Source organism: Lepidochelys kempii, chromosome 7, assembly GCF_965140265.1.
Source record: "Lepidochelys kempii isolate rLepKem1 chromosome 7, rLepKem1.hap2, whole genome shotgun sequence".
Lineage (NCBI taxonomy): Eukaryota > Metazoa > Chordata > Testudines > Cheloniidae > Lepidochelys > Lepidochelys kempii.
Window position 1 is genome coordinate 70,367,363 of NC_133262.1, and position 1,153,433 is coordinate 71,520,795.

Sequence of the window (1,153,433 nt, forward strand, 5' to 3'; positions counted from 1 at the left end):
TCGATTTAAAGTGAATAACCTAATTTATCTGCAAGAGTCTTTAAATAATTCAATACCTAGAGTGAATGATGCTAATTGTTTCAACTGTGCCTGGGCTAAAAGTACAGCTTTACATCCAAAGTTCCATTGTTGTTAAACATGTCAGGAATGAAACCCTTATGTTTCACAATCAAAAGGGGACGGGGGATGAGAAAGCAATCTTTTCCTGTGTGAAGTATTGGGCTGCAATGTTTCAAACTGGAAAATGATCTTCACCAAAGTAGGAAAAAAGTCTTGGCTTGAAACCCTGTTCTCTCTAAAGTCACTGGGAGTCCTGTTGTTATGTCCAGTAGGGCTAAGATTTTACACTGGGGCCTGAGCCTTCACCTAGAGCTGGGTGGAGAAAGGTAATTCCACTTTGTGGAGAAATTAAATATTTCAAAATTTGGTTTTATTTTGATTTGTAACAAAATCTAAACATTTTGACATTCTCTGCAAAAGGGAATGGAATCCTGGCTCCAGGGCAGTTCACCTGTTGGGCTGCCCCAGAGCTGTGGATTCTTAAAGCCCTGGTTCCCTGACTCCAATGCAGTCTGTGTGGCAACCATGCAGGTTTCTGATGGAACCCTGGCTGGTTTCAGTCTGAATGTGGTTGAAATTGAACCATTTCTGCAAAATATTTGGATTTTTTTTTTAAATCTTGATTGACTAGAAACCATTTGATCAAGATTTTGTTCAGCTGGATGTTTTCTCTTATTCAGAAAACAAATATTCTCTGAAGAGTCTCATTTACTCTGATGTGCACAAGCCTTTCTGACCGATCCAATCACATGCAAACAGACACCTACATGCACATGCCTGTCAAGATCAAGAGTAACAGTAGCTTCCTTAAAGGTTGTTTTCTGTGAGATGGATGAGCATTTTTAAGAAGCTATCTGGCTACTCAGAGGGCTGCGTAGAGATGTGCTAGTCCATCCCTCCAATAGATTTAAGGGTTTATCTCTCTTCTTTCTATTTTGTATTGACTCACACCCCCCCCCACAAGAATCACAAGTGCTCCCCATTCTCTCCTTGCATTGCTCACTGTAGATCAGATTCATTTCTGAGAGCTTTTATATAGTTATATTATGATGCTATACAAGGTTTTCTCTTCCCCCAAATTGCCAATACTTAATTACCCGCCACTGCCTCTGATGTGCTTCAAGTGGCTTTTAACATAAAGCAGTTGAAAATCTTAGTGTGCCTGTCCTTTTCAACAGTAATAATGTCATCAAGCAAAAGCTATTGATTAAAAGTATCATTAGGGCCTAATCCTGCTCCCAATGAAATTATTTTAAAATTACGTTCACTACACTGTATATGGTTGGTCTGAAAAATAAAACTGTGTCTGTTTTTAGACTGTCACAGTTCTCGCTGAGAAAGCAAGTCCGGTATTTATGAGGCTCCCAGTTCCCTAGTCAAGATTTATGAAAGTATGATACTGGGGGGAAAAAAACACGTAGCAAGAGTAAAAATTATGACTTTAACTTCAGTTTTCCAAAAGACTGAGCAAAAGAAACTATTGGATCTGATTCTCCTCTCTCATCAATCTTATACTAGTGTGATTCCTTTGGCTTCAGTAGAATTACTCTTGATTTACACCAGTGTTACTGAGAGGCGAACTCTACTCCCTGTCTGACAACAGTGATGTAGTGCATAATGTTGTCATAATTATTGTTTATTTTATAGTTGTGCCTAGAAGCCCCACAAAGATGGGTATCACATTCTGCTAGGCATTATATATAATACAGTCCTGACTCTGATGAGTTTATAATCCAGGTAGACAAGTTTGTTTGTTTTTTAATAAAAGGGGAGAGGGACTTATTACTCCCCCTTTTTACACCTGTGGCTCTGAGGCACAAAGATTAAAGAGTTGTGCTCAAACTCAAATAGCAATGCTGTGCCAGAGCTCAGAATGGAACTCAAATTTCTTAATTCCTTGTCCAATGCCTCAACAATAAGACATCTTCCTCCCATTTTGTGCTTAAGTGCTCTCCTCCTTCAGGAAAATCTGTGGAGTGGGGGTGGGGAAAACCAGGGAGAGCTCTGGGAGAGCCCATAAGGTACCCTTGTGGTTGGAGGTGTGTTTACCTGATTGTGAGGGGAGCAGTAAGTCCATTTCTGAAGACACTAGGGAACTGGCAGAAAGGGACACCATCCCCCAGTGCCAATTTCAAGATGATGGTTTCCCTGAGAAGGCCATTGACTGGCACTCTGCGTTGTCTTTCCAAGCAGGCAGCAGTTGCAGGGGGAAATTGATACAGCTTCTAGTAGCATTAACTGAAGTACCTGGATTTCCACTGCAAATCTGCCACTGTTTGTTGTATTTGAAGGGAGTATATTCATCTAAAGCAGTTATTTCCTGGCATCATCACCAGAAGGTCAGCTCATCCTTCCCAAAACTCACAAAGGCCCATCCAACCATTGTTGAGAGCATGACACTCCTATGGATTTGGGAGGAGAAAGCATGTCTGTGAGCTGCAATTCTCACCTCTCCTGTGGATTTCCAGGTATTCCTGTCTGTTCCTTACTCTTGGCCTTACATTCATGTCCTGGTTTTTGTTTGTTTTGGTTTTCTTTTTGCCCCATAACATTTCCCATACAATATCTTATGGGGATGAGATGTCAGATGAATATAAAGATGAAACTGCGTCAACTGATTTAAACTGAAGAGCCATCTCTAAAATAAAATCTAAAATCAGAGCTTCACCTCAGATGGCTTATCTTGCCCCTTGAGCTCCTTGTGTATATCTCTAATTTTTTATCAAAAAATATAATTGGGTCCAAGTAAATAAATAAAGCCCAGGTCCAAATACAATATTAGGTGGTTTAAATCAACTTTCTTCAAAGCCCTAACTTGGCCTGAACACTATCAGTGGGATTTTCTAAAACACTAAGTATTGGCCCACCTCTGCTCAATGGTCACTGACTTCAGTGCTTCTGTGGAGGCAAAGTTAGGCTAATGCCCAGTGTTCTAAAAAAAATATATATATACCAACCTACTACACCATCCTAAAGGTAAAACAGAGCCTTAGCTGGCGTCTTGTACCATAAGAACTGTACTGATTTACACGTGCTAAGGAACTAGCCCTAAATCTTCCTAAATCCATCTGTGAGATACATGATAGAAATGGAGATTTCTCTCCATTTCCATGTAAAAATGGTTCTTCCATGTTCATGAAAGGGGTATGAAATAGTTACACTTTCCATGCACACGAAGTGCAAAGTTTCTGGAGAAGAAAACATTATTTGGTCAAAACGAGGGGTATGTTTCATAATTACACCTCTTCTCTAGATTTTTTTGATTGTAAAGCTAAGCAAAATATAGGTGATGTAAAGGTGCTAAAGTGATGAATGGAACATATGAATATATAGCCACAGACATCTATCGGAACAAAGGTTACAAAACTAATAGTGATGGAGAACTTTAAGTGGGTGCTATCTAGTTCAAAGGAGTCAATCTTATTCTGTAAAAAGGGCCACCTTGTGAGCTAAATCCTCACCTAGGTTAAATCCGCTTATCTCCATTGAAGTCAGCGGACTGGTTTACATCAGCTGAGCATCTGGCTCAGTATTTTAAAGTATTGTATGCAGTGTTTGTGTTTGGTTCCAGGATATTAGACAAGGTGGATAATGTAATGTTTTTTATTGGACCAGCTTCTGCTACTGAAAGAGACAAGGTTTCATGCTTACATAGGTCTGAAGAGCTCAGTGTAATCTTGAAAGTTTGTCTCTCTCACCAACAAAAGCTGGTCCAATAAAAGATATTACTTCACCCACCTTGTCTCTCTATGTTAAATTAGGGTATGTGGGCTAAATCTACAAGGTTAGGGCCACAGATGTCCTTCTAAACAATGGTATTTACACTAATAATAATGGGAGGCTTGCACAAAGGTGGATAGAGAGTAGAATATGACCATTATATAGTTTCTAAACTGAATGGGGGGGGGACGGGAGAAGGGTGGAAATATCCTGACACTTCCAGTACAAAGGCTATTTATGACCACTTGTGCGTCGTTACTCAGTTTTTCACACAGATGCAGTAATCTTATGCACAAATGAGGCATACAGTTGCACTTCAAAAGCTATGTAAAATCTGTGATCAATTATGACCATTTAAACATCAGTTGAGATGGAATGGAAGGCAAGTCACACCTCACAGAACAATTGTTTGTCTGCATGCTTCAGAAAGATGGTTCACATTTGGAAACCCAAAGGAATTAAAAAAAAAAAAAAAAACACAAAAACCTGTGCATGCTGCAAAGTCTGAGGGGTGGTCTACACAGTGCCATAGTCCACACTGGTTGCAAACTAACTGGTATGTGTGGACCCTGCTTCCACACCCTAAAAGTTTCCTAATTCATGTTAATGTAGTCCCATTTGAAACAGTACAACATTAACGTGCACCAGGAAACTTTTAGCCTGTGCCCTCAGAGTCCACACAAGTCCATTAGAATTACACCCCAGCCAGAGTGAGCTAAGGCATCAAGTAGACAATCCCTCAATCTACAACAAATTAGTACCTTAAACCTGCCGGGTAAGTGTTAATACCACTTTTAATACCACTGGAGGTTATGTCTCCCTACATCTCACAAACTTGTGTTGGTAACCTGTAAGGGATAACCGTTCAGATTCCATAAGTGTGCTACAAAAACTGCAGAAAAATGTATCCATTGGCTCCATATCAATATGATGGAATATTTAAAAAATGCCTCTCTCAGGATAGAGGGGGGAAAATCCTGGACAAATACAGCAGAAGTGTACTTGGCATCATCCCTTGAAAAAGCACACCTCACTGAAGACCCACATGGGGAAATAGTCTGTTAGTCACTGTCAACTGTGTGATGGAGCTTTCCCCGTTCCAAATATTACAAGTTTCTTCTGCATTCTGGTACGTGTGAGTGCATGGTTAGCATGGTGACAGCTGGAGGGATTCTGAATAGGCCTAACTGATTGCAACATCATTGTGCTCTCAGCTCATTATTCTGGCTTGTTTTGTTAGAATTATAGTGTTGGACGAAAGAATCACAAGCCTATGTGCTGATGAAATAAATGTTTGTCATAAATCTCTTGCAAGATAGAAGGCACTGTCTAGACGTAAAATTGTTAGCCATAGTTCCACACAGCTATATATCTGGATTATTACAAGGACATTTATCTTTATTGTTGAGCAGCTTGATTACAATTACAGGTCTAAATCCTGTGCTGCTGGTCCACGGGGAGAAAAAAAAGGGTGGTTGTGCAAGTGTACAACAGAATGTGTGGGCTACTGGCCTGCAGACGGAATCACGCCATGGCTCTCAAGATGGTGTTGGCAGACATGTCTGTTTAATGTGCTAGATTGTGTTAGATGACCACAAGTGGTTTGAAAGTAAATGGGTATAGCTGGTCGAAAAATTGGCAAGCCTGTATTCTGCTGTCCTTCAAATGTAAGCCAGCATAACAACAGCAAACACATGGATCCCGTGGAAAAGAGGAGCAAATTCTGCAGTATTTCATTATGTAGCACCCCTTCCAATGATGGCAGGATTTAGATCTTCTATACTATCTACACACTGTAGCATATCTGGGCACTGAATTGCTATTGCATTGATGTCCAGTGTGCTAACATTTAGATGTACAGGGCCCAGCTCAGCAAACAATGAGGCATTTGCAGAACTTTAGGCACATATGTCTGTACCTATTCAGGAAAGCACTCAAGCGTGAGCTTACCTTTTCATAGAGGACTACAGGACTAGTGCCATTGAAGTCCAGTGGAACTAGTCACATGTTTACATTGAGGTCACTTCCAGCATTTGACCCATTGAACGCAAATAAATTGTTCAGTAATACAGCTGGGGACACTATGGTGGATTTGACTTAGTGCATTGACCATTCAAGACTATATCTATTGATTTGCTTGGTTAGCATTTACAGCTCTCATTTTGTAAGTACCTTGACAGAAAGGAATTATATTTTATAATGTCAGATTGGGGAAATAATGTCACAATATTTAGACAAAGTCATCAGCTAAGGGTCAAGGCTCTGGGTCCATTCTCTGTTTCTAACCATGTTGCAAGCATCACGTAATACCATGTGTTAAAAAGATCAGAATTAAAATTGAAGGAGTCTGATTTAAATATTCATAGTTTGATTTATGTTCTTCTCCTCTGGAAAAAGTGTGGAACAATGTAACTTATTATTTTGGTAAAGTGACACTTGGAGCCAAGGAATGGCTTGGAATTAATTTAACTTCTGCTTTGAAACCACATATCTGCAAAATAGGAAACCTCAAAAAATCTCTGATCAATTTTTCTGTAACTAGGGTATAGTTAGTCAAAAAATTATTTTTTTTCTAACACATGGATCTGCAATTTTTCATCATGCTGACAATAAACCTAATTACTTTAGGTGTTGTAAATCATGTGACAATTTCTTTTTAACATGATTATGTGTATATATGTACTCTATTTTGAACATATCACCTTAGGGTGTTCTCCTGATAGATACACTTAACTGTTTTTAAATTCAGTGAGAGATATAGATGCATCCCCTATGCATTCAATTAATTTATGCACAGGTATGTTTTACAATATATGCTTTTTTTCAGTCATTCAGCATTCCTTTAAGAGGTTCTGTAAAAATAAATAAATAAAAGTGGAGTTTTAATAGATCAGAGCTAACCATTTGTGGTCCTTTACATATTTATTCTTTGGGAATTAATTTAAATGGATTTTGCTACGGGTTTTTTTTTCCCAGCTCAGTCATTGCTTTATAAAACATTTCTTCATAGTTTTTAGATTCTGCAGCCTTCTGCAGTAAAAATCATGATATGACTGGTTAATAGGCTAAACATTTAGAAATTTTGATTGAGTATACATAAGTTTAGCAAGAGAGCTCAACTGGATTTATATATACATGCTGCGAGTAACGGTATGATGCAGGAGTCCAGTCAACTCGACTTAACAGGCTGTAAGCAATGGTGCTATGCGGGTGTCCTCTGAATCCTATACCCTATAATCGCCACTCTGATTGCAATATTTGTCATACCATTAATGTGCTTTGTGGTTTGTGCTGAGTTTGAATGGAAAAACAAGCAAATAAATAGCTAGATAAAAGTGTAAACTCAGAAGATTGCCTACTCTTTATGCTTCCATCATGCCCTCTTACACCCCATCTCCCTTCCTTCCACCAACTCCCATATTTTTCCTAATATTCCACATTTAAATCCATTTCAAAATCAAAATTCATTGTTTCCCTCATAGATTTTAAGGCAAGAAGGGATCACACTAATCATCTAGTCTGACTTTCTACATAACACAGGTCACAATATTTCACCCACTAATTCATCCTTTTAATTTGAGTCTACTCACTTTATTCTATAATGTTTAATGAATGTTTATGCAAGTTGATTAAATGTGATTGGTTTTGAATTGCTGGTCTAGCATTCCAGGTAACTTGGTAGAAGGCAGATGGGCAACTTTATAAATACAAATCCTGGATGAGTGATTAGCACTTTCTGAAAATCAAGCCTTTCCAAGGCATCTGAAATTCGGCAGTTAAAAACTGAGGCTCCCAAAATCACTAGTCATTTGCTGAAAATGTAGGCTGGGGTGGCCAACCTGTGGCTCTTCAGAAGTGAATATGCGGTTCCTTGTCTAGCACCGTCTCCGGAGCGGGAGCTACAGGCACCAACTTTCCAATGCGTTGGGAGGGTGCTCACAGCTCAACCCCTGGCTCTGCCACAGGCCCTGCCCCCACTCCACCCCTTTCTGCCCCCTCTCCTGAGCCTGCCGTGCCCTCGCTCCTTCCCCCCGCCCCGAGCCTCCTGCACGCCATGGAAACAGCTGATCAGGAGGAGTGGGGAGGGAAGGGGCGGTGCTGATCGGTGGGGCTGCTGGTGGGTGGGAGGCACTGGGAGTGGGGGGGGAGCTGATGTGGGGGCTGCTAACGCATTACTGTGGCTCATTGGCAATGTACATTGGTACATTCTGGCTCCTTCTCAGGCTCAGGTTGGCCACTCCTGATGTAAGCCAATGAGACTATTTCTGATCTAGGGTGCCACTCAAGATAAGTAAGGCTGTCCATAAAATAAGTCTGCCTTTTATCCTTTTGAATGTATTTAAAAAAAACTTGTAAACTTTATAGAATCTATCAAAAATGTGTTGTTTTCAATCAGAAGCTTCCAAAAACAAATGACTGTTTTCTCATACATTCCATGTGTTCTATATTTGAGCATCAGCTTCTCATAAAATTACTAAGGATTGTTTTTGTTTATTCTAAACTTGGAATATTCATGGGGTTGGGGTTTGTTTGTTTATTTGTTTGTTTGTTTTTTTAATCGCAAAGAAGACCCAGTGGCAAAGACATCTGTTGCAGAGCTCACTCTCATAGGTGGCTTCCAGGCCAAAAATCCTCTCATAATGAGTAAATATGACAGCACAAGAAGGATATGTTTTATTTAGTGATGATTCCCTTCATTTTAATGACTATTTTATGAAGAAAATGACTTCCAATTAAAAACCACTTTGATTTGATAAATATTGGTACGGCATATTGTGGAGACAGAAATGTGCTACCACTCAGAGAAACATGCACTGCATTAGGGGACACTTTCTGCAGTGTGTATTGGGCTAGATTGAGATTTGGACTGTGTGTATCCTCATGAAAGTAAGAGGGAGAAACCTTCTACCCCTTTTACCTCAGCACATTTACCTGGATCTTGGGTACAGCGGTGAAATGGTAAGTAATGCTATTCTCCAACTTATGCCTTCCTTGGATCAAGAGGGCGGATGATGGGTGGAGAAAAAATTCACCTCTCCATAATAACTGGCCAGAGTACCTGAGTCAGTGTGTGGTGAGCCGTAGTTCACTGCTGGTGTAGTCCAGCAGTAGATTACTTTCCTTCAAGAGCAAGGAAGATGCAAAGGAAGGCACTGTGACTCCAATAGTGTCTCTGAGGGCTTGACTGCTTGGCAGGGTTTAGTTTGCGCTAATTCAAGTTGGTGCACATTGAAAATGCTTCTGTACACACACCACAAACCATTAAGGTGGGCTGACTTCCTATTTGCCGAAAATTCTGTACTCTGTTCTCAAAGAGGAGTAAATTCACTTTGAATTGAGTTAGTATGGATTATTGTTCATGCACATGCAATGCTTCTGCATATTACTTTGGCAGTCCTCCCACTGCTATCCCATGCTGCTTTGTGTCTGTGACCAAACTGTTTGCCTGTGTGCCTGCCGTTGCTCTGGAGTCAAACTGACTGAATGTCCCCTCTCTCTCTTAAAACCAGGCATGGGGCCTGGATTGTTCTGTTTGTTCCTGAATTTGACACATCAACATTGCAGTGATATTATTGTAACAGTGTTATACCATGCCTCAAGCAGCCACTTGGAGCTGTGCAGAGATCCTTGATCTCCTGACCACCTGAGGAGAGGCAACAGTATAGCAATCTCTTGCAATGAGCCACTGTGATAAGAAACTTTTTGAGAACATTGCTAAGCAGATGGCTGAGAAGGGTCACAGCCAGGACACAGACCGGTTTCATATAAAGAGCTCAAGAACTTACAAGAAAACCAGGAAAGCAGAAACTAGTCTGGTGGTGCCCATTTGTCCTGTCCAGTCGATGAGATGCTGAACAGGATTTTTGGTGGCATGGCACTACAGAACCCAACACCCCCATGGACAGTGCTTCTCCTGTTACCACCAAGCAGATGTGGTATCCAAGGATGATGATGATTCACTGGAGGAGTAGGACAGAAAAGAGATCTCTTCGGAATGCAAAACCCTGAAGGCAGTCATGTAAGAAGCCAACTTGATTTCAGCCCCAAACCCAGACTGTGACACTAGAAGAATATCTGCTCAAAGGACCCTCGGCATGAGAGTACCTTTATAATTTTATTATGCTTTACAACTATGTTAATTTCTGTCTCAGGTGCCCAATGTGTACTGCTATTTTGGGAAGATGTGAGCCATTCCAAGTCTCCAGACCCTGCCTGCCTCTCTCACTCACCAAGTGTTATCAGTCTTTTTACCAACCTTCTGGACATGTTTTTAAAATGGCAGCCAGGCTGAGTAATCAGCTTCTATCTTGAGCTGATACTCAGACCACTGACTGTTTTCAAACCCATGCCACTTAGGGCACATACCCATCTTCTTATTTCCTTTTCCCTTTCTGTATCTCTCTTGCCCACTGAACACTGTCCACCTCTGTCCCATTTTCATGCTTAAAATGGCACCCACATGGGGCAGCCTCAGCCTCATTCTTCCGCCCCCTGATGCAGCAGATTCAAATAACGAAACTATGTATTTATGCAAAATTAATAAGTTTACTGAAAAAAGAAAAGGAGTACTTGTGGCACGTTAGAGACTAACAAATTTATCTGAGCATAAGCTTTCGTGAGCTACAGCTCACTTCATTGATGAAATGAGCTGTAGCTCACGAAAGCTTATGCTCTAATAAATTGGTTAGTCTTCGAGGTGCCACAAGTACTCCTTTTCTTTTTACGGATACAGCCTATCATGGCTGCTACTCTGAAACCTAAGTTTACTGAGAGAGCTGTTACTGGAAAAGAAAAGTTGTGGCTTGTTTTCATGTTTTACCTGAGCTAATATGGCGGCATAGGAATGGCATGTTCATGCAGACAATAAGGCTAATGCTCCCAGATGAGGTGTATATATACCCTGTAATAGTGTTGTAAACAGAGTTTCATACAGGAAAAGAAGATTAGGTTCAGGATTGCATAACTGCACAGCTCTAAATTACTCAGCTTATGCATATCAACTACCATTCCATCATTATTGCAGTCAAGTAGACAAAGGTGGCATAATGCCTTTTCATAGGCTTACATATTTCACAGAAAAAGACTGGGAGCCATTAAGGCTTCAAACAATCAGTGCATTCTATTTTTCTCTTCACTTTCTGCATATCTACAGGAGAGTTAAAGCAGAATCTAAGGCTCAGAGATTGCTCAGTTTTAGTATGGACACTGAGTTGCACAGGTGTACTCCTACAGCACTTCTGAAGGGGAGGGAGAGAGCACCTTGATGAATAACATCAGAGCATATTTTGCTGGTCTGGCTTTTGCCCTTTTAAATAAGCCCCTTCTCTACCTTGCAGTCACCCACCTCGGCGTAATGTAGTCAAGCATTTGTACAGCCTAAAGGGATGCCGAGGGGATTACTATTCAGGTAACCATCTAACTCCTATCTCAGCCCACCGCCACTTTCCAATTGAGAACAGCCTGCACCCCTACAAGCACCAGGAAGGCACAGCATAAACTGCAACCTCACGCTAAGAACACAAGACCCCAGCATCCCAACCTAACCCCATGCGCACACTATTTACTGTCTCCCAAGACTGGAATGATTCTCAAGCGATGAAATTCAGAAATAAAGGCTTAAAAATGCTACCATTGTTTCTATGGACACTGTGCTAATATGAACAATAACTGCTTATTTTTTTCTCTACTACCCCAGTCTCTGCACCTGTACTGGTGAGACCCTCAAGGAGAGGGCTTTTATCTAAGTCAGAGTGGCTGGCTAACCTGAGGGGGAGAAACAGAGATCCAAAGAAGGGATGTTTCAAGCCCTGCTTACAGACTCTCAGAAAAAATGGCAAACTACTAAGCAGAGAAGGAGTACTTGTGGCACCTTAGAGACTAACCAATTTATTTGAGCATGAGTTAGTCTCTAAGGTGCCACAAGTACTCCTTTTCTTTTTGCGAATACAGACTAACACGGCTGTTACTCTGAAACCTAAGCAGAGAAGGGTGGTTTTGAAGTCGGGGGAAGACAGACAGTAATGCAGAGACAACATGGAACTGCTCCAGGATAGCACTAGCATGACCAAAGACACTGTGAAGAAAGACAGGAACCTGCAGAAGCAGCTTCTGGAGGCAATGAACAGGCAGAAAGCATGCACTCCAGCAGCAGCTGTTGGACCAGTAAACAATACAGCACTCTCAACCAGGATCCAGCCATATTCATTAGCCCCTGGATAATACAGCAAACTGAGAATATCAACAGATATTCCCCACTGTAACCCCACAATTTTGCTCCCAGATGCTTTCCCCTCCTCAGCCCTGGCACAAGGCACTGAGAAGCGGGAGCCGAGCATATTTGAACCCTCCAATGCACCTGGCAACTTTGACCCTGACACTCAACCGCAGAAGAACAAGAAGCAGAGGCAAGATCTACACTCCCTGTGAACAGGAGCCCCTCCCGCTCCTTGTTGTGTGCTGCCTCCTCCATGTGGAGATCTCACTTCTTCACTTTAAAGCTGTTTCATGTTTTAATCACTTTGAGCAAAGTGTGTAATATTTTCTAAGGGTTTTTTGTTGTATAATTTGTGCAATAAAATTAGTCAAAAAGCATTTGCAATGTATGGTACCCAAAACCCACCAATTTTCAACTTAACAGCAGTGTCGTAGGTTTTTACGGAGTTATAAAAGCATACACAACATAACATACAGACTACCACAACATGCTGTTCTAACACCCATGACATCAACTCCCATGTTCAAAAACCAATCTGCTCCATGGGATAGCAGCTGTGTGTGCAGCTGTACATTTTCAGACACCAGCCTCAAAGTAAAAACAAAACCATGCCTGACAGTATTGCCCCAGTAGTTTACACGTTGCAGTGGACACCTTGTTGACTGGTCTCAGAGTAGCAGCCGTGTTAGTCTGTATTCGCAAAAAGAAAAGGAGGACTTGTGGCACCTTAGAGACTAATTTATTTGAGCATAAGCTTTCGTGAGCTACAGTATCCGATGAAGTGAGCTGTAGCCCATGAAAGCTTATGCTCAAATAAATTTGTTAGTCTCTAAGGTGCCACAAGTCCTCCTGTTCTTTTTGCGGATACAGATTAACACGGCTGCTACTCTGAAACCAGAAAATATCATGTAGGTTACTGACATACTGACATTGTTAACGTCACAAGCAAGTCAGGAAATGTGAAAGTTAAGGTCAATGCTTATAGACTTAGGTGACTAAAGTGAGACAGTTAGATCCATGCTCAGTCTGTACAATTGACCATTAACTTCAATGGGAGCTGAAGGTGTTCAGGACCTCTGAAACCAGGTGATTTATTTAAGTGCCACACTTCAGGCACACAAATTTTGAAAAAAATCCGGTTCCAACAGCAAATTGGCTGCATTGTGCATCCTAGCTTTTATTAATATATTTTACAACATAATGTAGGTGCCAGAAAGCTAGGAACTGAAGAGATGACAGCAGAATCTCAATTATCCAAAGGTCTTGTGGGACACTCAGGCTCTTTAAATGATTGGAGCTTTGGATGCTCAGGGAAGCCAGCTCAGCAACTTTGAAGTCTGCACTTCAGCTCTTCTGGTCCTGAATACAGATTTCACTACTTTGCTGAGCCAGATTCCCAGATTATAGACAGCTTGACGGGAGAGGTTTCCCTTTAAAAATAGGTTCTGTTCCCCAGTGGAGATGGAGGGATATATGGGTAGTGAACCAGCTTTACAAAAGTTATCCAATTCAACAGGATTTCAGGGATGGCTGCATGTGAAAGAATTAAACCTGCTTTTAAAAAGAAATCTCTATTTTGTTCAAGCGAGGGATGCAAAACCCCAGATCGCACCCCACGTTAGGGAAGTTTGCTTTACTTTGCTAACACAGCTTTGCCTTAGAGCTATTTTGTCTGGGGATTCTTCTAACACGGGGGACCCTTCAGTGACTCCTGCACCCTCACTTCCATTACAGTTGATTTAGCCAGTGGATTAGCCAGGCTCCCTTATAGCCCCGTGATAGCCAGAATAGCCCTTTCAGCCATAGGCAACTAATGTAAATTGGCACAACTCTTAAGAATACAATTATATTCAGTGGTTTTTGGTTTTTCATTATTAGCTTTGCTATTTTGGGAGGGGAAAATTGAGGATTTTTTATATACTTTTTTGTATATACTTAAGATTTATTTCATCATAGATTTAGCATAACAGATTGTGTATCAAATAAAAACACGGTGTCCAAATGAATCAGAATACAATTTAGTTTGGTTTTCATCAGAACCATAAATCTGATCTGATTATACCAGAAAACAGGGCATCTACTGGGCCAAATTTTGCACTTAGTTCTACTACCATAAATTCAAAGTAGCTCCACTGACAGGAATTATTCTCTGTGTATTCCTGAGAACAAATTTTGGCTCATTTAATGCCTGCTCTTTAGTTTGCTTTGGGATTTCTATCATATCAATGCTCTATTTTTTTCTATAACTCTATTATATAGATATGTAGAGAGAGCCTGTAGTGGTTATTTATAGTGGAGACATGTTCAGTGAAAAAAAATGACCCATGCTAAAAGCCGGGGGCATGTGAATCTCTGCTATCAGTGCAGTTTGAAATATAGTATTGAAATTACATCTTTATCCACAGTGTCTAACATTCACAGCCATATACATTATCTTCCCTCATGTCTTTGTGGTGAAGATTAATATGAAAGATTGCATAGACTTTAAGAAATTAGAAATAGTTATATTTTTGAAATAAAGTGTTTAAAAAATTATGCCCTTCTTTTATTTGCTAGATCCTGAGCTGTGGGTTATATATTTTCCCTGAAAGAGTTGGTGCAAATAGATCAGAAAAATACAAATATATATATACATTCTTTCCTTTTTCTAAAGGAAAAATTTAAATAATTTGCTTACAAGCTATGGATCATTAAGAGGCAAAAAGGGAGGATGGTATTGTGATAAAGGAACTGGAATGGGAAGCATGAGGCTTGAATCCAGTTCTCAGCAGTGTGTCAGACTTCCTGGATGAGTAATTTTAAACTTTCTGTGCTCAGTTCCCATTCTGAAAAATGAAGATGGGGCTACCCCTTTCTTAGAATCATAGGAATGGAAGGGACTTTGAGACATCTTCTAGTCCAGTATCCTGCACTCAAAGCAGGACTAAATACTATATAGACCATCCCTGACAGGTGTTTATCCAACCTGATTTGAAAAATTTCCAGTGACGGAGACTCCACAGCCTCCCTAGGCAATTTATTCCAGTGCTTAACCACCCTGACAGTTAGGAAGTTTTTCCTAATGTCCAATCTAATCTGCCTTTGCTGCAATTTAATCCCGTAGCTGCTTCTCCTGTCCTCAAGGAGAAAATTTTTCTCCCTACTCCTTTTAACAACCTTCCATGTACATAAGAACAGCCATACTGGGTCAAACCCAAGGTCTATGTAGCCTGGTATCCTGTCTTCCAACAGTGGCCAATGCCAGGTGCCCCAGAGGGAATGAACAGAACAGGTAATCATCGAGTGAGCCATTCCCTGTCGCTCATTCCCAGCTTCTGGAAAACAGAGACTAGGGACACCATCCCTTCCCACCCTGGCTAATAGCCATTGATGCACATATCCTCCATGAATTTATCTAGTTCTTTTTTGAACCTTGTTATAGTCTTGTTGTTCACAACATCCTCTGGCAAAAAGTTCCACAGGTTGACTGTGCATTATTTGAAGAAATACTTCCTTTTGTTTGTTTTAAACCTGCTGCCTATTAATTTCATTTGGTGACCCCTAGTTCTTGTGTTATGAGAAGGAGTAAATAATACTTTACTTTCCTCACAGCAGTCATGACTTTATAGACCTCAGTCATATTCCCTCTTAGACATCTCTTTTCCAAGCTGAAAAGTCCCAGTCTTATTAATCTCTCCTCATATGGAAGCCGTTCCATATCCTAATAATTTTTGTTGCCCTTTTCTGAACCTTTTCCAATTCCAGTATATATTTTATGAGATGGGACAACCACATCTGCCCTTAGTATTCAAGATATGGGCATACCATGGATTTATATAGAGGCAATATATTTTCTGTCCTATTATCTATCCCTTTCTTAATGATTCTCAACATTCTGTTTGCCTTTTTGACTGCCACTGCACATTGAGTGGATGTTTTCAGAGAACTATCCACAATAACTCCAAGATCTCTTTCTTGAGTGATAACAGCTAATTTAGACCCCATCATTTTATATGTATAGTTGGGATTATGTTTTCAGTGTGCATTAGTTTGCATTTATCAACACTGAATTTCATCTGCCATTTTGTTGCCCAGTCTGCTAGTTTTGAGAGATCCTTCTGTAGCTCTTCGCAGTCTGCCTGAGACTTAACTATCTTGAGTAGTTTTGTGTCCTCTGCAATTTTTGCCACCTCATTGTTTACCCCATTTTTCAGATCATTTATGAATATGTTGAATAGGACTGATCCCAGTACAGACCCCTGGGGAACACCACTATTTACCTCTCTCCATTCTGAAAACTGACCATTTATTCCTACCCTTTGTTTCCTATCTTTTAACCAGTTACCAATCCATGAGAGGACCTTTCCTCTCATCCCATGACAGCTTACTTTGCATAAGAGCCTTTGGTGAGTGACCTTGTCAAAGGCTTTCTGAAAATCTAAGAACACTCTATCCACTGGATCCCCCTTGTCCATATGCTTGTTGACCCCCTCAAAGAATTCTAGTAGATTGGTGAGGCATGATTTCCCTTTACAAAAACAATGTTGACTCTTCCCCATCTATACGTCTGACCATTTTCTTCTTGAAAACTGTTATCATGTCCCCCCTCAGTCTTCTCTCCAGAATAAAAAAACCCCAATTTTTTCAATCTTCTCTCATAGATCATGTTTTCTAGACCTTTAATCATTTTTTTTGCTCTCCCCTGGACTTTATCTAATTTGTCCACATTTTTGTTGAAACATGTTGCCCAGAACTGGACACAATACTCCAGTTGAGGACTAATCAGTATGGAGTAGAGGAGAAGAATTACTTCTTGTGTCTTACTTACAATACCTCAGCTAATACATCCCAGAATTATGGTTGCTTTTTTTGCAACAATGTTACACTGTTGACTCATATTTAGCTTGTGATCCACTATGACCCCTAGATCCCTTTTCGCAGTGCTCCTTCCGAGGCAGTGATTTCTGATTTTGTATCTGTGCAACTGATTTTTCCTTCCTAAGTGCAGTATTTGTATTTATCCTTATTGTCTACCTTGTCTGAACAAGGTAATCAGACTGTCACAGCTAAATATGAGATGGAACAGATTGTTAAGCATAAGGAGTTTATGCATGTTGCAAGAAACTAATCAAAATGAAGTGGACAATTAACAACTCTGTAGTCAAAGGATAAAGGAGAGTAAGTGGATTTCAGATTGTTGTAATGAGACATGATAATCAGTCTCTACTGAGTCCATAATTTTTGTTGTCTAGCAGAGTTATAAATTTAAGTTCCCAGGCTCATCTTTTGGAAGTATTGTGCAAATTTCCTGTGAGGATGAGGACTGAAAGGCTGGATGTGGAGCGATGGTTTTGTGAAAAGCATTTGCCCAGAGGTGAAAGGGTGTTTTTGTCTTTTATCATTGTTCTGTGTGAGTTTGGGAGCCTAGTGATTATCCAGTTTCACCCACATAGATGGTGTTGGGGCATTTGATGCACTCTGAGGTACACCACATGGGATAGACATCTATTAGACCCATGGACCTTGAAAGGTGTGTTGAGGGGTATTGATAATCGTTGCTGTGGAGATAGGGCTGTAAGTTTTGCATCTGTTGTTCTGGCAGTGTCTGGTGCTGCTTTGAGTTGGTGCATCCTGATCTGTGGAGAGCTGCCTCCTGGTGGTGAGGTTGGTGAGGTTTGGTGTTGTGTGAAGGCAGAAGAGGGGGTTCAGGAAAGATATTTTTTCAGTATATAGTCCCCATCGAGTATGAGTTTAAAGATAACTTGTATGGCTTCCAGTGTGGGGTGATAGGCAACAACCAGGGGTGCACAGTCAATTTTTTTCTTTTTTTCTACTGAAGCAGATTCTCTTGGGGGAACTAGGATGGCCTATTTCATGATGTGATCTACTTCTTCCATGGAGCGCCCTTGTTTGGTGAAGGTTATTTTAAGTCTGTTTAAGGTGTGTATCCTGGACTTTCCCCTCAGAGCATATTCTCTGGTATCTCTGAGCCTGGCTGTAGAGAACAGATTTCTTGGTGTGCCTATGGTAGATGCTGGATCAGTGGAGATACGTGTGGTGATCCGTGAATTTCTTGTATATAGTCATCTGTAGGGTTCCATCGTTGAAGATTATCATGGTGTCCAGGAAGCTGATGCTGGTGTGAGAGTATTCTAGACAGAGTTTGGATGGGTGAAAGTTGCTGAAGTTCATCTGTCTAGAGGCTGAAAATACCTTCTCTGGTATATCATCGTTTTCATCTTGCATTTTTTCCAGAAACTTTTCCTTGCAATGGCTTATGAAAAAGTTGGCATATTGGGGAACCCGTCTAGCTGATAAATTTTGATCAAAGCAAAGTAATGCACACTGGAAAACATAATTCCACCTACCGGTACAAAATTATTGGATCTAAATTAACTGTTACCATTCAAGAAACAGAACTTGGGGTCATCATGAATAATGCTCCAAAAAACATCAGCTCAGTATGCAGCAGCATTCATAAAAGCTAACAATGTTAGGGAACATTAGGAAAGAGATAGATAATAAGACTCAAAATATCATAACACCTCTATATAAATCCACGGTACGCCAACACCTTGAATACTACATGCAGTTCTGGTCACTGCATTCCAAAAAAGATATATTAGAATTGGAAAAGTACGGAGAAGGGAAACAAAAGTGATTTAGGGGTATGGAACAGTTTCTGTATGAGGAGAGAATAAAAGACTGGGACTGTTCAGTTTGGAAAAGAGATGACTGAGAGGGGATATGACAGAGGTCTATAAAATCATGAATGGTATGGAGAAAGTGAATAAGGAAATGTTGTTTACTCCTTCACATAATACAAGAACCAGGCATCACCCAATGCAATTAAAAGGTGGCATGTTTAAAACTAACATGAGGAAGTACTACTTCATGTAGTGCACAGTCAACCTGTGGAACTCATTGCCGGGGATGCTGTAAAGGCCAAAAGTATAACTGGGTTCAAAAGTAATTAAATAAGTTCATGGAAGATGTGTCCATCAATGACTATTAGCCAAGATACTCAGGAATGCAACCCCATGCTCTGGGTTTCCCTAAGCTTCTAACTGCTAGAAGCTGGGACAGGACCACAGGGGATGAATCATTTGATAAATAGCCCCATTCTGTTCATTTGCTCTGGTACCAGTCACTATCAAAAGACAGGATACTGGGCTAGATGGACCATTGATCTGACCCAGTATGGTCATTTTAATGTTCTTACCCCTGGCTGTTCCCATAGTTTGAGCAAAATGTTCATTGTTGAATTTAAAGTTGTTATGGGGTCAGGATGAAATGGATGAGTTTGGTGATGTGTTTGAGGTGGATATCTGAGTGTTGTCCATTTTCTTGTAGGTATTTGAGGCAGGCAGTGCTGCAATCACTGAGGAATATTGGTGTATAAGTGACATCCATGGTATAAAGTATGGTGTTTTAAGGGAGGGTGTTACAGAGTTTCTGGAGAAAGTTGTTTGTGAGCTGGAGAAACTTGCCCTTTGTATGGAGAGTGATTTGAGGATGGTTTCTATGAGTCCTAATATTTCTTCAGTAAGAGTGCTTTGATCAGCTATGATGAGCCTGCTGCATGCCCTTGTTTGTGTCTTAGGAGGCATGTAGAAGGTTTCTGGGGTGGGTTCATGGGGAATGAGGTTGCAGAGGAAACAAACAATAGGGCTGATAGTTGCTTGCTGTAATATTGAATCTTAATGAAAACATCCCAGTTTTCTGGGGCACTACTCCATCTTTAAATCTCGGGGTTGGGAAGCAGATCTGCAGATTGACTTCAATGAAGCAAATCGATTTACACTGGCTGAAGATCTGCCCCTGAAGCTTTTATAAATGTTGTCTTCCTCTTCCTCCTTCTCAACGCAGCTATAATATGTATTATTTATATTGCATATACTAGGAAGGCAATCCCTGCCCCCAAAGACTTTGCAGCTACAGCTCAGTTTTATGAAACAATGCAATAAATGGCTGAGCTAGACATTTTTGGGTGAAGATAAGGTGACAGTAAAACATAAGCACTTTTTCACAGTAGGTTCTATAGACATAAGAGAAGGTTTACACAGGCCACTTAGTTGACCAACTCTCTTGAAAACTCAAAGTTGGTCACTTTTGGTAGCCATCTAACTACAATCTTGCAAGAACTGCCCCTCAGCATTCTTTCAGAGTAACAGCCGTGTTAGTCTGTATTCGCAAAAAGAAAAGGAGTACTTGTGGCACCTTAGAGACTAACCAATTTATTTGAGCATAAGCTTTCGTGAGCTACAGCTCACTTCATCGGATGCATACTGTGGAAACTGCAGAAGACATTATATACACGGAGACCATGAAACAATACCTCCTCCCATCCCACTCTCCTGCTGGTAATAGCTTATCTAAAGTGATCACTCTCCTTACAATGTGTATGATAATCAAGGTGGGCCATTTCCAACACAAATCCAGGTTTTCTCAACCCCCCCCAAAAAAAACACACATACACACAACCTCACTCTCCTGCTGGTAATAGCTTATCCAAAGTGACCACTCTCCCTACAATGTGCATGATAATCAAGGTGGGCCATTTCCAGCACAAATCCAGGTCTTCTCACCTCCCCCCCCCACACAAACACACAAACTCACTCTCCTGCTGGCAATCGCTCATACAAACTGACAACTCTCCTTACAATGTGTATGATAATCAAGGTGGGCCATTTCCAGCATAAATCCAAGTTTAACCAGAATGTCTGGGGCGGGGGTAGGAAAAAACAAGGGGAAATAGGCTACCTTGCATAATAACTTAGCCACTCCCAGTCTCTATTTAAGCCTAAATTAATAGTATCCAATTTGCAAATGAATTCCAATTCAGCAGTTTCTCGCTGGAGTCTGGATTTGAAGTTTTTTTGTTGTAGGATAGCGACCTTCATGTCTGTAATTGTGTGACCAGAGAGATTGAAGTGTTCTCCGACTGGTTTATGAATGTTATAATTCTTGACATCTGATTTGTGTCCATTTATTCTTTTACGTAGAGACTGTCCAGTTTGACCAATGTACATGGCAGAGGGACATTCCTGGCACATGATGGCATATATCACATTGGTGGATGTGCAGGTGAACAAGCCTCTGATAGTGTGGCTGATGTTATTAGGCCCTGTGATGGTGTCCCCTGAATAGATATGTGGGCACAGTTGGCAAAGGGCTTTGTTGCAAGGATAGGTTCCTGGGTTAGTGGTTCTGTTGTGTGGTATGTGGTTGTTGGTGAGTATTTGCTTCAGGTTATGGGGCTGTCTGTAGGCAAGGACTGGCCTGTCTCCCAAGATTTGTGAGAGTGTTGGGTCATCCTTCAGGATAGGTTGTAGATCCTTAATAATGCATTGGAGGGGGTTTTAGTTGGGGGCTGAAGGTGACGGCTAGTGGCGTTCTGTTATTTTCTTTGTTAGGCCTGTCCTGTAGTAGGTGACTTCTGGGAACTCTTCTGGCTCTATCAATCTGTTTCTTCACTTCCGCAGGTGGGTATTGTAGTTGTAAGAATGCTTGATAGAGATCTTGTAGGTGTTTGTCTCTGTCTGAGGGGTTGGAGCAAATGCGGTTGTATCGCAGAGCTTGGCTGTAGACGATGGATCGTGTGGTGTGGTCAGGGTGAAAGCTGGAGGCATGTAGGTAGGAATAGCGGTCATTAGGTTTCCGGTATAGGGTGGTGTTTATGTGACCATTGTTTATGAGCACTGTAGTGTCCAGGAAGTGGATCTCTTGTGTGGACTGGACCAGGCTGAGGTTGATGGTGGGATGGAAATTGTTGAAATCATGGTGGAATTCCTCAAGGGCTTCTTTTCCATGGGTCCAGATGATGAAGATGTCATCAATATAGCACAAGTAGAGTAGGGGCGTTAGGGGACGAGAGCTGAGGAAGCGTTGTTCTAAATCAGCCATAAAAATGTCAGCATACTGTGGGGTCATGCGGGTACCCATAGCAGTGCCGCTGATCTGAAGGTATACATTGTCCCCAAATGTAAAATAGTTATGGGTAAGGACAAAGTCACAAAGTTCAGCCACCAGGTTAGCCGTGACATTATCAGGGATACTGTTCCTGATGGCTTGTAGTCCATCTTTGTGTGGAATGTTGGTGTAGAGGCCTTCTACATCCATAGTGGCCAGGATGGTGTTATCAGGAAGATCAGAACACTATCAGAACACTGATAACACTATCAGAACACTATCAGAGGCTCATTCACCTGCACATCCACCAATGTGATATATGCCATCATGTGCCAGGAATGCCCCTCTGCCATGAAAAATTGGTCAAACTGGACAGTCTCTACCTAAAAGAATAAATGGACACAAATCAGATGTCAAGAATTATAACATTCATAAACCAGTCGGAGAACACTTCAATCTCTCTGGTCACACAATTACAGACATGAAGGTCGCTATCCTACAACAAAAATACTTCAAATCCAGACTCCAGCGAGAACCTGATGAATTGGAATTCATTTGCAAATTGGATACTATTAATTTAGGCTTAAATAGAGACTGGGAGTGGCTAAGTTATTATGCAAGGTAGCCTATTTCCCCTTGTTTTTTCCTACCCCCACCCCCAGACGTTCTGGTTAAACTTGGATTTATGCTGGAAATGGCCCACCTTGATTATCATACACATTGTAAGGAGAGTGGTCAGTTTGGATGAGCGTTTGCCAACAGGAGAGTGAGTTTGTGTGTGGGGGGGGGAGGTGAGAAGACCTGGATTTGTGCTGGAAATGGCCCACCTTGATTATCGTGCACATTGTGGGAAGAGTGGTCGCTTTGGATGGGCTGTTACCAGCAGGAGAGTGAGTTTGGGGGGGGGGGGAGGGGCGGCAGAGAGTGAGAGAACCTGGATTTGTGCTGGAAATGGCCCAAATTGATTATCATACATATTGTAAGGAGAGTGATCACTTTAGATAAGCTATTACCAGCAGGAGAGTGGGGTGGGAGGAGGTATTGTTTCATGATCTCTGTGTATATAATGTCTTCTGCAGTTTCCACAGTATGCATCCGATGAAGTGAGCTGTAGCTCACGAAAGCTCAGGCTCAAATAAATTGATTAGTCTCTAAGGTGCCACAAGTACTCCTTTTCTTTCAGCATTCTTTATGAACTAACGAGTACTTTAAGAGGCCTCTCTTGGTGTGTGTAAATTGAGGTTTTATCTGTACATTTATTGTCCCATGTCACTGTAGGAAGCTTAAGAACCCATTGGATTTGTAGGACTCTAGAAATCTAATATTTGTCACATGAATTGGTAAGTGTATTGCTCTCTTGCATGCAGGCCCCACTAACCTTCTGTTGCTTCATATGAACATAAATATGAGAAGATACAGTTGTACATGCCATAGACAGAGATAATCTAAAATGCCTGTCAGCTGTGTCAAACATTCATTTGTGAATGATAGTGATTTTTGTGGCAAAAAAAGCTATTAGGAATATGTTCCTGTGATGGCTATGGGGCAACCAACACTGTGATCTCTCCCCTAGTATCTCCCATGGCATTCTTTCCGTGCAATAGGCCTCTATCTGCACTTATCCCAGAGTGGACCCCACTTTAGACTGGATCACCAGGCTACAACACTACCTATTCCTGCCATGGTTACATGGTGATGAATATTTTATACCCCTTTGCAGGGCCTCACATGCACCTCTCAGGTGCCAGGTTCTGTATCTCCACCTCTCTCAGGGTAAAACCCCATGATTCTGCCACTCTTAGACTGAATCACACAGTGGCAGCTCTTCTGTTTCCACCTGTGTTTACTCAACAGGACCAAATGTAATTGGAATCTGTAAGATGCTCCTCTATGGAAGAGGCTGTTCTGAGTCACTTTAATCAGCCGTTGGTTACATGCTCCCAAACAGATATATTGTCCATTCACACAAAGGTACATAGCAAGCAGATAAAACAGATAAGGCCACAAAAGTTTTGCCTGCCTTCCTCTTGCCAAAAGCTGATCATCTCTCTCAAAGGTTACACAAGCCCAGCTGCCTCAGATACATCCTGCCAAGCCCCTACTTCAGCTCCACAGCCCTGCTACATTTTCTGACAGCATCTCTCTCTTGAGCAGTTGCTGACCACCCACTTCCCCTTCCTGTCTTAGGCAGGGATTTTTCAACAGTTCACTATCCTTTTGATCTCCAGCCGACCCAGGAAAGTATGCCTGTTACCCTGGCTGGAACCAGGTAGACAGGCACTTTCCAATTAATAGCCCGACCATTGTTCCCCTAGGGATCCTTTGAAGTCTCTCCCCAAGAAGCTATCTTCTCTCTAGTAATTGTTTCATGTCCTGCTTTCTGTCCCTAACAGTCTCGTCTAACGTCATTCCATTTAGACAGACAGAATAGTATCAAGCAGGTAAACTGAGAAACACAAGTCATTAAAAAACTAGTAGCCATCTCTCTTCTTTTCTCTGCAGTCCCTTTGTGCTGTTCCTCCACAGCCAGATCAGCTGGGTGTTCTAAATTGCCAAACCCATAAAAGGCATGCAGGCAGCAAGCCAACCAAAGGAATAGACAGATTCCCCATATCCACCTGTAGTTGAACTTTCCACAAACATCCCAAACTCTTTTGTTTAACAAGTGCTGTTTTTTTGTACACTTGAGAGGCACCAAGAGGTGAACAGCTTGGGGAATTTGAATGACAATAAAGATGTCTCTAAGCTTTAAAGATGAAAGGTCTAACTTCCCCCCCCAATTAGACTGTAAGAATGATGGGATCATGTGGACTATTACTTCAAAAGGGTCATTCAAACATAACTTTCAGAAGAGATGGCATAAAACTATTTTTATGCAGTATGGTACGGTACGCTTCTTTCATGTTCTAAGAAAGGCTAAATACATCCTCAGATCAGTCCATCTTTGCTATTCTCCTGGTCTTTTAGGACCACTTCTAAAAGCTTATCTCTAAGGACATATAGCAGCAAAACCTCACACAGAACTGTATTCTGACACTTTACTCACTTTGAGTGACACCTTCTTCTCAAAGTACTGCCATTGAAATCAATAGGCTACTTGGAGAGTAAGGTATTGCTCAACATGAGTAAAGGAATGAAAATCTGGCCCATTATGCACCAAGTTTTGCCTTCAGCTGTACGGGATCAGCTCCAGGTGTCTGCAGTAAGAATTACCCCTTCACATCAGAGAAAAAACTTGGGTAAGTGTATTCAAGATTGCTACCTTGGAGCAATTCTAGGTTGCAAATATGACATCTCCAAACTCAGTGTGTATACATGGATTTCGATTTTGATCAATGATTCTGTCACTTTGTTTAAAGTGTTCTTTAAAACTCGCATCATCAAATAAAAAAAGTGCTGTTTTAGGTTTGAATCCAGCCCAGTTTTGAAATGACAAAACAAAATGATAGTGATACTTATAATGCATTTAGTGCTTTGCATTTTAGAAACATTAACGAATTCTCACAACACCCTGAATAGGCAAGTAAGTATCATTTTACATATAGGGAAATGAAGGCAAATCAGGTAGACCAGGACCACACAGTAAGTCAGTGGCTGAGCTGGCTTGATTGCTCAGGAATTCTTGGCTTCTAGTCTGTAGTTCGCTGGAATAGGCTGGTAAAATTAAATTATTGGGTTAATGGTAAGAAAAAGTCATTACCATTTAACATTTCTGCAGGGGCCTATGTGATGGTATCAGTCCTGTTCTCATTGGATTGTTATCTACATGACAAAATCAGCAGCATAGTTTGGTATGAACTGACACTTCTATTAGGTTTCAGAGTAGCAGCCATGTTAGTCTGTATCCGCAAAAAGAAAAGGAGTACTTGTGGCACCTTAGAGACGAACAAATTTATTTGAGCATAAGCTTTCGTGAGCTACAGCTCACGAAAGCTTATGCTCAAATAAATTTGTTCGTCTCTAAGGTGCCACAAGTACTCCTTTTCTTTTTGACACTTTTGTTATCATTCTCAGCAGAGGAGCCAGTTCCTTCCTAAAGAAAGATTTAATTAGAGGAGCTGGTGAGGATGTTTGCACTCTGCCTCTCCTGTTGTCAACCTGGAACTTTTCAAGAGCATTAAATACATTCTTAAACACTATTTCAGATTACACCATTGCTACTCTCGTCCTCTCTATAACATCTTTTTTTTATTTTCAACATATACATTTAGCTCTGTTGGCTTCCTCTGTCACCTGGCCTCTCTGATGACTTGTAAGAGAGAATACAGCCCTTATACTACTTATTTTGTGCCTATCTCCCCTTTTCAACACAATTGCTAAAATCACTGTGCTGTGAGACTATGACCAAGGCCAAAGGAAGTTGCCACCCAAAATTGGTGAAAACTATAGAGAAATATTTCTATTTAAGCAAATATTTGTGAGAAATGTTCCAGTGTGGGGGAAATATACCTAATTTACGGTCAAATCCTAGGTTCTGTCGACTGGATAGTGCAAAGCTTTCTGAAGCTGCACAGCTTGCCCTGTATTTATATTGTGTTCATCACTATACTATCTAAACATTTGTGTACCATGAAGGCTCTTTCCTTCTAGGCATATTTAGAACCTGATCCAACTCCCACTGACATTTAGGACCTGATCCAACTCCACCTGAAGTTCATGCAGAGACTTCCATAAACTTCAGTGGAAGTTGGGTTTGGGATCCTCGTGCCTGCCAGACTGTCCAACCTTCTTTCTCCTTAGTAACTCTGACACACCCATATGTTTTGAGTGATTTCCTGGAGAAACTGAGCATGGAAAGTTTCCCTCACAGTGGATGCTGAATTCACCAACCTAATGACAACAGGGATCTCCGGCCTGACATCTCTGAAATGGAGCTGTTGTCACAGAGCAAAACTCTAGGGCCCACTGGCATAAAAAGGCTGGTGCCATGGCAGTCTGGGTAGGGAAGGTCACAGACCCACGGCAAACCTACCCATCTGTCTTCCAGCATGGCACACTTTGAGATTTCGTTTAATTGTGAGGGACCCTATTTCTGATCTCTCTCCCCCATGATAGCAATATGTGAATTACTGCAACATCAGTAACTTCTTCAGCTCCACCAGAGAGACCAAGATCCCCCAGCGCTTCACAGAAATGATCTTTCATTCCCTCTCACATCTGTGCAACTTGTTCCCATGTAGCCGGTGCAGATCCCCTCTGCCCTCTTTTTGCACAAGACCCAGCCACCCCCAGAACCTTATGACCTCATGCTAAACCTGTTTTGTCAGCAGCATAGCTCTCATGTATCCCTTACAAACAGGATCCTGGATTTTGCCCATAATGTGTAACTGGTTTTCTTTTAAACAATTTTATGCTTTAAAATTCAAAATTAGTCTGGAACTGCATGACCAACAGAAATCTGCTGAACATTTTGGCAAATTCTTGTGAGATTTTTCCTCATACGCAGTGGTGTTCCTTAGATCATTAACTTCACATCACCCTCAGCTTTAAGACTCCTACCCTTTTCAAGCCTATGTTGCAGAGGGATAGAACATGCAAATGACAGTATGTGTAAAACACTGCAGATTTATTGATCCAGCAATACTTAAACTAAATATTTATGCAATAATTCAAAGAATGCAACAGTATGCAGCCAGCAGAACTGGAGATATTTAAATCTAGACTCAGATTTCCCTTCTCCAGACCTGGAAGAGGTCTAGGCATTCTCAAGGTGTATTTGTTGTGTATTCAGGTCTTGCCACTGCACAATATCATATGCCAGGTCATTTGTGTAGTAGTAAAGGACAGGAGGCACTTATTCATTTTCAGTACTAGACATAAAGCATCATACAGTAGTTACTGCCAGGTAGATTAGGAAATAAAAAGAAATTATGCCAAGGACTAAAGGAATGGGACAACCACAATTTCCGTTGAGTCTTGAAAGTCTAGGAAGAAAGCCTTGTTCTGGAAAACAGTCTTCCTGGAAAAACTGGCCGTAAAGTGATTCATGATGCTAAATAATTTAAAATGTCTTGGCTGCAGATGAGTGGTTATTTCATAGACTTCCTCACTTAGCACTATCATCAAAAGGTCTCAATGCTTGGAAATATTTGAATTTTGGCTTAGGGCCCAATCCAAAGCAGATTGCAGTCAATAGAAAGACTTACTTCCATTGATTGCACTGTACTTTGGATCAGCCCTTTTTGGGTAAGATTTTCAACAGTTATTTTATCCCTCCCTCTTCCCCATCTCTCACACACTCTCTAAGCAGGGCATTCACAATTCTCCCAGAGAGCTCGGGACTCATAAAGTTTTGGGTAGTGTATGCATTTTAGTATGGGCTGTTGCCAAGGCTGTAGTACACACCAAGGGAATAGTTAAAAGTATTCACTATGGACCCCCATCCTGAAATCCTTATTGAGCTTTTCTGTAGGGGCCAGTCCTGCACCACCCAAATCAATATCAAACATCTCTTTAACTTCGATATTAAAGGAAAAGGGCGTTAGTCCTTATCAAGGCACAACTGCCATTGATATAACTGAGAATTGTTATTGAGTTAAATGTAGAATTTGGCTCAGACACGTCACTGAGTGCTAGTCTACATTACCTCAATCTAACTTATGCAACTTCAGTTACATGAATAATGTATCTGAAGTTGACGTAGTTAGATCCACTTACTGCAGTGGTTACACTGTGCTGTGACGATGGAAGAGCATCTCCCATGGACTTCCCTTATGCTTCTCTGGGAGATGGAGTACGCAAATCGATGGGAGAGTACTCTCCCATCGATTTAGCATGTCTTCACCAGACCCACTACATCAACACTTGCTGCATCGACTGCAGCAGTGCCGATCTACCGGTAAGTGTAGCCATGCCCAGAGAATTCTGTTTGGATAAAAACTGAGCAAGGTTACAAGATTTGTCACATATAGTACTACATCCCTCCAAGTGATGTATTTTGCTTTATTTTTTCATGAGAGCAGCTTCTTTTGTAACTGTTAATATAGTTCTTGTTTGTTTGGGGTTTTTTGTGAACATTATGATGTATTCCAATTAGCCATTATGAAGTATTCCAAGATAGACATTTGAACAGTATATGTGCATTGGCAAGGCTTCAGTTGTAATTATAAATATTTAGAGGCAGCTCTGGCATTTACAAACAGACCTTGAATGAATTGAAATAAATGATGGCATGCTGGCTATCTAGGGACAAAAAGCATATTTACATGTTGTAAAAGGATGGGTATATTTTACCCCCATCATTTTAGCCCTAAGATTCAGTGTTTATTTCGTAGTGTGAGATTGCAGATCTCTCTCCAATCTCTGAAATGAACTGTCACTCATTTCACACCTGTACTAAACGGACATAATGCTAACTGGCAGCGTGCTAACATCCCAAATTGCCACCAAACTAGTTAGCTCAGCAGTGGAATTCTCACTCAGATTCTACTCGCAATGCTCACCACCTGCTGCCAGGGAACGTGTCAATACAGTGCAAGGTTATAATACTGAACAAGCTAGGATTTACAGTATGTTGGGGTACACAGTGCAAGTCACGTAGAACAAACTAACAGGGCAAAGCGTAGTTTGTCTGCCATAGCCAATGTCCAGTCTAAGCAGCCAAGGTGGAGAGAGAAGTAGCAGTTGGGAGCACTGAGAAATGAGATCAGTAGGGAACTAAGAGTAAATGTCACATTGGAAAGGAATAGAATTATTCATAGAAATTTGAATGTGGGGGTAAGTGGCAGCTAAGAACGGAGAGATCAATTCAGGTTATGAGGGATGCATTAACTGTAGCTAGGAATGGGCCATTAGGGAGCCACGTATATTAGCTGAGATGGAGAGGAAAGTAGTGGCTAAGTGCAGAAAAGGAACAGGAATATTGAGGAACCCACTAGGCAGAGGGAAACTGCCCATAAAATGTAATGTTCACATTATTGATAGCACCAGCCATAATTTCAGTGCTTTTTGTTTGTGAAACTAACTTTTGTTTACAGTAGCAGGTTGTCCACACTGTCAGAATCCAGTATGACAGAAATTTATTCTAGGAACTCATGCACTACATGTTTTCAAGAGACTTTTTCATGCTACCATAGAGAGATCCATAAAGCTGAAAAACTCAAACTCATGCTGCTCACATCATCTTGTACCATTGATGGTATTCATGAACTAAAAATAATTTCAATTGTATTTGAAGATGTCATAAATATAAAGGGAAGGGTAACCACCTTTCTGTATACAGTGCTATAAAATCTCTCCTGGCCAGAGGCAAAGTCCTTTTACCTGTAAAGGGTTAAGAAGCTCAGGTAACCTGGCTGGCACCTGACCCAAAATGACCAATGAGGGGACAAGATACTTTCAAATCTGGAGGGGGGGGGAAGGCTTTTGTCTGTCTGTGTGATACCTTTGGCGGGAACAGATCAAGGATGCAAGCCCTCCAACTCCTGTAAAGTTAGTAAGCAATCTAGCTAGAAAATGCATTAGGTTTTCTTTGTTTTGGCTTGTGAAATTCGCTGTGCTGGAGGAAATGTGTATTCCTGTTTTTGTGTCTTTTTGTAACTTAAGGTTTTGCCTATGTTTTGAATCTGACTGCCTGTAAGATTATCTTCCATTCTGATCTTACAGAGTTGTTCTCTTATCTTTTTTTTTTTTTGTCCTTCTAATAAAGTTCTGTTTTTTAAGAATCTGAGTGGATTTTTTGGGTCTTAAAAATCCAAGGCTGGTTTGTGTTCATCTTGTTTATTCTCAAGCATCCCCAGGAAAGGGGGTGTAAGTGCTTGGGGGCACATTTTGGGGAAATAGGAATTCCAAGTGGTCCTTTTCCTGTTCTTTGTCTAAATCACTTGGTGGTGGCAGCATCCTGTTCAAGGACAAGGCAAAATTTGTGCTTTCGGAAAGTTTTTAACCTAAACTGGTAAAAATAAGCTTAGGCGTCTTTCATGCGGGTCCCCACATCTGTATCCTAGACTTCAGAGTGGGGAGGGAACCCTGACAGAAGAGTTGGGCCAAAAGTGGAAATACAAATCTGAATCTCTTCTACATGTGTGTTTGTTGGATCTGAATCCTTGGATATGAAATTACCACTGTTTGCTTCTGCGTTGGCTCTGCTACTAGAAGGGGATTATTTGGGAATCTACTAATCTGTTTTCTAATTTTGGGTCAGACATGGCTCAATTTCATTTGTTTTATTATTAACTACGTGTATCATTGTAGCAACCAATATGGAGGCGCATTTACAATCAAAAGAAAGAAGACAAACAGCAACAGACAACCAAAATGGCTGAGATAGGTTTCCTTTTCTTAAACATCAACCTATTTAAAATAAATAAATGAAGACTCACTCCTTTTTATTTATCCCCTCTCCCAGCAGATGTTAATCTCTCCCTCTTACTCTGAACCAAAATTTTGCCTATCCAGAATTCCCCCCGCCCCCCAGGGCACATCCTCCACATTCCAAAGAGTCCATACAACACTTTCTCAGTAAGAGCATTTTATGTGATAAAGTCACAGGAGTCTGAGCAATCAAAGCTTGTAAAGATGTGCTGACCTTGATGTTGCCATGGTTTTTTGTTCCCTTCCCAGAGGGACTTCAGGGCTTTTTAAAGCTATTCCCCAGGAAGGTGGTGGTTTGGGGACAGATCTCCTACCCACATAGTTGGGAGGCATAGGGAAATCCTACTGAGAGCTACCTCAGAACAACTGGAGTTAAGTTCAAGGTCTCAGCCTTTATCTGATTACCTAAAAGATTCCCTAAATCTCCACGATGAAGACTGTGGTTGGCAGCTCCACTCTCAGGCAGAATGGAACTTTTCACCGTAAGGATCAAGCTCAGCTGTGCAGGTGTCATAAATATAAAGGGAAGGGTAAACCCCTTTGAAATCCCTCCTGGCCAGGGGAAAGCTCCTCTCACCTGTAAAGGGTTAAGAAGCTAAAGGTAACCTCGCTGGCACCTGACCAAAATGACCAATGAGGAGACAAGATACTTTCAAAAGCTGGGAGGAGGGAGAGAAACAAAGGGTCTGTGTCTGTCTATAATCTTCTTTGTCGGGGATAGACCAGGAATGGAGTCTTAGAACTTTTAGTAAGTAATCTAGCAAGGTATGTGTTAGATTATGATTTCTTTAAATGGCTGAGAAAAGAATTGTGCTGAATAGAATAACTATTTCTGTCTGTGTCACGGTTCCTCCCCCACTCTGAACTCTAGGGTACAGATGTGGGGACCTGCATGAAAAACCTCCTAAGCTTATCTTTACCAGCTTAGGTCAAAACTTCCCCAAGGTACAAAATATTACCCCCGTTATCCTTGGACTGGCCGCTACCACCACCAAACTAATACTGGTTACTGGGGAAGAGCTGTTTGGACGCGTCCTTCCCCCCAAAATACTTCCCAAAACCTTGCACCCCACTTCCTGGACAAGGTTTGGTAAAAAGCCTCACCAATTTGCATAGGTGACTACAGACCCAAACCCTTGGATCTGAAAACAATGAAAAAGCATTCAGTGTTTTACAAGAAGACTTTTAATAAAAAATAGAAGTAAATAGAAATAAAGAAATCCCCCCTGTAAAATCAGGATGGTAGATATATTACAGGGTAATTAGATTCAAAAAACATAGAGAACCCCTCTAGGCAAAACCTTAAGTTACAAAAAAGATACACAGACAGAAATAGTTATTCTATTCAGCACAATTCTTTTCTCAGCCATTTAAAGAAATCATAATCTAACACATACCTAGCTAGATTACTTACTAAAAGTTCTAAGCCCTGGTCTACACTAGGACTTTAGGTCGAATTTAGTAGCGTTAAATCGATTTAAACCTGCACCCGTCCACACAGTGAAGCCCTTTATTTCGACTTAAAGGGCTCTTAAAATCGATTTCCTTACTCCACCCCTGACAAGTGGATTAGCGCTTAAATCGACGTTCCCAGCTCGAATTTGGGGTACTGTGGACACAATTCGATGGTATTGGCCTCCGGGAGCTATCCCAGAGTGCTCCATTCTGACCGCTCTGGACAGCACTCTCAACTCAGATGCACTGGCCAGGTAGACAGGAAAAGAACCGCGAACTTTTGAATCTCATTTCCTGTTTGGCCAGCGTGGCAAGCTGCAGGTGACCATGCAGAGCTCATCAGCACAGGTGACCTTGATGGAGTCCCAGAATCGCAAAAGAGCTCCAGCATGGACCGAACGGGAGGTACGGGATCTGATCGCTGTTTGGGGAGAGGAATCCGTGCTATCAGAACTCCGTTCCAGTTTTCGAAATGCCAAAACCTTTGTCAAAATCTCCCAGGGCATGAAGGACAGAGGCCATAACAGGGACCCGAAGCAGTGCCGCGTGAAACTGAAGGAGCTGAGGCAAGCCTACCAGAAAACCAGAGAGGCGAACAGCCGCTCTGGGTCAGAGCCCCAAACATGCCGCTTCTATGATGAGCTGCATGCCATTTTAGGGGATTCAGCCACCACTACCCCAGCCGTGTTGTTTGACTCCTTCAATGGAGATGGAGGCAATACGGAAGCAGGTTTTGGGGACGAAGAAGATGAGAAGGAGGAGGAGGTTGTAGATAGCTCACAGCAAGCAAGCGGAGAAACCGGTTTTCCTGACAGCCAGGAACTGTTTCTCACCCTAGACCTGGAGCCAGTACCCCCCGAACCCACCCAAGGCTGCCTCCTGGACCCAGCAGGCGGAGAAGGGACCTCTGGTGAGTGTACCTTTTAAAATGCTATACATGGTTTAAAAGCAAGCATGTGAAAGGATTACTTTGCCCTGGCATTTGCGGTTCTCCTAGATGTAGTCCTAAAGCCTTTGCAAAAGGTTTCTGGGGAGGGCAGCCTTATTTCGTCCTTCATGGTAGGACACTTTTATCACTCCAGGCCAGTAACACATACTCGGGAATCACTGTAGAACAAAGCATTGCAGTGTATGTTTGCTGGCATTCAACCAAAATCCGTTCTTTCTCTCTCTGTGTTATCCTCAGGAGAGTGAGGTATAATTCATGGTCACCTGGTTGAAATAGGGTGCTTTTCTTCAGGGACACTCAGTATAGCCCATTCCTGCTGTGCTGTTTGCCTGTGGCTGAACAGAAATGTTCCCCGCTGTTAGCCACGGGGAGGGGGGAGGGTTGAGGGGGTAGTCACGCGGTGGGAGGAGGCAAAATGCGACCTTGTAACGAAAGCACATGTGCTATGTATGTAATGTTAACAGCAAGTTTTACCCTGAAAGAGTGTAGCGACTGTTTTATAAAATGTGTCTTTTTAAATACCGCTGTCCCTTTTTTTTTCTCCACCAGCTGGATGTGTTTCAATGATCACAGGATCTTCTCCTTCCCAGAGGCTAGTGAAGCTTAGAAAGAAAAAAAAACGCACTCGAGATGAAATGTTCTCCGAGCTAATGCTGTCCTCCCACACTGACAGAGCACAGACGAATGCGTGGAGGCAAATAATGTCAGAGTGCAGGAAAGCACAAAATGACCGGGAGGAGAGGTGGAGGGCTGAAGAGAGTAAGTGGCGGGCTGAAGATAGGGCTGAAGCTCAAATGTGGCGGCAGCGTGATGAGAGGAGGCAGGATTCAATGCTGAGGCTGCTGCAGGACCAAACCAGAATGCTCCAGTGTATGGTTGAGCTGCAGCAAAGGCAGCTGGAGCACAGACTGCCACTGCTGCCCCTCTGTAACCAACCGCCCTCCTCCCCAAGTTCCATAGCCTCCACACCCAGACGCCCAAGAACGCGGTGGGGGGGCCTCCGGCCAACCAGCCACTCCACAACAGAGGATTGCCCAAAAAAAAGAAGGCTGTCATTCAATAAATTTTAAAGTTGTAAACTTTTAAAGTGCTGTGCTTAAAGTGCTGTGTGGCATTTTCCTTCCCTCCTCCACCACCCCGCCTGGGATACATTGGTAGTCATCCCCCTATTTGTGTGATGAATGAATAACGAATGCATGACTGTGAAGCAGCAATGACTTTATTGCCTCTGCAAGCGGTGATTAAAGGGAGGAGGGGAGGGTGGTTAGCTTACAGGGAAGTAGAGAGAACCAAGGGGCGGGGGGTTTCATCAAGGAGAAACAAACAGAACTTTCACACCGTAGCCTGGCCAGTCATGAAACTGGTTTTCAAAGCTTCTCTGATGCGTACCGCGCCCTCCTGAGCTCTTCTAACCGCCCTGGTGTCTGGCTGCGCGTAACCAGCAGCCAGGCGATTTGCCTCAATCTCCCACCCCGCCATAAACGTCTCCCCCTTACTCTCACAGATATTGTGGAGCACACAGCAAGCAGTAATAACAGTGGGAATATTGGTTTCGCTGAGGTCTAAGCGAGTCAGTAAACTGCGCCAGCGCGCCTTTAAACGTCCAAATGCACATTCTACCACCATTCTGCACTTGCTCAGCCTGTAGTTGAACAGCTCCTGACCACTGTCCAGGCTGCCTGTGTACGGCTTCATGAGCCATGGCATTAAGGGGTAGGCTGGGTCCCCAAGGATACATATAGGCATTTCAACATCCCCAACAGTTATTTTCTGGTCTGGGAAGAAAGTCCCTTCCTGCAGCTTTTGAAACAGACCAGAGTTCCTGAAGATGCGAGCGTCATGCACCTTTCCCGGCCATCCCACGTTGATGTTGGTGAAACGTCCCTTGTGATCCACCAGAGCTTGCAGCACTATCGAAAAGTACCCCTTGCGGTTTATGTACTCGCCGGCTTGGTGCTCTGGTGCCAAGATAGGGATATGGGTTCCGTCTATAGCCCCACCACAGTTAGGGAATCCCATTGCAGCAAAGCCATCCACTATGACCTGCACATTTCCCAGGGTCACTACCCTTGATATCAGCAGATCTTTGATTGCGTGAGCTACTTGCATAACAGCAGCCCCCACAGTAGATTTGCCCACTCCAAATTGATTCCCAACTGACCGGTAGCTGTCTGGCGTTGCAAGCTTCCACAGGGCTATCGCCACTCGCTTCTCAACTGTGAGGGCTGCTCTCATCCTGGTATTCATGCGCTTCAGGGCAGGGGAAAGCAAGTCACAAAGTTCCATGAAAGTGCCCTTACGCATGCGAAAGTTTCGCAGCCACTGGGAATCGTCCCAGACCTGCGACACTATGCGGTCCCATCAGTCTGTGCTTGTTTCCCGAGCCCAGAATCGGCGTTCCACAGCATGAACCTGCCCCATTAGCACCATGATGCATGCATTGGCAGGGCCCATGCTTTCAGAGAAATCTGTGTCCATGTCCTGATCACTCACGGGACCGCGCTGACGTCGCCTCCTCGCCCGGTATCGCGTTGCCATGTTCTGGTGCTGCATATACTGCTGGATAATGCGTGTGGTGGTTGATGTGCTCCTAATTGCCAAAATGAGCTCAGCGGCCTCCATGCTTGCCTTGGTATGGCGTCCGCACAGAAAGAAGGCGCGGAACGATTGTCTGCCGTTGCTCTGACGGAGGGAGGGGCGACTGACGACACGGCTTACAGGGTTGGCTTCAGGGAGCTAAAATCAACAAAGGGTGTGCCTGTACATCAAGGAGTATTTCAGGCAGGACTGCACGGAGGGTTCCAATAAGAAATGGTGCACCAAAGTTATCGTTGTTATTGGAACAAGGAGGTTAGCCTGGCCTCTGATTGATACATGGCTAGATTAACCTCGCTGCGCCTTCTCTGTGACTGACTGCAGTGTGATCTAGACAGGGGAGGAGGAAAATGAGTCCAAAACAAATCTGGTCTATTTCTTGTTCTGACCCACTCCATCGATCCTTTACATCTTTGGCTGGCAGCAGACAAAAAAGGCGCGAAATGATTGTCTGCCCTTGCTTTCACGGGGAGAGGGAGGGTGGGAACGGGGTCCTGACGATATGTACCCAGAACCACCCGCGACAATGTTTTAGCCCCATCAGGCATTGGGATATCAACCCAGAATTCCAATGGGCAGCGGAGACTGCGGGAACTGTGGGATAGCTACCCACAGTGCAACGCTCCAGAAGTCGACGCTTGCCTCGGTACTGTGGAAGCGCTCCGCCGAGTTAATGCACTTAATGCACTTAGAGCATTTTCTGTGGGGACACACACACTCGAATATATAAAACCGATTTCAAAAAAACCGACTTCTATAAATTCGACCTAATTTCGTAGTGTAGACATACCCTAAGACTCCATTCCTGTTCTGTCCCTGGCCAAGACGACTACAGACAGACACAGACCCTTTGTTTCTCTCCCTCCTCCCAGCTTTTGAAAGTATCTGGTCTCCTCATTGGTCATTTTGGTCAGGTGCCAGCGAGGTTACCTTTAGCTTCTTAACCCTTTACAGGTGAGAGGAGCTTTCCCCTGGCCAGGAGGGATTTCAAAGGGGTTTACCCTTCCCTTTATATTTATGACAGTCTGTGTATCTTTTTTGTAACGTAAGGTTTTGCCTAGAGGGGTTCTCTATGTTTTTGAATCTAATTACCCTGTAAGATATCTACCATCCTGATTTTACAGGGGGGATTTCTTTATTTCTATTTACTTCTATTTTTATTAAAAGTCTTCTTGTAAGACCACTGAATGCTTTTTCATTGTTCTTAAGATCCAAGGGTCTGGGTCTGTAGTCACCTAGGCAAATTGGTGAGGCTTTTACCAAACCTTGTCCAGGAAGTGGGGTGCAAGGTTTTGGGAAGTATTTTGGGGGGAAGAACGCGTCCAAACAGCTCTTCCCCAGTAACCAGTATTAGTTTGGTGGTGGTAGCGGCCAGTCCAAGGACAATGGGTGGAATATTTTGTACCTTGGGGAAGTTTTGACCTAAGCTGGTAAAGATAAGCTTAGGAGGTTTTTCATGCAGGTCCCCACATCTGTACCCTAGAGTTCAGAGTGGGGGAGGAACCTTGACATGGTGGCATAGTGGTGGGATTAACCTGAAATCATTTTGAGATCCAGTTGAGATTTTTTAAACTAGAAATACAGATTTTAAAAGGGAATTTTTTTTTCCTTTGGAAAGGAAGTCCAGAAAGCAGCTGAAACTGAAAGCAGCTTGTTTTTTCTCTGCTTTGTGGCCAAGCAGAGACAAAAGGGGATTATCTTTGTGAATTGCAGGTTTTCTTTGCCTGGAGGCAGGGTACTTAACTCCTGCAGGGAAATTCACAGTCTTCCAACCCAGAGGTTTTTTTTTTCTTTTCTTCCTAAAAGTAAATAGGGGGTGTGTGTTCTACCCATTTGCTTTTTCTTTGGGCTGGGTAAGCAGGTTTCCAAGTAGTTTGAGGTTTTTTGCTTTAATTTGGGCCCAGAGCAGAGACAAGGGAATTGTCTTTTTCTGTAGGCTGACAATCACTATCAGAGAATAGGTATTCTATTCCAGCACAGCAAACTTTTACAGCCAAGTTTTGTTTGTTTATTTCTAAACCTCGGGTGTAAAGTTAGTTAAAAACAGAGAGGTTAGAATGACCAAATCCGCAGCTCGACTACAGCTGGAATTAGCCAAATTTCAGGCTGAGGAAAGACAAAGGGAACATGAAAGACAGATAGAACTCATGCGGCTGAAGAAGGAGGAGAAGGAAGAAGAGAGGAAGCATGTGAAGGAGGAGAAGGAAAAAGAGAGGAAATATGTGGAGGAGGTGGAGAGGATAACGGCCCGGCAGAATATACCAACAAACCCTAGCAATCCTTCTCCAGGTACCACTTCCCATCCCAGAAAGTTCCCCACCTACAAGGCAGGTGACGATACTGAGGCCTTCTTAGAAAACTTCGAAAGGGCCTGCCTTGGGTACAACATCTCTACTGACCAATACATGGTAGAGCTGAGGCCGCAGCTCAGTGGACCCTTAGCTGAGGTGGCAGCTGAAATGCCTAAAGAACACATGAACAAGTATCAACTGTTTAAATCCAAGGCGAGAGTCAGAATGGGGATAACACCCGAGCAGTCTCGTCGGAGGTTCAGAGCCCTAAGGTGGAAACCAGACATGTCATTTACCCGACATGCCTACCACATTGTGAAACATTGGGATGCCTGGATATCAGGAGCAAGTGTTGAATCTCCAGAAAATTTGCCCTTCCTAATGCAAATGGAAGAATTCTTAGAGGGTGTTCCTGAGGAAATAGAAAGATACATCCTAGATGGGAAACCCAAAACTGTAATTGAGGCAGGAGAGATTGGAGCCAGATGGGTGGAGGTGGCAGAGAAGAAGAAAACTGGTCGCAGTTGGAGTGGAGACCAGAAGGGACCACCCCAGACCACACCCTATTACCAGGGGCCGCCCAAGGCCCCACCTACCTCCCAAAGAACCCTCCAGACCCCTTATCGTCCCGCCACCCCGTTCTCCAGCAACCCTCCTCGCCCCAGTGACCCGTCAGCTGGACGATGTTTTAAATGTAACGAGCTGGGGCATGTAAAGGCCAACTGCCCCAAGAACCCCAACAGATTACAGTTCATTGCACCGGAATCACACCAGAGGTCCACAGGCCCAGATACCTCCCAGATACCCTTGGAGCGGAGGGAAACTGTGAGTGTGGGCGGGAAGAAGGTCACCGCGTGGAGGGACACCGGAGCACAAGTGTCAGCTATCCATGCTTCCTTAGTGGACCCCAATTTAATCAACCCAGAGATCCAAGTGACGATTCAACCCTTCAAGTCCAACTCTTTCAATTTGCCTACAGCCAAGTTGCCTGTCCAGTACAAGGGCTGGTCAGGAATGTGGACTTTTGCAGTCTATGATGATTTTCCCATCCCCATGCTGTTGGGGGAAGACTTGGCCAATCATGTGAAGCAGGCCAAGAGGGTGGGAACGGTCACCCGCAGCCAGGCTAAACAAGCCGTGAGGCCTAGCTCTGTTCCAGAAACTTCTATCAGGACCCGGTCAGAGGTGATGGACCCGGACCCCAGGCCACTGTCTGCAACAGCAGTAGTGGATCCAATCCCAGAGACCCAGACGGAACCAGTCCCAGAACCGGAACCAGCCGAACAACCAACACCAGACCCCGTGTCAGCACTGAATCCAGTACTTGCAACCTCAACACCAGAGGGCCCCACCAAACCTGAACTGGCAACAGCCAATAACCCTACACAAGAGGCTCAGCCGGAGCCTGAATCCCAACATGGTGCACCAGCGGAGAGCGGTTCACAGTCAACAGAAACAGCTCCATCCCCTATATCGCTTCCAGAGGGACCAAGCCTAGGTCCCCAATCCAATGAGGAACTGATATCTCCAGCATCAAGGGAACAGTTCCAGACCGAACAGGAAGCAGATGAAAGCCTCCAGAGAGCTTGGACGGCGGCACGGAGCAACCCACCGCCTCTCAGCTCTTCTAATCGATCCAAGTTTGTTGTAGAAAGAGGACTTTTATACAAGGAAACTCTTTCTGGGGGACACCAGGAAGACTGGCATCCTCAGAGACAGTTGGTAGTTCCAACTAAATACCGGGCCAAGCTCTTGAGCTTAGCCCACAATCACCCTAGTGGCCATGCTGGGGTGAACAGGACCAAAGACCGTTTGGGGGGGTCATTCCACTGGGAGGGAATGGGCAAGGATGTTTCTACCTATGTCCAGTCTTGTGAGGTGTGCCAAAGAGTGGGAAAACCCCAAGACCAGGTCAATGCCCCTCTCCAGCCACTCCCCATCATTGAAGTTCCATTTCAGCGAGTAGCTGTGGATATTCTGGGTCCTTTTCTGAAAAAGACACCCAGAGGAAAGCAGTACATACTGACTTTCATGGATTTTGCCACCCGATGGCCGGAAGCAGTAGCTCTAAGCAACACCAGGGCTAAAAGTGTGTGCCAGGCACTAGCAGACATTTTTGCCAGGGTAGGTTGGCCCTCTGACATCCTCACAGATGCAGGGACTAATTTCCTGGCAGGAACTATGAAAAAACCTTTGGGAAGCTCATGGGGTAAATCACTTGGTTGCCACTCCTTACCACCATCAAACAAATGGCATGGTGGAGAAGTTTAATGGAACTTTGGGGGCCATGATACGTAAATTCGTAAATGAGCACTCCGATGATTGGGACCTAGTGTTGCAGCAGTTGCTCTTTGCCTACAGAGCTGTACCACATCCCAGTTTAGGGTTTTCCCCATTTGAACTTGTATATGGCCGTGAGGTTAAGGGGCCATTGCAGTTGGTGAAGCAGCAATGGGAGGGATTTACACCTTCTCCAGGAACTAACATTCTGGACTTTGTAACCAACCTACAAAACACCCTCCGAACCTCTTTAGCCCTTGCTAGAGAAAACTTACAGGATGCTCAAAAAGAGCAAAAAGCCTGGTATGATAAACATGCCAGAGAGCGTTCCTTCAAAGTAGGAGACCAGGTCATGGTCTTAAGGGCGCTCCGGGCCCATAAAATGGAAGCATCGTGGGAAGGGCCATTCACGGTCCAGGAGCGCCTGGGAGCTGTTAATTATCTCATAGCATTCCCCACCTCCAACCGAAAGCCTAAGGTGTACCATATTAATTCTCTAAAGCCCTTTTATTCCAGAGAATTAAAGGTTTGTCAGTTTACAGCCCAGGGAGGAAACGACGCTGAGTGGCCTGAAGGTGTCTACTACGAAGGGAAATGTGCTGGTGGTGTGGAAGAGGTGAACCTCTCCATGACCCTTGGGCGTATGCAGCGACAGCAGATCCAGGAGCTGTGCACTAGCTACGTGCCAACGTTCTCAGCCACCCCAGGACTGACTGAACGGGCATACCACTCCATTGACACAGGTAATGCTCACCCAATTAGGGTCCAACCTTACCGGGTGTCTCCTCAAGCTAAAACTGCTATAGAACGGGAGATCCAGGATATGTTACAGATGGGTGTAATCTGCCCCTCTGAAAGTGCATGGGCATCTCCAGTGGTTCTAGTTACCAACCCAGATGGGGAAATACGTTTTTGCGTGGACTACCGTAAGCTAAATGCTGTAACTCGCCCAGACAACTATCCAATGCCACGCACAGATGAACTATTAGAGAAACTGGGACGGGCCCAGTTCATCTCTACCTTGGACTTAACCAAGGGGTACTGGCAGGTACTGCTAGATGAATCTGCCAGGAAAGGTCAGCCTTCATCACACATCTCAGGCTGTATGAATTTAATGTACTCCCTTTCGGGCTGCGAAATGCACCCGCCACTTTCCAAAGACTTGTAGATGGTCTCCTAGCGGGATTAGGAGAATATGCAGTCGCCTACCTTGACGATGTGGCCATATTTTCGGATTCCTGGGCAGACCACCTGGAACAGCTACAAAAAGTCCTTGAGGGCATAAGGGAGGCAGGACTAACTGTTAAGGCTAAGAAGTGTCAAATAGGCCTAAACAGAGTGACTTACCTTGGACACCAGGTGGGTCAAGGAACTATCAGCCCCCTACAGGCCAAAGTGGATGCTATCCAAAAGTGGCCTGTCCCAAAGTCAAAGAAACAGGTTCAATCCTTCTTCGGCTTGGCCGGTTATTACAGACGATTTGTACCGCACTACAGCCAAATCGCTGCCCCAATGACAGACCTAACCAAAAAGAAACAGCCAAATGCTGTTCAGTGGACCGACAAGTGTCAGAAGGCCTTTAACAAGCTTAAAGCGACACTCATGTCTGACCCTGTACTAAGGGCCCCAGACTTTGACAATCCGTTCCTAGTAACCACAGATGCGTCCGAGCGTGGTGTGGGAGCAGTTTTAATGCAGAAAAGGACCTGATCAAGAATTCTACGCTGTAGTGTTTCTCAACAAAAAACTGTCTGAGAGGGAAAGCAACTGGTCAGTCACTGAAAAAGAATGTTATGCCATTGTCTATGCTCTGGAAAAGCTACGCCCATATGTTTGGGGACGGCGTTTCCACCTGCAAACCGACCATGCTGCACTGAAGTGGCTTCACACCGTCAAGGAAACTAACAAAAAACTTCTTCGGTGGAGTTTAGCTCTCCAAGATTTTGATTTCGACATCCAACACACCTCAGAAGCTTCTAACAAAGTGGCTGATGCACTCTCCCGTGAAAGTTTCCCAGAATCAACTGGTTAAAATCGTCCAAACAGCTCTTCCCCAGTAACCAGTATTAGTTTGGTGGTGGTAGTGGCCAGTCCAAGGACAATGGGTGGAATATTTTGTACCTTGGGGAAGTTTTGACCTAAGCTGGTAAAGATAAGCTTAGGAGGTTTTTCATGCAGGTCCCCACATCTGTACCCTAGAGTTCAGAGTGGGGGAGGAACCTTGACAGCAGGAGACAGCTTTCTCAGCAGATGCTATGACATGCTGGAATGTACTCCAATGAAAACTAATGGTCATCACAAACCTCCACAGTACAAACACAACCCCAAGGTCATAACACAAGGAAGAGGCCCTGTTATAATTGTCTTTAATGTGTGCACTGTCACGCACAAACAGCTAATGCCCTTGACTGCTAAAGAAACAAATCCATTGCAGAGCTATGCAGCACCACAAGTGTGCACCAATGTTTCCTTTTGCATTTTCAGCAGCTTTACAGGATGTGAAGGTGTCCCTTGGCTCAGGCAGATATCATCCTCTGTCTGCCTGTTGTGCCAAGATGTGTGCACATATGTGATCACTGCTTTCCTTTGCCTGCTGGGAACTAGGACCAGCATGAATGTGCGTGGGATCTGGCTGCCTATATAGAATTTGTAAACCAGACATGTCCTAAGTCTACGCAGTATGGAAACAACCTCTCACGGATGGTTTGCAGTGTGCAGCAGCCAATGTTTACATGAACTGCATTTGCCACACTGGTATCCAGGTGGGTGAAGAAGCAACACCAACAAGCTTTCACCTACCAAATGCTCACTCCATGACATTCTGCACCTACTCACCTTGTAACTGGCTTCCCTTTTCCCAGGGTCAGTAATGTTGGGGTATGTTTTCCTGATTCACAGCAGGAACAGGTATGTGAAATTTCCCAAAATAACAGTAGGCACAGACACTATACAGAATCATATAATTTCTGGAAAATTAAGTCCTTTCTTCCCTCTTCAAGTACAATCCTGATCTTCTCACTGCCCTTGAATCATGAATCTTTCCAGTATTTCCCTATTTTAGTGGACCACAGAGGCAGATTCATGAATACTAAGCTTTGCGAAATGAGCGAATAGTAAGCTTTTCAGTTCTGTTACTCATTTTCCCCTGGGGAGGGCGGGGGGGCAAAGTGATAGGGTATAAGTGCCAGCAATGGCCCACACACCATTTGGAAACCCTATGCCTCACAAGCCTGCACAACTACAAGCGTGACAATAGACTTTCCAACCCCACAGTGGTTTGCAATGGACCTATAGTTGCCTGGCGTAGCCACTGGCAATAACAACCCGCTTCTAAACCAGTATAGCTTCATGAATCAATGGTTATGGCACCAGAGGATTGTGCAAGCTCATCAGACAGCTCCATGAAGGTCTGTTTTCTCAATTCTGAAGCTACTGCTGGTCTTCCCAGGTTTCCAAAATAATGTGATCTCACCACACTGACCTGGTTCTCACACACCAGAAGTCACAATCCATTAATGGGCATACCATGGCAATATTGGCATTCACCATCTCTCTCTCATGCAAGTTGAATGAATTGTCATTGACCCTCAAGGTCATCCACGTTTGACGTGTTAGAAAGTTGTACCCAAATTCCATCCAGTAACTTGTCATTCACCTACTCCACTGCATAAGCGTGTATACTGCGATCAGGAGTAAAACCAGATCATCATCCAGTTGCTCCATGTCTTCCACCCAGTTTTTCAGGGAATAGTAGTGGGGGCAACGTTATCAGGAACTCCCAGAGGGTGGACGATTCCAACACAACACAAGAAAATGGTTCCAAGTGTGGCTCCCTGTGATGCACAGAACCCTAGTATGGTAGCGTTAATGTCACATACCTATAACGGCAGTGTGAACATAAGTATATGTGTGTACACAGCGTTTACATGTGTCCACCACAGCATATGTGGACTCTCAGACATGAGTAGGGGAAGCAACCAGGAGCATTTACATGATCCAGTACTTGGGGATGTGCACAGGTGGAGACATAGGCTAAACGAAATATGTAGCATTTGGATATGAATTTAATACAAAGTTTAAAAAAAAAGTACACAGTACATAGCACAATGGTCACAACTCCAGGAGAAGGGAGAACAGATAGCCTAGAATACAGAACGAGTAGGAAGAAAGTAAATAAACCTATTAAAAGTATAATTTGTGAATTTACCGAGGATGCTAATATTAATTCTTTCAGTAGATAGGTAATTAAGAAGAATTTAGAGTTTGTGTTTTGTCTAAGGATGTGAAACAACTAAGATGTATGTAAAAAATACAAACTTTCTACTCATAGGGACCTAGTCTTCCCCTTACTTAAAGTCAATAGCAAAACCTTCATTGACTTTAGGGGAGTAGGATCAAGCTTATATTGCTTGAAAAGCATATATTGTAAAAATTATAGGTGAAATCTTGGCCCTATTGGAGTCTGACAAAATTCCCATTGACGTCTAAGCTTTCACCCTATACTATTTCTTTTATTAGAGATCCATTGCTGAAATGCCTAATCGACAAGTCTACACTCTTATTCATGGACTAATGATTTCTTCCCATTTTCTTTCTAAATGCTTTCTCATCATCATTATTTCCTACTTAATAATTGGCTAAGAATGTGAACATTCAGATTTCTCCAAGGCCACCGTTAGCTTTACTTCACAGTGCTTTCTTATTCGAAAGATTTGAAAAGCACATCTTCCTCATATGTCACTTCTGCTGCTTTCTCAACTGTTGTCAACCCAGGAACGTCTATCCCGAGACCTCTGTTGCCCTACATGAGTGTAACAAACTACCAGACCTGTTAAATCTAGTCTTAATATTTTATTTTAAATACCACTAAAATATACCATGGGGGGGGGGGAATCAAGCAAGACACTGCACAGTTTTAAGGTTTTTTTCCTATTTCCTATATTTATTTACTGCATATATATGAATAATAAATGTTTCCCTATTTTATTGCTATTATATCTGCCAAATTAACTTCCTGTATAAATTTTATAAACATAGTCTAATAAATGGCTAAGGAAATGTCAGTGATGCATCAATACTAACAAAAATTAATGAGAGAAATACAATAAAGTAAAAGATGGTAGTAAAAGCAATATTTTCAAGAGAATTTTCTTTAAAATCTGGTATTATTGATCTAGTGAAATAAAATTACCCCTTTGTCATTAACTCTTTAACTAGCTTCATGGTTACTTTAAGGTTTTCCTACTGAGAGGATGTAAAGGACACCTTGGTCTCAGCATTGGGTTTAAACTCTCTTCTGAAGGAGTAGATCAAAGAACTGCAGTAGTTTCAATCGAGAAACTTGACAGGCAGCATCTTGATAGACCATCACTTTGTTGTCTGTTTCATCAGCGGCTACTCTGTCTTCTGAAAGGAGCATCCATTTGTTGCAATTCTCTATTACTTTCATTTTCCTTTAGGGAAACCCTCTTAAACAACAACAACCCCTTACTCCTTACTACTTTTCAGAAATTAACAGTTTCAGGAAAGTATCTCTTGCAAACTCCGTTTATGGTCTTTCTCTAGCAATCCCCTATGAAGGTGTCTCCATCTCCCTCATACACAAACCGACCCCTGATCTCCACCACACACGTCTCTTCTACCATGCGGCAACACACCATGATCCTATTGGATTAATACACACGCAAGATAGTTTCAGGATCTGATTGGGAAAACAAACCAAAAAAAAAAAAAAACACACAACCCAAAAAAAACCTAGCTTGCCATACACCTCCCGGAGGGGGAGGGGGGGAGGTTGCCTGGATCATTTATTTATCTTGTGCGCATTAAGAAACCACCATTAGGCTGTGGTGGGAGGTGCTTTACTTTCTGAGTGCCAGCCTGCCTCTTTTGCACTGCAACAGGAATACACAATCGAACTGAAGCTGCAAGCTTGGCAGGAGCCGCCTGGTGTGTGCGTGCGTGTGTGGTTGTTGGTTCTGTCTATCGATCCAGCGCTCTCTCTTTCTCTCTCTGTGTGTTTTCTGATATATTTTTTGCTGGCGTTTTAGATTATTTTAATGACTATTTTGTTTTTTAAATCCTTGCCCGACTTTGATTGCAGCTTGGACTTAAGTGCAGCTGATCTGCTGCTTGGAGGAGAAAGAGCGAGCGAGGAAGCTCGGTCTCCTTTCCCTCCGCTCTGCCTTCGGATTGGTCTCTCTCCTAAAGTGCTGTCCAAGGGTTGGCTGCAGGGCTGCTGAATAACAGGTGCATTTTGCTGCTCCGTCGCCTCTCAGAGAAGCAGCCGAGGAATGCTGGTGCATCTGATCTGTGGATAAGAAGGAGCAAAAGGGGAGGGCGGGGGGGATCCTAACCCGACCCAGAAAGAGGCGAGCTGCCAGTGTGTAGGAATGTGGCCCGTCGTTGCTGGATCCGGATGCTTGGCATAAAAAAATTCAGGACGCTGATTCTTGTGACTTCTTAAAAACAAAGGGGGATCTGAAGAAGAAAGGAAGTGGGGAATACAAGCGAGCAGGATGCTCCGACTGCTGCTGCTCAAGGCTGGAGCGAGCCTGGCGGTTTAGCTGATTCAGCAGCTGCTGGAGGAGGTTGCGTGAGGAGCCGCGGGAGGTTTCTGGGGCTGGAGACATGTCCCCTGACTGACTGACTGACAGACTGGGGGACCGATCGCTTTCCCCTCCCTTTCTCTCTCACCTGTCCGTCCGCATGCCGCTTTCCCCAGCGGCCGCTTCTCCCTGATGCCTTGTCTTTCCCTCTGGGGGTGTGAAAGGCGCCTAGGATGAGTGAAGGGGCAGCCTGCGCCTCCCCACCTGGTGCTGCTGCTGCTGAGGACGGGGCGGCGGCGGCGCCCGGGGGCCCGGACGGGGATGGGGCTCCCGACCCCCCCAGGGAGCTGCGATGTAGTGACTGCATCGTCTGGAACCGGCAGCAGACGTGGCTGTGTGTGGTGCCTCTTTTCATCGGCTTCATCGGTTTGGGGCTAAGCCTCATGCTGCTCAAGTGGATCGTGGTGGGCTCCGTCAAGGATTATGTCCCCACGGAGCTGATGGATTCCAAAGGGATTGGGCAGGACCCCTTCTTCCTCTCCAAGCCCACCACCCCGCCGAAGAGCATGGAGACCACCACCACCACCACCACGTCAAGGACACCCAACCGGATAAGCACCCGCTTAACCACCATGACCCGGGCACCCACCCGCTTCCCGGGGACCCGGGTCCCCATCCGGGCGAGCCCCAGATCCACCACTGTGCGCCATACAGCTGCCCCCCCTACCAGCCTCTCCACCACGGTCCCCTTCAGCACCACCATCCTGACCTCCCGTCCGCTGCCCGGGACCCCCAGTACTCAGCCAGTGCCCATCTGGCCCACTGCGGCATACGCTACCTCCTCCTATAAAATCTATGTCCACGACTCTGCTCCATCCTGGACCTTATCTCCCTTCCAGGAGTCCACCACCACCACACCAGAAACTAGCCCTAGCCCCAAATTCCGTAAGTAAAGCGAAAGCTGCCTTGCCTTTGGGCACCCCCTTTTCACCGCTCCCCTACACCTGGTTTAGCCTTTGCATGGCTTCAAGAGCCAAGCTGGTGGTATTCCTAGTTTGGATGCTAATGTCTAGTATCGTCGGCAGACAAGGGTTAGCGTGCAATTACCGGCACTGCAGAAATGCTGGAAAGCTCTTAGATTAAGTTTCTGCCTCTCTTCCCCGCACCCAGGCAAGTTCCCTGTTTGTGTGTTGGATGTTCACACGGTAGCAGTCATTTGAGGTGGAGATATCTCGCTATATTGTATAGAAAAGCAGCAGAGCCTCTTTCCACACAGCTTGGTCCAGGAAGGGCCGTTGAGAAATCAGTGGTCAGGAGGGATAAATGATGATCCAAAATTTGGTAGTGGATCTGGAGAAAGGCGGTGGCACTGATTCTGTGGCTGCTGAGATGAAGTGAAACTGGTAGACCGATGTTTGGCGCTCCTCGCATAGGGTGTGCTAAGGTGTGGGCGACAATGAGTGAGTTTCCTTTAGCCTTTCAGGTGGTCGTTAAAAAAAAAGTCTTTAAATATAAAATGGGCTCCAAAGCAATCTCCCTTTCCTTGGTGCCTGGCTGTTGAAAAGACCCTTAGCCAGCGCTCTCCGAAAAGGACATGAGCCCGCCCCATGAATATGCATAAACGCTCAAATATGATCCAGTTTCATCTCTTTGCCATCCGCCACCTCGGCAGATTACTGCCATCAATGACTAGCTGTTAGAAAGGGGGGGGGGGGGTGTTTAATTTCCCTGAATGATGTTTGGTGGCTGACTCTTCCCACCAGCCAGATCGCAAAACGAAGGATTCTGGTTTAATTTGAAAATTAATTTGGATCAGGGACCTCTCCCCGCTGCCTGTGAAGGTTATCTAGGACGAACTGCAATCTCTGCCAGCGGAACTTCTGGGCAGGGCCGTTTAGTAAAACGATTAATTATACTGTATTAGAGTCTTGTGTGTTTTCTTGGCTACAGTCTAGGAAACGAGGCGCTGTGTGTCCCCCATTAGTGGCTTCTGCTAGGCAAGTCAATTCAATTGAATGTTATCAGCTGAATCGCTTTTATAGCCCGTGGCTCCCCTTTTTGCATGCTAATCTGAGGTTGTTCCGCTGGAGGATTTGGTTAGTTAGTCATTTAAACTTTTTTCCCCCATTACATCTATTTGCTGATAAGCCCCGGGATAAAGAGTCCATATGCACAGCAAACTGATGCCGTGCATTGGCGAACCAGGCAGAAGAACGGGAAATCTGAACCCGGGGGTGCGAACACAGCTGCCACTAAATCAGAATGGCAAACAAGGCAATAACTCGCTTCTCCAGCCTTTGATCAAGGTAGGCGAGAGAGAACCTTCCCTTAAAGGTGCACCTGGCAAAAGGAAGTTGGAGGTTACAACCAGGAAAACCTTTTGTGGAAGAGCTCTAGGTCTGTCACTCTGTTTCTCATTTCTGCGTATAGAGCTGTATCTGAAATATACAGGTTTTTTTTTCTTTTCCGTTTCTCCCAAGGGTGTCAGATTTTCTTCCCATGCGCCTGTGTTCAAACCTTGTATAAGGCAACAAAGCTATATATGGCTTTTCAAACTGCATTGACTTCTGTGGGGTTGAAATGCTGCACGTTGGCTCAGGGCTTGTTGGAAGGGATTCTGCCAATATTTAAGTGTTACCATGCCATCTTGTAATCCATTTCCAGCTCTCAGTCCCATCTTTTTGGGTCTTTAAAGAGAAATCCACTGTAATTTCCGTCCCTCCATACTGCCTCCCTACTATGCACTAAAGCGGACACAAGCCTTATTAATAAATCATGATCAGCTGGCAGGACCAGTCCAAACCAAGACAAAAAATCAACAACAAAATCTTGAGCTCTCTGAACACTCACACAGATTGATAAGCAATATTTGTTCCCTTAGATTGCTAATACTAGATAGACCAGGGTGTTTCCCCTTATTAAATACCACTCCCTTGCAGGATGAAATGGAAGAAGTGCAAATCCATCAGAAATTGACCCTGTTTACTTGCATTGATAGCAGATATTATAATTAACAGAAGATTAAATAGATTACATAAAAAAGGATTTGAATTTATAGGGCATGTGGATATTTTTTAAGCCCTCAGCTTCATATAAGCTTTCTCTGAGGTTGCAATATGAACTGGGGAGAAGGAAATGTAATCTCTCTTTCATGAACTACTGACAGCATGTGACCCTATGACCCAATATCTGCATCTTCCACTTGCTTTGATTGTGATTAACAGGTCTTGTGAGAAAAGGAACTCTGACTCTTTTTTTAAAAAAAATTCAGCTTCAGTTTCCAGGTTGAGCTGCCTGTTCTTTCTCTGCCCATTGCCTCAGCTGCTATTAAAATGAAAGTCATGGGTCTTGTTGTATCATGTGAATACAAATCTGATATGACAAGGCTGGTGCCCTGGCTTTCAAGACAAGTGCAGACCCTTGTTTGATCCTCTGCCTTGGAAAGGCACATGTGTAGTCAGGGGTCATAGATCATTTAGCATTTCACAGTTTACAAAAAGAGCTTTATCCAGATTGTTTTGTGTTGCATTTTATTAAATCATTTCAAGATGTGATAACACTGGGCTTAGAATATGACTTTGGAAAACAGAAGGCAAGTCTGGATGTATTTGTTCAGAAAGCTGGATTTATGTCCATTTAGTGTAAGTGTTGTAAAAAAGATCTTTGGGGTGGGGGCTGGGGGATGTTCATCTGCAAAGATATCAGGAAGTCTCTCTGTTTTTGTGGATGTGCAGCATGAAAATCATTCTTGGTTCGGTTTTGCTCGCAGACAAGTTATCTATTTGCTGTTTTGAAAGTTCGTGATGAAATTCCTCCAGGTTATGACCAAGCAAAAGCTAGTTGCTTATCAGTTCACAAAAACCACACTCAATTCGGTGTTCAAAATAAAAATCAGTCATTAATCTAGAATGAGCATCTAGCTTGTGGATAAGAGGAACTGACCTCCTAACTGAAACATCCATAAGGCTTCATTTTTATTAAACATTGGTTTCATGTTTAAAGTATCATGCCCTGATTTTTTTTTCAATATGCCTTTTGCTTGGTGTTCTGGGTCCTTCAGAAATCTTATTATTTATATGTTGAGATGTTGTACTTGAAATTCTTCATGCATGGATTCAGCTATGCAATGACATGGTGCTTCCTCCTGTATCTATACACCAAGAAGCTCAGGTCAGGCAGCCCTGGCTCCTATAATGCATTATAGCCAAGAAGAGAGATGATACAGAACTCCTAATCAATACCTTTTGTGAAATCCAATTGAGAGCTTTTTTTAAAAAAAAAATTGGTGCAGACTGAAACCCAAGTATATTTTGATTTTCATTGGTCTTAATTAGGATTATAAAACTTTTTCTGCTTTACTCAGTTATGTAAAGCATGTCCTTTATCTGCTTATTTTGCACAACATGGGTTGAAGAAACAAGCCTGGCACCTGAACTAGTGCCATCACCATTGGTTTCATTTCACAATGTATCAAGTATTTTTTTCCACATTAAGGGTGGTATTTAATATATGGCATGGGAGGGCTTTTACCAAAGAAATTCCATGTGAAAATGCTCTCCCTGCTATGTGTAGGAGATGCCAGACCCTCATGAAATGTGATCAGCTCTTTCCATGGCTCAGAAATCTTCTACCAACACTTGACCTGATCCTTGAAACACTTACCTGTGCTCTCAACTTTATTACCATGGGTAATCCCTGAAATCAATGGGACTACCCATGGTAGTAAAGTTAAGCAGGCCCACAAGGGTTTGCAGGATCAGGATCTTACTTTATTAACCAGTTTGCAATATATTTAAAGCTGATGAACCAAAGAAAACTACAGCCTGAAAGGCAGTTGCTTCCTCTACCCCTTTTACACACACACACTTTTGTTTTCCCCCAGATGAAACAATCAGTCGATAAAAGGAGACTGTGGTGTAAAAATCATGAATTTAAAAATTACTTAGCCACCAACTAATAATTTGGAGTAATTAAAATTTAAGTTGATTTTCACCAATTTCTCAGCCCTTCTTGTTTTTTTGTTTTTCCATCAACTTGGAGAGTGGTATAAGACTTGTTAATTTCATTTTCTATTTATACATAATTTTCATTTCTGGTAGTTATGAACTAGCACATTGTCATTGTGTCTGAGGTTGATTACTCTGCAGTGGAAGGTTTAAATAAAAATATACAAATACCAACATATTAATGTTTTTAAAATATCTTTAAATTTTGATTTTAATGATACTCAAATTATAGTTTTACACTTAAATAGACACTTAAAATTAGAAGCTATATAGAGCATTTGGTGTTACAAATCCATATAAAACAGTAATCAATTATAAAGCTTTTTGGTTTTGCCATTGAATACCATAAGAATATGTTTATAATAGTTTTCTTATAATAATTTAAACATATATTATATTAATGGATAGTGAGCATGCAATTGTGTCCAAGTGGAGTAGTTTTAAATGGTTGCGAATTATATATATTTCCTACTATACTATACAATTCTTCTTTTTACTCAAATCTTTAACAAAGGTCGTTGGAAATATCGAGATAGAGGAAGAATGCAATAACAATTGTGCAGTACATGCAAATGGAAAACAGATGACTTATGTCCTGTAGAAATTGTTTAGATTCATAAGTCAAACTAAATATTGATTCATTTGTTTGGTTCAGGATTAGTACACTGTATTTCAACCAGTTACCCTAATTATCGAAGGAAAGGGACCGTAACGTTTCAAATTATTATGCTGCCTTTTAAGATTGAAGGACATTTTGAGGGGGGGCTGCAAAGCTATTCATTGGGGTGATATAATCTGTGATGTTTGGTAGAAGTAAATATTTCCTTTTTTCCCCCCATAGCATAAGTCTTCTTATTAGCAACTATGCAAGGATTATATATGATATATGTTGACAACAATATACTGTTATAAAAGTATTGACATATCACAAAATATTACCCTAAAGTAATGATAATGGTCTGTCCTAAACCACAGAAAATAGAAATTCAAAATTAAGGCAAACAAAAAATAAATCCGTCTCTACAGACCTTATTGTGTCTAGCTGTTGCAGCACATATGTGACTTTACAGCATGTAACCCATGGTTCAAAGATCTGCTGAAATACCCAATAAACATAGGGATGGTTATGATTTGGATTCAGCTTTACTTCTGAATTCGTTAGTATTTGTTGCTTTCAGGAGATATTTAACATTACATTTACATAGTTTTGTGTTGTTTAATTTTGTTTGTTTCTCTTACCATTTATTTGAAAATAAAAAAAAACATGTCAATGAAATTACATGAAGTTGTTAACAATTTGGAGACTCTTATGGATCGCTCACATGAAAGACTTCACTGATTACACAATATTAGACTGTTGAGTGAGCACAGTGGCTGTATATGTGGACAACTACCTGCACTCTGTATACCTCCTGGCATTTTTTTCTTAACCCTTCTTTTGCCACAGTTTGAACATAGACTCTTAAGACATGATCTGTCTCACACCACCCTACCCCCAACCACATACACCCATATACACACACACCCATTACATATCAGCAAAGGGCCTTCAGGGTTGTTCTGAACTCAGGGTCAGTCTATGTGAAGCAAGAAAACTGTTGCAAAAACATTGATTGTATGAAATTGTTTGTGCTGCTTGTCCTTGCAATAGAGCTGATAAAAATCATCTGTGCTTTCCTGCTTACTAAGCTAATCTGTGGGAGGCCTTGCTGCAGCTGCAATTGGGGGCCCAAATCATTTTACATCAAGCCCCGCCTTCACAGTTTGACAGTAAATGTTTAGATGTGTTGGTAAGTGTAAAAATCAGTATTTCATTACAAAGGAAATGGCATATAGTGAGTAGGTGGGAAGTAGAAAACCAAGCAAAACAGTTCATGTAATGCAATCTATGTAATTCTTATTATGCTGGTACCTGATCCTTTGAACAGTCATGTGAGAGTAACAGATGTCATACCCTGTCCCTTGATAGGGAGGCTATTCTTTAGAATTCTTCCTTACAAAACCCTGGTGACTCTCCTTGTTTAGAACTACATTTCCCAGAATTCTATTCACTCAAGCCTCTCACACTCTTTCTCCATCCCCACCCACCCACTCACTCCTTCCTTCCTTCCTAACATCCAGCCATAGAGTGGAGTGTTTGCTCAGAAGAACAGGTCTCTTCCAGGGTGTTCTCAGATAAGTCTGCCAAAGCAGTGAGTATGTTCACACCCAGAAATGAGAAAGAATGAACACACAGACAGAATTCAAGGTAACAAATGCAGCAGTTCAAGCACAAGTGGCAGGACAATTGTTTTTGTACTTGTTGTTTAGCAACAAGCTCCTTCCCTTGGTGAAAATAAATTCTCAGGAAAAAGAGATGGGTAGCCCTCAAAGAAAAGGGATGGGAAGATGGAAAGGAGAAGTCTTTATTCATCATTCCCACTAGAAGGTGCTTGACAAATGTTGAGTTGTATTGTGCTTTTCTAGCCTAAGCTGAGCCTGGCTGGGAAGAATGCTTTTATTCATGTCATGTTTAGATATGTTCTCAGCTTTTCTGCAAAGGCACAGAGAGATTCAACTACACCCTGTGCCTACCTGTTTCCTGGGATTCCATCAGTTGCTAACTTATGTCTGTCCCCCATAACAGATGGAGTCAAATTGTGTTTAAAAATACAAATTGTTAAACTTTATATAATTCTAACATGGAAACGTTTGACCAAAGCTTAGGATTTTTAAAAGAAAGTCTTCTGCCTTCAGAAATCTAGTATTATGTGTACTTTCCGTAAGATATTTGGCAGCCACAGTGCTAATAAAATAATTCAAAGACTATTTGAAATTCTATTTTTATAATTTTTATTGATTCTTTGCTCCTGATTCTCTTTGTGCAAGCTCTACCTCACCTATGAATTAGCAATCAAAAATAAAAAAATAATAAATAAATAATAAAAATAAAATTTGGTCGAAACCCAAATTGAGCACTATTTATCTGGCTTCAGATTTCATTATAATTGAAACTCAGACCAACTAAAGCACAATTCACAAAACTTAAAATACCTGAGTTGATATTTTGATTTTTGCTTCAGAGTAACTGAAAGTTTTGCATGAAAATAAAATTTGAAACTTTAAAGCAGAGATTAGACAGGGTTCGGGAGCCTAGACACTGCAATGACAGCCTAAATAAATGGGTGAATAGGTGGATATATGGAGGTGAAGTCACACCTCTCTACCTCTGAGTTTACTGAGTTTTAAGGATTCTTTGCTCTACTGAATTTAAACTGCCTGTCTGCCTGATGTAACCCCACCCCCACTTTGTATTTTGCACTCCATGATTGGTCCACAAAACACACGAGACTGGCACTTGATCCTTGATGATATGTGTGGAAAAAGATGTTCCTAGTCTATAGAAAAATGAATTAACATTTTAAAAGCTTGTCTGAACAGATCTCTCCTAGAAGCATTTTGTAACTTAGCAGCACAATCTGGAAAAAATATATGCAGCCAATGATCTATGGAAATTTTGTGCTTATCTGGCAAAAATATGCTGAAGGACCTCAATTTGCAGTCTTTAACACTGAGATTGATATAGCCCCCAATCCTGCAAACGTGTTTTAACTTGACGTCTGTGAGCAGCGCAATATATTTCAAAGTTACACACACACAGTAAAATGTTTGCATAAACACACTTGTCTTTAAATGTAGTTTTCTTACTTTTGGTTGTTTTTAGGCAGTTGTGAGCAATACTTAAATGTGGTTATTAGTATTCAGTTTCCATTGGTGAGGTCGTCTTTATTTTGTTTAGTACTATATTGAAAAAAAGACTTTCTCTTCAAACTCCCCCCCCCCAATAGTTTATAGTAAACTTTCATCTTTGTGTGATGTAATTGATTAGTTCTAGACCAGTGGCTCTCAACCTTTCCAGACTACTGTGCCACTTTCAGGAGTCTGACACAAAAGTGTCACAGGATACTATTACTGAAAAATTGCTTACTTTCTCATTTTTACCATATAATTACAAAATAAATCAATTGGAATATAAATATTGTGCTTAAATTTCAGTGTATAGTATATAGAGCAGTATAAATCAGTCATTGTATGAAATTTTAGTTTGTACAGACTTTGCTAGTGTGTTTTATGTAGTCTGTTTTAAAACTAGGCAAATATCTAGATGAGTTGATGTGCCCCTTTGAAGACCTCTACATACCCACAGGAGTACTTATATACTTGGTTGAGAACCACCTGTTCTAGACCACCAAGTGTCATCTTAGTTGTGGATTTTGTTGCATGTTGATTTTAACCGATACCCTCAAATCCAAGCTTGGTTCTGTATTACAATGGTAAAATACCAGGTGTATGGATGCTACTGCATGCATTTATTATTATTTTATTTTTTTTAGTGTATATCTTTCTTTGCTGAGTTTTCAGGCAGAAATATGTTAATACTGACTCTTTCCAAAAGCTTTATAACCATGAAATGTCTTTTGAAACTTTGAAGATGACCCGTTCCCTTGATGCATTTTCAGATTTAAGTATTTGTTAAAACTATATCATTAAACTATATTCATATTATTTCACAACATCATTGTTGTTATAAACCTCAGGATTTTAGTTCATTGTGAACTGAGACTTGATTGCTGGTTGTTACCAGATAGAGGGGCTGTAGCACTGTGTAACAGCAAACCCATTAAATTAATATTAATAACAAAGAGCTTCTTTTCCAGATCTGATCATTCTCACTGATGTCAGAACTTGTAACGCAAGCCATTGACATAAGATAGAGTTATTCTGTTGGAGTGTCTTCGTCGGTTTGTTTTAGTGGAATGACAAAGGTTATTTCTTATTTGGTTTGCAACTGATTTATGAAACATGCAAGGAAGCCTGGAACTGCTGTTTCTAAATATAATCAGAATCTTAATGAAATCAATTGTCATATAGTTTGTATCCAACACTGTTACTAATCTTCAAAATTACCTGGCATTGTGCAACACTAAAATTTTACTCTTTCCCATATATGCATGCAATAAAAAAAATCCATGTGCAATTTATGATAAATGATGAAATGCTGTTTCCTATAATGTACTTAAAACGGCTGACTCTTGTAAAGCGCAAGTATCTCTATTAGGTCTAAGTGACTAGATAACACTCAAAACGTTAACCATAAATAAATAAAATGAAACATCAAATGTGTTAGTATATAAATGGGCTTAGAATTATAGCTAAAATAGCAGTAAATTATTCACTTGGTTGGCTTTTGAACTGTTCAGGTAATAAATAGCTTCCAATGGCATTCTCAAACATTGTATTCTTGGTACAGATTTTAGGGGTGTGGGGGTGTCTGTGGGAGAGTTAATGCCCTCTTTAAATCTGTGAATGACTCTGCGGTAGAGAAACAGGATTTTTATTTGAACCTTGTGGAGATAAGCTGCACCAAAATGTTATGGTAATTTTTTCTTCATTTAATAGTATCGGAGATAAAGGTTTTGCAAGGGCAGAGTTCAATAGGTAGGAAACTTAACTGAGTGGATTATCCTGATGAAATTTCAGTGCTACTAACTCAAGCTGGAGGTGGTTTTATAATTATTCCACTGAGTGGCTGTTTCCCCAGGTTTCTGTTGTGAATGGCTTATTGCTATTACAGCATACGTTTTATAAAGGGTTTAGCAAATTTTAAAAGACCAGCTGTTTGTTCATAACACTATAGTGTAACCTTTATAAGGTACCCAACTTTTTTTTTTCTACAAAATAATTATAATCAGAGGGATGCTGAACTGACACAATGTTTTCTGATGTTAAACACAAATGGTGTGGTGGCATAATTTTTGCACAGGAAATGTTGTCTGCCTCTACTGGCCACACATATTAGCCTACTACTGCTACCTGGTAAGGAGGTTACGCTTTGTAGCTCAAACAGTAGTGTTCTGAGCTATGGAGGCAAAGACCCTGGATTCAAACCTTCCCAATGACTCATATTGAGGGTCATTACTTACAACATGTGACATACATACAAAATACAGAGGATGTTCCATATGTTTACAATCTGAGGGCTCACTTTGTCTCTTCTGTATTGATGAAATGGAGGCACGCTGCCTGAATCAGCGTCGTGCCTTGTATCAATATGCTGTAGAAAAGGAATGATGCATCCCAGGTAACGGAGGTGAGCGGATAGCTGTGAAGCACCTCTTACTCTTACAATAATAATAATAATAAATACCTAGAGCTTCTTCTCTGTAGATCTGAAAGCGCTTTACCTTGCAGTAAGTGTTATTACACTCTTTTTTGTAGATAGGGAAACTGTATGCTGAAGTGAGTATTGACAGAATATCCTTAGCACAGCTCAGGGACGACGTTGCAGAGATGTAGCTTCTGCCTGGCTCTCCTGTGTTCAATTTTACCCCTTGTTTGTGTAGGTACTGAGGAGGAGAAGGGTTACTGGTACCCTCATCTCTAAAGCACCTCATAAGGGATGGCATAATTTAGCTCTAAATGAATAGAAAGAACCACAATTTAAAAAAAAAATTATTTATTTTAATGAATATGAGGCAATTGTAACATCTTGCAGAATTCTAAAGGGTTTAAGTCCTTTGCATAGCTAGATTTAGGCCAAGTATACGAGTGAGATTTAAGATCAATTTACAGTATGTTTAAGAAAGAAAATATTATGCTGGCATAATGATTGTTACTTTCACGATTTTTATTTCAAATTAGGATCATCATGTCCTCTCCATTTTAATAGACTGTTTGCTGGTTAAACTACCTGTCATGGAATGTAAGCACTCTTTGGTCAATTGCTGAAATATTGCCTGTGTCTACTGAAATTTTAGTAATTGGATATACCACATAGCATGAAAAACTCAGTGGTTACATACGTTTTGTGAGCTTGACAGATTTAGGGTTTTGTAGCCAACTGCACCTCAGTTCCTGAGAAGTGCATATATAAATGTGAAAGTAACCCAGTTCCAGGAATTGTAGAGTAATGGCTTCTGTACTCGCTTCTGGCTTGCTCACAATGTATAATTTGGAAGGATGAACAGAGATATATTCATTTCTGATGATAATTTAAAATACATTTGCCCTGACTTTAGCAGCGTTCTTGGATTCTGAGCGTTGTTTCTTTTTTAAAATGTACTTGTAGAAAATGAAGATGGTAAGTAGGGGTCAATATCCAACAGCCTGATAATAAAGAAATTATTATAGGAGAGAGCCTTTACGATGAGGATAAAGTGTACTGGATTACAAAAAAAAACCCCAAAAACATTCCAATGAAGTATTTAATTTGCATACTGTGAGGTTTTTGTCAATGTAAAAGCAGTTGTGGATTTATTAGGGGGCTTATTTGTTGTTGTTTTTAATGACAATCCCGCAAAGAAGATACCGAAAGATTATATCCAGGTAATTAAAAAATACATTACATTTGAACTGTTTAAGAAGAAATTATTTAAAAACAAGCTCTTAATATTCTAGTGGATCCTTAATTTTTTTTCTGTTTTTTATTTCTGCTTATTATTGCTGTCTATATGGTGGCATACAGTCTTGGCCATTTTTTCTTGTTTTAAAAAAAACCCAAATTTATTATAATTTAGGTATAGTATATTCTGAGATCTGTAGAATTAATATTATTTAGAAATTTCTTGATATCGCAACTTTAATTTACCCAGTACTTTACACATATAGAGAATTGTTTCCTGCCCCAAAGAATTCACATTCTAAAACAGATCAGATACACAACAGAGCAATGCACCAAAGGATGAGCTAGGAAAATATATTGGCAAAGAGAATGAGGGTCAGGATCCTTGGCAGAAGTTGGCTTTGAGAGGGGACAGGAAAGAGGGAAGACAGGAACTGGGGAATTGTCCCAAATACAGCATGCTCCTGGAAAGACGTAAGCACATGTTTAACTTTACACAGCCTTGAAGTTAAGCATGTGAATAAGTCTCTGCAGGATTGTGGCTGTGGAGGAGTGGGGAGATGTACGAAGTGGGGCATATCAGAGAGACCCTGAGAGTGTGATCTTGTGAGCCTCAGAGTAGGTCCTGTGAAGTGGGCAGCAACACCTTGCTTTCAATGGGAGTTGCAGGATGTGTTAAAGGATTCCCTTAAGGAATCAGGAGATTATAGTGTGTATAGTCTCTACGTAAAAGAATAAATGGACACAAATCAGATGTCAAGAATTATAATATTCATAAACCAGTCGGAGAACACTTCAGTCTCTCTGGTCACTCGATTACAGACCTAAAGGTCGCAATATTACAACAAAAAAACTTGAAAAACAGACTCCAACGAGAGACTGCTGAATTGGAATTAATTTGCAAACTGGATACAATTAACTTAGGCTTGAATAGAGACTGGGAGTGGATGTGTCATTACACAAAGTAAAACTATTTCCCCAGGTTTATTCCCCCCACCCCCCACTGTTGCTCAGACGTTCCTGTTAACTGCTGGCAATGGCCCACCTTGATTATCACTACAAAAGGATTTCTCCCCCTCCCCCCCCCCGCCCCACTCTCCTGCTGGTAATAGCTCATCTTAAGTGATCACTCTCCTTACAATGTGTATAATAACACCCATTTTTTCATGTTCTGTGTGTATATAAAGCTCCTCACTGTATTTTCCACTGAATGCATCCGATGAAGTAAGCTGTAGCTCACAAAAGCTTATGCTCAAATAAATTGGTTAGTCTCTAAGGTGCCACTAGTACTCCTTTTCTTTTTGCGAATACAGACTAGCACGGCTGCTACTCTGAAAAGTGCGTACTGAGAGTCTGTATGGTGAGCAGAGAGACGCCAGAGCCTGAGTGCTTTAACAGAGAATGAGAGGATATACTCCTACTCAGACGTCCTCACAGAGGCCAGGACTTGATTCAGTTCCTCCTACAATGTATCTTGGTCCAGTCTGGTAAATGGAGGACCAAGAACTCCACAAGTTCAACTCAGCTCTACATAGAGTAAGATTGTGATGTGCATAAGCAGAGAGTGGGGTAAGTAGAAAGAAACAAGGTCAGAGGTGTAGGTGGGGTGAAGATGAAGCAGTTTCAGCAACTATGAGGACAGGGTGATGTGGTCGTGTAGTGAGAATAGAAAATGAGTTTGTATAGAAGGAAGAGTTGAGAAGAAGGGGGAGTGATGTGATGACAAAACACAGCTTGCTTCTGTTTCACTGCCGTTTCTCTTATATTCGCAGTTTTCTGTAACATGAGCCAAAAAAAATTAGCATTCTCTAACCTATTGAAGATGTTGGGTCATGCATAGAATTGATAGAACTCCGTTTGGTCCGAATAATCCTCAAATTTAAAAATGCTTTTAATTATGTTTTGACCTTTGGCCCCAATCCTCTGTTGGTGTAAATGGGTGCAGCTCCACTATCTTCAGCGTGATTTCTCCATGCAGAGGACGGATTGTCCCCGAGGCTGCAATGCTGTCGTGAAAGACTGCTAATTACCATAAAAAAATGAAGCACTTGTAGAAGAGTCTGTAATGGCTCCTAATAAGCCACTGCCATATGTTTTTCAACTCTTTTAAAGTAAAATAATTGATTTGTCTTTCCTGATATTCATCTCAAGAAAACAAAAATGAAGGAAATAGAGTTTATGAATCCAATTTTTAAACCATAAAGTATTTGAGGCTAAACATCTAATGTACTGTATAGTTAAATTTATATAATTGATTGTACCTTCTCTTGAACAATATCCTAATGGCCAGAACTATTAGACTGGGAAATAGCATCCCAAAAGAAGTGATGGAAGTCCCATTGTTTGGGCCATTTAACACTGGACTAGAAAAATCACTTGAAAACTAGGATCGATCCTGCCTTAGTGCAGGCGTATGAATGAGACAGTCTCTAATTCCTGTGATACTTTTGTTTCTCCTGCAGTTAGATCAGGTTACAAGTGAAGGGCCTGATTATGCCAGCAGCAGCACGCACTTAAGTCCCGTTGAAATCTCTCTTATCTTTATTCAGTATTCCATTGCCACGGGCGACGTACTAATTATTGCCATTAATATTGCCACCTTATATTTTGGAGTTACAATGTTAATATAGTTACACTTATTTTAACTAAGGGCTTGTCTACATTACCGCTTAAGTTGGTGTAAGTTACATTGCTAGGGGTGTGAAAAAACACTCCCCTGAGTGACATAACTTACATCAACTTAAAGTGGTGTCAACACTGCACTATGTCAGTGGGAAATGCTCTCCCACCGACATAGCTTCCACCTCTCATTGAGGTGGACTAATTACGTTGAGGGGAGGGCGCTTTCCTGTTGACGTAATGTATCTTTGTGGTAGTGAAGACAAGTCCCAAGGAAAAATCTGTTTGAGTAGTCATCTTGTTTGTTAAGGAAGCAGTAATGTGGGCAGCCATAGTACAACTTATGGGCCTTTGCATCAGGCCCTACATGCATTCACTAATATGCTTAGTGGTGTTTCCAATAACCAAACAATTTGCTTGTATATACCAATAAAGGTGTTAACCCTGCTTGTGTGACCTTTGGGTGGGCTAGAGTTGACCTTCTCCGGTGCCTAAATCAACCCAACTCACATAGAAAAGCACCCAGAGACCCAGAATTCAGTCATCGAGGATTTTCAGGAAGGATTGCACAGATTCAATTCCCCAAAATCATTCTCAAAAGGAAAAAAGGAATGAACTTAATTCTTGAGTACCAACTATTATATGTTTCATTAAGATGTTATAAATAACTTAATTTTACAACATAACATGGCTACTTTATAATGCACATACATTGTCTTCACAGTTTATACCTAAACATAAATAAAACAAATCTAAAAAGCTCACTCCCCACAGAAACACCGCGAGAAGAAACTCAGAGTTCCCAAAAGCTGCGAGGTTGATTTCACCTGAGTCTCAGAGTCTTTGGTCACCAAATCTATATAGTCTGCTGAGTCAAAAGCAACATCTTCCCTCCCCTCGTCCCCCTCCCACTTGCTTGTGGGCATCTTCAGTTGGAATCCATGCAGATTCTTTCTCTTCTGAAATCACTGTTAGCCAGTCAGCTAACTGATTAACCAACCACACATTTAAGTATATAGATTCTGAGGGGAAGAAACCCTGCTGCAGAATGCTTCAGGGTTAAGGTAAACAGACAGCTTTCTGCTCCTGGGTTCAGCTTTTCCCAGCCCACACAGGGCACATGGCCTTTTGCATAGCAGCTGCCCTCACTGCTTGCTCGCCTGGAGTCTGAGTCCAGCAACACGGAACCTATTGAGCATATCCAAAACTACCACACCCAATTCCAGAAACTTCTGAGTGTGGAGAGTTAATTGTGCATCTGCCTAGCAGCAATGACCCAGACACAACTCATTCCACCCCCAGATAGATCTCTTAAAGAGATCTCTCCCTAGTAGGCATGTTGATTACACTTGCCTTACTCTGGTATGCTGGATTTGCCAGAAAGTTGTTATTTTTAAAATCTCAAAGATGTGCATTCCATGCCCCTGCACGTCTCTAAGAAAATATTATGAATTCTAATAATAATGGAAAGCAATCCCATATAGCAGGAAGATGGAATAGGTGATAACGCTGATCCCCTCTGCACTTCCCCATACACGTATGTGTTCTTTATGATTCCATGGTTTAAAAGGCATTAAAAAGATACCAAACTCTCTTTTGAAACTGCTGGTATAAATGATTCAATGTAGGCCTTAAAGTTAATCATGGGTGAACTTCCAAAGATGGGAAAACTTTGTATTTCATTCCAGAAATTGTACATTGGAGTAGGCAAACTGATTTAGAGTAAAAAGCAGTATGGAACCTATCCTTCACTCCGAACTTCAAGTGACCCCGAGCTACACTTTAAGGTTTTAAAAGAGTTTGATAACTATCATCACTTTTTTTGTTTGTCTGTATTTTATTTATTTCATGTCTCCACTTCCTAGTTTCAGCTGAAATCAGAAATGTCAATTGTGCCAAAGAAGACTGTGTTTTGTTGCCTGATTTTTAGGTTTTTTTAATATTGTTTATATAATAAAAGTTATAGGCTTGCCAGTGGATCTGATCGGAAGATAATACGGCTCTTGTCCCAGAATCAGGCTACACAGTGTCTTGCCAGGACCCTCAGGATGTTGACAAGTACACTTATGCTGAGAACAAAATACAGCCTTTAAGACTTTGATTGACATAAATGGAATAGTAGTCAAATGAAAAAGTAATCAACCAGAATTAAAAAGGAAATAATACTGTTGTGTTTTAGAGATACATGTAGTATCATTTACTATAAAACTTCCTAGATTAACATACTCACAATCTTCCTTAATGAACTGGTGGTAAGAGAAAAAGGACCAGCCTCGTCTCTTCTGGCTGCCAAAAGAGCCTGATTGATCCAGGTTCCTCAATTCTCGAGTGGAAGATGGAAAATTTGGGAGAAGCTAGAGAGCTAGAAAGCTATAGAAAGACCCAAGAAAACCTAACCTAAAACTAGTTTAAAAATATGGTGGTTTGCCCCTCTTGTAGAGTTTGAGAATTATGTGTCCACCTTCCTTGTCCTCACTTAATTTCCTCACCCACATAAAATCGGGCCTCTCTAGCATGGCATATTCATACATATTAGTGACAATTAGCTCATTCTCACATCTGTTATTTCTGGCGTGAACTGGTTTGGTGGTGGTGATTTCCATGTTCTTTGTGGTGTTCCTGTTAAGAGGGCAAGTGGTAGGCCATGTATCTATGCCAGAGAACACAAACATATATATGCTAACTTGCTTTAGCTTATACAGGATGAGGCCTGTAGTTCCTTGTGTTACTGCCAAAAATACAGTAACCCAAAGCTATAAATCTATTAGAATAAAACAAACAACAAACCCATAAGAAAGCATATAATAAAACAAGCAAGCAGGCCACCCTATGGGCTACAGTTCCCAACCCAGCCAGAAACTAGCATTATTGTCAGTCTCACTAGACTCTTCTCCTGAACTAGCCAAACCAGTTTTGCATTCACAGGGTTTTAAAAGATTTAGTTGTTAGCAATTCACATTGTGGTAGCATCTAGAGACCTGAGCCCCAAACTAAATTTTCCTACCTTGGAGGTTCACCCATCATTAATTTTAAGGCATAAACTGAATCATTTCAGTTTCAAAAAATATTTCAGTAATCCTCTTTTTAACACCTTTATGCCAGTATTTAATGACCATTAAATGACATAATCTACCATTTGGAATGGAGAGCCAATATTATTCTTGTTGCAGATACAATAATGAAATGAGTGACAAACAAGAAGAAATAATAAATGAATGGAACCGTAGTATTAACATTTTATTTTATTACTGTTCAAGCATCGTTATGTTGAGCACTCTACAAAAGACAGAGGAAGACATGGGCATTCTGTGTTGTGCTTGACATCTTTTACCAGTGAAGCTCAAGATTAAAATTTGTCATTAACTACAAGTAGTAGGCCATCTAGGGTCTGATCTAGCTCCCATTAAAGTAAAGGGCAAAACTCCTATTGACTTTAATTGCACATGATCAAGCCCATACTTTTCCCCAAGGCCCTCATCAGCTCCTAATGAATTCAGTGGAAATTTGGCACTTAATCTGTGTTACACCCTGATCATGTTCCCAGTGAGGTCATTTCATATTCCAGAACATAATCCAGCATAATGTGACGCAAGACTGGAATAGTAGTTGAATATTAGGTGCATCTGCATTAATACAGCTATATGGAAAGTTTTTTCCAGTGCTTTTATGTTATGCCTGACTCCAGGCAATGCTATAAATCCTTTATTTTTAAAAGTTGTATCATTATCTTGTCACCTCAAAATAAAACTGCTCAAAATCAATGCAAAATTGCAGAGGTAGGGAATTTTTGCTACAAGTACAGTACAACATTTAAATTCTCCTCTGCTATTATTTTCCCCTTTGAAAGTGTATTAGTTATATAATGGTGTAATACATTGGCATTACATGCCTTTTGGGTCAATGAATACACGAGTTATTTAGTGTGTTATTATTTACAAGATGACCAACCTATGCATCTTTCATGCATTCAGTAAAGAAATAAAATCACTGATTTAATCACATGGAAAAAATAATGGATTGAATATTTTAAATCAGTAATTCATATGTACTAACTAGTGTCTGATCTACTAGTCAAATTTTAGACCAAAATTATCATCAAGAATGATGGGCATATAGAACTAAAGTTTATTTTGTGTTCCTGTCAGTCTACTGTCAAATAATCTAAAGATCTATAGTAGAAAAACTACATAATTTTTAGGCTGAAGAGTCTACACCTTCCTAATGGCTAAACCTCTATGGAAACAGGATTCATAAGCAGAACCAAGTCGTTCCAGTGAACTTGCAAAGTTAATAAACTTTGCAAATGTAAGACTGAAAATAGTGATAAATTCCATAGAATGAACTGTGGCTATATGAAACTCTCCTAATAATCTTACTGTAGATATTTTCAGCATTTCATTAATAGAGTATATAATCTGAGTAGCTGTGAGAGTGTATTCTATATAATATGTCTACTTGATTTATATGCCTTGGTGTTAGATTTAGAGTATGTTCTTCTCCTATATGTATTCATTGCTCTGACTGATATTATTAGTAGTTTAATGGATCCAGTGAAGGAGAAATTTAGCTTTTAGCAAGCTATCAAAATTATGAGCTGTGTTAGGCTAAAGAGCTTAAATATCCAATACACTACTGTATGGGTCATATTCTGCCACGTGCTCAACGATGATCGTGGTATCAGAAACTAGTCAGATGGTTGTGCATGCAGAATGCTGAAGTTCTAGCCTGAGGTTAGCATTTTTAACTTGTGCATCTTTGTTAATGAAAGCGAATATCCACAATACTGCTGCAACTTACTCTGCCTTTTCCCTATTATTACAGTTTAAGAGTAAAAGTTATCCGTTAAAAGTTGGAGTTTACCCTTGGGATATGGTAAGTCTTGTGCAGATAATATAAATTCAAAACACCAATTCCATTGGTTCAAGCCTCAGGAAGACAGAATCAAGAAAGTACACAAGGATACAGAACAACCCATTTTCTGCCTTTTTTTTTTGTTTTTTTAGTTTTCTCTTATTTCTTATTTTGATTACAGTAGCACCAGCAATTCTGCTAGGGTTTTCTAAATATATAGAAAGGTGCAGCTCTCTCATTTTATGTAAAGTCTTGGTCTCTAAGTCTTGAATCTTCCAGTTTTTCCATTTTCTGAACTTCGCAGTTCCAGAGGCCTCTTAGGCCTCCAGCTGCACCGGAGGAGCTGCTCGCATGGGGCATTGGCTCCTGGGAGCAGTGGCCCTATTTTCCGCTCCTTTTGCTGCTGTGATATCTGGGAGAACCCTGGGGTTCCATGGATACCAATTTCTATCTTCTGTTATTCGCATCCACAGATAGAAATTTGTATCCGCACAAGACTCTAATGCTTTGGTGTTGTTTCAGCTGTTGATTTTAGTGTGCAGATGCTACATGGTATTGGTGGTCTATGATAAACAGAAGGTCAGAGTAGATCATCTGGTGGTTCCTTCTGGCCTTAAACTGACTCTAGGAATTTATAGTTTTGTAAGTAGGAAATCCATAGAGTATCTGTAATATTAACATATGGATGTAGTGTATGATTGTGTGGGAAAACCCTTTAAACTAAGATCTGGTATTCTATAAATAGGTTAAAATATCTATTTTAAACAAGTTTTGGCTTAATTTTGTGCAGTAGTAAAAGTAAAAAATTAAGTTCCATCTTTATTAGCTATGAACTATGATCCTCAAAATACACACTATTTATAATTAAATATAATCTAAATATAATCCTAATTATAACTAAATATCCTAATTATAACCGCAAAACTGCCAGAAGTCCATTTTTTTGGCTGGAGCTAACTCAGGTTTTACAATCCCAATCAAGCCTCAGTCCCAAGAACTGTGAAGTAGCAGTTTTTAAAGGCTGAAGTTCTGGCTTTCCATTACTATAGGCTGGAGACTGCTGCTCCCTCTTTCTGCTTCACTGCGCCTTGTTGCTGCTTGGGGGAATGAGGTTTCAGTGAGCTGGGAGACAAATGAAACAGATCATCCCAATCCTCCATTACTTTGGGAGGAGAGAGAAGCATGGGAGCGACTTTGTGGCACTGGTAGAGAGAAAGATGGATTACACACCACAACTTCCCATTGCTTGAGGGGAGAAGCTCCTGAAGATCTCAGAATGACAGCAGAGCAGAACATTGCTCCCAGACAGCTGTGTGTAAGTGGATCCTGTTGAGGAACTGTTTGGAGATATGGGAGTTGCAGGGTCTTTTGTGGTTCCTCTTCTAGATCCAGATAAACATCCAACTTTTTTGGGATGCTTATCTGAACCCTAAACCCCGTGAGCCCTTATGATAAAGAAAATAGTTCTTTGGAGTGATTGTCCAAGTGATGTGTATATATATTTTTTAAATGCTATCAGCTATGTAACTGGTATTACAAGTGCTGGAAATGTAATTCTAAACGGAAATATTCCCCTTCCCAAACCTATACAAACAACATAATCAGATGTGTTTCTCATAAAACATTAGGCACACGTCACGAATGAAATATTTATAGCACTGGAAATGGGGACAAACTGACAAACACAAAATCCCATGGTGTACACATTGCACAGTTGACATATGTGAGCAAAACTAAATCTTTTTGTGATTCTAAAAAGTTCAATTAACTATTTGACAATTATTTTTCACTTTTCTGAGCCTGGTTGCCTGGTTATAACCAAGATGCACAGTCCTCAAACCACACAACTAGAGTTGCAGTCCAATTTTGTAGACCCAAGGGATTTGAATGATGCATGTAGGCTAATTATCTGAGCTCTGGGGTGCTTGTTTGATTTCACAGAATCTTAGACATTTTTGATATTTGCATGTCACTAATTTTGTTATGACTTGGAGCCCAGACCTTTGAGGTGCTGAGCACTTCCTGTAAAGTACAGTGCACCGTAAATGTCCAGGCAGTACATTAGTGGGTTGTAGTCCACGGGAATGAAGGCTAATCATCACCACAAGGAAGCACTCATATCTGTCAGTATGGGGTCTTTAACTTTAATTCCTAGTTCTTGACACCTTAAGACTGCAGTTGCATAGAAACAAACATTATATGGTCATCCAGTATTCAACATATTTCCTCTCATAATTAAAAAACCTTCATACAGACAAAAGAGACTGAATTTCTTTGCTCACATCATATGGAAGACATTTACTTATTCTGTATTCTATTTCATTGGAGAAATCTATGGCGTCTGCTAGGTAAGTATGCAAGACATTTCATTTTATTCATGACAAGGGCATCTCGGGTTTATTGCCAGGTGACATACGACTTAGATTATGTGTAAATGATACCATCTAACAAAATCTTCATTTTCTCATTCCGTTTATATCTGCAATATAATTTTTGTTCTTATTATAATTTATTTGGAAAGCTGTTCAACTGGAATAACAATGAGCATTGTATTCATGCCATTCAATAGTGAACATTGTTTTCAGTGCTCCATTCTGCTGCTTCCATTGTTACAGCTCTGTTTTAAATGTCAATGGAAACAAGTACATAGAGTCCTGGGTTCTTCTGTGTCTGTGACAACGCCTACTGAAAGGGAAATATTATCCTCAAACCCCCAGGTAATCCTCTTTGTGGCAGACAAAGATGGTCTGTTCCCTTTTAAGTAGTGCTGGGGACTGGAGCCAGCCAAACTAGTTTGATGGCATGGTCCCTTTAAGTACAAGTAGTTGAGGGAGTGATCACCAGACAAAACTGGGAATGGGGCCAAGTGCCTGAGTCGTGTTGTCACCCACTGAGAAGTAAAAAGGAAGGAGAGGGATCTTAGAGCGTATCAGCGTTAGAAATTGACCAGAATAGCTATTGCAGAATAAAATGTTCAGCAATAGCTATTCCTGAATAAAAGTCCATTTATTCTGTAATAATTAGTGCAGAAGAAATTGTTCTGGAATAAAGTTGCTTATTCCAAAATAGTGTCCACAATAGATGTGCGATAAACTATTGAGCAGGAGCCACCCCACCTCCCCCACAATACCTATTCTGACTAATTTCCTCATGTACACAAGCCCTTAGAGTCAAGAGATACCTGGAGGGAGGCTCTCGTATGGTGAATCAGGATGATGAGGAAAGCTTGCCTAGATTCAAACACAGCCGCAAAAGGAGGGCTCTGGAGACCATGCCTCAAGGGAAGAAAAAGATTGATTCCAAGGACTGGGGTTTAAGAAGAGACCTGGGGGAAGGTCTCTCCAGAAGGGCCCAGGGGCTGGATGGGACTAGCGGACCTTCCTTGCTTAGAGGGAACTAGGGAACCCTGAACTAAGGGAAATGCGAAGCCCTGAGGAAGGAAAGTTTGAATCTGGAATCGGTAGAAGATATTATGTTGTGAGGACTTAACTTTCCCCCTTTTGGGGCCTAATTTATTATGTTAACTTGAGGCTGTGACTGAATTTATTGTAGAACCCAGGAGGGAAATGAATTGGGTACTGTAGTGCTGCACCAGGTGTGAACTCCAGCATCGCAGCCTGAAATACTCTCCCAGCAATCTGATGCATAATGGTGGCACCTCAGAAGGGGCAGGAGGCACATGCTTTAAAGCAGCGTTTCTCGACGGCTAATCCCTGAGAGCTCCCTGACGCAGTTCAGGAAGGCAGCGAGTGGGTCCTTGGTATCAAAAAGGTTGAGAAACGCTGCAAAAAAGCATGCAATAGCCATGGTCTTTTGAAGGGCGGAGAAGACTCTGTTCTTGGGCCAACATTGTGGATCCACTCAGCCTTTTCAGCCTCCCAAAACATGGCAGAACGTCTGACTGCCTCACTTACTTGCAGTTTTCACAAAAAAGATGTTTTGTTTTGAACCGGCTCTGATAAAAAAAAAGATGCTATTTCCAAAATTCAAAAAATTCCCACAAGTTCCACTTGCTATTGTGCCATTTGTCTCTGAGATAATTACCCTTCTCTGAGGGTCTCATGCGATCACAACTGAAGCTAGTGGAAAGATTTCATAGGACAGCTCTGCCCTTAGAGATTCACCTAATGTGAAGAGCACCTCTACGTTCATGGAGGTCTAGTCTAGTGGAATTGGCATAGCAAGCTTAATGATGGCTTTCCTTGATGGCTGTTTTTCCCCTCTGCCACTTGCTATTTTTCCAGTTTCCATATCTCTGCTTCTCTCTTACTACATGTTGGAATTAAATGTATGGGTGATGAAAATTACAAAATAGTTTCATTGTGTCTGCGTGGGGGGGGTCACCACACACAATGGTGTGCACACACACAAAGGGAGAAGGGGCTGATGAGTGCTGATGTTTGTGAGGGAGGAGGTTATTGTTTGGGGGCTTAGCCTTCTGGTTTGTTAGTGAGGATCTGCGACTGGCTTTATTTTTTTTATTGGATTAAATACTTTTTTGACAAAGATCCTATAGTTCAGAGTAGTTTTTTCGACATCTATTTATGGTAAATCCGATACCCCTAACTTCTATTGTTCTAGCTCCTCCTCTTTTGACACCTCTGTTTCTGAGAGTGCTTCATCTTCATTACCTGGAAGGAAGAGGCAGGTCTGGGGTATATACTGTGATGCTACACTCCATATTCTTCATAGAAATATGGTTATGATATGCATGTGGCATAACTAAGATATATTTTATGCAAGGTGGCTTATGTAAGGGTATCATTGGAAAGCTTGGTTTCAGAGTAGCAGCCGTGTTAGTCTGTGTTCGCAAAATGAAAAGGAGGACTTGTGGCACCTTAGAGACGAACCCATTTATTTGAGCATGAGCTTTCGTGAGCTACAGCTCACTTCATCAGATTTTGTTTCCACGGCATGCATCCGATGAAGTGAGCTGTAGTTCTCGAAAGCTCATGCTCAAATAAATTGCTTAGTCTCTAAGGTGCCACAAGTCCTCCTTTTCTTATTGGAAAGGTTGTGATTTCCGGAATGTGATTATCCAGTTTGTATGCATGTATCATTTCTGTGTCTAAAGTTAGGAATATTGACTATGTAACAATTACATCTGTGTATATAATTGGGAAACACCCACCAGCCAGTAAGCAATCGGCCTTAATGGGCCAATAGAAAAAGACAATGAGTCTTCAAAGATGTGGATCTCCCATCTGTCTGGAGTTCCTTTCTGTGGACATTGCAACTAAATCTGGTTTCATAGTTGCTTTGACGTGCAAGCTCAGGTGATAAGATCACCTGATACAAAATACCACCTTGGACACTGCTGGTACTTTTCCTCTGTTGGAGGATGGGGATCAAACAAAGGTCTCCCGCCTTAGGTAAATCCTTTTAAAGGCTGAGGAGGAGGGTAATCTGGTCACTCTCTCATCCATTGCCAGACTGCTGAAAGTACCTGACAGGACAAAGGAACTAACCTGAGGGGAAAGGCAGGGGTGAGTCCAGACTGAGACAGGGGTCCAGTCTGTAAGAAGAAAAATAACTGGAACTCTAAGCTACAGAAAGTCTGCAATTTTACGGTGAGAAAACCAGTAGGAGAACACTTCAACCTCTCTGGCCACTCAGTAAAAGACTTAACAGTGGCAATTTTGCAACAGAAAAGCTTCAAAAACAGACTCCATCGAGAAACTGCTGAGCTTGAATTAATATGTAAACTAGATACCATTAACTTGGGTTTGAATAGAGACTGGGAGTGACTGGGTCATTACACATATTGAATCTATTTCCCTGAGTTAAGTATCCTCACACTGTCTTGTCAACTGTCTAAATGGGCCATCTTGATTATCACTACAAAAGTTTTTTTTCTCCTGCTGATAATAGCTCATCTTAATTAGCCTCTTACAATTTGTATGGAATTTTCTAACTTCTCTGTATGTATACATACAGAGATCTTCTTACTATATGTTCCATTCTGTGCATCCGATGAAGTGGTCTGTAGCCCACGGAAGCTTATACTCTAATAAATTTGTTAGTCTCTAAGGTGCTACAAGTTCTTCTGTTTTTTCTTGAAACCAGTCGCTTTAAAATCCTAAGCTTAGTATGCCTGTTTTGTTTTATTTGGTCAGTAATCTGCTTTGTTCTGTTTGCTATCCCTTATAGTCACTTAACATCTGGCTTTTGTGGTTAATAGATTTGTTTTGTTTATTATTAAACCCAGTTTGTGCAATTTCTAATGGGGGGGGGCCAAGAAGTTGTGCATCTCTCTCTTCACATTGAGGGAGAGGGTGAATTTTTCTGCAGATCTTTTTACACAGCACAAGGCAGTATTATTTTGGGTTTATTCCCCAAAAGGGGTGTACATGTGATTACTGGGTGAATCCTCTCACACAGCGCTGACTTCAGTCTGTGTCTGCAATTGTGTGTGGCCCTACCTCTGTGTGTGATGCAAGAGGCTGAGAGCCTAATTCAGCAAAACAGGGAGAGGGAATCCAGGCTGGTGGAGCAGGAAGGGCTCAGTGAAATCTCAGTACATCAGGTGGCATCTCAGAAGGGAGGTCCAACCCATCACATATATCTCTCCAAATTACTCTGGGTGAAGAGCAGTGCACAGAAATCACTTAGTTTCTTTGCAATATCCTTAATTGATTCTTTATTCCCTGAAAGTCCAGCAGACCCTCTGATTCTCTGTGTCTTCCTCCTTCTGGTGCACTTAAATGTGTTTTATATATAGTCTTTGACTAATTGCCCTTTAAATTCCCTCTTAGAACTGATCATTTTTCCTTGCCATATTGCATGTTGCTTCCTATTTGAGTTGCTTGGATATGAAAGAATCAAATTTGGCTCAAATAACTTCTTGTACCTTGTCATTTAACCATATTCCTGTCTCCCCTTTCTTGTCCTAAGTCCCTTTTTTTTCCCCTTAAAGGATGCACATAACTTCTAAGATTCAATTTCAATATCCTTAAATTGTTTATATGATTTTTTTTTATTTCTTAAATTTTGACTTGTCTTTTTGACTAGCTTCTCTCTTCCCCTCCTCCTTTGTATCTCCCTTTCTAAATGTCAGTGTGTTAATGATAGTTTCAGAAACAGTTCATCCTCTGAGGGTGTTAACCTTCACTGTGTTGTGGTCACTATACTTCTTGAACCCACTGCCTTGTGTTAATTCAGACTAAGTCAAAAATGATCTCCCTTCTCGTGTGCTCTAGAACTAGGTATTCCAAGAATCAATTGTTTAAGAGCTGAAAACTTGTTACTCCAAATTTTGGCCCAACATGACAAGATAGTTTAATTTTCTCATTATTGTTACTGCTTTATTATGTTTTGTTGCTTCTTTGATTTCCTTTAGAATTGTGTACTCAATGGGCCCGGTTCTCTGCTTTGTCTGTATGCAGGCAATAGGGCAGGCTCTCGGAGAGATGGTCACTGCCCCCTGATGTTTCTGTCTGGCCCCAGCATGTTAGAGAAGCCTGAAGGGTACTCTAAACTGCACTAGTGCTCTGATCATGCCTCCTGTCTTGAGATAGTCTATGTGCTGCAGGGAGTGAGGAAGGAACCAAAACCAGTGGGGCTGAGACTCTTGCCCACTATCTTTATCTTGATCTGGAAATTGGTAGTCTGGATTGTTTATGTTGTGGGATTTGTATCGACCTGTCTGTCCAATGTCTAGAATTGGCAGAATACAATTTTAATATTATTTTGATGGGTAATATCGATGTTTTATTAAGCATTTTTTAAATTTTTGATTTAAATTTTTACAATTACTGGAAATTTATGGGGAGGGTCAGACAATTTAATGACACGTTAAGAATCAAAAAGGTAAAGCATTAGACCGTTAAAACATACATTGTCTACATTACCTATAAAAATATACATGGTAAATAGCTTTAAATCAAACGCTAAGCAGCATTTTTCTTACTTTGCCTGTCTGTAAAATTCAGTTATTCTAGATGGAAATAGTTTTTGGCCAGTTTGTGTGTGTATGGTGAAATGGCCATTTACGGATAAAAATCTAACCCTTCAATCCTATCCATGGGTGACCATTCAGAATGTTTATCTCATTAGATTGCACGGAAGCTTTTAGTAACAGTGTTTCCCCTAGTCCCTCTCTCCTTTCAGCCAATCTGTCCCTCCTGTTGTATATTTTTGGCATTGCCCCGCATTCCAGAAATACTTATATCAAGGTGTTTTTCCTTTGACAGGCATCATAGGTGACCTGTTCTTGATTTTATGCTGCTTCCATTGCTGTGTAAACATTTATAATTTTCCTATGTTTACTTAACTCTTTTATCTGTGTCACATGCTGGCTCATCCTTTAAGGGGAGTTGGGTTCAGCCTTGGCTGTAGTCGATCAGCTATTGCCCTCTCCCCGCCAAGCCGATTCCAAACATCACTTGGCCACATGGCAAGTATTCATACATTCTACGTTGCCTAGTTTACTGCACAGCTTCCATCTTGAACAGTGTGTTGCTCATCTTCTGCTTTCTTTTGTTTATACTGAATTTTTTTACTTTGGAAATGAATACTAGTTGGACCTAAGTTTTCTCCTTAAATTGGAAAGTAAAGGTTTTATACGTTACCTAATTAATTTATTGACTGGATTTTCTTTTCTTTAGACCAGCAGTTCTCCAACTGTGGGTTGGGATCCCAAATTTTAATGGGGTCACCAGGGCTGGCGTTAGATATGCTCAGGCCCAGGGCTGAAGCAGGAGCCTAAGCCCGAAGGCTTCAGCCCTGGGTGGTGTGGCTCAGGTTTCAGCTTCAGCCCTGGGGACCAGGGCTTAGGTTATAGCCTCCACATCCAGGGCTGAAGCCCTCAGGCTTTGGCTTCAAACCCCCATCCTCGCCTGGGGCAGCAAAGCTTGGGCTTGGGCTCAGGCTTCTGTCAAGGTTCCTCCCCCACTCTGAACTCTACGGTACAGATGTGGGGACCCGCATGAAAAACCTCCTAAGCTTATCTTTACCAGCTTAGGTCAAAACTTCCCCAAGGTACAAAATATTCCACCCGTCGTCCTTGGATTGGCCACTACCACCACCAAACTAATACTGGTTACTGGGGAAGAGCTGTTTGGACGCGTCCTTCCCCCCAAAATACTTCCCAAAACCTTGCACCCCACTTCCTGGACAAGGTTTGGTAAAAGCCTCACCAATTTGCCTAGGTGACTACAGACCCAGACCCTTGGATCTTAAGAACAATGAACAATCCTCCCAACACTTGCACCCCCCCTTTCCTGGGAAATGTTGGATAAAAAGCCTCACCAATTTGCATAGGTAACCACAGACCCAAACCCTTGGATCTGAGAACAATGAAAAAGCATTCAGTTTTCTTACAAGAAGACTTTTAATAAAAATAGAAGTAAATAGAAATAAAGAAATCCCCCCTGTAAAATCAGGATGGTAGATATCTTACAGGGTAATTAGATTCAAAAACATAGAGAACCCCTCTAGGCAAAACCTTAAGATACAAACAAGATACACAGATAGAAATAGTTATTCTATTCAGCACAATTCTTTTCTCAGCCATTTAAAGAAATCATAATCTAACACATACCTAGCTAGATTACTTACTAAAAGTTCTAAGACTCCATTCCTGGTCCATCCCCGACAAAGACAGACTATAGACAGACACACAGACCCTTTGTTTCTCTCCCTCCTCCCAGCTTTTGAAAGTATCTGGTCTCCTCATTGGTCATTTTGGTCAGGTGCCAGCGAGGTTACCTTTAGCTTCTTAACCCTTTACAGGTGAGAGGAGCTTTCCCCTGGCCAGGAGGGACTTCAAAGGGGTTTACCCTTCCCTTTATATTTATGACAGCTTCAGACCCCCTTCTTGGGATCATGTAATTTTTGTTGTCACAAGGGGGTCGCAGTGTAATGAAATTTGAGAACCGCTGCTTTAGACCATTAGCAATTAATTAATTGAACCAAATCAGTGTGAATTTCAAGGGGAGATGCAGTGAGTTACAAATTGTAGCCTCATTAAAAACATTGTTTCCTTTCCTCCATGAGTTATATGTACACATTTACCACTTAGAGAAAATGGATTTTCCTAATTTTCTTTTCTTCTTCCCTTTTAGAGACTTAATGCTCTGTTTTCAAAACATCTCCTTTTCTGTTTGCTATCTTTCTACAGCTTGTTTTTTGCTCTCCACTTCTGCTCTTATTTCCTCCCTGTTTTCCAGAACAGGATTTAAGCAAATGCTGCAATGATCCATGAACTACTAATTCTGAACTTTAGGATAATGATTGTCTGATACTTATTTGTAAGCATTTGGACTAATCAGAAACTTTGCTCTGCAAGTCTGCAGTGTCTGCAGTTTCTTTCTAAGCAGACAACGTACTTTAACAACAGAAAATAGATAGCATAATTTTTTAAAAGTGAAGACTATTTCTGTGCTATCTTATTACCTGCAAAATTCAGGAAATGTTAAAGTAATATTAACTTATTTAAAGGAGCATTAAGGAATTTTAAAGAATAAAGGAATTTTTTAATTGATATTGACCTTGTCTTATTCTCCTTAATGTGACATGCAAGCCTTTATTGTTTTGCATAAGAACTTAAAAATTATATAGTTAAACATGTACAAGATGTTCAGTAAAACCTGTCAAGAGCAACTACTCATGCGAGTTAGCAAAAGTTGTCGTTTGTAAGAGGTAGTTTGCTGCCTTCAGAGCTGGACGGCCAGAGAGCAGGGGATACTGGCTAGGCGCCCAGCTCTGAAGGGAGTAAGAAAATGTGGTTGCTGGTCGTAGATGATAGGTGGTTGCTCTTCACAGTTTCTTCACACTCAGAGTAGAGGGGAAAATATTCCATGGCCTCTGCAAGTAGTCGCTTGTAACAGGTGGCCTCTCTTCAGAGGTGGTCGCTAAGGCAGGTTTTACTGTATTTATCCTTTTGGATTTAGACTTGCAGTAAGGTTTGCACTGTAAAACTTATAAAAGACAATTAACCTATGTGTAAGCGGGGGAAATGGTCCTGCTATTGTGGGGAACTTTCCTGGCTTCTGCACTACCCCGGTGAAGTGGGCTAGCGAAAGGATCTGAGTCCTCGCTCCCACTTCATTTACCCAGAGGCCTCCCTGCCCTTGAGGACTCCCCTTCCACTCTCCTGTCTGGCAGAGTCCTTGTAACCCTGACAAGGCTGGGCCCAGGATTCCTGGGGGCCCGACCCCCAACCTTGCTGTGGTCACCTAGGATAGGGGCTAGGGTGTCCCCACTCCAGGGTACGCTCTCTGCACTGGGCACTTCCCTAACCCACTGATCATTTCATACAATTTAAAGCAAATACAAGTTGTGTAATTAACAATTTAAAAAAAGAACAAGGAAAAATGGGAAAGGTTCAAGGAAAACACATCACCCTGCTCTGTGGCAGGGAACATTACAAACTGTGTCTCTGGAAAGTCAGAGTAATTGACAATCTGTTCCTTGTAGGTTCCAGGTCACCTTCTCAGGCCCTGGCTGTGCTGCAGGGATGCTGCGGGTTGGACACTTGCAATGGTGGTGGCCACACACCTCCAGGCTTTGGGTGGTGGGACCCTTCTCCCCAGCGTCAGCCCCTCGTTGGGTTAAGATCCCCCTCCCAGCTTGGCCTGCAAGGACCGTTGGCTGGGGGTGTCTTTCTGTGCTGGGCCCTTTGCCTAAGGTCCCCCCCTTGGCTGGCCCCAGTTGCTCACCACACCTGGCTCTGTGGTTGAAGCTCTGCTCCCAGCACAGGATTTGCTCTCTCCCTGGGCTGCTTCTGTGACTCTGCTCCCAACTCTGACCTGCTTCCTGGGCTGCTTTTCTGGCCCCTTTGGATCTGGCATGGCTCTGCTTCCCAACTCCGCTTGGGACCCTGTTTTCTCCTTATCTCCACCGCACTCTGTCTGACCCAGGCAATTCCAGGTCACATGGAGGACGGGACCTCCCTGGCCTCTTGACTCCCTGATTAGCCTGCCCTGTCATTCAGGCTGACCTGGAGCATTGGCCTCTCCCCATTGTTCCTGGGGACTATCAGTCTCAGGGTCCTGATTTTCCATTGACCCTTCTCCTTTTAGTACTGGAGCTAGCCAACCAAAACACCCCCACTGAATGTTAGTAAGGGGGCAACAGTCTCCTTACATATGTAAACATCTATTTTATTCTGCACTTTTCCTGTTAGTGCAACTAAAAGTTACTATCACAGAAAAGCATAAAGATTCAACAGTAGTCTTTCAAAATAAATTGCAGGAAAGTTAGACTTGAACTTCTTAAAGTGTCTCTTCCTATTTGATTTAAGTGTTAAGGCCATGTAGGATTAAAAACAATAGGCTTATAAATCCATATTTATGCACCTAAATAAGTAGCCTGATTTTCAGAAGTTCTGAGCACCCAGTAATTCCCACTGACATCAGTGGGATCTGTAGTGCACTCAAGCCAGTTTTTAACAAATGCTAATTTTAGGTTGCAATTTTAAAAAATTTGATCCAGGTAATTTATTTAGGCCACAATTTTCACAATAGAAATTAGGGGCCTGTGTACATTTCTCCAAAGCTGCTCCCAGATTGTAGTTTCAAGTTTGTAATAGATTCATTGGTAGCTGTTAATGTCTCTGAGCCACAGTTTATCTATTTGGCTTTTACATGTCAGAAACTTGGATAAAAAGTGCTATGAAAATGCACACTATTAATACTGTAATCTGTTTATCTCTTTGAGTAACTATGGGTCAGTTACTGTCTGTATTTGACAGAAAAGCTAGTATTTTCAGAATGCTTCATTCCCAGTTATATCATCTTTTTATATAACTTGTTGATAAACTGAAAATCTTATTTTTTTGAACTGCTTTGCCATTAATCAGTTACTTCAGCAGCATCTACCTCACTGAGCAGAATGCTTTCCGAGACTTTTTATTCCTCCCTCTCTTATCTCACTGGGTCCCATGCATTGCATCATTGCAACAGTTTTAATGACATCAAAGTGAATCATTTTTCTTCACCTCTTGCCATCTCTTTTTCATGTGGACCATAAGTTGCGTGTGTATGCACACATGCAAATCTCCTTACTGTCAGCCAACATGCACCTCAGATGCAAAACTCATAAGTTTTCAAATGAGCACTAACCATTCCTACCTACTGCATTTGAAAACACCAAAGGGGTCTACTAGTCTAATGATACATGGGAGAGATGTGTATGTTTTTCCATTACTCTACAGCCATACTTCAAGACTGGTCCTATTCTGTATAGGTTCTGACACTGTGCTTGTCACCGTAGTATCTGAGCGCCTTGCCATAGTGTGTTAAGCAACATGCCTACATATCTATCATGTGGTGTTTGTTTTCTCATCCTCTCCCCAGAGGGAGAAACATATGGAGTGGAATGTCTTTTTGTGTGTGTGTTTCAAATATAAAGGTATCTGTTGCTATGTGTTAAGATTAATGGCCCTACTTCATCTTAAGCCTTTATATATTACTCCTTTTCCTTCCCTACCGTTGTTACTTGGAGTATGTCTATGCTGCAGTTGGAGGCGTGATTTCAGCACGTGTGTGTAGGCGTACAGAAGTTAGCTTTAATCTAGCTAGTTCAGATACCAATAGCAGAGAAGCCCTAGGTACATGGTTACGCACCCAGGCTGCTGGGCACGTTTCTACAGCCTGTACTGAAGCCCATGCTGTCACAGCTTCAATGCTATTAGTATCTGGTAAGCTATCTTGGGTATGCCTATGTGTGCAGCGATCACCTGATTGTGGTGTAGACATACCCTTTGGCTTAGGGCCTGATTCTGATTAATTTTCATTAGTTTTACAGCAGTGTAACAATTATTTTAGTGACATTACATCTCATTTACACCAATGGAAATGAGAGAATCAAGCCCTTAGGTCATAGCAAGATAATGAAAATACTTTACCCAACTAATACCTTTCATCTGAGTTCAAAGGATTTTCTGAATAATAATCAAACAACCTTCTCCTGTCATTCAATTCTGAACCCATTTGCGGAGATTGCACACTGAGGCAGTGTTGGAGAATGAGCTGGAACCCTGGTGTTCGGGCTCCCCTTTCTTTACCACAAAGCACTCCCTTTTCCCCATCATAACAGTCTCTCCCTCTGCTCCTCACATTATACCTTGGTTTGCTTATTTGTTTTGTTCAGGGAAGGGTTGGAGGAGAGGAATATGAAATTAGAAAATTAAGTTTGAATTTAAACTTCCTGGGGAAAATATAGATATTATTTTCTGGTTTCTGTACTACCAACATTACAATAGTCTTGGGAGAAACTCAGACAATGTACATGAAAATCCTGAAAATATAATACATTTCATACCACACAGGAAGAAAGGTCAGGCTTCATAATATTAGATAATGAAAGCATGGAAGTGAATTTTTTCATCCGTATAAAAAATTTTTGTTCATATCCTTTGGTTAGGTGTGTGTTTGGCTGGGGAAAGCTGCAAAGGTCAGAAAGATTGAAATGGCTTGAGATACGCATTGCCTCAGCTTCCCAGAAATACAAACCAGGCTTTTTTCTTTTTTTAAATGTGCATGTAGGTCATTGCTAATTTTACAGTGGGTCATTTTTGGACAGTTTTTTTTTTCTGATGGCATCTGAAGCAGATGCGAGTAGTGGATCTGCAAGTGAAATTTTGTTGACTTTCCTGTACTAATAGGATTTTAAAGTTTTAGTTCCTTGTACGATCTGCAATGGATTATAGCTTGAATGTCTTTGAGATTATTGAAGACCTCATTTGATGACTAGTTTAATGCTGCTTCCAACAGCAGTTTGCAGAGATTAGGATTTAAACTGAGATATCATTGGAGGATTAGCGATTGCTTTTTAAGACACTCAGTTGACAGCTAATGGATGGTCTAAATTGATAGCTCTTTTGTAGTTGTGTGTAGCTGGATAAAAACATCAATGAGAAAGTGAACTTAACTTTTTTTATCTATTAATTTTGACTTTAACAGATGTCTGGATACCATAGTAACCTGCTTAATTTGTTGTCTTGGTATATCATGATCTAGGTAACCTCAATTAACACACCAATTAGTACTTTAATTCTTTTCCAGTGGTTTTCCTCATGACTACACAATGTGAATGATTCTCTTCTTGGCATGCTTGAGAAGATGGAATGCATCTTCATACATCATCAGATAAACAGAATTTAATTGTAGAATACTTTACTCTTCCCTCTGTAACAGAGCACGGATTCACCACCACAGCACCTCCTGCTGGTTGCTCCAGGAATTTAGCTCTGTCCAGCTGTGGAGCACCCTCTGCAGGTGGTGTCTCACCCGTTATCTGCTCTGCTGTGGTGTCTTGGACCCACATTGCTCCCTGCCTTCTGGCGTCCTCTTCTGGACACAGCCCTCCAGCTGTGCCCCTGCTCTATTTCCTACCCCCCATTCCGGGAGTATCAGCGGTCCTCAGTGTGCACCTGCCTTTGTGGCCAGCTGCAGCCCCAGAGTCTAACCCCTTGCCTAAGGGGCAAGCCACAGTCTGTATCAGGCCATGCTCCTCCACAGCCAGGTGCACTGTAAGGGGGGCAGGGACCCAGGCCCGCTCACTACGCTGGGTCCCGGCCCAGGGACTCTCTGGCAGCAGCCATGTCCTGCTCTCCTCCTCTCCCCAGGGCCGTCCCTAGACATATGCAGCTGCGTACGGCACCAAGAAATTTGGGGCACCAAATTGCCTCAAATTTCATGGGGCCCTAGGTAGCTGCGTGGTGCATACATGGCAGCACCAGCTCCAGCTACCAGCCCTATCCCTCAGCTGCCCCCCCCCCCACAGGCTGCACCCACTATAAGGGGAAGGGTTGTCCCCAGGGGGGCGTGGGGCCCCGGACAACTCTTTCTGCCCCACCTCTTACCCTTCCCCCCTGCTCCGCCTCTGGCCTGCCACCGTTCCACCTCTTCCCCCAGCGACTCCATACTCACCGGCAGTGGTGGGAAGCAGAGCAACCCAGCCCCAGCCTGCTCTACTCCACCAGCTCCCCGCTGCGGTGCTCTGCTTCCTGCCGCTGTCAGTGCGGGGAGGTTGGGGAAAGGATGACCCCCGCACTCACCGCCAGCAGGAAGCGGAATGATGAGGCCCCACCCCCTCCATTTCCCTTGTCATTTGGGTTAGGGAAAGGATCGCCCCCCGCTCTCACCGGCGGCGGGAAGCACAGCGCCACAGCTGGGAGCTGGCGGAGTAAAGCTGGCTGGGGCCGGGCTGCTCCGCTTCCCAGTGCTGCCGGTGAGTGGGGGATCCCTTCCTCCAAACCCCCTCCCCTGAGTGACATGGCTGGGGCAAGGGAAGCAGAGCGGCCTCCTCCCAGCCCCCCGTTAATCTCCCAGGCCACTCTGGGTTTGTGGGGCCCCCCAAAGTGCCCCTCCACAGCTCCTGCCTCTCAAACACTGGAGGGGAGAGACCTGGGGCCCCACACAGCCCCCTCGCGGGGGGGGGCTGTCTAGGGCGTCCAAATGGCTAGAGATGGCCCTGCCTCTCCCCTCTACTGCTTGTACTCCCTGGGCCAGTTCCCTTTGGCCCTGGCACCTTCTCAGCCCTTTCTTTCAGGGGTTTCAGCCTGGCAGGTATCAAGCTGGAGCTTTTCCTCTACTCCCCTGAACCTGCCCAGCACTGTTCTAGCTAAGGTAATATCCCTGGGAGCCAGTCCTCCTCCCTTGCTTGTCAGGGAGATACTCCTCTCTCTTCCATTTTGCAGCCTTTTATATAGGGCCCAGCCTGGCCCTGATTGGCTGGGTTTGGCACAGCTGCTCCAAGGGCTGCTATTAACCCTTTGTCTGCAAAAGTGGGGCAACTGCCTCACTACACACTCCCAGTTCAGACTAGCCCAAACATTGTCTTTGAAATATCTACTTTTTAATAATGAGTAGAACAACAACAATGATACTTTACACTTTAATTGAACCTTCAGATCACAAAGCACTTTGCAAATATCCATACATTAATCCTCTCAATATACATGTCCGGTAAGTATTATTATTCCCATTTGTACAAGTTGGTAAATTGAGGCACAGAGAGGTTATATGACCTGCTCAGAGTCACACAGCCACTACTGTGGCAGATTCTGTAATGAATCCTGAGATTCCAAACTCCATATCATCAGTTCTAACAGTGTTCTGGAATCTTGCAGAAGAATGTTGGCTTCCAATGGCAGGTGACAGCTCAGTTAGAATCATTCACTTTTCAAGACCATCTTTTCCTTCTTCTGTTGTTCCCTGGCAGAAATCACTTTTACCCACCTTATTCCTTCCCTGACTAGCAGCCAAGATTAAGCTGACTATGAATTGAGTGAGGAGAGGAGTTGGAAAGAAAGATAGGTGAAGCTTCTAAACACAAAACCTTGAGAATAGCAGTAATCAAAAGTAGCATCCCAGAAAGTAGTAATTGGCACATAGGATAAATAGCATTTTAAGAGAGAGAATTCTGGAGAAGATGATATAGACACGAATTTTATAAAATAGGCAAATACATACACAGGAAAGATGTTATAGAAAACTATGAAATAAACCATTTTACACTACATAATAATCCATTTTACACTTTAAGTAATAATGATGAACAGTCTTATTTTCTAACCCACCAAAAGCCTCCAGGCTGCCTGTTTGTCACAAGAAACATTTTCCCTTCTATTGTGCATGAGAATGAGCTGCAGCATTTTGTTAGTAGTAATGCTACACGCTGTGTGTGTGGGGAGGGGGTGGGGGGGCGATACTTTGATAGGTTTTCATTGAATAGTTTCACTTGTACTTTTAAAGTTCCTTTACTCATACCACAGTGTGCATAATATTTCTGTACAGAATGCATGATGGTCAACTTGAACCAGTATTCATAAGATCTGAATAATACAGTGAAATTAATTTAAATCTACCCATTCTGTTAGAATGTGTTGTCTTCCTTCTTGCTAAGCAATTATTTTCCCTGCTGGTGCTAGACTTTCATATGATGGTACACATATTTTAAACATCCAATAAAATGTTAAGTGAATAAGATAAAATCTTTAGTCATCTTAAACTGGTTATAGCTAATTGTCATTTAGCTTCAACTTTTACTTATTTCTCAAAGCAAACCCAAATCCTTCATGAGATTTGGTAATCTTTCCCTTTCACTACCTCACTGATATTACTAAAGATGGCAGGCACTCTTGAAGAGCTTGTTGACAATAGGAGACTTTGTAGCCATTTTCTGGAAATGATGCTGGTAAACTACTGCTACCAGTGATGCAAGCAACTCTAGTATAGGGTGGTCTCCAGTATACGCTGCTTTGTTGGTAGAGACAGCTTAGGAGGCAGAGTGGCTCTCTACAATTTTACTGGCAGCAGAAGAATTTAGTCTGGGGTCCTCTCGCAGAAGTTTTCTTTAGATTTAAAAAATCATATGTTGGGGGGAGAAAGATAACCCTTCCCGACCCCTGCAGATGTCCAGTTGAAATCTTGAAGCATGAGAACATAAGACATAAACCAGAAGTGAGCATTAGGACTGCTGAGCCATGACAGACTCTCTCCCGCCCATGAGCACAAGCAATTCCACCATATAGTTACCTATAATAATAAAGTTCACAGGCAAGATGATTTATTAATACTAATGGGAAATGATATAAACACATAGAAAATTCCATCAAAAAGAGACCCGTTTTCTGTTTCATCAAATTTGTGCCTTTTAACTTCCAGCAATAGAATGCCAGCAAATTGTCTGAGTCTGATTTTTAGATCTTTACCCAAAATCCTTTGTCAACTGCTGAAACCTGCTAGAAGGCATATTTAAACAAACAGTCCAAAATCTTATATGATACAAAGTATAAAGGAATGAACAATGCAGATAAGGTGAACATACACTTGTTTGCTGCAGGGGATTTATATAAGAACATAAGAATGGCCATACTGAGTTGGACCAGTGGTCCATCTATCCCTGTGTCCTGTCTTCCAGAAGTGGCTGGTGCCAGATACTTCAAAAGGGAATGAACAGAATAAGGTAATTTATCAACTGATCCACCCCCTGTTGCCCAGTCCCAGCTTCTGGCAGTCAGAAGTTTAGGGACACCCAGGGCATGAGGTTGCATCTCTGACCCTCTTGGCTAATAGCCATTGATAGACCTATCCTCCATGAACTTGGGTAGTTCTTTTTTGTACCCAGTTATACTTTTGGCCTTTGTAGCTTCTCCTAGCAACAAGTTCCACAGGTTGACACTTTATTGTGTGAAGTACTTCCTAATGTTAGTTTTAAACCTTCTGCCTATTAATTTCATTGGGTGACCACTGATTCTTGTATTATGTGAAGAAGTAAATAACACTTATTCACTTTCTCTGCACCATTCATGATTTTATAGACCTTGATCATATCCCTCCCTTCCTCCCTCAGTTGTTTTCTTTTCTAAACTGAACAGTCCCAGTGTTTTAATCTCTCCTCATATGGAAGCTGTTCATACCCCTAATCATTTTTGCCCTTCTCTGTACTTTTTCCAATGCTAATATCTTTTTTCCCCCTTGAGATGGGGAGAATAGAACTGCATGCAGTATTCAAGGTGTGTGCATACCATGGATTTATATAGTGGCAATGATGGGGTGTCCACTTTGCACAAGGCAGAGAAGGTTAAACCTGATAGGCTGCACCTGGGAGAGATCCAGGGGTTGAAAGGCTGATTGATGATAGAGCTCAGTTGAGAAGGAACAGGCAGGGCTGGTATAAAGCAAGGAAGCAGGCTGTAGTCATTTCCTGGCTGAAGAGAGGTGAGTTTAGGACTATGGAATGAAGTAGTCCCTAGTTATTCCCTGGGAGGAGAGAGTTTGGGCTGGTAAACCCAGAGATGGGGAGCCACAAGCTGTAGGAAGGAATCTAGGGAAATAGCAACAGGGTTTGGGAGCAAGCCACAGTTGCCAGTCATAGGTTTCCTGAACTGGAACCCAGAGTACAGGGTTGGGCCCAGGTCACCTTACCAGGCTCTGAGGAAGTGGCACAGTCTGGGCAGTGAAGGAAAGATTGCTGTTTTGTACAGAGACCTTGTCCTCCCATTTGAGGGTATTTATAGTGACCTAGTTGGAGGGCCAAACCATGGAGAGAGAGGTTTGTGAACAAGCACCTGAAGAGAGCATTGGACCTGGGAGGAACTAATCCCCAGAGCAGCCATTGGGAGGAGCCCTAGCAGTGAGCATACCCATTACAGTGGTATTATCATATTTTCTGTCTCGTTATCGATTGCTTTCCTAATATAGCTTTTTTGGACTGCTGTCCTGCAGGGTGTATTATGTTGCATAACACCTGTTAGTTTTTTTTCCTACTTTCAATATTATAATGGATGACTTTAAGACCTACTCTACAGGTTAGAGTCTGCATACATTTTTTATTTGCTTTGGTGTAATTCCATTGATTTAGCATCTGTTTCTTAATTATTTAATTTTGTAAATAAGTGCTAACTGGTAATCTGTTTTCTATAAATCAATTAAATATAAATGCCAGATTCAGGTGATCTTGAGTTTGGCATTTTTACCTTAAATGTATTTCATGAGCTCAATCTCTTTTGCTCTATGAGTTCCAGGGATGTCTGGATGTGCTGTCTGAGTTTGGCCCAGTATAGTGATATGCTTCATGGTGAAATTCAAGAGTTCAGTGGTGTATTAGCTTCTGGTTTGAACTGTCTCTCTAACAAAAACACTTAACCAGATTTGAAGTAGTAGTTAGAGTGAGGTGGTATTGTATTGTGTACATCAAGAATGTATACACTTACTCCGAGGTCCAGAAAGAGGTGAGAGGCAGACAAGTTGAAAGTCTCTGGGTGAGGATAAAAGGGATGGGGGAAACAAAGCGATGTCCTGGTTGGGGGTCTACAAAATCAGGAGGAGGAGGTGGATGAGGCATTTCTAGAACAAACAGAAATATCTAAAACACAAGACCTGATAGTAATGAGGAACTTTAATTGCCCATCTGTTGGGAAAGTAAAACAGCAAAACAAATGTTTAATAAGTTCTTAGAATATAGTGGAAACAACTTCTTGTTTCAGAAGGTAGAGGAGGTAATTGGGAGGGCAGTCATTTTAGACTTCATTATGACTAACTGGGAGGAATTGGTTGTGCATCTGAAGGTAGAAGGCAATTCGGGTGAAAGTGATTGTGAAATGATACTTCATGATTCCTAAGGAAAGGAAGGAGTGAGCAGCAGAATAAGGTCAATGAACTTTAAAAAAAAAAAAAAGCAGACTATAACAAATTCAGAGAACGAGGAGGTAAGGTCCCACAGGAAGAAAATCTAAGGGAAAAGAGTTCATGAGAGTTGGCAGTTTCTCAGAGATGATATTTAAGAGTGAACTAGCTAAATGAAAAGGACATAGAAGAGGCCAGTATGGGTGCATCAGGAGATCTTTAATGGAATCTTTAAGGAATCCTACAAAAATGGAAATACGAACAAAATCGCTAAGGAGGAGTGCAAAAGCGTTAGGGACAAAATGAGTTACACCTAGAAAAACTTGTGTCAATGCATTGGGAGCAAGAGAAAGGTGAAGGAAACTGTAGGTCCTCATTTAGCAGGGAAGGAGAGCTAAAATGGCTGAAGTGTTTGTCTAGATGGCTTCAGTCTTCTCTAAAAAAGTTAATTGTTACTGGATGCTTAGCAATTAATAGTAACAAGAGGGAAGAAACAAAAGCACAATGGGTCAAGAACATATTAAAGAATAGTTAGAAGTATTCAGTAAGGTGTAATGAAATGAATCCTAGGGTACTTAAAGAAGTAGTTGAATCACTCTCTGAACCACTAGTGATTATTTCTGAACTCCTGGAGGATGAGTGAGACCTCAGATTGGAGAAGGGAAAATATAGTACCTATTTTTTAAAAAGGGGAACAAAAGCAATCTGTGGCATTAGCCCAGTCAGCCTAACTTTCACACCTGGAAAGATATTGGAACAAATTGTTGAACAATCAGTTTGTAAGTACCTAGAGGATAATAGGATAAGTAATAGCCAACATAGATTTGTCAAACAAATTACACCAAACTAATTGAATTTCCTTCTTTGACAGGGTTATGGGGGAAGGGAACCAGATAAGTCTTCAAATATCTGAAGGAATGCTATAAAGAGGATTGTGATCAGTTGTTCTATATGTATGCTGATTGGTAGGACAATTAGTAATCAGATTAATCTGCAATCAGGGAGATTTAGATTTGAAATTAGGGGAAAAAATCCAGCTATAACAATAGTTATGTGTTGGTGTAGTCTACCAAGGGAGGCTGTGGAATCCCTGTCTTTGAAAATTAAGAACAGGTTGGGCAAATAGCTGTCAGGGATGGTTTAGGTATACTTGGTCCTGCCTCAGATCAGGGGGATGGACTAGATCAGGGGTGGGCAAACTTTTTGGCCCGAGGGCCACATCGGGGTGGAAAACTGTATGGAAGGCCTGGTAGGTAAAACTGTGCCCCCCAAACAGCCTGGTCCCTTCCCTCTATTCAGGCCCTCCCACTTCCCGTCCCCTGACTACCCCCTCCTGGAACTCCCCGTCCCAAATTGCCCCCCCCCTGGATCTCACCCGCTATCCAACCCCTCCTGACTGCCCTGACCTAGCCACACCCCTGCCCCCTGACAGGCCCCCTGGGACTCCCAGGCCCTATCCAAACCCCCCTGTTCCCCAGAACCTCTGCCCCATCCAACTGCACCCCGTCCCTAATCGCTCCCTGTCCCCTGACTGCCTGCTGGGACCTGCTACCCAAACCCCGCCACCATGCGCGCCGCCGCCTCCTTACCATGCCGCTCAGAGCGGCAATTGCTTGCAGCCCTTCTGCCTGCGGGGAAGGGGCTGGGGCTAGCTTCCCCAGCCAGGAGCTCAGGGGACTGGCAGGATGGTCCCGTGGGCCGTAGTTTGCCCACCTCCGGACTAGATGATCTCTCAGGGTCTCTTACAGCCCTACCTTTCTGTGATTCTGTGCAAAATATAATCCAGTGTGATGCTGAATATTAGTAATCTGTTTCTAATTTACCTTTTTATATATCTGCATTATTATTCACAGTACAGATCTATGCAACAGTAAGACTACATTAGTTGAAATAATCAGCAGGTTATTTCTACACTTAAGGGCACATCTTCTAGAGCTGTAAATGAATTGCTTACTTGTGTTTACATTAGGTAAGATTGTTTCTGTCCTTGAAGGTGAAGTTTGAGATGTGCTCCCTGTAAACATCTGCAAAGCTACTGTATTATCTTCCTTCAAAGTCCTGCTTAAAACTCTCACCTGCCATGATGCCTACAAAAACTTGACAATAGTTAGGCTGCTGGAGTGCTGAGACCATGGCCTATCAAGTTTACCAGTATTGTCTCACTGTTTCCTTGTACACACCTGGTTGTTTATATCCATCTATTGCCTTGTCTTATTCTTGGACTGTACATTCTTTTGGGCCATGGATTTTTTTTGGTTCTGTTTGTACAGTGTCTAGCAGAGTGGCATCTTGATCCTTGACTGGGACTCCGAGGTGCTATCACAGTACAAATTATTACACATATATTTTCATTGAATGTAGAAGAAAGAAAATGGACTTGTGGAAATTTAGGGCTTATTCTTTGCTGCCTTGTCCACTGCATAGTATTTTACACCAGTGCAGTGTGTGTAAATCACTATCAAGTCAAAATGGAAGTGGTTTACTCACTTTCCAGATGTACATGACTACACCTGGGGGGGGGGGGGGCAAGTGGAGAATTAGACCCAGAATATTACTTTAAAAGAGCCAGTTTGCAGGTCACTGATATTCTTTGTATTTAATGGAAGGGATTGTGTACAGCTATGCCAAATGGTGGCAATTTCCCCCTTCCTATGGTGCATGATCTTCTCCATTTCCAGGATACCCATAATTTGGTGAGCCACTTACCATTATTAGAAACTGGATTTTCTCTATCCCTGTGCCTTTTGTAACAGCCAGCCAGGGTCAATAAAGGAAAGGCTTACATCCTCCCCTCCCCCTTTTTTGAAAAATCCTTGTTTCTAATATTATGCCACTTGTAGACATAATTATTTAATATTTACATATTAATGTGAGTGCATGTTGTTGTCCATTAAAGTATTTATTTTTAACAGGTGCATTTTAAAAAAAACCCCAGAGTGGGAAGATTACATTTTGTAATAGGAAATTGGTATCGAAGGTGATGGTGGTTAAGCCATTTAAAAAGTAGTAGTAATGCTAGAATAAGTATTACCTATTATCTATCAGTGATGGAACTTTTAGAATGGTTCTCTTTTAGAAGCATTTATTTTGGCTTTAGACCATAATTCTCAGGTGTTCCTCAGTTCAAGGGATGTAACCCAATTTTAATGTCAAATTATCAACATTCCACACACAGGTTTTTTTGTTGGTTGGTTTGTTTTTGGGTTTGGGGGTTGTTTTTCCTGAAAACTGTTCACATCCAAAGTAAATTCTAAGCCTGAGATTAGAGGTAGAAGTTATTTCTCCTATAGGACTGCCTATAACACTGATTGCCTTTTATGAATTATATATACTGTGATAAAGCTCTGTCCTTGCCTCCGTGGGTCCTGCGTTTCCTGGTGGATTTCACTAGCCTCAGATGCTCACCGTGACCCTCCACGTAACCTTTCTTTCTCTAGAGACAAGGGTCACAGTCTAATGAGCCATTTTCATCATAAGCAAACAACGAACGTGAGGAGAAGTTATCCTTCCTTGCACAGTCTCTGTTGTCTCCTAGTCTCAGTGATTAATCAGGGGGCAAAGGTGCAGGGGGAGCCCAGGCCCACCCTCTACTCCAGGCTCCAGCCCAGGGACCCTAATAGTATCAGCTATGGTAGCTGACCTTTTAGAAACACGACATGTACAATTCCCTGGGCTACTTCCTCAAGTTCTACTTCACCCTTACCTCAGGGCCTCCTTCCTTGTGCCTGATATGGTGTGTACTACTCAGCCTCTCCAACAGTACAACTTCCTCCCACAGCTCCTTACATGCACCCCCACCTGACTGACTGGGAGGCTTTTAACTAGTTTCAGCCAGCCCCTGATTGGCTTCAGGTGTCCCAATCAACCTAGCATTCTCCCTGCCTTCTGGAAAGTTCTGAATTGGCCCCAGGTGTCTTAATTGACCTGGAGCAGCTTCCATTTCACTTAACCTGGTACCAGGGATTTGTTTAGCCTGGAGCTAATATATCTATCTCCCACTACTTTTCTATAGCCAGCTAGCCTTGCCCCGTCACAATACATATAATTATACATACATATAATTTGGTTTCCCTTATTTTGGGTGGTGTCAATATGTTGTGTGTACCACTTTTGGGCCTTGGTGTGTATACTCTAGCCACTTCTACAAACACTAAAAATATACAGAAGGATCAGTATCCATAAATGAAAGTCTGATCTACATTCTTTCAAATTGGTACCATATCTACAAATTTAAGTCATCCAATTAGTTACAACAGCACATAATAAAACCACCACATCTCCCTCAGTCCTCTCCATCAGGAAAACCTAGGAAAAAGGATGACTCTTTAGGGCCAAGTTTGTAGGTTTGATTCTATCTATCTAAACTGGTGGTGGTGAGGGGGAAATGCTTTAAAACCATTGTCCCAACAGATACATGTATGTCAGTCAGTGACAAATGATCCCAGTTCTTAACTTTTGTTTCTCTTGACTCCTTTAGGCTGCTCAGTATTAGTGTTGATGATATAAATTCCAGTGAGTAGAATTTTTTGTTTACATACTGAAGTCCCTCAGTGTTGGTTTTTTACCCTGAGATTAGATCCAGATCATTACCACAAAGATAGTCAAACACCCACTATCTCCTTGGCAAGCTGAAGGACAAGTTTTGTCTTCTGCAGAACGCTATGTCTTGGGATTTATGATTTCCTCCTTTCCTTCACCTCTCCCCGTATGGCTTCTGATTTGCCAACATTCCTCGTGATTTATCTAGTTTGCTATCTATTTTGTCAGTCCTACATTATGGATTTTCAAGACAGATACAATTGTTCATCATAAAAATCATAAAAATATTTCACTTAATAAGGTGAAATATTTATAATAGTATCCATGTGTAAGTCAGACATGACCATCAAATGATTTAATTTGAATTTTTAATAGTGAGTGTCCTCTTAGAGGCATGATGCTGCAATTAATTAAATGTGTCACTATGCCCCTGGTATTTTCCATTCTGGAGTGTTCAAGAGGCATCTACCTCATGTGTCATCTCTCCTTTGAAGGGGATGAGAAAGGGTGCAAGCATCTCTCTCCTGGGGGCGAGGGAGGGGTCTCAGGCTATCACTAGCAATATCAGTGGAGTTCCTTTGAAAAATAAAAAGAGAGAGAAATAACTTTCTAATACAAACAAGTATTGTAGTCCAAGATAATTCTGTATTCACCCTCATTCTGGCAGATAGTTGAATTTATCACTGAACAAAAAATTGATGACTGTCTACACACAATCATGGCCTAATCTCAATTGTTATGTGAAAACAGAATATAATTCCAACCAGTAATATATATTTTACACACACACGCACACAGTTGGTGCTTTAAAAGGCCAATTTCCCAAAGCTGAAAACAATCTTGAGCAAAATTAAGTGGGAGAAAAAATGGAAACACAACAATGTGAATAATAATTAATAGTTGAGGAATGCTTTATTAGATGGGGGAAGGAGAAGAAACATCATGCTGATTAAGAAGGGAAGTGAAAGCAGTAATACAAATAATTTTAAAAAGCAAATGGAGAAGCTGAAAAGTACAAATATGCAGTTAGGAATCACAGACAATTGATGATATGGGAAGTTAAAGCTATCCATGAAAAATTGTGGTCTGTAGGGTTATGGACAAAAAGAAAAAAAAAATTAAATATATGGGGAACAAACAAAATTCTAGCAAAAGTATAGGTCCAGTGCTACATATGCATCTGCCAGATGCTTGAGGTGGGAGTGGAAATGTTTGGATGAACATGAATGGTATCTGGTGGCTGAGTCTTGCCCACGTGCTCAGGATTTAGCTGATCGCCATATTTGGGGTTGGGAAGGAATTTTCCTTCAGGGCAGATTGGCAGAGGCGCTGGGGGTTTTTCGCCTTCCTCTGCAGTGTGGGGCATGGGTCACTTGCTGGAGGGTTCTCTGCACCTTGAAGTCTTTAAACTACTATTTTCTGTGGCCTGCATTGTGCAGGAGGTCAGACTAGACTATATAATGGTCCCTTCTGACCTTGAAGTCTATAATTCTATTAATATTATATTTGTAGTCTAAATGTTTCCCAAATACCTGCAGATATGAGCACCATCATGTTTGAATTCTGTACATCTCTGGTTCTGTACATTCTGGACACCTCTGGTTCTGATGCAGCTCAACCTGCTTAGCTAATAGAATATAAGATTATAGCCTGAGGTAGTATGGTGATAGCTTTCACTTGAGTGGAAATAGGCATATTTTGGGAATAATGCAAACCTTTCTTCATAACTGATGTTCTAGATGTTACAATTATATGTATCTTGCTCACTGTACTCAATTGTCTTGTCACTGTGATGTACCAGAAACATATGAGTAAAGTGTAAAGAGACACTTTTTGTATAATTCAGCTAATACTTTATCATGCAGCTCCGTAATTTCCTACTGGATAATAATAATTTGTAATGGAATTATGAATTAAGACTACAATGATTATTAGTATTAAGATGGACAATTTAATGACAATCCATTAATCTGAGACTTTAAATGTAATTCTTTTATTTGTGTGTGAGAGAGAGTTAAGTGATGTCGAAAGAATCTGAGTTAAACTTTTTTGAAAGGTGTGCAAGGTGCATTGAAAGTCAATAGGATTTATGCACCTAAATAACACTGATACCTTTTAAAATCCTACTCTCTGGTAATAAGTAAAATAAAGATCCATGTATGAAGGATTGGGGTTTTTGTTTGTTTTTTAACTAACTTAATTCACTATGCATCTCTTTGCTTATTTCTTCCATCATAACCTACATCCTCCATTACCATTTATATCACTGACTTTAAATGTGGATTTTCTGCTTAGTCAAACTGCGGACCATATGGATTGAATTCAGTCAATATCCTTACAAGTGAAAAGAGTTCAGCAATCTCTAACACTTAAAATTTCTTCTATTTTGCTTCATGTTGTACCTCTAAGCCTGTTGCACTGGAACTGAATAAATGTTATCCTTGTTGAACAGTAGTAAGAAAAACCTTTTTCCCTGTGTAGATTGTCTTAACAGTGATACACTGATAATGGGAGAAGGGAGTGGTTGCTGTGTTTGACAGCTGGAAGTGCGGTCTGCGTATGTTAGATATGTCAGTCCCTTTCAGTTGTTACCATAGGAATACAAGATAAGACAGTACTGCTACTTTATTGAACAAGGCCCCATGCAAATTGCTTCTGTAACTAAGTGATTATTTCGCCTTAAGGAAATAGAAGATGTTATCCCATGCTGATGTTTCCCAGTTGCATGCACCTGCAGCTTAATCAAGCCTTATTTATTTGTTTTCTTTTTAGTTTTGCTTGACTGAAACTTGAGAGCTTGCAGATCATTCCCTTGGAAATATATAAAACTGCATATGTAAAACAGGAAATTCTGTAAACCAGTAATATTTTAAAATTGGCCCATTTGATCATAGATGCAGTGGGACCTTCCAGAAGGGACCAGACTACAAGAATACCTGAAACTCTTTATTATAGAAACATTATGCAGCTATGTTAACTGGCTAGTTTGAGCATGCCCCTCAATATAATGTATTTCTGACATTCCACTGAAATTTCACAAAAACAACAAGGAGTACTTGTGGCACCTTAGAGACTAACAAATTTATTTGAGCATAAGCTAACACCCACTTCATCAGATGCATGGAGTGGAAAATACAGTAGGACTATATATAAACAGTACATGAAAAGATGGGAGTTGCCTTACCAAGCACGAGGTCGAGACAATTCAGTTAAAGTGGGCTATTATCAACAGGATGAAGAATCACTTGTGCAGTGGTAACCATGGTGGCTCATTTCAAACAGTTGACAAGAAGATGAGAGTAACAGCAGGGGGAAATTAGTTTTTAGTTCTTGTACTGACTTTCTTGTCTTGTAGTGACTTTCTTGAATTGTACTGACAACTTTGAGTTTGTCCAGTCTGAATGAAATAGCAGGAATTGTCAGTTTCTAAGAAAATAGTTTCCATTTATTAGATAGCTGCTGAAAACCTATGATACTCTATCAACATGCTAAGAAATGGTTACTAGATTTGGTTTTCAAGTATTTAAAGAATAGGAGATGCTGCAAAAAGTTGTCCTCTCATCCTTGATGTAATGAAAGGCAAAGCATAGACTATTGCTCTAGTTAAATATAGCTGTTGTGGATGATTATTGGGTTAATAATTGCACAATTTTAAAATAAAACATTGCAGTTAACTTTCTATAAGTAGTTTATTGAACTATGTCCACTTAATGGAAATTGTATTCCAAATTATAATATCTCTGCTCATGAGGGTGAATCTGGCCTAATATGTCAAACACCAGCACATTTTTAAACTGGGGGCCCAATTCACAATTGTGTTGCATCAATTTTACACCATGTATCTTCTCTGATATCAGTGGAGTTACAAACTTGTATAAAACCGGAGTAATGAGTAATCTGATGATGAATCTGCCTCTATTTGTATTTTGGTTTAATCCAGAAGTGTAATTTAGTCCCTTTGTGTTGGGTATTACACAAATAAGATGTAGTCTGTGTAGGAGTAGATATTTTGAGCATCTTTTGTATCTCTCTGCCATTACAATGTGTGATACAGTGTATTTCATTAGATTAGTATTTTCATTGAGGCATCATCCTAGGAAGAGTTTAAAAATTGTGAAATTCAAACTGTCATGGATGAAACTCAGACCTAAAATGTATGATGAATAATGAGCTCAGTTGGCACTGGATTGTTGGCTGGCTGGATTCTGTTCCCCATCCTGATCTGGCACTCCCTATGGTCAGTAAGGGCTAGAAGCTCTGTGAAGCCAACACAGGCAGAGGGGTGGGGTGGGGGATTCAAAGATCATGTCGTTTCCCAGGAATTGCTCCAGCTGATTAAAGAATGAGCTCTAAAGGGAATCCCTTTCATTCCTCTGCCGTAATAATGATGCCTAACATTTGCGTTATTGGAGTTATGGGTTTAGTTAAAGATGGGGACACTTGACTGATGCCTCAGAACCAGTAAATGTGTGGGGGAACCATTGGAGTTTATTTTTAATTTTGTGTTCTAAGCATATAGTGGCTACCTGGCTTGTGACTTCTAAAGCCATCTGATAGGCATCATATTTACGCCTTTTTCTTATACTCCCCTTCTTACAGTCTGCTATACCTCTGGAGGCTCAGAGAAATGATATAGTACTGATTTATCCACAAGAGATTTCTTCTCGTTATATCTCCCTTCTGAGCCCCAAATGTTAAATTTTTATCATTCCTACTAACAACTGCAGTATTCCAACTGAGTTGTGAGAGTTAACTAAACTGAGCCACAGCTGAGTGACTTGTCAAAGGTGTCACAGCTCAGTTGCATAGGTGAATTTGGAACTCTGAATGTCAGACACCAAGTTGTCCCCTTTAAATTGTAGCCTCAGTATCTCCTGTGCATTCACTAAGCACCTAGACACACTAACCAAACTGCATATAGGGCAACAGTAATTGCCAGTTTATAGGTGCTAAGTTCCAACTATTTGTGTTTATAAACTTTGCTACAACAAAAAACTGAACGATGAGACAGACTTCTTCTTGATTGCAGGTTGCATTGTACTGTATTTGAAAGATTTAGGCCTTCATATCTGGCCAGCTGGCTTCAGAAATATGACCTCACAGTTGACCAGTATTAAAGATCAGTTGTCTATCACTGCTCCTTTGAGCAACTGCCTCTACGAAGGAGTGGAGAATAAACTGCAGTAACAATTACATTGGGGTGTTCTGAAGGTTCAGTATATTTCAGTAATTGAAATCAATTTTAGAAGCAATCTGAGAATAAATTAACTAAACTAGTGTGCTCATTTTCAAAATATCCAGTGTAATTAACAAAAGTCCTTGTGAGCAGTGAGCCCTAAACTTAGTTGAGTTTCAGAAGTACCATTAAGGAGGAGGAAGCCAGCTGAATTAAAACAGAAATGGAGTCAAACTCGGAGCGCCTCCCTTTTCTGGCCAATGTCTTGCCTGCCTTAGGGCCCTGTGTCCCTCCTGGACCCTGGTGTCCCTTTACCTCAAGGTTCTGCCCCAGCAGTACCCCCACGCTCTGGGTCTCCCCTCCCAGGAGGAACCTCCAACCCTCTATCCCCACCTTGCCTCATTGGCTACTGCCAGTCATCATCCAGCCCCCTTTCACCGGGGCAGACTGCAGTCTGCCATGGCTATTCATCATTGGCAAGGAGGTGGACCAGCTGCTTTTGCCTATCCCCAGGCTGCCCCTCTGCAGCCCCAGTACCTTTCGTAGGCCTTCAAGGCCTGCAGCCTTGGGGTTTATCAGGCTGGAGCTCCCCAGCTCCCTTTGCCAGCACTGCTCCACTTCAGGTATCTTGCTCCCAGGCACCTAGGCCCTTCTCCCTCCCAGCTAGAGACAGAGTCCTCTCAGTTCCTGGCTCACAGCTCCTTTATGGGGCCAGCTGTGGCCTGATTGGGCTGGCCACACCTGTGGTCAGCTACTTCCTCAGCTGCTTTCACTCCTTTTCCCTGCTGCAGCCCTCTTCAGGGCTGCTTTTAACCCCTGTTCTGTGAGAGTGTGGCAGCCGCCCAACTACAGTTGGATTTCCATGTACATATGCACTTTTTGATTCCAGCTGCCAATGAGGCTAGAGTGGAAGCATGTACTGTCAGCATCCCATAATATATCTTTTTCAGCCAAATTTTGTAGACTGAAGACTTCAAATAAACATCTAGGATGAAATTCTGGTTCCATTGAAGTCAATTGCAAAAATCCCATTGACTTCAATGGAACTAAGATTTCACTCCTGAACTCTTAGATGCTCAAGGTTACATTTGAACTTTCAGTTTCACTCATTGCTAATTACCACCCTGATTGTGTATGCTAACTACACAAAATCAGTGGCTACAGCTAGAAGTGTTCTAAAGCAGCATGTTCACTTTTCAGGTATTGCAATTATGGCTCTTTCAATATTTAACAAAACGATTACCTTAACATCAGACCAATAAACCCTTTGATACAGAATGAAAACTGAAATACATCTTGAACAATTTTTTTGCAGAAAAAAAATAGTTAACAAACTCATTTAATTCAAAAGGTGACAGACAGATAATCTGGGATCCCATCCATTCAGATTCAGTTTACGAGAGAGAGAGAGAGAAGGGGCAGCCACACTCTTATGTGGTTAATACAGGAGCAGCTTGAACTGTGAGGGCCTATTCTTGTGCCAGAGATGGAAGTCAGGACTAAGTGTTCCTCTGTGGCTGGCCTCAGAAAATACACACTTCCATTTCCAGAGTATGGATGCCAGTGGAGGGACAAAAGGTTTTTGAAGGCCTTTTGATTCCCTGCAGCCAGATTAGAATGTCCCATCTCTAGAGACAAGAGATTGGGTTCAGGTTTTTCAAAATTGCTTGATTGTAGTCACTGGCAGAACCTGAACCAGAACATCTGTGTGTCTTTTACTACACTGTTGCCAAATCTAGTGATGTCTGCTCTTTTTTTCTTAAAAGCCCTAACTGCTACAATTGAGAAATTTGGCTTTCATTAAACAAAAAAAATAGTAAGCTTCAGGAATGTGAAATGGGTGAACCCTATGGGTTCAGGAACCAGAAGGCAAGTAAAAAGGATCTTCTATTTATTATTTTTAAATAGTTGGGGTTGGTGGTGCTCCTCCTGGTAAGTCACATTGTGTGTATTCACATTCTCTTGATGTGTCATTAGCGAAGGTCAATACCGTTGAGATATTAAACTCAAAGTGAGGAACTTTGTGAGTAAACTTAAAGTGAGGGACACTCACATTTCAAATTGAAAAAATTTAACTAAAGTACACCTCTAACCCGATATAACATGATCCAATATAACGCAAATTTGGGATATAACATGGTAAAGCATTTCCTCTCCTCCCCCCTTCCTCCTAGGTTTGCACAAGCCTGGGAGGGAGGAGAAGAGGAGTGGCGGCATGCTCAGGGGAGGAGGCGGAGCGGTGGTGAGCTGGGGAGGGCCGCAGCAAATAACGGGTGGGGGGGAGGCTGGTACAGAGGAACCGCTTCCCGCTCCAGCTCACCTGTGGTCCACGTCCCCCGAGCACTCCACTGCTCCGCTTCTCCCCCCTCCCTCCCAGGCTTGCCGCACCAAACAGGTGATTTGTGTCAAGCCTTGGAGGGGGGAGAAGCTGGAGCAGGGGGCCGGAGCAGGGAGCTGCCAGTGGATGCTCTGCCCCGGAGCACCCACGGAGTCGGCGCCTATGATGGCAGCGTGTCTGGCTCCGATACGCCGCTCTGAGCAGCGTGTTAAGGGGGCTGGGCTGGGACCGGGGGGGTTGGAGAAGGAGCAGAGGGTCTCGGGGGGGCAGTCAGGGGACAGGGAGAAGGGGGAGTTGGATGGGTTGGGGGTTCTGAGGGGTCAGTCAGGGAGCAGGTTGGATAGGGGGCGGGGCCAGACTGTTTGGGGAGGCACCTCCTTCCCTACCCAGCCCTCCATAGCAAGTTCGATATAACGTGGTTCCACATATAACGCAGTAAGATTTTTTGGCTTCAGAGGACCACGTTATATCGGGGTAGAGGTGTATATAATTTCAGTCAATTTCAGTTACCAACACATTAAAAGATCAGGAGGAAAGCACATGGTATAAGAGCCTGTCTATCAGAGGATGCTGAGTGGGGGGAGGTTTCAGACTAGATTTAGTGAAAAGGAAAATGGTTCTTAAATGCACTATTTGGGGTTGATTCCCTGAAACCGTTGCTTTATTCAGGCAACAATCTCTTTAATACTTCCAAAAGATACTTTTTCACTTAATGGATTTTTTTTCATTTACATGATCAAAATACATTTCAGTGGATGTGATAGCTGAAAGATTTCTTCACCAACTAGTCACTGAATCAACAAGATATGATGCCATTTTAGATTTAGTATTGGTAAGTACTGAGAACTGGTTGTAGAGGAAGCACCGGTTCAAGTGATCATTAACTTATTCAATTTAAACTAAATGGAAGTATAAACAAAAATAGGTTTGCAACTAGGGTCCTTTATGCCAAAATGGCAAGTTTTAAAAAAAAATGGAATTCGTTAGGGAAGTGGACTGGACTGAAGAACTCAAGGACTGGTATGTGGAGGAGTTAGAACTAAGTCAAAGTTGCAGAAGCTTTCTGAAGCCTGCATTCCATGTAAGGGGAAAAATTGTAGGGAAGGGTTGCAAACCAAACTGGATGAGCAAGCATCTCAAACACATTATTAAGAGAGAGCCTACAAGGAATAGAAGATGGGATAGATCTTTTTCCCTACTTGGTCAGAAAGTGTAGGAAAAAAGTGAGAATTGCCAAAAGCCAAGCAGAGTTGAACCTTGCAAAGAAAATTTAAAACAAATAGTAAAAGGTTCTGTAGCTGTATACATAAAAAGAAAACAAGGAAAAAGTGGGACAGCTAAACATTGAGGCTGGAGTAGAGAATAAAGATAATCTAGACATGGCCCAATAACTAAACAAATATTTTGTCTGTTTTTAATAAGGGTAATGAGAAGCTAAGGGGTGGTGGCAGAATAACTAATGGAAATGAGGAGATGGAAGTAGAAATTACCAAACTGGAGGTGGAAGTCAAACTCAAACAACTTAATGGGACCAAATTGGGGGCCTAGATAATCTCTATCCAAGAATACTAAAGGAACTGGCACATGAAATTGTAAGCCCAAATGCGAGGATTTTTAGTGAATCTGTAAACTCGGGGGTTGTAGTATCTGCAAATACAATACCTTCTAAGAAAAGGGTGTGGGGGGAATCTAGCAAACCACAGTCCCTTTAGTTTAACTTCAATTATTTGTAAGGTCTTGGAATAAATTTTGAAAGAGAAAGTAGTTAAGGCCTTGGAGGTAAATAGTAATTGGGATAAAATACAGCATGGCCTTACAAAAAGTAGATCATGCCAGACCAACCTGATCACCGCCTTTGAGAAGATAACTGATCTTTTTTTTAGATAAAATATAGTAGATCTAATCTACCTGGATTTCAGTAAAGCACTTGATCCATTTCCACATGGAAAATTATTAGTTATATTGGAGATGATGGGGATTAATATGAGAATTGAAAAGTGGATAAGGAACTGGTTAAAGAGACTGGAGACTGTGATGGGTCATACTGAAAGGTGAACTGTCAGGATGGAGTGGACTTCATCTTGGTCTTGGAACCAATCTTATTTAACATTTCTTTCATGACCTTGGCACACAAAGTGGGAGTGTGCTAATAAAATGTGTGGAGGGCAGTTATGAGTGTTGCCAATATTTTAAAGGGCCAGAATATCATACAAGAACATCTGGTGGCTGCCATTTTGTGAGAATCACAAGGGGTGTGAAATCTGTATGCAACTAAAAGGAAGTGTTGACTAAACACTACCTAAGGATTAATGATAAGAAGGCTAGACAGAGGCGTAATGAACAGTTCACATTGTTCTGCATTGTTCACTTAAATACTGTCGCTGTGCTTTGCCATAATTTAATCTACTCCTACATTTTGCCGTCCCTCTCCTAGTCTGCTTGTTTCTCTTTGCCTTATTTGGACACTCCCACACACTGGAACAAACCTTATATCATTAAACACTAGCAAGAATATATTTTATTATACAAGCATATTGAACTTCAGTGTCAGAAAGAACTGAACTACTGAATTATGTTTAGGATTCTACATCATATGTCAGATAGAAGGAGGTGAGAACTTTAAGGAAAACACTGAGAATGATGATAAAAAACTTTGAATAATGTAGACGAACTCTATTGTAACAATATTATTCTGGAAGACAAATGTATGGCTGTTGTATCTGTAAACAAAAATTTGCCCTAGCTATGTAGTATTTCTTATGTAGGGAAAAACTGAAGGTAAAGTAGTGGGAATGCAATTAAATTTGTTTAGCTGATTTCAAGTTTTAATTAGGTACTGCGTAACACTGATACTCGTTACAGTTGATACTGGATCACAGTACTTGCATTAAATTGAAAAATGCATCATACAGTTGGCTTTAGGCATTATTTTACACAAATATAAATGAAAGTAACAACATAACTGGTTTACTGACTTCCTGGCCAAAAGGTTATTTGGACGTTACTTTAGTCTACTCTAAGAAGGCCTTCAATAGACATTAAAATGATTGGAGATGATGTTGTAAAGCTTCTCATACCTAGGCTGCAAACTGTTTGAGGAAGAATGACTTCATTATGTATTTGTACAGTACCTGGTGCAATGGGCCCCTGAGCCTTGATTTGGGTTCCTAGGTGCTACAGCTATCAAATTACAGTCTCAAAAGAGAACAGGTATAGCATGACCATGAAGACTGAAAGTACCCTTTTTCCCTTACAGTTGGCCCATCTAGACACACTGACGGGACATTGCTGTGACGCTTGGGCTATCGTTGCCAGCAAAATAGTTGTTCAATAGATAAATAAGCACTTCAGTTCACAGATTTGCTAACCTGGCACCTTTCATAAACACTAATATTTTTCCCTACGAAGCGAGAGCTTCTCTCCATTCTCTATCCATAGCACTATAACTGTTATGAAAAGCCTCACATTTTTAAAAAAGTTTTACCAAACAAATAATGTGCATATACTATTAACTGTGATATTCTAAACATGTTTAATTAAAATGCCTAAACCTGCTAATTTAATTTCACTCCTGTAGAAAAATACATTAGAATTAAAAATTAAATACACAAATAAATGACAGGGGAGAGTGCAAAGCAAAAGCTATGATCAGCTGTTGCACAGTCATTACATGACTCTGTACCCTCTGCCTTTCATGGGTTATACCTTTATCTCTTTAACACTCAAAAATAGAAAGTGTATGTTACTTAAAGATGACAGTGGAAAGTGTTTCAGAGTAACAGCCGTGTTAGTCTGTATTCGCAAAAAGAAAAGGAGGACTTGTGGCACCTTAGAGACTAACCATGTGTCTTTCACACATCAGACTTCTAAATAATTCCCTTCTTTTTCCCTTTTGGTCAAATCGAAAATACATTTAGTTATTTTTCATTTATCTACACAAAGCAGTTGGAGAGAGATTTGTCCGGGGGCATTATTTGATAGCCATGGTGTCTTTCTGGAAGACCAAAGATAATGAGAAATCCAGTGCTAAGATTTTAACTGCAGGTATCAACAGAACATGACAGTTTGGGTACTGCTTTCAGATGTGTAATATGTGTATTGACTTTTATAGAGCTGTCCTTCTTCTTTTGGATGAGGTTACACATTTCATTCTGTCTTTTCTGAAACTGGGCCCCCAAGCATATGATTTCAATGTGACAGTTATTCTCTAGCCCTGAATAAAGAACCATTCTTTCACAGGAACAACATTTAAATGCTTTATCTGGTAGAGTGCTGATCAACCCACACTGATTATTTTCAGCATCTTTTTTCTTTTTAAGGCATAAATGATCCAGGGATTTTGAAGATCACTCCAAAGCATGTGGGGGTGTGCATGGAAATAAACAATTCTTAATAAGAAGAATATTAACAATACAAGTAATTGCTGGTGTTTTTCTGCATTCTCAGCGTAGTTGTTGGTGGACAAATATGTATGACACATTTAATATATAATTCTGTGTATGACACAAGAAATCAGGGGCATGTACGCCGTACTTTTGTCATCAGAACAATGTGTCTGGCCACAATTAAAAATGACCCTCCATAAATTTGTATCGGTGAGCTACAAGTATAATACTTAAGGCTACAAAGCAACATAGTAAACATGCATTGCCACAGAATATTAGGGGTATTGCTCTGTAAGCAAATCTCCCCTTTCTAAAGAGTAGCAATGAAGTAGATTTAGCACAAAATCCAGCTTTCTCTTTTGTTTGTGTGCCTCTGAATTTCCTGTATGTTTTTTATTTTTAAACTCAAAACAAAAGCTGTAAAGGGATGAAATTACTGTGCTCAATGTTGAGAACTCATGATTTTTTTATCTTGATTCTTGTGATATTTGATCCTTTCTTCAAATTATCAGCTCCCGAAGTCACTTAAGTGAGACTCTCAATTCTCATATTTTTAAAGTAAGTTTCTAGCCCTCATGTGTGGAGAAAAGTTTGAAAATGTGTCCCGTAAAAGCTCAAAAACTAGAAGGCAAATTAAAAGAACCCAAAATATTCTGTCATTAAATATCATCATGAATTTTAAGTCAATCTAATTATTTCTTTTTGGGGGGGGGTATCCAATTGGTTTATCCAGTTACCTAGAATTACACACACACACACACACACACACACACACACACAATCCCTTTCTATTTCCTAAAAGAAATACGAGGAACAGCTGTGCTCTTTCTACTTCTCAGCAAGAGGAAATGTTAATAATTTCCCTACTAACCCCCAGATGAGAGAGATGCACCATAGCAGATAATACTATTACTAATGTGACTATTACACTTGAGTAACAAGTAATGGTGCTGATCTCTACAACCTCCTGCTTGAAGTAGGGGTGGACTAAATACTATTCCTAACAATGTCATGTACAAAATGGTAGGTGAGAGGGGTATAGACCCTTCCTGGCATTGGCAGGGAGAATGCTCTCACCTAACTAAGTATTAGAAAGACAAGAGTCGCAGGGAGCCTCAGAATAACAAGGGAGCAACTTTGGTGAAATAATTAATCTGAGGAGTTCTTCCTGGCATAGGTGCTGGAACTAGGGGTTCTGGGGGTGTAGCTGCACCTTCAGGCTCGAAGTAGTGATAACCCAAATACATGGTTTCCACCTTTAGCACCCACACTACAAACATTGATCCAGCACCACAGCTTCCTGGCTGAGGCTAGAAACCTGCTTGTAAGTATTAGCTAGAGAGTCATAGATTTCCGTTCACAAGGACTCAGGATGTTCTAGCCTGACCTTCAGTTTAACACAGGCCTGAGAAATTCACTCAGTCATTCCTCCATCAATCCTAAAACTTCTTGTTGAACCACAATATATCTTTTTAGAAGGACATACAGGATGGGATTTGTAAAAGCTCTTAAATCATTAGGTGCATGACCTTGTTAACTTTCAGAAGAACTTGTGTTCCTAAATTAGAAGTGCTTTTGAAAATACCACCCATAGTCTTTAAAGCAAGACTTTTATATGATGGAGATTTCAACACATCCCTTGGCCAGGTTGTGCCAGTGGTTAAATTACTTCACTGCTAAACATTTGCAGCTTGTGGCCTATAAAAGCCCTCTTTTTGACCATTTTAAACTGGCTGCCCAAAGTCATTTTTTGTTATTTGTGTTTAACTAAAGTCAGAAGGAAGCCTTTTTGAACTCTTAATGACCCTTACTGTGTTTTAATTTCTATTTTGTTTTACCCAGGCTTTGAAAAAGGCCAGTTATCAAAAAAATTGTTATAGGTGACGTTTCATTTGCACATCACTCCATATTTTTTTTTATGTGAGAAACTGGGTGGTCCCTGTTTTGTGTGCTAGCATATAAGGAATATTGCCAGATGTTGCACTCTTGAGACTTGTGTTGTATTTTCAGATGGTAATTCTCAGACACTTCGAAAACAATTTAAAATATTGAATCATCATTTGAAACTAACGATTTCCAATGCTGCAGTTAAGATTTTAATGTTTCTCTCTCTGCATTTTAACTTACTGTCAGGCTGTCCTATTCCCACAGTATCTTCCACGTGTCACGGAAATATAAAACATTTGGTTTCATAATATGAATATGGGAAAATCTCTTGAGTTATTATCCTAAAGTAGGTTTATAGATTGGTACCTTACACTATGTGGATAGCTGCTTTAGATCATCATTACAAAGCCAGCAGGGGGGTAGGGGTTTCACAGCAGGCATGGACACCAATCAGCATGTTTAAGTGGTTTGAGAGAAGCGGACATTTATTTTGTCTGCTCCAGCAATATCCCTGTATATATGGCTATGTTTACAAATGTAAAAATACATGCAGCTTGTTGAACTAATTAAGAGCTTCTGTACCGTATCACTTATTTCTGCTGCATTGTGATGCATTTCAGGGAGCAATTCTGCATTTGTACAGAGATGGACTGTATGGACTAAAATGTTTTCCATCACTAACATCTGTGGCCTTGTGATAGCAATTTAATGTCAAGTATGTAGACTTTGAACTAATCATTTTTAAATAGTGACTAGAAAACAAACATTTTACAAGTCGTATCTTAACAGAGAAAATTAATATCTGCTCCCAAACAAGTCTATTTTTAAGGATCACTCCCCCCTCTAGTCTTTGGGAGTAGCAGGGAAGATATCAATAAACCAAATCTGTTGCATGAAGCCTCATTGTGCTTTTGTTGTCACAGGTGCTTTTTAAATCCTCAATTTAGATATTGAAGTGAACTGATGAAAACAGTGGGCCACATTGTTCCCTCATACATCCATGTATGACGCCCTCTGAAGCCAGTAGGAGCTGCATACATGTATGTTTTTTGTTTCCTTTAATGAGCGTTTACACCTTAAACTCTGCTCCCTCGGCAATTTGAGAGGTCTTTATTCAGCCAACCATCAAAATGATCATATCCGTCTAGCCACATCATTTTTCTCTTTTCTTGAGCTGAGTCATTGCTACTCAATCTTGTGTTTTATAATGATCTGTGATGATAAAACCATTTAAACACAAGCTGCAGAGATGCAGCCTTTTAGAAAAACAAGGCTGTTGCCTCTTCCCTTTCAGATTTCAAGCACAGCTTTAATCTAGAGAGGTTTCCCCCAGATTGTAGTTGGAATGACTCTTCTTCACCCTATTACCTCACACTGTACTGATTAAATCTCTCAGGGGTGAATGCAGTCTCTTTCTACCCTTGTTTTGTTCTGTGGTGTTTAACCAAAGCTGCTTGTCTCCTTTTTTTGTCACTGCTGAAAGACTCAGTCCAGTTTTGATTTTATCATTGGTTCTGTGATTCAGTTTGGCATTCTCCATCAGTATTGTTCCTTTTACTCAAATGGTAACTGACTGCTTTCTCCCTTTTGCATCTCCCATCCAAGGAGTGCCCAAAGCTTGCTGCTGCTTCCTCCAAAACATTTCCAAAACTATCCCCTGGTTCTGTTCCATTTTGATTACTGTAACTTCTCACTGCCACCCATACAAACTGTTGCCAGTAATGTCATCTTTCTTGCCCATTGATCTAACCATGACACATGCACTTTCCTTTCTTGTTTGCATTCTACTTGTTTTAGCAGTGACCTCAGGTGTGAAGAGGGTTGATGTTAGTGGTTTTGTCCTCCTGTTTTGGATCATTTTATCTCCATATGTTTTAGTGGGCATCTTGTAGCAACTGCCACAGTTATAATTAAAGTGTGTTGGGACTTTTATGACAATATTCATTTTCACTGGCTTATAACTTTGTCAAGAGTTTTTGTATAGAATATTATCAATAAGCAGGTATCCTTATTTGTGTGTGCATATGTATTATATTATTTGTAATGGGGTGCCTTGGAGCCCAAGTCATGGATCAAGAAGACCCCAGTGTGCTAGGCATTGTACAAACCCAGAACAAAGAGATGGTCCCTGCTCCAAAGAAGTTGCAGTTTGTGTGTGTACACTCACAAATAATAGCTCTTTACAAAAATTGACATTTTAGTCAATCTCAGAAGTGAAGGCTTTAAAGTGCACATCACTAACATTTAAGCACCATTAAATATCCTAGTCACTTTTTTAAATAACTCCAGCAATAGTTTGACCATCCTCCTTTGTAAGAAATCTGTCATCTATCACACTTTTGTTGATGGCTTTATAATTAATATGCCACAAAGAGTTAGCAAGCTTCTATTCAAGATCACCCAGGGGAGCCACCCTAGAAGTGTGTTTAAAAAAATCATATTTTGAATATGATTTCATTGTTTAGCAATACATTAAAAACCATATACATTCCAGTCATGATTGTTCAACAGCTACATTCTCATTTGGTATCTGAAAAACTGTTCTAAAAATCTGTTAGAGATTAAGGGAATTATATGGGTACTCGGTGAAAGGCCTGAATACTCTTGAAATACTGTGCCTCATCACATCAATTAAGGATGCACTGCACCTTTTTCCAGTTACAAGCTTGAACAATTCCCCTATGAGCTTACAGCCATTTGCCTAGCTCACTTTTGGTATCGTAGCTGAATGCAGCTTTTTTTATCCTCAATGAACAGCAGACCAAAAAGTATGAAGGTAGAGGTAGTGCTGAGCTGGAATCATGAGTCAGTGGAGTTTCTGAAAAGAAAGGGAAACATTCCTAATAAGTTGGCATTGTGATTGGCATAATATATTGGCATTTTGAATTGTAGATGTCATATCCTCAAATGGGTAACATTCTGATGATCAGTGCAAACCTTTCACTGCTCCTCCTTTCCTAAAAGCCACAGAAAAGATTTTGAGAGAGAGAATATAAATTGAGTGATAAATGTCTTTGCTAATGATAACCATAATTTTGGATGTTTCTTATTTCCTTGCATTATTTTAACATTGACCTTAATCTCTCACTAGGCTCACAAGTACAACTGATTTAGAAAACCAAGAATATTTGGGTGAAAATGTTCACGAAAAACTCATCTGTTTTTGTCAAATATCATATTTTGAGTTTTTTTCAGTCAGCTCTACTCACAAGTCAAGTGTACTTGAAGAATATGTTAGCTTACTTCCTGAGTGAAGCTTTTTCCATTAGTGACTCTGATGGGTACAATAGTCAACCATTCTACAACAAGAACTCCACAGTCTTTAGCTGAGATTGACCTTGTTTTGAGGTTGTTCATTCTTAGTATTCTGAATAGAGGGTAATTTTCCCCCTTTCTAGCACCTCCTCTTCTCAATACAGATCTCTCACAGACTAACTCACTCTTCCAACAGCCGATTCTTTCCCATTCTACCAAGTCACCTCCCTGACCAATCTCCTTGCCAAGTGTTGGAACATTCACTCCCATGGTAGGCTGGTAAACTTTGTGCTCCCTTCCTCCTGTATGTGTATGTTACCAGCTCCTTCTTCCACTTGGTTCCATATGCTTTCATGCCACTTCTGGCCTGGTGTGAACCTCCAAAATAATTCTTCTCTTCTAGATAGAGGATCTGAGAGGGAGCCATAGATGGGGAGATCCGCCCTTTTGGGAGTTCAGGCCTGGAAAATAGGAAGGGATTTCTGCAGCTGGCTTCCAGGTTTGGTCTGGATTCTTAAGTTTGTTGGGACAAAACACTCATCAGATGTTGCCAATCCTCTTCTTCTCTGAGCCTCTAAAGGCCCATTTCTTGATGTAATCCACTTGAAAATTATCTAGCTCTTTAATCTTTAAAAAAAAAAGAGAGAGCAAGCCACGCTATATAATGACCCATTTAATTGGCTAACTAGGGTAGAATATGTCTGTAAAGTAGACATTTTGGCACCAAAAACAAAAATGTTATGACTGAAGCTCCTATCAATCAAGGAAGCTCCAATAAATCAATTATTATTTTTTATTTAAATTGGATTTTTTATAGGTTTTTTCCTCAAAAAGCATTATTTAAAGATACATTATAGCTCAAAGATCTCATCATGGAATAGGGATTATAAATTCTAATTCTACAGTATGAGACAATATATTCATGTAATGTTTAAGAAAAGTTTTTTGTAAATGAGTTCCAATAGTTGATGGATTAGGGATGCAATCTTATGGGTTCCACAGGCTTCTGTATAGATTGTTTAGGTTAATCTTTCTATCTACCCAATGTGACTCGGTGCTCAGTTTAGAAGACACCATCAGAGATGCTTAGTTTTGCAGTTCTCAAACTGTGAATTTGTGTCTCCAGAGGTAACATGCTTGTTAACAACAAAAATGCTTTTAAATAAATAATATATAGAGGTGAGAAATAACAGACCTCAACTCTATTGTCCCTGTGCAAGTTTGTGTACACAGTCAATCCCTTACCTCTCTCTCTAAAAGTGAAAAGTTTCAAAAAGTTCAGTGAATATTAGATTGTTGGGGGCAGAATAGATCTGGACAAGGAGAAGAAGTCTGGAGATAAATGTGAGAAGCAAGGAACATATGCTTGTTTTGTTAAAATATTATATGTTTGCTGTTGAAGAAAAACCAGAATACTTAAAGAAGTTGTTGTTGTTTTAGTTAAATAAAACAATTTAAATGCCTGTCTGGTGATATTCTCCTCCTAATACAGCATGGCAAGAAAATCCTCCAAATATTAATGATAGTTCACCTCCCAGTGACTTCATAAATATCTGCTTCAGTTACCTTTGGTAAATGAAATAACCAAACACACATTCATTGTCTGATTAGAGCTGTAAAACTAATCTGAAAAGTTTTCAAAATAAATCACTTTTTTAAAATGTATAGTGTGTACCTTCTAAAAATGAAACCTACATCTATCTAAGAATATGTATTAAGGTTATAACAACCAGCCATGCACTTTTATGTAGAAAACCATGATTAAATTGATTCTTCCTGACGAGTGATTTAAATCATGATTTAAATCAAATCCGCCCTTGGGGCATTACCACAGAATTTGTTCAAGTCTTAACGGTCTTCCTATCATTTCTTCAAGTTGAGTAGTGCTGCCAAAGCTAAGCAGGAATATTGACTCAATCACAAGGCTGTTAAACTGGAAACATTATTAAGGGTGTATAAAGGAAGTGGAAATTTATTTTAGTTTTCCTATTTAATTTTGAATCGCAAACTAACATTGCGCACATTTGCTTGTTTTTGTTGTTTGGAGGGAGGTGCTTCCCCCCTCCTCCCCCCGCCCCCCCGAACTTGCAGACACATTTCTAGTTGTGATTCATTTCCTAGGGGTCCCATCCCCACCAATAATATCTCCGATGATGTGAAATTTGTTGCAAGGTCAGATTTTGAATGACCATGCTAGTTAGCATGTGTAGATGGGCTAAATTCTGTTTAAAAAGGCTTTTGAAACACATTTCTGATGCTTGTTTTAACAACTGCATTAGAATGTGGATCGGATCTATGTACATGTACCCTTTCAGGTAGTTGAAAGCATCTATCAAATCCCCCCTCATTCTTCTCTTCTGCAGACTAAACAATCCCAGCTCCCTCAGCCTCTCCTCATAAGTCATGTGTTCAAGACCCCTAATCATTTTTGTTGCCCTTCGCTGGACTCTCTCCAATTTATCCACATCCTTCTTGTAGTGTGGGGCCCAAAACTGGACACAGTACTCCAGATGAGGCCTCACCAATGTCGAATAGAGGGGAACGATCACATCCCTCGATCTCTCGCAATGCCCCTACTTATACATCCCAAAATGCCATTGGCCTTCTTGGCAACAAGGGCACACTGCTGACTCATATACAGCTTCTCGTCCACTGTCACCCCTAGGTCCTTTTCCGCAGAACTGCTGCCTAGCCATTCGGTCCCTAGTCTGTAGCGGTGCATTGGATTCTTCCATCCTAAGTGCAGAACCCTGCACTTATCCTTATTGAACCTCATCAGATTTCTTTTGGCTCAATCCTCCAATTTGTCTAGGTCCTTCTGTATCCTATCCCTCCCCTCCAGCGTATCTACCACTCCTCCCAGTTTAGTATCATCCGCAAATTTGCTGAGAGTGCAATCCACACCATCCTCCAGATCATTTATGAAGATATTGAACAAAACCGGCCCCAGGACCGACCCTTGGGGCACTCCACTTGATACCAGCTGCCAACTAGACATGGAGCCATTGATCACTACCCGTTGAGCCTGACAATCTAGCCAGCTTTCTACCCACCTTATAGTGCATTCATCCAGCCCATACTTTAACTTGCTGACAAGAATACTGTGGGAGACTGTGTCAAAAGCTTTGCTAAAGTCAAGAAACAATACATCCACTGCTTTCCCTTCATCCACAGAACCAGTAATCTCATCATAAAAGGTGATTAGATTAGTCAGGCATGACCTTCCCTTGGTGAATCCATGCTGGCTGTTCCTGATCACTTTCCTCTCATGCAAGTGCTTCAGGATTGATTCTTTGAGGACCTGCTCCATGATTTTTCCAGGGACTGAGGTGAGGCTGACTGGCCTGTAGTTCCCAGGATCCTCCTTCCCTTTTTTTAAAGATTGGCACTACATTAGCCTTTTTCCAGTCATCCGGGACTTCCCCGGTTCGCCACGAGTTTTCAAAGATAATGGCCAATGGCTCTGCAATCACAGCCGCCAATTCCTTCAGCACTCTCGGATGCAACTCGTCCGGCCCCATGGACTTGTGCACGTCCAGCTTTTCTAAATAGTCCCTAACCACCTCTATCTCCACAGAGGGCTGGCCATCTCTTCCCCATTTTGTGATGCCCAGCGCAGCAGTCTGGGAGCTGACCTTGTTAGTGAAGACAGAGGCAAAAAAAGCATTGAGTACATTAGCTTTTTCCACATCCTCTGTCACTAGGTTGCCTCCCTCATTCAGTAAGGGGCCCACACATTCCTTGGCTTTCTTCTTGTTGCCAACATACCTGAAAAAACCCTTCTTGTTACTCTTAACATCTCTTGCTAGCTGCAGCTCCAGGTGCGATTTGGCCCTCCTGATATCATTCCTACATGCCCAAGCAATATTTTTATACTCTTCCCTGGTCATATGTCCAACCTTCCACTTCTTGTAAGCTTCTTTTTTATGTTTAAGATCTGCTAGGATTTCACCATTAAGCCAAGCTGGTCGCCTGCCATATTTACTATTCTTTCGACTCATTGGGATGGTTTGTCCCTGTAACCTCAACAGGGATTCCTTGAAATACAGCCAGCTCTCCTGGACTCCTTTCTCCATTTTGTTCACATCAAGCTGCCATAAAGAGTCAAAGGATGCTCAAGATATTCATATTCCTTGCAGATAACAGAAATATGAGGAGATTTTGCTGTATTAATACAGGGAAAGAAATTAAACATTTCAAGATTGTCCACAGCTCTTTAAACAGTTGATGAAGAAGAGTGCTGCTTTCCACATTGGGCTAGAATACATTGATGACCCTGATAGTGATGAACAATCTATAGTAGTAGGAATTGCTTCATTGCGTAGTCTCATTCCTGACTCTCCAGGTATTAGAAGCGTGAGACAGAGGCGACTGCCTGAAAGATGGAAATTATCAGACTCAAGTGACAATTTGGAAGTGACTATTTAAAGTTTTACAGTGCTTATTGTAAAGGGGGAAAGAGTGTTGTATCTTAGTTAGGCGCAGATAGCGATCAGTTTGATTTACATTTGTTCATAGACATTTCCTGTACATTTGAGTCCGTGCACTACAATTTCCCACGATGCACTGGGGGAGGCTGAGATGGGAGAGAAGGAAATAGGAGAAGGAAAAGAAGAATGTGAACTCCATGGAAGAGTGATGGAGATACACCTCACCTTTGCTGTTATCAAGCTCCTGAGTCTTCCTCAGAGACTCCAGAAAACAATCTTGAGGGATACATAAATGTAAAGGTCCAAGATTCCTATCCCTTGAGCAGAGGTTGAAGATCAACTCTCAAACTCCCCAATAGAAATTTTATTTTACTTTGTATTGTGGTAGCTCATAGAAGACCAAATCACAGACCAACACCCCACTGTTTAAGGTTCAAAAAGAATCACCTTATTATCATATACACCTTTTCAGAAATGTGGTTATACAACATACATCCATGCAGGGAAAAATAAGATGCAGCATGTGGAATGTTTTGCATGAAGTTTATCACTTTAATTTGCTGCTGGGATTATCTAGATTCACTCAGACACTTTGTATGTGCATTCTTTTGCCAGTTTTCAGTTCTTAATTCAAAAAAACAGCACAAGCTCTTCTTTCTTTTAATACAAGGTATGAAGTTTGAAACTATCTGTCTAACCAGTGGAAGGAGGATGCGGGGGGAAGGATTTGAATTTGTAGCAGCAACAAGGAAGCTTTAGTTCCTTTCCAAACTGTATTTTGTAATCCAAATAGGTGGTAAGCCCTGTCACTGATTATACCAATCAGCCATCAGTCAGTGCTCCCTATTTCCTATTGCTAATTAACATGTCAGGGTTTGAAGAGTTTTTGAATGCCTGTTTTCACATTTTTTTTTCTCCGCTTTACGTGGCATTGATTTGATATTTTTGTTTGTGTTTAATACAATCTGTCCCATCATATTGAGAAATGTATTAATTAAACAAGGTAATTGAAAATCAATCAATTAGCTTAATTATGGATTGCGCCACTAAGAAATTTATCTGGCTAATTTTGGAGCACAGAGTATATTGGACCAAATCATCCTCTGCATAACATCACTGAAGTCGGTATTATTATATCAGGGTAAAATTGGCACTCTCTGTCTGAAGGAGATGAATCTATTCAATCATAAATATTAGCAGAAAATAGATTAGAAGGAAAAAATGAAGGGATGAATGGGATTCAGTTGGAAGGTAAAACCCTTTTTTCTAGAAATTGAATCTGTCTATAGCATCTCAATCACAAATTGTTAAGAGCGTGTTAATCCTGCCACATTCTACTGAGTTGTATTATCAACCTGATAAGAATAGCTTTTTTTTTTTTCCAACTTGCAATTGAGGTTAGGCTTGAATTATGATAGCAAGAGTGAAATGTCAGTGATCTATCTGCTCTCCTTAAAGAAACATTTCCTAGAAGACTTAACATACTTTTGCTATTGTCCTTTTAGTCTCTAAATTATGTTCTGTTAGTTGATGATTAAAGTTAAGCAGCCTTCTGTTACTGCTTTACGAGAAACAATACCATATTGTAAGAACATTGACATTCAAGTCATCCTAAATTCCCAAAATATCTCCAAGCCTTTTGGGTCAATCTACATTATGTCCTTAAACAGAATCTTTCCAAGCTAAGTTCTTCCATTTCACATGTGACTTTGAGGGGGCAACACTCAGAATCCCCTATATATTTTTTCATCATTGATTACACGGGTTAATATACCTGTTGTCCTCTCTGACCATGTTTGTTAAAGTGCCTGACTTTGGTTCCATCTTCTAAAGTGAGTCTTGTGGTGCCTTTTTTAAAGCTTTCATTATTCGCTACAAACACAAAAGGAAATGCTTTACATTAATAAAAGCTGGGCTCTTTTTGGAAGCTTTGGAGGATATTTGTGGCTTATGAATTTCTGAAACTCCCCAAAGGATCTTAAATGCAATCTTTACTTGTACTGATAAAGTTAGCAGCCTCCAGTGCTTTTGAAAAGTTGAGTTCAAGCTGAAATAAAAGAAAAGCAATAACTGCAGCTCTCTATTTTTTTTCCTTATGTTTATATATAAACGGGCCATCAACTTGTTTTAGGCTTGAAATTAGACAAAGGTTTCTAACCATCATTGGAGTGACGTTCTGTAACTGCCTCCCAAGGGAGGAGCAGTAGGGGCAAAAAACCAACCTAGCTTGAAAACGGAGCTTGATAAGTTTATGGGAGGGGATGGTATGAGACTGCCTACAATGGCATTCAGCCAATCTGTGACTGCAAATATCCCCAGTGGCTGGAGATGGGATACTGGATGGAGAGGGCTCTGAGTTACTAGAGAGAATCCTTTCCCAGGTGTCTGGCTGCTGCGTCTTGCCGAAATGCTCAGGGTCCAACTGACTGCCATATTTGGGATTGGGAAGGAATATTCCCCTTGGTCAGATGGGCAGAGACCTGGTTTTTTGGTTTTTTTTTTTATTCACCTTCCTCTGCAGCTTAGGGCACGGGTCATTTGCAAGTTTAAACTCGTGTAAATAGTGGATTGTATGCAACTTGAAGTCTTACATCGTGGTTTGAGGACTTCAGTAACTCAGCCAGAGGCTGTAGCTCTACTGCAGGAATGGGTGGGCGACATTCTGTGCAGGAGGTTAGACTTGATAATCATGATGGTCCCTTCTGCCCTTGAAGTCTGAGTCTATATAAACCCATATGTGTTGTATGTAAACGTACTCCTAGTTTCCTTTTATTTACATTCCTGTGGGAAAATTTGATATTCCTAGTTCTGGAATTTTGAATTTCCATTGTTTTATTCCTAATCTCCTAGTTGCCATTAGGTTTATACAAAATAACTATATTGCAGATATGCTAGATTTTGCAGAAAAGAGATAGCTTTGTGATATTTGAGGATGTACATTTGGAGGCATTATTGATCTTTAAGTAAAAATTGTACCTGTAATCCTGTCAGGGTCAACATGAGCTTGAGTTATCAGTCTCATAAGTACAAGTTGTTCAAGATGCTCAGGACACCTGTGTTTTTTTTAATCTCCTTTTTCTCATCTTTTTCATAGGTGTTTTTTATTTGAGCAGCCCCTCTCTGTAGAGAAACATTCATGTGGAATAGTAATATTTTCACAGGCAAATTTTTCTCTCAAATCTGCAACTGTAGAATTCCAACATTTTTGTGAATAGGTTTGTAATAGTATGTTTTAGATCGGGGCGGGCAAACTTTTTGGCCTGGGGGCCGCATCGGGTTTCTGAAATTATGTGGGCCAGTTAGGGGAGGCTGTGCCTCACGAAACAGCCAGACATGGCCCAGCCCCCGACACTTTATCCAACCCCTCTGAGGTGTCTCCCCTCACCCCCCCCGCTCTCAGTCCCCTGACCGCCCCCGGACCCTCCACCCCTGACTGCCCCCCTGACTCCTGCTCCCTGTCCCCTGACCGCCCCCCACTGCCCCATCCAACCCCTCCTCTCCTTCCTAACTGCCCCTCCTCCCCCCGGGACCCCTGCCCCCATTCAACCCCCCTGTTCTCTGCCCTCTGACCACCCCAACCCCATCCACGCTCCTGACCACCCCCTAAACTCCCTTACCCTCTATCCAACCGCTCCTGCTTCTTGCCCCCTTACTGCACTGCCTGGAGCACTGGCGGCGCGGCTGTACCAGGAGAGGCAGCACAGAGCACAGAGAGGCAGCACAGGCTAGGCTCTGCAGCCGCACTGCCCCAGGAGCGCACTGCCCCAGGAGCACGCTGCCCCGCCGCCCAGAGCATTGCACTAGCGACGCAGCAAGGTGAGGCTGCAGGGGAGGGGGGCAGCAGGGGAGAGTCCAGGGGCTCGCCTCCCAGGCCAGGAGCTCAGGGGCAGTGCAGGATGGTCCCTCAGGCCGGATGTGGCCCACGGGTCGTAGTTTGCCCACCTCTGTTTTAGAGGGTCCATATCTGGATTACTAAACTTCTCAGATTCCAGTATTCTACTGTGTTCTGAAAATTGCAGAGCTCCATGCTCCTGGTGTTTGTGCTCGTGAGTCTCCAAAAATACAGTGCAAAGTGACCAAAAACCACATTACCTATATTCTGAATCTTGAAGTCCATAGAGACATTTGTTTCCTCTTCAAAACGAATCACTTCTGCTCGTGGTCATAATTAAAAGTATGCCAGTAGGAAGCTACCTTGTTGCACAACTGTTTAGTCACCTTTCAGTTAAAGTAAAGATCTCAATAGTGCTCATGAGGATTTTTGATACACCCTAACGTTTTTGTTCACATATCAGTGAAATAATTGCATTCGCACACGCACATTTACGATAGGCTTTTGTTTTTGTTTTTGTGTTTTTGTTTTCTCTCCATTTATGACAAAAGGAAAACTGATGCCCATGTCTGAGGCTTAACTAAATAAATCTTGGTACAATGCAACGAAGATCAACTGAATTGCTAACACCCAGATGACTTCCAAATCAAATGGTACTGGTACTGGTTTGTGGAGAGGGAAGCCTTTGCCAGAGTTAAAAATGAAATTTACTTTCTATGGCAAGCCAGATTCTACCCTCTCAGGAATAGGTAACTGCTCTTCTATTTAGGTCCTCAGCAGCTCCTATGGACTTTAGAAAGTTTGCATCTGGGAGACATGGAGCAGAAGTCACTTTTTAGAATATAGCTTAACAACTCTGCAAGGTATCTTGTTCCCTGCCTCTCAATGAATATGCAGTGGGGACAAATAAAATGAAATTCTATAGAGATTCAAAGACAAAATATATAATAGATTTTAAGGCTAGAAGGGATTATTATGATATCTAGTTTGACCTCCTAGAAGTGTAGAAAAGCATAATAAAAGTCCTCCAGACATTCTTATTCTGCCCCCAGAGTAATAGTTCAGGAGAAAATAAAACCCTGGAAACTTCAGGCAAACAAATGCACCTGTAAATTATTTAACCAGCAAACACAAATCCTGCTAGGGATTCCTCTTAGCTATACAGTGGAGATACTGGCTGTAGACTACCTTATGGCCACAGGCAATGCACAGATTATGATGTGGTTTTATAAAATCCCGATTAGGCAAATAGCATACTGATAGCACTCATTTCCCTACTATTAATGGACCTGGTAACGGCCCTCGCTCATGATACCTTACTTCACACAATGAAATCAGTGGGTCTACCTACCACAGAGCAAAGTCTACTCATTGTAAGTAAGGGTGGCAGAATCATAGCCTAAGTGTGCCATCAATCATACAAGAGTTCATAGCTAACATATCTACTTATGCCAGACCTAGCTTCCAATGGTGTTTTTTGTTAAGTACAGCATTCTTTTAAGGTTTTTACCTTGATGTGTATTGTCAACATGAATCATAGAAATGTATGGCTGGAAGTCATCAACTCCACACAGAACAAGTATACCTAGACCATCTCAGACAGAAATGTCTCATCTGCTTTTAAACTTCAATAACTGTGATTCTGCAACCTCCCTTAACTGTCTTATAGTTATAAAGTTTTTTCCTAATACCTAATCTAAATCTCCCTTGCTCCAGATTATTTTTTTATCCAACCTTCAGTGGACATGGAGTACAATAGGTCACTGTCTTGTTTGTTACAGCCCTTAACATATTTGAAGATTTATGTAGTTACCGTTCATTTTACTTTCCTCAAGATTAAACATACCTAGTTTTTTTTTATACTTTCCTCATAGTTCAGGCTTTCTAAACCTTTTATCAGTTTTGCTGCTCTCCTCTGGACTCTCACCATTTTATACATATATTTTCTACAGTGTGATGCCCACAAGTGGGCACCACACTCCATCTGAGATCTCACCAACGTGAAGTAGAGTGGGATAATTACCACCCATGTCTGACATATGACACCTCTATTAATACACCTCAGAATATTAGCCTTTTTGCAACTGCATCACATTGTTGATTCATATTCAATTTGTGATCATTCTAACCCCCATATCTTTTTCAGCAGTACTACCATCTAACCAGTTATTCCTCATTTTGTAGTTGTGCATTTGATTCTCTTCTCCCCCCGCTTCTTCAGTGTACTATTTTATGTTTGTCTTTATTGAATTTCATGTTGTTGAATTCAGACCAGTTATCCAATTTATTAATTTATTCCTGTTGAATTCTAATGCCATCCTCCGGAGTGCTTGCAACCCCTTCTAGCTGGGTGTCCTCCACAAATGTCATGGTACTCTCCACTCCTTTATCCAAATCCTTAATGAAAATATTGATTTCTATTGGGCCCAGGACAGACCCCTGCAGGACCTCACTAGATACATTCCCATAGCTGGATAATGAACCAGGGATGATCATTGTTTAGGTATGGTCTTTCAATCACTGTACACATTGTTCCAGCACCCCTGCATTTCCCTAGCTTTGAGAATGTCATGTGGGACTGTGTCAAAAGCTTTACTAAAATCAAGATGTATCACATTGCAGGGTTCTAAAGCCCGGGCTCCAGCCCAAGCCCAGAAGTCTACACTGCAATTAAACAGCCCTGCAGCTCGAGCCCCACAAGCCTGAATCAGCTGGCACAGGCCAGCCACAGGTTTTAATTGCAGTGTAGACATATCCACAATGGCTTAGAGGGGGATAGAGTACAGGAATGGGACTCAAGAGACTGTATCTATTCCAGGCCCTACTACTGAACTGCTGCATGGCCAATGGGCAAGTCACTTCACTGCTTTGTGCCTCAGTTTCCCTATCTGGTTACTTTCCTTGCTTTGAAAAGTCTTTTGAAGTCTACAGATAAGTGTTATAAGAGCTAGGTATTTTTATTACAGTACTGCCAGGTTCACAACAATATTTTAATGATCCAGCCACCTCCCTTACTTTCCATTTCCTGGCTGATAAGTGAGAATGGTCTCCAAACAACTTTTCTGTGTGGCTTGATATTAAAATGTTAGTGTTTTGTCACCTTTTATTTAAGACGAAAAGTTAAGCTGTTGGAGAGCCCACTGGAATTGCACTAAACAAAATACGATATGCATAAGCAGGGAACCTTACAAAATGTAGCTTTTGGGGTTAATTTAAACTGTATTGTTCCTCTTTAACATGATACGTATGCTCTCTGCATCAATGTGAAAGTATAGAGCTCAACCCTGCCCTATACACACATCTTATAGTTAGGGCAATGAAAAACTTTTCCATCCCAGTTGGTGCACCAGTAAATATTCTGGGTCAGGGAGGAAGAATGCTTCACAGAGTGCCTGGTCATCCAGAAGCTTCAGCTTCCTGGCTTGCCCCACTGACTGATGCATATGGTCATCTGTGTCATTGTCACTAAGCTCATGGGTAGTAAAGAGGGATCACTGCCAGTGTTTAGCCAAGGATAGGAGGCTTGAGTGATCATTGTGATGCACCTTATGCAGTCACAGGAATTGCTGTCAGACCAGTGGTCCAGCTATCCTGTCTAACAGTGACCAGCTACTTTAGAGGAAGAAAATGCTACAGTAGGCAGTTATGGGATAACCTGCTCTGATACTTCCTGAGGATACCCAGGTTATGTCTCACCTCTCTATCACCTGTGCTTAATGAGAGGAAGCCTTGTCTGTACTTGCTGTGAGTCAGTTCCCTGAAACCCCTAACCTCTAGCAACACATGTACTGCCTTCCAGGCCTCCGCAGGCCTCACTCTCTCTTCAAAAGTTATTGATAGGTGCACTACAACCCCTACATCCTCGGAGTATCCCCCTGGAGTGCCCAGACTCTGGTCCATTGCAAACACTCAGAATTCCCACATCCTCTGGTCCCAAAGGAACAGTACACCGCAGCATACCAGTTACATTGTTGAACACAGCTCTGCTTAATGGACAGCACTTATATTAGTTTAGAGAGAAAGCAAGTATACGTTTATTTAACAAAGAACAGAGATTTTAATGATAGCAAGCTGAAATATTGGAAAGAAAGGGTTACATATAAAATAAAATTGTAACATGTATACTAGAGCTTATGACATTGTCATAAGAGCAAAAGCTCCTCCAAAATCCCTCCAGCATATTACAACCAGGCTTGACTGTGATCTTCTGTTAGTGAAACAGGTCGTACTCTCTTCTTGCTTCCTCAGTGGAGAGAGCCAGAGTTTTTTCTGTGTCTCTTTAGTCCAGAAATCTACTGCCTGCTCTTGTAAATAGGATAACCCTGCTACTTGTGTTTTCCTATCTAGTGTCTTCCCTGGAGACTTGGCAATCACTTGATTAGCATTTTGTTTAAACTGTACATGAGCGCCCATTGTGAACCATACAATACTCAAGTTACATGTAAACTGACAGGTTGATAGGTTTCTTTCAGGCAAGAGAGATTTTTCTTCCCATTTCGGGTAACCCAGCCCCAAGTCAGACCTTAAGAACATAAATGTCAAGTTACGTATATGTACATATATCTGTTTATATTATCCATCTAGGCATTGCACAGTGGATATCAAGACCAGTATGACACAGAATTTCATTAGAAACCTTAGTAGTTCACCAAAGAGTGTCATATATGTAGATAACAGACCCAGAGGATCCCTGTAACCTTTATGTACCCCTGTGCGTTCTGCCAGTTGGCACCAAGAGGTCCCTGGGTCACACCTGCTCCAGGAAAAGTTTTTCTCCTAACACTCAATAGTTGCAGATTGAGGGCATATGCCTTGAAACATGAAAAACTACATCTCTTCCAAAATGCATTTTTAACAAATATTTGCTCTTATAACTCTGGATGTTGTTGCCATCTGTAAAAATGTCCACTCCTTTTCAGAATACAGCTAAACTCTTGGTCTCAGTGATATCTTGTGGCAAAATGTTCCAGAGGCTAATTGTGTGTGTGTGTAGAGGGGGTGTTTCAATATTTTTCCTTTTTTTATATGCCCCCTCTCATTATAATTCAATCAGCACAGTTGCATTTTATGCATGTTTTGCACTTGCTTTCTTCTGATTTATGACGACTGCACAAGATGTAAAATATCAGAATTGGGCCCCCGGGGACTGCAATTTTGCAAGGCCCTTCACTGGGCTATGAAATGAGGATAAAGGCTCCTTGAAGTCTGTCCTTGTGCTCCTGTATTAGCTAGGCAGAATTAGATAGATTAACATACCTATGCTGTTTGTTTGTTTGGATCCCTGTGTGCTTATGCAATGTAAGTGATTTTATGCATACTTCAGTTTGAGTTCCTGTTACACAACCCAAAAGCTATTGACTATATTTTGAGAAAAAGAAATGAGTAGGCAACAATCATAAGAAATACTTAGCTGTCACTGTGAAGCAGCCCTTAATGCAATATAAGCACTTTTGCTGGGCTTATTATAATTGAACATCTATCTTATTTACTGTTTAAAAGACTTGCACTCAAAGCTGTAAAGCTGGAGGTGAAAGAACTCAAATTATTCATATATGGAGCAAGGACCTGCATGACAGGTGACTTTTTAAAAGATCCCAGCTTTGGCAGACAAGAACTACATCCCTAGCAAAATCTAGTCCTGGGACTTTGCTTGTAAATATGTATGCATGTCTAGAAGCACATCATTAATGCTGCTATGTGGGTTGCATTCCCAAATTACTCCTATTTCGGTTGAAACAAAAACCACAAGATCCTGCCTCTGGGAATCTCTTGGAGGTGTATGCTAACCAGCAACTTGTTGTTCCACTTTTCAGAAAGGTGGATTTTGTGCTGCCATCAGTGCTGGCCTCTGAAGCTTTCCATGAGCATAGGACCACAGTCATATCCTCATCTTTGCTTATGCTCTCTGGCGTTCAACATTACTTGCAGTGTCTCCCTTTTGTCCTCAGGTGGTACTGGCCAAAGTGTTTGGGTTGCTTCCTGCCTGCAAATGTTGCTGCCCAGCCAAACTGGAAGAAAGAAAAGGGACAATGGTTTCATTAGGCTGCAACTTCATTCATTTAAAATATCTAGGAGCACCCACGCAGTGACAAGTTGTACAGTGCAGGTCGTCATGCTTTCCTTAATCATTTCCAAACAATCCCAAACAGGTCCCAACTATCCCATTACTGGGACCTTCCCTCATTTGAAGTGAAAAGGGCCTATAAAAGAGAGGGGGTCAGCTGCCTGCTGTTCCAGATGAAGGAGCCTCAAACACCCTTCCTCAGCTCCCTTAGAGGGGGCTATGAGAAGAAAGGGGATCAACTCCTTGCTGTATGAGACGTAGGAGCCCCAAACTTCCCTCGGCTCCCATAAGGAATGCTTTCTTTTAAATCCTCAGTCTATTTTTTCCAATAACCATATTCCTTCTATACCAAGTACCTGCACTGGACATCCACCACAAGGAGGCACTACCAACATGTTTGGCTGCCTGCTACTTACCCAGAGGAGAAATTAACTAGATTCAATAAATTATTTGATAGTGTTATATAATTTCATACAGGAAGTGAGACTTTAGGAAGCAGGTTAATAAAGGGTTCACTTGGTAGATTGCAGTGGGGAGGCTATTCAGTGTGCACTGGGTGGTGTGTGTGTGGGCGGGGGGGGAAGCATTGAGATGGTTGTGTGAGAAGAAATGATGGACTGAAGCACCAAGGCTGAGGACATAGTCAGAAAGGAGGAGGTCTGTGTAATAGGAAACAAGGTCTGTGATCTGTAGGCAAGGGCAATTGTTAGAACTGAATGGGAAGGGCGGGGGGAGCTAAGGCAAGGCATTTAAAGAGGGAGGTGATGTGGTCAGATCAGCAGTGAAGAAGATCAAATTATCAGCTAGTTTGGATGAACTTGAAGTGTTTTGGTAAGGCCAGAGTCCAGTGATAACATTTATATTTGTTTTAGGATTTTGCAAGTGCCTTTGTGTAGTATAGTTAGGAGTAAAAGTATCTTTACAACCAAATGGGAAGTGATAGTCCCTTGGAAAGGTGTGTTCTAGTTAATATTCACCACCGACTTCAGTCAAAGAACAAAGCTGAGTATTTGACAAGTTTATCTGTCTTGTTTCTGCTCTGTTTCAAAGCACAGAAAATTCTTGGTCTGTAGGGAGCGACAGATAATATTACAGTGCAGACGTTTCCTGTAAGCACTCTTTACACGGTAATTTTAATCATTTAATTACATGGCAAGTATTATGTAGAAAACAAATGTATAGTAAATACCATATAAATTGGTGCCAGAATATACAAGAGACTTGTGCAGCCTTGGAAGAGGTTATATCTCAGACAATGTGGTTGTTTTCTCTTTGACATGACTACTGCTATTTTGAACATTTCTGGGCATTTTGTAAAAAAAGAGGAGGAGAGAGGTTGTTCTTTTCCAGAGAATGTGCAGTTCTGAGGCTCTTTGTGAAGACTGCTTAATGGGATGAGATGTCTGTTCTCTGTACACAGTGAAATCTTAATTTGTTAAGAGTTTAAGGCCAGGAAGGGCTAACAGATCATCTGGTCTGACCACCTGTATTTCACAGACCTTTACATTTCACCTAGCTACTCCTATGTTGAGCCCAATAACTTGTTTCACTAAACTTGCAAACTTTATCTGAAGGCATCCAGAATTCATTTGAAGACCTCATGTGATGGAGAATCTACCGCTTCCCATAGTAGTTGGTTCCCGTGGTTTAATCATCCTTACTGTTAAAAATGTGTGCCTGATTTCTCATTTGAACTTCTGTGGCTTCAGTTGCCAGCCACTGGTTCTTGTTATATCTTTAGCCAATAGATTGAAGAGTGCTTAGGACATAGTATTTTCTCACCTTAAGGTATTTAGGGACTATAGTCAAGTTGCTTCTCCTCATCTTTTCGATAACTGAAACTCTTTAAAATTGAGCTCTTTAAATTTCTCACTGTAAGGCATTTTCTCTCACCCTCAAATTTTGTGGTGCTTTTCTGCACCCACCAATTTTTCAATATTGTTTTTAAAATGTGAAGTCTAGAACTGTCCTCAGTATTGTAGTATCTATCTCACAGAGGCCTTATATGGAGGGAAAATCACCTCCCTACTGCACACTCTTCCCTTATCTTATACATCCATGGATTGCATTTTGTCAGAGCATCACGAGGCGCACATTTGAGTTGCTTGCCCTCTGACCTTAAATCCTTTTCAGTCACTATATAGGAATGCTATTGGACAGGACTTCCATTTAACAAGGATTAAAATGGTTAGTTTATTTATTAGGAGTTTAAAAATCAAATTTCTAATGCAATGATCTCAAAATTCCAAAGACATTTATATAATATATACAAATAAGTGTTCCTCCCATTTGTTCTTTTAACTGGGCAGGGGAGTAGAGAAGGGGGAGGTTATCATGTGGGGAGGGGAGACACATATTTTGGATTAAAAATATAGAATATTCCGTGCATTGTGTAACATGCCAGAGGTTTAAAGGACTGCTAGGGTCAGTGTTTCCCAAAGCCAGTAGTTATCTGGCCAGCACACTTTCTGTACTGAAAACAAGAAGCAAAGAAAAATGCTTACAAGTAAATTTTTAAAAATATAAGTAACATTACAAGAGCCTGCTCAAAAGCCCACTCAAGTCAATGGGGGTCTTTTCATTGAGTTCAATAGGCTTTGGGTCAGGCCTTACGTAAACTGCAATGGGATGTAGAGGGTTTGGAGAAAGGAAATATGAACTGTATAGCAGGAACACATCCAGTGACGACCAGCTGTGTTCTGTCATCAGCTTTATACGGAGCTCCCCACTGATTTTATTGAAGATTCTGTATAAAAGTCAAAGGTGCAACATGGCCCACTGAGATCTACTAGGCTGGGTAATAGTTTCCCAAGGGAAACTGTGAAAACTCCAATGCTTTACCCATTTGAAACCTAGACTGGACAAAGCACTTGACAAATATACTGTTAGTAACTATGTTCCACTCACTCAGGTGGACAGGATGAATTAATAGATCTTTTTCCATTTCTAATTAATATATACAAGTGCATGTATTACACTACCTTTGGTTCATGATTTTTTTTACTATGTTGTTGTAAAGCAGATAAATATGTATTCTGTGCTATCAAAATGCAATTTACAAAAACTTAATACAGTTCTCCATCTTATTCAGTATAAGCCTGTAACAAAATAAGCAATGGTTTCTTATATTCTCTAATAGCCTTATGGGATGACTTTGAGGGGGAATCTCTTTCTAAGATCTATTGGCAATAATCTTAGCTACTATAGATACAAGAAGGTGAAATTTCCTTCTCATATGTTGGTTTTAAGGTGTGCATCTAATGGGCTGTGCACTGAATTACAAAGGTATGCCTGGTTTGTTTAGAAACCCATTTAGAAGTTTGTCTATCTGTCAGACCCTGTTACTTTATTCTCACGCTTCATGAGGAACATAACATTTCATAGCACTAGGTCATGCTTAGCCCCTGTGTGCATGGGCAAGGCACAAGACAAAACACGGCTTGGTCATAACTGTAGCCACTGCGCACCTCTGAGTGTACAGTGCTGTGGACATCCATGCCTGGATGGAAAGAGGTGATGCTGTGGCTAGTCTTCACCACTGGACTGGCTGGGAAACAGACCAGCCATGGTAGAAGTGCTTGCTGCAACCACCCAAGAAGTGACACAGTGGCCACCTGCATGCTTAGAAGATCTGAGAGGCATTGTCTGCCTTAGGTACAATGTGTCCAACACTAGGCTGTTACTCAATGACACACTTTAGTCCCATGATGATTATTGCTATATAAAGCCTGGTCTGGCTTTTAAGTGAATTCATCCCTTTGGAATCTGGACACTGGACATAGCTCTAATGAAATCAGTTACATTTATTATAATGTTTCCTAATATTATGGTTCAATCCTATTCTTGGTTACACTAATACGGCCCCCCACTGAAATCAGTGACTCTACTTTTATGTGCATTTGAAAGGTATATTTGACCTATAGTGTCCAAAAACAAAATGTGTTGGAATAATAATAAAAAAAATGTCTAGTTGCATTATGGGTTTTCCTTCAGTTTACTCTAAAGTGGCACATAATGGCCATTGGTAGAAGCAAGTTAATATTGTAATTTTAGCGTAGCATCATTTCTGAATAATGTGGCTCAAGTATAAAAACTTCAGACCCAATTCTGCTTCACTTATGATGAGCAGTATCTTACTCAATAAGTTGTCTCAACTGGAGGACTAAAGTTATTTGGAGATTTTGGGTGCTCAACAAGTCATAGAAATTTGGCTACTAACATAGGAGACTAAATTTAAGCTGCTTTTTTATATAATCTTGGCCTATGTGGTTGAGAACATTTTTCTCCTCTCCACTTTCTTCTCTATTTAATAGGATCCTGCTAGTAGTTATTTAAACTACAAGTTTCAGATTATACCCTAGTTGCTTTGGTTCTACTAAAGAGACATAAAGCTCTCTGGATGGCAGAGAATTAAAACAGCACAATAGAAGTGCCCTTGTTAGACTGAATAAATTGACTTTCATATTCTAAATCATTTTTAAGGGACTAAAAATGTTTTACTTGAATTTGGTGGCTTTGAAGAGTCGTCATTTTGTGTAGGCTTTATGATGGTACTGTATATTACTGCTGATGCCTTGCTATGACAATCTTAATATCGGTAAAATTATACTAAAGTGGTAAAGCCATTAATATTATCTGTGTGTTTCTCTACCCGGTTCTTGCAGGTTTCTGTTACGTTAGGGAATTTCATTCAGGTCTTCCTCAAATTTACCCTAGTATTACACTATTGTTGTGGGGGAGGAGCTGTGGGGAGACACGCTCTTGGAGCGTAGACCTTCCTTCTAAAAAAAGAAAAGGAGTACTTGTGGCACCTTAGAGACTAACAAGTTTATTTGAGCATAAGCTTTCATGAGCTACAGCTCACTTCATCGGATGCATGCAGTGGAAAATACAGTGGGGAGATTTTGTATACATAGAGAACATGAAACAATGGGTGTTATCATGCACACTGTAAGGAGAGTGATCAGGTAAGGTGAGCTATTACCAGCAGGAGAGGGGGGAAAAAAAACCCTTTCATAGTGATAATCAAGGTGGGCCATTTCCAGCAGTTGACAAGAACCTGGGAGGAACAGTGGGAGGTGGGTGGGGGAGGGAATAAACATGAGGAAATAGTTTTACTCTGTGTAATTCAAGCCGAATAAACACTGGGAGTGGACGTGTCATTACACAAAGCTTCAGCATGGAGCCTGATCCTTATGAAGGATTTTCCATTTGTCTGGAGCAATGGGAAAACGATGTCTCAGAATTAGCACATCCTCTTCTGTGCTCTCTTCCCGGTGTCTTCAAAATTTCTATGTAAAAAATTACAAGGCTAAAAAGAAATAATTTCCAAAACAGAATTTATATAGCATTGAGACCTACCCCTACTCATTGAGATGAGTTCTTTATAATGACTAAAAATCCCATAAACTTGTGATATTTAGATGCAAACCAACCTATGACTTAAGATCGCTTAGTTAAAATCTTGTATTGTAAAGCAGAAATTAATGTAAGCACATATACTTTGTTGTTCTGTCATAACTTGTCACATAGCTCAAATGACAGAACATTATAATGCATTATTCTTTAAATATGAGAGAGACCTGAGACACAAAGTTTAAATATAAACTTTGGGCATGGGAATGTTTAGACCCAAAGTTCCAGTTTGAGACCATCTGCGTTTTAGATTGTACAAAATGAGGCTACTCTCCTTCAGAGTATTGCATAGGTGCTGGAACTAAGGGTGCAGGGAGTGTTGCAGCACCCCCTGACTTAAAATGGTTTCCATTATATACAGGATTTACAGTTTGGTTCACTGGCTCTCAGCACCCCCACTATAAAAATTGTTCCAGTACTCCTGGCAGGTAGCTTGGCAAATGTTTCATTGATTTTTGTGACAGGTTTCAGAGTAGCAGCCATGTTAGTCTGTATCCGCAAAAAGAAAAGGAGGACTTGTGGCACCTTAGAGACTAACAAATGTATTTGAGCATAAGCTTTCGTGAGCTACAGCTCACTTCATCGGATGGTGAGCTATTACCAGCAGGAGAGGAAAAAAATCTATTGTAGTGATAATCAAGGTGGACCATTTCCAGCAGTTGACAAGAACTTTTGAGAAACAGTAGGCGGGGGGGAAATAAACATGGGGAAATAGTTTTACTTTGTGTAATGACATGTCCACTCCGTCTTTATTCAACCTAATTTAATGGTGTCCAGTTTGCAAATTAATTCCAATTCAGCAGTCTCTCGTTGGAGTCTGTTTTTGAAGTTTTTTGTTGTAATATTGTGACTTTTAGGCCTGTAATCGAGTGACCGGAGAGATTGAAGTGTTCTCTGACTGGTTTTTGAACGTTATAATTCTTGACGTCTGATTTGTGTCCATTTAGTCTTTTCCATAGACAAACTTCAGCTTAGAGGAGTGGAAATGTCCTGAATTAATACAATCTTGAATACTGTTTATCCAACCCCTATTAACTGAAACACCCATCTGAAAAAAACCTCAAAACCAATTTCATTGCACTGTTTAAAGCTGATGTTAGGTAGCTCATACTTCTCTAATCCTTTCCTTATAATATTTAAGAAACTGCTATTTTCCTTCTAATTCACCTCCATTCCACTAGACTAAAAGCAATATTCTGTGCCAGTCACATATTCAGCTCATGCAGTCATGCTCACTCACATGTTCTGTATGAATACAGTGACAATGTACAAAAGAGAATCAACAATAGAACATTCTGTTTTAACAATAGAATTGTGTTTACAAATCTGTGTTCGGTTCTTCCTTAAATCTAGGGGAAAAGGATGACTAAAGTAATGTAACAATAGCATTATAAAGTGCCTTATCCAATGTGCTGATGGAGAGAGAGCACCTTCTGGAACGAGCTACTTTTATATTTTTCCATTTAACGGGTATACTGAGGGAAAGAAAGCAATATTTACATTCAATAAAATATATATTCAGTGTGTTCTGGTTTTTCTATTTTTGTCATTCTATATTTCAGTGTTTTGTAATCAAATAGTCTGGTGCCCTGTATATGCATTATGTAGGCAATCTTGATTTAGTCGTCAGTGGAACTCAGGATCTGGTCCAAGAGGTGCATATAGCTGAACTGCTCAGTAATAGCAACCATCATGTAATTTTTTAAATTTAACATTCTTGTAAGGGAGCAAATGCCAATCCCCTACAGCTGCTTTTTGAAGTTCAATGATACCACACAAAAATTAAAAGGGACAGTCACAAGGGTGAAATACCAGCAAGTTGAATGGAGACTAATTAAAAACTCCATAATAGACTCTCAAACTATAAGTAAACTCCAAAGAGAAAAGAAAAACAGTCAGGGGACCAAAAAAATGCCACTATAGCTAAATCAGCAGAGTGAAAGAAGCAGTTCAAAAATTGGAAGTCTCATCCTACCGAGGAAAATAGGAGCATAAACTTGGCAAGTCAAGTGTAAAAATATAACAAGACAGGCCCAGAAACAAGCTGAAGAGCAACTAGCTAAAGAGACAAGACTAACAGCATTTTATTTTTTCAGTACAACCAAGGCAAGCAGCTTGTCAGACATTCAGTGGCCCAATGGACAATCAAGGTGCTAAAGGAACACTCCAAAAAGGCAAGTCTATTGCAAAGAAGCTAAACTATTTCTTCGCATTGGTCTTTGCTGTAGAAGATATGGGAGAGATCCCTGCACCCAAGCCATTCTTTTTTAGATGACAGATCTGTTCCAGACTGAGGTATCATTAGAGGAGGTTTTGGAGCAAATTCATAAAGTAAACTGTAATAAGTCACCAGGACCAGATGGTATTCACTCAAGAATTCTGAAGGAACTCAAACATGAAATTGCAGAACTACTAACTGTGGTAGGTGACCTATTACTTAAACCAGCCTTGGTACCAGGTGACTGAAGGGTAGCTAATCTAACATTTATTATCAGACTCCTAGATAAACACAATATGTTGGGGAAGAGTCAACATGGCTTTTGCAAATGGAAATCATGACTTATCAATCTATTAGAATTTTTTGAGGGTGTCAACAAACGTGGACAAAGGTGATCCAGTTGATACTGGGTACTTGGACTTTCAGAAAGCCTTTGACAAGGTCCTTCATCAAAGGCTCTTAAGCAAAGTGATTAGTCCTGGGATAAGAGGGAAGGTCCTCTCATGGATCAGTAATGATTAAAAGTCAGGAAAAAAAGGGTAGGAGTAAATTATCCATTTTCAGAATGGAGAGTGGTAAATCATGGGGTCCCGCAAGGATCTGCACTGGGTTTGGAAAAAGGGGCCAACAATGGGGTGCCAACATTTGAAGATGATACAAAATTACTCAAGATAGTTCAGTTCAAAGCTGTCTGTGAAGAATTACAAAGAGATCTCACTAAACTGGATGACAAAATGGCAGGTGACATTCAGTGCTGATAAATGAGAAGTAATACACATCGGAAAACATAATCCCAGCTATACATACAAAATGATGGGGTAAATTAGCTCTTGCCACTCAATAAAGAGATCTTGGAGTCATCATGGATAGTTCTCTGAAAGCATCTGCTCAGTGTCCAGCGGCAGTCAAAAAAGCTATCAAATGTTAGGGAACATTAGGAAAAAGTTAGATAATGACAGAAAATATCATAATTACATGATATAAATCCATGTTATGCCCACACTTTGAATAATGAGTGCAATTCTGGTCACCATCTTAAAAAAGATGTATTAGAATTGGAAAAGGTGTGGAGAAGAGCAATGAAAATGATTCCATGGTATGGAACAAGTTCTGTATGGGAGACATTAAAAAGACTGGGACTGTTCGCTTTGGAAAAGAGATGACTAAAGGGGGATATGATCGAGGTCTACAAAATTATGCATGTTTCTGAGAGTGTTATTTACCCCTTCACATAATACAACAATCAGGCATCACCCAATGAAATGAATAGGCAGCAGGTTTAAAACAAACAAAAGGAAGCACTTCTTCATACAATGCACAGTCAACCTGTGGAACTCATTGCCATGGGATACTGTGAAAGTTAAAAGTATTACTGGGTTAAAAAAAACTAGATAAGTTCATGGAAGATAGGTCCATCAATGGCTGTTAGCCAAGATGGTCTGGGGGTGCAACCACATTCTCTAGGTGTCTCTAAACTTCTCACTGTTTGAAGCTGGGCGTGGATGACAGGATGGATCACTCAGTTATTCTGTTCATTCTCTCTGAAGCATCTACCACTGGCCACTGTCAGAGACAGGATATTAGGCTAGATGGACTGTACGTCTGATCCAGTATGGCTGTTCTTATGTTCTAGGGTATCACAGTCACTTTGACAGGGGTAGCACCATTCAGCTTTGGCTTTCAGAAATCTCTGAGACAGATGCAAAAAACCCTTAAAAATATGAGAGAGGTGCTACCTGACCACATATTTAATTGCATTTAATCTTTTTTCACAATAATAACACATGCATACTAATCAACATGTATATAATTTTGCTATTGACTCTGAGGGTCCAAGTTCTTCATAGATTCATAGATATTTAGGTCAGAAGGGACCATTATGATCATCTAGTCTGACCTCCTGCACAATGCAGGCCACAGAATTTCACCCACCACTCCTAAAAAAGACCTCACACCTATATCTTCTTCTCATTCACATAAAATGCAATGTAAGAGCCAAATCCTACTAGCTTTTATAGGACTAGTCCTATTGCCTTCAGTGTGAATTATTTCCTGGGTAAGGCCAGCAGGATGTGGTCCCCAAAGTAACACCACAATTAGTATTAAGTATCATGTAATATTAAATATATACCATGCTATTTTGTTTTCAGGTGGTTCTAAAGCATGTCACCCTGGCTCCTAGGCAGAAAAGGTGGATTTAGAATGAGTAGGAGGATTACTTGATCAGTTTTGATCAGCAATGTTTGTGTGTTGGGCCACAGCCCTCTCTTTCTCTGCTTGAGGAATCCCCCTCATTTGCCAGGCTACAAGGACATGAATCCTAGGCTGGGTGGAATGTTGTCACAGTGTCTAATCTCCATTATGGGCCATATCCTGACCATTGTGCTGGCCACTTTGCATAGTTCCAGTGACATAAGGGAGTACTAAACCCAGCAGATCCATCCCTATAGATGGAGGCTTCATGCTCTGTAGAGGAATTTTCAGGTGGCTTAGAGCTGCTGGTAGCAGTTCCTATTCCACCTTTTCTCTTGGCAGTATAAGAGGTAGTAGAAGTCTTGCTGGGGAAAAGAAAATGTAGCCAGGAACTCCTAGCATCTCAGCAATCACTCGGTAACAGGGTAAGTGGCCCCTTAAAGGTAGTAAGGACTAATGGTCAGTCAACACCTGTTCCGTGGTGTTTTTCTTAAGTCCTGGGACTTTTGGCACAGATGGAGACCTAGAGAAGGCAAAGCTAGGTGTTCAGAGAGAGGAAAATGGTCTCTGAGAAATAGTTAAGGGCTTGGACCAGTGAACCTTGTAGAGTAGGTGGGACAAGGCTTCCTTCTCTCACAGTCAATTGGGACAAGCTCTGAGGAGAAGGCTGTATATATTTTTGTCTCCCTCTGTTCTGAGGGAAGAGACACATCAGGGTAAGTACAGCTACCTGTGGATCTTTCTCAGCCCAGGTAGGTAAGGTAAAGAATGCTAAAATGGTTCCAGAAGAAAGTGGCTGGGGAAGCTGAGGAGAACCCAGAAACAGGCCCAAAGAAGGAGGGCTGTACAACCTCCAAAAGCCAGAGAAAGAGAGTGCAAGCCAGAGAGACTTTATTTTAAGCCTTTTAGGGGTTTTACTTTCTTATGTCCAAACAGGGGAATTTTGTCCTTACCTTTGGACTGTGTGGTGTTATCAAGGGGCCCTGCAAGAAAGGAAACTGAGGTTGGTAGCTGAAGAGCCATGGGGGGGCTACAACCTGGCTTCCCCAAAGGTCCGTTGATGCTAGACATGAGTTAAAGCAACCTTGAAGCTGGGATTGGCTGGGCATCATGCACCCTAGAACTTCTCTCTCTCTAGAAATCCAATCCCACCTCCCTGGCATCTAGGTGAAGCTAAGAACTACTTACTTTCTGAGTCAGCAGAATCCAATTAACATTTCCAGCAAGGTCTGCTCCAATGATGAGGCGTTCAGACTAGCACTGGCTGCCTGTTGCCCAATAGTCTGTGCAATATAACAACCACAACATATTCATGTTTATTGGGAATGAAGTGCAGTAAACATTCATGATTTCTTTTGCATGTCACTGAACAGGGCATTGTCTAAATTGTCATTATATAATACATAATTTCAAATACGGTCATGGAGTACATTAAAAATATGTTCATTCATGGGATTGCTGAACTTCATTCCTTATTCGTATGTTCTGACATTTGTCTTAGTCCTCCACAGTTGTGGCATCTATCTTATTTCTAATATCTATAAGGTAAATATGCTCAACAAACTACACAGAAACTCCTCAGGCATAAGAGGGAAGGTGCACGAATGTCTTGCAAATATGAAAAATCTGAAGGCTCTTTCATTTCTTCCTCCTAAAAAAACCCTTAACTATGATGCCTTTTTTGATGGTAAAAACACTTTTTAATACACTTTTCAGCATCATGTGGACCATAATAAATATTCCTAAATTTAAGATACATCTGGAGTAAACCTGGAGAAATGCCCAAATGCATCTGAAATAAATTTATCTTGGTTTGGGAGGGGGGCAGCTCTTAGAAACCACACCTCAAGCCTTTTAATGTATTTTAATGCTGAAAACTTTCAAAAGAGATATGGGCTTCCCAGATAATGGATTAGTTCCATCCACAGTAATAATATAGAACAGGTTAAAAGGTCTACTTTTTTTGTTTTGTTTTTATCTTATTATTCAACTCCTTAAAGAAAGTGGTTGAGAAAATTGCATTAGAAATATTTTTGGGGGGGAGTGTGGGGGAGCTAACATGGCTCCTGGGGTGGGGGGGGATACTTTTTAATTTATTCCTAGTGTATACTGAGAGATTTTGGTGACTGAAATGAACATTAAGTATAATTGTATTAACTATGTAAGCATCCTATACAATATGATGGATTAGATGTTGTTGAGACGGCTAATGATGGCCATTTATCAAGCAGTATCTGAAAATAATGTCCAAGTACAATATGTCTTCAGAGTTGGTGACAGGACTTCAGGGGAGGTGGGCTCCCATTCTCCATTGGCCGTGTAAAACTCCCACTCTGAGGGTATCCCTGTGAAATTCCCCCAAATCATATTATTGGAACAAAGGGGTTCATGCCCCCAAAACCTGCCTATACCCCAAGGCCTGTAGGAAGCCAGGGTGGGGAAGCACTGTGTGTCTGCCCTAGTTGGTAATCCTCTCCTGTACCATACCCCCAGCTGCTAAGCACATGGGCAAAGTAATAACCAAGTCCAAAGTATATTCTCCTCCTACTTACACTGGCATAAATCAGGAGTAAATCTATTGAAGTCACTCTGGTTTTACACTGGTGTAACTCTACTATTTGAAAAGACTTGGACCCTCAGTTTCTATGTGGTTTCTTTTGGTATATATTGCCTTATCTATAAGAATAGTTTGGACTAGATCCTTGAACCAGGTTTTCATTGTGGCGTGTTTTTCCTCAACCATTTTATTCTTAACCAATTACAGCTAATGAGAAGATTTCCCTTCCTGTCAATGCCTTTATCCTCTGAGGTATTTAGCAAGCACAGTTTGGGGATGGCTGACACAGACATGTTTGTACTATCCACCAGAATTGCTGTTCATCTTTAACTATTAGTCACGCATGATGGGGGTTGGGAGCATTCCCATTTCAGCTGGAAAAATAAAAATTGTTTGTGCTGCATGGAAGACATCTGTCTGGTTTTGTTTTTAGTCTGCGCGGGTGACTTTTTATGTGTGTGCTGGTGGCATGCAGGATTTGTGTAAGAAGAGTATATCAAATTGGGTCTTGCACTAACAGGTATTTTTAGCCTCACTGAACAGTGTCGTCCAAGTTTTGTCTACTCTCTCCATTTCTAGGTCAATCTCCTACATGGCTTTCACTTTGAGTTTACTGTCTTTTTACAGCTGTGATAAATTCAGCATACATACTGGTGATCATGTCAACCACTCCTCTATTCCCTTGTAAGCCTTTTTCCTAGGAGAAGCTTGTTGAGCTGCAAGGTCAAAAACCACTTGAAACATTTTGGAGATCAGAAAACTAGTTTTGAGTTTGAAAAATTAATTTGAAGTAATTTATACCCCACACTGTTTTCCTTCCCATGAGTTTCATCTAAAAAAAGAAACAAAAAACCCCTATCTTTCTTACATGTTAGGGATAAGAAGATGGATTGGGCACCCCCTTCCCCCCAGTGCCAATGTGTACTGTAGTGTCTCCTTTTTAAATTATAATTTTTTTAATCTCCTCTGCTCTTTTGTTCAAACTAACTGTATTTTTGCACTATTCCATTTTTTCAACTGTATTTTTTATTCTATTGTTTCGTTTTTCTCTTCCACATTTTCCCCTAAGTGACTATGCAACCAGTTTAATTTTAAACTTATCATATTCAAGTGGGTCTGAAATACAGCTGGTCAAAAGTCAGAAATCCCATTCCATGGGAAATTCCCAAATTCTGGAAAATCATCAAAATACTTTATTTTGAAATTTTTGAAACAAACTCTGAGGCTACTGGCTCAACCATGACTCCCACTCATCTCTAGCCTGGGAGCACTGAGGTCCCTGGAGCTAAGGCAGTCCACACAGTGGGGCTTCTCTAAAGCCACAGATCCTAGAAGCCCCGGCTCCTTTGCATCCCACCAGGTGAGCTGGCAGGAAAGTAGTCAAGTTTCCAGAATCCTGCCTAAGTTTCGTAGGAAGAGCAGCAAATATGGAACATTTTTGCCAAACATCTGTCTTGATGAATCAGCATTTTCCAATGAAAACCTGTTTTGTTGTAAAATTCCTTATCAGTTTTAGTTTGGAATTAGCCAAAAGTAAGAACAACACATAACACCCACATCACATTTTATATACTTGCAACAAATCCAGTTTCTCCATCTTGGTTTCTAGTCCTAATGGAAGTAGCTAACAAAAGCTGGCTCTACCTCAGCCTGTAACTTGTATTGGATTTGCAGGGATAGCCTAACTCTACTGTTTTTGTTTATGTTCATATTCTGTTTAATTTCTTCAGCACTCCGATGCCCAAATGCTCTGTTTAACTTGAATTCTAGGAAGGCTCTTGTGACTTGTTACGTTCAGCAATTTGGATCCTGAGCCAAATATAGCCTTGGTGTAACTGCAGAAGTTAGTGGAGTTACGCCAGAGATGTATCTGGTCAATTGTTAGTATTTCAATAGAACTTGCTTTATAGTCTAGGTCAGGGGTTCTCACAACAAAAGTTTTGGTGGCCTGGAAGTGCAGCCACCAACTCTTGCTGGTGGCCACACTGAATTTTTCCTAAAATACTTAACTGTAGGAAACACAAATATATGTGCACATACACATGTCCAAATCATTGTAATTTGTTGAATCTTTTTGCAGACTCAATAATAAAAATAACATACAGTTGTCTCTCTTCTTTACAGGACCTAAACAGAATAGAAACAGAAATAAGGTGCTCTGCAGGTTCTTGTCTTTTTTGTTGTTGCTTCTTTTCCTTTTTTTGGTTGCTTTTTAAAAGACTTGCTAGCTAGTAAGTCTGCTGCTGTGAAAAGTGATATTAACAAACATACAAATATCACTTTTCACAGCAGCAGACTTACTCAGTCCTGGCAAGCCCAGGGACAAATTAAGCCTTGGATGGGGAGGTTGGTAGGGGGAAAGTGCAGGGGGAATGCATGACGAGCCAGTGGAGGCAGTGAGGTGGGGAGGATGAGCCCTGCAGCTGGGAGTTGGAGGCCTATGGTCATAGCCTGCTGCCTGTCACTCCAGGGCTGGAGCCCAACCCTACACCCCCAGGAAGGTGGGGAACTCACTAGCTGCCTCCTCCTCCAGCATTTGTCTCCAAAGCGGGGCAGAGACCACTGCTTTGCCCCCTCCCCCATCACTGCCCAGGAGACTGTGGCTGCATGCGGCCACAGTGGCTGCATTTGAGAAACACTGGACTAGGTGGCTTTTAGTTTGACGGTGGTTTCATCAATAACTGTCTGGTCACATACTGTACATTCATCCATTTTTGATCCATTTGCATTTGTCCAAAGGCAACAAGTGGGTGGGAGCTAGGACACTTAAGGTAAGTGTACACTGCAGCTAGGAGCATGTCCCATAGCCCAGCTAGACCAACTTACACAAGTTGGCTAAAAATAATAGTGTGGATGTTGCAGCTTGGGTGGCAGTTCTAGTTGGCCCCCTGTGCTTGGCTGTCCCAAACCACCGCCCAGGCTGCAATGTCTACGCTGCTATTTTTAGCATACTAGCTTGAGCAGAGTTAGTGTCAGTCTGTCTACCACGGTTGGGAGGCATGCTTCTGGCTGCAGTGTAGACATACCCTGGGGGTGAAACTGAGGCCCCACTGAAGTCAATAGTAATCCTTCCATTAATTTCAGTGAAGCCAGGATTAAACCCCGCCTCTGGGGCCTATTTCAAATCCATGGCAATATTTCATAATATGAAGTTTTAAAATTGGGATAATTTTAGCATGAACATTGATACATTTATCCAATTAGTGTTTCATCCCCAAAATGAAGTATTCATAATTGTATTCACCTTACTATAAGGGAAGCTAGTGCTAATGTCTAAAACAAAGATCCTTAGGGAAACTTTTGAGAATATCTTAACTGAACCAAATATTGTTAGTTCATACATAGCCTAGGGAAGTAGTGAATGGAAGTTATTATCGAATTGGATTGAGATGTTCAAAACTGACTTGGGGATTTAGACACATATAGCTCCCATAGAAATGTATGTGAACTGTGTGTCAAAATTAGAACTGGTTGGGAATTTTTCAAAGAAATGTCTGTCAGAAAATTCAGATTCATTGAAACTGAAACTTTTTCTGAGATCATATGTTTCTGTGAAAGCTTTGTCAAGAAATAATTCTTGGATCCGGAGGGCATTTCTCATCAAAACAAGAGAAAGAAAGGGAGACCTCTCATTCCAAAATAGCCAATAGCCCAGGGCCTAGGGTACTCACCTGAGACGGTAGACAGGTTCAAGTTACCTGTCTACCACATCCTAGGTGAGTGCCCTAACTACCGGGTTACTGGTGCATGCTCTTGCTAGCTTGCTCATATTTTGTCTCCCCTCCCCTTTACCCTCCAGAAAAAGAGAGGCTGAAGGTTTGAGTTCCATCCTGATGTAGAATGGGTACATTCAAAACAGCACACATGGTGAAGTTGAGTGTAACTTTTTATAGAAGTTTATCAAACACATCATTACGGTATAAACCAATCTTGGATCCTTAGAATTGAAAAAAGGTCTATGCAATTAAAGTTTTATTTGTCGTTGGTTCCTACTGTAGGCAGAATAAGTAGATTAGGATTTGATAATGAAGACATTCATGCATATGCTAGTCTTTATAGTACCATAATGTCTGCAGCAAGCAACACTATCAGACGCTTTGCCTAAGTTTTGTTTATTTCTTTACCATCACTGCAAGAAGTCTCTTCCTACTTTTATAATAAAAAAACTCTTAATAAAAATAAAAAAAATTAACTTTCATTGCTAACTTCTAGATGGTCATAAGAGATGAAAAATATTTTTTCTCTCTTAAGCTGTTATGGCTCAAAAAGCAGGTGCCATTCTTTTTTCCAATAGAAAAAGGTTTTCAGTGTTTTAAAAACTGGTATAGAGCCAAACTCTCTCTATACATCTTCCTACAAAGTAATATGCCAATATATCTTTGTCAAGCAATGAAATGCATGAAAGTTAAAGCAGATACTCTGACATGACTGTAGGTTACTATATCTGGTCACTGATACACGCACAAGCACAAACAGTGGACTTCAGCTGTCATTACTACTGGCAGCACAAATATAGTTGAAGACATGAAATATAATAATGGTAATAATTTCCAGAGTCCATTCTCCCATCAGAGTATAAGGATAACTTCCATGTTATATGCACGCATCAAAAGAACCCATTCCATAGGGCCGTATGGTTTTTTTAGTCTACTGTATGTATAGCATTCCTCTGGCATGAAAAGTTCCAGCAAAACATATTCTGATCAAAATAAAAGAAAGAGAAAAGACAAATATTTGCATATAAACACTGCACAGACTGAATTCATCAGTTGCTTCTGTCAAGGCAGTAATTTATAGATTAATTTTAAATCTGTTTGGAGATATTTTGTTTGTTGATTAGTTATTGGTGTAAAATCACAGTAAAGGTAAGCAAAACAATGTCAGGAAAGATCAGAGGTGAAAGTAAGCTGGTATGGGCTGGTACAGCATACTGGTGGTAAAGTGATGGCTGGTACACAGCCGACATTAATGTGCTGCCACTGCAGGGCCTCTGTTGGGGAGGAAGGGGGCAGAGCAGCCAGAGCCCTGGGCCCTTTAAATTGTGGCTGGAGCCCCAGGCCTTTTAAATTGCCCAGGGCTCCAGTAGCAATGTGGGCTGGGCAGTGCTGACAGGCTGGCTGAGGGAGTCTGGCCCCAGCCCTGCCCCTTCTGCCTGAGTCCCTGCCAGTTCCAGGGGCCCAGAGGCTCCCCCCCTTGCCCAGGAGCCCGGCCGACCTGCATACCGGTAAGTCTTCAAGTTACTTTCACCCCTAGGAAAGATGTAACCCAGTGTGCATTCAGAGGAGCATACATACTGCCTCCAGGGCCACTGAAGGGAGTGTGATCACTGTCAGCCTTTGCCACAGTTGAAGGGGGAGAGGTGTAGCATGAACTCCTCTGGTATAGTCCTCCAGGTGCTTGCTGGTGAGATGGCCGATGCACTGAAGTTTGAACCATGGAGCACCCAGATCTAAAAGCATGAGATGGTACTGCTTGAGCTAAAGCTCTATCACTGGAACAGTAACAGTTGAATTCTCTGCCTATTGGACATGGGGGAAACCTGTAACACACCCTCAAACTTTGGTTACACTACTGTATAGGGGATACTGGGAAAAACTGACACATCCCACTCTCATGTCCGTCATGTGGCATTATGCGCTGCTGTTCCCAGCCTTGAGTATGGGGAGTGTAGGCAGACACACTAATGACCAGGCTCCCTTCTGTGTATGTATACTGCTTGAGAGAAGAGCACAATAATTATGGACAGCCATACATTAATTTGTCCTAGGTCTCCACTTTGCAGTTTTATATTTAGCTTTACTTTTTTTCTCCTCAACTAATCTTCTGGATAATTTCCTACACCTCCTGATCCTGACTGGGAATGAATAGAGTTTGAAGTCTTTATTTATCGTAGCATGTGCTATCTTCTAATGTTGTCTTTAGGTGTCAACAATAGCTTACCTTTTCTTACTGGAGAGACATGTCAAGGATTTGGTCCCTGGACAGCTGTGTGTTGCAGATACCACAAAGCTGAACTATCCACTTAAAAATGTGTATAGCATACAGATGGGAGAGCTGTCAGTGTATACCTAAGAGTTGGCAACTTTATATATATGAAAAGTAATGTTAGCTTTATGTCATCCTTATAAAAGTGAAATGAAGCTGAAAGAGTGAAACACAATGACAAATGATTGTGTTACATTATTTAATAAATAAATTTTTTGTTAGTCTCTAAGGCGCCACAAGTACTCCTTTTCTTTTTGCAAATACAGACTAACACGGCTGCTACTCTGAAACCTGTCATTATTTAATATTTCCCCCTCTATTCACATTCATCGCAATACTATTTTTGTTTTGTTTTTATGTGGTCACTAATGTGTGATATGATTGGAAGAGTTCCTATAGGGTGCATGTTGCAACTGTGCACATCAGGGATCCTAACTATATAATACTTTGAATAATACTGGACTTGATCTTGGGACAAGAACTTGTCATCCTTCAAAATGGGAATTCTTAAGTAATCAATATAATTAATACATAATCTACAGATCAGGTACAGATTTCATGATCTCAGTGTAATATACATAATGTTAAATTATGTCTCACCTTAGGGCCAGATTCTGTCACCCTTACTCACCTTGAGTAGAACCTCACTCTGAGTAGTTCCACTCACTACAAAGCACTTTTCAGTATATATAAATATGGCAAAATCTGGTTTTAGATAAGTAGAACAGTTCTTTCATTTCTGCCATTGTAACTAAGAAAAAAAATTGGTCCATTTTGTTAACCGTTAGATGAATTTCGCATTTGCTGAGGTATCTGTAGCAGCTGTCCTGCTTAATATACTGGCTTCATAATATCATAGTGGTTCTCTTGGTCTCATAAATAAAAGGAATGATTCTGATTGTTGAATCTACTTTAAAATGGAGTATAGAAGCAATATTGGTGGTCAGCTGTACGCAGTGAATAAATTGAATGTCTGAGGTTGATATTGAGTGAAGTAAGTTTTTTTTGTTTGTTTGTTTGTTTTGGTTTTCATAAAGAAAACTCTTAGCTCCATAATAGATATGTACTGATTTGTTTGAAAATGTTGAATTCAGAAATACTGAAGTCTCTTTGAATAACAATGAGCCTTCAGTCAACCCACCTTTTCTAACTTTGCAAAAATACTGATTTGACCAAGAAATGTCACTGCAAATTACATTACATACTTAGATTAAACAAAAAATCTTCTACCTTCCATAGTTAATTGCTCCAAGGCCCCGCTCCCGCGAACAATTAATGCACTTATTAATCATGCTCATGTGAGTTAACACATTGACTTCTTTGGAGCCAGGTTTTTACCCAATGGGAATCTTCCACTGGCTTTGGTGTGGTTAATCGTTACTCAGTGATTTAAAAGGGGCTCTTCTTATGCTTAAAGTTAGACATGTACGTTGTTTAACAGATTCTAACCCTGAAGGTTTTTCCACATGAGTGATCCCCCGAGCCTGCTCTGAGCCTTGTTGAAATCGGGGGAGAGAGGGACGCACAGGCACTGGGGTCTAACCAGCATGGAACCACATAAGGAACAGGGCCATAGTGTAGATGCATTGGGGTACAAAGATTTGATCCTGCAAGGTGCAGAGCACCTTCAACTCTCATTAAAGTTTGTTGGAGTCAAGGGTATTCAATGGGTCAGATGAGTGCTCAGTACATTGTGTAACCCACACACCTCCTGGGTGTGGTGTTCTGTCCCATTGAGTGGCACTGAGACCACTTAGTCCTGGTCTACACTAGGACTTTAGGTCGAATTTAGCAGCGTTAAATCGATGTAAACCTGCACCCGTCCACACAATGAAGCCCTTTATTTCGACTTAAAGGGCTCTTAAAATCTATTTCCTTACTCCATCCCTGACAAGTGGATTAGCGCTTAAATCGATGTTGCCGGCTCGAATTTGGGGTACTGTGGACACAATTCGATGGTATTGGCCTCCGGGAGCTATCCCAGAGTGCTCCATTCTGACCGCTCTGGACAGCACTCTCAACTCAGATGCACTGGCCAGGTAGACAGGAAAAGAACCGCGAACTTTTGAATCTCATTTCCTGTTTGGCCAGCGTGGCAAGCTGCAGGTGACCATGCAGAGCTCATCAGCACAGGTGACCATGATGGAGTCCCAGAATCGCAAAAGAGCTCCAGCATGGACCGAACAGGAGGTACGGGATCTGATCGCTGTTTGGGGAGAGGAATCCGTGCTATCAGAACTCCGTTCCAGTTTTTGAAATGCCAAAACCTTTGTGAAAATCTCCCAGGGCATGAAGCACAGAGGCCATAACAGGGACCCGAAGCAGTGCCGCGTGAAACTGAAGGAGCTGAGGCAAGCCTACCAGAAAACCAGAGAGGCGAACAGCCGCTCTGGGTCAGAGCCCCAAACATGCCGCTTCTGTGATGAGCTGCATGCCATTTTAGGGGGTTCAGCCACCACTACCCCAGCCGTGTTGTTTGACTCCTTCAATGGAGATGGAGGCAATACGGAAGCAGGTTTTGGGGACGAAGAAGAAGATGAGGAGGAGGAGGTTGTAGATCGCTCACAGCAAGCAAGCGGAGAAACCGGTTTTCCCGACAGCCAGGAACTGTTTCTCACCCTGGACCTGGAGCCAGTACCCCCCGAACCCACCCAAGGCCACCTCCTGGACCCAGCAAGCAGAGAAGGGACCTCTGGTGAGTGTACCTTTTCAAAATACTATACATGGTTTAAAAGCAAGCATGTGAAAGGATTACTTTGCCCTGGCATTTGCGGTTCTCCTAGATGTAGTCCTAAAGCCTTTGCAAAAGGTTTCTGGGGAGGGCAGCCTTATTGCGTCCTTCATGGTAGGACACTTTACCACTCCAGGCCAGTAATACGTACTCTGGAATCATTGTAGAACAAAGCATTGCAGTGTATATTTGCTGGTGTTCAAACAACATCTGTTCTTTATCTCTCTGTGTTATCCTCAGGAGAGTGAGATCTAATTCACGGTCACCTGGTTGAAATAGAGTGGTTTTCTTCAGGGGACACTCAGAGGAGCCCATTCCTGCTGGGCTGTTTGCCTGTGGCTGAACAGAAATGTTCCCCGTTGTTAGCCACAGGGAGGGGGGACGGTTGAGGGGGTAGTCACGCGGTGGGAGGAGGCAAAATGCGACCTTGTAACGAAAGCACATGTGCTATGTATGTAATGTTAACAGCAAGGTTTACCCTGAAAGAGTGTAGCCACTGTTCTATAAAATGTGTCTTTTTAAATACCGCTGTCCCTTTTTTTTCTCCACCAGCTGCATGTGTTTCAATGATCACAGGATCTTCTCCTTCCCAGAGGCTAGTGAAGCTTAGAAAGAAAGAAAAAAAACGCACTCGTGATGAAATGTTCTCCGAGCTCATGCTGTCCTCCCACACTGACAGAGCACAGACGAATGCGTGGAGGCAAATAATGTCAGAGTGCAGGAAAGCACAAAATGACCGGGACGAGAGGTGGCGGGCTGAAGAGAGTAAGTGGCGGGCTGAAGACAGGGCTGAAGCTCAAATGTGGCGGCAGCGTGATGAGAGGAGGCAGGATTCAATGCTGAGGCTGCTGCAGGACCAAACCAGTATGCTCCAGTGTATGGTTGAGCTGCAGCAAAGGCAGCTGGAGCACAGACTGCCACTGCAGCCCCTCTGTAACCAACCGCCCTCCTCCCCAAGTTCCATAGCCTCCACACCCAGACGCCCAAGAACGCGGTGGGGGGGCCTCTAGCCAACCAGCCACTCCACCACAGAGGATTGCCCAAAAAAAAGAAGGCTGTCATTCAATAAATTTTAAAGTTGTCAACTTTTAAAGTGCTGTGCTTAAAGTGCTGTGTGGCATTTTCCTTCCCTCCTCCACCACCCCTCCTGGGCTACCTTGGTAGTCATCCCCCTATTTGTGTGATGAATGAATAAAGAATGCATGAATGTGAAGCAACAATGACTTTATTGCCTCTGCAAGCAGTGATTGAAGGGAGGAGGGGAGAGTGGTTAGCTTACAGGGAAGTAGAGTGAACCAAGGGGCGGGGGGTTTCATCAAGGAGAAACAAACAGAACTTTCACACCGTAGCCTGGCCACTCATGAAACTGGTTTTCAAAGCTTCTCTGATGCGTACCGCGCCCTCCTGTGCTCTTCTAACCGCCCTGGTGTCTGGCTGCGCGTAACCAGCAGCCAGGCGATTTGCCTCAACCTCCCACCCCGCCATAAACGTCTCCCCCTTACTCTCACAGATATTGTGGAGCACACAGCAAGCAGAAATAACAGTGGGAATATTGGTTTCGCTGAGGTCTAAGCGAGTCAGTAAACTGCGCCAGCGCGCCTTTAAACGTCCAAATGCACATTCTACCACCATTCTGCACTTGCTCAGCCTGTAGTTGAACAGCTCCTGAGTACTGTCCAGGCTGCCTGTGTACGGCTTCATGAGCCATGGCATTAAGGGGTAGGCTGGGTCCCCAAGGATACATATAGGCATTTCAACATCCCCAACAGTTATTTTCTGGTCTGGGAATAAAGTCCCTTCCTGCAGCTTTTGAAACAGACCAGAGTTCCTGAAGATGCGAGCATCATGCACCTTTCCCAGCCATCCCACGTTGATGTTGGTGAAACGTCCCTTGTGATCCACCAGAGCTTGCAGCACTATCGAAAAGTACCCCTTGTGGTTTATGTACTCGGCGGCTTGGTGCTCCGGTGCCAAGATAGGGATATGGGTTCCGTCTATGGCCCCACCACAGTTAGGGAATCCCATTGGAGCAAAGCTATCCACTATGACCTGCACATTTCCCAGGGTCACTACCCTTGATATCAGCAGATCTTTGATTGCGTTGGCTACTTGCATCACAGCAGCCCCCACAGTAGATTTGCCCACTCCAAATTGATTCCCAACTGACCGGTAGCTGTCTGGCGTTGCAAGCTTCCACAGGGCTCTCGCCACTCGCTTCTCAACTGTGAGGGCTGCTCTCATCTTGGTATTCATGCGCCTCAGGGCAGGGGAAAGCAAGTCACAAAGTTCCATGCAAGTGCCCTTATGCATGCGAAAGTTTCGCAGCCACTGGGAATCGTCCCAGACCCGCAACACTATGCGGTCCCATCAGTCTGTGCTTGTTTCTCGAGCCCAGAATCGGCATTCCACAGCATGAACCTGCCCCATTAGCACCATGATGCATGCATTGGTAGGGCCCATGCTTTCAGAGAAATCTGTGTCCATGTCCTGATCACTCACGTGACCGCGCTGACGTCGCCTCCTCGCCCGGTATCGCTTTGCCAGGTTCTGGTGCTGCATATAGTGCTGGATAATGCGTGTGGTGTTTAATGTGCTCCTAATTGCCAAAGTGAGCTGAGCGGTCTCCATGCTTGCCTTGGTATGGCGTCCGCACAGAAAAAAGGCGCGGAACGATTGTCTGCCGTTGCTCTGACGGAGGGAGGTGCGACTGACGACACGGCTTACAGGGTTGGCTTCAGGGAGCTAAAATCAACAAAGGGGGTGCCTGTACATCAAGGAGTATTTCAGGCAGGACTTCACGGAGGGTTCCAATAAGAAATGGTGCACCTAAGTTATTGTCCTTATTGGAACAAGAAGGTTAGCCTGGCTTCTGATTGATACATGGCTAGATTTACCTCGCTGCACCTTCTCTGTGAGTGACTGCACTGTGATCTAGAAGAATGAGTCCCCTAGACAGGGGAGGGGGGGAAGCAAATGAGTACAAAACAAATCTGGTCTATTTCTTGTTTTGACCCACTCCATCTATCTTTTACATCTTTGGCTGGCAGCAGACGGTGCAGAAGGCCTGCATGCCATCCACATCTCATGGCTGCTCGGCAGAAGATGGTACAGTATGACTGCTAGCAGTCCGTATCGCCTGCCCGCTCACTATAAGACGGTTCAATAGGACTGACTGCAGGACTAAAGAGAATTACCTGGTCAAGTCACTCCAAATTTAGTCCCTGCGCCCATGTCTGCCCAGGCGCTCCCAGCCGACGTGGCCAGGAGCACCTCGGACATGACGATGACGGCTACCAGTCGTACTGTACCGTCTGCTGCCACAAGGCAAGGGGTTGCTGCTACTGTGTAGCAATGCTGTTCCGCGTCTGCCAGCACCCAGGAGACATAGGGTGACGGTTACCTGAGCGGGCTCCCTGCTTGCAGTGGTATGGCGTCTGCACAGGTAACTCAGGAAAAAAGGCGCGAAATGATTGTCTGCCCTTGCTTTCACGGAGGGAGGGAGGGAACAGGGGCCTGACGATATGTACCCAGAACCACCTGCGACAATGTTTTAGCCCCATCAGGCATTGGGATCTCAACCCAGAATTCCAATGGGCAGCGGAGACTGCGGGAACTGTGGGATAGCTACCCACAGTGCAACGCTCCGGAAGTCGACTCTAGCCTCGGTACTGTGGAAGCGCTCCGCCGAGTTAATGCACTTAATGCACTTAGAGCATTTTCTGTGGGGACACACACACTCGAATATATAGAACCGATTTCTAAAAAACCGACTTCTATAAATTCGACCTTATTCCGTAGTGTAGACATACCCTTAGAGAGAGATTAATGAGACTGCTCTACAGTCTTAGCTAATAGGCATATGGTTTTTAGCTCCTGCAGTACAGGCTCATGCATTTAGCTCCAGAGGTCCCAGGTTCAATCCCAACCAGGGTCTGTTGGTGTTACAATTGAAGGATTGACTAAATGGGGTCAGTTTAAAATAGCCTCTTACTCCTTACAGGACAATTTTCAAGCCGATTGAATGAACTGTAAAATGTACAATTCTCATTAACCATTCCTTATTCTTAAAATAGAAATATATATTGCTAATATAAAGTTGACTAAAGCACAATAACAAAGTATTTTTGAATTATTAAAAAGGTCTTGAACTTGAGCAAAATACCTTACTGGTACGCTAAGTGGCTTACAGAGGTTTCACCTTCAAAGAGTTAAAAATGTGAAGCTGTGCAACGAAAAAGGTTATCATTGATTTATGCTTGTTTCCTTTTTCTAAATATTACCTTTAACATTTTAATACGTCTCTCTCTTATTTCTGTTCAACCCAGCTTCTTTCTGTTTACTGAATCCAATCGATTATCATTCAGAATCATCCTCAAATCAGTATAGAAAATCCACCTTTTTCACATTCGCTACTTTAATTGGAGCAAACCTATATTTTTACATATGTCAGTTGCTTTGGTTTGAATCATTCTCCACCTTTCCCAAACTAACCACTACAGGAGCTATAACTTGTTAATCAGCATTAAATCTGTCAAATAAAAGGCAAAGAAAAATAGGGCTGAATCCTGCCCTGAGTCTCTGTACAACACTTTTGAACTTATCCCTTCATCATGCTAGGAAGACTACCTACTAACACATACCAGGATGCATACATCCCAGAGAGGTCACAGTCAATTCATTAAATGGCAGATGCACACATCTTTATCTGGATGGGCAGCTAAGTTTACCCCAAAGCTCCACCTTGTGGGAACTTGTCAATAGGATTCCTTTGGAAGAAGATGCACTAGGAAAGCAATTATGTTGTTCGTTTTTTCTAGCTAGAGCTAGATTTGACCTATATTTAGGTTTGCATGCCAATGACAAAACTCCTGTTGACTTCAGTGGGGCCAGAATTTCACCCTAGGCATTTATACTCATCCCAAGGTTCAGGGAATTATTATTTATGCATATCTCACACAAGACTGTTTGATCTTTGAGTGTCAGACCTTGTATGTACTGGCCTAGTGAAATCCTAACCCTGTTGAAGTCAATAGCATTTTGCCACTGACTTTAATAGGGCCAGAATTTCATCCAAAATTTTATATATACTAGGTTTCAGAGTAACAGCCATGTTAGTCTGTATTCGCAAAAAGAAAAGGAGTACTTGTGGCACCTTAGAGACTAACCAATTTATTTGAGCATGAGCTTTCGTGAGCTACAGCTCACTTCATCGGATGCATACCGTGGAAACTGCAGCAGACTTTATATACACACAGAGAATATGAAACAATACCTCCTCCCACCCCACTGTCCTGCTGGTAATAGCTTATCTAAAGTGATCATCAGGTTGGGCCATTTCCAGCACAAATCCAGGTTTTCTCACCCTCCACCCCGCCACACAAATTCACTGGTGCTATCACCAGCAGGAGAGTGAATTTGTGTGGGGGGGTGGAGGGTGAGAAAACCTGGATTTGTGCTGGAAATGGCCCAACCTGATGATCACTTTAGATAAGCTATTACCAGCAGGACAGTGGGGTGGGAGGAGGTATTGTTTCATATTCTCTGTGTGTATATAAAGTCTGCTGCAGTTTCCACGGTATGCATCCGATGAAGTGAGCTGTAGCTCACGAAAGCTCATGCTCAAATAAATTGGTTAGTCTCTAAGGTGCCACAAGTACTCCTTTTCTTTTTTTATATATACTAGGAAAACCATAACAATCAAATTTAATTTTGATCAAGTGATTTCAGTAGAATTTGAGCAGATGCTCTTTCTATGTAGCCAAAGGGAACATATTTCTTCTACAGATTCTCCTTATTTGTCTGGAATATTCATTTAGTACTGTGTACTCTTTGAGCCTTTTTTTTTGCATTTTCATTGGTTTAGTTATAACATTGAATTCCCTTACCAAGCTGTGCAAAACAATATCAAAACTCCAACACTTTATCTCCCTCAAACTTGAGTGCTCATATTAGTCAGTCTATGTGTTTAGTTCTTCAAAAGACAAATAAATGGATTTTATTCCAAAAAGCATATTATATATATATATAATAAAGCTGGTCTAGTAAACGATACAGTTAGGACTCTGTAATGCCAAACCTAAATGTTCAAAAATCATGCGACTGGCTAAAATGCCATGAGATATAAAAACAAATAATATTGGGTTCCATTTATTTATCTTCTGATTTTTAAAACTTTCTTTGTAACTAAGATGGCTAGAAACAAAAACAAAGTCTCACATAGTTACATGATTCCATATACACTGGTTAGTTGTGCTGGCTGGTGCACTCAGGGAATAGAGTCCTGTCTATCACTGCCCACTTCCTGACTTATGGAAAAGGGAGTAAATGGAGGAACAGCATGTTTTACCTTTGCACACCTGGACCCAGGTTCCAAGTAGCCCATGCAGCTGTTTCACTGCACCACACAGGCATACAAATTGCATCTACCCCTTATTTTCTGTACCATCGCAAACACATTGCAACAATCAAGTAATATTTTGTATTTTACCATATAGGTCGTTTCCTTTTACTTTTGGCATTTCAACCAGCTGAGAAGATGACACTAGACTGGTCAGTTTCACTTCACTTCGGTTTCTAATTAATTTCAGCCTCTTCATATGACATGCTGACCCAATACTGTTTAAATAATTAAAGACAAGCTTATCATTAACTTTAACTGGGAAAGCTTTTCCATGCACAGTACCCCCATTATAATTATATGCAATAAGTGGAACTGATGATGGAGGTTAGGGTTGAGGGCTCTGATCAGCAGTTTAGGTGATACTGGGGTTTTTGGATGATTAAGAAGGAATCTGGCCAGCTTTTTTCAATGTGTTGCTTCTTTCTATTTAGTTACTATTAAATAATTACTACCTCTTGCATTAAACCTCTGATTGTTAATTGGAAATTTTAAAATACCTTTAATATGATTTGAGTAGCCAAGAACAGTTTTACTTCTTTGCCCTAAGAATATAATTATAACTTGTTCATGTTTTACTTAGACACATTCATTTGCCTAAAGAATTTATTTGAAAGGTCTCATGCTGTAACATTTTTGGTCCTGTGTGCACTGGATTTTAAACAGAGACTGGGAACTCTGTTTACACTTGGTTTTAGTAGTTAATACTATATATCCTTATTATTGTTAGCCTAATGCTGGAAGGCTACAGCTGAGATCAAGGCAATTGTGCTTGCACTGAACATACACATAGCAAATTGAACTGCTCAATGTTGTTCCAATAATTTTTATGAAAAAATGGAAAAGCCTGGAAATTCTGATGAGAAAAATCACAGAATATTTTTGTTTTTGTTTTTTCAACCAGCTATAGAGTTTCTCAAGATTTTGAGAGGTTTCTTTTTGGGGGATCATTGACATTTTGAAAATACAGACAAATTTAAAAATAATTGAAACATGTTTTACAATTTTTCGGTTTCTTTTTCTACCCGTTCTAAGGGCTTAGAGTTTAAACAGGCCAGACAGATGAATGGAGGGAGAAAGGAAGTATTATCATCTTCACTTTATAGATGGGGAAAATTGAGGCACAGAGGTAATCAATCACTTGCCAAAGGTTGCACAGGAAGTGTGTGGCAAAGCTTCCCCAGAGCCACAGGCAGCTGCCACTGGAGGCTTTCACAAATTGGATTCCACAGCACAGAATTGTTCCTGAGGAAAATTAATAAATCCCAGGCTGTATTAAATTACAGGCGGTGGGGAGCTGGCCCCAGGCCTCCAGAGGGGACGGGGGTGGCCACTTCCTGCCGCAAGTGGAGTGACCCGACCCTAACTTGCTCTGCTCCCCAGGCTCGCTGGCTGCGCGGCTGGGAGCCAAGGGAGCGGAGCAGGCTGGAGCTGGGTCACTCCACTTCTCACAGGAAGGGGCCAGCCCCCATTCCCCCATGGAGGCCTGGGGCCAGCCCCGTGGAGGCCGCAGGGGCTGCATAAGGCACCAAAATAGCTAGGGAGGGCCCTGCCTGAGCTCCTGCCCTGGGAGCTCGCCCCCTGCCCCCACCGCTGTCCTCCCTCCCCCGCAGCCTGACCCGGTGCTCTGGGCGGTGCGGCTGTAGCGCCTCCAGGCAGCGCGGTAAGGGGGCCGTGGGGAGGTTGGATAGGGGGTGTGGTCGGGGCGGTCAGAGGGTGGGGAACAGAGGGGTCGGGGGGGCGATCAGGAATGAGGGGGGGGTGGATGGGGCGGTGGGGGCAGTCAGGGGTGGGAGGTCCGGGCGTGGTCAGGGCACAGGGAATGGGGGGATTGGATGGGGCAGGATTCCCAGGGGAGCCGTTAGGGGGCGAGAAGGGGGGGGGGTCGGATAGGAGGCAAGGGCTGGGCCACGCCTGGCTGTTTGTGGAGACGCAGCCTCCCCTCACCGGGCCTCCATACAATTTTGGAAACCCGATGTGGCCCTCAGGTCGAAAAGTTTGCCTGGCCCGGATTTAGCATCATGATTCTTCTTCTTTTTAACATTACCCTCAACTTAACCACTGCTGCTCTATTTTCAGCTGGCATTGTTTGAAATCCTTTGCATTTCATAACCCAAAGGATGACTTTGTAATAATCCCATCACTTTCCAGAACCCCATCTTCAAATCAGTGATTGCAGCAAATCACTTTATTTGCTATCTGTCCTGTGAGTTATATCACAAGTGAGCAATTTTGGGTGAAGGAATAAATAATATCTCTTTTTTAAAAAATCTGAAAGTAAGCATAGTTTATCCTACAATTGTTTAGACTTTTTCAGAGAAAATGCATAATTAAGCATTCCCTCCTGCTCTCCCCACCCTAAGACCACACCTTCTCCTATGCAAATCTCAAAAAGCGTTCATGCATTCTTAACGCTATGCTAAAATGAAGGTACTGTGATATAGGTTTATCAAAATCTGGGAACTTCCACTATGTCTTTAGTATATTTACCAGTAGCAATACCAATACCAATAATCCTGAAGTCAGTTGGTTTCAGTGAGCTTTGGATCTGATTGCAGGTTGTTTGCTCAAATAAAAGTAGAAATTGTTTTAATTAAATAGGGTGCAAGGGCACCATGACATACACGTTCACAAATGACTTCTGTATAACAAGCTTTATTGCTTCAAATAGTCACCAAACCGCAAACACAATTCTTCATAGTGGAGAAAATTATCTTAAAACAGGCTTTCAAGTAACTTTTGTGTAAATATAACAACCTTTACCAAATGCTTGGAAAAGTACATATATTTCTATTTAATCCATAGGTGCTTTCATTTCCTTTACTAAAGAGAGCCAGGTGCCTTTGATGAACCTTTTACAGTTACAAACATCCTTTGTTTCAAGGGAACACATTTCACAGTTGTCTTTGGCTAGGGCAATGAGGTGTATATCAATGCACGGCCTTTGCACTGGTAAAGATTCTTTCAAGAATACAATTCAGTAAACGACTTCTTGATTTTTTTGAAGCTTTTTGAAGTTAGTCTTGGCACTGCACAATCTCGGTTACAGCTGAAAATTAGGTAAAACAACATAGCAATTCCTGCTACTTTTCCAGAGTCTAACATATTGATGATAGTAAACATGACTTGATAAAGTGGACAGCACATGAGTTTACGTGATCTTTGGCCTTTCTGTAATTTGGGACATTTCTGGAAACCATCTGGGATAATACATCATACAACAGTCTTTCAAATTTTCTGTTGTGATGCTGTTCTTCCAGCATACACACAACAATAAAACAATTCCCAATTGGGATGCTATCCACATCCATTCAAATTAAAAAGGAACAAGTACTGGAGTACTGTGTCCAGTTTTGGGCCCCACACTACAAGAAGGATGTGGAAAAATTGGAAAGAGTCCAGCAGAGGGCAACAAAAATGATTAGGGGATTGGAACACATGACTTATGAGGAGAGGCTGAGGGAACTGAGGATGTTTAGTCTACGGAAGAGGAAAATGAGGGGGGATTTGATAGCTGCTTTCAACTACCTGAAAGGGGGTTCCAAAGAGGATGGCTCTAGACTGTTCTCAGTGGTAGCAGATGACAGAACAAGGAGTAATGGTCTCAAGTTGCAGTGGGGGAGATTTAGGTTGGATATTAGGAAAAACTTTTTCACTATGAGGGTGGTGAAACACTGGAATGCGTTACCTAGGGAGGTGGTGGAATCTCCTTCCCTAGAAGTTTTTAAGGTCAGGCTTGACAAAGCCCTGGCTGGGATGATTTAGTCAGGGATCGGTCCTGCTTTAAGCAGGGGGTTGGACTAGATGACCTCCTGAGGTCCCTTCCAACTCTGATATTCTATGATTGTGAGGCTATCTATTCATTGAATGCTGACCATATGTTTGAACAGGCCGATCTGGACGCTTGATCTTTACAAGGAGATCAGGGAGGATTTAGATGGATGATTTCCACAGACTCATTTGGAGGCTAAAGAGACAGAGTCAACTGGGAGGTCTATCCATGTGTCTCACAGACAGTAGAATGTAGCTGTTAGTGTTGTAATGTGAATGGATGTTGTAGCATAAAGAAATAATTTTGGTTAGTCGGACACTGCAATTATGAGGGATATATCATAAAAAAAAAAGAGTGAGGTGATAAAATCACTTACCACAGTAATGTGAGACTGTACACATTGTATTGCATGCAAGATTACTTCTATGTCATCAAATAAGGGATCTCATCTAAGCAGCTTTAGTTAGTTTCGTGTTCTATAATGATTGACGGCAAATCCTCACACATGTCCAGTCATTATGTCAGAGATTGGGTAATCAAGATTTGCAAGCTCTGAAACAAATCCCTTTAAAAAAACAAAACTAACCGCTTTTTTCCTCTGACTAGTATAAATAAATCATTTGCATTTGTTTGGATACCCAGTTCCACTAGTTCTAATGGGAAATATCTAGACTGAAAATGGGGTTTCTCATAATGTGCAATGTTACTCAGGAAGGCGTGCCCTTATTCATATGAGCAGGAAGTGTTGGACTATTGGGCTAAAGCTGTATATAAAAATGAATTGTTTTAAAAAGTTGCAACACAAGGGTCTACTTATGCAGCCATTTTGCACATGGAATTCCTTTTGAAATCAGTTGTGACTTTCTACACAGTTAATTGCAAGATTAGTTTGATTTCTACAACATCTTTAATACTATGTGGTACTGAAACAGCTGAACTGAAGAAATATATTGCACATGGAAAAATATGTTAGAATAAAAACTATTTGATTATTTTTCTCTTAGAAGCTTACATTATAGATGTCCTTGTAAATACCATGATTATGAGGAGGTTTTAGATACAAATTTTTTTAAAATTATGACTGGGCTAAACCCCGAGCAACACTTTTTGAAAATGGACTGTAGGGGCTGTACTGTTCTACACTGGACCCAAGTCAGAATGGTTCACAGTAAAGAACCAGAAATGTTGTTGAGGACAGAGCTGGAGTTTTTCACACTGGCTCATTCCATAGAATTCTTGCCTTTCATGATATGTATCAAAATACTCTGAGTAGCTCCTGTGTAGTGAGAGATCAAGATTTGGGAGTTAAGGTTGGCCTTATTTCCCTAGATCAGTAGGGTGCTTGAGGTAAAACCTGTATCTTCTGTGAAGAGTGAGGCAACGTATAGCATTCTTCAGGAAGAATGAATGTTACTATGATGTCAAGTGCTGATTGTGGGGCAAGTCAAATGAGTAAATGGTGAAAGTCTTGGGGTTCCAATAGGGGCTAGGAAAACGCAAAATGAGAGAAATAGGGGCCTGATTTAAAGCCCTCCGTAGTTAGTGGAAAAGCTCCCATTGACTTCAACCGTCTTTGGATCAGACTCAACATCCCACTTAAGAGTGCACCCGACAAGCGATGGAGAAAAAAATGGTGTACCCTACCAAAAAGTGTGTCTCAGAAAGGGCCCTCTTAAGTAAATATACCTGACTCAGATTGGGCATTTTAGGAAATTTCTCCCTTCTAAATGCTCTGGGTGTTCTTGACAAATCTAGTGATAGTGGTGATGCTATAATTTGATATGAATCATGATTCATTCCTTCTACAGAAACTTTTGCCATCACTGAAATATTAATGATGTCCAATAAATACTTTCCTTCTCATTTTGATGTTGAACCCAGATAGAGGTGGTTGAAAAAAATAGAATATTTTTTCGGAAAACAAGGGACACATTTGTCATGCAAAATTTTCCTCTCCACTTTCTCCTCCCACAACCATCCTTAAGTGTAGCACATACCTACACCAACAAATACTACTAGATATCCTTTTAAATGTAAATGAAATGTGAATGCATGCTAGTGGATTGTATGCTATCAGATAATTATATACTTGTATCAGGTATATATTTGTCTCCCTTTTAAAATCAGGTACTGTTGCATAATCCAATTCAGCAGTAATTCTTCTGAAAATATTTTGGCAGATTTGTGCATGGTTTTCTACATTAGTCGTAATTTCATGGTGCTAAAATAGAAATTTCTGGGGTAAAAATGCTATGCATAGACCCTGTACCACTGTATTTCTGCTTCTGAAAAGACAGAGGGGAACAGAATCCATTGAAAACACAATATATGTGGGATAGTGTTACAAATCTACTTATTCTTACTGGATTTTATTGGCGAGGTCTTACTTCTGTCAAGTCAAATGTCGCTTTCCAGCTGTGCTAAGTAAACATCCCACTTAAATGATTTCAGAAACATACTTCTGTCTGAAATATTTATAACTTTTTAGCTGTTATAGTTGCAAGTAATGCCTGAAGATTATTATTACTAAAAGAGATTGGAGAGAAATAAAAAAAAATGTTTTTCTGTTTGTTTATCCATTTGACAGCACTTTATGTCCAGTAATTGTCAATGTTCCCTTAGTTAGTCAGTTTACCCTCTTTGTGTGAGTACATAGAGGGTAAACTGACTAGCTAAGATGAGAAGTGAGAGTAATGTGTAAAATGAGGCTTTTAAAATACAAAACTGGCCTGAGGACTCATGGGAAGATTCAGCAGATACAGTTCTGAACATATTTCCTTTTTTTTTTTTGCGACTAGTGGTCAAATTCCTGCACCCCCAAACAAAACAACTTATTGTAAGAATGACGTACACAGAAAAATAATATTGGGCTTGACATATTACGGTTCCTGTTTTACACGTTTATCTATGTCCTGTAAAATATCTGAATGTATGAATATAGAGTGAAATATGAAAAGCAGACTCTTAGTTGGTCATTCTATGCTGGATATATGAGGAAAAATGCTATTTTCATGCTTCATTATTATTGTGCTTTTGAACTATTGAAAGTTTAAGCTTAAAAACAAAATAAAAACATACCAACCCTGCTGGTTTATAGCAAATCAACCACATATCCCCTTTTTTTCATTATACTAATACCCATCTATAAAAAAAAATAATTTCCTTCGGAGTTCAGATGTGGTTAATTAATATCTCTTCTCTCCTTTAGAAATCTTGCATTACCTCTGTTATTTCATTCCAATGACTTTGTCAGCAAATAATGATAATGCATTACCATTGCAGGAATGTATGTGAGTGTAAATCAACAACTTTTATTGATAAATAGTTTTTTTCTATACTGCCATATATGATGAATGCCTTTCTACTAGTTTGACAGTGTGTATAAAATTCAAATTTTTTAAAAATTATTGGGGGGAGAAAAATATTGTAGCATAAACTTGAGATGCCCATTTTTGTCAGGCTTCAAGTCATACTCTCTGATATTCTTAGGTGAAAGAGAATAATTCTCATTTTTGGATGGCAAAGAAAGCACTGGAAACGTCATTCTAAAATTTTTCAAAACTAGGTTTCCCGCTGTTTGAACAGTAGTGCTTTATTAGTGTCCTGCCACATCTTGCATTTTGTGCAGGCACTTGTAAAGACCCTTGAAGGCAGTCAATGAAGAAGCCAGTAAGATCTTGAAAGCGAAAGGAGGGAATAAGGTGGCAGTAGGAGAATTCCATCTAAAAGTGGGGGTGGAGCACGGGAGGCTAATAGGGAAACTGTCAGCTAACTGTATTTTAGACTTTGGCTCATTAACAAAGTTTTGCTTAAAAAAGAATGTCCTTGGGTCATCTTAAGACCATTATTAGCAGAATGCAATTATGAAGTAAAGGCTTAAGAACATAAAGGACTTAGACATTAATATTAGATCAAAGCTTACTTTTCCTATATTTTAAATGGCTTTTCCAACTACAGAGCAAGAAAAGTGTTGCGGGCACAAAGAAGGTCCGGAAATTACTTTTGATCCATATTTTGGTCCATACTATATTTTACTCAAATATGAATTAAAAAGCTCTTTAATTTGCAAAGAAGATAACTTTTGTTTGATATGCCAGTGACTGTGGACTTCAGGATTGTCTAAGCCTTGGTAAGGAGCCACGCAGTAACAGTATTTAAAATTCATTCATGTTCCGCAAAGTTTTTAAGGTACATGGTTTAAAAAAACGTACTTATTACTGACTTATTGAAATAAGTAGCCAAAACGATGCTCTTATTTTGCAATATTGCAGCACAGCCACAAATGTGTTTCATTTGTATGTTCTTTACCCAGTTTGTTAGAGGATTAATAGTTGCATGATTTGGCAAGATTTTGATGTTCAGTAAGGTTTTTAAGCACTTTTATAACATGAAGCATCAGAATAATTCCATTCACATCTCAAAATCATTGGGGCTACTCATGTGCCTCAGGGTAAGCACATATTGAAGTACCTTGAGGCCATAATGATTAAACTGTGGCCTTGTATTTGTCTCTCACATGTACAGGCAATATAGGCTTATCCCAGCTTGCTCTTGGAAATCTCACCAGTGGTCTCTAGTATCTTGATTATGTGATCAGGAAGTTCCGTAGTGGAGGATAGTTTCCTTGTTGGAAGGTTGGAGCTGATTTCCTATATACTAAGGGAGGTGGGGGATCTTCTGTGTTTATTTCTTATGAACGGATGGTCACTGCTCCTGTTGTTTCGAGGTAGGAATGCTCTGGGGTCAGTCACTTGGATATGGTTGCTATTCTCATAATTTTATTTTTAATTCTAGTCCAGCTGAGCCTTTTTCTTGTGCGGGTTTGGCTGTGTTTTGTTTGCATTATGTTTTTCCTTTTTTTTTTTTTTTTGCATTTGGTTTTTACTGGTAAGGTATACACATCTTTTTTTTTTTTTTTTTTAAAGATAACTTGAAATAAAGTATTGCCAAAATCAGCACTATTCCCCCCATATTATTCTGGCACAAAGATATTAACTGTTTAATGCCTGTATGTAAAAGGCCATTGGTGTTACCGCATAGTGGTGGTGTGAATCTGAACTGATATTACATTAAGTAGGGTAGGAGTGGCATCATGGAATGTAACTCCCAAATATAAAACTAGTTACATTACAATTTGTGGGACAAATTGTGGTTCGCTTAGTACAGGCAGCAGCATCGTATAAGGGAATTGCATGGAGCCCTATTACACCTTTGTGCCAGCTACGCGCTTCATGGATAGCAGTGCATAAGAGGATGCAGGCTCCACAGACATGCTACTTCGCCCTGGTGCAGGTGGGTGTGAGGGGATGGGGTATGGCTTTGCTCCTCCTCTCCCCTCAATCACATAGCAACCATGCAGCAATATAGATCCAGTGCCATTTACTCCTCCTCTGGATGAGTGGGGGAGTTGGGAAGGAGACTGTGCCACACTCTGCCAGGCTGACATTTGTTTAGGTCAGATTTTTGTTTCACAATCTAGTTTTATGTAAATTCGTTGCATTTGTAAATTGTTTTTAAAATGACTGTTGCCATGGTAGCCAAGAATGCCAATAAACATTGATCTCTAGGCTAGATCTGTATAATGGATTTTTTGCTAAGAGTAGAAAATTAGGGGTTCTCTGTTCTGCAGAACACTTGGGAAGAGAATGATCATCTTGTTGCCCTGCCAATTTTTCTCCTTGTTTGTCATAAAGTTAATTCTCTGCGCCACAGCTGATTCATTCTACAGTGTGAGAACAATTGGGTTGAGGGATGTTTTGTCATTGGGAATATCATTTTTCAAATTAGATTTAAATCCAAGATTCTGACTGCATGGAATCATTAAAGGCCTGATTCTACAGGGTACTAAGCACCTTTGATTCCTCTGAGGGCCTGACTCTGATGCTATGCTTTCACTTCCAAAAATGTTGGTGTTTTTTAATGCAGGATAAACAATGTGTGTTAACTATCTGGCTGTAAATTCCTAGTTGAGACAAGATACAGGTTGTTTTTGCCATAATGCACTTCGGTAAGGTCCAGTGCAGGTGGGAGTATAATGTTCACCTCACCTAGATATATTATGATAAAAATTTACCTGTGCCTTGTCTTCACTAGGATTCTATAACAGACAGGTAACTCACGTTGTTATCTTGCTGTTTTTTCTTTAAAATAAATAAATAAATCTTTTTTGGCAGTGAAGACACAGCCTGAGAAATGCTGAACAACTGTCATTCCCATACTTCATTGGGTGGCAGCTTCCCAGTACCTCCTACAATAGTAAACTCTAAAGGTACTATGACACTTGGCTATGATTTTAGAAAGCGTTTTCTATTCTGTTTGGTTATATACTTCTATTCTTATAATCAATAACACTGTAAAACACAATGGATGTCATTTCATTAAAGTGAACAGCTGTAACTAGCTCAGTAACAAGTGTTTCAATTACTTAAATAATTTAGAAGAATATCTGAGAGTTGACTATTCTGTTTGCATGTTAAAAATTTGAAGGCTTATTCCTCTGCAATGTCACTTCAAATTAATTACATTAGAAAAGAACATTATTTGAAGGTGTCAGTTACTGGAATCAGCAGTGAAAAGGTTAATGGTAGCATTTAAATAGTAATGATGATGATTGTGTTTGTTTTAATAACCTATTGAGATTAATGGAGTAGAGCTGGGTGGGAAATGTTTCTCCCCATCCATGAGAATTTTTGAGATGTCAACAGATTTTTGTGTCCCCAATCAGGATGAAAAGTCAAAATCTCAAAAAATGCAAAGTTGGGGTGGGAAGAGAAATTGGGTCAATCCAAAACATTTGGTTTCAATAAATTGGAAATGTTTCATTTAGATTTTGACTTTTTTATATTTTACTTTTTTTATTCTCCATTAATTTTATTTCTGAATGAAAAGTTATTTTGAATAAAAAAAAAACCCTCAACTTTTCATTTTGAAAATGTCAAAATGGGATGTTTTGACAATGTCATTAAAAACATTGTCTCAATTTTTTCAAAACAGGAAATATATCTAAGCCAACCCTTTCCTACCAACAGTTTTGGTATCAGTGACAGGCTTTTTCTGACCCCCGCCTCACCCAAAAAACCCAAAAACCCTAAAAAATTGCCAACCAGCTCTAGAGTGGAGGAACTTCACACTTTTCTCAGAATTAGTGTATCACTCAGTGAATGACGTTTTATTCCCAACCAAAAGGCCAGTCAGGATCTCAAAGTGGTTTACAAATATCGGTGAATTAAGCTTTGCAACATTCCTGTGATACAGGGAGCTCTCACTATTCTCATTTTACAGATGAGGAAACTGAAGCTTAGATAGGGTAAGACATTCTCAATGCCAAACAATAAATGCGTGACAGAGTCAGGTCTGCTCTCGCCAAGTCATTCTGCAGTTTGGTCCAGTTCAGAGCAAACAGGTCTTCCACAGAGCCACACTGAGGTGCAGCTGTGTAATTCTCAATTACTGCGGGATAGGCATCTTCTTGTATGTTTCCAAGTTTTTGATTTTGGTGTAAACCACAAATTTGATCATGATTAAATCCCCAGAACTAAAGAAACATAGAAAGATATTAAGTAATTGTACAAAAAGCACAAGAAATTTTTTTCTTCAGTCTATGAAAAAAATGAGGAAGCTGTAAAGGATTCCTAGGCTGGGCTACAACTAGCAGGAAATTTTAATTGTGGGCATACAGACAGATGTTTCACAGTTGTGATAGATGCAGCTTTGTGGACCACCTGGTAGTACTCCACAGGGACCTCAATTTGAGAACCACTGCAGTGAGTTAAGAATATGTGGGGCTGTCAGCCAACTGTGTGCAACATTTCTTATGTTGTCTTTATTGAATTTTCTGATCTACTTTAACAAGCATAAAAAAGTGAAAGTGTCCTCACGAGACCATCTCCAGTATACATTGCTACCTGAATAGCATGCAGTTTCTTACACACTTGAATGTTATTAAGTTGGGAATTTCTTCTGTGCTAGAGATGACAGACCAGGTCCATTTCTGACTTAGGTCCATTTGGGTGAACCTTAACAAAACTAAGAATAACAAATGAATTCTAGGACTCGGTCAATGCTAGGGATTCATGATACATTTTTGCAGTAATGTTATCTATGTCAGGTTTCCTGCATCCCAAATCCTTTTGTCAGACTTTCTTGTGTTACTTATTTGATCTACTGCTTATTAGAATACCAACCACGGTAGTACTATTATTACCCTTAAAACAATGTATTTAGTTTTGCCTTTGATATTACCTCAGTATTTGCCTTCATTACCTCAGTATTTACAGTATTCTGTAGATATTCGAGTACTGCGGATACTAAGATTAATTATCTAAGGTAAATTGTAAAGCAACTACTTAGAGGCCTTAAAGTACCCAAATCATATATATCAAGTAGAAATAAGCCATCATGCAGTAAAATAAGAGCAAGTGTATGCCTGGACTCACTACTAGCCCTACTGTAGATATGCAATATCACTGTCACAGACGGTAGTGAATATATCCAACATTCATTTACTTTATTGATTACCCGACACAATCTACAGATCATTACTGGTGTATATGTAACCCACACTCTTTCTGGGTGTGGTGTTGTGTCCCATCTAGTGGCACCGAGACCACTTAGGGAGATAAAATGAGTCTGCTCTACAGCTTTAGCTAATAGCCAGTTGGCTTTCCATTCACGTGGTAGAGGCTCATGCACTAAGCTCCAGAGGTCGCAGGTTCAATCCCACCCGCTGACAACCGGGGTCTGTTGATGTTACATATAGTCACTATGGTTCTTCCTTCTACACAGGAGCAGTCTCCTGACATATGAGAAGGCAATCAATGCTCATTTTCCTTCTTCACTTGACACCCTTGAAAAGCAACAATTTTAATTAGTAACTGTATTAATTGTGGTAATCCAGCATTTTAAGACCATGTCTGTGAATATTCTTCAGTAGTTTCAGAGTTTCATGTCTTCTCCATTTTGGTAAATGGAGCCAAAAATAGTTGTATTTTTCCAAAAGTTTAAGTAGTTTCTTATTGTTTCTGTGGTGATCCCTAACTGTGCAGTGTATTGAGGAGAAGAGCATGAAAAATAGATATAGTGTACATAGGTGTCTGTATAGAACACTACCTTTCTGCATAGTTGCTTGCATTCCTCTCTGCAAATATTCTGAGCTGTCAGACATTAGGGTGGATCAAGCAATGAGGTGAAGGGTAAGGAAACCAGGAAGAGAAGCTTTGTTCCGTCTCCTTTGTGGAGGTGGCCACATGCCCACATACGCAAATTGGAGAGTAATCCATGCTATTCAAACTAGTATTAATTATCCCGGTGCATCCTTTGAGCCCCATCAGAGGCACTGTAAAGTGTAGCTGCAGATTGCCAGACAGTGTCCGCACAATGGTAAGCCGTTGCTGAGCGTAGATTTAAAACTCTTCTGCAAAGCCAAGTGTTGGAGCCAAGGATCCCCAGGCATGTCTGGCATTTATAAGCATTCCCCTGTGCATAATTTTGCCACCATTAGTTCTTCATAGAGAAGGAGCTGCTGGACTTCTCCAGTCCAGTGCACCGTTGGGGTATGTGCTCCCTTCCTGTGCTGATTTTATATTCATGGGAGATCTAATCCCAAGTCTATTGAAGTAAATGGGGAAATTCCCTTTGACTTCACTGGGTGCTGGATTGGACTTTAGGGGAATATATGCGCATATGCTACTTTTTTTTTTAAGGAAAAACCAAAAATTATTAATGTGAAACCAATGTATTTAGTGAGCCAAATAGCACACACATTTCTGTTGGCAATGTGAAAGCATTTGTGTTGGTGAAGGCAAATTTGCACCAGATAGTGTGTAGTAAGTTTGCTCCCTTTGTGGAAGGATATAATTCAGCCCTTGAGTCTCTCAAATGTGTCATCAACCTACCGTGTGTGCCAATAAGAGCTTTTACTCATTTCTTTGTTAAATCAGAAATCTAAATGCTAAATCTATCACTGTGTGGATTTGTAACACTGCACAGAGGACTTCAGGTTCAGAAATCCATGATGGGATTACACTTCTTCATAAATGCAGGGTTTTTTCATCTCTAACAAATATTATATTGATCTTCTTCTTACTTAACTTTGAGAGAATACAAATTACCATACTTCCACAACATGTGAGTGAGGATTGCAACATTCCATGGCACAATCAAAGTATCAGCTTACCATATACCTTGAATTTCATTAACAAACATAGCCCATAAGCATCATTGCAAAACATTGCAATAGTTGTAGTGGTGAGTTTTGGATCAGCATTGGGATTTGTCATAGTTGAGCTAAAACTATAAATGGAAGCTGTCTTTATCCATCATACACTGTCTCTTGGTCACACTTGGATTGCCTGAGTTAGTTTTTGTTCTGAGGAATGTTTAATTTTCTCACATTAAACCAATTCTAGATATTATCAAGTGTGATAATTAAAGGAAGAGGAAGATCATTTTAGATGGGAGAGTCAAAAAGGTACATAGATGACTAAAAGAAGAAAGTTTTGCTCTGTTACACCCATGAAGCTTTATTGGCTTCACTGTTGGTTTCACAGTTGTAAATTAGAACATTTTTTTCCCCACAAGCTGTATAGGGACATAGATGGGGTGATTTCTGATTGTATTTTTGCAGAAGCATAGAAATCCCCCACACAGCCAGACCCACAAACACAGATCCATGAAAATTAAAGACTAAGGCCCAATCTTGCAAAGACTTTTCATGTGTTTAACTTTAGTCATATGTTAATAGGATCATGTAAGTAAAGCTAAGCACATGTGTAAGTTTCTCTCGGACTGAGGCTACTATCTCTTATAAATGTTACTGCCATGGATATGTGCAGAGAGACATGGAAATCTGCTTTAAAAATTAAAATGTTGGTCCTCAGTAAGCATTCTATTTATTATTAATAATTATCAAATTCATTTGATTTAATTAATTTAACTGTTAATTATCAACATGTTTGCTACTGTATGATCAAATAATAAATTTAAATAAAATTGCTAATTGTTCCCATGTTTGTGCATTTGCAGTGTCAGATCTTGTTCACAATTATTTTCAATTTATGAATCTTCATTGAGCAAGCAATCAGATCCAGTTGATACAGCAGAGCCAGCATTTCATCTACTGGAATCTCTTTTGGTTGTTCGCATCTTGGAACCACACGTTTATTGGCCTTTAAAGTCTTGGGCCATGTTCACCATTTAATGGTGACCTTTTAAAGAGTTTTATAAGAGCATAGCCATGCTTGTTATCATTAATGGAAGCTCTATACCTTTAAACTGCGCAACGCTATGAAAAAGTGGACGTTAGCGTTAACAAATAAATCTGATAAATACTTTGCGTTCCTCTAGACAATTCAAGGGTATTTGCTTGGGTTGCTTCAGGAAGGTTACAGAAATCCAATACAACCGGCAGGAGCCATGTAGATTATTTGCAATCATCTATTGAAAGACACAAATTGGCATTTTCTAAATGACCGTATTACTTCCTTTAGTGAAGGATGTAAGGACATTAATGAAATCGTCTTTGTATTTGCACAATCTAATCTGAACTTTTGGTCGTATCGTTTTCTAATCAATTTTGGTGTGCAGTGTGTGGAACAAAAACTCTGATTACGTTTCACAGTATGATAAGCAAAAATTCCTTTTGGCTGAAGCTAAATGCAGTTGTTTTTTATCATTGTCATTATTTACAAACAGATTCAAAACTTTGGTGCTGGAGTTTTATGTGTTTGTTGCCAACAAACAAGCTGCTATATGAAAACAGCCCCAAGACATGAAGAAAAAATTGAATTGAATTGTCTATAGTAAATGTATTCATTTCTTCTCAGGAAAAGAAAATCGCTAATGGTAGTGCAGCATTCAATCTAGCTTTGTAATTCTGGAAACTAAAGAGATGCTACTATCTGAAAGATCCATGGCTCTGGACATGTTCTTATCATTTCAAAACAAAGGGGAAACATGAAACAAAAACCAAACAAACACACACCAGAGCACGAACTCATAAGTGTGGGACAGACCAATCAAGACCCTAAAGTGGGTCTTAGTCATAGTTTCTCCACTGCGCGGTTTCTTGATAGAAGGAAGGGACATCTTTGTGGGGAGGCAGAAGGTTAGGAACCAAATGAGTTCCCTCAGGAATTCAAGGGAAGAGAGCAGGATAGCCATGCCCAGTTCTCCAAAGCCTATATTAAAAGGAAAGAGGGCTGCTGCTCTATGGAGAAAATTGCTCTCCACCCTCTGGTGGAGACTTCTGGATGCTACAGTGATGAGAGCCAAGTAAGAACCTGAATATAACATAACAGATGTAGGTATCCTAGTCTGCTGATTTTATTCTGAGGACTTACTTTTGAATAAGCATGTTGAGGACCTTAGTGATACTTAAAATATTTTTAAAATTCAAAAAACAAACAAAAAATCTCTCACACATTATTGGGCCTGCCAAATCAGAAACTAATTTTAGGTATAGTTCAGATTTTTAAGCAAAGTCATTATTCGTTTACTTCCATTTTCTAATATTTATATACAATGTTTCATGGACAGTCATGGAAGTTTCACTGTGATTTAAGATTTCATAATTTTTGGTTGGGATTGAGGTGTATTCATACAATAGGTACAAATGCAATTTGTACATTGATTCTAGCTTTAACAGTTATTTCAAAAACAGCCAATGTCTTGTCTTCTATCCAGGTTGCCATTACATACTGGCTTTTCCCACGGTTGTTTCACAATGTGCAGCCTGTTTCATTTTTCTCCAGTATTAAATCTGAAAGCACTGCTGCTCATAGTAACAATTTCCTCTTTATATTGTTTGTTGTGTGATTCATGCTGATATAATTACAGAGGAGGGGAAGGCCCTCTAATGATTTAAAGTAGTACCTTCCTTCAGCTGTACTGCTGGAAATCACAGCATGAAGACAACAGGGACAAATGAATGTATTCCCATTATTTCTATGGGGAACTCTGAGGCATTGCATTACAAAATAATACTATTCTTGTGAAACCTGGACATCTTGTTATCTCCTAATAAATCAGAACTAATTTACCTACTAAACAGACTAAAATATCCTATCTGAATGCTGGTCAAAGAAAAACCAAATTATGCGAACTTCAGATTTGACCTCTGCAATAATTAAGAAACATAATTATTAGGTCTGTTTCCCTGGATACCTTTACAACAGGCTTGGCAATTCCCAATATGCAAGCAGCTCTAAATCTATGATGATTGAAAGTGCATTGATTAGCATACCTTGTTAAACCCTTTCCTAGGATATACAATGTCCAAAAGTTCCTATAAGATTTCCTTCCAGGTAGTGAAAGGTGATCTACAAAGAATTTCTGCTCCTAACAGTCTGTGTGTGTGTGGGCACGCACTCCAGTCTTAATTCCTTCAGAACCTTCCTTTACAGGGGGATAGTAATATCACTAAGAAATGCTCATAGTTTATTTACAATCTGAGCTTCTACTATCCTCATAATTCCCTCAAGTCCTCTCTTCATTGCTCTGAAGCTTGATGGGTTGGGGAACAAATAAAGTAGAAAAGAAAGAAACCCAGCCATTCTCCCCCATTTGAGTCTCCTGCCCTCTTCACCTGCTATGCTATGTGGAAAGAAAGCATGCGCACACTCCCTCCACTCTTGTTATCCCAGAACATCTGCTCCCCTAAATTGATACATATTCTAAGTTCAGTGCACCTATAGTGATTGATGCATTGTTCCCCTCTCCATGGAGTGTGCTCCTGTAATTGGAGATATGAATAGGTCTGTAATCCCTGATTTGCCACCTCCTGACAATTTCTAGTATTATCTTGTACCAGGGAGGTTGATTGTCCCTCTAGACTCTTGTAACTCTCTATATGCATGTATACACAATGCATGCAGTGTATCATCCAAGCCAACCACTTCAGCACTAGCCCAAATAACATAGACATAAGATACCATCTCCCCTACTTCAGATCAACAAGTAAAGCCCCACTGTAGACCTGCACCCCAACTGTGGCTTAATTTAAATTATACTGATTTCAGCTGAGGTAAAGATGTTAACTAGTGAGATTGGGAAGCGTCAGTGTTGATGATGAATTCCTGGGAAGTTGCTGTTCCCGTGATGATTTGTTTTGAAGCATTTTCTGCTCATGCTGCTTCTGTTCTCTCATATTTGTTTCTTTTTCAGCCAATTCAGTATTCTTCCACTTCCCCACCCACTGAGCACTACTGTATAAGAACATAAGAATGGCCCTACTGGCTCAGATCAGTAGTCTGTCTAGCCCAGTATCCTGTCTTCCAGCAGTGGCTGGTGCCAGATGCTTCAGAGAGAATGAACAGAACAGGGCAATTACTGAATGATCCACGCCCTGTTGTCCAGTCCTAACTCCTGGCAGTTGGAGGTTTAGGGACATGGGAGATGGGATTGCATAGGTCACCTTTACAGGACTTACCACTGTGCCTAGGGAACTACTGATTGCAAGGTTCCTTTCTTCAAAAAGTCTGAATCTTCTATGTCATTTGAAAGTTGGGAGTTTTACACTGTAAGTTGGTGTGAGTATGCTGTCATGAGGGGTTGAGGCTGTCTGATTCCTGAGGTAAGATTCAACATACATAACATACCTATTTGCCTGTGAAGCTTCTTGGCCTTACTCTTTGAACAGGGGTGCAGTGTTTTTGTGGTGGAGCATGTGGCATGACTTTGTGAAGTGGAGAACAGGATATTGGAGAACAGCTCACAACCACCTTCTTTCCTCTGTTTTTTTGTCACAATGTTATGAACAGTATATGAAGAGATGGCCCAGGAAGAATAGGTTAGTGGAAAGCTAAGAGTCCCAACCCCGACCCTCAACCTGAGACTCTATTTCCAGTATGGTCTTCACTCCTTAACTGCCGTCATTAAGCATGGATGGTGAGTTTTGCTACCATATTCACCCCTCAAGTTACCCTGTAGAAATTGTTGGGTGTAAAAGTTGGGCAATTGATTCACAAATCCACTCAATTTTGGCTTAATCAATTTTTTATCTTTATTTATATAATTTCAGACTGAATTGTTGTCACTTATGGCATCTGGACATATATTTATGCCAGACAAATAATAATAGGCAAGACAGAAATTGATCAGTGGGCCTGAGTTATCACATTCTGGGGCACTGGGAAATTCTTCCCCCGTCAATGATAGTTATGGCTTTCTCTGATCCCTTGGTCTGGTCCTTCAGTCCTGTTCTTCCGTTTCTGGTCTGGTGTATCTCCAGTTTTGGCACATGTTCACTTAGGTCTTGTATACGTTGCTACGTTATAGATTATTTAATCTTTATCCCATTGGCTTTTAGCATATCAACTTTTGGATTTTCAGTAACCTGTACATTATACATGCACAAGCTTCAGTTACCCAACTTCTATATTTTTCCTGCTGTTTTTGCAATTTATGGACCATGTTGTTTTTGTGTCACCCTGCCTTTGGTTTTCCCAGAAAAAGTGGTTTTTGTTTTTAATCATTACATGTTTGTGTTTCTTTCACTTACATCTTTCAACATGACATTACCATTGTTTTGTCAGGAATAATGTTTTAAGTAGATTAGCAAGTCTATGTAAAGGAATTGGCAAAACCACACTTCGGCCAGCAAAGGCTTAGGCTAAGTGTTACTTCATTTGCACTCATTCACTATACATAATTACAAATCATTAAAACTATAGCTTCAAAGCTCATATTTTTACTATTTAGTGGTTGTCAAGGTTCCTCCCCCACTCTGAACTCTAGGGTACAGATGTGGGGACCTGCATGAAAAACCTCCTAAGCTTATCTTTACCAGCTTAGGTCAAAACTTCCCCAAGGTACAAAATATTCCACCCGTTGTCCTTGGACTGGCCGCTACCACCACCAAACTAATACTGGTTACTGGGGAAGAGCTGTTTGGACGTGTCCTTCCCCCCAAAATACTTCCCAAAACCTTGCACCCCACTTCCTGGACAAGGTTTGGTAAAAAGCCTCACCAATTTGCCTCGGGGACTACAGACCCAGACCCTTGGATCTTAAGAACAATGAACAATCCTCCCAACACTTGCACCCCCCCTTTCCTGGGAAATGTTGGATAAAAAGCCTCACCAATTTGCATAGGTGACCACAGACCCCAAACCCTTGGATCTGAGAACAATGAAAAAGCATTCAGTTTTTTACAAGAAGACATTTAATAAAAAATAGAAGTAAATAGAAATAAAGAAATCCCCCCTGTAAAATTAGGATGGTAGAAATCTTACAGGGTAATTAGATTCAAAAACATAGAGAACCCCTCTAGGCAAAACCTTAAGTTACAAAAAAGATACACAGACAGAAATAGTTATTCTATTCAGCACAATTCTTTTCTCAGCCATTTAAAGAAATCATAATCTAACACATACCTAGCTAGATTACTTACTAAAAGTTCTAAGACTCCATTCCTGGTCTATCCCCGGCAAAGACCAGCATATAGACAGACACAGACCCTTTGTTTCTCTCCCTCCTCCCAGCTTTTGAAAGTATCTTGTCTCCTCATTGGTCATTTTGGTCAGGTGCCAGCGAGGTTACCTTTAGCTTCTTAACCCTTTACAGGTGAGAGGAGCTTTCCCCTGGCCAGGAGGGATTTCAAAGGGGTTTACCCTTCCCTTTATATTTATGACAGTGGTCCTTCATTGTATATTTCCATGTTATAAATCAGGATATGTTACTCTGTGCTATGCTCTATTAAAAACGGGAGGGGGAGATATGGAAAACATTCCGGTTCTTTAATATCAACATTACTTATCTTCTTTAAACATGGTTTTTGCATTCAAAGACTAATTTTATTTGTGAATCATTACAAAGAAACTTTATTATACATTTTTTTATGAATGCATTTTGAGAGGTGTCTCAATTTTAGGGCTTTGATATTTAGTTGCTTTGGATGGTACTTCAACAAGATGATTTTGTGTGAAATTGCTTATACATGATGCAATTTTAAAATTCAGTAACTATGCTTTCATGCTAAGTTAATAAACATTTAAAGTAACTGATTGTTCTAGAGCCAGTGTTTCAATATGGAAAAACAAGGGATTACAGAATCTTATATACATGGACCTTGGTATAGTCATGATATGCTCACAGCCACCTTCTCGCCTCTGTGTATTTTTGTCACAATGTTAGAGCCTGATCTGCTGAGCAATCTCAGCTCACCTTACTGGGAAAGGGGATGTTTGCTTGACAGTAATGAGGATGAGTAAATGTATCAAGTCTCAAAACACAGAATGGTGACCTAAAAGTTTAGCTGGCCCTGTCCCATTCATCATAAGCGTGCCGGGAGGTGGGAAAGGCTGCCCAATTATCAAGGGGTCTTCTTTTAAAAGAATCTACTATACCAGTCATGGGGTAGGTTGAAGTCAAATTTTATTATTTCTTTTGGTTCAAGAAATTAATCAGTCTCAGTAAAGATACAGGCAAAATACACATTTCCTTTTTTGTTTCATCTTTGTATCTTATTTCACTTTTGCAGTTTTTTTTCCCTGTAATTTTCATCATATTGTCAAAATGCCATAATCTTCTACAGGGATTGCAGAAAACAAAGAGATGCAGAAACAAGAGAATCATTTGATAAAGCTGTGCAATAACTTTAAAATGAAAATACATTCACTTTCATAAATGAATAACAAAATTTATGGCTACGAATGCACACTCCAAATATTGTAGCCTGCTACTGAAGATCACAGCTATGGATATATTATATTAACATATTTTTTTAATTTTTTCATTATGTTGAAGCTCATAGTAAATTATTGGATATTCAGGGAGTGTATAAATGAGTTTTACAGAAAATAAAACAACTTTTCCTTATAACCAATAAGTTGCAGTAGAGTCATTGTTGGGGACAGGACTTTGTGCTTTTCAGTAATAACCTAATGCATCCATTCTTAGTATTAATTACTTTGTAACAATGATCTTGTTTGTCTTTTCAGTATCCTCACTGATTATCAACCCAGCTGACTGGATTTCAGTTGGCATATAGAAATGGGGAGAGAGATTCCATTGTTTTGAACACCTCTTCAATGTGCTGCTTCACTTTGGTTGTTAAGGGCTCTTGTGGCCCTATTGGCACGGAGGTTTTGTTTCAGGTAATGAGATGGCTTACCCATTCATTTAGTAAAAGAAAAAAACCATCAATGCAAGAGGTGTTTTGTTGAGATTAGCTTTATGAGTCAGAGTTGATCATTGTTGAGAATTCGCCTTTCACTTTATGCCTTAAAATGTCAAAAGAGTCTCATAGTAGGATGGAAATCTGTATCTGAAAATAAGCACATTCAGTATCATTTGCATGAATGGGACAATACCAGTATTTCAACAGGCTCAAATCTATATGAGGACTGAATCAAACCATCTCACAAAGAGGCAAAATTCCTTTGGCAGTGCACCGAGGCAGTTTACGATGTAACTGAACGGAGACACTAATGTGGAGTGTAGTCTAAAAAGTAGTGGGACATAGCCCTTTAGATCAACATCTCAGCTAAACACCGTCTTCATTTGGAGTCATGTTACTTTTTTCCCCATCTACATTAATAGGTTTTTTTGTTTACTTGTTTGTTTTAAAGGTAATAGCACATTGGTCATGAAACTGGAAGATCTCTCTTGCCATCCCCCTCATCCCCAATACAGACAGGGAAGAATAGGATTGCCTGCATTGCAATGCTTTTGACACTTGGAGAGCTGCATTAAGACAAGGGCTATAATCAAATCTCATGCTTCAGGGCTTCAGCTGGTCATCTCAGAGGTCAAGAATTTTGTTCCTCAGTTCACAAGTGGCCAGATATATTTTGAGAGTTTTTTTGTCTTGTTTTGTTTTATGTTGGTGAGTTTTTCTTTGCTTCCTCTGAAGCATCAGAGATTGGCCACAGTTGGAGACAAGACACTGGACCTGGTTGATCAGTGGTCTGAGATGGTGCAGAGAATCCTGCTTTGGCTGCCTGGCATGCTCAGGAACAAACTGATCACTAGATTTGGGGTCAAGAAGGTATTTTCCTCCAGATCAGAATGGCAGGGACCTTAGTGGTTTTTCACCTTCGTTTGCAGTGTGGGGGAATTGTCACAGGCTGGCCAGCCTCAGCTTTGCCTGTGACCTGGCTAGCAGCTATCCCTCAGGCTTGCTGATGACCTAGCAACTTAGTGATAAATAGTGAGCTTAGCTGAATATGATAGTGGCTTAATTATAATAACATACCCCAGCTGTGGGGAATCAGAAAGAGAGGAATACTTAGAGGTATGAAATCAGCTTAAGGCACACAACAGTTGGGTTCCCTCTCTGGGAAAGTCAAGCTGGAAGAGACACCCAGGAAACAGTTAGGCTCCTGTGGGGGAAGTCCTGAGACTGGATTTGTAAAGGGCAGGGAGTTCCCTGAGGTAAACTGCCAGAGGTTTTTGGGGGTGGCAGACAGTGGAGAAATCCTTCTGGGGGAAGGAGCAGCATGGGAGGAACTCTGTAGGGCTCCTGCAAAACCAAGAGACCATAGAGTAGCCCAAGAGGGCCAGAAGAATCATTAGCTGGAGACATATTTGTACTTATACTTTGACTTCTGGTACCCTGGAAGGAGACTGATTGATTTAACATGACCAGAGGACTGGACCATAGAACAGCTAGACAGAGAATCAGGAGAATGCACTGGCTGGGAAAGGGCTCAGGAAGAGGCCACCAGAAATGAGGACCCCTTGCAATGCCACCTCCAGTCACAAGGGGGCACTATGGTGGTAGGACAAACCTTAGAAGCATGGTGACATATCTCACCTAATCAATTCCCTGCCATCGTGGGGGCCTCTGCCATTGGTGGCACCTCATACTCCCCTGATTTTTGCCTTTGATACACAACAATTTAGACTACTGAGGACTGAAATGCTTTAGTTTAACTAAAGTCATTGGGCTCAATATAGGGATATTTGCCTGAGATTTAATGGCCTGTAATATGAAAATCTGATGGTTTCTTCTGGCCTTAAACTCTATGAAACCATTGGCATTTTTAATCTAATGACTTAAAAGCATTTAAAAAAAGAAATGTGATTATAGTCTCAAATAAGTTTTGAGTATAAGACCTCTCTTCTTAGGTATCTCTGAGGCACCTATCGTTGTATATAAGCTCTGACTATAAAATACGTGGGGGTTACTTATGTGAACAAATGCTCACCAATTTAAGTGTGGACTCTGAAATGGCTCCATCAACTTTCGGGCAGGGATGGGGCCACGTATTCTGTTTAGTCAAACTCCAATACCACTCACATTGTGGCACTGCAAGGATATTAACTAACAGTAATGCTATTTTGACAATGTAGGTATTTGACTTTTCCAGAGCATGTTGAAAATCAGCTGAATGAAGAAAACAGATTCTACTGACTTATTTCTTTTGAGCATTGCAATTTAGGGGTTAGGAATGTAATTTTTTATTATCTCCTTCTAATGCTGCTAGTGGTTAATTGCGTCTCCTACACACTTGTTGTGCCATACTCCCTTCCTCTCCTACAGACCCTGTTTATCCTGTGCTCTCTACCCCCACTGCTTTTCTGTAGTTTCTATCTTTTTTTAATTCTTTGCTGCTTTCACCTTTTCCTGTGCTATCACAGTCATGTAATCTTTCTGTCATTCTTTCGTTGCCCCTAGCACATTTCCAGTATTAACTGTGTTTTTACTTCAGTCTTGTGTGTTTACCTGAGTCACTAAAGTAGCTAGAATCTGGCATTTTTTTAACCATTTACAAACAAAACTGATTGTTCAGCATTTTTCTAGAGAAAATGCTGTTTTACACATTTTTTTATATTTTAACATTTTAAGCTTAACATTTACTAATGACTTTGATTTTGGCAAATTGTTAGCCATGCACAATTTTCTGCACTGATTTATATGTGAGTTATTCAAAATCAAAATGCAGCATTGTTATCATATGGTGATAATACTCTCTCCATTCCACTAGTATATTTGGAAGATGCTAAACAGAAGCTATGAAAGTTAGACCCTTTAAAATCAGCAGGTCCATATAAGTTGCATCTGAGAGTTTTTGAAGAGCTGGCTGAGGAACTCACTGGAACATTAATATTGATTTTCAATAAATATTGGAGCACTGGAAGGAAGCTCCAGAAGACTGGAAGAAAACTAATATTATGCCAGTGTTTAAAAGGGCAAACAGGATTGTGATGGGTTGGAGCCCCCCTTCTGGGATGCCCTGATGTACTGGGGTTTCACTGAGCCCCTTCTGCTCCACCAGCCTGGATTCCCTCTCCCTGTTTTGCTGAATTAGGCTCTCCAGCCTCTTGGAGCAGCACACATACAGGTAGGGCCACACACAGGTGCAGACACAGACTGGTGTCAGCTGTGTGTGAGAGGATTCATCCAGTACTTGCATGTACACTCCCTTTGGAGAATAAACCCCCCAAAATACTGCCTTGCACTGTATAGAAAGATCTGCACAGTGCAAGCTCATAAAAATTCACCCTCTCCCTCAAAGTGAAGAGAGAGATGCACAACATCTTGTCCCCCCAGTTAGAAATTTCACAAACTGAGTTAATAATAAATAAACAAATGAATTAACTATAAAAGGCAGATTTTAAGTGATTATAAGGGATAGCAAACAGAACAAAGCAGATTACTGAGCAAATAAAACAAAACATTTAAGCTTAAGATCTTAGACACTGGTTTCAAGAAGTAATTTCTCACCCTAAATGATATTTTAGGCAAGTTGCAGAGTTTTTGTAGCTTAGAGTTCCAGTTATTTCTTCTTACAGACTAGACTCCTGTCTCAGAGTTTGGACACACTTACATTTGATAGCGCTTTAACGTGCTGGCTCAGGGGTGTGAAAAATCACCCCCCTGAGCACAGCAAGTCAGAACGCTTTAAAGCACTAGTGTAAACAGGCTCCGAGTGCTCAGAGATAGTCCCCTCGTGGAGGTGGATTACCAGGAGTGCTGGGAGAGCTCTCTTACAGCGCTCGCGCACGACCACACTCACACTTCAAAGCGCTGCTGCAGGAGCACTCACATGACAGTGCTTTGAAGTTTCCAGTGTAGCCATGCCCTCAGTCTGGACACGCCCCTGCCTTTCCCCTCAGGTTAGTTCCTTTGTCCCTTCAGGTACTTTCAGCAGTCTGGCAATGGAGGAGAGAGTGACCAGATTACCCTCCTCCCCATCCTTAAAAAGGATTGACCTAAGGCAGGAAACCTTTATTTGATCCCCATCCCCCTGCAGAGGAAAAGTACCAGCAGTGTCCAAGGTGGTATTTTGCATCGGGTGACATTATTACCTGATCTTGTAGTGTCACAGCTACTTCCCAGGACACCTCTCAGGAAGGAGAGAGATTAGTATCCTTACAGTCTTAAAAAGAAAAGGGGTACTTGTGGCAACTTAGAGACTAACAAATTTATTTAAGCATAAGCTTTTGTGAGCTACAGCATCCGATGAAGTGAGATGCATCCGATGAAGCTCACGAAAGCTTATGCTCAAATAAATTTGTTAGTCTCTAAGGTGCCACAAGTACTTCTTTTCTTTTCGCGTATACAGACTAACACGGCTGCTACTCTGAAACCTTACAGTCTTATTGTTTCTTCCTAATGGCCCATCAAGGCTGTGATGGTCAGTTGTCTGGTGTGTGTCTCCCAGATATACACCCACACACAGTTGTAATTGTTACATAGTCAATATTACTAACTTTAAGATACAGAAATGATACATGCATACAAATTCGATAATCACATTCATAACCAGGAAATCATAACCTTTCCAATATACATAAGCCATCTTGCATAAAATATGTCTTCGATATGCCATATGCATAACAACCATATTTCTATGAAGAATATGGGGTGTAATGTCACAAGGACGTCCCAGGTAATTATAGGCCTGTGTTCCTGATATCGATTCTGTTACAGGACTTGATTAATAATAAACTAAAAGACAGTACTGTAATTAATGAAAATCAACATGGGTTTATGGAAAGTAGATCCCGTCGAGCTAACTTGATCTCTTTTTTTATGAGATTACAAGTTTGGTTGATAAAGAGTAATAGTGTTGATATAATAGACCTATGTGAGGTGTCTGATTTGGTGCTGCATGACATTTTGATTTAAAAAAGTAGAACAATATAAAATTAACATGGCACACATTAAATGGAATATGAACTGGATAACTGAAAGGTCTCAATGTAACAGGAATCATTACTGAGAGGTTCTATTCTGATGGGGTTCTGCAGGTTTTGGTCCTTGGCTTCATGCTATAGAACATCTTTATCAATGACCTAGAACAAAACATAAAATCATCACTGATAAAGCTTGAAGTTGATACACACAGCTGGGAGCGCAGTTGGTGGGGGAAGGAATGGAATATGCAGCAATCATTAAAGGGCTGTCCCTTCCCACTTTCATCCAGACAACAGGAGATCTCTGGAGGGCACTGTGCTTCTTTGCTACCGAATGTGATCTGCTGTGGCAGTGAGACTGACACCAATGCCATGATTCAGCCTTCTCAACATGAGAAGGGATTGAGATATTTTCACTCTGTCCTAGAAAGTTTCAAACCCCAAGAAGCTGATCACAATAACTCCATCAGCCCATCTTGTTGGAGATGAGTTCTGTGGATTGAGAAAATGCTTGTAATGTCACCCAGTGAAAAGTATTTCTTCTTGTGTAAATGAATACTGTAATCATTCTGCATTGCTTAATAAGAAACAGATTAAAATAACCAGCATTTGACTGTATTGTTAATGAAATAACCAGATATGATGACAGACAAAATAATATTTCTACTTCCTTTTGCAGCGTTAGTGAATAGTCAGCACAAAAACCAACAATACTGTGGGGGTAATCAATTGAAGTATATTAATCTTAGCAGCAAACTTTGTAAAAGGGAAATTTATTACAGAAGTTTCTTGGTTAATTTATTTTTCCATAAATTAATATGTTAACAATCAATCTGTTATATCCCATAACAGCTGGGTAATGGGAACTGGTCTATTCATTGACAGAATGATTTTTGTTCCCTGAAAGACAATACTAATCAAAAGAGCTGTTACATGCTGACTAGGGTCCTTTCTTGGTTTGGTGAATGCACAATCAATAGCTTCAAATTTAATGTACCAAGCAGACAAATGCAGCGTCAATAACATATCAGTGAAAATACTAGTTATTTTTTAAAACTTGTGTCAGAACAAATGCTTTCTGCAGTCCCCATCATCTGCCAAAAATCTATATCCTAAAAGGTACGTTTTGAACATTTCTTAGTTCCTGACCTTTTAGAGAGGTAATATAAACTAAACATTGTCTAGCACACATTCAAAGGGTATTTCTCATGCGCTCTATAATGAATTACCTTATAGCAAGTCAGTCTATTCACTTGTTCTGTTCATTGCAATTTTCTATTCAATAAGCGCTACCATTAAATGACCAAATCTCTATTAAACCATATCATAGTTTGTATGAATAATCCATCCCAAATCAGTATCTTATTCTATTTATAGACCACTATAATTATGTAAGTGTTTGAATAAAGGCTGCAGAGGTGACCAAATTATGGAGCACAAGCACTCTGAACAAAGGGAGTCCACAGACATTGGGCCAGATGCTCTCCTCAATTAACACTAATGGTGGAGAGCACACATCACAGATTTTGCCCAGAAAGGCCCTGGGAGTGGGGAGACTACCAATACTGAGGCATGATCCTACTGTCACCACAGAGGTTCCCTTGTGTGGTCTCTGTGACTGGGGCGGATTGGGTGTGTTGTGCAGAGTTCTGCCATTTCTCAAGTCCAAGGATCCCATTAGTGCACTTAATGAGGACCCCATCAATGCAGTTAATGATGACTGCATGGGTAGAGCAGTCAACTGGTTAACTGTGTGAAATCCTGATTTCAAATTCAAGTTTAATCTCCTTTAAAATAAAAGTAGTGAACAAGGGTGTTGACTGTAAATTACTGTGTCCTTGTTTTGATTTCACATCAATGGGGAAAGAGCACAGGGGTGGGCAAACTTTTTGGCCTGAGGGCCGCATCTGGGTATGGAAATTGTATGGTGGGCCATGAACGCTCATGAAATTGGGGGTTGGAGTGCGGGAGAGGGTGAGGGCTCTGGGGGGTGGCCATAAATGAGGAGTTCAGGGTGCGCAAGTGGTGTCTAGGCTGGGGTTGGGGTGCGGGGTGGGGCTGAGGGTGAGAGGTTGGGGGTGCAGGACGGTGCTCTGGGCTGGGACTGAGGGATTCAGAGGGCAGGGGTGGAAGCTCTGGGGTGCGCTTACCTCAAGCAGCTCCCAGAAGCAGTGGCATGTCCCCCCTCTGGCTCCTATGCAGAGGCGCAGCCAGGCGGGTCTGTGTGCTGCCCCATCCACAGGCGCCACCCCTGCAGCTCCCTTTGGCCGTGGTTCTCGGCCAATGAGAGCTACAGGAGTGGCTCTTGGGGCGGGGGCAGTGTGCAGAGCCCCCTGTTGCTCCTATGCGTAGGAGCCAAAAGGTGGACAAGCTGCTGCTTTTGGGAGCTGCACAGAGCGAGTCAAGCCCCCAACCTCGCTCTGCTGCTGGAATAGGGCAAGCCCCGCAACCCGCTCCCCAGCGGGAGCTCGAGGGCTGGATTAAAACATCTGGAGGGCCAGATGCAGTCCCCAAGCTGTAGTTTGCCCACCCCTGACCTAGCAAGAATGTGTGATGTTTTGTCCTACACCTCCATGTGTCATAAGTCCTGTCACTCCGATACTAGCTCAGTCACGGTAAACATACTTTTAAGATGCTAGGGATATATCTCATTCAGCAGTCCTGGTTAGCAAATTGCCCAGACAAACGATAGTCCAAGTAACCATAGCAAGGGAAGACAAAAAACTGATTTTCTCTGGTGTTACTAGGACTGGCATTTCTGCACCCCTGTTCTGCAGCACACTGTTGTAAATATAGCTTTCTCACTCCCGTGCCCACCTTTATTAGTGTTAAATCATATAGGAGAAGAAAGCATAGTTGTTCTCCACTCAATGTTAGCTGGACAGGAGATTTTAATTGAATATCTGCATGGCTGTATTGTGGGTACTCTCCGGAAAGCACTTGTCAAGGTTAATATTGTACAAATTGGCCTTGCTTCCATCCACTCTTAATTATTCCCATATTACAAAGCATTGGAAACTTCTCAGTTGCTGCTGCTTGGCAATAGACTGTGCTAAAAAGAATTATCTTTTTTTGGCTAACTATATTAACCTATTATCTCTGCTTATCAGGCTCAAGCAAATTTTTCTACATAGTACTATTTTTCTTTGCCATTTCCATTTGATTACTGAATGAGAGTGCACATTCCAGTCAAGATAATTTCTTTATTCATTTATCTAGTTTGGATAGACTTTTATGTGATTAGTGTAACTGTACATGTTTTTGTTAAGTATGTGTTCTAATTTCATGTGTGTATTAATTTCAGACGTATTTGGGGAATCTGGCAACAGGTGTTGTATATATTGAGTAATAATGGCTTGCTATCAAACATTAGGTATTTGAGAAAGAAATGTTGTTACAGAATTGACAGTAGGGTTTTCAAATCTTTCCATGTTCCTCTGCACCACCAGCTTGTGCTGCGCTTGTATGGTCTTTTGTAGAGTGGTTATGTGCGTGCTGTTAAAGAGGGTACAAGTAGTGCAGTTCATTATATTTCACAGAGGCTTCAGTCTAAAAAAGCATCCAAGCATATGTTCAACTTTAAGCATGTGAACAGTGCCATTAATTTCAAGTTAAGCGTGTGCTTAAGTGTTTTGCTGGATTAGAGCCAAGTGCAAGAGCTACTTTACAGATATGTAAGAAAAATCTATAGCCAGTAGAGCTGCGTACTGAACGTACCAGTAATTTGTGGCTGAAACTTTCAGGACACCTAGGGTATTTGGACATTGAATTTCCATTAATTTCAGGGAACTAGGTGTCCAGATCTCTTAGGCAGCTTTGAAAATCTCAGATCAGATGTTTAACTATCTGATCTGCATGTTCAGCTAATATTGTTATTGCCTCGAGTTTAGGTGGCTAGATATCTATAAAAAGAAAAGGAGGACTTGTGGCACCTTAGAGACTAACCAATTTATTTGAGCATGAGCTTTCGTGAGCTACAGCTCACTTCATCGGATGCATACTGTGGAAACTGCAGCAGACTTTATATATACACAGGAATGCATCCGATGAAGTGAGCTGTAGCTCACGAAAGCTCATGCTCAAATAAATTGGTTAGTCTCTAAGGTGCCACAAGTACTCCTTTTTTTTTTTTTTTTTTGCGAATACAGACTAACACGGCTGTTACTCTGAAACCTATAGATATCTATAGTCTATGAACTGTGCTTTTACAAACAACGGGGAAAAATCTTTAGCCTTCTACCCTTAATCAAGTCAATCGCTTTGTGTCCCCATGCCCCTGGATAAATTTAATTCCCATTGAAGTTAATGGGAGTTTTGTTTGCATGTTCAATGATAGTATTTGATTTCTCCTCCCTACAACAGGCCTCTTAGTTATATTGTCTCTTGAATCCTTTAATTCTATGTGATCCAAATTTTTTTTAAAGGATAATTTATTTTCCAAAAAACTCAAGCCTACTGGATTTGAAAAGCAGAACCGAATCTTGCAGTTTAATACTTGTAGAAAAATTCTAATTATTTTTACATGCACAACAATATTCCGGTGAAAGTGCTGTCGATAGAGAGAGATAAATAGTGTGCCAAAACAATGGTGACAAGTGAGAGGGTGCAGTGAAACGTTCCAACTTCCATTACAAAATAATGACCTTCTTGGCTGAGTAAAATTTTTTTAATTAAATACCAACAATTTCTAGTAATCAGTGAACCTATTAGCCATGAAATTTGATTCCCTTATCATGGACTGTTCACTTATCAAATGCAGGCAGAAATGCATGTGCATGCCATTTGCAGTCTAATGTTTATAGTTTTAAAATACTATTGCAATATTTCTGTAGGTCAGGGAAAGTGTAGCATTTATTCTTCTGCAAGAGTTGCTAAATGACTAACAAGAAGAGGTAGCTAATACTTCTGTTCCTTTTTGTCAACAATCTGATGCTTTAATGAAAAATGGATTGACACTGATCTGTATTATGAGTCAGGTCAGCTGATCATCGCTAGCAATGTGCTTTCTTTCCCTCCAGTTGGATTTCTTTAATCTCCTACTGACTTTATTAACAGGAAAACTACACATTCGGAGAATACAGTCTGCAACAATATTTCCAAATGCAGACAACATTTGCATGAATTGCACTACAATCTTGTTAACAATATTTTGAAAGCCATTAATAATTGGTTGTTCTGCTTTATTAGCAAATGGAAATACAAGTAATGTGGCTTTTTATGGAGCCAGAATGGCAATAAGAAAATACATTGTTGGTTTATACAATTGCAGCTTATATACTAATATTTCTAGTTTATTTTTGCTTTCTGCAAACCCAACAGGACTATTAGTTAAGGAGGCACATCTCCTAGTCCGCCTCAGAATCACTGCAAGATCTAATTGATACACGTAACTCTCATGGCAGAGTTAAACTCATGAAAACCACAAGTATTCCATTTTAAATCTCTGCTGTGAGGTTTTTACATGATTCTTAAATTTTTCAGACATGAAACAGAGGAGTCCTGTGCATAAGTGGGTTCTTGTAAAGCCCTTCCATTGGTTAATAGAGAAGTATGGCCTGAGGCACATCTATGGTTGAGCAATTTTGGGCCTAATCCAATTCCCTTCCATTCAGTGGAAAATTTGACATTCACCTAGATGAGAGAAAGATTCAGTCCTTTGGACATGGAGCATATTAACTGTTTTGCTTGCCTTTACAATCATAAGGCAGGTGTTAGGAGAAGCTGCAAATACACCCTGTACCTCTGCAGCTTTCCATACTATATTGGTTGATGTCACTCCAGCTTCTGGTATTGGAACCATCAATGTTTTCTTACTGCTGCTTCTTCTGCACAAGAGATTTGTTTTACCACTTCCTAAATTTTCTTCATAATTAATTTTGCTAGCTCTTTGGTTCTCATTTGTTTTAGCCAGCTGGTAATTTACTCATTTAATTTGCTATTCTAAACTATTTATTAACCCTATGCTTTTCTGACTCCCTTCCCTAGCCACTATGCAAACCACACTTATTCACTGCTTTCTTTTCTCCTTATACCTCCACATATTTCCCTTTATTTTCTGTCCTCCTTCACTCATCAGCTCTTCCCCCTTTTATCTGCACTCTGCCTTCACATGCTTCTTTGCCATCTCCTTCTTGCCTGTGGTGACATTTCTCTCAGTCCTGGCAGTCCTTGCACTTTCTTTGTCAGTAACAACCACACCTTTCCCTCCCACCAAATCCCATCCCTTTAATTCCATACATTGGGACTGGGTAGAAATGTCACTCTTCTCTCAGTACAGTTCTGCTTTTCCTGCTTCTTCTGCTATGCTCATGTGTTCAGCTCCTTCTCCTGGCACTTACAGAACCCTGGATCTCCCTGTCTCACACAGCCTCTGCAGCTGTGCAATATTATGGTGGCTGTTCATTATTACACATGCCACACCTCAAATCATTCCCCAGGGACCATGGTGAAACATTGGATGACTCCTCTCCCATTTCTGCTGATTCCAGGTCTTTTACACTGACCTCTGGCTCCTTTACTTTTCAATGCAAACATTCTCCCGGCTCCCTGTTCTCAAAAAGCTTCCCTTCCACCTTAAGCTTTCCCTTGACCTCTTCAACTATTGCCACAACTCTGCTGTTCTCTTCAACTCTAAACTCAATGAACATGACAAATAACCGTTGCCTGGAGTTCCTCTCCTCCAAAATGGTTTCCACACTCTTAACATCAGTGAACCACTTTCACTAATGCTTCTAATGACCTTTTCTTGGCCATATCCTAATGTTGTACTCCTCTCTACTGTGTCTGTTTGACTTTAGATGGTGAACTTCTTAACACAGGCAGCTACCTCCTTTTCTCATCAGAAAGCACCTAGCACATTGTGGACACAACTGAAAATAAATAATAATGTTAACAATTTTCTCCTTTGTTTGGTTTCAGTGCATTCTGCAATACACAGAGCCACGTAATTTATATTATCAAGATTCTTTTGCAGAAAACTGCAGAATGCAACAAAAAACAAAGCAAACAAACAAAAAGTCTCAAGCCACTCCTTCCCAATCACTGCTCCTGGCATAAGGGATGGGTTGTATGCTGCACTCCCAATTTTTCACAGCCATTTTAGCCAGAACATGAGTTAGAGCCTCAAAACTGATGTAACTTCTCCCCAGGTCTGGGCAGGCTCCTAGACAATCTGAAAATATTAAAAATCTGAAGGTGATTAAATTGACTTTTGACACCTCCTTCCACCTCATAGCAATGGAAAATCAGGTCCATTGTTTGCAAATGTGGTCTATGTATCTTGTGTCTGTTAGGATTTGTTTTCTGTGTATTTTGCCTTTACATGGAGAGAAAAGTCCCCTTCCCAGGTAGAAAGGCAGCTACCAATTGAGAGTCAGAGTCAGCTTGCTAGAGAAGAGAGAGACACGTTCACTGTAAGCTTTGTGGAGGAATCCAACTATTCTCCTTGCTTCTTTTTGTGGTTGATTTTTTGGGGTGGGGAAATTTCTCTAGCCTCACCATTTTTACATCCTTCTTTGCATTGCTCCCTGCCTCAAAGACTCCTGCATGATTTATAACACCTACATCACATTTAGCACGTGCTTGCTTAGAGAAAGGGGGCTTGATCTAGAAATGCAGCACCATCAATTCAAAAATGGTAGTTTGCTGTTCTAATTGACAAAGAAAAAAATACTGCAACTTGGTATTTAAGTGCAAGACAGGAATGTCTTAACTAGAACACAGTTTGCAAGGGGAATGTTGCCTGCCTTCTTCTGGGTGAATGACTTTCATTTTGTTTTTCATAACTAGCTTATTAGAGTAATTAAGGAGGAGTCTCAAGAACTAGACATCTCTTCTTATTTTTCAGCTTTGCTTTGTTTTAAGTATCAAGGGAGAACGGATTCTAGGTCAAAAGAATATGTTGAATAAAATTACAGACAAGAAAAAAATAGTCTTGTATGGAAATTATATTCATGAATGCCCACTGATGCCTAATGACAACCTTTGAAAAACATTCTATTTGGAGACAGTTCTGCTGTATTTAAAGTATATGTTATGTAATCTTTCCCTACCTTCTGTATGTTTTATTATTCAATATTAAATTTCATTTACAGGATCTTTGTTGTTAAGAATGCAGCTATTCTCTCAGTCCTTAGCTTTGTTCATTATGATTAAATTAACCTGCTGTGAAGTCACAATATGAGATTGTACTCATGATATAAGCCCCATACAAGGGGTGTATGATGGTGATATCCAGAAGCTATGCAGCTATCTGAGGTGTTTGTACTATAGAAAAAGTCTCTGTTATCATCTTGTTGGCATTAGCTCTTGGTTGAGCTAGATGAGGGGTCTCAGGTCCATGTTGAAACGGTTCTAGTCACCCCATCAGTCTGTGCGACTGGTACACAAGGGCTCTAGCAGTGGCCATAGGGGGCTGTACAGCCTTGAGTTGGATTTCATCTCCCTACCAGCTTTGTGCTTCACTTCCATATGGCCTGATCCAAAACCCATTGAAGCCAAAGGTTGTGTTTTCCATTGACTTCAGTGAGCTCTGTATCACACTCAGAAAACCTAAGGACATAGCTTTCTGGAGATGTAGTGAATTTTACTCTGAGTTTAGGTCATGATTCTAAAGTTACTTAAACGTGTGCCTAATGTTAGCAACATGAATAGTGTCAAAGAAGTCATTGGTCTCAATGGGACTACAGATGCCAAAATACTTTGCTGAATCAGGGCTATAGCAAATAGCTAATTGAAAATCTCCTGTGCATTTTCAGTTTGCAATTCTCTGACTTTCACACATTCGTTAAATCAAAACCGATCTTCTCCAGAAAACTCAAACTCCTCCTGATATCGCTAATTCCATGTCATATTTCACTTTAGAATTCCCAGCTTTTTATCCATAAAAAGATGGTGGTGGTGGTTGTTTTTAATAATAGGGAAGATATACTTTTTTTTACACTTACTCAAAAGCAGTTAAACTGGTTTGTTCATGTTCCAATTCACCTTTAAGCAGATACTAATCCTGGAAAGTTTTGGTTGTTAAATTGAAGATTCAGGAAGTTATGAGTCACAGAAAAGAGTGGGTTAGAATGGAAACTCTTAAGGAACTTTAGCATTGGCATTGTTGCAGCTTACCCCACAATCATGTATTAACAATGTATTAACATTACATAATCCACTGAAGATTTGTGGTGACTTGAACTCACCATATTAGTATATTTTTCTTAGTAGAAACTCTGTGAAACTGTTAGTGGAATTACTGCAGGGTTCAAATGTGATTGAGGGTATATTATTCCTTATTATTTAGTATTCTATTTTCACCCTCTGAATAATCCTTCTGTTTTTATATTTAAATTATTTCCCCCCAAAGGATGGAGTTTTGATGACAGGGAAATGTAGTACTATTGGACCATATTAAGTCCTAACAGGAAAATTAGAGCTGCATCTAATGAAGTCCCCAATGTAGCTTATACGTTTCTGATTAATACCACCACTTTGAATTTACGGCACTGTTTAATATAATAAATCTACTCTCCTTATGAATACTAATCTTGAATGGCTAAGAATGGTCTGGAAATGCAGCACTGAAAACTGTAAGTATACCAGTAAATAAGGTTAGCTTGTCCTTTGTGCTTTGATTAGTGATATTGTACTGATCAAGACCTCTTCTATGTTGTGGGTTGCATAGACTTGCATTTACCACATCTAAGAGTTGAAATGGTTACTGTGATGCTTTCAATATACATAGAATCAGGAATTCACACAAATACCATAAACAATTTTTTTTTGCCATTTATTATTTTTAAAGGTTACCGGTCCATATTGAGTGTAATGGATACATGGTTTATAAATTAACAGTTCTCTTAAAGAAAAATACAAGAGACTGATGGAAATACCCTTAAACAGTGCTTAATTTGTGCCCTGGCATCTCTAGTTGGAATTTGTGCCCTTGGCAATTCATAGCCCCAGGACCTCTTTCATTATATTAAGGACTATGGAGCTTATGTATTGAGAAAACAGCAGGAATGTTTGAAAATTTTTAATTTACACTTCAGAAATACCACATGGATTTTACTACTTCTTTAAAAACAAACAAACAAAAAACGTGGGCCTTTTGTTGAAAAATTCGGTGATATTCATATTTAGCTCCCTGTCCATATCACAGAAATGGATTTGTTATTCATCATCCTTTCCTATTGTGAATCTTAGGTTTCTCATAGTTGGGCCAAAGTGAAAAACAAATCTAAATGTTGAAAAATACCTTGGTGACAAGGAACAGCATGGAAAGAAATTGAAAATAACTCTAGCTGAAAAGGTGTAAACATGCTGCTAACAAAATGTTTACTGCATTAGACGAAGCTATATTTGGAATGACTATCCTTTATTCCTCAAGACCACTAAATCCTAAGGACAAAATGGTGATTTGGCTTCTGACATGAAGTCATCAAACTTCAATATCAGTGATTGATTTCATCATCTTTTTTGGGAGGATTTAGAAAAAGCTAGACTCTAGATCCTGATTTAGGATTCTAAATGGATGGCCAGAGTTTCAAACATTCTGGACACCCAGCATTTCCCACTTATCCAGGTAGGAGTTGCTGAGTACTTAGCACTATGTAAATGTAGCACACTTATTTAGTTTTGTAAAGAAGGATGTTCAAAAGCATGACACACTATGGACAGGTGGGTATATACATCACCCCACCTGGGAAGAGCTCACAGTCTAAATACTAAATGAGTACTTAGATACAGGATTAAGAACCAGCACATTTTAGAAGATGGGTGTGGGATGGAGGGGGAGCAAACACAATTCAGAGGAGAAAAACATGTTTTAACATTGTTATTTTACCTTTTATCATCTTCCAATCTATGCAGCTAAATCAATGGAGACATTTTTTCCTATGATAAATAATACCAAGGATATTTGAGTACTGTAAGGACAGGCTGTATCTGAATTTAGGTCTGAGTCACTTTGGTTGGCCACATGTATAACAAGAGTTAGCATTTCGAAGAGATGCTTAAAGCAGCTTTTTGTGTGTGGGTAAAGGGTTCGTAGGATAAAGGCTATATGCTTGTTCTAGCAACTACCTCACTTCTTAGTGTCATAATAAACTCAGTGTCATGAAAATGTGTGGAAATGAGTGAATGTATGACTTTGAGTAAGTCCTGAATTATATTTAAACAAGCAAGACATTTGAATCTGGAGCCTAAAGGAGAAACTTGCCTTACCTTTCATATCACATGACAATTTACGTCCTGTTTTCAAGAGATGTACGTTTACAGTTCGTAACAAATCAGGTTACAATACCACCACCCTAGCCTGGAACCTTCAATGTAGCTCCTAGACCAAGGTGTCAATCAGACAGAGAAGGAGAAGTGAAGAAGAATGCTGAAACCAACTAAGCCAAGCATGAGGTGTAACTGAGAAAAAAGTATAGATCAAAGCCCCACTGCACATGGAACTGCAGACCACATCTTACCGAGAAAGATAGTAGTAAATATCAACTGTTAAGTCAGAGGTAGGACCATCCCTTGAGTTAGAGGCTTTAAAGAGAAGAAGGACTGAAGATCCTTCTGTGGAGCAATCTGAAAATGTGTGAATCATTCCAAAGCCCACTAGAGTTTGTGCTCACACAGGTGTCTCTCTGTCTCTCTCTCTTTGTGTATTACTAACTATTCCTCAAAGTCGATATGAAACTCTCAAGTCTGGTAATGAAACAATGAGGGATCCCTGGATTAAATCCATGTTCTAAAGCTGTTATAAATCTGGAATTTTAGAAATCATCTTGTTTGTTCCAGATTGTCAGAAAACTACAGACATTGTATAACCTAGAGAGGGAACTATATTAGACAAACCAAGCTTAGTATCATCTTCATGAACAGCAAATCTTAATGGGAGAAGCTACCAGGAAATCAAGCTTCCTGCCAAAAGGAAGCTACCAGAAAATCATTTTGTGAGTTGTAGTTCATTAAAATCAAGATGTAGTAAAAGCTTCTGCTTTCAGCAGACTTTGAGTTAAATTAATCAAGTTAAAGGGAAATTGATTCTCCCATCAACCTTTCTGTAAAACCTTAAGAAGGATTGTTTTTCTTAACTTACTCAGTATGATTTAATTACCAATTGTAGTAAGTGGCGAGCCAGAAAAATCAAACCATTGACTTACTCATTGTATTTCAACTGTAATATCAATTTGACCATGATAATGTATTTCCTGTAAATAAAGTCAGGAGAACTAAATTCACCTAGCTAGTGGCAGGTTTCAGAGCAACAGCCATGTTAGTCTGTATTCGCAAAAAGAAAAGGAGTACTTGTGGCACCTTAGAGACTAACCAATTTATTTGAGCATAAGCTTTCGTGAGCTACAGCTCACTTCATCGGATGCATACTGTGGAAACTGCAGAAGACATTATATACACAGAGACCATGAAACAATACCTCCTCCCACCCCATTCTCCTGCTGGTAATAGCTTATCTAAATTGATCACTCTCCTTACAATGAGTATGATAATCAAGTTGGGCCATTTCCAGCACAAATCCAGGTTTTCTCACCCTCCGCCCCCGCACACACAAACTCACTTTCCTGCTGGTAATAGCCCATCCAAAGTGACCACTCTCCTTACAATGTGTATGATAATCAAGGTGGGCCATTTACAGCATAAATCTAAATTTAACCAGAACGTCTGGGCGGGTAGGAAAAAAAAGGGGAAATAGGCTACCTTGCATAATGACTTAGCCACTCCCAGTCTCTAGTTAAACCTAAATTAATAGTATTCAATTTGCAAATGAATTCCAATTCAGCAGTTTCTCGCTGGAGTCTGGATTTGAAGTTTTTTTGTTGTAGGATAGCGACCTTCATGTCTGTAATTGCGTGACCAGAGAGATTGAAGTGTTCTCCGACTGGTTTATGAATGTTATAATTCTTGACATCTGATTTGTGTCCATTTATTCTTTTACATAGAGACTGTCCAGTTTGACCAATGTACATGGCAGAGGGGCATTGCTGGCACATGATGGCATATATCACATTGGTGGATGTGCAGGTGAACGAGCCTCTGATAGTGTGGCTGATGTTATTAGGCCCTGTGGTGGTGTCCCCTGAATAGATATGTGGGCACAGTTGGCAACGGGCTTTGTTGCAAGGATAGGTTCCTGGGTTAGTGGTTCTGTTGTGTAGTATGTGGTTGTTGGTGAGTATTTGCTTCAGGTTGCGGGGCTGTCTGTAGGCAAGGACTGGCCTGTCTCCCAAGATTTGTGAGAGTGTTGGGTCATCCTTCAGGATAGGTTGTAGATCCTTAATAATGCATTGGAGGGGTTTTAGTTGGGGGCTGAAGGTGACGGCTAGTGGCGTTCTGTTATTTTCTTTGTTAGGCCTGTCCTGTAGTAGGTGACTTCTGGGAACTCTTCTGGCTCTATCAATCTGTTTCTTCACTTCCGCAGGTGGCTATTGTAGTTGTAAGAATGCTTGATACAGATCTTGTAGGTGTTTGCCTCTGTCTGAGGGGTTGGAGCAAATGCGGTTGTATCGCAGAGCTTGGCTGTAGACGATGGATCGTGTGGTGTGGTCAGGGTGAAAGCTGGAGGCATGTAGGTAGGAATAGCGGTCATTAGGTTTCCGGTATAGGGTGGTGTTTATGTGACCATTGTTTATGAGCACTGTAGTGTCCAGGAAGTGGATCTCTTGTGTGGACTGGACCAGGCTGAGGTTGATGGTGGGATGGAAATTGTTGAAATCATGGTGGAATTCTTCAAGGGCTTCTTTTCCATGGGTCCAGATGATGAAGATGTCATCAATATAGCGCAAGTAGAGTAGGGGCATTAGGGGACGAGAGCTGAGGAAGCATTGTTCTAAATCAGCCATAAAAATGTTGGTATACTGTGGGGCCATGCGGGTACCCATAGCAGTGCCGCTGATCTGAAGGTATACATTGTCCCCAAATGTAAAATAGTTATGGGTAAGGACAAAGTCACAAAGTTCAGCCACCAGGTTAGCCGTGACATTATCGGGGATAGTGTTCTTGACGGCTTGTAGTCCATCTTTGTGTGGAATGTTGGTGTAGAGGGCTTCTACATCCATAGTGGCCAGGATGGTGTTATCAGGAAGATCACCGATGGATTGTAGTTTCCTCAGGAAGTCAGTGGTGTCTCGAAGGTAGCTGGGAGTGCTGGTAGCGTAGGGCCTGAGGAGGGAGACTACATAGCCAGACAATCCTGCTGTCAGGGTGCCAATGCCTGAGATGATGGGGCGCCCAGGATTTCCAGGTTTATGGATCTTGGGTAGCAGATAGAATATCCCAGGTCGGGGTTCCAGGGGTGTGTCTGTGCGGATTTGATCTTGTGCTTTTTCAGGAAGTTTCTTGAGCAAATGCTGTAGTTGCTTTTGGTAACTCTCAGTGGGATCAGAGGGTAATGGCTTGTAGAAAGTGGTTTTGGAGAGCTGCCGAGCAGCCTCTTGTTCATATTCCAACCTATTCATGATGACGACAGCACCTCCTTTGTCAGCCTTTTTGATTATGATGTCAGAGTTGTTTCTGAGGCTGTGGATGGCATTGTGTTCTTCACGGCTGAGGTTATGGGGCAAGTGATGCTGCTTTTCCACAATTTCAGCCCGTGCATGTCGGCGGAAGCATTCTATGTAGAAGTCCAGTCTGCTGTTTCGACCTTCAGGAGGAGTCCACCTAGAATCCTTCTTTTTGTAGTGTTGGTAGGGAGGTCTCTGTGGATTAGTATGTTGTTCAGAGGTATTTTGGAAATATTCCTTGAGTCGGAGACGTCGAAAATAGGATTCTAGGTCACCACAGAACTGTATCATGTTTGTGGGGGTGGAAGGGCAGAAGGAGAGGCCCCAAGATAGCACAGCTTCTTCTGCTGGGCTGAGAGTATAGTTGGATAGGTTAACAATATTGCTGGGTGGGTTGAGGGAACCATTGCTGTGGCCCCTTGTAGCATGTAGTAGTTTAGAAAGTTTAGTGTCCTTTTTCTTTTGTAGAGAAGCAAAGTGTGTGTTGTAAATGGCTTGTCTAGTTTTAGTAAATTCCAGCCACGAGGAAGTTTGTGTGGAAGGTTGGTTTTTTATGAGAGTATCCAGTTCTGAGAGCTCATTCTTAATCTTTCCCTGTTTGCTATAGAGGATGTTGATCAGGTGATTCCGCAGTTTCTTTGAGAGCGTGTGGCACAAGCTGTCAGCATAGTCTGTGTGGTATGTAGATTGTAATGGATTTTTTACCTTCAGTCCTTTTGGTACGATGTCCATCTGTTTGCATTTGGAAAGGAAGATGATGTCTGTCTGTATCTGTACAAGTTTTTTCATGCAGTTGATAGATAACATTCATAAACCAGTCGGAGAACACTTCAATCTCTCTGGTCACGCAATTACAGACATGAAGGTCACTATCTTAAAACAAAAAACCTTCAAATCCAGACTCCAGCGAGAAACTGCTGAATTGGAATTTATTTGCAAATTGGATACTATTAATTTAGGCTTAAATAGAGACTGGGAGTAGCTAAGTCATTATGCAAGGTAGCCTATTTCCCCTTTTTTTTCCTACCCCCCAGACGTTCTGGTTAAACTTGGATTTATGCTGGTAATGGCCCACCTTGATTATCATACACATTGTAAGGAGAGTGGTCGGTTTGGATGAGCTATTGCCAGCAGGAGAGTGAGTTTGTGTGTGCAGGGGCGGAGGGTGAGAAAACCTGGATTTGTGCTGGAAATGGCCCAACTTGATTATCATACTCATTGTAAGGAGAGTGATCACTTTAGATAAGCTATTATCAGCAGGAGAGTGGGGTGGGAGGAGGTATTGTTTCATGGTCTCTGTGTATATAATGTCTTCTGCAGTTTCCACAGTATGCATCCGATGAAGTGAGCTGTAGCTCACGAAAGCTTATGCTCAAATAAATTGGTTAGTCTCTAAGGTGCCACAAGTACTCCTTTTCTTCTAGCTAGTGGCATATTTCACTTAAACTTAAATTTGGTTTATAACTACAGTACGTGTTTAATCTTCTAATAAATGTATAAAATCCCCCACACTGAACTGGTTTATTTCCCAGATCTTTGATGCAAAGTAATCTACATAGAAGAAAAAGGTAAAATCCTTAACAGTCATTTCTGGTCCCATTCTATATTTCAGTAACTTAAAATATAGGTCTATTATTCCTACAACTTCATTCAGCACAAGAAAAGAATACAGCTTGCTAGGGAGATTAGAAACATTATCTAACCTAACAAAATGAGAGTCAACTTTAAAAACTGCAAGCTGATACATTTGGGGGAAAATAATCTGAAATACATACTCCCTGTCAGGGAGAAATATAGGAAGCTGTAAAGCTGAATGATACAATTGGACAGCATATTAGACATGAGACTGCAGTACAAAAAGGCAGCATAAAAAGGCCAATATAATTTGGGTCTACATCATTCCAGAGCAAGGAGATAATAGTCTGCTGCATACTGCTCTGAATCAACTACACCTGGAACATTGTATTAATTTCTGGGCACTGCACCAACAGACAGATATTGACAATTTGGAAGGTGTTAAGAGAAGAGCAACAAAAGGAACAGAAGTACGGAGGGACTGACTTATGATGAACAACTAAAAACTAATCTATATAATATGAGAGAAGTTTTAAAATGTTTGGGGCAAGTCCTATCTTTTTGTTATGTGTTTATACACCTAAAACAGTCGGCTCCTGGTCCATGACTGGGGCTGCTGGATTCTATCACAGTATAAATAATAACAATAAGAGCATAACAGCAAAGAAAGAGCAAAGGTAGTCAGATTGTTCGGGGAAGGATAGGGCACCATAGCTTTCCACAAACAGTGGAAAGGTGTAATGACAAGGGAGTATTTTATATGGAGGTATAACTACGAATAATGTGATGAAATTAAGAGAGGGGAAACACTAGGCTGAATATCAAGAAATGCTTCCAGAGAGGAAGGGATGTTAGGCTGTTGGATAGTCTCCCTAGGATAGTGATGTATTTCCCATGATCTCTTAAGACATTTAAGATTCAAAACATTTTCTGTACGGAATAATCATGCATAGATACGGAGACGGACCTGCATCAGCGCCCTTTCCAGCCCAAACATTTATGATAACGTGATAAGTAAAATCACTACCACTGTTTGTCCTCCTATACCACATGGCTGGTCTTCCTGTCCTTCATCATATACTTGGTAGTAGAAAAAAAATGTTATTTGTATTGATTCCATAGTGCTGAGAGGAACCTACTATATTGCTAACTCCAATATACGTTACACCTGGTTCATTAAGAAAAAATGTCTAATATAGGTGAATAGGATGTGAAAGGATTTTAGTTGAGTACAGTTAGAAAAACCGAAGATCAAAGAAGCAGTTACTGCACATTCAGCTCTCAGAAATGCTGTAGTGCTTACACATGTGTATGAAAGTGACAAAATGACAACACGACACAAAACAGAGTAGTAAAAAATAATGTTCTCCTTTTTAATTACTACAAATATATATATTTTTAAAAGGATAACCAAGAAAAACTGAAAAACTATAACACTTGGCTATAAAATAAGCCTTAGAAATTTGGGTAGCAGGGAGAAGGGAAATCATCTTAATGTCTGGATAGAACTACAATTATCTTTCAACATTCAGCCTTACTTTCAGGCTGTGAACATCATCCTCCGATGCAATGCGAGAATTGGTTTAAACTTTTTGGACTTTTTAAAAAGGATTTTCTAAGAACAGCCATATTGGGTTAGACCAGGGGTCAGCAACCTACAGCACGCATGCCAAAGATGACACAGGAGCCGATTTTTTAATGGAACGCTGCTGCCTGCCAGGTCCCAGCCGCCGGCCCCGCTCAGCCCACTGCCGAACCCCCGGCAGGCAGCAGCGTGCCATTAAAAATCCTTCCCGCCCCGGCCCACTCTTCTCCACCCCCTGTACCCTCTCCCCACAGGGGCAGGGTGAAGAAGCTTGGTCTGCGGCTGCTGCTGCAGGGCAGACAAGCTCCCCCTTCCCCCGCCTTTTCCCCTAGCGTGCTGGGTTCCTGCCCCTCCTCCTCTCTGTCCCTGCAGCTGATCCACTGATGGCCCTTGTGAGGAGGGGCAGAAGTGGAGCTGCAGTGAGCTCGCTGCTCCAGGGAGGAGGCGGAGAAGAGGTGTCGGCGGGGCCTTGGGGAAGGGGCGTGGAATCAGGGCATAACCCCTCCAGCCCCCTGCTGTGACAGGGGGCTGGGAGCACACCCACGACCCTAGCCCACACCCCTTCCCTCTGCTCTGACCCCTACACCCCCGCACACACAGACTCCCAGCCCTGTGCCCTGACCCCTGCACCCCCCACACACCCCAGCTCTGACTCCACCACCCTCACGCATGCCCCAGCCCTCTGTCCTGACTCCTGCACTCTCCTCACACACACCCAGCCCCCCCACTCCATGCCCTGACTCTTGCACCCCCCACATTCCCACCCCCCACCCTGAGCACCAAACGGGAGCTCCTGCACCCCCCTCCCCACCTGCACCTCTTGCACCAAATGGGAACTGCCCAGGTAAGCACTCCACACCCAAACCTCCTGCCCCAATCCTGAGCCCCCTCCCTCATTCTAGCTCCTGGCCAGACCCTGCCCCAACCTGCTCCTTCACCCCCAGCCCTGTGCTCAGTGCTCTCCCACCCTCAGCTCAGTGCAGAGAGAGGGGAAGAGAATGGGCTAGAACCAGGGAGAAGCTAGGTACCCACTCTGTGTGGGCAGGGCCGGGATTCCAGACCAGCATCGGGCTGAGTGGGGCTGGCAGCCAGGATCCTGGCTGGCAGGAGCCAGTGGACGGAACCCCAGACCAGCAGTGGGCTGAGTGGCAGCAGGCTGCCTGCTGCCGGCCTGGGGTTCTGGCTGCCAGCCCCTTGCCAGCCGGGGTCCCAGCTGCAGGCCCTGCTCAGCCTGCTGCTAGCCTAGGTGAACGGAACCCCAGGCTGGCAGCGAGCTGAGCGGGCCGGCAGCGTAAGATCAGCATTTTAATTTAATTTTAAATGAAGCTTCTTAAACATTTTGAAAACCTTGTTTACTTTACAATAGTTTAGTTATATAATATATAGACTTATAGCGAGAGAGAGACCTTCTAAAAAAGGTTTAAATGCATTACTGGCACACGAAACCTTACATTAAAGTGAATAAATGAAGACTCGGCACACCACTTCTGAAAGGTTGCTGACCCCTCGGTTAGACCAATGGTCCATCTAGTCCAGTATCCTGTCTTCCAACAGTGGCCAACGCCAGGTGCCCCAGAGGGAATGAACAGAACATGCAATCATTGAGTGATCCATTCCCTGTCGCCCATTCCCAGCTTCTGGCAAAAAAGAGGCCAAGGACCCTTCAGAGCATGGTTTTGCATCCCTGACCATCCTGGTTAAAGGCCATTTATGGACCGATCCTCCATGCATTTATCTAGTTCTCTTTTGAACCCTGTTATAGTCTTGGCCTTCACAACATCCTCTGGCAAAGAGTTCCACAGGTTGACTGTGCATTGTGTGAAGAAATACTTCCTTTTGTGTGATTTAAACCTGTTGCCTATTCATTTAATTTGGTGACCCCTAGTTTTTGCGTTATGAGAAGGAATAAATAACACTTCCTTGTGTGCTTTTTCCACAGCAGTCATGATTTATAGATTTCTATCATATCCCCCGCCCCTTAGTCGCCTCTATTCCAAGCTGAAAATCCCCAGTCTTGTTAATCTCTCCTCACGTGGAAGCTGTTCCATACCCCTAATCATTTTTGTTGCCCTCTTTTTTGCAACCACCTCTTCACTCAGTATTCAGATGTGTGTACACAATGGATTTATGGAGCGGCAGTATGATATTTTCTGTCTTATTATCTAACCCTTTCCTAATGATCTCAACATTTTGTTAGCTGTTTTTGACTGATGCTGCATATTGAATGGTTCAGAGAAATATACACAGTGACTCCAAGATCTTTCTTCAGTGGTAACAGCTAATTTAGACACATTATGTTGCATTTATCAACATTAAATTTCATCTACCATTTTGTTGCCCCGTCATCTAGTTTTGCGAGGTCCTTTTGTAACTCTTTGAAGTCTGCTTTGGACTTAACTATCTTGAGTATTTTTGTATCACCTGCAAATGTTGCCACCTGTTTCCCCCTTTTTCCAGATCATTTATGAATATGTTGAATAGGACTGATCCCAGTACAGACCCCTGGGGGACACAACTATTTACCTCTCTCCATTGTGAAAACTGATCATTTATTCCTACCCTTTATTTCCCCTCTTTTAACAAGTTACTGATCCAGGAGAGGAACTTCCCTCTTATCCCATGACAGCTTACTTGGCTTATGAGCCTTTGGTGAGGGACCTTGTCAAAGGCTTTCTGAAAAGCTAAGTACACTATATCCACTGGATCTCCCTTGTCCACATGCTTGTTGACCCCCTAATAGATTGCTGAGGCATGATTTCCCTTTACAAAAAGCAGGTTGACTCTTTCCCAACAAATGGCATTCCTCTATGTGTCTGATAATTCCATTCTTTACTATAGTTTCAACCAGTTTATTTGGTACTGAAGCTAGCCTTACTGGCCTGCAATTGCTGGGATCACCTTTTTTAAAAATTGGTGTCACATTAACTGTCCTCCAGTCACCTGGTACAGAAGCTGATATTTAAATGTTAGGTTATATACCACAGTTAGTACTACTTCAATTTCACATTTGAGTTCCTTCAGAACTCTTAGGTGAATACCATCCTGTCCTGCCTACTTATTGATGTTTAATTTATTTAATCAATTTGTTCACAAACCACCAATAATGACACTTCAATCTAGGACAGTTCCTCAGATTTGTCACCTAAAAGAATGGCTCAGGTGTGGAAATCTCCCTCACATTCTCAGCAGGATTCCTTCTAAGCTGCGCATCTGTGCAGCTGTGCAACAGTCCATCAAGGGCCACACACTTGATGATTACAGACGCGCACATCCTCAGCAATGGCGACTTGCAGTGGTACTGGAACATTTTGAATAGTGAGGATGCTGAAAGCCAGCTCCCTTATGTTACCTATTAGCTCTGTGTTCTTGGGAACCAGGGCGCAGTACCCAGCCTGTCTGACTCACAACCCCCATCCTCCCCCCACCCCCGTGCTCTGCTTGAACCAAAGCTGATCAGAAGGAAGACTTACAAAAAGCAATGAAAAGGCAGTGGAAGACACATCTAAACCCATCAGGACATGGGGGACAGGATTAAGGAAACTCCCCTAGCCTCATTTGCATCAAAGATGGGAGGGAGGCATCTCCATTAGCATACAGAATGCAGAACAGAGATTACAATACAAGAACCGCACTGAACGATGGGACCAGAAAAGCCGGGAAGCACTGCATGCTGGGGGTTCTCTGCTCCAGCTGTTAATGAACCCACACCTGCACACACCCTGCTCAGTAGTTATCAGACCAATTCTAGTAATAAATCCTTTATTGGTATCCAAAATACTGAAGCTGCCTAATTGCATTGTGACCTCCCTCAGAAGAACACTGCCCATAGCCAGGAATAATCAGTTCCTATTGTTGAGCCTGAACAAAACAACTTTGGTAAACTCCCTTGAGCCATCAGTTTACCCACAAACAAATCAAGGTTTCTCCCTTGAACCATTGTTCTTTCCCTATAAAAACCCCTACCCATGCTCAAGTAAGTGCTCTGATGCCTGCATCCAAAATCTGCATCAGTTCCATTGGGACTTCATCTTCTCCTAACTGATCATGCTGGGGGCTCTGCCTGTCTTCAGCACTCCGGACCCTCAGCTACCACCACCTCCTGGGAACCCCGATCAATTCAAGCTTCACGGAGTGGTGAGAACCCAACTCTTTTTTGATATAGCCTTCTGACCCTGACTTTCTAAACCTGACTTTTTAGTAATCAATTTTAAGTTAGATTTAATAATATAATGGTTTTGTTTGTTTGGCTCCCCTTGTATGGTTATTACTTGGCAATAAATAACTTTCATGGTTAAGCTGGTTGCGTCTCTCTCTCTGCAGCAACGCTCCTCATACTTAAGCTAAAGATCCCTGCAGCACCCAAAAATCCTGTGAGATTTGCTCATCAAGTGGGTCACTACCAGAACAATTGTAACATGAAAGTGGCAATAAGGATGTGCTGAACCTGGGGTCCATGAGCATGGCAGCTTGGAAGTGCTGCTCAATCCAGCCTGATGAATCCAGGGGCTTATAAAAGTGACGCTCGACCCAGCCTGTTCAGGCGTACTCTATTCCAGTGTGGCACCCATGGCATAGGAGGGTTACAGCTTTGAGGTGCTGTTCGACCCAGCCTACTTGGGCCAGGGACATATAAGGAGTCAGCTTAGGAGTGCTGATTAACCCAGTCCTCTCAGACTTGTGTGTGTGTGTGAGAGAGATTCTGGGGCTGGGAGAACCCAGCCCTGGGGAACCTAGGTCCTGCAGGATAGCTCCTTTGGGAGGGGACTTGCAGAAGGAAGAAGTAGAGCTCCGCATAAGAACATAAATGACACAAGCAGTACATTGATAGAATTACGGAACCCACCTCCCCAGAAGAGTAACCCTAATGAATGAGCATATTCCCACAGTAATGGGCAAATCTAGTAACACTTACCCCCGTCCATGCCCTCCCAGAGCTGAGGTTGGGAGCAGGGCCGAGTGTCCAGGAGTGGGGAACCCAGACAAGGCTGGGGCCATATCTGGGGGTGGGGGTGGGGCCAGGAATGGAAATCCGGGTGTGGAGCTGGGGCATGCGGGCCAGGAGCAGAGCACGGACACGAGGCCAGCAGCTGCTGCCCTCCAACCTTCCCCTTCGTATCCACTGCCCTCCACCTTCCCTTCAGTAGCTGTTCCCCCTACCTTCCCTGCTACCCCCTGCATCCACAGCCCCTACCTGTGTCCTCTGCTTCCCCCCACCTTCCCCTCTGTAATCATGGACAGTTGCCCTCACCTGGACCCTCTGCTCCCCTTGACCATCCTCTCTGTAATCACTGCCCCCACTTGTAGTTTCTCTGCGGCCACCCTTCCTCACTATAAGTGCTGCCCCAAACTGGACCCTCTGCTCCATCTTCTCAGTTTTCCCACTCGTCTCTTTATATCCACTGCCTTCCATACCTTCCCCGCTGCCCCCCACCTTCCTCTCTATCCCCACCTGTACCCTCTCCACCTTTCTATCTATACTCACTGCCCCAACCTGTACCTTTCTTGCTGTCATCTTCCTTCCTCTCTGACTGCCCATACTTTCCTCTTTGTACCCTCTTCCTCCTCCTTTCCCTAGGGCCTCCAATGTCTTCCTTTCTGCCTCCGCGTCATTCCCTTCTGTCCCGCCACCTGGTTCCTCCACTTGCCTCCAAATGCCTTCCATTCTGCTCTTACTTGTCCCCCCAAGATTTCACCCTCTCACCGTATCTTTCTCTTTCCCACCTGTCCGCAGAGCTTTTTTCTCAATGTAAACTACTGTCTTCTCTTCTCCTTAGATCATGTTCCCGCTAATATTTTCCATCCATGTGCAGAATGAATGTTTTAATATCTTTCTTTTCTTCTTCCATACCTATGGTAACTTTTAAAAATATATATTATACATAGGATTTTTGTTTCTACTGGTGGCGCACATCGGCACATTACCTCAATATTGGTGCACATAACAAAATCCATTCCACAGATGGATGGAAAAAATTAGAGGGAACATTGATCCTCAACCGTAACGACTGATGCAAAGAATTCATTTAGTTTCTCCGCAATAGCCTTACCTTCCTTGAGTGCTCCTTTAGCATCTTGATCATCCAGTGGGCCCACTAGTTGTTTAGCAGGCTTCCTGTTTCGGAGGTACTTAATATTTTTTTGTGCTGTCTCTCTTCTTTCATGTTAGTTGAAATCATCCCAAAGGGGGATCTGGTGTTCAGCCAGCAAATTACTTTATTGAGGTCTCTGCTTTAAACCAAGGACGTACTGTTGGTGGCAATAGATCAGAACTGTTGGAACTGAATTAAAATTTCATTTAATACAATGTGATGCAGAGGACTATTAGGACATTGGATTTCTTATTTTAAGCATGCCAACATTCAATGCTTGTGATTTTCTTTGACTATCACTTTGTGAATTTCACTTGACATATGGCAGGGGGTTTAGGGAGGCTGGTTTGCTACAAGCAAGCAGTACTGATATGCAAAATAAAAGGAAAATCAAATTTCCATTCTAGTTCATTGCAGTGAATTTGTTTAACATTAACTTATCACAGTAGCCAAGTAAGTAAATTCCCCTTTAATGTCTGTTTCACTTTTCTGAAAGATGACTTGAAACACACTGACACAGCTAAAAAGAGCATTAGTTTTATTTCGTGTGCTATGCCTTTTGGGGCTGGCACAAAGAGTCCAAACCATGTTGCATGTCTCTATTTGTCTAGTATAGTCTGCATTAACTGGATCAATACGGAAATCCATCCTTTGGGGGTTTATGCTTTTTTCCCCTAAATAATTGACAATACAAAACACTTGATTTTCTTTTCTAACCTGCAAGTCCTTTTACTGTGATTTTTTTTTTATGCCAGTCATTTTATAGGACACATGATTTCTATCTTTATAAAAACATAAAAGGCGAAATGCGGCTTTCATTTATGTACCAACACTGATGCAGGTCCACTGAAGTCTAAGGAGTAGTATAAAAAGCAGCAGTATAACTGGGAGCAGAATTAGTCCCTCTAACAACTGAGATACTATCATAATACACAGAGAATGCTGGATAAATTTATTTTTCCAAATGTGTAACTGTCTTATTAATATACACCACTGGACTGACGGATAAAGCAGACATGCTCTTGACTTGCTAGTTTCCTATTTTTGAAGTGTATGGTGATTCTGAGCCGTATATGAATAACAAAATCCAACATGAATAAATAAACTTTCTATTTTAAAAAAAAATTAAGCTTGAAACAAGATAGGAATAGACCTGGGATATGTGTGTCACAAGGTTTAGGCTGCAGTTTACTGCAAAGTACAAAACCTGTAAAAATAAGGGTGCATAATGGCAACTTTTCACAGCCTCAACTCAAGCAGCACAAACAGACCGCTGCCTAAAGGATATCATTGTACCTGCTCCTCTAATTATATTATTTATTACTGTAATTACCCTCATTAAAACACCCCAGGGCTGATCCTCTTCTTAGATCCCTGAGTTCCAGTGCAGTTACTCGAGACTTGTACTGCTATAAGTGAGAGGTGACTCAGGCATTGTCCCTTTCTAACATAGAAAATACTTGAGCCTGATTCTGGTTTCATTGTACTCTATAGAAGTTTAGCTTCCAACAAAAATAGATGCTGCAGTGATTTACAGGGTATAATTGATCTAGTTATTTAGAATTATTCAACATGTTTGCTTCCCTTCTGACCACCCAAGGGGAGAATGAAGAATCACCTCCACATGAGGAATCTGCCTTCATCTAGTTTGGTTTTGGAGGTGGAGGAGAAGATGGGGGAGAAGAATCTCCCCATTTTCCTTTTCATTCTGCAGCATGTTGAGTCAATCTGTTATTTCTTCTGAGGAAAGTCTAAGGCAGACTTCTCCAGGTTGTGAAAGCCCCATCTCTTCACTCTGACCACATAGCTCAATTCTGTTCTAAGCCCCAGACTGTTAATGCTGGAACCTAGACATGTGTGGCAGGTGAACCCCCGTTTGGGGAGGCTAGCCTACTGACCCCCACCCCTCCCACTTCCTATGGCTAGAGCCCCAAGCATGCACGCGCGCACACACACACCCCTTGGCCGGAGAAGCCCCAGCCACCCTGAGCTGCCTGCCGGCCTGAGTAGCAGCCTGTGACGCTGTCTGGAGCTCAGCCGTCGCCAGCTTCAGGGGAGAGGGTGGGAGGAGGGGTGGAGCATGTAACCCAGGCCATGGCCCTGCCCAGGAGGCTTACTCTCCCCTAGCCTACGATACCTGCCGCCCATGAACCTAGATTCCATTCCACCTCATGTGATCAACACAATGATTAGACCATCAGACTGGTTGAATTATACTTAAAACTATGTCACTTTATATAGATTTTGGCAAGTGTTCAGTATTCTATTTCAAAAGAGAAGAGGGTGAGTGACAGAGTAACAACTAATGGTCCCTTGTGTCTCTGATGCCCTCTAACTAGAAAGCCAGGATTCAAAAGTAAAAGACTGATTTGCTGTTCCTGACCATCTTATCAAAGCCCAGCCTTTCTGTCTGAGTAGAGAAGGTTCTCTGCCTAGCGTTGCCTCCATCTTGCAGCCTGATAAATTCTATGTTCAGACTATTACATCTGTAAGCGTCTGAACGTCAGCCATTTTGGACAGAGGCAACCCTGGTGTGATAGATCAGTTCAGTTTTGGATGAATCAGCCTGTCTGAACAGGTCCATCTGGAGTATTCCCATCAAAAGTTAAGTTCCAATCCTATACTTGGGGTTGCCATTACATGACATTTCTAGAAATAGAAAAATAGTCCGTCCAAGAAAGAAATGCTCATACACTATAAGCCATAAATTTTAAAGAGAAATAGCCAGGTGAACTCGGAAAACAAGAAAGAAGTTGCACAGCTTATTGTACACTATTTGACATTATGAAAATAAGCAGCTTTTATAGTCACAAATATGTCAATGTTATGAAAAAAGAACTGGTAGTTGGGAAACTTTTTTTATTAGTCAAGTGAATGTATTTGATTAAGTGACGATCTGGTTAGATCCTCATTACCAGCAAAACCACTGAATCTTGAATATTGCATAGTTTGTGTATGTGCCAAGTAAAATATTGATAAAAGTTGTTGCTGGGAAAACCCATTGAACAGTAATTGGACCTTAAACCTACCACACAGATCTTGAACATTTTCCCTCTCATAGAAGTGTAGCTCAAGAGTAATTCCATCGAGTTGCATGTGTACAATTGGCATAAAGGAAGGAAGACTGTGTATTTAGATCAGCAGATATATTGAAGAAGCATTGGTTTCTGCCAACACAGATCATCATGCTGATTTCTGCTGCATGCCCATACTGTGTAATTTCAATGGCCTCAAAGATATTTTAAGAGTATGGTAATGTTCTGCAAGCACAGTGAAAGCACATCAGTGCGAGAATGTCCTTTGTTACTACCTTAGGCCTTTAAAGTATTACAGTAAAAGCTGTGTTGTCCGACACTTTATCAATGTGATGTGGCCGTGAAAAAAGCTAATGCGGTCTTGGGATGCATCAGGCGAGGTATTTCCAGTAGAGATAAGGAGGTGTTAGTACCGTTATACAAGGCACTGGTGAGACCTCACCTGGAATACTGTGTGCAGTTCTGGTCTCCCATGTTTAAGAAGGATGAATTCAAACTGGAACAGGTACAGAGAAGGGCTACTAGGATGATCCGAGGAATGGAAAACTGGTCTTATGAAAGGAGACTCAAGGAGCTTGGCTTGTTTAGCCTAACTAAAAGAAGGTTGAGGGGAGATATGATTGCTCTCTATAAATATATCAGAGGGGTAAATACTGGAGAGGGAGAGGAATTATTTAAGCTCAGTACCAATGTGGACACAAGAACAAATGGATATAAACTGGTCATTGGGAAGTTTAGACTTGAAATTAGACGAAGCTTTCTAACCATCAGAGGAGTGAAGTTTTGGAATAGCCTTCCAAGGGAAGCAGTGGGGGCAAAAGATCTATCTGGCTTTAGGATTAAACTCTATAAGTTTATGGAGGAGATGGTATGATGGGATAACATGATTCTGGTAATTAATTGATCTTTAAATATTCATGGTAAATAGGCCCAATGGCCTGTGATGGGATGTTAGATGGGGTGGGATCTGAGTTACCCAGGAAAGAATTTTCTGTAGTATCTGGCTGGTGAATCTTGCCCATATGCTCAGGGTTTACCTGATCGCCATATTTGGGGTTGGGAAGGAATTTTCCTCCAGGGCAGATTGGAAGAGGCCCTGGAGATTTTTCGCCTTCCTCTGTAGCATGGGGCACGGGTCACTTGCTGGAGGATTCTCTGCTCCTTGAAGTCTTTAAACCACAGTTTGAGGACTTCAATAGCTCAGACATAGGTGAGAGGTTTGGGTGGGTGAGATTCTGTGGCCTGCGTTGTGCAGGAGGTCGGACTAGATGATCATAATGGTCCCTTCTGACCTTAGCATCTATGAATCTGGAAAGCTCTATTAACCGGCATTTCTGATATCTCCCAATACAAATCTTGAATATAGTAACTGGGACTAGTATACTGCCCAGAATGTTATGGAATTGCACATTCTGCACTCTCCTTTAATGCAAAAGACGCAGAAGACAAGTAAGCAAGCTGGTATCAGGGTTTCATTCAGAAAAGCAGCTTCCAGGGTGTGTCATAGGGTCATTACAGATTCAGCCCAATCTCCTACATCTAGAATGATAATTGATGTTGATAAATAGGACCCTTAGGAACTGCAAGATCCTGAAGTGCCTTCTGAATCATCAAAGAAAGATTAAATTATGTTCAGTATAGTTTTAGTGTTAAGTGTATTTTTAGTGATCTGGGTGTCTGCTGTGTGCTGCCTATAGTGATATATATTGTCATAAGATAACCTACTGTATAGAAAACTTTTTACCTGTATACACCTAAGTGCTTCAAGAAACCAATCACTCTGCAGTGCACTACTACTACTGGATTGATGAGTACCTGTTTACTATTTTATACTTTATTCATTTTATTGTATTCTAATTCTCTGAAATTGGTATTCCATTGGTAAGTATAACTCTTAGTTAACTAACTGGTGCCTCACCACCCCCCCCGCACCCCCAATTCCCCCAACATGCTGGATAACAAAGCTTTTACTGTATTAATAAATTATAGGAATTTCAAAATCCATGAGTGATGTGACTTTCTCCTGCGAGCTTTTATTTTACATATTAACAGTGAGCACATTGACATCCCTGTGTTTATCAGATTCTAAAAAAGATGTTTGGGGCAAATTTATTTTTTCCTCTCTCTCTCTCTACCTTTTTGGCATGAACACAAAATGTATTTGGCTCCTATGGGCAAGTATCTTACAATAACAAATGATCTCTTCTGTGGAGGCAAGGAGGAAGGCTGGGAACGGAGGATTAATTCTGGAGGCAGACTGGTGCTATGGGATGTCATGGGGGTGGGATGTAGAAGGAAGGCAGAATGAGTCTTTGAGGTATATCTGGTCGAGCACAATGTTGGAGTTGCTAGGGAAGCAAAAGGCTTCTGTGGAGGTGTGGGGCCTGGGTGTAGGTGGGAGGAGAATGTGTGGCTAGACAGGATGCTTGGAATAGGTGAGGAGCCCTGGCTTCTATCCCAAGGCATTAGCACTTGAAGGACTCCCATGGCATTGCTGCCTTGGTTTCCTGACACGTTGAAGCAGCAGCAACATGGGGAGACTGTGCTCCTCCAGCAATGCAATTTAGGCTTTTTAGCTCACTGGGCAGCATGGGAGCCTAGTATCACTGCATTCAGATGTCAGTGCCTCAAGAGCATTCCATAATGCAGCTGCCTCATTCATGTTTTGTTCAATATCTTCATTAATGATCTGGAGGATGGCGTAGATTGCACCCTCAGCAAGTTTGCAGATGACACTAAACTGGGAGGAGAGGTAGATGTGCTGGAGGGTAGGGATAGGATACAGAGGGACCTAGACAAATTAGAGGATTGGGCCAAAAGAAATCTGATGAGGTTCAACAAGGACAAGTGCAGAGTCCTGTACTTAGGATGGAAGCATCCCATGCACCGCTACAGACTAGGGACCAAATGGCTAGGCAGCAGTTCTGCAGAAAAGAACCTACGGGGTACAGTGGACGCGAAGCTGGATATGAGTCAACAGTGTACCCTTGTTGCCAAGAAGGCCAATGGTATTTTGGGATGTATAAGTAGGGGCATTGCTAGCAGATCGAGGGATGTGATCGTTCCCCTCTATTCGACATTGGTGTGACCTCATCTGGAGTACTGTGTCCAGTTTTGGGCCCCATGCAACAAGGAGGATGTGGAAAAATGGGAAAGCGTCCAGCAGAGGGCAACAAATGATTAGGGGACTGGAACACATGACTTATGAGGAGAGGCTGAGGGAACTGGGATTGTTTAGTCTGCAGAAGAGAAGAATGAGGGGGGATTTGATAGCTGCTTTCAACTACCTGAAAGGGGGTTCCAAAGAAGATGGATCTAGACTGTTCTCAGTGGTAGCAGATGACAGAACAAGGAGTAATGGTCTCAAGTTGCAGTGGGGGAGGTTTAGGTTGGCTATTAGGAAAAACTTTTTCACTAGGAGGGTGGTGAAACACTGGAATACGTTACCTAGGGAGGTGGTGGAATCTCCTTCCTTTGAGGTTTTTAAGGTCAGGCTTGACAAAGCCCTGGCTGGGATGATTTAGTTGGGGATTGGCCCTGCTTTGAGCAGGGGGTTGGACTAGATGACCTCCTGAGGTCCCTTCCAACGCTGATATTCTATGATTCTATGTTAAAACGTCCAGAGCTTCCGTACACTTCCAAGCATATATCAGGGCTTTTTGGCAGATATCAGTGTTAAGGCTTGAGAGTGTCCACCATCTAATGATTGCTGAAGTATTGTACTGCTGATGCTGCCTTGCTCCCAAGGAAATATTTCCTATGCCAGCAGAAAGGGAGTTGCCTATGCTAGCTGTATGCAATCCAGGGATTCTGTCCCACCCAGGAGATCCCCAGCTAGGGAGATCTGCCAATTTTCTGGATCACTGCAGGGCTCAAAATTGAGCTACTTGTATTTTGTATCCAGATTAGATTTCCTAAATTCAAGTAATGTACCTCTTTTGTGATGACAATTCCCGTGCATAGGGCAGGCAGCTGTAACATTCCCTCTAATGGAACTTTCTTCCTTTCATGTCCTGAACAGGGCCTGTACACATTGTACACAGGTACCGATATTTGTAATATAAGCAGAACCTTGTATGCGCTTTGATCTCTCATTTAAAAAGGTATATATAATTCTTAAGCAAGGGAACAGCTATGATTTAAATATAAACATTTAATGCAATGTGGATTTAACCTTTAAAGCTTTAAATACTCGGGGAGCCAGTTATCTAAGAAACCACCTCTCGCTGTATACCCCATAGCAACAGTCAAGACAGCCTTGTAAAACTGTTGTCATGAAAATTTACTAGCTGAGGCACAATGCCTGCTTGCAGCCCATTACCATGATTGATGCAGGGCATTCTCAGCAGAGAGACCCTTAATTTACTCCAGGGCTGGATTCCCATGGGCCTAAGAACAATCACTAGATTCTGACACAACGTGGGCAGGTATTGTGAAAGCGTCTCTTAATAACTATGCTAGTTCAACTCTGTTCTGACCTGAACTAGTCTTACATTGCCACAGCAGAGATAACCACCTAATATGCGGAGTTGTTGTGCACAAGTGTGTGTTCCGTTGAGGAAATGGACTGATGCCTATCAAGACTACGGTGCAGCAACAATACTAATTATTACTTGTGACTCTCAACCAGGGCTGAACTGTGAGTACCAAAGATGAAATGTAAGCTGCTAGTAGGACAGGTGCTCTTCTAAATCAGGTAATTGCAGTGCCATTTTTCCTATGCACCAGACATCACATCCTTCTCTGTGCCTTAATTTTGTATGTCCTAGGAGTGAGTAATGTTCTTTTCCATGATATTAAATATGGATGCGACAGTGACTCTTCTTTGAGGGTTATGGCAGAAGGGGCTCAGTAAGGAGAACTCTATTTTTGTTATTGTTTTAACACTCAAAACATTGCTCTACTAAATATGAACTAACCAGAAGAGAAAAATGCAAAATCCTGTTGATTTTTTTTTTTTAAATGACGACAAAGCTACAGTTTTATGGCATTTGTATTCCATAGTAAATACAGTCCTCTTGGGATTCAATTGTGATACTTGAGCTAATTCTAATGAAATATGCTAGAAAGAGTAGTTTGCAGTTATTGTATTACCTAGCCCCCATTTAAAATGAATAGTGCCCTGATCAAATATGGAACAAGCTGAAGAGAAGCTGCTGTCATGTGACTTCTCTTAACAAACATTTTTACCTCTCTGAGAAAGAGCATAGGAATAATTAATTCTTTATATTTACCAGTGCTGGAAATCCAATTGATGTTCTCATATAAGGAGCTTCAGCAGTTTATAAGCTCTGTCATCTTTCAAAGTAGACGTCAAAGATCAGTTCCTCTGTCTTTTTTAAATTTAATTTAATTTTACTTATTTTATTGTAGTTCTTCTATTATAATTTCAAGTTTATGGAGTCCTTAGTGGTTTAATTTTACATAGCTTCATGGAGCAATGCTTTTTACATTCTCTGGGGATCTTGCCTGGGGTATTTTGTCTTGAACTCTTACAAAAATTTTGCTGCATGCAAAATACCACAGAAGTGCATTGTTTGGTATAAACAGACAGACAAGAACAAAAGTATCTAACAGCATGTTTTATACGCTGCTAGTACACTGCTCACAGAATGAATATATAGTTAGAGGTTGGTTTGAGTACACTGTATTCACAATGAAGAACATATTACAACCATCAAATAATGCTCTATTCAGCTATGCATGCAAAGCCAGCATAGAAGTCAAGGTTGGCAGTTTTTCCCACATGATCTCCGAAAACAAAAGGTGTGTGTGTGTGTGGGGGGGGGTGCTGTGGCTGTGTGTATAAATGTACTAATTTAATACAAGGGGAAAAACCTGCTAAAGCCATCACCTGTCCTTTTCACTGCGATGAGGAGCCATAACAGGAGTGGTGGGGTTATGGTGTGTGTTAGGGAAACAGCACAAGGCAGCAATCAGCCTGCCAGTCTCAGGCCATGATTTTTCAATTGAGTCATTTCACCCCATTTGTCCCAAAGGATGACTTCAGTTGGTCATTTGGCTCATGGACGGCTACCTTTTTACTAGAGCTGTTGGGGAATCTTCTGTGAGAATAACTTTCTGCAAAATCAAAATTTTTCATGGGAAAATTTCAATTTTTCCATTTTAGTTTACATTTTTCCATTGAGAAAATCAAAATTAAATATTTTGTTTTGAGTTGGTTCAACCTGGATCACAATATTTTGTTTTATTAAATTGGCCTGAAAAATGTAGTTTCAAATCAGTTTAAAAAAACAACCTAAACTTGATTGTTTAGTGTATGGCTTTATGGGAGTTATAGTTCAGTCTTTCACTATATTGTATAAGCCAGGCTCTCCTGATACTCCAGGCAGCTTGAGTTTGCATTGCATTGTGGGAGATGTAAAGGAATAATGAGATCCAGTGGTTGGACTATTAAGCTAGACAAATTCAGTTGAGAAATAAGGTGCAATTTTTTCAGTGAAGGTATTGCCATCATTTTCAATTTCTAAAATTAAGACTAGATATTGTTCTAAAAGATATGCTGTTCCTCAAATGGAGGCAATGGGTCTGAAGCAGAGATTACTAGGTGAAATTCTTTGGCCTGTGCTATGCAGAAGGGGAGACTAGATGATCATAACGATCCCTTCTAGCCTTAAAATCTATGAACTCTTTGCCAGCTAAATAAATAAATAATGAGAGTGAGTGATACCTCCACCATTTAGCAACTAACACTATTATACTTAACGTTTCTTTTAAAAAATCAATTTTGAAAGCGTTATTGCTTATGAATAGCATATTTAGATTTGAAACGCTCATAAAGTGGCAAGGCAATCTGGCTGGTGAAGAGGCTTTTCAATTCAAATGCGTACAGTTTTTGAGATAATTGCATAGGTGGAAAATCACTTCATCTCCATTCATCCAGGCCGTTTTATAAACATACAACTGTTTTCCCCAAATAGTATGACATACAGAAAATACTCCTTTCGAGGTGGACACCACAGATATTTTCAGTTGAGATGGGGATGTTTTTCCCTTTTGCACTCAGTTGACAATAAGTTAGGAGTGGCACCACATAGTCAAGATGAGTCATGTTGTAAAGTTCAATTTATGTAATCATTACCCACATACACAATACAGTATGGGCGGGTGATTTTCACAGAATTCAATGTATCAAATGTATGAGAATGAAAACTACTGTGATAAAGTTTTTGAGGAGAAATAAATTTGCTTTAATAAGGTCCAAGGTATCTGTCATGGAAAGACGTTAATATGTCAATGGGATTTCAGTTAAAAATGGTGTAACAATTGAAGGTGCAGTCTCATTTTTCTTTGACCTGGCAATGCTCAGTACTGACAATAAAATCCAGATGATAATTAATATTATTTAAGAGCTTCTCTAATTTATGAAAATAGCACATCATACAATAATGTCTGATTGAGTAAGTATGCATAATAAACCAGTGTAAATGTAAAAAGACAAAAGGTATAAAGTAATCAAAATAAATATCAATTAAAATAATAGTTTATATGCACCAACATTCAATTGACACAAAAAATAGATCACCCTAAGTATTACATACTACTGTTACACATTTGTTTCTTATAAGAATACAGGACTTAAATATAAAGGAAATGGTAAACAAACAAACAAAAAAATCTCAACAACAAACCAAAATTCTGCCATTTTATTTAGAAAAGTTAGGTAACACACTGATGATTGTAAATGAAGTTTTACGACTAGTGGAATCTGTGATCTCTTGTCTGACCAAGAAGGAAGGCTTTTAACCTAACTAAACTGGAAGCTGGTCACTCAAAATCCCCCATTCAATATTTGAGCCATAGGCAGAGGTGAAAGTAAGCCGGTCCAGTCCGGTACGGCGTACTGGCAAGAGCCAGTATGCCGTGCTGGATCGGACCAGTTTCCCCAGACTGGCGATTTAAAGGGCCTGGGGCTCCGGCTACTGCAGGGAGCCCCAGGCCCTTTAAAGTGCCACCCGAGCCCTGCTGCCAAAGCCCTGGGGTAGTGGTGGCAGGGCTCCGACGGTGATTTAAAGGGCTGGGGCTCCAGCCGCTGTGAGGAGTCCTGGGCCTTTTAAATTGCCCCTGAGCCCTGGGGCTCCCAGCCGCCTTTGCAGCTGGTAGCTCCGGGGGTGATTTTAAGGCCCTGGGGCTCCCAGCCGCAGCCCCAGGGCCTTTAAATCTTGATTTAAAGGGCCCGGGTATTTAAAGGCCACGCCTCCTCCGGTTAAGGCCACGCCCCCAATGCTCAGGACTCCAGAGTACCGTTAAATCCTTGAAGTTACTTTCACCCCTGGCCCTAAGCCATCTAGCCCAGAGAATTCATTAGATACTGTGCTATCTCCATGAAGAGTTAGAACTACCCATTATGGAAAACTGCAGGCACACTCTACTAGCCTGTTTCAAAACATCTCATGGTTTGGAATAATAATTCCTCACTTCCCAATAAGGCTGGTTGGGAAACATAAAACACGTCTTCTAAGTCATCCACAAAATCAGTGCAATCATTTTGTCATCTGCTAAGTACCACTTTAACTCTTCAATGAAATAAACAAGTTGTGATAAAAGGTTCATGCACATGACAAGAACCAAACCCATAAAGAAATACTGTACCTCTGACTGTATGCTAATCAGGCATTCCTATAACTGAATAACAGAATGGTTAGTGTAACAACAACAACAACATGCAATATAGCTGTCAGTATTGCAAACACAGCAGCAAACTGGAACACATTGTCCTCATTAACACTAAACCACTGTGTGTTATGACGGAGGTGCTTAGAATGCTGCCTAACAAGGAGAATGACCCCAACTCATGCAGTTTCTTCTATATAAGGAGTAGAGCTGAGCTAAATTAGGAATTTCAGACCAAATTCTGATATTTCAAAATTGGTTTTCATTCCAAAACAGGACCGAAATTTCAAAAAAATTTGCAGAATTTTTAAATGTTTAACCATTTTTATTTCCACAATTTCCATCAAAACATTTTGACATTCCTGTAGTTTAATTGTTTAATTTTGTTTAGCTAAATTGATCTGAAATATTTCCTTAGAGTCACATCAACATTAAACTGCATGTCCTTTGCCTTATGGGAGCTTTAGATTATCATGACTGGTGGACCAAGCGCCCCAGAAGACTACGTCTTCTGCAGTGCAATGCAGATCTAGTGAATGAGCTGTGTGATGCATCAGAAATGTCATTATCACTGAAGATACGAATATTTTAACCTGCTTCTTTCCAGATATATAACAGAAATATTTCTTGACTTCTACTCCCTTTTCTATAGCATGATTGACAGTTTTACAGGTGGTGATGCTTTACTAATTTGAGAGCCTACATATCATGTTCTGCAGATGTCGACCTTTCTTCTTCAATTTCCTAGTAAATAAAACAAGTTTATGTGACTAGAAAACAACTGCAGCAAAGTAGATCTTTTTTTTTACTTTCCTGCAGCTCTTTAGGAACAGAAATGTGTGATGAAGCCCCTTTTTCCTAAGGAAAAAAACAAACACACATTCTCTTGATATGATATATGTTTAAATGTAACCATTTAAGAAGTATATCTATGTATGACCCGCGAAGATCCATAAAATGTAAGCATGTAAGTACTACTATTTACATACTTAAAGTTAGGCATATGAGTAAGTCTTTTATAAACTCTAAGTGCTGTAGGGCCTGATTCTTCATTGCACTGCATCTTGTGTAAAGTGGGCACAGAATACTACCAAATCAGAATAATGTTTGTAGCGCTTGTCTTGAAAAACTTTTTTCTCAAGAAATATTCACAATAATGAGTAACTTCCTCAAAATTGTTGTGGTTTCTGTCAAAAAACAACAAAAACTGGCATTTTTGGAGGGCTTCGATGTTTGTTTTAAATGAAAACATGAACATTTTTGAGGAAAATGTACATTTTCTGTTAATTTTCATTTTTATAAAAACAAATTGAAAGACAAAATTTCATACAGTTCTAGTGTTTTGCATCCACTTTGTACAGGTATACATGACTACACAAGATGCATGACAAGGAAGAATTGCACCCTCACTTTGTTGAGGAATTAAACCTTGTTTCCACCTGTAGTGGGGCAGTTGGCCCACACTGGGAAGAGGAAGGGTTAAAGCAGGCCAGAGGGAGCCTGCGCAGAATCCTCCAATTAGAAGAGGGCTCACTAAGCAAGCCAGCGGGGAGGTTGCTTGTTGCAGCAGCCAATCAGGGCCAGCAGGGGCCATATGTAAAGGGCTGCTCAAAAGAGCAGAGGGCAGTCTTTCCCTGGCCTGCTAGGGAGACGGACTAGCAGCTTAGGAGCACCATGGCAAGAGCAGTGCTGGGCAGGGTAGCAGAGCAGAAGGAATTTCTGGCTGACTACTGCCAAACTGAGGCCCTGGAGGAAGGTTTGATAAGGTGCTAGAGCTGCCCCCACTTGCCCTGAGGAAGTGGCCAACACAGACTGCAGTTTTCCCCTGGAGCAAGAGACGAGACTGGTGACTGCAGCAGGCCACCAAGGTGAGTGTCTGGACTATAGGCTGCTGGTTTCCCCAAAAGTGAGGGAGTTGTGTGTAGAAGAGGGAGACGCAGGTCCCAGAGAGGTAGAGACAGCAAAGCGGGAGTAATGGTGAGTGAGACACCACCAGAGGAGGGTGCCCTGTGGAAGGAATTGAACTAATCCCAAAATGAGCAGCAGGAGGTGCCACCTTGGTGAGTCTCAGTCTGCTACACCACCCCAGCAGGTGCCTTTGAAAATAGTGGAATCCTTTGAAATCCTGTCATGCTGGGTGGAGTGCCCAGAGTGGGTGCTCTCCAGGCATTTCATTTTTTTAATTTATTCATTTTTGAGGCTCTGCATGCACCCATCTAACACATTAAATTCTTTTTTTGAATTCTGAGAAGCACTCTAATAACACATTAACTCAAACTGAACCTTGTAACAACTTCCCCAGTAAGCTGCACACTGCACATTGCAAAGAGTACATTATTACAAGACTTTAGAATTATGTCTCCATTCCCCTCTTCAAAGGGAGAGGGGAGGAAAAGAGATATTATGTAGTCTTGCTGGTGCAAAATTTAGGCCAAACTCCATTGAAGACGTGATTGGATGATGTGCTTCCTGTACAGATCTGGAGAAGTCAGTGAGCTTGCATGGGTGTAAGAGAGGAGAGAATTTGGCTCATAGTGCTTTGGGATCACTGGAATGCTCTGTTTGTTGGCAATGAATACACTTTCCTTTCTTTAGCTTTCCTTCATGAAAAGGCATTTTCTTTGCCTACACATAGCGTATTCTGTTTGTGCCAGATAATATATATATAATATATATTTTGTACAGTACTTTAAACTTCAGTTTTATAACCAGGCTTCCTAACAGGGCTATGACATAACTCATCAATGGAACAGTTAGAGTGGGAAAATATCAACTGCAGTTGCCTTCAATAAACAATGCTCATATACAAGGACCTTTGTATTTAGCTTGTTATAACAATCAGTAAAATGTTAAAATAACACAGTGTAAATGAGTGGGATTTCCAAGGGAAAGGTCTCCAAATGTGAATATTTTCCAACAGGTATTTTCTCCAGCTTCCTGTAGGAGGTTTAAGCTGAGTACCTTTTCATGACCCTTCAAAGACTGACTCTGAAGTAGAGACAAGCTAACCCTTTTTTTATAAATATCAAATCTCTAGATAGTCGGTGTTTGAAATGACAAAAATAAGAGCCCAATTCAATAAAAAAGATGTCCAATCTGCCTCACTGTAAAGTCCATGCAAGAAAGGAAATTGATTTCTTGTGTGTGTGGCTGCTTTAGCTTGAGCTTCTTAAGCATGGAAGGAGGACATACTTCTTTATTGATTTGGCTCTGAACTTCTCTAATCCTTGATAAACACAAATTGAAAGAGCCACCAGAATAGTAGCTCTAAAGATAGAGAGGAAACTACTTGATACAGTTACATTTATGAGACTCCCTTTTATTCCCTCATACTATGACTTATCCATTCGATCACAAGCATAGTAATTACACCAGGGCCCAAATATTAATATATGGCATACAGTCAAAGGGTTGTTCTTGGGGTGACTGATGCCTGCAGTATAGTGATAGTAGAGGAAGAAGTTTATAATTTAAGTGCAGAGTAAGGTTGACAGGAGTGAAGCCTTTAACAGTTCTGGAAGCTTTTTGTGTATCCAGGGAATGTTGCACTAGTTGTTACTGTGAGAAGAGTAAATGGAAAAGAACTTGGGGGGAAAAACAAAGCTTTAAGAATCATCTTGTTTTCATTTTAAGTCACATTAGGCTAGATTTACAAAGGCACTCTGTACACAGCAACTCACATTGTTCTTCATGGGAGCAGTTTGGGTGTGGAGTGCTTTTGAAAATCTGGACGCCTCACTTAGGTGCTTAAATGGGAGCTGAGCACTTGTGGCACTGATGGGTTGATATTCAAAAGGTTTGGAACTTTAGCTCATGGAAGTGCCAAGCACCCTCAGTTCTCATTGACACCAGCAGGAACTGAGGGTGACCTACACCTTGCAGGAGTGGGAGCTAAACCTCTTGTAGAAAAGAATTATGGTTTCCCGGGGAGGGATAGCTCAGTGGTTTGAGCTTTGGCCTGCTAAACCCAGGGTTGTAAGTTCAACCCTTGAGAAGGCCATTTAGGGATATGGGGCAAATGGGGATTGGTCCTGCTTTGAGCAGGGGGTTGGACTAGATGACCTCCTGAGGTTCCTTCCAACCCTGATATTCTATGATTCTATGATTTGCACTTTCACAGTTAAATAAACAGAGTCCACTTCTCCTCTCAGTTTTATCAGCTTCACAATAGTATTGGTCCTTTATATTCAGTGAGTTGCTCCTGATTTACCTTAGTGTGTAAATGGTAGGAGAAATTGGGCCCATCTAATATATTTTTAAACTTGTTTTGCTCAGGAGAGGAGGATACTGTGTCATTCTCCAAACCACATTCTTCCAGGAACGCTATTGTTATCTCTGCATACGCTAGCAGATAAGTTGGACTTATTATTTCAACTTTATCATAAACTGGATTTTCTCGTTGGTTTGAAGCAATCTAAATCACATGTGTCAGCATGCTGCTTTGTACTATCGTCCTTAAAAAATCTTTATAGCTTTGCTTTACCCAGCCAAAGGCAGAGATAACATTGAGCCATTTCTAGTACGTACGTAATTTAAAAATCAGCAGAGAATATTTCTTGCGCAGGAATCAATAAAGTATGAATATAAACTTGCCAGGTGATGAGAACATGATGCAGGGGATCAGTGAGTTGTCCTTTTATTATCAGGGACCTGAGGTCAAACCTAGACACAACAGCTCGGAAATATTATCATGCCCCAGAGGCTTTAGTAGTCTCAAGGGAAATAAGGTAATATTGGTAAAGGACCCCAGTCTAGCTGGGTAATGTTAAACATTGTACTTATTTTTTATTTCTTCTTGGTAAAATAATCTTTGCGGAAGAGAAGCTCAGCATTCTAAGAGACAAGTCCTGCTTGTTGATCACCTTACACTCACTCCTTCCTGTCAAAGTGAAGCCCACTCCATAGTAAAGCTAATATCATTTTAGCATATTCAAGATTTTGTTTTGTTTGCGTGTGCTCACAAGACAGCGTTTTTGCTCTTAGATGCAGTGCCAGGCAGGATTTAGTCATATGCATTAGTAATGAAGGGAATAAGGTCTGAGCAACCTTTTGCTGGAAATGGGGGCGGGAGGGGGGAGAATAGTGTGACTGGTTCCCATTTATTAGGAAAAGAGATCAACCAACACCTTTTTCTTCAGTCTACGCCAGAGCTGGTTGCTATGGGAACCCTCCTAGCAGTGACCTCCTTTAGTGCTTAAATAAACAAGCTGAAAATCTGTGGTTTAAAAAAAAAAAATCTGCTTGTCTTTAAGACAAATCGGCTACAAGCCGATTCAACATTTTATCGATCCAACTCTCGGAAATGATATTAAATAAAGATTGCCTGCTGGGTGCATTTAAATACGCTGTTTTACCTCTAGGGCAAGGCCTGGGAATCCTAGCTCACATCGCAGCTATAGTTTGAATTGCACCTCTGAAAAAGTCATGGATTAGTTTGAGACATCAGTTAAGTTATATTTTGGAATTCACTTGTTAGAGCATAAATTGCTGCTTCTGCATTATCTTGGGTACTGCATGGTACTCGATAAGCAGTAACATCATACATCATAATTGCAATATGAAAAAAAGTAAGAAACTCAGTTTTTCATTAAAATTGGCTATTTTAGCTCAGTTGATTGCGGGAGAAATGATGCATTCTCAGTCACTTTGTACTAACCATTGATCCTTATGCTAATGTCAGCATTATTGCAGTTTTACTGAATTCCTTTTTCTTTTGTATGTAAATCTCAAGAATAACAAAATAGCAGCTATCATATTAGATGGGAAAACACACTCCAATGGACATGAAATGTGTCTCTCGTGGCCAGCCATGCTTTATCAAGACTTGGAATGTGGTGGATACTGCCTCAGTCTCCCCTTGTGTTATAATTTTCACCCAAAGATATAGGGTTTACTACTCCGGAACAAACTGGTGGCCCTAGCCAGTTATTCTACCTTCAGTAGAGGCCTATAACAGATACTGCAGAGGTTGTCAGAGTCAACCCCTCTGCCCAATAATGCACAATACTGTACCAGGAGAGAGAAGGATTTATTCTTGATCCCAAGTAATGATCAGCCTGATGCCTAAGGCTGATGGTATAGTCTCAAGCATTAAAATACTCAGTGAAGTTCTTAAATGTCTATTCCTACCCGTCAAGAGAGATGCTTGGGACTTTGACAGAGCTGGGCTTACACACGTTTCCCTCCCTCCAAGCAGGTTTTTTTTTCCCACTTAAGCAGGGTTTCCCAAGCTTTGAGAGCTGCTGACCCACTTCTAGAGTAAGAATATTTTCTGATCCTCCTTCCCAAAGACCACTTACTCATCGTTGGAGCTAGAGAAGTTTTGTCATAACATGAGGTTGAACTGAGAAAATATATAGTCGTAGGTCAGTTTTGATTGACAAGCAGTAGGGATACTTCATTTTTTACTGCCACCAAAGCGAAACCAGACTTTCAGAGATAAAGTTTTAAATCTGGTGTTGTTTTAATTTTCCTTTTAAATACTGTCATGGCAACATTGATACATTGTCCTCCCCAAAGACTATGGTAGCACCACATACTTCACTGTAGAAATATGATAGATTGGATACATTCCCAAACACATGTACAACTTATGCATGGGAATCACTTCACCTGCCACTGAAATGCAGAAATCTTTCCAGTGAAACACAGCAATGACTGAAGAGGTTCCAATTCATTTGTATTTATTAAAGCGAATTATTTAAGATGTTAACCAGGACTGTCAATTAATTGCAGTTCACTCATGCGATTAAATTTTAAAAATTAATCACAATAAAAAAAATAATCATGATTAATCACACAGTTAAACAATAGACTACCAATTGAAATTTATTAAATGTTTTGGATGTTTTTCTACATTTTCATATGTATTGTATTCTGTGTTGTAATTCAAATCAAAGTGTGTATTTTTTATTTCAAATATTTACCCTGTAAAATGATAAACAAAATAAATCATATGTTTCAGTTCACCTCATTCAAGTACTGTCATGCAATCTCTTTATCATGAAAGTTGAACTTACAAATGTATAATAAAACCTGCCTTCAAAACTAAAAGAACTTAAAATTTTAGAGCCTACAAGTCCACTCAGTCCTACTTCTCGTTCAGCCGATTGCTAAGACAAATAAGTTTACTTTTACAGGCCCTTGTCTTACAATGTTGCCCTCTTCTTATTTATGATGTCACCAGAAAGTGAGAACAGGCATTCACATGGCACTTTTATAGCCAGCTTTGCGAGGCATTAACGTGCCAGAGATGTTAACATTTGTGTGCCCCTTCATGCTTTGGCCACCGTTCCAGAGGACATGCTTCCATGCTGATGACACTCATTTAAAAAAAATGCATTAATTAAATTTATGACTGAACTCCTTGGGGGAGAATTGTATGTTCCCTGCTCTGTTTTACCCGCATCTACAATATATTTCATGTTATAGCAGTTTCAGATGATGACCCAGCACATGTTGTTTGTTTTAAGAACGCTTTCACTGCAGAGTTGACAAAACACAAAGAAGGAACCAATGTGAGATTTCTAAAGATAGCGACAGCACTCACCCAAGGTTTAAGAATCTGAAGTGCCTTCCAAAATCTGAGAGGGATGAGGTGGGGAGAAGCATGCTTTCAGAAGTCTTAAAAGAGGAACACTCCAATGTGGAAACTAAAGAACCTGAACCACCAAAAAAGAAAGTCAACCTTCTGCTGGTGGCATCTGATTCAGATAATGAAAATGAACATGCATCAGTTTGCAGTGCTTTGGATTGTTATCTAGCCGAACCCGTCATCAGCATGGAGGCATGTCCCCTGGAATGGTGGTTGAAGCATGGAGGGACATATGAATCTTTAGTGCATCTGGCACATAAATATCCTGCAACGCCGGCTACAACAGTGCCATGAGAATGCCTGTTCTCACTTTCAGATGACATTGTGAACAAGAAGTTTACATTTGCAGCATTATCTCCTGCAAATGTAAACAAATTTGTTTGTCTGAGCGATTGGCTGAACAAGAAGTAGGACTGAGTGGACTTGCAGGTTCTAAAATTTTACATTGTTTTATTTTTGAAGGCAGGTTTTTTGTACATAATTCTACATTTGTAAGTTCAACTTTCATGATAGAGGGATTGCACGACAGTACTTGTATTAGGTGAATTGAAAAATACTATTTTGTTTGGTTTTTTAGAGTGCAAATACTTGTAATCAAATATAATGTGAGCACTGTTCACTTTGTATTCTGTGTTGTAATTGAAATCAGTATATTTGAAAATGGAGAAAACATCCAAAAATATTTAAATAAATGTATTCTATTGTTTAACTGTGCGATTAATCGTGATTAATTTTTTTATTTGCTTGACAGCACCACTTTATGCCAATAATAGTCTGCTGAATGGAATGCTAAGGGAGAAAGTATTTCCAAACTGTAGGTGACATGATTGATGTACATAGCATTCTCTTCCCATAGTTCAGTAACTTGTCAGAACTCTGAAAACCTATTAAAGTCTGTGTCTGTAGTCAAAAGATCTACAAATTGGAATCCTGGGATTAGTAAGGGTGACAACCTTTTTATGGGATTTGTGATGTTTCTGTCAGACTTAATTATGCACCTTCTTTGTCCACCTGAGAGCAAATTGTGTACGGAATGCTTATAATTTTTACCTGCAAAAGCTGCCACAGCTATATGTATCAAATCAGGGGAAACAATTGTTCTATCGACATCTCAGTTGAAGGATTTGCTCTAGTTTTGTTCATTCGTACCTTTAAAAATGTAATGAAAAGCATGCACTATTAAATCAAGCCTCTACGTGTCTCTGAGGCTGTGGTTCTGCTATGAGAGGCTGTCATAAATATAAAGGGAAGGGTAAACCCCTTTGAAATCCCTCCTGGCCAGGGGAAAGCTCCTCTCACCTGTAAAGGGTTAAGAAGCTAAAGGTAACCTCGCTGGCACCTGACCAAAATCTCCAATGAGGAGACAAGATACTTTCAAAAGCTGGGAGGAGGGAGAGAAACAAAGGGTCTGTGTGTCTGTCTATATGCTGGTCTTTACCGGGGATAGACCAGGAATGGAGTCTTAGAACTTTTAGTAAGTAATCTAGCTAGGTATGTGTTAGATTATGATTTCTTTAAATGGCTGAGAAAAGAATTGTGCTGAATAGAATAACTATTTCTGTCTGTGTATCTTTTTTGTAACTTAAGGGTTTGCCTTGAGGGGTTCTCTATGTTTTTGAATCTAATTACCCTGTAAGATATCTACCATCCTGATTTTACAGGGGGGATTTCTTTATTTCTATTTACTTCTATTTTTATTAAAAGTCTTCTTGTAAGAAACTGAATGCTTTTTCATTGTTCTCAGATCCAAGGGTTTGGGTCTGTGGTCACCTATGCAAATTGGTGAGGCTTTTTATCCAACATTTCCCAGGAAAGGGGGGGTGCAAGTGTTGGGAGGATTGTTCATTGTTCTTAAGATCCAAGGGTCTGGGTCTGTAGTCACCTAGGCAAATTGGTGAGGCTTTTTACCAAACCTTGTCCAGGAAGTGGGGTGCAAGGTTTTGGGAAGTATTTTGTGGGGAAGGACGCGTCCAAACAGCTCTTCCTCAGTAACCAGTATTAGTTTGGTGGTGGTAGCGGCCAGTCCAAGGACAACGGGTGGAATATTTTGTACCTTGGGGAAGTTTTGACCTAAACTGGTAAAGATAAGCTTAGGAGGTTTTTCATGCAGGTCCCCACATCTGTACCCTAGAGTTCAGAGTGGGGGAGGAACCTTGACAGAGGCAGATACAGGATGTTGGATTCCTGCTCACAGAGTCCATGCTCAAAAATGCTGGGGAGCATAGGAAAATAGGAAATGTCGTACTGGATTGGACCCGAGGTCTGCCTAGTCCTGTATCTTTTCTCCAACAGTGGGTGGCAGCAGATGCTTCAGAGCAAGGTGAAATAAATTCCACAATAAAAACAGTGGTGGGATAATCTCCTCCCCACCCCCAATGGTCTCAACCTAATTCATAATAGTTAGAGATTGGTTTAAGGCCTGCTGTGTGAGATTTTATATCCCATGCAAAACTCTTTGTGTTTTGATAGCTGCTGATATGTAGCTGTGTACCCCAGGGACCAACTCCAACCTGGTACACCAGGGCCCATTACTGGATGGAATGTCACACCTACGCTGTATTCAGTTGTAACTTCCTTGCTATCTCGTGGTGAGACTGACATATTGGAAAGAAAACTGGACTTACCAAGTTTCATGTTTTGTTACAAAAGCCAAATTCAAAGGGGGTTAATCTCTACACATGTAGAGCTTCGCAGCAGACCAGGACTCTGTTGAGCGAACCAAGGCTGTTTTATGCATTGAAACCTGGAGAAATTGCATCCTTCCTCCACTAGTAGCAACAGCCTGAGCAGGAATTAGCGAACAATTTCAGTCACCCAGATGAAGTTTGTGGGATGAAGTCCTGATGCTGACGATCAATTGGGTGGAGCAGGTTGTGATAAGAGCAGAAGAAGCACTGATCAAAGCAGAAATTGGACTAAGATGTTTTAATTTTTGGAAACTGTCCCTTGCCCCATCATTGTCAAGAAAGAAAATGCCAACTACTTTCCTTTTTTAAGGCTATTTGGAATTTGAAAAATGAAAACAGATCAGAATATATTTTAATTGTTTTACATGAATATTGTTCAATAAGTGATGGTCTGAAGTGTTGTACTGATCTGCTTGGTGTAGGAGCTCTGTAGCTATCCTTGCATAAAGTAGTTAAATGGGTTGAAAGCCTTTTAGACAGTCAAATCACATCTTACATCAAAGCCCAATTCAAACTCTGTGTTGCGCTTTTTCATTTTATTTCATTACTGGGGTTTTCATCCTGATATCCTGACACCTTTCTGTGAATGTGGTGGCAGTTACTTTTGGGTTTGGGGATAATTCTGGATATTATATGCTCTAAATAAATTGTACATTCAATATAAATATTTATGTTCATATTCTTTTCCTCTTCCCCATCACTCCACACACACCTTTTATTCATATTGATGAGCATCTTAGTCTGCTATTAGTTACACTGACTTCAAATCATTATTGAACCTGTGTAAGGTTGAAAAGTCTGACCCATAGCTTGCACAGGTTGCTGGGACTTCTTGATTTTAGGTAAAGTAAGAAGTTATCCATCTAATTGTGTTCTTCTATTCTTTACTTTATCTGCACCAAGTAGAAACACTTTAACAGTGTTAAGGTTAAACAATTAAATAGGCCCCTTTATCTTTCTGGTTTGATAGGCTCTTTTATGTTCTGTTTTACTTTTTGAGTTTTAAGAGAAAATTTGTTAAGGGATAGCTAAGAAAGCAAAAACATGTTATATGAAATGTTTAATCTCTCTTCTTTCTTTGAAAAATCAGGAACTCCAAAAGAACCTATAATACAAGTGTCAATATTTGGGCTTCCAAATTTTATAGGCTTCATCTGTAGTTGATAATTTAGTTAAATTAGGAGCATGTTTAAACTGCACACGTAAAGAAATTTAGTGAAAATGGTTAGCAACTATTCACAGTGGATAATTTGCTCATTCCATTTCTGGAAGCTCCGCTTAATTTAGAAAAGTAACAGAACTTGCAGCCACCTGCTTGTGAGTAATTGCTACCTATGCAAACTTGGATAAGCTCGAGGGTCAGAATCTCTCTTTTTATTCTTAACATGTAAAAGAAGCCTCATCTTGTAAGGTCTATTTATGCGCTGTGGAACAAGATATATCTCATTAGATGTAGGCAAGAACTGGAGCAAGTACTTGATAGGTCAGTAGGTGATATTTAATTTAAAAATATTAAACCACACATCTGGCAAAAAAAAAAAAGTAAGGAATGTGAATTAGAGAGAGGGAAAGAAAAAAGATGTAAGTAACCTAAAAGACAGATCCATTAATCTGTTTTGAATTAAAAATGAGAAATTAAGATGTGCACAATTGTGCACATCTTTTTTGTGTGCACGTAAAATTTATGTGCACAAATGCTGCATGAATGCCAAATTAGGTACTGGTGTATATTTGTGCATGACTGTGGGTGTCTGAATGCATAAATTGTGTGTGTAATTGTTTGTGCTTAATGTTAGGAAAAAACATAGCTCATGATATATATTTCTTTTCTTTGCAGAGGAATATGTTAATAGTTATATTTGGGGCCTGATTTTCAAAACAGTTACTTGTTGTTTTCAAAGCAACCCATACCATCAGATAGGCCAGATTATGAAAATGACACAACACTTATAAAAGGGAGTAGTGCCCCAGCAGGAATATTGTGAGGAATTCTCCCTGGGGCAGGAAGAAAAGCTCTTGGAGCTTCTAGGTACCCAGCTCTGTTTGCCTGCTAATATACCCTCTAGCAGCATGCAGCTGTCTCCTTCCCTCATAGCTGGCTGGTTTCACTGGCCAGCATACAGGGTTGGAAGTCATGGTCCCACCCCTTCTGCCCCTTAACACACCATGATTCCTAAGGGAAGAGGGACAGGACAGTCCCTGGCTTCACAAGAAACAGGAGACTAAAATTCTGTCCAGTGGAATTTTTCTTGGGAGAGGCTCCTTAGGCGCGCTCCCCTTACCAAGCATTCATGATAAGGACTATGCACATTCTGGAACTTAGTTAAAAGTTGCTTTGCAGTTATAACTGTAATGCTTTGCGATTTTTGTGTGTGGCTTTATTGAATTTTGGTGGTGTTGAAAAAGTGGAAAATGATGCTGGGTATATGTGCCTTGGTCACAGGGATGAGGTCTTTAGAATGAGGATTGGAAGGTGAGAGAAATGTAGAAAATCTAGGAGAGAGAACATATGTATCAGACTCATTAATTCCTGGTTTACTGCCATTCCCCACTACACCCTCTGGTATTCTGGAAGAACTTAAATGATTATAATACTCTTCTTATCGGTGAACCAGTGGGTGATGACTATAGATTTGGAGACTGATTCGTTACCTTGAGGATTGAACATGCATTTCAGTTTCCAGCTGAAATACTGATGTTTTGGACGCAGCTGGAGATTTTAACAGGGGCATGTTTCTGTTGCAATAAGGACAATGTGCAAAGTTTTCAGTTCTCTTTCACATACAGCATCAACCTCTTGCAGAGCTTGAACATCATATGCTATCTTTTCTTCATTGCTTTGGCCCCAAAAGTAACCAATTATGTTAAATATGTTGCGTTTACAATGCAACAAGATCCTGTCTGGGGTCCTTAGGCACTTCTGCTGTAGAAATAATAATCCATAATAAAGTACGTGGTGAGTCCGTCCCAGGGATTCAGCCTGACTTATCAATTAATTTTACTTGTAATATCAATTATTCTGTTTTTGGAGCAGCTGAGAACCTGCCACTCCTGCCAGACAAATAATAATTTTTAAAAAAACAACAAAAAACAGAGTGAAACTAAAGAAAATGACCTCTGCCTTACCTAAAATACTAATTGCTGCTGATTTGTTATGTCAACCAGAGTTGAACTGTTAATTATTTTTTTTATTACTGTGTGTTTCATTCCTGCTGATCTTCCTGGTTACTTTCCTGGAAGCACTGAGACATTGCAAGAAGGCTTGTTCTTATTGTATTTCTAGGCTGACTGTGTAAGCAGAAAAACCAAAGCATGTGTCAGAAGAGCCTGTCCTCAGCCCAGTATTACAGACTTGGGTAACTAGGATAAGAACTGTGAACCGGGAGCTCTAGTCAGTTTGAGATTCAGTCATCACTAATAGTCACACTTTGCTGTTCATATATACCTCTTGGATTCAAAGGGGATGTCTGAAAGACAGAAGTGCTATATCTTCACTTGCTGCTTTAACTATTGGGAAGAAAAAATGCACTGAGCAACAGTGAGATAACAAGTATTGTAAAAATCAGCTGAAAAATTTCATCCAACTCTATTCACACCTCACTTCCCCATCCTGCATGTATTGGGTACCTAAAACTTCCAGTGAGCTCCCATTGCACAGATGATGCAACTGCAACAAAAATTTCCCCAAAGTCAGAGAAGAGTCAAAATTAGAGCTAAGATTAGAATTTAGGAGTTCATGGCTCTGAGTCCTGTGCTTCCAAGCCACTTCTCTTAGGGTCTGATCTGATGTCCATTGAATTCAATGGAAAGACTCCCATAAACTTCACTGGACGTTACCAATCAGTATTCTGAGGGTTTTTTTTGGTTGTTGTTTTTTAAAGCATCCAAGATTCTCAAAAAGTATTAGTGATTTTGGGTCTCAATGTGAGACATTTTTAGGTGCCTGATTATGAGAAATTTCTGACCCTTTCAAGGTGTCCCAAGTTGGGCAACCAAAATTGTTTAGAAAATCTTAGCTGATAGATTGAAAACATGTGGCTGAACTGGAATATGCATTTACCTTTGTGCTCTTCTGGTTTTTTAGGTAAGTAATCTGTACTCTATATCCTTCAATGACCGGTTTTTGTTTTGTTATGTTTTTTAAACAATGTTGCATCCAGGGAAATTTTATGCTAGATTTACTATTTTAAGGGAATTATGGTTGGTTACTTGCAGTAATCATCCACAGATGATAACACTGGTTGTCAATTTGAATGCCATGTAATTTTATAGAATAATTACCAACATTACCCAGGTATTAAAGGTGAGTTACCAGGAGTTATGAAATTTGAATAGTCACTAGCCTGTTGACCTAATATCAAATTTTAAGTCTGATTTATCACTAGCTAACCACCCTTCTAGACCACTGATTCCAAGCTAAAAGCTTTACAGGCTGTTTCCTTTTTAGGCTTTAAAAACTTTTTAGTCACACACAATTTCAACCTTTATAGCTGTCTCTTTTGCTTAGGAAACGATATATTTTTTGCTTTAAAAAATGTGACAGTTAACAATACTTGTTACCATGACCAGTGCTTTTTTTAACATGTATCTGAGTATTCATTTCTCCAAATAAACAAGCAATTATTACACAACAAAACAGCTATTTACAAATATCTGTATTCCATTAACTAAAATGGAAGTGTTTACCCCCTCTTTGTTTCTCACAGGATTGATACATTTCGTACCCAAGAATTATTTTGAAATAATCCCAAGACTTTCACAATTTACAATCAGCAAATTGCCTCTGTCACCAGATTTTATTATCCTAATCTGATTATTTCAGAAAAGATAATTGCAAATCATTTTACTATGAATTAACATCTGAACTCCCATATTATTCCCAAATAATTACTCGATGTTGTTCCAAAATGATATGCACTGGCTTTAAAACTGATTTCTGTGAGTTTGGAAAATTTGATGTGAGGCAAGACTCTTCCCCCCTCCCCGCCTCAAAAAAACAGAATGAACCATAAGGAATTTTAGTTATTTTATTTACCTTTGCTGCAATCTGTTGCAAAGGGTGGGTACAAAGGCTGTCCCAAAGCATCACAGGAGTGTTCATTTACAAGTCTTTCTGTAATTTTTACAAAGTGCTCTGAGTTCACTTGGCAATTATGACTAAAATGGCATGTAGTCTTGAGATTTTTGTGTTAGATGCACAAGCTTAATCGCTGGCAAAATACTCACTTGATCTCCCTGGTCTCCCAAACCCAATCCCCCTCTTTTGTCTGTCTCCGGGTGGTTGCCGACAGCATTCACAACCTCCACAGTGTGGGAACATACTGTGTCATGATTCCAATCTGCTTCGCAGCACATGCTGCTGTGTGCTGTGTTGCCTTCTATTCTCATTTCAGCCACATTCAGAGAACTCCCAATTGTGTTCAATATTCCTCTCAGACAATTAAATTCCTTTCCTAGTGGTTTAGCACCCTCTAGCAGGGTTTTGCAGTGGCTTTTTATTGTGTTCCATCCATTTTACCTCCTACCAACCATGTCTTAAAGGGGCAATGATAGTGTGTGATCTCCATTTCCTTAGTCAATGTCAATTCTTTCTTTAGCATCTAACCCAAATCATCGGCTCCTGAGGTCCTATCTCTATTCACAGAATTCCAACCTGCTGTGAAGCTAAAGACAACTCAGGCTTTCCCGGACTGTGTTTTGGACAGATGAATGCTAGGTTGAAAAGATAATTCAGTTTCCATGTTTATTCAGTGCTTGATTTCTTTGCTGAGATTGCCAACGATTCCACACACAATTGTGTTAGCTTTAAATAAACAAAATGGTAATGTTGTGACCCAAAGTGAAAGTAGCCTGCTCTTTTAAAAGTAAGACTGACAGATTGTTGTTTCCATACAACACAATTTACGGGCGAAGTGTCAGCCTTAACTTCAAATATGGCCCTTTTATTGATTTTTGTCACCACCTTCACACTATATTTTAGTTTTTTCTCCCTCATGAATTAGTTTGGTTTACTTGCTCAGAATGAAAGAACACATTTTCCTTCCACTTCCAAGCCATTTAATCCTCTCCGTTAAATTTCTTCTCTTGGGATTACGTTGTGGGTTGATAATTCTTCTTTAACTGAGACTGTTCCTAGAATGCAAAGTGACAGAGGGCACAATTAAGGAGTTGGTGTTTGCTTATTTAGAATTAAATTGTGTGTATTTTGCTTATTTTCTATTTAACAAACAATTCTGAAAATAACATGACATTTTGGATTGCACCCTTGTTTTGTGGTTTAGCACCACAACTGATGTCAGCCCAGCTCTTGAAGTAGTACATTATTAACAGGTACTGCACATGAGCAACATGTCATAGATGGAGCACATAAATAAAGATTTTTTCAAGCCATCGTTTTGTGTAGGTGCAGTTTAATAACAATTACTGTTTGAGGTATTTATTCAGCTTTTAAAGATAAATATTCAAAATGTTCCTTGGTTTATAACAGTTTTTTGAGACAGATGTGTTGGCTCTGTTGCTTGACCGACAAGCATGCTTTGAGATCATCAGATGAAAGGAGAAATATTATAAAGTAGTTAGTGTTGTCCAGTAAATAATAATGATGTACGTGTCAGAGGCAGTAGATACTAAATCAGTCTGTGTTGGGTGAAAGGCTCAGTACACAGTTATTGTTTTCAAGACCAGTGATATCTTTTCCTTTCATACCTGGTGGTAGCAAGGCTTTGTACTTGTCCAACTGCCAAAAATCATAACAGTCAACAAAGGATTGAATTACAGTGTTCAATAGGCGAGTCAATGATCCAATTTAAATGTGTACTTGGGTAAGTGTATGAACAGCTATGACAAGTGGGTTATACACTTAAGCAGAATGTACTGTAAGTGGCTAGAAACCAAAACATCTGCATTGTTATTTTGAACCCAGTTGGTTTTAGAGACACCATTTTACTCTGAATATTCACATTATGCTCTTGTTAATTCGTAGCTCTGCAGCTTAATGACCTTTTTATTTATTAAACAATTTGACATGATTGAACATAAAAAGACTGGGGGCTTAAAAGAAATGCTTTGTCCTTTTGTACTTTCATTTTTATCCTCAGAAATATGACTTATTTATACTTGTTATTTATTGTTCCCTGTGGCTGGCTTTTGTCATGCAGTGGTGAGCCCTGTGTATTCTTATTGCTTTAAAAAAAACCCAAAAAACTCTTAGAAGGAAATCAGATGCTACAATGATTGGAGGAGGTGGTGGTGGGGGGGGGGGGAGTTGGTTAGTCATGTAATTATCTAGTTAGATAAAGGAGAATTAATGTAAAAGCTGGATTTCCATTAATATTTCTGTGTCCTTCTGTAGCAGTAGTTTGGACTCTGTGAAAAATATGCTTGATGTTTAACAGGCTCTGATTCTGCCAATCCGTACAGTACCTTACTCAAGTGAGCAATCCCATGGACTGGGATCAGGGTTACTTATGCCAGGATGCTTCTCATCATTCCCATGGACTGGGATCATGGCTGTAAATTGGGGCCCCAGTTACTAGCTGTGCTTCTACAGAGCTAGATCATTACAAGGCTAAGTGGTCATATAAGGTGTATGACCACATAGCCAAATACCATATAAGGTATAAGGCACCCATTGACACTCTTGTGCGGGCAACCTATACCGCAGGTTAAAGATGTGATGGTAGACAGAATTGCCTCTCCCCCCGACACCGCCCTGAGCAGAGTAGGCTGAGCAGAGCCTTGGCTTCATTAGGTATAAACTGGGTTCAAATTGCTTTGTTTCCAGACCAGGCAGGAGACTAGAATGCAGATTGCAACTCTCCAATGAACAATCTTCTTTTTGGGCTGTTCCTGGGGCAGCACAACTTGCTGCCCCTTGCTCAGGGCTGATCATAAAATGAGTGATCTAGCCTGCATTGAGGTGCCCATTCAGCAAAGCACTGAAGCACATGTGTGACCTGAAGCATGTGAGTAATCCCATCTTGCTCAGCAAAGCATTAATGCTTAATGAAGTCTCACCCTTATTTTGACATCACCGTGCACCATTGTGTCGTGACATCACTCGTTGCCCAGTCTGACAGGCTGAGAATACTTCTACACTGCAAAGAAAACCCTGCAGAAGCAAATCTCAGAATCCAAGTCAACTGACTCCTGCTTGTGAAGCTCACGCAATGGGGCTAATTATAGCAGGGTAGATGTCCCGGCTCAGGCTTTAGCCTGGACTCTGAGACCTGGTGAGAGGGGAGGGTCTCAGAGCCTGGGTTCTAGCACAAGTGGGAATATCTACTCTTTTTAGCACTGTAGCGTGAGCCCCTCCCAGCCAGAGTCAGTTGACTCAGGATCTGAGGCCTATTCCCACAGGGTTGTGCAGCTTTTTATGCGTAAACATTCCCTAAGAGTCTACTACTTGGCAGTTGCTAATAGGATAAATTGCATGAAATGATTGTAAATGGTTAATTAAACCACATGTGGCACATTCTTCCAGAAATGGCTGCCCTAACGTCAGCAAAAGAAGAAAACTCTGCTTCTGAAAAACTGCAGGTCACACAGTTTTAGTGTTCAAACACATTATTTTGCTGTTATTGTAGCAATATTCCACATATTTTTGAACTTTTTTTGTGTCTTATAATCTTATGCATTGTTTGGAGTTTTTTTGTTGAATATTATTATTTATTATATCTTCTCTTCCTTTCTGGATGACATTAGAGAATCGGAGTAGAAGCTTTCTTAGCCGTTTTGTGAAAGAGCAGGGATGTCTGAGTCTTCATCAAATAACTTTTTTCCTCATTATTTTTCTCCAGACAAACAAAAGCAGAAGATAAGATGTGAACTTACTGTAGCCCCATGAACCATATTTACTTAAATACAAAACTTAATTAAGCAGAGTTATTGTTTTTCCTCTCATCCTTTTAAAAATACAAACAATTATCCAAAACATAATTATTTTAAATTATTTTAATTAAATAATTAAATTATGCCACCTTAATATTACATTAAGTCAAGGTTCCTTCATCAAACTCAACTCAGCCCTATTCCCCATCCTGTAGGTTTTATGGAATGCATTTGAAATATAAACAGAAATATATTAAATTAGATGTGAACAAGACAAATAGAATGTGACCAAGTTAAAATTTTTGTAAAAGCTTCTCTTTCATTTCCTTACTTATTAAGGAAGGTGAAAGGTTAACATTGGAATAATGAGTTCGGTTTTTTTAACAGTGCCTTTGGTTTTTTTGTTGTTGTTGCTTTTTCCATTACTCCAGATTATAACAGTGTGTTCCCCGGCTACCTAGGGGCTGCAGCACTGTCTGGGTCCTTCATAGCACCACCTTCAGAGGTGGTCCCGTTTCCGCATCCTTGGCATGCCACCCACAACAGAGCTTGAAAGGGGCATGGCTGATTTCCTGTCAGAATCATCTCCTGGCTGCTTTTACCTGGCATACAGGAGCCAAGCAGGGGTAATGATCTTACCTTTTGGTGTTTTATTTTTGAAGGACCATCTGGTGCACCTCAAATCTCAGCAAGTACTTTATGTAATAATAAATAGTAGTGAAATCCACCTTCCAATTACTAAAAAGATTCACTTTCTGGAATCTTCAAAATGTTCCTATCACACAATTAGAAAACTTTCTTTTAAAGTCAGGCTAGTTACTGGCTTGTTAAGTGCAATGTTTTCATTCCTTGAAGTTTTCTATTATATTCAGCTGACCTTTAAATTTTTTTTCTTCCTTTTAGTTAATATGTTGTCACCTCTCCAGCATTTGTAACTCCTAGCAGTTTAATTGGCCTAAACTGAAGACGAATTCTAAGTGTGTGGAAAATTCCAGAAATGAAATATTTCTGTTCCTGGGAGAGGTTCAAATTTTCCTACAGGGTGCTTGCTTACTAGTTGGTAGAGATGGGCCCAGTCTCATACACGGGATCTGGACAACCCAAACTCTGGGGCTCTTTGAAATCTGGATCTGAATTTTCTTTAAAAGTGGAATCTTAATTCCAGCTCTAAATTTTAGGATATGAATAATCTAAATTTTGCTGCTTGACCATCTCTGTTGATAATTTGGGGGAGGAACAAATCTTTCTTTGAAAAAAATCAAGAATGAAACTGAGCCTTGTGTGTGCTAAAGAGAACTCCAGAATTTTCCTAGATTATCCTTCTGGAAGTGTGAGGGATTGTTTATATGTAATGAACAAGCATTTGGACTCTCAGTACTAGCAGATCTTCCAGAATTTGCTAGAAGCCAAGACTATGTATACAGAGAGATTCTTTATCCCCACACTGGTTCCTGCTTTTTAACAGCATAGCTCCATTGGCACCATCTCCTGGTTGTGGCTTTCTGTGGTACCTTTCCCAAAGGGGGTTTGGGAAGCGGAGGGTGGGAATTAAAGACACACAATCAATTTGAATTCTTTTATATTAACTAGTATATGTAATTTTAAATAGAGGGTTTATTTATATATATATAAAATATGTGTGTGTATGTATGTGTATATATAGTATTTTACTTCTCCTGCCAGTTACCTATACTATAGGTAGCAGCATGCAGAGGAGAGAAGCCTCTCTGGGGCTGCTGCACACCTCTCTCCCATGCCCATGTAGATGGGGAATGAGTGGGAAAAGGCAGGGAATTAGTAAGACCTTGGCTCCACTCTGAAAACATGCCAGCCAACATTGCTGTGCTGGTGCACTGGGGAACACACACTGTACTAGGGGTGCTGCAGGGAATGTCTCCATCCTGGAGTAGGGGGAATCTAGGAGGCAGATTGTGGTTAAATGCCTCCTGTGCTTCTCCCCAAGCTATGAAGCAATACACAGAGCTTGTGGCAAAGTCACAATTGATCTGCACATCAATAATGCATTTTATGGTCCTATTGGATGTTTATACACTGTCACTTATACAGAGATCCTTTTCTGCTGTATCTAGAATTTTAGAGTATGGATACTTACATTGCTGCTGTTTCCTGGAGCTAATGATTTACCATGGAAACCAAGATTTTTATCTTCATCTTATCATGAGTTTTGAAACTTTAATGATGCTACAAATGACTCATCTTTAAGAAACAACTGTAAATACTAAAAATTAATTTATTGTAGGGAAATTAAAATGGAGAATGCATTGGTGGCTTAAATGGAGAGTGCCCAGTGCACACTGTTTTCTTTGAACATTTTGTCCTCTTTTTTCCTAAAGGGCAAACCCTTCCACAAATATGCAGCTCAGATAAACAAAGGGGCTAGGGAAATAGAGTAAGGAATCTTCCGCAAGGTCATGAAGTGACACTAAGTCTAATCCACAGCTTCTAAAGCCATCCTGAGGTTCCTGTAGATTCCCTGATTCCTGTGGGAGACTGTCCGGTGAGTTATCATGGATTAGGGCTCCAGGGCATACAAGAGGTGCAAATCTCACCCTCACCCCCCCCCCCGGCTTTAAATTGAGCTGCTAACCAAGTTGCTGTTTCTTCGCTGCTATTCTAACATGAATTAGCTAATGTGGGTTAGATTAAAAAGTGTGGTTCTTAATCAGGTTTGCAGTATAGATGTACCCTAAGAATCTCCATCCTATGTGCAGTATGAGGTGAGAAATTTCTTAGTGAATTTCTGAGATAGATTCTCCTTCAGATAGCATGATGACAAATTGACATATGGCTATATTGTAGTATCCTGACATTAAAAAAATGCCACTTTTCTAACTGAGCTATGCTGTTTCATTGCTGATTTTGAAACCTGTTATAAGCTTGTATTTTAGGGCTGTTTATATGTGATAGTTATTTGCAGACACACACGATAAAAACATTAGATACAAGTAAGTGATGTTAGCGAACTCTATTCTCCTTGTATTTACAAATCGAGACTGTCTAGAAAATTTTACAATTAAAATGCAGACATGAATTTCTTCAGCTTTCACCCTTTAAATGAAATTTCAAATTCTGATAATAAAAATTGTATTCCCGTGCTCTTAATCAAATCAGCATAATTTACAACACAGGTTTATTGGCAGCTGGGGAAGATAACTGAAGAGATGTTTAAAGCAAGTGGTGAAAGTCTCCAGACTTTCCTTGTGTTTTTGGGTAGGATATGGAAGGAAGAAAAGAACCCAACCCCATGGAAGACAGACATTTTATCGTACAATTGCCAAAGAAGGGCGATCGCACCAATTGCAGTAACTGGCAGGGAATCCCATAACTCTCAGTGCCTGGGAAAATCATGTGCAAACATCATCCTGGAAAATATCAAGAAACAAACAGACCTTCAACTTAAAGAGGAATAAGCAGGTTCTTTAGACCACTGAGATGATGTGTTGACCATCTTGCTTGTCCAGCTATGCTGGAAAAAGTACAGGAGACACTGGATGTGCTTTAATTAGGCTGCAACTTTGTTAAATGTCTGGGAGTACCCGGCAGATAACAGTCTATGGTGCAGGTAATTCCATAATCATTTCACTATATACCTGGGAGGCTTGCTCTGCTTGCTCTGTCCCAGCTGACTGTCAACACCTCCCTATGCAACAATGATTAATATGTCTAAATATTCTCTACTCAATATTTTATCTTTAGTAGTACTAAGAAGGTGAACTCCCATAGGTCAGTTACCCAGCATAACCATACTTGTGACTGACCATTGGGGCACCCTCAGTGCTCTGTTGCCCCCCAGATGCCCTCGGAGCAGCAATTCTATACCACAGATTTACATACCCTGTCAATGGATGAGTTGTAATGTCCCCAGAAATCACATACGCCTTCTTAAGGTCCCCCACCCTGTGGCGAGGGGTTTGCCCCACCTATTGCCTGTCTCCCAAACTTGAGCTCATGCTCAAACCATCCTATGTGGTTTATTTAAAACTCCCTAATCTGCACATGAAATCCTAGCATGCTGTGTGTATGCTGAATGACAACATTTAGTGTAATGAAGGCTTTCTGTGTCAGATAAACAGGATGGAACCAGAGAGAGGAGACGAGGGAACACATGAGGGAGGATGAGAGTTGGAAGGGAATAGACGTGTGGGATTGGTGAACAGGTCAGAGAAAAACAGAAGGAAGGAGACTTTAATATTAGATCTAGGAGACAAGAAGGAGAGGGAAATACAGGAGAAAAAGATTTTAATCTAATTTTGGTTTCCCATTTTCTCTTATCATCCTACTAATCAGGTCACAAATAACACACAAAGTAGGGAAAGGAGAATTGTATAGAACTCAACCTAATTTCAGTTCCTAGTAATGCAGGTTTTCCATTTTTTAACTATAATATATTAATTGTTGCATTATTGGATATGATTGCTTAAACTTTCGATTACTCCCACTAAATATTCTTAAAACACTCTCTTTATATGATAGCCTCTCCAACTGTTTTTCTTTCTATCTTGCATGACCTTTGTATACTAATTATGATTACAACACTGATGATAACAGCAAATGTTGTTACATTTGAAGCACAGAAAGCATTTCTGTATATTTCAACCAATTCATAACTTTATCAACAAGTTTCTCTTGAGATTGGAACGTCCCATAATTGGTCTTTAGAATAGTGGTTGGTTGGTTTTGTGGTTTTTTATTCCAGATTTTGAGTCAAATCATGGTAGTTGTTTTACAGTTAGCTTAGCATTAACAGATAAATATAGTCTTTTAAACAATGTTTTATAACCCCAAGAAAACTAAAAAATGGTTAATTGTGAGAACTCTGAAGTGTACATATTCATAGTCCACAGGGAGGAATAACCATAACTTTTAATCAGCTAAAGAATATCAATTGAAAGCATTTACTGTGCTTACACAAATGTCACCTGAGACTGTATGGCACACACAATTAATATGAAGTGAGAGGTGGATATTATTAACCTGTAAGTCATTTCCCTCCCTTTATTGTTGTCAAGAACATCCTTGCATACTTTATTCTGCATTTTGTCATGTGCCTTAATATTTGCTGATAAATGTGGTTAATTTCTCCTGAACAGCAGTGCATCCATACATAACTAAGCTTAACTCTACCTTACTTTGCTTTTTCAGTGTCAATTTTATGTATAAAATTTGGGTTTGGGTGTGTGTGTGTACGTTTGTGTTTTTCCCCCAAATTAGAGAGATTCTGACCTCAAATTAGGAGGTATATTTGTGATTTTCTTTTCAGATTTTTAATACAGTAGAAATCCATAATAAAGGACTTAGACCAGCAGGCATACGAGGTAATCATGATATTTTTCCTATATTTAAAATAGAAAATATGATGGCTCAACAATTCTTAAATATATGTTGAGTTTTAAATGTTGCTTACTCTATTTTACAAAAGGGGCTGCTTTTATTTTGGGGGACAGAAGTGTGGGTAAAAAAAAATAGCTCATACTGAAGTACAGCATAAGCTACTTGGTTGGTTTTCCCCTTCTGTTCTATGTTGAGGTTTTATGCGTGTCATTGCTGTAAGTGGAGAATACAGCCTTAGCCTCAGAGTCTAGGAAATATTTCCAAATATTTTTGAGATGCCTAGTTGTGTTTATTCCTTTGGAAGCAATGACTATATGTTGCCTGAACTCCCCCCTAATCAGCAGACTTAAAATTTGATTTCTCAGGAAACAAAACACCTGTTTAATGTATTATTACATTTTCAGCAGGACTTTTTTGTATCCAAATATTAATTTACGTATTAAATTTCTCAGAAGTCATTAATTTACTGAGCTAACATGAGAAAGTATAGTTGAAAAGAGCTTTTTGGTTTATAAGTGATACCATCAAATCTCAGTGTCGTGCTGTTTAATGGCATTATAATATATTAAAGACAAAGCATGCCAGGAAATTAGGAACTGATTGTATTAGAAATGTTAAGTCACTAGGAATATTTGCAGCATTAATTGTAGTATACTCGATAAATGTGAATTGGCAGTGTAAATAACAATGACAGTGAACCACATCAACCCAGTTCAAAGTTATTCACCCAGGTAAATCTGAACAATAGTAATGAACCCAATGTTAATACAGCTATGAAGTACAGACTCATTATGATCTATATTGGGGGTCGGCAACCTGAAGCACGGGTGCCAAAGGCGGCTCAAGAGCTGATTTTTAGTGGCACTCTGCTGCCAGCCAGCGTCCTGGCTGCCAGCCCCACTTAGCCCGCTTCCGGCCTGGATGGACAGAACCCCGGGCTGAGCTGGGCCGGCGGCCAGGACCCCGGCTGGCAGCGGGCTGAGTGGCGCAGCATGCTGCTGGTCTGGGGTTCCGTCTGCCACCTGCGCTACCAGTCTGGGGTTCTGTCCACCGGCCTCTGCCAACCAGGGTCCCAACCATCGATCCCACTCAGCCCGCTGCCAGCCCGGGGTTCTGTCCATCCAGGCCAGCAGCAGGATGAGCGTGTCTGGCAGCCGGGACCCCAGACCGGCAGCACGGGTGGCAGATGAAACCCCAGACTGGCAGGTTCCGTCTGCCGCCTACGCTGCTGGTCTGGGGTTCCATCTGCTGGCCCCTGCCAGCTGGGGTCCTGGCCGCTGGCACCGCTCAGCCCACTGCCAGTCTGGGGTTCCGTTGCGGGGCCCCTGTAAATGTGAAATTTATTACTGGCACGTGAAACCTTAAATTAATGAAGACTTGGCACGCCACTTCTCAAAGGTTGCCAACCCCTGGACTATATAGATATAAACTAATTGCAAATATCATATATATAAATAAACTGATTGAAAACGTGATAGTAATGAAGCCTGGATTTGCTTTGATTATTCCTAAAGTCAAGACATTCGGTGCATTTTTAAAATTTAGTTTTCTGCAACTCTGTTGGAACTTCAGTAAATTAGGATATCCAAATAAATTAACCCCACTAATAAACACAACCTGCCCATCTAGTTGTAACTCATTTGCTCCTGCTTGTTTTGCTCTCCTATCTGTGGGCTTCATGTGTATTACAAGAATTTATTTATTTACTTGTGCTTGGGCCTGTCGCAGAGCACAGCAGGGCCCCCTTGGCTCCCGCCTCTGCTAGGTTCACATAAGTCATTTTGAGACCCTGGGGTTAGTTACCACTGGTGCAGTTTATTCACTGTCTCGTTCACACCACCATTTCAGTTGACCCTTCACCGTATGCAGGCAGGAGGGAAGAGCTACCTCCCTACTTCTGCTCCCTGCCTTTCCCCTTTCTTTCTGCTCCCTCCCCTGGCTTCCTTCCTCTGAGGCTTTTATAGAGCCCCAGGCTAATTAGGCGGCAGCTGTCTCTGCTTCCCCAGTTAGGGCCAGGTTACCTCCAGTCAGCTCTAATTTATTCCCCTAAATGGGAGCAGCAACCCTGTCACAGGGCCAAATAATGAGTTTGATGGGTGAGCAGAGTATCAGTGGTAGTTCATTTTGAACTGTTGTCATGGTAAACAGAAGAAGAGTAGAGTGAAATCCTGGATCCATTGCAGCCTATGGCAGAATTTCTGTGGGGGAAAGGATTTCACCCTTTTTTTTTTTTTTGCCTGAGTTTATGTGGCTTTGAGAGTTTACCATGTTTATCAAGTCTACCAAGCACTTTGCCCATTGAAGTCACCAAGTTTCTCACATATTCACTTATCACTAATCTAGTTCTCAGACTATCTTTTAACCTTCTACAGGGAGGGAGTATGATCTGGTGATTAAAATGGAATCAGGAATTCTCGGTTCTGACTGTGCCACAAACATCCTCTGTGGCCTTTGGCAAATAACATAACCTCTCAGTTTCTTCACAGTCCTCCACATTGTTGGAGAGTTGTGAGGATTAGTTCATTAACATTTGTAATGCTTTAAGAACCTTAGATGAAAATTTCTATAGAAAGGCAAAGTGTTGTTTTACATTTCAAGTTACAATAACAGTTTGCATTCATTTATTAGAATAAACATTTCCTTCAATTTCTCAATATTGTAATTTGTTATTTATTTGTAGTGTCCTAGCACCTATGAGCCCCAGTCATGGACCAGGACTTTGGTAGGTGCTGTACAAATACAGAACAAAAAAGACAGTTCCTGTCCCAGAGAGCTTACAGTCCAAGTATTACACAAGAGACAACAGATGGATACAGACAGACAGAGAGGGGTACAAGGAAACAATGAGTTAATATTATTCAAGCAGATAATTCAGACAGGGTGAGGAAAGGGTGAATGCACACACACAAGCAGAGTGAACAATTCGATGGTGGTAAACATTGTGCTAGTTCCACAATTTTTTTGGGTGCAGAGGAGGAAGAGGTAGGTAGGTTTATTTAGTAAGTGATCAGCTAAAGGGAAAGAATGGAGAGGAAGGGGATAACAATATCATTCCCCTTTATTTCTAATGTGGTTACAAGTCTCTGTTGTGGCTGTTGATAAAGGGATAGAATGGCTAGAAATCTTCCAGTGACTGTTCCCTAAATTCTTTGTTTAGTTTCAGTTGTTGAGTAGAAGTGCTAATCTACATGCTCATTCAAGAGACGCACTCTTTTATGACACGTACAGGTTAATACAGAAATGTAAGGATCCTCATTACCCTAAAGTTATTGTTACTCTTACTAGTTTTGCAGGAATCAGTTGTGAAGGTAATTTCTTGGTTTGTTGAAGATTTAATTTGGTTTGTGTAATGGGAAGGATGTCTGTGCAAGTCTCAAAAGATGTCTGAATGGTGGTGGGGGAAAATCTCATAGTACCAGACAGCACACAGAATAAAGAGAAAGCATTCAGTATTGATAATACTTCCTGCAAGGCTAATTAAAAGCACTGAGATCACATATAGAGCTTACAAATGCTAAATGTTTCAGGAACATTGCATTTGATTCAGTTTCTTCTGAGGCTTCATAAATAGATTTATCCTCCCAAATCACATTATTAAGAAATCTGTTTCAAGCTCAAATTATCTGTCATTTCTATATTTTTGTGCCAAAGATGGAACATCAGATATCTGGTGTCCATTAAATCCATGAAGATATATATTTTAATGAGTTTATCCCTGACAATATGTACAGGATTGGCATATCTCATTTCTGCCACACAGATTCACCAAGAAGTCCCTAGATACGTATGAATGAATAGCTCTTCAGAAGTTAGAAATAGGGATTCTGATTTTGAAGACATGGAGTCATGTGATTATTTTGTTACAATACCAATGGGAGTGAGGAACATAATCTGTATTTTAAATGATACAGCTATCAATTTTAGATGTTGTTCTAGATTTATTTGAAGAAAATGTGACGACTTTGATCAGCCAAAGCACTAACACTCAGGCTCAAGGAATTGTTTCATCACTGTACCTTGTCAACTAAAATTAGAACCAAAAGTATGGCATTTTGTCTGCAGCTTCATTATCACTGCAACATAGAAAACGAAGGGAGAGACTATTTTATCCTGTAAATCCATACTCATCATGTGAGGAAGTGTTTGAAGGATAAAATGAGCAAGTGATTTTTGTTTGTGAATAATCCAAGGAGTGCCCCTACTGAGGCACCGTTCTGTCATTTTCTCACCTTAAGTTGCCAAATGTATGCCCAGGCATTAAGGAAATGTTTTCTGGAAGAGAAAGTGAGTCTTTTGTAAGATGCCCTGAAGGTGATATACCAGGGTATATGTGTGAAAGTCATATTGAGCTTCTCCTGCCACTTTTCCCTGACTGACGTTTGCACTGGATGGGGCCATGTGACTTTTGGAATACGATACTATTTACTATTACATTTTAGGACTCATTCACTTACACCACTACTTTTTAAGATTGTTACAGTGTGAGAGCCTTTTAGTTATTCTTCCTGCATGTTTCTGATGGGCACTCATCGGAACATCTCCAAATCTATCCATTATGGAAAGTTTATAACTGAATATGGGCATAAGGCTAATTCTTTAATCAGCTATCAAAGTGCAACATCCTCAATTGGTGTCTGTCTGCATGCTTTCCCTTCTGAACATACAATAGCCCCATTGACTTAAATGGCATTTGTCACATGATTAAAGTTAAGCATGTGCGTAAGTACTTGGCTGGATTGGGAATCCATGTATGCTTGAGGATCTGGCTTTCAAACTGGTTGTACAGACTTGTGTCTGAATGCATCATTAAGATGACCTCATTGTTGCGTCATTGTGGACTTTTTTTTAAAACAAATTAACCGTGTTTTTATTTGACTGCCTGAGTCTTTGCTATAAGAGAGCATCTATCTAGATTTTTTCAGGTTATTATCTCTGATTATTAGAGAACGAGATAAAGCATTGTAAAAAGTGCTTTATTCCCCTTGCAAGGGTTAACCATCCTCACCAGGATCAGTGTGTTCCTACTGGTTAGGAAGGACCTACCATGACATTTCCTTTTACAATGAAACCTCTATATTATTCATCTGCCGGTGTGAAAAACTAATAAGGTAATCTAGAGAATTTTTTTTTCTGGATCCATGCAGCACACCTTTGTTTTGAATAGCTACTTCTTTTTGAGGAGTTATTTCTATGGCTGCTAACTTTTTTCACAATATTCCTATAAACCACTGAAGGTAGCCACAATTAGTGATGAACAAAAAGTTCTCTTATGGCTACATACCCAATGAGAGAATACCAGATAATGATGTTTTCATATAAACAACTGTTTCTTTATTTTTCAATGAATGAGGATGAGCAGAACAGAACAATATACACCTACCGCCTACAGACTCTTTATCCTACCTTGTTAGCATGGGACTGTGAGGTCCAAGTATCTTCTAAATGGCTACAAATGGGGAGAGACCCCCAAATGTCTCATTTTCTTCAGTTAAAACTCTAATATGTAGATTTATTTGGTCATACAGTAACTGCAACTTGTAAACCCTGAAGGATCAGTTTTTACCTAGTCAGAATGAAGGTACTGTACTTAAGGTACTTCACAACGAAAGCATTTCTCCTACTAGAGAGAGATTATTTCCACTGTGGATAGATTACTCCTTTAAGCATCCAGTTGTTCTACCAGCCTGTTAAAAAGTTTGAACATATGTATATAGGGCTTACATCCAGAGTGTTTCACAGCTTTCATTTTACGTAAATGAAGTTTATATCTTTATTATTGTCACCTCATGTGCCTTATAGCACTAGTCTACTCCAATAAGCTAATGCCACATTGGGATCTTTTCAAAATTCTGGAGCTCTCAGCTGTGAAGTTCCAGGGACCAGTAACTGCTAAGGAGAAACACTTTACAATACAGTACTTGTGGTTGTTGCTGGGTGCAGTGCACACTACCACTGGCTTTGCCAATTGTGTTGTCAGTATAATGAAGGAAAACATTGCAGGTAACATACTGAATATAGACAGGGAGAAGAGCTATGGAGTTAAGATGGCGCCATTTTTACAAAGGCCATAACCATACTTTCCTTAGAACAATGTTTTGAAGGACTAATGTAAAAGATTTTAAGTGGGTAAGAGAATTGACTGTGAGTTTAATCCTAGAATTCAGTGAACCCATGGAGTGAATTAATTGTTGAGGTATGTTTTATGAAAAGAGACTTGTAAAGCCAAATCACTGTATATTATTATTCTTTTGTTTAGCTCTAGTCAGCATTCTTTACATGCAAAGGGTCTCCTCAAAGTCAATGAAACTGTTCATATTTGAAAAGGCTACAGAATCAGGACTACAATTTAAGGTCTCGCTTGTCTTAAAGTATGGCCTGGAGCAGGGCGCTGTGCAAACAGCACCAACCCAGGAGTAGCCCTCTGAAGAATTCTGACAAAGAAATACTCTTTCCCTGCTTTCTCCATGCCATGGTGGTGAATATGGTAATTTGCTAGTAGACTAGATTCACAACTAATTATTTCCTGCCAGCTCAGTGTTGCCGACCAGCAAGTAAGAGAGCCAAGGCTCTGCTCATTCCCCACCCACATATTATAAGTGTGAGGGAGTAGGCAGACAGGTAGATCCTAATTACTCCTTCCTACATACCTGGACTCAAGATCTGGGTATTCTTGTATTGTGGTGTAGGAAGAGTTCTTCCTACTTGAGAGTCACAGCTTAGTTTATTAAATGTAGTGTTCTCCAGCTCGAGACCCCTAAGGTTAGAACATGGAGTCTCAAGGATCAAACAAGGACACATTGCATGAACTGGAAAACGAGGATTTTCTATCTAAAGTTTGGAGTTCTTAAGCAATTTAAGCTTGCAAAATGCAATCACTGAATGAATTTAATCTTCCTGTCAGTTTCTATGAATTCTCAAAACCAGTTAATATTTTTGCATATTTTTAACCAATGTACAAAAATAAAATTGCTCCTGGAGAGTGAAGATAATATCCTAATAAATGTCTCTAATATCCTGCTTTGTTCACAATATATCACTGTAATTATTAAATAGACAGAAGTGAATGCCCTAAGAAACCATCTACCATGCCCCACACTTCACTACATCTCATAAGCCTGTCTTGTAAACTCTAATTAAAAATATATTGCAATAAAAAGAGACATGATTCAATGCTAATAAGTACCTGTTAATTTTGCTTCTTGTTTATGATGGAGCTGCTTGAATCAGAATCTAAAGTAATGTCTAAACTGTTAAACACATCCAGCAGGGGGCATCCATGTTTTTTATAGATTAGAGGTATGAGAAATGAGCAGTTAACTCATATGCAATGTTATTGAGAATGGATACCAGACAAGTTAACTTTATCCTTTCCTCACAATGAGAATTGGTATATGTAGATCCAAGCATGGAGGATTGAATATCAACACTGATATATTTTGATGCCTGTGGTGTTTTATTTTGAAATATTCAAGTACTGAGTCTATTCTAAAGTGGTGATTCAGATTAGAGAGTCAACTTGAGATTATTTACTCAGAGGAATGAAGACTGGGTGAACTGCTTAGGTAACATATTAGAGACTCGGCTGTGGAATCTGTTGGCTGTACAACCATTTAGTTTTTCTCATTTCAAATTTGCCTAAATTTGGTTAGTTATAAAGAAACTGCAACTTCTGGTGCTATAAAAATGAGGTTAGCATTTCTGGTACTGCAATTTAAGCACTGTTTTTGGCAATTGCAATCCACAGAACTTCTAAGTAGTGGTAGTTTACATGTGCACACACACAAAATTGCCCCTACCTTTTTTTTCATCAAAACCTTTTGAAACTTAAATTTTGTGCCCAGCTCTACTTCTAAATTCACATTTTTATGTTGTCTCACAGGTTCTTCACGTGCTATCACATCTTGTATTCCTTTCTGTTTCCTGTGAGGCTTCTGATTTGTTGCTGAGTGGGGCTGTGTATTTTTTCTTTCTTTTGAATGTTATCCGAGGCCCTCCTGTTTCCTTCATTTGGTCCATTATGATAGCTAATTTAAAAAAAAAAAAATGCTGCCCAGTTAATCTAACTCCATATGGGAGGCTTCCTTTTAGTTGTCACCAGCAAATGCTCTCGTTTTTCTGAAGGCCCTTTTAGAGTAGTCTCCAAAAATAGTATGTCAGGACTAGAGATGCATGAATTAGCTATTAAAACCAAACCAGTCCAAATCTCAGCATGTTACGTAAATCAAAGTGAACCTGAAACTTTTATAATGTTCAAATCAGTTCGACTTCATACTCCCCAAACTCCATTTTGTTGACCTTCAAAAAGCCCTCTCTCTAACCTTCAGTGTGTTTCTCTCCGCCCTTTCTCCTACTGACTGTCTCAAACTTTAGTCTCTTTGACCTTCCTGAATAACTGTTCCTGTCCCAGTTAAAACCTTGGCATAAAGTTGCTCGCCCATTGTGGTTGGTGCTGTACATATATGACAAAGACACTTTTCCTGTCTCAGAGAGCTTATGATCTAAGAAAAATAGTATTCTCTTTATCCACTTCTTCTATGTCTATAGAACCATAATTGTAATGTTTCTGCTTCTTCTATTTATTCCTTTATAAGGAAACTTCAAAACCCGGAATAATCATTGGCCAACTGGCTAAAAGAAACCAATTAAAATAATAATTGTCATAGTGTAGTCAACTTATTAAAATATTACAGTATTATTTCCTCCACAAATTGATAAATATTTAAAGTGAAATCACAATAGTTCCAGATACAGAGCCGTTAGAAAAAGGTAAATAAGTTTGATGTTAATCATGTCTTATTTATGCTCTTTTCTATCATTTTTAATGCACCATGTTCAGAAAAATATAATTGAACAGTGTACATTTGTGATGAAAAATCCTCCCAACAGCCTCCTTCAAAAACTCTAATACAATTAGTTTTTTGCAGCTTCCTGTGCTTACTCCCAGTTTGCTGCTGTATTGTTTTATTTTTATTTCATTGAGTCTCCATACTGGAGTCTGCACATTTGGATTGGTTTGCACCATCAGGGACGAACAGAGTTTGTAAGCTCATCCATGAATATTTTGTCCATGGTAACGTGCCATGCATGCAGCTGGTGGTTATATGAATAATTATGTTAAGAATTATCGTTGCATAGTTTAAAATGTTTATATCCAATATCGAGAGAAATGCTTATAACATAGACTAACAAAAATCATGCAACAAGAGAGGAAGGCTGATCTTGTCTTGAACCATAGGACTTGAAGTCAAATATAGACTCTGCTCTCCCTTTGAGCAAGTCACTTAAGCTCTTGTGCCTGTTTCTACCCTTTGTGTAAAACAGGGATAAAAATATCTATCAGATTGGGGTATTCTGCTGCTGAATTTATTAATGGCTCTATTAATCTCTTTTTGAGATTCACTGTTGAAGTTCAAAGTTAATATTTGTTCATGGATTTTAGTCCTATCTAATTATACACGTTTTAAAGTTATTGCATGGTAGAAATGGGACAGCACCAAAACCTTGGCTCTGCACACCACTGGGCAATTCAGTTTGCACTCTGATGCTGATTGGGACCATTACTATTAAACAGCAAAGGCTCCATTTAGGTCAACAGGAATGTTACCATTGTCTTCCGTAGACTGTAAGCTCTGTGGGGGAGGAACTGTCTTTTTTTCTGGGTTTGTACCAACCACAATGTGGTCCTGGTCTGTGACAGGCTCCTAGCTACTATTGTAATACAAACCAATAATAATCATTGAAATCCTATAGGGCCAGGATTTCACCTTAAATGTTTAAAATTGGAAATTTTTGGGCTATCCTATTGTTGCTAGGAATATTCTTTCAATAACTATTGCAGTCATAGTTAAAATGCCAACAGAATCAAGCTGTGTTGTTTTTCCATGACTTTCTTTGAGAGCTCCAGTGATGACAAAGATAGTAATAAGGACTGCTGTGGATTACTCAACAGTCTTTGTTACATTTATATTCTATTACATTTCAGGCTACGTCTACACTACAAGCCAGGGTTGTGATCTCCTTCTTTGTGTACACAAACCCTCATTGACTTGCATCTAGCTAGCACAAGCATACATAGCACTGTAGCCACAGTAGCACGGGTAGTGATAATGGCAGCGTGGCTCGGTCTTGCTGAGTATAAACCCACCTGAGTACAAACACCTATGCCCTACTGCCACTACCCATGGCTACACTTATATTCATGCTAGCTCAATGAGTATGTTTTACACAAGCAGGGGAATCGTACCCCTGGCTCATAGTGTAGGCATAGCCTTAAATGAAAAGGTGGCAAGGATCTAGCTTCAGAAGTTAATTAAATGCTATAAACAATGTACTTCTGTTTATGACCTTAATTCAAGTCATTAGCATTCCAAATGGGGAAAATATTTTGAACTTGTAAGGACAGCTGCCTAGCATGCCCAGGTAGCCATGGCAACAGTTGAAATCTGTCCTTCTAGAAAATTTTGTCTTTCATTTTGTTTAAAACTCTTTTTTTTGGGGGGGGGGGGGGGTCACTATATCTGTAGCAATTGCAGCCTGAGATCTATAATGCATTGATCTGCAGTTCATTTTGAGACAGTCTTTCTAGCATTTTGCTGGAAAATACATTAACTTATTATCTTTATTTAGTCTGTTCAGTTAATTCCCTATGAGCATGTTTAGAATTAGCAGATAAAAGTGCATGAGAAGGAAGAAGGAATTTTCTCATTCCTTGTTTCCACAACTTAATGCACTGGTGGGGAGTTGTCAAAAGCTGAAGTCAGATGTAACCCATGAGCCATCTGACTAATAGCAATATGGAGCTAGGACTAAGCAAATTGTTTTTGGATAGAAGATCCTAATTTAATAGAAGTTAGATTTTTCTAACTGAAAGTCAGAAATTGCTGACTTGTTAAGAAATATAAATGAATTGTATTTCATCCACAGTTCATTTGTCTTTCTACCAAGTTTACATCAAAAAAGGCAAAGTATTATGTTAAATATAGATACAGTCTGACTCTGTTTCATGAATGTTATTCAGGATTATATCAGAGGAACATCGAAGACCTTTTTTATGTCTACGTATATACAAGAAGAAAGCACATTTTACTTTTGACTGACATTTTTTTTCAGAAGACTAAATAAGGGAGAACTGTGCCAAACAAGTTCTTTGCCCATAAGAACTTGTTACTTTAGACCCTGATCCAGTGTTTAATTTAATGCAGTACTAACTGTGTGAAGTTAGTGGAATGAATCACCATGGGTAAAGTTAAAAATGTATTTTTTTAAAAAAGTCTTTGCACAATTGAGGCTTTAGTGCACAGCCTAGAATGGTAAAGTATAATACAAATTTGAGATGGAGAGGAGGGTGGAATGGGTCATAGAAAAGAGGTGCTTTAAATAGTTTTTGAAGACAAGAGGTTGGAGTCTGGGGGGAGGATGTTCCATGAATTGGGGGCAGTATGGGGAAGCAGAGAGACAGTCAATGTGGGGATTTAAGCAAAAGGTGAAATCTGGCCAGATTGATGGGAGTGCAGGATGATGGTGGCATACATTTGAATGGACCTGGACGAATGAGAGATGAAACAGAAGGAGGATGGTGAGTGTGAGGCTGCCATAGATAAAGCAGATAACTCTGGAATGTATTAGTGTTTTAGCAATAAGGATTGAGAGGAAGAAATGAATTTTGGAGATACTGTAAAATTGGAGATAGCAAGGTCTGGTGAATACTAGGATGTGTGCAGAAAGAAAACAGAAGCTGATATTTAGGTGATGAGAGGATGGAAGATTACAGGATGGGTAATGAAAGGATGAAACTTACAGTAAAGGAGCAGAATAGATGAAAGGATAAGAAGCTTACATTTAGAAATTGTCAATTTTAGATATGCGGGACCAACTTTTGTGCTAACTTGCACCCTCTGAAAAAAGAAAATCAAAAGGGTTGCAAGAGAGTAAGTGAGCACGGAATTTTCCCTGTTGAGTATGAAATGATGAGAAAACATCAAGAAGAAAATATCAGACAGAAATGTGGGACTGGACAGAGGGTGAGAGGTTGGGAGTGTAGAGAAAGATTTGGAAGTCCTTAGCAAAGAAGTGCAATAGTGGTGTCCCTTACAAACTTGCCAGTGTTAACTAAGGAGAATAGATAAAGCTACTTTGGGTATTTTCAGTATTCTTCATGAATGCTGAAAATACTGATGCTGTCCAACACTGAATACATATTTAGTTCTCTAAGGCAATTGGCAAGTGTTTAGGAGCCATGCTGCAGTAGAGGGCACAAGAATGAATGAGGACCCCTAAGGAGTGAGAAGGCTGACCCCTGCTAGACTGCTTGTCTGTTGGGATAGTGCTAGACTACAGTCAGTTTTAGAAAATCAACCACACCCTGTTAGTAGGAAGACAAAACGAGTGGGTTGGGGTGCGGGAAGAAGGTTTGGGTGTTGGGTGCGGGCTCTGGGAAGGGGTTTGGGCGCTAGGTGCGGGTTCTGGGCTAGGCCAAAGGGTTGGGGTGCAGAAGGGGGTGTGGGGCATGGGGCTAGGCCAGGGATGAGCAGTTTGGGGTGCAGCAGGCAGGCTGCCCCAGGGCTGGAGCAGGGGGGCAGAGAGGAGGATTCTCCCCACTAGCAGCAGCAAGCCCCGGGGTAGAGGGGGAGGCCCCGCCCAGCACGATGCTCACCCAAGCCTCCCCAGGCTGCTGCTCAGGAGGTCCAGCCAGGATAAGCCCTCCCCGCCCTCAGAGTTGACTCAGAATTGCCTGCTGGGGGATGGGGGGTCTACCATGCACCTCCTCCCCTCCTCCCTCCATGGGTGCAGCAGTCACCTCAGCCTGCCCCCAGTGCCGCTCTCTTGTAGCCGGTCTTGACAGTGGCCAGCGAGGGAGCCCAGCGTGGAGCTGCAGGGAGCAGCCGCCCACTGCCCAGGGCAGGCAGGGACGTTCAGGGGAGGCACGCAGGGGCGGTCAGCGGGGCTAGGGGATGCTCCAGGGGAGGTGTGCGGGGCTAGGGGAAGCTCCGGGGGAGGCGCACTGCGTGGCAGACAGAGCCAGGAGGGAGACCCTGGCCCGAACACTGGTGGAGCTGGGCCCCCTGGAGCCTGGGCACCATGAGCCCATATAACTTGCCGCTCCTGATTACAGATTAATAATAAATGAGAGAGCAAGAGAGATGATACACAGTACCTAAGATGAAACTTTGAGCAGCAGTCAGGAGAAGGGTTACAACAGGCAGAAGAAAGAGAGAAGAAAGATACGGTCATATATACTAGTTTTTGGCAAGGGAAACAATCCTATGAGATGTGAGACTTTTGTACATATAATTTCATCCACAAGTCTTATTCTATCTACTTCATTGTAACTTGGGGCATATTAGTAGAAATTAAGCAGGAAGTTGGTTTATGGCAGGCCAGAAACATCTCAAGTTTGTGCAGCTAGGGACTCAACAGTGAAATCAGGCTATAAAGTAGATAAGGTTTCCATGATCTCATGAGGGTGTAATAATCTTTGTTTTGATGTATGCATGGAGGGGAGGGGGAGCTGTATGACTTCACATCAGCTTTCTTTTTTCTTGCAAATTTAAGAGATCAAAATAATCCTTCCTGTTTTTTTTTTTTCATTTCTAAAACCATCTATCTATCTTAGGAACTTGTATTGCTCCCATTGCCATCGCAGCAGAACGCCTCACCATCTTTAATGTATTTGTCCTGTGAGGCTGGGAAGTGTTCTTAGCCTAATTTCAGAGATGCAAAACTGAGATGAAGGGAAATAGTGACGTGTCAGTGGTCAGACAGAAAGTCTGTGTCAGATCAAGCTACTGAACTTGGGTCTTGTGAATCCTAAACTAGCACTCTAACCTCTCGGCCGACTGGAGAGATGAGACAGTTTAATTTTCAGTTAAACTTAAAATGAGACCAGAAACTATGTTCAGGAAAGTCTTTACAAATATCCTTAGTTTTGTGGGATTCTGTTTGTTTTGATTTTATAGTAGCAATAACTATATTGTCTTTAGACATTTCCTGGGGAATAATGAAAAACTAGGGTCAATGACAATGTGCTTATATCTTGGGCCATCAGTTTCCTCATCCATTCATTAATCACCAACCAAGGCCCTGTGTCTCCATCATTATTGCTTAATGAATGTGTACCCAAGAGTTACGCAAGTTACCGAACAATAAAAGCAGTGGAAGCTATCCAACCTCAAGCACAGTGAATAAGGAAATACCAATAGTTTTTTTTTTTAATTGAAATACTAGCAAGATTAAAGAATAACTAAAAATCCATAACAGGAAATGAAAGGGAGGACTGCAGAATTTAAATTAGACACACAAGTTTGAATTTTGAATACCATTCTATTTAGTAACAGTTTTTTTTCTCCCTTGTATTCTATGCTGGAACGGGTTGAATAATGAACAAACAAATTTGTGAATAAATTACTTTAATTCAATGTGCCTTCGTTTGCAGTGGGATCTTAATATTTATTTTTGAATTATTACAATGCAGTTCTCTCTCTTCTACACAATTGATCTCTGACAGGTAGAAAACAAGGAACATAATTAAACATACCACAATTACAACTCGGTGTCAGGAAAATATAGAACAGGGATTGGCAACCTTTGGCATGCGGCCCGCCAGGGTAAGCCTCCGAGTGGGCCAGGCTGGTTTGTTTACCTGCCGCGTCCGCAGGTTCGGCTGATCGCAGCTCCCACTGGCTGCGGTTCGCCGCTCCAGGCCAATGGGGGCCGCAGGAAGCGGCGCAGGCTGAGGGATGTGCTGGCTGCCGCTTTCTGCAGCCCCCATTGGCCTGGAGCGGCGAACCGCGGCCAGTGGGAGCTGCAATTGGCTGAACCTGCAGATGCGGCAGGTAAACAAACCGGCCCAGCCTGCCAGGGGGCTTACCCTGGTGGGCAGTATGCCAAAGGTTGCCGATCCCTGATATAGAAGATCCAAACAGTAGCCAATCAAACAAAACAAATTGTAAATCTGTGGGAGTGTGATGGAGTATACAAACCCCACATTGGGCCAAATGGGTTAAAAGGCAATACTGGGACCAGGTAGCCCAGCCCCTCTGGGCCTTCTGAGCATGCTCCAGCTGAAGAAGGTTAAAAGAAGCTCAGCAGCCCAGGCAAGGGGTGATGGACAGGTTGTAGGAGAGAAGAATCTTTCTCTGGAAAGACAGACAGACAGGATGGAGATTGAGAGGGGACCACAGAGCGGGGAAGGCCCAGGCAGTGCCTTCTCTTTGAGAACCAGCAGGCCTTGCAGAGACCTGCTCATTTAGACTTTTTGTGAAGCTATTGATTGATTGAACTATAGGGACCGTGCCCCAAACTGAAGGCGCACACATGTAGGAAGTAGCCCTACATGGTAGACTTAGCCTTCTACAAGCAGGAATCTGCTGGTGTTATTACACAGGGCTATGGTCTGGGACCTGGTAAAGAGGGAGGGTCTGGGTGAGGGACCATGTGCCATGTAAGGACCAAGGCCCTGATGGAGGGGGAAGGCCCAAACATGCCCAGCCTGGGGTCAGGAATAAAACACTACTACCGTGACCTGACAGAGAAGCGAGGGGTTGGAGGTCAGGTGTAGTAACCACTAGAGCACCTGGCCCTCTGAGCACCTATCACAGGGTGTTTTGGCTTCTGCTTTCTTTCATCGGTAAAACTTACATCTTGCTGGCTACGTTACAGAAGGATCTGTAATTGGTTTTCAAAGAACAACACTTACCCATGTGGTGGTGATTTGAACAAGGGGAAATATTATTCTTAGTGTTCAGTACATCACAGAACAATGGGCCATATCCTGCCTTACTCATAAGAGTAGCACCAGTGATTAGCTGAGATGACCCATATGGGTAAGGCAAGTAGGATTTGGTTCAATCTATACAGCACTTCTCTTTTTAATAAATAGTTTAGGTCTTGACAGTGTTTCAATGGAGGAAATTTTAATTATCCAATGGACTGTGATTGCTGCTTATTTGCAGTGTTTGGCCATTGGTTGATTTGCTTTACCAATAATTATAGCTGACTTTAAATTTTTAACTTGTGTATGGAAAGTATCTGTTTGAGCTTTAGTATTTTGTGGGGAAGAATGTGTCAATCACTACTGATCTGTACAGCTAATACTGGATTACAAATTATTTAGGAATGAGTAGCACACCTAAACATCAGGAACACTTGAAAGAACACTTGCTTAAAATGCTAGATGTTATTTTTTTAGCTGAAAAATGATACTTCCTCTAACTGATATGGATTTTTGAAGATAAGAAGCATTGATTTGAGTTACATAAATCAATCCTCATTTCAGCTGACTTTTGAAATTATGTGTTAGCTTTAAGTTTGGCACAAATAAACATTGATTTTTCAAGACTGGTTCAGTAGCTAGAATATTATACATAATGCAACAGTACTTGTAAATTAACACTGACAGCGAAGGAAATCTGAAATTCTCCGTTTTCCCTATATGATTATTGTATATTTAACAAGGTTAAATTTTTAATTCTCAAGTGTTCTTAATAATTATAACTGATGAAAGCCTACCTCCTTCAATATACTTCTTTATTAAGAGGATGTAGAAAGGAGGAAGTTTAATCATTTTGATTCATAAATTCACATTGCAATTGCAAGGGAGCAACTTTCCATAAATTATAACAATATGGGACTGGGGCAGAAGGAAGTGAACTGATGGGAGTGTGAGCAACACTCTGTGTTCTTATTGCATTGTCTTATTACCAGTACCCCATATGGTGCCTTCTACACAAGGTTTTGGTAGCATGTAAAATAAGAGCATTACTTGCTGTGGGAGAGGGAGTCAGGAAGAGCTAGAAAAGAGTCATTTTATGAGTTCCTGCACCCTTTGCCTCCTATTCACTGTGCCTGGTCCATTGCTCTGTCTAGTTTTCTTCTTGCAACTACTAATGCTTAATTCACAACCATTTCTAAAGACTTGCAATATTTTGACTCCCCAACGGTATTTTACTATTTTTATTAATTCAGATTAAATGAAAGAATTCTGAGGTGATAACTTTTTAATTATTACAGTAGAACCTCAGAGTTACGAACTGACTGGTCAGCTACACACCTCATTTATAACTGGAAGTATGCAATCAGGCAGTAGCGCGTGCGCACACACAAAGCAAATACAGTACAGCATTGTGTTAAATGTGAACTACTAAAAAAATAAAGGGAAAGTTTAAAAAAGAAGTCAAGGTTTCTATGCTCATTTAATTTAAATTAAGATGGTTAAAAGCAACATTTTTCTTCCGCACAGTAAAGTTTCAAAATTGTATAAAGTCAATGTTCAGTTGTAAACCTTTGATAGAACCATAATGTTTTGAATATAATGTTTTGAACGGCCATACTGGGTCAGACCAAAGGTCCATCTAGCCCAGTATCCTGTCTTTTGATAGTGGCCAATGCCAGGTGCCCCAGAGTGAATGAATAGAATAGGTAATCATCAAGCGGTCCATCCCCTGTCTCCCATTTGTTCAGAGTTACAAACATTTTAGAATTACAAACAACCTCCATTCCTGAGGTGTTCGTGGCTCTAAGGTTCTACTGTATTTTATTTCAGAAAAGTGGAATAATTGTATCTGTACCTTGATAGGTTACCTGATCCTTCACTGTTTACTTAAGCAAAAGAGTACAGGATTGGGTTGATATGATACACTGTAATAGGCAATCCGTTTTCTCATAGAAAATAATCTAGAGCAGGGGTTGGCAACCTTTGAAAAGTGACATGCCAAGTCTTTGTTAATGTAAGGTTTTGTTTGCCAGTAATAATTTCACATTTACGGGGGCCCCTCAACGGAACCCCAGACTGGAAGCAGGCTGAGCGGTGCCGGCGGCCAGGACCCCGGCTGGCAGGGGCCAGTGGCCGGAACCCCTGGATAGGGATTGGGGCAGTCGTGGTCCTGGGAGGGGGCAGTCAGGGGACAAGGAGTGGGGGGGGTTTGGATGGGTTGGGCATTCGGAGGGGGACAATCAAGGGGTGGGAAATGGGAAGGGGCAGATTGGGGGCAGGGGCCAGGCTGTTCGGGGCAGTACAGCCTTCCCTACCCAGCCTGCCATATAGTTTTGCAGCCCCGATGTGGCCCTTGGGCCAAAAAGTTTGCCCAACCCTTGCTATAGAACTTCAGTGGTTTAAAGGGCCTTGTTGAATCCCTTTGCAGCACAGGAGAATTTCACCCATAATGATATAACAGGTTAAAAATATTTAGGTGAGTTTGATGTATTCTAGTTGGCAGTCCTGATGAAATTCACTCTAGGGTACTTAAGGAACAGGTTGAAACAATCTTGGAACACTGAAATCATTGAGAATTCATGGGGGATGGGAGAGCTCCCAGAGGACTGGAGAAGGGCAAACGTAGTACCTATCCTTAAAAGGGGAAACAAATCAGACTTAGGGAATTATAGACCAATCAGCCTAGCTTTGATATCCGGAAAGATTGGAACAAATTTTTAAACAGTCAGTTTGTAAGCACCCAGAGGTTAATAGGGCTATCAGGAATAGTTAGCATGGATTTGTCAAAGAACAAATCATGCCAAACCAACCTAAGTTCCTTCTTTGACAGGGATACTGGGCTAGTGGATGGGGGAAGCTATATATATATATATATATATGATATATCTTGATTTTAGTAATGCTTTTGGCATGGTCTTTTGTGACATTCTCATAAGCAAATGTGGGATATCTGGTCTAGATGAAATAACTATAAGGTGGGTGCACAACTGGTTGAAAGACCATACTCAAATAGTTATCTCTGGTTCACTGTCAAACTGTGGGGTTGTATCTAGTAGGGTTCCACAGTGGTCTGTCCTCAACCCAGTACTAGTCAATATTTTAATGAATGACTTGGATAATAGAATGGAAAGTGTGCTTAAATATTTGTGGCTGGCTCCAAATTGGAAGGGATTGCTAGCACTTCGGAGGACAGAGTTAGAATTCAATATGACCTTGACAAACTGGAGAACTGATCTCAATGCAACAAGATGAAAATCAACAGAGATGGATGCAAAGTACTACACTTAGGAAGGAAAAATCAAATGGATAACTGCAAAATGAGGAATAAGTGGCTAGGCGGTAATACTGCTGAAAAGATACGGGGATTATAGTGGATCACTCACTGAATATGAGCCTAAAATATGATGCAGTTGCAAAAAAGGCTAATATCATTCTGAGGAGTATTAACTGGAGTGTCAGACGTGGGAGGTAATTGTCCCACTCTGCTTGCAGTGGTTAGGCCTCAGCTGGAGTACTGTGTCCAGTCCTGGGCACCACACTCCAAGAAAGATGAAGGTAAATTGGAAAGCGTCCACAGCAGAGCAAGAAAAATGATAAACCTGGCCCATGAGTAAAGGTTTCATAAAACTAGGGATCCTCAGTCTTGAGGAAAGAAGACTGAGGAAGGACTTATAGTCTTCAAGTACATTAAAGGCTGTTATAACATATGGTGATGAATGATTCTCCATGTCCACCAAGGGTAGGACAAAAAGTAATCAGCTTAATCTTCAGCAAGGGAGATTTAGGTTAGATATTAGAAAAAGCTTTCTAACTGTAAGGATAGTTAAGCACTGGAACAGGCTTCCAAGGGTTGTGGAATCCCCATCATTAGAGGCTTTTTAAGAACCAGTGAGTCAAACCCCTGTCACGGATGGTCTCGGTATACTTGGTCCTGCTTCAGCACAGGGGGCTGGACTAAATGACCTCTCGAGGTCCCTTCCACCCTAACATTTCTATGAATCTGTGTAAGGATGAAAGGTGATATCTGTGTAAATCCACTGCAGCAAAAATGTCTTGGAATAAATATTATAATCCTTTCAAAATACCATTTTTGTTGAGATGAGGTAAAAACAAGAGCAAATAATAGCTACAGCCCATAAGGTTGGAACACAGTTGCCAATACATTTCAAACCTGCTCAGTGGCTTGTGCTGCTTTTCCAACACTCAGTCTTCCAAAGCAAAGATTAGTTGTGCCAAAAGACTAGTTACTGGTAGAACTCGTTAGTTTTCATGTGAATAAATGTTAGAGTACATATTGGAGTATCCCATCTGTTTTAGAGCTTGTTCCAAATCTTGTTTTCAAAGCTTTGAACCATGTTGAGTTTCTGCAGTCTGACTGAGCCTGATGGTTGATATGAGTCACAGGTAGAAACTGGAGAGATTGTGGAAGGTAGCAGGAAGTGTGTGTCTGTCTCTGTCTCTCTCTCAAACACACACAAACTCACTTTGCTCCCCCATTATCTTAACAAGAAATAGCCCATATGTCCTTTATGAGTTAGACTATGACAAGCATGCAGGTTATTCTGACTAAAATATGTCATGCAGCCTTCTGAAGTGCTATAGTGAATGTCTTGGGTAAGCTAGAATGAGGTGATGCCAGAGCAGTCCACATCTGGAACCCTTCCCAGAAATCCTAAACTCCACAAGCTTAGAAATACGGGTATTACGGTCAAAGCATGTCTCCCTGGTTCTACTGCTGCAGCACTAGGACACACTTTAATGCTTAGGCAAAATAATAATTTTTCTTTTTTAAAAGTATTATTTCAAATTATGTTCTTAAGAAGAGAGGAAGGTTGGTCTTGTGGTTCAGGTGCAGGACTGGGGCTCGGGCAGACTTCCCATGTGACCTTGGGCATGTCATTTAATTTCTGTGAACCTCAATTACCTAACTGTCAAATTGGGATAATGATATGTCCTTCCTCCCACCCTTTCTCCGTAGTATCAATTTAGACAGTACCTTCCCTGAAGAGATTACAAGCTATTATGTGTAAAGCCTGGCATAATGAGCCCCTGATCTTGGCTATAACCTACGGCTTTGGCCTACTGACATTGTGACTGATCAGCCAACCTTATTTGAAGAAGTTGGCTGGTTAAGGTCAGCTATGTTCGGGAGCCTGTTGAATGTCTGCTTCATGTGTGTAGAAAATTATTAGCCAAATGACTACTCTCTATTCTTTTTGTTTGTTGGTTTAACTTATTTGAGAGAAGATAAAATAAGTCATCGTGTACTATTGTGTTATGATCCCAATAACCCAGTCTGAACTGTCGCATTTTTCACTTTTCAACTCAAGTGATCATAAATTTGTGACCAGTGTGATCCATTGAAGAGTGTACAGTAAGCGGTACAACTACATTTTAATTCCTACTTGGTCCCTCCAATTCACCCTTGCTCTGTTAAACTTCAGTTTTCAGAATGGAGAGAAGTAAATAGTGGTGTCTCCCAGGGGTCTGTACTGGGACAAGTACTATTCAGCATATTCACAGATGATCTGGAAAAAGGGGTAAACAGTGAGATGGCAAAATTTGCAAAAGATACAAAACTACTCAAGATAGTTAAGTCCCTGGCAGACTGCGAAGAGCTAAAAGGGATCTCACAAAAGTGGGTGACTGAGCAACAAAATGGTACATGAAAGTAAATGTTGATAAATGCAAAGTAATGCATATTGGAAAACATAATCCCAACTATCTATATAAAATTATGGGCTCTATATTAGTCGTTACTACTCAAGAGGGAGATCTTGGCGTCACTGTGGATAGTTCTCTGAAAACATCCACTCAATGTGCAGCAGCAGTCAAAAAACTAACAATGTTGGGAATCATTAAGAAAGGGATAGATAATAGGACAGAAAATATCACGTTGCCTCTATATAAATCCATAGGACACCCACATCTTGAATACTGCGTGCAGATGTGATCACCCCATCTCAAAAAAGATATACTGGAATTGGAAAATGTTCAGAAAAGGACACCAAAAATTATGAGTTACGGAACAGCTTCCATCTGAGGAGAGATTAATAAGATTGGGACTTTTCAGCTTGGAAAGAGACGGCCCTAAGGAGGGATATGACTGAGGTCTATACAATCATGTCTGATGTGGAGAGAGTAAATAAGGAGGGGTTATTTGCTCCTTCTCAAAACACAAGAACCAGGGGTCACCCAATGACATGAACAGGCAGCAGGTGGGACTCTTTGCCGGAGGACGTTGCGAAGGCCAAGACCATAACAGGGTTCAAAAAGGAACGAGGTAAATACATGGAGGATAGGTTCATCAACGGCTATTAGCCAGGATGGGCAGGGATGGTGTCCCTACCCTGTTTGCCAGAAGCTGGGATTGGGCGTAAGGGAATGGATCACTTGATGACTACCTGCTCTGTTAATTTCCTCTGAGTCATCTGGCATTGGCCGCCGTCGGAAGACAGGCTACTGGGCTGGATGGACATTTGGTCTGACCCAGTCGGGCCATTCTTATGTTCACTAAACACTGGTCTTTTCCCTTATCTGACCACCACTAACAGGAATTAAACTGCAGGCTTTTGAATAACAGGATACATATATAGGAGTTCTGGCTTACTGAGGCATCTTACAGCCATGAACACTTCAGCGTTTAATGTTTCTGGTGTTAACTGTCTGATAGCATCAGTGTTCTATGGTTAGAACCTGTGAGTACTGTTGCTTGATTATTGGTTCTCATTACATGTTCTTACGGTGTAGACACAAAAGAAAGTGTAGAGTTTCTCAGAAGAGAAACTGTAGGAGGAATGTCAAACCTGAGACTGTCTCCAGACATCTGAGAATAAGTGGGACTACACAGCTCGACAAGCTGCTACTGGACAGAAAGTGTTTTGTGATTCTCAGATTAGTTACTCTTTGACAGTCAGTAGTATTTTCTGTACCCCTTGATATATAATTTCACCACCACAGATGGATGTATACACTGATAGAGAAGCCCAAGGATTGGACTGAGTCACAAAACAGCAAAACATGTTTCTGAAAGCAGATACATCTAACCACATCTTCTCCCTCTTACACCTGTTTGTTCTGTCCACATGAAGGACTAAGTTTGCCTCTGATAAATGTGCCCATTCCCAAGCGACTTCAAAGAGAACCCAAATGAGCATGAAGGACCAAATTTTGGCCTGACACTGGCAACAAATGAGTAATATTTGCTACCAACAAATATCAAGGAAGGGGAAGAAGGAGAAAATCTTTTTTGTTGATATTTTCAGTCCACTGCACTTTTCTGAATGTGGTTCATACATCAAGCATCTTCGATGGAGAGCAGATCGTTATACTTCCAAAAAAATGGAGGAAAACTGGTATAACTGCACAGTGTGAGAGCTGCAATATAGGCAGATGAATGCAGGGACCTAGTACTTTATTAGGACTATTAAATTAAAGTATTAAACAGACTTTAGCCTTACTGTCCTTTGGACTTCTCTCTCTCCCAGTCTCACAAACAATTTATATCACTGCCTTGTATGTCAAGCACCACTAAGCTTTTATTGCTTCCCAAAACCAATGATTAGTGGATATATAGCAGAAATAAGGCCCATGAAGATTCTACATACCACTTTTAATACCACAGTATATTACTGAGAGTTCACTTTGCTCTCAAGTTGTACAGATTGTGATTCTTTTTGCTTAAAGTGGAGCTTACTTTTGTATGATGCTGAATCCAAGAGCTTAAAAAACCCTAAGACACCTGAAACAATCAAAGATACTAAAGAAGCTAATGCACATAAAGCTTATTATCTAGACTCTCAGATAATTAATATAAAATATTAAACAGGAAAAAAGCATTGACTAGTGGTAAATCCACTTTCCATATTTTTCTCTCAAATCAAGGTGTTAGTGAAACTGGATCTTGTCTGTGCATCATAGTTAGGTCATACTGTCGTGCTTTTGTAAAGATGTGTGTGCATAGAACAGCACATTTTTGGTGTACAGTAATAAAATGTACACTCTTTTGGAAACTTGGATAAAAAGGATTTGATGGCACTTCATGCCTAGCTGTCTTGCAACACATCCTCATGCGACTGACAGAAATCAATGAGGGCCAATTTAATTATTATTTAGTGGCAGAAAATTATGCTTGCTGCAGATTACCCACTAAACTTAGGATTCAGAATAGCAATTCACATTTACTACTTTTGTCCTCTAGAAGTTCATTCCTAGCAAAATCCCACAACTTTCTACTGGTTCTCACTCAGCTTTACCACCTTCCTTGGTACCTTCTCTTTTACTTTGTGACAAAACAAAGAAACAACCAACCACCCCTATTTTGTTCAAATCAAATTGTAAATTCAAATGCACAAATAGTTATGGACATCACGTAGACACCATGGTTCTTGAAATCTGACAGTTACCTGGGGTGAAATCCTGGCTTCATTGCAGTCGATGGCAAAACTCCCATTTACTTCACTAGGGCCAAGATTTCACCCTAAGGGTATGTCTACACTACGAAATTAGGTCGAATTTATAGAAGTCAGTTTTTTAAAAATCGGTTTTATATATTAGAGCATTTTCTGTGGGGACACACACACTCGAAGTGCATTAACTCGGCAGAGTGCTTCCACAGTACCGAGGCTAGAGTCAACTTCCAGAGGATTGCACTGTGGGTAGCTATCTCACAGTTCCCACAGTCTCTGCTGCCCATTGGAATTCTGGGTTGAGATCCCAATGTCTGATGAGGCTAAAACATTGTCGCGGGTGGTTCTGGGTACATATCGTCAGGCCCCCTTTCCCTCCCTCCCTCCGTGAAAGCAAGGGCAGACAATCGTTTAGTGCCTTTTTTCCTGAGTTACCTGTGCAGACGCCATACCACGGCAAGCATGGAGCCTGCTCAGCTCACTGATGGGTGCTGGCAGACGCGGTACTGCATTGCTACACAGCAGCAGCAACCCATTGCCTTGTGGCAGCAGACGGTGCAATAGGACTGGTAGCCGTCATCGTCATGTCCGAGGTGCTCCTGGTCGCCTGTGTGAGGTCGATCAGGAGCGCCTGGGCAGACATGGGCGCAGGGACTAAATTTGGAGTGACTTGATCAAGTCACTCTCTTTAGTCCTGCAATCAGTCCTATTGAACCATCTTATGGTGAGCAGGCAGGTGATATGGATTGCTAGCAGTCCTATTGCATCATCTTCTGCCGGGCAGGCAAGAGATGAGGATGGCTAGCAGTCCTATTGTACCATCTTCTGCCGAGCAGCCATGAGATGTGGATGGCATGCAGCCCTTCTGCACCGTCTGCTGCCAGCCAAAGATGTAAAAGATAGATGGAGTGTATCAAAACAAGAAATAGACCAGATTTGTTTTGTACTCATTTGCAAACCACCACACACCCCCCCCCCCGCCTAGGGGACTCATTCCTCTAGGTCACACTGCAGTCACTCACAGAGAAGGTGCAGTGAGGTAAATCTAGCCATGTATCAATCAGAGGCCAGACTAACCTCCTTGTTCCAATAAGAATAATAACTTAGGTGCACCATTTCTTATTGGAATCCTCCGTGAAGTCCTGCCTGAAATACTCCTTGATGTAAAGCCACCCCCTTTGTTGATTTTACCTCCCTGTAAGCCGTGTCATCAGTGGCCCCTCCCTGCGTCAGAGCAACGGCAAACAATCGTGCATCTGAGTTGAGAATGCTGTCCAGAGCAGTCACAATGGAGCACTCTGGGATAGCTCCCAGAGGCCAATACCGTCGAATTGTGTCCACACTACCCGAAATTCGACCCGGCAAGGCCGATTTAAGCGCTAATCCACTTGTCAGGGGTGGAGTTAGGAAATCGAATTTAAGAGCCCTTTAAGTAGAAATAAAGGGCTTCATCGTGTGGACAGTTGCAGGTTTACATCAATTTAACGCTGCTAAATTCGACCCTAAGTCCTAGTGTAGACCAGGGCTAAGTTAGATAAAATATGATATACTGTTACAGAGGTTATGCTAGGAGTTATTTTGTTTTCTAAGTCAAAATAGTGCAATTCAATGTGTTAATCAGGTTATAATCAGAGGGTACAGTTATTTCTGACATTTGGTTGCTTAATCTGCAAGAAAAATACTTTTATATGGAAAAGTGTTGTTTGGCAGAAAGTCAGCATGAGCTAGCTAAGTTTATTTCTTTAGGTTTCTAGTATGCCTATCTCACGCTCCAGGTTCACATTCAAAAGCACAGGATTTAACTACATTAAATCCACCTTAGACAAGCCTACCGACCTTCCTGGACCCAACACCATGTCTCTGATTATAGCAACATACCTGATATGACACAAGGCGAGGAAGTCAGGGACCAAAACACTTTTAAGTAGTGATTTTTAATTCTACATCTTGAACTTTGCTGTGAAACACAACATGGTGCTGGTGGGAAATGTTACTTAATGGGTTGATATTTATATCTTGTAGTATCTGCAGTTTCCAAATGGTTTCAAGGTGTAGTCCAACATTGCAGAGCATGAGACAGGCTTGATGTCTATATTGCAATAGAAAGGATAAAACCTTTGTGCCAAAAGTCAATAAGGACAGCATTTGGCAATGTCTGGACTTCTGGGAGCACACAAGAATCTAACAGGACTAGCAGATCATAAACCTTAGACACTAACAAGCCAACCCCACCTATCAGGGATGTAGCTAGAGGTCTGACCTTTTCCTCTAGTTGTCTTGCCTCTGTATGCATTATCTTGTTCTCTTTTGGATTAAATCTTGTGCTGAGTCTCATGTAGCTAGCTCAGTGGATACAGTTGGAAAATGTTGGACCAAGGATGATTTCAGTTTAAAAAAAAATCTTAATGAACTGGCAAATGATCTTAAAGCAGGAAAGACAATGAAAGGACTACCGTCTCTATGTATATACATTATAAAGGATTTAATGAGAGGTAGTAAGGTCCAGTGGCTAGCATATTGGACTGGAGCTCTGGAGACCTGGTTTGTATTCCCAGCTCTTCCACTGACTTGCTGTGTAACCTTGAGTAAGTCACTTCACTTCTCTGTGGCTCTTTTTCACTTCTGACCCTTTTTCTGCTCTTGTCTATTTAGATTGTAAATTCTTTGGGGTAGAGCGTGTCTCATACTAGGTGCATTTATGGTATGTAGTACAAAACCCAGGAAAGAATTTTCTGTAGTATCTGGCTGATGAATCTTGCCTATATGCTCAGGGTTTGGCTGATCTCCATATTCCAGGACAGATTGGAAGAGGCCCTGGAGGTTTTTTGCCTTCCGCTGTAGCATGGGGCACGGGTCACCTGCTGGAGGATTCTCTGCTCCTTGAAGTCTTTAAACTACGATTTGAGGACTTCAATAGCACAGATATAGGTATGAGGTTTTTTTGCAGAGTGGAAGGTGAAATTCTGTGGCCTGTGTTGTGCAGGAGGTCAGACTAAATGATCATAATGGTCCCTTTTGACCTAAATATCGATGAATCTATGAAAAAACAGCATCAATGGTGGTTGGGGCCTCTCAGTGTTACCAGAATACAAATAAATACTAACAATAATAGCTGTATCCGAATAGTGGGATATATGAACCCTGGAGTCATCAGTGTGCAGAGTAACTTCAAGATGGTATATTTCAGACACAGTTTCAGAATATGGCTATGCTTGTAGAATGAAAGAGATTCCTTCTAGAATCTGGTTTAATTAAGAAAAAGGTAATTCTAAAATAACACTAGCCAAATTCAGCCAAAACCTTTCCCTCCCTACACGTAGTAGGGATGGGGATTCTTACCTTGGGAGACATTTGTTTGTCCCAGGGGGTGTTGGAGCAGAATAGTGGTAAACACTGCTTGGTATCTTTCAGAATAAGAGATGAGCATGCCATGGAGAGAGGTAGCTTCTGCTCCCTCACGACATGCTGACCCTCAAGCATATGACTTAAGATAGAGAAGCTTGGGTAAGCTCAGGGTTGAGTCAGGAATATGCAGCAGAGCCTCTTCTTCATCTTTCCATTCCCAACCTATTTCTCCAGGTTTCTGATCCTTTGCTCCAGCTACTGGGCAGGGTAAGATAGGCCTATATAAAGATGTGCATAAATAGTTCTCTACCAACACGGAGTTGTTGGTGGTTTTTGTTTTTTTTACTTCCTAAATACTAGTAGCATTATCTTCCTTTTAAAAATCCTTTAAATCCTCCCAGTGTAGTCATCCTCATCCTAACTGCTATGCTCTGTGCATTTTTTGAGAGAAGATACATTAAAGTCACTTTATTCCCCCTCCTTCATCCATGAATTATTTTTGGTGCATTGTTCAGAATTATGGAATATTCTCTCTAAGATCCAATTAAATCTTTCTGCAAGAACAGTTAATGAAACTAAACTCTTTGAACTAGTATCCTTAATCTAAATAAACCTAAATACTTTGAATTACTCTCTTTTGAAGTCTGTCAACAAGTACTTCGTATGAATTAATCACAAGTAAAACGATTTTGATATTGAGTCAGAGGGAGGGGCAAAATTCTTGTATTTTATGTTGAAATACAATAGCAGAAGTATGCAGCAAAAGGCATAGTCTCAAACTGAGAGAGATACTGTGGAGAGTGCTGGAGATGCAACGTCTGCATGGGAGTTTGGCATTGAGGGCAGTAAGCTGCTATATACTTAGTTTTTGGAATGAAGTATCATAAATGCAATGGGACAACCAAAATGGAATTTTTCAAAAATGTCCAGGCTGGTAAGCTGGCCAGCTAGACTGCTAGGGAGCATGGGAACCTTGGGGGAGGGGGAGCAGAGGGGGACTGTTATATTAATTAGATGGAATATATGGACTAAAGGTGTTAAGATAATGCAATCAGTGTCGGACATGAAACTGTTAAACAAAGTCTGGGGTTTGCCATACAGAGACCTCAACCTATTAAGTACCATGGCAAACACAGTTAAAGATATTATTTTATTTTTATTATTTATTTATTATATTTATTAAAGATACAGAAAAGAGGGAAACAGTTAAAAACATTTGAAATGTAAAGTATTAAATATGGTTTTCACTTTAACAACATTGCTTGTTCCCTTTCCCTTTAGCTGGAGAGAGTCTTTAGAAGGAAAGAAAACCCTGTTTGACAGTCTCTTCAATGGTAACTGTCCTTTTGGGGAAAAGAGAAGTTGGTTGAGATGGGACAGAGCCATTGCTGCTGCTGTTAAAGGCCAATCCCATTTCATCCGAGGTGGTAGTCAGGTTTCAGCTAGAGCCAGTAGAGGTGGTGATGTCATCTCGCCCCTCTCTCTGGCCCAGTCTGGTCAGGACATCTCTCCGGATCAGGACAGCAAAGGTCTCAGGAGATGATGTGAATGGCAGCTATGATGGGGAAGTTTGCTTCAGTGGCTATTTTTAGTTCCCAAAGACTTTCTTTAAGAACCCGCAAAGGAAATGGTGTGTGGAATAGCCCCATCTCTCATCATTTCATTCACCAATTAAGCCTAATTTCCAACACAACAATTCTGGTTCTCTGATTTCTGCTTCAATACTTTTATTGTTTACTAAGCATGATCTTAACACAGCCTTGAGTTATGCCAGTAGGCCTTTTTTGTTTGGACTAATTCAGTCTGTCTCCCTTTCATTTCTTTTATCAAAATTACTTTTTATAAGTTACTGTGGCATCTTATGAACTTTACTTAATTTTTACAGTTGATCTCACAATTAGGATATAATTGTACCCCCATTATTAAGGCTGGCTTGTCTGCCTAGTTTCCTTAATGAGTTTCAATGGAATCAACAAATCCCCATGGAATGTTTAGGTTCCACTGAATCAGCATTTTCAGAGTGAAAACTTCTCTTGGAAAATTTTCAGCCAGCTCTACTAGTAACACGTGACACAGTAAAGTCCTAGTAGAGTGTTAATTAGGGTGAAAGCAGTGGTAGATGAATCAAGGTGGGAGCAATCCAGTTTACTGCAGAATGTATGACTACTGGCCATGTAGTGTAAGTTTGCACCAAAGACAATAGTTCAGGGCCATAGGAGTCCATTTATTGCATCTTAAGACCAGTGTTGCTAGCTGCAGGAGCAGAGAGAGAGAAAGAGATAATTATTTACAGAGACAGCAAATAGGAACATTTTAGAGCCGATCCACTGGCTACTCAGATTTGCTGTCAAAGAAGCTGGTGTCAAGACATGCCAATTTTTGTGTTTCCATGTTCTTTACATTTTCCTTCAAAATGCTGCTTGCATTAATGTATTTTGTCGAAATAAACATGATTTTAGTGTCTGCAGCACCTGCTAAGACAAAATAAGTGTAAATAATTCTCAGCTGGAAGATAAAACTTTAATTTTCCTAAAAACATTCTGTGACTGAGAATTTGCAGAACTGGTTTAGTGAAGTTATTTAAAAAATAAAATGGACGATACCTAGGAGGCTGGCAAACCTGTTTGTAGGTGGAGTTGTTCCTGATTGACTTCTGATAACATTAAACAGAAGGAAACACATCTATTTTCCTTATTATCACAGCATACGCTAGACTGATGAAAGAAATGTAAGAGTAATTATTTTCTAACATTGTAACAAAATATGCACGCTCACACACGAAAGAAAGGCAGAGCGAGCGAGATTAGGGAAACAATAGACCCATAGGGCCTGGCACTGGTTCTTTCATTTTCCTTCTACATGCAGACATGGATTTTCTACTAATATACTTTAACTGCTGACAGTAAAATGCATGCTGCTGGATTTGCTTCTCCATGGAGCTTTCTATTTCTCCAAGCTTTGTGTCTGCATAACTCATGCTAAGAAAATGTGGGCCTTCGTCTCCCTGTATTTAATAAGTAAACAAGTCTGCTGCAGCTACAAAGTAGAAGCAGTAGGGACATGAGATTTTTTTTTCTGCTCTAAAACTGGCAGGTTCAAATCTTGCTGTTGGTCTTTGGCCTCTGTTTCAGTATCAAATTATATTTCAGTACAAGAATTGTCATCTTGGGTACCAACCCCAGCCAATAACAAGGCAATGACAGAGATCTTTCCTGACATCAATTCACAATGCTGGTGGTTCTGTTCTTACTGGACCCCATACCTTATGTTCTCCCTCAGTGGCCATTTTGGAATCCCTGAGGTGTCTTCCATTCCCCTGTTTCAATCACCACCCCAGTCTAGGGTAAGGTTGCCAGAGCATATGACAGATCAGCTTCTAGAGCCACCTACGTTGTAAGGAACAACCATTGCAAGGACAAAAACACCTCTTGGCCACAGTGACAGGACTCCTCTTTGCCCAAGAAAAGTTCTTATACTGCATTGGTCAGGCTTCAGTCATCTCTTCTCCAGTTTTTGCTGAACTACTTCTGTAATACCATATGTTATGTTATTACTTTGAGGAGATTCCTAGGCAAGTGAAACTTGTCTTACTAAGTTTTCTGTGATATTGCTTGCAACTTGGTAATTGCTTTTAATAAGTAAAACATTAAAAGGCCTTTGATGTACTAAAATCATGTATAAACTGATTTTTAAGATTGGATCACGCATTTTCATTTTGTTTAATTTGCTTTATTATCTTAAAGTACTCTCTACTGTAGATGCAATACAGAGACCAATATGTAAAATGATAGATAATGGCAAAGTTGTGCCTATTACCCAATATCTCTAGCGATGTTGGATTTTCAATTTTAGTAACTTTACTGAGATGCTGCATCTTCAGTGCATAACCTATCAAAACATAATATTTACCTTAAGTATTCACTCCTTTAAAGAAATACAGTGTGTGAAACCATCAACCATGTTGCATCCTGCAGGGTTCAAGCACATTTATAACAATTTTATCTCTATACAACAAATCTCGCTTTGATGCTGAGAAAAGTGAAAGACCCAGGGTCTTGTTCTGATCTCACACCAGTTTCCAGCTGGAGTAATCTCACTGATTTCTATGGAGTTACTTCTGATTTACATGCACTTGGGTGCAGCAACAAACCAATAATGTTCATAGACAGCTTAAGTTGAAAACGCTATTCTGATGCAGAATTAATATTTCCAAGTTGCCTGCACTATGCTTCATTCTGATAATGATTGTTTGCTACTGTATGTGCTGTATTCAGCTTAGACTAGCATGAAAAGTCTTCTTCTGAGTTCTCTTTTCGTTAAACTGTCTGCCAGAAAAGTCAATATGTGCTGGCTTTATTCACTCCTGTAAATTTGGCTGCAAGCAAAAAAACTGAAAACAGTCTGCGTAACCTGAAGAGGTGAGCTGTTCAGAACTTTCATGTAATATACCAAATAAAAGCAGCACTAAAATATTTTAAGTCTTAAAATTATAGACTAGAAGCTGATAAAGAGGGTTCCCTGTGTTCAGTTGCATCAAAAATTGGAGGAACGTTTAATGTTCTGCTGAGGGGTATGATTTACTCCCATTTCTTTTTTCTGTGCATGTGGTTTTTTTTTTTTTTTTGGGGGGGGGGGGTTGGTTCCTTTTGAGATGAATCCAGCTCACTCCTCTTGTAGGAAAAAAGAATCCTGGATAATTTTGGATTGAATTACAGAAAACCAGGTTGGTGGTGGTTTTAAGAAGCCAGATGGATTCTAAAACATAACTTCAATAAAAGACCATGGGCCAGATATTCTAGATCAGTGCCACTGCTTTGTGCTACTCTGCTGCCTTAAGCTGGTCCAGAGGAGATCGCTTTGGGATATCATTGGTGACATGGAGGTTGTGACTGTTTATTATGGATTTTGACTTTGTAGCCATCATCTATTGCCTTTATCACCTCCAAAATAGACTACAGCAGTGTGGTCTACAAGGAACTGCATCTTAAATCTATTCTAGAATTAAAGGTGGTGTGGAGTTCAGTGTGATAGGGTATATCCTGCTGTGAGCACATTACAACAGTGCTTTTGGATCTTTACTGGCAACCTATTAAGTGCAAGGTAGAATTTCAGGTGTTGGTTTTGATGTATAAATTTTAGGGCTGTAGATTAATCACAGTTAATTCACACGATTAACTCAAAAAAAATCACGATTAATCAAAAATAGCATTAATTAAATTTGTGACTGAACTTCTGGGGGAAGAATTGTATGTCTCCTGTTCTGTTTTACTCACATTCTGCCATAGATTTCATGTTATAGCAGTCTCGGATGATGACCCAGCATGTGTTCATTTTAAGAACACTTTCACAGCTGATTTGACAAAATGCAAAGAAGGTATCGATGTGAGATTTCTAAGGATAGATACAGCACTTGATCCAGAGTTTAAGAATCTGAAGTGCCTTCCAAAATCTGAGAGGGATGAGGTGTAGAGAATGCTTTTAGAGGTCTTAAAAGAGCAACACTCTGATGCAGAAGCTACAGAATCCGAATAACCAAAAAAGAAAATCAACCTTCTGCTGGTGGCATCTGACTCAGATGATGAAAGTGAACATGCATCAATCTGCTCTGCTTTGTTTCGTTATTGAGCAGAACCCGTCATCAGCATGGACGCATATATTCTGAAATGGTGGTTGCAGCATGAAGGGACATATGAATCTTTAGAGCATCTGGCATGTAAATATCTTGCGATGCCGGCTACAACAGTGCCATGTGAATGCCTGTTCTCACTTTCAGGTGACATTGTAAACAAGACATGGGCAGCATTATCTCCTGCAAATTGTCGTCAAACTTGGTTGTCTGTGCGATTGGATGAATTAGGACTGAGTGGATTAAGTTCTAAAGTTTCACATTGCTTTATTTTTTAATGCAGTTTTTTTGTACATAATTCTACATTTGTAAATTCAACTTTCATGATAGAGATTGAATTAAAGTACTTGTATTAGGTGAATTGAATACTATTTTTTTAACAGTGCAAATATTTGTAATAAAAAATATAAAGTGAACACTATACACTTTGTATTCTGTGTTGTAATTGAAATCAATATATTTGAAAATATAGAAAACATCCAAAAAGATTTAAATAAATGGAATTCTATTGTTTAATCGTACGATTAATTTGTTTAATCTCTTGACAGCCCTAATAAATTTCTAAGTGGGCTAGGATCTTTTTACCTTAGAGACCAAGGGTGAAACCCTGGCCCTGCTGAAGTCAATGGGAGTTTTGCCATTGACTTCAGGGGGTGAAGGATTTTTTCCCAACTCTCTCCTCATGTCATACCTGTAAAAGGGCATAGCTTGGCCCTTTCCAGGTGGGGGTTCCCTAGCCTTTCTCCCTGCCTCCAAGTCTCTATATGGCCGTCCCTCTTTCCTGGGGAACTCTGCCACTGTGAATTCCTCCATCAGCTTCACGGCCCCCTCCACCGTACTGGGTTGATGATGCCTCACCCATATTCGTATGGTTTCAGGCAGACCCTGTAAAAATTGTTCAAGGACCAGTGTGTTCATAATCTCCCCCAGAGTCTGGGTGCTGGGTCTCAGCCAGCAGGTGGCCCAGTCCATCAACTTCTGGGAAAATGCTTGGGGCCGCAAACCCCCCACCCCGCGATCCACCTTGCCAAATGGAACTTTTGCCATTATTTTTCTGACAGCGCCACCCGATCCAGGATGGTCTCCTTAACTGCATTGTAGTTCCTGGCCTGCTCTTCACTCAGGGCCATGTAGGTTGCTTGAGCTTCTCCTGTGAGGTAGGGAGCCAGCCTCAGGGCCCGTGTTGCCCTATCCTATCCAGCTCCCATGGCTACCCACTCAAAAGTACAGAGGAACGCATTGAGGTCACCTGCCTGGCCCATCTTACATAGTCCTTGGCCCAATGCCCAGGTGCCATCCCTTCCTGCAGGACTCACCGTCCTCTGCAGGGGCTGTTGTTGTATGCTGGCCTGCTCCCATATGAAGTCCTGCATGTTTTTCTGCTGCTCAGCCTGCCAGGTAAGCAAGGCCCGACTCTCCACCTGGTGGACTTGCTGAAAGCCTTGCATAGCCTTCTGCATCTCCTCCTGCTGTTTCACCAGCCGTTTCAGGGTCTCTTCCATCTCCAGGCCTCCAAACTCTAGCATTGGCTGAGGCTCCAGGACAAGCCCCCATATAGGAGTTTCACTGAATGCATCTTTCTCCATAACTGGCTTGGAACTCATATGGTAAAAATGGAGTTACCAGGCTGGTTTATTCTTATTCAGATAAAGAAACAGAAAGTACTTAGCACTAATTTTTTTTTTTTTTTGCTTCTACCAGCAGAAAGGCCAAGAACTGTAGAATCTTGTATATTTTTATTGTACGACTTCAAATTTTTAAAACACAGCTATAGATCTGGGTAGCTATCTCTGTGTAAAATCACCTTATCCTTGAAGGCAGCTTCTCAGTTAGCATTTTAGTATCTTAACAGGACCGTGTAATGAGAACAATTTTTTTTTTTCTACACGAGAGAACCTTCCACACGAGAGAACCTTCCAGTTTACAGGGTTGTCAACCCAGCACAAAACACAGGCACTAAAAATTACACTGAAATAAAAATAATAGTTGAGAACTCTGGGTTAAAGAAACAAAACACAAAATTTGTCTCCATATTTTCCACCCTTCGCAGCAGTTCTATTTCTATACAACCTGCCTGATTTGGTTAGCCACTTTCTTATACTCAAAAGAGAAATACAGTGCTGGAAAAAACAAAAAACAAAAAACCATGATTTAGTAATAACTGCTCTAATCTCCTCCATGTTGAATTATACAGCAACTCTATCACCACAGAATGAAAATGTAATTGATGTATTAGTCATTTTGTTGAATAATTAATACAATTAATTTGTTTAAATACCTTCTCTATGTGCAGAATAGAGCATATCGAGTCAGAAAATCAGCTGTGAAAATATAAATGGAATTTGACTTTAAAGTAAATAGTAAGATTCTCCTAATCATCATTTTTTATTGATTTTGTCTTCAAGACTGTAATTTATCATCTGAGCATAGAATCATAGAATCATATAATATCAGGGTTGGAAGGGACCCCAGAAGGTCATCTAGTCCAACCCCCTGCTCGAAGCAGGACCAATTCCCAGTTAAATCATCCCAGCCAGGGCTTTGTCAAGCCTGACCTTAAAAACCTCTAAGGAAGGAGATTCTACCACCTCCCTAGGTAACGCATTCCAGTATTTCACCACCCACATAGTGAAAAAGTTTTTCCTAATATCCAATCTAAACCTCCCCCACTGCAACTTGAGACCATTACTCCTCGTTCTGTCATCTGCTACCATTGAGAACAGTCTAGAGCCATCCTCTTTGGAACCCCCTTTCAGGTAGTTGAAAGCAGCTATCAAATCCCCCCTCATTCTTCTCTTCTGCAGACTAAACAATCCCAGCTCCCTCAGCCTCTCCTCATAAGTCATGTGTTCAAGACCCCTAATCATTTTTGTTGCCCTTCGCTGGACTCTCTCCAATTTATGCACATCCTTCTTGTAGTGTGGGGCCCAAAACTGGACACACTACTCCAGATGAGGCCTCACCAATGTCGAATAGAGGGGAACGATCACGTCCCTCGATCTGCTCGCTATGCCCCTACTTATACATCCCAAAATGCCATTGGCCTTCTTGGCAACAAGGGCACACTGCTGACTCATATCCAGCTTCTCGTCCACTGTCACCCCTAGGTCCTTTTCCGCAGAACTGCTGCCTAGCCATTCGGCCCCTAGTCTGTAGCGGTGCATTGGATTCTTCCATCCTAAGTGCAGGACCCTGCACTTATCCTTATTGAACCTCATCAGATTTCTTTTGGCCCAATCCTCCAATTTGTCTAGGTCCTTCTGTATCCTATCCCTCCCCTCCAGCGTATCTACCACTCCTCCCAGTTTAGTATCATCTGCAAATTTGCTGAGAGTGCAATCTACACCATCCTCCAGATCATTTATGAAGATATTGAACAAAACCGGCCCCAGGACCGACCCCTGGGGTACTCCACTTGACACCGGCTGCCAACTAGACATGGAGCCATTGATCACTACCCGTTGAGCCCGACAATCTAGCCAGCTTTCTACCCACCTTATAGTGCATTCATCCAGCCCATACTTCCTTAAATTGCTGACAAGAATACTGTGGGAGACCGTGTCAAAAACTTTGCTAAAGTCAAGAAACAATACATCCACTGCTTTCCCTTCATCCACAGAACCAGTAATCTCATCATAAAAGGCGATTAGATTAGTCAGGCATGACCTTCCCTTGGTGAATCCATGCTGGCTGTTCCTGATCACTTTCCTCTCATGCAAGTGCTTCAGGATTGATTCTTTGAGGACCTGCTCCATGATTTTTCCAGGGACTGAGGTGAGGCTGACTGGCCTGTAGTTCCCAGGATCCTCCTTCTTCCCTTTTTTAAAGATTGGCACTACATTAGCCTTTTTCCAGTCATCCGGGACTTCCCCGGTTCGCCACGAGTTTTCAAAGATAATGGCCAATGGCTCTGCAATCACAGCCGCCAATTCCTTCAGCACTCTCGGATGCAACTCGTCCGGCCCCATGGACTTGTGCACGTCCAGCTTTTCTAAATAGTCCCTAACCACCTCTATCTCCACAGAGGGCTGGCCATCTCTTCCCCATTTTGTGATGCCCAGCGCAGCAGTCTGGGAGCTGACCTTGTTAGTGAAGACAGAGGCAAAAAAAGCATTGAGTACATTAGCTTTTTCCACATCCTCTGTCACTAGGTTGCCTCCCTCATTCAGTAAGGGGCCCACACTTTTCTTGGCTTTCTTCTTGTTGCCAACATACCTGAAGAAACCCTTCTTGTTACTCTCGACATCTCTTGCTAGCTGCAGCTCCAGGTGCGATTTGGCCCTCCTGATATCATTCCTACATGCCCGAGCAATATATTTATACTCTTCCCTGGTCATATGTCCAACCTTCCACTTCTTGTAAGCTTCTTTTTTATGTTTAAGATCTGCTAGGATTTCACCATTAAGCCAAGCTGGTCGCCTGCCATATTTACTATTCTTTTGGGGCAGGAATCATAGCATAGTGTATAACTGAAGGCTGCAAACAATCTCAGTTAATCTCAATCTCAAACAGTCTGAGTTAATCATCAGAATAAATGAAAAAGTGGTAACATTGTTAACAATTAGTATTTATATTACAGTAGGGCCAGTGGTTTATTATTAGGGACTCGCCACTCTACAAGCATAGAAGTAGACATGATTCCTGCCACAAAAGAGATGACTGTCTAAGGCCTGATCCTGAGTTAAATGGGAGTGTTCATGATTTTAAAGGTATGCATCTAGAAAAATCTTTGTGGGATTAGGGCCTAAGAAAGTAGCTCATATTTTATAATGTCCCATGTAAAGTTTTGAATTCTATTTCTAACAGAAAAAATGATTGGAATTATTAAAAAATGATTGCTCCTACACTACCCCCTCTTTGGAAAGTGGAGGCAAAAACCAGGATCGCCCTGCAGCCCTCTGATTTGTATTGGTCCATCTGGTATGTTGTTAGAGCGCATTAGATATATCTGCATTGCAATCAGGGTATTTAGCTTTAATCTCGTGATGTTACCCAGTGATCGTGGTGAAGATGGGGCAGCAGATGCTTCAGTTCAGGTCCTGGTCAGGTTTGTATAGTTTGTGCTGGTGTGGCTTCACTGCTATCAGTATGTGAAGTAGCTCAAGCTAGCTCAGGTATGGTTACATGTTCTGCAGGTGCAGTCACACACACATGAAGTGAAGTGTTGACATACCCTTAGTGCAGCTATATTGCAGCTGTGCTTTCAGCCTTTTGTAGTCTTCCTGACCCAGGATGGAGGAGATACAAAGGGAAGCATTGTGCCACCAATCCTCAAGTATGCTATGTAATCCTTACTTGTGGCTGAGGATCGGCCATTCGCTATCCTTATCCATTCTCCTTCCTTAGAGGTTTTTAAGGTCAGTCTTGACAAAGCCCTGGCTGGGATGATTTAACTGGGAATTGGTCCTGCTTCGAGCAGGGGGTTGGACTAGATGACCTTCTGGGGTCCCTTCCAACCCTGATATTCTATGATTCTATCTAAATGTGAGGATCTGTGAACACTCCGGAGAGAAAAAAAGACTTAGTTCTTTCTTTAGGTTCATTTGTTTTTCTTTTTCAAATGCACATCTCAGATGTCCTCTTCCTCCAAGAAATGCATAATACCCATGAATAGAGCAGAACAGAATACATTTGCTTGAGCAGAACTGTCCATTCTGCTTGATGGTTCCAGACACTTTGCTTCAACAGTTTTTCAAACAGTGCAGGGTATCTCAAGATATTGCATTCAGTGTATTTTGAGATAATGGGTAGAATTTTAAAATACAAGCATACAAATCATGCAAGAGTTATATATCTCAGAATATTTGAGACATAATAGCAAATTATGGTGGGATTAATTATGGAGCGATAAAAATCCCTTTTAGTCTTTGTAATGCAAGCCCAGAGTGTGTGTGTGTCTTTTAAATAGTGACGGAATTAGTTACCTATTACTTCATAGTTGATGGCTAATCTCATAAAGAAAACAATGTAAAAATAACTTACTGCAATAAACAGAGAATTATGTTGTTTTGTTTGTTTTTAAAGATGCAATATGGAAAGAAAGTACATTTATAACCACGCGGTGTTGTCAAAATGAGGAATAGGAATACTATAACAGAATAAGGTTATCTTGACCAAAGTGATCAGAAAATACAGTGATTAGTTTCAAAAGAGCCTGTAAAATAATTAATTCAGTGTTCAGAGTTTATTAATACGAGAATCGAGAAACTTCCTACAAGAAAAATATTAAAATGGCTAAAACTTGGGTCCTTATGAAGCCAGTTTCTAGTTTGGAGTTCCGTACAATTAGTGATGAATCATGTTTCTGATAACTTAGTCTTTTTTAAAATGTTTTTTCTTCCATGTGGCCATTCTTCTACACAAACTAGAGTCTAAATCTCAATTGCACAAGGGTCAAGGTCCTGATAGATGCTGATTAGCTGTAGCTTTCATTATGAGCTATCAGAGCCTGACACCTCTCAGGATTGAGCCCTTAGCCACACAACTTGCACTCTCTTTAGTAGGCATTGTATGGCTAACTCCTGTTCAGCATTTTGTAACTATAAATATACTTTTATTTAGATTGTCTAACTCTTCTGTTCAGAAGTCAAATAGCTCATCATTCTCACAGTAATAAAGACCTAATATTTGGTTGTTACTACATGGTAATATTGGGTGAAATTCAACTCTGTGAAGAGGGCCAGCTTAATGACTGTGCCTCACTTGAATCTTGCTTAAACCTTATTGTAAAGACTTAAGGCACTTAATTAGCACATAGGTCTTGTGCTATGCTTCTGCTCAGTCCTGAATTTCACCAACTGTTAGGAGAAGGAGGAAGGTCAACATGTACCCTAATTTCATAAGGCTCCCTCTTTACAGTAATTTACATCAGAAGCACTGAGCCCAGGAATTAAAAAGTTCAGTAGAGCACAGAGGGCAAGTGACTTAGAGATAATTTGATCCAAAGTCTTGTAGCAGCAGCTCAGTGGACTGAAACGGACAAAATAACTTTTCATAACAAACACTTCAATTGGATTAGAAATGTTTTTTTAAAGTTATTTTCTAGTTCAGTTGATATTTGTAAATTGAGCCTGGATGTCAACAGGAATAAAACTTATTTACCTGCCTCACATGGGTGGTATAAGAATTAATTTATAAACAAGTTTGAAGATGAAAAGCACTAAGCAGTATTATTGTGGAAGTATTGTATCTGCTTCTTAAAAGATGGATTGTAAAATTATTTCCTTTTGATTTCTTAAAGTGGTATTTACACTTTAGCTACACTGAAATATTTATGTAATCCTCTATGTACAGTAATTACATTTCAGAGACACCGTTTCTAGTAGAATGGAAGTCATTAAGTATCCTTCTCACTGAGTTCAATATTTTTTTCTCAGTTAAGTTTTAATGCAGTAACTAGAAAGAGAATGATTTTGAAAAAAGATTCTCTGGAGCAGAGATGTGTGGGAAGTGAAATTTCTGCTTTGCGAACTATTCACAAATGATAAAATTACCCACAGTATGAGTTGCCCAAATGAGATCCAATTTAGTCCTTATACAGAAAGATAATCACGTCAGAAATGGTCAGAAAACCCTGCCAAAAGGAAAGATGAACTCCACAGTGTATTTGTAGTTTTAAATACCAGCAAACATATATATTAGAAAATTTAGGACCATCAAAGGGACAAGAATTGTCATACAGAAACTGACCAAAGGAACATCAAGAATGATGAGACTACTTAAGTGAATACGTTTTCAGGACTGGGCTTTTAAGGACTATAGCATCTAGACTTTTATGACAATAATCTGATCTGGATCAGGATCCAGTTCCAATTGCCTGCACAGTTCCAATATCCCATCTGCTTTTAATTTCAACTCAAACTTTCAGGGAAGAAAATAATTTAAACTAAAATCTAATGACCAGTATCTGACTCCTGAGACATCTCAGGACCCATGTGTAAATCTGTGGTAGAGATCATCTTTGAATTGAGGAATCACTGATGATGAGGAGAGATTACCATACATGGGCATGTTGATTAGCTCATTCCAATAATCTGTCAGAGGGAAGGGCTCCAAATTTAAAGAAGCAGATTAGCATGGAAAAATGAAGATTATTTGTCCACTTCATGCTTAGTTTAAAATTGACTTCATACAACGAGGACAATGTTCAGTCTACTTTTGAAGACAATTTGATAAAATTGTCTCCTACAGCATTTAAAAACCAGAATACTACAACTGAGTTAGTCTAGATTTATGAAGGTGTGACAGAGATCAGAATTTACCCCAATAACTCAGAATTTTCATCGCTTCTATGCGATGACTACTGTATAGTCAAATTAGACATTTTGTTAAGACATTTTTCTTAAGACATTTTTCTTAATGCCTCTCTCCCGACATGGAATTAGAATAGCCAGTTTGACAACTGTTATCAATTTTTGACTTTTAATGGCTTGAACTCTAGAATCTCTGGTCTGTGCTATGCAAGAGGTCAAACTAGATGATCATAATTGTTCCTCTGGACTTAAAATCAATTAATCTAGATTCAGAATTGATGCTGCTTAAAAAGTCACTGTAAGACTTTTTTGTGTTTTATGTTAAATACTGCTATAGAAGTAGAATTTCAGACATTTTGCACAAACAAAACAAATCATCTGTAACAAGATATTGGACAGCTAAACATCTAACCTTCCACTCCTTGTTTGAAAGAGAAAAAGACACCGTTTCATGCCTCATAACAATTTAATAAATATCGCTAGAATGTAGCAGTTGCCACAATGGCTCGTTAGCAATCTGCCAGTATAATTTAAAGAAATCTGAAATTGTTTTGGGGGAGTCAGCCGGTAGATATAAGACACAGTAATCTCTGAAGAAGGCAAGAAACATATGGTGTGCTCTCATCAGCTAACCCCAGGGGACTGCACCAAAATCTCTCATCTTACAACTTCATGACATTGAAAGGAGAGATGGGAGGAAAGATTTGAAGGCGGGGGATAGAAGGTTGTCCACAAAAACGAGCAAGTAATAGATGGAACAGTAAGGTGAAGACCACAAAGTTTAAATAGTTAGAGAAGGGGTATATCACAGACTGACATACTAAAAGACTACTAGTACAATTTCTTCCCCAGCCTGTCTAACCCATGAGCCTTGTAATGTTGTTTTAAATATTTGGAATTCTCCTTGCTGATTTCCTAAAACAAATGTCCTGCACTTGCAAAACTCAAGCATAACTGACACTTTTTAGTTCCTGTTTAATACAGCCATACACAATTTTCACTAGTTTTTTTCTGAAGATTACCACTGCATTTTGGTTTCTTCTTAAAACATAAACTAGTTACTCACATTACATAGTGCAGAATACTTAGGTGTTGCCTTCCCTATCCATAAGGTGACTTGTATCTCAGGTGTTTTAATTTGATGAGTACAAGCCTCATTTGGAATGTAAACTAGTTAGTTAATCAGCTGTTTATTCCAGGTTGAATCAAGGTTTGATTATGTGAATCAAATGCAGTTGTTTCTAAGGCTCATATTAGATATAGCACTGGCTGACTGAGGGGCACATTTCCTAAGAATGTTAGTGGGCATTGCATGATAAACAGTCCATGTATCTCAGACCTCAGATACATCAAACCTCAGGTGAACTTGGGTCCACTATGTGATAAATTAGTTATTCTTTAGATGAAATGGCCATGGTTCTCTTTTCATTTATGCATGTTTTACACTAGTATAATTTCCACTGATTTCAGTCATTTGCACAAGTGTAAGTGACAGGAGAATCAAACTCTGTAATTTTTGACCCCAAGGGGGCATAATGCTTACTTTTGCAGTTCCCCCATCCTGGACTGGCTCTGTGCTGAACCAGCACCCTGTCATAAGTTGGAGTAAAATAAAGGCTGCTCGGCTGCTCTATGTTATGTTGGCTTCCAACAGCTCCAAGGGGCTGATAAAGCCTCTGAGAACTGGCAGGATATATGTATGCACCATACATTGGCAGCAGGGAGAATGGTGATGTAGGAGCCAGTTTTGCACCACTTATAAATCTCCCTTGGCTATTTTGTATTTCATTTTATCTGGGCGGGGAGGGGAGAATTGGGTCCTGACCCTAGGGGGGATGGGAGACTCTGGGGTGTATATCAAGTCCTGCCTTTGTGGGTGGGGTAAGGCCCGATGGGGGAAGGGCAGGTTGCAGAGTGAGACCGCAGTGGTGGGTCCTGCTGTATGGCACTGGGCCCAGTTTCCTGCTCTGTTTTTTGTGACAGAAGGGTAGCTGGGCTAAATATGAGTGAGTGGTGCTGTGACCCTGTGTTCCAGTTTGCAACACCACACACTCCAACTTGCCCATTCTGCCTCCTCCCCGTCATGAAGGAGGAGTGGCCAGGCCAAACCTGAGTGGTGCTGTGACTCCAGTCAGCAGATCACAATGCCTGGAGCCTGTACTTTTGCTCCACCCTGCAGGCCAGGAGAGGCAGGAGCTGGTGCACGGGGGTAAGTTTTATTTTCTGTTAATTGTATTTGCAAAAAAGACAGGACTCTAAATATGTTCTGAGGTAAAGGTGTCTCTGATGAACGGGTACTCTGTGTAAGAGTAACCAGAGTGATCAATAATATTTAAAGAGGTGCTGATGCTACACAGAAGAGCTACACAGAAAAGCAGCCCATTTAGAAACAATTTGCTTTCTACATCAGATTTCCTTTGTTTTCTCTTCCCTTATTCATTTGCTTGAAACAGGATCCTTATTTTTTAAAAAGTTAATCTGCTCCTGTTTTTTGTTCCCTGGTAAAAATCCTAAACATGTGTATGTGACTTTAAAATCTTTTCTGACACTGAATTTTGTGCACCACAGTTGGTGATGGGGAAACTTCAGGTGATTTGGCTAAGCAGTCAAAAGTGAATCTCTGAGCTGGCCACCATGGCCCACACTTCTGGATCCTACCTCCTTTCATGCTGTTGCTGGTGCAGAGGGGGGATAGGATGAGGTAGAAGCTAGCAGTCTATAAACTTTTTAAGGTGGCTTGCAAGTCCTAATTACATTGCTAGCCACACCTGGGCTGAATCAAGTGATCCCAATATCAAAAATAGCAGAAAGCTGGGTGCCTGGTTGAGAGAGGAGCTGAGACTGACAGAGCTAGGAAGCCTGATAGTAAGCTGCAGAAGCCTAGGAAACTGCAGTTCTCTCTGTAGAGAGCAAGAAGGTTCTGGAAAAGGGTAAGAAGCAGGAGTGAATGAAGAGAGCTGTTCAGGCAGGGAGGCTCCGGAGAGACTCTGCCCGAGTAACAGAGGAGACACGGCAAAGGCTTACTTAGAAAGGCCTGTGGAGAAGGATAAATGCCATTATTCCAGGTACTGGGAAGTAGACACACCTGCAGGGGGGAAGGGCGGGGGTGTGAAACTTTATATAGAGAGTGTGAATATAATGTAACTAGAATATGCTTCATGCAAAAGGTCTCTTGTAAGGTATCATTACAAAGCTTATCTACTGAGTGTGGTCATCATTCTGTTTGTATACATGTATCGCTCTTCTATCTGAAACTAGAAATATGAAATATAACTCTGAGGGCCTATTGTAGTTATGCAAAGTGTGGGCTATTAATGGTGGTTTGGAATCTTGATGGCTCCCATCAACCTGGACAATTGACTGCGGATGGCTCTGTTTGCAGGCAGGCCTTCCTGTGAGTCAGGCTGGGAGGACTGAAGGCTTGGACATGTGATCATGTCATCTGAACTGGAATCTATCTTTAACCTGGTGCTTTTCCACTGAGAAGGAGGAGGGGTGGGAACCCAGAGGGACAAAGGATTCCTGCCTTATGCAAAAGATATATAAGTGGGTGGAACAGAACAAGGGAGGCAGCCATCATGAGGAATCCCCTAGCTACCACCTGTGCTGGAACAAGGGCTGTACCAGGGGAAAGGATTGTGCCCAGACTAGGAAGTTGTCCAGCTCCAGTCTGTGAAAGAAACGTATTGAAACATCTCTAAGGGTGAGATTTTATCTGTATTCAGTTTTTATTACTGTACTAGACTTAAACTGGTGTGTTTTATTTTATTTTGCTTGGTAATTCACTTTGTCTGTCTGTTACTACTTGGAACCACTTAAATCCTACTTTCTGTATTTAATAAAATCACTTTTTACTTATTAATTAATCCAGAGTATATATTAATGTTTGGGGGGGCAAACAGCAGTGCATATCTCTCAGTGTTATAGAGGGCAAACAATTTGAGTTTACCCTGTATAACCTTTATACAGAGTAAAACGGATTTATTTAGGGTTTGGACCCCATTGGGAGTTGGGCATCTGAGTGTCAAAGACAGGAACACTTCTGTAAGCTGCTTTCAGTTAAGACTACAGTTGTTAGGGGACGTAGTTCAGACCTGGGCCTGGGTTTGCAGCAGGCTAGCGGGTCTGGCTCAAACCAGGCAGGACACTGAAGTCCTAAGCTGACTGGGCAGGAAAGCAGGAGCAGATGTAGTCTTGGCACATCAGGTGGCAGCTCCCCAGGGGGTTTCTGTGATCCAACCCGTCACAGGCTGTGCCCATCTGAAACTGTTGTGAAGAACTGTCTATTCTAGGGAATAGAGACTGAACTGAAGTTGGGAGCCTACAGGACCAGTGTGCACCCAGTGGACTACATAAACGGGATGCCTTGTGGGGATTGTTTGAACTCCTGTTGAACTCTGAGTTCTTCGGGGTGGGGTGGGGGGTTAACACAGAGGCAGGGTGCTGCAGAGTGACCTCTGACAACAAGTGGGCACTCAGGAGGTGGCTGCATGGTATTGCAGTCCTGTTTTTATTGAATGCCCCGCTCACGCATTCAGGAATCCCATCATCTCTTCAGCACCTGCTCCCAATGGTATAGAGAGAGAGATTCCTGTTATGGAGGCAGTCAGGTAGCCCAATTCCCCACTCTGATACAAGGAACTCTTTATTCTCTCTAACTGTACTACTGAATTTCCACTTTAAAATTTAAGCCAATCTGGAATTTGTGGCCCATATGGCACTGCCAAATTGAGACAGTTTGTGAGACTAATAATTCTTGGGGAGCCTGAGGTCAGAGTGTCTGCATGTCAGGATATCCCAACACAGCCATCCACACCTGGAGGAAAATTCCAGAGTGCCTTTCACATTTTAATGTGGCAGATATGTAGACCCAGTTGATTTGCCTCCAAAAATGTTTTTTGATTGGACTGGCAGGAGAAGTTTGCTTGGCCATCCCTTGGAGACAGGGAATGTAAGTCAAAATGCTGAACAGAGAAGAATGTTTAGAGGTAAGATTGAGAGAGAGATACAGACTGATTGGGAGGGTGTGGATATAAGAACAGAGAGGATTTAGCAAGCCTGTGGAGGTTTCTGGAAATCAAGGGCTTGATCCTACTATGCTCATTAATGTCAATGGCAGAACTACCAATGAACTCAGTGGTGCAGGATTGAGCCCCAGGAAAGCAATTCTGAATTGATAAGAAGGAAATAAATCTCTTACCATAAAGAGCATTTCTAGTGTTAAAAATAGATCATGAGTTTAAGTTACAGAAGGGGGCATGGTTTTTGTTCTGATTAATTTGTTAAGAAACAGGCTCCCTGTCCGGTGCAAATTGCACTCCTACAATGTACACTTGCATGTTTACACCTGCAGTTCAGTTGTGGGTGAGCTAACATCTCAGTTAAGTTTTATATACACAAAATCATGGACCCATTTACATGTGCAGGCAGGGACACTGGGCCTAAAAAAAAAAAATCTAACACTCAGTTCTTAGGTTTGAAAACATCTGTTGCCTCCAGGAAATTACTAAAAAAAAAGACACTTAATTTAGAAGTAATTCTCCTTTCATAACTAATTTCTTCAGTTAAACAAGTGGGCATTGCTAGCCCTGTAAAAATACAGTTGCCAACTTTGGTTGGATGAATTCCTGGAGATTTCATCACATGACAATCTTTAATTAAAGACCCCACTCTCCTGCTGGTAATAGCTTATCTAAAGTGATCATCAAGTTGGGCCATTTCCAGCACAAATCCAGGTTTTCTCACCCTCCCCCCCCCCCCAACTCACTCTCCTGCTGTTGTTTTTTTTTTTTTTTAGTTTGGGGGGGAGGGGGAGGGTGAGAAAACCTGGATTTGTGCTGGAAATGGCCCAACTTGATGATCACTTTAGGGTGGGAGGAGGTATTGTTTCATGGTCTCTGTGTATATAATATCTTCTGCAGTTTCCACAATATGCATCCGATGAAGTGAGCTGTAGCTCACGAAAGCTCATGCTCAAATAAATTGGTTAGTCTCTAAGGTGCCACAAGTACTCCTTTTCTTTTTGTGAATACAGACTAACACGGCTGTTACTCTGAAACCTATCAGAGAATAAACTTAGAGAGCATGTTCGGGTGGGGGAGATGCAATTAAACTGCATAATATTTTCAATATGTTTGTCAACCAAATAAATTCTGAATTAGGAGTTGATTATTATGTAAGTTATCCTAACCATTTAGTTTGTTTAAAATATGGTCACTTACAGCCTTGCTGGGTTATGATATCTTTCATTCTAAAGTATGCAAATTAGGCTTGCTACAACTCTTAGAATTTTCAAAGGTTTTTTATGCAATGTCTGTCTACAATGTTAGACTACTGGCATTCTGAGTAAACTTGAGGGCAAAGCTAAAAAAAAAATAGGGCCAGATTTTTAAAGGTATGTGGTAGATGCTGTGGTCAGTGTTGCAACACCTAACTGATTTAGGTGCCTGTCTCTTTCAAAAGTGATTTAGGCACTTAGGAGCCAAAATCCCACCATCAATGAGATTTAGAGCACTAAGTGCCTTTGGCTCCTAAATCAGTTAGGTGTTGTAGCACTGACCACAGTTTCTACTTAAAATTCTGGACCACAGCGTTCCATTTTAATCATGTAATGCACAAGCAAATTACATGTGTTGTGGCCTGTTGATAGCACACATGGAATCAGCCACATACAATGTAATAGGTACAACAGAGTCTCATAAGGAGTTAAATGATTTCATTTTGTTAGCTCTGCTGCTCTGTTTGCATTTCATCCAAGTTAAGTTAATTTTCTTTGAAAACATATTAGGATACATATTAAAGGTAATCAAAATACAGGCACAAAGAAAGGGAGTTGTCTGTATTAAGTATCACCTTATTCCTTTTATGGTTGAGTTCAGACATGTAGTATGATGTTTCCTTTTTTTACATCTGCTTCCAAACATAGGCTAAATTCATCCCTGGAGTTAAACTAAGGAAGAGTCTTTCCTAACACATTGCCTTTGAGGATTGGACAGCTGGTAATTTAATTGTTGGGAAGTTTTCATCTCTTTAAAATATCCATCCATCCATTCATTCACGTACCTATAGTTCGGGGTCTATGCACTTTTACAGTCCCCACTAATGCCAATGGGAGTTGTGGTCATGTGCTCGTATCAAGAGAATTCCCTAGTAATTAGTGGGAAAGTAGGAATGGACAAAATATTATCTATTCACTATCACTATAGTGCATGGGGATTGGATTTGTTTTGCTATGTTGTGCTGAAGCCTGAACATAAGCTTCTGGGAGAGGAGGTGTGATGCTACTGAGTGCACAAGCTGTTTGGACTATATATACACAGGTTTCAGAGCAGCAGCCGTGTTAGTCTGTATTCTCAAAAAGAAAAGGCGGACTTGTGGCACCTTAGACTAACCAATTTATTTGAGCATGAGCTTTCGTGAGCTACAGCTCACTTCATATACACAGTCTGCCAGGGACTCTAACTGTATGTGTATTTCAGTGATCTGCTTACATCGCACGTATCTGTTGAATATTTATGAAAAATGAATTCCCTGAAACCTGGAATTCCCAATCACTTGTATCAAGGATCAAAAAATAGCGTAAATCAGTGACTGGGAAACCCACTAAGGCCACTTTGGGTATCAAAAGATATGTAACAAGAGCACTACCTGCAGGTAAATTGTGACAGTAGTGTAATAATAAACAATGGTGCTGAGGCACAAATTAAACCACAAAGCTGCAGCTCAAATAAATTCCCGGGAACAGATGGTGTATTAAGGGCTTGTCTACATGGGGGTTTTAGTTGACATGAGAGGAGTGTAAATTTGAGTTGACCCTGGGAGTTGGCATACTAACTAGCCTGTGTGGACACTGCTGGTGTGCATTAAAAGTTCCTTTGTGCATGTTAACACAGTCAGTGCTGCCAACCTCAAAGCTTGAATTTTTTGCCAATCACATGTGAAAAGTAGCATCAAGACTGGCAACATTGCAACTGCAGCAACCACCAGGCTCAGCCTGTCTGTGGGTCCTGAAGGCACAATGGATCCTAGGCACACTATGCCCCTCCCTCCCTTCCCCCCCCCCCCCGCCATATAGGCTGCTGTCAAGGATCCTTCCCCACTCTGAACTCTAGGGTAGAGATGTGGGGACCTGCATGAAAGACCCCCTAAGCTTATTCTTACCAGCTTAGGTTAAAACTTCCCCAAGGTACAAACTTTTTTTTTTACCTTTTGATCTTGAACCTTTATGCTGCTACCACCAAAGTATCTAATAAAAAAACATGAGAAGTGCCCACTTGGAAATGCCCCCCCCCCAAAAAAAAATCCCCTCAAGCACTACACCCCCTTTCCTAGGGAAGGCTTGATAAAAATCCTCACCAATTTCCATAGGTGAACACAGACCCAAATCCTTGGATCTTAAGAACAATGAAAAAGCAATCTTCTTAAAAGAATTTTAATTAAAGAAAAAGTAAAAGAATCACCTCTGTAAGATCAGGATGGTAAATACCTTACAGGATAATCAGATTCAGAACATAGAGAATCCCTCTAGGCTAAACCTCAAGTTACAAAAAGACACAAAAACAGGAATCTACATTCTATTCAGCACAACTTATTTTATCTTCCATTTAAACAAAACAGAATCTAATGCATATCTAACGCGAGTGCTTACTAACTCGTTACAGGAGTTCTGACCTGCATTCCTGCTCTGGTCCCGGCAGAAGCATCACCCAGACAGAGAGGACCCTTTTGTCCCCGCCCCCCCCGCTTTGAAAGTATCTTGTCTCCTCATTGGTCATTTTGGTCAGGTGCCAGTGAGGTTATCCTAGCTTCTTAACCCTTTACAGGTGAAAGGGTCCCTCCTCTGGCCAGGAGGGATTTAAAGGTGTTTACCCTGCCCTTTATATTTATGACAGCTGCTCAGCCTCTTTCTTCCCCCTCCCCCGCACAAAACTCACCATGGCTGCGCTTGTTCTCTACACAGGCCATGCCTATACTGGAGCTGGGGGTGTGACTCTCCACTTGAGGAGACACGCTTGTGGTAGCTGTCAAGCACACAAAACAGCATGTAGCTGTGGCAGTGCTAGCTGCCCTGAATATGTGCCTGTCAGAGACCCTAAGTACATGCTCGGGGGGGCGTCTAGATCATCCTGCAGCTTGTGCGGCGGTGGCTACATTCTGTTTTTAGTACATGAGCAAATATCCCTCAAGGTGGGATTCACATCTCAGCTCCAAATGTAGATATTCCTGTGTATCCCTATCTGGATCTTGCCCAGGTAAGCTGCTGCCATTGCAAGACACCTAGACAGAAGACTAAGGGGGAAAAAGGCAAGCCCCTCCCTCCACTGTGTGGGCTATGTGTCCTTCATTCAAAGCACAGAGAGCAGCGTCCCCAGGGCCATTGCAGGTTGGCGGGAGTTGGGGATGGTGAAGCCTTGACTCAGTCCCTTCATTATAATCCTCCATCCAGCACAGCATGGAGGGGGAAGTAGATATCTACTAGTTTAATCTCATTCAGTAAAACATTACCTTCTACAATAAAGAGAGAACCAATAAATGAATTGTGATGCTCACAATTAGTACCCTGGCAAGAGGTCCACAGCTTTCCTGAATAAACCCTGCTCTTGCAAGTTTTATAGGCTAGTTCTGCAGTGTGGAGAGACTTAACTAAAAAGCCAAATCCTTGTGTGGTTATGGGATCCAAAATCAACCTTCAAACCTCTTGAGCTTTGTCCATAACAATTATAAACTGCTTCACTTGTAAGTTATCTGTAAAGATGCTCAAGTGAAGAGAAAATTAGTTTTGGTTTTTATTATAAATCATCAGAAAGGACTATCTTTTGATTAATGAACAGAGCTGCATGAATGACCATCAAATTTAGAGTGATCTATTTTTTAAGATTTAGAGAACTGCTTTCCAAATGTTGGTGAGTAAATTTGTTCACGGTATGAGGTATTTATAATTACAGCAATATGTTCTAGAGCTGTTGCACTGGTAAGTGCCATTCCTAACTTTACAAATAGAACTGCTCTGAGCTGTAACTTAGTTTTCCAAGGTCAGACTGTTCGTAGCTATTATGAAAAAGGCCTTTTGAAATTATTGGGGTGTCGATGTATAATAGAAATGATTGTACCATGTATTTATTCTGCCATACCAAACAGTTCTGAGTTTTGGACTGAAAATTTGCAATATACATTGTCAGTCCCCTTTGCTCCAACAATGAATGTGAATAAGGGTTGCAGAATCTGTTCCAAGAGCAATTAATTTAAAGATGAATGACACAAAATAGAGTATAACATATGTATTTGGACACCTAGTGTAGAGAAGGGGGGGGGAAATGGGATTTTAATATATGAATATATTCAATATTCTTAAAATCCTTTAAATCTCCTGTGCATATTAGAATAGATGTGAAAAAAGAAATTGAATAATAGTCAAATGTACAAAGATGTTAATATTCCTATTTTGACTTGCAAAAAACAGTTTTGTAGTATGTTAATTAGCAGTTAGTTACAGTAGTAGATTCATGAACGTAATGTCAAAGATCTGAAACTTTCATATCTTTATTTATTGTTTTTTGTCCTGTTATTCTGAGGCCAGATCTTGGGCTCGGCAGATCTCCACATAACAGAGGTTGGGATGAGGGTTGAAGGAGGATGCATAAGTGCCATAAAGCTCATCTTTGTGTGTTCTGGGCCATTCCCTGCTGGGATGTTCCCATGGCGTAATTTGGAGCATCCTAAAAGTGCTATAACTAGACTTAGCACCCAACGACTGAAAAACAGTTGAGGATTGGCATACTCTCCCACCAGTCAGGATTCCTCTGTGGACCACAGGGTGTGGGCTGGTTGTGATGGTCACTGGAACCTTGACACCACCAGAGGAAGCCCTGTAGTTTAATCCTTTCCAGAACCAGTTATGCTGGCGCTATATACAGGTTCTGCTGTTGGTGTGGCACAAAGCATCTGCGCTCTACTGTAGGATCTAGGCCCTCATCTTCCTGGTGTGTTTTTTTTTAATTATTTATTATTTTGATTTATTTTTTTAAAGTATGCCCAACCTACATTCCTGTTCTGGGATATCGGAGCGTTCCCATCAGTGCCCAGACCGGGGAAGATAATGATCCAACCAGCGGACCAAATTAGGTGATGAATCCTGGTCACATGCCACCTGAGGCACATTGCACATATGCTAAGAAAATACTGTCGGACTAGCTGGCCTTTTAAGGGGAAATCTCGTTCAGTCTTGCCTGTGACCGACCAGTTAATGCACAGCTGATCCTGACTCAATTACAGTTAGTGATCCCAGCTGTGGAAGGATCAGTAAAAATTTCTTAAAGAAGGAAGAGAACTCAGTAAGAGGGGAGACCAAGGAAAGAGAGAGTAGGGAATTCCCTCTCTGGTAAGGGCAAGCTGGAGAGAACTAGAGGGAGTAGCTTCGCATCCTTGGGGATGCTCTGAGATTCAATCTGTTAAGCAAGGGTACAACTAGAATTTTCCTAATGAGGGAGCCCAGATTGCCTTTCAATTTGGTCTCTGCTATTGAGCTCTGCTGCCTCCTTTCTGACCCTTTATACTACAGATTCAAGAACCTTCTCCTCCCCAGATCCTTTGGGACAGGGCTCTTCTCTCCCTGCTTTGCTAACTCTCTATCTCAGTCCGGACTCACCTGAGCTGCCCCACTGAGGGCCACTCCTTCTCCCCTTCAAAGGTCTCTCAGTGAGGATTGCTCAGGGGACATATTCTGCAGGCACAGTGGGGCACAGCCCTACTGCACAGGCTACCCCACTCCCACCAGGGTCAGATTCCCAGGGGACCATGGCTGGCCCCCTCATGAGGGGGCCATTCTGGTTGGGTGAGGAGTCTGACCCCCCACTCCATCATGAAGCAATGATGGATGGTCTGAGTCCTGACAAGACAGGTTGGCACTCAGGAACTTTCTGTGGGGCTCCTTCCCCTAGCTCCATTCTGTACACCCCCATACAATCAAAAAGGGGAGGCCTAGGCCATTGTAGCCTCAGCTTACAGGATGCCCCCTGACTTCCAGCGTTCTGAGCCCCTGCCCTGCAGAGAGGGAGCAAGACACCCGCCTTCCCTGAGGACAGCGATCTTGACCCATGTGAATTTGAAGTAGTATTTATATCTACAAGGCAGTTGTTGGGCCTTCTGTTTCTTTCTCCCCCCGCCCCACTCCACTTTCATTGTACCTCTGCTGTGAGAAGCTGCCAGAATCTTTCGGGAGGGGAAACGTGCTAAGAAGGAAAGACCTCGGAGGAAGCTCTGGGATGCAGTGCTCAGCCAAAGGAACAAAGAAGGGACTCTGCAGTCCTCAGAAGTAATAGTGAGGAGTATGGAATTTTAGCGTAGTCCAAGGGGCTGTGGGGGCAGAAGGATTTTCTGTTTTTATGTTGGTATGGAAGGTGACAGAACTGGAAAGAGTTGGCCAGGCAATAGAAGATGTAGACAGGCCATCACAGTGTTAGGGGATGCTGGAGATGATGAACCCCTGCAATGAAACTTTCTGTCACCAGGGGATGCTTTGGTGGTGAATGGAACCACTTATACTTACTGAATTACCTCTCCCAATCTGAATAACCATATCAATAAGTTAGCTCTCATTCATCTCTCTCAACATGAGAGTTGGGCCACAGTGACTTACAGGATAACAAATGATAGAGACTTACTAGATCTCCTGGTCCAAACTTTTGCCAGTGCCAGAATATTCCTCCTAATGTACCTGATTCTGCCCCATTTGAAGTGAATGGTAGATTGAGCATCAACTTCAATTGGTGAAGGATCACACCCATTGTCCCCAGTGCTTTTTTCAATCCAGTTTTATATAACTCCACTGCTTTTTGCGTAATAAACCACACTTAGCCAATGTATCTTAATATCCAGTTTAAATTGCTTTGCTTAATTTTCATTTCACAATTTCTATTTACACCTCAATGTCTGCTCTTCCTAGATATTGCCACATGTTCTTGGAGATGGTTATCATATCCTCTTTGTCATTTGGACAAAATATGTACTTTTAATCCTCCCCCATCCCCGCTCCCTAAATATCCATCCCATTAAACCCGTGATCACTTTTTGTTTTTGTCTGAATTCCTTCCAGTTTGTTGACCTTTCTGTTCAGGTGTCTATAAATGGGTATAGTGGTCTAGCTCTAGTTCTAAATTTAGTATAAAGAGCTTCCCTGGTCTTTGGTATGTTGTGATTTGTTTGTGCAGCCTAAAATCATACTGAATTTTTTTGCTCCATAATTACATTCTATAGCTTATCTCATTTGCTATTTTGTAATATATAAAAAAATATTTTCCAATACTACCTCAATAACTTTACCTTCCTTTCTTTGGTAATCTGTGCTTCAGATATTTTTTTCTGGGTATATTTCATTTTCTTTTTCTTCCCCGAGGCTTAAACTTTGCTGTTTCCTGCCTCCATTTCTTATCTCTGTAAGTTATGTCTCTGTTCATCTCTGTTACAGGCATTTGCTTTTGTGCAAGTAAATATGTAATTGGAAAGATGTTGTCAATTCTATTTTTATTGTACCTCTAAAAGTCTGAGAATTTCTTTACCTGTTTACTGGGATCGGCTCCTAGCTACTGTCACACAAAATGCGGTGTTAGATAGTATCTTCAAGGGGACTACTCACACATCGTCAAGGAAGATGATGAATTCAGATTGGAACAGGTGCAGAAAAAGAGCTGCTAAGATCAGCAGAATAGAGGGCCTGCCTTTTGAGAAGAGACTAGAAGAGTATGGCTTGTGTCGCCTTGCAAAATGAAGGCTGAGCGGGTTATGACTGCTCTCCGTAAATACAACAGGGGGTAAGCACTGGGGGTGGTGGTGGTGAAGAACAATGTTGGAAGAAGAACAAATGGGTATAAATTGGCTATGAACAAATTCAGGCTGGAAATTAGTAGACTTCTAACCATACGGGGTGACGAATAGGAGTTGTGGGGGCAAACAATTTTATTAGTTTAAAAGAGCGAGCTAGACAAATTTATGAGTGGGATTGTATGACAGGGTTGCTTGTGATGCTGGGGTAGCCAGGGGAGAAGAGAGAGAGCTCAGCAGCCTTGGGGTCTTGTCTTTTTTATGTTCCTAAAATCTCATGCTTCAGAGCTTCAGCTTTACCTTTACCTGTCAGATTCGGGAAGGGATTTCACCCTCTCTCCCCCTGCTTCCCCCAGAATGGACGTTCCATCTGGAACCAGATCTTGGGCTCTCAGCCTAAGGGGTCATGTAGGCTTGAAAGTCTGAGCCAGAATGTCCATGCTTCTGTTTTTTGCATGCTAGCTTGAGCCCTGGTAACACCCATCTGTCCACCCAAGCTGGGAAGTTTACTCCCAGCTGCAGTGTAGACATGCCTCTAGGCTTGAAAATTTTGACCAATATTTTCAATACACTATCTGTTTTTAGGCTTCATTCTTAACTTCACATTTAGTATAATCCATGGATTGGTATGGGCCACTGAATCACCTTGAATGCTCTAAGCTTTGAGAAATCTGCTGCCTTTTAATCACATATCAGGAATGTCATGGCAGTTGCCAGTTTTCATTGCCCATATCTGGATAGTTACAATTTTGCAAGGCAGTACATCTGGGAATGATGCCAGCATCTTGGTTGGCATCATTCATCCATCATTTTGATAACTGGTTGTATAGGCGAAAGACACATCATGTCTGATCCTCTAATATTATCCTGGTCACGGAGATCCCATTCAAGCAGGAATGAATTTTTGCTCATGTCTCCTCCACATATTAGCCTCTCGTGAACTACTGGGTCTAAGTAATATTCAGATAAATATTAAGCCTCATTTAATATTTGTACACCGGACAAAATAATTGGTTAATCATTGCTTTCAGTGTATAAATCCTTTGGTTGGTTTTTTTTTAGTAGGCATCTAATTTGACTGAAATTACTCTCACCATTGCCAAAAAAATTCTTGGCCCAAAATGGGAGCTGGGGGGAAATAATTAGATCTTTAAATGTAATTTAAAAATTTAATTAATTTTAAAAATACTGCAGCTCCATCCATGAATTTTCCTTGGTATTTGCCTCCCTTTTTTTTTTTTTTTGTCATTCAACAAATTGCAGTGGCTGTATCATCAATGTTGTTTACACCTCAAAAATAATCAGTAAAATGCAGCTGTCTTGCTTCTCTTAATGCATCATTTGAATTCAAATGTCCTTTAATGATGTGTTCCCACCCCTCCAGAGCAACAGCCAGGCACACTAATAAGAAAAATTCACCATGTGAACAGAGCAGTAAGTGCTTGGAGTTGCCCACCTAGTGAGAAAGCACACTAGTTTGTTTAATAGAAAACCTCAAAAGCTCAGAATGTGCTTAATTAAAGTCTATGGAGAAATAAAAGTGAAATTAATAACTTAGAATGAAGAAAAGGGAAAGTTTAGGGGAAAAAAAAGAAAAACAGTGAAAAGTATGTGTTGTGGATTCTTTCTGAACACTTTTTTTTTTTAACAAAGTCTGCCATGTGACACAGTTTGCCCATGCAGTAACATACCTGCAGCTGAGCAAATTTCACCCTCCTGTGCCTGATTGTCTTGATCAGCAGGTCTACCTGTTTCAGAGTAGCAGCCGTGTTAGTCTGTATCCGCAAAAAGAAAAGGAGGACTTGTGGCACTTTAGAGACTAACAAATTTATTCGAGCATAAGCTTTTGTGAGCTACAGCTCACTTAATCGGATGCATGCACAAAAGCTTATGCTCGAATAAATTTGTTAGTCTCTAAGGTGCCACAAGTCCTCCTTTTCCCTTTGAGGTCTACCTGGGTATACGCTTTCTTTAATCACATCTGAGTAAAATATCATTCTGGGCCCTGTATTTTCAAACCTGGGTGCCTAAAGTTTGCCTCCTAAATTCTGAGGGGGAAGCACTTCAGAAAAATCAGGCTGCTTTTATTCCATTGCACCCACAAATCTGACTGAAGTCAATGGGAAGTCAGCAGGGTTTGGTTTGGTTTTGTTTTTTGAAAATCAGTCCACTTTGTATTTTAATGCCCCAGTGTGGGAGAACTGCTGGGACAACCTAGAACCCCTCTGAAGTCCACAAAGCTCTGTGTAATTGCTGCTCTCCTCCCATGAGCAATGAAATGCAGGATCGGGGCTTAATTTTGGAGGGGAGAAAATAAAACCACACCACGCAGAAAAAACAAGAGCCAATAAAATGGACCAAAACCAACAAATATAGAAGGCTTGTTTAAAGATAAAATATTTATATAGCCATCATTCCAAGAAATATAGTAGTGATACTGATCTTTTTCTAATAATCTGAGGATGCAAAGTGTTGATTTTTCAATTTTTTGGTATGTTAAATTTTTAAAGCTGGTTCAATATACTGGAATTGCTCCTTGACTCCCTTCTTAAATTGAAGTGGTTATGAAAAAAAAAAATGAAGCTTCTCAGTTATTTTAAATTATTCTACACTGCCCACAGCATTTGTAAAATGATTGGAGTGCTTCACATTTTTATAAGCTTTTGACTCTAAGTGATTGGGGTTATGGGTATCAGCAGTGTTAAAGTGACTTAAGTTACTGGAGCACTCCTAGTTTTTATAGGTGCTGCTTCGATTTGGTGCTTAGAGTTCTGAATTGAATGGAGAAGGGGAAGAGTAGCAATGGGAAGCTTTTAGAATCATAGAATCATAGAATATCAGGGTTGGAAGGGACCCCAGAAGGTCATCTAGTCCAACCCCCTGCTCAAAGCAGGACCAATTCCCAGTTAAATCATCCCAGCCAGGGCTTTGTCAAGCCTGACCTTAAAAACCTCTAAGGAAGGAGATTCTACCACCTCCCTAGGTAACGCATTCCAGTGTTTCACCACCCTCTTAGTGAAAAAGTTTTTCCTAATATCCAATCTAAACCTTCCCCACTGCAACTTAATATTTTATACGCTGTCGCCGTCCGAGAGAGAGAAAAAGAGGATTGCAGAACTGGTTTGAGGAGTTATCTGTGTAATTAAGAGGGATTAGTTAAATGAATCTGGAAGGCTTTGGACACCAGTTAGTCCTCAGTCATGATCAGAAACACTAAGGTGTTCTGTTAGAAATTTGGATGGTCTGTGCTCTCTGTGGCTAGAACAATCCCCTTTTTCGTTTGGTGTGTTTTCTTCTTTGAGGAATGTTTATGAGAAATGGGGGCGGAGCGTGGACTGTGAATAGATATTTGTCCTGTATTTTGCTGAAGTATTTGTTTTTAATGAGAATATTATAAATCAAAAATAAGACACTCCACCCAGAATATGTGTAGTTTATGGTAAAAGCACACAACATCAGATTTCATGGGGGAAGACCAGATTTCACAGTCTGAGACGCATTTTTCATGGTGGTGAATTTGGTAGTGCCTTATTTATTATAATAACATTACAAGTAAAAAACCCACATACAAAACACTATAAAAGTTCCTACTTGCTTACCTATAGCTTTTCAGAGATCACCTCAACTCCAAAATAGGACTCTGGTAGGTGTCGGTCTTTTCAACTCTTCAGCAAAGGTTGTGGGGAGGAAAAGGCCTGGACCCAAGGTCCTATCAGTTTGTTGAATCACAAGGAAGACAATAGGTCTTTTAAACTCATTCTTTTATATGAAAAGCCCCTTCTTTGTTTCCTAGTATCTTGGAAAAAACCAGCCTGAATGAGTATATGCAAACCACCAGAAGAGGTGGAAAGTCTTTGGTGTTTACAATCTCTACGGTAATTATCCCCTAGTGTTATAGCTGTAGGAGCTGTGATAACCCTCCCCATGGAGTAGAACACAATCAATATATATAAACTATTCCTAAATTTAATACAATAGTTCCCCCACTAACCCAAAGATACTGCTTGGGAGGGCAATATCTGCACAAGTTTTGGCTGAAAAATTTTGCTCAGCTGTAGTTTTAAATTCAAAGTCATGATCTACACATGTGGCTTGCAGTTGATAAATCCGTTAATGGTCAGATTCTGTTACAGTGAGTACTACCTCACTATTTGCAGGGTCTCTTGCAAATAAGGAGAGATTACATGATCTCGGGGATCACAAAGACAATAATATTGAAATAGTTTGGTTTTGCAGCCAGTTACTTACTGACTTAAAAAAAAAAAAATGAATGGCTGAGACTGTCTCTTAAACTGCTTGCTATGATGCTAGTGCTTATTTAAAGTGATCTTGTAATCTTTGCTCCGTCTGTAGTGCTAGCTAATTATATTAAATAGTATCAACTAATTATCTTAACTAATGATAGTTAATTTCCTCATGTCCCAAGTTTAAGAAGATGAGTTGTATAGTCCTGTTAGTACTAAAGAACTGTTGTGTACTGAAAGGTTTCCAGAAACATCTGTGGAAAATATCTGAATTACAAGTTTATTTTGGTCATGCAAAAGGTTGAAATAAATATAGAAAGTTAAAGGATCCTAGAGAAGATAAATTTCAGAGAGGTATCTGTGTTAGTCTGAATCAGTAAAAACGAGGAGATTTTTTTTTTTCCAAATATTTTGGCATTTCATCTCTTGGAATGGAGTTCTGATAGCACGGATTCATCTCCCCATATGGTGATCGGATCCTGTACCTCTCATTCGGCCCATGCCGGAGCTCTTCTGCGATTGTGGGACTCCATGGTCACCTGTGCTGAAGACAGGTTTCAGAGTAACAGCCGTGTTAGTCTGTATTTGCAAAAAGAAAAAGGAGTACTTGTGGCACCTTAGAGACTAACCAATTTATTTGAGCATAAGCTTTCGTGAGCTGTAAATTGGTTAGTCTCTAAGGTGCCACAAGTACTCCTTTGCTGAAGAGCTCACCACACTGGCCAAACCGGAAATGAAATTCAAAAGTTTGCAGGGCTTTTCCTGTCTATCTGGCCAGTGCATCTGAGTTGAGAGTGCTGTACAGAGCGGTCACAATGGAGGACTCTGGGATAGCTCCCAGAGGCCAGTACTGTCTAATTGTGTCCACACTACCCCAAATTCAACCCAGCGAGGTCGATTTCAGCGCTAATCCCCTCATCGGGGAGGAGTACAGAAACCGGTTTTAAGAGCCCTTAAAGTCAGGGGAAAATGGCTTTGTAGTGTGGACGGGTGCAGGGCTAAACCAATCTAACGCTGCTAAATCCGACCTAAACTCCTAGTGTAGACCAGGGCTAAGATACTGGAGAGCGGTAACTTGAGAACCTGAGGGGGGCGGAAGGTAAGGGGGCAGGGTAGGAGCTTTACTGCTGATATCTCTAGGGACTGAAGGCTGGACCAGAAGGGAAAAGTGAGAGGGCATGAGAGAGTGAGGGATCCTCCCCTAGCCAGAATGCTCCCAGCAGGAAGGCTGTTGGGGCTCATGCTGGGTAGAGTGGGGTTGTACTCCAGTTGGGGTGGCTGTCCTGGTACAAAGACAGGAGAGGACTGACAGAGTTGAGGAACAGTTGAAGGCACTCGTGTGTAGTATGGGGGGCATCAAAGGATGAGGAATCTTGAGTCTTAATGACTGCTTGCACTGGAGTGAAACATGGACTATGTTTGGGACATTTTTGTTATGGACTGACTTGCACTTTGGTTTTAATAACAAATTGCCTCCAAGGCCAGAGAGCTGTATCGAAGTTACTGGCTTACCTGAGAGGGAAAACTGAGGCAGGGTGCATGTGTCATATCATGGTTTGCTACAGAGAAGTTGCTGTGAGCGGGGCTACCCTATGATCCTGCACCCTGTAGGAAGTCATGAAGCAGCAGGCATGTGCCCCTGTACATCAGGTTGTTTGGAGCACTAAATTCCTTCTGCAGTGCAACTCTGCCTTGCCCCTTGGTCTTCCCCTACAGGCCTAGTATATTCCCTGGGAACCCTGCATAAAAGTCCTCACTGACTCTCTCATGATTTTATCACGAGTCTCACAACGTTTGGTTTCAGAGTAACAGCCGTGTTAGTCTGTATCCGCAAAAAGAAAAGGAGGACTTGTGGCACCTTGGTGTTTTATTTGAAGTCCTGAGAGAGATGTGAGACTGTTTACCTCTATAAAATCTAGTCCTCATAGTTTCAGAGAAGCTTGAAAGTGTGAGCTAGATGAATATAACATAAGAACGGTTATACAGGTTTAGACCAATGGTCTATCTAGCTCAGTATCCTGTCTTCCAAGAGTGGCCAATGCCAGATGCTTCAAAGGGAGTGAACAGTACGTGGCATTTATCAAGTGATCCATCCGCTGTCCTCCAGATCCAGGATTTGGCAGTCAGAGGCTTAGGGACACCTGGAATATAGGGTTGCATTTCTGACCATTTTGGCTAATGGCCATTGATGGAACTATGCTCCAGGAACTTACCCAATTCTTTTTTTGAACTCAGTTACACTTTTGGCAAAATCCCTTGGCAGTGAGTTTCACCGGTAGACTCTGCTTTGTAGGCAGAAGTACCTCCTTATGTATACTTAAACCTGCTGCCTATTTTTTAATGGGCAACTCTGGGCTCTTCTGATTATATGTAGAGGTAAATAATGCCACCTTATTCACTTTCTCTGCACCCATTGTTAAAGGATGCCTTCGCCTCCAACTGTGTCTTACTCTGTTTAGCCATGGTGGCATTTTTTGGGGAGGCCTCTGACGGTTTGTTTTTAATTTGGGGTATACGTTTAATTTGGGCATCTAGTATGGTGTTTTAAAAAAAGTTTTCCATACAGTTTACAGCAGAAGTGGGCAAACTACGGCCTGTGGGCCACATCCGGCCTGCGGGACCCTGAGCTTCTGAGCTTCTGGCCCGGGAGCTTCTGGCCCTGAGCTTCTGGCCCGGGAGGCTCGCCTCCAGCCCCTCCCCAGCTCTTCCCCCTCCCCCTCCGCTGGCACAATGCTCTGAGTGGCAGGGCCACAAGCTCCTGGGGCAGTGCAGCTGCAGAGCCGTGGCCTGACCTGGTGCTCTGTGCTGCGCGGTGCATGGCTGGCTCCAGTTGGGCGGTGCGGCTGCCTGTCCTGGTGCAGACAGGCCGCCAGGCAGCATGGTAAGGGGGCCGGGGGGGGGGTTGGATAGAGGGCAGGAGAGTTTGGGCGGTGGTCAGGGGCCAGGGTGTGGATAGGGGTTGGGGCGGTCGGAGGGTGGGGAACAGGGGCATTGAATGGGGGCGGGGTCCTGGGGGCAGTCAGGAAGGAGAGGAGGGGTTGGGTGGAACACAGGAGGCAGTTAGGGGCAGGGGGGTTGGGGATGGGGATGGTCAGGGAGAAGGGAGAAGGGATGATTGGATGGGGCACGAGTCCTGGGCGGGGGGCGTTAGGGGGGCGAGAAGCAGGTGGGGTCAGATGGGGGCGGGGGCCGGGCACAGCCTCCCCTAAATGGCCCTCCATACAGTTTCAGAAACCTGATGTGGCCTTCAGGCCAAAAAGCTTGCCCGCCCCTGGTTTACAGGCATTTCACTCTTGTGACTGTTCCTTTTCATTTCTGTCTGCCTAGCTTCCTCACTTTTGTGTAATTGCCCTTTTAAAGTCAAATGCTACTATTGTAGGCTTCTCTGGTAATTTCCACCCAACCCCCAAGGATGTTAGAATTACCATAACATAATTTTTACTGAGCAGTTCAGCTATATTCACCTCCTACACCAGATCCTGTATGCCACTTAAATCTATATCAAGAATTGCATCTCCTCTTGTAGGTTTCAGGAGTAGCTGTTCCAAGAAGCAGTCATTAATGGTGTCTAGAAACTTCATCTCTGCATCCTGCCCTGAGGAGACATGTACCTAGTCAATATGGGGATAGTTGATATCCCCCATTATTGAGTTTTATGTTTTTTATAGTCTCTCTAATCTCCCTGAGCATTTCATAAACACCCTCACCATCCTGGTCCGGTGGTGGTGGTTAGTATATTCTTACTGCTGTATTCTTCTATCCACAGAGATTCTATGGTACAGTTTGCTTCATTTAAAGATTTTTACTCTCTACTTTCTTTCACATATAGTGCTTCCTCCTCCTCCTCCACCAGCACGACCTACTCTGTCATTCCTATATATTGTGAGCCCTAATGTTGCTGTGTTCCATGGATTATAATCGTCCCACCAAATTTCTGTGATGCCTATTTTATCAACCTACTCATTCAATATCAGGCACTCAAGTTCACTTAGCTTAGTAGTTAGTCGTCTTGCATTTGTATACAAGCAATTATACAATTTGTCACGTTTTAGTTTTCTGTCATCATGTGATACAATTCAGTGGGACTTTTTTCATTTGACTGTGTTCTCTTCTACAGGATAAAGTATCCTGTACTTTATCAACTTTGATCATCTTCTTTTTACTAGAATATAAAGAATCCATATTAATAGCTCCTCCCCCAAAGGATGTCTCCGTTCTAACTGTATGCTCCTCCTGACCTGTGGGCTTTTCCCCCAGCACTTACTTTAAAAACTCCTCTACAATCTGAATATTACATGCCAGCAATCTGGTTCTGTTTTAATTTAGGTGGAGCCCATCATTCCTATATAGGCTCTTCCTTTCCCAAAAGGTTCCCTACTTCCTAATCAGCCTAAAACTCTCTTCCTTAAAATCATTGTCTGATCCATGCTTTGAGACCCTGCAGTTCTAGCTGTGTACCTGGCCCAATGTGGAACTGGAAGTATTTCAGAGAATACTGCCATGGAGGTCTTGGACTTCAATCGCTTACCGAGCAGCCTAAATTTGGTTCCAGAACCTCTCTCCTACGTTTCCCTGTGTCATTGATATCTACATGTACCACTCCCAGTGCTGTACATAAGTCTGACTACAGTCTCGAGATCCATAAACTTTGCACCCAGCAGGCGATTTACCATGTGGTTCTTCCAGTCATCACAAACCCAGTTTTCTATATTTCTAATAATCAAATCCCTCATTACTGTTACCTGTCTCTTCCAGATAACTGGAGTCTACTCCCCTGGATGGGTATCTTCAGTGTGAGAGAATACCATGACATCTGGAAGGAAGGTCCCAATTATGGGATCGTTCCCCTTTGCTCCAGCTCAGTGTTCTCCTTCCATGAGGTTTTCACCCTCCCCAGCACAGAGGCTGTAAGAGTGCGGATCAGATTGCTCTACTGTGTTCCAGACAGTCTTGTCTATTTTCCCTTCGCTCCTCCTGTTCAGCCACTCTGGCCTCAAAAGCCTGTTCGTGGTGAGCTTCTTGCATCAAATGCACATGCGTGCCCCCTGCCCACAAGGCTGGTAATCATACATGATGAATTCAGTGCAATAAACTGGATAGCCCCCACTATGCTGCTGGTCTTCTACCTGCATTCTTTTTACTCTTGCGGTGTTTTTGTTTTGTGGGATTTGGGGGGGCAGGGGAGAGGAAGGGGTAGATGGGTCTTTGGCCTAGGTTTAGACAATATTAGGTACATCTGTCTGTTGCTCACTCTGTAAACTCCCCTGTTTGGAGGTGCTCTTTCCTGCTCCTAAGAGGAGCTAGCAATTTTTAAACCTCTGTTCAACCCGAATAGCCCTGTCCCTTGGTTAAGGGATCCTAAAGGAATTGACCATCAAAGCCTCATTAACAAGTTCTCAACCTTGCCTAGCAAGCTGCTAGACTCACCACACTAACTCCCTCTCTCCAGCAAAAAGAAAAGGAGTACTTGTGGCACCTTAGAGACTAACCAATTTAAAAATTTGAGCATGAGCTTTCGTGAGCTACAGCTCACTTCATCAGATGTTTACCGTGGAAACTGCAGCAGACTTTATATACACACAGAAATCATGAAACAATACCTCCTCCCACCCCACTGTCCTGCTGGTAATAGCTTATCTAAAGTGATCAACAGGTGGGCCATCTCCAGCAAAGCAGACCATGCTATAAACTTCAGTCAAGCAGGCACACAGCAAGCACACCACAAACTCACCTCAACAGTTACGAAGTCGCTCCTCCTTCACCTGGAGAATGCCCTCGCAAAACTCCCCTGTTTGCATCTCTGTAAAGACTCAAAAACCTGAAGGCAAATAAAAAGAACCCAAATTATTATGATATTTAAATGATTTTGGGGGTCCTCGCTCATTACTTCTGAATGTTTTTGGGGTTGGCCAGTATTGTGTATGAAGGAATTGCAGTGAGAAGCTGGTTTTAGAAAATGAACCCCTCATAATACACAGGAGTATTTTTGTACACAAAAAGTTTACATATTTTCATTAAAAATTCTGATATACACATCATTCTGTGCCCTTGCTGCTTAACACCACAGGCAAATCTGCAACAGCCAAGGAAATACTTTTGCGGTTACATTTTACACTCAGCTATACTGCTATGTAGATTTCTAGATTGTTCAGGGATAGCGGTTTAATAATATCAGATTTCAATAATGTTTTATGTTAGCACATGCTTAAATACAAAAGTAATCACTTGAAGTATCAGCGTTCATTCTGTTCACACAGTTACTAAGATTTCTTTAATTAAACTTTCAAAGCTTTCACTGGCAATTAGGTCTGAATTCACATATGGTAGCTCTTCATGGAAAATAGTGTCTCCCTTGTTGGCAATGCCAACAACTATCCAAATGAAGAGAATTTTTTGGTTTTGTTTTACAGTTGTTTAGTGATCCTTCTAAAATTGCATATTTAAACTAAGATATTTTAAAAATAAAGATTTTTAGCTTGTTGTATTGCACAATGTTTACTGTGATTGAAAACAATTTTACTGTATTGTATCTCAATCCTACAGAAATAGCAATACAGTCATGGCAGTCACTTGAGATGGAAGATATGATTTGCTAAAAATCTTTTTATGAATGGCCTAGATGAATCAGTCTGCCTGTCTGAAATTATGCAATGTCATTTGATACTTCTAGCTGAATCATGATATGCAGTGGTCAGAAACTATAAAAAAGTCTCTACATTGCACTGCAAATATACCTCATTCCTGATCAGTCTTGAGCTTAACCAGAAGTAGCCTTTTGCACAGAATGCCAGTCCTGCCATATTTTTTGCCATGAACAGATGTCCACTGAGGATTACGTTGGCAGTGCTAAACTCATTTCATTTGTCACCTGCAGCATGCCACACTTTATTCCAGGTCACCAAAGGCAAACTCCTATTGTGATAAATCCCTGCCTCACCACATCTCTGTGCACAGGTCTGCCTCTGCTGTTGCTTTACCATCACTTCTTCAGACACACATTCTGTGCTGTTTTTAGATGTCAGACTCAATAAGCATCAGAGGGGTAGCCGTGTTAGTCTAGATCTGTAAAATCGGAAAAGAGTCCTGTGGCACCTTATAGACTAACAGACGTATTGGAGCATAAGCTTTCATGGGTGAATGCCCACTTTGAAGGATGCAACAAAGTGGGCATTCACCCACAAAAGCTTATGCTCCAATACGTCTGTTAGTCTATAAGGTGCCACAGGACTCTTTGCCCCTTTTACAGACTCAATAAGGTGACAACTGTGAATCCAAACAGAAGTAAATAAAAAAACTGAAGAGGTGGGGAGGGGACACCTTTGTTGCCTTTTTTTTAAATGAAAGGGTATCCCAGATAAACATGAGTGCGCAGTCTAAACACAGTACCTCAAAATACCTGACAGCATGGAATACACAACATGTTGCTTCATCACGAGACAGCATAGCTGTCCTGGCTTGAAGGTTTTAAAATACAAAATGAACAGCCAGAGCAAAAAACAAACTGCTCCCTCCACGCTACCAGAAATAAGCATGAGACAAAGTTAAGAGCACGATGAATGGGGAAATACATTAGCTTGTAAGGGAGACTTAGCCATGTCTGCTACAATTCAGGCTACTTCGGGGGCTTTTATTATAATCACCAGTTTTCATTTGCATCTTCTTCATTTTTTTTTAATCCCTTGGAGATGAGATTTTTTTTTGCAGGCTTCAGCAAAGAGAACATGTTGAAGCACAGTGGTGGTTATTCTCTTTTTTTTTTTTTTTTGAATGCGGGATGGGAGATGGAAGAATAGATGAGGTGGGGAAATGTGAACAATTTTTTAGCTAGCCATTGAGGGATGGTTTGTGCTCCCCAAACTGGAAAAGAAGTGTGAAAATGTGAAAAATGGCATTTAAGTATAGACATGTTGCTTACTTGCAAAAAATAAAATGAATACCTGAGGTCTAACTCGGTTTTCATGCATGCACCAGTAGCATGTAACCAGAGGTAAGTGAACGGTTTGTGACATATTGTGTATTTCGTATCTGGTTGGTTTTGTTTTTTCTGTACACAAACTTTGTGTTTTCTTGTATATGCTGTCATTTGCTATGGCTCTTTAAAGAGGCTATACAGATATATTTCTGCCTGTGGAGTGTACATGAACTGTTCATTTCCCTTTGCTGTCTAACTGTTCGATCATTTTAGCCACTTGGTATTCTTTCTGTTCCCTGATTGGATGAGCATAACTGTAATGAATAGTGGGGAGGGTATAATCCGTTAACTGCATCTTTGTTTCTCCAAGGAGAGTGTGAGCCATTTGTGGAGTTAGAGGATCAGGAACACAAGGATTTGAGAAGTTTTAGGACATTAAATCTTTTCTCTTTCACACAAAGCAAATTTTGTTTAATCACAACTCATGTGTCTTTAATCATGAAATGCGGAGCAAATTCGTCTGTTTGGAGCTTATCAGCATCAAAGGATGGAGCCATCCTGCTGTTTATCTCAGGTATGCAAGGCGAGTTTAGAGCAGCTTTGTGCTGGAACTGTCCCAGAACGGTTTTTTAGTTTGTGTTACATATCACCTGTATTCCTTGTATGGATAAGGAAACGGAGGCAGAGAAACGAAGTGATTTGTCTAGCACCTGGAGCAAATCAGGGTGGGATTTGTAGTTAGGACTTACTGACTCTAAGCCTTGAGTTCATTCCTTACAGACCACATTGTCTCTAAAGCATGTAAATATCTCCAATAAAGCTGCTGCTACTTAGAGTGCTCGCTCATGTCCATTCCAATGTAAGTGTGTGCTCGCCCTGAGCACCGCTCCTGGAAAGTTTTTCCCTCAGAGGTATCCGTTGGGTTTGCTCTGGTGCCCAGTGGAGTCATGCCCCATAGTACCGGTATATAGGGCCCAGTTGCCTCCTTCTTACAGGCCATGATGGTTATTGGATTTGTTTCTTGTCCTTGTGTTTTCCCGCAAGTACTTCTCTTTGGACTTTGCTTATCTGTAAATAGGTTTGTTTTTTCTAGAGAGTTTTTTCCCCCAGTGAGTTAGTAGCAGATCCCGCTCAGTGGGTTTGGACCTTCCCCAGCACTGGGGTATGCCTTGGTACCTGGCTTTCAAGCCATGTGCATTGTGCCATAAGCCAATGCTGGTAGGTGACCCACATTCAAGCTCCCTCAAGTGTCTGGGGGAGGCCCACGTGCAGGAGCATTGCAGGATTTGCAAGGGCTTTAGTATCCCTGTCCTCCTTTATTCTGGGCCTGGAGTCCTCTGGCAGGAGGGAGGCAGCGGAGAAAGGCTTCCTGCTGCTGGAGCCTTTCCCTATAGCAGGGAAAGACTTGGGCAGTGGGGACACTATACTGCTAAAAATAAGAATGCAGCTGTGGGAGGCACTGCTTGGGCATATGGAGAGCCAGGTAGGGTTCAGGCTTGTCTTTATTTGCCTAAGCAGTGCCTCCTTGTCTACACTGCTATTTATACTCACGTTAGTGGGGGCATGCAGTATCTGTACTCTACACACTGTTGTAAGGAGAGTGCAGTCTAGACATACCCCTAAGTCATTTTTATCTTCTCTAACCTTTTCGACATGCATGTAGGAATTGGTTCTCACTGAAGGTAATTTGACATAAGTGCAGGCAACACCAGACCCACTGTATGTACTTGAATTCTTATTTATGCTGCAGTTATTTTCCTTTTTCATGAAACAGTTATGAGGACAAGACAGGAGGTCTCTGGGGTGGCTTATTGGACTTGCCATATTGCATTCCACTTTGATATCCGGTTGTCTGTAGGAATTTAAGGAAGTAGGTTTTTGCTTTGGTTTGGGTATTTTTTGTGTTTCTTGCTTGACCATTTTTTTTTTTTTTTTTTGGACCGAGAAAATGGCACCGCTTAAATAGAAGCAATATAATGCCTTTTAAACAAACCAGATAAAATTCTGATTTAAATTCACTGTAAAAACAGTAATGAAGATGCTCTGGTTCTTTTTTTTCTTTTTTTTTTTTTTAAAACCTGTCTGCATTTAAAGAAAACACCAGTTAATTAGCTTGCACTTAAATATGACCTTCATCAGGAATCTGAGTGTTTTACACAACATTTAATTAACCTCCCCATGCTTCTTGTCTGACTAGAAGTACAATGTATATACAACACATGTAAGCTTCAATTCTGCAAGCTACTTAAGCATGTGCATAACTTTGAATCGGTTTGTCTGTACAAATATTCCATTTTTCAATCGTCCAAAAATGCTTTAGGTGATTTGTTCCTTTTGTGACCCTCTGTGGTTGTTTTCAGCTGTTTTTACAAGATGCCATTCATCTCAAACTGAAGACTGTAGTCTGATTTAACTGAAATTATAGTTGTTAGATAACCTGTAATTTCATTTCTAAAAGTAATGACCCAATCTAGGTGGGAGTGAGAGCTTTTTCTAACCAACAGCCTCTTGTTTGATTTCTTTTAGTGGGAAGTGTCTAAATAAGTTCATGCAAGCTATCTGACTTCACAGCTATCCTATACTGTACAATACATGAGCATCCTCTTTTCCTTTCACTTAATTTTGTTTCTAGCATGAAATCCACTGAGCATCGTAAATCTGTACCAATTCTAGCTTTAGTTGACTATTTTTCTTTGTGATCAAAATTGTTAAATTATTTATTTTGTATGTAGTGCCAGCAGTCTGCTAGATGCTGAACAGAGTGGTAAGAAGACACAGCAGGAAGAAAAATAAACCAGCAAAACAGAAACTTAGACATATTTAAAGAAATATAGACATAGGGCTCTCCATCCACAGAACTTCCTTTTGAATTGTTGGGAGTCTTACACATTCCCAGCTTTAGAAGGTGAAATCATGGCCTCACTGAAGTCAATGGCATTATACGCTGATAAGGCTTGAGTTTCACTCATAGAATTGGGCCAAGAAACAGGTAAACAAAACAGGGCCAAAAATGACCGAGCAGGTCCCCGTTTCACCCTGACTTCATTGGGACTCTGTAGGGAAAGTGTTTACATATAGCACTGTGCTTAAGTACATTCCTGACCTGGAACCATAAAGAACATCCCATGTACAAAGAAAAATGTGAATTTTCTAGGGAAATTCATGCATTTATTTCAAATGTGTGATCAACTTAAACAAGAAGAAAAGGCAACCAGTTGTTCATAATATAGACTCAGGGTAATTGTCCAGTGTGTTTTTGTTGCAGTGGTACTCATTTCAAACAATTCTATGTTGCAATGTTAGAAACACTCAAGATAAATTTTAACTCTTTACAATATGTACAGATTCATGAAGAAACAAGAAATACAGTGAAATTAAAATAGCATTCCACATTAAATTCTCCTCTGAATCTACTAAATCATTCACATCCTCTACCCTTAACTTTTCCAGTTCTCTCCTGCAGGCATTCAGAAATTGATTTGCATTGTCGTAACCATAAAATAAAAAAATAGGCTTCTTGGAGATAATATGACTTTTTCCAGAAACAATACAGAGACTCAGTTTAAAATTTACATAATCTATTTTTGAAGAAATAAATCTCTTCTTATGAGCCTGGATAGCTGTAGCAGTGTCTGGATTGCCAAATACAGGGCAACATTGTTGCTAAGGCCTTTTATTTTATTTTCTACAACTTAAGGTTTGATTTATTTATAATATCAGTAAAACAAATTATCGCCCATCAAAACATGAGCCTGTAGAATGATCGAATTCAAGTGAGATGGGCTTGAATCAAAACCGTAGGTTGTGTTTAGGATTTTGGTGTCAGTTTTCACCTTGCACTCAGTTCTGTGTTGGGCTGAACAAACGGTCTGATTTTGATCATGCTACATTACTATAAACCCCCACAGAGTTAGACCAGTTAAAAACTAAATATTAGAGTGAAGAGAATCAGGCCCCCTGAATCTTAGTGCAGAGTGTGATCTAGTTTTTGAATCACCAAGAGTGGATGGGATTATTGAGATCTGTGATTTTGGTTCTGCCTGTTTATAAATTTATGGGGGAAAATCCTCTTGCAAGTTACACAAGTGTAAATCACTTCCTTGTAGTTACCCTAGATTTACAAAGGTGAGCAGAACTAATCTCATGAAATTTTGGACCTGAAAGGAAATCTCAAATTTGGGTTTGGGGACCTTTCTAATTCAGATGGTTGAGCTGGAAGTGGCTCTTCTTTTCACCATCTTTCCAGATATACATTTTCCTCCAATTTAAATATATGAGGAAGGTTGGGATCCGTTTTGGCCTTTAGTGCCTGAGTGGCATGTAAAACACCGAGAAGCAGCTTCCATACCCTTAGAACATTGCATTAATGAATGCCTTGTCCGTGAAACATAGGCATTTGCACTTGCTGCCATAAACATAAAGCTGCTGGCATTGTGAGGTGAGATGCAGGTTCAGAGCCTCAATCTGAATACATTTAGGCTTCTGTTTAATGTAACTCACATGAATGATGCTGGTGCCTTGGGATTCTCCACATCAGTTAAATTAAGAATGTGCTTAAATGCTTGCAGGATCAGAGCCTTAGCCTAGTCTCCTCATATCCCAACCCTTACCGGCTGCAGTCACAGAGATATAAATAAGATTAAATACAGCCAAAATCAATTGTTGTCTTATCTCTAGGGTAGCTTTTTGGAAGTACATTTGGTAGCAGGGTGATTAGATACAGTTAAAATAAAAATATAGATAATCTTCAGTGGAGAGGAGAGGGGAGGAAAAGACTCTTATAATGACACTGACCTTGTTTTATTTTGAAATTCATCCTTCTACTTTTATTGTGATAAACCATTGTCATAACAGAGACAGCCCTACAACATGAAGCCAGTAGACAAACATTGTTCGAAATGCATGCTGCCAGAACCTCGCAAGTATATGCATCTGCTGATGGATGTGATTTTTACCCTTCTCCCATCCTCCTCCTTGAAGCTAAAGAACTGGTGGATGCAGGGGAAGAAGCAGCTCAGTCAGTGTGGACTTTAAGCTCCTGTAAGCAGCACTGTGTGCAGCTAGATCACAGGTTGCTTTGGCAAAAGCTGCAGCAGCAAACTAAGCTCACTTTTGATTTGTTTTGAAATCTCTGGGGACTGCTGATTAATTCACTTTTCTGTAAGCTCTGTGAATATTTTCTTTGTACCAACCAGTGTTCTTCAGTTCAGGTTTTCTTATTTTCCCTGAGAATCACTGAAATCTCTTAGGGATTTTTGCTTTTTGACAGCCCCACAGCAATTATCAGTGTCAGGGAAAATCTCTCAAACAGTCCCACGCCTCCACCATTTAATTGTTGCTCAGGCCAAGCTGCCAGGGAGATCAATGGGATTTGCTTCATGCATTTAAAAGTAGTCATGTGCTTAAATATCTCAATGAATTGGGGCCTAAGAGCTCCCCCATAGAAGTTGCTGAGCACCTAAATCTCTTGTCTACTTAGCATCTGGCAGAAATGAACCCTGAAGGACTGGGCACATGGTTACAGATTCAGATATTCATTTAAAAGAAATCAGATACTGTACTTGTCTACATATTATTCAAATCTCTTAGGGTAGGAAATAAGACTGAAGCTGCTGTAAAGAAGCATATGTTCCTGTCTGGATTTCTAGTAGTTTCTTGCTTCAGTTACATTGGAAATTGAGGTAGTAGATTAGTTCATGGTATTAATGGTACTGGTTGTGACCCAAACCAATATCAAAATTAAATATAGTCCAAAACTTGTTTGTAGGCCCTTCCCTCATCCCCCACCCTGTGGGAAAAAAAGACTGAATTCAGGTCAAGTTGTAGGTGAAAGCAGCTTGGGGTTGGTTTCTGTTTTATCTGTAATGTTTTCCCCCTATATTAGTTGTTCCTAAATCTCTAGTAAATCAGTATACCCTTTTGACATTAGAAAGCCTCTTTCTTTTTGTACATCCTCCCTCTTTGCACATAAGAGTGAATATCTGAATTATTGTTATCCAGTTAACCATTACCTAGCTGTGAAAATTAAAATGAGAACGTCTTTCTTCAAAATCTCTATTGGTATCCAACTCCTTAAACTTCAGTGTAAACTTTAATTCAGGCAGATGCAGTACTACGGTACATATAAATAATGAGCTTCATTCAAATTCCATACATACTCATCTCACATTTAGATATGATTCATTGTTAACTTGAGGTTTTTTAAAGTATTTTGGAATAAATTGTTGTGGACACTTGATGTTAGGTTATTGCATCTATTGTGCTTGAGCAGTAGTTAATTTTTCCATAGATTGGGATATACTAGAATCATCGTTGTATCAGTGGTTCATTATACACTCTATTAGTGTTATACCCAGAAAGAGAAGATACTGTGAAATCTCCCCTTCAGTGATTGTACATGTTAAATGTATGCCTTCTGCTTGACTCATTTAGTAACTTGTGGCAGTATACAACCCTGCATAATCTGTATTAAAAAATTCTGTGTAGTCAAAGTAATATCAAATTTTAGTCGTTGAGCTCCTGTTAAAGAATATAGGGAGTTGTGCACCAAATAACCTTAAGACAGGCATGAATATCAGGGGGTAAAGTTCCTTGCTGCTTACTATAAAGAAATTAAAGACTACTATCATTCATTACACAGCATTAAAAGGTAAGACTATATAGAGAAAGCACATAACTATTCCATTAGGAAAATTGTTTGGAATTGTAGCGGATATAATTTAGGATCAGAGAAGCAACTGGCTTCCAGAAAAGAAAACCTTACCTCAGAAACCTCTGCATTGTCTTTAGTTATGGATGTTCTTTGGGAAGGCTACAAGAAAACTTTTTATGACTAACACATGAATAGCCATTATTTTAATAGAAGAGTGAAAATGTTGAATCAGGGTTATCGTGACAAGGACTTCAAGGGTTTAACTTCCCTTCCCCCCACTTCAAAGAAATATACTCCTTCACTTGTACGCCCAGGGAAGTGGAATCTTGTCCAAAAATTGGTCTGTACAGCTCATTTAAAATAGGAGTAGAACTAATTTCTGGGAGACATGAGTCATGTGTCTAATGACAAAAGATGCAGTCTCTCCATCCTGGGTTGGCAATTTATGGATTGCTGGGCAATTTTTGCAGATCATGGCTCCAAGTCCAGTAAAGCACTTAAGCTTGTGCTTAACTTACGTTTGCTTCAGTTGGGTGAAGCACATGCTTAAAGTTTGCTGAACTATTCTCCTTACTTCTCCCTACATGTCGCTCTTCAGTGTCACTTCATTAAATCAAAGATGCAAGTATGCCTCCTCCAAAAATTAAATTATGGATCAACTCTTAACACAGAGGAGATAAGTTTGTTTTCTGGGGTTCATTGATCTGGGTAGCATACATAACTTTACATATTTTATTGTTTGAATACATTCTTTGTTCTATGAGCAGATGATTACACAAACTATGTCAAACATCTATTTTAAATCTGTCAAGCACAGAAATGTCTAATGTGCTGCTTTCAAAAGAGGGTTGTAAATAACATATTTGTGGGGAAAAAAAACAAAACTGCCACTATTTCTTTTTCTTAGACTAATTTTTTATCTCTTTAACTATTTACGTTACAGTTATACCAGCCAGGGTGGTTGATAGATTCATCTTGGATTACACATCTAAAGCACAATCATTACCAAACAAGAGGTGGCCAAATCGGGACACTCTGCTTACTCTCGAGTACATCTCAATATAGCACAATATCCAATGGGTAATGTTACCTTCGTTTAAAAAAAAAAATCTTGGTAAAAGTTTGAAAGATTATTTCAGTAGCCAACACAGATTGCTGAAACTAGATACTGCTGCCTGTCTAGGTGATATATGCAAAAGCTAGTGCCCAGTCCTCAACACTAAAATTCTGTATAGTTTGGCCTGTTTAAACCAGAGATGGAACCAAAGGCAGAGAAAGTGATTTCCCCAAGCTCCAGCAAAAATGATGAATTTCCGCTCAGGTACAGGAGAGAGCCACATTTTGTCCAGAATCAAACCAATATTTGTGGAAAATATCATGCCCACTGTATGAAGACAAAATAGTAGTAGTTGACTGTCCCTAGCCTTGTCTTGCCTCTGTGAAGCCCTAATTCAGCAAGGCACTTAAGCAAAAAACTAATTTTAAGCACATGAGTAGTCCAATGGGATTAGTTACCTGCTTAAAGGTTAAGCATATGCATGAAGTGATTTGCTGGATAAGGACCTATTAGCCTACATGCTCAGGTGCCTATCCAGTTAGAGAGAAAATCACTCAGAATGGACAATTAGGGGACTTGCACTCTGCAGCATTCTTTGGAAAAGGGAAGTACTGCAGCAAATTAAACAGCAATATAGTGTGAATTTTGCTGCATGAGCTATCAGATTGCCTTCAGTTTCAGACCCTGAGAATTTATAAACTTCAGTATCTATCTGAATACATAAAATGTATGTAATTTATGGGCCTGGCAATATTAGACATCTGTTTTTCATATTTAGTTTTTGTCAAAACTGTTAGGGTTATGGATTTAAAAAAAAAACAATTAAGCATTCTTTAAAGTTTTGTATAGAACATGCATTATGCTATGTTTCCCAGCTTTTTGTGTGTATATATTTTATATTGTATATGACATGGCATTCACCCTATTTTATTGGGCTACATTACTGGTTGGTTACTAAGAGAAGTGGATCCAGCTACCCTGATGACTAGACAGGTATGCCCACATTGGGTCTGATGAGGGGTGGGATGACACCTGAGTTAGAATGTAGAAAGACAGCTGTAGAGAGGTATTCCACAGTGGAGGAAGCTGCAGAAGGGCAGAAAGGGGCTGCTGGAGGGGCCTCAGAAAAGGCCTTGAAGAGAGTGCAGGAGGGGAGTGAGCTCTTGTAAGAACTGCCCTGGAATGGAGGCCAGAAAGAGTGGCTGGGAAATGGCTTGAAGCCCTTTGGAAAGAAGGTGAGTGGATGTGGAATATGAAAGGACTGTGATTAACCTGGGACAGACGGGTATCATTTTGATGGAATGTTTTATTTATGAAGGAAAGCTGAGGGCCTTTGCCTGGGAAAAAAGAGGTTGAGTACCTGAAGAACCGGGCACAGAGAAGAAAGGGTTGATTGACAACTTTAAATTGGGACATTGATGTCTGCTGTAAGACTGTGGGCATAGTTATTTTTTAAAAAAAATAGTAAATATACCTGCAACAAGGGTGCTTGCTAGCTTAAGAGGGGTTGCTGAAATAATTTCCGAGACCCTCACAGAGAGGGTATAATCGTGACCATCTCCTATTGGCCCACAGGGTTCTCAGAAACCATGTTCTTTGTAACAGGTTTGTATAGAAAGTGGAGATGTAGTCCTGTGGAATTACTTTATTACCTGTGAAGGGGTGGGGGAGTATATAATTGTGATATATAATGTGTACACACTTGTCATTTGTTTTTATGGTAAACAGCATGCAGGTACTAAATTTATAGCGGAGGAAATAGGAAAATGAGCATGCACCCTGAAACACTTTACAATAATACAATGCTATGTCTGTGTCAATGAGTGCTCAAGTTGTACAGCTTCAAGGATTCTGGTTTACTGCCAGAGGTAATTAGTTCCCAGGAAATGTACATGTTACATTCAACACTGTGAAGCCACTCTTGTGTAATTTGTAGGCAAAGAATAAATGAATGAAAAATATGATAATACAAGCTATGTAACAACACTTGAGGAATATAGGTTATCAGAAGGTTATGGCTGTGATTGATTATGCAACAAGAAGCTTTTAGTAAAGTAAAAGTATATTACGTTGGAACCTTTAAGATCTAAATAGATTAGGCAGCACATATCAGCTCTTCCTTTGAGTTAAGTTGTATTACATAGTGTTGACCCGACACCCTCCCTCTCCCCCCCCCCTCCCAAAAGGGTCAGTCCACTAACCCCTACTTGAAGATAAGACTACTAAGTGTGTATATACTTATGAGAGAATGCTGCATGATCAAACCATATCTTGCTAAGTAGCTGTAGTTGCGACTTATAGAACTTTGATATGTATTACACAAGCATACATTCTTGGCTGGTGTTTGTTTGTTTTTTAATCTCTATGTAAATGTAGGTGCCAAATCTTAAAAACACCCAGAAGTCAATGAACTTTACAACATGTGAGTGCTCCTACTGAAGTCAAGGAGGCCACTCACAATATGTGAAGTTCCACAAGATTCAAGTCATGTTTATCATTTTACTCTTGTGAGTAATTTTCATTGACTTTTGGTATGACTATGCACATGTTCTTAGGTGTGTTTGGGACCAAAACTTTTAGATTATAAACCCTTTTTGGGTGCACAGGCACTTATAATGCAGTTTTACTAGCACAGCAGGGTCCCTGTCCTGAGTGAAACCTCCAGACACTATAATGATTGAAATAATAATTGGAACACCTTGAATTTTTTGTTCTATCTTAAATTCTGTCATTTCAAAATAATACTGATCCCCTTTTTTCTAGTCTTTTTGAAACACTTATGACCAAATTGCTGTGTCACTGTTTCCCTTAATTAGACTTTTTAAAAAAAAATGGGCAAAGTTATGAGTCACATGCATTCCATAGGTTTAATCTCTGGTCATTTTTCACATGCATAACTCTACTTTTTATTGAAATAAGTTATACATAACACACAGATTTGATCCAGTACTTCCAATGTTCTTAAAAAATTCACTTGTATTTTCTTTTCTCTACACAATCAGATTTCCTCATGGAAGAAAAACGACTGTGGTGAAGCTGATCACTCAATTTTGCATTGTGGGGATTTTTTTAAAGAATGGGACCTTAACCATCTGATTTACTGCAGTTTATCAAATTCCTGTTTTTCTCTGTACACACTGTAAATCATCACCCTTCATTTTAACATTGTCCTTCACACCACGGGGGGTGCAATTCCAAAAGGGTGAACTCAGTTATACTATGATGGACCCATTTGTTTCAAATACAAAATGTACTCTGGGAGAGGGGGGCAAACTGGAAAAGGAGAATCAGTGTTTTACTATAGAATAGACTAACAGTTCCATATTGTACTTGCTGTTTACTTATACTAAATTTACCTACCCATTTTCTCAAGCTTTAACTGAAAGTCTATTGTAACATGTGCACCACAGTTGCTGCAATTAAGTCAATATTTACTAACAAACCCACATACATAATATAAATAACCTATTTCCTGTACCACTCTTTGGGAACTGATCTATTGCAATCCTTTTTATATACTTCAGTTCTTACTCGGGTGGTGGTTGTTGTTTAGGGTACTGCCTTACAGAGAAAGCGTGCAGACTTGTCGTATTATAGTAAATGCAAGAGGGACACAGGTAAACAGACTGCTTCACATATTTAAAGAGAAGCATTTTTGTGGTTGCCAGCAAAAATGCTGGGAGATGCCGTCTTGGTGAAATCCGTAAAGCTGTAAAGCACTGTTATTGGCCTAGAATTTCAAAGGGTGCAGAAAATGCCTGGGTGTGCTTTCACATTCTAAATGCCTTTTCATAAGGCAGAAACCCAAACATGTTCAAAGCCAGTAAATAAAAAAATCCATCTGAATATATAGGGATGGGGAAATTCATTATTTCAGAAGCATTATCAAGGCTGAGTTTGTTCCTGTATTTCTGGGCTACATTCACTATAAACAAATCAAGTTAACCATATAAAATAGATTGTTTTAATCGATTCACTGCTCTCTCATTTTCTCTAATTACTGTAATTTCAGTGATGATTGGAGGGGATTAATAATTAACTACTGCAGAAATTCATGTTTCATTTTATTCCTCAGATTAAAGATTTATATAGTTAGCAAAATGCAGTTAGTCGATTTACCATAAATTAATTAACCCTTTCATGATTAATAAAATACTTTTACACACAATATGCAATTCTCTTTGCTCCTTAGATTGAGAGAGACCATGGAAACAAATTACAAAGAGATGGTCAGGGAGTGAGCGAGTGCTGTTAATTGGTCCATAGGTTTATTCTTTGCCAATACTGAAGATGCCTGGCCAAGATTTTAAAATAAATAAATGACACCACACTTTATTAATCCATCATAAATTTTATACTGGGCCCAGAGCATGCTGAGAGAGAGAGCTTTGGAGACCATTTATTTATTTAAATAAATGTTATGGAACACGAATCCCTGGCTGTAGGCACCCTCACAATCAATAATAAAATTCAAAAATATTTTTCAAAACTCCATATAGTAACACCTTTTCCCCTTCTCCTACACTATGTTAGGAGGGCATCTCTTTATACCCACCTTTTCCTGTGGTACACCTTTTCTTATAAGAGTATATAATCTGTCTTATTGTATTTTTTTTTTTTTTCGTACAGAGTCTCTCAGACATGAATCAGGTTTGAACTAGTGCAGTGGTTCTCAAACTGTGGGTTGGGATCTGAAAGTGGATTGTGACCCCATTTTAATGTGGTTGCCAGGGCTGGCTTAGACTTGCTGGGGCCCGGGGCTGAAGCCCAAGCCCCACTGCCTGGGGCTTCAGCCCTGGGTGTCAGGGCTCAGGTTGCAGCTGCCCTGCCTGGGGCTGAAGCCCTTGGGCTTCAGCTTTGGACCCCTGCACCCGGAGTGGTGGGGCTCAGGCCTTGCCCCTCCTCCCCCCTGCCCCCCAGGGCAGCGGGGCTTGGGCAGGCTCAGGCTTCTGTCCCCCTTCCTGGGTTGTGCAGTAGTTTTTGTTGTCAAAGGGGGTTGCAGTGCAATGAAGTATGAGAACCCCTGAAGTAGTGGGTCAGCTTTAGTTTAGGATAATCTATTCAATTTTTGAAAGATTAGTTTTAAACTCAGTCTTACATAATACAATACCCTTTGTTATATAGCATCCTTCCTACACAGTCTCACAAATAACACTTTACTGAAAAAAATCACTCATAAGCTACAGAGAAAAAGAGTGTGAAACTGGCTTTTGAAGGATGGAGGGAAGAGTTCCAGTTAGTGAAGCCCTAGTAAGTGTGGCCATTCAGCTATGGAGAGCTTTAAGGCAAGGGCAGAGACAATGCCAGCTTTGATGGGGTAGAATTGAATGAAGGAGACAATAGGGGTCTAAAAGGGCAAAGAGCTCACATGGAGCTAGCTCATATATGGCAACACTAATAATATGAGACAAGATGTTTTCTGGAGTGGAAAGATGGTTGTTTAGTTCAGGTATCGGACTGTGTCTCAGCACCTTAATTCCTGGCTCCACCACAGACTTGGGGTTGTCTGCATAGTATGGCAAAATGTGCATCAGAGGGGTGTGATCTGTAAGACAAACTGATGTGTTATGCTCTAGCTGTCCTGCTGGCCTGCTTGAAAAGGTACCTTGGTTGCACTGATGTCCCATTTCTAACAGGGTTGTTTTAATGCATAGTAGGTATGTTAAAGAGCATGCCAGCAGCATCTACATGAGGCAGTTAGAGTGTAATGCATTAGAGCACTCTACAGATAACACCAATCTAGTGTGCTTTGCTGTGCCTGTAGACAAACTAGTCATGTGAGAGTCTGGAGGAGTCATTTGATCTCACTGTACTTTTACTTCTCCATCTCTAAAATGGAGATGGTGGTACTACTATTCTCCCTCCCTTTGTTTTGTCTGTTTAGCCTCTGTAAATTCTTTGGATCAGGGAATATGACTTTTTTATAATGGTTTTGCAGTGCCTAAATCTATGGTTTCCTAATCTCAGTTGGGGTCTTTGTGTGCTCCTGTAATTCAAATCAGTAATATGGAGGCCCAAATTGTTCACAAATGTCATAATGGGAAGAAACTGTTACAGTAATAAGAGAAGAAATGAGATGTGCAAATACTTTAATAGGGCAAATTTGAAGCTGCACCTATATTTCGATGTAGCAGGTTAGGCAACAAATATTTTCCACCATTTTGCTATCCCTTTCCATAATGGAGTGAATTTTGCAATATGACCATGTCCATTTCTTTATTTTCTTTGAGTCCAAACGGAGACAATGTGGGTCCTGGACCAAGGTATTGGGTTAGTTTGCAGTGTGAGTACAAACGAGTCGTATGGCATTCTGTCATGATGGCAGCGAGGACTGCTTCATAGAATGTGCCCTGTATGAGACAGGGTAAGTCACAGGGGACTGAAGTTTAATTGGAGTATAGGCTCGTTATAAAATAAAAACAAAATAAAGCTCATCCACTCACCCTTCAGCTGACTACCTGATTGTCTGCATGTTGTTAAGCCATTTAAAAATGGTACAGTTATTTCCAAAACACATTGACCGCCATGTGTGTTTTTGGTTTGGGGGTTTTGGATGTGTTTTTTTGTTTGTATTTCTTAAAGGCATTGTTGTGGACATTTTAGATACTGAGAAGCAGTTATTAATTTTGACACTGAACTATGCATATAATAGTTTATAAAACAACAATAATTGAAAGAGCAAGCATATGTGGGGAATAATATTAATTCTCTACTGCTATTTACCTTCCAAAATGTCAAATTATTACTAAAGGACACAATTATGGCATAGACTGAGTGCTGAAAGTCAAATTTAGAGAAAAAACTCAAATTGATAAATTTCAGATTTTCGAAATGCAACCAGTATTTAGAATCAGATCCTCCCCAGGTATAAACTGGTGTAACTCCCTTGAATTAATAATACAAATTTTATGCTATCTGAGGTTATGGCTCTCAAATGTAAGTTGAATGGTGTAAAATAGAGTATGATGTTCCAATTTAAAATTTAACCCATATGTACATTCTGTTACTACATACTTAACTGGTCAAGTGGAGCAGAATTTATCCAATGGTGTCACTTTCTAAGGAACAGATTGCAATTTGCTTTAATGCAAACCTGTTAGAAATGGGACAACATCAGTGCAAATTGCAGTCTATCCTATATAAGTGGAGGTGCGCTCCCCAGGAGCAGAATGGGTCAAAATTCATTCTGCAGAGTTACAATTGTTCTCTTTTGGTTTTGCAAATTACTTCACACCTTTTAAATGAGCAGTTTATTCTGTTCTGTGTGCCTAGTCAGCGAGTCTGCCCAATGAATGGGGGCAGTGGACCAGAGCTCTGTCCGTTCTTCCCATCCTTCCTGTGCCCTTCTCTGCCCATTTCCTTGCATCATGGTGTATTGGGTGAGAAGCTCCTGCTGTTGTCACCACAGCTGGAATCACACTCTGAACAAGGGAGATCAGGGAAGCCTTACTCCATCTTTCTTTACTATTGCTGTTGATGATTGTCATGCATTCATATTACAGTAGTGCCTGAAGGTGTCCCATTGTGCTAGGGGCTGTATAAACAAAAGTGAGTGATGGTTCTTACCCCCAAGGGCTGACAGTCTCATTAAAGGTTTCAGAGTAACAGCTGTGTTAGTCTGTATCCGCAAAAAGAAAAGGAGGACTTGTGGCACCTTAGAGACTAACCAATTTATTTGAGCATAAGCTTTCGTGAGCTACAGCTCACTTCATCGGATGCTGTAGCTCACAAAAGCTTATGCTCAAATAAATTGGTTAGTCTCTAAGGTACCAGAAGTACTCCTAGTCTCATTAAACTACATAGATAATGGAGAAGGGGGAGCAGAGGAGTCCACACCTCTTAGAAGGCTTTGCAAATACTAACCTTGATTTTTAAACAGACCTATTTTATGAACCCAATTTATTTCAATTCAGGCTAAGGTCTGAGTCCCCAGGCAGGAATTCTGTCTATTGGTTTCAAGTTTAAAAATGCACACCCAGCTATGTTCATAATCAGAGTAGTTAGTATTTTTTTCCTTTAGGAAATTGTATTTCTTTTACCTCCACAAATTGAGAAGTGACATAATAGATTCTGACTAACTTAAATAAATGTGAACACACAAATAACATTTTGGGCAGAGACAACACCAAGAAAATTCTGCACAAAAGGCAATCTTCAGAAACAATTCAACAATGAGGACATAGTTTTATAAATGAAGCCGCTTTGAAACCTTGAGATAATTGCTCAACTCTTACTATGTAATTATTTTTAAATGTTGTCAGTGGTCATCTACAATTGAGCACACGCATTTTGAACATGGAAACTCAGGAAAACAAAATATACATGAGGAAAAGTTGACGGTGTTATCCAAACCCCCTGGAAGTCCATTGAAAGGCTTTCATTGACTTGAATGGACTTTGGATGTTTATCTGAACCCTATTTAAATCTTTCACATGAGCATAATTATGTAAACCCCAACTACGGGGCACAGTGTTTACACTCCTCTCTTTTATAAGTGTGTGTAAAGTTGAGCCATTTGTCTGGAAAACTCATGCTTCTGGTGGAAGTGGAAAATACTGGATCATTTCAGAAGATCATGAATATGACTCTAAAAATGGCTGACATTTAGTATTAGTAACATGACATTAGTATGGCAGGAGGAGAGAGGTTCTTATTTTACCTGAATAGATTTGTACAACCCTAATGAAAACCAACATTTAATTTCAATACATAAATGTATAATGCCCATCAGAATCCCTAAACAACATGCTTCAACAGACTGAGAAACCACAAAAATCCATTTGTTCTTGAAAGGGAAAGTCTGATTCCAGTGAGGGATTTTCGTTGAATGCAAAATCAGACCAACCTTCGGCTCTCTAATTGGTCCATGATGAATGCATTTCACTGAGATTTTCAGATTGATGGAGAATAGATTTTGAAACATCATATTTGGCTTCCTCTCCAAGCAAGTTTGGAGAGACATGGATGGAAATCAGCCTTTTGTAAATTAAAAATAATGAGAGTCCCAGATGTAAACTTAACCAATACTATAGCTTTTCTGATGTCAGTCGAGGAAGGGGTGATATGGATTTGTTTCTCATATACTTTCACAATACAATAGCTGGAACAAGCAAATCATACAAATGCTTGTTTGGATTAATGAAGGTGAAGATAGAAACCTCCATGTTTTAAAGCCACAAGTGCCTTATGTTTTACCTCACCTCACTGGCATTGTCTTATGTTTTTATGCTTACTCTTTGTTTTTGATTGCTATAGACCTTAAAAGCCAGGCCAGTCTGCCAGTTTTACTGCCTTTTCCAGTAGTTTACTTTCCCCCACCATCTTTCTGGGGGAAACTAAACCAAACTACTAATCTTTATTTTTCAGGTGTCAGGCTGTAGCTCAATAAAGGGAGACTTCATAAGAAATAAATTAATTTCAAGCAATAACTGCAGCACCAAACTCTTCTTAAAAACTAAACAAAATAAAACTTGTGTTACTAACTTCTCATAATTCAGATTCCTTAGATGCTTTTTGAAGACATGATTCTAAGGCACATGCTTCTCATTCCTTGTCTGAATGTATGACAGTTTATCCATATTCATATTCTACTACCTTTTTGGGCAGAGGATGTTGTCAGGCATGTAAGTTACATCATGCTTGGAAAAGCAAAGATGTGTAACCAGAGCATGTAAAATATCTTTCTGTAATGTGATTGTATTTTCTTTATTCTCTACAGAACCCACTTAATTGTGTCTCTTACTGTTGTTCTTCCTCTTTGTCTGTGAAAGGCTTCCAGTGGTTTTAATCTAATGCTGACATCTCCTAATGTTTTGTCTCTTCCTTTGCTCCAGATGGAAGGTGGCAAGATATCCTCAATAAACAGAAATTTACAATTTCTAGTCCTACCACATAGAAAGTAATCAATTTCCCTTCTGGAAGAGGAAAACAAATCATACTTATTTTCTGCAGTGCCTTGGGCCTGATTCTTCTTTCGTACACTAGCTTTATACCTGTATATCTCCATTCATTGCCTTTAATGGATTTATGCTGTTTTTGTTAGCAATTAGTTTTTATTGGCTAGATAATTTAACAAAGATCTATGGTTTCATGACTGACAAAGAACTGAGTTCCAATCAGTGGAAAAACAGAATCAAATATTAGAGCAGCTACTGATTATTCAAAAATAAGTTCACATGTGTTTTTGACCTCAGTGTCCTTACAAAGCAACAAAACACAGCAGCAAGACTGGAGATTTCTAGGAAGGATCATAAATCCAGTTTTATTTATGTAGCAGAACACAGCAGTTATCACTCAACAGCAGAAGTGAAAGCTTGGGGCTAAGTAGAACTCATAATTATTTTTAGATTTCTAAAATCTTTAAAACTTTAAGCTTAGACACCTAGCACAGATTGTGTCCTTGGTTACACATGTATACAGCTCCTGTTGGGCCTCAATGAGAGCTAAACATACCTAATCAAGACCAGGATTTTACTCAATTTTCATAAAATATGTGGCCAAATGAATTTATGTTGACAGTATTGTATTTTATAGTTCTGAAAAGTATGCTAGGAGTTTGGGGTGCAGACTCCAGCTGAGCTGCGCTTACCTCAGGCAGCTTCTTGTCCATGGTGCAGTGGGGTAAGGCAGGCTCCCTGGCTCTGTGCAGCTCCCAGAAGTGTCCAGCTAGGACTAGAGGGTAGGGGTGGCCAGGAGCCTCTGTGCAGTGCGCTCTGCCTTCACCACAGGCACTGGCCCCGGAGCTCCCATTGACCGTGGTTCCCGTGGGCAGTACATGAAGCTTCCGTGATCACCATGCCAGCTGCTTCTGGGAGCCACAGGGAGCCTGCCTTGGCTCAACTGCGCTGCCGACCAGACTTTTAACGTCTCTTCAACTGGACACCTGGCAACCCTAGTCAGTTTCCTTGTTCAGAAATCCAAGTCTGCCTTTTCAACAAACACTCTGTCTGACCAAAAGGAAGCTTGGTCTCTTGGCTTCCTCCCAGGGTGATGTACACTGCTTCTCCCCCCTGTCTGCTGGCTTTCTCGTTCCCTTCTCTCATGCACACATACAGCCGCAGCTGCTTCCAGTCAATGCCTCAGCCCCTGCGTTTGCAATTGGTCTCCAGAGAAATCCTTTGGGGCACCAGACTTAGTATGAAGAGGCCTTTTCAGAAACTGGCCCATGCCTTGGGTGATAGCATCTGTTTAGTGACAGCTGACATAACAAAGGGGCATTTAATTGCTCCCTCACTTCACCTGAATTAAGAAGTGTTTAGTAAATCCATTCACTTTTACCAGGTCTGTGGCTGATGGCTTCTGTTAACATCTTCCAGTATAACAATGTTAAGTGAGGGTTTGTCTGGTCTAAAAATGATTTATGTAATGGAGACATTTAACTTTCATAGAGATATGCAAACCTTATGCTTGGTGGGCATAAACCAACCACTAATTGAAGGGGGTAAGGAAAAAAGCTTCCTGTGGAGGTTAGCTGATCCATAATTATCCGCTATAGGATTTATTTATTGTGCTTTCATCTGAAGTAACCTCTGTGATTGCTTACATATATAAATACTTGTTTTTTATGAGGGTACTTTCTTGTCTGTCTACTACAGTACCTGTGATGTACCTTTTTGTGGATAAATAGATTACTTCAATTTCAGTGTTCTCAAATCTGAAATCGGTCACTTTTCCACAGCACTAAACTTTTCTTTAGAAAAAGAGAGACAAGTAATGTTGTTTTCTGCAGTGTATTGCCGTAGTTTTCTCATCACAGCGATAACAGTAGATTTAAGCTTTCTGCCACATAGAAATGAAGGTCAAATATTGCTGGGAGTTTTGTTTTTTTAACTACATTCCATTAATGCAGTACGAGGAGTACTTCTATAGATCTGCATATAAGGTTGTTTATAAATTCCACTATTTCACACTATCGATTTGATTTTAAAAGTAATTTGCTTCCAGAGAAGCACAGTACATATTTTTTCCTATTACGGTGCAGACAACTGGGATTGATGACAACCAGATCTGATGCAACTCTAACTTTCAATTTATGGAGATTAAGTAGTCGTTGGAGGAAAAAACACTGGAGGCTAAAGGAATATTTTTCTGGAAGCAGTGTGAAGAGTTGACTAATACACAGTTCTCTCGGTAGTTCCTTTTAATGGTACACGCTACCGTATTAAATTAATATCAACCTCTCAACAGTCCAGATTGGTTTTTCTACCGTAGAAACTTCTACTGAACAACATCATTGTAAGTGTCGCTGGATAATGTTATGGAGATAACCTCAATTAGCAAACCGATTGGTATGTTTTATAATTGCATTCCTGTACTTTTCCACCATCTTTTGAAACTGATAAATTCTAATGCCGATACCATGGTGTCTCTAAATAAGAAATAGTAAATATCAAAGTAGTTACATTGTTCACGCCAGTATTCTGTGCTCTATGGGTGGTGGTAAAATCTTGAAGAAATAAAAGAATGGTTTAGTGCTTGGGTGACCTGTGTGTGGCTTGAAGACTTCCTGTGACCCCTTATGCAACTCACTTAGCCTCTCTGTGCTTCTCTTCCCCATCTGTAAAATGGGGATAATGCCACTTCCCTACTTGACTGGTATGTTATGAGGATAAATACATTAAAGATTGTGAGGCTCTCAGTTATTATGGAGAAGGGGGTGTGAGGATGGTAAAGCAGGTGCCAGCTCATGCCAAGGCTTAGGGTTTCACTGAATGCTGACAAATGCAGGGCTGGAAACCAGTCTGGCTTAGTGATTTTTGGTGTAAAATGACTGTTACTTGAGTGGCAAGACGGACTGGAATGCCCAAGAGGACTGATACTCCATGGTAAGGCTGTTGTAATGCTTTAGGAGTTCACACTTTTTATTGGGTTGGTGAAATCTAATTATAGAACGCGCAACTAGTTTGTGGGTTTCTACCCTGCTTTTTTGAAAGTATACCCTGAGGTAGGCAATCATGACTGTGAGCCATTCTAGACCGCATGAGGGGGCGGAAAAGTACTCTATATAAGTTGAAATATTATGTATTTTAATACTTACAGTGTTGTACCAATAAAATAAAAACCAGCAGGATCTTATTAAAGGGAAAAAGGCAAAATACCACATTTATTGTGAATACAGAAAGAATCATAGTAAGCAGTTAGTTATAGCTATAACATTCCATTCAATCTCATATTTATTCTCACATTCATTCATACAAACACACACCCACACACACAGGTTCTGCAAGGTTGTTATCATAGTTACCAGCCTTAGAGTTGCTCATGCCAAGCCACTGGCCAGGTGGCCTGGACATGAGAAGGGAGCAGGGCCTTGTCAGATGCTCATCTGATGCTCCTGGAAGTTGGTTTGCAGAATCAGACCCCAAAGTTCTCACTTTTTAGAGTCTATTTTTATAGGAATTTCTTCCTATGCCAGTCTATGGGAATTGCTTCATCATGCTGTTGCTGAATCAATCAGCAGATAGCACATTCCTGACGGCTCCAAGATGTTATCTTGTTCTTTGGTTCTCCCATCCTTGAGGCTGTTGGGTGGATTCCAGTCTGCCCTCCGGGGGCGGGGGTCCTCTGGTTATTTCCAATTGACGCCGTCTTCAGCCGATGGACACTGGATTCTTAGGCTGGCGCCTCCCTGATCATTCAGTTATTATCCACACCAAGCATCCATCCACATACATCCTCTATCTCTATTTTAATCACAATGGTTAATACAACAAAAGGGTGGGGAGTCTCTGGGTGCTGTTTCTGTTGTTAGAGTATTGCTTTGAGTCTCTCTCTCTGTGAACTGCTTTGAGAACAGACTCGGTCTTAGAATGTACTAACACAATTAGCAGCTTGCAAGTCTCACACATAGAGGGAGAGAAACAGTACCAAAAACCAAGAGACCTCTTAATTAGTAATACCCTGGAATTTAAACTCTGGGGAATCAAACTCATTTGTGATTTTAATACAGAACTTCTTTAATATGATCCAACAACAGGGGTTTGGTTAATATATAATTTCCAGTAAATTGGCATATAGATTATGTGCTTGATTTCCCTGTATTCTGTCTGTGAATGTTCCTTCCAGCTAAGACTTGACAGAGGGAAAGTGCTGTGTATTGTGAGTTTTTTCAGTACTTAAGATGTTGGCCATTTTGCTTTTGTTGTAGAGTAGGTGTGTGATAGGGTGTATAGAATGTGAAGTGCTTCTTCCTAGGTCAAGCCTTCAGAGGTCCCAAAACCAGGAATGTCAGCTGCCGTGCTGAGTTTGTTCTAGGCAGAGAAGGAGGGGTCCCACTTTTGCTTTCTGCTGATAGAATGGGGACAGTTACTCAGGGCTAGTCTACACTGGCAACGCTAAAGTGCTGCTGGGGCAGCGCTTTGACGTACCTTGTGTAGAGAGCTCTCCCAGCACTCTAAAAAAACCCCCACCTCCACAAGGGGCACAGCTCCCAGTGCTAGGGGTGCTGTCTACATTGGCGCTTTGCAGCACTGAAACTTGCTGCGTTCAGGGGTGTGTTTTTTTTTCACACCCTTGAGTGAGAAAGTTGCAGCACTGTAAATTGCCAGTGTAGACAAGCCCTCAGTCTGTCACTTGCTTCTCATTGGCGGAAGCAGATTCTGTGGCTTTTAAAGAGGTGTAGTAGTTTGTGAGGTCATCTGTTTGTGGAAGCTGCTCCTGTAGAGAGGAGTAGAGCAAGGACAGTGCAAAGCAGCCTCTTAGTGTCTCATTCGGGTGTGAATTGCTATTCTGTTCCTGCGAGAGAGGCAGGAGGAGAGAAATGGTCCTTGTTTATTGGTTAAAGTACAGGGTTGCAAGTTGGAAGATATGGGTATCATTTTCTTCTTTGATGCAGACTTTTATTATAGGCCACTGTGAAGGTAATATATTTTCTCCCTAACTCAGCTATCCCATCTATAGGATGAGGCTAATACTTCATTTGCTCAAAGAAATGGTTAGTTCATTGATGTTTGTAAAATATTTTGCACTTCTCTAACGCTTTCCTATTGAAGAATCTCAGACTATCATTATTAATAAATCAAGAGGGGAAATGTCCATTTCAGTGTGTCCAATTATTCTTTAGACTCTAAATAGCATGCTCAGCAGGCCTCTGGCATACAATTCACATGCAATTGCATTTACAATGGCATCTGCAAGAAATGCATGCTAATCAATATCCACTGAAATGCTCCCAGTTTCACTACACTGTAAATGAGAAACATATCTGTTACATTAAACAGACCCATAAATAATATTAAATCTGCCATTTTGAAGTTCTGTTGACATTATTTTGGTTTTGAGCAGGCAAGGGAGGTGGGGCAGTGGTTGGTGCAGGTATCTCCTCTAAAGCTTCTCCTTGAACAGATACCAAAGTTTTAGGATTCTGAAGAATTTGCTGACTACATGTAGAGGCAACATTCCCTTAATTCAAGAGAAATTCAGAATGTCCAACTCTCAGGAAATGTCAACATTTTAACACTTGTTTTTCACCCAAATTGGGATGAAAAGTTGAAATTTCAAAATATTTCATGGAATGGAAAGTCTAAACACTTCACTTCAATTTGGAAATTTCAGAATACTTTGTTTACACGATTGATCAAAGCGAAACAGCTCAACATTTCTGAAATGAGAATCTTTGGAGTTTTTTGGTTGATTGAACTAATCAAAAATGCTTCATTTTGAGTCACTTTAATATTCACCTTCATTTTCCTTCAGTGGCACGCTGCCCCCTCTGGGTTTTAATTCAGGACCTGATGTCCCGATTCTCCCGGCCAAATTATACTCCCATATCATAATGCACCTCACAGGCGCCAACTCTGTGGGTGTACCAGGCCTGGAGCACTCACGAAAAAAAAATTAGCAGGTGCTTAGCACCCACTGGCAGCCACACTCTCTCCCCTCCTCCCTTCCAGCGCCTACTGCGATCAGCTGTTCTGTGGCATGCAGGAGGCATTGGGGGAGGGGGGGACGGGGACAGAATAACAGGACATGCTCGGAGAAGGGGTCTGAAAGAGGCATGGCAGGGGCAGAGTGGGGATGGGAAGAGACAGGGCAGGGGTGGGGTTTGTGGAAGGGGGAAGAGTGGGGGTGCAGCCTAGGGCAGAGGGGGTGTCCCCTTCCCAAGAGGAAGTCAGAGCCCATGATGCACCTAGTCATGTGATTCCCATTATGCATCACACAGGAAGGTCAGAGGAAAACTTGCATTACATCATGGGAAAATGTAGTTTTCCCTAGAGCCTGACCAATAGGAGAAAATGTGAACTTGAATTACAACTCTCATAAGGCAATGATAGGAAAATGTGGTTTAATGTCTTGTTGAATTGATTCGAAACGAAATTGCGATTTAGGTGAAATATACTTGATTTTCAGTTTCCCAATGGAAAATCAAAATATTTTGGCAAAATCAAAATTTTCCACTTAAAATTTGGAAAATAATTACATAAGAACATAAGTATAGATAGCTTGGATCTGGTGGGGAAAAAAAGGGATGATCAGAAATGGCCTCCCTTGTTAGGGATTATGTAGTCAGTAATGTCTGGGAAGCGCCTCTTTCCACAGCTGCATAATCCAGAGGCCTGATCTTAGATTAATAGAACCCTGAAATTTTACAGCGTACAGTAAAAGCTGTGTTATCTTTACTAACTTTACTAATTGGAAAGCTCTATAAACCGGCATTTCTGATCTGCATTGAGTCCAGTTTATTGTCTGGTTGGCGTGGGGCCAGCAGGCTCCCTACCTGGCTCTGTGTGGATCCCTGGAAGCAGTGACATGTCCCTGCTACTCCTAAGCAGAGGAACGACCAGGAGGGGTTCGGAGTGCATTAGAGGGTGTGGGGTGCAGGCTCTGGGAGGGAGTTTGGGGTGGGAGGGAGATCAAGGCAGGGAATTGGGAGACAGGAAGGGGGCAGGATGCCAGACGTGTGTGGTGCTCACCTTGGGCAGCTCCCCGCAAGTGGCAACAGGTCTCTGCTGCTCCTAGGCAGACACGCAGCCAGGTGGCTCTGCTCACTGCCCCTGCCCTCCCCACCCCAAGTGCTGGCTGCGTGGCTCTCCTTGCCTGGAAACTGCAGCCATTGGGTGCTGCGAGGGTGGTACCTGTGGGCATAGGCGGCGCACAGAGCTGCCTAGTTGTGCCGCCGCCTAGGAGCAGCAGGGACATGTCGCTACTTGCGGGGAGCTGCCCGAGGTAAGTGCTGCCTGGATCTGGCACCTGCCCCCTCCCTCTTAACTGGAATTTTTGACTTACCGGCACCCCCCCTTCCCCAACCATGCCAGATAACAAAGCTTTTACTGTACCTTGAATAGAAGAAATCAATGCCAGCATCTTACAGCAAGTATTTACAGTAGAAATACAAATATTTCAATACATTTGTACAATACATTTTCTTTCCCCGATGAGCTCCGAATATTTGTCTGATGGCTTTTTCTTTTCTAATCACTTAAAAAAAACCAAACCACCAGAAATCCCCTCATGTTAAAAAAATAAATAAAATATAATAATCAAATGGAAAAATAATAAAAGGCCTACTTATTTAAATTAACACAGTTTGTAAATGATTGAGGAGAATTAGTACATTTAAAATGCATTTGTGTTTTATTTGAAGCTGGAAGAAGTTGATTTAAGTTCTAATTAACACTGACATTTTACTTCTCGTTTATAAAACTAACACTTGTTACACTGAAAAGCAAAAAAAAAAAGTTCATTTTGTAGAAGATCTAATTCATATACACTACCAATTTTCATCAAGCTGGGTTGACAAGTGGAAATGTACAACATTTCAAAATCTCACTTTTGAACATGGTGAAACTGATTCATTGGAATATCACATGTCTTGTCTTATACTTAGATGGTAAGCTCTTTGGGGCCAGGCACAGTCTTTTATCTGTGGTTGTACAGTGCCGAACACAAGTCCTAGTTAATGACTAGGTGCCTAAGTGCTGTTGTAATAAAAGAAGTAATTCACTCAGTGCAGGTAAGCGGGTCTTCTGTGTGTTTTTTTTTTTTTTTTTTTAAATTTACACTAATTTAACTTGTTTTAAGTTAGAATTTTTCAGAACTTTTGACTACTTAAACCTGGAGTGAAATTGTGATGTAACTATTGCAGTCAGTGGGTGTTTTTATTTAATCATGGCAGAAGGCTTGGGGTGAAATCCTGATTCCCTAAATACATATAAACAATGCTTTGATACTAATCAAGTGGAAAGTTGCATCTTTTACTGATTCTGATGTTGTTGACCAAACAGCAGCAACAAGGTCATAAAAGGTTTGGTCTGAAAGATAACAAACATTGAATGTGCACTACCATTGGGTCAGATTTTCCAAATTTTTACACATCACAAGTAATTTTAGGAGCCTAGGAATTGCATATTGGATCATGCCAGTGGTCGATCTAGTTTAGTGTCCTGTGTCTGGCAATGAGCAGTACCACGTACTTGATTGGAAAGTACAAAATACCATGAAGCGAAAAACCTATGGAATTAATCTCTCTATAGAGGAAATGCCTCCCTACCTCATTCTAGATAGTAGTTGACTTTTGGCGCAAAATGAGAGAGTATATATATGTATTTTTATTGTATTTTATATGATGTAACTTGCAGACATTTCATTATTCAGAAATGTCTGATTCGTATCTGAATCCTAGTAGGTTCTTGAATCAGTATTCTGCAATGGCAAGGAATTCTACATGATGATTATGCATTGCAGAATATAAATGTACTTTTTATCAGTTTTGAAAATAATGATTTCTAATTTAATTGAATCTGACCTATTTGTTTTTTGTATTATGAACCAGTGAAAATAGGAGCACTGGATCTGCTTTATAGTATTAATTATTTTGCATACATCTGTCTCTTTTAGTCCTCTCCTTCCTGCACTAAACAAACAAAAACAAAAAAACAAGGAATCCGGTGTCACCTTAAAGACTAACAGATTTATTAGGGCATAAGCTTTCATGGGTAAAAAACCCCCACTTAGATGCATGGAGTGAAAATTACAGATATAGGCATAAATATACTGACACATGAAGAGAAGGGAGTTACCTTACAAGTGGAGAACCAGTTTGACAAGGCCAATTCAATCAGGGTGGATGTGGTCCACTCCCAATACTTTGAGGAGGTGTCAATACCAAGAGAGGGAGAATGGCTTTTGTAGTGAGCCAGCCACTCCCAGTCCCTATTCAAGCCCAAATTAATGGTGTTAAGTCTGCAAAGGAATTGTAGCTCTGCAGTTTCTCTTTGAAGTCTGTTTTTTGAAGTTTTTTGTTGTTGTTGAAGGATGGCTACTTTTAAACCTGTTGTTGAATGTCCAGAGAGCTTGAAGTGTTCTCCTACTGTCTTTTGTATGTTACCATTCCTGATGTCTGATTTGTGTCTATTTATTCTTTTACGTAGGGAGTGTCCGGTTTGGCCAATATCCAGGCAGAGGGGCATTGCTGGCAAATGATGGCATATATCACATTAGTAGATGTGTAGGTGAATGAGCCCCTGATAATGTGACTGATGTGGTTGAGTCCTCTGATGTTGCTAGAATTGATCTGGGGACAGAATAGGCAACAGGGTTTGTTACAGGGATCGGTTTCTGGGTTAGTGTTTCTGTGGTGTGGTGTGTAGTTGCTGGTGAGTATTTGCTTCAGGTTGGGGGTGGGAGGCTGTCTGTAAGCGAGAACTGGCCTGCCTCCCAAGGTCTGTGAGAGAGGGATCATTTTCCAGGATAGGTTTTACATCGTTGATGTGCTAGAGAGGTTTTAGTTGGGGGCTGTACGTGATTGCCAGTGGTGGTCTGTTGTTTTCCTTGTTGGGACTGTCCTGTAGTAGGTGACTTCTGGGTACCCCGTCTTGCTCTGTCAATCTATTTCCTCACTTTTCCAGGTGGGTATTATAGTTTTAAGAATGCTTGATAAATATCTTGTAGGTGTTTGTCTCTGTCTGAGAGAATGGAGTAAATGCTCCAGTTTTTCGGTGTGGACCACATCTACCCTGACTGAATTGGCCTTGTCAACACTAGTTCTCCACTTGTAAGGTAACTCCCTTCTCTTCATGTGCCAGTATATTCATGCCTGTATCTGTAATTTTCATTCCAGGCATCTGAAGAATGTGTGTGTGTGTGTGTGTGTTTTTTTTTTTTTTAACCCACAAAAGCTTATTCCTTAATAAATTGTTTAGTCTTTAAGGTGACACCGGACTCCTCATTGTTTTTTGTGGATACAGACTAACACAGCTACCCTTCTGATACTGTGCACTAAACAGTTATCTCAGTTTTTTCAGTACACCTAATGCAGAAGTTTTCCATGACTATTATTGTTGCCTCTCTCTGAACGCCCTTCAGAGATTTTTATTTTCTATCCCAATTTGGGGGAACATGCAATTTCAAAATCTGTTTCCCCTAGTATAGGAATTCCATTTTTTCAACTAGCTCTAATAATTTAGTTTGAGGGCAACTGAACCTACACCACCCTATATCTGTTTCTACTGTGTGACTTGGTAAGAAAGTCAGCATGTACCATATAAAATGTTTGATACCTGAAAACATGGCTCTTAATTAAAAACAAACTCCCCCATGTCAAAGTTGTGTGAACCTTTTTGAATTTGGCAACCCTAAGTGTACTTCCAACCTGCTACTTGCATAAAACCAAACACCTTTCCCCCCCCCTCCCTCTGTTGCTCACTCTCCCCACCCTCGCTCACTCGCTTATTTTCTCCAGGCTGGATCAGGAGGTTGTGGTGCGGGAGGGGGTGTGGGCTCTGGGGTGGGCTGGGGATGAGGGATTTGGGGCTCTGGGCTAAGACTGAGGGATTCGGAGCGCAGTAGGGGGTCAGAGGTGCATGCTCCGGGTGGCATTTACCTTAAGCAGCTTCCAGAAGCAGCAGCACGTTTCCCCCTCTGACTCCTATGCAGAGGTGCAGTCAGGTGGCTTTGCATGCTGCCCCGTCCACAAGTGCCACCCCCACAGCTCCTATTGGCCGCAGTTCCTGGCCAGTGGGAGTTACAGAGCTGGCACTTGGGGGAGGGGAGGGTAGCACACAGAGCGACCTGACTGCCCCCACATATAGGAGCTGTAGCGGGGACATGTCGCTGCTTCCAGGAGCCACGCGGAGCCAGGGCAGGCAGGGAGTCTGCCTTAGCCTCACTGTGCCGATTGGACTTTTAACGGCCCAGTCAGCAGGGCTTACCGGACCTGCCAGGGTCCCTTTTCAACCGGGCGTTCCGGTCGAAAACCAGACACCTGGCAACCTCAAGAACACACAAATTTCCAGCTATTTATTAATTACAGAAAAAAACCTTTGTTTGTGAATCTTATACCAATAACAGAGCTATATTAACTGAAATATAGAGTGGGTTCAGACATGACTGTTAAGGATATTACCATCTTCGCCTACATAATGACAGGTTTCAGAGTAACAGCCGTGTTAGTCTGTATTCGCAAAAAGAAAAGGAGTACTTGTGGCACCTTAGAGACTAACCAATTTATTTGAGCATGAGCTTTCGTGAGCTACAGCTCACTTCATCGGATGCATGCCGTGGAAACTGCAGGAGACTTTATTTATACACAGAGAATATGAAAAAATACCTCCTCCCACCCCACTGTCCTGCTGGTAATAGCTTATCTAAAGTGATCATCAGGTGGGCCATTTCCAGCACAAATCCAGGTTTTCTCACCCTCCACCCCCCCACACAAATTCACTCTCCTGCTGGTGATAGCCCATCCAAAGTGACAACTCTTTACACAATGTGCATGATAATAAAGTTGGGCCATTTCCTGCACAAATCCAGGTTCTCTCACCCCCTCACCCCCCTCCCAAAAACCACACACACAAACTCACTATCCTGCTGGTAATAGCTCATCCAAAGTGACCATTCTCCCTACAATGTGCATAATTAAGGTGGGCCATTTCCAGCACAAATCCAGGTTCTCTCACATCCCCCCCACCCCCATACACACACACAAACTCACTCTCCTGCTGGTTATAGCTCATCCAAGCTGACCACTCTCCAAGTTTAAATCCAAGTTAAACCAGAACATCGGGGGGGGGGCGGGGTAGGAAAAAACAAGAGGAAATAGGCTACCTTGCATAATGACTTAGCCACTCCCAGTCTCTATTTAAGCCTAAATTAATAGTATCCAATTTGCAAATGAATTCCAATTCAGCAGTTTCTCGCTGGAGTCTGGATTTGAAGTTTTTTTGTTTTAAGATAGCGACCTTCATGTCTGTGATTGCGTGACCAGAGAGATTGAAGTGTTCTCCGACTGGTTTATGAATGTTATAATTCTTGACATCTGATTTGTGTCCATTTATTCTTTTACATAGAGACTGTCCAGTTTGACCAATGTACATGGCAGAGGGGCATTGCTGGCACATGATGGCATATATCACATTGGTGGATGTGCAGGTATACGAGCCTCTGATAGTGTGGCTGATGTTATTAGGCCCTGTGATGGTGTCCCCTGAATAGATGTGGGCACAATTGGCAACGGGCTTTGTTGCAAGGATAAGTTCCTGGGTTAGTGGTTCTGTTGTGTGGTATGTGGTTGTTGGTGAGTATTTGCTTCAGGTTGCGGGGCTGTCTGTAGGCAAGGACTGGCCTGTCTCCCAAGATTTGTGAGTGTTGGGTCATCCTTTAGGATAGGTTGTAGATCCTTAATAATGCATTGGAGGGGTTTTAGTTGGGGGCTGAAGGTGACGGCTAGTGGTGTTCTGTTATTTTCTTTGTTAGGCCTGTCCTGTAGTAGGTAACTTCTGGGAACTCTTCTGGCTCTATCAATCTGTTTCTTTACTTCAGCAGGTGGGTATTGTAGTTGTAAGAAAGCTTGACAGAGATCTTGTAGGTGTTTGTCTCTGTCTGAGGGGTTGGAGCAAATGCGGTTGTATCGCAGAGCTTGGCTGTAGACGATGGATCGTGTGGTGTGGTCAGGGTGAAAGCTGGAGGCATGCAGGTAGGAATAGCGGTCAGTAAGTTTCCGGTATAGGGTGGTGTCTATGTGACCATTGTTTATTAGCACTGTAGTGTCCAGGAAGTGGATCTCTTGTGTGGACTGGACCAGGCTGAGGTTGGTGGTGGGATGGAAATTGTTGAAATCATGGTGGAATTCCTCAAGGGCTTCTTTTCCATGGGTCCAGATGATGAAGATGTCATCAATATAGCGCGAGTAGGGGCTTTAGGGGACGAGAGCTGAGGAAGCGTTGTTCTAAATCAGCCATAAAAATGTTGGCATACTGTGGGGCTATGCGGGTACCCATAGCAGTGCCGCTGATCTGAAGGTATACATTGTCCCCAAATGTGAAATAGTTATGGGTAAGCACAAAGTCACAAAGTTCAGCCACCAGGTTAGCCGTGACATTATCAGGGATAGTGTTCCTGACGGCTTGTAGTCCATCTTTGTGTGGAATGTTGGTGTAGAGGGCTTCTACATCCATAGTGGCCAGGATGGTGTTATCAGGAAGATCACCGATGGATTGTAGTTTCCTCAGGAAGTCAGTGGTGTCTCGAAGGTAGCTGGGAGTGCTGGTAGCGTAGGGCCTGAGGAGGGAGTCTACATAGCCAGACAATCCTGCTGTCAGGGTGCCAATGCCTGAGATGATGGGGCGCCCAGGATTTCCAGGTTTATGGATCTTGGGTAGTAGATAGAATATCCCAGGTCGGGGTTCCAGGGGTGTGTCTGTGCGGATTTGATCTTGTGCTTTTTCAGGAAGTTTCTTGAGCAAATGCTGTAGTTGCTTTTGGTAACTCTGTGGGATCATAGGGTAATGGCTTGTAGAAACTCGTGTTGGAGAGCTGCCGAGCAGCCTCTTGTTCATATTCCGACCTATTCATGATGACAACAGCACCTCCTTTGTCAGCCTTTTTGATTATGATGTCAGAGTTGTTTCTGATGCTGTGGATGGCATTGTGTTCTGCACGGCTGAGGTTATGGGGCAAGTGATGCTGCTTTTCCACAATTTCAGCCCGTGCACGTCGGCGGAAGCACTCTATGTAGAAGTCCAGTCTGCTGTTTCGACCTTCAGGAGGAGTCCACCTAGAATCCCTCTTTCTGTAGTGTTGGTAGGGAGGTCTCTGTGGATTAGTATGTTGTTCAGAGGTATTTTGGAAATATTCCTTGAGTCGGAGACGTCGAAAATAGGATTCTAGGTCACCACAGAACTGTATCATGTTCGTGGGGGTGGAGGGGCAGAAGGAAAGGCCCCGAGATAGAACAGCTGCTTCTGCTGGGCTGAGATTATAGTTGGATAGGTTAACAATATTGCTAGGTGGGTTGAGGGAACCATTGCTGTGGCCCCTTGTAGCATGTAGTAGTTTAGAAAGTTTAGCGTCCTTTTTCTTTTGTAGAGAAGCAAAGTGTGCGTTGTAAATGGCTTGTCTAACAAAGAAAATAACAGAACACCACTAGCCGTCACCTTCAGCCCCCAACTAAAATCCCTCCAACGCATTATTAAGGATCTACAACCTATCCTAAAGGATGACCCAACACTCTCACAAATCTTGGGAGACAGGCCAGTCCTTGCCTACAGACAGCCCCGCAACCTGAAGCAAATACTCACCAACAACCACATACCACACAACAGAACCACTAACCCAGGAACTTATCCTTGCAACAAAGCCCGTTGCCAATTGTGCCCACATATCTATTCAGGGGACACCATCACAGGGCCTAATAACATCAGCCACACTATCAGAGGCTCGTATACCTGCACATCCACCAATGTGATATATGCCATCATGTGCCAGCAATGCCCCTCTGCCATGTACATTGGTCAAACTGGACAGTCTCTACGTAAAAGAATAAATGGACACAAATCAGATGTCAAGAATTATAACATTCATAAACCAGTTGGAGAACACTTCAATCTCTCTGGTCACGCAATCACAGACATGAAGGTCGCTATCTTAAAACAAAAAAACTTCAAATCCAGACTCCAGTGAGAAACTGCTGAATTGGAATTCATTTGCAAATTGGATACTATTAATTTAGGCTTAAATAGAGACTGGGAGTGGCTAAGTCATTATGCAAGGTAGCCTATTTCCTCTTGTTTTTTCCTCCCCCCCCCCCCGATGTTCTGGTTTAACTTGGATTTAAACTTGGAGAATGGTCAGTTTGGATGAGCTATTACCAGCAGGAGAGTGAGTTTGTGTGTGTATGGGGGTGGGGGGGATGTGAGAGAACCTGGATTTGTGCAGGAAATGGCCCAACTTTATTATCATGCACATTGTGTAAAGAGTTGTCACTTTGGATGGGCTATCACCAGCAGGAGAGTGAATTTGTGTGGGGGGGTGGAGGGTGAGAAAACCTGGATTTGTGCTGGAAATGGCCCACCTGATGATCACTTTAGATAAGCTATTACCAGCAGGACAGTGGGGTGGGAGGAGGTATTTTTTCATATTCTCTGTGTATAAATAAAGTCTGCTGCAGTTTCCACGGCATGCATCCGATGAAGTGAGCTGTAGCTCACGAAAGCTCATGCTCAAATAAATTGGTTAGTCTCTAAGGTGCCACAAGTACTCCTTTTCTTTTCGCCTACATAGGTTACTTGGTTCATATTAAAGATTTGGGAAATAAATAATTTCTTATATGTTTAAAAGATTAAGCAGGCAGGTATAAAATAAATATGTTTAAGCAAATTATGCTGCAAGGGAAGTGAACTTAATTCTCCTGATCTAATTACAAGAAATACATTACAATGGTCAAACTGATAATACAGTTTGAATACAATTGATAAATCAATGGTTTGATCTCACCACATACCACAATTAGTGATTAAATCATACTGAGTAAGTTAAGAAAAAGAATCCTTAAGGTTTTAGAAGAGGATGATGGTTCCTTACATCTAATTAAACTCAGTCTGCTGAAAGCAGCAGCTGTTACTTCATCTTGATTTTTAAGGAAGTACAACTCTCAAAACCCTGTACCTTCCTTTTGGCTACCTCTCTCAAGCTTTGCTGGTCACAAAGTTTATCTCAAGCTTGGTTTGCCAATTCTATTCCCCCCCACCCCATGTTACACGGTGCCTAGAGTTTTCTGACAGTCTGGCACAAACACAATGATTTCTAAAACTCCAGGCTTACAGCAACTTTAGAATGACACAGGTTTAACCCTGGGGTCCTTTACTGTTTTAGTAAGGCTATGGCTACAGCTACACTATGCAGCTTTTGTCGCTACAGCCGTGTCGCTAAAAGGCGTGTTTGTTGGCTCTCTTGCTGACAAAAAGCTTCCATACCCAACGAGTGGTGTTAGCACTGTCGGCAGGAGAGCACTCTTGTCGACGACCAGCTGTTCACACCAGCGCTGCTTGTGAGCAAAACTTTTGACTTTGGGGGGAAGGGGGTTAAACACCTTTGAAAGATACAAGTTTTGTCATTCAGTTGCCAGTGTAGACATAGCCTAAGATTTGAGGATTTAGTGTCTGCTTTGGGGGACAGTTAATAACATACCTACCCCAGCTTTGGAGAACTTTGAGTGTTCCTCAGATTGCTGTACAGAGGGATCTTCACACCCTCTTCTCTTCCAAGTCTCTAACTCGCAAGATTGGTCCTAGCTTGAATTTGAATTGAATATTTACTGGTATCTTTGTCAGTGATAAGAGATTATATGGAATTTTGCAAGCAGTGAAGCTTTGGTCTTTACTCCTCTTTGGTTACGCTTCAGGCATGACATAGTCAGTGTCCGCATTTTTCTGTTCTCCTTCATTACATCCAGGGAATGGAGCAGAATAGAGCTTCAGGTGTCTTGTTGGTATGAGAGACCCCTGCTCTTTATCACATGGTGCCATCTTTTGTAGGGATTAGTAATTCCTCTACTACTCTCCAAGGGATACTCTTGTCCAATTAGGGGTTGTTGATATGTCTTCAGGGACCAATGACTTGATGTCTTTGAGTTACACTGAAGGATCCAGGCTAGCATGGACATTTTGTAACCGAGTTCATTACTAACCAGAAACAGATGCCTCTTGAAAATAAGATGCGGGAAGTTGTTGTGTGATATGGAATTGTAAGGCAAGTTTCTGCTTTAGGCTCAAGGCTCCTGTCGGATTCCTTCCCCACTCTGAACTCTCCGGTACAAATGTGGGAACCCTCATGAAAGACCCCCTAAGCTTATTTCTACCAGCTTAGGTTAAAACTTTCCCAAGGCGCAAATCCTTTCCTTTTCCTTGGATGGTATTGCTGTCACCACCAAGTGAATGTAGACAAAGATTCAGGAAAAGGGCCACTGGAGTCCCTGTTGCCCCAAAATATTCCTCCAAGCCCCTTCACCCCCTTTCCTGGGGAGGCTTGAGAATAATATCCTCACCAATGGGTACAATGTGAGCACAGATGAAACCCCTGGGTTTTTAGGACACTGAAAATCAATTGGGTTCTTAAAAGAAGAATTTAATTAAAGAATCACACCTGCAAAATCAGGATGGAGGGTAACTTTTACAGGCTAAATAAAAAGATTTAAAACACAGAGGATTCCCCTCTCGGCTCAGCTTCAAAGTTACAAAAAACAGGAATAAAACTTCCTCTTATAGGGGAAAATTCACAAGCTAAAACAAAAGATAATCTAATGCTTTTCCATGCCTTTACGTACAATTTTTGTAATCTTAGATTCCCATTTCAGGTAGGTTTTTAGGAGATTTTTTTTTTCCTGCCTGGTCCCTCCCTCATCCCGAGAGAGAACAGTAGAGAGAGCACAAACAAAACCTCCCCCCAAGATTTGAAAATATCTTCTTTTCTTATTGGTCCTTTTGGGTCAGGTGCCAACCAGGTTATTTGAGCTTCTTAACCCCTTAGAGGTAAAGGAGGGATTTTATGCTACCCTTAGCTGTATGTTTATGACAACTCCAAAGTCTTGATTGTCTAAATTATAATTCATGACTTATTCCAGGTTATGCATTTGCTCTTTTCCACACATTCTCATGGCAATGAGTTAATCTGGACACTGGGAAAATAGCCTAAGGATTAGAGTAATGGCTAGGACGAGTATCTAGGTTTTCTCCTTGTAAGTGTGCCTACATACAAAAAGCTGCTTTAAGCATCTCTCTTAGCACTGTTAACTTTAGTTATACATTTGTCCAAAGTCGCTCAGGCCTGCATCAAGATATGGCCTATGTTCCTTACAATAATTTCTGCTTTAATTTAAATCTAGAAATATCACGTTTTCAAATTCACCTTATCTCACAACAGCAGGTCCTTGCCCAGTGTGTCAAGAAAATGGAATTTTCGTGGGTCATTGGTAGGGGGCATCTGCTGCCATTGCAGCAACTGTTTGCAGGTAGGATGAAGCACACGTTGTGAATGGGATGGATTGTTTCCCATCACTTTTTGCAGCTTAGCCCTATTTCTCCCTCCCCCCTTTCCTGTGGGTCTGCTATGGGCACTTCCAAAAAGCTGCTTAGGGTGGGAATGGCACTTTATCACCCTACTGATTTCTCCTGAGCAGAATTGGATTTCTACCTTCCTCATGACCCCTTGGCGGCCTCGTTGTGGTGTACGAGGAGAGCTTTGGGTTGAAAGAACCCCGGGTAACAGTGGGTTTTCTTACTCCATAATTTGTCATAACTTTGCTGAAATCCAGTGTGGACCCAAGACCGGGAGGCAGTTTCTCTGCAGGATTGTGCAGGGGTAGTAAGATGTCGCAGTGGGGATGGGTGACACAGATGCAAGGTATTGATCATGATTATTAGGCTACATGCTTAATCAAAGAAGACAGAAAGAAGGAATGGACTGATATGAAGGGCTGTCACTTCTGTTAGTACAGCTAAAGCTATTTTATAACTCTCCTAACTCTGCCATTCAGTACCACCCTCAATGTGTAATAACCTTCAAATTAACAAAGTGTTTAGATACTGAAATCACTGTACAGTCCAAAGCATCTGTAGAATGTTCACGCACCATGAAAATAATTTCATACCCAACTCATGATGTGATTTGTTTTTCTTTGACATTAGTGGATAAATGGAGATGCTGACTGAGAATTAAGTGAGGAGGGAGATTGTTCCCTTATTGTTTGTCTGTGTGTTTATTCTATGCACTTCTCATTTAGATTTAATACAGGATTCTTCATATGTAAACCATTAACCAGTGCATTTTTGTTGGGCAAGATAAGAAGTCAGTTTAAGTTTAGCTATTTTCAAAGTCTACGGAGAATCTTTTTAGTTTGTGTGGCTATGTCGACTTTTATAACACCTCACTGGATCTTCGTATGCATTCTGTGGTAATTTACTAAAAAGTTAACATTTACTGACCATTGCCAAACAGTTACCACATCTATCTATTAATGTAATTACAATTTTGGTACTTAAAAACCTGTTAATTGTCTTGGTTAACTATGATTTGCAGTTAGCTAGCCTCAATACATAATGTATTTTCTATACCAAAGTATAGTTAAACACAAGAGAAGATTACATACTTTGGGAAAATATTCGCTATTGTATAGAGAGGAATATCAGATCACTTGGTAGTCCTTGGGAGACACTGATTTTATAATGGCCATCCCTCTAAGTGACTAATGCTGATTTCTGTCTGTATGGGTTTGCAATTAGAGTTTTTTTTGGTTTTGCGTGAGAACTGGTAGTCACAACCAAGTACAGGTGAAATTGCTGTATTTTACATGATTTTTTTTTTAAATGTCAAAACAGATGAAACCTGGTGTTTCACACAAACTTCAGTATGATTCAAGATCACTCCAAACCAGGCCCATATGATCATGAAAGGTTCAATATCTTCTATGACCCTTTAAGCAAATGTAAAAATGATGAGTTTTTTGTGTTGTATAATGAAAAGTAAAACCTAGCTGAGCTTGATGTTCTTTGATTTCATAAGTTATTTTTTTTTCTTTTTTTCTTCACAGCTATAGCTAGTGACCATGGCCAAAATAGTAGCTGAGTTTTACACAAAGATATATCTAGTCAAATTTCTGTGACCTACATTCTTCTCTGTCAATGAACATGTTTTCCAAGAATTAATAGGTATTGCTACTGGGCGCCTTTTCCTGGCTTTTACAACATCCTGCTATAGTAATAGTTCTTGGCAAAATTGCTCCACAAAGGCTTTGGCAATTCTTGCCTATACAGGTGGGGGAGCTGAGTAGGAAAAAATGAAGTGGCTCATGCAAGACCACTCACTGAATCAGTGGCAGATCTCATATTACAACTCATCACCTCTTGACCCTCTAGTTCCTCCAGATTACACTGCTTTACAGTTCAGTCTGCTCATTCCTGGGTCTTTATGTTGAGACTGTAATTTGTGACTGTTTTATCTGATGTGATCATGTACCCACTAGAAGCCGGATTGAAAGCATCAACTCATGGAATTTCACCATTTTTGTGGCTATTCGGTCACTGATTTAGATGTGGGTCAGATGTGAAATGGGGACCTAGAGATTAAAGTCTGTCTTTATTACCAATCCGAGGAATTATCTAGCCCTGATGATATGGCCATTTTCTGGTAAACAGAAAATTTTCAGAAATTTTATTTTAATTAATCCGAAATCAGACCCAATGTTATCTGGCCTAATTGTAACTGAAGCTCAACTAATAGGATTTTTTTTCTTTTTAATTTTAGAAATGATATATTTTTTCCAATTATATAGGTTATTAACAGAGGGCTCTGTTTATGTGATAAGGTTGAGAAGCAAAGTCTCTTGGGGAAAATATACTGCAGTCAGAATACCAGTAAGAATCTCTGTTTTCAGAGTTTTTATAACATAAAAAGCTGACTATTATTAGATAATGAGGAATGGGACTTACACTTCTCTGCTATATGCCTCTTTTGATTCCCTAAATGTGTCCCCTGTTCTTGAAAATGAGAAGTTTTTACTGTGCCTAAGGTGATTTTTGTTGAAACATTTCATTCTATATCACTGATAACTATATCCAATATGTAATTAGAATATTTTATTTTAGCCACTGGCATTTGTGAATGCCTCTTGGAGCAGCTTTGCTATGTAAGGAGATCACAGTGGACCGGAACATGTTGCTATATCAACTGTGGCTAGCTGTGAGCCAGCCATTTGAGTTAATGGAAGGCCAGTGATTATAAGATTTAATGAAATGGTGTGATCTGTGTCAGATTTGGCTGATTATTTGTTTTTGGAAAAGCTGCCTAATGCTCCTAGTACATCAGACACATCCTTATGTTGATATGCAGTGTACATTACCTATATAATAAGGGACAAAACATCAGTACGAACAGGAGTCTGTCTGTTTTTGTGAATTCCATCAGTTAGATTAATTAGGATTGAACAGAATATAGACTAAAGTGCATTGTAAATGGAATTCATAAAGCCATACAAGCACAAGAAACAAATGATCCTGTGGACAACACATCTATTTTTTTGTACTATTCCTTTCATAATATCAGCTTAATCTTTCTCACCAAAAATAAAAATAATTCTAATTTATATATTAAATAATGAGGAATTAACACATAGATCCCAGATTCTTGTTCAGCTGGAGAAAAGTAGTATAGCTCCTTTAACCAATTTTTCAATGCCACTCAGAACAAGAGGACCATGCCCAATGTGTTGCAGCTTTTTGTACATGCAATCCACTGTAGCTTTGCACTTCCAAATGGAATAGTTGCACATGTAAAGAGTACTTGCACATGCAGTTACCTGATTTGTGTGCAGTAGATGTTTATGCATAATGCGTTTAGTAAAGCTCATCTTTTCCCAGAGCTTTAGAAGTATGTCCCACCATACATAAATTTAAAGAGCAAACCATAGGATATAACATGAATAGTGATTGCTTGTATTTTCTGTGGTGCAGTGTATTCATGGCTCTTATTCTCTAACTGCAGTGTGAGCCTTTTTTTTTTTCTGTTATCATGTTACCTTTGCGCAAATGTAATTGAGCTGCCTGAATTAGTGCCGAAGGATTTTTGACAATTTTTGTAAGATTATATATAGCATGAAACTTCTGCTGGGACACTAAATCATTCTTTCATCTGTAACCTGCTGTTTTTAGCCAGTCATTTAGGCTTTGCTATGTTATCCATTTTAGCTTAAATGAATGTTGCCTAAATATAGGGGAAGGGAGAAAAACAAAAAGCAAACTAAGGGTGGGAATGAAGATTGTCCTGTAGTAGTCAGAGAGACTGGAACAAGGGAGAATAAATAAATCAATCGCATCTAAATGGCTCTGCAGATCAAATGCTAAAGTTTATTAACCCAGTTGAGCTGACCTGAATCAAATTAAAACTTAAACACATTTGCCAGATGGACGGTGTCAGTGGGAATGGTGTGTTCAAACCGAAGTACTTCCATAATCTCTTCTCCTACTGACCAAGGAAAACTGGTGGAAGATCTGTGTTGGAGGTCTTGAACAGTAATCAACTTGAACTTTAGAAGGAAATCACTGAGGGCTTTTTTTTTTTCCCCTCCAAATGGCGTACTCCACACAACCTGTTTGCCTGCCATTCTCAGCAGCCAAACATGAGCATGCAATCAGTTGTATTTCTACTTTAATAGTAATGGTGCCTACTGCAGATGTGTTTTTTTTCTTTCTTTCTTTGACCAGAGTCCTTTGGAAGGTGAAGCAAGACAGTGCCTCTCTGATTCTTCGTATTCCCAGTTTTTATCCCCTTGAAAGCCTGAGTAACTAATCTTTCTCACATCACCTTCTCTAGGATTGGGGAATCGTCTGATGTAAATTATGAAGGAAAAACTTGCAGTGTTTCAGTAATAAAATACATTTTTACCCCTCCAACATGTGTTTTACAACTGAAAAGGAGCAATATAATAATTTCTAGACTGGAACATGAAACTTTAGTCTGCTCTCTGAGACTGCTAGGAAGGGCCAAGTTAGTGCTTTTGATAGTTCTCGGAAGGGGCTGTGCAGGTTTGTCATCCGTGCTGGAAGTAGAAGAGAGGAGATGGAATCACAAGCTGCACAAGACAGAGGCAAACCACCTCACCATTACATGGGCATGCCCAGGGCCAATGCCAAAGCAGCCTACAGGGTTTCAGGGTCCTCACTTGATCAATTCCATCGGAACCTGCCAAAGCTGCTACGATTGTAATTTAACCCTTTCTGAAATCAGATGTTCTAGATGCCAAGTGGAAGGTGAAAAAAATTCACTCAGCAGTTTGCCAATTTTGTCAAAATCCCTTTCAGACCCCAAGCTGATGATGAGTCTAGCTTTCAGGATGATGTGAGGAAAAAGCTACAGGATGATAAGGGTGGGGTTGGAAAGCCCCTCCCTCACCACCAGTGGAAATGAAGCAATCACCAAACCCCATGCTGCTCCCAAAAAACAATGCCAGTGCTTGTGGGCAGGAGAAGTCTCAGAGCCTGGACCCTAAATGCAGTGTGTGACACATCCATTCGTGTCCAGCACGAGGAAAGAGGGGAGGGAAAGCAAAGGATCAGCCCTCTGCCACCTTTGGTGAGGGATCGACAAGGGGAAAGAAAAGCCATATGGTACTCTGGCCTCAGCTGCTCTAATCTAAAATTTTCTCTCCTCCCCCCTCAAAAGTAGTGAAGACACCATGGGGGGGGGGGGGCGGGGGCAGGGGAAAATCTTCTGTTCAACAATAACTGGCTAATTTTGTGTGGCACATAGGTCACTATATACAGTAAGTGCTAAGAGGTATTGCTTATTCCTGAGCTCTAGTTTCCCCTTCCTTCGAGTTGCTTTGAGTAGGGATAATTTATGCGGAATTACATTGTTTTGGTTTTGCTTCTTTGATGTGGATAAATACCAGTCAGTGACTCATCAAGCCATAATAATCTATTATTGATGTGTCCCTAATGCAATCTTAGCAACTCTCTTAAAACTGCTTTTTTTTCTTCTTTTTTTCCCAATTATTTTGTCCATTTTTTGAGTCCTTTTGTGAGGAATACAAATTCATCTATTGGTCTAGGTGTGTCTATATTCCTTCTCAATGAAAGAAAAGGATATCAAAGCTTTCTTCTCTACCTGCAGCAGTAGCTTAAAAGATAGCTTCTCCACAATAGCTCTTTAAACACCCAGGCAGGGGGAAAATTCTGTTAAGTCAAAGGAATATGAGCCCCAGGAGGATACAGGATGGGTTGAAGAGGATTACACGGGAGAAGAGGAATGCAAAGAACTTGCAGCCAGAGGGAACGGGGGACAGACTGGAGAATAGCACCGTCACCAGGAAAAGGCAGGTCTATGTGATCGGGGACTCTTTACTGAGAAGAATAGACAGGCTGGTAACCAGAGCTGATCCAGAGAATAGAAGGGTGTGCTGTCTTCCAGGTGCTAAGATACAGGATGTAGACCTGAGGATGAAAAGGATCCTAAAGGGAGCAGGAAAGAATCCCCTAATTATCCTTCATGTGGGAACAAATGATACGGCTAGATTCTCGCTGGAACGTATTAAGGGAGACTATGCTAGGCTGGGGAAGACGCTTAAGGAAATCGAGGCTCAGGTGATCTTTAGTGGGATTCTGCGTGTTCCTAGAGAAGGGCAACAAAGGTGTGACAAGATTGACTATCAACAGATGGCTTAAGCAGTGGTGCTGTAAGGAGGGCTTTGGGATGTATGGCCACTGGGAGGCATTCACGGACAGAGGACAGTTCTCTCGGGATGACTTCATCTGAGTAGGGAAGGAAATGAACTTCTAGGATGGAGGCTGGCACAACTGATTAAGAGAGCTTTAAACTAGGAATTTGGGGGAGATGGTTGGTAGATGTCCAGGTAATCTTCACGTTGGATTTCAGCATTGTGAGGGAAGAAAACAAAGTAAGAAAGGATACAGCCGTGGGTAGGAGAATGTATATAAGGAGGAAGGGCAGTGTGGATTCCAGTCTAATAGGTTATACTGGCTGTAGAATGACCGTGTCTAATAGGGTACAGAATGTGAGCGGGGCCAAACAGTAAAAACTAAGATGTTTGTACACCAATGCGAGGAGCCTAGGTAACAAAATGGAGGAACTAGAGCTACTTATGCAGGAAGTGAAACCAGATATTATAGGGATAACAGAAACATGGTGGAATAGTAGTCATGACTGGACTACAGGTATTGAAGGGTATGTGCTGTTTAGGAAAGACCGAAATAAAGGTAAAGGTGGTGGAGTAGCATTGTATATCAATGATGAGGTTGAATGTCTTATCCATTCCATCGCTTCTTATTTCTTTACAGAGTCAGTCTGGGTTAGAATTACATTGGGAAAGAAAACTACTAGAGCCTCCCTTTGTATAGTGCTTGGGGTGTGCTATAGACCGCCGGGATCTAATTTGGATATGGATAGAGCCCTCTTTAATGTTTTTAATGAAGTAAATACTAATGGAAACTACGTGATCGTGGGAGACTTTAACTTCCCAGATACAGACTGGAGGACAAGTGCTACTAATAACAATAGGGCTAAGATTTTCCTAGATGCGATAGCTGATGGATTCCTTCATCAAGTAGTTGATGAACCGACTAGAGGGGATGCCATTTTAGATTTGGTTTTGGTGAGTAGTGAGGACCTCATAGAAGAAATGGTTGTAGGGGACAATCTTGGTTCAAGTGATCATGAGCTAATTCAGTGCAAACTGAACGGAAGGATTAACAAAAATAAATCTGTAACTAGGTTTTTTGATTTCAAAAGGGCTGACTTTCAAAAATTAAGGAAATTACTTGGGGAAGTGGATTGGACTGAAGAATTTATGGATCTAAAGGCCTGGGATTACTTTAAATCAAAGCTGCAGAAGCTATCGGAAGCCTGCATCCCAAGAAAGGGGAAAAAATTCATAGGCAGGAGTTGTAGACCAAGCTGGATGAGCAAGCATCTAATAGAGGTGATTAAGAAAAAGCAGAAAGCATACCAGGGAGTGGAAGATGGGAGGGATCAGCAAGGAAAGCTACCTTATTGAGGTCAGAACATGTAGGGATAAAGTGAGACAAGCTAAAAGTCAAGTAGAGTTGGACCTTGCAAAGGGAATTAACACCAATAGTAAAAGGTTCTATAGCCATATAAATAAGAAGAAAACAAAGAAAGAAGTGGGACCGCTAAACACTGAGGATGGAGTGGAGGTCAAGGATAATCTAGGCATGGCCCAATATCTAAACAAATACTTTGCCTCAGCCTTTAATAAGGCTAAAGAGGATCTTAGGGGTAATGGTAGCATGGCAAATGGGAATGAGGATATGGAGGTAGATATTACCATATCTGAGGTAGAAGCAAAACTCAAACAGCTTAATGGGACTAAATCGGGGGGCCCAGATAATCTTCATCCAAGAATATTCAAGGAATTGGCACATGGAATTGCAGGCCCATTAGCAAGAATTTTTAATGAATCTGTAAACTCAGGGGTTGTACTGTATGATTAGAGAATTGCTAACATAGTTCCTATTTTTAAGAAAGTGGGGGGGAAAAAAAGTGATCTGGGTAACTACAGGCCTGTTAGTTTGACATCTGTAGTATGCAAGATCTTGGAAAAAATTTTGAAGGAGAAAGTAGTTAAGAACATTGAGGTCAATGGTAAATGGGACAAAATACAACATAGCTTTACAAAAGGTATATCCTGCCAAACCAACCTGATCTCCTTTGAGAGTAACAGATTTTTTAGACAAAGGAAACACAGTGGATCTAATTTACCTAGATTTCAGTAAGGCGTTTGATACTGTGCCACATAGGGAATTATTTGTTAAATTGGAAAAGATGGGGATCAATATGAAAATTGAAAGGTGGATAAGGAATTGGTTAACAGGGAGACTACAGCGGGTTATACTGAAAAGTGAACTGTCGAGCTGGAGGGAGGTTACCAGTGGAGTTCCTCAGGTATCAGTTTTGGGACCAATCTTATTTAATCTTTTTATTACCGACCTCGGCACAAAAAGTGGGAGTGTTCTAATAAAGTTTGCAGAGGATACAAAGCTGGGAGGTAGTGCCAATTTAGAGAAGGACCGGGATATCATACAGGAAGATTTGGATGACCTTGTAAACTGGAGTAATAGTAATAGGATGAAATTTAATAGCGAGAAGTGTAAGGTTATGCATTTAGGGATTAATAACAAGAATTTTAGTTATAAGCTGGGGACGCATCAATTAGAAGTAACGGAGGAGGAGAAGGACCTTGGAGTATTGGTTGATCATAGGATGACTCTCTGAGCCGCCAATGTGATATGGCCGTGAAAAAAGCTAATGCTGTCTTGGGATGCATCAGGCGAGGTATTTCCAGTAGAGATAAGGAGGTGTTAGTACCGTTATACAAGGCAGTGGTGAGACCTCACCTGGAATACTGTGTGCAGTTCTGGTCTACCATGTTTAAGAAGAATGAATTCAAACTGGAACAGGTACAGAGAAGGGCTACTAGGATGATCCGAGGAATGGAAAACTTGCCTTATGAAAGGAGACTCAAGGAGCTTGGCTTGTTTAGCCTAACTAAAAGAAGGTTGAGGGGAGATATGATTGCTCTCTATAAATATATCAGAGGGGTAAATACTGGAGAGGGAGAGGAATTATTTAAGCTCAGTACCAATGTGGACACAAGAACAAATGGATATAAACTGGTCATTGGGAAGTTTAGACTTGAAATTAGATGAAGGTTTCTAACCATCAGAGGAGTGAAGTTTTGGAATAGCCTTCCAAGGGAAGCAGTGGGGGCAAAAGACCTATCTGGCTTTAAGATTAAACTCGATAAGTTTACAGAGGAGATGGTATGGTGGGATAGCATTATTTTGGTAATTAATTGATCTTTAAATATTTATGGTAAATAGGCCCAATAGTCTGTGATGGGATGTTAGATGGGGTGGGATCTGAGTTACTACAGAAAATTCTTTCCTGGGTACCTGGCTGGTGAATCTTGCCCATATGCTCAGGGTTTACCTGATCGCCATATTTGGGGTCAGGAAGGAATTTTCCTCCAGGGCAGATTGGAAGAGGCCCTGGAGGTTTTTCGCCTTCCTCTGTAGCATGGGGCACTGGTCACTTGCTGGAGGATTCTCTGCTCCTTGAAGTCTTTTTAAACCACGATTTGAGGACTTCAATAGCTCAGACATAGGTGAGAGGTTTTTCGCAGGAGTGGGTGGGTGAGATTCTGTAGCCTACGTTGTGCAGGAGGTTGGACTAGATGATCATAATGGTCCCTTCTGACCTTAGTATCTATGAATTAATTTTGCTATTAGTTCTGAAAGTCATGATGCCTGTGGTAATTCTGGTCTCTTTTGAGTATAAATTGTATAGTCTAGATCCAGAACTCCAGAAACGTTCGATCTACACATACGCAGGTCTCCTCCTATTGGATGCCTATCTCATAGTTATGGTGCAGTGCATCTGTTGCTGGAAATTTTATAGTTGTAGGTGGAGAGGTGATTTTACCTGGTAACACGGCAGTTCCCTTGAAGGCATAAAATATCAGGACAAGGACTTTGGCTCTTTTTCATTCAGTGGAGACCCAGCATCAACAGAGGAACTGAGGTAATGTTTTCAGGGCGACAAACAGGCTGCTTCATTTTGTATCAGCTGAATCTTTTTAAAAATTTGTTTGGGAGGGTGGAGGTTGTTTTTTGTTTTGTTTTGAAGCTGTTTGGCATCATTCCCAGATGGAGAGAGAGAGTTGCAGGTTTGGAGGTCATCTGTGCATGGATCACTGGCCAGATGTGTCGGAGAGCATTTTGTCTAGCTGTCGTCAGGAGTGTGTTGTTCTTTGCTGCTGTGGCACTTGGAGCATTCCAAAGTATTGAGGAGTTCAAAAAGAATTCAAGTCTGCACAGTGATTTTACAATTGGTGGGTGGATGTCCTTGATCTATGGGGATGTTTAGGAGGCGATGAGCTTCTCAGAGTGCCTCCTCTTTCCTTCTGGCATCGCTTCTGTCTTCCTGAGTTCAGTTTCTGCCAGATGTTTTCCAGCCATGTGCTAATCTTCTCTAGAAAAGCTGGGAGATGGGAATAAATTGTTACCACCATCTTATTGATGACTTATTCATGAGCTTGTCTCATCACAGCTTTGGCAAAAGATTCTCTTTGACATTTCAGAGTGTCTTCAAACCCTGCATCATAAACCTCTTGTACAGATTCCTTTTGTACTTCCCTGTAGGAGCCCCGGAAGCAAGCTGTAGTATTTTCAATATGGTCTACAATAATTCCTTTAAGGTCCAGCCCTTTTTTTTTTTTTTTTTTTTTTTTGGCCCATTCTTCTGTGGTGTTAAATGCTTCTGTGACCTTCTTTTCCTTGGGGGAGCACCCTGTAATCCCCATATTCGTCGTTTACATATAATTGTGATAATGCATATAAAACATGTCATATGAGGTATCATGGGAAAGGTTATGATCTGCTAAAACCCCATGTTCCATCTAAATATGTATATCAATGTATATGAAGTTCTGAGAATGTGCTGTATGGTTGTCACTAAAATATGCTGTAGGTTTGGGAAGCACCCAGATACTAGCTCTCCAGAGACAAGGAAAGTAACCAACACCTTGGTGGGTGTCAAACAACCCATCGACAGCCATTGTCCAGCAAGGGAGCTACAATTCAATGACTCACCTCCCGAAGGCCACACCAGGGGAATTGCTCAACCTTGCCTGGGGACTCAGCAATGCCCACCAGATATGCCTGGACTTGTGTTCTCCCAGTACATAGGACTTAGGTTATAAAACAGATCACAGGGGCCCAATGCTTGGCTTTTCCTGCCCCCATCTGTGCTGCAAGCAACAAAGACACTCGGAAGAAGACTGAAGACTCCAATAGAGGAGACTGGCCCAGGCTTAAGGGACAAACTTGTATATTAAGGACTGCAATATCCAGTGGGGTGAGAAGTTGCCTAGTCTAATCAAGTGTAATAGAGTTTAGACTGTGTGCTTATATTTTCTTTTGGTAACCATTTTGATTTTTTGCATATCACTTATAATCACTGAAAGTCAATAAACTTTTTACTGCTTATCTTTACCAGTGAGTTCTCCTGAAGTGTGTGGTAAATCTGCTCAGGTTTGCAAATCCTGGTGTATATCCACTTTCCATTGATGAAGTGGTGAAACAATTAATAAATTTGCACTGGTTATCTTGAGCAATGCAAGACTGTATATACCTGTGGTACAAGGCTGGGGCCTGGGGGGGATTTGGCTGGTGCCTTACTCTGTGTGATTCATGGGTGGCTCTGGGAGGATTCATGCAGTCTAGTTGGGTTGGGGCTCGATATGCCGTTGGGCTGAGTGATCACAGTGCTGGAGGGGTTTGCTCCTTGTCACTAGCAAAGCATTGTGAGAGACTCGCCAGGCTGGAGAGTTAAGGGGGCACAGCAGTCTAATGGGCCCAGACTGCATCCTGGGGAGCCCGTCACAGCCTTCTGTGCATCCTCAACTGTCATTTATCATAGGAGTTGAAAGTGCTTATTATAGGAGTGGACTGCTAGTTTTGAACCAGTTATGACACATTCCTAGTTATGACACATTCCAGGGTCTTAATATGCTGCATTTAATTCCCATTGCTGTAAACAGTGCAGTATCAAGCCTTCACGGAGTGATATGGTATTTATCCTTTGCAATGCCCATTAGAAATAGTTTGTATTTCACTTCTTAATCTCATGTAATATAAACCTTGGTTCCCTAACCCCTGCGCATAAGTACAGCATGAGTTGATTTTCAATTCTTATTCTAATCTTTCAAGTTTTTATTATCTCTACATAATATAGCCTATAAAATTATGCCAGTTGTCAGGTTGCAATCTTACGATCTATTTATGCATCTCTTCCAATTTGTCTTATTCACATTTATATATTTCACTGTTTTCCCACCTGCCCCACACCGTAATTCTGTATGCATATGACTATATGTGGCACTTGTCGTTGCTGCTTGTGTATCCTGTGAAACTGCAGCTTGTCAGGCTCCATAACAAATTTACTTTAGATGTATGGAATTTGGGAAAGATTGTCTTCCTCTTTTTTAATAGCACTGAGGGCAAGGACAGTGTGCTAGATCCATAGTGATCTAGATCAAGAAGATCCACTTTCCCATGGTATTAGAGATTAATGTCATCTGCAGATTTATGTGCTTTTATTATTTCCTCTTCCAGGCCATTGATTTACAGTGTAAAATTAACAAAGCTGATTAAAAACCAGAACTTTTCATTCTTTGGGAAATTCTGATTGTTAAATGTTTGCCATGATTTGAGTCAAAACCAATCTCAAAATATTGAACTTTCTCATGCACAGTAAGTTGTGCAAAAAAACCCCAAACAGTGTATTATATATCAGATGTATTCTAGCCAGGGAGCTTGGCCCATAGGGAAGAATGGGGGCATGAGACATCTGAACGACAACTCCCTTGAGACATAATTGCCGCTTAGGCAGACAGATTAATGTTGATCTAACCCGAAATCCAACCATTTTTGATTTGGTACAACAAACTGAAATATTTTGATGTTTTTAGGTCAAAGACTTGAAACAAAATATTTCATTTAGATTTTCCCAAAAAACTGCGGGGGGGAGACAAGTGATTTTGCAGACATGGCTCTTTCCATTTTAAATAAAACAAGCACAACCTTCAACAAATAATTCCTGACCAGTTTTACTAACTCAAGTTTCAGAGGTGTTTTTAATATCCTTTCTTACAAGCTCCTTAGCCTATAATAAGCTGTGCTTGCTCAAAAGAAACCTACTCTTTTTTTTATTTCAAAGCAAGAATGCCTGCTGCCTTTTCAGCCCTGATTATCATTTAAATAATTTAATCAGGTTTATTAAGATTGACTTCCCCTTTATTAATCTATGCTGACTGTATGGGACCAGTCTTTGTCGAAGTGAGTCTTATTTGGTCTCTCATCAATAACCAGCGTCTTTCACAAAGCTTAGGTTTAATTTTTAAGTTTGTAGTTTCCCTCGATCAAGTCTTAAATGTGTATTTTACGTAATTCTATTTCTAATCATAAGTATATCTTCAACCGTCAATGAGATGGTAAAAATCTCCATAACACTGTTTTATTTTTCTCTTAACTTAGTTGTAAATGAAAGCAAATATTGTTGAAGAGATGCTCTTGCACAAACTACTAGAGACTATTGTAGGTGCATGGAGATTCATAGGCTTGTTTATTTACCATTCTGTGCTTACGTTTTGTTATACAGTGGTTATAAAGAATAAGAGTAATAGACATGGATGTGCTCTCCTGGATAATTTCAATGGCACTACAATGGTTTACACCAACTGAAGATCTAGCCAATGAATTTTAAATTCCAGTGAAGCTATTTGGGTCATAGTAAGTATATAAGTCTTGCAGTTCTACTATATTCTGTATTGTTGAATGGAATCAGAAGGCTTATTTATGGCCTGATTTTTACACTTACTCTCACTGAGAAGTGATTATGTGAGTAATCCCATTCAAGTCAATGGGATTATGTGTGTGACTATGTAACTCTTAACATAAAGGTTGCAGAATTGTCATAGGGCCCTTGCAAAGCCCTTAAACACATGCTTAATTGTAAATGCACAAATAATATAATTGACTTCAACAGGACTACTCACATACTTAAGGCATTTGTGAACATGGTTGGATCAGCACCGTAAAATGTCTAGCCCTATGCTAGCATTATAAACATAATAATGAATGATGTTTTAATATTTATTTAAGTATATATGCAAGAATGAAAGAGTCTTGTATGGGTTAATTATTTGGGTCAATTCCTTCTTCTTTTTTTTTTTTTATTCTGCAGGGTCCTGGACCTTATTTCCTCCTACTACCTCCCTTAACTTTTTTTTCACAACAGAATGAGTGAAATTCAGTCAGTACATATGAAAGAAATCAAAGCTATACACTGAGGATAGAAAAATATAAAGATTTACATGGGATAAGCTGTTTATTGAAAGGCTAGGGCCATGTGCTCAAATACCTAAGCACAAGGAGATGAGCCTAGTAAGAATGAAGCTTTTTATCCAGAACACATTTGCTTCTGCATATTTTTGTGCAGACATTAAAAAGTATATTGTACTAATTACTTTCAAGACCTTTGGTTGAAGATAGATGTGTCAATCACTCCTCCCCACTTGGTACATAAATTCAGTTTGATATATATATCAATTATGTATATAATATAAAGAAAACCTGTTTTGGTTTAGTGCACTGTTTTACATAAAAAAGTAAATAACCATTACACAGCCCCCCAAAAAAACAGGTTCTAACCTGCAGCTGTAGCCCTAGAAATCATAAATTGCCACAAATGTTTTTTTGTCCATAAGGACATTCAACTAATGGTGAATCAAAGTCAATCTTTTTCCAATGCCAAAGATTTTTAGGTTCCCTGAGACCCCTTCCACACAGTTCCTCAAGAACTCAGACTCCAGCCTCTTCACTTAAGGCACGTCTACACTGGCAAAGTTACAGTGCCGGCAGTTACAGCAGCACTCTGAGAGTGCAGAACAAAAAACACTGTTGTGTGTTCACACTGACAGCTGCCTGCGCAATAGCGTGTTCACACTTGCAGCAGTATTCGGAGCGGTGCACTCTGGACAGCTGTCCCACAGAGCACCTCTTTCTCTTTTGCCACTAAGAGTTGTGGGAAGATAGAGTGGGTTGTGGGGCATCCTGGGTCCTGTCCCAGTGCTCAGTGATGCATTGCTTCACATCCCAGCAATCCCTGCGCTTCCATCCACATTTGGCGCCATCTTTCAACGGTTTGTGTACTGCGTCCCCTGCCTCTTTTGGGCTGCAGGAATGGATCCCGAACTGCTGAACAGTATGCTGCTCGCTCTGACCAACACGTCATGAGTGGCAGTGGAGTTATTCCTTAAACTACAAAGGCAAAAGGAGTGCGACATTGATCTCGCCACACGTAGCAGCTACGACATGAGATTGCTTGTGGCATTCCTGGAGGTGCTGACCGTAGTGGAACTCCGCTTTTGGGCTTGGGAAACAGCACTGAGTGGTGGAATCACATCATGATGCATGTCTGGAATGACAAGCAGTGGCTGCAGAACTTTCACATGAGGAAAGCCACATTCATGGGACTGTGTGATGAGCTCACTCCAGCCTTGCAGCACAAGGACACAAGAATGAGAGCTGACCTGTCGCTGGAGAAGCATGTGGTGATTGCACTGTGGAAGCTGGCTATTCCAGACTGCTTTTGATTGGTTGCCCCTCCGCAATTAGAGAAGCCCATTTGTGCAAAGCCATCCACAATGTCACATACGCTGCCCACTTACCAGGGGCCTCCTCTCCTGTTCGGGCTTCACCAAGATTTGACATCTGTGACTGGCTAGCCTCCTCTGGGGTAGAAAAGAGCTCCTCTGCATGTATCTCTGACTTCCGAGTCATCCTCTGCCTCTGGGTCCCCATCCCCCTCCAAATCCTCGTGCAAGATTTTCCTTCTTCTGGCTCGGTCCACTCTTGACTGGCATGCGAGCCACCGAAATAGCGACAGTGGAGGTGGGGTCACCACAGAGTATCGTGTTCAGCTCTTTGTAGAACCGGCAGCTCGTGGGCGTAGCTCTGGAGCAGCGGTTTGCCTCCCATGCCTTGTGGTAGGCGTTCCGCAGCTCCTTCACTTTGACCCTGCACTCCAGTGTGTCTTGGTCATGGCCCCTTTCTGTGGTGCATCGTGAAATCTGTGCGTAGGTATCATCATTCCTACGACTGGAGCGCAGCTGGTACTGGACAGCCTCCTCTTCCCAAATGCTGATGAGGTCCAGCAGCTCAGCATTGCTCCAAGTGCAGGATCGCCTGGTGGATGGAGCAGGCATGGACACCTGGAAAGATGCGCTGAGACCACTGCACGCATCACTGAGCAAACAGGAAGGGGACTTTCAAAATTCCAAAGGAATTTATGGGGTGGGGATGACTGTTGGTCACCTGAGAGCAGTGCAGTAGAGTTCAAACCGATGTCCAGAGAGGCAAGAACAGGCATTGTGGGATACTTCCTGGAGGCCAGTTGCAGGTCAGATGGGAGTTACCTTCCCTTCCCTTCCCTTCTCTTCATGTGTCAGTATAATAATGCCTGCATCTGTAATTTTCACTCCATGCATCTGAAGAAGTGGGTTTTTTACCAACGAAAGCTTATGCCCAAATAAATGTTAGTCTTCAAGGGGCCACCAGACTCCTTGTTGTTTCTTAGCTAGTACAGACATTGTGTTCAGCCTACTGATCTGTCTCCCAGTAATTAAAGCCTCACCTATGTTTAATTACTCATGTCAAGAGTCCTTCAAAAGGGTACTTTTTTCAAAAACTGGCCTCTGTTGAGCCTAATCTCGTGTATGAATTTTGTGACTGAAGAGGAGTTGGTTCTGCAATAGACCATTTGTTTTATAAGCATGTTAAATATGGTTTGAGAAAAGGCTTCTTTCTATTTCTTGGGAACTTGCCCACTAAATAAGACCATGTTTGTTGTGCCACAGGGAAGGACAGCCTGTGCAATATTTTAAATGTTCAGAGCAGCATGAAAAGAAAGACCTTGAAAAGGCCAGCGGTTTTATCACTGATCTTAGTGCTTTTGAGTCCACGTTTCCCAATTCAATCCATACTGCTTTGCTTCATTTAGCAAAGTATACTGAGGTTCTGCAGTGTCAAAACACCTAACAGTACCTTTGGAGCAGCACAAAGTTGATCTTAGAATGGTTTCAAAGGAGTGGTTATGGTGTGTAATGATCCATGGCTGCGTACATACACACAACACTGTCGGCCAACTGCGTTCTGCCAGTATGGGGAATAGAACTAATGACTTTCAGGTCTCTACCCAACTGCTCCACTAGCCCAGCCAGTAGGAATGATGAGCTGCAGGAACACATTACATCCAGGAAAGGGCAATTGTACAGGTATAAGCTGCACGTAAACCAGTTCATCACAATGGTGTTAGGGCTGTTCAGCATGTACATAGCATGTCTAACTCGTTTCCAAAATTGGGACTAGTGATGCCTACCTACTTTACAAATTGAAACTGAGTTACAGAGTTAAATGAAAAGCCCAGCACAGGCTGGGGGTTAGAAACCGGGTCTTCTGATTGCTAGCCCACTGGGAGAAGTCGCCTCCGCTACTATATAAGTATGATATATCATATTAAGATGCACTGGGACATTAACAGGTGATCTTTGTAGGTATGCCAAATTAAGATGTTATGTTTGTGCATAACTTTAAGCGCATGCTTAATTGCTTTGCCGGATAGGGATGGGCTGAAGCACTGGCTTGAAAGTTGAGCAGACACATAAGTGCTTTGCTGAAACAAGATGTGGGATACTAAAAGCTATTGACAAATAATTCCATAATCCTGCACGTTTTGTTTTTGAAGGGGGGGGAGCAATTTTCCTGTATTTTTTTTTTCCACAATAGTCTTCTAAAGATTTGAGCTGAGACTTACAAAAGCTCTGTGTGGACCTAACACCACTCACGTTGAAATCAATTCAGCTTATTTCTACTGGTGTCAATGGTAACATTTTGGCCAATGCTGAGTGCTTTTTAAAATCCTCCCCTGGTGTGTTGACTGACATGGAAACGCTAACTTTACATATGGTGGGACTATCTGCTTTAAAGAATACATCTGTTCTGATCTTACAGTTCATATCTGCTCTTCATGAACATGTCGTGTTTCCATATCAGAGATGCTGGTGCTCAGTTGCTGTAGCAAAAACAATACCATTTTTCATGCAATTATCCACACAATCAAAATATCAAACCACGTCTAAAATGCATGAGGGCAGCCTATGAATTCAAGCAGATTTGTATCAATTTACATGATGCTGTACAGTAATGAAACAATAGTATGATACTACTTTAATTTGTTTTCATTTCTACTCAAAACCCTAGATTAAAAAAATATAAGTGCCAGAAAAGTGATTTAGAAATCATATTAGCACATGTAATATGTGGCATTTTTGTTACAGTATTTCCATAAATCAGTAATATATACTGAGTATCGCTCATCTGTAGACTACTTTAGATTGTCTTGCATTCCATTAAAACTCAGCTGATACCAATTTAATTACATGTTGATAGGATAACTTAATTTCTAGAACTGTAGGTTCTTACAAAAAAGATGAGTAAACACTGTCATTTGCTATTCATTTAAGAAGCCAATAGTCCCAGCTGTGTTCTTCTAGTGCTAGTTGAAGATATGAGAGATCTATTTGTTTAATAAAAACTAAACGCAAGCCCCACTATTTAGACTGAGAATCATCTCTCTCTCACTCCAATTAAATTACCACGCAAGTGTTCCCAGCACTGAAATATGTTGCAGATTTTAAACTGCAGTTACGGGTGCTTCCATACTAAGCCTCATAGAAGTTCTGTGTTCCATTTGGAAACACAGTATTGTGACCTTGCACTCCATATGTTTTATGGAAATATGCTTGTAAGTGTGAATATGATGTAACTGCAATATGCTTTCTGCAAAAGATCTCTTGTAAGGTATCATTACAAACCTTATAATCTACTGAATATTTTCCTCCTATTTGTATGTATGTATCATTCTTGTATCTGAAGCTAGAAATATGAAGTATAACTCTGAGGTCCTATTGTAATTCTGCAAAGTGTGGGCCATTAATGGTGGTTTGGAAGCTTGATGGCTCCCATTGACTAGGACAATTGGTTGTAAATGGTCTGTTTACTTGCAAATCTTCTGGGGTATGTGCGGGCCAGCCCTGGAAGAAGGGAGGCTGGGGTCTCACAGGACATGTGAAAAAGTCACCTGATACTGGAATCCATCTTAAACCTGGTGCTTTTCCACTGAGAAGGAGCAGTGGGGACCCAGAGAGACAAAAGATTCCTGCCTTGTGCCAAAGATCTAAAAGGGGATGGAACAGAACAAAGGGGGTTACCTATCATGAGAACACCCCTCTTTTCCACCTAAGATGTCTGCTGGAACTAACAAGGACTGTACCAGGGGAAAGGATTGGGTCCAGACTATGAAGTAGTCTAGTCTGTGAAAAAAGCTTATTGGAACATCTGAGGGTGAGATTTTTACCTGCAAACAGATTCTTAATGTATTAGGCTTAGATTTGTGTGATTTTGCTTATTTTGCTTGGTAACTTACTTTGTTCTGTCTGTCATTATTTGAAACCACTTAAATCCTACTTTTTATTCTTAATAAAATCACTTCTGTTTATTATTGAACCCAGAATAAGTGATTGATACCTGGGGGAGTGAACAGCTGTGCATGTCTCTCTATCAGTGATATAGAGGGCGAACAATTTGAGTTTACCTTTTATAAGCTTTATACAGAGTAAAACAGATTTATTTGGGGTTTGGATCCCATTGGGAACTGGGTGTCTGGGTGCTGGAGATAAGTGACCTGCTGAGCAGTTTTCAGTTAGTCTGCAGCTTTGGGGGCGTGGACCAGACCTGGGTCTGTGTTGCAGCAGGCTAGCGTGTCAGGCTCAGCATGGTAGGGTTCTGGAGTCCCAATCTGGTAGGGAAAACTGAGGCTCAGAGGTAACTTCAGTACGTCAGGTAATAGTCCCAAGGGGGTCTCTGTGACCAAACCTGTCACAAGTATGTGTTATACCATACTGCTATGCACACTCTCATCGGTACCACTTTGAGAAGACAATTTAAACTGTAAACAGTATTAAAGCATATATACTCCAGTTTGCTATTTCAGTAGTTTGGGAGCAGTAAATACTATGTATCTGCTGAGTGCCTGGAAGCCAAGAGTATCTCATTTTCATTTGCTGAAATTAAACCTTTTATTATCCCCACTACCACCTGTCCCCCCAGAATAGTCATTAACTTTGATCTCAGTTTACGCAAGCATATGTCATTTTAATACTGCAAACAACAAAAATAAACCACAAGGCAACAGTCATTCCCCAAATGACCGCAATAGCCAGGCCTTGCTCCTTTGCTGCCTTGATACTCAACCATATTAGCACCCTAACTGTCTAACAATGCAGCCATGTAAAGAAATAAATGTAAAGAAATAAACCAAAGAACTGAGGATCACACTGCAACGCACGTTCTTAACTCTGACAACTGTGAATTGAGAAGTTGAGAGACAGCATGGTCTGGTAAAGAACATAAATAATATAATGGGCTAGGAGTCAGGATACCCGAGTTTGTTTCTGGCTTTGTTACTGATCTGCTGCGCAGCTTTGGGCAAGTCCCTTGCTGCTTCTCCTCCCACCTTTTTGTCTGGGTTGTCTAATTAGACTGGAAGCTCTTTGTGGGAGTGACTATTCTTTAACAATGTGTTTTTTCCCATTTATGTGAATCCATGCTAGCTCAGGGCCTCTCCCAAATACTGCTCGCTAGGGCTGCAGCCGTCTGACCATACAAAGTAGAAATAACTTGCATGTATTTTTGTTTGTTTGTGAGGAATCGCCAGTCACCTCAATGAAGCTGCGAGAAAACCATCCAGTAAACAGCACAACCTAAGAAGGCATGCCAGTCCCTGCAGTCCTTTAGCAAACCAAAATATATCTACAGATTAGATGAATAATTGTTCACTACACTAGCACAGTACAGAGGTGCAGGGTTAGGATGAAAAATAAACTTATTTTTAAACTATAAATCGTGTAGGCTAACATTTTCAGGCTTGGACAGCTAAAGCTAAACATCCTCATCTGTAATTAGGCACCTAAATTAAATTATTCCCATGGACTTCAATGGTATTGTGGATGCCAAGCACTCTTGAAAATCAGGCCAATGGGCATACATTCAAGTTTTTAAGCATTCAAGTTTGCAAATACTGACACTATTATACAAAAGAAGGAGATGGGTATATGACTGTTTACCTTGTATTTGTGGATATGGTTTTTATTAAGAGAAACATTTTCCTTTGGTTTACAGTGTAAAAGAAATGGACCATTTACTCTACTCTAGTTTAAACCAGTAAGTGACCCAGGCCCCCATGCTGCAGAAGAAAGTGATTTCCTCCCCCCACCTTCCCCGGCTCTCTGCTAATCTGATGTGGGGGAAAATTCCTTCCCAAACCCAAATATGGTGTTCAGTTGGACCCTAATGTATCAGCAAGGCCCACCACCCAGACATTTGGAAATAATTCTCTGTAGTAACTCAGACTCCTCCCTATCTAGTGCCTCATCTCCAGCTGTTGGGGATATTTGCTAATAGCAGTTGCATATTGTCTACGATGACATATGGTCCATCTCCTCATACCATCACCTCCATAAGTTTATCAAGATCAGTCTTTGAAGCCAGTTATGTTTTTTTTTGCCCCCACTACTCTTCTTGGAAGGCAGTTCCAGAACTTCACTCCTCTGATAGTTAGAAACCTTCATCTAATTTCAAGCCTAAAGTTATTCATGACCAGTTTATATCCATTTGTTCTTGTGTCACATTGGCACTTAACTTAAACTCCTAGACTTCAAGGGCAGAAGGGACCATTGTGATCATCTGTTCTAACCTCCTACACATTGCAGGCTATAGAATGTCATTCACCCACTCTTGTAATAGATGCATAATTTCTGGCTGAGTTATTGAAGTCCTCATATCAAGTTACAGAGAATCCACCATTTACATTAATTTAAACCTGCAAGTGACCCATGGTCCATGTTGCAGAAGAAGGCAAAAAAACCCCAGGGTCTCTGCCAATCTGACCTGGGGGAAAAGTCCTTCCCAACCCCAAGTACAGAACTCAGTTGGACCCTGAGAATGTTGGCAAGACCTGCCAGTCAGACATCTGGGGAAGAATTATCCGTAGTAACTCAGAGCCCTCCCAGTCTAGTGTCCCATCACCAGGTGTTGGGGATATTTGTTATTAGCTGTGGAGAAATCAGCTATATGCCAGTGTAGGCACTGATCGTACCATCTGCTCCATAAGCTTATCAAATTGAGTCTTGAATTTAGTTAGTGGTTTTTTTTGTTTTGTTTTGGTTTTTTTGGTTCTACTGTTCCCTCCTTGGTATTTATCCCTCTGATGTATTTATAAAGAGCAATTCTATCTCCCCTCAGCCTTTGTTTGGTTAGGCTCCACAAACCAAGCTCTTTGAATTGCCTCTCATAAGTTAGGTTTTCCATTCCTCTGATCATCTTAGTAGCCCTTCTCTGCACCTGTCCCAGTTTGAATTCATTCTTCTTAAACATGGAAGACCAGAACTGCACACATTTCACCTGAGCTCTCTTTCCTGTCTATATTGGCAATCTTACCTGATGCACTGTAGCCTTTGCATTAGCCTTTTTTCACAGCCACATCACGTTGGTGGCTCAGTCATAGAACCATAGGATTAGAAGTTTCCACAAGGGTAATCTGCTCTAACCCCCTGCAAAGATGCAGAATTTGTTGTCAGCCATCTGTCTTTTTGAAAACCTCCAGTGAAGATGCTTCCACAACTTCCCTAGGCAGTTTATTCCATTGTCATACTATTCTTATAGTTCGGATGTTTTTCTTGATTCTTAATCGTCCTGTGATCATCCAGTACACCCAGGTCTTTTTCCTTCTCTGTTGTTTCTTATTGATGTTGCCACACTGTCTGGACTGGGTAGTGATTGTGAGTGCCTACCTCAGGGCAGACTGTGGAAAAACAGGGCAGGCACCCCAAGGTGGTGGTATGTTCTATAATTAGGTTTCACCAAGCCAGTGACAAATGTGAACTCCTGGATCACTTAACAGTCTTATCATGGAGTCACAGACAGTCCCCTTAGACTGTCCAGTCTAGCTTGCCACCTAGGCAAGCTGGACTTAGTGATAAATGGTTCCTTACACCAAAAATCACACCACATTCAGGTTGTTTCCGGTCCCAAGAGACCAGTCACTTACCCCAGATCAATTAGTACCTTAGATCATACACCAAAAACAATGCCTATAGCCAATCCTGTAATAAACTACCATATTTAAAGGTTTATTAGCTAGGAAAAAGGAATGAGTTATTTACATGTTCAAGCAAACCTGTACACGCAAATTAATTGCAATCTCAATGCTAAGAGTGACAGTGTTTGTTGTAATGACCTATCAATTCAAAATGTCTTTCAGGGTGGACCCAGGGTTCGCCCTTGGGGATCTCTGGCTTCAAGTTAGCGTTTCTGGCCGAGTGGGAGTTCAAACAGCAAAGAAATGGAAAATTTTCCTGCCTGTTTTATTTCCATTATTTAGTCTCCAAATCCATAGGAGAAGCTTACTTGCACGCAATAGCCAATAATAATGTAATAGGCCCACTCACCAATCTTTTGAGTTGCAATGCTCCTTGCTGGCCCATCTGATGTTGATAGTTCTTCTGGAGAAGAGGACTTTTCCCCTCTGAGTTCACAAGTTTAGGGCAAATATTCCCAAAGTTATAATGCACAATTTACATATTTCCTCGTAGGATGACATACAGACATTACAAATAAGAGTAATTCTTGCAGCACCTTACAAATATTCTATAGAGTCTAAACACTAAATACATTCTTATAAGACTCATACATATTTTGAGCAACACTAACACATAAGTGAACAGATCTGGTTTCCAGGTATGAGTTTGTCAGATCTTAGCTAATGCCTACAGCCTTGACCAGAGCTGGCACTTAGTTTATCAGTGTCTCAGATATGTCCACACTCCATAGCAAAAATTCTTGCTGTTAGTCCCTAGGTGTATGATTTTGCACTATAAAATTTCATCCCATTTCTAGTACTGCAGTTTTCAAGGCCTTCCAGATCTTTTTTGTATGATATTCCAGTCTTCCTCTATACTGGAAATGCCTCCTATATTTAACTGATGGGAGATAACTGAAGAGAAAAAGGATGGCTACATTGCATTGCTTTTATGTCAAAATTTCAGAAAAGCAGCAGTGATTTGGAACTCAAAGGTGATTCTCTGTAACATTTTAGCTTTCAAAATTTCTTGGCAGTGGCTGTGGTGGGGGAGTGGAGGGGAAAAGCATTTTTGTAAGAGCCAATGATGTTATACATTTCTGATTAAACCAATGTGTGTGTGAGTATAAATATGAATTGATTACTGCAACTACTTGTATTGGTAGATGAAGGTCCCTTAAGTACACATTTTTAACTTTAAGCATGTGAGTAGACCCATTGAAGTCAATGGGACTAGAAGTCAAGGGCACTTTGCATGCAGATAAACTAATGTGTAGGCTTGGCACCTTAGTAAAGAATAAGAAGAATCTAGGATTTGACCTACATGATCAATAGTTAATTACTTTTTGCTTCTCCCTCACTTCTGAATACTTTGAGTTAAGGAGCTCCTAAATAACCTGTGACATACAACCCAAACCAACATTTTTAAAAAAGTCTCCTACTTACTTATTTTAATTCCGTACAGTCTGGATTAGGAAGGAAGGGGAAGAAATTTTGTTTATTAATTGGAAAGTAGGAAATGGTACGACTAGGATTTTTTTAACCAAGCTTATTTGCAGCAAAGAACCTCTAAATATTATAACCAACCTGAATCGTGCTAAACCATTTTGAAGGATAAAAAAAATTGTTTTAGAACTGACACTGTTGGTTATTTCAGAGACTTCAAATATTTCACTTAGAATGCTTTCTGACAAGCAGATTGGTCTAATCTATGTTATCTAGCAGTGCTATGTGGTAGGTGAGAGATTACTTGTACCAGTGAAAAGCATAAGTAAGCTTTAAAATAGTTGACAGTGTATCTTTTAAGCATTACTGGCTGCTTGTCCTGTACTCAGAAGTCTGACTTGGATTCATCCTGTAAACAAACATTCTCTGGTCCTTTCAATACCCTTCCTGATGTGGCAAGAATACGTGAGCAACAGACCGGCTCACAGATCTGAACCAGCTGACTATAAGCTGTTATGCTTGACAACATGTGGTAATTTATAGGTTCTGCCTGAGAGCCAACTCCACTAGAACTTAAACAGAATAACAGAAATATTGAATACACTAGTGAGGGTAGTGTATTACTTTTTTATATACTGCACAGAAATCTAAGATGCATAAACTACAAAGATTCCTAGGGAGAGTGTTCCACAATAGATGCATATTAAAAAGTTTACAGAAAACTACAATTATGCTTGTTTGTCTCCTGCATATATTCCTCAGAGATGAAGCTTCTTGCAAGATAGAAATATTTTTCTTCTTGTGAATAAAATGCAACAAGAACTTTTTCTCTCTCTGGGGAGGAAAAAAAAGAAACGGGGGAGAAATGCACACCACACAGTAAGAAAATTCTTCCAAATATTGTAACAGAAATAACCCTTTTTAATGTGAACCAACTATGTACACATGGAATAATGAATCTTAAATAAAAAATTAGGCCCCAATGGTTCTGCACTGTGCTGTATCCCTGGTAATCATTATTTCAACTAGTCAATTTGCTGCGTCCTTCCAGTCTGAGCATCTGAAAAGTTTTCCACAGATAGAACCATGTTGTTAGTTATGTGAATTTGATGATGTGGTTGGGAAGAACTTCTGTATTTTGTCTTCAGTTCTCTCTCTGAAAGCAACAGTGTGGTAAATTAATTTCTTGAATGCATAATTTAACATTAGAATATCTAACCTCCAACTACAAAACCAACTGATACTTGGAAGAATGTAATTGGATTTCATGCCACCTACTGCCTTTTGTCCCTAATGTTCTTAATGCTTTCTCTTTCCCTCATTCTACATATTAGACAAGTCAATTATTTTAACAAGATAATAGGTCCAGCACCACATAACTATTTAATATCAGGTAATGAAATACATATGTTGATCAGCTGACTTTTTGACTGGGTTCTTGGGGAAGTTGTATTGTTGTTTGCAATGGGTGACCAACCATGGAACTGTTTGAGGGTCAAATTTCTAATGGGATGTCCATTCAGAATGCCTTAAAGTTTACTTCCCACTTTTACTCATTTATTTGTGGTGGTGGTTTTTGCTCCTAATTGAAAGTTGAAGCTATAAATACCTCCTGAGTGCTATGCAGAAATACTTTGGTAGTTACAGGAATTTCTGTAGTTAAATGATTTTTCAAAGAAACAAATGGCACCTAGGTGCCCAATTCCAATTGGCTTTGTGTGCCTTTTTAAGATCTTCCTAATAGTCTAGTTACATCCTGAAAATTGAGATAGAATGGTGTTGTGACTTGCAATGGATGTGCCATGTTCTCTTTCCTGCCTGAAGCCAGAAGTCCTGTATGTGAAGTGTAAATTGTTGGCTGTGCTGGAGTAAAAGATTCTTGGTTTGGATGAGCACTGTGAGATGCTCCTAAGAATCAGAGAAGCTAAAGAGTTTCTAGAAAACCATGTTTGGGAAACATCAGTACCCCAGTGTAGTGGGTAGAGTGGCCTCCCACGGACCCAGAAGGGGCAGAACCCCTCACTGAGCCCTGGTGGGTAGAGCCAGGCCATTTCACCTCTCCTGCTGGAAGTCAGTGGGCTGGACAGGAAGTAGAAATGGCGGGTCTGGGAGCTCAGTTGGGCTGCAGCTGCCAGAGCCAGATGGCTCCTGCTTACTCCCAAGCTGGGAGACTGCTGCAGGCCCCTGGTGAGCTGAGGCCTGGCCTGGGCCGCCAGAGCCATATGCGGACCAGCCCACGGAAGGGTTGCCAGGACTGCTGCAGGCCTTCTACACTGATGATTTGGAGAGCCCTCGACAGACACAGGTACAACCTGAGGGGGATTTAGAAAGTGGCCCGGGGCAGCTGAATCTAGTCTGGCTACAGCACCGCCTGAGCATAGGTCAGTGTGTTGCGGTCAGGATCCTCGCTGACCCCATGGCTGACCTTCTTCTTTTCTTCTATACCCCGTTTGAGAAGCATTTCCAGCTGGGAGCAAGGTGACAGGAAGTCTGTGTGAAAGGAAACTCAATGCTGTTTCTTTGTATATTTTTGACCCTCCTCCCTTTCTTGACCAAGAATGGCCCCTTAGCAAGTAATGGCCCATCAGCCTTGTTTACACTTGGCTGAGACATCAGCTTAACCGTCGTTTTTGAGGAACTGGTCTGGCCGCTCCCCAGACTTATCTGGAAAAAGTATTTTTTGTCATGATTTCAGCTTATGTTTATAACCTCACATACAATGCTGCTATGTGCAATTTGCCATGCTATTATAGATGTGAACATGGGTGTATTCTGCTACATGGTTTGACAGGATCTAGGTTTTCCCTAACTTTATCTTTTTCTGTTGAGATTACAAATTTGGTTAATAAAGGTAATAGTGTTGACTTAATAGACTTTGACGTGGTACCACCTGAAACTAAGAAACTGGACAGATGTAAAATTAACATGACACACGTTAAATGGAATATAAACTGGCTAAGTGATAGGTCTAAAAATTTTACTGTAAATGGGGAATCATCATTGGGTGAGTCTGCTGCCTGTGGGGTCCTGCAGGGATAAGTTCTTGACCCTACTCTATTTCAGTTTGCAGATGACACAATAATTGGGGGACTGGTAAATAATGAAGAGGATTGGTCACTTAAGTTTCCACTAAGCTGCACGGCTGCGCAACATCCTCTTAAGCGCCGTGCAGGTGCTCAGGGCTGCGGTTGGGAGAGATTCCTCTTCCCCAGCTCTAGACCCAACCCAGCTTGACCCGGACCTGCCATGGCTGGGGGAGATGCACCTCTCCCCCAGCCCCAGCACGGACCTGCCATGGCCAGAAGAGAGGCGCCTGTCTCGCAGCCCCAGCCCCGGAGCTGCTGCAGTGGGCAGAGGCGCCCCCTCTCCCAACATGCTGCTGTGGGGAGAGAGAGAGGAGTTCTCTCTCCCTGTCACAGCCCTGGGGAAGCCTCCACCCCAGAGCCCTCACCCTAGCCAGAACCCGCACCCCAGCCCTGAGCCTCCTCCCACAATCAAAACCACTCGGTCCCCACCCCCGCCACATGAATTTTGTTATGTGCATCAATGTGGAAGTGATGTCTCACACACCGCCTCCACATTAGTGAACATAACAAAATTTATTCCACTCATGGGTAGGGAACACTGCTGGTCACTGATTCAGAACGATCTCGGTCACTTGGTAAACTGGGTACCAGAAAATAATGTGTTATTATATAGTTAAATGTATTCATCTGGGCACAAAGAAAGTAGGCTATATATTTATAGGATGGGGGGGAAGGCAGTGATTCTGAAAAAGTTTCGGAGGCATTGTGTATAATCAGCTGATCGTAACGTAACCCTGAGACCAAAAGAGCTGATGTGAAACTAGGACGTATATACAGGGAAATCTTCTGTAGAGAGGTTATTTTACCTCTTTATTTGGCACTGGAATACTGTGTCCAGATCTGGTGTCCACAATTTAAGAAGGATGTTGATAAATTGGAGAAGGTTCAGAGAAGAGTCACAAGTGATTAAAAGATTAGGAAACGTGCCTTATAACAATAGACTCAAGGAACTCAGTCTATTTAGCTTTAAAAAGCTAAGGTTAAAGGGTGATTAGTCTGTTACTGTCTACATGGGGAACAAATTTTAATAATGGGCCATTCAGCCTAACAAAGGAAGGTATGACATGATCCAATGGGTGGAAGTTGAAGGTTGACAAATTCAGATTGGAAATTACATGGAAGTTTAATGGTGCAAGTAAGCACTGGGGTGGTTGTGGATTCTCCATCTCTGACCATTCTAAAAATCAAGATTGAATGTTTTTCTAAAAGTTATTTTGGGGAAGTTCTATGGTCTGCTAGACAGGAAGACAGACTAGGTGATCATAGTACTTAGAACGGACAGTGTAGCAATTAAAAAGAGCAGATGTGAGTCAGAAATGGTGATGGGGAAAGATTTGTTTGTTTCTTCCCCATAGTTATTTGTGCAGTTACTTATGACACGTTTGTTTTATTTTGGCTATTAATACAGGGAGTCCTTGGACTTACGATGCCCGACTTATGTCGGACGTCACTTACAATGCTTTTCAGTTGACTGCCCATTTTGCCCCTACAACGCTTGTTTCTCCCTTACCACACTCGATTTGCATAAAGTTCTTTTGAAATCACTTCCCGGTTGCATTATACTGGTATGTAGCTGGAAGGGTTTGCTTCTGATTGGCTTTGAGGCAGCAGTGTAGCTTGTTGCCAGGTGGGGTTGCTGCAAGTTTTTGATTGGCTCCTGGCCCAGGGCGCAGCCAGTCAAAAGCTTGAACAGTGATTGGCTGAGGCTCAGCATGTGTGCGCCGTTCTCCCTGGCTTTCGAAGCCTGTGTTGCCGGCATTCTGAGCAGCATATGTGAGTTTATATGTTTGTTTTGAATGCTGTTTACAAAATATAGTAAAAAGAAAAGGAGTACTTGTGGCACCTTAGAGACTCACCAATTTATTTGAGCATGAGCTTTCGTGAGCTACAGCTGACTTCATCGGATGCATACCGTGGAAACTGCAGAAGACATTATATACACACAGAGACCATGAAACAATACCTCCTCCCACCCCACTGTCCTGCTGGGACATGCTCAATGCTCAAATAAATTGGTTCGTCTCTAAGGTGCCACAAGTACTCCTTTTCTTTTTGCGAATACAGACTAACACGGCTGTTACTCTGAAACCTACAAAATATAGTGTACAGTAAATACATTGATGTTGCAACATTAGTCATCTATAATTCATTTAGTACAAAAATCTGGGTTATTGTGGTGAAAATAGTATATCAAGCCTTGGTTCAGGAATCAATCCCCCTTCATACCATTGATTCCTATGGGAAAAGCAGTTTCCACTTGCAATTCTGAGGAACGAATTGTAAGTCAAAATGTTGTATTGTGTCATAAGTCTGAGGACACCCTCTGTTAGCACAGTGTCCAGCAGGTATCTCCTATGTGAGTAAGCAATAAGAATAGTTTGAAATACAAGGGTTTACAGTAAGGGATATATTCTGATGGGCCAGTTGTCTGAGCACTGGACTGGGAACAAGGCCCTCTTGTTCTAACTCTACCTTTCACCCTGACACACACTGTGTTTGGGCAATTCTTTTAACCTTTTGCTTTAGTTTCTCTCTCTGTGAACTGGTGCCAACAATCAGTGGAACTTTGATCTCCTCTAAGCAATGTTGCAAAAACAGATGAATGTCTTAATACACCCCTACCCCGATATAACGCTCTCCTCTGGAGCCAAAAAATCTTACCGCATTATAGGTGAAACCGTGTTATATCAAACTTGCTTTGATCCACTGGCGTGCCCAGCCCCGCCCCCCTGGAGTGCTGCTTTACCGCGTTATATCTGAATTTGTGTTATATTGCATCATGTTATATCTGGGTAGAGGTGTACTAGTGCAGCCATGTAAGATGAAAAGTACTGTGAAGGTGCCAAGCAGATTTATTTATTTATGTATTAAAATAGCTTTGGAGAGGTTGGGAATAGCATGCTCATAAATCACTACGTTTATAATATTGGTTTATTCAGTGTATAATAGGTAGATTTTTGTTTCCCACGTTGTAAATATTGGGCAGCAGGGGGAAGGAGATAATCTTCCACCTACTGGGGTGCATTTTTATCTAGTTGTAATACCGTCTGTTCTTGGGTTTAAGGTTTTGTCTATAGGTCTTAATGCTGCAGTCATGCTCACATACTAATTCTGAATCTTTAGTCTAGTAAACCCTGCTCTGAAGATTTACATGTGGGTGGACTATGATAGAGGTCTCTAGAGCCGCTCTTCTCAAGAATATTCCTTGTGATCAACCGTTTCTCCTCCCAAGTCTAAGCATAAAATTAAGTATTTGTGGTTGGTTTAAGGTGCTTTATTCTAGTTGCCAAACATAGCAGTTTATGTAGTTATGGTGTAAACTGAATATCATTCTAACAGGTACCAATGGCACCTCAAGCACATTTGTGGTTGTACATGAAGATCCAGGTCACAACAGATAAACCTGAAGTATGTTTGATGATAGATTGTTGCAGACAATGGTTTTCAAAATGTCATATATCATTAAAAAGACTAAAGATCTTTAAATAATGTGCTTGAATGCTCTGTCAAACCATATTTACTGCTATGAGGTTAGGCTCCAGAATTATAAAGTACCTTTTTTGTAATAGTTTGCAGTACATAAATGTGAGAAAGTAGGCAGAATTTTTTTTTGAAACACTGATCTTAGTAGATGTATGTGATATGTTATTTCTCCGCCTGAAAGAATCAGTTGGTTTTCTCACATGATAATCTACCTTTAAATCCAGTTTATCCACGCACTGTGCTAAAAATTCTTACACATTCTTCTGCTTGGGGCTTCCTTAACTACAGAATGAAAACGAGGAGATTGGGTATAAAGCATTGTCTGAAGCATGGAATAATCTTTCTAGGTTTTCAGCCTCCTCTCCACCTCCCCTGAGCCCTAAATATTTAGTTATGCTGTTTATCTGAGATCTGCCCTACAGATCTGGTAGAAGAATCTGATCCTCACTATGTGATTATTTATTAGCAAACAAGCATGTGTGTGAGTGACTAAAAATGATTAACAATCATGTAGATGCTAGCTTTGGTTATCAGATTTATAACCTTAGTTTAGCAGACACAAATCCTGCAAATGGCTGTCAGCTGTCAAAAGGCATAATTAATAGCACCTACATGGCACTATCAGCAATCAAGTACAGGCGAGATCATGCACTTGTCTACATTTTGGCAACACTTTTAGCATTTCAAACAAGTGACAAACCATGTCAGTTATAACTGAGTCCTGGTCACAGTGGATAATGCTCAGAATGAGATTTCACTGAACCAGGATCTCATTCTGGATGTAGTATTTTAATTTTGTGTGTGAGTGAATGAAGCCTCAGGATAGACTCTGAACTATGCCAATGATATAAGATGGAGCAAGGACAGGGGTATTTGTAGCCTGGCAGGGAGAATCCTGTCTTATTCCAATTTTTACTGTGAGTTTTGGTTTGGATCCCATGAAAATATGCTTGTTCATTGGCAATCGCTTTTTAAGGTCTTGTACTCTAAACATCGTTTTATATATTTTTCTTCTAATCCATCTCTCACATTTTTTTTTAACAACCACTCGTGAAACTGATGGCTTAGGGAATTTTATTATGCAGTATAAAGCCTTTTAAAATGTCCTCAAAACGTCTTCTCCTTACTTCTGACCAGACCGTTGGAATGGTTTGTGGGTAGGTATTCTTCGGTCTTCCTAAATTTCACAGAATAGCCAGTGTGTGCACAGACAGGACTGTGGGACTTGCTAGGTACTACTGAGGTGCAGCTCACCTACCATGGATGGACTTAAAATTACTGATTTTTCTTCATTACTGGTAACTGAAAAATTTTGGGATTCTGAGAGCTTAATTCACTGACACTGCAATTTTTCATCTCCAGACTACAAGTTCAGATTTGGCCGAGGTCAAGGTGATAGCTTTCAGTCACAGTCTGTTTGCTTCTTGGTGGCTTGTTTGAAATGTGCTGATATTTTGAGTCAAGTTCCTAGTGGTGCCCCATGCATCTATCATGCCCACGCAGGCTTGGCACTAGTTGCACCAACATTTACCTGTTCTGTTGCCAAATAGTTACCATCTGCCTTGCTGGCATGTTGCCAACTTGTAAGAACATCACATGCTGCGTGAGCGTGAGCGTGAGTGAGAGAAAAAAGAACCCAAAAAACGTAAGTATGCAGTAGGAAAAACACAAATTATTCAACACAACTCATCCCTGGAAATGTTTGTGTACAATGTGATAAACATGCAGGTAAAATAATAAACAAACGAAAAGCATGTGCTGCACTAGAAACACAGGGAGAAAATGTAATGAGTGGCAAATAGAAAGGGACAAGGTACTTGGGAATGAGCATTTTCAGGCTTATAAGAAGGCATAACTAATGAAATACAGTATAATTAAAAACAAAACAACTCCCCACACCTGTCCATTAATTGGTGTTGATTTTCAGTTTTTCAGAATCCGCTTCCAAAAAGATATCGGATCAGATATACTGCTCTCAGAGTAAGTTCAAAAAGGTGTGCAATGATGGCATTAATTCTACTCTTGCACCTCTTCAGTCTTGGGACCCCTAGACACCAGCCAGGTACTGATATAACCTAAGAACTGCTTTATCTACATTGGCTGTCCGTAGCCCACAGGGATCAGCCAAGCAGAGGGGAGCCCTGATTACACATTATCACCAATGTTAATGGCTCAAGGTGTAGCGCTGTAGCAGCTATGCTGACATGTGCTAATGGATTATTCCCAGGTGGAAGAATCCTCCGCTGCTGGCTAATGAGGCTGCGTGCGCTGCTAAAGCCAGTCTGACCCACTGTACTCAGGACTCAGGGGGCTAGTGAAGTTAAATAAGCTTGGTGACTAGGCATTTTTTTCATGTTTTCCTAGTTCTGCTAAGGCTTTAATTAAGCCTGAACTATCAAATCATCCGTTAAATGCTGCTGACAGTGTTACCTGGGATGTGTTCCCAGTTTATCATTGCTGAACACCAATACACGCTGACACAAATACAAATTACCTATAATTCTGCTTGAATTAAGAGGAATGACACTAATGTTAAACAAAATTATCCCCTTTTGTACTGTTTCCAGGGATTACCATGGCTGGAGAACTGCCAGGGGTAACCAAAACAAAATGTGATTTATTTATTTTTTTAAAATCTCTAAGGGAGCCATTGTTATCATTTTACCAGCCTTGAGTTTCCTGTGCCTCAGAGAGGCATTATCACACCTCATATGATTTTGGGGGAGAGGGGTAGGTGATATTTAACAAATGACTTTGTGTCTATCCTTTTCTTTAGTTTTGCCAACATAGGCGCATAATGCATGGCATGTTATTTCTGAAACTTAAAGCAAATGAGGATTTAAGGGATGAATAACTTAAACATCCACCTCATTTATTAAACTTATAAACACACACACACACTCTTAAGCAAAAAGAAAAGGAGTACTTATGGCACCTTAGAGACTAACCAATTTATTTGAGCATAAGCTTTCATGAGCTACAGCTCACTTCATCGGATGCATACTGTGGAAACTGCAGAAGACATTATATACACACAGAGACCATGAAACAATACCTCCTCCCACCCCACTCTCCTGTTGGTAATAGCTTATCTAAAGTGATCACTCTCCTTACAATGTGTATGATAATCAAGTTGGGCCATTTCCAGCACAAATCCAGGTTTTCTCACCCTCCGCCCCCCCTCCCTCCCCCCCACAAAAACTCACACTCCTGCTGGTAATGTGCTGGAAATGGCCCACCTTGATTATCATGCACATTGTAGGGAGAGTGGTCACTTTGGATAAGCTATTACAAGCAGGAGAGTGAGTTGTGTGTGTGGTTTTTGAAAAAGGGGGGGGGGGGGTGAGAGAACCTGGATTTGTGCTGGAAATGGCCCAACTTGATGATCATACACATTGTAAGGAGAGTGATTACTTTAGATAAGCTATTACCAACAGGAGAGTGGGGTGGGAGGAGGTATTGTTTCCTGGTCTCTGTGTGTATATAATGTCTTCTGCAGTTTCCACAGTATGCGTCCGATGAAGTGACCTGTAGCTCACGAAAGCTTATGCTCAAATAAATTGGTTAGTCTCTAAGGTGCCACAAGTACTCCTTTTCTTTTTGCGAATACAGACTAACACGGCTGTTACTCTGGAACACACTTAAGCGTGCACGTTCTGTTGCAAAGCTTCACAAAAGCCAATGAAAATGAATACACTGTTCTGCAATCTTTGGACAATATCAACTATAAATTTAGTAGATAATATGTAGCTTTAAGAGGGACTTTTGTCTTCCTTAAGCTTCAAGTGTACCCTTCCTGAAATGAACAATTGTACCCACTTTCCTCAGGAGTGCACTTTCTTTGACTGTAGTGCATCTCCCTACTAGCTTAGCTGCTACCTCACATACCTTTTCTGACTCATGTAAAGCTTTCCAAAACTAGTATCACCAACCTCCCTCCAAAGGTATGGTATCCATAAACTTGCAGAACTGACATAGTTTTATTTTATTTTTGTGTGTATGTTCCTCTCTCCCAGTTTGTGTTGCCGGTAATTAAACAGCTGCTGCTTATATACATGTTCTGGCAAAAATAGATCAATATTTGCCTTGGAAATGTTTTAAATGGGAAATCAATAGGATAGTCAGCTTGTATAGTAAATGTTCTGGATGGTATTTGAGCAAAACCTGAGAAAGGAATGCATATCAATAGGAGTAAGCATTTATCTCAGGTCATTATTACATAGCAGTGGGGGGGAAGACCAGCCTGCCTGGGCTGCATGATAAATTAGTAAAAGGGCCTATCCTTTATTCAATGTCTCAGACATTATTGTGTGTGTGTTTGTGTGAGAACCTACTTTCATGCCCTGTTATAGCCATGATGTTTCAGACCCAAAGTATTAGCTAACATTGTCTGGAAAACAATGAATAAGTCAGTTATTTGCTGAGGGGTGGGAAAGGGACAATATTGTAGCAGGGCACAATTTGTCGACCTGGATGGCATTACTGCAGTTCACAAACTTATAATGGGATTGTGGCGGTGTGTGCCTGCCCTGTAGTGATTCCTGCTGACATAGCATGGCATTATCAGTGCTCCCTGCCTCAGTTTCCTTCCCCAAGGAGGGTCTCCTCACTCACAGGTCTGTGCTGGAGATGTGACTTAGCCCTCCAGCCAAGTCACAAACAAAACTTTAACTCCCTTCCAGGGTAGCAAGAGTCCAACTAAAAAGAGCCAGCAAACTAAAAGATTCTTTGGGGCTTCTTTTCAGCCCACCCTCTGGGGCCTGTTCCCAATCCCTTTTTCAGGCTACCTTGGAGTGTCTTTCTGGATATGGGATAGAGCACCTGGCCTCCAGGCTGATTCCCCTGCTGGTCTGTCCTTGCATCTTTCCCTGCTCTGGTATACTTCACTGGGCCCCCACACTGATTCTGTGGAGCACCCAACCTTTTACAGATCCTGGCTCAGAGCCTTCTGCAGGAACCTACCTGCTTGTGTGTCTGCTCCAGACAGATCTCATTCAGGCCTTTTATAAGGTCCTGGTGTCCATTAACTATCGCTTGACCCTCCTTAGTCCTGCACCCTCAGGCTGGGAAGCACATAATTAATTATGCTACAGGTGGTGCTGCCCCAACTTCCTGTAAAGGGGCCAGTCATATTGTGATTGGGACATTATTGAGGGAATTCAAAAGCAAAAAGCCCCATGTATTCCTATTACTCATTATTAACAACTTCTGGAACCAGCTCTAATTCAAAGTTCACAGCATTCTTTCATATCACCAAAACTGGCAATTCTTTTCTCAGTGGAGATATCACTAGAATTTTTTTTGCTACTCCCAAAAATCCTCGGGCACAGATTCACTATCTGAGTCATTGTCTAATGACACAACAAGGTCCGTGACAGCTACAGCAGTGATATGTTGGCAGGCCTTTGGGCAATTTTGGAATTAAGAATTTCCTATTTCTTAAAAAGTCCCACTAATGAATAGCCTAACATAATACGAGTTGGTGGGATATTACCTTTATCCTCTCTGTGTCAGAAGCAGAGAAAAGAGATGATAATGGATGCAAGTTAGAGCAGTTTTTGAGCTGTGCAGTGTGTGGCAATGTATGTTGCTTAGTTTAAAAGTATTTTTAGTAGTAATGTCTTTGACAGGATTATAACAGTTCACAAGTACATTTTACAAAAAAGTAGTAATGATGCATTTTCGGCCATATCTTGCAATTTCAGTTGATGTGATTATCAGAGTTGTTGGTTCTATGTGCTATATCTGCCCAGCGATCCATTACTCTCATATCAAATTGTTCTGTAGGTGGTTCATTTTACGGTTCAAGGATTTTTATGTGTACGATGAAACAACTCTGCTGATGGTGTGCTCAGTGTTACCTTTTTAGAAATTTTCCATTTCTAATGTCCTAGTTCATGAATAATAGTCATGTTACACTTTTATAAGTTAAAGTAAATGTAGGGGGGGATTTGATAGCTGCTTTCAACTACCTGAAAGGGGGTTCCAAAGAGGATGGATCTAGACTGTTCTCAGTGGTGCCAGATGACAGAACAAGGAGTAATGGTCTCAAGTTGCAGTGGGGGAGGTTGAGGTTGGATATTAGGAAAAACTTTTTCACTAGGAGGGTGGTGAAGCGCTTGAATGGGTTACCTAGGGAGGTGGTGGAATCTCCTTCCTTAGAGGTTTTTAAGGTCAGGCTTGACAAAGCCCTGGCTGGGATAATTTAACTGGGGATTGGTCCTGCTTTGAGCAGGGGTTGGACTAGATGACCTCCTGAGGTCCCTTCCAACCCTGATATTCTGTGATTCTATACTTCCTTTGTAAATATACTTTTCTCAGCCTTTCATCCATCTCTGCAATTAGTATCCTAAATCCTATCTTCTTGTATCTAAGTGTAGTGTCTCGCACCAATTATTTGGATATCAAGAGGTGGAATTAGGCTGTTAGTTCTGTCTCCCAAATACCTCCTGCACCTTATTTTATGTACATCACATGCCAAATTTACTGATTTGGTGAACATTAAGATATTTTGTCCAGCAGTGGCAACAGGTATTGGCACAGCGAGATGCAATTCAGTGTGTATGATAGACTGAATTTCTCATGAGTAAAAGTAGGAGATATGATTTTGATTTTAATTACAGTACAAAAATAATCTAAACAAGAAAATAGGGATGGATTAACATAATATATAGTCTGGGTTGACTTTGAAATGGCAACTATTAAGAAAAAGGGGTTTGCTTGCCACTAAAGGAAGTGCTAGTATTACTGGGCCCACATCAGCCAAACGCCAGTACTTTAAAAAAAGAAAGAGAGAGCGAGAAAAGGGGGAGAATGTAATGTTACTCTTATGGGAAAAATACCCACCAATGACACTCGTGTCTTGTGAGAACTTGAACTTGAACAGCACGAGCTACTGAGACTAGAGTACTCTCATACTAAAACAGAAGTTTTGGGGATTCCATTCCTCTTCCTCCCCAGTAAGAAATTTATAACAACTAATGGTTTTGCCAGAATATAAGAGGAAACGCAATTGGCTGGTTTTTAGAAAAAAACAAATATTTGTGAATTCATTTCATGTCACTGACACTATTTTATTCTACTAGTTGATGACTTCAGAGAGCTTACTGAAAGCTGTTCATGTTCAGAATTTTATGGGTTTCTTTTCTTTCTTTCACTCTTGTTTGTTCAGTGATATTACTGGGTTGAATTTAATTTAACCTTCTCAATTTTTTTTTTTAATATGCCATGCAAGCAATTGTGGCCTTATGCTGTTATCCCTTTTCAATGACACAGGTGTGATGAAGAGTGAATGATAAAAATTACTGAGAGCTAAAGCCTTGTGTGTTTCCAGAGGTTTTTCTTTTCTGAAGTTTTTTGTCCTTGTTTTGTTTTAGAGCACCTCCTCTTTTTTCTATATTAGACTCATTAAACTACTTTATTGAAGGGCACCAAGCTGTAGAACGGGTTTTTTTGTTTGTTTTTTGTTTTAAAGCATCCGTTCCGAAGAGATAAATACTCACGTTAATTTTGTATTCATTAGTAACTGATTTACTCTTGAAGGACTTATGGTTCATTATGATTTTTAAGCAGTAATACTTAGTAACTATAATTCTTAAGGGATTTTTTTCTGCATGGACTATAATGGTGGTAAATAATTACTTGGATACTGTTAATTAAGATTTTTACAATTATTTTATTAAAGGGTCACACCGTTAAGAAGCAGACTGGGACATATATAAACAAAAAATCTTGGCTCACATACAGAAAGTTACATTAAGTTTCAAAAGCTAATAGAGAATATTAGTGAATAATATATTTGCCAAGTACAAAATAGTCCTTCAGTATTTGGGGCCAATCCAAAGCCCACTGAAAAGTCCGTGGAAGGACTCCTGGATAGATAGATAGCATGAATATTTAATAACCTCATAAGATGTGATGGCAGCAACATTCGGAGTCTGGAATAATATTGTGCCTCTACCAGCAAAGAGGGTTGCCAGAGTGTGGAAAGGATGGCTGGATGAGAGATGTGAGCTCTGTATCCACTGTAGTTGCTGTTGGAATTCTACTACAGTATTGTCTCAGAAACTCCCCAGGCATGCAGCATATATTTATGGCAGGGAGCTTCATACTAATTTAATCATGTTGTCAGTGTTAATCATGATTTGCTCGCAATACTTTTGAGTGGCTATCTGGCATCAGTTTGAGAGTGTAAAGAATAGAATTTAATAATACTTTAGAATTTTTTTCTTCAAAGCATTTTACAAAATTAATTATCCGCACAACACCCGGTGAGGAAGTGTAGAGGACAAGTACTGCCATAACCGTATTTAGGTGGGAAATTGAGACAGAGATTGTGACTTTCACAAAAGTCAATGGCAGAAGCTGGGACTGGAACTCAGAGAATATGACTAGCAGGTTTATTTTCCTTCCTCTAGCCCAGGGGTCTCAAACATGCAGCCCATGGAGCTATTTCCTGCGGCCCGCCATAGGCGCCAACTCCCACCCCTCTGCTCCTCCCCCGCATCCCTGTTCCTCCACCTACCTCCCAGTGCTTCCTGCTGCCAAACAGGTGTTTGGCAGCACTTAGGACTTTCCAGGAGGGAGGGGGAGGAGCTGGGATGTGGTGCGCTCAGGGGAAGAGGTGGGGCCGGGGCGGGGATTTGGGGAAGGGGTTGGAATGGGGCAAGGAGGGGGAGCATGAGCTGTATGCTATTCTGGTTTATGTATCATCAACAGAACTTTTGACTAAGAGTCTAATCCAGCCTCCACTGAAATCAATGGCATTCTTTCCAATGATTTCAATGGGAGTTAAACAAGATCCTAAATTCCATTTGCAGAATATAGTACTGGTGAAGAAGCATAAGTGAGAAAGAACACTGCCGGACTGAAATTACAAGGTACATTTGCAGACCTGTCTAAAGGGGTCCACTCACTGCAGGTGCACCTCATTGTGGGTACTCCACCCTTTTAGGCATCTTGTAAGAATCCCTAATCCAGGACAGAACCACAAGGTTCACTCTCCTCTTGACCACCTAATTGTCTCTAGCCAACTCCCTTTCCCTCTAGGGAGTTGTTCCAGACCTCCACCCTGCAGCCTCCTTCCTGCTGTCACTTCCTGGCTTTATCTTCCTAGCCCTGGTCTTCCCCCTGTTGGGCTTCATCTTCCATTAGTTCTTATCAATCCCTGGCTTCCCTCCAGGTGCAACATATAAGGTTAATTGGCCCTTTCTTGCCCACATTTACTCACTCAGGGCTTGTGTGGGATGGACACTCCATCACAGGCTGACAGAAAAATATTTTAACTCATACAATTAACAAATTAACTCTGCCAGCTAAGTGGCCAAAAATGAAATGACTGCCAGAATTAGCACTGACTTTTCACATTAGTTTTAAAAAAAAATAATACATTGACTTTTAATAGCATACTATATTACTCTTCGTTTTTGGCTATATTTTTGTAGCGTATAAAAAGGTTTCAGTGATGCGGCCCTCAGGCCAATGTACTAGTCCTCATGTGACCCTGGTGGTGATTTGAGTTTGAGATCCCTGCTCTAGCCAACGTTACGTAGTGTATTTTTGCTGTCAGAGTTGCAATGTCTGCTACAGATGATCACAATATTGCTCCTGGGAATTGCAGATATCCTTTTAATCTTGTTACTGCATACCCTCCACCCACCTGTTTGTCTCATTCACCTGTGTTGTGTCTTTCGGACTGTAGGTTCTTTGGACTCCTATTAACTTTCTGAACTATGCGTACCATAATGCTGCCCCCATCCGTTCGGCCTCTTGGTGCTATCCCACATAAATGCTAAATCGTCGTTATCATCTGGTGTCCTGTTCATAAGCATCAGGATGTCCAAAAGACTCGATGCTGTTGCAGTGAACAATTTCAAATTTGGTAAATAAACTATTTCTATTGTATACACTTACAATACTACAGTTTGCAAACTTTTATTTGAATTTTGCGGTCTGTGTCCAAGCCCCTTGAGTTTTTCCTGTTTGTGAACATTTGTGTCAATGGATTTATGTTAGGGCTGTTGATTCATCGCAGTTAACTCCCACGATTAATTCAAAAAGATTAATCGCAGTTTCAATTGCACTGTTAAACAGTAAATACCAATTAAAATTTATTAACCATTTTGGATTTTTTTTACATTTTCAAATATATTGATTTCAGTTACAACACAGAATACAAAGTGTACAGTACTCACTTTATATTATTTTATTACAAATATTTTCACTGTAAAATGATAAAAGAAATAGTATTTTTCAATTCACCTCATACAAGTACTGTAGTGCAATCTCTTTATCATGAAAGCACAACTTACAAATGTAGATTTTTTTTGTTACACAACTGCACTCAAAAACAAAGCAATGTAAAACTTTAGCGCCTACAAGTCCACTCAGTCCTACTTCTTGTTCAGCCAATCTCTAAGAGAAACAAATTTGTTTACATTTATGGGAGATAATTCTGCCTGCTTCTTATTTAAAATGTCACCTGAAAGTGAGAACAGACGTTCACATGGCACGTTTGTAGCTGGCATTGCAAGGTATTTACGTACCAGATGCGCTAAAGATTCATATGTCCCTTCATGCTTCTGCCACCATTCCAGAGGACGTGCTTCCATGCTGATGTTCATTTAAAAAAATGTGTTAATTAAATTTGTGACTGAACTCCTTGGGGGAGAATTGTATGTCCCCTGGTCTGTTTTCCACCTGCATTCTGCCATATATTTCATGTTATAGCAGTTTCCGATGATGACCCTGCACATCTTGTTCATTTTAAGAACACTCTCACTGCAGATTTGACAAAACACAAAGAAGGTACCAAGAAAGTGAGATTTCTGAAGATAGTTGTGACGGGTTAGATCACAGAACCCACCTTGGAAATTGCCAACTGATGTGCTGAGACTATCTCTAAGCCTATTTTCCCTGGCAGCTTGGGACTTTAGTGCCCTGCCTGGTTTGAGCCAGACACGCTAGCCTGCTACAAACACAGATCCAGGTCTGAACAACATCCCCCCCCAAAGCTGCAGGCTTAACTGAAAACAGCGTAAGTGCTCCTGTCTACAGCACTCAGATGCCCAGCTCCTAATGGGGTCCAAACCCCAAATAAATCACTTATACCCAGTATAAAGCTTATACAGGGTAAACTCCCCCCGGTATTAATACATACGCTGGGTTAATTAATAAGTAAAAAGTCATTTTATTAAATACAAAAAGTAGGATTTAAGTGGTTCCAAGTAATAACAGACAGAACAAAGTGAATTACCAAGCAAAATAAAACAAAACACACAAGTCTAAGCCTAATACAGTAAAAGAGTGATTATAGCTGAAATCTCACCCTCAGAGATGTTCCAGTACGTTTCTATCACAGACTGGACGCCTTCCTAGTCTGGGCACAATTCTTTCCCCTGCTACAGCTCTTGTTCCAGCTCAGGTGGTAACTAGGGGATTTCTCATGATTGCAGACCCCTTTGTTCGGTTCCACCCCCTTATATATCTTTTGCACAAGGCAGGAATCCTTTGTGCCTCTCTGGGTTCCCACCCCTCCTTCTAAATGGAAAAGCACCAGGTTAAAGATGGATTCCAGTTCAGCTGGCAAGATCACATGTCACTGTAAGAATTCATTACCCACTTGCCAGCACAGAGGTACACAGGAAGACTCACAAGTAAACATAGCCATCTACAGTCAATTGTCCTAGTTGATGGGAGCCATCAAGATTCCAAACCACCATTAATGGCCCACACTTTGCATAATTACAATAGGCCCTCAGAGTTATATTTCATATTTCTAGTTTCAGAAACAAGAGTGATACATTTATACAAATAGGATGACCACACTCAGTAGATTATAAGCTTTGTAATGATACCTTACAAGAGCCCTTTTGCATGAAGCATATTCTAGTTACATTATATTCACACTCATTAGCATATTTTCATAAAATCCTATAGAGTGCAACGTCACAATAGTTACGGCACTCGACCCAAGATTTAAGAATCTGAAGTGCCTTCCAAAATCTGATCAGGACGGGGTGTGAAGCATGCTTTTAGAAGTCTTAAGAGAGCAACACTCCGATGCAGAAACTACAGAACCCAAACCACCAAAAAAAAAAATCAACCTTCTGCTGATGGCATCTGACTCAGATGATGAAAATGAACATGCATTGGTCTGCCCTGCTTTGGATCATTATCAAGCAGAACCCATGATCAGCATGGATGCATGTCCCCTGGTATGGTGGTTGAAGCATGAAGGGACATATGAATCTTTAGCACATCTGGCATGTAAATATCTTGCAGCACTGCTAGAACAGTGCCATGTCAACCCCTGTTCTCACTTTCAGGTGACGTAAACAAAAAGCAGGCATTATCTCCTGCAAAAGTATCCAGTGGAAAAAATAGGAATAACAAATGCAATTACAAAATTTAAAATACTCCCTAAACACAAAAACAGCTTAATTTGTAACACATGTTATGAACAGTTCAGCTAATTCTAATGATGACCTAAAAATGTATACTGGGTGTATGATATGCCGTGTTTTTATGTGATGCATAGAAACCTATAAAAATATATAGGCTGTATAAAAATAAACATCCATGTTCCTCATAACTTAGATATATGTGTGGTATTTGTATGCTTTCATTTAAAGCCATTTCCTGTTCATATATGTTCTCTCATCTTTCTCTTTTCTTTTCTTGTTTTAAAAAAAAAACAGACAAACACAACAAACAAACAAATTTTTAGCTAAGATTCTGATAACCTTATATTGAGTTAGCACCTTCTTCTATGGTGGTCCCATTAGTTACTAAAGGAGTAAGGTATGGCAAATGTGTTCCTTGCGCAAGGTACTATTCATCTATCCAGTCTTTTAAAACTGGTAAATGTAAATGTTTGGCCCTTCTAACCCCTGGTAATTGTAGACATGTTTAGGATTTTGTTTTTTTTGTTAGTTCTTTCCAAGATGATGTATATTGGTCGTTGTTTAAAAGTCTTGGAGAATTGGAAATCCAAGATTCGGGAAATGCTGCAGCTAGAAATCGCTTCTGAAGAGTAGTAATTAAGAATATAAATATTTTTACACTAAAAACATGTTCTTTTGTGGGAAAGGAAGAGATTCTGCTTAGGAAAACATGCAGTGCAGAGCTAGACTGTCAGTAGAAGAAAGATTTGAAAATGGTTGACTGGTTTTCATATCAAAACCGTTCAATGTTGTGACTCTCTTCCATAAGGAAATAATTGAATAAGGATATTATTTATTTTAGTATCTATTTGCATCTAAATTATTCACAAATAATTCAAAGTGCCAGCTGTGAAAGTATAAAAAATGGATCATTGAACAGGGATCCTCTGTTGGGCTCAGGTAAGTCAATTTCCTTTGATTACCGAGCATTGCAGGCATTGCTGGAACTAAGTCCTTCCTGTCTTATATTTCTGTTTCTAAATAGATGTTTGTTTGGCTATGTGAATCGGTGTGTTAATGGAAGGCAGTGGTGAGGCAAGGCTATATGGCAAGATGTACAAGATAGGACATGAAGACAAACATTTAATTGGGGGGAAATTCCATTCATTAGATATCTTTTGTTGTTTGCAGTGTTGTAGCCTTGTTGGTCCCCAGATATTAAGAGACAAAGTGGGTGAGGTAATATGTTTTACTGGACCAACTTCTGTTGGTGAAAGAGAGAAGCTTTTGAGTTACACAGAACTCTTCCTTGGTTCTGGGAAAGGTGTTCAAAGTGTCATAGCTAAATACAAGGTGGAACAACTTGTTTAGCATAAGTATCAAACACTTATTCTGAGGTATCATTCAGGCTGAAGTAGCCTATTAACACCACTGCAGCCATAAGACAGAAAAAAAAGGGGAGTGGGGAGTTAGTGGGTTACAGATTGTTGTGATAAGACACAAATGCAGTGTCTTCATTAAGACCATGATTTTTAGAGTCTAGCAAAGTTATGATTTTAAGCTTGCAGGCTGATCTTTTGAAGGTGGTGTTCATATTTGCTTTGAGGACCAGGACAGAGAGGTCAAATATGGAATGATCATTTTGTGAAAAATGTCTGCCCATAGGTGCTATGATGATTTTACCTATGTATTAGTATGCATGTATAAAATTATTAAATGGTACATAAATGCTGGAGTACAATGTTCTGTTTTTGCTGCAAATGAAGAGGGATGAACATAGCAATATAAATGATTATTAGAGTTGTTTGATGTAGGGATTAATTGCTTGTCAGTGGAGTCGTATATAGAGGACTGAACAGTCTCTGAATAATTATTCTGAAGCAGAGATCTAAGAGATTTATTTCAATAATGTAAGGAACATCTGGCAAAGTGCACTGTAAGCTTTTCTGCTCATATCGTCAAATTTTGTACATCTATTTATTGCCGTATGGGGGTGTTGGTGGGGAGGTAAGACTCTTCTAAAAGAGACATGCAGTGTGCATCAGTAATAGACAGCATGGGGTAGTGTGGTGTGGTTGTTACATTTTTTTTTCACCTCTTATTTCCTACAGAAAGTTGAAAATTATACTGATACTTCTAGATGACAAGATGCCTATTTCTATTTAAATAAGTGAGCAAAACTGTGAAGGGTGTAGATCGGGGTGGGCAAACTACAGCCCATGGGCCGCATCTGGCCTACCAGTGGTTTTAATCTAGCCCTCGAGCTCCCGCTGGGGAACGGGGTCTTGGGCTTGCCCTGCTTCTGTGTTCCAGCCGAGGAGCTGGGTCTGGGGCCACTCTGCGCGGCTCCTGGAAGCAGCGGCATGTCCCCGCTTCGGCTCCTATGGATAGGGGCAGCCCAAGTGCTGCCCCCGCAGCTCCCATTGGCTGGGAACTGCAGCCAATGGTAGCTGTGGGGCGGAGCCTGTGGACGGGGCAGAGTCACCTGGCATATCTCCACGTGAGAGCCAGAGTGGGGACATGCCACTGCTTCCGGGAGCTGCTTGAGGTAAGCGCCATCCGGAGCCTGCACCTCTGAGCCAACCCCCTGCGCACCAGCCCCTGACACATCCCTGATCCCCCTCCAAACCCTCAGTCCCAATCCTGAGCACCCTCCTGCACCCAAACCCCTGAACCTCAGTCCCACCCAAGAGCCTGCACCCCCAAGGGGAGCCCTCACCCCCCTGCCCCAGCCTGGAGCCCCCTCCCGCACCCTTAACTTATTTCTGGCCCCATCCTGGAGCCTGCACCCCCCAGCCAGAGCCCGCACCCCCTTCCATACTCCAACCCCAATTTCATGAGCATTCATGGCCTGCCATACAATTTCTATACCCAGATGTGGCCCTTGGGCCAAAAAGTTTACCAACCCCGGTGTAGATCAACCATCTCACACTGAGTGGAAAAAAAAATCACTATTAATAAAAAAAAAATTACTAGAATCCTTTATTCTTCTGACCATCTGAACGTATGTCTCAAGATGTAGATGTTTTTGTTCTTTAGTTTTCGTATAGTTTGCCAGTATCTGGAACTTTTGCATACGATATTAGAAAGTAATTCAGTGATTGTCAACAATTCATTTTATTCAGAGTGAAATTTGATTTGTTAACTATGCTAATAGTGATAATGATCTAGTTGGATTTTAACTGTTGGTGGGCCCAAACGGGAATGTCTTATCCAAAACTCTTCCAATTATTTAATTTTTTTGACAGGTGGTAGGATGGAAGTGAATTTGTATCCCAGAGCTCCCTTACGAGTTTGATTCACTAGTTTCTGTAACCAGAAGGGACTTACGTAAGGGAATGCAATTTGATCCAATGTGATCCAAAGACAGTAATCTTGTGGAAATGGCTGAGATGACATTTCTATTTAAGCTATGAAAATCTTATAAAATAATCATATACCACTTCTGCCATTAGGGATCAATATCTCCTGAGAACGGCTTGCCAGATTTTTGAACCCAGACTGTAATCCTTCAGTTAGGCCATGAATTCAGAAACCAGATTCCTAATCCAAATCTGAATATTGTTGCCATGGGTCATCTCTAATAAAGTTTAATAATAATCTACTAGGTTGAGTCTCATGATGAGGATAAAGTAGAGAGTCTTCTAGAGCAAATTGCGATTTATTGTTGTGTGCTGGCAGTAAGGCAAAGACAGTTTATAGCAGTGAATGTCTTATAGCACCATGCTGATCAGTGGCAGGCGGAGAAATGTCCTCATAACTCAGGGGTGGCCAACCTGAGCCTGAGAAGGAGCCAGAATTTACCAATGTACATTACCAAAGAGCCACAGTATTATGTAATGATTATATAGGGGGTGTAAAAAGAAAAGGAGTACTTGTGGCACCTTAGAGACTAACCAATTTATTTGAGCATGAGCTTTCGTGAGCTACAGCTCACTTCATCAGATGCATACCGTGGAAACTGCAGAAGACATTATATACACACAGAGACCATGAAACAATACCTCCTCCCACCCCACTGTCTTGCTGGTAATAGCTTATCTAAAGTGATCATCAAGTTGGGCCATTTCCAGCACAAATCCAGGTTTTCTCACCCTCCCTCCCCGCCCCCCCACAAACTCACTCTCCTGCTGGTAATAGCCCATCCAAAGTGACCACTCTTTGGATGGGGGTGGGGAGGATGTGAGAAAACCTTGATCTATGCAGGAAATAGCCCGACTTGATTATGTAAAGAGTTGTCACTTTGGATGGGCTCGCACCAGCAGGAGAGTGAATTTGTGTGGGGGGGTGGAGGGTGAGAAAACCTGGATTTGTGCTGGAAATGGCCCACCTGTTGATCACTTTAGATAAGCTATTACCAGCAGGACAGTGGGGTGGGAGGAGGTATTGTTTCATGATTTCTGTGTGTATATAAAGTCTGCTGCAGTTTCCACGGTAAACATCTGATGAAGTGAGCTGTAGCTCACGAAAGCTCATGCTCAAATAAATTGGTTAGTCTCTAAGGTGCCACAAGTACTCCTTTTCTTTTTGCGAATACAGACTAACACGGCTGTTCCTCTGAAACATCTCTTCACAATGTACATGATAATCAAGGTGGGCCATTTCCTGCACAAATCCAGGTTCTCTCACTCCCTCACCCCCCTCCAAAAACCACACACACAAACTCACTCTCCTGCTGATAATAGTTTATCCAAAGTGACTACTCTCCCTACAATGTGCATGATAATCAAGGTGGGCCATTTCCAGCACAAATCCAGGTTTTCTCACCACCCCCCACCCCCATACACACACAAACTCACTCTCCTGCTGGTAATAGCTTATCCAAAGTGACCACTCTCCCTACAATGTGCATGATAATCAAGGTGGGCCATTTCCAGCACAGTGTATGTATGTGTATATATATATAGCAGCAGGGCTGTCCTGAGGATTTATAGGGCCCTATGCAGTAGTATTAAACTGGTGCCCCAATGCCTGACAGCAGTCTGGGCTTGCATGTGTATTTTAGATAAGGGTGGTCTTTTGAAGGATTTATTTAAAAAACTATGTCTGAAGATCCAGGCATTTAAGGCTAAAGATGAATACTCAGATTGCGCATTTAAAAATCTACACAAGCATATTTTAGAGATGTGATTTTTATAATCTTCAGCAACACACTAATGAAATATTTTTAAAGCAAATTTTAAACTAAAGTCCTGTAGACTAACATGTTCTGAGTATATTACAATAATGCACAACTGTTTTTGTCAGTAAATTCAAAAACTGACAGTATATACCTGGGGGTTGGCAAATGCCTGTTAAATGGCTTCATTACCACTTGAATGGCTCTTTAACAGTTTCAATGTTGTGCTAATAGGTCGGCAGGCTGGAAGGCTTTTTCACTTTTAAGTACTAGATCCCCTCCTGAGGAAGACTCACCAGGCTGCAGCAGCCAGCTGTGGTGGGAGCTTGCAGGAAGGGTCAGAACAGGGATAGGAAGAGGCGGGAGGATGGACACAAAGACCCCGGGTGCCCCACATTTTCGGGTGCTCTACGCAGCTGCGTATGCTGCTTAAGCCTAAGGATGGCTCTGTGCAGCAGCATGTCTGCAAGAAATGCCAAGTCTAGAACCCCCCCAGGATCTGTAAGCTCAGAGTGTATTCCATAAACAATTTTATTGGTTCCAGGAGCTCAAAAAAATGGGAAATACCTTTACCTCTCGAGATCCATTGAACTGTGCAGTGAAATGGAAAATCAGCAGAGAAGTAGTCTTCATCCGGTTCTTCGATTTAGATTTTGAAATTGTCTGTAATTGAGTGTATTTGAGTGAATGAAATTCATAATGTGCAAGACAGGTTTCATGATGTGATCAAATTTGAGATTTTTAGATGTCAGTTGCTCCCGATTAATAATACAGTGAAATGTCCAAAATTCGAGAAAGATCTCATCAGAATTACAAAGCCCTACTAAACCATTCACAGATCACAACGTGGACCGAGCCCCATCCGTTGCAATGGTAGTGAGCTTCTGTAAAGGGAAGTGGTGTTTTGCAACATCTATGCCTCCTTTAGATCTTGTCCATGAGTTCTGTCCTTTAGTGGCATGATATCGAGGAGTCAGACACAGTCTGGACAAATGCCAATAATTGAGGTTTATCCTGTACATCGCACAACTCCTCCATAGTGATGCTCAAATATTCATACTGCTGAAGTTGCAAGTGCAGTTGTGATTTGATGTCTCTGTTCAGGTCGGAGATTCTGCGTTCTATTGTGTGGCATGAAAGCTGCAGGCCAGAAATTTTCTTCAGTAGATTCTTATTCTCTGGTAACAGGATTGAAATCACATCAGTGAGGCACATTTTTATAAACTCGCCTTCAGAGTAGGACTTTTTTGCACGGGCTATTTGCCAGGCCATGTAATAGGAGGCTAACGTTACAGTCTGCGATTGGTTGGCAAATCTGGTGAAGAACTGGGCTTCTACATCTGTTTGTTTTTTTCAGAGTTTTCAGTTTTAAAGTGTGGAGTTCAGAACCTTGTGGGAATTCTTGATCCATATGTGTATGGCTAGAAATGACTTGATGCTACAAGTTTGAAGATTTGCACTGAGATACACAAATCATGCAAAGAAGACACATGGCCTTACCATTACATTCAGTGGAAAAGTACTTATTCTCCCACTTCTGTTGAAAGACTCAATTTTCATCTGTGTATTTTCTTTCTGTTTGCACTTGCCTTCTGTTAGATAGTGTAAGAAAAATTGTGATTAAAAATTTCCACACCAGCTAGTCACCGTGTACTTTATTCAAGGAGACACAGGCTCTAGCCAAGGGTTGCTGGACCCCTGGCTCTGCCCCCCACTCCATCCCTTTCACTAAGTCCCCACTCCCACCCTGCCTCTTCCCGCCCCATTCTGCCCCCTCCCCCAGTGAGCTGTGTCCTCACTGCTCCTGCTCCTCCTCCTCCTCCCCCTCCCAGGGCATCCTGCGGGTGTGAAACAGCTGATGGTAGCAGGTGGGAGGCCAGGGGACGGAAGAGGCGGCACTGGAGAAGGGGTAGGGGGAGGCTGTGCACTGGGTCCTCGCTCCTCCCTCCCCCAGCGCCTCTCACCTGCCACAATCTGCTGATTTGCAGCATTGAGGAGGCTCTGCGGTGAAGGGAGGGGGGCTGGGTGCCTTGTCCTTGCTCATCCCTTTCCCCCCCCAGAGAGCCGCCTCAATGTCGCGAAATGGCTGATCGCAGCGTGTGGGAGGGAGGGGGAGGTGCTGATCGGGGGTGCGGTGCAGGTGTGGGAGGCTGACAGTGATCCCAGTGGGTGCTGAGCACCCACCATTTTCCCCCAGAGTTGGCTCCTGGTCTGCGCCGCATATTATCTTCTGAAGAGCCGCATGCAGCTCTGGAGCCGCCGATTGGCCACCTCTGTCATAACCAATGCATGTTACAAGGACAGAAATAAACATTAACAGAGCAGTAGAGTGGGGGCAGAGGTTGAGGGGTGGGGTGAGTGAGCTGTGATAGTAATGCTTTAGACCTTCTCCTTCTCCCTTTTTGGGATACTGAAGTAAAAGATCCAAACAGCCAGTAAGAAGATTAAAGGAGAGAAAATGAGATTAAAAAATAAAATAAAATGAATGATATATAGGTCTCTTTATGTGAAGGGAGTCTGAGAATAATGTAAATGTTTCATAGCCTGATTGTATATCCCCTTGACCATGAGAGTGTCAGAATGATAGATGCTATAGTGAATAATAACTTTTAGATTGTCTGTCTTGGAAGCATGTACCAGTTTAGGGTTAAAATTGCATTATTTATTTCCTGCATTTTTATTCAGGACTTTCTAGCTCTTTGGAACAAGAATATAACGCTGCCAGTGAGAGGAACTAGCAACAGCCCTTTGACAATATCTCTACATTATAAAATATTGCATCTTTGGTGTTAGATTGTATATATTGCCTTCTTATTTTCCCATCTTATAATGTCTTACCCACAGAGATTTGACCCAGCCATGCAGAAAGAATGACAAGATGCAAGGAAAGTGGTTTAATTAGGCCACAACTCTGTTAACTCATCTGGGAACTATTTGGCAAAAACTCATACAGTGCAGGTCATTGCTCCTTCCTTAATCATTTTCACTTATTTGAGGGCTGCCATCTTCCCTCCAAACCTGGTCCCAGTCAGTTGCTGGGATCCTACTGTCCTCCTGTTGTATGAGTGCTAAGGGGCTGGGGAAAGGGGATTCTCTCCTCACTGTACTAGATATTAGGAGCCCCACCTCCATTCCTCATCTTCTTTAGGAGGATATCTTCCCCCTAAGTCTGCTTCCAACTCTGGTTTATTAGCGGACCATACCCCCTGTGGAACATCTGTCTGCACTGAACATCTGTTGTCTGCCAAGTTGACAGTTCGAACTTAACCTCCTACCAGCTCAACTGGTCACTCAGCAGCTGTGTGGAAGGAGGTAGTGGGGAGGAGCAACTCCATCTTGGCCTACCTGGCTGTTGGGAAAAAATTATTTCCCAGTACCTAAGTAGGCAACTAGAACAATGCCCACAGCAGACCACAAAACCCTGTCCTATCCTGATCCCATGGGTGTAAGTTGTTGATCCAGGCAAGAAGAGAGAACTCTGTCTGGAGGAATGGGGTATATATACTCGCTTCCAGGTAAGCAGATCCAGTGGCTAGCCTAAGCCCTTTCTGGTCAGCCCCACGCTCACTGATGTCACACATCACAATGATGTCACAGAAGTGTGTATGTGGGAACCCTTAAAGGAGCCACAACCCCTTTCTTACCACTGACCAGACAAATCCCTCTGTCTTCAGAATTGAAGAATAATTTGTCCATTAAGACACTAAAATGTACAAATGGATGATTTAATGCCCACCTCCACTTTAAGGAATTTTACTGTATTTAGCAAATGGGCCTTAACTATAAAACAAAAGACAATCTTTATACGTGTTTTCACTTGAACTTTCCTATGAGACAATATTTGCAACTTTGAAAATGTGGATTATTTTAGTTACATGACTTAAATAAGCTGCCTTGCTAGTAGGTCTGTCAGCTACCACTGAAGATAAGCCCATGGTTGGCATCAGATTTAGAATTTCCCTCTACAAAAATAGGTTGATTAAACTAAAGTAGATAAGCCCCTGAAGTCTCTGGAGGTTACAGTGGACTGATTTTTCTGCTGAATGTTTTCCAGCAATGATTTGTGGTTGCAGATCCTGGAGGATATTTTTCCTGACCCTAAGGAGACCTTAGTGCAAGTCTTTTAAAATCATAGCATACAAGCTTCTGGAATAATGTCCAATCATTTCAAGAATGCCAGGGCTGGCTTGGACTGGAAGTGCTGTACATCAGTGGTTGTCAATTTACGGGTCTGATGCCCCCTAGGGGGGCTGCGAGCAGGTTTCAGGGGGGTTGCCAAGCAGGGCCAGCTTTAGTCGCTGGGGCTGAAGGCAGAAATCTGCGCCCTGCGGCATGGGGTTGAAGTCAGGGACCTGAGTCACAGTGCCCGGGGCTGAAGTTGAATCCTGAGCAATGTAGCTTCGAGGGAGGCCCTGTGGCATGGGGCCCCAGGCAATTGTCCTGCTTGCTACCCCCTAATGCCAGCCCTGGCTTTTATATGCAGAAAACCAGTTGTTGTGTGCAGGTGGGCTGTGGAGTTTTTATAGCATGTTGGTGGGGGCCTCTGAAAGAAAAAAAGGTTGAAAAACCTCACTGTACATTTTTTATGAGAAAAGCCTAATTGCAGTCTTGTATAGCTTACATTGTACAGAAGGGGTGGAGGGATAGAAATCAATGAGGTTTAATGAGGTTTGTTGTTCTTAACGGTCTGGACCATTTAAACTATTTTCCTTGAAGAACTTAACCAGAATTAAGGCTTGTGATGTTAAAGATAAGTTTATATAAATTGAGATAATCTCTCTACAGTTAGTCTTCCTAACATTTCATAGCCATAAAATGGCTTGTTGTGAACTGTAATTTTAGGAAAATTATTAATTCCTCAGACAAACGTGGATACCTGGTTATATGATAACTTTCTAAGTGATTTGAAATATTCATTCTGGGTAAAGATGATTTACTATCCCAGGCCCCAGATTGTTTTCAGGAGAAGAGAGCTCATCTTACCACAATGGCATGCTAACTCATTGTGATAGTCCATAAATACCCACCATTGTTCAGCTAGCTGCCACGCATAATCTGAATGTTGTGGAAGAACAAAAGCATTGGAGATGCTTGAGCAGTTAGAAGAGGCATTAATATCAGTTTTCAGAGTAACAGCCGTGTTAGTCTCTATTCGCAAAAAGAAAAGGAGTACTTGTGGCACCTTAGAGACTAACCAATTTATTTGAGCATAAGCTTTCATGAGCTACAGCTCACTTCATCGGATGCTCAAATAAATTGAGCTTATGCTCAAATAAATTGGTTAGTCTCTAAGGTGCCACAAGTACTCCTTTTCTTATTAATATCAGTGACTCTCTGCTCAGGTTCATCAATGTTTGTTTAACAAAACATCCCCTTTGAGGAAATTCAACCAAACTGAGTAGGAGGGTTAAGGTTCTAAAATCTAGTTGGTGCTGGAAACTAAAAGAAAAAAGTGTCTTTGGGCCACAAAAATGAAGAGTTTTTGGAGGGAAAAATATAAATGATTTACTCGGAAAGCAGTGTTCATTTTATGTCCATTTCAGATGACAGTGAGGCATCCTTGCCAGTTGTATCCTCTGATGCAAACACAGCATTGACTTCACTTCAGAGAAGAAATAATATAAATATTTAAAGTATTCTTTGCATATGTACCATAACTTTAAATGTTAGGAAGATCAGCATCTGAGAGGACCCGAGGAAAGGACCTGTTGAAAGCCTGGTAGCAGTAGCTTGCTGTATACCTTCAGAGTTTGTTTTGGATTGACATTCCAGGGAGCAAAATTAGGCTGAATTAGCTCCATTTTCACCTCAGGGATGGAGATGATAAAGTCAGGATTGTGCTCAAAAACTGGAGAAACTTTTTTTTTTGGTCTGAATATTTGTTTTTAAAAACTTGTTTTACATCTCAAATCAAGTTAGCTGTCACTCCTATTTCACAAGCACCTTCATGTATTCTCTATTGCCCCTAGGGATAGGAAAATCTCCCAGGCAAAATTCATAAAGCCAACACCTTGTGTTCCTTCGAATTGCTACTTCAAACTTACCTCTGCCATGTTGTCTGCAAAAACATTTTGCCATTTGACAATGGCTCAGCAAGTGGTGAATGGAAACTACTGATTCCTTAAAAACCAACCACACAACATGGCTTCAGGATCAGGTTTTAAATATTATCTAGGCTTTATTGGTATTTGAGCCTAAATAGATAATTTCTTTTCTCTCTCAGATGAATTGAGGTTGCTTCAAGATACTGCTTGGATCTATAATTAAACCTTACTGTTCAGCATGGTAACTGTCAACTATTTTTATTGTAAATAGTGCCATACACCCACAGATTATTACAAGTGCTACATTGATAATCAAATATTATGACTGTTAATACTGATATGGAAATATGGCAGCAGTCCAGTCCTATCACTTATACACAACGTTAATGGTAAATGATTATAAAGTATTAATTTTGTTGCTTTGAAATATGGATGGGCTACACTGAGAATGCCACACTCGAGGCAATCACCCATATAAGGTATTTTATTTTATAATGATTCACCAAACCAGTATTAAAAGAGCTTCTGTAAGACCACACTGGTTAACAAGAAGCCAACATAGTCCCCTTTAGGCATTCCAGCCCTTGGCAAACAAAACAGTGAGAGGTTTGAAAGCAAAATTCCAAGATGCACACTCCATTATTTTTAAACTGATGAGCACAAATTTTAAAGCTGCGCATCTCTGCTGCCAGGAGGAAGGTAAAATGAACAAGCAGCAAGGTGACTTACACTGGGCACTGTAAAGAAAAGTATGTGTCTACTTTTTCATTCATGGTATATTGGGATCAGATTATTCCATCTATATGGGCATGACTGCCACATTTTCAAGGGTTAAATTCCACCCTCAGCTATTTGTGCACAGCTCCCACTGATTTCAATGGGAATTATAGAAACATAACAGCTGAATTTGGCCCCGAATCACACCCATATCTCGCAAATGGATACTTCTGGGCAGACCTGCTGAGGGCTTTGGAACTTTCTCCAGTGCTAGGAGGAATTAAACGTTAGACCCTGATTCTAGAATAAGTTCTGTATGGCCAAACTCTTGGGCCATACACAGCACCATTAAATTGAATGGAATTCCACGTGCATGCAAGGGTTTGCTGAACAGTTCTGATTGCAGAATCAGCCGTATTTGGCCCAGTTTTATTGCTGGGTAAATAAAATGTTAATGTAAAATCTGTCTTTTTTTTTTAGAAGCAAATCAGGTATAAAGTCCTGTGTAAAAATTATTTTAAATTCAGACTCCTAAAATTTCCATTAAACAAATCCGTTTATATAGAATATTCACTGTTTGTAAAGACTTCATTTCAGGAAGCACAAATTCTTTATCTGTTTTCTTTTTAAAGTTCACTTATTTCAATAACTGTAAGCATTCTTTGTTTTGTGACAGCTTGCCATTTTAATTACTCAATAGAGAAAAGCTTCTAATGAAGTTTTTCTTCTCTTTTAAGAGACAGAATTGGGTATGAAGCTCTGTTGTGCTATGGGGGGAGGGAAAAAGAGTGGGAGAGAGAGAGAGAAACAAATCCAATCCCTTTCTGAAACAATGTTTTTGCCAACAAGGTACCATCTAGTACCCCGTTACACTGCCCATAGTAGTGATTCTCACCCTTTTCGTACTTCAGATCATCCTTGGTATCATGAGTGTCTGCTAAATATTGTTTGTAAGACTGACTGAAAGCTCATTGGAATCAGTGGGAAAACTCCTGTTGACTTCAGCGAGCTTTGGATCAGGCCCCAGAGAAGTTTCAAAGGTAAAGAAATTGCTTTGCCCTCCTTAAAGCTGTCTCTTAGGTTGGTTTCTTTTTACCATTCCATAACTAGTAAGTTAATTTTTTTTTTGTAATATTTTTATTCGAGTGTGACAACTTGTCTTGATGGCTGGGCTGTATTTGTGGGAGTGGTAACCTTTTTTTAATTATTTTTAAGCACGAGTCTTGGGATCATAACAGTTGTTGGACCAACAACTAAATGAGTGAAGTATATTTTTTTTCCCATCAACACTGGGAATTTGGTCGGTATATCTACGTCACTCAGGGGTGTGGAAAATTCCTGCTTCTGAGCGATGCGGTTATACTGACATAAATTCATAGTGTCGACTAGGGCTTATTCTTTTCATGGAATATTCCAGTTTTGACAAAATTTTCATTGGGAAGTTTTCTCAGGTCCTGGATGGGCTTTTGAGAGAGCAAAAATAGCCAGTAATCCAGTAGCCAATCTTCTGAATCAGAGAGTAGGGACTTGAACTTGGATCTCCCTCATCCCACGTTCATGCTCTTAGCTGTTGGCTATTCTGAAGCGTCTCTCTCTCTCTTTTTTTTGCAAATAATTTTGAAATGTTTAGTTGTTCTTCTGATGTGGAAGATAAATAAATATAACCTATGAAAAATTTCTAACATAATTTCCTTGAAACACCATATTACCAATTTCAAAGTGTTCCTGAATTAGAGGCAGGCAAGTTCAGAAATGTTCAGGGAATTCTTCTTGCCTAGTTATCTTGAAGTTAGTGCCAAATAATTCTTCCCCTGTAGTTAGTTACCTGTTCTTCGGTATTTCCCATCTTTGGATCTGGGTTAAACACACAAAGGATATATATTGTCTTCAGAAGTTTATAGTTAAAGTTCTGGCCTGTTCTATGTCCCACAGGTCCCTGCTTGCCATGACATGGGAAACCCCTAGTAAGCATGGGATAGTTCAATTTGTCCACCAAATAATAACTGTTAATATTCATCTTATTATGAATATTTATTTTGATTTATTAGGCATAATAGATGTGCCCATGTAGTACTGTGAGTGCCTTTTAATGTTTTTAAAGAAAGCAATATAATACTAGCAGCAAACGCTGAGGGCTAGTCCACACTGGCAATGTTAAAGCACAGCTGCGGCAGCGCTTTAATATGGCTTGTGTAGTTGCGGCAGAGTGCTGGGAGAGAGCTCTCCCAGAGCTCTAAAAAGACCACCTCCACGAGGGGCGAAGTTAGCAGCGCTGGTGCATGGTCTACACTGGTGCTTTACCGTGCTGAAACTTGCTGCGCTCAAGGGGATGGTTTTTCATGCCCCCGGAATGGGAAAGTTGCAGTGCTGTAAAGTGCTAGTGTAGACAAGCCCTGAGAAAAATCCTCCCTGATGCAACAGAATATAGGCATTTCCCTTCCAACAGCCTTGTGCCGTAGGAAGCATTACATCTCACAAGGCCCCAACCAATCCAAAAGCTGAAGCCAAAAAGTGGGCCTTAGAGTATATTCTTTAGGTCAAAAATTCACATTTTTGGAGGCCAAGGAAAGAAGCATGTCTCAAAACACAGATCCTCTCTGGAGAGCATTCTTTCACCAACCCCTTCTCTTTCAAATATTTACTGTGAATAGCCAATATTCTGTGGACCTCTGGAAATGAGACTCTATGGAGAGAAAATACGAAGTCAGAGATGTGTAGTCCTCATTCTCAAAGAGAATGACTAGAAGATTTGCACGGGTGAACTTGATGGCTTGTAATACCCACTTCAAGGGTTCTTATACTGTAGCTGTTAAAAACTAATGTGAAAATATCACTTATAATTTGTTACTATCATGTTGTTACTTGCTTGTGTTGTACGCTTGAGTATGACATTGACGGTCCATTGAAGTCAATAGTTTATTTTTAACATTTTACTTTAGTTGGAGTAGGAACGGGCTTCTCAATTTAATTATTCTCTCCTCTCCTTCCCTCCAAACCCCACCAAAAAATCCCACTTTGTCATATCAATAGAAGCAGTAGAGTCATAACCTGGAATTCTCTATTTTCCAAAAGGAGTCCTTGAAATAATAATGAAATTGTTAGGACAAAATTCAAAGTATTTTGTGCCATGGAAATATTACTTGTAGGTATATATATTGAGTTTCTTCATGGACAAGTGAGATTTGCTGATGATGCTGATAAACAAAAAGGGAGATAACATAATTTTCAAATCATTAAAAGCACATCAGTCTTATTCACTTGTACACTGTTACAAACATGCTCTTCTGCAACAGCAATCTGGATTTAAATAGAAGCTTAAATGTAAAGGGAAAAATCATTTTGAAAAATGTTCTTGAATATTTACCTCATTAGTATATTATATATAATACTCTCTTAATATATCAGGGTGCTGAGCAAATACAATTTTTATATTACTGGCACTAATAATTTACGTAGCTTTAAGGTAAGACAGCATTCTTATCCCAATTTCTTAGGTGCCTGCAGCCATTAAAGAAGGATACTTTTCTTTTCTGTACTTTTTTTAATTTTTGTTTTTCAGATTCAGAATTTTTTTTTAAAAAAACTTCAGGCATGGCAATGCTAATAAAATGTCTGTCAATTATTGGCAGATTTTTTTCCCCTTTAGTTCTTCATTGTGTGTATGTGTGAGCACGATGCCACAGATACCAACTTATATAGAATATTATATAATATTCCTCAGAAATCAAAACTAAGATTTTTTAAAAAGTACGTATCTTAATTTGTCAGTTAAAGGCCTTGCAAGAACATTGAAGTTCATAATAATTAAATAATTAAAAATCAGACATAAGGTCACAAATCAGACATACTAATTTTCTAGGCAGAAACGTAGAAGGAAACCACACACAGATTTAGAATAGAAGATGAGTTCTTCAGTTAGCTTCCATTCCAGCAAAGTGCTCAAGTACACTTGGGAATATATAATACTAAGGTATCTACCATAGTCCTCTGGAAGGGAGTGTGGCTTAGTGGATAGAGCACTGGACTGGGACTTCATGGACAATGGGTTATGTTCCTGCCTCTGCCACTGACCTGCAAGTCATTTCACCAGTCTGTGCCTCAGTTTTCCCATCTGTAAAAATGGGATATGATACCTCTTATGTGCTTTACCAGTAGGTCTCAAAAATACATAAGAACTTTGTAATTACTACTGTCTAGTTTCAGTATTATCAACTGTGTAAATCAATTTTCATTATACTTGATTTTGTGAGAAAGTATGTGATCATGAAACTAAAATCTCTATAATATTGCACAAGACTATTGTGAATAGTGTGCCCTTCACTGGAGTTACTCTTTATTTACAAGTGCAAATGAGAAGAGAATTGGGCTGTGTGTGTATATAGTCAGATAACTAAAATGTGTCTGTACTTATTCATTTTTGGTAAATCAATACTGTTTAGGTGGCCATTTTATTGAGGTGTGATGAGACTTGTTTAGATATGGAAAAAGTATTCTTATAATAGAAAAAGCCAAACTTTGTTGTGACAGATGTGACTAGGTGCCTGGGATGGGCCACACTGAGAATGCCACACTCAAGGCAGACTGCAAGAAAAAGGGCAGGCAATCCCCCATATAAAGTGTTTTATTTTATAACGAGTCACCAAACCAGTATCAAAAGAGCTTCTGTAAGACCACACTGGTTCACAAGAAGCCAGCATAGTCCTCTTTAGTCATTCCAGTCCTTAGCAAACAAAACAGTGAGAGGTTATAGTGAGAGGTTACTGAAAACCCAGTTCACCATATGTGAGGTTCTATTAATCCCAAACGATCAGACACTTAACCCCCAGGTCAATATGTGTTTCAGATCTTCCCTCGGTAAACTAAATTTTTTTTATTTATTGAATGGTGCAAATATTATATACATTACAAAAACTTTCAAGGTCCTTTATATCAGACTTGTAGCAGTGATGGATGAATCTGCTGGCTTGTAAGAGTTTCTCTGGAATCATCCCAAAAGGTTAGAATCCAAATCCAGCTTTGATGTAGAGTCTGTTAGTCTTTCCATGCATTTTCCTGGGTGTTCAAGTAACTACTTAGGAGTTCACAGTCTCATGGCTTAAACTTTTCTCTGTTCAGCAGACTAGAGATGCCGCATCGTACCCAAGGTCCACTATTTATAGCTCTCTAGCAAGCTGACAGGCCTCCTCACAGAAATAGTCACAGCAGGGCTTTCCTCCACGTAAGAATAGGCAAAACAGATAGTTTGTAGGACCTTCATTGTTAAACTGACCCTTGGGTTGAAATTAATCTTCTATTTCTTATGCATACACACGTAAACTAGTTACACTCGTTTACATAAGGCAATTAGCTGGTCCTTCATTATAACAGGGATAGATAAGCTGAAGACAATATAAGTAATTATTTCATGCAGTGTCTCACATCTGTGATCTTAAGGTTAACTGAATATAGTCACATACATAATGTGAAGGCAATTAAGACATTAAAAGTATTAAGCATCTAAAAGGTAATTTGGTTACATTGGTAAACTTCTAACAGGATATAGGCAAACACACACAAATACACGTAGCAACTATTCTTTGGTTTTTATCAATATGAAGTGAATGAGTTGGGGATTGCTAGACGAATTAACATTTCTTTGATACCTGTATGTAAGTGCATTGTCTTGATTACAATTGCAATTCCTCTTGTTAAGTTATGGGTCAGACACAGGTTAGTTGGTTTGCCAGCACCACAACAGACACATACTACCAATTTTAAAACCAGCAGCTGTACTGCATAAATGGATTCAGTAAAATCCTTCAACTCTCACAATAGCTATTTGACTCAATTGAATTTTCAAATGCTCTGTAGGAGACTGTCCGCTTCTCCCATAACAGAAGAGTACAGACTGTCTGTTCCTAAGCAGCTGTGCTGAAGAGAAGACACATCTTGTAGTGCCAAGGACAGATTGCCTCTCTTTTTATACCTTTCTTCTGGACTGTTTAAACCTTTTTTTATAATTACATTTATAGTTTTTTCTGACAAAGTGGATGCTCCAATAGCAGCAGGCAGCAAAGATACATTGGTAGACCATCCTGCACTTTCAATAACATTTTAGACCAGATTTTCAGAAGAACTCGGGGCCAGTTTTCAGGTTATCAGCACCCTTGGGGACAGGTTTTCAAGAACTTGGCTCCCATGTAGTCACCTAAATTAGAGTTTGGTTGTCAAAAGTACTCAGCACCCAGAAGCTCCCATTGTGACTTTCCTGGCTGGATTTTCAAAATAACGTGGCCCATTGGATGCTCAGAACTTCTGGAATTTTAATGACTTATTTTGGTGCATGCATCAGAACTGAGCTCTTCTCAAAATCTGATCCTAATTATGGGTGCTGAACTCTTTAAATAGTCTGGTCAATTGTGTCCACTGGGGGCCTTTTCCTAACTAACTCCTGCACATGAAACTTCTCTTGGTATCAATGGGAGTTCTGTGTAAAGGTACAGGCAAGAACATGGCCTAAGATGCCGAATTTTGTACTCTTAAAAATCAATCACTGAGAATTTGCTATATTTAAATATCCATGTCATAACATATTCTGAAGTGATAGTTTTATTTCTCATTTCTTCCTGACACTTTCATATTGTGAGACGTTCTTGTTGGACAGACATTTATATGTATTCACTTGTTTTTCAAAATAGGAAAACAGTATTTGGAAGGCCTATGCCTAGTCTAGGAATGTGTAAGTGGACCTGTAATTTAGTCTGTGGCAGGCAGCCTGTTCTCTGACAGCATGTAGTAGTTTGCACCCAGAAAAATGTAGAACTGGCTTGAGACTCCATTAATGTGTTTCGTTGATTTGAATCAACTCTACTCATAAGTTATGTTAAACTGAGAAATGTTATGAAAACATCAACATCTCTTTTTTGGAACAAGGTCACATTCTATTTTAAGTATTTGATTCTGGCATCAGGCTCTTGGGGGCGGGGGAGGAGGAGGAGTGGGCTGATTTAAAGAGATGACTCAAATTTATCAACATGCCTGGGTCTCTTTGATTTCCTGCAAACAATGCAGTAGCTGTTGCTTCCAGGCAATATTACATAAGTGGTGGTATGGTGCTTGTGTGTTCTGAAGATGAGAGAAATGTATTCTGCTCAAGCATTGTTGTGACTGTGATTGTTCTTTCATTTTCTGCATTTCAGTATGATTGTTTTAAGTGATAATATCATGTGAGCCTCCTTATCAGAGAAGGCAAAATTAAAGACAGGTGCATAATTCATACATTCTCTCACCCACTGTAAATATATATAACTTCCCCACACAATCTGGATATTAAGCAAATTAGTATAATTGCTGATTCTGTGATATATCTTGTGGCTTATCACCTTGCTCCCTAACTTATACATTGTGTTTAGACCTAAATTAAAGCAGTGGTTTGGGAGTTCCAAGCATTTCTAGATCTATGCTTCAATATTACTGTAGTTTTACCTCATATCACAATTTTTTAAAGAAAGTGTTAATATGTTGGTACTGATGAGGGAAGAATCTTTGCAGCAGTTGAGATGTGCTCAGGCAAGGAGGGCTGGGATAGTCATCTTTGTACATATCCCTAATTATCTGCTTCATTTGGGTAGAACCGTAAATTCCTTAGTCTTGGGCTGACTCTGGACAAGGCTCCTGTGAACAAAAGTCTTCCCCTAATGTTTGACAGTTGTGACATACCAGGGTACAATCCAGGCTAATGAGCAGTTGTCACCCCTACCCAGCAACCCTGGGTGCCTTAGAGTGTTTTGGTTGAAGCAGCTCCCATCTGGGCTGCTCACAAACAGCCTTTCAGCATCCAAGCCACACCCTGCATGTTTGTGTGTAACTGCAGCTGGCCAGCCACAACTGGATTACACTCTGGCTCTCACCAGCCTCGGTTATACTGCAGGGTGACCCCAACACACTCCTACTCTTAGATTTTCCCCTAGAGATGTATGTCCTGTTCTGCCCAGCCCTCTCCTGGACAATACAAGTTTATGTAAAGTCCGTTCTTTTTTAAAAAGGAATAATATGCACACAACTTGCCACCCCAAATGGAGTTTCCCAAACACTTAAATTAAAACACACTGGATTAGATAAAACAAACAAGTTTATTAACTAAAAAGAGATTTTAACTGAGTACAAGTAATGAGGCATAAAACTCAGAAATGGTTACAAGAAAAAGAAAGATAAAATGCAACGGATGCCTAACAAACTGTTAAATTCAAAACAATGTCTTCTCTCCACATGCTTTCATCAGTCTTACTGACCAAACTTCTTAGGTCAGGATCTCTCTTCTCCCAGAATCCAATGAATGCTTCCTTTGTTGCTTCAGGTGTGGAGAGAGAGAGAGAGGGGAGGGCCTTGGGGTGTTCGTCCCTCCTTCTTATAGTTTGTCTCTCTCTTGAAAAAACATTTCCAGCTGGGGTACCAGAAGGCAAAGTGTAGGGGAAAGGGTATTGCTTTTTTCCTCATATGTTTGAGCTTCATTTCCCTTTCTGCTTGATGACTGACTGTTTAATGCTTAAATGCAAATTAAGCAGAGCACACATGGCAAACAGGTCAGTCTTAAAGGCAACCTCAGTTGGGAACATGTGTTAACACCATACCATGGAATCACAATGTTGCCACACACATTTTACCAGGACAATAATGACCAGAAAATGAGTATTCAAATGAAATCCTCACAAGTCATATTTTGTACAAAAGATCATTACCATAGGGTGTAAACATGGGGTATTCTGTCACAATCACAACTGTGGTTCTGTGCATCATAGCTTTCATTGTAGGCCTAATGGACTTTCAGATAGCTGTGACCAGATACATTTAGAATTTTGAAAATCAGCAGAGACCTTGAACTGAATTCTCTGTTCAAAAGGGAGCCAATGTAGAGAGCAGAGCATTGGGGTGATGTGTTCCTGGTGACCTGTATTTCTGAGCAGGCAAGCTGCTTTGTTTAAGGTGGAGCTTTTTCAGGGCATTTGGAATTCATAATGATACAGAGAATAGTAGTAGAGCCTATGTGTTACAGAAATGTGGATTGCCGTGGCCAGATTTGAGTCCCATAGAGTCAGGGTCTGATGAAATCTTCTGGGCAATCACAGATGACAGTGAATTATTTTTGCCTCCACTGTTGTTTGAGCATCCAGTGCAGAGCCCAAGATAACCCCCAAGACTACAGACTAATTTAACAACATAAGGAGAGATGTCTTTGACGGATGGGATTCCAGTGAAGGAATGGAGTTTTTCAAAGGACATCTCTGTCCCATGGGCATGATGTTAGTCTTTTTTCCAGGGACAATATACCTAATTCTAGAATGATGTAGATGCAAACATAATGTTTAATATATACACTGATTTTTAGCTGTTGTATTTCTAATGAAAGATGCATGTACTTTGCTATGAGGTTCTGTATAGATCAAGATATATGGAGCTGTGTGATCACAAAGATTACTGGTCTCCCACTGACAATATTTGATGCTCAATCTTCACTTTTTTTCCCCCCCAAATGAAGATATATCTGTTTGATGATCATTATAAAAAGTCAATACCAGATTCAAGATACACGTGGAATATAGAAGCTCTCATATTAGCATGATAGTTTTCAAGAAGTATCATATGTTACAATAACTTTAGGAGCCATACAAACCAGGCTTTTTAATAATTTCCAATAAAGTTTCATGGCATATCTGAATTCAGAATTTAATGCTATTACATTAAAATGTGATCATTTGTCTGAGACCCTTATGTCTAGGCGATGTGTGTTGAAATCTCCAACTTTCATGGTTTGATTGCTAGCTAATACACTGCTGCCTTTCTAGATAGACACATTTTTAATATTGTTGTTACAGTAGGAGTGATTTTTTTGCATTTTTGCAGGTATTAGGAAATTTAGCTCAAAGAAGCTAATTAAACCAAATACAACTCTTGACTGTTTTCCAGCAGAAGCTTAATTTGTAGAATGCTGTGTTTAGCTTTTATCTGTAATTTATCACTGCAGCGTTGGGGGATTTTTTTTTTTTAATGAACAGAGCTGTTTTTCACCTCCTGTAATGCCACCAATGGAATGTGTTGCCAAAGAGAGAGAATCTCTCCATTTCATGGCATTTTTTTCTGGCCTATGATAATTGCATCAAAATCACTTTGTTTTGAATATTTTTCTTCTTCATAACTGATTTTTTAAACATGGACTCACTCTCATTCAGTAGAATGAGGCTAAACCTTAAACGTAGGTCCTTAAAAGATATTTAAACTTGTTAAAAAAAAAAAAAAAAAGATGACAGGTACTTACTGTCTCCCCCCCCCCCCCCCGGTACCCTCAGCATAACTCAAATCTCACTATTGTAGAAGTATTCATATATTTTTATCGAACATACGGAGCATGTGAAGAAACAGAATAATATGTACGCTGTTCTATTTCTCTTGTATGAAACGTAGGCCACAGCAGAGGGTCTGCTTACCTGGAAATGATTACAGAATTGGGGGAATTGTATGCTCCCCCCAAAGTACATGATCATAAAAGTTCTGGGTGAAATCCGGGTCCCCTTATGTCAATGGGAGTTTTGCCATTGGTTTCAGTGGGCCCAGGATTTAACCCAGTTTTAATTTTTGTGTTTTCTAGTGGTTTCAAATTAGGTACAGTTTGTTTGTGTGGCAGTCTTCATGTCTCACTACTCATTTTTTTATTTAAAAAATTGTTGTGGTTGAGAAACTTCCAAGCTTCCTATTGGGAGGTCTTCTGGGGGAAATATGTTTTAGGATTGTGACTATTATTTTTGCGCTGTTTTGTTGTTTACTTTTCTACTGTCTTCACTACAGTATTTTACAAAGTTCCCAATGTGCTTCCTGCAGCAAACATACTGTAGCAGCTGACAGACACTGCAACACACATTGCTGAAAACTTCATAATGCTGGGTTGCAGCTGGGTGTGTGTTAAGAGAGAGGCTGGGGGTCTCGATTTGAAAGTGGTTTTTTGGTTGAGGTTTGCTGTCTTTCATCGGTTCTAGAGGTAGGTGCGGCTGTGTTAGGGCTGGAGCTGCATTTAAAAGGTTGGCTGATCTTTTGAAAATATGGACTTGCCTCAGTCCTTCAGGTACTCCAAATATTACGGTTTTTTAAAAAAAATGCGAAGTAATGTAATGATCTGCTTTCTGCTTACTACTTTCCACTGGCTAATCTAAAGATTTCAGTTCCACATATGAGTGAGTGGAGATTTGACATATGGTATTTTTAATCACTTGATAACTATGAGAGGGGTTAGCTGTTTACAACAGCATTAATGGAACAAGTATCTTAGCTTTATGCCACTTTCTTTGCAAACTTACAAACAGAAGTGTTAAAAAGTATTTGTGTATGCCTGTATGTTGGAGGATGAGGGGCACAGGTGTATTAGTCCAGTCTTTCACTACAGTATGTATGGTTTTTAATTCGGAACTTCAGGAGTAATCTGTATTTATTTGAATTTTAAAATATAAAAAAGGCAGACAACCAGTACTCCAGACGTCTATCTCAGAAATTACAATCAAAAATATAAACCAAGAACCATACATAAATTCAGTCACTCCAGCCCACCCCCTTCTCCTCATCCTTAGAGAAAAGAGGAAAAACATAGGCTTTGCCATGTGTCTGGAAGGTTAACAAATCTGGTCTGTGGCAGACCAAAAGAGGGGGAGTGACTTTCAAAACTGGCACACTGTATGCATGGGGTACATGGGGAATTCCTAGAACACTGTGGTTTTTTTTTTCTTAAATTCACCTATAACTAAAGTGGTCTCTCTGGAAAACATTCCTAATGGTGAGCTCTATGCACTGTAGAACAGTCTCCCACAGCAAATGATGGAAGACCTTGCATTTCATTCATTTTAAAACTGGCTTAGATACCAAGCCTGTACTGTTGGATATAGACCCAAGAGATATTTTCCTTTTCCAAGAAAGGAAAGCAACTGATCTGCTTTCCATAACAGATATGTAGACATGTAATGCTGCCTTCCACTGCAGTGTATACGTTTAGAATACCAGCGGTCCATCAATACTATGCTTTTCCACTGATACTGTAAATCTTAACATCTGTTTTACATCAGACCACCTCATAAGAACAGCCATACTGGGTCAGACCAAAGGTCCATCCAGCCCAGTATCCTGTCTGCTGACAGTGGTCAATGCCAGGTGCCCCAGAGGGAGTGACCCTAACAGGTAATGATCAAGTGATCTCTCTCCTGCCATCGATCTCCACCCTCTGACAAACAGAGGCTAGAGACACCATTCCTTACCCATCCTGGCTAATAGCCATTAATGGACTTAACCTCCATGAATTTATCCAGTTCTCTTTTAAGCTCTGTTATAGTCCTAACCTTCACAACTTCCTCAGGCAAGGAGTTCCACAGGTTGACCATGCACTGTGTAAAGAAGAACTTCCTTTTATTTGTTTTAAACCTGCTGCCCATTAATTTCATTTGGTGGCCCCTAGTTCTTATATTATGGGAACAAGAAAATAACTTTTCCTTATTCATTTTCTCCACACCACTCATGATTTTCTATACCTCTACCATATCCCCCCTTAGTCTCTCCTTTTCCAAGATGAAAAGTCCTAGCCTCTTTAATCTCTCCTCATATGGGATGCGTTCCAAACCCCTAATCATTTTAGTTGCCCTTTTCTGAACCTTTTCTAATGCCAGTATATCCTTTTTGAGATAAGGGGACCACATCTGTAAGCAGTATTCAAGATGTGGGTGTACCATGGATTTATATAAGGGCAATAAGATATTCTCGGTCTTATTCTCTATCCCTTTTTTAATGATTCCTAACATCCGGTTTGCTTTTTTGACTGCCGCTGCACACTGCGTGGACGTCTTCAGAGAACTATCCACGATGACTACAAGATCTGTTTCCTGAGTAGTTGTAGCTAAATTAGCCCCCCAACATATTGTATGTATTGTTGGGGTTATTTTTTCCAAATGTGTATTACTTTACATTTATCCACATTAAATTTAATTTGCCATTTTCGTGCCCAATCACTTAGTTTGGTGAGATCTTTTTGAAGTTCTTCACAGTCTACTTTGGTCTTAACTATCATTTGCAAACTTTGCCACGTCACTGTTTACCCCTTTCTCCAGATCATTTATAAATAAGTTGAATAGGATTGGTCCTAGGACTGACCCGCGGGGAACACCACTAGTTACCCCTCTCCATTCTGAAAATTTACCATTTATTCCTTCCCTTTGTTCCCTGTTTTCTAACCAGTTCTCAATCCATGAAAGGATCTTCCCTCTTATCCCATGACAACTTAATTTATTTAAGAGCTTTTGGTGAGGGACCTTGTCAAAGGCTTTCTGGAAATCTAAGTACACTATGTCCACTGGATCCCCCTTGTCAACATGTTTGTTGACCCCTTCAGAGAACTCTAATAGATTAGTAAGACATGGACAGCTCAGGTTTGGGAATCTCCCTAACATCCTCAGCCGTGAAGGCTGAAGCAAAGAATTCATTTAGTTTCTCCGCAATGACTTTATCGTCTTTAAGTGCTCCTTTTTTATCTCTATCGTCCAGGGGCCCCACTGGTTGTTTAGCAGGCTTCCTGCTTCTGGTGTACTTAAACATTTTGTTATTACGTTTTTGAGTTTTTGGCTAGCTGTCCTTCAAACTCCTTTTTGGCTTTTCTTACTACATTTTTAAACTTAATTTGGCAGTGTTTATGCTCCTTTCTATTTACCTCACTAGGATTTGACTTCTACTTCTTAAAAGATGCCTTTTTATCTCTCACTGATTCTTCTACATGGTTGTTAAGCCATGGTGGCTCTTTTTTAGTTTTTACTGTGTTTTTTAATTTGGGGTATACATTTAAGTTGGGCCTCTATTATCGTCTTTGAAAAGCGTCCATGCAGCTTGCAGGAATTTCACTCTAGTCATTGTACCTTTTTAATTTCTGTTTAACCTCCTCATTTTTGCATAGTTCCCCTTTCTGAAATTAAATGTCAGTGTTGGGCTGCTGAGGTGTTCGTCCCACCACAAGAATGTTGAATATTATACTATGGTCACTATTTCCAAGCGGTCCTGTTATAGTTACCTCTTGGAGCAGATCCTGCGCTCCACTCACGACTAAATCAAGAATTGCCTCTCCCCTTGTGGGTTCCTGTACCAGCTGCTCCAAGAAGCAGTCATTTAAAATATCGAAGTTTTGTCTCTGCATTTCGTCCGGTGGTGACATGTACCCAGTCAATATGTGGATAATTGAAATCCCCCACTATTCTTGAGTTCTTTATTTTGATAGCCTCTCTAATCTCCCTCAGCATTTTGTAGTCACTATCACTGTCCTGGTCAGGTGGTCGATAATAGATCCCTATTGTTATATTCTTATTAGAGCATGGCATTACTATTCATAGAGATTCTATGGAACATGTGGATTCATTTAAGATTTCATTTGATTCTACATTTTCTTTCACATTTAGTGCCATTCTACCCCTCCCGCGCATGAGCTGTTCTGTCCTTGCAATATATTTTGTACCCCGGAATGATGGTCATATTGATTGTCCTCACTCCAGGTTTCTGTGATGCCTATTATATCAATATCTGCCTTTAAAATGAGATACTCTAGTTCACCCATCTTATTATTTAGACTTCTAGCATTTGTGTACAAGCACTTTAAAAACTTGTCACTGGTTGTTTGTCTGCCCTTTTCTGATGTGTCAGATTCTTTGTGAATGTTTCTTGTCTGATCTGGCCCATACTTTATCCTCTTCCATCCTCTCTGCCTGACTAAAACCTAGAGAATCTCTATCAATAGACTCTCCTCTCAGAGAAGTTTCTGTCCGATCCACATGCTCCTCTGCAGCAATCTGCTTCCGCCCATCTCTTAGTTTAAAAACTGCTCTGCAACCTTTTTAATGTTAAGTGCCAGAAGTCTGGATCCACTTTGGTTTAGGTAGAGCCCTGTAGGCTCCCCCTATCCCAAAAGTTTCCCCAGTTCCTAATAAATCTAAACCCCTCCTCCCTACCATCGTCTCATCCATGCATTGAGACTCTGAAGCTCTGCCTGCCTACCTGGTCCTGTGCGTGGAAGTGGAAGCATTTCTGAGAATGCCACCATAAAGGTACTGGATTTCAGTCTCTTTCCTAGCAGCCTAAATTTGGCCTCTAGGATGTCTCTCCTACCCTTCCCTGCATCATTGGTACCTACATGTACCACGACCACCGGCTCCTCCCCAGCACTACACATAAGTCTATCTAGATGCCTCCACAATCAAAACTACGTTACTACCAGCACACAAAATAGCAAATTGGAAATGCTGAGCACAGACCTTGGGGAATATTTAGTGTACACAAATTCTGACCATAGCAAAAGCAGCTGATCTCTCTGAGGAACATTCAAGAAATAAGCTGTTTTGGTAGGTGACAGTGGAGTAGATTGAATAATTCAGGGTTTAGGAGAGAAAAGGTAATAAGAGGAATATAATGAATACTTTTAGACTGAAACACTGTACAAAAATACTTCAATTTAAAAAAAGCCTACTAAATGTTTCACTCATTTTTATATTTCAAACAACTTAAGTTTTGAACTAAGGTCCTAAAATCCAAACTGCTAAATGAAGGATCTGAAATTCTGTCCATGAAACTTAAACCCAATTCTGCTTCCCCTTGCTAATCAATGACCTCTGAAAACAGGTTGTTCAAGCTGGGACCACGAGAATCATTCATGCTGCTCCTTGACTGGCTTTGCAGAGAATGTGAGACAAAAAAGGAAAGTGAGAAACGAACCTAGAAATTCTGCACCCTAACTTAGCAGGAAGGGTTCCAGCAGAAATCCATGATCCCTGGCATTTGACATTCTCTGAATGAAATAGTTCTGTTGGAGATTGACTCTACTTGCAAAGGATTTGTTCAAGAGGCCATAGACTGGCCTTAGCACTAGGAGCTCAGCTTACCCACCACTAGATTACTTTATACTTAATATAAAATAGGCATGAATTAAGTCTAAAGGGGATTAGAAGGATGGAGCTATAGGGAAGAACAGCTACATTTACTAATCTTATCAGTAACTAAGGGGGGTGGCAGCTCAGCAAAATAGAGGAACCAAGCCATGGGTTATTGGCATTTATATATCCCTTATGAGAACATATGGTCTGCATGAGAGCCTTCCAACCCCAACAGTTAAATATTTTTGAATAAAACGAGGAGTCCCTGTGGCAACTTAGAGACTAACAAATTTATTTGGGCATAAGTTTTCGTGGGCTATAACCCACTTCATCAGCTGCATAAAGTGGAAAATACAGTAGATAGGTATAAATACACAGCACATGAAAAGATGGGAGTTGCCTTACCAAATGGGGGATCAGTGCTAATGAGGCCAATTCAATTAGGGTGGATGTTACCCATTTCCAAGTTGACAAGAAGATGAGAATATCAACAGAGGGAAAATTATTTTTTGTAGTGATCCAGCCACTCCCAGTCTTTATTCAGGCCTAATTTGATGGTGTCATGTCAGCTGCCCACAAGAACTTGAGCTAAACCAAGAGTAGGGAACTTCAGAGGCAATTCATTCAGGGGAAGGGAACTTTAGTATTGACAGTAGGGTGGAGAGTGGTAGAGATCAGTTACAAAAGAAGGATCCTTCAAAATAATCAGCTTAAGGAAGAGTCCAGTTAGGAAGAGTTCAAACATATATTTGTAGCCCCTATAATACTTTCCCACTTCCCCCCTAAATTCCTGGCTATGGTTCTAAACATGTATTTTAAATATATAATGAAGCTGCAACAAAAGCATGTAACATCGTGGGGAAACAAGATAACTAAAATTCTAATCTCTTAGAAACCCAGTCATCCTTCATATCTACAGCTGAAAACATTGAACGGAGAACTCAAGGGACATGATTCCAATTTCCAAAACAGATACAAAATTCTTTACACATTAAGGAGCCAGACTGTTCCTGCCCCTTATGCATGGGGATGTGGAAGATACAGAGATCTTCTTTATGTTAACCTTCCCCATACAAGGAATTTACACATTTGCAGGGACTGCTCCCAGGTGGCACCTCACAGAGCATGAGCAAACCCAATATAGAGAAGAAGAGGTGAGATGATATTCATGAAAGTGGTATATTGTGTATACTTCCACGGCCTTCAATGCAATCCTGTTCCTCAGACACACAGTTTGTCCCAATTAATGTTGCATATGCCAACCATATTGTCAGCTTTCTCTGGTTCTCCCCATGAATATCTCATGAATATCTCCAACTTTGGGCCTTGTTGCAGAGCAGCTGGAGCTGAAGGTCATTGTTCCATGAGTCTTGCCTCTTCTTCTCTCTCAATTCAGTTAGCATGTTAATCATAATTATTGTGGAGCCTTATATGTAAATTTAAAAAACAAACTACTCTGACCATGAACTTATATTTGCTCGTTATATGAATTCTGGTAGAACTTGAAGCACGCGTGCACACACACACAGTTTACAGTCTTGAAGACCCTATTTAAGTTGGGGCAAAGATCTGAATATAAAATGTTTGTACCTAAACAAGGAACGGGTTTCTGAGCAGGAAGATTTTGCTTTGCAATGAAAATGAACACTGGTCTCACTTGAATTTGGCAAACTGAGAGGGTACAGGATTAGAGCAAGATGTACTACTTTCTGTATATCTCTTTGGAAAAAGTGCATATCCGACTTTTACATGGGGTTTACGTTGGTGCAGCTTCCCCATATTTCCTTTGAGCACTATATGTGGGGTTTGCGTAAGTGTCACTACACTGGTATAAGTATTTCTAATGAAGACACGGCTATATGGTTAAAGCTGACTTCTGTGTACAGTAAACTGCATTAAAATACAAATTAACCGCATAGTGCATTTAAACTTCGACAGTACTTCCCCAAAATGACAGTCATAGTGATATTTCTCAGTACTTCTCTAGAAAGTAGTCAAGACTGTAGTATAAAGTCAATTTTTTTTCTTTCTTGTGCTTCTGAGCAGTTGAATTTAAGTGAATAAATGCTTCAAACTGTCTTTTCTCACAAAGGGGGAAAACAAAGAAAGCTAATGAAGCAGTTTGCTGCCAGCTGTAGAATGTTATTAAATGAAAGTTGTTTTGAGCATGGCCAATCTGGAGGGTGGTGGTGGTGGAGGGAGGGGCGGTTAGAGTGAGGGATAAGAAATGTGTTTAAATTGCAAGGGACTTCTTTTGTTTTTGGTCTTAACCTTTTGCAGCAGCATATTGTAATCAGAAATGCCAAACCCGTGAAAAAACTGCAGAAATTGGGCTTGGTTTTTGTTTGTTTGTTTGTTTTTTTGGGCAGGGGTGGGGTTCATAAATGGATCCGGCAGCAGAAAGGGAGGCCAAATTTTAAGACTATATTCAATTGTCTACTTCCATGTTTTTCCTTCTATAGCTTAAACTAAGTTTTGTGTTCCTCTAAAACTTAGTCATTACATGTTTCCCATACAGCTGGAAGACTATATCCCTGAAAATGACACAGCTTAGGTGAAAGGGGTCTGAAATCCAGGCCCTTTCTGAATGAGAATCTTGAGTAGGCTCTTTTTACCTCTTCTTCTTAATGGTTGAAGATTGTTTGACTTGTACTGGAATTTTTTTGAAAACAAAACAAAAAAGGCCATTTTTCAGAAGAAAATAAGTTGAATTCAAAAAATTTAACCAGCTCTAACTGGAAATAAACTCTGCCTGTTGTTCTCTCCATAAACGTGGATGGTCTAACGGTGAAACGTTGCTATTTCTGTGATACTTTGCTGCAGAAGCCACAGGTCAAATATGACACATTTCTGAAAGTATAGCAACAAAGGGAAAAATTACTAAATTTTAATGGAAATTGATCAATGCAGTGGACAGTGCAACATCATTTTGTCATTTAACATGGATTTAAATTGGCACTTCTGTATGTAAACATGGTTGTTGGACTAGATTCCAAAGGTCTTTAAAGCAATTTTTAATGGCATCCTACATTTTGATGGTAGTCTAATGGCATTTCTTTTCCTATGTTTTGTCCACAGATACCACAACGTATTCCACTGAGCGATCTGAGCACTTTAAGCCATGCAAAGATAAAGATCTTGCATACTGTCTCAACGATGGGGAATGCTTTGTGATTGAAACCTTAACAGGATCACACAAACACTGCCGGTAAGTCACTGCACCAAATGTGTTGGCAAAAAACTTGCCAAAAGATTTGGTAATATCCAAGCATACAACATTCACAAAATAAATATTGACCTAGAAGTCACATGAACATATACAAACTAGTGGAAAGTATGATGATTGGGTCTGTCTTGCTTGAGTTTTCTAATCTGTAGTGTTATTTTTGTAGGACTAAAGTAGGGAAAGAAGCAGCAATGCTTTGATTGGCTGCGTTGATGAGACTAATTCTTAATATCCTAGTGTTTTCCAAAATGACAATCCAGCAGAGATACAGAAATTTATTTTTATTTGGACAATTTTAAGCAATTACCTTAACTTGATGTTTTAAATGATCAGTTTCCATGTATTTGCATAGTCAGATCAGCATTTTGATGCTAGTGCTCAACGAGGGAAAAAAGCTTTGGTCATGGATCTAATGGATTAACAGTGGTTATATCTGACACGCTGCACTGGAGAAAAGGGTTGTGGAGCCTTTGTGAAGCTTATGTGCATTTTGACTCCTTTATTCTTATTTGTCTGTTAATTTCTATATAACACCAGAAAGGTATGTGATTTTTGAAGCGATTTTAAAGATTGCTGAAAAAGTGATTCATCATAATAAATATCAGAGATTCTGGCCAATACAAGTGGGGCAGAGGGAAGAGAAGGAATCCTTTAACTCTGTCCTCAAAATGAAAACAAATGAGAAAATAATGCAGACAGCCGTGTTTGTTTTTAAATATCCAAATATTTTAAAAATAGAACCCATCTGAAACAGGATCAGATAACAAGAACATTCAAATCCTCCTTTTTGGGCACTTTAATTGGCATACAGTACAGGCATATAAAATGGATATTTACAAGTGTAAATGCCAAACTGAGACATCCATATATGAGAGAATGCTGTGGTAAAATTTTCAAAAGCACTTACATAACTTGGAGACTAAGGCTCAGATTTTTAAAAGTATTTAGGCATTCCTGCACTTAGCATTGCAACACCTAGCTAATTTAGGAGCCTAAGTCCCACTGACTTTCAATGAGATTTAGGCTTGTAAGGTCCTAAATCATCTAGGTGCTTTAGAAAATTTCACCCCTCTTCTTTGAGTGCCCATGTTTGAAAGTTGGGCTGTTAAAGGTTAATGCACCAATCAAATTATCAGAAAGATATCCCTCAAAGCTTTTTATTTTTAGTGTTGTGCTGGTAATTTGTTTTCCCTTTCAATTTGTATATGCTTCAGTGATCATTCATCTCTCTCCATTATTTACTCTTCTCCTATGACACACTTATTAAATTAATTCTTCTGAATCATGCAGCATTAAAAAGGATGACATCTCCTAACCAAACCATCATGAAATTGTATACCTATTTTTAAAAATTGTTTTATTAAGGCAGGTAAGCAATTTGTAGCCTTCATTTGGACATTAAGAAAACTACAGTGTAGGGAATCTGTCAAATATTTGGGTACTTTTCTGTGGAGGCAGATTAAACAAAACCAACAGAAAATAAGCAAGTGGAAGTTAATATGGTCCTTGTTAGCCAGCTCATTTCTGTCAGTGGATATTTGGCACAGTCTATTTTTGTAATTGTATATGGGTTATATTGATTAAATACCATCAGGAATAAATATTGACAATGAACTGCTATTTTCTTTGTTTCACTTTCAAGGTCTTTCACTTGGCTTGTCCTCCCCAAGTTCTTGCTTATTCACTGTGGCCATAATGTCACTTAAATGGTGGTTCTCTCAGAATAATGATATGGCATTGGTACTGCAGTTTTCCTGATACTGGTACTCTATTACAGAAAACCACTATTTCATGTTGTTGTTTCTCACGTGAATAAGAATCACTGGCAGGTCCATTCAGGCTTCTGGCCATGACATATGAGAGAGAGAATATTGAGTTATCCATCATTGTGTGGGTGAGATATCTTCACCTTCCTTCTTCTCCTGCGTTGCTTTGCCCACAGGAAAAAGATGTGTCACACAGTTATAAGACTCAAGGGAAATGCTGTAATAGGATTCTGTAGAAATTACTCTAAACCCTACAAAATTTAAGAACGAGGTCTTTTATACATGCTTGGATCTTCTAAAAAAATTCTATAGCATAATAGAATTCTTCATAGTAATCTATAAAAGGTGGTTCAAAAAAAACCTATAGAAAGGTTAGCATGTTCTGTTAAATTCTGTACCTTTTCCATAAGGTTACGAGGTACCCAAAGTATATAAGGAGGCATCTCTCACTGAATATCTGAGAAAACAACATCATCTTTGCCCTGAATAAACTGAATTTATTATAACATAGCATCCGATATGGACTCCCTATTTGAACGGGGCAATAATTACTTTGTCCTCTAAATTTTGAGGCTAGGATTCAGGTTTCCTGACATGACTACACTAGGAAAATTTGTACCTTTTCCCCCCAGCACCAGTGCCATCAATGGTGTCAGCACTAGTGTGGATGGGGTATAGGCATTTTTTCCTGCTGTGTCACATTAGTCTGCTCTGAGACAGTAGTAAACACAACTTCATTAGCACTTATGCCATTGGTAACATTAGTACAGCTGACGGGTACCGAAAAATAGTTAGCAATTTTTCTGGTTTATGAGAGTATTATGTGACTTGCATTGATGTTAGTCATTCTGTTATATCACCATACACCATCTTCACGATTTAGAGATAAAACTAAGTTATATAATACATTCTCATTAGGGTTTGATTCTGCATCTGATCCATGAGTAGAACTATTTATTTCAACGGGAGTTAAGCAAGCAGAACATCTGAATTTTGCAGACCTTGATGTTGACACAATCGTTGGGCTCACATTGCTCAGGTCACAACAATGTTAAATATTTCATCTGATAACTTTTTTGTGAGAGTGTATAAGTATAGGAGTGCTGTTTCCGTAGGACCAAATTTTAATAGTTCTTTCAGCAATTATTAAAGATTTTGAGCAAGATGCTTGACCATCCAAGCTCTGCCATTATGCCACTGGCAGCACAAAGGGAGTTTAAAGCTTTCCTATATGGGTGGCTGGGGATTCCATCAGCATGGGGGAATCCATGAGCTGAGAAAAGCCATTATAGCTCCTTTGTGCCACCCCTCCCAATCCCCACTGGATTAGGGAGCAAAAGAATGCATGGCTAGGGAACGATACACGCTGCCAATCCCTGCTGACATAACTTTTCCTTTGGGATCTGCTCCAAACTGGCAAATTTAAAGCAGCATTTGGGCTGCTCTAAATTGCCAGGGACTGATCTGAACTCCCAGAAATGGGGTACGAAGGTGGCTGAAGGCCACTGTTGCTGTGATACACACATGGAGTTTTGTGTCCAGTTCCTCTAGTGTATCTTATACTTAGAGAATGATCTAAAAAAACCCCCCTGATCCTGTTTGGCACCCCAAGGTATGAAAGTATTTGGGCTCATTCCTAGTTACCAGCTGTTAGCTCACTCTTCAACTAAAATAGAGAATGGTAGAAAACAGTAGTTTCAATAGCCATGTTTGGTTGAAATTCTAACTTGTGCCAATACTTAGAGATAGAAATGTGTATAAGGAGGAAAACCACCAAGTTTCTCTTGGATTCTCACATCCATTCATAAACAAGGATGCCCTTTGTGCTGATTTTGCATTCTATTTTCAAATATGTGTGTTTAGTGTTCAGAAATATTAAGGTATGATAGCATTAGCCTGCCCATAAATTGTGTAGATTGGCACTAGAAAAAACTTCTTGGACATAGCTATTCCCTGGGCTGAAGTTCACTTACTGAATAGGGATGCTTTTTCTTAAAACTGAAGTCTTAAGTTGTAAATTTAGAGGTAGCACAAACATATGTTGTCTGATTTTTTATACCTGATTTTTGCAAACAGCTTCATTTGCTGAATCTGTGATAAGGTTATCTGTATATCAGTTTATAAAATAATGGGTCAATTGTTGAGCAACGAACATGCTATTTATCTGACTATATACAAACCAAGTTAAATGTAGATTCTGGTGTCTGAAATAACGTTTTCTGTGTCTTCCTTTTAAATAAGGTTTTATTTTAGAGCAGGGGTCGGCAGCCTTTCAGAAGGGGTGTGCCAAGTCTTCATTTATTCACTTTAATTTAAGGTTTTGCGTGCCAGTAATGCATTTAAATGTTTTTAGAAGGTCTCTCTACAAGTCTATATATTATATAACTAAACTATTGTAAAGTAAACAAGGTTTTCAAAATGTTTAAGAAGCTTCATTTAAAAATAAATTTAAAATGCTGATCTTACCCTGCTGGCCCACTCAGCCTGCTGCCAGCCTGGGGTTCTGTTCACCCAGGCCAGCAGCAGGCTGAGCAGGGCCTGCAGCTGGGACCCCGGTTGGCAAGGGGCCGGCAGTGAGAACCCCAGACTGGCAGCGGGCTGAGCAGCTCAGCCTGCTGCCACTCAGCCCGCTGCCGGTCTGGGGTTCTGTCTGCCAGCTCCTGCCAGCCAGGGTCCCGGCTGCCGGCCCCACTAAGCCCGCTGCCAGTCTGGGATCCCAGCGCTGCCCACACAGAGTGGGTACCTACCTTCTCCCTGGTTCTAGCCCATTCTCTTCCTCTCTCTCTGCACTGAGCTGAGGGTGGGGGTGCACTGAGCACAAGGCTGGGGGTGAAGGAGCAGGCTGGGGGTTGGGGTGCAGGGTCTGGCCAGAAGTTAGAATGAGGGAGGGGGCTCAGGGTTGGGGCAGGAGGTTTGGGTGTGGAGTGCTTACCTGGGCAGCTCCCATTTGGTGCGAGGGGTGCAGGTGGGAATGTGGGGAGGGGGGGTGCAGGAGCTCCCGTTTGGTGCTCAGGGTGGAGTTGAGAATATAGGGGGTGCAAGAGTCAGGGCATGGAGTGGGGGGGGGGGGGGGGGGCTGGGTGTGTGAGGAGGTGCAGGAGTCAGGGCAGAGGGCTCAGGGTGTGGGTGCTGGAGTCAGGGCAGAGGGCTGGGATTGTGAGGGTGCTTCCAGCCCCCTGCCCGGAGTGGCTCATGGCAGGGGGCTGGAGGGGATTGCCCTGAATCCACCCCCCTTCCCCAAGGCCCCGTACCCACCTCTTCTCTGCCTCCTCCCCGGAGCAGCGAGCTTGCTGTGGCTCCGCTTCTCCCCCTCCTCGCAGGGGCCATCAGCGGATCGGGGGCAGGGAGGGAGAGGAGGAGGGCCAGGAACCCAGCATGCTGGGGGAAGAGGCCGGGGAGAGGGGAGCTTGCCTGCCCTGCAGCAGCTGCTGCAGACCAAGCTTCTTCACCCTGTCCCTGCGGGGATGGGACACGGGGGGGGGGGGGGGGTTGAGAAGAGTGGGCCGGGGTGGGAAGGATTTTTAATGGCATGCTGCTGCCTGCTGGGGTCCTGGCCTGGGTTCGGCAGCAGGCTGGTGGCTGGGACCCAGCAGCATGCCATTTAAAAAAAAAATCTGCTCACGTGCTGTCTTTGGCACGTGTGCCATAGGTTGCCGACCCCTGTTTTAGAGAATATTTGTAGCTTTCAAGCCCCTATCTTCTGGGTTACGTTATTTTGTTCTGCCTTTTCTTTTGCTCAACTCTCAGTAAGGACTGGAAAAAGGAAAGGTTCTGATGGTTCCTTTCCATAGAACATAAACACAAGGAGGAGAGGAACCCCCAAAACCCAACAAAGGAAAAGGTTTGACCCTTTATAGAATGGGCTGAGGTTGTTGGCTAGAACCCTTGCAGAAACTAAGGATCCGGGGGAGAGAATTCTAATGTCATCTCTGTGATAAACTCATTTTCAGAGAGATGTAGTCCTTGTGCACTGTCTCCTTCCCAACCTCTGTTTTGGTTCACTCTGCAGATTTGCACACTGCCCCTTTTTAAATATAGAAGAAGCTGCTGTATTATCTCCAGTACACAGGTATCTTGGTGGGGTGGGTGAGTGTGTAAAAATATAAACCTAGGCAGTCTCCAAAATCTGCCTGGTCCTCACATGTGTGCCACCCAGTTACTGCTCTTCATCTTGATTATACAGCAGTCATTACCGAGCACCAACATTAGGATAACTTTTTTCTGTGGAGAATAAAGAGGCTGTCTAAATTAGGTGACGGCATTGTATTAAATGTTAAATTTCTAGTGTGTTAATATTTCAGTTGTATGTTAACATTATTTTCATATTGATTCTCTGTATTTTGAAGGTTATGTGAATGTCAATTCTTCTCCCCCCCACCCCCAAAAGATAGTTGATATGACAACTAGCTTAAATTCAAATATTTTAAATATAGTATAAAGCTAGAATTGGCTCTTCATAATTGTTGTACATTTTATAACAGCTGGGAGTCCATGAAGGAAAAGCATTCTCCAATGCACAGTAATGGCATGCAACTGTAATAGCCATATGGAGTTAAATGGAAGCAAAATAATACTGTACAACTAAATTCAATTTTTAAAAAGTCCATCTTTATCACTATTAAAGCTCCGAAGAGGATTTAAAGCCCCTAGAATAGTGTTTTTATAAGCCTTACAATGTGCAGATGTGTTATATTGGACAATCTCTGATCATTTTGGAAATAAACTAGGATCTAGGCTATTATAAAACTGCAGCTTAGAGAGACTTTTTTAAAAGTGGGATAGACTATGTACAATCCGTACAACTTAAAATTGGTTAGTTGTACATGTGAACGTACAGACAGAAAAGTACTGCAAAATACAAGGGGGTCAGTTTGGATTTCCCAGGTGGTCTTTCCTAGCCACTACTAACTTTGATTGTGTGAGGAGTTTCAAAACAAATTAACATGAGTGATCTAGTCTAGCTGTATTGTATCAGAGGTAGAAATTCTGTGGCATAGGTAGAAGCATGGTCATTTTCCTTTTTACACTGATTTTATGAAAATTTGGTTTTGAACAAGATGTTCTCGCGCCCCTTCCATCCCACATTCAATTTAGATTGTGAGTTTCAGGTTCCATCTCATCCACAATCTCCAGGAACTTCCATCTAAATTGGAAATTGCACCTGGTTTTGATCTAACACAATAATTAGAACATGTTAACTCGAAAGTGAGCCCAGGGTTGCCCAAAGGTTCACTGGAAAGATTTGAAACCTGCAGGTGATAGACTTAAATTCCATGTTGAAACAACTCAGAACTAGGTGAGTGTTAAGTTTCATTGTGAATTTTTTGCATTGCTACAGTTGTGATCCAGCTGTATTCTTTGCTATTGACAAGTTAGCAGAAAAAAAGATCCAAAAGACAATGGTTTAAACAAGTACTGAGCATGATCTGGCAAGTGTACTTCAGCATGAACTGAAAAACTAGAAGGATAAAGAGAAGTCTGTGTGAAAAAAACTGTTTCTCAGTTTTTGTGAAACAACTTGTCATCTGAGCGAGGATTTTAGTGTCTAACTTAATGGTCTTTTACAATATCTGCTACCTTCTTCTGTATGACTCCCATTGTATATTACACACCATAAAATTATACTAGATTTTTCCAACATAAGTAAAGTGAAATCTGAAAATATATGATTGAATAGCATTGAGTAAACAAATATTTTATTGGTGTCACAATATTGCAAGGTTAGTTTCATTCAAGCAAAATACATTCTATTAAGTTGACAACCTTAAGTAAAACTGCAAGGATTTAGAAAAGAAAGCAATCTATGCCATGAAAACCAAGGGTTAGTGAACATATCTGTAGCACATTGCGTAAATGTAAGTAGTTACAAACATCATCAGCTTGAATGTTTCACTGTTTACTTTAGAAAAACTCACATGGACTTGAAACATCATAAGTTTCTCCAGACTATTGTTATGCCACTTGTAATATGATTATATTACATCAGTGTGGCCCCCATTCTGCAAAGCTCTTAAGCATGTGTTTAACTTTAAAATTAAAATTGACTTCAGTGGAGCCACTTATGTGCTTAAAGCTAATCATGCCCTTAAATGCTTTGCTGAACTGGGGTCTAAGAACCAGATTCTGTCCAGAACTTCATATGTGCATATGACTCAAACAGAAGTCATGAGCGCTGTGCGTGCCTATCTAAGAGCAGAATTATTTCTGAAAAGATATCACCAAAACTGTCAGTAAAACAAACCAAACAAAAACCTGATCAAAGGCATGTAAACAGATTATGTTCATAACCCCACTGTGATGGGTTTGGGACTCACCACCGCAGCACCTCCTGCTGTTCACCCTGGGAATTATTTCAGTTCATGTAGAGTGCCCTCTGCTGGTGGTGTCCCATAGAATATCAGGGTTGGAAGGAACCTCAGGAGGTCATCTAGTCCAACCCCCTGTTCAAAGCAGGACCAATCCCCAATTTTACCCCAGATCCCTAAATGGCCCCTGCAAGGATTGAAGTCCCAACCCTGGGTTTAGTAGGCTGATGCTCAAACCACTGAGCTATCCCTCCCCCCATTTTTTCTTTTTTTTTTAAGCCAATGTGTCTCTCACCCTAGATTGGTGTCTTGACCCACATTGCTCCCCACTTGCAGTGCCCACTGCTCCCAGTTTGCAGTGCCTGCTGCTCCAGTCTCAGCCCCTTCCAGGGGTTTGGTGTTATCAGCAGTCCTTCTCTTCACCTCAGCCACAATGGCAACCACACCCCAAAGTCTAACCCCTTTTGGCAGGGGTCTGGTGCAGTCCATGATGGCCACTCCAAACGGCCAGGTGGAAGTGCAAGGGGATGGGGGGTACCCAGGCCCACTCTCTACTCTGGGTCCTGACCCAGGGATCCTTTGGCAGCAGCCTTCCTGCCTGCCCTCCTTCTCTCCCTTTGTCTGTCTCTCTCCCCGGGGCTGTGGCCCCTTTGCACCAGCTAGGCCCTTTTTCTCAGGGCCTACAGCCCGGCAGGTACTGGGTGGGAGTTCCCTTCTGCTCCCCCAACCTGCCCAGCACTGCACTGTCCCTGGTGCTAGTCTCCTCACACAGGGAGACAAACCTTCACCCTCTGAAGGCCCGAGAGAGACTGCCTGCTCCCTTCCTGGGCAGCCTTTATAGAGGGCCTAGCCTAGCCTTGATTGGCTGGCTGTAATACTGGCCCTGATTGGCTCTCTAGCAGGCTCTCCCTGATTGGCTGATGCCTTGCGCAGCTGCTCTGGCCTGTGGTAGCTCAATCTGGCATGGGGGTGAAGCACCACCCCACCACACCCACCTACTTTTTTGATTTTCTAAATTCATGCAATTCTGTGAGTTTGTGTGTTGACAGATGTTTTATTTAGAGTTGGGCTTGAACCAGAATCTCAATTCCAGAATCCTCACTTCCGCTCTCTTCTCCAGCCTCTTGCCCTTGAATTTTTGATTTGGAGTTAGAAAGCTTTAACTCTATAGATCTATCATAAAATTTTTGTCCATCGTAGATATGAATTAGGAAGGAACCTGATTTCTAGACCCAGTTATGATGGGACTTAAGAAGGTAGAAATCTCCCAACACACTCAACCTTGTGAGTTTTCTGTTATTCAAGAGGGTGGAAATAACTTCTGCTGTCATCAAATCTTACAAGATTGTTGCCATTTGGGGCAGAAATTTCACAAGATCAGCATGTGGGATTTGGAGATCATTTGACCAGAACCCTAGGCCTAGTTTAGATTTGGAACCAAATTCTGTGCCCGTACCTAAATTTGACCTGGTTAGTAACGCTGCCTCCTGCGCACCTTATGTTTTCAATATCTTTTTCTTAGTATTAAATTAAAACAAAACAAACAAAGCCAGCAGACTAACTCTTGCAAGTAAACTTACCAAATCAACAAATACATGTGGTCGGGGGAAAAAAGAGCAGTAACAAATTTCATTTCAGGCTTAAAAATATGTATTAAACAGTAAAAATGACTGAAATTATAAAAAATGTCTTGACTATCCTTTTTGAAACAGTAATGCAGATATGCATTTTGCATATATTTAAGCAGCAGCATGGATAAAATGCAGTCCATTTATACTGTTATATTAGCTATCTTAATTTAGCATGTTCTTAATATAGAGACACCTGAGAATTTAGATATGTGTATAATTGTAACAATTCTTCATCCTGGAGGAGTTCCTCCTGAATTACTCCATTTACATGGTGTTTGGTTCCCCCAGTATCTACTATAAGATATTTCTGTTTGAAAAAATATGTATCCGAGCTGGAGAAGAGCATGACATATGGAATCATATTCAAGCTCCTCCCACAAGTCCACTGTTCAATTCAGAACCATATGTATGCATCTTTATGCTCCAATTCAGGAAGCAATTGGGGGGAATATTCAAAGATATAAATTTGAGTTAGGTGCTTATCCGCCCTGTGTGCAATTTGAAAAACTCACTCTTAAGCACATGGCTAAGACCCAATGATGGTAATGGGACTTAAAATGTGATTGAAGTTAAGCATATGCTTAAGCAGTTTCCTGAATCATGGCCATAAACAAGGGGCAAGTGATAATTACTGATACTGATGCTAAAACTTCCTGCTAACTGTCCACTACTTCCTCCTTCACACCCTCTTACTCTGGTCTTTGTTTCACTCATGAACATACCACTCTCCCTATTACATCTTCAGTGAGATGCTGGCTCCACTGAAATCAGTGGCAAAATGCCCATTGATTGCAGAGGGGCCAGAATTTTGTCCAACATTAATATAGTTTGAAAGGAAAAACCTGACTCACATCAGTCTGTCAGTATTGTGGGGCAAAACCACAACTTTTTCATTTTAGAAAGAGCAACAAAATTGCTGCCTTCTACAAAAAGATATTTCCTTCCTCCCAGGTAGTACACTCAGTATTCGTAGTGTCTAGCGCTTTATGTAATGGAGTAATTTTACTTTCCACTGAGCACCTTCAGCAGATCAGCTTTTGTTAATGATTTCCCTTTGGACAACTTTGTTTACTAAACTGTTTAATTTTCTGAATCCCTTCCTATTTTCGTAAGCACTGAAGCTTACACACATGGTTCATCTTATGAATCACCAATGAAGGTGCAATCAAAGGATTAAAGATACAGCATTGTACAAATAAAATGGATGCCTACATATTTTAATTCCTCATTTGGATAGTTCAATTGATTTAAACAGTGCCCCACACAGACAGGGGAAATAAAAGTCAAAGTCCATTATTATTATTTGAAATATTCAAATTAATATTCCCCAAAGCCCTGATGAACATATAGATGAGGAAATAAATGCTGTATACACATAATGATCCAAAGTTATTGTTGGGATCCAGACCAGATATAGCGATTATAAATTTGAACCAGTATACATAAATGGAGAGATTTCAGAGTAACAGCCGTGTTAGTCTGTATTCGCAAAAAGAAAAGGAGGACTTGTGGCACCTTAGAGACTAACCAATTTATTAGAGCATAAGCTTTCGTGAGCTACAGCTCACTTCTTCAGATGCATATCGTGGAAACTGCAGCAGGCTTTATATATACACAGAGAATATGAAACAATACCTATTCCCACCCCACTGTCCTGCTGGTAATAGCTTATCTAAAGTGATTTCCAGCACAAATCCAGGTTTTCTCACCCTCCACCCCCCCACACAAATTCACTCTCCTGCTGGTGATAGCCCATCCAAAGTGATAACTCTTTACACAATGTGCATGACAATTAAGCTGGGCTATTTCCTGCATAAATCCAGGTTCTCACATCCCCCCCACCCCCATACACACACAAACTCACTCTCCTGCTGGTAATAGCTCATCCAAACTGACCACTCTTCAAGTTAAAATCCAAGTTAAACCAGAACATCTGGGGGGGGGGGGTAGGAAAAAACAAGAGGAAACAGGCTACCTTGCATAATGACTTAGCCACTCCAAGTCTCTATTTAAGCCTAAATTAATAGTATCCAATTTGCAAATGAATTCCAATTCAGCAGTTTCTCGCTGGAGTCTGGATTTGAAGTTTTTTTGTTTTAAGATAGCGACCTTCATGTCTGTGATCGCGTGACCAGAGAGATTGAAGTGTTCTCCGACTGGTTTATGAATGTTATAATTCATAATAATTCATAATAAATGGACACAAATCAGATGTCAAGAATTATAACATTCATAAACCAGTCGGAGAACACTTCAATCTCTCTGGTCACGCGATCACAGACATGAAGGTCGCTATCTTAAAACAAAAAAACTTCAAATCCAGACTCCAGCGAGAAACTGCTGAATTGGAATTCATTTGCAAATTGGATACTATTAATTTAGGCTTAAATAGAGACTTGGAGTGGCTAAGTCATTATGCAAGGTAGCCTGTTTCCTCTTGTTTTTTCCTACCCCCCCCCCCCAGATGTTCTGGTTTAACTTGGATTTTAACTTGAAGAGTGGTCAGTTTGGATGAGCTATTACCAGCAGGAGAGTGAGTTTGTGTGTGTATGGGGGTGGGGGGGATGTGAGAACCTGGATTTATGCAGGAAATAGCCCAGCTTAATTGTCATGCACATTGTGTAAAGAGTTAACACTTTGGATGGGCTATCACCAGCAGGAGAGTGAATTTGTGTGGGGGGGTGGAGGGTGAGAAAACCTGGATTTGTGCTGGAAATCACTTTAGATAAGCTATTACCAGCAGGACAGTGGGGTGGGAATAGGTATTGTTTCATATTCTCTGTGTATATATAAAGCCTGCTGCAGTTTCCACGATATGCATCTGAAGAAGTGAGCTGTAGCTCACAAAAGCTTATGCTCTAATAAATTGGTTAGTCTCTAAGGTGCCACAAGTCCTCCTTTTCTTTTTATAAATGGAGAGAGACAGTGATATGAGTTACTTTTCTTTTTAAAAGGGCTCCATTTTATTAAAGCACACAATGGGAACATGTGTGTGTATATAATAGTTGCCAAATGAAATCATCATATCCTTACTACCCGAACAGAGTATTTTTCCCAGACTATCAGCGTCCAGGACAATTAATAATCCAATCCAATGAGTTCATGAATAGTTTGACTGAAACCTGCAAGGACACCATATGTAACATTTTGAAGGGGCCTGATCCCCTTAAAAAAAAGAAGCTTACAAGAAGTGGAAGGTAGGACATATGACCAGGGAAGAGTATAAAAATATTGCTCGGGCATGTAGGAATGATATCAGGAGGGCCAAATCGCACCTGGAGCTGCAGCTAGCCAGAGATGTCAAGAGTAACAAGAAGGGTTTCTTCAGGTATGTTGGCAACAAGAAGAAAGCCAAGGAATGTGTGGGCCCCTTACTGAATGAGGGAGGCAACCTAGTGACAGAGGATGTGGAAAAAGCTAATGTACTCAATGCTTTTTTTGCCTCTGTTTTCACTAACAAGGTCAGCTCCCAGACTGCTGCGCTGGGCATCACAAAATGGGGAAGAGATGGCCAGCCCTCTGTGGAGATAGAGGTGGTTAGGGACTATTTAGAAAAGCTGGACGTGCACAAGTCCATGGGGCCGGACGAGTTGCATCCGAGAGTGCTGAAGGAATTGGCGGCTGTGATTGCAGAGCCATTGGCCATTATCTTTGAAAACTCGTGGCGAACGGGGGAAGTCCCAGATGACTGGAAAAAGGCTAATGTAGTGCCAATCTTTAAAAAAGGGAAGAAGGAGGATCCTGGGAACTACAGGCCAGTCAGCCTCACCTCAGTCCCTGGAAAAATCATGGAGCAGGTCCTCAAAGAATCAATCCTGAAGCACTTGCATGAGAGGAAAGTGATCAGGAACAGCCAGCATGGATTCACCAAGGGTAGGTCATGCCTGACTAATCTAATCGCCTTTTATGATGAGATTACTGGTTCTGTGGATGAAGGGAAAGCAGTGGATGTATTGTTTCTTGACTTTAGCAAAGTTTTTGACACGGTCTCCCACAGTATTCTTGTCAGCAAGTTAAGGAAGTATGGGCTGGATGAATGCACTATAAGGTGGGTAGAAAGCTGGCTAGATTGTCGGGCTCAACGGGTAGTGATCAATGGCTCCATGTCTAGTTGGCAGCCGGTATCAAGTGGAGTGCCCCAAGGGTCGGTCCTGGGGCCGGTTTTGTTCAATATCTTCATAAATGATCTGGAGGATGGTGTGGATTGCACTCTCAGCAAATTTGCAGATGATACTAAACTGGGAGGAGTGGTAGATACGCTGGAGGGGAGGGATAGGATACAGAAGGACCTAGACAAATTGGAGGATTGGGCCAAAAGAAATCTGATGAGGTTCAATGAGGATAACTGCAGGGTCCTGCACTTAGGACGGAAGAACCCAATGCACAGCTACAGACTAGGGACCGAATGGCTAGGCAGCAGTTCTGCGGAAAAGGACCTAGGGGTGACAGTGGATGAGAAGCTGGATATGAGTCAGCAGTGTGCCCTTGTTGCCAAAAAGGCCAATGGCATTTTGGGATGTATAAGTAGGGGCATAGCGAGCAGATCGAGGGACGTGATCGTTCCCCTCTATTCGACATTGGTGAGGCCTCATCTGGAGTACTGTGTCCAGTTTTGGGCCCCACACTTCAAGAAGGATGTGGATAAATTGGAGAGAGTCCAGCGAAGGGCAACAAAAATGATTAGGGGACTGGAACACATGAGTTATGAGGAGAGGCTGAGGGAGCTGGGATTGTTTAGCCTGCAGAAGAGAAGAATGAGGGGGGATTTGATAGCTGCTTTCAACTACCTGAAAGGGGGTTCCAAAGAGGATGGCTCTAGATTGTTCTCAATGGTAGCAGATGACAGAACGAGGAGTAATGGTCTCAAGTTGCAGTGGGGGAGGTTTAGATTGGATATTAGGAAAAACTTTTTCACTAAGAGGGTGGTGAAACACTGGAATGCGTTACCTAGGGAGGTGGTAGAATCTCCTTCCTTAGAGGTTTTTAAGGTCAGGCTTGACAAAGCCCTGGCTGGGATGATTTAACTGGGAATTGGTCCTGCTTCAAGCAGGGGGTTGGACTAGATGACCTTCTGGGGTCCCTTCCAACCCTGATATTCTATGATTCTATGATCCAATTCACACTGAAGTCACTGTGAGCCTTTGGATTGAAATAAGATATGGATCAGCATCTGGGTGGTACAATGGGCCACTGCCCTGGTGCTTCAACCTGGTCTTACAGGGGAGGGCAGAGGAGACATCCCACAAGCATACCTGCCAACTGAGTAGGTGAGGGAGGCTTTCCCTGTGAATGCTAATGATCCCTGGTTCTCCTGGCTGTGGATGTGACTGGGGAGATAAGAAAACAATACTACTTTAAAATTGGCTCATCCCACATTGGCAGGGACTATCTGCTGCTGGTATAAATCTGTCTCTGATCTTATCCTCACATCTGCAGGGACTGAAGGAATTTCTTTATCCATCTGCCAGTAATCCAAGTCTGAGCATTGGTTAAAGCCATTGTGTCTGAGTGACACATGCCCACTGATAGAGATGAATCAAGCTCATGCTGTAGAACGTATCAACTTTCTTTTTAAAATGCTGGGTCTAGATCCAGTTTGTTTATGAAAGAAACTAACTGCCTTGTAACTACAATCCTTCCCTCAAACTTAAAGAAAAATACAATTACAAAAACCTACAAAAAGAAACTACCATTCAGTAGATGCTGTCTGTAACATGAATGGAGAATTAAGAGGTGGGAGACTAGGAATTACCAAGATACAAACAAATGCCAAAAAAGGGCTCCCAAAGATCTTCTTTCCCTGACAAAGATTATCGTAACAGCCCAGAAGAGCCCCATTCACACACACCCTCCAAAGCCTATAATTAAAAGACAAAGCACTCAGCATAGACTCTTTTATGTACAAAAATTAAACATGTTTCTAGAAACAATCCTGAAGAAATCACAGCTGCAAATATCAAGTACACATACTAAGCACATACTTTACTAAACGACGCCAATCACACTGCAGCTATGTTCAACTGAACATGTCCAAATGATCAATCAGTAACACATGGAGAAAAAAAACCCTCACTTCCATATGATCCTAGAATGAGGCAGCCTTTTCTTTTTATTTTTATTCCCCTCTATCTCCCTTAGGCAATGAAGGACTTTGCAATGTGTGTCAATCAGACATTTTGAAATCTCTCATTTAAATTCTCCTCTTCATCAGCATTATAAGCACGTTAAAACTGGTAGCAATGCCAAATCTAGTCATTTTCTCACAGACGTTGTCCCAGAATCCTTAGAGGTAAAAGGTTAGCAGGAGATGAAATCTAATTCTCTTGCCAATCAAACTGACGAATTAAAAAAACAAACAAAAAAACAACCAATACTAACTACATGGAACAACCAACAGAAAATGCATCTGAATCAGCCATACACTGAAATTAATTTGGAAGTGAAAACAAACAATATTTTTACGCTCAGTTTAAAAATGAGGAAAATGATGCACACGTGGGTGCAGTGACTTCCCACTGTCACAGAGAGACAGTCAAAGCTCTAATCTCCCCCAGTCCACTGACCTAACCACTCATCTGTTTCCCAATGCGTGCGTGTATGTGTGTGTCTATGTGTATATATATAATATATTCACAGTGAATAATTTCATATATAAAGATGCTATATAGTGAAAATAAAAAAGGCAGATTATCAGCTGATATAAGGTGACCGCTCAATTGTAGTCCATGATTGTGGATTATTGAACATTGTTTTAGCAGGTTCTTATACATCTGTGGTAAACGAGTGCCTGGTTTGTTATTGCATGTCGTAACAAACTCCTCACAAGCATTGTAGAGGCCTCGGCCTGTGACTTTAAGAGACTTGGTAGAGGTACCCACCAAGAACATCTAGTTCTGGCGGAGTGATCACAGAACAATTGCAAAAAAAGGTCTTTGTTGTTTCAACGTCTTGGCCTGTATCTCTGCCTTAGCTTGCCCCTTTGTCCAATGGCAAACCAGGGACTTTACAAGTATACTGTATTTCTAAAAAGCTAGTGTCAAAAGTTTTGCATCATAAGACTTGCCTATTAGTCTCGTGAGATGGCTGTGGAAGGTACAGCATGTAGTTACTAAATGTAGACATTATAATGAACCACAGTGTTGGTTCAGTATTGTTAGTTGCATTATTAAAATGTAAATCAGATACAACACTAGATGCAGAAGATAGCAAGTGATATCTGGAAATTATTCTCAGAAGACTAGCCGATTTGATGTAACAGAGAAAAGATACATAGGTACTTTAGTTTGAATTCCTATACTCGCAATAATTATTATTGCACATTTTTTTATGGCCTGGAGTATAATGGCAATCAGATGGTTATCTTCAGCTGACAGTTTGGAAAGACATGTGAATGTTTTCAAGCTTGTTGAGAAAAGGCATGTTTCTTTGTGTGTGGGTGCAGTTGTATTTACAAATTGCATTCCTTTTAGACCCCCCACCTCCTAGGTTGTAAGATGTTGACCCAACAGTATGAACATTTCCAGATTTTGAAGCAAACACCTGAGTCGCTTCAAAACCTTACTAAGGCAAGGGAATAGACGTTGATCCTAATGAGAATGCATGGCAGTGTCTCAAAACACTCTCATTTTTGCTGTTTCAAGTTTGGTCTTACCTTGTAGTTCAGACTTGTGATGTCACTTAGCTGAACTACTGTTGGGGGAAACTACGGGGTCTCTGGGAATTGTAAGATTTATGTGGAGACATTATTTAAATGCATTGCAGCAAAGAAGACGAAAAATATGTTGTCCTTTTGCCTCCCCCCACCCAAAAAGTCCCTGGTGATTGTCTGTATTTTGAAAACTCTGGCAGATTCAATCCACAGTAGTCAATTTCCTTACAGTAAATACATTATGGTAATCTGTTCCTTACTTCAGAAACTCTTCCCTTATTTCTCCCCTGAATGTATTGTTCAGTATCATCTCGGAGAGAGTCATGTTAAAATGTATCTTTTGTGAGCTCTGCTTTTATAAAAACAATGGGACAAAGCTAAAAGGATTACTTTAAATATCTAAACATTTGCAACCTTCCTCATTATGAAATATTAGTTCTTCTTGAAATCATATTCTTAAATATATTTAACTTAAGAGCAACTGAGAAAAATCTAGAGTTCAGGTTTAAATGTGCACTTTCAATATAAAGGAAAAGTCTGACAAAGCTAAAATGTAATATTTCAAAATTTAAGTCTTTTTGGAATAAATTAAATAGAAACCTCACTGAGTTAGGAATTGATTGGTCACAGAATAATGCTTACTTCCATGAATCCTTCCCAGTGTATTTATTAATGTATTATCAAATTGAGAAGAGCTATTTACAGGGTCCTATATGTGTAACAGGCAAAGTAGGATCGGGTCAAGTTTGCCTTTGATAATGAAAAATACCATGGTGGTGGTAATTTCAGCATGTGGCGCTTTGAGTGATGCTAGGGAGCACTATGCTGCTGGAGATAAAGGACACATTTCCAGTCTCAGACAAGCTTTATACTTTTGTAATTTATTGCATTGTATTGGTTTTACATTGAAGACAGATCAGAACCAGGCTCAGTTTTCTAGATTAGAGATAAAACTGAGATCCTGGCCATTTCTGGTTGTTAAACCTCCCAGGGCCTTTCTTGAAAGGATAGGTTTGTTACCAGTTGTTCGGTTTGAGCCTGGTTTCAATAGGAATATTATAGCTGAATGAAAATCAGAATTTCCATCTCATGGGAAATTCCCATATTTCAAGATTTTGTTTTCATCCCAATTTGGGACAAAAAGTGAAATAACCATATTTTTCAAGGAAAGTAAAGTTCAGAGTAATTACAGTTTGAAAAAGGTGAATTTTTTAAAAAAAATATTTTAATTGAAAGAAAAGGTTTTGTGATTCTTGAATCAAAATGTTTCTTTGCAAGTCAGTTCAACATTTAATTTGCATCTAAGATACTGTGATCCCTCATGGGGGTTGTAGTTTGTCTGCCTCATGCTCTTGTAACCCCTTATGGTCTGGACTCCCTGGCCAGATTACTCCTAATATAAAATCATTGGATTGGAAAATTCCCAACCAGCTTTAATAAGTATCTGTTCTGCCCATGTCAGTTCCTGCTGCAGTGATAATTGTATATGGTATTGTTGTCGGTTAATTTCAGTAAGCAGGCATTAGGATTTAAATGGATCTTTTATTTAAGCACACTCATAAAAGGTAGGCACGCACACCATAATCTTACTTTGTCTCCACTCCTTCCCTGAGCTGCTCCTACTATTCTCAATTATGTGTTGCATCCATGTACGTAGTTAGTGTTACGGACAACAGATATTCTTCACTTCTTGCCCAAGGAAATAATATTTGAGCTACAGTAAGCAAAATGGTTGGGCAGGGATAGACCAAAAAATATCTTTTTTTCCCTATATAATACTTCCTTTTGCTCCCCCCATCCCCCAGATTAGCAAGAGGAAGCAGGGACAGAGTTGTCATCCCTCCTCCCACAAATATGTTTAAAGATATGTCTAGATAATTCAATATTAAAGTCCCTCCTACATCCAGGTTTAGGGTGATGGACCAACGGTAAGGGAAGGAACTAGTACTTCTTTGTAATGCTTCATCTTCTCATAGCATCCACATTCCTTCAGCTATAGGGAGCAGAAGCAGGCATCAGGAGTTTAATATGCTTCTGATTAAACCATACAGGTCAGCTATCCCAACTCTGGCAGTAGTAACTTCAGTTAGATTACTTTTTAAACACTGCTTTTCTCTTCATTCTCCCTACTGCTTTTCCTTATGCTATCTTTCTCCAGATAATTGGTGGGTTGTGGAGCATGGAGAGTTGTTAGGCCTGCTCAGATGACTCTTGTAGGACTTCAAAGAAGGAGCTTTCTGTTAAATGAAAGAAGTGAGGTTGTTGGCTTCTTTGGGCGTGTCTACATTAGGATACTTAAGAAAGTTAAGGCAAATCAACTAAATGTGGTAAATCAAGGTGCATAAATTAAAGCACATTACCACCCGTGTGGATGCTTTCATTCAGCAGTAAAGTTTCCTTAGTTCACTGTAACTTTATCCTCCAAGATCATTTTACTCCTGAGGGAGATCATCCACACACGGGTTTAATGCACATTGACTTCTCACCTTTAATCATTTTGCCTTTGCTTTCCTGAGTGTCCCCATGCAGAAAATCCCCATTTTATTCCCACCCCAATTGCCTTGAAACACAAGTAGGTAGAAAGGGATGAGAAAAGGAAAGAAGGTTGTGCAGAAGTGGGCAGCACCCCAGATTGGGATATAGTATAGTGATCTGGTTGATAAAGAATATTTGTAGCTCTAGTGTGTGAGTTCATTGGGAGATAATTGCATGGATTCTATGTAGAGATGGGCCCAAATTAAATTTCTGTGTCTGAATGCCCCTCCAACATTGGGAGGGTTCAAAATCCAGGCCTGAGTTCTAGAAATGGCTCCTATCTTTAAAACAGGCCAAACGAAAACCTGTATATGGACCCTAAATCCAGGCCAGGATCTCAATTTTGTGGCGTGGTACCATTTCTATTTGAAATCCTCTTCAGCAAAGATGAATGCAACTTTCATTTAGACTATTTTATGATCTACTGCAAACTTATCAATTGCTTGTTTTTTCTGTTTTTTTAAATTCCATTTAAATTTGACTGATATACATATATTAATGCTAAATTATATTGCACACGTTTGTAATGCTACAGCAGAGCTATTAGTAAAAGACCACTTGAAAATGCATCAATAACAAATACTCTGGAAGGCAATTCTCTTAAGCATCCATGACATTAATATTGTATCATCAGTTTTAAAAAGGAAGGATGTCATGCTGTTAGAATTGCTTTTGTGTGAAAATAAAAATAAATTGATGACATGCATAAAACAAACCATATATGTAGAATATGGTGAAGGGAAATTACACACCTCGTAACCCCCCCCCCCCCAAAAAGAAAACCAAAAAAAAAACCCCACTAAACAACAACCATGCTTTTTGCATTGTAAATTTGCTGTGGCCCTCTTCATTGCTGCTTCCAACCTACTACCTTTAGTTGCATATTATTCCTTTTTTACAGTTATGTTGTCTCTGTAGTGGTGAATGTCTGAAAGTGAAAACTCATAATACTTCTTAATGGATTTTAAAGTTAGGAAGGACCATTATGATCATAACACAGGCCATAGAATTTCACCCAGTGAGTGAAATAGTGAGACCCTAATGTTCTGCTGTTCTTTGCTTGAAAGCTTTGGTGTGTGAGATCGTTTAAGTTATGAAACATTGCTTCTTGCAGCGGCATCATTTTTGCTGTGCGTATGCACTGCGTGGTGTATATAATTCCAGCATACCTTTTCTTTGTAAATTGTTCGCTATCAGGAAAAGCTAGTGATGGAAATAGAAAGTTGTATCCATCCGATGGATGTTCAATGGTTGATGTAAAATGAGCTTAGTTGTCCATAGGCAGGTAAGGCTGTCCGTATCACAATATCAACACTGCAGTTTGCACCATTAATTGGCAGTCTCGGCAAAGAGGCCAAGGTCTGAATGGGATTGGAAAATCAACTACTCTTTGTGCATGTGGTGGTGGTCTTCCTAGACACTTTTCATTTAAAAAAATGAACACTTTTGACTGAAAATTTTCAGTTTCCTTGATGAAAACTGGAAAAGAAAAACCAGTTTCTTTTTTCAGTTTGATTGAAATACAGAAATTTTCTGCAATAGGAAAGAAATATTTCAATAAAAGCTATTATAATTGTTACATAAAGCACCTTTGTACTTTCTCCCAAGCTGTCCCACACCCTTCGGAAGCATTCCCCATAAACATCCATACAGATATCTCATTATCCACCTCCTACCTACCGTGAGGCCTACAAAATATTTAACAGGTTAGCTGTTGTTGTGCAAAGACCACTGCCTATCATGCTAAGCAGTATTCTCTAATTATTCACTTGGACTTCCCCATCTATCTATATCCTTATGTTGTCTTTTGTCTGATAGTTAGATTATACGTTTTTTGGTGAAGGGACCATGTTGTTGTTCTGTGTTTTTTACAGTGCCGAGCAGAAACGGGGTCTTGGTCCATGACTGGGGCTCCATAGGTGCTACAGTAATACAAATATTAAATGATAGGGAACATTTAACAGAAATAGTTAAACAATTTTTTGCCTATTGTTCAAAATGTATCTTTAGATGATGATATCCTGATGCTTTAAAATTCCCTTTGTCTTGATGAACAGATTATCCTGCTGTGCACTTCCTCAGAATAACATTAGCAAATAACTAAAACACGTTATTTTCCTCAGGAGATGTGAAAATGTTAAGACTCCAGGTCTGTTTGCATAAATTAAAACAAAAACAGCTACAAGTAGATGGAAGGAAAGCAAGTGGAGGAAGGAAATGTCTTCTCTTCTTAACTTCCCCTTAAACCTTTAGAGGTACATTGATATGTGATCCCATCTCTCTTGTTCACTGTAGTCTGATTGGTGTTCTATCCAAAAAGGTATTTTACATATAAGAGCAGGTGGATTTATCTACAAGGATTCTTTAGAAAGTGATGGATGCAACACGTACACCCTACATCTAGTTTCTTAAGAAGAAGGTTCATGAAACAGAACAAAGGATCTCTTACTTGTGTTTTAAATCTGGACACGAATAGAGTGAATGCAGAAACATTTCCATCAAACACAAGTTCCTGAACTGAAATCTGAACTTTTAAGGTTACAGATGAGGGCCACAAGTAAATAGTCAGACTGTGTTTTACACTGCACACTAGGCATACAATGACAGGCATCATGGTCCATATCTTGCTCTTTTTTTTCATGTGAAAGAACGATTCACATAAAAGAAAAAATCTGCAAGTGGATTGATGGCAAGATAAGCTGTAGCCCTATTAAAATTTAAAGCATGTCAAAAATTTTCCGTACTACAAAGTTATCAATGATTCTTTTGTCCAAATGGGTAGTATCATAAAATTCCTGTTAACTTTGATTTGGTTTAATCAACCTGTCCTTTTAGGACTCCTGCCAGGATATTTTATGTAATATATTTGTGTGTGTTTAAAGCTCTGAAAAATATCACAATCAAGGTGATTTAAATTACTTCCTCTTAGTATCAGGAAATTTCTTTGAAATCTAGATTTCAACTGATTCAAAATGCTGCTCTTAAAATCTCTTAATCATTTATAGAATATATCATCATTAAATGTCTGTTGCTTATTAATCATACTCCTATTATGGAAGAAGCACTGATACCATTGGGTATTAAATATAATACATGATCCCAAATTGATTATTAAACTTTTCAATTTAATCACACATTCTGCTAGAGAGAGAAATTAATATGAACAAGTCTTGGGAATAAAATATAGACTATCAAGACTAGACTATTCAGTCTAGAACTGACTTGTAGTTCATATTTTCATTTCTACAGCTACTATCATCATTATTATCCAGGAGAAAAAAGACTAAGGACCCAATTTTGCAATCAGATGCATGGGGACAGAATTTTATTCCTGCCGCGAGTCCCTTTGAAATCAGTGACGATCTTTTCAAGTACAAAGATCTGCCTGTGGAGATCTGATTACAGGATTAGGATAGGATAGTTAGTTGTACTACGGACAGTCTAATATTGCTTTTAGTCCATGTCTTGATAAGGGATTGTGGACTTTATTCCTCTGACATGCATCTAGCGAATCCATCTAAATTATTTTAGGAATGCCCATAATGCTCATCACTGTAGCATGTAAGTGCAGAAAAGTACGGAAGATGATAGCCTCAGAAATATGTGCCATTTGCATGGCTAAGGCAAGTCACAAGTGTAGGTGATGGAAATTTCAGAATGGAGGGGGGGGGGTGTCTGCGTGCACATGCTCCTTTGGTTCTCCCCTCCCCCTTTTTACTCCTAAATGTAGTGTATTCTGTAACAAAAAGCCAATCTCAAATGGTTCAGAGATTTAATTAAGTGAGGCTCCCAAATGTTCAGGTGATTCTAGAACTTCTCGGGTTTGGAATAAAAGAGCTTAGGGTCCTATGAAACCACAATATTTACAAGAAACCTAATTTCCTGTTTCCAGTTGTCTCAAAACAGAACTCACGTGTAGAGGTAGGACACACATACGCACAAAAAAGCACCCCACTAAAAGTAAAAATAATAATCTGGGAAGCATTAGTCTGTCTTTTAAAAAAAACTTACAAAGAAGTTTCTATTCAGGTTTCATTCAGACTCCAAATAATTCTAATTTTTTTTAACCAGTTCACCTATTCCGAACAGGAAAACTAACGTAACAGTAGTATTTTTCACTCTTATCCTCTGAGAGACATTATATAAGCTCTTATGAAGGTAAGTACTTACGTGATGTAAAGTGAACTTCAGCCTGAGGTTACCCCTTGAGAATTCTCCACTGGGTAAGTTAAAGCTAACTCCCTGCAGCTTTAATGTGGGCTAGAGATAGGCAGCTAAGAACCAGTCAGTCTGTGCAACAGTACCATTCAGCTTGGAACCCTCCTGCTGACTCTCTAGCTTCCAGCCTGCCCCAGCCTTGTTCCAGCTCCCTTCGGCCTTGCCCATGTCCTAGTCTCGCTCTGCTCCAGCCCTGTTCCTGCCTTCTGACCTCCTGCTCTTGGATTAACTCTAACCTAACTTTGACCTTTGGCGGGCTTCCAGACTCTGACTATGACACTGATTTGGCTTGTCTACAGACTCTGACCCCAGTTCTGACCAACAGGCTGTCCTCAGACCCTGGTTCCGTGCTGCATTCAACCCAGTCCTGATTCTGTCCAGCTTCGACCCTTGGTACCTGTTCTTGACCGCTGTTCTAATGACCTGACCGGACTGCTTATAACCTAAATCCTCACAGTGTCTAGTTCATACCCATTATACCCTTTCCTCAGATTTCCAATCATGTCTTAGATTAGACATATGATTCTGATGTTCGAATAAAGTGGGTAATTTTAATAAAACCATTCTTCAAACAAGTACCTGGTCTAATAGCAAATAAGACTAAAGTGGTGACTTTTTGTTTTTAACTATTTATTCAGACTGTAGGGAAATAAAATAAAAAGAGCATTTGGTTTCCATGTCAAAATTGAGTAGTGTTTTGATCAAGCTTTTGGAAATTGGAAGTGAACTGTGAAACCTGATTTATTCTGTATCTTCTCCTCAATAATTGTTCTCTACACCATTCACAAACATTAAAAGCCTATCCCAAAAGGTCACTGAAGATTTAGAGTGCACACAAGTTTCATGGGGTCTAAATATAAAACTTTCAGGTCTATTATCAGTAGTCTAATATTTTGTCCTTGTGAGTACATTTTTCTGATTTCAACACACGTCTATTGTGCATCTTCAGAAGTATGTGCGTTTCCCCTTTATTCTGCTCTTTCAACATCCTGGAAGGGGTGAGAGGCAACCTATTATCCTAGGATACACTAGACAATTAAAAATAATGGTCACAAAGTGATATTCATTTGTGGTAAAGGGAATACATTCTTGTGTAATTTAAATAAATCTCTTCTCCTACTAAACAAGCTGTATGACCTTGTGCAAGGCATTTAACTTTGCTAAGCCTCAGGACTCAATTTTCTACTGCTCTGCTTGGGTACAGAGTGCAAAGGTCTGAAAGGGTGCTTGTGGCTCTGTCAGTGAAATACCTGTTCTTGGGGGTCCTCTGACCCAGGCCCTGCCCAGCGATTAGCCTCTGTAGCAAACGTGAGAGATGAGTCACAACAGGCTGTGTTGCATGGGTGAGTCATATCTGAATGAGCAGCCCTTGTCCAGAAGTGGGTTTGGCGCTCAAGCATGAATACATTTAGGCTTGAAATTAAAGGAAGGTATTTAATCACCAGAGGAGTGTCGTTTTGGAACAGCCTCCCAATAGGAGCAGTGGAAGCAAACAGCCTAACTAGTTTTAAGGTAGAATTTGATATATTTATGAAAGAGATTGTATGACGGAGTTGCCTGCAATAGCGGGGATTGGGCTCAGTAGCCCAGGAGGTCCCCACTAGGCCTATGTTTCTGTGAAAATTACTGCACTGATGGTACATTTGTACAGTGCCCCCTACACCCATCAAGTCTGAGATCGTTGGACACTATTGCAATTCACATAATAATGATAATACGGCACTCTCGTAATATTCTAGAGGGAATTCCAACCTAATGATGATTCATGCATCCAGAATGGCAAAATTATCATGACACTGAGGTCATATTGTAGGTTCGATGATGGATATAAAAGAATAATTTCCAAAGTTCAGTACACAACTTTCAGCCCCTAATGCTAGTTTAGGAGTTCTTGTCTGGCTGTTCAAGGTTATTCAAATCCAATCTGAGATATTAGTGAAAATCAATAAGAAATTTACCCTTGCAATGATGTATTTTTTTAACTTTTATTCTAAAGAGTTAGGAGGAATTAATTCAGAATTAGTGAGTTATGAGACTGGTCTGCACACACAACTCCAGATTACTCCAGTGGAAGTTTTATGTAGGTGTAGTAATCCATCCCTGTGCAGGGAGGTCACATTAAAACCTATGCATTCCTTAAATCCCACTTATGTCTTGGCTTGAAAATTTAAGTAGAACCTAAATGGTGTACAGATCTTATGTTACGCTCTGCATGAGATGCAATATTTGACTTATGCTGTTCTTTCAGGTGCAGGTCCTACATTGAGAAATACAATTTCTCTAAATCCCGGTCTTGAGTTTGAAAGATGTTACAGAATTCCACAGATAGATTAAGACAGTTGCCTTTGATCTAGAAAAGGGCCGCTGATTTGGCATTGCAGCATTCTTAGATGTTTTTACTTATTGTGTCTGTAGCACTAATCTTTTGAAAGAATAAAGAATATGTGCAAACAAAGAATATGTGCATTTATATACAAAGCACAAAAAGGACAACACACAGAAAAGGGTAAGAAACAAACAAACAAAAAGTATCAACCTAGCAATTGTTAGAGGATCACACATCCAACAAAAATGGCTGGGAATAGTTGTATTCTTCAGTTTGATTTGATGAGGTAACAAAGATTAATTCAAAGGTCAAAGTGGTGAAAGCTGGTATTGCTAGTTAGACTAATGTTGGAAGTGCAACGCTAACTCAGGGACACATCGATTTGATGTTGTCTAGCTGTTTTTGTATGTGTGCGCACACAGTGGACATTTTCTCAGTTACTGACACTAATACAGGCTGCTTTCTTAGCAAAAAAAGATAGTCCTGTCTCCAAGACTTCTTTCCTCTCAAAAGACGTCTGAGGTTCTCAGTTTTATTAGTACTATGTGATTTAAAAGCAAACAAACTACAAATAAGAGCAGTATCATCAGGCAAAAAGATAGTTCTCTTGGAATGAAAGGTTACTGAATTTCCGCTGACACGGCATGAAAAAGATCTGTTGCTAAAGTGGGAAGAGTGATATATTGCAATGAGAATAGACAAGCAACTGAGCATTTTACAAGATAAATTATGTGAAATCTGACATCTGAACTGGGTAACTTTTCCAGGCTCAGTGGGATTTTTCTCAGTTTTAATTGAGCATGCCGTAAATCATGTATTTTTAACAAGGTTATCCGTATTGAAGGTCTTGTGGATGAAATCCTCTTATAATCTAAGGAAAGTATATTTCGTCATGGAGGCACTGTTAAGATTACACTGCAAATTACAGTTAAAGGAATAATATCCTCCTTTTTCACATTGTTGATTTGAATTTAGTCTCCAAATTTGTCCCAATATCTTGGCAACTAATTTTTCAATACAACTTTTTTTGGTTAAAATATTATTTTACTAGCTTTTGCAGAGGAAACATCTCACTTTGATTAGAAATCTCTAGCTAAATAACCACAGTCCCTCTACAAATACTCCTAACTCCTCAGATACAGGTCACCTTTAAATTTTAATACATAACAGAGTTATTCCTCATAACTGCAGTGGTCCCTGCCAAGAAAAATGGATGGATCTTTGAAGTCCCATTTCTGAGACAATAGGGGCAGCTCTTTGTAGTAGAGCACAAAGCTTTGAACGTCTGACAACTCGAACTTCAAGTCAGTCTCTCTCTCTTTGTCCCATCATAACCTGTCTCAGCCCTGTTGATTTTTTTTAAAAAAAAGACACGGAAGAGGTCAGGAGCTGGGATGTGGGGGAGGAAGTCCAAATTGTCAGGAGGCCTAGAGCTTGCAACTCGGATATAAGACAGCAACCCCACTGCGGAGAACCTGGTTTGTTAGAACTGGGGCTCAACCAGAGTGATATGAATAAATCTGTCCAATTCACTTTGTGCTGAAAGGATTGAGGGATGGGTAACGGAAGAGGCAAGTACATTGGCAGTGAGGCTAAAGAGCAGACCTGGAGAATTGGGGTGCCCAGTACTGCTCTACAGACCTGGTCTTCCCCACAATGTGTATCATTGATTGCTTGTGCCACACTCCTGTAACCCCATTCCAACTGGGAAATCGTATTTCTATAAAAACAAACAAAGAAGGGGGGAAAATCAGTTTGGCATGTTGGTTAAGAACATAAGAACAGCCCTACTGGGTCAGACCAAAGGTCCATCCAGCCCAGTATCCTGTCTACTGACAGTGGCCAATGCCAGGTGCCCCAGAGGGAGTGAACCTAACACGTAATGATCAAGTGATCTCTCTCCTACCATCCATCTCCACCCTCTGACAAACAGAGGCTAGGGACACCATTCCTTACCCATCCTGGCTAATAGCCATTAATGGACTTAACCTCCATGAATTTATCTAGTTCTCTTTTAAACCCTGTTATAGTCTTAGCCATCACAACCTCCTCAGGCAAAGAGTTCCACAGGTTGACCATGCACTGTGTAAAGAAGAACTTCCTTCTATTTGTTTTAAACCTGCTGCCATTAATTTAATTTGGTGGCCCCTAGTTCTTATATTATGGGAACAAGCAAACAACTTTTCCTTATTCACTTTCTCCACACCACTCATGATTTTCTATACCTCTATCATATCCCCCCCAGTCTCTTCCTTTCCAAGCTGAAAAGTCCTAGCTTCTTTAATCTCTCCTCATATGGGACACGTTCCAAACCCCTAATCATTTTAGTTGCCCTTTTCTGAACCTTTTCTAATGCTAGTATATCTTTTTTGAGATGAGGGGACCACATCTGTACACAGTATTCAAGATGTGGGCACACCATGGATTTACATAAGGGCAAGAAGATATTTTCCGTCTTATTCTCTATCCCATTTTTAATGATTCCGAACATCCTGTTTGCTTTTTTGACTACTGCTGCACACTGCATGGATGTCTTCAGAGAACTATTAGTGGAAAAGATGAAAGAGAGGCCATGAGAATGCTAACATAAGCCAGGGAATTGGGGTCTGCAGTCGGGCTGGGATCAAGGAGTCAGTTGGGACCTCTGCTTTTCAGCCCTGCTCCGACATCATCTCATCTCCCTTTGTCCATGTTCCACTTATTATTTCCTCCTCCAGCCATACATCTCCAATCTCTGCACACACTTGCTTATGTACAGAGACTTACCCTAGTCTAACAGAGACTTCACACCCAGATTGTAACTCCCCTTTTGTGAACCAGTGCAGAAGCTGCATCTGGAGCAGAGTTGGTAGCTGCAATTCCTCAGACATCTACAGCAGCAAGTTCTCCCCTTACCCCCCTCCACCTTTTCTCCTCTCACCATATTGCAGCCCCTATTACTGGGAGGTGGCAGGAAGAAGGGAATCTTGCAACTCAAATGGCTATATAGCAGATCCACCAGTTCCATAGTGGAGGCAGCTTCTGCCTCTCATGAGCCTTCTGTGATTCAGTCATTAGTCACTGAAACATACGCCTATAGGTTGGAGCTGAAGAGTTCTTTTTGAATAGAAAGTGGGAGAAGGAGGAAGCAGTTGTGACTGAGAAAGGAGTTTGAATGGTTTGCTGTGGGCTGTTGAACATTCTACCGTTTACGTTTTGGGCTATACAGTCTACTCACCTTAACTCTAAGTTAGCAAATTTCTTTGTGTGGGAATATAATGGTTTCCAGTGATAAATATGAAATGCCATTGAATTTCATTTCAGTTCACTTTTTTGACAAACGGGGGAGATATTTTTTTATTTATTACATCAATTCTTTGAAAACAAAATAAAAATTTTAACATGAAAAATAGTGAGATTTTCAGACATAGAAATATTATTTTTCATATCAAGCGAGCCCAAATCTGAGATAATTAATAGTGATGGGTGGGTGATTTTATTTTTTTTGCATAAATACAGCAGCATAAGGTTAGAGAAAATACATGCTATCTGGTGATCATGATGAAGGTTTTTTCCCCAAAACTTTTCTGTGAAAAAGTGGTGTGTAGCCATGTGTGGCAGGCTGAATTAGTGGTAGATGCAGCTAGAATTTTTGGCTTTCTACATAGCATTTAATTATCAAATGAATATTGCATATTTTCTAGGAAAAAAAGTTACCCAGCCAGCATGTCATGGTGAAACCTTAGCACAGATTTCATTCACATCTTCCCTGTGTATGTATATGTATATTTACACAATGACTATAAAACCATGCATTAAGATCATCTGTTTTATGAACACAAGTGTGGTAGCACTTGATAAGTAATATGAAGCACTGGTCTCTTCTTGCCCCTCCCTCCCAAAAAGTCATTCTCAATACAGGGATTTGAATGTTGATTTCTGCCAGAAGATGGTGTTTTATGTCTAAACTTCAGAATGAAAAAAGAATCTATGATAGATTTTTATTTTAGGTACTTTTATATCCACCATTATCATAGTATCTACGCATGTTACAATCTTTAATGGAGTTAACGTCACAACACCCCAGTGAGGTACATTTTACAGGTGCAGAACTGAGAGCACAAAGATTCAGACCAGATTAAGTGTCCACTAGTTTTGGGTGCCTACCTTGTGACACCTAGGGCCTAATTTTTCAGAGTACTTAAGATTTTTACAGCAATATATTTGTTCAAAGCACAGCTCCAGTTGACTTCAGTTACAGTTGCTCAACGCTTATGCAAATCTAACCCCAAGTGTCTCATGTCTAGGAACATGAGGAATACATAAGTAGGGGAGCCTGTCTTCACTGCAAAGTTAACTCAAAGTATAATTAGCGTTCCCCTAACTTAAATGCTGTCCACATTTTAAAAAAACCACCACCACCACCACCACAAAAAACCACCCTTACCGCACATGAGATGGTGTTATTAACTCACATTGTCCTGCCTGTCAGGAAGAATAGGCTAAAGCTTGAATTAGCACAACTTGTCAGCTGCGAACACAACCATTCTGTAGTGTGGATGCAGGTGAGCTCTACTCCAGTTCCACTAGTCCTCCAATGCCTTCCCACAATTCCCCAAACAAAGGAGAGACAAGTACTCCTACTGGGAAAGAATGAATAACATGGCTCAGTGTATTACACTGCAAAGTACCATGGGGTATGCCCCCAGAAGTCTTAACACCAAAGACAAATGAGTATAGCATCACGAGCGGCTAGGCAGCAGTTCTACAGAAAAGGACCTAGGGGTTACAGTGGATGAGAAGTTGGATATGAGTCAACAGTGTGCCCTTGTCGCCAAGAAGGCTAATGGCATTTTGGGCTGTATAAATAGGAGCATTGCCTTCTATTCAGCATTGGAGTACTGTGACCAGTTTTGGGACCCACACTACAAGAAGGATGTGGAAAAATTGGAAAACGTCCAGCAGAGGGCAACAAAAATGATTAGGGGGCTGGAGCACATGACTTATGAGGAGAGGCTGAGGGAACTGGGATTATTTAGTCTGCAGAAGAGAAGAATGAGGGGGGATTTGATAGCTGCTTTCAACTGCCTGAAGGGGGGTTCCAAAGAGGATGGATCTAGACTGTTCTCAGTGGTAACAGATGACGGAACAAGGAGTAATGGTCTTAAGTTGCAGTGGGGGAGGTTTAGGCTGGATATTAGGAAAAACTTTTTTCACTAGGAGGTTGATGAAGCACTTGAATGGGTTACTTAGGGAGGTGGTGGAATCTCCTTCCTTAGAGGTTTTTAAGGTCAGGCTTGACAAAGCCCTGGCTGGGATGATTTAGTTGGGATTGGTGCTGCTTTGAGCAGGGGGTGGGACTAGATGACCTCCTGAGGTCCCTTCCAACCCTGATATTCTATAATTCTATAATTCTTTTGGTTGAATGAGTTTACAAATCAACATAAGTTTAGAAAATAATGATTTACTAAGCCAATAAATATGTGAACAGTTGACTGAGTATAGAGAGTGCCCAAATGGTAAACTTTTAGTATATGGACACAGTCAAAAATCATTGTGCAGTTAAGGAAATTATGTATAAGGGAATGTTGGACATAAATTCCTGCTGCTACTTTTGTGCTAAATCACTTTTGTATCCACATGACTTGCTAGCCATAAAATAGAGCAAAAGGCATTAAAACTTTGCCTAACTGTATTTCCCAGGGTCTGTATAATTTTTAACTTGTTTAGGACAATTGCCCATCTATTTTATAAATCACTTGTGTTTGTTGCAATAGCTTTCAAGCTAAGAACACTAAATCATTTTATATTACTCAACAGTGAAAGAATGTAGCATTACAGCTGTGCTGGCAGAACATGTATCAATGAGATATTGATCTAGCCATGCTAAAGAAAAGTCAAGCTGAATGGACTCAAAACTAAGAGTGTTATCTCCATACTGCAGTGTTTGTTCAAGTAATACACGGTCATGGAAAAATAGTAGTATGCCTTTTTATTCTCTCTTTTATCTTTACATAAAGTCTTTTTTGACAGTCCTGACCATTTTACAAATCTGGTATGATGGCTATTTGCGGACCTTTTTGGACTGACAGCAAAAAAAAGAAAAAAAAAGAAAGAAAAGAAAAGAAAAAAACAACTTATGAGTATGCCCACCTAAATAAAATAGCCTAAAAATCAGATAGAATTAAAATACTTCATTAATTACCTTAGACAGTGCAGAATTCAGCCTTGTGTATTACAACTGTGAAATCCTGGCCCCATTGAAGTCAATGGCAAAATGCTCATTAACTTCAATACGATTTCACTCTGTATCTGCAGGGAAACCTATATATTTTTTTACACCCCTGTAGTAACAAATACCCATGAGATTCAAAATTATGGTGATTCCTGCCATGTAAACACAGTGTGATATTTTGGTTGCCTTTACTAAATCACAGAAGACCTAGTATTGTATCAAATTTGCTGTGAAGACGGTAGTAAAGACAAAGTAGTTGTGGGATTGTGGGTTTACTTCATTTTGCTGGTTTCCTTTATAAATCTGCAGTAGCATCTGTTCTTCCAGCTCCCACAACATGCTGTCTGTGCCAATGCTTGTGTGACATGAATACACAGAGGTTGAAGAAAATCCCTCAGACAAAAAATAAGTCATTGAAGGAAGTATAATGCAGATGCTTAGAAATCTACAGACACTGACAATAGGCTGGTTTTGTAAAATCATACAATATTTTGCAGATCACTTTTTTTAGAGTGGAAGTCTGGGGACAAAAAGAATGATAGGAATAAATGGGTCTTGTAAAAGATGAGTAAGGTGTAAACTTATTTTAAACAAATGTTCACTTAAAACTGGGGAAGGCAACTAATCTGTTCAAAAAACCCTACATTAATATATAATTTCTGAGAAAAGAAAGCCCAGTAAATAGAACACAGTTATGAATAAGAATAAATCTGTGCTCTTTTGAAATGTAGGGAATATGATTAACTCTGTGTTTTTATTTTAAATAGGGAACATTTCCTCTGAAAGAAATGTGTTGCTGATGTAGCTGACAAACTGCCTTTCAGACATTTAACGAGAGCCATCTTGCTTTAAAGATAAAAGCCACCATCTGATAGAGGTGAACTAAAAGGCCAAGTGAAGCCACCTGCTGCCACTTTTAAAGAACCTGTTGTTATATTAAACTTAGAAGAGCATCTTTGAGAGCATTGTATCTATAATCAGATGAGCTATGTTATTCATTGGAAGGCATCACTACCTTGTTTTGCTTTGTTTCTAAGACAGCGAAGTTATTCAACTTCCTTCATGGCTACTGAAGTGTGATTAACACTTCAACTCTTACTGAACTTGTCAGCTTGCATATTGAATGGACATTCATAATTGGTAACTGATAGCTTATTGATTTTTTTTTTAAGTAGGAAAAGTCGATGCTGAGTATTTTCTGGGATATCTATCAAAAATGCATTCCTGTGATTAATCTTCTAGCAGGCCAATAGATTCTCATGATGATTGAATTGAGAAAAACGCTTTTGTCTGGAGGCAAACATAGTGACCAAAAGAAGCAGAACACTTCCAGTTCTCAGAGATGTCAAGCATGTTTTAAGTTGAAGATCAGGTTCAGTTTGGACGACAAATGATAATGCTTAACATTTATCCTTTAGAGTGCTTTTTATCTGTGAATCTTAAAGTGATCTACCAAGCAGGTCAAGTATCATTGCTCTACTTTATAGAAGGGGAAGCTAAGATATAGAGAGGTTAAGGGAGCTTTTCAAAGGCACAAATGAGTTAGAGACAACCAATTTCTCAAGTTCTCTTTTATGCCTTTTGCAAAATGTCTCCAAAGAGACTTGCCTGACACTACAGAATGATTCCGGCCCTGATTGGACCCTGGAAGTGCAGAAACACATGGAGATGATTGGGGATGAGGATTGGAATAGCCAGATTTTTTCATAACTTCATCTGAAATGGTTCACCATTTCCTAATGTTGAGGTCCTGTCAATTTTATTGGGTAACAAGCAGAATACTCCAGGACAGGTATTGAAATCAAGAACCATCAGAAAAGTGCATGAAGTGCAAAATTCTAATTTGGAGACCATTTGAGGATATCTTTTTTTTTTAATGTTACCATAGTTCTACTGCAGATAACAACATATATTTTAAAATGTGTAGATATCAATACATAAAGTACGTTTTAAATTATTTAATCCTACTGCTGAGAAAATGAATATAGAAATCTCCTTAGCAATCTTAAGAATATCCCTTTTTCTCAGACATCAGACAAGCATGATGTAGAGTTTTGTCATTGATGCCTATTTGGCTTATTTTAAATATTTTGAATTGTTCGTATTTGTTTAGCACCAGGTGTACTATACCATCTTTTTTGCACTTGTATGTATGTAAGTTTTCAGCATTAGATTCCAAAACACGTAAGTGAAATGTTTTTTTTTTAAAATGTTATTAAACATTAACTTACTTTTTAACTTTCAGTGATAAAAATATCAAAGTGAAGCATATTTTCATATTGGGTATCTTACAGATCAATAAATTACACATATGGACAATATAAATCCACTGGATTTAGACTTTTCCAGGAAGTGTCACGAACCCACAGGATGTCCTGGAATGTTGGATTTTATGTTTGGATCACTGATCTAGCAGAGATGTATCAAAAGGTCACATGTCCTAGCGTTGTTCCTCTGGTTTCTACCTTGCTGCTGAAATCTAGCAGTAGAGAGTATGCTCACCCATTGCTGCTTGCCTCCCTGTCCAAGGATAGTGGGATCCTGTTGTCATCCACCATTTTTTCTTTTCAGTTTCCAGGTCTCCTCACCCATTCCTACAATGTCTGCCTTTCTCCCTCCCTCTATTCCTTGCCAGCACACATACCTTTAGTTTCCAGATGCTTACACCCCCAAATGAAAGTCTAGCACTTCTCAGGGGTTCCAGCCCCATTACGTGTTTCGTATTATGGAAACGGTCTTCTCAGCTCTTAAAGACAAGTCCACTATACTAGAGGAAAATTCTCCCAGAAGCCATCAGAGCACAGACATCACATTTGGATAATCTTATTAGGGTGTGGTAAAACCAGAACAGAATCTTACACTAATGGTATACAGAATAGTTTATAACTTAAGTATGACCTTCTCCAAAACTTCCAGTGTATTAACCCCAGCAACATGCATCTGTAGTGTTAAGTAATGATCTCCCAATCTGGTCAAATTTAACTACTATTCTTATGTACTCATCTCTCTGTACCCAAGCAATAATTAGCAATCACTTTCTGGACTTGTATTTTTCCAATTCTCCATAGAGATCGCACAGTCATTCATGCTGACAGTTGAAATCCCTTAAATTATATCTTCTGCAGTTTGCCGTCAAAGTTTCTTCTACTGCAATATAGAAAGAGAAGCAGATGCATGCAGTATCTTTTATCTGTCTTTGAAAATAATAAATTAATTAATCCTGTGCCATCATTATATTATTCTCACTCTAGTTCAACACCTTTTAATCCATTTTTACTTGCATTTCATACATCTGTAATTAATATTTGGTCATCTAGGGTTACAATAATAAAATAAATTGCAAATTGTAACTCAGGTTTTTCTTTCTGATTTAGGGCTAAGGCCAGATTTTTGAAGGTATTTAAGCACCTCGTTCCCTTTGAATGAATGGGAGTTAGGTGCCTATATGCTTTTGAAAATCCCACTTAATTGACCAGAGAATATTATGCTGTCATTTGTAGAAGTGTTCTTAGATCTTTTTGGCAGCTTACGTGTTCATTAAGATTTAATGTTGAATACACACATCAGTAATTTGATAGCCAATTTCTAGGGGATGGATTTGAAGCTACATTTAAGCATTTTTAGAAGATATCAAAGGACACACGCTGTCTTCAAATGCATGTGGCTATCATTGATTTCAAAATCCACACTCAGAAGCTGGTCAGAAATACAAAGAGAAAAAAGAGCAAGCAAGAATAGATACAATAAGTGGTAGGAAAAGAATCAATGTTTACTAGGCTCAGTGTAGGGAATATTTTTAGTGACACCATTTAAGGGACAAAGCAAAGCCAAAGAATTATAGGACTGGAAGGGATCTCGATAAGTCATCTGGTCCAGTTCCCTGCAGTGAGGCAGGACTAAGTATTACCTTAGACCATACCTGACAAGTGTTTGTCTAGCATGTTCTTAGAAACCTCCAATGATGGAGATTCCACAACCTCCCTAGGTAATTTGTTCCAGTGCTTAACTACCCTTACAATTAGGATTTTTTTCCTAATGTCTATTCTAAATCTTCCTTGCTGCAGTTTATGTCCCTTACTTCTTATCCTGTCTTCAGTAGTTAAGCAGAACAATTTATCACCCTTCTCTTTTATTGCCTTTTACATACTTGAAGACTGTTATGTTGCCCCTTAATCGTGTCTTCTCCAAACTCAGTTTTTTTCTATCTTTCCGTGTAGGTTGTTTTCTAGACCTTTAATCATTTGTGTTGCATTCCTCTGTACTTTTTCCAGTTTGTCCAAATCTTTTCTGAAGTTCTGTGTTCAGAACTAGACACAGTAGTCCAGATGAGATCTCATCAGTGCTGCATAGAGTGGAAGAATTACTTCTGGTGTTTTGCTTTAACACTCCTGCTAATACATCGCAGAATGATGTTAGCTTTTTTTGCAACAGTATTACATTGTTGACCTATATTTTAGTTTATAATCCACTATCTCTCATGGATTCTTTTCAGAGGTACTCCTTCCTAGGCAGTCATTTCCCACTTTGTATTTGTGCAATTGATTATTCCTTTCTAAGTGTAGCACTTTACATTTGTCCTTATTGAATTTCATCCTATTTAATTCAGAACATTTCTCCAGCTGGTCAAAATAATTTTGAATTTTTATCCTGTCCTCCAAAGTGCTTACAACCCCTCCCAGCTTGGTATCACCTGCAAATTTAAAAGTGTATTCTCTATGCCATTATTCAAACTATTTATGAAAATATTGAATAGAACCAGACCCAGAACAGATCTCTGCAGGACACCACTTGATATATCCTTCCAGCTCAATTGTGAGCCCTTGATTACACTTTGAGTACTTTTTTCCTAGCCAGTTGTGCACCCTCCTGACAGTAGGTTTGCCTAGGCTATATTTCTCCAGTTTGTTTGAGAGAAGGTCATGTGAGACCGTATCAAAAGCCTTACTAAAGTCAAGATGTGACATCTTCTGCTTCACCCTATCCATAAGCTTGTTACCCTATCAGAGAAGGATATATGAGGCTGGTTTGGCATGAGTTGTTCTTGAAAAGTGCCTAGTGAGTGTTACTTATCGCTTCATTTTCTTCTAGGTACTTACAAATTGATTTTGTTTGATTATTTGCTCCGTTGTCTTTCTGGGTACCAAAGTTAAATTGACTGGTCTATAATTTCCTGGGTTGTCCTTAGTCCCCTTTTTATAGATACTATATTTGTCCTTTTCTAGTCCTCTGGTATCTCTCCTGTGCTCCACGAGTTCTAAAAGGTGGCTAATGGCTCAGAGATCTCTTCCGCCAGTCCCTTAAGTATGCTGGGATTAATTTTATCAGGCCCTTCTGACTTGAAGTCACCTGACTTGTCTAAGTAATTCTTAACTTGTTCTTTTCCTATTTTAGCCTCAGATCCTACCTCATTTACTCTGATGTTAATTGTGTTAGTCCTCTAATCACTGTTAACCTTTTTGGTAAAAACTAAAACAAAAAAGTCATTTAACACTTCTCCTACTGCTGCATTTTCTGTTATTGTCTTTCCCTCCTCCTTTAGTAATAGGCCTACCCTAAACCTGGTCTTCCTCTTGCTTGTCATGTATTTGTAAAATGCTTTCTTGTTACCCTTTATATCTCACGCTAGTATAATCTTGATTTAGGCCGTGCCCTTACTAATACTGGTCCTACATGCTTGAGTATGTGGATGGGTATTTGTTTTTCATCTGTCGTAATTGTACCTAGTTTCCACTTCTTTTTTGAGTCTCAGATCATTGAAGATGTCTTGTTTTAAGCCAGAGAGGTCTCTTAGCATACTTCCTATCTTTCCTGTGCATTGGTATAATTTGCCCTTAATAATGTCTTCTAAAAAAACTGCCAACTGTCTTGAACTCTCCCTCGACTTAGTCTTGTCCCTTCCTTTTCCTTACAAAAATTAACTCTATCATATCACGATCACATTCACCAAGCTGCCTTCCACCTTCATATTCTCAGCTAGTTCCTCCTTGTTTGTCAGAATCAAATCCAGAATACTTCTACCCTAGACACTTTCTCCACCTTTTGTAGTAATAAGTTGTTAACAATACACTCCAAGAATTTGTTGGATAACCTGTGCCCTACTGCATTATTTTCCCAGTGGATGTCTGGGTAGTTGAAGTCCCCACCAAATCATGTGTTTTGGATGTTTTTGTTAGTTCTTTATAGAAAGTTCATCCACCTCTTCTTCCTGGTTATGCAATCCATGGTACACCCCTGCCTTGACATCACTCTTGTTTTTTACTCCTTTTATCCCTTTCAAAGGGTCTGCCTCCCACTTCTATCTCAACCCCAGTACAAGTGTAAACATTTTTGATATTTAAGGCAACACCTTCTTCCTTTTTTCCGAGGCAGTCCTTCCTCAACTAGCTGTATCCTCCATTACCAATATTCCAGTCATGTGCTGTGATGCCAAGTATGTCATAATTGTGATTATTCACTAATATTTCTAGATCTTCCTCTTTATTCCACATACTACTTACATTAGTCTATAGACATCTATAATTTTTATTTGATTTTTATTAGATTTCCCCTCTATATTATTTTGTCTCCACTCAAGAAATTGTTAGCAACTGTGCAAAATTATCAGGATTTTAAAATTACCAGGACTGTGTTAGTGATCTTTTGTGGTACTTTCTCTGTAACTGAAAATGTAGAACAAATATATCCCATAGATTTGTAACTGCCAAAGAGTGGGGCTGCATAAATGGGTTACAAGAAAAACTGAAAATCTCTTTTGTGTGGCAATGACAACTACACATTCTTTATGACTCAAGGTCTTGTAGCTACAGCCAAAACAAGAGCATCGGAAGAGCAAACTGAAAATTGTTGCCTTGCAGTGTGATTGATAAATGCTGAAGATGGTGGTGTTCGAGTGTTTGATCCTGCAAAATGCTGAGTATGCCTGACTCTGACTCTCAGTGGCTTTGGATTGCAGTTGAGGGTACTCAGCACTTTGAAGGATCAAGCTCTCTATATATACTGAGCCACCTAGTCTCTGAGGTTATTGCACAGTGGAATATTCCTGAATGAGAAAAAAAACGTCTGAGATAGCAGTGATGTATGCAACATATTCCTTTAAACCAGACTTCATGAATTTTAGGTAAAGTGCAAAGTTAAAGCCCTTCATTCCTCATTCATGATGGATAACTATGTAAAATCAGCAAAGATAAAGTTGCCAATAAATCATATAATAAGGTGAATTTTAGTCAGCAAGATATTAATATTCTTCTCTGGAGCAACCTTGTTCCATTTTCTTTCCTTGCTTTCTTTATTTTGTCAAAACATGTCTGAAAATATATGCTGTGTTTTGGGAAAATGGTATTCCTGAATGTTTCAGGTTACAGCTCTGGAACTGTCCCAAATTCTGCAGTTTGTGGACTTAACTAGTAAAAGAACACTATGGTTTCATAGGCACCCTGTGGTGGTGTTGGATTGCTACTATGGAGGAAAATGTATCTGATTCTGCACTTGTTTCCAAATGTTTAGAATTTAAGGATAGGTGTTGAAGAATGATGGCATTGTTTTTTGAGAGAACTGAGAGAGAAAATAAACATAAAAGCTTGGCTAATTTCTTGCCCTGTTAGCTATGCATTTTTATAATAATTATAGAAGAAGAATCAGTACTATTCCTAAGTACTGATCCAAAGCCTATTGAGATCACTGAGAGTTTTTCCATTAACTTCAGAGGGCTTTGGATCAGGCCCATTGAAAACAAAATGATTTATGTAACCTGGGTACCGAACACCCTCTGATCTAAGTTATTTGGTATTGCATGTTTGTGTTTTGTGTTTTTACATATATTTCCATTGAGATACACAATTTATTAAACAAATATTTAAGATATTATAGTGTTTGTGGGAAGAATATTAAACCTCAAAGCAGGGGTGAAAGTAAATTAAAGGACTTATCGGTATGCTGGAGTCCTGAGCAGGGGGCGTGGCCTCAACCGGAAGAGGCAGGGCCTTAAATCCCCGGGCCCTTTAAATCTTGATTTAAAGGGCCCGGGGCTCCAGCTGCGGTAGTAGTGGCTGGGAGCCCCAGGCCCTGTAAATCACCCCAGGCTACCAGCTGCAGAGGCGACTGGGAGCCCCGGGACTCAGGGGCGATTTAAAGGGCCCAGGGCTCCAGCTGCCACTGCCACAGCGGAGCCCCGGGCCCTTTAAATCACTGAGGAGCCCTGCGGACTCTCGGCTGCCACCGCTACCCCGGGGCTCTGGGCTCTGGCAGAGCTTTAAAGGGCCTGGGGCTCTGCTATGGTAGCGGCTGCTGGAGCCCCAAGTCCTTTAAATCCCCGTCTGAGCCGGGCCCTGGGCTCCAGCAGCTGCTACCACCACCAGGGCCCTTAAATGTTTGCCGGAGCCCCGCCGCCGCTACCCCAGGGCTCAGGCAGCAGGGCTCAGATGGGGATTTAAAGGGCTTGGGGCTCCGGCAGCCGCTGCTGCCCCGGCCCTTTAAATCCCCTCCGGAGCCCTGTTGCTGCTACCCTAGGGCTTCGGCAGCAGGGCTCCAGCAGGGATTTAAAGTGCCGGGGTGGTAGCGGCAGCTGGAGCTTTGGGGCCCTTTAAATCCCCGTCGGAGCCCCGCCGCCGCTACCCCAGGGCTTTAAATTGCCGTCTGGGAAAGCCGGTCCTGGTACGGCACACCGGCCCTTGTCGGTACGCCGTACCGGGGCATACTGGCTTACTTTCACCACATAGCAAGGGACATCCATTTAGACACGAGAGAACATTTTTTTTGGTTTATGTGGCTAAAGAGTTACTGATCCAACTGATTTAATTAAAAGACTCAGAGTCATGATCTGAGGTAGTGGTTGGAGCAGGAGTCAACAGGCGGTCAGATACCAGGAGGCCAGAGTCTGAGACAGGCCAGGGGCAAACCAGGAGTCAGGTGCAGGTGTCAGGTTACCAGGAGATCAGCAGCAGGCAATAGGAGCTGGGGTCACTTCCCGAGCTGGGGTCACTGCTCAGGGGGAGCCTCAGAGGGGGGACTTGGTGTGGAGCATGGGTGGGGCCATCCGTGGCTGATTAGGGAGGCACAACCTCCCCTAGCCTATGATAACCACCGCTCATGGGCTTCTGCCCTGTGGCGGGGTAGTGGGACTTGGGGCTTCTGTCCTGCCGGGACAGAGGTCTAAGGGCTTTAGCCTGAGAGGGTGGGGGACATCAGGGCAGAAGCCCCGCACCCTGGTAGGTGCCCCGCACCCTGGTAGGCGCCACCGTATGAGGCAAGTTGTGCGTGTTATTGAATGTGAAGGTTATTGTATGTGGTTCAGAGGGTCAGTAAGTTTTGCCACTCCCGCTACGAATATTTACATTTAATAATTGGGCCACACCATTTGCAGTGCATACATTGAACTCCATCCCCTTTCTCCTGTTTTTGTTTTTTTAAGCTTTCAAATACTTCCTTGCATTGTGAAACGTATGCTGATAAAGATTTTTGTTTTCTTCCTATTTCAGTGTGTCAAATCTTTAAACCATTATCTGCTAACAGCTTGATATGTGTACATGGTAGGCCTGAGATTCATCAGTACGTTCAGATGCGCATGCACTTCAGAGGTTGCGTGCATCTTCTAGACTAATATATAGACTTACTTCAACAGGCATCTTTGCATATACATACAGACTAATGTATTATTGTAGTAATACATACATCTTGTGCAATGTATTGTATTTTCCTAATAAAACAAGTGTTTTTTAATTTAGTTGAGTGATACAAAAATAGGGTGAAAATCAGAAAAAACTGAATAATACTCTTTGTAAAATCTGGGAATTTTTCAGTAAAAATCAGTTTAAACTGAAAACAAAGGGACTTATGGATATTCCAAGCAAATTCACAGGGGGTGCTGTAAGAAGCATTAATGAAAGGTAACTAGTTATCTTTAGAGCTGTCAATTTAATCAGTTAACTCATGCAATGAACTCAAGAAAATTAATTGAGATTAAAGAAATTAATCGCAAATAATCAGTTTTAATCACACTGTTAAACAATAGAATACCAATTGAAATGTATTAAATATTTTGGATGTTTTTCTACGTTTTCAAATCTGTTGATTTCAGTTACAACACACAATACAAAGTGTACAGTGCTCACTTTATATTATTTGTATTACAAATATTTGCATTGTAAAAATAACAGAAATAGTATTTTTCAGTTCACCTCATAAAGTACCATAGTGCAATCTCCGTATTGTGAAAACACAACTTACATAAGTAGATTTTTTTTATGTAACTGAATTAAAAAAAACCCAGTGTAAAACTTCAGAGCCTACAACTCCACTCAATCCTACTTCTTGTGCAACCAGTCGCTAAGAGAAACAAGTTTGTTTACATTTACAGGAGATAATGCTGCCTGTTTCTTATTTACAATGTCACCTGAAAGTGAGAACAGATGTTGGCATGGCACCTTTGTAGCTGGCATTGCAAGTTATTTACATGTCAGAAATGCTAAACATTCGTGTGCCCCTTCATGCTTTGGCCACCATTCCAGAGGACATGTTTCCATGCTGATGACGCTTGTTAAAAAAATAATGCATTAATTAAATTTGTGAATGAACTCCTTGGGGGGAGAATTGTATGTCTCCTGCTCTGTCTCAACCACCTTTAGCCTTGAACAGAGTGAGCAGTCTTCCCTTCCTTACCTGTGTTGTTAGCATAAATAGTAGTTGTTTTTGTCCCACCCACACACACCTTTTTTTTACTTCTTTGGGATTTAAAAAAAAAGGAGAAAGAAAGAAAGAAAAATAACTTTAGTTTCCTGCCCTGTCTGCGGGTATTCCCCTCCCCTCCCCCAGGTGTTGAGTCGACTCTAAGTTTTTTTCAGTTGGGGAGGGGAGGAAGGAAAAGAATGCTAGGGGATGATAGCCCCCCACCCTGGGGCATGCCTGGTTCTCCCTGTCAAAGAGTGCCTCTCCTACAAGGAGTGGATTCCTGTAGTGGCCAGACACTCTCACTGTGCACTCACAGAAGTGCTTCACCTGTCACAGCTAAAACGTCAGTCTGCAGGAACTGAGAGCTGAAGTTAAAACTCCTCCTTATGGAGAAGGCACTTCTGTCTCCAGGGGACTCCGGTGCTGACCCCAGATCATCCTTGGAGCCTTTAACTTCAGAGGAAGTAGAATCATGGGAAAAACCAGCAGACTCCCCCTGTAAAGGTTCATAAAAAGGGCTCTGAGAAGTTGGCCAGCCAGAGGGGCTCCCCAGTGCGGCCACCTTGGTACTGATGGTACCAGCAGCTCTGAAGCACGGTACCCAGAAGGGGGCCTGTCCTGTGAGCTCTGCTTTATGGCACCAGCTGCCCCACTTGGAGAAGTCAGCGGCTCCAGCAGTCAGGCTCTGAGGCAATGGTACCGCCCCTTAAGGAGACAGACAGTTATGGTACTGTCTCTAAAAGAGTGGCACAGAGAAACCCTTTGGTACCAGGTGCGACAAAACTCCCATCTAAGGAGTGCTCCGCACCTTCCCAACCTTCAGTACTAACAACATACCACAGACACTTCACTGCGGTACCAAGTGAGCCCATGATACCACATGAGTTCTGGTACCCTGGAGACCTGATGGTTGGGGAGGAACCACAATCCCCATTATTCAGTACCAGGGCCCAGGTACTGAGCACATCCCAGTACCCAGAATCGCTCTTGACACTGGGACGTGTACTGCCAATACCCCAGTCGAGCCATCCATACCCAGTGATGAGTCTGACAGTGGCCACGAGGAGCTCATTTCCTTGGGGGTAAGCCCAACACGCATCCCCCCCCACGCCTCCCCTACCTTATCCAGATGCTGTTTCTTATGGTAAAGAAGCAGTTGCATGCTCTATAGCTGGCCTTAAATAGAATTTGCCCAAAGGTCCCTGCCTTGAGGAACTTACTTTTTAAATTAGACAAATAACCTAAAATGACGAGACTGCTGATAATGATAGAGAGAGAACAGCAGAGACAGCAGAAATCAAGGCAAAAGAAGTGCTCTTGGGAGAGCATTATTAACAACAAAAACGTTATTCACAAAGATTCAGATAATCAATTTTGTTTTCCTTGTTCTTTCACATCAAGCACTAGAGAGAGATCAGATGGACCCAGAGTGTATAAATATGCAAATTTTGTGGCAACATTGCATTTAGAGCAGGGATCCTTGACACTATATGTACAATTTTTTTTTTCACAAACCCCTTCAAAGCTTTATCATATGTCACTTGGTCTAATAGCTTTTATATGCCTGTATTTTCATGGTGTTGACTTAAAAGTATGTATTGAATGGATTGTAGTGAAAGTCTTAAGAAATATATAGCTTGTCTTCCTATGAATTTTGATCTGGTAAACCTCAAAAATGCTATGTTAAATGTTTTAATTGTGTTTCTGATATGGATAGCCTTATAATTTATTAAGTGGTAAACATTAAAAAGGGCAATATCATCTTATGGTGATGTATATATTCCACTGTGAGGTATGTATGTATATATTATATGAATTCCATATTTATGCATTAACTGAAAACTTAGCATTGTTTTTGTTTTACTTTTTAATCCGATTGCAGCAGAAAAGGCATTTATTCTGAATAAATATGGATATCCTAGAGTAATTTTACTATTTCAAGGCTTTATTCATTGTCTAGAGCTCTCAGCTGTTGTTTGTATCACTGGGTTAGCCACCCAAGCACAAGCTCAGCTGACCCCTTAGTCATGAGTAAGGTTAAGATTTAGTCATGAGTATTTTTACTAAAAGTCGTGGGCAGATGATGACAATAAACAAAAATTCTTGGCCCTGTGACCTGTCCATGACTTTTACTATAAATTCTCCTGACTAAATCTTAGCTGCTCCTAGGGTGCTGGTGCTCTGGGGGGTCCCGGGGGGCCAACAGCTGGCCCCTGATCTGACGGTGGGGGCTGACTGCCTCTGATCACCTGCTGCTCCGTGGCTCCTGGGGACCACTCTCCTACAGCCTCAGAAGCTGCCTACCGGCGGCTGCTCGGCCTTGGGGTCAGCTGCGCTGGCCACTGCAGCTGGGGAAATCACAGAATCTGTGACCTACGTGACAGACTCGCGGCCTAAGTCATGAGCTCCAATGGCTAGCCGGAATCTCCGCCGGAGCCGCAATGTCCACATTGCTATTTTTAACGTGCTATCTTGAGCTTCACTAGTACGAGTCAGTCTCCCCACACTGTGATTCTCACTCCCAGCTGCAGTGTAGCCTCAGGCATTAGGCTAGAAGGAGGAAGATGAACATGTGGACTAAACAGGTGGACAGGGAGTCAGGAGTCCCCTTCCCTTGGCTTTATTGACATCTGAGTTTTCCTGAAAAAATCATTCAAGGGCTAATCATGTAACCCATTTAAATGAAATGTGTTTTAATACAACAAAATTATGAATCTAGGAAGAAGGAATGCCACCTATAGCTGCAGAATGCAGGACTGTATCCTGGAAAGCTCTGAAAAGCGGCTGGGGCATGGTGGACAAACCACTCAACATGAGCTCTAGTGTGATGCTATGGGAAAAGGGGCTAATGTGATCCTTTGAGGAATAAATAGGGGAGTAGTGAATAGGAGGAGAAAGAGGTGATTTTTACCTCTATATACAGCATTAGTGAGACTGATACAGGAATATTGCATACCATTCTGGTGTCCACATTGTTTAAAAGATAATGAAAAATTGGAGAAAGTGCAGACGAGAACCACAAAGATGATGCAAGGGTTGGAGAAAATACCTTAGAGAGAATGACTTAAAGAGCTCAATCTCTTTAGTTAGAAAGGAAGATTGAGAGGTGACTTGATTACAATGTATAAATACCTTTGTGGGGAGATAATACTGGGTATTAAAAAGCTCTTTAATCTAGTGGAGAAAGGCATAACAAAAAACATTGTCTGGAAGCTGAAGCCAGATACATTCAAATTTAGAAATAAGGCACACATTTTAACAGTGAGGGTGATTAACCACTGGAAAAAACTACCAAGGGAAATGGTGGATTCTCTAAGTTTTGATCTCTTCAAGACTGAATAGCTTTCTGGAAGTTATGATTTAGCCAACCACAAGTTGTTGGACTGAATATCAAGGTAAATGAATGAAATGAAATGGCATGTGGTATACAGGAGTGTAGATTAGATATTCTAATGGTCCTTTCAGGCTTTAAATTCTATGAATCTTTGAATTAACTTGCTTTGCCTCAGGTTCCTTATGCTTTACGGGCATACTACTTCCTTACCTCTAGCAGTGCTGTGTGATTTGTTATAGTTTCTATTGATTGTTATTTTACCCCTACAAACTCATCAGTATAGGTATCTTGGGGACTGGTGACAGCTTTAGCCTCTCCACCCTAAAATGGGGATTGAACTACCAGTAATAAATACAGAAAACACTGAGTTTGGAACAAAAGATCATATATCTCACTTGATTAAGTGTTATATATCTTTAGATAAATCAGAACTCTACAAGACAATAATTCTACCTTTATCAATGGTGCCTTCTCAGTAACAAAAAATGCCTCTCTCCATATTATTTGAGGGTCTCATCAAAAGTGAACAGAGTTATAAAGTATCAAATTACATTCAGTAGTGTGCTGAAGTAAACAAGTAAATTTTCACTCACATGGACTATAAAGTGAAAATGAGGTTACATATAATCTGTGCTATGGGCCATATGCTGTGCGCAATTTTAATGCGCAACACCCAGTGTGATCTTTGTGATTGCTGAAGATGTGATCAAGGGAAGGACACAGCCAGAAATATGCTAAACATGAATTATTAGGCAGCATGTGGATCAGCCAGACACCTTTGGAAAGAAACGGTAACTCAAAGGGCACTTAGAGGTGTTTCCCTGTGCACACATGTAACATTACTTTAATGAGTGACTATGTATGACTAAATTTATGCATAAGCATAAGGAACCTGAGGCAAAGCAAGTTAATTCAAAGATTCATAGAATTTAAAGCCTGAAAGGACCATTAGAATATCTAATCTACACTCCTGTATACCACATGCCATTTCATTTCATTCATTTACCTTGATATTCAGTCCAACAACTTGTGGTTGGCTAAAGCATAACTTCCAGAAAGCTATTCAGTCTTGAAGAGATCAAAACTTAGAGAATCCACCATTTCCCTTGGTAGTTTTTTCCAGTGGTTAATCACCCTCACTGTTAGTCATTTAGTCATACATAGTCACTCATTAAAGCAATGTTACCCACATTTTATTTTTGACTCTAGCCTCCCGCAAATTAAAAAAAAAAAGTTGTCTATACCCCTGAAGCATTCCAATGTTTATTTGCTCAGAAGAGCATTTCAAATTTTTTTTCTAGGTAATTGAACGTCACTTTGTTCATGGTCAACAAGGCTGGAGTAATACAGGTTTATATGTTTCAAAATACTATTCGCATTTATAAACACAGAGGAATCTATTATTCTCCTCACTTTCCATTGGCTATACCTGTAACACTTACTTTGGTCCTTTCCTTAAAAAGAACAAAAATATTCTACAGAGAAGCAATAGTGAGGACAAAGTGTGAATGTATTGAAGAAATGTATGAAGTTATTTAAAAATTAGAGATGAAAATCTAGCCAATGCCCAGTACTCCATTTAGGTATAATTCACCACTGAGAAGAGGACCAGCACAGGTGTATGTGTGCTATGTAAGCTCTTAAAATAGGGTATAGGTGGAAGTTAGGTGGTGAAAAGTCCTTTTGCTGGCCCTCTACACAGGGATGAATATCATCCTTTGTGAATAACAAAGGTGCACTCCTGTACTATGAAAAATAGTCTCTTCCTGGTTCTTGTTTTAATGATAGTTTGTTTCCAGCTTGGTGAATACTCTGTAAATCCTTCTGTGAAGTATGACGTCTCACCATACAAGCTCTCTGTACTTAGTCTGTAACTTTCTCGGATTAGGTAAGATATTAATATTCATATATTCAGTCATCCCCAGTCATCTCTAGAAATAGATTCACAAAACCAGTGGAGATTTCAGCTACTGTTGATGCCCAGAGTACATCTTTGGTACCTGTGAGCATGATGAGAACACGACACTCAGGCCACATGTGTGCACAGGGAAACACCTCTAAGTGCCCTTTGAGTTACCGTTTCTTTCCAAAGGTGTCTGGCTGATCCACATGCTGCCTAATAATTCATGTTTAGCATATTTCTGGCTGTGTCCTTCCCTTGATCACATCTTCAGCAATCACAAAGATCACACTGGGTGTTGCGCATTAAAATTGCGCACAGCATATGGCCCATGGCACAGATTATATGTAACCTCATTTTCACTTTATAGTCCATGTGAGTGAAAATTTACTTGTTTACTTCAGCACACTACTGAATGTAATTTGATACTTTATAACTCTGTTCACTTTTGATGAGACCCTCAAATAATATGGAGAGAGGCATTTTTTGTTACTGAGAAGGCACCATTGATAAAGGTAGAATTATTGTCTTGTAGAGTTCTGATTTATCTAAAGATATATATCCACAGCATTCTTGGGCTATTTCTTGTCACAGAAAAGACCTTTGTAGCTTCCTCATCTCTCAGCAGCAAGCTCTCCTAAGCAGATTTCCAGAATTCCCTCTTTAGATCACTAGTAATGGCCAGAAAAATAACTAAAGCTCCTATCCATTATAACCAATTACAGATATACAGTGTGGCAGGAACTTCTGTTTCGGGGTCCATTGGCTGCCTCACTTCCTCTTAGTGTCACAGCTCAGTTTCCCCTCTCAGATGGTGAAACAGCAGGTGCCAATGCTTTTTAGGTCACTGAGGTGAATTATCCCTCTGGCTAAATCACAAAAGTCCACTCTTTCCAGAGTTAATGTGAGTCCAAAAGGTGTGTCTGAACTCCCTCACATGACAGCATAGAGGGAACCCACACTATCCTCAACTACACTATCCTCAACTACAGGTCTCCAGCTCTGGCACCCTAACAAATGGACTCTCTCTTTCTTGCAGTGGAAACTGCCCTGGGCCTCTTCCTATTTTCTTCTCAGAACCTCTTCCTGTGTGGTGGCTTTATATCTCCTCACTTGCCTCTTCCTGGCTGGTCTCACACTCTTTAAAAGAGTACATTCTTCCTGGTGTCTCCCCTTGAACTGAACTAAGACTTCCTTCTCGTGCCCCAGGAGGCCTGGGTCATAGTCAGTTTCCCCATCATGTAAGCCTTATTCTCTTCATGTGGGGAGGTGGTCTAAACCTGAAACAGGTGAGGTTCAGCACCAACCCCCTTCAAGGGCTCCCCAGTAACATGCTGTTGTTGAATTCATTATTGGGCCTGAGAATCCAGCAGATTTATATCTGGCTATTACACACAACTTACTTGTGAGACCAATAATGAGCTTCTTGCCACGCAAATGAAATCGGTGAACATGTATCCCATTCATCTCTTAGTGCCCCATGGGTTCTGTGCTAGCCCCACTTTGATGCCTTTGTGCTGCTCAAGCAATGCAAGGGAGCCATATAGCTGTTCTAAACAGCCAACTGCTAGTTCTCCACAAAATCGCCCAAGACCTTAACGGTCCTTAAGGTGCCATCTCTCAACCAGGGATTGTTAAAGCTTGGCACCCCCTTCCTAGTCCCATGTGTCGGGGTGTTTGGCAAGACCATGCTGAATTCTGGCAATCCCTAGTTAGCAGATGCCCCTTTGGTGGGCTGTTACAGCCAGTCATGGTTGGGACTGGAACTGGACACCAGCTGCTCCAAGGATTGCTGAGCGGCAAGCAGCTCCTTGTCAGCTCTCCCACCCGTTTGCTCCAATGGGTGTTGGGCACAGCAGAGGATTGAACAATCACTACCTCAGCATGGAACCCTTGCATGCTATCAGTCTGGGTCTGTGTAATCATCAGATCACAAAATAACAACGCAAGTCCACTTTTACTTATGTCAGGGATATGTCCGTGGATTCCCACTTCCTATGGCTGACTCTCTTGGAAATCTCTGCCTCCCACTAGTTGCAATATATCACTGAGCTTGGTATGGGTGCTTTGGGTGCTTTCATTGATATGTGATGTGGTTTCTTAAATAAACTGGGAGAAGAATGGAAACATGTGACTAAGATCAGGAATTGTAAATATTGACTAGCTTATAGAAGTACAGGGACAGATTCTAATTATGCCATGAGAAGAACTCAGCACATGTTTCCAGTCTTACTTCAAATTCTCGTGTTGAATTTGTTTCCTAACATTGTTTCCCTGTTGTTGTGGTATTGTCTGTCTGTGATGAAAGAAAAAAAATTCAATGGCATAATTACTGGATATTTACAAAGGAGAATATGCATAGTTTAAGATGATCACTGCAAATTTATCATAGGGCTTACACTTGAGGAAGAGGTACCAATTTGGCAAGCTTATGCAGCTGTGCAGGAGTTAGTTATTTGTTCCTAGAGTGAATACTTCCTAATGCATCAGAGTCCCAGAATGCCTGTAAACAACAAATAAGTTTATAAGCTGGATGTAAAATGCTACCAGCTTTCCTGCTCAACTCTATCTGTCAAGACTTCTGAAGTGGAAATAAATGTTCAGTATTTCAGCAGTTTATTGTCACTGTATAAACCACTGGAAGAAAAGGAATAAGCAAAATACAACTTCTGGTTTAGCTGTCAGCTCACAAATTGCATTTGATTATCAGCAGCATGTACTGAAGCTTGCTTTTAGCAACAAGAATCACTAAAACCTGTTAGACAAAGTGGTGAAAGGGAAAGATGGGCAGAGGAAAAGGAGTTAAACACAATTCAAGAAAATATTTGTTAGACATTATGTTAGGCTGGTGTGTGTATATTTGGTTTCAGAATGTGCAAGATGAGATGGCAAAAGATACAACTAATTCAATTACTACAGTGTTGTGCATCTCAACCTGGTACCAGTTGAGAAAGTCATAATATGTGATCAATACTCTCTGAGAAGATATGGATATGGCTGCTGTTCTAATTAATCTAAAATCATAAGTATACAGGCATTTGTTTCATAGATATAAAATGTTCTTCTTATAGCTGACATTTTGCAAAAGATTCCATACAACTGTGTGATGCATATCTTACAAATATCACATATTTATTAGGCAGTATCATCCACAGGTTAGAGCAGGGGACTGGAAGTCCAGACATATCCAATGACTTCCTGGTTCTGCTAGTAAGGTATGGGGAAGTTATTTAGATCCCAGCCCTGTGAGCCCTGGGCTCAGTGTGTTGCAGGGAAGAGCTTGACACATCTCAAAATCAGGCTAAAATGGCAGTTTGTTTTACCGGTGTGAAAACTGAGGCACAGTTATAATATAGCTGCATCGCAGATGTGATTATAATTTGTTCAAGGTCTTTGAAATCCTAAGGTGAGAGGTGCTGTATAAATACACAGTGTTAGATAAAAATCATGATTAAGGTCTTTTATTTTCCACCAAGGGCATTTTTCATGGGATAGGGTTTAAGGCACCCTAGTTCAGCAAGTATGTAATCATATGCATAATGTTCAGCATGTGAGTCATATGCTTGAAGTTAGGCACATACTTGGTTTTAATAGGACCTAATCAAACAGGTTGTATTTGTTTTAATTTGGAAGACTAGATAATTGACTTAATATGATGGATATTTTTTTGCTCACCTAGAGTCTTTGGGCTGATCCAAAGCCCATTAAAGGGATTAGAAATACTTGCATTGACTCCCCTCAAAGGGTTTTTAATCAATCCTCTTGTGAGGTATAAATCCAATGCTCAGCCTGGATAGCCAAGTCAACTACTTGGATGATGACTGAGGAAAGTAGGAGGAGAGATCTTCCCTCTCTCCTGGTCTGTCGAATAGCCAAAGAGACTAACGCAGCACTATGGCTGAAGTAGTCTAAGTCGTATACTTACATACCCTTTAACATGGTGGGAGTTGGGAGCTCTGTACTGCCATACAGAGGACTTGCATAGAGAGGAGCTCTGTGCTGTTCAGAGGGTATGTACCCTTTCTGTGTGGCCTACTCACTTCTTCTGTGGAACCATACCAATTCCACTTTGCAAAGCTGTGGAGCAAGGCCCTGGATTTTTTCCTCCACTTGCAGTTTTTCAGCATGTTGTCAAACTACCTAATGGCCATTTTTTTTTATTGGTGGTACAAAGCTGTGGAGAGGATTGTGGATTAACCTTTGGAAAATATTTGTGTGTGTGTGTGGGGGGTATTTGTTCCATGTGATGTATAATGTATGGATTTTAATTCAGTTTGCAGTTCCTGGAAGTAAACACAAGAGAGGTCAAAATATGACAATATGTTTTAAAATACACAAAAAAACCCACAACCTCCTTAGGATTGTGACTTGAGATATAATTCCTGTTCTGTAATGTGCACCGTCCATGGGGTCGCCCTAGAAAAGACACTGACTCACAATCACAATTCCGCCCCAGTTTTATCCTTGCTCCCAGGGAGTAGTAATGCATTGTTAGTATATATACCATCCTGCACTTGCCCAATCACCTTTTGGCTATTGACTAGTTCCAAAACTGTACCCATTCTCCTCCCAGTGACCACCCTCCTTGTTCTAGGAAAGTATTAAACACATTACTCCTGTGGGAGTTCTGCACCACTGCAAAAGCCCATAATTAATGAGCCATGCATAATTTTAATTTGTTGCACAGAAAAAAGGTTCTGCTGAAAAGTTGCTGCAGTTCCACCTTTTGCTCACCAGAGGGCGATAGAACACAGCAGCTGCTCCCAGCCAGCTAGAGAAGAGAGAGAGCCTGCAGGGCCTTCTTCACAATGTCTGTAGGGCCAGGTCAGGAGACCGGGGCGATGGTGAGACAGACAGTGTGGTGTGCTGGGGGGTCAGACGGGCTCGTAACGGCTAGTTTGGGAGGACAGACATGGGGCTGGGGCTGAATGGGAGTAGAAGCATAGGGCCATGGGGGGAGGGAGGTGCAGGGGTAAAAGGTGATGGGAGGGGGGTGCAGGCCCACATGGGGATGGGAGAATGAGTGTCTGAGTGGGGGTGGAGGGACACGTGTCTGAATGAATGGGAGAGACTTGGGTCAGCCAGGCTCTGCATGGGGGAAGCTCCCTAACAAATCCCTCCCTACCCCTGCCCCCTCCCAACCTGTTCCATACTTTTCCCATCCATACCCAACAACCCTCCAAGTTCATACCCAAACTCCTTCCTAGCAATTATTTCCCTCTCTCTCAGCTCCTCCATTACCCTTGATTTCCCCCCAGCCTTTGCTCTGCTTCTGGGGGTGTGGGAAATATGGTTCTGTATTGTTCTTTAAATGAATTATTAGTCAGAGTTCTGTATTAATATGCCTAGTAAGAAATCTATTTGCCAAAAAACATTTTCTGAAACTTTTTTGTTGTCTGTATTGTTACAGACATACTTGCTGACAGGTATTTTGAAATAAATGACCAAAAATAATTGAAGCTGCTGTGATTTTCAAGTTGCAGTGGGGGAGGTTCAAGTTGCAGTGGGGGAGGTTTAGATTGGATATTAGGAAAAACTTTTTCACTAAGAGGGTGGTGAAACACTGGAATGCGTTACCTAGGGAGGTGGCAGAATCTCCTTCCTTAGAGGTTTTTAAGGTCAGTCTTGACAAAGCCCTGGCTGGGATGATTTAACTGGGAATTGGTCCTGCTTCGAGCAGGGGGTTGGACTAGATGACCTTCTGGGGTCCCTTCCAACCCTGATATTCTATGATTCTATGATTATATTGTGTTATTTTGACAGCTAAATTATGCAGAATTTTGCAGAATTTGAAAATATTGTGCACAGAATTTTTGTTTTTATTGCAGAATTTTTAATTTTTTGGCCTAGAATTCCCACCAGGAGTAACACATAAGTATACGAGTGTCTGTGGAGCCTGTGTGGGAGGGGTAAAGTAGGGTAGTTCTTATTCATGGAAGGATGTGAAGTGCTAAATTCTCATGAACTCAGTTTTACAGTTTTGCACTATTTCCCTTTCAAGATAATATCTGGAATTTACAGAGAGCAAGAAAAATGGAGACACATTCACTGTAAGTTTGGGAACTATGACAGACCCTCCAAAGAGTTTCAGGAACTCTTTGCTTGAGAAATTACTAATGGAAGATTAAGAGAGTTCTCAGATTTATAATAACAACCTGCCATAGTTTCTTAGCCGGTGATTATATTGTTTAATCATATACTGAGAGTATTGTGAGCTCCAGCATAAATGAAGGTGAGCTGTAGCTCTTTCTCTACCTCATCCAGAAAATTTAAGCCCTTTCAAAAATTAACCTGAGACCAAACACTGGAGGAGAGGGAGAATTGTAAATCATATAGGAAAAATATTTCCCCTCAGACACAACATGTTGTTAATATGTATATGTGTACAACCTATAATGTGTATAGGTGACACATAAGAGACTGTTACCAATTATTTATGGAGTGTATATATACTCGTGATTTCTTGAAATCAATGGAATTACTTGTGTGAGTAAAGTTACTTATGTGCCTGGATCTTTGCAGGATCAGATTACTGGTCTTGGATATCCATTTTTGCCTGAGAGAAGTATCTCTGAATGGCAGTATTAATGACAGCTTTATCACTCAGAACTCTCATTTTCAGAACCTATGGGAAAGTATTCCCTTCCCTGAACACAGGCTTTCTCTTTTCTTTATGTTCCCAAATTCCGCTCTAAAATTATTGCTGAACTAACTAAAGGAGCTCAGAGTATCGAAGTGTTACAGAGAAAATTAGAAATGCAGCTAGTTTGGAGTTGACTGCATGTGGCATGTGTTTTCAACAGTGCGCAAAATGTTTATCCAGAAAAATCCAATTTCATTTTATTTTTTTCTCTTCAATGAAGAAGCAATGCAATTATAAATATTTAAAAAAATTATCAGTTTAGTGTTCTTAAACTAAGACAGTAGGCGGCCTTAATATATTTAAATGTTTTGTTTTGGCATCAATCTAGAGAATAAGATTATATTACTTCAGTATTTATTTCCTTTCACTTCATATTTAGAATACTGCAATGTCAACATAGCATTTGGTTATCTGGGCACTAAAAGGTTTCTAAAGGGGACAACTCTAGAATTGGCAGGAGTAGAATAAGCTTTTCTTAAACAATTTTTTCTAAGTTAGCCATCTTTTATATATGTGTATGTGTATATGTATGTGTGTGTGTTGTGGCCTATGTCAAGTAATTATGCATTTTTTTTTATTTTCCAAAGTAGATTAATTTAAAATGAGGCTAAAGTGTATACTCTGTGTCTCACATTGGACTGATAGTTGAATTAATTAAGCCATATTATTATGCTGATGATGGATTTTTAGAACACACATGATAGTCTAAAAGCAATTCAGTGCACATCCAAATCTGACCATGGTTATGGATAGAATTAGTGCAACAGCCTCAGCAAAATGAACTGAAGATTTTCACATAAAGCCAACACAGCATTCTACCAACACTATGTAGAAATCGGGGCTAAATCCAAGAGAGTTCAAACTAGAATAACCCTTTTTTCACCAGAGAAGACATCAGTTGCTTAGTGAGAACACTATTAATTTGTGGATCTCCACCTGCTTGCTTGATCATATAGGCAAAAATTCTGCTCTGTTACACTGTGCACATCTGGAATAAAACTTACTGAAGTCAGTAGTTACTATGCATTTATACTGTTGTAGCTGAGAGCAGAATTTGCACCGTGCATTCCAAATGCTGTGCTGCATTGTCCTAATGATGTCAAATATTAAAGATTGTGAAAACACTCAGGAAATCACCTATAAGTGTCAAAAGATTATATGCGTTTTGGTTGGTAGAAATGAGCAATTTTTAGCTTTGCTAAAACCAGCACAACCTTCATGTCAATCAGCAAAATAATATTTACAAGTTAATAATAAATACCATACACTTATAAAGGATCTTTTGTCTGACAACCTGAAAGTGCTTGAAATCAGAGATCACCAAAAGTGAGGGGATAAGCATAATAATTAGATGCAGGTGGTAAAAACTGGCTATTCTTGGACTAAAGATTGAATTGTAAGAGACAAATACTGTACAATAATTCAAGAGTTACAAACCCCATAGCAGACATGTGAGATGAAACCACGCAGTTATAGTAAGAGTAGCACTAGAAGCCCATACCTTTACTGATTGTATTATCTCCATATATTTTATTATAACTAGCTGTCCATCCATTAATGGGCAGTGGTGTACATACAGCTACCTAATGTTACAAGGAGTTCTGGGGCTTAAGTGGAACCAAAACAAAGGTAGCCCATGATAGTTGTTATTACTCTTGTTTTAAAATATGGTGACATGTCAGAGGATAGACTAGTAATGCTCAAGAATAGAGACATGGCTCTCTTGTCTTTGAACATCAAAACAAAGAGCAGTGACATCTATAATGCATATATCAAATGAACAGAAGCTGTTTGGCAGTAGAAGAGATTCATGCTTGAATGAATCCTCAATCAGTCTATTTGGAAGATTACATTAGGCTTCGGAGCTCTGTGTTGTTGCATTACTGTTAGAAAGATGTAAACAGGGAAACTGCATTCCCAGGCCTCTTCACCCCATGAAAGAGAATCCGATAGCATCTCTGTGAACACATTCTTTCTCTCAAAGGTTCCCTCTCTCAATTATATGGGCAATGGGGAGGGAGAGGGATGCTGACATATTGTACTTTAGATTCATCCTGTGTCTGCTTTGGCACAAAGGTTAGTTTGTATTTTATTGCTTTGTATAGCGTAGCTGTGGCAACATTATATTTTTAATGATCTACATAAAGCCATGCTAAAGCAGTTTTCCCCTTTCATTTGTATTCAGCTGAAAGTGAAGAAAGGACTGGTATGCAGGCAGGAGACATACAATAATGTTTCATAAAATTATTAGGCAATTTAAAGCATTGTTAGTGGAAACTGTCCATCATACATTACAACAGTCTGATGTACCAGATTTACTACAAAAGTGATTGTGGACAGAACGTAAAATTAATCTCTCCACTTCAATTATTCAGGTAGATTGTTTTTGAAAAAGCATGTCTTAAATTTCTAGTCTCTGCAGCTGGTACAGTATGTGTATATATAATTCAATTCAGTACTAAGAGCTTATTGCTCTGCTTTTGTGGTTAATACACATAAATGTCATTAAGAATAGTAGTAATAATTTTGTAGTTCTCTAAGATAGAAATATAATTACCTGTGATCTGCCACCTCACCTCTCCAAAATGGAACCCCAAACCATGTAACAGTTGGTGTGGCCCCTGACAAGCAACAGCCAGGTCAACACGGATCTTGATAAGATGCATTTAAAAGGCAAACAAAGGATATAATAGTTTTTTATAGCTTTATCTTCAGGGAACACAGTAGTTTAAAAAATCTTGGTTAAGAACGAGTAAAAATAGTTGTTGGTTCATTGCCCTCAACCATTGGCTTTGGGCTGTATACACCCTTCCAGGGACTCAAAAAGAACAGGAGTACTTGTGGCATCTTAGAGTCTAACAAATTTATTTGAGCATAAGCTTTCGTGAGCTACAGCTCACTTATAAATTTGTTAGTCTCTAAGGTGCCACAAGTACTCCTTTTCTTTTTGCAGATACAGGCTAACACGGCTGCTACTCTGATTCCAGGGACTCCTAATCCCCCTTGGGTAATCAAGGCTGGTAGCAAACATTTTGTTTCCCTCCTTCCGCCATTCCAGATACAAAGCTGTGCTTGGGTGAAGGGTTATGCTGAGGTGACTGCTCCTGGATCCGAGCCACTGGTGCTGGATGAGGGAAGGTGCCCTGAAGACATTGCACCTACAAGCTAGGGTGGGCGGGGCAAAGGTGTAATTAAAAAACTGGTATTGTGAGTGGCTGCCTACATGGTCTGTTCCTAAGGTTGGCCCTTATAGCCAATACACTTGGGATTTTCAAAGGAGTCTGAGGAAGTTAGGCCACAAATCCTACTGAAATTCAGAGGGTGTTGTGTACCTAGTGCTCTTACGGCTCCTTTGAAAATCCCAGCCTGTTTTACCAGTAATGCCCTCTTTGTATATCAGTTCATACACACACACATTCACACTCTCAAATGCATCACTGGATCTGAGGTCCATATTTTAATTTATCTATTTGTAGCAGAAAACTATTGCTGTGTGGACTTAGATTCTTGGTGTCTGTGTCTCAGCAATATGCAATTTAAAATTATTTATTTTATTTTTTTCTTTGCAAGATTGAGTCAGTGTCATTCTGCCTTATATGAGAAATAGCTTTTAACCCTCTAGTACTGATTAACTGGAAGACTTTCATAGGTGCATCTCTGCCATGCCTCCGATAGCAGGAATGACTGCACATGTACTGAACAGAAGGACCTAAGATTTGAGACACTTACTGTGGCATTTCTGTTTTCAGCAGCTGCTGCATTCTTGTGCTAGAAAAGAAATATCCAGAATCAATTTGGAATGCTATTTCTCCTTTCTGAGGAGCTGTTAAGAACTAGGATGTAGATAGGGTTGCCTAATGGTCAAAGCAGGAGTTGAAGTCAAAAGTCAAGCTAAGGGTCAGAGCCAGAGTCTGAATCAAGAGTCTGACCAAGGGACAGAGCTGGAGTCAGTAAGGAGTCGAGTTAAGCATCAGAACTGATGGCCATAAGTGACGAATAGGGGCAGGAATCAGAGGTGAGGCAAAGATCAAGAATGGAGCAGGAGCGAGGGAGGAACCTGGAACTGGACATGAATGGAGCAGGAATCGGGAACACAGTTACATGCATGTCATGGGAGACAAGAAAGGAAAGGCGTCCAATGTGACAGCAACAGGAAGTCTGTGCAGTTGCTCAGACAACACACACTTCCTGGCTTTAGTAGTGTGTTCAAGTCAATCAGGACCCCCAGGCTTTGGACATCCTTATAGGACTTCTTGTTGGGCCTGTCCTTCAAGAATCAGTGATCTGCTGTTTCCTCTATCTTGGTGGCAGTGAGAGAGTGTTGGAGACCTAGGGTCCTCACAGCCCTGGGTTCAAGACCCTCTGAAACTGAAGACCTTCACCATTGGATCCTTATAGGAACATATGTGCTGCTGTGAAGGCTACTGGGGCAGTCAAGGAGATGGTAACATTGAGTAGACTTCCAGTTAGTATTTAATGCAGCTTTTGAGGCTGAACCCGATAAGCTTCAAAATATCCTGGGGCTAATTATAGAAAGTCTAATTCTTTTCTCAGAAGCACACTGTTTAACACTATTAAGGGTTTAATCAGGTTTTCTCATTGAAGTAACACTGTGATCCTTTGTCTTTGTTTAAGAGTTGACAGCCATTTAACAAAAGGTGTTGGACATTTCAACCTCCTCCTTTTAAGGAGAATGGACAAGCTTGCTGTGAACGTTTTGGCTAGGTATAGATTCTGAATGTGAAATATGTTTGGCTAACTGGGCCAGTTCTAGGGGTAGGCAAGGGGGGCAGTTGCCCTGGGTATCCACTTCTAGGAGGTGCCATACCACTATGACACACAGCTTTTCTTTTGCCCTTACCTGGCCAACAAAATGCTTAGGGCCATTCCTGTTGGCTAATTGTCCTTAGGCTATACTTCAGTTATTTACAAGTAATTCTGCTTTAGTTACAAAGAGTTCATTTTAATCATACTTGAATCCTATAGTTGGTTTGGTAGAATGTCCATCAACTTACATTTCTGCAGATTAGCATATCACAGTATTAGACACATTTTTTAATACTCCTCTGGTAAGCAGTGCTGTTGTAGCCGTGTTCAGCAGTGCAAGATATTTCTAGCTGGTACAGCATATCGGAAAGAGGAGCAGCAGAATGTGGGGCCAGTGGGCGGCCCCATGCCAGCAGCTCCTCCAATGCAGCTGTACCTCCAGCCCTTCCACACAGGGTCTCCTCCGTCTGTACAGCAACCCGCCAGAGGACAAGTCTGGGGTTGGGGCTGGGAGTGGTACAGCCGTACTGGAGGAACTGCAGTCATGGAGCTGCATGGTGGCCTCACATTCTGCTTCTTTCACCGCTGTGGTTCCGAAGGTGCAGTGGGAGGAGGACAAAACATCCCCGCCTCATGACAAATTGGAGGATTGGGCCAAAAAAAATCTGATGAGGTTCAATAAGGATAAGTGCAGGGTCCTGCACTTAGGATGGAAGAATCCAATGCACCGCTACAGACTAGGGACCGAATGGCTAGGCAGCAGTTCTGCGGAAAAGGACCTAGGGGTGACAGTGGACGAGAAGCTGGATATGAGTCAGCAGTGTGCCCTTGTTGCCAAGAAGGCCAATGGCATTTTGGGATGTATAAGTAGGGGCATAGCGAGCAGATCGAGGGACGTGATCGTTCCCCTCTATTCGACATTGGTGAGGCCTCATCTGGAGTACTGTGTCCAGTTTTGGGCCCCACACTACAAGAAGGATGTGGATAAATTGGAGAGAGTCCAGCGAAGGGCAACAAAAATGATTAGGGGTCTAGAACACATGACTTATGAGGAGAGGCTGAGGGAGCTGGGATTGTTTAGTCTGCAGAAGAGAAGAATGAGGGGGGATTTGATAGCTGCTTTCAACTACCTGAAAGGGGGTTCCAAAGAGGATGGCTCTAGACTGTTCTCAATGTAGCAGATGACAGAACGAGGAGTAATGGTCTCAAGTTGCAGTGGGGGAGGTTTAGATTGGATATTAGGAAAAACTTTTTCACTAAGAGGGTGGTGAAACACTGGAATGCGTTACCTAGGGAGGTGGTAGAATCTCCTTCCTTAGAGGTTTTTAAGGTCAGGCTTGACAAAGCCCTGGCTGGGATGATTTAACTGGGAATTGGTCCTGCTTCGAGCAGGGGGTTGGACTAGATGACCTTCTGGGGTCCCTTCCAACCCTGATATTCTATGATTCTATGAGGTAAGGGGGGTGGATCATGGGGAGGGGATGGGGAGAATAGGGGGCCCCAGGCTGTGGGTGGGGCGGAGAGAAGTCATGTGGATAGTTACTTGAGGAAGTTGCATGCACACCCGCCCCCCTCCCCCCCATACTGGTAAGAAATGGATTCCAGTTGCACCACGGGCCATGTTGGTCCCAGGATACTACAGACAAGGAGGGTGAGGTAATATCTTTTATTGGACCAACTTCTGTTGGTGAGAGAGATGAGCTTTCGAGTTACATAGAGGTCTAATTCAGCAAGCTTGAAAGCTTCTCTTTCACCAACAAAAGTTGGTCCAATAAAAGATATTACCTCCCCTACCTTGTCTCTTTACGACATTTCTCTCTCTTTAAGCACCCACCTGGCAAGAAAGCCAGATTAAGCCAGAATTCACAAGAAATTAAGTATACTTTGGTCACTCACATACATAAATAAATAATCTGTTGTCTTGCTTAGATTTTCTGGAACAATTTCACAGTAGCATGCAGCATTAGAACTATGAATTTGAAAGGAAAAGACATCTTCCTAATATCTGTGTTAGAGCCTACCAAGGAAACAGTTTTATAAGTTTAAATGGAGGAAAGATTTTTCAAACCAAGAAAGTTTGAAATATTTTGGGGAAAATTCCAGCTACAATTTAGTACATTCTATATGACACACATTCTCTGTCGTGACTCTCACAGCCTTCTATTTATATTAGAGAGGAGACCTGGGCCAAAATCCATTGCAGGAAGTGGATGTGTACTTTAGAGTGAATTGTAAAGGACTCTCTCACAAGGATTTTAAACCATTTCTTATCCATATCAATTTCATAAGTAATATCAGCAAGCTGTAAAAGGAGAGCACTTTTTTTTAGATCAAGATCCTTTCTCTCTTGATGCAATCTACTTCTTGTGAATTTCAGATCTGAAAGACTGAATTCTATTATGAAAGGAACTATTCACACAGAGATTGATGAGCATCACCAGGGTCATATCCCCACAAAACTTATTGTATTAAACAAATCTGTAGGAAACTGAGTTTTGTTCTTGTCATCTCTGACATTTTTGTGATATGTCAGGTTTTCTCTATTTTTAGTTACCTGCTGTTCTTTGTGGCCTAACAAGCTTCAAATAAATATTTTTAATTTGGAGATTAGGGCTAAGATTTTGAATCCCCCAATTTTGTGTGTGCCTGACTGGAGACACCTTTAAAAAGGGTCTGCTTTTTGAGACTTTTGGGGCAGAATCTTACTAGATGTGAGGCCCTGATCTCAGCTGGGTCTTGTAGATCCTACGGTAATACAAATATAGCAATAAAACAGTGTCATGGTCTAGGGCTAGCTGCACCTTTGACCCCTGTCTGGTCTTTCCAAGTGCATCCATACTGATGACAGGCCCTGCAATTCTTCCACTCTTAAAGTGGGTCCCTGGGCTACAGCTGTGTACCAACTGTGATTGCCTGCCAGGTCCGACTGGGTTAACCTATCCACAGGTTCTCTTCCAGAGCTGTGAACAATGGTGAATCAAGTGACTTAAAAAAGAGTATTCTTTAATCTCAAAGCTAGGTACAAAACGTAACAAGAAAAAAGGATTTAACACAACAAAAGGTATATGCAGGTATCCATCTTACCAATAGGCTAGATTGGCCCTTTATTCCAGGTATCCCACTCTCTGGGGACGGGAGTTCATTCTGCTCCCCAGCCATCTGTCTCACTCTCCCCTCTAAGAACATAAATATGGCCATACCGAGTCAGACCAATGGTCCATCTAGGCAAGTGGCCAGTACTAGATATTTCAGAGGGAATGAACAGAACATGACAATTATGAGTGATCTGTCGTCCCCTGTCATCCATTCCCAGCTTCTCACAGTTGGAAGTTCAGGGGTATCTGGAGCATAGGGTTGCATTGCTGACCCTCTTGGCTAATACCCATTGATGGACCTATCTAATTCTTTTGTGAAACCAGTTACACATTTGGCCTTATCAACATCCAATGTCAATGAGTTCCTCAGATTAACTGTGTGTTGTGTGAAGTACTTACCTTTGTTTGTTTTAAACCTGCTACCTATTAATTTCATTGGTTCACCCCTAGTTCTTGTGTTATATGAAAGGGTAAATAACATGTCCTTATTCACTTTCTCCTTACAATTCATAATTGTATAGACCTCTATTATATTGTCCCTTAGTTGTCTCTTTTTTAAACTGAACAGTACAAGTATTTTTAACCTCTCCACATATGGAAGTCATTTGGTACCCCTATTAATTTTTGTTGCTTTTCTCTGTACTTTTTCCAATTCCAATATGCCTTTTTTTGAGATGGGGTGATCAGAACTTCACTCATAGTTCAAGGTGTGGGTGTACCATAGATTTAGATATTGGGATTGTGAATATTTTCTGCCTTATTCCCTATCCCTTTCCTTACAATTCCTAACATTGTTAGCTTGTTTTGACTCCTGCTGCACTTTGAGCAGATGTTTTCAGAGAATCGTCCACAATGAATCCAAGATCTTTCTTGAGTTGTAATTGCTAATTTAGACCCCATCATTTTGTATATATAGTTGGGATTATTTTTTCCAATGTGCATCACTTTGCACTTATAAAGTTGAATGTCAACTACAATTTTGTTGCCCAATCACCCAGTTTAGTGAGATCCTTTTGTAACTCTTCGCAGTAGTCTTTCAACTTAACTAACCTGAGTAATTTTGTATCATTGGCAGATTTTGCCATTTCACTGTTTGCCCCTTTTTCAGATCATTTATAAATATGTTGATCAGCACAGGTCCCAATACAGATCCTTGGGAGACCCAGCTATTTACCCTTCTCCATTGTGAAAACTGACCATTTATTCCTAGCCTTTGTTTCCTATATTTCAACCATTACTGATCCATGAGAGTAACTTTCCTCTTCTCCCGTGACTGCTTACTCTGCTTAAGAGCCTTTGGTGAGGGATCTTGTCAAAGCCTTTCTGAAAGTCAGAGTACACCATATCCACTGGATCACTCTTGTCCATATACTTGTCAAGACCCTCAAAGAATTCTAATAGATTGATGAGGCATGATTTCTCTTTAGAAAAGCCTTGTTGACTCTTCCCTGACATACCATGTTTATTTATGTGTCTGATGGTTCTGTTTCTTACCATCATTTCAGCCAATTTGCATGGTCCTGAAGTTAGGCTTACTGGCCTGTAATTGCCAGGATCAGTTCTGGAGCCTTTAAAAAAAATGGTACATTAGCTATCCTCCAGTTATCGGATACAGAGGATGTTTTAAGCAATAGGGTACATACCAAAGCCAGTAGTTCTGTACTTTCATGAGTTCCTTCAGAACTCTTGAGTGACCGTCTGGTCCTGGTGATTTATTACTGTTAAATTTACTTGTTCCAAAACCTGTATTACTGACACCTCAATCTGGGATAGTCTTTCCCACATCCTTTGCAGTGAAGATTGATGCAAAGAATTCATTTAGCTTCTACGTAAGGACCTTGTCTTCCTTGAGTGTTCTTTTAGCATCCTGATTATCCAGAAGCCCCACTGATTGTTGGGCAGGCTTCCTACTTCTTATGTACTTTAAAAAAATGCTGTTAGTTTGTGTCTTTGGCTAGTTGCTCTTCAAATTCTTTCTTGTTCTTCCTTATTATACTTGTCAGAGTTTATGCTCCTTTCTTCAAAGGCTTTCCCTTTATCCTCCTGAAAAGTCTTTTGTTCCAGTTCCATGTCAGGATCGCCTTCTCCTGGGGTTACAAGCCAGATCGTTGAACTCAGCAGGATCAGAGGTAACAGTTCAAATTGACTGACACCCACACTGTCCTCTAAGTATCTATAAATGGGGGTTATCTGAAGCGTCCCTGTGTACATGCCATCAGCTTCTGCTGGGTTTAACCCCCTGAACTTATATTGCAAACAACACAATAACAGTCAGGCAACCAGAACATATAGTATTCATAGAAATATTACAGGCAGCTCCCACAACCTTCAAAACAAAGTAAATTTGTTCCTGTCAGTTCTCTGCCATTTCACTTATGTACACCAGGATTTGGTCACAAAAACAGACAGAAGTGAAAAATGGGGAAATTCTTACTTGTCTCTGCATTTAAGATTAAGAAATAGAGTAGAGGTGTGTACCTAATAACAATTTTTGCCCAACCACTGAAAGATTCATTGCAGTCGTAGTTCCTTTACCATTTTAATTAGATATGTCCATTCCATGATCAAATGCCTTCCTAATGCTGAGTGAATTTTCTACACGTGAGTTCATATTACTCCCAGATGAATAATACTGAGAACATTCTTGTTTTATCTGCAAAGTCACATTCCTTTAAATCCCACTGGCCTATATATACAAAGCAATAAAATATTTTCTCAGTCTTAACCCAAAGACATTGACTTGGATTTTTAAAACCCCATTGTTTGCAGACTTTGGCTGATAAGTCAGTTAGTCAATAAGGCTCATATCCTCTCCTGAACCATGGTAAAAAGAAAAGGAGTACTTGTGGCACCTTAGAGACTAACAAATTTATTTGAGCATAAGCTTTTGTGACCTATTGTGAGCTACAGCTCACTTCATCAGATGCATTCATCCGATGAAGTGAGCTGTAGCTCACAAAAGCTTATGCTCAAATAAATTTGTTAGTCTCTAAGGTGCCACAAGTACTCCTTTTCTTTTTGCGAATACAGACTAATGCGGATGCTACTCTGAAACCTGAACGGTGGTAGTAATAACACAGTGCATTGTTTAAAGTAGGATTCTGGAGTCATATGAAAAATTGGGCTTCTTAAGTAGCACACGAGCAAATGAATGTGAGCATGTATTTATATGGGGACAAAGATCTGCCCTGCAGATTTTGCCCTACCTTAGAAATTTAATTATCTTCATTTCTTCTCTCCAGGCCCCTTTTGTTCAGTTTAAAGAGTAGCCCCATCAAATGGAACTTAGTGGGCAAAATGTGTCATTGGAGATAACAGTCCTTGTAGTCTCTGATTTTACTTCCAGTGAAAATTATTTCCCCTTATTTATATAGGGAAGGTGCGGAGTGAGACTCATTAAAGGAAGCTGTGGCTAACAAATTTCCATCTCCATTTTTAAATATATATATTTTGGTGGCATTTAATTAAAAATGGTGTTTCCATTTGTTCAAATTTGAAAATAATAAGCAATGAATGGTTCTAGTGGTAATTAGTAATTTTGGCATGTATAGAAAATCAGCTACACATTCAGATAATAGTATAAATTAATAATTATGAAGTAATTAATTCCTACAATTATCAAAATTAGATCATTATAATTAGAACTATTCGTTACTTACACATTTTTATTTTTTTACTGTAATTTAAACCCGGAAGATCCCTCTTTGTTTTCCTCATAATAAATCCATCTAGGTTAGTGAACCTGTTTGCTCTGCCAGAGTCCATCTTTCCCCCTGCCTTATCTCTCTATACAATATCTTGGATAAAGTGGGGCAGGGGGCGGGGTGGCTCTGACAGAGGAAACAGATTGCAAAACAGCATACAAATTCTTCCTCTACAGATGCAATAATATTGAACTCATTGCTCAAATTTCAAATGTGGACACCTATGTTAGGGGTTCCTATTCTCTATCAGGGTTCTAAAATTAGTGCTTAGGTACTGTTTATTTTAAGTGGCTGTTTCAGATGCTTAAACACCAGTTAGGGCAACCAAGTTCAATATATAGGTGCTTCATAATCTGTCAATCCTGTGTTGACAAATTATCCCCAATAACTGGGAACACAAAGGTATATGCTGTAGACTAGCTCATCCCAAGGCCTGTATTCATCCCTAGTTGTGCTGACGGGTATAAATTGCATCTTTGTGCTACTTGGGGCCACTGAGCTTCAGGATATCTCTACACTGTGAAATTAGGTCAATTTTATAGAAATCGATTTTATACAGTCGATTGTGTATGTCCCCATTAAGCGCATTAAGTTGGCGGAATGTGTCGTCACTACCATGGCTAGCATTGACTCTCGGAGCGGTGCACTGTGGGAAGCTATCCCACATTCCCGCAGTCTCCGCTGCCCATTGGAATTCTGAGTTAAGCTCCCGATGACAGATGGGGCAAAAACATTGTCGCGGGTGGTTTTGGGTACATGTTGTCGATCGCCCCTCCCTCCCTCCAGTCACTGACATTCTGCTATCAGGGGTAATGACTTTGGGAAATGTGCATGTCATAGTGGATGGCTTTGCTGCAGTGGGGAGGGAGTGCCAGTAGCAATGACTCTGACTGAAAGCATCAAGTATGTGTCTTACGTGAAGACATGTTACTGAGAACTGGGGCCGGGGAGGGATGTCCCAATTTGGAGAGTAAATCTGTAAAACGTATTGCTTTAGTCTTCTGTGCCCAAGTGCAGACCCAAAGGTCTAGGCAAATTACTAGCACTCACAGTATTTACTGTCTCACTGTGATGGGGTATACCGGACCCTCTAAGGCCACTGCTGAAGCAGAAAGGGGCTACAGGGAGCAGCCAATAAGGGCCCAGCAGGCCAGTATAAGAAGAGGTGCAGGGCCAAAGTGAGATCAGTTTCTTGCTGGAGGAGCCTGAATGGTAGGTGGATGACTAAATGAGCTACCAGACCTTGGACAGAGCAGTGCTGGCAGAAGCTGGTGTGAGGGGAGTGAGAAGATGCTCTGGGCAGGTATCTGGGACTGCATCAGGACAAAGCCCTGAAGAAAAGGTGAAGAAGGTGTGCGGCCATGAGAAAATGGAAAGGATGTTCCCTGCTGCTTTTTCCTTACCTGTTTGAAACTTTTCTGTTTTCCTTCCTTCTTGATGACTCTGTTTACTGCTTAAATGCAAATCTAAGACCTGTTTGCCAACCTCAGTTTGGAATCTTATAACTTCAGATAGAATGCTGCTACACATTTTATTAGGACAGTATTGACCAGCAAATCATGAGTTTTCTGGTGATACTTTTTAAGGCATACTTTGTACAAAAATTATTACAACAATATGTAAGGTGTGGACACGGGTACATTTTGTCACAGCCTTGATAAAGCACAATGTAATAAATGACCATAAAATGCTTAAAGTAAGTTTCAGAGGGGTAGCCATGTTAGTCAGGATCTGTAAAAGCAGTAAAGAGTCTTGTGGCATCTTATAGACTAGCAGACATATTGGAGCATAAGCTTTTGTGAGTGAATACCCACTTCGTCGGATGCATGTGCCCACGAAAGCTTATGCCACAGGACTCTTTGCTGCTTTTAAAGCAAGTTTGGAGCTATAAAATACATCAGGTGACTCCAATCAAAGGAGGGTAAAAGGCTCCCTTGCCCTTTTTTGAGTGGAGTCACCTGGTGTATTTTATAGCTCCAAACTTATTTTAAACGTTCTGTGTGCAAATAAAGGTGATTGAAATTTTGATTCACTGCTTTTGCCTTATGAAAAAGATGTCTCTAGAGCTGCTTGACATTTTTTAAAAAATAGCATATTACAAATTTACAAAATTGTCAATATTTAATTTCTCATTTAAAAAATATTGTGCCTTTTCAAAATATGTTGTATATCAGTCTTGTTGGGTGTAAATATGATCTTTTGTACTTGATACCTGATACTTTTTGATACTTCAGATATATAAGTGGTACAGCTGGTCAAAAATAGGAATCTCCATCCCATGGGAAAAAACTGATGTTACAAATGTTTTCATCACAAATTAGGAAGGAAATGGAAAGTTTAAAAAGTCATTTAACTATATTGCAGCATTTTGTTTTAGCTTACTTCAAGATTGTGTCCCCATAACTACTGTGGTGATTCACAGGAGTTGTAGTTTGGGTGTTGCATGTGTGACCTACACACCTGCTGGGTGTAGAGTTCTGTCTCATCTAGTAGCACCAAGACCGCCTAGAGAACAATTAATGAGTCTGCTCTACAGCCTTAGCTAAGAAGCAGTTGGCTTTTAGCTCATGTGGCAGAGGCTCATGCACTAAGCTTCAGAGGTCCTTGGTTCAATCCCAATGACCTGGGTCTGTCGGCAATACACATGCTCCTATTTTCCTTTAAGGGCCAAGTTCTCTGGCCGAACAATAAGCTGGCTGATGAGAGATAAGGAGTAAATATAGGTTTTCAGATAATATAATGATGGGGCCATATAAATACATACATGGATTTGCTTTTATGATTGGTGAATTTGACACACACATCTATTCAGTTTTGGGGTTTTTTTTTTCTTTTTTTTTCTTTTGGGTTGCTTTCCCCCCCCCCCCCCCCCATTTGGGTCATGGGTCCTGATCCAGTGCCTTTGAAATCAGTGGGAGTATTTCCATTCACTTCATCAAAACCATTATGCACTCATTTATTAAACTTTGGCTTCTTTGGCTATCTTGAAAATCAGTCTAGATCTGCAGTGTAACTATGGCTTACCTTTTCAGTATGGTATCAACAGTGGCTGTTGCTCCTGAACAAATGAGTCAGGGATGCTATAATTCAAGATGCTGAGTGCTGATTGTATTATATATAATTTTCTGTTATGGATCATCATCCAGTGCTCTGTATCCCACCAAATCTTCTACTTCTTGGAAACAGGCAGAGTCAAAGATCTTAGTAGCTATTAGAGAGGAGAAAAGGCTTTTGTATGGTTCAAACTGAGGCCTTTCTCTTCCACATATGTGAAAACAGGGTAAAAGGCACTCAGCTGGAGAAGCACAGGAAGGCAATCATATCTCATCCCTGGCTTCCAAAAAACATGTGTGGTAAGCATTCTGACCTCCTGGGGTCAGAGCTCCAAAGGGGGCTGGGCCTGGTTTCAAAGGAAGTGGCCATCACACATCTTTCTGATCTTGACAATGGGCAGACCTTAAGGGCGGAGTGGTCTGCTAGGGAAGCCACATGCAACCTAGATATTGACTCACCTGCAATGGTGTTTTATAAACATTAACTGAGCTCTCCTTCTGAGGAACATTTGATTTTGTCCCCATAAACACTGATGGGAAATTCAGCCTCTTTGCTACTATCTGCAAATGCAAAAAGGGAAAAAAATACACCTGCTTCTTCTGCCTTTTAACACCCCATAATTTCTTACCTTGCTATAAATCACCATATTTTTGCTTTTTGCCAATCAGCAATGAATTATTTGATTGCTAGATGGCAAATGGAAAAAAAATTTAAAAATGCAGGCAATTTTTTTATGTTAAACAGGCATTCATACAGAGCTTAACCTGCTTTTATACCTGCATCTGAGACTTTTAAATTAAGGGGAAATATCTGAGGCAAATAAATGACAAACAACAAAAGGGACAAGCATTATATCCATCTTTGCCATTTATTTTCCTGGGAGATTTTATTTATGTGTATGCATGTATACATTCTCTTTTGACAGTTGTAGAATGAGTTTTTGAGGACAATGGAGATGTTAAGAATGTTACTGGACAAAGGGGAGGGAGAAGATGTCGGGAAAGAGCAGTGCAGGAGATTAGGCTGATGTCAGGGAAAAAGTTAAAGGATCAGAGAAACAGGAGTCTAAATTTCTTTGGGCCAGTTCTTAACCTTGGAGTTCTGTGAATGAGTGTATTGTCCTCAGGATTTTAAGGACTAAAGAGTATGTCGTGCTCATTTTGTTGATCAGCTCTTGCTAGTTTTTTAGTTGTTAGCTCTATTTGTTCTTATGTGGCCATTATAATCTATCAACTGAAAAATGATCACACATTTTGTATTTCATCTTTGAGTGCTAAACATTCTAGAGACTGCTTAAATCACTGCAGATTAAGAAACTTGTTAACTGCCTTAGTTGTTAACACAGAACAAATGAACAGATATTGGGAAGCTTCTTCCTTTAAAAAAGACACTGGAAAGAATATCAAAACCTTATCTGAACAACAGATTCAATTTGTCACTTTTTCATTCATTTACTTAACATGTTGGAGGGCTTTTAGAATGATTTTCAGACAAAGAAATTAATAGGCATCAGGTTTAAAACAAATAAAAGGAAGTATTTCTTCACACAACACACAGTCAACTTGTGGAACTCCTTGCCAGAGGATGTGGTGATGTCCAAGACCATAATGGTTAAAAAAAGAACTAGATAAATTCATGGAGGATAGGTCCATAAATGGCTATTAGCCAGGATGGGCGGGAATGGTGTTCCTAGCCTCTGTTTGACAGAAACTGGGAATGAGCAACAGGGGATGGATCATTCAATGATTACTTGTTCTGTTTATTCCCTCTGGGGCACCTGGCACTGGCCACTGTTGGAAAACAGGATACTGGGCTAGATGGACCTTTGGTCTGACCCAGTAGAGCCAGTCTTATGTTCTTATCATTATTTTGTAAAGCAATCAATGATTAAATTATGCAGACAAACTAAAAAATCTGTGTGTGGAAAACATGAACACCAAACTTCTAAAATGTTCAGCTGAAATGATACACCATCCCCTATCATGTTAGTAAATTATCTGTTTCAGAATGCTGTTCTGTTTTGGAATATAAAAGAAGTCTGTTTGTCCTTTGTTCAAATCAAGAGGTGTTTCTTAAGTGAATAACTACCATCCATCGAAGTTTACCAGTGGTTTTAAAAACTGTCACACCTTATTGTCCATAATTGATATTTACAACTCAAAAAATGTTTTCCGGCCATAACTCTATAAAAATGCTTTGTTTCCTTTATGGATCTTTATGTGGTACTCTCATGGATCAGAAAATGGTTAAAGGATAGGAAACGAAGTGTAGGAATAAATAGAAAGTTTTTGCACAAAGAAGAGAGGTAAATAATGGGGCACCCAAGGATCTGTACTGGGACCTGTGCTGTTCAACATATTCATAACTGATCTGAAAAAGGGGATGAACAGTGAGGTGGCAAAACTTGCAAACAATACAAAATCAAGATAGTTAAGTCAACAGTTCTCTGCAAAGAGTTACAAAGGGATCTCACTAAACTGGTGACTAGGCAACAATATGGCAGATGAAATTCAATGATGGTAAGTGCAAACACTGCAGAGCAATGGTAATTGGAAACAGTATCTCAACTATAGATACAGAATGATGGGTTCTAAATTAACTGTTACAACTCAAGAAAAAGGTTGTGGATAGTTCTCTGAAGACATCTGCATGATGTTCAGTGGCAGTTAAAAAAGTGAACAGTATACTAGGACCCATTAGGAAAGGGATAAATAATAAGACAGAAAATATCATAATCCCACTATATAAATCCATAATATGACCAGACCTTGACTACTGCATGCAAATGTGGTCTCCCCATCTCAAAAAAGATACATTTGAATTGGAAAAAGTATAGAGAAAGGCAGCAAAAATGATCAGGAGTATTTTCATAAAGGGAAAGATAACCACCTTTCTGTATACAGTGTTATAAAATCCCTCCTAGCCAGAGGCAAAGTCCTTTTACCTGTAAAGGGTTAAGAAGCTCAGGTAACCTGGCTGGCATCTGACCCAAAATGACCAATGAGGGGACAAGATACTTTCAAATCTGGGGGCGGGGCGGGGCGGGAGGTGGAGGGGAGTCTTTTGTCTGTCTGTGTGATACCTTTGCTGGGAACAGATCAAGGATGCAAACCCTCCAACTCCTGTAAAGTTAGTAAGTAATCTAGCTAGAAAATGCATTAGGTTTTCTTTGTTTTGGCTGTGAAATTTGCTGTGCTGGAGGAAATGTGTATTCCTGTTTTTGTGTCTTTTAGTAACTTAAGGTTTTGCCTAGAGGGATTTGCTATGTTTTGAATCTGACTGCCTGTAAGATTCTTCCATTCTGGTCTTACAGAGTTGTTCTCTTATCTTTTTTTGTTCTTCTAACAAAGTTCTGTTTTTTAAGAATCTGATTGGATTTTTGGGTCTTAAAAATCCACTGCTGGTTTGTGCTCATCTTGTTTATTCTCAAACCTCCCCATGAAAGGGGCTGTAAGGGCTTGGGGGAATATTTTGGGGAAATAGGAACTCCAAGTGGTCCTTTCCCTGTTCTTTGTCTGAATCATTTGGTGGTGGCAGCGTACTGTTCAAGGACAAGGCAAAATTTGTGCCTTGGGAAAGCCCCCCCGTCTCCGGCCCCACCCTGACTCCACCCATGCCCTGCACCCTCCTACCCCCATTCCAACCCTTTCCCCAAAGTCCCTGCCCCAACTCTGCCCCCATTCCAACTCCTTCCCCAAATCCCCGCCCTGGCCCCGCCTCCTCCCCTGAGCGTGCCGCGTTCCTGGTCCTGAGGTGGGGCGGGGGCGGGGCAGGGCAGGGAGCTTGGGTGCAGAGCACCCACTAATTTTTCCCTGAGGGTGCTCCAGCCCCAGAGCATGCACAGAGTTGGCACCTATGACAAGAACTAGGGGTCACCCAATGAAATTAATAGGCAGCAGATGTAAAACAAACCAAAGGAAATATTTCTTCAGGCAGTGCACAGTTATCTGTGAAACATGTTGCCATGGCATGTGTGAAGGCCAGCAGTATAACTGGTTGAAAAAAGAATTAGATACATTAATGGAGGATATGTCTATCTATGGTTATTAGCCAAGATGGTCAGGGATGCAATCACACATTGCAGTGTCCCGGAACCTCCAACTGCCAAAAGCTGGGAATGGACAACAGGAGACAGATCACTCGAAATTGCCCTTGTCAGAGGACAGGAGACTGGGCTAGATGGACCATTGGTCTGACTCAGTAAGGCTGCTCTTATTTAACCATACATTGGATATCAGACTATGGTCCAGACATCAGTTCCTTTTTTGCCCTCCTAAATGGACTTGCTAACTTTTGGCTCTGATTCCCATGTGCAGCTGTGTGAGTGGCTTCATGTGATAGTGAGACTCTGAACTTGTGGATCTTTTTGCCATATCAGGTGTTTGTAATATTTGGTGTTTTTTGTAAACTCCCAACTCACCGTTTAGTTATTATGCATGAGAAACTCCTCTTTTTTCTTTTAATTAATTTTCTAGTCCTTATGATTGTGGAGAAAAGCTTGAAAATGTAACTCCTAAAGTCTCAAAAAATCCAGAAAGCAAATAAAAATAATCCGCCACTTGTTTTTGAATTCTCATGATTTATTTTAGAAAGTTTAGGATTAGTCATGCTGCTTACATTAAATTAATTTAAAAGTGCAGTAAACAGCAATGTTTGCTATACTTGATATGCAGGATTAACTTTAAAATACAATGGTTTTTTTAAAAGGATTCCGTGAAGAATTAAGGAATAGTTTAGCTCCCTCAATTGTCCCTTATGGAAGATACTTGCTTTTGGCTGATTTATAGTTACTAAAAGATACACAAACATTTCATTAAGAAATTGTAACCTTGACTTAATATCCAAGAAAATTATTTTGATCAAAAAGATGATTTGTAATATACAAAGCAATAAGTACTGACTTTGGTTTGGAAGAAACACTGAAGCAAAGCTTAGATGTGAAATCAATCTAAAATGTTATTTATTGTATTTATGCTACAAAGCAACAAATTATTGAGAATGTCATTGTTGCACATTAATAATTTGTTCTCTCCGTGAACTGTGGGATGAAATGCTGTGATCTTCCTTTATCAGACTTCCCTCTGACACTATACAGACCATGGCCTAAATGAGTAACTTAGTTAATTACTTCTTACTAGTGTAGTTACTGGGAAATGGAATTATATAAAGGTACATGATAGTTTGAAGGTGTTTCTTCAAAGGAAATAACTGCTAGAGAGTGTCATGTGGTGTGTAAAGAAAGCTACATGGCTGGACAATTATTGCACTAAAAAGGATACCATAGATACTTGTGAGGTGATGATTGATCTTTCTGGGTTATTCTGCCCTTATGTAACATGCAAGAAATAAATCAAGCACAAAACAAATATCTGTTCTCTGTTACTTAGAGTGTAACCTGATTTACACAAAGGGTTCAAATTTACCCTGATTGCTGAGTTTGAGATCATGGATGAAGCTGGCTGGGCATCTTACAAAATATTGTGTTCTGGGTCTTGAACCCAGATCAACATCTTTGCCAACTCCACACCATTGACTTCAACTCAGGCAGTACTCCACAGCTGTCTCCCTAGACTAGAGCACAAGGAGGGCTTGAAAGCTACACCTGAAGAAGAGCTCTGTGTAGCTTGAAAGCTACTGTCTTTCATCAACACAAGTTCTGACATTCTTGGATCAGCATGGCTTACAACAGACATGTCAACTCTTGCAAATTTATGGCAAGAGATGCGATTTCCAAGTAAAATTAAGCCTCACTTGTGATCCCATAATAAAACTCTCAAATTGCAGGATATTTTTTTTCTACCAGCATGATTCGTATTAAGCTTCTAATAAGTTGACAAGAACAAATCTCATGGAGCGTCCCACTGTGCAGCAGACACGATCTCTTGCGTGAGCAGTGAAGGCTCCTAGTGGCTTAATTGAGTAAGAGGCCCGTGTATAGTCAGCTTTTGTGTTGGACCCGACGGGATCATAATTGTTGACTCCCTGCTTGTGTCCCCATAGCTGGGCGTGGGGCTGAGATGCTTGGGGGGGGGGGGCTGACAGGGTGACCCCCCCCATACACACACACACACACACATGCTGTGGTCAAGGGGGTGGGGTGAGGTGCTGTCTGCATGCTGCAAATTGGTGGGCCTGGGCTTCTGGAGTGGGGGTGAGAGTGGCTAGCCCTGGCCAGCTGAGCAGGGTCAGACTATGCTGCCCAGAGCTTCCAGCCTGGCGGGAGGTGCAGGCAGCAGGGCTCACACCTGGGTCCCCCCTTCCCACGGGCATGGTGGTCAGGGGCTGTATGGCCAGGGGAGCCCCTGGGCTCAGAAACTCCTCCCTGTGCAGCCCATCTGGAGAATGCCAGCTGCCCAGCTCTGAAGGCAGCACTGCCTCCAGCAACAGTGCAAAAGGAAGGGTGGCGGTGTTACCATAACATGCCACCCTTCCTTCTGCACTGCTGCTGACAGTGCTGGTGCCTTCACGGCTGAGCACCCAGCCAGCAGCTGCTGCTCTCCGACGGCCCAGGAGTGCTGTGGTCAAGAGGCAGGGATCTTGGGACAACAGTGCCTGAGGGCAGTGGATGAGGAGCCTAGGGAGGTGGTCGGGGCCAGGGGTGATGTGTTGATGGATGTGGAGGAGAGAAATGAGAAAAAAACTCATGTGTTAACAAGGACTTCATCTATGCAGAGATCAGTCATTCTGACATTGTAACATTCATGCAGCATTGAAATAATTACATTCTATTTCTATCAAGTACTTATGTGCGTTGGTCTCTGTTTGCTATCCTCTTTTCATCAAGTGTTCTGAATAGATTTGTCTTAGAATTATTTTGCCATCATGATTCTTGGTATCTTGGAATGTACAGTTGCCTTACTGTTGGAACAGTATCTTAACAGATGTGAATTGACTTAGTCATGGGAAGTTCTAATAGATATATCTCATTCAATGACAAGGGGAAAATTAAAATTAAAATGTAAGTTATGGTTTTTAGATTCCAGGTAATGGAAAGCTTTAGATCCAGTGATCTTGCTGAGTTGGAGATGAAGTACATTAACTAGGATATCAGGTTGGTGTATTAAAATAGATCTACTATGCTAAGTGCAAGTTTTAATGTTTAGAAAGGGTGAATGTAGGTGCTCACGAAGGTGAGAATGTACCAGTACAGCTCCATTTCATTTCTCCACACTCCTGCTATGCTAGTCCTCGCCTGTTCATGAGCAAAGGCCACCATCTGGACCCAACCATGAGGAAGCTTATAGTGGCTTCTGGACAAGTGGTGACTAGAATTCTAATGCCAAAGTGATGTTCACTGGTGTGACTTAAGACAGACTTCTTAACCCATGCATATGCAGCTGAAGGACTAGTGCACTGGGACTCCTAATCTCCTCTGAGCAGTCGGAAATCAAGGCAATAATAGGAAATGGATGGCAGCTCTCCTGTCTCAGGGGTAAGAAGGAAAGTGAAGTCTCCAGCTGAGCAGCCAGGGAGGTATTTTTTGTACATTAATGAATGATATTTCAAACTGAAATTATCACACCCGTAGCCAGAAGAGTAGAGGTAGGTCAGCAGTAAAAAAAAAAAAAATGATAATGTTAAATCTCATGATTTGTGGGGCTAATCTCATGATGTTTGTTGGCTTGTGGTTGGCAATCCTGCTACAACAATACTGCAAACAGTTGGCTTTGCTGACCAACTTGCATTTTAAAAGGGCAGCATTACATCCCTGGGGACATGACATAAAACAGGTTAACCAGAGTTTTGTTACATAGGTTACAGTGTAGAGTTAAACAATGTTTTAGCTTTGACTAATTGCCAGAGGATGATTCCTGCAGAGTTCTGTTTGATTTTGGGAATCATGCATCTCAAAACAAAATTTGTTAAGGAAAATGCAGATTGTCAGTGGTATGTCCTGTGACTAAAAGTCACAATAAACCATACTTACTGAATTCTTATGTTAGCAGAGCACCTGTTCAATTGTGGAGTAAGGTGGGGATGGAAATTATATGGAGATAAATGGGTTGGAGAAATTATTTCAAAAGCTACTGGCAGATAAATATATTTCCCCATATGGTGAAAATCAGTTACAAAGGTCAAATATCATGACCACTGTGACATTTTTAGGTGGGGAGCTAAACAAGAGCTAAAGAAGAAAACAAATAGTTGACAAAGGGTTTTTTGGTTTTGTTTTGTGTGTGTGTTTGGCAGTTTCTTGGAAATAATAAATTTCTTGATCCTTTTTACCAATGTTTCATTACCTCTCACCTTAAACTGATGAAAATTAGCAGTCTAAGATAGTATAATGAAGAAAATAATAATAAAAAAAGCCTGTAACTTATCCTTTCTGCATATGTTATAATGTACATTCCGCAGTGTATTATCTAACCCTAGCATCATTTTGCTCACCACAGATATGAGAGAGAGTGTGAGCGAGACAGACAGGCAGGGTGAAAAAGCTGCTGTTAGATAACAAGGAAATTGTATATGATTAACTGTAAAATACATGCACAAGGTTATACAGTCTTAAGATTGAAAAGAAGCACAGACTGATGTGCACTCTGCAGCTTGCCATCATGATTGTAGTCTCATCTTCACAGAACTGGTGGGTTCCTATGAAGTATAGTATACTGGCAACAGTCAGCACCATTTTACCAGTAGTGCAAATTTACTGAAATGTGTAGCATTACCATAAACACTGATATAAAAGGAAAATAACTATTTGGGGATGGGATTGTTTTTATCTGTTTATCTGCTCTCATATTTTACACTGCAGCTACTACGGTATCACAGAACCAAAGAGCTTGCCTGCACAGGAACATCCAGGAAAATTAATCCAAATTAACTAAAGGTGTGTATTAGAAGTTGATTAGCTAAACCATGTTAAACCTGTGTGAACACTCCAGTTTAGAATTTAAGTGGCCTTAATTTGCTTATTATACTTTTCTTTCAAAGTGAATTATGTCTGACTGAATTAAGGACACTTAAATTTGGAATAAGAATGTTGATAGAGGGGTTTAATGCAGTTGAGCTAATCCACTTCAAATTCACATCTTTAGTTAATTTGGATCAATTTTCCTGGATGTCCCTATGCAGACAAGCCCAAAGACCTCATTTTGGACAATCCACTTCAAATATATTCAGTGCATGCTGTTTCCAACCAATAATTATATCCTGAAAATAGTCAGATGTTGGCTGGAGATAAAATAAATAACTGTGTTGTACAAAAGAATAAGTGACATCCTTTTATTTCCAAATATGTAAAGTAGTGAGGCCTTAATTACAAAACAGAAGATAGCTGCTTTTAGAAATGGGCACTATTTGCTCAAAATCTCAGCCAGGCCATATGAATTGAACAGAGACAAAGATTGTAATTAAAATACAGTTAGAGCCAGGATCTCTTTGGATCATACCTCTTTGAATCTGGTGTAAATTCACATGTGTGATTTTGACAAGGATAGTTTGCCTCTCTAGTTCCATTGACTACGCAATTGGGATAACAACATTTAGGGACCTCGTAGTCTGCAAAGTTTGATTAAGTAAGTTTGGGAGATGTGAGGTAGGTTAACTGACGTTTATAAACATTTTGAGACCAAGTAGAAAATACTATAAATGTGCAAATTTTGTGATAGAATAATTTGTGATTTAGGGTATATATACAGATAAAAATTAATCCAGACTAAGTTAGTGGGAGTTTAAAGCAGAGCAGCTATTCTGGAATAACTCAATGTGTAGACCAACTCTAAAAGTGTCAATGCTCCTTTATTTAAGTCTTGTTTATAGTCCTTTGAATATGAAAGTTTAAACATAACTGGTTTATGAAGTCACAATTAGAGATGATTTTATGATCACTTGTATATTCCAAAAGTTTTTTTTATTATATGCCATAAACTGTAAGCCAAAATTGCAGAAAGTGATGAGTAGAATATTGCCAATTAAAACTAATTGTAACATTTGTGTTAAAAATGACAGAAATCTTGTTGAACTATCATTTTTAAACACCTTTTAATGTTACTTGTTTTGTAATTTTGTAGCATATATAAATGCACTTCACGACCAAAAAATTGCACCCAATGAACAAAGAAAGAAGCTGTTACACAGAATTGTTATTGCTCATAGAAGTGCTAGAAATGCACTGTGCTAAATTTCTTACAAAGGAACTGAGAAGAGACATTGCTGTAACCTGCAATCATGCAGGCAGTCTTTGAGCTGCAGGTAGGCCCTATAAGGTTGGGGAGGGGTCAAGGGAACATATATCAATAACAGTAACCAATTGTATGGGAACAGCTATATTTTCTGACACATATTTCCAATGTACTTATTGTCTGTGGGACTGTTACAAAGTCTATTAATGACAATGTAGGGGGATTCTCTTTGGATCAGGCCCTGGTTTTTTCATTTATTACAAATATAATAACAATAGTGGGGTTTTGATCATGAGGGGTGAAACATGGCCCTATTGAAGTCCTGGCCCATTGAGTTCATGGGGTAGGGAGAGAGAGTGAGTGAGTGTGGTGTGTGTATGTATGTATGTATGTATGTATGTGAGCTCGCGAGATGGAGACTGACTTGCTTTTTCCTAGGAGCGGGTCCTATTCTTCTTCAGAAGTGGCAAGATTATTTTCAGTTTTTCTTTTGTTGAATACCAATATGATTAATCAAGAAGGAAAATACATGGATTCCATATGTTTTTAAAGAAGATAGGATGTCAAATGAAGTATTTGTTTCAAGTTGTTTGGTTTTTTTATTTGTTTTGTGGGTGTTATTTGTAGGGGTTGGTTTTGTTTTTGTGTTGTTTCTTTTCAGGAGTCTTTCACCATTGCATTTTTTTTGGTAAGGGGCGGGGAATCCAAAAAACATTTTCCTCAGGAGAAGTCCGAATAAGACAGGATTCTTGTGTTTGCTTTTTATGAGACTTGTGAACTGACCGACCAACCAGTGTTTTTGTGACACTCAAGACAAAGAGTAAAACTCTTGATCCTAAACTTACTTCTTCAAAGTAGTAGTATTCCATAAAGGTCACTATCCTAAACCACGTCAGTAATTTTCTGTGGGGCATATCCCTCAGGTAACAGCAATAGTCACCTACTTCTAGCTATTAATAGCATATTTAAAAGCATTGCAAGGTTTAACTTCCTCCTTTACATCACCTATGCTTAATTGACTTTTCTACCATTCTCTGATTGCCATCAGCACTAGGAATTCAGCATTTCTTGGGATGAGGTAAATTTTTCTCCACAGTAGACATGCTGGCTTAAAGCTTTGTTCTGAAGTAGATTTTAATGTTACCAAATGCACATCAACTTCAATTTATAGGTAGTTTTTTTTTTAAAAAAAATGAGAATGTTAAAATAACAATGGAGACCATGTCATACTTTCCTCCTGTTGCAATTAGTTCATCAGTTCACTTACTGTCCATAATGCTGTACTTATTGGACCAGATCAGCAGCTGGTGTAAATCAGCACAGCTCTATTAAGGTCTCTGTGCATACCACAACATGGCACAGTGCAATAATATATTATAATAAAATGATGTAACTATGTCTCATAGCGAAGATATGCATAATAAAACTACAAGTATCTTGAACAGAAAAATGGATTCCTTGCTTTGCTATCCATGTTAATCAAAAAGGAATTTTGGCTATTGCACGTCAGCAGTGATCCAAAGAGGAAGAAATTACAGTTTGTCACTTTTCCACTAAATTCTTAACAGCTTACAGCTCATATTGGAGGATGACATTTATTCTCTTGTCATTTTCCACATTCAAGAAATTAAATCAGGGTTCAGTTCCACTTAATCTGTCCCCATCAAAATGAATAATGAATTTCTAACGTATATAACATACTGTTACTTATGTAGCTCATATAGATAGATCTATGATCACTTGCTGTATCATTTGGATTAAAACTAATATTTTATGGGGCATCTTTTTAAGTTCAAGGGGCATTTATTTTGATACTCATTTTATAAATGTGTGGAGGGTCTCTCTTTTTTTTTTTTTTTTTTTTTAAATAAAGTGTATTGTGAATTCCCACATGAAGCCAGGAAGAAAGTTTTCTATGTAGGACAAAAGTTTCTCCAAGGCAGCCTTTGACATGCTAAAGCAGATTAATTGCTCTTCATTAACATGTTGAATCATCACTATCCGAGTGGCATCTTTTGGCTGTCAGAGTAATTCCTAGGATCCAGGTTATTTACATTACAATGATGTGACATCGTATTAATAATTTAATTGATATTTGAATATCTTATCCTGAAGAAAGCTTTGGAGCATTTTCTACCCTGCTTTAAATTTTTTAGACAGATGGTAGGTGCTTATTTTCCAGCCTGTCACTTTTTCATACAATATCTAAAGATTCGAGAACAGATTTTCAAAGATAATCATTTATTCAAATCACAGTGGTTGTATTTTGTTCTATAATACCTTCCTGTTAGTCCTAAATAGAAAAAGAAATGATTATGGTAGCTATAATATTTGTCCAAAATAGCTTAAGAACACAACTGGAGTCTAATATAATGTTGCAGTATTGACTGGAATTAGGGGAATTCTAGAGCTACTACAAAACATTTCTTACTTTCATATTCATGTTTTGTTTATGTGTGTAAGACAGACAGACAATAACTTTAAAAGATTAATTATATTATTCTTGTTCCTTCAAGTCCAAAATCAATATAGGGCTTAGAGGAATCAGAGCTTTGTCTATTATCAATCTATCAAAAGACACTTCTGTAGCACTTTTCATGCCATGACCAGTATTGCAGGGGTGGTGGGAGAGGCAGGAAGGGGTTGGAGCAAAATTAGCAGCTCCAATAATTATGTTTCTGTTAGATCGAATAAATAAACAGTGAGTCTGGAGTTGCAAATTTAAAGGTTGTCAGCCTAGTTGTAACAAATTGTAGATCTGACATACATAACCGCTAAAAGCTCAAAACCCAGAGCTCTTACATCAGTAGGGAAATCCACTAAAATCAGCTTTGCTGAGTGTATGATTGAACCAGATCACAAGCCAGATGAAAAAGACAAATTTAGACTTGATATTTAAGATCCTTTATAGATTAAAAAAGCAAAATGTACAAGATTCAATCAGTAGCTAATTTTCTGGCAAAAAAGGGGTGTGGAAATGACTGTTTGGGATGACCTTTGTGTCAGTGCTCAGCAGAAGCTGTAAAATATATGCAAAGGCCAAAGAGCAGTCAGAAAGTCAATAAAATAAAGCACTTCAGTAGTCCAATATGGAAGTGCAACACATAAATTGTTGCTTTAATGTTCAATCAATATAGTGAACAGATATCCCTAGTGTGGTAAAACATGATCTGAACACAGATGTACAGGACAAAACGGAGTTGAGTGTTCTACATAACTCCGTAGTAAGTTTCAAACCTAATTCTCTAAGGTTTGTTTGTTATATGTAAACTGAACTGTACATCATAATGAGTGACAGTGGTCCAGATACCTTTAGAACCTAGGTCCTGAGATAAGAAACTTGCTTCAAAACATCAGGTTTTACAGAGCGCTAAAGCTGACCAGTTGAGAAGTTTCTTAGGAGACAGCATAGGTCAGATCAGCATCCAGTAGATTTGTCATACTCTGTCCATACTGTCAGAAAAACTGATGTCAAAAAAGACAGTACGAACACCAGCTAGGGGAACTTAGATGGCTCAGGAGTTTTTGTCTCCAATCACAAGTTTAAATGTATCCCAGGCTGGGAAATTACTAAAAGTCATTACTATCTGATGAATTTTCAATGGCCTGTTTGAATGAGATGGGTGGTCTCGGGACAGATCTTTGAACAGGCATAGGTTTGGAAAAAAAATCACCATAACAACTGGCTCTGTTTGTCATTCTCAGAATGGAAGTGAATGAGTTTGGAAATCCAACCCAGTGAAGTGATTCCTCCAAGTTAGCTTTGAAGCCCATTGTTGGGTAATATGGGGAAACTTGCACTGCTGGTGCCCCTGCCTACAGCTGTTCAGCGAATAAATCTTAGGACTTTAGTCCCCTGAATAATTAAAAGGCACCTATGGGTACTAAATGTAGTTTTTTTTTTAAATCTAAGTAATAGTGAGGAGTCAAGAGCAAAGCTGCAGAGAACTGTAATTGAGAGGGATTTTTGTAGAGTTCATTCTATAAATAGAAACTGGAAGCAAATCAAATTATTCCACAGTATCTGACAATCTCATCTGTTTGTTCTTGAATCATCCATTGACTCATATTGTAAGGAACCACAGATACATGCAAGAGCATGGTAAACCCACAGGAAAAAATAATTTCAGTCATTCTTAGTGGTTAACATAGGGCTTGTCTACACGGCGGGATAATGTGCTCTGTGGGGGTGTTATTTCTAAAGTGCACTAAGGGGCATTATGGGTACACACCATAAGGGTTCCCTAGTGCAGAGATTATGCAACTGGGGATCCCAACCCAAAATGGGATTGTGAGGTCAGAGCTGTAACCTGGGTGGGGCAAGAGGGGCAGTCACCCAGGGCAGAGAGCCAAACGGACGGAAAAATGGGGTGGAAAAAAACAGTAGGGGCGCGAGCCCCGCAGTAGGCATGGTGTTGCCACCCTTACTCCTACACTGCTGCTAGTGGTGGCGCTGCCTTCAGACCTGGGCACCTGGCCAGCAGTTGCTGCTCTCCAGCTGCCCAGCTCTGATGGCAGTGCTGCTGCCAGCAGCAGCGCAGGAATAAAGCTGGCAATACCACAGTAATTTGCTATCACTTAGGAGGAAGGATCAAGGATCAGATTCTCTCCTGTGCCTAGATCTGCACAGCATGGGCCAGAAGGGGAGGGTTCCCCAGTGCTTATTTGGCTGCTCCTGCTCCGGTGTTGGATGGAGCAATCTAACAGATGATGCAATCAAGGGCAGCAGATCCATCTATCAGTTGAGAACGGCAAAATGTACCAGCACTCCAGCCATGCTCCCTTCCATGGCTGACACTCCTCTACTCCATGCAAGTTGGGGACACGTTGCATAGATGCTGGCTACAATAGCTTTGCTCCGTACTCTTCTTCCCCACTGGAGAATCTTCAGCTGACCAAGTATGGCCAGTATCTGGTGCCTTTTTGCTGCATATGGGCTAGATCATGGGAGATAATCTAGCCTTTGTTACCCGGCGTTTTTCAGAACCCCCAGCAGTGGTAACTGAACTATTTCACTCCAGGCGGTGCCAGAAATAAAGCAGTTGGAACACAGCAATTCTGTCTGTTCAGGGATTAAATACAAGTAAGTGTGTTCTTGTCTAACATTGCAGTTTATTGGATTTAAGCATACACAATCCTAAGCAATAGGTTTAGAACATCCCAGATATTTACCGAGCATCTGGAACTGTGTCCCAAATCCTGGGCTGTTGCCCTAGCTCCTGAACCATTCGGCTGATATATAATTTTTATCATCATAATCTGGGAAGGTGATTGATTTTCTGCCCTTAATACAGTTTGTATTCTACCTCCTCAAAAATAGGGTACTGTAATAAAAGCTAAAATAATACTAAGTAGGAACAATCTATTAACATGATTGATTTGTCTGTTGGAGCTTTATTGTATTATACTTCTCAGACAAAGTAAAGTAAATCATCATTTCAATATAATTTTACTTCTCTCTGGTGAAACTTTCTTGCCTAATGATGATTGATTTAGGAAACTGTTATTGTTTCTTACTTGACCCTACTTTTCAAAATGTAGAAAAGAGACATTAGTTATTAAAGCAGATGTTGGAGAGCATAATTTTAGCCAGTGTGGTACTGCCATCCATTTGCTGTGTTAATACATTGTCTTTATAACTTTCAACATTGGATTATTACTAATAATTACATTTATTATGGTCGTGCCTATGGATCAACAAAGAACAGGACCCTATTGTGCTAGGCACTTTACAGACACTGAGTAGCAGTCAGACACCGCCCAGAAGGATTTCCAATCTGAATAGACAAGTTGGGGAATGTGTATGATACACAAACAAGGTGAATAATGTGTTGGCAGCAAATGCCCTGTTAGTTCCCTGATTTTTGCTGGTATTTTTAATGCGGGGAGGGCAGCTAAATGGAAAAGAAATGTGAAGGGAAAGGGAATGAGGGGGACAGGGCAGGGGAGAAAAGGGTTAGATGTGGAGTGAAGGTGAAGAGGTGTGGAGTGAGGTGAAGAGACTACAAGGGAGAGGGAAAGAGAGGGTTGGAAATAACAGATGGTTTTCAATCAGTAGAGGGCAGAGAAAGTGCAGGCAAGTCTAGAAAGTTCTCCGAATGTCTGGAAGGTCCCTACTTTGGCTGTTTCAGCAGCTGCCCTTATCAGCTGGAGACTCTCTGTTTGGTTCCTCCCTGCTTTGCTTCCCAGAAGTATAGGTAGTCTGAACCTGTATGTTCACTAGAAAAGCACAGTCGCCCTAACATATTACTTATTAGAGAGTAACATTTGTTGTTTATTTTTTAAGGAATAGAAAAATGATATGCTCCCCAAGTCTCCACTAACAAGTTCCTAATACTTGAAACAGATGGACAAACCAGTTTGAATGTATTAAGACCCATCTCTTCTCACTCCCACTACAACTCACACTAAAGCTTTTTTTGAGTGAGAAAACTTTGTTTAACTTTTTGTTTTCATTAGTTGCCATTGTCATGCATCTACAACTTTGGGAGCAGAAGCAAACGTTGCTCTTCCTGCGGGATTTCTTACCAGACTGGAAACAAAGTACTGGAAATCCAATTACAGAAATTGTGTTCTATATAGATTTAAGTATCTAGGGTGAAATCGTGGCTTCATTGAATTCAGCAACAAAAGAACCAGGATTGCACCCCTAATCTTTTGCCTGCTTTATGTTATGTTCAGCTTTTGTATTTTGGGAAAAGAAGAAAGACAAGCAATGAAAGTTGATGTTTTTCGATATAAACCCGCTGCCTCCTCTTCTGATTTCTGTTCTATAATTGTTCAGGGTCTAGTCTTTCCACTTCTGTAAATAGGATCCTCTTTGCAGTGTTGACTTCACATCTGGACCTCTCTTTATCACTTGCCTTGCCAAACTGATTTCCATAAATAAGAAGTTGTTCTGCATTGTTTACTGCATTCTCTTTAAATTGAAATAAACCTTAACTGATAGTTCCAATCCAGTTTCTCCAAGCCATCAACCATCAAGGTTCTTCCTACATTATTTCTAGGCTGTATTCGTGCATACATTAAAATTCTCTTTATTCTCTGAGCAACTGGCTGGTTGACAGTTACTATCAGGAGAGGAGCAACAAGGGCTAACAAGTAATATTATGTTAGAAGGGGAGACCATTTTTATTTATTTATTTATTTTTCATTTTGAAGCTATGCAGGGTAAATGGTCAGAATGAAATCTGCACTTTTAAAGGACTCAGTTCAGCAAACCATTTATGCAATTGTTTGCGTTTAAGCATGTACACTTTTGCTTTGTGGAATCACAGTCTATGAAGTGAAAGTCACATCTGGCTAAACTGGAGTCAACAGAGTAATCTTGATCGAGTGTGTTACTAGAGAAGAATAGTACAGATACAGGGTCAGACAAAGCAGCATTCATTTTGAAATAACTTTTTATTTGCTATAAATGTCCCCAAATCCTGGATTTTGGTTTAATTTAGGGTCAATCCTGCAAAATACTGAAGACCTGAGTTACCAACGACCTCATACCAGGGTATGATCTCAAAGGAAATTGGGAGGCTGCAGCACCTTGAAGGATCAGACTCTTAAGAAGCTGTGAGTTTCCTTACTTTATCCAACAGTATCTTCTTAGTTTGCCTGCAGCTGAAAAAGCGGAGGTTTTGGGGGGTGAGGGGTTGTTTCGTTTTGTTTTTTGTTTGTTTTTTGAATAAGTGCAAAGTAACTGAGATACCGTAAATTGCATTAGCTGTTTAATGTTCAGTTCATGGATCAATGAACTGAGACGGCATAGAGGAAGGATTAGAGAAAAATGATCTAATATACTAACTATTCAGCAAAATCTGGAATACATTATGAAAATTCAAGTCAAGAATGGGTGAAGGAATTTTATCAAGGAAAAAAGCAAAAGTGTAGAAAATAAATGTGACCCTACTGATCTTTTGTGAAGTATTATATTTAGTGAGGATAGCTTTATAGGCTAATATCCATTAATTAATGGATATATACTGGAATAGAGGGGACTCCCTAACGACCTCTAAAACACATGGGGAAAAGAGCTACCTGAAAGAAATAGGATAGTCTCTCACCCTGCCTTTCTCTGCCACCTTCCTGATCCATCCTCTACTGTACTTATTCCAGTTAGTAACATCTAAGGAGTTGGTTGGAATTTTAGGGAAAATGCCAGTTCATCCAAAAATGGTTTCTCAGAACCAGGATGGAACTTCTGGTCAAAACGAGAGCGAGAGAGAGAGGCCCCAGTAAAAATAGCACAGCTGATAGGGTTAAAGTACAATGACCTTTTCATGATGAGGAGGCTATGTAGGAGGCTATGTCTGGGAGATGGGGGAAAAAAGACTGCACTGTATGAAATTTCAAGGACAACAGAAGAACACCTTAAAGATGAAGTAAGGGGATAAAGACTGACTTACATGGTTTCTGACTTACTAAATAGCTTAATTGTTTTGTTTTTTTTCTTTTCTTTTTTCCAAGTATTGTACTCTATTTTTATTTTGGTACCATCTAAAGGCACCAATCCTGACTGGGGCCACATTACACTAAGAGATGTACAATGCATACAGGAAGAGATAATCCCAACCCCAAGTAGTTAACAAACTAAAACGAAGCAAGATTCAACAAGTCAAAGTCACAAGCAAGCTCCCTTTTGGATTAGGATAACAATAGAAATAGTAAAAAATATATTTTGCTAAGTAATGATTATATAAATTATTTGTATTATGTAGAATTTTAGCCCATATTTGTTTTGAATATAGTTGTTGAGTTGGGCAAAATTGTTTCCCCATTTGGACATTTCCCTCAGTCTTTGCAGAGTATCTCAGTTTTTTAATATCCGTAGGCTAAATCCTGCAGTCCTTCCTCTCACAAAACACCTATTGGGCTTTAATAGGAATGTTGCTAGATTAAGTAGTTGTGGATTTTATCCCATAACAATATATTTTAATTCTATATTTCCTTATGTTAAATGTTATGCATATAAATTAAAAAAATGTGTAATATATTATATTGTCTGTGTGTGTGTGTGAGTGTAAGCGTATATGTAATATAGACACACACACACACTTCACAGGTGGGGTAATATAGAATACAGTCCACACCTCACAAGGTATGAGTGGATTATAATGTGTAGAATAGCACTAATAGTGGAAGGGCAGCTGAATGATGGTTTCCAACCAGGACATTCATGCTGTGGTCAAGTTGCAAACCTAATTCAATACTAAAAAAAATGGATTGCCCTGATTGTTTAATATCTACACAATGACTAACCAGAATTTCCTGACTTGGAAAGGTTCATTTATTCAAGTGATCTTTGTAGTGCCATCCCCTCAAAAGATTTGAGGGCACTGAGCTTGTAACTGCACTGGCTGCCTCCTGTGTGCCCCCTTGTTGTGTATGATCAGAGTCTAGCAGTGTGCCTCAGTTTCCTCTCTTGGACTGTTCAAATATACTTCCCATTTATTGATCAAAACATCCCTCATCGCAGACTAGGTTTATTAATTTAAAATAAACTGTAAATAAAACCTCCCTAAACAAAGTCCATTCATAATTCTGCACTTCTCCCTCCAGGCACTGACCTTGAGCAAAGCCCCAAGCAAACACTTGAACATTGTCAACATCCTTTATTCCCAACAAACTACTGGAGATAAGTAATAGCCCCAGATCTTGGCTGCTCTTTTGGAACAATAATTATATGATTTATGATCTCACAGGCAGCATACATAGTTATATTTAAGATATCTTGTATTATCAACTCTCTTTGCTGCACTGTGACCTGATATACAGCCACTAGGCTACCCTGGCATGGATAATCCAAGACAAATGTTGAGGGCTATCAAACACTGCCCATTTTGACTTTGGATAAAGACAAAATTATTTGTCATGCCTTTTTTTTTTTTTTTTTTCAATTGTCATGCTCTGATATTTCTGCGTTCAATGGTGTTCGAGCTCCTGTTGGCCTGATAGTATGCTGTGCTCTAATGTGTTTGCAAGGACACTGGATGCCTTGTCTCCTGCTTAAAGGTGTTTTTATAAGTACACATTCAAGGAAAATTATCTTTTCAATTCTATGTGACACAATTCAACTCTGATTTTTCTCACTGGGCTGTCTTATGCATGTAGGGAGAACAGAGAATGGTAGTCAAAACCCACTATGTGGATCTGAATGTAGATTTGTACTCTTTACAATGTTTTAGAAGATGGAAGTTTTCCGGGTATCAACTCAGCACTTTGTATCTAACAAAGGAAAAACACAAAATAAATTGTTCATGCAATAAATAGAATTAATTTGCTGATGTTTTGTGGATGCATTCAAATCTTGTGAGGTTTGCTTTCTCCTTTTGTTCAACCTCCTTGAGATTTGCTTAGCTTCATTCCTATAGTTCTCCTGGGTTCTTTTGGACCCTTCCATACCCCATTGGACTGTGGGGGCACTACATCCTAAATCAGGGGTGGGCAATCTTTTTGGCCTGGGGGCCACATCGGGGTTTGGAAATTGTATGGCAGGCCATGAATGCTCCTGAAATTGGGGGTAGGGGTGCGGGAGTGGGTGAGGGCTCCGTCTGCGGGAGCAAGCTCTGGGGTGGGACCAGAAATGAGGAGTTCAGGGTGCAGGAAGGGGCTCCTGGTTAGGGTGCAGGGGGGTGGGTGAGCGCTTTAGGGTGGGGCTGGGGATGAGGATTTTGGGGTGCAGGAAGGGGCTCCAGGCTGGGCCTGAGGGGTTTGGAGGGTGGGAGGGGGATCAGGGCTCGGGCAGGGGGCTGGGGCACGGGAAAGGGATGTGAGGGCTCCGGCTGGGGGTGGGGCTGGGGATGAGGGGTTTGGGGTGCAGGAGGGTACTCTGGGCTGGGACCAATTGGTATAGAGGGCAGGAGGGGGATCAGGGATGGGGCAGGCTGTTGGGGCACAGGGTGGGGGGAGAGCTCTGGCAGGGGGTGCGGGCTTTGGGGTGTGCTGGGGCTGAAGGGCTTGGGGTACAAGAAGGGGCTCTGGGATGGGATCAAGGGGTTCAGAGGGCAGTAGGGGGATCAGGGCTGTGGCAGGGGACTGGGGCATGGCTGGTGGGAGCTGAGGGCCAGATTAAATGATTTGATGGGCCAGATGTGGCCCACGGGCCATAGTTTGCTCACCCCTTTCCTAAATCGGTGCACATCTTGATCTTGGCTCAGTCCCATTGCTATTAATGGGACTCCCCATGAAGCATTCCAAGTGTGTGTGAGGTTTGTAAATGGAAATATAAGATGATATATACTTTCTGGTCTTCTATTCAGACTTGTTTAGTCTCTTTCTCTGTGTAAGATTGTTCATGAACAGAAAGATGAGCTGGATAGTTTAGCCTAAGTATAAAATCACTGGTGCCGAATGTTCAATTACATGGGGAAAACAACCAAACATTTTTAAAAAATTCCACATTAATAATGGCCTATCTTAGCCCTGATTCAATCAGACTTAGTTTATGGTACAAATAGCCTGAGTCAGCCTTACACTTTTTAACACAGCTGAGATTTGAACTAAGTCCAAGCACATCCTCAGGGTATGTTGATTCTTGGCCATAGACTCAAAAGCAGTGGTAATCGAGATCATTCAGACAAACAATAATGTATAATAAAAAAGAGATCTGGTTATAGTGTGTTGCAACAAAAATAAATCGCTTTACTGTAGTATCCAGAACACACTTTCATTGACAATTTAAACAAACAAGCCAGGAAATGTATCTATATAATGTAAAATATATTAACCTCCGTGGATGTTTCAGTGTGCCTGTTCTGAGTCTTGAATTTATAACAATACCTGAAACAAGTGACAGAGATGCATGTGATTTCATTTTGAACATTCTGTATAATTCTAGCTATAATGGTTTCATAGGGTACTGTCGCGGGGCTGATACACCCCATCACCCCATGGGGGCGGGGGGAGGGCTTCCCCATGTCTCGGGGTGTGCGGCTTTGTGGCATTAGTCCTTAATACGACCCTTGCTCTCAGGGCAGTGTGGCCCAATGGCCAGAGTCAGTACTACAGCCCTTACAGTCAGGGCAGTGCAGCCTACCGGCCTGAGTCACAGGGTGGGTGGTGGCCAGGATAGTGGGACCCGGGCCTCCCTCTCCATTTTGTCCCAACCCAGAGTCATAGGGGTTGTCTACCACCAGCTCCACAGAGCTCCAACCAAAACACTCAGAGCCTTACTCCAGTTCTATAACTGTTTCCTTGCAAACTTCCCTGGGTTTTTTCCTACCCGAGTCTTGGGGGTTCTCCATCTCTGAGACTCTCCAGTCTCTCCACGATGTCCCGATCCAGTGTGTCGGGGTCCATCTCAAACTGGCTGGCCTTCGCATCCTGGAGTGCAGGCAGTCTTTCCTCAGGAGCTAGTGACACACCTCCTTTCCTGCTGATGGTCAGCCCAGACTGAGCTGCTCTGCTGGCATTTATATCCTGCTTCCAGCTGGAGCATGCCCAGTGGAGCCCAGGTGTGTGTCGCCTCCTCTGCTAAGAGAAGGGTTGGCCCTTGCTGTACTAGTGCAGGGCTAATATGCCCCGTCACAGGTACATAGCAAACCCGCTCCTCCTTTGGAAAAAAACGTCCTTGGGGGATGTTCACATGCTCAATTTTCAGAAGGATTATGAACATTTCTGCATAGCAGAATGCATCTTCTAATTTTACTTGGTAATTTTACTTGGTAACTGATTTCTGCCAAGGGCATGCAGTGTGATCATCCTGCCATATTTTGGTGATTATTTCTTCCCCGGTAAGTTTCCTAAGAAGATTTCTGAATATAATTTCTGAATATGGTGCTTGAGAAAGCAAAATGAAAAACAAATAATGGCTAATATAACAAATCCTAAAATGTGCTACAATTTTGAATTGAAGTGACTATTGGTAGCAGACTGGAAAAGAAAATGAAGGGACAGTTTTCCTGCGATTTCTTTTCTTTGGTTATTGCAAGGGTAATTTTCAATACATTAAAGACTCAAGCCAACTCCCATTGCAGTAAATGTGGGTCTTTCCCCTGATTTCAGTGAGATTTGGATTGGGACTTAAATGAATGATTTGGCTATTTGTACATAGATTGCTTCACTCTTAGAAGATATTTTCAATAAACTGAAAGGAAAATAATAAAAACATTTTGCTTTTTTTTTTCTCCTTGTCCTTTCATTCTTAGAGAAAGAAATAGATCTTTCATATACTGTAGAACTGCTTCAAAGTACTTGTGGCTTATATAATAGTTTGCAAAACACAAACGTTAAATATTTGAATTGGGAAAGAAGTAACTTGTAAAATGAATTCATATTACATATATTATTGTAATTTTAAATAGAAATTAGTAACGTATCTATCTACAGTAAGCAGCTCAAAACAGTTTGTTTATGGAATAATGTATGCTGTAGTGAATTATTGTGGCTTGGAGTTACCATTTTACTTAGGAAAAATCAGACTTGTAAAGGTAGGTAGTGGGGGGTGTGTGTGTGTGTGTGTGTGTGTGTAAAACACACACCCAGTAATCTCGCTTCATAGTTGGTTGGGAAACTATTTTTATTTTGTTTCGAGCTATGAGAGTTCACATGTGCAGCTTTGAATTTGGTGTTCAAAGTCTGACTTTCATGTGGATTAAGGTTGAATTTGCACTTTATTTTGATGCAAACCCGTACATGATTGCAGGTTTGCTAGAGGGGCTCATAAACCTTAGTGAAGTTTTTGACTAGTATGGTCTAGGATTCAAGTCTGTAACAAAATCATCTGAGTCTCGTGTGGTTTCTATTTTTATTGCAAACACTTTGTACTGTTTCATCAGGCCTGGATGACACTTATGACTTGTACCATCATAGCTATGTATACTAGCAATGTGAAAAAAATCACACCCCTTAGCAACATAGGTATGCCAAAAAATCCTTAGTGTAGATACAACAATGGCATAGGCTCTGTAAAATTGCCGTACATGAGTGTAGCCCTACATGTAGCAAACATCCAGGGGCAAATTCAGTCCTGTTGTAGTTCCACTGTCCTCAGTGGAGTTTCACCTGTTAGCACTGGTGCTGAAGTTGGTACTTTTTCTCAAATGAGAGGACAGCCCCCTATTTGCTGCTGTCTTTCTCACTTAATAAAGGTTCCTCCATGTCAGAGGCCAGTTAATAAATATTTTCAAACTGATTAGCTCACATCTCTGCTTTCACATACATTTTCCTTCAGGGTGTCATGTCCAAATAATACATATTTCTGGTTGCCTACTATGTATGTGAGGACAACAGTATCCTCAGGGGAGACATTTAGATTTCTCCATTAAAAGCTTACTCTATGGGATATGCAGGCATGCTTTTTGCTATAAACTCTTAACATCACTTCCCTTTTCATTCTCCCTCCCAGGGCCTAAGAGCTTCTATGATTTTATTTCTTTGTTTCAAGTACTTGCTATCGATTCTGTCTGGCATTTTAAAACAAGTTACAATAAACAATTTAATAAATTAGTCCTTCAGTAAAGTTTACAAACTTAAGGGTATTTCTGGGTTTTACTGTCCATGACTCTACACATACAGTTAAACATTTCCCTTCTGTGTTTCAATTTATTTAAGGACATGGGCATATTTCTTCAGATAAGTACTATAAAGACTTTTATCCAATTATACTTAATATAGTTCTCATTAAATTTCTACAGCATCGTTTATGGAAAAAAGAAGCAAATAAAGGAAACACAGCTTTGGCCCAATTCCGTATAAATGTCATAATTTTGTTCAGTAGATAAAATGCACAGTGTGTATTTCTTCTGCATTTAAATAATTCTACTTACATGTAAACAGCTTTTCCCCTTATAAGCACAGACATCCTGGATGCACGTTGTTTAGTGTAATCCCCTCTCTTTACACCCTAACCTATCCTGGGGATGAGGATGGGGAGGAAGCAGTAGCAAATCAAACCATAGGGATGGGCTACGTACACCACCTTCAGCTACACAGATGTTAGACTGTCTGGAAATATTCTTCACATATAGCCTGTGTGAAGCACTACTCAAGCAGAATCTGATTTAAAGACTAACTGATCTTTAAAGACTAACTAAGCTTTCATGAGCTACAGCTCACTTCATTGGTTGTATCCGATGAAGTGAACTGTAGCTCACGAAAGCTTATGCTCAAATAAATTTGTTAGTCTCTAAGGTGCCACAAGTCCTCCTTTTCTTTTTGCGAATACAGACTAACATGGCTGCTACTCTGATCTAATAAACTGATTTGCATGTCAAATATAATCATATAGATGTGTACCTTCCTTATCTTTTTCAAAAAAGTTACAGTGCCCACAGTATGTAATGTAATATACATTTCACAATACAAATAAAAGTAACTAAAAGTGCAGTATGAGTGATATGCTTCCTTATAAAAAAGCAAACGTATATGCTAGTAAAAATGGGGATGTCTGAGTGAACATAGGTATCTATGGCTCAAATTTTTAAAAGTAACTGGCGATGTTAGGTATCTCAATGTTTGTATGCCCAACTGGAGACAGCGTCTGAAAGTATCTGATCTTCGGAGGGCAGGGTGCTCAGAGCTTTTTGAAAATCAAGCCCCATTAAGATATCTCAAGTTGAAAACCCAGAAATTGACACCACCAAAATCCATTATGCCGTCACCCAACTCTATGTGTAGAGTCTCTGTACGACATAAAGGTCAGTGTCTTGGAGTATGACCCCAATGAACAGATGTTGGTAGGCAGGCTGGTGAATCTAGTATCTATTATTATTTATTGAAAAGTATAAATACGTAGTAAATATTTTGTGAGCTGGGGATTGTTAAACAGTTGCCAGTAGCCAGACTAATATTGAAAACTAGTTTCATATAGGCATTTGAACTTTTGGATGCTTATGCAAACTGAACCTGACATTCATCCATCACTAATATATACTGTTATATGAAAAAGGGTAATGCTAAATGTACTCAACTGTGTGATATATTAGCTTTTTGTGTGTATTCATTTGAGGAAATGCACTTGTCATTTAAAATCAGAATGACAGTGCTATATATCAGTAGCAGTTCTGGCTGTCGAGAAAATAAGTTGAAGGACTTTGACTTTTTATAGTTTGTACTAGTGTCAGCCAAGGTCATAATTAAAAATAATGGAGAAGCACCTTCTAATCTTTGATGTTGTTTTATGTCAAGAATAATTGATTAGTTGAAGAGGTTTTAGCTGAAGGTTTACATTTCAATATTAAAACTGCTTACATTGACAAGAGCTTTTAAAAATCTACCTTTATTATCACTTTAGACTTCTTTTTACTGTTTTTTTTTCAATTAATTTCACTCTTCCTAAAGAGGAATTGTGGTTCTTTTGATTTTCTTTTTTTCCAGTGCACAATGTAAGAAGAATCATGGTGCAAAGTTGATGGTTATTCCATTTTAGTTCCTTAGATGAAAGACCTAGCTAAACTGCTTTTGAAGTTAATGAACCTAGATACATGAGACAAAAGTAACAATTTTTTTTGTTTTTTTTTTGGGGGGGAGGGGTGTGTGTTTGTTTTGTTTTGTTTGTTTGTTTTTACTAGGATGGCACAGTGAAGTTTCAGAGAAATCAATGATATCCAGGCTTGGTTAAGCCTTTAATATAATTAAGACTCTGGCTATCAGAGTTTGCAACATACTTTTGTGAGTATTCACAATAGATGAGACCTGCTCAAGCCTTCATCAGTTGTCTCTTCTGGATGAACTTCTATTACAAATGCCCTCTTAGCACACAATACAGAGGCTTGTTTTTCTGGAGTCAAATACAATTAATTATCTCTTTTTATGTGCTGGGATTAATTCAGGAAGGTTTTGTTTTGTTTTTTTGATCTGTATTCTGATTGTTCAGGATGCTGAGCACCTCCTTTAGGTTCTGAGCACAGTCAACTCATACTGAGTTGAAGGCATTCATCTGACACACATCAGAACCTATGTAAGTCCCTTCACAAGCTCTGCAAACATTTATCCTTTAAAAGGAACCCTAGGAAGCATTTGTTTTTCTCTTCCAATGCCTTTTTCTTTCTCAAAATGTTTGAAGAAATCTATTTTCACAGCGCCCTTTGTTTTTTCAGCTAACAATCTTTTGGTTCCCTTTCTGTAAATCCAAAAGAAAAGAAAAAATGCAGCATCATCTGGATAACTTTTGTTCCACTTTGCTATACAAAGTTATGGGGGAACAAAAAGAAATGTTGTGTTTAAACAGCAATTTTCCTAACCCCCTCTCATGCATTTTTAAGGGCTACCCTAATGTGATAAAACCATTAAAAATGGTTAATTTTAAGTATGGAGATGTGTTAATGGTTTGAAGTATGGAGATGGGTTAATGTGTTCAAGTAGCTTCAGAAATCACAGAAGAAGAAACATCCATTCTGCTGGCACGAGAGCTGCATTAATTATCAGCCTCCATTTAGAGGAAGACAAGTGGCTGATATAGCTCTTTGGGGAGTTTCCCATCTGTCTGTCCATCTTTCTGTGCTTTGCCAAGTGACGTTTAAAGAAAGTTGAAAGGCTATGATGATGATGTACTGTTTTCTACTATATCCATTTTGGAAAGTAATGCATAGATTTTTCTGCTGCTCATTTGTGCAAAGACAAACCTCTATGCCCAGACACACCTGAGGCATTTATTTTGTTATAAGCAACAAGTATGCCTTTCTGAGAAAAAGTGTGTGTAGATGGTAGATATTCATTCTTTAAATCTGTGTTGTGGTTGTTTCCACAGTGGCACTCAGAAAAATTAATCTGAATTAACTAAATATGTGAATTGAATGTGAATTAGTTAAACAGCATTAAACCTCTATGGGGGACACTTTTGTTCAGAATTGAAGTGAACTTAATTTAATTTAGTTTAATTCACTTTGGAAGTTACAGGGAAATGTTTTTTTCTGTCCCACTGCCCTAACTGGGAAGAGTCCGAGACATCATCTGTTTCAGAAGAATCTGGACACTGGGAGCAGACAGTAGCCCTGTTTGCTTACTTCCAAAGATACACGATGAAGGGAGCAACAACTCTTGAGGCTTTATCACCAAAGAGTCAGCAGCAGGAAGGGAGGAAAGAAGGCCACTGGCCTCATTCCTGCAAAAGACAGCAACACTAATTGGAGAACACAATGTTGTCTTTTCAGCGAGACGGGAGGCTGGAGGTAGAAAGAGAGCTGTGTGGCAGGAGAGTGTGCCATTGTATGATTGCATTAACGGAGTTTAAACTGTAAGCAATCTGCTGTGGTAGCTTTGCTTCCAACTTTGAGTGCCCCAAACAGCGTGTCATTTGAGACCTCCCCATAATACAGTTTTTGCAGGAACAGACATCTCTGTGTTATTGTTTCTGTTTCTGGTTGGAACAAGGCAGGTGAGAAGCATCTTAAAATTAAAATATAAACATAGTTGTAAAGTTGTGTTTTAAAACTCACAAATGTTTGATTTGTCTTCTACAAATTTTGGGCAAACTTCCAAGTTCATTCTAACTTTATCTCAGCCACACCTATACCTGACATGCAAAAAGCTCATCTGTGGCTTTGAGGCATCTGACATTACCATTTTGAGATAGTACATTGGGTCTCATCTTGTATATGGCAGTGAATCAGATAAGCAACTCGGAATGACAATGAGAATTGCCCAGGTGTTCTTTATAATACTTAAATGTAAAGGCCAATTTCGAAATGAAGGAATTAAAGTTTAGTGCTTAGCATGATGTAGGGAATGAGTCATTCAGATATGTCTGAATATTAGAGTATCTCCTTTTGCCTTGTACGCAAAACAATGGGAGCTTGATGTTTGGGAGCTAATCCTATTAAATTGGGTGGGAGCATGGTGAAACTTCTCTGAAATGAAAGAAGAGGGAGGATTAATTAAGCTTTGTAAAAGTAAATAATTAAAGATGCAGACAGAGGTGTAGAGAGAGACACACACAATATCGTGTGTGTTTGCGCATTGAAAATACGCATTTTTCAACTTTGATAGGTTTTGCTTTCAATTAAACAAATACAGGATTGAATGTATGTACCTACTTCTTCCATGGTCCCCATTACCAAGTGATCCAAACACCTGTGTTTCCTACCACTTTTATTTATATCAGCAATATGCCCTTTCTCTCTCAAAAAGTCAGTAAAGAGTACATTAATTAGAACCAAAAATAGATTACACTCATAGAAAGTAGAAAGTACGGGATAGTTCTTTTGAGGGTTGAAGATCCGTTTTTACACATCTGTTAATGTGCATAGCACAATGATTTTTCCATATTCTATTCATCCCAAAACTGCAACATCAGCATGAAATTTTAGTGCAGTATTTAAGAAGTGGCTCTTATTTTTTCAACTAATGAGCATATGGTTGGGTAAAATAGATAAATACTGCCATACATTTGTGACTACATAGTAACTGGGAGAGTAAGATTTAATGCATGTATGCATGTCAAGTGTTGTTAGATTTCACACACATTCCTCCAACCTCTGTCTTCAGTTTCCAAAATCCCCATGAAGGTAGAAACGAATGAGATGAAAAGTTCCCATTGGATTCAACTTTTGCCCTGCAGCAAAAATAGATTTTGCATTCCTTTTCAACTTGATGGCCATTGAACATACATGTCTAAAAACAGTCTTTTTTGTTGTTGTTGGGTTATCTGTTAGATCATGGATTTTCAAAATCTGTTGTCACTGACTGTAATTTAGCGTTTTCATGCAGACAGTGAAGTATAGTATATACTTCAGAGAGAGATGCAGAAACTTTAGAGGTTAAAGGTTTGTTAACAGGTTATTAATCACTGTGGGTTATGTTTCATAATTCAATATGATTTTTGTGATTTTGCTTTAATTCAGTTTCAGCCTCTTTCTCTGTTATAAATGAGTGAGAGAATCATTGATCCCAACTGCACAAAGTCAACTTATATATTGTGTCCATATTTTGAGCATTTTCTCTGTAATTATTTAATTGTTCTACTAGATGACATGATTGAAAAATCTTTAAAAATATAGAGGATCACATCTGAGCACACGCTGTTATTTATCACGTTGTCGTAATATACTCATTCTTTGTTCAGTAACATCATTTCTGTGATAGTGTTTGCAAGGAGGCATTGGAATGTAGAATGCTGCCACCAGGTTGTGTTTAATTATATTTTAAAGATTAACCCCAGATCCTGCAAATCGTTCCATAAGGGTGCAGAGGTTCATCCATTCAGAGCATTTGCCGGATTAGGGCCATAATGAAGCCAGCTTGTTGATTTCTGTAGGTATACCATTGCACTATCATGCAATTGTAGAATGAGGGTTGGTAGTGACAACTGGTTTCTTATGCATGTCATGACCAGCAATGGGAGAATCAGTGAGGTGATGTGCTTTGCCTCTGAGCCAGAAAGGCATATTCTCCTTCATGAGATTGTTCACATAAGCATTCCACTGGAGGTGTATGTATAATGCACTTGAGTCAGAGACTTTTACTAGCCATACCAGCAGGCATTGCATGTGCCCCAGCTATCCTTGTGTGCCAAATCTAGGGCATAAAGGGGAGTGTCGCAGTCTCCCTCTGTTTCTTCTTAGTGCCTGTGCAGAAAGTTTACATTCCCTGTCACTGTTTGAGCTTCAGTTAGCCAGTTTTTAGAAAAATTCTCTTTCTGTGTAGCTTAGGGTTAGTTAGTAATTTAGTGAGTTTAGTGGGGTTCAATACGCAGAAATCCCCAAGTTTTAAACAATGTGCCACCTGCAGGTACGTGATATCTGTTAGTGATGAGCACAAAATCTGCTTAGGCAAGGGGCATGTGAGGGACAAATGTCCTATTTGTACCTCCTTCTCAACAAGCACAAAAAAGAACATCGTCTTGAGAAGTCACTGTGTCCCTCCTCAGAGCCCGACCCTGACCCTGAGCGAATGGAGGGTTTGTCGACGAGGTGTTCTCTGGTTGCCCAGTTTCTAAGCTGAAGTCAGGTGAGAAACATTGTTCATCTTCTTCTCCAGTGGCCTACTGAAAGTGCTCAAACCCTTTCTCATCCTCCGAGCCTGATACATGTTTGAAGTCTTATTCTTCGTCTCACAAAAAAGCCTTTGAAGAAGTTCTCTGGTGCTGAATCAAGGCCTGGTTATAAATATTGATGCTCATTGGTATTCTAGGAGGTGTAGCACCACTGATTTTAGCATCAGTGGGATCATTGAGACTGGTGCCCTCACCCCTAACAGAGAGAGCATTGCTCTGGCACTGCTGGGTCCAACACCACCAGCATCAGTGGACAAACACTTACCTTCACTATAGGTTCCATTGATGCTGCAGGCATTCTTTCTGTCAAAAAACCTTCTGTCTCCCTCTCCCAGACTCTCCTTTGTTTCATCATCTTGTCCCAGTGGCTCTTTCTTACTTACCATGGTATTGGCAGTTCCATTCACTTTGCCAGTATATACTGCATCAGCTCCATTATATAGGCTCTTTTATCTGCATTCTGACCACTTCATCCACCGGCACTGTTGGACACATTGTCAACTTCAGTTCCTCTGGGACAGCGTTAGGTATTCCCAGTGTTGAGACCTCCTCTAAAACCTGCTAGGACTGCTCCTCCATTTACAGAGGAGAGTTATCTTCTCCTAGTCTGACTTCGACCATGATAGACTTTTATCTCCATCAAGGTCATTCAGATCTCCATACAATCAACATTCTGGAGATTCCCAAACTCTAGAGCAAAATCTTTATTGTAGTAATCTCCTCAATATGCTCAAAAAAAGTAAAGATTATAAGAAACTATCTGTAGAGCAGAAAGGCATATGCCACTTTGAACCTTCAGCTGAGGGTATCAAATTATCTGGTGGTATTGTTCAAATATACTTTCATTAACTGGTCAGCAATTTCAAAATTTGTGGCCAAGCGCTCAAGGAGTACCAGGATCAGTTTTGGGGCACAGTGTTGGAGGGTCATCTTTCTGCTTGCATGTCCATCCAAGCAGGGGTGAAAGTAATATTCAATTCTTACCGGTACGGGGGCTGGCTTCAGCCCCTGGAATGGGCGGGGCAGGGGAGGTCAGCATCCCCCAGCCAGTCCATCCACGCTGCCTGGCCCAGCTGCCCGGGGCTCTGGTGACGATTTGAAAGAGCCCAGGACTCTGGCTGCTGGTGCGGTAGTGGTGGCAGCAGCCAGGAGCCCTGGACCCTTTTAAATCACCAGCCCCGGGGCAGCTGCGCCTTTCCCCAGGGGCACAAGAGGCAATGACGTTAAAGCGCTGCTGTGGCAGTGCTTAAATGTGGGCTGCGTACAGGTTGGTACCAGCTTCTTATACCCAAATTAGGGATCTGGATGTCTTTTTGGAGGCCCCACATTTGAAAATTAGTCATGTTTTGTCTTTTGTGGGCAACAGATCCTTATTACATTATTACAGTGTTACTAGACTGAAGGATTAAAAGTGGGAATCTAACAACACAAGATACTTAGAGTGAGTTAATATCCTCTTCAAGGGTAATTGCATTAAGAGCTGCACGGTATAGTGATAGAGTGATGGACATAACTGTGAAGTGGCCATTGACTCTCTTTTTATGTGGCAGGTTTTTTTGCCCTCCCACTCTAAATGCTTCAGCTATGGCAGCTCACTGAAAGTGTTTAATTACATTGGCCCCAGAAATTACTTAGCTTTCACTTATATAAATTCAGGTAGTCAAAAGAATAAACTATAAAGTAATGCATAGACCAGACATTTTCTTTTCATCTTTGCTTTTTCTCACACATTTGATTTTTTTGTCTATTTAGCTAGCCCTCTGCTTCCAATAACATCCATTATTTAATATGTAATCACTATATATAAGTATAGATCTCTACCGAGAGAGAGAGAGATCCATTGTGTGTGTGTGTGTGTGTGTTACACATATAAGTAACTCACTAACAGGGCTTGGTGGGAAATGGGTTTCTCATCACATGACGATTTTTGACACTTCACATTTTTTCTCATCTTGAATCAGAACAAAAGCTCAAAATATTTCATGAACTGATATAGATATAGATATGTAGATAGATATAGGGGGGTGTGTGTGTGTGTGTCTGTATACTATATATATAAAATCAGTTTGGGTCAATTGAAATGTTTCATTTTGATTCCCCTCACCTCCCCACCCCCATTTACAGCTACTTCTAGTCTAAATTTATTAAAATTTCTAAACAAAATGTCTGTTTTGACTCAAAAAGCTAAAACTTTTTATTTCAAAAACATTGAATTGGGTCAGTTCAACCATTTGAAAACTTTTTGCCAAAATTATTTCGTCAGGAGATTTGTCAAAATGGAGTCTGTTTCACGAACAGTTTCAGTTTTGACAAAGCTACATTTTCCGTTGAAAAACATGTAGTCAAAAAATTCCAGACCAGTTCTATTCACCATTGATGTCAGTGAGACTATTCCCATGTTTATAGTTAGGTAAATGCTGAATCAGGACCTAAGAGAACATAAAGAAAGATGGTGGATTATCAAAGAACTGACAGACTTATCTTTCCATGAACTGGAGTATGTGTCTAATAAATTCTGTATACGTGTATTTTCTCAACTCATCCGTTTTATACCTGGCATATTACTTGAAGATATCTCTATTATCTTTCTGTTTCTTTGTCTCTTCGTATTTCATCTGATCTTTTTCTTCTGTGATTTAAATATTTGTGTAATGTAAATATGTGTTAAAGAAGTCATAATACTCCAGTTTGAGTGATGTGGAATATACACTTTAGGAACACTAGATCTCATTTTGTTTGATCCACTATGGCAAGACAGAGAAACGAAAGACATAAGAGGAGTGAATGGAAAAGTGAGTTCATAAACTAGCACTGGTCTCCAAAGAACGTAAACCTTTTGGCAAGATGAGTAGTAGCAGGAACTCTGGATTCAATTCCATAGTACATGGAGGAAGCTGGACGACCTCTGGGAGAGCATAGGCAGTTGTATCCTGCTGATCATTGATGCATGAAGAGAACTCTAATGGAAGGCTGTGGAGACTTACATAAAAATCAGTGGTAGGATGTGTCTCTTATGCATAGTACTAGGCCAGGAGATTGAAGATCAGAGGCATTTTGTGATAGGAGGTGATTGCCACAACCTACCCAGTCTCTTTTCAGAAGCAAAACAGGAAAATGAAAGATTAAAGAGGGCATAGATATGAACTGTTCTGATTCACCATTCAATTAATTTAATCAGAGATAATTCTGGCATTGCTGGTCAGCTGAAATTCCCTGAAGTAAGCTTTAAAAGAATGCCATGTCTATAAAAGGTGATTGCTGCCTAGTAACTCAGCAGACTTGTCCATTCTGTTGTACAACTTCTATCCCTCTATATTTGGATAGACTATTGTGCATGATTGACCTTGAAATCTCCCTTTCTTGGTAGTGTTTTGATATGGTGATTGTAGCCCCATCCAGCTAAGTTAGCAATATTTATTAAATGAGAAGCAATATGTTTGCTGATTAATGTGAATTGAAATTAAAAAAAAAATTAGTAAAAAAAAAATCACTGCAATGACACTTTTGTCTCTACAATAAATAAATAGAGATCTATCTGGGCATATCATATAGACCTTGTAAAATGGATTTTAAAATTCCTTTTTTATTGTCCTGAGTTACATTTTATTTTATTACATATTTCTGTCAATACTTTGATTGCAGCCACTTAGTTTATGATAATTAGAGACTGAAAAATTACTAGAGTATTCTGAACACTGTATGTTTCAAAACACTTACCATTTATGTATAATGATATAGCTCCTGTTCTGTTGTATTGAGCATGCATTGAATCAATAGAAAATAATAAGAGTTAATTAAAATTGTATGGTTTCAGAGTAACAGCCGTGTTAGTCTGTATTCGCAAAAAGAAAAGGAGGACTTGTGGCACCTTAGAGACTAACCAATTTATTAGAGCATAAGCTTTCGTGAGCTACAGCTCACTTCTTCAGATGCATATCGTGGAAACTGCAGCAGGCTTTATATATACACAGAGAATATGAAACAATACCTATTCCCACCCCACTGTCCTGCTGGTAATAGCTTATCTAAAGTGATTTCCAGCACAAATCCAGGTTTTCTCACCCTCCACCCCCCCACACAAATTCACTCTCCTGAGCCCATTTAACTTTGCTCGATGGGAGCAGGGGACATGATTATAAGCTTATTCTTGGCTCCGTAATGAACAGTAAGTATCGCTAGATACAGAGCCAGAGCTGTTGCAGATCACTGTCATTTTACTTAAGATTAGTTTTGAATCAGAAGGTACTTCAAAAGTTTGAAAAGACTAAATGCAAACAACAGATGATAATGTATATCATCACAGGATATCAGGTTGATAACTGTTTTTGGCGTAACAAGATTAATTTATTCAAGGTCATGCTCAGCACTGTGTGTCATAGTCTTACTATCCTATTGCTTCTGGATTATTTTTAGCAAGAACTCATAAAATCTCTCAGAATTCTCCTTATCACAGCATTACATTGGCTTTTTCATATTTGCTTTTCTCTTTCCATTCATTAGATGCAATTAGTCACAGATAGCTATACTGTGTAACCCCACTAGCCAGGGAATGAGGGTCATTCAGCCCAGAAATATCCTTTTCCCCACATTATACATTCTAGTTCACTGAAGATTTCCCAAAGGCAAAATCATACATCACCGAAGTCTGGTTGCGGTCCATGAGAGTCATGATGTCACAGAAAAGATGCGTTCTGGAATATCTTTTCTGCATCAAGAAATAATAAGGGATTTCACAGAGGGGAATGATTTTTTTAAATTGATTTTTTAAATTAAAGTAAAAGTATATCCAGAAATGGGTTTAGGGTACATAGTATGAATCCATATCTGATTTTGGAACTCACTCGGTATTGGACTAAAAAATCAAGGGTGTTTAGTTCCAGAGTTCTGGTCCACCCCACTGTGGAAAGAGGAGTCAGGTGTGAAATTTGGATGCAAACGCAGATTTAGCTTCTGACCCCCAGGCTCTCACCAAAGTTCAGATCCAGGTTTTAGGTTGTGAATGTGCCTGTTTCTGCTTCTATATTTCATTCTTACATTCAACGCTGTACCTTAGATAGTGGGAATGTTCAGCATAGGAATTTGTGCTTAACTCCATGCTCATTTTTGCTTTACATCTTACCTTGAATTCTGAAGAAAAAGTGTGATCAAATGCCATTCACTTTCCTGGGAGTCATATATGTTTAAGCAAGGTCAGGATGTTTCCCAAATTGTTGACTACAAAAGGAGCTGAATGATTTATTTTAAAAAAATGCAGAATTACATATTAATGAGTTAATTTGCAGGGAAAAAAAATCATTTCCTAGACACGTATAATAAAAATCTCTGAACCTGTCTGAGAGAGTGCACTTCAGAAAGTCAGCTGAATTTTTTATGAAATCCTGAGGGGTCCATTTTATTATAGATCTATAGATGGCTGATAAGGCTAATGTTTATTAATCAGTTGCACCTGCACACAACAGATAGAGTGGAATGTTCATGGTTTAAGGCTGTTTACCACACTAGACTAGGATTCAAGTTTACCTTGGCTGGCCAATAGACTGACCTTGGGATTCACTCTGGTAGCTAGCCAATGTTATAACCTCTGAGACACTAAGGTAAATGAGAACCACACAAATTGGAAGCTCAGGTTCTATATTAATCCCATAGTCAACTCCTCACCACCTCCTAGCCTGAACGATCCATATAGTGGGTGAGAATCAAATGACCAGATTAAACCAGGAGCATGCTCATGCTAGCCATATAAAAGGCAACACATGTTTAGTGATTACAGGGGGGACTGAAGAAGACAGGTTGTTTAGCATGGAACAGAAGCTGACTCATCAGACACTAGAGGGGGGCATAGCTTTTCACTGTTAGCTTACATAGCATGCTTCTCCTGACTCAGGAAGTTCATCCCTAGCATCACAGGTCCCAAATAGTTCAAGTCCCTTATTGTCATGATTTATAACAACACCCCAGATTGGTCATCTGGGAGCTGGACATCTGTGACCTCCAGATCTAAAACCATTCACCTATACTGATTAAGTTAAAGGGACAAGTCCATTAGCTTGAAGATAGAAGCTGACGCATACACTTTCATATGCGGCCCCTAAAGGGGGAACAAGTGCCACCCTGTGTTAGCACTCGTTCTGTAAATACAAAGTATTCTTATTGCAATCGTCTGTTCAGTCTGGAGATTAGCAAATTACTTTAAAAATGTATATGCTTCAGTGGTGGTATTGAAAAGCTTGCAGATAGTTACATCAGGTACTGCAGTATTCTCTTGGTACTTTCCTATACTTAACATAATAAATGACTTGAATGCTACAAATTCTGAGGTTAACTAACAGCAAATCGTATTCACTTACCTACAAAAATTGACAAGGTATTAAGTATAACAAACATATTTTTAAACTATGGCTTTTTCACACAGGCATTGTGTGCTTTCCATCTTGTAAGTGCAACACTGACAGACCACGGTTGTCAGTGGGATAGAAACTGGGACCTCTGGAGCTAAATGCATGAGCGGTTACTGCATGATCTAAAAAGCCACATGGCTCTTAGCTAAGGTTGTAGCAGACTCATTAATCTCTATGTCGGGGTCCTCAATGCATTGCCTGCGGGCGCAATGGAGCCCGCCGGGGCAGCTGTGTGCGCCCGCAGGACACCTTGCCGCCAAAAGACCTCTGCCAAGCGCGGCTGCTGGAGAACCGCAGTATGTCGGCGGCAAAGCTTCTTGCCGCTGCCGCTTCTCAGTGGCATTTCAGCGGCGGAGTGTTTGGCGCCCACCACAGTTTTCTGAGAATAGGAATATGCTATTCCCATAGAAAGGTTGGGGACCACTGCTCTATGTGGTCTTGGTGCCACTAGATAGGACAGAACACCACACTCAGGAGGTGTGTGGGTTACATAAAAATGACATCCTACTTTGTATAGTTTTGTGCCACTCTCCTGTTCATGTATATAATACTGTGCATATTTCTGTAGATGAAATTGTCTCTTATAGCCAAGCAGATAGGTACTGCAGACAGAACAAGATTCAGAGAAAGAGATTCTAGGTCAGGTAACTTGCATTTTCAGCTACACAAATGCAGTGTGAATTAAAGGGAATACCCTACACCAGAAATAGTCTCACTCCTCAGAAGATGAGGAATGCATTTTGAGACCAAGATATGTTGTCAGCCAGCTGATCTGATGCAGTAATTAACAATGCATTGAAGAAATGTCAAGGTTTGTATCCCTTTCACTGATCAGAGCTTGTGCTATCAGAGGCAGAAGTCAATCTTCTTCAGTGCTGGATTTAAGCTGTAGTTTCAGTTCTCTAGATGAACCAAGAACTTTATTGGCTTATCCAAACTTCTTGAGGTCTGCCAAGTTGAGCTGGAAAAAATTTGAGAAAACAAGCAATATCCTAAGTTTCCTGCTATCAAGACTTAACTGCCTCTTGAACAACCTGTTTCACAGCATTTTGGCATCTCTGCTTTTGATACCATATAGAAACTGGAAGTATAGAGTGTGTGAAAATGAAAAATAACACTGGCTTCAGAAATGAGGAAATATGGTTCCTATATAAAATTATAATGGATAGGTTCCAGTTCTGTGTGAAGGTGTGTGTTGTTTCTTCTGTCTAAACCTCTAAATCTAATCCAAATAAAACAGGGAGTAGGGAACACCTAACTTAAATTCCTACAGCTACACAAATATCCTGTTTGATATTTTTCTTCTGGAAATACTGGTAACTTTTAGAGTTTAAATATTTTTCCATCATGATAAACAAACATTAACCGATATGCTACTTTTGCTGCTTATGTTTCTTTGTGTGCTTCCAATATGGAGTTATACTATTATGTTTCCACTTTTCTTTATGCTTCACATTGGCCATTAATTGCTTACTAGCTGTTTTGCTGCTGCTGGTTACACCAACTCATTTTGTAATACAATAAGTTAAAAAACAGGCTTTGGTATGTTGGTTTTGGTTGAAACTGGACATGACCCAGAGGTAATTGACTAGTCCATTAAGGCGAGCACATTTATCTGCTGAAACCAGCAAGTCTGATTGACCTTTTATTTAGTTTTAGACAACAGTAACTCATCCTGCACTGGTAAGAACTGATTAGCTGTGACTTGCCTACCTTGAGGCTTTTGGTTTCATAGCTTCAGCAGTAACAATCACTGTGGGGTTTTTATTTATTTATTTATTTATTAATAAAAAAGATGCTCGGCTTTTTGCAAACCTTCACCAAGTGACTAGTTAGTTTCAGGGAGAAAAATTAGGCCACATATAGGAACATTAATTTGTGGTAGACAACTAATTACAAAGTAGTATCAAAATTTCCATTATAATTTGTGGTGCAGTTTCAACCAAGTATTTTTCAGCCACTCTTTAATGAAGCCTCATTAAGTTTTTGATACGGTTTTCCACAGTATTCTTGCCAGCAAGTTAAAGAAGTATGGATTGGATGAATGGACTATAAGGTGGATAGAAAACTGTCTAGATCATTGGGCTCAACGGTAGTGATCAATGGCTCCATGCGTAGTTGGCAACCGGTATCAGAGTGCCGCAGGGGTCGGTCCTGGGGCCATTTTTTCCAACATCTTCATTAATGATCTGGATGATGGGATAGATTGCACCCTCAGCAAGTTTGCAGATGACACTAAACTGTGGGGAGAGGTAGGTAGGCTGGAGGGTAGGGATAGGGTCCAGAGTGACCTTGAGAAATTGGAGGATTGGGCCAAAAGAAATCTCATGAGGTTCAACAAGGACAAGTGCAGAGTCCAGCACTTATGATGGAAGAATCCCATTCACTGCTACAGGCTGGGGACTGAGTGGCTAAGAAGCAGTTCTGCAGAAAAGGACCTGGGGATTACAGTGGACAAGAAGCTGGATATGAGTCAACAGTGTGCCCTTGTCGCCAAGAAGGCGGATGGTATATTGGGCTGAATTAGTAGGAGCTTTGGCAGCAGATCGAGGGAAGTGATTATTCCCCTCTATTCAGCACTGGTGAGGCCACATCTGGAGTACTGCGTCCAGTTTTGGTCCTCCCACTACACAAAGGATGTGGACAAATTGAAGTGAGTCCAGCAGAGGGCAACGAAAATGATCAGGGGTTGGGGCACATGACTTACGATGAGAGGCTGAGGGAACTGGGCTTGTTTAGTCTGCAGAAGAGAAGAGTGAGGTGGGATTTGATAGCAGCCTACAACTACCTGAAGGGGGGTTCCAAAGAGGTTGGAGCTCAGCTGCTCTCAGTGGTGGCAGAGCACACAACAAGGAGCACTGGTCTCACGTTGCATTGGGAAAGGTCTAGCTTGGATATTAAGGAAAACTTTTTCACTAGAAATAGGTAACCTAGGGTGGTAGTGGAATCTCCATCCTTAGAGGTTTTTAAGGCCCATCTTGACAAAGCCCTGGCTGGGATGATTTAGTTGGAATTGGTCCTGCTTTGAGCAGGGGGTTGGACTAGATGACCTCCTGAGGTCTCTTCCAACCCTCATAATTCTATGGCATAGTAGTCGTATGAACATTTTTCTGAAGGGTAATTTGAGGCATAGAGAGCGAGAATGATTGATCACGGTTGCAAAGCAAGTTAGTGACAGGGCCTAGAATAGAACCCAGAGGCTGGATTGCCTTTCTTGGAGAAATCTAGGAGAATGAAGCAGAAGGGCCATTTAAAAAAAACAAACAGTGATTTTCTCCTTGAGTGGGAGGAGGTGTTTTGGGGTATGTGGCCTGCCAATGCTGAAGAGACTTGTGACCTTGGGAAAATCAACACCCAGATCCACAAAGGTAGAGACCATGGAAGAGCTGTGGGGGGAGTCTGAAGGAGCTGGACATCTTTGACTCCTGCTGGTACATCAGCTGATTAGCTGGTGATAATGCCATGAAAAATAGCTAGTTGCTGGATCTGCTTTTTCTTACTTCCACCCCTTCTGCAAAAAAAAATAGTAGAGCACAGTGTCCACAGTGCAGCCATGGGGATGAGCTTCCACAAAGTTTAAAAGGAGAATGATGCAATAGAGGTGCTGTCCGCCATTCCATGCTTCTTGTAATCAGTATTGACCAGATGTCTGTTCACTCCTTTGGGTAATCTAGCCCCAGGAATCCCAATTCCCTATCCTCTGTTCTACCATTCCCTAATATGCGTAAAAGGATTAAAATTTCCAGGAGCTTAAGCTCTGTACCCAGTTTATTTCCTATATTGCAATTGAGAGAGTACTATATCCAGCGTGTACTTATACCCTATTGATTTTAGTATAGCGTCCATTAATAATGATGGCATAGGAGTTTGCCCGTAGGCCCAGCTATGAAGAGGTTAAACAAACACACCCAACAGACTTATTCAGAAATATTTTCAATAAAAGCCTGTGGGTTTCTTTACCATGATGGGTTGCCATCTTGTCAAAAGAATCCTTGTTAATATATTCCTCCTGAAATGACAAACAATTCTATCTGGAATCATGTAGATTGAGGAGGGAACATTGTCTGGATAAATTGCATTCTCTATATGAAATACTGAGAGATATCTCAGCTGGTGGTTTTTATATAAAATTGTCTCCAGACTCCCAGAAAAGAATTATTCAATGTGCTATTCATTTTCATCTACAATAGTCAGAAACTCAAATTGCATTGTAAAGAAGGACCTGTGTTTGTTTACCAATAGTGAACGTCAGAAAGCTGCAATTTAATGTAAGTTAACAAAAATACACAAATACATTTCTGATTCCCTTAATGAGCCAATAATGTCAGGGATTGACTCGTTACTATACTCACTTATGTTTTATTAACTCTTATCAAAACCTGTCTTCTCCTTAGGATCTTACATCAGGGATTCGTCTCATGTTGGTTTTCTGATCAGAAATCCATCTTTCCAGTCTGAGATTTTTAGTAACCATGGACCTTGATTGTTCTAAACCTTGGACATGCCACATAAAGGAGATTAAGAACATCCTCAATTCTTCTTGATCAATGCCCTGTCATTTTCTGGAATTCAGATAAATTATTCTCCACATATTTAAGCCGATACATCTTGGGACAGAGTTAAGGTAGTCTGAGGGCATGGCTACACTTGCAGATGTAGAGTGCTGTGAGTTACCAACCAGTCTTCGGAGAGCACATTAGGGAAAACGCTGCAGTGTGTCCATGCTGACATCTGCAAGCGCACTGGCGTAGCCACATTTGTGGCACTTGTAGCAGCATTGGGAGTGGTGCATTATGGGCAGCTATCACTGAAACACCTATTCCCATTCTGGCACTGTGGCTTGTGCGAAGCGGGTGGGGAGTGCGGGGTATTCTGGGTCCTGTCCCAATGCCCGGTGATGCATTGGTTTGCATCCCAACAGTCCCTGTGCTTCCGTCCACATTTGGCGCCATCCTTCAACGTTTTTTTGTACTACGCGCTCTGCCTTCCCTTTCGGTCTGCGGGAATGGAGCCCGAATTGCTAAGGAATAAGCTGACAAGTCTCGCCAGCACATCACATTTGGCAGTCAAGTTACTCCTTAACACCAAACTGACAGTGAGGACTCCGATGATGATATCGATGCGAGTAACGCATACGACACGAGACTGCTTGTGGCATTCATGGACATGCTTGCCACCGTGGAACAGCGCTTTGGGCTCAGGAAACAAGCACTGAGTGGTGGGATCACATCGTCATGCAAGTCTGGGATGACGAGCAGTGGCTGAAGAACTTTTGGATGAGAAAAGCCACTTTCACAGGACTGTGTGAGGAGCTCGCTCCAACCCTGCGGCACAAGGACATGAGATTGAGAGTTGCCCTGCCGGTGAAGAAATGGGTGGCTATTGCAGTCTGGAAGCTGGCAACTCCAGACAGCTACCGATTGGTTGCTAACCGGTTTGGAGGGGGAAAGTCGAGCACTGGAATCATGTTGATGTAAGTTTGCAGGGCTATTAATCGCATCCTGCTCAGAAGAACCGTGACTTTGGGTAACATGCATGACATTGTGGCTGGCTTTGCACAAATGGGTTTCCGTAACTGCGGAGGGGCAATAGATGGAATGCATATTCTAATTCTGGGACCAGCCTACCTAGCCTCCAAGTACATTAATCGGAAGGGGTATTTCTCTACAGTTCTCCAGGTACTTGTGGATCACTGTGGGCATTTCATTGACATTAACACAGGCTGGCCTGGAAAGGTGCATGACGCATGCATCTTTTGGAACACTAGCCTGTTCAGGAAGCTGCAAGCCGGGACTTTTTTCCCAGACCGGAAGATCGCCATAGGGGAAGTTAAAATGGCCATTGTGATCCTTGGAGACCCCGTTTACCCTTTAATGGTGGTTTGCCTTGCAGGCTTCGCAGTAGGCATTCTGCAGCTCCTTCACTTTAACCCTGGACTGCAGTACTTCCCGGTCATGGCCCCTTTCCATCATGTCCCTTGATATCTGCCTGAAGGTATCGTAATTCCTATGGCTGGAGCGCGGCTGGGACTGGACAGCTTCCTCCTCCCAAATGCTGATGAGGTCCAGCACCTCGCCATTGCTCCATACTGGGGATTGCCTGGCACGTGGAGGCATCGTCACCTGAAAAGATGTACTGAGAGCACTCCACGCCTGGCTGAGCTAACAGGAAGGGGATTTTCAAAATTCCCAGAGAATTTAAAGGGTGGGTCTGACGGCTGGTCACCTGAGGGCAGGGCAGTAGACTTCAAAAAGTGATGATCAGAGTGGCTAGAACAGGCATTGTGGGACACTTCTGGAGGCTGATCAGAGCGCACTAACAGAGCAGGGCTTCCACACTCACGCTGCAGCGCTCCAGCAGGGGTGCATCAAGTGTTCCACTCGCCGAGTTGGGTCACCAGAAGCACTCTAGCCACAGAGCTGGGCACTCTACATGCCTTGCCAGTGTGGACACGCCATGAGTTAGGGCGCCTGGGACTGCTTTAATGCGCTCTAATTTGTAAATGTAGCCAAGCCGTGAGTGGCTCACAAGATGAGTAACTTTAATTATGCATCACTTGGGACACTAACATTTGGATTTTTTTATTTAACGTTTTTGAAAGGTATTACGTACCCAAGCCCCTTATGTATATCTGTAACCTTGACTTTACTTGAATGGAGTCTTCTTTTTTTAAGAAATATTTATATATTGGAAACCTTCTATACCATGGGCTGGATCCTCAGCCTAGCTCCATTCACTTCAATAAAAATTTCCCAATTTTACACAAGTTCAGGATCTGGCCTGGCTTTTTCATATTTAAAATCCATATTAAACCATAAACCCAAAGTAACATATACACCTGCCCTCACAGAATGGTGATGGGAGGTGGGGAGGAGAAATGGTTTTGACTGTTTCTTCCGTTTTATTTATTTTTGTCCAACACTTGCTTTCATTTAACCATTCCTCATGACCATCAGTCTGATGATCTATAACCTTTCCTTTCTTGCACCATTGGATAGCAGGCAAATATCTTTTAATCTTGTGTATTTCTCCTTCCCGACTGTGGTTTTTCTACAGACAATGCCTATTAGGACTTTACACTTCTCTCAGTTTTAGTGTGTTCTGCTAACAGATGAGGAATGTGGGACCAGTAAACACTTTGAGTGACCAAAACTTCCGGTGATGGATCTTAAAACAAAAACGATAACTTGCTAGTGGATGGACTACTGTCTATAAAAAGAGAAAAGGTTTAATACAGATTAACTTGTGGTTTACCATTGTCAGTCATATATTGCGCACGCACACACACTGCCACGTGAGATGTGCTATTTTGTGTGGTTCCCAGTTAGATGGGGACTATGAACTCTTATACAGGATCAGTCAATACCTTAATTCTAAACCATACCTATGAAGTAGGAGCCCCCCCCCCCCCCCCCCGCCCACTCCAGTGGGGTTTTATAATGAGGTTTGGATGCATAATATAGTGTAACACAGCAAAAAATATAAAACAAAGCCTATTTGAAGGTGTAAGCTCAGGGAAGTTCTGGCCTCTTTATAGCTTTGAAGGTTAAACATTATCCAGGGCTGTCAAAGCCTCTCATCAGCCTGAAGTAAAATAATCTTATTTGTAAATTCCCTTGGTAGATGCTGCTATCTTAGTTTTTTTTTAAGGCTTGATGCCTTCCTTCTGAATAGTTCAAGCCTCTTGTGACCCACATTTCTAACAACACCTCTGCACATTTGTATCTGCAGTTCAAAGCTTGAGCTGTCAATCAGACTTTTTGCTGACATTCAGAGTCAGTTAGCAGATATTTCAATGCTGGGAATGTGGCTTTAAAATTCATATTGAATCTTGTTTCTATAATATATATTTCTTTTTTACTTTTACTTTTTTGTGTATTAGTATCTGTTGCAGGATATATAGATTAACAATATATAAACTATAGGAGTGTAGAGTGTGTGCTGAGCTCCATGTGTGTAGCTCCCATTAAAGCCAGTTGGAGTTCTTACAGAAATCTATCCCTATTTGTCAGAAACATTTTCTTTTTTAAACAGATTTAATGTATGTTTATTTCAAACCGAAGTTTATACAAGAGATTCTCAAGTTGTGTCTCAAACTACATGGAGCCATCAGTAACTGCTCCCATACCACATCCCCTTTTTGGAAAAATAAACTGGATTCTCCTCTTATGCCTTCTCCATTATAGCTGATGCTGATGTCTTTGTCCCCGTAAAAGAACCCAACATCATCTGGCAACTCTGTTCCTTCAGACAACAACAATATTTTTCCACAGGCAGAAATGAAATAGTCCATGAAATGGGACATTTTGCAAAATCCCCCTTCCCCCCACAATTTTTTATGTTTCATACAGACCTAGGAAGATTATCCATCTGCTCAACTGAAAAAGATACTGTGATAAGAAGCGTGAATTTATAAAATAATACCTTACATTCATCGTGATAGGGAAAGCTCAAGTGATTTAGTGCTCGATAAGATAAGCAAGCATCCAAAAGATCAGATGCTAATTCCAACTTCCTGGACCCACCTAGGTTTACAAAAATGTCCTCCAAGAAACTGGATTTGCTCTGAGAATTTCCTACTTTTGCACAGGTTGGAAACACCACAAAAAAAGTTGTCTTCTAACTTTGCATGGGGGAGGGTGGGTAAAGAGGAGGTTTAACTTTGGTTGGTATTAAGACATGAAGGTGAAAGTAAAAATTAAAATTAGGGGCTGTATGAGGGATGTTACTGAAATTTTTTCAAGCCTCAAAACATTTTTGTTTGTCCTGTAGGCAAAAGTTTGGGATAGTTTTTCCTTACCAAAACCAAATTTGCTCATCTCTATCATAATTTAATGACCAGTGGTTGTGGGTGACAAATTTAAGATTTGCAACTGGAATCAAATGATTATTGTAAATGGTGTCAAATAATTACACCTATGGCCATGATGAGAGATCAGGCCCATGGTGGTAGGCACTGTAAAAATGCATATTAAGAGACAGTCTCTGTCCCAGAGAGCTCACAATCTAAATAGAAAAGACACGCAAAAGAAGGGAGAAAGTGATTTTTATTACCTCTATTTTACAGATGAGAAACTGAGGCACAGTGAAGCAAGTGCCCAAGTTCACACAAGAAGCTTGTGGACAAGCTTGGAATTGAACTAAATCCCAGTGCACTGCCACCCTAACCACAATGCAATGCTTCCCCTCCATTATTTATTTGATTTATTTTTGTTACTTAATAGCATCTTCCTAAAATGCATTTAAAAATAACTTAATTGAATATATATTTGTATGTTTGTTTATTAATCCTCAAGGATTTTATTTACTTATTTTAGTGTGCATACTGAACAAAGTTGTGTATGCATGTATGAATATGTGGGTATTTATATCTTTGTCTCATATACACAGAGTACGAGGCATTGTCTTCAGAAATAACAAACGCATCTTGTCTTTGTAACGTTCACCATATCAGGGTCTTTTATTTCAGTTGTTTTAATGTGTGCTAATTTAGGAACAGGGACCAGTGTCATTCTCATTTTGTGTCTCAACATCTGTCAGTAAGCCTTACTTTCATGAAGATTAACTGCTGTTCGTGATGTGGTTAACACATCACTAAATTGTAGTAAAATAGGCCAGTACTTTTTTCCAACAAAACATTATGGGATGCTTAACACTTCGTAAAAATAACAGCTTTCATCTAGGATCTAGGGGCTTGCTTTATTTTTAACAATGCAAATATCAGCTGGTATTTGATGTTGAACAGCAGTAAATTAAGTTGTGAAATGGGACTAAATTATTTCTTGTAATTTAAACTCACTCCCATTGTGTTTTGATTGAAAGCTACGTTTGTACAGGTTACATGTATGAAATAGCTGAAAATGTCTAAACAGTCTGAATCAGCTTCTGAATACAAGGAGACTTTTAGAGGACAGTGGATTGAAGATTTAAGAATAGCCTGACTAGTCTTCAGCAGAGAGAGTGCCAATTTTAATGTTCGGTTTTGGACCTGTAGAGACAGTAGTACAGGATGTAATTTATTCATTTGTACTCTCTCCCCAATAAAGTTTTATGATGTAGTCTGCGAATAATTACTCAAACATTTTACAGCTGCTCAGGTAAGTTTTCAGATATGTATTGATAAAGCTAAAAAAGGAAAATCCTCCTTTAAATTGCACACATTTCTTTTCTGGTCACCTAAACACATTAATACAATACAGCATTTTATTTAAGGTTGCCTGAGCATTACCGTCAATGGACTAGTCAAGAAAAGCCCTATGACGATAGAAACTCATTCTAATAGGAAACTATGCTAAATTCTGTCTTCATATTTACAAACACAACTACCAACGGGAGTTAATGGAAACTTTGTGTGTATATCTGAGAATAGATTTTAGCTCTTTTACATTAAACGCTTTGTAAGGAGGTACCAAGACTGTTTAAAAGTGATGACAGGAGTCTCAGGAGCCCTGCAACTCCATTCAGGGATAAGCCTGTGGGACAAGAAAAACAGCCATTGAAAGAGAGGAAGTAGTCTGGGGGAGACAGTAAGGGTATGTCTACACTACGGAATAAGGTCGAATTTATAGAAGTCGTTTTTTTAGAAATCGGTTTTATATATTCGAGTGTGTGTGTCCCCACAGAAAATGCTCTAAGTGCATTAAGTGCATTAACTCGGCGGAGCGCTTCCACAGTACCGAGGCTAGAGTCGACTTCCGGAGCATTGCACTGTGGATAGCTATCCCACAGTTCCCGCAGTCTCCGCTGCCCATTGGAATTCTGGGTTGAGATACCAGTGCCTGATGGGGCTAAAAAATTGTTGCGGGTGGTTCTGGGTACATATTGTCAGGCCCCTGTTCCCTCCCTCCCTCCGTGAAAGCAAGGGCAGACAATTGTTTCACGCCTTTTTTCCTGAGTTACCTGTGCAGACGCCATACCACGGCAAGCATGGAGCCCGCTCAGGTAACCGTCACCCTATGTTTCTTGGGTGCTGGCAGACGCGGTATGGCATTGCTACACAGTAGCAGCAACCCCTTGCCTTGTGGCAGCAGACGGTGCAGTACGACTGGTAGCCATTCTCGTCGTGTCCAAGGTGCTCCTGGCCACGTCGGCTGGGAGCGCCTGGGCAGACATGGGCGCAGGGACTAAATTTGGAGTGACTTGACCAGGTCATTCTCTTTAGTCGTGCAGTCAGTCCTATTGAACCGTCTTATGGTGAGCAGGCAAGCGATACGGATTGCTAGCAGTCATATTGTACCATCTTCTGCCAGGCAGGGAAGAGATGAGGATTGCTAGCAGTCGAACTGTACCATCTTCTGCCGAGCAGCCATGAGATGCGGATGGCATGCAGTCCTTCTGCACCGTTCTGCTGCCAGCCAAAGATGTAAAAGATAGATGGAGTGGATCAAAACAAGAAATAGACCAGGTTTGTTTTGTATTCATTTGCTTCCCTCCCTCCCCTATCTAGGGGACTCATTCCTCTAGGTCACACTGCAGTCACTCACAGAGAAGGTGCAGCGAGGTAAATCTAGCCATGTATCAATCAGAGGCCAGGCTAACCTCCTTGTTCCAATAAGAACAATAACTTAGGTGCACCATTTCTTATTGGAACCCTCCGTGAAGTCCTGCCTGAAATACTCCTTGATGTAAAGCCACCCCCTTTGTTGATTTTAGCTCCCTGAAGCCAACCCTTTAAGCCGTGTCCTCAGTCGCCCCTCCCTGCGTAAGAGCAACAGCAAACAATCGTGCATCTGAGTTGAGAGTGCTGTCCAGAGCAGTCACAATGGAGTACTTTGATGGGGCTAAAACATTGTCGCGGGTGGTTCTGGGTACATATTGTCAGGCCCCAGTTCCCTCTCTCCCTCCGTGAAAGCAAGGGCAGACAATCGTTCTGTGCCTTTTTTCTGTGCGGGCGCCATACCACGGCAAGCATGGAGGCCGCTCAGCTCACTTTGGCAATTAGGAGCACATTAAACACCACACGCATTATCCAGCAGTATACACAGCACCAGAACCTGGCAAAGAGAAACCGGGTGAGTAGGCGACGTCAGCGCGGTCAAGTGAGTGATCAGGACATGGACGTAGATTTCTCTGAAAGCATGGGCCCTGCCAATGAATGCATCATGGTGCTAATGGGGCAGGTTCATGCTGTGGAACGCCGATTCTGGGCTCGGGAAACAAGCACAGACTGGTGGGACCGCATAGTGTTGCAGGTCTGAGACGATTCCCAGTGGCTGCGAAACTTTCGCATGCATAAGGGCACTTTCATGGAACTTTGTGACTTGCTTTCCCCTGCCCTGAGGCGCATGAATACCAAGATGAGAGCAGCCCTCACAGTTGAGAAGCAAGTGGCGATAGCCCTGTGGAAGCTTGCAACGCCAGACAGCTACCGGTCAGTTGGGAATCAATTTGGAGTGGGCAAATCTACTGTGGGGGCTGCTGTGATGCAAGTAGCCCACGCAATCAAAGATCTGCTGATATCAAGGGTAGTGACCCTGGGAAATGTGCAGGTCATAGTGGATGGCTTTGCTGCAATGGGATTCCCTAACTGTGGTGGGGCCATAGACAGAACCCATATCCTTATCTTGGCACCGGAGCACCAAGCTGCCGAGTACGTAAACCGCAAGGGGTACTTTTCAATAGTGCTGCAAGGTCTGGTGGATCACAAGGGACGTTTCACCAACATCAACGTGGGATGGCCGGGAAAGGTACATGACGCTCGCATCTTCAGGAACTCTGGTCTATTTCAAAAGCTGCAGGAAGGCACTTTATTCCCAGACCAGAAAATAACTGTTGGGGATGTTGAAATGCCTATATGTATCCTTGGGGACCCAGCCTACCCCTTAATGCCATGGCTCATGAAGCCGTACACAGGCAGCCTGGACAATAGTCAGGAGCTGTTCAACTACAGGCTGAGCAAGTGCAGAATGGTGGTAGAATGTGCATTTGGACATTTAAAGGCGCGCTGGCGCAGTTTACTGACTCGCTTAGACCTCAGCGAAACCAATATTCCCACTGTTATTACTGCTTGCTATGTGCTCCACAATATCTGTGAGAGTAAGGGAGAGACGTTTATGGTGGGGTGGGAGGCTGAGGCAAATCGCCTGGCTGCTGGTTATGCGCAGCCAGATACCAGGGCGGTTAGAAGAGCACAGGAGGGCGCGGTACGCATCAGAGAAGCTTTGAAAACCAGTTTCATGACTGGCCAGGCTACGGTGTGAAAGTTCTGTTTGTTTCTCCTTGACAAAACCCCCCACCCCTTGGTTCACTCTACTTCCCTGTAAGCTAACCACCCTCTCCTCCTCCCTTCAATCACCGCTTGCAGAGGCAATAAAGTCATTGTTGCTTCACATTCATGCATTTGTTATTCATTCATCACACAAATAGGGGGATGACTACCAAAGTAGCCCAGGAGGGGTGGTGGAGGAGGGAAGGAAAATGCCACACAGCACTTTAAAAGTTTACAACTTTAAAATTTATTGAATGCCAGGCTTCTTTTTTTGGGGCAATCCTCTTTGGCGGGTTGGCTGGTGGCCCCCCCACCATGTTCTTGGGCGTCTGGGTGTGGAGGCTATGGAACTTGGGGAGGAGGGCGGTTGGTTACACAGGGGCTGTAGTGGCAGTCTGTGCTCCAGCTGCCTTTGTTGCAGCTCAACCATACACTGGATCATACTGGTTTGGTCCTCCAGCAGCCCTCAGCATTGAATCCTGCCTCCTCTCATCACGCTGCCGCCACATTTGAGCTTCAGCCCTGTCTTCAGCCCGCCACTTACTCTCTTCAGCCTGCCACCTCTCCTCCCGGTCATTTTGTGCTTTCCTGCACTCTGACATTATTTGTCTCCACGCATTCGTCTGTGCTCTGTCAGTGTGGGAGGACAGCATGAGCTCAGAGAACATTTCATTGCGAGTGCGTTTTTTTTTCTTTCTAAGCTTCACTAGCCTCTGGGAAGGAGAAGATCCTGTGATCATTGAAACACATGCAGCTGGTGGAGAAAAAAAAAAGGGACAGCGGTATTTAAAAAGACACATTTTATAAAACAGTGGCTACACTCTTTCAGGGTAAACCTTGCTGTTAACATTACATACATAGCACATGTGCTTTCGTTACAAGGTCGCATTTTGCCTCCCCCCACCGCGTGGCTACCCCCTCAACCTTCCCCCCTCCCTGTGGCTAACAGCAGGGAACATTTCTGTTTAGCCACAGGCAAACAGCCCAGCAGGAATGGGCTCCTCTGAGTGTCCCCTGAAGAAAAGCACTCTATTTCAACCAGGTGACCATGAATTATATCTCACTCTCCTGAGGATAACACAGAGAGATAAAGAACGGATGTTGTTTGAACGCCAGCAAACATACACTGCAATGCTTTGTTGTATAATGATTCCCGAGTACTTGTTACTGGCCTGGAGTGGTAAAGTGTCCTACCATGAAGGACGCAATAAGGCTGCCCTCCCCAGAAACCTTTTGCAAAGGCTTTGGGAGTACATCCAGGAGAGCCGTGAATGCTAAGGGCAAAGTAATCCTTTCACATGCTTGCTTTTAAACCATGTATAGTATTTTAAAAGGTACACTCACCGGAGGTCCCTTCTCCGCCTGCTGGGTCCAGAGGCAGCATTGGGTGGGTTCGGGGGGTACTGGCTCCAGGTCCAGGGTGAGAAACCGTTCCTGGCTGTCTGGAAAACTGGTTTCTCCGCTTGCTTGCTGTGAGCTATCTACAACCTCCTCCTCCTCATCATCTTCTTCGTCCCCAAAACCTGCTTCCGTATTGCCTCCATCTCCATTGAAGGAGTCAAACAATACGGCTGGGGTAGTGGTGGCTGAACCCCCTAAAATGGCATGCAGCTCATCATAGAAGCAGCATGTTTGGGGCTCTGACCCGGAGCAGCCGTTCGCCTCTCTGGTTTTCTGGTAGGCTTGCCTCAGCTCCTTCAGTTTCACGCGGCACTGCTTCGGGTCCCTGTTATGGCCTCTGTCCTTCATGCCATGGGAGATTTTGACAAAGGTTTTGGCATTTCGAAAACTGGAACGGAGTTCTTATAGCACGGATTTCTCTCCCCATACAGCAATCAGATCCCGTACTTCCCGTTCGGTCCATGCTGAAGCTCTTTTGTGATTCTGCGACTCCATCATGGTCACCTCTGCTGATGAGCTTTGCATGGTCACCTGCAGCTTGCCATGCTGGCCAAACAGGAAATGAGATTCAAAAGTTTGCGGTTCTTTTCCTGTCTACCTGGCCAGTGCATCTGAGTTGAGAGTGCTGTCCAGAGCGGTCACAATGGAGCACTCTGGGATAGCTCCCGGAGGCCAATACCATCAAATTGTGTCCACAGTACCCCAAATTCGTGCCCGCAAGGCCGATTTAAGCGCTAATCCACTTGTCAGGGGTAGAGTAAGGAAATCTATTTTAAGAGCCCTTTAAGTCGAAATAAAGGGCTTCATCATGTGGATGGGTGCAGGTTTACATTGATTTAATGCTGCTAAATTTGACCTAAAGTCCTAGTGTAGACCAGGGCTATGAGAGGAAGCAAAACCAGGGCCAAATTGCTGTGAGTATTCAGGGCCCGAGAATGGAGCATCTAGGAAGGGTGGGTAAAGGCCTGCCCGTTTCTTTTAGCTTTGAAGGAAATCTGGGTTGCAAGAGTAAGGTCTCCAATAATTTTCAGGACTATAATCATAACAACCAAAAGGCCATTTCAGTAATACCAGGACTTTGGTTGGTTGGATTTAACTTCATGCCTTTTTTAGCATGGGATTTTCATAGATTCATAGATATTTTTTTTTAAGACCAGGCCAAACCATTGTGATAATCTCGTCTGACATCCTGTATAACATGGGGCATAGGCCTTTCCTATATTAATTCCTGCTTCAAGCACAGCTATTGGATCAGAACTACAGCACATCTTTCAGAAAAATATCAAATCATGATTTAAAAATTGCCGGTGATCGAGAATCCACCACAACCTTTGGTAAATTGTTCCAGTGATTAATTGCCTTTACTTTTAAAAATTTGCACCTTATTTCTAGTCTGAATTTGTCTAGGCTTCAACTTTGAGCCATGTGTGTATAGATAAAGCATAATACAGATCCCTGGCTCAGGGGAAGATTTAGTTGTATTTATTTTTCTGTAAATACAATACAATTTCCAATGTTTCTAATTGTGCCACACTTCATAGGGTTAGAGACTAATATTCTTCAGGGGCTTCCTGAGAGAGCAGCATATATGTTTTTACTTAAGATCTCAGGTTCAGCAAGCAGTGTTTGGAGTGAGAAACTATGGCTTTCTACATTAACCTACACAACCGCTCCAGGTCTGATGTGTGTAGGTTGAGCAGACGGGGAAGTCTTTTAGATGTTATGCTTTCCTACTTTGGCGTGCGTTCTTTAGTTTACCCAACTTAAATAGTTGTAGGTCAAACACTATAAATAAAGCTGGGAGGAGAAAGGAGCAGCACACTGTCTCTTAATTGCTGTGAAAATTGATGTTATATTAGAAAGTGTCCTAACAATATAAGTACATAGCTCTCATAAGATTAATCTTGCAAAGGACTATATATATCTTTTTTTATTTGCAATGTTAATTTGTTTTCATTGTGATAAAACTAATACCATATGCAATGTGAAAGTAAAAAAGTAATACAAAGGAAGAACAAATAATGTGAATTATTTTTAAAATAATAATAGCAAAACCAAAATCTGTTTTTCTGCCACACAGTTTCACAGCACCCCTTTTTCCTCTTGTTCTGCTTCTCTCATCATATCATATGTGCATTGGATTGTGGCGTAGCATGCCGTTTTAAAGTTTCTTTTAGAACTGAAGTAGTGGCAGAACTATAATATTTTTGATGTAACTGTTAATTTTTGTTCAGTGACCCACGCAATTGGGGTGAATAAGCACTCCACAAAAAATCCATGTCCTTGTCAGATCTCCCATAATGTTCACTTATCCCACATTCAATGATGCAAGAAGTTTGAAAGGGAACTATTAGCAAGTTTATCCACGGATGACCTAAAAGAGATTATGTAAAGAGGAAGAGGCCAGCATAAATCTGCTTCTGAAGTCCTGATAACTTTTCATGCATCGTCCCAGGGGTCAGGATTAATGTGAGTATAGATCTAAATAGGATCTTCCAAAGTCAGGTCAGTATCTTTTTGTAGTTGGACTCCATAATGAACCAAACCTAAATGTGAGATCTATCTTCTTTCTGAATATTTGGATTCTAGAAACTGAATACTAATCTTGCAGCAAGATACATTTCTCATCACAGCCGTAGAAAGGCTACACTTGTGTTTTACCGTGAAATCTGGAGTGTCATGGCAAAACTACTTCTGACTTCAGTAGGTCCAGGATTTCACCCTGGTATTTAAATATGAGGAGTGATAGGTAGGATCAAGAGGAATGTGTGTATGTGAGAGAAGAAAACATTCTTTCAGAAATTCAGCAGATTTGGGGGAAAAGAAACTCTGGAGATTTTTGTCTAAATACTTCACAGAGCCTGAAATTCCGGCCATCTATGCACATGACGAGAAATAATTAGCTTTTATGTGAATGACCTGCATAGTGAGTAGCAAAGGGAAATTCACACCTGCACCCTAGAGCCAGCACTGCACAATATCTCCCAGGCATTTGTAAATTTCATTGAACGTCGATCCTTCTCTGGGTGGTACTATCCCATCTTTCTCCTATAGCTATTATCTCTGACTGATTTAGGGTATGTCAGTGCTGCAATTAGACACCCTCATCTGGACCATGCCAGTTGACTCAGGCTTGGGCTAAGAGGCTGTTTGATTGTGGTGTAGATGTTCATCCTCACACTGGATCCCAGGTGCTAGAGCCCTGCAAAATGGGAAGGTTCTAGAACTCCGCCTGCAGCCTGAGCCCCAGCATCTACACTGAAATTAAATAGCCCTTTAGCCCAGGCCTGAATCAGCTGGCATAAGCCAGCCACAGGTATCTTATTGCTGTGTATACATACCCACAGAGACCATGGTGCAAAGGGGCCATACAGAATTGCCATTCATGTTGCTCCAGCATGAGGCATAAATTGTTAAGCAGGCCTTGTGCTGACTCTTCACACCAGGGCAAATTTTAACCGGATTATTATTGTCTTTTTCTCTACATCTCATTCAAAATAGCAATAGCAGTGGGCCCATCCTTGAAGTTGCTTACTGTAGGGCACTTTGATACTATGTTTTATAGTTACTTTATAGTTACTTTGATACTAGTTTTATAACTACTTGGAAAAAGCAAAGTTTGTTTTTTCTTTTTCTTTTTTTTTGTAATTAAGTTAGACTACTATAAGATTTAAGAGTAGAATATTGCATTTTTCAGATTCATTTGTTATGGCTGTGCCTACCAAAGCAATTACATAGAACCCTGTCTTACTTCCCTATAAGATAATAAAAATGATAATTAGCAATCTGCTACTTCATTCCTCCCCTACCCCATCTTTTGACCTTGCTTTAGTATTTTAGATCTTAATCATTTTCTATATGATTTTTAGAACATTAGCTGAGATTCTTTTTCAATTATTAACCTTTTTGCTATCTTAATTTTTTTTTAAAATAATATTTCTAACACTCTTCATATATGAAGTGCCAGATTCAAGACTGGTGTGAATTATCCTGAGCTCGGCCGATTTTCAGCAGCCAAGTATCTTTCTTACAGAATTCAAAGTGATCTCAGGGTTTGTGAGCACATACTGCTTCTTAAGAATGAAAACATTGTCTGAGGTGACCCAGTGGTAAAAACAGAAGTAATGTGATGAAGCTGAATAAAGGAGAATTTAGTCTCAACAACAGGAAAATTCCTAATGGTGAGATTAATTCATCTATGGAAGAGTCAGTCTCCCTATGATGCAGTGGAGGCCCAAGCCTAGAAACATTATAAACCAGACTGGACAAAGCACTGACCTATACAGGAAAAGGACTATTTCTTCATTGGCGCGGAGATGTGCTATTTAACCCAATAGGGCTTCTAGATTTCTAAATTCTAAGGTCTGATGCTATGGATTGATCTTTATTCTGATGTTTTTATTGTAATCTACTCCTCAACAGAAGCAAAGGTGCTATGGTGCTATACTCTCAATATCAGAAATTGCTCTGCCTTGATAGCAAGTGCTCTTTGGTGCTCTTTTCTGCTGATTAACCCCCCCCCAAAAAAAAAGACCAAACACCAGTGCATAGAAGAAGTAATCTTTCCTCCATGCCAACACGTGGAGACAGAGCACTCTGCTAAAATTATTTGCCGCATTAGCTTCTGCCTAATGTCTTCTGCTTCAAAAAGTGCTTGTTCTGCAATTTGGAGAACAATTTCTGCACATGAATGGATATTATTCAATGATATATTATTAGATATTGATTAAAAACTTGTATTAAAAAGAGAAAATGGAGTCCTAAAGACTAAAAATAATTTGATTTAGAAAGATCATCTAAGCTATTAACATAACCAACTGTCCACAGCTTAAAATCTAAATTCTAAACCCACATCAATGAATAGGTTGTCACTCAAAGGTAGGGTTGCCAACATTGTATTTAAAAAATAAGGGACTGTTTTCTCAACCCCCACCTCTTCTTTATGTATTTATTTATTTATTTGTTATTATTTTATTAAGAAGAAGACGAAGCAGTACTCACCTATATTCACCAGGGGTATTTCTTGCTGCTTTTTGCAGTACTCAGCAACTCCTGATCTTGTTGTACAGAGATGAAAAAATAAAGGACGTCCCTTGTAATACGGGACTGTTGTCAAGGGGTCAGGAGATCACTCTGTCATGTAGTATGTATATTTAAATGTGTTTTTTCCAAATTATTAGAAATTATCTCAGCACATATGGGTTAATGTGGTATCTTTTAAATCAGTATATTTTAATCTTTGTCTTTATAATCATTTAACTCTTTTAATCATTTAGGGTTATATTGTAGCCTCTGAAATAGGCTAGTATATAGCAAATCCTAATGTTACAACAGTCTACCTTTATGATACCTTTGTGATACAAGGATTTCAGTCTTGTTCTGGTAACCCTTGGTGTTTAATACCCCAGACAAGACCCACTCTTCCACAACCTATGTTAGTGCTTAGGCAGGTCCTGAGAGGAAAGAGAAAAAAAAGTTTTGTCCTTTTTGTCCAGCTTCTGAATGACTTGTAGGCATAGTAGTGATGTTTTTTCTGTTCCTCACCTCCCATCCGTCCCACAGCCTGACTAGCGAGTAAGCTCACTTTAAACTTACAGGTTTGATGAAAATGTAGCATGAACATTTTGAAGCTCCTAAACTATCCTTGAAGCCCAAGTCTCATTGAAAGTTAAAGGGACTTCTAAGTACCTAAATTCTTTTTTCAGAATAGGAATACTTAGGCTCCTAACTCACATAGGCACCATTGAAAATTTTATTTGTATGCCTTAGCATTAGTCTTTTCCTGGCAAATCTCAGCTGTTTTGTTCTCATAGCCTCCCAGAAGTCTAAAGGCCTTGAAAAAGATTGTTGTGCAGGCTTCTTTTAAAAAAATCATCGTGTAAGTCGTGCTTTCAAAAAGAATATTCCAGCCAGTCTGCTGGCATTGGTGCTAATTATGTCTCAGCGCTTTAGTAAGATTTTGTGATGGGAATCTTGCTGCAACTGTATATTTATTGGTTTATTCTTCCTGATGTTTTAGCGTGTGAGTCTAATTATGATGCCAGCTAAGCAGAACAGCAGGCAAACTTTTCCAAAGAATAAATAAAACGGGACGGTAAATAATAGTCTGTTATGAATGGAATGTGGTTTCCTATTGCAAACAGATTTACTGAGTTAATTGGGAGGGGGGAGAAAAAGAAATCCTTATGTTTTATCTCATCAGTCTTTGGTACAGGCTCTTTTTTAATATATGTTTTTGTCTAAACTTCTAAACTGCTTTCTGTATGTCAAGTATCATAATATAATTATGAATAAGCCCATCCAGCAGATTATAGTAGCAAATAAAGGATAAAGACAGACTTATTACTTGGGGGTTATTTTCTTCAGTCACTGGTTAGTAACAGCTTGGTTTTTTTATAAGTAAATTACTGTGGGAGACTATAGAATATAAAACATGTTGCTATTTTCTGGCCGGATTTGAAAATATAACGCTGCTTTTTACATTAGTATAATTCCATTTGGATGCTTTGTGTGTAATAGTTTTAGACTAGAGGTACACGGCTATTAAATTATGTGTGGATTTAAATGCTTGTAGCTCTATGGAAGTGACAATGCTGTCATTTAGCAGAGCTGTAGCCTCAAAGTATTTCTGGGAATGGACCAGATAATACGTGCTCTCTTGAGTCCAAAATCGTGTCTGCTTTAGAATATAATTAGAAGTTTAGAAAAAGTACTTAAAGATGTTTATTGGAGGCACAGGTCTTGCCCATACACTCCACTGTTATTTTTGGGGCTAGTAGCACCACATATTTTTAAGGTTGTCCAATCGTTCCCATTATAAGAACCTGTCTTCAGTTGTTTAGACATTTGCCCCACTTTAATTGTTTTGGCTGAAATTTTTCACGTCAAATGCCTGCCTCAAGCTGATTATTTTGGTTGGCCTTTTTTCTTTTAATCCCAGCCAAGATGTTTTCAGCCATTTCTGAGAATAAGGCTAAGGGAAAATACATTGTTATTTCTGTGTTAAAAAATTCTGGTGACCTTTTCTCTGAGAAAGGCTGGTGCCCCCACACTTTGGAGCAGGGACTTGGAAATTGGCAGGAGGGTGGCCTTTTGATATTCCCATGACAATCTGCCTGAATCTGGCCCTATTATATACCACTGAAAAATCTCAGTTCTTTCAAGCACAATAGACCTACTCAGCTACATTCCCTGAAGATTGCATACTCGCTGGGCATGCTGCAGCCTGAGGATGGGCAGAATTTTCCCCACAAATAGTTTCTAGCTCCTTTGGGCTGTTCCAGGTCCAAGCACTAGAACTGAGTAGGGTTGCCAGGTGCCCGGTTTTCGACTGGAAAGCCAATTGAAGGGGCACTTGTAGGGTGTCCGGTCAGAAGTACTGACCGGACACAAAAATCCGTTTTCCTCCTGCAGGGGTGCTGAAATGGGGAGGAGAGGTGCTACCTGCAAACACCACTGCCATCCTGCTCCCTGCCAGCCTAGCCCTGGGCATGGGGATAGGGAAGGGCCAGGATGGGGGGCACCATGTCATCAATCTGCACCAGTCCCTTCTCAGCCAGCGCTACTTCCTACCTGCATCTTGTGGGCAGTCAGGCAGGTACTGTGTCAGCTCCCAGCCCAGCTCTGTAGGTGGCAGGTGAGTCCTGGGGAAGACGGGAGTGGGCGAGCAACCAGAGAAAGGAGGGGAGTGAGTGACGGGGAGGGGTGGGGCAGAGGCTGTAGTGTTCGGTTTTAAGAAATTTGAAAGTTGGCAACCCTAGAACTTCTCTCCTCTGCTTGCATTCCCCTTGCTGCTGGGTCCAGGCAGCGTGAAGGAAAAAGCTGCGTCATAGACATACAAAGGGGACAAGGATTGGACTTCAGAGGATGTTTGGGGAGATGAGACTGAAACAAGGAGGCCTGGTGTTGGGGAGGAGATTGAGTCTGGAGGAAAAAGGAAAACTAATGTTGGGAGTTGAGAGGAGGCTGGGAATGGGAACCATGGGAAGGGGAGGAGGAGGAAGTTGGAACTGTTTGGGCAAGAAGACCAGGACTGAGAGCCAGGGAGCAAAACAAGTGAGGGATTTGGAGCCAGTGGGTGTGGGCATCTCAGATTAGATGAGAAGCCAATTGGGGAGACTAGTACTGTCTTGAAAAGGAGACTGGAAACCAATGGTACTGGGGGAAGTGGAGACAGATCTGATGAGGACCCAGGTTGCAGGAAGAAAACTGGAACTTGCTAGACAAAGAAACTGGAACAAGGAGCTGGGGGGAACACACTGAGATTGGACAAGGAGCCTGGAGGTGGGAGGTTGAGATGAAGTCAGAGGAGATAGGGAGTGTGGGCTTGGGGGAGAGGTGCAACAAACAAAGAGCTGGGAGGGGGGGAATTTCAAACTGGCTGGGCAATTAGACCATTACTGGTAGTGGTGGGACAGGGAAACTGAAGGGGTAGAGTAGGATTGGTGGGACAAAGAGGCTGGCAATGGGATGAAAAGCCTGAGGATTAGAAACTTGGACTAGCTAAGTGAGGACAAATGGGCTGGGATGAAGAGCCCAGGGATAGGAAAGACAGGATGGAAACAGGGAGAAGTTGGAAGGGGTGGGGCAGGAGGGGTCTAGTGTTGGGGGAAAGGTGAAGAAGAGTCTGTGTTCACAAGAGCAGTGTCACCTCCGGAGCCTGGAATGGAACCTATTCTACCACTTCTTTGCTGTCAGCAAATACCTGTGAACTTCGTTGGCAAAGTGCGTGTCTCATCCCCCTCTAGTGATGGTCCACATAGGGGATGACAGCCGGCTCTGTTACTCCATTAGTTCAAGTGGCAGAGGTGTGTTCAGTGGATCTAAAGGATCTAACCCTGCTGATGACCCATGTGAGAGTCAATATGATGCCACATGGTGAACTTTCTCTTTTGTTGTTTGTTGAAAACTAGGAAATCACACACACATACTCTTTTTATGTGAAGAGAACATCATTAACGTTGCAAAGTCAAGCATTTTGCAGAATTAAGGTTGCCTATGAAACCTGTATTTGGCCCCCTTGTATGTATTCATTATGGCATTCTTTAATTAAATGATCACATACTGTTTTTTTCCCCACAGAATCCCTATCTTATTCAATGCACAGGATGGATGGCACTCATTCACTGAGCAGCTATTGAGTATTTTCCTTTTCCTCATTGGTCAATGCATGTCCCCCATTCCTTGTTTACCGCACACTATTCAACCTCCGCTTTACAAATAGAATTATTAATTTCCTCAAAGGCTTTTCTTACGGACCTTATCACTATAATATCTGAGTGCTTCTCAAATATTAATGAAGTTATTTTGAATGAAATATTGAATAGCTGCTCATTGAATGAGCGCCATCCTGTGCACTGACTGAGACAGGGGTCCTGTTGGAAAAAAGTATGATATGATCATATAATTAAAGACTGTTTCATAATACGTATGCACAAGGAGATGACTTAAGGCTGCTCTGGCAACCTTCGATTTGGTGTTTCCTAACTTTGGGGTGCTTAACTTTGCAGCCTTAGTAATGTTCTTTTAACCTAGCATTTTTGTGGGTACTGTATTATATTGTATTTGAATTAATGATCTAGACTTCCTTCCCGTCCTCCAGAAAAGCACATTTTCAAGAGAAGATGTGGTTCTCTTAGACAATCTACTGCTCATTACAGCAGCAATGTAGTTGGTTTAGTTTGACTGGGGGATTTTGGGAAAGAGGCTCTTTTCTCTCCTGGGCACCTCACCTGGTGTTTTTCAGTTCTGCCAACTCTCTCCTCCCCATCTCAGCAATAACATCTTCATTGATGGAGCAAGAGAGTCAAACATCCCTGGCACACTCTCTGATGGGGTTTGCTGCAATTGGATTCAGATTTCACATGCTGTGAGGCTTCATTCCTCAGAGTCCCTTTTTTGTGTGTAAGAGCATGAGTGATTTGGGTTAAGTATCCTTTTACCGCCTGATTAGATATAAGGAAATGTCTGTTAATGCTTTGATTGGAAAATGAAGTCTATGAGCATAAGTGAAATGAGGGGTTAAGTGTCCATAGTCTGAAATATTACAACTGGCAGCTAAGCAGGATACTGCATAGCAGTCAGATGGGGCTCTTCCTTAGATCACTTCCCTTTTAATTAGCATGTGTATATAGAGGATAACCTAGCAGGATTGGAAAACTAAGTGAGACAGATACCTCTGTGATCCTAAAAAGCACCCCAATCCAGTTGGCACATTGTTTTCGTGATATATACACAAGTGGTGGCAAGTAATATATGATTGGAAAACTAATATCTCACTGATCATTAATATTATTGCATGATGTACCTATGGTAAAAACCCACAAAGGATTTTATAGATATATGCTAGAGATATGGCCTTAAAATGTATTTGGTAAGCGGTGCCTAAGCCACATGCTGTTCCAGACAAACAAATATGGGTCTACCTTCTTGACTGTGTCTCCAATATAAATTAAACAAGGTGTGACCAAAGACAGACAAAAGCACATTTTTACCTGCAAGATGTATAAAGCCATCAGGAGAGCAAGTGGGGAAAGTTGACCGCTTAATCTGTACTGGGGATGGAGACTGCACCTCCCAGGAAGTCTTCCTGCCTCTTGAACCAGGGTCAGTGAACTTTGGGAAGATATAAGCAGAGAGAGAGAGGAGCCATCTTGGCATCCTTCACCTGAGAAGATAGAAGAACTAAGCACTTTGAGATCTGTGAAGGGTCCTGGCATGACAGTCTGGTTAGCCATACTGGAAAAGAGACTTGGTGAGAAACATTTTTTTGAACAAGACACACTAGTTTGTTAAACTAGGTTTTAGTCTTAAAAGGGTATTTTTACTTCTGTTTGCTTGTAATCCTTTCTATTTTTATTCCTTACACTTAGTGTCACTTAAACCTATAACTTTCTGTTTAATGAACTTGTTTTACTTTTACTATAAACCAATTCAGTGCTTTGATTAAAACTGAGTGTTTGTTAATCCCAGTTAAGGTAATAAGCTGCTGGGTACTGTCTCTTTATGGGAAAAGTGAACTTGGTGGGTGCTCGGTGAGAGCACTGGACATTGCATAGAGACATCTCTGAAGAACTCGGGAGTTGGGGTTCACTGACTGTTACCTGCTAGCCAAGGTTTGGACTGGCAGTGTCCTGAAGAGCTGGCAGGGAAGACAAGCTGGTGTGGGAGCTGATACATAGCTTAGCAGCAGCAAAACTCTCACCAGCTGAAAGGAGTGACACAGTAACTCACAATTTTAGCAACCCCAGCAGATTGTCACAATGAGCTATTAGAAAATGAATTTTTTGGACTCAAAGGGGAAGCCTTAAAGCAATGCTTAGCCTGGTTGTCAGAATTCAAGATTTCCCAGCACAGAAGGTTGTGCCAGCTGTGTTCTATTTACCAGGTCCAAAGGCCTTCCATGAAATTTAGAAGAAACATGTAGCATACGATTCCCTGACTGAAGGCTTTATTGCCAGGGGGGAACTGAAAATAAGAAAGTCTTCCTTAAACATTGAGAGGGAGGTACATTATAATTTCCTGGAGGTATTTTTTCTGTCTGGAAGAACAGTAACACTAAGTGGAATGTCAAAATCTGTGTTTAAATTGAGATTCTTTACATGAGAAAGTATGGCATAGAGATGCTTTAAAATTTAGTTAGTGGCATAATTTAATTTCATATGCATAATGCACAATTATGATACTGCATGATATCTGGAGATATGATATAAGAAAATCATTGGAGTGTGTACTAAAGATATGCCTTAATTCATGATTATAAATAAATTAGGTGGGAATGGTGAATAAGAAAGAGAACTCGGATGGAAAGTTCAGTGAAGAATGGATTCTGTAGGCAAACAAATACTATTATTATTATTATTATTATTTTCTTTAATAGCCATGCCCAAGGTAAGCTAAATTTGTTTACTTAAAAAATTATGACGTCTCTTGCCTTGAGTGTAAAATAAATAAATGAATTTCACCTTACATGCATTTTTTTCCCTAGATGAATTTAAAGGAATCATTACGTTATTCTTTAGTGTACTTTGTTTCTGTAAAAGATTTGGCTGTATGACATGGTACGTATAGGACATATGTCATATTTCCAATTTTGCTAAATTAAATGTCAGTTTTACTTGTTCTCCTAATGCAAAATAAAGAAATTTTGCACATTTTGTAGGGATTTGAAGATGGGACCATTCTTGTTATCTACTCTGTATTCCGCTTGGTGCATCCACACAATCTTAAGTTAGACTTCAACTGCTTGAATTCCCACCTCATCCTTTAGTATGCTATTCCAATTGGCAATTATTCTTACTGTTAACAATGTGCACCCTATTTTCAGTTTGAGTTTGTTTCACTTCAGCATGTAATCATGGGATTTTGTTATGACTTTATCTGCTATCTTAAACAGTCTTTTACTCTGAGGTGTCTTCTACTCATACGGTTACTTACAGACCTTGACCAAGTCATCTTTTAACTTCCTTTCTAATTATAGGCGGTGTTGGTAGCACCGTCTATTATTAAGATTGCCACTTCCCTTTGCAAGACCCTACTTTCAATTGTGATGTCAAACTTTAACCATTTGGGTTGAAATTTTGTGTTGTGTCTGCATCAGACTTTTTTTTTTTTAAATGTTATCCAGAAAGGTTATGCTGCTTCCAAGAACAGAGCTAGGGAAAAATATTTAAAAAATGTGGCAACCTTTGATTTGAAGTGCTAGAGCCACCCTCATGCTTTGTGGGAGGGACTTGACTTGTTGCCACCCTCATAAGAACCTCTAAATTTGACTGAGTTATTAATCTTTGAAAAATCACAGTTGACACATGTTCTTTAGAGATGTGATAGAGTTTAACAGCTAAAATTTCCTCTACAGCATGCCTGAGGGTCTAATAGCAACTAATGCTGACCAAATGCTGCATGTGTCATCCCTATGGAGAGACTGAGTAGGTTCCAAACCAGAGCTATGGAGCACAGAAGGACTGTCCTTGTAAAATGGCTTATCCTTGTTTCTCTGGGGTGGGGGCAGTCCAGGACCAGAACTGAGAGCAGACAACCTCTCTCTCATTGCCTTACCATCCGCTGGCATCCAGACACCATGGAGCAGGAAGGCCATCAGAGGTAAATGAAAACCAGACCAGGATGTGGTAGATGGAAATGAATAGATTCAGACAAGGCGTCTGATGAAAAAGAGAGTGCATGGGGGAGAGAAGTGTTACTGGAAGATAGACTGGGATTAGATGAACAAGGAGAATGGGACTGGGAGCCAGTAGGGGAAAAAGGCTGGGACTGGCACCCATGGTGGGGACAAGAACAGGAAGTCAGTAAGGGGAAATAGCAAAGGGACTGGGTGCCAGTTGGCTGAGGTAGGACATTGAGACTGATTAAGGAGCTTGGGGTGGGACCTATCTGGATAAGGAGACTGGTGGGATAGGAAGGGTCAACCATGAGACCCTCCATTCTCTTTCTGCAATCCCTGCCTCATAAACTACACACTTTCCAGCTTCTGCAACAGTTGTGGTGGGGGCCTTACAGACAATATCTTCCTTTACTACGCAACCCTGGATCATAGTCAGAGCAGGTCAATCCTGAGCACTGTGTGATGCAGGGGTCCGTTGGAAAAAAATAGTATGTGATTACGTAATTAAAGGTATATTCTAATGTATAAACATAAGGGGGTGTTAGTCTTGGTCTACACTAGGAGTTAAATTGATTTAACCCTGCACCCGTCCACACGACAAAGCCCTTTTTTTCGACTTAAAGGGCTCTTAAAATTGATTTCCTTACTCCACCGCCGACAAGGGGATTAGTGCTGAAATCGGCCTTGCCGGGTCGAATTTGGGGTACTGTGGACACAATTAGACGGTATTGGCTTCCGGGAGCTATTCCAGAGTGCTCCATTGTGACCTCTCTGGACAGCACTCTCAACTCAGATGCACTGGCCAGGTAGGCAGGAAAAGGCCCGCAAACTTTTGAATTTCAATTTCCTGTTTGGCCAGCATGACAAGCTGCAGGTGAGTGCAGAGCTCATCAGCAGAGGTGACCATGCAGAGCTCATCAGCAGAGGTGACCATGATGGAGTCCCAGAATCGCAAAAGAGCTCCAGCATGGACCGAACGGGAGGTACGGGATCTGATCGCTGTATGGGGAGAGGAATCCGTGCTATCAGAACTCCGTTCCAGTTTTCGAAATGCCAAAACATTTGTCAAAATCTCCCAGGGAACGAAGGACAGAGGCCATAACAGGGACCCGAAGCAGTGCCGCATGAAACTTAAGGAGCTGAGGCAAGCCTACCAGAAAACCAGAGAGGCGAACGGCCACTCCGGGTCAGAGTCCCAAACATGCCGCTTCTATGATGAGCTGCATGCCATTTTAGGGGTTCAGCCACCACTACCCCAGTGATGAAAGGAGGCAGGATTCAATGCTGAGGCTGCTGGAGGATCAAACTAATATGCTCCAGCATATGGCTGAGCTGTAGGAAAGGCAGCTGGAGCACAGACCGCCGCTACAGCCCCTGTGTAACCAACCACCCTCCTCCCCAAGTTCCACAGCCTCCTCACCCAGATGCCCAGCCATGTTGTTTGACTCCTTCAATGGAGATGGAGGCAACATGGAAGCAGGTTTTGGGGACGAGGAAGATGATGATGATGAGTTTGTAGATAGCTCACAGCAAGCAAGCAGAGAAACCAGTTTTCCCGACAGCCAGGAACTGTTCCTCACCCTGGACCTGGAGTCAGTACCCCCCGAACCCACCCAAGGCCACCTCCCGGACCCACCAGGCGGAGAAGGGACCTCTGGTGAGTGTACCTTTTAAAATAGTATACATAGTTTAAAAGCAAGCATGTTTAATGATTAATTTGCCCTGGCATTTGCGGCTCTCCTGGATGTACTCCCAAAGCCTTTGCAAAAGGTTTCTGGGGAGGGCAGCCTTATTCCGTCCACCATGGTAGGACACTTTACCACTTCAGGCCAGTAGCACGTACTCGGGAATCATTGTAGAACAAAGCATTGCAGTGTATGCTTGCTGGCATTCAAACAACATCCGTTCTTTAACTCTGTGTTATCCTCAGGAGAGTGAGATATCATTCATGGTCACCTGGTTGAAATAGGGTGCTTTTCTTAAGGGGACATTCAGAGGTGCCCGTTCCTACTGGGCTGTTTGCCAGTAGCTGAACAGAAAAGTTCCCTGCTGTTAGCCATGGGGATGGGGGAGGGATGAGGGGCTAGCTATGTGGTGGTGGGAGGCAAAATGCGAATTTGGAACGAAAGCACATGTGCTATGTATGTAACGTTAACAGAAAGGTTTACCTTGAAAGAGTGTACCCATTGTTCTATAAAATGTGTCTTTTTAAATACCACTGTCCCTTTTTTTCCCTCCACCAGCTGCATGTGTTTCAAGGATCACAGGATCTTCTCCTTCCCAGACGCTAGCGAAGATTAGAGGGCGAAAAAAATGCACTCGCGATGAAATGTTCTCTGAGCTATGCTGTCCTCCCACACTGACAGAGCACAGACGAATGCATGGAGGCAGACAATGTCAGAGTGCAGGAAAGCACAAAATGACCGGGAGGAGAGGTGGCGGGCTGAAGAGAGGGCTGAAGCTGAAAGGTGGCAGCAGTGTGATGAGAGGAGGCAGGATTCAATGCTGAGGCTGCTGGAGGATCAAACTAATATGCTCCAGCATATGGCTGAGCTGCAGGAAAGGCAGCTGGAGCACAGACCGCCGCTACAGCCCCTGTGTAACCAACCGCCCTCCTCCCCAAGTTCCATAGCCTCCTCACCCAGATACCCAAGAACGCAGTGAGGGAGCCTCCGGCCACCCAGCCACTCCACCCCAGAGGATTGCCCAAGCGACAGAAGGCTGGCATTCAATAGGTTTTAAACTTTTAAAGTGCTGTAAGGCCTTGTCCTTCCCTCCTCCACCACCCCTCCCGGGCTACCTTGGCAGTGATCCCCCTATTTGTGTGATGAATTAATAAAGAATGCATGAATGTGAAGCAACGATGACTTTATTGCCTCTGCAAGTGGTGATCGAAGGGAGGAGGGGAGGGTGGTTAGCTTACAAGGAAGTAGAGTGAACCAAGGGGTGGGGGGTTTTGTCAAGGAGAAACAAACAGAACTTTCACACCGTAGCCTGGCCAGTCATGAAACTGGTTTTCAAAGCTTCTCTGATGTGCACCACACCCTCCTGTGCTCTTCTAACTGTCCTGGTGTCTGGCTGTGCGTAACCAGTGGCCAGGCGATTTGACTTAACCTCCCATCCCGCCATAAACATCTCACCCTTACTCTCACGGATATTGTGGAGCGCACAGCAAGTAGTAATAACAGTGGGAATATTGGTTTCCCTGAGGTCTAACCAAGTCAGTAAACTGCGCCTGCACACTTTTAAACGTCCAAATGCACATTCTACCACCATTCTGCACTTGCTCAGCCTGCAGTTGAACAGCTCCTGACTACTGTCCAGGCTGCCTGTGTACGGCTTCATGAACCATGGCATAAGGGGTAGGCTGGGTCCCCAAGGATACATATAGGCATTTCAACATCCCCAACAGTTATTTTCTGGTCTGGGAATAAAGTCCCTTCCTGCAGCTTTTGAAACAGACCAGAGCTCCTGAAGATGCAAGCGTCATGTACCTTTCCCGGCCATCCCACATTGATGTTGGTGAAACGTCCCTTGTGATCCACCAGTGCTTGCAGCACCATTGAAAAATACTCCTTTCGGTTTGTGCACTCGGCGGCTTGGTGCTCCGGTGCCAAGATAGGGATATGGGTTCCATCTATGGCCCCACCATAGTTAGTGAATCCCATTGCAGCAAAGCCATCCACTATGACCTGCACATTTCCCAGGGTAACTACCCTTGATATCAGCAGATCTTTGATTGCGTGGGCTACTTGCATCACAGCAGCCCCCACAGTAGATTTGCCCACTCCAAATTGATTCCCAACTGATCGGTAGCTGTCTGGCGTTGCAAGCTTCCACAGGGCTATTGCCACTCGCTTCTCAACTGTGAGGGCTGCTCTCATCTTGGTATTCTTGCACTTCAGGGCAGGGGAAAGCAAGTCACAAAGTTCCATGAAAGTGCACTTACACATGCGAAAGTTTCGCAGCCACTGGGAATCGTCCCAGACCTGCAACAGAAAAAAGGCGTTGAATGATTGTCTGCCATTGCTCTGATGGAGGGAGGGGTGACTGACAACTTGGCTTACAGGGAATTAAAATCAACAAAGGGGGTGGCTTTGCGAGAAACAGAATGGCCCCCTCAAGGATAGAACTCAAAACCTCAAGATAGAACTGAAAACTGGGTTTAGCAGGCCGTTGATTTCATGGCGAGAGGAAGGAGAAAATGAATACAAAACAAATTTTATCTATTTCTTGTTTTGATCCACTTATCTATCTTTATACATCTTGCTGGCAGCAGACTGTGCAGTACGACTGCTAGCCATAGTCAACTCCTGGGTGCTCGGCAGAAGACAGTGCAATATGACTACTGGCCATCGTCTTCTGCTGGCCGCAGATTAAAAGACAGTACGCTGTCAGTAGGACTGAATCGCCATGAAACAAAACTTAAAAGGGAAATGACTTGGCTGAGTCACTCCCATATTTGCCCAGGCGCCCCTGACCTCATCGAGGTCGGTTAAAAGAGCACCCTGAACTACGTCGACAATGGTTACCAGTCATACTGCACTATCTGCTGCCAAAAGGCAATAAACTGTTGCTGTGTAGCAATGCAATACCGCGTCTGCCAGCACCCAGGAGACATATGGTGATGTTTAGCTGAGCAGTCTCCATGCTTGCCGTGGTATGGTGTCTGCACAGGTAACTCAAGAAAAAAGGTGCAAAACGATTGTCTGCCCTTGCTTTCACGGAGGAAGAGAAGAAAGGGGGGCCTGACAATATGTACCCAGAACCACCTGCGACAATGTTTTAGCCCCATCAGGCAATGGGATTTCTACCCAGAATTCCAATGGGCAGCGGAGACTGCGGGAACTGTGGGATAGCTACCCACAGTGCAATGCTCCGGAGGTCGATGGTTGTCTCGGTCCTGTGGACACACTCCACCAACTACATGCACTTAGAGCATTTGTGTGGGGGGACACACAATCGACTGTATAAAAACGCTTTCTACAAAACCGACTTCTATAAATTCGACCTAATTTCATAGTGTAGACATACCCTTACACAGGTAACCTTAATTCTGGCATTCCTTAACTTTTGCGTGTTTGACGTTGCAACCTTAATCACATTATCTTAATATGTGTGCATTTGTGTGTGTAAAATAATCTAAATAGACTGAGCTCCTTAAATCCCTTGCTCTCAAACATTTTTTCCAGTTAAAGTATTCTTTTGATTCTTCTCTGCAATCTCTCTGATTTTTCAAATTTCTATTCTGGATCAGAAGAAATGTCTACAAGTACAAAAACCATTTGTATACATACCTTTCAGGAAACTTTGTATTGCTACCTTGCTTTTTTTATTAAGTGTTAATAACACAAACTCTTAAAGAAAAGATCTGTATGCTTCTGGAGCATGAAGGAATGATTTTTTGGTTAGAATGGCACAGGATAAAATATTTTAGACATAATGAAGAGGATACAAAGAGCAGTTACACTTTTAAAACACGGCGCACTTATATTGGTCACCACAGAAACCTTGGATTTAGGCTAATATATTACTCTTCATACAAATAGAGTTTGGGTATTTTTAAGATTCTAAATCAAATCTGCTCGAAGCTGAGATTATTGGACTGGCAGATACTTTCAGTGAATTGTCATGTGGTAGAGTTCTCAGAATTAGTGATGGAAGAGACGTACTAGCTCTATGTACCTTTGGCAAGATGGACCTACATCGTTTGGCATGATTCCCTAGTTTGGCAGGCTAGAAATTCTGCAGCAGCTTGAGAGGTTTTTTTTTAAAAAAACAGGTTTGTACTGAATTAGATAAGAAAATGAATTCACACCAATGGAGTATTCATCACATTACTGATTTTTAGATTAGATTGTCAGACCACAGTAATGGGTAGCATGATGTTGCCCTAATCCTGGAGCAGTTCAAGAGGAAGATTGTAACTCGGAATGAGTTGCTTTGGGGCGGAATTTACTGTGACTCTTCACATTGTATGCTCGCCAACAGACTGACATAACTTATGATTCTGGTGCACTGGTTGGGTGGAGTGAAGGCTCTGTCCGCTCCCTGCCCTCTCCTAGCCACCTGAATGAGGCAGAGCCATAGCAGAACTGCAGAGCCTACTTCCTGCTGCAGACAGGAAGAAGGAGTATAGCACTTCAGTGCAAAGAAGTAAGGGGGTACCGTAAACCCTCTCTGCTCCCTTGTGCTGGTCTGCAGAATAAGCCACAATCTGGCCTTTAGATGTTATATTCAGTTGATGTTACACTGTCACCGATTTTTAAAGTTCAATGGATTTTTTTTATTGGAAATGTAACTTCACCAAACTGTCTTTAATATTCATGAGCAGTGTTACTGGAATACATTGATGGAAAGACTTTCATCCAGAAAAATCCCTAAACACATCAATAGCTGAGTCACAAACTCTAGGAATCATTAAACCCTTCCTTACTAAAATGTAGCTGAAATAGACCATCTGTTAGAGCCCAAACATTAACCTGTAAAATACAGGGACTGACGGCCAGAAAAGAGTATTTATCAAGCTATGCATACCTAACTAGTTTAATTACGTTATTTGTGTTGGTGTATATAAATCTATTTAATAAACACCCGATACTGATTTGGCTACATGTACTAATCAGACTTTTAAAATCCCTGTTCTTTTAATGTCTACATCAACTTTCAAAGAAACACAATTAAAAAAAAATAAAATAAGATAGAGCCTTTACAACTGAATTAAAACAATCATGTCAGTGCTATGACTATTCTATCAGCATGTGACTCTCACTGAAGGCAGGTATACACTAGAAGCACTAGATCTGTGCAGCTGCACCAATGCAGCTGTGCTGCCGTAGCATGTCCAGTGAAGACCTCTATGCCAACGGGAGAGTGTTCTCCCATCGGTACCATTACTCCACTTCTGCGAGTACCGACATAGCACCGGTGTGAACAACACTTAGGTCACTGTAACTTGTGTCGCTCGAGGGTGCCTTGCTCACACTCCTCAACGAAGTAAGTTACATCAACTTAAGTGGTAATGTAGACCAGCCCTGAGATGTGCTCATTTCCTGCTTCTTGTACATCCATAATCATAACTGGTCTTTTTTCAAGTGAGGGTATATGAACAAAAGTTCCTTTTGCCTTTCTTACCTGGCAATATTGTAGGTGTTCCAAAACCCAATCCAGAAGCTGTGTGCGTATTCTTTTTGAAGTGAATATGCCTATTCTTTCATTTCTAATGCACGCCATATATTATTAAACTAGTCATCAAATGAAGGGGTAATACAGATTTGCATTTGCATGTATTCCTTTTCCTTCTATATTATTATTATTGTACAAGAACAGACTATAATAGTAAGCTTCATTTTCTCCAGATGGTCTTTTTGGTCTTGCTAGAATAACAGATTATCTAGGTTTCAGAGTAACAGCCGTGTTAGTCTGTATTCGCAAAAAGAAAAGGAGTACTTGTGGCACCTTAGAGACTAACCAATTTATTTGAGCATGAGCTTTCGTGAGCTACAGCTCACTTCATCGGATGCATACCGTGGAAACTGCAGCAGACTTTATATATACACAGAGAATATGAAACAATACCTCCTCCCACCCCACTGTCCTGCTGGTAATAGCTTATCTAAAGTGATCATCAGGTGGGCCATTTCCAGCACAAATCCAGGTTTTCTCACCCTCCACCCCCCCACACAAATTCACTCTCCTGCTGGTGATAGCCCATCCAAAGTGACAACTCTTTACACAATGTGCATGATAATCAAGTTGGGCTATTTCCTGCACAAATCCAGGTTTTCTCACATCCTCCCACCCCCATACACACACAAACTCACTCTCCTGCTGGTAATAGCTCATCCAAACTGACCACTCTCCAAGTTTAAATCCAAGTTAAACCAGAACATCTGGGGGGGGGTAGGAAAAAACAAGAGGAAACAGGCTACCTTGCATAATGACTTAGCCACTCCCAGTCTCTATTTAAGCCTAAATTAATAGTATCCAATTTGCAAATGAATTCCAATTCAGCAGTTTCTCGCTGGAGTCTGGATTTGAAGTTTTTTTGTTTTAAGATAGCGACCTTCATGTCTGTGATTGCGTGACCAGAGAGATTGAAGTGTTCTCCGACTGGTTTATGAATGTTATAATTCTTGACATCTGATTTGTGTCCATTTATTCTTTTACGTAGAGACTGTCCAGTTTGACCAATGTACATGGCAGAGGGGCATTGCTGGCACATGATGGCATATATCACATTGGTGGATGTGCAGGTGAACAAGCCTCTGATAGTGTGGCTGTTGTTATTAGGCCCTGTGATGGTGTCCTCTGAATAGATATGTGGACACAGTTGGCAACGGGCTTTGTTGCAAGGATAAGTTCCTGGGTTAGTGGTTCTGTTGTGTGGTATGTGGTTGTTGGTGAGTATTTGCTTCAGGTTGCGGGGCTGTCTGTAGGCAAGGACTGGCCTGTCTCCCAAGATTTGTGAGAGTGTTGGGTCATCCTTCAGGATAGGTTGTAGATCCTTAATAATGCGTTGGAGGGGTTTTAGTTGGGGGCTGAAGGTGAGGGCTAGTGGCGTTCTGTTATTTTCTTTGTTAGGCCTGTCCTGTAGTAGGTAACTTCTGGGAACTCTTCTGGCTCTATCAATCTGTTTCTTTACTTCTGCAGGTGGGTATTGTAGTTGTAAGAAAGCTTGACAGAGATCTTGTAGGTGTTTGTCTCTGTCTGAGGGGTTGGAGCAAATGCGGTTGTATCGCAGAGCTTGGCTGTAGACGATGGATCGTGTGGTGTGGTCAGGGTGAAAGCTGGAGGCATGCAGGTAGGAATAGCGGTCAGTAGGTTTCCGGTATAGGGTGGTGTTTATGTGACCATTGTTTATTAGCACTTTCTTAAAGCACCATCTCAGACTATTCTAATTTACAGTAAACAAAACATCAAGTTTTTTGGTTCATCAGCCATACTGTTTTGATTTGCTTCTCTCTGGGATATACAAGACAAGCCAGACAGAAAGAAGAGCTGTTTTAAAAAGCCTATATGAATATTTTAATGATCCAGGGTGGTCAAGAGAGTAGCTTGTCAGCTTAGAAAACAACCTGTACAAACCACAGCCTTTTCTGTTGTTGTTGTTGAGAAAAATCCAAATCCCCTTCACTGAGATGCAACTGAGTATTCTGACAAATAAAAATAAATAAATAAAATGTGGAGGTAGAATCTGCCTTAATTCATGTTCTGGATGATTTAACTATTTTACACTGTCTTTTAATCATATTTTATCATCTGCAGTAAGAGCATCTGTGAATGAATTTTATGCTTATTAGTGTAAATTCAAACTCTGTGGTTCCATCCTAGATTCATCGAATGCCTCCTACAGTTTCTGCTAGCTTAAAGTTTGGGTGATTTTGTCCACTTTCTGTTCTTAGGTCTTAATGCCTTTTTTTTAAGACACCAGCTGGCCTAATGACATTCTAACAGTTTTTTGTTAACCCACTCATCTTTCTCTATATTATGTGTCTGTCTTAACAGAATTATTGCCAGTTTAGTATTTGGGAATGAAGTATGACATAGTTCAGAAAATAAGTGCTCATTTACTAATGTTCTTAATATTTCTAATACTAGCCCTTCAAGTGGGGAGTCAGATCTTAGATGAGCTAAAGACCTTGATTTGCAAAATGAATTGTGAAACAGAAGACAACACAGATCATGCTGCATTAGTTATTGGATCCAAACCTGTTCCTATGCATTTATAGAATCATAGGACTGGAAGGGACCTCAAGAGGTCATTTAGTCCAGTCCCCTGCACTCATGACAGGACTAAGTATTATGTAAACCGGGATTCTCAAATTTCATTGCACCACAACCCCCTTCTGACAAAAAAAAATTAGTACACGACCCCAGGAGCGGAGACCGAAGCCTGAGCCTGCCCAAGCCCCGCTGCCCCGGGTTAGGGGGAAGCTAAGGGGGGGGTGTCAAAGCCGAAGCCCAAGGGCTTCAGCCCCAGACAAAGACCTGTAACCTGAGGACTGCCACCTGGGACTGAAGCTCTCAGGCTTCAGCCCTGGGTGGTGGGGCTCAGGCTTTGGTCTTGGGCTCCGGCAAGTGTAAGCCAGCCCCGGCAACCCCATTAAAACGGGGTTGCAACCCATTTTGGGGTCATGACCCACAGTTTGTGAATCGCTGATCTAGTCCATCCCTCAGAGGTGTTTGTCTAACCTGGTCTTAAAAATTTCCAATGATGGAGATTCCACAAACTCCCTAGGCAAATTATTCCAGTGCTTAACCACCCTGACAGTTAGGATGTTTTTCCTAAAGTCCAACCTAAACCTTCCCTGCTACAATTTAAGCCCATTGCTTCTTGTCTTATCTGCAGAGGTTAAGAAGAACATTTTTTTCCTCCCTCCTCATTGTAACAACCTTTTATGTACTTGAAAACTATTATCATGTCCCCTCTGTCTTCTCTTTTCCAGACTAAACAAATCCAATTTGTCCACATCTTTCCTGAAATGTGGCACCCAGAACTGGACACAATACTCCAGTTGATGCCTAATCAGCACGGAGTAGAGCGGAAGAATTACTTCTTGTGTCTTGCTTATAACACTCTTGCTTATACATCCCAGAATGATGTTTGTTTGTTTGTTTTTTAAACAGTGTTACACTGTTGACTCATATTTAGCTTGTAGTCCACTATGACCCCCAGATCCCTTTCTGTAGTACTCCTTCCTAGGCAGTCATTTCTCATTTTTTGTGTGTGCAAACTGATTGTTCCTTCCTAGTTTACATACCTATAAAATGGTCACTAAAAGAACACAGATGACTGATATGAAAAACACTGTTGCAGTATATTCTCAATAAACATTATAGCTAATGTTCTTTATTATCCTTCAGAAAGAACCCCCGATAATATAATAGTCCACTAAAAAGTAATTGTAAATCAAAGGGCATCTTTTGTGACAAAATTATTGTGAAGGAAATACATTGTTCATCAGCTCTTCAGTCAGTAAATTAATCTGCCAGCTGTGCTGAAAAAAATAATGTATGTAAATATCTATTAATTATATTGATAGCTGTATGGGGAAGGTTAGACTCTGGTATATAGGCTCCACAGAGAGTCTGCTTTCATTTTTTAACTAAAAATACAAACAGAGAAATACATTACATGTATTTCTATAGTTCCCTTGACAGCAGTACTGGTCTCTTTTGTCTCTAAATTAAAAGTTATTTTCAGCAATACACACGTTTTCCGAAAAAAGAGCTTCTGCCACTTTCTGCTATTCTAAATTGCAGGCAAAACTTCTGCTAGAGAAAAAGTGCCCACAATCTGCTGGGCCTGCAGTGGAGAATTGCCAGGATCTCTGAAGGTGATGGCAGAGCAGGTACTTCTGCCTCAACACCACCACCGCTCAACACACACACACTCACTCACTAATCCGATGCACAGGGCTCAGTGCTAGAGTATGCCTTCCATCCTGCCCAAGAATCCAAGGAGAAGACATGCCCTAGTTTTCTCATCCATCTCCCTCTGGGCCCTGACTGTCACCTCTGATGGTATTCGTCATGCCCTTTTCTGTCCTGTGTTCCCCGACTCCGAAACTTAAAAAAATTGAAAGTTTTGGTAATCCAATAGTTTTGTAGCCTGTCCAGATTTGGAGAGCACTTCCAGAGAGCCAGGGATCTTTCATATGTTCTGCATGGTTCTATCCTGTTTATTCATATGGGAGGATGTACTAACATGCCATAATTTTGGTCTCATATTTGTACGATGATATCACCATTATAGTATCAATACCTATGATATAGATAAAAAGGTACAAAAGTACTGTAAAGGTACCAAGTACCCTGTTGTGGATCTATTTTTAAATGTTAATTTCCTTGCTCTTCCAGATTTCTGAGAGATTCTTGAATGTTTCTCTGGGAATATTCTGGCCTTTCTCACTTTTTTTTGGTTATAAAATATGTTGGTGAATTATATTTGCACATAAATGTACATTAATATGTGGGATTTATTAATTAACAAAATCTGTCTTTGTGATTTGATAGTTAACACATAAAACGATTTGATAATTCTGCAAACTTTACTCACATGAGAAATTCCAGAGTCAATGGATTATTCATGCTGGAGTGTCACTTATTTGCATAAGGAAGGATAATTCATGTGGGTAAATGTTGGCAGGATTGGGCACTGTAATCTGATCCTGTGTTTGATTACAGTAGTTTTCTGTGATTAACTATGTGAGTTAGCACACAAAGGCAACAAGATTGAGTTGCATCTCAATAATGGTTAATGGAATCCGTTGCCTAATGTACTCTCATAGAGGTCAGTAAGGTTCAGTTGCTGTTTTATACATCTAATATGGGGAAAAGATAGCTAAAGCATCACCTTGCTTCCATATGCATGCAGTAAAATGTCATAAAAATCTATGCAGTATCGTTGCAAAAGTGTCGGTCCCAGGATATCAGAGAGACAAGATGGGTGAGGTAATATCTTTTATTGGACCAACTTCTGTTGGCGAGAGAGACAATCTGTTCCTCCTTGCATTTAGCTGTGCTCAGAGTACCTTTCCCAGATGATGAGCTCGCTGTGGCTTGAAAGTTTCTCTGTCACCAACAGAAATTGGGCCAATGACATCAAATTTCACAGATTTTAAGGCACAGTTATGTAATTATGTGCCCAAATGTTCAGTGATCATTGTTTAAACATGAATGTCTTAACAATATAGTAGCACTATTCCTGATTATATAGGAAAGATGAATTTCACCCACTGTGCAGAGGGGAACCAAAAGACTGTGTCACTTTAATCCCATAAAAGCCTCTGGTTTTGTGCCAGGGATGAATTCCAACCTAAATGCCTGCTAAAGTATTGATATTTTAAAAATAATTTCCCCCTCCTATGTAGCCAAAAAGAAATTATTTGAAGCTACCAAATATATCGACCAAATACTTATTTAGTGGAGTAGTCCCTATATATTTTAGGCAACTGTACTTTTTGAAACTTTTTTCTTTTGTTTGATTGAATTTTTAGAAAAGATCTCTTTCAAACTTCCATCCTCTTAAGCGGGAGTAATAGTGGCAGTTACAGAATCTTCACTGAAATGCAACAGTATTGTACTTATACTGTGTGTGATAATTTTCTTTCTATTAGTAGATCCATGGATTAGTGGATCCATTATTCAACACAGTGGACAAAATTCTGCTATCCTTACGCACAGTGAGTAGCCATACTCTGTGAGTAGTCCTATTGAATTCCCTAAGGTTATTCAGAGTAAGGTACTACTAATTGTGTATACAGGTGGTAGACTCTTAATAGGATTAATAAAATTATTATTATATCATATCGATAGTCTAGGTTTTTGATTGGGGGGCAGTTGGGAGGGAAGAGAGGGTGGATGAAAAAAGTCAGATATTGAGAGATGCATTACTTTTGGAACTGGATTCCTGTTATCAATTTACATAATAGGCATTCAATCCAAAATACACAAAGCATGTTTTAGTAGAGCAGATGATAGGTAATATTGTGGTTCACTGGCTTTCCAAATTAGATTTGCATGTCTCTTGTGACTAGATACAATAAATAAATGAGACAAACAGGAGCTTTAGTTTGGATAAATGGATTTTGTAATCAAAATTCATAATAAGGACCCTGGGACTTGTTCCCCTACTCCAGACCCTTAACCTCCACATTTTCTCCCTTTGGTCCAAAACAGGCCATACTTAATGACTTCTGTAGCATCCCTAGAAAGCTGTTTGTTTGACATGGTTTGAGGAAGGTTGAAAGTATGTTCCAGAAGGTAGTGGGGATGGAAAGGAGCTTTCCTGTGGTTTTGATTTATTGACTGGTTGTGTAAATTTATTATCGCTTATGATTGTTGGATGCACTTGTCAGGCAAAGTTTGTATGTGTTGTTATTCATGTATAATTTTATAATGCCACTGGGTGGTCATTATTGTGTTTTGAAAAAAAAATAGTGGCCAGTGCACCTAGAGATTTTGAACATGGCATATGATCAACTCCAAAATTTACAGAAGTGGTACAGGCGTCAGTGACCATAATCCTATTGATTTTGGGAAAATCACAGAAATCAAACAGGGGGAAAATGTGGGACACGGAGCCCCTGTCATTTATTTAGCGCAGCCACAGCTTCAAATACCTCTATAGTTTTGTTTATAGCTCAAACAACTGGTTGATGTTGGCCTTCCAGCATAACAATAGCCTTGCTCGTCTTCTTGATAGAGTTTACACTCTGAGTGACTTTATCTTCCTGACTGTTAATAATGGTGAGAGGAATGGTTGGGCATGGGGGAAAGGGGGTAGTGGAGGTATGCACAGAGCTCTGAGAATGAGGGACGGAGGCTAGGCTGGGCACACAGAAACTAGCAGGGGAGAAATTTGGGGTATGGGTTAAGGGGACACATGAAGCCCCAAGCATGGAGGGAAAGGGAGGAATGAGGGGCAAAAAAGAAGGAAGGGGCACACACAAAATCCTTGGCAGAGGAGTGGGGAATGGGGGCATCCCAGAACCCTTGCTGAGGGCAGGGGAGATTGGGGGAACTTGGTATGAGGGGCCTGGAGGAAAGAGGATAATCAAAGTGCACACAGAGCCCCTGCCATCGGGGAGAATGAAGGACACTGGGATGGGGGGACGGGGGAAAAGGAGGGACATAGAACTTCTGTGGGAGAATCTGGGGAAATCTAGCATAGAGTTGGGGGTCACACAGAGCCCCTGGCATGGGAGGAAGATGGGTCAATAGGAATGGAGATGCACACAACTGCTGTCATGGACAGAGAATGTGGGGCCCTTGTATGGGAGGAAGTGAAATAGTGGGAGAAGGAAACACAGGTGGGGGAAGATTAGGGGGAATTGCAGGGAGTCCCTGAAATAGAGGGGGAAAGGAAGAGCGTTCATGGTGTGAAATGGAAGAACACAAGGAGCATGGTGTGTACAATGAGCTTGACCTACACAACTACGAAGTGCTTGACCCCCTATTTGTAGGCATGCACATCATAAAATTTGTAAAGGCTTTCCTATATAGAGGTCCAGTATTTCTCTTCACTATAGGGGAATCCTTCCTCCCACTACCCATCCTATTGGAGAGGAGATGGCCATTATTAGACTAATTATAGTTTGTAAGGACCTGATCCTAGAGATTGCTGATAACCCCAAGGCGGGGAATGCCACAGTGTAAAATGTAGGGGGCAGTGAGATGTCCAATGTGGTGGCTGCAAAAACCCATCAAGAACCACATCCTGTTAGTTTGAACAGGTCTATACAGTATGTCCCTGGGATAAGAGTGGCCTTTGGCAAGCTTACTTCATAATAAATAATTGAGCACTCTTTCAGATATTCTTACTGAGCCAATGAAAATTCAAATATTGTATGAGATAGACTTCATTTAATTAGTATTACTCTAATTTTGTTAAAGGTGGGATTGATTTAGAGATATAAGTTACATATTGTGTTGGTGTGGATTCCTCCTCCCCCCCCCCCCGCTTCTCTATAAAAATTATTTTTAGAGGCATTCTCCCCCACCCAAAAATAAACTGATTAATAAAACAGATGTTGGCTCTTTATTTAGTCAGCCAAACACACCACTACTCTCCAAAATGTATCACATTATTCATATTATGTCATCAGGATGGCTAGGATATTCTTAAACTGCTTCAGAATCCCCAGAAAAATGAAATGCTAAGTACCATGCAGACTTAATTAATGTAGTTTTAATGAATGATGCTAAAAAATTGAAGCAGGCAAACATTTCCCTGCTGTGTTTTCACCTTTCATCTCCTGCTTATGAGAAGTTTTGCTCTTAGGGCTATCTAGTCCAATCCAATGTCTTAAGGGAAGGCTACACTTAGGGGTGGGGTTAGCCCCCCAATTCCCCACAATAGCTCAAACTGGTACAGATGCAGTGGTGGGAGTGTTTGTGCAGGCGACCACCAGCATTTTAATGTTGTGAGTTGTGTAATAAAAGTCTGACACACTGTCTTTAAATATCCCTGTGACTTTGTCCAGCGGTCTGTGGTCTCCTTCATGCTGCCGATGGAACATGTGGTAGGTCTCTGGTCCTGCTTCGTGTAGCAATGTGGAGGATTTGGCACACTCCTGTTTCTCTCCAATGCCACTTGCTTCCAGGATGATGGGGATGTGCTGCAGTGACCTTCCCCAGTTTTCTTCCAGGTACCCTTCTGTACCCCAACTGTTCAGGTGGCTCTTAATCCATTTTTGTAGAAAACATTGTGACACTGTTTAATAAGGGTCTAATGCACAGGCTACTCATAGGAGAATGTATTCTATATGCTGGCCCTGGTCATGTGATATAGGTCAGGGTTATAAAGATGAATACCTCTGTCAGCAATGACTCCAGTGACTACCTTCAAACAGGTATAGAAGATATGGTGCTTAAAATGACACAGGCCATCTTGTCCCCTTTTGCTACTGCTGGGGAGAAATTTTAGAAAGACAAGTCTAGTATAGACAAGGCCTATGTAATGATAGTATCACTCCCCCCCCCCTACGAAAAGTGAATCTACATTGAGTGGAATGACAATTATACCACTCATATCAGAGAACTGAAAATCTGACCATTATCACATTACATTTCTCTTCTTCTAAACGAATTTTATACTGGTATGTATTCCCCCCACACAGAATGTCATCAGTATTGCAATGGTGTCTTTTTTGAAAAGATACCGAGGGTTCAGTTGTGCCCTGCAATGCACAAGGGGAGAATGAGCAGAGCAAGCCTTCCCCTGCCATTGCACACAGTGTCTGTCTTTGCAATTCCCTGAGCAAAAGGTCTGCTCCAAGTTAGAGCTGCTCCTTGTGCTACCTTACAGAGATCTATCCCTGGGGTGGACTCTACATCAAGTCAATAGGTGGCACTGTGGCTGCACTCCCCTTCAGTCTAGCAGGCATGTGGCAGTTTAAGGCACAATTCCTCGAGGATTTCCTGCTGGGCTAATGCAGCTCCACTCCATTACTAGTGTACGCTCTGTTGTAATGCAAAGAAAATGAGTACTATATATTTTGTATGCTTTGTAATAGAAACATTCATCATATTTGGGTTTTTTTAAGTAGCTTTGCTACCATGATTAAGCATTGTCCCTTTATAATCCCACAGTAATCTCATTTACAAACGCCAGTCCAGAAGGGGTGCCTTTAGGAATGTGGTGTGGCTGAAGCAGTAAATCAAGGCTTTGACAAAGTGATTCATATACTAAAAGAAGGTGATTTGGAATTCTGATCTGACAGGCTAGCCAGAAACTGATGGATGTTTAAAGTCAATGAAGGTGGTAGGCAGTTCTTATATTCGACTGCCTCTCAAAAACCTTGCACCAGCTGAGGCAGCAAAAGGATTTCTTCAGCAAGCAGAATTATGGAAATGCCTGTATTGAGGTTTGAATATACTGAGGGGTGCAATCAACATATTTCACTTTTGAGAAAAATCTATTTGAATGCAAGGCCTCTAGTGTATTATTGTCATTGCAATGGGGTCAGCACCCACCTCTTGTGAGTGCCCCCTCTGCTTGGGTGTGTCTGCATTCTTTAAACCAGTCATTCTTTAAACCAGTCATTCTTTAAACCATATACAGTATGGGGCTGTATATCCAGGGCTTCCTCCCTGGAGACACTATTCTTCTGCAGCCCTCCTCAGGCACAGTCTCTACTCAGTTCCTGCAGCCAGCCAGGAGCTCCTTCAATGCTCCCCCAGTCCCTGCTAGCAAATTGTCTTTGGCTTGGTCCTAGCAGCCAGCCAGGAGCCTCTCACTCCCCCGGTCCCTGCCCCCATTTAGCTGTCCATTGTGCTGCAGTTCCCTCAGCCAGACATGCAGTCCTTTCTTCTCCAGCTCCAAGCAGCAACTAACTGCTGCTCTGCTCTTCAGCTCCTTTTATACGGCCCTCCTGGGCCCTGATTGTCTGCTTCCCCTGCAGCCTCTCCACTGCTTCTTACCTGGGATGAGTGTGGCAGGACCCTGAGGTCTCCAACAGGGGGCCTGTAGGCCTAGTCCACCCCATCTCAGCCATACATTTCAAAAATGTAAAATAGCTTATGATTTACAACATTTCAGTAAATTGAACAGAAAGTATATTCCTACCATAGCAAAATTTTCCCTCCCTTCATTCCCCTACCCAAAACCGATACTGTAAGTCAGAAGAAAACCTGTTGTTCTTGGCTTTAACAGGCTCAATCTATTTTGCTTTATTTCTGTGAAAAATAACTCTTGGCAGTCCAAGTAATTTTAAAAAAGGCCATTTATTTTTCCTATGAAAACAAGCAAGATGAGAAACATTAAAATTAGAAATAGCCTTTCCCAGGGAAAAGAGCATTATGTGAAGAAGTTGAGCTGGTTTGTTGAGACTGGTACCCAGTTTTTTTGTTTAAAATCTAGCTGTATTCTTCTTTCTGGATCCTTGGATTTGTAAAATAAAAAAGTTGTTTGCAGTCTGTACAACCTGTGCCTACTGTTGTATAAACCAGGCAAAGTACAAACAACCTTCAACATGACTTTATTTTTTAAAGTGGAAACCTCTTTACCAAGCTGCTGCTGCACCCTCTGTAGCTTTTCCCCAGCCTCTCAACTCCTCCCCACCTCCTTTCTGTTTCCTGTCCTTTCAGACTCCCAACAGCCAGTGCTCCCAATTATAATAATTACAAGCAACATCTAAACACCACAATTAAACTCTCCCAATTAAAATAAACATTATTGTTCCAACCACAGGAACAAATATGAAACAAGACACTATACTGTTGGCAGAAATGTTACACTGAAAACACTGTAGATACTACATAACATAATCTCTAGTCCAGACAGGTGGTCGTCTGGGTCTGACCGGCCGTCTCTCAAGCCCCGGTTCCAGTGCAATGTCTTGTTGTGTTGGTACTATGTTGAAGTCATCCAATCCAGACTGGGTGTTGGCATAATCTCCTCTTGGTGCATAGGCAGGTGCAAGATAAGAAGCATTCCATACCCACCCATCAGAAAGTCGATAAGTGTAAGGTCCCTTCTTCTCTATGATTTTAAGAGGAGCTGTGAATTTATGGTCCCCTTTGGTTAAATTCCAGGTTTTCGTATTCTAACGAAGGAACCTCACTCAGACTTTGGTTCCTTAGCTTCCCGCCACTTGCTGTGAAAGCCTTAGACTTTGCTTGGTTCTGTTCAACTGTTTTTCTCACATCATCCCCGGTTGGGGCATCAGGTCGTGCCTTTAACAATCCAAAAATGTTCAGTTTAGTATTCATCTGTTTCCCATGCAGTAACTCTGCGGGTAACCTTTGTGTTGTGGCATGTCGTGTAGCCTGGTATACTTGCAAGAAATCAGAAGTGAAGGGTATTGTCAAAGTCAGTTTCAGGACTCTCATAATTTGTCAGACCACTCTGTTTATTAGCAAAGCACTTTGCTAATGCACCCATATGTGAGCCCCTCTCTGAAGCTCAAGATAACTTATTTATACAGCTAAGACAAAGCCAATTTAACATAAGAGACAAAAGAAAGCAGAAACTGACAAATATACATATATATCTTATTTGCATACTAATGTTTACCAATCTCCTAGCTCAGTAGGAGCTCTAAGTTAATTAGTTTGAGGACCCATTGTCTCACACTCCTTAATGTTTCTCTTCCTGACAACTATATTTCAACAAACCCTTCAAGTAGCATTTCTTTAATGAATTTCAATATAATTCATTCTACTTTCATAGTATCCACAATTGCCCTTCCAGTTTAGCCATTTGCAAGCTCTCTTTCAAACTTCTGTTAAACTGTTCAATTTTCCCATTGGCTTGAGGGTAATATAGGGATGACCTTCTGTGTAAAATGTTCTTCTGTGCTAGAAAAGTTTCAAGCTCTAGGGAAATAAATTGACTACCATTATCTGAAACCAGTTCTTTTGGGTTACCTTCCCTGCTAAAAACTGAAGAGAGGAACTTAATTACTGTAGCAGAAGAGATTTGCAATGTAAACGCTACCTCGGGCCATTTACTGAAATAGTCTATTACAGTGATGGCATAACGGCAGTCAATTGGAGCAGTATCAAAGGGTCCTGCAATGTCCATTGCCACTTTTTCCCATGCAGATTCAGGAAGAATCATAGAATATCAGGGTTGGAAGGGACCCCAGAAGGTCATCTAGTCCAACCCCCTGCTCGAAGCAGGACCAATTCCCAGTTAAATCATCCCAGCCAGGGCTTTGTCAAGCCTGACCTTAAAAACCTCTAAGGAAGGAGATTCTACCACCTCCCTAGGTAACGCATTCCAGTGTTTCACCACCCTCTTAGTGAAAAAGTTTTTCCTAATATCCAACCTAAACCTCCCCCACTGCAACTTGAGACCATTACTCCTCGTTCTGTCATCTGCTACCATTGAGAACAGTCTAGAGCCATCCTCTTTGGAACCCCCTTTCAGGTAGTTGAAAGCAGCTATCAAATCCCCCCTCATTCTTCTCTTCTGCAGGCTAAACAATCTCAGCTCCCTCAGCCTCTCCTCATAAGTCATGTGTTCCAGACCCCTAATCATTTTTGTTGCCCTTCGCTGGACTCTCTCCAATTTATCCACATCCTTCTTGTAGTGTGGGGCCCAAAACTGGACACAGTACTCCAGATGAGGCCTCACCAATGTCGAATAGAGGGGAAAGATCACGTCCCTCGATCTGCTCGCTATGCCCCTACTTATACATCCCAAAATGCCATTGGCCTTCTTGGCAACAAGGGCACACTGCTGACTCATATCCAGCTTTTCGTCCACTGTCACCCCTAGGTCCTTTTCCGCAGAACTGCTGCCTAGCCATTCGGTCCCTAGTCTGTAGCTGTGCATTGGATTTTTCTGTCCTAAGTGCAGGACCCTGCACCTATCCTTATTGAACCTCATCAGATTTCTTTTGTCCCAATCCTCCAATTTGTCTAGGTCTTTCTGTATCCTGTCCCTCCCCTCCAGCGTATCTACCACTCCTCCCAGTTTAGTATCATCCGCAAATTTGCTGAGTGCAATCCACACCATCCTCCAGATCATTTATGAAGATATTGAACAAAACCGGCCCCAGGACCGACCCTTGGGGCACTCCACTTGATACCAGCTGCCAACTAGACATGGAGCCATTGATCACTACCCGTTGAGCCCGACAATCTAGCCAGCTTTCTATCCACCTTATAGTGCAGAGGAACAGGCTGTAATGGAGGGGTACATGTCACTGCTGTCTTATCATGCATTTGGCAAGTGACACAGGATTTTATGAGTGCTTCAGTTTGAGAGTCCATCCCTGGCCACCAACACAGATCCCGTAGTCGTTGTTTGGGTTGGACAATTCCTTGATGGGTATTGTGTGCCAGGTGTATGAGTTTTGACTGTAATTCTTCTGGCACAAGGAGCCGGTGTGTACCTTATAGCACACAGCCATCAAACAAAGAAATTTCATCCCAAGCTCTAAAATAAGGCAGCAAAACTGCATCAAGTTTTTTGGGTGACTGGGCCATCTCTTTGTCAGAAATTCCCGTAGTTTTTGTTGAATTGGAAACACTGAACAAGCAGCCTGAAATTATTCTCTTGTAACTGCAGTGAGGGTGCTTGTAATAAGTGCAACCACTACATCCTCATCCTCTTGTGAAGGTAAAGGCAGGCGAGAAAGGCAATCAGCGACCACATTTTGGTTTCCAGGCTTATATTCCAGTTCATAATTGAAAGAGAATAGTCTTGCAGACCATCTAGCAATACGATACGATATCCTGCTCTTCCCAGTCCTTTCGTGGTGAGCAATGTCGTCAAAGGGCTGTGGTCTGTGTGCTACTTGAACGTGCGGCCCCACAGGTAAGTTCTCCATTTTTCAGTAGCCCAGACATAAGCAAGTGCTTCTTTTTCGACTGTAGAATATTTTCTCTCAGCATTACTTAGTGTCCTTGAAGCAAATGCAACAGTCCTCTCTGTGTTGTCCTCATGCAGTTGTGTGAGAACAGCCCCAAGTCCAAAATCAGAAGCATCAGTAGTTACAATTGTGGGCAATGCAGGACTGAATATGCAAGTATTGGATTATGTACAATCAAGTCTTTCACCGTTTCTAAACTAGCTTGTGCATCCATTGTTCACACTAAGGTTGAACTTCTCCGTAGTAATTCCCGTAACAGTTCAATGACAGAAGCATAATTGGGAATGAATTTTGCATACCAGGAGGTAAGACGCAAGAAGGAACGTAAGGTTGGAATCTGTTGGAAGAGGAGCATTTCAAATTGCCAGGGTATGATCTGGATCAGGTTTTAGTCCAGCCTGTGAAATTGTATGCCCCAGAAAGAAGAGTTCAGTTTGTTTAAATTTGCATTGCGACCTGTTGAGCTGGAGGCTTGCTGTGCTGATGCAGTTTAGTACAGACTGCAGGTTACTACCACAGCTGGTAAACTGATAGGCTTTACATCATCTTACATGCAGGCATTGGGAACAAATCACACCACAATCCAAGTGAATGAAATATGGTCAGAGCAATGCTTAGAGAAAGTAAAGCTTTTTTACAAAAAACAAAACAAAACTATTTTCCACCCAGTGAATCTTGCAGCTAACAGAATAATTATAATATGCAAATAAAAATGTTTGACCTTTCAGTCTGCGTGTCTAACAAAAAGAGAGCACAGACGACATAAAGAAACAAACTCTAAGATGACTATTCTGTAATTCAAAAAGAAGTACATTCTTTATTGACTTTTTTAACTGAGAAAATAGGTGATATGGAGAAACAGCCTCACTGGTTGAAGAGCATGATAATAAACAACCCTGAAAATCTGAAGGTAGAGATTGTGACACTGTTTCAGAAAATCTACTTAAAGAATTATTCAGTAAAGAAAAATCTACCTTCTGGAGGCTCAGAGGAGAGACTTCATTAGGGCCTGATGAGCCCATGTAAACCTGGACACTGACCCCTGGACTATACTGGGGAAATTCCTAAAATACTCTGTTAATTTACCAAAAGTCAACCAAATGTGTTAAAGTATATTCGACTAAAACCAGGATTCGTTTTAGCAAGGCTTCAGGGGAGAACATTTGAACAGATGACAGAACTGTACAGATATGAAACATAAACACTTCAATAAAACATAACATCAGTTGATCAAAGAGAATTAGGGGCTTCTGAATGTTTCACTTTCCTTAAAAGATAAGGGACCAAATTTATTACTGTTGTAACTCAGGTAGGTTGTCAAGGCTGACTTTGGTCCAATTACTTGTTATAGTCTCAAGGCATGTGTCATTTTTGAGGTAGCAGTTTACATCTGCTTGCCATTGTTTTACAAGTCTGTGTCCCCACAACCATCGGGTTCCTGGCTCTAACACTCCATTAGGAAATTTGGTGAAATTGCTTTTGGTGAGGGTTTGACAAAGTGGGAATTTTTTGTAATATTTTTATGATCCCTATATGTTCCATTATTACCCACTGAGGGAAAAGGGAATTGAGTTTGCTGTCAGGGCAGACTACTACATAGGTGGTAAGCGTTACCTCAGTGTTTGGGTGGGAGAGTTACTAAGAAACTCGTTGAAACTGAACCAGATCAATAAGGGGGCCAGAGAGACAATGTAAGCTCCAGTAAATCATGGAATTTCCCCGCCTCTTATCAGGGAAGTTGTGTGGAGACCCCTGCTTGATAGTAAAGACTGAGAGGTTGGGGGATAAGTGCTGGATTCTGGACTCTGGAGGACCTGGCAGCTCTCTCACCTGTGAATTGACCAAGGAGGTCAGATTGAGAGAGAGAGCTAGAGCCTGAAAATGGAGTTTGTCTTGAGCTCTGGGCTGACCAGAATGGACTATGCTTTACGTTTCATTTATCTATGCTAAGCTAAGGACTTCCAGTGCTGTGCTGCAGTTGACTAATAAACCCCACTGCTTTGACAACGCTGCCTAAGTGTCACTGTAAATACTTGGACACTCCCTGAAGAGTGTCCAAGTCTCTACCAGGAGTCTATCTCAGTTGGACTTGCTGAACAGAGCCCAGAAGTTCAGTCTCAGGAGGTGGTGAGGCAGCGTGGCCTACCCTGAAGAAAGAGTGAGACACACTGGGGGGTCAGCACATTGAAGGGATCATTCCAAAGGTGGGGGCATAGCACCAATCATGTGGATCTGTCACAAGGAGGAACTATTTGTGTCTCTTCTCAGTTTTCAAGTAAATGATTTCCTATGCCTGAAATACCAATTTCAAACTTCACTTAACTACCCCCCTTTACCTCCTACCTCTTTCATTCATGCTCAGCCACTCTCTTGCTTGGCTGTGTCCCTTCAGCATTCAGATGTGCCACCTCCCTTTTATTCTATTTGCCTTGACCATCTTCTCCCTCCTGCCCTTAGCCGCCAACACCAAGATTGTCATTCATAGGAATCTAAGTCCATATTTTCAGAAATGCTGAGCACCAAGCATCTCCCATTGTTCGGGCCTCAGTACTTCTAAGGCACATGCCCAAATATGGATTTAAAAGCCTAATGCAAGTCTCCTATTGTTGAATATCTTGGGCCAGCCTTCTGAAAGCTGTGGCCTATTCCTTGGTCCCTTCTCGTCTGTCTTTTGAATCCTGTGCAATCCTGTTTTTCTCTCTTTTGCTTCCAGGTCACCAGGGATCATCTCCAGGCCAAAGTGAATAGCCTTTATTTTTTAACTCTCAGCTTTTTTTTTTTTTTAATCTGTTGCTACTGACTGTGTTGATCACTACCTTCTCCTGGATTCCCTTTCCTTTGTGGATTTTTTGAGACATCTCTTTCCTGGCTCATCTTCCTAACTTTTTTCCTAAGCCCTTTTTTTGTCCACACTTTCTGTCAGCATCCCTCAGGGTTCTATGCTTGGTCCTTTCCTCTCCTCCCTTTAGATTGACCTCAGCTGCTATGACATGTTCACTTTCCATATCTACACTGATAACTGCCAAATGTAACTCTTCACTGCAGCAACTCAACATGGCAAAGTGTAGCCCTTGTCTAACCTTATAAACTGTCACTTCTTGTCCCATTTCCATTAGTCGATAATTCTTCCTGTTCCTGCGGTTTGAAACCTCGGTGGCATATCTGTCCCCTTCTCCTTCTTACACTCCCCTTTGTATGAAGCATTTCACCGACTTTGTCTTACTGTCGTATTCATCTTGTTCAAGTTTCTCATTCCTGCCTTTGCTCCATTCTTGTAAATCTGGCTGATCCTACACAAGTCTGAAACAATGCTGGTCAATTTGGTCCAGTAAGATCTGGGAATACCTGTTGCTATGATTTCATTTGACACTTACATTTTTGTCCAAATAGCACCATCTTAGAAGGTATAAGTGAGCACAATTTAATTATTCCTGTGAACTAAGTCTGAATTTTAGAATATACTCAAGGAGATGAGTTAGTATAATAGATCTGAATTTCTTTTGAATGTATTCACACAATTTTTAAATGCAATAAAAAGATGAAAGTTTTCACAATCCTTATATAATTAGGGTGCTACTGGGTCAGCTAATTTACTTTCCTTGATCCTACATTGGAAGAATTTGGGTTTTTTTAATTACTCTTACTTTCATTCCAGAAAATGTGATACAGTATATAAAATACCATAATTTTATATGCATAAATTGTCATTTGTGTTGCTCTTTTTGTACAACCTATCTACCCAAAACAATTATGTAGTGTATTTTGTTTATAGCTATCAAAATTAAATGGAAAAATCAGCACTTTTAATTTAAGATTGGGATTATATTTGCTTGTGGGTTTATTTGCAAAATTAAAGGCTCATGAGACTGAGTATTGAGGCCAACAAACATGATAATGAGAAGAACTGTTTGTATCTTCAAAGTTGATGAAATACTCGCTATAAAATCCCTTGTTCTATACAGACTTTTCCTAACAGCCTTAACAGTTTCTACAAACTCATGAAACAAAAGCTTCATTAACAGTTGTTAAGGTGAAAAGAAACCTACCAAAAATTCATGGTTAAAGGGAAACACAGTAAATTATTGCTGTTTGGTAATCACTAAACAAGGCAGTATTCCTTTCATTGGAATTCCCTGTTTCAGAACTTTTACTTAAGTATATTCTCAGCAATAAACCAGTGGAATTTCTGAGCAATGATGGTACATGGCAGTGTTTCTGAAATATCCACTTCCTTGAAACTTGAAGGGGTTCTATGTTTTATAGATCTCTCATTAACTACTGCACTTATGCAAAGCTCATTTTCAGGAAGTTATGACCCTTCTCTATCATTTTGCTGTGGTTCTCTTCCATCTCTAAATAGTGAATTAAATATAACTGCATAGAAATGTCTTCTTGAGTTCCATAATCACTTTGTGGTAAACATAATCAAAGAGTGCAGGGGTAATCTCTAATAACTTGACTATTTTGGTTACTGAAATATTCAGTGTTGGTCTTTGATTCTTCTGTGCCTCATTTGGAATAAACATTATAAAACTGATTGCTGTATAGACATTAGTGGGGGCAATATACTATGATTTTATTTATGGCACTTACATTTCTTTATAGCAGCAGCATGTGGCCAAGGTGTAGGTGAAGCCCATTTGATTACTCCTGTAAGCAAATCTGAATTTAGAATATACTCAAGGAAATGCAGCTGGTACTATAGATCTGAGTTTATTTTAAATGTGTTCACATACAGCAGCCATCTCAGCCTGATGCAGAATAATGCTATAGAGCTACTTAGGTACATCATGCTGTAGGGTTTGAAGGTGGGCACTCTATTTTGCCTGTCTTTGCTAGTGAGCATGTGACAATGCAGACTACACTACCTCTCCCCAGCCATCCTTACCATCATAGCTGTATCTGACTGAGGCTGTTGCTTTTATTAGTGATGTTCAGAGGCTGATCTTGAGGCTTATTGTTGCTGACCCATTGACTTTGTGTCTCTGGCTTCAGGATCAGAATTTTGCATTTGTCTCCTCTCATGCTGACAAAAAGGGTATTTTTAAAAATAAATTTTGAAACAGAGCAATGCCTATGTAATACTGTCATTTAAACAAACTTATATTCATGCTTTCTTCACTTTGGCATCTTGATTAACAGATCAGCATGTGCCTTACTGCCTTGAACAGGACAAATTAAGGGGCATGTCAGGGAAGGCAGGAGGTGTTATTGAAACCTATGAGACTATTTTCCCCCCTAAAGTGGATCAATATTTATGTTTGTCTGGTTCAAGGGACATTGGGTGTGAAATAAAGGACAGAAGTTAAACCTCTTCGGCTAAGTGCTATATGGGACATTAATTGAATTACTAACTTACTTGGTAGTAAGTTCATGGCAGTGTGATCTGTTTTGGTGTATTGTTTTCAATTTTTACTTTTAGTGTTACGGTGGTGCTACTGGTCACATGAAAGTTACAAGGACATACAAGAATATTAATGTTATATTTATATAGATACTTTAATCCCAAAAGATCTTAAAGTGCTTTACAAACTACTATCTATATGTATGTGTGTGTATGTATGTATGTATGTATATATAAAATGTATGTGTGACTTAATTTACCTGCCACTGAAGGTCACACTCCTCCAGGGTTCATCACTAAACAGGGTTTGACAACATAGCACAGAATTGTAGAAAAAGAAGAGGAGAACATTATAGGGTAGAATTTAAGCAGACAGAATATAACTAGTGCCTGCCACACAGATGGCATGATTTAAATGATCCGTTCTAATACTTAAATTCCAAAGGTGATAAATTATGTCATGATTCCTGCAAAAATTGTCATAGCTTCTTTACAGTCTTTGTTCAATCATTATCGTAGTTTCATAGATGTCAGGGCCAGAAGGAACATTAGGTCTTCTAGTAGGATCTCCTGTAGAATAGACTATAGAACTTCACCCACTTATCCCTGAATACAGTCAAATAAATTGTTTGACTAAAACATACCTTCCAGGAAGGCATCCAAGCTTGATCTGAAGATTTTGAGATTGACAGTCCACCATCTCCCTTGGTGGTTTGTCTTAAGGCTTTATCACCCTTATAGTAAAAAACGTGTGCCTTCTTTCTAATTTGAATTTATATGGCTCTAACTTCCAGCCATTGGTTCTCTTTTTGCCTTTCTCTGCTAGATTAAAGATCCCCTGCTTTCACAGGACAACATTCTGTCTTGTTCTCAGACAAAGAGGGGGAAACAACCAAGGAAAATAATACCAAAAGGGCCTGCAGGCCTGATCTCAGTCAGCTCACCAGTTCCAGCAGTAGACGAGATGAAGTCTGCATGCCAATAATGCCATAGGAAACGGCAGGCATTTTTCTACAAGTGAGTTTGAGATTGTCAGTTTCCTGGTAACATATATAAGTGGCTGATTTTTAATGAGTTATTTTACCTATCTATAGAATCTCCATTTTTTGGAGAATGTTAAATATAGGTGTTTTCCAGCTGCAGATACCCCAATAGCTTACAACGTCATGGGGACTGTTACCTATTCTGAGGTAGTGCTTCCCCCTCAATTCATGTCATATTAAGTTGGTGCTTCAGATTCCTGCTGTTATAAATAGTGGGGGGAAATGATGTTATTCAGAACATACAGAAAAGCCTAATTTCTCTAATATCACATTCACTTTCCATGTTAAGGCCCAACCCTACAAATCCACATGAATGTGCTTAACTTGTTAAATATGAGTAGCCCCATTGAAGTCAGCTTGGCTACTCATGTTCATAAAGTTAAGCATGTATATAAATCTTTGTAGGATCAGAGCCTAATTGTATTTAGTTGTTGGTTTTGTTTTTAAAGAGGCTCCTTTGGGAGCCATCTTATTCCCATTTCAGGTTGTTTATTACAGAAATCTAACTCTGAAACCAACAACTGGAGAAGTGTTTTTGATACCTGGGAAAGGACTTCAGTGTCCATGCTACTGCCTTTCTCTGGTCTCATTGTTCTAGTTGTTGAAATTGAACACCAAACTGCAATCTGTGTTACCAAAGGCCATAAGAACATAACAGTTGCCACACTGGGTCAGATCAATGCTCCATCTAGCGCAGTATCTTGTCTTCTGATAATGGCCAATGCCAGGTGAATGCACAGAACAGGCAATTATCAAGTGTTCCATCCCCTGTCCTCCATTCCCAGCTTCTGGCAATCAGAGGCTAGACCGGGGTTGGCAACCTATGGCACGTGTGCCAAAGACAGCACGCGAGTCAGTTTTTAATAACACGCTGCTGCTTGCCAGGTCCCAGCCGCCGGCCCCGCTCAGCCCACTGCCGAACCCAGGCCGGGACCCCGGCAGGCAGCAGTGTGCCATTAAAAATCCTGCCCTCCCCCGCCCACTCTTCTCTGCCGTCCCCCCCGCACCCGGGGGCAAGGTGAAGAAGCTTGGTCCGCGGCTTCTGCTGCAGGGCAGGCAAGGTCCCCCCCTCCCCCGCCTCTTCCCCAAGCGTGCTGGGTTCCTGCCCCACCTCCTCTCCCTCCCTACCGTGGATCAGCTGATGGCCCTTGCGAGGGAAGGGGAGAAGTAGAGCCGCAGCGAGCTCACTGCTCTGGGGAGGAGGCGGAGAAGAGGTGGGGATGTGACCTTGGGGAAGGGGGGTGGAATCAGGGCATATCCCCTCCAGCCCCCTGCCATGAGCCGCTCTGAGCAGGGGGCTGGGACCACCCCCACGACCCTAGCCCACACCCCCAGTCCTTTGCCCTGACCCCTGCAACCCCCCCCACACACTCCCAGCCCCCTGCCCTGACTCCTGCACCCTCCTCACACACCCCCAGCCCCCTGCCCTGACTCCTGCGCCCCCCATACCCAGCTCTGCCACACCCTCTGCCCTGACTCCTGCACCCCCCTCACACGCCCCCAACCCTCTGCCCTGACTCCTGCACCCCCCTCACACGCCCCCAGCCCTCTGCCCTGATGCCGGCACCCCTCATCCTCCCCGAGCTCTCTGCCCTGACCCCTGCACCCCCCTACGACCCCAGCCCTCTGCCCTGACTCCTGCACCCTCCTCACACACCCCAGCCCCCTGCCCTGACTCCTGCACCCCCCACAAACCCAGCCCCCCCACACCCCATACCCTGACTCCTGCACCCCCTCACATGCCCCCAGCACTCTGCCCTGACTCCTGCACCTTCCTCACACGCCCCCAGCCCTCTGCCCTGATCCTGGCACCCCTCATCCCCCCCGAGCCCTCTGCCCTGACCTCTGCACACCTCCCCACAACCCTAGCCCTCTGCCCTGACTCTTGCACCCCCCACATTCTCACCTCCACCCTGAGCACCAAACGGGAGCTCCTGCACCCCCCCCCATTCCTACCTGCATCCCTCACACCAAATGGGAGCTGCCCAGGTAAGCACTCCACACCCAAACCTCCTGCCCCTGAGCCCCCTCCCTCATTCTAGTTCCTGGCCAGACCCTACACCCCAGCCCCCAGCCTGCTCCTTCACCCCCAGCCCTGTGCTCAGTGCACCCCCATCCTCAGCTCAGTGCAGAGAGAGAGGAAGAGAATGGGCTAGAACCAGGGAGAAGGTAGGTACCCACTCTGTGTGGGCAGGGCCGGGATTCTAGAATGGCAGCTGGCTGAGCGGGTCCGGTAGCCGGGACCCTGGCTGGCAGGAGCCGGCGGACGGAAACCCAGAACGGCAGCGGGCTGAGTGGCAGCGGGGTGAGCGCCGGCCCCGCTCAGCCCACTGCCGGCCTAGGTGAATGGAACTACAGGCCGGCAACAGGCTGAGAGGGCCGATGGCGTAAGATCAGCATTTTAATTTAATTTTAAATGAAGCTTCTTAAACATTTTGAAAACCTTGTTTACTTTACATACGACAATTGTTTAATTATAAAATATATAGACTTTTATAGAGAGAGACCTTCTAAAAATGTTAACATGTATTACTGGCACGCGAAACCTTAAATTAAAGTGAATAAATGAAGACTCGGCACACCACTTCCGAAAGGTTGCCGACCTCTGGGCTAGAGACACCCAGAGCATGGGGTAGCATCCCTGACCATCTTGACTGTTAACCGTTGATGGACCTATTCCCCATGAACTTATCTAATTCTTTTTTGAACTTTGTCATAGTTTTGGCCTTCACAACATCCCCTGCAATGACTTCCACAGGTTGACTGCACATTGTGTGAAGAAGTGCTTCCCTTTGTTTTAAACCTGCTGCCTGTTAACTTCATTGAGTGACCCCTAGTTCTTGGGTTATGTGAGGGAGTAAATAACAGTTCCTTATTTACTTTATCCAAAATAGTCATGATTTCATAGACCTATATCATATCCCCCCTTCCATATCCTTCCCATGGAAGCTGTTCTATACCCTTAATCATTTTTGTTGCCTTTCTTGTGCCTTTCTTGTGGTGGATTCTCCATCACTGGCAATTTTTAAATCAAGATTCGATGTTTTTCTAAAAAATCTGCTCTAGGAATTTTTTGGGGGGGAGGCGGGGGAGGAGTTCTATTGTCTGCATTGTACAGGACATCAGACTAGATAATTATAGTGGTACCTTCTGCCTGGAATCTCTGAATCTATAATTGTTTCCAACTTGCATTTTCTAAAACTTTCAATGCATCAGGTAAGCCTTCTTGAAAGATGGCGGTGAGAAAGGAGGTAGGTACAACTAGATCCATACATAGCTTCAAAGAGTTTTAGCTTTTAACTACATATAAAACCCAATTCAGTGACTGTTGAAGTCAAAGGGAATCTTTCTAGCTTTAAATCTTTAAATCAGCTTTGGATCAAGCTTTAAAAGCCACATAAGTGAACAAGTTTGCAGTTGCTCTTAAACAGCTCAATATTTATTAGCTTCCTTAGTCTAAATTCATTATCATAACCCTGTTGACTTCAGTGAAGTAATACGAGAAGTGATTTTAGACCCATGTATCGCTGTTGTTCGTTTAAATCCCTTTTATATTAGAAACAAATAATGGTGAGACCAGTCAAACAGATGACAATTCTGAGTCCAAAACCCAAGCATTACACTTGAGTTACTTAGATTTTTTTCTTAGAAATAACTCAGTTTACAGTAATGATGTTGTTCCCCAGCTTGCAAACTTGGAGAGCTATAGAAAAGAGAGAGAGAGAGAGCACTAAGTCAAATGGCTCTTTGTTCAGACTGTTTTATTTAACATCCTCTAAATGCACAGGTACAAAATAGTAAATGGGCTGTTTCATCCCTGAACTAAACAAGATGTTTAAACAACAACCTAAATGTCTAAAATGATCAAATCCAATTAGTCAGCACCATCACCGGCTGATGGTGAGTTTGGCATATAGGCAGTAATGTTAATAATAGTGCAAACATGCAAAATCATGCTGCATTGGAAAGTTTCCCACTTTGCCCTTGACAGATTGCTTCAATGGCTTTACCATAAGAAGATTGTTGTTATTATTATTAATAATAATAAATAATTAAAAAGCATGTTAAAGGACTGGAAGTGAGTGGTGGTTTCGTTAAAGGGTTTTCGTACATTTTCATGGGTCCTCCCACTATTTAGCATTTGACTTTTTATGATGTTTTGTTGTGTGTATTGATACTGAGGTTCTCACTGCTCTCATTTGCGCTGTTGCAAATCAGGAATGACTTCAATGAAGTCAATAGAGTTACACAAGTATAAAACTTCAGTGAGATTAGAATCAGACCATGAACCTTTACTTCAATGTCTCCTATTCAGTATTTATCCAGTCATTGATGTCAGTTCAAGAATTACATATTTTTATTCCTCTCTCCATTTTTTTGCACTCTCCTGTATTTCTGTCCGTTGAGAAGAGAACCTATTTTCCTTCTGAAAGTTGAAATAAACCAACACTGACTGATTTTTCTCATCCCCAGCCCCACTTGCTTACCCCATTTCCCCCAATTTTCAGCCCAGCAGCTAGGGAAATGAATGGAAACTCAGCCTCTCCTGTGTACTACAGCTATATACACTAATTCGTGCTGACAGACCGTTGACAAGAGTACTTTGGTTATAACAGAATCAAATTTCAAAGCTCCTTCTCGGAACAGTAGTCCAGGCATATCATTAAATCAGAGTTGTTTGGGGGGAAGGTATGGGAATGGTGGAGGGGAAGGGTTGAGGAGAACAGATATGTAAAGGGTTGCAGAGAGATAAATTCAGTACAAGATTGGGAATACATTATTTTTGTAGGTTTCAGAGTAACAGCCGTGTTAGTCTGTATTCGCAAAAAGAAAAGGAGTACTTGTGGCACCTTAGAGACTAACCAATTTATTTGAGCATGAGCTTTCGTGAGCTACAGCTCACTTCATCGCATGTCTTCCTCTGGAAGAAAACAAAGAGATTCAACAGAGAATTCAAACAAGCTACCAGGTCAGAAAGTGTAGACATAAACAGACTACTCACTTGAGAAGGTAGCTTTCCCAGTGAAATGTCCACTCATACAGAATGTCAGCATGACTGGCAGTGAGTTTTAAACCAGGTCTATTTAGAGATTAGATAAATATTCCATGAGTTAACAATGCCTCTCTTCTTCTAGGCATTGCATAGTGGAATGCACAAGGCAGTATTCCTGGGATCACTTGGAATCATAAACTAGCTAATAATTTATGATTTATTTCTTTTTACTAAAGTGATGTGATAAAACTGCAGTGCTAGCTGCATTGTTATGCAGAGAAAGCTTCGGGAGTACTGGAATCCTTGCTAAAGGAAGAGAAGAATGGAAGTGGATCAATATGAAATAGGGTTTGCCAGAGATTTTCATCATAGAGGAGGAGAAAAACAGTGAAGAGGTTATTACACGTATTACTAAAAAAGGAAGTAGACCCTTAAAGGAAGAGAAATGAAATGGAAAGAGAAAATTATGAATGATTGAAGGATAGATTATACCTTTAAGGATGGCCCTGCAAAAGGAATATATATATAAACTGCACCACCCTGTATGGCATTGCATCATCTCTAAATTGCATTGGTTCTTCCCCTTCCCACCTGTTCCAGGAGTGAATAGCCATCACGCAGTGCCCACTTACCACTGCATGCCCAGGCCTCAGGTACAAGAGTGTATTGTTTGGCTCATGATCCAGCTCTAAAAGGACAAGTCCCACAGAAATGTTGACCCTATTTCTACCTGAACAGATGTCTTCCTGATCCCACCTATGGCCCTCCCAACAACTTTGGACCTATTCAATCCAATAAGTGTTCGGAGGATGGTGCGGGGGGAGGAAATGAGGGGGTGTGTGACAATGCTACAGAGGTAGCTGACCCCTGCATAACACACAGATATGTGCAACTCTGCACAGATCTAAGGGGCACAATCTGTCCCTCAGCTATTACTATGCCTGACAGTATCATGATGAGATCTTAAAACATACATAATGGTATTTATTATTTCAGCTGTTGAGTAGCTTTGACTGACACACACACACACACACAAAGCTCAATATAATACTGCTCCCACTGAAGACAATGGCAAAGGCCCCATTGGTTTGAAGAGAGCAGGATCAGTCTCAAAGCTACTGAACAGCTGAAATAATAAAAATGTTAACATTTTGCAATATGTGTGTGTGTGTGTGTGTGTATTTACACACATACATATTGTAAAATGTTATCTGTTTTATCATTGTAGTTTGTTAGAATATTGTCTTAACTTTATAAATATAAGGAAACATACTTAGCTGGTGTTTATAGCAGAGGGATAGCTAGTTATTTGAGCTGTCTGAGTAGTTGAAAGTCAATGTTTGCAAACGTATGTTCTAATTCTGAATAGTTATTTAATTCAACCATGTTCGTGCCCCTTATTATTTGCTAATCACAAGCATTCACATTTTTTTTCATGTCATGAATGTTTGGAGAATGGCTATGCACTAAAAACTTCTATACATTTGCACGTGAGAGGCTTTTTGTGTATGAGCAAGAAAATTTACTGGCATTGTTCATTATTCGCTATTTCTTGTTTGACTGGTTCATCATTTATTCTCTTCTTCAAAACATTTTATTTTTAATCAGTAGTAGATATGACACATGCCTTAGGTGACTAATTACACACCACAAATAATAAATAGTCAAAATAAACAGCTTGCCAGCACCCTGTAGGCTAAAATTATTTCATTTAAGTTACTGGGCAGATGCTTGTGATTAACAAATGCATTTGCAGTTTCTGGGGTTGATTCATAAACACTTTGCTAATAGGAAAAGACACTAAATTTGTGGGATAATTTATTCCAGACAAATCATTTGACACACTTTAGGAATCATGTAGTGACTTAGCAACATAAAATCTCAAAAATATCAAAATCCAGCAGATATCAAGGAATAGTCTACATGCAGTGCCTGTAAAAGTAATTTGTACTGTCCGTTCTTGTAGCCTAATGGAATGAAACCTCCATTTATGAAAACGAGGCTTATTGAGCTCTTCACACTCAATAAACATCATTAAGAATGTTCATTTAAAGTAGAAGTGTGAAACAGCTAATCAATTACTAATCAGTGTAAGTAATTTAAGAAACTCTTTTTGTCACAGCTTTCTTGTTTAATAAAAGAGAGTAAAATGTATCACGGTTATACTGAACTATACAAAATAATCTGAATGGCTGATTGGTGGACTAGCAAATCCTCCAGTATATGTATTGTAGCTGTCATGTAGATTTCTGCCATTTTTCAGTTCACTTGGCATTAAAGAACACTGCTACTGCTTATCTGACATGAACATAACAATGATGTTGATGTTGATAATATATTGTATTATATTCTGTCATCCTTTATATCATTGTATCATAGTTTAATACCAAATAGCCTTGATTAAAGTGTAAAGTGATTTGAACATGGCAAGTACAATAGAAGTGCTTAGCATTATTATTAATTATTAAGTAATGCTGCTGTCTCTAAGGTGCATATCATGCAAATATCTTCAGCAATCTAGCTATTCAACAAAACAAAGTGGAAGAGGCAATGCTTGTCTCTATAAAGAATATTTAGGACTGGTGATTCTTGTTGCTACCTTATTGCCTTGACTTATGGCAACAATACTGAATATATGCTCTTACTAAGCAGGAGACTGAGGGAGGAAAAAATGATATTGGGTGGGAGGTGATGATCATCAAAAAGAAAAAGATCAGTTCAAATCATGATCCAAGCAAATGCAATATTGTGACCTCACCAAAATTGAGATTCATTCTTCTAAAGCTGGTTTTCCAGGGAGAATTGCTCTTTGTGCTGTAGCTTTTTTCTTTTTCTTTTCTATTTCCTGGTTTGGAAGGAATATGAGTACATTTGTTGTCTTTAACCTTTCTGTGTTTTTGAAGAAGGAGTGTGCGTGTAAGTAAAACAGGATTGTAAATGTGAGCCTGCAAACAAAACATGGAAATAAACATTAAGGATATAAAGGTGATTCTGGAGAGTATAGAAGAGATGCCATTCTGTTAGCACAAACAGTTCCTGAGGCTATTTTTAATTTAACTGCTGCTAAGCGTTCCAGAACTCACCTGCTATTCTGCTGTATGTACCAGGGATTTCATCAATTTCAATAGAACGTTAATAGAATGATAGTGGCAAAGCAGATGACATGAAGAGCCACTGGCCAAGGGTTATGAATGGAAGAGGCAGACCAGCAGCTAGATTCATATGCTTCAATTAGGCAGTAGCAGAAATAAAGCATGTCGTCTTGCTGAATTATTGAGAGCTAGTTGGGCAGCAGCTAACTCTCCAGTCTTCTCAACAACAACAAGCAGTCAGACTGTTGTAGTCCATGTTTTAGAATGCACACATTAGAAAAAACTCGTATCATTATGATAACATTTTTGGCAGGTTCTCAGAGGCCTCTTCTAGGTTGGGTGAGCATCATTAAGAGTCAGCCCCTGCATTCTCTTGATTTCCAAAAAGCTCATAAAAAGTCAGAAATTAATGCTCTTATATAGCTTTTCATGAGTACATCTTCAAGTGCTTTACAAAGTGCTTTACAATTATCCCCATCAAAATAGTGAATAGACATAATAATCATTCTTATGCAGGCATAGACATTCTTGATAAGACTAGACTAGTGTTTGTCCATCAGAATTTAATCTGAATGGAGAAAACAACTTTTAAAAAAATGGTAAATGTTAACATGTTCATGAATAGCATCAATGAAATACACACAAAAGCATGCAGGTGAACATGAAAAACATGGATAGCTATATTCTGTCACTTTCCACATACAGGAATCAAACAGGGGAAACCCCTATTTTCTTCTATTACTGCCTTCACTTTCCCCTTTTATGTCTCTCATGTTTCACCATCCTCATCTTCCAACATCTTTTAAAGAAGGTCTCAGATTGGTCACAGAGGAAGGAGTGCCCATAGGTGATGGTGCCACTTATGTGGTGATGAAGTGGTGTTTGGGTTTGATATTAGGTGTTACCAGAAACATTTTTGGCTTTGTTTTGTTACTGTTCCATAGCAACCACACCACAGTAAACAGTTTCAAACATTTTACTAGGTGTACAACAAGAAAATCATAAAAGGGAAAAAATAAAATATTTAGAATTCAAAAGTTAAATGGCTGTTCTGGCAATGTTCCCCTTCTCTCTTTTTTACATGCAGTAAAATCCATGGAAACATGGGGGTGGGAGAGATCTAAAAGTCTCTTGCTGGTACTAAAACCCCTTCTTGGAGGAAAAAGACTCAGTCCACTGCTGGATTTTGGCTCAAGAATTAATTCTTAAGATTATTTCTGATCTTCACACAAACATGAAAAACATAGCCAAGATGGGAAGGCAGGAGGGGCAGTAAAGAAAAGAAGATGTCTGTCTCACCAATAAAAAGAACAGGAGTGCTTGTGGCACCTTAGAGACTAACAAATTTATTAGAGCATAAACTTTCATGGGCTACAGCCCACTTCATCGGATGCATAGAATGGAACATATAGTAAGAAGATCTCTGTATACAGAGAAGTTAGAAAATTCCATACAAATTGTAAGAGGCTAATTAAGTAAGATGAGCTATTATTAGCAGAAGAAAAAAACTTTTGTAGTGATAATCAAGATGGCCCATTTGGACAGTTGACAAGAAGGTGTGAGGATACTTAACTTATGGAAATAGATTCAATATGTGTAATGACCCAGCCACTCTCAGTCTCTAGTCAAACCCAAGTTAATGGTATCTAGTCTGCATATTAATTCAAGCTCAGCAGTTTCTCGTTGGGGTCTGTTTTTGAAGCTTTTCTGCTGCAAAATTGCCACCCTTAAATCTTTTACTGAGTGGCCAGAGAGGCTGAAGTGTTCTCCTACCGGTTTTTGAATGTTATGATTCCTGACGTCAGATTTGTGTCCATGTATTCTTGTGCATAGAGACTGTCCGGTTTGGCCAATGTACATGGCAGAGGGGTATTGCTGGCACATGATGGCATATATCACATTGGTAGATGTGTTGGGACATTAGCCATGCCATCAGAGGCTCGTTCACTTGCACATCTTGATTATCACTACAAAAGTTTTTTTTCTCCTGCTGATAATAGCACATCTAATCAACTAATTAGCCTCTGTTTGTATGGCAATCTCCATAAAAACATAGTTTGTATGGCAACTTCCACCTTCTCTGTATGTATATGTGTGTGTGTGTATATATATATATATATATATATCGTCTTACTATATGTTCCATTCTATGCATCTGATGAAGTGGGCTGTAACCCACGAAAGCTTATGCTCTAATAAATTTGTTAGTCTCTAAGGTGCCACAAGTACTCCTGTACTTTTTGCGGATACAGACTAACACGGCTGCTACTTTGAAACCTGTCTCACCAATGCTTGCTTCATTCCTGATCTGTAGTCATACACACATAGGTCTGTCATGACCCTGAGCTTTAGAATTTGGACCTTGGCTCTCTTCCCCCCTTTGGGAACTTATCTGGCTGCCATGCTCTTGTCTTAATCCTAGAAGACCTGTCAGATCCTTTGCAATAAACATACATCTCCTTTTTAACATTCATGGGGGATCCCTTCCGTACATGGAGAACCAGGAAAGGCAGTATTACTTTACTTATGTGATCTGTAGATCTGTACTAATGTGTACCTCACCAGCCCAATCCCTGCCTGCCCACTGAGGAGCTGTTCATTACCAGCACAACCAGTTCCTACCTTCCCTCTTTTTGCCATTCCCAGAAGAAATGGAGGATGCTTTCATTGAGGCAGTTGAACTTGCTACCATGTGGAGGTGGGGGAGATCTAGGTGAAGATTGGGAGAGAAGGGGGCACAGTGCGGCACAGATGTTGAGGTCCCTAGTGAGTTTGAGCTTAGTGGTAAAATGACTAAACAAGGAATGATTTGGCCCAAGGACACTTGTTTAGCGAATGCTAAGAACTTAGCGTTCCATAGCACCTGCTGGACAAGTCTGCCAGGTACCTGAGACAGATACTGTTTTGTGAAATCCTCCAAGTCATAAGCTGCACTTTGCTTCTGCCATCTAATACCTGTTTTTAAAAAATGTGATCATGTAAATACATTGATACAATATCTTGTGTCCATTCCTGGTCTCCAGCCGTATATATTTTAAAAAGCTGAATGAAAAAAAAGATAGCATTTGAATTGAGTTTCTATGAATTTAGTGTGATGCACAACTCTATGCCTGAGAATTCAGCCAAAGGAATACATTGCTAAACTTAGTATTTTGTTTCTGGGTGCTAGGATATAGCTATGCACATGATCCAGATGAATGGATTAAACTTCCCAGCTCCACAGAAGTGAAATTTCATGAACGTTGCCTTGTTCTTCATTGCTTTTTACATTATAGCTTCTCCATAACATTCTTCATTAAAATAAAAGAGATGTACATTGGACATTTCATCAGCTTATCTTTTATGCATTTTTATTTTTTTAAAGATGATCAGCCTTCACAGTTAATTCCAAAGCAGCGCAACTGTTAACTCCTGTTCCTTCTGCCCTTCCCCCCACTCTAGTTAGCTGGATTGTCATTTGGAATATGATGTGACTATAGAACGTACTTGGTAGAAATGGAATTCCCCAAATAAGTTGTGTGTATGTACAAGATGATTATGTGAGTGTGTGTGTCTGTGTGTGTGGGGAAGAGGGGAGTGTTTCTGAGACAAATTGCTGAGTCATGTGATGAATGTCACTTATTGTGCACTTTTGACAACTTCACCTGATCTCTGCCCACCAAGCCATCTCCTTCAGGGCTTGTGTTAGTAAAACCTCTGCACAACTTCCTATTCTCAAAATATTTTAGAAAGTTTGAGTACAATTTTATTTGTAGGTTTTTTTTGTACTTTTTCCTTCCTCCTGTAAAACAAGGCCCCATTAGAATCCAGTCATATTGGCCTCAGAGGGAATGGGGAAAATATAGAGTTTTCTAAAATATTAGTTCTAAAAATTGCTAAAAATAACCTCTTCATACATATTAATGAGTCCATGTTAAGGTCTAACCAATATAGGTTAGAAACAAGGGCCTTGTCCCAGTGGAAAAAGCAATATTGCTGATTTTCTAATGGCATAAAGATATCAAACCTTAAAAATGGCTAAAGTTGCTCAAAGGTTTGGAATGTTAAAAATGATTGAATGAACAGAGCTTATGGGAGGCAGGCAAGGTACGTGACAAACACCACTTCCCACCAAGCCCTATAATATGTCATGTGGTAAGCAGCACCAAATATATAGAGTATGTATATATTATTTGTTTATATTATCTCGCCTGCTAATATGAAGTCAGGAAAGATGAGCTATGTTGGAATTCAGTAATAAAAATAATTTGCAATATATTTCATTTCTGGACAGCTAGATATGGTAAATAAGCTACAGTTGAGTACATTATATAGCGATTTGTTCTTTATGGAAAAGCAGTTCTGAAAGAGCACTGAAGCTCCATACTGAAGTGATTAAAGGAACATGGCAAAATACAGTTTCTTTCTGTTGGGCAAAGTGAAATTCTGCCACGTACAATAGTTCCCATTTCCAAAATACACACTGGCTTCTTGAATGTCACATGATTTTTCAGATGAGAGCAAGAGAATGCTAAACCATAAGGGGGAAATCCTGAGCTCAGCACTTAGCCAGAATAGCTGGGTTTACACCAGGTTGCCCCACCAGGAGATGGGAGATGTAATCCTCCCATGCAGGATGCTGCCGTGCAGCCACTACTGCAGTAATGAGGCTGTAGTACAGAGGTGGGGAAACTACGGCCGGCGGGCCACATCCAGCCCGCGGGACCGTCCTGTCTGGCCCTTGAGCTCCCAGTTGGGGAGGCTCGCGCCCGGTCCCTCCCTAGCTGTCTCCCCTCCCCCGCAGCCTCAGCTCACCATGCTGCTGGTGCTCTTGGCTGCGGAGCTGCGAGCTTCTACTAGGCAGCACAGCTGCAAGAGCCACCAGCCTGCCCCAGTGCTCTAGACTGTGCTGCGGCGTGGTTTGCTCGGGCCGGGCGATGTGGCGTGGCTGCTAGTCCTGGTGCTCTGAGCAGCATGGTAAGGGGGCAAGGTGTGGGGGGGTTGGATAAGGGGCAGTCAGAGGACAGGGAGCAGCGGGCGGTTGGATAGGCATGGGAGTCCCGGGGGGCCTGTCAGGGAGCAGGGGTGTGGATATGGGTAAAGGCAGTCAGGGGACAAGGAGCAGGGGTGGTTGGATGGGTCAAGGGTTCTGAGGGGGACGGTCAGGGCAAGAAGTGGGAGGGGGGTGGATGGGGGCGGGGGCCAGTCTGTTTGGGGAGGCACAGTCTTCCCTACCTGGCCCTCCATATAGTTTTGGAACCCCTATGTGGCCCTCAGGCCAAAAAGTTTGCCCACCCCTGCTGTGGTACCTGGTGGGCTTTCACCTGACCTGTTCTCCAAGCCCAACCCCTGACTTGTCCCGGCTAACTTCCTCCTGCAGATTCTTTTTTTCCATCCAGAAAGACTGTACTGGTTCTGCTACCAAACCAGTCTCCATAGCTAAAGAACATACAGGATTTATTCTAACCTCTTTTTGAGAGCTTAAAATACAATGTGTTATAGAGGTGGCAAAGTATTATTTATTCCTGCACCGGACAAATTATACCATCAGTTGCACCTATGAAAACCCTTTGTGGTACATACAATTCTGTTCTCATTTAAGCAGATGCATTAATGTCAGTGGAGGTCACCTGTTTATACTAAATATGAATTTGAAAAAGGGACTTCAGTGGGCTAAGATCCACCTTCATTTAGTCCATTGAGTCCTAGGAGCTGCATGTAAAAAATTATATATGAATATATACACTTTGTTAAAAATAGTATTCATTAGTGATGGGTGAACCTGAAATATTCAGCAGTTTGATTTTTTTATCCAAATACCTTATTAGATTGTCTTTGGCCTAGAAATCTCCTGAGAACAGCTTATTTCTTGAAAATCCATTCCTGCACAGTTTCTAATGCATAGTGTGTATATGCTCATTTCACTCTTCACGGGAATAATAAATCTGTACGAGGGGAGAATATGTTATACATTTGCCTCCATCTGCAGCATTATTCAGGATAATACTCTGAGCCTCTGCAAGACTACTGGGGATCCTGGTGTTCCCCTACTCTGACTCTTAGATAGTGTCGCAGCACTGGAAACCTCTGAGGAAACACACTTTATAAGTTCAGAGCCTCTTTATTAGTATAGTTAGGGCGCTACCAAATTCACGGCCGTGAAAAACACATCATGGACCGTGAAATCTGGTCTCCAAAGTGAAATTTGGTCTTTTGTGTGCTTTTACCCTATACTATACACATTTCATAGGGGAGACCAGCATCTCTTAAAATGGGGGTCCCGACCCAAAAGGAGGTTGTGGGGGGGTTGGAAGGTTATTGTGTGTGGGGGGGCGTAGTAGTGCCACCTTTACTTCTGCACTGCCTTCAGAGCTGCATGGCTGGAGAGTGGAGGCTGATGGAGGAGGGCTCAGCTCTGAAGGCAGCAGCCCAGAAGTAAGGGTAGCAATACCATACCGTGCCGTGCCATGCCATCCTCACTTCTGCAGCACTGCTGGTAGCAGTGCTGCCTTCTGAGCTAAACTCCTGGCCAGCAGCTGCCACTCTCTGGCAGCCCAGGTCTGAAGGCAGCGTCACTGCCAGCAGCAGTACAGAAGTAAGGGTGGCAATACCCCCAACCCCTCTACAATAACCTTGCGACCCCCTCTCCTCCCACTACCCACTTTTGGGTCAGGACCCCTACAGTTACAACACCGTAAAATTTCAGATTTAAATATCTGAAATCATGAAACTTATGATTTTTAAAATCCTATGACCATAAAATTGATCAAAATGTAACATGAATTTGGTAGGGCCCTAGTTATTGTGTTTTCTCAGTTACAAACATTCATTAAGCCTCAAAATGCTCCTGTGTGATAATTATTGACATAAACATTTTACAAATGGACAGAGTGATCCCTGGAGAGGTTAAGTGATTGGATTGAAGACATATAGCAGGTCAGTGGAAGAGCTGGGAGTAGGTGGCCTGGGCCTGACTCCCAACCCACGGCTCTGTCTAGATGCCCTGTCTCTAGTGACAGTCAGCCTCCACACAAAATGTCACCCCAGGTCAATTTTAGAATCTTCTGTTTCCAAATCAGTTTCATGTTCATCCCAACATTGCATAATATTGTCTTTTTGCCAATGATCTTCAGCATTTGTCTTGAAGAAAACGTTTGGTGTTCACACAGATTTCCTCTCTCTGTGTATGCTCTTTCCATTTCCAACCTGAGAAAATGGTTTTACTTGGTAGTTCATTTAGCTGTCAGACACAGCGATTTTCTCTCCACTCCCTTTTTCTTCATATACTTACCATGTTTCCCCAGAATCCTTGGATTGTTATTGAGAATTTACTTTTCAGTCCCAATTTGGTGTTCATTATTCTGGGCTATTCTATACTAGGATCATTTAGAGGGTGCCAGTTTTCACGGGCTTCTCCATATTGCAGGACTTAAATTGGTTGTAGGTTTCATGATCCAAGGGAGGCTATGCTAAAGTCTGATGTTTACAAAAATTATTCAGAATTTGGAACCAGAACAATCCTCCAGTTGCAGTAGATTTTTGTGCACTGAATTTTCTGAATTGGTTTTACCCATGTTTTCTGGTCTGGGTTCGACTGTGTTCTGGATCTTAAGCCATGTGTTCCTTATGGCAGTTTGTTTTAGCATTCTCTGGACTTTTGCACACTATTTTCATCCAGGCTTTCAAGCAAAACTTAATTTTTGAAAACTAATGATTCACCCAAACAGATTTCTTGTGTCCTAATATCTAAGCATTTATTTTAAAATATTAAACTCTTCTCTGGGAAAAATAACATATCTGAAGGGGCTGTTTATTCTTTTCACATTTCATTAGCTCCAGTTTGTTTTTCTTAGCTTTTCCCCTTCTCCCTTTTAAACATTTTATTGCCATTAATATTATAGATCCTTAGAGAAATATATGAAAGACAGAAGAAAATCCAAAAGGTAATTAAAGAAAAGAATCTCAAGATCAGAGCAGTAAAACATACCGGAAGAGCCTGCTTAAAAGTCGCAGGTAAAAGGGACTGAAAGTGAAGAAAGACCATTTCTGTATGGATTATTCAAAAAAATATGACAGCCAGCTTATTTCTTGAGTCATTTTTAATTTTATGTGTATGATTTTTGATTATCTGGCATTAGAAATGATGGAAAGGTTTCCAATGAGTCTGCTGAGAAAGTAGGTAAAAATGATCTGATTAGATGAGCAGATGTCATCTGGTGCATTAAGGAATAGAACAAGTACATGTGTGTGGAAAGAAAACAGAAAAGGTGACTATAGCTGGTAATGGAATAATGTGTCATATTTCTACTAGTGAGATGACCGTTTTAACTCACATCTACAAGTGTATTGTAGTAATAACACCAATTGCTGTGCAACCATTAAAAACATGTATTACATTTAAAATGTTGCTTTATTTCTTCTATTACAAGCACTGTTAAAGTTCACATCTGGCTCACAGATGACAAGGTCATTGTGATTGAAAGCCGAAAGATCCTTGCTTTTGTGCTGCATGAGTTATTTAATTTTAAAGTTTATCAACGTTTAGTGCTGATTTGACATCCTTGGAGGTTTTACTCCTCCATTTACATACCGAATAAATCACATTTCCTGCATGCTGCTACAGCATCGAATCTCACATCTTTCTGAAGAGACCACTTTATGTCAGGACATGGTCATTCATTGTTTATGCTCATTCATTTCTTGGAACCTGTGCTGAAATTTCCAACAAAGCCATCAAGTGTGGTTTGAGCCCGTTGCCAACTGTGTCCACATATCTATTCAGGGAACACCATGATAGGGTCTAATCACATCAGCCACACTATCAGAAGCTCGTTCACCTGCACATCTACCAGTGTGATATATGCCATCATGTGCCAGCAATACCCCTCTGCCATGTACTTTGGCCAAACTGGACAGTCTCTATGTAAAAGAATAAATGGATACAAATCAGACGTCGAGAATTATAATATTCAAAAACCAGTCGGAGAACACTTCAATCTCTTTGGTCACTCGATTACAGACCTAAAAGTGGCAATTCTTCAACAAAGAAACCTTCAAAAACAGACTCCAATGAGAGACTGCTGAATTGGAATTAATTTGCAAACTGTATACAATTAATTTAGGCTTGAATAAAGACTGGGAGTGGTTGTGTCATTACACAAAGTAAAACTATTTCCCCACGTTTTTCCCACACACACACAACCCACACGCTGTTCCTCAGATGTTTTTGTCAACTGCTGGAAATGTCCCACCTTGATTATCACTGCAAAAGGTTTTTTTCTCTCTCCTCTGCTGGTAATAGCTCACCTTACCTGATCACTCTTGTTAAAGTGTGTATGGTAACACCCATTGTTTCATGTTCTCTGTGTATATAAATCTCCCCACTGTATTTTCTACTGCATGCATCCGATGAAGTGATCTGTAGCTCACGAAAGCATATGCTCAAATAAATTTGTTATTCTCTAAGGTGCCACAAGTACTCCTTTTCTTTTTGAGCAAAAATGTAGATGCTCATCCAAAGTAATCAAATGTAGAGGACCTGAGTTAAGGAACTCCCCTCCTAATTTTTCAATTTGCATTAAGCTCCTGTTCCTTTTCCTTACTTTGCTTTCTTGAAGGGGAAGTATCAGATGGAACATTTATGTGAATATGGCCATGGGAGACATGAATGTGAGGAAACGCCTTTCAAATCCTACTTGAGTTTTCATTCTCAATATTACCAAACTCAAGTATTAAAAATAATGAAATTTGCTTAAAAATCATAAATTTTTAATTTTACCCGCCCCCCCTTCTAGTCTTCAAACAATACCCCAACCTCTCCAATCTTATCATCACACACAGGCTCCCCACAGACCTGGACACATCAGCCCAAAGTGGTGCCAGACCCTGTCAGAAAAAAAGATGCAAAACCTGCAAACATATCTCCATTTTTACAATGATCAATACACCCCATAACACATCTTTCCAAGATTCATGAGTCCTATACATGCCTATCACATGTGGTATACCTCATCCAGTGCATTATATGTCCCAATAAAAGCTATATGGGTGAAACCAGACAATCAGTACATTCTCAGATAGGCTGACACAGAAAAATGATAAAAGACAAAAACACCATACCACCTGTGGGCGAACACTTTTCACAAAGTGATCAACCCATATCTGATCTTTCAGTACTTGTCCTCAAGGGAAATCTGCACAACACCTTCTAAAGGGGAGCCTGGGAACTTAAATTTGTAACTCTGCTATATGTCAAAAGCGAGGGATTTAACAGGTTTTATGGCTCATTATGACAAGTTTGAACACACTTCACTGCTTGCTACCCTTAATGGCCCACTTCAGACCCTTTATACATAACAGTTTAATCCACAGTTGCCCACTTCATTTCAAGTGACCACCTCTCGTATGTTACCCTTTGTTCTTAACCATCTGTTTCAACTTGTATTTGGTGCAGATACTCTCCTTTCTTCCACAGACCTGAAGGAGAGGTCTCTGTAGCTCAGAAGCTTGTACTTTCCACCAACAGAAGTTGATTCAGTAAGAGATATTACCTCACCTAATTTATGTCTCTCACATCCTGGGACCAACATGGCTACAACATTCAGCAAGCATGAAATTAAAGAGAGATGGTTCTTATTTGTTTTTGGGTGTTGAACCATTTAGGGTTGCACTTTCAAGCTTTTCTTTGCAACCACCCAGGCTAGAAACTAACTTTTCTTTTAAAAAAAGTCAAGATTTTTAGGTAATAACCTGATCCCAGGAGCTGAGGTTTAAAGAAAAAAAAGAAAAATTGGGATAAAATCATAACTGGAAACACTGATGATAGCCTGCATGGATTTATACTTAGATGTGTTATAACATTTCTTTCCCACATACCTCACAGTTTAAAAGTGTGTAAATACGATTACCCTCAGTTTATGGATCCGGAAATTGAACAATACAGAGGCAAAATAATTTGGCCAAAGACACAGTCAAGAAACAGTCCTAGAACCTAGGATCCTGTTAGTTCTCTATGATGTGCTGAATTTAATGCAAATTAAGCATTTGTCTGACTATCTTTCAATGGGAGGGGGTAGAAATAATTGTTTCTTTTGTTCCAGAACATTCAGAGTTAAATTATGGAGCTGATCCAGAGAAGTGGGAATGAGTTTGCTACCCTACTACTACTTGTAAATTCTTTCTGGGGTACAGAGAACATGTGGTGGTGGCCATATCCACAATCAACCCAGACATATGCCACTCGCCACTCCAACACCACTGAGTTCAGGAAGTGCTGGCATCTGCATGATAGTCCCTTTCTTTCTGCCCAGAGTGATGGGGTGGGATCCTCCCATAGAGGCACAGGTCAGAGATTGGAATATGGAATTCTCGTGGCCCCTCCCACCCCCATTTCAATTCTGAATTGCTACCCCTAGGAATTTTGGGTTTGCTTTAAACTAGTAGCATTTTTCTTACATTGGGCCTGATTCTGCTACATTCTGATGTCCTCAACTCCTATTTTCTTAAATAGGAGTTGAGAATGCAAAAGATGTTGTCAAACTGGGTTTCACTGTTTTTTTTTTTTTTCCTGTGAGATAAATTTGGTTGAAGAAGAACCAACAGCTGGAAGTTAAAGCCAGAGATTTCTAATTGAATATAAGACTCAAATTGTAAAAGTGAGGATGGTTAAGCATTGCAACAAACTACCAAGAGATGTGGTGGATTCTTCAGATCTAGATTAGATGTCCTTGTAGAAGATATTTTTTTGCTAACCACAAGCTGTTAGGTTCAATATACGGGTAACTGGGTTAAATGTTTTGCCTGCAATATACAGGATGTCAGACTAGATAATCCAGTGATTACTTCTGGCTTTACAATCTATGAATCCAGAAATGTTCAGAGCTCTGAGGAGGCATTTGTCAGCTTATCAGGATCGAGTTTATTGTGAATGTATCTGTTCCTTCATTTTTAGTGATACCCCTTATTAATGAAAACATAAAAATTTACTGACTAGCAGCACAGTTAGACAATGTTGAAATCCTGGGTAGTTGACTGTATTTTTTAGGGTCATGGGAAGTATTTTTTGCTAGTTTTAGGTAAGTCACCTGGGCATTTTGGTCATTTTAGGCCTTTCAGCAGCTTTTGACATAATTTATCATGGACTCTTACTTTTGTATCTGAAAATGCCCTTTCTAGCTATGTTTAGAGAAGAGGAGTTTACTGGTAATACAGAACAATACTTATTATGATCAAGGGATTTGATATGAGGAGTCTTTTATTGATCTGCCCTTTCTTTCATATTGTTCACTCTGTATATGAGGCCTCTTGAGAAGTATATGTGAAGTATCATCTGTATGCAGATTATCAATATTATGTAATATGTCTCTTGTCTTGTGGACTTTGTCTCTACTGGAGAGTACTTGGGCAATATCGGGCAATTGGTTAAATCACAGCTATTTCATCCTCCCTGCCTTAAAATACACAAGTGTTGGTGACTGGTAGAGGTAGCCCTGCATGAGGATGCTTTCTCATCCCTTGTGTTACTGCTCATGAAGGGGACTCAGAAGTAGTGGATTAAGAGAGAAATCATATCACGTGTCATTGTGCTTTTTCTTCGGGGAGCCATGTCATATATAATGCAAAAGTATTTGTATATGTGTGTGTTTTAGTCATGCAATTTGTGCTCGTTGTGTTTTTATTTATCATGTGATGGTGTTGCAGTTGTAATGATGACCATGTGGATTGATCATTGCCATTGCTTCTACAGAGGACTCTGAGCCGTGCTCTCCTTTTTCCTTGTTCAGCATGCTAGCTCACTAAATCGAACAACAATGCTCACATTAAGCTTGCCCTGCATTCTCTGTGTTGGCTGCTTATAAAAATGCAGATTGATTGTAAATGTACATTGTTGAATTTTAAAGCCTAAATAATGAGATGATCTTCTGGAATCTTTTCCTGATTGGTTACTGAATTCTGACACCACCACTCTTAAGAAGAGAAGAGAAGAAGAGATCATTTAGAAGAGATCTTAAAACATGTTGGCTGTGAGTTTGGATTTAATTCCCTCTTGCTATCCATCTTAGCTCCTGACTCGTCACTTTCAAATAACACATTGGCCATGATTTTCAGAAGTGATAGTGATATTATTTTTGGCTATGCAACTTTGAAAAAGGCCTGATTTCCAGAGCATGGGTTCTCAGCAATTTCTGAAAATAAGTTCTCTTTAACGTAGCTCTAATTGGTCCCTAAGGATGTGGGCACCCAAAATCACTAGTTATTTAAAAATCTGTGTTTTCTTTATTTCCAAAATTGTTTTATGGCTCGTTGTTTATCTCCTTTCCCCTCCTTGTGCATTTTGGGGCACCTTATAAAATTATTTACTAATGTGGTGAGTTAAACTTAAAACTATTTTTAGAAGAGCCAGTACTGTGGGTAGTGGTGCCTAGACACCATATGTAGAATGATAGGTACAGTTGGAAAAAGAGTATTTTGTACCATATGAGCATTGGGGATAGATGCTTCTAATATTTCCACTGTCAGAGTCCCTGATCTTACAAAGACTTACATACATGCTTATCTTTGGGACCACTGACGGTGCATCTTCACTTTGGTAAGTCTACTCACAATGTGAGGTTGAGCATGTGTGTAAATCTTGGTGAAATCAGGGACATATGCAGGACAAGAACAGCCATTTAAACATCTTAAGACAATGTTAATCAAAACCAGAAATTAACACTTCTTTTTATAAGTGCTGCATAATTTTCTTATGAATTATAAAGATGTAAAGGTTACTAAATCAGTCAGGATTAAGAGGTACAGTTGAATTCATGAGAGAGAAAAAAACATCTTTAACTCAAATTTTAGTGAACACTAAAGGCATTTCTGCGGGGAAAGACTTTGTTTCATCAAAAAAAGCTTTTTTTTTTTTTTTTTATTCTGAAGAAACAGTTCTCTCGAGCCAAATGAGCAGCTACATATAAAAATACCATCTTTTGCATGCACATCTTGTATTTTCAAAGTAATAATTGAAAGCTTCCCAAAGCTGTTTACATATGAAAAAAACATTTTGTTCTTTCCAAAGAACCTGAGTCCTGCAAAAAAAATCATGAAGAAAAAGTTGACTAAAGAACATGATGAAGTACAAATGGTTTGTGGTTTTCTAAGGAAAGAATACATAGATCAACAGTATACAACAGCCAGGACAGGGTTGTCAATGGGAATCAGTTTCACATTATAGCATTCAGCTTGTTTTGGCACCCACAGTGAGTTATTAGCTGGCTGTTCTTGTTGTACATGGTTTGTATATTCATATCTGGCTTTAGAGATCTATAAAACCTCCCAAAATAGGAATCCCTGGTCTAAAGTTAGTGGGCATTACAAGTGTCTAGCATTTCACTGTCCATCTTGCTTTCTGACCGACTGGAGGAGGGGCATGTTGCCCTCCAGATGATCAGACATTCTTCTCCCCTACTCAGTGCTCTGTGTGTGCTAGAAGCCAAGCCCTTGGTATAAGTGTAGTTTTAGTGCTGCTGATGTGCTCATCAGCCACTGACACAAAGAATGGGTTTCCCCTGCATGTGCCCACACTACTCATATCTCATCCTCTCTTCTTCTTTCCCCTACCCTTCAGTAGAGGCAGGAAGAAGGGAAATTACTAGAGTTTCTAAAGCACCGGGATTATCCATAAACCAATCCTGCTCACTGAGGCCCTTATCCAAGCCCTCTGAATTTAATGGAAAGACTCTGACTTTAATAAGCTCTGGGTTGGGCCCTGAGAAAGACACATTCTGGGCAAAGGAAACTCATTAATGTATGAATTGCTGGGGTTGCCTAGAAACTTTACTGCCTGGCTCAGAAATTGGCAGTAGGGGGTTTCAAGGCACATCTTAGTGATAAAGATATGCGGAAGAGTAAGAAGAAATGGAGTTGACTAGTCAGTCAAGTGATCTCCCCGAGTGTGTGACTCATTGCAGGAATCAGCATCCCAGCTTGTCCTTTACGTGTGGGATCTATACTCTCATACAGAAAACTCAACTTGCCTCTCTGATGGGGTACAAATGTCATAGGGTGGAATCTGATGCTCTTATTCACATTGACTATGAGTAGTCTCATTGACAAGTAAACCCTTGTCAAGCGAGATGTACTAAACCAGGTTAATACTATCAGACTCTGGCCCATGGTGTTTTAGGTTGTCAGTCACAGGGAGCTGTCCTATGGGAACTGATGGAATTTTCTGAGACACTGGGAATTCTCACAGAATTTTCTTACTCAACCAATTACCCCCCACAGTCAATGTATTTCCTCATAATATTATGCTGAAACAAAGAAAGCAATGCCACTGGACAGTGGGCACTGAGCAGCCAGGAAGACTGCTTTGGCCTCAAACCTTTTCACCACCTGAGGCCATCACTGATTTTTTCCTTTAAGTCTGATATGCAATATAAGCTCTTCAGGATATAGGAACAGTGTTGTGCAAAGTTATGATGCTACATAAATATTTAATAATAATAAATAAATAATAGCTTTCTAAAAGTCATAGCACTGAGAGACCTTTAGTTGGAAGTCTGTGGAATATATGGTCTGTTTAGTTATCAGAGCCCCATTCTTACTTTTCAGGTCAGTAAATACAGACCTTCTTTACTGAATTAGCTTGTTAGTTTCAGCTCAGTGCTTGTAGTCCTCCTTACAGAACAATGCATTTGACCTTATAGGACTGCTCTCTATGATCAAAACAGATGTACAGAACTAAATAACTATTTAAAGGGGAGATCTTCCAATTTAGGATTAGGGTAAAAAAATGCCAGAAATGGTATAATGTTTAATAATTAGAGTAGCTGACAGAAAAGTAATATTCAGAGAGTATTTTTGGTCTGTGTTATCAATGTAGTAATTTGTCATTTTTGAAAGAGAATCACGTTGCTTACCTCTACTCTCCATTGCACCTCCCCTCCTATTGGTTCTCTTCCTCTCTCTCCCCACAAGCAAGTGCTATGCATTTTGGAAATCGCTGGATTATATTTTGACATTCAGCTATTTGAAATGCAGAGGAAAAGTGTAAAGGGGAGCAACAGAGCTATTTCAACCCAATCTTCTATGTACTCAAAAATATTTTATTTAACATTCCACCACTGTTTTGGAAACAAATGCATAAATGAACCAAAATGAAGCAATCCAGCTGTTACAAAATATTCATTTGGTATTTTTTAATAATGAAAATTCACTTGGAGTTTGAACTTTTCAAAAAAGTTATTTTACAGCAATTAATACAGTTTGGATAAATTCATCATTTGTTTTGCCATATTTAGGAATAGAAAGTATCCATTGATAAAGGCAGTAAGAATGGTAAAAGATCTATTTTATTATTATTTATTATGAATTACAGTAGTATCTAGAGGCCCTAATTGAAATGGAGGTTGTATTGTGATTGGTGTTCTACACATACAAAGTAAGAGATGATCATAGACTTCGCAGCAAAGTGTGGCTATAGCTGTTCTCCTGCACTTTGTCCCAGATGGCAGATCTTGAGGTCAAAATGGTTACAAAATGGTTAGACAGTGATGCCATACCCCCACGCAAGCCAGTACACATACATGACTTGGAATACAAGCCGCTACCCCTTAATCCCCACAGAGAGTGACACAGCCTTCAGCGAGACAAGCTCCAGTCAGTCTCTGACAATGAGTCTCTGTGTCACAGGTACACACTGAATCTCACAATTCTAAGACATACGTGTTCTAACCTACTGTTCTGGAGCAAACAGTGGAATAAATTTGCCACCCTGTAGCAAATACATTCACCCCAAAGTTGTGACCTAACATACTGGAACAGCGCCCAAACAGAAGAGAACGTGTTATGGTTAGTCAACATAACATGTACATTGCAATTAAATGCCAAGGATCAGGACCAACCATTTCCCCAGAACCCAGCCCCTCAGTACCAGTGAAGTGAAGAGCAAAAGTATAATATGATGTATTTATTTAGAAAAGATTCTTACAGTATGAAATTCATCAAAAACTATAGAAACATTTTATTAATATATCACTTCTCCATATAAGCAAGTGTGAAGGGAAGAGGTCCACACATTGGCAAATGGGTGAGGAGGTGACTATTTACATAATCTTCTATTATCACTTGGGTCACACTATACAAAGCTTCATAATGCCTGTCCCACTGTATGGTCTCATAATTCAGACACATGCCAAATGTCACTGCAGAGAAACTATATCCCAGAATGTATTTTTGGCAGAAATACGTGAGTAATCATCTCAAAGCACAAATGGTTTTCTCACTCCTGGTGCATTGGAGATAATAGTAAATCTTGTTATTGCCTTGTTTCTTTCTCTTCTGTTGTTATGTGAACTGCATCCACACAAACTACTGTAGCTTTTTTTCCCTCCATGATCAGCAACTGATCCAACCATCTTAGGGGACCAAGCTTACACTTCTCTTCACTTCTTTGAAGAAGCTTAATATACTACTTTAGCCAAACCACCAGGAATAATGAAAAAAATGCTAAAAAATTAATGCATGCAACAAATCTCCTAAGAATAACTAACGCTAGCAATTGTGAACATTTTATTTTTCTTATATTGTGTATTTTAAGCTGCTGTGTGCCAAATGGCTAAGGTTTTATCCCTTAATTTGTTAGAAAATATATGTGTATATCAATAAGTGCTCGATATGATGCCAAAGAAAGACCAGTCCATTAACAAGTGTTACAAATGTGAAGTATTTCTTCACACCTCTTTGTATGTGTTCCCCTTTTCTGCTTTTTAATATGGGGGATTATTTTTTTCTTTTAGTTCAGTAGACTACAACTGTTATGTATCTTCGGGGATGCTAGATGCATGCTTTTGGCATAGAAAGATTTATTTCATGACAGCAACTTGGCATTTAAGCAAAATGTTCTTGGAGAGCACAGCACCTCGTGCATACTGCCTTATTGTGTTAAAACATTATTGTCAGTTTATTGCGATTCTAGAGGTTTAAGCATCTTAATGTTAAATTTGCCACCAAATCTTGATCAGATACAGTACATACCTGTTAAAGTTGGCTTTCAATTCATATAGGTGCAGATTGCACTTTCAAAGGGCCTTCAGATATGGATATTCAGTAGAACATTCACCAGTGCATTGAACCACAAGGCACCTGCTGCCCCTTATCTGGTTCACTTATTACACATTGCTCTATAAAATTGAAGGCAGACATTTTTTACCAAATAACAAATACTGTCTCAGAATAAAATACATTTCCAAAAGTTTGCTTGGGGGAGGAAATAATTTTTCACTCAACTAAATTTTACTGTCTTGTCACTGTTATTCTGTTCAGCTCACACCAGAGAAGGAACAATACAGACATTCCTAAAATATTCAAAATATGCATTATTTTGCTGGTAATTGCTGCAGTGGCATTTTGCTGAATATATATATTCTTCAAAAGAGTCCATATTTAGAATATTTATGCAGTCACTGATGTTTATATAAAATATGCACTCACCCCTATGAATTCTTCTCTACTGATGTGAGTCAGAGGTACTGTAATAAAGGGTTACCGTGCTTGTGTGCTGTCTTAGGAACCTTTGCGGAGGGGTTGCAGACTTTCAAGCTGTCCTTTATTGACTTTGGTATCCCCAGCGTAGACACTGGTACATCAACATAGCTAACCTCATTCAGGAAGGTGGTGTTCCTATGCCAATAGAAAAACCCCTCCATCGGTACAGATTGCATCTACACTAAGGGGTTATGCTGGCATAACCACGCTGGCACAGCTGTGCGGATATAGTCTCCATATTGTAGAGACAGCCTCAATGCCATTTGTGTTATAGTGCATAGTAATCAAGCAGTGAAGACTTGTGTTAAAAGTCGCAGTCTAGGGTAACTAGGTGTCCCGATTTTATAGGGACAGTCCCGATATTTGGGGCTTTGTCTTATATAGGCGCCTATTACCCCCTACCCCGTCCTGATTTTTCACTCTTGATGTCTGATCATCCTAGTCCTGTCTGAAGAGCTTCACACCAGAAGCCATTTGCAGTGCACAACATTATCTCATTTAGTCCTATTAAACCTGTGAACAATGCTGCATATTCTTCAGTGCCATCTAGTGGCACATTATCTTTTAACTATTTAGCTATATAAAATCATCTTTTTTGTAGAGTGCCCTCATAACAACGTAACCTTTGATTCATATGGTAGCTGTTGAGAAACCTAGGTATCTTTCAAGTACAGGAATTTAAAGATTCAGTTATTGAGGACTCCTTCAAAAAATGAACATTGAATTCAATTTAGAGCAAATTAGTACAGAATTTTGCTTTTGGATCTGCAATGTGGGGCCTCTATTATACATTTTGCCCTTGATCCCTGCATTAAACTTTGACAACAAATGCAAATTCCCATGCAATCTCCAGGTGTTAAGAATGTGGATATGGATTTGCAGCAATACAGTAAGAAGTTTGCTCCCTTAAAAATGATATTGTCAGCTTTTGACAGACATAATCTGCTCTGATGCTGTATGTCTCATGTTATTGTTAGGGAAACTGTCCTTTTTTCCCTCTGAGCTGCAGTGTGAAACTTAAAAAGATAAGAGGTACATCTCAGAAAACATAAATTCAGAAATGTACATGAAGACTAACTTAGCATCATCTTTTGAAACTTTAAACTTCAGGAATGAACCAAAATGGAAACAGTCATCAGTTACCTATTTTATATCACCGTGTGTGAGGAAAATATAGCAGAACACAAACTGTTGGTCAGTTTTTCATTTCTAGTCGGACACTATTTGTGCTGCCAGGCAGTGCAAAAGAGCTAAAACCTAGCTATATCTGGCCAGCCAATTATTCCCCTAGTGGTGAGAAGTTCTCACCTGGCATAAATTAGAGAAGCCACCCTTCTGGGCTGCCTTCTTCCTCCCTTCTTCTCATTCCAGCACCAGTGGGGCTCTGCTCTGCCCTTTCCCAAATGGCATATGGTCCCTTCCTTAGGACCATATGCAGCAGTCACTGACTCACTTTAGGGCTGACACAGACTAGCTTACAGAATCAGGGAGCCGCTCTTGCAAACCCTCCCCCCCCTTACTTTCTCCACTCTGTTTCATGTGTCCCTGTGTCTCTAGAAAGTGAGGATGTTTGAAGCTTTTTATGGTATACAGCATATTTCTCATTGAAATTAGAGGGCTGTCACACACTGGCTTTTTGGCTATACTTTTCACTTAACAGCCATATCCTTTAAAATTATGCAATTCAGCTGCTTGATTTTGGAAGTGATAATGATGACAATAAATATGTTTTGATGCAGAAAGTTCAGCAGAGGAGTTCCTATATTTGGCTTATGAAACTGTGGATAAATATTTTCTGGGACAATTCACTGTATAATAATAATAATCCATATTATCTATTTGGACTCCAATCTTTCAGCACAATTCCGAAATATACTTTAAGTAAAAAGATGATTGATTCCCTGGATCTTTTTAGCCTGTGGAATGCTTTCCCAAGGTCACTGGTGGATTCTTCAACACTTGGAACATTTAAAAACAGGAATAGATTTCAGCTGCGGAGTGTACACCAGGATCTAAATTAGGTGGGAAAATTAGGAACAGTTCATTTAACTAATTTAGCCACTTTTTCTCCTCCTGAATTATCTACAGACAGACTCAGATATTTACAAATGTATTAATTTGTCAGAAATTAGCAAGTTGTTTACAAAAGTATTCACAAGAACTGCTGTTTTAAGTATTCAATATTAGCCAATCAATCACACAGCACAAACTGCAATTTAGATAACTTGATAGTGCTTCTACTACTCAACTGGATGACAAGCAGACCCATAAAAAAGATTTCAAAATGGCTACACAAACACTGCTGTTGTGAGTGCTCCAGCAAATGTTTCTTCAAACGTTATGGCAAACAGAACTTGGATCACATAAATATTTGCGGAAAGGGGTTCAGAATACAAACAAAGGGAATATGTGACAGGGTGTGTGTGTTTGAATGAATGTTGATAAATCATTAGTTTAAATATAAATCCAGTTCCAATCCAGATTCATGCATTCTCAAAGTTTATGATGGGTTTTAGTACTATTGAGTAAACATAGACATTGTAAAGGAACAACTTGGGAGAGAAAAGGAAATGGATCACCTTATATTCAGTTGCCAAGGTTTGTTAGGAATACAAGTAAGAACTGTCATGTGAAAGCATGTGGGGATTATTCCTTGAAAGAGCAGCTTTTGGATTGAAGTCTCCATTGATTAGTCACGGAGTATTTTTGATGAGATAATCAAACATCAGGAACTTCATCTATTACCATTATTATGCTGATACACCACTTTACTCCACTGAGGCACCCAAGAAGGAAAGTCTGCCTTACATAGCTTTTGATTGACAGAAATGTTACGTTTAGCCCAAAATAGATAAGCAAAGCATAGGCTTCAGTTGCTGAAGCAGTAAAACTAGCGTATTGATGGCAATAGGAAACATGAACAATGCCTGCATGATGTAGGAGATAAATAATTACTGTGTGTTTATATGGCTGAATATAACCTTCTCCTGGATTATGTGTAGGTAAAAGGAAAAACACAGGTTAGCTGCTATTTTCCTTGTGAAGATTTTATTGGCACATGTGTATTTATCTGAATACTAGAGTTGCAACTACTGATCTGTTGGTAGAGAATATTTGGATTACAAAATACAGCTTTCATTTGATCAAGGTGTACAGAGCAGCCTTGATGGCAGGGCAGCTGCTGCCATTGGGAGCCCTTTGGTACAGCGCCAGAAGTGTTGTGCTGCAGGGAGCATGTTTCTGTGTGGGCATGCCAGTTCCATCCTCCTGCTGATCCCCTCAGATCTGCAGGTCTTGGCACTGGCCCTGAGGCTCATTCCAGGGGATGCAACTGCTGACCCCCAGTGGTGCTGCTAGGTAAGAACTCTCACAATCTAATAGGCTCCCTTACACTAATCATGACATTTCCTTTCTGTTTAATACCTGAAATTCAGAGCCTCACAGAGTACTCTGCTTTCCTTTTGCTTCATTCTCTGGGATTCTCTCTCTTTTTTTGTGGAGTAAAATGTTTGCTGTCTCATGTTATCAAACATTGCTACTAATGCATAACCCCAACATGCCTTCAAATTGAAGTAACGCGTAAGATTGGGTATTTCTGGATGATCTTGTATGGGTAGGATTTGGCAAGGTGGGAAAAGAAAGGCTAGATAAAAGGATGCTACTTTCACACATGCAAAAACCTGTCTAAAAAAGCAACAGTATATCTTTCTACATATAGTATGTCTGCACTGCATACAAAGGTAGCATGCAGCATCCTGTACACCCAAGCAAGCTTTGATCTTGCTAGCTTGAATATCAGTAGCAGTAAAACCATGGCAGCATGGGCTAGTTGCTCAGCTACACAGCCAGGGTCCTAGGTGGGGTTGTACAGCTCATGCTGCTATTGTTATTTGAACGAGCTAGATCAAAGCTAACTTAAGTATGTTTACATGTTGCAGTCATATCTGACTGTAGTGTAGACACACACTTACAAAAGTTATTTTCTTCCTAAACACCTAAGATGACCAATTGCCACATAATGATCATTATATTTATTTATCAAAATTACAAAGGGCCAATCTATTATTTGTACAGTGCCTAACACAGTGGGCCCTCATTCTTGGTGGGCCCTGAGGCACTATTGTAATAAACACAATTAATAATAATTTATGTCCAAATCTTTTGCAGCTATTTTTTAAATTTATGCCTCTGGACCTGATCTTTTATGTATATTATAGATTTTCATATTCAGCATTTAGTTTCCAATATATCAATATACCATTGCTAAATTGGGAAGATCTCTGGGTTGTGGGGTGAATCTGACAGTTTGATTTCTCCATTCATAACCAATTAGAGAGCTGCAATGAAGCAGTGTAAGGGAAATGATCATCTTAAGTAGTTAACATTCCACAGAACATTATCACTACATCCACTATAACTCACAGATAATATAGACAGAACACATCATATATTGAAAAAAGTAATACACAATAATCATCTTTAAACAGAGCTATTTAATAGAAAATGTTAGGGCTTTAAGGAAAACATATTAGTATTCAGCTGCACATGATAAAACCATGAATGATCCTAACGATTTGTGTAAATGGAAGAGGATTTCTCAATAATGTTATGGAAGACGAGCTTACTTGAAAACAAAAGCCAAGGTGGTACATTTTATGGATCAGTCAGTTGAACATGGTCAAGATGCAAATTTGGGACATGTGTTACGAATTACACCTGGTAGGACACGCACACAACTGCTGTGACTTACACCCAGTAGGTAACGCACAGTTCGAATCTAGGCTGAGGCACATAAACAAAGTCCACAACTGCAGAGTACCCAAAAGACACTAAGTTTATTACGCTCGAGCGTGGTGCCCCCCTGCTAGCCAGGAGGGGACCCTGAATACAGATTATACAAAGGTTAAATACTTTTTAGCAAAGCATGTTGCCCTCGTGCATCGGAAACCTTAGCCAATAAACAAACCCTTGTCTTATCTACCACCTATCCCTGCTTGGTGCATTCCTTGTGCTATACCAGTATGTTAATTACACAGCATGATCCTAAAGCCATGCATCAGTAACCTTTATTATCAGGATGGGAGGCCTCACATCAAGGCCAAGAGACAGGGAGTTAGAGACTGACAAAAACCAGATACTGGGAGTCAAGGCAGGCTGGAGACAAGGAGGAGGATTTTCACAGGGATTCAGTATCTAAGGATCACTCCTCCTGGTGAATGGTGTGCTGGCATTTAAACAAAGGTGGGCCCCAAACCAAAATGGAGTCACATGTGCTAACTTTTCCTTAACACATGGATCTAAATTAATGTGAAAAGGTTAAATACCGTGGGGTTAATTTTGTTAGTATATAAATCACATTTGCTCTAACCTCAGATCTGCTTTGCAATGTGTTATAAGAAATTAAGCTGTTGCCTGGCCTTTGTAGGATAGAGGTAAATGTGACTCCAAGCTGAGGGACACTTCCCATAGAGCCAAATTCTGACACAGCGAGCAATATTATACTTCAGTAGCATGAGGGGTGGGGAGCGGGGGAAAGGACATTCCATATTAAGGCCTTACTCTCCATGAGTAAAGGGGAAGAAGGAGGCAGCACATGGTAACACAATTGGGAGGTATATCATAGAATCATAGAATATCAGGGTTGGAAGGGACCTCAGGAGGTCATCTAGTCCAACCCCCTGCTCAAAGCAGGACCAATCCCCAATTAAATCATCCCAGCCAGGGCTTTGTCAAGCCTGACCTTAAACACTTCTAAGGAAAGAGATTCTACCACCTCCCTATGTAATGCATTCCAGTGTTTCACCACCGTCCTAGTGAAAAAGTTTTTCCTAATATCCCACCTAAACCTCCCCCACTGCAATTTGAGACCATTACTCCTTGTCCTGTCCTCTTCTATTGCTGAGAATAGTCTAGAACCATCCTCTCTGGAACCACCTCTCAGGTAGTTGAAAGCAGCTATCAAATCCCCCCTCATTCTTCTCTTCTGCAGACTAAACAATCCCAGTTCCCTCAGCCTCTCATCATAAGTCATGTGTTCCAGACCCCTAATCATTTTTGTTGCCCTTCGCTGGACTCTCTCCAATTTATCCACATCCTTCTTGTAGTGTGGGGCCCAAAACTGGACACAGTACTCCAGATCAGGCCTCACCAATGTCGAATAGAGGGGGACGATCACATCCCTCGATCTCTCGCAATGCCCCTACTTATACATCCCAAAATGCCATTGGCCTTCTTGGCAACAAGGGTACACTGCTGACTCATATGCAGCTTCTCGTCCACTGTCACCCCTAGGTCCTTTTCCGCAGAACTGCTGCCTAGCCATTCGGTCCCTAGTCTGTAGCTGTGCATTGGGTTTTTCCGTCCTAAGTGCAGGACCCTGCACTTATCCTTATTGAACCTCATCAGATTTCTTTTGGCCCAATCCTCCAATTTGTCTACATCCCTCTGTATCCTATCCCTCCCCTCCAGCGTATCTACCACTCCTCCCAGTTTAGTATCATCCACAAATTTGCTGAGAGTGCAATCCACACCATCCTCCAGATCATTTATGAAGATATTGAACAAAACTGGCCCCAGGACCGACCCCTGGGGCACTCCACTTGACACCGGCTGCCAACTAGACATGGAGCCATTGATCACTACCCGTTGAGCCCGACAATCTAGCCAACTTTCTACCCACCTTATAGTGCATTCATCCAGCCCATACTTCTTTAACTTGCTGACAAGAATACTGTGGGAGACCGTGTCAAAAGCTTTGCTAAAGTCAAGAAACAATACATCCACTGCTTTCCCTTCATCCACAGAACCAGTAATCTCATCATAGAAGGCGATTAGATTAGTCAGGCATGACCTTCCCTTGGTGAATCCATGCTGACTGTTCCTGATCACTTTCCTCTCATGTAAGTGCTTCAGGATTGATTCTTTGAGGACCTGCTCCATGATTTTTCCGGGGACTGAGGTGAGGCTGACTGGCCTGTAGTTCCCAGGATCCTCCTTCTTCCCTTTTTTAAAGATTGGCACTACATTAGCCTTTTTCCAGTCATCTGGGACTTCCCCCGTTCGCCACGAGTTTTCAAAGATAAAGATAAAGATCATATAAAGCTCAGTTGACTAGAGGTATAAATCCGTTGTGAAATATCAGCTTTGACTGCTGAGTTTTCTACTATAACTGAGTTTTACAGGCTGGCCCTTTTACTTTCATGCATTTAGACTGGATAACGCAAGGCAGCATTAAAAGGGGCAAGTGAAGTTAGATTCCCCAACTTCCCCAACAGTGACTTCAGACACACTTTAGTCACACCTTAGTGTAGTTTGGAATGGTATTTACCTTCTCATTCCCTTTCTGTTTCCTATGTTGTTGTTTTTTTAAAACTAGAAGTGGTGCTAACTAAAATATCCTGTGTCTGACTGACTTGACCTTTTTTCACTCACTTAGCACTCAAAACAAAGATTGTCTGCACTTGACACATACAGATCGAAGGCTTGCTGATACCCTTACACTAAAAAGAAATAGGCATCTCTCTCTTCAATATTGGAAGAAACTTAGGAAGAAACAGACCACTTGAAAACTGACAGTATGACAATGGAATTAAGATGAGTATTATTACATCATTTATTGATGATAAAAGGCTGAGAACTTCATACCAGAATCCCTCAGCTGAATCTGAGCAGGTCTGCAGGAGGCTGGGAGAAGGGGATGTAGAAGAGTTGTTTGGAGGGCCAGAGTGGTGAAGATGGGGGTGCTGACAGCTGTATGGTGAAGATGGGGCCAGTGGTGAGCTGGAGCCAGTTCGCGTGAACCGGTTGTTAAATTTTGAAGCCGGTTTAAAACCAGTTGTTAAAGGGGTGCGCAAACTCCAGCCCGCGGGCCACATCCAGCCCGTGGGACTGTCCTGTGCGGTCCCCGCTTAGCTCTCGGCTGGGGAGGCTCCCCTGAGAATCCCTTTTTAATTTTTACTCACCCGGCGTTCACCGGAGACCCGGAGCGACTGAAGGACCTGCCGCCGAAGTGCCACAAAGACCCGGAGCGACTGAAGGAACCGGTTCTTCAGCTTTTGCCAGCTCATCACTGGATGGGACTACCAGAACTTTTGTATTTTCTACCTTTATATCATAAAAGTCTGTTTACTTTGTTTCTTTGGATCAGGTGCCTAGTTTTTCACCTTCTGTCCCTTGCATCTTCACTGCTCCCAAAACTGTCTTTCACTCCTCCCTTGTGCTATTAACAGCTATTTGCTTTAATCTACTGCAATGACCTTACAAAGCAAAATATAAAGCACAGAGCTGGATGACAAGACATGATTTACAGGGTCTTCCCGGGCTGAAACACGAATCTCAAAAAGCTATACTGTGTCTTTTTTCAGAGTTTTTATTATTGCATGAAAAGCACCTCTCCTGAAATTGTTTAAATATATCATTATTCTATGAGGCCTAGGAGATCAGGCAGCATGAATTTCTTGATTTTTTACTCAGAATTAAAGACCATTCTTTAGCACCAGACACTCCATTGATTTCTTCTTTTTAGAAGACAAATCAGTATAGGTCTGCAGTGAGGATATCAATGCAAATTTCTGTGTGCTGAAATAAAATTACTTCCAGTGAATATTACAGCAGTGAAAAATGTTTAGGAATTGGATTCCTTAAATAGAATCTCGGGTGTGTGGTAAGGTTATGGGTTTACATGTGCATTAGGGTGTGATGGGTATTGGACTCTGTGAATGACATACTCTGAACACCATATTTTTCTCTTTCAAATGTTCTCAGAGCTTTGACAAAATTTCTTTCCTTTCCCACTAGCTCGTTGTCAGTGATGGACAGTGGGCCACGTGGAGGATATCCTTCCACAGAGGTTCTGTTCTATAAGCTGCCCTCAGTAATATAGAATATGAGTGCCTTCCAGAAGTGCATTAAGAGATGTGACTAACATCTGTCATGTGTGGCTCATTCTTTCTCTCATCCTCTCTCCAGGTGGAAAACTACCTGCAGCGTAATATTTTGGTAGGATAGTTAGCTGAGGTAACTGTTGACCTGGAACAACCTACCAAATTCAGGTCCTGAACTCTCATCCCATTGTCAACAAAACAATAAGGTGGCACTAAATTTTGAGTGCAACCCTTTGGTAGAGTTTTTTTTAACAAGGTAATAAGGGATCTATTTTACAACCAGAGATGTGCCTGGTTGGAAGGAACATTCTGTCACTGGGTAACCTAAATGCCAAGGTGAATTACTGATATTTTGGGACAAATTCATGGCTGGCAGAAGTAAGCACAACTCCATTGACATCAGTGGAGTTTTGCCTGCAGTGGTGAATTTGGTCCTACGTCTTCAAATGCAGTACATTCAAATTCCAGGACCTTCTGACTTTGCATGATGAAATACTGAAAATCTGAAAACTTTCATTTAGATAGAGGTCTTAATGGGAGAGCTACAGCTACATTACGTGACTAAAAAGGCCAACAGGCATGGCATTTATTAATGGTAATAAATTATTTGTATTATATTTTTGCCTATAACCCCCAAGTGATATCAGAGCCTCACTGTGCACTGTAGAAGCACGTAGTAAGAGACCGTCCCTGTTCCAAAGAGCTTACACTCTAAATAGACAAGGGGAGGGGAGGGGAAACAGCCACAGGAAAGCGAAGCCCAAGGTCACGCAGCAGGACAGTTTGAGAGCCAAGAATAGAACCCAGGTCTCCAGAATTTTAGGCCTTGTCTAGATGGCAAGTGAGTGTACAGCAAGGTGAGATGTAAATGGCTTTGAGTCATTCAGATGCTTTTTTGGCCCTCATCACAGTAGAGTGTGCATACATTTTAACATAGTGGGAGCAGGAGTTAGTCAGTGGTAGAGCTGGAATTAGAACCCTTGAATGCCAGTGTTTCATTGTGTATCTAGGAATTTCTCTACAATTGCACAGAAAAAGCTGTTCATTCTCTCACTTAAGCTATCATTAATGTCAGTTTTGTTCCTGGCTTCACATGTATGTTTGGGAACTTCTAATCACTTCCCTCCAGCATCTCCCCACTCCTGTATGAGAAATATGGGTGTCAGCTATCTTTGTGGTGTGAGCCACTTCTGTTCCCAGCAATGCAGAGAGATCACTGCTGTGGGGTCTGCATGGGAAGAGACAGATAATCTGTCTTGTTATTGCACATAGTTTCTCTCCCATGCAAATTATTATTAAATGCAAATTTATCCAATATCTCCCTTCTACTGACTGTCAACCCGTAAGAATTTTGAAATGATACTTTAAAACTATTTTAAATTTACCCCATTGGCTACTCCTAAATTTGAATCTTCTAACTCCCTTAACTAACCTCCAGGTAGGTTTTAAATTGTAATAAATATCCTTTTGAGGTATTTATAGGGTTTAATTGCAACCATACAATGCCTGTTTTATATATACTGTGTGTTTTTGTGTTTTTTGTGTGAGTGTGTATTATTTCATAATCACCAGTAATTCTTATAATCCCAATATGATTGTTAAAAACCTTTTAAACTGCTACCAAAGACTTGATTAATGAGGCTAGGGAATTAAAACCTAGTTTTAAAGATGATCATTGAGTAAAACCGGACCAGTACAAACACTGCTGCTTACAATCAAATATCACACCTTAAAAAAAATGGACAGGTTTTTGCTTCATGACAGTGTCATCATTGAATCTTATTTTCTTTATTTTTAAAATGCCTTGAAAGTATTTTAAATTTGCATGTCACTGCATGTTTTACAAAGAGACAGAATATACATCCATGTAAAATATTCTTTGTGACTTTTTTCAATGATTTTGGAAGGAAGAAATTAGGTGTTTCCATATGGTCAAAAACTATTCTTTGCGAGAGAGAAGTGCAGATGTAAGCTATTAGCATATCAGTTACAAAGAAGTGGAGAACATTAAACCACAAAACTGTAAATTGGCTTTTTTAAAAAAACAATGGTTAAAACTATGATCAAAATCATTTAATGTGTTTTGTCTAGAGGAAAGTAGTTTGGTGAAAAAATGCATGAACTTTTAGCAGTTTTGAACTTTGTTGAGTTGAATTTAAAAATTGTGGGATAGGGAAGATTAATTCCAAAACCAAAACAAAAACTCTTGGTTTCTTAAGACTGATTTAGACAGTTGGTAATCATAATTAAGGATCATTTATGATTCAGTACACCTGTACTAGTTGCATCAGAATTTGGAAATCTGTGAGTCCAGATGTCATTGATTTGAAGATGGTGATAAATATTCTAGTACCTTCATAAAGATTTTGTTAATTACCTATCACATGAAAGTCCTAATTGATTAATTTATTATTCATTACTCTTGCTGGTAGAGCTGCTTTACTCTGTCTAAATGTGACTAGTGAATTTAGAAATGCATCTGGAGGAACTCTGTAAGACTAATACAATACCTGCACATTACGAACATGATTAGAAATTATATCTTAGCTAATTATATGCCCCCTACTGCTATAGTGTCTGGGTGCCAAACAATGTTCAATATATTTATCGTCATAATGCCTCCTTGATGTAGGCAAGTGCTGTTATCTGATTTTCCAAAACAGATAGGAAACAGAGAGACAGAGAAATAAAAGCTGTATTTTCAAAGTCATTTAGGCACCTAAAGATGCTGGTATGTGTCTAGAGGTATTTTTGAGTACGCCTAAGTAAGTTGTGCATCGTCACACAGGAAGCTTGGTGGAGCAAGGACTGATCTTAGCTGTCCTGAATCCCAGGCAAGCACCATATCCACTGGACCATCTTTCCTCTCTTTCAGCTTTCTTTTCCTGTGAACTCAGAGAATGAAAGGTCATCTAAGTCCATCTGTGGTGCCTGAAGGCTGTGATACTACAGTTCTAAGAAGGCATAACTAGTTATGGCCTCAGTCCTGCAAACCAGTCACGCAGGTGGACTTCTGTGCCAATATAGAGCCCTGCTGGTTCAATCCATCTTAAGGCTTGAGGGATCAGGGCTCATGTTTGTTTCTAAATGCTTGCCTCATCTTATCCATATTATGTATGAACTGAGTCATTTATCCTTAACTAGAACTTAAATTATTGTGATTTTTAACAATTAATACTGCAACAGTACTGTTGGCTTCATGACATTTGAAGCCTTGCACATCTATATTCTATCCTTTTTTTTAGTTTTGAGACACAAAGTAGTACTTGCACAAGGTTCTGTAGTGTTACAGGTTTGTAGTTCTGTAAGTGGTATAGCACAGGCACATTTCTAGATCACATTTACTTAACGCTCTCATTATTATTTATGTTTTTATTATTTATTTGCATGGTAATATCTTTGAGGGGCCTCAACAGGAGAGCAGGGCTGGATTGTGCTAGACGTGGTACAAACATATAACACAAAGATGGTACCTGCCCCAAAGAATTTACAATCTAGATAGTCCCCTTCCCTCATAATTTAGCTAGTGCAATGGCTGATAACCAAATGCCTTTTGCTTTACAGCAAGGCTTCCTTCCTCCCCCCCACCCCACATATACACACTAAGGTCTTAGTTCAGGAGCCTATATGAGCCTGTACTTAACATTGAGCAGTGGACAGACAGTGGAACTATTCACATGACTAAAATGAGAAACACAATTAAGTACCTAACTGAACTGGGACCTAAGGTGCTGTTCCAAACATTTATGCACATGAGTAACTTTACTCATGTGAGTAGTTTGTTTCATGGGACTGCCCAGGTGAGTAAACTTACTCACAGATTTAAGTATTTGCAGGATGAGGGGCTTAGATTTAAACAGAAAGATATAAAAATAAACACATTCTACAGTGGTGTAGCTGCTTTTATCGTACCTTGTGTAACTGTGGATGTTCTTATCCATATAATACCCTTTTGAATTCTACTAAGCTCCTGGCCTCAATGATATCATGTGGCAATGAGTTCCACCATTTATTTACATGCCATATTAAACAAAAAGAAAAGGAGAATCTATAGATTTTTGAATGTGTTACTTTTCAGTCTCATTGAATGTTCCCTTGTTGTTGTCATATTATGAGAAAAGGTAAAGAAGAACATTCCTTCATTGCTATTACTTCCAAATTATATGGCTAAAATGGATTTCCAACCACAAGAAATTTGATTGTCCAAGAGTGATCGCTTTGCAGAAATCTACAGGGGTGATCACTTTGTTATGAATTACAGAGATGTTCATAAAAGTAAGGCTTGTAATTAGAAAGTAAGGCTATGTCTCTGTAATTTGCAACAGTGTAATTAAAGAATGCCATGAGGAAACAAACAAATCAACATGCTGCAAAATCACAGTAACGTTCCTGGCATATTTAAATTTCACTTTCCTTCTACTATTTCTCGGGATTTGTATTAGAGAAAGGAATTTGTAGTCCTCTGTTTATTACAACAATATTTCCATTACAACAGAAATATAATGATCAATAAAAGTGAAAGCAGTAGGAAGCATATTTTCTTTATACCATGAGTAACCATATGATTTGAGCATGAATCCCTTTTTATTTTTGACTAACGGGCAACAACAAAAAGGAATAAAAGAAAAATCCCTGTAAGAAAGCATGGTGAGTGTGTTTTTCCAGCCTGCTAAAACTCTTGTTTCTCAAAATAGTTGCCCGTTTATGTACTTCACCACCCCTAAGGTATAAAAGGTACATAGCTGATGTATATACATCACAAAAATCTGTGCAGAATCAGTAATGGTGCTTTAATTTAAGGAAAAGCAGAATAAAGGAAGCAACAACTGGATGATGGGGGGGGCGGGGTGATGGTGTGATGGGGACTGGTCCACTCACCACTCAGTGGTGCCTCCTTGTGACTTATCTGGGGAATTAGCCCTGCCACCTGGTCTGACACCGCTTCTGTGATTACTCAGTCTGTCGTTCCCCTCAGTTACTCCATGGCCTCTCATGCACTAACCCTCCAGCTAAGTCACATTAAAGTTCTCCCCCTCCCCTTTTCTGGGATTTCATCAAAGTCTGTTTCCAGACTGCTTCAAGCCAGCCCAATGGGCTAACCCTAGTGTGTCACTCCAGCAGTGACTTGTAAGGGAGCCCAGGCCTGCTGTCTACATTGGGTTGCAGTCCAGGGACCCTCAACCCAGTAGCTCTGGGCTTTTACTCTCACAGCCCTAACTGCACCTTCCCTGGACTGCTTCCTACTCTGTCCTTACAGTGCCCTGCTCTTCGCCCTTGTATCAGGAAGTATGACTGCAGGTTCCCCCCTTGCAGCATACCAACTTCCTCTCTTTATAGATCCTGCCCAGCTCCTCCCCCTAGCTGGACTTCATCAGCAGTTAGGCCCTAGCACTCCCTAGGTTTCCTCCAGGTGCAGCCTAAGGTTAATTGGCCTAATTTACCCCTTCAGGCCTTGTGCGGGGTGGACACACCCTCACAGATCGACTGTGTGTATATACTGGATTATAAACAATGCTATTAAGAGATTGTAAGAATGAGGCAACTAATTTAAATAGTAACCATCAAATATTCAAAGAGCTGCAGATTTAATGTATGCACACTCCAAAGGGCATGTGTGAGTTGGGTTCAAACCTTTGTGTGTGACATAGTGTTTCTGTGCCTAACTCAGGTATATACAGAAGTGTACCTTCAACTCTTGGAAAATTTCTGTCTGGATGATTCTCACTCATGCACAATACTCGTAGAAGGCCTGCATAGGCACAGTCTCAGAATTAGAGCTGGTTGGTAAATTTTGTTGGTGGTGTCATATTTTCCACGGTAACTTTTAACCGCTCGTCAAAAAACTGAAAATGTTCAGACACAAACTGTAGATGACTAGAAAATGTTTGGTTTTCCAAAGAAAAATAAAAACATTTCAAGGAAAACAAACTTTCTGCAAACAAATGTGTTTGGTTGAAAGCTCAATATAGTGGAAGCTCTATCACTGGAAGTTTTTCAAAAAGAGTCTGGATAGCTATCTCTTTTGGATGGTTTAGACACAACTCCTGCATCTTGGCAGGGGGGTAGACTAGACGACCCTTGTGGTCCCTTCTAATCCTGTGGTTCTATGATTCCACTGAAAACAAATTGCAATGTAAAATATTTGACCAGCCCTATTCAGAATGTCCATAAGAAGAAAATGTGTATATTCAGTGTTTAAAACACTGGAAGAAGTTGGAGAAGAACAAATAGATAGAAAGCTATTGTGGATAGAAATCTGGCTAGATTGTCGGGCTCAACAGGTAGTGATTAACGGCTTGATGTCTAGTTGACAGACGGTATCAAGTGGAGTGCCAGGGTTTGGTCCTGGGGCCGGTTTTATTCAACATCTTTATTAATTATCTGGATGATGGGATAGATTGCACTCTCAGCAAGTTTGCGGATTACACTAAGCTGGGGGGGAGAGGTAGATAAGCTGGAGGGTAGGGATAGAGTCCAGAGTGACCTAGACAAATTGGAGGATTGGGCCAAAAGAAATCTGATGAGGTTCACTGAGGACAGAAAAATCCCATGCACTGCTACAGGCTGGGGACCAACTGGCTAAGCAGCAGTTCTGCAGAAAAGGACCTTGGGATTACAGTGGATGAGAAGTTAGATATGAGTCAGCAGTGTACCCTGGTTGCCAAGAAGGCTAACAGCATATTGGGCTGCATTGCCAGCAGATTGAGGGAAGTGATTATTCCCCTTTATTTAGCACTGATGAGGCCACACCTGGAGTATTGTGTCCAGTTTTGAGTCCCCCACTACAGAAAGGATATGGACAAATTGGAGAGAGTCCAGCGAAGGGCAACGAAAATGATCAGGGGGCTGGGGCACATGACTTATGAGTAGAGGCTGAGGGAACTGGGCTTGTTTAGTCTGCAGAAGAGGAGTGAGGTGGGATTTGATCGCAGCCTACAACTAACTGAAGGGGGGTTCCAAAGAGGATGGAGCTCGGCTGCTCTCAGTGGTGACAGAGGACACAACAAGAAGCAGTGGTCTCAAGGTGCAGTGGGAGAGGTCTAGGTTGGATATTAAATAACGTTATTTCACTAGGAGGGTGGAGAAGCACTGGAATGGGTTACTTAGGGAGATGGTGGAATTTCCATCCTTAGAGGTTTTTAAGGCCCGGCTTGACAAAGCCCTTGCTGGGATGATTTAGTTGGTGTTGGTCCTGCTTTGAGCAGGGGGTTGGACTAGATGACCTCCTGAGGTCTCTTCCAACCCCAATCTTCTATGATTCTAAATGATTTGTTTGTATATTATGATTATTTTCCAGATACATAACTTTATATGGTGCTTTATAAATAAGATCCCTGCCCTCACAGGTTTATAGTATAAATTAAAGTGAAAAGGAAGAAAAATAGACAAGGGAGAAGGTAGGGCTAGCAGGGATGGAGAAGGCTGAACAATAAAGACAATGGGAATCATGAATTAATGTTAAGTCCTAGTCTTTTTTTAAAAAATGGGGGCTGGGGAGAATAAAAACAGGAATGAGAGTAATGGGTGGCAAGTTAAACATAAGAAGTGGGATTTGAAGAATGATCTAAAGGAGCAAGTGAAGATTCATAGGAATAGAGACATAGTTTCATGCATAGTTATTCAGGGCTGGCCTTACCATGAGGCGAACTGAGGCGGCCGCCTCAGGTGCCAGACTCTGTGTGTGTGTGGGGGGGCGCCACTAGGACCCAGAGTGTAGAAAATTGTGTCTGCTGCTGGTGCATGTGTATTTTCTCTGCTCTAGATGCACAGAAGTGATGGAGTACTGTGCTGGAGGAAGGAGGGCACAAGAGACTTAACAGGCAGGCAGGAGAAAAGGTGAGAGGGAATAACAGAAAGCGGCAGGAGCTGCAGGGAAAGAGAGGAGGAGGAGCCTCTTATGTATCTCTCGAGCACCGCCAGGAGCCTGGACTGATTAACACCAATTTCTCAGGAAGCTTCCTGTTTCCTTCTGGTTCCCTGAACCCACTTGAGGAGAACAGGCAGTCAACTGAAGTAGTAGGAGACAGTTAGGCCCTTAAGATGCTGATATCTTCTCTCACTCAGGCCCTGCTACCAGCCTGCTTATTTGTCCCCTTCAACTGAATGTTGAGAGCCACTCTAACTGGCACAGAACGGCAGTCATGAGTGAAAGAAGCAAATGCCCCTCTGGGGCAGCATTAAGAAAAAGAAAGAAAGCAAAGGAAGCTTTTCTATCTAAGTAGGAAGGAGCTCTCCTGAGATACATAGACACAAATGTTCACAGTGAGCCTTCCAGTCCCAGTGAGGGTGTGAGTGGTGAAGAGATGCCAGATCTTCCAGTTAGTGAGAGTGCAGGTGACCTGGCAGCTATTGCAGCATCCATATCTCCATCTCAAATGGATGTAACCATGCACATTCCTGAAGAAAAGTGTAGATCAGAGTAAACTGTGGTGGAGGTGCAAGAAACTGCTGCTGCTGAGTTTAGTTCCTTAAGTCTCTCTAGAAGATCCAGGACTGTGGACCCACTTGAGCAGTAGCCTGAAGGACTTCCTTGTACTGCATGGGCCACAGCAAGTGAAAAACTTCATGTTCCCCAAAGACAATGAAAACAGAAGTTTCCATCCAACACATTACTGGCGTGAAATCCCCAATGATAACAAAGTGGTGAGGCCATGGCTTATGTACTCAAAAACCCAGAATGTTGCATACTGTTTTTGTTGCAAACTCTTCCAGTCTAATGTTCCAGCCACATTGAATTCTACAGGAACAAAACTGGAAAAATCTGGCTAGAAATCTGGCATGCCATGAGAAGGCAGCAAATCACCAGAGAGCATTCCATAGGTGGAAAGAGCTTGAGATGAGACTAAGGTTAAAGGTCACCGTAGGTGATCAGCATCAAGAGAAGATTGCACCAGAGTCTTTTTACTGGCAAATGTTCTGAAAAGGCTCATTTGCCACTGTGAGAATGCTTGCTCCCCAAAACCTAGCACTGCGTGGCACTTCAGATCAGCTGTATGTGCCAAACAATGGAAACTTCCTTAAAATTGTGGTACTGATGGCTGAGTTTGATGCTGTACTCCAGGAGCATCTAAGAAGAGTCACCGCCCAAGAAATGTACACATAGATTCATAAATATTTAGGTCAGAAGGGACCATTATGATCATCTAGTCTGACCTCCTGCACAACGCAGGCCACAGAATTTCACCCACCACTCCTGTAAAAAACCTCACACCTATATCTGTGCTATTGAAGTCCTCAAATCGTAGTTTAAAGACTTCAAGGAGGAGAGAATCTTCCAGCAAGTGACTCGTGCCCCATGCTACAGAGGAAGGCGAAAAACTTCCAGGGCCTCTTCCAATCTGCCCTGGAGGAAAATTCCTTCCCGACCCCAACTATAGCGATGAGCTAAACCCTGAGCATATGGGCAAGATTCATCAGCCAGATACTACAGAAAATTCTTTCCTGGGTAACTCAGATCCCGCCCCATCTAACATCCCATCACAGGCCATTGGGCCTATTTACCATAAATATTTAATTACCAAAACCATATTATCCCATCATACCATCTCCTCCATAAACTTATCGAGTTTAATCTTAAAGCCAGATAGATCTTTTGCTGCACTGCTTCCCTTGGAAGGCTATTCCAAAACTTCACTCCTCTGATGGTTAGAAACCTTCGTCTAATTTCTAGTCTAAATTTCCTGGTGGCCAGTTTGTGTCCACATTGGTACTGAGCTTAAATAATTCCTCTCCCTCTCCGGTATTTATCCCTCTGATATATTTATAGAGAGCAATCATATCTCCCCTCAGCCTTCTTTTAGTTAGGCTAAACAAGCCAAGCTCCTTGAGTCTCCTTTCATAAGACAAGTTTTCCATTCCTCGGATCATCCTAGTAGCCCACACACCACTACCTTGGAAAAACAATTCAAAATGAGATCGTACAGTTACTGTGTGGCTTAGTGTTGTGGCATGACATACTGTTTGAAATAAATGTTGTAAGCAAGAGACTCCAAGGTGTTGACCTTTATATATGTGGAGGAATGGAACAACTGGACAAAGCAAAGTCATACCTACAGTCTTACTGGTCAGATGAGGGATTTCAAAATGTTCTGAAGAGTGCCCAGAAGTTGGCAGAGGAACTTCACAGTGAAGCTGTTTTCCACCCATTCAAGAATACAAGTCACCGAAGAAGAAGAAGAAGAAGAAGAAGAAATTTTGATTACGAGGCATGGGATAATCCCATAAGAGACCCCAAACAACAATTCAAAGTTGAATTCTTTAACCAGGTGCTAGATTGTGCAATACAGTCAGCTGAAGAATGTTTCATGCAGCTCAGGGAACACAGCAGTATATTTGGGATGTTGTATGATATTCCAAAACTCCTCACTATATCTGAAGAAGACCTACACCAGCAATGCAGGGCACTAGAGACAGTGTTGACACATGACGACATGCGCGATATTGATGCGAGTGATTTAGGTGATGACCTGAAAGCCCTTTCAAGATACATTTCAGCAGGATCAACTCCAAAGCCTGTTCTGGAATATATGTGCACAAATAAGATGACCACCCTCTTTCCAAATGCTTTTGTTGCTCTGCGCATACTTTTAACACCTCCTGTAACAGTTGCCAGTGGAGAATGCAGCTTCTCCAAACTGAAGTTAATAAAAACACATCTACGCTCCACAATGATTCCGGAGAGGCTGTCCAGCCTTGCAACCATCTCAGTAGAGAATGAGCTGGCCCAGACTGTGGACCTTCAGCAGGAAGCAGTTCAAATCTTTGCAACCAAGAAGGCACGGAAAGCACCACTTTGATTATTCAAACAGAAAAAAATGAATGCCAGTGTTTACTATGCAGATAAGAAAAGTTACATTTGCTGTTCAGGCATTTGAAAATGAAGTGTTTCTTAAAATTTTTGAACAAGGCATTTTAAGTTGTTAGTTCTCCTTTATTGGGGTAGGTAGCAGAATGGTACCATGAGAGGAGTAGAACAGGAAGAAGGCAGAATTGAGACCTTTCAAAGTTTTGGCCCAAGCGAGGGGACATGGGGCTGAGCTCCCCGCCTCAGGTGCCAAAATGTTGTGGGCCGGCCCTGTAGTTATCAGTTTGAAAAAAAGATGTGAAGTTGAGAGCAGGAGGAGGAGCATAGGGAGAAACAAGGTGAAATGAGCAGACAGAATAGAGGGGGAACTGAAGTGCAGTAGGAGAGAAGATGCAGATCTTGAAAAATGAGGATGGGGAATTTGAATTTCAAATGAAAATAGGCAGGGACCATAGTATGGAATTAAGTAAGAAGGTGACAGTGTCAAAGGAGCAGCAGTGGAAGCTTATTTCAGTTGAGAGACGAGGTTATAGTAGTAAGTGAAATGGTAGAAGTTACAGTAGTCAGGGAAAGTGAACCACTGCATGAACCTGCATTTTGACAATGGAAATTATGGGTGAAATCCTGGCCCCACTGAGGTCAATTGGAATTTGCCATTTACTTCCGTGGGGTGAAGATTTCACCCTGTAATAGGCATGAAGTGACTACATTTGGTGAGAGTCTGGATGTGAGGAGAAAAGGACCTGGAGAAATCAGAGATTACCCTGAGTACATGATCTCAAGTGCCAGGGAGAATAATGAGTGGTCAAGGGTTATAGAGAAAGGAGGAGAAAAGAGATGGTGTGTGAGGAGAGACAAAGATTAAAATATTTGCCATATTAAATGGAAAAAAAAGTAGGAGGACGCTCAAGATGATACTAGAGCAACAAGAATGGATGCAAAACTGGACATTGGCCACAAAGGCAAGGGTGGAAAGCTAGGTTTGACTTGCTGGCATAGAAGATGTAAGAGGCCACAGGAGCAGGTGAAGTTAATTTCAGTGGGTGAGTGGAGAAGGGGAAAATAGACAGGAACAAGGATGGACCTCTAGGAACACCAGTAGATTGGGGGAGAAGGAGGGACATATGCACAGTGCCTCTAAACTTCTAGGGAAGGTATACACATTTCATCATTAATTATACTTGTGCAACTACTTGTTTATTTGGATTGGTTTTCCTCTTGAAAACTTCTGGTTTCCTTGGGAGTGCAGGATTGACACATAATGGGAAAGTTTATTGACCAAGGTAGTTGATTAGACTGTACATTTAATATTCTATGGCAACAAAATATAATTACCATTGTTTTAATACTTACATTCACCTGACTTTGTAACCCGAGTTTAACAAACCAAAAGTACTGAAACAAAATATTAAATGAAGAATAAAAATATATTTAGAATGAAATTCCTTTGACACTATAATAGCACTTAATTGACATTAAATAGCTCCTTAGGAGCCATTATGAATATGATGTGACTGCAAATGTATGAAACACTGACATTATATTGGATCAACATCTAGAGATGATGTTATATCAGTGGAACCACAAAGAGACGTACTTTAGAAAGTGAGTATAGTGCTTAGGAATAGTGCCAGGCTGCCAGCTCTGAAGGCTGAGGTCCCCTTGATCTGCAGAACTGGAACATCATGAGCAAAATCTATTGTTTTGTCAGTGATGTTGAAATGATTTGCTCTGGAAAGAACTCTGCCCAGCATTCCATGATCTGTCCTGTCTTTCTGATGTCCCAAGACAGCAATTGATCCGGTTTCTTCACATGTATAAAGATCCCTTATCTAGACCCCTCAGCTCTATAGCGCATGAGGAGAACAGCACAGAGGTTGTCAAATCCCCATATACTGAGCCTCCAAACCATGAAGAAGTGGACAAAGAGAGCAAAGGAGGAAGAAAAGTAGCTCTAGGGATCCAGAACGAGCCCTCTATGATCCATCATGCACCCCTCTAATGTGCATCATATCAATTTAGTGCTCATATAGGAAACTCCCCATAATCAACACACTACTTTCATTCTGTGCATCTGTCTTCAAGAAAAAGCACAGTCCTACACACCATGCAAAAGCCTTTGTTGCACTTTATACTGTAATTATCTATGGAATGCTAAGAGCCTGCATGACTTCAACAGGCTTCAGAAGCTTTCACGCTTTCTGATATGTAATTATTGTCTGAACTCTTGTACGTGTGCTTTCAGTCAAGTGACTCAGTTGCAAGCATGCAACAGAATGCATGTGAGAGAGAGAGAGAGAGGGGAGGCCAGAAGGTGGAGAGACGATTTCCTCAGTAGCTCAAGACAACCTGAGATACAACAGCACCAACATGGAACAGAATAAAACTTCAGCTGAGCAAGCTGTTGGTGTTTAAGGTCTCCTTAATTTAGAGTTAACAGCAGAGGCTGTAAGGCACTATCTTTATTTGTTAAGCAAGTTACTGTGTATGGTCCTTGTCTGGATTTTTCCATAATTTGTTCACTAATAAGCTAGCACATGTGGTACAACAGACTAAGGTATTAGATCTGTTAATTCTGACAAGGTATTTTCCTTCTAACAAGCAGATTAAGCCATACCCTTCTACTGATTAGCATAATGGGAAACAGCTCTTGTTTGTACTCTGTAAATTTTGGATGCTTATTGAATTTACATATTATGCTTAATTGGAAGAGATTTTTAATACAAGACACAAGCCACTTACCCCACTTTCCAGCTGTGGTACCTTATCAGCAAATGCTAGATTTCATTTGATTTCTCCACATAAAATAATTATTAGATAATTATACAGAAACTTTTCCTGTAAAAAAAACATTCAGATATTAAAGCAGTGCTCCTTTCAGTTAATCTACAGCATTGAGTCCTTATTTGTGGCACACAGTCTGCTGCAGATGCACATAGTGTTTTAGGAAGAAAAAAATGTACCATCAATAGCAGATGGAGGGTTTCTTTACCTATGTTTTCATCTAAAGCAGAAGTTATATATCTTCACAATACATTTACTGAGCTAGATTAAACTATGCCATGTCAAATTGAATTATGTGATACAATTCTTGTTTTAATAAATGCTGAGCATTCACAAATCCTTCTGAAGATAATGGGAACTGAAGATGCTCAGCACCTTTGAAAACACTATTGGGGGGCCTAGATATAGGATTTAAGGCTGGAATTTTGAAGGAATCCTAAATCCTGAAATTCTGTGGGATTTGGGTGCCTAATTTCCCTAGGCTCCTTTGAAAATCCCAATCCAGGAACATAATTTTAGGTACCCTTGTTTGAAAACTGTCCTTAATCATGCTTGAAAATAAAATAGTCTGATTTCTTGCTGAAGAAAATCAAGTTGAGTAGTCACCTAATTGTGTGTCTCTGTGTATCAAAAGACCATGTTTTTCTAGATGAAAACTGCTTTTCATTTTAGCTATAGGGTTACTTTCCTGTTGTGCAAGCTAAAAACCAGATTCCCTCCGTTACGGTGATGCTGAGGTGGGGTATCATGCTGTAATGTCATCTCACGTTCTAATGGGATCAAGTGCCTCTATGTTCACTGCTGCTCTAGCACTTCTTGTGGAAAGGTATTTTGAGTCTTTATGGGCGTTATCATGGCCATGACATTTTCAGTAAAACAGATGACCTATATTTATTTATTGGGCTTTCACTGTGTGGATACATCTTATTGGGTTTATAAGCATCATGATAACCATGTGAAATAAGTTGTGAACTAATTTTAATACAGGTTTCAGGGTAGCAGCCCTGTTAGTCTGTATCCGCAAAAAGAACAGGAGGAGTCGTGGCACCTTAGAGACTAACAAATTTACATACACTTCAGAAGTTATTTCCTCAGCATCAGTTTTTCTCTCAATGCACAATAATTAACTGTATGGCAATATTTTTACAGGCATAGGTATTAAAATGCTTAGTGGGAAGCTGACATGCTTATTGACCCTTGGTCTATCTCACTAGTCAAAAAGAATATGAAATGGAAGTTGTACTGTAGTAAGAAACAGATTATAGAGTTTGGCAAGGGCACCAGGCCTAGGAAATAGATTGCCACTATTATGTTAGCTCTCAACGCATGCTAGGTTTTGGCTTCCTGAATAAGAAAACTATAACTGCAGTATGAATCCACCGGAGTATCTGGTAGATGTAGTGCCCTTGAGAAGAACTGATGGCTATAAGATACACAGCACTCTCTAGGCCAGTCAACATGGTAACAAACTGGTATATTTCAGGAACTACAGGATTCATTTTCTTCTGAAAGATTTCCTTTAAACAGTTAATGGCACTTTGCAGAGAAGAAAAAAAAATCCAGATGGTTAATCCAGCATAAATGCCTCTAGCCACTAATTTACAAAGTTTTTTGTAAAAATAAAATCTTTTCTCAGGGAGTTTGAAGGGACCAGCTTAGGTATTTGCTTAGCCAAGCTGACCTGTGTAAGATTTTTAGTCCAGAAGGCGGTTAGGACATTGGTAAATGAGATCTAATGATAAATGGCAATGCAATTGAAAGTGTCAGGGTGAGCAACACTAGAGACATAGTCACTTCTATGCAAACAGATTTATGGGACAAAGGATGAAAGTATTTTAAAAGGATAATATTTTTCTTCAGCCCTTAGCACCAGCAGTTCATGTTCATAATGATTGGGCTTCATGTCATAAACTAGTTTGATTCTTATAAATGTGTAGACCACATAAAAGCTCTAGTCACAGTGTTCAATTTGCAGGACAAACAGACTTGTCAGTTTTCTTCAGAGCACAAAGTAGCCACTTAGATATTTGTAAAGAGAGGAGTAAGTTGTTTGTGTGTTTGAATCCATCTTTTTTCTACATAATAATATGGGACTAGTATTCTAGGCTGTTGGAACAACATTTCAAAAATGGGTATCTAAATTGGTTCCCCAAAGTACTTATCTAGCTCCCGTTCACTTTGCTAGAATGACTGGGAGCTGCACCAAGGAACTCATTTAGGTTAACTTGTCCTGGCTGCCTTGAGTTAGGCACTTGAAAAACATATTGACTTCATTGGGACCTGTGGTTGCTCAGTACTTCTGAAAAGCAAATAATTTTTATTTGGGTGCCTAAAAAATAATTTAGGTGCTCAACTTGAGGTACCCATATTTGAAAATTTTGGCAAAGATATCAGCCTCTTTCTGCAGAAGAACTGTAAGTAGCTTTGGCAAAGATATTGTATGAAGAAGGAATACATTAGCTGTAGATACAAAAATGCACTTTTGCATCTTTCCTGATTTGAATTCACCAGTCCTAAGTAATCTCCATGTATAACTATATTTTAAGAATATAAATAAATAAAAAATAACCATTAAAACAGTAGCAGCTGCTGTTTTGGGATGAGGCTGCATATAGTTACAAATATGCCCTCAGAAAGCTAGTCTGTCCACACTAAACACACTTTTAGCAGGTGCATCGTTCACCTAACGTCAACGTGTAGCACACCAAAGGAAGTAGGGGTGTTCTTTAAATTTCTGCAGTACTTACCCTGGCTCAGCCACTAGCCTGTCCAGTTAGCTTGGGCAGGTCACTTCACCTCTCTCTGTGCCTCAATTTCCTCATCTGTAAAATAAGAATAGTGATACTTGACCTTCTTTGTAAATTGCTGTGAGATTTAAGAGCTAGCTACCAAGCTATTATTTTTAGGGCTGTTGATTAATTGCAGTTAACTCACGCAATTAACTCAAAAAAATTAATCGCACTGTTAAACAATAGAATACCAACTGAAATTTATTAATTATTTTTGGACGTTTTTCTACATTTTCAAATATATTGATTTCTATTACAACACAGAATACAAAGTACACATTGCTCACTTTAGATTACTATTTTTGGTTACAAATATTTGCATTGTAAAAACAAAAGAAATAGTATTTTTCAATTCACCTCATACAAGTACCGTAGTGCAATCTCTTTATCATGAAAGTGTAACTTACAAATGTACATTTTTTTTGTTACATAACTGCACTCAAAAACAAAAAAATGTAAAACTTTAGAGCCTACAAGTCCACTCGAAGCTACTTCTTGTTCAGACAATCTTTAAGACAAACAAGTTTCTTTACATTTATGGGAGATACTGCTGCCTGCTTCTTATTTACAATGTCACCTGAAAGTGAGAACAGGCATTTGCATGCCACTTTTTTAGCCAGCGTTGCAAGGTATTTACATGCCAGATATGCTAAACATTCATATGCCCCTTCATGCTTCGGCCACCATTCCAGAGGACATGCTTCCATGCTGATGATACCTGTTGAAAAAAATCATGTGTTAATTAAATTTGTGACTGAACTCCTTGGGGGAGAATTGTACGTCTCCTCTTCTGTTTTACCTGCATTCTGCCATATATTTCATGTTATAGGAGTCTTAGATGATGACCCAGCACATTTCCTTTTTAAGAACACTTTCACTGCAGATTGGACAAAACACAAAGAAGATACTAATGTGAGATTTCTAAAAACAGCTACAGCACTCAACCCAAGTTTTAATAATCTGAAGTGCCATCCAAAATCTGAGAGGGACGAGGTGAGAAGCATGCTTTTAAAGTCTTAAAAGAGCAACACTCCAATGTGGAAACTACAGAACTCAAGCCACCAAAAAAGAAAATCAACCTTCTGCTGGTGGCATCTGACTCAAATGATGGAAATGAATGTGCATCAGTCCGGTCTGCTTTGGATCATTGTTGAGCAGAACCGATCATCAACATGGATGGATGTCTCGTGGAATGGTGGCTGAAGTACGAAGAGACATATGCATCTTTAGCACATCTGGCATGTAAATATCTTGCAACACCAGCTACCACAGTGCCATGCTAATGCCTGTTCTCACTTTCAGGTGACATTGTAAACAAAATATCTTGAGTGGCTCTTAAGTTTCTGATTAGCAAGAGTAGCCAGAAATGTAATTATTCAGCTAAAATTGTCCAAGAGATTGGGTTCTCCCATTTAAATGGGGATCTAGCAACAGTCGCTTTTGTAAAACATGTTTCCTCAAGGCTGGACTAACAGAATGTTCTCTGCCTAGGGGTAACCTTGAGGTCCTCTGAGAAGGTACACCTAGTGCAACATATAACTCCCTCACTGTCCAACAAGGGCACACCAGAAGGAGTATATAACGCATATGTTCTAGTCTCTGCAGTAGCTGCCTATTTACTTCAGGTGAAATTCAAGTTTTTTAATGCCATCTGCAAAATCCTAAGTAGTCCACACTGCTTCTTCTTCAGTGTCCTTTCCATGACAACTGTGTCCGGCAGGATGGGTCCCAGCAGTAGGCCATGCTCTGTAGGAAGCCTTCATCTCCAAAATTTTCTCCTGCAGAGAATACACCTGGTTCTGAGTATGTCACATGATTTTGTCCAGGCCGCCTCATAATGGAAAGTTGTGGTATTCCCATGTATATGATTGATGGCCAATATCTTCAGCTGGTGTAAATTGGCATAGCTCTCTTGATATTTACCAGTGATTTACACCATTCCTCCAAGGATTTTGATGTATCTAAACCAGTGGTGGGCAACCTGCGGCCCTCAGGCCGCACACAGCCCATCAGGGTAATCCACTGGTGGGACGAAAGACAATGTTTACATTGACCACCTGCAGGCATGGCTGCTCACAGCTCCCAGGTGCTGCGGTTCACTGTTCCCAGCCACTGGGAGCTGCGGGTGGCTCTGGCTGCAGATGGTCAATGTAAACACTGTCTTGTGGCCCGCCCGCAGATTACCCTGACAGGCCGTAGATTGTCCACCATGGATTTCTAAACTATGAAAGTGCTCCCAGATGCTACAGCAGAGCACTCCTCATAAAGGCTTGTAATAAGATAAATAATACATTGGAAAAAGTTGTTCATTTTTATTAAATCATTATATGAACATACATTCATTTTTCATGTCCTTTAATGCTCTAAAAAGTCCCTGTGTTCAATCTTGTGAAAACCTTATTATGAGCTATATCTGTAATATAGTTAAGCTGTGTTAAGGCTTAATATACGCAAAACCAATGGGTTTAATGCTATGCTATTCTCACTGTAGGCTTTTGTCCACATGGCTGGCTCAGTTAAATTTTTAAGTGTAATTCCATTCTTAAAAAGTTAACACAATAACCCTAATACACAGCTGCAGTTGAGGTTGTGTTCCTAGAGGATGGGACAATATTGTAATTAGATGGAAAGTAAATTAAAGTTTTATGCAGTTTTCAGTTAGGAAGCAGATATTTGTTAACTTAGTTAAGTGTCCTCCTGTTCAAAGTAATTAATAAAGAATCCCTCCAATTCACCCATGCTGGTCTGAGAATGGAAATGTGTTTCCAGGTGTTAACAAGTAAAGTATCCATAAAGTAATGAGGTGGAACACATATATGCTAGCTTTGAAGGAGATCTTTCCAAATACTTGGTATGCAAATTTCCACAGATCAAGCTGTTTCGTAAGCAATATTATTAGCTAGCAGTTTTCATTAGAAAACTAGGTTTCAGAGTAGCAGCCGTGTTAGTCTGTATCCAAAAAAAGAACAGGAGTACTTGTGGCACCTTAGAGACTAACAAATTTATTTCAGCATAAGCTTTCGTGGGCTACAGCCCACTTCATCAGATGCATGCAGTGGAAAATACAGTAGGAAGATTTTATATACACAAAGAACATGAAACAATACCATACACATTATAATGAGAGTGATCAGTTAAGGTGAGCTATTACCGGGAGAGAAAAAAACCTTTTATAGTGATAATCAAGATGGGCCATTTCCAGCAGTTGACAAGAACATGTGAGGAACAGTGGGGGGTGGGGGAAACATGGGGAAATAGTTTTACTTTGAGCAATGACCCATCCACTCCCAGTCTTTATTCAAGCCTAAGTTAATTTTATCCAGTTTGCAAATTAATTCCAATTCAGCAGTCTCTCATTTTTGAAGGTTTTTTTGTTGTAATATTGCCACTTTTAGGTCTGTAATTGAGTGACCAGAGAGACTGAAGTGTTCTCCGACTGGTTTTTGAATGTTATAATTCCTGACAGCTGATTTGTGTCCATTTATTCTTTTACGTAGAGACTGTCCGGTTTGGCCAATGTACATGGCAGAGGGGCATTGCTGGCACATGATGGCATACATCACATTGGTAGATGTGCAGGTGAACAAGCCTCTGATAGTGTGGCTGATGTGATTAAGCCCTATGTTGGTGTCCCCTGAATAGATATGTGGACACAGTTGGCAACGGGCTTTGTTGCAAGGATAGGTTCCTGGGTTAGTGTTTTTGTTGTGTGGTGTGTGGTTGCTGATCAATATTTGCTTCAGGTTGGGGGGCTGTCTATAAGCAAGGACTGGCCTGTCTCCCAAGATCTGTGAGAGTGATGGGTCATCCTTCGGGATAGGTTGTAGATCCTTGATGATGCGCTGGAGAGGTTTTAGTTGGGGCTGAAGGTAATGGCTAGTGGCATTCTGTTACTTTGTTTGTTGGGCCTGTCCTGTAGTAGGTGACTTCTGGGTACTCTTCTAGCTCTGTCAATCTGTTTCTTCACTTCAGCAGGTGGGTACTGTAGTTGTAAGAACGCCTGATAGAGATCTTGTAGGTGTTTGTCTCTGTCTGAGGGGTTGGAGCAAATGTGGTTGTATTGTACAGCTTGGCTGCAGACAATGGATCATGTGGTGTGGTCTGGATGAAAGCTGGAGGCATGTAGGTAAGTATAGCGGTCAGTAGGTTTCCGGTATAGGGTGGTGTTTATGTGGCCATCGCTTATTAGCACTGTAGTGTCCAGGAAGTGGATCTCTTGTGTAGATTGGTCTAGGCTGAAGTTGATGGTGGGATGGAAAACTAGTAGGTTTCTTAACAGTATATATGTTTTGCTTGCCTACATTATCGTTGCCAGTGCTAGGAAAAGCCACATTTTAACCTACTCAAAAAGAAAAGGAGTACTTGTGGCACCTTAGAGACTAACCAATTTATTTGAGCATGAGCTTTCGTGAGCTACAGCTCACTTCATCGGATGCATACCGTGGAAACTGCAGCAGACTTTATATATACACAGAGAAAATGAAACATATTCTTTCATATTCTCTGTGTATATATAAAGTCTGCTGCAGTTTCCACGGTATGCATCCGATGAAGTGAGCTGTAGCTCACGAAAGCTCATGCTCAAATAAATTAGTTAGTCTCTAAGGTGCCACAAGTACTCCTTTTCTTTTTGCGAATACAGACTAACACGGCTGTTACTCTGAAACCTGTCATTTTAACCTACTCTTACTCATGCAGGACCCTGCTTTGCCATAATTTTTATCATTAAATGAGGGGCAACTGTATTAAATGATCAATCTTGTGCACCAGAATAACATGAGCAAAAAGGAGGGATATCTCAAACAAAGTGCCCTTAATTCTACCTTAATTCCAAACTGGATAGATAAACCAAATTAAGATCACTTTAATTTTGAATGAGAGCATCCACACTGGGGTTAATGTGGTTTAAATAATGCACTTTACAAGTTAGTTTAGATTAATTTTCTTGAGTGTTCCCCAGTAAGGAAGAAGGGCAACATCCACCGGCAAACGAATAAGTCCAACCCTGAAAAGATTGACCACATGTTTAACTTTACACAGTTGAATAATCCTGATCAATTGTTGTAGCAACCAGGCAAGGTACTAACAAACTTCACCAGGACTTTATTTTTAAAGTGGAAACCTCTTTACCAAGCTGCTGCTGCACCCTCTGTAGCTTTCTCCCAGCCTCTCAACTCCTCCCCACCTCCTTCCTGTTTCCTGTCCTTTCAGACTCCCGACAGCCAGTGCTCCCAATTCTAATAATTACAAGCAGCATCTAAACACCACATTCCCTCCTCTCTACAGAAACTCTCCCAATTAAAATAAACATTGTTGTGCTAACCACAGGAATAAATATGAAACAAGACACTATACTTTTGGCAGAAATATTACTCTGAAAACACTGTCGATACTACATAACATAGTCTCTAATCCAGACAGGTGGTCGTCTGGGTCTGACAGGCCGTCTCTCAAGCCCCAGTTCCAGTGCAATGTCTTGTTGTGTTGGTACTACAGTGAAGTCATCCAATCCAGACTGGGTGTTGGCATAATCTCCTCTTGGTGCACAGGCAGGTGCAAGATACGAAGCATTCCATACCCGCCCATCAGAAAGTCGATAAGTGTAAGGTCCCTTCTTCTCTATGATTTTAAGAGGCGCTGTGAATTTATGGTCCCCTTTTGCATAAAATTCCAGGCTTTTGTATTCTAATGAAGGAACCACATTCAAACTTTGGTTCCTTAGAACCCCGCCACTTGTCTGTGAAAGCCTTAGACTTTGCTTGGTTCTGTTCAACTGTTTTTCTCACATCATCTCCGGTTGGGGCATCAGGTCGTGCCTTTAACAATCCAGCAATGTTCAGTTTAGTATTCATCTGTTTCCCATGCAGTAACTCTGTGGCTAACCTTTGCATTGTGACATGTCGTGTAGCCCGGTATACTTGCAAGAAATCAGTAGTATAGGGTATCTGCAGTCGCCCTTCCAGTTTAGCCATTTGCAAACTCTCTTTCAAACTTCTGTTAAACCGTTCGATTTCCCCATTGGCTTGAGGGTAATATAGGGATGACCTTCTGTGTAAAATGTTCCTCTGTGCTAGAAAAGTTTCAAACTCCAGGGAAGTAAATTGACTATCATTATCTGAAACCAGTTCTTTTGGGTTACCTTCCCTGCTAAAAACTGAAGAGAGGAACTTAATTACTGTAGCAGAAGAGATTTGCAATGTAAATGCTACCTCGGGCCATTTACTGAAATAGTCTATTAAAGTGATGGCATAACGGCAGTCAATTGGAGCAGTATCAAAGGGTCCTGCAATGTCCATTGCCACTTTTTCCAATGCAGATTCAGGAAGAGGAACAGGCTGTAATGGAGGGGTACATGTCACTGCTGTCTTATCATGCATTTGGCAAGTGACACAAGATTTTATAAAAAGAAAAGGAGGACTTGTGGCACCTTAGAGACTAACCAATTTATTAGAGCATAAGCTTTCGTGAGCTACAGCTCACTTCCTCAGATGCATATCGTGGAAACTGCATCTGAGGAAGTGAGCTGTAGCTCACGAAAGCTTATGCTCTAATAAATTGGTTAGTCTCTAAGGTGCCACAAGTCCTCCTTTTCTTTTTGCGAATACAGACTAACACGGCTGCTACTCTGAAACAAGATTTTATGAGACTCTTCAGTTTGAGAGTCCATCCCTGGCCACCAATACAGATCCCATAGTCGTCGTTTGGTTTGGACAATTCCTTGATGAGTATCGTGTGCCAGCTGTATGAGTTTCGACTGTAATTCTTCCGGCACAAGGAGCCAGTGTGTACCTTGTAGCACACAGCCATCAAGCAAAGAAAGTTCATCCCGAACTCTAAAATAAGGCAGTAAAACTGGGTCAAGGTTTTTAGGGTGACTGGGCCATCTCTTTTTCAGAAATTCTCATAGTTTTTGTTGAATTGGACACGCTGAACAAGCAGCTTAAAATTGTTCTCTTGTAAATGCAGTGAGAGTGCTTGTAATAAGTGCAACTACTACATCCTCATGCTCTGGTGGACCATCTGGTGAAGGTAAAGGCGGGCGAGAAAGGCAATCAGCGACCACATTTTGGTTTCCAGGCTTATATTCCAGTTCATAATTGAAAGAGTAGTTTTGCAGACCATCTAGCAATACGATATCCTGCTCTTCCCAGTCCTTTCATGGTGAGCAATGTCATCAAAGGGCTGTGGTCTGTGTGCAACTTGAACGTGCGACCCCACAGGTAAGTTCTCCATTTTTCAGTAGCCCAGACACAAGCAAGTGCTTCTTTTTCGACTGTAGAATATTTTCTCTCAGCATTACTTAGTGTCCTTGGAGCAAATGCAACAGTCCTCTCTGTGTTGTACTCATGCAGTTGTGAGAGGATAGCCCCCAGTCCATAATCAGAAGCATCAGTAGTTACAATTGTGGGCAATACAGGACTGAATAGTGCAAGTACTGAATTATGGACAATCAAGTCATTCACTGTTTCGAAACTAGCTTGTGCATCTGTTTTCCACACTAAGGTTGAACTTCTCTGTAGTAATTCTCATAACGGTTGAATGACAGAAGCATAACTGGGAATTAATTTTGCATACTAGGAGGTAAGACCCAAGAAGGAATGTAAGGTTTGCAAATCTGTTGGAGGAGGAGCACTTGAAATGGCCAGGATATGATTTGGATCAGGTTTTAGTCCAGCCTGTGAAATTGTATGCCCCAGAAAGCAGAGTTCAGTTTGTCTAAATTTGCATTTGGACCTATTGAGCTGGAGGCCTGCTGTGCTGATGCAGTTTAGTACAGACTGCAGGTTATTGCCATGCTCCTCAGAAGTATTTCCAAACATGATAATATCATCCAGATAGCACTGAACTCCATGTTGATTCTTCAGAATCAATGACATCATTTTTTGGAAGGTACTTGGGCCAGATGCAAGACCATATGGAACACGTTTAAAATGAAATAGTCCCTCATGTGTAATAAATCCTGTGAGGTCTCTATCTTCATAACCTGGTGGTATGTGCTCTGCAAATCAAGAGTAGAAAACATCTTTGCTCCACGGAGTTCTGCAAATACTTTTTCTATGTGAGGAAGAGGATGGCTGTCAATCACAATAGCTTTATTTGGCTCCCTTAAGTCCACACAAAGCCGAATGCCTCAACCCTTCTTCTGCTTCACTACTATAGGTGAAACCCATTCCGAGGAGTCGATCTTTTCAATAATGTCCTTTTGAACAAGTTTTCTAAGTTCCTCTGAAACAGCTTCCTTTACTGAAAATGGTAAGTGCCGTAACTTCTGTCGTACAGGTATTACATTATTCCGCATTTTAACTTTATGCAGAAACCCATAAGCACAGCCGAGTTTCTCCTCAACCTGGTGTTGGGTCCCATCCGAAACTGGTGTGTGTACCGCAAGAGTGCTTTGCTGAGGAAGATTAATTTGTCCATTAACTACCCTGAGATTTAAAGCAGGCAATACATCTCTGCCAAGGATAGGAGTGCTTTTGTGGACAATGTAGAACTCTGCAGTTACACAGCAATCACCAAAAGTAACTATTACTGGCAGGCAGCCATGTACTGGAATGTGGAATTTTTCAAATAGCCCACCAAGTGAAGTTTGGGTTCAGTTAGAGGCACATCTCTAAAGTAATGCAGATAGATGGAATCAGGTAGTATAGATACTGCTGAGCCAGTGTCCAGCGTCAGCTGAATAGAGTGTGGTTTGCCTGAGGGTATGGCGGAAATGTTTACAGTGCACTTTATCTGTTCTGGAATATGTGCAGTAGTGATTTTGTCCATGCTCAGCATAGTAACAACTGATATTGTAACTGCATGCACCTGTTGATTGAACTGGCTACTATGACATACTTTAGCAAAATGTCCAATATTTTTGCAATGATTGCACTGAGCTACTTTTGCCGGATATCCTGTGTAGCTTGCAAGGTGTTGTGGGGATCCACAGTGAAAGCATGCTTTTCCTGTATTTTGAATTTGCTGATTCAGTGGTTTTTCATTAGTTTTCCTCTTGCAGTTGTGTGTCTGCAGAAGTAGTGAACTTTTCTGAAAAGGAGTCGCAGCCTGGACTGTGCCGCTGTATCCATGCTCATTATTTTGGCTTCAGCTGTAGCTGACTCAATCTGAGTAGCAATGGTTATTGCTTTTTCTTGTGTAAGTTATGGTTCTAGAAGTAAGCATTCTGTTACACGAAGCATGGTTGTTTTCTTAATGAGCTGGTCTCTAATCATCTCATCTGCCATATTCCCAAAGTCACAAGTTACAATCAGACTCCTCAGGGAAGCAATATACTGCATTATAGTCTCCCCTGTTTTCTGCTCACACTGGTGAAATCTGTAGCGATTAGCTACTACATTCACTTTTGGCACAAAAAAGTTCTTTAATGCAGTGAGTGCAGTCTCATATTTATCATCTGCAAGGGGAAAAGTGTAAAATATACACTGCCCTTCTGCTCCAAGTCAGTGGATTAGCAGAGCACACTTTCTTACTTCAGAAATCTCTGTAACACTGATTACAAGCAGATAAGTCTCAGACATATGGATCCAGGCAGTAAAAGCAATTGGAGGCTCACCTGGGCTTTGCAGAAAGGGTGCAGGGGGTTCAGAGGCAAAAGATGCATCCTCGTCGCCAAAATGTTGTAGCAACCAAGAAAGGTACTAACAAACTTCAAGAGGACTTCATTTTCAAAGTGGAAACCTCTTTACCAAGATGCTGCTGCACCCTTGGTAGCTCTCACTCAGCCTCCTCAACTTCCCCCCCTCCTTCCTGTTTCTTGTCCTTTCAGACTCCCAGCAGCCAGTGCTCCCAGTTCTAATGATTACAAGCAGCATATAAACACCATATTAATTTATACATTTGTGTAAGTGTTTGCAGATTTAGGGTCTCAAAACATATTCCTGAGTATTCAAATAGAATAATTTGCAGAGGGTTAGAATGTGGTTGAAATGTTTGTTAAGGGGTACCCTTTCCTGGGAAAATATTTTGAAAAGGCCTTTACCTGGTATTTTCCTACACACCCAACACATTTGGCTGTTTCACAACTGCATGCCCTTGGCACCAGTCAAGAATATTAGCGGTGGAATTCTAAGGAACATACATCTTTCTCAATTATCTGTATTAACTGCTTAATCATGTCTGAGTGCAATTCAAAGTGATTAACTTGATCTCTAATGCTCTGTATGATTTAGGTCTTGTCTACAAAAAAGATTTATTCTCTCTCTCTGTGTTTGAGTCACTTTCATTAGCAGCTTGTAGATTCGAACACCTAAGAACTTAGAAGAGGGGTTTTTTTCCAGTGGAAAACCATCAACTCTGGAACTTACTTTTCCAGTAGTGCTAGATTCTATTGATCTTCAGGGCATGGCATAAAGCTTGTCTATTTATGATGGCTTTTTTCCTTGTGAGGTGGGGATACAGTTTTTTAAGCGAGCTATTTGAGAGAGGCTCCAGTTAGCGTGATACTGTTAATGAGTTGTTTATCATTTTGGGACTATTTTTACATGTGCTTCGAACTTGCCAGATAAGCACATTTTATAAAATGAGAATGACTTTAACACTCATGAAAAATTATTAATCCATTGCATAGAAAATAGGGTTCACATCTCCACCAATACCTGTAATGGGTCTGAAAAAAGCCTGGAAAAAAATAGCATCTCTGAGTAAAGAATTGTTGCTGTCACTAACCCAAAGTGTAACTTGAACCAATGTACAATTAAACATTTGTTATCCTTTACACTTGTGTGTGAGCTCTACAAAATATTGTCCCTGTGAGGGAAAGTCTTTGGCCATTTGACCTCATGAAGCACAGCCTAGTAAATTGTCTAGTTCTTGCAAGCAGTCTAAAGGACTAGACTGCTTCATACTCTGAAGGCATGGGCAGTTGACTGTACTCTGTCAAATCACAGGGAAAGTCAGGGTTGTCTCTTTCTCTCCGTATCATGACATACAAAGCTACATCCTAGCTCCCCCTCCTCAAAAACCTATTGGCCCTCCAAAAAACCTATTGTAAAAGTAATAATTGTTCCAGTAAGTGAACTGTTGCAACTACAGGGGTTTCTCAACAATACTGAGAGAACAATGCCGAGAGGATGGGGGGAGTCGTCGGGGGTAGGAAATCAGCTACATTGCATCCCAATTACACCAACTCACTCAGTCATGTGAAATTAGATATGAATGTAAGGTAAGAGAAAATAGCTCTGACACCCACAAATTGAGTTATGTAAATAGAGAGTCATTGACTGAGATTATTGTGAATAATAACTATCAATGTGTGTTATCCATCCATGCACATTTTTCAGTTGGCACGTCCAGTAATGAGTTTCAAGCTTCTCATTTATTATATATGTTATAGAAGGCCTGTAAACCCTAATCTCCTATCAAAGAAGTGTTAAGAATTTAAGACTATAGAAAAAATATTCAAATAAATAAAATTTTAAAAGTCCCCAAACCCTGGACCTAACAATATGTGTATTCATTTTAACAGTGCTCAGGCAGTTTGCATTTTGTTGAATCCTTTTTAGCATCCTTCAGCCACACATTCCCTATCTAGATCTTTTTGAGCAAGTACCACATCTTTGCATTCTATATAGCACCTATCACACCTTTGGGATGATAAAGATAAGTGTAACAGTTTATAGAGCTATCTCTGTCATCTTTTAATTATTTTTAACGCATCCTATTAATTTCTTTACCATTGCATGCATTATTGAAAATGATTTCCTTGTTTCTGATTCAATATTCTACTTCCAAGCAGCTGATTTTGTTTTTAGCTGAATATATAAACTTCTGTACCCAGAGTCCCAAATAAAAAATGTGCACTTCCAATCTGGTGATTTAGCTTTCTTACTTACTCAGGGAATTCTTAATCAGTGATTGCTTGTTCGCATTCTAAAACCAATCACCTGAAACAGACCACAGCAGTTACTTCAGGATGAGTTAGAGAAGAGCCAATGAGAAAAGAACCTCAAACCCAAAACAGCTAAGCAGAACAAAGCAAAGCTGTCTTCCATGACCTACCTTTCTTCTACAATAAGAATTCCTACATGCATCCTTAGGTTATTGCAAAGGTGAAATTGTGCATTGCAGTGTTCCAGTACAAAAAGAAATAATTAAGTAGGAGGTATTGTATATGGGATGAATAATTGGCCACTGGGTGCCACTGTTCAGTTTCATGTCACCAGATGAGGCAGAGATTCTGTGGCAGCAAAAATGTGTATCTGGAAAGGCCTGTGCATGTAGTAGTTATACAACATAAATAAATGTCTGCAGTTTTAGGTTTTGGAAAACAGAACCACAAACAACATTTTATTTTCTGTGTTTCTCCAGATATTATCATATATGACAGACATCATTGTGACAGGTCCAACATGCCTTTCTTCTTCATGTCCTTGCAGGCAGCACACAGCAGAGACTATGTTAAATGAGAGCGGATTATAAACTCAGTTTATTATTGTGAAGCATTTTCTCTCTCATTGCAAGCTCTTTGGAAAATACAGCTCATTTGGCCGCAAGTTTTTCTAAAATAAAACATTTGCTTGTTAGAGTTATGCTGAGACATGGGAGACCCCATTTTTGCACTGGCTTCAGATGTCACATTTTCTCAATCAGCAGAACTTAAATATGGCTTACCTAGGTCTGGGGGGATGGGAAAAGAAGGGCGAAGGCCACTCACTGCATGATTGCTTAGAGAAAGAAAATACTTCAAATGATTTGCTTTGGGAAAAAATTGCAAAGCTTTTCCAATAGCATCCAAATCTTATAGGTATGAAAATTAGGCAGAAAATCTCATTAAATAGTTCTCTCATCATGTTTCCTGTGTGTCCTGATTTTGTCCAGGATAGAAATATTGTGAGACCTGTTTTTCTTGAAATATTGTAATATTTGCCTTTTAGCCAAAAGAGTTAACTAAACTTTTTTTATAGTTTAAGATGTGAGCATACTTTGAATTTTGGGGTAGGCATTCAGGTTTTAGGCCTCATTCAATATCTTATGACAACTTTCTATGATGAGGTGATAGGCAATAGCAGTTTTTAAACACTGTTTATATTCTAACACATTCTGTCTATGTTTATATCCTTTTCATTAATCTACTTTTATATAATATGTTTATGGTGATCTTAATTTTTTAATTGAACAGACAATTTTTGAAGCAACTCACATGTTTCAGATAATCATGTTAACTCTTGCAGTTTATCAGGCATATGTTCTAATGTATTTGTGGTACTAGAAGATAAACATTTGTGACAGGTTTAGATAAAAATCATTTAATCAAATGGGAAAGAAGGGGAAATCCATGAAATATGTTCCTTATCAGCATGTTATACTATTATGAAATAAAAATTAAAGAGAAAAATAACATTTCACCCTAATTGGTATAAAGGAGAATGAATTGAAGTCAATGGAAAGACTCCCATTGACCTGAATGAGTATTAGATCAGACCTATGGGGATAGATGTATTTCATATATATATATATGAAATGCCGTATTATAGGTGTGTAAATATAGGGTGTACTCTCATGCCTAGAGCTAGAAGTAGGAGTAGTATTCTTGCATTTTATTCCCGTTTCTCTCAATGGCCCTGTGCAAATTTGTACAAATCATTTAAACTCTGTGGTACAAGTTTCTGCTGAAATAAGTAGATAACATAAATTTGGCCAAGAGACTTCATTGGGTGTTGTATAAGTTCAATGACTACCGTCCGTTAGTCACACAATGAGTGCAAGTGGCAAAGAAATACACTCTTAATTTGGCATTTAGATGCTCTCCTCAACAGACCTGATAATATTGACTTCAAAGGACTTGCTCCTGATTTACATTGCTGTTAGTGAAAGTGAAATCAGACACAACAATGTTATCTAGATAAGGAACATAAGGATCAGGACCGTCAAAGGAAGTGTAATATAAAGCAGGCTCCATGCTTAGCTACAGTACACCTATGTGTCCCAACATAAATAGATACAGATTCTACTGATGTTTCTGGGAGTTGAACCACAAGAGCTGAATATGGTCCCCACGGAACACTGAATACTGTCCTATGCTGTAAATGGCATTTTGCGCCCCTATTGAATGGCAAATTAGTGGAAATTTTTCTGCTTTGCTACTAATTGTGCATATATTCATACCTGTTTTCTGACCAATTTACATCTAAATATATAATTTACACTTCCATTTGCGTTGCATTTAAATTTGTTCCTCTGACACCAATCAAGTTACTCCAGATTTACACCAGTAGAGCACAGATCAGAATATCTGTCCCTGCATAAAATATCTCACCGTGATTAATAAATATTTGATGTTCTGTGACACACTTAAATGAAAATTACTATATATGGCAGAAAAGATAATTATTAACACACTAAGAATAGAAGCAGTTCACTTGTACAGAAAATAAAAGTAGGGAAAATCATTATTCCTTTCACAGATGATATTGTCCAGATCTCCCAGTGATAGTGTTTTGGCTGAATATTGCTGATTGTGCTTTGTTCTGAAGCTAGACAGGTCTTGTGTCATTTTATCTTCCAGTCAAGTACACTACTTAGACTTCAAAATCAATCTATCGTGTTCATTAATCTTTCAAAATAAATGTAAAACAGAATAATATGTTTTTACCAAAAGCATTCCTCACAGTTAATGAATTCAGCATCATCAACTGGAATTAAATAAAGTAGTTGACTGGTTTCTCTTTCTACCTATTCATAATTGCATATTAATATATTTTAATGATGTATTTGAGTATTTGGGCTCAGGTCCGAGTTTGTGTAATTGCTCTGTTTCTGGAAGAAACTGAATCACAATTCATAGGAAATGAGTTTTTCCTGGTTTTTTTTTTTTTTGTTTTGTTTTTTGTTTTGGTTGAGAATCAACACATGAGATTTCTGATGTATTGTTCGTAATTCAGAATACACCGATATTCCTGTGCTTTGGTTTTGTGGCAGGATCTGAATGGGTTAAACAATATTATATACTTCATGGTATTTACTACTATTCTACGTATTACTATTATGAGTTGTGAAAAAAATGCTTTCTGGGATGTTAAATATGTAGTTATGTTGGTTTTATTTACATTTAGTTAATGAAATCCCACCCCTTAGCTGTTTTTATGCCTGAGCCTAAGAGTTCTATTTTATGTCTTCATGGCATCTTACGAAGTTAAATGATAGTTGTAACAGATCCTTATCCCTGTCTATTAGTATTATCTACCCAGTGCTCATTCACAGGATGCATCATGAAGCTCTAAAGGACACCCAAGAATACACTTTGTATAGTCTCCCTGGCCCATCTTGGAATGAGTCAATAGTTTTATTATGCTTTATACTTGTTTCTGTTGGAAATACTCCCCCATGTGTGTCTCTTCTGAGATTAGACAGCTCTTCGCACAATGTATCAGTATGGATTCACTCTGTAGACTCATTAGATCCCTTGTTAACACAACTTAAAAATCATACAGCACAAACCCAAAGAAACACAAAATAGAAACAAAATATGAAGTAACCAACTGAGCTGTAACTATATAGCAGATAATATTTGTGCTACGAGAAACCTTTGTTGTGAGAATGTTAATTCTAATAAAAAGTGGTCAACATATGTGCTTTGGTGTCTTTGCCTTGACCTTTGTCTCTCACACTTTGACAGACATCACGATTGGCTTGTGATAGTGAATGTTCCCATCTGATTCCATTACACCACTTCATCCCCAGCTAACATAATGATTTTTCCCCCACTGATCTTTTCTAGAGGACAAATCTCAGATTACCTAAATTTCAGTGTTCCCATTTTATCCTTGGAGCACTGAGATCCATAGTCTGAATATCTCAAAGGTGATTCTGATAGGTTCATTTACAATGACTCATGCAAGATAAGATGACAAGTAACTGAATTTTGCGATGTACTTGGTGTGACGGTGCCCCCCATAAGGCTTTATGGAAATATACTTATCAATGTATATATGACATAACTAGAATGTTTTTTATTCTACATATGCCTCTGTAAAGGTTATGATCTACTGAATCTATTAATCCTATTTGTATGCATGTATCATTTTTGTATTTGAAGTTATGAATATTGGCTGCATACTTGTTTGATTCTCAGTAGGTTTTAGTGAAGCAGTGGTCAGCTTCCTGAGAAAAGACTATTCTCAGTAAGTGCCCAATCAAGAAGCCCTTAAGCCAACAATGAACTTGGATATGCCAATTCACATCTGGGCTTTCCCAGGAATGTGGCTTGGCTGGTAAGGAACTCAGTCATGCATGGACATGTGACTTGCCCAGGTAACTCCAAAACTCCATTTTGTAGCTGGACTTTGCATAGGAGAGAGGAGGGGGTCTCCACCCACAAGAGAAAGTCTATTTAAACCCCTGGGAGACCCCTCCATTTTTGTCTTCAGCTGGCTAAAGAGAGAGTCTCTCCATCCCCAAGGATACCTGAAAGAAACTGGAACAAAGGACAGTAACTACAGGGGGTGTGTGTGATTGCTGGACCCAGACTAGAAGGAGACTAGTCTGTAAAAGAAAGCTTACTGGAACTGGTGAGGTTTTATCTGTATTCAGTTTGATTAGCTTTATACAGGGTAAAACGGATTTATTTAGGGTTTGGACTCCATTGGGAGTTGGGCATCTGAGTGTTAAAGACAGACTTCTGTAAACTGCTTTCAGTTAAGTCTACAGCTGTTAGGGGACGTGGTTCAGACCTAGGTCTGGGTTTGCAGCAGGCTAGCAGGTCTGGCTCAAACCAGGCATGGCACTGAAGTCCTAAGCTGACAGGGCAGAAAAGCAGGAGCAGAAGGAGTCTTGGCACATCAGGTGGCAGTCCCAAGGGGGTTTCTGTGATCCAACCCGTCACACTTGGTTTTACACCAACTAGGCAAAAATACCAAATCTAATACCAAAATCTCTAATGAGCTCTTTTGTCTGTAAATTGCAAATGGTTTCCTCCTTCTTGAGGTTACGCAGGTCATTGAGGTCATATTTCTTCAACAAAAAACTGCTATGAACAGTTAATGAAAATCTTCCTGTCAGAATCAAATGAATGTTTATTCTATTTAATTCTCCTACTATAAACAGCAGAACAAATACTAAATAAAAAATCATAGGGCTAATCTTGGGCACATGAGCACACACTCTGATACACAGTACACAACCTATTGGTATCACTTGCAAGAATATCCTCTGTAGTAATGAAAATGGTGCTTATTGCAAGATTCTTTAACAACTGTTGTTCTGTACTGCAAGGATAAATGCAGATAACATTGCACAGTTTATCTGAATTTTTCACTGACATGAGAATGGAACAACTTGATCTTTCCTCTGCTTGGTTCACAACCTGATAGCAGATTTTTGTGTACCTGTTTGAAATATTTGTTGATTGTGCTGGCTGAAATTAGAAAAAAATGAGTATTAGTGGCAGTCTAATTCCAGAAGAGTTTCTATGCGATGAATGGGAATACAGTCTTACACTGGCTCTTTTGAGAGGTGTTCTCTTGTTAAAGGAGCGTTCTTTTAAATAAGTGTGTTACAGGGCATGGCTTCTCCCCAGGCTTCCAAATATACTCTGCAACATCCTCTTTCCTGTAAAACGGTTTATTGTGCAAATATAAGAAATATCACAAACAGAAATAGTCCCGTAACTCACCCTTTGTCCTGGGTTTCACAGCCTCCCTTTCCAAGGTCTCTGGTGATCCTGTTTCTTGCAACTTTCCAGTCAGTCAGCTCTGCTTTCTGGAACACTGACCTCTGGTCTACCATTTTGAGCACCTGGCCCCTTGCTCCAGGGACACACAACAGGACTTAGCTCCAGTCCTCTGTGCTTCTGTCCCCCAGGCACACTCTGTCCCAGTAACAGCTCCTCTTCCTCCATTCTGACAGGTCTTTATAGCCCTGGGTGTAGTCATGTCCCTTTTAATTGGCTCAGTTGGGCCCACCTGCGGACACGGGAGCTGGGTCTTGTCTACTCACAGAGACTAGCTACCCTGTAATATTGTGCTTTTAATGTAAATGGAGGAATACAGATTGGTCTAGGATGTAATCATGGTCCAAATTCTGCTCTGAGTTATAGCTGCTTAAATCAGAGTCACACCCGCAAATTGAATAATGTTACTCTGATAAACACTAAAGCAACTGTGACCTGAAGTTGACCCAAGTATATTCAGTCCAGCAATACAAATTACAGAAAGTATATGTCAAAATGTTGGCTCTTATTGTAGCCAGATGCTGGTTAACCAAACCATAGTTAAAAAAACATGGACACATGGGTATTTAAAAATTCATAGCTTTGAACTAACAAAGTAAGACAAAGTAAGTCATCAGCTATATTTTCTGTTCAGTGTGCAAGGCATTACCCACAGATTTCCCATGGAGAGCTTTGTGGTTAATTCCCCTATGCAATAGAATAAAAATGCGCCCCTAAAGTCAATAAGTGAAAAGAACAGTACAAACCAGCAGCATGATACTTTTCAGCATTACTGAGCTGATGGTTTTTGAACTTTACATGTTATCTTTCTTTTCAAAATAATACCTTGTATTAAAATGCAACCTTTAAAAATATGCTTTGATGAAAGCATACAAAGAGAGAACGAGAGGATGAATGGTACGGAGGCTGCTCATGGTCACAGTCAAACATGATCAAATTCTGTTCTGTTGAAAACTATCAAAGCAAAACACCGAGGCTTGGAAGTGTTTCTCATGTGACCACAGTAAATCTATCACTTTCCTCACCGCCCCCCCGGTTGTTTATAAAGGTATATGAATTTCAACCAAAGGATGTTTAGATACCAGGTAAACCATTCAAAGCATCCAACTGTGGTGTCATTAGAGGAAGAACCTAGAATATAAGCATTATTGTACAGACTATAATATTGAAATAAAGTGGTTTTATTTGTTTTTAAATAGTAATACCTTTCTGGAGATTGAGGTGCTAATCACAATTTTCCTTACGCTTCTGAGATTCTAACAAGGTGAAGTTAGATTCCTTTGGCACATTGTCTGAGACATGGTCATAGTCTGAGTTGAGCATGAGACACAAATTTCAGATCTCAATTTTGGACTCTCCAAACTTTGTGAGAGTTTAAATCTGATATTTGGTTCAGTGCACTGTAAAAATAGAAGCCAGCTTTCAAATTTGGATTCATATGCAAGTTCTGATTCTAAAGCCTCCCCGAAGTTTGAGTGTATTAAGGTACAGGGTTTTGTTTCCCCTTGCATGCTGAATCCTCTAATAGTATGCAGCATTTATTATATCTGATTATAAAGAGCTAAACCTGTGAGACTGAGGGCCTGAGATGCTGTTGAATCAATGAAATTCTGCTGCACAAGTGGGAGAAAGATGGAAATTTCTGAAGTTCATGATTCACGTACAGCATCCACCTGAGCTCCAATGGGGAACCATCTGTGACCATACTCGGAAGTATTTCACAAATGCATAGATTCAGAGATTATAAAGCCAGAAGGGACCACTGTGGTAATCTAATCTGATCTCCTGTATATTTGAAGGTTTGAGCCAATAGGTCAGCTGGCACAGAGATCCATCTGCTCTTGCACCATGTGCTGAAGGCACAGAAGCAGTGAGAGCTTCAATTAGCTGTTGCAGAGTGACTCCATAGTTGTTTCATAGTCTTCGGAAGAAAATGGCTTTCTTAATTTCCACAGAACTCTGCCAAGCCTCTTTAATCAGGGCTGGCACAGGAGGCAGGATTTGAGCATGTGAAAGCACATTTACATCTCTTCAGTGAGCAGTGCCTTGTCAGTGCTTCCAAAAAAACCCAAACCCCACCTTATTCAAAGGACGGACATCCTTTGTATCTAGTCACCAACTGCTGCTGCTGCTTACTATTATGGACACCCAGAAATGTGTATGTTCCCTTCAAATCTATTAATCAATATGATTGGGGTAGATATACTGTCTTTTTTGTTTGCATGAAGGGACCATTATGATGATCTTGTCTAACCTTCTGCATGACATAGGTGTTGTGTATTTGGTTGTCATGGTAATAGCACCTTGTTGTTGCTATGGCAACTGAGTTAGATTATTAGTGGATAGCCCAGCCCATTTTGCCTGGTTTGGTTAGTTCAGTGTGTGAAAATAAATGGCTGCTTTCATAGCTCACAGCTCTCTGTGTCTCAAGTGATTTCTTCCTAAAACTTCTGCCCCCAAGGATACAACAAAGTGGCGACGAGGGTGGGATCCCTGTGCTGCCTCAGCAACAGAAGGAAGTAGAAGTCAAGGTAGAAAAAAAAAAAAACCCTACCAAAATCTTTTAGCTGTTGGAAGGGGGTGAGAACTGGCTTGGTTGCACTGACTGCTGGCTTGTTCGCACTGACTGTGAAACCTGAAACTAAAACCATGGCTACACTTACAGGGCCACTGGAACCTTTTGAGGAAAATATAGTGCAATGGCATGTGTATACTGAGCGTTTTGAGCTTTTTGTTGTTGCAAATGACATTACAGAAGAGAAGAAGGTGCCAATATTCTTAAGTGTTGTGGGGGCTAAAACCTACTCCCTGCTACGCAGCTTACTACACCCTGTTAAGCTGGAGACCAAATCTCAGAGTGACATCGTGGAAATCCTGGGGTCCCATTTTTCCCCAAAACCACTGGTAATTGCTGAAAGATATAGGTTCCACAAAAGAGACCAAAAAGAAGATGAAACAGTTGTACAATTTTTAGCAACTTTAAAAAGGCTAGCAGAACACTGTGACTTTAAGGAGATGTTAAATGACGCCCTGCATGACAGGTTAGTGTGTGGCCTGTACAGTGAAGCTATACGGAAGCGCCTATTGACAGAGGCTCAGCTTACCTTACAGAGGGCTGTTGATATTGAAGTCTCCATGGAACTGGCTACAAAGGAGGTGCAGTACATGGGTGCATCCCCTAGGGTGCATAAAGTGTCACAAGAACCTACCCACAAAACTGTGCAGAGTCAGGAATGTTACCACTGTGGTAAGCCGGGTCACCAGGCATCAGAATGCTGGTGTAAGGATCTGGTGTGTCGATACTGTGGCAAAAAGGGACACATTGAGTGTGTCTGTAAACAAAAGAAAGAGACCTGTGGTCTGGCTGACCAAAAAGGGGAACCTGTATACCCTAAAGCAGACCCAGGATGACCAAGGTGACACCTCATCACAAGAAGAAGTGCTACTGCACGTTTTGTCTTTGGCAGTGGGCTCACACGAATACTGGGTAACCCCGTTGTTGGATGGCAAACCTATACGCATGGAACTGGACACTGGTGCAGCCGTCTCGCTGGTCTCCGAGACTGTGTATGAAGAAAAGCTACAGCATCTGCCGCTTACGGCAAGAAAAACTGTCCTGAAGACATGCTCAGGAGAAGCTGTGCCCATGTTGGGCACTATTGATGTTACGGTGAAGCTCAATGGACAGGCTGCTAAATTGCCACTCTTTGTGGTGAGAGGTAATTACCCAGCCTTAATGGGTAGGTCTTAGCTTGGGAAGATTCTGCTGAACTGGGCACTAGAGAAGAAGGAAAGACTAAAGAAAAAACTGGTCTGACCACTATACGAAGGAAACATGCTGCTGTTTTTGGAGAGGATCTGGGAAGTATGAAGGAAATCACTGTGACATTGAACATTAAACCTGACAGTCAACCAAAATATCTGAAAGCCCGAACTGTGTCATATGCCATCAGGCCAAAAGTTGAAGCGGACCTGGAGCACCTGGTCACTAATGGAGTCCTAATGCCAGTTACCCATAGCCCGTGGGCCACTTCTATCATTCCAATAGCATAGAAAGATGACTCCCTCCGGATTTGTGGTGATTTTAAAGTCACTGTCAACCCGGTGTTGTGTGCAGAGCAATACCCGCTTCCCCACATTGATGAGCTCTTCATGGGCCTGGCTGGGGGACAAAAGTTAAGTAAGATTGATCTGAGTCAAGTGCATTTACGGATGCAAAGTCCCAAAACCTGTTGACTATTGTGACTCATAAGGGGCTTTATCGATACTGTCGCCTACCCTTCAGAATAACATCTGCTCCTGCCCTGTTCCAGAGGGCTATGGACCAGATCTTGTGTGGCTTGCCAGGAGTTCAGTGCTATCTGGATGACATCCTGGTCATGGAAAGGAATGAAGAGGATCACTTAAAGATTTTAGAGGCTACCCTACAAAAACTGGAAAAGTATGGCCTACGAGTCTGCAAAGACAAGTGTGAATTCTTCCAGCCCTCTGTTGAATATTTGGGATACATCATTGACGCTGCGGGTCTTCATAAAGCCCCTGCAAAAGTTAAGGCTATTGTGGAGGCTCTCCCACCTCGAAATGTTAGCCAGCTGCACTCGTTTCTACTATGGAAAGTTCATCTCACAGTTAGCCACACTGCTAAAACCACTTCACGAACTCCTTGGGAAGAACAAGACCTGGAAGTGGACTGAAGCCTGTAATGTTGCATTTAACAAAGCTAAGGATGCACTGCTAAATTCTGAAGTTCTAATGCACTTTGATCCATCCTTACCCCTACAATTGGCCTGCGATGCCTCCCCTTATAGAGTGGGAGCAGTCGTGTCACACATTATGCCTTTGGGAGAAGACAGATATTGCTTTTGCTTCACGCAGTCTAAGCAAAGCAGAAACTAACTATGCCCAAATTGAATGTGAGGCATTGGGAATCTTTTTTGGAATTCGGAAGTTTCATCAGTGCCTGTTTGGGTGGAAGTTTACTCTTCTTGCAGATGATTAACCTCTGACGTCAATTTTTGGACCCTACACAGGCATACCCCCATTAGCTGCTAGTCGTATGCAATGTTGGGCATTGTTACTTTTAGAGCACACATATGAAATCAAATATCGGAAATCCACTCTGCACGGCAGTTCAGATGGTCTCTCAAGGTTGCCTTTGCTAGTCAAACATCAAGATACTGCCCAAAAGGAAATCTTCTACTTTGAACACATAGAGGATACACCTATCACTGCTACTCAGATAAAGAAGGCAACTCTTGTTGACCCAGTATTGTCCCAAGTTATGGACCTGGTGATGCATGGAAAATCTCGATGAACTTCTCCAGTCTGACCTGACCTCGTTACCTACATGTCCAGGAGGACGGAGTTATTGATCCAATCTGGTTGTTTGTCGTGTGGGAGACATGTCATTATCCCACCACCACTGAGATCACAGCTACATTCTGGTCACTGTGGAATAGTGCGCATGAAGGAAATTGCATGAAGCTATTTTTGGTGGCCTAGATTGGACAGTGCTATTGAAGAGAAGACGAGCTTGTATGTCATGTCATGGTGTCAGGAATGCACCCCAGTGGGCATCCCTACACCCATGGGACTGGCCTGAAAACCTGTGGCAACGTATTCATGTTGACTTCTCTGGTCCCTTGAAGGAAGCATGTTCTTGGCGGTGGTAGATGCCCATTCTAAATGTCCAGAAGTCTCTTTAATGCAGTCCACTACTGTACAGAGTACTATTCAAAAACTACGGGGACTCTTTAGTTGTTTTGGTCTGCCAGAACAACTTGTGAGCAACAACGGACCACAGTTAGTCTCTCAGGAGTTTCAAAATTTTATGAAGGCAAATGGGATACACCACATCACTTCAGCACCATATCATCCATCCACCAATGAATTAGCTGAAAGATATGTGCAGATAATAAAACAAGCTTTGAAATCAGCAAGTGGACAACACTCCATTCAAAAGCGTCTGGACACCTTCTTACCTTCCTACAGAAACACAGCTCATGCTAAGCCCAAGGCATCCCTGGCCTTTCTAATGGTGGGACGACAGCTGCACACTTGCTTTGATCTGCTGAAACCTTCTGAACCCAGAAAAATTGTGCAATGTCAGCAGCAATATCAAATCATCAAATGTGCACCCAGAGGAAAAGACCTTTAGCCCGGGACAGCCAGTTTTGCCTTGGAATTATACTTCTGGAGCTAAATAGGTCCCTGCCATGATCATCGCTCAAACAGGACCTGTTTCCTACACAGTCCGGACTGCAGAGAATCTCACCTGACGGCGACATGCAGATCAGCTGTTGCCAGGTCATGCCAGTCCTCAGGACACATCTTCAGTTGAGTTGTCTGACTTCACCTCTTCTGGCAAGACACCGAATCAAGAATCACCTGTTCCTGACTGTTCTCCATTACTGCCGGCGGCTGAGACACCCCCTTGCCCGGAACAAGCTGATACCACCTCCTCACCCATTCACGCTACGAACCGTGAGCCCATTGTCAGGCCTGCACCCAAGGTACTTTTGGGTGCAACAACACCAGAAGTTCGCCGTAATCCACCTAGAGACAGAAGACCTCCTCAATGGCTGAATCTTTAGCTAGGGCTAACCCATGGTAATGGGGCAAAATAATCCCTGGGGTTTAGCCGGGAATGGAGGCAGTCTACCCTCCTTCTCTAGTTTAGTGTTTGTTTTATTTAGGGGATGTTCTTACTAAGGGGGGAGGAATATGTTGTGTATTTGGTTGTCATGGTAATAGCACCTTGTTGCTATGTCAACTGAGTTAAATTATTAGGGGTTAGCCCAGCCAGTTTTGGCTGGTTTGGTTAGTTCAGTGTGTGAAAATAAATGGCTGCTTTCATGGCTCACAGCTCTCTGTGTCTCAAGTGATTTCTTCCTAAAACTGCTGCCCTCAAGGATACTACACTAGGCCATAGAATTTGACCCATTAATTCCTGGATAAAACCCATATCTTGTGGTTGAACTAGAGCATATATTTTTTGAAAGACATCTATTGCCAGTTTAAAGGCTTGAGATGATGGGGAATCCACCACAAATCTTGGTAAATTGCTCCAATGATTAATCACTGTAATTTGAGAAAAGGAAAGTGCCTTATTTCTATCCTGCTATCATTTCAATCTAGCCTCAGCTTCCAGCCATTAGATCTTGCTATTCCTTTGTCTGCTAGATTAAAGAGCCTTCTACTATTAAAAATCTTCTAGTCATGAAGATACTTATAGAACATGGTCACTCTAATCCTTTCAGATTTGGGGACAACTTATACCTTCAAGTCAGCGGCACTGCTATGGGTACCCGCATGGTCCCATAGTATGCCAACATCTTTATGGCTGACTTAGAGCAACGCTTCCTCAGCTCTCGTCTCCTAGCGCCCCTCCTCTACTTGTGCTACATTGATGCCATCTTCATCATATGGAACCAAAGGAAGGAGGCTCTTGAAGAATTCCACCTGGATTTCAACAATTTCCACCCCAACATCAACCTCAGCCTGGACCAGTCCACACAAGAGATCCTCTTCCTGGACACTACAGTGCAAATAAGTGATGGTCACATAAACACTACCCTATACCGGAAACCTACTGACCGCTATACTTACCTACATGCCTGCCTCCCTTCCATTCAGGACACATCACACGATCCATTGTCTACAGCCAAGCCCTAAGATACAACCGAATTTACTCCAATCCCTCAGACAAACACCTACAAGATCTTTATCAAGCATTCTTAAAACTACAATACCCACCTGGGGAAATGAGGAAACAGATTGACAGAGCGAGACAGGTACCCAGGAATCACTTACTACAGGACAGGCCCCACAAGGAAAATAATAGAACTCCAGTGGCCATCACATACAGCCCCCAGCGAAAACCTCTCCAGCACATTATCAATGATCTACAACCTATCCTGGAAAATGATCCCTCACTCTCACAGGCCTTGGGAGACAGGCCAGTCCTCACTTACAGACAGCCCCCCAACCTGAAGCAAATACCAGCAACTACACACCACACCACAGAAACACTAACCCAGGAACCAATCCCTGTAGCAAACCTCGTTGCCTACTCTGTCCCCATATCTACTCTAGTGACACCATCAGAGGACCCAACCACATCAGCCACACCATCAGAGGCTCATTCACGTGCATGTCTACTAATATTATAGATGTCATCATGTGCCAGCAATGCCCCTCTGCCATGTACATTGGCCAAACCAGACAGTTCCTACGTAAAAGAATAAATGGACACAAATTGGACATCAGGAATAGTAACATACAAAAGCCAGTGGGAGAACACTTAAATCTTCCTAGACATTCGATAACAGATTTGAAAGTAAAAAGAAAAGGAGGACTTGTGGCACCTTAGAGACTAACCAATTTATTAGAGCATAAGCTTTCGTGAGCTACAGCTCACTTCCTCAGATGCATATCGTGGAAACTGCAGCAGGCTTTATATATACACAGAGAATATGAAACAATACAGCAGGACAGTGGGGTGGGAATAGGTATTGTTTCATATTCTCTGTGTATATATAAAGCCTGCTGCAGTTTCCACGATATGCATCTGAGGAAGTGAGCTGTAGCTCACGAAAGCTTATGCTCTAATAAATTGGTTAGTCTCTAAGGTGCCACAAGTCCTCCTTTTCTTTTTGCGAATACAGACTAACACGGCTGCTACTCTGAAATCTGAGATTTGAAAGTAGTTATACTTGGAAAAAAAACTTCAGAAACAGACTTCAAAGAGAAACAGCAGAACTAAACTTCATTTGCAAATTTAACACCATTAATTTGGGCTTGAATAGGGACTGGGAGTGGCTGGCTCAATACAGCAGCAGCTATGCCTCTCCTGGAATTGACACCTCCTCATCTATTGTTGGGAGTGGACTACATCCATTCTGATCAAATTGGCCCTGTCAACACTGGTTCTCCACTTGTGAGGTAACTCCCTTCTCTTCATGTGTCAGTATATTTATGTCTGCATCTGTAACTTTCACTCCATGCATCTGAAGAAGTGAGGTTTTTACCCACAAAAGCTTATGCTCAAATAAATCTGTTAGTCTCTAAATTGCCACCGGACTCCTTGAAGCTGATCCTTAACACTCTCTTTGGAAGAGATTAGGCTGGGATTTTCAAAGGAGCCTAAGGAAGTTAGGCATTGAATTCCCACATAAAAATCAGTCAGATTTAGGTACCTAACCCCCTTAGGTTCCTTTGAAAATCCCAGCCTTACAGTGTAATAAAGATATGATACCACAAGTGACCATCGTAAACTAAAAAGTGGAGGGACTAGAAGCAAGAGTTACAGTGAAAAGATTTTGTAGTTTCTCAGTAAGGTATGTACATATCTTAATGACCACTGCATTCAATTTTTAACAACTAATATTAACTCACTTAACTGTTTTGATAACAGTTTCTGTTCCTTACCATGGCATATCATTAATAATTTTAACAACACAATGTTTTGAATTTTTTGAACTGGCGCAGAAGCTATTTTAATGCTGCTGGAGATGTTGGGCTTCATTCTCATTTATATCCAGACCCCTTTACACTGTCAGAGCATTTTAAAAGGGCTGTAGTGTAAATGAGAATCTCCAGGCTTCTTACGTATAATACACACATTGTATACTTTAATGTCTAAGCACAGGAATATTGTGCAGACTTTGAAATCACATTCCAAAGGTGCTACGCCACTCCAGTTTTGCAAGGTTATTAACCAAGAAGAATAGAATATCATGACCTTATTTGAGCTTTATATTCATAGTCACTCTCGCAATGATGTTACTTGATGGAAAAGTAGCATAGAACATATGTACATCTGACACAAATTTTAGAAGAAGACAAAATAAGAGACACTTGTTGGAAATTGGATCCTAGGGGCACTAACTAAACAATTATGGGGCATGAAATAACCCATTTTGAGTATTTTTCCAGTGACACTTACCAACCCTGATTGATTAATGGATCTTTCTAACTGCAATCAATTCAAAAAAAGTTCTAGAAAGAAGTGGTTAACAAGGGTTTATGGTTCCTAAATTTAATTTAGCCCACCCTCTCAATTACTTTTTAATCTGCCTCCAAACTCCAGAGCACCCTAGTAATTTGTACTGGTGTTATTACCAGGTGGCTGCCAGCAGGCAAATTCCAAGCCATAAAAAAGTGTTGCTATTGACAAAAACAGCCCCACAGGGACTTATTCATCAGAAACTTGAAAGCAGATTTAGAAGCTTGAAACATATGGTCTGTTGCTTTTTTCTGGACCTAGCTGAGAAAAGGGGGACTTTTCTAATAAAGAGTTGCTCTTTTTCTATATTCACTTTGTCTCAGTTGTTAAGGTTACATTTTTCCTTTGTCACTTGTATCGAAAGAGGTCAGGGCTGAAGTGAGCATGAATTGCTAATTTGTTTTGTTTAGTTCATGGTGGCAGTAAGTCACACCTAATTACATCTGAGGTAATGAATCCATCAGAATCTGGCCAAATTAGGAGCCCATTTTCCTCTATTGTTTTTTTTTGGGGGGGGGGGGAGTTGAAAGAATTTTGGAACCGAGCTTAAGTTTTGAGTAGAATATTATTGGAGTTGAACATGATTTTTTTTCAGGTACAGAGTAAAACAAATATTTAATGAATAATTCATTTTCGGAGTGAAATTCACCCTTGTGCAGAGGGCTAGCAAAAAAGCTTATGCGCCACTTAATTTGTGTTTTGAGGCCAAAAGTGGGATTTAAGTGATGCATCGACCAAGTGTTGACCCCCCCCCCAGGGTTGAATTTCATCCCCACAGCCCTCTGTTGTCTGATCATCTCTATTTTTGAGGAAACCCTTCCAAAAATATTCAATAGTTCCCTTCAGTTTAGCTGTGCAGCTAACAGAATGGTGTGATCATGAAAATCATTTCAAAATGTTATGTTATGTTCTAGGAAATATTGACATAATTGCATGTATGTCAGTGAAAAGGAGCATTGGCTCTTATTTTCAATAGTATTTATGCCATGATAGGACACTCAGCACTGAATACACCCTAAAGAAAAAAAAATACCCCCCCCCCCCCTTTCGGAAGGATTATGATGCATTATTACAATCAAAGAAAATGAAGTAGCTGAACTGAGGCAAAAACTCATCAGTGTGGCTAAAAAGATAAGATGTCCATTTTGTCAGCAGGGATGCAGTGAAGGAAATAAATAGACCTGGGTAATGACACAAACCAACACAAGTCACAACATTCAAAGCTTAAGCTGATCCTCTTATACTTACAGTCATGGGGGATGTAGCAGAGAGAGGGAAGATCATTTTAACTGAGGCAAACATCAGACAAACAGAATTGATTTCTATTTCATAAATTATCTCACCATTGACTTAAACCAGAGAGCTAGCTGGCTATAGCTTCCTGAGTTTCAGCGCTGACTCCTGCTGCGGTAGCTTCTGGGCTACTCTAAATCATGCCACTGGACTAGGGCTCTTCGTGAACAGTATACTGGAGGAGATTTGGCTCAACTCCACAAAGACCCTGCCCATATTTTGAATGTCTCCTCTTATTCTTCCATGAGACACCCTCTATGCCATGCCCACTTGGGGTGGAGTTAGAGTTGCAGGACCCGATTATGATACACTGACATCATCAGGGTCTTGCCCTCTGACAAGGGAACTCTCTGCAAAGCATTTATGTCCAGATTGTATACCCTTAGACCCACATGATTGGTGAACCAGGGATGTACCACAGTAGAACAGGAGGTCTAGAACTTTATAAAGTAGCGCTCCTATAAATAGATATTAGTTATTTGTGTTCTTTGAATTCACCAGCTACCACTAAATCTGTCCTTGTTTCTTTAACACATCAACCAGAAAGTAATTGGAAGCAGACATAAATAGTTGCTAAAAGTAAAAAAATCACATCAACACTGAGCACATTGTATGAGTCGCTGTCCCACGTGACACCAGTAAATGTCAGCCTGACAAGTGGAGCATATATGTGCTGTACTGTAAACTTTTGATTAAATAATATATGAGTTGTTTTATTTTAGGAATATTACTTCCTTAAATATTGTCGTTTCTGTGGGAAAAAATAAGAGAACAGTAGCATATATACAAAACTAATAACAAATGGAAAATTAACATGCACATTAGATTAGAGGCATTTGTAGTGTAGTAAGGTTGCCCACTGGTCCTAAAACTCATTGGTCCTGATTCACACCACAATATATCAGTAGTGAATGAGGCTCTTGAGTTGTTAAATATGGCCAGACATACTTGGAACATATAACATTACAAGAAAATTTAGATTCAGGAATTGAACTAAGGAAAATGAAAAGTATTTAAAAGGTATTAAAATGCCCCTTTTGCTCTCACAACAATACATTTTGCAGCGTGTAGTATCTTGCAGTCCACCATCAATTTCCTTTCTCTTTCAAATGTACTCCTCGGTGTTGTATCGGGACACCTGAATTGTCTGTCACTTTGATTTTGTTTGTATGGGGGAAGAATTGTCTGAGGAGCAAGGTTTCCCATCTTCTTTGAGGAGGATCATTGATAAAAGAGGTTCACAGCAGAACTTTAGATGATAAAGGTTCAAGACTCCTGTTATCCATTGTGAAGTGCTATTTTTCTCTAGGGAACTCTCAGGGTGCTATAATAAACAGAAGAGTTTATAGAAAGTTAACATCTACTTGTTAATATCCCCAACCTATTTTATTCTAGGGGAGACACCTCCAAAGCTACCAAACATCAAGAAAACATATTTATTCAGATTTTTAATAATAGCATTAAGAAAATGCATCGGTATGCATTGGTTTAGAAAGAAAAAAAAATCAACAATCACAATGTGGCTACACAAAATAAATGACACTGTGACAGACAAACAATATCCAGTAATCTCCAGAATTAATTTTATTGAATTAAGTTTAGCATTTTTGGAGTTCACTGTATTAAAAATTCAGTGAGATAGTGCTACTGTGAGATTATATGGAGTTTCTTTAGCAGGAGGACAAGATTAATGCAATCTCTGGAAGGCATTAGGAATCTCAAAGGGCTTTTTGGAACAATATGTGTGATGTTCATTTCCTAGGAAGTCCCTGGGGTGAGGGGAATGCAAATTCTCTGCTCCAAAGCCAACCTTTTGAAGATAAGCCCTGAGGGAGAGACCATTGTATACTAATTACCTGCTTCTGAAAACTCCAGATCAAAGACCCCGATCTGTATAAAAGGGTGGACTAAACTTATCATGAGTGTGCTTGTTCTGAGCTGAAGCTGTGATGAACTGGTAATCGGAAGGACTCCCCTTGGGCGGGGGAATGAAGGACTGATCCTGCCAGAATCCATGTTAAGATTGGGGTTCCTGGTAAGCTTATTAGCATGTGTGTAGTTTATTTTATCGTTTTTAATACTGTTTTCTCTATATTGCTTTTTACCTTAATAATAAAGTAGGCTTGCTCTGTATTGCACTTCTATTTGTTGACCATCACTCTGTCATCAGTCTCTGAAGAGAAAGCAAGCGTCACTGGGCAACATGGCTGTGCTGGGAAATACATGGTGAAGGTAGGGAACTGTGAAACCTGGGATTACTCCTGTAAGAAGGGTGAGATAGGCAGGTCTGCACCCAGAAAGGTGATGGTTGGGGAGCTGGAAGCCAAGAATGCATGCCCTTGCTGAACCACTGAGTGGAAATAAGGAGGAGTCCTTGTGGCACCTTAGAGACTAACAAATGTATTTGGGCATAAGCTTTCATGGGCTAAAACCCACTTCATCAGATGCATGGAGTGGAAAATACAGTAGGTAGGTATAAATACACAGTACATGAAAAGATGGGAGTTGCCTTACCGAGTCGGGGGGTCAGTGCTAACGAGGCCAATTCAATTAGGGTGGATGTGGCCCATTTCCAACAGTTGACAAGAAGGTGTGAGTATCAACAGAGGGAAAATTATTTTTTATAGTGACACAGCCACTTATTCAGGCCTAATTTGATGGTGTCAAGTTTGCAAATTAATTCCAATTCAGCAGTCTCTCACTGGAGTCTGTTTTTGAAGTTTTGTTGTTGAAGAATTGCCGCTTTTATGTCTGTTGTTGAGTATCCAGGGAAATTGAAGTGCTCTTCTTCTGGTTTTTGAATGTTACAATTCTTGATGTCTGATTTGTGTCCATTTATTCTTTTATGTAGAGACTGTCCAGTTTGTCCAATATACATGGCAGAGAGGCATTGCTAGCACATGATGGCAAATGACATTGGTAGATGTGCAGGTGAATGAGCCCCTGATGGTGTGCTGTGTATTTATACCTGCCTACCGTATTTTCCACTCCATGCATGTGATGAAGTGGGCTATAGCTAAGGTGACCAGACAGCAAGTGTGAAAAATCGGGATGGGGGAGGGGGAAAATAGGCTCCTATAAAAGAAAATGCCCCAAATATCAGGACTGTCCCTATAAAATATCAGGATATGTCCCTATAAAATATCAGGACTGTCCCTATAACTAGGGTGACATCTGGTCACCCTAGTTATAGCCCACGAAAGCTTATGCCCAAATAAATGTGTTGGTCTCTAAGATGTCACAAGGACTCCTCGTTGTTTTTGCTGATAGAGACTAACACAGCTACCCTCTGAAACCTGTCATTATGAATGGAAATACAGGTTCAGTTGTCCTGAACTGTGACAAACAAGTTTCAGATCAAGTTACCATTCACTTACAAATGAAATGAGTTCATTGGATGCTCCAGCTGAAATCTCAAGTGAGTGATGGATCAAAACCCACCTAGTTAGCTTCTGGGTCAAGGAGAGTGTCATACATGGCTGATATTGCTGAAGATCAACCTAATAAACAGATATTTCTCTGAGACAGTAGCATGTGAATGAGAAACAATTACTAGTATTTTGCTGTGTAGAAGAGAGCCAATTGCCCAAGTTGTGACAGCCTGGCAGAATGGAAGTTCTCATTCACTGTGATCCGCATTCTTTCACAGACCAGTGTGAATGGATGCAGTTTAATTCCTAGACCAATGTTTAACAATCTGAGGCCCCAATGCTTGAGTGTAAACTTAACCATGGAAGAAGTCCCATCGATTTCAGGATCTGGGCCAGTGTTGTGTTTATATAAGATCCCAAAGGTGGTTAAAGGCAATAAACTGAGTTAACTGATAGTTTGGGTTAAACTACAAAGTATAATGCTGACAGAATGACAAAATTGCCTGATTCGCTGTGTAAGAAAGATAGGGTATAAAATGAACCTTAGTTAAGCAATTGCTTAATCATTACCTGCTGCCTCCTTTCTTAGGATTCTTTTAGTTTTGATTGTTAACTAAAGAAAAGGACTTGAGAGTTGAATTTAGTTTTTTTAACTATCCTTATAACAAGGGCAAGTATAGTTTAGAATATAAGAAAATAAAAACAATGGACTGTGATTTGGCAAACATAAACTAGAAAATTGGTCGATATAACCATTCAGGCTTTCAGAATCAAATCATACAACCACAAGAGAAAATACTTTATACTCAATTATTATCTTGGAAAAATGGCTTTGTTTAGATTTTTGACAGAGTCCCTCCGAATAGGGCCTCACTTGTACCAATGGGTTATCAGCTCTGGTGTAATACAACAGAGGAAAATAATCCAAAAATTGTTCCTAGATCACAAGATAATTTGGTCAGTTACTTACATGCCGGGGGGGGAGGGGAGGGTCACTGCTAACAAGGCTAGTTCAATTAGGGTGGATGTGGCCTATTTCCAACAGGTGACGACAAGGCCTCCTTCCCAACAGACCTGTAGTAGTCAACCACTTGTTGCCTATTTCTCAGTGACTGATATTAACCCCCAGGATCTGACTGTTTATGACAGACTGCACAGATAGAATGCACTTCAAAAGCTTGTACTCTTGGTCTCCTTTTATGTCTACATACGCCTAGAAGTTGAAAGGCAGGTAAGCAGTCATTAAAGTTTACAATATTTTGCTCAAAGCTGTATCACATATATTTGATTTTCATTTTATAAACATTTTTATTACATTAGATTTCATCATGTTCCCTATTTTACTACTGTATCTGGCACATCCTGTAATATCAGTGTTTGATATTAGTTTAATATGATTTTAATTCATTTACTTATTCACAGACAGGGGAAAAGGGGAAACCTCTGTCACATTTCAGGGTCACTGCATCTGTATTCCCCCTCTATTGTTCACCTTTTTAAAGGTTTCTGGCATCCAGCCATCACCTCTCTTGAGCAGAGACCTGCGTCTTTCTTTCCCTCTCCTGACTAGAGTGTTAAGATTGCACAGCACCTTGATTTACACTCTGATATTCCCAGCAAGCCAGACTGTCTAAACAGGCCAGTGTCTATAGAATCATAGAATTGTGGGACTGGAAGGAATGTCAAGAGGTCTTCTAGTCCAATCCCTGGCACTCAAGGCAGGACTAAGTATTATCTAGACAAGTGGTTTTCAACCTTTACTGCAGACTGCACCCCTTTGATTCTCAAAATACATTCTCGCACCCCTTTCTTTCTCCTTTACGTACCGCACAAACACTAACAGCTGACTGCAGCCATCAACATCAATTGACTCGTCAAACTGAATACCCACTTTAAGAGGGCTAGCTTTGATATCTTCTATAACTTGCTGCAGGATATCCTGGCTCATCTCATGAATTTGAGAATGGATCACGTCATTTGACAAGGGAACCTGCTGAAGCTTCTTTTGTGCATCTGGTCCCAGTACTATTTTTGCCATTTCCAATGCACAAGGTTTCACTAATTCCTCAGCTGTATAAGGCTTCTTTTCCTTGGCACACAAAAATATGCAACTTGATAGGATGCTTGTAACAAGGGCTTCTCTAGTGACACAAACTCAAACGTCCTCAAGGTTCAACTAAAATCAAATCGTGCCCTCATAGACTTCAGGGTGTCAATGTCATGTCCAGCAGCTGCACCACCATACTGTTCGTTGAAATGTTCAGACAGCTTCAATGGTTTGAGACTGGCGTTTGAAAATAACGAGCTGCACTGTACACATTGCAGTTGTTGATTTCCATCCTTCTCTGTCATACAAGTGAACCCGTAATGAACATAGTCTTCGTTCCATTTGCGTTTCTTCGACATGGCAAGGGTTACTGAAATGAAAAAAATATATAAATGGAGATGGGGGGCCTATACACTTTTAAATACATACTAAATATATGTAAAATAGTTTTGCTATTACTCCCCACAAATAATAGTACAGTAGGCACATAAAAATATGCAAGTACTATCCAGAGATGTTGAGGAGTTTTGCTGTGGAAGTAAACTGTAACCGATGCGCTAATAGTTAGCGGCTAACTGAATTCACACAAAGCCGCAGCGCTGCCATATCATCATCTGCGCATCCGTCAAGAAATACCCCACAATGTTGGCAGTACGCTATATTTTGTAGCGGGATAATTTCACTACAATTAGCTTAAAAACTAGGAAATAAATTTTTTGTTTGTATATTACAGTAATAGTTAAAAATGTATCATGTTAATAAATACATAGCTTTGATTAAACAAAGTAGTGGTACTTACGTACCTGTATTTAATTTGTGTTTTCGATTATTTACCTTTTAAAACAATCTGGCATGTCTCGCACCCCCAGAAAGGGCATCTCGCAAGCCAGGTTAAGAACCATTGATCTAGACCATCCTTGAAAGGTATTTGTCTAAAAATCTCCAGTGACTGAGATGTCCAATGACAACCTCTCTAGCAATTTATTTCAGTGCTTAACTACCCTGACAGTTAGGAAGTATTTCCTAATGTCCAACCTAAACCACTCTTGCTGCAATTTAAGACCACTGCATCTTCTCCTATTCTCAGAGGTTAATGAGAACATTTTTTCTCCCTCCTCTAACAACATTTATGTACTTGAAAACTGTTATCATGCTCCCTTCCCCCACCCTCAGTCTTCTCTTCTCCAGACTAAACAAATCAATTTTTTTCAATCTTCCTTCATAGGTCATGTTTTCTAGACCTTTAATGTTTTTTTTTTCTCTTCTCTGGACTTTCTCCAATTTGTCCCCATCCTTCCTGAAATGTGGCACCTGGAACAGAACACAATATTCCAGCTGAGGCCTAATCAGTGTGGAGCAGAGTGGAAGAATTACTTCTTGTGTCTTGCATACAATGTCCAACCTAAACCTCCTTTGCTGCAATTTAAGCCCATTGCTTTGTCCTATCCTCAGAAGTTAAGAAAAACAATTTTTCTTCCTTCTCTTTGTAACAACTTGAACTTGTAACTTCCTTCTCTTTTACATACTTGAAAACTGTTATCATGTTCCCTCTCGTCTTCTCTTTTCCAGACTAAACAAACCCAGTTTTTTCAATCTTCCCTCATAGGCCATGTTTTCTAGAACTTTAATCATTTTTGTTGCTCGTCTCTGGACTTTCCCCAATTTGTCCACATCCTTCCTGAAATGTGGTGCCCAGAACTAGACACAATACTCCAGTTGAGGCCTAATCAGCATGTCTTGCTGACAACACTCCTGCTAATAAATCCCAGAATTATGTTTGCTTTTTTTGCAACAGTTTTACACTGTTGACTCATATTTAGCTTGTGATCCACTATGAACCCCAGATCCCTTTCCACAGTACTCCTTCCTAGGCAGTCATTTTCCATTTTATGTGTGCGCAACTGATTGTTCCTTTGTAAGTGGAGTACTTTGCATTTGTCCTTAATGAATGTCATCCTATTTACTTCAGGCCATTTCTCCAGTTTGTCCAGATCATTTTGAATTTTAATCCTATTCTTCAAAGCTCTTGCAACCTCTCCCAGCTTTGTATCATCTGCAAACTTTATATGTATTCTCTGTACCATTATCTAAATAATTGATGAAGATATTAAACAGAACCGGACGCAGAACCCATCCCTGTGGGACCCCACTCAATATGCCCTTCACGCGTGACTGTGAACTACTGATAGCTACTCTCTCGGAATTGTTTTCCAACCAGTTATGCTCCCACCTTCTAATAGCTCCATCTAAGCTATATTTCCCTAGTTTTATTATGAGAAAGTCATGCAAGAGAATAGCAAAAGCCTTACTAAAGTCAAGCTATTCCACATCTACCGCTTCCTCTCTATTCACAAGGCCTGTACCTCATCAAAGAAAGCTATTAGGTTGGTTTGGCATGATTTGTTCTTGTCCAATGTCCAATCACTACTAAACTTTTTGGTGAGAACTAAAACAAAAGTGTCATTTAGCACTTCTGCCATTTCCATATTTTCTGTTATTGTTTTTCCTCCCTAGTAGAATAATTGGTCAACCCTGTCCTGGGTCTTCCTCTTGCTTCTAATGCACTTGTAGAATGTTTTCTCGTTATCTTTTATGTCTCTAGCTAGTTTAATCTTATTTTCTGCCTTGGCCTATCTAATTTTGTCCCTACATACTTGTGTTATTTCTATATATTCATCCTTTGTAATGTGGCCTAGTTTCCACTTTGTGTAGGACTCTTTTTTGAGTTTCAGATTATTGAAGCATGTCTTGCCATGCTTCCTATCTTTCCTATACCCTGGGGTAGTTTTCTTATCTGCCCTCAATAATGTCTCTTTGAAAAACTGCCAACTCTCTTGGACTGTTTTCCTCCTTAGACTTGCTTACCATGGGATCTTCCCTACCAACTCCTTGAGTTTGCTAAAGCCTTCCTTCTTGAAATACATTATCTTTATTGTGCTGTTTTCCCTCCTACCATTGCTTAGAATCATGAATTATAATTTATTGATCCCTTTCATCCAAGCTGCCTTCCATTTTCAAATTCTCAATCAGTTCCTCCCAAATTGTCAAAATCAAATCCAAAACAGTCTCTTCCCTAGTAGCTTTCTCCGCCTTCTGAAATAAAAAACATGTCTGCAATACATTCCAAGAATTTGTTGGATAATCTGTGCCCTGGTGTGTGGTTTTTCTCCACAGATATCTGGGTAGCTGAAGTCCCCCTCCTCACCAAGTCCTGTGCTTTGAATGATTTTGTTATTTGTTTAAAAAAAAAGCCTCATCCAGCCCTTCTACCTGGTTAGGTGGTCTTTAGTAGACCCAACCAAGACACCCTTGATTTTTACCCCTTTTTATCCTTGCCCCAGAACTTTGCTTCCTCTCAAAAACTATAAACAGGGTAATTGCCTGCAGTTACATGTTACTCCCAGCTCTTTTTTAGCAAACATAGTTTTTTTTCCTCAAAGTGAAAGTATTATGGAGAAAACATATTAAAAACTGTAAAATAACCCTATATGCATGCAAAAAGCTTACGAGAGGTCATCCCAAATCCATCCTTGGGCTCTGGTAGGTGTCAGTGTTTCAGAACCTATAAACTGGGTTTTTCCCATGGTTACACATATGTAACTGTCTCAGATTCAGAACCAGAACCCTGACTGGGCAGATCAACCTGTTTCTTTAAACAGCTCAGGCCTTTGATCTCCAACCTCTGGGAACAAGTAATCATCACTCACCCTCTCCTCAGGGCACAGCTTCAAAAGGCTGGGATTTTGCATACCAGATGAAGGGGAATTTGCATCAACTTCTCACAGGAAGTGCACTTCACATGTATTGTCCCAAAAGTTCATTCTTGTCTGGCACCATTTCAATATAGTTTTTAGAATTCCCAAGCCTCATCTCACACCTCCCCCTAGCGAGGTTACATACAATCCCAGCACACAGTAATATGTAAAGTTTGTACTTAATACAATAAGGCTTTTCAAGGATATTGCAGGAAATTGCCTGTCACAGTCTGTTTAGCTGTACCAGCAGTGCAGTGCAGTACCAGCAAAAGGCTGCAGCAACTGTGAATTTCCTCAGACAATTGAATAAATCTAGCATGTGGTCATGGATTTGTATTCTTAGTCCTTCGGTCTTTCATTTTCTAAAAGACCTTGATTCCAGGGAAATTCTTAAAAAGTAATATCCCATCGTTTTGGTCCTTAGTTACTACAGCTGTGAGGTGCTCAAATTATGGGATCACAAGAAATAAAGATTGTATTGAACTAATCAGTCATGTTTTGCACACTCCTTATGGCCACAGTCTTGGTGTCATGTGACAAATAAAGTAAGACCTACCAGGGCCTTGTGTACATGTTTATAACCTTATGTGTGAACACACTTATTCCAATGTAAGAATGTTTTTTTTTCAGTCTAGTTTCACAACAGTTTGGAATCTTGACCAAAAAAAGGCACACTTTCACTGGAATAAGTTTGTCCACAAAGGGGGTTATATTAGTGTAAGTGGTAACACTTCCCCATGTAGGTAAGGCCAGATAGCCGCAGTAAGAGATCATGTAGGAGACAGACTACTTTTTTTAAAAAAAATCCAGATTCCTGAATGTGCAATGGGAGGGAAAGAGTGCATGCTGAGATAGGCATTGCTCATTTGGTATTTGAAACCCCATTCCATGCCTGAACTGGCCCCTGAAAGTGTGTGTCGTATCTGTATGACAAAATCCGCCCCAAAATAAGAGGCAGAGACTCCAGAAGTCCACTAGGGAGTTGGCTATTGCTAGTGTATTCAGCATGGAAGGTGCTTATATACTTTGGTGATGGAGGAATGTAGAAACCCTAAGTGCGTATCTATATTTAGAAAACTTGCTCTGGAGTAACTACATCCATATAGATGATCACCATTGGTACAAAATGTGGATTACATCACATTCAATTTCAATCAGATTAATCTGCACTGGTGTAAACCCTCTACATTAGGAATTTGCAACTGTGTAACTAGTAGTTACACAGTGCAAGTTTCCTCATTATAGACAACCACTTAAATTCAATACAGCCAGAATAGAGTGTTCTTTTTTACCTACATATTACAACATTTGAAAATTCCTTCTTCTCATCTATTTACTGTGTCTGTTCCAATGCGGGGGTGGGGTTTCTTTATTCTTTTTCTTTCAGTTACGTTTTCAGTCCCTTGAACCTCCTCCTTCAGGCTTTTCTATTAGCTCTCATTTCCCTGACACAGTGGTTCTTACATACTTTTCATGGCCTCTTTTGAAATTATGTACAGAATATCTGTGTCTGAGGATGTTCAAGTAAATATTCTGTTTAACATTTTTGTTCATTAATGTGTTTCTTGGATTATATTCCTCTTTGAAAACAATTAACTTTGTAGATGTGGGGCCCCTTTCATCGTGTTTAAATATGTTTTCAGCTTTCCAAGGCATTCAGGATCAATAGTGGTTGACTTTGAACAATGACTTTTGTTTTTTTATAGTTTGATCCAATTTGTGTGCTGTTTGGCTCTCACACCTCAGAACAAAACAAAAACTTCCATTTTTCCTGTTTGAATCCATTTCTCTTGTTTCTGGGTTTTCCTATGTTGTGGAGTTAACTGCTTTTCAAGATACTAGTAATGGGTTTTGTTTCTTTTGTAATTTTCACTTAAAGGAAAACCTATTCACTGAGAAGAGCTTGAACCTTAAATACAATCCCTTTGTTCTTGTTTTCTATCTTTTCATACAATCATAGAATATCAGGGTTGGAAGGGACCTCAGGAGGTCATCTAGTCCAACCCCCTGCTCAAAGCAGGACCAATCCCCAACTAAATCATCACAGCCAGGGCTTTGTCAAGCCTGACCTTGAAAACCTCTAAGGAAGGAGATTCCACCACCTCCCTAGGTAACCCATTCCAGTGTATCACCACCCTCCTAGTGAAAAAGCTTTTCCTAACATCCAATCTAAACCTCCTCACTGCAACTTGAGACCATTACTCCTTGTTCTGTCATCTGGTACTACTGAGAACAGTCTAGATTCATCCTCTTTGGAACCCCCCTTCAGGTAGTTGAAAGCAGCTATCAAATCCCCCCTCATTCTTCTCTTCTGCAGACTAAATAATCCCAGTTCCCTCAGCGTCTCCTCATCAATCATATGCTCCAGCCCCCTAATAATTTTTATTGCCCTCCGCTGGACTCTTTCCAATTTTTACACATCCTTCTTGTAGTGTGGGGCCCAAAACTGGACACAGTACTCCAGATGAGGCTTCACCAATGTCGAATAGAGGGGAACGATCACGTCCCTCGATCTGCTGGCAATGCCCCTACTTATACAGCCCAAAATGCCATTGGCCTTCTTGGCAACAAGGGCACACTGTTGACTCATATCCAGCTTCTCGTCCACTGTCACCCCTAGGTCCTTTTCTACAGAACTGCTGCCTAACCATTTGGTCCCTAGCTGTAGCAGTGCATGGGATTCTTCCGTCCTAAGTGCAGGACTCTGCACTTGTCCTTGTTGAACCTCATCAGATTTCTTTTGGCCCAATCCTCTAATTTGTCTAGCCCTCTCTATATCCTATCCCTACCATCCAGCGTGCCTACCACTCCTCCCAGTTTAGTGTCATCTGCAAATTTGCTGAGGGTGCGGTCCACACCATCCTCCAGATCATTAATGAAGATATTGAACAAAACAGGACCCAGGACCGACCCTTGGGGCACTCCGTTTGATACCAGCTGCCAACTAGATATGGAGCCATTGATCACTACCTGTTGAGCCCGCCAATCTAGTCAGCTTTCTATCCACCTTATAGTCCATTCATCCAGTCCATACTTCTTTAACTTGCTGGCAAGAATACTGTGGGAGACCATATCAAAAGCTTTGCTAAAGTCAAGGAATAACACATCCACTGTTTTCCCCTCATCAACAGAGCCAGTTATCTCATCATAGAAGGCAATTAGGTTAGTCAGGCATGACTTGCCCTTGGTGAATCCATACTGACTGTTCCTGATCACTTTCCTCTGCTCTAAGTGCTTCAGAATTGGTTACTTGAGGACCTACTCCATGATTTTTCAGGGACTGAAGTGAGGCTGACTGGCCTGTAGTTCCCCGGATCCTCCTCCTTCCCATGTTTAAAGATGGGCACTACACCGGCCTTTTTCCAGTCTTCTGGGACTTCCCCCGATCGCCATGAGTTTTCAAAGATAATGGCCAATGGCTCTGCAATCACATCCACCAACTCCTTTAGCACCCTCGGATGCAGTGCATCCAGTCCCATGGACTTGTGCTCGTCCAGCTTTTATAAATATTCCCGAACCACTTCTGTCTCCACAGAGGGCTGGTCACCTCCTCCCCATGCTGTGCTGCCCAGTGCAGCAGTCTAGTAGCTGACCATGTTCGTGAAGACAGATGCAAAAAAAACATCGAGTACATTAGCTTTTTTTCACATCCTCTGTCACTAGGTTGCCTCTCTCATTCAGTAAGGGATCCACACTTCCCTTGGCTTTCTTCTTGTTGCTAACATGCCTGAAGAAACCCTTCTTGTTACTCTTAACATCTCTCCTAGCTGCAACTAGCACTCCTGCATGCCTGAGCAATATTTTTATACTCCTCCCTGGTCATTTGTCCAATCTTTCACTTGTAAGCTTCTTTTTTGTGTTTAAGATCAGCAAGGATTTCACTGTTAAGCCAAGCTGGTCACCTGCCATATTTACTATTCTTTCTACATATCGGGATGGTTTGTTCCTGCAACCTCAATAAGGATTCTTTAAAATACAGACAGCTCTCCTGGACTCGTTTCCTCCTCATGTTATTCTCCCAGGGGATCCTACCCATCAGTCCCCTGAAGGAGTCAAAGTCTGCTTTTCTGAAGTCCAGGGTCCGTATTCTGCTGTTCTCCTTTCTTCATTGTGTCAGGATCCTGAACTCGACCATCTCATGGTCACTGCCTCCTAGGTTCCCATCCACTTTTGCTTCCCCTACTAATTCTTCTCGGTTTGTGAGCAGCAGGTCAAGAAGAGCTCGTCCCTAGTTGGTTCCTCCAGCAGTTGCACCAGGAAATTTTCCCCTACACTTTTCAAAAACTTCCTGGATTTTCTGTGCACTACTGTATTTCTCTCCCAGCAGATATCAGGGTGATTGAAGTCTCCCATGAGAACTAGGGCCTGTGATCTAGTAACTTCTGTTAGCTGCTGGAAGAAAGCCTCGTCCACCTCATCCCCCTGGTCTGGTGGTCTATAGAAGATTCCCACCATGACATCACCCTTGTTGCTCACACTTCTAAACTAAATCCAGAGACTCTCAGGTTTTTCTGCAGTTTCATACCAGAGCTCTGAGCAGTCATACTGCTCTCTTACGTACAATGCAACTCCCCCACCTTTTCTGCCCTGCCTGTCCTTCCTGAACAGTTTATATCCATCCATGACAGTACTCCAGTCTTGTGAGTTATCCCACCATTTTCCTTGATTTCCTCGGATCATCATTATTTTTTTATTTTTTTTAAATCATAATGCTAATTTGGGAATCTGTCACTTTCATAGTATCAGACTATGATATTAAAAATACAGTTCTTTGACTTCACGAAAGGATCAAATAAAAGGAGAAATTAGGTTGTGAAGAATGATGCTCTCCTTTAATCACTTGGGCTAGCATTTCCCAAAGTATAGGGCATGCTCCCACAGGAGGAAGGGCAAAAAGGACTACCCATGGGAGCACAGAAGATATATCAGCTAAGATGAATGGGCCCTTTAATAACATATACTGTTGTGGAAGGCGGGGTGAAATTGTTTTAATTTTCCTGAAGGGAAAAAAGTTTAAGAAATGCTGATTTAGGCCTTAATCTAGTAAAATAAATAATCACATGCTTGTTTTTAAAATTCTTGAATAATCCCGTTGATTACTCAAGTGTTTAATATTGAGCGTGTGCTATGTGGTTTGCTGGATAGGATCTTTTATTTATTTATTTATTTAAAATTTCAATAGTAAAACGAAACCTATCCAATAAATTAGGTACATGGCTGATCTAATTTAAAACCAATAAGAGAGAATTAACTTCAATTATATTGTCTGTTGATATATATACATATATTCAGGAATAGTAGATGACCTAGAAAATTGTGAACCACCCAGCTCCTGTGGCTGCTGTGTTCGGGGAGAGACCCACCTCCTTCCCAGCCCCAGTTTGGGGGCTGCTGCGGTGGGGGAGAGAAGGAGAGACTTTCACTACGGCAAGAAAAGGTTGCATCAGGGGGCGGCAGTGGGGAACTGCTCCCTACTGCCGGAGCCTTTATCTATTGCCGGAGCCTTTCACTGTGCTGGCTAATGACTCTGGCGCCAGGACACTACAGAGCTATTTTTAGCTGTGTAGTCAGAGGAGGCATTTTTGGGGTGTGCAGAGATCCAAGTAAGACAGGCAGATACGTTGGGGATTCAGGCATTTAGGACATTCCACTCTATTTACATAAGCCATGCCTCACCGTATACGCAGTTGTTTATACTTGTGCTAGCTGGACATGCATTGCCTGTACAGTCCATGCTGTCCCAAGTGTAGATATTCCCCAAGAGGTAAAATGTTCCATATTTTGTTTATTTGCGCAGGGTTTTTTTTTGGCGGTTTATCTGTTTTTTGTTTTTCCCCCTCTCCCTGTCTATTCTCTGTATTGTATGAGATGACTGCATATACTACATATATATATGTATGAAATACATATAAAAGCAAATAAGATGTTCCTGTTTATATGTGCATTAATATTTACATAAATTGTTCCTGTCTTCATTGTTTATAATATTAGGTTAGAGATTTCACCAAGCAATAAAAAGGTATTAACTTGACACTGGCTGATAATGATATTATGATTAGATGCAATGTTATAATTTATAAAGTACAACAACATATATGAAAATGTGTGGGGTGAGAAAAATCCCAATCCTTCAAGTATAACTGATGATGCAATCTAGATCTCCTACCAAGGGAATACATTTCATACTTTGTGTTATGACTGAATAGGTTTGTCCCAGACTTCTGATTCTGGGTACAATAGTCATGACATGCCCATTGTAAGATACTTTGAGAATACTGATATGATATTTTCCATACTGTGAGAATGTATAAAAGTTAGAAAAACAGGCAAAGATATCCAGACTTGAGGTTTTTACCAAGCACTTTCCCTTAACTAAATATAGTCAAAAACATTTTAAAGTAATCTTAGATTCTTTATCAGATTCCCTCTCTAACCCAATGAGAACTCCATTGGATCCCAACTATGATATTTAATTACTGAAAACTCCTGTGGAGCCCTGCTCCTACAGTATTCTGTATAGGTGGCTGCCCCTAAAACTCCCCACAAAGTGAGGGTCCACAGTGCAGAGCCTTGGCCTGTTTAACTTTTGTGTGGGTTCCCTGTTGGTCTTGAGTTGGGTAATGCATATTAGCCAGCCACCCTCTTTACTATGCAAGGAAAGGCCTCTGTGGCGTACGTGAGAGAGAATGGTGCCACAGAGGTGGTTGTGTCCTCATTTTTAGCTGAGAGGGGAGACAGAAAATTGACTCCCCCCCCACTGATGGATTCTGTCTGAAAATTCCAAACAGTGAATATTGCATTAAGTATTAGAAGATATTTTACAACATGCTATATGTGTACCTAAGAATGAAGAAAAGTCGACCTCTATGGAAGGAACAGTATGTCACAACGTTAAAGGCTGTTTTGTAGCTAGTACATAGAAGGGAGCCAATATAAGGTCGTGCGTGGCTTGGGTGAATTCTCACTAGTGAAGGAAAAGAGGCCATGGAATTTTAATCCTTCACATTCTTGAGCAAATTAATTCACAACATTTGTTTATTTTAAAAAAAAGAGTAAAATATGCACATCAAGTTAAGGCTGACAAATGAAAAATTTAAATGCAAACAGATGAAATGCTCTTTGCATATTTAATGTATATGAAGCTGAACACGTATTATGATTGAGTTTTCTATAAATGGACTTAATTGGTTAGCTATTTTTGTCATGCTAAAACTCCCCAAGTTTAACAATGGGCGTCAAAAGTAAGAATTTGCTGGTTCTGTTAAGTGACGTGTCCATAGAAATTGCTCACAGCAGCAAAGAGAAAACCATCAATTATTTACATTACTATCATATTATAAAGTGTCTATTTATATTGATCTTAGCCTTTTTTTTCTTTTATTGAGGACTTAACAATTACTCTGAAACCAGTGTTGTATTTTATCAGCTTCACTTTGGAAAAACACTAAAATCTAATCAATAAACCTGGCAGTTCTTTACGCATAACCATATCATCCACAGAGATTTATGCTTCTGGCAGCTGATGGTCAATAATCTCTTAAATCTTCTGGGAAACATAAACATAAATAAGCAAGCAGCAAGAGACTGGGAGGTAATCCCTAGGGTACCATGAGACAGGCACAGCAGTCACAGTTATTTGCCAGCAAACGTGAGTAATGGCTTCCTAACAGGGCGATATGAGCACATTCAATTTAACACACCTGCTGACAAACCCAAACATTTCATCTTCTCAGTAAGTAAACCATGATCAACTCTCAGTCAGCTGTCTTAGACAAATCAATAAGTGTGGTCCTGTGAAGGAATCTCTGTCTATCTCATGGCACCATTATTAACAGCCTTCCTTTTATTTTTTAAATAAAGTTTAAAAACACAGCTCCAACTTGGTTGTTGTACCGTGTTATACTGTAATATCTTGTGAAGTGATATCCTTGTGAAGTATTTTCTGAAAAAGTCTATTCAAAAGAAAAATTATGCATGGAGTAGTATATTCCTTTGTATGGTTTAACAGATGAAAATGATACTGTAAGATTTCCTAACCAGTTTATTTCCCTTTCGGTCACTGTGTGTGGAATTTGCTCCTGTATGATAGGCCAGCACAAGTCCTATGAACTACTTATATTTTACTTTAAAGGCTTGAGCACCGAATACATCCTGAGGTGGCTCACTGCACAAAGGTTAATTTCATTCTTTTTTCCTTAATTCCCATGATTAAATAGCAACAAGTGGTTGAAAGTTTCACTTGACAGTCTTGTCATCAGAATTTCCATTCTCACCACAGGAAAACATATCTGTCCAAATTTAACTGTTCAACCTTACCTTAGATTCTTATTGATGAGCCCTTACAGATTTTTTTTCTCTGAGCCTAGCATTGATTTTCAATCTTATAACCTACACATTTATGACTTGCCCATGAATTAGTGCCTATATGCAGTACAACCAGGACATAATTCTCATCATAATCCCGCATTTAGAGCAAGGGTGGGCAAACTTTTTGGCCTGAGGGCTACATCAGCTACAGCGGCAGCGGCACAGGAGCTAGCAAACAGAGCTGTAAACAGGGGAGTTTGAGTGGGAGTTCTGTTGGAGGAGAAGGTATTTGTGTTTGTTTGGTTTTGTATTGGTAATATCTGTATGTGTAGAGGCTTGTAGGGGCTTTGTGCTGGGAGAGAAGCTGAGCCCTGATTAGGGGGCGGGGCTTCACTGACTGGGGGTCCTATAAAGGTAGCAGCCAGTCAGGCAGCGGCACAGGAGCTAGCAAACAGAGCTGTAAACAGGGGAGTTTGAGTGGGAGTTTGAAAGGGGAGTTTGTCTTGTGGTGCTTGTGTGGGGTTTGGTTTTGCTGTGGGTGGTGGTGTTTTGGTGTGGTTTGTGTTTCCCAGATTAACAGGATTTAGGTGGGAAGGCTATGACAGATTCAGAGGTGGCAGTGGGAGTGACCCATGTAGCAGATGACACAATGAAGATGACTGGATGTGGAAGCTGTGGTATGTACATGATCCTGGAGGGGGCACCTGGTAAGAGTTTTGTCCGCATGAAATGCCGTCTGATAGAGCTGATGGAGGAAAAGATCAGAGGTTTGGAGATACAGGTGGAAAGTCTGGTAGAGTTTAGGAAGGGGTTTGAGCAGATTATGGAGCAAAGACATGAGGTATCTGAAGGGAAAAGCTCAGACTTGCAGATGGAAGCAGGACTAGGGAATTCTGAGGGGAGACTGGGTGAGGAAAGTGGTCAGTGGAAGCATGTGACTAAAAGAACTAGGCAGAGGAAAAGACGGGCTAGTGAAGGAGAAATAGAGCTTCAGAATAGGTTTGCAGAGTTGGAAAATGAAGAAGGGGCTCAGCAGGTAGTCACTGAAGGTGACAGGGCAAGGAAGAAGAGAAGAGCGGTTAGTCCTATAGGAAAAGGGGAAGAGTTAATGGAGATTACACCAAATATGAGCCCCAGGAGGATACAGGATGGGTTAAAAAGGATTACAAGGGAGAATGGGAATGGAAAGAACTTGCAGCCAGAGGGAACAGGGGATAGACTGGAGAATAGCACCGTCACTAGGAAAAGGCAGGTCTATGTGATTGGGGACTCTTTACTGAGAAGAATAGATAGGCCTGTAACCAGAGCTGATCCAGAAAATAGGAGGGTGTGCTGTCTTCCAGGTGCTAAGATACGGGATGTAGACCTGAGGTTGAAAAGGATTCTAAAGGGAGCGGGAAAGAATCCCCTAATTATCCTTCATGTGGGAACAAATGATACGGCTAGATTCTCGCTGGAAAGTATTAAGGGAGACTATGCGAGGCTGGGGAGGACGCTTAAGGAAATTGAGGCTCAGGTGATCTTTAGTGGGATTCTGCCTGTTCCTAGAGAAGGGCAACAAAGGTGTGACAAGATTATGACTATCAATAGATGGCTTAGGCAGTGGTGCTATAAGGAGGGCTTTGGGATGTATGGCCATTGGGAGGCATTCATGGATAGAGGACAGTTCTCTCGGGATGGACTTCATCTGAGTAGGGAAGGAAATAGACTTCTAGGATGGAGGCTGGCACAACTGATTAAGAGAGCTTTAAACTAGGAATTTGGGGGAGATGGTTGGGAGATGTCCAGGTAATCTCCACGCCAGAATTTAGCATAGAGTGGAAAGAAAATGAAGTAAGAGTGGATACAGCTGTAGGTTGGAGGAAGGGCAGTGTAGATACAAGTCTAATAGGTTATACTGGTAGTAAAATAACCGTGCCTAATAGGGTACAGAATGTGAGTGAGGCCAAACAGCAAAAATTAAGATGTTTGTACACTAATGCAAGGAGCCTAGGTAACAAAATGGAGGAACTAGAGTTACTGGTGCAGGAAGTGAAACCAGATATTATAGGTATAACAGAGACCTGGTGGAATAGTAGTCATGACTGGGCTACAGGTATTGAAGGGTATGTGCTGTTTAGGAAAGACCGAAATAAAGGTAAAGGTGGTGGAGTAGCACTGTATATCAATGATGAGATAGAATGTAAAGAAATAAGAAGCGATGAAATGGATATGACTGAGTCTGTCTGGGCAACAATTAAATTGGGGAAGAAAACTATTAGAGCCTCCCCTGGGATAGTGCTTGGGGTGTGCTATAGACCGCCGGGATCTAATTTGGATATGGATAGAGCCCTTTTTAATGTTTTTAATAAAGTAAATACTAATGGAAACTGTGTGATCATGGGAGACTTTAACTTCCCAGATATAGACTGGAGGACGAGTGCTAGTAATAATAATAGGGCTCAGATTTTCCTAGATGCGATAGCTGATGGATTCCTTCAGCAAGTAGTTGCTGAACTGACTAGAGGGGATGCCATTTTAGATTTGGTCTTGGTGAGTAATGAGGACCTCATAGAGGAAATGGTTGTAGGGGATAATCTTGGCTCAAGTGATCATGAGCTAATTCAGTTCAAACTGAATGGAAGGATTAACAAAAATAAATCTGCAACTAGGGTTTTTGATTTCAAAAGGGCTGACTTTCAAAAATTAAGGAAATTAGTTAGGGAAGTGGATTGGACTGAAGAATTTATGGGTTTAAAAGTAGAGGAGGCCTGGGATTATTTTAAATTAAAGCTGCAGAAGCTATCGGAAGCCTGCATCCCAAGAAAGGGCAAAAAATTCATAGGCAGGAGTTGTAGACCAAGCTGGATGAGCAAGCATCTTAGAGAGGTAATTAAGAAAAAGCAGAAAGCATATAGGGAGTGGAAGAAGGGAGGGATCAGTAAGGAAAGCTACCTTATTGAGGTCAGAATATGTAGGGATAAAGTGAGACAGGCTAAAAGTCAAGTAGAGTTGGACCTTGCAAAGGGAATTAAAACCAATAGTAAAAGGTTCTATAGTCATATAAATAGGAAGAAAACAAAGAAAGAAGAAGTGGGACCGCTAAAAACTGAGGATGGAGTGGAGGTCAAGGATAATCTGGGCATGGCCCAATATCTAAACAAATACTTTGCCTCAGTCTTTAATAAGACTAAAGAGGATCTTAGGGATAATGGTAGCATGATAAATGGGAATGAGGATATGGAGGTAGACATCACCATATCTGAGGTAGAAGCGAAACTCAAACAGCTTAATGGGACTAAATCGGGGGGCCCAGATAATCTTCATCCAAGAATATTAAAAGAATTGGCACAAGAAATTGCAAGCCCATTAGCAAGAATTTTTAATGAATCTGTAAACTCAGGGGTTGTACCGTATGATTGGAGAATTGCTAACATAGTTCCTATTTTTAAGAAAGGGAAAAAAAGTGATCCAAGTAATTATAGGCCTGTTAGTTTGACATCTGTAGTATGCAAGGTCTTGGAAAAAATTTTGAAGGAGAAGGTAGTTAAGGACATTGAAGTCAATGGTAAATGGGACAAAATACAACATGGTTTTACAAAAGGTAGATCGTGCCAAACCAACCTGATCTCCTTCTTTGAGAGAGTAACAGATTTTTTAGATAAAGGAAACGCAGTGGATCTAATTTACTTAGATTTTAGTAAGGCGTTTGATACTGTGCCACATGGGGAATTATTAGTTAAATTGGATAAGATGGGCATCAATAGGAAAATTGAAAGGTGGATAGGGAATTGGTTAAAGGGGAGACTACAACGGGTCCTACTGAAAGGTGAACTGTCAAGTTGGAGGGAGGTTACCAGTGGAGTTCCTCAAGGATCAGTTTTGGGACCAATCTTATTTAATCTTTTTATTACTGACCTGGGCACAAAAAGTGGGAGTGTGCTAATAAAGTTTGCAGATGATACAAAGCTGGGAGGTATTGCTAATTTAGAGAAGGACAGGGATACCCTACAGGAGGATCTGGATGACCTTGTAAACTGGAGTAATAGGAATAGGATGAAATTTAATAGTGAGAAGTGTAAGGTCATGCATTTAGGGATTAATAACAAGAATTTTAGTTATAAGCTAGGGACGCATCAACTAGAAGTAACGGAGGAGGAAAAGGACCTTGGAGTATTGGTTGATCATAGGTTGACTATGAGTTGCCAATGTGATATGGCTGTGAAAAAAGCTAATGTCGTCTTGGGATGCATCAGGAGAGGTATTTCCAGTAGGGATAAGGAGGTTTTAGTACCGTTATATAAGGCACTGGTGAGACCTCACCTGGAATACTGTGTGCAGTTCTGGTCTCCCATGTTTAAGAAGGATGAATTCAAACTGGAACAGGTACAGAGAAGGGCTACTAGGATGATCCGAGGAATGGAAAACTTGTCTTATGAAAGGAGACTCAGGGAGCTTGGCTTGTTTAGCCTAACTAAAAGAAGGTTGAGGGGAGATATGATTGCTCTCTATAAATATATCAGAGGGATAAATACCAGAGAGGGAGAGGAATTATTTAAACTCAGTACCAATGTGGACACAAGAACAAATGGATATAAACTGGCCACTAGGAAATTTAGATTAGAAATTAGACGAAGGTTTCTAACCATCAGAGGAGTGAAGTTTTGGAATAGCCTTCCGAGGGAAGTAGTGGGGGCAAAAGATCTATCTTGCTTTAAGATTAAACTCGATAAGTTTATGGAGGAGATGGTATGATGGGATAACATGGTTTTGGTAATTAAATATTCATGGTAAATAGGCCCAATGGCCTGTGATGGGTTTTTAGATGGGGTAAGATCCAAGTTACCCGGGAAAGAATTTTCTGTAGTATCTGGCTGATGAATCTTGCCCATATGCTCAGGGTTTAGCTGATCGCCATATTTGGGGTCGGGAAGGAATTTTCCTCCAGGGCAGATTGGAAGGCCCTGGAGGTTTTTCGCCTTCCTCTGTAGCATGGGGCACGGGTCACTTGCTGGAGGATTCTCTGCTCCTTGAGGTCTTCAAACTACAATTTGAGGACTTCAATAGCATAGATATAGGTGTGAGGTTTTTTTTAGGAGTGGTGGGTGAAATTCTATGGCCTGCATTGTGCAGGAGGTCAGACTAGATGATCATAATGGTCTCTTCTGGCCTAAATATCTATGAAATCTACATCGGGTTTTGGAAATTGTATGAAGGGCCAGTTAGGGGAGGCTGTGCCTCCCCAAACAGCCAGGCGTGGCCAGGTCCCTACCCCCATCTTCCCCCCCCCACTTCTCGCCCCCGACGGCCCCCCCAGGACTCCTGCCCCATCCAACCCCCCCGTTCCCTGACAGCCCCACCCAGGACCCCTGCCCCATCCACCCCCCCTCCTGCTCCCTGTCCCCTGACCACTCCCGGACCCCCCACCCCTGACTGCCCCCCGCTGCCCCATCCAACCCCTCCTCTCATTCCTGACGGCCCCCCTGGGACCTCTGCCACATCCAACCACCCCTTCTCCCTATCCCCTGACTACCCCCGGAACTCCCAGCCCTGACTGCCCCCTGCCATTGCATCCAACCCCTCCTTCTTCCCGACTGCCCCCCTGGAACCCCTGCTCCCATTCAAGCCCCCTGTTCCCTGCCCTCTGACCACCCTAACCCCTGTCCACCCCTCCCCGAACTCCCCTGCTTCCTGCCCCTTTACCGCGCTGCCTGGAGCACCGGTGGCTGGTGGCATTACAGCCACGCCACCGCACAGCACAGAGCACCAGGTCAGGCCGGGATCTGCAGCTGCGCTGCCCCAGGAGCTCGTAGCCCTGCTGCCCAGAGCATTGCACCAGCAGCGCAGTGAGCTGAGGTTGCGGGGGAGGGGGAACAGCAGGGGAGGGGCTGGGGGTTAGCCTGCCGGGCAAGACGGGCCCGTGGGCCGTAATTTGCCCACCTCTGGTTTAGACCTGATCCAAACCCCACTGAAGTGAAGCCCACTGATCCTAAAAGTATATTATTTAAAATACCTTCTTATCCCACTAATGGTTTGATTCTACTGTCCTTTCTATTTTGAGTTGTACTTTAACTTTGTCTCTTGTCAGAAAAACATGGTGTTTCTCTACTTGCAATCCATTGCTGGGTGTGGATGATGGAAAAAGAAATTTGGCCAAACAAGCTAGTTACTTTTATTTTCCTTTCCTAAGGTACAATTTATCACTTGATGCATGTGTTACAAATGTCCAGAGCCAAGCCAAATCTAAATATATATTCCTACCCTGGTTCTCCTATTAAGGCTGTTAATTCATATATTCTGTAAATGGAGTTAAAAAACCACACATTCTTCCTCAAACCTGCAAATTTGCAGTAATCAAACTAGAAATAAAGCGGATGTAAAGAATACACATGCTACAGTAAAATGTTAGTATAATTTTAATAAGGAACTTACTATCCATTGTCTAGCAATGTTCATTCATATCAGGAGATCTGTGATTTTACACAGCAATTTGGGGAAGACCAGAGCTGATCTGAGCCAAAAGCAACCACCAAAATCGTAGAAAAACGATTACTGATAAAAGTGTTTACATTGGGTATCTGATTATCTTAGTGCCAGAACCAATGCCCATTGGTGTAGTCTTTGTCTTCAGTGGACATTGGATCAGGCTCCAAGAGAGGCAGCATTGTTCATGGTTAAAATAGTGACTGAGTCATAAGATCTGTGTTCTGTCCCTGATTCTGCTGCTTGCTCATTTGGACGATGTACTTATGGCTAGGTTGTGGACATAAACCCATTGTTGCACTGGAGTAAAGTGCAGAGAGATTGTGCTCCATCCAAATGCTACTCTGGACCTGGAATGTCCAGCTCAAAGCCAACCCCATGGTAAGTGTTCTCCCCCCACCCCAGTACAGAAATACATCTTAAATGATTTAGTTCTAGCTCTGTTGCTTGCGCACATAAATTCCACAAATGATTTTTTTAAAATCATAACAAAATGTATTTACTTATTAATGTTGGTAAGAGAATTTTGACACTGACAAAAGCTTTGTTCAAAAGCTTGTCCCTGTTGTCATAGACAACCTGTGGAACTCATTGCCATGGGATGTTGTAAAGGCCAAAAGTATAAATGGGTTCAAAGTAGAATTAGCTAAAATCATGGAGCATAGGTCCATCAATAGCTATTAGTCAAGACAGTCAGGGATGCAACCACGTGCTCTGGATGTCCTTAAACCTACAATTGCCAGAAGCATCTGGCACTGGCTGGTATCAGAGACAGGATACTGGGCTAGAAGGACCATGATTCTGATCGAGTATGGCTGTTCTTATGTTCATAAGAACTGCCTGGTTGAGATGGGATAACAGGTGTTTTATTTGGAAATGGGAGTGACTTCAGGGGTTTTTATCTACAGACAAGGTAGTTTTTTCCCCTCGAATAGAACAACATATAGCATTTCAATATAGTATTTTTCAGCATATGTATTCAGGGCATTGCTCTCCACATTAAGACTAGACACACTGGTAGGTGTGTGTGGGAAAGTGCCATACTACAGATCATATTGCACCTGTCTCTGTGCATTATCAGGGGACTTTGTTTGCCAAGACTGACTCCCATAAGGGCATGGAATTAACATTAAAATAGTTAGTAATATGGAAGATAAATGGCATCCCTGTATAAGATGAAAGTAACTGGAGAGAAAATCACTACTAGATAAGAGAGGAAAGTTTTCCACTTTCCACTTATGCAAAAAGTAACCCTCTTTCATGGTTACCTAAGTTATGGCAGATATTTTCCCCCTGTAATTCAAAGTTAATGAAAGAACAGTAAGTATTTAGTATCATGAAAAACCAACCAACCAAAGAATCCCTCTGTAGTCATTATTAATTAAGTTTTCATTTTAAGAAGCATAACTGCATTTTTTCATTTAACCGAAAAATAAATATGTTTGAATATGAATTGGAATGGTTGGGTAACCAGTTCGCAATCAAGTGAATTACCAAGGTGGCCACCCAGAACAGATCCAGATGGTCCTTTCTCTATATAGAAAGGAGAACGCTCAACCATGCCTCAGGTGTTTTTAGATAGGATTTTTTTTATGCGAATAACAGTTTTATTATTTTACCAACTGTGCAAAGCTTTTCAAATTGTACCTGAAGTGATACTATAAGCTTTCACCATGGATTATGTCTGCTACCTGGGATGACTAACATTCAGTACAATACATCTCTTCACGCTCCTGTGTTGGGCAGTGTCTGATTCAAAGAGTGCAACTGGATACTGACATAAACACCAATCCTGCATCAGGATTCACTATAATTGTACCCAGACCCTATTAAATATCCCATTGACTTCAGTTGCATTGTGATTGGTGTTGGAGTCCATGCTAATAGAATCCAATACATGATCAGAGCTGTAAATTGCCAGCATATGAAACTTAATATTACAAGTACCAAGCACAAAAATGGAGTGTTTTATGTTCATTAAGAAAGGGCCTTAGTGTGAGAGAACCAGAAAGCAAAACTGGTTAGTCTATAAATAAGAAATAAGATTCTCTGTTTCAATTGTCTAAGCTAAATAAAACGCTAAAAGTAAACAAACAGTAGAAATGGTGGAAAGTATATTAGAATTTTAAAGTTATTTCCCCTTTACTCATTTAGAAAGTATTTAGGACTTAAGTGTAACTAAAATGGTAACATGGACTTAATGGAACTTAAGTGGTAACACAGGTATTGTGCTAGCCCTCTGAACAAGGGGACAGATCTTCGGTTGGTGTAAATTGTTATAGTTCTAGTGCAGACAATGGAGCACCTACTCCCAGTTATGAGGGGTGAATTTCATAATTCCATAATTAGCTATTAGTTGAACGAGTAAAAACTTTTCAAAATTACTGAGTTAAAATTCAGGTTATGCCACTGACTCACGATCCTGAGTGAGCTGTGTCCGCTCTCTGCCTCAGTTTCCCAAGAAACTGTATAAAGTGAGCTCAATAATACTTACCTGCATGTCACAAAGGTGTTGTATGGATTAACTAGTTAATGTCTGCACAGTGCTGCAAACATCTCAAGTGCTACATGAATAGTCAGTATTGTTATTTTTTTTTTAATTTAGTTGTGATTTCTAGCACTTTTGCAAATCGAACCACAACATTTAGGAGTCTGAATAGAAATTAAGTTGTTTTGAAAACTAGCTAAGAATGTTCAAAACTGCTGAGTAAATTTTATTCAAACTTTACAAAATATTTGCTTTTGGGCAGAATACAAATATTTTAAAAAATAATCAGCCTCAAAGAAATTTGTTTAATAAATTACATGCAACTGATAGCTGGCAGCCAGTTTAATGATGGCTGTACTCAGAAAGCCTTGTTTCGGGACAGCTGTGTTCAGGAGCTCCAGATCAAGGAATATAGAATCCCTGAAACCATAACAGGTCTTAAATTATGAAATTACAAATAAATCTTCCAATTTTTTTCTTTGTTCTTACTGAAAATATATTGAAATTCAGCTTTAAATTTCAGTAATCAAGTTCTCAAAAGTCAGACATTTCCTAAAGTTAAATACTCAGCCTGATCTCAGCCTTGCTGTTTACTGTCTTTAAAACATAATTTAACAAATATTATCTGTTAATACAATGTACATTGTAAAGCATGTATACAAACTTTAATTTAAGATAAAGCAGGGGTCGGCAACCTATGGCACTCGTGTGATTTTCAGTGGCACTCATACTGCCCGGGTCCTGGCCACCGGTCCAGGGGGCTCTGCTATCAGCCTGGGGTCCTGGCTGCCATTCCGGGGCTCTACAGCCACCCCACAGCTGTAGCCCACTGGCCCCAGCCTGGGGCAGTAAGGTGTGCAGACAGGAGCAAGAGGGGGCACAGCTCAGCACCCCCACCTTAAAAATTGTTCCAGCACCACTGTACTGGGATATTTTAAAGTCCTGATTTGCTGCTTACATCACTGTCACGCCACGTGGAACAACGCGCTGAGTTTGACTGTGAGATTAGAATGTACATGCAAGAACTGGAATCAGAATTTTCTGACAGATTTCAAGATTTCCATCTATTTGGCCCAATGCTTTCTTTTCTAATTAAACCTTAAAAATTCAATGAAAGCGACTTGGATTTGTCTGTATTTCAGTGAATGGGTGTTGAAGATTTCGAAATGCAACTCATTCAGTTAAAAAGCTCAGAATTGTGGGCATCAGAGTTTGGAGATCTGGGGAGTGCACTTGAAGCTACTGAGAGATATCATGAGGCCTCTATTCTGACCTGATGGACAATCTCTGCCAGTGAAATGTAACTGTTTGAAGAAAATGGCATGTGCAATGCTTTCAGCATTTGGATCCACATACCTGTGTGAACAGGTATTTTCACACCTGAAATCTGTCCTCTTGTCCCTCTCAGAGCTGGTTAACAACTGATCACGCGGAAGCCTGTGTGCAGCTTAAAGTATCCAAATACGTGCCAGATATTGGAAAACTCAGCAAGGAAAAGCAAGGGCAAGGATCACACTAAATTGATAAGATTTGCATTTTAATTTAAATGTAAATGAAGCTTCTTAAACATTTTAAAAACTTTATTTACTTTACATACAACAATAGTTTAGTTGTATATTATAGACTTATAGAAAGAGACCTTCTAAAAACGTTAAAATGTATTACTGGCACGCGAAACCTTTAATTAGAGTGAATAAATGAAGACTCGGCACACCACTTCTGAAAGGTTGCCGACCCCTGAGATAAAGCCTTACATGCATTACACATACTGTTAGTACCGTGTTATGTTGCTGGGTAATGTGGGGAATTAGGAAACTCTTTTGATTAAGGAACAAGACTGGAAGTTGGAAGTCTTGTTCCCTAGTTCCATTCCCGTTACATATTTCCTTAATAAGGTTCTGAAATCCACTTAATCCAAATTTTCAAAATTTTTCAAACTTTTATTTTGGGTGCCTCAATTTTGCATGCCCAAACTGAGAAACCTGGTAGAAATTCTGTCCTGAAGTCAGTGGGAGTTTTGCCATTGTTTTCAATAGGGCCAAGATTTCACCCTTAGAAACTTATTTTGAATGGGCTCAGTCCTACAAGGTATTAAGCATTCCAGCTTTTGATCTAGTGAAGCACTTAAGCATATGCTTATCTTTAGGCACGTGAGTAGGCTGATTCAAGCCAGTGCAACTGCGCACACACTTGAAATTAAGCATGCATTTAGGTGCTTTGCTGGATGAAGGCCAGTGTGCCCAGCACCAAACAGAATCGACCCCAGAGGTGCTAAGTACCAGCAACTCCCATTGTCTATTCTTGGAGTTTCAAGTGCTCTATCTGCTAAATCTGGATTTTGGTCCCGAGATGTGAACTAGAAAATGTTTCAGAAAAGTGTGCATGGGATGCTGGTTTGCAGTCTTTGCAATGTTGCAAAGTCTGACATCTGTTCAGTGTTTTAAAATAGTTTGAAAAGACAGCTGTTCTCTTCTGCAGGAGTACTCACAAGTGTATTAAAATGCCATAGGATCTGTATTTACAAAACATAGGTATATAAAAAGAGAAAAGTGAAGTAAAGTTGTATACTGCAGAGTAATTTATATTTTTATTTACATACATGAAATATATGTTTACCAAGGTCTAAAATTAGATCATAATAAAAAACAATAACAACCCAAAAGCCCTACTGCCTCTACTAAAAACAAAAGAAAACAACAAAAGACAAACATGCCTTTCACTTTCCTCTGTTGTTTTAATTATTTCTCTTAGGTTTTTCATCGTGCTTGCCGAGAGCTAGTATTTATGTGAAATACAGAGAGTGATGTGATGTATCCTGCAAACACAAAAGCAACCTAATTGTAATTGAATAGATGCAACTGAGTTGGGCACTGGTGACCTCTTCAGGGGAAAAGGGGAAAGGAATCTGGCTTTAGAGTGGGATTCGAATTGCAGAGGTTAATCCATCCTAGTGGTTGAACTAAATTTTGTGGCTTTAATATTTCCCATTAAAGCTGCGTGGGAAAGGGGACCTGAGGATTTTCATATAGCATCTATTTGATTTCACCTTTGCTGCTCTCCCCTCCCCCCAGTACCTCCGGTGTGTGGCTATTCATGGAGGCCATACAGAACCCTGCTGTGCATGCTCACAGAATCCTGTCTCCTTCCATGAGCAATGGAACTGCACCGTTTTTACTGCCACATAATCTTGCAAATGCATGGAGGAGGAAGCAGGATTTTCCCCTATGAGAAGATTAAGATTAGATCATGTTGTAAGTGTTGCTCTTTATTTCATCAGTAGAGTCTCATACCTTTAATTATAGACTCTTTTTAGAATTGGCTTGGCTTGCCAAAGAGTCAGCCCTAAAGGAGACTGTGGGCTGAATTCAGCCCATGTTATGATGTTGTCATTGCCTCTGGCTGATAGCAAATATTTAGGAAAGGATTGTTAGACAGTTTGCCAAGGGTGCTTCAAGTGTGCCCCTCTAGCTTCATTCAAGATGCAGCCCACTCCCAAATACAAGCAGTTTAGTCTTGCAGATTTTCCTCTTAGTGTAGAAAGGGAATTTCTAACATCTTACCAGATGGTAAGAGGTCTTGAAATACTGATTTAATTAATGGAAATCCCATCGCCAGATGACAGCTTTTGTGGAATGTCAACCAGTAGCACAATGTTCTGTCATAGGGGCAATACTGTCTTTCTAAAACTGAATTTAATAAGAGTCAACCCAGTTATTTAAAAATAGGTGATCATCTTGGATGGGAGAAGAAAAAGACACTAAAAAAACCCAAGTGCATTTAAATTCAGAACGTCATCAGAAAGTGATTAGTAGGAGCCTAGTAGGGATTGCTGCAACTGGGATATGTTGTGTAATATCAGTTTAAGCTTTCAAAGGTCAATATGTAGTTTTAAGGAATTTTCTGAGAGCATAGCAAAGTTGGGCATCGGTGAGAAAACATCCGTTGTATTTAATACAATGCAGAGGGCTTACCTAGACTATTTATGTGACATATTAACACTCAAATGTTATGATACTTTTATTTTAACAAGAACAAACAGTAATTAATTATTCAAATTGTTTTATAATCTCAACTGAAAGTTTTCCTTCCTTACTCATCAGCCACGACTAAGGAGGTATACCAGAATAAAATATATTGGCCCATATCATCCTTCTCCCCCTGCCTCCTCCACCTGCCTATGACTGTCCATGTATGGAAGGGACCCCTTGCACAAATATCCCCCTCCCATGCAAAAGGAGAGGTCAGTCACTTCTGCGGCACTGCCCCCTTCCAATGTTGTAGATCCAGGATCGACCCAGAGAGAGGGGGTGTGAAGACTGAGGTGGCTGGAAGGAGTGGGTAGGGGAGGTTACGAAATAAGTATAATTCTCCCTCCAACCCCAGTCCTCTGGCCCGGTGGAGTTCAGATGAATAAGGTGATGCTGGATGAATGTCATTGGAGGTCAAGCTATGGGATCTGCCAGGTTTGGGGGCAAGCTCAAGTCAATTCTGCAAGAGGCCAAACCCTTTCCCACTTCGAAATTATAGGGAAGAAACTGCAAGACAATCCACTTTGAAATTCCCCCTGCCTCAGTCTCTCTCTACCCCCTCATTTCTCCCAGCCTTTGGCATGACAGCTTCTGGGCACCTGTGGGGTAGCAGAAGAAAAGTTAATACAATCTGGGCCTGTTTTCTGCCCAATGCAACAACGCTGCCAAATTTTACATAATCTGTACTGTCTTCTCGAGGGAGGTTTAGGACTCAAATACCAAGTGTGTTGCAAACTCGGATTGAAATGTATGAGAACAGATGTTTGAGATGAAGTATGCAAATGTCCCTGCTCTACTCTCTCTTCTAGCTAGTGTTACTTCACTTCTATGATTTTTTTAAGCCTCCCAACCCCTTTTCTTGTACTGAAGCTAACAAATGCACATCCTGAGCCAGCTGGGAGATGCAAAAGAAGTTATGGCTATATTTTTTGAAAGAAAAATTCTCTTGTTTGACGAATAAATTTACACTAAGCTTTTGACAGAGGCTGTTGAAAAGTAGAAGCCAACATAATGTTTTACAAATGCTAGTATTGTAATGAAATCATTTTCTGTAGGTGCCATCTGATAGTCTAATTAGTATAACGTCAGCCACGCTTGAGAACATTCTCTTTTTTATAACCATCTGTTTTGTTGTAAAGTTCTCTTTTTTGAAGCCATATGCATTCCTAACATTTATCCTTTGTCTCTGATTTCTCTTTTGTTTCCACTTTTTCATCTTTCCTTGGTATAATTTACCATAGCAATTAAACCAGGATAAAAGGGTCAACAATCCCACATGCTATCATACAGAAGTAGGGCATGGAGGAGATTTTCTGTGAAATAATTGATAGGTAGAAAACTTACTGGTGGGGATAAAGCAATCAGACATTTCTAGAACCCCAACAGCTCACAAATGACATTTTGTTTTAAACTCCTCACCGCTCAAAATGCCCTGTTGCCTAAACAATCAAATATATCACCATTGACAACTTTTCTGAATGTCATGCACAGTCAGCAAGAACCACATACAAATGGTCTGGCATTCAGCTATCAAAGGCAAACATTTTGTAATGCAATATAAAAATAATCCCTATTCTTGTGTATCTTAATCATTTCTCCTTGATCATCACATAGGAATATTCTGATCGTGAACTGCTGCTGTTGTTAGTAGTTAGTGGTGTTAGTTCTTTACATTTTCAGTAGCACCTAGTCTCATGGAATGTTGGGGAGTCAAGGCCCTGCACCCCCCACTTCCTGCGATTCACTGTGACTCTCAGCCAGCCAGTAAAACAGAAGGTTTATTTGATGACAGGAATACAGTCCAAAGCAGAGCTTGTAAGTACAGAAAACAGGACCCCTCAGTCAGGTCCATCTTGGGGGGTAGGGAGCCCAGACCCCGGTGGGGGCCTCCCTCCATTTCCCCAGCCAGCTCCAAACTGAAATTCCCTCCAGCCCCTTCTCTGGCCTTTGTCTCTTTCCCAGGCCAGGAGGCCACCTGATCTCTTTGTTCTCTAATACCTTTAGTTGGCACCTTGCAGGGGAGGGGCCCAAGCCATTAGTTGCCAGGAGACAGGGTGTCGGCATTCTCTGTGCAGACAGCATCACTCCTGCCCTCTAGGGCTCTGTAATAATCACACCCCCTTATCCCTCCACCTAGATACTTAAGAAAGGCATAAGGGAAACTGAGGCACCCACAGAGTATTCAGAGAAAACATTAAGAACATTCCCACTTCATCACACCTTGTGGCCCCAATTGAAACTGAGGCCTAGTTGTGTTAGGCACTGTACACACTTGTGCTTAGTCCCTGTCTTGATGGGCAAAAAGCGGTGTGGTTTTTAATCTGTCTGCTCCATGGAGTTAGCAAAATGTGGTTAAAAAATCCCCATCAAGACAAGGCTAATACATTTGACAACATGTTAGCTGGCTCTAAGAGCGGCTAGCCTAAATCATGGCCAGCTAACAAGGCTTCAGTCATATTTGCCTGCATCTTGGCATTGCTTTTCAATTGCATCGAAGTAATTTGATTAAACTAATATGATTGAAAAACAGTTCCTTTTTGCCCTCAAGACAGGGCCTCGGGGAGAGAGTCCCTGTACCAAAGAGCTTATAATCTAAGTAGCCAAGACAGAAAAAGGGTAGGAGGAAAGGAACCCTTATTATTATAATCCCAACTGCATTACAGATGGGGAACCGAGGAACAGAAAGATGGTGAGGTGATATGCACAAAGGAGACTGTGGCAGAAGTGAGAGTTGAACCCAGATGTCCTGTGTCAGTGCAATTTCTTAACCATCCTACCTGTTGTGGGTTTTGTGTAGCAAAAAATAAGTCACTAAAAAGGTAATGGGGTCAATTAAACCCCTTTAGGTTAGTCAATGGGGAAAATGGAAGCACTTCCAAGGTATTTGAGGGTGTCTCGGACTCCAAACACACACAAAAATTTACGTGAAACATGATAGGCAAACCACTGCCTCTTCTTTCTTTAAGTAGTCTCAGACTATAATGAGGACAACCTGTTAGCATTGGTTTTGTCTGCATACCTATTGTGGTTTTAGTGTAACAAAAAAAGTCACCCCCAAATTAATTATGCAGGCATTCCAGGTTCAGATTGTTTTTGGTCTTTTTTAATTTTGAAGCTGCAATTATGGCATGATTATATGAATCTTTCAGAACTGTTTTTATCATCCTAGTTTTAGTGGTTTTTGTTTTTCAAAAAAATGCACTTAAAGGGTCTTGAAGACCCTAGATAACATGTGCCTCACGTATTATCACAATTGTCCAGCACATTGAGTTTCTTTGAAGATAACACTATCAAATTGATTTTCTGGGAAGCCTCCTCTAGAAAGAGTTTCTGGGGAAGCTGCAGTTGTCAGATACCTTTTCTAGCAAGTCCACACTTGACCGATACTATTGCTGGGGCAAAGACTTGCTGTTGCTGGGGAAAAGAAGTGTGCAAAGTATAACAGTGTTTGTATGTTCCTTGTCTGTGTCGTCTATTTGTTCCATTTGATCAAAGTAGTAGACCACTTACTGCCAGTTTGATGTGTTTGTGCCTTTTATATTGTTGCTGTTGCTATCTATTTTCATTGTCTAACGATGGGGGTCAGTTAGACACGGACATCTTTATAGCACGCGGCTTTTTTTTAAATGTGTTTGATCATGGGGTGGACTAGAATTCAACACAAGTACTGCATAGTGTGAATTTGGATCTAGGAAAGTTTTAACTTGTTCCTAGTTTTAAAGTTCACTGGTTACAATAAAGACCCTTTAAAATGCATTGCTCGTGGGCTTTTTCCAATTTGGACATACTAGGCATCTCCAAGACCCCAGTACAGAAATACTTGAGTGATTTTTGATCCAACGCAAGAGTAAACACTGAGTGTTCTTCCTACTATTTTATTTCTTAAATTCTTATTTAATTATTTATTACAAGTTTAACCAGGCTCTGAGTGCTCACAAAACTCTGGCCTGTTTTGATTAAACCTGTTTTAAAATTGATTTCTCAAGTTTGGGTAGGAGCTGAAGTAATATACTGATTCTACTGGATAGGGAATATTTTCCCCCATGCCTTATCACCAATTGTTGTGAAGTCGTTATGCTATGGATAAATTGCCTAGTGAGGCTGCGGAATCTACATTTGTCATAAATATAAAGGGAAGGGTAAACCCCTTTAAAATCCCTCCTGGCCAGAGGAAAAATCCTCTCACCTGTAAAGGGTTAAGAAGCTAAAGGTAACCTCGCTGGCACCTGACCAAAATGACCAATGAGGAGACAAGATACTTTCAAAAGATGGGAGGAGGGAGAGAAACAAAGGGTCTGTGTGTCTGTTGGTACGCTGCTTTGCCGGGGATAGAACAGGAATGGAGTCTTAGAACTTTTAGTAAGTAATCTAGCTAGGTATGCGTTAGATTATGATTTCTTTAAATGGCTGAGAAAAAACTGTGCTGAATAGAATGACTATTTCTGTCTGTGTGTCTTTTTTGTAACTTAAGGTTTTGCCTAGAGGGATTCTCTATGTTTTGAATCTAATTACCCTGTAAGGTACCTACCATCCTGATTTTACAGGGGTGATTCCTTTACTCCTATTTACTTCTATTTCTATTAAAAGTCTTCTTGTAAGAAAACCGAATGCTTTTTCATTGTTCTCAGATCCAAGGGTTTGGGTCTGTGGTCACCTATGCAAATTGGTGAGGATTTTTACCAAACCTTTCCCAGGAAGTGGGGTGCAAGGGTTGGGAGGATTTTGGGGGGAAAGACGTGTCCAAACTACGTTTCCCAGTAAACCCAGTTAGAGTTTGGTGGTGGCAGTGGTTATTCCAAGGACAAAGGATAAAATTAATTTGTACCTTGGGGAAGTTTTAACCTAAGCTGGTAAAAGTAAGCTTAGGAGGTTTTCATGCAGGTCCCCACATCTGTACCCTAGTGTTCAGAGTGGGGGAGGAACCTTGACAACATTGTTGGAGATTTATAAGAGTAGGTTAGACAAACACCTGTCAGGGAAGGTCTAGATAAGACATATTCCTGCCATGAGTGCAGAGGATGGGATTAGATGACATCTGAAAGACCCTTTGAATCTTACAATTCTGTGGTTCTATGTAGAAGTTGTTATGGGTGGTGTTGAGGAGAAAAATATCGGAGCTGCCTGGGTAAGTATCAGAAATAAGGGAATTGCTGCTCCTGGAGTGCATAGCCTGGTCTTGCCCCCACTGATGTCACCTACATGGTTGATTTAGGTTTAAATGTAATATTTGTCACCAAGGCTGTTGCTCTTTGAGAATGTTACCAAGAAGTGAAATAGCTTAAGTTGAATGTCCTAGTATTTATAAGCCTCCACCATTTTTCAAGGCCATTTTTTTGGCTCCTGAATGTTCCATCTCTGAAGACCTCATTCATTGAGTGATTTAGCACTGATGGACTCAACCTTTATTGTGTGTGCTGTATTGATTTTTAGGCAGGATGTGTTCCTTTGAAATCACAGGAGACAAAGCTGGAATTCAAGCTGTGTGGAAGCCTGCTTATTTGTATTTCAGGATTATAGTTCTTTTCTTTAATAAATACCTCTTGAGCTACTAGTATGGTTTCTTTGGCATCTGGTGAGGAAGTTATTGCATTAAACATCATGTAAAAAACAGGATTAGAAATTGGACATTATTTTCCCTAAGACTTTAAGACTTCTGTGGAACAGATGGGTTGGGGGGGAAAGAGAAAATCAAACTGGAATTAAATAGTTCCGAAGTATTGCCCAATATATTGGTGTGGGATAATGTCACAACAGGTTGGAGACTCTGGAGAATAGTCTAGGGTCTCCAACCTCTAAGTAATTAACTTTAAAGTAGGACACAACTATTAGAAGAAGTGTTGAGTGAGACAGTCAAACAGAGGCCATTTTAATTGGCTGCCTTTCATGTCATTTGATCTAAGAGAGTGCTGAGCTGCATAAGATATGTAGAACTTTTAAAAATTACTTTTAACTTTCTCCGTGACTCTGATAGAATTTTTAGAATCGATTAAAAAAGAATTACTTATCAGAATTGATGGGTTTAATTTTTTCCAGATATGGCTCAAGAGACAAACATTTGTATATTAAGATTTAAATCTCTTCAGGCTGAGTCTGTTAAAATGAAAGTACAATTCAATATTTTTCATCCAGCAAAACTTTACATTATACCTGAAACCAAAAAGTACATTTTCTTAGAACATGATGAGGTGTTCAGTTTTGTACTTTTAAAAATTGCCTATGCTATTACCATCAGTGTATCAGGTACTTGAAAAATCTATTGATTTTGAGTGAAGTCTTACCTTCCTGACTTGTAAATTAGCCAAGCATACATATAAAGTCTATTAGGTAGTATAATTGTTGAAGATTGTAGATCCTACGTGCTTTGGAATATGCTTAATATGTTCTACAGGCATTTTGACTAGCTGCTGCCGCTTCTTTATTAATTATTTATCTATGTGTGTGTTTGTTTATTTATTTATTTATTTATAACTCCATTTAGTTAGGCACCTAAATGCAGTGCTCATATTTTTCATCAGAACCATGACAGCTATTGGGTGCTGAGCAATTTTGAAAATGAGATCACTCATTTAGATGCCCAAATAAGGGCAGTTAAGGGCTTTAGGTACCCATTTTTTAAATTTTGGTCTTAAGATTTTATTATGCTACTATATTCTATGTTGGATCAGGGTGTAAAATTGGCTCTTGGCCTATGTAATATTTTGTGCCTTCTTAAAAAATATTTTAAAATACCATGATAAAGGATGAATTTCTGTTAAAGCAGAGTAAGTTAATGAGATACATGCATTCATTTAAAATATTGATAGCATAGTCTGTGACAAGTTCATTAAGCCCATAAAGGGGGGGGGGAACATTGTTATGAGAATACTTGCATAGTGTTATATTTTAATATGCTAAATAAAGGGTTAGTTATAAGTACTAGCTTCTAAGATGGTTACACTGCTGTTTTGATCTCCGCCACATGTGGTGGTAACTTGTGTGTCAAATCAAACTTATCCATTTTATTAAGGTATCTCAAGTGAGTATTTAGTGGCTATTCAGTACAAAGTACAGGAGCACCAGTTCTCAGGTGTTTTTTGCATACAAATCCTGATCAATCCGAAACTCTCAATTAAGTTAAAAAAAAACAACCTACTTTATTTTCCCCGCCCCTTTAAAATTTATTTATTTATTTTTCAGCTTCCTTAAAGCAACATTCAGTGTCTGCTGATTTTCCCTTTTCCACCATTGGGAACATTAGGACAAAATCTCAGTCCCCTCCATCCGTTAAACTCCACCTGTCCCCTCTCATCGGGACATCTGTGAGGCTGAAGGACTATTCCTTCTTCCTCCTCATGTGGACATGATGACACATTGCATTATCGTATCTTATCCCCCTTCCTTGGCTTTCTCTAAAGAACAGTGTAACATAGTGCTAAAAATCAGGTTGCATTATTCTTTCTCTCCCATTACCACCATAACTGTAGCTTTGTGTTTGAAATATATAAGACCAAGTTAGACAAACACCTGTCAAGGATGGTCTGAGTGTACTTTGTTCTTTGTCAGCACAGAGGTTTAACTAGATGACCTCTCAAGGTCCCATCCAGCCCTACATTTCTATGATTCTATGATCTATAGTGCCAGGAAGATTAAATCAACTATTTAAATAAAATAAACGTGATTTACACAGAAACACATGTTTTCCAAAGGCTATTTCCAATTTTTTAAATAAAGAATTATATCCTCCTTTCAATAGCATGTTTGGCTGGGGAAAGTGTTGTTTGTGGAAGTCCCTTGCTGCCAATAAACTTTTGTAAAGGGCGGTGGAGGAACAAAAGAGTTAAGATGATAGTTATTATATAGAAGACAACAAAAACAAGCTGTAAATTACTATTTACAAGAGCAAGCCAGGAAGCAAGTTGGGTTTACTGATCTCTTTATTAGCGTTCAGGGGAATTCATGAATTATTTCACAACAATATAATTAGCATGCTGACATAGGGTATCTAGGCTTAGAACAACAATTAATCTTTAGAATAATGACTGCTGACATGATGCAGTTGATATACAGTGCGATTTATATTCCATTTACAGATGCATGGACTCATAGACTTTATGCTATCAGGGACCACCATGATCATCTAGTCTGACCACCTACACATTGCAGGACACTGAACCTCACCTACTCACTCCTGTAATAGACCCATAACTTCTGGCTGAGTTACTGAAGTTCTCAAATCGTGATTTAAAGACTTCAAGTTACAGATAATCCACCATTTACACTAGTTTAAACCTGCAAGTGACCCAGGCCCCATGCTACAGAGGAAGACAAAAAAAAAAAAAAAACCCAGGTCTCTGCCAATCTGACCCAGGGTAAAAGTCATTCTTGCCCTCAAGTATGGAACTCAGTTGAACCATGAGCACATCATCAAGATCCATCAGCTTGATACTTGGGAAATAATTCTCTGTCGTAACTCAGAGCCCTCCCTATCTGGTGTCCCATAATGAGCCATTGGGGATATTTGTTAGTAGTAGTCGCAGGTCGATTACATGCCATTGTAGGCAGTCTCATCATATCCCTTATCAAGCTCCAGCTTGAAGTTAGTTGGGATTTTTGCCCCACTGCTCCCCTTGGAAGGCTGTTCCGGAACTTAACTCCTCTGATCATTAGAAACTTTCATCTAATTTCAAGCCTAAACATGTTGATGGCAAGTTTATATCCATTTGTTCTTGTGTCAATGTTGGCGCTTAACTTAAACAATTTCAATAACTCCTTCCCTCCCTCCCTGGTTATTTATCCCTCTGATGTATTTAAGTTTTCTAATAGTACTGATCTAACTTCTTGAACAATCAATTTATGTGAAAATGAAGTGTCTTATGGAATAACATGATAAATGTCTGAATATACTGATTGGGTGAAAACATTTAGGCTGGAGACAAAATATTTAGGGTGGCCCAGAATCATGAAGCCTCAACAGTGGCAATAGGATGAAATTTTAGCAGGTTATCAGGACAGACTTCCTGACAGTGAAAGATCATTGTAGAATAACCTCACAGGGTTTCATTGCCACCCTCTGTGTCTGGCTCAAATAGAGGATAAGTAACCTACTAGTAAGGGAGAGCTCTTTTTGCTTCCACGTGACAAAGGCTTGCATATTTTGAGCCAATGGGACTGTGGGGAATGTTTCACATATGTGGTTTACTTGGTCACCAATGTTAAGCACATGGGTTTATTCCAAATGACCTGAGAGGTCTTCTCAGTTGCTAATTACTCTAATGCATTGAACTATGCAGAGCCTTTCCATCACTGAACAAGCAAAGATTCTTCTGCTTCTGAGGAACTTGTGTCCTAATTAAAGTGGGCAAAAATGTAGATCTTCACTTTGCTATATAAAGTTGGCAAAATTTTAGAAAGTTTTGTTAAAAAATAAGAGGTTACTGCAAACTTAAGTGAGCACACTAACCTTCCTTTCCTGCCCTATATTTAATTCATAGCCTAGACATTTTTGCATATGGAAAAGTGGAAGAAAAGTGTCCCATACTGTTCCTTCCCTCTAGAGAAACTGTGCTAAATGAACTGTGATTTGCTTTGCCTTTCTGCAACAAAAGTCTGTGTGTCTGTGTGTGTGATATCTATGTACTTTAGACACTTACATGGCCCCCGTTATTGCAATATCTGAACACCTGTTACACTTATGTTCACCCCAGAATGACAATCTCAAAACACCAAAACAAAACAAATAAACAAAGGAAGACTTGCAGGTAAGCTGTCAATCAAAATGTGCAATAACCATGAACCGGTTAAGTCAGCAACAGTTTGAGCAAAACATAACCGTCCAAAAGTCAGATATGTAGCATCAGACCCTGAGTAGCTGTGCACAAACGTTGCTACATACACACAGGAATAGGTACTGGAACACGGAGCAGGAAGCAGGAAGGCCCATACACCAGACATCATAGCACCTCACATTCTCTAATGTGTTTATCCCCAGAACGTTCCTATGGCAGTAAAGTGCTATTATTTCCATTTTACAGATGGGAGACTGAGGCCCACTGAGGCTAAGAGACTTCCCCAGGATCTCAAAGCAAATCTGTGACAGAAAAGAGACTTGAACCCACTTGCCCTGAGTCCTTTCTTCTCCAATAGACAGTCCTTTCTTCTTTATACCCTTCTTCCAATGTATTGCAAGTATTTGTCCCTTCTAAAGCAGAGCTTAACTCTGTGGCAGAAAGCAATTGCTTTGTTTTAAATTCACTGAAAATTTTGTGAATTAAATTACAACTAAAAGGTCCTGTTAGAAGAGAAGAAAATTGCTCTGAAAAATGATTTCTCTTGGCCATAGAGTACAGAAATATAATACATAGATAACTGGGTAATCGGCATTGTAATGTTTAACAGTGTTCCTAGTACATCAAAACCTCACTTGTCTTGCAGGGTGAATTCCACTGAATAATAGTGAATTTCTTTTAAAAAATAATCCTTTCTTGCAAAAGGGATTTTAAGTCCTCAGAGCCATCCTAATTTAGCAATGTAATTTGAGTTTTCTCTCACTAAGATCAAGTTTGACATAAAAGTAGTATAAAAAGCTGTAATTCAGTTTTCTGTGTCCTGCACCTTTAAATGTGAGTCTTCTCCCTGACTACCAGGGGGCAGAGTTGAGCAAGGGAGACCCTCTTTCTCGCCATGAAGTTTTTATATTTGTCTTTCTTTGTTTATTATTTTCTTTGAACTAAAAGTGAGTGAGACTGTAAGTACCTGTCTTGATCTTTGTGTATAGAGGCCACAACAGGAATCAATATCACTACCTAGAAGACGTGCAATCTGTGTGGCTTTTTTTTTTAGCCTGGACTTCATAAGCAGAGACTATCATATACACTTAACTCAGTTTAGTGGATTATGAATAGAAACTCAGGTGAAACCAACACATTTATTTCTCTTAGGCCGCAATGCTAATCTACAGATTTTTATCTTAAATGTAAGGCAAGTGGGTTTTTTGGGGGGGGTGGGAGGGTGTGATTATCACTCTCAGCCCTCATTATTTTACAAATGGAATAACTCAAGCATCTATTCCTATAAAACTGGTATGATATAACAACACTCAGATCTAATCAGTGCTAGTTGTTACAGTGAACTAGTAATTTTAAGAATCTTCTGACACTTCTTTTCTATGTAGGTCAATTTTTTGATGAATTACAGGTCACTACAGCTGCATTTAGTATAAAAACAAGAGCTGGCAAAGGATGCATTTTGTCAGCTACCAGCCAGATGGTGGGAAGTCATGCGTGGATAGAACTTTTTTGATATTTTTGTTTTTCTCCATCTAGCGCTCAGCCCCAATCCAGCATAGAACATAAACATGTGTTTAAGTGCATATGTACGGGGAGATGTCAGCAAACCAGTAAGGTGCCTGAAACCACTATGACTTATTGCTAAAAGCAGCCAAGTCATCAGGCTGTAAATTGGCCATATTGCAGCCTCAGCTGGACTAAGGCAGGAGGGGTGGGCTGCCTCTGTCCCACTTGAGAGCCACACGCAGCTTTGGTAATTATTGAGGGTTGGGGTGTTTTACTCACCTCTTGCAGATGTGTGTGAGTGCTTGAGACTAAGTAAAGTGTAGCTTTAAGTGAAAGCACTCCTGTGTTGTCCTGTTTGTGCCAGCCATCTATCGGTCGGACAGCCAGTGTCTCCCTTGATTTATTTCCTGACACCACCTCTCACAGAGTAAAAGTTACCAAGAGCTTTGGGTTGAAAGAACCCCGGTTAACACATGAGTAGTCCTAATGAAGTCAATAGGACTATTCACATGTTTAATGTGAAATGTGTGCTTAAGCTCTTTGATGGATCAGGACCAGATAGCTCAGGAACTTGCAGAATTGAGCCTCTCAGGAGGAATTCATCCTTGTATCCCTTGATGCAGGCACTAAGGGGAAATGGCTTTTAGTTCCCCAGTTCTGGGGCTACTGGAGGCTATTTGGGCCCCTGGTGCAGGCTAAGGCTGCTCTTAGTTGTGGTTCAGTTGCTATGGCCCCCTATGAGCCTTCCAGTCTCAGCAAGAAAGCCAGAGAACTGGAGTGACCCAGCTATACTTCCCCCCAGCCCCATTTAATTACAGAATATCCTCTTCACTACGGGGTAGTATATAACCAGCGAGAGAATTTTGGACCTGCACTGGAGGTATTTTTTATGAGGTGAAACCTTTGAGTGTCTATGGAGCAACAAAGAATTTGGCCCCTGATCTCCACATGTGATGGAGTTTGATTACCTTAAATTCATGCACAGCATATGTTAAAGACAGTCTTAGATATAAAAGCAACCAAATATATATACAGTACTTTCTACTTTTCTATACACTTTTGAAAACCTCAATTTTTCTACCTATATTATCACAAAATATCTTTAACAATAATATTTTTCATAATTAATAATAATTTAGATTTTTAAGTGAACGAATAAAAATACAAAATATAATGGGTGAGATTCTCAGCTGGTATAAATTGGCATGGCTCCACTGGCTTCTATGGAATTATGTTGACTTAGACTTGTTGAGAAGCTGGGAAAATGTTGTAAGTAAATGTTATCTTGGTCATGAAAGTTTTGGTCTTTGGGAATGGGTCAGTTCTTTGCTAGCAGGGAAATATATATGCACAAAGCATGCAAATTATACACAGTATAGATAATACATGTTACGTAAATGTAGTAAGTACTTTAGAAATGTGGTGTTTTGAAAACTAATAGCCAATGGGGAAGTGTCCAATTTGATAACAAGGTAATTGAATAGTAATAATAATAATAAAATCTTGAATGCATTTACAAAAAAAAGTAGCTTCAATGCAGTTCAGTGCTTGAATTGTGTTATTCACTACCTGCAATTCAATATTTGGCATTCCTTATTCTTCTGTTGAAAAGTTCCATTCTTCCAATCATAGACTCATAGACTTCAAGGTCAGAAGGAACCATCATGATCATCTAGTCTGAACTCCTGCATATTGCAGGCCACAGAACCACACGCATGCACTCCTGTAAAATACACCCATAACCTCTGGCTGTATTACTGAAGTCCTCAGATCATAATTCAAAGACTTCAAGTTACAAAGAATCCACCATTTACACTAGAAGATCTACAGAAGTGTAATAATGCATTATGATTAATCAAACTGATCCACTCACAAAGAGTTAGTAAAAACCCCTTAGTCTACAAATTATTTGTCTGAAATGTTTGGCAAATATTTACAAATCATGAATATGCTTGCAGCTGGTGGGACTGATGTACGAATGATTTGTGAACCAAGATGTCAGAATTCGTAGGATTTGTGTTTTTATTGATGTTTTTATTTTATTTTCTTTAAATCGGCAGCAGGGAGTTAAGTAGCCAGGTCTTGGGAAGATTCTAGGTAGAAGCTCCCTACAGCAAAGCAGAGAAACAAAGACATCAGAGAATCTATAGGGACAATTCTGTTTACATTATTCTAATAAAAGTATTTGTTCCATACTAGAATAAAATCACTCTTTTTCCTTTTATGTGTTAATTCTGCTTCAATCAAATACTTTCCCTTGCAACTTATTTTATGGGTTGCATATAGTTGCAGGAGCTGTCTCACTATTTCATGAGGATGAAGTGGTAACTGGCTCCTGCTGCCATAGCCAGCTTCTGCTCCTGAGCTGCTCTTGGTGCTCCTCCCACTATTAAATAAGCTCCTCCAGTCCCATTCCTCTGCAGAGAAAACTCCTCACCCCAAAATTTAACAGGAAAGAGTAAAGCAAAAAACTAAAATGGTGAACATTATTCCCCTAATCATCACTGTATTACGCTGCTGCTATAACTCCATTAACTTCAATTAACTGGAATAATGCAGGGGTGATTCCAGCTCTTTGCCTCCAGCTGAACCTTCTAGTCTCAGCTAATTGATCCCCAGAACTAGCTAAAAAGACAATTCATCTGTAAGAATTCTCTGGGCAGATTATTGTAATGGTAGCTCTAGTCTAGAGCCTCTCTTACAATAGATCCATGCTTGTATCAGGTGCTGCTGCTGGCACATAATTACCATCCACATAGTTATATCTTCATATGAAATAATTCTACCCAAGATCCCTTATTTTCTGGTTCTTCCTCTATAGAGTCTGATAACGTTAAAGAACCTTTAGCCATTGGGTCTAAATACCTGAAATGAATGACTTGCTCTGTTTTTAACACCCTGCATTTTCTGTGTTCTAAATTATATTTAATATGCTAAGTGAATATTATTTTGAAAATATATCTCTAATTGGTCTTTGTTAGGTAATTACTTTGCATGTAAAATTATTCTTATATAAAAAGTGAGATATGTGCTAAATCTGTAAAATATGGTGGTAGAGGATAACTATCTGAGGGCCTATATGAAATGAGTTAATGATGACAGCTAAGTTCCTAGTATGTAAGTGCCCATGCTACAGTTAGCACTAAGAGGCTAATCCAGTTCCCCTAAAATCAATGGGACTCTTTAGATTGGCTTCAATGGGAACAAATTGACCTTTTTGGTGGTAGTCTCAGCAGGCTAAGGGTTGAATGGACATCAATGCAAAATGAACTAACCGTGGGGTGCTTAGGCCCAGATTTTTTTTAAATGGGTGCCTTATGTATTCCTAAATCCATATTTCAGCACGTAAGTCTGTGGCTCATTTTCAAAAGTGCTGAGCACTCCTTCACATCACAGCAGCGTTCTGTTTACAATGCTTATCTTATTATATCAGATCATCCCATTTTGTGTGGAAAAAATAGTAACTGAAGACTACATATCACAATGCACATGCATAAAGGGCAAGGATTAAGTTTCTCTGGGCAACTTTGATTCTTACCATTCCTAACTTTTAGGTGCTTGACTTTACAACCTTAACATTCTTATAACCTAGCTTTTTGTTTGTATGTTTGCATGCAATTTATTATTTATATTATGGTAGCACCCAGAATGTGCTAGATATTTTTAGAAACAGAGGAACTCATAGTCTAATAGGAACTCTGCTCTGAGTTGCTCAGAAGCTTGTTTGTCTCTTCGAGCTTTGTATGGATGAATACTGAATGGATACAGCATTGAAGCACCTTGAAGAAGACAGAATAACGATGACTTTTCTGGTAGACTGGATAGATATCCGTGATGAATAAAACTCTAAACCTTGCATCTGCATTGTACAGATTATCTGAAACTTATCTCAAGTGCTTGAATATGGAAAACTGGGCTGGAAATCTTACGTGAACAGATTTTCTCCTTGTACCTTGTGTACTTACATCTGGGCCAGAAAAATCAGAGGACCAGCCTTTCACAAAGTATTTTAGTGGTTCTTCAAATCTCAGCAAGTACCATGAAGTACAGAAACAAGCAAAATGAAAAACATTTAAAAAAAAAACACTTTATTTCAAGATTTGGTTGAAGATTTGGGGCTGTCTCTTTCTTTAAATACTACGGAGCTGGCAAATTCAAATAAATGCACATGACAGATAAATGGGAAGGGTTGGACAAGTATTATACACACTCAGTTCCAGTTATATAGGCACCCACAGAATCTAATTGTTCTACTTGTTCAGTGGTACAGTTTTGCATCTCTCTATTTCATCTGTGTGTCTCTTAGGACTGGTTCTTTTTTATCATAATCCCTAGCTTTAACATGGCGACTTGACGATCAGACAGATCACCATTCAACACTGATAGTGTCTACATATCTAACTTCATTTAGCCCTTTCTCAATTGATTTTCAGACACTTTTCTTCAAAGTCCAGTGCCTGGAAAATATTTTCAATGAGAGTTTTGAAGAGCTTGTATAGAGATGGTAATCTTGAGTAGACATCATATAAAGCAAACTTTTCATTTTCATTTATGTTTTTCAAGTACTGAATGTTGCTTTTATCTATGCCTTAGCCATATAAGGCTTTTAATATGAAATCATTTTCCATTAAGTCAGAAGCTTTCTCATAGCTGATGAATGCCATACATAATGCAAGACTATATTCATTTTATCATCCATAGTAAATCATTTCTCAGACAGCAGAAATATATTGTAGAAAAACCTAATCAAAGCATTTCCGTTCTTCTGGATGGTTAAAATCCAGCATAAGAAGGAGATTGCTCAGTAACTAGGTTAAAAGTTTTAGACATAGAAATTGGATTTATTAGATGATACTCAAGTAGAGTTGGTGCCTTCATATTACTGTGATTAGTGCATTGGAATTGAGATAGACTAGAATGTTATTGTTTGGGTTTTTAAATCCTTTTGTGTCTCTCTGTGTGTGGAACAGTTCTACAAACCTGCAGTGTGAACAATGAAAATCTCTCTTGGCTTTTCTATTTAATTAAGTTTGAAAGCTGCAGGACTTTGGTTTTGGTAGATGCTTGGCCAGTCTGCTATGATTAGAGCTGAACAACTGTTGACAGTGACAAATGTATTCATTGTGACTCTCTGATGTGAAGTGAGCTGAGATAGCACAGAGAGTAGGAAGTTGCAATTTACGGCTGGTATAGGTCAGCAGTAAATTTTTCCCCCCTGCATCAAAGGAGAACCAGAGAGGGAATTGTCTCTCTGAGGATTACATGCTATGCCTTGCCCATATCTACTCAAATTCTTTTAGCTTTTGGTCACTGTGAGCACTGTTCACTCTAAGCTGTGCGCGTGTGCACGCGTACACAGATCCTAAACTCCGCGCACACAGGGAAACACCGTGTGCACAAAAATTTGCACAGAAGCACAAAAATTTGCACAGAAGAAATTTTTTTGCACACACGGCCTGTCAAAAATTAGAAGGAACATTGACAATGAGGATATCTAAATCATGCTAAATATTCTTCGGCTTGAATTTTGTGCATGTGTCCTGTAAATTTCATCAGATGTGTCTTATTTCTTTTCTGGCACTAACATACTTATGGCTAAATCCCAACTCAGTTTTTGCCTAATCTTTATTCTGACTTCGCTTGATGTTTCCGTGAATAAGGACCTCAGGATTTGGCTCTTAGTATGTTATATACAGTAGATCTCATAGTGAAGAAAGATGGCTTCAACTTTGTTTTGGTGCAAACCTTTCATAATTACAAACAGACTTTCTGATACAAAGTCACAGCTTACTTTTTGTTCTGGGCCAATAATTGCAGCTGTCTCTTGACTGGCATTGAATCAGGTTTTAATTCTCAACAAGTGGTATTGGATTTTCAGTGTTTTATATGCCCACCATCAAACTAAGAAGACAAGACATGAGATGGTTCATCCAAAGTTCCTCATACCTACACTCTTCCTGCCCAACAGAATGAGAAGGTGGAGGAGAGTTGCTTATTCTGCTTGTATAATTATTATATTATAATTAAAGGATTACCTAAATAGAACTATCTTTTGGAACTGGTTGGGATAGGAATACTGTTTCCTCTGAGAATTTTCAAGAATGTGTCCTTTTAAACATTTCATTCCAATAATTTTGAACCATTTTGTTTCGATTTTAACCTTTATTTTTTTTTTTTACATTTTTTACTTTAACTTATTTCTAAACAAAGTTTGCGTTACACAAAAAATGAACTTTTTTCTTGAGAAAATATCAACTTCAAAACTTGAAAAAAAAATTTAATTGGAATATTTATTGAAACTGACCCTTTCCTGCAAACTGTTTTTGGTTTTAACGAATCAGTATTTTCCAATGAAAGAAATTTTTCATTGAAAAACTCCCAACTGTCTCTAACAGATAGATAGTTGATTTTTCTGCTACATGGTCAGACTAACTGGTACAAAGAGTTACCTCAGGAAAACTATCAGAATAATGAAAATTAAATCAGCAGCACACTATGTATTACCTGTTTAAATGAATAAGACTACTCAATGCCTGTCTTATGTACAACATTTTATCATATTAGAATATAGCCAAGAAGAATAGAATTAGCTAACATGATGCTGTCCATGACTTTGCAGTGAATGTAGACAAGGGCAAGACACATTCAATGTCATGTCAGCTAGTCATGGTTAATTCCTACTGGGACCAGGAGTTATCCATGAGTAACTAACATAAAGCTGAATATGATTTGTCCTTGCCTATACTGCCTGCAAAGTCACAGTTAACACTGTGTCAGTTAATTACACCTTTGGAATCATGTTGTGATACAGTTTTGTAGTCAAGTCAAGTCCTAAGGTGCTTTCTTTATGGACAAGGTGTTCACAATCGGTAGTTATTAGCTAGCTGTTTGTTCTTTCATTTCCCTTTCAATTCCTAGCTTTTATTTCAGAATGATGTGTTGCAATGATGTTGCCCTTTTTAACCTATTTATCTATTGAGATGTATTGTGAGCTAATAACTGATCTTCCTGAAGTTGGCCAGTTTGTTCACACAGCTCTTACCATTACTTCTACAGATAACTTATTGTTGACATTTTAAATACTATCCAGTCTTGGCATATACTTCCCCATTTCATTCATTATTTTATGATGACTTGCCAAGTGCCCAATTCTGTCTGTGATACTTTTAATTTTCATATTTCCAGTCATGTTTTTGTAGCAGATAAATTCAATTCTATTCATTTTGAAGTCTTCTGCTTGACAGCACACTAAATTACCACTCTCTAATTATTGAACTTTTTCTTTTCATCCTCACCTCACTACTACCAATTACTATACATCCCAGCTGACCTATGTCACGTCTTCTTTTCTTATCATTTTAATCTGCTATAGTTTCTGCATTGATAGTGCTTGAGTGTAGTCTTCCAGAAAGAGCGTTCTGCAGCAGAGCAGAGGCAATGTCAAAAAATCATTACATTTTTTTCCTCTCAGACTGTGAAGTTTTCATTCATAAAATATCTGATGGAAAAGAAAGGATAGAGTGAAAAGGAATTCATACCTTGAAATCACAGCATGAGGTGGTTCCAGAGCTTGGATATAGTATGTGGAGTCTTTCATTTCTAGGTCACTAGTTCAAAATCCAGCCTAGTTCGTCTGGAACCGAAAGTTTAGTTTTGTTTTTGTTTTGAGGTTTTTTTAACCAGCTAATCGGCATTCAGTTCATACAATAAATGAGTTGATGGTCACAGAAAATCTCCTATAGATGGATGTAAATCCCCATTCTGCAAGTTACTTGAGCAGCTGCCTAATTTTAAGCATGTAAGTAATCACATTGGTTTTAATAGGACAACTAATGTGATTAGCCCTATTGACTGCAGTTGGGCAACTCAGATGCTTAAGTAGCATGCTGAGCTATCCTGAAACACCATCTCATTTGGCATTAATTATCAATCTTTTTATTTGGTTATTTATAATAATTTATAAATGTGTGAACTGGTCCATAGTCACCCATCCTGTAATCTTGGCACCCTGACTGAACAACACTTCATTTTCCCACCCCCCACCCCAAAATTAATGTAATAGAATAACCTAATGTGACACGTTTGTCAGTCTCATAAGACATGCTAAGAATTTAATGGATATTGAGCCTGGATTACATAGGTACCTATGTAGATCACCCATTTCAAAATAGGGGTGAGACATAATGGAAGAGTAGTGTGGGGAATCTTGTCCTCTTGCTTCTCCCAGTTGTACCTGTTCAGAGGACTAAGGAAGGACTTCATTCATCAGGGTTCACAATCATGCACTTTCATGACTTCTTGAGGTGAAATTAACTCCTTGTTCAGATGGCCAGCCTAAAGCCTATACACTTAAATCCCCAAAATAGGGCATAAGTGCTGGCCCTCTCTGCAGGGATATCTGTCATCTTATGAGAAATTTGATAGCAAAAAATGAATATCCAGCAATAGATGAGATCACTGTACCACTGAGTTTGTTTCTCAGTATACAAATAATAATTTTAGGGTTAAAGGAACACAGGCACCATTCCCTTAGTCTTTTGTATTATTAATTATTATTTATATTACCATAGCACCTAGGAATACTAGTCATGGGCCAGGACCTCATTGTGTGATGTTCTATACCAACACAGAACAATGAGAAAATTTATGCCTTAAGGAGTTTATAGTCTAAGTATGAGACAGGACAAAACAAATGTTCACAGCTGGGAGAGTACAAGTAAACAATGAGGCAGTATTGGTCAGCATGACAGGCATTAGTCTCTGCACATCAGCAGCTTAACCGTTCTCAGGTGTTTTTGTAGGCAGCGTGGCAAAGGAGAGTTTTAAGGTGGAATTTGAATATGAATAATGAGGTAGCTTTGCGGATGTTTACAAGAAATACTTCGCAAGTGTGCTAGGGAGTATGGGAGTGTAGGAGATTGTGGCCGCCACACCCCCTTGCTACTGGCAGTGCTTACTGGGGAATTAGCAGTCTTTGAGGCCCTGGCCCTCTAGGCAGGGACAAGGAGCAAGTAGTCCACGGCTCTGGCCTTGGGCAGGGCAGAGCACCAAACACTCTAGGGTCTCAGGCCCTCAGGCAGGGTGGAGCACCAGTCAGTCAGATTTGGAGGGAGTCCACACCCTCTCACTACAGGGAGAAAACACAAAGTTCCTTGTCTGAAAATCTAACAAGTGTAAAATGGAGGCTGGCATCCTGAACTGATTAGAGGCAAACATCAACAGCTTGCCAACGAATGAGCAATATGTGCAGTGGGAATTGGCCATGAAAGGTCTTGAAAGTGAATACAAGCAGTTTGTGTTTCATGCTATAGAGAAAAGGGAACCAGTGGAGGGATAGTCTGGAAGCACGTTAAGCAAACACTCTTCAGGCCAGCAGTGCACTTTGTGGGCTGTGCATACTGAAAGCTGTACATCCAACCAAAAGAATGAAGCCTTTCCTTAAGGGAGCACCATCAATTTGAGATCTAGTCAATTTGAAAAATTAACGTAGTTTCAGGTACTGCCCCTGCAGCTTTTATGGTTTCACAAACATATTTTCTATTTGCACATTTTTCTCTCTCCCCTATCCTTGTGTGAAAGACAGAAAGAGAAGCCTTGTGTACAGAGCAAGAGAGGAAGGATAATCCAGTCATTCAGGAGGCTAACCTGGGATTTGGGAGAGAGATGTTCAATTCCCAGTTCTACCACAGGCTTCCTGTATGACTGTGGGCAGGACATTTAGTCTCTCTGTGCCTTGGTTCCCCCATCAGTGTCAGAGGGATTATAGAGCTTCCCTGTCTAATGGGTTTTGGAGAATAAATACATTTTTAAAAAAATATTCAGAGGCCCTCATTGCTAATCAGAGCCATGTAAGGGAGGTGGTGGAATCTTCCTGAGAGGTTTCTAAAGCCCAGCTTGACAAAGTCCTGGCTGGGATGATTTAGTTGGGGATTGGTCCTGCTTTGAGCAGGGGTTTGGACTACATGACCTCCTGAGGTCCCTTCCAACCCTGATATTCTATGATTCTAAGTATAACAGATGAAAATACCTAATCGAATGTCTGTTGAATCCAACAAAAGCGTTTATATTGACTTCAATGGGTATTGGACCCACAATACACAAAATAAATAGGATTAGTTGCTCAAGTTACTTTTAAGAATAGTACCTTTTATGAGGAAAATGAGAGATGAGTGATTTTTAAGTTGATAGTGTCCATTTGGTAGCATTGTAATATTACCGTACATAACAGCAAAAGCATATTTCTATAAACAAAAAAGGTGGGAGTCTGTCCTTGTGGCAGATTCCTGAAAAATCCTAAAATCAGACCTTTGTATACTAATGCTATAGCTCTTATTAACATTGATGTTATATTGCACTTTCTTATTTGTAGAGATGCTCTATGACAGGAGCGGGTAAACTTTTTGGCCTGAGAGCCACATTGGGTTTCCAAAATTGTATGGAGGTCCGGTTAGGGGAGGCTGTGTCTCCTCAAACAGGCAGGCATGGCCCGCCCTCTGACCCCTATCGGATCCCCCCTGCTTCTTGCCCCCTGACGGTTCCCCCCCCCCCCCCCCCGCCCTGGGACTCCTAACACATCCAACACGCCCCGTTCCCTGTCCCCTGACTGCCCCCCACTGCCCCATCCAACCCCCGACTCATTCCTGACTGCCCTCCCGGGACCCCTGCCCCCATTCAATCCCCCTGTTTCCCACCCTCTGACCGCCCTGACTCCTATCCACACCCCCAGCCCCTGACCATCCCCTCGAACTCTCCTGCCCTCTATCGAACCCTCCCTGCCCCCTTACCGCACTGCCTGGAGCACCGGTGGCTGGCGGCGCTACAGCCAGCTATTAACTGTGGTTTGTAACCTGTCCTTTAAATCAGCAACTGTACCCAATGCCGGGGAGATAGCTAATGTAACGCCAATATTTAAGAAGGGCTCTAGACGTGATCCTGGCAATTACGGACCAGTAAGTCTTCCGTCAGTACCGGGCAAATTAGTTGATAGATGTGCATTTATTTTATTGGCCTTATCCCAAAACACTGAAATCAATGGGAGTCTTTTTAGTTATTTTAATAGGATTTGACCAGGCCTTGTGCATGGGAGTTTCATAGGAGCACACTAGTTATTATTGGATATCTAATACTAATCTCTCAGTCCTACAAAAAGCTATATATTGTAGTTTGAATAGTATACAGATGTACTCTGATGTAATTCCTTAATTACATTTTTTTCTTAAAGTAAACCGTATAATTTTATACCCAACATAACTAAACATAGAAGCATCTGAACTGATCTAGTAAATGGTCTCTAAATCTAGACTAATTCAAGTGTTGGAATTTGGCATCAGTGACCATTTGCTGAAGTTCAGCATCTAGTTTTGTAAAAATCAAAAGTCCTTTTGCCAATTTTAACACATTCATAACCAGATTCTACTGAAATCTTTTTAAAACTGATTCTGCTGATGATGATCACATTGGAGTAGCATGTTGAAGTCATTGTGGCACTTTAGTAGTACGTCCAATGTGAGTAAGGGTGGCAAAATATGCCATTTAACAAGTAATGTCTTTTTGTTAGGGCTAGCTGCTATTTTCAGAATATGTACCTTTTTGCAGTTTCATTCTGCTGGGAACAAGAGACTGTTCTCTCCTCTAGGGAGAGTTCACAATCAGAGATTATCTGACTTTTTAAAAAAAAATCTAAACAAAACAAATACATTTTTTTCCCCATCAAAACAAAATTATGTAAAAATCTTACTGTCTTGTCTTTATTTCTTAATATTTCAGAAAAATATAGTAATTTCATTAATGGACGTGTAATGGTACACTGCCAATACATTTAATATAAGATTGAGAGTCTTTGATTAGCTAAAATGCACCACTGTGATATTTTGGGGATCACCCAGCCCAGTAAGGAGGTCTGTCACTGACGGCCCTGTAAGATTAGTGACCATCATGCTGTGCAGCTGTGGTTCAGATGCCAGCCCATAAGCATAAGATCTCATCAGCTGGGTTACTCCTTATAGGGGGATACCAATGACCCCTCTAGTCCCGAGTATCCCCAAATCTGTCCTCCCTGAGTTCTTAGCTATCGGACACTTGGACCATTCCCCGTGGTTTGTTGCCTCTGAAGGCATGAAACCAGTGCCCAGTTATCTGTTCGGATAGGTGTACCCACTCCATGCAGTTTGCATACCAGAGGCCTGCTTGGAATAAAAATAAACAAAACATTTTTTAATAGAAAAGCCACAGATTCCAAGATGAAATAGTAAGGGGAAAGCAAACACACACAAGTAATGCAATAAATAAACATAAAGACACAACCTCAGGCTTTACACTTGCCGATTAGATAAAATCCCTTTTCTCATCCAAGTTACCTATTGCCTTTGAACGGTTTCCCGCATATGCCCTTAGCTATAGGGGGGAATCCACCATTCCTGGACAGCTTCCCACCCAGTGGCTGCCCCTCAGTTTCTTGATGAAAACCTCGGCTTCAAGGCTCTTTTTAAAAAGGCTTTTTCCTTTTTTTTTTCCCTTAGTTTTTTCTATTTTCCTGGCATGGCAACTCATGGCTATTCAAACTGGGAACGTGCCCTCTTGACTTGATAGCTGGGATGTTCATTTCATTAAGTTTAATGGTTCACCCCATCCTTTCCTGGGCTGGACAATGAGTGGGCAATTGAAGTTGGTTTTGGATAAACTACTGACTTGGGAGGTGCCCCTCCATGCCTGACTGCTCACTGCCCTGCTGTGAAGTGGAGCTAAAGTTTATGAGCATTGTTTCTAAGTACACAAATACATACATTCAGAGTCATTATGCAATATGTACATAGACTATGGCTATCCAGTTTTGAACATTACAAGCTTTCATAAAAGATTTTCCTCAATACACTTTTGTGGTACAATAACACAGCATGCAATCAGATGGTTCAACTGCTCATTTGGGGGGCGGTTAAACCGTCTGTTCTCCTTTGGGGTGCCTGGACCCTGATTATCACAACCACATATCTGTTTGTTTAAAATATATATATCCTGTGTTCAAAGAGAATGTGGAAATAATTGTATATAAAACCACATGCAAAAACAAATCAAATGGGGCTCCTGTATAATAGGTATTCCCTCCCGTGCAGTACTGCAGAAATACAGAGAAAGATCTCCACACAATCATTTCACCCCACTTATTTTCACTTCCATTATCTCAAAGGAAGGCTGGAATGTAGAATAAGCTCGGCAGCATGCCTTGAAAGTTGTCAAAATTGTGCTGTGTCAAGTCAAAGAGTTAAATGAGTTCTTGGGTCATCTGCCTCGTTTGCCTCCTGTTTAACCCAAGGAGCGGTTAGGTTGAATGCCTCAAGTGAACTTAGCTGCCATGATGTAGCCAGGTCCAAAGACAAGGTGTAGTTACAGCTTTCCTACCAAGAACAAATGGAGGTGGGGTGGGGGAAGGGAACTGGGCTGCTGCTGAGATGTTGACATTCAGCCACGAAGTAGTGATTGTGAACTTAAATAACAGAAAGGTGGGAAAGCTCCCTCAATCAAGGCGGCTGATCTCAACTCCATTTTCTTCAATTGCTTCCAGCCAAGATTACTTCAGTTTTGTCTGGGTTGAGCTTTATCCAGCTGGCTGTCATCCAAACCACAATCTCCATTAGACCCTGAAAGAGCTAGTCAACCGCACCGTCTGAGTCTGAATAAATAGAGACATAGAGCCGTGTGTCATCCGCAGGCTGGATGCACTGCAGTCTGCAGTTCACTATTTCCTCTAACAGCCTCATTATACTTTGAACCAGAGGGGTGACAAAATGGTACCCAAACATAAAAGAATACCCAGAGCATATGAGCAATCTTCCAATAACACCTTCTCAGTATTCAAAGAGAAAAAAAAGGAATGTTAAAGAAGTTATTAGAAATATAGTAGACTCAAATACTATATTCATAGCACTTATCGACTAATGTATTTTAGCCTGTGCAGATGTTAGCTAGACTAGGGTCCAGATCCTTAGCTGGTGTAAATCAGTGGAGCTCAGCTGATGGCAATGGAGCTATGCTAACTTACGCTAGCTGAGGAGCTGGCCCTAAGTGGCCAAAGGCAGACCTGAAGGAAGATAGGCCCTTCAGAAACACAGCAACTGGAATCCTATAAATAAACTATATATTTAGATAATTTGACTGAGCTCTAAAGGGCTGTTGACTTTGTGTTCCCCTCTCTCATCTTGGGTACAAATGTAGCAACTATTGCAGTACATTCATACAAAACTTCAACAAGGTCAGCAATGTTTCTATTCTCAAATCCAGCAAACAAAGTAATTCACAATATATATCTCTCCCTCCCACTCCCCCGGGCCAAAATCAACAGCAATTAAAGCAATAAGAAAACACACATGCATGCACAACACACACACAAACACACCCCACTTCAGGTCTATTTATTTAAAATACGTAATGACATCAGGCAGGACAGCATTGTGTCCACATTCACAAGACAAAAATAATAAGAATATCTACCTCTGATGTAGCACTTTTAATCAGTAGATCATCTTCTTCTTTCATATGGCTGGTGTAGAGTAGCAACTACAATTCCATCAGTAGATCTCAAAGCATGTTACAATGGAGGTCAGTATCATCATCCGCATTTTACAAATGGGGAAACTGAGACAGGGAGCGGTGAAATGACTTGCCTAAGGTTACCCAGCAGGCCAGTGGCAGAGCTGGCAATAGTATCCTGAATCCCAGGCTAGTGTTCGGTTCACTATAACACTCTGCTTCCCTTGAGAAGGGCTTGTCTACATGAGGAAATGTATTGGCCTAGAAAAGTACTCTTATTCTGGGATCAGTGTGTCTACAAAGGTAGTTATACCAGAATATCTATAGCAGTAGAATTATACTGCTATTGTTATGCTGGTAAATTTTCCTGTGTATAGAAAAACCCTAAAACACTGAAGTCTCTTCAAACAAAACCATACCAAGTAACTCTTTCTTGCAGACTTTATCTGTTCTTCTCTACAGATACAGGGTTATAGTTTGCACCATGATGTGGCCATTTTGTACTGCAATTACAATGCAGAGTAGCCCTACAGGTGAGGTATCTGGCCACAAGAGGCTCATCACCGAGACTTTCCAGTGGTGCAGAGGCAGTGTATCAATTCCTGTTCCTGCCACTGGAGTAGCTGTAGGAAAAATGGGCTTCCCTTTCATGTTTGGCGGATGCAAAGGAGCCTGCCTATCTTGGTCACCTGCTGAATAACATCCACCATAAAGTCAGGAAGGGCTGGTGCTCCCAAAGTATTGTCTCTTCATCAGTCTCCCTACAGAACTCTTCTGTTTTTTTCAAATGTGTCATGTTCATCTGTGATTTTTCTGTGTGCACCACCGAGACTATAGTAACTAACTTTAGAATTTGTTTGTCTGCCAGCAATACCAAGAGATTGACATTCATAAAAAACAAACATGTTTAACCTACAGACTGTGTGGTGGGGAATTCCCTGGACCATCCACAATGAGGCACTGGTGGAAGGGATTGACTCTGAGGAAAGCTTCAAGAGAATTTATTTTGTCAATAACCAGAAACACTAGAAGAGGTAAAAGTTCTAAACAAACAAAATGCTATTGCCTATGGCAGGTTTTTTCCTGTTGTAATTTGGTTCATTGAACTGATTCACTAAATTTTTGAGTACTGCATATGAATCATGGCAGAGTATGTTTCTGAAAATTAGTTATGTGAAGAAAGACACTCTTTAGTGTTAGTAAAGTAACAAATCCACCAAATTTGTTGAGACCCTGTGACTAGCATATTCCGCTACTTAAGAAGCCAGCCGACAGCAGTTCTATTTGTTGTAGTTATTTACCCCGTTGGTATGTGGGCTTCTTTTTTTGTTCCTTGTTTTTCTTGATGCTAAGTCATGTTAAAATGTGGGTCTTGTGACCAAGGTCTTATCGTGGGCCCAGATTCACTGGTGTACTCTGGATTCTTTGTGCTGTTCTAGTGACATCGGAGCTCCATACATTCAGTTTAACTGACTGTTTAGCCGGAGTGTATGGCTATTTTGCATTGTTGGCGTGGTAGAAAGCAGCTGAGTCATACAGGTTAATCTGGTCCATGGTTCCTCTGGCAAGTGTAGAAAGGATCTAACTATGACAAACTGATTCCTGAGATTGTGCAATCAACTAGAGTCTTGATTTGCCCCTTTGGTGAAGACTCTACAGTTTGCACAGCTGACATCTGTAGGAATAGTGTCACAAGGGAGTTATTCGCTGCTGGAAAAGGGCAGTATTGCTACTGTAAAGAACAGCTTTAGTTTTTGTCTGGGGCCTTTGGAACCTGCTCAGATGGTGCATTAAATCAGCATATCTCTTGGGAACTCTGAGCCCAGCCCCTCTCTGCCAAGCCCTGCTCATTTTTCTGACCCTAGGTGGCTCTGTGTCCCTGTGATGGAGTGGGGGATGTTGGTAACTTTGCCATTCATCCCTGTCTCACAGAATGTATCACAACTGGTTGCCTGCAACCTTGATTTAGCTGTACACAGTGAATTAAATGCTATGTCTCAGCTGATTTATAAAAGAGTTCAGCCCTATCTACACTGGCCAGGGAAGCGTGATGTCTCCATGCTAGCAAGAAACACATTTACAAATATGGTTCCAGCTAGGGAGGATGGACAGTAATGCCACAGACCTGGCCCAACTGCAACAGCAGCCTTATTTGAAAACTGATGGTTTTTTTGTAACTGCTCGTTAAAACCCAAAAGTTTCCTCTCAGGAAGAGAATAAGACTTACTCCGTGTCTGTATTCAATTATATATACTGTGGTCTGATATTAAGATCAAGAGAGAGGATTAACCCAGGTCAGCATTCTTCGTTGCTATGGTGGCACTCTCTCATAACTGTTATTGTTTTTGGTGCTGTCACCCTTCCTCCTACTTCTTTTCATTTCTCTTGCTTTCTGCCATACATACACAGCGAGAACAGACTGTCTGCTGTCTGAGCTCCCACAGCCCAGTGCCCACGCTCCTTCCCACAATTAAGAAAAACAATACTTTTTTCTTTTAACAATTTGCTTGTTAAATTTGGTTACGTGAGCCCTTTATAAAAGAATCTCATTAATTCTGAGACTTGAGTGAGCATCTGTATCACAATGACGAGATGTTTCTGCAGTCTCATGAAAGGAAACATGCCATTTCCATCCACCCTGCTTGATATACACTTTGTGATGAGACCCCTATAATTTCTGGCAAGCCAGCTATAATAATTATCTGATTTGGAGTTTAAATAGTATATTTATGTTGTAATTCTGTAAGGATGGTAGTGGGTGTAAACCTAATTTTATGAGTGCTAACTCCTTCACAGATTTTGACATAACTTAGCATTGCTCATACAAATCACTCATGATACAATGCTATCATCTCAGAAAAAGCCACCCACAGCCAAAAATATGGGTATGCAATCTGTTATAATGAGTCAAATTCTTACAGCACTCTATCAGTCCTAACTGTTTTAGAAACCCTTTCCCTTTCTTAATCCCTTGAATATTGGCCCCGCTGAAGTCAATGGTGAAATCCAGGGCCAGGATTTCACCCCATTTCTTTAAGTAGTAGCAACAGGGAATTCTAGCTTTCAGACTATGTGCAAAATAGGAAACTATGCTTTCTGGTTTATGTCCTAACCCAGGGTAGATTTCTTTGGCACAACCCAATGGCTGCATAGAATTGTAGTTCGCTACATCTTATTTATTCTACTTAATTCATGTTCTCTCAAGCCAGAGATGAGATATTCTGTGTGGGGAATAAAACACTGATCAAATCTTATAGACGACCGGGACATTTCCTCACCTAGATTTGTGATTCTTGGCTTTGTGAATAAATACGTATCCCATTATAACTACTACTGTTTAGGTTTCCATGATGTAATGGCTATAAGTGCTGTCGTGAAATTAATTAATGTGATATACCATATCCAGCAGAAATTCTAACGTGGTTTTTTCTCATTAAGACTACTGCTGAGTGTGTTGTTTTTGATACTTTTGAAGGTATGAGGAAGCTTACGCTGGCTTGGCTATTCTGGGTATATTCAGCCTTTGCTTTTCACGAGGAGTATGTACTACTAATTCACTCTTTTAAATAAGGATGCTTCCAATTTATGAGGTAATAACCTTGTCATTGGTTTATAAAAATCCAGCCCTTTGGCACTGCCTCTTAGAGATTCCCATTAATGCTCATATGTATGTCTTTGGCTCAAGCTATGGTTATTACTTCATTAACAGGGAGCATGCTTAAATTGTTATACAGAAATGTGTATTCTGTCCTCCACATTCTGATTGGCTGCTAAAATTTCCTTTAATTTGATTGAATACTATTTTCAAAATTCTCCTTTTCTATGCTTAAAATAAATATGTCTGCCTCAACTTCTGACCCCTTTCCCACATCTCTCAAACCCAGTCTTCAGAATATCTTTCCCTGTTCCTCCTTGATTCTTTAGGTCCTTTCTTCTTTAGGAAAGCTTAGGTGTGCATCTTACCTCCACACAGGGTAATTCTTCTTTTCAAATTACATTGTTTACAGTGCCTGGGTTAGGTGAGGGATAAGGTCAGAAATCAGTTTAACACAGACATGTTTCTTGTGGTCATAGAGATGGGGATTTCTGAGGGTAGTAGCTGATTAAAGGGTAGGATTTTCAGAATATACTTTCACTTTGTCTAATAATGGCTATCATTCGGAATTCAGGGATTTGCATATTGCACCATTACTAAGAAATAACTAGAATTATTTTAGTAAATGAAGCCCTCTCAGCCAATAATAGTAGAGGGAGTAACATATTTGAGAAATATCTATAACAACTAGGTGTTGTGCTAACATTGAGTGACATATATATTTCAGTATCATTTAATATTAATCTTAATAATCGATTAAATGGGGAAGGTAGCCCAAACAGGAGAATAAGCATGAGTATCTCTTTTGTCCTATAACATTTATGCATATGTGGGTGAGTATGTACAGGGAGAATACAGAGGAAAACAACTGATACTCATACCTCAGTGGGAAATATATTTTAGCTGTAAAGGATTAGCAATAGAAACTTTGACAGCCTTTTAGCGCGCTTGTATTTTCACACAGTGAATATCTTGGGTGACCTCCATAACAATATAATGTAGGACCTGGAGGACATGACCATAGAGAAAGAAAACTGCCAATAGAAGGATGCAACAGCTAACCTGCTGAATCTTGCCTGAATTAAACAAAATTATGCTTATTTTAAAAGAAGAAGGGAGAGGGACTAGGGGTATTATTTGCAAGATTTTCAATACTCTGCCAGATAGTTTTACTTGTTGTTCTTTTTTCATAGTATTCTGAATGTAAGTCATTCTATTTTCAATTTTTGTTTTAGTTTTCTTCTAATTTCTAGGCATACACAATTACTTTGGATGAAATCCAGAATGCAAAAATAGATAAATTCATTTCCTTAGTTTACTTCAGGGAACACAAGATGAAAACTGAACTAGGGTGTTGTTTAGTAAGGCCCTAATTCACCAAAGCACTTAAGCATTTGCTCAAGTCCATTCATATACAGCAAAGCGCCTTAGACTATACATTAAGTGATTTGCTGAATAGGGATGGAGTTTAGCGTGTGTTCTAACTGCTTTGCTGAACTGAGTCTTACATACAGATCTGTACTTTTAGGTCTGTGTAATCAATTTCTTCTGCCACCTCCATTTTTTTTATAAAGGCATGTTTAACAAACCCTTGCTTATTACATAATAAAATAGTCACCATTGGAACAGTCTATTTCATCTAAGTATTTTCAAGATTTCTCTCCTTAATCATGGCTTTCAAACACAGACATAAATATAATTTTGATCATTTCCACAGCTTGCTGGCAATATTCAGCCAGCTCATTTAGATTTATTTGAACTTATTAATGTGACATGTGTGTGATTTTTAAATGGAACCTTTCATTTGTCACTTTCTTAAAGGCATACTGCCACTTAAGAGTGTTGTATGCAGGCATAGCAAAGATGATGGGCACAGCCACCAGTTTAGAAGCACAGTGGCTGTTTTAGCACGGATTAGGGTGCCACAACATCATCACGTTTCGTTATCTTTTACTACTCTAACTGTCAAATGAGAGTATAAAGTGGGTCCACAAATGCTTACTACTTTTTCTGCCATCCCATGAGACATGATTGCAAAGGTTTCAAGATTGGTGTAGTATTCATTGTAGATCAGGTCTCATTGCAGTTTGCAACATGACAAATCTTAAATTAAGCATTTTAAATAATTTGTAAGACATAAGCTACAGCTAATAATTCCTTCTTAAATATTGTTTACTTTCTGTAAGGCTATTTGTATGTGTGTTAAATAAACTAGTATATTCTCACTGTGATATGCCTATGAACAATATTTTTTTTAATTAAGAAAGTATTGAAAATACATGAATAATTTGATATGTTATATCACAGGAAAGTGAAAATGAAATGGCTAGTCCCTGTAAATTCAATCAAGTTAAGAGTGTTGCACTTCTCTGTTCCTCAGAGCCCAATGGAGTTGCATATTAATCCTGACACAGAAACAATGAGAAATGTGCACTATAGAATTATTATATGTGGAGGCTGCACCTTTATTAAAGCAGTTATCCAATGGGGAGCCCCCACCACCACCTTCTCAAACTACCAAGCATTGCTGTTCCAGTGTAGACTTCAATTGGGCACCAATGGCCCTGGATTCTACCAACCTGAAAATGGTATGAGGGCAATGCGCCCTCTCAACACCCTCAGGTCTAGCCAGGCTCCCAACCCTTCCTCTCCAATATGCAGGAGGTAAGACACATGAGATGAGGTGAGCCACACGCTGCATGAAACACCACCTCACCACAATGTTGTGCTCACCACAATGTTGTTCCTCCTCACAGGGAGGAGGAATCAGTGGATGGAGTATATACAGTGTTTGCTCCAGCTGCTTCTGGCTGAGTTTTCCCTCTCTGTCCCATTGTGCCCAAGAAGCCCATTGGACTCTTTTCTAACCCACCAACTATAATGGAAGCCACCCAAAGTTCCAGCTAATGTATATAAAACCCCCAAACCAGACCTCTGGGATGGAAAGTGAAAGAAAAAAAAGCCACACCACAGATTGCCAATTTTGCCATATTGATAAAATCCTTTCCAGACCACAGATGAAAGATTGGTGATCAGCCGAGCCACCCAGAATCACAGGATGTCCAGTATACATGATAAGACTGGGAAAGGATAGTCCTGGAACAGAGACCCCAAAATGGCTATCTGCCTCAACACCAAGCAATAGCCAACCACCACACTCCTGCTCTGGCAAGAGCCAATCATCTGGCCCATCTCAAACCCCTGTCCAACAGCAGCAAGAATGGGGTGGGACAGGCTCCATTGCCCTAATGCAATGTGAGGTATAGTCTCCCCCACTTCCCAAACAGAATGGGTAAGAAGGGGGATGTGGGAAGAGGGAAAAAGAAAGAAGGAACACCTTCCCCTCTTTCTTACACCCCCACAGACTGAAGGCCATCAGGAGGGGACAGGGAGGAGGAATCAGTGGATGGAATATATACAGTGTTTGCTCCAGCTGCTCCTGGCTGAGATTTCCCTCTCTGTCCCACTGGGAGTGGTTGCATCTCCATTGCTCTGGGCCTCATCAAAGACTCACTCTAGCTAGTGAGGTGAGTATTTGTAGAATATGGCCATGCTAAATATCATTTTGCAACTTTCAGAGAACAGATTTTCAATTTAATAAAATGTGTATTTTTGCTATGTAACATGACTACATTTACTATCATAGAATGACAGTCAGAGTGGCAAATAAAAATGATTTTCAAAAGGCTAATAGAACATGTTGCCACCAGTAGAAAACCAGCACCCCTTCTGTGGGTTATTTTGGTACTTGGATAGGAGGCACGCCAAATAAACAAGTTCAAGAGTGCAGTGTTTGTAAAGGTGTTAGAGTCTGTTGTTCTCTTACATGAGTCACTTTTTGGTCCCTCAGGGTTGGAGGTTAAAAACAAAATACTCTGAGTCCTCTCTCTTCTGTGCTTAGGAACAGTGGTCATTATTCAATTATTTGTGACTCAGCAATAGCATTCTACCTTACAAAATTTTAGCATGTTTGAACACAGTTGAGAAGAATCCAGATCGTTAACACAATTAATAGATTCTTAGATTTTGAAGTCAAAAGGGATCATTGTGATTGTCTAGTCTGACTTCCTGCATAACACTAGCCATAGCAGAATTCTGATATCCTTATTTAAATTGAATAGTAACCTATTCCACAAATAGTCACACTGAAGTCAATGGGATTAATGTGGAGTAAGGACTTATTCCGTCTGAATAACAGTATTAGAATCTGACTATAAAATAAATGTGTGGAGGCAGCGGACATTTTGGTTTACATGCGCCAGATTGGTGAGAGATAAATATTGCCCAAAGACATGCTACCCTTTAGGCATGGCAAGAAAGGACCTTAAAATTAATGGCAAGATAAATATTCACTCTTTATTAGGACAGCCAAAGACTGAGAAGTTGTAAATGTGCCATCTGGTACAGGACCGAGGCTCTATAAACCTATAACAAAATGTAATGATAATTTATTTTACTACATATAATTGCTTTTTTACTGAAGTTAAGAAAATCACATTTAAACAGTTTCTTTTGATATAAAATGGTCAAGAACTATTCAGAGGAAGCTTTCTTGAAATGGAGACTATTTTATATCACCTGATTTATTTACAGCAATAAGCTGCTTCTGTAATGGCTCAAATTATTAGAGACATGTAAGTCCTTTGCAGCATTGCCAACAATGTTTCCAGTTAATGTGATGTTTTGAAATTCACTTTTTACTTCCACATGCGTATGTTTGTCATTTATCCCCTTTTTCTCAGGTGCAAAGAGGGCTACCAAGGAGTCCGCTGTGACCAATTTTTGCCGAAAACCGACTCAATCTTGTCAGATCCAAGTATGTCAAATATTTTTCTACTATCTTGATCACATGCTGGAGGCAACTCTTGCCGTAAGAGATGACCCTTTGCCTATTGTTGGAATTCTATTATGGCCAATTTCAATTGCTTTTAAAGAATGGTATCCCTTTAGTATAAGACTTATAAATCTTGTTGATCAGGTAATTTTTGCTGGAAAAAGTACACACCCCTATAAGCGATTTTAAAAAGCAAAGGGGGATCTGTAGCAATAAAACATATTGGATCAAAATCGGAATAGTTCCATTGATTTTGATGGAATTGTGTCTTTATTAACCAGCTAAGGATCCTCACCTTTATTTTCTGTACTCTTTTGTTTTGTGCTACTAGTAAAACAATATGATTCCAAAGGAACAAAAAAAATGAACTGAAAAGTACAAAATTTTATGTTCCTTAAAGTGCAACATTAAACATTTAGCGAAAATATGGTCTCTTTATGTCTTTTAAACATTCTGGACAAGAATGTGTCCCCAGGCTCACATGAAGTTCTACTTTACTTGTGGGGTAAGGTTCTACTTCCCATGAGCAAAATGGACAGAATGTAGCACTATATTACACCTCCTCTTGTGAAAGCACCATACAGGCACAAGTTCATTTTTTTGTTTTGTTACTGATTTTCATTCTGTTTGAATAAGAATGTATGTACAATATCTTAGCAGAACAAGGCATATTTCCTAAAAAGGGATCCCATTTAACAAATAGCACCAAATTATTCATTTAATTTTCTTATCTGCTTTTTCTTTAAGAAAAATAAAAAAGGCATAAAACAAAGGGTCATGTCCAATCCCTTATTACTTTCTTGTACCTTGAAAAAGTAATATATTTCCAGAGTGATTTTTTTTTAAAATGATGCTTGTTTCTTTCTATTTTCGTGGTTGCTGGTTATTTTTGTTGTTTTCTTCCTTTGCTAGGTGTCGAAAAGGCTATTTGGATGACTGCTGCCAGAGATACCTGTTGCTCTGCAGTATTGTATGTCTGGCTCACTCACATTATAGATTGCTTTGTGTTTGGTCTAGCTTTTCTTTTAGCCTGCCCTTTAATTGTAGTAATATAGTCTACAATGAATAGACTGATTCTAGCCCACTAAGTGGTGTGCATTAGGGTCACCAGCTGTCAGGCAGGCAGGTTCAATGGATTTTAAAAGCAAGGGGCAGAAAAATCAATTATTAACATTAAGATGATGTGATGCTTATTTGACTTGGTTCTATCAGAAGACTGTAGTCTAGTATTTCTGGGCTAGAGGTGAGATGTTGCAATGAAATCCTGTCAAGACCTGATTCAAACCCCATGAAGTAAATGGAAAGACTCTCATAAAGGTGCAGTTAGGCCAAACACCACACAGAATATATATTTTGAATGTGTCTAATGTTTTCTCAGATCTTTAAGCATGTTTTCCTGTTGATTTTTGACATTGTATTGATTGTTCATACTTATTTCCATTAACATGGGAGCAACTGTTACTCCAGTTGGCTTTTGTTGGTACTGACTAAAAATAATTATGCAGCCAGCAGAGCCTATCCTGTGTTTTCAATCTCTGCTGAAATCTTCTTGTGATTCTTCTTGATCATAAAGGATAATTTAATTTTGCTCAATATGGGTTGTGTTCAGAAATCTACTACTGTGTTGACTTACAAGCAAGCAGCTAGATCCTCATCTGATATGAATTGTCATAGCATCCAGAGCTGAATTTTGTGGCTTGGGTCCATCTCTGAAGGGAAGGGTTTTAATCACTTCCGTGGTAATTACATTATAGAAAAAATGCCATCTGTTTATAGGATCAGAGCCTTACTGTCCACAAAATAAGCCCTCAGAGCAGCTGTATGCAAATTTTATCTGGAGTTTGTCATTTTCTTTGGCCATATCAATGTCATTTTCAAGACTAATGCCACACCACACATAAGATCATAAAGTAAAAGTCTCAAGGGTCACTGAGGTGAAACGGGTTAACCATAAAACATGTGTTATCAAACGTTTGTGTCCCAGAGGCCAGTAGGATTAGAAGTAGGAGCTGCATTGACCCAAAATGATCAGGTGGAGTCCTTGAAATGACAGGACAAGATTAGATTTGTGGATGTGGGGCAAGTGGGCTTGACATTTCTGTTAGCAATAAGTTGTAGGGTTATATAAACAGTGTGCCCCTAAGGTACATGACAGACATCGCAAATCAGCCTTGCAAAGCGATGAGAGGGCCCCAGGAGCAAATTGTGTGAATTAAAAAAGAAATCCTGATCAGGTATGTGGAAAAAAAGAAGTAGAATCACTTCAGAGATTTTACTGAATTTGACAACAGACAAGAAAAGGCACATCACATGGGAAGTACAACATTGAGCATTGGATTGCCAGTTCTCCATGTAGACTTATAAGTATTGTCCCCTGTTCTCGTCATCAGGTTCCATGTAAAACTCCATATAAAGACAGTGTTCCCCTTCCTCCTCCATTTTTAAAGGTATTGCATCAGAAGACAATGAGGAAGTTGTGGGTATTTATTTTGTTTTGCTTTTATTTTTAAGGGTGGGGGTGGAAAGAGAGGAAATCCAAACGGGAAGTGGGGGACACATTTTCTTGCTCCTCATGATAACATTCCCAGGATGCATGTAGTAAAAGACAAGACAAAGGCCCAGATTTTAAAGGTATTTAGCCATTCCTGTGCTCAGTGTCGCAATGCCTAACTGATTTTGGAACCTAAATCTCATTTTCAAAAAGGATTTAGCCACTTTGGAGTCTAAATTCTGTCCACTGAACACAACAATACTTACATACTTTTAAAAATCTGGGCCGAGGTGCTTTCACACTGAGGTAGTCCTGGAGCTTTACAATTTCACCTTCCTGGTAGGAAAGGAGACTTTTTTTAGACAGGAACTCTGTAGACTTTATTTTGCAAAACAAGAGTTTTGCTGCTAAAGAGGTGGAATTGTAAGGCTCCAGAACTGTATTACCACGAGAACACGCATTTAATATGATGTGCCAGCTGTGTGTTGAAACACTATAACCAGGATATGACAGAACATATTGAAAAGCCAAGGCCCAAGAGAGGAAAGGGGAAATCATAACTACACTGCCTTCTCAGGAGAGAAGAGAGGAATTCAGAATCAATAGTCTTTCAGCTCAGGTAGCCAAATTGTTCCTCAATTGCTTTAAAAAGAAATTAAAATAGAAAAATATTTGGACCTTATAATTTTACAGTTTTACCATCATAGGGGCCTAATCACATCAGCCACACTATCAGAGGCTCGTTCACTTGCACATCTACCAATGTGATATATGCCATCATGTGCCAGCAATGCCCCTCTGCCATGTACGTTGGTCAAACTGGACAGTCTCTACGTAAAAGAATAAATGGACACAAATCAGACGTCAAGAATTATAACATTCAAAAACCAGTCGGAGAACACTTCAATCTCTTTGGTCACTCGATTACAGACCTAAAAGTGACAATTCTTCAACAAAAAAACTTCAGAAACAGACTCCAGTGAGAGACTGCTGAATTGGAATTAATTTGCAAACTGGATACAATTAACTTAGGCTTGAATAAAGACTGCGACTGGATGTGTCATTACACAAAATAAAACTATTTCCCCATGGTTATTGTTTACTGTTCCTCAGACGTTCTTGTCAACTGCTGGAAATGGCCCACCTTGATTATCACTACAAAATGTTTTTCTCCTCCCCGCTCTCCTGCTGGTAATAACTCACTGTACCTGATCACTCTCCTTACAGTGTGTATGGTAACACCCATTGTTTCATGTTCTCTGTGTATATAAATCTCCCCACTGTATTTTCCACTGAATGCATCTGATGAAGTGAGCTATAGCTCACAAAAGCATATGCTCAAATAAATTTGTTAGTCTCTAAGGTGCCACAAGTACACCTTTTCTTTTTGCGGATACAGACTAACATGGCTGCTACTCTGAAACCAGTTTTGGAGGTAAGCTAATTGAGACTCTAACAGGGTATCTAACAACACCTAGCTCTAATATAACACTGAATGCAGCATAGCTGACAGTGCACTATAGGTGTCATTTAGTGATTTTTCTGTCAGCATCATCAAGCACAAAACAAGGTTATGGTGATGTGCTCCAAACTAATGTGCAGGGTAAAAAATGTAAACGACGAACATGCTTCTCAAATCTGAAAGTGAAAAAGATAGTGAGAGAACAGTTTTCAAATACCATTAAGATCAAGCCTCTTGTATTGCTTTTATGGATAACAGCAGGTTTTTTCTTTCATTTTCATCATCAAGTTCCCAAACCATGGATGGAGAGACAGAGGCTTCATTTTTGTGCCAAACATTTCCCTTGGTTTTGGATCACAGGGATTTACATCTGCTCTTCGTTTTGAGTTTCAGGTTTGAACAAACCATCAAGCTCAGCTGAAAACCTGAAACTATAAATCATGCCAGGTTCACAGGCAAGGATAGAAAATGCCAGCAAATCTTGCAGTAGCTCTGGCACAAGTTTTAGATTTGTAACAAATGTTTTTCACAGTGTTGCTGCATGGAATATGTATGACACTGAATAAAAATATGGATTTGAATCAAGTATGTTGGATTTTATCTAAAAGTTCTTACACATTAGCGGCTAGATTGTGCATTTAGGCATATCCCTTAGCAAAGAGTTACACTAACCCTGAGGAAAGTGGGCAGAATGACTCTTGGAGCTTCTAGTTATGGAGTGCATGTGCATCTGCTACAACACCCAATTGTGAAGTGCAGCTTACTTCCCCACCATGTAGCTGGCCAGTTTGGCTCGTGGTGTATGGGGTGTGCCAGGGTCCTGCTTCACCCCTGCACTCACTGAGGTGTCCTGCACCCCTGGGGGACTAGGGAAGGAGCTACCTATAGACTGCAGGTTACAATTTTGCAGGCCTTTATACAGACCATGGAAGTGAAGGGGAAGCCTCCTTAAGCTCTTCCCCACGTTTTGCATCTACAAGTGCTAGCAGAATCTAAATTAATTGGCTAATCTGAGCAAAACGTGTGACTATAACAAAACATTTTGAAAAGTCAGCAGTAAGGCAAAAGGCATTGCTATAATTCTCTCTCCTTCCTTCAAAAGACCCAGTTGTGGTGGTGGTGGTAGTTTTTAAATCACACATTCAGTGATTAGCTTCAAGAAAGTTATATCCAGTCTATGAAATTCTACTATAATCACAAGAGCACATTACAGTATGTGTAGATAGTTATTCTGATGACCCAATCCAGATTGAAATCAGTGCACACTTAGAGTTGCCAGGTGTCTGGTTTTCGACCAGAACGTCCAGTTGAAAAGAGACCCATTAAAAGTCCAGTTGGCAGGCCTGGCATTCTCCCTACCTGGCTCCACGTGGCTCCTGGAAGCGGCAACATGTCCCTCTGGCTCCTAGGCGGAGGGATGGCTGGAGGGCTGTGTGCACTACCCCTGCCCCATGCACCGGCTCTGCAGCTCCAGTTGGCCAGACACCACATCTAATGGCGCTTGTGGGCAGAGGCAACAGGCACCATGCAGAGCCGCCTGGCCGCCCATCCGCCTAGGAGCCAGAGAGATACTTCACTGCTTCTGGGGAGCCCTCTAAGGTAACTGCCATCCGGAACCTGCTCCCTGCACCCCTTCCCATACCCCAACCCCCTGCCCCAGCCCTGAGTCCCCTCCCACACCCAAACTCCCTCCCAGAGCCCAAACCCTGCAAACACACCTGCATCCCAACCGCCTGCCTCAGCCCAGAGCCCCCTCCCATACTCCACCCCTAGCCTGGAGCCCCTCCTGCACCCCAAACCTCTCATCCCTTGCTCCACCCCAGAGCCTGCACCCCCACCTCCTGGCCCAACCCAGAGCCCCCTCCCACACCCTGGAATCCTTATTTCTGGCCCCATCCTGGAGTCTGCACCCCTGGCCAGAGCCCTCAGTCTGTCTTGCACTCCTACCCCAGCCTGGTGAAAATGAGTGAGTGAGTGAGGGTGGGGGAGAGGGAGCAACAGACAGGGGTTGTGGAGGGGCTGGGGCATCTGAAAAAGGGTGGGGCCTTGGAGAAGGGGCAGGGCAAGGGTGTTTGGTTTTGTGCTATTAGAAAGTTGGCAACCTCCGCAAACTGTCACCAGATCACACTAGATTGTAATTTGACTCCAAATCTTTTAAAAACTTGGAAAGGATTTTTTCCCCTTTTTCCATCTTCACCTCTATCCTGGAAGATTGGATAGTGTGAAGCTTTGAATCTCAAGAGTTGTTTTCTAGTTTCTTTTCACTATGAGGGAGTCATATATAAGTAAAAGGAGTGGTTTGTCCAGTCTCTCTCTCTCTCTCTCTGTGTGCATCCCCACCCGCATTCTGTCAGGCTTGCAGCTAATGAAGACTGCATGTCAGTGGAAGACCATGGAGAGAGAAGACTTGGGAGAAAGAAGATACTTTTGGGGAGCAGAGAGAAATCTGGTTCCTCAGCTTTCCTTTTTAAAACTGATTATTCCAGAGAGAGGCCAGTCTGAGCAAGGACAGCAATGGAAGTAAGGAGCTTTGAGACTTTTAGTGGTATATAAATCCCCACAAGCAAGCAGAATGGAGAAATCAAACTGTACAAGTTCCAGCCAGCAAGTGAAGAGAAACTTTAATCAATAAATCTTCTTATAAGCCATAGACAATAGAAGGCCGGGAAAAAATCATCTGTAAGGAAAGATGTGGGCTTTCAGACCAAACTACTTTCTGTTTGATGGCAGCTTGTAAAGGGATTTGGGACCTGCACCTACATAAAGAATCTCTGGAACTTGATATTGCTTTTCTTGTTGTGCACCTTCATTTAAAAGATCTTTTCCCCCCCGTGTGGCTGCAGAGAGACATGTCTACTGTTCATTACACAATGATCACAACAGATGGCTGTGAATAAATAGTGCAATATTACATAAGGTAGCCAGTTGTGAAACACTTACTCACACTGGTGAGCATTTACTCCCACGAGTACTCCTGTTGATTTCAGTGTGAATAAAGAGGCAGTTCAATACCGTGTTTTGGTAAATAGAAAGACCTTTAGAAGTACTGAGGTTTTGTAATGCTACTTTTTCTCCGTGAAATTTTGAAAACAAATTCACAATTTTTCTGATTCTGTTTTTGCCCACTCCAAGTTTTTTGTTTCTGAGAAAGATAGTGAATATAAATCACAGCTGGAAGCATAACTTCTGTGAAATTTGGGAACCGGTTATTTTTGTATAGTGGTCCTCTCTGGAGGTAACTACTCTAACTTCTAATCATACATGCATGTATAACATGGTATCTTACTATCAATGTCACTCTCCTAGTCCCTTCCTAGTAAACTCTTCTCTGATTCTGCTTGACTGGACAAGGTGAAATTGTTTCTGTAACATGACAGATCACATTTACAGGCCTCAAAGCAGGAAAGTTCAGCATTGCAGCAGCCATAATTCTTGATGCTCAGGGAAACAGATGAGCAAAATGGGTCAACTGGAGATGGTATTTTGGGATATTGCAAAAAGCACATTGTCCAAAGTGATTAAGTTGAAGAGTGTTATCCACATTTGTTACATCAGTTTCTTTCTTAATCTATAGATTAGCCACTCAGCTGCCTGAATGGTGCTGCCATTTTTCTTTATCTCTATGATTTATACAAGTCTCTTGAGAGAGTAAAGGCTTCAGTATTGACTGAGATGGCATTGATTTCACAAAGGTGTCGTGATATTACGGCATCTTAGCCAGTGAGAGCATAAATACCTGGAAGAAAACCCACGAGTCTCCCTTATTTCTAACTGATACCAGATATTGGAATGCAGCCCATTGAATTTAGATATTAAACAGAGTATGTTGTCTCCTTTTTATTCCAGTTACATTCTAAAAGCTATGCCAGTACTAACCCAATAGAGTCTTAGTGACCCAGTGGTCAGTTGTCAATAAATAGCTGCTAGATCTCACAGTAGCGGTGGTCTCTCATGCATCAGGACTGGTGGCAGATTTAGGGTCTTGTTTTGGTTTTAAATTGTATTTGACCATACTGACAAGGAACCAGGGACAAATCTGAATCTGCAAATTCACCTGTAGAGAACAGATGCTATTTTTCTACCATAAGATTTGGGTGGAGTCTCTTGGAAAAATCCAAGAAGGAAATTCAGAGGACGAACTTTGGTGGTGATAGTGCTTGAAGTTTCGGGGCATACAGTTAGCTGCAATAACAATGATACTTTTGACAGAACTAGTCTGTGTACTGAGTCACTGCTCTGTCTTCACAGGCATTGCATTAAAATGGCTCAGGAAAGAGCCAGCATGTTTCACTTTCTTGTCATGTGCTTTCATAATAGGCCTCAGTATTGAGCACACTACGTAAATGGAGGGAATGGAATGGCTTTATTTTCTCAGGACGCATCGATTTACAATAATACACCTTGTGCAGTTATGTTGGGATAACAATGGCCAACAGACAGCCATTAATGACTCAAATTTTAGTCCATCCTTCTGAAAGTTTCCAGAAATCCTCTAGCAACACTGGCAAGAAAAAAGCCAAATTAATTCACATTCTGATGCATAGTGACACCATTGTGCTGGAAGGATGGTGATGATTATCAATGAATTAATAAAGCCTCTGGATGATTATGAGAAGGCTTGTCGTACTGGCAGTAGAGAGTGCCGCACAGGCGGTGAAGTGCTCTGATATTTAACAAACAGGCAGAGTGATAATACCACCCACGGAAGTAGCCTATAAGGAAGTACAAAAATGACTGATCCTTGAAAGTCAAACTTGACATTCTCTAAACTTATTCTGGCCATGCTAGTCCTGTTTCCACTTCAATCATGCTAGATTATCACCAGAGGCTTGATCCTGCTCCACTTGGTTTCAGTGGTGAAACGCAGGACTAAGCACCATGTATCTTCAGAATCAATAAGCTCACTTCACAGATGGCACATCGGCTATTTGGCATCACTTTAATTCGATCAGTGATGAGCTATACAGTATAATTTTTGTTCTGTGGGGAGAATGCATGATGGTTCTGGATGAGCCTGCACTCTGTTGGAAGATATGTGCAAGTTCTGCCAATGAACGGTAGCATAGCAGAGCTAGGACTAAAAAATAGAAAGAGCACCAAGGAGAAGAGGAATTCCTTATACTTTGCTTTGAACTTGTCAAAGCTCCACAGCATCCACTTTTATCAGGACAACTAGCATCAAGAACCGTAAATGCCTTCCATCAGTATTTTGCATAGAGTCAGAGAAGAGTTTAATAAAAAGATTAAGGTAAGAAGTCAAGCAGATAGAAAAGTTAGATGGGATGCAACACTGATTAGTAGTGAGACTGAGGTATTGGGATTCAGGAAATCTGGGTTCCATTCCTGAGTCTACCACAGACCGTGTGGAAATCCTGATCCCACTGAAGTCAATTGGAGTTTTGCCATTGATTACAATTAGACCATGATTTTTGTGGGCCAGATTTTTAAAGGTATTGTTGGGATTTTAAAGGTATATGTTGGGATTTTCAGAAGCACCTAGGTATCTGTCATCCATTGATTTCAATAGGTGTTAGGTGCCTACATGATTTTGTTCCTTTGTTCCCCAGCTGTAAAACTGGAATGTTAATACTTCTGTACTTCAGAAAGGTACTTTGAGGCATAATTCATCAATGTTTGTAGCACCTTGGGGTCTTCAGATGGAAACTGTTGTAGGAATGTGAAAGTATACTAATGATTATTTATCATTTTTAAGCTTGTTTGGCAATTTGACCAGCAAATAAAAATCTGGGAGCCCAGGAACAAAAGCTCCATTCTTTAGACTGTTGTATTCGTACTTTTCTTTAGACCATTGCTTCAGGGATAGAGAGATCTCTGCTGACACCAGAAAGCTACTTAGCAGAATTGTAGACTAACATAAAGGATACTCCCTTGGCCAATTAGTTTGAAGAAAAGCATTTAGTCAACACTTTTTAGTTATGGCCATTTCTTATCTTGGGTGGCCCACCCTTAAAAGTGGACATAAAGATAAGCATGTGCTTAAGTACCTCGTTGAATCAGGACCTATGGTTTTATCATTAAAATCATTGATTCTGGTTAAGACTGCATTGTAGTGCTTCAGATGTTTTCCAAATACACTTCATTCTGAATTTATTTTTAGCTTGACTGATCATCAGGCCTTCTAACCAGACTGCTTCTTGAGAATCTTACATGTTAGCATTTCTCTAACTATAATGAGTCAGCTATAAACATGATTTCGACTCCGATATCGACACCGCTGCCAACAGTGCAGCACTGCCTACTCCAAGTTTCTAGAAAAAAATAACATTTGAAAGTGTTAGTGGCATTCACCTTTCCCTATAGAGAGCTCTTCAGCTACTTATAGTTACCTAAATTGAATGTTTGGAGATGGGGAGTGTATGTGGATATGAATCCTGTAGGGTTATGCATTGTATTTATCTGTATTTGTATGGAATGTTGTTAAATTTTTTTATTTATTGCATTTAGTTTTTTTAGAGACAAAAAGCAAAGTAGAAAACTAAAGTAAATTAGAGTGGTTTAAATTCTTCTGTTACTGAGACTTAGAAATCAAATATTACTCGGCAAAGCAGTCATTGCGTTGACTGTCACAATTCCAAAGCATTCAAAGTTTGGTAATACCCCACTGCAGTGGTGGCAATTGTACCATTATAGATCCACTGTTTGTTTCTGAACCATGCTAATATCAATCCATCTAGTATGCAGTTGTGACACTATCAAACTCAGTCACCAAAGCCACATATTTTGAATTTCTTAAGGACAGGGGTCTCAACTTCACATGCTGTGGATCACCTTAAAATATGTTTATTAAATTTATGTACTTAGCTTGTATGGAAGGCAGAGATCTGTTTTCTATTTACAATTTCAAAGCACTTTGCAGACTTTAGTAATATGTACAGGCCTCAGGGTTTTATGTGGATTAGCTGATTAATCACTGATTTAAATATGTAAATGAGGAAAATTATGAAGAAAAATATAGTAGCTATGGTCAAGTCAAAATAGAGGAAAAAGAGTCTCCATAGAAGCAAGCAATTAGGCAAATATGAACAGTGATGATAACGCTTGTAATATATTTATGATTCAGATTGTGGCTAAGATTCTTTCATCACATAATCCACTAGAAACATCAGAAAAGAGAAATGGAACAAACATATCACTAACAAATTGTAAGTTGCCATCAAGCATGTTTGTAATTGTTTGTTTCTGATTGATCATTGTCCTCCAGCACGCAGATGGTTGGTACATTGCTGTCTGCATTGTAGCTGGAGCTGTCAGGGAACTTCCAGACATCACCCACACAAGTGGTACCTAGAGTTTAAAGTAATAGGAGGTGAATACCATTCCTCCTCCTCTGGTAAAAGCAGAGGGAGAGTTCCCCCTCCTCTCCCTGCCTTCAGTAAGAAGCATTCCCCTACAGTTCTTCCTCTTCTTTGGGGTAGTGAAAGTTCCCTCTCCTATTTCATCTATGGCAATGGTAGCTCCACCACCCTTTGAGATAATGGAGTATTTTGCCTGTTCCATGCCCAGCCAGCTCTTCTGGCCAGTGTGCAGGAGGGCCAGAGGCAAGATCCAGTCTTCAGACTGCTTCTCCTTACCTATCTTTAGGCAGCTAGCCAGAAGCAAGAACAAATTCCCGAACAAGATTCTGGCCAGCCTTAGCACAAGCGACAGGAAATTACTTGCACTATGTTCTACTTGTACATCTGGTCAAAATCTGGCGTTTCAATGTGACTTCCTTAAAGGTGTCATACAAAGCTTTTGCAAATTCTCTCCCCTGAACAGTAAGTGCTGGAAGCCTCCAATAACCATGTTACAGTTGGTGGTGATCAAGAATGGGAACCAACTGAGAAGCCAGGAAAAGGATGAGTCAGCAGCCAACCAGCTTGCCACCTCAGGAGTAAGAATGGCAATCACAGTGAATAAAGGGCCAACTAAGATAATTTCAATAACTCAGCTGGAACACCAAAGGTTTAACTGGAAGGCTACAGAAACTCAGCAAAAGCCTGAGAGCCAAACTCTCCTCCCAGTTACCCCAGCACATTCCCACTGACCTCAGTGAGACTGCACTGGAGTAAGTGAAAGTCGAGTTTGGATCTAAGTCTCTAACCAAAATGGGGAGAGTTAGGCAAGTCCAGTCTCTCATAAGAACAGACATACTTGGTCAGACCAAAGGTCTATCTAGCCCAGTATCCTGTCTTCCAACAGTGGCCAATGCCAGGTTCTCCAGAGGGATTGAACAGAACAGGTAATCATCAAGAGATCCATCCACTGTTGCCCATTCTCAGCTTCTCTCTTGTCCCTTGACAAAGGCTGGATAACTTTTCAGACTTTTTAAACATTGTCTTGTGTTTGTAAGAAGAGTAAAGAGTCTTCAGATAAACTAGAAAGATATAGGGCCGAAAGCTCTGTCATCCTGTTCTTTATGCAGTCATTTACACTAGTCCAAAGTGGGTGTTTAGCGGTGCTGTCTTGCCACTGTGGCTCCAGGCTAGGTAATGCTGGTTTTCCCTCACGCCGGTTAAATATCCTGCCTTCGTGGGAAGGACACACTTCCATGCCCAAGTTTCCTTCCAGGCACAGTTTTACTCTTCATACATAAAACTTAGGCAAAACACTATGGGGAAAAAAAGGGGGCACAGTTCCCCTGCTCAAGTTGGGTTACCGCTCCCAAGGCTTTCCTCTTGCCTCTCTTAGTGCTGAAATGAGGATGCATCCTTCCCTGCAATCCATCTGCTTTAGGGACTACTGAAGGAGCCCATCTCCCACCTGCAGCTCCTTTAGCTGAGCTCTCTCAGCCCTTTATAGGGCACAACTGGCCCCTTCCCAGTTGGGTCTGATAGCTGAGGAGGGCTGACTGGCCCCAGGCCTCCTGATCCTTGAAGAGGTGGGCCATCCTGTACAGAAGACAGTGCATTACAAAATCAGAATGGTAGCATTTTACATCCATTCTGCTCTGATGTACATAACTACACAGGGCGAAGAAGGAGGATCCTGGGAACTACAGGCCAGTCAGCCTCACCTCAGTCCCTGGAAAAATCATGGAGCAGATCTTCAAGGAATCAATTCTGAAGCACTTAGAGGAGTGGAACGTGATCAGGAACAGTCAGCATGGATTCACCAAGGGCAAGTCATGCCTGACTAATCTAATTACCTTCTATGACGAGATAACTGGCTCTGTGGATGAGGGGAAAGCGGTGGACATGTTGTTCCTTGACTTTAGCAAAGCTTTTGACACAGTCTTCCACAGTATTCTTGCTAGCAAGTTAAAGAAGTATGGGCTGGATGAATGGACTATAAGGTGGATAGAAAGTTGGCTAGATTGTCGGGCTCAGTGGGTAGTGATCAATGGCTGCATGTCTAGTTGGCAGCTGGTATTAAGTGGAGTGCCCCAAGGGTCGGACCTCGGGCCGGTTTTGTTCAATATCTTCATAAATGATCTGGAGGATGGTGTGGATTGCACCCTCAGCAAGTTTGCAGATGACACTAAACTGGGAGGAGCGGTAGATACGCAGGAGGGTAGGGATAGGATACAGAGGGCCCTAGACAAATTAGAGGATTGGGCTAAAAGAAATCTGATGAGGTTCAACAAGGACAAGTGCAGAGTTCTGCACTTAGGATGGAAGAACCCCATGTACCGCTACAGACTAGGGACCGAATGGCTCGGCAGCAGTTCTACAGAAAAGGACCTAGGGGTTACAGTGGATGAGAAGCTGGATATGAGTCAACAGTGTGCCCTTGTTGCCAAGAAGGCCAATGGCATTTTGGGCTGTATAAGTAGGGGCATTGCCAGCAGATCGAGGGACGTGATTGTTCCCCTCTATTTGACATTGGTGAGGCCTCATCTGGAGTACTGTGTCCAGTTTTGGGCCCCACACTACAAGAAGGATGTGGAAAAATTGAAAAACATCCAGCGGAGGGCAACAAAAATGATTAGGGGACTGGAACACATGACTTATGAGGAGATGCTGGGGGAACTGGGATTGTTTAGTCTGCGGAAGAGAAGAATGAGGGGGGATTTGATAGCTGCTTTCAACTACCTGAAAGGGGGTTCCAAAGAGGATGGATCTAGACTGTTCTCAGAGGTAGCTGATGACAGAACAAGGAGTAATGGTCTCAAGTTGCAGTGGGGGAGGTTTAGGTTGGATATTAGGAAAAACTTTTTCACTAGGAGGGTGGTGAAACACTGGAATGGGAATCTCCTTCCTTAGATATTTTTAAGGTCAGGCTTGACAAAGCCCTGGCTGGGATGATTTAATTGGGGATTGGTCCTGCTTTGAGCAGGGGGTTGGACTAGATGACCTCCTGAGGTCCCTTCCAACCCTGATATTCTATGATTCTATTCTATGAAAGGTGGAGATTCAGGCCCATGATAACTATTGCTTTATTATCAAACCTTATTTCAGCTGCCCAAGCAGGAGAGGCAAAGTGCTCTCCGAATTTCACAGACAATCCTATGAGCAGCCCACTGAATCAGAGCTAGAACATTTTACAAGTCTCTGCACTTCCAACTTAAGCTTTACTGTTAATATTAAGCCCATTTGTTGCTAAAAAGATGCTTATTAAGGCATTTTATGTTGTTAGACTGCTTACGTCACATGAGGCTTATGTTAGATGTTCATTCAGTTCATCTCAATAATGTTTGTTCATTAAGAAAATCCTGGAATAAGTGCATAATACAGTTTTAATATAAAAGAAAAGGAGTACTTGTGGCACCTTAGAGACTAACCAATTTATTTGAGCATGAGCTTTCGTGAGCTACAGTTCACTTCATCGGATGCATACCGTGGAAACTGCAGCAGACTTTATATATACACAGAGAATATGAAACAATACCTCCTCCCACCCCACTGTCCTGCTGGTAATAGCTTATCTAAAGTGATCATCAGGTGGGCCATTTCCAGCACAAATCCAGGTTTTCTCACCCTCCACCCCCCCACACAAATTCACTCTCCTGCTGGTGATAGCCCATCCAAAGTGACAACTCTTTACACAATGTGCATGATAATCAAGTTGGGCCATTTCCTGCACAAATCCAGGTTCTCTCACCCCCTTTGTGGTACCCTCCACAGTGAGTCCAAGGTCTTTCTCTTGGGTGGTGACATCATTTTGTATGTATAATTGGGATTATTTTTTTCCAGTGTGCATTACTTTGCATTTACCAACATTGAATTTCATTTGCTGTTTCATTGCCCAGGCACCCAGTTTTGTGAAAACCTATTGTAACTCTTTGCAGTCAACTTTTAACTTAATTATCTTGAATAATTTAGTATCCTGTGCAAACTTTGTCACCTCACTCTTTTTGCCCTTTTTTCAGATCATTTCAACAGCACAGGTCCCACTACAGAGCCTTCTGGCCCCAGCTATTTACCTCTTTCCATTGTGAAAACTGGCCATTTATTCATACTCTTTTTTCTTATCTTTTAACCAGTTCCTGATCCAAGAGAGAACCTTCCCTCTTATTCCATGACTGCTTACTTTGCTTAAGAGCCTTGTCAAAGGCTTTCTGAAGAGGATCTTGTCAAAGGCTTTCTGAAAGTCTAAGTACACTAAATACATTGGATCACCCTTTTCCACTTGCTTGTTGACTGCTTCAGAGAATCCTAATAGAATGCTGAGGCATGATTTCCCTTTATAAAAGCCACATTGATTCATCCCCAACATATCGTGTTCGTCTATGTGTCTAATAATTCTGTTCTTTACTATAGTTTCTACCAATTTGCCTGATATTGACATTAGGCTTACTGGCCTGTAATTGCCAGGTTCACTTCTTGAAACTTTTTAAAAAATTGGCATGACATCCACCATTTGGCACAAAGGCTGATTTAAGTGATAGGTTACATACCACAGTTAGTTCTGCAATTTCATATTTGAGCACCTTCAGAACTCTTGGGTGAATACCAGCTGGTCCTGGTGACTTACTACTGTTTCATTTATCAGTTTATTCCAAAACCACCTCTACTGACACCTCAATCTGGGACAGTTATTCACATTTGTCACCTACAAAGATTGGCTCAGGTGTGGCAGTCTCCCTCTTATCGCTACAGTGAAGACTGATGCAAAGAATTCATTTAACATCTCTGAAACAGCTTTCCCTTCCTTGAGTGTTCCTTTAATACCTCAATCAGCTAGTGGCCCAACTGATTGTTTGGTGGGCTTCCTGCTTCTGATATACTTTACAAAAAATGTTAATTTTTGTCTTTTGCTAGTTGCTCTTCAAATTCTTTTTTGGCCTGCCTGTTGCGGTTCAGTGATGAGACAGAACACAGCTTTATGCAAGCAAACAGGCTGGTCAGCGGAGATGGGCTGTTTTGCCCCCCCTGCCTTTCACCTTCTCCTTTTATTATATTTCTTCCCCTAAGCATTACACACTGCTACACAAAGGAATGTATGACGTTGATTCATATGCTTAGTTACCATCCTCTATCTACTACAATCCTGGTTCTCAGGCCTTGAGCCCAGGCTAAAGAAACCTCCCACAGTTGCTGTCCAAACAATCAAGTTCTCAGGGTTCATATCTAGCCCTTGTCCTTGGATAGAGCAATGTGTGCATTGCTCCTAGGAAACAGTCAGGGTGTGCCCCGCCTGCTTCCAGGTGGAATAGCTAGACATTAACCCTTCATCTCCCCTTTTTTTGTTTATTGAAGTTGGCCATCTTATGGTAGCCGCCAATTTGTTTTGTCATGCTATTTAACTCCCAGACAGACAAGGACATAACCTGGGGAGCTTTCCAGGGCAAAAATTTTACAAAGTCTTAACAAGGAAGGAATACATTGTACACAGCAGCAACAAAAAAAATAAGCCCAATGATTACAAACACAAAATAACCAAAAGCTTAACATCTGCAATATAATTATTTAAAAGGGGTACACTTCTTTTACTACAATTGTGACCAGCAAAAGGCAATATAAGTATCATTCTACTAAGACAGCAAAGGGTGCCATCACTTAAATTTGCAGGAATATAATTAAAGGTGCATGAACCACAAGTAAAAACCCATCCTGATGGTAGGATGATATGGCCATAATTATATGAAACATTAACAGCATGGGAACAATTTAAAAGGGATTGAAAAATTTTTTGACAGCCCAATGGCACCTTTGTACTAGTGCAGTTAACTACACGCGCACAGGTGACATTGTGAGCCCCGGCCGGGTACGGTGTGTGAAGGGATATAGCCGTGCGAGGCAGAATATAGTTGGCCGGGCCCCAATTAGCCATGCTAGAGTACTGGGAGAAAAGATTAGCATAAGCAAAGAACAGTGTTTTATTCTCCTTCGGGCTTGTAACGGGGGAGGCGCTTTCGAGCCAACCCCTACAGGAAATAGCAGGCACAAAAGGCACACAATCATCACAGAATTAGCAGTGATTTGGGCGAGAATTGCCACAAACAAAGTCTTAGGAGTTTCTGGCTGCTGATTTGCTGCCAGTTTTTGTTGAGCCGTGGTGACCAATGCTTTTACTGCTCCCCATGTCACGGGCTGGCTTGGGACGCTACGCCTCCTCCGTTTTTGTCCCGCCGTTGTTGACTTGGGGGGCAACGCGGTTTCCTCCAAGGTCAGCTGAAACTCTGGTATGGGATTTGACAGCCCCTGGTGCCATGCCATGTTGTTTAAGTGCTGGTTGCACGCACCGGGCTGGAACCCACAACGGTTCTGCAGGGAGAGACACAGCAGCATATTTCCGACCCCAAGTGATTAGAGGTGCTGGGCCCAGCCACTGTGGATCGGGCAGCTGACGGTAAAAGACACGCGGTCTTTCCAGTACCTCAGATTTGTGAAAATGCCGATCCGCAGGGGTCTGCTGATCTGCATTCAGTGTTAAATTATTTAAAGTAAACAAGAGGATATACATTTGTTGTTGAATGTCTCCTAAGGTTCGGAGATGGAGCTCCCCTTGTTTTAATTGTTTATCTAGCAAGGTTTTGAGTGTGCGATTGGCACGTTTAACAATGGCTTGGCCCGTGGAATTATAAGGGATTCCGTGTTTAAGACGGACGTCCCAGCGGGCACAAAAGGTGGAGAGGGCTGCAGAGCAGTAGGCTGGGGCATTATCTGTTTTAATTTGGCAAGGGCGACCCATAACAGAAAAGCAGGCCAGCAAATGGTGAAAAACTTTGTTAGTGGCTTCCCCACGTTGTGGGGTTGCCCAAAGGAAGCCTGAATAAGTATCAACGGAAACATGTAAAAATGAATAGGGGCGGAATTGTGGTACATGAGTAACATCCATTTGCCACAGCTGATTTGCTGTGGTACCTCGGGGGTTAACGGCATAAGAAAAAGTAGGAGCAGCAGCAGCACAGTGGGGGCAGGAACGAACAATGGAACGTGCATGATCAGCAGGAATGTGAAACTGCCGGGCCAAAACAGAGGCAGACTGATGAAAAAAGGCATGGCTTTTAATGGGGTCAGAAAAAAGGGAATTTACCTGACCACGCAACGCGCGATTGGCGCGTGCATTGCCCTCAGTGAGCGGCCCAGGCAGAGGGGTATGACTGCGAATATGAGCAACAAAGTAAGGGAAATGACGAGTGGCAAGAAGATGCTGTAAAGACAAAAACAGGTGAAGGAGGTCTGCATCAACCTGTGGGGTAATGAGGGCAAGGGGTAAATGATCAATTACCTGATAAACATAATGGGTATCCACAATTAAATTAAAGGGATAATCAGCAAAAAGTTGAAAGGCCAAAATAACAGCAGCTAATTCTAAGGGCAAAGGGGGATGGTAAAAAAACAATCTTTTAAATCTAACACACAAAGTTGATTGGTTTGAGGAATTAAATTTGGATTTGGCAAGCCAAATTGCAAGGGGCCCATAGGTTGAATGCGTTTATTTATTTCCCTTAAATCATGTAACAGCCGCCAAGCACCTGATTTTTTCTTAATAACGAACACCGGGGTGTTCCAGGGACTGGTGGAGCTCTCCAATCGCTGTGCTTGCAAATGCTGCTGCACAAGTGAATGAAGCGCTTTTAGCTTTTCTAGAGGGAGGGGCCACTGGTCAATCCATACGGGCTCTAAGGATTGCCATACCAAGGGTAAGGCGGAAGGCACGGTGGGTGAGGGAGGGTTTTGGGCCATCAGATGTTGATATCGAGGGTGGTGTCTAACTTTGTAAGTAAATCACGGCCCCAAATATTGAGGTGGACAGGGAGCACAAAAGGGCGGATTGTAGCAAGGGCACGGCCTCCTGGTTTAGAGACCGTGACCCAAGACAAACTTTGGCGCCCGGGTTTGCTACCCCCAATCCCCCACAACTCTTTAGAAGGAACCGTAGGCCAACTAACCGGCCACTCCAGATCATGAATCACTGTAATGTCAGCTCCAGTGTCCACCAGCCCTGTAAAAGGAACATCATTTAAGAGAAGTGTTAACTGAGGTTTCGAGGGGCGGACTGACATTGTCAGAGCAACAAGTGGAGAAGACGCGCTGTGAGACGGCGAGTGAGACAACGTCGATCCAAAGCCTCCTCCACCCCGAGTTTGATTCTCGGCAGCTGGCACCTGATAGGGGACTAAAATCAATTGTGCAATTGACCGTCCACGCGGGAGCGACTGTGGAAGATGAGTCCACACCTGAACCTTAATAATGCCAGTGTAATCAGCATCAATGACCCCTGGAATGACAAAAAAGCCCTGTTTCCCAGCATGTGAGCGAGGGAGAACAAGACCTACAAAGCCGGCAGGGAGAGGTCCCATGACCTGTGTAGGTATGGCACAGACCTCCCCTGGCAGCCGAAAGTCAGTGTCCTCCTGCAATCTGTTGGTAAAATCCAAAAAGGACTCTAAGGCACCCTGACGGATACTGACAAAGCTTTTGGTAGGCTTGCCTGAATCTGGGACCTTCTTGAAAGCATGCTGGGCACAGGTGGAAATAATGGGGAAGACGGCCTGAGGGAGTTGAGACTGCATCTTAATAGTAGCAAACTGGCCCTCCCCTGCCAAATGCTCATAAATGATACCTTGCTCTCTATATACCTGGGCTTGGCGTTCTGCCATCTGCCGATACTCACTAAGCCAAATAACATACTGACTGGGTGACAACATCATGCGCAGCAGCGTTTTCCAATCCTCAGGGATTAGGGAGTACCCAGCACCCATCCCTTCAATGAGACCACGCACAAAGGTGCTAGTCAGGCCAAATTCACGAATTACTTTCTTTACCTCTTTAACCACCGAGTATGGCAGAGTGGTCCAGGTGCCCACGGGGTTGCCCTGGTCATCATTCTGCCAGGTCACCGGGCAAACGGAGACCAGATCAGCCAGCTCCTCTGCTGTAAGATCTGATCGAGCTTTCGCTGCGTGAACCATTTGTTGCACCAGCGAAAGCTTCTGAGCAGATGCAGATGACTCTCCGGGGGGCCCCACGGGGGGAGGGTGATCACACACCGGCTCCGGTGGGGAAGGCCAGGGAGGCGGTGGTAATAGAGGCACTGGGGGCGAAGCAGGGGGAGGGATGGCTGCAGGAGCAGACGGGGGTGGCAGGATCAGCAGCTCCTCTGTTGGGGCTGGAGAGGGCCTTTCCGAGGCGACACGCTGTGTCGCATCGCCAGGAGGGGGGATGGCTGCAGGGGCGGACGGGGGCGGCGAGAGCACCAGCCTCGCGAGGGAGGGTCTGTCCGAGGCGACACGCTGTACCACGTCGCGGCAGAGGTGCCAGGCATGTAAAGCCTGCATGGGTGCCCGAGGCTCTTTGTGCAATGTCTGGCCCAATCGCTCCCAGTCCGCTAGCTTAAGGCTTCCAGCTTCAGGATACCATGGGCACTTGGCACGCACCTCCTGTAGCAGGAGAGTGAGTTCTCGAGCCGGGCAGTCATGCTGAGCCTTACGCAGCAAATACTGCAGCTCATTGCGGTGTTGCACTTGCAAAGCAGAGAGGGAGCTTCCCATACTTACCACAATGAAAAATACTCACCGGGATCCACGAAGTGGATGAGTGACGCGTCTGAAACCCTTGCCGGGCGAGGTGAGTGCTGAGGGCCCCACGTTGGGCGCCAGTTGTTGCAGTTCAGTGATGAGACAGAACACAGCTTTATGCAAGCAAACAGGCTGGTCAGCGGAGATGGGCTGTTTTGCCCCCCCTGCCTTTCACCTTCTCCTTTTATTATATTTCTCCCCCTAAGCATTACACACTGCTACACAAAGGAATGTATGACGTTGATTCATATGCTTAGTTACCATCCTCTATCTACTACAATCCTGGTTCTCAGGCCTTGAGCCCAGGCTAAAGAAACCTCCCACAGTTGCTGTCCAAACAATCAAGTTCTCAGGGTTCATATCTAGCCCTTGTCCTTGGATAGAGTAATGTGTGCATTGCTCCTAGGAAACAGTCAGGGTGTGCCCCGCCTGCTTCCAGGTGGAATAGCTAGACATTAACCCTTCACCTGCCTTATTATACTTTTGCACTTGCACTTTGATTTGCCATAGTTTATGCTCTTTAATGTTTTCCACAGTTGGATTTGACTTCCAATTTCTAAAGGATTTTTTAAACTTTTGCCTCTGAGCACCTCTTTTATTCTTCTGTTTAACCACACTGGCATATTTTTTTTCGTCTGCTTACTGGCTTTTTTTTATTGTTGTTGTCGTTGCTGTTTGGGATACATTTAGGTTGAGCCTCCCTTGTGGTGTTTTGAAATAGTCTTCATGCAGACATTTCATTCTTGTGACTGTTCCTTTTATTTTCCATTTAACTAGCTTTGTCATATGTGTGTAGTTCCCCTTTTTGAAGTGAAATACTACTGTGGTGTGTTTCTTTGGTGTTCTTCCTGACCCCCCAACCCCAAGGATGTTAAATTTAATTACATTATGTCACTCTTACCAAGTAGTTCAGCTATATTCACCTCTTGGACCAGATCCTCTACTGCACTTAGGACTAAATCAAGAATTGTCTCTTCCCTTGTGGGTTCCAGGAGTAGCTGTTCCAAGAAGCAGTCATTAATGGTGTCTAGAAATTTTATCTCTGAATCCCATCTTGTAAGGTGACATGTACCCAGTCAATCTGGGGATAGATGAAATCTCCTATTATTATTGGGGTTTACTGTTTCTGCAGCGTCTCTAATCTGATCGGTTCACAGTCACCATCACCATCCTGATCAAATGGTTGGTAGTATATTCCTGCTGCTATGCTATTTTTATGCAAGCATGGAATCTCCATCATAGAGATACTCTGATTCATTTAAAATGTTTACTGTAGTTGTAGCTATGCTTTCTTTCACAAATATTACCACTCCCCCGCCCCAGCATGACACACTCTTTCATTCCTTTATATTTTGAACCCTGTTGTATTTTATTCCTTTATATTTTGAACCATGTCCTATTATTTTTCATAATTCCACCAAGTTTTTGTGATACCTATTATATCGATATCCTCATTTAATACCAAGTACTCAAGTTTACCCATCTTAATATTTACACTTCTAGCATTTGTATACAAACACTGATATAATTTGCCAATATTTAGTTGTTTGCCTTCATGTGATATGATTAAATGGACTGTAAACAGTCCTTTGCATGGTAAATTTCAATAGATGTCCAAAAGGCTATTTTATTTTCAAAGGACATGACTCAAGTGGGTAGGGGGGTTGTGCTGGGAAGTTAATTAAAAAAACATTCACCAAGTTTGGTGTCTGTCAAAGATGCTGCCAAGGGAAGCCCTGGAGACTGAAGTCCATAGAACACGTGCACCATGTGCAGCAGCAGAACAGGCTGCCCTACCGATGTGCCTTTGCCTCCCCCTGGAGGGACCATGTTCAGATATGACAAGATCATTTAGAATCCGTGCCCATTCATATTTGGAGAAGGTGCCAGTCCCCATACGTTAGTGTGCTACTGGTTTAGGCCTTGTCCCTGCTACTTATTGCTACTATTCAATAGAACTACTTACATGAGGAAAATTAAGCACATAAAATCATAGAACCATAGAACTGGAGGGGACCTTGAGAGGTCATCTAGTCCAGTCCCCTGCACTTGTGGCAGGACTAAGTATTCTCTAGACCAGGGATCGGCAACCTATGGCATGCAGCCCATCAGGGAAATCCGCTGGTGGATTTGTCTACCTGCAGCATCTGCAGGTTCGGCCGATCGCAGCTCCCACTGGCCACAGTTCACCGTTTCAGGCCAATGGGGGCTGCGGGAAGCAGGTGGGCCGAGGGCTGTGCTGGCTGCCACTTCTCGCAGCCCCCATTGGCCTGGAACTGCGAACCGCGGCCAGTGGGAACTGCGATCGACTGAACCGGAAGACGCTGCAGGTAAACAAACCGTCCCGGTCTGCCTGCGGATTTCCCTGACAGGCCATGTGCCAAAGATTGCCGATCCCTGATCTAGACCGTTCCTGACAGTTGTTTGTCTAACCTACTCTTAAAAATCTCCAATGATGGAGATTCCACAACCTCCCTTGGCAATTTATTCCAGTGCTTAACCAACCCTGACAGTTAGGAAGTTTTTCCTCATGTCCAACCTAAACCTCCCTTGCTGTAATTTAAGCCCATTGGAAGTTAAGAAAAACAATTTTTCTTCCTCCTCCTTGTAATAACCTTTTATATATTTTAAAATTATCAGGTCCCCTTTCAGTCTTCTCCTTTCCAGACTAAACAAACCCAATTTTTTCATCTTCCCTCATAGGTCATGTTTTCTAGATCTTTAATTATTTTGTCACTCTTCTCTGGACTCTTTCCAATTTGTCCACATCCTTCTTGAAATGTGGCACCCAGAACTAGACATAATACTCCAGTTGAGGCCTAATCAGCGCAGAGTAGAACAGAAGAATTACTGCTCGTGTCTTGCTTACAGCACTCCTGCTTGCTTTTTTTGCAACAGCGTTACACTTTTGACTCATATTTAGCTTGTGGTCCATTGTGACCTCCAGATCCCTTTCTACAGTACTCCTTCCTAGGCAGTCATTTCCCATTTTGTATGTGTGCAACTGATTGTTCCTTCCTAAGTGGAGTACTTTGCATTTGTCCTTATTGAATTTCATTGTATTGACTTCAGACCATTTCTCCAGTTTGTCCAGATCATTTTGAAGTTTAATCCTGTCTTCCAAAGCACTTCAACCCCTCCCAGCTTGGAATTATCTGCAAACTTTATAAGTGTACTCTGTATGCCATTATCTAAATCATTGATGAAGATATTGAACAGAACTGGACCCAGAACTGATCCCTGCGGGATACCACTCATTATGCCCTTCCAGCGTGACTGTGAACCACTGATAATTACTCTTTGGGAATGGTTTTCCAACCAGTTTTGCACCCACCTTATAGTAGCTCCATCTAGGTTGCATTTCCCTAGTTTATCAGAAGGTCATGCGAGACAGTATCAAAAGCTTTACTAAAGTCAAGATATACCACGTCTGCTTCTTCCCCCTCTATCCACAAGGCTTGTTACCCTGCCAAAGAAAGCTATCAGTTTGGTTTGACGCAATTTGTTTTGACAAATCCATGCTGACTGTTACTTATCACTTTATTATCTTCTAGATGTTTGCAAATTGAGTGGTTAATTATTTGCATTAATCCATGACTTTTCAAAGATAATCGCTAATGGTTCTGATATCTCCTCAGTCAGCTCCTTGAGTATTCTAGGATGCATTTCATCAGGCCCTGGTGACTTGAAGACATCTAATTTGTCCAAGTAATTTTTAACTTGTTCTTTCCCTATTTTAGCCTCTTCTGATTCTACCTCATTTTCACTGGCATTCGCTATGTTAGATGTCCAATCACCACCAACCTTCTTGGTGAAAAACGAAACAAAGAAGTCATTAAGTACCTCTGCCATTTCCACATTTTCTGTTATTATTCCCCCCCGCCCTTATTGAGTAATGCGCCTACCCTGTCCTTAGCTTTCCTCTTGCTTCTAATGTATTTTTAGAATGTTTTCTTGTTACCCTTTATGTCTCTAGCTAGTTTCATCTCATTTTGTGCCTTGGCCTTTCTGATTTTGTCCTTACATACTTGCGTTATTTCTTCATATTCATCCTTTGTAATTCAACCTAGTTTCCACTTTTTGTAGGACTCTGTTTTGATTTTTAGATCATTGAAGATCTCCTGGTTAAGACAGGGTGGTCTCTTGCCATACTTCCTATCTTTCCTATACAGTGGGATAGTTTGGTCTTCTGCCCTTAATAATGCATAAATCTTCGAGGAGCTGAGGCCTTAAATAATATTTTATTGACCTAATGAGTAATATCAGATTTACCCTAAAACTAGTAATTCAGTCAATAATTCAATCAGGATGAACACATAAGTGTTATTTTTTGCCGTTAACAGGGTGCTTGAAGAAAGACTCAGAAGCTGAACATTTCTAATGTAGGAATTTACTTTCTATGGCCAAAATAGCTCTTTTCCAGCCAAAAGAAATCAGTCTTTTACTGACGATTCAGTGCACAGTAGGAAAGAGGTTATTGGGCTTGGAGATTGACATTTGTATTCAGAAAAAACACCATAGCACATAACTTATTTTACAAAGCTATTAGAAATTAAGGTCATCTTATTGTTGTAAAGGCTAATAAAAGTGACCACTTAAGTAAACTGCAATACAGAAAGTAATCTGAATATGAGTTTTTGTAACATTTCCCTTGCTCTTCTCAAAAATTGTAGTGATTGGGAAAACTGAAATTAAATTTAATAAAATATGGTCTCAGTTTGAGAGTACCACTGTCACTGACATGTTAATAGATATTGTTGTGTCAAAAATATTTTAATATATGTTAGGAATGAGATTTTCCAAAATGTGCCCTAACTTCCTTTGTTTAAATTATTATTATTTGTATTACATTGCAGCTAGAAGTCCGATCAAGACTCTATTAGGAGACAGTCCCTGCGCTGAAGAGTTTACCATCTAAATAGTTGAGAGAAGAAAAGGTTAGGAGAAGGAAACTATTACTTAATGGAGGGGAACTGAGGCACAGAAAAGTTAGGTGACTTGCTCCAGGTCACATAAGAATTATGTGGTGGAGCCAGCAATTTACTCCAGATTATCTCTGTCTAGTGTTTTAACCACAAGACCATCCTTTTCCACATTTTTAAGCTGTGGAATATCTACAGAACAGGAAACAGCTTTCAAACAGAACTATTCAAGTGTGCCTATTATATATCTACAGTAGAACTTCGACTTTACAAACACCAATCATACCGACTAGTTACAGGAAACTTTTTTTCATAACAGAAAAAAAAATCACATAACAGAAGTGATGTAGATGGAAAAACTAATTGATATCCCTTCACATTCCAACTGCAAAGCCCTGGAATTCACTTTGCAGTTATTTGACAGACAAGACAAAAGTGATGCAGTTCACTATACTGCACAACCATATCTATTGTGACTTTGAGATGTTAAATTTTATAAACTCTTTGATTTTATGAACTCTTCATTCCCCAGTTTATTGGTAAAATAGAGCTCTACTGTAATTTCACTTTATGCTGGAATATAAAACATTGGGTTCTGCATTCTGTTAGAATTCACCTGGAGATTGCTAAAGATGTGGTTTGTTAAACCCAACTAGGAGATTTAACCACACAACTCCCATTAATTTCAATGAGAATTATGAATAAGTCCTTTACTCATCTTTGAAAATCCCAGTCTTTTTGCCCATTCTCATTGTTTTTTCATCTCTTAAATATCATCACAGGAAGTTTGGTCTCTTCATTTAAGGCATTGGACTGGCATCCACTAATGCTAAATTTTGTTCCCGGTTCTGCCACTGGCTTATTACAGAGCTTTAATCTCTTTGTGTTTGTTTGCCCATTTGTAGAAGAGACATGATGTTTATGAATTTCACAGGAGTTTAATAAATTCATATGTATAAAATGTTTGGAGATGTTGGGACTAGGGTATGGGACATCATGCCTAATGGTTAGAGGTAAGGGGTAGGGCATAGGAGCAGGAACCTGGAGTGAGTCAGGAAAGCAGCAACTGGGAACAGACAGGGGTCTGGGATAAGGAGAACAGGAACTGGATGGGAGTGCTCAGGAGCCAGGCAAGTAGGCAGGGTCCATAGTAGCAGCCAGCCAAGGGTTCACCTAATTGATTGCACAACTTCCTCTGCCTCTTTCTGGTTTAAGTAGAACTTCTCAGACAATTGGTGGGGCTGGACATCTCCCACAGTCAGGAGCTTTGTGGGTGGGCCCCTTTGCAAGCTAGAGTTTTGCTGGCCTCCTTTTCTACCGGTTCAGGTGATCTCCTGGGTGGTGACCATAATATGAGCACTGCTGGGGGACGTGCAATCCCTCATAGGAGATCTGTAAATGAGAAGTGCTATATACCAATATATTACACTAACACATTCAAAAACTCACTGTTAATTTCCTATTCATAACAAGTAAATCCTCCCGCAATTGCAAAGTCCAAGGAAATGAGTTGTTTGGTGACTTAGCTGAAATGGGTTTGTGGATGGTCTCATTCCAGTACCTTATAAGTGTGTCTAATTCAACAAGAAACCAAGAAAGCATGGTGGTCTAAACAGTCAAAGCACAGACAGTATAAATTCATAGATTTTAAGGCCAGAAGGACTATTACGATCATTTTGTCTGACCTCTGCCATAACCCAGACCAAAGAATCTCACCAATAATTTCTGCATCAAGCCCATAATTTCTGTTTGAGCTCTAGCATACCTTTTAAAATAGAGATCTAGTCTTAATTTAGACAGTAAGGACTTTCTGATAGGTAGGCTTATGATTATGACCTTAATATGTTCTATGGGGTTATATATAAAATAAGATACTACTCATCATGAGCTAGGTTGTCACAATTTGACTCTTCCCCTTTGACTTAATCCCTCAGGTCATCATCAGTGCAGTGAAGGAAGATTGCATGGCCACTGCCCATGCTGTAGCTGTTTTGTGGGATTACCTGAGGAATCCAAGTTTTGCATGAGGACCAATAATTGCCTTAGAGCCAAACATTTGTATTTGGGTTTTGAATTTTATGATGTGGAGTGCTGTTCAAAAGTTACTGAAATAAGTCCATCCAACTTATTTCATTTGTTACTTGAAGCAAACAATGAAGTGCATTTTTGTTAAATTTACAAAAAAGTAATATCAGATGGGCACCACACTACCTGCAGAATAGACAAAGGCAACATTTTTTTATGAAAGGCCAGTGTTTTTGACCTACCATATGTTTTTAGTACCCTGAAATAAGAGAGATTGATGGGTCATCAAAGTTTATTTATAGCTTTGGAATTTGTTCTCATTAGTAACTCTAAATTGGGTTCTTATGCAGCTGAGCAGTGCAGGTTTTTTGTTTAATAAAAGCCTAATCTTCTCATTTGTTTTCAATGTTTATTCCCTAAAAGCCAAAGATACTTTTAAAAGATACTTCTAAAAACTGCATGGAAGTGAATTCCAAATGAGTATTTGCCTCCACGCAAATGAAACTAGGCAGGTCTGCTGTATATTTTAACTCCTCATCTGACCTTGTCCTGAAAATGAGAAATACTCCAGTGGAAAACCTACAGAGGTGTCGGGGCAGAGGGGAATGAAAGGAAAGTTAAGTATTGTCTGATCATCCAGTCCTCTAATGCTGTATATGAAGCTCTTGTAATGGTGTGCTTGTGTGTGCGTGCATGCGCACATGTGATACTATTGACAGTCTCTTGTGTTTGGTTTTTCGTTTGTTTGTTTTTTTAATTCTCTTCTGGTGTAAGGCCATTAGAACATAAAGAGAATCTAGAGCAGACCTCAGGCCTGCCATAGACTGTGTTGGGTCTGAACCATCCCCTGAAAAACTGTCTTCCTTGTATCCCTGCACTGATACTGAGCTTTTGTCCTCCCTTGTCTTCCAAGACTCTTAATCTCCTCTGGTTCTCCTCCATCTCTTGTCGTCTTTCGGGAAGTGGGGGAAAGGGGGAATAGGGCTGTCATAAATATAAAGGGAAGGGTAAACACCTTTAAAATCCCTCCTGGCCAGAGGAAAAAAACATTTCACCTGTAAAGGGTTAAGAAGCTAGGATAACCTTGCTGGCACCTGACCAAAATGACTAATGAGGAGACAAGATACTTTCAAAGCTGGAGGGGGGAGGAGAAACAAAGGCTCTCTCTGTCTGTGTGATGCTTTTGCCAGGAACAGAAAAGGAATGGAGTCTTAGAACTTAGTAAGAAATCTAGCTAGATATGCGTTATGCTGTTTTGTTTAAATGGCTGATAAAATAGCTGTGCTGAATGGAATGGATATTCCTGTTTCTGTGTCTTTTTGTAAATTAAGGTTTTGCCTAGAGGGATTCTCTGTTTTGAATCTGATTACCCTGTAAGGTATTTACCATCCTGATTTTACAGAGGTGATGCTTTTACTTTTTCTTCAATTAAAATTCTTCTTTTAAGAACCTGATTGCTTTTTCATTGTTCTTAAGATCCTAGGTTTGGGGTCTGTGTTCACCTATGCAAATTGGTGAGGATTTTTATCAAGCCTTCCCCAGGAAAGGGGGTGTAGGGTTTGGGGAGGATTTTGGAGGGAAAGACATTTCCAAGCAGGCTCTTTCCCGGTTATATATCTGTTAGACACTTGGTGGTGGCAGCAATAAAGTACAGGGCAAAAGGTAAAATAGTTTGTACCTTGGGGAAGTTTTAACCTAAGCTGGTAAAAATAAGTTTAGGGGGTTTTCATGCAGGTCCCCACATCTGTACCCTAGAGTTCAGAGTGGGGAAGGAACCTTGACAAGGGCTCTTTCCATTCTATTCTCTCTCTAGCTCTAGGTGATGTCTTCTGTTGTCATGGACTCAAAAATCTGCCTCTGCACTCCTGACCAGCGCAGTTTCTCAGCCTCTCTCTCTGACATCATCTGGATGTCTTGCTGTCTTTCAAATGCAACTTAACATGACTCAAACTGAACTTGTAATTTTTTCTCAAACCCTCCCCATTCTCTCTATCCCTCATTACCATGGACCACTGTTCCCTCTAAGCTGTGTGTGTGTGTGCGTGTGCACACAGATCTTAAATCCCGTGCACACAGCGACACACCGCGTGCACTCCGGCTTCGGCAGCTGCTTTTTTTTTTTTTTTTTTTTGCTTCAGCGGCGGCACAGAAGAAATTTTTTGCGCACACGGCCTGTTAAAAATTAGAGGGAACATTGCCATGGTCAAGGCCACACATTTTTCTGGTAACCCAGACTTGAAATTTGGGGATAATTGTTGACTCCGTCTTCACCCCCAGCCCATACCTCTAGGAAACATTTAAGAATTGGTACTTCTTCCTCCCTAATGTTTCTAGAATCTGCCCCACACAGCCACTTTCATTTTGGCTACTGAAACTTCCTCTCCAATATCTACATCCAATACCTTCACTAGCCACTCCAATATCCACATTACTCCTCCATTCCCACATCCATATAAAACATAACTGCTAAAATAATCTGTCATGAGGTTCACTCAGATTATATATCTGTCTCTCAGTGCAGGCATGCACACATATACTTTGAATTAGTCCATTGCCTTCACATTTTCCCTGATATCAAATTCAAGCTTCTTGTCCTTAGGTTCAAGGCTCTTCACAATCCTGCCTGTTCTTTCTGACCTGTTGTGATGTTTCCTGGGAGAACCCAGCATTGTGAGGCACTTCGCTAGTGCCTGCCCTTAGTACAAGGAAGTCTTGTCTGTGCCTGCCACGGGTCAGCTCTCCTACCTCCACCAATACAAGCACTTCCCTCCAGGCCTATACAAGCCCAGCTCTCTCTCTACAGGTTAGTGATAGGCACACTCCAAGCCCCAAGCCTTCTGAGCATCCTCATGCAGTGTTCAGCCCCAAGTCCACTGGACACTCACAGTATTCACAGATTCACTGCTCCCAAAGGAACAGTACGCTGTAGCTTACTAGTTACACCTCAGATCCCTGCTCCACTTCACACACAGCACATAGCTACATTTATAGTGAGAACAAGTAAAAACATATAGAGATTTGAGTGATAGCCAATATTGGAAACAAATGGAAACAAAATAAAAACATAACATATTCTAGAACCTTGGTTTACTTAACAAATTATTGTCCTGTCTTATAAAGCAAAAGCTCACACAAAATTCTTAGAGCATTGCAGCCAGGCTTGGCCGTGATCATCTTTTCATGGGACAAGTCACATTGTCAGCTTGTTGCCTCAGTGGAAAAGATACAGGGTATCTCTCTGTACCCGCAGTTATATGCCCCCAATCCATTGTCTCTACTAGTAAACAGGACAGCTGAATGCTGGTTGTTTTATCCTGATCAGCTCTTGATCAACATTTAGATCAGACTGTAGATAGGTCTCTGTTGTGAAGCAAACAATATACAACACACACCTGACCAGCCAGCGAGACATAAGCATCTCTTCCCTCTTACCTGACAGGAGCACATTTATCACCTTCAAGTGACCTGCCTTAATTTACACACTTTAAGAACATCATTTTCAATACAGATATGTAATTCCTTAAATATTATCTGTACATCGATGTCACAATGTTTATGATCATGAATGGGGTACTGGCTCTTGGCAAGACCTTATATACGTTTTGATGAATTATTGTGCATATAAACTCTATGGCCATGCCAGTTGGCACCAAGAGCTCCCTGGGTCACATCTGCTGTTGAGACCTGTGAATTGTCCCTCTCTCCCAACTCTACTAATGATGGCAGCTTCATCCTCGCCTTTCTCTACTGCTTCACCAGTTGTTTTCATGCTTTCTTCTGTTCCATTTCTTCTGAACATAATGCTTCCCAGGAACTTCTGTACAAGGACCTTTCCTCTCCTTTTTCAGTTTCCCCCTCAAGTCCCAACTCTACCATGATCAGAAATCAACAAATGAATAGTGGGTTAGGTCAAGAGATGATTCGTTTTAATTTGGCAAACAAACAAAAACTCCCTCTCATTGCTCTCTCTCATTTGTCACATCTTAGATTGTGAGAACGTTGGGAGACAGTGGGGCAGATCCTCAGCTGATTTAAACAGGTGTAGTTCCACTTAAGTCAATAGAGCTAGCCGAATTTACACAATTGAGGGCCTGGTTCTGTCTCTCAGAGTTTTCTTGGACAGCACCTAGCACAAATAAATATTAATTCTGACACGTTTCTATAAGTTTAATTCTTAAATGGCATCCCTAGCCATTTCTCATCATCACTGGAATTAAACAAACAAATCTAGTAAATTCTGATTTTCAATATTTATTTGACCTTCATAATATTTTCTTTATCAATTTTCCTATGAATACAGAAATTACTGTGAAATTAGGCCTACACACATTTGTTAGATGTTTGATATAGGTAAACAGGTATTCCATTTTTCTATTCAAATTCTATAAATGAAAAAAAAAAATTCTTTCTTGAGGCTGGCATAGATTTCGCACTTTAGAGATGGGCCAGCATCAAAGTGCGAGGTTTTCACAAAAAGGACCCAAGCAATTTTTGAAATATGCATGTTTTGCTAATGTTTTCCTGGAAAGTTTTTCAAATCACAGTCACAGCTCCACTATGTTTAAATGTTTGCATGTATGAATACCATGTTTGGAATGCTCAGAAGTGAGCATTCATACTGGAAAATGGATTGCGAGAGTTACATGGACCTGTGTGACCTATGTATCTGTGAATTGACTGAGTCCCTAGCCTTTCTTCAACAAAGAAAATACGGCCTGATTTTAAAGGTATTTAGATACTGATTAGGATTTTCAAAACTATCTAGACACTTAGCACCCAATAATGGGAGACAGGCACCTAGGTGTGCTTGAAAATCGCAGTAGGCACCTAAATACCATTAAGAATCTGACCCATGGTCCCTGATGTAGGGTGAAAACTTAACCCTTCCCTGGCATTTGACTTTATAGGTAACGTAAAAACAATACAACTTATAACCTTAGCCTAAACCTCCTCACTGAAGTTCACTGTTCTAGGTGTTCCCTCCAGAATCAATTCTGACGTAGTTTCTTCTGTCCCTAAAATATATTTGCACACACTGTTCTATTTTATTTCTCTGTTCCACTTGTTGAGTACCTCAATGCCGTGCTTTGTAATACAATTCCTAAGTAGACCTTTACAGTTATTCCCATTTGGGGTGCTTTCCTATATTCATTGCCTCACCTAAGAGGTGCCTAAGCAGGTGAGTGCTCATGCCTGTAGATTTACAACTTTAGGCATCAAAATACTGTACATTAATTTAACTTTATACCCTATAATGACTTATTTTTTTCAAGAAAAAAAATAAATCATTTATAAAATACTCTATATTTTCTTAAGAAATCTAATTGATCACACACTATTAACTTAAATAGAGCAAAGATCATTAAAATGTTTCCTGTTGTCTGAAATTCTTAACAGAGTAAGAGTACCATGATTAACTAGACTACTGTGCTTTAATGAATATTGCATTGATTTCCTATAAGTTACTGTGAGGCATGGTAACAGACACATTTTGAACAACTTTTGCTGTTATATATTGTATGGTTCTAAGCCCTTGTGAATGGAAAATGTTTTTGGTTTTTTTACAGTGGTTAAAGATGCTATAAAAAAGTAGTAGGGGCCAGGTTTTTAAAGGTATTTAGGCATCTAAAGGTGCAGATAGGGCCTAGTGCGATTTTTCAACGGCGCCTATGTGCCTAACTCTCACTGAAATCAATTGTATTACATTGATGTGAACACACCATAGTAGAGCAGAGAATCAGGCCCCCTAAAATTAAACTTGGATAGATTTATGTAGGCTCTTAGGTGATAGGGCTAGAAAACACTTTCTGGATCATTTAGTTTGTCACCTTATACTATTCCAGGATTTTGAAACAGTAAGTTCCCAAAGGAAGTCAGTGAGGCACCTTCACAAGAGTACATTATTGTCTCTGCTTTTCTGGTCATGTTGTCTGGTTTTTCTTCGTGTTTCATAAGAGTATTATGAATTCTATCAAGTTGATACAAATAGAAGAGAAATGGAAACTTGTAACAATATAGATTTAAAGAGTCAGAAGTCAGTCAAGATTTCTAATGAATTAGCAAGGCCCGATGACATTCATCCTAGTGTACTTAAGGAACTAGCTAAAGTAATCTCAGAGCCATTAGCAATTATCTTTGAGAACTCATGGACAATGGGTGAGGTCCCAGAGGATTGGAGAAGGCAAACTTAGTACCTGTCTTTAAGAAGCAGGAACAAAGAAGTTCTGGGGCACTATAGGCCAATCAGCCTAACTTTGAACCTGGAAAGATACTGGAATAGAGCATTAAACAATCAATTCACAAACATCTAGAGGATAATTGGGTTATAAAGAATACCCAGCATGGATTTGTCAGGAGCACATCACACCAAATCAACCCAATTTCCTTGTTTGACAGGGTTACTGATCTAGTGGATAACAGGGAAAGAGAAGATGTGATAGATCTTGATTTTAGTAAGGCTTTTGACATAGCCCCACATGAGACTCATAAACAAACTAGGGAAATGTTGTCTTGATGAAATTACTGGCTTGGTGAAATCTACTTATGGAACACACTGCTAGTTTGGGCTCTCTGCCCTGTTTTCTAACAGTCTGCCCTAAGGTAGGCACTCATGGTCATGAGCCACTCTAGACAGCGTGACACCATCTATGGACAAAATACACACTCCATTTTTATATAGGATGGGTTGTTTTTTTTTTTGGAGGGTGGGGGACTCATTTTATAGATGGTGCAGGGCAGTATAGCCGTGGCCATTTTATAAGGAGTGCTGTAATGCGGAGGAGAGGTACATAAGGCTATTAATTGTGGAGTCCCATCCCATACTTACAACAATCAGTGAGTAACTAGTAAAAATTTCATATCTGCTTGTTTAACTTTTTTCCTCTCTTGTGGTGTCCATTTTGAATCCCACATAGGGTCAGAGGGAAGAAGTGGGGGCTCTAGGGGAACAGTTCCGCGTGAATGGAAGCCTCGGCTTATATTATAATTTAATAGGGTCATAAACTAGAAATCCCTCCTATTCATAGATTAGTAAATCTAAACATGGTGACAGAAATTTACCAGGCCCCAGCGCTTGCTCTGATGCCCATCCTGCCCACCCACAAATCCCCAAGGCCAGCTCCTATGAATATGGCCCCAGGATGTGCTATAGCTGCTCTGGCAGATAAGCCTGTTTGATTACCAACCTCAGCATCAGGGTCACTTCTTGCCTTTCATCAAGCAGCTTGTTCTCCTCAGCGGGGCCTGTGACTGGGGGGTTATTAGGGTGATATTCCCCACTCAGCAAATTTTCATGCACTACAGTGGGCTCTGCTCATCAAAGAGACAAATTCCTCAAAAAGAGCAGGAAAAGAGGGAATTACTAAAGGTGCTGTTAGCATCCTTGACTTTGCAGGAATCTGTCTTCAGTCACTTGATTCACTCTCTGCATTATCCTGCTGTCCAGTTGCCTCCAACAGTTTAGATATAGGTTTGTATACATGACCATTTTTTATACCCTTTCTAAAGTAAAATGTCTTGCTCACCTTGCCCTAGAGATTAACCAGAATGCAGTTCTGTTCCTCTGGCCAGCTAATAGCGGACCTTGATGCAGGGTGACTTGTTGGTGCTGGCCATAGCTAAACCTATGGGTTAATTGTGTTTCCAGTTGAGCAAGTCAAAAAAAAAAAAAGAAGAAGTGTTAAGTGCCAAGCAGCTGCATTTGAACCAGGAAGTTGCTTCCAGTTCTTGGGAAGCAAGTGGGAAATTTGGGGATGAAATCGCTGAGAAGCACAACCCCAGGGGATTGTGGGATAACCTAGAACTGTCAAGAACTGAGTCAGGTGACCAGGACATGAGCTGCATCCACATGGCAAAATTCCTGGGCTTTGACGCACACTCTGACATGGTCCGGGGGCCTGAGTCCAGAGGAGTTCCAGGCCCAAGTCACACTGATTTCTGTGCAGAAGGAAGCAGAGATTGGGTTTAAACCTGAGTCAGAGCCAGGGCTTAATGAGCTGTGTAGCCATACCCCTACATCTCGAAGGAAGCTGCTGGTTGAAGGCCCAGTTCAGAAGTCTGTTCCTAGTTGGTTGTTTTTGTAGTTACTCAAACAGTGGAAGATTTGTATGAATTAGGTCTGAATAATAGCCATATTCAGAGTTTGACCCATGGATAAGAAGCAGCACATTCTTCAAGGAGTCTATTTTTTTCATTAAAAAGACATATACAGTAATTGTATTGTTTTCATTTGTCCAGAGCGTGGTACTTACACCAGCAAAAATACAGAGATTAGACATCAAAGTAAATGATGTAACTAGACAAAAAGAGATGCGTGTGCACAGCATGACAACCAATGGTGAGATGTAGTAAAATTGTTTCCAAAGTTGGATATGCTCATACGGTGACAACATTCTGTCATGTACTTTTATTTTTGTGACACCAAGCGATTGATGTAGGTGCCATATTTCTTTGATTGATGCCAGTGCTAAAGGATGACCATTCATCACTATATGTTGTGCTTTAACAGATGCTTTGACTTAGAAAACAGATTTGTACAGGATGCTTTGGCCAATCAGGAGAATACCTTATCCATGTAAGTATGAGGAGGTGTAATGTGTAATTTACTTTTATGAAGTCGTCTGTGTCTGTTTAACTGGAGAGTTTTTATGTTCTACATTATCAGAAAATTTGGATCAACTGTCCAGTGAGTGACACATATTCCATTTGAGAGACAGGCAAACTTTCTTGTTAATAGCACATTCCCTTTATTATCCATAAATCTCCGAACCACTGGGCATTAACAATTACAGTGCTGGCTGGACATTGAACATGTCATACACTAAGGAGAAACATTTTCACAAGTACCTAAGTAACTCAGACTTAAGTGCCTAAATCCCATTTTCAAAAGTGGCTTGGTGGCTTAAATCCCATTGACATTCAATGATACATAGGCAGTGTCAAAGTCACTTTTGGAAGTGGGATATAGACACTTAAATCATTTAGGAACTTATGAAAACTTCATCCTAAGGGTTTTTTTAAAAGTGTATAAATGGTTTATGAAATGAATTAATATCAGCAATTTCCAATCTGGTTTTGGAAATATATGCTTTTATTTTATTCCATAGTACATTAGACTGAAATAATATAGTTAAGTTTTGGGTAAACTGATGACCATCTCAGACATTCACATCCAGTATGACTCTTAAATTATGCAAACACACCTGTCTTTATGGTTACCTTGTCTTCCCATCCTTCTCCTTCTCCATTGGTCTATTTATTTATCTGTTTCATACGATCTACATCCTAGACTGTGAATTCCCTGGGATAAGGACTGTCTTTGTGCTCTTAGTTTATACAGCACCTAGCACAATGAGGCCCTAATTATACTTATTTGCAGTCATTAAACACTACTGCTATAGGATGTTCTTTTGGAATAATCTTTTTACAAGAGTTCATGTTTGAAATATTGGTTAAAATTCCTTCCAGTTGTAAATTCATTGTCTTCCATGAATTTTCCTGAGGGATTAATTTCTTGTGCTATTTTTAATTGAGTAGTCTATTCAATGTGCATCGAAAGTAGTAATTATCTTGTTTGTTGCATCTTCAGGCATAGTTGGTACATAGTGAGAAAACATTGAGACAGAGAAGGAGGGGGCTTAGGCCTGTTGCAAACAGGACGAGCATATCTGAAAAACACACAAAGCAATTGTGGTTCCATAGGTGTAAAACAACAAGAGCCCTTGGATTATAAGAGGTCAGTTATTTCCTTTACAGAATAAGAGGACCAGAAGGGAGTTAGAGTTGAACCATGAAAGTTAATCTCTGCGCAGAGCATAAACCATCTGTTGAGGAAATTGCCGTTTTCTCTCCTTTCTGTATGTGGGCTGGAAATTTGCAGGTATCATCCCCAGGTTCTTCAAGTCTTCTGTCCCTAAATTTTCTCAAATTCCTGAGTATCCCATCATATTAGATAGATGAGGTTATTCTAGAAATTCTGTGGGAAGAGTCTATTTCAAGGTATTTCTTTACTGCCAGGAACTGCAGGGTACACCAAAATGTATGGTAATTTGGTTTTCAAAAGTGAATCTAAATAAATTATCCTAGAAAAGTATTCACTTATGGTCTGGTGAATATTTCTGGTGAAGGTTTGGGTTGGTTCTTATTTTGTCTGAACCAGTTTGTCTATCCCTAATCTCACCTCTATGTGTGACCTGAAAAATTATATTGCTTAATTTGAGACGGACAAGTAAAGCAGAGTCAGTATCCAGAATGTAATACAGCTGGTGTAGCACAGGAAGTCCTCTCATCCATTGATTACTACCTTCCTTTTCTCAACAAAGGTTTTTCATACTGCTAGAGGATACCTCATCTCTTTTTTCACTTCCATTCAATTTCTGGAATAGATCCCATCTGGCTCTGAAATGTTATCAGACTTTGCACATTTCTCTAGCACCTTTGTTCTGATGTTAACTATGGGTTCCTTTCTGTGTTTACTTTCCTTATACTCTTGAAAAAAACATGTCAGTTACTGGCATCTAATTTCCATCCCTTTGTATTTATTTATTTAATTTTTGATTTATGAAATGGGCCTCTCCTGTCCCCCACTTTCTGTCTTAGATAAGTGTATAAAGCACTAACGATGAGGATTTTCAGGAGGGAGGGGGCATTGTTTTGCAACAGCAGTAGCGTTTATCAGTGTTACCCATTTCAGTAGTGGCATTGTCTCCTTGTCTTACTGCTGACCTCTTTCATTTGTTATGTACTTTACAAAACCCTAGTTTTCAAAGGAGCAGAATGTGACTTTCCAACCACAGCCCTTGGAAGTGGATGATACGGATCCATACTGCTCAAGGAGAGCACCAGAGAGATGTGCCTCAGAGATGCATGACCTCTACCTGTACAGCTCTTTTCACACGGGAGTTGTGCAATCTGCACAAGTAGAATGGAGTCAATTTCTCTCCTCCCACCCTCTTCACAATGCCTCAGTGCACAAACACCGCTCTATTCGGTGGTAAGGCCAAGCTCCTGCACTTCCTTACTTCCTTTTCAGCAGCTTGCTCTCCAGAGCAGAGGGCTGCTCTTGTCAAGGGCCCACAAAATGAATGGCCCACCACTGAACAATGCAAGCTCATGCAAAGTCTGTCATTTCATCAAAGGAAAATTGAGTTTCCCACACACTTTAATCCAAACACACACTGGTTATGATAAAACAATAAGATAAGTTTATTAACTACAGAAATATTTTAAGTGATTACAAGTGATAATGCATAACGGTCAACATTGGTTACAAAAGAAAATAAGAGTAATATCCAAGCTAATACCTAACTTTGCAAGTTAAGTGAACTTAAAAGCAAAGATTTTGTCTCACCATACACTATTGTACATTTCACAGGCTGGGTCTCCTTCTGGTCTGGGACCACTCTCACTTTAGTTCAGTTCTTTGGGAGTTAATGTCATGAGTAGAGAGATGGGAGGAGGAGACGTGAACTCGAGTGTTTTTCTCTTCCTTTTTAACTCAATTTCTTGTGCTAGAAACATCCTTGCTGAGTCATAGTGACATTTAGTCCATTGTGGACGTGAGGTTTGAAATGATCCTGTGATGCAATGTACATTTCTTGTTGACACCTTCCCATTGCTGAAGCGTGGCTGCTTAAGCAGGTGATCGCTCTTTAACACCTGTTTGGGGTGCTAGCTTGTCTGTGTCTCTGAAATACTGATTTGGACGTGCTTGTCTTAACCTTGGGGCATGTTATAACAATGATACATTGGAAAATCTAATAACTTCTCATACAGTGTTGATACACACATTTTATCAGGACAACAATATTCAACACAGTATGAGTTTTCAAATGATATCTCACAAGGCATATGTCAAGGTTCCTTCCCCACTCTGAACTCTAGGGTACAGATATGGGGACCTGCATGAAAGACCCCCTAAGCTTATTCTTACCAGCTTAGGTTAAATGCTGCCACCAGCAAAGTGTTACACAAAGAACAGGGAAAGAGCCCGCTTGGAAACGTCTTTTCCCCCAAAATATCCCCCCAAGCACTACACCCCCTTTCCTGGGGAAGGCTTGATAAAAATCCTCACCAATTTGCATAGATGAACACACAAACCCCCTTGGATCTTAAGAACAATGAAAAGCAATCAGGTTCTTAAAAGAGAATTTTAATTAAAGAAAAAGTAAAAGAATCACCTCTGTAAAATCACTATGGTAAATACCTTTTAGGGTAATCGGACTCAGAACATAGAGAATCCCTCCAAGCTAAACCTTAAGTTACAAAAAGACACAAAACCAGGAATATATATCCCATTCAGCACAACTTATTTTATCAGACATTTAAACAAAATAGAATCTAACGCTTATCTAACTAGATTGCTTGCTAACTATTTACAGGAGTTCTGACCTGCATTCCTGCTCTGGTCCTGGCAAAAACATAACACAGACAGAGAGAACCCTTTGTTCCTCTGCCCCCCCTCCAGCTTTGAAAGTATCTTGTCTCCTCGTTGGTCATTTTGGTCAGGTGCCAGCGAGTTTATCTTAGCTTCTTAACCCTTGATAGGTGAAAGGGTTTCTCCTCTGGCCAGGAGGGATTTAAAGGTGTTTACCCTTCCTTTTATATTTATGACAGCATACTTTGAACAACTTTTATAATAGTCTTTTAAAAGTGGTGACCATAATAGTGTAGACCTCACAGTGTCCCACTTTGATCATTGATAAGGTTTGTTTTAGCACAGAATAGAACATCCTGGCACTGAAACATGAAACTGTTACAGAACTTTAAGCCAGGATATTTTTTTCCACCAAAACAATTCAGTGAATTCAACTCAAATTTGATACATATTTCGGTCAATCCAAATCTGCATTTTTCAGCCAACAAAGGTTTTTGCAGAAAAATTTCATCCAGCTGTAGAGGCAAAGTATTTTTCCTATTCATTTTTTTTTATAGATTAGACCCCCTTTTCCTCAATTTGTTCTCTGTTGGCTAAGATTGCATAGTAGAAGAGAGGATGTCTTCCAATGCTAGTCAACTTAAGAAATTGCACTACCGCTGATGTCATTACCTTCAAAGAAAAAGAATGTTGGTATCATTTGAAGGAATAGAGCAGAAACTGAACTGAATATTTTCTAATTTACACAAGACATCCATAAAATCTGTTATTTCTTTCAATTTCAGAATTGTGATTTCTAATTAAAATATTTGTAAACAGGATACTTTTTTATTTACTCTGCCCTGGAATGTATTTGGTGTGATTAAAATAAGTCAACATAAATGGTTGCAAGAAAATGGAGTCCTTCAAATGTACAACAGCAAATGAGACTCCATCATAATGTATAATAATGCTCATTTATATCAGATCAGACCAGAGTTGTTCATGTAATTCCTTTTCTATTAGTTAGTACTATCTAAAGTGTATAAAGGGCTTAGTTGTTTTGGTTAGGGTAGTGTTGATCTGCTTTGTGGTGTTGACATTTTAGTGGCAATTGGCTCTGTTGCAATAAATTAATATGGTGGTTGTGTGATGGCTCCTGTCCCATGAGTATCATCTAATCTGTTGAAAATGTCTGTCAAATTTATATTGGCATCGATAGCCATACATTATGAACACCTTTCAAGAGTGATGTGTACACACAGTGGGTGCCATCTTTCCTCCAAGAACCATTTTAATATACTGTACAATATAGCTGTCTTAGTGTTCTTTTGGGGGGAAACTATTGTGTGTGTGTGTTATACAAGAGATCAAACTAGATCATCACAATGGGTCCCTTCTGGCCTTGGAATCTATGAATCAGGAGTCAATGAACCAGTTATGAAAGTTATGGATCACCTTCATTGTCTGTCTGTGCACTTAGGCAGATTGACTTCCATATCCCCTTTCACTCTAGGTGTTGTATATCATCCTCTTAATAAGTAATTTCCTTCTCTCTTCTGTAACTCATAGTACATTTAGAGTGTGGTCACAAATATTTCTTCAAATATTATGGTGATTGAGAGACACCAGTATTTTACATCTCTTCTGTCTAGTTGCTACTGTACCTATTAAACGTAAATTAATTTACATTTGCTTGAACAGCATTGTGCATAGAGAAGAGAATAAGCCAGTAATTTGGCATTATTATTATTGAGTTGTTCAAACATTCTGTGTACCATCCACAAAAAACAAAAAACCCTCCAAACAAAAATTAAACAAAACTAAACAAAAAATCCACAACACACTATATATTAATATTATTCTATCATTGTGTTATCTAATAGTGTAATGTATCTATACAGTAGACAAATAGGGAAAAGCACAGTGTATATTTATGTATACATGTGGGGTAATGTAACTAAATATTTCACAATGTGATCATTTCAGTTACTGTAAATAGGTGTTTTCAAATAAAAGATTTTTACATACATTTTATATTTTGTTTTAAAAACAGCAGAATTTTTTCATGAAAATTGCTCCTCTATACTAAATTTTATTTGAAAAAATGAGTAAATATACTTGAAATGGATCAGGTTTCATTCTTTTGCAAAGTCATCAGATGAATATGATGTAGGATTTGTGTAGTTTCAAGAGAGTAAACTGTAAATTGGGCTACAGGGGAGACACTTTCAGTCCTAATTCACCATTAAATACATCCTAAAGTAACTTTAATAAAAAAGCAAACTTGGATATCTTCATCTGAAGGGGGAAAAATTAAAAAAAAAACAATTTTGGTGGCACCATCATGGAAAACATTCTTCTGACACATATTTTATGGGCATATCCACTAGTGAATCTACTGAGCAATGAGAAGAATTAAAAATTTAGTCAGAAAAATATATTAGTGGGCAAGTTAAACTTTATAGTAAAATAGTCATCTCAGTTTAATAATTGTAGGCAAAATCATTTCACTGGGGCTTGATTTTTTTCCTAGCAGACTTGGATTAAAGGAACATTTTTCAGATTTTCTTACAACCACATCAGAAATGGTGTGATTTCTCATTGGTGAGAGTATAGTATATATCCCACATATTCGGCTGAAATTGTGCCTTTAGGCACAGCTTGAGCTGTGGTGTGTAATATGCACCTCTCTTGGAGCATGCTTGCAAAACACCCCTCTGAGGTACAGGTCTCTACCGGTGTTCCTCTTGCTCCAGAGGGTATTTTTCTTCGTATAGTTGTAGTAATTTACAACCCCCACTCCCTCCACGGGGGATTAAATATATTGGCCGGCGTGTCGGGAAGTGAAGGTAATGTTCAGCCCATTCCTTTCCCCACCCTCCTGCTCCAGATGAAGTAGCATGTAGGTAAAGTCTAACCGAGGGGGATAATGTGGTTCTTCCTTCCTATCACTCCCTTGTATTCCAAGTCACAATGTGGTCCATTGCAGGTATGTTTCTCATAATGCAGAGCTGCTTTAGGTTTCCAGCATTTAGAAAGTTGAATATTTGAGTGACCTTTTAAGCATACATGAAACTCTCTCCAATATAAAGATCGTAATAATAATACCATGTGAGTTTTTGTATCAAAGACAAATGGCCGGTTATATGTGCCTGTTTCTGGTATTACTAGATTCACGGAAAAAAACAAGATAATGGGCCAGATCATCAGCTGGTGCAAATAAGTGAACTTCTAATATGAGTCAGTGGAGCTGTGCTAATTTACACTGGCTGAAAATCTCACCCGTATTTTAACAAGGTGGCTACCTTAGTTTGGATCCTAGCTTTGCAAAGTCCCAAGATGTGCATCTATTTCCTTTAGTCTTTTTAGTGGCTTTTGTTAGAGTACACACATGAGTAGAAAAATAGTTTCTCCTTACTAGCATGTGTGTTCATGTGTTTATATATAGTATATTTTATCATTTGTTTTGCCCCTTTTCTCCTTCAGGACAGTTTGAAGGAAGGATTCTGCTCCTCCCCCCCAATAAATATATGAATTTTTTTTTCATATATTTATTTCCTCTCAGGTTACAAAACCATGTGACAGTTTTAAAAAGTTAAAAACTCCATTGCAACTATCATAGTCCTGAACTGAACTTCTGTTCATTCATCACCACCTACAAGCTTAGGGCATCAATTTTGTGCTGTCCACTTGGCATGTTCCTGGAAGCTGAGATATATTATTTAAGCATTATTGCTTTGGCACATGTCATGTACATCTATTGTCATACTAGCAATGTTAATTGGTAGATGCTGTGATGCTTCTTTGGAAGTTACAGTCTTACCAAATGATGGTCTTGAAATTATGGGATCCTGAAGTTGACACTGCTGTGCTCCCATTCATTTGGAGCCTACAGGACAGTTAATACACTAGTGGCAAAATACATGGCTGACATAAATAGAATGATGGTATAAGTGATATATTGATTTAAATGATCCAAATTATTATTTGAAAGTGCCTGACTGTGTAAGTGAGTGAGATGCACTGCCAGTGAGGGCTGTTGTGCTCCAAGGGGAATTTGCCCCATGGGTGAGGGTAGGCACTAGCAAGCTGTGCCAGGCTTTAAATTGTGCCAGGCTCCATCGAACCCCTATAGGGTTGTAGAAGAGAGATTCTGAATCAGAGCTTTCTGTTTACATAATTGTTTGATATGACTAATTGGTAGTATTTTCAAAAGTTTCTAAGTAACTAAATCCCCTGTTCAAACGTGACTTTGGAACAGATTTTTATAAATATTTTGGTCCCTAATGATGCAGATAAATGCATTGACATCAATGGAGGTTAGCGTCCTGGGTGTGTTTGAAAATCTTAGTATGTGCCTGTCTGCATCATTAGATGCCTTAATACCTTTTGAAAATCTGTTCATAAGAGACTTTTGTAAATGGGTTGCTAAGTCACACAGGTATTTTGAACATTTTTCCCAATATCTACTGTGTTACTGTCAAGGTTCCTCCCCCACTCTGAACTCTAGGGTACAGATGTGGGGACCTGCATGAAAAACCTCCTAAGCTTATCTTTACCAGCTTAGGTCAAAACTTCCCCAAGGTACAAAATATTACCCCCGTTATCCTTGGAATGGCCGCTACCACCACCAAACTAATACTGGTTACTGGGGAAGAGCTGTTTGGACGCGTCCTTCCCCCCAAAATACTTCCCAAAACCTTGCACCCCACTTCCTGGACAAGGTTTTGGTAAAAAGCCTCACCAATTTGCCTAGGTGACTACAGACCCAGACCCTTGGATCTTAAGAACAATGAACAATCCTCCCAACACTTGCACCCCCCCTTTCCTGGGAAATGTTGGATAAAAAGCCTCACCAATTTGCATAGGTGACCACAAACCCAAACCCTTGGATCTGAGAACAATGAAAAAGCATTCAGTGTTTTACAAGAAGACTTTTAATAAAAAATAGAAGTAAATAGAAATAAAGAAATCCCCCCTGTAAAATCAGGATGGTAGATATCTTACAGGGTAATTAGATTCAAAAACATAGAGAACCCCTCTAGGCAAAACCTTAAGTTACAAAAAAGATACACAGACAGAAATAGTTATTCTATTCAGCACAATTCTTTTCTCAGCCATTTAAAGAAATCATAATCTAACACATACCTAGCTAGATTACTTACTAAAAGTTCTAAGACTCCATTCCTGTTCTGTCCCCGGCCAAGACGACTACAGACAGACACACAAACCCTTTGTTTCTCTCCCTCCTCCCAGCTTTTGAAAGTATCTTGTCTCCTCATTGGTCATTTTGGTCAGGTGCCAGCGAGGTTACCTTTAGCTTCTTAACCCTTTACAGGTGAGAGGAGCTTTCCCCTGGCCAGGAGGGATTTCAAAGGGGTTTACCCTTCCCTTTATATTTATGACACGCCCCCCAAATCTCAGCTAGGGTGAAACACTGGCTGGGATTTCTTCCTGGAGCTCTAGGAAAACAGAGTTAATAAGACACATGCATCTCTAAATATACTACCAAGTACATAAAGACTAACAATATTTTCCACATCTCAAGGACGATTTTAACCAGTTGATTCTGGGAAACTTTCACGGGAGAGTGCATCAGCCACTTTGTTAGAAGCTCCTGAGATGTGTTGGATGTCGAAATCAAAATCTTGGAGAGCTAAACTCCACCGAAGAAGTTTTCTGTTAGTTTCTTTGACGGTGTGAAGCCACTTTAGTGCAGCATGGTCGGTTTGCAGGTGGAAACGCCGTCCCCAAACATATGGGCGTAGCTTTTCCAGAGCGTAGACAATGGCATAACATTCTTTTTCAGTGACTGACCAGTTGCTTTCCCTCTCAGACAGTTTTTTGCTGAGAAACACTACAGGGTGGAATTCTTGATCAGGTCCTTTCTGCATTAAAACTGCTCCCACACCACGCTCGGATGCATCTGTGGTTACTAGGAACGGTTTGTCAAAGTCTGGGGCCCTTAGTACAGGGTCAGACATGAGTGTCGCTTTAAGCTTGTTAAAGGCCTTCTGACACTTTCCGGTCCACTGAACAGCATTTGGCTGTTTCTTTTTGGTTAGGTCTGTCAGTGGGGCAGCGATTTGGCTGTAGTGCGGTACAAATCGTCTGTAATAACCGGCCAAGCCTAAGAAGGATTGAACCTGTTTCTTTGACTTTGGGACAGGCCACTTTTGGATAGCATCCACTTTGGCCTGTAGGGGGCTGATAGTTCCTTGACCCACCTGGTGTCCAAGGTAAGTCACTCTGTTTAGGCCTATTTGACACTTCTTAGCCTTAACAGTTAGTTCTGCCTCCCTTATGCGCTCAAGGACTTTTTGTAGATGTTCCAGGTGGTCTGCCCAGGAATCCGAAAATATGGCCACATCGTCAAGGTAGGCGACTGCATATTCTCCTAATCCCGCTAGGAGACCATCTACAAGTCTTTGGAAAGTGGCGGGTGCATTTCGCAGCCCGAAAGGGAGTACATTAAATTCATACAGCCCGAGATGTGTGATGAAGGCTGACCTTTCCTTGGCAGATTCATCTAGCGGTACCTGCCAGTACCCCTTGGTTAAGTCCAAGGTAGAGATGAACTGGGCCCTTCCCAGTTTCTCTAATAGTTCATCTGTGCGTGGCATGGGATAGTTGTCTGGGCGAGTTACAGCATTTAGCTTACGGTAGTCCACGCAAAAACGTATTTCCCCATCTGGTTTGGGAACTAGAACCACTGGAGATGCCCATGCACTTTCAGAGGGGCGGATTACACCCATCTGTAACATATCCTGGATCTCCCGTTCTATAGCAGTTTTAGCTTGAGGAGACACCCGGTAAGGTTGGACCCTAATTGGGTGAGCATTACCTGTGTCAATGGAGTGGTATGCCCGTTCAGTCAGTCCTGGGGTGGCTGAGAACGTTGGCGCGTAGCTAGTGCACAGCTCCTGGATCTGCTGTCGCTGCATACGCCCAAGGGTCATGGAGAGGTTCACCTCTTCCACACCACCAGCACATTTCCCTTCGTAGTAGACACCTTCAGGCCACTCAGCGTCGTCTCCTCCCTGGGCTGTAAACTGACAAACCTTTAATTCTCTGGAATAAAAGGGCTTTAGAGAATTAATATGATACACCTTAGGCTTTCGGTTGGAGGTGGGGAATGCTATGAGATAATTAACAGCTCCCAGGCGCTCCTGGACCACGAATGGCCCTTCCCACGATGCTTCCATTTTATGGGCCTGGAGCGCCTTTAAGACCATGACCTGGTCTCCTACTTTGAAGGAACGCTCTCTGGCATGTTTATCATACCAGGCTTTTTGCTCTTTTTGAGCATCCTGTAAGTTTTCTCTAGCAAGGGCTAAAGAGGTTCGGAGGGTGGTTTGTAGGTTGGTTACAAAGTCCAGAATGTTAGTTCCTGGAGAAGGTGTAAATCCCTCCCATTGCTGCTTCACCAACTGCAATGGCCCCTTAACCTCACGGCCATATACAAGTTCAAATGGGGAAAACCCTAAACTGGGATGTGGTACAGCTCTGTAGGCAAAGAGCAACTGCTGCAATACTAGGTCCCAATCATTGGAGTGCTCATTTACGAATTTACGTATCATGGCCCCCAAAGTTCCATTAAACTTCTCCACCATGCCATTTGTTTGATGATGGTAAGGAGTGGCAACCAAGTGATTTACCCCATGAGCTTCCCAAAGGTTTTTCATAGTTCCTGCCAGGAAATTAGTCCCTGCATCTGTGAGGATGTCGGAGGGCCAACCTACCCTGGCAAAAATGTCTGCTAGTGCCTGGCACACACTTTTAGCCCTGGTGTTGCTTAGAGCTACTGCTTCCGGCCATCGGGTGGCAAAATCCATGAAAGTCAGTATGTTCTGCTTTCCTCTGGGTGTCTTTTTCGGAAAAGGACCCAGAATATCCACAGCTACTCGCTGAAATGGAACTTCAATGATGGGGAGTGGCTGGAGAGGAGCTTTGACCTGGTCTTGGGGTTTTCCCACTCTTTGGCACACCTCACAAGACTGGACATAGGTAGAAACATCCTTGCCCATTCCCTCCCAGTGGAATGACCCCCCCAAACGGTCTTTGGTCCTGTTCACCCCAGCATGGCCACTAGGGTGATCATGGGCTAAGCTCAAGAGCTTGGCCCGGTATTTAGTTGGAACTACCAACTGTCTCTGAGGATGCCAGTCTTCCTGGTGTCCCCCAGAAAGAGTTTCCTTGTATAAAAGTCCTCTTTCTACAACAAACCTGGATCGATTAGAAGAGCTGAGAGGCGGTGGGTTGCTCCGTGCCGCCGTCCAAGCTCTCTGGAGGCTTTCATCTGCTTCCTGTTCGGTCTGGAACTGTTCCCTTGATGCTGGAGACATCAGTTCCTCATGGGATTGTGGACCTAGGCTTGGTCCCTCTGGAAGCGATATAGGGGATGGAGCTGTTTCTGTTGACTGTGAACCGCTCTCCGCTGGTGCACTATGTTGGGATTCAGGCTCCGGCTGAGCCTCTTGTGTAGGGTTATCGGCTGCTGCCAGTTCAGGTTCGGTGGGGCCCTCTGGTGTTGAGGTTGCAAGTACTGGATTCAGTGCTGACACGGGGTCTGGTGTTGGTTGTTCGGCTGGTTCCGGTTCTGGGACTGGTTCCGTCTGGGTCTCTGGGACTGGATCCACTACTGCTGTTGCAGACATTGGCCTGGGGTCCAGGTCCATCACCTCTGACTGGGTCCTGATAGAAGTTTCCGGAACAGAGCTAGGCCTCACGGCTTGTTTAGCCTGGTTGCGGGTGACCATTCCCACCCTCTTGGCCTGCTTCACATGATTGGCCAAGTCTTCCCCCAACAGCATGGGGATGGGATAATCATCATAGACTGCAAAAGTCCACATTCCTGACCAGCCCTTGTACTGGACAGGCAACTTGGCCGTAGGCAAATTGAAAGAGTTGGACTTGAAGGGTTGAATCGTCACTTGGATCTCTGGGTTGATTAAATTGGGGTCCACTAAGGAAGCATGGATAGCTGACACTTGTGCTCCGGTGTCCCTCCACGCGGTGACCTTCTTCCCACCCACACTCACAGTTTCCCTCCGCTCCAAGGGTATCTGGGAGGTATCTGGGCCTGTGGACCTCTGGTGTGATTCCGGTGCAATGAACTGTAATCTGTTGGGGTTCTTGGGGCAGTTGGCCTTTACATGCCCCAGCTCGTTACACTTAAAACATCGTCCAGCTGACGGGTCACTGGGGCGAGGAGGGTTGCTGGAGAACGGGGTGGTGGGACGATAAGGGGTCTGGAGGGTTCTTTGGGAGGTAGGTGGGGCTTTGGGCGGCCCCCGGTAATAGGGTGTGGTCTGGGGTGGTCCCTTCTGGTCTCCGCTCCAACTGCGACCAGTTTTCTTCTTCTCTGCCACCTCCACCCATCTGGCTCCAATCTCTCCTGCCTCAATTACAGTTTTGGGTTTCCCATCTAGGATGTATCTTTCTATTTCCTCAGGAACACCCTCTAAGAATTGTTCCATTTGCATTAGGAAGGGCAAATTTACTGGAGATTCAACACTTGCTCCTGATATCCAGGCATCCCAATGTTTTACAATGTGGTAGGCATGTCGGGTAAATGACATGTCTGGTTTCCACCTTAGGGCTCTGAACCTCCGACGAGACTGCTCGGGTGTTATCCCCATTCTGACTCTCGCCTTGGATTTAAACAGTTCATACTTGTTCATGTGTTCTTTAGGCATTTCAGCTGCCACCTCAGCTAAGGGTCCACTGAGCTGCGGCCTCAGCTCTACCATGTATTGGTCAGTAGAGATGTTGTACCCAAGGCAGGCCCTTTCGAAGTTTTCTAAGAAGGCCTCAGTATCATCACCTGCCTTGTAGGTGGGGAACTTTCTGGGATGGGAAGTGGTACCTGGAGAAGGATTCCTAGGGTTTGTTGGTATATTCTGCTGGGCCTTTATCCTCTCCATCTCCTCCACATGCTTCCTCTCTTTTTCCTTCTCCTCCTCCACATGCTTCCTTGCCTCCATTTCCCTCTTGTGGGCAGCCTCTTGGTGTTGTTCTGCCTCCCTTTCTTGTTCCTTCTTCAGCTGCATGAGTTCTATCTGTCTTTCATGTTCCCTTTGTTTTTCCTCAGCCTGAAATTTGGCTAATTCCAGCTGTAGTCGAGCTGAGGATTTGGCCATTCTAACCTCTCTGTTTTTAACTAACTTTACACCCGAGGTTTAGAAATAAACAAACAAAACTTGGCTGTAAAATTTTGCTGTGCTGGAATAGAATACCTATTCTCTGATAGTGATTGTCAGCCTACAGAAAAAGACAATTCCCTTGTCTCTGCTCTGGGCCCAAATTAAAGCAAAAACCCTCCAACTACTTGGAAACCTGCTTACCCAGCCCAAAGAAGAAAAAAAAAATTCTTTTCAAACCTGTGCTCCTTGTAAAACAAACAAAAAAAATCAAAATCCTAAAAAAAACCCTGCCACTTTTGTCTCCAGGCAAATGGGTAGAGCACACACCCCCTATTTACTTTTAGGAAGAAAAGAAAAAAAAAAAACCTCTGGGTTGGAAGACTGTGAATTTCCCTGCAGGAGTTAAGTACCCTGCCTCCAGGCAAAGAAAACCTGCAATTCACAAGATAATCCCCTTTTGTCTCTGCTTGGCCACAAAGCAGAGAGAAACCAAGCTGCTTTCAGTTTCAAAGCTGCCTTCTGGACTTCCTAAAAATTCCTTTTTAAAATCTGTATTTCTAGTTCAAAAAATCTCAACTGGATCTCAAAATGATTTCAGGTTAATCCCACCACTGTGCCACCATGTCAAGGTTCCTCCCCCACTCTGAACTCTAGGGTACAGATGTGGGGACCTGCATGAAAAACCTCCTAAGCTTATCTTTACCAGCTTAGGTCAAAACTTCCCCAAGGTACAAAATATTACCCCCGTTATCCTTGGAATGGCCGCTACCACCACCAAACTAATACTGGTTACTGGGGAAGAGCTGTTTGGACGCGTCCTTCCCCCCAAAATACTTCCCAAAACCTTGCACCCCACTTCCTGGACAAGGTTTGGTAAAAAGCCTCACCAATTTGCCTAGGTGACTACAGACCCAGACCCTTGGATCTTAAGAACAATGAACAATCCTCCCAACACTTGCACCCCCCCCTTTCCTGGGAAATGTTGGATAAAAAGCCTCACCAATTTGCACAGGTGACCACAAACCCAAACCCTTGGATCTGAGAACAATGAAAAAGCATTCAGTGTTTTACAAGAAGACTTTTAATAAAAAATAGAAGTAAATAGAAATAAAGAAATCCCCCCTGTAAAATCAGGATGGTAGATATCTTACAGGGTAATTAGATTCAAAAACATAGAGAACCCCTCTAGGCAAAACCTTAAGTTACAAAAAAGATACACAGACAGAAATAGTTATTCTATTCAGCACAATTCTTTTCTCAGCCATTTAAAGAAATCATAATCTAACACATACTTAGCTAGATTACTTACTAAAAGTTCTAAGACTCCATTCCTGTTCTGTCCCCGGCCAAGACGACTACAGACAGACACACAAACCCTTTGTTTCTCTCCCTCCTCCCAGCTTTTGAAAGTATCTTGTCTCCTCATTGGTCATTTTGGTCAGGTGCCAGCGAGGTTACCTTTAGCTTCTTAACCCTTTACAGGTGAGAGGAGCTTTCCCCTGGCCAGGAGGGATTTCAAAGGGGTTTACCCTTCCCTTTATATTTATGACAGTTACGTAGGCTTACAGAGACAAATTCTGCTGTCAGTTATGTCCACTGAGCTTCACTGAGATTAAGATTCAGTTGGTTGCACTGCTGTAAGTGAGGGCACCATTTGGACCCCTGTTCTCTTATTTCTCTTATTCTACTACAAACAGTTTAATTGCAATTTATAGGTAAGTATGTGCATATATATGCATATGCACATACTTGTATCAATTTCCGCCAGTTACCAGTGATTTTGGTGCCTCCATTTTTTGACTGTCCAACCTAAGAAAGGTCTGATTTTTAGAAAGCGTTTAGTATCCATCCTCTGAAAATCAGATCCTTTTAAAGTGCCCCAAGTTGGGCACTCAAAATTTATAGTTTTGAAAATTTAGAAATATATCAGCATCCATATTTGTATCTCTCTATATCTGTGCAAAGGAGCTGGCAAGTCTGTTAAGGGTAAACAAGGAAAGGCCTTAACAACAGAAAAAGAAGAGAGTGATGGGCAGGGCACTTTCAAGAGGTCCCACATAAAAAAATATTGGTTTGACAAAGAACTTAAACCGGAGCTAGACATCTCCCATCACAAACAGGTGAAAGATGCAAAAAAACCCTGTAAACCCAGGAAAGTGGCAAGTCACAAGGGAAATATTGAAAGCTTGTGATGATGAGACCATCAATAAAATCACAAAACTTTTCAGCAAAGTATGGGACCAGGAAAAGCCAGCAGTACAATGGAAAAATGGCTTTATTGTCACAATACCAAAGAAAGGTCACCTAGCTGACAGGCAAAGCCTTCTGTAGTGTCATCTTAAGAAGAATGAAGAAAGTTGTTGAGACAAAGGGGGGAGCAGGTGATTTCAACCTGGAAAGATCTTGTGTCAACCACATGTTTACTCTAACAATAATCATCCAAGAAAGCATCCATTGGCAAAAACCACTCATCACAAACTTCATAGCTTTTAAGAAAGCATTTGATAGTGCCTCCATTGCAATTCAATCTGGCACATCTTGGAAGTGTTATGGTATGCTAATAAAATTAATTAACATACCCAAGGTGCAGATTGCTATGTTAAAGTAAACATAGACTTGAGTGAATGGTTTATTATAAACACTGGTGTCAAACAAGGGTGCACTTTCTCACCTCTCGTTTGACATTGTCATTGATTTCATTATGAGAAAAAGTGTAGGGAGGGGCAATACTAGCATCAGTTGGTTTACAAAGTACACTAGAACAGTGGTACTCAAACTTTTCCTGTCCCCTCTCTCCCACCAGTAGCAGAATCTGTCTGTGCCCCCGCTCCATTACTGCACAGCCAAGGCTTCCTCAGCAACGGAGCTTGGGCTGAAAGTGAAGCTGCAGATGGAACTGGGGATGGTGGAGGAGCTGACAGCAGAGACAGACCTCTAAATGCCTTTGAAAACAAATGCCGTGGGAGAAATATTAGGTGTTAAATCTCAGTGTTTATTATAAATTGATTCTATTTATCAGACTTCAATGACCTCTTATCTCTAAAATTGTCCATAAAAGAAGATGGAAATATCTGAGATGTGTTAAGAATGAAGCCAGACCATCTGCTGTGGCAGGTAGAAGAACCTCGGAAAGGGGCCAACCAAAACAATCCATTTCTCAAACAGTACGTAGGGGAAAAATATGGACTTTAGCAATGTGGAGGACATGCAAAGAGCAGCCCAGTATAGACAGGGATGGCGGAGCCTTGTTCATGGCCAATATGAAGTTTGATGATGCAGGAAGGATTCAGATATTATGTATAAAATACACACACACAAACACACAGAGACATCATTTCTGATATTGGGTAAAAGTGACAGTGTCAAAGGTTTTGTGGCAAGTAACATGAATGCTATTAAATGAAAACTGAAAAATCAAAGGATGAAGAAGCATCTTTGAGTACACGGAGATGATAATCACAGCTTCAGTTTAATGAGAACAGTTAGAGAATGTGCCTTGTATTTAAACTCTGTTAGTCCCCTGTGATACTTCTGTCACCTGTATTTAACTGTGAGTGGCCCCTCTCTATTGTAACTCATTCAAGCTAAAACTGTCATAATCCCATCGTGTGGGAGTAAAAAAAAAAGCCATGATGAATCCTTCATGGCAGATACATATGGCAAACAAAAATATAGAGACAGCTGCTTCTGTAACTTAAAATATTTTCAGTGGGTGATTTTGTATAGTGCACAGCTGCTGAAAGAAAGAAGAGGACTACAAATTGCCATGGTCACCCTTTGGGGAAAGGAACAGTATTACTGCAGATGACAGGATTCACTGGTGCTGAAGCACAGATTTTAAACCCATTTCAGAAACCTAGCCAGAGGCCTGCTGATCGTACTGGGAGAGGTCTTAAGGGCGCCATTGTAGCCAGGGGTGAAAGTAACATTAAACACTTACTGGTTTGGGGGTCGGCTCTGGGCCCCCAGAAAGGGCGGGGCCTCTTGCGGAAGGGCCAGAGCCTTGGGCAGAAGGGGAGTGGCTGGAGGGTCAGCATCCCCCAGCCAGCCCATCCGCGCTACCTGGTCTGTGCCGCCTGGGGCGCCGACGGCAATTTAAAGGGCCCGGGGCTCCGGCCACTGCCACAGTATTGGCAGCGGGAGCCGTGGGCCCTTTTAAATCATCAGCCCCAGGGCAGCTGCCCCTTTTGGCCCCCCATCAGTGGCCCTGCTGGTAGGGACCCAGGAGGGCCACTGACGGAGTGGGGGGGGTGTGCAAAAGGGGCAGCGACGTTCAAGTGCTGCCACGGCAGCACTTTTGCATTGGCTGCGTATGGGCCAGTACCAGCGGCCAGTTTTCCTGGTACCCTGTACCAGCCCATACCGGCCTAAGTTCACCCCTGATTGTAGCACACGTGTTGAGAACTGGAAAAAGTGAACTTTACTTTTGTTTTAGAACCCAGGGCCTGGGTGAGAGGACACAACTATGGAGGGCTTTCCTTGAACTCTGTTAAAAGCTGATTTATCTTCAGCGTTAAATTGAATAGCATTTGTATACTCCTATTCTCTGTTGAAAGTAGTGTTGGGAGGCTGATCATCAACTGGTGCAAACTGTCATAACTCCTGATGTCAGTGGAGCTATGCCAGTTTATGCCAACTGTGGATCTGGTCCCTGTGTATTTAGTTACATCAACAATACAAAGGAAAAATAAGTTGGACTCTCTTGTTCAACAAAATGAAACTTGGATCTGTTTAAATTCCAAGCATTTAGGTTTAGGATCAGCATTTGCTTTCAGCACGAAAGCTGTCTAGGCTGATTCCCCACTCTGCACTTTGAGTGCAGAAGGTCGGGGCCTGTAAGGATTTTAAAAATTAATACTGGCCACTCCCAAGGTTAGAACTTGTCTCTGACCTTGGCTTGGTAAATGCCACCACCCAAATGCAAACCCTTTGGAACCCAGGAAGGCGTACTTGGGAATTCCTTCCTGTGAGGTACCCTAAAGCCCTTTCACCCCCTCCACCCACCCTGGGGGGAGAACAAAGAAAATTAGCTGTTACCCACAGCTAATTAAACAACATATGCACAAAATCCAACCCTATCCTTTAAAAGGGTAAATTTTATTACGAACAAAAAGAAAAAGAAAATATCTGGAATTTAGGCTTTTGATAGATTTTAAAAGAGCAATTCCAAAATTTAAGCACCCAAAATAGCTTTCTTGGGGGTTCAGCTTAAAGGTTACAAACAAACAAAAGCATCCAGAGTTAGCACAGAGGAGTCCACAAGCCTTACAGAAAACAAAAGAAATAAACCTAATCACATCTATAAACATTCCCTGTTCCAATGAATCCTTCTAGGTATGGACGATGAATTTTCATACCTGGTCCAAACTTTACACAGCATTCCAGCAGCCCCCATCTCTTCAGCCCAGAGAGAACAACAGAGACAAAGGGAACGCTTTTTCCCCATTTTAAAAAGTTCTAGCCTTCCCATTGGCTCTTTTGGTCAGGTGCCCGGTACTTTCCTTTTACCTGTGGGCTTGTTAACCCTTTACAGTTAAAGCAAGCAGCCGTCAAGAGGGACTTTATAGCTAACTGGCTGGCTGGGTGTCCGTAAAAGGGAGCTCTCTCCACCTCCTTCCCCTCCCCCTCCCCCACCCTTCATTTATCACAAAAGCAATCAGAGTACACATTATGTGTAGCATTTGTTGTAGAGTAACATTCAATTAAATGTTACAAATATGTATCTGTTGTAGGGGAGACAGATACAATTATGATGGTACCAGGCTGTAAAAGCACTAACTTCCTACGTATTGTATATTAATGGACAGGATGGAAGCTATTTTCACTTGTTTGTTTTTCATAAAAAATGCTAATGAGTATATTATGCATAAATTCTTTGGGCTTGATGATGATGGGATGATTGCCATTGCCATGTCAAACCACAGTTGGTTAGTTCATTGTTTTATGCTTTCTAATCTCCTGTTGGAATAGATATATTCTAAACACGGGGGAGATTAACACCAAACTTTGTGTTTAAAAGCTTCCCTGTTTTTTGTTGGTTCTTACTTTTTATACTTCATGCTTAAGCATTTTCCTTTATTTTACAGAAAAGAAGCCTTTGACATTTAAAGTCAAGCTTTAATTTTGCCAACTTCTTGAGTCAAATCAATAGGGCTGCTCCTGTTACTAAAGAAGTCAGGATTTTCCCTTTCTATTTTTTAGATGCTTCCTGTAACCTAAAAGAATGTTCCACTAGTAAGAAAACTAAATTTCTTGACAGTCCCTTGAAACTCCACACCACTGGGGGTGAAATTCACCCCAAATCAAAGCATTTATACTAGGTCCTATGTCTTATTTACTACTTTAATATGAACCTTAAATGGGACAGAAGGACTTTAGCAGCCCACTTCTCTGGGATGAATTTCATCTTTCAAGAATATTGTAAGAGTTAGCACTTACATGAAAATTGTTATCTTTAAACTATTTTACAAACTTTTTTTTTTTAAAAAATAGTCCTTCTCGTGGGAGGGAATTACGTAAATATTATCCTTCCCATTTTATGAAAGGGGAACAGAGGCAGGCCAGTTATAGGCCTAATCCTATTTATTAAAGTCAGTGGTTCTGATCCTGGCCAAGCTGTACCCATTTCCCCTCAAAACCAGCTTTGGACCTGGGTGCAAGTCAGAGCATCCCCGAACTGGATGACTTTTACCCCAGTGAACCCAGAGCTGTTCTAACTTGAGAAGGTTGGTCGCATTCAGAGCTGAGACATAATTGCAAACATTACTGGCCTCTCACACCACTAGATCATGTCTTTTTACACAATTAATTGCCCAAAATTATACTCCTCTCAATATAGTCATATTTTAAAGCTTGAGGAAGCCAAGCTGAATGCTTGGCGAAAGAGATTTATGTCACTAAGTACAGAATCCTTTAAGTTTATAGAATTTGCACCACCGCAGAAGTATGTACTGTAGTAATTGTTCATACATTTTTGAACAGAACCTTAGATATACTTTCTTGTATAATTCAGTCCCTCATCCCCCATTGTTCCGCTGGAACAGACCTCTAGGAGATTCTTTCCCCCACTGTGCCAGCTCAGTTCTGCTGACCAGTGATGCACCCATTCTTCACCCTTGTCTGGCCACTCCTGGCTACTTGCACTGGAGAGAGAGAAACAGCCCTTGGAGGTTGCTGTCCATTCCCCAATCACACTATGACCCTTAGACACCTTGTACCCCCTTACTCCATTGCATGGGTATGTATGGCCAGGACAATCTTGCCCTAAGCCTAATATAGAAAATGTTTTGTAGAAATATGTCCAAACACATGAACATGTTATTTGCAAGGAAAACAGACACACAAAATTGATCCTTCAGACAAAACTTTTGACGGCAATAGGATAAGAAAGAAAAAACAAATCCAAGTGTTGGATTTATTCATGGCCCTCTTGGAATGCTGTATCTTGGATGGAAAGCAGAAAAGCATCAGCCTTGTGTAAATATAATGTTACAAGGAAAAAATTAGTAAACAGTTAATACTACAGATGAAAAATTACCTCTAGGTAAATTAATCTGAGCAAATGTTATTCCATTTTTGATAATTGAAGTGTGTGTATATGGTGATATGAGAGCTAGGGAGCTGCCAGGCAGTAGGAACTTTAGACTGTAAATAATTTACTCATGGATAACTTACTGTCTCCACAAACTCCAGCTTTTATGTGACTTCACCATGAATATTTTAGTCAGCTGGTTCCTTCTAAGCCATCTATTGTAAATCTTTATACTCATGTTTGGATAGACAGTTATGTCTCACAGCTCTTCTCTATATCATATTTTCACAGTTTGGTATGACTCTCTTGCCCTAGGTATTATGATACCTACCTCTTCTTCCCTTTGTTTTACAAGGATTTGAAGGCTAGTTCCTGAAAAGAAGGTAGCCTAGTTTTCTTTTCCAAAAAGCAGGATGGGATTTAACGTGACACGATGATCAGGTTAGTGCTGTGACATACTTATGTCTGGGAAGCACTGTCACACTATCCTGTTTAAATCTGTTGATCCCTGACAACATTATTGATGAGGCTGTAATATATTTAACCCTATCCCCATTCCCCAGCTGAAATTCTTTTCTTATGAATTTGTACCTTTAGAGAGTATAGTAAGATGGTTTGATTCAATGGGGATTCAACCTTCTCAGCCTGAGTATCGAATGTGCTATTTCAGATTAATAGAATCAAGGCCCCAACAGGCACAGAGCAGGCATAGCTGTGCTTCCCTCCCGCAGCTCCCTGCTCTTTTGGTGGTGGTAAAAAGGAGTGCCTGGAGCATGCTGCATTCCAACTATTCCCAATTAGCAAATGGTCCTTTTGGGGCATGTCAGAGCAGCATCCAGTCTCTCTTTATGGCTCTGGGGCTGGGGAAGAGAATCAGAGAGCTGTAATTGGTTGTTGGTTCTCAGCTTTTCCTCCTTTCCCCTCTTATAGATCTGCTTGAGTGACTGTCTGGGGATAGAAGAGCAGAACCAGCCTTTGCTAGGCACTTCCCTGGGCTCAGGCAGACCCAGTCAAGCTCCTACTCCGCTCTCTCTCAGGTGTCCATAGCCTGGCAGGGAAGGAGGTGGTGGAGCTTCCATTGCTACTTTCTGGTCCATTGATAATTAGTGTAACGTGTACAAAACTAATTACCTTATTAAATATAGTGGGCTTCCAACTGATTACAGTAGATGATGATAATTATGTAACAGACAACGATCACATATCTACAAACACCACAATCATCAGCATGATTTGAACCAAAAAGAACCAACAGCAAAAGGACATGCCTCAGCCACTTGAGCTAAAGGAGGTAACTCGTTTATTGGATTTTAGTAGTCGGCTTTATCCTCAATGGGATCAGCCATAAGAGAGGCATCATGATCATGTGAGCTAAGCCAATATTTTACACATTCATGTGTGTCTGTCTTTAAAATCCTATTTTTATCTGGTAAAAATTATTTATTTCTACAGTTTAAAATATGCTGACATTAGCAGATCTAAACTTTCATTTCTCATTAGCAGGGTATAGGTGTGAGTTGCTGCAGAGTGGAATAACTAGTCAATACTGATGACTCCTTTCAGCATGAATTAACATTAATAGCAAGACAAATAAGCACAAACAGGTGATGGAATATTTGCCAGAGCAGTGTGACCTAGATCGAGATCCAGAAGCATAAAAAGAGGTGTGGCAGATGAATGGTTGACTGAGACATGTTTCCTTTTTCACTTCTGATATTTTTCATCATTTAAATGTCAATTCTTCCTTTCTTTCACCTCAGCTGGACAATCTTTTGTTCAAAGGCTACCAATATATTGAAACCCTTGATTGTTATAGTAAGTATATTGATTGAGGGAAATCAACACATGATCAAATATATGTTTAGGAAGTACATCTCCTCTATCACTTCCTTTTACTCTAAATATTTTCCATTTATTCAAAGAGATACCCAATGTGTGCCTCAAATGTATGGTGGTAATTCATTCAGTCCATTTCCAACTCTAGTGTTGGCCTCATGTTGTGATTTAGAAAGTTATAATGAACCCCCACAGCATCTTATGTTTTGCTGTCATACAAAGGAAATTGCCATTAGCAAGACAACAGTATCAGCCTGAATATTTTCTGTATGCTCAGGAGCAGATAAGAAATACATTATGACAGTGACCACTGTATTCCTATCTCTCAGCAGGTATCACGATAGAGCATGAATGTTAAGCATGTCTGGATAAGAATTCTTTATGTTGCTGATGTTTTAAATTAGGGAGAACACACAGGTAATTTTAATCTCATAACTTTGCACATACCAAGGATAGACTACCAGCTATCTCATCATACAGTTCTAAAGTTCACAGGGGACTGCACAAACTTTAAATCAAGTGCTGCAGAAAGAAGCAAGATAAATTATTATTATTCCAATTACAGGGTTCCACAATTTACCTGCCCTTTTAATAGTTCACTAGATTCCAAAAAGTTTTGTTTCGCTGAGCAAGGTAATTACAGATAGAGAAAGTTAAACTCAAGAGGTCATTACATTATGCACAGTTTTGTGGTGATGTGGGTGATTACTCAGCAACATCTGACATCATCAATTTGTAAAAGTAAAGGCCTGGATTCTTGGGTGCAACATGGCTACTCTGAAGTACAGCATCTGTGGAAACTGACTCAGAACTTCAGACTGAATGGAAGTAATCTCGGTTCCTTTTCCTAAAAGCATGTTGAGTCTGTTTACTATGGATTCCATAATGTTGTGTTGATTAGTAACTGCGTCTGTGAAGCCTTGACCCACTGTCCTGGTACAAGCAATTGACCACCTATAACATTTTTATATTGTGGGTTTTAGTCTGTGTGTGTGTTGGTTTGAACTCCTTCCCCAGTTGAAATTATGGAGTGAAATTTTCAAAGGCATCTATGTCCCATTTTCAACAATGAATTAGGCACCTAGGAGATTTCATCTTGTTAAAAGTAAATGAGACTTGGACTCTGAGGTGAGACTGAGATTCCTAAAACAAGAAATTTTTCTGTATGCTGTTTGACTATTTCTGTTCAGGACAGGTATGTATGCATAGATTTAGATTATACCCACACTCCATCTCACTGATTTCTTCTTTACCCAGAAGCTTGTGTCCAAATCCCTGGACATCTACTACTGTTTAATAGAGGGGTGACACTGGTGTAACAACAGGACACTGGTGTCAGAAGAAATGATACACTATCTTCAATATAATCAATTCTTGGCAAAGCAGTGGGAAAAATTCATACAACATTCAATTAAGAAAGAATTAAAAGATAGCAGTATAATTAATAATAAAGATAACTAGGTAGACTTAAGCTTTTGTAAGGAGTTTGACTTAGTAACGCATGACATTCTACTTTAAAAATTAGCATTATACAATATCAATAAAGCACAATCCATTAAGAACTGGGCAGTGACAGTCTCATAAAGTAGTCATCAATGAGGAATCACCATCACATGGGAGTATTTCTAGTGGGGTTCCTCAGTGATTGGTACTAGGCATGCTCCTATTCAAAATTTCCATCGCTGCTGATAAAATTTAAGGATGACATGAATATTGGTGGAATGGTAAATAATGATGAGGACAGAACAGCCATACAGAGCGATTTGGATTTGATAAGCTGAGCCCATTTAAACAAAATGTATATGGTCAGATTGAGGATAGAGGAACACAGACCATGCCAACAGAATGGTGGATTGTATCCTGGAAAACCGTGACTCTGAAAAGTGTTTAGGGATCATAGAGGACAAGCAACTCAATATGAGCTCCCAGTATTGTGCTGTGGCAAAATTGGCCCATACAATCTTTGGATGTATAAACAGAGGAGTAATGAGTAACGGTAGGGTTATTTTATCTTTGTACATGGCATTGTTAAGTCTGAGATTGGAATATTGCAAACATTTTGAGTATCCCAATTTTTAAACGGATGTTTTAAAAAATTGGAGAAGGTTCAGAAAAGAGTCTTAAAATAATTTGGGATCTGGAGAAAATGCCCAAGAGTTCTATTTGTTCTATTTGTTCATCTTATCAAAAAGATTGAGAGGCAGCTTGATTACAGTCCATAAGTGCCATCATGAGGAGAAAATACTGGGTATCTAGGTCTCCTTAAACCAACGGAGAAAGGCATAACAAGAAACAATGGCTTGAAACTGAAGCCAGACAAATTCAAATCAGAAATAACACACAATTTTTTAACCACTAAAACAGATTACCAAGGTAAGTGATGGATTTTCCATCTCTCGATGTCTTCAGATTAGGACTAGATGTCTTTCTGGAAGAAGCACTTTCGTCAAAACACGAGTTATACATTTGTCAAACGCAAGCTATTAGACTTAATAAAAGGGTAACTGGGTGATATTTAATGGCTTGTGTCATAAATATAAAGGGAAGGGTAAACCCCTTTGAAATCCCTCCTGGCCAGGGGAAAGCTCCTCTCACCTGTAAAGGGTTAAGAAGCTAAAGGTAACCTCGCTGGCACCTGACCAAAATGACCAATGAGGAGACAAGATACTTTCAAAAGCTGGGAGGAGGGAGAGAAACAAAGGGTCTGTGTCTGTCTGTAGTCGTCTTGGCCAGGGACAGAACAGGAATGGAGTCTTAGAACTTTTAGTAAGTAATCTAGCTAGGTATGTGTTAGATTATGATTTCTTTAAATGGCTGAGAAAAGAATTGTGCTGAATAGAATAACTATTTCTGTCTGTGTATCTTTTTTTGTAACTTAAGGTTTTGCCTAGAGGGGTTCTCTATGTTTTTGAATCTAATTACCCTGTAAGATATCTACCATCCTGATTTTACAGGGGGGATTTCTTTATTTCTATTTACTTCTATTTTTTATTAAAAGTCTTCTTGTAAAACACTGAATGCTTTTTCATTGTTCTCAGATCCAAGGGTTTGGGTCTGTGGTCACCTATGCAAATTGGTGAGGCTTTTTATCCAACATTTCCCAGGAAAGGGGGGGTGCAAGTGTTGGGAGGATTGTTCATTGTTCTTAAGATCCAAGGGTCTGGGTCTGTAGTCACCTAGGCAAATTGGTGAGGCTTTTTACCAAACCTTGTCCAGGAAGTGGGGTGCAAGGTTTTGGGAAGTATTTTGGGGGGAAAGACGCGTCCAAACAGCTCTTCCCCAGTAACCAGTATTAGTTTGGTGGTGGTAGCGGCCAGTCCAAGGATAACGGGTGTAATATTTTGTACCTTGGGGAGTTTTGACCTAAGCTGGTAAAGATAAGCTTAGGAGGTTTTTCATGCAGGTCCCCACATCTGTACCCTAGAGTTCAGAGTGGGGGAGGAACCTTGACATGGTGGCACAGTGGTGGGATTAACCTGAAATCATTTGAGATCCAGTTGAGATTTTTTGAACTAGAAATACAGATTTTAAAAAGGAATTTTTTTTTTCTTTGGAAAGAAAGTCCAGAAAGCAGCTTTGAAACTGAAAGCAGCTTGGTTTCTCTCTGCTTTGTGGCCAAGCAGAGACAAAAGGGGATTATCTTGTGAATTGCAGGTTTTCTTTGCCTGGAGGCAGGGTACTTAACTCCTGCAGGGAAATTCAGTCTTCCAACCCAGAGGTTTTTTTTTCTTTTCTTCCTAAAAGTAAATAGGGGGTGTGTGCTCTACCCATTTGCCTGGAGACAAAAGTGGCAGGGTTTTTTTTAGGATTTTGATTTTTTTTTTGTTTTACAAGGAACACAGGTTTGAAAAGAAATTTTTTTTTTCTTTGGGCTGGGTAAGCAGGTTTCCAAGTAGTTGGAGGTTTTTTGCTTTAATTTGGGCCCAGAGCAGAGACAAGGGAATTGTCTTTTTCTGTAGGCTCACAATCACTATCAGAGAATAGGTATTCTATTCCAGCACAGCAAAATTTTACAGCCAAGTTTTGTTTGTTTATTTCTAAACCTCGGGTGTAAAGTTAGTTAAAACCAGAGAGGTTAGAATGGCCAAATCCTCAGCTCGACTAGAGCTGGAATTAGCCAAATTTCAGGCTGAGGAAAAACAAAGGGAACATGAAAGACAGATAGAACTCATGCAGCTGAAGAAGGAACAAGCAAGGGAGGCAGAACAACACCAAGAGGCTGCCCACAAGAGGGAAATGGAGGCAAGGAAGCATGTGGAGGAGGAGAGGGAAAAAGAGAGGAAGCATGTGGAGGAAGAGAAGGAAAAAGAGAGGAAGCATGTGGAGGAGATGGAGAGGATAAAGGCCCAGCAGAATATACCAACAAACCCTAGCAATCCTTCTCCAGGTACCACTTCCCATCCCAGAAAGTTCCCCACCTACAAGGCAGGTGATGATACTGAGGCCTTCTTAGAAAACTTCGAAAGGGCCTGCCTTGGGTACAACATCTCTACTGACCAATACATGGTAGAGCTGAGGCCGCAGCTCAGTGGACCCTTAGCTGAGGTGGCAGCTGAAATGCCTAAAGAACACATGAACAAGTATGAACTGTTTAAATCCAAGGCGAGAGTCAGAATGGGGATAACACCCGAGCAGTCTCGTCGGAGGTTCAGAGCCCTAAGGTGGAAACCAGACATGTCATTTACCCGACATGCCTACCACATTGTAAAACATTGGGATGCCTGGATATCAGGAGCAAGTGTTGAATCTCCAGTAAATTTGCCCTTCCTAATGCAAATGGAACAATTCTTAGAGGGTGTTCCTGAGGAAATAGAAAGATACATCCTAGATGGGAAACCCAAAACTGTAATTGAGGCAGGAGAGATTGGAGCCAGATGGGTGGAGGTGGCAGAGAAGAAGAAAACTGGTCGCAGTTGGAGCGGAGACCAGAAGGGACCACCCCAGACCACACCCTATTACCGGGGGCCGCCCAAAGCCCCACCTACCTCCCAAAGAACCCTCCAGACCCCTTATCGTCCCACCACCCCGTTCTCCAGCAACCCTCCTCGCCCCAGTGACCCGTCAGCTGGACGATGTTTTAAGTGTAACGAGCTGGGGCATGTAAAGGCCAACTGCCCCAAGAACCCCAACAGATTACAGTTCATTGCACCGGAATCACACCAGAGGTCCACAGGCCCAGATACCTCCCAGATACCCTTGGAGCGGAGGGAAACTGTGAGTGTGGGCGGGAAGAAGGTCACCGCGTGGAGGGACACCGGAGCACAAGTGTCAGCTATCCATGCTTCCTTAGTGGACCCCAATTTAATCAACCCAGAGATCCAAGTGACGATTCAACCCTTCAAGTCCAACTCTTTCAATTTGCCTACGGCCAAGTTGCCTGTCCAGTACAAGGGCTGGTCAGGAATGTGGACTTTTGCAGTCTATGATGATTATCCCATCCCCATGCTGTTGGGGGAAGACTTGGCCAATCATGTGAAGCAGGCCAAGAGGGTGGGAATGGTCACCCGCAGCCAGGCTAAACAAGCCGTGAGGCCTAGCTCTGTTCCGGAAACTTCTATCAGGACCCAGTCAGAGGTGATGGACCTGGACCCCAGGCCAATGTCTGCAACAGCAGAAGTGGATCCAGTCCCAGAGACCCAGACGGAACCAGTCCCAGAACCGGAACCAGCCGAACAACCAACACCAGACCCCGTGTCAGCACTGAATCCAGTACTTGCAACGTCAACACCAGAGGGCCCCACCGAACCTGAACTGGCAGCAGCCGATAACCCTACACAAGAGGCTCAGCCGGAGCCTGAATCCCAACATAGTGCACCAGCGGAGAGCGGTTCACAGTCAACAGAAACAGCTCCATCCCCTATATCACTTCCAGAGGGACCAAGCCTAGGTCCACAATCCCATGAGGAACTGATGTCTCCAGCATCAAGGGAACAGTTCCAGACCGAACAGGAAGCAGATGAAAGCCTCCAGAGAGCTTGGACGGCGGCACGGAGCAACCCACCGCCTCTCAGCTCTTCTAATCGATCCAGGTTTGTTGTAGAAAGAGGACTTTTATACAAGGAAACTCTTTCTGGTGGACACCAGGAAGACTGGCATCCTCAGAGACAGTTGGTAGTTCCAACTAAATACTGGGCCAAGCTCTTGAGCTTAGCCCATGATCACCCTAGTGGCCATGCTGGGGTGAACAGGACCAAAGACAGTTTGTGGGGATATTTCCACTGGGAGGGAATGGGCAAGGACGTTTCTACCTATGTCCAGTCTTGTGAGGTGTGCCAAAGAGTGGGAAAACCCCAAGACCAGGTCAAAGCCCCTCTCCAGCCACTCCCCATCATTGAAGTTCCATTTCAGCGAGTAGCTGTGGATATTCTGGGTCCTTTTCCGAAAAAGACACCCAGAGGAAAGCAGTACATACTGACTTTCATGGATTTTGCCACCCGATGGCCGGAAGCAGTAGCTCTAAGCAACACCAGGGCTAAAAGTGTGTGTCAGGCACTAGCAGACATTTTTGCCAGGGTAGGTTGGCCCTCCGACATCCTCACAGATGCAGGGACTAATTTCCTGGCAGGAACTATGAAAAACCTTTGGGAAGCTCATGGGGTAAATCACTTGGTTGCCACTCCTTACCACCATCAAACAAATGGCATGGTGGAGAAGTTTAATGGAACTTTGGGGGCCATGATACGTAAATTCGTAAATGAGCACTCCAATGATTGGGACCTAGTATTGCAGCAGTTGCTCTTTGCCTACAGAGCTGTACCACATCCCAGTTTAGGGTTTTCCCCATTTGAACTTGTATATGGCCGTGAGGTTAAGGGGCCATTGCAGTTGGTGAAGCAGCAATGGGAGGGATTTACACCTTCTCCAGGAACTAACATTCTGGACTTTGTAACCAACCTACAAAACACCCTCCGAACCTCTTTAGCCCTTGCTAGAGAAAACTTACAGGATGCTCAAAAAGAGCAAAAAGCCTGGTATGATAAACATGCCAGAGAGCGTTCCTTCAAAGTAGGAGACCAGGTCATGGTCTTAAAGGCGCTCCAGGCCCATAAAATGGAAGCATCGTGGGAAGGGCCATTCACGGTCCAGGAGCGCCTGGGAGCTGTTAATTATCTCATAGCATTCCCCACCTCCAACCGAAAGCCTAAGGTGTACCATATTAATTCTCTAAAGCCCTTTTATTCCAGAGAATTAAAGGTTTGTCAGTTTACAGCCCAGGGAGGAGACGACGCTGAGTGGCCTGAAGGTGTCTACTACGAAGGGAAATGTGCTGGTGGTGTGGAAGAGGTGAACCTCTCCATGACCCTTGGGCGTATGCAGCGACAGCAGATCCAGGAGCTGTGCACTAGCTACGCGCCAACGTTCTCAGCCACCCCAGGACTGACTGAACGGGCATACCACTCCATTGACACAGGTAATGCTCACCCAATTAGGGTCCAACCTTACCGGGTGTCTCCTCAAGCTAAAACTGCTATAGAACGGGAGATCCAGGATATGTTACAGATGGGTGTAATCCACCCCTCTGAAAGTGCATGGGCATCTCCAGTGGTTCTAGTTCCCAAACCAGATGGGGAAATACGTTTTTGCGTGGACTACCGTAAGCTAAATGCTGTAACTCGCCCAGACAACTATCCCATGCCACGCACAGATGAACTATTAGAGAAACTGGGAAGGGCCCAGTTCATCTCTACCTTGGACTTAACCAAGGGGTACTGGCAGGTACCGCTAGATGAATCTGCCAAGGAAAGGTCAGCCTTCATCACACATCTCGGGCTGTATGAATTTAATGTACTCCCTTTCGGGCTGCGAAATGCACCTGCCACTTTCCAAAGACTTGTAGATGGTCTCCTAGCGGGATTAGGAGAATATGCAGTCGCCCACCTTGACGATGTGGCCATATTTTCGGATTCCTGGGCAGACCACCTGGAACATCTACAAAAAGTCCTTGAGCGCATAAGGGAGGCAGGACTAACTGTTAAGGCTAAGAAGTGTCAAATAGGCCTAAACAGAGTGACTTACCTTGGACACCAGGTGGGTCAAGGAACTATCAGCCCCCTACAGGCCAAAGTGGATGCTATCCAAAAGTGGCCTGTCCCAAAGTCAAAGAAACAGGTTCAATCCTTCTTAGGCTTGGCCGGTTATTACAGACGATTTGTACCGCACTACAGCCAAATCGCTGCCCCACTGACAGACCTAACCAAAAAGAAACAGCCAAATGCGGTTCAGTGGACCGGAAAGTGTCAGAAGGCCTTTAACAAGCTTAAAGCGACACTCATGTCTGACCCTGTACTAAGGGCCCCAGACTTTGACAAACCGTTCCTAGTAACCACAGATGCATCCGAGCGTGGTGTGGGAGCAGTTTTAATGCAGAAAGGACCTGATCAAGAATTCCACCCTGTAGTGTTTCTCAGCAAAAAACTGTCTGAGAGGGAAAGCAACTGGTCAGTCACTGAAAAAGAATGTTATGCCATTGTCTATGCTCTGGAAAAGCTACGCCCATATGTTTGGGGACGGCGTTTCCACCTGCAAACCGACCATGCTGCACTAAAGTGGCTTCACACCGTCAAAGAAACTAACAAAAAACTTCTTCGGTGGAGTTTAGCTCTCCAAGATTTTGATTTCGACATCCAACACATCTCAGGAGCTTCTAACAAAGTGGCTGATGCACTCTCCCGTGAAAGTTTCCCAGAATCAACTGGTTAAAATCGTCCTTGAGATGTGGAAAATATTGTTAGTCTTTATGTACTTGGTAGTATATTTAGAGATGCATGTGTCTTATTAACTCTGTTTTCCTAGAGCTCCAGGAAGAAATCCCAGCCAGTGTTTCACCCTAGCTGAGATTTGGGGGGCGTGTCATAAATATAAAGGGAAGGGTAAACCCCTTTGAAATCCCTCCTGGCCAGGGGAAAGCTCCTCTCACCTGTAAAGGGTTAAGAAGCTAAAGGTAACCTCGCTGGCACCTGACCAAAATGACCAATGAGGAGACAAGATACTTTCAAAAGCTGGGAGGAGGGAGAGAAACAAAGGGTCTGTGTCTGTCTGTAGTCGTCTTGGCCGGGGACAGAACAGGAATGGAGTCTTAGAACTTTTAGTAAGTAATCTAGCTAGGTATGTGTTAGATTATGATTTCTTTAAATGGCTGAGAAAAGAATTGTGCTGAATAGAATAACTATTTCTGTCTGTGTATCTTTTTTGTAACTTAAGGTTTTGCCTAGAGGGGTTCTCTATGTTTTTGAATCTAATTACCCTGTAAGATATCTACCATCCTGATTTTACAGGGGGGATTTCTTTATTTCTATTTACTTCTATTTTTTATTAAAAGTCTTCTTGTAAAACACTGAATGCTTTTTCATTGTTCTCAGATCCAAGGGTTTGGGTCTGTGGTCACCTATGCAAATTGGTGAGGCTTTTTATCCAACATTTCCCAGGAAAGGGGGGGTGCAAGTGTTGGGAGGATTGTTCATTGTTCTTAAGATCCAAGGGTCTGGGTCTGTAGTCACCTAGGTAAATTGGTGAGGCTTTTTACCAAACCTTGTCCAGGAAGTGGGGTGCAAGGTTTTGGGAAATATTTTGGGGGGAAAGACGCGTCCAAACAGCTCTTCCCCAGTAACCAGTATTAGTTTGGTGGTGGTAGCGGCCAGTCCAAGGATAACGGGTGTAATATTTTGTACCTTGGGGAGTTTTGACCTAAGCTGGTAAAGATAAGCTTAGGAGGTTTTTCATGCAGGTCCCCACATCTGTACCCTAGATTTCAGAGTGGGGGAGGAACCTTGACAGCTTGTGATATACAGGAGGTCATACTAGATTATTTAATGGCCCTTTTGACCTTAAAATCTATAGCTCTATAAAGCTCTTGGATAACTAGAGGTTTCAGAGTAACAGCCGTGTTAGTCTGTATTCGCAAAAAGAAAAGGAGCACTTGTGGCACCTTAGAGACTAACCAATTTATTTGAGCATAAGCTTTCGTGAGCTACAGCTCACTTCATCCAGTGAGCTGTAGCTCACGAAAGCTTATGCTCAAATAAATTGGTTAGTCTCTAAGGTGCCACAAGTGCTCCTTTTCTTTTTGGATAATTAGACTTTTTTTTTTTCTGTACTCACCCCGGTGAGTTGAATGAGTATATTCCAAATATTGAATCAACCCAGTCCTTTCTAAGGCAGAATTGAAATCTTCTTCCGTTACTTTCATATGAGGTTTCCATAAATCTGTGTATATAAAATAGATATGTCATACCCTCTCTTTGGAAGATACCAAACAGATGAAGAATTAATTCTGCCACTATACAGCAGGAAAGTTAAAAGACAGCCTTATAGGGAATGACCAAAGGTCTCATCAAAATCCCACAAAAGTAAATGGAAAGACTCCCATTTACTTCAGTGGGCTCTGGATCAGACCCGAAGACAATATGGAGAGGACATATCATATAAGCAGCTTTGTGGTATCTAACAATTTCAATTTTATGTTTTTCTAAACTTTCTCATGCTTCAGACATACTAATCTGCAATAACTTTGCTAGCTGAATAAATTAGCGTCACCTAAAATCATTTAAAGTGAGTTTCTCAAAAATGCTGTAATGAAAATTTTTAATTTGCTTATTTTGGAAACCTTGGTAAAAAATGTACATGTCATCAATTTGGGAAACTATCCTGAAGAAGAACTCTGTGTAAGCTCGAAAGTTGCTCTTTCATCAAGATATTAGCTCCCCCACTAGTCCCTCTAATATGCTTGTAACTACCTTTTTATTTAGTTTTCAGAAAATATTATTTATAATGTATGTCCATTGAAATGACATTTCATCAATTAAACATTTTATGATATATTGGATGTTTTTTCACATCCAAACTCATTAAAATTAATAGAAATGTCCTGCTCATTTATTCCTAAAAACGTTTAGACACTAAACCCTTGACTGGAAATGTTTGGTTTGTTTTTAAAAAGATAATTAGCCTTCTGGTAGCTAATAAAAATGCATGGGTTTGGTACCCAGGTTTTGAGCTGTGGAGTGGGTGCTGAATTTTATTACCCATCCATTTCTAATTATTTTACAGGTCAAAATGATTCTGTATGTCAAGAAATAAAGAATGGCAGGAATTTCTTTGTGCAACTACTAAAAGAAATGGTAGGAGATTGGCGGAAAAGAATATATCTAAAATAACAATAAAAGGAAAATATAAATCAAAACAAAATTAGCATATTTATTCAGAAAAATGTAGGCTCAGGTTCTCACAGGGAGTACAGCCACTGTGCTGGTGGGTACTAGATTTAATGACAGTGTAGTCAGCCATGAGAGGACTGCCACTGTCTGGAACATACCTGAGACTTTCCTGTGTCCCAGTGATTCCCCAGAGGCCATAGTGCCCCTTTGGGTATGTGGGAGCTGAAACGAGGTAGAAGGGCCCCTCAGACTACTCTAACAACAGTTAATCATATGTGAAAGACATGGTAGCTGCCTGTAATATTTTTGACTATTTCCTTAGAGAGGTTATTTAAAGGTTACTGTGTTGCTTGCTAAAGGATAACTAGGGGTTTAGTCAATCTTAGTCTGCAGGAACCAAAGTTTTGCCTCCACCATGCTCTGACCAGCAAGCTGACTGGTAACCCCCATGAGGCGTGCAAGCAGGGAAAATAAAATGAACAACTTTGGAGGGACTAAAAACTTAAATTCTGAAGCCAAGAGAGAAAGAAGGATGCAGTGACTGCTGGGGAGCAGACTGGCCCTCCACTTCCAGAAACTGCGGTTTCTGGGATAGGTTCGCTACTTAAGATGGGTAACATGAATGCATGTAGGCTGTTCGTTGTTTTAGTCTTCTTCTCCAATTGTTGTGTTCCTATGGATGTAAATAAATAATAATTTGTTTTGGAGATGCTGTTCTGAGTTGCTGTATCACCTAGAGATCATAGATTCCCAAGGGAATCATGCAGGTGGCCCAACACAGTTGGGCCAATGGAGTTTCAGGGTTGGTACACAGAAGGGCTGTAGCCAAACACCTGGTCTAAAAGTGGGATGAATTGCAGGGATTCCACCCTGAAAGAAGTGAAGATGCGGGCCATGTACATTGGAAAGGTGCCCACAGAGAGAGCTCACAGGAACAGCTGGTCCTGAATTATGACACTGTTTATGTTATGGTGGTAGGCCTGGGCTTGGGAATGTTCCTGGCTTTCTGAAAAATGAGATACAATGAAGGCTTCAGCCCCAATCTGATCCATAGCCCTTCACTGAAGCAATCAGGCTAGGTGCTGGGCCTAATTGTTGAAACAGCCTATACAAGGCAGTTGCATGTCCCTCCCCATGGTGGATGAAAGGATCTTGGCAATGGCAGATTCCTGGCCTCTCCTTTCCTAAGTGCAGTCTATTGTGCAAGTGTGCATGGGTCTGATGCCCCGTTAAACAATTTACTTCACAAAAAATGAAGTTAAGATTTTATTTTAGATTTCAAATTTACTGTGGTGGGATCGTTGTCCCTCTGAACTCAATGCAAAGGTTATGCTTGATCCTCCACTGGGATGTAGCCACTTTTCACTACAAGCACAAAAGGACTATGAAGCCTGACTGGCCAAGGGAGTATCTGAAAATGTGATCCTCACATTATTTAGGGGCTGCCACTTCCTAATGCTGCTGCCAGCATAATGGGATAAGTGGAGTGTGGCGCAAGGAGAGGAGTCTGACTGAACTTCTCCCATGCCATTTCAGCCCCATGGGGCTATTTACACATACATGGTGTACATTAGAATAGTTCACAGCTTGCTCTCTTTTAATATGGGGCACGCTCACTATTCATTGGCTGCAGCAAGCTGATCTAAAGCCAGCTGAAGCCATTGGGGGTCTTCCAATTTACTTCATTGACATTTGGATTAGGTCCTATGAGAGGCAACTGGTGAGCTTTCTCACCTTTTCAGGCCTCCCCTTACTTGTCCTGTGTGGTCTTTTCCTATAACTGAATTTCTGGTCCTTGTATGAGCCAAGTAGAGGTACCCCCAGACATTTTTCTTATGTTTTGCACCATACACTGCGTTTGGGCTTCTGGTCCAAAACTCCTGACTGGAGCAAGGAAACAAAATGGAGACACCCACAAAGAGTGGCGGCCATCAAGCCTAGCACAGGCAGAGCTGGGGAGATCCCAGGCATCACTACCAATTTCTGTGGAACCATCGCTTTTGCAGCTGCTGGACCATCCCCTCATCCAAAGAGACATGCTCAGCCCCCACCTTCCAGCCTGGCTCACCCAGGTGCAGTGTCATTCCCAACCTAAGGTCCCTTGCAGCCATTGAGCATTGCCCAAGAGCAGCTGAAAGCTGCTTCTCTCCCTAGCTCTGTCCTGCCAATAATATGCACCATGTGTAGCGTGCATAGGGCTGCAAGTGCCACCGAAGCCAAGTACAAATACATTGATGGTCAGAACGAAGGTGTTTTTTCCCTCACCCCTGATTTTTTCCCACTGTAGTCATGTTTTTTGTTTGTTTCATACATTTTACAAAAGCCTGCCACTTTAATAACTACCTGCTCCATAATATTGCCAGTCTGGAGAATTGAATTTTCCATTTAGGCTTACAGCCCAGTAGCTACAATATTGCTATCTGAGGTCCTCTCTACCAATTTGTGTCTCAGTCCAGTTAAGCAGAGTATGAGGAAAGAGGTCCATCTGAAAATCTATAGCTTTTCCTACTTAAGTATTTTTAATATCATTGTGTTTTTAATGTGATTGGTAGGGAGCTGCTGCTTTCAACATGGCAGTTGTATGAGAGTAAAAATAAAAGGAAAATACCAACAGGTAACTGGATTGTTTACCTTTTTTCTTGCTATGCAGTTTGATGTATTATTTATTTCTGCTGTAATTTTAAATCACTTTCTTCTGTGTGGGTCATATGTGCCACTGACATTACAGCTTGTTGAAAACGGGGAGAGCTTGCTGAAGTAAGATAGGCAGAATTTCTGCTAGGATGCAGTATTTCTACCTAGGAGGAAATTATTCTTTTCTTACTCCTTGGTCATATGGTCTCATTTTCCCTCTCTGTTTTGTGTCAAGGAGTTAAGCTTGATTCGGCTTCTTCTGAAAGGCAGAAAACTAAGGAATGTTTTAGCTGGGCATGAAGCGGTGCTAGTGATCTCTTCTTTCTCAAAATCTGGATTCAAAATGTATTTAGACCACACATCAAACTAAATATATAATCCTAGCCCTAATTCTGCGTAGTTTCCATAGTGTAAACAAACATACATAGTCCAGAGCTTAATTTGTAATGAAAGAGGTGTGAGGGCTCATGCAATTTTTTTTTTTACATTCATAACTGATGTAGCAAGCCCAGTGGTGTCAGGACTGTGAACTGCCAAGCCTAGAGGTATCAGGGCTCAGCCCTGGCGAATCCTGGCAGAAATTAAGCACTGCATTAGTCCTAGCTTCAGACTCCACTGCGATCCACAAAATTGTTGCTTGGATGCAACAAAACCTTGTAGGCATCTAAATTCACTCAGTGTCTGAGTTTTCAGGGTAAAAGTCCCCTAGGCATCTAAGTTTGTGTCTCTCAATATATGCACTTCTGCCTCAGGCTAGACATCTGGGCACCTATTACCCACGGAAGCCCCAGTGAACTGGTGAAAGAGAGGTGCTCTCCAGCTATGGTGCCTGATTTACTAGATATGAGTACAGGGTCGGGTCCTATTCAAGATCTGTCCGGAGTTCATACCATCCACCTTATAACTTTTACTCCAGTAGTTAGAGCAATCATCCAGTATGTGTGAGACATGTTCAGTTCCCCCTCTCTGAGGATTTGAACCAGGGGCTCCTACTCCTCAGGACGGTGCCTCAACAACTGAACTATGGATATGCTTGGAAGGCTTAGACTTTTATCTGTAAATGTCAATTTTACTGTATGTGCACAAACCAAAGAAAAAAATTTCCACTAGTAATAATCAAAATGTACAGATAGGCACAGTAAGAAAAATGCTGTTTGATAACTTAAGAGTTTGATTTAAGGATATTTATTTTGACATACAGTGTTGACAATTGGTTTTTTAACTGCTATAAAGCTTTAGCTTTGTAAATCTCAATGTCTACGATCATTAGATAATTATTGGACCCGCCTCCCCAAACTCCCAATTTCCCACAACTATGAAAAACTTAAAAATTAACATGATCTTATCTGGCAAAATTATGAAAAAAATAATGAAAATTGAATTCTCCCAAACCTAGCCATGGGATATTGTGATGTAGGACTCCTACAGGAGAGACTGAAGTCTTTCCACTGTGTATAAATAAGTCATTGGAGAAGGGGGACTATACCCAGGGTCTCCCACCTCCTCTGTGGGTGCCCTATCCTCAAGTCTATTCTGAGTGACTCTCTAGTGCAATGATTCATTACATACACAAAGTGAAGCAGCTTCAAAAGGAGAAACTGAGGGAATCCTACATATCACTATCCCATAGTTCAGTGGTTAGAGCATTTACCTGGGAGGTAGGAGACCCCCAGTTCAAATCCTATTTCCACCTTCAGGCAGAGGGATGGAACTGAAGCCAGGTCTTTCCCATCCCAGGAGAGCGCTCTAACCCTAGGTTAGAATTTATAAAATGACTGTTACCATCTCCTGCTCCTTCCGTCATGGGTGGAACGGGGCAGGTGCTTAACTTATTCTCACAAGAAACGACGTAGGTGCCTAAGCTGCCTAACTTCAAGAGGGGGTTTCCATTTGTAGATCTCAAAAAAAGATAGGTGCCTCTCTGCAGCCTGGCTTTAGGCAACTATTTCTGTGAGGCGGTGGGGCTTAGAAGCCCTCCTCCCCCTCCTTTGGTATCTCCCCTTGGTTAGCTTAGGTGGCTCCCTGCCTTGTGCGCTGGCTTTTGTGGACTGAATTGTAAGGCACCTATCTCTTCTCATGCATTGTATAGGGAGTTTAGGCACCTAACTCAGGCTTTGAGAGTGCCATTATTTTTCTTGTGATTTTCTAGGCACCTAGATGTTGCAACTATTTTTCAGTTCTTTTGTGGATCCAGGCCTTAGTTACTTACTAGTGGACCATGATGGCTCATTCTCCTTAAAGAAGTCCATCACATATAGACTGGGCCTGACTCCTTGTAAAGGGGCCAGCCACCTTGTGACACAGCCCTTCAGCCTGAAAGTTATAGTAACTAACAAACTCCATTAAACTCAGAAAACAAATTCAGATGTGGTGTGGATACAGAAGTCACATGTTGGTATGTGGTTCTTAGTTTAAGGGAGTCAAGGTCAAGGTTCTTAGTTTAAGGGAGTATAAGAAAGTCTAAGTTTGTATAATTTATGCAGGCAATAGGTTAAAAGAAGATGTTAAAACACCAGTTATACTCCTGTACATTCATTTCCTCTGAATTTGGCCCTTAAACAGATTTTTTCCCCGTAGCTGGTATGCCATTGTTGTGGTGACAAGAACAGCTATGGTAGGGCATGAGGATGTGTTTTAATGCTGTAGCTATTGAGAATTTAGTCCCCATTAACATGTATATTCACTCAGATCTGCAATGAAAATCCCAGGAATATGGCAAAATATGCTCCAAAGAAAAAAATGCATTAAGCAAGTGATTATTTCTTATTTCTTTTAACAGAATCATATTCTAAAACTCATTTACCCATCCAGCACAGATTGGAAAAAATAAAATCCCCTCTTTCTCCTTTTTTGTCAACCTTACAGATATATGCCTATAATAGAAAATTAGAACCTCTCTCTCTATTTTTAAAACATCCTATAGAATTTAATAGAAAGCTATATACTAGTTATGGAACAATATAAGGTTTAAAAAAATAAATAAATAACCTATGAAAGTGCCTGTCACAGGGTGACCCCACCTGGAACGCTTGCCTATGACAAGCCATGGCATGACACGCATGCCTGTCTCAGTTTCCTCTCTCAGGTGACCCAAAAGCTTCACTTCAGGCTTTCTTGTCTCAATACTCTCTCTCTTGTCTCTGCTCTTTGGGTCTGTCTTATTACGACAGCATAGTCCAAATAGTCCATAACAAGAGTCCCAAACATGTAGTACATTTCTCATGTCAGTGCAAGTAGCTGTCATCTCATCTCATCCCTTGATGCCCCACATACCAGCACCATTGACCACACCTGTACTCAGTCAATCCTTTCCTATCCTTCTTCCAGGACAGCCACACAGACTTTCCATCTGAAGCTGGGCCAGCCACATTGTGAAAGGGCCCATTCTTTATTACATTATATGGGTTTTAAAATAATATCTATATCTTCCTATACATTTTATCCCTATCGTATTCTATAGGGATTTTCCATAACAGTGGAATGCAATTGGGTGGTGAGGCACTCACTGTTTTCTAGTTAGGTCAGAGCAGAGGACTGCACACTGGGGCTCTCGGTTCTGTTACTGACTCTGCCACTGACTTGCTGTGTAACCAAACTCAAGTCACCAAACTTAAAATGGGTGTAACCCTCACAGGCCCCAATTCAGGACAGCACTTGAGCATCTGTTTAATATTAAGCATGTGATTATATCCCACTGACTTCAACATATGCTTTAAAGTTAATCCTGGGTTTAAGTGCTGTTTTAAATGGGGATAATTTCTTGAATCATGTCCATAGAGAGGTGTGGTGAGGCTTATCAAGGAGCATAGAATACTTTGAGCTTTCTTGGAGAAGCAAGAAGAAGAGAGAAAGAAGTGTTGCTTTGAGACTTTGTAAACAGAAGCTTAAATGAGATTTCTTATAAAAAGCAGCTGACTTTTTGTTTCCTTTTTCTTCTGAAGTCTCTTGACAAATTACCTTCACATTGCTTATATTTGCTTTGCTTTTAAATAAAGGGGTAAGATTTATGAAGGTTGTGGAAAGAATTCTCTTCCTTTTTTCTCCTTTTAAATATACCAATCATGCCAGGTTATTTGTTGCAATAAATGGTAATTTGACATGGGGCTGTCATGCAAAATGTCAGTGCTGCAGGTACCGGCATGTGGGAACACTTTGATTTGCTTCCATTTGTATCTGAATCTGTGCACAAGCAACACACTTGCAGCTCTTCAATTTACTTACTTTAATAATTTGTATGTGTGGTTTTTTGGCACAGTCCTCACATTAGATTCATATACATTAATTGCAGTGTATGGGGGAAATTTAGGGCAAACATTAGCTTTTTGTTGTTCCAGATTGTGACTGCAGCATGTGACTTTGTTGCAGTTCATTCTCATTATTCTCTCTGTCTACTGCAAGATGATAGGGACTAGAGGTACTTTTTATCTGTAGCCACTGAATTTTAGAGTCTCATATCAGTGTGATCCTAGTTATCCCAGGCCATAAAGATTACTAGAGACCTCCTTTGTTTTTTAAAAACAAATATAATCACTCATTTTGCTCAATCACTATATAATAATACTTTGAAAAAGTTGTTGGGTATTTTGAATGATGACAGTGAAATTACAGGATGGTAACTATTCTTATTATGTGTTATTAATCATGTTGATTACTGTAGTGCCCAAGAGCCAACTAAGAAGAGGGTCCCTTTCTGCTAGGCACTGGACAAACACTGTCCTGTCTGTGAGAAGCTTATGTAATGTCCACAGAACCCGGTTGGCGGCAGGCGGGATCGAACTGGGGAACTCTGGAGCTTAGTGTCGGAGCGTCTAAAACATAAGCTAAAAGCCAACTCCTTCTTAGCTAAGGTTGTAGAACAGATTCATTTTAGCTCTCTCTATAAGTGGTCTCGGTGCCACTAGATGCCACAGAACACCACACTCAGGACGTGTGTGGGTTATATACTTCCCCTAGCTGAGGAAACGCGTCCTGAGCTTCAGCAATTTCTCAGTTGAATCCCAGACGAGCCCCCACTTGTAATGCCGACAGACCCTGATCATCAGTGGGCAGGATTGAACCAGGGACCTTTAGAGCTTAGTGCACGAGCCTCTACACCGCTTGAGCTAAAAGCCAACTGGCTCTTAGCTAAGGCTGTAGAGCAGACTCATTTAACTCTCTCTACGTGGTCTTGGTGCCACTAGATGGGACAGAACACCACACCAAGGAGGTGGGTTACACTTACAATCTGATGTGATGGAAGCATATGTCATGTTTGCTCCAATATTTATTTATTTATTGGTGGGTTTACTGAGGTGAGGATAAGCTAAAAGTAAAGGGGAGAAGAGGGTAAGAGAGGCAGGCATAGCAGGAAGCTGCATTTTATTTAAAACTCTCCCTTATTACTTATTACCTCATTAATTCATATTATAACTTTTGAAGGAAGAGTATTCGTTATTTAAATGCAATTAAAATATTTTTAAGGGTTACCAGTGTAGATCTCAACCAAATACCATAAGTTCTATCAGTGCATCCGAAACTACAATTACTTCATTCAGTTTTATACTGATTTTCTTGAGATAATGACATCTGCTTAGGTTGCATTAAAGAGTATTTCTTAGTGATCCATTTTATTACCCTTTTTAAGCTGTTTGCTGACAGCTTCTGATGTTGCAACATTACTTTACATCTGAATAGTAATCCATTCTCTTTTAAGTATTTTAAGGAGCGTTAGGCATAGGTGAGTTAGACATAAAACCCATTATTTCATTTGCATATAGTATACATGAGTTCATGGTGCATGACATTATTTAATTTAATACCATGGACATTGAGGTTCCTGTGGATCCCAGACACTAAAGACTGATAGTATGTTGCAGGAGCAGGGACAGCAGGCATGCATGCTAAATCTGACAATTAAATTTGAGTTCCAATTTTTTTAATTTAAATTAGGTCTCTAGTAATTAAATTTGAGTTCCAAATTTTTTGCAGCTCTAGATATGGTGCACATTTTCATGATGAACCACTTCAGATAATAGGTGCCACACCACATATCTTTCATTGCTTCCACAAATAACTACTCTCAACCCACTCAAAGACCCTTTCCATGGCTAACATTTTTGTAAGATTCACCTGGATCACAGTCCAAATGCTGTCTCTTTGTGCAGTTCAATGTGCTTCTTTTACATACCCACTTAGCGAATTGATTAACTTGGGCAAAATAGCTTCCAAATTATGAGAGGATTTTTAAATCAGATAATAATAGAGCATTTGTGCTCCTTTCTATTTTAAGTCATTCGTTTTTAGGGTCGGGAAAATTTCTATGAGGACTCCTGGGAATTCTTTTGCAAACCATATGTTGATATTATATTTTTGACAATAATTTTGCATTAACTATTTATACCATGTACTAAATGCAGGATTTTGAGGGTTGATAATTCTTTACTTGTTCTTTTTCTCAGTCATTTAAAGCAAGTGTATGTGTGTTTCTTGGATGCTAGTCGTGGTAATGCTCTAAAATTGTATGTGGAACCAATCATGCAAGGTGCAGAGCTCTTCCTGTGATTCTGAGCATTCCCATAGTCCCCAATACATTAATCATTTAAAGGCATGCTTAAGTGACTAGGTGCTACACACTTGCTTAACTGTAAGTGTTTTGTTGGATCAGGGCCTTAGTTTGCAAAGGAATTCCCAGGAGTTCTCACAGAAATTTTCCGTACTCATTAAAAACAAACAACCCCCCACAACAAGACAGCACCCTATCAGTTTCTACAGTAACCTGATGACTTCTCTGTAAGCTTTTACCCTGCAAATATTTGCACATGCTTAACATTACACCTGTGAGTAATCCCAATGACTTCCATGCATAAAGTTATGCACACACTTAAGAGTTTGCAGGCCACAATGCATATGTTGGCCAATAAGGTAGATTCTTTATTTTTAAACAACACATTGTATAGTAAAATCTGTACTGGGGGATTAGCATTGCAATAGCACAGGTAGGCTGGAATTCTGAATCAAAGGACTTACTACATGTTTTTCAGTAGTTCAGCCAAGAGATGTTTGTGCAGTACTGGAGTATTTTTGTAAACTGATCATAAAGAAGGAATATACTATTTGGGTGATTGTCCATGAGATCATATAAATTGTCCCAGCTATAGAAGGAATATTATCATTTCATACTGAGTCCAAGACAGTTATAAGTCTTCAAAGCTTTCTGGCTTATGGCTCTGTGAAGTTTTAATAAAAATAATGAGGCCACTCCTCCTCCTCTTCTTCTCTAACACATGGAAAAATCCCTTCCTAAGAAGAGGATGATCTTCTCTCTTTCATGGGCCATGTCTACACTACCTGCCGGATCGGCGGGTAGTGATCGATCTATCGGGGATTGATTTATCTCGTCTAGTGTAGACATGACAAATCGATCCCCGATCGCTCTGCTGTCGACTCCAGAACTCCACCACGGCAAGAGGCGGAAGTGGAGTCGACGGGGGAGGGGCCGCTGTTGATCCCGCTCCGCGAGGACGCGAAGTAAGTGATTCTAACTTGATCTAAGATACGTCGACTTCAGCTACGCTATTCTCATAGCTGAGGTTGCGTATCTTAGATCGATTCCCCTCCCCCAGTGTAGACCAGGCCTAAGAAGAGTTAAAATCTTTTCAGGAAGCCCTATTACAAACTTGCCGGTTATCCCACTGCAGTAGGTTTTGGAGTGTGCAATTTTCATATAAGTGAGGATCTCACAACCAAACCCCGATTAATGTGTTTCAGTTCTATCTTCAAATAATTCTGTCTCCACATAATAGGATATAAAACCCCAACATTATATGGTTTTTACTAATACCATCAATGCAATAAATGACCAACATTTTCAAAATTGTAGGCCTAAAGCTAATCTCCTTAGTTCACAATTAGGCAGATAAATAAATGGCCTGATTTCCAAAAGAGCTGAGTACTCAGTGGCTCCAGAAGTTGAGGAAATTAATTAGGATTTGTGATGTTGATAAAAACCTGCCCAATTTCCTATGCCCTTGCAGAATAGCAAACATGATTCCATCTGAACATTTTTGTGTAGGCAAGAGAAGGACTGATTAATGAGCTGTGAAAGGTGTAAAGTAACATTTAGCATGAAAAATATTCATTAAATATCATATGTTTCTAATATGGGAAACTATTAGCGATCCCTTCAGTGTTGCTCTGGAAACTGGTTATATTTTACACAGCCATGTTATCAAATGCTCATTCAGAAATGATGGTGCAAAAGCCCCTATAGACACAGTATTTTGAAGATAGTCAAAGGCTTGCTGTGTCTTAATAGACATTTTGTGTTACCCCCATTCCCCCTCCAAAAAAATACTGCATTCCAGTTTAATTTTTTAGCCTGTGGCAAGGTAAATGACCTCATTCATACATGCTTCCAGCAACATTTCAGACAATATATTGTTAAAATGGCTGTATGTTACTTTAGGGTATGTTTCACAACTTTTACTAGTTTCTTGATAACCAAGTAGGCTGCTTCTTCTGACCCCAAACCCCTATCTAATCTTAGGAAACTTCACTATCATATACTGGAAAAGGGACCAATTTCTGTAACCTTAAGGCTGGGATTTTCAAAGGAGCTTAAGGGAAGTAGGTACCCAAATATTTTTGAAATTCAGTGGCAAGTTGGTGTCTAATTCCTTCAGGTGCCCTTGAAAAGCTCAGGGGGCAAGATTGAGGAGCAGCACAGGGGCCTTGCCCAGAGCAGAGCTCAGCTTTGTGGGAGCCCTTAGAGTGGAAGGACACAGGAAGGGGTAGAGAATTGACCAGTCCTCCTGTCGGCTCCCCAGCAGCTACACTGCAATTAAGCAATTATGATAACTCTGAGCATAGTCTCACAGATTTGAAGGTCAGAAGGAACCATCATGATCATCTAGTTTGACCTCTTGCACATTGCAGGCCACAGAACCTCACACACCCACTCCTGTAATAGATCCCTAACCTCTGGCTCAGTTACTGAAGTCCTCATATCTTGATTTAAAGACTTCAAATCCACCATTTACACTGTGTCTCCTTTCCTATCTGCCCCATGTATTTCAAAGAATTGATAGAAAGGGAATATAGTCTGAAGATCAGACAACAGGATTGAGCATTGGGTGTCTCTATCACTGATTCATATCACAACCTTGAGCAAGTCACCTGACTGTATCTTTCTTCCCCCATATGTACAACAATGTAAAGATACTTTTGTACCTCAGGTCTTAATTGAAGTGCTTTCTGAGAATCAGATATGTCAGTGGCTGATTTGGGCCAGTATAATGCTATATGGCTCTCTGAGCAATATTATGAGCTGTAATTGATGGGAGGTTTCAATTCTGTAATGTATGTATATTTGTTTTAATTATGAGAAAAAAAGGCAAGTGATCATCCTTACAGTGGTTGTAATGTGTTGAAAAGTAAATAGGAAATAAGCCAAAAGGCATTTTACTGTATCACATTTATCAACTTATGCAACTATTATATAATTTATATTTCTGAATGAGCGGTGAAAGGCCTCCTGCAGTTCTCTGTCCTTTATATATCACTTACCATCTAAATACAGGTTTGTTAGAAAGGAAAATTACTGGATACAAATAGGTTTCAGAGTAACAGCTGCGTTAGTCTGTATTTGCAAAAAGAAAAGGAGTACTTGTGGCACCTTAGAGACTAACCAATTTATTTGAGCATAAGCTTTCGTGAGCTACAGCTCACTTCATCGGATGAATACTGTGGAAAATACAGAAGACATTTTTATACACACAAAGCATGAAAAAATGGGTGATTATCACTACAAAAGGTTTTCTCTCCCCCCCCCCCCCACTCTCCTGCTGGTAATAGCTTATGTAAAGTGATCACTCTCCTTACAATGTGTATGATAATCAAGGTGGGCCATTTCCAGCACAAATCCAGGTTTTCTCCCCCCCACACACCCCCTTCCCCCCAAAAAAAACCCCACTCTCATGTTGGTAATAGCTTATCTAAAGTGATCACTCTCCTTACAGTGTGTATGATAATCATGCCACAACGGGCCACAGCAATGGTTCTCTCAACCCACCCAGCAATATTGTTAACCTATCCAACTATACTCTTAGCCCAGCAGAAGCAGCTGTCCTATCTCGGGGCCTCTCCTTCTGCCTCTCCACCCCCACGAACATGATACAGTTCTGCGGTGACCTAGAATACTATTTTCGATGTCTCCGACTCAAGGAATATTTCCAACACACCTCTGAACAACATACTAATCCACAGAGACCTCCCTACCAACACTACAAAAAGAAGGATTCTAGGTGGACTGCTCCTGAAGGTCGAGACAGCAGACTGGACTTCTACATAGAGTGCTTCCGCCGACATGCACAGGCTGAAATTGTGGAAAAGCAGCATCACTTGCCCCACAACCTCAGCCGTGCAGAACACAATGCCATCCACAGCCTCAGAAACAACTCTAACATCATAATCAAAAAGGCTGACAAAGGAGGTGCTGTTGTCATCATGAATTGGTCGGAATATGAACAAGAGGCTGCTCGGCAGCTCTCCAGCACCACTTTCTACAAGCCATTACCCTCTGATCCCACTGAGAGTTACCAAAAGCAACTACAGCCTTTGCTCAAGAAACTCCCTGAAAAAGCACAAGATCAAATCCGCACAGACACACCCCTGGAACCGCAGCCTGGGATATTCTATCTGCTACCCAAGATCCATAAACCTGGAAATCCTGGGCGCCCCATCATCTCAGGCATTGGCACCCTGACAGCAGGATTGTCTGGCTACGTAGACTCCCTCCTCAGGCCCTACGCTACCGGCACTCCGAGCTACCTTCGAGACACCACTGACTTCCTGAGGAAACTACAATCCATCGGTGATCTTCCTGATAACACCATCCTGGCCACTATGGATCTAGAAGCCCTCTACACCAACATTCCACACCAAGGTGGACTACAAGCCGTCAAGAATCATAGAATCATAGAATATCAGGGTTGGAAGGGACCTCAGGAGGTCATCTAGTCCAACCCCCTGCTCAAAAGCAGGACCCATACCCAATTATATCATCCCAGCAAGGGCTTTGTCAAGCCTGACCTTAAAAATATCTAAGGAAGGAGATTCCACCACCTCCCTAGGCAACGCATTCCAGTGTTTCACCACCCTCCTAGAGAAAAAGTTTTTCCTAATATCCAACCTAAACCTCCCCCACTGCAACTTGAGACCATTACTCCTTGTCCTGTCCTCTTCCACCACTGAGAATAGTCTAGAATCATCCTCCCTGGAACTACCTCTCAGGTAGTTGAAAGCAGCTATCAAATCCCCCCTCATTCTTCTCTTCTGCAGACTAAACAATCCCAGTTCCCTCAGCCTCTCCTCATAACTCATGTGTTCCAGACCCCTAATAATTTTTGTTGCCCTTCGCTGGACTCTCTCCAATTTATCCACATCCTTCTTGTAGTGTGGGGCCCAAAACTGGACACAGTACTCCAGATGAGGCCTCACCAATGTCGAATAGAGGGGAACGATCACGTCCCTCGATCTGCTCGCTATGCCCCTACTTATACATCCCAAAATGCCATTGGCCTTCTTGGCAACAAGGGCACACTGCTGACTCATATCCAGCTTCTCGTCCACTGTCACCCCTAGGTCCTTTTTCGCAGAACTGCTGCCTAGCCATTCGGTCCCTAGTCTGTAGCTGTGCATTGGGTTCTTCCGTCCTAAGTGCAGGACCCTGCAGTTATCCTTATTGAACCTCATCAGATTTCTTTTGGCCCAATCCTCCAATTTGTCTAGGTCCCTCTGTATCCTATCCCTGCCCTCCAGCATATCTACCACTCCTCCCAGTTTAGTATCATCTGCAAATTTGCTGAGAGTGCAATCCACACCATCCTCCAGATCATTTATGAAGATATTGAACAAAACCGGCCCCAGGACCGACCCCTGGGGCACTCCACTTGACACCGGCTGCCAACTAGACATGGAGCCATTGATCACTACCCGTTGAGCCCGACAATCTAGCCAACTTTCTACCCACCTTATAGTGCATTCATCCAGCCCATACTTCCTTAACTTGCTGACAAGAATACTGTGGTAGAACACTATCCCCGATAATGTCACGGCTAACCTGGTGGCTGAACTTCGTGACTTTGTCCTTACCCATAACTATTTCACATTTGGGGACAATGTATACCTTCAAATCAGCAGCACTGCTATGGGTACCCGCGTGGCCCCACAGTATGCCAACATTTTTATGGCTGACTTAGAAGAACGCTTCCTCAGCTCTCGTCCCCTAACGCCCCTACTCTACTTGCGCTACATTCATGACATCTTCATCATCTGGACCCGTGGAAAAGAGGTCCTTGAGGAATTCCACCATGATTTCAACAATTTCCATCCCACCATCAACCTTAGCCCGGACCAGTCCACACAAGAGATCCACTTCCTGGACACTACAGTGCTAATAAACGATGGTCACATAAACACCACCCTATACCGGAAACCCACTGACTGCTATTCCTACCTACATGCCTCCAGCTTTCACCCTGACCACACCACACGATCCATTGTCTACAGCCAATCTCTGCGATACAACCGCATTTGCTCCAACCCCTCAGACAGAGACAAACACCTACAAGATCTCTATCAAGCATTCTTACAACTACAATACCCACCTGCAGAAGTGAAGAAACAGATTGATAGAGCCAGAAGAGTTCCCAGAAGTCACCTACTACAGAACAGGCCTAACAAAGAAAATAACAGAACGCCACTAGCCGTCACCTTCAGCTCCCAACTAAAACCCCTCCAACACATTATCAAGGATCTACAACCTATCCTGAAGGATGACCCAACACTCTCACAAATCTTGGGAGACAGGCCAGTCCTTGCCTACAGACAGCCCCCCAACCTGAAGCGAATACTCACCAGCAACCACATACCACACAACAGAACCACTAACCCAGGAACCTATCCATGCAACAAAGCCCGTTGCCAACTGTGCCCACATATGTATTCAGGGGACACCACCACAGGGCCTAATAACGTCAGCCACGCTATCAGAGGCTCGTTCACCTGCACATCTACCAATGTGATATATGCCATCATGTGCCAGCAATGCCCCTCTGCCATGTACATTGGTCAAACTGGACAGTCTCTACGCAAAAGAATAAATGGACACAAATCAGATGTCAAGAATTATAACATTCATAAAGCAGTCAGAGAACACTTCAATCTCTCTGGTCACGCGATTACAGACATGAAAGTTGCAATATTACAACAGAAAAACTTCAAATCCAGACTCCAGCGAGAGACTGCTGAATTGGAATTCATTCGCAAATTGGATACAATTAACTTAGGCTTGAATAGAGACTGGGAGTGGCTAAGTCATTATGCAAGGTAACCTATTTCCCCTTGTTTTTTCCTACCCTCCCCCCCCTTAGACATTCTTGTTAAACCTTGGATTTGTGCTGGAAATGGCCCACCTTGATTATCATACACATTGTAAGGAGAGTGATCACTTTAGATAAGCTCGTACCAACAGGAGAGTGGGATTTTTTTTGGGGGGTGGGGGGGAGGAGAAAACCTGGATTTGTGCTGGAAATGGCCCACCTTGATTATCATACACATTGTAAGGAGAGTGATCACTTTACATAAGCTGTTACCAGCAGGAGAGTGGGGTGGGGGGAGAGAAAACCTTTTGTAGTGATAATCACCCATTTTTTCATGGTTTGTGTGTTTAAAAACATCTTCTGTGTTATCCACAGTATGCATCCGATGAAGTGAGCTGTACCTCACAAAAGCTTATGCTCAAATAAATTGGTTAGTCTCTAAGGTGCCACAAGTACTCCTTTTCTTTCTGGATACAAATACTTAAAATAATTTGTCATTGGCTTTAGCTAAATTAACTATTTGCATTCTGTAATCTAATTCACATGTACCAATGGGAAAATCCACATCTGTAGAATATACAGTATTTGATTTTAGCTGTATGATGATGATGATGATTTTTACTTGGTCCATCTTAACTAGTCTCTGCAATTCTCCCCACCCGACACACACACATTTCATCTAGGTTTCTATTGTTCCTATGACAATATCATCAGTCACACTTCTCTTGGGGGAAAATAGCCCCCTGAATAGCTTAGAATTTAGCTTGGTATGGACCACATTCTTAGCTGGTATAAATCAGAATAGCACCATTGGGTTCATTGCAGCTACGCTGACTTACACGATCTTAGACCAAAACTTACACCATCTTAGACCAAGACTTACACCAGGTTTGGTCCTCTGTTTTTAAAATATAGCCTGTGAATTTGAGTCTTGTGAAATTGGCTAATTAAATTAAAAAATCAGTTTTCTGACAGAACGTCTTTTAAATAGTATATCCTGATTTTTTTTCTGATCTCTTTCTGATGTTCTTGTGACAGTCTTTTTGGCAAGGGAAAAGTTGACTGACTAAGATCCCAATCCTGGAAAGAATATGTGTGTGTGTTTAATTTTCCTCAAATGAGTTTGCTCCATTGAATGTAAAGGGGACTACTCATGGGCATAAAGTTACTCATATAGATGCTTGCAGTGTGAGTTCCTAATTGAGTACACAGAGAACGTTGAAACTGGCTATACACACAGTGCTGTCAAATTATCATTATTATTATTATTTACTTGTATTGCCATAACCTAGGAGCCCTTGTCATTCACCAGGACCTCTTTGTGCTAAGTGCTGTACAAACATGGAACAAACAGACAGTTCACACCCCAAAGAGTTTACAATCCAAATATAAGACAAGAGACAACAAACAGATACAGACAGACATGGGAATACCAAGCAAACAATGAGCCAGTATTGGCCAGCATGACAGGCAGTGGTCTCTCCGTACAAGCAGCCTCGCTGCTGTTAGGTTTTTTGTAAGCATCATGACAAAGAGAAGTTATAAGGAGGGATTTAGAAGGACAATGCATTAGCTTTACAGATGTTTAGAGGGAGCTCCTTCCAAGAGCGAGAAGCAGCATGAGAGAAAGCATTAAGGTGCTTGTTTGAAAATATAATAAGTGGGCGATAGAGGCTGGCATCGTTAGCCAGTCAGAGGTGGGAGATGACAGTGATGATTATGTTATACCAGAAGATTCATTGGCTGTGATTAGGTGAGGTTAAGCAGGCTATTGGTTGTTGGACAAGTGGAAAAAAGCATAGGAGCAAATGGGTAGCTGCTCAATTTTATATGCTATTGGTAAATATAATACTTGATTGTAAGGTCTTTGGGGTAGGAACTGTCTTTTTGTTACATGCATCTACAGTTCCTAGCACAATGAGGTACTGGTCCATGACTGGGGCCACTCGATGCTGATGCAATAGAAGTAATAATAGAGTGGTTTTTGTAAATACTGAATGAAGCCAAAAACCCAAGACCTACCAGAGATGATGAGTGGACTCAGTAATGATACTGAATAAGGAAGGAAGTTTTCATTTGTTCTGCCAATTATAAACCAATATAGTTGATACGCCGAGACTGCAAAATCTCAGGGAAAATCTTGGCATCCCAGTTAGAAAAATGCCTGCTTTATTAGATGCATATTGATCAGTGGGGTTTAATTTGAAAGAAGCTTTCAGCAAAGGCTCTTGAATTCCATTCATCAAGCTAGTAAACTAGATGCACCATTTGCTGCATGCTCAGATGCAAAAGAGGGATCTGATCATATAAAGTGGTCACATTTGTTTTAAGTTTTTGAAAGATACATTTAGAAAGAGCTTCAACATCTCTGTGAATCTTGTTTTTTAATGAACCACATGCAGTGGTACAGATCAATGGTCGGTATATGGATGGCTTCAATTTTGGATAATGCACTTGCGAGTTTGTTCATTTTCATGCAATTCTATTTGTGTAAGCTGAAACTATTAGCAATTAAAATTCAAGAGCATCTTTAAATTGTGTGGATTCAGGCGAAGCATGGCATGGAGCCAAATCTTGAAGTCTTGCTCAGTCCTTACTCATGTGGACAAGTTTGTGACCATTTCTGGGTATCACATATGAAATAAATCAGAAGTAATATGTTTCCATTTTCTCTTCTTTCACAGTGTCCAGAAAAAAAACGATGTATCATTACATTTGGTTGACACCTAATCTTAAGGATTTTGGCCTGGATGCGGGAAAGCTCTTCAGTGCATGCGTCGCTTTTGTCATGTGAAAAGTTCCATTGGCTAACTTCAGTGGGACTATATACATATTAAAAATTAAGTACAAGCACAAGTGCTGTGCTAACTCAGAACTATTAAACAAAACCTAGAGTGATTTAGTTTATTTTGGGGTGTGTGTGTGTGTATGTATATATATACAGTAGAACCCCTGAGTTACAAACACCAGAGTTATGAACTGACTGGTCAACCACACACTTCATTTGGAACCAGAAGTACACAATCAGATGGCAGCAAAGATGAAAAAAAAAAAAAAAAAAAACCAAGGCAAATACAGTCCAGTGCTTGTTAAACAAAAACTACTAAAAAAATTAAGAGAAAGTTAAAAAAAAGATTTGACAAGGTAAGAAAACTGTTTCTGTGCTTGTTTCATTTAAATTAATATGGTTAAAATAGCATTTTTCTTCTGCAGAGTAAAGTTTCAAAGCTGTATTAAGTCGATGTTCAGTTGTAAACTTTTGAAAGAACCATAACATTTGTTCACAGTTATGAACATTTCAGAGTTCCGAATAACATCCATTCCCGAGGTGTTTGGAACTCTGAGGTTCTACAGTACATAAATACACACACAAATAGTTAATATCATAGGGCCAAATTCTGTACTGATTTGCAATCCTAAACACTTCAGTGAGGATTACTTGGGTGTAAGTCAAGGGAAGATCTAGCCATTAAAGGTCAACACAGCAGCCATAAAAAATTACTTATTAGCCTTGCTACCTGTAGAAATAACGTAATGGTATTAAATGTAGATGATTTATTTGAGGCATCCTTCTTGAAATTGCAGGCTCCAGATGGTGCAGTTGTTTGTATTTCTAGTTTACATAATTCTCTGAAGAGTGGAACATTATTATTTATTTTCACAGATAATCTTTCAGTTCTGGTGGCAGAGTAAAGCAGTGCCACAAGCAAGTTTTGCTTTGTCATCCAAAGGGAAAGAAAATCAATAGTTTATTCCATTCTTCAGCACTGTATATTATTTATACCTCATAAGAACAGTTTTTGTTGGACGTTTGTCAAATCTGAAGTGTTCCTTTGGCACTGGATCGATGGTATTTCAGGACTCCATTTTGCAGCTATGCCAGGGTCAGCCCTTAGGGCACTACAAACAGCTTTGCTTGCAAAGCAAATCCAGATGATATTTTTCCCCTTCACCAATTTTTCTCACAAAAGTGGGGAAAAATACAATTAACCTTTTGATGGTATCTTCCATCTAATTTTGTGGTTTTGAGGATTGCTGCACAATATAGAAAAACAGAATCCTTAGAAATGTCGGGCTGGAAGGGGCCTAACAAGGTTATCTAGTCCACCTCCTACCCCCCACCAGTGCTGAGTCAGGACCAAGACCATTCCTGTCAGCTGTTTGTCTAACCTGTTCTTAAAAACATTCAACGACAGCAATTCTACAACCTCCCTTGGTAACCTAGTCCAATACTTAATTATCCTTAAGGTTTTTCTTAACCTCTAACCTAAATCTCCCTTGCAGCAGATTAAGCCAATTACTTCTTATCCTGTTATCAGTGACCATAAAACCAGCATATCTCGGATGTCACAGATGTGATCACTAGTGACTGTTCCAAAAAAATGAAATGAAATACAAGGTTTACACATTACAGTGTATGACATCTAAATTTAGGCTCCTAAAAAAATGGCCTGATTTTCAATAGAGTGCTAAGTGCACCCACTACTGCCACTGATTTCAACAGAAGCCACTTGAAAAATCAGCCAATTTATGTAGCATCCAAAGTGTGGATTTAGGACCTTAACTTTAGGAACTTGTTTTTGAAAATCTTGTATTATGAAATTTTGATTGAAAGTAAGAATAGCTCTACCTGTTTACTCACTGAAAGGTGTTTTTTTTTTAAACAATCAGATTGCAAAACATCTTTTATTGGTTTACACTGAAAGCACACCAAATTTTGAATGGTTTGATATGAAATGGCTATTTAAAAAAAATGGATGAATAATGAACGTTTGTTTTACGAAATGACCAAGCACAGCAGGAGGATACTTGTATGTACATAATTTTTCTTAATTTTATATGGATTGAATGACATATGGGGAACAGGTGAGCTAGCTTGTTGATGTACATAGTGTAATTTAAAGCAGTCTGGGAGTGGTGATGTATGAAATTGTTATACACCATGTAGAACTTCCCCTATTGCCAGAAAATCCCCAGACGGGGAGATCCTGATGCTATCCAAACCCCTTCTGCTACCTGAGAGGTACAAAGTGGTCAGGTAACAACAGAGAATCTGACTCTTGGTATCTTTATGTTCAGAGAACCATATACTGTCGAGAAAAAGTAAAAGCTTACAGATAGCCATGTAGTCACTCCTAAGACATAATGCAATTATTCCTTATGATATTTCTTATTCTTTGTTCTGTCCAGTTTTATTATTCTGTCTCAAATAATATTTCCACCAGTTCTTTGAATGGTAATCTTCTGAAATTTAAATTGTGTCTTTTCATTCCAATTGAATAAATAAGGCAATGGACCATCCAAAGCAATTTTCCCACTGGAAAAAAAGTTGCACTGAGTGGTTTGTGCATAAATACATTACAAAAACAAATTAACATAATATCTAAAAAGATGTATTGTGCCTCTTAAATAACCCGGATACAAGAAAAAAAATAGCATGTACTGGAGATGTAAAAAGTCAAGTGTGTTTCGTGCTGATGGGATAGGGTGGAGGGGATAGGGAACAAAACCAATCAAAATCTCTCAAAATGGTTGAGTGGTTTAATAGGTTAATCCTGATAACTCCCTATAGACTTTTGGGGGGAGAAGCTTGGACAATGAGACTCCCTATTGAAATGGAGAAATATCCTTGTCCCAAAACACCCTGGGCTCCATTTAAATCAACAGACACCAATCTGGGTTCAATAAGCCAGTTGCTTTGGTGTAGATATATAACTTGTCATATTGCTAAACATCGTTAAATATACTAAGAGGGTGAACACTATCTAATACCAACCATCATAAAACATAATAGAAAAAGAAATAGAAAATACTCAGAGAAGATGCTGTTCTTATCCAAGCACCTGTGAATTCTTATTCACTTGAGTGTGAGACAGGTTAGACAGGGCTATACCTATAAAGTTAACTTCACCTTCATCCCTCCTTCCACATGTGGCTACAGCATTTTAGCTGCCCCACTGTAATGCACCACAGATTTGCGATCACATTTCCTCCTCCTAGGACAATTTAACTAATCCTGTGAGTTAGTTGGTGGGATTCGTTGGGGAGGAAAGTACTTTGCTCTAGCACTGAGAGTTGTCTCCTCTTTGCCAAAGTCAGCCTAACCTTAGAACAGATTATAATGGCCACAGCAGCCCCTGGAGAGTATTTTCTGTTCTAGTTCTGTCTTTTATTGGCCAGTGCCATTTAGAGATGTACTTTATATTCTTATTTACTTGGTGGATTAGGGGGCAGCTGGGACAATAAACCCTCTCTTTTGAATTGGGGAAAATATCATTTCAATATGACTGTCATGAAAAAAGCTCTGCAACTCAGACACAGTGTCACATTTTGTCTTCAAGGTAGTAATAAATTAATCCATTAGTGAGCCCAAGTGTATCCTCTGTTATGCTCATTAGTAGGTATTCCCACGTGCCTATGTATTTATAAAGTGTAAATTAAAGCGACTTTAAGACTAGCAACAAATACAACAGTGGAAGAACCTTAAAGTACAGAATTTTCCACACATCAGCAACTATCTGTTTAGAAAGGAACATGTAACATTAAATATTAAAATGAATAACCTTCCCATCTTAAAAAGAAAAGGAGGACGTGTGGCACCTTAGAGACTAACAAATTTATTTGAGCATAAGCTTTCGTGAGCTACAGCTCACTGCATCCGATGAAGTGAGCTATAGCTCACGAAAGCTTATGCTCAAATAAATTTGTTAGTCTCTAAGGTGCCACAAGTACTCCTTTTCTTTTTGCGGATACAGACTAACACGGCTGCTACTCTGAAACTTCCCATCTTACTAATATGTTAGGTCTTCAGAACATAATGATTCAAAACAGAGCAGAAATCACAATATAAACTGTGATACAGTCACATTATTTAGTTAGGTTTCAGAGGAACAGACTCTTGTGGCATGATGCCTGGACTTCAGCAATAAAAAAGCTGTTGTATAAATTTTTTTGTTGATTTGGGGCCTTAAAGTAACTACATTATTTGATGGTGAATTACAAAAACATTTCTGTGGATGCCTCTAGATTTATATCAATCTACGTTAGCATCAGATTAGGTGGATAAAAAAGAATGTTATAAATGTTGAGGGTCTCAGGCATTGCAAACCAACAAAAGCTAAGGAATTCAAAGTTGAGTCTGACAGCTTTCTTTAACTTATATTTCAAGGGGGGTAAATATAAATATTTCAAAAGGTATTGGGACTCTTTTCATTCATTTTTCACACATTTGTCCCTGTAATTTTTAGCCTGCAATATGTTTGCATAAAATATTCTACAAATAATGAATCATTCCATGAACATCCTAATCTCATTGTGGATGAATAACCTGTGAATGAAAAAATTCCTTGCAAATAGTCCACCCAGTTCTGCTCATGCCATTGTGGGCAGAAATATCTAATGAATGTAATTTTAGCCTGCTATCATTCCATCATTTTACCTGCTCTTTGATTCTTCTTTCCCCTCCACCCTTTCTCATTTCACTTTTATTCCTTTCTCTCTAGATCAAATGTATATATATTATTCTTAGGAAAGAAGCTCTCTAGTATGTCCTTTATTAGTACTGAAACAAAAGAGCAAAGAATGAGGGGACAATAAGACACTGATATAAGAAAGCATGATGAGATGCTAATAACAACATTTAACATACTGTTAAAATAAAAATATACACATCTAAAGTAACCTATTCAGAGTATGATTCAGCTTCCACTAAAATAAACAGAAAGACTCTAATCAACCTAACTGAGAATTGGATCAGGCCCGATGTGCAAATTCTAGATCAAAGTGCATTGTTTTACGTACATTCCCTTTCATTCACCTCACTAAATCCTGGTAACAACACAAAATACCCTCAAAAATCTATGGAATAAATTATATGCTCAGTTACACTATGCATTGAAGTCACTGCAGTTTCACAGGTTTAACTGAGAGCAGGAATTTAGCCCTGTGTTTCAAATATAAAGTCTGTGGCACATCCACAATTCCTAATGTTTTTATTAATATTGTCCTTGCAAGCATCAGGTGAAATTCTGCTCTTGGTTACAACCATCCTGTATCATTGACTTTCAAAAAGCCTTTGACAAAGTATCTCACAAGAGGCTATTAAGGAAACTAAGTAGTCATGGAGAGACAAAGTACTGTCATGGATTAGAAACTGGATAAGAGACAGAAAACAGAACAGGAATAAATGGTCAGTTTTCAACATGGCAAGTCTTGAAGTCAATGAGACTACTTATGAGCTTAAAGTTAAATATTTGCATATGTGCTTTGCTGGAACAGGACCTGGGACCAGCATTGTTTAATATATTTATTAATGAAAGAGGAAGTGAGCAGTTAGGTGGGAAAATTTGCAGATGACACACAATCATTTAGGTTATTCAAGACTGGAAAAAAATCCAAGGAAGTCAGAGGGATCTAACAAAGCTAAGTGAATGGAGAGCATAATGATAAAATTCAGTGCTGATAAACATAAAGTAAAGGATAACATAAGAAATAATCAAAACTACTCATAAATGTTGCTGGGTTCTAAAACAAATGTAACCATTCAGGGAGAAGCCGTCAATATCCAGGTGGACGGCGCAATGTAAAGGAGCACCCCACTACCCAGTAAAACCTGCACGTGGGAGACCTAAGGGATGAAATCTCTATGAAAAATCCCCTGACACAGATGTTCCCACATGGTTCTCTCAGGAGGAAGGGGATTCAGAAAATTTCTGCTGGGCTCCCAGGGAATCCATCGGATGCCTGCACCCAAAGCTGCATTGTCTAGAGTAGGGGGGTGAGGGTTGAAATTGTAAATTGCCATTCCTCTCCCTTTCGTGTCCTTTTTTTACCCCCCCATCCCTCAGTATGAACCTTGGACTCTCAGAAAACACTCTGTAGCTTCCACGGGGTGGGTAGGTGTGTGCAGATGTGGTTAAGTACCCCCCTTCCATGTGGGAGGGGAGAGCTCTGTGTAAAAAGGGGAGAGTTTTTCGGGCCATTGAAATGAATACAATGGTTACCCTTTTCCAAACCATCTGAGGGACTTACAAGTCTAAGTGCTATTGAAAATCTGTGAGATTTAGACACTTAGAAAATTGGACTTAGGAACATCATATGGAGGCTTTTGAAAAAGTTACCCAATATCATTATAATACATATATGCCTCATCTGGAATACTGTGTTCATTTGTGCTCAATCTATCGCTAAAATGACATAACACAGAACTAAAAAAGGATACAGGGACAGTTTGAAAAGAATGGGACATTTACTGCAGCACAGTATTTACCATTCGTATAGTATTATCAATATTCCCTGTACTGAAAATGAGAGAAACCTACACTGTTGCCGTATATTTAACTGTGGGTGGTAAATGTCTGCTAGCAAAGTAATAACGCATTTATACTGTCCTGTGTACATGCAATCATTTTGCAGCAGCCAGTTATTTCATAAGAAATATGTTTCCTTTCAGGCATTCCGAAGGTTCCCCAAAAGCAGAACATTTTGGCATTACTTTAAATAAATTGACAATTCAAGAAGCTAACAACATTTTTCAAAAAAGGACCCACTCTGAGAGGAAATCACAGCATTGTTATTATTGCCTTTGAAATCTGCTTTTGCATTTTTTGTGCTATGAATGCTTTGGCTGCTGTGAAGAGAGAGAGTATGATGTAGATATGAGCACAGGGCCAGTATCTCTTAAGCTGCAAATTAATTTCGATCATTAATATTTTATAGGGTATGTCTGTGTTGCATTGCAGCTGAAGATTGAATTCAATATGTGAGGAGAGTCTCTCTGGTAGGATCATCTACCCACCAGAGCGAAACTGCTGACACTCTGTGTGTGCGCATGCCCCCATGCGTGCACGCACACCACTTTGTATCCATATTGTTGTTGTAGCCGACTACTGTCATAAAGCAGCTATTATATAAGACTTATCTTTTGGCTCACAATCAGATGCTCTAGGTTGTTTACGAAATGAAATTAAACAGTACCCTTATGTTCACTTCTGTTTTCTGGAACTTGGCTTTTTTCTCTTGTGTTCCATGGATGCAGAGAATGAAGAATATTCAGAATAGTTTACAATTGTACATTTGGTTATTTCGTGACTGAAAGAGCAGAGAGTCTAACCCTCACTCGCCCTCCTCCATCCCTCACCCTAATTTTTGTCCCTTTCTGCATTTCAATTTGTTGTGTGATATCTAAATTTAGAACGTAAGCTGTTGGGGGCCAACACCAAGGTCCGGCTTCCCTACCACCTCCCACGTTGTTGTCATTCATAGCTATGCAAAGTGGGTGAAGAATGCTTCCAAAACAGAATAGTAGCATTCCTCCCTTCCCCACCCCAGCTTCTGCATCCTTGTACAGGTGTAAAAGACCACCAAAAGGGTAGGGCAGTGGAGAATGAGGTTCTGTAACTCCGCTAGTTCTTATGATGTGCCCAGCACACTTTGAGTGCTCAGAAATCATAAATACAAATACTATTTACTTTCTAACGGTCAGATTGGCCCTTGTCTATCATGGCCTCATAAGGAACAGGCGGGAGTAAGGACTCCCACACATATTGCATGTACTGTGTTAGGGCTGCCTGAATCAGTCATGATATTTGGTGGAGCGCTAAGATTGCTCTTCAGATTTTATTTCCTCCCAAGGGCAAAACTGGGTGGGGAGGGGCAGGAAATAGGTAGAGTCATGGCTCCACTTTCCATGCATTCACCGGTTGGCTGGACATGTAGAAGGAAAGGGAATATGGTGCACCCCATAGAGGGGTCTTACAAAATTGGTCCTTCCTCATCAAACATGGGGAGCGCCCCTTACTATGGGCTGCATGGTAAAAGCCTGATCCAAGCCTAGGTTCCCATTGTGACATGGACTCTCAAGGTGTAAGTTACAGTTCCCTGATTCTTTGCCCTGGTCAAAGCACAAGTAAGAGCTGCCTGGGGGTGACAGCTACTGATGGCTGGCAATTGCCAGAGCTCATTATGTTTGAGCCACTGCCTCCCTCATGCTCCTCCGTCCCTCTACTATGCCCCATGGTATACTTTGGTTACACTTCTCTACATATGCTGGGAACTCCCACAGACAAAGGGTTTCCCAGCAGAGGATTTAAGGAAAGTTTCCACTTCCTTATATCACATGAGACTCTAGTCGTATGTTTGCTAGTAGTTAGAAAATACAGTATATTGACTTTATTTCAGTAGCGTCAGTATTTGCCCTGAGCTTTTCAAAAGAGTTATTTGTCCTCTCTTGTATCTATTCCAAACAAAGCCAACCTGAGAAACAACCATTTTGTCTTTTCTTTTCTGGTGTTGGCAACTACACCTCTTTTCCTTTAGAATGTAAAAGTGCTACGGGGTGAACAGTGGGACTGATTAGTTTACTGAATGACTGCTAACATTCCTGAACTCCTAGCCATCTAACGAGTTATTTCATATCCTCAAAACCACAGATTGCACTTCCGGTAAACACCATTGCTGCTGGGGCAGCATTGATATAAAGGAAAATAAGTCCTTAATGTTAGCTGTTGGAGGAGTCTTTGTATATAGTCAAATCCCTGTATAATGAGGCTTAGAGGGAAGAAGTGTGTGTGTGCATTGGGGGGTGGAGGGGATCTGGTTATATTCAGACTTATGTAAATTGTAGCCTAGATTCTCTTATCTGCTTGTGAAGATTTATGATGGATAAAGAAACCCTTCAAGGCCCAGCAATCAGGAGATTCTGCTACTATTTACAGGTTTCAGAGTAACAGCTGTGTTAGTCTGTATTCGCAAAAAGAAAAGGAGTACTTGTGGCACCTTAGAGACTAACCAATTTATTTGAGCATAAGCTTTCGTGAGCTACAGCTCACTTCATCGGATGCATACTGTGGAAAGTATAGATCTTTTTATACACACAAAGCATGAAAAAATGGGTGTTTACCACTACAAAGGGTTTTCTCTCCCCCCACCCCACTCTCCTGCTGGTAATAGCTGATCTAAAGTGATCACTCTCCTTACAATGTGTATGATAATCAAGTTATGGGTGTTACCATGCAGACTGTAAGGAGAGTGATCAGGAAAGGTGAGAGCTATTACCAGCAGGAGAGGGGGGGGGGGGCAGGGGACCTTTTGTAGTGATAATCAAGGTGGGAAATGGCCCACTTTGATTATCACTACAAAAGGTCCCTCCCTCCCTCGTTCTCTCCTGCTGGTTATAGCTCACCTTTCCTGATCACTCTTGTTACAGTCTGTATGGTAACACCCATTGTTTCATGTTCTCTGTGTATCTAAAATCTCCCCACTATATTTTCCACTGTATGCATCTGATGAAGTGAGCTGTAGCTCACGAAAGCTTATGCTCAAATAAATTTGTTAGTCTCTAAGGTGCCACAAGTACTCCTTTTCTTGCTACTATTTATTAATTCAGGAGTGCATGGCTGCTGCTGCTATCAAGGGGATTAGTAAAATGGGGCTCCTTTAAATCATTAACCCAGAAATGTAAACAGAGTGATTATGTTAGAGTATTCTAGAAATATCATTGAAAAAATCATTGTAAATGCTAAAATGTATCCCAGTAGGGGATATGAATGTTTCTGCATTCACACTTAAAAAAGGGAACACCTGATTTATAGACAGAAAAAGTACAAATAAAAATTGGTGCATTGCAGAAGCATTTCAGCGTTGCTTCTGTGATGTCTAGCAGCCTCCTAGGTCAATTGAAAACATGTAGTCCTTAGGGCTATATCAGCTGTCATCGACAGCAGTTCTCACTTTAGATAGCAGCTAGAATTAGTCTGGGTATCAACTAACCTGCCCTGAATGACTTATCCTTGTAAATATCCAGACAATTCCAGTTCTCTGTGCCTAATTTACCCATTTACAAAAAGTGGTAACAATGATTTTAAAAAGAAAAGGGGTACTAGTGGAGGTGCCACAAGTCCTCCTTTTCTTTTTGCGGATACAGACCAACCCAGCTGCTAATCTGAAACCAATGATTTTAAAGAGGCTATCAAGTGACATATTAATCATCCTACAAAAAGGACTGGTATCCTGTGCTTACGTCCTGGGGGTTGGGGTTGGGGAGGGAGGAGGGATTCATCAAATGCATATTCCAGTGTGGGTAGAACATCTTATGTGCATTGAGTCAGCAAGAGGTTTGCTTTGTTTGTTCTTTGTTTGTTTTTTTTCATACCCAGATACCTTCTTCTAATTTCTTGTAGAACTAGGAATAAGAATATCATTTGGCAGCTGGGATACTGGTCTGTGAATGCTTATTTCAGATAGACTCCTTTTCCTCATAATCTGCAGAAAAAAGCTTTGTCAACAGTAGATAATGCCAGTAGCTGATGTTGCGTTTTAGGCCTATGGGATATATAAAATGCCACTACCTAACATTTCTCCACCTCTGTTTCCCACCCCTCACACACACTACTAAAAGTTAGTCCTTCAAACCAATCCTCCATTTCACCGCATTTTGAAGTAGCCTAAATATTTATAATAATAGCTTCTTACTGATATATAGAGAGCCTCTCACAATGTTAGAAAAATCTTTCTACCTCTTCATGTAAGGGTGGATATAGCACATGCACTTTTTTAAAAAAAAAACATACCAGCAGACTCTTGAAGGAGACTGCAGATTGCTGATGAAAAACATTGGGTTTTTTTATGCAATATGTTTGACCCAGTTTGGGAAAGATAATTTTTTATCAACTGTTCTGCCATAGACTTAAAGACAATATGTCTTGATCTTTTTTTATAACTTAGTCCCTTGGAGACCAGACTAGAGCATTAGATTTCCACTATAGTTTTTTAAAGTAAGCAGATGATACCTTTATAAATATCTTGATTTAATTTACAGTGTTTAAGGATAAGTATAAAATAAATATTGTGTGATTTGCAGGCAAATAATATATGCAAATTGCATATGTACATGTGTAATGTCACATAATTAAAAGTGAAAATTCCGGAAGGAAGCTAATCTTATTTCTATTAATATAATATATGATGAGATTACTGTCCACTCTTGTAGTTTATGATCCCATATTCATTCATACATTTATACCTTTGCAAACAATATACCCTATCTATGATGTGAATGGCAGTATATAGCACTATAAAATATAAAATGTGTATGTGCGTGTGTGACATATGTATTTCATGCCAATAATGAAAGAAGAGTGTTTGGGATTATCTGCATAAACCATCTGTGGATTCACCAATCCTGAGTAATGCATCCATCCCAAACTCATTCTGATAAGACTATACCACCTGACACTATCCAATGTTCTTTCTCCTAACTATACCACATAACACTATCCTGTGTTCTTTCGTTATAAAATGTATGTTGTGCATTTTGCATAACCATGCTTGTTCTCTGTAGCAGATACTGTAAAGAAGATGTGATCGTAAATGAATTCAACAAACTGGAGTTTAACACATTTTCCAAGAAGTAGTGTAGCAAAACTAGCAGTTCCCAACTATACATATAAAATGGTGGGGTCTAAATTAGCTGTTACCATTCAAGAGAGAGATCTTGGAGTGGATAGTTCTCTGAAAACATCCACTCAATGTGCAGCCACCGTCAAAAAAGCAAACAGAATGTTGGGAATCATTAAGAAAGGGGTAGATAATAAGACAGAAAATATCATACTTCCTCTGTATAAATCCATGGTACACCCACATCTTGAATACTGCATGCAGATGTGGTCACCCCATCTCAAAAAAGATATATTGGAATTGGAAAAGGTTCAGAAAAGGGCAACAAAAATGATTAGGGGGATGGAATGGCTCCCATATGAGGAGAGGTTAATAAGACTGGGACTTTTCAGCTTGGAAAAGAGATGGCTAAGGAGGTACATGATTGAGGTCTATAAAATCATGAGTGGTGTGGAGAAAGTAAATAAAGAAGTGTTATTTACTCCTTCTCCTATCACAAGAACTAGGGATCACTAAATCAAATTAATAGGCAGCAGGTTTAAAACAAACAAAAGAGTATTTCTTCACACAACACACAGTCAACCTGTGGAACTCTTTGCCAGAGGACATTGTGAATGCCAAGACTATAACAGGGTTCAAAAAAGAACTAGTTAAATGTATGGAGCATAGGTCCATCGATGGCTATTAGCCAGAATGGGCAGGAATGATGTCCTTAGTCTCTGTTTGCCAGAAGCTGGGAATGGGAGACAGGGAATGGATCACTTGATGATTACCTGTTCTATTCATTCCCTCTGGGGCACCTGGCATTGGCCACTGTCGGAAGACGGGATACTGGGTTAGATGGACCTTTGATCTGATCCAGTATGGCTGTTCTTATGTTCTTAGTGTGTTGGATGATTGGCTCCCTGGTTTTTCAGTAAGCACCACGTAATTTCACATCACATTCAAAGATATGAAATCTAGCAATGATGTGACAGAGACAGAGGCTGAACTTAGCTGGTTTTGCTTTTGGAAAAAAAACTGTGCTTGACTTCATTGTGTATAAACACTTCAAGATCAGATTCTTAACAGTTTTCAATTCCTTCTTGTGCTATGATATTTATTTTTAGTTAAATGTGAAAGTTCAGTACATTCAGAACCTTTTAAAAGGTCTTGTGAAGTACCCTACTAAACATATCTGAGAGAGATTTGAAAGCTTACAGGAAACCCAGTATTTTTATTCACGATATTCTGTACATTGCTGCTGTCACTCTGGATAGAAAAGAAAGAAAACACAATGCACAGCTAACTGGAGTAAAGGCCAAGGCCGCAACTTTTACTGAAGTACAATAACGCACATTGCAGTGCTACCTGGCAGAAGCAGTGCCTGTAGGAGTCAGAGTCTGAGTGCATCCAGCATGTGCTCTGGATCCAAGAAGATGTAATGTCCAAGCACAACTTCCAAGCCATATATATCTAAATCCTGAACCTGTGAGCGAGTTTCAACCTGATCCATTTTAGGATTGTGAATGCAATTATTTTTAATTCCATTTTTCCTACTTATTGTACTTGCTAAACTACAAACCTTGCCAAATACCCAGTGAGTCCCTCTGTATTGTGATTATTTGCATATACAATGAAAAGAAGCAGACTGCAGTTAAAATCCCTTCCTTTCACATCTCCAGGAGAAGGACAGTGAGATGATTTTCCAGCAGCGTGCGTTATCTCTGTGCATATTTATAGCACACTGTTGTCTAGAGGTGGTCAGAATTTTTCCATCAAACTGTGATGTGGTGGAAATTTGAGTTTTCAACAAAATGGTGGGTTTTTTTTAAAAGGGTTTGCTTTCTGCAGAAAATTGCTATTTTTCATACAAATAAAACAAACCAACTAAATAGATGGGGGGCGGGGGAGGGGGGGACACCCTGAAAACCTCCAAATCAAAAAAAGTTGAGGCCAAAACCTAAAAACATTTGGTTTTTGGACAAAAATTTTTAGTTTTTGCCATTTCAATGACAAGTTGAAATTTTCCATTGGAGAAAAAAATTCAGATGATCTCTACAACTGGGAGTTGCACATGTGTAGTAACTGAAAACCTGACCCTCTTTTTTCACCTTTTTGTTTTAATTTAATCCTAAATATGGTTTTTGGAGATTAATTTTAGATACCCAGTTTTGAAACTGTTGGTTATAACTTTCTGGGTCTGATTTCCTCTTGCTCTGCATCTAGTATAGTCATTTATATCACCATAAAGTGAATGTAAATATTACCACATCAGAATGGTAGCATTTTAAATCTACTTTGCCAAGTATGAAAGAAACTATAATGAACAAAACTGTGTCACTTCTTCACCACATTCCTTTGCTTGTACGTTGTAGCTCCATCCCCTTCTGTCTAGATGCTTCTCTCTTTAGATTGTAAGCCCTAATTGGCAGAGATTGTCCCTTTTTTGTATCTGTACAGCACCCAGAACAGTGGGACCATGCTCCCATTGGGGGCCCTGGGACGTAAACATAATATAAACATTTAATGATGATGAGTTGTGTGTTATTTGGGCCCAATTCTGACATTTTCCTGTCTTTCTTTGTTCTTCTTTTCCATGCTTTCCTCGGTATAGCAGACCACTTAGGAATTGAATTCATGGGTAAGTTTTCACTTTTCTTCCTTTTACGTACTAATGGCGATCTCTTGGGACTCAGTTCATTGCCAGTTGAAGCCAGTGGAGAGGCTGCCATTGACTTCAATGGGCTTTGGAGCAGTCACTCAGGGCCAGATTTTTAAGAATATTATTGTGCCTAGAGGGGTTTTTAAAAGCACCTAGGTGCCTAACACTCAATGATTTCAGTGGTTGTTAGGCTCCTGGATGTTTTTTGAAAATCCTTCTAACAGCTACTGAAATCAGAGTGTTAGGCACTAAGATGCCTTTGAAAATTCAGCTAGGCACCTGAATCCTTTTAAAATCTGGCCCTGGTGTTTACATTTGCAACACAAGTTAGATTTGTTTAGTAAATTTTGGATTATCTCACAATTTCAGCCTCATGCTCCCTGAGTATTGTGGGGGTTAAAAATTCCATATTTTATTTCTGTGTCCTCTAGCACAACATAGTGTGGAAAATCTGCTGTGTCATAGCCATTGAGAAGATAATACTCTATATAAGATTTTAGACACTGGAAAAGATTCAGTAGTAACATATCTGTCTTGCTGAAAGAATACTGTAAATGCTAAAATGCTTTTAAACTTGATGTTTTACATATAATTAGTGTTGTAATAAAATGGTAAAATTTAACTGAGGCTGAAACAGGCTATTGATTCAGGAAGATAGTCTGAAGCGAAATGATAAGCGAGCGATAACCTTTATTTTTCAGACAAAACCCTTTATTCAAAGTAGGGGAAAATATTGAATCATGGAAATCACTACGCATAGGTTTAGAAACTGAAAGAAGTACATCCTTTTGACTCCGATGCTTAAACTGTAAAAGAGCCACCAGCCTGAGGGAGTGTTGAGTTTACTCGGTCAAAGCCTCACCTGACAGCTGATGTTCAGCAGATAGCACAGAAAGAAAAGGAGTACTTGTGGCACCTTAGAGACTAACCAATTTATTTGAACATAAGCTTTCATGCATCCGATGAAGTGAGTTGTAGCCCATGAAAGCTTATACTCTAATAAATTGGTTAGTCTCTAAGGTGCCACAAGTACTCCTTTTCTTTTTGCGAATACAGACTAACATGGCTGTTACTCTGAAACCTGTCAGATAGCACAGGCACTTTCTTTAAGAATTTCAAGCTAATCCTTTGCAGAGTTAGAGAACAAATTCATCATTTGTGCAAGGCATTTTGCCTAAGCCAGTAAGTAAGGTTGCTAATATCTGAAATACAAACTTTATACAGTATTCCTTAACTAATCTGTCACTTGCTCAGATTATGCAGCTATGCCTTCAGTTTGTCTTGCTCTAGATTCATATTACAAGTAATATGAAACAAAATATTATTTTGACATAATCATGAGGGAACTTTATTTAAAACACACGCTCACATGCACAAACCACACACTAACCCCAGTCCAAATAGCAGTAAACGCAGGATTTGTGGGTTCAGAAGAGCTTTAAGATAAAATCTGGCCACTGCTTTAGCTTTGTCATTTAATTATCTCATGATTTGGAACTTCTATCAAGGCACATTCCTATTATTTAAAATAAAAAATGTATTTAAGCAGTAACAGGAGGTAAGTTTTTTTAAAAAAAGAATTTGTGTATATTTTTACATCTACATGTCAGTAATTAATAAAACTCCATATTGATGATAAACTGACAAAAGAAGGGCCCTGCCCAGCAAACGCTATCTCCATTTCATAGAATCATAGAATATCAGGATTGGAAGGGACCTCAGGAGGTCATCTAGTCCAACCCCCTGCTCAAAGCAGGACCAATCCCCAATTTTTGCCCCAAATCCCTAAATGGCCCCCTCAAGGATTGAACTCACAACCCTGTGTTTAGCAGGCCAATGCTCAAACCACTGAGGTGAGCAGCCCTGCTTATGTTAATGCTGTCATTCTCACCTGCATAACGGTTTGCAGGATCTGGCCACATAGTGGGAAAATGTAACTATTTCAAGTCTCAGTTTTTCAAGCCTTCTAAACACCTTAACCAATTTAGATAAGACTTAAGCAAAGGTAATTTAGTATTTAATCAGGTCACAGAAAGGCACAATGTGACTCTGTAAAAATCAAGAAATTCAGAGTGCTGGATGAAACTCAGGGCTCAGTTCGCTGCTGCACCTGAGCAGAACTAAGGCACAGTAGAGAGTGGGATCTGATAGGCTGATAACTACCAGTCCAGTCCCAACATAAGTTAAACTACAGTGTGTCTGTGGGGAGGGGTGGGGAGCAGTGTTAACTTCAGAAGACCTTCTGCTTGCAGAGAGTCAGGTGTGGTGGAATCTTGCTCTTCCACACCTCGTCTGCTATTATCTCCTCACTGACATACCCTCTCCGCTTTTCTAAGTGGCCCCCTGTCTCCTCCCCTGGCCCTCGAAACACCTGTCCTATCTTAACCCTTAATCAGGGTGGTGGATCACCAAATGAGTGGTGGTGGTAGAGATGATGTAGGACATAGAGACCCACCTTCTCCAGCTTTTCATAAGGGTGATTCCAGGGGAAATCTCCAGCTCGTGTGTCCCACTGTGCTTTGCATAAGCAGTCCTAAGGGAACTTAAAGGACCAGAGAATTCAGAACTCTGTTCTTAACTCATTCCCTCCCAGAGTAACAGATTCTTTGAGCCATATAAGCAAGAAAGCATGAGTGAAACATTATATATATGTATACCTATAATATGGTTTGCAACTCATGATTATTAATCGATAAAGACTGGTGGTTCAGTTCATTCAGAAATTTGGGTGCTTAAGAGCCCAATGGAATTAACAAGTATCTCCACTGAGTTCTAGGTATGAAAAAATCATCAGTATCATACTTAGAAACTTCTCATTTAAAACCCCAGATAAGTAAGTAGATCAGGAAATGTCTAGGAAGACGCGATTAGATTTATCCCTTTTATTTCGTTATGGCTTGTGGATTCCTCTGTGTTAACCCAGGTGCTTTTGTTTTGCTTGTAACCTTTAAACTGGACCTCAAGAAAGCTATTCTTGGTGCTTAATTTTGTAGTGGCTCTTTTAAAATCTAGCAATAGCCTGAGTTCCCAGATGTATTTTCTTTCTTTTTTTTTATTAATAAAATGTACTTTTATTTTTAAGAACAGAATTGGATTTTTGTGTCTTAAGAGGTTTGTGCACGTTTAATTAGGTGGTGGCAACAGCTGATTTCCTTAGTTTTTCTTTCTCAGCTCTTCCCTGGGGAGTGTGTGTGTGTGTGAGGGTACCCCAAAGGAAGGAATTCTAAAGTGCGCCTTCGTGGGCTGTCAAAGGGGTTCTGCACTTGGGTGGTGGCAGCATCTACCAGTGCAAGGTCAGAGAAAAGCTGTAACCTTGGGAGTTTAATACAAGCCTGGAGTGGAAAGTATTAATGTTTAGAGTCATTGTAGGTCCCCACCTTCTGCACTTGATGTGCCAGAGTGGGGAATTATCCTTGATAGCCTTAATGTGGTTCCAGTCAGTACAGAACCAGGAACTTCAAAGTGCATGCAAGAAAAGTAAAATATTTTTTAGAAAGGTTGCCTACATTTTTATAGTTCTTTATTTATAAAGTATAAACAATTTTACAAATCTTTACCGTAAATATATAAAAATACTGTATTAATAATTATAAAAAGGAACTTTCCACTTTGTTTGCAGTGACATGTGCTGATACAGTAGTGAAGCGTAAAAGCTTGACTCGGTCATTCAAAGCTTTTTGCATGTGTTTAACTTTATTTCCGGAAGAAGAAACCAATTTAATCAGTGCATTTGCGTCCATTATTAAAGTTAAACATCTACATAAGTCTTTGCAGCATTCATTCTTCACTGTACAATCCTTTCTACATAATCCAAGACACATTGTTTCTGGGTATTCTTTGTGTATGTGAGTACAGGTATGTTAGGGACCTAGCTCTTTGATCTTCAACTCCATAGAAAGATTTATTTCAAAAGTTTATTTGTATTTAAGAGGCAATATTAGTACCTCCAGCTATGTGAAGATTTTCACTGCTATAGCAAAACTCTCACACTTGACATCTTCACTGTGATTTAGTAAAATTGGTAGCGTGTGGGAGGCCAGAAAAGGTGTGATTTTGCTTTATTAATACCATTTCATGAGAATTTAGCTGGAAAATCACAAAAATGATGCCACATAAAGGACACCGAGTGAAATTTCTCACTGTGTTACAATTTTGAGAATGGTTTAATAGTTTTGCCACTAATCTGTCATAAAATGAAACGTGGGATTTGTACACAACATTAATAGTGACCCAGTCAAAAAACCAAGAATGAAAGAAGCAACATATAAGCAAGAGCATGACAGGGAAAGTTGGTTTGCATGAGAGGTAAAGATCAAGTCCCATTTTTGGTATTAGCTATTTTCTGTTTTCTAGATGATATTGCCTGTACAGATATGCTGAATGTCTGGACTTCACTTTACAGGGTTAATATCATTACATATACTTTTAGAATCAAGAGAAATCTTTGTTTAAAAATTGTTAAAATGAGGAAAATTGTGTTTAACAACCTTGACATATTCCTTTACATGTTCACAATAGAAACAAAATTCTGTTCCTCCATGCACACATGTGCAGCTTCTATTAAACTCAGTGGAAGCCATGTGAGCACAAGGGAATAGAGGTTGGCTTTGAAAATGGGCACTTTTGTACTTTGAGCAGAAGTACCAGTTTTTGTGAAACTCCAAATGATGATGAAATTCTTTATGTTCCTCTAACACCTAAAAAGTGGAAGTATGATCTTGTGATTGAGACACTCGACTGGGACTTGAGATCTAAATTCAATTCCCAGCTCTGCTATAGACTTCATGTATGGCCGTGGCCAAGTCAGTTAATCTGTGTGCCTTAGTTCCACATATGTAAAGTTGGATAATCATGTTGCCTTTCTCTCGCCTTTTGTTTGGCTTGTCTATTTAGACTGCCAGCTCTTTGGGACAGATGCTGTTTCTTACCAGGTGTTTGCACAGTGCATAGCTCAATGGTGATCTGATCTCAGTTGGGGTCTCTGGGGGTGCTACAGTAATACAAATATATAGTAATAATCTTCCATCTGAGGATCTCAAAGCACCTAGAAATGGTACTAAATAAATTTCTTAGAACTTCTGCAGGTAGGAAAGCTGGTAAGCAAAGATTAACATGTTGAACCACAAACAATTTTGATCAAAATATAGTCTGCATAAGTGTAAATTACATTAAAGGGTTTATGTCAAGGAAGGGCGGGGTGTTTTTTTGTGGTGGTCAGTAGGATATAAAGTGGTAGATGAATGTTGGAGCTCAGAGAGCAGGTATCATTCACCTAATAACAAACCTTAGAGGTTCATTAATAGTACTGAGTAGGGATGGAATATGGATATCATTGTTACATAATACAAATTTAAAATATATAAGTGAACCAAAGATTCTCCCACAGGAACAACAGGAGACTGACTGCTAATGGAAACAGACTCATGCAGTTGTTTATTGCCACCATTGCTAATACAATAAGTTACAGTGGGTTACAGAATCAAGATCTTCAGAAATAAACAACATACTGAGCCACAGTTATCTGCATTGGTGATTGTGATGTCCTATATAGGGACGAATAGGGTAGAGCCAAACTAAGGTGTTCATGCTCTTGATCATATTGTACAGGAGAAAAGGACCAAAGGAAACAGCAGTGAATTAAAGAATCCCTGCAAAGGCAAAGAGAAAGCCAGCCACTGCTGGAAATGCTGTATGACCACCATAACTAATGTCCCATCGTGCAGAGAAGAAAAAATTAAGGACAAAGGATGGAGTAGTGGTTGGATGGAGGAACAAATAAGCTGTGTGAATACTTGAAGACCCAATACCTTACAACAATAAGGCCTTAGCACCTAGTGAGAATACCCACGTGTCCAGACTCCTCAACTCTTGTTATGCCACAGCAGTACGTGATGGGATACAGAGGTAAAATAAAAAGCCTCATGCAGGAACAAGAAGAAATCCATTGGACTACTGATGAAAACATAGTTGTTATGCAAGAGGAGTCCTCCTGCTGGGGCTGTTAGGAGCCAAGCCAACATCAACTGTATAAACAAAAATTATGAAATAATAACAGAAACCTACTCATGTGTAACTGCAAAATAAATATTGCAGCTGCAGAGGACTGTGCGGCAGTGTGTATCTGCAAAACAAATTGGCAACTGGCATTTCTAGTCTGTTATGATTACTCCTTTATTTACACTGGTGTGAAATGTGAATCAGCCCCAAACACCATTTAATTAGGGCCTTGTCCAAAGTAAATGTTCTTCTTTAGGACTGATTCACATTTCACACCTTTGTAGATCAGGAGTAATTCCATTTCAGTCGGTGGAGTTACACCACAGTAAAACCAAAGTGAGGGCAGAATCAGGCTCTTAATTAATCAGGCATAACAACTCACAGGAGTGAACTAAGTAGAGCAACAAACTAAAACAGGCATAAGATACCACTAAAATTATCCTTTTTGGATCTTGTAATTGTGAATATGTGTAAAGAATTTCAATTGTTCATATTCTAAGAATTTAAAAAATTGTCTGTATCAGAAAAGCTGGTGCTTTCATTTGGTTTCTTTAGCTGACACCTATGTAACAGTCCTCTCTGTTTTCAATTTAGGGAATACATGACGTGGTTAGCTAATCTATTCTCTGACCTTGAATTTTATCATCCACTGTAACAGGCACATTTTGATTCACAACGCCAATACAAAACAGGTTGTATTTGCTGATGGGCAGTATCAGCTAAACTAAAAACGGAATATTTTTGCTGTTTTGCCTAAATAAATAAAAGGCAAAATGTACTAGTTTCAGCACAGCTCACAATCTATACGGTTTGTTGGCTGGGCTCTACACCTGCAGCAATGTCTTAAAGCAGCAAATAAACAAATGAAAATAAATACCTGGGATAGCATAGAAGGACTTTGCTATCATTGAACATTATCACCCAGATTCTCAGCTAGTGTAAATTGGCATAGCGTTATTGATTTTAGTGGAGTGACATTGATTTACATCAGCTGAGAACCTAGCTGTATGTACTCTAAAGATAATATATTCCAAAGATAAAGTTTAGATTTTCCTGGATTCCAGTTTTTACAAATAAGCATATAGATCCTTTTTCGATAGTAATTTCTTTAGGGCATGAACCATGTTTGCTTCTCTGTTTGTACAGTGTCTATCACATCAGGGCTTTGATGTTGGTTAGTCCACTGAGCATTACAACAATATAAATCTTAAATAATTATTTCATCCACAATTGTGAAGTATAACAATTAACACTTTTTATGATACAATTGTATTGATTTTACTAAGTTGCTAAAGAACTAGTTAATCAGAAGACATCACAGAACAAGTTACAAGTTCCAGGAGAAGGAAGAAATCCAATCTTTAATTGAACCATCAAGGTGTGCATCTGTTTAAATTGAATATCCATGTGACAACTGTAATGCTTTGGGGTTGAACCCAGACCAGTGAAGGGATGTGTCACCTCCTGCCCTGCAACTCTGGGTGCCTTAAATGCTATGCTTCTGTGGTTTACAGCCATGATACCAACAGCCAAAATATAAGCATGTAGGTCACACCCTGGCTTCCGTTGCCCAGTTACTTTTTGCAGTAATCTCCCAGTCATGAATTTCCCCAGAAATGTCTGCCCTGCAGTGTTCAGCCCTCACAATGAGCACTCAGAGAAGTTAAATCTGCTGCTCTTTTAAGGAGCCAGTACACTACAGTTTATTAACTTAACTGGGGTAAACACCCCTTCTCTTCAAACACAGCATTGAGTTGGTTTGTAGTAAAAATAAAACGAGTTTTATAAACAAAAGAACACTGGGCAAGTGATACTAGGTAGAAGAAATAAAGATAGAAGTAATTACAAACAAAAGGAAAACATGCTTCTAAAACTAAAATTTAATCAGCCATTGTTCTTGTTCAAGATGATTTTTTTACTTACAACAACTTCTCCAGTGTTGATTGTCTGTTCCAACCAGGATCCACCCTTACAGGATCAAAATGTTGGTGTCTTAGATCACTCAAGAGATGGATATCCCAAAGTCTTTCAGCAATTCCTTAAATCCCCAAACTTTATCTTTGACTTCTAAGTCAGAAAGTCCTCCTGGGGGCTCAGCTTTGTTCTGCTTACTGTGCCTTTCAGGGAGCTAACACCAGTCACTTTTGCAGTTTCCTGTGATTTTACAATGCAAATGATGGTCCTATAATCTCTGATGCAAATAAATAGTCCATTGTCCAGGTCTCTGGTCACACCTGGCTTGGTTTGTCAGTGAAACAGAGATATTTGCCTTTCAGTTTGTCTGAAAAAAGTACCCATTTAATCTCTTTCATCTGTTTAGTCTCCAAAAGATAATATGAGAGAGTATCCATAATTTCACCCAAACCACTGTTACAGACATTTCACTGTGATATTAACAATCAATGTGGTGTTAGCTTTCAACTGACAAGATGACACCCAACCAACTATGATGACAGCAACATGTGAGGTGTATTGAGCGGGTCAGGCCTGCTGAGTTTCACTGTACCTACCAGGGATCCCTTTGCCATCTGGCATTGGGGTGCTCTGAGGTCACAACCATATTGCTCCGTAAGCCTTCTGCTTCCTTACTCAATCCCTCCCTATTGTTTGTTATCCTTACTCATTGTACCTTTTCTAAAATTAGCACAGAAGCTTTGTTGTAGAGACCATGTCTTTCTCTGTGCTTTGTGACATACTCAGCACTTTTATGGGTACTCCAAAATAATAAATAATAACAATAACAATAAAATAATTAATAATAAATAATAGCATGCTGAGGCATGGCATAACTTTGGAACTTTAGCCCAAACATGTTCATAAGGGTGGGGTGAGACTTATGGCATTCTCTCCAAAAGCTTTATGCTGAGCAAAATGGCCACCTAGCACCTTTGGAGACCAGAGGAATGGGCATCCACAGCTCAGGAGAGAATAAGATTGAAACGGTTGATGGCAGCAGCGGGGACATCAGGGACTGTGAGAAACTAGTGATAGTATGTATGGGGCTGAGGTGAAAGGGAAGCCCCTGTGCGTTGAGTGATAAACAACACAGATTGCATCAGGCTAGGTTGACAAAATGTTTAAACTGGTGTTCAAGGCTGATGCCCGATTCGGGGAAAATGTAGTCCTGTGTGTGTGACTTGCAATCTGTTGTGAGCCTTTTGTTCAGAATTACTCTCTCTATTTGTCTCCATGTGTTATTTTTCCAGTTTGTTTCCATTTTCCCCACAAATGATCTTCAATTACCTTAAAGTGCTTGTGAAGAACAAGAAAGGGATTTACATTCTATTTAGTGTAGGTGGATTATGATAATATATAGCAACTATTTCCCCTATTGACGATTTCACCAATAAAACTGTCACTTTGTGGATTACATAGGCAAAATTATTCTAATACATTTAATTTACCTTGATGACCTTCCTCTCCCACTTCTGACGTGACAATATATTCAGCTTTCTTCAGGAGAAAAACTCTGTGTGGGTGTGGTTGTTCCTTTCTCCCACCCCTGACATATTTATATATATTTTCTTTTATGGTAAAATTTCTGGAAATACAGAAAGTTTGTGTATATAAAAAGCCAAAGTTTGTTGGTTTTGATGTTTGTAAAATGGGTCTAAGTCCAAAAACATAAAACAATATGTCATAATTGATGCTGTATATAGCTCTTACTATTGTATCATTTTCCATGGGCAAAATGAATGTGCGTAGGGGGTGGAGGGAGGGAGCATGGGGGTTTGTATTGAGAACAACATATTGTCTGTGGATAGGAAGGAATATTTGTGGGGCCTTAAACAGTTGGATAATTCATATAAAGTTCCAGGTAAGTGTTTTCATGTTCCTCCTACTCCAAACCTCTTGGCAGTTGTGTCCAACGCTGTGCATTAGAACATGCAATCCCAGGTCGTCACACCCAGATAAAAAGGAATATATACATCTGAGACCAGATTGTGCGAAAAGTACACAAGGAATAATGCATGCCTAATGTGTGTGCATGGTTTATGCAATTGATCGTGTAATTATGTGCACATATATGTAGACATTTTGTGGATATTTTTTGTTTGGGGCTCAGGACTGTGCCCATTGGGCTTCTGCGTGGCTGGTACATCTCAGTGCTGACTACTGTTTATCTCAAAATCCAGATCATTCGATTCCATGAACCGTGAATGCACAGTTGTGCATTTAATATGACCTTTTATGCAGAAACAAGATGGATGAGGTAATATCTTCTATGATACCTCACCCACCTTGTCTCTCTAATATCCTCGGACCAACACAGCTACAACAACCTTTAATGCAGTGAGTTTCACAACTCACAATGGTTGATTTAGCCTGAGAAATCACTGACACAGACAGACAGACACCACAAGACAATATTGATGACATCAGATGGCTTATTATCGGAAGGTTCTACTCCAAGCTTTGCAAACAGTATGTGAAAGGTAGCTCATGTATTTTAAGCATCATTGTAAAATGGCCAGCAGGAAAGACGCTAAATCCTCTTACCACACCGGATGGCATGGCAGAAGTAGAACTGTTCTTGGGTGAGACTGCCTAGCTTTTCTATAAATTGGTACCAAGGGCCTGGGAAGCAGCCTTGGAGGTGGTAAGTACAGCACATTCCACATGTGAATCCGGAGCTCATTGTTACTCAAGTTACTTATTACCTGTTTCACTTTCCTCTAGCTGTAAATTTGCCCCTTACCATGCATTGAAGTGTTTCCTGCAGGAAGCTGTGATCCAAAGTTCTGCCAAATTTGTGGAAGTATGAGGGCGTTGGTGCCACTTTGCCCCTTCTCCCCATGACAGGTGCCACAGCCCTGGCAAATGCATCCAGCGGACCATACCAACATGGTGGGTAATCAAGCCTGGGGGCATCTACCTACCACACAATGGTAAGTACCACAATAAATGTTCCCATGACACTGATGCATTTGTAAGATATGTAAAAATGTGTAACACTACTGATGTTTCTGAAAGTGAACTGAATCTTTCTGTGTCCTCTATGCCTAGAATGAGTAAAGAGGCTGTTCCTCCACTAGTTACTGGAAGAGGAAGAGAAGGGTAAGCAGTGTGAAAATGTTGCCAGTGCACTGTAGATGCCTTTGAATTATTACTTTTATGTACACTTTCTTTTCTTTTTCAGGAGCAGCTGAATATGAAAAGGTGGAAAAAGCGCTGAGTGGTAGCTGCTGCTGTTTGTTGTTAATACAGTTATTTGCACATGCATTCTGTAACTGTGTTTCATGGTACCCTTCTCCTGCACTTAACTGTGTTTTGAAACTAAACTGATCTAGGCTGGAGGCCATTGTCATTCCATAACCATTGAATGGTTTCATGACAACAGCCTTTGCCTCTGATTAGAAACAAGTGAGTGATGGTACTACAGTTGCCCATATAATATGCAAATTAGTCATGCTAAGCATCAGCCCAGGGAGGCACTACGGTATCTGCAGGATACGTAACCAAAGCTTTAGTAATGATGTTGTCAGTATCACAGCCTTCCTGCATGTTCAGATTATGGAAATGTGCTTGTGTTCTGTAATGTAAATCTTCTCATCTTTGTTACGTGCCGTTGATGACAATCAGGAATTTTCCTCAAAAAGTACGGATACAGCACTTTACAAGTATCATCTGGTGATGCCTATATACTTTGTTCTTTCTGGCCATAGCCGTTAAATCAGAAATCCCTTCACTCTTAATATTGTTTTAATGTTGCCTCCCAATATCTTCTCATAATTTTTTCTCTTCACCAGGCATAAGGTGATGGTCTTGATATCTTCTTGTGACAGATTCTTTAGGTTTGAATACTTAACCATACTTAACCAAATCCAAACCATCTTTAAGGTGTCCAAGACAGGGGGGTTATGAACAAAATCAATTAAAGGACAGAATCCACTGACAGAAGAAAAGAAAGGGGATAAGAAAAAAATGAAGGAGAAGGGGTCCCTTTGTGATTTATGATACTGTATATCAACACGATGCCTATAGCATTAGTAACTGAAGTAAAGAACCTTGGTCTTCAAAAGCACTTGCTTCTCTGTTGAGATATAGAGCACTGTGCCTGATCCAAAGCCCACAGAAGTCAATGGGAAACTTTTCACTGGGTTTTAATACAGTTTGGATCAGTCCAGTAGGGGCTGATCCATCTCTCATTGAAACCAATGGAAGACCTTCCATTGACTCTAATAGGCATTAGATCAGGCTTCACACCACTTAGAACTGGGAAACTTATACAGAGCAGAGTAACTCTGACACATCCTCTCCTGTATAGGATGCTAATGGTCATATACAAATGTGCACAAGCCAGGCTTACTGTAACTTCCTTTCTCTTCTATTCCCTGGCCAGCCTTCCTCAATTTGTCCTGTCTTTTCTATGCTAATATGTCATCTCCTGCAGTTTTGTAAGTTTATTTATCAGTTGGGTAATTTTATTATTGAAATGATGAGTATGAACTATTAGTAGGGTAACTGGAAATCGTTCCTAAATAACACAACTGTTCTAGCTCTTTTTAATGGAGAGAGAGAGAGAGAGAGAGACGCACACATTTGGAAGTGTTGCTCATTTTAGTTATAATGGCTCTTCTTGTCACCACAAGTGATACACTATTTGAAAAACTGGAGTTTCAATGTGACTTGGATTGCTGGGTTAATAAAATATGGATGCTTGGAAAATGAATACAGCAATGTTAACTCAGTTAATCAGCTTTAGAGAAACAAAAGTGCATTTTAGTTACTATAAGATGCAGTGGCATGGGATATTAATGAAGTAATAGGAGCTGCATCTTTTTCTGTGTGCTGCCCTTTAATTTGTCCATTATTTTCATTCAGCTAACTTAAATTTTGTATGCGATCTTGCAACAATGGAGGTTTGTTTCTGACAGGAGAAATGTAGACACATCTCTTGTATGCAGATTTAAAAGGAAAAAAATGGTGTTTTCTTGAGTCTGTAGAAAGGGTTCAGCCTTTCCATACACCACACATGATGTCTCTGTGTTGAGTTTTTCTGCATGTTACAAAGACAATGTATGGACTTTTCAGGATCAAGGAGGTCTATACTTGTAAACACTTAGAGTGGCATTCTCTGGACAATTAAGGCCACCGCACAGTGCTCAAGCAGTGCAAAGGAGAGATGAAATGGCCAGGAGAGAATTCCCCATCCATATTTACTCCAGTGGAGAATTAGGCATACAGTTACTAAGGGATCCTGTTCCAGTGGTGTAGATTAGAGCTTGTTCCTAACCATCTGTACATAATGCCTGAACCAGACAGCATTGACTTTTCACTTGGACATGGATAAAAATCTATCCCTTAATTGCAAATGTTGTTGATTTTATTTATGGGCAATTATTTTAGACCCGTTTTTGCTTCCGGTGGAATCAGTGGCAAAATTCCTGTTCAGCCCTTAATGTTTTATAAGTCTGAAGAAGAGGAGACTCTACCCTTTATGTACTCTATGGTGATGAACATATTGCTGCCAGTCAACAAATGTTGCATGATGAATTTGTGGACACCTGTATTCATGTTGCTTATCGGATGGTGTTAGCATGTGCATTATCTTTGCAATATGCAGAAAAATCTACTACATATTTAACATTGTTCATGTCAGTAACGTCAGTTGGACTTTGTGCAGGGATAAGGTTCTGCTTATGTGCATCCCTTTGTAGCACTGGAGTTTTAATCATCGTCAACTATTTGGATTTTTCTCTCATTTTTGCCCTTTGTGTGAAAGGTTTTTGTAATGCAGTCCATTGTCCTCATGGCCAGGTCAGGTGTTGGGGAGGTGTTGTGGCAGCCCATGTTGTGTGTTAGTGTTGGCTACTATCCTGATTGGGTATATAGACAAATAGTTCCAGGTCCCTCTCTGTACCCAGTTGCCTCCATAAAGAATCCCCTTTTTACCACTCCAGCTGAGCACAGTCTTTCTACTACTATAACAGACAAAGTGTGAAATCCTAGATCTATTTAAGTTAGTGGCAAAACTCCCACTGATTTTAATAGGGACAAGATTTCACTGTATATATTTGATATTTATATTTATTTTTAAGTGCGACGGTATATGGGACTAGTTGGTTACAGGTACCTTTTCTACCTCCCATAGTACTTTTTCAGGTGATTTCTGATGTTGATTCCCAGAAGGTGAAACACTAGTTTTAGCTCTGTCATATTATTTGTATTTCCAAAGTGTTGACATTCAGTAATGTATGTTGCTATATAACCATTCACACATCCCATAAGGGTTAATTTGGCTGCAATCCACATATTTTGTGTGTAGTAATGGAGCTTAAAACAAGATCTTGACAGAATTTACTTGAGATCTCCTAAAATGCACACAGTTAGTACATCTGTCACGACTGTTTTATAGCAATGATGGGTTTACAGAGAGAAAAGCCCTGTTAGTTTACTGAATAGTACATTAAATATTACATTCTACTTTTCATTTTACTTTATTCTTATTCATTGTCAATACTGATTTTATGGCTGTATGAGACGAAAAAGGAATCTGTTGAAAAATTAGTGTGCCCTGCCGTACTTTTTTCAGAAGAGACTGTGAATCATGCTGAACTGTGCCTGATTTCTGATAGTTTTGTGATGATAAATAAGAACTCGTATGACAATAGCAAACTCAGTTTCACTCGTGGCCTAAGCCAACGTTTCAACCTAGCTTTTCACAGGATAAACCTAGTCTACCAGGATGGCAACCCATTATAGCCACTCCACAAAATGAGTGAGTTTATCAATGGATTGTGGTATATGCTTTGTGAAAATGTGACATGGCTTATATTAAACATCTCTCCTTGAATGTCTTAGAGCCAATACCATTTGAATCTTTAAATATGACTTCTACTAACTGAACCATTTTGTGTTATTCCTGCTTTCTTATGTCTTAGAAGTCATCACATTCATGTTGTCCCACTGATTTTTTTCTATTTTATTTCTCCATTGCACATTCTTTAATTTACCATTTTTTGTATTTTCTAATTTTGGTATCTTCTGAATCTGAATTCTTCTCGCATCATCAAAAATCAATTAGGCACAAAGAAGGCTTCCTGTCTATCATGCTGTTTGCTGGCATGGTGACCTTGTATTTCTATCACTTAACTTTTTTATCAGAATAGATTCTTGACCTATCGCTCAGTCCTCAACCAGTCGACTGCTTTTTTTCTGGTCCCTACACTTTGACCTGTCCAGTGTGGATGGCCCCATTGGGAGTTAAAACTCCAACCAGCATAGCTCTCTGGGTCATTGGAACACATGGACCTTTCCACCACATCAAGATGAAGTCCACAAGGAAGGTTTGGTATCTTGGGGCTAGATTGATATATTTTTTCTTTTTATTGTCATGTGTATTGTGTATATACACATATATAAAATATACACACATACAGTAATATAGTGGAAAAGCTCCTCCATATTTAAAATGGAACCTGTTTGTCCAATTTTATTGAAGCAATGTATAGGACCCAATGGGGTCCAAGAACCAAGCACAAAGTTAACCATAGGTATTCTGTGAGGTAGTGAAATGGGGACAGAATCTGTGTGGTGGTTTTCTGAATGGGACATGTCCTTTTTTGGATGTAATTCCCAATGTTTGTGAAATTGCCCTAGAATCCAGTGAGGACTGATGGGACAATCTGAAAAGGGGTATAATGTTATGGGAAAGGTGTTAATGAACTGCATGTTATGAATTACTAGTATGAAACACTCTGTAGAAAGAATTAAGTTGAGGGGACAAAAGGAGTCCATGAGAATCAGTAAAGCAACCACATCCACATTCTGTTCCCATGTCACTTCCTCACAGGATACCTATGGATAATTTTGTGCTTAGTTCTTGGACCCCACTGGGTCCTATATGTTGCTTCAATAAAATTGGACAAACAGGTTCCATTTTAAATATGAAGGAGCTTTTCCACTCTATTACTGCATGTGTGTATATTTTATATGTGTGTATACACATGACAATAAAAAGAAAAAACATATCAATGTAGCCCCAAGATACCAAACCTTCCCTGTGGATTTCATCTTGATGTGGTGGAAAGGTCCATGTGTTCCAATGACCCAGAGAGCTATGGTGGTTGGAGTTTTAACTCCCAATGGGGCCATCTACACTGGGCAGGTTAAAGGGATTGTTTAAGTACTCTCTGGCATCTGGATGGAGACTAGCAGAGGAGCCAACTCCACTAGACACTGGCTATAGTCAAATCCGTCTGAAATTCCTTTCTGTTGTAAAGCAGCTGCACAAAAGTAGAGTTATTACCAAGGCCTGCCTCAATTAGTCTGTTCAGGGTTTTAGAACCTTGCTTTCCATGCTACCAAGGGCAGTGACTTGGGTCGTAGGTGAAAAGTACAGGGCATGGGCAGGCGAGAAAACCTGTGCTAAAAGCAAAGGGACTGAGACCAAGGATGAAAGAGAGAAGAAAGTTGTTTCTGCCAACAGACTTGAAGAAGAACTCTGTGTAAACTCGAAAGCTTGTCTCTTTTACCAACAGAAGTTGGTCCAATAAAAGACCTCACCCACCTTGTCTTTCTAATAGCCTGGGACTGACACAGCTGCAACAACACTGCATACAACAGGGCTTTACTCAGCTTTGTCCTAACTGGAGTATCTGCAGATGGAATTATCAAGATACAGGTTCCTCTTTTCAGGATAAGCAAGAACTATGTGCATTTTGTAAATAAATACATTATGCTAAAAATACCCTAATCTGGCTTTGCCACCAATTCCTCTTCCAGTTGGAAACCAATAGCAATGCCCAAAAGTGATACCACTTAGCAAAGAGCAAATATACATATAGTTGTAGATGAATAAAATATGTATTTCCCCATGTAGAACTCATTGTTACTTTCACTTTTGGATCATTTTAGCAGAATCCTTTTTAAAATATGGTATCCAGAGAAACGATCTCCTATGAATCAATTATGTCCTTGAGTAATATATGGTAGCTATAAGATGGATGTGGTCTAATATTGGGACTATTGATTATAACCCAATGACATTTTCTATTCTGGTTAATTGAATACAGAGAATACACTGTACTCATACTATTGAGCAACACTGAAAAAGACTGTTTTGGCTTTTCCGGTAGCTTTTGCCACTAAATCCTACCTGACTCTCTCATCTCTATATGGCAATAGGTTGTAGCACTGTTAAAGTCTGTTTAGCTACAGGATATAAAAAAGCTGAAACATTTTACAAGTTTCATATATTTAGAGTAAGCTGTTAGGAATGCTTTATACACGCTGCACAAATGTAGTCTCTGATCCTGTAAAGACTTAGGCCAAGGGTGGCCAACCTGAGCCTGAGAAGGAGCCAGAATTTACCAATGTACATTGCCAAAGAGCCACAGTAATAAGTCAGCAGCCCCCACATCAGCTCCCCAACCCCGCTCCCAGCGCCTCCCAACCACCGGCAGCCCCGCCAATCAGCACCTCCCCCTCCCTCTCCCGATCAGCTGTTTTGTGGGGAGCGAAGAGTCTGGGGGGGGGGAAGGAGCGCAGGCACTGCAGGTTCAGGGGACGGGGCAGAAAGGGGTGGAGTGGGGGCAGGGCCTGTGGCAGAGCCAGGGGTTGAGCTGTGAGCACCCCCCAGCACATTGGAAAGTTGGCGCCTGTAGCTCCCGCCCCGGAGTCGGTGCCTAGACAAGGAGCCGCATATTCACTTCTGAAGAGCCACATATGGCTCCGGAGCCACAGGTTGGCCACCTCTGACTTAGGTGCATGTTTAACTGTAGACATTTAGGGCTTCATACTGCAAAGTGTTTAGCACTCTATCTCTAATCAAGGGAAGCATTTGAGCATGTGCGTAACTTTAAGCACATGAGGTGTTAAAGAGTTTCACTGACTTCCCTAATGTGCTTAACATTAAGCATGCTAGTTTGGGGACAGAGTGTTCAGCACCTTGCAGGATCAAACCTGTGTGTGGGCCCTATTCATGTGTACGAGTTTTCAGGATTGGAGCCTTATTTTGCAACCATATTGTAGATTCTTTATAAAATAAAAATGGTCTAAAATATATTTCCCAACTGTTTTGTAAATTGAAGGCTCTGGAATAGTTTATTATCCTCCTCCCCAGCCCCCCAATTAAGTATGTTAATAAAAATTCATGAAACTAGAATTCCAAAGGAAATCGTGTTGTTTTTCTCATAAATACATTCAATGACACGACATTACTAGACTCTCTCATACTTCATTCTTTATGGCATCAGGGGTGTACACCATCCATCAACTGCTTTATCCTTTTGTCATCTTTATTGCTTGCTCAATCTCCTCTGTTTGATACTTTCATTTCCTCCTTCATTCTTTTGCTCATGGTGTTCCAAAAATATTGATGGTTGTGTTGATAGTCTAGATGTGCTGGTAGAGATGCCTGTGAAGTCTTCTGCTGTCCAAAGGATGTTATCTCTTGCTGTCATTACTCTTCCATTATTGTTCTTGAGGAAACATCTTTTTAGATATTTACTTCCCTGTATGGTTTTCCTTTTATTTTTCATTGCTTTGCACAGCTCTGTGTATTCAGCCATTTCTTATTCATTGCTCAAGTTGGTATCACCCTTGCTTTCTCTGTCAGTCTTTTTCTAATCTTACAAAAAATCCTACTCCTGATATCCCTGCTTATTCATAAGTGCATGCAGAAACACCTTGCATCTATTATTGAAACTTCCTTGTTTTATTTCTTTTATGTTAGAGCTCAGAACCTGTTATATAGTCCAATAATACATTCTAGTCTTCCAACATTTTTCAGCTTTATTTCTGCTGGTCTCTTCTTCATGTTTTTTTCTGTCTCTAGCAAGATGACCCAACCCAATATGGTCATTCGTGGTACTGATCTTCTTGAGATGAGTACATTGAGCTATGTACTTTATACAGGACTTGTTAGCAGTGGCGTAGCTAGGTGGAGCAAACAGGGGGAACAGACATAAAGAAAGGCGCCACCCGCTTGAACTCACCGGGTGGCGCTCTGGGTCCTCGGCAGCACTGAAGGCCCTCGCCGCCGAAATGCTGGACCGGCCGGCGAAGACCCGGAGCGCCACTGGGTGAGTAAAAATTAAAAAAGGCACCAAAAATTAAAAAGGTGCCACTTGTGCACAGTGGGGGAGCAGCTGCTTCCCCCCCCCCCCCCAGCTACACTACAGCTTGTTAGAATAAAATCAAACTCAGTCTTTGTTTCACCAACTTTATTTTCTCTGCGTATACTTGAATTCCTGTCAAATCTGTTTGGAGTGCTCTATGGTCTGTAATGTGGACATTACTTATTTGCAGCATGCAAACCTGTTTCCTCTAATTTCTAACTCTGCATCCAAGATGACTGCTCTTTGTTTATTGTCCTTTTAATGTGCATTGGCACTGTAGCTTCCAAAACAGTTTTCTCTTGCTTTACACCAGTTGTTCTTTTAGTTTTGTCATCAAATGCTTCTTTCCATTTCTTCTCTGTGACTGTCTTAAGCCTTGATCCTGAAAAGACATATGGATGTCAGCAATTAGTAGTGCCATTTACTTAAATGGGACTACTCATGTGCACAAGTGTTTGCAGGATTAGGGTCATTTGTATGGAAATCTGAAATCATTTCAAATTATATACTTGTATTGTTTGCTATGTATTTGTAATTTATTATTTCTGTAAATACATATATTCATACTCAGACCTCGGCCTATCTATAGGGCTTTTACCCTTGATTTTTGAAAATGTGCTCACTTAATTTCTGATGTCCTGCCATAACTGTACTAGTCCTGATTTATTTCTGTTGTTATACTGCAAAAAGAGATTGTGATATACTATATTGCTAAAATAAAGTTCCCTCTGCAGTCTCCAATATATCCAAAACCACAGGTTTTTTTTTTTTAAACTTTAATCAAAAGTGGGTTTCTAAAATGAATGGACTATACTTTATAGTCAGTTCATAACAGAAAAGTTAGAAAGCTCCCTACTTCTGACATCTTTATTTACACAGTGTAGCACTAATGTAAGGGGTTTTCTATCCATTGCCTGATTTCATGCTTAGTGTTAAATTCTGCATTTAGATGTGGAACTCAAGAGAACCTGCGAATATTCCTCCCAGGTCAGAATTCAGTTCTTCATCGGGAAAGTGAGACAGGCTTAAGATAAATACATCAGCGAGCATTATAATTGTCACAAATAAGGAAGGAAGGAAGTAGGGCTGTCAAGCAATTAAAAAAATTAATCGCCATTAATCGTGCAATTAATCACACTGTTAAACAATAATAGAATACCATTTTTATTTCATATGTTTGCACTCTAAAAAGATAAAATAAATAGTATTTTTCAATTCACCTAGTACAAATACCATAATGCAATCTCTTTATCATGAAAGTTAAACTTACAAATATAGAATTATGTACAAAAATACTGCATTCAAAAATAAAACAATGTAAAATTTTAGAGCTTGCAAGTCCACTCAGTTCTACTTCTTGTTGTTTACAATTTGCAGGAGATAATGCTGCCCACATCTTATTTACAATGTCACCTGAAAGTGAGAACAGGCATTCTCATGGCACTGTTATAGCCGGCGTCGCAAAATATTTACGTGCCAGATGTGCATGCTTCAACCACCATTCTAGGGAATATGCATCCATGTTGATGACTGCATAGGCACCAACTTCCCCTCTCCTTGGTGGGTGCTTGACCCCCTTCACCACTTCCTGCCCCTGCACCGCCCTAGCCCTGCCCTCATTCCACCCCTTCCCCCAAACCCCCTCCCTTTTCTGCCTCCTCCCCTGAACACACCACATCGCCGCTCCTCCTGCTCTCTCTGGGAAAGTCCTAAGCGCAGCCAAACAGCTGTTAGGGGGTGGGTGGCGGGAAGCGCTGGGAGGGAGGGGAGGAGCAGGGACACGGCACACTTGGGAGGGAGGGAGGAGATGAGACGGACGAGGGGGGAGCTTGGCTGCTGGTGGGTGCTGAGCACCTGCTCATTTTTCCCCATGGGTGCTTCAGCCATCAGGAGCTTGGCGCCTATCGATGGCAGGTTCTGCTCAAAAACCATCCAAAGCAGTGCGGACTGACACATACTCGTTTTCATTATCTGAGTTAGATGCCACTGGCAAAAGGTTTATTTTGTTTTTTGGTGGTTCGGGTTCTGTAGTTTCTGCATGTGAGTGTTGCTCTTTTAAGACTTCTGAAAGTATGCTCCACACCTCATCCCTCTCAGATTTTGAAAGGCACTACAGATTCTTAAATCTTGGGTTGAGTGCTGTGGCTATCTTTAGAAATCTCACATTGATACCTTCTTTGCATTTTATCAAATCTGCAGTTAAAGTGTACTTAAAACGAACAACAGCATGTTCTGGGTCATCATCCGAGACTGCCGTAACATGAAATATATGGCAGAATGTGGGTAAAACAAAGCAGGGGATATACAATTCTCCCCCAACGAGTTCAGTCACAAATTTGATTAACACATTATTTTTTTAACGAGTGTCATCAGCATGGAAGCATGTCCTCTGGAATGGTGGCCAAAGCATGAAGGGGCATATGAATGTTTAGCATATCTGGCATGTAAATACATAGCAATGCTGGCCAAAGAAGTGCCATGCAAATGCCTGTTCTCACTTTCTGGTGACATTGTAAATAAGAAGAGGGCAGCATTATGTCCTGTAAATGTAAACAAACTTGTTTGTCTTAGTGATTGGCTGAACAAGAAGTAGGACTGAGTAGACTTGTAGCCTCTGAAATTTTACATTGTTTTGTTTTTGCGTACAGTTATGTTACAAAAAAGAATCTACATTTGTAAATTGTACTTTCAGGACAAAGAGATTGCACTACAGTACTTGTATGAGGTGAATAGAAAAATACTATTTCTTCCGTTTATCATTTTTACAGTGCAAATATTTTTAATCAAAATATACACTTTGATTTCAGTTATAACACAGAATACAAGATATATATATATATAAATGTAGAAAAACATCCAAAATATTTAATACATTTCAAATGGTAGTCTCTTGTTTAACAGTGTGATTAAACCTGTGATTAATCATGATTAATTTTTTTAATGGCAATTATTTTTTTGAGTTAACCACGTGAGTTAACTGCAATTAATTGACAGCACATGCCTACCTTTGCGTAGTCCCATGAATGCTTACAGTTAGGTACATGCCTGGGTACTATGCTAAATCAGGACCATAATCATGAAGATGGATAGACATTTAAGAAAGAATTACAAAAATGTATCTGGGACCATATAAATGCAATGCACTCGGGTCTCAGCATTGCGAAGAGATAGCAGTAAAAATCTATTTGACATTAAAAATGATATACTCACCACCTCCATTTGAACATTCAAGCAAATTAAAAGACCTGCTTTGTACAGTATATTCCAGATCTCTGAAATCTAGTGATTTTTAATAAATGCTTTAAGAAATAAGTAAAATGGCTCCTTAGACAGTTACGCTACACTCATCATTCAAGAGCTCTATTTACAAATTAACAAAAACAGTATTGTGTCCTAGTATTTCTGAGATTTATTTTACCCAAGATGTTTTATGACATCATTTTTTTAGACTAAGGTGCATCTATTCCATTCGTATGGTGACAGTGAAGAAGCAACTCAATAAATCCAAGTGAAGTTAATAGACTATTCCTTTTCTTCTGCTGTTGCTATGCCAACCCTGTCAGCTAAAGGAAGAAAATACTAATGATGTCCCTTTAGGGACAACTTTTCCTTTGCATTCTCATTTCACAGATTGGCCAAACTTGCTTTTAAAATACTTTTATACAGTGAATGACTTAAATTATATATTTAAGATGCCATGTGATGTATTATTAATTATGATTATATTTTTATTATGCTTTCCAAACAAAAAAGGAAGCATGGTCCCTGTCCCAAAAAATGTACAATCTGAAAAAAAGAAAATAAACAAAGTGATAGAGGACATGGTCAAGGTGGTAAAATAGTGAAGACAATAATTAGGCTGATTTCAGCTGAGGATCTGTCTCATAATATTTTAAAACCAGTGGGTTCTTGGTTATTTTAGTAAGTGGAATTCATTATCGTATGTACCCACGACTTTGGCATGAACAGCTGTTTAGTGTCTAATGGACATCCTGGGTTTTCAGGAAGGATTTGAATACAGAGAGAGTAGTGTTTAAGGACTACCTCAGGAAAGCATGTTCTAGTCCTTGGGAGTGGCACAGAAGAAAGAATAGAGGAAGAACAAGGGGACATGCTGGAAGTACAACAAGAGACAAGGGTGGATGAGTGCAAAAGAGTTGTAAAGAGCCTTGAAGTTGAGGAAAAGAAACTTGACTTTGATGTGGTGTAGGAGCAGGAACCAGAAGAGGGATTCAAATATGAAAGTGAGTCGGTAGTCAGCAAAGGAAGATGATCCTGATAGTTGTTTTGAATAGACTGGAGGGAAACATTATGTGGGTCAATGAAGCGAGACGTGGAAAATGCAATAAAGATAATGAGAACATAGACAAGAATGTGAGCTACAGGGAAACAGAGAGAAGGATCGATGTTGGAAATGACTTGAAGGAACAAGCAGCAGGATTTAGATATAGTTCGGATGTGTGGGGCAAGGGCAAGGAAAGAATTCTAGGATTATCTGGTTATGGGCCTGGATGATAGAGAAGAATGTGATGGCATAACAGAGGATGAGGAGAGTGGAGAGTGTCTGGGAAGGCACATATAATAGATAAATCTTGTAACAATGAATAAGGGCTCTCTTAAGTTTGCAGACAGTACAAAAGCAGGTATTTTAAAACTAAGAATATCTTGCAACAGAACTCAGGATGATATTTGCTGCTGAGAAAAACTACATTAAAAAACTAAGTGCTTGAATAGGTTTATATTTATACTATGAATTGAATTAATCAATAAAATTGTATCATTTCCCAAACAAATACTCATGGAAATCAGTGGGCAAGATGATGATCCACATCAGCTGCTGTCTTATTTGCATGACAATACAGTTTTTGAGTTTGGAATTTGTAACACTTAAAAAAGCACAACATGTGGGTAACTGGGCAGCTAATTGAATGGCTGGAAGGATAATGCAGCTTTCAGGGAATGATCAGGGTTAATAAGTAAGATCAAGGAAGGATAAAACACAAACCTATAGGAGTGAAGTAAGTCTTGAGGTCACACTTTATAGTAAGGATACATTTATAAATATTTTAAAGGGTTAATCAATAAATATTTTAATAAATAGTTAATAAATTGCTGGATTGTTGACCAATAATTCAATATATTGCTTAGAACCATCTAAAGCACCTTCTGTTGGTGTGCTTATAACATCTATTAATAATTTATTAACTCTTTATACATTATTCATAAATGTATCCTTAATAATAAATGTGACCCAGTTGGGGTTACATTTTTGTTATTTTCTATTTCCTTTTCCCACCCCAAAGCTATTTTAATTTTCTGAAAAAATCTGCTGAAAATTCCCAGTGAAAATACCCAAGAAGGTTTTATGAAAAGAAACACACAGCATGTACTGCATGATTCGGTTCATTAGTACATTTACTCCAGAAACATAAACAGACACACACACATTGTTTGAAATACAATATTGGCAATGTTGTAAATAAAACATAAAAGCAGAATAATTGAACTGATAAACTTCTACGAATATATTTGATTTTTCAGCCTTTCCGATTACAAAAGATTCTACTAAGCAAATCCAACTTTGCTCAAAATGGATCTGATTGATCCTGAGCTGTATGGAAAGGGGTATAGGTCTTCTAAAAATGGACAGAATTCTGAAGTCAACTGACATGTCTTCCTTGATTTTACTTCCAAAATTTCCCACCATTTTGATTCAGTGACCATAACATAATTTGTAAACACAGATTTGGGGTAGAAACCTGGATCTTTGGTTTTAGATTCCAGAAGTGAAAGAAGGAACAGAAACCACATTCCTCAGTCATGCTTCAGTCTCTTTTCTCTGTTCTGGGTTCAATGTATGACTTTAAAATTTGGGATCAGTCATACTGGCTAGGTAATGGATTGATTCTCTAAATATTTTTTTTTTATTTTGTCCTTTTGTGGTTCCGGCTTCGTTGCTAATTAGTTCACGTTCCTCTGAGACTACGTCAGTAGTGTGACTGGCCTATAGTTTGCCAAGTTCCTCCAAAACCTTTTTTCAAATGTAAGTGTACTGCTTCTCTGTAGTGATCCTTGTTGTGCAAAAGAAGTGCTGTGCTTCATGCAAATTTCAACATACTTATTGCAGCTGTATGCAATATAGAGACGCAGTCAACCAAACCTGAGGCTAATATTTTTTTCTGAAGTTCCACAATGCGCTTTAAGGATTGAATGACTTTCCTTCTCATTAAGATTAAATGGTGTGTTGAATACTCTGATGCCAAAAGTTTATGGAGGGTGCACCTGAGCCGTTCTGTGTCATTTTCTTCCTTTTCCTTTTTGGCTAAGACCTTTGTCATGCTTTTCTCTGTATTTTGGATGGTATCTTCAGCAACTTGGACACAACAATCTGCTGTTTTATGAATATTCCCGTGGCCTGCCTCTTCCCTAGGAGTGGACTCTGTGGCTTTTCTGATGGTGCTATAGAACAAGCTGATCCTCCCCGCTGCAATGGGCGGGGAAGGGGAGTCTTCTTGCAGATAATATTGGCTAGATGTTTATTATTTTATTTGTTTACTTATTATGCAGATGGCTCTGTCACTGCATATGTCAAAGAACAGAGACCTTGCCCCAGAAATCTTGCAGACTAAAGGCATGATTGGATGTAATGGACACAACAATTTGGACTGGTACCACATAACTAAACAAGAAAAGGGATGTGGTCACATAATAGGCTTTTGGAAGAAGCAGGTTTTGAGAGGGATTTGAAGGAGGAGAGAGAAGGCACTGAATATATGGGGAATAGGAAGCTTTTTCAAGTATGTTTTAATTGTTCAAGGGGGACAGCTGGTCTGAATAGAACTTCAAAAGTTTTAAAGGATGCTATCAAATAATCTTAATATATTTTAAATGTACTTTCCCTTATCTATAATAGTCACTTTAAAGTATGAAAATAAGACTGTTTTGCTCCCTATTTTGTTTTTGTTTTTTCTGTTTGATAAGCATTTTTTTACCTCTGTCATTTGAGCGGGACCTAAACTGACATGGCCAATTTTGTTTAGCATTATCTTCAGTTTCTCTAATTTGTTATCATGCCATAAAACCTTTCTATGTGCAACACCATAAGTTAGCATCAGTGAAGTGCTATAGTTCTGATTTAGGTGTCTGCTGGGGTGCTGCCAACAAAGTTTATGAAACTCTCATTTTTAATGACTGTACATTGGGTAGGTTTTTTTTTAAAACCTGAGAATAAAGAAAAAATTTCCTTTCAGTTTATTATAACTTTACGGTTTAGGTTATGATTTGTCCCTTAAAGCTGAGAATACCTCTTCCAGAATATAATAGCCCGAGGTGTAATGTACAAAAGGTCAGCTTAGTCCACATGATACGGATCTACAAAGCAGTGGCCCATGTGTTGATGCTGTTTTAAGAAGGGATGAGCCCATATGATGAACATGGACAATGAAAGAAATAGGGTCATTCTTATCACTCCCTGAATGAATTCATTGCAAGCATTGATTCACTTGAGGAAGAGAGAAAATATGATGGCAGCAAAAAAGACCTATTCCTATCAACTGGAAAAAAAGAACCTCGTATAACATTTTGACTTAATGTACTATTGCATATAAGCCAATGTGAGAAGGTTTCCCTTGTGGAGAATGTCAAAATGAATTATTACAACTCACTTGGAGCCATCCTTACATTTGGAGAGTGAATCAAGGTCATGTCAGGTAATAGTGGGTAATATCTGCTCTGGTTCTGCATGTGACTGAGTTGTGTCTGGAATTAGTGGTGAGCAGCATTTTCTCCACCTCGTGCATTTTGTTTTTGTTTTCTAAATTGCCTTAATCAGTAACAAAATACCCAAAATTCAAACTGCTTTAAACAAGTGCACTAAGTATAGATCTGATGTTAATATACCTTACGATTACTTCCATGGAGCTTCTGCTGATATAAAGGAAAACTGAAAATAATTTTGTGTGACTGTATATTTAAATTTTTGTCAACATTTACTAAATTATTAATTATATACAATAATATATTAGATGAAAATAAGAATGAAAGAAATTTAGTGCATGGTGGAGTATATCAGAGGGATTTGTACTAGAATCAGAAACTTTATTAGTAGTAGTTTAAAATATAAATTCTATCAGATCAATGTAAAGGATGAAGCTTAAATGCTAAACTCTTATGTGTTGTGTATCCTTGATTGTATAAATTGCTGGAAGTGTTAGCTAGAATCTTGTCTCTCTTGACCTGGAGAGTCTGTTTTGTATTCTCCACCCATTAAAGCATCCATTCCATACATGCATACATTTTAAGTCACAGTTTCCAGACATGTTCTGCTTATGCTTCCCATGCACAGAAAAGCCAGTGAGTTGTAATTCTAATTGGAACTGGTTGAAAGGGGAGCTTTCCTAATTTACCCAGACACAATTAGGGCAAGTCAGCAAAAGGAAATTGTCCTCTCCTGCAAGAAAATCATGTGGAGTCTATTAATAGATTTTGTCAGAAATGGATGGTCTACTCCTGCTTTTGGTATTCTGTGAACCAGTAAAGAGTTACACTTCTTCTATTGTCAGGACTGTATTGTTACGAGAAAAATAATTTCTTATTCATAAATCCAATACGTTTACCTTTGTTTGTTCGTATGTTGTTATTCTACAACTCTAAGAGGCTCCTTAGCCCTCCTACTAAAATAAAATAGTATAAATAATTAAAATATAAATAGATTTCCATTTATTCAAATAGTTCAGAGTGAAGTGCTTCCCTTGTGGTAAAAGATTTTGTGGTTTGCTATTATTATCTCGCTGATGTGGAAGTAGAAGTCACAGTCAGCAAAGTGAAGGACTGGCATTCCAGGGAGAAGGTAGGACAGAAGAGACTGTAATAATTCATGGTACAAATTAGGGAAGGATGAAAAAGTTTGTGTCTGATTACAAAAACACATGAGTCTCATGGGTTCAAAATTGGTCCACAAACTCAAAAATTTTCAGACTGAGAGTCTAAGTTTGAAAAAGATATACAATTATTTCCTCACTGACAGCTTGTATTTTACTTACTGGTCTAAATGTAAGTTATGTACAGGGTTAAAATACATATGCCTACCCCTACTTTATTCCCTAAACGGTTTATCTTTCCTGAGTTATATTCTCCCTGCAAAGACAGCCCTCCCATTTCATTAGCTGTTCCACTTCCGCAACAGTAGAGGAATAATATGAGTGGTCACCTTAATGTGTATAACACTGAACTCTTTGGAAATGATCACATGGCTATGCATTGTGGGCAATTACACTATCTGTGCCATTTGTGCATTTCTCTGTTTGCTGTTCTGCTGTGTTGTGGGCTGATCTGAAACCCTGGCTGAAAAGTTGACAGAAAGTTGCCCATTGACTTCAGAGGGCTTTGGAACAGGCCCTTGTACAACTGCTGCTAGCAGGTTTAGAGTCATTCACTTAATAAAGGCACCCCATTGATCTTGGCTGTGTGTGTGTGATTATATTCCTCTGCCCCTCCCTAAGGTGAACTATACATGTGCTCTGCCACCTGTGGTTTTTGTCTGCCCAGTGCTGCCCAGACAGATTATACATTTTCTGTATCAAATAAGGGCCACTTTTATAACTTCAGAGGGTGTGATTGTGTTCCTCTATCTCTCCCTAAAACGATGCATGAGCTGTCAGTCTGTGTGGCCAGCTGCTGCTCTGCCGTCTGTTCGCTGTTAGTGAGCTATGCTCAGTTTGACAAGGGCATGCACTGCTTTTTCAGGCGGTTGCGGGGAGGAATGATGCTCTGTTATCCAAAACACCACATTCCCTGTGCCTGACATCCCTCTGTTAGCTGCTGTGCTGTTAAACAGCTACTGCTAAGTCACTCAGGTAGAAAGGGCTACAATCACTGCTCCTTAGGAAGGAGGAAAGTGCCATCACAAGTGCACTGGCATATGCTGCATTACTTTGCTGTGTTTGCTCAATGTGCAGAATGATGAAGCAGTGGTGGTAAAAAGCAGCAGCTCCTGCTGTCGACCTGCAATTTTGGGCCAAGCAGATTCAGTAAGTGTCTGACGGTGGAGATGGTTGTGACAGGATAATGGTTGTTAAAATCTCCATAGCCAATGTAAAGCCCAGCATTTCATTAGGAAAACAAAAAGAAACTAGTTCTGTGGTGGATAGGAGGCACCGAGCACCAAGTTGGCCAGACATGCAGCTACTCATGCTGTTGTAGAGAAAAAAGGCATGCTATTACATGTGGAAATGCTGGAAAGGAAGACAGTACAGGGCAGGCATCTGCTTTTACTGATGATGAGTTTTCTGAGGATGATATCAGCAAGCATTGTTGCTGAATCGGTTTCTGAAAGTCAGAAAAGTTACAGGAAAAAAAACAGTAACACCTGCTATTGCACTTGCTAAAAACAAAGTTGGTAGCTGCTGTGATTGGTTGACTTGGATTCTGCTAATGTTGGGCAAGGAGGAATCTTAATTAATTAGCAGTTCAAACTATCAGCGCTTCTCACATGAGTGTGGGGGTAGCGTTACCTATGGATGAAACAAGTACTCTTTGGCCCAGATTCTGGGCTACCTCCTAGTTATTCTCAACACACATCAGGGAAGAGGTGGTATTAAGTACCCCAGTCATGTGACCCGTTGGCTCAATGGCAGTGCTTGGTGTAAACAGCTTCTACTTTGCCCCAGATGCCAAGAGCACCTTCGGGCCAGGATCTGAGCTATACAAATGAGCTATACAAATGACAGGTTAACAATAAATATCTTGGTGCAGATGAAACAATTAGAGCCATCTTTGATAGCTGCCATAGGCTTTTTCCACGAAGAAACACATAGAGAAACTCTAGGTCATAAAAATGCATTATTGTAAGAAAAAGTGCACCAGCATTTTCATGGCTGGCAACAATAAATAATCCCCTTGCTGCCAGTTTAGTTGTACAGTGGAGTGGGTGACACCCGTAGCCCTGATTGTTTAATTTTATGTATATTCTGTGTGATGCAGCTGTAACCAGGTGGCTGGGTTCTTCTATTGACCCACCTTGATGGCAGGTGCTGGATCACTGCAGGGAGATGCAAACTGAGCCCTGCTGCTGCCTCACTGGGGCAAGTGCAGCTTGTTGATCCACACTGGGTATAATGGAGATGCTTTGCTTTGTCTGCTCAGAACATACGAACACCCATATTGGGTCAGACCAAAGGTCCATCAAGCCCAGTATCCTGTCTACCGACAGTGGCCAATGCCAGGTGCCCAGAGGGAGTGAACCTAACAGGTAATGATCCAGTGGTCTCTCTCCTGCCATCCATCTTCACCCCCTGACAAACAGAGGCTAGGGACACCATTCCTTACCCATCCTGGCTAATAGCCATTAATGGACTTAACCTCCATGAATTTATGAAGTTCTCTTTTAAACCCTGTTATAGTCCTAACCTTCACAACCTCCTCAGGCAAGGAGTTCCACTGGTTGACACTGCGCTGAGTGAAGAAGAACTTCCTTTTATTTGTGTTAAACCTGCTACCCATTGATTTCATTTGGTGGCCCCTGGTTCTTACATTATGGGAACAAGTAAATAACTTTTTCTTATTCACTTTCTCCACACCACTCATGATTTTGTATACCTCTATCATATCCCTCCTTAGTCTCCTCTTTTCCAAGCTGAAAAGCTTTGGCCTCTTTAATCTCTCCTCAGATGGGACCTGTTCCAAACCCCTAATCATTTTTAGTTGCCCTTTTCTGAACCTTTTCTAATGCCAGTATATCTTTTTTGAGATGAGGGGACCACATCTGTACGCAGTATTCAAGATGTGGTTGTACCATGTTTTTATATTAGGGCAGTAAGATATTCTCCGTCTTATTCTCTATCCCTTTTTTAATGATTCCTAATATCCGGTTTGCTATTTTGACTGCCACTGCACACTGCGTGGACATCTTCAGAGAACTATCCACGATGACTGCAAGATCTTTCTCCTGATTAGTTGTAGCTAAATTAGCTAAATTAGAATCTAATATTCCTGTGGGAGAAACCATTAAACCCTAAAGAGAAAGACTGGGCCAGAGTGAGTTTTTCGGATAGTTTGTTAACAAGACCAAGACTAAAGGATGGGGCCACTTGTGGGCTGTTTCTTGTAGAAGTGGGGTAAACCACCTACCCATAGGAACACTAGCATAGTTAAGATTGTAAGCCTCTTGGGGCAGGTACTGTCTTTTTGTTCTGTGTTTGTAGAGCACTTAGCACAGTGGGGCCCTGCTCCATAACTAGGGCCCGTAGGCAACAATACTATCATAACATAACATAGCAATAACATCCAGCACACTCAGGTAGCTACCCTGTCTCTGAGGGTATGTCTACACTGCAATTAGACGTCTGTGGCTGGCTTGTACTGTGGCTGATTTGGGCTTGTGGGGCTTGCACTAAGCAGCTGTTTAATTGTGGAGTAGACGCTGGGGCTCCAGCTGCAGCCCGGGGCTCTGGAACTTTCCCACATCACAGGGTTCTAGGGCCCGGGCTCCAGCCCTAGCCGGAACATCTATTCCACAATGAAAGAGCCCCTGGCCCTGTGAGCCCAAGTCAGCTGGCACAGGTCAGCTGTGGGTTTTTAATTACAGTTTAGAAACACCCAAAGAGTTCTGGTCAGGACTTTATTGGTTGGGAGAGGAGAACAGGCAGTAGAAAAGGCTTATTGCCTTTAGTTCAGAAAATAGGTTTTTTAACCGAACGGTCATGAGAAGAAACATGGGTTTAATGTGTTGGGGGAGATGGTGAAATTTTACAAAACTTGAACTTGGCTTGTGAATTGGAAAACATTTTTAAAGTTTGTGAAATCCGCTGCTTTTGGCCTTCCCTTGATGAAATAGGAGCATGTGAGTCACTGCAGTCAAATTACACATCTCTGTAAGTGTGGGTACAGACAAATGCCACATTAGGGCCCTCTATTAGGATTTAATCCATTTGCATCTTTGCTTTGGATAAAATTTCCTATTCATGAACAAATTGACTAAACTGCAGCTATTGTGCAGATCATAATCATTTCATTGTTATCTTCTCCTCCCCTGTCTGTCTGCTACAGGTTGTCTCTCATCTTATATTTAGACTGTAAAATCTTTGGGAAGGGACTGTCTTTTTTGTGTGTGTTTGAACAGCACCAACCACAATAGGGCTGGAGTTTCTCAGTTCTGCCACAATTCAAATAAGTTATTCTTTATTTAACAGAATAATTATGTGGAGCATCCATCAGACGTCATACATCTGTTGAGTCACAACAAATGAAATAGACTATGTTTAGCCAATTCTTACGCACAACACAGGGCCACTTCTAAGAGAAAACGTAATTTTGAATGTTATTCATCCCTTGTCACATCTCTTCTTTGAAGAAAACAATTGCTGTTGTATAGAGGGATTTTTTTAATGCATATCAATAGCTCATCAAACATTTAGGGGCTGACCCTGAACTACTTATCCAGACAAAACTTCCAAGCAGACAATGAATTCATTGGGAGTTTTGCATATATAAGGAGTATGGTACTGCAGTAGTACTAGTGGCAGAAAAATGAGGAACATTACAGAAAAATCAGGTAGCCTTTTTTCCACTTATTCATCATGCATGACTTGTATCATGAAAGCATGCTGTGGGGAATATACTATGTACTTTACTTGTAGCATGAAAGAACATCAAAACAAAGGCAAAAAGAGAAATGCCTCTATGAAGTTCTTTTGTGCTAAAAGATGCTGACTAATAAAATGAATACCACAGAGTTTACCCATATAGCTTTAAGTTACCATATACAGGCTTGGCACAATTTGATTGCTATTTTTTTTATCATTTCAATGGATAATATTGATGTATATTTTAAAACATTTTTTCAATGTTTATCAATTTAAATTTTCACAGTTGTGCAAAATTATGCAGGGATCAACATCACATATCAAAATATACAAACTAAATATTCTTTAATCAGACTCTCATAAGTTCTCAAGCAGCATTTTTCTTTGCTTATCAATAAGCTTTGATTATTATCGAAGGATATATTTTTGTCAGTTTATTTGTGTATCGTGATACTGACTCTTACCAACAGCTACCAATACAAATCTAATCCTTCTAAGCCTAGCCATATAGTATGTAACTTGAATTAAAGAGGGAATTTTGCCATTGACGTCAATTGAAGAAGTATTGTGCCCTAAGTGAAGCTTTGTTGATTTACACCAGCTGAAGATATGGTTCTGTAGCATTAATTATATAAAATCAGAGAAACAAAGCCTGATCATGCAAAGGTCCTTTGGCCTCCTGCCAGACAACATGATCATTGCAGATATCTGGTATTAAAATTAAGTATGTGAACTTAGCTGTAATAGTTGCAGAGAGGAGGCATGTTATATACTCAGATCTTGCTATGTAGGGCACTCTGAGCGGTAATATCACGGGAAGAGCGTCTCAGAAGCTTGTGAAGAGGCTGCAAATGAAGCAATTACAGCATTCATTTCCCCCATTTGTTGTCTGAGTAATAGCAGAAATGTTGTTAGTGAACAACATTTAATTAAACTGTTATCAACTTAACTTCAGAGTATTTCATAATCTTACCCTTGGCAATGCTTCTTTATTAGGAAAAGGTTTAAGCAACTGTACAATGTAATGAAAAGCCAGGGAGAGATTTTTGCACATAGTGAAGATGCTAATCCATTCGAGACCAGCCTGTGAAACTTTCATTATTCAGGGATGTAATAAAACTTTGAAAGTGATCTGGAAACTTTACGCTCTTTCCAATGTATCTATTCTGTTCATGTCAACTTAAAATAGTATCTATGAAAAGTATAGATATGCACATAGTTGGAGTCAGCATGTATTAGATAGAAGGGCTTTTTTCTTAATTGTTTTTGAATCTTTATTAATATTTATTTGTAATGAGGGAGTATGTAGGAGCACAAGTCATGGTTCATGTTATAAGCATTGTGCAAATCACACAAAAAAGGAAGTCTGTGCTCAATAATCTTTCCTTAGGCTGTTTGCAAGTTATTTTTATGTGGGGGGAAATGCTTATCTATTGGTCGCAGCAGGAGTCAGGATGTACAAGTTCAATTTCTGACTAAGCCAATGACTGTATGGCTCTGTGCACTGCCATTGTAGACAAGGCCTATGTGTATCTGGAGATTACTTAACCGCTCTGGTCCTCAGTTTATCAGTGTCTAAAATGTGTGCTATAATAATACTACTTGCCGTACAGGGGTTGTACTAGGTCAGTCTAATGTGTGTGACGAGCCTTTGAGATCCTCAGATGAAAGGTACAATATGAATGCAACATATTATCATTCATTTCTTTTATTGTTCTTGTTTGTTATCTTGAGTTTGGGGTCCATTTGGAAAATATTTAAACCACCATAAGCTACCCTCCACCCTCTTGAGATGCTATTCACAGTAGATTGTGCAGTGTCTCATGTGATCATCCCTTTCCATTGCTGTGCACGTTGACCAGCAATGACATAATATAAGTGGAAACATTATTGGTGATAAGTGTTAGGCTTCACAGGTAATGCCCTATTTATAGGAATGGGTCAATTCACTTCTCTTGGCTATTTTGTTTTGGGCTCTCTGCTGACTCAGCCAGTTATTACTACCATTAGTTCATATCTGGCTTATATTTTGAAGGTCCTCTCTTCAGCAGCCAGTCACACTTTAGTTTAAAATGGAAGCTTTGATTCTGGAGCACAAAATGGCAGCCTTCAGAAATTGATCCCTGACTTGAATGCTTCTTTTTTCTGTCTGTCTGCTGAAATGAGAACAACCATTCTGTGGTACATTCAACAAAGCACTTGCATGGCAGTTCAGTGTATTCCTTATAACCACTTGACGTTTATTCTAACGTTGCTTTCTTCCATCGTGCTTTTGCAGTTTTCAGTCACTGAAGAGAATAAGTTAGTTTGCATGTTCTGAAAGCATGTACTAAGCTTGGGTGTGATGATCCTAATCAGAGCAGTCCTTACCTGTCCAGATGTGAACACGGCATTAGTTACTAACGCCAAGAGACCAAGGTAAATAAAGCTGAGTGAAATGAGCTTTCTTGTCTTGAATTATTATGGAAAATGTCTCTGGGGCTCTTCTGCAAAAGAAACCGAGAATGGAGGCATATTTTTGTTCAGTTAAAAAGGGAAACCATTTGTTAGAGATGTGCAGAGCAACTGCAGTTAATACAAATAGATTTTGAGAGTAAAAACAAATCACCTGATGGAAGCTGAAGCCAACTAATCTGCAAACATAAAGCAATTTATTAGTTGCCCAGAAAAGAGATATTCGGTCAAGAATCTCAAATATTGAAATTCCTTAATAGTGGTGGTTTTTCCTTTCTCCTTCCAATCTTGGCCCCTAACTGTCTTGGGAATTGTCACATTAAAGGTGAGAGATGTGTTGTCACATCTGCCTCACCTTAATTGTTATGACTTGTTGCTCAAGGCTGCTTGAAAGCAATAGTGGAGAGTGCCTTAGAACAGCAATTCTTTGTGTTTGTGTGTGTTTGAGTTCAGAGCACTTCTGAATGTGAAGGAGTTTGAAATGAGCATTGTGGAGCGCTCAGAGCTACCACCATTCACTTACTTTCTCCGCCCCACCATTTTTATTTATTTATTGTGCAGTGAGGAACCTGATCCAAAGCCCATTGCCGAAAACAAGGTGCCCGTGAAACTGCTATTTGGCTTTGACAAGGGTCAAGCCAGTGTCAGGCTGATTTCATGGAGCCATACTTGTGATGCAGAAGTAGGGGAGTGTATTTGCTGGGACTAGGGAGATATTAACCCCAAATGGCATTTCACTAGATTACAATAAATGGATCTACACTTTCTAAAAATGCATTGCAGGTGCTGGAGTTTTCTATTGCTGAATGGAGCTACAAATACAGCTTAAGACTTACAATTTACAGTCGTCACCCCTCCCCCCCCGAGTGACTTAGCCAAGAATTGCAGCTTATTAATTGAAAATTCACGTATCAGACATTTCAGTAGTGCTGCAGAGAAGTAAGTGAAAACAAAGTTTGGCTCTCTATCCCAACTTCATTTATTGGTGGAAAAGCAAGTAAAAGTAAACAAGGAGATCAGGTACATTTTTCAGCACTTAACAATATTTTTTTGTTCAGCTACAATCTCAAGAAAAATGCAGCACACACAGATCTTTCACAATTCAGACAGTTACCTATGACACTGAGATAACATAGTGTTACCCACCTTAAGAAAAGCTAAGATATTAGTCCTATACTAATGTAAATGTCCCTTTTTTTAGTTTATTAGAGATGAGTCCTGAAGCAGATTTTGAACTGTCAATGACCCTAAAGAGACAGACTGCATTGTAATAGAGAATCTGAGTCAATAAAAAAGCTCCCGTTGACTTCCCTAGTGCAGGACCAGGGCCAGAGAGCACATAGCATCATAGAACAAAGGAAATGTGGGGCTGGAAGGGACCTCAAGAAGTCATCAAATTCAGGCCTCTGTGCTGAGCCAGGACCAAGTAAACCTAAACCATTCCCCCATATACTGGTTGGTTTCATGTTACATCTATTTGATCTATACTTATAGATTGTTTCTTGTAGAAAAAAGCCACCCTTGGAGCATTTCCCATTTCAGTGATAAAATCCTATTCTAATAAAATTTTCTGTTTTGTTCTACAGTCCGTGTTTTGCAATCAAAATAATTTATCAGAGAGAGAGAAAGAGGTTTTCTAAAGTGCTGTGTAAAAGCTTCACAGTAAATCGACTAGCTGGTACATTGGGTTAATCTGTGATATTTCATGTATGGAAACTTTGATTCAGATTCTGGCACAGGTGAATTTGGTGGTCTCCTACCTAGGCCTTATCTACAGTGGTGTTGTCATGTGGTACATGTGCTAAAGGCTGCAGTCAAAAACAGGCTGCATCCAAACTGCGGTGTGTCACTACACGCGGCAAGAAAAGGCTCCAACACTGCCCTGTGTACTGTTCCCCACTACTAGAGCCTTTCCTCGCTGCAGGGAGCATCTGGAACCTTTCACTGCTGCGGGGAAAGGCTCTGGCAGATCCCTCTGGTGTGGAAAGGCTCCAGCAATGGGGAGCTGTTGGAGTGTTTCCACACTGTCTCCTCCCGTCAGAGCTTTTTCCCACTGCCAGAGCTTTCCCTGGAGGCATGGAAAAGCTCTGGCAGCAGGACACTACATTGCTAAAAATAGCAGTATAGATGTGGGAGGCACTGGCTGGTCTTATAGAGAATATATCCTCAGATTCTGATGTCTTTAATCACTTAAGAGATGCCTCATCATCTATACTGGTATTTATACCTGTGCTAAGGGGACATGTGTCGTCTGTACTCTACACACTGTCATAACCACTTAGACATCTGTTGGGCACTTCAGAAAACTGATACATATTTCTCAGTACTATTTGTTGGAGGGAGACTAGTGCACAGGAAAGGCTGTGTGTCTGCCTGTAGGGTTCAAGTCAATGCTCTGATTCTCTTTATTTGTGAGTGTTATTGCCATCATAATCACTCATATTTTATTAAAATAGAAAAGAAAGCCCTTGAGTCATTCTAAGTTCCAGAGGCAAATGCGCAAGGACCAGGATAGAGGCTTGCTCTTGAGGCTGTAATTTTTAAATCTTCACCTGCTGAGAGAGTGCGCTTTATTTGGCAGTATTAACACAAACATTAAGATATTAATAATTCTCACAGCACCATGCTAAGGTGAGGAGTATCCACAGTCTATACAATGAGGGAAATAGGTAGAAATGTTTGTGACTTGCCCACCAGTAGAGAATGAATCATTATCCGAACCCAGATTACAGTTCAGAGATTCTGGCCTCATTGAAGTCAATGGGAGTTTTGCCAATGACTCCAACAGCTACAGGGTTTCTCTCCTTTTCTGTGTGTCCACCTGGAAGCATTTGGTTGCAGATTAGGGGCTTGGCTGAATGAAGCTCACATATTCCACATACCGGAGAAGAGCTTCATAAAGAAACACTATTGTTTTCAGTATGTCCATAGGGACAGAGTTTTGTGTTGTGAAGATCGTTATTTTTCCTCAGTTGAAAAGTCACGTCTTTTACGGTCATGTCTGTTTACAGTCTGATTAAGTGGAAACAATATTGATTCTTAATGCCACAGTTTGCAATGATAGGATGCTGAAGATTCATTTGTTGAGGAGAAAACTTATCCCTTACTTTCAGTAGAAAGATAACAAACTTTACAATATCTTACTCTCTGATGGGTAAATGATAAATACTTCTTAGGGGAAGCCTACACTGCAAATAAGCACCTGGTGGCTGGCTGATGTCAGATGTCTCAGGCTCTCAGGGCTCAGGCTATGGGGCTGTAAAACTGTGGTCTAGACCAATGTTCCCTCTAATTTTTGACAGGTCGTGTGCGCAAAAAATTTCTTCTGTGCAAATTTTTGAAGCAGAGTTGAAATTTGTGTGCCATGAGGCAAATGCGCCCAAGCGAGTAAAATGCTTATACATTTAAAAAAAATTAATTTGCAATTTGTGTCAATTTATATGGGTTTTCAGATACAGACATCATAAGTAAAAAAAGAAAAGCAAGAGTTTGTGTTTTAAATTTAAAAATTTCCTAAAAAATATCAATAAATGATTATCAGCCAAGAATAAGATATGTAATTACAAATGCATTTTAATTTCCTTATTGGTCGAAATGTCAAAAACTGCTAAACTAACCTTAATGTTTTTCCCTGTGATCTTTTTCATTTGTCCATTCAATATAAACTCTGTCCAGATCTATCAGTCCTCCGTCCAGCTGGTAACTCTTAATACACATCAGCATGTCCAAAAGATCCACTGCCCAGCACCCTCCACACCCTCGCAGCCTAGCACCCCACCACAGACCTCCCAAACACACACTCCATCACGCCCTGCCCCCTTCCCTGCCCGCATTCACCAGCCCTGCTGGGAAGTCTCCGGCTCCTAGGGTCAGAGCGGCGGGGAGGTGTCTCCAGACTCTCCATGAGCTGTGCCCGCCACAAGCGTGAGCTCCATGGCTCCCATTGGCCGGGAAAAGTGCCAAAGGGAGCTGCCTGAGCCATGGAGCGGGGCTTGCAGGCGCCAGCAATGCGCAGAGACCCTAAGAGCCAGCAGGTCCCTCTGGCTTCTAGGGTCAGGTTGGGTCGGCTCGGGGGGGGCAGAGGGCTCTCTGCCCGCTGCTGGCTCCTGCAAGCCCCGCCCCCACAGCTCTGATTGAGCAGGAGGGAGCTGGTGCAGCACATGGAGACCACTTCTGCCCCTGTGCCTAGGCTCCTGCCAGTGTGTGGGTGTGCCACCGGGAGCTGCCCCGGGAAGCGCCACCACGCCAGCCCCAGGACTTTGGTGGTGATGGTGAGCGGTCCCCGATATTGGGACAAAGGGCATCCCGAGTGACGTGCAGTTGGAACGTGGGTGCACATGGTGTTTCGCCATGTGTGCGGGGTTTAGGATCTGTGTGCACGCGCACAGCTTAGAGGGAACAGTGGTGTAGACGCTAGCAGGGAGGGTCTCAGAGCCAGGGCGCCAGCCCAAGCTTGAATGTCTACCCCACAGTTTTACAGCTCCACAGTCCAAGTCACATGAGCCTGAGTTAGCTGATAAGGGCCAGCTGCAGGTTTTTAGTTGAAGTGTAGACATACCCTTAGAATATGTCTTCACATTTGATCTGAAAATGGTTTTGGTGTGAATTCTGCTTACTGTACCCTAGTAATTTCAGAAATATTTCAAATGGAAAATTAATTGTCAGACATCTGTGGTTTTTTGTCTGCCAATATTTTTAACTTTTCGCAGAAGATAAGTCTTTATTTTTAACTTAGTCCAACTTACTTATAACTTCTGTGTCAGGACCGTACCTTATTAAAGAAGGTAAGCATCTAAAGCAATACTATTTATATTGGGGGGAAATTAAGTGATAATTGTTATGTCTTATTAATTGTACAAAAATTATATGTACCTTTTCATTTCAAAACAATAATTGAAAATGCCATGGATCTGAAAAACAGTTTGTGTCATATCTGTAAATACTAATATGAAAAATACCTTTCTGTTTGGGGTTAATATATGTTAACTCCTGTAATAGTACATAACATTAGGCTTGAAAATTTCAAAATTGAAAAATTTCCACCAACTCCGTATTTGGTTGGGAAAAAGGGGATATTTTGTGGTGAAAATTTAATCATATTTCTACTGATTATTTTAAATTTTAAAATGCAATTTAAAAATCAAAATTATTATTATTTTTATTGCCAATTCTACATACTGTAAATAGCAAGTTTCATTGTAAGCATTTTCAAATTATGGTCTATACATTTGAGATGCCTTCTTTTATTGTGTATAATTGTGTAGCAACAAGTTTGAGGCCATTTAACCTAAAGATGACCATAATACAGATTTTCTTTATTCTTGTGAATTTTTATTTTAAAAGGCCTTTTCTACAATTAAAAAAATTGCCTCTCTAACTAAGTCAGAAGAGTTAAAGTGGCCAAAACAAACAAAATTAGAGTAGACACAATTATACCACTCTAAAAGTGTTTGAGCCAGAATAGCTTATTCCAGAACGGCAAAGTGAACTAAATTACACCAGTATATAAAAAAACTGTGTACCATAACTGTGTTGGTAGAAAAATCACATCCTTTGTGAGCATAGTTATACTGGTAAATCTTTTTAAGTGTAGACCAAAAGAGAAAGTCTGCTTTTCTTCTATGTTAGAGCCTGACCCAAACCTGTTGAAATCGGTGGGACTTTTCTTTTGATTTCAATAGGCTTTGGATAGGGCCCTTAGGCTGTGATTTAGAAAGGAGCCTAAGGAAATTTGATACCTAAGTCCTAATGAAATGCCTTGGCACCTAAATCTCTTAGCTTCAGAATTATCCAAAAATACTTTTATTAGTCATATATTTTCTTATAGTTGAAAGTACTGGTTCTGAGGCCTTAATTGTACTTTACCATTTATATTACATCTAAGAATAAGGCTTTTTCCTTTGTGGAAAAATTCAGTATCCCTCTTGTTTGAACAACGCTAAAATCCATTGATTTGCACTGCTTACATAAATGTTAGTTCTATTTTTAACTCTTACCGCTGTCCCCTCCATCATAACTTCTAAATGTTGTTGTCATTTTTATCAGACATATATTAATCATGAGAGTTATTGGAAGCTATTGGAAAGCACAAATAGACTGCAAGGAATGCGTGTTTTTCATTTATTATTTATCTGGCATTATTCTCCAATAATAAAGATACATATTTTAACATCTTTCTGCACTCAATTTAACAAATTTGGAGTTATTAGGATTGGTATCTATTATGTTACTACCAAATTGTTTATCACACTAACTAGAGCTGAGTGAATAATTTGTAGGAAGTATTTTACTTTCTTTTTTTTTTTTTAATTCTGTGTTACTCTATGGGCTGAGTATGAACAATTAGCCACAAAAATTCAGTACATTTAAATTCAGGCATGAGAAATCTAAGTTATCTCAGTTAGGCCTGGCCTACACTGGGGGGGAGAATTGATCGAAGTTATGCACCTTCAGCTACGTGAATAACGTAGCTGAAGTTGACGTACTTAGGTCTACTCACTGCGGTGTCTTCACTGCGGTGAGTCAACTGCTGCCGCTCCCCCATTGACTCTGCCTGTGCCTCTCGCAGTGGTGGAGTACAGGAGTCAGCGGGAGAACGCTCAGGGTTTGATTTATCATGTCTAGACTAGACACGATAAATCAACCCCCGCTGGGTCGATCGCTGCCTGCCCTTCCGGTGGATAGTATCGACATACACTTAGATGTGATTGATCACATAAGTCATATGGTTTCTGTTCCCTGATTACATAAATATATCTTTTGTAAGACCCCATACGTCCCTGTATAAGTAGAGGGAAGCCAGTGTTAGTAGAATGGATAGCTTCTCCACTGCATACACTCTACCATCTTCTTTTCTTCCCCCTCTTCCTCTTCTGTTCCTCTTTGGAGGGCTGCATAGTCACAGAGATCAAGGAAGGGACATCCCAGGATTGGCCAGAATATCCAAGAGCAGGATTTAGCCACCTGTAAAGTCTGTCTCTCTGAAACCAAAACCCAGAGGGCAAACCAGTTCACCTCAAAACAGTTCTGGGAAATATGCATTCCCCATTCCTCTTCTTTTTGGGTGGGTGAGTAGGTGTGATAGGAGAACCAATAGAAACTGCTCCTGCAGGAACTGTGATTTAGGGGACAGTAGGAGCGGTGGAGCACAGTAGTCTGGATTATCAAAGGGGAAACAAATCACCCTTTAGATCTGGGGTTAAGGGAACAGAAATCCAACTTCTTCCACAAAGGGAGGAGAAGGATGGCAAACCAGATTCCTACTCTTTATGGAAGTATCGAGTCCGAGGAAACCTTGCAAGATATTACTCAGTTTCTTCTCCCTTAGGCAAGAATCACATGCCTTGCAGAGAGAAGGACCTATAATAGTAAAAGGACTTAAAGAAGACATTGAAGCTTTACATGTGTATCGAAAAACATATCAGCATAAGGAAGGGCACCAGATATATTTGGGTACTGGGAATTTTCAAAAATGTTAAACCTTTTTTTTCAGCCACACAGGCCTTACCTCAAAAACACGTTGGCCCTTCATGAAGCCATGCTAAATAATTTCATGATCACATGCGGTACCATTTGCCAAGGATGTGGTCACATTTGTCTGCGGCTTGTTCAGTTACTTCTAAGTTTGTCAAAGGGATCCTTCAAGGGTATTTCAGAAACCTGGTCCATGCATCCTATGAAAAATACCACTTCCAGTGTGAATCCACCATGTACACGAGAGTTTAAAATTCACTAACTTCAGGTACTTGCAAAAGCTGGAAAAGCTTAAAGCTTTGCATTAAGATGGAAATTCTCTTTCTGCAAGCATCCAAGCAAGTAAAGTTCACTTACTTTGGTGTTTGAAAACACAAAAGTGGATGAGTGCAGATGAAGTTAATTCATTTCTCAGTTCAATCAAATACTTGGAGATAATTTTCAGTATTCGCCCAACTCTTTTTTTTTAAAATTAAAAATAGTCTAATACAAATTTACATCCAACTTTGAAAGTGTATCTGCATTAAAATAAAATAGTAGAAGGGAGGTATGGTTCCTAATAAAAATAGAGTACAAGAATTGTTGAATTAAACAAAATAAAGTGGCTTTACAATCAGGGCCAGCACTAGACCAAATGGCACCCCAGGCCAGGAGCATCTTTGGCGCCCCGGCTCCATTTGTTAAACTTTTTAATACCTTATTTTTATTGCATTTGTAGCCCATTTCACAACTTTGATGCACGACTTACATGCGTGATTTATCCCTGTCATATAAGACAGTAAATTTGCACGCTAGGTTCTGTAAATCTGTATTTATTCATGCTATATATAAGCAAATAAAAATTAGTTTCCTCTAAGCTTATAGAAACTTTTTAATTTTAAGAATAACTGAAATATACCAACATTGGGTGGACCAATATTAAAAAGTGTTACAGTAGGTGACAGCCGTAGAATGTTAACCCTTACACTCTTCAAGTCTTAAAAGAAAAGTACACTTTCACAATTATACAATAAAACAAGGTTCACAATATTACAGCTGGGCTCTCACTTCACTTTGTTTTTATATCTCACTGGCTGACGGGTGATGCCCCACCCCTTATATATAGGCGAGGGCATGGCTGAGCCTGAAAACATTCTAGGGGTTCAAGGAAAATGTAGTTCTCAAAAGGTCTGGAAGGTTCCATGAGATTCCACAAAGGTCCAGAACATTCTAGGAGGTTAGTGAAATATAAATCTACAAACAGAATACATGAACCATTGCACTTCAGACATTCTATTTTCCCTTCTGTGGCTAACAACATAAACAGCACACTGAGCACAGCACCCCCCCAAGCCCGGCACCACAGGCAATCAGCTGCGTCGCCTGCCCCTAAATCTGACTCTACTTCCAATCATGAAATAGACTTATGGGAAGTGGCCTGAGTTATGTACAGGAGGTCAGACTAGCTGATCACAATGATCCCTTCTGGCCTAATAACATATGAATCTATGCATGTATTTTAGTACGTTTCTCAGTGAGGCGCACTTATTTGGTTTCTTTCTTTTTTGTACTTTAATGTTAAAAATATTACAATACAAAATATCAACCATCTAAAGGAAAGCCATCCAATACATTCCAAGCAATTAACACCTTTCATTGTATGGGAAAGCAAATAAACTAGTAATCTACAGTTCCCAATTAGCTTATTTGTTCCACATTAGTGGTAATTATTGTTCATTAATAAAATAAGATGTAATCAATGTTTAAAATAGAAAAAAAACTAGAGTGTCTCGTGTGGTGTTAATCTACAATTTTATTCCCTTGACAACTAATTTAAGGAGATTCTTCCACCCAGCAAAGTCTCTATGCCTGACAGCACATATTATAGTTAAACTGCAAAACAGTTTTCTTTATACCCGGTGTTATTTCACATGCTTGAAACTTTTTGAAACATTCACTTTCAGAGCATAAGTTGTCCATGTTTGTTCTCTGGAAACTAATCCTTTTGGAATGCTTAAGGACCACCAGTGGTCCATACAGCACAGTTTGGGAGCTTCAGTTTTAAAAATATTATGGCCATTTAAAACTGCTCACAGGTTTAGAATGTTATAGGGATCCCCAGCAAAGATGGTTTAATAAGGCATGGTAGCGTGAGGAGTTCAAATTTATTAAGATGGAATTTATTCTTATATTTTTTCCATTCCTTCATCGTAGTTTCTATGAAGGCCTGGCCAGCAGAGCTATTGCTGGCAGTGGGCTATCTGATTAAGAGGAATTGTTTTTCCTTAGTTTCATAGATGAATATGTCTCAGTATCAGAAGCTTTCATTTCATTCTGTTTTACAGAAAAGATTGAGCATATTTGGTTCAGACTGATAAGGATGCATCTAATGAAGACCTTCCATAGCATTTGACAATGGGTATTGCTGAAACATCTTCGGATTCTTTCAGTGGTAGAAAGAGTTAGGGTATATCTACACTATGAAATTAGGTCGAATTTATAGCAGTCATTTTTTTAGAAATCGTTTTTATATAGTCAATTGTGTGTGTCCCCACACAAAATGCTCTAAGTGCATTAAGTGCATTAACTTGGCGGAGTGCTTCCACAGTACCGAGGCTAGCGTCGACTTCCGGAGTGTTGCACTGTGCGTAGCTATCCCACAGTTCCCGCAGTCTCCGCTGCCCATTGGAATTCTGGGTTGAGATACCAATACCTGATGGGGCAAAAAACATTGTTGCGGGTGGTTCTGGCTACGTGTCATCAGGTCCTCCCTCCCTCCCTCCCTCCTTCCCTCTGTGAAAGCAATGGCAGACAATCGTTTCGCGCCTTTTTTCCTGAGTTACCTGTGCAGACGCCATACCACAGCAACCATGGAGCCCGCTCAGCTCACTGTCACTGTATGTCTCCTGGGTGCTGGCAGATGCGGTACTGCATTGCTACACAGCAGCAGCAACCCATTGCCTTGTGACAGCAGACAGTACAATAGGCCTGAAAACTATCCTCATCATGTCCGAGGTGCTTCTGGCCGCCTCGGTAAGGTTGGTCAGGAGTGCCTGGCAGATATGGGTGCAGGGACTAAATTAGGAGTGACTCGACCAGGTCATTCTCTTTAGTCCTGCAGGCAGTCCCATTGTATCATCTTATGGCGAGCAGGCAGGAGATGTGGATGGCTAACAGTCCTACTGTACCATCTTCTGCCGAGCAGCCAGGAGATGTGGATTGCTTACAGTCCTTCTGCACCGTCTGCTGCCAGCCAAAGATGTAAAAGATAGATGGAGTGGATCAAAACAAGAAATAGACCAGATTTGTTTTGTATTCATTTGCTCCTCCCTACCTCCATGAAGTCCTGCCTGAAATACCAGAGGGAGGGATAGCTTAGTGGGTTGAGCATTGGCCTGCTAAACCCAGGGGTTTGAATTCAATCCTTGAGGGGGCCATTCTGTGTGACAGTTGTTTTTGTTTCTCCTTGATGTAAAGCCACCCCCTTTGTTGATTTTAATTCCCTGTAAGCCAACGTTGTAAGCCATGTCGTCAGTTGTCCCTCCCTCCGTCAGAGCAATGGCAGACAATCGTTCTGTGCCTTTTTTCTGTGCAGACGCCATACCACGGCAAGAATGGAGCCCGCTCAGATCACTTTGGCAATTAGGAGCACATTAAACACCACGCGCATTATCCATCAGTATATGCAGCACCAGAACCTGGCAAAGCGAAACCGGGCAAGCAGGCGACGTCAGCGCAGTGATGAGAGTGATGAGGACATGGACACAGACTTCTCTCAAAGCATGGGCCCTGGCAATGCAGGCATCATGGTGCTAATGGGCAAGTTCATGCCGTGGAACGCCGATTTTGGGCCCGGGAAACAAACACAGACTGGTGGGACCGCACAGTGTTACAGGTGTGGGACAATTCCCAGTGGCTGCGAAACTTTCACATGCATAAGGGCACTTTCATGGAACTTTGTGACTTGCTTTCCCCTGCCCTAAGGCACAAGAATACCAAGATGAGAGCAGCCCTCACAGTTGAGAAGCGAGTGACAAAAGCCCTGTGGAAGCTTGCAATGCCAGACAGCTACCGGTCAGTCAGGAATCAATTTGGAGTGGGCAAATCTACCGTGGGGGCTGCTGTGATGCAAACAGCCAACACAATCAAAGATCTGCTGACATCAAGGGTAGTGATCCTAGGAAATGTGCAGGTGATAGTGGATGGCTTTGCTGCAATGGGATTCCCTAACTGTGGTGGGGCCATAGATGGAACCCATATCCCTATCTTGGCACCGGAGCACCAAGCCGCCGAGTACATAAACTGCAAGGGGTACTTTTCAATAGTGCTGCAAGCACTGGTGGATCACAAAGGACGTTTCACCAACATCAACGTGGGATGGCCGGGAAAGGTGCATGACGCTTGCATCTTCAGGAACTCTGGTCTGTTTCAAAAGCTGCAGGAAGGGACTTTATTCCCAGACCAGAAAATAACCATTGGGGATGTTGAAATGCCTATAGTTATCCTTGGGAACCCAGCCTACCCCTTAATGCCATGGCTCATGAAGCCGCACACAGGCAGCCTGGACAGTAGTCAGGAGCTGTTCAACTACAGGCTGAGCAAGTGCAGAATGGTGGTAGAATGTGCATTTGGACGTTTAAAGGCGCGCTGGCGCAGTTTACTGACTCGCTTAGACCTCAGCGAAACCAATATTCCCAGTGTTATTACTGCTTGCTGTGTGCTCCACAATATCTGTGAGAGTAAGGGGGAGACGTTTATGGCGGGGTGGGAGGCTGAGGCAAATCGCCTAGCTGCTGGTTACACGCAGCCAGACACCAGGGCGGTTAGAGGAGCACAGGAGGGCGCGGTACGCATCAGAGAAGCTTTGAAAACCAGTTTCATGACTGGCCAGGCTACGGTGTGAAAGTTCTGTTTCTTTCTCCTTGATGAAACCCCCCACCCCTTGGTTCACTCTACTTCCCTGTAAGCTAACCACCCTCCCCTCCTCCCTTCAATCACCGCTTGCAGAGGCAATAAAGTCATTGTTGCTTCATATTCATGCATTCTTTATTCATTCATCACACAAATAGGGGGATAACTGCCAAGGTAGCCTGAGAGGGGTGGTGGAGGAGGGAAGATCAAGGCCACACAGCACTTTAAAAGTTTAAAACTTTAAAACTTTAAAACTTATTGAATGCCAGCCTTTTGTTCCTTGGGCAATCCCCTAGGGTGGAGTGGCTGGGTGGCCAGAGGCCCCCCAACCACGTTCTTGGGCATCTGGGTGAGGAGGCTATGGAACTTGGGGAGGAGGGCAGTTGGTTACACAGGGGCTGTAGCGGCAGTCTGTGCTCCTGCTACCTTTCCTGCAGCTCAACCATACACTGGAGCATATTAGTTTGATCCTCCAGCAGCCTCAGCATTGAATCCTGCCTCCTCTCATCACGCTGCCACCACCTTTCAGCTTCAGCCCTCTCTTCAGCCCCGCCACTTACTCTCCTCAGCCCGCCACCTCTCCTCCCAGTCATGTTGTGCTTTCCTGCACTCTGACATTATTTGCCTCCACGCATTCATCTGTGCTCTGTCAGTGTGGGAGGACAGCATGAGCTCAGAGAACATTTCATCGTGAGTACGTTTTTTTCGCCTTCTGGGAAGGAGAAGATCCTGTGATCCTTGAAACACATGCAGCTGGAGGAGAAAAAAAAAGGGACAGTGGTATTTAAAGACACATTTTATAGAACAATGGGTACACTCTTTCACAGTAAGCCTTGCTGTTAACATTACATACATAGAACATGTGCTTTCGTTACAAGGTCACATTTTGCCTCCCCCCACCACGTGGTTAGCCCCTTCACCCTCCCGCCTCCCTGTGGCTAACAGTGGGGAACATTTCTGTTCAGCCACAGGCAAACAGCCCAGCAGGAATGGGCACCTCCGAATGTCCCCTTAAGAAAAGCACCCTTTTTCAACTAGGTGACCATGAATGATATCACTCTCCTGAGGATAACACAGAGAGATAAAGAACGGATGTTGTTTGAATGCCAGCAAACATACACTGCAATGCTTTGTTCTACAATGATTCCCGAGTACGTGCTACTGGCCTGGTGTGGTAAAGTGTCCTACCATGGTGGACAGAATAAGGCTGCCCTCCCCAGAAACCTTTTGCAAAGGCTTTGGGAGTACATCCAGGAGAACCGCAAATGCCAGGGCAAAGTAATCCTTTCACATGCTTGCTTTTAAACCATGTATAGCATTTTAAAAGGTACACTCACCAGAGGTCCCTTCTCCTCCTGCTGGGTCCAGGAGGCAGCCTTGGGTGGGTTCGGGGGGTACTGGCTCCAGGTCCAGGGTGAGAAACAGTTCCTGGCTGTCAGGAAAACTGGTTTCTCTGCTTGCTTGCTGTGAGCTATCTACAACTTCATCATCATCATCTTCCTCGTCCCCAAAACCTGATTCCGTGTTGCCTCCATCTCTATTGAGGGAGTCAAACAACACGGCTAGGGTAGTGGTGGGTGAGCCCCCTAAAATGGCATGCAGGTCATCATAGAAGCGGCATGTTTGGAGCTCTGACCCGGAGCGGCCATTCACCTCTCTGGTTTTCTGGTAGGCTTGCCTCAGCTCCTTAAGTTTCATGCGGCACTGCTTCGGGTCCCTGTTATGGTCTCTGTCCTTCATGCCCTGGGAGATTTTGACAAATGTTTTGGCATTTCGAAAACTGGAACGGAGTTCTGAAAGCATGGATTCCTCTCCCCATACAGCGATCAGATCCCGTACCTCCCGTTCGGTCCATGCTGGAGCTCTTTTGTGATTCTGGGACTCCATCATGGTCACCTCTGCTGATGAGCTCTGCATGGTCACCTCTGCTGATGAGCTCTGCACTCACCTGCAGCTTGCCACGCTGGCCAAACAGGAAATTGAAATTCAAAAGTTCGCGGGCCTTTTCCTGTCTCCCTGGCCAGTGCATCTGAGTTGAGAGTGCTGTCCAGAGCGGTCACAATGGCCAATACCGCCTAATTGCGTCCACAGTACCCCAAATTTGACCTGGCAAGGCTGATTTCAGTGCTAATCCCCTTGTCGGGGGTGGAGTAAGGAAATTGATTTTAAGAGCCCTATAAGTTGAAAAAAAGGGCTTCGTCGTGTGGATGGGTGCAGGGTTAATCGATTTAACGCTGCTAAATTTGACCTCAACTGCTAGTGTAGACCAGGGCTAAGATGGTATTGTTTATTTCTTTTGAAGAGATCACACAGGGTGATGGGAGCTTGTTGCTCTTTTACCTTGAGGATTCTTCAGATGTGGCTGGTTTGGAATCAGCATTTTTCACTGGGGACAGTAGTGCTGGTGCAATTTTTATAGTGGGGGGTGCTGAAGGCAGAAACCATGTATTTGTGTTGTTGTTACTACTTCAAGCTAGGGGCCGCGGCAGCACCCTTAGTTCCAGCACATGTGATTGGGGATATTGCTTTTATCTTTGAGTAAAACTCTTGCCCATTAGAGAGTAAAGCAAGCAACCTAGAAAGTCCTTTAGCAATGATTTTCTAAGGGCCCTGATTATGAAAGAATGATGTAATTTTATTTCAGAACAATGAGGAGTACTGAGACAAGTATTCAGAATAGTGTGCTAAACACAAAAGCAATCCTAAAAGGTTTGGAAATGTGTTCGTGCATTGGATTAAGCCAAGGCTGATCTTTACAAAGCAGCATTAGGAGTTATGTTTCAAATACATTTTCAGATAGGGAGGTTAACAGAATATTACAGAATCATAGAAATCAGATTTGTCAGTTAAAGAAAGATACCTGGGTGTAAATATGAAATGAATTTGTTAATACAACTCTATAGTGGGATTTTCAAAAGCGCCTAGTAGCCTAGGTGCCTTACCTGCTTAACTACCTTTGAAATCACTGGGATTTGGGCAACTAACTTGCATAGACATTTCTGAAATTCTCACCACTAGCTCCTATTTTGGCTATCTCTGTGTACTGGCTTGTATTCTGGAGAGTGGGTGGCTGGAATTGTAGTCTGTGGTGCGTTGTTCTGTTATCTTGATTGCACAGTCTGAAAACTGGATGATTAGCTGTTTGCTTAATTTGAGCAACTGAAAATCTGTATTGTTTGTCCTAAAATTTTCTAAAGTGGTTGTGTTTTAGGTTATAGGGAGCTACAAGGGATAAGCATTTGATAAATGGAAATAAATAAGTACTATATTCTCAGTAGTGGCATTTGCTCAATGCTGTTTACTCAGTGGGACTTTACTGATCAGATCAACAAGAGCCAAGGGAAAACAATGCTGTAATGGTCTGAGTAACTAGCCAGAAAGAATCTACAAAGATATAAGATAAACAATTTTGTTGTATCTGATTCTGCCACTCCTTTTTATACAGGTTATAAAAGTGAACCCCAAATATCTGTGTTGTCTGATTTTAATTTTATGTATTTATTTTGTTTTACAACAAAAAGGGAAAGAGTGCCTGTCTATCCCTATTTGCATTATTTACAAGCTAACTATTCTATTCAGTTTTATGCATTTCTACACTTCAACATAATATTTGAGTGCCCCGCAAAGGAACATTAAGTGATATGACTAACACCTCTTACATGCTGTTCTTTCTCTTTTTCTCTATCCCAGGATAAATTGTATTGGGTTTTTTGTATTTTTTAAAATAATTGAATATATGTACACTGTAGTATGTTCAAAAGCAAAGGTGAAGTACTCCTTATACTTGCAGGGGAAGGCAGTACTGGTTTTTGTGGGAGTTCATTCCCAACTCTTCGACTGGCCTTCAAGAAATCTGTCTCCTGCACAGACAAGCTTTACCCTTACTGTGGACAGTTCCATTGTGCCTGAGGAGCAGAGTTGTCATCTGTAGTCCTCATTCACAAGTGTTAGGTTTTATTTTAGGTATCCTGGGCCAAAACCATGGGGAACTTTAAAAATCAAGGCCAAAACCTTGAATTCAACATGGTGTTTTCTGGGGAGGAACTGTAAGGAGTAGAGGACAGGTTTGATGTGTTTTCGGTAGCCCATGCTTTGAGGAGACCGATTGCAGTGTTCTATATGACTGGAGTTTCCTGAGGACTGATTTTTATGCCCACGTGTAAGTAGCATTGATATAGTCTAGTCAGAAGGTAACAAAAATATATATAATTGAAGCCAGATCTTCATCCACAAGGATAAGACACAGTCTCCTAGCCAACTGGAGATGGTAAAAGTGTTGCTTACAGATATGGCTGAGTGCTTAGCGTCAGTGAAGAATCCAGTAGTATTTCTAAAATACAGACTGAATGAACCAATTACGGTATATCTTCAACCAAAGAAGAGTGAAAGATGGCTGAAAACTCCTCACAATGCTTTTCTCAGCCAATCAGTATAACCCCATCTAGCTCTGGTTCAGCTTCATCAAACTGTGCTTCAACTGTGAGCAGAATTAATCAAAACCCTTGGCCAGTTTTGTTATAATGGTTTTGTTATAGGTTGTGAAGGATTAGTATCATTACAGTATATAACACTCTTTACCCAAAAAACCAGCCCTTACTTGGATTTCTCCCTCTTTAGAAGATAAAGAGGTGATCTCTGTAGTGTTCCCTGAAGATCAAAAGACAATTTCAAATTGGGTTAAAGTGTGGTGTTAGTTCCAAAGCTGAGGTTCCCTCGTGGAGAATGTAACACCCCCTCAATAGCCCTCCCTTGAAAGCCACTTAGATCAATTTACTGGTGCAATTAGATCAATGTTAAATTGGTTTCAGCCATGTTTACGCTACCACTTATGTCAGCAAAATTTATGTTGCTCAGGAATATGAAAAAACACAACTCTGAGTGACATAGATTTAGCCTGCATAAGTGGTAGTGTGCACAGTGCTATATCGTGGGAGAGTTTCTCCCACCCACATAGCTACTGCCGCTCCTGGGAGTGGTTTAATTACGTCAACTGAAGAGCTCTCTCCTGTTGACATAGAGCAGCTACATGAGAGATCTTACAGTGGCACAGCTGCATTGGTATAGCTGTGCTGCTGTAAGGTCTCTGGTGTAGACATTGCCTTAGTTACACTGGTGAATCTTTTCTAACATAGACCAGGTCTAAGTGAGAGGAGATCAAGCCCTTCTATTGTAACGCAAAAGAAACTAATTGAAAAACATCCCTAAGGGATTGGTGGAAGAGTTGAAAAAGAACTGCAGTATGAGATGTGAAAGAGCTATGGCTAAATGGGAGGTGGAAACAGTAGGAGAAGGGCCGTGATTAAAGCGGATTGAAACAGAAGAGGAGTTCACACTGCACCAGCCAATCAGTGGGATGGTGTAAGAGAGTGCTGTGCTCTCAAACTCAAGAGATTTCACCTTTCCTTTAATCACTTCAGTAGGGAGCTGGGATGTGCAGAAAAGAATTATAGAAAGAAATGAAATGGGATCTTCCAAAAGATCTGAGAATCAGTGAGAAAGTCTTCCCTACATCTTTTGTCAGTGTAGATGTTAAACTGGGATATTGTCATGAGTTGAGAAATTGAACAAAATTCTTAAATAAATTGATTGTTAATCTAATTGTTGGTTGACTTCCCATGGATTATAAACTATAATCAATAGAGTGTTGTAGTGATGAAATATTAAATATGTGCCCACAAAGGAATATCACTTACTTCCTGGTGGTTTACCAGCCAATAGTCAGATCATATAAGCCAGTGGTTTAGATTTGCAATTTACACTATATATATTTTAAGCTAAGTGAGAACTGCCAAAATTCTGAACAATGGTCAAGGAATAGGAAAAAATGTAGAACCTCTAATCGGGATGATGATGATATTTTTTGCTAAGGCAATGTGATGCATTTTTCTTCTGAAACACATGTGATTTATGATTTATGATTACCCAAATTTAGCCAAGATATAAGACTCTAAAACATCAAATCTAAACCTATTTTAGATATAAGACATCTAAAACATCTTGGTTTGCACATGTTCACTGAACATGTTAGAGTTTGGCAGCTAAATTATCTAAAGATTCCATATGCACTGAGCATGCTCCATCTGCTCAAAGCTTCTATGTGCCAACCACACAGTACATGCCCCAGTACCAGAGAGTGAGTGTTTGTGCTTCATCCAGGACTGAGAAGGACTTTCCCTGCAGTTGATCCTCTCAAGCTTCTGGGAATGAAATGTGCTGGGCACAGGAACTAGCAGGGAGACTCTCTCTCCTGTGCTTTCAATGCTTGCCCTGCTGGCACCCAGGTAGAATTAGGGAGAAGGAGGAACAGCCTGACTCAAATGTAGAGGGTGAGGAATAACGTGGTGGGATGCAGAGGGAAGAGCTCTGGGACAGAAATTTGGGGAAACTGTAGCCTGGGGTTGGGGGTTACAGGCAGGAGCAGAAGAGGGCAGAAGATGGGGGTTATAGGAGCAAGGGGTGGGGCTGGGGGTGGGGGAGGATACAGAAAGAGGAACATAGGCAGTGGCATGAACCAGGAGGTGGAGAAGATAGGAGCTGAGGGAGGATGGGGCAGAAGTCCATCCAAAGGGGGACAGACATGAGCTGGGAGGAAAGGAACAGAAAGGAGAGACTGAGGGGAAGGTAAGGACAGGGGGCAGAAGGCTCTGTAACCACTAGAGTTTACTCCCGTGATGAACTTGCAGTTGAACCTATTATTCCTGTGTCTCATCATACCTTTGCTGTCCAACAAATAGCTGTGAAACCCATTGGCAAAGTGTGTCTCTCCATTCTCTTTCTAGTGGCAGGTCAACATACAAGAGAACAATCTCCTAATGCTTCCTGTTACTCTGTTAGCTCAAGTGGCAGTGGTGCTTTGTGCTGTAGAGCTAAAGGTCCCAACCTAGTTGATGACTAGGGTGAAGTACCAATAGGGTCTCACATGGTGAAACTTTTGATAGTTTATTTTTAATAACACTCTGGAAATTACATGATATATTAAGGTTGCAAAGTCAAGCACTCAGAAAATAAGAAATGCTAGAATTAAGGTTACTCAGGCAAGCTTTGTTCCCTCCCCCCCCACCCAGTCATATGCATTAAAATAAAATCTTTAATTATGTGGGTACTTATTTTTTTTCCACAGGACCCCATTCAGTGAATTAAATCTGCCATCTCCTAAACTTTGAGTACTTGAGCTTGCAACATTGATAGGTGGTTACAACATTGATAGGTTGTTGGGGTTTTTTTTTGATGTAACATGAAATAAATATACACATACCAAAATCCCACTGATGTCAAGGATTCTATGTTGCAATGGGTGGTACAGATATTCTAGGACTTTGGAAGAAGCTTTCATGTTCTTGGTCCCTCTGCCTCAACTTCTTGGCAGAGTGATTCAACATTAAACTAGAAGGAATGTGGGAAGGGGGCTTAAACTCTTTCAGGTGGTCGAGGAACAATAAGCGTCAGCCTTACATAAGGCAGCCCATATGATATTAGAGGCGGCTGCTGCTGTTTTGAGAAACAGCTCTCCACAGGGAAGGTTTTTGTCAGGAACGTGTACAGAGTTTATTTTCCTTGTTTGGATTGTGGTGTCTGTGTAACAGCCAAATTCTGATCATCTCGATTGACGTGTGCATTGTGTTAGCTGGCTGAGGAATGAATCATCAGACCTCTTTCTGAAAAGAGTTTTTTTTCTTTTCCTTATAAAGTATTTGTCTGTTCTGTGAAATCGACTTCTGTGAGAAGAACTGATCTCGGCTGCAGGTTGCTAATATGCTCTGAACTCACTGTTCGCTACTGAACTGGTTTTGTTGTTGGTGATTTGGCCTATGTTCCTAAAAATGGTTCCACACATGCATAACTTTACTTAGATCAGTAAAGTTATGCATGGGCCTGATGGAAAGCCCATTCAACACAATGGGAAGATTCCCATTGACTTCAGTGGGTTTTAGATGAAGCCCCATGTTCATAACTACCTGCAGGATTATAGTCTGGGATTCTGTTTTAAATATTTACTAAAAACACCAAGAACTCTGGGTAGGTACTTAGTTAGATGTACACGTTTAAATAAGTAAACAAATACATATTATGTAATACAGTTTGTTGTAAAACATGAAAACAATGTCAATGAAAAAAATTGAAGTTGTTTCCATTTCACAGGATTTGAAGTGGACCCACTTTGCATTTTTTGCAGAATTTTCTGGGATATTTGTATTAACATTTTTATGAAAATTGTTTTTGAAACTTTCCGTTTGCTGAAAACTCAGTTTTCCATAAGAAAGAAAAACAAATGTTGAGTCCTTGGTACAGTCTAATGAGTTTGTGTATATGTGAATTTTAGCATGAGGCCAACCAAAATATTTCAGAGAGCATTACATTCAAACTGAATATGATTGAATAACAGATTAATTGACCTTATTTTTTGGCAAAGATTATTAAAATCCTTGATTCAAAATTCAAACTATCCAAGTATTATCCTTAGGGTAAAATCACACAAATATTCACACTTTTACAGATAAAAATCCTAAAGTTAAGTAAACTGATAGATCATAAATATATTACAGGTACAGAATATACCCATAAATCATTTCTTGGTGATTGGCTTGTGCTAGTGAATTTATTGCAGCAAAAATACACACTTTGGAGCATTCTTCTACTGAGGCTTATGTCTCATAAGTGATCTCAATGAGTCAATGAATTTGGAGACATCCATAAAATTTGATTGAGGTGTCAGTCAGTTATGATTATCTCTATAAATTTAAATAAGATAGGTCAGGAATGACTGCTATCTCATGATACTCTACCGTAGGTTCTTTGGCTCCTTGGTGTGTAGTGGCATGATAAATTGGATGAAGTTTCTAATGCATTTAAACCAAAACAAGATGCAGGTTGGAAGCAGAAAAAAAATGTAATTTTAGTCAGTGAATTAATAAATCAGAATGTTGTTATAGTAAGATTTCAGAGTAACAGCCGTGTTAGTCTGTATTCGCAAAAAGAAAAGGAGTACTTGTGGCACCTTAGAGACTAACCAATTTATTTGAGCATAAGCTTTCGTGAGCTACAGCTCAGAGGATGCTGAAGTTAAAGGGGAGGAGCAGGAACTAGGATGAAGGCAGATAGGCACTAAGTTCAGTGCACAGAAGAGTCCAATTTTCCAAAATGTTATGATATAGAGTTCAAAAATCTTTGTCTAGGCAAATATATGGTTTATTTCAAACACTGCACCTTCTTCTGTGAAAATATTCCTAAAAGCAGGATATTTGTCATCACTTAATAGGGGATATGCTGAATGGAGTATTTGCTTAATCAGGCCACATGACTGGTAATTGATTTCCTGTGTTATACTTGGTAAGAATTGACTCCTGCTTTTTTGGAACACTTCAGATTCCATGTGGCAGACATCAGGAACATCTTGGATAATCAGTTCACAAAGAAACAGTTAATACAAAGTATATGAGCAGAGCTCAAGTATAGATGATTGATCTTGCTCCAGGCAACATATGGTGACATGTTGTTCTGATTCTGGTTTCTCACTGGTTTTGCAGAGTAAATCTATAAATTTCAATGAAGTTCCTCTTACACTATTACAAATGAGACCAGAATCATTTCACTAGCTCCATCTACTCTCTTGCTGTACTCTCCAAGTGGAACAAAACTTCTACTAATTTAGAAAATGTGGGTCCTAGATAAACATGGCTCAGCTGTAACTAACATCATTTGAAGTAAATTTCAATCTCAAAAACTGAGATGAAGAAAATGAGTCTCAGAAGAGAGAAAATCCTAACACAGCAAATAACCAAATGAAAACGCTATATGGAAGGACTAAGAATTAGTCTTCTTACCTGTTTCTGTCAGGCCCGTACTAAAGTGGCCAAGAACTTCACTGAGAGAAAAGGCAAAAGATCTTGCTACACAGATGAAAATACAAGCTGTTCACACAGATGGAGAACTGAATGTCACCAAGGAAGTTGCACCATGTTGTCTTAAAGGAGGAACATAGTGAGAGGAAGAATACTGATTTTCATGCTGAGTTTAGTTGGTTATCTAACATACTTCCAATATTGCTTGCCAAGATTATGGGCCACATTTTGTCTGGATTAACACGACCAAAATCAATGGAAATACAGCAGCAAAGAATTTGTCCTTGTGTGTTTTGTTGCAAACCAGACAAAAACAGTCTGTGTTTTCATGGGTGCTCTGGCTATGGTCGCATATCAAAAAAGAAACTGGTGTCAATGGTTTGTTAGATTGTTTGGAGGATAAACTTCTTGGGGCAGAGACCTTGTCTCTTCCATGTTCTTTGCAATATTGAGACCACTACTAGCGCTCATCTTCTGGTAGAACATTTTAATCCCACCCACTTTATTATATAGGTTTTGGGGGAAGGTTGGTGTGTTTTTATTGTTGTTGTCCAGTAGGAAACAAATTGATATTTCTACTTGCCATTTCTCTACTTTTTGATGGTCATGATGAAAATTATATAATGATTATGGCAAGGATCTTGGATCAATACTGTAATTGGTCCTATCCTTTTAGCATTATCAGTATACTAGAGATCTGTTTTGGGTTCCAAAGAGGATAATGATTCATATCTGTCAATTTCCTCCATGCAAAAATGTCACATGGAAACCTGCACTGCAAAAACTCCAACAATTTAGTCTATCACGAACTAACAAATATACCTATTCTTTTTCATTTCTTTCCAGAGCTTGGATATCCTCAATGATGTTAAACAGCTGTAAACTTGGAAGAGCATTGTGAGATTGGCATGGAAATGAATCGATCATGCTGTCCAGAAATTAACTGGACAGCAATGGTCACTTTTTTAAAAAGGGAAAACAAAACCTGATTTTAAAAGAAATCTGAGTTTATTGTATAGGTAACCATTGTGAAGAGGTTGATTCTGGAATGTAGCAGCGTTTTATTTTTCCTGTTCATTCATTTTTCCTGGGAAACAATTTAATGGTGAATAGGTCAAAGTTTGAATAGTAGGAAGACTCTCCCTTACCTAGGGCTACCCTCTTGGTTTTAGAGATCTCTTTCTGGTGACATTAGCAACAGGAATAACTGACATATTGTTGACACACAAGAAAAAAAGTATTATTAGACTGTGCATTTTCAGTGGCTTGTACGATACCAGTATCAGAGAGACTATATTGTGTGAACAGTTTACACTGTGTAGACTGCTGGAACCTGCAGAGCATACAGTAGATTTCAAAGTGTAATAGATTATATGTTCAGATATTGAGCTATATCAACAGCTTGGACTCTGCTCCTGTCCTTCATCACAAAGAACACTTTCACCCTTGTGCACTATAAGAAGTAAAACACAGCTTTAAAAAAATTGACATATTTAAATGTATCTTCTGGCAATGTTTGGATGTCTGAAAGAAGTAGGTTAGGCATTGTGGGCCTGACACAAAACCCTTTGAGGTCACAAGAAGTGCTTTATTGCCTTCGGTTGATTTGGATCTGACCCTATTTTACTAAACATGATGCTAAGAATTTTAGAATGATTAAAACACTTTTTAAAAAAATGCTAGAAAAGGAATGAGACCAACATCCATTTCCGCACTACATAGTTAACAATGCTGCAAAGTGGATTCTGCTTGAATAAAAATGAGCAGTTGGGAAGGATGGGGGAGGAATTAATCTTAAATATTGAAAGCTATTGAATGAAATGTGAAGAGATATACCTTTCACCCAAAAGATCCACATTTAACAGAGACTAGCAAACTACTAACAGCCATATGCAACTGGTCAATCAGAAAGGGAAACATTTTTGACGTTATTTAAATTGCATTTCAGAATGTTTCTTCCCAACCTCCCTCAGCTGTTCCATTGCACTAAAATGGCTCATTGTCTGCTAATATCGTTTCTGATGCCTTCCCTTCTCATTTCCTCTCACCCTTTCCCTCTGTACCATGACAACTGTAGCAGATGTCAGCAACTGCCTATCTGCTCTGCCCTCCATTAACTTAGACCTTCATCTGGGTGTAGTGGCTTTTAAAAGAACTGTATCTTTTCAAATTTTGACACAAAGCTAGGTCAAAGAGACACCTATGAGCCACATTATTATTTGCTACTCAGCCTTCTTCTGTGTGAGTTGTCTTACTCCAGATTATTGGACCTCTCCTAACTGAGTTAGTTTTTCAGTTAGACGTCCATTAAGCTGTACACAGCCCCAAAATGTACTAGCAATGTTTGTTTGAGGCTGCGCACTCATATGACTCTATAGACACAGACTGTACATAAAACTCTGCCACACAAAGTCATGGGGGAAATTAATATTTCTGTGTGTTGTCTGTCCACCACAGTCCTTCCAGATATGGGTATTTACCTTTAGTATGCTACGTAGACAAGTAATTGTTTGGTTAAAAATACACAGTTTATACCAAATGGATAGTTCAAACTGTATCTTGAACAATGTCTAATCTACAAACAAAGAAAATCAAGAGGCAATCCTAATGCTGCAAGTGTAACAAGCCATGGCATGTGCAGCCCACTCAGCATGATATCTGGAACTTTTGGTTACTTGTGATGCAGGTCAGAATCCACTTGGAAACCGACCTTACGCTGGGGTAGTGCATCCTTCAGCTTGTTCATGCAGTTACTGTGAAAAGCAGTTTCCTTCTGAGGCACCTTGAGCCAAGATATTTTCCAGACATTTTGAGGTAGAGGACATAGAGAGAGGAGAATATGCAAGCCAGCAGAAGGGCAGGCGCTTTCCCAAATGGTTGCATGAAATGTTCAGTTAACATGCATGTTTTTTTAACAACAGCAATAACAAATAATTTAGGTGGAAGCCTTGATACAGGCTTTTCACAAGTCTTATATAGGAAAAGAAGAGAAATAGAATGAATGTTAACTGTACCAGGGTCCAGCAAAACGCTTAAGCATTTACTTAACTCTAAGCACATAAACAGTCCTGATGATTTCACTGCTTATAGGTTTAATGTTAAGCACATGCACAGGTGCTTTGCTGGATCACAGCCTTAATGTTTGCGAGGCAGCTTGTATTAAAAATGTTGGAGTAGATCAGATAAAACAAAACAAAATACCAAGTCACCCAAAGTGTCTATTGGAATTAATTTTATAGGCTTGAGCTTTAGTCACAGCTCAGGAACTCATTATAAACCAATAAAGTTCAAATGATTTTCTCAGTAGCTCATAATTTAAAATGATCGATGTTCCAAAGAGTTGTGGTCAGTGGTTTTAACTGTTTGAGCCATTGTGAGAGAGTTCTTTTCTTACCTCTCCAAGGAGGGTCCTTAGCATTGGCTGTGATTTTTGTGATAGACCCAAAGTTTTAGCGTATTACAGATGAGAATGGAATAACCAATAAGAAAGGAGGTGATTTGTAAGAAAGAGGTGTCCTTTGTAAAAAGGAAATATGAAATCACTATTTAAAATATTTTAAGAAGTGATGCTTTTAGAGAAAGATACCAATTATTAAGATCCCAATGACACCCAGTTCTCAAGTGCTGTCTGTGCTCATGGGAGTATGGGGAAGGAGCTACCTCTGGAGCAATGGAGTTCCACACCACACGCATCATTAAGAGCTGTTTCTATCCGGCACAGCGATGGCTGCTCCTATCTGGCACAAGGTGGCCTTAATCTTCTTTTCTGTAGATCAGTCACTTCAGCCCTCTAGCAGTTTCTCTTGATTTCTGTTTGTCCTGGTCCTATAATGTGTTTCCTTTGTGTGTGGAGCCCAAAGACCATTTTAAGGTAGGCATAATTCATTATTTGAATAGTTTTGTTTATGCAAAGGTGGGTATATAGTGTGTCAACATGGTATTAATAGGAGTGATGGAGGAGCTCATATTCATGACAAGTAAATTACTAATGAGGGTAAATGATCCGCCTATCACTTAAAATATTTGCGTCAGTATGGCCCAATTGTGATAAAGCAAGAAATGTTTAACATTTGAAGTTGTGGTTTCTTCAACATCCATAGATACTGATTTAGGCACCAGTCCTGCAAGTTACCCTACATGGGAAGACCCTGAGCCAACAGAAAGCCCCCTAGATTTATGGGGTTTCGTATGGGAGCAGGGGCCTATCCACATACAGATCCCCCAGTTCAGCATGTGATTAGATCTAAAGCAAAGCACTTAAAGCAAAGAGCTCAATGTTGCTTATTTTATCGAAAAGAAGATTGAGAGGCAGCTTGATTACAGTATCTAAATATCTTCACAGAGAGAAAAAAAACGGGTACTAATGGGCTCTTTAATCTAGGAATGGCATAACAAGAACCAGTGGCTGGAAGCTGAAGCCAGCCAGATGTATTCAAATCAGGAAATAGGTACACTTTTTTTTTTTTTTTTTTTTAACAATGAGGGTGATTAACCACTGGAAGAAACTATCATGAGCACTGGTGGATTCTCCATCTCTCGGTGTCTTCAAATCAAGACTGGAATTTCTTTAAACAAACACAAGTTATTGGACTCAATACAGTGGTAACTGGGTGAAATTTAATGGCCTGTGATATACAGGAGGTCACACTACATGATCTAATGGTTCCTTCTGCCTTTAAGTGTATGAAGCTGTGAAAATTTAACGCTGAAGTTAAACACATGCTTAAGTGCTTTGCTGAATCAGGGCCAGAGGAGCTTGCCAGGACAGGAATTTAGACATTACAAGGAAGTCTTATATCCTTGATTTTGAATCAATGGCATTTTTTTCTGTATTTTTTTTAAGTGTAAGGCTTTTGGGGTGGGGTGGGGTGTAGGTCACTGCAATTGACCTATCGTTGTTTTTGTAATTTAGTAAAAGTTTCATGCAGTTTTGACCAAGCAAGTATGTTTTTGTTGGTTTTTTTTTTAATTTATCTTCATGGGTTTTTTTTTCCCAATAGGGTATGTGCTGCACCTATTGGTGGTACAAGTATAGTCTGTGCTGTAACTGACGCACCAGGGTATGCACACAGAAATTGACACTAAAGTAACTGTGTGTTTGGTAGCTTGCTCTCTGTAGTCACTGCCAAATGCTTTCAGTGGCTCTCTCAGTGTGGGTGAATAGAGAATGTTACCGGCTGATCATTCTCTCAGACTAAGGGCTTAATTGTGTCTTAAAGCCACCACCCATGTTAATGGACTTATGGTGCTACTGCCAAAGCTCAGCATAAACTCCTGGGTGCATTATCCCTCAACAGGCACAACACCTCCAGGGCTAAAGGAGGAGCTTGGTTTGTGAGAGTTACCCTATGAGCTTAAATATTCTCTCTGCCAGTGTAGGATTGTTTCATTTTGCCCATTGTCTAGTGTATTGTCCTGTCTAGATTTAAATGTGCCAAGCAATGGGGTTTCCACCACTTTCTTTGGGATGTTAGTTGATAAACTTCTTGTCAGTAGTACATACTAGGCTTTCTTCTGATATCTGTCCCAGACTGTGACTAGCCCTGTGCTAAGAGCTGCAAGTGCGGGGGAGGCCCAGGGGCAATCATGGTCCTGGATACTGCTCCCTTTGTGTGCCCCAAAGGGGGCAGGGAGGAGGCAATGCTTCTGACATACTCTGCAGCCCTCAGAACCCAGTTGCACTGGTTCACAAAGTGAGCTGGCTTCACCAGTGGAGCAGGCTGCATACACACACGGATACCTGGGAGCTTAGGAAGGGAATGGCCTCTGGAGGAGTGCAATTCCACAATAGCTTATATGCAGTATGGCGACTCTTTGGCACAATCTAGCACTAATCTTCCATTGCAATTCAGTCTCTTCAGCCCCTAATCACATTTTGATTCCCATGCTATGGAAGAAAAGGTTAGGGTAAGGAGTTGGGATTTGGAATAAGAGAGCAGCCAATTAGATAGGTTTCAGAGTAACAGCTGTGTTAGTCTGTATTTGCAAAAAGAAAAGGAGTACTTGTGGCACCTTAGAGACTAACCAATTTATTTGAGCATAAGCTTTTGTGAGCTACAGCTCACTTCATCGGATGCATACCGTGGAAAATACAGAAAATGTTTTTTATACACACAAACCATGAAAAAATGGGTGTTTATCACTACAAAAGGTTTTCTCTCCCCCCACCCTACTCTCCTGCTGGTAATAGCTTATCTAAAGGGATCACTCTCCTTACAATGTGTATGATAATCAAGGTCGGGGGGTAGGGGGGAGAAAATCTGGATTTGTGCTGGAAATGGCCCACCTTGATTATCATACGCATTGTAAGGAGAAAAGGAGTACTTGTGGCACCTTAGAGACTAACCAATTTATTTGAGCATAAGCTTTCGTGAGCTACAGCTCACTTCATCAGATGCATCGGATTCATCACAAGTACTCCTTTTCTTTTTGTGAATACAGACTAACACGGCTGTTACTCTGGAACATTGTAAGGAGAGTGATCCCTTTAGATAAGCTATTACCAGCAGGAGAGTAGGGTGGGGGGAGAGAAAACCTTTTGTAGTGATAAACACCCATTTTTTTATGGTTTGTGTGTATAAAAACATCTTCTGTATTTTCCACAGTATGCACCCGATGAAGTGAGTTGTAGCTCACGAAAGCTTATGCTCAAATAAATTGGTTAGTCTCTAAGGTGCCACTATTATTCCTTTTCTTTCTGCTAATTAGATATGCCTTCCTGATGCATGTAGAGTCCTGTTTAGAACTAGCTGTGTCTAAATAATATAAATTTGCTGGTTTACCTACAACAGTGCCCCTTAGGGAATTAAACAGAATGTGATCCAACAGAAATCTGCGTTGGAGGAATTAATCACACCTCCTCTTTTGTTTTTCCTGAGACTATAAAAGGCATGCTCAGGTAGTGCAATATGCTTCTGTTTTAGTGGGGGAGGAGGAGGAGGAAAGACAAAGGGACATAGACATTTTTCAGGGGTAGCAGAGACATCTTCATAGGTTCCCATCCAGTGCTAACACTGTGTTTTCATTAACTATTTTGTTGAACACCAACTCAGGCATCCTAGGTATAACAGCAATAGTAGAACTAAAGACAGCAGCAGGGGAATATTGTAGCTTGACTTGATAGGTCAGTGACAGCATGACCATCAGCAATATCTGTCACATTTATTTTTGGCATCTTTCTTTTTGTTGGTAGTAGTAGATTTGAGTCAACTGTTGCATACTAGCAATCTGTAGCAAATGGGCTAATGGGGTGAGACTTCCATAAGATATATTGGTGAGGTTTGTATTAATGTATTCTCTTACAACTTGCAATGGCACAACTTTGTGGGTAACATGCATTGTGACATTTGGAAATAAAACCAAATACCAACACGGCAACACAGGCCATGATATGCTAGACGTTAGCCGGTCTGATGGCTATCACGGGGCTTACAATCACAAAACAAGCACCACCAGTTAAGGCAACATTCAAATACCAAACCTCATATGTCAAAATAAATATAAGTTTATTCTTATACATATACAGTATTTTCCTAATTATCCAGCTAGCAAGAGGGATACGGATTTTATATGGGTAATCAGGAGTTCAGATAATAGGGCAACAGCCATTCAGCAGTGGGAAGGCCTCCCCCATTGCTGGGGCTCATCCTTCCTTCTCATCCTCACAGTCTCAGCCAAGGGACTGCTCCGCCTTGCAGGACCACAGCCTCCCTTCCAACCCTTGGGCCTGCAGGGATTGGGTGTCACTGGCCCTGCAGCAGCTCTGTGTCCCCTCTGCAGCTCCGCTGTTACAGTCCTGCTCACTCACTTCTACAACACTGGAGCAGTGGAGGGATCCCTGAAATGCTGCAGGAGCCGTTAAGCAACAAGGTGGCCTTCCCTGCGGCCAGTGGCTCATCCTCCACCACCTCCTTACCTCCACATTATCTGAATCCGTTCCTTGTTCTCCAGTATGAGATACAAGGAAAGGATTCCGATAATGTGGAGGTTGAGATAAAAGAGTTTTGGATAAAAGGGATTGTATCAGGTAGTATCTTTTATATAACAAAGGTATCACAAAACACTTCTAAAGTGTTTTTTAAAAATACTAAGAATGTAATGATTGTCACCTGATCCAAAACCCGTTGAAGTCATGAAAAAAGTACCATTAACTTCAACGGGATTTGTATTAGACCTTAAATAGGTAAATAAAACAATCGTAATATGTTCAACAATAACACACACAGGAAGCGAAGAGCATCTGTATGAATCAGTAAAATGTACTTAAATAACGCTCTCACTGCTTACTCCTTTTCTCACCATAGCAGCAGAGCTGAGCAACACAGGGCCTAGACAAAGTTGCAGGCCCAGCTGAGCCTTTGTGTATAGAATTTTCAGAGAGAAACTGGTTAAACTAAATTTCAGTTTGATGCAGAAAAAAAATGAATATTGCAAGTAAGTTTCTCTAATTTAAATGTTTATGTGCTGATCCTGGCCAGAAAAAGGGGAAAGAAAATTTTAAAAAGGAAGATTTTCAAAGACAGAAATAGCAATTGGTACCTAATTCCCTTTGTCTTTGTGGATGTTTGGTCCTAACTGCCATTTGTGCCTTTGATCATCTCTCCTAGAGGATTAGGGAAATAGCAGGAAGATAAAAGGGAATTGGAAGCGCAATATAAAAAAGCAGAAGAGCACAAATAAAATAAAAATGAAAGAGGCTGGATGGAAGAGAGATGGCAGGGAGGCAAAATAGAGCTGCTGAGAGACAGCCAAAAAAAAAGAGGGGAGGGGAGGCTGGTTGATTGACAGTTCCAGTGGAAGAGTAAAACCATAGTTTCCCACACAGGAAATATACAGAGCGTTGGACTTCACAACCATCTGCTGAGAGAACGAGGGATAACTCGTTGTCTTTGAAGAAAGCTCAGTTTGAAAGGGCTGAAAGATCAGGCAAATAGTGTGTGTGTCTACGTGTGCATGTGTGTCTGTGTATAGGCTATTGCCAACCACAGCCATTTCCAAAATCATGAGTCAATCCCCAGGAACCATGAAATTGGCTTAAAATTATGAAACTTAAAAGAAAGAAAAAAGGTTGGTTCGTTTTTTATTTTTCTTCTGGTTTTTGAGCCTTTATGGTTCATGTTTTCAAACTTTTCTTCATGACTATGGAGGCTAGTGAAGGATCAGAAATGGACACCATTTAGAGTCAAGCACAGGAGTTTATTACGCACAACGCTAGCGGAGCGTCACTTCGCTTATTAGGCTAAGAGACACTGCAGAACAATTGATTAAAATATATTATATAGGGTGCTCATTGGGCAGAAAGAAGCGACAGGGATGGGTTTTCCCAAGCCCCTGGATAGGTTTTAGCAGCAAGACAAGATAAGCACAAAAAGCCAATGGTCTAAAACAGGGGTTCTCAAACAAGGGCCACTGCTTGTTTAGGGAAAGCCCCTGGCGAGCCGGGCCGGTTTTTTTACCTGCCGTGTCCACAGGTTTAGCCGATTGCAGCTCCTGCGGGCCGTGGTTTGCCACTCCAGGCCAATGGGGGCTGCGGGAAGTGACGCAGGCCGAGGGATGTGCTGGACGCCACTTCCCGCAGCCCCCATTGGCCTGGGAGCGGTGAACCGCCGCCAGTGGGAGCCGCAATTGGCCGAACCTGCGGATGCGGCAGGTAAACAAACCAGCCTGGTCTTCCAGTGGCTTTCCCTGAACAAGCGGCGGCCCTAGTTTGAGAACCACTGGCCTAAAAGATTACATAATAGATCCGCCCATGGTTCAAATTAACGTATTGCTAACACATAGGTAATTACCCTTAAACTGTTTCTATTAAAGTATATAGGTTAAATTCTAATTTTGGGGTCCGGGTGAATGAGGTAGAAGCTCTCCTGGTTGGCCAACAGGTATATTCCTGGAGATTTAAAGCAAAAAAGCAGTAATTAGTATCTAAAAATAACAATTGTTTATAGTTTTATCCATGCAAGTTTGTGAACTGGATTGGCATACATCTATGAGGGGAGGGTGTCATTACTCATGTCAGTCATGTTAGACCTTTCCCTGAACTCTGTTCTGGCATCAGTACCAGGGAGTTACCTTGGAGGCCCTTCTCAGCGCTTCGTGTGTCTATAACTTGTGATAAGGACAGCCAGTTACAACTCACCATCTGGAGTCATGCTGACTCTGCTCATTGACTTGAAACACACAAGGTTATCTGTTTACTCCAGCTTTCTCTTAGCCATGTATTGTCCTTTGTTAGCTAGTCCTCATCCAAGCATGTATGAAAAGTTCTCAGCAGAAACTAGTTAAGATCTTACATCCACAGCAAATGGATTTTGGCCTTTCAGCTAGAAACTTCCTGTCGTTTTCTTTTTAAATGTAAACTGAGATTGTGATGTAATCACATGATTTCAGCAACTGGGGCTTTAAGAAAAAGAAATCACAATAACTGGAATAACTTAATGAAAGCTGATAACATGTGTGCATACACACACGCACGCAGATGGAGTTCTTTGTGAAGAAAAGCTTTCATGACCTTTTGTAGATCTACATTCCAGGTAGATCCTAATGTAAGGTTATGGCTGAGGGAATCCTGTAAATTCTCTCTCTCAGTGAGAGCTGTGTGAAACCTTCACAATTCACTCGGAGTGACAATATTGTGGAAGTGTCTGCCAAAACCATTTCAGATGTTTTCAAAGCCTCTGGATGACAATGGTCAAGGATGCCACACAAGAGAAATGTTGAAATGCTAGCTGGCTGGTTTGACTTGTTGCATGCTGTGAAAACTGATTTAACATCAGAAGAGTCCTTCCACATTTTCTTCATTTTCTCTGTCCTGCACACTCTTTCACCTCACTACAGGCACCGTTATCACTCAGAATGATCACGTGATTCTCTCCGTGGCACTCACAGAGTCAGACCTTTGCCTGTCAGTCACAATTACATCTACTATGCTAAAAACTGCCTGCGGCAGATGCTAGAGGGCAGGTAATAAACAACTGTGATAATAAACAACTATTTGTGAGCCTGATTCTGCATTCTCATCTGAGTAAGGATGAGAATTGTTTGATTCAGGCTATGTGATAGTAAACACTCCACAAAGTACTTTTTAGCTGTTCTACCCTGGCTGGCATAGCAGTAGGGTATGGTGAGACTCTTTCACCATACTATCTGGAATTCTAGGGAGTTGAACATGAGTCCCAAGTCCTCCAACTGTCCCACAGAGACGCTTTCTCATGTGTGCTCCTGCTGTCGACTTTACTGTAACTGGGGCATTGCCATCGTTCAGCCTCTGCCGGGTGGATGACTCATTGCCACTGATGCTGCAGATGCTGAGGGGCTTTTGTCTATCTTAGGCTTTCCACACAGCTAAGGACCCTGATGATGCTGATTGCCTAAGGGAGGTGTGAGAGGGATCAGTCCTTGTAGCCTTTCTGCTCTGAGTTTCAACATCATCATTATTCTCTTTCCTGCAACATGAGTCCTTTGTGAGTGTGGAGAAGGGAATTCAGGTGTTAAAGTGGAAGCTTCCTTTCCCAGCCACCAAGGGACAAGGGGTTTTGTTCCTTATCTTAGCCACTAAGATTTCAATGTCCCTGTTCATCAGTGACTATGCCCTCCTCTTCCACTCCCTACATGTCATCATCCCAGCCATCTTAGGCAAAGAGTAGAAGGAAACAGTATTTCAAAATATGGCAATCAGGAGCATTCACTCTGTCGGCCTGAACCCCAATCTCTATCTCCAATGTTTGTCTCCCTGATAACTGATTAGCGAAGGTTAGTTTGGGTAAGTTAAACATGAACTTTTGGTCAGTATTCTTCTGCTGGTGCATCTGGTGGGAGTTGACAAATGCTGTAGAATCTGTGCAGCCTTTGTTCTTGACTCCCCCCATTCTAGTTATACTGCTGCCCCTTTGGGAGAAATGTGTTGCTTCTTTCGGAATGTTGGGAACATCTCCGATTCTGCTCCCAACACCTTACCCTGTCTGAGGAATGTGTAATGATGAAACTGAAGTAAGATAGGCTGTGCATACCCTGAGATGATGCTAATATAAATGAATCAGCTTCCAGGTAGAAACAGCAACAATTCCAGCAGGTAGCACATATTTTCCAGTGTAACCTTAGTTCCTGTCCTTGATGGTGGCTGAGGTATCATAAATTAAAATGGTTACCAGTGTCTTAGAGCAGATAAAAATATAGGTGATTTGCCAGACCTGTTAGGTAACTCTTAGCATATCAGGTTTCCAGGGCCAGTCTATCCCTCTCAACTCAGGCTCGTTCAGATCACTGTGCACATTGGCTAAAAAAAGCTCTGTAGCTGCTGGTACTAGTTATAAAATCATAGGACTGGAAGAGACCTCGAGAGGTCTTCTAGCCCAGTCCCCTGCACTCATGGCAGGACTAAGTATTCTCTAGACCATTCCTGACAGGTGTTTGTCTAACCTGCTCAAAAAATCTCCAATGACTGAGATTCCACAACCTCCCTAGACAATTTATTCCACCCTGACAATTATGAAGCTTTTCCCTAATGTCCAACCTAATAGTTGGACATTAGGAAAAATAGTTAGTCTCTGCCATCTGTTTATCTTTTTTTTTTTTCTCACAGGCAGCAGGCAGTGTCCTGTTTAGCTGGAAGTTAGCTGGGCTTTTTTCTTCAGATTATTTTGTAACTCACCTCACATTTAAACAAATCAAAAGATCATTTGTATGGGTGATGGCAGATATTTGTTTGCTGGTACATGGAATCTGCATGACAAACGTTAAGATTGAATTTTTCATGAAGGAAAACAACAAACTAAAACAAGCCTGATGGGACTCAGATAATGAATTTCACTGATAAGTGAATGACATTATCACTCTTAGCAAAAATGGAATGCGAATGGATAAGCCTGCTAATGGAATCATGTTGTCTTAGTGATGGAATGTCAATACATGAAATCTCCTAATCAGTAATATCAGCCATTTTTTTGTAAAGAACGAGTCACCCCTTGATCCCATTAACTGTCTATGAAGCTATTTCAGATCTAAGATTTAATGAATTTATTGCATTGAAACTACCTAATTAAGACTTATAATGATAGTTAGATTTGAGTGCCGATTATACCTGACACAAATTCTAAACTTGCCCTGAGACCAAAGGAAATCATTAGTTTAGAGGGAACCAAATTTAAAATCAATGTAGCTTCAGAATCACAACTTTGTTGTTTAAAAAAGGGTAAATCAAAATACCATGTTACAGTAAGCATCTGCTCTTGCCATTGTGGTGCTGCTGGGACTGTCTGCATTTCACTCCTAGCATACCTATATTTTCAGAGATACAGTAGAACCTCAGAGTTAGGAACACCTCGGGAATGGAGCTTATTCATACCTCTGAAATGTTTGAAACTCTGAACAAAACATGGCTGTTCTTTCAAAAGTATACAATTGAACATGGACTTAATATAACTTTGAAACTTTACTCTGCAGAAGAAAAATTCTGTTTTCCCTTTTTTTTTTGTAGTTTACATTTAACACAGTACTGTACTGTATTGCCTTTTTTTTTTTTTTTTTTTTGGTCTCTGCTGCTGCCTGATTGTGTACTTCCAGATCCAAATGAGGTGTGTGGTTGACTGGTCAGTTTGTAACTCTGGTGTTCATAACTTTGAGGTTCTACTGTATATCAAATTTCCCTCTTTATCTTTCTACATTTAAACGGAGAGGGGAAAACAAAAGAAAGGTGGAAATTGTTTAGGGGACAAGTTTGATAGAAATAATTTAATAGAGGAATACTTTTTGGTACATCCATGCACAGAATACTGTTTTTCAGCTCACTGGCCTGTGCCTGAAATAGCTGAGATGCTAAGGTCTTGAAAGAAAGTGTGCATCTTTGCATTATTTTTCCATTATGATGACTTTCCACCATACTTAATTTATAGTCATATTTAGTATTACACACAAAACATTTTTCAGAGTAACAGCCGTGTTAGTCTGTATTCGCAAAAAGAAAAGGAGTACTTGTGGCACCTTAGAGACTAACCAATTTATTTGAGCATGAGCTTTCGTGAGCTACAGCTCACTTCATCGGATGCATACCGTGGAAACTGCAGCAGACTTTATATACACGCAGAGAATATGAAACAATACCTCCTCCCACCCCACTGTCCTGCTGGTAATAGCTTATCTAAAGCGATCATCAAGTTGGGCCATTTCCAGCACAAATCCAGGTTTTCTCACCCTCCACCCCCCCACACAAATTCACTCTCCTGCTGGTGATAGCCCATCCAAAGTGACAACTCTCTACACAATGTGCATGATAATCAAGTTGGGCCATTTCCTGCACAAATCCAGGTTCTCTCACCCCCTCACCCCCCTCCCAAAAACCACACACACAAACTCACTCTCCTGCTGGTAATAGCTCATCCAAAGTGACCACTCTCCCTACAATGTGCATGATAATCAAGGTGGGCCATTTCCAGCACAAATCCAGGTTTTCTCACCCCCCCACCCCCATACACACACAAACTCACTCTCCTGCTGGTAATAGCTCATCCAAACTGACCACTCTCCAAGTTTAAATCCAAGTTAAACCAGAACATCTGGGAGGGGGAGGGGTAGGAAAAAACAAGGGGAAATAGGCTACCTTGCATAATGACTTAGCCACTCCCAGTCTCTATTTAAGCCTAAATTAATAGTATCCAATTTACAAATGAATTCCAATTCCGCAGTTTCTCGCTGGAGTCTGGATTTGAAGTTTTTTTGTTTTAAGATAGCAACCTTCATGTCTGTGATTGCGTGACCAGAGAGATTGAAGTGTTCTCCGACTGGTTTATGAATGTTATAATTCTTGACATCTGATTTGTGTCCATTTATTCTTTTACGTAGAGACTGTCCAGTTTGACCAATGTACATGGCAGAGGGGCATTGCTGGCACATGATGGCATATATCACATTGGTGGATGTGCAGGTGAACGAGCTCTGATAGTGTGGCTGATGTTATTAGGCCCTGTGATGGTGTCCCCTGAATAGATATGTGGGCACAGTTGGCAACGGGCTTTGTTGCAAGGATAAGTTCCTGGGTTAGTGGTTCTTTTGTGTGGTATGTGGTTGTTGGTGAGTATTTGCTTCAGGTTGCGGGGCTGTCTGTAGGCAAGGAAAACCACACACACAAACTCACTCTCCTGCTGGTAATAGCTCATCCAGATGTTCTGGTTTAACTTGGATTTAAACTTGGAGTCTGCTGCAGTTTCCACGGTATGCATCCGATGAAGTGAGCTGTAGCTCACGAAAGCTCATGCTCAGATAAATTGGTTAGTCTCTAAGGTGCCACAAGTACACAAAACATTGGTTCTAATGCAACAGTTATATTGTGAAATTTTGCACTCAAAAATTAAGGCATCCCAAAAGTAAAGGTAAAACACTCATCTTTTCTTTTGCTGTCTTCTGCATATACACAATATGGTCTCTTTGCTATTTTAGGTAGAGGCCACTCTATCTAGTAATATGGTCTCATTAATATTTTGAAGTATTGGTTGTCAGACATAATATATGAGGACATTATCATGATACAATTACAATATACAGTGGACCCGATCTACTTCATCTTATAAATTCAGGTTCAGACTGTGACATTTACTCATTGGTCCATATTGAAGGTGAATGACGCCTCACCATTCCAGGGAGAGTGCGGAGACAGTTTGTCACATAAGAAGCACAGTACCTTCCATAGTTCTCCAGCATTAAGTTGAGAGTGTGCAAGGGTTCAGATGTTGCCACAGTCTCCCACTTGTGCCTCCAGATACCTCTGCAGGTTGGTGCAGAGGAAGGGGGTACTGTAGCAGTGCTTTTTCCATCCCCGCAGAAGCACAAAGGTAGAACTGCCCCGGCATTTTCCTGAACAGGGGGCCTTAAATTATTTTTAGTGTTTATATAGTGATGAGGAGTCTGGCTGCCTGTATCATGTCCTCCTCCCACAAAAGGGACAGAGAATCAGCCCACAATTTATTAATACAATCTAGAATTTCTTATGGGCTATCCACTATATCATGCTGCTTCTTCTATTCTGAGTCACACTTCTTAGGAGTGAAGATAGAATAAGCTCTGAATTTCCTGGCATTTATGTAAAAACTAAAACATAGAATTATTTTAACATAGTTTGCTTTGGTGTTTATATGAGAAAAAACACTTGGGAAGCAAGTTCATGTCAGACATAACAATGAGAAGATATGGGGCTTTTATGGGTTTTTTAAAATTTGTCTTACAGCATGCAGTTATCTTCAGCAAACCCCAGCATGTCTGTTTAGGATGGGAGTGAGGAATATAACAGATCGCATAAGGTTTAATATTTCTAGGAGAAATTACAGTGTGAATATAAATGTACATGTATATTTAAAATTAAAGACCAAATCTTAGGTAAATACTACCTAACATATTTTATTTTAAAATGAATAAATAAAACAAATATCTTTATTTTTCAGTTCTCTTATTTTATTAGTTAATTACTCTGTTGGATATTTGTGGGCCTATTTGATTTTGATTTGATCACCATTGAAGTAGGAAGTCCAAGGGGAATACTTTGATGAGTTATTGTTTCTCTATAATTTTATGAGCTCATATGCACAAGGTGGTTCTCCATAGTTATTTTGTGGAAAGTTTTCCAAAGATATTCCAGTAAGTTCCTAAACATGCAAGAGAATAAGAGCATCTCACAGTCATGGGCAGCAAGGCCCAAATTGGTTTGATTACTTACAAATGCAGCACAATCTGTTTTAATTAAATGAGTCACAGTACATCTATTTTTGTCCCAGTCACACAGTTAGTATCATGTATGGTGTTCTCTAAGACCTTGCAACAATGTTCTTTCTTTTCATTACAAAGTACTCATATAATTTGTCTCATTTACACAACAGAAACAATATATTTTAGAACTGATAATATTGAGAAAAATAGGTTGTCAGTCTTAGACCCTGGTCCTGCAAAGACTTAAGCATGTACTCCGTTTGCACACACTCAGTAGCCTAAATGAAATCAGTGAGTCTACTCACAGAGCAAAAAGTTAGTCCATGCATAAGTTTTGATCAGAATCTTTAAGAGTGAATTTAACATAGCAGAAAAGACTCAGGAACAAGACTACTTTCTGGGATGTTATATGCACTTTGTTCAGTACCGGCTAGGATGAAATGTGACTACATGGCGTGCTAGTGAGTATTGGAAGAAGAGTTACTTTTATGGATCACTGGCAATCCTTTTTAAGTCTGATGGCAATAGTAATAGTATGGGATAAGTTCAGAAAAGATCAGTAGCCTTGTAAGCACTTTAAAGTCAGGCTGAGTGGGATGAGGGGACAGAAGGTGAGGAGAAGACATGCATCTTCTCTGGGAATTAAAGGGAGAAAGAGTAGATAACATAAAAACAGAGACATTGATTTAATGTTGCATATGCTGAGCGGGATTTGGTCTCCAGGACCCAAAGTACCAACAATTGTCCTCAGTGGTTTTGTCTGGTTCTTATATTTTAGGAAATGCCTTCTTTCCATACTTTTCATTAAACAAAATGCTCTGAATCACAATGCTTTCCTATTTTGGTCTGGCAAGGGTGTATTTTCTTGAGTATTTTGGAATACTATTTTAATACTATGTAACCCCTAAATGGACTTCGTATTGTAACTTTTTAGCAGAGATATTTATGTTGGTTGATGTGTTGGTTTATAGCTTATGAATCTTTTCTTGTTTGCTAATTAGATGATGTGGCAACTGCCTAGAGTATTTCTTTTAAGAGTATAATTACTGTAGTTTATTTAACAAGGTGTGTAAATACGGAAATACAGAGGGAAGCACCATATTTTCAGTCACACTTTAAACTGAGATGAATTATTAGGTAAAAGAGCGATAAAGAAGAAATACAATAGCTGCCATCCATTTTGCATCCACAGATAAGGTAACCTCAGGGTATATTTATTATTGTTTATTAATGATACATGGATCAAGCCCCAGCTACATTACAGACAGAATTTCAATTTGTGAACTACCATGAGAGCTGTGCTTCTCTGGGACAATGTAGATCACAAAGCTGAGAAGGTAGCATGTCTGAGCTGGGGACAAAGCAGTCTCAGTTGAGGGGATCAGCCTATGGAACCATCTTCCAGAGGAGATCAGGGTGATCCAGAGTCTGGCCATCTGAAGGAAATGCTGCAAAACCTTCCTCTTTGAAAAGGCCCTTCCATTATAAGAATGACACTCCAAAACTGAACACACACTCTTCTCTGCTAAAGAAGTGAATTAATAAAATGTAAACAATCATAACGAAAGCTCCATTTTCCAGAAGAATTTCTACCCTAAACAGGGAGAAGTTTAGCAGAAACTCCATGAAATTTACTGGAGACTTAGCTATTGCTGTAGATTTTACATGGAAGGTATTCCAATACTGCAGTGGCAGTAGTTTAACATTTTTGTATAGAGGTGTGTGTCTGTCTGTATTTGAATTATAGTAGCACCTACAGGCCCCAGCCATGACTGGGGCCCCATTCTTCCAGACACTGTGAAAACATATAGTAAGTAGATCTGTTAAAAATTGTGGGGTTTTTCACAAAAAAAATGTTTTCATTCAAAATTTTGTGTGAAAATTTTCATTTTTCTCACTTAGAATGTTACTTTCTCTTACTTTAAACTTTTTTATTTTCCTCTAACTGTTCTAGTGAGGTAGGTTGAGAGAGAGATGTGCTATAAATGAAAAAAATCATGTTTCCCCATTTTTTATTTCAATAATTTTAAAAGCAAAAAAAAAAAAAATGTGACAAAACCCCATTTTTAAATTGAAAAAAATATCATTGCAACTTTTTTTGATGAGGACAGATGTTACAATCTCAAATGACACAACAAGGATAGGAAAGAAAACAGAAATGAGGTGACTTGTCCAAGGTAACATAGCAGGTCCATAATAGAGCTTAGACTAGAAGCTCAAAGCTTTGATTCTCAGTCTAGTTTCCTGTCCACTAGATCATGCTGCCTCTTAAATATTTTCAGTATTCCCTGTAATTTCCTAAACTTACTATAGGAAATACTGAAAATTCTTAAGATAAGTACTTTAACTATCTAAGGCAATTAATAAACTTTTAAGGATGACCACTGCAGAAATGTATATACAAACCTATTCCTTTTTAAGGTATTGGGTGTTTTCAGTTTCTGTTCACTCACTCTCAGTTTCAGCTTGTTTTTTCCCTCTGGGGGAGTGGAATGGTACTTTGCATTATTCAGTCTTAATCCATCCAGAAGATTAAAGTAGCTATTTGTTGGGTTCTTATGGGAACCCTATTCAATACTGAACCAGGAAGGATGATGACATACCTGCTGTGGATGATGATGAGGGTTCAGTCAAGACAACAGTAAGAAGGTCCTCAAGACTCATAAAGAAATGCAGACTAACCCTATATCAATAAAAAAGGGTAATAATAAGCAGTCTTTAAACACATACTGTAGAAAGCAAACAACAGCAACAAAAAGAAAACATTGATCAGCATGAGTAGAAATCAGAGGTTAAGGGGATTAAGTTTACTATGCAAAGGTCTTAAACATTTTCACTTAGTTATTTCAGCAAGGTGATACTGTTCAGTCCCTGGAATGCCTTTTCCTTAGAGAGAAAACTGCCTTTGACAAAAGAAGAAAAGGAGTACTTGTGGCACCTTAGAGACTAACGAATTTATTTGAGCATAAGCTTACATGAGCTACAGCTCACTTCATTGGATGCATGCAGTGGAAAATACAGTAAGGGGATTTAATATACACAAAGAACATGAAACAATGGGTGTTACCATACACACTCTAATGAGAGCGATCAGGTAAGGTAAGCTATTACCAGCAGGAGAGGAAAAAAACCCTTTTGTACTGATAATCAAGGGTAATCCAGAACCAATAATATACTATATCCATATGAAACACACAATTTCTGAAACAAGTAGCGAAAGAAACAGGAAAGTTCTCTGTGAGGATTTTAAGATTAGCACATTAATGGCAAAGAAGTTTATCACTACAGAACTGCAGAGTGCCTAATATTGTTGTGATTCCTGTATTTCAAAAATGAACAAGAAAGGGGGCTAAGGAATTTGTATATTTGTGAACTGTGTCTGGGTAAGATATTAGAACCTAATGCCCGGTTCCACAGACTTCTACAGGTTTGGATAAGCATTAAGGAAACACTGGCAAAACAGTTTGGTTAAAAGAAATACAGAGTTGAACCTCGACTCAAAATGTGAGTTAGATCTGCCCCTGTGAGAGCCATATCTGGAGATGTTGTTATAATATTTTATTACATTTCTAAACTTATTGTAATAGGGTATGTCTGCACAGCACACTCCTTTTGGTGGTGTGTAGAGTGCTTACATAGCTAGCTCCCATAGCACAGGTGTAAGTAACACTGTAGACGGTGAGGCACTGTTTAGGTGAGTAAACTGGGGATATATACCTGTCATAAATATAAAGGGAAGGGTAACCACATTTCTGTATACAGTGCTATAAAATCCCTCCTGGTCCAGAGGCAAAATCCTTTCACCTGTAAAGGGTTAAGAAGCTAAGGTAACCTCACTGGCACCTGACCCAAAATGACCAATGAGGGGACAAGATACTTTCAAATTTGGAAGGGGGAGGGGAGTTTTTTGTCTGTCTGTCTGTCTGTCTGTCTGTGTGATACCTTTGCCGGGAACAGATCAAGGATGCAAGCCCTTCAACTCTTGTGAAGTTAGTAAATAATCTAGCTGGACAATGCATTAGGTTTTTCTTTGTTTTGGCTTGTAAATTCGCTGTGCTGGAGGAAATGTGTATTCCTGTTTTTGTGTCTTTTTGTAATTTAAGGTTTTGCCTAGAGGGATTCTCTATGTTTTGAATCTGACTGCCTGTGAGATTATCTTCCATTCTGATCTTACAGAGTTGTTCTCTTATCTTTTTTTGTTCTTCTAATACAATTCTTCTTTTAAGAACTGGATTGATTTTTCATTGTTCTTAAGATCCAAGGGTCTGGGTCTGTGTTCGCCTGTACAAATTGGTGAGGATATTATTGTCAAGCCTTCCCCAGAAAAGGGGGTGTAGGGCTTAGGGGAATATTTTGGGGGAATAGGACTCCAAGTGGTCTTTTCCCTGTTCTTTGTCTAAAACACTTGGTGGTGGCAGCGTTTTACCTAATCCAAGGGCAAAGACTTTGTGTCTTGGGGAAGTTTTAACCTACACTGGTAGAAATAAGCTTAGGGGGTCTTTCATGTGGGTCCCCACATCTGTACCCTAGAGTTCAGAGTGGGGAGGGAACCCTGATAGTACCCTACACAGCTTTCTACTAGCCCAAGCTATGCCTCCCTTTCTACTTTTCCCTCCAGTGGGGAAAGGCTCCTATAGTTCCCCACTGTGAACCGGCAGCTGCCCACTGCAGAAGTCTTTCTTTGCAGTGGGAAAAGGCTCTGGCAGCTCCCTGCTACAAGAGCCTTTCACTGACACATGTAGCTACATACTGCAGCATGGACACAGCCTGCTTTTCAGCAAAATCTACCAGAGCTGGTATTTACTCAAAAGCAGTATGACTGGGAGTCATTAAACTGAAAACCTCTGTAATGACTATAGCCTCGCTCTTGTAAAATGATCCATCTGGCCAAAAAAGGTCTGCCTGTATGGATCACTTTGCAGGATTAGACCTATGTACGCAACCGTGGGAATGGGTAATAAAAGAGAACACTGCTTCAATGTTCATGTATATTTGCACCAGTAAAACACATAGTTTGGCTCAGCAACATCTAATGCAGATCAAGAGTGTACCCAAGCCTGTTTGGAAATTGGCCAAAACAAAAACCAAAAAAATCTGATGAGAACAGGGTTTACTGCAATTTTCCAGTGTCCTCCTGTCTAAGTCAGTCAATTTCTTATGGAACTTTAGTATTTCCAGGGCGAGTTTAGATGAATAAAGAGGGTACATGTGGACGCGTGCTTATGTAGAAATCTCTGTTCCTTTTTGAATCTCAGATTTCAGTGGGAGAGAAGTCTATGGGAGTTAACAGTATCTGACTAAATCACTTTATTAATTGTCATTGAATGAGCAATAGAAGTAGTAGAAGAGAATAAATATTTGCATTTGTATTTATATTACAATTAGGGCTGTTGATTAATTTCAGTTAAGTCATGCAATTAACTAAAAAAAATTAATTGCAATTAATGGCACTGCTAAACAATAGAATATCAATTGAAATTTATTAATTTTGTGGATGTTTTTCTACATATTCAAATATATTGATTTCACTTTCAACACGGAATACAAAGTGTACAATGCTCACTTTATATTCTTTTATATTACAAAAATTTGTACTGTAAAAATGACAAATCAAAGAAAAAGTATTTTTCACTTCACCTCATACAAGTACTGTAGTGCAATCTCATGAAATTGCAACTAACAAATATAGATTTTTTGTTACATAACTGCACTCAAAAACAAAACAATGTAAAACTTTAGCGCCTAAAAGTCCACTCAGTCCTACTTCTTGTTCACCTAAGACAAACAAGTTTGCTTACATTTACAGGTTAATGCTGCTCGCTTCTTCTTTACAATGTCACCTGATAGTGAGAACAGACATTCGCATGGCACTTTTGTAGCTGGCATTGTAAGGTATTTATGTGCCAGATATGGTAAACATTCGGATGCTCCTTCATGCTTTGGCCACCATGCCTGAGGACATGCTTCCATGCTGATGGCGCTCATTAAAAATATAGTGTTAACCAATTTTGTGACTGAACTCGTTGGGGGAGAATTGTATGTCTCCTGCTCAATTTTACCCAAATTCTGCCATATATTTAATGTTACAGCAGTCTCAGATGATGACCCAGCACATGGTGTTCGTTTTAAGAACACTTTCACTGCAGAGTTCACAAAACGCAAAGAAGGTACGAATATGAGGTTCCTAAAGCTAGCTACAGCACTCAAACCGAGATTTAAGAATCTGAAGAACCTTCCAAAATCTGATCAGGATGGGGTGTGGAGCATGTTTTCAGATGTCTTAAGAGAACAACACTCCAAAGTGGAAACTACAGAACCCGAACCACTGAAAAAGAAAATAAACCTTCTGCTGATGGCATTTGACTCAGATGATGAAAATGAACATGCTTTGGTCCGCACTACTTTGGATCGTCATCGAGCAGAACCCATCATCAGCATGGGCACATGTCTTCTGGAATGGTGATTGAAGCATCAAGGGACATATGAATCTTGTTTGTCTGAACGATTGGCTGAACAAGAAGTAGGACTGAGTGGACTTGTACATACTAAAGTTTTACATTGTTTTATTTTTGAATGCAGGGTATTTTGGATATAATTCTACATTTGTAAGTTCAACTTTCATGATAATACTTGTATTAGGTAAATTGAAAAATACTATTTCTTTTGTTTTTATAGTGCAAATACTTGTAATAAAAATAAATATAAAGTGATCACTATACACTTTGTAGTGTGTGCTGTAATTGAAATGAATATATTTGAAAATGTTGAAAGAGCCAAAAATATTTAGATAAATGGTATTCTATTATTGTTTAAAGCGTGATTAATCCTGATTAATTTTTGTAATCGCTTGATAGCCCTAATTACAATATATTATTTCCGGGAGGAAAAGGACCTAGGCAAAGACCTTTAAAGTAATAGATGGCCATGTTTAAGATTTAAGGTGGTTAGTAATGGTACAATAGAGTTGCCAAGGAAGGGAAGTGTTAAAATTCTGACCCCTGCATAACTAGCAATCTATACTGTGAGGAATGTTGTCTGTGTGCAGTCCTCAATAGTTAGCAATGCTCTGTCAATTCTACATAATATATCACTAAGCTGATATTATGTACAAGTCATGGATCTAGGGTTTTACTTTTAGGTATGTACTGTCTCTAAAGAGAATCACTTTTATGTTTTTTAAACTCCCATTCTCCCAATTCTGATACTCCTTCCATGGTTTAGTACACCTTACTCAACACATGTAAGGGTAGCATGATTGAGTCCGTTATTAGTAACTCACACTGCTGTTAGTCTGCACTGAACAACTCTAATCCCAGAAAGAAAAGTAGGGTTTATCTATGGATCACATGTTGCTTGTAGTATGCCTTACTGAGCATCCATAATACTTACAATTTCAACCAGAGGTATAAAAATGACAGAGGAACTTATTCTTCCAAGGCAAAATACAAGTAACTTCCATTAAACGCTGAAATTATTAAATGTGTCTATGGAGATAAGCTGGTCAGAAAATTAAAAAAAAAATCTTCTTGAAAAAAAATCAGAATATCACACTTGTTTCTATTTTGCAGGTTTTAAAAGAGACACAGTGTATTGAAAACGTTATCAAAACAGTTATTGAAGTGTTTCATTTACCAAAAGTCACGTTCTCTGTAAAGGAAAAAATTCTCCCCAATATGCATCAGAAAACTTATTTTAGCATTTAGATATTTCTATATCTGCATATTTTCCTGTAGGCTTGTGCCCTTATCTTCTCTTGCAGTATGTTAAGGGAGAATGATATGAACCAAGCTATTTGACGCCTTGCCAGCCTGGAGGAGGAAAGCCAGGAGAGGGGAGGCCTTAACTTTTAAGGATCAACCTCAATATGTGGAGCTCCAGTTGTATATTAACCAGCTGATGTTTGCACTCATGGATGTGTGTGGGGTTTTTTTTTTTCTTGTTTTGCTAGTTTGTTTATTTCAATGCAGTTTCTGCTTTCAAATAAATTAGAAAATGATAAAGTTTATCAAGTATTACTTTAAGAAGCTTCCAGGGAAGTAATGCCCTGTACAATGTAGCATAGCAGTCTTTGGATTTCATCCAACTCTATTGATTTTTTTAAAAATAGCACTGTAAATCACAAACTGTTTTATGTTGTTTGGAAGCTTGGAATCCAGGGCATGACATGGGGAGCAAGAGATAGTAGCACCACTTAGTCAAAACAAAAAACTAACTTCATTTTTCGTTTAGAAAAATGCTTGAATTCTAGTGAGCCTTGTGAAACTTAACAAGTTTTGCTCAGTCCTGGCTATGTCTTTAGGCCCAGGTTCTTTAACCACTGAGATATTCAGAATGATTCCTACAAGACTGGAAATTACTACTTACACCGCAGATAAAATTAAATGTCCTTGGTTTTTCTAATTCTATGTTTTGCAGTGTCTTTGAGAACCATTAGCAAGAAATCTCATGAGAGGCCACGTTACTGTAAATTTTCTTAACTGTTTTCTAGACCACAGATTCAGAGGAGCATCAAAACTGTTGAGTGCTTAGCTGAACCAAACTCCCAAATCTCTGAGATTTGTTTGTTATTTGTTAAAATAATAAAATATTGACAACCATTTTTTTCACAAATATTGTTTTTGATGCTATCATAATTCTCAATTTTACTATCCACAGAGAGTGAAGAGGTGTACCAACGCCAGGTGCTGTCTATTTCCTGTATCGTCTTTGGCATAGTCATAGTGGGAATGCTCTGTGCTGCGTTCTACTTCAAAACAAAGTAAGAGCCTTCATCTTTCATGTTTGTTGTCTAGTCTGTCTTATTCCATGGCTTTCCAGCATGTTATAAACTGGTAATGTCTTTAAAGAGAGTCCAGAACAGCAAGTTTCTCCATGGTGATCTCAGAAGGCCCTGTATCCGGGTCTACACACAAAATTAGGCTTTACAAGTGCTACATGTTCTTTTTTCCAATATCAGTAAAGAACAAACTTTGTCTCCCTTGAAGTAGCAGGAAATGCTCTCTTCCTTGAATTTTCAGTATTAAGATGTTTATAGCAATATTCTGATTTCAGTTACACCAATGTAAATCTAGTGCAATATTATAGGGTAATAAATGTTTTGTCCTTTTGGAGAAGAAAAAAGGTTAATCATACTGCCTCCTTTTGTGATTCATTTAATCTCCCTTCCCTTCACTCCCCTTCTGTTTCTGTCAGCTGGAAACAAGGAGCATAATTAGCAGACATATACAGCTACATCTTCGCAGCCCACCAACAAGTGTCGATAGATCACGAGCATTCTGTGGACAATAGTTTGTGAACAGTTCATCTAACTAAATAACATAGTAACAAGCAAGAAAATATATAAAAGTAGCCTATACAATGTCCATCCCTGCTAATAAAATGCTTTCCAAACAGCTGTATTCTCTTTTCCATTGTTTAATTTTTTTCTCTCCTCCCCTCTCGACCATCATCTTTTAATATTGTTTGTTGTGTGTCTAATTTAAGTTGTAACCACCTCAGAGCATGTACCTGGATGCTTATCTAAACCTCTTGTGTTTGCAAAATCTCATCAAAACTGCCTCCTTTATGATGTTTTGTCATTTCTGTTTTCAGATGAAATCAGGAAGTGCACAAGCATTGTATGAAAATAGAAAAAATAATAATAGTAAAGATTAATAAAGGTTTTTCAAACCTCAAGAAAGTTTTGGTTTGAGTTTCAGGTGAAGGCTGAGGTTGGTTCAAATTTCATCAAAGCCCATTCACTCTGATTTGCTACCTTAATTTTTCCAAAGTACGCCTTGAACCCAAAGTCTGAATGTAGTGTTGGTCAGATGGATATAGTGGGAGAAGAAATGGAACTTTTCTCTCCCAGCTCCTCTTTTCATATGGAACTTTTTCCTAGTGAAAATTGTGAGTGCATGTAGCTTTGCCATAGAAAGCAAGGTTTAGCTCGTATTTCAGATCTGCAAGGAATTGCCATCCCTCCAAGGTGGGATTGAGAATTCAGCTCAATCATGGAATGGATGCTGAGCGAAAGAGGAATTAAATGCTGAGTTGGAAGGACATACATACAGCCAATGGGAACAATGAAAGAAACATGCCTCGCTCCTCAAAAAACAAAACAAAACACATAAACAGTTAGTTAACTGTGTGTGTGCCCCTTTGCAGCACTGTGGAAGGATGGTGAGAATCTAGATCAGACAGCACTCCAATCCATTACAGTTCATGGGGAAGAGCGGGGATGGTGACTTATGTGTGGGAGCTGTGGTTGTTACAGTTTGTCCACAGACTTGCGAATCTGAATCATGATTCAGGAGATTGGGAAGGGCAAAGCTGGGATGGGGAAGGAACAGGTGTCTGTGCCTGGATCTGGGATCTGAAGTTTGGAGAGAATTGGGAAGATGGAATAGTACTGTTACTGCTGATTGCAGGTGAATGAACTTAATTCTTCGTTGGTGTCCAGAGCAAGTTGCTCCAGTGGGGCCCTTATATACCTTACATGGAATTTGTTGTTGTAAATCCTATGTAAATGGTGTGTCTATCTACAGTCTCATTTCCCAGAGGCCTTATACACCACACAAACAAACCAAGCCCACCAGCCAGAGTGCCATCCCTAATTCCCCAAAGACCTGGTCAGAGTTGGAGAAGCTGGATGGAGCCCTGTATGTTTTGGAGTCCTTGCAGAGTGTTGTCCAAACTCTTCCCTTGATGGCTGGAAGCACTGTGGATTTGACTCCTTCCTCCAAAACCAGCATATCCTGGAGGATCCACTCTAGCTACAGGGACATATACATGGAAGCAGCCAACACCCTGATTCTTCACTTCCTGTGGATCTGTTCTTACTCCCTGGTCGCCTGGCTCTGTTGAAGTCACACTGTCAGCTTCACCTCCATTAGTGGTAACCCAAGGGACCCCCTCCTCTGAAAGGGTCATTCCCAGACACAGCAGAGGCGCTCCCTTGTTTTGCCCTCCCCACACATTCAGAGCCCTAGGACCATATATCATTATATGTAGGGTAATATTTAGATTTAAATATGGCATGTCCAAAAAATTAAAATGTCCCTAAAAGTTAGAGAATTTCTGATCTGACCTGAAGAAGAGCTCTGTGAAGCTCAATAGTTTGTCTCTTTTACCAATAGAAGTAGGTCTTATAAAAAGATACTACCTCACCTCTTATGTCTCAGAGAATCTCTGATAGTGTTAGAAAAAATAATATTTCCTTGAATAAAATCTAGAGTTACTTAACCTGACTATTACACAGTTCCTGCTGCTGGCCTCATATGATATTTCTCCATGTATTTTCAATATAGATATTTAAAAACAAAACAAAATCTTTAAAATACATTGCCAGAAGAATTAAAGGACTCTCATTTGCCAATCTGTCCTTCCAAGTCTTCATTTGGGGGTTATCAGAGAAGTATTTTAAGGGTTAAACATAGAGGGAGACTACTGCAAACAGAACCTGGACTGTTCTGTAGCATTTTGATTTGTAAGGACACTAATGATTTGAATGATCATTTCTTACGGAAGGGCAGAAATAACAGCAGTTTATACCGTCTATTAGCAGAACATCTGAAAAATAGAAAGAAGACCCATTTGTTTTGCAAATAAAAACTTAAAAATAAATATTTTAATTGTCTAATGACTTTTAAGTAGTAACCAACCAAGGCCAGCTGTTTCTGGGTTTTATAATTTCTAGTACATCTTACAACTTGTTACTGGAATTTAATATACACAAACCCATAATTAACTCTAGGTTCCATATCCATAAAATAGGATGAAAATGTCAAATAGTAGAGAATTTTTGATTGGTGAATAAGCTTTAGACTCTCAATTAAGTTTATTCCAAATGTTAAATGTTACAAGAGCTTAGCTGAATATCCCTGTGTGTTTAGATAACTGAGAGTGAAGAAACATGGCCATACAGAAAGAAAGCACCAGATTTTCTTTCTTTCTCTCTCTGTAAATATAAAAATGAAAATTTTATTATTTTTGTTTATTATTATTACAATTATATGTTTTTATCCAAAAGTTTAATCATATTGTGCTACTTTTGGTAAGTGGTTTGGCTATCATTATTTAGGTCACATTTTATATGACTATAAATATATGAGTATATTTATAAATAGTTTATAAAAAGTTAACAAATCATATTGATGTTTTAATAAATGGTTTATTGATGGTTATAGAGTCCAACAAGCGAGTAGGTGACCCTGACCCTGGCTTGTAAGAAATTGAAATGCTTGTCCATTGGAATATGTTGATTCATCAAAATCCAAATCATTTGTAGGAAAGGGTTGGTTTTCATGAAAATTCTGTTTTGAAATTTTTTTGAAAAAAAAATTCAAAATCATTGGACCATCCCATTTTGATGTTATCAAAATTAAAAACTTCCATTTTTTTGGTTCAATACAACTTTTTGTTTGGGAAATGAAGTAAAAGAAAAACAAATGAAAAAGGTCAAAATAGAAATGAAACATTTAGAATTGATCAAAACATTATGATTGATCCGGTCTGAATTTTTTTCAGATTTTCAGTTTGTAAAAAAGATTGAGATTTCAACTTTTCATCCCATTTGGGATGGTAAAAATGTCAAAGTCTCAAAAATTCTCACTGTATGGGAAACCCAGGTTTATAACCTCTTCTACTAATGAGCTTAAATTACCTACCACACATACTACTCACATTTGTAAAATGTTTATAGTGTCTGTTAATAAATTTTTAACCCTTTGTACGCTATTTAAAACTGAACCTTTAATGTAAAGTGTTGGCATCCGAGGGCACTGAGTACTAGATTTGTGGAACATTTTCGAAATGTGATGGAGTTTTTCATTGAAACATCATATTTCAACACAAAAAGGGAAGAAAATCGTATTTCCTCCCCTCTGGGTTTTCTATTTCAGTTCAGCACCTTACTGAAAATACTTAGCTTCTTCCAAATTTGGGGTTACAGTCAGCTGCTGTCACAAAGCTATTGCTGGTGTGAAGGATGGTTCTTGCTCTTAGACAGGCTTGGTCTACACTTAAACATTATGTCAACTTAGCCACGACTGTCAGGGATGTGGAAAAACACACCCCTGACTAACACAGCTGTGCTGACAAAACCCCAGTGTAGACGCAGCTCTGTTGATGGAAGAGAGCTTCTGTTAATGTTGCTAACATTGTTGGGGGAGGTGGTGTTCCTACACTGGCAGAAAAAAACTCCTTCTGTTGGTGTCAACTGCATCTGCACAAGGGGCCTATGCCGGCATAGCTGTCTCAATGTAGGCGTTGTAAGGCCACCCATAGAATGCTGCCTGCAGCTGTGTATACTATTTTCTGTAGCAAAAAAAAAAATGTAATTAGTTTTTATGGGTAATTTAAAGTCTGATGGAGTCACTCTGTAGCTTATCAAGACTGAATGAACACTCGCAGAGATAAAAGGCCAAATGTGTCCAGCTAATAATCATTGCCCAGCTGGGCTGTCTGCATTCGAAAGATAAAAGAAATATTTAAAATGCAGATTATTGCATTCCATCCTCAGTGATGTACTGACTTTTAGGACTCAGATTGATGGTACAGTATGGCACTAGATGTAGAAATTCAGTAATAAAATCTGTAATTGTATGCTGAACATTGCTTGTCATTATGGCTCAGCTAGTAGCGTCCTGCATCTCTAGCACATAGGGTTGTAAGTTTAAGTCCCACCCAAGAGTTTGTCTTGTTGCCAGTTGGGCTCATACCCAGTGCTTTTCCTGGGTGTATGGGAAAAACTGGACTGTTAAAGTCATTAAACCAGGATCAAATCTATAATGCTTTTCAGGTAAAAGTCAAAGATCCTATAGCAGTTTTCATAATAAATCGGCAGTAGCAGTGGTTTCTTGGCCAAAAATCTCTGCTACAAATGAAAACATGTTCTTCAGTCTTTCAAAGCTATTTGTGAGCTATGTTGAATGCACAGTGGATGTCTATTTTTTAAAAAAATACTACAATACCAGTATCTAGTTTAATATTATCATGCAGTATTATAATATACTTTTATACATTTATATACATTTAAAATCAGGATCCGTTTTCTTCCCTGCTTTAAACTTAATTGGATAATGTTTGCTGCATTGAAATATATGGAGACACTGGTAGATTAACTACCAGATTGACATGTTTGTTAATCCACTAGGAGCTATCTGATTTTAATTACCTAAAGTTCTTAGAATCACTGATGAAAGACAAGATGAGGCGGGGGCTGGGGGTGAGGGAGCATGGCTATAAGAGTATCATAGTTATTGTAATGGAGAAAACAAGTGCATTTCTATACGAACTGTATTTCTGCCTGCAGGAAACAAACTAAACAAATTCAGGAACAGCTGAAAGAGTCAGAGAATGGGAAAACCTATAGCCTTAATGCTTCCAGCATGATGGCAAAATCAGAAACCATGGCACAAAGCCGAGTCCAGCTGCAAAATGTAAGTAATTTTGCCAACTGCAATACTTAATTGTCTGGCTGAGTTTGTGGTGTCGATAGCATCAGACTTTCATATTGCTATTACTGTGAACCTTAGTTCACACCCATGATTGGTAGAAGAATGGGGAAAAGATATTTTAGTTTACTTTCAACTGATTTTAAACTGTTAGGTATAATGTATTAAGAATCAAATTGTTCGGCATATGAAGATTTTATGGATTTGTTGTTGTAAACTCCAGTTTCTAAATAATTCCAAAAGCTGGAACTAATGTATGCATGTAGGCCAAATAAAAAAAATAGAAAGATGATGCTCCAATGAAGAAACTCCAGATCATTCTGTGAACTTGACCTTAGATGAAATAATATTAGACCACAACCAAAAGAGGTTAGTTGTCCATAAATAGGATTGTACATAGCTATCATCTGAATCCAGTGACATGTAATTTTACATGCAATCCCACAAGCATCAGATATATAAAACAAACAAAGATTGAAACAAGGAAATCATGTGTGGTAAATCCCAAAGTATTTATCTTCCATTCCTAGTCACTTTCCAAAGGATGTCTTCCCCCTTCCTCCCCCCGCCCACTTCCCACAAATCGCACACTATTAGTACTGTCCACTTTTAATAAGCAAAGATATGCGAAGAAAGGAACAAAGACATTGGAATAAGGGAACAAAGACCCTGCTAGCATACCCAGAATTACAGCATAATGGGCAATCACATGAGATGCATTAAAGCCTCTCCAAATGCTTAAATCTTTTGGAGTTTGTATTTTATTTGTGAATCTAAGAAATCGTCATACAAAATGCAATTTACACTCTGCTGAACAGATGTACCAAGACAATGAAATGTAAAACCCATAAATGAGAATCCTATCTCTCTCTCAAATACTGTTAAGATTCATTTTACCACAGTAGTGGATTTGTTTCTTTTTCTTTGTGATAGATGAAAGAAACAATAGGCTTTCATCATGGATCACAATTCAGTATTCAATAAATTAAGGTTACCTCTTAACCTCTCACCTTCCACATCCGTTCCAGCTGAGGGTTTGTCAGACCTTATAAGATTTGCGGGGTTTTAGTCTAGCCAGATTCCCCCCCCCAAAACTGAGATGCAGCAGGAAATAGGGAAGAACATTTGTACCTCTGAGTCAATATTAAAACAATGTTAAAACAACCCTCCCCACAGGTTGCTACGCTCATACTGTAGCCTCATCCATGCTTTGGCTGAAACTTGTTTGCTGAACTGGTTCAAAGGCCTGATCCAAAGCCCAGTGAAGTCAATGGAAATCTTTTCAGTGACCTCCATGGACTTTGAATAAGGTCCTAAAATATGGGTCCAGATTCATCAATACACTCTAGTTGTTTTTGTGTTGCCTGGGTGATACAGAGCACCAATTCAACATCTAAGCACCTGTCTCATAATTGTGAATATGATGCTCATTTTTAACCAGTTCGTGCTAACTTACTTCATATATAGTTTGGCTAAGCAGAGGAGATAGGATCAACTTTGTTTAGATTAAGTTAGCCTTAAACAATATAAAACTGTTTAGAACCAGTGCAGCAAATGCAGATTGAATACAAGTCTAGACAGAACCTCCATTGCTGAAGGGAGGACTTTTGGGTGATCACACAATGTGCATTAAAGATATGGCTCCTTTTTTGTGCAGAGTAGTGCCAGTAAACTGACCTACTTCCAACTCATGATACCTATCAAATTTCCTCCTGGTTTAATTTCATCTGGTTCAGTTACTCTTCACTTTTCCCCTTCTTCTTCTTCTTGAGTCCTTGTCACAGAAGTGTGCACAAGCAATGTCTCTTTGTATTGCTTCATTGAGGTCTTCATACAGGTCTCCCCAAAGAATTGGCAAATGAGCAGGTGTTCCATGGTATGCATCTTGCATATATTCCTGTCATTAGAGTGCACCCCATTTGATATATTAGTCTTTGATCTGCTAGTTTGCCTGTGCAAGCAGTTCAGGCAGCACCTCGTTGACCAGTCTGTACTGGCCTTTCTGGAAAGATCCTCTTGGGGTTCCAGATCTATTTCAGTGCATCCTACAATGCATAGTCTTTCATTCCATAACCTCATCGTGCCTTGCCAGCTGTCGTATCCAAAGGCACAACATTGGTTATAAAATTCTTTCACAATTTAAGTCATTTGATTATTCCTGTGTGACAATATAATGGATGCCTTGGATCTTCCATCTCCTGTGATCTTTCCCTTTGGCTTGCTACCTTCCTCCTGATATCAGGTGGTTCAATGACAGCCAGTAAGTACAGGCTGTCCTTTGGTGTTCGCTTTAGACATCCTATTATTCCATGACAACTATCATTTAAAACAGGGTCTAATTTCTTAGAATGGACAGATCATTCCTACACTGGACAGGCATACTGTACTATGGAGTAGCATAAGGCAATAGCCGTGGTTGGCAAAGTAGTTGGACTGGCTCCCCACTTTGAGGTAACCAACTTTCAGAGGTTGTTGTTATGGATGATAACTTTCCCTTTTGTCTTCTCTACATGGACTTTGAAGGAAAGTGTCCAGGCCAATGTCGCCACTAGGGTTTCATCCCCGGTGATGTTTAATTTCCTCTTGGCTTCTCGATGGCAAAGATGTGTCTTGGTCGGGTTGACACGAAACCATTTCTTATTCCCCCTAACAAAAGCTAGAGTGAAGGTTGCTGATTCAGAATAGCTATCATCTGTGTTTCCAGCACATTAGCAGGTGAAGTGAAGTTTGTAAAGTGTTTTTTGTGATCCTTTGCTCGAACATATGCTGTATACACCAGGTCTCGAATATTACTATGTATATTGTCTCTTTCCCTTTGTTTTTAATTCAGTCAAATATATTTTGCTACAACTTTGTAAATAATTATTTAGTGTCTTTTGAGCATTTGATAAACACACCATAAGCTTCACTAATGTCCTATTCTATTGTTGTCATAATAATGCTTAATATGTCCCTTATAATGGTCATGATGGCTGAAGTGGTAGTTTGAGGATTGCAGTTTTGGGGGATTTGAAATAATAAACAATAACAATGGTTTTCAGCCAAAGTTTGCTTACCAGACAGCGCTGTTCAGAATGGTGAATACCAATTATGGTAATTAACACACAGTTTTCCAGATCTTGTGCTGCTGGCAGGGAGATGTTCTAGCCTTGCTTTTAATGCATTTTCCCTTTGGGAGCAAGGACATTAAGGAAGAAAAAAATAGAATGACCTTGCACGGTTAAGGATGTAGCATAACATTGCGGGGTAATCATGGTTTCTATTGTTGGAAAGACTTAGTGCAGGAAGGCACTTCATTAAATATTCATAAACCATTACAGTAAAACGACAACGACAAAAAAAGACTTTCAAACTTGTTCCAAAACTGGGAAAGTGCAAAATATCAACTCTTAGGGGGCAAATCCTGCCTCCTCCTCAAAAGCTGTAATGGGGTTCTGGTGTGAAAGGACTGGGAACAGGACACTGATGGGGAGGCAGAGCATTCCCGTGAGGAAACAGAAGTATATTCAGCAGTATTTCAGTCACTGAGCTGTAGTAATCTCCATGGAACTTTGCCTCAGCAGCTCACAATCTGTTGATGATGGGAAGGATTCCACACCCAGCCCAGAAACTTCTCTCCAGGACCCAGCTCAGCTGGTTAGACGGGGCGCTAGGCTGAGCATTTGGCCCCCTAAGTGCATATTGTTGCCCTGATCCTTCTCCCGTTGAAGTCAAAGGCAAAAGTCAAAGTGACTTCAATGGGAGTATGATGAAGCCTGTGCCATGGCAAAAGATGGATGATGAAGATCCACCCTCCTTCAAAAAATTAGAAGTGCTTACATGGCATCCCTGAGAATTGTTCATTGGGGATACTTAGCAACTACTGAACCCTGTTAACTGACAATGGGGCAACCTCAAAAGGCTTGGATATTTGATTTTCACATGTCCCCCAAAAGTGTGCTTCTATAAATCTTTGAAGTCTTCTCCTTGCCTACCTCTTTGAGTGGATCCCAAAAATCTACCTCCCTCTTTCCTACCTCACCCAGCTCTTCCTCTCTTCCCTCCCAGCAAATGCTCCCAGACTTAACTCCTCCTTCTCTAAACTGGGTCTGGTGACTCCAAATTTTATACCCAGATTATTTTCCCTCCTGTTCTCTGTAATAGTTGTGAAATGGGTAAGGTAGACACTGTTTGTGTAAGGATTATGAGTTTAATAAAGTCAAATGGCTGTGGTATTTCAGGCCACTGTTAAACATCTGCCGCCTGCTAAACTAGAGATTGGTACATTTCATTCGTGGGTAAAGTGAACCCAATGCACAGATTCTTCCAGACATTCTATCCTCGCTCTTCCCTTTGGAAGAGGTTGCACTCTGGGTGTCCAGAACACAATTAGTGGTACTCAGCTGACTTTGCAAAGAGGCTGGCTTTAAAGGAGCTTGACCAATTACAGTGCAGGGGTGCCAACCCCCCCTTTTTAAAATTGGAGATTGGTAAATCAGGGTTGTATTGTTTATACTTAGAAAGGCACTTTGGGTTTCTGTTAATGAGAGGTACTATGTTAATGAAAAAAAATTACTATTGTAGGTAGACCCTCTATTTCATTTTGAACCAAGCATTCAAATGGATTACAAACTTGCATTTCACTCTAGCCTAACTTATCCTATTTGCATCTGTTGCAGGAAAATATGGATTAATAAATCTCAATCCTTCTGGTAGCCCACCTCCGTGCCAATTAAAGATTTCTTTAGAACAGCTTGATTATGAAAATCACAAAGAAGGTTAAAAACTCTGGATGTTTGCTTTCAAAATATTTTCCATTTGTAATGCAGTTTCTTGCTGCATCCTAAACTAAATGTTATCTAGTTGGAATTCGTGTTTCAAATTGCGGTTTGGGATGTTCCCCTAAATTCATTAAACATTCATATGGAAGGGTTGCTTTTACAGTCATTTAATGAGATGTGAAATAGATGCTCAAGTTAAGCAACATGATATTCAGAAAGCAACAGGGATTGCTGATAGTATGAAATGTAGAAACATTAGAATTCAGATTGTTCACATCCTTTATTTTTGTGTGTCCCTTCAGGAGAATATCCACAGCTAGGAACGGAAGGCTACCTAGCAATATGTGGAGTTGTATTGCCTGGGCAGATCCACATTGTAGGAGTCATGTGCCAGGCATGTGAGCTACAGAACATTTGGTATTAAATCTGTTGGGAGGGGGGCTCAAGTACCCTGTGATCCACATGTTCCAGAAGTTACCCCACTTTATACTTCTCAGTTTCTTAATGCTTAATGAAAATGTTCCGATAATGTCTCTGGAGAAGGGAGAATAAGTGTGGATTTGCAGCTGCAATACACTTGGAGAGCTCCATTTACCAGTAGATTACATGCATTTTTTCTTTATGCAAGTCTGCCCCTTTCCTCCCCCATAGACTAAACAGCATTGACGAATTCTGTAATTCTATCAAACAAATCATCAATCTTGTTTGTTAGGGAAGAATTATTATTTATAAACTCCTGCTACTTATGGCTTTCGATTCTATTACCCCCCAGGTGTTTGTTGAGCTTTCTCCTCTTAACACTGCTTCCATTATTTTGTTAGGGATATAGTCTGGATTTATATGATAGTAATGGCCAGGATTACTCTAATTTTCTTGTTTGAACAGTGTTACTACATTTATTATTTCCTGTTTCGTTCCCATTTGTCTGTCACTTTTCAAAAATAACCTCCGACAATACAGTCAGCTAATTCCTGGGTGTCTTGAACCTGGATCAGTTTGTGTATCTATATATATTTTCCAAGTGTTGTAATATTTGACTTGTTATTTATCAATAGTTATTCTTATCTCCTTCAAGTCATTCAAACTTCTTTTGTGATTTTTTTTGTTAAAGGCATATTTAAAGAACTCAGTAGTGCCGTTATTATTGAGTCACCAGTGATTTAAATTCCATCCTACTGCTTGTCTAGTACTACTACGTCTCCCATGATATAGTTGTAAAATCACCTTATTCTGCCCCCCTCCCCTAACCCTTAACATTCACTCATAAAGGGCCAGATTGTGTCTGTTCTTAATGCAGCTACTTTGGGGAGCCCTCTGCACTTATGTGGCCACATTAGGGGTCCCTCGATTTTAAGGAGTACAGATGCTCACCTGCTATTCCACCCTTGCCCAGGCAAGTGACAGAGAGAGGTGGAGACATGCAAAGAGAATGCTCCACCTTTCTTATCCTCAGAAGAAAAAGCTTTTTGTTGTTTGTGTCTACATACCCTGCAAGACTTTTTATACTCAGAGATTTCCTTTAACTCTCACAATTTTGAATAGCCCTTTGTGAAGCAAACTGGCCAAATTCTTGCATTCACCTTGATCAGAGAAACTGTGGGTTGTCAACCTAATTAAAATGCCTTTTAGGAATTCCTGGCCTCTTTTAACACCTGTGGATTTTAAAACTTCCTGCTACTGCACCTTACTCAGTAGATCTCTTAATTCCCCATCACCTTCTTTCCTGATGTCCAGTACTCTTGTTTTGCTGCATTTTGTGGTCACATTCTTCACCATGCTTGGTTCAAGTGCTTGTGGTCACTGATTCCAAACCTTCCTATCATTCTCAATTCCTCACTATCAGGGATAAAAATGCCTTTTCTCAGTCTTGTCACTTTTTGCTGGAGTGTGTAATAAATTATTTATTGGACTATTCTGTAGAAATACAGAGTAATTTGTTGCACAGCAAGATAGTGACATTTAAAGCTCTTTCTTAATTTGTTGGGGGAAGGGAAACGAAATATGTTTTGGCCTATGAGATGATCAGACCCGTCAGAAAGTTCAACAGCAAATTTTCCACTTCCATTTAACCCCCTGAGTGTTTGGGACATACACTGTAGTTTTGGCAGAGCTGTCAAAATAGACACATCTGATTTAAACAAACTATCATGGGAATACTGGCAGTTAAATATTGACCACACTAGACCAGCAGTAATGAGAGAGATACTGTAAACGAGTTAGAAATTCCTGCTCTTATAGGGGGTAGTTCTAAATATGGGGCTATTCAAGGGGGTTCCTGAGAAGAAACTAGGTTTCTGACTTTGGAACATCCCATGGAAGCAGTTTGCACCAACCTATCTAGTTAAAGAAGTAAAATCATAGGGTCAACTGATGCTCTTTGACGTACACTGTAAGACTATGTCTACACTACAAGCTAGGGATGTGATTCCCCTGCTTATGTACCCTCACAGTAGCTTGACGAGAACTAGCGTAAGTATAAATAGTATTGTAGCCATCATAGCATGGGCAGCTGCTGTGCTGAGCATGTACCCACGGGTTTCAGATGGGTTTGTAGCTGGCTTCCCCCTGCCCTCCCTTTCCGGCATTGTTGCCCCACACGAGTAGATGGTTGCAAATTGTACTCCCTGTTTCTGCAAGTGGTGAAGCTGACCCTCATTTCACCGTCCTTTGAATGGTGTAGTCATAAAGCAGCTCCTTGCTTTTTGTGTAACCCCATAATAATAAAAATGCTCAGCAGTTGTATAGCACTTGCCATCCAGAGATCTCAAAGCACTTTACAAAGGCTGGTACCATTATCCTAGTCTTACAATTCGTGAAATCCAGGCACAGAGAGATTAAATGATTTGCTCAAAGTCACACAAGTGAGGTGGCAGAGCCATGAATAGAATTAAGATTTCCCGATTCCCAGGCCAGTATTCTGCATATTAGACCATTCTGTGTCCTCAGATTTTAATAGCATATCTAGGAAAGGGGTGGAATATTACTCATGAGAAGCTGAAAGGATGGGTAATTGCCTATAACAGTTTATTTTCACCATGAAACTGTGAGTAAATGAAAATTTGCACAAAGGTTTATTTTTAAACTCTACCATTATTCATTAATGTATTTAGCCACATGTATCAAAGGACTTTTCAGAAAACTGCTCAAACAAGAAGCAGAAATAGTCAACCAAGAGACAGTAAAAACCTAAAAATAAATAGCATAAATAAATCTTCAGCTGTGTTTTAAATCTACCCGAAGAGCCTGCCTCAAATAACTCTACCAAACTGGGCGACTAGCTTGATTATTCAGGTTTATTGAGCATCCACAACTCATTGCAGCCAGAGGAAGCTGTGGTTGCTCAGCACTTGTGAAAATCAGGTTATAAGTGTGTATAGGAATGGTATCTGGGAAATGGAAAGAGAAGGGACATGGAAAGTATGGTCAATCTTAAGGAGCAATAAATACAGCAGTGAGTATAAATATACATAAATATGTGACAAGGGACATGAATACAAACAAATTCCTACAGACAAGATGATATTAAAATTCTCAAGACAAAAAAAATGTAAACCTGATTCTTAGCTTCAAAGGCAACCATTGTAATTGCACAAAACTGTTTAGAGGCTTGTGAAAAGTGCTTATAAACTCTTATCTGACCCATCACAACTGGAGTCCTTGTGAGTTTTGCTCTTGACTTCAAGGAATGTGGAATCAGGCCACATGAGTCTTTTATTATTTTCTGGGTGAATTAGCATCATGATTATGGGCAAGCTGTAAATTTAATAATGAAGAAATAAATCTGTCAGCTGAAGAACACCAACAAAAAACCCCACTAACCTGCAGAGAGTGCCTGTTGAGGAATTTGCTAAATGGGCTGGTATTTTATCCAACCTTCTAGGGCACTTTGAAAGGATCGTGCTTCTCTTCATGTATGGGGAGAACAGATGAATTGTGCCATCTTCTGCCCCAATCCACAGCAGTTTTTCACACCAGTCCAGAGGGCAGGACTGAGCCCTAACTATCATTTATGGTTCACTTCAGACTCATGATCTTACAGGCCATTTGGACCTTCAATTTAATCTCATGTAAAATACAAGAAGGGACAGGAATAACTTTCTTGAATTAACACTTCATTCTTTTTGTAGATCAAATTGATTTATTCAGGTCAAAAATCAAAGGCAGTTTCCTTTTTGTATCTGGCAGAGAAACCATTAAAGTTTGAAACCTTTGGGAAAGCTGGCACCTTAAAAATCATACTTCTGTCTGAAAATGTTGTTACCAATGATAACAAAGCTCCCTACGACTGAAAGAGATAAGAACATAATACATTTACTCTAGTTTACCAGCATTTGTGCATTTGACAGCACTTTGCATATATTCAGTTTCATTGTCATATCTCCCCCAGCCTTAGTCATTTTACCTTGTTGTTTGTAGAAAGAACAGGAGTACTTGTGGCACCTTAGAGACTAACAAATTTTTTTGAGACTAAGCTTTCGTGGGCTACAGCCCACTTCATCAGAATGCATAGAATGGAACATATAGTAAGAAGATATATAGATACACACAGAGAATTGAAAAGGTAGAGTAAGAGGCTAATTAATTAAGATGAGCTATTATCAGCAGGAGAATTTTCTCTTGCTGACAATGGCTCATCTTAATTAATTAGCCTCTTACTCCATCTCTTCATGTTCTCAGTATGTATATGTATTGTCTTATCATATGTTCCAGTCTATGCATCCGATGAAGCGGGCTGTAGCCCACGAAAGCTTATGCTCAAATAAATTTGTTAGTCTCTAAAGTGCCACAAGTACTCCTGTTGTTTTTGCGGATTCAGACTAACATGTCTGTTACTCTGAAACCTGTTGTTTTGTGTGGATGTTTCACAGAGCAAGCAGGGAGAGGAAAAACGCAGGGGGAACATGTGTTTGTTTAGCCACAGAAAATGGCCAGGTGAATCAAGGGTGGATGTAATAACTAAAACTATATTTAACTCATTTTTTAAATTGACTAGATCTCAGGTTTCTGTCATCCATTTCTGATTTTGTTGAAGATGGTAGTATGTATGATTAAACCTAAGAAAGGGGATATTTTAGTTTTTATGTGCACTAAATGTTGGGCCTTTTCTATTAGGCTACAAAATAACTATGACAAAGAGATGCATTGTGACAGAAATTGTACCAGTTCTTCACCATGGACAGTTTATATTGAATCACTGTTACTCTTTTTACTATAATGGTTGTTTAATAATATCAGCTGTGACTTTCTAGCGGGCGTAAGTGATTTAGGCATCCTTGAGTTAACTTGTATCATGTCCTATCTTGCACAATATTTTGTTTATTGCAAAAGAAATGGAAATATTGGTGATATAGAGCAACCCAAATTTGGAAAACATAGAGCCAACCAGGCTAACTTTAGGTAATTGTCACGTAGCCTAAGAAAGCTGCCAACTGCACTACTTTTTAAAATCTACATGAAAAGGCAGATCCATTTCTCATATCTCTGGGATATTACCCAATGAACATTATGGATGAGCAAACTGGTTTGATAAAATAAGAATCAGACTGCACATTCATCCATCCCTGACATCATGCTGAAATGGAATTTATTTTGGGTTTTTAAATGTTCTGTTATTCATTTGTTAATATTTACATATCTCTGCACTTTCTGGTTCCACTTGGAGCCAGATCAGAGAAGCGCTCACTGTATATTCAAAGCAAGACCAAGTATTTAATTAGAAGAAAGTCTGTTCTTGTTTTATTTCCATTTCCAAATGTATAGACTCTAGAGGTTCCTATGAGGATCAGTACTCAAATAGAGAACACCATACCCATAGTACCACTGGAATGCCAATTGCTTTCAGACTGTAAATGTAGACCCCAGGTAGGCCTGCGTCACAAATTGCAAATCGGGATGTAGACTTTCCCCAAAGGATGTTTGGATCCACCATTTCATATTTATTTCAATCCAAGTGTGTTTTTTTCTTTTGGGTTTGCTGGTTCCATCTGTTAATGAAAGGAGACACAGCCCTGCTAGGTCCTAAGGATCTTCTGAGATAGACCATCTTGCAGGGGCAATTCTAAAATCAGGCATGTGACTAAAGGATTCAATATTATAGCATTCCCTAATACTAAGGGTAGAGGTACCTGTATGATACTGCAATAACACTAAATACTTTCAAATGGTAAATGTCAATATTTTAACAGTGAGCACTGTATTTGTGCTTTCCAATATGCACAGGTTATTTAATTCATTCTTTTTCTCCCAGTGACATTTTTACTTTAAAAAAACCGCCCATCCCCCTCCTTTTTCATCTCAGATATTGATAACATGCATAATGTATTCTGCTTTTAATGTATTAATTGCTTTTTATTCTCTGTACCACAGTATTCAAAGACAGACAGGCATCCTGGGCCTGTGATGGGAAAAGTTATGGAGTCTAGTTTTTCAGGCACTCAATCTTTCCCTGAAGCCTTGTCTCCTGACAGAGGAAGCCAGCCTATCAAGCAACAAAGGTAAGGAAATGGCTCTCAGACCAGAAAATTGGCAGGCAGAGATGTCACTGGTTTAGTGATACATATACAAGATTATTGTTCTTTGTGATGGGGAGACACTCAAGACAGTATGTACTAACAGAGACCTGATCCAATCATTAAGCAGATGACCAAGCATTTCCTTAGCTTTAGAAATAAAAAGGCATTAAAGATGCTCACAGACTATATCTACCCTCTGTAAAGAGCCTAGAGGAACTATTAAGAGACACTATCAAAGCTTCAGACAGAGACTAGTGAATTAAACAATTGTATTCTGAGAAACCATTGAAAAACAAGATTCTTCCTCTCCTGCCCTATCTTAGTTCATGAAGTTAATGACTCATGCTCCCCTAGGCAGGCTCTGTTGCAAACTTTCAACCTTTCTCAATGTTTCTTTAAACAAATAATACTCTAAATGAAAAATGATTGGTTTTGGTGTATATTCATGAGTAGTAACAGCCAGCAGTGCTTTCGAAGACTAACATCTTAAAGTTTGGATATATAATGCTTCCAAGAGTTGGGGTGTGTGGGAGGAGTCAATTTTTAACATCGAAAGCGATGCCATTTTAGATCAGTTCATCCACTGGTTCTGTGGATGAAGGGAAAGCAGTGGATGTATTGTTTCTTGACTTGAGCAAAGCTCTTGACACGGTCTCCCACAGTATTCTTGTCAGCAAGTTAAAGAAGTATGGGCTGGATGAATGCACTATAAGGTGGGTAGAAAGTTGGCTAGATTGTCGGGCTCAACGGGTAGTGATCAATGGCTCCATGTCTAGTTGGCAGCCGGTATCAAGTGGAGTGCCCCAAGGGTTGGTCCAAGGGCCGGTTTTGTTCAATATCTTCATAAATGATCTGGAGGATGGTGTGGATTGCACTCTCAGCAAATTTGCGGATGATACTAAACTAGGAGGAATGGTAGATACGGTGGCAGGTAAGGATAGGATACAGAGGGACCTAGACAAATTGGAGGATTGGGCCAAAAGAAATCTGATGAGGTTCAACAAGGATAAATGCAGGGTCCTGCACTTAGGACGGAAGAATCCAATGCACCGCTACAGACTAGGGACCGAATGGCTAGGCAGCAGTTCTGTGGAAAAGGACCTAGGGGTGACAGTGGACGAGAAGCTGGATATGAGTCAACAATGTGCCCTTGTTGCCAAGAAGGCCAATGGCATTTTGGGATGTATAAGTAGGGGCATAGCCAGCAGATCGAGGGACGTGATCGTTCCCCTCTATTCGACATTGGTGAGGCCTCATCTGGAGTACTGTGTCCAGTTTTGGGCCCCACACTACAAGAAGGATGTGGATAAATTGGAGAGAGTCCAGCGAAGGGCAACAAAAATGATTAGGGGTCTGGAACACATGACATATGAGGAGAGGCTGAGGGAACTGGGATTGTTTAGTCTGCAGAAGAGAAGAATGAGGGGGGATTTGATAGCTGCTTTCAGCTACCTGAGAGGTGGTTCCAAAGAGGTGGTTCTAGACTATTCTCAGTGGTAGAAGATGACAGGACAAGGAGTAATGGTCTCAAGTTGCAGTGGGGGAGGTTTAGGTCGGATATTAGGAAAAACTTTTTCACTAGGAGGGTGGTGAAACACTGGAATGCGTTACCTAGGGAGGTGGTAGAATCTCCTTCCTTAGAAGTTTTTAAGGTCAGGCTTGACAAAGCCCTGGCTGGGATGATTTAATTGGGGATTGGTCCTGCTTTGAGCAGGGGGTTTGACTAGATGACCTCCTGAGGTCCCTTCCAACTCTGTTATTCTATGATTCTATGATCAATTTTTTTTAATTTCTGGTTTTACATATGACAAGTGTGTATGATGGGTTGAGATATTAGGGGTCAAATTCATACCTGTGTAAACAGCTTTATTTAGCATCACTGAAGTTGTGGTGATAACCTCTTGCACAAAGAATATGGATGATTTGATAAGGGGAACAACTAAAGATCTCAAAAACAATGGCAGAGAAAAATGAGGTCACAATGATGTCCATCATGCAAGTCTAGGGAGAAAAATGTAATGATAATGAATACGGTCTATTCCTTAAGACAATTATACTTAATTAAGTCTTCCTTTGCCCTACTTTACTGTAACTGTTCTATTATTTGTTTGAATCCCAAAGGGACATTTCATTCTAGCCACTTAGATCAGCCACAGTTTCTCCTTTTTTATATTCTAATAGATTGGAAGGCTAAGAAAATCAATCAAAGTACAGTGTTCAGCCAATAAGGTACCATTGGGTACTATTACATTTGCCTTAGTTAAGCCTTTTAACTTGGCAAAAAATGCCAACTCTCATGTAAAATTCACTCCCTAGAGCCCCAATTTCACAAAGTGTTTATGCACATTCTCTAAGTGCTTTGCTGAATAGAGATGGACTACTAAATTTGGTGCCTAGAACATTTTCCATTAAAAGTTTTTAATATTTTAGTTAAATGGAAAAGATATGTTATAACCCTTTAAAAAGAAAATATTTCAAATGAAAGAAATGTCCATATTTATGATCTCTCTATGTATAAAATCATGTTATAAAGTTTCATCAGGAAATGTCTCCTGAATCTTAATTACATAACATATCATGAAATAATAAAAGCCCCACATATTTTTAAACCTCCCAAAGATTACCCTAATATACAAATGCTGTTTAAAATAAAAATCTAATAAGAACTTCCAAACACATTCATTTTTCTTCTACAAGGAAGTCACTATATAAGCCACATTTAGTTAAACTCTTCTAGAGTAGAAGAATTCCTATAAATTTGACAATAGAGTATCCAGTCCAATATTCTGCACTGCTAATGCTGCCTTCTTTGCTGAAAGAAAAACAGGATCAAGTGCCTTATTTATAGGGTGCCAGCAATAAATTATATTAATATTACTGGCGTCAAAGATGCGTTTGCACTGATTGATGAGCTTGCCTTGATTTATAAATAATTTCTTTCGTAATTTTATAATTTGCAATTTAATATATCAAGCCTTTGTTGTATAAAACATGCAATAGACTTCAAAATGTCAGTGATTTATAAGCCTATCATTGATTTATGCATCATGCAACTGCTTCATAAGTTACTCTGTGTCACTGGTTTACAAGTACTGCACCACTGATTGATTAGTCATCTGTCTTTTTTTTTTTTTTTTTTTAGTTTGGGCCCTTCCTTTATAAGCCTTAGGTTACAGATTTCAAACTAGTTATAATTAACTTTTGTTTCTATATTGTACATATGACCAATTTAGGAAAGTAATTTGAATTATTAGTGCTAAATTTTGCCCTAAATATTACTTGTGTCAAGCAGTTGAGGTCCCTGGGCCAAACTGAGCAGTGACATAGAACTCAAGTTAGCAGATCACTTAAGCATATGATGAACTTTACATACCAGCTGCTGGTAGATGAAAGCCAAGATTTTAGTCCAGGAGATGCAGCCCAAGGGGAGATGGACCAAAGGTGAGTTTACCCCAACTATGTGCTCTTGGGACTTTAGGCTGCTCTGGTGTTGAAATGCCCCCCAGAGTAAATTAGAGCAGCCTAATTTACAGCAGCTTCTCTGGGCCTGCCTATGGGCTTCTCCACACTCTTCAACAGCAACTACTGTTGCTCAAGATCTAGTTTATATAGATGGAACAAATGACCACTTTGCAACTCATGAGTCTAGAGTCTGATCCACTTACTCTTGTTGAGCAGCAGCTTGCTCTGCAATTAATTCTACTGATTTCAATTCATTGATTTAATTGGTATTGACTGAAGAGTATACTACTGCTAAATGCAAATTAGGAAGTCAGAAATCCACCGTAAAGTAATTATATTTTCCTATGAAGATGGCAAAATAGTACCCTACTTTAATGTCTAAACTTGCCTGTGTTCTGGCATTTTTATTTATTTATTCTTATTAGAGCTGGAAAAAAATTCTGGAAAGAGTAAGCTCTTTGTAGGTTCAGTAAACATTTCATATATCTGACCAGCTGAAACTAGGACGGCAACGTCACTTATCTGATACCTTTAGCCTCTAGGGGGTTGTGCATGTGTGTAGTGTATGGGTCATGAGCCAAATCTTAGTTATCATATTCAAATAGCATATGAGTCCCAGGGCTAGACAGCTGGACCTCTTGGATATAGGTTGGGTGCTGTAAAGGAACTGCAGCGTATGCAAGAGGATGAGAAAAATGCATGGCCAGTTCTGGAAAAGTGGCCAGATTGCATTCCCTTTCCATCACTCATATTGAGAATCTGGCTCATGATGTTAGACATAACAGTTCAAGGAATAAATGCTAGGGGAAAACTTCATCACCCATGCTTGGATTAGACACAGTCCTGAAATTCTTCTGGTGCCCAGATACCACCTCTAGCACAGTGGCTCCTCAGCCTTTCCAGACTACTGTACCTCTTTCAGGAGTCTGATTTGGCTTGTGTACCCCCAAGTTTCACCTCACTTGAAAACTACTTGCTTACAAAATCAAACATAAAAATACAAAAGTGTAACAGCACCCTATGACTGAAATATTGCTTACTTTCTCATTTTTACCATATAATTATAAAATAAATCAATTGGAAAATAAATATTGTACTTACATTTCAGTGTACAGCATGTAGAGCAGTATAAACAAGTCATTGTCCATATGCAATTTTAGTTTGTACTGACTTCGCTAGTGCTTTTTATGTAGCCTGTTGTAAAACTAGGAAAATAGTTAGATGAATTGATGTACCTACCCCCTGGAAGACCTCTGCGTACCACCAGGGCTATACATACTCCTGATTGAGAACCTCTGCTCTAGCAAAAACACAGGAGGAAAAACTGTTCAGATGCTTAAAATTTACCTCACTACAAATATTGTAAAGAAAGAAAAGAAAGGAAAAAAACCCTGCTAAATACACATGAGCTTTTTGTTATAGTAATGTATCTGATTTTTCTATACCATGGCTCCTTGATATACTAAATGTCATTATAATCACACTGTTCTTTTCATAACATTCACAATTTTGTTCAGGTCCCAAGGATGCTGTTAATATTCTCTTAGTGGCAAATATTATAAAGAGTGTTGTTATTATTTGATTTTTGTGGCAAGCCCATTTCAATATATACAAAACCCAATCTGTCTCTGAATTAGAACTAGCAAGACATACAAATGCAAAACCAAGAGTTTTAAATTTTCATGTTTACCAACAGACTGGAATATGTTTTCAATGTGGGTCAAAGGGAAATCAGATCACAGCTCATATTATATTTACTTAATCTTCTGTATGCCTGGATGAAGATTTATCCAAGTCTCTTCTTTGGGGAAACCATTATAGCATAGACTAGTCTGGAGGCTGATTCACTCTGTGTCATCATTCATAAACAGTCTGACAAAGGTCTTGTTGTACAATATTACATCATCACACAATATTTATTCTGACAGTGTCAAGGTTCCTCCCCCACTCTGAACTCTAGGGTACAGATGTGGGGACCTGCATGAAAAACCTCCTAAGCTTATCTTTACCAGCTTAGGTCAAAACTTCCCCAAGGTACAAATATTACACCCGTTATCCTTGGACTGGCCGCTACCACCACCAAACTAATACTGGTTACTGGGGAAGAGCTGTTTGGACGTGTCCTTCCCCCCAAAATACTTCCCAAAACCTTGCACCCCACTTCCTGGACAAGGTTTGGTAAAAAGCCTCACCAATTTGCTTAGGTGACTACAGATCCAGACCCTTGGATCTTAAGAACAATGAACAATCCTCCCAACACTTGCACCCCCCCTTTCCTGGGAAATGTTGGATAAAAAGCCTCACCAATTTGCATAGGTGACCACAGACCCAAACCCTTGGTTCTGAGAACAATGAAAAAGCATTCAGTGTTTTACAAGAAGACTTTTAATAAAAAATAGAAGTAAATAGAAATAAAGAAATCCCCCCTGTAAAATCAGGATGGTAGATATCTTACAGGGTAATTAGATTCAAAAACATAGAGAACCCCTCTAGGCAAAACCTTAAGTTACAAAAAAGATACACAGACAGAAATAGTTATTCTATTCAGCACAATTCTTTTCTCAGCCATTTAAAGAAATCATAATCTAACACATACCTAGCTAGATTACTTACTAAAAGTTCTAAGACTCCGTTCCTGGTCTATCCCCGGCCAAGACGACTACAGACAGACACAGACCCTTTGTTTCTCTCCCTCCTCCCAGCTTTTGAAAGTATCTTGTCTCCTCATTGGTCATTTTGGTCAGGTGCCAGCAAGGTTACCTTTAGCTTCTTAACCCTTTACAGGTGAGAGGAGCTTTCCCCTGGCCAGGAGGGATTTCAAAGGGGTTTACCCTTCCCTTTATATTTATGACACGCCCCCCAAATCTCAGCTAGGGTGAAACTCTGGCTGGGATTTCTTCCTGGAGCTCTAGGAAAACAGAGTTAATAAGACACATGCATCTCTAAATATACTACCAAGTACATAAAGACTAACAATATTTTCCACATCTCAAGGACGATTTTAACCAGTTGATTCTGGGAAACTTTCACGGGAGAGTGCATCAGCCACTTTGTTAGAAGCTCCTGAGATGTGTTGGATGTCGAAATCAAAATCTTGGAGAGCTAAACTCCACCGAAGAAGTTTTTTGTAAGTTTCCTTGACGGTGTGAAGCCACTTCAGTGCAGCATGGTCGGTTTGCAGGTGGAAACACCGTCCCCAAACATATGGGCGTAGCTTTTCCAGAGCGTAGACAATGGCATAACATTCCTTTTCAGTGACTGACCAGTTGCTTTCCCTCTCAGACAGTTTTTTGCTGAGAAACACTACAGGGTGGAATTCTTGATCAGGTCCTTTCTGCATTAAAACTGCTCCCACACCACGCTCGGACGCATCTGTGGTTACTAGGAACGGTTTGTCAAAGTCTGGGGCCCTTAGTACAGGGTCAGACATGAGTGTCGCTTTAAGCTTGTTAAAGGCCTTCTGACACTTTCCGGTCCACTGAACAGCATTTGGCTGTTTCTTTTTGGTTAGGTCTGTCAGTGGGGCAGCGATTTGGCTGTAGGGCGGTACAAATCGTCTGTAATAACCAGCCAAGCCTAAGAAGGATTGAACCTGTTTCTTTGACTTTGGGACAGGCCACTTTTGGATAGCATCCACTTTGGCCTGTAGGGGGCTGATAGTTCCTTGACCCACCTGGTGTCCAAGGTAAGTCACTCTGTTTAGGCCTATTTGACACTTCTTAGCCTTAACAGTTAGTCCTGCCTCCCTTATGCGCTCAAGGACTTTTTGTAGATGTTCCAGGTGGTCTGCCCAGGAATCCGAAAATATGGCCACATCGTCAAGGTAGGCGACTGCATATTCTCCTAATCCCGCTAGGAGACCATCTACAAGTCTTTGGAAAGTGACGGGTGCATTTCGCAGCCCGAAAGGGAGTACATTAAATTCATACAGCCCGAGATGTGTGATGAAGGCTGACCTTTCCTTGGCAGATTCATCTAGCGGTACCTGCCAGTACCCCTTGGTTAAGTCCAAGGTAGAGATGAACTGGGCCAGTCCCAGTTTCTCTAATAGTTCATCTGTGCGTGGCATGGGATAGTTGTCTGGGCGAGTTACAGCATTTAGCTTATGGTAGTCCACGCAAAAACGTATTTCCCCATCTGGTTTGGGAACTAGAACCACTGGAGATGCCCATGCACTTTCAGAGGGGCAGATTACACCCATCTGTAACATATCCTGGATCTCCCGTTCTATAGCAGTTTTAGCTTGAGGAGACACCCGGTAAGGTTGGACCCTAATTGGGTGAGCATTACCTGTGTCAATGGAGTGGTATGCCCGTTCAGTCAGTCCTGGGGTGGCTGAGAACGTTGGCGCGTAGCTAGTGCACAGCTCCTGGATCTGCTGTCGCTGCATACGCCCAAGGGTCATGGAGAGGTTCACCTCTTCCACACCACCAGCACATTTCCCTTCGTAGTAAACACCTTCAGGCCACTCAGCGTCGTCTCCTCCCTGGGCTGTAAACTGACAAACCTTTAATTCTCTGGAATAAAAGGGCTTTAGAGAATTAATATGGTACACCTTAGGCTGTCGGTTGGAGGTGGGGAATGCTATGAGATAATTAACAGCTCCCAGGCGCTCCTGGACCGTGAATGGCCCTTCCCACGATGCTTCCATTTTATGGGCCTGGAGCGCCTTTAAGACCATGACCTGGTCTCCTACTTTGAAGGAACGCTCTCTGGCATGTTTATCATACCAGGCTTTTTGCTCTTTTTGAGCATCCTGTAAGTTTTCTCTAGCAAGGGCTAAAGAGGTTCGGAGGGTGTTTTGTAGGTTGGTTACAAAGTCCAGAATGTTAGTTCCTAGAGAAGGTGTAAATCCCTCCCATTGCTGCTTCACCAACTGCAATGGCCCTTTAACCTCACGGCCATATACAAGTTCAAATGGGGAAAACCCTAAACTGGGATGTGGTACAGCTCTGTAGGCAAAGAGCAACTGCTGCAATACTAGGTCCCAATCATTGGAGTGCTCATTTACGAATTTACGTATCATGGCCCCCAAAGTTCCATTAAACTTCTCCACCATGCCATTTGTTTGATGGTGGTAAGGAGTGGCAACCAAGTGATTTACCCCATGAGCTTCCCAAAGGTTTTTCATAGTTCCTGCCAGGAAACTAGTCCCTGCATCTGTGAGGATGTCGGAGGGCCAACCTACCCTGGCAAAAATGTCTGCTAGTGCCTGGCACACACTTTTAGCCCTGGTGTTGCTTAGAGCTACTGCTTCCGGCCATCGGGTGGCAAAATCCATGAAAGTCAGTATGTACTGCTTTCCTCTGGGTGTCTTTTTCGGAAAAGGACCCAGAATATCCACAGCTACTCGCTGAAATGGAACTTCAATGATGGGGAGTGGCTGGAGAGGGGCTTTGACCTGGTCTTGGGGTTTTCCCACTCTTTGGCACACCTCACAAGACTGGACATAGGTAGAAACATCCTTGCCCATTCCCTCCCAGTGGAATGATCCCCCCAAACGGTCTTTGGTCCTGTTCACCCCAGCATGGCCACTAGGGTGATCATGGGCTAAGCTCAAGAGCTTGGCCCGGTATTTAGTTGGAACTACCAACTGTCTCTGAGGATGCCAGTCTTCCTGGTGTCCACCAGAAAGAGTTTCCTTGTATAAAAGTCCTCTTTCTACAACAAACCTGGATCGATTAGAAGAGCTGAGAGGCGGTGGGTTGCTCCGTGCCGCCGTCCAAGCTCTCTGGAGGCTTTCATCTGCTTCCTGTTCGGTCTGGAACTGTTCCCTTGATGCTGGAGACATCAGTTCCTCATGGGATTGTGGACCTAGCTTGGTCCCTCTGGAAGCGATATAGGGGATGGAGCTGTTTCTGTTGACTGTGAACCGCTCTCCGCTGGTGCACTATGTTGGGATTCAGGCTCCGGCTGAGCCTCTTGGGTAGGGTTATCGGCTGCTGCCAGTTCAGGTTCAGTGGGGCCCTCTGGTGTTGAGGTTGCAAGTACTGGATTCAGTGCTGACACGGGGTCTGGTGTTGGTTGTTCGGCTGGTTCCGGTTCTGGGACTGGTTCCGTCTGGGTCTCTGGGACTGGATCCACTACTGCTGTTGCAGACATTGGCCTGGGGTCCGGGTCCATCACCTCTGACCGGGTTCTGATAGAAGTTTCCGGAACAGAGCTAGGCCTCACGGCTTGTTTAGCCTGGCTGCGGGTGACTGTTCCCACCCTTTTGGCCTGCTTCACATGATTGGCCAAGTCTTCCCCCAACAGCATGGGGATGGGATAATCATCATAGACTGCAAAAGTCCACATTCCTTACCAGCCCTTGTACTGGACAGGCAACTTGGCTGTAGGCAAATTGAAAGAGTTGGACTTGAAGGGTTGAATCGTCACTTGGATCTCTGGGTTGATTAAATTGGGGTCCACTAAGGAAGCATGGATAGCTGACACTTGTGCTCCGGTGTCCCTCCACGCGGTGACCTTCTTCCCGCCCACACTCACAGTTTCCCTCCGCTCCAAGGGTATCTGGGAGGTATCTGGGCCTGTGGACCTCTGGTGTGATTCCGGTGCAATGAACTGTAATCTGTTGGGGTTCTTGGGGCAGTTGGCCTTTACATGCCCCAGCTCGTTACACTTAAAACATCGTCCAGCTGACGGGTCACTGGGGCGAGGAGGTTTGCTGGAGAACGGGGTGGTGGGACGATAAGGGGTCTGGAGGGTTCTTTGGGAGGTAGGTGGGGCTTTGGGCGGCCCCCGGTAATAGGGTGTGGTCTGGGGTGGTCCCTTCTGGTCTCCGCTCCAACTGCGACCAGGTTTCTTCTTCTCTGCCACCTCCACCCATCTGGCTCCAATCTCTCCTGCCTCAATTACAGTTTTGGGTTTCCCATCTAGGATGTATCTTTCTATTTCCTCAGGAACACCCTCTAAGAATTGTTCCATTTGCATTAGGAAGGGCAAATTTACTGGAGATTCAACACTTGCTCCTGATATCCAGGCATCCCAATGTTTTACAATGTGGTAGGCATGTCGGGTAAATGACATGTCTGGTTTCCACCTTAGGGCTCGGAACCTCCGACGAGACTGCTCGGGTGTTCTCCCCATTCTGGCTCTCGCCTTGGATTTAAACAGTTCATACTTGTTCATGTGTTCTTTAGGCATTTCAGCTGCCACCTCAGCTAAGGGTCCACTGAGCTGCGGCCTCAGCTCTACCATGTATTGGTCAGTAGAGATGTTGTACCCAAGGCAGGCCCTTTTGAAGTTTTCTAAGAAGGCCTCAGTATCATCACCTGCCTTGTAGGTGGGGAACTTTCTGGGGTGGGAAGTGGTACCTGGAGAAGGATTGCTAGGGTTGGTTGGTATATTCTGCTGGGCCTTTATCCTCGCCATCTCCTCCACATGCTTCCTCTCTTTTTCCTTCTCCTCCTCCACATGCTTCCTCTCTTTTTCCCTCTCCTCCTCCACATGCTTCCTTGCCTCCATTTCCCTCTTGTGGGCAGCCTCTTGTGTTGTTCTGCCTCCCTTTCTTGTTCCTTCTTCAGCTGCATGAGTTCTATCTGTCTTTCATGTTCCCTTTGTTTTTCCTCAGCCTGAAATTTGGCTAATTCCAGCTGTAGTCGAGCTGAGGATTTGGCCATTCTAACCTCTCTGTTTTTAACTAACTTTACACCCGAGGTTTAGAAATAAACAAACAAAACTTGGCTGTAAAATTTTGCTGTGCTGGAATAGAATACCTATTCTCTGATAGTGATTGTCAGCCTACAGAAAAAGACAATTCCCTTGTCTCTGCTCTGGGCCCAAATTAAAGCAAAAAACCTCCAACTACTTGGAAACCTGCTTACCCAGCCCAAAGAAAAAAAAAATTTCTTTTCAAACCTGTGCTACTTGTAAAACAAAAACAAAAAAAAATCAAAATCCTAAAAAAAACCCTGCCACTTTTGTCTCCAGGCAAATGGGTAGAGCACACCCCCCCTATTTACTTTTAGGAAGAAAAGAAAAAAAAACCTCTGGGTTGGAAGACTGTGAATTTCCCTGCAGGAGTTAAGTACCCTGCCTCCAGGCAAAGAAAACCTGCAATTCACAAGATAATCCCCTTTTGTCTCTGCTTGGCCACAAAGCAGAGAGAAACCAAGCTGCTTTCAGTTTCAAAGCTGCTTTCTGGACTTTCTTTCCAAAGAAAAAAAAATTTCCTTTTTAAAATCTGTATTTCTAGTTCAAAAAATCTCAACTGGATCTCAAATGATTTCAGGTTAATCCCACCACTGTGCCACCATGTCACGGTTCCTCCCCCACTCTGAACTCTAGGGTACAGATGTGGGGACCTGCATGAAAAACCTCCTAAGCTTATCTTTACCAGCTTAGGTCAAAACTTCCCCAAGGTACAAATATTACACCCGTTATCCTTGGACTGGCCGCTACCACCACCAAACTAATACTGGTTACTGGGGAAGAGCTGTTTGGACGTGTCCTTCCCCCCAAAATACTTCCCAAAACCTTGCACCCCACTTCCTGGACAAGGTTTGGTAAAAAGCCTCACCAATTTGCTTAGGTGACTACAGATCCAGACCCTTGGATCTTAAGAACAATGAACAATCCTCCCAACACTTGCACCCCCCCTTTCCTGGGAAATGTTGGATAAAAAGCCTCACCAATTTGCATAGGTGACCACAGACCCAAACCCTTGGTTCTGAGAACAATGAAAAAGCATTCAGTGTTTTACAAGAAGACTTTTAATAAAAAATAGAAGTAAATAGAAATAAAGAAATCCCCCCTGTAAAATCAGGATGGTAGATATCTTACAGGGTAATTAGATTCAAAAACATAGAGAACCCCTCTAGGCAAAACCTTAAGTTACAAAAAAGATACACAGACAGAAATAGTTATTCTATTCAGCACAATTCTTTTCTCAGCCATTTAAAGAAATCATAATCTAACACATACCTAGCTAGATTACTTACTAAAAGTTCTAAGACTCCGTTCCTGGTCTATCCCCGGCCAAGACGACTACAGACAGACACAGACCCTTTGTTTCTCTCCCTCCTCCCAGCTTTTGAAAGTATCTTGTCTCCTCATTGGTCATTTTGGTCAGGTGCCAGCGAGGTTACCTTTAGCTTCTTAACCCTTTACAGGTGAGAGGAGCTTTCCCCTGGCCAGGAGGGATTTCAAAGGGGTTTAACCTTCCCTTTATATTTATGACAGACAGACACTCATGTTAGTAGATATAGCAGATCCTTAATTATTAAAATACTGAAAACTGATCTGAAGTGCATCCCATTGATCAGAATAAATGTTAGCAGCAGATTGTCTAAATGTACTAAGGCTAAAAATTTGGCTGGCTCTTAAGATATATAATGTCTGGCAACTAACTGTCATTGGGGTGCTCCTGCTGTCAACAGGGCAAGAAACAGACATTTCAGTGTTAGACAGCAGAATATGTATGTTTTTGTCAGTACACAACATAGTATATACATTCTGTAGCAATACTACTGAGCTATCAACTATGTAAAATAAATAAATATGCATAGCACCATCCAGCAAATTATGTGAAAATATACAATTTTCGCAACTTGTCTTCTGAAAATAGACATATCAGGCTTACAACTGTGTGGGCTTCTCATTTTTGCAACTTTCGTGCAGTGCTATTTAAATCTTTACCTTTTTTTCCTCATTAACATTCCCTATCCCTTTAGTGGTATAGGAAATACTGTTTTTATATTGTAGGAATGCCAGTTACTTGCCAAACAGCAATTGTTAAAGTTTTATTTTGAACTGGTCAAAAGTGATAAGCAGTTTTTGCAAAAAAAAATATAAAATAATAATAATAATTTTCATTCTGATTGTTTTAAAATGAGCATTTTTTGTTTATTTGAAATTGTTCACAGAAGTTTTTAGAGAGAATTTTCAGGGTTTTGTTGTCTTGTCCCATTTGCTCCTCTCTCTGTTTTTTGTTTTTTCTCTTTCCCCACTTTCTTTTTTCTATTTTGTCATGGGGAAAGGGGAAAAAATGAAAACTGAAAAAACAAAAATATTTCTTTTTCAGGTTCAGGAATAAAAAACATGTTTTCAATAAAAGACCAATGTTCAGCGACCAAAAATTTACTTTTCTTTTTGCAAATTCCCAAACAAGAGCAAACAAAGGCTTCTAAATGCAGTGGGCTCCATTTCAGGCTTCTGTCTGTGCAGTTCTTCTTGCAGGTTTGGCACTAAAGAGTTTCACAAACCTCTTACAGGCAGTAACTCTGCACTGTCCTGCAGTACTCTCCTGTTGAGCTGCCGCTCTGGGTCTTACCCATGGAAGGCCAAAGAAACCAAGCAGAGAAGGCAGCCGTCATACCAAAGATCATAAGTAACTGGTCTCTGACTTCATCAGGAGTGTTGGAGCAGAAGATTCATCCTTCTCTTACCTACCTCACTCAGAGCTACTACTCAGGGCATAGGGACTAGAGAAAGGGGGCTAGAAGGAAAAGAATAAAGGCTGGAAGTGGAGGGAAAAGTTGTTGGGGAAACTAGAGCAGGGGAAGGAAAATATGAGGTGGAGGAAAGGTGAGAGAAGACCAGCAGTATGCAAAGACAAGTAACGAGCACTGGTAGACCCAGGAAATGAAAATAGATCCTGTGGGTCAGAGAGAGAAAATGGGGGATCAGGAGAAAAGAAAAAGATATTGAGGCTAAGGGATGCAGGGGAGGCAAAAAGGAAATGGGGGCCAAGGAGAAGGACTGAGGGAAAGGGAAGCATGGCAATGATACTGTTAAAAACGGGAATGGGAAATGGGGCTGAGGAGACAGAAGAAAATGGCACAGAATATTAATAAGCTGAATAAACAATAGTCCAAAAAAGGGAAATGAAGTGAAGGAGAGCAAAGTATTACTGAGAGATGGAAGGCAAGAAAGAGGGGAGGAAAGAAATGAGGACAGTAAACCAGGACACCCTTCTCTTTACACACTCACACACATTTAAGAACAAAATGTTGTTTGTGCAGCTACATTTTGTTTGTGATGTGACAAAGAGAGTGAAGAGATGGGATTCCTGGGATGTACAGGGACAAAAGGAGGGACAGTCATGATCGTATATTAGGGGAATCAGAAGAACTAGAGCCAGATTGTGTGTCTGTACACCTAGTGTTTCCACTCAGGAAAAAAAAAATGCAGAGGGACACTTGTCTTGTTCCGTTAAACAGTGTCTGAATTCAATCCTGGAAGTGTATGAAGTATCCCTGTCTTCCAGATTTTCTATCAGTTTATAAAGCACTTTAGGATCCATTACACTGGTTGTGATTCTTTTCTGCACAGCTGTAATCAGGTGATCTGCTGAAAAAATCAGGATGGTGGAAGTTCTAATGCCTTCCTATGGATCTCTGCAGTCAGATTAATGTTGCTGCTTCTGAGCCAGTATATACCAGATGAATAGTTGGCAGTTTATGCCTGAATCGCTTTCAAGGTGCTTAACTGCCTATTGCAATAAAGTACCCTTTGATTTTTATCTCAAGTTTTCTCACTTAAATTGTGTCCCTCCTGCTAATGCTTTTCATGTTTCAGTAAACAAAGGTACTTCTCAATGTGCTCATCCATCATGAGATGTATAATCAGTTTTGTTTGGTAACAAACTAAAACAAAAAAGAGCAAGATGGTTCCCAGAATTATTATAAATTCAATGCAGTGCAATTTTCCACCTTACACACAAGTTTAACTCTTCTGGGAGCTGTGCATGTGTACTGACAAGGCAATATGCCACTTGCTGAGTAGGGTTTGGTTCTATTCAGTTGTTTAACCTGAAGAAAAATTCCACACAAAACAACTTGCAAATATGCATTGATAATTCATCATTAAGGTTAGAGAAGGTTGAACTATTTCTTCTAAGACATTCATTGATCAGGGCTGTATCTCTTTCTGACTTGTGAATTGTTCATAACCCAGGCATTATTTATATGGATTTGTTTATTAATCATAATTGACTAATAGTTTTTGTTTACTGACATATTAGGTGCATCTTTGAATATTTTGCAATCAGTCTTGTTATTGTTCACCTAAGTCCCCTTAGCATGTTTTCCCCCCTCTGATTGGATGATATAAACTTTATAAATAGGAACAGTGCCTAAAGAAATCTGACTGTCTTAGGGAGAAGAGCACTTTATAGGAGAAAGATAGCAGGAGACAGAGTCTTAGAAAAGTTTCCTGATGTATTTTGGACCAGATGGAATATTCTATCTAGCTACATACATTCAGTCCAGATATTAAAATAGTTTGATTCCCTCCTGTTTGAGGGAAAGACAAAAGACATATAGGTCTGATTTATTATTGGCTCTCTAGCAGATTTTACATTTAAATTTGTCTTGCCAAATTCTCACAAATCATTGTATGAATACGTAGGGTGGCCAGGTGAGCAATTTCTGTGCAAATGTGTTTGTGCACATACACATGTTTTTGTATATTCATAGTTGTCTGTGTTCACACAATAAAAGCTTCTCATGGCTATGTTAGGAGACTTACCATTAGCACTATTGACGAAAAAGAGTTTTGCCCTATAATTCAGTACAGTTTAAGCTTTATGGATGTGCAAAACGTATTATATTGTTTTTAGGACTGTTAACAAGTATTATATTGTTTTTAGAACTGTTAGCAAGTTGTCACTGAACTGTTGTCAGTACCTAAAGAAATCAAGTGATGTACACATAAGTCTGCAACTTCTAGCCTGACCTATAGCAACAATTGGGCAGCTAATGTAAATAATGTTCTGCAAATATTTGATGGAATTTGTTTATGAATTTGCTTTTTCCTGTGTTCATATTCATTTTTGTGTACATTCCATAAAGATTTGATCAATCAACTTTTACTGGCAAAAATGTTCTAGGAAACAAAATTTCACATGGTTAAATTTTCATATGTAGGTCTTCGCGTGGAAAATCCTGCATTCTCACCCAATCAGAGAAGAGAAAAAATACTATGCAACTTATGAGATCACTCACTACTAAGTGAGACAGCCCCCATTTCAAATATCTGAGGTCAGTTTGGAGAATAAAATATTCCACAAAGAGCTAAAAAAAAAGAATAACAAATTTGTGGACAAAGTAATATGCTTGTGGATTTCCACAGGCAGTAAAAGTAGAGGTTTCAGTCCACTGTGTATTATCCAGTCAGCTACACCTTTTCAGACTCCCTCCTCAGAATCCAAGCACAGATTGTTGATTGTTTTGTGGTGTTGTAAGGTGAATAAATTTTCACAAAGGAGGAGGCTGAGATCATAAAACTCATTTCTCAGAGAATAAATTTCAAGAGCTAATCCCCAGTCTTTAGAATCAAAAGTATAGTACTTCAATCCACACAACACTCTTTTAAAAAAAATGTTTCTCTAGAGTTCTAAACAGCTGAGGAAAAATACATTTAAAGAGGTCATTGAAAACCCCTTACTATCACAACATGTTATTGATTTTTCGAATTAAAAAGTTAAAACTGTGGCAGAGTCTGGGATGCAGAACAATATAAGATGTTTGTGAAGAACGGGGACAGAGTTCTTGAAGAGAAAATAAGACAGATGACTTTAGGAGGCAACATCTGTTTTATTTTAGGGAGAAAAAGTTGATTTGATAGTAGAGCATATGGGGAGTCTGTCCAAGATACTTAGTCCAGGTGGGGGCTGCTTAGGAAGGAAGTGTGGCCCTAGCAACAAATAAAGATCACATTGTGTACAGAATGAAGCCCACTTTTAATGCAAGTACTGTGAAAGGAAGAACAAACACATCAGCAGTTGACTGGATTGCAAAAGAGACTGGGTTTATGCATGTAATCAAAGGTAATCCTTCTTACAAATATATGCACACACAAAAACTATATTAAAGTATAAGAACACAAGAATAGCCATACCGGGTCAGACCAATGATCCATCTAGCCCAGTATTCGGTCTTCCAACCGTGACCGATGCCAGATACTTGAGAGGGAATGAACTGCCCTGTTATCTAGTCCCAGCTTCTGACTGTCAGAGGATTAGGGACACCTGGAACATGGGACTGTGTTTCTGACTGTCTTGGCTAATAGCCATTGATGGACCTATTCTCCATGAATTTATGTAATTCTTTTTCAAAACCAGTTATAATTTTGGCCTTCACAATATTCCCTGACAATAAGGTTCCACAGGTTGACTGTGCATTGTGTGAAGTAGTACTTCCTTCTGTTTGTTTTAAACTGCTGCCTATTAATTTCATTGGGTGTCCCCTGGTTCTTCCTGTGATGCCCTTCCCCCCGCCCATGGGTGCAAGCTGGAACTGGGGTACCACTGAGCCCTCTGTCTCAGAAGACTGGGATCCCTCTAACACTGTTTTGCCTTGACAAGCTGCAGACTGCTCCTGGTCCTGCACTCACACAAATCTTTATGGAGGCAGGGACACACCCAGCTGCAGTCACATGAAGGCTCATCCACAGCCTAGGACCCAGAGCGTACTGTCTTGCCATGGTAAAAAGCCTGATCAATATAAGTTTATTACTGAGTCCGCTCATCCCTCAAAGTGGAGAAGACAGTGCACCAGTTTTTGTTCCTGAGCAGATTCCCCAAGGAATTCTAACAAAACACACTACAGAAAGAGAGATTTTAAGTGATTATAAGTAGTGAGCCTACAGATCAAAGCAGATTACCTAAGAAATAAACAAAAACACAATCTGTGCTTTAGAAACTAGATAGGATTTGAATCAAGCAGTGCCTCAGCCTGTTAGCTAGTATAAGCAGGTTACTGCTTTTGCATACACAGGCAGGAATTCTTCTGTCTTGCCTGGTACCCCCCTTCTCCCAGTTCAGTCTTTGTTTCTCAGGTGTTGTAGGGGGAGTAAGGCCAACTGATGATGTCACTTCTCCTTTTATATCTTCTTCCAGCTTTCTGGAAAAATCTTTTGCTGTGACATGAGTCAAACAGTCTCCATTTTGTACATGCTATCTCTGAGAGGTTTCCATTGTACACAGTTCCTGGGGTAATCCTTGTGAGTGTTTTGTATTCTCCTCAACATTGTTTGGTCTTTTTAGTATTGTACCTGAAAGGCTGTTCACAACATGTTTCAGTGGCACATATATTGCAAAACTTCCTATACAATGATAGCACAGAAAATTAACAAGATATTAATGTTCAACAGATTAAGACTTTTAAAATTATATCTCACAAGGCATACTTTGTACAAGATGCATTATAATTATATTATAACCATATCATAATTGTAGCATTATAGTGACTATGGGGTGCAGAGTATCACATTTGTGTTATGGGAAGGGAATGAATCACACTCTTAGGCACTTTCTCCACATCATATCCACTTTCATATGCACTTTCTACATCTCTATCCTATCCCCCTTTAGTCTCTTTTCTAAGATGAACAGTCCCAGTCTTTTTAATCTCTCCTTCTATGGAAGCTGTTCCATACCCCTAATCATTTTTGTTGCCCTTCTCTGTACCGTTTCCAATTCTAATATACTTTTTTTTTTTTTGAGATGGGTGACTGCATGCAGTATTCAAGGTGTGGGCGTACCATAGATTTATATAGTGGCATTATGATATTTCCTGACTTATTTTTTACTCCTTTCCTAATGGTTCCCAATATTCTATTAGATCTTTTGACTGCTGTTGCACATTGAGCAGCTGTTTTCAGGGAACTATCCACAATGACTTCAAGATCTCTTTCTTGAGTTGTGACAGCTGGTTTAGACTCCATCACTGTGCATGTATAGCAGGTATTATGTTTTCCAATGTGCATTGCTTTGCATTTAAAAACACTGAATTTCATGTGCCATTTTCTTGCCCAGTCACCAACTTTTGTGAGATTCCTTTATAACTTTTTGCAGACAACTTTGGACTTAACTAAGTTGAGTAACTTTTTTATTGTCTGCAAACTTTGCCACCTCATTTTTAACCCCTTTTTCCAGATAATTTATGAATATGTTGAACAGCTGAGGTCCCAGTACAGATCCTTGGGGGAGCACTCTGTTTACTCTCTGCACTGTGAAAACTGACCATTTATTTCTACCCTTTGTTTCCTAGCTTTTAACCAGTTACTGATCCATGAGAGGACCTTCCCTCTTATTCCATGACTGCTTCCTTTACTTAAAAGCCTTTGGTGAGGGACGTTGTCAAAGACTTTCTGAAAATCCAAGTACACTATATCTTCTAGATCACCCATATACACATGCTTGTTGATTCCCTCAAAGAATTCTAATAAATTGGTGAGGCATGATTTACCTTTACAAAAACCATGTTAAGCCTTCGCCAACGTATTGTATTCATGGTCTGGTTCTGACATTAGGTTTACTGGTCTATAATTGTGAGGTTGTCTTTGGAGCTTTTTTAAAAAAATTGGGATTACGTTAGCTATCCTCCAAACATGTGATAGAGAGGCCAACTGAAATGATAGGTTACGTACCACAGTCAGTACTTCTGCAATTTCATGTTCCTTCAGAACTCTTGAGTGAATGCAATCTAATCTTAGTGACTTATGACCATTTAATTTATCAATTTGTTCCAAGAGCACCTCTAATGACACCTCAATCTGCAAAAGTTCCTTAGATGTGTCACCTAAAAAAATGGATTGGGTGTGGGAATCTCCCTCCAATACTCTGCAGTAAAGACTGATGCAATTAACACATACAGCTTCCCTGCAGTGGGCTTGTCTTCCTTATATGCTCCTTTATCACATTGATTGTTCAGTGGCCCCACTGATTGTTTGCAGGCTTCCTGCTTCTGATGTATTTTTTTAAAAATACTGCTAGTTTTTGTGCCTTTTATTAGTTGGTCTTCATAATTTTTTTGGCCTGCCTAATTATACTTTTACACTTGACTTGGCAGAGTTTTTGCTCCTTTCTATTTTTCTCAGGAGAATTTTCCAGTTCTTAAAGGATGCTTTTTTACCTCTTACTGCCTCTTTTACTTATCTGTTTAGCCATGGTGGCATTTTTGGTCTTCTTGCTGCTGCTGCTGCTGCTGTTTCTTCTTGTTTATTTATTTATTTAGGATATATATTAAGTTATTATGTTTTTTTTAAAATGTCATGCAGCTTGCAGGCATTTCACTTTTGTTCATTTTAATTTCTGTTTAATTACCTTTCTCATTTTTGTATAGTTTGCCTATTTGAAGTTAAATGCTACTGTGGTGGGTTTCTTTGGTATTTCCCCCTCTACAAGGATGTTCAATTTAATTACATTATTGTTGCTCTTGGGTTCCAAGACTAGCTGCTCCAAGAAGCATTTGTTAATGCTAGAAACTTTATCTTTGCATCCCGTCCTGAGGTGACATATACCAAGTCAATATGGTTGTCAAGGTTCCTTCCCCACTCTGAACTCTAGGGTACAGATATGGGGACCTGCATGAAAACCTCCTAAGCTTACTGTTACCAGCTTAGGTTAAAACTTACCCAAGGTACAAACTATTTTACCCTTTGCCCTTGGACTTCCACTGCCACCACCAAACTTTATCTGGGTTCCTGAGAAAACGTCGTTTGGAAACGTCTTTTCCCCCAAAATCCTCCCAACCCTTGCACCCCACTTCCTGGGGAAGGTTTGGTAAAAATCCTCACCAATTTGCATAGGTGACCACAGACCCAAACCCTTAGATCTTAAGAACAATGAAAAAGCATTCAGTTTTCTTACAAGAAGACTTTTAATAGAAGTAAAAAAGAATCACCTCTGTAAAATCAGGATGGTAAATACCTTACAGGGTAATTAGATTCAAAACATAGAGAATCCCTCTAGGCAAAACCTTAAGTTACAAAAAAGACACACAGACAGGAATAGTCATTCTATTCAGCACAGCTATTTTCTCAGCCATTTAAAGAAATCATAATCTACTGCATCTCTAGCTAGATTACTTACTAAGTTCTAAGACTCCATTCCTGTTCTGTCCCCGGCAAAAGCATCACACAGACAGACACAGACCCTTTGTTTTTCTCCCTCCTCCCAGCTTTTGAAAGTATCTTGTCTCCTCATTGGTCATTTTGGTCAGGTGCCAGCGAGTTAGCTTCTTAACCCTTTACAGGTGAAAGGATTTTTCCTCTGGCCAGGAGGGATTTTAAAGGTGGTTACCCTTCCCTTTATATTTATGACAATGGTGATAGTTGAAATCATAGAATCATAGAATATCAGGGTTGGAAGGGACCTCAGGAGGTCATCTAGTCCAACCCCCTGCTCATAGCAGGACCATTCCCCAATTAAATCATCCCAGCCAGGGCTTTGTCAAGCCGGACCTTAAAAAGTTCTAAGGAAGGAGATTCCTAATATCCAACCTAAACCTCCCCCACTGCAACTTGAGACCATTGCTCCTTGTCCTGTCATCTTCTACCACTGAGAATAGTCTAGAGCCATCCTCTTTGGAACCACCTCTCAGGTAGCTGAAAGCAGCTATCAAATCCCCCCTCATTCTTCTCTTCTGCAGACTAAACAATCCCAGTTCCCTCAGTCATGTGTTCCAGACCCCTAATCATTTTTGTTGCCCTTCGCTGGACTCTCTCCAATTTATCCACATCCTTCTCGTAGTGTGGGGCCCAAAACTGGACACAGTACTCCAGATGAGGCCTCACCAATGTTGAATAGAGGGGGAAGATCACGTCCCTCGATCTGCTGGCTATGTCCCTACTTATACATCCCAAAATGCCATTGGCCTTCTTGGCAACAAGGGCACACTGCTGACTCATATCCAGCTTCTCGTCCATTATTATTGGGTTTTCTGTAGCCTCTCTAATCTCCTTGAGCCTTTCGCAATCACCATCACCATCCTGGTCAGGTGGTTGGTAGTACATTTCTATTGCTATACTCTTATTATTCAAGCATGGAATTTCTACCAATAGAGATTCTTTGGTACTGTTTGATTCATTTAAGATTTTTACTATGTTTGACTCTATGCTTTATCATTAAGATTATGCCACAGACTAATAGATAATAAAGGAAATGCACAGATGACATACTGCAAAAGAAGAATAGCTGGAAAACAAACAAGTCAGTGATGCTATGCACCTTTGTAACCAGTTAATGATAGAAATAGGTTATGATTCTGGCTTAATCGTGTGTTTCCTTACTTTTGCATTAGCAGCAACTGAATTCAACTCTAACATAAAATAACTTTATGTGGATTCCAGATCCCTTATGATTCCTGCAGTAAATGGAAACAATTCCTAGCTCCATTAAAATATAAAAATAATTTTCAGAAGGTGGCACTTTTCTGTAATAGGTAAAACGTATTTAAAAATTACTCAAATTTTGTGCAACCTTACCACAATAAAAAAAGAAAGTACAACTGATTGTTACTAAAAATGTACAGTGCAGGTTGATAAAGCTGTGGTAGATATGCCTAAAATTTAAGGTCCAGATCCTCAGCTGTTGATCTGACACTAAGTACCAGGATGATAATGATGGGAAATAGAAGGACATCTGACCAAATACAAGAGAATTACCAATGTACCTTTCATTTATTTCTATTCTTCCAGGAGAGACTGACATTTAAACATGGAATAAACAGCCAAGTAAGAATTACAGCATTATATTTCCATGGAGAACTACTGCTGACATCACAAATGACCCCAGCAAAATTATAATACCACAGTCCATGTATTATTAATTCTGTAATCTTTACTTTATACATATTTATGTTGGGGGCTCTGGTAATTTTTACCGTACTCTTGTTCTTGTCCCCAGAAGTCTCTCTTCATGCTGCAGCCCAGGACAAAGAAGTGGAATGCTACACAAGAATGCCTTTCGGAGGACTCCACCCTTACCTCGGGGTAGGTTCAATGGAATTACAGGACCAGCATATCAACAGCTAGAAGAGTCAAGGATCACAGATCAGGACACAATGCCTTGTCAAGGGTATGTAATAAAAACAACTGAAGCAAACAAGTACATTATCAGCTGCAAAATAAAATAAATAAAAATCCCTTATCTGGAAAATCTGCTTTGCTATTACAGTACTTGCTAGTTTTGAGACAATTATGCATCCAATGTATAATGTTAAAAGCAAAAATACATTTTCAACATATTGGCCTTTGAGGATATTATATTTTTATTTGGATGGCTGCTTTTTATTTTAATCCCTTCAAAGTCTGAAGAAGAAATGATCAGCACAGACTGCAAGTGATTGCCTGCTTGGCATCTTTTACAGATATTGTTTTTCTCATTTACTGATATCATGATCTGTAATTCTAGTGAGTAGTACACAGCATTGTCTTCACCATCAATACTGGACAAATATGGGAAAACAAATAGTGCAAAGCTCACATTTTGTTTACAATTACAAAATATGCTACCTTAAATACATTTGGAGTAGACATAACATGACCTTGTCAGTTGCCTTTTCCCTTTAAAATGCACAAAAAAAGTTGTGGAGTTATTTTCTTTTTCAACTCATCTTCAGTAAAAGATACAGCAATTGAATGCAAGTGCCACTTACTCTTCAGGCTTGACTTTCAGAAGTGCAGCTTCCTTTGAAGTCAGTTGTTGTTGCAGCCGCTGAGTGCCTCTGAAAGCCAATCCCATAATATTTAAATATTCCACAGTTTTCCAAAAGAGCCTCCAGATCTTATACAAATATAATTCTTGTTCAATGAGGAGGAAATGTCTGGGATGTAATGGGTCTGGCACTTATTTCACATAAACTGTTAGAAATCAAGATTAATTGCACTGAAATCAATGGAGTTACACTGATATAAAATGGGCATAAGTTAGAATAGAATCAGCCTCCAATATTTCTGAATTGACTATGTGCAACACCTGAAATAAATAAAATAAACTGAAGAGACAAGATGGGCTTGTGTATGTGTTTTTAGTTTTGAAGGTCAGAAGCAACCATTGTGCCCTTCTGCTTTTACCTCCTGGATAACACAGACCACAGCTGTTTATCGGCATATATATATATATATATATATATGTTTTTTATACAGTGCTTTTCACCCCCAAAAGATTCCTGAACACTTGACAGACTGCATTAGGTATATGTAGTACTATGGACTTACCTTTGGGTTGGAGGCTACCATCTTAGTGGCATATGGTATACTGCATAGCAGGAGGGGAAGATGATATTTTAAACATGGACACTTGGGCAAGCCACAGCTCTAATAAAAGCCTGTATCAAATCTTTAATATCACAGCAGATCATAGAGAAACCTAGTCTGAGCCACATTCAGATAATTGTATCACTAAGGGCTATTGAGAACAGTCAAACAGATTTATTTTAATTGTCTTTTGGGTTTTATTATTTTAATTTATTTTTTACCTAAGTCATTACAATAATCTCTTTAAATTACTTAAGGGATTCATTGGTTAACAAATACAATATCCATTGTGAGGCAGTTTTATTGTACTTCTTTAAAGTATGGCATATTTAAGGAGAATCAGTTGCCATAATTTATCAGGGCTTTCAGAGAGTGTTTGACAAGGTTCCTCATTAGAGTCTGCCAAAGAAATTAAGTTGTCATGGGGGAAAGTATTGTCATGGTTCAAAAAAAGGGGGGCTAAAACAGGAAGCAAAGTGTAGGAATAAATAGTCAATTTTCATCATGACAAAAGTTTAACAGCAGGGTGCACTGAGGTTCCATACCAGTGAAGCTTCAATATATTTATTAGAGTCCCGTAAAGGGGAATGAGTAGTGAAGTAACAAAAGTTAGAGATGACACAAAGTTCTTTAGGTTAGTCAAGTTCAGAGATGACTGAGCGACTTCAGAAGGAATTAGCCAAGCTAGATGAACTGGCAACACAATGGCAGATAAAGTACTGTGATGATAAATGCAAAGTAATAAAATTGGCATTGTGGACAGCTTAATGTGCTACTTGCTAGTCAAAAAAGCAAACATGAATGATGTTAGGATGCATAAGGAACAGTGTGGAGAATAATACAGAAATTATTATAAAGATAATATATAAATCAGTGGTTGGGCCTCTTCTGTAATGTGCGAACAGTACTGGTCAACGCATCTCAAAATAATATTTCAGAATTAGAGAGGTTCAAAAGACAGATGATGAAACTGATTATGGATATAGAAAATCTCTCCTATGAAGAGACACTGAAAAGACTGTGCTTGTCTGCCTTAGAAAGAAGACAAATAAATGGGGGCATGATAGAAGTATGTAAAATAATGATAGTTTAGAGAAGGTAGGTTGGGAGATTCTGCTGTACCTGTCTCATTACTCAAGAATGAGGGGACATTCAATGAAATTAAAAGGTGTCAACTTCAAAAATGATAAAAAAAAATGAGATTTTTTTTTCAAACAATGCATATTTAGACCATAGAACTCATTGTCATAAGGTATTGCTGAGGCCAAGAACTTAGCAAGATTCAGAAAAGGGATTAGATAGTTAGATGGATGACACAGATATATAGATTTATAATAGTCAATGCTAACAACTTTGGAAGGATGTGAAATCACATGGTCCAGGATATAAACAAATCTCTGATTATGAGGATGAGATCTTCCTGGGGGAAGATTATCACACATCTGTCTACTGCAGGAAATCCTACACCTTCTCTGAAGCAGTTGGTGCTGGCCATTGCAGAGACGTGAAACTGAACTAGATGGAACTCAGGTTTGATCTAATCTGGCAATTCCTATGTTTCGATAAAAAAAAAATGGAGATATGTGGGTGACATTTGCAGGTTTTTGTTATGTATTTTGATACTTTACTGTTTTCCATTGACTACTGTTGGGTACTGCATGTGAGTTTGAGAAAGTCTATGGGGAGCATTAATTTACCTCAGTAGCCTTTGGTTCAGGCCATGTACCATGTTTCTTCCAGCTGTTGTGTGGTGACTGTTGTTGTCAGCAAAACATGATCAGCCTCTCAATGTGCCGGTAGTAGCTCTGGCTTTTAAGTGCATGCACATGCTAGAATGCTAGGACAAAGCTTCCCAGACAAGCGTAGCTGGACCCATGGACACAGTCACAGAGGCAGTCTTTTGGCAGTAGCCAAAATTTGCACGGGAAAATGACAGCAGGATGAAATCTTTTCATAGACAGACGATTCTGAAATCCCATGGTGCAAGTTTCAGAAGGTTCAGTTACTGAAGGTCTGAACAGCAAAGTCCCAGACCTAAGGTTTCTCTTCTCTTGAGGTGATTTAATCCCAACTACATGAATATAAATGCCACTGTCAGAGCAAATCACTGGGGCAGTCACAAAAAGCACGGATTGACAGAGGGAGGTTGTTTAGATAGCCTGCAGGAGATAAGCAGTGACTCTGAAGCATGAACACACTGGTCAGTTTAGCAGGTAGACCAGTAAGTTGTGTCCCCCTTCACTGGGCTAAATAGTTTTTTGTTGAAGTAAATAAAGACAAATAGGTTTAAAGTTAAGGCTCTCATATAGACAGAGATCCAGATGCTTACACAACACACAGTCAAATTTCAAATAGTGCTGGGGTTCTCACGATATGGTGGCCTTAAAAGGACAATTTAAGTACAGGTTGTTTATTGCATGATGAGAACAAAGCCCCCCAGACACTCAGAACAGAGATTTTTCTATTCTGCAGCGTCTTTGAAAAGCAACACCATGCTAAATCAGAAGCTGCTATTAGAGCAGGGCAAAGGCAAAAGGGGGCAGAGGGTCACACAATGCACAATCCCCACCTCAAATAATCTGATATGAGTCAATAGCACGTCGAATCTCATTATAAATGTATTTAAATAAGCTCTCTGAGCATTCAAATTTTGTTACAAATTAATGAAAATCCATCACTAGATTTTGGGAGATGCAGCCCACATTTAAGACAAATTCATATCCTTAGCAGGGCAAGAGTAACTAGGAGACCAAAAAAAAACGTGCACTAGTAGAAGTAATTGTCTTAGAAGGCTGTACTATTTTAAACATGTTGCAATACATGAATTACTCTGCCTTTCACCAGGTAAACAACTTCAGAGCCACCCAGCTGTATTAATTATTTTATTTGCTCCATGCAATACCTCAAACAAAAAGTCAGGTGAATCTGACCAACTCTGATCCCTGTGAGTTCATGTCACCTCTATCTCTGGGCATCCTCAGGCAACAGAAGGCTTTTCTTTTACTGAGGGCTATCAACCAGAAAGAAATAAGGAAATCCATAATCACCCAGGTGTACATATGAACAACTGAAATTCCAGTAAAGTAGCATTTAATGACCATTCTCATAAGGACAAATTCAAAAGTTGTAACTAAGCACAAATGTTCGATGGACTCCAAAGGGCGATCAATTTTCTGGTTTGAGGCACTACAAATAATGGTACAAATAGTACCAATGACAGTCTATCTCTTGTTGCCCAACTTAACAAGAATACATATATGTCCTCTGTGGTGCAGGGAAGAATTGTCAATGCACTGTGATAAAAATAATCTAGCAATGCATTAAAAAAAGTCTTCATTTCAAGGCAGGTTTCAGAGCAGTAGCCGTGTTAGTCTGTATCAGCAAAAACAACGAGGAGTCCTTATGGCACCATAGAGACTAACACATTTATTTGGGCATAAGCTTTCGTGGGCTAGAACCCACGAAAGCTTATGCCCAAATAAATTTGTTTGTCTCTACGGTGCCACAAGGCCTCCTCGTTATTTCAAAGCAGGTGTTCCTTCAACCTTGTAATCCCAAAGATAATTCCTTTATTACTCCTGCTTCCTTTCCTGTGCCCAAAATGTATGGTACAGTCTAGTCTTAAAGCATCAAAACAGATAAAACTATAGGTCCCCCTTTGAAGCCCACCACTCTTTCTTAACCCGCTTCAGTTAATAGGTGAATTTCCTGTGACACTTTATGAATTCCTACCACATTCTCACTCTTCAGTACAAATGTAGGGTTAGATTTTGATCTCCCTTACATGGTTGTAAATCTGGAGTAACTCAGTGAAAAAAAAAAACGTTCTGATAATTTTTCACTGAAAATGTGGATGCAATTGATATGTTGTTGCTAAATTTTTTGATTTTGTCAAATCATTTTTGTCAGAAAATGCTGATTTGACAAAACCAAAGAATTTTGCAAGAAATTTATTGATCAGCTCTCTGTTAAAGCAACTTAGCTAGCGATGTGATAGATTCTCTGTCACTAGGCAACTTTTAATCAAAATTGGCTGTCTTTCTAAAATATATGCTGTTGTCTAATTCATCCAGAAGTTAGTGGCCTTGACACAAAAATTAGTGGGTGAACTCTATAGACTGTTTTATGTGAGAATTCAGACTAGAAAGATTATCACAGAGGGCTGCTCTGGCCTTAAAATCTTTTGAGTCAGTGGAAAACTCCTTGGGTATCTTTCAGGCCACGGAGCTGAGGGGGCCACTTGGGCCATAGCCCAACCACTTTTTGTCTGAGTAGCACAGGGTCACAACATAACTCACTCAAATTTGGCATGACCTCCTCTCTGTCATGACAGAAGGATGGCCAGGCCAAACCTGAGTGGTGCTCTGACCATGTGAGCCTGATCCCAATACCACTCACTCAAATTTGAAAGAAGTGGGAGTAGTAGCTTATGGACCAAGGGAATCAGGCTGCTAGGGGGCAGGAGGAGGTAGCCCTGAGAGAGGAAGAGGAGAATCAGCAGTGGGGAGGCAAACCAACCCCTCCCCGCCCCTTTAAGCAGCCTCTGGGGTCTCTGGCACATGTCTTATGACTGAGACCAGGTAAGAAAGACCAGATTTTCACTAGCGCTACTGTGTGTGACTCTTATTATTTAAGGCAGAGTCAGTTTACGATCTATATACGTGTGTGGTTCAAGTGTTGAATTCTATCATGAAACCCAGATACCATAGGAGTGAGTGCTTAAGAATTCCTTGTATTGAATAAAGAAAAGGAGTACTTGTGACATAGCTATTACCAGCAGGAGAGTGGGGTGGGGGGAGAGAAAACCTTTTGTAGTGATAAACACCCATTTTTTCATGGTCTGTGTGTATAAAAACATCTTCTGTATTTTCCACAGTATGCATCTGATGAAGTGAGCTGTAGCTCACGAAAGCTTATGCTCAAATAAATTGGTTAGTCTCTAAGGTGCCACAAGTACTCCTTTTCTTTTTGCGAATACAGACTAACACGGCTGTTACTCTGAAACTTGTATTGAATAATCAGCTAGTACCAGTGTGTCAGAGTTCCTTCCCCACTCTGAACTCTAGGGTACAGATGTGAGGGCCTGCATGAAAGACCCCCTAAGCTTATTCTTACCAGCTTAGGTTAAAAACTTCCCAAAGGTACAAACTTTGCCTTGGCCTTGAACAGTAATGCTGCCACCACCAAGCGTTTTAAACAAAGAACAGGCAAAGAGACCACTTGCAGACGTCTTCCCCCAAAATATCCTCCCAAGCCCTCCACTCCCTTTCCTGGGGAAGGCTTGATAATAATCCTCACCAATTTGTACAGGTGAACACAGACCCAAACCCTTGGATCTTAAGAACAATGAAAAATCAATCCGGTTCTTAAAAGAAGAATTTTAATTAAAGAAAAGGTAAAAGAATCACCTCTGTAAAATCAGGATGGAAAATACTTTACAGGGTATTATCTATACAGGGTATTCAGATCATTCCCTTTTTGAAGGGGAAGAGCAGTTTTATGTTTTAATCTTGAAAGCTAATTTGATACCAGAATTCTTAAAAGAGAGTCCTTAAAAAGGAGTTGCAATAATGGTTCAGTGTTAGGTGTGATGATACATGTGTTTCTTTGATTTCCTTTCTATTATACAGTTTTGTTTGTTAATCTGATTTTATTAAAATGAAGTCTTCAAAAAATAACGTACCAGGTCTTTGCAAAGCATGGTGCAGTCTACTGATGGGTTGATCTGTTTGGTTGAAAAAAGTGGGGTTGTTTTTTTGGAGCAAAACCATACAAAAGGTTTACGTTTTAAAAAACGACATTTTTCGCATGATGTGTTTTGATTTTTTAGTGTTTTGTTTTGTTTTATTTTTAAATCTCTTGTTCTCTGGAGTTTCAGCCTGGACCAAACACAAAGTGACAGAAACCCATTTCTGATCCCAAAAAAAGATACCAGAAATCTCACAGTATGGCTATTCCCTTGAGATTTCCAGTCCAATTGACTGTAGCTCTCACAAGGAAGTCGATTTCTGCAAAAATGTTTAAGTCCCCCGCCCCCCCAGTTTTTCCAGATAAATATCTGAACTTTTGATTGCATAGCCAAACCTACAATGTACTCTGCATCTTCTGGGGCTCATTCATCAGCAGTTCTGACTACAGGTTAGACAGAAATTGCACATTCATCTTTGGCAAAGGAGAGCTTTTATAATTATTTATTCTGGGCTACACAAATGTACTCCATCTTCTGAATTTTCTTCTCTTTTCTTGTTTGGGGGAAAGTGTTTGCTGCTTTCAAGAAATGCCAGGTTTCATGGTTTGAAATAGGGCCTGACAGTTTAGAGTTTGTTCAGCAGAGTTAATATCGGTTGATTAATTAGTGCACCCAGCTAATTAAATAGTAGAGAAACCTGTTCTAAATTAGATCCATAAACAAACAAAGCATCTCCGGGCCATTCACATCCCCAGAGACTGACTGTGGTCTGAGGGTGACAGTTTATTTTTGATTAAGTGGCCAGCATTTTGACTGCAGGTTATTTAGGTGACAGCTGTTTACCTTTCAGGATATTAACTTTTACGAGATGTATGGAGTCCTGCTGTGTGTCTGTGTATGTGTGTAAATATGCATGTACACAAACACACATCAGGTTTGTGTGTGTGTATATTATATATATTATAACACAAACCTGATGCGCACACACACACACAAACACATGCACACACAAGGCAGCATTTCTCTGTGTGTGTGTGTATATATATATATACATACATATACATATATATATATATATCATTTCTCTGTATTTTTATATATATTAACTTCGAAGATCTAGAGTTAGTTTGCTATAAAGTTATTTGTACTGTGCTGAGACAACCCATTTCAAATGTAGCTCTGCCCAACTTATTTTGTCCATCTTAAAATGTGTCAGGATTTGGAGAGGGTAGCATACCATGTTTTGTTCAATTTTATTCTCACTCAGCACCCTGAGAATTACACAAATAAAACACGTAATTATTATTACTTATTCTAAATGTTTATTAGTTTCTTCTTTTGTCTCTGTTTAAGCAAAGGAGGTGAGGAGAGGAAGGGAGTTGCATTCCAGAAGGACAAAAAAAGGAAATGTAAAATGAGTTTATTTAGGAAGAAAATAATTATTTTCTTTAAGGAAAAGTTGTTTAAAATGTATTTGTTCTGTATCTTTATAATAATGCCCCATTTTCTGTGATCGCTCTGGGTCTAGTTCTGCTCCCAATTAAATCAGTAAAATTCTGTTTGCTGTTTCAAGAGCAGGATCCAGCCCCTACACAAATGAAAGTTGAGCCTCACTTGTTCAAATCTGATTTCCCTGCTATTTCCCTTCATCTGCTCACCCACAAATTGAATGCTTTAGTCCAGCTTTGATCCTTGATTGAAAACCACATGGACACAAGGATGGAAATGCACAATTCCCAGTGCAGGATTAGGACATCTGATTGTACTTAAGGAGGATTCACGGGAATGTGCTGAGCATTAAACATGTTTGCCGTTTTGGGGTTCGAAATATCATGACCTGAGTCCATATTATGGACTTGGCAAATTTTAACATTTTCATATCAATATCTGAGTTCATACTTGCTTATGCTAGTGTATCATCACTAGACATGTGAAATTCGTTAAAAGAATTCACTCGCTTCATTTGCAGGGTGCAGCCCAGAAAGTATATTTAGGGGCTGAATTATCAATACAAATGTATAATGCAACTGATGAGACCACTCCGGCTATAGTGATTTGAAAATTATTATATAAACAAATGCAAGGGAAGCAAGAGTGGGCACAAGCCAACAGGTCTGCACTATTTTGTTTTTATTTTATTTATTTATTTAAGATGTCCTCTCTACAGATGTATTTCTTTGATCCATATTTAATATTGATTCTTTGAAATGTGCTCTACGAGTGATTTTTGATAAATGGACTTGGAAGATGTCTAATTTCATTCTGTGTTTGCGTGTTTCTTCCTCATTTGCCCAAAAGTTGTTTTGCAACTTTCTTTAATACTTCCACTGTGAAACACAAGAGATATCACATCTCTTCAAGCAGCATCAGAGTTTGGTCCTTTCTCCCATAATTCCCTGGGCATACACAAGGTATCTCAAAAAGCCTTTCAACCCAGAATGCACTGCTGCTGGGAGTAGGGCAGGAACTTTTGGGATACAGACCAGAAAGCACTATTGCTAAATCAATTCAATGTGGTATTAGTGTAAAGAAAGGGTAGAATTGCAGGTCCACTGAACATAACACATGCCAAAGGTGGATATGCTGAATTGTATGTACAACTATCAATGTGCAATAATCAAGTCGACTACAATCAATGGAACACTAGTGAACATGTGCTATGTAAGGAATCTGTTCTTCTTCTTTATTAGTTCTCTATCTACCCATACCAAATGATGTACGTAAGCCCAAGTGACATGAGTTAGTTAAGTACAGGGATTAGTCCTCTTCAAGTCAAGATGGCAACTTTTTTACTTAAGTACCCAGCTGAATCTGAACCTTGAAGTGGAAACTCAGAAACCTAGTAAGATTAAATTACATTAGGGCCAAATCTTGCTTTCCTTGCTCTTGTGTAAAGCATGTAAGATTTAGCCTTTATCTTGTTTAGTTAAATAGTGATGTGATAATGTGACAAATGAAAATGAACTTTCAATAAAGATGTGGGGCCTGAATCTGATCTCACTTTCACTGATTTCACTTTAGTTACTCTTGATTTGCCATGCTGTAACTGAGATCAGAATCAAACCCGTAGTCCCTGATAACCATGGCTAATAGGAATATTAACTGATTGTACAAGCAGATTTGTATTAATGTTTCTTATTAAAAAGGGAGCTGCTGACTTTTGGCATGTTGCTGAGTTTCCAAAGTGATTCAAAATGCACATATTTTCCGTGATGTTTTTGAAGTATTTGCCGCAATTGAAGCCATGTTTACTTTGCACTCTACTGGTGGCAGCATATAAGGTATGTATAGCTATATGCCACAGTAAAAAGCAAGCTGTGTCCATGCTGTGGTATGTGGCTACATTTGTCACTGGACGGCTCTGGCAGGGGAGAAGTGACGGGGAAAGGCTCCAGGAACGGGGAGACAGCAGGACACTACACTACTAAAAGTAGCACTACTTAGTTATGTAGACAGATGTATAGGATAGGGTTCAGGTGTGTCTTTATTCGCCTAAGCAGTACCTCGCCCCCTACATTGCTATTTATACCCATGCCAGGGGTGTGTGCAGTGTACATATGCTGCTTACTGCCGTGACGTTTGTGCAGCGTAGATGTACCTTGAAAGTCAGTTTTCGTCAGCGCAACTGTATCCAACTTCTAAACAAAATGGAAATGTTGGTGAAATTAATGCAAATTGATGCAATTTGATGTAATTCCATCAAAATTTGAATTAATGGAGGATCTAGGATGTCTTTTTTTAATATTTTTTAATATCCGGGAATATTTCCCAGAACCCCACCAGCCTTGTGCCATATATGACCGAAAAAAGGGCCAACTTTAGAACCTTGGGTGCTTGAATAAGTGATCTGATTTTCAGAGGTACTGAGATCCTGTAACTCTCACTGATGTCAATGGGAGTGCAGATCATAAAAACACCTGGGTACAGAATGTAGGATTGCACTCAGAACACGTTTATTGAAGTTAATTTCTCTGCACATTTCAGAACACTACCAAATTCTAATTCATAACAAAATATCCACGTTTTAAAATATTGATGCTTGAGGAAGGTGGGAATCCGCTTGCCAGATTAGGAATGTAATAATAAAACTACACATTTTATTATAAGGAAATAATAATAAAAATAATAATACTTAGCTCTCAAAGCACTTTACAAAGGGAGGTAAGTAAGATTATCCTAATTTTATACCTGGGGAAACTGAGGCAGATAGGGAAGTAACTTGCCCAAGGTCACCAAGCAGGTCAGTGGCAGAGCTGGGTATAGAAAGGAGCTCTGCTGAATTCCAGTCAAGTTCTCTATCCACTAGACCACCCTGCTAGTGATTATTCCTTGCTTCAGGAAGATACTTTTTCAGCAGATGTTTCCTCTCATGTCTGGCTGTCTCACACAAAATGCAAAAGCTAATTATTTCTTTTATTATTATTTTTAGGTATTCATCCACTGATTTAAAAACTCCTCAGAATACTTCAATAAATATGCAACTGCCTTCACGAGAGACCACCCCATATTTTAATAGTGTGGATCGGAAGGACTTGGTTGGATATTCTGCATCAAGGGCCAACTCAGTTCCCATCATCCCGTCGGTGGGCTTGGATGAAGCCTGCATGCAAATGCAAAATGTTTCTGAAGTAACAGGCATCAAATGGTGCAAAAACTCCTATTCAGCTGAACTTGTCAATGTCAGTGCCCCAGTCAGCAATTGTCTTATAGCAGAACAACAGGAAGTGAAAATATTGCTAGAAACTGTCCAGGAGCAGATTCGAATTCTGACTGATGCAAGGAGGTCAGAGGACTATGAACTGGCAAGCACAGAATCAGAGAACAGTGCAAGTGAAAACACAGCTTTTCTGCCCATGAGTCCCATGGCAAAATCGGAACGAGAGGCAAAATTTGTCTTAAAAAGCAAAACACACAGAGACTCAGCATTGACCAAGTGACTTTGAGGAGAGTGGGGGTGGGGAAATAAAGGATCTCTGCAATGCTTTGCTAAACAGGAAAAGAAGGAAATTAAATACAAATTATTTATATGCATTAATTTAAAAGCATCTACTTAGAAGAAACCAAATAGTCAATCGCCCTCATATCATAGTGGTTTTTAACAAAATATTTTTTTAAGGGAAAGACAAGTTCCAGGAGGGATAAAGCATACATCTAAAGCATTTTTGGTTTGGGGGTGTTTTTTTGTGGGGGTGGGGGGTATTGTTGTTTTTCTTTTTCAGAGTTGCACCTTCAGTTGCAGTTACAGTATGTTTTAAAACTGTCCTGTTTGGCTGTTAGAAGGCTTGGGATATGCATATTTTTCAAAATGGCCAAATTCATTCTTAGACTCTTTGGTTTCAAAGTAGAGCTGTGTTGAACTGTCCACCAGGAATTCATTCTCTGGTGAGCAAGTTCTTCTTGAGTAGCCTCAAATAATACAGGCCCGTAATTAGCCATCCATTGTACCAGTAACTTCGTCCCAGATTCATAATTTTAAACCAAACCAACACACATACAAAGTCAATCTTTCCTGTCTAAATTCTGAAGTATGGTTCCAAGCCACCTAAAATCTGAAGCAACTGTAAAGCCCTGATTCAGCCAGATGCTTAAGCATGTGGCTTCCTTTAACTACATGAATAGTCTTAGTGAAGTCAGTGGGATGACCCATGACCTTTAAATTAGCATCTTGTTAAATCAGGACATAAGAGCAGGAGATGCAATGATCGGGTGTTGCTCAGAACCACTGAGCAGCCCTATCTTGTGGCCTGTGCTTTTGAAGTTTGGATTTTCAGTGAGAAAGGAAAAAAAGAAGAAAAAGGTAGCATGTGTGTGTGTTTCTGCCAATGGGAACTTCAAACACATTATTTTGTCACAAAAATCACAGTATTCTGATAACGTTATACTTTGAAGACATTTTTGAGCACTCCAAAAGAATATGTTTAAAATATATTTTTAGTATGGTTTATTCAGAGATCAGTCAGGGAGATACAAGATGATCAATATTCAGCATATATTTGTTCATGCTGTCCTAATTTGTTTCCATATTCAGTTTTTCCAGTCATTTTAATTAAGCATGACTTATGCTTGTGAACGTTTAAGGCCCCTTTTCTGGAGCTGGTTTGGTACGGGTGGGTCCATGCATTTGTAAAAACCTGTCTTGACTTTAATGAGCAAGGGCACATGGGCTCCACCAAATAGATCCATTTGGCGGCTCAAGGTTTTAGAGAAGAAAGATCATTTGCTGATTGCAGTGTCCCAGGCACTTGCTTTCTGACATTTTCTTTTCTGTTTTCTTCTGTATCCACAGCACATGATACGTCACTAATACAGTGGGCTAAATTCAGCAATGACATATGAACTACTATTTTAAAATACAGTCTGTTTAAATTATTTGTTTAAAAAATTAATGAACTATAGTAAATAATTACCAAACAGCCTTCCCTGTTCAATGCTGGAAGACTGGTCGATTTATTAACAAAATCTACAGTATACGCAAAATGTATTCAAATACGTACTCCTTTTACAGCAAGGTAATTGCTAAAGTTATTAGATGTGCCCCAGAGTTTCCAGTTCACCATTCTCAAGAGTGAGTTTCCAAAATAGAACAATCGATCGGTCTAGTGCTGTTGTATGTTGAGTCGTAATAAAGCAATATTTCAACTTCTGTCTAGTGAACTGAAGAAAAGGTAAAAAAAGCTGAAGGCATATGCCATTTATTTTCCCCCCAGTTAGGGCATTAAGGAAAAATTCGTATTCACATAAGAAGTCTTTTTTCTAAAAAAAGCAAAGTTGATGGAATTGTCTCATTTACACAACTTTCTATGGCTGTAATCTTTGCTGTGTGTTTTCAATAAAAATATATATATGAGATCAAATTATGATTTATGCCCCTGAATGGAGCATCATTGCTTTGATTCCCTTCTTCAAATGTTACTTTGATACGGTTGGATTTAAGGAACAAGTTCCCTGAGGGGTGTAACTTATTGTTGATGAAAGCTCCAATCCTGCAATTTGATATGTGTGGGCAGTGCCCTGTTCACTTCAGCAGGGCTCCATGTGGGTGCAGCAGGCTGCCTCCACTCAGTGAACTACAGGATCAGTACCTAAGATACATATTTCAAAATGAAACCTTTTTAAATTAACAGATGTCTGGCCTTATTGCTCCCAAATCCAACTACATCTTGCAATCAGAAAATTCATCCTTTGAAATGTATTGGAAACACACTGCAGGATTTCTGTTGAAGAAAGAGGCAATGCCTTTCTTAAAAGAAAGTGTTAGTTTAACACCCTCAAAAGCAGAAATAGTGGAAGAGCAATGTATTAAAAACTGATGGCGTGTCTGATTGAATAATAGATGAATATCTGAAATGGTGAGAAATCTTCAGCTCATGTTAGAGATGCTATCTTGTACTCAGCAAAGGATATGTGACTGTTATATGTTACCTGTTCTATTCAGTTTCAGCATGTTTGAATAGAGAGACATTAATACTAACCTTATGATAGACTAGTGTATTATTTATTAAGAATATCATTTCAGCACTTATAGAAAGTTCCATTGTTTCAAGAGGAAAAAGTTAAAGAAGATCTAGACAGGTCACTGTAATATGTATTGTATGTTTCTCTAATGTAAGTATTTTACCCTGACCTGCTATATTTTACAGTGAATGAAACAAAAATTTCTCTGAGTTCTGACACTTTAATTATGTAGGCCGCAGAAAAGACTTCATAAAATTTCACTTACACTACTGAAATACTAGCTCATATTTTTGTTCCATACAATCCCATTGAACCCAAGTTGCTTAGAAGGGATGTAAATCAGTGTAGAATATAGTTCATGCTAACAAAATTACATCTGTTGCTCAGCTGGGAAACCAACTAATAATCCTCCATGGAAGAAGCTCTAAACTCATTGATGTACTCATAAGATAATTGAAATTTACAGCTGACCTGTAAAGATCAAGTTTAGTTAGGTGTGAAAATTCACACGGGTTGTTACACTTCACCAAACTGTGAAAATAGCTAATTAAATGGTTTAAAATTGACCAAGGGAAATCAACATCTCTTAAGCATACTACTATTGAACAGAATTATAAAATATGGCTATCGTGCGTCCTAGATTTCTTGCTTCTTAATGGGTTTTCTTCAAAACAACCCAACAACTTCTTCCCTACCCCCTATCAGTACAGGCAGGGCTCCCAGAAATCTTAAGTGGGAAATGTGGTGAATATAGACCACACTTTGCTTAAAAGTTATTAACCATTGAAAAACACTTTATAATTCAGTAGAGCTATACTGTGGTATACTAATTCATGTTCAATATTCCCTTCTTGAATAGTCCCATTAAGTTCAATGAGTCTATTCATGGATAAGATAGTACTCAAGGTGAGTAAGGCTATCAGAATCTGGCCCTCAAGTAGGGAAAAAAGTTAGATAGGTGGCCAGACTCCCCCCCCAACTGATGTGTATTCATCTAGCTCCATTGAAATCAGTGGAGTGATGGCAAATTACATCAGCTGAGAATCTGGCCCAAAATATCTAAAACAAAATTGAACTATCCAATACAACACCCAAAAAAGTAATCTCTCATGTGATATAAAGAATTCTGCTTTGATTCATGGAGCTACATTTTTTTTAATGTGGCAATTCTATTTATGCCAATGGGAGTCCTGTGCAAACATCATGAATAGAATGTGGTTCACAGTGGTTGACTGAATGGAATGATTAGATTATTGTTAGGGCTGTCGATTAATCGCAGTTAACTCACACGATTAACCAAAAAAAAGTAACTGTGATTAAAAAAATTAACTGGGATTAATCACACTGTTAAACAATAGAATACCAATTGAAATTTATTAGGGCTGTCAAGTGATTAAAACATTCATCGTGATTAATTGTGCGATTAAAAATGATTCACTATTAATTATGTGATTAATCACTCTATTAATAATAGAATACCATTTAAATATTTTGGGGTGTTTTCTACATTTTCAAATATATTGATTTCAATTACAAAACAGAATACAAAGTGTACAGTGCTCACTTTATATTTATTTTTGATTACAAGCATTTTCACTATAAAAAAACAAAAGAAATAGTATTTTTCTATTCACCTAGTACAATTGCTGTAGTGCAATCTCTTTCTCAGGAAAGTTGAACTTACACATGTAGAATTATGTACAAAGAACTGCATTCAAAAATAAAACAATGTAAAATTTAGAGCCTACAAGTCCACTCAGTCCTACTTTTTATTCAGCCAATAGCTCAGACAAACAAGTTTGTTCACATTTGCAGGAGATAATGCTGCCCGCTTCTTGTATACAGTGTCACCTGAAAGTGAGAAAAGGCATTCTCATGGCACTGTTGTAGCTGGCTTTGCAAGATATTTACGTGCCAAATGTGCTAAAGATTCATATGTCCCTTCCTGCTTCAACCACATTCCAGGTGACATGCATCCATGCTGATGACAGGTTCTGCTCAATAACAATCCAAAGCAGTGCAGACCAATGGATGTTCATTTTCATCCTGTGAGTCAGACGCCATCAGTAGAAGGTTGATTTTCTTTTCTGATGGTTCAGGTTCTGTAGTTTCCACATCTTAGTATTGCTCTTTTAAGACTTCTGAAAGCATGCTCCACAAAACCCCATCCCTCTTAGATTTAGGAAGGCACTTCAGATTCTTAAACTTTGGGTCGAGTGCTGTAGCAATCTTTAGAAACTCACATTGGTACCTTCTTTGCATTTTGTCAAATCTGCAGTGAAAGTGTTCTTAAAATGAACATGAGCTAGGTAATCATCCAAGACTACTATAACATGAAATATATGGCAGAATGTGGGTAAAACAGAGCAAGGGACATATAATTCTTCCCCCAAGGAGTTCAGTCAAAAATTTAATTAACATATTATTTTTTTAACCAGTGTCATCAGCATGGAAGCATGTCCTCTGCAATGGTGGCCAAAGTAGGACTGAGTGGACTCGTAGCTCTGAAGTTTTACATTGTTTTGTTTTTTAGTGCAGCTATGTAACAAAAAAATCTACATTTGTAAGTTACACTTTCATGACAAAGAGATTGCTTACTACTTGTATGAGGTGAATTGAAAACTACTATTTATTTTGTTTATCATTTTGACCAGTGCAAATATTTGTAAGAAAAATAATATACACTTTGATTTCAATTGCAACACAGAATGCAATATATATGAAAATGTAGAAAAATATGCAAAATATTAAATACATTTCATAAAACTTTAGAGCCTACAAGTCCACTCAGGCCTACTACTTGTTCAGCCAATCACTAAGACAAACAAGTTTGTTTACATTTACGGGAGATACTGCTGCCTGCTTCTCATTTACAATGTCACCTGAAAGCGAGAACAGGCATTTGCATGGCACTGTTGTAGCCGGCGTTGCAAGATATTTACATGCCAGATATGCAAAACAGTCGTATGCCTCTTCGTGCTTCAACCACCATTTCAGAGGACATGCTTCCATGCTGATGATGCTTGTTAAAAAAATAGTATGTTAATTAAATTTGTGACTGAACTCCTTGGGGGAGAATGGTATGTCTCCTGTTCTGTTTTACCTGCATTCTGCCATATATTTTGTGTTATAGCAGTCTCGGATGATGGCCAAGCACACGTTTGTTTTAAGAATTCTTTCACAGCAGATTTGACAAAATGCAAGGAAGGTGCCAATGTGAGATTTCGAAGGATAGCTACGGCACTCGACCCAAAGTTTAAGAATCTGAAGTGCTGTCCAAAATCTGAGAGGGACGAGGTGTGGAGCATGCTTTCACTTGTCTTAAAAGAGCAACACTCCGATGCAGAAACTACAGAACCCACACCACCAAAAAAGAAAATCAACCTTCTGCTGGTGGCATCTGACTCAGATGGTGAAAATGAATGTGCATCAGTCTGCTTTGCTTTGGATCATTATCGAGTAGAACCCATCATCATCATCATGAACACACATCCTTTGGAATGGTGATTGAACCATGAAGGGACATATGAATCTTTACTGCATTTGGCACGTAAATATCTTGTGACGCCGGTTACAACAGTTCCATACAAACTCCTCTTCTCACTTTCAGGTGACATTGTAAATAAAAAGCGGGCAGCATTATCTCCTGAAAATGTAACCAAACTTGTTTGTCTGAGCGACTGGTTGAAGTGGGACTGGGTGGACTTGTAGGCTCTAAAGTTGTACATTTTTATTTTTGAATGCAGTTATTTTTTGTACATAAATCTACCTGTGTAAGTTCAACTTTCATGATAAAGAGATTGCACTACAGTACAATGTGTGTGGTGAATTGAAATATACTATTTCTTTTGTTTTTTACAGTGCAAATATTTGTAATAAAAATAAATATAAAGTGAGCACTGTATATTTTGTATTTTGTGTTGTAATTGAAATCAATATATTTGAAAATGTAGAAAACATCCAAAAATATTTAAATAAATGGTATTCTATTATTGTTTAACAGTGTGATTAATCGAGATTAATTTTTTTAATTGTGTGATTAATCACGATTAATTTTTTTAATCACTTGGCAGCCCTAATTATTGTGTCTATCCCCCTACAAGGGCTGGATAGTCCCCAGTGAGACCCAGTTCAGCAAAGCACTTACACGTGGGCTTCATTTTAAATTTTGAAGCCAATGAGACTTAAGCATATGCTCACAGTGACGCATGTACTTAGATGTCTTGTTGAACCATGGCCTAAAAGAAGATCTACAGAAGCTATCAGATAGGAAGTCAAATTTTGCTCTGAGTTAAACATGATAGTATAAGTAAGAGTAAAATTTGGCCCCATAAAGAAATACTATATTTCATCTTGCCACAAATTCAGTTTATTAGATTTCAAAGGTTCCCCTAATTTTTAAAGAAATGATAACAAATATGTACTAAGGGAGAGTTCTTCCAAAGTATTAATATTGTGATTTGGAATTCAAACTCATAGGATCAGAGGTGTAACAAAGAGTTCAAGTCTGGTCTAAAAACTGGCAGATACCAAAAACAGAGATGGTCTCATAGTAAAGCAGAAAGTCCCCTTAAATACATATGCCTACAAGCAAAAGACTGAATAAAGAAGTTTTTAAGTTGCCCGCTCTTCCTTTCCTTTGTTGATTTTATCATTCTTTTGTACAAGTTTAAATGTTTGCTTTGTTTTATATTTTGAAAATTAGTTTCTGGCCCATCATCTTCAAAACAGCTTAAAAATGTAAGTTCTTTCCTGTTTGTATTTATTGAAATCCAGGGATTTTTTTTAAACTGCCAGGGCCAATGATGCATAAGCTACTGCTCCAAATATATGATCGTTTTTTTCAGAGTCAGCCTGTGTCCCAATTAAAAATATCAGTGCATGGAAAATCAAAGGAGGCTCTTCACCCTATCATATCGTAGGATGTTTTAGGTGCTTGTAACTGGTGCTTTGTGTGTATTGTGACCACGGCAAACTGGAAGTGAAATCCTGCTCAATTTATTCATATGAGTGTTCCCTCTGAATGCACCAATGAATATGGTATTTTTGGCCCTTGGTGTGCAGGTTTTGGATTTGACATTTGCATATTAACCACTTTATATTCTTTTTTGTATTTTAAATAGCAAACTTGAAAAGTTCATTCATTGAAATGTACATCAAATAGTACTGAGCTGCGTCAAAGTTCTAAAGTTCTGATTAGACAGATATTGAAGTTAATGAGTCTTTGTACTGTTGACTTGAATTAGATTGGGCATTGGATTGGACCTTATAGAGCATTATTTTCTAGTTGTTGTTTTTTTTTTTTAAACTAGCTAGAAAGTGTATAAGTGAAAGTGGAAAGTTATTATTGCAACATGAAAATACACACTGGATAAGGATACAGTAGTCTGTAGTACCTGTATACTGCACACTGTTAAAATGGTGTAATCTTAACAAATGTATGAGCTATTAGAATTGTGTGTGCATTGAAATTGCCAAAACAAAATCTACCTGAACTTATCAATAACAGAGTTTGTAAATTTTAAACAAGGAGGAGAGAAAAAGCTTTTAACTCCCTGCTATTTATTGATTGTTATTACACGTATTGATTGTATTTGAGGTAACCATCCTTTGATTCTTCATTTATTACTCAAGCATCATTTCTGAAATTCACAATCAGTTATAAAGACAGAGAGATAAAAGGACTATTGTCTTGGAGCATTTTGCTAATTCAACTTATTTTCTTCATAGAACTTGAAGAGTAATTTTCTTTGCATAAAAGACCTGCAAAGGAGGAGATCTTTCTAATGCTCCAGATTGCTATTTTAGTGAGACTTTATTTTCAAATTAATAATAATAATGTAAAAAAAATCACAACAAACAGAATCTACATTTTTTCTATAAAGGGAATTATTATATTTTATATGTATAATTAATACTTTTTACTGATTATTAAAGAGTATAAATTAAGTATAAGACATACCGTACGCATATGGCATGTATATTCTGTGTTTGTTGATATAGCCTTGAGCAATATCTAATCTAATTGCATCAGAAAGAGACTTTTGTACCATTTACCTTCTCTATTTCCATCAGCACCAACTACAGTACGTATCATGTCACAATGGATGATCATGCCTTATATAAGCTTTATCTCATCCTCTTTCTTTCCCTTTCACTTGAAGGAGCTCAGGCCCAATTCTTCACTATTTACATCCCATGCAACATTACTGAAGTCAATGGGGTTGCAATGGCTATGAAACAACACAGAATTTAGACCACAGTGCCATATTCCGACACCCTTACTAATATTGGATATACCTTACCCACATAAGAAAGAATGTCATTCAGGACCTGGCCTTAGGGACAAGAGGATTTAAATTATAAATCTAAAAACAAGTAAACCTAAGCCCCAATCCTTCAAGGACTTAAGTGCTTAACTCTATGTATTCTGTGTAATGTCAGTGGGGGTATTTCTCAGTCTTCGCAGGATCTGGGCTTAAGTGATTTTAAATGGTAGCAAATTCTTAGTATGTCTTTGTGTCATTCTTTCATGATCCCATAAATAACATTCTAACACTGCAGAAATCATGGAGTCCAAATGTCTTCCATTATTTTTCTGTCTGAAGTTATGAAACCATAAGGCTTGACAGGTTTTGATCGCTCATCTGTTTGACACCCTATTATATCTGTGCCAAGAATACCCAATATTAATCTTTTCATAAAATAACAGAAATGAAAGCTGGCAAGGGTCTGACTAAATTAGAATAGAACTTCAACATGATGAACAATTGTGGTCCAAGCATATTCGATTGTTAGCTTTTCTGAGCAAACAGAGCTACTTTTGGGAGCTGATGATTCTAGACTAAAATGTATAATTTTGTGTGTACTACTGCTATCCCCAAAAGTGTGAAATGTTCTCTAGAATATACACTTAAATTAAAAAAAAGTCTTGAATTCCAGCAAGTTTGAGGGATGAAATAGGACTGCAAACTCAGTCCAGTACTAGCTGAGCTGCATATTTAACTGGATGACAGAACATTTTCTTGGAAAACTAGTCCTTCTGTGTCTTCTCCTCATAAATTAATGTATTGATTGCATGTGTGTTGTTGCCTATGAAGGAATTAATTGTGTGATAGCAAGAAACCAGTGTTTAGAAATCATTAACAGTTAAAAGTGTTAGCAGTAAGATAGCTTCCAACTCTTTCAGAAGACCAAAGACCAGTATACACATCTGAAGCGACCTGAGTTTTATAACTTCTGGTGTTGCTTTTTGCCTCCCATTATTATTAAAGTTCCTCCAATGGTTAAGATTCCTAACAGATATTGAATCAAATAATTTTATGGGATTAATGTCAAAACACATGAAGGAGCTATCACAGTAGATGTAGAACCATTTTAAAGTAATCCTTGCTTTGGAAGGTTAATAAACACAGTTTTATCGCAATCGGTGTCATGAATAGTTGGAAGCTACTTATGTCTGACATTTTAAAACCGTATTTTAATGTATTTAAGACAAAACAATTAATATCTATTGCTTTCCAAAATAAATAGTGTCAGCAAAAGGTAATAAGGAAGAAATGGGGAAATGAGAAGATGACTTAATGCGGTCTTTTCTTATTTCTGATAGTGCTCATTATTAAAACCGTATCTTGTACTTCCAGAATTACACGAGAATATACTGAGACAATGTTTCTCACACTGGTCAAAATTCACTCCTGTACAAAGAGTTAGCGCAAGCCCTGTGCACCTCTTAACATCCCAATAAATCTCTCAAAATAGTGCTTAAGTGGGACACAAGTGTGCCATAGACTTTGTGTTGGCTCTCTGCATACGAATGAATGTTATTCACTCTGAGAGAACTCTGATCTTTTCCAAGGGAGGATCAGTGAGTATGCTCAGAAAAAAATAGTAAAGGGACTAGTTTACTTTCTTAAAAAAAAAAAAAAAAAAAAGTAAGGAATTACCAAAATCAGATCTATCTGTTAAATCATGACTATCCTAGAAACAGTTCTGATTTTGCTGATTCTTGACTGGAAATAACCAATCAGACAGAAACATTAGCAGACAACCCTGTATAGCCACTTGTTGAAAAATATGTGTACACAAGATTTCTCCTGTCTCCTTGTAAAAAAAAAAAAAAAAAAAAAGTTTTCACAGGTGAAGCCAGAATGGATTAAAACAACGTTAGGACAAAGTCTGAGAAATTATGCTTTACCATAACCTGCTACTTCATGGTTTCCCAGGCTTAAATGATGCCTCTAGTGATCTCACGTCCTTGCCATCAGAGCTGGTTGAGATTTTTTACATTTCAAAATTTCAAATTTTTCAAAATTTTATAAATTTTGAATTTAAGGGGGGGAGGGGCTAGAAATTTTTTTTTGACATTTCCTCCCTCCCCCCCACCATTTTTTCCATCCACCTCTGCTTGCCTTATATATTTTCTGTTAAATTATTGAAAAAATACATAGGAGAAAAAAATTTTCCTCATATAAATGTTCTATGTTTCTAACTGAGAAACCTGAAACTATAAAAGCTCAACACAGTAGTTGCTGTACATGCTAACCTACCATTTAAATCAATGGGATATTTCTGTGTAGGTTGGTGGCAGGTTTGGGCCCTACGTGAAAATTAAAAGAATCTAACAGACAGAAAAAATTCTGTTCAGAACTCCTAGACCTGAGTGTGACCTGGTGTAAATAGAAGTACCTCCACTGAAGTGAAGGGGGCTTTAATGATGCAAATGGGGCACCCAGGAAAAACATTGATGGTTTGCAGAAGTAAATCTTAGCCTAAGTGCAAAACTCTAATTGGCTGCAATGAGGCCAGGATTCCCCCCACTGCCCCCCCCCATGTTTAAATGCAGTCTCAGATACCAACAGCGTGAGTTATTTTTTGTCCTCGTATGTTAAGCTATTTATAGAGCCCAAACTATTGTGGTTCCTCTTCTATGGCTAAAAAATGTTTCTAGTAGAGTCCAAACAGAGATTTTCTGAAGGTTTTTCTCCCTGAAAAATTAGTAATAGAGTCTAAAACGTAGGGCCAAATCCCCAGCTGGTGTGAACTGGCATTCAGACCCATGCTGGTTTAGACTGAGGATCTGGCTCATAGTTTGAATTGACCTTCTATTTTATAGTATTTTAAGTAACTGTAAGAATCCAATATTTCTAGATCTATAAGGATGGTTTCTGCACTGTATGCAGCAGTATCTTTCCAGGTACCCTCATCTTTTATACTTAATGCCATATTCCCCTTGACCTTTGTGCAGCTTCTGCTACTGTCTGCAGCCCTGTTAAAAGTGGCCATTGTAGTTCTGCAGTTAGAAGAATAACTGTTATTGATGAACTAATTTAGCTTCAATTCTGCCTTTTGTATGAGAAGCCCTTCCTACCCTTATCTAAGAGCTATATTCTCTCTCTCACACAAACATGCCTGTGTTCAAACAAAAAGAAACAATCTGTAGCAAGCCTAGAAATTCAAATCCAGTCCCAGTGGGTGTGATATGTCTGTTAGGTTGGTTTTCAGATACAGAGTTGTGTTTAATAAACACAATAAAAGTATATTTTCATATTGTTTTCTAAGTAGTATTCCTGTATGTGGTATAGAGCAACAGGCCAGTGAGTACACTCACATCCAGCTACTTTTTGTTCTTAAAGAATAAGGGTGGGCTTTCCAAGAAGCCTATGGGTAACTAGATGCCTAACTCCCTTAGACTTTTTTGAAATTTCCAGCCCCAAAAGAAGCTAATGGAAGACTTTCTACAAAAATAATAATAGTCTGGAGGGAGATAATTATTCTGAGCAACCTATGTTTGTGTAGCTTTTTTTCTTTTTCTTTTCTTAATAAATTGGGTCTTATGTGAACCAATCTACATGAACAAGTCTTTCCATTTTTTATTTACAAACCGGTGCCTGGCATGAAATCTGGCAGAAAGTTTAAAATTGGGTAGGGGTTCATAGTCTTTTCTTGCAGGTCCAACCTTAGAAAAATTCACCTTTCCCAATCTTCCCTGTCTTAAACTTGGAGTACAGTTTGGCTCAGTTCGACTCCATCCTGCCATGTTGATGAGTTCTGTTGTAAAGGTGCAAGGAATCTAAGAGCTAGCACTGAATACTCACCATTTGCTGGTATGTCTTTGCATAAATGGATCTACAAAGGTGTCCAGTCCTGGAATGTGCTGGGTACATCCTGTAAGGCTGAGGGTGATCAGCACCTCATAGGGTAGGGAAATATGCAGTGTTTAGCAGCAGATGCTCTCTCACAACTCCAGCACTGAATGAGTACTGGGGATGAATTGGGCACAGTTGCTTTCATGCAGGATTTTAAGTTACTCCTATTGCAAATGCAAGACTAGAAACTACTCATAGATGCGTAAGATTAGAGCTGGTCAAAGCGTTTTCAAAATAAAAGAATTTGTTTATTTTAATAGGATTTTTTTCAAAAGAAAATTTTGCAAAACATGTGACCAACATTTTTTGTGAATTTTTTCTTGACAATATTGACTAAATTTTTCATCAAAAAGGGCACTGACTGTTGTTGAAATGGGTATTGACACTTTTTGTTTGATGCAAACTCAATTTTCAGTAAATTAAACATTTTGATAACCATTTTGATAATGTTTTCAAGAAACAAATTACCCATTTTAAAAAAAATAATTAATCTAATTCAAACCCCATGTGATCTACATCAATTTTTCTAAACTTCTGCATTCCTCCCCGCTCCCCATTTTTTAACTAGATCTACATAAGTGCTGGATTCAGAAGAACATAAGAGCCAGTTGCTGACATAAACAAGTGCCAGGGCTTTAAATAAGTACTATCTCTAGTAGTCAGCTGCTCAATATCTTATGACATGTGCTGGGTCAACAGTGCTCTTATTGGCCTTCCCTCCTGTCACGCTTGCTCCTCTCAGCTTACTTTATTGGATCACGTGAGTAACAAAACACCATGCTCAGCAGCCCAACCACTGTTAAAGCTGCTTTCCAACCACCTCCTGCTGCGCTCCTGAGAGACTGATCACTTGAAAATTACATAAAATGGAATGAAGGTTAGGAATACTTTGTTCCTTCACTGTGTATGTCCAGCTGGTATATGTGGGGGGAAACATGTTTTCAATACCCATCATTTAATCAACAGGGATACTAAGACATCCTAATAAAATCTGAATGATTTGTTCAGTTGGCTACTGATATCTGTGTTAACCCCCACCCACATCAGATTTTTCTTTGAAATCTTTATTTTTTAATCACATGGTGCGAGTCTTGCTGCATTTCAAGCTGAATTCTCTGAAATGTAGTACTATACCTGATTTAATAGATTTTCCTCCTTGATCATTGAAAATTTGCAATGTCACAACAGGATAAGAACTAAGCTTACCAAAAATGTTCCATAAATATGCATGATATGGAAATTTGAGCATTCATATTGCACAGAGTGTTGTGAGGTCTTCTCCTTAGCAATTGAAAGCCTTGAACCATTGTTCACCTGTAGCTGAATTATGGATAATAAACTACCCTGCCAAATCACTTCTATTGTTAACAATATTAGTATGGACCATTTAATTGAATTTGGGGGGCTTTTATACCAATATATTTATATAAATAGATAAAGTGCTTTATCTGTAAAGAATTCCATGAATATGAATACTCCAATTTGAGGTTTAAGGACCTGGGAAATTTTCTTGGTAAAGGATATAAACACACAGCCTAAACATATTAAAGAAGGGAAAAAGCTGTTTCTTTTCAACTGTCTTTGTTTCCTCATCTTCTTTTTCCTCTATTTTTTGTTTTGCGGGGAGCGGGGGGAATAATCATAGTGCCTATGACAAAGATTGTGTTTCAAGGAGTGTGCAATGTGATCATTGTTTTATTCTTTTGTTTAATTTTTTTTAATTGCAAATGGAATCCATTCTCACGCTGACAATGGCTAAAGGGAACAACCTTGGAAAAAATGTCACTCGACGTTTCAGCAAATGTTCTGATTCATTATGTTTGGCCTCCACTTTTGTGGAGATGTACATTCTTGTCCATGGTTTTAAAGGATAAAAAAATAAGAACTGATTTTAATTATCAATATGTATTTTGACTCTTTTGTTTTTGGTTTTCAGGCATGTAGGATGGTTTTATTTATTGCAGAAACTACAACTAATCTAAAGAAAAATCATAATTTTTGTACTTGGTTTGAGCAAATCAGTTTTGTTTTGTAAATAACGCAGCCCTTTTTCCTTAAATAGTGCTAGCCTTATTGTGCTTTTTATCTGTGATCTCTATTCTTAAAGCAGGGGTTTTCATTTGTTAATCAGGCCACAAAGAGGGAGACAAATGTTATCTTTCTGAAAGCAAAAGCTTTGTTCATTCCAGCTGAATTAGTGCAAGGATCAACCAGGATTAGTCTGAATAGAAGACAGTAAGGTTCATGACTCTCAGACATCACAAGATATACCATAACATACAGCGAAAGGGCCCAGTCCTGCTAATGAAGTCAATCTTCAGGTAATTCAATTTTTTTTAAAATAATCCAGCCTGCAAACCTTGGAGTTTTCACCAAATTGTGGCTATTATCTGAAGTTATAAAAGTTCCATTTAGAAAGGCAGAAACAGACAAAACTGCGCATTCAGAGGGAAATCAATTGTGATTAAAAAGAAACACAACATACATTCAAAGATCATTGTCAATATACAAAGACCAGCAAAGGCCCTCTGTGAAATGCTCTTCTGTTACAATGAAATGAAATACCATCCAGGTGGCAACAATGCCACTTTACATAAAGGAAAAACTTCAAATATTACTAATACTTTACATGGTAACTTGTAAACTTTACATGGTGCATGTTATCCATGTCACCCTCCATTTATTTCTTATACCAGCCTTAATCATGAACAGTTGGAGTCTGTATGTCAATCTAGCTTTACATCATGTGCTAATTATTCGGCCATTGAGTTGCGGATACCATTAGGACATAAAAGGTTCGAACTATTTCTTCATCAAACCAAATTGCTTCAACTATTTTCTCAAATAAAGCTCATCTTGACGAGAACAAGATGGAGAAAACCAGGGCAAGAGTGTAAGAATATAACCATGCATTTCCACTGGGCTAATAAAAGCCTGGTGCTGCTACTCCAATTCACACAGACGGACCTTGAGCTGTACAACTGGGTGCAAAATAAACTAGTTTTTCCCCATTTAGAACCTGGAAAAGAAGCCATTACTCAGCAAGCTTTTCCACTTGGCTGGAATGGCCTTTTTAGTTTGTCATCCACTCTTCTCTGTTGTGTAAAATCTTTTGTGTTTCATTGTAGTACCTTAGAAACTTGACCATTGGTGCATCTTGAGCAGATGAACAAGGAAATAAAATAAAAGTAAAATCAGTTTTAATCCATCCAAATTTTATGAGGTTAACTGAAATCTGGACACTTTTGTTTGCATCTGAAGAAACTATTATTCTTTTGGACCAGTTTCTGGGAAGTTCCCAGCCCATTTTTCTTTCCTTGCTATGTGGATGAAATCCTGGAAGTGTTCTGCTTGTTCTTTTCTGATTCTTTATTTAGTTGATTTTTAATTGCAAATGGAACACATTTTCACACGGACAATAGCTAAAAGGAAACAATGTCACTCTACGTTTCAGCAAATGTTCTGATTCATTATGTTTGGCCAAATTTGATGAGGTTAATATAGGTGTTACTTTAACAAAATAGCTTCCCCCTGAAGGACCATGTAGTCTGACAGCTTCAGCATGTATGGTGCACATCTACACAGTCTCGCAGATAACTCCAAAGCAGCAGGAACAGAACTTAATTTAATAACCAGCCCTCATGGGACAGAACTGTTGTCATTTAATAAGTGCACAGATAATATTTCTGAACAGCGCTTCAAAGTGGCCGCAACAACTGGAGCTATATGAATAATTGATTTCTCCAGTACACGTGCAGTATCAAAATATTGCTGGGGAGGGGGGAATAATTTGGGGTCAAATAAACCAACTTTCTGAAGTTTTGGGAAAAAACAAAATGTAGAGAACAAACCATTTAATTCAACCCAAAATAAAATATTTCATTATATTTTTTTCAGGGAAGGGAGGTGTTTTGTACTTGTAATAAAATTGAAGTAAATTTCAAAACAAACAGTCATTTCAAATATAAGTAAATAATATGTTTGACTTTTTTTAGACCCAAAGAATTTGGCAGAATCTACCCAAATTAACAAAATGTTATGGTCAACCCCAATCTGCATTTTTTTTGGTAAAAAAAATGTTTCAAGCAAAAAATGTCACCCAGCTCTAGCAGCAACTTACACATTATTGATCTGCTTTTTAGCCACAGCACAACACTGAGACTCTTACATTGTGAAACCTAAAATGTCTGTCTAGCTGTCTGTGGCTATCTAATGATTTTCTACAATGCACATCACTATAATATGTAAGTGCTCCACCTTAATTCTTTGCTGTTCTTGCAGTGACATTAGCTTGTGTGCTTTTGAACATATAGATTGTATACTCGAGAGGTGGTGTCACCCTGTCTGCACTGCTTCACAACTGTGAGTGCCTACCTCAGGGCAGACTGTCAAAAGCAGAGCAGACACCCCAAACTGGTGGTATGATCTGTAATTAGATTTCACCAACCCAGTAACAAATGTGACTCCTAGATCACCGTCACAGTCTTCCCAGTTACAGACATTCCCCCTTGGGCTCTCCAGTCTATCTTGCCACCCGAACAAGCTGTACTTCGTGATAAATGGTCACTAACACCAAAAATCACAAAATATTCAGGTTGCTTCCAGTCCCATGGGAATAGTAATTTACCCCAGATCAAGTTGTACCCGAGATCTCACCAAAGACAATGCTGGTAGCCAATCCTGTAATAAACTATTTAAGGATTTATTAGGAAAAAGAAATGAGAGAGTTATTTACAGATTAAAGCAGGGAACATATATGCACAAATGAATTCAGGCTACATTTCCAAAAGGGTCACAGAGATGTAGTAATGTCAACACTGAATCTCTTTTCAGGGCTTAACTCAGGACAACCCTGGAGATCTCTGTTCATTTCTTAGCTCCTGCCCTTGGAAGAGTCCAAAAAGCAAAGAGATGAAAAATTTTCTGGTGAGCCTGTTCTACCTTTTAGCCTTCCTGTCAATGAGACAAGCTCCCTTGCATGTAGCATTTCCAAGGTGTGATAGAGCCATTCACCAATCCTTTGTATCATGTTGTTCCTTAAGAGCCTGTTAATCTTCACAGACCTCATTAATGGGGAAAGGGGCACTCTTCCCATGCCTGAGTTCACAAATTCAGAACAAACATTTTCAAAGTTATAAAACTGAACTTGCATATTTCCGTAGAGCATGGAATACAGACATTACAAGTGAGATTAATGCAAGAATGTAAAAGCATTTCATAGAGTCTAGACACTAAATTCATTCTTAAAGACTAAGAACTATTTTGAACAAAACGAACATTCAGGTGAACGGCTTTGGTTTCCAGCTATGCATTTATCAGTTCTTAGCTAACATCTAAAGCCTTGGCCAGAGCCGGCACTTGGTTTACAGATAGGATGAGTTGTTTTAAAATGAGTCTACAGAGCACAATATATTTCACAAGAAATTTGGATTTAGAAATATCAAATGATGAAATCTACTGCAACAAGGTGAGTTTTTCCTGAGGCTGCGAAAAGGGCTTGGGTGAAATTTTAATACAGCTTAAAGAAGGTGCATGCAGATTTGCCTAAAGGAGTGTGTATGCTGCACATTTACTTTGGCAGAAAGAATAGTGAAACACTTTGCCATAACATAAAGTAGAAAAGAGCTGTGCGATCTGAAAGCCCATTTCTGGACCATGGGGAGAAGCAGTTATTACACAGAGGTGGCCCAAATGAACCTGTGATCTAGTAGCTCATCACTGAAAGGGTGAAGAAGGCTTTCTGTTCAGCTTTGGCTGACCTCCAAATTCTAAAGTCCAAGAACCACCTCTGGATACAGGTGCCAGGAAGGGGGTTGGGCATATGGTCAAATGGCAAGCCAAGAAAATCCATCTTCCAGGTAGCTAGTTATGAAGTACGGTGAATGGTGGGTTTTGTTTTTGTTATATATACTGGGATGATTCAGTTCACCTCCCCATCCATTTGGTCCATGTTTGACATTTTCTTTAATGACTTTTCTATTTGTTCCTCTGCATAGTAGCCAAGCTTGGTAGGGTGGGCTGGGAAGGGGAGGAGACGTAGAACAGTATTGTAATAGCCTCCACCTAAGGCTTTCAACATTTTCACAGACTGGATATAAAAGCACCAAGTTGGTGAAAGAATTTCTCTTTCATTCCATTTCCACATGGCAAGCTTGTTGCCTGTCACTTTCGAACTCAGAATTTTGATACTTATTTTGAGTGTGATTTGCTACATGGCAGACAGTTCCTGAGACAAACCAGCCAAGAAAACAGTTGGCATGCTGAGAGCTGTGTTAACATCAATGGGGCTATTTAAGTTTGAAGAAATAAGAATGTAGCAAGAGTGGTTCATAAAATTCCTATTAAGAATCATGTTTGACACTTGATTAAAATTGAGCTTGCTCATGGAATTGCCATTGTTAAAAACACATTAATTATTACTGCCTTCTGAAGCAAGACTGGAGTGTGCGTGTTATATGGCTTCAAAAACTTCCTGTGACAATTTGAGCCTCATAATTCTAGCCACTTTCCTTGGGCAGTCATGTGCAGACTCTAAAACTTTGCTTGGGCATTGAAAGCAATTTAGTGCCTTTAATATATATACCTAGAAATTTGGAAACAGACTTCTAAGAAATGCAGACAACTCCCTCTACAACAGAGGTGGGCAAACTATGGCCCGCCAGCCACATCCGGCCCTCTGGACCCTCCTGCCTGGCCCCTGAGCTCCTGGCCCGGGAGGCTAGCCCCCGGCCCCTCCCCCGCTGTTCCCCTTCCCCCACAGCCTCAGCTCACTGTGCTGCCAGCGCAATGCTCTGGGCAGCGGGGCTGCGAGGTTTTGCCCGGTGCTCTGTGCTGCGCGGTGGTGTGGCTGGCTCCAGCCGGGCGGTGCAGCTGCCTGGCCTTGTGCTCTGGGTGGCACGGCTGTAGCACCACCAGCCACCGGTGCTCCAGGCAGTGCGGTAAGGGGGCAGGGAGCGGGGCGGGGGGGCATTGGATAGAGGGCAGAGGAGTTCGGGGTGGTGGTTGGGGGGGGTGTGGATAGGGGTCAGGGCAGTCAGAGGGTGGGGAACAGGGGGGCTGAATGGGGGCATGGGCCCCGGTTTGGGGCAATCAGGAAGGAGGGAGGGTTGGATGGGGGTGGCGGGGGCCAGTCAGGGAGAAGGGGTGTTTGGATCGGGCGGGGGTCTTTGAGGAGCTGACAGGGAACAGGGGGTGTTTGATGGGGCAGGAGTCCTGGTGGGGGGCCATCTGGGGGCGAGAAGCAGAGGGGGTTGGATAGGAGGCAGGGGCCGGACCACGCCTGGCTGTTTGGGGAGGCACAGCCTCCCCTAACCGGCCCTCTGTACAGTTTCGGAAATCTGATGTGGCCCTCAGGCCAAAAAGTTTGCCTGTCCCTGCTCTACAAGTAACATTTAAAGCAATATTAGTCATAATAGGAAATATTGCCATTATTTGCTAGCTCGAAAATCCATCTTCCAGATAGTGCACAGCAGCTTGCCATGCAGTACCATGTGGACCCTGCTACGGTGCACTGAAAGGGACTATCCGTGATCCTATACAAAATATGTCCCTACCTACTTATTTTTAATGCCACTTTTTTTTTTTTGCTGAGACAGAGAAGACAGTGTGTGTGGTGGTGGATTTTTGGTTACATGAAAAAAACAACAATATTAGCACAATTTGGAGGAGCTAAAATAAGCACAAACTCACTTTTTTTGTAATGGTTGCTGCTGTCGCATAGCTACACCCTTTCACCTCCATTTTTATGACTGTGCTGTGTCTTTCCTCTCCTTGAAGATGGGGTTATATGTTTCTCAGAAACAAATCTCTACACATTGCCTGCAGCTCCCATTGTGCCAATTCCCTCCCCCCTTCCCTCCCAAACTCATTGTAGTTAGTTTTTCTGCTCTTAGTTTGCTGATGCACTTCCAGTCTTGCTGCTGTCCACAAATATGAGAAGGGAGTGATTTACACCAAAGAGATGGCTAGTGAAGAGAAAGACATAAAGTAGCCATTCATGGTTCACAGAGGTGTGTTTGCTTGTCCAGGGACCGTAAAAGACAGACTGTAACTAGCCGGCACGTTACATAGCATCTTCATACCTGAAAAGTTCTCTGCTATAGTGACAGAATCAATGCTGCAGACTTCCTGGAAATTTTCCACAGACTATAGGTTGAGAATGTTTCTTTTTGAAATGTAACCCTTAGAACAGCCTTTTGTCCACCGCACTGGTGGCTTATACGGGAGATACCGCTGGCCAGGGGAGAATTTCCTAAATGCACGCACAGTGGCTGCCTGCATGAGTGTATATGGCAGGGCTGGATTTAGGGGCAGACAACCACCTGGGGTGTCAGGCTCGGGGTGCAGTAAGGTATTCAAAAGTTTAAGAAATGGAGGGGGTTGCTGACGCTACTCCTCGCTTGGAACATCATTTGGTCTAGGACTGACCCTGTATACAGCACAAGTGTCTCTATATTGCCTTCTTTGCAAGCCCCAGTGTGAGAAGTGTGCTAGGCCATGAGGGCACATGGCACATGCCTTATGGGGATCCTGGGTTGCTATATGTTAGATCAGATGGGGATACTCTGCATGTCAGGGCTTTCAGTGCACTGTAGCAGGGTCCACATGGTACTGCATGGCAAGCTGGTGTGCACTGGAGTCGCACCCTGGCTTACTAAGCAGTAACTTGCTGTGTAGACAGGCTCCTACACTTGGGGCTGTTTAGCTCCCAAAGCAGTGCAGAATCCAGCGGGTGCTAAAAGTCTCCTTTCTCTCTTGGGCTGCACCTTCTGTCTTCTGCTTCCCGGACACATAGCACAGAATCAGACCTCTAGGGGATTACGCTTTGATAATAGTAACTAGCATGTCATTTATTAGATGTGCAGTGTGACTGGACCAACAAAGATAGAGCATCTTTCACACAGAAGTTTTGATTCCCATAGCATTTACTGCGTATTTTTTGGCAATATATTTTCTTCGTATTGTAAACTTAAACCAGAAAGCTCTATACAGATGTTAATATTCAATTTCAAACTGAATAAGCCATTCACTCTTACCTTAGCTAGTTGAACCAATATAGTTGAAATTCTCTAATATAAACTTTCCCCCCAATAAATTAAATAGATCCATCACCCCTAGAAGGCTGTTGCTAACTATATTACCACCGACGGTCTATTAACTCCTTTTCTCATGAAGTTGTTATTTCTATATGGCTACAGTAGCCTCAAGTAATTTCAACTGGAGTATTACTTGAAGCCATTTGGTTTTGCACTCCATTGCTGAAGCTTACCACTTCTACTAATGTCTCCGAACACCATGAAGCAATAATGTCTGAGAGGAAGGATTTTTTTTTTAATTAAAAACCACCAAACAATCATTCAGGGAATGCTAGAAATGGCAGTATTGGTATCTGTTTATCCACATTACGTCAGAACTATGTCTGTGCATATTTGAGAGAGGGTTATTAAATATATTTTAACTTGTTTTTGAACACTAAAAATCATGTTACCAATCAGCTGATAGTCCAAATTGCTCAGTTCAGTCCTGACATAATCTAATGCCTGTTGACTTCAGTGACTATTGGACTGGGTTCTCAGTTCAAAACACCATCATTTCAAAGTTTCCCCTTTTTGTACTATAGTGGATCCAAAATGTAAAACTGATATTGTATGCAAGAAGAAAAGTCATTTTTAACAACAATTTTCCAAGAACAGATGTACATCACAAAAGTGTTTGCTTTTTGCCTGTCAGTTAATTTCTCAAGATGACAAAAATCTACCTCATGCCATGCACTAGAAGTGGAAAATGGGGACAGCTGATGTAGAAATTAGTCATTGGTGGGAGTTTTTTGGCATCTACAAAAAGAATTCGTTCATGAAACTAACGAAACGAGAGATTATCAGGAATTATTGTGGATTAAATATCATTTTAATCAAGCAGCTGTCTTAAGTAGCCAATTTAATCATTGTCATCATCATCAAAATGATTGAACCCATCATTATTGTAGTAGTTGATTATCAAGAGGTGGAGGTGTTGCTTCAACTAATACTATAGCTGTTCATTAGGAAGGGGTCAGAAGGAGCACAGTATCTATGCTCTACCTGCAGTGGTTTTGTGTAATTTCATTTGAGGTTGTGTACATGTATTTCTTAGGAAAAACTTTGTTCAGTGAACTCCCTGTGCAGGTAATTATTCTGTTGCCTCATGACAGACCAGGTGCTTTTCCCAAGAAGATTCATTTATATTTAAAAGACCACATGAATCCATGTCCATCCGATTGTTGTAGGTGTTTTTTTTTTTAACTTGGGGAACACAAATCATATCATTTAATAAACATAGTTTAAAAAAACATTTTAGGACAGAAAAAATCGGCCTAATTCTCTTCATATTCACACACAGGCGTATTTATGGAAGCCAACTGAGTTATCATGGTGTAAAACCAATGGAACTGGAGAGGAATCAGGCATCTTCTTGAATCTTCCAGAAGCAAAGGCAGCAGCTACTAGTGAGGCAGATGGAAACTGACCTCCGTGAGCCCTGTATGTACAGACTGTGTCTAATTCGCGTGAAGGAAAAGAGGATTCTGGTCAGATTTGTCACATTTTTGAATGATTGAAAAAAAAATGTTAAATTCAATTTGTATAACAAGGGGAAATGGGCAATAATGAAAAACATCAGGGATGCAGTTGAGCTAAATGCTAGTAGTGTGAAAAAGTCGGCCACAAAAAGGATTGTTATGAATGTAAGGCAAGCCAGGATAAAGCATCAGACGTGCCTGGTGAGATCCCCTCACCCAGTTCAGGAAATGGGGGAATACCAAGCTGAAGGGACAATATGACTTAGGCACCTAAGGCTCAGCTCAATAAAAGGTCTTTGGTACCTAAGCCCCAGATTTATGTTAGACTGTAATCTGCAAGACTCCTGCTTATCTGCTGCCTAAGTTTGTAGGCATCTAAACTTCCTTAGAGCCTACATTTTCACTGTAAAAGTTCCCTAGGAGCCTACAATTTCTGCTTCTGGGCATGCCCTCTGCTGCCCCACTCTGAGACTGGACCAGGCCCCATTCAATATCCAGCCAGAGAGCATGAGAATGATTCTATAGCTTGGTGGTTAGGGCACTCACCTGGGAACTGAGACACTTGGCTTCCAGTCCCCCTGTTCAATAATTATTTAATCCAAAATGGAACAACTTCAACAGGAGAGACTAATAGTGACCCCCCCCCCCCCCCGCAGAACAGAATATTCCATAGCTTAGTGGTTAAGGCATTCTCCACAAAACAGCTCTTCAAATCATTTCTCTTTGCAGGCAGAGGGGAGGATCAAACCCACATTCAATGTGAGCGTTTTAACCACTAGACTAAAATATATAAGGGTGGTGGTAGTGGCTCCTTTGCGAAGAATAACATAGGAGCCTGATCTGGCTTTTAAGTCAGAGCAATGCCTAAATACCTCTAAAAATCTGGACCTACGTCATTTGCCCAAGGTCACGCCATGAGTCTGTGGCAGAGCCAGGAATTAAAATGATCACCTGCCCCTAATTACTGGGTCTGGCCTGCTGAAATAGATGAAAGCTTTCTGGGATTTCACAGTACAAATCTTTTCTTCCTCTCTAACCACCCAGATGAATTCCACAGTCCTCAAAAGCCAGGAAAAGAACTGCAGGCCAGACAAGTGCTTGTGCAATGAAAGTGATTTTTTCCTAGCTTCTGCCTGCCTCCATAGCACTAAGGACTGCTGAAGTGCTGCAGCCACAAACGATCACTGATACATTGCTCCAAAGTCTGCAGGAGTGGGCATGTAGCTTGAGGTAACAGAGCTGTAAAAATGATTCCCCAATCTTACTCCTCGGGGTAGGTAGGTGCCATGTCCTTTGGTTTGGTTTGTAAAGCCACAAGCAGGCTTTTGGGGACTTTACAAATAATAAATGATCTTGCAGTGCGATCTTGAGGCAACTGCTTTTGCTTTCTCTGTTCAAGTGACCCTTCCCCATCCAGTGATTCCAACAATAGATACCAATTCACAGATTCATTAGAGCCCCCCCTGAACTTAACATTTAGCTACAGAACCCTCCCCCCAAAATATTTAGATAGAAAAACATGGGGGAGTTCAATTCAAACATTAGACACACAATCCCCAGTGGTACAGGAAATCCTGTGATTCATAGACATTGTTTAGGAAATGGAAGAGAGGGGGTTAACATTCTGTCTTGCTGAGTATAGGAAAAGCTGCAGCTGCATGACCTAATTAGTAGGCTTGTCAGTGTAGTGGGGTTGAGCCAGCTGTGGTGAATTAAGTAAATCCCACAGCACAGTATAAGGAGGATGTTCTCAGAACAGCTCAAGTTTTCTCCCCCGGCGAGGGGGGAGGAATAGTATTGTAGCTGGGACAGACTTTTGTTAGTTAGAGTCAAAGTTTGATTGTGCAAAGCCATCTCCCACTAAGGTGCAGGAAGCTACTGGAATTTAGTTTTAAAAGCTGGCTGGGGCAGGATTTTTTTTCTTAGTTTGTTTTTTAAGCTATCTTCAAGAACCTTAGTATACTACATCTCTGGCCTTTAGGACTGTAGGATCATGTTCCCCTGTCTGGCCTGCCATATGGGCCTTCTCTGTATATAGTTACAAAATCCTTGCATATTACAGGGGACAGCCTTTTCAGTCTCTTAGCTCACCCTGAGCTATAAAATTCCTCAGTATTACAGAGGGCCTGTTTGTATATTATTCACCAATTCAGCTACACGCACGCACACACCAGTGTTAGGGGGAACGTGGGGGAAGGGTATTTTCTTCAGCTGTGATTCAAGCATTAGATATAAGAACCTGGTATTGCACTGTGCCTTCAGTACAATAAGGAGTGTCCCTAGTGATATCAGGGTACCTGCTTTGGCCTGGCCTTTTTAGTTATGAAATCCCTCGGTATTATGTTGTGCCCTCCGTGCCCTGTTCCAGCATTCAGTACAAATTCTCTCTCCATATTGCAGAGATGACTTCCCAGCATGTAGTCACAAAATCTCCAGGGCCTTTCTGAGCTTTTGATTCAAGTCTTGAATATCAGACTCCCAAGGAGACTAGAGGGGGTCTTTCCAGTATGGAGATACAAAACCCTATGTTATATGGAGGTCTTTCTGAGCCTGGGTTTCCAATACTGGATATAAATTTCCCATCATTACAGGGTCATTTCCCAGCTTTTAGATTTAAAATCTCCCAGAACTACAGAGGAAGCCTCCTAATATTGAGGTAAAACATCCCACAGGACTGCAGAGAGTGTTTTTGAAGGCAGACATGGGAGATTCCACAGTATTATGGTGTGAGGGGGAAGGGGTATTGTGGTCCCAACTTTGGAACTAAAATTGCCCAGTGTTATCAGAGCCACTGAGACTGTGATTCCTATATAGATATTTTCCAAGTGTTCTGGGGGAGCTCTGATTATGCTGGAGCTATTTGCTTCAGTGTTCTCCAATAATGTAAGCAAGGCGGGAGGGACGCTCTTAGAGCCATTGTAATGGGACAGAGAATTCACCAGTGTTGTTGTACTCTTATTATATTGGAGCTCTGCTGAGTCCGATTCCAACATATACCAATAGGTCTGATTCTGATCTGACACCACTTTCACACTAACATAATTCCATTGATTCCAGTACAGTTATTCCTGCCTAGTGGAAATGAGATAAGAGTAAAGCCCGTTATTTCCCCAATTACAGGAGAGTCTTAATGAATCTTCCATTTCAACATTGAGGTAGAAAATGTCTAGTGTCAAAGGGAAATTCCTGCTGAAGCTGCTTTTCCAGCATTTTATGTAGAAAATTTCACATTAGTGCACCTTATTGGGGGCACTGTCTTTCCAGCATTTGCACTGAGATACTTAATCTGAGCATAGAAATTCAACCATGACATCATCCACTCTACATTGTAATAGAAATTCCACCTGTTCCATTAGGGACATATAGGGTATAGGTAAAGAGTCAGTCTTTGCTCCCATGCAAAAGGAAAACCAATGTCTTCTCGATGTGGCAAATGGCCATTACAGCGGACTGACAGTACAGAAAACAAACATAGTGCCAAAAGCAGCTACGAAAAAAATCAAACTACTCCCAGTGGCTTGTCATCTGTTGGCGATCTTGCACGTATTTTGACAGTTGATCCCAGCTCTGATAGCGAGAGCTGTGCTTACACTGACATTGATTCTGATTGGCCAGACACTCCGAAACTGAGTCTGTCCCAGAGAACACTGAAAAGAAACCAAATCCTGCTTTTATGCAGATGTTAACAAAAGTGGGGCAAATGTGAAGATGCCCAGGAAGTTCGGATCCCTTCCTAGCTGCCTCTGATCAGAAATGATGTAAGCTATCTCGTAACTCATAGTGGATCACAAGCAATGCTTGAAACAATCCACAATGTTGAACAGTGCAGTCCAGTGATATATAGTTCAGAAAGCAAAAGGACAATGCAGTCAGCAGAACCATGCCTGTGACATAAACAAAAACTGAGTTGCTGACATAACAGAATATGCTACTTGCATTAATCTGGTGTGTTGACACCAAATTCTTCTGAACCACTTCCTGCTGTAGAGGAGGGTTAAGTGTCATAAAAAAAGAGGTCCAAGTCTTTGCTCCCATGCTTTAGTCAATCTAATTTTGGTGGTCAGAATTAGGAGATGGAAAGGGGATACAGTATTCCCCCAGAATGTTCTGTAATGCATCCATCTAGTGACTTTAGAGCACAACAGAAAATAATGGTAGGTGTCAAAAACTGCTCTCTTTAACACTATTGAGATGACTGATTTTCTTGCACGTAGAATGTACTGGGAATCTGGAAACCTCCTATAACCATGAGAAAGGTTCAGAAAACTTATGAAAATGTTATATTGACCTTCAAAGCAATGTTTAAAGAAGAAAGGTGCAGTTACTTGCTTCTGTAGATTGGTGCAAAAAGAGTCAATTTCTTTTTAACATGGAATATTTGTGCGGAAGATGCTAAGGTTTCTGAAAACTTCTGATATGCTAAAAGCAAATCTAATTTCAGTATAAACAAATTCCATGGAAAAATACAAGGAGTCCTAGAGGCACTTGAATAGTTTTAAATTGACTTACAGCTGTTAGTCAAAGATTGTTGCTGTGCAGACAGCTATGAAATGGTGAGAGACGTTGTCATCTACGGTTCTAACACTGCTCAAGCTAGGAGAATAAGCTTGTCAATGAAGGTGCTATGTTTTCCCTAAGAAAAAAACAAAACAATGGGTTTAGCTGAGTATCACCAAATAATTCAAGCACAACTCAAAGCAACAACTGCAAAGTATTCAAAAAGAAATTCATGCCATGCGGCTAGCCTATGCAAATAGGGGCAAGGCCCCATGACTAAGACAAAGGAGTGCAGAAGCAGATAACCCCACTGACTAACAATAGCAGCAAAAAGAAAAGGAGGACTTGTGGCACCTTAGAGACTAACCAGTTTATTAGAGCATCTGAGGAAGTGAGCTGTAGCTCACGAAAGCTTATGCTCTAATAAATTGGTTAGTCTCTAAGGTGCCACAAGTCCTCCTTTTCTTTTTGCGAATACAGACTAACACGGCTGTTACTCTGAAACCTGTCAATAGCAGCAAAGTTCATAAGAAATGTAGATATTATGGCGGAAAGACATATTAACGTTGAAGTCTACACTACAAAAGGGATGTTCCTTTGCAAAATGTAATAGATTCATTTGCAAAGCCCTGAGCTAAGGTGAGCAAAAAACCCCAAACAAAATGGTGCATATTACTGGGCCACAGATGACAGAGAGCAAAGTTTCTGATAACAATAAGCTTGATATTAATTGTTAGTATGACAGATATGGCAATTTCCTGGAAATATCTTGGGAAATATCACTGAATTAAATGTAAGTATCTGTGGAATCCATTGTATTACAGTCAAAGGTTATGTATTATTGTGGGCCTGCAAGATCAAAGGACTGTACTGAACACGTGGCAGATAATGAACTTTTGGGACAGTACATGTGAAGCATATTTCCTGGGAAATATCGAAGATGAGGTGAATGCAAATTTTCCCTCATGCAAAATCCCAGCTCTTTGAAGTTATACACTGAGGAGGCAGTAATTGTCTGCTGAGTTTGTGTTTCCAGGGTCACAAGACCAAAGGCCCAAACTATATAAAGAAGTGACTCTCATATTCATGGGGGTGTTTGTTCTGATGTACGTGAACTTAGAATCATAGAATAGAATATCAGGGTTGGAAGGAACCTCAGGAGGTGATCTAGTCCAACCTCCTGCTCAAAGCAGGACCAATCCCCAATTTTTGCCCCAGATCCCAAATGGCTCCTTCAAGGATTGAACTCACAACCCTGGGTTTAGCAAGCCAATGCTCAAACCACTGCTATCCCTCCCCCACCTTGTAAAACCCTTGCTGGCATTTGAGGGACTGAAGTCTTGTTGGAGTGGTAGTGATCTCCGGTAAGCTTATTAGCATGTATGTAGGTTGTTTTATGGTTTTAACATAGTTTCTCTGTGATGCTTTCAACTTAAGAATAAATATACTTGCTTAGAAAGGGCTGTGTGGTAACTTCTAACTGCGGACAATTATGCTGTTTACGACCTCTGAGAAGAAAATAAAGTTGGCCTGCTTCGACAGCCTGACATGCTGCTGAACTCACAATGTAAGCAGAGAACTGCACAGTCTGGAAAAACCCTGGTCAGGAGTGGGAGAGATGTAGGTCTCTACCTCAGAGAGATGATGGCTAGGAGCCGGAAGCCTGGGAGTAGGTGTCTTTGATGGACCTTGGAGGGAAAAGACAGGTGCAGTTGCCCTGAAGTGTGACTGTCAGTGCTTACAATGTTCAAGATACAAACAGCCATGCATATTCCAAGCATTTGCTGATATCCGGTTAGAATCTGGTGTGAATATTGTTAGACTGGACTTGGAAAAAAAATAAACACTATATGCCAGCTCTGATGGGGCATCTTCCCCACACTGGGCCACAAGGGATTAATAGGGCCCTAGGAAGGCTGCGCAGGAGGCAGCCAATCAGGGCTGGGCTGAGAGGAGCAGCCAATCAGGGCTGGGCAGGCCGATATAAGAAGAGCTGCAGAGCAGAGCAGTTTCAGTAGCAGCCTGCATTTCATAGAGGGAAGATCAGGTTCCCTGCAGGAGGAAGGAGCACCAGCACCCTGCACAGAGCAGTGATGCTAGCAGTGACTGGGGGGAGATAAAGACAGCTCCTGGTTGGCTGCGACCCTGATGCAAGAGCAAAGAGGCCAGGCTGGGGGCCAGGGGGAAGTGGCCCAGGGGAATGAACTGAGAGTCAGAGGGGACTCAGCAAGTGGCGGCCATCTACAGGGTCCCTGGGCCAGGACCTGGAGTTGTGGGTGGGCCTGAGTTCCCCCTCTCACCACTGAGGGAAGTGGCTGGACAGTGGACTACAGTATCCCCTGGAAGGGGGGAAAACAGAGTGTGATACAATCAGGGGGTTATGTTATGAAGAGGACACTGCAGTCCTGGGAGTGACTTGGGTCCTGGAGCCGAAGTGCTGGTGGAGAGACACCACCCGAAGAGGGTGCATAGGTTAGAAGAGCTTATGCCCGGGACAGCCAGCAGGAGGCACCGCAGTGGTGACTTAATCCTGTCGCACCAGAGTATATTTAAACTCCAAGGTGTATTATAGCACGGTAAAAAGCATCTTTCTGGCTATTGTGGTGACAGTTTAAAGAGCTAGGTATATGTAAGCTAGAAAGCAGATCCAGAAAAACACCACTGGATGTATATGTTTTAGATATGAGGGCATGTCTCCATGGGGACAATCAGGAAAGTTGAGCCAAAGTAAGAAAAGGTATGAATTTAACATTCATTACTTAAAGCTCATGAAAACACTGTGGATGCTCTCTTTCAGAAGTAGAATGATTTTAGTTCTTTTCAGCTTAATCCACTTCCACTGTCCCCAGCCTAGTAGTCACTATTCCACTGGTGCTAGATGCAAGCTCATGGTACTGGGCAATTAAAATGACTGAACAATCATCATGACTAACAACTTTCCCCTGTGTTAGCCTATACAAATTCCTTCCCCCGCCTTTTAGCGTAGTCACATGAGAAGATGAATTCCAGTGCAAGATTGTTTAGACAAGCATTGTGTCTCAGAATGTACAGTGTGCCTTGGAAAAGCAAATGCAAACCTAAGATCCCCCCGAATGCAAACTAGCCTTAGAGATAACTAGCAATGACAACAACAAAACCATTGTTATCTATTATTTTTTTATTAATGATTTGTCTTATCATAGCACCTAGGAGGCCTCAGTCATGGACCTATTGTGCTATGTGCTGTGTAAACAGAAAACAAAAAGACAATCCATATCCCAAGGAGTTTACAAACTAAGTACTATGGCACATTTTCTAAACCATTCTCAGGGCTGATCACTGATTCTTTAGTACTTTGAGATGGTACTATGATCTCTGGGTAACAGAGTGTTAGCCAACGGCCAAGGATGTTTGGTGAGGTGCCAGCTATGCCCGTTTATACCATCCGTGACTTTAACCGCTAGGACGCACTGTCCCTTCGCGGCAGGCAGCCCAGGCTAGGCTGACGGATGCCCCAAGGTCCTAACCACCCGTGACTTTAACTGCTAGAGCTCAGAGCTCCTTCGCAGCGGAAGACTGACAGGTGCCCCAAGAGTTTGCCCCGTGGAGGCAGCACAACTCAACGCTAGGCTCTTAGTACTCTCACCTAATGGCCAGGCTTTAGAGCCAAAATGGCTGAGGTTCTTTAATTGTGTTGGCTGCTTTACAGTAAACCAGAGAAAACAAGTCAGGCTTATGCATAAATGGTTACCAAAATTTATTAAGCTAGATTCTAATCATGTGGTTACAAAATTGCTAGTGCCTACTTATTTAAATATAGAGATGTTACACACACAAACAAGTTACAAAACTGAAGCCACAATCCCAAAGAAAGAAAACAAAGTATAGAGCTCTATTTCAAAATATGTGTACACTAAAGATAGGAGATCAGGTGTGGGTGCTTCTTACCCTCCTTGCATCTCTCGATTCCAGCGGTGCCAAGCCAGGATCGGTCACTCAATTCCGCGGAAAGACGAATAAGGGACAAGGCTTAGGGACCCTCTTAGCCGCAGAAGCCTTGGGAGGCTGTCACTTATCTGACCAGCAGCTAGATAGTCAAAAGCACTCCAAAAATCATGGTGCTGTAGGTCCCCTACTTATACCTCTGTACTCCTTTATTCTCTTTCTCCTTTCTTATGCCAAATTGAGGCTGGTCTGTCTGGGTGACGCCAGCTTTCGCAAGAGTAGTTTACACTTGCAAAGGAGAGAAACAATAAGTTTCGACTACTGGACATTTCTTTTATCAGGGTAAATATTTTCCCACCTAGGATGTTGGTGTGTGTGCATCACGCTATTTAGTAGGGGCTAAGAGCCATGTCTGTCACAGGGCCTCTGCCTGCTGTGAGCTTAATCGTTGTATCTATTCCCAGAGGCACATTGTAGCAGCACACCTGTGCTTTTCATAGCTTCAAAGGCTGTGCTGGAATATATGTTAAGTGCCCTGTTCCGGCTTCCTCCTGTGTTTCCAGCAATGCTGGTCTGAGGGGGGGCTGGCTGTCTGGCTACACAGAGACATACTGAAAGCACATATCATGGTTGTACCCTGCATGGATGTAAATATCATTACAATTATTATCATTTCCTTGAGACAGTGGAAAAGCATCAGGTCTCTGAATTTGCTGAGGGTATCCTTACTGTGCATGATTATAAGATGCCAGCAGAGGGTAATGATAAACCCACCAAACTGGTGCTTCCAAACCCAGTATTTCCAACTGCAATCAAATCTGGTGAACTGCTAAGATGAACTTTTGGATAATTATCCAAACTGAAACTAAACTTTCAAGTTTCACCCCATGGTAGTTAACATGAAGTTAGACAGTGCTTAAGGATTGTTTAATTAGACATTATACAGATCTTGTTTACTCACTGTACAACTCGCTTACACTTTTAAGCTACATGGACTTCATTTTCCATGAAAAATTCATACATAAATACTAGCTACTGAGAGTCTTTACATTGGATATTTCAGATCTCACTGTTTGTGTGTTTTATTTTCCTCATGTTCTTATTTTGGCTTGGTTTGATTGTTGCTACCGGTTTCCCTAAAACTTTTGGAAAAAAGCCCATGACTGTTGATTATTTACATATATTTTTTAAGGCGAAATCAAGAGTTTTATTAGCTTTCCATGAAATATAGACACTCCCCATAAGGCTGCACACAGATAATCTGTGTTGTGACTGATTACAACTCACATACAGATATGAACCAGCTGATCCTCTGTCTTTATCAATGCAGGCACTGACTTTCTCTGAAGTTACTATTCCTGCCTTATATCTACCACTTCAGTTTTCTAAGCTGAGGAAACTGAGGGGAGATATACATTCTTTCAGGAAATTGTGTGTCTAGAACATGGTATTTAATACCTACTGTGCAAATTATATGAGAAGGTGTGAAGTATTAATAGAAATAAAAACTAAAGAGAATAAAAATACATGGGGAAATATTTTTATAAATAAAATCCATAAACATTCATAAAATTGTGCTCCTAGTCGTTCCAAGGTGGAAGAAAATCTGTAGATTTAAAAAAATTGTTAGACAACATTTCTCTTTTTCAGCTCCCTGCTTCTAGGAGTGATAGTAATGCATTAATAAATTCTTAATACATCCTACTTACTTCTATTTCACTTTCAAAATTTACTAATTTTTAAGCCTGATTTGCAATTTAGACCTGCTTTTCATGCTTACGTGATCATTGGTGCATATAACTTAAGTGGTTACTAGTAAAAATTGAGCTCAGTGGTCTGATGATGTTACAGTTTTAAGAAAGCAACAAGAAACAAATGCCTCTTATCCAAGATAATTTGTGAGTTATTCAGAAGCAAGCTCAGAAGGGATCAGGCACATTCAATGCTGATAGAAGAGTGAATTTTTGAAATCTATGTTCTGGTCATGTACTAAAAGCATCACGAAGATATAAGCTTTGAAGAGTCTTTTCCACCATTCTCTTCTTTGGGGGAGCAGGAAGGGAAAATAGGGGTAGGGATAAGTACAGATGGTGTAAAAATTAGTATGAATGATTCTAGCATGTTTCTTTTCCAGTCCAAATATGTGGTGTGGGCAGTCTTTAATTCACAGATTGATTTGAGAAGTCCAGGCATATAATCTCAGCTCATACTGAGTATGTGTTATACAACTACAGTCCACCCTATTCGATGTCTCCTTGTTTAGTGTTAGAAACACCGAAGAGTTGTTTAATGTGTGAGGGCTTTATTTCTTTTTTGTCCTATCATATGGGTGCTCTTGTCACACAAAGCCTGAATAGAAATATTGTGCTTTCTTTTCCTACAGAGAGAATTATTAGGAAAGCCACATGTAGTACATTAATAATTAGCTTTTGTACCCAGAGTATTAAAGATGTATTGACACAGTGGCTTCCTAAGTACCACTGGCTTCTGAGTAAGGGGATGTTTGTTCTCCATTTGCCAAAGGGTTTTCACTCTCAATCTTACTAGCTTTCTCTCTCCTAAATCCACAGATAATATCAATAATCAGCTGGCCTAGACATTGCATGGATCTTGCCACTGTCATACATGCCTGTGCTAACTCTAGGCTTGCCTACTGCAATGCTGTGTGTGGGCGGTACCCCAATGGGCCATTACGCAGCTGCAGCTGGTGCACAATGGCATTGTTGACCTCTCAGGTAAGGTAGAGCAATAATAGCACACCATGTCAGAGCTGCATGCCCTAAAATGGAGGTTAGTTCTTTTTAGGAGCAATTCAAGGTAATGACCATTAGCTTTTAAAGCCCAGTTAATGTTGGCAATGGGATCCTGCTGTACCAAAAAGTGCAACTCTAAACCACTTTAGCGAACGAACCATCTCTGTTAGCAGTACGGGGCCAATGATAGTCTTGAGCAATGCTGAATCTAGTCAGCAAAGGGGCGTGGTGCACATATACATAAGCCACTTCAACAGTAAGAATAAAAGAGTGTGCATAAAAAAGTAGAGCATTAGAAGAGCATTTTAAAGCATTAGAGGCTATTTGTAAATGTTCATAAGATATAGAGCTACTGCATAAAAACTTTCTCATTTAGATTGCAATTAGCAGAGATTATCAGTGACCAGAAAATCCATTTTGATTAGGACTACAAGAAAAATGTATTAAGGAAAGGATAAATTGGAGTAATACTCAGCTGGTGTTCTGAGAAACAGATGAAGCTAGTTCTATCCATGTAACACAGCATTAAGGACTTCAATACAGGCCAGTATTAAGGTTAACAAATTTTAAAAATGGACTTTATAAGACAATACACTCATCAGCACTAAAATTTTCAGGTATGAAGACAGATCAGTTCAACCCGGGTTTTTGCATTGCTTTCTAATCACTACAGAAATCTACAATTATTGAAAAATGCTTTCTAAAAATGAAATAACCATTATTTCTGGTGTTCCACCTCCCTGCTCTCTTAGGAAATACTAGATGCCATTAACATCCTAAATTTTGAGAAGCCTCCCAAAGTAGATTGATTACTGCTAAAACATTGTGAATATTTTAGGGAGCAATTAACTTCTTTAAGCTCTTAACTGCATGCATGTTTTTCTAGCTAGTGCAGAATAAAGCAAAAAATCACCTCAAAAAGAGAAACACTCTTTTTTTAATTGTTTATCTTGGAGCCCAATATCATCATTCATCTAATACAACGACGAGTACAATAGTTAGAATTCTTGGATAATATATGAGAAACACCCTTGGACAGCTAAAATTACTCCTACAAAAAAGTTGATGCCTTTGGAAATTTGTAATAGATTTTGGTCATCCCTATTTGGGCTGTAGCTCAACTAGAAGTTATTGGCTTGATGAAGTAATAACTTGGTGAGATTCTGTGGCCTGTGTTCTGCAGAAGGTCAGACTAGATGATCGTCATGTTCCCACCTGGCCTTAAAATTTTGGCTCTGCATTTTGAGGAGGGATGTTTGCTGAATATGTTTGCCCATTGACCCCTCTCATTAATAGTATGAAATCTTCTCCTTCTCCAGCAAATTGTCTAAGTGTAATTTGACTGCAGTATATTTGTATATAGAAGGAGTGTTTTTTATATTTATCCTAAATATTTGCTTTTAAGAATGACCCATTGAACCTAGTCTGCTCAAGATTGAGGGCTTTCCTATTTCTTGTGCAGAGAGACAATGTTGTTTCCAGGATTTGCATGGGGATCAAAAGCAAAAATAACTACCATGAGAAACCCTGTCAAATTTCAGCCAGAGGATAATTGAAAACACTCACTATTACAAATTTATTACACAAAATTATGGAAAAAAGTCCAAAAAGCATTAAAAACCCCCCTAACCTTCTGTGAGATTTCATAAGGAAAGGCCATTTACACACAGAGAGAAAAATGCAGAAATCTGTGCCAGGGCTTTGGAGCTGTACTCCAGCTCCAGGCAAAAACATGCAGCTCCACTGCTCTGGAGCTGCCCCGCGCTCCAGCTCTGGGCTCTGCTCGAAAGCCCTGATCTGTACTCATATAAGCTTGTTTCAGAATGTAACTTCAGCTGGGGAATTATGACCAACACCTCCATAATTAACCAAATGGCAACAACCACAATGATCACTAGACTTTTTGTCTGTCAGTGGAAACCAACATTTATGGCCAGATTTTCACACACTCGATCACACCCCTAGTACCTCCAGTAACTTCACTGGTACTGCTCCTGACTTAAGGTTCTATTCAACAAGAATAATGGTATCATAATTTGGACATTATATTCTTCTTCTCAGGATGTTTGAAAAAGGAGGAACTCTAACAGTGATAGGGTAGAGTCTGTCTGTCCACACCAAATAGTATGTCATGTTTGATATGAAAACTGAGTATAATAAAATTCATTACAAATGTAGAGAAATGATGTAGCCATGTTGGTCCCAGGATATGAGACAGATAAGGTGAATGGAGCTGCTTCCTTCCCCAGACCTGATGTAGAGTTCTGTGTAGCTCAGAAGCTTGTGCCTTCCACCAGCAGGAGTTTCTCCCATAAAAGATATTGCCCCGCCTACATTGTCTCTCTCAAATATAGACAGAGGTGAATAGCCTAAAAAAATCCAATGATCCGTTTTCTCTTCTAATAAATGAATTTAATAACAGGTTGATTTATCAAGTGATTTATGACAAATGCAATTATATGGAAGAGTTTGATAAGAAGACATCAAAACTACATTTGTAGAAGTCACAGCCTTTAGAATATATGCGTATGGAAGATTTTCACTGAGTTCCTTTACAAATCACTTGTTCTCTCCTTTTCTTTCTGAAGTGTCCAGCTGTGATACTTGCAGCTGGATCAAAACAAAAACACCCCGGCAGTTTCTTTTTTCAAAAGTCTATGGCAGATGTGTTGTATTTATTTGTTTGTTTGTTTTGTCCTTTCCATTTGGTTGAAAAAGAATAGTCAGGAAAATGAGACAAAACACAAAAAATGAAACAACTCCATCTATTGAAGTAAAAACCTGTTAAACATAAATAGTGAATACTCTTTTATTCCTTTTTATTTATTTATTTCTGTCTTTACTGCAAATGGCACAGCTTAAATGAAGGAAAAATGTTCAGCTTTACATTGTTAAGCGGAAAGAAGTATTACGTTTATGTCAATAGACAACCAGCTTTGAAAGGCATGGTATAGTTTCTGATTGCAGACTGTAAAGCCACCAAAGCAAACACGTTCTCAAAAGTCACAAAAAACAATAAATTCTAATTAATACATAACAAAGGGCTGGAATATTACCAAGAAATACATTTTAATTGTTCATGTCCCTTCCTTGTTGTTTTGCAAAGGTACATCATATGATGAGTTAGTCCTTTCTTTATGAAGTCTTCCAAGACTTCTTTGGCATGTGCAAATAATGGCTCTCCTAGATCATGTCAACCTTATATCAAAAGTGCTGGTTAGTTCTTTGCAGTTACAATCCATATTCACCCCTGTGTAAATTACATCAAGAATGACACCATTATTGAGCTTCATCTGATGAACTGAGTTATTTTAAGCACAGGGGAAAAAACACAGGTTGGATTTACCTGCACATTCTTTGCTAATGAGTTTACTTTACAGGCACAATTACTGAGCAGAAAATTTGTATCTCTGGAACATATTGGGGGGTGGGGAGCAGAAGTTCATTAGAAAATGCACTCAGTCTTAATTTTCAGAGCTGCAGATATCCACCATCTTTCCCTGATTACTATCACCACCATTAGGGGAAATGGTCATATTGTTTAAGATAAAACACTGTGACACTTATGGGTTCAACCATTAACTGTGCCCTACAACTTTGGGTGCCTTAAATGCTAACTCTGCCCTACAACTCTGGGTGCCTTAAATGCTATGAGGCTCTGGCTTAGAGCCGTGACACCAAACAATTCATACCCAGGCTTCCACTGCCCAGTTACTTTTTGCAGGGTGGCCCCAAAGCCCCTGCTCAGCACCATATTTCCTCCAAACTGTCTGCCCTTTCCTGGAATACTCACAGAAGTTAAGTTTGCTGCTCCATTATAGATTCATAGATACTAAGGTCAGAAGGAACCATTATGATCATCTAGTCCGACCTCCTGCACAACACAGGCCACAGAATCTCACCCACCCACTCCTGCAAAAAACCTCTCACCTATTGAAGTCCTCAAATCGTGTTTTAAAGACTTCAAGGAGCAGAGAATCCTCCAGCAAGTGACCCGTGCCCCATGCTACAGAGGAAGGTGAAAAACCTCCAGGGCCTCTTCCAATTAAAGAGACAGTAAACATCAGCTCATTAATTTAACAGGGGTTTTATTTCAGTCAAAGTGATTGGCTTATAGTAAACATAAAAAAAGTTTATTAAACAAGAGATCATTGGTTTAAGTGACACCAAGATAAGGCATTAAGATAGAAATGGTTACAAACAATCACAAGTAAAATATGCTTCTAAGACTAAAACGTAATTGCAGCAAGTTACAATCTTTGCCTAACCAGGTGTCTCACCGATATTCCCTGCGACATTAACCCTCTTGCATGAAAGATACAATGTTCGGTGAGGTCAAGAGCTCTGGTCCTTTTAATCTCTCAAGTGATGGATGCAAAAATGGGGTTTTGTTCTTGCTTATATCTTCCAAACTTCAGTGACCTGGCTTCAGGAGGCAGGAAGCCCTCCTAGCAGCTCAGCTTGCCGTGTCCACCAGGGACCTGGTGCTCTGTTAATTTTTGCAGTCACCTGCCCTTCTGCTTCCAGTCATGGTAGTTAAGAGGCTATCACCCCCACCTGCTGGTGATTGCCGTATGTCTGCCTCCTTAGCTAGCACTATGACACAATCAGAAACTAGGCACTGTTCCCTGGAACATCTGCATCATCATATAAAGAGACACAGGCAGTGAGGAAAAGCTTTTAAAAAAACACAAAAGTGTTTAACTGAAGTCACTGAGACTGAGTCAAGCAACCTTTTACCTCAAGGGGGGTGAGGGCGTGAGAGAACCTGGATTTGTGCAGGAAATGGCCCACCTTGATTATCATGCACATTGTGAAGAGAGTTGTCACTTTGGATGGGCTATTACCAGCAGGAGAGTGAGTTTGTGTGTGGGGGGGTGGAGGGTGAGAAAACCTGGATTTGTGCTGGAAATGACCCAACTTGATGATCACTTTAGATAAACTATTACCAGCAGGAGAGTGGGGTGGGAGGAGGTATTGTTTCATGATCTCTGTGTGTATATAATGTCTGCTGCAGTTTCCACGGTATGCATCCGATGAAGTGAGCTGTAGCTCACGAAAGCTCATGCTCAAATAAATTGGTTAGTCTCTAAGGTGCCACAAGTACTCCTTTTCCTTTTACCTCAAGAATGCAGTCATGTCATAGCTCAGCAACTGGGTGACATCCACATCCCTTGGCAGGAGTTGTCAGCAAATTTTGTTAATTTTTGCTATAACCATTTTTTTCATCAAAAACAATGAGGTTTCAGAGGGGTAGTCATGTTAGTCTGTATCTGCAAAAACAACAAAGAGTCCTTGTGGCACCTTAGAGACTAACACATTTTTTGGTGCATAAGCTTTTGTGGGCTATAACCCACTTCACCAGATGCATGGCGTGGATAATACAGTAGGCAGGTATAAATACACAGCACATGAAAAGATGAGAGTTGCCTTACCGAGTGGGGAGGGTCAGTGCTAATGAGGCCAATTCAATTAGGGTGGAGGTGGGCCATTTCCAACAGTTGACAAGAAGGGGTGAATATCAACAGAGGGGAAATTACTGTTTGTCGTGCTAATGAAGCCAATTCAATCATGGTAGATGTGGCCCATCCTCAACAGTTGACAAGAAGGTCTGAGTATCAACAGAGGGAAAATTATTTTTTGTAGTGAACCAGCCACTCCCAGTCTTTATTCAGGCCTAATTTGATGGTGTCAACTTTGCAAATTAATTCCAGTTCTGCAGTTTCTCACTGAAGTCTGCTTTTGATGTTTTTCTGTTGAAGAATTGCCACTTTTAAGCCTGTTATTGAGTGTCCAGGGAGATTGAAGTGCTCTCCTACTGGTTTTTGAATGTTACAATTCTTGGTGTCTGATTCGTGTCCATTTATTCGTTTGCATAGAGACTGTCCAGTTTGCCTAATGTACATGGCTGAGGGGCATTGCTGGCACATGATGGCATATATCACAATGGTAGATGTGCAGGTGAATGAGCCCCTGATGGTGTGGCTGATGTGGCTAAGTCCTACGATGGTGTCCCTTGAATAGATATGGGGACAGAGTTGGCAACACGGTTTGTTGCAGCAATTGGTTCCTGGGTTAGTGATTCTGTTGTGTGGTATGTAGTTGCTGGTGAATATTTGCTTCAGGTTGGGGGGCTGTCTGTAAGTGAGGACTGGCCTGTCTCCCAAGGTCCATGAGAGTGAGGGATTGTCCTTCAGGATAGGTTGTAGATCCTTGATGATGTGCTGGAGAGGTTTTAGCTGGGGGCTGTAGGTGATGGCTAGTGGCGTTCTGTTACTTTCTTTGTTGGGCCTGTCCTGTAGTAGGTGACTTCTGGGTACCCCTCTGGCTCTGTCAGTCTGTTTCTTCACTTCATCAGGTGGGTATTGCAGTTTTAAGAATGCTTGATAGAGATCCTATAGGTGTTTGTCTCTGTCTGAGGGACTGGAGCAAATGTGGTTGTATCTTAGGGCTTGGCTGTAGACAATGGATCGTGTGATGTGGTCTGGATGAAAGCTGGAGGCATGTAGGTAAGTATAGCAGTCAGTAGATTTCTGGCATAGGGTGGTGTTTATGTGACCATCGCTTATTTGCACAGTAGTGTCCAGGAGGTGGATCTCTTGTGTGGAATGGTCGAGGCTGAGGTTGATGGTGGGGTGGAAATTCTTGAAATCCTGGTGGAATTCCTCAAGGGCCTCCTTCCCATGGGTCCATATGATGAAGATGTCATCAATGTAGCACAAGTAGAGTAGGGGTGCTAGGGGACGAGAGTTGAGGAAGCATTGTTCTAAGTCAGCCATAAAAATTTTGGCATACTGTGGGGCCATGTGGGTACCCATAGCAGTGCCGCTGACTTGAAGGTATAAATCATCCCCAAATCTGAAATAGTTGTGGGTGAGGACAAAGTCACAAAGCTCAGCCACCAGGTTGGCCATGACATTATTGGGGATACTGTTCCTAACAGCTTGTAGTCTATCTTTGTGTGGAATGTTGGTGTAGAGAGCTTCTACATCCATAGTGGCTAGGATGGTGTTTTCTGGAGATCACCAATGCATTATCCCTGGTTATGTTCAGAAAGTGTTGGCATGCTCATTCCTTCAGCTGGTGAGTTTGCTAGTGGAATTTAATTTTTCATTCTGAAGTGGAGTAATTAATGATGGGGTTCCTTGCTCTGGGGGAATCTTTGATGATAAAGAACTGGCAGATGAGAAGAGGACCAAATTTGGCCTGAGGTAAGCAAGTGTAACTCTCATCAAAGCTAATAGGAGTGGCTGGCTGGTGTCACCTGTACTTCATAACATGGTATAACATGTACCAATACCACACAGAGATGGTAAGAGATGTTCTTCAGAGCAGTGAGAGTTCTATGTGTCAATGGCTATATGGAGCTAATGAATTTAACCAAGTGGAGCATAGGCACATGACTTTATATTCTTTCATTACTTTCCTATTATGCTCAGTTGTGGACCCTTCAGAAAAGCAGAAAACATGCCGTTGTAATCAATTGAGAGGATATTAGCTATGTAGAAAGAAAAATCCAATTCAGCTCCTAAATATCTGCATGCAATACTGTGTATAGCTGATAAATTCTGTGTTCAGAAGAGCGACAAGAGTACCTGACTTTTGCCTCCTTTAAAACTAAGGGGAATTTGCTGAGATTCCAGGTCGCATTATGACAGTTCAGTCTTGCTTTTTGCTGTACCAAGCAAACACTGCCATATATTTTGTAGTATTAGCACAGTGATGTAGTTGATGGTATATGCTGCAAAGTGAACGAATAGCACCAGGCGCTTTTTTATAATCAGCTATCGACTGGTTTAATAATTTATTACTTTAATGATATTTCATTGTTCAGTTTATGGAAAAGATGAAAAAATGCAGTTTTCCCTCATAAATTTTTTTCCTTTTCTATGCTTCAGTTTTGAGCTCTGCTGAAAAAAAAAATTGTTCCTCTGCATTCCTGAAAAAAAAAAAAAAGCATGAGATTTTCTGGTCTTGTATTGATTTGAAAATTTTATGCTGCTTATTGATGAAATCTTCTCATCACTCTGACCCCAGATCATGCAATGTTTGGGCAAACCTGAGCAGCCATGCTTCAGTTCAGTGTCTCCTGGTCAAGTCTAGCAAAAGGGATTATCCAAGAGAGGACAAGGCAAGATCTATTTAGACTTGAACTTTACTGGAGGGTAAAGATTAAACTTTAGTAATATTGGAGGTAAAATAAATCCCCTGATGGCTAGAGACAGAGCAAATTTCACAAATTAAAACCCTCTGAATAGATTAAGATGTCTGAAAATATATATGTGAATATTAAAGTTTAGCTATTAATGTATAATGAACCTTTACCCCTGGCTAACAAGCACCAACAAATAAAGACCGAAGTGATTAAATATCACAGCGACATACAAAAAAATGAAAGAGATTTCACTAACACCCACTAATTTCACAGTACCAAGTAAAGGTGGGGAAGAATAAACTGCCATAAATATGTTGTACAGAGGGTCTTTGCTATCCAGGAATAGGCTGTGCACTGCAGCTAATGTTACCTCAGGTGTCATGTCATGCTATTAATTTACAATCCATAAACCACTGTTTTGTGTGAGAGATGTCTACTTGCAATATAACCTGGCTGTAAGTAAAAGGTAATAATTAAAGAGTTTGCTACTTAGCTTATTAGGGATGTAGACTCTTACAAAAATTAAATAAAGGATTTGATATGAATTGAAGAATTTAATAATCCACACATCAGTTCCTTCTAGAGTGCCTTTTATGTCGCTTATGCAGGGAAGATTAGAGTTATCTTTGTTCAGCTTGTTTTCCACTTGTCAGACATGCAAGTTGAATATCCCAAGAACAGATGTAAAGTTCACTGAACTGCCAGTGTGCATCTATGACTGGCCTTTTTGCCTTATTCATTCAAAGAGATCTGCTACAGACTTCTACACATCAGGGACAAGAGAAAAAAAGTAAACTGGGCGAAATTCTGAATGTCTGCTACTAAAGCTGAGACAATTATTCATAGTGATCAATTCAGCCAAATTATCCCTCCCCCCGTTTTTTTTTTCAAACTGTTTTTGAACAAATTGTGCATTTTCCAAATTGATTCATTATTTCTAACTGTGCAGCATGGACTCTGACCATGATCCAGGAAAGAACTTAACTACCTCGTTAACTTTAGAGGCAGAGGGTCTACTGTTATATGTGGACCCAGCAGAGAAGGACACAAACACAGCAGGAGCAGATCTAAATATCTTCATCTGCTGGCATGGCTTTCTTGTTCTGATACCAAACAAGAACAAACTGAAGTGAGGCTCTGCATTGAGTACGCAGTGCCCAACCATTTAAAGAGGCAGGACATTGCAACAACTCACATGCTTTTCTGGATTGGTGCTATACAAGCATATTTCAACCTATGGGTTTTTCACAAATTATTAATTACATTATTTGTTCTCATTGTGTGCTTGGTCACCTTGCTCACATGGTGTCACATTATAGAATAGTATTTTCTCAGTTCCCTTCTTGGATGAAGGGAGCATTTGACCAAGTCATTGGGTCATTAACTCTTACAGGGAGAAGATAAATAGAGTTGGGAGGAGCTGGCAAGATTGGGGAATTTATAGGATATTTAAAACTTATTTTTTTAGAACACTTTAGTTAGGCCTTGGTATAGTATAGGCTAGGACTAGATTTAAAATTAATTTTCTGCTATCATATATACACACAGTAGTTCCTTTTGATGGCCATGTGTGGACCCAAGAGGAAAAATTGCAGTCAGATATTTGGTTGATTTCATTACCTCTATGCTAGGGCTCTTCCTACAAGTTTTGTACAGTCTTAATTATCAGGGTATGGCATCCTACACTTGGTTTACTCGTTTCACTGTATCAGGGCCAGAGCCATGACTCAAGGTCTTGGGGACACAGTACCCAAAGTGCTCTGTTGTTAATCACCTATGACCCATCTTATATTCAGCATTATTTCATATTTCTACCAAGTGCACTTAGGGCCTGATCCAAAGCCCAGTAAAGTCTATGGAAAATGCACCCATTAATTTCCATTGGTTTTGGATTATGCCCTTATGAAATTTAGTGTCCTTTTTCTTTCACTAACCATTCACCACAGTCATTGTCACAATCAAATTTTAATAGCCAAAGCAGCAGGGATGCATGTGGTGTTCGAGTTCAGAAAGGTGTCAATGTGCATAAGAGCTTCCATGTCTGAGATCCTGTCTGAAGGATGATGGGATTAAAGTTCTTTGATATCACTGTTGTTTTCTAAAATGCTAGAAATTTTAAACCTGGACACCTAAAGTTAGACACCTAAATACAAGCAGCCTGGTTTTCAAAGGGGCTAAACCACCCAAAATTCCCATTAAACTCCATGGAATTTGCAAGTGCCTAGCACCTTAAAAATCAGGCCACTTTATTTAGGAACCTAAATATGGATTTAGGAGCCTAACTTTCTAACTAACTGACCATTTCAGAAGTAGTTTGATTACAGCAAAAAGAAGTGCTTATTTGTCTGTGGAAGTAGCTGGACTATATTCAGAAGAATCAGAGCTAGATCCATCTCTTGGCAGGCACAAGAAAGGATTATATTTCAGAAGACTATAGGAAAATGATTGTTCAGAGGTGAATATCAGTCTGGTTGGGGATGAATGCTCTGCCTATGAATTTCCACTTGAGCAACAATCTGTATGCTGAATCCCACCTTAATTATAAGTAAGGATCCTCTCCTAAATTTGCTGGTACCATAATCCAATCCCCCCCCCCACCAGCACCTACATATACATTATAGACACCTGTCTGGTGAAGAACATCATGTTGTTACTATGTGTTTGCATGATGTTTTGAGCTCTTTGTTTAAATCAGTCACCAATCACACCAGGGTCTCTGTAAACTATTTTAAAAGAGTGTGATACTGTGTGTGTGTAGAGTTCCATTACTGTAATCTTATCTTGAGTCTGAAGGCTCATCTGAAGCCTCATCTGAAGGCTCATCTCAGGCTCATCTGAAGGCTCATCTGGGACTAAGACTCACAGCAGCAGAGAGCCAGGGGTCAGTATATTAAAGCAGAAAGCAATAATACTTTCAGTTACTAGGTGTGGTGTTTAGATGTTGTACTCCCTTTTTTTTTGCGAATACAGACTAACACGTATTAGTCTGCTACTCTGAAAACTTAGTAATGCAGCAGAAGAAGGGTGGAGGCATTCACCTTTGTGTGGACTTAAGGGAGCCAAATAAAGCTATTGTGATTGACAGACATCCTCTTCCTCACATAGAAGAAGTATTTGCAGAACTCCGTGGAGCAAAGATGTTTTCTACTCTTGATTTGCAGAGTGCATGCCACCAGGTTATGTTGCATGAAGATAGCAGAGACCTCATAACATTTATTACACATGAAGGACTGTTTCGTTTTAAACATGTTCCATACGGTCTCGCATCTGCCCCAAGTGCCTTTCAAAAAATGATGTCATTGATTCTGAAGAATCAACATGGAGTTCAGTGCTATCTGGATAATATTATCATGTTTGGAAATACTCTGAGGAGCAGGACAATAACCTGCATTCTTTACTAAACTGCATCAGCACAGCAGGCCTCCAGCTCCATTGGTCCAAATGCAAATTTAGACAAACTGAACTCCGCTTTTTGGTGCATACAATTTCACAGGCTGGACTAAAACCTGATCCAGATCATATCCTGGCAATTTCAAATGCTTCTCCTCCAAAAGGTTTGCAAACCTTACGTTCCTTCTTGGGTCTTACCTCCTGGTATGCAAAATTAATTCCCAATTATGCTTCTGTCATTGAACCGTTATGGGAATCACTACAGAGAAGTTCAGCTTTAGCGTGGACACTGGATGCACAAGCTAGTTTAGAAACGGTGAATGACTTGATTGTACATAGTTCAGTACTTGCACTATTCAGTCCTGCATTGCCCACAATTTTAACTACTGATGCTTCTGATTATGGACTGGGGGCTATCCTCTCACAACTGCATGAGGACAACACAGAGAGGACTGTTGCATTTGCTCCAAGGACACTAAGTAATGCTGAGAGAAAATATTCTACAGTCGAAAAAGAAGCACTTGCTTGTGTCTGGGCTACTGAAAAATGGAGAACTTACCTGTGGGGCCGCACGTTAAAGTTGCACATCCTTTGATCCTTTGACCACAGCCCTTTGATGACATTGCTCACCATGAAAGGACTGGGAAGAGCAGGCTACCATATTGCTCGATGGTCTGCAAGACTACTCTCTCTTTCAATTATGAACTGGAATATAAGTCTGGAAACCAAAATGTGGTCGCTGATTGCCTTTCTCGCCTGCCTTTGCCTTTGCCTTCACCAGATGGTCCACCGGAGGATGAGGATGTAGTGGTTGCGCTTATTACAAGCACTCTCACTACAGTTACAAGAGAACAATTTCAAGCTGCTTGTTCAGTGTGTCCAATTCAACAAAAACTATGGGAATTTCTGAAAAAGAGATGGCCCAGTCACCCGAAAAACCTTGACCCAGTTTTGCTGCCTTATTTTATAGTTCGGGATGAACTTTCTTTGTTTGATGGTTGTGTGCTACAAGGTACACACCGGCTCCTTGTGCCAGAAGAATTACAGTTAAAACTCATACACCTGGCATGCAATACTCATCAAGGAATTGTCCAACCCAAACAATGACTACGGGATCTGTGTTGGTGGCTAAGGATGGGATCTCAAACTGAAGTACTCATAAAATCCTGTATCACTTGCCAAATGCATGATAAGACAGCAGTGACATATACCCCTCCATTACAGCCTGTTCCTCTTCCTGAATCTGCATGGGAAAAAGTGGCGATTGACATTGTAGGACCCTTTGATACTGCTCCAATTGACTGTTGTTATGCCATCACTTTAATAGACTATTTCTGTAAATGGCCTGAAGTAGCGTTTACATCGCAAATCTCTTCTGCTATAGTAATTAAGTTCCTCTCTTCAGTTTTTAGCAGGGAAGGTAACCCCAAGGAACTGGTTTCAGATAATGGTAGTCAATTTACTTCCCTGGAGTTTGAAACTTTTCTAGCACAGAGGAACATTTTACACAGAAGGTCATCCCTATATTACCCTCAAGCCAATGGGGAAATCGAATGGTTTAACAGAAGTTTGAAAGACAGTTTGCAAATGGCTAAACTGGAAGGGCGATTGTGGATACCCTTCACTACTGATTTCTTGCAAGCATACCGGGTTACACGGCATGCCACAACACAAAGATCACTCGCAGTTACTGCATGGGAAACAGATGAATACTAAACTGAACATTGCTGAATTGTTAAAGGCACGACCTGATGCCCCAACTGGGGATGATGTGAGAAAAATAGTTGAACAGAACCAAGCAAAGTCTAAGGCTTTCACAGACAAGCGGCGGGGTGCTAAGGAACCAAAGTTTGAGTGTGGTTCCTTCGTTAGAATAAAACCTGGAATTTTACACAAAGGGGACCATAAATTCACAGCTCCTCTTAAAATCATAGAGAAGAAGGGACCTTATACCTATCGACTTTCTGATGGGCGGGTATGGAATGCTTCTTATCTTGCACCTGCCTATGCACCAAGAGAAGATTATGCCAACACCCAGTCTGGATTGGATGACATCACCGTAGTACCAACACAACAAGACATTGCACTGGAACTGGGGCTTGAGAGACAGCCTGTCAGACCCAGACAAACACCTGTCTGGACTAGAGATTATGTTATGTAGTATCTACAGTGTTTTCAGAGTAATATTTCTGCCAACAGTATAGTGTCTTGTTTCATATTTGTTCCTGTGGTTGGAACAATAATGTTTATTTTAATTGGGAGAGTTTCTTAAGAGAGGAGGGAATGTGATGTTTAGATGTTGCTTGTAATTATTAGAATTGGGAGCACTGGCTGCTGGGAGTCTGAAAGGACAGGAAACAGGAAGGAGTGGGGAGGAGTTGAGAGGCTGGGAGAAAGCTACAGAGAGGGTGCAGCAGCAGCTTGGTAAAGAGGTTTCCACTTTGAAAATAAAGTCCTGTTGAAGCTTGTTAGTACCTTGCCTGGTTGATACAACACTAGGCTACCTTAATTTCCATATACATGCAGAGAATTACAGTAGATTATGCACCTTTCATGCATGTGAAAATTTAATGGTAAAGTCATTTTTATGTCACTTATTTTTTTCTGTTTTGATGTAGTTATTCAATTAATGGATTTCTTTCTTCAGTGTCTAATAGTCTAGCCTTTCACCTTGTTATATACATGTTTGAACAATGATCATTTGTATTTCTATTCACAATTGTGAATTTGTGGTGTTCACATAGGCCTTTGTTTGCTTAAGACAGTTGAACGCGAATGATATCATGATAAATTAGAAATCCTGGAAGCATCAGGGCTGAAAAAAAAGTTTAAAATAGCCAATGTTGGGCACCAGTATAAGAACACAGGCAGAAAAATAGCTCTGTCCTGTCATATAAAAGACTCATGATTTCTCTGTGGTTCCAGCTTGTGATTCCCTAGGCCAGCAGGAGATGGCATTATGTTCAGTCTGGAGCATAGATAAAACCTTGTGCCAGACTCTGACAATGGGATTTTGCTTGTGGTATCGGTGCCACTATCAGACTTTACTTGAACTCACAATCCCTTGCTGAGTCTGGTAAATGGTACGTGCTTGTATCTGAATTCCTTTGGTATTTGTGGCTCCTAATGGTGCCTGCACCTATATCAGTATAGTCACTACACACCTCTGCTCTATCGTGAAAGCACTGCTGGACCAGATTGGTATTCAGATGAGAGACCTTCATGGAAATGCAGGTAGTGCACAGAATCAGGCTGATAATTCAGTAACTGATGCACATACCTCTGTGAGTGCACTGTGCTCCTGGAAGTGTGAACTTCAGTAGATAATCAGATTATTCCTGCCTAAATTCCCTCTGTAGTTTGAATTGGATGCAATATTCTTCATTTTCTGGCCTGAAGCCACAATGTTGCTGTGAGCCCTTAAACAGCTGGTTTGTTTCACCCCACAAGTGGCTGCATATCAATGTTATGAAAGTGATCCATCTCTCTGGGGTAAAAAGTGCTCTGTTAATATTAAAATAAGGGATACCGCATTTGTGAAATATTATTAAACTGCTTAAACTCACTGATTCAATTCTTCTGGAAGACCACAACTTTCCAGGCATGAAGAGTTGCACTAGACCTTAATGATTATGAGTTCAATTGTTCTATAAGAATATCTGTACTGGCAAACTTTTTTAAGTGTAGACAATCCCTTTTGTGTCTTGTCCTGGGGATTTTGTTGTCTTGCTTGATTATTTTACAAGTCCTGTAATTTGAGATGACCTTAGATTCATACATCCTAGATGGATGAGACTGTTAGCTTGGTGGACCTTTTATGCACTTGCATTTAGGTTAATGTGTATGGTGTCTCCAAATTACATATGTCAATTTTTGTCTTTATGAAACAAGTGCTGTTGTTCCTACTATTGAAATTCAGGAGAGTTCATTTATTTTCCATTTCACAGAAATGCTTAAATGCATTTACAATTCTAATTGAATTTCATGGACGAATTCCTCCACATACCCCATAGCTCTATGCAATGCTTAGAGTGAGTTCATTTTCCTTTTGTGTTCCTTTAATTGTTTGTCCAATATTTGTTCAGCTTTCTCAACATATGTTTCGTTCTAAATAAGTTCAGCCATCTTTTTCAAGGATATAATTTCATTTATCTTTTGAAGATGGGTAAATGAATGGTTTTTGAATGGGGCAATTTAAAATGGCTTGTTTGAATATGCTGCTTTGACACTTTTTTTATATTCTCGCCTTAGGAGAATTTTCACTTCCACTTTGATTTGGCAAATTGACTCTTTGCCATATTGTATCTATTCTTCTCTGCTTCCTTAGAACAGCTGTGGAATTGCCACAGTCACTTACCTCCTAAAACACACTGTCTAGAATACCCTGAAGGGACAGTGTCTCCCACTGATGTTCACAAAAGGCATTTAACCAAAAGGCATTCCCATAATTACTGATATGTGGTTCTGATTAAAATAAGTGCTGAGCCACTTACAGGGCTAACCTAGCATGAGATCCTAGCTTCTCATAGCATTGCCATCATCCAGGCACAGAAATATTATACAAAGTCCTAAGTTTCATTTTATTTTAGCCCCATAAATAGCTTCCTGTGGCATTAAAATGGCTGTGAAAACTGTTAACATACATAGAAATAAACCACAAGGGCTTAAAAGACAAATCAGTGCATACCTCTGAGGACAAAGAGACTAGTGACTATGGAGTGGAAGAGATAAAGGAGAAACACTGAGACAGAGGAGTAAAATAAAGATAAAAGAAAGGTAACAAAATCCAGGCTAGATCAAGGGAGGATTTGAAAAAAGAAAACCAGAGAAGGATAGAGAGCTAGACACAAGAAAGGGGTCCTGGGTTATACCTTTGAATGGTGACCCAAAACAGGTGAAATTTCATGGTTTCAGCTGAGTTTCACTTGGAGTTTTTTCAGGCTCATTCAGATTCAGGGGATGTGAATGCATCTGAACTGCAATGCAAACAACATTTCTGCAAACACCAGTGAACTGGCCCACCTTGATTATCACTACAAAAGGTTCCCCCCCCCCGCCCCCCGCTCTCCTGCTGGTAATAGCTCATCTTAAATGTTCACTCTCCTTACAGTGTGTATGATAACACTCATTTTTTCATGTTCTGTGTGTATATAAATCTCCTCACTGTATTTTCCACTGAATGCATCCGATGAAGTGAGCTGTAGCTCACGAAAGCTTATGCTCAAATAAATTGGTTAGTCTCTAAGGTGCCACTAGTACCCTTTTCTTTTTGCGAATACAGACTAACACGGCTGCTACTCTGAAACCTGAAAACACTGAGTGTTTCAAAGCTCTACTTCTAAGGTTTAATCCTTCTCTGCTTTTGCTGCAGTGGGCTGAGGCAGGCATTGTCAGCACAGAAACTGAACCCAAACTTCACATATACATGAGTCAGGAAACCAAGCCTTATTTGAGGAGTGACCCTTTCACCAAAAGTATAGATGAATATGGGTTAAAGTTGTGACCTTAGTGTATATAATCTCTGGATTTCTGCCTGGTGTCTCCACCTGACAATCTCCAGGAAATAAAAGAATACTGCTTAATGCAGAGGAATTGCAGAATAAGTAAAACTCTATAGGTGACCAGACTGGGTTATAACAACTGTCCCAGTAGCATCACAAAGCCTGGCACACATATTCGCTAAGGGTAGGAAGAAACTTGGGTCACAAGTTACAGCATGTGCCACAAATGAAAACAAAACACCCTTCGTGTAAACCTCAGTAATTTACTCAGTGCATGTACATAGGATATAGCCAGAGTGTGAGGAGAAATTCAGACCTCAACTGACTCCCTAGAGAAAAAACAAACTATTGGGCTTTGTGAGGGGAGCATGGCAGGATTCATGAGGGGGAAAATAACCTATCCTCCAGCCTCTTTGTGGCTTCTGTTTAGTCCATAGGCTAGAATAGTTGCTCTCTGTTCCTTCTGTGGGAATTTTGGGGCACTTTGCCATATAAACAGAAAGCCATGTCTTCGGGTCCCTTCCATGGAACCAGTGCAGAGACCTTCTCCACTGTGGGCAAGGGTATGTGTAAGCACTGTTATTGTTATTATTTATTTGTAATACTGCAGTGCCTTGGAGCCCTAGCCACGGACCCGGACCCCTTTGTGTGAGGTGCTGTACAAACACAGAACTAAAAACGATGGTTCCTGCCTAAAAAGCTTTCAATCTAAGTGTAAGACAGGAGACCCATAAGTGGAGTGAAGTTCATTAAAAGCAGATGAAAGTTCATCGGGATTTCACTGTAAACAAAGACCTTCATTCATTATAAGTGAATTCCTCTGAAGTGAATTCCTTACCTGTAAGCATAATGGAGCATTATCAGTGACTTTACCTCTAAGGAAAGCTCATGTAACATGCTTTAAAGAGGTTTAGTATTTAGGAAATGGTGGGTGATATGTTTAAAAGAACAAGTATGAAGGGGCTATCAGTCAGTATGAACACTATCTTCCTTGCAAAGCAGTGCTTTCTCAGTGCAACTGTGCTGGCAGTCTACAACAAGGTTTGTTAAAGCAGTAGTCAGCTTTAATAAATGATTTCCCAGTAAAGGTTCTCTCATTATCCTGTAAGTGTTTTCCTCTGTTACAGAGGCGAGCCGACTTTCATTAGATAACAGTGATGTCAGTAAGGTATCTGTTGATGGGAGTCTCCCATGCTCTGAATGCTCAAGCAATATTTCCTTTCCTCTGTGAGTGAAGCATGAGGACTTCATGGGATGTCACTGCTGTACTGCAATTGTGGCTTTTGTTACTCTGTAGTCCTGTTACAACCCTCCTTTTCAAGAGTTGCTAGAATCATAGTGGAGTTTTCTTTGTGCAATAAGCAAGGTTGTGGCTGAGGATTATTAATCTGACCTGCATAGAATAGGCATTTTGATCAGCGTCTCTCTCTCTCTATAAACAATGTAGGTAAATGCCAACAAAATCTGGTTAGTTAACAAGTGCAAAATCAAACATCTGCATGTCATATATGCATACGCTGAAGCCAAGAACCTATGATGATGGGTGCACTAGATGCGTTGTGGCTGCTAAATCTGCAGAATATATCACAGGACGCTTACAGCAGATTGGGATGGCACTCATTTTGAAGGTGCCAATAGCACAAGTTATACTATTTTGTTGCTTTTGTTGTTTCTTCTGACTAAGCTACTTTTTTCTTCTGGTCTTTCACCCAGAATACACGGTTGCCACTGCTAGTATTGCGTAAATTGGAAAGCTTCAGATCTTAAATGTGACTGACTCTATATTAATTTATTGATACCTGGATTTAAAAAGACAATTGTTTGTTTTCTTTGTTTTTGTATTCATTAGATTACACATTTAGTTGCTGAAGTAATTGGAGTTATGGAAGGACTATGAATGGTGCTTCAAGGAATGCATTGGGATGGCTATAAACCTATTCAGATCCTTTTTAACTCCAGATATATTATGATTTGAAGATATCTTGTGAAGACATTCTATGCATTGACTATATTCTGTATTACATAGTATTTCTTGATTTTTTTTTATTTTTGTGAATGTGTTACCGCTCTCACTTTAAGAGCCTTTTCCTTTAGCTGAAGCTATAGAGAGAGTATCATGCTTTCGGCTCTGGAGGTTTAGTCCAATCCCTGCTGTGTCTGCCAATATGGTAGCTGTCACATCTCATGCCATGTTTATTGTCCTTTTCACTCTCTGCAACAAATATGAGTTCAATCAATGAGATGGTTGTGGCACAATATTTGAGCTCAGTCCTGAATTTAAATATGAGTTCAATCAATGAGATGGTTGTGGCACAATATTTGAGCTCAGTCCTGAATTTCATGCTTATCCAAACTCCACAGTAGCTCTAAAATTCCTTTTCTCATAAGAAATATTTTATATATTTTATTTGAATACAAATAAGCGAGAACAGTTTCAAACTCGGACTACATGCAAAACTTGTCCTGAACCACAGATGAGGTCAAATTATCCACATGCATGTTCTTATCAGACATGCCAGATCCGTGGGAAAAAATGCAGAAATTGGCCTTGTTTTTGGCTTAATTGATTTGTTGGCTAGTTGTTGTTTTTTTTTTTTGATCGGCTCCCGGCAAGCAGGGGCAAGGGGCAAGCAGCAGCAAAGAGGGGAGAGAGTCAGGGGTGTACAGCGGGCCCACCACAGTCCCAGACTGCACACGGGGAATGGGGGGAATCTGGTCACATAGAGTGTTGGGGTTCTTAGGGATTAGCTTGTTTTGGTCTTGTTTTGAAATGTGATTAGCTTGATTTTTGGCTTATTGTGAAAGTGCGGGTGCTTATTTAATGTGTGAAAGTTGGCAAGTGTGGTTCTTATTCTAAAGTACAATACATAAGTTTCACTTTCGGCCTTGGTATATCATCCATCATATTCTATGCTTCATGATATTATTTTGCTAGTTTCTTCCTTCAGAGCCAGTAAAGGACGACTAGGTCACAATGGAAAGCTGTTCCTTTCCTTGTGGGCAAAAAGCTCCTTATACTCTACGAATCAATTCCCAAATAATGAGAAGTAGGCAGAAATCCTTATTTTTGCTTTGCAAAGTTGTTAATGCACAAAACTGTTCACCAATTCATGGGCCTGTGCCTTCTACTGTGAAGTGAGAAGTCCCAAACCTCTGGGTCCCACTGTCAGCTCTCCAGTGCCTAGTCATCCTGAAGTTTCTCCAGACAGAGCACTACTATCTTAGAAACCACCAACCATTTCTCAAGTCACAACTGAATAAATGTTCTATGGACTGAGGAGGTACAATGGGATATAGAATTGTCACCCATAAGACATGGAGAGCCACTCTGCAGCCTCAGGGCTGTTTTCACTCCACAGGCCCTGTGTCCCTTATTTGCTTGGATGGGTTTTGGGCTTTTGCTAAGTAATCCACTGGCCCCATCAGACTCCACCCTCCACCCCCATATACAATGCACTCTTTGCACTAAGGTGCACTGATCTTGCTGGAGTTGTGCTCTGTGGGGCACAAAGGTACCACCTTTACAGGCTCCCCATCTCCTACCTCTCTTGCCCAGAAGAACACCTCTGATCATGGTTCTTTTAGGGCCTTTCTTGGTATTTAATTTTGCATAGCTGGGAAATCCACTGTGGATCTGTAAGAGTTTAACATTTTTGACAGTTCCAAGTTAAATGGAACTTCAACCAGTGCTGTTGAAACCCTGCCATCTTCAGTGAGGCCAATGGAAAATATTTTTGCTCATTATTCAGAAAAAAAGAGAAGCAGTGGTCACAAAAATATAGGGTGACTATGATGGGGTATACCAGACACTCTGAGGCCCCCTGCTGGAGGTCTCATGGCCCTGCCACACCTCGCTCCAAAAAGCCAGTGGAGAGGGTCCTCGAAGTCGCCAAGAGTGGCTATGTGGGACACAACCAATCAGGGCCCAGCCAGCAGGCTAATATAAGAAGAGCTGCAGGGCCAGGGGGAGTTCAGTTCTTAGCTAGAACTGGAGGAGAGTGGATGGTGTGCTGGGCTGGCTGCTGGGACTCCATCAGGATAAGGCCCTGAGGTAAGGTGAAGAATGTGCTGGAGCCATGGGGAAGTGGCCTAGGGAATTGTAGCAGCATTGCAGTTTATTTAAAGGGACATAGCAAATGGTTACTATCTATCGGGTCCCTAGGCTGGGACCCAGAGTAGAGGCCGGGCCCAAGTCCACCCCACCAGCCACTGGGAAAGTAGCCTGGAGTTTTGATACATCCCAGAAGGGGAAATGAACTATTTTAGTGGCCTAGCTGAAGAACTGGGGCCAAAAGGGCCCAGAGAGACAAAGAGGGAGAGAGCCCTGGGGGATGTGCCCCACATCAGGACTGCTTGAAGAGCAGGGACAATTTGAGAGAGCCCAGAAGCTGCTGAGACAGTTCAAACCAAGGTAATGTGATAGGCCCTGTTGAACTGATTGAGGAGAAAGCCCAGAGATTAGGGTGACCAGGTATCAGGTTTTCGACTGGAAAACCCAGTCAAAAAGGGATCCTGGCTACACTGGTCAGCACCGCTGACTGGGCCGTTGACTGTCTGGTTGGTGGTGCTGTGCAGCAGGGCTGGCAGGCTCCCTGCTAGCCTTCGCTCCGTGCAACTCCCGGGAAGCAGCTGGCATGTCCCCCACGCTGTCCTGCATGGTGCCCCTGCCCCAAGCCCTGCCCCGCAGCTGCCATTGGCCATGGTTCCCGGCCAATGGGAGCTCCGGGGGTGGTGCCTGTGGACTGGGCAGCGCGCAGGGCCACCTGGCCATACCTTCGCATAGGAGCCAGAGCGGGGACATGTTGCTGCTTCTGGGAGCTGCTTGAGGTAAGCATTGCCTGGAGCCTGCACCCCAACCCCCTTCCTGGATTCCAACCACCTGCCCCAGCCCTGATCACCCTCCAAACCCCTTGATCCCAGCCCAGAGCACAATTCTGCACCCCAAACCTCTCATCCCTGGCCCCACCCCAGAGCCTACACCCCCAGCCAGAGCCCTCACCCGCTCCTGCATCCCAAGCCCCAGCCCAGAGCCTGTACCTCCTCTCGCATTCCATCCCACTGCCTCAACCTGCAGCCCTCTCCCACACTTTGAACTCCTCATTTCTGGCCCCACCCCAAAGCCTGCACCCCCATCCAGAGCCCTCACCCTCTCCCACACCCCTGACCCAGCCCAGTGAAAATGAGTGAGAGGGTGAGGAGAGGGGGGTGGAGTGAGTGGAGGCATGGCCTCAGAGAAGGGACAGGACATGGGCAGGGCTTCAGAGGAGGGGCAGGGCAGAGGGTGGGGCAAGGGTGTTTGGTTTTGTGTGAGTAGAAAGTTGGCAAGCCTACCAGAGATAGGGCTGCAAAACAAGAGACATTACTGAGGGTTTTGAGATAGGATTGGTTGGACTTATACCCCAGAAGGAATTTGCTTTACTTTTATTACAGACAGACTGTGTGTGGCTCAGCTGGAGGCCTGAGTCACTCAAGAACCACCACAAACACATAGAGAGACTGCAACACATGCTCGGCCAGGAGGTGCTCGCGAAAGGTGAGCATTACAGGGACAGTTATCACTGGCACAAGGGACAGTTGGGTGTCCAACTCCCAGGGGAGATGGGCATTTAGCTCCTATTTGTGTAATTGAAAATCACCCCCTAAAGACATCAATGCATGTCAAAGATAACCAAGTGCTGATTCTAGGCAGTGGTGTTGAGAGCTTTGGGATTTTTTTTATTTTCAGTACGCAGTTTGTTTCCTAAAAGGTCATCACTTGTTTCATTGCACATGTATGAATCTCTGGTGAGTTTGTGTAGCTGTTGGACATCTTAGCTTTCTACTAATTTATTTTGCAAAGAATATTCCATTGTGAAAAGACTTCCAAAGGATATTTATACACTATGACAACAAATTTGAGTTCATGGGAGGAATTTGTGTGGTCAGTCTTTTTTGAAAGTCAGCTTGTACAGAGTGTCTTTGTGCATGATCAAAACAGTGTACATTGATTATTTTAGGAATGTGGAGATGGGTACGACTGAGGGTACATCATCACAGACAGACAGTCCATGTCAGCCATTTATAGTGCATAGGGTGATGGTAAGTGAGTCATCACAGACTGGTGGGAAATGACTAGAGCTGTTCAAAGTCTTCCAGTCTTATTCAAAACAGTTTTGTAATTTTTTGTGTGCCATAATAGAGTCTCATAAGCTCACAGGCCCTGAAGATAAGTTCAAATGAATCTATTTTTCCCATAGTCAGTTTTGCTGTTAATTAATAGTTGAGGCTCAAGGTTTTATATACGTTCACATCAGTTCACGCTGGGTTTGCAGAGAGCTCACTAGAAACAGCAGTGGGACTAATGGCAATTCCAAGAACCCTGAGTGAGTTATCCTGGAATGGGGTGGGTTAGCAATATTCAGAGAGTGGGATGAACCCTACCAGATACTTCCCTGTGACCACATTTTTAATTTAACCATGAAACAAAAGGATCCTTCCTTCAGTCTCCCTGTTTAGAAAGACATCAGCTTTTCTCACACCCATTTCTACAACCATTGCTCACACTGAATATTACTTACTCATTCCCGTGATTGCAGTGAGGTCAATGTGGTTATTCACGTGAGTGAGTACTACCTCATGTGAATAAAAGTTGCACAGTTGGACTCCTTGCAAATGACTCTCTAACATCTGTACACCTCATTTCCTAGCCAGAAGTTCAGGATGTACTATGTTCAAATCTGATTTCCAAGTAATACGTAACTGCTGACCATTGACTGATCATCCTTGAAAGTTTATATGCTGTTGGAGTTAAGGATGTGATGATTAATGTTTCCCCTGTCCTTGACTATGAACCATTATCTAATGTCCTGATTTTTTTCTTTTTAAATCCCTGCTTGAGGAAATGTAGCCTTGCTTTCAGTATACATGCAAGAAATAAGCTTTGTCTTGTGGGGTGGAGCCGGGGAGAATTTTTCCTACGAGTTTGCATCCATCTTTTGAACTGTGGTGAAGAGCACGTTTGTCATCTCTAATACTTAGACAACTTTTGAAAATAAATATATAATCTTAGGTGCAGAGCAACAGTCCAAACTAGCAAGTGAAAGTTTTATCACACTATATTTTAAAGTTGTATTTTGAGAGCAGATAACCCGATAAAACATTTCAGAGGTCTCAAATGCTCTTTTGGTTTGGACAGTGGATAACTTAATGGGGGGAGCACCTGCTGTTGTTCAGCTTCCGCCAGTTGACAACAATGTTTGGCAAATTTGCAGTTCTTGAAGCTTTGCCGTCTCTTCTCTTTGCTCCAGGGATGGGTTTCTGGAGTGAGAACACTTTTGTGTCAGCCACTTGATCTAGCCTTCTATTTTTTTCTGAGAACTTAGGGGGATGAGTTCCCTAAGGACAATGGCAAAAAGCCCACTGAAGTTAATGAAAAGACTCCCATTGACTAAAATGAACTTTGGATCAGATTTAGAGTACATCAGTCATCAATCCCGTTTGCATAGAAATGTAATCCTATTCCCTGATTCAGTATTCATTGAAGTCAATAGGTGTCCTTCCATTGACTTCTAAGAGCACTGTCCCAAGTTTGCATCTCTCTATGGTTCCTGTTTGGGGTATAGGAGGTGACATGTTCTGTTCTTTTCCTTGCCAATGCTTATATCTGTTGTGGAAACAAAAGATGACTTTGATGTTGATGGGTATTGGATCAATATTGTGTACTATAAACTCCTCTTCACAGGCCACGGAGACTTGTTAAGCCTCCTTCTCCAGCCTCGGCTATGTGGAGGGGATCCATTTGGGAGCAATGCCAAGTGTGACGGGGGCCCTGCGTGTTGAGTTGGGGCCCAGTGCAGGGTTGGTACACTCCGTCATACCATTGTTGTGATTTCCCATTAAGTGGGTGGTTCCGGTTGAGTGGGTCCTGGTTCCCTGATGGTGTCACTTAGACAAATAGTCTGTGGGTTCCATGGCAGGCAAAACAAACAAGCAGTTTAGAGCCCTGGGGCAGGCAATATGACTGGAGGGAATAGCCCTCTGGGCAGGGCAAAACATCAGTCAGTCTCTGGCCCCTAGGTGGGGCAAAATAAACAGTCTATGGGTGTTACATCCCTCTGGGCTGGGACATAAAGCAGGCAGCAGCCTCCTCAGCAGGCGGCAGCTTGGCTTCCCCAGCAGTCTCTGTCATCAGCAAGCCTCCTGGAGCACAGTCTGGGTCTTTGGCCTCAACCACCAGGAGTGTCACAGGAACCAGCAGCATACGTCCTTCCTCCTCTGTTGCCCGCTCCAACTGAGCTGGGCTGCATCCTTTTATCTGGCTTCTCCACCTGGAGCATACACAGCAGGGGAAAAGAGGTGTGGCCACCTAGGCCTACAATGATTAGTCCGCTCCCCGTGGACCAGTGTAGGGTTGGTACACACCGTCACACCATGAAAAAAGCAAGAAAGTAGAATAGAAGTAGAATATCTAGGGGCTAGTCTACACTAGAAGAGCTACACTGGCACAGCTGCAGCACATCTGGTGAAGACGCTCTATGCCAATGGAAGAGAGCTCTCCCTTTGGCATAATAAATCCACCTCTGCAAGAAGTGGTAACTATGTCAGTGAGAGAAGCTCTCCCCTCGACACATCGCCGTCCACACTGGCACTTAGATTGTTCAAACTTACGTCACTGGCGGGGTCACTTAGACACACCCCTGAGCAACATAAGATATACTGAAGTAAGTGGCAGACCTGGCCTAATAAAAGTAAGTTTAAAAAAAAACCCATTTAGAACAGACATTAAAGGAAAAATCTCCCCTCCTCCCACTTCTAGGACGGGAACTCCTCCCTTGAAAGTTTGCTGTCCTAATGTTTGTTCTTTTTAAAAAAAATTCTGAGAGGACACTTCATCCCTCTGTACACCTTTTGTGATAACCTCTTTAACACCAATCCCCTGACTTTCAGGGAGTCAGGCAGTATGATTTGGGCCCTTTCAGTTGTGTTGATAAAAACACGCTTAAGCCCAGTTTAAATTCATTTATCACCTGACAAGTTTCTAAAATGGTTTGGTACGGCTTCAGGGAATGTGACAAATCTGTGTTAAAACTAGCATTCAAAAACCTTGCAGGAGCATGTTTTTTAATATAGCTGAAAAGCCATATAGATGGAGCAGCAGAGAAAAGAGACAAGATGATAGCTGAAATGGCTACACAAGCAAAGGAAAATGTTTTCCTACATCACAGTTAGGATATCTACTGTACCTGGGTTAAATGATAAATTCTAAGTCTGAGTCAAATCACAGTAAACGTGGTGCCCTTCAATACCACACAGGTTTCCGTCTGAACTGTGTTTGACAGAGAAACTGTAAGCCTAGCTCTGAAAATATCCTCTTCTCTGTCTGCTTCTTACTGAGTCTGTTCTTGACAACGCTGTCTGAAGATACTATATAATCATGTCATACATGCATTAGACAAGTATTATGTAGAATATTCTTGAAGGCATTGCATTAGCTGTCTTTTCAGTGCTAATACATCCTACCTGCCATATTATTTCAGTAAAGCAGATAAGCTGTTTGTCTTTTTTGTTTGTGGGGAAAGGCTTTTTAATTTGATGCTGTTTTCATCCTAAATATTGAATGAGAGAGAACGTTACTTCAGAAAACATAGTTCTCAGTTCTCTTCTGTGATTAATCTACTTTGTTGAACTGCTTTGGACTAAACTTTGCACATAGAACAGTGTTCAAAATAATATGTAAAGCACTGATCTTTGTCACTGAAGCTGAATTGGGTAGTATTAATCAAAGAAAATCAAACTTTTCTATCTTGCTTTGTGTAGGCCTACTTTATTTAAAATCCTGCACTTCCATTACTGTGGGAGCTTCTGGTACAAGAATGTATGTTTCTCTCCACTTACATTTGCTAGCATTCAGTCACAGACTAGCTTAAGTCCCCAAAAACTGTTCTGAGAAGCCTAAGTATTTTCATGCCAAAGGGTAATTTGTTTGAAAAGATGTAAAAAACTGAAGATAAGTTTAGGGCTAGATTTACAAGGCGGATTTAGGTTTTGCAGTGCTAAGCATTGGAATGCCTAACTTTTAGGCACCCTCCATATGTAGCTGAATTTTCAGCCTCAAACTAGGTGACTGGGTTCCCTATACAATGCATAGGGAAAGTTATATCTGAAGAGGTGATTCATAGAAGCCAGCACACCGAAAAGGGAGACACCTACATTTCTGTTTAAAATTCTTTTCAAATTTTCTAGAATAATAGATATCATGAAAGATACTAGCGCAACCCATCAGGAAGGACTTCGCACATTTCTTTCACTTTTAACATGTTGTAGTCACTTTTCTTTCTAATTGAATTCATGGTGCATTTAAAATGTACTTGCAAAGGTTTTTATTATTGTATTGCCGTAAGATTCTGCAGTAATTCTAAGCGTCCATATTTATAGCTTTCTAAGACTTATTTTGCGGGAAAATAGTTCATATCCCATATGGGCCATTTGCTCCATCTATTTGTATAACTTAGCACTTTCCCTTAAAACAGAGTTCAGTTTGTTAAAAGAAAGGGGAAATTATAATTTTACACAAAACTGCATAAAACATATTTAATTAACATGAGCAATTTCAAAATTCATTTAGGAACCAACAATGAAATGTTTTATGGACAGCATAGGCAGTAAATTATTGATTGGCTAATCAAATTCTCTTCCTACTCAATTACTGACCAACTGATAAATCGTCATTCCTTCAATAACGGATATTCTCCAAATGCTTTGTCATGGCTAAGTAACTTGCCCACCATCCATTGCATTTTCTAACAAATTAAAAACTTCTTAATACTATTTATGTCAGTCAAATTTACCCTTTTCCAAGCCTTTTGTGCATACCTTTACTGTCTGTCTGTCTCGTCTCTATCTAGATTAATCCTATCATGCACAACTTTGTCCACCTTGCTTTAAAATGTCCTGTTTGAAAAAAGTTTTCAATTAGGCAGTTTCACTGTGAGCCAAATACAGCCCCTTTGGTAATCATTGATTTTTGTCACCCTTACTCAGTGGTTATAGATACACCCAGCACTAACCAGTTTATCTTAAAAGGTTCAGCTATTGAATTCCAGTAAGTTCTCCCTCTCCAAAAAGTTCAGAAGTTTATCTGAAGCATTTATCTATTGTAGAAATCGGGCCAGCAATCTCAAGTGAGGTGGTTGTTTTGTTTTTCTAAGACTTCTACTAACTCTTGGCATTAGTTTGGATAGTGCAGCACTTTCTAGTTATAGTGTGGTGATTTAACTTCTATTTCCAGGAACCAAATAAAAGAGCAAATAATAAAAAAAATATTAACATCTTTTCAGACCCTCAAAGAAAGATCCAATTCATTTCTACCTTGGTAAAGGCTCAGGATATTTTATATTTTCACTTTGACCAGTCTTCCCCTTTTAGATGGCCATTTTAAGCAACAAATATGAAGGTTAGTGCCAACTTTGGTATTTTCAATCGATCAGTGAATGGAGAGTAGTTGGAACGTAGTATGCTCTCAAGGATGAGGTGCTTGGCTCTTGTTCTGAAGGGGGCATTGTAATGCAACTGCAGTTTAAATATAATATATAAAACTTGCATTCTGTAAGAGAAGTAGTACCTGGGATATCTCTGTACCCTTCACATAGCATCCCTTGCAAATTGTCTTAGAAACATACAGTAATAGATCTGATCTTAAGATGATTTCCTTCGTTACCTTTTCATGTGAAAAATATACATCAGTGCAAGAAAGAAACTGGTTCCCATATCACATTGACTGATCCGTTGCTAGCCATTATGTTGATAGAATTGTAATGATTTCACAGCAAATTCACTGATATTAATATTAGAGAGACAAGGTGGGTGAGGTAATATCTTTTATTGGACTGTCCTGTGTTGGTGAGAGAGACAAGCTTTTGAGCTCACACAGAGCCCTTGTAAGCTTGTTTCTCTCGCCAACAGAAGTTGGTCTAATAAAAGATATTACCTCTCCCACCTTGTCTGTCTAATATCCTGGGACCAACATAGCTACAACAACATTACATAAAAATATTAATATTGGTATCTTGAGATTCAATGAACCGATTTAGGACTTAATGTAGAAGTGACCTTGAGCTAAATTCTTCTGTGCATTTAGGATGGCAATTGTAATGGTATAGATTTTAAATATGGGAAATACATATTTGATCATCCAGTCCATCCCTTCCCACTGCAAGATTGTTCCCTACAGTCTGGCTCTTTTCTAGTGATTTGTGCAGCCTAATTTTAAAGGTCTCATGTAATGAGTGTTCTACCACTTGCCCTGAGAGATTGTTCTGTTGCCTAATTCATCTAAATCAGGAAGCTTTTCTGATCATTTACATTTTCACTTCCTTAATTTTATCCAGGTTCTTCTCACAAATCTATGCACCACCCTAACTAGTCACTTTAAGATTCTTGGTGTTAATACCCTATGATCAAAAGTAATCTGTTATTCTGCCCCTTGTTAGTTGTTGTTTTTAGCTAATCTACATATAGTCAGCTCTCTTAGGCCTAACTTTTAGACACTGACTTACATCTGTGCAGGAGCCAATAATAAGGGGTGCAATTTTCTGCATTTTTGTGTCTTAATTTAGGCCTGTAAGACCGTAGTCCTGCAAAGCATATGCTTAACTATATGCCTGGTAGGTCGTCCTCTTGAATTCAATAGGACTACTATTCTGATTGGACACTGCTAAAAGTGGGTGGAGAGTCAGGTTTGGACAGTTTTACAACATAGCTTATTGTATTCTCAAGGAATTTTGTATTTTTAAATACTAAAATGTCTCAACAAGCGAAGAGGAAAGTAATAGCTAATTCACCGGTATGGAGACACACATTAAATATTACATCTTTAAAATTTCAACACATGGTTTAGTTTAAACCAATACGTACACCAACAAAAGGCCAAATAATGATAATTGTGTTGACTTTACCATCATGCTTTTATCATACCTGTCCAATGTCCATTTTGTGAGAAGTCACTCACTTAAATCCCAAAATTTCCTCTGTTCTATACATATTTGGCATCCCCTCACTTGTATTATGGAAAATGATTTTCCGTCAGGAATAAAGAATCTCAAAATTGAGGTTAGGAAGGGAGTTATTTACAATTCAGGATTTTTAAATTTCCTGCAACAATCATTTATTTGTGTTGCCAGTTTTGGACTGTTGTGGCCCATTGTGTTCCCATATTTGGGCTTGGTAGGTTGAGGGAAATAAGTTTTATTGAGACCAACTTTCTAAATATCAAGAGTCATAGCTCATAAAGCTCTTTGTAAACCAAGAATATAATAACTAAGAAATTGCACTCTTACAATTTGAAACAATATTCACTTCTTAAATTCAAGTATTTTTTAGGCGGGGGGGGGGGGCAAAGAAAGCCAAAGATAGATCACAATCTTTTCTTCTCTTTATATTATATAACACTATCCATTCTTTTTTTCTAATAACTCTAACAATCATTTTTCTTCGCATTCTACTAATAGTAGTCTCTTGGCTAACAACTACCTGAAGCCTCTCCATTTCGGACCACAGGTACTATTCAGTCTGATCTCCATTATGAAAAGAACAACGATGCATGGTTTTGTTGTTTCAAACAATTGGAGTCTCTAGTGAGAAACCTTCCTATGGAATAATGGAATTGAGGTTGTATGAGAAGCTTCAGAAGCACCACTCACATTTACTGTCCATCTGAACAGTACTCTGGAAATCTTACAGAGCCATAGAAGTGAATAGGAGTCTTTGCATTAACTTCAGTGGAAGCTGGATGAGGACCATTATCATGATGTTGTATACAGATTAGAGCTACTTAATAGTTACTCGGTTGTTGTTTAGGTTTCCTTTCCCTCTTTCTCTTTGCACTGGACATGTAAAGTTATCTAGGGAGGCCACAGCTGTTTTGGTATGACCTGCAGAGACCAGTCAGAGTGCAGCTGTTACCTTTGCCAGTTTATATCAGTTTAAGTGTAGAGATAGACTCAGTCCTTCGTATCTTTTGCACACGTCCAAGACAGAGCCCAGACATTTTTCATGCTTTCATTGTGAAAGAACCGACATACTCCATGTTGACTGTGTTGTTCTTGTAGATACTGATTAACGATATTAAGTTCTTATCTATATTTATCTATTAAAGTTCTGCTCACAGACATTTTCCCTTGCGCTAAAGACAGAATGTGACGGGGAAGAAATTCTGTGATCACTGTCCTCTTTCATAATACAAAGTGCTTTCTTAATTTATAATATTTAACTGGGAAGAACTAGAGAAGTTTTGGGAGCTAATTTATGTAGATGATCCTACAAATTAAATTCCATCGGTACCTGGGGACATATGTATAAGAACTGGGATTTTATTACATATTTAAATGGGCTCTTCTGGATTATTTATGGCTATGTGTTTTTAAGTAGGGCTTAAAATGAAGGAACAAAGTGATTAACAAGCCTATTCTGTCTGCATAATAGACGCCTCCAAACAAAAACGTCATTAGCTTTAACAGTTAATGTTGCTCAAGTGCACATCTTACCAAGACAAACAATAAAAAGACAAGGAAACACTTATTGTTATTTATTAATTTGTGTTATAGTAGAACCTCTGGGCATCAAACAGGATGTGCTAGATCCTGCATAAACACATTATAAGACGGTTCCTGCCACAGAAAGCTTACAATTTGAGGCTTCCACTCCTGAAAGTTGCTCCTCATAGGAGGATCTCTCTCCACTCATGGAGCAACGGGGCTGTATGCACAGAGGGATAGCCCATGTGCAGAGCAGCTTGTAGGATCAGGGTCTAAATCACAAGTTTATTTACCGCTTCACAAACCATAGGAATGTAATACTTATGATGCATTATGTAGATTGCCACCTAGTGTTTTCCATGAATGTTATTTACAAAACTATGCCAGACCAAATGGAGTACATTACCATGAGCTGCATAGATGCCTTACAAAGTTCAACTGATTATTTTGAACTATGAGATATGATGACATTGAGTTAACTAAACCATGAACATCCAAATATTTGAGCCAGGAGAGGAGAGAAATTCTTGGGTCTTGTAACATGAGTGGAATGACTATGAATCCCACCCAATCCAGAAATATGCTGACAGGCCAAGTCATGGATAAATACAACAAACTCTTGTGCAACTAAGAGACATTCAAAATGAATTTCAAATAAGTCACAGGTAATGATATTTGTGGGTAAATGAAAGCTGTCTTTAAAGTTATTCCCAGGATTTTAGTCCTTTGGGAGAGTTCCTTCAAACACACACATACTTTCAGCCAGCATAATTTATTCCTTGGCAGATGGGGTAGCTTTAATTCTGCAGAAAAAGTGCCCCCTTGTGGTAAAATGGCACAAGTACAAAAATGTCAAAATGAATCACTCTCTAAGCCTGGCACTATGACAAATGTGGGATTGCACATTTCACTCTTAGTGTCTGTCTGGGTAGCAGAAGGGAAAAAGGTCCTTTCTAAAAGTCATTGAACAACTTATGCTTAAGGATCCTTGAGACACAATGCCAAAATGAGTAGCATTAATGATTGTACCCCTGTTTCTGGGGAGTATCAAAACAGTCTGAATAAGGTGGGATACAGCGAGAGCCATTCAAGGTTTGTCTTCACTGCAGTGTTAACCGAGGGTCTTCCCTTGGGTGTTGCCCCTAGCTCCCCTCCCATCCATAAACAGAAATCTCTCACTGGATGTGTGGTAGTTTCAAGCCAAGTTAGCAGTCAAGAGCTGATTTAACCCAGGTTGGTAACCCATTCACTTTGCAATGAGGGGGCAGACTAAATTACTTGAATGCTGATAGCCCTCCAATGTCTTCTGACAATCCCGCCCACCCTGCCCATGTGCCCAAAAAGACAGACAACTTCTCCCAGAATTCACTGAGAAAGACTCATGGAGCAGCTTATCTTACTGCTGTAGAAATAGCCATGAGCTATGCCTCTAGAAGTCCTAGCAACACACACAGATGAATGCAGCACCAGGGAGGATGCAGTAACTTGGGTAGGGCTTTGCAGTGTGGCTTCTCACTCTTAGGCTAGGCTAATCTCAGTGCTCAGACCCTGGTGGTGGTCACCTGAGAAAACTCTGCAGTAAAGACATGTCCTCAGTGAAGGATATGGGTTGGCTAGGGGAATGTATGCTGTTCTGATCTTTTCCTAAAACTTAAGGGGAAAGCCTGTCTGTCTAAACTTGCAGAGAAGTGTAAGATTAGATGAGACTAACTATTCATGCAGGCTGTTTGTAGTTGTGTTAAAATCTTGTTTGCTCTCATGCTTTATCCCACCTGCTAAATAAAAACACTTTGTTTTAAGAAGGCTGTTGGCCAAAATCACCTGAGGTTCCCAAAAGTAGGGAACACAGGTGTCTGAAGCCCAGTGGGATGTGCAAGTTAATAAGCATTTGGGATAGGCGGTGTGGTGGAGCCATATCCCAGTGTAAGAGCAGAAGAATCATGAGATTCCATGTTGAGAGATTTAAGGGCAAGAGGCCTAATACCTGAAAGGTGCATTCAGAGAGACCAGAAAGAGCACAGCAGTGCTGCTAGCCCTGGTATACTATACAATATTTTTATAATGTATATAAATAATTTGCATATAAAATATGCCTAGGAAAAAAGGCAAGTTAATATTAAACTAGGGGCCGAGCCGAGTTTAAATCAGTAGATCTATGCCAATTTATACTCGCTAAGAACCTGGCCCCAAGATACCACTTTAGCTCTTGAACAAGTAGTCAGAGTAGCTGATCATGGAATTATTTCCAAATACCAGACTAGATTTAAACATAAACATACTCTTGACGATCAGGAATACCTCTAGCACAGAGGTACTGTTCTGTCACTCAGAAGACATTTAAAATGCATTGACAATTTTGATCGAAGTGCAATGAAAAATCTTGAAAGAAAGAGATATGAGAAGAAATTAGCCATGTCAAGCTGGATCATAGCAAAGTCACAACAGCACATGATATTGCTCTTCCAGCAATCTTTGTCAGCAGTAGAGAAGTCTAATTCTATCAAGCAAATCCTCAATATATACCATGAGTTTTGAAAACTTATTAAAACTTAAAACATGTTAATTAAACATTTATGTGGGTTAAATATCTATACAGTACAGTAAAACAGTGGTCCCATAAAAAGATACCACTGGATCAACAACAATGGCTATAGTACTGCAATGTGAATCTGATAAGCAAACTGGCCAACATGCTGATTTCATTTCTCTATTGCTAATTGCCTATCCCTGAGTTATTGTCTACTTGGCACAGATTTTTTCTTAAACTTCACTCCAAATATTTTATACCCAATCCACCAAGTCAAAATACATTGGGATATTAAAAGACAACTATTAATTCTCTGGTTTCAGAGTAACAGCCGTGTTAGTCTGTATTCGCAAAAAGAAAAGGAGGACTTGTGGCACCTTAGAGACTAACCAATTTATTAGAGCATAAGCTTTCGTGAGCTACAGCTCACTTCTTCAGATGCATATCGTGGAAACTGCAGCAGGCTTTATATATACACAGAGAATATGAAACAATACCTATTCCCACCCCACTGTCCTGCTGGTAATAGCTTATCTAAAGCTATTATCTAAATTATCTTATTATTAATTATTATTAATAATTATTATTATAATATATATAATATATATATAATATATATATAATTATAAATAAATTATTATTATTTATTATTATTAAATTATTATCTTATCTAAAGCTTATCTTATTCCAAAATACCTCTGAACAGCATACTAATCCACAGAGGTCTCCCAACCAACACTACAGAAAGAGGGATTCTAGGTGGACTCCTCCTGAAGGTCGAAACACCAGACTGGACTTCTACATAGAGTGCTTCCGCCGACGTGCACGGGCTGAAATTGTGGAAAAGCAGCATCACTTGCCCCATAACCTCAGCCATGCGGAACGCAATGCCATCCACAGCCTCAGAAACAACTCTGACATCATAATCAAAAAGGCTGACAAAGGAGGTGCTGTTGTCGTCATGAATAGGTCGGAATATGAACAAGAGGCTGCTCGGCAGCTCTCCAACACGAGTTTCTACAAGCCATTACCCTCTGATCCCACTGAGAGTTACCAAAAGCAACTACAGCATTTGCTCAAGAAACTTCCTGAAAAAGCACAAGATCAAATCCGCACAGACACACCCCTGGAACCCCGACCTGGGATATTCTATCTACTACCCAAGATCCATAAACCTGGAAATCCTGGGCGCCCCATCATCTCAGGCATTGGCACCCTGACAGCAGGATTGTCTGGCTATGTAGACTCCCTCCTCAGGCCCTACGCTACCAGCACTCCCAGCTACCTTCGAGACACCACTGACTTCCTGAGGAAACTACAATCCATCGGTGATCTTCCTGATAACACCATCCTGGCCACTATGGATGTAGAAGCCCTCTACACCAACATTCCACACAAAGATGGACTACAAGCCGTCAAGAACACTATCCCCGATAATGTCACGGCTAACCTGGTGGCTGAACTTTGTGACTTTGTCCTTACCCATAACTACTTCACATTTGGGGACAATGTATACCTTCAGATCAGCGGCACTGCTATGGGTACCCGCATGGCCCCACAGTATGCCAACATTTTTATGGCTGATTTAGAACAACGCTTCCTCAGCTCTCGTCCCCTAAAGCCCCTACTCTACTTGCGCTATATTGATGACATCTTCATCATCTGGACCCATGGAAAAGAAGCCCTTGAGGAATTCCACCATGATTTCAACAATTTCCATCCCACCACCAACCTCAGCCTGGTCCAGTCCACACAAGAGATCCACTTCCTGGACACTACAGTGCTAATAAACAATGGTCACATAAACACCACCCTATACCGGAAACCTACTGACCGCTATTCCTACCTGCATGCCTCCAGCTTTCACCCTGACCACACCACACGATCCATCGTCTACAGCCAAGCTCTGCGATACAACCGCATTTGCTCCAACCCCTCAGACAGAGACAAACACCTACAAGATCTCTGTCAAGCTTTCTTACAACTACAATACCCACCTGCAGAAGTAAAGAAACAGATTGATAGAGCCAGAAGAGTTCCCAGAAGTTACCTACTACAGGACAGGCCTAACAAAGAAAATAACAGAACGCCACTAGCCGTCACCTTCAGCCCCCAACTAAAACCCCTCCAACGCATTATTAAGGATCTACAACCTATCCTAAAGGATGACCCAACACTCTCACAAATCTTGGGAGACAGGCCAGTCCTTGCCTACAGACAGCCCCGCAACCTGAAGCAAATACTCACCAACAACCACATACCACACAACAGAACCACTAACCCAGGAACTTATCCTTGCAACAAAGCCCGTTGCCAACTGTGCCCACATATCTATTCAGGGGACACCATCACAGGGCCTAATAACATCAGCCACACTATCAGAGGCTCGTTCACCTGCACATCCACCACTGTGATATATGCCATCATGTGCCAGCAATGCCCCTCTGCCATGTACATTGGTCAAACTGGACAGTCTCTACGTAAAAGAATAAATGGACACAAATCAGATGTCAAGAATTATAACATTCATAAACCAGTCGGAGAACACTTCAATCTCTCTGGTCACGCGATCACAGACATGAAGGTCGCTATCTTAAAACAAAAAAACTTCAAATCCAGACTCCAGCGAGAAACTGCTGAATTGGAATTCATTTGCAAATTGGATACTATTAATTTAGGCTTAAATAGAGACTTGGAGTGGCTAAGTCATTATGCAAGGTAGCCTGTTTCCTCTTGTTTTTTCCTACCCCCCCCCCAGGTGTTCTGGTTTAACTTGGATTTTAACTTGAAGAGTGGTCAGTTTGGATGAGCTATTACCAGCAGGAGAGTGAGTTTGTGTGTGTATGGGGGTGGGGGGGATGTGAGAACCTGGATTTATGCAGGAAATAGCCCAGCTTAATTGTCATGCACATTGTGTAAAGAGTTATCACTTTGGATGGGCTATCACCAGCAGGAGAGTGAATTTGTGTGGGGGGGTGGAGGGTGAGAAAACCTGGATTTGTGCTGGAAATCACTTTAGATAAGCTATTACCAGCAGGACAGTGGGGTGGGAATAGGTATTGTTTCATATTCTCTGTGTATATATAAAGCCTGCTGCAGTTTCCACGATATGCATCTGAAGAAGTGAGCTGTAGCTCACGAAAGCTTATGCTCTAATAAATTGGTTAGTCTCTAAGGTGCCACAAGTCCTCCTTTTCTTTTTATTAATTCTCTGAGTATCAGTGGTTGAAAAATCCATAGGGGTTCAGAATTCTCAGTTAGATCATCATCACAAGTTTAAATGTTGAGTGGAAAATTTTTGGTCTGCAAAAAAAGGCTAATCTTACAAAATTTCAGCCAATACACTGGGACCTTCATGTTTGGAAAAAGAGGAGACTGATTCTCAATTGTGTGATCATGTACACCTGCACCAAATGCTACCATCTGTTTGTTTGTCTTCCTCCACAAGAACGTCCATAGAAAGCAAAAGTGTAGTGAATTCTAGAAGAATAACATCCATCAAACTTACCCACTTGGAAGTGCTCCTATCATTAGTGTGACTGTTCTTTGTGGGTTGGGATTTGGAAAGGGAAAGGCAGGTGTGATGTTTCTAAAGAAGAGCAGGAGGGGCAACTCGTCCCAGCTTGGTATCGTCCACAAACTTTATAACTGTACTCTCTCGGCCATTATCATAATCATAATCATTGATGAAGATATTGAACAGAACCGGACCCAGAACTGATCCCTGCAGGACCCCACTTGTAATGCCCTTCTAGTATGTCTGTGAACCACTGATAACTACTCTCTGGGAATGGTTTTCCAACCACTTAAGCGTCCATCTTATTGTAGTTCCATCTAGGCTGCATTTCCCTAGTTTGTTTATGAGAAGGAGATGCAAGACCATATCAAAAGAGTTACTAAAGTCAAGATATACATTCACTGTTATTTACATACAGACTTCCCGCTACAGATTATATATCCTGCAGTATATGTTGTAGGCAATGCAGGTAGTACAGGTTGCTTAATATTTTCCATTAAAAGACTCTGTTTTCAGATACTTATTAGTTTGCTGAAATTAAACTGTTTGGGCTGAAATTTTCCATTCTGGGTGTTTGAGTCAGAATGGCTGAACTCTCTCTCTTTTCTTTGTCTTTATTTATTTATTTATTTATTTTTAGCTTTTAGTTAAAACAGTTACATTAAGGAAAATATCTATGTAAATTACAAATGGTTTGATGCCGGCCTGCACAGCTACATACACTTGTATTTGTACAAAGATACAAATGAATATAATGGTGATATAGTAAATTCAGCCCCTAAACCCACTACAGCAGATTCATGGTTTGGAGACTATTAAATGTGCCAGGCAAGGATTTTTATGTCACTAGGACCACGTATGTTCATGCTCACAGATGTTGTGACTACAAACAATTGTGAATGTAGTCTCTTAAACAGCCAACATATCTAGCTTATATCTTTCTAGTTTGCTCAATAAGGCAAAAAACCAAGTTATTTTAAAGTCTGGAGTACATGCAAATTGTAAAATATAAACCCCTTTCTTATATAAAAGAAGACAGGAAAATGATTTAAAGATTTAAAAGTCCCCAGGCCTGCTTTCTGCCTTCAATCTATCTTTCCTTAAAGTGCTCCTGAGCGAATGACTTCTTCAAACACTGCTCCAGTTTATAAATCTTAGGTCGTCCCATAATGAAGCACACATACAATCTCATGTTGCTTACAGAAATAATCACACAGACCTATTAGTGAATCCTCAACCCTGACAATAAGTTCATAACATAAGAATGGCCCTACTGGGTCAGATCAAGGGTCCATCTAGCCCAGTATCCTGTCTTCCAACAGTGGCCAGTGCCTGGTGCCCCAGAGGGAATGAACAGAACAGGTAATCCTCAAGTGATCTGTCCCCTGTCGCTCATTCCCAGCTTCTGGCAAACAGAGGCTAGGGCACTATTCCTGCCCATCCTGGCTAATAGCCATTGATGAAACTATCCACCATGAATTTATCTAGTTCTTTTTTTAACCCTGTTATGATCTTGGCCTTCACAACATCCTCTGGCAAGGAGGTCCACAGGTTGACTGTGCGTTGTGTGAATAAATACTTCCTTTTATTTGTTTTAAATCTGCTGCCTGTTAATTTCATTTGGTGACCCCTTGTGTTATGAGAAGTAGTAAACAACATTTTCTTATCTACTCTCTCTACACCAGTCATGATTTTATAGACCTCAATCATAGCTCACCTTAGCCATCACTTTTCCAAGCTGAAAAGTCCCAGTCTTATTAATCTCTCCTCATACAGAAGCATTTCCATACCCCTAATAATTTTTGTTGCCCTTTTCTGAACTTTCTCCAATTCTAATATATCTTCTTTGAGATGGGGTGACCACATTTTATACTTTACAAATAAAGTATACATAAAGTACAAATAAATAATCCATCGGTTAAAATTAGATCACACATGCAATTCATTAAACAATTATGAATAGCAAACAATTCTGTAAAAAGTCACTTCCTGTCCTGACACACTTTACGAAAAGGACCGGGGACTAAATTTGCTGAATATATCATTTAGTGTTAACTATTCAGCCAGCTGTACTGGAGTTTGCAGTGTGATTCCATAGGATCTCATTTAGATCTCCGATATAATCTGAGTGGGCCACATAATGAATTCAGTCCCATAAAATGAAGTTCATGATCCCATTAGTTGTAAAGTATAAAATGCTGAGTAAGTTTCCATCACAAAACTCAGATGTCAGGCACAGTTTAAATCTAAAGGCTCATTGCAGATAAATGATTTAGACTGGGATTTTCAGCAGAGACTAAGGAGTTAGGTGTCTTTGTATGCCGAATTCTCTTAGGCAAAATAGAAAAACCGAGCCTCAGGCATTTCTCCCAACTTCAAAAGCTGAGTGAAACAAAGTCTGTGGAGTTCCATTCTCCAGTCAGATATTTACAGTACATAAAGGAACTTCAAAAAAGTTAAGTACTTTGTATTACTATCCATTTATAACAGTCAGATAAATGTATCTGAATGAGTACTAAGCCCCTGTGCATAAGACAGTGTGTATCTAATGGTTATGAGAGCGATAGACCTCATTAAAAATAGTGAGCTAGCCTAAATGGATTGATGGATTGTAAAAACCAACGGTGAATTGTTGTATGATCCGATCAACAACTCTACCTGCATAACTGCCTATGTCAAATGACCAAAATGTTTCAACAGCCCAAGAAGCATTCATATTCGTAACATTAACAGATGGTGCTGTTTTCTTTGAAAGAGATTGCTAAACTAAACTGTGTCATCTTTCAGAAGACAGGAAGTCTTTATGTACTGACCAAAATGTGGGGAGAAATAAATAATTTAATATCCTCAGAGGAGTCAAATATCCATTCAGCTGTACATTTGGCAAGGCATGGGCTAAAGGTTTATTATCTTTTACTTGTGAATTTGCTTTGCAATATTATATCTCAAAAGAAAGCAGGACAGTGTAATATATTATACAGGATACTGCATATGGAAATATTGTAGTTTGGTGCCCTATCTAGTGATACAGCAAAAGAAATACCTTAAAACGTAACTTATGAGATAGAACATACATTCAGGGGATGCTCTTGAGATGACTGCATGCAAGAGACAAGCACATTGGATATAAATACAGGAACTAAAAGCAAATAGAGTGGTGTAAGTATTACAAGCAATGTAAACACTTACATCCTCTTTATAAAATAGACATTGATTTAATTTCTTATAAACTTGCTACCCATGCAAGCATTTTTGGTATTGAGCAAAGACATCATTTTAAGGGCAAGAATTGTTGTATTTAAATAAAAAATCCTCCACTAGTGTTATTTCATGTGTCAGTCAAGTGCTCTTGCATAAGCCTGTCTTTTCCATCACCCGTTTGTGGGACTTGCTGATTACATTGCATAAGCACCACTGTGCTCCATTGGCTGGATCTTTTACTAAAAATGATAAAAAATGTAGTACTTAAATCATGACATCCAAATTGGTATCTGTCTGCAGAGAGATGGATTCACATTCCTCAGAGCTACTATTTTGGGCCATCTGCCTGCAGACTCTATATGACCTCATGGCAGACCCTGTTAACATGGATATTAGTTTCCCAGGATGATGAGCCCTCAATTATGGTCACCTTTTTTTATACCTACTTGTGGGCTTTTGTTACCTGGCCTCTTTGAGCCTAGTTTAAAGCCCCCCCTCACTGGGTTGGCAAGTCAGTGTCCAAAGATGTTCTTCCCCTTCTTGGTCAGGTGGATCCCATATCTTCTCAGTGGTCTTCCTTCCTGAACAGCTTCCCATGGTCGATGAAGCCAAAGCTCCTCCCATTGGTACCATTAGTGCAGCCATGCATTCATCTGCAGGATGCATATGTCCCTGTCTATGTTTAACAGAGGCACCTGGTGACTCTTGTCATAACAGATTCTCCCAATGAATTATAAATGGCACACAAACATGCAGCATGTTATGTATGATAATAGTTAGTCTACCAGCATAGAAAACAACATTAAATGAGAAAAAAAAATTGACTTTTCATATGCATTTCCCATTCAGCAAAAGATTTGTACAAAAATCTGGATCCTTCAAAATAAACAGCAGATTCAAAATTATTTAACCAGACTGGAAGACCTTTATTCTGTGTAGTGAAAAACATTTGTTACAGCATACATTTTTACATGGTATTTGGAATGGCAAATACCATGTAAATAATAAATATCAATTAGAAGCAGCATAGAGATCAGTTATTTTCTCATATAGTATTGATTTATACTCATACAGTACAGTATTGCTTTACATACATTATTACATTTTTCATACTATATTAATTTATTTGCATTTATATTTTTGAATATTACACTTCCAGTTTGTTCAAGAAGTTTAATAAGGGTTTCCACAACAGCCATTTGATTTAACCATTAGAGGTCTGAGCTTTTCCCAAAACTAACACAGAACACAATTGCTTAAGCTCTTATCTACTCTGCTTTACTTTTTATTTTTATTTTGAATTAAAGCTGTTCTCTTAGTTCTACAATATCGGAAGGAACAATCATTTTGTTGCAATAGAACACAGTTATGGGAAAATATTAGGGCTGTTAATCACAGTTAACTTACACGATTAACCCCCCAATTTAATCATGATTGAAATTTATTAAATATTTTTGGATGTTTTTCTACATTTTCAACTATATTGACTTCAGTTACAACATAGAATACAAAGTGTACAGTGCTCACTTTATATTATTATTTTTATTACAAATATTTGCACTGTAAAAATGATAAAAGAAATAGTATTTTTCAGTGCATCTTATACAAGTACCATAGTGCAATCTCTTTATCATGAAAGTGCAACTTACAAAGGTAGATTTTTTGTTGTTACATAACTGCACTCAAAACCAAAACAATGTAAAACTTTAGCATCTACAAGTCCATTCAGTCCTACCTCTTGTTCAGCCAACTGTTAAAACAAACAAGTTTGTATACATTTATGGGAGATAATGCTGCCCGCTTCTTATTTACAATGTCACCTGAGAGTAAGAACAGGCATTCGCATGCCACTTTTGTAGCCAGCATTGCAAGGTATTTACGAGACAGATATGCTAAACATTATATGCCCCTTCATGCTTTGGCCACCATTCCAGGGGATATGTTTCCATGCTGATGACACTTGTTAAAAAAAAAAGTGTAAATTAAATTTGTGACTGAACTCCTTGGGGAAGAATTGTATGATTTCTGCCCTTTTACCCACATTCTGCCTTATATTTCATGTTACAGCAGTCTCGGATGATGACCCAGCATGTTGTTTTATTTTAAGAACACTTTTTCACTGCAGATTTCACAAAACGCAAAGAAGGTACCAATGTAAGATTTATAAAGATAGCTATAGCACTCGACCTAAGGTTTAAGAATCTGAAGTGCCGTCCAAACTCTGAGAGGAATGAGATGTGGAGCATGCTTTCAGATGTCATAAAAGAGCAACACTCCAATGCAGAAACTACAGAACCCGAATCACCAAAAAAGGAAATCAATCATCTGCTGGTGGCATCTGACTCAGATGATGGAAATGAACATGCATTGGTCCGCACTGGTGTGAATCATTACCAAGCAGAACCTGTCATCAGCATGGATGCATGTCCTCTATCATCAGCATGTGCTCTGGAATGGTGGTTGACGCATGAAGGGAAATATGAATCATTAGCGCATCTGGCACATAAATACCTTGCGATGCCAGCTACAACAGTGCCATGCGAACACCTGTTCTGACTTTCAGGTGACATTGTAAACAAGAAACGGGCAGCATTATATCCTGAAAATGTAAACAAACTTTTTTTTTGAGGGATTGGCTGAACAAGAAGTAGGACTGAGTAGACTTGTAGGCTGTAAAGTTTTACCTTGTTTTGTTTTTTAATACAGATTTTTTTGTACACAATTCTACATTTGTAAGTTCAACTTTCATGACAAAGAGATTGCACTACAGTACTTGTAATGGGGGAACTGAAAAATACTATTTCTTTTGTTTTTTTACAGTGCAAATATTTGTAATAAAAATAAATGTACAGTAAGCACTGGACATTTTGTATTCTGTGTTGCAATTGAAATCAATATATTTTAAAATATAAAAAAAATCCCAAAATATTAAAATAAATGGTATTCTATTGTTTAATCACATGATTAATCACAATTAATTTTTAATCACTTGACAGCCCTAGAAAATATAATGCACTATGTAGACACAGCATAACCACATGGTTGCAGATGGAATTATTATACAATCAGAACTAGGGCCATTGTCCACTATGTTTTTGCTTCAAGAGCACACGATGGTGCAAAAAAGCTGTGGGAAGAAGTTACAAATCTTGGCCATGTGTGTGGTTTTACTGATTTCAGTACTTTAGGCACACAGGAGAAATAACTTTATATTTTTTCTCCCCAGACAAAGCAATGCAGTGTACTACATGATGTGATCTTTAAGAATCTACCAGTCAATCAGTCCACAATTTTTAGCAAATCCATGCTGCTCTAAATTAAATCGGAATTTAATTGAATGGTATAGAAATAACAGTTCTGAAAGAAATTATGCCTAGGTCCCTGCAATAGCATTAATACAGCTTTGATTAGCACATTTCATTGAGAGAATTTTCATTAAGAGGGAACCTCAATTTGCTAATACGTCAGACTCCCAGGACATCTGTAATTGCATCCACAACATTTATGATTCCATCCATTTTCCCTCTCTCTGCCTGTATTATAAGCATTTTAAAAGGCCTGTCTCTGTAGTATTCTAGCAGTGAACATTGATTACAAAAAATGGAGTAAGACGTTTTTGGAAGGACAATCAGTTCTTTAATCTATTCTTGACCTAATCATATGCTTAAGCATATTATCAGATTTCTTTACTTTGCTTCTTTGGTACTGTGGTGAAGACGTGACTTATAATGTGCCCTGAGAATGGTGAAGATAAGTGTCTTCCTGAGGTCCTTTAGCAAGTTCCAGAGTTTTGGATCTGCTTTTGAGAAGATGTTGCTTTCTGTTTCCTCAAATCTACAGCTGATCTCTGTTAAATGTTGTATATCAGTTGATCTCAGGTACTCTGAAGAGTCTCAGGTAGTAGGATCCTATTCAATGTGGGCTGTGTAAATCAGTAGCAGAAACTTGAAATTGATCTAGTAATGACTAGGTAGTAAGTAAAGGTTAAAGAGAATCAACATATGTACTGAAGGGGTGTATGTGTGTGTTTTCTTTGTCTTAGGTCACTTAGGAGTCTGAAGACCTTGCATTTCAATATACTAAACAGCTGTGCTACCTAGAACGTTTGTGTGAACTTACCATTTTGTGTGCACATCTATAGTTTTATTCTTAGCATTGTGATGGGGTATCCTCCCCACATTTTCCCTGAAAGGGGTAAGGCAGGAGGCCAGAGGGGCCAATTAGTCTACTAGGCAGCAAGATGGGAGGGAGGAATTAAGACTGTGAGAGAAGCCTTAATTAGAAGAAGCGCACCTGTGAAGGAACAGGCAGGGCCTATATAAGCCAGGAAGCTGGTAACAGAAGGGGTTGCTGGAAAAAGCATTTTGTGACTGCAGAGACATAGGCTGCAGTTTCTGCCTGGGAGAAGAGAGTGGTGAAACTGACAGACCCAGAGAAGAAAGGGAGAGCCGGAAGGTTAGGAAAGGGCTCAGGGAAAAGGTGTCGTGTGAAACAGACCTTGACTGCTGACTAGAGAGTCCTTGAGCTGGAACCTGAAATAAAGTGCAGGCCTGGGTTCCCCAGCCAGCCACTTGGGAAGTGGCACTGGTGGGGCAGTGTATAGGAAGACTGCCTGATCCTGTTTGGGGATAGGATACTTCCACTCTCCTCCCCCCATCAGAAGGGGAAACCATAATAGTAACCTAGCTGGAGAGCCGAGTCACAAAGCAGAGGCTGCATTTCCTAGAGCAAAAGGAGCCCTGGACAGGACAGGTGAAGACACCATCAGAGGAGGGTACAACCCGTGGAAGAACTAATCCCCAGGATGGCCAGGAGGAGACACCACCAGTGGTGAGTAGACCCTGTCATAAGCATGCTAAATGGTTTACCTCTCAAATTCGATGGGCACCATTAAGGCCTGTTAAAAGATTGGCCTTGAAAGTTCATAAGATGCTGTAACACAATGACTCTTGTGGTAGGTTTTCACTTTCCGATAATTCAATCAAAAGACCATTGTTTTCTATTTGCTCTAGACTCACTAATTCAAGTGAACTTTCCTCATCTCTCAACCTCTATACTCTCTACCCTGGAAAGCACAATTAGGTTTCCTAAAATATAGTGTGTCAGGTTTCAATGACTCTGGCTGTCTTAGCCTGTATATTTATTTCTCTTCCAAATAAATAGTTTTCTGTAACCTTCATTTCTTTCTATTTTCTCTTATGTTTGCCTCATGCCTAAAATATAGCCTTGGTTTTTCACTCATCTTGTGAAGTTTGTTGTGACATGTTCACAGCAATTTGATCAGAATCAGCACAGGCCCACATTCTGTGCATCACAGGCACCTTGCAAAGGTTTATACTGAATTCAAAGTGAGCCCAACATGGATAATCACAGTATTTGGTTTGCATATTAGTACTAGTAGGTTACTAGCACTAGAAAAAGGTATGAAAAGTTGTAACATCTTAATCACTAGAAGATATTATTTGATCCTTCCTATTCAAACAATGCTTTCATGGTTATGGCATGAAAACAGTTAATTTCTAGAAATCATGAATTTATTTATCTGAGATTGGCTTGTCTAAACTAATTGTTATATTGAAATAATTATTAAAGTGACTCTCAAAGTCTTATCTAAAAACATCTTAATCCTTAAATTTGGTGTTATATGCCACCGTTAGGAACAAATTCTGTTCTCATTAACACTCTTGTAAACTCTGTTGAAATTAATTGAATAGGATTGAGAATGTGTGGTTGAAAAGTTTAAACCACACATTTAAACTGGTTGGGTTTTCCACTACACAATTTTTCCCCCTTAGCGTGTCTTCTTGTCACAGAAAAGTTTGAGGTTTTTATATAAAAGTTCTGTATAGAAGGAAAAACTCATTTTCTGGCTGGCTCAAGTATTGAGGGATGAATTAAAAAACACTATTTGTTAGTGAACGAGGATTTAATTCATCTGCATTCTGTGGAATCAAGTTGTGGGGTTTTTTTTTGTTTTGTTTGTTTTGGGTTTTTTAGACAATATATGATCATCATTAAAAGATGGATACTTGTGGTGGTTAGTTTGACAGGATATTTGTCTGAAATTCCAAAATGGAAAAAAGTACAAAATTTATAGTATATTTGATTTTTGCAGGTTGGAAATGTCTAGATTTTTAATGGTATCCACTTTGTATTTTTATTATGAAATAAACCCTCCACAAAGATATCTTTCAGTTTCTGAATAATACATGTAGAACAAGCAATTACAAGAGAATAATTTATAATGTAACAAACAGATCACCCTTGAATAAAAGAAGTTGTAGGATCAAACCTAATTAGAATTCTCACATGTGAGATCAGTACGTTTTTGGTATGAGAAATGTCAGGAGGGTTACAAAACCAAGCAACACCAAAGTAAATCCAATTAAACTTCAAGTTGGGGTTATGTGGTTGTCATAGTCAGAAAATGTCTCATGAAAGTGTTAATTGTTTTATTTCTTTGGTGTCAAAGGCCCATTGTAGGCAGATCTATTAAGAGAAATTGCCACAGCAGGAAATATGTGGTTCAAGTAACAAAGCCAGGGAAATTATAGATGGAGAAGACCTGTTAGGTCATTGAACCCATCTCCCCTCCAGTACAGGATTGCTCAGCACAGTATATTTTCTAGGGCTTTATTCCGTTCAGTATGAAATGTCTCAAATGTTTCTTCAGCCCACTTCCCTTCAAAGACTAAGAAATGTAGTCTTTTGCTGCAGAGATAAATTCTGAAATGTCAAGAAACACTTATTACAGCAATCATCTCTTAGCCCAGGAGTCTTCCCTAAAAAGAATGGCATAGAATTTACGAAGTGTCACAGCTCACATCACAGTTCCACTAAGTTAACAGGGAACTGGCAGTTTATATTATGTCTTCCTTTTTCCCACACCAAGGTTGGGTAGAGCTGAGGATATGAGCTGATTCCATCCATATCTATTTTAAGCCATCATTTGAGCCTGTTGAGTGCTGCCTGGATGGTATTATGTATCCTGTTATACCACTTTCTCCTTGGATGTCCATGGCCTCTCTCTCCTGCAACTCTTCCACAGAGAACAATTTTAGACAGTTGATATGGGGTCATTCTAGCAATATGGTCAAACCATTGTTGTTCGCACCTTTTGTTGACTGTAGTCACTTACTGCACTTTCAGTCTTCTAAAGATGTCATCATTTCTTAGTCTGTCTAGCCTTGTCATGCCTAGGATACCATGCAGGCACCTTGGTTCAAATGTTTGCAGCTTTTGCTTCAGATGCTTTGTCAATACCCATGTTTCACAACCATGAAGTAATATGGTCACAATCGGCATCATATATAATCTAGTTTTATCTGCCATGGTCACCAGAGTAAGGTTCTAAGCATTTTTATTTAGGCACACATATGTTCTGCTGGCAGTAGTTCTCCACTTGTCAGTCATCTTCATAGTTGTTGTCATGGTATGATGGAAACCAAGTAGCAGAAACTGTCTACTTGTTTAGTGTCTACATTGGTAATGACTAGTTTAACCTGTTTCTTGATATTATCGTTAGTTTGGTCTTTTCATTCATTCATTTTTAATCCCTGTTCTGTCTGTTGTATATAGGTTAGTTGCTGCTTCATGGTTATATTCTTAAGTAGCCATTTTCATGACAATATTGTCTAATGATCGATACTTTGCCCTGATGTCATGCAGCTTCCTCAGTATTACTAGGGAAATGGGACAAGATATTTTCTAAGTATAGAGCAAAAAATATTGTATAGAGAATGCATCTCTGTTTGACTCCAGTTTTCACTTCAAACCACTATGTCAACTCACCACTGACTCATACTGCATGCCAAGCTACAGTGTAGAGACTCTGCAGTATTTTAATCAACTTGCTGATAAAAGCATACCACTTGAGTACCTTCCACAGAGCCTTTCTGTTAACAGTTGAATGCTCTTAAAGTCAATCAATATGCAAAACATATTAAACTCTGTCTCTCTCTCTCCAAAATTTGACAAACATATCTCATCTATGGTGGAACATCCAGGTCTACAGCCAGCTTGTGACTTGAGCAGATTAAATCCTTTCTTTCTTTTCATTCGGCTGAGAATCACTCTACAGCTATTCCTTGGTAGTTATCGCAATCTGTCAGGTCACTTTTCCTTAAGGAGTGGTAAAATGATTGAACATTTGCCAGTCTTCAGGGACTTCGCCCTGCATCCAAATGAAGTTAAATAGTTTGCAAAGGAACATAACTATGCCTCTTCCACCATGTTTTAACACTTCAGGCAGTATACTATCTGGAGCAGGTGCCTTGTGTTTTTCAGGTACTCGATTTTGGCATCAGTTTCTGCTTCCAATGTTTGTTGCCTTCAAGGCTGACAGCCTCAAGGACAGCTGGGTCAAACTGACTATATATGACACTTTTTTAAAATTCCAAAACATCTATATTCTTGAAACTTTCAGAGATTTGAATTCTCCTTGTATATCTGCGTTTGTGTGAACATTGCATCACAGGTAAATGAAGGGAGATTTTTGCTGATGTCAATCTAAATAAAAATGTGGTATTTTTCAGATGGCATATTAGTCTGTCATTATGCTTAATGCTCTGGGGGTCCATCCTGCAAAATGCTGAGATCCTGAGAGGTGCTGAGGGGCCTCCAATGACATTAACTAAGGCTCCAGTCCAGCAAAGACCTAAGCATGTGCCTAACTTAAAGCATTTGAATAGTCCTATTGAAGTTGATGGGACTGCTCATGTACTTGAAGTTAAAAACATGCATCACTCTTTGCAGGATCGGGACCTTATTCCATAATATTTCTTTCTACTACATTAGAGTTTTAGCATGTAAAGGTATTCATTCACTTTAATCTCATTATCTTTTTTTAAAGATTAAGTTGTGATCTCTGTGTGAGATCTCTGTGATCTCTGCATTCATTCGCTCAGAGTAATATTTCAGTTTCTTTGTGAAATCAAGAAGACCACTGTACATTGAACATACATTATTTAGAACTTTGCAAATACTATGACAAATTTCGTTAAGAATGAAAAAGCTACTCAAAAAGCCCCAGATCAACAAGTTGTTTTTCCACCACCACATCCTAAAAGCATATTGCATTAATACAATCTCTATTTCAGGCTGAGTTTTTTGTTTTTTCTTTCACAGATGTTGATTCATTAATAATTCAGTGATAAAAACAGTACTAAAAACAAACTCACTTGACACTGAAAGCTGAATAAGACCAGCATGAAATTATTTTCTTTGGTTTAATGGCATTCAGTGAATATAAACACCAATTAAATTACAGTGTGTACACACACACAAACAGATACAAACTCACTGGTAGGCAATTTGGACTACAGGTGTTTCCATGAAGGATCACAGGGAAAGACCAGTCAGTTCGCTGCTTGTCTTATGAATAACATCTTTGGAAATATCCATTTAAAATTAAATACAAGGAAGACTCGTGCAAACTTGCATAGTTTTATTGACTTCCCCTCTCCAGCCCAAACTTGCTATATTTTTTGAACCATTCTATGGTGAATCCTTTTATAACCTCCTGCTCTATCATCTCTCTCATTGTCCTGTTTGGGGAATTTTCTTTCTCCATTTCCCGCCCCCTCCCACACATACTCCATTCAGACATAGGAAGAACTGTCTTCTCCCAGCTCAACCAAACTCCCAAATTGCTTCACCCTGAATAGGTGGCCATTGAGTTCTAATGGCCTTCCATTGTCCCTAGTCTGGAAGGTACCTCTTTAATGCAATGGTGACTACACACAGAGGGGCATTCATGACAGAAATAACTTCATAATATCAACCAGAATTCATAAGTTATACATAGGTTCCTCAAATCATCACACCCACCTCTCAGGAGTTTGGCAGGATCCTAATATCAGCAGCTGTCACCTTTTCTTTAGCTCAGCGCCATCATGAAGTGGTGTAGGTAGCTTTTTCAACTCATGAATATGCAATCTGCTAATGCATATGCAGCAAGGTTGTAAATCTTCAACCTCACGATCATATTTCTTTTTTATGTGGTGAGAGATTCTCAGAGCATCTTTAAAGTTACGGTCTTAACTCTTCTTTTTTTTTTCTGGTCAGTTCAATTCCTTAGCTATACATTTAGTTCCACTGAGGTTTAATAGGAGTTGGAATTCTGTTTCAAATGAGTCCAAATACTCCTATATCAAACTATTTTGGCTTTTTAAAGTATTTTTAAACTTAAATGATTGTTACAGATAGTCTTTGAACATAAAGATCCCAAAGAAGATATTGTTTCTTAACAATTCTGGGAAAGGTGATTCTTGTCTTTGAGTCTGTTAAGGAAGTTCCTGAAGCCCTGCCAGATAACTAATTAATTTTTCAATAATACAAATAATTTATTCTCAAATAGGTTCTTATGCTAGTAACCAGTTATAGCAAGCTCGTTTGATTCCACATTGGTACATAAAAGGCTCACTATTCTCATACCAATGGCATTCAAAAGTTATTACATTAGATGAAAGCATTTAGGTATAAAACATTTGCAAATGAACATCACAAAATGAGCTTAGACCATCTTAAGCATTTCAGGAACAAAGGTTTTCACTGTTAAGTGGAAATATCAGATTAGAAGTAACCAAAACATTTCTGAACTATACTTATTTTCCTTGAAGGTAAATGGAAGGCTTCTGAGTGTTTATAAAAGAAATGTTTTAATTACTATTTCTAGAATTCTTTTGTGTGGATTTAAATCTGAGATTTTCGGAAAGAGCGATGATAAGTGATAAGGAGATCCTAGATCATCTTTTGTGTCCTTGATAAACCAGGTGCTACATAAGATTTCTATGTGAGATCCTAGAGAAAGATCTTCACATACCTTATCAAAGGGGAGAGATCCTGCTCTTTGAGAAGACCCTTGCATTCATAATTTGTTACAGTCTACCGTAACTTCCTGTTGTGGGTTGTGCCTCTAGAGTGCCTCCTTGGGGTGAAGATGTATGCTTATTTCACTCTCAATCTTCTTCTGGCTGTCAATTATGTTAGAGTCAGGAGTCTCCCTCTGTCTATTAGTCTCAGGGCCAGTTTCCCCCCTCTTCCCAGGGTTTATCAGTCGTCAAAATGGAAAGAACAACAATTGTCTTTTTGTTGTCCCTTAATCAGTCCGAGTTTACCACATTACCCTTGTAAGGTTTAAGGAATAGTAATCTTTGAGCAAGGGCTGAGTATCTTGCTGAACTGAATATCCCAGGTTCAAAGAGAAAAGAAACAAAGTAATGAAGATCCCGCCAGTATTTAGAGAGTTCAGGTAGCAGAGCAGCACCTTTCCTAATCAACCAGTTCCATGCTGTGGATTTTAGGAGGACAGCTCTCTAGCTCTGCTTCCCTCTGATTGCACCCACCTCACACTATATACTTTGATCCTCTCCAGGTGGAACAGGCCTCGCAAGTGTGCCTGGTGTCTGCTGATTGTGTTTAGAGGAGCTTGTTAACCCCTTCCTGCCTGAAACTTGTCCATCACAAACCCTGTCCCTCAGGATGGAGGCCAGGATCACTCTTTCTGTTCCTAGCTTGCCCACTTCCCATGAAAAAGTCTGTGTTCTGTTTTGTTTTGTTTTTCCTCCAGGCCTATGCTGTACCCTAAACATGTAAGGTTTAAGGGCTAAATACCATTATGTAATGTGGGGGTGTGTTTCTTCCATTGTGTCTAGCCAGCTGAGGGGGACATGGTCCGTAACTGATGTGGTTACTCAAAAAGTAATATCTAAGAACGTCTATGGCCCATTTGACCACTAGAATAGGTCTTCTCCCAGGAAAATAGTTTTCTACTTCAGTACAGAGCTTGTTGTTCTTCACCATCTACCTCTATAAAAAGGATAGCACCCAGGCTTCCATCAGAGGCGTTAGTCTGTAAAAACAAATTCTTTTGAAAAATCTGGACTGAAGAGGACTGGTTCCTTGTACATATAGATTTTGAAAGTTTTAAAGGCCCTTTCACACCTGTCACTCCATTGACTCTTCTTAGGGCTTTTATTGGAGGCAAAACCCTGGACAAATCTCCAGTAATAGTTGGCAGCCCCAAGAAGCATCTTGCCTGTTTCTTCATCCACAGGATGGGACATGCAGACAAGGCCTGCACCTTACTGTTTCAGTTGGCTCCTCCCACATGTTAACCTTGGAAGAGGACTTCTCTATAAGTCAGGACTAGCTGTGAGGCCTGTTTCAGCCAAGGACTGGAGCACCATTCTTTCCTTCAGGTGGCTGTTCCAGTCTGTGCTCTATATGAGGAAGTCCATAGGTAGAGTCATAGTGTTGATGAGATCTGAGCAAGTTGTCCATTAGAGCAGTCACAAAAATTCAGCAACTATGTAAGCAGAAGGTCATGGGTTTTGAAGTGGAAGAGATAGCTGTTGAGCAGGCTGTCTTTTATTGTGATGTGGGTGGCAAGGTATCAGCCAATATCCTTTTGTTATATTTAGGCTACTGGTATATTTAGAAGGCCATAAATACTTCAATAATTCATCAGATGGGGTCAAACTTTGAGATTGCATTAACTTTTCAGAAGTCTACGCAAAAGATTCAAACCATCAGGTTTTGGGGAAAGCACAACAAGATTTCACCAGTCACTCTGGGATTCTTTGACAACCCCTCATCTAGCATAGCCTGCAACTCCTCCCACACTGTTTGCCACATCTTCTGAGGTAAGAGTCGAGGATTCTCCTTAACCCACTATCTTGATGTAGTCATTTATCAGTGGTGTCTGGCCGGCTGCAGAGGAGAATGTATAGGGAAAATCCTCAGTGAGACTTAAGGTTTTTCTTTGGATGGGTAGGATTTTGGTGTTCATTTGAACTTGTGCTGGTTCTTGGTAGGTAGGTGCTTGGGGCCCTAATTCCAGCTCTGGTGGGCAAGTCATTATCATGGTTCCTTATTGATCCTCCAAGGCTTGAGTAGGTTCACATGATACAGACTGGTGCCTTTAGGAGAGACTGCATCTCAGACAGGAGTCCATCTGGCCAACATGACAAATCACCCAAAAAGACCTTGCCATCTGGCAACCAATTTGGATTCTGTTCTGGGCAGTAACAGTAGTATGCTGTCCATGGGTTGGACAGTCCATAGGCATGATTCCTGATTTATAAGCTTGTTCTTGTGCTTGCTGAGTTTCCAATAGATTTTTGTGTGTGTGAATTACCAACATCCTAATTTCAGAGTAGCAGCCATGTTAGTCTGTATCCGCAAAAAGAACAGGAGTACTTGTGGCACCTTAGAGACTAACAAATTTATTTGAGCATAGGCTTTCGTGAGCTACAGCTCGCTTCATCGGATGCATTCAGTGGAAAATACAGTGGGGAGATTTATATACATAGAGAACATGAAACAATGGATGTTACCATACACACTGTAACGAGAGTGATCACTTAAGGTGAGATATTACCAGCAGGAGAGCTGGGGGGGGAACCTTTTGGAGTGATAATCAAAGTGGGCCATTTCCAGCAGTTGACAAGAACGTCTGACGAACGGTGCGGGGTGGGAATAAACGTGGGGATATAGTTTTACTTTGTGTAATGACCCATCCACTCCCAGTCTCTATTCAAGCCTAAGTTAATTGCATGCGGTTTGCAAATTAATTCCAATTCAGCAGTCTCTCGTTGGAGTCTGTTTTTGAAGGGTTTTTTTGTTGAAGAATTGCAACTTTTAGGTCTGTAATCGAGTGACCAAAGAGATTGAAGTGTTCTCCGACTGGTTTTTGAATGTTATAATTCTTGATGTCTGATTTGTGTACACCTATTCTTTTACGTAGAGACTGTCCAGTTTGACCAATGTACATGGCAGAGGGGCATTGCTGGCACATGATGGCATATATCACATTGGTAGATGTGCAGGTGAACGAGCCTCTGATAGTGTGGCTGATGTGATTAGGCCCTATGATGGTGTCCCCTGAATAGATATATGAACACAGTTGGCAACGGGCTTTGTTGCAAGGATAGGTTCCTGGGTTAGTGGTTCTTTTGTGTGGTGTGTGGTTGCTGGTGAGTATTTGCTTCAGGTTGGGGGGCTGTCTGTAAGCAAGGACTGGCCTGTCTCCCAAGATCTGTGAGAGTGATGGGTCGTCCTTCAGGACAGGTTGTAGATCCTTGATGCGTTGGAGAGGTTTTAGTTGGGGACTGAAGGTCATGGCTAGTGGCATTCGGTTATTTTCTTTGTTGGGCCTATCCTGTAGTAGGTGACTTCTGGGTGCTCTTCTGGCTCTATCAATCTGTTTCTTCACTTCAGCAGGTGGGTATTGTAGTTGTAAGAATGCTTGATAGAGATCTTGTAGGTGTTTGCCCCTGTCTGAGGGGTTGGAGCAAATGCGGTTGTATCCTAGAGCTTGGCTGTAGACAATGGATCATGTGCTGTGGTCTGGATGAAAGCTGGAGGCATGTAGGTAGGAATAGCGGTCAGTAGGTTTCCGGTATAGGGTGGTATTTATGTTACCATCGCTTATGAGCACCGTAGTGTCCAGGAAGTGGATCTCTTGTGTGGACTGGTCCAGGCTGAGGTTGATGGTGGGATGGAAATTGTTGTAATTATGGTGGAATTCCTCAAGGGCTTCTTTTCCATGGGTCTAGATGATGAAGGTGTCATGAATGTAGCGCAAATAGAGTAGGGGCATTAGGGGACAAGAGCTGAGGAAGCGTTTTCTAAGTCAGCCATAAAAATGTTGGCATACTGTGGGGCCATGCAGGTACCCAAAGCAGTGCCGCTGATTTGAAGGTATACATTGTCCCCAAATGTGACATAGTTATGAGTGAGGACAAAGTCACAAAGTTCAGCTAATGTTGTCCCTGTGTGGAATGACATACTGGACAGTACTAAATCCCTTTGGGTCCTGATTTTCCCAACCCTCCCTTAGGAGCTCTAATATTCTATGCTGATGCTCCTAAAAGCACAGCACAGGCTCCCCCTCCTCCTTCCCCATCATGCATAAGTTTAGAGGATCCGTTCTTCTAAGGCTTAATTTCAGTGGGAACAGGGCACATAGCTCCCATAGGCTCCTTTGACAATCCCAGCCTTCACCTCTGACATCTAAGTTTTTGAGGTAACTTTTTACAATAAACATGAAACCTCAGAAGTTATATTCCTCTCCCCAGGCCTACCACTAAGAAATCAGCAACTGGATTAAAAACACATTTGATGAAAGAATGCTACCAGGGTTGGAATGCCAAACACTGCTCTTCAAAACAGCACTCCACAACTGAATTTCAAACTGCTTAAAGACAGGATTTATAGCAGAAATCACCGCAGTTGATCCCATGCAAAAAGTGTGTGTGTTTATCAAAATTTTAATTTCCACTCCTCCCCCTAATACAAATCAACATGTTACATGCATCATTTCTCACATGCAGAGGGAACCATATCATTCCTTTCAAACTGAAAAGCACCTTCTGTTCAGAGAGAGGTAAGGAAGGGGCACTGGGAGTGAGACATGTGCAGAGTTATAGAAATGTATATATGAAAGTAAGGAACTGGTTTGTTCTGAGCATATGGCTCAATGGAAGAATTTAAAATATCTATTTACTTACATGCTGAGATGGGGTAGGGCCATCTAGGGAGCCCTATGTCACCCTTCTGTATGGGAATTTCCATGTAGTCCAATCCAGCCTTTTTATGCTGCAGGAACAATAAGAAGAGGCCACAGCAACAGCCAGAATCTGACCCAAAGATTTTATCTTGAAGGAGACTAGGGAGTTACAGCACACACTGAATTCGCGGGGGAGGGCGGAAATCTCTATTTACCTGGACTTAAGCCTGGAGACTCTTTGGCAATATAGAGCACAGAAGTGGTTTTGTGCTGAGCGAGCCAAAAAAAACATTTATTGCTCAGCATGGCATGCAGCTAAACTACTGTTTTACAGAGGAGATGCTTTTTCAATGTTTTCCAAGAGTTAAAGGACTTCAATCATCCAAGTCTCTCTCTACAACAAAAACCCCTCCTGGAAAATTATAAAGATTCATTGGTTCATCATTATCTATTCTAACATGGCGAGAAGAAAATTTGTCATTTAAAAAACTTGATATGTGATTAAATTTATTAACCTAATTTTTAAAATTTAACTGTTTTGCGTAATTAAAATAAAGGTAAGCATTACATTTCTTTCTTAAAAGCCATCTCATAATATTGGCTTAATTCATTATTATCATTAAAAAGTTTCTGTAATTTCTTTTTATTCAGACCCTGTTCCACTCTGCTGAGAAGTTAAATGAGGCTAACTTTTAACTGGCTAATTTAATGCTAAGCAGAAGTGACGATAATCTTGTTTCATGTGCTTGTTCCTTTAATTCTTAATTGTAAACTTCTTTAATGTACTAATTTAGCCCCCAAACTTGGAAACAAGATACCAACCAAGAGTTGTTCTCATTGTTTAAAAGAGCAAAGTTCAGGGAAAGCTAAATGGAAATTTGGTTAACAGTGCCAATTAAATGGAAATTATGTTCATTTCTTTTAATATAAATATATACAATTCTGGTAATCCCATTCTGCATGATCTTGGCATTGTCTCAATTTACCTAGATTTAATGAGCAACAGTTAAACTATGGCAGGACCCCATTAGGCTGTAAATTTGTTAAAACTATGCCTGGTTTTTAAACATGATTTTTAGGATCTGTTGGACTTCTTGCCCAACCCTCCCCACCCTCCCTCAAGATCTGTCAGTGGTGTTGACCTCAATTCCCAGTTTCTCTGTTTTGATTCTCTTTAGCCCTCTAACCACAGAACACCCTTCTTGAGCTTTTCTGCAAGGATATATCACTTCTCTTCATTCAAATCCTTCCTTAAGACCCACTTCTTCCATGGTGCTTACAAGAAACTAGCCAACTAAAGGCTTGATTCAACACCCCTTGGAGTCAGAGGTGGGTGGGAGGTCTCCCCATTGTTTTTAATGGGCTTTGGATCAGACACTGTCATCACTTTTTAATCACTTTAAAAAAAAAAAGGAAAAGCCTACTTTATGGTGTCTTGCATCAACCTCTGCTGAATGTCTGTATTCTTATTTGTCATTTCCATCCTCCTCCCTAGATCCCTCCCTACCCATTTGTTACCCATTTCTTGCATCAATGTCCTATATTAGGACTCCTACTCCTTGTGCAGATTACCTTACACAGAATTGGATCTTCTGAAATGCTGTATTACATTTGTTATTGATCTACTCTAATAATAGTGCCACCTACCTTTTGTATTGGAAGTGCATGTATTTACATGCAGTACAGATTTAAATGGAGACATGAGTGTCTTCATCATTGTCATAAATATAAAGGGAAGGGTAAACCCCTTTAAAATCCCTCCTGGCCAGAGGAAAAATCCTCTCACCTGTAAAGGGTTAAGAAGCTAAAGGTAACCTCGCTGGTACCTGACCAAAATGACCAATGAGGAGACAAGATACTTTCAAAAGCTGGGAGGAGGGAGAGAAACAAAGGGTCTGTGTCTGTCTATATGCTGCTTTTGCCGGGGATAGAACAGGAATGGAGTCTTAGAACTTTTAGTAAGTAATCTAGCTAGGTATGCATTAGATTATGATTTCTTTAAATGGCTGGGAAAAGAACTGTGCTGAATTGAATGACTATTCCTGTCTGTGTGTCTTTTTTGTAACTTAAGGTTTTGCCTAGAGGGATTCTCTATGTTTTGAATCTAATTACCCTGTAAAGTATCACCATCCTGATTTTACAGAGGTGATTTCTTTACTCCTATTTACTTCTATTTCTATTAAAAGTCTTCTTGTACGAAAACTGAATGCTTTTTCATTGTTCTCAGATCTAAGGGTTTGGGTCTGTGGTCACCTATGCAAATTGGTGAGGATTTTTACCAAACCTTTCCCAGGAAATGGGGTGCAAGGGTTGGGAGGATTTTGGGGGGAAAGACGTGTCCAAACTACGTTTCCCAGTAAACCCAGTTAGAGTTTGGTGGTGGCAGTGGATATTCCAAGGACAAAGGATAAAATTAATTTGTACCTTGGGGAAGTTTTAACCTAAGCTGGTAAAAGTAAGCTTAGGAGGTTTTCATGCAGGTCCCCACATCTGTACCCTAGAGTTCAGAGTGGGGGAGGAACCTTGACAATCATATTACACTTGCTTTCTCCTGGCAGATTCTATAATGTCTTAGAAAGGTAACGGAAGAAGAAAGGGCAGGTTAGGGATTCAGCACCGTTGGTCATTTTTGGTCTGTGCTATGAAGCTGACACTTAATGCTTGTGGTCCTTGAGCTCTGGTTTTAAGAGGAATGAAGTCACTTGGATTCCCATATCACTGATTTTTTCCCCTCAGTTAATCTCATTTTGCTACCTCTCATTCTCCATTTGCCATTACCTGGTTCAGCCTTCTAATCTCTAGGTTTCTGGCAGCAGTATCTTTTGCAATGACAAGGCAGCAAACTCTTCAGTGTGACAGAACTTGTTCTCCACTTTGCTTCTCTAGCACTGCTGCATGTCCTTTTGCTTAACTAAGCTGTCTCCAGAGCCCTGGTAATGCAGCTCCTGACTGATCAGTACAGGTAATTGTAGAATGACTTTGGTGAAGATGCTCTGTGCTGATGGCAGAGAACTCTTCCATTGGCATTAAAAAAAACCACCTCTGTGAGCCGTAGAAGGTATATCCATGGGAGAAGCATTCTAGCCGACATAGCACTGCGCTCACAAGCACTTATGCCATTGTAACTATGTCTCTTGGGGTGGGGGGTGGGGATTCACACCCCTGAGTAACCTAAATTATGCTGACATAGCATTAGTCATTAGTATTTTGTTTCTCTCCACAAAGATTCTGTTTATCTTCAATGCTGGCTATAAGATATTACCATAACCTCATTGGACACGTACTGGAATAACTCCCCCCCATCAGCTATTTATAGTGACAATTTTATTTGAATATGCAAATAGAAATACTGTGTACTCATTAATTTAAATGTTTCTCATTAAGTAAATGAAGTACTCATTGCATATGGTACACGTTTAAATGCAAGATAATGTTAACAGCAAAAAGCACTTTGGAAAGTATATTGTCTTGATTTTTGTCAAAGAATGAAAAAAGGCCACATTTTATGGGATCGTTTTCCTAGAGAGTAATTTTTGCTTCGTAGCACAGTGCCTTTTTCATACTTGGAGAAGTTGGAATAATGCCTTTTTAAAAATGACAGAGGACAGATGGCCTTGCGGGTAAGCTGCTCGATTGGGGGGTTGGGTTAAGTTCTTGGCTCCACCCCTTTTTGCAGAGGTTTGGCTAATTTTTGAGTTATTTTTCTTTGCTTTTTGGATAATCCCCAATACACATCCTTGTTTTGGCCAGCACTAGAATGGTGCAAATAGTGAAAGGTCAGAAGAGAGCCTATTCTTTTGCAGGGCTGGATTTCCAATTGGGCACAGTAGGCAAGTGCCTAGGAATGCCTAGTGGCATTCTAGGAACACCTTACCTCTCTAAAAATGTGTGCAACACAAAGGTCAGCTGTACGCTGGGTGAGGGGGAGGGCACTGAAGATGCTGTGCCTATGGGTGCGTAAGGTGGAAATCCAGCCCTGGATATTTCTGATCCTATATGAAAGCAAAAACTGCAAGAAATCTCTAAAGACAGCTCATACTCGATTCTCATTTTCCACAGGATTGTATACCATTTTGGAGACCAAAGAGATTGTGAATGTGTTAGGTACACTTTTGATAGAGTATCCCAATGTTAGTGCCATGCCCCCTTTTCTATGGCCACACTTCCAGCAATACCAGGTGACACTAGCATGACTTATTACAGTATTACCATTTACTGATTGTTACAGCATTTTGGGGAGGCCACAGTCAAGAGAGGATTAAAGTATATAACTTTCAATTTAGAAGAGTTCCAACACCTCTCAAATGCTAATAACCCAGAATATATTAGCCCCAAATTACATTATTTCTTAATCATTAATTTTCAAAAGTTATTGAAATCCAGCACTGAAACTAATTTTTGCTATTTTCCATTTTCAGGGGCTATGCAATTATAGTCAAGTTCATATAATTTTTCAGATCAGTAATCCATACTTTCAAGGTTGGAATGCATTTATCTATCCACTGGGTCATAATTTGTTTCTTTGCAATCAAATAAATTACCTGGAGTTTCATAATTGTTCATGTGTCAACTGCTTTTACCACCATTTCCCAAACTACAGAACTCTGGAATCAGCTAAATGTATCTTTTATTGAAAAGATACATGGTAAACTAATAGCCTTGTTTCCAAAACCCCTGCATCTTCTCACTATTCTACAAATAATGAACTAACATTGCATATTCATCTCCATACATTACATTTCTGGATGCTTTGCTTACAAAAAGTTGTGGATCAGAGAAGGTGAATAATGACTTTGGCCCTGAGCCTGGGTGGGGATGGATCTCTGGGCCTAGGAGGACACTTACGAAGTCAATTGTTTGTAACTATTATGTATATAATATACAAGGTGGAAATCTGACCACTTATGTAGTTTTCTACTTACATATGGACATTAACAGGACTGAAATCATTTGCAGCAAATACATTTTCTGCTCAGTTGCTACAGCAAAAGGCCTTAGATAAAAATATGATTTTTAAGGATATGTTCTGTGACTTGAATAACCTTATTTAATTCATATTCTGTCTAGTCTGTAAATCAGAGTCCTCAAATGTTTATATGCAAGATAGGTTGCAGGGGAAGTGGGAAGGAAAGTCCTGGCTATGGAGCAATGTGTTGGCTTTGTCTGCTGTTCCTTTGTACCTATCTTGGAAAGTAAATTGGCTCACTCTTTTGGGTTCCTAGGTTTCCTATTAATCAAACATAATTCTGATTTGCAGGATCCATCCTTGAGAAGATAAAAACAAAGCGAAGTAGGTCACAGATGGAGATTCCATTAGGAGGTACAGCTATTAAGCTTTATGTTTTGAAGTAGATTCATAGATTTTTAAGACCAGAAGGGACCACTAAGATCTGTATTACACAGACCATATAACTTCACCTACTAATTCCTGCCCCAAGCCCAGAACTTCTGGCTGAGCTACATCATATGTTTTAGTAAGACGTCCACTCTTGATTTAAAGACTTCAAGTTAAAGAGACTCTACCACATCCCTAAGTAAGTTGTTCCAAAGGTAAATCACCCATATTGTTAAACATTTGCACCATATTTCTAATCTTCATGTGTTTAGCCTCAACTTCCAGATTTGGATTTTGTATGCTTTTGTCTGCTAAATTAAAGATCCCCGTTGTGATGGGTTGGATCACAGAAACCCCCTTGGAACTGCCGTGATGTGTTGGAACCATCTCAGAGCCCATTTTCCCTGGCAGCTTGGGACTTTAGAACCCGGCCTGGTTGTGTCAGACACGCTAGCCTGCTACAAATACAGCCAAGGTCTGAACCACGTCCCACACAAGCTGCAGGCTTAACGTGTTCCTGTCTCTAACACTCAGATGCCCAGCTCCCAATGGGGTCCAAACCCCAAATAAATCTTATACAGGATAAACTCATAAATTGTTCACCCTCTACAACACTGATAGATATGCACAGCTGGTGTCACACAGGAGGTGTCAATTCCAGGAAAGGCAAAACTGCTTTTGTAATGGGAGCCACCCACTCCCAGTCCCAAGCCCAAATTAATGGTGTTAAATTTGCAAATGAATTTTAGTTCTGCTGTTTTTCTTTGAAGTCTGTTTCTGAAGTTTTTTGTTCAAGTATAGCTACTTTCAAATCTGTTATAGAATGTACAGGAAGATTGAAGTGTTCTCCTACTGGCTTTTGTGTGTTACCATTCCTGATGTCCAATTTGTGTCCATTTATTCTTTTGTGTAGGGACTGTCTGGTTTGGACAATGTATATGGCAGAGGGGCATTGCTGGCACATGATGGCATATATAACATTAGTAGACGTGCAGGTGAATGAGCCTCTGATGGTGTGGCTGATGTGATTGGGTCCTCTGATGGTGTCATTAGAGTAGATATGGGGACAGAGTAGGCAACGAGGTTTGCTACAGGGATTGGTTCCTGGGTTCGTGTTTCTGTGGTGTGTAGTTGCTGGTGAGAATTTGCTTCAGGTTGGGGGGCTGTCTGTAAGCGAGGACTGGCCTGCCTCCCAAGGTCTGTGAGAGACCTTGGGAGGCAGGCAGGTCCGCACAGACAGCTCCCCAACCTGAAGCAAATACTCGCAATGCCCCTCTGCCATGTACGTTGGTCTCTGGGAGAGACCTTGAGAGGCAGGCCAGTCCTTGCTTACAGACATCATTTGGGGTTGAGAGGCTATCTCTTGAGCCAGCTGAAGACCAAAATGGAGGAGTCTCCCAAGGGCTTAAATAGACTTTCTGGTTGTAGGTGGAGACCCCCTCCTCTCTCCTTTGCAGAATCCGTCTCCAAGATGGAGTTTTGGAGTCACATGCACAAGTCACATGTCCATGCACGACTGAATTCCTTACCAGCCAGGCCACATTCCCGGGAAAGCTCAGATGTGGATTGGCATTTCCAAGTTCATTGTTAACTTAAGTGTTTCTTGATTGGGCACTTACTGAGAATAGTCTTTTCTCAGGAAGCTGACCAACTGCTTCACTGAGGCTACTTAAAATTAAACAAGTACAAAGCCAATATTAATAACTTTGAATACAAAAATGATACATGCATACAAATAGGATGAATATATCCAGTAGAGCATAACCTTTGCAGAGATATGTTACATGGCATATCTAGCATAAAACATATTCTAGTTATGTCTTATTTACTTTCATAAGCATATTTCCATAAAGCACTATGGGGTGCAACATCACACCTGTACTATCGGAAATCTTTCCAGGTATACTTATAGACTAATCAAGTAATTTCTTAACCTGCTGTTAGACAGACTGAATAATTTGAGCCTCTTTAATTTGTCAGAGTAAAGCAATTTTTCCAGAGCTTGAATCATTGTAGTAGCACTTTTCTGAACTCCTATTTCTTTCTTTTTTTTTTTTGAGTGTGGACAGCAGACCTGTGCACAATATTTCAATAAATGTCTCACTAATGCCATACATCTGTAATAACACCTGTCTACCTCTACTCAGTATTCCCCTGGACTTTCCTTCTATGCCAAAAGAAAACACAGTAAAAAATACAATGAAAAAATAAAATAGAAAAATACAGTAGTGAGTGGGGTGATTAAAACACAAATGCAGGCTGTGATTGTGGATCACAAAGGAGATGGAGAATAACATTCCAATGGAAAAGTAAACAGAGTAACCTAAATATATTATGTTGGGTGTCCACCAGAGAGCATTGTTACATCTAGTCTTACAGGTTCTTTCCTTTAGCCCTGTAGTGTCTGAAGAAATCCTTGTAGTCTTGCTGTTGTGTTGTGTACTTTCTTTGTCAGCAAGCAGTTGCAAATAGTTCACACTCTACCTTAATCTCTCTACCCTAAGTTAACTTGGGTGGTAGTGGGGGGGAGGCATTTTTGCTTCCTGCGAATCAGGCATGAGCATTTTGGCTGAGAGCTCTAAAAGAGGAGATTGCCTCCATGCTGCTTCACTGACTCAGTTCAATGACTAGTGTGTACAGGGTAAATCAAACAAGTTACACTAAGAAAATATCTGACTCACATTAGTGATTTCTTCTCTGTCAGAAAACTGACCAACAAGGCCCTGAAATCTATTACCTCTCAGCAGAGAGGTGACAATAGATATTTACTGTATACAGGGAACCTACTTTGTGCCAACTTAGCTTTAGAAAGTTCTTCTCTCTCTAGTACAGTTAATAGCAGAGGCATCCCCTTGAGATGAGAATAGTATTGTTGCCCAGTAAATGGAATCACGCAGGGGAAAAATATAGGTTTAAAATTAAACTCCTCAGAAATAACTAGAGAGGTTTACAATATTTCAAATTCCATGAGTTTTCTTCATGACCCCATTGCTAGGAAGGACTTTCTATTTAGTGTTGGTAATGAGAACAGGACATTGCCTAAAATTAGCTGTTACTATCTGAAATATGAGTCTCCATTTTTGTGAACCTGATCTGTATATATAATTTCCACTATTAATCTCCTTTAGTATCTTTGTCTAGAATGTTTCTAACAGATTTCCTATGCCCATTGTGTAACCCAAAGCTATTTGTAATATCACTGAACTGCCAAATTTTTCGCTGAAGTTTGGATTCTTTCTAAGAAATTAAGAGTATCAGTCCAGGGTCACAGTAATTACTTTCTTTATAGACCAAGGTGAACAGAAAAGAAAATGGAGTCACGATCTGCAGACCTGATGCAAACATTACCGTCTTTATTATTCAGAACACAACTTGAAGTTCTATATAATCCAGGTAGAATTTCTCCAAAGCTGCCATTGTTCACAAAAAGTAGGTAGCCCTTATAAAATCATTGTACTGCGCCCTTGTCTGGTTACTTTATCCACCTTCAAATCTTCCTTGGTGATTTGACCCAGGATAAGCAGGTGAATGGCTCAGACACATTGGATAAGTTTAAATGCTGGGAGGGAATTCAATTTATTATGCCTTTGGAGTGGTACTACACCTCCCCCACCCCCTCTCTTTCTCACACACATAGACCATTCATTTAATTAGCCCAATGAGAGTTACAGGGCTTTAGCCACAAATCAAACAATAACAATGACCCTCCCCACTCTATCTCACAAACTCAGCTCTATTGTGAAACCTCACCCACTACCCTGCCCACAACAGAAGACTTTAAAACTTCATGCAGCTAGATGAACGAAAAACATTTTTTTCCAAATTTTCATACTTATGCAAATCACACATGTCAAAATTCAAATTTGTTATCTGAAATTTGACTAAATAGGAAATGACAATATGCCCAGAAGCCAATCAACAATACCTTACTATGTCTTTGTCACTGCTTTCATGGGAGTTGATTCACTTAGGGTTCAGTTCTAATTTTCAGAAATCTTGACTCCTCATCTGAAAAATGTAACAGACCAATGTATGGCATGGGTATGGCTGGCTATTTCTTTAACCAATTTAGATTATTCTATGCAAATTTAAAATTATCTCACACCTGAACTTCATAGAAAGGTCCATTTTGCACAGTGCTAAAACATGTTCAGGAATGTGTTTTCAAAGCAGAATAAACACGTGGCCCACAAAGACTGTTAATGAATTTTTAAAAACAAATTTGACCTTTAGCAAGAATGGAAAACTGTATTTCTTTTTTTTCTTTAATGCAGGATTCTTCTTTACAATATATGTGCCAAACAAATGTGCTGAGTTGGATAACAGTTTTTTCCTCCAGTGTTCCAGCATAAATCGGACAATTTAGAATATATAGAGTAATTCACCAACTCCCATTTTCTCTTCAAATAAGCAATCATCTGTTGTGCAAATCTCAGAAGAAATGTCAAGCTATGAAGGGTCATGCAACAATAAATGCAGGCAGTTGTGGGAGCTAGGGGTATGGAAGAGAGAAGTAGTTTTCTGTGTGATAATACAGTGCCATCAAACCGCTCTTAAGACGAGGATGTGCTACTGAGCAGCGAAAGGTATGAGAGATGATTTAGATCAGTTTTAGATTATGAGCTTAAAAACACTGCTTTTATTTTGAGCTTTATATTTTTAACAACTGGCTTAGAGCATCTTATTAATAGTCATACGTATTCCAGTAGCTCAAAGAAGTGCCAACCAAGATCAAGGCTCCATTGTGCTGGACACTGTACAGTAAGAGAAAATCCCTCTAGAGCAAGCAGGAGGCTTGACCCTTCAAGCTCTGAAGTTTTCTCAGCTACTTAAGGAAGCATATATTGCTCTCTGGAACCCATCCATACCTGTGTAAGCAAGGCTCCTTCAGGAGCTATATTCCCATGTGTTTCCTGCTGGCAGCTGCACCAGCCTGCTCCAAGTGCAGAGTGGGATGAAGGATAAAATATTGCTGACATTCTCAGCAATTTTTTTTTAAGATGAAGAATTGCCATGGTTTTGGGGGAGCTGCTGCTGCTAAGGGAGCCCATATGCCAAATAGGTGAACCCAGATGCTGTGAATTTAAATTAAATTTGAGAAAATAATAGCAGAACATTTGTTTAAGCCATTTGCTCAGTTCTGCTTGGTAACTAGATATAGGTAATATGAACTTAATCTTGGCATGTGTTGAACACTCTGGCCCCAATCAAGCAAAATACTTTTCCATTGAAGTTGAGCTTCTGTTGAGTTCAATGGACTTTGGATCAGGTCCTCTGGTCTGCTTATGAGTAGTATTATTAATGTCACAATTAAGCACATATTTAATGGCTTAGCTGGATCAGTTCCCGGCTGCTCAGATCTTGCAGGATCAAACTACTCTACCAGGTACTGACAACAGTCTCCAGTGCCGTTAAAAGCAGGATGCATGGGAAAGGTATGATACAGTGCTAATACCATCACACAACTGGAAAGGATTGCAATTCCTCATTTCAGATGATTCTCATCCGACTGTAAATAGTTCACTTAAGAGATAAAGAAGTTCCCAAAAGCATCTATGAGCTGCAGGCAAAAATAATAATCATAAAAAAAGATAGAAAAAGCGAAATACCTTTCTGGAGCTGCAAGAGAGACACGAGGTGGTACAAAGAGAGTAATGTATTAACTGGTGAGGGACCCACTTGACTCCTTCATACCTAGCTCTGCTCATTAACTCACCACCTGTGTTATCAGCCAGCACAATAATATATTTTGATTGGTGATGCCTTCAGAAATGAAGGCATATTATGGGAATAGGCATGTGTACAACACATAATTTTCTGTGCACTTAACCATAAGCTCTGCTAAAAGGCAATGAATCTCAATTTGTGGAGTAGCTGTTCAAATACTAACATTTTTGGGCACTGTGAGGTAAATTAAAATAGGCTTCCTAAAAGAGACAGTTTCAGATATCAAATCAAAGCATTTATAGTAATAACTGGGAGAGTCCTCTTAAAAGTAAAAGAGGCTCTCCAAAACTAGCTTACTTGCTATGAGAATAAACTTTCTATGCATCAAAATTATGCATTCTTATACACTTTGGCCTAGATTCAGCAAAACACTTTGACACGTGCTTATGTCCATCCCTATTCTGCAAAGCATTTTAGTACATCATTATATCCCATTGATTTCAATGTGATTTAAACCAGGAATTTTGCCCTTTGACATCCATGGAAAGAGTCCTAGTATGTCAAATAGCTTTAAATAAGGCCCTTAAATCCTATTTATGAAACTAAATCCTTGTTGTTGTGTTTTCTTTCAAAAATAATTTGAGGAATGTGGTTAAGGCCTACTGAACTCAGTTACGTGCTTTCCTGAACAGGCATAAAGTTATATGCTCATAAAGTTTCTGAATTGGTAGGAAATCGATGGGTCACTATTGATTGCACTACACTCAGTATTGTATGCAGGATCAGTCCTTTCATTATTGACAAGAGAAAGTAAACTGGCAGATCCACTAAGATTCAGCCACCCGTCCTTTCACCTACAGTACTTAATGGAACCCAGAGAAACTCTTCATCGTGGTCTGGCACTATTTATTGACGGGCCATAATGAAGACTAATTCAATGAGATCTAGTATGTGCCCTTGGTTCAGTTGAGAGGAAGGTCTAGAATTAAGTGAATGTGTGCATGCTTCTTTTAAAGATGAAAATAAACCCTGTCAACCCGCAGAACCAGACTAGAGTAATAAACCATGAATAATAAATAACCAAAAGAGCTTATCTTTTCTCATTGGATAAGGAACAAGAAATATGGAAGAAAAGTCTTTTGCTTTTGTGTTTGAAAAACAGTGAAACCTGCTCATTCAGATTATTTGAAAATTTGGATGAACAGTTATTGGTTCTAACTTGAAAGTTCCCAAATTGACTGAGCAGTGAAGACCTGTAATGTCTTGTTCTTGCGTCTCCACTCCCCAACCCCCAGTTATCAGAATGCATTTTTTCAGTCATTGGGATCTAACGACATCACCTACATCACTGTTATGACAAAAAGCTGTGGCCTTTCCTTTACACCAATTACAGCAAAACAAACCTGTCTTCAATTCCTTGTTATTAAATAGTTCAAATCTCCCTATGTTGCATTAATTGTTTTATCTTTTGTCACACCAGTCATAAATGTCTGTTGGGAAATGCATTGTATTTGAAGATATCACCATTTCCCGTTCTAAGGTACTCAGTATTAGAACATCATACCAAAACTCTGAAAGTTAATCTTATTTCCTCATTGAATTTTACTTTTGACCTACAAGTCATTCAAACAAAGTAATTAGGTAAATCATGTCTGAGACCAAAAACTTTTTGAGGACATCATATGGAAAACACATCCAATACAAAAAAACAAGTGAAGTACTTCCTGTCTAGACATAGGGGCTTAAACATTCCCCCAGAGATACACCAGAATAGAAGCACTGAGTTCTAATCACGTGTAACAAAATAATGTACAGGCACAACATTTTCAAATCAATAGGAGCAGTCATCTTTATAGAGAATATTGAGCATAACCAGCAGCAATTCAGACTGTTGGGAAATGAGAAGTAAATAATATTCCAGCGGCAGCCCAGAAGTGATTACAAATCCTTAAAAATTACTAAAAGCTCTTTGATTACTTGAATATTATTTGCAGCAGTAAAAAGCAAAGCATTGTTTAGAGATCACCACTGCTATTATAAGTGTTAAACAAATTACTTGTTAATTGTTGGTAAATAATGATTTCTGTGTGGTTAATGCTTAATCATCAGCAAGGCTTTTCCTTGGTAAAAAAATGTGAGACTGGCTGCTTGTGCTTTTCAAATATCCAAGGGAATGACATTTAATTTCACAAATATGTCACACAGCCACAATCTTAATGTTGTATTTTACTCTTCTGTTTATTGAAGCCAAGGGGCCTAGTGAACTGGGCATGGGAGTAGGGAGGGTGACCAGACAGCAAGTGTGAAAAATTGGGTGGGGGTGGGGAGTAATAGGAGCCTATATAAGAAAAAGACTCAAAAATCAGGACATCTGGTCACCCTAGGAGTAGGAACCAAGAATGTTGTTTAGTTTTAATGCTGCCTCTGCCACCAGCAAGCTGTCTTTACCTCTAGCCATTTAACCGCTGTCTTGATTTGGTCACCTGAATAATACTTAACTTCATCCAAAGAGGATTTTTTAATTAACGGGTTAATGTCAATACAGTACTTGACAATTATTAATGATAATACTATTTGTAGAGGATCTCAGATGTGCCCACAAGTGAGTGGAAAGGTTCCAGGAATCCCTTCTCATTTGCCACTTCACAGAGGCCAATTCCAATCACAATACCTGATCTTGTCCTCCTCTTATGCATATGGTACTAGCTTGTCTAAAGGGCCACACGGTCATTTTAAGAGAGTGTTGAATAACTGTTAAGAAATAAACTGAGTATTATAAACATTGAATTGCTTGTGCTATGGATGACACAGATACAACTTCATTAACAGAACAAATTCTCAAACAAAACAAAAAAATCTCTCTTCACCTGAGCAATGCTCCCATGAAGTCAAAGGGAGTTTTGCCACAAGGCACTGGAACCCAGATGGCTAGTTACTGTGAAACTTCCTCTGCTATCCATTATGAAATACTCTATCTCTTCTGCGGGGTATGGAAAGGATACAGCACGTTTTGGCAAGAATGAAGGTACTGGCTTTCTCTCCCTATGTTTGGCAAGTAATTCAAAGAGGTTTAAGATGACTTTCCTCTCCAATGAATGTACAATACTGCTTCAATTCCACACCCTGCACCTCAAGTTTATATCTCATATCTTTCTCTTCTATTTCTTATTTTCAGCATCACCCAAGAAGCTATGTTGAATGCTGAAAAAGGCATTATAACTGTTTGCTAACGTCTGTAATAGGCCAATGCTATTGCAGTGTCCCTTATCGTTCTGTATGTCTGAGTTGTTTGTATTAATATCTCCGAGGGAAGCAAAGGCATCAATGAATGAGCCTATATTCAATAAGACTGTATGAGTAAGTGTATATATGAGAGAATGTGTATTATGTTGGTATGATCAGCTATTGTGGCCAGGTACTATGGCCAATATGAATCACCTGAAAGGGGCTTGATTTTTAGAACTTTGAACACTCATCAAGAGATAATCAGGTTTCTTTGAGATGCTTCCAAAAAACCCAGGTCACTTTTGAAAATTTAGGTCTCCTAGGCATATATATGGTGAGGTGCAACTGCCTTTGCAGCTCTGCAACATTTTCTTGCTGTCAGTGTTTTTACCAAATTTCCTTCTTACTTCTTAAGAAGTCCTTGACAAACAGGTGTGATGTTTCTTCTAATATTACTCCAAGTGGGCAGGGAGATATTGTCATGAAGTATGACTTTCGGACTAAACTGTTTGTTAGTCAAGTTGCTCAAAGTGTCCTAATTTAAATGAGGATGCCCATCAGAATGAATCCACATGTATGGTGAATTTCACATCCCATTCCAAGTTTAATCTTTTTTGCCTACTACACACAGCTGGTGCAACATTTTAGATTGTCAACTTGTCTGTTTTTCTCTTTGGTTAAGTGCCATGATTGGAATTAACACCTGCCAGTTATCAGTCTGTGCTGATACTTTTTGTCTCATTGTTTGAATGTTGTTGTTTAAGACTATGTCCTGTCTTTTCTTACAACTCTCACTTCCTCTAGTTCAGACACCTCTGTTTTTTGAAATAACTAGAAGTTCTTAGCCACAGTTTATGCTCCCTAAGTGTTGAGCTTCTTGACATTGAGGGGGGAGGGGAGAAGAAGCAGCTTTTCATAACATTCTTGATAAGAGGTCAAAAGCTCTTAGAGAGGGGGAATGACTTAAGTGACTGGGTGGAGGAAAGAAACATTTCTTAGCACACTTGGGAAGACTTGGGGAGTGTCTGGAGCATTCCTACATACCATCAATCCCTGGCTGCTGGACTCCTTTAAGGCTGCTTTTATTTATACCGGGGATTGTCCCAGTCACCAAATTTGGGGAGCACAATAAGGGTATCTTAAATCTGTTTTTTTTACTCCATCCTTCTGAGCTGTTCTCAGTGAAGCTTGCACACAACCCAGGTTGTGGGTCTGCTGCATGGCAGAGCAAAGAATTGTCCACAGGACTGATGGACACTGAGAGGTGGCTTTAAGTAATATAAGTGGAGACTTATGCAATGCAAAAATATTTGCAAGCAACTCGCTACAGGTAGCATTAAGCGTAAACAGATAGATCCATTCTATTTCTGTGTTAATTATAAGTTCAAGGAGCTGGTCTCTTCTCAGTCATTAAATTATAAAAATTCTGAGAAGTGCAGTACAGACTAGAAACTTGTGTCTGCTGAGCCATTTTTTTTTCCGTTCAGATGTGGCCATTCTAAGAGGTTTTGTTTGAATTGGACGATTATGTTTGCTCCTGCTGGATATGGGAACATAGTTAAGATCTTACTTTGCTTTAGGATATTGTTCTTCTATTATCCAAAGAATGCATTCAACAAACTAGTGGACATGCTCTGGCAAGATCTGGGGAAAATAATACAAAACTAGCAGTGAGCCATGTCTCTTAAACCCTCTGCAGTTAAAGTGATTATAAAACCCCAGGGCAGATTTAAGGATACTCCATATGAATATTGTTTTCATCAAAGCAATAGGTCTTTTGTGGGGTGAAGGCATCTACTTTCTGTTGCCTGAGGACTGACTTTAAAAAGGCATACCATCAAGTGAAATTGGAATTATTTTCCTCCAATTCCCTTAAAGTTCAGCTTTGATCAGACACTGCTTTTAGGCATCTTATGTAAGTAAGAGTGCACACTTTTCTGAACATTCTGCTGCTGGTAGATTTTTTTTCCCTTTTCAGTTGGGGATTTAGAAACAGGCTGTCTTTGTATCTAAAATACAGCACAAAGTTAAAATGATTTGTTCATTTCCAATATTATATGTAAGTTAGAACCATATACAAAATAACAATATGAAGTAATTTTGAAAGACACATGTCAACCAAGTACTGTGAAACCACAGAATAGCTAGGAGAATAACCTTATGCATTAAGGAATCTGCTGAAATCTTGTGTCTTAGGGATAAACCCTCCGCATCTCTTATGGGTGTGGTTGTAAATTTTGTCAGCAGAACCAGTGTGGTTCCATTGCAGAGGAGGAGAAGACATGATGAGGTAGCTGGGGGTTGGGATTGGGATGGAGGATTAGCTGAATAGCTGCTGTGTAGCCCGGGAAAGTGTGTGTATATTTGTGTGAGGAGAACGGTAGCCATCCCTTCTCCTTGTCTAAACTCTGGCAATACTCAGTCCAGTATCCAGGCTGGACACTGAATAAAATAATGTAGTAGCTGATTTCTCTATTTTTTGGATGCAATGGGACTCCCAGGTGCTCAGACACTATGGTGACAGGTACCACATAAAAACCTAGAAAGTTAGATAAATAAATAGTTGATCTACAGATTCCTGGAGTGTGGAGAGTGAAAATATCACTGGCTGCGAGCCAGTAAACAGAAGATGTCTGTGTAGTGGGTGAGGGAATTGAGGCTGTCTTTCTGTGCCATGGTACACTCCAGAATAAGGCTGAAGGTTTCAAAGGCCACACATGAAACCAAACAATGCATGGGCATTTTATTATCATGGTCCTCCCTTCCAAAGACAATCTCAATGGACAAAATTCCCTGGGGTGAACTGCGAGCAGCTAGTATAGTATCAACACCTAACTCTCTTACATGCACTTTTCAACAATTTATCTCCATGCACTCTTGATGTTTCTATTTAGTCAGGAGCAGCACTGACTTACCTGCCCTCCCAGCTCAAATGCATCATTAAATGACTGATAACACATAGAACATTTCCTCCCAACCCTAACGTCCTCTGCATGCTGGGGCAGAGAGAAACCCATGATGCACAGGGTGGTAGGACCACTGCAAAGACTGCATCCTGCTTCCTCCTGGACAGTAAACCTGCCATTGTGTATTGGGTCTTACATATCTTCCAATATACTGTGGGGAGGGATTAACTCTAGACCCTGGATAGCTCCGAAATAATACTGTATTGTGTTGAATGGACGTAGGAAGCTAAGAGATTAAAGAACTAGGCAGTGAAGAATTGAGGAGGTATCTACTTATAACAGATGCTTAGAACTGTACATAGAATACAATATCAGATACATAGAATAATGCATGTTCAGAAGTAAATATGATTTCAAATGAGATTAATATTTGGTGCTGGATGACATGAAATACCTTTGGGTAGGACTCAAAAGTGTGAATGGCTATCAATTTTCTGATCTCTATTTTGTCCATAATATCAATGTTGTCATTCACATGAGTACAAAATGGGAGTAAAATGCTGCCAAATCAGACTGGTGATGATATAAAGATATTTTTCACTGGTGTAAATAATTGCACAAGTTGCAAGTCAAAGGAGCATCTGACCCCTTGTATTCCTCATATATATTTAATTTTGAGGACATAGCTGAGGAGAGGAAATGTAGGTGCTCAAAGTTAGATCAGATAATGATGACAGCAGTTCAACTGGGAGATGTTTATTATCCATACAAATAGAATCAGTTCAGCTAATTTAACTCCATTCACTGTTACTTCAGCTTTGTCCCTGTTACAGCGATCAGCTTAACAGCTTTCCTACTGGAAACGGCATTCCTGGTTTAGGTTTTTTTGGTGTTAATCACCTTTCTCTTCCTTACATAGCTTCCTTCAATGATGTTGTCAGCAAGATGATGCCGAAGTCCCAATTAGAAATGCAATCAATATTCACATAATGAGGGTGCCAGCAAATCTGTGTCATTTAGTTCAAAGACATGGATATTTACTGTAGCTGTTCAGAACTCAAGCAATTTAGGGCACCTTGGTGAAAAAATAAAAAAGATGAAAAGCTTAAAACTAATTGTTACTGTAGCAGCTTCCTAAATAAGCTTTAGATCCTCGTCTTTATTAAATTTATTTAGAGGCAGAACAGAACCATAAAGAATAAAACCTGATTGAAGATTCAAAATAAGGGTGAAGCTTTAACAACTGTTCCTGATCCTTATACAGCTGCAGAAAGTTTGTCCAGTTCAAATATGAACTCTTTCTGAGAGCTGGAGCCCACCCTTATAGATACAGACGTTCACATATAGCAATGGTCTGATTTTCATTACACCTCAGCTTTTGCATATGCTTTTACCCTTAGGTGCACTACTGAAAGTTTAGGCAAAGTGGTGTGCCCACAGGTTGAAAATCACACTAAAACAATACTGTTCCCCACAGTGTGAGTGCAGTCATCAGTAAGCACCGTCCCTTTCCCAGCCAAGAAACTCAGCATCCGAACTTTGCAAATTGGGTTAGCGTCAAGGACAGATTCTGAGCACCACTAAAGTCGGAAGTGTGGATTTGGATGTAGGCAATGTTTGGGGCTTTTGCTGTAGAATTTTATTTTATATAAAATAATGCCAGAGCCAATGATTCCAGGAAACAATCATGCCTTGCAGAACAGGGCTCCATTAGTCCCTAGGCCCTATGGTAATAAGCATAACAATAAAAGTGTGGAACAAGACTGCCACTTTGTAATCTCATTTTACTAATCATTTTCAATTTCCCTGTTCATGTTCATGCTCACATCAGGAATCAAGAGGAAAAATCCAACTTCAGCAGCAGTAGAGGACACTTTAAGTGATTCTTCTTCTTCTTCTGTGTGCTCAAAGTGTACATGAATTTGTTACAAACAGCCTTATCAGTATACAGGGAGGAGAAAGGCAAATCCTGTATATGGGAATGGATGACAGTTCAGCTGGGCTATGAACGATCCAAACCTCAATTGAATGCTGGTCCAAACCCACCTGAACCTATTGAAGATTTGAATCAGTTGAGAAAATATAGCTGTATCCCTTCATAACCCCACTATTTGAGTTAAATTGGCCGAGGCCCATTAGATACCATACTGCCTCTATGGGAGCCACCACAGTAGTGGCTAAGTAGAAGTGACTTTGTAGCCCCACACCAGTACTCTTGGTAATGCATGGTGGGGTTCCATGCACATCATGTCCTGCTCAAATTATTGTAACTGGTGCTTTGCACACATGTTGTGCAGGATCAAGCTCTAAATTAGTGGTTCCCAGACTTGTTCTGCCACTTGTGCAGGGAAAGCCCCTGGCGGGCCAGGCCGGTTTGTTTACCTGCCGCGTCCACAGGTTAGGCCGATCGCGGCTCCCAGTAGCTGCGGTTCGCTGCTCCAGCCCAATGGGAGCCACTGGAAGCAGCAGCCAGTACATCCCTTGGCCCGCACCACTTCCAGCAGCTCCCATTGGGCTGGAGCAGCGAACCGCAGCCACTGGGAGCCGCGATCGGCCTAACCTGTGGACGCGGCAGGTAAACAAACCGGCCCGGCCCGCCAGGGGCTTTCCCTGCACAAGAGGCGGAACAAGTTTGGGAACCACTGCTCTAAATCATACTTTAAAAGCTAGCTGAATCAGGTTAATCTTTAAAACAGAATAGGAAAGTAAACTAACCTTTCAATTTCCATTTCATTCTGGCTTTCATAAAACTCAACATATTCAGTTGTTGCAGGTGGATTGAGTTGTTCCAAATTCCAACTGTCCATCAAAACAAGCACCATGATTTTGATCTCCCCTTCACACCCTGCTATTCTGTCCCAACAGAGAGACCCCGGATTGAAATACACTATGGAGACAAGAGCTGGTCGAGATTTTTTTGACAAAACATTTTGGGGGGAATATGCCAATTTGTTGAAACTGAAACTTTTCATGGAATGGGGTTTGTTTCTGAAAAAATATGAAAAACTTTTCTGCTTCCAAATGATTTTTGGTTCCAAATTTTAAGCTAATCACAATAAAAAATAATTAAAATAAACAAAATGATCAAAATTGGTATTAAACATTTTGAAATTATCAAAACAAAACACTTCAATGAAACCAAACTGATTTTTCCCCATATTTGTAGTTCATGGAAGTTTTTGAGATTTGGACTTCGTTCATGGTTCAAGATGGATTTTTTTTTTTTTTTAAATCTTAAAAATATTCATGGGATGGAGAAACCATTTGACACTGTGACGCTTCCTCGGGCTTCCCAGAGTTGTGAGGCACATAACCCTACCTGTCCTAGCATGAAGCTGTCTTGTCTGTTCCTGCTGTACCTCAGTTCCCTGAAATCAGCAGTCTCTGGCAACACAAGCCCTACCGCCTCAGATCTCATTCTCTCTGTGCAGGCTAACAATAGGCAAACGCCAATCCAAGAGTCCTTGGAATGCTTCCTGCTGTGTTCAGTCTTTAGCCACTGGACATGCACAGAAATGACCAGGTTCGCTGTCCGCAAGGGGACGGTGTACGCACTAACTTGTTTGATTCAGCTGATGGTCAGCTCCTGTATAACATCACAGCACTGAGATATATTTATAGTGAAAGCAATCATCGGTGTAATATCAAAGCCAAAGATTTAAGAGACAGGGAGTAAGGATAATAATGGAAACAGAAATGGTTACATATAAAACAAAAAGCATAACATGCTTCTTCAAATCTAAACCTAACTTTAACAGACTAAACCCTTGTCTAAAGTAGTTTACCTCATCTAAAGCAATTTCCTAGCATCTCCAACCAACATGGTTAGAGAATTTTTTTTACTAATGCAAGAAGTGCTGTCTTTTTTGTTTCCTCAGTGAAGGATGACAAGGTATTCTTTTTCCTTCGCCTTATGCTCAGTTTACATGTGAACTGAGGTAGGCAAGTCAAAACACATCCCTATGTCTGACAGAAACCTATTTGTCAACCCTGCGTTGATACAGACTTTAAAACATATTTTCCAATATATATACATAACTTCTTACATGGTAGTTGTACATACATTTCACAACAATATTTATGACCAGTGTGATCCTGACTTTCATTCAAGATCTCAATGCCATTTTTTATGGATAAATACTGTGAAAGTGGTATGCTAGATACAGTGAGTATGTCAGGCCTGGTAGGACTTGCTGTTACAGAACAGTGAATACTTTGACAGTTGGCACTGAGGGGTTCTTAGGGTTGCAGTCCAGCAGCTATAATGCAGACTGAATTAGCCTCTCACATCTTAGAGGGTTGTGCAACATGGGGGAAGCTTGCACTGCCCATTGCCTGTATTATATTTGTTCTGTCAATAGCTAGATGACTTTAGTCTCTAGGTCTATAATTTTGGAATCTTTCATAAGCACTAAATTCACTTATTGAGGGGGCAAAAAGAGGGACAGAGAAAAGCCCATGATGCCTTGCAGAGGAAGAAGCAAGAGAGAATGTGGTCTAAACCAAATGTTTTTTGTTAAATCAATGAAACCATTATTTATTGCATTCAAAAATCCTCCTTTTTATTCCTTCAGGTTATACAACCACTGCACTATTCTATTCACACTATGGCACAGGGTGGTATTTTCAAGGTTACTATGCATATTCATATTAAAACACGTTCTGACAAAGCACATAAAGAGAAATATGCAATTTAAATATAGACAGCAACAGGAAATGGAGACATTAAACAAAAATTTAGATTGCGAAAAATACATGTTATTTACATAGGTAAATACACAGCATAATGTGTGTGATTGTTTACTTGTTTTTAAAAGGGATTGATTTAACCATCTTTTAAAAATGTTTATTTATGAAGATAAAAATGGAACAAAGAGGACCAGGTGCTGATACGAGAAACTGAACCTTCATCAGTCAGCCTGTAGCTACACCAGCTTGTGTTATGGGTTCCAAAGCCAAATGGAATCAACCTGGGCCTTTAATTGGTTGGAAGGCTGCCTAGTTGCTGCAAGAATTAGCTTTGGTGATTCAGTAGATGGCACTCTTTTTCATGGCCTAGTCCAGGGGTTCTCAAACTTCATTGCACCGTAACCCCCTTCTGACAACAAACATTACTAGACAACTAGGGGAGAATGAAGCCTGACCTCATCCAAGCCCTGCCATTCCGGGTGGAGTGGGGCCAAAGCCGAAGGCCTAGGGCTTCAGCCCCAGGCATGGTACCTGTAACTTGAGCCCCGCTGTCCAGGACTGAAGCCCTCAGACTTTGGCTTTGGCACTGGGGCTCAGGCTTTAGCCTTGGGTGGCAGGGGTTGGGCTTCAGCCCCAGGCCCCAGTGAGTCTAAGCCAGCCATTAAAAGGGGGTCATGACCCACTTTGAGGTCCCAATCCACAGTTTGAGAACCACTGGCTAGTCTGTTTAACTAACTCTATTTGGGATAACAGTGAGTTGTGAACATTGGGAACTGAAGTGTGAGCCTCTGTTGCTTGAACTAAAGGATTCAGCCATTCAGGTGGCAACTGTAGCTAGGGTGACCAGATGTCCCGATTTTATAGGGACAGTCCTGATTTTTGGGTCTTTTTCGTATATAGGCTCCTATTACCCCCCGACCGCCATCCCAATTTTTCACATTTGCTGTCTGGTCACCCTAACTGTAGCAGACCCTTGAGCTTCTTATGTGTAAAGCCAGTAGACAGAAACAAAGACACTCTCCTGACAGGGGTTACATCTCTGTAACGCATTTATTAAATTTTTCTTCTGTTGCTTGCAATGGTAGAAGCATATCTCTAGACTAGGTGCTTTGGTTCAACCACTGTGTCATTCAATCCTGTTCGGATCGAGTCTAGTTAAAACATTAGCTGCGGGTAGAGTACAGTAGCACAGTGATTCCCAAACTTTCTATTACAACAACCCACCCGACTGCATTTTGTCTTTTTTGTTGTTGTTGTGACCCATCCAGATTCCAAATTTGTGAGGGCCCCAAAATCATAGGTCTGTGTTGTCATCCTGCACCACCAAGGGGGCACTGGCCACCCACAGCAATGCCCTCTGCCCCGGCACCACAACCATAATCGCAGCCCAATAGGGAGAGGGGGCCACAGGAGGCCAGGGATGGAGAATGAGCCCACCCCGCACCCACCTCAGAGCAGTGGCTTCTGTTCCCTGGGGCTGGGCCCAGCTTCTTGCTCTGGGCGTTACAACTGGATGCACAGGGTCACAGCACCATTCAGGTTTGGCTCAACTTCGGGCACATCGCCGAGGGGCATCACATCTTCTTCCATTATGGAAGGGCAGCTGGGCCAAAGCTGCACGTCAGTGTGACCCCATACGTCATGTCACAATGCCTGGGGCAGGGAGACAGGCTAATCCCCATGGGCCACTACTCTGGGATGAGCGCAAGGTGGACTTGCTCTCCAGTCCCCATACCTTTCCTGTGACCCACTGTTTGGGAAACAGTGCCATAGCATTCCCACCTTTGCAAGTGCAAATAAAGCTGTATTGGTGGTAATGCAACAGTGGGCTATTGAAGAAAAACAAGAGGTTGGACAAGCTTCTGAGTCAGTACTGAACTAATGCCCCTGCCTGGTATGAGGGGTGCTGTTCTTCAGTTGGTGCCACATTTTGTAGGAGATGCAAAACTAAGGTTTTTACCTCTGGTGATGTGATTGCTGCATGAATAAATATGTTAATCCTGATGTCCTGGCCAAAATCCAGGTTGGGCAACTGCATTCTGCATATCTTGAAAATTCCACATCCAGCTTAAATTGTATAAGGTACTCTTATTCACTCCTGTGTTAAACTGCAGGATTTGGGTCTCATTGTTTAAAGTAGGTTTTCGTTAGATTTGTAAAGTGCTTTGAGAACTTGTGGAATGAAAGAAGCTATATTTTGAGATAAGAAATCATTATTTATGATTCATTACTGCAGATACATTTGCTCATTTTAATGATTGGAGCATTGTGTGATGTGAGAAAGGAAATCATACAGGGGTTAAACTAAGAAGCTTGCAGCATGTATTCACAATGCTATTGCGGCATTCATAATGCAATGATATCCCAAACAAATAACTAACTCTGCTGATACAAAGCATTTATAACATAATTCTACAAGAATGGAAGCAATTCTGTAACAAAATGTCATGGAAAGAAGTGCCTGATTTAAATCAAAAGGGTAGTGAAAAGAGCCCTTGGAGAGGCCAACATTCTCATTGGAAATAGAGCCAGCAGAAGTAGTTTTCATCCCTGTGTGCCAAGTAATGCAGACATGCATCATTTAAAGCACCGAGAGGCAATATAGTTGATGAAATGAAAGCAAGTCTAGTCTCATTGCAGCAAACTAGACATTTTGCAAAACCAAGTGGAGCAGAGAGAACCGTGGATGTCCGTGACTGAAATGACCATGAGAAGACAATACCTCAATAGGTCAGCTGGATAAAGTAACAATGGATTTGTCTGATGTGGAAATCTGATCGAAATTCAGTTGTATCAGGATTCTGGGATTTCCCAAGAGAATGGAAATTAAGAATACAACAGTTTTTCTAAACCTGCTATTTCACTCCCAAACCTTCCCCCCACCCCCTTTTTTTTTTTTTTGGAAATGGTGATGAAGAGAGGATTTGATTTGGTGGCCTTGCTCTGAACCTGTTCTGTTGCTTTTAGACCCAAGTCAGATCCAAGATTACAGGTGTGAGTGTGAATTTGCATTTCCAGTGTGAATCTTTCAGCAATTCCAAAATGAGCAACTGTCCTTGTGGTATTGCTTCCAGCGTGGGCTGAAACCCATTTCAGTCCCATAGAAGGCATGGGCACCACACAACCAATTCCATCATAGCAGCAGAGAGACACTGGGACAGAAATCTTTTGGTTCCAATTTACCCTCAGGCAGGAATTTGTAGACAGAGGGAGGTAAGAGCAAAAGATCAATCCCAGTCTTTTACTCACACCTCTTTAATGTAAAAAGTGTCAAGTTTAGAGTGAAGCCCAAAGAATTATCTTGCTGACTGGTAAAATCTGCAAGCTGGCTCTGTGTCTAGTGGTGTGGTAGAGGAGGACAGGACTGGGTTATGTTTGTGGAAGAGCACCAAAAATTGTTTTGGAGGCTTGCCCCAAAATGCTGTGTCTGGCTCTGTGAATCATAAATATTTGTGAAAAAAATATTAGATCATTGAGCTCATCTGCTTGCACTGCAGGCCAGAGTACCTTTTCTATGTGGGACAGTGTAAAAAGCAACAACATGTAAGGTTTTTTTTTTTTCCATGTCTCGGGGAGAAATAAAGGTCTTGTGGTTAAGGTACTGCACTAAATCTCAGAAGCTCTGGGTCTAGTACTTGGCTCTGCCACACATTTTTCCTGTGTGACCTTGACATTTTGTGACCATGTCACTTAAGGCCAGATTTGTAAAAGTATTTAGGTGCCTAAATATGCAGATAGGTATTTAGTGTGAGGGACCCAACCAGCAGCTGGCCTGCTCCCTCACTAACTTGGCTGCAGGGCAACCAATGAGCCCAGCTGCACTGCCTTGGAACTGACACAGTGGCCCTAGCCCCTGGTTGACTTCTGGTTTAGCAGCTCTGCTTATAAACCAGGCCCCCACAGCAGCTTTCCTGCTGTTCAACGACTATCATGTCAATAGCTGTGCTTACCCTTATTGCAATCCCTGCTTCAGCTTGCTTCTAATCTCTGCTCCTGCTCCCCTCTGACTTTGGACTTCCAGCTTCAGTCCCTGTCTTTGACTCTGTTTGACCCTCCAGCTCTGGCATTTGGCTTTGTGCCTCTGTTACTGACCCTCAGCTAGTTTCCTGGACCCAGCTGTGACTGGTAGGCTGGATTCTTGCTTCCCCCACTAGGCCTGAGTGCTTGCAGCCTGGTCAGCTACACCTAGTGGAATTTTCAAATAGGACTATACATACCATTACGCTTATGGCCAGCCTTTAAAAATCTGGCTCTTGATCCTCAAACAAGATTTAAGTTCCTAAATACCTTTAAGGATCTGGATGTTTGTGGAGGATAATACTTCCTTTCTCCTTCCCTTTCTCTGTCTTCTTTATTTAGACTAAGTTCTTCAAGGCAGGGACTGTCTCTTCTTATGTGTTTATATGGTGCCTGGCATAATGGGGTCCTGATCTCAGCTGGTGCTTTAGGTGCTTCTATAATGCACATACTAATTCTCTATTTCCCAGCTACTTCTGACTGTTCTCACTTTCTTAGTGTATTCCACTTCTGCTCTGTCTGCTAATTTTTAGCTCTCAAGAGTTTTCAAGCATTTTTTTTTAAAAGATCTTAATGCATGCTTGCCAGCTTGGCTTTCCTAAACTCATTGACTTCTAGTCCTGAGGAAATTTGCATTCAGCAAAAATTTTGGCCCAAAGACTTAAGATCACTGATGTGGGCAATTGATTTCTCTCCTTGCAGCCTAAAACAGTGCCATCACTGTCCCAGAAATATTAGTCCAGATGAGAAAAACCAAGCCTTGCACTAGAGAACATAGAAAATATCCTGATAAACTTTTTGGTACAGAAACACAATATCTCTAGGTATTTGTGTACAACATTTGATTTATATAAATGACATTTTACTGGTAAATATACAGCCAGCCATTTCATTTCCTGCCAGGAGGCATTTGCACTAAACACAATGAAACCCCACTTAATGCAAAATGTCATGTTCTCATGTGCAGCTAGTACAAAGGTTATCACACACATCAGAAAATAAATAAAATTTAAATTGTTTGCCAAATAATTAGCTCCACTAATTTTGAAACTTGTCTTGCTGATGCTGAGCTAATTATTTTAAAGAAAATGATCGCTGACGAAGGGTCAAAATATTGGGGCTAACTTCAGACTCTCTGGGCTTGATTTTTCAGAAAATGCTGAACATCCAATCTCTAATGGAAGCTATGAATGCTCAGTACCTCTGAAAATCAGGTGCAAGCTGTCTGGGTTAGCTCCTGCCACAAGATCTGCCTGTGTGTACCCCTGCTTGACTTCAGTGCAACGTTGACTGATCTAGTTTGCTTAATCTAGCCTTACAACTCTGCACTTAAATGACTGAGTCACACACAAAGTTTCAAAAGTGGCCTCAGACGTCGACTATCTATTGGAGATTGGATTTCTTTCCAGGGCAAGATAAGAGGAAATAATGTCTTTATTGAGAGTCTCACTGTCCCTTCCCCTGCAGAAGAAACATAGAGTTCAGTCCAAAGGAATCTCAGAACTTCCAAGTTCTGCTGGAGGTCAGGGATGTCCCTATGCCTCCAAATGGATTCCAAGGATTTGTGTCCGTCCTCAACTACCCGGCAGTGTGATTCTCCTGGAAAGGCCCTGCCTCAGTTTCCCCTTCCTCAAGGAGTCCCCCACAGTGTAGACCATGTAACACTTAATATATCCCACAGCTATTGATTCCACATGGCATTGGTGTATGAATGGTGCAGTAATGTGTATCTACTGCCCCTACATCCTCCCCATCTGTAGATTCCCTTCCCATGTAAACAGATGCTGCAAGTATGATCTGGGCCTCCATTACTAGGCAAATTTCTAGCCAGTTGTGCATTCAGATATGCAAATTCAATTAATAGTCAAAATGTCAATCCTCTCATTTTCTGGGGTTTTAAAAAGGAATCAAATGCTCAGTTGGTGGTGTCCCCTCTTGCTACGGAACCCTGCGACACAGGCTTATCTGTGCCAATCATACAGACAGTACTGTATGGTGTGATGTGGCCTACAGTTCACAGAATAACTTTGTTTTCACTTCTAGACAGTCGAATGGGAAGCCAAAGAGTGATTTGTGTTCTCTTTCTGCTAAGTACATTTCCTGGCAGATTTTGGATGGGTAGATTTTGTTTTGTCAAAAAAATACAGGACAATATTGCAGCCTTCCAACACAGCTATGTCGATTAGCTCTTTTTCCTTCCCTTCCCCGTAAAAACCTACTATCCACAAGAATGAAAAAAAGAGGACTGCACTTTTCTTTGTCTCAGGAAATATACTCTGTTCACTTAAAAAAGATTAGAAAGAAGGCAGGACCAAAGGGATTTTTCCTTTCATTTTTTCCCTTTCTATATTTTGAACCTCTTATTTTAAAAATCACAACAAAAAAGATTTAAAGGAAACATAAAAGGGAAATGTTCTTTCATTTGAAAATGACAATGGAGTTGATGTCTCATTTCACTACAGGTACCATATTTCCATCCTACACAAATTGGTAGTATATCTGCCACAAACTGAGGAACACTATACAAAGATACTATTGTCCAAAGCATAGTAATTTATTTTTCCAGCCGTACCAACTAACCCTTTCCTCTAATCCTTTCCCAATTTTTAGTTATAGGTTAAATGTTGACATCTTGACTCATTTTCTACTCAGGCATAGTCCCACTGATATCAATGGGAGTTTGGGTAAAGACTGAATAATAACAGAATAAGGACGTAAAGTTAGGGGTCTGGAAGAGTATATTCGATAGTCTAACTGCTTGACAGAGATAAGGTCTTGGATCGAAGCCCCACACCAACACTTAAGCTCATAGGGATTCACCTATTATCAGAGGTGAAAGTAAGCTGGTACGCCCCGGTACGGCATACCGGTAAGAGCCCGATTCCAGTACCGTACCGGGACCGGCTTTCCCAGACGGCAATTTAAAGCCCTGGGGTAGCAGCGGTGGGGCTGTGGCAGGGATTTAAAGGGCCCCGGAGCTCCAGCCACTGCTACTGCCCCGGCCCTTCAAATCCCTGCCGGAGCCCTGCTACCAAAGCCCTAGGGTAGCGGCGGCAGGGCTCCGGAGGGGATTTAAAGGGCTGGGGCAGTAGCAGCTGCCAGAGCCCCAAGACCTTTAAATCTCCACCTGAGCCCTGCTGCTGAAGCCCTCGGGTAGCGATGGTGGGGTCTGGTGGGATTTAAAGGGCCCCGGAGTTCCAGCCCCCACTACCACCCTGGGGCCCTTTAAATCCCCACCTAGCCCTGGTGTTCTTGATTTACATCATTTTTTTTCTTAAAACTATTAAAGAGATTCTTGCATGAAATGTATTTCTTATAATACACAATTGATCTGTGGAAATCACTACCACAGAATATCATTCATGCCAAGAGTCTAGTAGGAGTCAGTAATAATAATAAAAAGGATTACACATTTATATGGATAATTACATTAGAAACCTCCATTAAGGTTACAAAGTCAAGCACCCAAAAGTTAGGAAATGCCAGAATTTGTTTGTACTACCTTAATTCAGCTTCTTTTTCTTTTTTCCATACTACTTTTTCCATTTATAGTTGGAGGTACTCACTTCTACAGACAAGGCCCCCAGGTGTCTCAAGTTAGGCATCCAGAAAATGAATTTGGTTAATGGCCACCTATGAAAAGTTTTCGTTTAGGTGACTTGCTCAGCCTCAGATAGGAAGTACGTGGGAAAAACAGAAGAGAATCTAATTTTGCATGGTTGCATTCAGCTGCCTAGATAAGACTGTCCTTTCTTTTTCTGCAGTCCCCTGCCTCCTTCACAGCACACTTTCTAACTTCCTCAACAAATGAGGCAGGAAGGCTATAGACAATAATGTATTTCATTACACAGCCCTGATTCATTCCCAGAACACAGTCCATCCTGTGCACTGAAAAAGGCAGAGATCAAATGGAAAAAAAGAATGGTTCAAATTAAGGTCATGTCTTGTTGGGTGGATTTTCACAGTAAAAGGCACTTCTCTAACACCAGAATGAACTCCTTGCCAAATTTCAAGCCTGTGCTCAAAATCATGGAGGTGTTAGAACTCCTCAAGGAAACAGGATTAAGAATTTAAGATGGGAGAAACCATGTAATTTTGGTCTAACCTCATGCTTTTAAATGGCTGAACTGTTTTTGCTGAAATTTTTCAAGAAAAACAAGCCCAAGGCAGACATCCAAAATGGGAAATTTCAGCCTGGATGTTTAAAGTCAGGCAAAACAATAAGCAACTCAAAATAGAGACATATAACCTTAATGAAGGGCTGGGTAAGGGATGTAAACCCACTTGTTTTAAAGTATAAATCAAGATGTGGTAAGAAAAAAGCTTTCTCTGGGGATAGTTCATTCTTTAACTGACTGGATGGAGATTCTTGCATCTTTCTGAAACTTGTAGTACGGGCCATCGTTAGAGAGAGAAATGCTGGACTAGAATGACTTGGTGTAATGCTGTATGGCAATGTCATTGCCCCAGGTGTTGGTCAGTGCAAAAATCTTGGGGTTTTTTATTATTATTTTATTTTTCAATTGAACAAATCTTCATTGTTGAATATATTTCAGTGTTTATCAGTGCTAAGTATTGTCCATGACTGTATGTCAAGAAGAAGACATTATTGTACTTTTTTGAATTTTTAAATATGATACTCAATTGACCTTTGGGTTAAAAAAAAATTTCCAAATGTTTGTTTAGCTAATTTCACAGAATGGCAGAGTAGCATGGACATGCTTTCAAAAAAAGTATGTGAAAGCAATATTACAGTAATAATAGTTGGTTCAAAGTAATTAACAATCCTAATTTCCCATTTAATTAAATCAACTATTCACTGGAAAAAAAGACATTCAGAAATAGTTCAAGGCAACTCAATATAAAATCCAGGTGAAAGCTAGTAAAATGTAAGCCTTCTCTTCCTCTTTTGTGTGCCTAAACGTACACTGGCATGTTCAAATGTATGTGTATATCAGTAACTGAGCCGAGAACAACTTGATTGGTTTAAAGTATAGCCTTTGGAAATGAACTAGAAAAGTGGCTGAGATTTTAACATAATTTCAGATCCTGATAGCATTATTTCACAAAGTACCTTTTTTTAACTTAAAGCAATATCATAGAATGCTTCCCTAAAAATAGTTACCCTTCAATTTATTGCATGTGTGTATGTATTTTTATATAATACAATATATTTTGGGTATAGCTTGTTATTTATATAGGATAATGTAATGTAATCTTACTAAAGAGTGCTCTTGGAGGCAGCATATGTACGCTCTGTCATCAGCCACGGTGATTTTTTTTTACAGCATTGTAAGCAGAACTTTCTTTCCTTGCCCCTGTGAAATCCCATTGGTAGCTGAGCTGGTGCCTGCTTTTCCAGGGTGTCATATAAAATATTAGGGATCACATATTTCAACCAGTCGGAACTGAGGGGAATGAGGAAAGCATTGATAATTAGTTTGTAATGTGTAATAGTACTGGGTACAATCTGTGTCTCTCATGTATTTTTCTATATCAGAATGGTTTAGGAGAAGGGACTGATAGGATCACTGTTATCACCTTATTGTCTTTTAGATGTTTGCAAACTGATTGCTTGATTATTTGCTCCATTATCTTTCCAGGTACTGAGGTTAAGTTGACTGGTCTGCAATTCCCCAGGTTGTCCTTATCCCCCTTTTTTTAGATTGGCACTGTATTTGCCCTCTTCCAGTCCGCTGGACTCTCTCCCATCTTCCATGATTTTTTGAAGATAATTGCTAATGACTCGGAGATCTCCTTAGTCAGCTCCTTGAGTATTCTGGGTTGTATTTCATCAGGCCTTGCTGACTTGAAGACATCTAAGTTGTCTAAATAATTTTTAACTTGTTCTTTCCCTATGTTAGCCTCAGAGCCTACCTCATTTTCACTGGCTATGAATGACATGTGACACTCTCAGCATGGGAAGAGCAAAGTATCCTAGTGCTCACTCAAACAAAAATGAGACAGAAGAGAAGTAGAAGGTCATACTTGTATAAACATACCGTTGCACAAGTTAACTGTGCTAAATGTAAGGGCAAAATCAAATTTTCCTTTCATGCGAGCCGGTATGAAAGGAAATGCAGAAGTACTTTTGTCATTTCTGGATGCCAGGAGTATCTGAAATGGAATTTGAGTCTGCCATGGTGTCTCTTTCACAACAAAGAGCAGAAAGAACGTTATAGATTTTTTTTTCGTCCTACATCTAAAGAAGTCAAACATAAATAATTTCTCTTCTTTCTGGTTTCATCAATAAGGACCTAAATTTGTTAGAACTGTTGGGGATCGAATAAACTGCAGCCATTTTTTCAAGTATCCCACTTGCTGATAAGGATGAAAATTGTCAGCTATTTGACTAGAAATCCTGAATTTCAGCTGTAGTGTATTTCTAAACTTGATGTTAAATAATATTGGAGTGAAATTCAGTCTCTACCTGGTCTTCTTTGAAAGAGCTGTTTCCAGTTCATGCACATGTGTATATATATTTGTAAACTGGATGTCTATTTTTTTTAAATGAGATTGTTCAGACAGTCTATAAAGATACAAAATATAAAAATTCTGACTTGCAAAATGGAACTTTGAGATAATCTCAGAGTAGGAGTGTACAGTCAAAAGTTTTTTTTTAAGTTTGATATATTTTCTTGATGGGTTGAATTAAAATATTCCACTCATTTCTTATGTAATTTATTTGGAACACTCTGGGAGAAGAAAACTGATATCTTTCTATCTTGCTGTAACCATCAGTGGCGTAGTGGCAATCTTTAAATTTATGTAACTGGAAAATAAGTGCAGTACATGGGCTTGAAGTGAGCCATGTTTCACTTGACAAATTCTCCAATGAATCATTACTGGATTGGAATTAGAATAGAGAACAATTCCAATAGCTGTCTACCCCACTATAAATGCTTACCCCAAATTTGAACTATTAATGTGTTTTGGTGATCAAAGATTGATGTTTTCTCCATATATGTTATCGTTTTTCCTGTTGCTTCTACACTTCCAGATCCTGTTGGAAGTGAAAATTGTGATATACCAAGAAAAAAAAGGTTATTTTCTGGTATTTCTGGTTCCACTGGAATATATAGGACTAGAAGAAATGTTGCATATTCTTACAATGTTTGCACCCTGATTTAACCAGAAGATTTTGATAGTTATGTACATTCTGGACTGAGATGCAAATTGAACAGAGCCTTCTGATTTTTGGAGGCTTGGTTATCACTAGAGGGGACCCACCCACACACAAAAAACCCCAGTTTCCGACAACTTTGAGGAAGTCTGTATGTTTGTAATCAGGCCAACCAAAACCTACAGGATCCAAAAGAATAATAAGCATTGGAAGAATTGAGATTTGGAACATAAACACATAGAACATAGGACTGGAAGGGACCTCTTGGATCATCAACTCCATTCCCCTGCTACCACACACACCCACATCACATAATTCTTTTTAGAAATGTATCAAGCTCTCTCTTAAAACTAGTTAGGCTATTTGCTCCTCCAGCTCCTATTGCAAGGTTATTAGAGAACATCACTCAGATCCGAATGTTTCAGCTTAGGCTCATCTTTAAAATCACTAACCATATTTTACAATTTGGGGTCCATTGTGTGTAATCATTCTATTCTATTCTTCTTGTATGTGGTTGGAATATGCACTGAGTCTGTGAAATCGTGAATTTCACTTGTTTCTCTGGACAACTTTACATGTCTTTTGTAGAACTGATCAATGAAATTGTTTTTAATTGTTCACTTTAATGTAACTTCATAAGTAAAGTTTATGAATGAAACTATATTCATTCATAAAACCAGGTACCCCAATAACTGGCTAATTGAGTTTCACTTTCAATCCAATTGCTGCTTAAATCACTGAAACTTGCACTGCTTCAACATTGTATCTTCTGTTCACTGTTTGCCATTCCTTACACTTGTCCATGTTGTAACCCAAACTCCATTTTAACTTGTCCCAAACTCCATTTTAAAATGCTTACTTCATTTTTGGAAAACCCTGCTGTAATCTTATTTGTTTAGTTTAGATGTGTGAATGAGGTATGGGTGGATGATGGAATCAACCTCCAGCCCCAGACTGTCCTGAATGAAATGAAGTGTAAACACCAACAGCTGAAGATGCGGACAACAGCCCTGACAAAGCAAGAAGAGTCCACCCTAAAAAGAAAAGAACAAAAGTACAATTGAAGAAACATCAAAGCCAGGTCCTAGGCTGAAAGTCATGTCTGCAATTGATGGGTGATCAATCACATTGAACCCAGAGGCAGTGTGACACAGCAAGACCTATAGGCTCTGGATTCAAACTAAAGCCTACAAAAAGGATGGGTGAGATGGAAGACTTTGGAGGGTAACATTCTGCTGCCAACATGGAAGGGCATCAGTGCATGTCCAATAGAGACCTAGTTCTTCCTTGTGCTTGGCTTTCCTGGTCAGTTAGCCACCACAAGCTACGAACTCAAGCTACATTCAGGACTGGTAACTATCTAGCAGCTGCAGAACATTTGGTGTGTGTGTGTGTGTGTGTGTGTATACATAGGTATTAGATATCAGTTATTGGTCTTAAATCAGATTGTGTTGTTATAATAAACGTGACATCTTGTCTTGTCCACTGAAACGATCCTGTGCAGTTTTGTCCGTATAACACTTTCTGTGGTGACTATAAAATGTAACAAAGTTCACCTTTCTGATGCTGCCATTCTACTCTTTTATGGTTTTGGATTTTTTGCCTTTGAGATTCAAAATGTATCGGTCTCTCCTATCTGGTAGCAATGCTCAATGTTCTCATTTGTACTGATTGCCAAAACATCTGCGGGAATTCCAAACTACTAGAGTTGCCCACGTTCCTACCCATTTTGTACACGTTTCGTGCCCATCAGCGCAATTGGGCTTTCTTCCCAGGAATCTTTGTGGAACAGTTATTCTTCTTACCAATAGCCATATTCCTATGAACAGAGGGCAAACCAGAATAATCATAATTAATTATTTACTAATTATTAAATTGTAGATTAACAAATAATAAACATTTCAATCATCCAATCACGAAGCAGAAATTATTCCATATAACTTAGCTGACCAGTCACATATTATGAATACTGGATAATAAATAGTTAGTTTACATTTCACAAACAACCCAGATGACTAAAATGAACTTGCACCAATTATTTGAGCAATTACAAAAGATGAAGATTTGTACATATCTTAGTCTGTTAATGATTTGTGAAGATAAAAAGTGGCTGACTGTCCTAGACTGGGACGTAGGTGGTCAGGTCTAGTGGTCAGAGGAGTGCTGGTGAATCCTAATGATCAGCACAGGACCCAGGAACCAGAGGTTAGAGACAAGGTCAGAGCTGGTGTCAGAGCTAGGAATCAAGTTCAGGTCCGGCCCCGCAGTGAGTAGCCAGGGTGGGGAATAGAAGCAGGGATCAGGAACAGGACAGGAAGACAGGGCTCAAGGAGTCAGACAAGAAGGCAGGGTCTAATGTAGCAACAAGTCAGAGACTCACCTAGTTGTTTAGACAACTTACTGTGCTGCTTCCTGGCTTAAATCATGAGTCTGAGCCAATTGGGGAGGTTCCAGCTGGGAGCTTCAGGGGCAGTGCATGAGTCCACCAGCTCGCACTGCCTGCTGGTACCAGAGAGCTACAGGTGGTGGCTGCAGTCTGAGGACTGCCTGGGGACCTGTGGATCCCTGTTTGATATCTGCAATCCGTTATGCTGACTTGGTTAGATAATTAATTGACCACTAACAATTTGATTAGCTCCATTGGGCGTCCTGCCCATAACTGCAATGAGACATGAACCAAAATACTCCAAGCCCATAAAGAGCCTCCTTAGTGTGCTAGTCAATAAGAACTGCAAAATTTGTGTTGGGAGTTCTTTTCAACTCTTTATCTCTCATCCACAAGACCTGTCTTCTCCACTGTGGCCTGCTGCTCCCAGTTTCAACTTTGTCATTCATTCTGCTGCTTCCTGAACTCAATGCTCTCTTATGTTACCTTCTTCTGATGATGCCAAGTACCCAAACCTATTTCCAGTTCCAGGAAAACACCTTTTGCTGTACTAAAGGTTAGACAGGGATCCTTGTGTCCATATGATACCACAGGACCAAACGCGGGTCTCATTGAGTTCAATGCCATAATGCCCAGTGACGCTTAGTGGGACCAGGGTTTGGCTGTATGATACAAAGATGATGTGATGTTAGCATCTGGATATTGTCTCAAGGTTCAATTCATGACTAAATTTGGAACTGCTGTTCAAGCATTAGGATTTGTAAGTATTAGGAAATGCTCATATTGTCATGTAAAAGATTTATTTTCATTACATCATTTGCAGTTTTGCTCTGTGTTGCTTCACTCATTAGTGTATGTTTCTACTTGTACACAGCACATTTTTGGTAGGAGATAAATTAACTAAATATACATATATATTTCTTTCTACTGGTCCCTCTTGCACTATTTTATTAAATGCTCCTTGGCATTTTGATTATGTAGGTGCCATCATTAATGTGATTAAAGTATAGGGAGAAGTACATAATATGAAATTATGTTGCAGCCATGGAATGTACCTGAAACAATAAAGCTATTTTCACAATTAATATAACTAAGTGCTCTATTGTGTGGGGTTTTTTTAAAGCTTTTTAATTTCACTTGTCTCTAGTGCTTCAAAACTAGTAGTTCTTCCATTACTGATAACATGAAACATCTACTAGTTCGTGGGACACCGTTTCTGTTTCTATAGTAATGCTAAGAGGCGACTGGATGGATCAAGTTATTCATAATTTGCTGCAAGCCTCTCTAGGTCACTAGTTTGAATCCAGCCTAAGGTAAAAGGCATCATCATCTACGCAAAAGAATAAATGGGACACAAATCAGACATCAAGAATTATAACATTCAAAAACCAGTACGAGAACACTTCAGTCTCCCTGGTCACTCAATAACAGACTTAAAAGTGGCAATTCTTCAAAAAAAACCTTCAGAAACAACTCCAATGAGAAACTGAAGAACTGGAATTAATTTGCAAACTGGATACCATCAAATTAGGCCTGAATAAAGATTGGGAGTGGATGGGTCACTACAAAAAATAATTTCCCTCTGCTGATACTTCTTGTCAACTGTTTGAAATGGGCCACCTTGATTTCATTGGCCTCATTAGCACTACAAAAGTGATTTTCCCTTGGTAGACACCTCTTCTTGTCAACTGTTGAGAATAGGCCACTTCCACCTTAATTGAATTGGCTTATTAGCACTGACCCCCCACTTGGTAAGGCAACTCGCATCTTTTTATGTGCTGTGTATTTATACCTGTCTACTGTATTTTCCACTCCATGCATCTGATTAAGCGGGTTTTAGCCCACAAAAGCTTATGCCCGAATAAATTTGTTAGTCTCTTACATGCCACAAGAGCTCCTCGTTGTTTTTGCTGATAGACTAACACGGCTACCACTCCGAAACCTGTCACTACTTAAAAAAAAGTGTATGTTAAGGAAAAATCAACCCACAAGGGCCATGTTTCTGTTTTAGTTCACCCATACCAGCTGCAGGGCTCCTGAACTGCACTTCAAAATTGGTCAGTAGATTCTGCCTTATAATCTTAGGGGTACTGTGATCACATGGTTAGATCAGTGAGACTGAAAACTAGGTCATCCGGGTTCTATTCTTAATTCTGACACTGTGTTGGTATGTGGAAATGTGTGGAATCATTTAAACTTTCTGGGACTTGGCTTATCCATCTAAAAAATGAATATCATTATACCCAATCATGAAGTTTTGTAAGGTCTGTTTATTATTTAAATAGCTTTGAGATTTTTTGTCTTAATGAAAAGGTGCTAGGTATATGCCCAATATTTTTATATAAAATCATAGAAGCGTAGGACTGGAAGGGACCTCAGTAGTCATCTAGTCCAGTCCCCTGCTCTCAAGACAGGACTAAGTAATAACTAGATCTTTCCTGACAGGTGTTTGTCTAAGCTGTTCTTAAACCTCCGGCGACACAGAGTCCACAACCTTCCTACATAATTTGTTCCCGTGCTTAATTACCCTGACAGTTAGGAATTTTTTTCTATTGTCCAACCTAAACCACCCTTATTGCAATTTAAACCCATTGCTGCTTCTCCCACCTCTTCCTTCTAACAACCCTTTATGTACTTGAAAACTGTTATCATATTCCTCCCCACCACCCCAGTCTTATCTTCTCCAGACTAAACAAACACATTTTTTTCAATATTTCCTAATAGGTAATATTTTCTAGACCTTTAATCATTTTTGTTGCTCTCCTTTGGACTTTCTCCAATTTGTCCACATCTTTTCTGAAATATGGCACCCAGAACTGAGGCCTTATCAGCGTGGAGTCAAGCGGAAGAATTACTTCTCATCTCTTGCTTACAACACTCCTTTCTGGGATGTATTAGCAGATTTTTTTTTTTTTTGCAAGTGTTACACTGTTGACTCATATTTAGCTTGTGATCCACTGTAACCCAGAAATCCCTTTCTGCAGTACTCCTTCCTAGGCAATCATTTCCCATTTTCTATGTGTTCAATTAATTGTTCCTTCCTAAGTGGAGTATGTTGCATTTGTCCTTATGGAATTTCATCCTATTGACTTCAGACCATTTCTCCAGTTTGTCCAGATAATTTTGAATGATAATCCTATCCTCCAAAGCATTTGCAACCCCTTCCAGCTTGTATTGTCCAGAAACTTTATAAGTGTACTCTCTATGCCAGTATCTAAATAATGTATAAAGATATTGAACAGAACTGAACCCAGGACCAATCCCTGCAGGATCCCACTCAATATGCCCATCCAGCCTGACTGTGAACCACTGATGACTATTCTCTGAGAATAGTTTTCTAACCAGTTATGCCCCCACCTTACAGTAGCTCCATCTAGGCTATATTTCCTACTTTGTTTATGGGAAGGTCATGCATGACAGTATCAAAAGCCTTACTAAAGTCAAGATATATCACTTCTACCGCTTTGCCCCACCACAAGGCTTGTCACCCTGTCAAAGAAAGCTGTTAGATTGGATTGACATGATTTTTGATAAATCCATGTTGATGGTTATCACCTTATTGTCTTTTAGATGTTTGCAAACTGATTGCTTGATTATTTGCTCCATTATCTTTCCAGGTACTGAGGTTAAGTTGACTGGTCTGCAATTCCCCAGGTTGTCCTTATCCCCCTTTTTATAGATTGGCACTGTATTTGCCCTCTTCCAGTCCTCTGGACTCTCTCCCATCTTCCATGATTTTTTGAAGATAATTGCTAATGACTCAGAGATCTCCTTAGTCAGCTCCTTGAGTATTCTGGGTTGTATTTCATCAGGCCTTGCTGAATTGAAGACATTTAAGTTGTCTAAATAATTTTTAACTTGTTCTTTCCCTATGTTAGCCTCAGAGCCTACCTCATTTTCACTGGCTATGAATGACATGTGAAGTGAGCCATCCACTCTGGCTGGTTCTAGGCTGGCTTCATTAACCAGGAGGGCCATCTTGCTTGGTCCCTGAGGTTGCAAAATATTCACTATGTTTGACGTCCAATCGCTATTAATCTTCTTGGTGAGAACTGAAACAAAAAAGTGATTTAGTACTTCTGGCATTTCCACATTTTCTGTTATTGTGTCCCACCGCCCCATTGAGTAATGGGCCTACCCTGTCCTTGATCTTCCTCTTGCTTCTAATGAATCTGAAGCATGTTTTCTCGTTACCCTTTATCACTCTTGATAGTTTAATCTCATTCCGTACCTTGGCCTTTCTAATTTTGTCCCTGCATGCTTGAGTTGTTTGTTTATATTCATCCTTTGTAATTTGACCTCGTTTCCAATTTTTGTAGGACTCTTTTTTTAAGTTTCAGATTATTGAAGATCTCCTGGTTAAGACAGGGTGGTCTCTTGCCATACTCCCTGTCTTTCCTACAGACTGGGTTTGTTTTCTCTTGTGCCCTTAATAATGTCTCTGAAATACTGCCAACTCTCTCAAACTATTATCCCCTTAGACTTGCTTCCCATGGGATCTTACCTACCAACTCTCTGAGTTTGCTAAAGTCTGCCTTCTTGAAATCCATTCTCTTTATTGTGCTGTTTTGCCTCCTACTGTTCCTTATAATCATGAACTCATCATTTCATGATCACTTCCACCCAAGCTGCCTTCCACTTTCAAATTCTCAACCAGTTCTTCCCTGTCTTTCAAAATCAAATCTGGAACAGCTTTTCCCATAGTTGCTTTCCTCACCTTCTGAAATAAAAAAAATTGTCTCCATTGCATTCCAAGAACTTGTTGGATAACCTGTGCCCTGTTGTGTTGTTTTCCCAGCAGATGTCTTGGTAGCTGAAGTCCCCCATCACCACTAAGGCCTGTGCTTTGGATGATTTTGTTAGTTGTTTAAAAAAAGCCTCATCCACCCCTTTTTCCTACTCAAGTTGCCTACAGTAGACTCCTAACATGACATCACCCTTGTTTTTACCACTTTTATCCTTAAGCAGAGACTTAAAACAAGTCTGTCTCCTATTTCCATCTCAATCTCAGTCCAAGCATATATATCTTTGATATACAAGGCAATGCCTCTTCCCTTCTTTCCCTACCTGGCCTTCCTAAGCAAGCAGTACCTTCTATGACAATATTCCGGTCATGTGTATTATCCCACCAAGTCTCTGTGAGGCCAACTGTGTCATAGTTGTGTTTATTCACTAGTATTTCTAGTTCTCCCTGTTTGTTCCTGTGACAAAGTTCGTCCCCTGCTTTGTTGGGTCCTATGCTTATTGGCGGATTTGCTCACCTCAGAGATTCACGGCAGCCCTCAATTTTGCCACTTTTACCAGTGGCTCAAATCTGCCATTCACTCAACTAACCTTATCACTGGCCAGCATGGGGAAAAGGAGAACAATCCCCACAGTCTCTGCTGATCCACCTAGTGGGTTGGGGGACAGGCCAGAGACCTTCCCCTCTGGTGGGACCCACAGTCCAGGTCAACTCCTCTTATATTATCTGAAGATACTCCTCCCCTTCCTCAATAGGTGGACCCCATCTCTGCTCAGCAATTCTTCTTCCTAAAATAGCATGACATGGTCAAGGAAGCCATATATTTTTGTGTGTATTACAATCACCAACTAAGGGATTAGTGTTTCTCTAGGCTTTTCTGTCTTTTTCTATTAAATAGCATCCTATTTTATGATACTGAAACACTGGTTATTGAAATATGGGTTACATATCCATGACAATTAGTGTGAATTGAGCAAAAAGACGTATAAATGTGCTTTTTTCTCCTTAACTTAGTCTACCGTGTGTACAGGAATAAGAAATACTTGTACATGCTCTATTTAGTCTCTCCTGATGGGAAGCAAGTGAAAAATTTGAACATCTCTTAATCTTTCTGACATCTTAAAGCATACAGGAAACAGCTCTTTCTGTCAGTCACTATTAAGTGTCGCCAAGCTGCCTTTAGAGGTCAGATAAGAGAACCCAGTGTGTGACTGTCATTCAAAAAAACAAAATCCCAAAACAACCTCATGGGCTACCTGGCTGAAAGGCTGAAATGTGACACAGCAGGAGAGGAGAAATGGGGAGGAGGGCCGAAACAAAAAATGCCGAGGATGGCTAACAGATGTTCGTTATACCTGAATTCAAGTAGCTTCATTTATACCAAAAAAACAGACTATATGGTAGTTGTGGTTAATGCACGTGTTAGATGAATAGAGTCACAAACTGCCATTCAGTGCTTAGAGTACTCACTAGGTACAACTGCAGAGAGACCACTGACACTACATTTTTGAGTTGAGATTATTATCAATCATCTTTATTGTGGTAGTGTTCAGGGACTAACAAAGAATGGAGCTGCGTTGTGCTAGGCACTGTACAAACTCTCAGTAGCAGAAGTCGCTGCTCCAAAGATTTTACAATCTAAATAGACACAGGGTGGAGGAAAGGGGTATGACACAGACAGAATGAATAATATGTTGGTGGCAAATGTCGCTTGAATTCCATTATTTTTGGAGAACTGTGATGGGGTGTAGTTAGGTGGGGATAAGCTAAGGAAAGAAAAATGAAAAGAATGAGGGGGACAGGGTGGGAAAGAAGATAAGAAAGGCAGGTTATCATGACCACAATGGAGAAGAGAAACAAATAACACTGGAAACCACTCAGTGTCAGTGAATCTAATGAGGATTTTTTTTCTATAAGAAGCTAATAGGAAGGTATTCTGGGAAAAGTATCACCTATCTCTCGAGAAGAGTGAGCAGTATAGATACAGAATGTAATAAATAAAAATATGACCTTCTCACAAATCGTAGAAATGCTTTGGAGTGTGATTGTCAGAAAAAGTGATTGTGTAAAAATGGCACTTTTTTATTCAGCAATAGAGCTCTTCGCACTTTTTCAGATTTTCAAATTATAACAAAAACTGTACGGGGAGACTGGCAAACCAGTACAGTGCCTGAAACCACTATGGCTTATTGCTAAAAGCAGCCAAGTCAACAGGCTGTAAATGGGCCAAGTTCAGCAGGCTTAGCTTAACAAAGGCGGGGGGGGGGGGGGGGCTAGGTCTTTGGGTGCCACAGAGAGGGCAGCTTGACCCCATGTCCTTCCTGATAAGAATTGTGTTGAAGTGGCTGATACATGCATTTTAGAAGAGCAGGATGTGCCCCAGGAATGTCTGTTGGGGCATCAAGGCTGCAAACGCTGGAAAAACCCACACCTGGTTAATCAATAATCACAAGGAGCCTCTTGCTTGACCATTGAAACTGCTTGTAACAAGTTTTCTTTAAGGGACATGTCTAAGGTATAAATAAGGGGAAAAAGTTTGAGGTAGTTGGACTCTTTTTGGACTCTCCCTCTGGATACATCTTGCAGTCCCCACCAGCAGACGGAAGATTTGGCCACCGGAAGCTTCTGCTGAGAGCCACACTCAGCTTTGGTAATTATCAGGGGTTGGGGGTGTTTTACTAACCTTTTGCGGACGTATGTAAGTGCTTGAGAATAAGTAAAGTTTAGCTTTAAGTGAAAGCACAGTTGTGCTGTCCTGTTTGTGCCAGCCATCTATCGGTCGGACGGCCGTGTCTCCCCTGATTTATTTCCTGACACCACCTCGCACAGAATAAAAGTTACCAAGAGCTTTGGCTTGAAAGAACCCCAGGTAACAAAAGGGGGAAAATAAAGTAATACTTTCAGATTTCTCAACAAGTTCTATAATTTATTCGTATTGCCTTTGTGTCTAGGAGCCCCAGTTGAAGATCAGGATCCTACTGTGCTAGATACTGTACAAACACTCAACAGAGCAGACCAGGAACACAATAGGAATAACAAATAATTAGGAGCAAATATTTGCTTACGTCATAAAAATCATTGTGTAGTATGCTACTGCAGAAGCTGGCTGACAGCCATTGCTCAGATGTGGATACAGGATGAGTTGTTTCGGCAGAGCTTTGTGAGACCCTTGAACACTGCTTCCTGTGGTAGGTCTAGCTGTAATCAGTGCTATCATTCCTTCACTGTCATGGAGAAACAGGCATTCCCAGTATTTAAAACAACAACAAACCACAAAGAGAAGCTATACTGGAGAATGTACAACAGTGAATAGGCCACTGCGAAGTGCATTTTGTTTGCTTCACTGGAACTTCTTTGCTCACAATCCCATCCTGAATTATTTCCTTTTCCTTCCACTGAGATTGTAACACTGATTTTGTTTGACGTGTTCCATTCACTGCTCGGTAACAAAATTCCATCTATCAAAGGTACATATATCTGTCCCCCATTACTCTAGTTCAGAGGTTCTCAAACTGTGGTCCGTGGACCACCAGTGGTCCGTGAGCTCCATTCAGGTGGTCTGCGGATAGTTCCCTCTAAGGTGTGTACCTGGGCAGCCACACACGAGAGAATGAAGGGACACCCACCTAATTAGTGGAGCCATGCAGCCATGGCTCCACTAAGTAGGTGCCTGGACCTTGGAGAAGATGCACATATAAGGAGAGGTGGTGGACTTGGGGGGAATAAGGGGTAGGTGGGAGGAGGCATTGGGGTGAGAAGAGGGGATGGGAGGAATTTGAGACGTGCAGGGCTGTGGCTGCCAGGGAGAGAGATTCCTCCTTCCCAGCCCCAGCTCTGTGGCTGCTGTGGCGGGGGGAGAGAGGGCACATCCATAGCATTAGAAAGGTAAGGTTACTGATATTAAAATATGAGTTGTGTGCTTTTATTTGTAGGACAAAAAAAGTTTATTATTAAGGGTCTTTTTCATATAGCGCTTTTATCCAAAGTGCTTTACAATAGTTAGCGAATGGTACTAACAACTTTTAAGTGGTCCGCCAAAACCCGCAGCAATGTTCAAGTGGTCCACAAATAAAAAGTTTGAGAACCACTGCCCTAGGATCGGTCTTTAATGCATTTATTCTTACAACACCTCTGTGATCTCCTGTGTCTCTGGCTAAGCAAGGTACTATCTTTCCTCCAGTCAGTGTAATAACAAAATGTTTTGCTAAGGATACATTATTAACAACATTAGGTGAAATCAGTATACAATACCTAGTACTATTCTAATGCGAGCAAGAGGGATGGGCCCTGGAGGCTTCCCCCAGCCTGAACAGTGGGTACCAGAGCAGGCTCTGTGGCTGCTATAGTAGGCTCAGAGCTTCAGTAGGCCTTATGTTTCTTGCACACATGTTCTGTGAGGGTAGCGAGAGAGGCTGTGGATCTGTGTATTGGCAGGCTCCTTTCCCCACCCATAAACCATCTCTAAGTGACAGAGTGCAGTGAGCATATAGGGAGCATGTTTATATCAACCGTGTGGGATCCCAGCATCCTACCCAGGAGCTCTGCTTCTATCAGGACCTTTGTGTCTCCAGAGCTGAGTGAGCAGGAGTTTCCCCATTTTTTAGATGAGTGCTTCATTTTTAGATTGATGGACACTTAATAGTATATAAAATGCAGTGACTTTCTGCAATAAAATCTACAAATGGGGTCCTACTCAAAGCTCAATAGAATATGTCTGTTACAATTCAAAGGGAATTTAGATCTAAGATTTGCCTTACCTGGACATTATGATAACAAGAATGAAAATACATCCACTGAATTCTAAATCATACTGTTTTTGTTTTATAGCAATATAGTTCTTTATGACAGAGATATTTAGGTTGAAATGTAGGTTGCTAAACTTGGATACCAAAACCCATTCACGGGCTAAAACGTGGCCTACTGTACAGAAGCACTGAACATTTGCAGCTATCACTGAAGTCAGTGAGAGCTGTGGATGCTTGGTACCCTTTGAAAATCTGATCCAACTTTTATTTATGGGTCCCAATGTGACTGGACACTAAGGGTATGTCTACACTACGAAATTAGGTTGATATTATAGAAGTTGATTTTTAGAAATTGATTTTATACAGTCGATTGTGTATGTCCACACTAAGTGCATTAAGTTGGCGGAGTGCATCCTCACTACCGGGGTAGCATTGACTTATGGAGTGGTGCACTGTGGTAGCTATCTCACAGTTCCCGCAGTCTTCGCCACCCTTGGAATTCTGGGTAAAGCTCCCAATGCCTGATGGGGCAAAAATATTGTCGCAGGTGGTTTTGGGTACATGTCATCAGTCGCCCCTTCCTCTGTGAAAGCAACAACAGACAATTGTTTTGCGCCTTTTTTCCGTGCAGATGCCATACTGCTTTCAGCAGATGGTGCAGTAGGACTGCTAACTGTCATCATTCACCGCTTCTGCTGCAACTCTGCTCTGCTGCTATTGTCTCAGTAGCGAATTTCTCCATGTTGTCTGTCGTGGGCTCCCGGGTACGTGTGTTCTTCCTCGAGAAATGTGCATGGTGCTAACCGTCGTCATCCACTGCTTCCACTGCAACTCTACTCTCATGAATCCACCTTGCAGGTCCTCTCGTCGTTCTCTATAAATATCTATTCTCGCGGCATCTGTTGTCAGCCACCGCTTCCGCTGCAACTCCGCTCTCCTGCAGACTCCATACCACGGCAAGCATGGAGGCTGCTTAGATCACCACGGCAGTTATGAGCATTGTAAAGAACTCGTGCATTATGCTGCAGTATGTGCAGAACCAGAACCTGCAAAAGCAGGCGAGAGGGCGACTGCAGCACGGTGACAAGACTGATGAGGACATGGAAACAGACATCTCTCAAAGCACGGGCCCTGGCAATTTGGACATCCTGGTGGCAATGGGGCAGGCTCATGCCATTGAATGCCGATTCTGGGCCCAGGAAACAAGCACAGACTGGTGGGACCACATATTATTGCAGGTCTGGGATGATTCCCAGTGGCTGAGAAACTTTTGCATGCATAAGGGCACTTTGTGACTTGCTTTCCCCTGCCCTGAAGCACAAGAATACCAAGATGAGAGCAGCCCTCACGGTTCACAAGCACGTGGTGATAGCCCTCTGGAAGCTTCCAATGCCAGACAGCTATCGGTCAGTTAGGCATCAATTTGGAGTGGGCAAATCTACTGTGGGGACTGCTGTGATCCAAGTGGCCAATGCAATCACTGAGCTGCTGCTATCAAGGATAGTGACTCTGGGAAATGTGCAGGTCATAGTGGATGGCTTTGCTGCAATGGGATTCCCTAACTGTAGTGGGGCGATAGACTGAATGCATATCGTTATCTTGGGACCGGACCACGCTGGCAGCCAGTATGTAAGCCACAAGGGGTACTTTTCAATGGTGCTACAAGCACTCATGGATCACAAGGGACATTTCACCAACATCAACGTGGGATGGCTGGGAAAGGTACATGACGCTCGCATCTTCAGAAACTCTGGTCTGTTTGAATAGCTGTAAGAAGGGACTTACTTCCCAGACCAGAAAATAACTGTTGGGGATGTTGAAATGCCTACAGTTATCCTTGGGGACCCATCCTACCCCTTAATGCCATGGCTCATAAAACCATACACAGGCACCATACACATGCACAGTAGTAAGGAGCTGTTCAACTATAGGCTGAGCAAGTGCAGAATGGTGGTAGAATGTGCATTTGGATGTTTAAAAGTGCACTGGTGCAGTTTACTGACTCAGTTAGACCTTGGCGAAACCAATATTCACATTGTTATAGCTGCTTGCTCTGTGCTCCACAATATCTGTGAGAGTAAGAGGGAGACATTTATGGCAGGGTGAGAGGTTGAGGCAAATCGCCTAGCCACTGATTACGTGCAGCCAGACACCAGGGCAGTTAGAAGAGCACAGCAGGGTGCGCTGCGCATCAGAGAAGCTTTGAAAACCAGTTTCATGACTGGCCAGGCTATGGTGTGACAGTTCTGTTTGTTTCTCCTTGATGAAAACCCGCCCCCTTGGTTCACTTTACTTCCCTGTAAGCCAACTGCCCTCCCCCCTTCGATCAGCACTTGCAGAGGCAATAAAGTCATTGTTGTTTCAAAATCATGCATTCTTTATTAATTCATCACACAAATAGTGGGATAATGCCAAGGTAGCCCAGGAGGAGGGAAGCACTAGGAGGGGTGGTGGATGAGGGAAGGACAAGGCCACGCTGACTTCAAAACTTATTGAATGCCAGCCTTCTGTTGCTTGGGCAGTCCTCTGGGGTGGAGTGGTTGGGTGCCCGGAGCTAACCACCATCCCACGTTCTTGAGCATCTGGGTGAGGAGGCTATGGAACTTGGGAGGAGGGTGGGTGGTTACACAGGGACTGCAGTGGTGGACTGTGCTCCTGCTGCCTTTCCTGTAGCTCCACCAGACACTGGAACATATCAGTTTGATCCCCCAGTAGCCTCAGCATTGCATCCTGCCTCCTCTCATCACGCTGCCGCCACCTCTCCTCTTGCTCCTGCAACCTCTCATCTTGCTCGTCCCTCCTGTTCTCACGTTCATTTTCTGCTTTCCTGGACTCTGCCATTGTTTGCCTCCACACATTCTGCTGAGTTCTTTCAGTGCAGGAGTACTGCATGAGCTCAGAGACCATTTCATCGCGAGTGCATTTTTTTCACCTTCTTATCTGTGCTAGCCTCTGGGATGGAGATGATAGGGGGAGTATTAAAACATTTGCAGCTGCAGGAGGAAAAAAAAGGGAGAGTATTATTTAAAGAGACACATTTTAGAGAACAATGGGTAGACTCTTTCATGGTGAACCAAGCTGATAATATTACATAGCACATGTGCTTTCGGTACAAGGTCGCATTTTGCCTTTTATATTGAGGGTCTGCCAGTTTGATGTGAGAGATCTGGTGCAGGACAGGGCAACGGAATTTGGCTTGCAGGCAGCCATGGTAAGCCACAGTCTTTCGGCTTCTTCAACCTTCATAACATGTGGGAATGGTTTCAAACAGCAGCGCCCTCCTTTCCCATACTAAGCACTCGTTGGATTGGCCACTTAAAGGAGGGGCTGCGGTTTTTGGGTTAACGTGCAGCACAAACCCAACTAACCACCCCCCCCTCAATTCTCTGGGATGATGGCTTCACCCCTCCTCCCACCACATGACTAGTATCAGGGAAGATCCCTGCCAACCAAATGCGAACAGCTCAGGGTGAATGGGCCCTCTGCCACCATGTGGCTAAAAGTGGGAATGATTTCTTTTCAGCCACAGGCAACGCGAACAGCCCAGCAGGAACTGCCACCTCTGAATGTCCACTTAATAATGTCCCTGGAAGATTTCTGCTCCATCCCCAGACACGTTAACAGACTTTTCCAGTATCTGTACTGGCCGCGAATGCATCCCAAGTCTTCAGGGCAAATTAATCATTAAACACTCTTGCATTTACACCATGTATTATATTTACAAAGGTACACTTGCCAGAGATACCTTCTCCGGCTTCACGGTCCGGGAGCCCACCTTGGGTGAGTATTGGCTCTAGGGTGATAAACAGTTCCTGGCTGTCGGGGAGAAGAGTTTCTCCGCTTGCCTGTTGTGCACTATCCTCCTCCTCATCATCTTCCTCATCCCCAAAATCCTCATACCTGTTGCATGAGACTCCCCCCTTGCAGCTGTTCATGGACAGGGGTGAGGTAGTGATAGGGGCACCCCCTAGAATTGCATGCAGCTCATCATAGAAGCGGCATGTCTGGGGCTCTGATCCAGAATGGCTGTTTGCCTCTTTGGTTTTTTTGGTAGGCTTGCCTGAGCTCCTTAATTTTCATGCTGTGGGTCCCTGTTATAGCCTCTGTCCATCATACCCTTGGAGATTTTTTCAAATATTTTGGCATTTTGTCTTTTGGAACGGAGTTCTGATAGCACGGATTCATCTCCCCATACAGTGATCAGATCCAGTACCTCCTGTTCAGTCCATGCTGGAGCTCTTTTGCGATTCTGGGACTACATGGTCACCTCTGCTGATGAGCTTGCCACACTGGCCAAACAGGAAATGAAATTCAAAAGTTCCCGGTGCTTTTCCTGTGTACCTGGCTAGTGCATCTGAGTTGAAAGTGCTGTCCAGAGCGGTCACAATGGTGCACTCTGGGATAGCTCCCGGGGGCCAACACTGTCGAATTGCATCCACACGACCCCAAGTTCAACCCAGCAATGTCGATTTCAGCGCTAATCCCCTCGTCAGGGAGGAGTACAGAAATCGATTTTAAGAGTCCTTTAAGTTGACAAAAATGGCTTTGTTGTGTGGATGGATGCAGGGTTAAATTGCTCTAATGCTGCTAAATTTGACCAAAATGCGTAGTGTAGACCAGGGCTAAGTCTGAAAATTCTGGCCCTGATCAAAGGTGCAGTTCTTCTTGGGAGCATGAAAAAAATAGTGTGTGTAGGCTCCACAGATAAGTCTTAGCTACCGGACATGATCCTCTGAGCTGTGTGACAGAGTGCTAAGAGAGAGTCTTGAGCCAGCACTCTGGTCACTATCCTCACCAATTAGGTTCCCTCAGAGACAGCCTAACTGGTCAGGAGTTTGCCTGATTACTAGGCCAGACTGGGTTTAGGAAGGTAGTGACCCAGTTAGCCTGTTAACATGCAGTGGTTTGTAAAGAACACAAAAAGGAATTGTTTGTTTGAGGAGAAGGAGGAAGCCAGCCAGTCATCAGAGAGCTAGGATAAATGGAGAGCTTTGCATGAAGAGAGCTCATTCCTCTCGCAAAAGGGGATGATGATTGTCTGACCCTGTAAATAGAATTGCTGCACTGTATGACTGGGACTGCAGGAGGGTGGTGGTTGATATAATACAAAGTGCACAGTGGTGGTTCCAAACCCAGGGTGTCAGAGCCATTTGTGCAGGCAGACAGGAGAAGAGAGTCACTCACCCTGCCACAAATTGACATTCATTGAAGATGCTGGCACTAAATAAGCCCATCAGCGTAACAAGAAGCCATGTAAATTGGAGAAGCTATTCTTGTTTAACAACAGTGTCATGTTAATTTCAGCTGTGTTGAAAATGTGGGAAAGTAAATAATCTTTATCTTCATGTAGAAAAAGTCTACATTGGTACAGCTTTTAAAATATCAAAATTTTGAGAACATTAAAATACAGAGCAAAAATGACTAATATGACTTAATTGTATTCACTGAATGTAGATACTTGTGGTGTGAATTATTAAATGCATAACCACAATCAATACAGTATGTATAAGCAAATAATTGAGTTTTTCATCAAAAGCTAATGAGGAATGAGCTGCATCTAAGTGGCATGTGCATGTAAATTTTAATAAAAAAATTACTACAGTTTCCAAATGATACTTTGAGAAATCATTTCCTATATTCACCTTCTCCATTAGACTAAGAATTGGTTATGTATTAAATACTGTTTTGTACAGTTAATTTTAAACATTTAATTCCAACTATAATATGGGTGGTGCGGGGAATAACCAAATGCAGCTGGACTATTCAAATATTATAGTTTCTGCCAGTGAGAAAAAGAAGAATGATAGCCTTGTGGGTAAGAATATTAATTCCCATAAGAATATTAACTCCCTCTTGCTGAAGTTCTGCTCAAATTCTAACCCAAGAAGATTCTCTTTATCATTGTTACTACTTATTACCACTACTGATTATGAAATCAATCCTAAGGTACTTAAGGAACTAGCTGACTCAATTCTGGAACCATTAGTAATAATCTATGAGAACGCATGGATGGGTCAGATCCCAGAAGACAGGAGAAGGGAAAACATAGTCCCTATCTTTAAAGGGGGAAACCGAGGACTGGTGGAGTTATAGACTACATGGAAAGATACTGGAATAAATTATTAAGCAAGAAATTTTTACAGGATTATAGAGTTATAAGGAATAGCCAGCATAGATTTGTCAAAAACAAATCATGCCAAACCAACCTAATTTCCTTCTTTGATGGGGATCTAGCCTAGTGGATGGGGATGCTGTAGATTTGATATATCTTGATTTTAGTTAGGCTTCAGACACAATCCTATGTGACATTCTCATAAACAAAGGAAATGTTGTCTAGATGAAATTACTGTCAAGTGGGTGCACAACTAGTTGAAAGATCATACTCAAAGAGCATAGGCGCCAACTCTGTGGGTGCTCTGGTCAACTCCACCACCTCTCGCCCACCGTGATCAGCTGTTCAGTGGCGGGCAGTAGGCACGGTGGTGGTGGGTGGATGGAGCGAGAGTGGGGCACGCTCATGGGAGGGGGTGGGAAGAGGCGGGGGTTGGACAGAACGGGGTCAGAAAGGGGTGGAGTGGGGGTGGGGCCTGGGGTGGAACGGGGGTCAAGCACCCCCTGGGAACTGACAAAGTCAATGCCTGTGTCAAAGCAGAATTTTCAGTGGTTTGCCCAACTGGGAGGGTGTATCTAGTGGGGTCCTGCAGGGATCTTTTTGGGCCCAGTTCTATTCAGTAGTTTCATTAATGACTTGGATAATGAAATGGAGAGTGTGCTTATCAAATTTGCAGATGACACCAAGCTGGGAGGTGTGGCAAAACTTTAGAGAACAGAATGAGAATTCAAAATGACCTTGACAAATTGGAGAACTGGTCTAAAATCAACTAAATTCAGTAAAGACAAGTACAAAGTATTACACTTAGGGAGGAAAAAACAAATGCACAACTACAAAATGGGGAATAACTTGCTAGGTGGTCATATTGTTGAAAAGGCTCTGGGGATTATAGTGGATCATACTTTGATATGCATCAACAAAGCGATGCAGTTGCAAAAAAGGCTAATCTTTTCAGGTGTATTAACAGGAGTGTCATATGTAAAACATGGGAGGTAATTGTACCATTCTACTTGACGCTGAGGCATGAGCTGGAGTAATGTGTCCAATTCTGGGCAGCATGCTTCAGGAAAGATGTGGTAAAATTGGAAAGAGTCCAGAAGAAAGCCACAAAAATGATAAAAAGTTTAGAAAACTTGACCTATAAGAAAAAGTTTTAAAAACTGGGTCTGTTTAGTCTGAAGAAAAGAAAGCTGACGGGGGGACTTGATGAGTCTTTCAATATATTAAGGACTATTCTAAAGGGGGCTGTGATCAATTGTTTTCTACATCCACTAAAGGTAGGACAAAACTTTCTAACTATAAGGGTAGTGTGACAGGGTCGGGCCAGATGGCTACAGGAGAGTGATCCCCCCGCAGGCTAAGAGGGGGATCCACAGGACCTGGACACCAAATAAATACGGGGGACAACTAATGAAATAACAGGAACAGGAGTGTGGTCAAAGGGTCAAACGAAGGGAACTGGATGGGGACACCGAGCAGAGAACCCCGGACAGCGCCCACTGCTCCTCAAAGGCATCAAGGGAGTCAGTGGACGCCGCCCAGAGAAACTCTGCCTGGATACGTGAACGGACAGAGGATTGGAAATAGGTCCCACAGTCACAGGAGACTCCATCGGCCAACCTCCTCACTCTGGTTTTATAGATGGCCATTTTAGCTCGGGCCAGGTGGGCTCGGGGGTTGCATAACTAGTTAGCATGCCAGAGTGTCGTTCTTTATCAGAATTAACCAGAGAAATCGCTCCATCAACTAAGAACGGCCATGCACCATCACCCACAGAATCGAGAAAGAGCTATCAATCTGTCAATCCTTTTCATGTCTGGGCCAGGTGAGGTTTTCTGGCTACAGGAGAGTGATAGAAGGCAGATATATTAGCTCCAGGTTAAGTAGGTTCCTTTTCCCTGGGTAAGGTAACAGGGAAGAACAGAACAATCAGGAACTTTCTGGAAACAATTAAGGCAGACAGGCTGATTAGAACACCTGCAGCCAATCAGAAGCTGCTAAAATCAATTAAGGCAGGCTAATCAGGGCACCTGGATTTAAAAAGGAGCTCACTTCAGTTTGTGGTGTGCATGCGAGGAGCTGGAAGCAGGAGGTGCAAGAAGCTGAGAGTGAGAAGGCATACTACTGGAAGACTGAGAAGTACAAGCATTATCAGACATCAGGAGGGAGGTCCTGTGATGACAATAAAGAAGGTGTTGGGAGGAGGCCATGGGGAAGTAGCTCAGGGAGTTGTAGCTGTCACACAGCTGTTACAGGAGCCACTGTAGACAGCAGCAAACCACAGGGCCCTGGGCTGGAACCCAGAGTAGAGGGCAGGTCTGGGTTCCCCCGTCCATCCATCCCCCCAACTCCCTACTTGATACCGGAGGAGTTGATCTGGACTGCAGGTTTCACCAGAGGGGAAGGTCTCTGGCCTGTTCCCCGATCCACTAGGTGGATCAGTAGAGACTGCGAGGATTGTTCTTCTTCCTTTCCCCATGCTGGCCAGTGATGAGGCTAACTGAGTGGATGGCAGATTTGACCCAGTCAAGTGGCCAAACTGAGGGCTGCCGTGAACCTCTGAGGTGAGGAAAATCCACCAATAAACTCAGGACCCACCAAGGCAGAGGAGGAACTTTGTCACAGTAGTTAAACTCTGGAATAGACTTCCAAGGAAGTTTGTGAAATCCCTATTGTTGGGGTGTACCAGGAGGCCCCATAGTCCTACTATACCCTGCCCCAAGAAAAGAGCAGTGAAGGTGGGTCCTTGAGGCCTCCCTAGAGAGGCTGTAGGGAAGTAGAACCAATCAGAACCCAGCAGGCTCAGCTAAAAGGAGCTGCAGGGCCTTAGCAGGTTAGTTTCTGGTTGGGACAAGAGGAACAACGATGTATGCTCCTCACTGGCCAAAAGAGCTTGAGGGATAACCAGAGTTTGCTTCTAGCTCTGTTTGCTTAAGCTGGGAGACAGAAGACCTGAGAACTTTAACCCTAAAGTAGGGGATGAAGATAAAAGGACAGGCAGGAAGCGGCCCAGGGAAATAGCTGCAACAAATTGAAATGAGCACTATATGACTGCTGTTTATATGGTCCCTGGGGTGGAACCCAAGGTAGTGGGCAGGTCTGGGTTCCCCTGTTGGTCACGGGTGAAGTGGTATAAACCCCAAGAAAGTGGAGACAAGCCTAACCTAAGTCCTGAGAAGAGGACGGGCTTGTTTGGCAGCTTGAGCAAAGGGCTGAATTTAAAAGGGACAAGAGCTGGGGCTGAAGAGTCTGAAGAGTCTGTTGGATTCTTTGCTATCCCAGAAGGGGTTCATTTTGACTGTGACTTGGCTGTAGGGCTGAGCCTCTGATGATCCACCAAGTGAGGTCAACTTACAAGGCCAGGAGCAGGACAGGTCTGCAGAGCAGCACTCAGCAGCAGGAGGCGCTCAAGAGGTGAGTGTCCCCTGTTACACCCTATCAGTAGGTTTACTTGGCTCTTCCCCACCACAGGGGCTGGACTGGGATGACCTCTCAAGTCCCTTCCAGCCTTACATTTCTATGACTCTATGATTTGTATTACAGTAGCACCTACAAGCCCCAACATAAATTGGTGATCATTTGTGCTGGGAGCAGTACATACATGAAGTATGAGACAGTCCCTGCCCCAAAGAGCTTACGGTCTATGTAGAAGAACCAGACAAAGGGTAGGAGAGAGGACATTTTATTTTCTCCCTTTCACAGAGGGGACCTGAGGTACAGCACTATTAATGGACTTACCCAAGGTCAGACAGGAAGTCTGCAGTAAGCCATGGCCCTGAGCCCGAGTTCACAGCCTTAACCAGCCTTTCTCCCAGTGAAGAAATATGCTGGTCATAGAGAAATTCCTTGCAGGTTGAGGAGAAAGGAAAACCTTCCTCTAGTTTGGGCTCTATAAGGCTGCTCAAGGCACCCTCAGATTGGGCTCTTGAAACAGTGTTTCACCTTGCACACTGAGAGCACATGGTTCTGCCGCTATCCTGGCATTCCCTACCACAAGAAGAGGGACAGCATTTTCCTCTAGAATGTTTGTTTGCCTGTGTGACCAGTCATGTAAATTTCAATAGTCAAGTGCCTGTCACTGTTTTCTTGTGTAGTCCTCCAAGTTGGATAAGTAGAGTTATTTCCATCTTACAGCAGGGAACTAGGGCATGGATCAATTAACTGACTTGGCCAAGGTCACATGCTGAGTCAGTGGCAGAACTCAGAATACAACCTGAGTCACCTGACTCCCTAATCCACTGCTTTCATGGGTGTATGTCAGGAGTCATCCTGCAGCCTGAAAAGTCCGTACATCTCAAATCGGCCTAACAAAATAGTAAGCATTGTGTCCTTGTTTTAAACTGCATTCAGACTAGTGAGAGAAGCTTCTGTGAATAGTAATGTATATTTCCTCCCTCGCATGAAAAATATAGAAATGGCAAGTATAAAAGTATTTAATGAGAACAGATTTTGGTTTCCCTTTTTATTGTGACCAAGTGGGTAGCTACATGGGGAATTGTGGGAGCCCAGAGCTCTGGCAGTTCTTTTTTACTGTGCTGTGCATCAAAAAAAAAAAAAGAAGTGAAAGCAGTAAGGGGAGGGCCAGTAGTAACTGTAGGAAGCACAAGAGCAGCTATCGTGGACAAATAAAAACCACAGAAAGCAAGTGGGTATCTGCTGTCTGAAGCGCAGTAAGGCAGTAACAGCTATGTCATTCTGAAGTTGGGTGTATTTTGGTGGTGAGGGTGGGGGGGATAAAGGTCAGGGGAGATTCTGCTCTGAAATGACAGGGTGCAGGAGAGGGAAAGCAATGTCATAACAGTTTCCTAGCTACAGATATTGTACATAGAATGATCTCTCTTGCTGTTGCTTAGTTTACAGCTACAGTTTAGTGGGTTAATGTACCCGAGCTTCATGGTCCCATGCTTGTTTTCCCCTAGCAGCTTCAGCAACTTGCTATTTATCTTTTCATTTTCTCATTTTAACATCTTTGGGCCAAATTCATCAGAATGAACTTCCACTGACTTCAGAAGAGTTATACGAGGGATGGAGATGGCTCTTCATGTTTGTGTGCACAGTTTTATGTTAGAAGTTATATCCACCCCTTTGAGTGTCATTTTCCTTTTGTATTTACTGGCTGACATACTGGCTGATTTGGCTTTTAAATGCATTTGGAGGACAGAAGGTGTTCTGTTTGGATTTGGTTACCAGTGAGTGTGCTTGCCCTAATATGAGTTTAAAATATTATTTCATCGTATAATAAGGCAAAATCAGAATTCTGTAGAGGATGCACATTAAAAAGTTGACAGAAAGATCAAAGAGTTTTATTCTTAATCATCCTAGAAACATAAACAATCTCAGTAAAACTTGCGCTCTTCTGGCATTTGCTGCCAGTTGAAAAAAACGTTAGCACATCTATTGATTTTTATTTTACTACGTGGGACAGAACTGGCTCAAGATGGGCCAGAAATAGACTATTAGCACCCAGAGGATACTCTCTACTAAGGGTATGCTGAGAAATACTTCTAGGACTGCTAGCACTCTGACACCCAATCAGCACATACAAATCAATGACATCACTTTGGAAAGTACAAATATCATTGGATTAAGGGGAATTCTTACAAGAATCATGTAAAAAGAATGGCAAGTCCAACTCCCTGTTCTGTTGGGGGTTGGGACCTGTGAAAGGGTTAAATGGGCAGGAGATGGTCAAGGCCTGCCTGCCTATCACATGACCTGGCAGGATATTTAAGGGAAGGGTGTGGCCTCCTACCCTCAGAGAGGCAAGGAAAAGAAACTGGGGCTTGCAGCCCATGTTAGGCATGGAAATTGCTTTGTTCTGGTGTTATGCTTGAGTTTCCTGTGTAAATAGCATATTGTGCCCTGAGAGAAGGTCCTGAAATAGACACATCATTTGTTCCTCCCTAGCCTAATGAGAGAGCTCACCAGTTTATGCAGCTTTATCTTCCTAGATATCGAGCACTGTGAACTCTCACTGAAGCCAATGGTTAAGAGCACCTCACAGGACTCAGCTTGTGTATGGTCCTGTTCCCGTGTGTGTGTGTGTGTGTGTATATATATATATATATATATATATAAAAAAAAATATATATATATATATATATATATAGCCAAGGAAGTCAGAGACACTCCTGTTGACTTCAGTTGCCATTTAGTTATGCAGTAAGCTATTTTGGAGAATATGTAATTATTTACACTATATTTTTACAAAATTATTCATAATGCATTTGAGAGAATACAGCTGTCCCAGGTATCACAGAAAGGAAACAGATTAAAGTGTATGCAACCTTAGATTATAAAGGAAAATTAAAAAAGCCAAACTCTTCTTCAAGATTTCTCTGTCAGTTGTATCCCAAGCAAGCTGGCAGCTCAAATTCATGGCTAGACTTAAGATTCTCCTTTATGTTCCTCTAGAAGTTCCTGAAGTCTACTGGAAGATGTAAGTGGAACATAATTCCCTTTTCAGATCAACCTGTTGTATTGAAGGAATTTACCTGTAATGCATCACCTGAAAGAGCCAAAACTTTTAGCAGATAATTTGTCACCCCATCTGGGTACACATAAATGGTTCTTGAAATCATATTCTTTAACTGAACCAAATTGGAAAACAAAAAAAGAGGCACTGGGAATAAAATGGCCACCTGAAAAAGAATAAAACTACATGTGCTCATTTACATATGAACATGCCAGCCATACTGTAGTGGCCTCTATTTCCTGTTGTGTACAACTCTACTATCAGTAGTACAGACAATTACTGGACATAATCAATATAGACTCCAAGTCTCACAGTGAGCTAACTAGATGTTTCCATGCCTCACAATTTCATTACACATTTCTCTTAGCACAAAGCCTAAATATGGGCTCTTTTATTTTGTCAGGAGGTGGAGGCTTTAGTTGTTTTTTGTTGTTTTCCTAATGTGCTGCTACTTCAACTAAGTCTTCATAGTTTTGAATACAAAAGTAACATCTGGTTTGGTTTCAATAACATTTCATGCAGCAAATGCAAATTAAATTTTGTATTCCAACAAAAGAATCTCTGATTGTCATTCTAATGGAAGTTGATGTCTACATTCCAATCACCTTAATGTCATGGATTCGAAAATCTTTCTTTTGCCTGGAAAGAAACATAAATCTGCAAAACATTCAGTCCAAAACTTATCCCTTAGGATGGCTTTCATTTTTAATACCACTGACTAATCTGTAACTTTCAACTTCTTCCATTTATCATATTTTTAAAGTGTCTAGGCAACATGTAAAATCTCTTTGCAAGTCTCCAACACAGATCCTATCAGGCATGGACTATTATTGATAAAGTGATACCAGACATTCTAAGTTCACATGCATGCATGTATAAACACACACACACACACTATGTCCTGAAAAAATGGTGTGGGAAGGAATTTTTAACATGCAATTATTTGGAGGATATTTAGTATTGCAGTGATGTGTGTGTCGAGAAGGGCAAAGGGGTCTTTCAAGCCTTACATATTTTACTTGATAGCCAGTTAGTATATTCTCAAAAAGCAATTTCCACACAGTGAAACATATACTGTCAGTTTTTGTTGGATTTGCTACTTGAATTTGCAGATTTACTATTTGAATTTATATATATGTTATATTCGCTGCTTTGTATATGGTAATTTACTTGACAATTTCTAATGCATTATTCCCGCCATCCTCCATTTCAGATCAGTGTTATATTTCATTACCTTCCAAATACACCCATAAAGAGATGTTAAAAGTGCCTTCATTCTGACTGGGAACCATCCACAATACTCTAATTATCCATAAACATCTTTGGTGAACAACAGGGATGGTGCGTGCTGGTAAAGCAAATTGAGGTTTTATTTGGAAGACTATTTGTGAATAAATTTTTGTTGTATTTGCCTAGATCTGTTTTTTCTTCATCTTAACTGGAGAATAATACTATTTTATTCATATATCACTTGAATCTTACAAAACCAAACCTAACCTGATATGTACATGGAATTGTATCGCACATAACTGTTTAATCACAGCAAGAAGCTTATTCTGTAACTATTGAAACAAGATCTGCCTACAATCTAGCCGTGTCTAACCATCCCAAAAAACTAGTGTGTTCTTAACTCAGATTACCTAATTGAGGCTAAGAGAGCAAATTTCCCTGGCTAGGGGAACCTGGGGTTGAGCTCAAGCTGCTAACCTGAGTTGAAAACAGAGTTGCTATGTCTTCACTCCTATTCTAATGCAGGTTAGCTAAACCAAGTTAAGAACACACTTCTTTTTCAGTGTACATATCCTAAGTGAGTTGGTAGCACCAGCTTTTGTGGCCGAACTAATTATTGGCCAATAGCTTTGGCTGTTGTTTGCGACTTGCTCTCTTTCCATCTTACTACCCTATGTTTGAATTATTTTAAGATGGTCCAATACTGCTCTCACATACATTAGAGGAAAATGTCTGAAAATCATTAATAAAACCAAATCTAGCCTAAGAGTGTATGTGAAGCCGCAACTTGACCCAATCTAATATTGGCCTGCCTTATCCATTTTAGTTTTTAAGATTGCCTTGTGTCAAGGTTCCTCCCCCACTCTGAACTCTAGGGTACAGATGTGGGGACCTGCATGAAAAACCTCCTAAGCTTATCTTTACCAGCTTAGGTCAAAACTTCCCCAAGGTACAAAATATTCCACCCTTTGTCCTTGGATTGGCCGCTACCACCACCAAACTAATACTGGTTACTGGGGAAGAGCTGTTTGGACGCGTCTTGCCCCCCAAAATACTTCCCAAAACCTTGCACCCCACTTCTTGGACAAGGTTTGGTAAAAAGCCTCACCAATTTGCCTAGGTGAGGCAAACCCAAATAGAGAAGAGACAAGAAAGAAAAACAAAAAAGAACAAAAGTTATGTCTCCACAAGAGAGAAAGTGCATGTCTCCCTTTTGTAACAGGCTGCATCTGCTCTGATGTTGCTTTGAGCTGCCTCCAATACAGCTATGCTATCATTCTCTGCTCTTAAGGCTTAGTTGTGGCTCCTGGAAACAGAGTGATGAACATTATAGTAGGGAGGAGTTGCTTTCCATGAAGCTGGAGAGATGACCTTGTGCTTGCATGAGGCAGGAGCAGGCAAAAACCCTCCATGGAGTAGAAGCTCTTGGTGCACCTTTAGGGACAGTGTAGCTTTCACTTTGCCCCACACTGGCCTCCTGGCACTGAGGAAAGTCCATAGCTTCACATCACAATTCCACTCAGATGTTCAGTCAACACTGCTGGCTATATTAGCAACCCCTTTAACATTGGCAGTTGGAGGCAGCTTTCAGTGTAAGCATGTTTCTGGGAGCACTGGGTGAGGGATGGGAGGCACTTGCCAAGTTGGAAGGACTGTTGCATTACTTCACTGTACCAGCTACCAGCTGTACTTTACTGTACCCTTTCTAGCCTTATTTTCCCAGACACTAAGCATTGTAGGGGTCTGTAGCAGGTGTTCTGTTTACCTCTCAGGCTTGATGGCTATTTATGGCTTTGTGAAAAGTATACGTGCATGCCTCCACCTTTACGTTCAGCAGTTACCTTGTTCCCTTGGTACTTTGTTACACTTGAACATCATTTGCCTCTCACCTTGTCCTTTCTGAGTCAGTTGTTGCCTGCCACTGGTCACTGTTCCCTTTCACTGCAACAAGAATGGCATTTCTTTGTTTTTCTTGCCCATTTGAAATAGCAGTGACAGAAGTTATGTTACTTTTTCCAGCTCTGAGAGTTCTGACTGATAACTGTGAACATGCCCGAGGCTTCTATAATTGGTGCTATGTTTACATCATCCTAACTCCCCTCCAGCATGAGGCAGTGGATTGCAGTCTGGTTGTGCACTTCACAATCCTTTTGAACTGCCTGACTGTTAGCATAGTTAATGGTGAGCCCTACACCAAGAAATTAGGTCAGTATTACCATGTCGCTCAACGGTGGGGAAAAATCCATACCCCTGAGCCACAGTTAAACTGACGTTACCCTGGTGTAGACAGCCCTCAGTCAATGGGAGAACTCTCCTGTCGACATAGCTACCATCACTCAGGGAGGGGGACTACCACCATGCCACTGCAGTGTTTTAAGCATAAACCTGTCCAAAGTCAGAGTTCTAGGCTGTTCTGTCTATTTATTCATTTGCTAACTTTCTGCACCCAGGATATTTCTTTCTGAAGATGTCTCCAAGAATGCTTGACTGCAACTACCAGAGTAGCATCCTAATTTCTGATTGGTTCTGATCCATATAGCACCTGTGAAGGAAAATCCTAGCAAATTCCTGCAAATGTTTTCTACCTTATAAACACAAATCAGCTGAAGCATCTGTTACTGGCGATTGTCAGAGACTGGTTATTTGACTACATACTGTGCTGGTATGATCCAGTATCGCAATTTCTATGTTCCTATCAGGTTTTTTATTTTATTTTATTTAGTGGCACTCAACATCTATTATAAGTAAAAGGAATTGCATTTTTAAATGTAATTCTTGTGTCTGTATGAAAGATTTACCAATGTTCTTCTCAAAGAGAGTACAAGGGTTAAATTTATCACCATATTGGTGTGTCGCTCCGATTCCTTCTGCTTGTAAAGAGTGATAGGCCTAAAGGAACAACAGTTATTAATGTTTATATATTAATAACTACTGTAATTAAGCAATAGAAACTTCAAATTAACAGTAGAAAATTTGCCGCGCTTGGTAAAAAATCTGAAGGGCACATGAATAACAAACTATCATGAGCTGTTCTCATTCTTTACTACAACAATGATTTTTTTTCTCAATGGCAAAAGAGGCTTAGACATGTCAGTACTGATTCTTCAAAGGCTTCTTCCCTACCCAAAATTACACATACCCTTTGAAGAGAACTAATTGTTCTCAATAAAATGCTACAATTCTTTGTCAGCTATAGCTTTTTCACAAGACTCTTGTAAGACAAAGGCAATCAGAACCAAGCCAATAGTACTCCGACACATATGAAAAATAAGGCATTTGTTCTGTATTCCTATTTTAGGCGTAACTGCTATCTGTAATGATGCACTGAAGAAAGGTAAAGCGGAAAGGGATACCAGTGTCTAATAGTACAGTAGAGGTGGTCTGTCTTTCTCCAATAAGAAACCAACTGCTTGTAAAAGGGCAGCTTGTTCCCTCATTTCAAGAGGACTTCTATAGAAAAATCTCTAGGACTGACAATAAGTAGCTGAATTTTTAAAACCTGTATTAAGAAACAGTCTCCCAATTTCTCCCAAGTGCTGTCTGAGTGGCCAGTTAGAGAGAATGAGTTCTCATTAACACAATTTTGAAGAAGATGTTAAAAACATAGCACCACTGTTTGAAGAAGCCTGCTCCCTTTTTACTCTCTTTCCCCACTATTGCCAGACCTGTAGAGGATCCAACACTTGAAAGTAAGTGATGGCTCCATTTCTGATGCACTGAAGAAGGTTTTTTATTTATTTATTTTACTTATTTATTAGTTTTTTTTCTGGAGTTAGAGCATTCCATGATATCCCAAACATCTCATGGTACTGAATAACCAAGAAAGTGGTTGCCATGAGAGTTGAATCACAAAAGAGATTAGTTTGGAGGTGGGCAGAATGGCAAAATATCACTAAGGAGATACATTGAGTAATCATCTATTACTTTTAACTGCTCTCTAAATTGTTAATTCTTGAAGCTTCCATTTTCTTTTTCTGTTAAAACAAGACAGGATATTTTAAAGATCTACCTTTCCAGGAAGTACCAAACCAAGTGGTAGTTCTGGGCTGTGCTTTGATTATGCTAAAATTAACATGGTTCCCATTTCAATACACATTTCTGTGGCATGAAACGAAGATATATAAGAGGGGGCAGGAGAAAAAAGGAGAGTAGGAAGAAGAGTATTTGCAGGAGCATATTTGTATGAGCAAAAGACAAGTGTAACTGTTTGGATAGCAAGTGAAATACGTTGAAGCTCATTGAGCATAGTGATGAAAACGTTGAAGCTCAGGTTAAGCAGGACATCTGCAGCTCATAAATGATTATACACTTCACAAATGACCAGTTGAAAGTGGAAATTGCTTTTCTGTATTTTAACTCTTCTTTTAACTCTGTATTTTAATCAATTCATGGCCATTATCTGAAGTTCTTGTTGAAGGAGAATAGCGACTAAATTCGTAGGACAAAATCAATCTGCTGTGGAATTGGCAGACATCATCACAACAGTGGATGCAGTATTCTTACTGAATGCAAATTAGTTGCTTTGACTTTTTGGACCCCTGGAACATTGTCTGAGGATTTTGAAGGAGACAAAACAGAATTTCAAGTGTGGAGTAGGATCATAAATGCCAAGTGCCTCTTCTTTGTTTTAAAATTAACAATATCTACTCAGCCATGTGAGTATTCTTACTCTCTAAAAATGATCACATGGACTATGCTCCCACTCAGGAATAAGGACCCATCTCACCTCCTGCTTGTGCAGGATTATAAGTGGCACTGAGCAGGTGGGAAGGGGTAAGAAATGAACAGAACTTTTGTCTCCAATTCCACACCATGACAGCCAGCACAGATGAGTTGGCATGGAGGGTATTCTAAATTGCTGCTACTCTGCAGCAACAAAGGGAGGGAATTGCACTTCGGAGGTTGTCTCTGGCAGAATGGCTCCTGGAGGTATTCATGGGGTGGTGAAACTTACCCACCCTTTCTTGCTTAGGGCTGGGTGCCTCATCCCCAAATCCTTGTTTCCTGATTTGTGATTTGATCTCTCTCCTTTTATTCACTGACCACAGCCTGAAGGTAATACAACTCACTAGGACAGAACATCTTAGTCTGGTCCTCTTGACCAAGGCTGAGTGGATGATGAACTCTTTACCTGTCCTTGAAGGTTCTGGGTTTCTGTATACTCCTTGAGAACATCTGGGTGAAATTGCCCATACAATGGGAATTTTAGCAAAATGGGGTTTATTACAAACAAAGCTATAAAATGAAAGTAAAAGAAAAATGGGCTGTTTAATCTCTCTAGATTTATGTCTTACAATAGCTAAACTCATTAAGGCTTTTTCATCTTGTTACAAAGAATAGCTTACATGCCTGCAAGCAATTGCCTCTCTCTGAGCACTTGGGTCCATCAGCTTTTCTTGCTGACTAGATATCATCTCACCACTGTATCCAGGGATCTATCTCACCAAGCCACCCCACCTGAGTCCCCTTACATTTCCAGACAAGCTTCCCCTGATTAGGATATCCACCTCTGTTATCCACACCAGGTTTTTTTTTCTAATAACCTGTATACACAATAGAGCTTGCAGTTCTCTGCTTTCTCAAAGAAGTGATCCATTGAGGGTATAAAGACCCTGAGTAATAGCTTCTTTTCAAAGGCTTAATGGCTTGGTTTATGTACTGCACCTCACAGGCCGGTCTACGCTTGTCTGTCCCAGTCTGTTTTTGTAGTGTCTTTTCAAATAGGCAGCTTGGGATTTTCCTCAGTGCCCATGTCCTTGCCCCAGTCAGTTTCTGTTTTTCTGAACTATGAGTTAGAGACAGAAGTCCAGACCCTCTCTCATAAGAAAACTAAAAAGCATGTTGACTAAACATGCAGAATTGTCATAACTGCTTGTAACCATAATCACTGGAGTCTATGGTTTTGGATTTTTGTCATGCAACAAGAATACTGAGCTTTTGTCTTCTGTCTCCACTCACCTGAGCCCTGTGTGATGATGCTGGGGCAGAAAGAACGCAGCTTGACTTTCAAGCCCAGTTTACAGCACTAGTAACTAAGAATTGTAAACTATGGGTTTGGTCAACCTGACCACAGGACTCAATCTACAAATGGTGCAGCTGAGGAAATGGCGAGTTTGCAGCCAGGTTCTGTGGTGGCATCTTCACTATCCACTGCCACCCCAGGACACAGTGCAGCAAGAGGCAGCCAATTAGCCCCCAGAAATAGTAGAGGTATCCCAGCAAGAAAAAGAAAGTAACCAAACTGCTTGCCTAGTGCAGATGCAGAGGCAATAAATGAATAAAACTGTGGCCATCAATTCTAGTAAAGAATCATTTGCAGCTACTGTCATATCTTTGCCATTTAAGGATCCCAACTTTGGCATTGTTGGAGGAGCAGCTGCCAAGATAAACAGAACCTGGAAGAACCTCAAACAAAGATGTATTCCTAGAAGGGCATTGCCATGGCAACTAAGTAATTTTAGCTACAGTTAGATCAACACTTCTCTTGCCTTTACATATGTCAAGACTTCCTGCAGTTATATAGATCCACAGAGCAAGCTGAATTTTTAAACCAGTTGCTTACAATTGGATGCTCCTTCCAGATTTTCTTGTTTTTAGAGAAGAACAAGGATTGGTTTGCTAAGATCACTAAAACACTGTTGAATGACCAGTCACTGGAATGAAACACAGGCTCTTGTCTGAAACTGAGAAGGTAGAATTGAGATTCTGGTGGTGTAAGACTGGTTTTGCAGAAAATTGGTATTAGTTACTGAACAATGGGTCTGAAAGAATACTTGCTGGTGGTTGTTGTTTGTGTTGTGGTAATGATTAGGAGTCCCAGTCATGCATGTACCAGGACCCCTTTGTGGTAGGTGCTGTACAAACACAAAACCGAAAAGAGCCTATAATCTAAAGATTTATTTAAGTCCATTTGTTGACTCTTAACCATTCTAGAATTTTCAGTATAATTACATGTAAATCTTATTTTGAAAGTTTTACAGTGATAACAGCATTGGCTAGAAAGGCAGCAGTATGAGCATAGAATTGATATTCAAGAACTCCTGAACTCAAACCCAGTCTGACACTGACTGCCTCTGTGGGGTTGGCTAAGTCACTTAGTTTCTCTATTGCAGTTCCCTGTCTTTAAAATTGAGAAGTGTTTTATCTCTGAGTTGTCCTGAGGATTAATTGGTAATGTGGTATGTGTAAACATTAGTCTTATTTAACTATTAATACATTGAGTGAATGTGATATGACAGCCACTGGGAAAGGAAAAGAATTGGGGGGGGGAAGATTCTCTGCTTTGAAATGAATGGAGCTACACAAGCCTAAAGCAAGTATAACGTGGAATCTGTTATAGTCATTTTAAAGGAGCCCCTTTTGCTCACTATAACCTCACTTTAAAACTGAATAAACTTAGCATTTACTCTCCGCCTAGGGAGCTACCACAGTAACCAGAGGTAGAGTGTCAAGGCTGTGCAGAAACAGGAACTCTGGAAGCTTCTCAGATCGCTCTGATGATTAGTAACTAACAACATCCCTTGCAAAATCAGATTTGGGCCTTTTGTGAGCAGAGCCAGCCATTGTCATTGAATTGTGCCAAGACGTGGTATTTTTTGCAATGTTATGAATGAAAATACTCACATGTATTAAACTAGGGAAAACTATTATATTACAATATCTTCAGCAACAGTGTAGGTAATTAAAACACCAGAACAGGAGTTCTACTGACATTATAAAACAGCTGTTACCAAACTGTGGGTTGGGATCCCAAAGTGGGTCACAACCCTCTTTTAATGTGGTTGCCAGGGCTGGCATTAGACTTGCTGGGGCCTGGGACTGAAGCTGAAGCCAGATCCCAGATGTGTGTGTGTGTGTGGGGGGGGCAAGAGCTTCAGCCCTGGGTGGTAGGGCTCAGGTAACAGTCCCCCACCTGGGGCTGAAGCCCTTGGGCTTTGGCTTCCCCACACACACACACACACACACCCAGCGTGGAAGGGCAGGCTTCAGTCCCACCAGCCAGGACAGTGGGGCTTGGGCAGGCTCAGGCTTTGATCCCCCTTCCTGGGGTTGTGTGGTAATTTTTGTAGTCAGAAGGGGTTGCAGTGCAATGAAGTTTGGGAACCCCTGCTATAAACTGAAGCAACGCTTAGGCCATATCTACACTCGAGAGCTTATAGTAGCACAGCTGTACTGATGCAGCTGAGCAGCTCCTGTGTAGCCCCCTCTATGCCGACGGGAGAGCACTCTCCCACCGACACAGTGCAGTCGGCACTGGCGCTTCTCTGGTGTAACTCATGTTGCTCAGGGGTGTGGTTTCTTCATACCCCTGAGCAACATAAGTTGTACTAACAAAAGTGCTCGTGTAGACATAGACTGATATGGCTTATTGCTAGAGTCCCAGGACAAAGGCCAAGATTTTCAAAAGTGATTAAAGCTTTTAGTGTGCCTCAATTTTGGGGTGTCTAACTAGACTCCTGATTTTCAAAGGGGAAAAGCCAGACCCCTTTAAAGTGGCTCAAGCTAGGCCCCTAAAATCACTGATTACTTTTTTCAGAGTAACAGCCGTGTTAGTCTGTATTCGCAAAAAGAAAAGGAGTACTTGTGGCACCTTAGAGACTAACCAATTTATTTGAGCATGAGCTTTCGTGAGCTACAGCTCACTTCATCGGATGCATACCGTGGAAACTGCAGCAGACTTTATATACATACAGAGATCATAAAACAATACCTCCTCCCACCCCACTGTCCTGCTGGTAATAGCTTATCTAAAGTGATCATCAAGTTGGGCCATTTCCAGCACAAATCCAGGTTTTCTCACCCTCCACTCCCCCACACACAAACTCACTCTCCTGCTGGTAATAGCCCATCCAAAGTGACAACTCTCTACACAATGTGCATGATAATCAAGGTGGGCCATTTCCTGCACCAATCCAGGTTCTCTCACCCCATCACCCCCCTCCAAAAAACACACACACAAACTCACTATCCTGCTGGTAATAGCTCATCCAAAGTGACCACTCTCCAAGTTTAAATCCAAGTTTAACCAGAACGTCTGGGGGTGGGGGGGAGTAGGAAAAAACAAGGGGAAATAGGCTACTGTTGTCATCATGAATAGGTCGGAATATGAACAAGAGGCTGCTCGGCAGCTCTCCAACAAAAGTTTCTACAAGCCATTACCCTATGATCCCACTGAGAGTTACCAAAAGCAACTACAGCATTTGCTCAAGAAACTTCCTGAAAAAGCACAAGATCAAATCCGCACAGACACACCCCTGGAACTCCGACCTGGGATATTCTATCTACTACCCAAGATCCATAAACCTGGAAATCCTGGGCGCCCCATAATCTCAGGCATTGGCACCCTGACAGCAGGACTGTCTGGCTATGTAGACTCCCTCCTCAGGCCCTACGCTACCAGCACTCCCAGCTACCTGCGAGACACCACTGACTTCCTGAGGAAACTTCAATCCATTGGTGATCTTCCTGATAACACCATCCTGGCTACTATGAATTTAGAAGCCCTCTACACCAACATTCCACACAAAGATGGACTACAAGCCGTCAAGAACACTATCCCCGATAATGTCACGGCTAACCTGGTGGCTGAACTTTCTGACTTTGTCCTTACCCATAACTATTTTACGTTTGGGGACAATGTATACCTTCAGATCAGCGGCACTGCTATGGGTACCCGCATGGCCCCACAGTATGCCAACATTTTTATGGCTGATTTAGAACAATGCTTCCTCAGCTCTCGTCCCCTAAAGCCCCTACTCTACTTGCGCTATATTGATGACATCTTCATCATCTGGACCCATGGAAAAGAAGCCCTTGAGGAATTCCACCATGATTTCAACAACTTCCATCCCACCATCAACCTCAGCCTGGTCCAGTCCACACAAGAGATCCACTTCCTGGACACTACAGTGCTAATAAACAATGGTCACATAAACACCACCCTATACCGGAAACCTACTGACCACTATTCCTACCTACATGCCTCCAGCTTTCACCCTGACCAGACCACACGATCCATCGTCTACAGCCAAGCTTTGCGATACAACCACATTTGCTCCAACCCCTCAGACAGAGACAAACACCTACAAGATCTCTGTCAAGCTTTCTTACAACTACAATACCCACCTGCGGAAGTGAAGAAACAGATTGATAGAGCCAGAAGAGTTCCCAGAAGTTACCTACTACAGGACAGGCCTAACAAAGAAAATAACAGAACGCCACTAGCCGTCACCTTCAGCCCCCAACTAAAACCCCTCCAATGCATTATTAAGGATCTACAACCTATCCTAAAGGATGACCCACTCTCACAAATCTTGGGAGACAGGCCAGTCCTTGCCTACAGACAGCCCCGCAACCTGAAGCAAATACTCACCAACAACCACATACCACACAAAAGAACCACTAACCCAGGAACTTATCCTTGCAACAAAGCCCGTTGCCAACTGTGCCCACATATCTATTCAGGGGACACCATCACAGGGCCTAATAACATCAGCCACACTATCAGAGGCTCGTTCACCTGCACATCCACCAATGTGATATATGCCATCATGTGCCAGCAATGCCCCTCTGCCATTTACATTGGTCAAACTGGACAGTCTCTACGTAAAAGAATAAATGGACACAAATCAGATGTCAAGAATTATAACATTCATAAACCAGTCGGAGAACACTTCAATCTCTCTGGTCACGCAATCACAGACATGAAGGTCGCTATCTTAAAACAAAAAAACTTCAAATCCAGACTCCAGCGAGAAACTGCTGAATTGGAATTCATTTGCAAATTGGATACTATTAATTTAGGCTTAAATAGAGACTGGGAGTGGCTAAGTCATTATGCAAGGTAGCCTATTTCCCCTTGTTTTTTCCTACCCCCCCACCCCCAGACGTTCTGGTTAAACTTGGATTTAAACTTGGAGAGTGGTCACTTTGGATGAGCTATTACCTGCAGGATAGTGAGTTTGTGTGTGTGTTTTTTGGAGGGGGGTGAGAGAACCTGGATTTGTGCAGGAAATGGCCCACCTTGATTATCATGCACATTGTGTAGAGAGTTGTCACTTTGGATGGGCTATTACCAGCAGGAGAGTGAGTTTGTGTGTGGGGGGGTGGAGGGTGAGAAAACCTGGATTTGTGCTGGAAATGGCCCAACTTGATGATCACTTTAGATAAGCTATTACCAGCAGGACAGTGGGGTGGGAGGAGGTATTGTTTTATGATCTCTGTATGTATATAAAGTCTGCTGCAGTTTCCACAGTATGCATCCGATGAAGTGAGCTGTAGCTCACGAAAGCTCATGCTCAAATAAATTGGTTAGTCTCTAAGGTGCCACAAGTACTCCTTTTCTTTTTGTGATTACTTTTTGACATCTTGGCTTGAGGAACAAAGGAACATCAGCCAACTTTCCTTATTTCAAAGTATTATCGAGTTCTAAAGTTTTCCCATTTAAGGATCTGCCTAAAATGTGCAACTGGGAGTCTTCAAAACATTTCCTAAAAAAGGAAGAGTTGGGGAGCTTTGAATCTAAATTTCCCCCATCCAACAAGTGCCCCCACTAGCCATTCCCATCCAGCAATGCTTTTTGTCCTATTGCCACCATGCTGTTTCCATCCCCCTTTTCACCTCTGTTTTGTGACAGATAGTATGATATCACAGAGAGTTAAGGCCAGAAGAGACCATCAGTTCATCTAGTCTGACCTCCTGTCTATCACAGATCATCACCACCACTCACCATCCACACAAAAACCCAACAACCGAAACTAGACCAAAGCCTGTAGGAGACTAGACTGTTACATGTACCAGCACCTGAGGCCCCTGGAATGGCTGGGAAATTATTAAATTATATATATTTATATAACCAGATAATCCCAGCAAGTGATCTGCACCCCGTGAACACAACAGAGAAAGGCAAAAAAATCTGAGGTCCACTGTAAATCTGATCATGGGAAAAATTCCTTTCTGACTCTACATGTGGCAATCAGTTACATCCTGAACATGTGAGCAAGGGCCAAGCACCTGAGAATGCTTGATGCCACCAGTCCTGGCCAGCCCAATGTCCTATCTCTGGCTGTGGCCATCAGAGATGCTTCAGAAGAAAGAGACACTCTCCTCAATCTCCCACCAAAAAAAAAAACATATTTGGGGAAGGAGAGGAAATCTCCTCCTGACCCTTGTAGGAGGCTTGATGAAACCCTGATGCATAAGTTTTTAGGAATATAAGACACAAACCGGAAATGAGACCCACGGCTGCTGAGCCTTTCCATTTACCATCACAAGCAACCCTGTCATATTATCACACTCATAAATTTGCCCAGCTCTTTCTTCAAACTAATTAAGTTGTTTGCCCTCACAACTCTATTGGGAGGCAGTTCCAGAACCTCTTACCCCTCTACTGGTAAAAAATCTTCTAATTTCAACCCTGAAATTGTTGCTGGCCAGATTTATATCTATTTGTTCTTGTGCCACCATTGTCCTTTCGCTTAAATAGCTCTTCACCCTCCTTGGTATTTACCCCCTTAATGTATTATAGAGAGCCATCATCTCCCCCACTCAGTCTTTTCTTTTTTCTTCTAGACTAAACAAACCAAGATGACCCCAGTAGTATTTAGTGCTCAGTTCATTTACTCTAAATGAAATATTGAAACCTCTGTGATCCCTGCTTATGAATAACCTTGTACTTTTTTTCTCCTTCTTTCATTTGAGGGCAGTGCTGTCTCTTTTATTAAACAGAACTTCAATGAAGTACAAGGCTTCTTCCTCTCTTATCGTTCAGAGGCTCACATCTTGAATAGTCTTGAAGCCTCCTGATTGATTATTCAGGTTACGTGCATTCCCCATTTAGAAAATCACCACAGTCATTTCAGTATTACAAATGGTGAATCCCTCCCCACCCTCAGTGGAGCATTCAGGCCATTAGCATCACTCCCTCCTCGGTAACTGGCTGTATCTGTAACTCAAAACAACAACACATAAATCTGAGCCATGGTTTCCTTACTGGTCTCATCCCAAGAGATTTCCTTCCAGAATTTCCTTTGTTGCCTCAGCTCAGAGAGCCCTTACCACCTCCCTCACATCCATTTTGGAGGTAATAAATCACAGTTGCACAATGTCATCAGATCTTTAGCAGTTCTTAAGCAGGGTTCTCACACCTGTAAATGAGGTAGATTAACAGAAGAGCCCTGTTATTATATTACAGGTATAGCAACTTTTCTTTAGTGCTCTGAGTTGCTTCATTTTCGTTTTTAACAAATATTTGGACTGGAGGATCAAGAAACAATTCTTTTCTCCCTCCAAAAGTGAGTATTAGCCAACAGAAACCAACAATGAAACGTTTTTATAACATAACAATAAGACACAACATGGTGTGGGCCTACATAGATATTTACAAATGTCATCAACTGACAGGTGACTTAAATGTAAGGGATTTTCTTTAAAATTTGAATTCTGAGTGTTCTCCATATAGCATATTCTTATCTGATCAAGTATCCACCATAACTTAATGCTGTTAAAATTACTCTGTGTGTGGTGGTGGTGGGGACTTGGTAGGGCGTTAAGCAATACAGCTTTAGCTTAGGGTACCTCAAAGGAACTTTGTTAGAAAGGTATAAATGAAGCTAACTGTCCATCAACACAAGAATTTTCTGCTATCTTTGCCAGTGGTGAGGTTAAAGAGGTCTATTTCCCCTCAGTTTTGCTGGAGCAGTGGTGTTTTCTTTAACGCTTCAGGCCAACAGATTTTTCCCCCTGTTTTCTCCATAATAACTTGAAGTCTATATTAGTTTCTCGAGCCCACCAGGGAGCCAACTGTCTTCTTTTTCGTACAACAGAAGCCAGTTTTATTTCCTTCATTACTGTGGGTCACTTAGCAACACCAGATGTGTTGCAGTTCAATACAAGACAGGACACGGCTTTAGGCGAGCAAGCAGACTGGTTTGCTGACGGGATTGCCCCTGTCAGCTTTTCCACCTCTCTTTTATTTCTCTCCCCCCTGCGCATTACATACTCCAACCGCAAAAGGCATCAACAAAGGAAATAATATGACTTTGATTAATATTCTTATTTACCAGCCTCTATCTACTACAATCCTTGTTCTCAGGCCTTGAGCCCAGTCCAAGGAAGCTTCCCACGGTTCATGTCCTCTGAGCGACTTCCCATGGTCCATGTCCTTGGACGGAGCAGTGTGTGCACCGCTCCTACACAACAGTCAGGGTGTGCCCTGAATGTTTCCTGGTGCATGAACTCTACACGAACTCTTCACCAGATGCCTGATTCTGTTGCTTGCCCTTGTACCTTCATTGGTCCAGCCTAGACCTCTGGTAAATACACTTTCCCTGAGTGATAGTGAGTATCTCTGAACCGCTATAGAATGAGAGAGTCTGTACCTCATTTCGTTTGAATCAATCATCTTTAGTTTCTGGAATTTAATGTAGCCTGCTGTACAGAAAAATAATGGGATTGTTTGTTTTTAATTGGGCGCATGCTCCTAAATTATTGTTCTACTCTGTGTTTAATGTGTTGGGCAGATATAGCAAGAGAAAAAAACACGTAATTTAATGTGACAGTGACAAGAAAGCCTTCTGATTTGAACAAACTTCCACCAGCACAATCCAGATTTCTTCAATTAGTAGAGACCATTCAGTATGGTAGCAATTTTTCTCCCCAGTAATCTTGTCTGTTTATCTGATCTGCTGCAGATAATTGTCTCTTCCCCTGACTGCCTCTGCACTCCCCTCTTCTCCCCACCCCCGCCCCTCCAGCAAAAGCAGCAGAGCTCTGCTCTACAACAACTAAAACATTACAAATTTTGTACAATCACTGGAGCACAAGAAAAGAATGTATTGACATGTTTTTATTACTACTGGTAAAACAACTCATTGAGTTAGACTCCTAAGTATAATTGGAGCTTGAGTTAGTCTCAGCTTCTATTTCTTAAGTAGCTAAGCTTTAGGAAAGTGTCTTTTTAAGAGATATGTGTCTGATCATTTGACATGAAATGCAAACACTTCTTAAATATAATGGAAAATCACTCACATTCAGTGTGATTATTTTATAAAGGGCCAAAATTCTTCTGTTATTTACTCTAGCACAATCACACTGACTTCAGTGGAGAGGAACAAATTTGGCTGAAGGCAGAATTTAGTCTACTACAGCTGTGTCTGAGTATGTAATTTAAGTTTGTTTTCTTATAATACCCTGTTGTCAGCTGACAGGGATGATGGGAAATCACTCAGAACACTGCATTTCTAAAATCCCCACAATCGACAACATATTGCTCTAATTTGACTGCTCTGTCCTGCCATTCTAGGACAAGTTTGAGAAATACTTGTTAAGATGCCCATACATGGGCATTTTGGATTGTTCCATCTGTGCTTCCTTCTTCTGAGGATGAATGGAGGACTTCAATTCTTGTCAATCAGGAGTGTTTCTTGATTCCTACATTCATGCTAACTTTTTTTTTTTTGTAATTTGAAAGAGAAGTGAATATTGCTACATGTTAAGTTATTGTTCCAAATCTCCGGAGCTCTCTTAAGCACACAAATATATAACAAACAATTATATTCCTTTGTTTTAGCCAGCCATTTGATTTTTCAGCCATGAAGCACAGTCAATGATTTCATTTAACATGCAAGTTATTATATTGCATTATTTGGTTCACTATTTTCCCCTCAAGGTGCAGTTTTTCATCATATAGCTGTTTATAAAGTCTCACATTAAGCATAATATTTGCAAGAATTGTTCTGCAGGATAACATTTACATGAAATTCATTCATACACTAAGCTATTTCCACAGAATTCCATCTGGACCATTAGCATACAAGTCACATTCCCTTTCTATACTCACCCACAAAATCCTTTATTAATGGGAGAATGTCATTTTAATTTATTTTCTTCATTTTTACGAGATCTGCTGAGATTTATTTTGCCTTGATGATAGGCAACCTTATACAAACCCAGATAGAAATTGAAGCAGTGGAAGGCCTGAAGCATATTGGATAGCAGTTGTTAAAGAATTTGTCTTGTCATCTGCACTGCTTAAGCTTGGACACAGTGTCTGGTTAAAATATTTTGGAGAGTGCTGGAATTCACTCAGGGTTGGATTTGCTATTTTCCCATTTTGGTTTTCCAGTGAAAGTGGTTAATTGGTTTATGGAAAAGACTGAATATACAAAAAAGGCCTTGAAATGGCAACACCATAACAATGAGTGTGAACCAGATCCTGCTGTCATTGAAGTCCTTGGCTTAACTGGGACTCAGAGCAGAAACTACCTCTTCTTTCTTACCCTGTTTTGGTGATGCATAACATATTGATTAGAGACATATTACAAAAGGAAGATACTGATTCTAAATCCTCTCCTGGCGTAGTTCCATCACAAAATAGCTATTGACAGATTCTGCCTATACTTTTTATTCTCTCCTTTCAGTGCTCACTGTAGAAAGGAAACAGCAATGTGTATCATTTTTGAGGTATATGCTAAGGCAGATTCAAAGAGCTCTGGGAGTCAGGTGACAATATCAGGTCTTCATTAGATAATCTGTGATCCTGGCACTTGAAGAAGGAGGTTGTGGGAAATCCTACAAATAGTTTCTTGATAAGTTTCCCACTGCAGTGTTAAGATACTGTAGCAGCATAGCAAGTCTACAAACACCAGTGTGATAATATTAGTAGAGCTTTGTCTTCAGGAATTTGCAATTGTTGAATTTTAATTCTTGCAGATTCCTTTGGGTCACAAATTTCAATCATGTAGAGATGCTAGGGGAAAAAAACCCAGCCTTGAATATTCTTAGTATTTTCATTATTTTGTATTTAGTATAATTGCTAATGTTTTCTTCATTGAGATATGAGCCTTATGTTTACTGATGGTGGAGGATTAACTTTTGTATTGATATTCTGTACATGAATTCATGCTTTTCACCCCCCATACAAATAGCTCCATGTTTCCCTCCACCTAGCTTGATACATTCTTCTTGAAACTATGAATCCCCTTTTACCTCAACCACACACAAATTTAGGAAAGATTTAAAGGATGGGTCTTTGATTCTATAGAACACTTTGGGTCCAAAAAGGCAATATAAGTTATTCTTATTTATTTTTTATATTCCAGTAGCACACAGAGGTCCCAATCAGGATATGGGGCTTCACTGTGTTGTGTGCTATACAAATAAACAAGAAGTATCCCTGCCTAAAGAGCTAATCTACAGGCAATATGTGGACAAAAGGGAAATACTATCTCATGTAGGCAAAAGGGCAGAACCACACCCGAGGGAAGATGAATAACAGTCTTTCCAGTGGCAGAGATTGCAGCCCTTGCCTCAAGGCTTCCTTTAATTGACTTATAAACCAATGATTCCAAACACAAATAAGCCATTTGGAAGAGTGGGTTGCAACTGCCAGAGACAGGCCAGCTTCTCAGCTAGCTGAAAGGGAATTTGGAATACCCTTTCCTATAGGTAACCACCATCACAGCTACGTCCCCTCTACCTTTCATATTCCCTGTCTCCTGATGGGACATATGGCAGGCAAAAGTCTGAGCTAACACCTCATGCAATGGGGCTTGTGGAGTACCTTTCTACCTTGTCACAATCCCATTTTACAGATGAAGAACTGTGGCGCCAAGTGACAAAGGTCACAAGGAAATATGTAGCAGAGATGATGATTGAACCCAGATCTCCTGATACTCAGTTTAGTGGCTTAACTTCAAGATCAGACTTCCTCCTATATAGTTTATTTAGTCTGGACATTACTAATAAAGACAGGTCATTAAGAAGCTTTTAACAGAAAAAAAATTAAAAAAAGACTTACAAAAGAATAAGCATGGCAGAATAAAAAAAACAAAATTTTAGAGAGAATAAATTTCCCATCATTTGATGCGGGATAAAAAATAAAATCTTAATCACTATTGTGGGAAAAGAAGGGGATTCAATCAATTAAATCTCGGCAGCATAAGTAGTTAAAAACAATTCCAATTAGGTTTGTGTCCAGTCAGGGGTCTACCAAGGTGTGAATTATATTTGTGTTCAATTCATACTGGAATTGGGAGAGGAGAAGAGGACAGATTTATCATGAATATCATGCAGATTGGAGTGTATATAAATTGTCTTGTTTCACCAGTTCTATTTTTTTAACTTCTGGTTCAAGGCAAATTGCCCAGAGCCAAAAACTTAATAATAATAAAAAAGTTTCCCTCTGTAATTCACAGAAAAATCAACAACCTAAGGACATACTGATTTATACTGTATGCTTTTGATCCTGTTTAATACCATCTACCATCATTGCCTTGTCTCTCTTACACTAACCCTTGGAATGATCTGTATATTACATAGGACCCTAAAACATGTTCTCTCAATTTTACAAAGCTACATGGAATACTGGGAATATAGGTCAGAAAATATTATAAATAGCCCTGCTTTGGGGTCTGGTTTTAGCTGAATCCCAAATTTCTATCAATATTTAAATGATCTTAAAAATTTAGGGATCCCTTAAAGAGGTACTTTAGTTTCAATTATGCAGTTTCTGAAGAAAACTATTACAATTACATAGTAGCGGTTTCATACTCTGAAATATCTTGGTTTTGCCCTGCAGTTATTCTGATCTGGCCCATAGAAATTCAGTGGGACACAGTGATGCTCAGCACCACACAATGTTGCCCTGAGTGATTTTAATTTAGTGATTTATTTAGCAACTTAAATGAATAATTAACATGTACAACTGAACTCATCTAAACCCCCCTCCTCTTCTTTCTCTTTCGCTGTTGACACACACCACTATCCTCCCTCCCATGGAACCCCAGAGGTTTTTGCAACTCTCCCCTTGCTTTTGCTCTGCATATCCAGGCTATCACCAAATCTTGCTGTTTCTTTCTCCATGTCATTTCTAATCTGCTCATTTCTTTTTTCCCCTCTCCCAGCCTGCTAAGGCCCTCATCATTATCTGCCCTGATTATTCTAACCACCTCCTCTCCAGTCTCCCTGACACACACACAAAAAAAACCCATCAGTCCCCGGAGAAGAGGGCTGCTAACACAATCTTCTTTAGCTATCACTTTGACCACATGGCCCTTGTGCTGGTCACCCCTGAATCAAGCTTAAGCTTCTTAGCCTCAACTTCAAGGCCCTAACAACTCTTCACCTCCCAATTTACCTACTCTTGTCTCTAGCCCCTCCCCCAGCACACACACCTCCTCCACTCCAGCAACAATGCTGCCAGCCTTATCCACCTCTTTGTCACCATGTTCGCAAACAGGTATATCCATGCCTTCTTCAGCACTGCTGCTGTGTGTGTAATATTCTCTTATAATTGATTAGTAATGCCACTTGTCTCTTCTCCTTCATATGTAGCTCTCTTCAGAACACTCATTTTACAGGCATCAGAGTAGAAATCAGACAATCAGTGATGGCTAGATTGAGTAGCAACTAGGGATAATTGTCTCTCCCTTATCTAGATATATCTAGTTATAACAACAACAAGCAACCCTCTCACACCCACCCAAAGGAGAGGAATAATTCCCTAAGCATCTTACTCTTTGTATGTTGTTTTTTCTTTGAAGACTCTGATCCTGTAATTAAAAGCATGTGAGTAGATTCCTGGGCCTGCACAGAGACCTACTGATGTTGACAAGGTCACCAATCCTTCAATAGATTGGAGCTAAGACTGTAAACATCTCAAGGCATGGTTTGTTTCTTATGATGTGTGTTTACAATAGCACAATGAGTAACAAATCCTGCTTGAGACCCTTTGGGGCTACTATAATTTGAACGTTGAATAACGATAATAAATTGATGTATCTAGGTAATATAAACAGAAAAAAAGTTTTGGACAGAATCTATGGACACGTTAGATTTGCTCACTAGTTTATACCAGGATTGCATCTTTCCAATAGATTCACATGCTCCCTGGACTAATTTAATATTTAGGGGCAGTAATCTAGAGTGCTGCTACACATTTCAAGAACATCTCAAGGGCTCTTAGCACTTTCAGGAGATGGATCTCCCTACTCTACAGAGTTCTCTACTACAATATCAATACATCATCGCTCTCAGGAAAAATGAGATGGGCCTCACAAATAATAAGTTTTTAGCTCAACTTAGTTCACTGTTTTCGAAAGATTGAAAGCTAGGTGCGACAAATGGACAAGCCTTGTAGTAAGAATTTTACTTCATAGAGCCGAGGTATTGTATTTGAAAAATCACAACTTATATTATCAAAATATATAGGGTTAGCTCACATAAGAGAATAGAACTGACAGAGTTGAAATTACAACATAGTTGGGAGCATAATAATATGCTATAGAGTATCTATAATATTATTGTGAGACATTTAATAGAAAACATTGAATGCCACCAGTAAAATATCCAGATTACTAAGCTTATGCTCAAATAAATTTGTTAGTCTCTAAGGTGCCACAAGTACTCCTTTTCTTTTTGCGAATACAGACTAACACGGCTGTTACTCTGAAATAGTAATGTAGTATTTCCCAAATAATGTAGTAATGTAGTATTTCCCAAAACGGGAGGGGGGAATCAGTGAAATGTTTAGTTTATTTCTTGGTTGTTGGTTTTTTTACTAGCCATACTTATAAGCTGTGTTTAAATATAGTTAGTAGGTAGTTACTGAAGAAATGCTTTCTGTTGTGGGGAAGGTTTTATATTTCAACAACTAAGCAAAAATTAGTCCTGTCTGACGAGACTCATTTGCAGGTACAGAGCTGCTGCAACCAGGATATACTTTGACAAGCAAACAGAAATATATTGTATGGAAAATATTACATATTATCTTGCCAAATTCTGCTCTCAGTTATTCCCTTACAATACCGTTGGTCTCAATGCAAGTCTTGTTTACATATCTAAATGCAGCACTGGACTTTCAGAATCTAAAAGAGTTGATAGAAACATAAAAGAAAGTGGGTGGAACATGACAAACAAAGAAGAAGAGCAGTGGATACCTAAGGGAATATTGGAAATAAAGAACTTTTAATTTCTTAGACACCATTTGAATTTAGCCAACGTTGGCAGTGAATAAAAGGTGTTGCTGTTACCAATAGTTAGTCTGTTTGTTCGTTTGTTTTTGCCAAACTTCAAGCCCACTTGCGCATTGGGCTTTGACAGTTCATTTCTAACATCAACATTGGTAGCTATTTCCTTGTAGAAGAGAGTGTGAATAAAAGGGGGGGTTGGAGTTAAAAATACAGGTTATGTATTGTGTATAGATCATCCAAATGCACCAGCCTCACTATTAGAGGATTTCTTTTGTCCCTAAGACACAGCCAACACTTCCATTAGCTCAGAAATTTTATTTAAAACTTGAACTTACCTTGGAGAGAAAAGATGAGTTGTGGAGACAGTGAAAGAGACTCACAGGCTCATAATCCAAAAATTATCCCAGGGTTTGTGAATCCTATCACTCCACAAAGTTCTCCCATCATATCCAATCCCATTTCACTAAAACTGCAATCATAGTGTCACCCCTTAGACATTTTTATTGGCAGGCTCAGTGGACAAGCCCAGGACAGATTAGGATAGATGGAGGCTGAGTGACAGTGAGAGGGCAGTGCAAAGGAAGCTTTTCTTGCTGGCTTACTATGCTTTGCGTACTTTGTGGCTAGATAGAGGACCCAGAGTTCCAGAACTCTGAATTCTTCAGCAGCACTAAATTTACCACACCCCACTAAATTCACACTACACCAAAGTCAATGCAAAATGTAAAAAGAGCAATAGGACCATTAACAGTGGCTGATCATACAGACAACTTAATATATTAAGGAAAATTCAGTCATGGGTTTGTGTGTGTAGAACACTTACTTTAAATGTTCACATTGCCTTACAGACATTGACTAATGAAAGAGAAATCCATTAATCTTTAGCTGCCCCGATGAAAGATGTAATCAGACTCACCAATGAGTCTTTTTTCCTCTATTAGCTGAGCTTTAAATTTTCTTACTCTGCTTACATTGCATCACATAAGCCGGGGCAAAGAGATATCTAAAGGAAATCACTTCCTCCTGCTCTCAAGGGGCCCAGTATCAATATGCATAAGAATTATTCTGTCATTATGGCTGTAGATTTTTAGTGGACTTTGGCAACAGGTAATTCCAATTATCCTAGGAACACAGGAACCCATGAATTATTCATTGCCTGCTCACCTTGAATAAAATGATACATTATGAATATTTCACAAATAACTTAAAGGGCAATAGCAGGAAGGCGTATGGCATTTCAGCTTGGGAAAATACTGTCATGGAAAAACTGGGGGTCAAAACTAATTTGTGAAATGTTTTATCTGATAATGATTCAATAAATTTTGACAAATTATGAGGGGCTAGAGGTCCTGAAGGGGACTGTCTGTGGCTCCATAATAACTAGTATCGGATTTTGGAAGAACACATTTGTTACTGGCTTGGTGAAATCTTCTGATAGAGTATACCACCACTTTGGGGTACATGATCTGTTTTCTGTCAATCTGGCCTGAGACTGGCACTTTTAAATGTGTCCCACAACAGGCAGCGTGACTATGCTTTGTATACTAAAGCCCCTGATTTTAAAACTCTACATTTCTCACTCAGTTCCTCATTCTTCCAAACACAAAGTCAGTATATGGAGCTTGTCTTCAGTGAGCAATTCCATTGCAGCCATAATTATATAAGTAAGAAAATACATTTGTTGGCATGAGAATACTGTGTGCTCGGATACCTATATTTGCGCATCTAAAATAATCCGCCTCCACCACTCCTGTCAACCAAAATATATGACAAACAAACAAAAGTGGTCTGTGAAAATGGCCAAAAAGAAGAGAAAACATTCATAATTCACTTTACACTCTATTTACCCAGCTCTAATATCAATATAATTAAAATCAAGTAAGAGAAATGTTCTATTTAAAAGATATCATTGGCTTATTTAGTTCTACTCTCACACTCAAATGAGAAAGGCAGGAGATGCATATAACAGTAATGCATCTGGCAGTATATTTGTCTCTGACAGTGGCCAAGACATGATTTTTCAAAGGAAAGCATGCAACACACCATAATGGACTTAACCAGTTGCAAGAAACTATGCCATGGAAAGGTGGTGAGGAGGTGTATTTTTAGATCCTTGCACTGGGTCATTTTATACTAGGATTGGTTGAGCAATTGGAGGGGAAAAAGAATAAACCTTATCATTGCATGGTCAAATTCTGCCTTAGTTACCCAGCTCCACTGAAGACTTATTTTAACCCATTCTCCAATCATTTTGAGATTCACCCATGGCTACATGGCTCCCTGTAGAGCAAGGACAGCTTGGCCTTGCAATTTTTTAGTCTTGCTAATGTAATTGCATATGTTTTGCATTACCATTAGACTGTTAGATTAGCTCTGCCAACTACCACTTGGGAATAAGAGTTTCTTGCAACAAGACTAATGTGCAGTTTAATGAGTTTTATGCAGGGAGAACTCACTCACCAGACAGGTTTATTCAAGGATTTCCTGACTCTAGACAGAAATATCCCTTTCTGAGGTAAAAAGATTGCAAAATGACTTGAAACATTGTGCAAGAATAATGTAAAGACATGTACAGCAAAATCTAGAGGATAAGCCCACAAAGTTCTGTTCAGACAAAGTTCTTAATGTAATTTCAAATGTACTGGAAATTCCAGCAAATGTCAGATGGGCATTCCTTGCTTTCATATTACACTCTTTCAGATGCTGGATTAAATGACCTAGAAGTTACTTCATGATGAATTGCAAACACTCTCCCAATTGGTATGCAACAATGGTGCCTGGCAGTTTCAGAATGAAAGAGAGTAACTAACCACAAATCAAAGTCAATCTCTGAATGTTAACTTTAAAACTCTGACATGCTGGTAAATGCATTTGATCTGCTGAAACTTAAGTAAGACCAGGTGAAAGGTTTTGCTATGACATCTGTCAAGGTTGCAGACAGTAAACTTCACCACTCCTTGTGTTTCCTTTCAAAACTATATATATCAAAACTATTTATATCAAATTTTGTATATATAGTATGGCATTATTAACTCATATAAATTGTGTGCAAAGTTATTTTTTAATGCAGTGTCTTTTTTCCTCAAACTATATTTGTCTGGTAATGGACATTGATTTTAATGTTGTACACAACTTGTTTGAATGTGTTCTTTACTGTGGTTTGTTTTATATTTTTGGGAATTCACATAATTTTACAATACAGAGAAAATCAGCATTCATATTAAGTAATATATAAAACATTTCTCTCTGAGAGGCTTAAAAGGAAATGCTGATGCATACTTAACTATAGCATCATCTGTTCATTTACAATTAAGAAACAGTTTGTGTCTATTGCTTCCTTTCTTATAGTGTCTCTATATATTTCTATAACTAAAGTGTAAATGGTTTATGTGATATAATTTTATATCCATTCTGAGAAGTTTGGGGCTCCTGAACATACATATTGAGACACTCATAGGTTCCTATTAAAAAATTATTCCAAATTTTTCTTTTACTATTTGATCAGAAATATATTTACGAATGTCATCAATGTTGCTTGCACTGTTTCCTTTTTAAAAATATTGCACCAGATCCTCAAATGGTACACATTGGTATAGTTCTAGTGAAGTCAATTTAGCCATGCCAATTTATGAGAAATATGGTCCATTGTGGCACTTAAGCATTTGTTTACATCTATCCTATTCAGGAAAGCACTTAAGCACTATTTATTGGTCTCCTGTCATTGAGTGTCCTGTATGCTGGACAATTTTACAAGGATTAAGAGTGATAAAACAGTGAGACAAGCAGGTATTCTAGCATTTTGTAACTGGAAATAGAAGTTATTGATGGATACAGAAAAACAGGACTGGAATTATATCCAGATATGGACAGACAGGATTGGGATTTGCCATTCTAGGCACCAAAAGCACTATTGACAAAATAAGAAATATCTATGCACTTATAAAAGCCTTCTTCATACTTCTGATTGGCTCCCCATAATAAAGTGGTGTAAAATACCACAACTATTACTGCATGAGCACACTGGAAAAAATGCCCTTCCAGCTATGGTACAGTGGAAACTAATTTTTTTAATGTTCCCATATAATTAAGATTAACGTAGCATTATCATCAAGCTTATTATATTATGAGTGAATTCTTCAATGGTTGTTGGATTTTCTTTCTAATGGAGCCTATTATTCATGCTCTTGTAGCATGTCACCCATTTAACACTGTCAGTAGAGGTACTGTACACCATTCAATATATTTGTGCCTTACCATTGGCTAATAGACAACAAACCAGGGAAAGATAAACTGATAAGTGTTTTTTAATCCTTGGCATTCTTTCAAGCAGTTTTATAAGCAATGTTATGTATGGGCAGAAACTTGTGCAGAAAGACAGTGATGAAGACAGAAAAGGAGAGTTCAGTTACAATGACTGATCCTAACTCATAGTGGCTTTCAGGAATATTCCAATAGGTTAGTGATCTGTATTCATTTTGAGCCTAAGATAAATGTGAGGGAATTAATGGACCTACACCAAGGTCAGGACTAAAGCCTTTCTCTGTCTTTGACTTGAATCACCTGAATGTCCTATGTTCTCTCTCACTCTTGTGGGGTTTTTTTTTTTTTTTACTTCACCAAGAGTATTCTATTCTTTTCCTAGTTATTTATTTCTTGTGCTCACGATGTAGAGGCCACCTTGGCTGCTTTTTTGGATATCCAAGTAGGAACACTGAAACACTTGTTACCTGGGGTTCTTTCAACCCAAATTTGTAACTTTTACTCTGTGAGAGGTGATGTCAGGAAATAAATCAGGGGTGACACGGCCGCCCGACCGATAGATGGTTGGCACAAATAGGACAACGCAAGAGTGCTTTCACTTAAAGCTAAACTTTACTTCGTCTCAAGCACTTATACACCTGTCTGCAACAGGTTAGTAAAACACCTCCAGCCCTTGATAATTAACAAAGCTGAGTGTGGCTCTCGAGTGGCACAGTGGCAGCCCATCTGTCGGTGGGGAACACAAGATGCATCCAGAGGGAGAATCCAGTCCTGAAGACTCCCACTACCTCAGACTTTTCCCCCTAATTTATACATTAGTAACAGAATGACATGTCCCTTAAAGAAAACTTGTTAAGTAAGCAGTTCCAATGGTCAAGCAAGAGGCTCCTTCTGATTGATTCACCAGGTGTGGGTTTTTCCAGAGTTTGCAGCCTTGAGGCCCCAATAGACATTCCTGGGCACATCCTGCTCTTCTAAAATGGATGTATCAGCAACTTCAACAAAATTCTTATCAGGAAGGAGACACGGTCAAGCTGGCCTTTCTGTGGCACCCAAACCCCCCTCCCCTCCTTCCTTGGTCAAAGCTGAGTTTGCTACATGGCCATTTTAGGGCCTGCTGACTTGGCAGCTTTTAGCAATAAGCCATAGTGGTTTCAGGCACTTTACTGGTTTGCTGACATCTCCCCGTACACACTGGCCATCAGGTAAGGCAGTGTCTGCCTAAAAAATTGACCTCACAATAATATGCTTCTCCATACATAACCGTGTGTGGTAGCAGTAAGGCATCATTTGTATCTTATCTGTATTGAAGTCAGTTTAGGTCTTTTGTGTGGTTACAGCTTCACTCTATAAACTCATCAGTGAACACTGTTGTAGCAGTTAATCTGGTTTTCTCAATCTCTTCTCTGTAAAACAATCTCATTAATTCCCCTTGGCTTTCTGTAATATGTTCTGGTTAATGCAAGAGTGCTTTATAGAGCTGGTTGGAAAACAGAAACAACATTTCATGAACTGTCTCTTATTTGTCAAAATTTCATTTGGACAAAAAATCTTTTGATCATATCGACATGTCCATTGACATCCTAGCTACCTCCAGCCTTAAGGAAATGTGGGTTCAGCACTACAAGCAATAAAACTCTCCCTCCAAAAGTCAGGTATTCCCAAAAGGACTGGTTAAAATCCATAGCGGTGCATGGCTATTTGTTTCTGCTGCTTCTGTTGAATTTAGAGTGAGTTATCTTCCCAGGCATTTCAGTTTTACTAAGTGATACATTATTATGCTATTTTATTTTTTGTAGAGAATGAATGACCTGAGCTATGAGGCTAAGATCCAAATCTGAACTTTCACCAGATTCAGAATTGGGATTTTGGTGAGAGGAGACACGGGTGTAAAGTTTGGATCTGGATGTGGACTCATCTCTATTTTTTACATAGCAGCTTTTATATTAACCATCACAAAAATATTTACAATGAGACGTGGACTAGAGAAATCACTTAACACAGCAGGATATCTCTACCTTCAGACAGGCAGATTGGAGAAGTGAATTAAAAAGATGGGAGATGTTAAAAAGAAAGGTGTCTAAGATGTAAAAGTGATAAAGATATGGAAGAAAGTATTCTAGTACACTAAATATAGTGATATAAGAAGAGAGAAGAATATAGAAATGCGGGACAAAAAGGTGATAGTAATAAAATGCTATTGTACACTGTAAACGGTGAGGACTTCTCTACCTTTAGGCAGATAAAACCTGGTTAACAGTCTTAATTAGACATTCCTAATTAGAGATGTAATTGTGACCACAAAATTATGCTGTTACAATACCTAATTTAAATTATAGAGTCATTGTAACTTTTATTAGCTGCATTTGCTCAGGCAAAAATTGTGAGTGGCAGCTTTTAAGATGTAAGTTATGTTGGCCTGTGCCTTCTGCTAATTCTTAACCTGTTAGTAAAGAAATACATAAGTATAATACCGGAGCTTGTGATTTCTTTTATTTTACAAGGTGTGTTCTTTGAGATCATTGTAAATAAAAATTTCCTTCATTCTAGTTGCATAGCACAGTCACGTCACTGAAGTAAAGAGCAGCAGCTCAGCTTGAAACTCCTGAGAGATAGTATTTCATATATCATAGCAGCTCACAGGCACTAGTTGTCATTGCTACCTCAGGAAATCTTCTACCCACAATAATCAAAAGGGCAACAGGTAGATAATTTATTCATCCTCTCATTCATCTACCTTTGAATTATGATGAAATGCTAATTATTGTATTTCCATAGTTATAGGGACATATGGCGAAACCAGCTCAAGATGATATTTATAAAGTACTAGATTTATATAAAGAAATGTGATTATAAAGAACTAAAATTATTTGCTAAAAATTGAAAATAGAGTGGGGAATTGGATGCTCAGAGGTGGGGTAAGGGAATACTGAGCCTTTCCCGTCGAGATTTCTGGTTCGTATATTGCCTAGATGGTAGTGGTAATGACAAATTTCATTACTTAGTAAGCGCTCAGGAGACAGTGTGGTGGGACATAAGACAGAGCAATTCTACTGAGTGCTCAAGCACTCAGCTCAAACAGAATCTTCCTAGGCTATTTTATACTGGACTTACCACACTTATTAATATAGCCACTCCCATGCTTACAATGTGATACCTAGCTTTACACTTACCATCTGATACCTGTTCGGCAGGCTATATGGAGTGAGCTTGAGATCTTAGTCCACTTCCTAGTGGGTAGGTTTCAACATCACAACTGTCATCCTTATTGCAAGTCTTAGAGAAGAGGCCAAAGATTTGCATAGAAACTGCTCTACCCTCACTGTGCCCTAGACCAGTGAGTGTCTCTCTGGAATACACCAAGGCACACTAGCAGGAGCAGTGCAAGGACAATTGTGCGGCTGCCTTGGTTTAAATTAAAAGAGCAAATTTCTGGTGGCCTTTCCAGAATGCTAACTTCACTTCTAATAATTCCACCATAAAAAAAAAATAACCAACACTACAATCAAAACTTCCACAGTATTACAGAAATGCACTCCTGATGACAGTGAAGGTAATTTGTGGTTTTGCTGTAAGTTGTATTCTGACTTTGTTGCCATATTGATCTTTTTTAATTTTCACCCACACAGCAGAGAGAGGAAAAAAATGTATTTAACACAGAGGTACAATAACAAGGAGGTAGATATTCAGAGGTATGCTTTCAGAGGTGTTCTAAAGAGACCAACTTTCTGTGGGGAATACTAATTGACAGTTCTGCTCAAAATTATTCCACCACTTTTTTGTCCTTTCAATTTATTTTGAATAACTATGAGGGGCATGACATTTAATTGCAAAGTAGGTAAAATATTTCATTACTTTTCACATGCCTATTAAGAAATGAGAGAGATATCGTTAATCCTTTACTGCCACTGGCTTGACTATTCATGCCTGTGAACTGGGGTTAGGGATTTTTTTTAGTATTATTTATATTTTCCCAGTGGATTCCATTTGCAATATTCTGGAAAGAAGGGAGTTTTGAATGATGGAATCTATTTACTCAGCATGTTCTCTTCAACTTATTTTGAGAAGGTAGCATATGTTTCTAAGAAACCAATTAGCAGCTTTGGTCAATATAGTGCCTAACATTACTGCACACCGAGAAGTTAGGATGGTAAGATACTGAAATTTCTCTCCATCACAATTTCAGATCTGAGGTCCTTCTGTTTATAATGCTGTGCAAGCTTCCTAGGGCTGTATTTCCAGCCTGTTAGGTACTGTATATATGAGAGTGGTAAACTTTTATAAAGGGGCTTCCACACTGGAGCAAACTGAAAAATGTAATGTTGATATAAACAAGAATGGACTTGTCCATCTTCGTTAAATGTTCTCTTTACTATTATTTCTGCTTTATGTATTCATTACTGTAGTCGATGAGCCTACGTGCTCAAGGTGAAATTCATACAAGTGTTGGACCTGACTAAGATTTTCTGCACCACTCAAACCTCATGGGAAAGTGAAAAGGGCTCAGTCACAGCAGACAGGATTCCTCTGCCTCCCCAGCACTTCTCTTGATCTGGTGTGGATGAGTCTGTTCGGTGAAGGCTGTGGGGGAGCCAGAGGATCTGTGCTTATGCCCCAAAACAACTTGCAAAGTCTTGCAGCTCAGTGGCATCTGCAAGCTGTTCCCTCTCTCCTCCTGCTTCCAATGGGGACAGAGCTCACACAATTCTCCCTGTAGGGAGAAGATGAGAGAATGAACCACATGTGACAGATGTTAATCACATCACTTAATGCTCTACCAGAAGGTGTTCAGATGCTGTGGCGAGGAGGATGGAATAGGAACCTAAATAGATTGCAGTAGAATTCCAGTGCCATATACTGACACAGCTTGTGAGAAGGGGCCTATGTTTCAGTTCTTTTGCATGTCTGTAGGTTAGGGTTTGAATATGAGGTTTGTAATCTTAATGGGAACCCTGTTGGAGATGGATTAGTGGGCAGAGTTTAGCTGAGGTGATCAGATACATGATAAAGGCAAGGTTTTACATGGATACATCCCTACAACATGCGAAAGGCACAATGTTATGCTATGTTATGAAATTTGGGGAAGGGTAAACTTAATCAAATTTACTATCTAAATAAATAACAGGGGTACTGTCCTGCCTGGACTGTGCTGGGCAAAGCAATGGGTGAGAGGTCATGGAGAGCATTGCTACAAAATGTAGGGGTCTTGGCTAAATAATTTAGGTCTAACATCCTACATAGAACACAGGACCTTGTTCGTTGTTTGAAATGTATGCCATAAGCTGGCACAGAGCCACTTTCCAATGCAATGCTGAGTTAGCACTTTGGAAAGCTGTAACACCTCATAGCATTTGGGAGAAGCAAGGCTTTTAAAGCATTGGTTTAGCACTCAGGAGGGAATATGTCCTTCTAAGGAACTGTTTTTGACCTACACTCTGACTCTCGAGCTGAAGAATTGTGGTGTTACTATACAAGAACAATAATGGAATATATTATTCTATTTCATCTGTGATTTTCCCAAGCTACTACCTGCTTGTGGGTATGTAAAAAGAGCCTCTGATCCTTGATGTAATTATTATTATTATTTATTTTGCTATTACCTTTGTGTGTGTTTAGCAAAGATTTATATATTTTATTGAGTACGTACGAATTAAATGAACGACAGACTAGCATTTACCAAGGTTTGTTTGCTGGGTTTAGGGCTTAAACCCTCTATAAATTGCAGCTTTGTGTAGGGAAAAAATGATGCTGAAATGTCAGCAGCTCAGCTTGAAACTCCTGGGAGACAGGATTTACAATCCTTACCTGAATGCATGCAAACTCTCTGGATTCTGGATTAGCAAAGTGCTGTGTTGTCAGTATAAAAGAGCAGTGTTATATCAGTATGCCAACAACAATAAAGATGTACGCCTTATGCATACCAAATTCCCATGAAAAGTGAAGACAGAGGAAGTTTCACACACATCCCTCACATTAGTCATTCCAGTAGCTTGCTCTTGGCTCCATCTGTAAACATTTCAACATGTCCCGCTAATGTCTAAACTGTATAGAACAAATTAACATCAGGGAGGAAAGCTCACATAAGTTAATGTGACGTTGTGTGCAAACTTCTCATTGCTTGATCCTAGACTGACATAGGCAGAAATAGTTGTAGAAGCTGTGTGAGTGGCTAAGATCATCTAGAGCGAAGGCATACAGGGGCAAGAGGAAAAGGCCAAGGACAGTGCCCTGCAGCACACTGGTGGAAGAGGAACCAATGCAAGGGAGACTCACCGAATGACCAGATAGGTTGGAGAAGAATCAGGAGAGGATCAATACTCCAGGGAAAACAAAGTGGGGAGGTGTGTGAGTGTCAAAGGCACGGAAAAAAGATTGAAGATGGAGGAGGGGAGCTGAGATTTGGTCATTAGTAGCCTTGTGAAGAGCAGTTTCAGTGGAGTTTAGCTATTTTAAAAAAAATCAAAACTGCTAAAACCTGCCTTCAGAAAGAAAACTATCAGACAAATCGCTACTTCTAATTAAATTCGAGTCTGTTGGACTCTTTCAGGGGTATCAAAAACCCTGCCTAATCACATAATTAGCCAATACAACAGAAATGTTCTTTTCTATCAGGTACATACAGCAATATGGATTTTAAAAAGCCCTGGCAAATTACATAATGCTAATTACCTGATCAAATGCCTTAGATACATAATATAGTGTTTAAAAATAATGGTATTATACCTTTAAAGAAGTAAAATGAAACCTATTCTCAATAATAGGGGGAATAATTCCAGTGTCCTATTATCTCATCCCTATTGTCTCAAATCACTCATTAGGCTTTGTACAATCATACATTCTCTCAACTTGTTTTGGATATAGTTAATTTTTTTTAATCTTAATTTTCTTTTCTTTTTAAAACCGCATTACTCTTAGAAGCTTCATTTTAGTGCATACCAATGGTAGTGCTTCAAAAAAGCACAGTCTGCTAAACTTGCTGGTTTGAAGTTCAAAAACAAAGGCTGTGCTCAAAAAAGCAGAGGGGGGAAAACGATCAGGTGCATGGCTAAAGAGCCACAAGTAGTGTACACAGCAGGGCTAGGTGGAAATATGATTCTGAGGAGAGCAACAGACTTGAGTGGCTGTAACACATTCATCCTCAGGGTGAAATGATGCTGCTGTTCCATAATGGTGGGGAGGGGGGAAGGGATGGGAAGGAAATACATTTGCATAGATTGGACCTGATTCTGAGTTACACCAGTAGAAACCAGAAGTAACTGTATTCAAGTCAGGAGAGTTACACTGATGTAAAAACAGTGTACATGAGATCACATTTCTGCTCTTAAAGTGATATTTGACCCTGTGCAAAGGGACAGCAATTGGGTATTCAGTGAGACCCAAGTGCTGCATAAGACTTGTGCTGGGTGTCTGCAAAGGGGAGATTTTCATCCTCAGAGAATTAAGTCTCCCTAGCGAACTAATGAAATGATTCTTTACTTACTGATGTGGATTAACAGACCAGAGCATGGCAAAAGTGGGGTGAAGTGGAAGTGGGTGATGAGTTGTATGGAACTTAGTTAAACATGTACCTTTTGTAAAGTTTTAGTTCACCTGAAATCCCACCCTTGGAGTTTCACTTGAGTTCTGGGTTTACAAACCCCTCAAGCTTTCAAAGAGAAACTTTCTCTAAACTACCAGGTTTTATTCTGTTTTCTTTCAAATCATGCAAAACCATTGAGTTTGTTGCATGATTCCTAAATCAGGCCAGGTTTACTCAAAACTGATGCTAAGTCCATGAAACGTAATGGTCCTCTGCCCGGCGGAAGAGTCTGTCCTATCTGGGGGCCTCTCCTTTTGTCCCTCCAGGCCCATGAACATAATACAGTTCTGTGGTGACCTAGAATCCTACTTTCGACGTCTCCAACTCAAAGAATATTTGCAACACACCTCTGAACAACATACTAACCCACAGAATCCTTCCTACCAACACTACAAAAAGAAGGATTCTGGGTGGACTCCTCCTGAAGGTCGAAACAACAGACTGGACTTCTAAATAGAGTGCTTCTGCCAACTTGCACGGGCTGAAATTGTGGAAAAGCAGCATCACTTGCCCCATAACCTCAGCCATGCAGAACACAATGCCATCCACAGCCTCAGAAACAACTCTGACATCATAATCTAAAAGGCTGACAAAGGAGGTGCTGTCGTGATCATAAATAAGTTTGAATGTGAACAAGAGGCTGCTAGGCAGCTCTCTAACTCCACATTCTACAGGCCATTATCCTCTGATCCCACTGAGGGTTACCAAAAGAAACTACACCATCTGCTCGAGAAACTCCCTGAAAAAGCACAGGAACAGATCTGTGCAGACACATGCCTAGAACCCTGATCAGGGGTATTTTATTTGCTACCCAAGATTCATAAACCTAGAAATCCTGCATGCCCCATCATCTTAGGCATTGGCACCCTAACAGCAGGATTGTCTGGCTATGTGGACTGTCTCCTCAGGCCCTAGGCTACCAGCACTTCCAGCTATCTTCAAGACACCACTGACTTCCTGAGGAAACTACAATCCATCGGTGATCTTCCTGATAACACCATCCTGGCCACTATGGATGTAGAAGTCCTCTACACCAACATTCCACACAAGTTATCAGGAACTGTATCCCCGATAATGTCATGGCAAACCTGGTGGCTGAATTTTGTGACTTTGTCCTCATCCACAACTGTTTCACATTTGGGGACAATATATATCTTCAAGTCAGCGGCTCTGCTATGGGTACCCGCATGGCCCCACAGTATGCCAACATTTTTATGGCTGACTTAGAACAACACTTCCTTAGCTCTCGTCCCCTAACGCCCCTATTCTACTTGCATGACATTGATGACATCTTCATCATCTGGACCCATGGAAAAGAAGCCCTTGAGGAATTCCACCATGATTACAACAATTTCCATCCCACCATCAACCTCAGCCTAGACCAATCCACACAAACGGTCCATTTCCTGGACACTACTGTGCTAATAAGCGATGGTCACATAAACACCACCCTATACCGGAAACCTACTGACCGCTATACTTACTTACATGCCTCCAACTTCCATCCAGGACACACCATACGATCCATTGTCTACAGCCAAGCTCTAAGATACAACCGCATTTGCTCCAATCCCTCAGACAGAGACAAACACCTACAAGATCTCTCTCAAGCATTCTTAAACCTACAATACCCACCTGCTGAAGTGAAAAAACAGATTGAGAGAGCCAGAAGAGTACCCAGAAGTCACCTACTACAAGACAGGCCCAACAAAGAAAATAACAGAACGCCACTAGCCATCACCTTCAGCCCCCAACTAAAACCTCTCCAGCGCATCATCAAGGATCTACAACCTATCCTGAAGGACGACCCATCACTCTCACAGATCTTGGGAGATAGGCCAGTCCTTACTTACAGATATCCCCCAAACCTGAAGCAAATACTCTCCAGCAACCACACACCACACAACAAAAACACTAACCCAAGAACCTATCCTTGCAACAAAGCCCGAAGCCGACTCTGTCCACATATTTATTCAAGTGACACCATCATAGGACCTGATCACATTAGCCATGCCATCAGAGGCTCGTTCACCTGCACGTCTACCAATGTGATATATGCCATCATGTGCCAGCACTGCCCCTCTGCCATGTACATTGGCCAAACCAGACAGTCTCTACGCAAAAGAATAAATGAACACAGATCTGACATCAGGAATCATAACATTCAAAAACCGGTAGGAGAACACTTCAATCTCTCTGGCCACTCAGTAAAAGAATTCCGCAACAGAAAACCTTCAAAAACAGACTCCATCGAGAAACTGCTGAGCTTGAATTAATATATGCAAACAAGATACCATTAACTTGGGTTTGAATAGAGAGTGGGAGTGGCTGGGTCATTACACATATTGAATCTACTTCCTTATGTTAAGTATCCTCACATCTTCTTGTCAACTGTTTAAATGGGCCTTCTTGATTATCACTACAAAAGTTTTTTTTTCTCCTGCTGATAAAAGCTCATCTTAATTAATTAGCCTCTTACAGTTTGTATGGCAACTTCCACCTTCTCTGTATATGTGTGTGTGTGTGTGTGTGTGTGTGTATATATATATATATATATATATATAGTCTCCTTACTATATGTTCCATTCTATGCATCCGATGAAGTGGACTGTAGCCCACAAAAGATTATGCTCTAATAAATTTGTTAGTCTCTAAGGTGTCACAAGTACTCCTGTTCTTTTTGCGGATACAGGCTAACACGGCTGCTACTCTGAAACCTAAAAAAAATGAGACATTTCAGTGGACATTGAGAGCATCCACCATCACATAAAATATGGTAAATATATGTATTTTGAAAGGCTGTAATCCCTCATGCTTTAGAGCATAAGTGAGCTACTAATGGATGGAGGTTAGAAGAAACTTCCCCTATAGGAAATTTATTCTATTAATGTCCAGTATGGGGCTCCTTCTACCTTCCTATGAAGCATCTAGCAGTAAGTGCTGTCAAATACAAAATACTGACTAGATGGACTAGACTGATGTGGCATGGCAATTCTTGTGTTTTTGTGCTCCAGGGTAAGATAGGCTTAAGTTTGATGGTTATACTCAGAAGCTTTTAACAGAGAAAAGCTGTGGATAAAATCAGGCCCATCCTAAGTAACAGCAGACAGTAAGGATTCTCTGGTGGATCCCTTCTGATCCGTATTGTACTGCATTTGTGTAAAATTGAAGAAACTTAGTTTATCTAATGATTCTGCTTGCCAGTAACACCACTGAGTAAATCTCAGGGGATATTATACAACCCAAATTTCACAATTATTTTTATATCTTACATCTTAAACTTAATAAAGGACAAATGACTCCTGAGTTCAGATAAACACACATTATACTCCTTGGTATAGCAAATGCATAAGGGGAGGATAAACTATCTATATAGAGAGACCATTTAAATAAAAGCAAATATAAACCTGAAAGGATCAAATTTTAATATACAAATTTCCAGACACATAGTGTCCAAGGCTTTCTCTGTAAATTCTAGAGAAGGCAATAGGGTATTTAAATAAATACAGAAAAATAAACCCATGCCATTTGGAGGAGGAATGGTGAAGATAATTAGATTTTTTATATTAATTTGTTCTGTGCAATTTCTTTCGTAGCCATATTTTCTAAAAAAACCAAATAGGTAAAAGCACCCTTGGACATTGCATTTAAATTATGAATCACTCTCAGCCATATTATTTCATTTAAACTGTTGTAAATTCAGAGTAGCTCCACTGAACTCCAAAGTATTGCTTTTGAAACCATGTTCTGACTTTTTTAGATGCATGTGCCAGCTTTAACTTTGCATTAGTTTAGCATTTTGCATTTAATGAATACTTTTTTATTCTCCCTTGAGGGATTCCCACGTGGCAGTTAGTCCATTAAGTGGAGAGTGGTGTGAGATGTTAGTCTAGAATGAACACCTAAGCAGGATGCTAAGCACATGAAGTGTTGTATTTTGGACTCACTGTACACTGGGCCTTCAATATTATAGGCAAAGTTAGAGTTAAGCTTGCCTGACACTTCCCGTTCTAAGACCCTGTTTTCAATTGCTTATAGCTTTGCCAAAGTTTAACTTGGTCTGATATTTTCTATGCTGGATATCTGCCACAGGCTGATTGATTGATTGATTGATTGATTGAAAAACTGTAAGTGATCATGTAATTAAAGACTCTGTTATAATGTGATTGAATATGATTGAATACCAGGGTTGAGTTAAGGTTACATGGCTCATCTTAATTCTGACTTTCCTAATTTAACTTTGTAGCTGTAAAATTCTTTTTAGCACAGGCTTGGTGCCTAAAGTAATAACTACATATCCTGAAGCCCAGCCCACTTCTCTCTTGCTTTCACTTCTGTTTCTATATGACCTTTCTGTCGCCCTCCTTATCTCAGCACTAGTATGAAATGACCAACCTCAAGGGATGTGGAGAGAGCGATGTTTTGCTTTCCCCAAAATCCTAATCCTAACCTGTAATTCAGCCTTTATTCAAACCATCCCCATAAATGCAAATCCTTTTTACTTAGTAAAACCCTGTTTCCCCATGCCTTCCAACATCTCCTCCTCCTCCTCCATCAGCTTCCCTGGCCTCCACCACAAGTTACTTCCTCTTTGATTCTATATCAGCCATTTCCACATCCATGTTGAGAAGTCCTGTCCCATGCAAGAAGCAGATAAAATTATATGTCTTTGATTCTCCACCCATTTCTTCCTGGGATTTGGCCTGTCCCAACCCATGGGTAAGATAATACATCCTTACATCCCAGTGAGTCCCACTCCAGTCTCTACCCATCACCCTACTCCTTCATTTCTCCTAGACCATATAGATGGGGAAGTGGTATTGGGGTGCAGAGGTGGTTGAGGTCTATGCTGGAGAATCGTCTTTGAATGTAGAACTAGAAGGCACAATATGGGCTATAAGAAAAGGAGGACTTGTGGCACCTTAGAGACTAACCAATTTATTTGAGCATAAGCTTTCGTGAGCTACAGCTCACTTCATCGGATGCTGTAGCTGTAGCTCACGAAAGCTTATGCTCAAATAAATTGGTTAGTCTCTAAGGTGCCACAAGTACTCCTTTTCTTTTTGCGAATACAGACTAACACGGCTGTTACTCTGAAACCTGTCAATATGGGCTATAGTTAGCATCACTGCAACTTCATACAGTGTCTGTTAGGGCTCTTTGAAGAGCACTCCACTAGCATAGGAAAGGTGACTGAGATGGCACTTTGGGATTCAAAATGTCTGAGTTAATTTCAAGTGTTCCCAGAAATAGCTGAACTATCAAAAGCCCCCATGGGCATGGGGAAGACACAACAATGCGTTAGCTTTCTGGTGGTGAACAATTCATCAGTACAAGGTGACTGTAAACCACATCTGTACAATTCAGATTTTTATGAGTATGAGGAAGAGGAATAAACAAGAATTATTATTCTCCAGGAGTCTGTAGCCTCTGAAATTATTCTCTTCTGTTTCTTGATGGTGCTGGGTTGGGTTATAAGTTGGTTCTACGTGGAAAGAATTTGCTTGTATTTTTTCCCCCAGATATAATATGTGCTAAAAGTGGAGGACTCCAAACATGGGTGTGTGCTGGAGAAATGACTCATGTCAGGTAAAGGTGTCCATCTCACCTTAATATATTATTTTAGCACAGTACATTAGGTGTGCTTCCTAAAGAGAAAAATACCAGAGGGATGAAACTTCCTTGATCTTTTTTATTTGATTCTTCATGGCAGTGAAATATAGCCAATTAAGTCAGATATTTGTAAAATTCTGCATGCCTGCAGAGATGATAGGAATTACAGAATAAACATTTTCAACTCTGCAGCCCCTTTATAAAATACAAATTAATTTTCCTTTGTCAGTTTCCATTCACAGAGCGGGATGTATTTGTTTTTAAGACTAATTTAACACCTGAAAAATCTTGGTCCCTACTAATCAAGGGCTCTGTGTAGTCTGAGGGAGATATTAACTGCCTTTGCTATCGAAGGCAGTGGGTTTTGCCCCTGTTAAGGTTTAGTTTTCATGACAAACATTTTTTTTATTTATATAAGCCTTTCACTCAGTATGATGTGGATAAATACATTTCCCCACTTGACAGATTTTTTTTAATGTACGACAAAACACAAATGATATATCCCATTAATGTTTTTAACCTGGTTAGAAAGAGAGAAGGGGTGAGACAGGGGAATAGTATGGTATACAACACGGCAGTTCATGAGAAATCTGGCACAATGCCTGCTCATTTTCAAATATGGCAACTTTAATCCATTTTAATTCAGACCTAACTTGCATTAACAGCAAATGCAATAATATATGTTGATAGGATATGTTAGTTCTATAGTTATATGGAATTTAGGCTGAGGTAGGAAGAAAGGTGGTCTTGTGGTTAAGATACTGTATTTAGCCTAAGGAGATGTGGACTCAACTTCTGACTCTACTTTTGACTTCCTGATGACTTCATTCTAGTCTCTTACTCATGGTGTCTCTGAGTTTCCCATCTGTAAATAAGGACAATAATGTTCTCTTTGTCTGTCAATTTAGATTGCAAACTCTGTGGGACAAGGATGATTTCTTACTATGTGTATGTACATTCTGCTGGGGGCCAGACACCCACTACCCCTCCCACCAGAGCCCAGCCACAGTGCACCCCCGCCCCACCCCAGCCAATACACCCAAACCTCCTCCCCTCCAGAGATCAGTCACTGGGCCTTCCCAACCCAGATACCTGCACTCTCCCACTGAGCCCAGTCACACCCCCCTGACCCAGATACCTGCACCCTGTTCCCCACCCCCCCAGAGCCCAGCCGCAGGGCCCCCCTTGCCCAGATACTTGCACACACACCCCCAGAGCCCAGGTGTGCCCCCCTTCCCCCAAGCCCAGGGATCCAGAGGGAGAAACAGCTTGATGCCATCTCCTTCCCTCGGGACATGCTGGGAACTGTAGCTTCCTCCCCCTTCCCCTGGCAGTGACTTCTAAGTGCGAGCTGGGCTCTGCCAGGTCCAGCAGCCCCTAGTGACAGCCAACAGCACTGCAGCCCATTTCTATGGGGAAAGGAAATTCTGCACACACATCAGTAATTTCTGAAAAAGTCTGCATTGCGCAGTGGCACAGAATTCCTCCAGGAGTAACATACGGCACCAAACACAATGAATCCCCAACTAAAGATGGCTGGAAAATGGTACTTTCCTCCTGTGGAAAATTTTGATTTTGGGGAGTGTGGGGCAGAATTGTCCTGAATCAGAATGAAAAGTTTTTTTAAAAAATTCTGAAAAATTCCATTTCAGGAGAACTGAAATAGATTTTTTTAGCTTACTCCCAGTTGCCCAACTCCCCAGACAGTTGCCTCCTGGGGCTGCCTGTACCCCATGGAGCTGGGGTTCTGCGGAGTGGACAGGCCTGGGAAGCAGCTGCTTGGGCTGTCAGGGAACCAGTTCCCAAAGCAGGTCCCTTTTCAGGCTGCCTGACTCCCCAGGGAGCTGTCTGCTTAGAGAGCAGGGAAGCTAAGGGACCCCAGGCTGGCCAGAAACCAGGATTGTCTGGCTTTCATCAGAAGTTTTGCTGGAATTGACAAGTTCCTGCAGAATGTTTTGATTCTGT

General features: G+C 40.6%; 1 protein-coding gene across 2 annotated transcripts; it reads left to right on the forward strand.

Moving 5' to 3' along the window:
* The first annotated feature begins 46,694 nt into the window (after nt 1-46,694).
* Nucleotides 46,695-967,602, forward strand: NRG3 (neuregulin 3). Of its 2 annotated transcripts, none has more exons than XM_073353289.1 (9): nt 46,695-48,261; nt 416,227-416,356; nt 724,976-725,049; nt 828,879-828,905; nt 911,565-911,667; nt 917,203-917,329; nt 928,471-928,598; nt 951,709-951,879; nt 963,179-967,602. In XM_073353289.1, exons 1-9 carry the CDS (start codon nt 47,550-47,552, stop codon nt 963,684-963,686), a joined length of 1,980 nt encoding a protein of 659 aa, XP_073209390.1. In that variant the 5' UTR covers nt 46,695-47,549; the 3' UTR covers nt 963,687-967,602. The 2 variants fall into 2 exon arrangements, with proteins under 2 accessions (XP_073209390.1, XP_073209391.1); XM_073353290.1 differs by lacking the exon at nt 46,695-48,261 and adding an exon at nt 313,402-313,430.
* The last annotated feature ends 185,831 nt before the right edge of the window (nt 967,603-1,153,433 follow it).

Bases quoted from the DNA above. Each gene is read 5' to 3' on its own strand.
- NRG3 (XM_073353289.1), top strand. From the start codon at position 47,550: ATGAGTGAAGGGGCAGCCTGCGCCTCCCCACCTGGTGCTGCTGCTGCT. The intron at 928,599-951,708 runs GTAAGGAAATGG...TCTTGTCCCCAG, and splicing joins CAGCCTATCAAGCAACAAAG to AAGTCTCTCTTCATGCTGCA. The intron at 951,880-963,178 runs GTATGTAATAAA...TATTATTTTTAG, and splicing joins GACACAATGCCTTGTCAAGG to GTATTCATCCACTGATTTAA.